This window comes from Triturus cristatus, chromosome 11, assembly GCF_964204655.1.
Source record: "Triturus cristatus chromosome 11, aTriCri1.1, whole genome shotgun sequence".
In the NCBI taxonomy this organism is placed as follows: Eukaryota; Metazoa; Chordata; class Amphibia; order Caudata; family Salamandridae; genus Triturus; species Triturus cristatus.
In genome coordinates this window covers 665,716,648-666,870,080 of record NC_140594.1, presented here as the reverse complement: position 1 = coordinate 666,870,080, position 1,153,433 = coordinate 665,716,648, and the positions used below count along the sequence as shown (strand labels likewise).

The following is a 1,153,433-nucleotide window of genomic DNA, read 5'->3' as shown; positions in this document are numbered from 1 at the left end:
GATAGAAAGATGACACTATCATACATATAGAATACAATCAAATCTTAGGCTTTGTTAACTGGTGGTTATCATAAGGTCCCAAAAAACTAAGTAAAATAAAATCTTACATGATCTTTCCAGTGAGGTTTCCTTTGTGAACAGGACCTCAGTAGGCCTGGGCGAAATTTGTATTACACCGGAGTATTTGGAGTAATTTCTGAAAATGTAGCGATTACGCCCGCTTACGTAAATGTGAGTAATTTGACACTGGAGCCTATAAACAACTAATTTAGCAAGTGCAAGCTGCTGCTGGATCTACTGTTCATGTCATGTTGCATTTAGGTCTATTTTCTTAAAGCAAATTGCATCCTCGGGTCTATTTTGGATGTGAGGGTGCATTTTGTGCTAAAAAATAGTGCTAAATGCTGGATTACGCTCCTAATGTATATCTGTGTAATATCTTGTAATGTTGCCTTAATTTCACGTGAGTATGCTACAGTAAAAATTACACAAATTTCCCCCATCCCTAGTCCCTAGCGGTTACTGGAAGTCGGTGACAGACATGTGTCCCTAAATTCAAGAGGTGCTGATTAAAAGTTGTAGAAAGCAACTGTTTATTAGTGTGACTGAGAATATTAGTTATTTTTATGCACAAATGTTCTAAAGGCGACAATAAATTACATTAATATGTTTAGTTTTCTATTAAGACAGAAATGAATCAGTGGACAAACATTTGGTAGAAATCACAAAGGGTCAACTGTGTTACAAATGACTTTAGATGGCATATCTGTAAAGATATCATAGACTTAAACTGATAGGTGACAGATAGCCGAATTTAATTTGCAGAATATCTGATGGGCAGTACCAAGTGTTGACACCAGTGCCCGTTGGATCCGTGAAACTTTGAAGATAAAAATATACAGAAAACTAAAACTGGAGTGCACAAAAAGTAAGAGTCTATTAAAATGTTTGCCATACACGTGACATAAAGAAGAATATAAAGATCAAAGCACTACGGGTTCATGTTTCAATGCCTCGTTAGAGGTACTAAGCACTACATAAATGTAAAAAGATAAAATGCTATGCCCAAGTATTAAAGACAGATGAACTCGGTAATTTAGCACATACATATTACCACTAGGTGGCAGAGCACAGCAACGATTTAAAAAAGTACACTCTAGTTAAGGGGAAGAAAGGAATTGCTGATAAAGTTAGGCAAATGCATTAGGGTTTTGGTGTATCCAGTGCTTGATTTCTGCAGGTCTGCGCAGATGTCGGGACCACGCTCATTTTTTGAGCCCAGACCTTACTTTTTCATCAACAGACTTGGACCCAGACTAACAGAGGGAAAGGCAGGAACGTGAGAAACACTACGAAAAAGAAATATAGAAACATGTGGCAAAGGGAGGCAGCAGGGATGAGAAAAGAACGCGAAAGAGTGAGATAAAAGGCAGGAATTGTAGGGAGGTGGAAGAAAGAGGTATGAGACGAATCTAAATTCGACATCCTGGGTATTCAGTAACGTGACAGGGGGTGGGCTCTTAATAGAAGCATTGGGGCAGAGACGTTTTAAGGCATGGGCAAAGTGGGCTCTGGCCCAGGGCCCCAGCCTTTCAGGGGGCCCCCTGGAGCCAGGTCTGTGCTGCAGATTCTTGTCCGAATGACTTTGAATAATTCTTAAACATATTTTTTAAATACCGTTTTCCATTAAATTATTTTAAATGAGGGTGATGTGTGAGAGTGCATTACAGATATTTTGCAGAGAAAATGTTGTGTCTATGTTTCATGCAACATCCATAAAAAGAAGTTTCTTTTAGACCAAAACAGGACCTCACATATGAGAAATGGGAGGGTGTCACAGAGATTATTTGCAATAATATTAGTTAGCTGCTGCTGTGATACAATATTGAAAACACATCATTATATCTGAATATTAGATATAAACACAGTAAGAATTTCAACAAGTGTGTCTATGCACTGTCAGTCACATGTCCAAAGAGGGCATGAAAGAGCTGAAAATGGATCATAAATTCGAAGCTGTTCCAAAGAGGGGCCCCAAAAATACCTCTGGCCCAGGGCCCCCAAAATCCTTAAAATGTCCCTGCATTGGGGCCCTGCTGCACTCAGGTTATTTACAATTTAAGCATTGCTGCACGAAACAGCAGGGAGCCCTTGCAAATGCTTACTTAAAACAACAAAGTAAAAGTCATCTTAGCGGTTCGAACCCCTGATGTCAGGATAGAACGCAGTGCACAGAATAATAAAGGTGCTGTGACTTTGAATCTGTGGTTGACCTCTAGAAATACACATTTTGTCGTAAAGACTCGAATAAGTTTTTCACAGCTCGAAGCAGAAGACAGAAATGTGTTTAATTCGAAAGATAAACCACAGTGAAATGCTTCAGTGGCAAAACAAGGCCACGCTTATACATAACAGGAAGCCTATGTGAATTGTGCCTGGTCTGCAATGCCAGCAGTGTAGGGAATATACAAGTAAATAGAATAACTATATTTTGTACGTCTGGCAAGGAACAAATATAGGAAAACCGTTGGTGCTGCTAAAAAACTGTGGGAACAGGATAACTGGGCTGATTTACTAGAAGCCTGCAAGGATAAAAACCCGAAAGCATTCTGGGATAAACTTAAATGGGCAAAGGGTGAATGTCCAGATCCCCCTCAGAATAATGTTGCCCAGGAACAGTGGGTGGAGTACTTCAAACCCCAGTACGCATTACCACCAGATGAACTAGATAGTAGATCCTTCAATGACAAACCCTTTAATAAGTGGGTATTTACTCTGGGTGACGTGACTAGGGCATTAGACACAGTGACACCTGGTAGAGCCGCGGGGTCTGATTGTGTTCCTGCTGATGTGTTTCTGAATAATACATCGCTGTGGTGTAGTTATATACAAATTATTGCCAACACAGTCGCATGTGGTGCTCCAATCCCGCCCTCATGGAAGGGAGCGGAAATAATTCCTGTCTACAAAAAGGGCGATAAATCAGTGGCAGGTAATTACAGGCCGATCAGCCTCATAGATTCCATGCAAAAGGTCGTAGGGCGGTTGATTCTGCAGAAAGTCCAGCTATGGATAGATGAACACCATATACTTACCCCATTGCAGGCAGGGTTCCGCCCCCTCACAAGCACAATTGATCAGATATTCCGTTTTGTGACAATTTACTGGAAGACTGTCTTATTGGGTAGGGGAGCATTATATGCAGTATTCGTAGACCTGAAGGCTGCGTTTGATGCTGTACCACGCTGTAAGTTGTGGCAGGTACTAGGCGATATGGGTATGCCATTGGAGTTGTTGTCCTTAATCGTCCGCTTACATGAGGACAATTATGCTTGGGTGCGGTGGGGAGCAAGGGGCGAGGTCACGGAGACCTTTCCCGTTGCTAGGGGAGTGAGACAGGGTTGTGTGTTGGCACCCACCCTGTTCTCGCTCTTCGTCAACGGGGTGGCCGATTTCCTGGCCCAGGTGCCCTCCGACGCCCCAGTATTATCAGGAAGTTACATTCCTGTCCTCATGTTTGCGGACGATACCCTATTAATCTCAAAGACACCCAGTGGTCTGCAGAAAACACTAGCGAGGTTTGAAGAGTTCTGTAGAATCCGTGGCCTAGAAATAAATAAGGGGAAGACCAAATTCTATTCTATAGTTTTGGTAGAGCGCAACAGCTGCCCCAGCAATGAGGCGTCCCGGCGCTAGAAACCCAGATCCTAGTCTGAGAGGAGGGCAGGACAAGGGGGGTTACAGGCAAGGGAATAGAAACGTTTTCACAGCTTTTCGGAATGCTGGTAGGCTGTCTATAGAACGGATATGTTGTGGCAGGTCATTCCACATCTTGGCTCCGAGGAACCTAAAGGAGCGGCCACCCATGCGGCTGAGTTTTATGCGAGGAACGCATAGAAGATTTTGGTTGGAGGATCTAAGGATCCGTGCCGGGGCGTAGGGAGTGAGGAGGGGTTGAAGCAAGGGAGGGGTGTTGAGTCTGAGAATTTTGAAGGACATAACAAGGGTCTTGAATTTGATTCTAGAATCAACGGGTAGCCAGTGTAATTTTTTGATGGTCGCTCTGGCTGAGCATCTGCGGGGGAGGCCGACCAGAGTTCTAGCCGCAGAGTTCTGCACACGTTGGAGACGTGCTATCTCACATTTGTTGGCACCAAGAAGGAGTACATTGGCGTAGTCTAGTCGCGAGAGGATAGTGGCTTGAATAATTAGTTGTCGAGTTTTGGCGTTGAAAAAGCCTAGTATGTGGCTGAGGCTTCTCAGTAGGCCAATGCAGGTGCCGGCCACTTTCTTGGTGTGGGACCGGAAATTGAGTGAGTCGTCCATCCAGACGCCCAGGTTTTTCACTAGTTTTTTTGGGGGGGGGATGGTGCCCAGGGAAGACGGCCACCAGTGTGCATTCCAAAGGTTGGTATTATTTCCCAGGAGAAGAACCTCTGTCTTTCCGCCGTTAAGCTGGAGACAGTTCATTGTCATCCACTGGGCGACTGCAGAAAGTCCGTTTTTGAAATTAGAGGAGAGGTTGGAAGGACCTTCTGAGAGAGCGATGGCCAGCTGTGTATCATCGGCGTATGATACTATTGTCAATCCCCATTCTTTGGCCACTGCCGCCAAAGGCTGGACGTAGAGATTAAAAAGGGATGGGCTCAGTGCAGAGCCCTGCGGATATCCCTGTGCAATGGGGTGGGGTTTGGATAGGAAGGGAGGGGCGGAAACTCGAAAGGATCTGTTTTCGAGGAAAGATCTGAACCAGTTCAAGGCATGATCAGTTATTCCAGAGGCCTCCAAACGGTTGAGAAGGATGACATGGGATACCGTGTCAAAGGCCGCGCTAAGATCCAGAAGGATCAGCGCAGCGCTTTGACCGGCATCTAAGATCGTTCGGAGGTGCTCTGTGGTGGCTAAGAGAGCAGATTCAGTGCTATGACCTGGTCTAAACCCGTTTTGCGATGGGTCAAGGATGTTGTTTTTGACCATGTGCTGGGACAGGGAGCCATTCAACGAACACAGATCGTTCAGGGGCAAAATCAGCATGAACAATGTTTTGCTTGAGCAAGTAAATGCTTTTACATATTTGGGTGTATCTATACAGAAGGATATGGGCTGGAAATATCAACTCAGTCTGACTACTCTTAAATTTAAACAACGGGTGGGGGCGCTTCTGGGGAAATTTAAAACCTCTAGCACGAAGCCCGTTGCCCCGGTGTTAGAAATCTACGGGCTAAAGGTTTTGAGCTCTGTTCTTTATGGAGCAGAGCTATGGGGATTCGCTAATTTGAACCAACCGACTGTGGTAGAGAATTCATTTCTACGTAAAGTGGTTGGAGTTCCAGTGAGTACCCCAATGCACCCTCTTCGCTTAGATTTGGGTAGGAAGGCTGTGAGCGACTTTGCAAAACTACGACCACTACTATATTGGCGAAGACTATGGTGCACAGATGAGCTTGAACAATACACCAATGGTCTCAAGGATGTAATGGTGGCCGATACCTTCCACAAAATCCCTCGGTTAAAAGAGATTAGATCGCTTCTTGTGAAGATGGGTCTGAGCGAATTGTGGAACGATCCTCAAAATTCAGTTTTCCCATCAAAAAAAATCCTGAAGAATATGTATTGGGATTGGGTTATGGCAGAGGCTTGCACGAGTAGATCCACAAGGTACCTAACAGGCCAATTTTTAGAATTTAAGCAAAGGCCGGCATTAGAAAAATACTGGGATGTGATCACGAAACCCCACAATAGGAAATTATACTTCCAGTTGAGGGCTGGCACCCTCCCTTTAAGGTCGTTTACAAGTAGCTGGGTCGGATCACCGAAAGAAGAATGCCCATGGTGTCCAGATATTAAGGAATCTTTAAGTCATCTCCTGTTCTTCTGTCCCATCTATATTGGACCTCGAAGGGTATGGGTTATCCCTATATGTAGATCATTGGGTTTCAGAAAGCACGAGGAAGCACTTAGAGTTCTCCGAACAGACCCATCCCCCCATATTGCTATAGCTTTGGCTACGTTTTTAGGTTGGGCATGGTGTATTCGAGCCAAGGCTCTAAAGCAACATTTATCCATATCCTAAGAGATAGCTGTTTTCAGTGGAGAATTTTGAGGACGCTGAGGTATTTCATAGTATGTATTGTAGTTTATATAACAGTGTTGGTCTGAGGGTTTGTACCCAGACCTTTTTAAGTATTATTCGACAAAAGTCTCCCATTTAATAACTTTTTATAAGTTTTATTATTATGTAAATAATTGTATTTATTGTCTCATTTTTATCATATCCGTTTGTAAAATTGGTGCTAGGTGTTTTTTTACAAGCTTTTATGACAGAATTGTCTAATAAAGTTGAATTGAATGAAAACTCGAATCTGCTAATCGAAGATGATTTACTGAGATTTAGGAAATCCCTGAGCTTATTTTGTGCCGGTGGTTGCAGGCAGCGGGCACCGGGCACTGCTGCATATTTTTGGGTACCGTAACATATTTTTTCATCATCAGTATTTGAACCAGAGCAAAAGAGGCAGAAATGGGATAAAGGAGGGAGAAGACGAGGAAACAGCAACAAATAGAAAAAAGCTGGGCCGAAAAGAATCTCCAAGTGTGAGGTAAAGAGAAGGGAGGTAGTGTGGTTGAAGAAGGAGGAATAAGGTAAAGGCAGCCTTATTATCCAGCTACCCAGCATTCAAAAGCCCTGGCGTAAAGCTCCTAAGAAAAACTTTTTGAGACAAAGATATAATAATTCTTGAGCTCAGAAGGGAATCCTAGCATAATTAGTTTTCATAATATATATGGATAACAAATCCAAGACATATTTTAGTAAACACTGCGTTCCAAAATGCTATGGGCAAACCTGTGAATTGGATCGGTGGTTGATGACTTGTTGTGTGCAGATTTAGATTCCGTATATAGGTTTCCCGATTTATGCCATATAGGTACAATTCACATTTCCCTTATTTGGACATAGAAATCCGGCCCTTATTTAGACATTGTCCGTACAAACCAAATACAGGCATGGCCACCTACATCCGTCCATCCATGTCACAACGAATTCTTGGAAAATCAGACCCTTAAGCCCTTAGGAATTTCCCTCAGCTTGAATATTGGTTTCTCCAAGAACTCATTAAGTATGCATGAACATCTATCCCTCAGGGGTTCATTCATGACGTTCCTCTGCCCGACTTTTACGTCAATACTGGCATTCCTAGACACCTTCAAGGTATAAATATACCAGCACTTGCCCTGGCAAATTGCGATTCCCGGAGGATTCAATCCAACCCAGACTACGCGGTTCGCCACGGCAAGTTCGGAAGGAGATCGAGTTCCTGCCTGATGCACTGACCTGACGCTGCCATCCTCCTCGCAGAAAATCCAGCTCCAGTGCTCTCTGACTTCCCTTGCGGGGGTTAGACTATCGAGTCCAGAAAAGAGATTCCAACCTCTCTCATTCTAAGGTATGGAGCTGACTAGAACTTAGAGAAACTTTTGGCAACTCTTGGCTAAACTAAAATATAGCTAGCTATACTTTAGAAATGGCACCTACTTCAAACCTCATACTGCATTTAGGTTAGGTACACTGGCGTAGAACAATTTAGAAGCATCAGATGAGTATCACATTTTAGCTTATGTTATTTATGTATGTATTTTGATTAATAAATGTCATAGCTACAAACCATGTTATTGCAGTATTATTTTCTCTTACTGCTAACCTCGTACATATTGTACTTTACAGTCTGTCTTTCGATTGTAGCAATTCATATCTCTTGCATGAGAAATAAGACTGTTCAATAAACCCTTTTATTGAAATGCCCGTCTCTCTATTTCTGTGCAACTCTAGAAACGAAGCATGCACGATTGACTGAGTGAAACTGTTATCTATTGTTTCCACGACTCTGAGACTGTTCCGATTCTAAAAGGAAACAAAGTTGTCATGTTTATGCAGTTGTCAGAGGCTAAACCCTTCTTGTATATTCGAGAAGTTTCTAGTGACCTCTGAGTTAGGTGGCACACACAAGTAATTAAGTTTAATGTACTCGATAGAGACATACTGACCTTCGTCCTGTGTCAAATCTATAGTGTATGTTATTCCAATGCGCAGAGCCTATCAGGGATATAGGAACTACACTACAGACTGATGTACTAAGGGGCAGAATTACAAAAATGTCCCATCAAGGTTGTGTCATTTTTGTGGTGCAGCCCTGACACAAAATACATTTTTATTATTTACTAAGCCATGCAAAGTCACTTTGCGTAGTTTAGTAAATGCAGAGTAACACAAGGCCGCGCATAGCACAGCTTTGTGTCACGTTGTGACGTGAAGGCATTCCATGGGTGGATCATGGATGTTCCCATGCATCCATCCTTGGACTTTGACACATTTCCAGATTTACAAAGATTTGTAAGCCTGGAACCGTGTCAAAATGTTTCACTTTCCACAGTGAGGCATGGCGAGGAGAAATATCTTTATTTCTTATCGTTATTTCATTTTTCCAATGTGCTGCCGGCCCCCCTATCGAATCAGGGTGGCACCTCGCAACTCTCCAGCCTGACCCAGAAACCAGCTGCATGGCACAGGTGTGGTCTCCTCTCACTGCCTTTGTGCATGAGCCCAGCGTCGGGGTGGATGTTACATTTGATCAGCCAGGAAGGAATTAACTTGCACATTACCTTGCCTATCACGTGACCCACGGTCAAAATGGCGGAGTAAAAAATGTGGCAACAGTTACCTCTGAGCACATCAGAGAGTGTTACTAGAGACGTCCAAAGTCGAGAGAATCAAGTTCTGCTGCAGCAGTGCACCACCACACAGTCAGAGGCTAGCCCATGCCCGTGCCCACCTCAAACAATTCCCACACCAGACCTCATTCCAGTGCTTAATCTGTAAAAAAATCATAAGTGTTAGGGACTTCATGAAGAGGCCACTGCAACTTGCACCTACCAGCGCTGCCAATGACAGTATCAACACAACTGAATGACATAAACGCTGTTACTGCCAGGAGGGGACTACCTGTCCCAGACAACATTGCCACCTGAGGGAGGAGCTAAAGTGGCACTCGCGCTATAAAAGCGCCAGGAAAACACCGCAGCGCGGGACGCGCTGAATGACACAAACGCTGTTACTGCCAGGAGGGGACTACCTGTCCCAGACAACATTGCCAACTGAGGGAGGAGCTAAAGTGGCACTCGCGCTATAAAAGCTCCAGAAAAACACCGCAGTGCGGGACGCGCTGAATGACACAAACGCTGTTACTGCCAGGAGGGGACTGCCTGTCCCAGACGACATTGCCAACTGAGGGAGGAGCTAAAGCGGCACTCGCGCTATAAAAGCGCCAGGAAAACACCGCAGCGCGGGACGCGCTGAATGACACAAACGCTGTTACTGCCAGGAGGGGACTACCTGTCCCAGACAACATTGCCAACTGAGGGAGGAGCTAAAGCGGCACTCGCGCCATAAAAGCGCCAGGAAAACACCGCAGCGGGGGACGCGCTGAATGACACAAACACTGTTACTGCCAGGAGGGGACTACCTGTCCCAGACAACATTGCCAACTGAGGGAGGAGCTAAAGTGGCACTCGCGCTATAAAAGCGCCAGGAAAACACCGCAGCGTGGGACGCGCTGAATGACACAAATGCTGTTACTGCCAGGAGGGGACTACCTGTCCCAGACAACATTGCCAACTGAGGGAGGAGCTAAAGCGGCACTCGCGCTATAAAAGCGCCAGGAAAACACCGCAGCGCGGGACGCGCTGAATGACACAAACGCTGTTACTGCCAGGAGGGGACTACCTGTCCCAGACATCATTGCCAACTGAGGGAGGAGCTAAAGTGGCACTCGCGCTATAAAAGCGCCAGAAAAACACCGCAGCGCGGGACGCGCTGAATGACATAAACGCTGTTACTGCCAGGAGGGGACTACATGTCCCAGACAACATTGCCAACTGAGGGAGGAGCTAAAGCGGCACTCGCGCTATAAAAGCGCCAGGAAAACACCGCAGCGCGGGACGCACTGAATGACACAAACGCTGTTACTGCCAGGAGGGGACTACCTGTCCCAGACAACGTTGCCAACTGAGGGAGGAGCTAAAGCGGCACTCGCGCCATAAAAGCGCCAGGAAAACACCGCAGCGCGGGACGCGCTGAATGACACAAACACTGTTACTGCCAGGAGGGGACTACCTGTCCCAGACAACATTGCCAACTGAGGGAGGAGCTAAAGTGGCACTCGCGCTATAAAAGCGCCAGGAAAACACCGCAGCGTGGGACGCGCTGAATGACACAAATGCTGTTACTGCCAGGAGGGGACTACCTGTCCCAGACAACATTGCCAACTGAGGGAGGAGCTAAAGCGGCACTCGCGCTATAAAAGCGCCAGGAAAACACCGCAGCGTGGGACGCGCTGAATGACACAAACGCTGTTACTGCCAGGAGGGGACTACCTGTCCCAGACAACATTGCCAACTGAGGGAGGAGCTAAAGCGGCACTCACGCTATAAAAGCGCCAGGAAAACACCGCAGCGCGGGACGCGCTGAATGACACAAACGCTGTTACTGCCAGGAGGGGACTACCTGTCCCAGACAACATTGCCAACTGAGGAAGGAGCTAAAGCGGCACTCGTGCTATAAAAGCACCAGGAAAACACCGCAGCACGGGACGAGCGCGGGCGGCGCCCGGGCAAAGCCCGGGCCAAGGGCGGGCCCGTCCTTGCCCGTCATCGCCCGAAGGAGTACTCTTTCATTTCGGTTATTCCTGAGGCTACTAATCAGGTGAGCGAAAGCTATTGCCTCCAATTTACATTATTTGTGTAGTGTTCTATAGTACCAGCAGATTAACAATGGGGAGGCGCACCACTCCACCAGTTACTAAATCAGCCACAACGAGTATTGAGAATATGCTGGAAAGGGCCGTCAGTATTGTAAGCAATGAGATCGAGCTCATTGAGAGGCGCCTATCCCTCGGTCTAGGGCAATCTATGATATCCTCAGGATTGACTGCTGACACTACTGACTTAATTACAAGCATTCCCAATGCTCCTGTCTTGGCATGTGAAGAGGTTTGTGATATGATTACATCAGACTTACCAGAATTAAACTCTGCAACACCTAATGACCCGTCCCTAGGGGCAAAACGTAAGAGGAAACCAGGAAAATCAACTTGTGCGAAAAGAAAACAACCAATTCGCCCATGTTCCACCCTTACAACCCTAAATTAATGGATTCGCTCATCCTCCAACCAAACATCTGTTGAGGCCCTAGTGCATGCCCCATCGACCGTGTATGCCTCATCGATCAACCCATGTTCTCATTCAATTGGAACTCAGACTGAGACTGATTTTCTGCTCCCTATTATTATGGATAATGATAATCACACCAGGGCGATTGATATTAATGATTTGATTAGCTTGATTACTGACTGTGTTTAACCCTTATTCAATAACTTCCTTTCCACAGTGAAAGATTGTATTTCTGATGCTCAGTCTGTACAAAATGCACAATCTGAACCCAAGACAACGGATATTGTTTTTCGAGCTGCCCCTACGTTACCTGTTCCTACAAATGTTAGACAGCCGGTTCTAGATGAACCCATCATTAATATCTCTACTGCTCATCAAAATACTCTTGCCCCATCTACTTCAAATCTGAGAATTACTGACTGTATGACATGTAATAAAATTCATTCATGCCTAGATAAGAAGGGCACCACGGGGGTAAAAAGCCCATTGGAACATATCATTAGGTCTAATAACGTTAATCCAATAAATAACATGATAATCCTTTCTAATGCTCCTATTCCTTCACACTGTGGTGATAGTGATAGTATGGTTAATACACAACAAGATGTAGACTCTGATCTAATTCCTAAGATTTTTACAGAGGGAAACAATGTGATGTTAAACCTACCCCCGGAGGCCTGCCCATGTGTCGTGGTTTTAGCTGGCGTCCCCCCCTTAAGGAAAGACCAGAAAGAATCCTGGGAGCAATTACGCTGTAAATGCGTCGATTGGCTCTCCAAGCATAAGCGATTTAGGCCATCCCTAATTGAAAACATCATTATGGTACGGCATGTGGGCTGACTTGGAACATCTCCCAAAACTATTAAAGGGGATTGTATAATCATTAACTTCCGCAGGCAATCAGTGGCGAAAGCCATTTTATCACCATAGATGGAGGAGATTAACCATAGTACTGGTATATGGGCATTACCTTTAGGCTATTTCTATAAACCCACATTTGAAGCATCCTTTCCCAACCTGCATAATTTCACTCTAAACACCAACAGATTTACACTGTTATCAGGTTTGGATTGTCAAGATTGACTGCCGACTCTGTTAGTGAGTGAAACACTGAGTGATGCATCAGTATCGGCTTCGACTGACAAATGTATTCAGGCCAGTAAACTGGATATACCGATTATAATGGAAGATGACTCGACACTCAAAATCCTGAGTTGGAATGTTGCCGGTTTGGCATCTAAGTTAAATTTATTTATTTATTTATTTTATTTAAGAAGTTTTTTTATAGCGCTGGCCTGACCCTAGGGTATTGGAGCACTTTACAGCGGAAACATTGCATAGATTCAACAACACAAAACAGTAGAGTGACACAATAACAGTGCAAGACAGACTAAGTTTTTGTAGTCCTTCGGAGCCTTGGCGATGGAGCAGAGCGCAGTGTCAGCTGGCTGCTCCAATTGATCCTATCCACTCCCTAGGGAGCGGTTGAGGAACAAGATTTTGAGTTGGCTTTTGAATTTTGCAAAGGAGAGAATCGTTCTGATGTGGGGGGGAATAGAGTTCCAGATTTTTGGAGCGCTACCGGCGAAGGACCGATCTGCAGTTTTTTGTTTTCGAGTTTTTGGTGGGATGAGTAGAAGGGAGTTTGAGCTTCTGAGATTCCTAGCCTGACCGGCTTTTTTGAGTTTTTTTGCCAGATTTTCGGGTTTGCCGGTATGTAGTGCTTTATGACTGAGGCAGGCTGTTCTGAAGCTAATCCGCATTTCGACCGGAAGCCACTTAAGTTCCCTGAGTGCAGGAGAAATGTGGTCAAATTTCTTGATACCGGTGATCATTCTGGCTGCCGCATGCAGCGTCGTTTTGAGGGGAGCCAGGTGCGATTTTGGAATTCCAGATAGGACTGCGTTCCCATAGCCCAGTCTTGACAGTACCAGAGTTTGGGTGGCCTGTTTGAGATCAGTGGGAGGGATGAGGGGTTTTATTTTGTTCAGTAGTCTGAGGTTTAGGAAAGCGCTCTTGGCCGAATTTTTGAAATGTCATCTTCAGTTTCGGAGTGATGCCTAGTGATTTGACAGAATCTGCTAGAGTGAGATTTCCTTTAAGCGCATCGACAGCCTTTAGCCATTCGGCAATTTGGGGGTTTTCTTCCTTATTCGAGATGAGGAGTGTCTCAGTTTTGTCCGGATTTAGTTTAAGGTGGTTGCATGATAGCCAGTGTTGAACATCGCTCAGTACGTCATTGAGTCTTTAAATGTCTTTGAGGGAGGTAGTTTCCAAATATATCTGAGTATCATCAGCGTAGAGATGGAAGCGGACGTTGGCTTTTTTGAGTAGTTTGGAGAGAGGCTCCATGTAGATGTTAAAGAGTTGTGGGGATAGCACCGAGCCTTGAGGGACACCCTTGTTGACTTGGTGGAGGTCGGAAGTGAAGTTTTTGATTTTTATTTTTTGCGTACGGTTGTGCAGGAAGGAGGAGAACCATTGGAGGACCACTTCGCCAAGGCCGGCTCTTTCTTGGAGAGCCCTAAGGAGCAGATTGTGATCTACCGTGTCAAATGCTGCCGAGAGGTCAAGGAGTATGAGGAGGCAGCATTGGTCAGAGTCAAGTGATCTGTGGATATCGTCAATGATGTTGAGGATCGCAGTTTCTGTGCTACAGCCTTTTCTGAAGCCAGATTGGTGGGAGTCCAGTAGGTTGATGTTGTTCAGGTGTTGGGTTAGTTGTTGGAGAACGCATCTTTCGAGGGTTTTGGACACAAGGGGGAGATTCGAAACAGGTCTGAAGTTATTCAGTTCTGTAGTGTCAAGGCCGGGTTTTGTCAGCAAAGGTGTGACTTGTCCCATTTTAAGGCAGTCTGGAACGACTCAATTTTTTAAGGAACTATTTATGATTGTGCACCAAAGCGGGGCTAGGGTGTGCTTCAGTTTTTTGGTCAATAGGGGAGGAATGGGATCTAGGATATGAGCTGATGGTTCGGAGGTGGAGATCAGCGTGACAATCTCGGATTCTTGTATGGGGCGGAAGCTGAGCCAGGAACTGGAGGGGGTACCGGGAGAGATGTCGAGCGACCCGGACGTGATGCTTCTTGTAGGGTGTGTATTGATGGCGTCGAGTGTAAGTTCGATCTTATTGATTTTATCCTTGAAAAAGTTGGCGAAGTTGTCGCAGAGTTCTTTGGACGCCTGTATAGAGGAGTTCACGGGCTTGGAGGTTTGTTTCCTGATGATGCTATAGAGCTCTTTAGGTCTATTTTTTGCGCTGTCCAGCGCGGAGCGGAAAAAGCTGGATTTCTTGTTTTTTATGTGGTTGTTGTACTTCCTACGGGCTGTTTTGAGTTGTTCGCGGAGGATGGAGGTAGGGTTATTCCTCCAGCTTCTTTCTTTGGCTCTTAGTTTTCTCCTTTCAGAATTCAGGTCAGAGTTGAACCATGACCTGGATGGAATTGCTCTGCTTTTTTTCAGTTTTAGGGGAGCAAGCTGATCAAGCATGGTCACTAGCTTTGCGTTGTAACGATCGGTGAGTTCAGCTGTGGAGAGGAGGTCGTTGGTTTGGGGAAGAAGCGAGTTTATCCTGTCTTCAAGAATTTCCATGGGAATCTGAGAGAAGTTTCTGATCCATTTGGGAGGGTCTTGCATAGGCGGTTGGGAAACAGTTTGTTGGTTGATGTGGAATAAGATCATGTTGTGGTCCGACCAGTCCACGGGGTGTATGTGGTTGATTGTAATTGCGTTTCGTTGAGCGATGATGGCATCCAGGATGGCTCCTTTGTAGTGTGTCTCCTCCGCGCAGTATTGGGTTAAATTGTTGTCATGGAGGAGATTGGAAAGCGTTTGAATTAGCGGGTTGGTAGTTTCATTCCACCGCAGGTTAAGGTCACCAAGGATTAGGTAGTTGGCATCTCCTAGTGCACATTGAGCTATCAGGTCAGATAAATGCTCACCGAATACGGAGGTGTTGCCTGGTGGATGGTAAAGAAGGTGGCAGAGCAGAGTTCCATTATCTTTGGTCTTTATGTTGGTTGAGAGACATTCGAATGTGTTGTATTTGCAGGATTCTATTTCCGAGATGACCATGTTGTCTTTATGAATGATAGCTACCCCTCCCCCTCGTTGGTCTTTTCTGTCTTTGTTAATAATGGAAAAGCCTGGTGGCACAAGCATGTCTAAGCATGGTGAGGAGAGCTCGTTGAGCCAGGTCTCCGTGATGAATGCGATGTCGATGTCCTGTGAGAGGATGGCTTCTGCTAGTTCCGTAGCATGCATGGACGCCGGCCTGCAATTAATGAGCAAGCAGTTGGTGGAAGGCTCTTCGTGGCTAGGGATCATTGCTTTGGGGGCCCTAGGTAGGGTGGAGAGGCAGGGCAGTCTAGGGTTTTTTTGCACGGAAGGTCTTTTCGGAAACCCGTGATCACTTGGATTTTGGATTTTGGGGAGTTGGTGTGAGGGGTGTCATATGAGGAGGCTAGATCAGCTGCTTCTTTGTCCGTCATTGCAGCTTCTGTCCTAGTGGGTCTTGAAGTCAGAGGCACGATATTAGTATTTGAGCGTCTCTGAGCGCTAGTGGGGAGGGCTGAGTTTCTCAGGGAATGTTGTGACCAGGTTTCCGCGACCGGTCTTGGTAGCCTCTGCAATCGTGACCCGGTGGTTGCTGAGGGCCAGGTAGGGCACTTGTGGTGGTTGGTGTTGAATGTAGAGGGTACCCAGGGGGGGGATTGGATGGACCTGCGTTCCTTGTCTTGGTTGGTGATGATTTCGAACATGCCCCGGGAGATCGAGTCTATCTGGCTTTCTAGTGACGTGAGCCGCTGTCTCATGGAGTTGTGTGAGGTGGTGAGGACGTCTTGGGGGGTTCGCCCTGTGTGTTATAGTTCGTGTTTATGGAATGTTGCCTATCCTTCATTGTGTAATCTGGGATCAAGCGAGGGGGGTGAGTTGGCTCAATGTGTGAGTTCAGCTTTCTGAGATCTGTGCGAGCGCTAGTGTGGTTAAAGGTCACTGTCGGCAGAGCTTGTTCACAGGGTTGTGGTGGATGGGTCCTGTGAGGAAGAGGGTTAGTACTTTCTTTGGAAAGTTGGAGAGCATGTTTTGTGGAGGCGCCATAGCGGGGGATGCCTCGGGGGAGGTGGGCAGCGGGGGCGCAGGGTGGGGTGGCGATAGTTTGAGTAACCCTTGGGAGCTGGGCTAAGGCGGGTCGAGGCAGGTGGGGGAGAGCGGAACAGAGTGTGGGCAACCCAGGAGTTGTCTATGGAGGGTTTTGAATGCTTTAATATTTTGTCCCCCATTCCTATATCAGGAAGGCCTGTTGGCGGCCTTTCTACTTGGATAAACATCAAGGCAGGTGGTCGCACTAGAATTGTACACACAAACAGCGATACATTTCAAGCATCCCTTTATACACGGGGGGCTTCATTGTACCTGATTAATTTTTATAATAATGATTTTAAAAATGTTCCCAATATGAACTTTTCTAAGCTGTTTGATTTTATTTTAAAATTAGAAAAAGATCATGGTGCCCTAAACAAAGGTATATGTTTAGGTGGTGATTTTAATGTTAAACTCCCTAGAGATATTAATTCAGTTATTTGGCCTAACACTATCGGTCCGTTAAGTAAGAGAGGAGAGCAGCTAGTGAATCTCCTAAGTTCGCATAACTTTCTAGATATTATGGACATTGCAGCTATTGATGGATGCACAGTACCAACCTATAGAAGTCGGGGTTCAACCTCCACTATTGATTATATTTTTGTAACCGCTCCCCTTGCAAGCCATGTGCTAAAGGCAGAGGTAATTTCAACAACACAAGGTGACCACAACCCTATTAGCACTATTTTAAGTTTTACACGCCGCCCAGCATACGAACGTACGCATGGGGCAAGTGATCTAACGACATCAACTGACAACCTCCGACTTGTGTGGCGTGGTATTGATAATAATGCATTGTTTCAAACAATGATTAAATTCCATCAGAACTTGGTCAATACCTGTCTGACATACACAGAATGTAACACAGAGGCAGTCGACACTTTCTCAGAACTCTCTTTTGGCATTAAAAATATACTGTCCAAGCCAATTAAGAATATTAATTTAGACCCAGGGTGGTTTGACACAGATTGTTCTGCGGCTAACAGAGCACTAAGAAAGGCACTTGTAAGTAAACCTAGAGAAAGTTCCCTTGTGTCGACACTGAGAAGAAATTACAAGAAGGCTATCGCACGCAGGAAGGAGGAGCTCACTAATGATCACTGGACTAAACTTGTGCGTGCAAATGAATTAAAAAATGGCAAGAATGTTTGGAGAGCAGTTAGAGACATGAAACTTGTGGGGAATACATCCACACCAATTAGCTGTAATATCTCTAGTGAGTCCTGGGAGGCTCATTTTAGTAAAATCTATGCCGCACCTAACACTTGTGAACCTAGGGAGTTTATATACACTGCCAATATTCAGATCGAATTATTTGAAGTCGAAGAAGCTATTACTCAAAGTCTGGGAGGTAAAGCCCCCGGCTTCCGATTGACTTCATCAAGAGCTATCCCGAGTTTTGGGCACCATTACTTATGAATGTTTTTAATAATCTGACAAATTCATCTATCCCTGAAACTTGGTCTTGTAGCACTATAGTTCCAATTTTCAAGAAGGGTGATCGGTCAAACCCGAGTTGCTACAGGCCAATATCGCTGATTGACAACACTCTAAAAATTTTGGGAAGGGCGTTGTTCAACAAGATTAAGTCATGGGCTGAGGAATCCAAGGTTTTACACCCATGTCAGCTGGGATTCAGGAGTAAGGTCGGCACTGTGGAACAGTGCCTTAACCTCAATTTGATTATTGGTAAATATAATGTAGCCAAGAAAGCCCCTGTGTACCTGGCATTCATGGATCTTACATCGGCCTTTGACTTTGTAAATAGATCACGATTGTGGTTAATCTTGTTGAATCTTGGGCTAGATGACCCGTTAGTTTCTTTTTTGGCATACTTGCACAGAGACCTAGGGTGCGCATTAGCATGAATGGTGAGATCTCCAAAGCCATTGAAGTAGGTAGAGGGGTCAGACAAGGTTGTGTACTGGCCCCCCTCCTATTTATTCTACATATCAATGACTTAACTAAATCCCTGTTGATCTCAACTAAAGACGTCCCAACGATTGGTGGAAATAAAATTCCTGCATTGTTATATGCTGACGATGCAGTTTTAATGGGGCGTACTCCTAAAGCTTTACGCGCCCTGGTTTAGGACTTTGTTAAGTTTATGGCAACTTTGGATTTACGCACCAATTTTTAAAAATAATTTTTAATGTCGTGTGGGTCCAAGAAATATTCTAATCCCACAATTGTCATAAACTCTAATCAACTATTAAGCACTTGCACTTTCCCGTATCTTGGCTTGACATTTGCATCAAATGGATTATGGAATGACCATATAGCCCACTGTAAACAAAAGTTTATTAACTCTATTAATACTATACTTAGGCTACCCAAGCCAAGGAACATAGAGGTAGTGTCTTCCATCATTAAAATGTATAGACTGCAATGCACACCAACTGTAACATATGGGGCGGAGGTTTGGGGGAACACAGCCAGCACGCCCATCCAGCGTGAAGAGAACAGATTCTGTCGCAAGATCTTGGGTGCACCTTTTTTTTCCTCCACGTTTGCTGCTCATAGAGAACTTCACCTACCTTACATGGAGGATTTTATTAAGGCTCGCCCAACCCTGTTTTGGTTAAGAATCTGGAAGAATACGGCTGCACATTTGACAAGGGAGATAATTCTAGATTGCTTAAAATGCGATAAAGGGATGGATATACCGTGGTTGGCAGGGGTCCGTAAAAGTCTATGTAGCCTGAATATGGAACATCTCTTTTTAAAACCCCTCACAACACAGCTCTATCAGTATTAAAACATTGGAAAAGACTTTTTATGTCTCATATAAAGAAGCACGAGTATCAACTGAGCGTAATAAAACCTCCGTTACTAGATATATGCAGATAGAAATGCCCCCTGCGATGCCAAGATATCTTTCTAAACCAATTAGTTGCTGGGAAAAGGGTTTATTTTTCAGGCTACGGACAGACACTATGAAATACCTGCTGTCAATCCGCACTGGATTTACACCCAATTTTGACCTATTATTGTGTCCCTGTAATAACACTCAAAAGCAATCAATGCTACATTTCTTATTCTTCTGTAGTTATTATTCAGCCCCCACTAAAAGATTCCTGATCCCATATTTTAAAACTCGATATATTACTGATTATAAGGTGGCTTATGAGATGGTGCTAGCTATAATTGATGATGAGCTATGTTTGCGAGTTGGATCATTTCTAAAAACGGTGGTGCGTATACGTAACTCTATGCACCAAGATTAATTGATCTTTTTAAAATGTATAATATTCCTGTATTTTTAATAATTTTTGAATGGTATTTTATTCTGTACTTTTATGGATATGTTGTTTTTATCCGAATAAAGTTCATATTGATTGATTGATTGATTGACAACTGATAACTGTCACTCTCCTACAAGTGTGACAGTTCAGACTATTCCAGGCACTCAAATCTATAAGAATGGCTTGGTCAGCAAGTATTACTTATTTTCAATGTGCAGTGAATTAGTGAATTGTTGTTGATGTGCTCATCTTTAAATTAGAGAAACAGTGTCACCATGTGGCAGACTGTTATAAGTGCTGTTTTTTGATAATTAAGTGCTGGTGCAGAGTACCCAAAACCACCAGCTCAAATTAAGCACTGTCTGGCTCCAAGGCAAGGTGAACGCTCTCAGTTCCTGGCTTTCTGAACTCAAATGAAAAGAGCAGCAAGCAGAGGCTGGCTCAGAGTGGTCACAGCTCTTGCTTAAATTGGCCCGTCAGTCCAACACACTGGAGCTGATTTCTTTTTGCATACCTCTTCTGTTCTAGAAAAAACATACACTGCATATATGAGTGGCTTTGAGGATTATACACTGCATGAGAAGACCTGATAACTGGATGATTAAGAATGATCTATTAACATTTCTATCTTTTAACTTAGCCAACCTATTCCCCGGGTCATTGGAACAGGTATTTGCACATTTAGGGTGGCTGAGAATTCGCCTTGCAATCAAATAAAGGAGTTTTTGGACTCTGCTTTAAAGTTAGGTCTCTAAATATGCACCCTTTCTCCCCTCTTCTTAAGATACCTTTTATTTCATGGATTTTGCAGCAGTGTCAAGGCTTCTTCAAAGCTTCTCATTGCTCAAAACGGGGCATTTTTTATATTTCATTACATGAAACTTTAGTGGTTGATTTTACTGGCGACAAAGTGTCGCTCGAAGTGTAACACACCTGGAATTAATTGTCACTCATAATTTCAGTGAAATCATGGAAATGCCACATATGAACAATCTGACATTTTGGCAGCTGTGGCAGCACAAATCTAAAACCACCACTAATTCAATGACAGCTGGAGATACAAATCCCCAGTCACATCTCCAGAACACTGTGGCCACAGAACCCCAGCAGCTTGGAAATTTCACAGCTCCTCACTAATCCTATGACTGCCCCTTGTTGAGGCTCTACAAACACAAAACCTGGCATTCACTACATAGGAGGAGAATAGGAGCATTTAACCGAAGTTGCAAGGGCTCCTCATTGGTGGGTCAGACACAATCTCAGTGTCCCCAGGCAGCGTGAAGTTCATTGAAGCAGCCAACCCCTGGTCCCAGCCCTGGCACATTGGTGTGAGCACAGTGTTAAAGGCGATAGAGCTAGGTCATCACACAGATGGTTCTCAGGCAGAGTGCTATCTGTCTGTCACACTACTTTATGTCATGCTCCTTTTTGTTTTACATTTTAAAAAAAACAAATTAAGCACCTGAAGAACCTTTTTTAGCAGGTTTTCAAACTGTAATACAGCTGTTACAGAATGTCTCCACAATCTTTGTCAGGGTGAAGACACAAGCAAACTCCAAGTTAACCTGTGCTCATCCCGCTGGTAATTTGCCACAAACCAGTCAGGCTTAACTTAGAGGCAATATGTAATGTATTTATGCAGCACTTCAAAGCGTAATAAAGTGAAAACGCAACACAAGTAATATCCCACATCAATTTAGAAAAATAAATTTGTAATAAATAAGTCAAGACCGTAACAACAAAAATCCAATCAGTAGAATGAGAGATCTGCAACTTTAAAAATGTGAGTGAAAATAGCGCTCAAAAGCATGCAACACCAACTATAATTATCTGGTAGCGCGGACCAGGCTGTGATGGGCGATGGAAAGTCTTTGCTTCAGGGAAGTCCGCGTAGCAGCAGCGATGCATTGGTTCCAAGGGTGATGCATCGAGCATCAGAGGTGATGACCCATTCTGTGGGGGATGCGTTGAACAGCAGAGGTGATGCGTCAGTTCTGCTGACTCCACAGATAGACTGGAAGAACACTTTCAGGCCCACTTCCAAGGGTTCAGGGCTCGGGTGGAACCACTTGGGAGAGCAGGACTCACAGATGGCAGTGTCTAATTGCTGGGCTCAAGGTTTTTAGAAGCCTGTTTTGTCCACAAGGCTTTTGATCAGGAAGCCAGCCAATTAGCCCTTGGATTCACTCTCGGGTCCTGGGTTTAGAGTTGCAGGTCTATTCCTTCTCACCCATGCAAGAGGCAGCAGGTCATCACAGCAGGACAGCAGTTTTTCAGAGCAGCAGTCCGGCAGAGTGGCAGTTCTTCTAGCAGCACAGCATTCCTTCTTCCTGGCACAGTACACAGGTCCAGAAGTGTACTGAAGAGTTGGGGTCTGAGGTCCAATGTTTATGCCTGGTGTCCACTTTAAAGTAGAAGAAACTTCTAAAAGTTTCTATCCCACTGAAGTGTCAAGCATCCCCTTCCTCCATGCTCTGCTCCCAGCTTGTCTGGGGTCACAAAAGGCCAGAGTCAAACTCTTTGTGAGAATGCTCAGGCAGAGCCTTGAGATGTGCAAGTGATAGGTGACAGCCCCCGCCCCCCATCAACTCAAAGTGGCCCATACAACCAACATCTATCTTCCCTATGTCTACCTGTCTGGGAGAAATACACAAAGACCATCTGCCAGCTACACCTAGACATGTGACCAACAATGAAACTGCAGGCACCAAAATGGTTAGGACAAGCAAATGGCAACTTTCTAAAAGTGGCATTTTTAGAATTGTGAGTAAAAATCCAACATTTATAGAGGGCTTTTAATTACAGTTCTTTAGGCACCAAACTTGACTTGTCTGCCTGCTCCCAATTGGAATTTACTGCTTATTAAATGTTATAGGGTAACTCCAATCTTAACTTGTGGGAGAGGCAGTACATGCAGTAGAGAAAAAATATTTTAAGCTTTTTTCACTACCAGCATATATAAAACTTAAAAGTATATGTCCAACTTTTTAAATACACTGCACCATGCCCTCTGGGCTGTTCAGGACATAGGGATCCTCCCTTATGAAAAAATATATAGAAGTGTTCCCCCAGACTACGTGTTTCTCCTACAATGGTGGAAAGCACACAGCTTTGTTTAAATACCCCTCACCACCAAAAGGGCCCTTTGTGGCATGCTTCTTCATTGGGGTCTTCCTGCTCCGCTACGGGACGGGGCGTGCTATGACCTACGACTACACGGGAGCACTGATTTTGAAAACAATACTATGTGTGGTGTAGGAGTGTGAGTGGAAGGGTCAAAAGTGAGTGAAGGGTGGTGGGATGTGCTATTCCAAAAGATATTTCAGGGTTCTTGCAGAATCTATATTTGACATACAGGAACAAAAATTACAAACCATGCAGACACTAGGTAGAAAAGTTGAGAGTCTGGGATTATATATAAACAAAGGATCCCAAGCCCACGTCCCCCAGGATTGGCTTCCAGACAGTGGGAGTATGTAGTGCTTTGCATGATGAGGGCATTACACAAAAATGGTGGCAGGGCACATGCAGGATAGGATTGAGGGGTATGGGAGGTTAGTAGATAAACTAGTAACATGGCCTTGTGTTCTCTCTAGGGGTGGGTGAAGAACGCCGGTGGAGTTTGCAGAGTTTTGCCCACTCTGCGCTCCGCACGGAGTTCTGAGAAGCTCCTGAAAGTTACGTGGACTGGGTTTTTTCACTTGAGTGGCTCGGCAACGTTAAAGTGGCGAACGCTTGTGAGAAAATATCGTGGGCTAGTCTTCCTTCCGGCAAAATTTCTCAACACGAGTGCTCGCGGCAGGTCGCGAGCGCTTGCGTTGAGAAATCTGCCACTCACATTGAGGAAGCTGCCGCTCAAGTAGAATGTCTACTCGATCAGAAAAAAGCAGCAGCGCACTCTGGTGACATGTAGTGCTGTTCCCACTGATTTTACAGCGTGGGACAAGCTCTCAGCACTAAAAATCAATGTGCAGCATGACTTAACAGCCTCTGCCTCTGACAGAACTCCGCAGAAGGCAACAGAGTTTTTCTGGAACTTCGTGGAGTTCTGCAGAGTAAAACTCTGAGAACCCCACCCAGGCCTAGCTCCTTCATGGTGATTTATTGAGATTCAGAAAGAAATTGCATACTGCAACCGGGGTGTAGTGAAGGGGCTGAACCAGGATACTTCTGCTTAAGAAGTGCTTCACATTCTGCAAGTATGTGTAGCAGAACGTGAATGGCAGCACAGTATAGTGAAGAGGCATGTAGCCTGAGAAGTCCAGCACTGACAGACATACAAATGGCACTGGAAGCTGTGGTGGTGAGGCAAATGGGAAAGGTACAGGGTCTCCCACTAATAAGCCCACTAGGCCCACTAGTGGCAAAGGGAGAAAGAGACAATGAATGGTCAGCTTTTGCACATCCCATGTTGTGTATGATATGTGCTGACAGAGTTTGATCACAGAGTGCAAGCCTCATATGAATGCTTTTATGTCTTTGCGTTTTATTATAATCCTGTAAATAAACAAGGAACGTTTTTGTTTTTAGTGCAAACTGTATGTGTCATTACTCATTCATTTTAATACAGCGCTCATTTAACCCAGAAGTGGTAGATTCTGATGTCTGTCCTGCACACCCTTCTATCGCCTATACTTGCTGCATCCTGCCTGTGTTCTTGCGCTCGGTGTGGGGGGTGGGGTGTTTTGGGGTATTGGGTCATCTTCATCATCTGAGCTGCCATCAGTATGAAACTTTAAGAAATCCTTTTCAGGTGTCAATGTTATGCCACATTGCACAACAGGCAGTGATTATGCCTGGCATCTTAGGGGCATACTGCAGGGCATATCACATATATATAGACATCTGAATGTGTTCTTCAAGAGCCGAAATGTGTGCTCAATGACTGCCCTTGTGTGTCTGTTTACAATGTTGTACTTTAGTTCACTTGGTATCATAAGGCTTTGGATGTATGTCGTATGCACTGTCACCTAAAAACCAGAACACACTTGTTACTGACATACAAATGTAGGGCGGTATTATTATGTCAGTTTAGATGTGGTTTACCTAATAGAAAGCGATCTGCAAAGTTTCCTCTATCATGACCAGTGTAGAGGCTACAGTGCTTGAACATGTAGGAGCGATCAGGATCCCCAAATTACAGTGCCCAGTGGTCTGTGGGGAGGGACTCTGCATTGTTGTGATGAGTGCTGTTTTTTGTGGATGTGGTATTGGAATTCTGTGACACTTGGTGGACAAATCAAGACATGTGGTCCATCCATGCATCCATAGGAAATGTACTATTGTGTAAAAAGTTCTGCTATTCCTGAGGGGTGTACTAGAAGACAATATAGTTGTAACATTAGCAAACATGGCATCCAAAAAGGTGGAAAATCCTTGACAGTGCACACTGTGACGCCCCGCCTGTTGTAGCTACTGATTACGCTAAATTGCACCCTAGTCTGCTTCCAAGAATTTAGCGCCAATGGTCTTTTATTTACCTACTAAAAGTGGTGGAGGGAAAAAAACACTTCATAACAATACATCAATATATCATACCTGAAAGGACCACAGACTCCGACTTTGGGGTTGTCAATTTATTATAAGGCCAAGAATAATAAGATGTATACACATCTCAAAATTAACATATATAGACATAGAAAGATCAATACAGAGCCGATTCTACGAATATATGTGATTCGGCATAAAAGGAAGATAAAAGTAAATTCCAAAATCAGAATACAACTCAAAATGGATGCAGAGTCTAAATCTCTTTTCATTAAAACAATTATGTCCCTACGCTGTAATCAAAGGAGATGCTATCTAATACCCTTCCATCAATTCCCAAAGGTGTCAGCACATGTTGACCTCCTAAGAAGTACTCACGTCAAATGGGTTAAAGTGCTTAAGGCTAGGAGCTAGTTCTAAGATGCTCCCTTCTCTCCGAAAGCTAGCAGAAGTCTGGGCTCTCTGTCCCTGCGCATCATACAATAATAGAGTTCGATTGTTTCTGAGTCATCCTGGTAAAACTTTCCATTGCAACTTTTTCTATGTGGCGAGTTTCATGATCTGTTAATTAATTTTTCTTTGTTCATCGGGTTGACCTTGGCTCCCATGCAAGCCAGACACGAAAGGCGTCCTCCCTTCTCGCTTCCAACCCTCTTCAAAGCATCCCTTGTATCTTTTCCAATCTGAAAACCTGCAGTAGGATGAGAACACTGCTATTTCTCGAAAACAACATGCATTTAATTATTTATTTCTTGTGAAGCCATGGAGGTGCAAAAACCACTATAGTCTTGGGCCTAAGAACCCGGGCAACTTAAACCAAACACAGTTACATTATGTGGCTATATATATGCAGGCATTACGATTCATACATAATCATACTATAACGTTCGGTACAATGAATGTTTAAATGATTCTACTGAATACATGTTAATGATCATAAAACACTGTAACCAATAAGAATACATGTGAGTGTGTTTTAACCATGAGTATAGTGCACCCATACAATACAGAGTGCTGAAAGCGCTCTATCAGTTCCCCTCTCTTATGACTAGTGTCATAACACCAATATTCACTCTCTCAGAATTTTATCCTTGTAGAAAAGACCTACTTAAACATAAGATATAGCTTGCTGTCTGTGTCTAAATCTTTCTAACCCTTTAAGGTGCTGGTAATGACTGTCCTGCAGTCGTTCCATTTGTTGTTCTCGTTTTTTCAGGACATTTTCCTGACGTCTGGCCCTTTGCCATCTGTATGCTTTGATGACTCCCAGTAAGACAATTATACAAATGACAGCTATTATGATGGGTTTCAAGATGTAACCCATAATTCTCTGTCCCAAACTGCCAAACCAACTCCCAGTCTGTCCAAAACCCTTGCCAATTTGGTCCCAGGGTCCTTCAGCAGCCAAATTACACAATTCTTGATGGATATCTGAAATATTGGTGATATACTTCCTTAAATCCCAACTATTGTCAGGAATATAAGTGCAGCACTGTTGGACTCTCAAAAATTTACAGACTCCTCCAGCTTTTGCTAGTAGGACATCTAAAGCAAGACGATTTTGAAGAACCATAGCCCTTATCGAGACCATCTCACCATCCACTAATAACAGGATTTGTGCTGCATTCACGGAGAGATTATCTACTATCGTTGCCAACTTTCACATTTTTACATCATTCAGAACCACACCTAGACCAGGTATCATAGCCCCAAACATATCACCAATGATTTCTCCAGCACTTACACCACATTTCCCTCTGTGAGATCTTTTTCCTTCCAAAGGCCATAAATCATCCACATGGAATATCTTGGGAAATACTATGGCTGAATGACATGTCCCATACCAATTCTTGGGCAGTTTCACATAGGCATTCTTTCCACACACAAAATAGACATTAGGCACAATAGTCAATTTATCCAATAGTGCTTTTCTTATGGATTCTTCAATCAGAAAAATGTGTTCACAATCACTCTCACCCACAAATATCTTGTCGTAATATGTGGACGGATGTCTAATGCACAACTTTCCTTTCTGCTGGAAATCTAAAGCTATGGCTCCTGAACACCCTTTGCCTTGTGATCCAATTCTTCTTTGGTCCATGGAATTACCTTGTGCTTAGGATCTGGTCTAAACAAAGTTTGCCTATGTTGATCTTCTATTTGGTCTACAAACTTCTTTTCAATGTCAGTTAACATGCAGGTCAAATTATGTCTGTGAGCATAGGACGTATCTAAAGTGATGGTAGGCACGAAATACTTAGACATGTGCTCTACCTGTTTATAATAATCATATTTGTTCATGTACTTAAGAACTGGAATTTCCGAGAGTACTACATCATAATTTGAGAAATAATATTCAAAGTGGGCCTTACTATAAAACATACTTAACAGCACGCTGCACATAATGCCATACGTTAAGGGCAGGTGATGTTATCGTATGCCTTCCTCTACTGATGCTGGTAATTGCGTACACACATAACAATCTTTAGCTTCCATTGTGTCCACATATTCATACAACAAACAAGCATATGCATTCAGAGTGAAATCACCCTTTGACAAATCTAGATGTAATTTGCGACTAGTTTCCTTGATCATCTCCTTATGTTGCATGGATGGACCCTCTTCTATTTCTTCATCTGAAACGGGTGGGGTAAGGGTAGTTTGTTCCCCATTCTTTTCATCATTGTGAGACCCAATCAAAGACATGACAAATACCACAATTATGACAAGCAGCACTATCGCAACAAGCGTACCAATAATACATTTCTGTTTACGTCCTGATGTTTCGGAAGCCATGTTTACACTGTCGAATTTGAAGCACCAAGGAAGCGTTTAATGTCTCTGTTCTTCTTTTCTTTGTCTTTAAGTTGCAATTTATAATGTCTTTATTTGATTTTCTCACTCAATTATTGCCGGATTCAGTTCATGAATACTAAACCTATTGTAGAAAAGTAGTCAGCCCTCATCCTTAATTCTTCTCTCTACTGAAATGACCCTAATTTTACATCTTTTTTCACTTGGGGCTAGGCTATCTTCTTTCTAAGGCCTAACGTTCTTTGGTCACAGTTCAAGCTTCATCTCTAATGAGGTTAGAACCAAGTATGTTGAGAACCATTTGCAGGATTTCAGCTCGAATTTCTCCCAATTCAAATGCAGTGAGCTGTCGACCAAATGAAGGGAAAACAACCTGATTAAGGATCAAAAATCGCAACCTACTCAACCTGCGTGGATTTGGAACTTGCAGTGTCAGGGTTCCAAAGGCTTCAACTCCCAGAACTAACAACTGAATATCAATTGAGAGGGTGTCCTCTCCGTAGCTCACTTTTCCAGTTCCCAATCTCCCAGAATTCTTCGTGCTCTGCATCTGCAACCAGATATGTCCACTCTGGAGATGCGTACTTTTGCGACTGTGTTCTTTTTCTTCTTGATCATCTCAGATCATCTGGACCGTCGCTCTGTTCAGATTCAGACGTTTCAGGAATTGGAGCAAGATTTTTCTCAGATGCAAGTCGTATGTTCGGCCTTTCTTTTCTTGTTGGCCACTTTTCTGCTTTGACATCTGCTCTCCGCTCTTCCTCTTTGTCTGATCTCGTTGCACTAGACCATTCACTCAGGTCTGGGTCTGAGGGCACCTCCACAATATCGTCAATTTCAAGCTCTGTAGTTCTCTCCTCAGCAGACAGTTCTCTTTCTCCTTGCTCTGTTAGCTGTTCATTTACATCAGACTCGTTCACACCTCGTTCTAATTCTTCCTGTAGGGTTTCAGGTTCAGTTGCTCTTCGTGAAACTTGGGGAATGGGTCATTCCTCTACGGGCTCTGGCACTTTGCAGGTATGAGAAGCATGGATCCAACTTGGTAGTCCTCGACACTTCACAGCTGTACTCGTGCCCAATATTACTTGATACGGTCCTCTCCAACGAGCATCAACACAGCTCTTCCGCACATGCTTTCGAACAAGCACCCAATCTCCAGGGTTTAGATCATGCAGCAGGTCTCTCGAGGTAGATGCAGTCGCAGGCTCGACCTGGTGGGACACAGAATTAACCACATCAGCCAGTCCCCTACAATAATCCAACACCATATCATCAGTGATATTTATCAATGCTGTGGCTGGTACCATAGGCAATCTCATAGCTCTCCCAGTTAGTATTTCGTGGGGGGAAAGCCCTGTTCAGGAGTGCTACGCAAGCTCATAAGAACTAGAGGCAATGCATCCGGCCATTTCAATGCAGTCAATGAACAAACCTTAGCCACTCTCATTTTGATTGTGCCATTCACCTGTTCCACCAGACCAGACGCTTCGGACCTGTAACTGCAATGCAATCTTTGGTCTATGTTTAAAGCAGCACACAACAGTTTCATGAGTTCACTATGAAAGTGAGTTCCCCTATCTGTCTCCACTGAGGCCGGAAATCCATATCTCGGTATCGGTACTCGCAACAGTAGTTTTGCCACAGTGAGACTATCACAACGTCGAGTTGGATATGCCTCAACCCAACGTGAAAAGATACACACCACCACCAAAACATATCTCAGCCTACTGCATCTTGGCATCTCAATGAAAACCAATTGTATCCTGTTAAAAGGACCTCCTGACCTTCCAATGTGACCCATTGTAACCACAGTTCTCTTTCCAACATTCATTTGCTGACGCGTAACACACCTGTGACACACTTCTTCATCATTCACACGAAAGCGTGGATTAAACCACGTCTGCCTGAACACTCGCACCATGGCATCTCGTCCCAGATGAACTGCTCCATGAATCTGCCTTGCCATTGGGCTCAATAAACAGTTAGGGAGTACTGCTCTGTTATCGATTGACACCCAAATGCCATCATCTCTCTTTTCACAGCCTGCTCTAACCCATGAAGCAGCTTCTTCCCCTGAGACCTCATCCTGTAATCGCTTCACCTCATCTCATGTATCAGCTACAGCTAACATCATGCTGAGCTCGGTCTCTTCTGTGTTTTCTCCTGTTTATTGTCCATTAAAAACACATGCATGTATGGCACAAAAACGAGCTACTTCATCAGCATAATTGTTCCCCTTTGTGACAAAATCCTGTCCCCTTCCGTGGGCAGCGCATTTCACAACTGCTATGGCTTTGGGTCTTTGCAAAGCGCCCAATAATTGGCGCACATTTTCACCATTTCGAATCGGAGACCCAGAAGATGTTAAATATCCCCTTTGGGACCACAACTGACCGAAATCACGAACTACACCAAACCCATATTGACTGTCCGTATAGATCGTCACTCGGATTCCATTTGAAAGAGTACAGGCACGTATCAATGCAATGATTTCTGATACCTGACCAGAGAATACTCTATTTAAGCAGGCAGCTTCTACTACTCTGGTGATGGTGCATACAGCAAATGCTGCTCTTAGGTACCCTTCATTGTCTCTCAGACATGAACCGTCAACAAAAAAGGATCAAATCAGATTCAGGTAAAGGTTCATCGACAATGTCAGGTCTGGGTTTGGTAGATAGTTCAGTGACATCTAGACAGTCATGCTCTTCACAATTTTTCATCTCCATTCTCTTGGGGAGGAGGTAACAATGGAGCGGGGTTCAGAGTGGTACACCATCTCAAAGTGACATTTTCAGATGCTAAAATAAGTTGCTCATACTTGGTCAACCTGTTGTTCGTGAGATACTGAGTTTTAGTTCTTATCATCAACAATGCTACTGAATGTGGCACGTATACAATTAATGGATGACCCATCGCTATGCTTTCACATCTTTCAATGCTGACACCGGTTGCAGCAACTGATTTTAGACATCCGGGCAACGCAGAAGCTACTGTCTCTAATGTAGCTGAAAAGTAAGCCACCGGTCTACGGGCACCCCCATGTGTCTCTACAAGTACCGCTAACGCACAACCTTCCTTCTCACAGCAGAAGAGTGAAAACGCTTTGTTATAGTCTGGCATTCCAAGAGCTGGGGCACAATATATGCTTTCTCGTAGCTCATGGAAGGCTCTCACGCATTCTTCATCCCATGGTACCAGATCACTGATATCTTCCTGTGTTAGTCTCACCAGAGGCTTTGCTTGTAAGGAAAAGTTTGGGATCCACTGTCGACAATAGCCATGCCCAAAATCATGCGGACTTCTTTCTGTGTTTTCGGAGTTCCCATTTGCAAGATCGCCTCTATGTCTGGTGGCACCCTTCATTTTCCTTTCTCAATCCGATGTCCCAGATACTGAACTTCAGGAAAACAATACTGCAATTTATTTGGGGACACTTTGTGTCCATTCTCTGCCAAATGTTCAACAAAGCCACTGTGTCTATCCTGCACGCGTCCTTGGTTTTCGAGGTGACCAAGAGGTCATCAATATACTGAACCAGGACTGATTTCTTAGGCATCACCAGCCATTCAAGATTCTTTTTCAGACATGGGCTAAATATGGAGGGGCTTTCTGTATGCCCCTGAGGGATTCTACACCATGTTAAGACATGGTCGCCCATCCGGAATGCAAACAAAGATTGGCTCTCTTCCTGTAAAGGTATAGAGAAAAATGCTTGACACAAATCTATGATGGTAAGCCATTCTGCTTCATATGGTATTTCAAATAGAATAACAGCCAGATTCGGTACCACGGGCCAACAAGGAATCACGATTTCATTAATTCTGCACAGGTTTTGTACTATTCTATACTTGCCACTAGGCTTCTGCAGTGCCATGATTGGTGAATTGCAGGGACTTCCTTGTATCTCTTTTAGAATGCCTTGTGTAATCACAGACTCAATGACAGGAGTTATTCCAGCCACTGTCTCTGAAGGCAGTTTATATTGTGGAGTTCATGGAAACTCAGCATTCGGTCTCACCTGTATCTTAACAGGTTCCACCCCTCGGATTAACCCTATCTCCTCACCTGTGACATCCCACACCTTCGGATCAACTGAGTCTCTCAAATCATGTGGCAATTCTGCTATTGTGAGAACCACAAACATTTCCGCATACATGCTCATATTAGCCATTTTGAAATCGGTATCATCAGCATAGGTCTGCAGCTCCACACCTCTCGGAGTGCATGAGATGGTACAATTTAATTTGCACAAAAGATCACGGCCCAAAAGAAAGATCGGACTTATATTGCAAACCACAAACTGATGTTTATCCTGGAACGGCCCTATTCTAACAGGTAATGCATTTGTTAATGGATTAGTCATTTTCTGATTGCTGACTCCCACTACTTGAATCGATTGTCCAGAAAGAGATAAGTTGAGGACCACGTCTGTTCTTACAGTGGATCAAGCAGCTCCAGTATCTAGTAAAAAGGTGACAGGATATCCATTCACATCTGCATCCACAAATGGTCCACCCTCAGCTGCCTTCAGTACTGCGTCTAGAGGGCATTCTTCCTGCACCCCCCTCTGACACCCCCGAGGACCCTGAGATTGATTGAATCTGTCTAGTATTTCAAAATATGGCATCTGTACTTGCGGCTCGCAACCTCCATTCATGGACCTAGGTCTAGTCATGGTCTATATACTCTTGGACATGTGTCCCTCTCCCTCATGTTGGAATTGATTAGCAGGATTCAATCGACACTCGTGCTTCCAATGCCCCATCTTGTGACAATAATGGCAGGCAGTAACCTTCTTTTGTTGTGCCACCCACTCACTAGTGCTCATCTCCATACCTCTTCCTCGTCCCTGACCTGGTTGGGTTACCATCTGTTGACCAATACCTCTGCCACTTCCTCTGCCTCGACCCATACCTCCTCAAATCCCCTGCATATGGTCTGCATTCCTCAACTGAGCCAACATCAACTTGTCTTGCAATTTCTTTTGTGCTGATTCCACTTGATGACTACAATATTTGACATACCGCAATATTTCATTCGCCGACTTATTCTGCCAACATATCAGGTGGTGCTGTATCATGAAACTAATCTCAGATTTCAAGCCTAACACAAACTTTGAGACAAACTGTCCCATATCCTTTTGATCAATAGTGTCCAACCCACTATACTGTTTACAAGCTAATAACAGTCGTTTGTAATAATCACGCACTGATTCCTTAGGCCCTTGAGTCATACAATCGATTTTAGGCCAATCAACAATCTGTGGAGCTACCTTAGACTGCAACCAGGTAATCACTTGCTCATATTTCCTCATCAAATCAGGTGAAGGACCATGGGTTACTGAATCTCTAGGTGGCTCTGCAGTTGGCCACTCAATGGCAATTTTGCATGCAGCCCAGAGATCTGCCGGGACCACTATATCAAACAAAGTATTCAAATCAATCCACAACACCTTCGAGATCTTAACAAACTGGTCTATTTGTTTGTACCACTCTGCAGGTTACTCCCTCAGCCCAGGAAATTCATTTGTAAACGCAGCCAAATCACCCCTGCTCCATGGCACATGTACATATCCTCCATTCTGCACTTCTCTCAAAGGAAAATTACCTGCGGCTCCCATCCCTCCCCCCTGAGATGGAGAGGTACCCATCCCGGTCTTGGCACATTTCTTTTCGGCCCATCTCTTTTCCCATCTGTCTAGTTCTTTCCAAGCTCGCATCCCTATTACCAGTTCTCTAATCTGGGCTTTCAACCCAACGGTTCGCTTTTCCTCCAACTCCTTGTCTGTATAATTTAGTATGCAAGAACCCTGCATCATCTTGGTCTTTGTCAAATCAACCTCGTACCTTTGTGCTAACTGCCATAGTGCATCATAAGCCCGCTTTGCCTTTCTTGTAATGTCTTTGGCTACAAATACCAGTTCATTTGGGTCATATGTCTCAATTCTGTCCAAAGGAAGATTCCCTTCAACCACTTCATCTAGCTCCACTTTTAATCTAACCACATCTAACATTGGTGCTTTTATTGCACTTTGTAACACTTTCTGATTTCTTTCCCTTTCTGAGTCCTCTCTGTCACAACTTTGTGTTCTCCTTGGTATTGCCCCTTCTTCTCTCCTCAAGGCTGAACGATCTTCTCTATCCTAGCTCCTACTCTTCCAGTGATTACCTGCACACACAACCTGCGGGCCAAACAGTACCCTAGGTGGTTCTGTCGTCGTCATTTCTTCTCTTGGCAGCATTGTCTCTCTCACTGGTTGAACCCAGATTCGGAGGTCTAACCTAGAATTCGCGAAGACTCCTGTTGGTCTTCATTCCGATCCACTGTCCATTCTCGACAGATCTGCAGTAGCAGGCAGTGGAGTACTATAAGCCATGGGTACCTGGCCTAGACCTGTTCCTGTAGTTGTAAGACCCCCTCTAGATATTGTCTCTTCCCTTTCACCTGTATACTGTTGACTGTCATTCTGTCTCTCTCCAAGAGTATATATGGGGACCACTGGTCCAATTGTGACTGGCACTGACAGAGCATCTGGTAACTGCGTATTCCCTGTAGGTTGTGCTGGCTCATAATTGGGGTATCTCATTCCCCCTGACCCTCCTGTAATCCATACCATTGCAATCTTTTCCATAACTCCTGCTGGCTGTTCCTCTGAACCCAACTGTCCTACTCCTATGGTCTCCTCTAGTGGGTGTGACCTCTCTGACTTAGAGTCACAAGGTGTGGGACGTTCTGCTAAAAGCCTGTCAAGAAAACTATCATCTGTATCACTGTCATCCTCTGTCTTACTCTTTCCCTCTGCCCCACCTGAAAACAACTTAAAGGGGTACAATCGCTCTCCTTCTATGGTGTCTACTCTCCATCGTTTCAGCTGTGCTTCCCATCTGGCATCTTGATATGCCTTCATCGCTTTCCTCATTCGTCCCTGTGAAGCCTCTCTTCTCTTCGCTAATGCGGCTTTCATCCAAACGTCTAATGCCTCAAATTGTGTGGGTCGAGGTGGAGGTTTAAGAGAAGCCATCACCCCCCTCAGCTGATACAGGACCTCCGTACAAAATGACCCATAACGAGGGAAAGCCAATTCCCCTTCATTCTCTGTGATTTTATGCCAATTCTGAAGCCAAACGATCGTATGCAAGCCCACATTCGTTGCCATATAATGTGCCGGGGTGTCCTCCGGTGGAGCTTCCTCTCCGACCCGAGTCACCACCCCTCTATCGCCTCTGCACAAATCTCTAAACACCCGAAAACAGCGCATCATGAAAATCAATCGATTTGAAACCCACAATCCAATATTTGACTACGGATGCAAAGCAACCAATCCCAGCGCGGCGTTACACCAACTAACCAATCCCAGCGCGGCGCGCACTGACGTCACTGCTCACTCCTTGTAGCGGCTCACCCACCTGTACAATTTCGCTTCGTAGACTCACTCACACATTCGCACTACAAGTCACTGTATAACCCAAAGTTGTTAACCAAGTAACCGGTCCTACCACAGTCACAATAAATTACAGTTACTAAAAAAAAAACATTATTTTTCCGCTAAAAGATCGATAGAACACTCACACAAGAACACGCATCTGCTGCGACCCCCAACCTGCGTTGATCACTCAATCACTGCGATCTACCCCCGATACCTGGGGTTTCTCACAGCGATACATTCCCGCTCTCACAAAAAGTTCCCTGACTCAAGTGAATACTCGATAGCGCTTCACGACTCCCAGAGTTTACTCAGACAATTACAATACAACACTATCCTGGGATCTTGGACTTCACTTGAGCCAGTTCACCAAACTACCTGATCCACACGTGTTCGGACCAGTACCAATAACCACAATTACTCAACATTCGTCCCAACTCCGCAAAACATCACACGAATAAAACACACCGTAATCTAACACACCACCCAGAATTTTTCATACTCATGCCGCCCTTATTTCCGCCGCACCTTTAACGTCCGCCAGTTTCCGCCACTCTTCGCCGACGTTCCATCCGCTGCATCCAAACCTCTATTCTTCCTACTCTACACCTTATTTTTCTTTTCCCCTCACCTTTTAGAGAGTAACCATCCTCTGCTACCATTTGATTACGCTAAATTGCACCCTTGTCTTCTTCCTAGAATTTAGCGCCAATGGTCTTTTATATACCTACTAAAAGTGGTTGAGGGAAAAAAAACACTTTATAACAATACATCAATATATCATACGTTAAAGGACCACAGACTCCGACTTTGGGGTTGTCAATTTATTATACGGCCAAGAATAATAAGATGTATACACATCTCAAAATTAACAATTATAGATATAGAAAAATCAATACAGAGCTGATTCTACGAATATATGTGATTCGGCATAAAAGGAAGATAATAGTAAATTCCAAAATCAGAATACAACTCAAAATGGATGCAGAGTCTAAATCCCTTTTCATTAAAACAAATCTGTCCCTACGCTGTACTAAAAGGAGATGCTATCTAATACCCTTCCATCAATTCCCAAAGGTGTCAGCACGTGTTGACTTCCTAAGAACTACTCACATCAAATGGGTTAAAGTGCTTAAGGCTATTAGCTAGTTCGAAGATGCTCCCTTCTCTCCGAAAGCTAGCAGAAGTCTGGGCTCTCTGTCCCTGTGCATCATACAATAATAGAGTTTGATTGTTTCTGAGTCATCCTGGTAAAACTTTCCATTGAAACTTTTTCTATGTGGCGAGTTTCATGATCTGTTAATTAATTTTTCTTTGTTCATCGAGTTGACCTCGGCTCCCATGCTAGCCAGACCAGAAAGGCGTCCTCCCTTCTTGCTTCCAACCCTCTTCAAAGCATCCTTTGTATCTTTTCCAATCTGAAAATAACGAGTTGGCATTCCGACACCTGCAGTAGGATGAGAACACTGCTATTTCTCGAAAACAACATGCATTTAATTATTTATTTCTTGAGAAGCCAAGGAGGTGCAAAAACAACTATAGTCTTGGGCCTAAGAACTCGGGCAACTTAAACCAAACACAGTTACATTATGTGGCTATAAGACTGTCCTACGCTTTATATATGTAGGCATTACGATACATACATAATCATACTATAACGTTCGCTACAATGAATGTTTAAATGATTCTACTGAATACATGTTAATGATCATAAAACACTGCAACCAATAAGAATTCATGTGAATGTGTTTTAACCATGAGTATAGTGCACCCATACAATATAGAGTGCTGAAAGCGCTCTATCACTACTATGACCTAGTAACTGCCTGAGACCAGGATGAACAGACAACACAGGATCTGCATATGTGAAAGGAAGGCCTCACTTCTGTGTGTGCCCTTGTGTAGTAGAGGGCCCAGTTACTATGAGTTCTAATATTATCTTACAATCAGCCTGTTCTTTCCCTATATATCCTCTCACGTCTAGTGAAAAATGGTGAACCTGACAGTGAAAATACTCTGCTGTCTCCTCCATCTCCTCTGCTGTGCTCCTAAAATCCTCATTCTCCTTACCACGGACATTTTGAATGACAATACTCCTGTTTTCCAGTATGCAGATAGTTACCAACTCTTTCATTTCATAGTAATTGGCAGGACCAAAATCCACTCTTTTGCAACTATTTGTAAATTGTGACTGTTTAATCTATTTCAATTGACAGACACAGACTCGGACCATAAGACCAGCGATTCACAAAGCAGTTGGTTTGCTGTGCATTCTTTGGGACCACTACATTTTTGGCCTTTCGTAAATTGCATTCTAACTACTTAGCAGTTGCAAATCAGTTTGTGAATGATTTGCAGTTCAATAATACTTTGTACTGCAGGCCCCAAAACCGTACAGTTATGTACGTGTTAAACCGTACATACATATACCACTCTGTAACTATTAATCCTACAATTCTGTGCATTTGCCAAATTTTACTGCACAACAAAAGATTGATATGTCACTTGTCTAGAGGATTGGATTATTTACTTTACAAACCTTTAGCACATTGAGTGATGGAGCAAAAAATTCCCCTTGTGCCCTCCACCCACATGCCCACTTTACCCTTGCAACCCAGAAAATATTTCACTTTGATTTACCTTTCTATTCTATTTAAACGTTTCTCAATACAAAAACCCTTAAGCAACCACAGGGCACAAAAGTAAAATGTTGTTTAAAATAATAGATCTTGTTTGTGTTTTATAGATATAATTTCAAAGTTTTAAACAGGTTTAAAAGTCAGGTTTATAACTTTGAAGAGGGGTAATGTTGTGTCTTTATACCTTCAGTTATGTTCTGGACATAGTAGATATATTTTTTCTGTTATATGATTATTGCTAGTAAATGTTTTTACTGATCAGATTTAAAGTTCAGTGATAAATAGGGGTCATCTTATCCTCTTATTCCAGTTGAGTATATTTCACAGATCCACAAACATAATTAGGTATGTAAGGAGTTTAATAAGATGTAAAGGAGAGTAGGCACGATATAGACCACCAGCCTTGAATCAATCTGACCCAGATGGAACACACTGACAGTTTCCAAACATAACATTCAATATTCTACACCACACTATTTTTACGTGGTCATTGCAAAGAAATAAGAACCCCGATACAACAGTCTATCGATTTAAGATCTGGTGCAACCTATGTTTGTGCTGGGTTCTGACTTGGGTGAAAATTTCACACTGAGCCCTGCCAATCCCAACAAATATTATATGGAGAGATTATTTTGATGGGGGCCACAAGAAGGAACAACGTGTATTTTTACTTTGTAGTGACACACATACATTTACATTTACATTACCAATATTGTACCTTATCCTTCATTCTGACCTGTGCAACTTGGAATCAGGAGGTAAAGCAACCAGGGAGTGGAGATTGGCAAGATAGTGACTGGCACCGCCTCGGCCGAAAGTCTTCTCGGTCCCGTGAGTCACAAATGAGCCGAGCTGTTTGAGTGAATGGAGTAAGCACAGGTCATGAGGCAAAGAGGGAGAGGACTGAGACTAGAGAAGATGAAAAATTGCAAGGAAAATGAGGTAAACCAGTTAAAAAGGAATATAGACTTTGAGCACGATTTCAGTGGTGGCTCCTCCGCTAAGGCGGAGGAGCGTTGCCGCACTGCTTTTAAGCAGTGCAAATTAAGGAAAAATAAAATGATAATAACTCTATGTTATAATCTTTTTATTTTATCTGCTTCAGTGCGGCAGCTTGGTGGGGCAGGCTGCTCTGCTCACAGAGCAGGGGAGCATTAGTGGGCACTCTGTAAAGTGAGCATGAATGTTTGGCCGGCCGTCTCAGCCGCCCCGTCGCGCCTTCACCACCTGCTGCACCACCCACCCCCGCCACCCACGATCCATGCCAGCCACCGCTGGATTTAAATCTTGGCGAATGAGTTACTCCGTCACACCTGTGACGGATATCCTGTCCACCGAAACATAAATCCTATAAGTTATAATGAGATGTATATTTTGATGGACGGGATATCTTTCACCGTTGTGATGAACAACCCGTCAGCCAAGATCTAAATCTGGCCCAAAGTGTAGGAAGAGGCAGGGCAGAGAGGGATGCATCTGACAGCCCGGTGAATGCCCTGTGAGTCAGAATGGGGAGAACATTTGACACAGAAAGTGGTGAAATGTGGGGAGCGATAAGAAATGGAAAAGGAGAGAAGGAGCAGTCGAGGAAAGATGTACCATGTAAGAGAGGTGAGACTGAAACAGACTGGTGTGAAAATAAGGTAGGGCTGGGTCATAGTAGTGTGACATGCGACTGACTGACTGCCAGCACTGATAGACTATCAGGCGCACCAACGTGTCACAGCGTGCACATATCCACCAGTGGTCTGCCTGCCGCTGCCCTCCAGCCCTGCTTGTGCACCCTACCTGTGTAACCTCAGGCTGTTACAGCAGAGTCTGCTAGCTCAACACTTGTGTTGGCTGTTTGAGCCAAGCAAGACACCATCTTGGCTCTGGCTCAGCTCTGTTATTAAATTTGCAGGCTTGCCCACCTCTAGCAGAGGGGTAAAGCCAGTGCTTAATTTGAGCCTGTGCTTTCCAGTACTCAGCACCGGCACCTAATCCTCAGCACCCGCGCTTATAGCACCAAATAAGGACACACTCATTTGGAAGGCACACGATTTTCCCCAGAATCACAGGATGTTGTGCCACGCCGAGTCTCGAACCCGGTTCCCCAGCTCTGAAATCGGCAGCTCTAGCCATTAGGCAAAGTCCTCTCCAGAATAATAGGTGCCGGGCTCTAGTCAGGAGGAAGATTGCATCAGCACATTTCTCCAGTTACCGCTGCCTCTTGAGGAGAACCCTGGCACTTTGTATTTTACAAATTAACCCCTGGGTAAAACACATAATGCAGTAATGCTATTTACCCGAATTGATACTGTAAAAGCTGCTTTTGAAATGGGGCAATTAAGCGACACTGTCTGTGGCGAGAGTGGAGGGCTTGATTCCTGCAAGCCATCCAAGGCACACCGTGCTCCTGGGGACACAGCATGGGCGCTGCGGCGGAGGTCTGCTGCCCAGATCCTGTTGCTGGCCAGCACCAAGGTTCCTCTCACATGCATGTGTCTTTAAAGGCCCTGGCAGCTCACCCTAATGCTGTGGATGACTTGGCTGAAATTCAATCTGTCCACAGTTCATTCTCAGGGAGCGGGCCAAGGATCATCATGTTTGCACGCAGCAGGGAAAACAAACTTCTAAGTAAAAGGTCTTAACTTTAAACATACCTCCATGGAACGGCGGGGCGCGGGGGCGGGTGCAGGGCGCGGCAGAATCAGACTAGGCCAGGGAGAGCACAAAATCAGAGGGCAGTATCAATATATATGCCCATATTTCATAGAGAGCACAATGCAAGGACGTGATTGGTCGGAAGACACGCGAAACACCCGGGAAGGTTAGATCAGCGGGCTCGCTTCAGTGCAGCATAGTCTGGGGAAGCAGCCCGGAGGGCACAGCACCCAATTGTCGTTTAAGCACATGCATAATTCACAGCTGTGCACAAATCAAACATTTTCATAGCTGCTTTTATTTCCCCTGCCGAGACAATTTTTATTTTCCCTGTCAAGACCGGTAGGGCGGTTGATTTACAGCACATTAATACACTAATTGCCCTGAACGTCAAATCACCAAAAAGCCAGGGGTAGCGGAATTAACATCACACCAATTTGACCATTACATTCACTCACACACACATGCTTACACATACACACACAATCACGCATACATACACTCTCACATAAACACACTTTTACCTCCTCGCATACACACACACACATATAAAGGCATTTATTAATTACCTCTGCCAGGGTTGGATTGGAATGCAAAAGACCCTGGCACCCTAAATAAAAGTGGCCTACATATGCGGAGAGCGCCTTTTTCCAAAGCACTGCTTCTGTTTTTTAAGTATTATAAAAAGAAGTGGAAGGGTTGTCTAGAAATGCTTTCTTAACTTCACTCAGATAAAAAAAAATCAAATGCTGCCAGGACTCTTCGTGCGAGGATTAGTCCACAATGGTGAACCACACCTGAATATAAGAGAGGCCACTTCTGCTCAGGCCCCCCTGCCCCTGCTCAGTCTGCATACATTAATGGGCCAGCCCAATGAGAGACTGGGAATGACACCCCCTTGGTAAAAGGGAGGTAATCGAGGCAGCTCAGGCCCCCACTGGGCAGCTGGAAGCATCTGAACAGCACAGACACAGACCAAATCGGCGTCCATGCTGCTCAGAAAGGTGCCCTGCACCTGCAACTCAGGCACCTGCCCATCACCCGAGTGCCCGCCTTACCAATCCGACCCTGACCTCCGCTGCCAGACGGCCACATTCCAGCCAATTTTACTCCATTTTTTATTACACTAATCGCAAACAATATAAATGATATAATATTATTTACTTTAAGTGTAATAACAACATTGAGAAAAAGAAGATGATTTAGAGCCCCGGTTGAGGGTCACAAGGACGTGCTGCCTGTGTTCCTGTCACCGATTTCGCTACCTTTATGGCCAGGGGTCACAAATGAAGTGCCTAGGGTCGCAGGGGGCATGCCTTGCGACCTCATAATTACATCCATGCTTATTATCTGTTTACTCTCAGGGGCATGATAATAGCCTCTGCAGTGGGGGGGGGGGGTCCCTGAGCTCCAGGGGGCCCCCACTGGCACTATGCACAGGCAGTGGGCCCCTGGCTGAGAGCTCCTGACTAGGTCAGGAGCATAGGGGGGCCGCCCAATTTACTTTGCGGAGGCCCCCCTCAAGTTTTGTTACACCACTGTTTACCCGAATCCCAATTCAGCCCTGAACAAGTTTACTGAGGGGGCGGCGCTAATTGTAAATCTGTGTGACATCACATTTTGTTTTTCCTGTACTTGAAAAATTACAAAATTGGGGCAGGGCAAAATGCCAGAACAGGGAAAGTCATGCAGGAATTGCTGCGGAAACACCGATCCCCACTGTTATTATGCATTCCTCAGAGGCACACTTGTAATTGTGCAGCAACAATACACCTCGAATTCAGATAGCTAAAAAATGGCCTACATTTGCAAATCAGAGCAGTTTAAAACTTGCAAAGACAAGCTATATAGGTTATTTGCAAGGCGCGGGAGACTGCGTGCATTTGTGGATGCAACAGGCAATGTTTGCAGTAATGTTAGAAAAATAAATGGTGAAAACCAGCCCATGGTGAAAAGTGGTGCAAGAGCCCAGATGTGATGCCCAGCACAGCTCAGCGATGCACCGCAATATTAGACACACATTCTTCCTCTCAATGTCGGCGAAGGCCACGAGCAACCTTGCGCCCCTTTATTTATCTTCTCGGGCCACGCCCAGCTCGGGAATGGCGTCATGAGTTGTGACATAGAAAGTAGAAACCGGGGTGGCTCTCAATCCCTCCCCTTCTTTATAATGTTCTAAATGGATAGCCTTCAGGGATACTGTATCTGACACATGAAGTCTTGTAACATTTGGCTGGGCACAGAGTTTGGCCGAAGACCATACTTCTGGCTCCAACAGATGTTTCTGGATTCCTGTCCAGCCCGATAGTCTTTTTGAATGTGTTCCGCCGGGGTCTCGACTGAACAGGATTAATTAGTGGGGGCGTACTCTCCATCCGGTGATGCTGCTCACCAATTGTCTGCCACCACAGTAGCCGTTGGCAAAACAAAATTGTACGTTCCGTTTGGCTCCTCATCCTTTCCTTCTCTGTCTTCTGGTATACATGTTACCCATTTGAACCATGAGATATTTCTTGTGACAGTGCGGTGACCTCTCTGGGCAGTGAACATTGTGACATCTTGTAGTGTTCTTACTTAATGATTCTGTGCCTCCATGTTAACATGATGATGTCAGCCGCTGTTGTGTTCTTTTAAAGAATGTGTAATGAAGAGAATGTTATGCGTTGAAGCTATTGTCAGTTGCACTGGCTTGGCTGGAGGATGAGGTCTCAAGTTTACTCTCTACATTAAAGAGCCCTTATTTAAACTACTGCTTCCTGCTTCTTCAGTTCGGCATCTATACCTCATTTTGGCGACGAGTGGAAACTCCTGAAGAGACCTCAACTCTAATCACTTTGAACTCAAGCATTCCGGCACACCGCTTTTCTTCTACTTACAGTTTGAAAATTACTCGAGACGGCTCTCTCTGTTCCCTGGGATCTTCGTGGCAGCTGTCGTCTGCGCTGTCCTCTGCGGTGTCGTGGGTGAACAAGCGGTGGGACTTCGACGTTGCGGGGACAAGCGGTGAGACCGGAGCACCTCCGATATTTGTTGCGACTTGTAGAAACGCAAGCTTTGGTTCCTGTCTACTGTCTCTCCTCCTCTTCGACGTTGCTGTACAGGGAGGCTTCCTCTCATTGGTTGTTTTGAGGCTCGTCCCTTTCCCTGTGAGGTGTCTCCTCATAGGACTGTTTGGGAGGCCTGATCGTTTGGGCCTCGCTGTGCATCGGGTGCTGTTGCGTAGCAACCCGTTCCGCCCAACGTTTCCCTGACAACCTCTACGCAACACGTCATATGAGGGGAGATGAAACGGCTTGCTTCGGTTTCCTGATTGCAACTAAGGGAGACAGAACTGCTTGCTTTGGTTTCCGCAGCAACGCTGCAACACTCGAAGAATATACCGCTCTAGGTAAAACTTTATTCCACGTCCCTGGCCTTGTGAAAACTGGTGTTTGTATTCAAGTCGGTTGATCTTGGTTTCTCGCCGCACTGACTTGTGTTTTTATCACGGTGGCAACGCTGATCTGCACAGCTGTTATTTTTGTTTTGTTTTCCTTGTCATACTTGTTTTGCAGATCTCAAATTAATGCTCAACATACTCGCTGCTTAGAGTACCTATTTTTCCTTTACTGAGAGGTGGGGGGAGCTACTTTTGTATTAGGGTGTTATAGATGTCTTGCACAGTCTAGTGGTGCATTTTGGGACACGTGCAATTTGGGTTTGTAATCACTTCCAGCTAATTGCTATTCTGTGCTGTGACAGTCTATATTCTCATTATGCAAAATGTCACCGCGCCCCGTTCTTTCTTTCTGCCCCAGAAGACCCTCCCATACCTTGGTTGAAATGGAAAAAAGTTTTCTCTAATTATGCCAGGGTCTGCGGTACGTCTTTGAGTGCAGAAAGGAAGTCTGCTCTATTTTTACACTGTCTGGGCTCAGAGGGGCAAGAAGTATTTGAACACCTCCCTGACTTACCGGACAGTGAGGGCAACTCTCTAAATGAATATGAAATCTGCATTAGGAAAATGGATTTACATTACCTACCCAAAATGAGTATGATATTAGAAAGGTATCACTTTGGAAAGAGACTTCAGAAACCAGAAGAATCTGTAGAACAATATGTCACCTCTTTGCGTAAGCTGGCTTCCACTTGTTCTTTTGGGGGAAGTTTGGAAGAAAGACTCAGAGATCAACTCATGCTTGGGTCATCTATTGATAAAGCGAAAGACGTGCTCTGGCAAAAAGACAATCCTTCTCTTGAGGATGTCATCACCACCTTAAAGTTGCATGAACATTCAAAAGCTTGTTCTGAAGCTATACGCAAGGTAGCAGACACCAAGAAAGGTACTGATGCAGAGGTTAAGGAAATAAAAACAGAGGTATCCACAGGGTCTGACAAAGCTTCCAAGGGGTCCACACAAAGTACGTCTGCATCTTCAAAATGTGTGCGCCCGAGCTCAAACGCAAAATATTCCTCGGTAAAATGTTTTCGTTGTGGAAACATAGGACATTTGGCTAATTTCAAAGACTGTCCTGGGTGGAAAACAATTTGCTCTGTTTGTAAAAGGAAAGGTCATTTTTCAAAATGTTGTAGATCCAATAGGAATCAAAAAAGTGTGAGGGAGGTAGACCTCTATGAACAAGATGGGGAAGAGGTGATTGTTTCTCAGATTTGCTGCCAAGTGAAGGATGGTCCTATGGAAGATGTCTTGGTTAATGATAAGTGTGTTAAGATGTTGTTCGACTCTGGGGCCAAGATCACTTTAATTCCCAAAGATTTTTATGAGAAATATCTACTCACAAAAGTGAAGTTATTTAAACCAGACATTATCCCAAGGGGTTACGGTGGACAAATAATAAATCTTTTAGGATACTTTGAAGGAATGATTGATTATAAAGGTAGGGTCACTGCAGGCAAGATTTACGTTTCCATGAAGGGAGACTCTTTGATAAGTTGGTCTCATCAAAGGGATCTTGGTGTTTATTTAGATCCTAACGAAACACCTTCAGTGTGTCTGAGGGATCTTCCGACTATAGCCTCCATCACTGACCGCAACAATTGGATCAACAAGTTTCCAAAGGTTTTTGATAAAAAGCTTGGATGTTTAAAAAAGTACCAACATCTAATTAAGTTAAAAGATAGTTCGGTCCTAGTAGTAGCCAAAGTCAGGAATGTTCCCCTGTTGGTCAGAGACAAAATGAAAGATGAATTAAACAAGCTACTAGTTAATGGTGTCATCAAAGAAGTAGAAGCCACGGAGTGGGTTTCTCCGGTTGTGATGGCTCGAAAATCCAACGGTGAGGCCAGGCTGTGCATTGACTTGAGGGAACTGAACAAGGCTGTGGTGGTGGATCACTATCCTCTCCCGAACATAACAGAAATGTTATCCTCATTAGGTAGTGCCACGCATTTTTCAACATTAGACTTGTCTTCGGCCTACCACCAGGTCAGACTACACCCTTCCTGCCAAGAATTGACTACCTTCATAACACCTTTTGGAACCTATACATTTCTAAGGATGCCGTTTGGTCTTATATCAGCTGCATCGGTATTCCAAAGGGTCATGGAGAATATACTAAACGGGATTGGGGGAGTCAAAGTCTACTAAGATGATGTTCTTGTGTATGGTTGTAGCTTGCGTGAGCATGATGAGAAAATGGTTCTTATACTTTCCAGATTCCAAGATCATGGCCTTACTCTTAGATTGGACAAATGTAAATTTGATGTAAAAGAGATTGAATATCTGGGTCATTCAATCTCTGGCTCTGGGATCAAACCCAAGCCTTCTTTAGTTGAAACCATCTCCAACCTCAATTATCCGGTGAGCAAAGATGAACTTACAAAATTTTGGGTATGGCAGAATTCTACAATAAATTTGTTCCTGGTTTCGCTAAAAAAACTGAAAATTTAAGATCCTTGTTAAAAAAGGGGAGCGAGTTTGTTTGGGATAAATCGTGTAGTGATGAATTTGATTTAATCAAGGACTGTTTGAACAAAGCACCCAATCTCTCTAGTTTTGATCCCAAGAAGAAGTCCTTTGTCATGACAGATGCTAGTGGGAAAGGTTTAGGGGCCGTATTATTGCAACCAGGGGATAGTGCAGACAATACTATTTTGTTTATCTCAAGACCTCTTAGGGGGGCTGAATGCAACTACTCAGTCGTGGAAAAGGAAGCTTTGGCTGTATATTGGGCCATTCGCAAGCTCAAGAAATTTTTGTGGGGTAAAGCTTTCTCAGTGATTTCTGATCACAAACCCTTGAAGGAAGTATTTGGGAATAAAGGGATTGATCGGGTATCACATAGGATAAGGAGATGGGTGGTTGCTTTGCAAGATTTCGAGTTTTCTGTCTCTTATTTGCCGGGCGCTAGTAACATTCTAGCAGACTGCTTGTCGAGACTCGGTGGTTTATCTGGCTCCGAGGGTGAAGAGGATAATTATTTTCTTGGGGAGGACTTTGGAGAAGACATACAAGTGTGCTTGGTCACTCAAGGTGTGGTCACTGAAGAGGAATGGTGTGTGGCCTTATCTGATGATTCTGTTTTACAACAGGTGGTTTCCTATATTCGTGATGGATGGTGTGAGAAACGGTTGTGTGATGAGGAGGTTAAAGGGTTTTGGTCTATCAAGGAAGAATTATCGATTTCCAGTGATCTTCTTTTTAGAGGAAGCAGATTGATTGTCCCTTTGGCCTTGCGTAAAAAACTTGTGGATAATGCACATGCAAGTCACATGGGCATTGCAAAAACCAAAGAGAGACTTAGAGAAAACTATTGGTGGCCCGCGATGGATACTTTTGTAGAAAGATTGGTGCGTGACTGTCCGCAGTGTGCCAGTAGTGATAAAGTTTTAAAATGTAGAACTCAACCGATGCTGGTAAGGAAGCAGGCCACTGGTCCTTGGATTGATATTGCTGTCGACATTTTAGGCCCTGTTAAGGTAAAGTCACAAGATCGGTATGTCCTAGTTTGTTTGGACATGTTTTCCAGGTGGCCATCTATCAAGATCGTGAATTGTGTTGACTCCTTATCGGTCATCAATTTTTTGGATGAATTGTTTGCAAATGAAGGGTTGCCAAATTCAGTGCTGACTGATAATGGGGTACAATTTGTCTCCAGAGTGGTTGAAGAGTTTCTGAGTGAGAGAGGTATCACCCATAAGCGGGCGTCCCTTTATCATCCTGAATGCAATGGGGTGGTTGAGAGATTTGTGAGGGTGTTGAAAGAGGCCATGCAATTAGCCTTGACTTCTAATTATAACTGGGAAGAAGCTATCAAGAAGAAGGTGTTTGAGTATAGGTTTACCCCACATTCCTCTACGGGTGTTACTCCTTTCACTTTGTTCAAAGGAAGGGTTGCAGGCACTCAAGTAAATCCTCTTTGGGTGTCCTCTAAGAGGTTAGAAGTGGGTGGTGTAACTGGTAAAGTTATTGATTGGAAGAACCAGGAGTTAAATAAAATGTTGAAGAGAAAAGAGATTTATGATACGAGAAAATCTGTCAAAAGAACTGTCATTCAAGTAGGTGACATGGTCAGGATAAAACTCCCTGAAAGAAGGTTTGGTGAATCCAAGTTTAGCCAACCTATCAGAGTTGATAAGCTTCTGGGCAACGCAGTCAGAACGCAGGATCATAGGGTCTGGAACCTCAATAGAATTGTGAAGTGTCCCTCTATGTGTGGCCAGAATGCTATTCCTGGAAACCAAAATAACCTCTCAAATTCTGAAAGTATGAGACCAATCAGATTAAAGAAGGTTCCTCTTCGACTACAAGATTAATGTCATGATGCTGACCAGTTCGTCTCTATTTTCTATTACTTGATGTTTATGTTTTTTTATTTTCCTAGTTTGATGGATGAAAAGGGGAAGGTAATGTAGTGTTCTTACTTAATGATTCTGTGCCTCCATGTTAACATGATGATGTCAGCCGCTGTTGTGTTCTTTTAAAGAATGTGTAATGAAGAGAATGTTATGCGTTGAAGCTATTGTCAGTTGCACTGGCTTGGCTGGAGGATGAGGTCTCAAGTTTACTCTCTACATTAAAGAGCCCTTATTTAAACTACTGCTTCCTGCTTCTTCAGTTCGGCATCTATACCTCACATCTATTTGACTTACTGTCCATATCTCCGGCTCATACGGGGTTCTGAACTTCCCTCACCAGGTATCTGTCCTTGATGATTACTGCTGCTCCTATTTGCAGTGACGGGTTGTGGCCCTTTGGCGGATGCTGGCCGTATGATTTGTGAGTGTTCATTTGACCTGAGTAGCCTCAATATCAATGTCTGCAGGCCGCCATTCAGGATTGACTGGGATATTGTCTCAAGCAGGTTTCCTGAATAGCGGGAGTGTCGGGTGCAGTGGGTCGTTCTGTGTGGGGTCTGTCTGTAAGCATTTAAATACTTGTGTGGACAGGCCGTGCTTCCTTGCCTTGATCCACTCCAATCTGTAGAGCTCGGTTGAGCATTCTCATGAACCTCTCCACCTCCCCACCTCCCTGTTGGCTTGAGGCCATTGTGAGGCGATCTTCCTGTGCTGGATAGCTAGAGATGTTAGGCAATCTTGAAATTCTCTTCCCTGGAAGGGTGGTCCATTATCTGACTTCACTTCTTACCTAAGGCCCAACATCACAAAGGTTCTATCCAGTACCATTTTGACGTGTGGGAATGCTGTGGATGTCACCACTTTAACTGCAGGGAATTTGGTGTGTGAATCTATCAGTACCACCGTTGGCCACCCACCTGGGAAGCTCCCGAAATCTATCCTGATTTTAGACCAGGGTTCCAAACTGTGGTCTTCCGTTAGCACCGGGGCAGGTATTAGGTCCCCAATTGTTAATGCACAGGGAAGTCAGTTGTGCACCAGCTCATCCACGAGAATGTCCATGCCCGGGTATCACACTTTACTGTGCAGTATCGCCTTCATTTTTGCAGTTTCTTGAGGCGCATGGCGTGCTAGATCAATTACCCAGTTTCGTAAGCTTTTTGGTGCAACGATCAGTTGACCCCTCAGCAGGAGACTGCCCTCGCTTTTTCTGAGCTTATGCTCGACTCGCCATAGTTGCTGTCGCACTGTATTGTCCTCTGAAGTGACCGACCTTGATCCATTGAGAACATTTTGCCCCTGATTCTGAGCCAGTGCTTCTTTGGCTAGCATCAGGTTCCTGTCATTTTGGTCACCTCGCTGAGTTCTTCAAGGGTCAGCTCCATGGATTATGCACTTTGTACCACCATGTTAATGAACTCCTCTGTCCTTTCTTCCTCCATGATAGCTGATCGATGTTCGGGAGGTATCGGATTATGTGACAGGTAGTCAGCTGTTGTTTGTTCTGGGGCGCTAAGCTATTTCAAACGTGTAGGCTTGTAGCTGTAATGCCCATCTCTCACTTCTGGGGGCAACTAGGCGATTCATTCTATTGAAGAGTGGAAGGAGGGGTTTATGGTCTGTGATTACCCTGAAGTCTTGGCCACAGAGGCACAGGTGGAAGTGCTGGCAGGCCCACCTGATTGCCAGGGCTTCCCTATCTATCTGTGCATAGTGCATTTCTATGTTGGACAGTGCTTGACTGGCATAGGCTATGGGTACCCACTCCTTGTTGTTGCACTCCTGTATGAGCACAGCACCCAACCCCACTGCTTGGCATCAACAATTCAACTCTGTCTTTCTTTTGAGGTGAAAGTACGCCATGGTGACTTTGTCTAGAAGGACACTCTGGATCACCTTAAATGCTTTGTCAGCCTCCTGACTCAATTCCAATAGGACAGCAGATCTCATGAGGGCTAGCAGGGGCTCTGGCAGTGAGGTCAAATTGGGAACAAACCTCCCACAGTATGTAGCCATGCCGAGGAAACTGTAGGGCTACATGGTGCCGGTGCATTCTGGATGGCTGTGGCTTTCTTGGTATCCATCTTAAGTCCTTCTCTGGAGAAGATGTATCCGAAGAAGTCAATTGATTCACGATAGAATGAACATTTTCTTTTGTGAAGAATCAAGCCACTGTCTGCCAGGTGTTGCAGAGTGTTTCTTAAGCGAGTATGATGCTCTAAAGGCTGTGTGAGTAGATCAGAATGTCATCACTTAGATTGATGAATCCGAGCAGCCCTGATAGTCTCTCTCTTTAATTGCATTCTGGAATACCTCTGCTGCTGAGGAGACGCCAAAACTCAGTCTCTTGTAGTGCCGGAGCCCGACATGTGTGGAGAACGTCATTATGTGCCAAATCTCTGTGGTTAGCTCCAACTGACGGTATCTGGAGTTGAGGTCCAAATTCGAGAACCATCTAGCTCGTTAAGGGAGGCCACTTTATTGTCCATCATTGGTGTGAAATGGCTCTCACAACAAATTGCATGGTTGGGGAGTCTCATGCAGATGCCGAGTGGTATGGCACCTTTGGTTTGAGGACGATCACCAGTGGCGACAACCTGGGCATGGGGCTGCTTACCTTCTAGATGACATCTAGGTCTTCTAATGCTTGCAATTCTCACTCAACCTGCGGTCAGAGGTGGAAAAGAACCCTTCTGTACCGCAATGCAGTGGGCTTGACTGAGCTGTCTATATGCAATTTGACTTGTGTGTCTTTTAATTTTCCCAGTCCCTGGAATAGTTATGGAATCAGCGTGGGAGTCATGGCTTGGTTGGCAAAGAGCACTAACTCCAAATCTTCAGCTATGTGGCAGCTCAACAATGTTCCTTTCTTCCTTTCGGTGATGTGGAACATGGCTCATGTGGCATTCCTGTCATTGGTTATATACACTTCAATTACTTCTCGGAGTGGCAATGACTCAGTGTCACTATATGTGTAGATCCTCGCTTTGGTGGAGAGGAGTTGGGTGCATGGAGACTTGAATTGTTCAGAATCCATAACATTTATTGATGTCCCATTATCGATGAGCACCTTCACAGGTGTATTGGTGATTCATATCTGGCATATTAGGGGGTAGTCTCTTATTACGATGCGCATGACCTGCAAATGACCCACTGAAAACCTCTTCGTCCTCCTCTCCGAGTTCCTAATAGTGTCCGTAGCTACTCAGTCTTTCCTCTTCCGTTGTGTGTTCCAATGACAGATGCCGTAATGCCCCTGTTTGTCTCTTGAATCTGTTGTTATCCATTCCGGGCCTATCGTTGTGGCACATCTTTGCAAAATGGTTGGCATTACCACATTTAGAACATGTACATCCCTTCTCAGGGCATATCCCTGGAGTCTTGTGAGTCTTCCCACAGCTGATGAAAGTTCCACCCAAACTCGGAGTGGTGGACGGTCGTGGAGGCCTGGTCATCGTTATATGGTCTCCGCCCTTTCTGTCTTGACAAAGGGGGCTCTTGGTTGGCCAGGAGTTACAGAGGGTTTTCTAAGTGCTGCTTCCATTTCCTCTGCACTTGAATTGGACAGTTCATGGGTACGGGCAAGTACCAGTATCTCATCAAGCGAGATTCCCGGCTGTCTCAGGATCAGTTGTCATAGCACTGTGGACTAGCACCCTTGGATGACCTGCGCCCTTATTTTTTCTCTCTGATCATGGAATGTGCCTGTTCTCGCTAGCTTTCGCAGTTGTGCATAGAACATATCCACCGACTCGGTGTATGATTGCATGACTTGTCACAGCTTAAACCTTTTGAAATACAGATTGATCTGAGGGTCAAAGTGTCTATTGAGTGCAGTGCGTCTTCCCCTGTATCAGGCAGAGTTTCAAAGAGTTTGTACAGTTCGACACCTCAAAAGTGCATGAGTAGCTACCTTTTGACTTCACCATCTGTTTCCCTGGTGCCACGAAAGTAGTGATTGAAACTCCCCAACCACGAACCCCACCTTGAAGCTGACTTTGCCAGGTCGGCAAGTTTGCTAAAGGGTGGGAGAGGCGTCCCGTAGGTGTTTGAGAATTGGCCTACGTCGGGGCATGCCAGACTTCGGCACTGCTGTTGGTTACCCTTAGTCGGTGCTTTGACATCGTTGCAGTGAGTACTAGTGTCGATTTGTTTCTTACTTTGAGTGCCTTGTGTGTATTGTTCACTATTGTGGTTAAGGGCCTGTTTGGGGCTATGTTCTCTGTGCCACCTCAGCAGTGCCTGATGGTTATGTCTAATCACAGATATGGTATGCAGGTTGGTAGGCTGTGCTACATTCCAGCTGCACTCGGTAGTACTCAAAATCAACAGGTGAGGAACTGCCTCTGTTAAAGTCTGTGCTGAGGAGTCATGCAACGTCCCCTTTTTTTTTTTTTTAGTAGACCGATGAACTTACTTGAACGACGCTTGTGGTGGAGCCGCATGATGGCAGGCAGCGCAGTCTCCTTTCCCAGTTCTCCCAGGTCCAGCACCTCCCCACATGGCGCAGGGGCCCAGAGCTGGAGTGCCATCCTTATCTCCGCCCACCTACGTATCCGCGTAGCCATGTGAATTGTAGGCCCCAGGCTCCCGCCCGCACAGAGTACTCCTGTTGCCTGCAGGAGAGCATGTGTCAGCAAATCCTGCGGGTATGAAGGGCAGGCACACAGCTTCTTCTTGGCACCCACTGGGGTGTGGTCAAAATGGACAGCAGCCGATAGGGAGGATGGGCAGACAAACCACCCTTGCTGCGGCCGGAGAGGTGAAGGCTGAAACAGCAGCCACTGTAGACTTGCTGCTTGTCGTTGTGGGTCGCACAGGGCTAACCCACTACTCGTTGCCAGTGTAAATTGGTGCCAGAGCCTAGAGGAGAGGCCAAGCACACCGTGGCGATGCACCGCAATAATAGACACACTCATACTCTTGCACTCAGTGTCGGCGACGCCACAAGCAACCTGGCGCCCTTTTATTTATCTCCTTGGGCAACGCCCGGCCCAGGGAGTGACGTCATGAGCAGCGACATAGAAAGTAGCGACCAGGTGGCTCTCTATACAAGGGACATTAAAACAGGCCAAAAATAGAGACAAAAACAGCCCATGCACATTATCTGTCGGTCAGCCCTTCGGGCACTGCCGAGCTGTCCTATAAGCCAGCTTGACGCTGCTGGAATTATAGTATCAGGAATTTAGACCTGGTATCACTGCAGCAAATATCAGAAGCTAAACACACCTTTCACAAGCTTTTAAAAACCTGAATGTTCACATCTTAACTTTTGTATATGCATTTTAACTCTGTCTACTGTTACTGCCAGGACACCTTAACGGGTAACCTTGAGCTGCATTATTGGGCCCATTACCTTATGCAGTTTCAAGATGAAAATGAATCCTTAAACTCTACCACAGTACCTACTACAAGCAATATCACTGCGTGAGCATACCTCAGGTAACCTTACCCTTTTATGTTCTAAAACCAGGACTGAGTTAAGGCTGTTGGGTTAAAGACCATTATATCCTTTATCTGGATTTTTTAAAATAATTGTAAGTATGTGGGATTGTCACAAATACGACCCTTCACAATTTTGCGAGGAAATTATTGTATCCCAAAAGTGGTTTTGAATGGTCTTCTGTTATAAAAAAAACCCACATAAATAGTAATACCAGGATAATAGTTTTGATGAATCGAATATTAAACTGCATTCTAAATTGCCCTAAATAGCTTTTGATATGCCAATACTAGTGTGGGTTAATAGCAAAGATGGTCCCGATAGGACCTCAATGAGGTAAAAGGGTTCATTTACTGTTTCACCAAATTGGCCCTATGTGAGGACCGATGGACTCATTTATAGTTGTCCCCAGCCAACAGAATCAAGAGTGTGCAGCTGATGGGCAGCCCTTCTTTATTTTAACAAAAGGGTTTCTTCTCACAAGGGTGGAACCGTTTCACTGGAAATACTCAGCACTAGCTGGCCTGCCATGCCATGGTGTATGATGGTACAGCTGACTTTCCAATGGCTTGTCTCTGTAACTGTTATTATTAATGAGCATGTGGGTACCACACCACAAAAACCTCCACCCAGAAGCCACACTGGGATGATTCTCCCATTAGTGGAGATGGCCATGGCTCCATCATGTGGTGAACTGACCTCTACATGAGGAAGGGGATGCAAGAGGTTGGTGTATGGGGCATGTAGAAGTTTTGGAGGATGATCCATTGCTGTTAACCACTAATAAGGCCCTAAAATGTGTTTTAAACTAACTATCATCACAAGTAATTAATTCATTATTAAAAAATAGTAAGATCACTTTGGGGCTTACACCGATCACGCTGACATCTGGAACACATCTTTGTTGTATTTATATTAAAATAGCATGGATTCTAATTATCGAGGTTGCTTTACTTTTGACTTATTTGTTTATATCGTAAAGCAAGGAAGGTGGCTGTATATGTTAACAGATGCACAGAAAAAGGTTCCTTTTTACACACTATTGCCTTGTTCAGCAGGTTAGAGGAACATTTGAAGTGCATTTTTAAAAGAATTCAAGAACAATAGAGATGTTCTGTCCCCTATGGTGAAATATTATTTTCAGGATTTATGCAGATATACAGGATAATTTGTTTTATTTTGTTATGTAGCGTTCATAGTACAGTATAGTATAGTTACAGCTATTTTCATAAAAAATTGAAACGTCCTAGTTATCCGGTGTAGCAAGAGTGAATGTAGAACATGAGTTCACACATTCTTAGAAAAGAGTATGAATTGATTTCCATCATGGGAGGACAGCTTCATAAAGATATTTGGGGATTTTGAAAACTATTGGTTAAACTGACCTGACGTACACCTGCTGTTGATATTTGGTCTAAGGGGTTAAGGTGGACGTGATGGTAGATTATTGTTTTTTTAGCTTCTAGGTGTTGCACTAAAAAAAAAAAAAAATTGCGAAAAACCATCTGCCCATTTGGTGTCAGAACTTGGATGTGGACGTGTATCTCCATGCCACTGGAATCAAGCTATCCTGGCTGAAGAGGGGTGAAACCCCGAAACCGGTCCTAGGATGCTTGTTTCCAGTCCAGGGAGGACCTGGCTTGGCAGTTCGGGCGTGACTGTTCCCATGAGGCACAGGGTCAAGACTGATTTGCCTATGGCTGGGTTCAAACTGGAATGGCATGGTGGGCAAAAAAACGATGGAGTTAGGCCCAGATCTCAGTCCTGGGGTGAATGTATGACATTGTTCTGCATTCTGTCCATCAACTGTTGTTTTTGCATGTGTATCACTCCACCATATGGCAAGAGTTTCATTCTTTCTCTCTTTGTTTTTTCAACAAATCTCCAGTCATCAGCTGCTTCAGTCTCCTTGTTCTGACTGAGTGACAGTACTTGAGCTGATCTCGAATTAAATGAAGATGGCACGTGTTCTGTGCAGGACTCAGAGGTGTGCTATTAACAGTTCACTGGAGCCAACCAGCAGCAGCCTAACTGTTGCATGTCAGATGGCTGATAGGAGCAACCTTATTTGGGACAATCTAGACACGTTTCAACTAACCTTGAGCACAAAGAACACACCGCCTCTACTACGGCACTCTGTGGCACATAGGACTGTAGTACCCCTTGAACACACTCCTCGACATCCAGCTATCCCTAAGTACCAAAAGGATACATCAAGAGTGATCAGGAGATCTGCTAGAGGCGCTTTTTCCATCAATCTCAAGATAAAAAAAAGCCTAAAATACCAATGACTGTAGTACAGAGCTGGGTATTGATGCTCGTCAGGGGCTAAGAAAATTGAGATTTTCCTCAGTGGTATTTGGCACATTAAAGGGGATCAATTAAATATGATTGTTTTCAGGGGTAGAGTGGGGCTCAAGAGACGGAAGGAGAATGGCTTTCTACATCACACGTCTTCTGACCTTCAAGGAACTAATTATTTATACGGAGAAAAATATACCTGCAGGCTGCTGCATGTATGACATTTGCAAAGTGTCCAATTTCATGTCAAAGCCTCTGTACCACTGCAAAGGACTGGCAGACAAAGGAATAGCAGTTGTGATTTGAGGCATGTCTCAGTCAGACATCCATCACCTCTGTGAGGTCATTTTTTTTTTTTTTTTTGCAGAGTTTTATATAGCGCGAACTTGACCCGAATCCAATCAGGTATCAGAGCGCTTTACATAGCACCAGTTATGTTGCATGGGGATTTATTCATTTTGTTTGTTAGGCACGGGGAGATTAAGTGATTTGCCCAGAATCACAGGATGTTCAGCGTCATTACCGAGACTCGAACCCAGTTCCGAGGTCGAGCGCCCTAGCCGTTAGGACAACTCATTTGATTGTAAAGTGTCAGTTCTTCCTCAGTCAATGAGGGAGTGGACCGTCTGTGTCTCCAGCTGATCAGCAAACATACGGGAATGCCATTCAATGCGATCACCCAACATGGATCATGTTTCTCGTTCAAATGAAGATTCGCAGTTTACCTGATGATATTACAAACGCTTATTAGAGTATTGCAATTCATTAATTCATTATCTCAACGATATTAAGCATTTACTGAAGGTCCCAAAGCATTTTGACGTATGGCTCTTCTTCAGGGGTTTCACATTATCATGTTGATGGTGAATACCTCACCAGACCTATCAGATCATCTATAAAATGGAGCACAGCCTCAAGAGTAGAAGGAAGAAAGAAGCTCATTGGTGTTTCGTTTTGAGCAGGGCACGAGATAACTCGGATGGCAGCCATGATTCTGACGAACAATGCTAAGCAAGCACACCTTCACAAGCAGTGCAGACGAGACCTATGAATGTATATTGCTATGCGTCTATACAAATCAAAAACAGAGTTGTGTGAATGGATTCGTATATGCATGCAATCTACTGCTGGAATTCGTAATGTGTGGGAGGGCCCTTTCAAAGTCCCCCCCCCCCTCCTCTGATATCTCCAGTAAAAGCACTCCTGAAAGGCCCCTCTGCACAGATCTGAGTGCAGAGCAGCATCCTTGAGACCACAACATTTTGGGGTGATAAAGACGTCAGTGACACAGAGATCGATGTACATTACCCCTCAGAAGCTAATCAGCAGGGGCTGATCTCTTCACGCATTCAGGGCTTTTGAGAACCTACTAGGTATTATACCCTATTAGGTCTTTCATACGGCAATTTTATCCCCAGGGAAATTTCTCGACCTCCCACAATAAAAGTATACTTTAAAAAAGTAGCACTGACGTCATGGTATAGTATGGTGTGGCGTGGCATGGCGTGGTGTGGTGTGGCATGGTATGATATGGTTAGCTACCCCTGACAAGGTGTTGGAATGCTTTGGAGACAGGTTTCCCACTACAACTAGTTTGCCCAGTGTTTGTGATTTCGTCATGTCTAAGGGTGTCTAGTGTGTCATACTCTTTTCATGCCCTATCATGTATTTTCCAATCTGCATTTAATGCAAATTTTCTGCCAAATTCTGTAAAAAAAAGTTTAAAGTTGTTTTGAAGTGTAAGGGATGTTTTACACTAATAGGAACTCTGACATTGTTTTGCTTAGTATTGTTTTGGCACTTATATAGCCCTAACTACCCCGCTTGAGGTGCTGGAGCACTTTGCGGACAGATGGCATGGTACTCCGGATACCGATGACAGCAGAGACATCGGGCATGCAAATCAGCCTCAGTACATCTTACTGCTTTTCACACAGTTGTCACGTAGTTTCCAAATAGTTTGTCATGTAATTTGTAATTTAATACTTTCTATAAAGCTGCTATAAGCTGGCAATCAACCTGTTACACCACGTGCACTGAAGCGATCATGCAGTCTGGCATGCAGGCAACTGATGCAGGTGATTTTGCAGGCAATTGTGTAGTGATCATATGAGCAGTCACGTGAGCAGTGATGCAATCATATAAGTACTTTCTGGCAATAGTGATATCAATATAATGTCATATGTATTCATCCTGGAAGTGATAGAATCCCAGACTGGGAGACAGTGCTGAGAAACCGGTAAGGACAATATGGAGTCAATCCAACAGTGAGAGAATTCAAGCCCCCTTCAACCGTGCCAAACCACCAGGAAACACTAGGAGCCATATGTAGGAAGACAAATTGTGATCGCAAATGCTGAAATTTGCAGAATTTCAGCGTTTGCGATCGCAATTTGGGCAGTTTGCTATGTAGCACACAAAAACCACACGCAAAATAAGGAATCGCAAAATGTGTGATTCCTTATTTTGCTAATGCATTTAAAGAATCCCAAATTGCGATTCCTTAAATACAATGTAGGAAGCACCCAAGTTGTGCGATTTTGGCTTAAGGAATCGCAAATTACCACCAACTTCAGGTTGGTGGTAATTTGCGATTTCTTTGAAAAATTCACTTTTTTGCATTTTTCAAAGTGACATGTGGCGCACATACATACCCTTAGCGCATGTATGTGCGCCACATGTGCACACATATTTATTTCAGGGGTGCAAAAGGGTGTCCTATTGACTCCCTTGCAACCCTGAAATTGCATTCTCAATTTGCGATTCTCTAATTGAGAATCGCAAATTGAGAATGTCTTCCCATTCATTCCTATGGGTCTTCTAGCCCATAGGAATGAATGGCAAAGTACTCCTTATTTGCGAATCTCAATTTGCGATTCGCAAATAAGGAATAGGTGGGATTCGCAAAATATTTTGCCAATCCTACCTACATTGCGTTTTGCGATACTCTAATTGCGATTCCCTAAAAACCTGAGAATCGCAAAGCACGTTTTACCTACATATGGCCCTAGGTTCACAAGGGGGAGAGATAGAATCATAGCTGCCAGGCAAGTGTTCAGCCACCAGGAGATACCACAAGGTCTACTCAAATGGCACTGAAACGCCAAGTTAGTTGATCTGTGTGTTAGAATCCGGGTTCTCTGGTTGGCACAGGTAGGTACTTGTGTCAAGCAGGGAACCTTTCCTCTAGTCAGGGTAGGCGGGTACACTCCAACAATAACCCCTGCTCACCCTCTAGGTAGCTTGGCGCGAGCAGACAAGGCCTATCTCAGAGCGTCCAGGTTAAGCATTTGTGAACACACACACAGTAACTCAGTGACAACCCCACAAATGGACTCCACACTGGGATATTGAAAAAGAATACTTTATATATATATTTTAGGCTTCGCACAAGACCAGAGAACGTAAAACGGCCCACAATACTTATTAGACAAAGAGTTCTTGGTTTTAGCGTAGTTTTAAATTTCTGTGCGCTTCGTTTCTGTCCGTATGCTTCGTACGCGGAAAAACTGCTTGGGAACGAGTCTCACACGCACTGTAGGCGCTTCGGGATGAAGCGTACACCCTACGGTGCGAACAGGCACAGTACCTTTATCTTGTGGTGTGTTCGTCACGGATCCTGCACTGACATCAAGCGCGATGTACGGTGCGTTGTCCTCCTGGTGCGGTGCATACTACGGTACGTTAGACCTTGGGCGTCCAGGGCTTCAGGGGACGGTGCTTAGGTACGGTGCGTTCAATGTTCGTCGCGGCGTTCGCGCCGTACCAAGAGATCGGCAATCTTGATTCAAAGCGATGGATACAAGCGAACAGTACGCTCTATGCTCCGCACAGGGGAGACGTACGCGACTACCGTACGCACCGCAGCCTTTCCAAAGCAGGGGAAAGGAGCGTACGCTGGGCAGTACGGTTCGTAGGGGATAGAAGCAAGTACGGTTCGCAGTCCTTCCGTTACGGTGCGAACTACGGCTCGTAGGGGCCTGTTAGTCGCGTTGCTCAGGTCGGACGATACCTTCCTTTGCGGTGCGAGCTACGGCTCGTAGAGGGGCCTCAGACGCTTTGTTCGGGCCGGACAGCGGGATACCAGCTTGCAGGGGGTACGCTGCGATCAGCGAGACGTGCGCAGCAGTTCGAGTCGAAGATGCGGGGAAAGCGGTCCATTTTCCAAGGCGATCTCACGGCGGTGAAGTCCACTGGTCCTGGGACTTCGTTCAGGGGGCAAGCTCACTCACAAGCCCTTGGAGATCTCTCAGCACAAGTCAAATAAAAGTTTCTTGAGTCTTTTCTTCCTCTTCTTCAGCAGCAAGGCAACCACTGCAGGCCAATCCCCCAGGTCAGGGACAGTACTCCTCCATGCAGCTTTTCCAGTTCCTTCAGGTCGGACAGAGGTTTCTTCTTGGCAGGACAGGATCTAGTTTCTTAGGAGCAGGGCTCCTACATTTATACTACAAATCCTTTGTTCTCTCAGGCCAGGGGGGCCCTTGCCTAGTTCAGTCCAGTTCTGGAGCACTTTGTTGATGCGATGCAGGCTTCTTCTTTCAGGGTGCAGGGCAGAGCTATCAGACGCTCCACAGGGGGTGGAGCCAGCATTGTGGTGGCAGAGTACAGCCCTATTCAGAGTCCAGATGTACTCCTCCCACCCATCTATATGTCAATCTTCCTATTCACCACCAGGATACCTAGCCCTGCCCATCTGGGTTTCCCCAGCCCTGTCACTCACACAAGCCAGACAGCAGATACACATCACGCAGAGGCGGGCTGAAATGGTTAGGCAAGCAAAGGCCAACTTTCTAAAAGTGGCATTTGCAAACGCAGAATATTAAAATAAAGCTTACTAAAAGATGTACTTTATTATTCTGAGGTCAGTATCAATCTTAACAGCCCATTCTGGCCTATGAGAACAGGGTAGCCTTACAATAGTGAAAAACGAAAATGGCTGTAATTCACTATTAGGACATGCCACACACATCAGGGCTTGTCCTACCTTATGCTACAATGCACCCTGCCCTTGGGCCTACCATAGGGGTGACTAACATGAAGTTAAGGGAAGGTTTAGGGACTGGCAAGTGGGTGCACTTGCCAGTCAGCATGTCAGTACCAGACTGCACGCAGGTTCTGCAATGGCAGACCTAGACATATTTTACCAGGCCTCTTCTGTGGGTGGCACAACCAGTGCTGCAAGCCCACCAGCGGTATTTGTATTTACACGCCCTGGCACTCCTGGTGCACTTTACTGGGGTCTGATAGTAAACCAAAAAAGCCAATCATGGAATCCAACCAACATATACATTTTACAATGGGGAGAGCATATGCACTTTAGCACTGAACAGCAGTGGTAAAGTGCCCAGAGTCATAAAACAGCCAACAACAGGTCAGAAAAAATGCAGGAGGAAGGCAAAAAGTTTGGGGATGACCCTGCAAAAAGGGCCAAGTCCAACACTATGTTTTAACCTGAAAGGTGTTGAATTAGCAGTCACACACAGTAGTCGGCACATCATGATATTTACTGGATTTCTGTTGTATCGAAACTGAAAGTTATGTGGGCACTGAATAGTTCTGCTTTGTGAAAGATGATGGGCTGAGAGCTTAGGAACTTGAGTCCTCCTGAGCGTCGTGAACCTGCTCACACTGCTCCCAAACATGCACAGAACCTGCTTCTGGTGCTGAGAACGTAGTTAAGCTACTCTGGCAAAAAAAAGGTTGAATTCTTCTGGTCCCTGGTATGAGCACAAGCATGAGCAACGCGAAAGACTATTTATTTCTGTTAAATAAAAATATTTACCTGCAGCCTCCTTTAGAAACACCAAAAGTAGCAGAGTTCTTCCACAGAAACGATGAGATGTGTTGGTGGTCAGTATTCAAGGGGAATGGAAAGTGGGTAGGATTTACTACAGAAGTAGACTGTCAAAGAGGGCATTTCCAATTTATTTCATATTTTCAATGCTGTCTACATGCATTGGCACTGCCCAGAAGGTTTAATGCCAGAAAGGGTATTAATCAAAGATATGATTCTGTTTTTTCCATTTTTAAAAATAGATACACATAGGTAAACTGAATGCTTCCTGCCAGCTGCATAAGTAAAAATCAGTCAAAACTAAAAACTAATGGGCAGATTTACAAGCCCCTTGCGCCACTTTTGCGTCACTTTTCCCATTTTAAAAGTGACGCAAAAGTGGCGCAAGGGGCTTGTAAATCTGCCCCTAGGAGCCTTACAACTTGTCATTCACACTGAAAGAATCAGGGTTGGACTTGGATGGAGACTAGGTGCAGGCACCAAAATTAAAGTGGCCCCATTAGCGAACTAGATGGCTAAAAACGTGACCCTTATTTTGAAATGGGCGCAATATTTAACCTGTAAAGATAAGCTGTATATGTATTTTGCAAGGTATGAGAGAATGTATATAGTTATCCTTGCTGCAGTCAATGTTTGTGATACTATCAGAGACACCAACAGTATAAACGGCCCAACAGACCATAAAACAGACTCACAAACCGCCAGAAAACCAGACCCCCCATTGGCCTGTCAGACCTGCCCTTCTTGCATTGCCTGATTGCCATGTAGGTCAGTGCGACCTTGATCACAGTGAAAATTGCCAGCTCAACTTCAAAAAATGATTTGTATCCTACTACTCCAAACCCTAGTCAAACTAGCATTTGAGAACCTGACATTAGAGTTTATTAAAGAACTAAACAAGTACACCTCCATCTTTCCTCATTGTGCATGAGAAACTGGGTGTTTATCATAGGTTGATCATTCGGTCTAGTTCAACAGTGTGGTGGGAGTCCCACTTTTGTGTCTTTCTGGTGCTCAGCCCGCTCTTTGCTCAGTCTCCATGAAAGGAACATTAAACATGGTATTACAAAAAATGCAATTAATTTATGATATACTATTTCAATGCAGGAATATATAGACTGGAACTGCAGACCATAGGAGGTAGAGAAGTAAGGGAACAAGCAAGGTACAGATTGTTTTGTAAAATGAGTAGTGAAGCATTCAACACAAAGTACATGAAATGTTACTGGAATGGTATTGTAAGTTACCAGTTGTCTCTGTCTTCGTTGTGAATTTAATAGTAGTGTTTCTAGTGATTGCTTAGGTTGACTATACGTTTATGGCCCAAATCACAGAGGAGGCAGAGGTGCATAGCTAGGTTGTGCCTAGAAATAGAAAAGTGAAAGCAACATTTCTGTGCCAAACAAGCTGTTTGAATTAGACTGCAGAGCAATATATTGATATTAATGGAATGTTCTCGATTTCAGATGCCCACTGAGGAAAATGATGCTAACCTGCACAAAACGAAAGCAAACAGAGCAACTAATCCTGGGCCCCATCTGCTTCCCAGTCCTGCCTGCTACATCTGCTACTTGTGTAAGTACAACTTTGACAAGTGACAACAAGTAGGGGAGATACGGGTGTGTGAAGGCCTTCTCCAAGTCCCATCCACAAACACTGTTACTTTGTAGAAGGGAAGAGTGAATTTATGTATACAATCAGGGTTACAAATTAAAACGGAAGAGAAAAAAAACTGACATTTGCAAGTGGGGGATGAATCCACAATCCATAACTGGCACAATAGACAGGCAAGCCACAAATCTGTGCTTTTTTAAAGAGAATTTGGGAGAATTTTTGAATATATGTTAAGATGTTATAACTAATGTTTACCATAACTTCACTTTAGCCTTGGGTTTTTATTATCACACATCATATCGACTTTAACTTTGGGTTTTTCGGTCACTGCCAACCCGTCATGGCAGAGAAAGAAACAAAGGTTAAAGCAAAATTATGGTTAACATTGCTTTTAAGGCCTTAGCATCTGTTTAAACAAATCTTAAACATTCACTTAAAAAAACGATTAAAATGTAGTTATGGTTATAGGTTAAAGCCACAAAACACTGAAATTTACATTATGGTTAGGACCGCAATCAATAACTTGCACAACAACCATGCATACTGTGACTTGTGCATAAAATGCAATTTTGTGAGTTTGAGACAAAAAAAAGGACCTTGACTGTCCACTCCAAATAGGGTGGGCAGTCTGATGCCCTAACGTCAATGGCCCCTATTCCACTTGGTCTTCGGAGTAAGTTTTCAATGGCGGAGCCAGAATGGGCACTGGGAAAAACTGATTGCCTAGCTCTGGAGCTGGCAGACCAAGGGTTTGGCAGCCAGGGCACTCCGTCCTGCTGGTGATGGATTCTCTGTCCATCAAACTCTAAATTAGGCACTAACTATGGGGCTCATTTACAAGCCCATTGCGCCGCTGGTGCGTCACTTTTATTGAAGCACAGGCAGTGCAATGGGCTTCCCCATCTTTACAAGGCCATGTAAAGTCACCATGCGTGACTTTTCATAAACTTGTAAATATGTTTCCCTTTCACGCATAACTCTGCGTGAAAGGGGCTTTCCTTGGGTATTGCTGTGGGTGTTCCCATGTGACATCCATGGAGCATGTCGCATTTACAGCATTTTGTAAACCTGGGAATGTGTCAGAATCTTCCGCCTCCCCAGGGGAGGTGCAAAAAGACACAAGGAAACATACTTTTATTGCTTTTCGTTCTTTCCATTCTGCAGCACGCATAAAAAGAGGAAAATGCCTTTAATGATTGTTTTTGTGCAGGAAGGTGCCACTTCCTGCACAAAAACAATCATCCCCTTAGCGCAGGCACCCTTGCAAATAAAACGCAAGGGTGTCTGCACTGGCACACTGGTGCTCTGCTGCTGTTTGTGCGCTGGCACAGGGAAGAAGGACAGGAATGTGCTGTATCCTGTAGCTACGGCGCATCCCAGCCCTTTTATTTTAAAGCAGGGCAGAGCAGCAGGAAGGTTTGCTACACTGCCGTGTGTCAAAATCTTGTAAATAAGGCCCTTTGTATTTAGTGGCAATTACTTTCTTTTCAGTCCATCATTCAGACACAACAAATTCTCCTTTCCCAATCGAGTTTGAGTCCATGTAAGTAATGGGCGTGTGATTCGAGAGATCTGACCTTGTACCTCTTTTAAATATCTGTGCAACTTCCAGCCATTCACCAATCAAAATCTATCGTTTAGCTAAAACTTTTCCATCTGACACATTCAAAGCACTAGAACTTGACAAGCCTGTATCAAGAAGCCTTAAGCGAAGAGCATAATTCAACAACATTGGCTGAGTGGGCCCAGGGATTCTGTCATTGTTATTTCAAACGTTATGTAACGCACCCGCTTGAGAAGAGTCAATTCGCAATTTTCTATCTTATAAGTCAGTCAGTCAAATTGCTTTATTTCGATATAAATATCATAAAAGCATCACGATTCCATCTTATAAGTTAGTTTGTATCATAATAAAATGCGACGATCATGCAGGCTACTACTCTTTTCAGTGATCCGCTTGGCTTGCACTCAGCTCCTACTTGTCTAGAAGACATTGTAACAAAACTACAAACAGTCTTGTTTTGTGACTGCAGTACCAGTGACTGCATCAGTATTTGCTGCTTGGCCACTGGAAGATTATACATCCTACTAGCATGTACGACAGTTTCATCATACCCGCGCTCAAAGTGTGACACGTGTTGCTTACATCAAGTTTTTCTGCGCTCATTTGCTAAGGTAATTTATAATGCAGGAGAAAAGTGTTCAGGTCCTTTGACACAGGGGTAATCAAAGTAAGGGTATGAGACTGCCCACCATATTTAGAGTAAACAGACTGAGGACTTTTTTCTGTCATAAACCGAAAAAAATAATAACCTCTGAAGGTACATAGATCACCCCAGTCCCTGAAGGTATCTTTTAATTGGGTGGTCCCAACAGGATCTAAATCAGGCCCCAGTTTCACATGAGTACTCTGAATAGCTTCTCTGTCTTGTAGATGACTACTGAGAAGTATATTGTGGTGAAGAGGAGTGCATTTTTGTGGATTTATATCTTAGGTATGCAATTGATTTCATTGATCATCAGTCCAGTATTCTCTGGCCGACAGCTGGCTCTCTCATTATTTCATCTTTTTAAAACTTCTGATTTGTCAATTTCTTGTATCCCTGTGCACCAGGGGGGGCTGATCCCTCGTTCACTTTACCTTTTTTTAATTTGGTGTGTTATATTATGCTGAAAGGTGCTTTAATATTTTAATTTGCTTCTGGTTTATTGTTTTTGTACTGTGTTCTAACTTACATTTATTTCTCAGTTCCTTGTAGTCATACTATTCTCACTTCCCATTCGAGCTCTTGTATCATCCACCTCCTTATTGTTATCCTTTCCTAAACAAATTTCTCAAATTTGGGACCCTATTGAATGCACTCAATCTCATATAACTGCTCAGAGGAAACCTGCCTTTTTTCTTTTTCTTCTGTCCTAACATCTTTCTGACCCTTCCTTAGGAGTATAATATTGTGTGGTTTGATAGAGGGTCTGGCATTAGGGCAAGAGCGTCTCTTGTGTTTAATGATTCCATTATTGCTACCACTCTCAATGACTTGCTGCTCCACTGCCAAGATTCGAGCTGTCAGTCTCAAATGATCTCCTACTTGAACACTTCTTTAGCTATTGGTCTTTCATCCTGCTGACAATCCTACCAATCTTAGTAGCTTTTTTATTTTGAGGCACTTAGTTCATTCACACTTCCCAGACAGAGATTTCAGGAGACTTTACCTCGTGGGGAGACTGTGCTGATCGAATAGAAGTTCAATTATTTCTGAAACCCTGTAATACACTTGACCTCAAACAATGTGTTAAAAAACACACCTATATGGCCAGCCACACATTCCTCCAATGTAATACCCGAGATTTCTCAGATGCTGACTGTTCCCTGGATGGACGAAGCCATCTCATTTTCTATTACTTGCGATAACCAAGTATGAAAGTACTGCTTTCGGACTTATTGAAGTGATTGACAACCCTCCTTTCTTTCTGCCCAGTGCCCCTGTCACTAACTTCACGTTTTTAATGACTGAATTGCTCTACGCTATTTGGGGACCTCTGGAAAAATATAATTTTTTTCTATATGTGTCCTTCATCGTCTAAGGTTACCCCTCAATCAGCCAGTATGAGATCTGTATGTAAATAAGTAGAAAATGTCTTGTTTGATTACTACAGTTCTGCTACTAAACTGATTTATTTGCCTCTTATCTAAAATGATCCCTTCCTGCGGGCACTTGCAGTTCAGTTTCTACTCTAATAGAACTAGTGAAGCTCCCACATTCACCAAGGAGGTTTTGTACAGCTCTAATTCCTTAACTAACCTTGATTACACCTCTACTAGTATCCTGCTGAGCTTCCCAAGATTTTTATGTGCATAATTTACCACACAATACTCTTGTGGCCATTGGTTTCACTGGCCATTGGTTTCAGTGAGCCAAGTCTCACTCTTTTGTTCACCTATAAGAAGTTGCTGCTGTGGCTGTACATCTTCTTTCTATCAGATCTACCGTCTCATTGAATTTGTTGTTAATTACCTGGCTTAATAAATGGGCTTTCTCAATTTGCAGTTCCAGTTCTGTATTTTTGTACAAGCTCTTCCGTATTTATCTATAGTGGAGTCTCATTCGCTGAAAAAGGGTATTGTGGTGTGCGAGCTAAAATGTCCATCTGCAGGCCCAGATATCTTTTCTAACTACCACATAATTTCTCTTCTCCTTCTGGCATCTACGAATACTCTTCTAGACCTAGCACCTTGAGTGTTTGTAGGTCAATTATTGATGGATGTATTTTATTGAGATCAACTATATCCTAGACTCTGCAAATTTCCCTCCCGAATATGGTACAGAGAAAATCTTGAAGGAAGCCTTCAGTGATCTAAAAGGGATTGTGCATGATGGTGTTAATGATCTATTTGGATCTGGTAGGTGCTTTAGAAACTGTTCATCATTCTGTTAGGTTTCCAAATCTTTGCCAATAATAGGAGGGCAAAATCCTTTTCATTGTGGCTCGAACCATGCTGTGCTTTAACAACACGGTCCGAACAATGGATGTGTCTTTACAACGCTTTCTTTTACCACGCAAGTTGTTACAAGAACTTGCCTTAAGGAAAGCGTTGTTGGACTGATGTTGGACTTCAAGTCCAACACTTTCCCTACTGTTGCGCAGACTAGAGTTGGAATTGTAAATTGTACTATTCCAAAGTCCAGCACTTTCCCTAAGGTAAGTCGTTGATAGGACTTGCTTGGTAAAGGATTGCATTGTAAAGACGCATTTGTGGTTCGGACTGCATTGTTAAGGCAGGCATGGTAAATGCCTGCGTGGTTCTAGCATAGAACCTAATAGGAGATAAAGGACCAGGTGTATTAATATACTGATCGCAAAAATTATCACAAATTGAGCACCAACTTTTTTGCAACTAGTATCTGCTTTTACGTACCGACTGACCTATGTACTGTTAGGTTAATTTCCAAAAATCACCATTTGTAAGGGGTTACAGAACATGTTAATTAGGCAGGTTGCAATTTGCGACCCCCAATGATTCCCTACAAACAACAAAAGGTTAAAGTAAAGTTATGGTTAGGTGAATATGTCAGTGACAACAATAACGGACTGAACTAAAAAACACAGAAAGTCACCAGCTATAGTTAGCAGAGATAACTATAACTTGCACCCCGCCATGCACTGCATATTGCCTCACATATTACATCACTCATGACATGTTCTGTGACATCATTTATGACATCACTGATGACATCTCAAATTACATAATTGATGACATCACTGATTACATCACTGAAGACATGATCCAATGAGTGTGTTAGTTTGTTTTATAATTTTACATAGTGGAGGGTAACTACCATATTACTTTTCTACCTATTTTTGTACAGCCTGTGTCCAGCTTGATAGTATAAGTGCATATTAAACTCATGTGCTCCTAATGCACCATAGGTATGTAGAGGTATTGAAAATGTTATCAATCTTTGTACTGAAGAGTAACTCTATGTGCAGGTGACAGTTGAGAACTTGAGTTATTATATTCCACACAAGGTTTTTGGTACTACAGAAAAAGTTTCTAGCAGGGAAAATATACTTCCTACTACTTATTAAGTATTATAAGCAACCTTGAGTTATTAGAGAGAATTGTCTCAACATGACAATTTCTACCTAACATAGAAGACCATGTGCACCAGGTAATAACCTATGTCCTTGGTTTTTTGTTCAGAAACAGGGCTGGCTGTAAGGTGTTCACCACAGTATGAAGGCTGCAGATAGTATGATCTTTAACACCTTGAGAACTCAGTTATTTTAAGTGAATAGGTACTCTTTGGAAAGTTTTGCGTGGAATATACTGTCCTCAGTAGATACTTTTTTATTACTCTGTGGTGTATTTCTCATGAGATTTTCACTGCCTGCCAACAGTGTGGTACAGTGTAAAATCTCTCCATGTTGTAAACAGTGTTAACAGTACCTACGTTTCAACTTTTATCCACATCTTTTCTCAGTGTAGGTTCAGTGACTGTCAGGTATATGATATAGGTAAAGACTGTCCGTGGCATTAGTTATGTAATAGGGCTTCAGTGCCTAGAGGAACTTGGGTTTCCCTGAACAGTTGTATACAGATTGAACAATGTGTGCAGGATACGTTTCCCTTTCATCTGTCGTTTATAGTCAAAATGAGCTTGGCTACCCATAAAGTATATGGTATAGGGTCAATGTTGTACGTAACACAAGCTTGCTTTACCTATGGAGGTTGTTTGTAGGATAGCAGTAATTATGCATCATATTCATCTGAGATATTTACACTTAATTTCATAGCTCTAATGCTATACCCATTTATGGAGCAATGTGTACAAAACAAGCTTGGATGATGTCATTAGTGATGTCATCAGTGTTATCATTGATGATGTCATAGAACATTTCATGAGTGATATAATATGTGAGGTCCTAAGCAGTGCATGGCGGGGGCGCAAGTTGTAGTTATCTCTGCTAGCTATAACTAGCTAATTTCTGTGTCTTTTTAAGTTCAAAATGTTAATTTTGTTACTGATATATTCACCTAAATATAACGTAACTTTGTTTTTTTCATTGAATTTCTAGTGTTTTATTTTAAAAAAACAGATATTTTTATCGCTCCTAACTATAACATTACTTTAACCGTAGTTTTTTGGGGGTGAATTTATAGGGTTTTAAAAAAATAAAGTAATATTTTATCACCATAGGTAAAACCAACACCTGATGCGCACGGCTTTCGTTTGTGCACAGCGGGGTGTTTGCCCCAGGCACTTATGTTTTTTAAAGAAGAGGGGTCCACGTGCCCCCCCAAGACCTAGTGACCCCATCCACCAGATCCTTTTAAAAAAAAAAAAGTAGGGGGGACCAAGAGGCCACCCTCCCAGAGCCTTATTAGATCCTGGGGACCCCATCCCCCAGGGTTGTTTTTTTAAGTAAAGGGGAGGGGGCAACGTGGCCTTCCTTTTCCAACTCTTATTAGGCCCTGGGGACCTCACCCCCGGGGCCTTTTTTATATTACAGAGGAAGGGAGCCATATGGCCCCCTCCCCGAGCCAAATTAGGCCTTGGGGACTAAAATCCCCAGGGCCACAACTACAATTAAAGGGGAGGGGTCCCTCCTGAACCTTGTTAGGCCCTGGGGACCCCATTCCACAGGGCCATTTTTTTAATTAACTGGGAGGGGACACGTGGCACCCATCCCCACGCCTTGTTAGGCCCTGGGGGCCCCATCCCACAGGGCCTTCGTTAATGAAAAGGGACGGGGGATGAGTGTCCCCTCCACGAGCCTTGTTAGTCCCTGGGGATCCCAGGCCTACTACTTAATATAAGCTCAGTTATGCTTAGAAAAAGTTATCTTCCCTATACAAACCATGTTTAAACCATACAAACTTTAAATACATCTAAAGTTGTAGTTATAACTTTCATTTAAAATGTATCCACCACCTTAAAAGTATTGGGCCTTGTTAAAAATTCTTTTCAGCTCGCTAACTAGACAACATTAACTATAACTTGCCACTCTACCATGCACTGTGTTGTGACAAATAATGTCATTTGAGAACATATAAGTGTTGTTATGAATTCTATGATTTCACATGCTATAAGCTATGTAATATGCAAGGGTATAAACAGTGCATGGAAAAGGCATGAGTTATAGTTAATGTAGTGTAACTAGTGAGGTGACAGCGCCTTGAGACCCTCATGGGCTGTTTGCCGTATTTTATAAATATCTGATTGATTGATTGATTGAAGACTATGTTCGGAGGTGCGTGACTTATACTGATTTGAAGGTGGTATATAAATTATAAATTGCAGTTATAATTATAACTTTACAATTTTTAATGTTTGTTTATTTTAAGTTGGGTTTGCAGAGGAAGAATACATACTGTATTCCTAACTATAAGTTATCGTTAAGCTTTGTATTTTTTATTATAAATGTGTTTCAGATTGCAGTGTGGAGGGCCATTGATTGGAGTTTCATAACGTGGAATGTAGTACAGTACAATGCAGGAGAGTGTTGTAGAGTCTAATATTGTGGTGTGGAATATTGTAGAGTGGAATAGAGTGGAGTTGAGTAGAGTGGAGTGAGGTAGCGTACAGTGGAGTAAAATGTTATACAGTGGCGTGGTGTGTCGTATCGTGACGACAGCATTGTAGAGTGGAGTGGAGTGTTAAACAGTGTAGTGGCATGTTGAACAGTAGAGCTGACTGTTTTACAGTGGAGTGTCGTTGACTGGAGTGTCATGAAATGGAGTGTGGTGGAGTGGAGTGTCATCGAGTAGAGTGTGAAAGAGTGGCATAGAGCGTAGCAAAGTGTTGTCGAGTGTAGTGGCATAGAGTGGGGTTCAATGGAGTGGTGGAGAGTCTCGTACAGTAAGGTGATGTACAGTTGAGTATCATTATTAATGATGAGAACACAGTGCATGGTAGACTTGCGAATTATAGCTAGTGTTGACTGGTAAGCGAGCTGAAAAGAGTGTGAAACAAGGTCCACTGCTTATAATAATTTGAAGGCGGTGATTAAATTGTAAATGAAATTTATAACTATAACTTTCAAATTTTTAACGTTTGTGTAGTTTAAATTTGATTTGTATAGGGAAAATAACTTTTCCTAACTATAACCAAGCTTTAACCATATTTTTTTTAAATTTCAATATTTAATAAAAATGTGTTTCAAATAGTCAAGTCCAGTGTCTTAATTGGAGAGCTGTTATGTGGAGTGCCTTACAGTACAGTGGAGGAGAGTGTTGCGAAGTCTTTTGTCATAGACAGGAGTATTGTAGATCGGAATCAAGTGGAATAGAGTAGAGTGTAGTAGGGTATCGTACAGTGTACTAAACTGTTATATTGTGTAGTGACATGGTGTTTCATTTAGTGGAGTCCAGTATTGTGGACTGGAGCAGCGAGCTGAACAGTGGAATGACATGTCAAACAGTACAGTAGGGTGTCATAGACTGACATAGAGTGGAGTAAAGTGTTTTTGAAGCAGAGTGCCATAGAGTGTAGTATCATCAAGTGAAGTGTCATAGAGTACAGTGAAGGAGAGTGTCATTGAGTGGAGTGCCATATCATATAGTGGAGTGGCGTATCGTAGAGAGAAGTTGAGTACCATGTCATTGAGTGTTATACAGTGGAGTAGGGTGGGGTAGAGTGGATGGGCATAGAGCGGAGTAGAGTGGCATCAAATATAGTACAGTGCTGTAGAGTGGATTTGCATATAGTGGAGTAGACTGTCAGACAGTGGCACAGCGTCGAGGAGAGTATAGTACAGTAGTATAGAGTGGTATAAAGTTTAGTAGTAGAGTGGAGTATAGTGGAGTACACTGGAGTGGGGTAGAATAGAGTGGAGTAAAGTGTCAATAAGTGGAGTGGTGTGTCGTAGACTATATGGCAAAACAATAGAGTGATGTAGCATACAATCGAGTAAAGTGCCATAAATTAGAGTACTGCATTGAACAGTAGAGTATAGTGGGATCTCGTACAATATTGGAAAGTGATGTATACTACAGTGGTATACAGTGTAGTTGATTTTTAGATTGGAGTGGTGTACAGTACAGTACAGTATTGCAGAGTGTGTGAGAGTGGATTGGCATACAGTGTTATAGAGCACAATGGCACTGAGTGGCGTACAGTTGAGTCCTGGAGTAGAGCGGAGTACTGTGTCAGAGAACAGTGGAGTAAAGTGGGGTACAGTGGCATACAAAGAGTTGCACAGTGTTGTATACTGGACTAGAGTATTGTAGAGTAGAGTGGAGTAGAGTGTTGTACAGTGGCATACAGTATAGTACAGTGTGATACAGTGGAGTGAAGGGGTATAGACAGGAAAAACGTGTCAGACAGTGGCATACAGTGTAGTAGAGTGCTGTAGAATGGAGTTACATAACGTACAATTGTGTGTGAAACAGTGGAGCTGCGTAGAGTGGATTGTTGCAGAGTAGTGTACAGTGAGGTAAAGTCTTGTACAGTGGAGTCGAGTAGAGTGGTATGGTTTAACATATTGTGGAGTAATGTACAATAGAGTGTACTGGTGTATTGTAGAGTAGAGTGACATGGAGTTGAGTGTACTGGTTGTAAACTGTTATAAATTGAAGGGGGTCTCGTACAATAGAGTGGAGTGCTATATCATATAAAAAAGATTTGTATAGTGGAATAGTTTTCTAAATTGTAGTGTAAGGCCATAGAGTCGAATATAGAGTTGGTTACTGAAGTGTACGGGATAGGTTGAAGTTGAATGTCGTAGAGTTCCATAAAGTGTGGTAAACTTTTATAGAGTAGAGCTACATAGAGTGGAGGGGATAGTCATACAATGGAGCAGCTTAGAGTGGAGTAGTGTACTCTGTAATGGTGTAGAGTGGATTACCATAAGTGGAGCAGCATACAGTGGAATAGTGTCCAGTGGAGTGCTGTACATTGGAGTGTAAAAGAGTACTGTACATTTGGAGTGTAAAAGAGTGGAGTGGCAAAGCATGTAATAGCGCAGAGTGGTGTGATGTAGAGTGGAGTAGGGTACAGTGGATTAGTGTAGAGTGGGGTGGCATACATTTAAGTGGCATAGAGTAGAGTCAAGGAAATTGTTATAAATTAGAGTGCTGTCTCATACTATGGAGTGGAGTGCTGTGTAATACAGTGTGGAAACTGTCACAGAGTAGAGTGCTGTACAACAGACTGTATGGGCACAGAGTTGAGTGCAAATTTGGACAGTGGAATATACGGTGATAGAGTGGAGTACAGGTGGGTAGAGTGGCATAGAGAGTAGTAGATTTTTGTAGAGTGGAATTATATCAAGTGGAGGAGAGTACACTGGAGTGGCGCAGAGTGGATTAGCATACAGTAGAGCGGCATAAAATGGAATAGCATAGAGTGGAATGGGGAGACTGGAGTGATGTACAGTATAGTGGCGTAGAGTGTAATGGCGTATAGTGGTATAGTGTAGTAGTGTACAGTGGAGTGGCATAAAGTGTAATAGTGTATACTGTAGTAGCATACAGTGGAGTGGCGTACAGTGGAGTGGTTTAGACTGGAGTGGTGTACTGTGGGGTGCGGTAGAGTGTAATAGCATACAGTGGAGTGGCATACAGTGGAGTGGGGTAGAGTGGAATACCATACAGCACAGGGGAAAGACTGATGCTGCGTACAGTGTAATAGCGTAGAATTGAGTGGGGTACTGTGGAGTGGCATAGAGTAGCTTTTAGTGGAATAGCATAGAGTACAGTGACATATCATGGAATAGTGTAGACTGGATCAGTGTACAGTGGAGTGGGGTAGAGTGTACAAGCATACAGTGGAGTGGTGTTCAATGGACTAGCGTAGAATGGAGTGGTGTGGAGTCGTGTACACTGGAGTGGCATAGAGTGGAGTAGTGTATAGTGAAGTGGCATACAATGGAATAGATTAGAGTAGAGTGGTGTGCAGTAGAGTGGCATTGACTGGAAAAGCCTATTGTGGAGTAGTGTACAGTGCAGTGGTGTACAGTGAAGTGGTGTAAACTGGAGTGGTGAACACTGAAATGGGGAAGAGTGTAATAGCATACAGTGGAGTTGTGTACAGTGTAGTGGCATCCAATGGAATAGTGTAGAATGGAGTGGGGGAGAGAACAGTGGCATACAGTGGGTTGGAGTAGAATGGAGTAGCATGGAGTGGAGTGGCATACACTGGAATAGAGTGGAGTGACACACAGTGGAATGGCCTCTACTGGAGTAGCGTATAGCAGAGTGGCATACAGTGAAGTGCCGTACACTGATGGCGTGTAGAGTGGAGTTGCATACAGTGTAATAACATTGGGTGGACTGGCATAGAGTGGGGTTGTGTACAGTATAATAGTGTAGAGTAGAGAGGCGTAGAACAGTGTTGTTCAGTGGAGTGGTGTAGAGTGTAATTGTATCTAGTGGAGTAGCATATAGTCGAGTGGTGTGTAATGGAGTGGTGCAGACTGGAGTAGCGTAGAGTGGCACGGGGTGGAGTGAAATAGCATACAATGGCGTGCCATATATTGGTTTGGGATCCAATTAAATAGCGTAGAATGAAGTTCCATAGAGTGAAGTGCAATACCTTGGAGTGGAGTAGAGTGGAGTAGCATACAAAGTGGATGAAAGCTAATAATTGTTGTTATAAAAATTAAGATAGTATTTTTTTCCTAATGGCCAATTAATATGTCCTCCATATAGTAGTTTGAGTTGCTCACTGCTAGGCCACTTTTCCATTTTGGTACACAGGAATAAATAAGGAAGATGGATTTTGTTTGGCTTGTTGGGCACAGTTCTATTTTGTGAGCCAAAGAGCACACATAGAAAACGTATGTACTTGAAGATGTATTCTATTTGTTATTTATTTGTTTATAGGTTTCCATTAGTATGTGACCATACATGTGTCTTCCAGTTGTTCATGTAGTAAATCATAAACTTTACATATGCAGTCTAGTTTATTCTTTGGGCTTCCTTGCTACTTTTAGTAGGTTTGTGGTACATATGAAGGCCAAAGTGAGTGAAAGGCAATCATTGTTTTTTTAAAACTCGTTTTAATTTTGGGACATGAAGAGCAGCAATATACAGTACGATCACATGCAAGAAACACATGGTGCACAGTGGGTGACAATTTAAGTTACAGTGTGTGCGGTAAATACTCGCCATGTTACACAATGTGACCGAAAATGCTAAAAAACGCTGCGGGTCCCTAATCAGGTAACAATGATATAGCCAAACAAGACATAACTGTTAAAACACTAGGCAGCAATTGGCAGAACGGAGCATCAGATGTATCCACAAATAACTCAGATTGCCTCAATTCTATATCTAAGTCCATCCCATCCCTTCTTGGATGGAACTATAGTGTACACAGTAACAAGTAGACAGGGCCATGCCCTAAGTCGCCTCCCTCAGAGTGCAACTAAATGGTGTCCTAGATGTACAGAGGTTGTCAGAGCTATTAGCAAATTGTTCCAGTAAACCATGCCTCCCTGTTGTGGCTAGTTAGGTACCTCTGCCCCCCAAACCCATTCATTACTGCTGGATGATGGAATCTGAGTAATCGGAGAGCCTGTCATCACCTCCTGCCCGTGAGACAGGGGTCCCGTCTGTGGGAGAGCGTCTGCATCCCCACCCATCAGCCCAGTAGCTTGCAGTTTCTCCAGTAGTATACCCCATGTCTCCAGGTCTCGGTTACCCATGCGAACTATGCATAGACATCTCTCCTCCGCTACCCCCCTTTCACTAATGTCTGTCATTCATATGGGGAGCCTCGGGGGTGCGGGATGAGTCCAATGAATTGCAATGCGGCGCTTAGCCAATACCAGTCCCAAGTTCGCAAATTTATATTGCATCTCAGCCTTGGGGACTGGTATGACCCCAAGGAGACAATAGCTAATCGTTGCCTCGATCCGACGTCCTGTGGTCTCCTAAAGCGTCTTCAACATTTCTGACCAGTAGGACTGACAGTCCCACGACATGTGGGTAAACGTCACCGGCTCATCTCCGCAACAGGGATACCTCAGCGAACGCACCAAGCTGAACCGTGCCAATCTGTCCGGTGTCAGGAATCATTGGTATTGAGAATATATTTTTTTTGCCTAATAGCTGATTATCATGTCCTTCAAATAGTAGTTTGTATCACTCACTGCTAGGCCAATTTTTTATTTTGTTGCATAGGTTTACATAAGAAAGATAGTTTTTGCTTGGTCGGTTGGGCCAATTTAATTTTATGAGCCAGGGAAAACCAATGTAGATTAAGATTTATTCGATTAATTATATATTTGTTTATAGGCTTTCATTAACATGTGACCATTATTGGGCCTTTCAGATGTTCATATCTGAAACTTTCCATATGCAGTCCAGTTCATTCATTGGGCCTTCTTGCTACTTTGCTTAGTATTGTGCTACAAGATATCACTAAGTTGAAAAACCTTATAAAAACCATGTACTTATTCTACTTATCTGCAGTATCCCACAGATTCATCTGCGCCACGTAATATGTTATACTGCCAAAGTTAATAAAAATCCAGCTTATGCTTTTCCGCTATGCAAAATACGAAAGTCTGTGGAAAATGCATTGGATTTGAAGCTCGTTTTGGTACCTCCCCTTTTTTCCAAATGCAGTGAAACTTTCAGTCCTCCCAAAATGAAACGGGGGCAGCAGGTCTGCAAAGTTTCACGCACATTCGTGCCCCCCCTTTCGGGGCCTCACAGAGGCCCCGGGACCACATTCCCTGGGGAAAACATATACGTTAAGGTATGCCCACTCCGCCTGAGTCTTGGAGAGACTCAGAGGACCCGATCCACCAGGGCTGGTACATATAAAATGGGGAGGGGAGTGTGCATCCCCCTCCACCGAGCCAATGATTAGCCCCAGTGACCCCATCCCCGGGGCCCGATAAGTTGCAATGTCATAGGGACTCCAAAATGACTAGTGAAATTATTATTTTCAGTGCACTCCTCCAATAGTATTAGTTTAACAAGCTTTCAATGTTCTTAAGGTGCAAAAGGGCATCACCCTCCAGTCTGAGTGAGAACTGGAAAATGGAATCACCGCACCCTGCCAAGCTGGAATTAATGCAACTCACCCTTTATCACAGTTATTTTCAACAAAAAGAGAGATATTATATCAAGCTAACCAGAACTTCCATGGGAAACTGTGAGCGCCTTGTTATCCAAATATTTTCATGCGTACATTTGAAGAGGAACATATCTACATGAATCCCAAATGGGCCAACCATTTAAAGATGTACCTGAGATTCACGGATGACATCTTTGTGATGTGGAAAGGAACCAGATTGGCACTGGAGGAAGCAATAACTGAGTGGAATTCTGTTGACAATCGCACACAATTCACACATGAAATCGATGAAACACAGATTATCTTTTTAGATGTGAAAGTAACCATCAACAACAAACATATAGCAACAGACATTTTTGTACAGCCAACTGACAGAAACAATTTATCACATTTGTCAAGTTTTCATTAATTTTCTCTGAAAAAACATCTTCCTTATTCTCAACTATTATGATTAGGATAATAACATCTGATCATGAGACATATAACGTTGGCAAAACCATGATTTGTGAAAAATTCAAAAAGAGGAACTACCCATCTAACATGATTGAGGATGCTATACAAAGAGCCGAAGAGAAACGCAGACAAGAATTACTGGTTCAAAAACCGCACGGGAAGGAATTAAATAGACCCATATTCATTTCCAAATTTTCCAATAAAAGCGCCATAATGAGAAGCATCATTCTGAAACATTGGCCAATGTTACAATCTGAGCTGGAGGTCACAGGCATATTAAATCAAACACCCTTGTTCGCATATGAAGAACGTTCTAGAAACATGAAAGAACTATTACATTCCAAAACTACCACAGATGAAACAAAAACATACAAGTGCATCATTCCATGCTATAATTGCACCAATTGCAACAATACAATAAAGGAATCAAAGATCAATCACTCATCCAAAGGTACCATAATCAAATTGAAGACAAACACCACTTGCGAATCCCAGATTGTAATATACATGCTGAAATGCCTGTGTGGCTTAGCATATGTAGGAAAAACAGAACGTAAGAGTAAAGATAGGATAACTCAACATAAGAGCAACATCAGAATGAATAATGTAAAGTCCATGGTAGCTACTCACTTCAACTCATCTGGACACAATATTAGCCAATTAAGATTTGTGATACTAGAACAAGTACCCATGAGAGAAGATGTGGATAACAGAAAGATATTACTAAGAGAGAACTGTATTGGATAAAAGGCCTGAACATCATGAAATTAAATGAAAGGATTAAATGATAGGATGGAATACTATGCTATACTGAGGATTCTCATTCTGGGATTTAAACTATACAGTGTTTATTGACCCCAATAATTTGTTACATTGACTTGACGGTAATTCACTGTTAACTTTGCGACTGCTAGACAATGCTACTTATAAGTTACATATTGAAATAACTAATACTAGATATTCTGGGTAACCAACAGCTACATCAAAATAAACACATCATTGTTTGAGACATACAGGGTTGGACACTTTCTTGTTTTCTCAGAGGTGATGATTTACTTTCCACAGTTGGATTTTTGAACCGAAAATATTGAGGCTTTTATGGAGGTATCAGAGTATTTACCCCCTTAAGATGGCTGACACATAATAGCTAGCCATTGGAAATATTCATTTATTTTTTATTCTTCAGTCTCAGGGCTTTTTGTGACGCACCTTTTTACATACCATGTAAAGGATTTGGGACCCTCGTGGGTAACAATAGCTCACACTTCGACCTTATGAGATTGACATGCACTCTATTTTGAAGATAGCTGGCGCGCTATAGCTCATAGGACGATTTGTCCTCTTTTTATGTTCATGTCACAGTGTAAGATACATGGATGCTGGAATTCTGTTCACCTTTAGGTTTCTTGGCAGTTTACTACAATTTGGATCATAGCTTCAGTGTGTGCAGTGCTTACGGATGTAGGGTTTACTTAATTTCTATATTGGGCTGTCCTGGTGAATCCTTCAGGGGTGACTGGGTTGCACACTTTGATTACGATTTCGTTTTAGCTATATTTATAGCGCTAATGTTGCACATGGACACTGGGTTATTTTTTTTATTATTACATCAGAATATTGTGACATATTGTGTTGTTCAAAGGACAGATGTTTTCTGCACTTATTTTGGCACAGAAAGGAAATCACTTAATGTAAAACTTGGCAGTTATTCAATTAGATCGAGTCCCTGGTGATGGGCTGATGGTTCAGCCATTTTGCTTTTTGGATTTTTCATGCACATTATTTATTATACATTCATTATAGGTTCGTACCTCTTATCAGTCAGTGGGACAACTTTCCTTACTCATTTTGACGTGGACAACAGGACGAGATCATATTTGATGACTAGTCAAGTCAAAGCAAACTGAACCTACAACTATAAAATCAAAGCATTAAAGGTTTTACACATACAATTAAGAGTTATCATAAAATACCAGTCAGAAAATATAAAAAGAATCTTACACAAATTCCATGAAACAATGTAAAAAAAAAGAAATATAAATGCAGATATAAAAGCAGGTAGTAAATTACTTTAGTTTGCATATCTATTCCAGATGTTAAAAGCAGATTATTATAAAATTTAATACAGAGTGACAAAGATCTCAGGAGGTCAAAGTTTGGATATATATATATTTGCCTTGCTTTGTGAGTTCTCATATTCAATTTGCGGAGGGCTGGGACTAAAAAAGTACATCTTAGTTCTGAGTATAATATACAAAATAAAATTAAGTGAGTTGTGCTCTAAACAGAGGTGCTATCACAGCAACAGGACGGCAGATCCCTGCTCCAAGCCCCGCTAAAGGAAAGGCGAATTTAAAGTGCAACGTTTCCAAATGAAGACTTATCAGCCAGTATCGGTGAGTTGGATTCTCTACCCAGCATAGGTAAGAATCTATGCTATTTATTGTAGAGACAGCAACATACCTGGAAATAGATACTTTAACCTGGGCAAGATCTAGGTGAGCATTTATGCACTGAGACAGATAGCTCTTTTTTATAAGCCATTTATGGTCACGGCTGAAATGAGAAGGATTATCATACAGTTCTTGTAAAACCAATAAGTATAAATAAATCTTTAATGTACAACAACCAGGGGATCTTTTTCACTTTGTCTAATGACTGACAATCAAGAACAAAAGATCTAGTAGCAACATGTTTGGGTGTGAATCAAATTTTAGCCAAAGCAATAAAGGGCCAGGCCAATACGATCTTCCATAAAGGTTGATGACTATTCATATCATGATCACCACAAGGAAATATAGCGTCATTGTAGAATATAATCGCACCTTGAATAAGGGTAAGAACATCAGTATTCTACTTGATGGGTCTTTTGCAAGACAGTGAATGTTAAATTTTTTTTTAACTTTGAGTACTTTCTTCTGTTCCTTAGAATGTTTCCTCCTGATGAATGACCAATAGGTCCGAAATGCATTGAGAATCACTAGGCAGAATATAAGTTTCTGATTGAACCACGTGCAGCGGCTTTACTTTTATTTCAATGTTAATATATTTGAAAAAACATTTATCAAGGGAACGTGAATAAACAAATGTAATAATAGAAGACATAACTTAAACATGAATTGGTTTACCTTTGATCATTTGTTGTGTGACATTATGAGTTAGGGAGGAGTAACCCACAAGGGGACACAGAGATAGTGCAAAGGGAAACACTATGCCAGATTGCCAGGGTGCGGTCATTCAGCAATGTCAAAGGGACCACAGTCACCAGGACACTGTAGTTCCCTTACCTGGAGAGTATGGACATACCATGCCCGAACACTTCCAGGCAGGAAAAAGAACTTTGCTCCTGTCCGGGCGGGAGCAATTAAAAATGATCCTATTCTAACTCATGTTCTAGAGTAACTATAACTCGTGCCCTCGCCATTCACTGCTAATTACCTCATATATTGTATCACTCATGACATGTTCCATGTCATCATTGATAACATCACTGCAACAAATGAAATCACATCAAGTAACTATAACTGGTGAGTATCAGTTGTTTTGATAGTTTAAACTGGCATGTTTTTAGGTGACATTTTCACCTAACGATGACGTCTTTTAACATTTGGATTTTTTCAGCAAATTTCTTAGGTTTTTAAAAAAATGTAAAGCAACATAATATTGCAATTCCTGACTATAACGACCCTTCATTTTTTCAGTGCTGTATATATATATATATATATATATTATTTATTTCTTTCACAAAAAAACAAAGGTAACAGCGATGTTATAGTTAGGCTGACATTTCACTTGTACAAAACCAGAGAAATTCCGCTGTTATAGTTACATGAGTTAACTATAACTTGCACCCCCGCAATGCACTGCTTATAACCTCACATATTACATCACTCATGACATGGTCAGTGACATCACTCATGACATTTCAAATTACATCAGTGATGACATCATCCATATCATTTCTGACGTACCCACTCACACCCCTATAGAATCTTTTAAACACCCACTGTCACTCCCACGCTACCATTCACAAAGCCATGACAGAGCAATACCAGTACTTATACAGTCACTCACTAATTCATAGATCTACACATGTATCCACTTGCTCACCCATACTGCCACTCATACACCCACTCAGTTACCAATACAGCTATTGACATTTCCACTCATATACCCATACAGGCACTCACTCACTGAGTGAGTCACCCATAGAACTACTCACACACCTACACAATCACCCATACAGTCAATCATACCGGTACTTACTAAACCAAAAAGTTACATACCCATCCACTTACTTGCTCATGCAAATAGTAATATATACTTATTCACCTATAAAGTCACTGACATAAGCACGTACTCATCCACATAGCCAATCTCACATTCACTCACTCATGCATACAGTCACTCATATACCCAGGCACTCACCTATACTGCCTTTCAGATACACAGTTACTGACCCATAATGACACAAGCGCTCAATCACTGACACACCTAAAAAGACACTCACTCACTGATATAGCTTCTCACACATGCACTCACTACCCCATACAGACACTGACTCACCCACTCACTCATCCATACAGGTAGTCACATACCTCCTCACCCACATACACCCAGACAACCATAGAGATAGTCAACCAATCAATCACCCATACAGTTATTCACATACCCACTAACATACTCATACACCCACTTAGACATCAACTGACAGACAGATACATTCACACAACCAGTCACTCATCCATACATTCACTGAGACACCTAATCACTCACTTATAAAGTCAGTCACGCACCCACTCAGTCATCCAAACAGTCACTCATACACCCACTGATTCACCAATACACCTAGGTATATATATTTAACACTTATAAACTTTTTTAAAACACTCAGTCACTGGATGATGTCATCACTGATGTCATCAGTGATGTAATTTGAGATGTCATCAGTGATGTCACTGACCATGGCATGAGTGATGTAATATATGAGGTCATAAGCATTGCATTGCGGGGCCATTAACTATAACGGCTGAATTCCTCTGGTTTTGTGCTAGTGAAATGTCAGCCTAACTATAACGTCCCTGAAACCTTTTGTTTTTTAGTGAATTTCTATGGTTTTTCAAATTCTATTTGCTAATTATAACGTTCCTGTAATTTTTTTTTTTTTTTAATTTCAAAGGTTTTTTTCATTCTATTTGCTAACTATGACGTGTTTTTTTTAGTGAATACCTAGGGTTTTTAAATTCTATTTGCTAACTTTAATAACCCTATAACCTTTGTTTTTTTAGTCAATTTCAATAGCAGTCACATTTGAAAAGTGGTGGAGAAAGGGGGCTGGGCCTCCAACCAGCTCTCAGGAATTCCGCTGCGTAGGACTTACAGGAGGTACCAGGAGGGCATCTTGGCCCCCAAGATCCCTAAGGAGTAAATTGGACTTCATCCCCCAACAAGTAGTGCACCAAGAATCACATTTGCAGAGTGTTGGAGAAAGGGGGCTTGGCCTCCAAAGACCTCTTCGCAATCCCACTGTGTGGGGCTTACTGGAGGTGACATGAGGGGTAGTTGACCCCCAAGGACGTCCTTGGAGGCCAACTACACCTCCTGTTACCTCCAGGAAGTCCCACACTGCAGGATTGCTGAGTTCTGAAAGCAGGCCACTGCCCCTTTCTCCACCACTCTGCAAATGCACCTCCTGGTGCACCAGGAGATGCGTTTCCAGCATAGTGGAGAAATGGGACGGGGCCTCTGCGAGTTGCCGGGGCTAGGCCTTTGTTTATATTTTCATTTATAAAAGAGGAGGGGGCCAGAATCGGTACCACTTCCCCCGTAGACCGAACAATTTTTTATTTATCTATTTTTTCTCAAGTGAGAGGGACCCCATCCCCCGGGGTAGGCCTTTGTTTATATTTTCATTTATAAAGGGGAGGGGGCCATGCGCCCCCTCCCAGGCCACTTTCACACCCAGGTTTTTTGTTTAAATTTTATAGTAAGGGAGTAGGGCGTGAAGCCCCCCTCCCCAGGCCGATTTAGGCCCTGGGAACCCCATCCCTCAGGGCCTGCCATTTCTTTTTTTAAATAAAAAAGGGAGGGAGGCCAAGTGCCCTCCCCTCCTGGGTCATTTTCACCCCGGGGACCCCATCCCCCGGGGTTTGGCCATCTCCTTGGGGACCGCAGGAGGAGCCTGAAGGCCCCTGCGGTCCCAGCCAGCTTCCTCCTCCTACGAGAGCTGGCATTGTTTTTTACCCCAGGGAGCTGCTAAGATGCAGCTCCCTGAGGGTAAAAAGCAAAGAGCTCCACTTTGAACAACTGAGTGTAAAATGTTCTTGCTTATTCAAAGCGGAGCACTTGTTTGCTATGGGATGGCGGGTGTAGTGCTCCCGCCATCCCATAGCAAACTGCAATTTTCTGGGGATGGGCACCCTAGGACATTGCTGGAGCCGGCCCAGGGGGGTGGCTAACCCCAGGGCCATTTGGGGCTTCAGGAGGGGGGCCATGTGCCCCCCTCCCATTTTTAAAATAGCCCCTGGGAAGTGGCAGTCCCCAGGGCTGCATGCCGGGGCTGGAGCCCCCAACGCGTTATTGTAAGTATTACCCCAGGGAGGTGGTGCTTCCTGGGGCTGTGTGGGGGGCCGCGTGGCCTCCGCATTAAAAAATGCCCCCGTATCTCTATTTGTTATTGTCCCGAGGCCTGGCCCACCCGGGGGCCTAAAGAAAATGAAGCGCGGAGCCCGCACTTAGTTTTTCTTAAATTTACTGCTGGATTCACGGATCCACCATGAACCCAACTGAATTTGTTTTTTAAAACTCAGTTTCTTTGGCCCTGTGGATCCCTGTGGGACCCCCTGAACAGGCCTAGGGGGTCAGGGTGTTTCTACCCTGTCCCCTTTTCTTTTTTTAACGTATTTGCTTGTGACTCAGTTCATCCAAGTCACAAGATGGCTGCCAACACTTCCTGGTTTGAAGTGTCGAAAGCCAATCAGATCTCACGCAAGAGATGGGGAGGATTTGTGGATCCACCGTGGCCACAGGTGTATATCTGAGAAATCTTTAAATTTCCCAGAAACTACTGAATGGAATTACCCCATTTAACAAAAAGAGTGCTTTCTGGACCAAGAGTTACCTTTTTGCCAAATTTGGTGTAATTCCGTTCAAGTTCTGACTGTAGCCGCATCAAACGTTTCCTATGGAAATTAACATGGAGAAAAAGCCTTTTGGGTTCCCCCTTTTTCTTGGCTCCCGCTTGATGGATCACTCACAAATTTTCAAGACAGCAGCTGAAGTGGCCGCCCCATTAGTTTGAATATTTTGCAAAGATTCGTCAAACGGTGCCAAAGTTATTTGGAAATCAAAGAAACTAGGTCATAACTATAACTAACTACTGGCGACCGCCAGTAGGTAACATATATATATATATCCTATAACTTCCTGTATATTGCATTACAAAATATTCAGGTTAAAAGGTGGCCAATGGCTTGTGAATAGCAAAGGAAAGCTAGCCGGCTGATCAGTCCATGTGTGGTGGGATCAGAAGGAGCAGTGCCCCTCACCGAATGAAAGAAATTGATTGAAACCATGGACGTGATTGGTTTTCTGCATATTATATTATTTGTATAATCTGTCTGCAAAATTACCTTTATGAGCTCTTATTGAACGTAGTGTGTCACATATAACATTGGGTACCTTGGTAAACTTTAGGATTGAAACCAGGCAGTCTGAGTGCACTTGTAAATGGTATGCTTGTGTAAAATGAACTACTCTCCAGTTTTTCATGTTGTGCTCACTACACGTGGATACACAGATCCAACCAAGTTTGAAGCAAGTGGCCATTATCATAACAGCTGTAGCATATAAATGTGCTCTTCAGCCAAAAGGATGCAAATGCATCTTTTACTTTTTCAACTTTAAGATTCTTGGTGAAGGCATACATTTTGGATGCTACATGGTGTAACCTTTGGTACACTGAGGTTTATGATGCAAGGGAACAAAGCAGGAAAGGGTGGGTCTATACCATAGTTCCATGGTTTTATTTTATTTATATTGTCTTTTGGTGGCCTAAACTTTACCATGATAACTGTTCAATATGAAATGTATGATATGTGGCTAATGAAAAAGTTTTGATACTTATATATGACTGAAAAAATGTAAAGATTACAATTTAGCGTGTAATTACTCTCAGTCTGTGTGTGTTCAACTTACTCCCAATTATTGTAATTGTAATTGTACTTGCATTCATATAGCACTTGTTACGCCTGATGAGGAATTGCTTATTGAACCAATAGAGTGCTACCATTAAATTGTATTTAGCCAATATTTTCTGAACGCTCTGCGTTTTGATAAAGATGGCCAGTTACATAAGGTAAGCACCGACCTTTAATGGTTGAATGGCGAATTGAGCATTTCTTTTATCCACCGTGGCTATGAACAATCATACCAATAAATATATGTCACTATCTGCCTGGGGTGGGTAGGTAGTTGAAAAGAGACAGCTGGGGAAAATGTGAAAATAGGAAAAATTACAATATCTTCCCCTTGGTTTGAACCTTCATATTTTAACAATTTGTGGCTCACAACGGATTTCTTTCCACAGGCATCGCACATAAGCATACAGTAGAAGACAATGAAGAAGAAGCAAAACCGAGCAAGAGTCTTGGTGAGGGAATTTAATTTGTCAATCTTGTTCAGAGGGAATATGAGTTTGTAGGACTTGAAATATTGAGGATTTGGCCCTTTTTCTTCTGGACTTCTGCAGATAGGATCTGAGCCTGGAACACTTAAGGATCTTATTGAGACACCCTTAATCTATTTCAAAGGATGGGTCAGTAAGGGGAGCGCATAGACCTGCCAGAGACCTTAGCAGGGACATTTTAAGTAGACCACACACTGGTTTCCTGCCAGAGACCTTAGCAGGGACATTTTAAGTAGACCCCACACTGGTTTTAAAAAGTCAATAAACACACCAATATGGTGTTTACAAATCGTTTTCATTCACAGCTCTAGTTCAACAAAAGGGTAAGCAATAATTGCAATGGTCAGAGGACCATTAACGCAGGCAATTAATATAAAACACAATTCATAAAAATGCCAAACAGTTTACAAAAACAGCATAGATGAATCCGGTCTTATTTTCTTCCTTTGTGTGAAACTTTACCCGGTCTTACGTACCCTTCTCTTACTGTCTTCTGTGAGCACATCCCTTGACTTTTGCTAATTCTGTGGGAAGAGAAATTATGTCTAGCGATCATCCTTCAGAATTTCCCACAGCACAGCAATTTTCCTTGCTAGATACAAGCTAACACCTGTTGCTAAAGACAAAATGTGATAAAAACAGTACAAGGGAAAATCCTAAGAACAGAAATTCCTTGTTTCACAAAATGTTTGTTCAAATATTTTATGAGAGTTGCTAAAATTGATGGAGTGTGGTCCAACACCTCCCTTCAACTTTTTAGCATGCAGTTGGGGCACAAGGGTCATGTTGACGCAGACAAGGCTAGAGTTCAGAGATTAGATTATGGCTGATTTACAGGAGTGGGTAAACTGGTGGAAGCTGTTCTGGTAGATTGTGTGCAGTGCCAGGATTCACAGCCCTAAGAAGGCCACAGTGAAATATCTTTCAATGAAGCCATGAGCAGCTTTATGGGGCCATGTGAGTGCCAACATCATGTGACCTACTAGTAGAGAACTTTACATTGGTGTTGACCGATGACTACCATGTTATCTCAAGTGACATTTGTGTCCTAAAGCCCTGTTGACTACATAGATCAATATCTAGCCCAGATGTTTGCCACACTCTCAGTGGCATTGGTATTAAAATATTAATGTTTTATTTGAATAATTTTTATTTTTACAAATAAGATTTAATTTTAATGTTTTTAATTGATACTAAAAAGATAGGTTGGGCTGTCATTTCAGGGGTGAGTTTATGTAAGTTCTCCTTACTGCTGTAACCATGATATGGCTATCAGCAATGGCACATTGGCATTGAGCAATTGTTGTAGCGATGGATCCACTGCGCTCAAAATGATTCTGGCAGAAATCAATAGCCTAAGGTAGTCCCACCTGCCAGTTGTTAATCTGCTTCTGCCGCCTTTTTTTTTTTTTAAATTTTTTTTTAATTTATTAGTTTTTGAAAGATATAGTACAGAGGTAAGACATTCAAGACGCCCAGCCCTCCCCCACCCCCCACTCTGTGAACAACGGAATCAATGGCATTAAAAGAAGAATAAACATAGTTATATGACGCTGTAAGAGTCAGAAGAGAAGAAGAGAAAAAAGAGGAAGAAATGATAAAGAAAGAGAAAAAACTAAGAGATAGTCCGGGCATCAGAAAAAGAAGAGTGAAAAAAAACAAACAGAAAACAGAAGAAAGAGTATACCAACGTAGGGAAAGAGAAAGCAGACAAGGTAGAAGGCACAGGTCGGGTTAACCCGGATGCTCTAGCCAAGATGTTAGCTTTCCCCACACATCCAGGCCCTTCTTCCGACTTTTGAGCCCTTTCCTAGCATAAACAGCTTTTTCTAGATAGTATGTAGCGACTAGTCTGGCCAGCCACTGAGAGAATGGTGGAGGATCAGCATCCAGCCATGCGGAAGCAACGCAGATCCTCCAGACTGCCATTGCGATGAATATTAGTCCCCCACTTTTGATCTTAATAGTTTCAGATTGAGTCCCCAACAGGATGATTGTGGGGGTTAGCACAATAGTCTGGGTGGTGACTTCCCCTAAAAATTCCTGTACCTTGAGGAGGGTGGAGGCGAGTTTAGGACAGATTGCAAAGATGTGGATTGGGTCTGCCCCAAACTCAGAACACCGGGGCATAATGTCCCTTTGCCAGCTCCCCACTTGGCGATCTTATTGGGGGTAATATACAAAGAAAAAATAGTTTTAAAATGTTGTGCCTGTAGTTTGGCTGAAAGCAAAATATTTTGAGACAATGCTATTGAATTAAAAAATATACTAGGTGAAGATTCGAGTTTGGTGTGCCATTTTTCGGCTACCTTTTGTAAGTCGTCTGGGGTTTGTCTATTTAATATGTTGTACAAAAGACCTATCCGAGGGGCCGTGGTGTCACGTAGTTTGTTGAGAAGTTCTACTTCCGTGAATCCAGCGTTGCCCCCAACCTTTCTGGAAAGAAAGTTGGATATAGATAGATATTTGAAAAAGTCTTGATTTTCCAGACTGTATTTAAGTTGTAGGTTTGCAAATGATTGGACTCCCTCGCTAGTAATGAGATCCCCCAATTTCGTGATGCCAACCCTGTGCCAATCTGAGAAGTAGGACCTACCAAAAATAGCGGGAAGATTACAATTTGTCATGATGGGAGAATAATAGTTGAATCTTCCCAACCCGAATATTCTACGGATATTACGAAAGACCTTATATGAGTTCATTAGGGTCTTGAATCTCACACGTTTGTAATATCCGAAAGAGGTCTCTCGGAGGAGGCAGCCCCAGTGGTCTTCACCGAGTAGAAGTTGAAATGGCGAGGAAGGGCCAAGTGTGGGTGCGAGGGGGGGTTCCCTCACCAGCTCAGAGCTATATTGCATAACTGCGGCCCAGTAGTAAAGCATAATGTTAGGGAAGGCCCACCCACCCCGCTCTCTAGGAAGGGATAATAGCCTTAAAGCCCTCCTGGGTTGTGAGTAGCCCCAGATAAACTGCGTGAAAATTTGCTGAAATTTCTGCAGATTGGCTTTACTGAATTCCAGGGGTACGGTACGAAAGAAATAAAGAAGTTTGGGAAAATATGTCATCTTAATCACGTTACATCTACCAACGAGGGTCAGATGTAGATTATCAATCTGTTTAAGGGCCTTCTTGGTATCTGCAGCAAGAGGAGCTAAGTTATCTGTTATGATTTCATCAATATTGGCAGATATGAAAACCCCCAGATATTTAGCTTTTGACACTACTCTGGCATCAATCCAGGTGATTTCCTTGTTTACAATTATCTGGGTCTTATTTTTGTTCAAGGCATAGCCTGAAATTCTCCCAAATTTTTGTGCCTCTAGCTCCAATGCGATTATGGCGTTCTCGGGGTCAGGGGAAGTTATGGCCAGGTCGTCCGCATAAGCCATAATTTTGGTGTTGGTGCCCTGGGTGCTGATTGCTAAGATGGCGGGATTCCTTTCAATTTGCTTGATGAATGGGTCTAGGTAAAGGGCAAATAACAGTGGGGAGCAAGGACAGCCCTGTCTGGTACCCCGTGAAAGGTTAAAAAAGGAAGAAAATGGAGGCTACACTACACTCCAGAGGATAAACTCCAGTTTTCTTCAGCCCGCACTAACTATAAAAAGGCTATACGGGAAGCGAAAGCCTCTTATTTCTCTGCCAAAATTCTCAACGCCCAAAACAAAGCCAAAGAGATCTTTTCCACTATTAATGATCTATGCAACTCAGATAGAATTCACCCTGATCAGCCACCTACTCAGGAGTTTTGCAACTCCCTGAACTCCTACTTCCTGGATAAAATATCCAACATAAAAGCCAGCATTCCTGCCCCATGTTGTCCCGACAACATGGATCCTGCTACAATCAATCCTTTTACTTTGGACCGTCTCCCTGCCTTATGCCCTCAGACTTTATCAAAACTACTGGCTCGAGTTAAATCTGGTTCCCCTAATGACTACTGTCCCCCACACATTCTAAAAGAGATTCTGTCTGACCTCCCTCACTGTGTGCTCCCATTTCTAAACGAATCCCTTTCTCAAGGCAGGGTCCCGTCTGCTTTCAAGGAGGCGATAGTGGTCCCATTATTAAAAAAATATGGGGCTGACCCTCTTAACCACTCTAACTATCGCCCCATATCTCTGCTTCCTTTCCTAGCAAAGATTCTTGAGGCTCATGTCACCTAGTCTCTATCAAATTTTATCGAGCAATCCGATCACTTGGAACCCAACCAAGCCGGATTCCGCCCAGCACACTCTACCAAAATGGTCATCCTGGCCGTATTAGACACTTTACGAGCTAATGCAGACAAAGGCATCCATCAGGCTCTCATCCTCCTTGATCTGTCGGCTGCGTTTGACACGGTGGACCATCACATTCTCTTGTCCCGGGTCGAACAGGCAGGCATACAAGGCTCTGCGTTTAACTGGATCAAGTCATTTTTCGAAGATAGAACGCAGGCAGTTCGTCTCGGCTCCTTCACCGCACCCAGGATGGTCTCCTCCTGCGGGGTTCCTCAGGGATCGTCTCTCTCCCCCCTTTTATTTAATCTTTACCTTAGACCCCTCATCAGCTCTCTAAAACACATGAAGGTCACGACCTTCAACTACGCAGACGATCTTCAACTCGTCTTCACGTTAAACGGACCAAACTCAGCCTCCAATTTTCAAGACATCATGCTCCACATCCAGCGCTGGATGAACTCTAACCATCTCAAACTCAATCCTGGCAAAACTGAACTAATTCTGCCGGGAACCAGCGCGATCATGTTGGGCCCCCATTTCTGGCCTACTGATCTCGGACCACCCCCCACTCCTTCCCCTTCAGTGAAAAGCCTTGGAGTGATACTGAACTCCGATCTCTCGCTTAGAGGTCAGGTAGGGTCGGTGGTTTCCTCATGCGTCTTTCAGCTGAGATAAATCAGGAAAATTGCTCACCTTCTTACCCCCTCGGCCCTTATTCAGGCAGTCATGGCTCTAGTGCTATCGCGCCTGAACTTTTCCAACTCCATTTACCTTGGTCTGCCAATATTTCTGCTCAAACGCCTTCAAATGGTACAGAACCAGGCAGCCAGACTAATATTCAAGCAACCCAAATGGCACTCTGCTAGGCCTCTGCTGGCTAAACTACACTGGCTCCCAGTCGCACAGCGTTCGGCTTTTAAAACCGGGTGCTTACTCTTTAAAGCCCTGCACTGTAGGAGCCCCAAATTTCTCAGTAGCCGTATTGTGAAATACACCCCAAGTCGAAACCTAAGGTCTAGCAATCTCAGGCTGCTTGCCATTCCGACTATCAAACTCAAACGTCAAGGGGGGCTTCAATTCTCGTACCTTGCACCCTGCTTTTGGAATTCGCTGCCCCTGGACATCAGAGTGCAGGATAACCTTATGGGCTTCACAAAAGCCCTTAAAACACAGCTGTTTGCACTCTCGCACAACTAGCCCACCCGTTGCGTCACTCTGTTACAATTAGCGCCATGAAACCTTTTGGTGTACGTGCGCTCTATAAATTCCTTATAACATAACATAACAAGTAATGATGGTATATTTATGTGGTACAGCTATTGTCATTGAAGAGGAACAAGCATATATGAGCAAATCAGAGCTAGTAATGGACTGCAGTGGCAATATAAGTCAGATGTGACGATGTTTCATACCCATAAAATAGAACAAAAACATAAACAAATTCCAGTGCAAGGTCCAGCAAAGGAAGCTCATGTGACCAGAACTGTAAAGGAAAACAGTAAATAGCATAACTGCGCATGCAATCGTCCCTAGGGAGCATGGCATACAGCCTGTAGGAGTGAAGTAGGGACAGTGGTGCAGCTGGAAGCCGACATCTTCCTGGTCCCTGTGTTCCGGCATTATGTGGTATCAGGGAGCATCATATTAAGGGATACTGCATTATGAGCAAAAGTTTGAGCAGAGAGTCTGACAGTAAAGTATTTGAATGTGTGGGTGATGGACACACACACACAAAAACTGTATTCAGCCTTGATAAATAAATAGAGCAGCATTTCAAAGTTCAGGACACATCCATGGATAATACAGTTAGTTTTGAGGAATACACTTCATAGGGCACATACCAATGATAAAATGCATTACACATATATAAAATAGGGCTGATAGGTCTCAGACTAAAGATTAAAAAGTTAAAAAATGAGATCAGATCCTAACATACAAATATAATAAGGGTGGGGTAGCTATGTGGAGCCATATTTGTTTCTTACTCCCAATAAAAGGCAGACAAAATGTCCCACTGCCATACAAATATTCTCATTATCCAGCCTTTGCAATCATTTAAAAGCCTGATGGCAGTTTGTATTAAAGGAGTGAAGAATAGGGCACAGAAATCGCTTCCTACCATGAGCATACCAAGTGCAAAATACAATAAAGTGCAATTTGCTTTGAGTGGCAGTGTTACTGCATAGTGGGGGATGGACACATATAAATGAAGTCACCAAAGAAGGAAAAAAGAAGACAGACGAGAAGGTGGTGTGTAAATGACAAACGAAAAAAGCCCAATTCATGTAATGAAAGGGCAATCCCTTTAAGGACGTAATCCCTCACTCACCCTGGGTGACATGCTTCATCATATGGGATTCTCCTCCCAGAGAAAAATCCTAGTTTCTCTGGGGGCTACAACCCCCTCTCTGAGAGGGAGGAGCTCAGGGATGTTTTGATTGTGCACTAAAGAATAGACTAAATCCACATATGATGAGCTACGTATGAGTGAGGGGTGCAGTGCTAACCAATTAATAGTGCAGTGAAAGTGTATTAAAACTAGTCACGGGACGGCAAGGAAGGTTCTCACAACCGTACCGAAGCAAGACTAAAAACGTGAGCACCACTGGTCGAAAGTAGGCCATGGTGTTTAGCAAGGAAAAAGGGTCGACATGTTTCAGCCTAAACGCCTAGGTTGGCTCGGCTTTCATCAGGACCAATAGCTACTGCAAAATAAGAAAAAACTGTGTGCTAACTACACAGACAAAGGATACTAGGAACACCCAATAGTTGCTAGAAGGGTGTACGTCGCTTAGTCATCTCAAACATCACCCGTAAGCACTGGGTGCGACTCTAACCTCCACCTGGCATCCGCTCAGGAAGGGAACACCGCTCTGAAAAAGTGATGTAAGAAGCTCAGAATTTGATACCTACATCTCAGGAGCGAATGTTCAAAAACAAGTGGACTGGTAAACTAAAGACAAGGGAGACCGGTATCTTCAATTAATACACACAAAGCTGTATGCGTGAAGAACCAAAGAACATGCCAGGATCTACAAAATGTATGCGTTGTAGATAAATCTCGCTGATTTGGACAATCAATTGGAACAAATCCAAAGGAAAAACGATATAAATAATAGTTGAAAAGATAAAGAAATAAGCACTCGAGTGCATGGCCCATTAAACAAGTGACCATCAATGCTTGAAAAGTAAATAGCCGCCAGAGAGACGACTAAATATAAACTGACACAAGAAATAATTTATCTGCAGTATGTCAAAAAATAACGAAGAGCTAATTCCAAACGCTTACCTATCCGTCGGGGGACCGCGGCTGAAATGAGCCTGAAGCCGGAGGTCCCGCGGGACGGGCAAACGTGTAATATGAAGCGTCAGAGTCTTCGATCAATAGCCAATGGAAAAGCTCGATATAAAAAAGTGAAAATAAAGGAACCAATCAGAGCTGAGCTATTGCGCTGTGTTCGTAGTCTTGGCAACGTTAAAAGCTCTTCTTTTCTATTTAAACGAGAACAGCGGTGGGTTTACACTCTTAACACGCATGTCACAGGACTGAACGAAGACATTCCATGGCTGTCATTATGATTTTCACATATTTTTCGATTCCTAGTCCCGCATCAATATACATCTAGCAGATGGGATTAAATAAGAGAGTTAGCCATGGGCAGGTCCGATTTATTCTGGGTCTTTTATTTACCATGCCATCCACCCTGGTTTTGGCCAGTGCTATTCAGTGCTTGCCCCTTTGGAACCATTAAGTATGATACTTTAGGTTAATTGATCATTTTATGTCTCGCTGTTTTTTCATGTACTAGAGAATGTTTTTGTTTGGTTTTTCTTATTCCTGTGTGGCGGTGTTTATTTAAGCTCTATGACGAGCGTTTGCGCGTCGATTACGGAGCGAATGCTCTTACTGACTGTATTCCCCCCGGTCTCCGCCTCATGAGCTGACGTTAAGCTCAATAGCATGAGCCAATGCCTGAGCTTTTCCTGCATTGCATTCCTATTTGGAACCAGCGTTCTTATAACTAGATCCCCTCCGGTTTAGGCATTCAGCACAATCCTGAGTCTGGTAACATTAGCCAGTAACCCTGTTTTCTGTGCACGGCCCTCTACACACGTAACCATTTCTATGGCCGCATTCCTAATCGGAGCCAGTGTTCTTATATTAAGGACCCCCCGTTTTAGGCACTTACTTTAATCCCGAGTCAGGGAACATTAGCCAGTAACCAGGTTCTTTTATGTGCTTAGCCCTTTAAGACGGAACCACTTCTATGGCTGCTTTTAACGTTGCCAAGACTACGAACACAGTGCAATAGCTCAGCTCTGATTGGTTCCTTTATTTTCACTTTTTTATATCGAGCTTTTCCATTGGCTATTGATCGAAGACTCTGACGCTTCATATTACACGTTTGCCCGTCCCGCGGGACCTCCGGCTTCAGGCTCATTTCAGCCGCGGTCCCCCGACGGATAGGTAAGCGTTTGGAATTAGCTCTTCGTTATTTTTTGACATACTGCAGATAAATTATTTCTTGTGTCAGTTTATATTTAGTCGTCTCTCTGGCGGCTATTTACTTTTCAAGCATTGATGGTCACTTGTTTAATGGGCCATGCACTCGAGTGCTTATTTCTTTATCTTTTCAACTATTATTTATATCGTTTTTCCTTTGGATTTGTTCCAATTGATTGTCCAAATCAGCGAGATTTATCTACAACGCATACATTTTGTAGATCCTGGCATGTTCTTTGGTTCTTCACGCATACAGCTTTGTGTGTATTAATTGAAGATACCGGTCTCCCTTGTCTTTAGTTTACCAGTCCACTTGTTTTTGAACATTCGCTCCTGAGATGTAGGTATCAAATTCTGAGCTTCTTACATCACTTTTTCAGAGCGGTGTTCCCTTCCTGAGCGGATGCCAGGTGGAGGTTAGAGTCGCACCCAGTGCTTACGGGTGATGTTTGAGATGACTAAGCGACGTACACCCTTCTAGCAACTATTGGGTGTTCCTAGTATCCTTTGTCTGTGTAGTTAGCACACAGTTTTTTCTTATTTTGCAGTAGCTATTGGTCCTGATGAAAGCCGAGCCAACCTAGGCGTTTAGGCTGAAACATGTCGACCCTTTTTCCTTGCTAAACACCATGGCCTACTTTCGACCAGTGGTGCTCACGTTTTTAGTCTAGCTTCGGTACGGTTGTGAGAACCTTCCTTGCCGTCCCGTGACTAGTTTTAATACACTTTCACTGCACTATTAATTGGTTAGCACTGCACCCCTCACTCATACGTAGCTCATCATATGTGGATTTAGTCTATCCTTTAGTGCACAATCAAAACATCCCTGAGCTCCTCCCTCTCAGAGAGGGGGTCGTAGCCCCCAGAGAAACTAGGATTTTTCTCTGGGAGGAGAATCCCATATGATGAAGCATGTCACCCAGGGTGAGTGAGGGATTACGTCCTTAAAGGGATTGCCCTTTCATTACATGAATTGGGCTTTTTTCGTTTGTCATTTACACACCACCTTCTCGTCTGTCTTCTTTTTTCCTTCTTTGGTGACTTCAGACCTCAGGGTTCCTTGTGTTATTGATATTTGAATTGGGGATCCAACCCTGTGTGGTCTTAAAACTTGTTCCCTTTGACCCCCCGGTTTTGAACCGTTTGTGTATGATGGACACATATAACCAGTTCGTAATATAGGAAATAGATGTTAGCGGGTGCCCATATGAATGGGGAGGGCCCCATGAAGATGAAAACTCGCTTACATTAATTGGAATGGGGTGAAGAGATGCTATCTAGACAGACCTCCTGAGGCGGAAGCCGGGAGCGCGACCTGCTAAATATTTTAACTGTGTTATGTACTATTTGCTGTTTTAAAATTTGCTTACTTTCCTCATTGCTTTTGGGCTTTTGCCTGCCCCTGGATATCCCGCGCAGTTGCTACCAACGCTGCCGCGGCATACAGCTAACTGTTTTTTGCCGCCATTCCCTGTTCGTTCGCTGTGGCCACGCCCCCTTCTGAGGCCACGCCCACCGCGAACCAGGATTTAAGCGCGGACTACAAGCGCCGTAATCCTTCTAGACAGACCTCCTGAGGCGGAAGCCGGGAGCGCGACCTTCAAGGCTACAGCCTATAAAAATGTGCTTCCCCCGAAAGTGCAGCGGACGAGCGCAGCGGGCGCGCCGAATGCGCGCCGAAGGCGCGCCTAAGGCAAGCCCGTCTGCGCCAAGGTAGTGCCATGGGCCACCGACGCTGCCGATTTTGACCCCTTACATCTGGATCAGCCCCCTGTTGGGCCACCTTACTCTAGAAAGGAGCTCATCCTAATTGGTAAGCTATATGCAGATAAAGGACTACTCTCTCTACTACCCACATCACTCCCCCGGGCTGACGTACTCGGTGATGATATTTTTAAGTGCGGGTTACTAAATGTTAGGTCTCTGCCTAGACATTGCACTGAGATCCAGCTTCTGATTGACACGCACGAACTTGATATCCTATTTATGACAGAAACTTGGACACGGCCAGACTGCCTGGTCGACACTGGCTTTGCTTGCCCTCCCGGGTTTAAGTTTCTCCACTCCCCTAGGCCTACGGGTAGAGGCAGGGGTGTGGGTGTTATTTTTAGAGCTTCCTGCAGTATTAAAGTCCTCACTCTTGACCCTACTCTGGGTACTGAGCTGTTAGGCCTTTTGATCCAGACTCATTCTGGGACAATCATTACAGGGATAGTTTGCTACCGCCCACCAGGGGTGTTTTGTCTTCGGCAACAACAAGCGCTCACTACCACCCTGACTAACATCGCTCTTTCGCACCAGAAATTATTAATAATTGGTGATTTCAATCTTTGGTACAATGGTTCCCTTGACTTAGCGCTCAAGAACCTTCTTCTTACCTGTGATAGCTTGGGCCTTTCTCAACTGGCCTCTAAAGCCTCCCATAAAGCTGGCCACTTACTCGATTTGGTCTTTGCGGCACCTGATTTGGTGGTCATGGGGGAAACCCTCCCAATGGACTGGACCGATCACTCCCTGGTCAAATTTTTTCTTTGCAAATTGGCTGGTTCCCATAAGGCTCCTGTACCGACCAAGGAAATTACTTGTAGAGACTGGAGAGCTCTCTCACGCTTGCACCTTCTTGGGGAAGTGTTCCATTTGCAACAGCTCTTCGAGGAGAACAATAGTATAGATGACAACTATAATTCTCTTATTACCAGTATCTTAAAGGTGGTTGACAACCATGCCCCTCTTAAAAAACGGACTTACAGAGGTAAAGACTCCGCATTATGGTTTAACGAAGACCTTAAACTATTAAAGCTTGAATGTAAATAAGCAGAGAGAAGGTGGAGCCGTGACTATAAGGGAACGTCCAAAGAAGCGTGGAAGACTAAGGTCCATGCTTATAAATCCCTCATAAAAAAATCTAAATCCGATCCCTATGCCTCTCTGATCTGTAATACTACTAATAATTCTAGGAGCATTTTTAATATCCTTAACAGCGTCACCAACCGGGAATCCTGCAAAAACTCGATTGTCCCGTCTCAAGACCTTTGTGACAATCTGGCTACTTTCTTCAAGGAGAAAATTGAACTTATCCTTAAAGACTTGGACTCCCCTCTGGACTTTGATTCTCCCCTAGTCCTGCATCCTGTAGCCTCAATAGATCCCTCTCCTGAACTTGATAGTACCCCCGAAGATTTACTTCTCAGGTTTCCTCCGCTCACATACGATATTTTTAGTCAAACCGCAAGAACGATTGCATCCGGGTCTCCTTTGGACCCTGTGCCTCCCAAAATTTGGAAGGAATTTGAAGATGAACTTTTCCCCCATCTCCACCTTATCTGTGAGCAATCTCTGATGACGGGCTCTGTTCCCGCTCATTGGAAACAAGCATTGGTCTCCCCCCTGTTAAAAAAAACGTCCTTAGATCCGGACTGCTCTAAAAATTACAGGCCCATCTCACTGCTGCCGTTCCCTGCTAAAATAGTGGAGCGGGTGGTCAGTCACTCTCTTTCCTACCATCTGAAACATCACTCATTGCTTGACGGGGACCAATTTGGCTTCCGCCCGGCCCACGGGACCGAAACAGCCCTCATCACCGCTCTGGTCGAACTGCAGAGGCGGGCAGATAGGAATCAGGCATCGTTTTTGATATTGCTTGATATGTCTGCCGCCTTTGACACGGTAAATCATAAGATCTTATTGAGGCGGTTGTAGGAGGCCGGAGTGAGGGAATTGGCACTGCAATGGTTTCATTCTTTTTTGCAGGACAGGCAGCAGGCAGTATCCCTTCCACCTTTTCAATCTGCCTTTTCCCCGGTTCTGCATGGAGTCCCCCAGGGCTCTGCTATCAGCCCCATACTTTTTAACGTCTATCTTAGGCCGTTAATTCTTCTTATCAAAAGTTTCGGCATTAAAACAGTCAATTATGCTGACGACACGCAGATGATCCTCTCCTTGGAAGGAGAGGACTCCATCTCGGTGGATGTTCTACATAATTGTTTACGGGACACATCCAAATGGCTTAAGGATAATTCTCTCCAGTTTAATGCAGGGAAAACTGAGGTGCTCTTTAGCGGTGGCTCAAGGATCCCTCGTTCATTCCCCATTAATTTTTGGCCCCCGGAATCAGGGTCCAATGTTCAGCCTGTAGACTCGGTCCGCAATCTAGGGGTCATGCTCAATCATAGGCTTAGCATGGAGACCCATGTTCAAAAAACATCGGCCTGCTGCTTTGCCATTCTCCGCTCTCTAAGAAAGGTCCTGCCCCTCTTACCCGCTGAGGCTCGCGCCCTAGTGGTTAGATGTACCATCCTGAGCAGGCTGGACTATTGCAACGCCCTCCTGCTCGGGTCCCCTGAGTTTCTGCTGGACAGGCTCCAAAGGGTGCAAACTGTTGCTGCTAAACTGGCCTTGGGCCTGCCGAGAAGTTCGCACGGACCAGCGGCCTTGGCCAAATTGCACTGGCTTCCTCTCAGACAAAGGATCCAGTTTAAGGCCCTTTGTATTGTTTTTAGGGCCCTCCATGGTACCGGGCCGGCCTCTCTTAAAACTAAGTTTGGATGGTATGTCCCCACCAGACATCTTCGCTCCTCTGATGCTAAATTGTTAGTCATCCCCAGGTTCAGGAAGGTTAGAGCTGGTGGTAGATCCTTTGAGGTGGCTGCCGCCAAACTTTGGAACACCCTCCCTATCGAGATTAGGCACACCAATGAACTCTTGCCGTTTAGAAAAAAAAGGTTAAAACCTGGCTATTCATTGGTTAACCTATTTGCCTGCTGGTTCCTCTCTCGCTTTGTCCTCGGTATCTGTCAGCGCCAGGATGCCTGCAATGGTGACAGTCTGCGCTTTATAAGTACTTAAAATAATAATAATAATAAAATAATATATGTGGCACCCAACATGGTAGGTAGTGGTGGAATGTTTCACATCCCAAGGTGGGCAAGCACCCCTTGGAGCATGAGTCATGGGTTTGGTGGGACGAAAAACCTGTTGTCCTCAGAACATAGTCAAAGTTGGTTGCCAGGTGGAACAGTGTTTACAGAAATCTTAAACCAAGAAATTCATTAGCCATTTATGGATCGATCATTGGTAAAAGTGCTGAACTGCCCCCAGAGTCCAAGTAGGATGCACTGTCCTGAGACGCACTACGATTGGTGGTCGGGCGGCTGACATGTAGCGAAGTTGCTGATAGGATTCCAGCTTTCAGGCATTCCAGGGCCTGTTGTGGAGACGGGGCTGTGCTTCTCTCTTTATGTCAGAGTGGTCTCCGAAGCTGGTTTTGAGGTGGATGTTGTGTTTTTGTGTCGTACATTGAGAGGTCTGGGGTCTCCAGGAGTCAGGAAATTGTTGTTCTGCCCAGTCCATTGCCTCCACAGGAACATCAAAGAAGTAAGCCTCTTGTTCAAGGATCACTTTGAGCCTGGCCGGGAACAGGAGGGCGTAGGTGAGGCCAGCAGTACAAAGTTGACCTTTGACTGCTCAAAAGAAGGCTCATTTGTGTTGAACTGCAAGTGTATAACCAGAGAATACGGAGATCCGGGCGTTATCCATTAGGATGGGTGCTTTTTCGCTTGCATTATGAAGGATTACATTCCTATGTCTGTAGTTTAGTGTGCGTACTACAAATGGTCATGGCGGTACGCCCGCTGATGGTCTCCTTGTTGGAACTTAGTGTGCCCTCTCCACAGGGAACAATTCGGGCAGGCAAACTGGCGCTACTCTGATATGGAGCCAATCTTCAATGTATTGTGTGGCATTGGGGGTCTTTGACTCCTTCTGGCAGGCCAATAATTTAGACTGTATTACGGCACGCCTGCCTTTCTGCATCTTCTGTGTGGTCCTATAGCATTTCAACTTGCTGTTGAAGGAGTGCTACTGTGGTTGCATGTTCTTTCTGCTAAGGAGTTAAAGCAGAGAGGGTGGCTTCAGTTGTTTTTACCATGTCGCTCAGTTTCTTATGGTCATCTTTGATGAGACTGAAATCCATGTTTAGTGCGCCAAGTTGCGGTTCAATGGCCATTCTCGAGTCTTAAATTTCATGTAATATGACATCGAATTTGTCCAGAGGGTGGTCTGTTAGTGTTGGTGACGCACATTTTTCTTATGTTACCATGGATAAACATTCAGACAGGGTAGAGTGAATGCGTGAGTGCTCTGGTGATTCAGTTGTTCTGGCCCTGGTGTGGCCCTTTATGTGCGGACGGCAGTGGTGATTCGTGTGGGCATAGGGAACCACTGCTTGGCCCTTCATGGGCGAGGTCACCGCACCTGTCATGGCACTGTGAAAGTGCACCATATGAGATTAGTCCACGTTAAGTAATTGCAAAATATCTCACTCCAGCAATGCAGGCAGTAGACAGAGCAGTACTGTGGGTCTCCCACCCAAGAAAGCAACATGGTGCCAGTAATCTGGATATGCAGGGCTTACGTGCAAGAATGCCCCAGTTTGCTGCTAATTAGGTGCTTGGGATTGTATATCTTGCCAGCCTTATAGAGGGAGTGATAGAAGGTGATGGAGTGATGTGGCACCGATGATAGCTATGCTCCTCAGGGCATCAGGTATAGTGTTCATGGAGGAGCTGCCCACCCCCACAGATCCATATTGTATCCCAAGTTGGGGTGGTATCTCAAGCGCTTCTTTTTGAGCAGAGAAAGTCCGCAATGGGTTTAGTTGCCATACATCCGGGTGCTCTGTAACCAGGTACACCACATAACCGGGGCGGGTACGGCTCTGGCTTGGAGTGGGACATAGTACTGAGTCTGCCACCCTCTATAGCCGGTCAACACTGTATAGGGCCTGTCATTTCAGGCCTGTAGTGTGACAGTGCACCCCTGCCCAGTTTGGCATCAATTACGCTTCACAAAACCCTGAGTGGATCATCCAATACCATGAGAGTACCCCTCTGACAGGTGCATTGGGGGAGGTAGGCTGAAACCCTGGCACGCACATATGGAGGTTTCCTGTCCAGGTCTTGAGGAACCCCACGTGGGGCTTCTCCTGCCTTGGAGTTTGGCTCTTCCCATGGGATACTCTTGGGGTATTGCCAACTCTCTTGTGTGGCCTCAGGACCATGAGCAAACCCTCACTGTCAAGGCAGTGTGAAAGTGTGTGCACCTGCCTACACAGGCTAGGAAGAGGCGCTGATCAGAAACATGGGCCGGTCTGCCAATGCAGAAAAGGGATGCACGCAGCCTGCCATTCTAGACCGGGGTGTGTGCATTGGCCCTTCTACTGTTTTGAATATTTGTCCAGCCTGCCGTGGCAGGCTGCAGGATGCTCCCTGGCACCTATGGCATTGTGGATAGGTGCCCGGTCTGTCATTACAGGCCCCTGAGTGCATACCTGCATCCACGGTGTTCTAACACCCAGGTCAAGCCTGCCGTTGCAGGCCTAGGTCCGCGTGCTAGTACTCATGGTGCTAGCAGCAAGGTGTCCAGCCTGCCATCAAAGGCCAGGTGTGCGTAATCGCACCCATAAGGGGGTCGACCCGAGGAGGGTGGTGAGCGTGCACTCGCACCTAAGTTGCTAGGGCCTGAGTAAGCACATTGCCCAGGCTGCCATCGCAGATCAGTGTTTGCACATTGGCAGATACCGTGATTAAACTCATCACAAGCTTATGTGCGAACCTGCACTTTTGGTGCCCATGATTGCATGTGCCACCTGCCATCGCAGACTGATGCGTGATCACTGCTAAAAAGAACAATTGATGGACAGAATGGAGAACAATGTCATGCATTCACTCCAGTACAGAGATCTGGGCCTAAATCCATTGTTTGTTTGCTCACCATGCCATTCCAGTTTGGACCCAGCCATATGCAAATCAGTCTTGACCCTGCGCTCAATGGGAACAGTCCAGCTCGAACTGCCAGGCCAGGTCCTCCCTGGACTGGAAACAAGCATCCTATGACCAGTTTCAGGCTTTCAGCTCTCATCAGCCAGGATAGCTTGACTCCAGTGGCATGGAGAGCACGGGACCCACATCTGAGCGTACCTGTCCCACTCGGGATGACGAATGCAAAAAGAACAATTGATGGACAGAATGCAGAACAATGTCATACATTCAACCCAGTACAGAGATCTACGCCTAAATTCATCGTTTTTTTGCTCACCATGCCATTCCAGTTTGGACCCAGCCATATGCAAATCAGTCTTAACCCTGCGCCCAATGGGAACAGTCCAGCCCAAACTGCCAGGCCAGGTCCTCCTTGGACTGGAAACAAGCATCTTATGACCAGTTTCAGGCTTTCAGCTGTCATCAGCCAGGATAGCTTGACTCAAGTGGCATGGAGAGCACGGGACCCACGTCTGAGCGTACCCGTCCCACTCAGGATGACAAATGCAAAAAGAACAAAAGATGGACAGAATGCAGAACAATGTCATACATTCAACCCAGTACAGAGATCTAGGCCTAAATTCATCGTTTTGTTGCTCACCATGCCATTCCAGTTTGGACCCAGCCATATGCAAATCAGTCTTAACCCTGCGCCCAATGGGAACAGTTCAGCCCAAACTGCCAGGCCAGGTCCTCTCTGGATTGGAAACAAACATCCTAGGACCGGTTTCGGGCTTTCAGCCCTCATCAGCCAGGATAGCTTGACTTCAGTGGCATGGAACGCACATATTGGTTAATCCTGTGTCCAGTCTGCTGTTGCAGACTTAGGCAGGCGCACTTGCACCCCTGGTGCTGGGGACTATGCGTCCAACCTGCCATCATAGGTCAGTGTACTCACTAGTGCACATGCACCCAAGTAGTGAGGAATACCTTTGAATGTTTTTACTGCCGATCCGGCTTGCGCTTCCCGTAAGTTAACATGGGGAAGTGGTTAAAATCACTACGGGCTCCAATAGTGGATTGCAGCGGAGAAGCCTCATCAAGTATCCTATCAATGGATTCGCCATGCCAAACCGTTTCCTATGTTAAAGCGGGTTTTGGCATAACTGACTTAGAGATGCCATTGATAGAATTATGGACATTTTTATGCTCTAAGAGTCTTGTGTGCTGTGGTGCTTGGCTCCGGTGGACCCCAGGGGTTGGGAAGACACATCTGTGCATTCCCCAAGTGATAGCCATAAACCATGGACATCCCACAAGAAGGGCAGACCCCGCCATTTTAGGGCCGAATGGGATAGGTTGGAGAGAGAAGTTTTGACACTTAGCCTCTAGGTGTCGGATCATGACCCCACTAAAGATTAAGATCGGCTTTCCATGGCATACAGGCCTACAATTTAGGGGAGACATCTGTGGTTCAAAGGGAAACCCCTTGAACCATCCCGAACTTCAAAGACACAATAATAACTACTGGTGCCATCCTTCAGTAAATGGTGAGATACACTTATGGGGATGTGGGACCAGAGAACCCGGACTGTATGGTGCACATTGCCTGAGGACTCTGTTGTGCACATGGAGGATAACTGCCCATGAAGGGGACAGCATGCCCTTTCTGAGTAGTGGCTGGTCTAAAGACCTGCTGAAGTATGGTTCCCTAAAATGTGGTCTCCAAGGCCCCATCTGCAAGCCTCCTGTTCTCCCGGAGAGCTCAGGGACATCAAAGCTCTCCCGTGAGGGACCTACACCATATACCAGTGACATCTGGAGAGCAGTGCCCTCTTAAGTGTCCACATCAGCTACTGAATCCCAACTGGTAGCGCAGTGTGGTCGTGGAACTAAGACTTCTATCTGGAGATGGGATTGTCTAGTGCAGAGCCCTAGAAAACTTGCCCACATCTAAGGTGTGTTGTTCGTGTACTGCAGCGACCCTAGCACTAGTAAGCGCCTTGTCGGTGGTAAGCGGATTTACCGGTTGCCAGACCCTGTGATGCCTTTTTCGTCAGTTGTGCCACTTCTTTCTCGTGCGACACGTCTACTGCATGCTCATTGCGTGCGGTGTCCGATTCGCAGGATGAGACACTTGCAGGTGGTGGTGTACTCATAGTAGTGCCTCATTCTACCTCCTTCTACATAATTTGGCTCTGCTGAACTTGAACCTTTGTGTGTGTCCCCGGACTGGTCTATTGCAACCTGTATCATCATGCACTGGGCGCTGTGCCTCATTTCCAGGTAGATATGTAATTTGGAACTCGTTGCTGTGTATGACCGGAAATGCTTGGTACAACCCATCTCAACATGCACCAGTCATTGTGCCTCATTTCCAAGGAGGTACGGAAATTACAGCTCTTCATGCTTGAGACCTGAAGTGTCTAGTGCGACTCATACCTAAGCGCACCAGACACTCTGCCCAGATTGCCAGGGCACAACCATGATCAACGTGTACAGGTTGGGGTGCCTCCTCCTATCGAGAGGCTCTCCTGTGTTATTCCCCATTCATCAGTTGTTCCCTTTTGACCCTCATTGCAGCAGACCAACTACCCTCTCCACACCTGACCCCTCCAGAAGACATTTTTGGGACCAGGTAATAGTGAGAGAGATTGCCTGGGCTGAAGGAGCTCTTGCTGGCTCAAAAATTATGACTTACTGGTAGTAGATCACTCATTGCAAGGGGCTATTTTGCAGCTATTTCAACACACTCTCCCCAGGAATCTGTTAAGCTCTTTTCTTGGGACCAACAGCCGCAGCTTTTCAGTGGCCGTGCATTTCGTCCTAAATGTCTTTGCCTTCAGTTACATCCACAGAGCATCGGCTGAAGGGAAGCTGAATTATTATTTGAACTCCAGCCTTAAAATATTTTTGGGTTAATGTAACATCCTCATAGTAGCCCAAATAACCATTTAAATGTTGCAAGTTAATGTCTCAGCATTATACTAGCCACTGCTTACCTGAGGGCACCATTAAATGCAAAAACCTAGGAGTTGTCAAAATCCTCCATTCCCTGATGTGTTAATCAGTGACGCTTTGGAATAGTCCTTGCTTTCTAGCCAATTGCACAGGTTGTTGTTTTAATCCTGGACCACTAGTCCCAGAATGCAAAGTGTGTTTAAGCGGGCCATATTACCCAACATTTGCACTGATGCAAAATATAGGGCAAAATCATTATGGAGTATTTTGCTACTTTAGTAATATAAATTGAAGCAAATTTACCCCAGGCCATATTGCAATGGGAATTTTTGTGCCAGGGTAAAAATGGACTGCTGAAACACTGCTAAACATACATAGCCTATTTCATCAATAAATACATGTTACATGTGGAATAAAGATTTTGACAAAGTAAGTCTCGTTCATTAATAACATTATTTAAGAAAACTATAGTAATCTTATTTTTGCACTGTTTTTGCTATTTCTGTAATTCAAAGGGATCAAAGTGATTGCGACAATCGCAGTCACTTCTTTCACATTGAAAATATTCGAGAAAATATATTTGCTTTCCCAGCTGTGATGTACAAACATAAAAATAGCAAGCTATTAGGTTGATTTAGGTTTTGAGCTAGTGCAAATACTGTGAGTACTGATTATTTCTGAACACACAAGCAGCAAGCATGCTGTAAAATTGATTTACCTTTGTTCTGCACCATCGCAAGGTTTCTGTATTATGAGAGGAGGACTGGCGACAGTTGTCACATGTGGCATTGGCCACTAGTCAGCAATGAAATGAAGTTATATAAAGTAATGAACTGCTTTGGAGAGTCAGACTTTGTGCTGTGAGCTGATAATTGATGTCTTGTTTCCTGTTCTACAATTTCGTTGAAGAAATCATTGCCTTTCAGGAGTAGTAATCTTGGTTGAGTTAAATGTAACGAATGGGACAAACCAAAGCTTTTTTGGTTACCCAATTTCCCCACATGGGTAGCTCATCCAGTCCTGGATATTTCTTTTCATTCGTGCATTTCAATTCCTAAAATAATATAAGGGATAAAGTACACCCTGCTGTACATTATAAGGCTATAGCAAATCACTGAGGAGTTCCATCACCACATAGAAGGTTATGGAACTTCGAGGTGACTTGCAATATTCTTTTCATGTACACCAGGAGTACTTTATCCCATACAATACATGGTCACACCATCATCTTTCCCACAAACCACTTAATATTTTGGTGTGTAGCTCTTTCATATGAAAGAACAAGAATGTTTGCAAAGATGAAGAATAAAAAAAAAGTCTAGTGCAAATATAAACATATCAAATACCTGTGAGATATTTGTTGCAAAAAGATATTACAACTATTTCAATACAAGTCAGTTTTAAAAAAAAGCTGAACTAGCTCCAAATGTGTAGAAACATACAGAAGGAGTCTAGCTTTTCTCTATCTAAGGAGTGCAAACAAATAAACATAGTCTCTCTGCTTGTCATTATAAGCTATTAAAATAGAGCAGAAGAAAGAAAAGCAACGTTTTATTTTCCTTGCTTTAAACAGCTGTTCCATGATTTGACGTGCCTTTCACCTTGGCTGGTGGTGGCACACATTGTGACATCACAACTCAGCTGTAATAACTTATAATAGTCGAGTTCTGACATCTTTTCTTTATAATCAGCAACTGGGTGTGTCACAAGTCGCCGATTATAAAGAAATTAGAGACTGACGTCTATACAGGGATCACTGAATCCTATGTATAATAATGCATTAAAAAGTACTAGAAATACCACAATGCAAGAGAAAAAAACTGGAAGCACAGAACTGGGTAACTTGAGTGTTCTAATTAACTGCACTCTTAGGTTGCCACATGTCAAGTGTGAGTTCCTTAAACAGTACTGGTTAGGTCTCAGCTATAGACAGCTTTAGATGGCTACAGGCAGACCAATTGTTTTCAATACATAACATATACTTAGAGTGGGCTTTGGGTCAGCTCCTTGCTCCTTATTGGATGGCTCTGTTGTCTATCTCAGTTCTTTGATCTTAATTCAATGGCTTTCTTTCATATTCTAGCTTCTCTTGCCACCAGTATTTATGATTCACGGTGTTCTGATTGAATTAGATATATTCTTCCACTGCACATTTGAGAAAACTATATTTTATTGTGTATTCAGCACACCATTAGTATGCATGTGTTTCCTCTCTGCTCCACTTTCCTCTATCCCCTGGTATGCTCTCTTTCCAACTTCCCTCCTTCTCTGCTCTCTACCGTGTTCCCTGAGTTATGTATGTGTTTTTTAAAGGACCTGGAAGCTACAAAGTACAAGCATGTCACTTGCTTCCTTTTGTGCACTTTGCACATGCTTGTGTTTCACTTTTTTATATTTTAATTTAATATTATAACATTGCCAATATTTTAAAATGATAAATTCGATGTAGGTGCCATGTGTGATGATGAATGTATGCACAAGTGTCACGATACACGTGTTTGAGGCACGCTTTCCACGTGTGGTCATCAGCAACCATCTTGGAATGGGATTTTAATAAAAAAACTGATTTGAGAGTGCTGGCCACCCTTGCACCTTGATGCATATATTCGCCTGCCATTGGCAAAAAGCTCTAGCAACGTCAATAGTCAGCCTTTTAGAGCCAAGACCTATTTGCTTTACCAAAGCTTGTTTCTAATTTCTATTCTGGTGCTTAGAGCCCTACACTTATAATATTGAAAACTAATTTCCGAGTACCAGAATGGAAAATTAAAACCTAGACTTGGTAAACTTCTTAGGCCTACCAAGAGCCAATACAAGCATTCTGCTAACGTATCTGAAAAATAATCTCTTACCTTATCTGAAAAATAACATTTAAAAGTAAAGCCTTCTCTGTACTGGGGGTCAGTGTTTGACATTGGTTAGTATTCCATCCATAAATTGTTCTTTTTTGCATTTGTCATCTCTAGTGCGACGGGAATTCCCAGACATGGGTCCACTCTTGCCATGCCACTGGATTCACACTATCCTGGCTGATGAGGGGTGATACCGTGAAAACCTTCCTAGGATGCTTGTTTTCGGTCCAGGGAGGAGCTGGCTTGGCAGTTCGGTCTGGACTGTTCCCATGGGGATCAGCGTCAAGACTGATTTGCATATGGCTATTTTCAAACTGGGGTAGTGTGGTAAGCAAAAAACCTATGGATTTAGGCCCAGAGCTCTGTACTGGGGGTGAGTGTTTCACACTGTTCAGCATTCCATCCATCAATTCATCTATTTGCATTTGTCTCACCAAGTGGGATGCGGATGCCAAGACGTGGGTCCTATGCTTGCCATGCCACTGGATTCAAGCTATTCTGGCTGATAGTGTCATCTGAGACTTTACTGTGCACCATCACCTTTTTACCAACAACCTGAAAGCTCTACCGCACTTGGACATTTTTTCATTTTCCTTCCCAGAAGAAACATAGCAGCGAGAAAATGTACATGAACTGCTGCCAGATTTTACTGTAAATGTGTGACTATCTGCTCCAGTCCAGCTTTTTCTTTGCAGTTTTGGTGTTATAGGCCTCAATTTATAATGTGATAAAACAAGACTACAAACTCCAGAATGCCAAAAACCTGTATGGGATCAGCTAGTCATGCATGAACCTGAGATTCTTGGCAGGGCCGTACAAGTACAATTTGGGTATGGTAAAGGTTCCTTGATGTCACCATGAACACGACACACCAGTCCTCTGATTTCATTTAAAAAATTGTTATTTGAATGACTGTGTAGTTGGTGACAGGATGTTATCTGGTTACCTTAAATCCGGAGCCCGACAAGCATGGCTGCGGTAATTCCATTTATTGTGATTCAATGGAATGCCTACCTCTCTGAATATCAGATACTCATCATATTGCTTTAGGTCAGTTTCCTATTTGGGTTTCAACAATCCAAACATGCTACAGCGATTAATGATGAGAAATGATGATTACATTTGCAAATTTCAATTATTGTATTAGTTGAAATGATACCACTATCATAGATGTGACTTGTCACAGCTGCCAAGATGCGCAATACCATGTGTGATACCTTCAACCAGTCCTGACTTTAATCAATAGTTCTTTGTACAGTAGGTTGTTAGTTTTGATTTAACCATTATAAGAAAAATATTTAAAATCTCAACAAGCAAATTTTGTTGGTCCAAAGGCCAAGACCCCAAAAAGTAGTCACATTTAGAGGTGGCCTGCATGGCAACTTTGTCATACATTGTCCAAAGAGGCGCATTCCCAAAGTGTACTGAAGAAGTCCTTATGCTGAATTCTGGTGATATTGTGGACTGTTCGTAGAAAACAAATTAATTATTTACTAGCTCCTAGTTTGCAGGATCGGGGTAATATGAGTCTCAATGGACGACGGCCAAAGAACTCAAATTCTAAATCATATCGTGAAAAGACAAGGATTCAATGTAAAAACCGTGAAGGCTCATTCCAATTTTGGAATTATTACAGAAGGCAAAAATGCTTAGTTTATCAGTCAATCCACTAACTAGTGAGAGGTTTTAACATATGGTCCACCTCGAGAGCAAATCCTTATCTAGAACCAAAGTATAGCCCAGTATGAAAATTCAAAGTCTAAGTGAATAAATAGACTAGCGTAGAGTCAGCCTTATAAGAATGGACAACGGCCAAAGAACTCAAATTCTAAATCATATCGTGAAAAGACAAGGATTCAATGTAAAAACCGTGAAGGCTCATTCCAATTTTGGAATTATTACAGAAGGCAAAAATGCTTAGTTTATCAGTCAATCCACTAACTAGTGAGAGGTTTTAACATATGGTCCACCTCGAGAGCAAATCCTTATCTAGAACCAAAGTATAGCCCAGTATGAAAATTCAAAGTCTAAGTGAATAAATAGACTAGCGTAGAGTCAGCCTTATAAGAATGGACAAATATCTGTTGTACATATCCCAAAAGCAGCACTTTTTATAGGTTACTTGTGAATGAAAGGCACACAATTGACATGGTGGGATTCAATGTCATAGGGCTAATAATAAATCAGCTTGCACATATGTATGATACAATAACCATAGCATTGCTAAAGCCATTTCTTGAATACATAATTGATGACACTGCATCTTAGCACATATTTTGATACAATGGATCCTTCAGCTTATGACTGTGTCTTCGGCAGGAAAGATCCTTGAAATTGTTACTAGGGTGAAAGCAGTTAGACAGCTTCCTGCAAGGCATACAAAAGTTTATCTTTTATAACACATAGGAAAAACACTAACACAAAACAAGTTTAATTTCTTCTATTTTCTCGATAATGGAAAAAACACCAGCAGTCTTTTAAAACGTGCAGACCTGGCTATGCTAACTTAAACTGACAAATATTAAAGCATTATTTTTCTAATTATTAAATCAACTGTGCCTGTCCCCCTTTGATGATTTTTTTTTTTAAAACATCAAACTTCTCTACACTATTGTACAACAGCTTAACCATCAATTTCGATACTTCATATTTTCTTTCTGGCTGGATTTAATCAGATCATAGACCTCATCTTTGAAGTCATCCATCTGAATCGCCTCTCTTTTAGTTTTTATGGTCATCATCTTCCTTCTATAATTATATTTAAATAACTCAGTTAAAACAAACAACTTCTTAAAATGTTAATATTAATATTAGACTCAACAATATAAATTAGTAAGATTAAAAGTTTTAGTATCTTCATTAACTAGCCACCACTAACATTTCCAAACTTTTCACCCATTTTTCCAGTTCCTTCCAATACCATACTAAATCATCAACCAACTGTTTCCCACACACCAATCTCTCCCAATATTTTAGTATTCTTCACAATATCAGAAATAATATGCATATAGTTTGTTATTAACATGTTCAGGGATATAGGATCAACACTACTGTACCTTTATTACATGGCACTCACCACCTTCTTTCACAAGCAAAATATCAAAAGCCATACAATTATGGATGACCATTGAAAGAATGGCTATCATCTCTTCATTAATTTTTGGAAATGCACCAGCAGAATTAGTAGACAAATGATCTACTAAAGTGGACAGCTTTCTAATCTTCACATCATTTAAAGTCACACCATTTGGAGAAATGCACTTGTCCAAATCCATTTTTAACTCTCTTAATACTCTCTTCACTCATTCCATCCAACTTGTCAGTATGGTACATTTGGGGAAATGATTGGGCTATGTAATACAAGCATACCCATACTTAGGAATGTTGAAATACGCTGTTTTACCACAAATGTTCGAAATGCCTTTAAATATAGTATCATTGGCTACCATCAATATTTACTAGCTATATACTTATTGCAACAGCATCCAATTCCTTATGTTTCTCATGCATCATGCACACAAGTCTTTTCTTCTCCTGCAAAATCTTAGGTCTAGAATGCACATTTAAATTCCTGACGTTCTCCTCAGCTTCTTATATCAGTTGAATCATTCTTGCTTGCTTAGCATTTATAGCAATTCCCTCTTTTGTCATTATAGTCTTCAATGCAATTACACTCCACATCACTTAGGGCAAGATGTACGACACGCAAAATTGTGCCTCGCAAATTGCGAGTCTTTTGCGACTCGGAATTTGCGAGGCTCAATATGCCATGTACAACAGTGTGGAACACATTGTTTGCGATTCCCAATGGGGTCGCAAATTGCGAGGCTCATTAATATTAATGAGCCTCTCGCAATTTGCGAGCCATTGGGAATGACACTCCTGCCCAGGTATGGTGGCCTGCTGGGCTCAGCAGACCACCATGTCTGGGACTGCTTTTAAATAAAGCTGTTTTTTTTAAATGCAGCACATTTTCCTTAAAGGAAAACAGGATGCATTTAAAAAAAACAAAAAAAAAATTTTATTACATGTTTTTTAAGGGCAGGTAGTGGTCCCTGGGACCACGGCCTACCCTTAAAAAATATTTTCAGAGACAGTCACAAATTGCGACTGCATTATCACCCTCTTGAAGAGGGTGGTATTTGCGAGTGTTTTGCGACTGCAATTGCGGTCACAAAATATTCATACATTGGATTGCGGACGCTATTAGGAAGGGAATGCCCCTTCCTAATAGCGACTCGCAATTCCTAAATAGCGAGTCGCAAATAAATTGTGACTCGCTATTTAGGAATTGTACATTGCACAGGGCCATTTTGCATGCGCAAACGGGTCGCAAACCCGTTTGCGCATGCAATTTAGGGTCGTTCATCTGGCCCTTAGTTTGAATATATGCTTTTCATCATCATTAGTGTTGGAGTTATGAAATATAACGGGTCTAATATGTTTATTAGTTAAATTGAAAACTCTATCTTCTAGGAATGTTTCTATAGAAAAATTAATATTCATCCTATTTATTTTGAGAAAATCTTGTCCCAAAAGAGTGAAAGGTACTAAACTAAACCATAAGAAAGAGGAAGGTGCAATTACATTACACCCCCTGAAAGAGAGGTGTAGGCAATTGGATGCAGATTTAGAAGGAAGACTCTTTCATTGCCAAATTACATCCACTAAACAAACTAGCATATGATTTTCTCTATATTTATCAATTGAACTATGTGATCAATTAGCTTATATGTCTTATTAGCTTTGATGTAGTTGCTGTATAATATGACATTGGATACAAATATTTCAAAAACAAAATCTAAATCTTTAAACAAGGTTCAAAATCTCCATAATCCAAAAAGTGTGTGCAAATAGTCTTTAAGAAATCATTATGTGGGCAAATGAAAACTAATGTAGACATAAGGAAGCCATTCAATTCATGTACCACAAAGTTCAATTCAAATATTCATAAAGTTACTTGAGCAAACTACTGTCTTCAACTGGATTCATCAGACACAAAATGTATATTCTTGTAATGTAGGCAGAACACAAAAAATCAATCTTGTTTAACTGTGGGCATACTATCAAAATGTGGGCAGAATATACTTCCACTTTAAATGAGCGAAAACCAAACATTCTAAGTAGAAGAGTAATATAAGAAGACTATAAAAATCCCCCCAAAAACATTCTTCTAAAAAAAAAGCTGTAATCATTTCGACCAGGAAATTATCCAATGTTGATCACTACCATTTCTCAGTTCATTACTAATTCCAAGAGGTTCTTCAAACACAAATTGATAACCTTTCAAATCAATGTCACTTTTCTCTGATTTAATATTTGTCAGATATGCCTATTCAGGAGTTATGTACCTCGTGTTAGGCACTCTTATGCTTGGTCATCTTCTGACTTCAGCTATGTCACATCTTTTCGCTTTATCTTCTGGCACTTAATTTTGCAATTCCTTTAACTCCTCAAGAGACTGAGTTGACATTGATGAATAATTATTCATTGTCTCCATTTCAGAATTACAATTTTCATTTGGTCCAAATGTACCTGACTCAGGTGCACAGCACTTTGCAACCTTATCAGCAAAACGATTTCCCAGTGTTATCATATCATCACCAAGGCACATTTCACCACATCAATTTGCTTTGAAAACTGCAAAGCTGTCAACAAATCCTGAATTTGTGGGCCATTTCTAATAGGAGTGCCAGTGGATGTCAGAAAACCTCTGTGCTGCCACAATTGTCCAAAATCATGAACCACTCTAAAACCATACTATCAATGCACATTGAACACCTAATCCATTGGCTATGCAGCATGCTCTTGTAAATGCAAATCAGTTCTGACACTTCTGCTGAAGTTGCATTACACAAGTATGATGCTTCTGCAATATATGCTACTGTACAGACTGAAAATACTGCTCTCACGGTTCCTAATGGTCTCTCAGACAAAAACCATCTACAAAGGAAATCAAATTAGCCAAATCGAGTGCTACACCTTGAATGTCTGGTCTTGGTTTGATACATTATCCTACCACATCAATACAATCATGATCACTGTCAGCTTCACTGTTTCATCAGTGTATTAATTATTTGGCAATAGAAGAAGCATTGAGGGATTCAGAGCATTGTAAAGTTTAACTGAAATGTTCTCTGCTGCTTGGATCACCTGCTCATATATTGTCAAGCGACTATTTGTGAGAAGCTGAGTGCATGTACAAGTCAGCAATGTTTCAACTGAAAATGGAACACACACAATAAGGTGCCGATTCCAATCCTGTAAAACCCGGGTACAAATCGTCGTACGGAGCGTATTCTCTGTACGACTCGTACCCGGGAAATTCACCGTACAATCCAGCAAGTACCATTCGTCCAGAAATACCATTTCCGTACGAAACGTACAAAGGACCGTATGGCTAAAAATACCTATGAGTCTGATCCTGGACAGCGCGTACGCGACGTCCGTACGGAGTCAGGCAGCGTTTTACGGACCAGCAAGTACGAATTGCCCCTACGTCACTCCACACAGCTAGTTTTTTTACGGCAGCCAAAAAATGCAGGAAAACTGAGTCCGACGCAAAAACGGAGCCCCGGTACGTGACGGACAGCCCTGGACCCCATCCTACGTGTCATCCCGGCCCTCTTAGCCTACGACCAGGTGCACCGAACATCGACACACACGCCGCAGAAGATTAGAACAACCCCCAGGGGCCAAGGGGGGGTGAGGGGAAGGAAACATACCCCCTACCCAAATTAAAACCTACAATATTGAGGACATACATTACCTACAGGTTCTGGTCACTTTAGGGGGCGTGTCCACCAATCCCTGCATCCCACAACAACGGAAGTGGCGTGTGTACGGCCCGTATCACTATGGTAGTGGTGCCGTAGGGGTACGCGTGGTACAGACCGTCCACACGCTCTCAGAGCATGTGTACGGCCCGTATCACTATAGTAGTGGTGCCGTAGGGGTATATAGTGCCGTAGGGGTACGCGTGGTATGGACCGTACACACCCTATGAATGCGGGGGTACGGTCGTATCACACGTACCCCTACGGCACCAGTACATTTGGGATACAAGGCGTACACAAGCCACGAATGTTGGCTTACAGCCTGGTGCAGCATATTACCTTTATATTGGTGTGTGTGTAGGCCCAGGACAGCAGTGTACTGCACCAAGGGGGTGGGTGGGTGGGTGTGTGGCTGCATAGGATTCCCAGCAGTGGACAGACATGTGAGGGGTGGGTGCAGAGGACTCCCAGCAGTGGACAGAGACATGGGGGTGGGTGCATATCACTCTCAGCAGTGGACAGAGACATGGGGGTGGGTGCATATCACTACCACCAGTGGACAGACATGTGAGGGGTGGGTGTATATGACTCCCAGCAGGGGCCTGCAATATGAGGGGTGGGTGCAGAGGACTCCCAGCAGTGGACAGAGACATGGGGGTGGGTGCATATCACTCCCAGCAGTGGACAGAGACATGGGGGTGGGTGCATATCACTACCACCAGTGGACAGACATGTGAGGGGTGGGTGTATATGACTCCCAGCAGTGGCCTGCAATATGAGGGGTGGGTGTATATGACTCCCAGCAGTGGCCTGCAATATGAGGGGTGGGTGCAGAGGACTCCCAGCAGTGGACAGAGACATGGGGTGGGTGCATATCACTCCCAGCAGTGGACAGATACATGGGTGTGGGTGCATATCACTACCACCAGTGGACAGACATGTGAGGGGTGGGTGTATATGACTCCCAGCCGTGGCCTGCAATATGAGGGGTGGGTGCAGAGGACTCCCACCAGTGGACAGACATATATGGGTGGGTACATATCACTACCAGCAGTGGACAGACATGTGAGGGGTGGGTGTATATGACTCCCAGCAGTGGCCTGCAATATGAGGGGTGGGTGCAGAGGACACCCAGCAGTGGACAGACATATATGGGTGGGTGCAGAGGACTCCCAGCACTGGACAGAGACATGGGAGGGTGTACATCATTATCAGATGAACACAACTCCATGGGTGTATGTACACATCCCTAACTTTGGACTATGATGATAGTGCCATAACAACACATCACTGACAGCAGTGTCCCACTCCCAGGAGGATGGATGGTTTTCCCCCACTGCATGACACACCACATGTGGGTGTGAGGACAAATAACACATGCATACCCACCCCTGGCGGATGCAGCACAATACACACACTGAGATCATGCCACAAGACTGTATAGTCATGTCACTGCCTACTAAACTAAGAGAGCCAAAGGGAACACACACTGTCACGCACATCCCAGGACTGATAGGAATGTACAGGTGCTGGGCCAGCCACCAAGATGTTGTCTCTCATGGAAGGAATAGTGTGGAGTTCCCACAGATACAATGCCCACAATTGTGAGTCAGGTGCCCAAATACCCTGCAGAACAAGTACCATATGTGTGCTAGGCCGGGAGTACACACATGCATAGTGCTGAAAAGGGAGAATTTATCCATGAAGGCATTTCAACATACTCAATACACAAGTACAGTGACTAGCAACGATGGCACAGACGATGCAACCGGAGACATTGCTGAGCAGGCATGGCCATATTTGAAGAGATCCGTCACCAACAAAGGAAATGTAGACACAGGTCAGCACAACAATTGTGCAACTCTTTGCAGGGAAGATGTGAGGTGCCACAGAGAAAGGAACACTCCTTGGGACAATGTCTCAAAACCAAAATAACACACACTACCAATGATTCTTTGCAGAGACCTTGTGATGACACGCAGATACCATGGTTCACCTCATGACCATCAGACTAGAACATTTCTCAGAACCATAACCCATTACCACAACACCAACTCCTGGAGCCTCAGCACCAACATCAATACCTGAAATGCAATAGTGTTCAAAGTAAAAATAAAATGCTTTATTCAGCATAAAAAACAAAATATGAAATCACACTATATACAAAGGCCAATGGCCAGTCCATAATAGAAGTCCTTGGGGGGACACATAGGCACGCGTCTCCCCTAGCTTGCCTGCATAGTGGAACCCTCAGGTTCGTCGACCGGGGGGGGGGCATCATGTGGGGAAGGACCAGGCACCGCAGGGACAGGAGGTGGAAGGGTAGGTGTGGTGGGTGCAGGGGTGGACGTCTCCACCACAGGGGGTGGGGCAGCGCCAAAGGTGGAGGTGAGCTCGGCGCTGCACACTGCTGCCAGGGCGTCCAGAGTAACCCTTGCACCGGAAGACACCCCAGGGCCAATGGAGGGGGGGTGTCCGAGGGATGGGGTGCAGCGCTCTTGGGGGAGGGGGTGGACATGGGGGGGGACTCAACTCCCCTGCCCGGGGACTTCCTCGCCCGCTTGCGGGGTGGTGTCAAAGTGAGGCTGAGGGCCAGCTCAGCCATGTAGACCTCTTTGGGTGACAGTTTGGCAGGGGAGCCAAGGGGGGTGCTGTTGGAAGGACTGGGTTGTGAGGCCTGCGGACTCAGACTGTGGCTGCGTGTATGTCTTTTTGCCCCAGACCCAGTGGGTGTGCCTACATCCCCCTGAGTGTGCGTGCCAGGAGGTGTGCGCTTGCCCTTACTTGGTGGTGTGCTGCCTGTGTCTGGTGGGGTGCGTGCTTGGGAATGTCTGGGTGTGCATGGGACAGGTATGGGAGAGGGAAGTGTGGATGTGGCTGGGGTAGGGGGGGACGAAGCGCTGCAGGAGAGACACTGCTGCCGTCAGGGAAGAGTCCATGGACTGCAGAAACCTGCGTTGGTCAAACATCGTTGCTGACATGCCCTCCATGAACGACACCATCTGTGTCAGCAGTCTGGTGTGGCCATGGAGGACATTCAGCACCGATGCCTGCCCAACCTGCAACTGCTGCTGTATGTCCACAGACTCTGCACTGAGGGCAGCAGGGGTGACAGGGGCAGGGGGTACGGTGCCTGTCCTGAAGGAGACATGGTGGGGCTCTGCACGGACAGAAGGGACTGGAGCAACTGGGAGGGCAGTGATGGGAATGGAGGAGGCGGGGACAGATGTTGGGCTGCTGCCAGGTGTTGTAGCAGCCTCCGCCCCCTCGATGAGGTCAGCCTCGGACCCGTCTGCGTCGTAGTTGGGCTTGCCACCAGACAGGTCCTCCAACTGACTCCCCTCGCCCTCTGTGCCACTGGCTCCCGCAGACTCACCAGCACTGGTGGCACTGGTGCTGGGTCCCTCCTCCAGGTCCGTGCAGGTGTCTCCCTCGGTTTCCAATGATGATGCTGGGGGCAAGGTGAAGATACAGAAAAACATCAGTCACCTGTATACATCTGACACATGAGTACAAAACCAATAGGTCACAGTGCATATCAGGCAATGCATCATGAGTAACAGCTAGATTACTCCGCACATATGTAAGCCCTGTACTCCCCAGTTGGTAGACCCACCATGCCACTTGGACACAAGGCAAAATAGGACACACCAGTCCAAAACTTGAATGAGAAATACACTGAGAAGCTAGTGTCTGGGAACAAGTGAGCACAGCAATACAATGAAATCATGCCACCTTTTGTTTACTCTGAAAGAAACAGTAGTGGGGCACCCAAGGCAAACTAACAGACCTCAATACTAAAGGTGTCCCAACACTCAGAGACCTGTGAGTACTTTGGAACACAAAACGAAAAAATGTTGGTCCCTTGGGAATCACAATACTTTACACAATCGACATGTTTAGAATGTGGAAATGTGCCATTTTGTGAACAGAACACACATGTGCCTGTATAAAAGATGTCTCCCAAGGACGTGCACACAAAACTACATTTACCCAGTCATTGAAGAAGCTGTCAGCCTTATTTAAAGAAGCCACTGTTAGAAAGAAATGGTTTTGCAGAAAGTACATATACATGGGCCCACGGAGGTCTTGATGACTTGACACTCGTAAGTTGGTATCACCAACAACCAAGGACTTACCCAAATTCCACCACACTGTGGGAACATGTATATGTATAATCTGAAAAACATTCTCATTAGAACAGTGCCTTCTTTTAAAATGTGCCAGCGTGTTCCCTGAAAGTGTAAAGGTGGTTTGTTGTGCACTTCCTTGGGAGACATCTGACATGCAGGCACATTATTGTTCTTAACAACAAAACATCAAACTAAAGCATTTAAAACATGAAGACCAGTTGACAAGTGTTGTGAGTGCCAAGGTACAATACTTTTTGACTAACAACTTGAATTATGTCAGTTATCACATGGCCATCCGTTACCCGATGACACAGTTGGCAACACATCTGACCCACTGCCTGTCATGTGGAGTGGCACACATGTCCAAACCCAGGACAATGCATAAGCTAATGGGCCTGCAATTGTGTTGTAAAAAGGCATACCTGCACTGACGAGACACCCTCATGGCAAAGCAGAATGTCCACACAGATGTCAGCACACAAAGACCAAACTACGTAGCATCTGGACCACACACTGGTGCAAAAAATGTATGAGCAGGAATCATGTATTGACACATGCTGCAAAGCACAAACATTAAACCCTGCACAACATCACTGGGTCACTGCACGTCGAGTCTCTGTCCAGCCAATTATCAAACACAGGTCAGACCTGGCAAGGAGACATAAGGTTTGGCCATGTAGGCCTCGCCCGCACAAACCCCCCATACCTGAGACAATGTGATTGAGACAGATCAAGAAGTGACACCTCTTAATCAGGGTTCACAAAAATGTGCAGCAAGAATTTCCAAATGTACTCCACATCACCTCGTGAGGCTGGCAACACATATTTGTGACAAACAACCATCAACAGATAGTTGTGAATAGACACACCGGCACTGCCCAGTGTGAGTATGCCCAAGCCAAATGGGGTCTCCCTTTCCAGTGGACACATGTAGCACACTTTGGATAAATACAAATGAGGCCAGGGAACAATGCCACAGAGGCCAACCTATGCTGAACACACAGAGAATGTGCACAGTGTTGGATGACACACATGATTACGAGGCAAGGGTGTCTCAGGGGACTGTAGTGGGCACACTGCTCCTTGTTCCTGGAATGATCTGACTGTAACATGAGCAACCGTCCTGGCACTATGCATATCTCCCACTCATGCACATCATGTCTGAGGCCACAACATTGGTCATGCATGCTGCAAGTGTGTTCATGTCAAACCTCACACTCCTATGTTGAGACTCATCATCAGTGCCAACAAATATGGACCCCCAACAGAGTGAACAGGACAGGGCACAGGCAAAGTACCAACACATGTCACAGACTACCCTCCCACATGATGCAGAAAGCAATGTGCACTTGGATTAACAGGCAGCCTATATGACCATGTGCAATAGTGATTACACACAGACCAGGGGACACATGGCAAGGAGGGGAAGGGATGAATAAGAGCACCGGTTGACTTTGGGGAACAGAATATGCACTGCACATATAAACCCTGGCAGTGTATCCAGGCTACAGAGCACTTCCAAAAGCTGGTGACACACAACACAACAAACAGACATGTACCTACCCCCTCCTTGCTGCTGTCTCTCCTGGAACGGCCTATCCAGGTCAGGGAAGACCACCGCCAGGACACGCGTCATGTGGGAGGTCAGGCGTTGGCGCCCGCCGTGGGGGCATGGAGGTGAGAGCCCCAGCTGGACCCGGGCGATCCGCCGGGTCCAGCACCGGAAGTCCTGCCACTGTTTCCATACTTGGGCTCGGCGCCGACTGCGATCCGCCACCGTTCTCACGGCCCTGACGATCTTCTTCCAGATCCCCCCTTCTCGTAGGCAGTTACCTGTGAGGATGACAAAGTGAGACAACATCAGTACACCTGCTCCATGTCACAGAGACACACATTTGAACATCTTTGATATGTTGAACAGGGCATAGGATGCTGCCAAGGAATTGCACCTTTCTCATATAGACATTGGCCTCTGTGGAAGCCCCAATGCACTACATGGCATTGAAAGTACACAGGTGGCAGGAGGGGTGTGACACACTCCCTGATCATGGCACACACTGTGCATCACATGCAACACCAGTCTGATGGACAGCACCTCAAAGCAGTTACATGCCCCAGGCCACTGACGCAACCTCAGCAGAGTACACAGACACACACAGGCACAGAGCAATCACCTGCCATTGGCAACAGCGGATACAAACCTCACTCTGCACATGTGCCACTTGCCTGTGGGGTGTCACAGGTGTCGGGCTAGCCCAGCAAGTCAGACACACAGCACGGCTTACTTCTCAAATCAGATGGGTAGAGCTGTTGCCTCCTCCATGCAGCTGTCTTGCAACACTCCACATAGACACTCACCCACATGACAAGGAACATTCACACACATCAATGTCCAGGAGGGCATACACATCACTTGGACACTCTCACCACAGGTCCACTCAACTCATACACATCTGTGGGTACAGTCACCTGTCACACCGGGGGGACCACTGAATCACTCCAGGACAATAGCCAAAAAATGCCAACAAGGATTTGCCAGGCTGAATGTGTCATGCACTATGCAGTGAATGTCACAGTAAGCACAATGCAAGTGAGGAGTGCACACAGGAACTACATAATGCTCTGCACGAGAGACATAAGCCTTTCCCCCCCTGGGACCCACTCTACACAGCATTGCATGTCTGTCACACCTGGACACAATGCCAGAAGTGACAGTCACAAAAAGGTGCACAGTCAAAGGTAGTGGAGTCAGCACTCACCTGCTCCCCTGGTCTCCCATACAGCTTGGGGTACTGTGGGAGGAGGGCATCCAGAAATGCCTCATTCTCATCAAGTGTGAATGGCTGGGCCCTCTCCACAGCCCGCGACATGGTGCCAGAGGAAGCAAAGACAGCAGCAGTGTGGTCGACAGGAAAGTTGTGCAGGCAAGTGCCCTCTCATGGGTTCTGGCTGACTTATATCTGTCTTGCTGGGGGAGTACAGAGTGATTGGTCAGACTCATTTGCATTCTACGTTTCCTCCAATCCCTTTGAACATACACCAATGACACGGATTTGCATGGTTCAAATTGTGAGCATCATAGCAAGGCAAACACCACTTTGCAACATTGTAATTTTTTGGCCAACTGACTTTTCAAGCCCACATGATGGCCACATTGCAACTGAAATCTCTGTATCCATGACAAACCAGCATGCATTTTGGGCATAAATACTTGTCCCCTATGTAATTTTTGAATCCAAAAAACATGTACGGTGCGTTTCACACGTACCTGTACACGTACGGCACCACTACAATAGTGATACGCACCGTACTCACACATCCATATCGTGGGTACGGTGCATATCACTATTGTAGTGGTGCCATAGGGGTACGCGTGATACGGACCCTACACACGCTCTGAGAGCGTGTGTACGGTCCGTACCACGCGTACTCCTACGGCACCACTACTATAGTGATACGGACCGTACACACGCTCCCAGAGCGTGTGTACGGTCCGTACCACGCGTACTCCTACAGCACCACTACTATAGTGATACGGACCGTACACACGCTCTCAGAGCGTGTGTACTGGGCGTTTCACACGCTTACACTGGTGATAGGAGGCGCACACGAAAGGAATGGAGGTCTCCGACTCGCACAAGGCTGTATATCAAGTCATTGTCATTGCAGACTCTTCATGTGCAGGGCCTAGGTGTGTCAGGCAGTGATATTGCTCATGTCTTCTCATGTAGTTGCACAATTGATGTGTGATGACCTGTGTACACATGTCATGTGTAATGGGGCACTATGTGGCACACTTCCCCTTCACACTTTGCACATGTGTGCTTGTGGTCCAAACGTGTCAAGCACAGCATCACAGGTATGGCACAGTCACCACCACCCGCAACTGTCCCCTGATGCCAGGGACAGGGACACTAACAACTGACATTTCACGATCAGCGTGCCCCGATGTGACTATGTCATGTGTGTGTCATGTGTTCCCATGAGCTTGCTGTTAGTGTTCCGTCAACTACATCTGCTGTTGCTGCATCCAACATGTGTCTGTGTGGAGATGGGCATGGCACACATCTACGCACACCATGCCACATGTGGATTCCCACGTAAGCAGGGTCTGTATGCATCGGACATCATATTTTCACATGATAACATATCTGCGTCATCTCAATGTCTGTGGTTTCTGTTTTCACGTGTACCCCTTCATCGCAATGTGTTTGATCTGTATATTTGACATTCCATGTGACCTGTGCGTCTAGCTTGCCGTCAGCTGTCTGTATGAGATGACATCCTTTAAATGCAGCTATGTGGATGTATGTCACTCCTGTGATGTCTCTGGCTGTTCACTTAGACTGGCCCCCAGCTCGTTTCAGGGCATGTCATGTAGACTTGCCAATCAACGGGTGTATCTGGCTTTTCGTAGGAGTATCACCAAGCTGGCATACGTGTCCTGGATGTATTGCACAGACCAGACTCTGTATTTAGCTGATGTGTTGTAGCATTTTAGCATGTGCTCTGTTCATTGACATTGATGTTGTTATGCTCTCAATCTTCGTTATTCGATACAATTTTCTGCAGGGTACCGCCTGTCCCCCGACCAATGCCAGACTTGGCTGCCATGAGGGAACGTGCCTGCATCCGACGTTACAGATTCACACAACAGTTGATTGAGGACTTGACCGACAAGCTGGCACTACACCTCCAACCGCGATACAGGTATCCTACTGCGCTGACCCCCAAGATGAAGGTGATGGTAGTCCTACATTTTTTTGCCACAGGTACGTTTCAATTCACCATAGCTGATGTTGGTGGCATGTCACAGACAATGTTCAGCCGTGTCCTGCGTGATGTTTTGGAAGCCATGTTGGAGCACCTTGATGAATTCATCCATTTTCCTACTCCTGAGGAGTTGACAGGTGTCAAGGGTGATTTCTATGCCCTGGGAGGGATGCCCCATGTCATTGGGTCCTTTGATGGGACACATGTGGCTTTGGTACCACCACAGGCACTGGAGGTAGCCTATCGCAACCGTAAACATTACCACTCTATAAATGCCCTTGTGGTGTGTCTTGCTAACATGCTGATTTCCCATGTCTGTGCACGTTTTCCAGGGTCAGCACACGATGCCTACATCATGAGGCATAGCAGTGTGCCACAAATGATGCTGCGGCTGCACAACGAACGAGCATGTCTTGTTGGTGGGTATACTCTGTTTGTCCTGTGTGTTGCGGTATCTTTGGCTCTTACGGCATCTCCTGACCCACTTATTTACATGATGTTTCCATGTAGGGGACTCTGGCTATCCCAACATGCAATGGCTGATGACACCTCTCCGCAACCCAAGATCAGCTGCAGATCACCGGCACAACAATGCACACGGGCAGACCAGGCGAGTGATTGAGAGGACGTTTGGCCTCCTGAAGAGCCGATTCCGGTGCCTTCACAAGACAGGCGGGTCCCTCCCATATGCACCAGAGAATGTCTGCAAAATCTTCCTCATGTGCTGCATGCTGCACAAGATGGCAGTGGAGAAGGCAGTGCCACTCATCCTGGAGCAGGATGAGCAGGAACCTCCACCCGTGGAGGATGAAGGGCATGTCACGAGGCAAGTGAGGAGGAGGAGGAGGATATCCGGAGTCAGCTCATACGCATCTTCTCCTCATACTGGTGAGTCACTGGGTCTGAGTGTGCACGCTTGTAGCCTTGGGTGTCATGTGTTGCAATGTGTGTGTCCAGCTGACTGTATGCTAAGTGATTTAGATGTGTGTTCTGATGTGTCACTCGAGTGATGATGTAATTCCACACATTTTAGCACAGACACTTTCTTTTAAATTTGCATGGGGACAACATTGTTCATGTTTAGTAAATGACCATGTATGTGGAGGAAAATCTTTTAGCTGACTTCTTGTGTGTCTGTCATTCCCAGGTTCTTGCGCCTGTTGTCTGCTCGTGTCATCGTTGTCCTCCTGCTATTCCTCATGAGTATTGCAACGTGTGCTGAATCAGCGTTCCATGCACGGACATGGGGAAATGTCATTTTGGGTAAGGATTGCAGCAAGGCATTTTGGGGGTGGTACGTGTTTTGAATGTGTGGGGACTGCTTCTGTGCATGTTGTGTTACCATGCATACATGTCTACTCACCATGGGGCACATAACATGTAGCATGACTCCCATGAATTGATAGTCACCCTTTGTGACAGTCATCTATAATGGATTTTGGATTCTGATGAAGGCATCAATGTGTGTAAAACTTCCCTCTGAAACATACGGGATGCTACGGGTGGACATAGTGTGGGACATCCCCATAACAGGCTCAATGGGGAATTGAAGCCTCTCCGTGTGCAGCAGGAGGTGTTTGGCTCATCCCCTTAACTTGTGTGCCAGTTCATTTGGATTTACAACATCCGTGTTGTGAAGGGGGTGTCCAGCGTAGGTCCCACATGTTCAGTCAAATGACCTGTGAGTCTGTTCATATTGATGCATTTCCCTTAGTGTGAGTTTGTGTAATAAAGGTGTTCCTCACCCTCCAAAGTGCCTCATCTCTGTCAATGCAGGTCTCTTGCCACTTTGCATGCGTCATCTCTGGCATAGTTTTCAAAGATTGTGCATACGAGTGTATGTGTAGTTCGGCAACATGCATGCAGTTCTTCATGGCTAATAATCTCTATTGCGCATGAAGTCCATGGTTGTGTATGTATTTGGGCAGGTTGCTCCCCCTAATGGGCCGTCAACGCCTGCTGAGGGTGTGTCTCCTGTGCGCAGCTCGGCCTTCTGTGTCCTGATCCTGTGTCAGTCATCTTTGGTGATTGTTCATCCATTTTTTCTGGGTGAGCCATGAGTAACCTGACACTCCTTCCTTTACGTACGCCTGTTGCAGTTGTCCTTTCTGACATCCTTGTCTTTGTGTGCTACTTTTGGCCTAGTTTCCAGTACATGCCGCCTGCTGCTGCGGCCCCTGCGGCAAGGGCCCACCAAGTTCCCGGATTCTGCAACCCACGTGCCTCCAAGATGCTCCTCCCTTCCTCCCACCACCCATTCATTAGGCTGTTATCAGCTTGTCTGTGCCACTGTTGCGGCCACGCCGTGCCACAGGCAGGACTGTCAGCGCATGCAACATGCACATTGCATGACCCTCATGTCCTTGCATGACCCACATCACACAACAGTTTCATGTTGCAGCCACCCTCCAAGCAATGTCCAACCAAAAATCAACCGCCTGCTCTCAGGCATACCCTAAGCGCACACACGACACCTTCGCATGCTGAGTGTGCAACTCCAACTGCCTACACAGCGCTGCCCCGCCTTCCAAGCCCTGTCACACCAACTAGGTCATGTCCCTCCTACTCCACACTGGCTCCGTCCAACAGCACGCCATTGGACTCTGTTACCTCCTCAACACAATAGGCCCACACATCACCTTCATGACAGTGCCCTGGATAAAAGCATCCTCAGCACATAACTTCTTCATTGCCATCTCAGACGGATACAAAAGCACCCGCATGGATGGCACTAACAATACCGGAGGATGAATTGATATCTATTCACAAGTACGCACTCAGGGTCACAAATCCGGTTTGGCACAAACCCCCTGCAAACCCTCAGAGTAACACTCATCTACAGATCTCCAGGCCTACATCCACAATTCTGCAAAGCCATCAACACGTCCATCTTCACGCATGCCCTCACATCCACAGGATACATGTGGCTGTGGGCCAGGAACTTCTGGCTGGATGAGAACCACACCAGCATCCATCATTGGTCCATCCACATTAGCATCCACGTCTCCGACAAGCAACACACTGCCACACACCCCGCTACCAATCCCCCAAAGATGCTTGATGTAAGTCAACACAGACATGCTGTGTGGGACACTGGAACCAACACCACCGCCACACCCTGCAAACTCACACACTGGATCAGAAACTGATCCAACAATCTAGCCACATTGACGGACTTTCCTGTGACGCACAATAACAATTAAGCCACCTGGGACAAGGCAGACCTACTGGACTCATACACATCTAGCAGTACTCTTGTACACAGCTTGCAACACAAATAACCATCAGTGGCCTTACAACCCTGGAAAACGGCACACACGGACATCGCCATATCATCAGCAAGGACAATTGGAGATCCTTCAGATGGGGCTGAGGCAAAAAAACGCACGACATCAAGGAGCTCATCAGCATTGTGAGTGCACTGACATCAGCTCTCCATCCAAAAGACAGCCCACCCTTGCAAGGCTGAGCCAATCCCTTGCAACTTTCTACCACTGCAAGCTCATGGACATACAAGCCAGCCTTGGCACACAGAGGCAGAACGCACTATTATACGCGGGACCAACCCCCCTCAGGTTTTGGACTTCCATCATCAGGAAATACAACACCAGGCTCATGTGCAACATCCCCTGGGGATCTCCATCAGGCCCCTTCCAAAACAACATCTCAACCACATCATTTCCCATCCTTGTAGCCCCCGTCCAACACGTCATGTATGTAGCATTGGAGTTAGCCACATTCCATGGTAGATAGAGGCATGCAGTGACCCAGGCCCTTCTTAGACAGCGGACGGCAGAAACGCAGGCTCTCAAGGAACATCACCGTGCTTCCCTAGCCAGCAAATGTAATCAGGAAGACAGTCAACGAGCAACTGACAAACTTCCTCCATGCCAAGAGCTCCAGGCAACCTGCACAAGACCATCTTCCACAATAATCACCCCACTGCAACCGTCATCATTGCCAACAACACCGACAACTTTGCCCTGCTCAACAATGGTGAGGCCACCCCCCTTGACCTCTCCACAGCATTATACACGATGTGCTCACACAATGTCAGCTCACACATCTCCAACACTGGTATCCAGAGGATGGACCAGGATGAAATCACCAAGTAGCTCACCAGCAAGGCCATGGGAGTGGGACTCAAGCCTTAAGCATGTCGTACAGTGGCGTAATCTGGCACATGGCCCAGGGCTCATCTCTCAGCGTGTCAATCTTCAATGTGTCCATGACCCCCCTCTCCACCATCACATGTGCACACAACCTCATCATCATCTCGTATGTCATTGACAGCCAGCTGCTCCTCACCCTCACCAAAGACACAGCCATTGCCAGTTCCAACCTTCAAGAAGGCATGAGGTCCGTTGATGAATGGCTGAACATCAGCCACCTGAGGCTGGACTTGGCCAGGACTGAGGTAATCATCTGAGGACTGTCCCCTTACAGCTGGGTCAACTCCTTGTGTCCCACCCGCCAGGGCACTGCACCAGCACCCAGTGGCCACGCATGCAAGTTGGTGTGCATCATGGACTCGTCGCTCACAATTGCCATGCAACTCACCAGCATCTGTACCTCATGCTGCAACACCCTCCGCATGATGCACATGATCCACAGATAGATCCACTCCAAGGCAAGACAGACCCTCCCCCAGGTCCACAACACCAGCCGTGTCAACTACTGCCCCGCCCTCTACAGAGCAAGAACATCCAAACTCCCGGAGAACTTGTCCACATCCAGGGTGCATCTGCACACCTCAGCTTCAACATCCCGCGCCCCAGCCACATCACCGTCCACCTGAGATCGCTGCAATGGATCACTGTCTGCTGCAGGATGACCTTCAGACTCCTCACCCACATTCAGGAGGCAGTCCACAACCCCAGACCCCAAACCAACCTTGGACGTCTGTCATCCAAGACCCCGTTGGGCCAACTCCATGCATCCAACCTTGCCCTGGCCACCATTCTTCACATCCACCGAACTCCAGCATGCAGGAGATAGTTCTCCCACCTGGCCACACATACCTGGGACTCCCTCCCCGGGAACCTCCACATGAGCCATGACCTCTACGCCTTAATGATACTCTTCCGAATAGGTCTGTCCGCACAGTATTGCAAGCCCCCCCTCAGCAGCTTGAGGCCATCACGGGTGAGTATTGTGCTCCATGTATGTATTGGATGATACATTGTGACCCATGTGTGTCCTGTACCGGACTCAGATCCCAGGGTATGGATGGCTGGAGTTAGTTCAACACTCAGGCATAGTTTTACATTTCCCCACACGTATGTTGTGGACTCATGCAAAATAACTGCAACATCTAATTGAAGAAATGTAGTTTTATTCTCAGTGGGGGGCGTTTTGTGGGAAAAAATAGGTGCTATACAGTGTGCCTAGAATCCAAAGTTCACAGGGGGAGATGGGATCCTTGGCATTTGAAGTCATCAGAGTCCAGAACACAGTGTTTGTCATCATTGGTCAGACTGTGACCAGCAAATCCATGTGGCAGAGAATGTCAGTGAATGAGGTGATGCTGTTGCGCATGCAGGCCAGGTGCCAGGCCAGGTGAACTGGGAGATGTGGATGGTCCGCTGCCTCTCACGGTCTTTTCCGTGGATGACCCACCTTCCTCGCGGGACACTCAGATGCAGGCCATGACGATGCTTGGGACGCTGTGTCGGACGAATCCTTCTTCCTCCTCTCTCCCTGTGGCTGGTGGTGGTCTTCACCTGGTGGCACAGGGAGGGTTGCCCATGTTGTCGGCGATCCGACGGAGTGAACAGCTTATGTCTGTTTGCACTGCCAGGAGCTCAACCAGTCTTGCCCCCATCCGTCCTTGGTGTTGTTGTTGACTGGCGTGTTGCTCGGCCTGCTGGTTCGTAATCTCTGTGAGGGTCTCCACTACCTGGCTGATGGCCCTGGTGCCACGCCGGTATGCGTCCATGATGTTGCGTATGTGTGACATTCAGCTGGCTGGCCAGGTTCTCGCCTCCGCCTGCCTCTACTCCCAGCACCCCTGCCCACACGAGCCTGGCCTGCCGTTGTGGGCACATCGGGTCTATAGGACCCCTGAGGGATGGCAGTTGCGGGGTTGTCTGCCTCCTCCTGGGTGCCTGGCGAACCTTGTCCCTCCAGGTCAGACTGGCTCAGTTGTTCAGTGCGGGCAGGGCTCCTGGGTGTCTCCTGGGATGTGGCAGGAATGGGGGTGGTGGTTGGCACAGATGTTCCTGAAGCAGGTGCTGCAGGGGCTTGGACACCAGAGGGTCCAGGTGGGTTGGGGTAATCCGCGGAGTGTTGAGAGGCGTCGCTGCCAGTGGGCTCAGGTTCCTCCCGAGCCTGGGACTGTGATTCTTCACCACCATTGTTGGGGGGATATCCATCAGGTTGCCCTGTGTGTGAGAGAGAGACAATGTTAATGCTGTTTCATACGACATCCATGTTTCATACATATTCAAGTTGGCACAGTTCCTCCAGGTAGTTGTATGTGCCTAGCATTCTCCTAAATGTTCACTTGTGGATGGGTATGTTGCGGGGGACAGATTGAAATGTTCTCCTGAGTGTTTGACATGTAGATTTTTGGCTTAGATGCTTCTTTGGCTATGGATTGATCTTGTTGTGTCACATGTCCATTGTGAGAGCGGGTAAATCCATTGCCTGCCCCGGGGGTGTGTGCTTGTGTAAGGGGTGTGTGTGACAGGGCCTGCTGGTGGGTGTAGTGTGATTTGGCAGTGGGTCTCCCAGGTGATGTATCTGTCCCCCCATGGAGCATGCTGCCATGACAGTGAGTGTGAGTTCCTGTCCTAGATATCAGAGCTTGTTGTGTTGGTGTTTGAGTTTGCATTGGTCACAGGAGGGCCTTGTGCTGCTTACAGCAGGGCCAAGTGTCAGCTACCTTGTCAGTACTTTGCCAGTCCCTGTGCATTGAGCATGGTGCATGGGTGTGTACCTGGGCCATATGGGCTGAGGGCAATGGTGTCTGATTCAGAGTTGGACAATGTGTTTTGTGAACCACACCCTTCCAGCATCCTGGACATCCAGTCTTGGGTTAGTGCTTCGTGTAGCCTGGGACATGGCATGGCCTTGCTTTGTGAATGGGGCATACACATGTTAGTTGCATGAGCGTTGTTTTTGAGTGTGGTTGTGTCCGGTGAGGGCTTGGGGGTAGTTGCGTGCATTTTGTGTAGTTGGGATGTGGATGCCATTCCCCCCATGTTCCATGAGTTGTTTGTGTACTCACCAGGCTCTGGAAGTCCTTGAAGTCTGTGTACTCCCACTGGCGGAAGCAGGGCCATCACCTTCTCCTACCAGGGATGGTAATGTACCGGTCTGCGGGGCAGCCCACCTCCAGTGATGTTGCTCTGGGCGTAGTCCTCATTCATTTTCCGCTTGACTGCCCTCCGCAGATCGTACCACCTGGCTTGGCATTCATTCCTGGTCCTTCTGATGGGTGCAACAGCATTCACCCTATCGACGATCCTCTGCCACAGGCGTGATTTTTCGGCAATGCTGGTCTGTCTGACCAATGTTCCAAAGAGCTGTGGCTCGACTCTGATGACTTTGTTGACAAGGATGTCCAGCTCCTCCCTTGTGAACTTTGGATTCTTGTCTGTGGGCATGGTGTGGGGTGAGGGTGTGGATGGTTGTGGGTGTGTGGGTGTGAATGTGAAGGTGTGTGTGGGAATGTGAAGAGGGGGTATGTGTGAAGGAGTTTGTGTGAAGGTGAATATGTTAAGGTGTATGGGGGCAGTTGTTGGGGTGTGCTCTGTAGCTGCAGTGAGTGTGTTGCAAAGGCTCATGGTTTGTGTGTGTGGGCCCTTTTTATTGGTCCATTTGTGGGTGTGCCTGAGTTTGAAATTTTGGTGGGTGTGTTATAAGAGGTGGTTGTGAGCTTGGGCCTCTGTTTGCCTGTTTGGATGTGCCAGGTCAGTAATTTTGATGTTTTTTCTACTGTAGATGTGTTTAGTGGTGTTGTGCGAGTCGAATTGACCCTCCTTGTGCTGTTTTACAGTGTCCTGGTTCAGTACGAGTCCTTTTCGCGTATGTAAGGTGCGTACATACGCGATGTTGTTGTACCGTGCTCGCATACGCAATGTTGTTGTAAGGTCCGTATGTACGCGATGCTGGGGGACGGGGCTGGGGTATGGTGCTGGGGTACGGTGCATCCAAGTACGGGGCTGGGGTATGGTGCTGGGGTACGGTGCGTACAAGTACGGGTCTGGGGTACGGTGCGTACAAGTATGGGGCTGGGGTACAGTGCTGGGGTACGGTGTGTACAAATACGGAGCTGGGGTACGGTGCTGGGGTACGGTGCGTCCAAGTACAGCTGGGGTACGGTGCTGGGGTACGGTGCGTACAAGTACGGGGCTGGGGTACTGTGCGTACAAGTACGGGGCTGGGGTACGGTGCGTCCAAGTACGGGGCTGGGGTACGGTGCTGGGTATGGTGCGTCCAAGTACGGGGCTGGGGCATGATGCTGGGGTATGGCGCGTCCAAGTACGGCTGGGGTACGGGGCTGGGGTACGGGGCGTACAAGTATGGGGCTGGGGTACGGTGCTGGAGTACGGTGCGTACAAGTACGGGGCTGGTGTACGGTGCTGGGGTACGGTGCGTACAAGTACGGGGCTGGGGTACAGTGCTGGGGTACGGTGCGTACAAGTACGGGGCTGGGGTACGGTGCATACAAGTACGGGGCTGGGGTACAGTGCTGGGTATGGTGCGTCCAAGTACGGGGCTGGGGTATGGTGCGTTCAAGTACGGCTGGGGTACGGTGCTGGGGTACGGTGCGTACAAGTACGGGGCTGGTGTACGGTGCTGGAGTACGGTGCGTACAAGTACGGGGCTGGGGTACGGTGCGGACATGGGGGGGTACGGTGCTGACATACAGGGGGTACGGTGCTGACATACGGGGGTACGTGCAGACATACGCGGGGGAGGGGGGGCTGTACGACTCATATCCCGGGCACAAGTTTACCCGGCATACGAGTGGTACAGAGTTTGCTACGTACGGGACGTTTTACATACGCTTCTGTATTCAGAAGGGCCGTACGGATCGTACTTGTGCGCTCGGACTTCACTTTTACGATTTGTACGTAAAACTGTCCGGGTACGTCTTGTAGACCTTTTCCCGATACGATTCGTATGTATTCTTCACGTACGAATCGTACTTCACCGGTGGGACGGGACTTGTACGATTCGTACATAAAAATATACGGATACGAGTCGTATGGGAATTTTTTTTACCCGATCGGAATCGGCACCTAAGTGTACACCCCATCACAATTGCCAAGCTTTGCTGTATTGCCAAACAAGTTGCTGCTAAACTTTTGCTGCAGCCTGAAAGAGCATGGGCTACAGGACCTAATGTATAAGAAAATTATGGAATTGAATTCTTTCCTTGCCCATGATTTTGAGTCAAAATAGAAAGTGTGCATCTTTCTTTTTCATGTCAAAATAAATTAAAATCTTTCTCGTAATTTGACATTCCTAGAGTGGATGCAGTATACAAGTTGTACCTGAGCTCCAGGAATGCGTCCATGGACTCATCATCCCAGGGCACAGGCTCTCTCAGATTTACACTCTCCAAACCTTTCTTGAGAATTTGTGAAAAGATGATGGGCTTTCTGTATACCCCAATTCCAAACCAAAGGAGAACTCTATTTTGGAATCTGAGCACAGAAATAATTTGACTGTCTTTCTAATTAGGAATTGACATCAATAGTTGACACAAATCATTCACAGTAAACTACTCTGCCTCTGCTGGAATTTGGAATGATATTACTGCTGGAGTTGGTACCATAGGATAACATGGAATCATAATAATATTAATTGTTTTGCAGGTCCTATACTATTCTCCATTTATTATTTGTTATCTTGAGTCAAATGATTGTTGAGTTGCTTGAGATTCCTAGCCCTGTTGTTAATATGCCCTGGTAAATCATTTTCTGAATAGCTGTTTGTTGGTCTGTCTTGCGGAGCCGCATCAAAGCCAGTCAGAATCCACTGCTTTAGATAGTATGAGTACCATACAGGTGTCCAATAACCTGTGCTCATCCCTAGGTAGGTTTGCTCCAAGCAATCAGGCTTATCCTCAGGGCCCAAGTGTGAAATATTAGCACAACACCACAGCATTCGAGATACATGCCCAGGGTATATGTCTTATAGAGCCCAAAAAGCGCCTGCATCTTTCTTTTAGTAGTCATTTTTCTATGAATTGTTTATTTGATTAGCGCATTGATGCCACCTTTTAAAACTCATGTGGACAACAATGCCTCTCAGATTAAAGGCGCGTTATTAGAAACTGTGAGAAAAACAATATCACAGTTAAAAGAAAAAACACTTTTCTATTTCTTTTTTTTTCAATACAGAGATTACCTGGGCCACCGGGGAATGGATTTGGATTGCATCGATTCATGTTTGCAACAATTCTGCTATGGCCGGACACTTGCACGAGCATTTAAAGATAAATTTAAAAATAAGTGATTACAAATGCAATATCTTCACATTTGTTGTCAGCAGGGTTCGTTGATTTTTGTCATTAACAGCAGTTTTGGTATAAATATAAATGTGATAACGTTCGCAAAAATGCACACTTGTATTTAAAATGTTGTGCATTCAGAGGTGTCAATTGGTGAAGCCTCGCAGTAACTCTCATCCCTTTCTCTTACAGCCTGTTCTTCTACAGACACTACTCCTTCTCATACGTTTTCACTAGCTCTTCCCCTGCTCCTGTGCCTCTTCGTGCAAATGCAACTCCTTTTCTCAAAAGCATTTGTTGTACTGTAAACATAACCTACATATAATCCAAAACACATATCATTTGCCATGGAGTCCTATACACCACACAGCTTTTAAGGAGCTCCACTCTTCCGATAACCCCAAGTTCGGACTCACCTTCATTAAGGAACACTCCTCTTCTCGGTTCGGAATCAGGGTGGGTCCGTTTAATCACTGGAAGTAGACATCACTGACAAAAATATTTGTAGCGAATCTTTGATGGCTCAACAGGCCAAATGGAGTTTGCGTTTCATGGGGGGTGCCATATGGGGACGAATGATGAATAGCATACTGGTATTCCTTGCGTACAAATAGGGTGGTCTATAAACGAGCTGTGAGATGACGGCCATGTCCTTGGACGATAGATGTATTAAATAATAAAATGAGAGGGCATAAAAGTTGTTTTAAAAAGGCTTATGCTTTCGGCTGATGACAAGGCAGGAAAAAAACAGCCACAAGATGTAATGGTTTCTTAGCGTGTGAGGGGCTTGGGAGAGAAGGCATTTGAATCGAACCTCTAAATGCATGGGGTTGTGGCCCATCAAAGAACGAACCAACGAGAAAGGCGCACAAGGGTGCCCATCACTACAGATGGTAATGTACAATGGCAACTCATACGCCTCTACCATTTAACTTGAATCCCACTTGTAAATATAACTGTTAAAGTTGTGCTTGGGTTTGCACTGTTTATTCTGATGAAGTGGTATATTCATTTAAAAAATGATAAATGGCAACTGTATCACCCTACCTTGACTGAGAATGGTGTGGCTGGTGCAGGTGCATTCGAGTCTTCCCTACGGGCACACCATGTCACAGAGTGCCCTGTGCTGACTTTAAACTAGAGATAGACGGTGCTGGTAAACTTTGCCGTGTGGCGGACTGTGGAGTTTTTGCAGAACTTCGCATTCCAAGCGGAGCGTGGAGTAGCAAAAACTCTGCGCATTCCGTCGGCGGAGCAGAAATCACCGTCCACCCATGGAAAGCCCCCTAGAAAGGGCCTTTTCCAACACAGTTGAAATCCCATCCTCTGCTTTATAAGTAAGCTTGTTCTGAGTAGTGTGTGGATACACTGCATTTGGTTTCAATGTGATTTATACTTACTCAGCAATTTTAATCAGCCTGATTTCTACTCCTGAAAAATTACAAACTTCTTTTTCACTGTGTGTTGTCATTTTGGAGGCAAGTCTTCTATTGTGAGTACAGGGAACAAAATAACTTTTGACTTATGTAATTTTATTTTGAAAGCAGATTCTTCATCATTTGTTTAAATACGGACACTGTCTGGTGTGCAGTACATGAAGCTTGTATGGCAAGTCTTGTCCCAACAAATTACGTGGACTCATTTCACTGCTTATAAAATCATGAACATTTATTATTGAACCAATCTATACTGGGATATTTACTCACAACTTATTAATCACTTGTTTATGTGCAATGCTTGCAACTTGGACTGTTAAAAACATCCATCATACCTCAGTGTAAACGTATACTGCTCCTTAGTGTAAAAATATGTTGCACCCCTTACACTTCAATGTAATTGGTTAAGGCACCTCTTGCAGCTGAGTGTAAACTAAACACATCTGTCACACCACATGGTGAACTGCAACAAGCTTACAACTTGGATTTTTTCCCCAAGAGAAGTGGGTTGGGATCTTCCTTCAGTGTTACAATGGAACGGGTAGCTCCTGTATTGCCTACAAATTATACTGGATGGCTAAATACCACTCCTTCTACAAAAGGACTATTCTGGTCTACCTTTAGGACTGCACCAAGTATGCAATCCTCCTCCACGTTCAAGCACCATCATTGTGACTCACTCAGTCCTGTAGGAACACAGAGTGTTGCAGCAAATTGTAGAAAATTGTCACTAATCACTGAAGGATTTTGTTTATATCTGTAATTATTTTGGAAATTATGCATTTTATTTGACATAGGTTGTTATATTACCATGGCTGAAGGCATGATCCCTTTGGACTGCTTTTGATTCTGCATGCTTTAATCATGGTCTGTCATTTAGCAATGTACTATCATGAATTGTGTTAGTCAATATGGTTCAATTGCAGTGAAACAAAGCTGACCTGGAAACCTAAACTTACCCCAGTAAATATGTTCAAACCAGCCCCACATTACTCTGTACAAGTGAGTATAGCAAGCAAGCCTGACCCTTTTCAGTGCATTGGAGCCTGCCAAAAATTGCTTCAAATAAAATGTGTCCAAATTGTACATATTACAAAACAGCTCACCACAGAGAGAACCATGGCCATCATGAACTCCAACCTCTCTGGTGCACCCACGGACCCCTGACCCCACCACTTCTTCAACCTCGGGAGCAAGGAAATCAGCGGTGAACTTGCCTCCATTCTCAACGCTTCCATCTCCATGGCCACCCTCCCCAATCAATGGAAACACGCAGAGGTCAGACCCCTCCTCAAGAAACCCTCCACCGACCCCAACAAACTCAAGAGCTACCACCCTTTGCTCTGCTCCCTTTCCCCACCAAAGTCCTTGAGAAGGTCATCAACCGACAAATCACAGAACACCCGGAGAAGAACAACCTGCTGGATACCTCCCAGAGTGGCTTCTGTGCCAGTTCCAGCACGAGACCACCCTGATCACTGCCACCAACAACTTTGGAACCCTCTTTGACCATGGAGACACAGCAGCCATGACCCAGAGAGCCCGTCTACTACCCATCGCATTGAAATCCAAGAGCATAATCTGTGGGGTCCCACAAGGTTCATCCCTCAGCCCCACCCTGTTCAACACCTAAATGACGCCCTTGGCCGACATCGTCAGAATCCATACTCTTAAGATCATTTCCTACGCAGACTACACCCAGCTCATCCTCTCCCTCTCAGAAGACCCTTCGACCACCAGAACCAACTTCAACAACTGCATGATGAGCATCTCCAACTGGATAAAGACTAACTGCCTGAAGCTCAACACAGACAAGATTGAAGTGTTGATCTTTGGAAACAACACCTCCCCGTGGAACACACATGGTGGCCTGCTGAACTCGGACCCACACCGACAGACCACGTCTGCAACCTTGGCATCATCATTGGACAGCAACGTTACTATGAAACGCAAGATCAGCACAGTCCCTTCTGCCTGTTTTCACACCCTTCGCATGCTCCTAATGATCTTCAGATGGCTCCCCATTGACACCAGGAAAACCGTAAGCAGCCGACTTGACTACAGCAATGCGCTCTATGCAGAAATCACCAAGAGACTCTTGACGATACAGGACTTAGCTGCCAGGCTCATTTTCCACCTCCCCAAATGGACCCACATCAGCATCTGCCTCCGGAACCTCCAAGGGCTCCCCATCCTGAAAAGATGCCAGTTCAAGATACTGATGCACGTCTCCAAGGCCCTCCACAACCAAGGACCAGCATACATCAACCACCGACTTAACTAACACCAACCTACCAGACACCTGTACTCTGCCACCCTCAACCTTGCTCAGACTCCCCCGCATCTGCTGAAGCTGCAGCAGAGGACGCTCCTTCTCCTACCTCACCGCCAAGTCCTTGAACAAACTTCTCCTCCTCCTCTGAACATCATTGCCACTCACGGAATTCAGAACGGGACTCAGGACCTTGCTCTTCGACTGATCGCAGCAGAATCCTAGCACCTGGATACCCTCACGGTTGATTAGCCGCTCTCTACAGATCCCAATTGATTGATTTATTGAAAACTATTTTGAATCTGTGTAGGTTAAGCATGTTCAACATGCCAGCTCATCTAGACCTGAAAACAGTTGCTACCTGTAAATCGACTGGAAAACGACAGAAAGCCCCATGGACAGTTGCGGCTAGTCCATAGGGGGTGCAAGGGCGGCGATCTACCAGCATGGAGAAGGAGAAAAAAGCTGCTCTTTGCATCTCCAGGCTCCAGAAATGTAAACACACAACCTGACAGATTTGTCAGTTTGTTTTGATTTCATTTCTGTGGTGTTGTTAATGGAAATGTGCAGAGGAGCAGCCCATGGGAAGGGTGCATCGGGCTACATGGATTGTGCATGTATGAAAAGTACTTTTTATTTCAGCACTCTTCACACATTTGCAACTCATAGACATGCTGCACATGCCCTTTGCATACACGGGAGATTAATCAAAATTACCCCAGACCCTATAAGGAATCAGGATGGAGCAGTGTTGAAAAAAAGGGCTAGCCCTCATCTCTATCTTGATTTCTGGTACATGTTGATCACGTTTGTGGCGTAGCAATAAAAAGCGGAATGAAGCTATGCAAGACATGCAGAAAAACACAGGTAATTAAATTATGTGAGGAATCGTTGCAAAGCAGAATTACACGATAACGGGGGTGTGGCTTCGGAGGGATCGTGGCTTCGGAGCCGAGGAGAATGGCCGCCGTCTCTGGGAGCTCCGTGAGGGAGTAAGGCGACGGGTCGCCTCCAGGCGTTCTACGCGCATGTAGGCACCACCAAACCGCTTCCTCATGCGGCGGAACACTTCGGCTGCGTTTTGAGCATTTTTAGATAGCGCTGGTCGATCGCGCTACAATGCTCCAAGAAGCTTTCCTCAGAGTGAGGACCCTCGGTAAGATGCAGCCGCCATTTTAGATAATTAGCTTTCCTGCTCCACATCGTTATGCTGCCTGCTTTCACCAAGTTTTCACCTTGAAACGACATAGGCGACATTGGGAACAGCTTTTCCTCATTACTATTGGAATTTATGGGCAATTTTTTCACGCTTTGGTAATTTTTTGCCGCTGTTCTTTTTCTCTTCAGTTTTCTAGCTTTTCAGGGCGCCATTTTAGAATTTTCAATTCTACTTGCAGATTTTTTCCTTTTCCAAAATCATACTGGGCCATTTTTACTTATTCAACTTTAACTTTTTCCCTTGTCGCTGGACAACATATTTTTGCTCCTTGATTGAAGTAACTTTTTTAGTCAGATTTTTGGTTTCCTTTTTCCTCAAGAATAAATAACAGACTGCTTGACACCATTTTTGATTCTTGTAGGATTACTCTTCAGTTCTCCTTTCAAAATGGCTCTCTCTAAACGCTCTTCTTCGCAGCAGCTAACTGCGCCTTCTCTGTCATTTGAAGATGTTAATCCTTTTAGTGTCTTACAAGGTAACATAGAGGAAAATCTTAATGACTCTGGTGGAATAAAAGGTACATCTACCACTGCTTCTCGATCGAGCAACAAGCCTAATTCCAAAAGTCCCTCCACATCGGGAAAAAGAATAAAGACAAATCCACCTTCCCCCACTAATTCTGCCTCTTCTGTTTCTTTGGAACTTTTGCTTGTGGAAATACGTTCTCTCAAACCATATATGGCTGAAACAAATACCCAACTTCAAAGCCTAGAGGACAACTGCTCACATACCGAGCTTCGAGTTGCGGATCTTGAAAGAAGAGTAACTTCTGTGTAGGTTGTCTCAGACCAGGTCCCTGGCATTCACAAAGAAATTCACTTTCTTAAGCGGCAGGTCGAGAATTTGGAAAATCGTAATAGGCGCAATAACCTACGCATTTACGGTTTGGCGGAAGGTCTTGAAGGGTCCCATCCACCATCCTTTTTTCAATCTTTTTTGCCAACGCTTTTGGGTCTTCCTACCTCTCCTCCATTGAACATTCAGCGAGCTCACCGTTTGGGTCCAGTTTCCCGCTTATCTAATGCTTCTGCCTCTTCCCTGAAACCCAGAGGTGTAATTTTGTACTTTCTAGAATATACTGACCTCATAAAAGTGATTCAAGCTGCTAAACAGAAAGGGAAAATTACTTGGAATGGCTCAAATCTCTTTTTTGCTCAAGACTATGCTAAGGCTACTGCAGATCGACGCAAACAGTTTCTGGACATGAGACCGGCCCTGCGCGCCCTGAATGCCCGATACGGATTGTTTCATCCTTGCCTTTTTAAAGTTACCCACAACAACAGAACAACAAATTATGAAGATCCGGCTCTCCTTCAACAATTTTTTAACTCTCACAGAGTCGACTCCATGGATACTCCTGATCTATAACTGTTGCTTCGTTTCTTAATGGGTTGCTGTTATTTGACGTTTGGTCTTTCTTTGACTGTTTTGTTTTCAATATGTTGTGAATTATCATTTTTCATGTCTTCTCTCTCTTCTTTTTCTAAGGTGAAGTTTTGTGCTCCCCTGTTGTTGTGTATGATGTTTTCGCCTGGAGGTGTTCCCCCTTTGTTGCGCCCTCTTGGAGTCCTCCGTTTCGACGTGCTGTTTTCCTTATGTGGCTCTTCCATCCCCATTTCTTTGTTTTTTTCATGGTATGTCAGTTTGACATTATTTTGTATCATCGATTGTTTGACTTGTTTTGTTTTTCTGTTCAATGTCTTTTCTATCTCCTTTATTCCTGTTCTTTTTTCTCCAAGTCTTTTTTCTTTCTTTCTTCCTTCTTTCTTTTCTTCTCTTTTCCCTTTTTTCGCTGTTTGTTAACTTTTAATCACTTTTTTGGTCTTGGTTCTTTCTTCCTTTCCTTATATAATATTTTCATCTCTACACTTCATAAAGCTCGTTTTGTGACTCTTGCCTTTATTCATATCTTTCTCTTTTCCTTCATTCTGAGGCTATTTTCCAAATTTATCTTATATGTTTTCTTGCTCCTAGGTAATAAGGTTTTATTTTCCTATCTTGATTGCATATTGATTGCTCTTATTATGTTTGATCGACATGACTTAATTATGTTTATCTTCTAAGTGCAGATTCTCTTTAATAGTTTAACTTTAGAGTTGTAACATGGAATGTTAAAGGAGTCAATAATCCTATTAAAAGACAACGCCTGTTAACCCATTTATCTAGATTAAATACTGATATTGCTTTAATCCAAGAATCGCACTTATCAGATGCTGAAGCAGCTAAATTGAAAAGGAGCTGGGTGGGTCATGTTTTTTCTTCCCCAGCTTTAGGAAAGAAGAATGGTGCTTTAATTTTATGTCACAAAAAACATCAGTTTTCAATTACACATCAGGTAAATGATCCTGATGGTCGTTGGGTAATAGTTAAATTACTTATTGATCAAATATCTTTAGTTTTATTTAATGTTTATGCACCTGTTAATATTGATAATACATTTTGGACTCGGATATCTGACAAGCTTCTTCTGTTAGATGACAATTATGTTATCTTTGGAGGTGACTGTAATCAGGTTTTGGATCCTATATTAGACAGACATTCTTCTGCAAAATTTTCCATTTCTAAGATGCATTCACAATTTACCTCTGCTATACGTCGTAAGGCTTTAATTGATATCTGGAGACTTTGTAACCCAGACTTACAAGAATACACCTTATATTCTCCTCCTCATAACTCACAATCTAGAATAGACTGTCTCTTTTTTAGCAAACCTTTATCTCAACTTGTCACTCATGCTGAAATTGGTTCCATCCTCATCTCGGACCATGCTCCAGTTTTTGTGGATTTTGACCTGCTGCCTTTTTCTCCTAATGCCGGTAGATGGCGTTTTAATAATGCATTATTATCAGATCCTAATTTCACAAGTCAGTTTAGCTCTTTTGCTTCTGAATTCTTTTCTATTAACTCCGTGCCGGAATCTTCTCCGGTAATGATTTGGGACTCTTTTACAGCTACAGCCAGAGGATTTATTATAAATTTTGTATCACGGAAAAAAAAGTTTTTTGAAGCCAAAAATTCTCAGTTATTAGCCAAGATTAAGCAACTTGAATATTGTTATTATCGTTCCAATTCCGAATCCTCATTAAAAAATCTAATTGAAGCAAAAATTTCATTTAACAAATCTACTACTAAGGCTGCATCCTCTTATCTCTTAAAAAGTAGTGCCCGGTATTATGGTGGCCAGAATAAGATGGGTAAGCTTCTTGCAAATTTTTTAAAAATCCGTTGTGAACGGACTAAAATTGATTCCATCCGTAATAATGTAGGAGAGTTGCTTTTTAAAGAAAATGATATTCTAAATGAATTTGTTTCTTTTTACAAAAATTTGTATACTCCAGAGCATCAACCAACTTCAGATGCCCTCTCCTCTTTCTTTCAATCAATAAATCTCCCTCCCCCTTGTGATACTGATTTTTCCTTATTAGAAGCGGACATTACCTTAGTTGAGATTAAACATGCTGTATCTGTACTGAAAAAGAGGTAAAGCTCCTGGTCCTGATGGGTTTACTATTGAATTCTACGCTCACTTCGCTGCTCTATTACTTCCCCATCTCTTATTACTTTTTCAATCTTTTGTTAAAGACAGTTCCTCTTCAGGATCTTTTCAAGAAGCCGTAATCTGTTTAATTTCCAAGGATAACAAAGACCCTACGTTCTGTAAAAATTATCGCCCAATCTCCCGAGTTAATTTGGACTATAAGATTTTTGCTAAAATCCTCGCGCTTCGTATTCATCCCATTCTGCCGAACCTTATTGGTTCGGAACAATCAGGTTTTATTAAAAGCCGTTTATCTTCAGATAATTCCAGAGTCTTCTTTAATATTTTAAGTAAGGCATCTTCACTTGATTATCCCATTGCTGCAATAGCATTGGATGCCGAAAAGGCATTTGACAGGATTGGCTGGGATTTTATGTTTCATGCTCTCCAGTGGATCGGATTCCCTACTAATTTGATTTCTCTTATTTCTTTACTTTACTCCGGCCCGAAAGCTTCTTTTTTTGTTAATGGAAAATCCTCTGAATATTTTCCGCTTTCTAGAGGTGTTTATCAAGGGTTGCCCTTTATCACCGCTTTTATTTATAATTGCATTAGAACCCTTCTTAACGAAAATTAGACAAGATGATAGAATTACCGGCTTCAACCTTGCCACTACTCAGGGTAAAATGTCTGTATATGCTGATGATATCCTCCTGTACTGTTCAAATCCCTCAACTTCTCTTCCAGCCTTTCTCTCTCAAGTTGATAATTTTTCTTAACTCTCCTGATACCGACTTAATTCGGATAAATGTGAAATTCTTCCACTAAATGTTCTCTGTTTGAAACAGGATTTCGTTTCCACTGGTTTCTCCTGGAAGTCCACTAAAATAAAATACTTAGGTCTATGGTTCTCTCCCACCATTCCAGAAACCTTAAAAGAAAACTTTGACAATCTTACTAAAAATGTATCTGCCTCTATTGACCGATGGCATCCACTTTTTCTTTCCTGGTGGGGACGCATGGACTCTATTAAAATGATGCTTTCGCCGCTAATTCTCTACCTTGTATCTATGGTCCCGGTTCATATTCCTGTTTTTTTTTTTTTTTTTAAATTGATTCTCTATTAAACAAATTTCTTTGGCAAAATAAGACTCCTCGAATTGCTCTCAATGCCCTTAAGGCTGACAAAACCTCTGGAGGTCTCAAATTTCCTGATTTTAAAGCCTATCATTATGCTTTTTCTCTTAAGCAATCTTCCCGTTGGCTTTCTTCACATCAAGGTGTTCATCCTCCTATTTGGTTGATTATTGAAAAAGAGTTTATAGCTCCTTTCCACTTTAACGAATCCCTTAATTTTACTACCACTATTCCTTCTTTTCGCTCTCAAGTTATTTCCCACACTCGTAAAATATTAAAGCCGCTTCTCCCGTCTTTGTATCCCTCCTCTTCTTCGTTAAATTTGCAACCAATCTGGCATAATCATCTGTTGCGTATTAAGAGCCGTACGTTTTATTGGAAGTCTTGGAGACTCAAAGGTTTACTTTGGTTTTCACAATTAATATCTAATCATTCTCCGTTATCCTTCCCGGAACTTCAATTACAATTTTCTTTACCTTCTTCATGTAAATCCCAATATGATTCTCTCCTTCCTTCTCTCTTACAAGATCTTCTTGCCTTACAACCTAACCCAAATATTCCTTCTAAATGCTCCAGTCTTTTTCCTTTATTATCTACTAATGCATCAGCTTCCTCTTTATACAAGACTTTGCTTTTCTCTTCCGATAGATCCAAGGGGAAGGCTGAATTGGCTTGGGAAAGGGATCTTGCAGTCTGTTGGACTATCCCTTTTTGAGATAAATTATGGTCAAAGATCCACAAAACATCTAGGGCAGCGAATACCTCTCAGACTCTTTATTTTGTGTACAAACGCCTTCTTCTGACTCGTCCTGTTGGTCCTGCAAAATGATTTCTGCTGACTTAAAACATATGCTCTTTGACTGCCCTTCCCTTTCCCGTTTTTGGCTCCTAGTCTGGTCTCAAATTAATAAACTTTTCAATACACACATTCCTTTCTCTCTATCTAACATCTTTTTAGGCTCCTTAGCACCTTCTTGGCCTCATCCGTCTTCTAATCCCTCTTTAATTGACTTATTATTGGCTATAGCCCTTCATTTATTAACCTCCAACTGGAAACAAGCTGAAAAGGTTACTGTCAGAGCCTGGTGGAATGCTGTTTGTTTTCATCATAGATTAGATACAAGCAATGTGTCTCCTATATCCTTATCTATTAAAAGAGATCTTTTATGGCTCCCCTTATCTACTTACCTGACTGATGTAGCTTCTAATTCCGCCATTGCAGTGAACACTCCAGATGAAGTCAGAAAACCTCCATAAGTCCTCTGTTGTCTTTTTTAGCTTAGTTCTAAAGGTAGATCTTGAATGACTCCTTTTTCTTTTCAATATTGTATCTTATGAGTCTAAGAATACAGTATATATATTACAGTGTATGTATATGTAATAGAGTCTCAGATTGTGATAACGCCTTTTCTTTAAATTGATTTTGTCTTCCCCCCTTACCCTTCCTCTCCTTCTTTTGTTTTTTTTCAGTGTTTTATTATTAATAGGTTTGATGGTTTAGACTTATTATATGGTGATTTTTCTATATAAAGTTACCTTTGTTTGTATACTACAATTTTTCTTTTCAATAAACTTTAAACTTAAAAAAAAAGAATTACACGATAACGGGCACAGGGCTACCAAGCTTAAACACTACCTTAAAATGAAGTCTGACACATTTCCCAATGTTGTCTGCAGTATTTATTCATTTTGGAGCGTTTCCTATAAGTTTCCTTTACACATGACTGTTGCGCCGTCTGTGCACGTTTTATATAGATCTTCTGTAATCATTGTTAACGTGACCTTTCTGTCTTTGTATGCTTTATTTACCAGTGAGTGGAAGTGCTGGAATTGGAAAACAAATTACTCCTGGAACCCATAAATTGAGGGTCAGTGTGTGGCAGAGAAAAGAGGGGTGTTAAGTCATGAGGGCCAAAGCTTGAAAAGCAGAGTCTGACAGTCAATGTACACATTTGGGGGGCCGATTACGATGCTGTTGCCTTTCTGACAGCATGCAATGTGCAGGTAAGATTCCTTTCCGCCCACCCACCTCATTACAATAAAGGCGGTCAGAAAAGAATCCAACCAGTCATTTCGACTGGCTTCCGATGGCTCAGAGAGCCCGTCCGCCAGTCGGAATGCTGTCAGTAATCCCAAGGGCGGCTCTTTCCACCAGGGGGTTAACTATGTCGGATTCCGACAGCCTTTCAGTGCCGGCTTTTCCAACACAGAAAGGCTGTCGGACCTCGACTTTGGGGCCTCTCAGCAGGGACCAATGGGTGCACGGCCTCTGGTTGGAGGCTGATGGGGCACCTATGGTGCCCCCCTGTTGATTCCTGTATTGGCTGGGATGTGTGCAGTAAATATTACCTTTGTTTAATCTATCACTTTTACTACTGTTGCATTTATTGTAGGGAGATTTGTAAATTTTATTTTTATCCAGTCTTAATATTTATGTGTTTCACTAAGGGGGAGTGGTACATTTTTTATATATTTACTTTAATAGTTCACGTAGTTTTGTTTAAATTGTAGTAGGGATAGTATGGGTATTAAATGTTATAATTTATTTTGTATTGTTATAATTTATATTATTATGTTTTGTGTATTTGAAATAATAATATTTTAGTTATTAATATTTGAAATTTGAAAAATATTTTTTACTAAATGTAAAGATTTTTAAATAGTTGAATGTTTTAATTTAATTCGATTTTTTTGTTAAAGATTTTATGTTATTGGTATATATATATATATGACAAATAAATGTGTATTATAGATATATATATATATATATATTTTCACAAACACCAATCTTCCAGTATAAGAGATTGCGCCGAGCCCAAAGTCCTTTTCAGCGTGCTTTATTTAATTCGAAGTAATGGCAAACACTGCCCGACGCGTTTCAGAACAGCAGTTCCTTTGTCACGGGTCAATTCGAAGTTCGCATTTACCATGTGATATAGTGCACCCAAGTGTAATCAACATTAACAAAGGACTACATCGCTGCCTCAAATGTAGGATTACAGCAGCATCCATTTTGTAACGGTTAGTTTGTACCACATAATGCATTGTTATCGGTATAAACAAATGTAAACAATCATGTTAACACATTAATTCAACAGAGTCAAATCATTTTCTGTGATAACTTTGTTCCATGTAGAAACTTAATCAATACACAAATTTTCATGGGTTCATTTTTCTGAACATCCATTACTCGTCTTGTAACAATTCCACCCAAGTGGGTCCTTATTATTAAATGATTAACATTATGCTGATATAGTGTCAATTCACATTCTACTTATTTCCTATTCAGCCCTAGTGGGCTAATGTCCGATTTAAACATGCATACTTTCAATTCATGAAATAACACCATCAATGGTAGCTTATTCCGCATTTCTTCACAACAAGGCAAGAGCTCCGTCTCCTAGAAGATAAATAAAACCAAGTGCACCGATCAATAAATGATCTATTACCATACCTTTTTAAAAACACAAACATCATTTACAAGAGGCAATCATGCGGGTTTATATTTTAAACATCAATTCATTGACCATGATTCTAATACATCTCAGCCAAGATGGACTGACAACTCTTTGTCTTTATTGATGCCCTCAGGATACATCGTTTCGTATTTTATAATCATTCTTGATTCTAATCTCCGTAACTCTTGAATCCTATTACCACCCCTCTCTGAAATAGGAATTCTGTCTAGGGCACAGTATCTGAGCAAACTCACATCTTTGTTGTGACATTCTTTAAAATGCCGGGCAATGGGATATTTCTTGTCTTCATTTGTTATCGCCCGCATGTGTTCTAAAATTCGCTGCTTAACCTGGTGGATGGTACTGCCAATATATATCAACTGGCAAGGACACATTAGGGCATACACACAAAAATCGGACTTACAGCTCAGGTGTTTTGTGATAATAAATGGTTTCAATGATTTTGGTAATCTGATCTGTTTGCAATTTGTACTATGCCTACATGCCTTACATGATGTGCAGGTGTAAAACCCTTGAATATATGATCAAAAATCGGTCTCAGGGAGTAAAACACTTTTGCATTAACATATCTTTTAATGCTGGGCATCTGCGGAATGTAATTCTAGGATTACTGTCAATACATTTCGCCAAAGTTTCATCAGTGCTTAGTACATTCCAAAATCTTTTTAAACATTTTCGTACTTCTCCTGCCTGATTACTAAAGGAAGTGATGAATCTTATAGACTCTTCCTCTGGATTAACATCATCTTTGATTTTTAGCAATTCTTCTCTTTTGACTTCTTTCACCTTATCACAGGCTTTTTAAACTATTTTTTGAGAATATCCTCTTTCTTCGAATCTATTCTTCATGATATGCATTTCTTCCACAAATGTGATCTCTGAACTACAATTACGTCATGCCCTTAGTAGTTCCCCATAGGGTATACTGTTTATGATGTTGGTAGGATGACAGCTTTCGGCATGTAGTATGCTGTTTCCAGCCGTGCTCTTTCGAAACAGTTTACTTTCCAGCCGATTTCCATTGACTTTTACTTCTACGTCTAAGAATTCAATAGCATTCCTATTCACTGAGCAAGTAAACTTAAGATTCAAGCTGTTGTCATTCAGGGAATCCACAACATTTATTGCGTCCCTTTCCTCCCCTCTCCAAATACAGAATATATCATCTATATATCTGGCCCAGAGGACGACTTGATGGTTAAAGGCTTCGATGTTACTGCCACCTGCTCCTCCCACCAGCCCAGCTACAAACCTGCATAGCTGGGGGCGAAGCAGGTTCCCATCGCCGTTCCCCGGGCTTGACAGTAGATCACATGATCGAAAATAAAAAAATTGTTTTTCAGGCATGTAGACATCATACTAAGCAGCATTTCTGTTTGCATGAGGTAACAGACAGGCCGACCTTTAAGATAATACCTACAGGCTTCCAAGCCTAATTCGTGAGGTATACAAGTGTAGAGGCTATTCACATCCAATGTTAATAATAGCATACCTTAATCCCAGATTACATTCTCAATCATTCTCAGAAAATGCCCGGTATCCTGTATATACAAAGGTAGTGCTTGTACGTAAGGTCTAAGGAAATTATTAATGTATTTTGAAGTATTTTCGAACATACTCCCAATAGAGGGGACTATAGGCCGTCCGGGTGTAATACATTTGTCTTTATGGACTTTAGGCAATAAATACATTGCAGATAAGCTTGGATGTTCACAATACAAAAATGTAAACTCTTCGCTTGATATCAAATTATCATTCTTCAATTTCACCACACTTTTCTTATATACATCATTACTGAATTCGTAGCATTTCCTGTCATTTTTTATATAACTCTATGTCATTAAGTTGTCTTCTCCCTTCCTCCAGATACATTTTGAGAGGCCATACAACTACATTCCCCCCTTTATCCGATTTTTTAATAACAAGGGATTTGTTATCCTGCAATTCTTTAATAGCTATCTGTTGTTTCTGGGTGAGATTGCTATGGAAATGTGTTTTACGTTTTGCTAATTTCTTAAATTCTTTTTGGACTCCTCTTTCAAATATCTCAATTGTTTCGTTATATATCTGGGGCAGAAACACAGATTTAGGTTTGAGTCCACTAGCGCAAGATTGGTCAATTGTGATTCTTTCTTGTGCCAAACTTACTAAAGGGTCAACCACCCAATCATCAGCCCCCAGTTCTCTGAGTTTATGCAAGGTCTCTATGTCCTCAATCGCTAGACTGGGCTCCTTGTCTGTGGTTGTATCTATCATTTTTCTTTGTCGATTGGCATGCCACTTTTTCAATTTGAGGTTACGTGTATAGAAAAATAGATCAATTCTGCTCTTAGTGTAATTAAAACTTCTAGTGGGACAGAAAGTCAGTCCTAGAGAAAGCACATCTATTTGGTCATCAGTCAATAAAACATTAGATAGATTGAGCACTTTAGGTGCATATATTGTGTAGATGGTGACAGCATTGCCCACTGGGGCTTGAATAGTTGGATTATGTCGACATATGCGCTAAAGCAGACACAGTTAATAAGTGTATGCCTCATCACAAGGCATTACAGGCGAACAGTGGACAAGTGACATTGTCAGTACAAGTAATCCTTGTTTATCATCAATGTATTTTTGCGAATACGGCTTACCAATGGAATGTTTGTTAATGACAATTATAAGGATTGCTTTTTCGCATCATTACGAAATAATCCATGTGTGAAATGAATTTTTATGTCACGTTGATCTGTTTAACTTTATTAACAAAACAAACATACATCACAGTATTTTTTCTATGTTGATGAATAAGCTTGTACATCATGTTTCTTTAAATAGCTTGCAATATACGCACACACCTAACCCGTGAGCAAGGAGTGGTTGGAACTCCGAAACGCGCTGGGTTTGTTATTTTGTTGCCCGTATGTGAAATATATATATATTTTCCATATTAACTTGCTCCGCAATTGAAGACACCCATACAACGCTGAATTTTAACCTTCTTTATTCGGGAGGCAGCAGCACCCCTGAGTTTGGGGCACAGTACATGGAACAACGTACCTGTTCGAAGGGGCATCACTGAAGTAACGGACGCAGAAGGGGATCGCCAGCGACCTGATGGGCAAAAATTACAGAGGGATTAATGGAAGTGGCACCCACTATGTACTCCTAATATTGCTCTGGACTACATTAACCAGAGTGCTTTGCGGAAACACGCCCATTGGGGTGGGATTAAGATCAACTATATCACCTGTGGAAAACGGTGTGCAGGCTTCCGTCCTCCCTACAAACGCCATGCCATGAAGAAGGGATAAGTTCTCGAAACGTGTAGGCAAGTGGAGCAACACTACGCTGTGGGGTTCCTGAGTCCGCTGCTGCCTCCCGAATAGAGAAGGTTAAAATTCAGCGTTGTGTGGGTGTCTTCAATTGCGGAGCAAGTTCATATGGAATATATATATATATATATTCAGTGAAAAAACCATAGGTTTCACACACGTTATAGTTAGGAATTAGCATTTAAAAAACCTTAGAAATTCTGTGAAAAAACCATAGGTTTCACACATGTTATAGTTAGCTGGACATTTTACTCGTAAAAAACCAATGAAATTCCCCCATTATAGTTAGTTCAGCTAACTATAACTCGCGCGCCCGCAATACACTGCTGATGACGTCACATATTACATCACTCATGACATGGTCAGTGACATCACTCATGACATCACTGATGACATCTCAAATGACATCACTGATGACATCATCCAGTGAATGTGGGTTTTTCTGAAAATTAAATATGTTTTATATATGTATATCTCAAGGTCGATGGAAGAATAAATGGGTATATAAGTGTCTAAATGGATGATTTGTTTTTGAAAAATTGATTGTGTAACTGACTGATTAAGTGTATCATAGTGAATACATGGCTTAGTGAGTAATGTTTAAATATGTAAATATCTGTATCAGTCTCTCACTTTGTGTATAAGTGGCTGCATGGGTTGGTGAGTAGCTACATGGGTGTCTATATAGGTTATTAGTTGGTTTTTTGAGTATCAGTCTGAGTGTCTGCATGGTTCGGTGGGGGGTATTACGTAGTGCATAGGTGCATGAATGAGTGACTCACTGTTTGTATGTGTTGAACAGAGCATGTGTGCAGGACTGCATGGGTGGATGAGTGTGTGTATGGGTGTGTTAGTGAGTGAATGACTGTCTCAATAGTGTCTTTATGAGTAACTACATATGTTTAAAACTAGTATATGTGACTATTGGTGTATATATGTGAGTATATGTGAGAGTGAGAGATTGAAAGAGTTCCTGTATGAATAAGTATGTGTTTCTATAAGTGATTGTTTAAAAGACTAAGTATGTGTAAGTTTCCGTAGAAGTAAGTGTGGTGGTGTGTGTATAACTGTATATGCAAGTAAATGTATGTTTGATTCTTTATTAGCATGAGTGACTATGTGTGTGAGTTGCTCTATGGATGAGTGGCATTGTGTAACAGGATGTATAGGTGTATGAGTACATATGATAAGTGAGTACATGTATGAGTGACTGTATTGGACTGTTGGTGAATGAGTGGATGTGTATGTGGATCTTAGAATTACTGAAGAGGTTGTTGTAACTGTTATTGGTATGTCCATTGTTTTGTAAATTTTAGTCTCTATTTTTGAATGTGTGTGTCAAAGGTTATATTAGGGGAAGAGGAGGTCTGCCACTCTATCACAAGGATGATGTCATCAGTGATGTCATCAGTGATGTCATTTGAGATGTCATCAGTGATGTCATGAGTGATGTCACTGACCATGTCATGAGTGATGTAATATGTGACGTCATCAGCAGTGCATTGCGGGCGCGCGAGTTATAGTTAGCTGAACTAACTATAATGGGGGAATTTCATTGGTTTTTTACAAGTAAAATGTCCAGCTAACTATAACATGTGTGAAACCTATGGTTTTTTCACTGAATTTCTAAGGTTTTTTAAATGCTAATTCCTAACTATAACGTGTGTGAAACCTATGGTTTTTTCACTGAATTTCTAAGGTTTTTTAAATGCTAATTCCTAACTATAACGTGTGTGAAACCCATGGTTTTTTCAGTGAATTTGCAAGGTTTTTTAAATGCTAATTTTTTTTTTTTCTTCTATTTTTTCTAACATATTTTTATTTTAATTTTCTTACCTTTTATAAAGACTATGATTTAATTTTTTTAATTCTTTAATATGTTTTTTTTTATATATTTTTTAAAATAAACATGTAAAATTTATTTGCAGTACTTTTTTTCTATTTTTTTTTTTATTTTTTTAGTACGCGTACCGTAAGCTCACGGTAAGCGTACGGTTTACGCAACGTCCGTAATTTTCCTACGCTGCTCGCGTATAGTTACGCAATTTGCGTAGCCGCGCGTACTCCGCGTGGGACGCGTACGCGTGTACGCTACACGCGCACGTTACGCGGAAGTGTCGGGTAGTGACTGTTATGCGCATGCGCGCAAGCGCGTGTCTTTTTTACGCGCATGCGCACTTTTGCCGTAAGCGTACCGTAAGCGTACCGTAGGTCATGTGATCATGAAACACAACTTTTGATTGGTTGAAACTACTTTCAGTTCTAGAACTCTCCTACACCACACCCATTCCCCTCATTTCTGCTTGTGATCCCTTGGGAGAAGGAGCTGGTTTGTCTTTGGGATACGATGGAAGAACAGCAGAGCTCTTCTGAGAGTGAGGCTAGCACTAGCAGCACTGTCTTGAGGCAGAGATCGAGGAAACAAAAGCCCTCTTATGTATGGGATTATTTTACTTTTCCTGAAGGCCAGCAAAAGGTAAATGCACCCTTAGTGACTTGTAAGCTGTGTAAGCGTGTACTTTCTAGAGGTAATCCTAACAGGAAGTATTCCTTTGGGAATCACACCATGAAGAGACACCTCCAGGATGTACACAGAAGGACACATGGTCATCTTTTTGGAGGTAACTCTTCAGAAAGACAAGCCAGTACATCCACAGCAGCTCAGCCTGGACCATCATCTGCAGGGCTGACTCCTTCTTCTGCAGGTCAGGTGAGCCCTTCATCTGTGGGGGGAGAATCTCCTTTTGCTGGCCCTCTGGAAATCAACCCTCGATTTCGGAAGGTTGATATTCGATGCACATTTTGTCAAGATCTAATTTGCTATAGGGAGACCAGTGTTTCCCTAGTGAACAACAAAATAGATCAGCACATTTGTCGCTTTGAATAATTTTCCCATGCTTCCTTTCCTCTGTCCCAGCATGAACACAACGGTTCTTTTAAGAGCCAACCTTATCTTTCATCTTTTTTTTACATATGTTTTTAAAAACTTTTTTTTTTTTTTTTTACCGTACGCGTACGGTGCGCGTACTTTTTTTTTATTTTTAAAAAAAAACACTAAAAATCAATTATCACATTACAAGGTCCTTGAGAGACTACAATTATTATTATTGACTTACCATACTCACTCAAAAAAATATTTATTCATTTGTTTTTAAAAAAAATAGTTTTAAAAATGGTTCTAGTTTTCGAAATTTTTCTATATCTATCTGGAAAAAAAGAAAAAAGTATTAATATTTTTAAAACATTTTATAATACAGTACACATATTTACATTTTTTTCCCAAAAATATTTTTGCCTTATTTTTGCTGTTTTCAGAATATATTGCATTTCACTATAAATTGTGAAAGCAATTGCATTCATCATTTTACAGCGGGCAAAAAAAAATAACAATCACAAAGATTGTATTAAAAAAGCCCTGATTCTTTTTTTACTTAAACTTAACATTATAGAAATGCATAATATTCTAAAAAAATATCATCTAATACCAATACTTATTTCTTTAAAATACCGTCTGATATGTTTGTTTCAGAAGTATAATCACAATATTATATCTCAAATAACTCCAAAATACATCTGATTTCATTTCCTTTAGACCAAATAGTAATTTTAAATTTTTTTTGGGAATAAATTTCCAACGGTAATCCAATAAAATTCTAAAGTTTAATTTATCCAGATCTCACCGATTCTCTGTAACATTTTGGTTCACGAAAATTTTTTGAATAATTTATTAAGTCCACAATAGAATTGGTTACTTTTCCGCATGGCCAAATAGTAATTTTTTAAATCATTTTTGAAAAAATTTCCAATGGCAGTCCAATAACATTCCAAAATTTAAAATGTGCAGAAATTACCGATAATCTCTAAATTATTGGTTTTTCAAAGTTTCATTAAAAATTTAAAAAGTCCACATTACAATTGGTTATCTTTCCATTAGGCCAAATGATAATTTAAAAAATCTTTTTTCTACAAAATTGCAATGGTAATCCAGTAAAATGGTAAAATTATTTTGTCGAGATCTTGCCAAATCTGTCTAAAATTTAGGTTTCAGGAAGATTAGATAGGAATTTGCTAAATCAAAAGGCAAACGTTGTTTGAAAATCAATTGGGAATCATTACACAGTGTCCAGCCTTTTTCACATTTAAGATAAACTGTGTAATGTCCAGAAGTAACAGTAGGTCCATCATGGAAAATTATTGCAACAGTTACAAAAGTTTTTCCTGAAATTGATAATTGCTGTCCTGTAAACTTCTTTATTAAAGTATCCAATTTTGAACCATCAGCTCTACATCGTTGCATCATTAAAATTACATACTGTCCGTATTCCTTTAAAATTAATGTTGAAAACATGTCAGAATTACACTCACTACATTTCATGCTATTATTAGCATCTTTAACTAATTTTGCAAAAGTGACTGTTTTACTCTCTGGCAATGTCAAATAAATAAATCTTTCATTATCAACAATAGAGCCACATATATTATAACAATTATCACAACTATGTTCCCATTTATAAGAGAGACCAAAAAAAATGTCAATGGGAACTCCTTCTTCTTCCACTACCTGAAGAAAATACATCAAAAATTCATGTGCATCTTGCTGTTCATTTTGAGAAAACTGTGTTCGTCCTGAACATACATCTAAAAGTTTTCTAATTTCAGTAGCACTTTCTATTTGAGTTTTATCTTTACTCAGCTTTTGAAAAAGGAGACTCAGCTCTGAACAGAATCTTTTTCCCTGATTTACTATTATCTGCTCTTGCAAACTTTTCAGATAAAATGCAACATTCAGCACTACATTTGCGTAGCAGTTGACACCAGAGCTATTTTCAAAATGACATCCTACAACCTGTTCTTCATTTTCCTTTTTCTTTTTGCTTGCAATTACATCACTCCTCTTTTTTTTCCTCTTCTCTACATCTTCATTACAGATATTCTCATTTTTTCTTTTACGAGAAACTACACGTTTCTCCAACACAGGATACTGACCTAAATGAGGAGCATAGCTTCTTCTTAATCTATTATACTCCTTTACACAGTTTGTATCAGCACTAACTTTTGAGTCATCAAAGTCTATCATGAATAAACCTGATAATGTTTTCACTCGTGACAAAGCTACATATGCCATACCTTCTTTGAACACAGTTGAACCAATGTTCACAAATGCACAATCTACAGTCAATCCTTGAGACTTGTGAATAGTTACAGCATATGCTAGAGAAAACGGAAACTGCTTCCTACGTACATATAAGTCTTTCACAAGCATAAAACGTACTGTACAACGACAAATATCTTTAACTTCTTCTATCTGATCAAATTTTATTTTTAAACATTCAACTCCTTCTTTTTTCTGGTAATTAATAAAACCCACAACTCTTCCCATCGCTCCATTAACTAAACCTTTTTCAACATCCAAATTTCTCCTTAAAAATACTCTACAGTTCATGCAAACATATAGATTTTTTTCTAATCCAGCTGTTTTGGAGATGTTCTTCTCTAGTGAGTCCAATTTATTTTTCAGTTTGCCTGTTACTGTGACACTAATTCTTCCATCCTCAATTTTGTCCACTGCTTCCAATTTCCTGATCTCTTCCTTTTCCAATTTCAAAAGCTCCTCATTGAATATTGAGCATTCACGTAGAGTTGGCATTAAGCAGATGACACTTTTGTTTTCTGCAATGTTCTTGTATATCTTCTCTGCAACTATTTCTTCCTTTGGAAATAAATTATGTAGCAGCCGACTCTGTAATGTTTTTTTGCCAACTTCTGTGAGTAGTCCAATCCTGATATCTTTCAGAATACTTCCATATTCTTCATCGTTTGCTTGCCTCATATTAGTAGTAAGTTCCTTGTACTCAAAGAAGGACCAAATATTTGTATTTCCGATGCTTCCCAATGACTTCTTCGTGTCTTCATGTGTGACAGTATTAAACACTGGTTGTCCTTTAACTGGAGTAAGTTGCAAAAGATCTCCAAAAACTATGACGTGTTTTCCACCAAATAACATGTCATAGTCTGTCTTCAAAATTTGCTGCATTCTTAAATGCACAAAGGCAAGCATTAAGTTTGATACCATGCTCACCTCATCAATAATGAGAACTTGCATCTTCTTCAATACTCTTGAAACTTCCAAGGATGCTTCTCCAGTTAGCTTGTTGAATTGTATTTTGTTCTCATGCTCCACTGGTAACATTAGCAAACGATGTAAAGTGATTCCTTTTATGTTATATGCTGCTAACCCAGTTGGAGCAGTAACCACACAAGACAAAGTAGAATCCGTTTTTTGCTTTAGGTAGCTTCTGATGACTTTTATTAGGAAACTTTTTCCAGTTCCAGCTTGTCCGCTTACATACATCCTGATTGGATGAAATGATGTGCATGAGCACTCTTTTTTTTCATGTAGAAATCCGTGATCAATTTTGTTTTTGATCTCTTCATAAATTTGTTGCTGCTCTTGATTCAGTTGTCTTTCCAAATTTTCTAAGTCTATAAATTCTTCTTGAGCTTGATTCATAGCCGTTTCCACTTCATTCATGGCTATTGATGCTTCATTTTCAATGATTGGTTGTCCTAGGGGATCTTGACTGAGTGTTCCTGAACTTTGGCTGTCCTGAGAACTATCTCTAGCGATTTCTGCTGCAATTGTAGTTTCCTGATCAATTTCTTCATTTAACATTTGCAGATAAGTTGAGAATGTACTGCATTGTATGCTGTCTTTGCAAGCATTAAAAGAATCTTCATAGCTCTGGAATTCTCCCAGTAGTTCATCCTCTGTACGCCATGGTTTAAACAACTGTAAAAGAGCCAAGTAGTAAAATTCCTTCTTGTCAGTAGTGTCGCAACTCAGCTTCCGGTGATTTATCAAACTTCCTTTTGTTTGCTTCACCAAACATCCTTCTTCACCAACGACTTTATATTTTCCATTATTGATGTCTTCTGTGGCTTTCCGTGAATAAATGTAGTTCTGCAGCACTTCATAGAGACACATGTTCTCCAGATGTTGACTTCTCTTGGGATAATATGTGTCCAACATGTTTGTTTTCAAAATATCTGTACTTTCTGGGTCATTCTCGGCCAAATATTCAATTTCTCCTACAGATTTCAGTACCCGATTTCTCATTGCTGCAAGGCCTAAACTTGCCCAAATTATTCTTCTTGACTTCGAGTAGAGACTTGCAGAAGATAACCTATCTGAACATTCGTAGGATCCAATTTCTCGATGCGATAACATCTTCAAACTGAAACTGTACAGCTTCTTACTGACAGTCTTCTCGTGAGAAATCTCTTCCCACATTTCCTTCAATTCTGTTTTTTCTGATTTCGTAATGTAAGACGTTACATATCGAGCAACAGCAATGGAATTGTCAGCTACATACTGTATATCCATGTTAGCGTTCCACATGGATAAAATGACTGGGTTGTAGTCATTTATATTTTTTGATTCTTCTATTCTTTTTAGGTTGTAGGTATTCTTAGGTGATTTTCTTGTGATAGTATGTCTCACAGCTGACATAAAACTGTTGACTCTTCCATTTGAAAGAACAGGTCTAGGAAATCCAAATCGACATTTAGTGTAGTATTTTTCTTTGCTCTTGTATTTCCGTCGACAGTATTTTCCACACCGATGACTTTGGAAACGTAAAACTTGCTCCTTTAACTTGTTCTCTTCTGTGCTTTTTGGTATAGCACATGTTGCATATTCTTCAATGTAAGATAACACTGCTTCATCAGCATCTGTTCCAAACTTTGGGGCATCCTTGATCCACAACAGCATATGAATATGAGGAGCACCACTTGCCTGGTACTCTTTTCTCCAAAAGAAATCCACTACTTCTCCAAGGGGTGGATTTTTTTTATTGCAGATGAAGGACATCATAGCCTCAAATCTATGATTGAAATATCTGCAAACATTAACCGGATCCAATGAGCACAGTTCTCCTGCTGTCTTGTATTCGATGTTTTTAATGTTTGAATTGGCCTCTCGTAGAAAATCCAGTAAATCATCCCAAGCGTACTCGGCACAGCTTAGGGTAAGGAACCATGTTGGTGTTCCTAAATTCCGTAACATGCATTTTAGTTCACCATGGCGCCGGTACCAATATTCATTTGTCCCACGCTGACAAGCCATCAGATTGATCAGTTGTGTTTCCAAATGATCATCTCGGTGCTGCACTTTCTCCATAAAATCCTTAGCAGACACATTTTGTAAATGTACTCCACTTTTTAAAATGTGATTTACTGCATAAGACAGTGCAGACAAGTCGCTTTCAAATAAAAGATGGAACAAATAAGGAATACTTTGTCGAAATCTGGGATCTTCAGCATATAGTCTTGTAGTCCGATACTCAGAAGCTGGAATCTGTTCTGGACGTTCATCGTATCGTCCTCCTTTTCCTTTAGGAAACAGCTGGGGAAAACATCGAGCTTCCAAGCTCTCCTCCCATACACTCACGGGAGTTCCTTTTGCTTTCTTCATCTGAAAGAGATCAATATTGTCTCCCATAACTTCTTTCGAATGAAGAGGATGTATGCTAAAATGTTCATAAATTTCTTCTTCCTTTGACTTGTCCACTTTTTCAATTTGTCCAGTTGGTATTTCTGTGTCTTCTTGTAAATCTTCTTCTTCTTCTTCTTCTTCTATATAAATTGATTCATACCATTTGTTATTTTTTTTCAAATACAAATTTGCTCTTTGTACTTTCCGCACATCTACCAGCTCCTGCCAAATCTTCTTATTCTTTGTAGGTACACCATTAACCAGAATAATTAATGGTTCAGTTTCCAAAGTATCCGCATCAATAGTTTCCATATTTTTTTTCAAATCCAAGGGCAAATACACCACTCTACCTTTTAAACCTCTCAGTAAATCTGAAGGAGGTAATTTACCAGTTTTGGGCTCCATACGTACTATGGTCTGGAATGGATGAACACATTGAATGAGTATAGACTCATATGTATTTAATTCAGAAAGTTCAGCAGGAATAGCATCCAATTCTAAATTATTATGTACAGCTCTGGTCGGCATTCTATTTTCCTCTAACTTGTTGTAACAGTATTTACAAATACGCTGATCTTCACCCAATTCAAAACAATTTCTAGAAATATATATGTGGCAAAATCCTTCCACTTATAATTATCTTCATTTTCACTCTTTCTGTAGAGATCAACATTCCTAGTTTGTTTTCTATAATGAGTTCTGCGGCAACAAATACAAGTAAAATTTGGTCTTTCATTAGAGACTATTGCAAATTTTGTTATGTGATCATTAAATGTGTTACTTACAGAGGGTTCTACATTCTCTTCCACTTCTTCCTCATTTACTGTGTCCTTCTCTGCACTGTTTTGTTCAGGACCAAAGTAACAAAACTGAATTTCATCAACAACCTTCTCTACATCTGATACTGTTCCTCGGAACAGAGCCCTATTCAATTCATTTAACTTTATTGCTGGACTTTTGGCAAAATACAACCGTCTCACAAACTTTCTCATTTCAGTATGATGAACAGCCAGCATCCTAAAATGATGGAAAACACTATTGCACACTTTTCTAGATAGACAAGCCAGAGAATGACCCTGCAAACCAGTATTCTCTCTCACTCTGCATGGATCCAGACTTTGAAGCACCTTAATCTTCTGTTTTACACTTTTTTTACTATATTCTCTTAGAAACTCTCGAAATTTGTGAATAGATTCCTGACGCACAGTGCAAATACTACTACAATTCCAAGTGTACACTGGGGCTTTAGGACGTCTCCCCATTGCCTCATCTGCCATCACTTGTACCTCATCTCTTGGAACCATTATCTCCTTCTCCATTATGCAACCATTTGTTACTTCGTATGAACGACCTCTGGTGTCAACTGCATGCAGCAAACTATTACTTTGAAAATAGCTCTCTTCATTAAAAAAAGGTTCACTACTTGAACTATGCATCCACTTTCCTAAAAACACTTTACAAAAGTTTGTTCTGTTCACTACTCTTTTCCTTTTGCTATGTGATTTCAGTACATTACCCATTTTGTCTAATGTACGCATCCTATTCAAAATTAATATGAATAGTTTCCTTTTTAATTCTAATGCCTTTGCTGCAATGGCTTCAATTTCTTTTTTTCTCTTGTAATATTTTGCCTTTTGCTTATATTTCTTCACATCCTTTATCAAATTGGACATAACTCTTCTCTGAAACATTTTTCTACGTATCTCTTTAAACGCTGTTTTTTTGTTTATGTAAATCTTTTCAGTTGCAGAAGGTATATTTGCATTAACTAAATTCTCAATTTTTTCCTGTTCTGTTCGTTTCGTAACATTCTTTCCAGTACAGACATTTTGTACATTTTTCCTTGTTTTGAATATATTTTTAAGAAATTGTTTTTTCTGCTTACCAGAAGATTTTTTCTTTTTCCCAACATGAGCATCTTCTACTAACTTTGGTCCTCCAGTTGTCTTCAAATATAGTTTTTTTTTTAGCGTTTTTTGAACTCTGGATTTTGTAGGCATCTTAAATTTTGTTCACTGCTCTTCAGCAATACCTGAAAAAAACTAAAAAAAAAATTCTTTATTGTATTTAAATATATTACTACATTTCTTTTCACAATAGTCACAAAACGAAATTTCTATGCCAATTTGAATGCACACTAACTGCTCTTTTTTTGGGCAAGTGAAAATCACTTTTACAAACTGTCACATTATGAAACCACTTTTCAGATTTTTTAAAAAGCCCATGTCCAGACTGCTACACTACAGCAAGGGCAACCAGCCTTAGTGATGCTGAATGTATTTGCATTACAGACTGAAACCTGAAAACCCCACTCGCTTGTAAATACTGTGCATGATTATACATGGCAAGCACATGGGTGTGTGCTAAGAGTCTGCTTCTTCCCCCAAAAATTCGCTCCCCCTTTCCATCTAATGCAACTGTGAAATCACCAGAGCAATACGCAATGAATCTCTGCCTATAATTCCTCTCTGCACACAGAGTCATGTTTTCACATTAGTCCCAAAACGAAATTTCTTTGCCAATTTGAAAGCACACTTACTGCTCTTTTTTTTTTCGGGGCAAGTGAAAATCACTTTTACAGACTGACACATTATGAAACCACTTTTTTTGATTTATTTAAATGCACATGTCCAAACTGTTTTTTCAGACCACCACCATGTGTATTCTCGGTGACTGCCTACACTCCAGCAAGGGCAACCAGCCTTAGTGATGCTGAATGTATTTGCATTACAGACTGTAACCTGAAAACCCCACTCGCTTGTAAATACTGTGCATGATTATACATGGCAAGCACATGGGTGTGTGCTAAGAGTCTGCTTCTTCCCCCAAAAATTCGCTCCCCCTTTCCATCTAATGCAACTGTGAAATCACCAGAGCAATACGCAATAAATCTCTGCCTATAATTCCTCTCTGCACACAGAGTCATGTTTTCACATTAGTCCCAAAACGAAATTTCTTTGCCAATTTGAAAGCACACTTACTGCTCTTTTTTTTTTCGGGGCAAGTGAAAATCACTTTTACAGACTGACACATTATGAAACCACTTTTTTTTTATTTATTTAAATGCACATGTCCAAACTGTTTTTTCAGACCACCACCATGTGTATTCTCGGTGACTGCCTACACTCCAGCAAGGGCAACCAGCCTTAGTGATGCTGAATGTATTTGCATTACAGACTGAAACCTGAAAACCCCACTCGCTTGTAAATACTGTGCATGATTATACATGGCAAGCACATGGGTGTGTGCTAAGAGTCTGCCTCTTCCCCCAAAAATTCGCTCCCCCTTTCCATCTAATGCAACTGTGAAATCACCAGAGCAATACGCAATAAATCTCTGCGCACATGGGTGTGTGCTAAGAGTCTGCTTCTTCCCCCAAAAATTCGCTCCCCCTTTCCATCTAATGCAACTGTGAAATCACCAGAGCAATACGCAATAAATCTCTGTTTTTTCAGACCACCACCATGTGTATTCTCGGTGACTGCCTACACTCCAGCAAGGGCAACCAGCCTTAGTGATGCTGAATGTATTTGCATTACAGACTGAAACCTGAAAACCCCACTCGCTTGTAAATACTGTGCATGATTATACATGGCAAGCACATGGGTGTGTGCTAAGAGTCTGCTTCTTCCCCAAAAAATTCGCTCCCCCTTTCCATCTAATGCAACTGTGAAATCACCAGAGCAATACGCAATAAATCTCTGCCTATAATTCCTCTCTGCAGACAGAGTCATGTTTTCACATTAGTCCCAAAACGAAATTTCTTTGCCAATTTGAAAGCACACTTACTGCTCTTTTTTTTTCGGGGCAAGTGAAAATCACTTTTACAGACTGACACATTATGAAACCACTTTTTTTGATTTATTTAAATGCACATGTCCAAACTGTTTTTTCAGACCACCACCATGTGTATTCTCGGTGACTGCCTACACTCCAGCAAGGGCAACCAGCCTTAGTGATGCTGAATGTATTTGCATTACAGACTGAAACCTGAAAACCCCACTCGCTTGTAAATACTGTGCATGATTATACATGGCAAGCACATGGGTGTGTGCTAAGAGTCTGCTTCTTCCCCCAAAAATTCGCTCCCCCTTTCCATCTAATGCAACTGTGAAATCACCAGAGCAATACGCAATAAATCTCTGCCTATAATTCCTCTCTGCACACAGAGTCATGTTTTCACATTAGTCCCAAAACGAAATTTCTTTGCCAATTTGAAAGCACACTTACTGCTCTTTTTTTTTTCGGGGCAAGTGAAAATCACTTTTACAGACTGACACATTATGAAACCACTTTTTTTGATTTATTTAAATGCACATGTCCAAACTGTTTTTTCAGACCACCACCATGTGTATTCTCGGTGACTGCCTACACTCCAGCAAGGGCAACCAGCCTTAGTGATGCTGAATGTATTTGCATTACAGACTGAAACCTGAAAACCCCACTCGCTTGTAAATACTGTGCATGATTATACATGGCAAGCACATGGGTGTGTGCTAAGAGTCTGCTTCTTCCCCCAAAAATTCGCTCCCCCTTTCCATCTAATGCAACTGTGAAATCACCAGAGCAATACGCAATAAATCTCTGCCTATAATTCCTCTCTGCACACAGAGTCATGTTTTCACATTAGTCCCAAAACGAAATTTCTTTGCCAATTTGAAAGCACACTTACTGCTCTTTTTTTTTTCGGGGCAAGTGAAAATCACTTTTACAGACTGACACATTATGAAACCACTTTTTTTGATTTATTTAAATGCACATGTCCAAACTGTTTTTTCAGACCACCACCATGTGTATTCTCGGTGACTGCCTACACTCCAGCAAGGGCAACCAGCCTTAGTGATGCTGAATGTATTTGCATTACAGACTGAAACCTGAAAACCCCACTCGCTTGTAAATACTGTGCATGATTATACATGGCAAGCACATGGGTGTGTGCTAAGAGTCTGCTTCTGCACCAAAAAATGGCTCCCCCTTTCCATCTAATGCAACTGTGAAATCACCAGAGCAATACGCAATAAATCTCTGCCTATAAATCCTCTCTGCACACAGAGTCATGTTTTCACATTAGTCCCAAAACGAAATTTCTTTGCCAATTTGAAAGCACACTTACTGCTCTTTTTTTTTCGGGGCAAGTGAAAATCACTTTTACAGACTGACATATTATGAAACCACTTTTTTTGATTTATTTAAATGCACATGTCCAAACTGTTTTTTCAGACCACCACCATGTGTATTCTCGGTGACTGCCTACACTCCAGCAAGGGCAACCAGCCTTAGTGATGCTGAATGTATTTGCATTACAGACTGAAACCTGAAAACCCCACTCGCTTGTAAATACTGTGCATGATTATACATGGCAAGCACATGGGTGTGTGCTAAGAGTCTGCTTCTGCACCAAAAAATGGCTCCCCCTTTCCATCTAATGCAACTGTGAAATCACCAGAGCAATACGCAATAAATCTCTGCCTATAAATCCTCTCTGCACACAGAGTCATGTTTTCACATTAGTCCCAAAACGAAATTTCTTTGCCAATTTGAAAGCACACTTACTGCTCTTTTTTTTTCGGGGCAAGTGAAAATCACTTTTACAGACTGACACATTATGAAACCACTTTTTTTGATTTATTTAAATGCACATGTCCAAACTGTTTTTTCAGACCACCACCATGTGTATTCTCGGTGACTGCCTACACTCCAGCAAGGGCAACCAGCCTTAGTGATGCTGAATGTATTTGCATTACAGACTGAAACCTGAAAACCCCACTCGCTTGTAAATACTGTGCATGATTATACATGGCAAGCACATGGGTGTGTGCTAAGAGTCTGCTTCTTCCCCCAAAAATTCGCTCCCCCTTTCCATCTAATGCAACTGTGAAATCACCAGAGCAATACGCAATAAATCTCTGCCTATAATTCCTCTCTGCACACAGAGTCATGTTTTCACATTAGTCCCAAAACGAAATTTCTTTGCCAATTTGAAAGCACACTTACTGCTCTTTTTTTTTTCGGGGCAAGTGAAAATCACTTTTACAGACTGACACATTATGAAACCACTTTTTTTGATTTATTTAAATGCACATGTCCAAACTGTTTTTTCAGACCACCACCATGTGTATTCTCGGTGACTGCCTACACTCCAGCAAGGGCAACCAGCCTTAGTGATGCTGAATGTATTTGCATTACAGACTGAAACCTGAAAACCCCACTCGCTTGTAAATACTGTGCATGATTATACATGGCAAGCACATGGGTGTGTGCTAAGAGTCTGCTTCTGCACCAAAAAATGGCTCCCCCTTTCCATCTAATGCAACTGTGAAATCACCAGAGCAATACGCAATAAATCTCTGCCTATAAATCCTCTCTGCACACAGAGTCATGTTTTCACATTAGTCCCAAAACGAAATTTCTTTGCCAATTTGAAAGCACACTTACTGCTCTTTTTTTTTCGGGGCAAGTGAAAATCACTTTTACAGACTGACACATTATGAAACCACTTTTTTTGATTTATTTAAATGCACATGTCCAAACTGTTTTTTCAGACCACCACCATGTGTATTCTCGGTGACTGCCTACACTCCAGCAAGGGCAACCAGCCTTAGTGATGCTGAATGTATTTGCATTACAGACTGAAACCTGAAAACCCCACTCGCTTGTAAATACTGTGCATGATTATACATGGCAAGCACATGGGTGTGTGCTAAGAGTCTGCTTCTTCCCCCAAAAATTCGCTCCCCCTTTCCATCTAATGCAACTGTGAAATCACCAGAGCAATACGCAATAAATCTCTGCCTATAAATCCTCTCTGCACACAGAGTCATGTTTTCACATTAGTCCCAAAACGAAATTTCTTTGCCAATTTGAAAGCACACTTACTGCTCTTTTTTTTTCGGGGCAAGTGAAAATCACTTTTACAGACTGACACATTATGAAACCACTTTTTTTGATTTATTTAAATGCACATGTCCAAACTGTTTTTTCAGACCACCACCATGTGTATTCTCGGTGACTGCCTACACTCCAGCAAGGGCAACCAGCCTTAGTGATGCTGAATGTATTTGCATTACTGAGTCCAACCTCAAACCCTTAAACTATTCTTTTTTTTTCCAGTACACCTTAATTTATTGTGAAAACATACTCCATATTATTTTACATGTTCCTCACATTTAAATTTCTCCCAAAACAGAAAATGATAAACGCAACTACAACAAAAACAATTTCCATTTCTATTATTCATTTCTTAAGTTACCACATACATCCCCTCTCAAACTGTAAACTCACCTTTAAAATTAGTTAGTTGTGAAAGAAATGTGACACTCAAACAGCAGATTATCAGAGCCAGGATCTCTGTTGTGTTCACCTCTCTCCTCTCAGCAGAACCAGATAATGGCAAACTTTCCCTCTATTTTTCCACACATATACATGTAAGTTTCAAATCTCAGTGCTTCCCCCTTTTTTTCAAATGTAATCACACATTTCTATTGGTTGAAAACCAACCCTTTTCCAAAAGTACCCTTCCCCCAACTTGACTTCTGCCTAGTACCCTTCCCCCAACTTGACTTCTGCCTGCTACCATAGCAACAGCTCATGGAACACTGCTGTGTTGAGTTAGGTCAGAAGTTCGCCAAACAATGTTTCAATTCCACAGAGCAAGAGTGCTTGACTTTTCAAACCTAACAGCAAATCCATAGTACTGTTCTTTGGTTACACATTTTTTTGTACCAATACAAAACATGCTTCTATTAATTTACACATACAGCCTAGTTTTTATTCTAGAATGGTATGAAACAGCCAATCAGTTCTTTTTGTTTTGAAAAAAATATGTATGCCTCCATTTCCAAACTGTCTTTCTTTTCATATTGCCATTCTACTGAAAGACACCTCCTGAGTGCATCCAGATCTCCTTTGAAGATGTTCACAGTGTGGATTGTAGGGCACAGCTATGTCTTCTGGAGTGAAAAGTTTGCAGAGAAAACAGATATGGTGAGAGACCTTGCTTTGCCAAATGTAGACATTAAATGGATTGGTCAGAGAGGGTTAAAGTGGCACCAATTGATGCCATTGGTGAAATCCTTCATGCAAATCCAACACCCTGACCTCATAATAGTGCACTGTGGTGGCAATGACCTAGGCACTTTGACTGGGGTAGGTCTGGAAATGCTTATGAAGGACACCTTTGCACAACTGTTTTCACTTTTCCCTAAAACTGCCTTTGTGTTTTCCAACATATGCCAAAGGCAAAAATGGAACTGGTCCAATCATTTCTGTCCACAGATTGACAAAGCAAGAAAGCACGTCAACAAATCTGTTTCTGCTTTCCTCCGTGACTATGGTATGGGTGCCATTTACCACAACAACTTGCGTTATGACATGCAAGACATTTATAGAGGAGATGGTGTGCACTTCAATGATGAAGGGAACAGAGTCTTCCTTTTGAACCTTAGACTCTGCATCGGTACTTACTTGTAGGTACCACTAAAAAAATGACTTCATAAACACAACAGCTCTTTTTAGAGCTCCCTAATATCTAAACTCTTAAATCTGCTTTTCATTTATTTTTTTTTATTTTTTTTACCGTACGCTTACCGTAAGCTTACCGTACGCGTACCCCGTGATTTTTTTAAAAATCAATAAATGTTTTTTTTGTACTTTTCTGTCCTTCTTTGACCCCCTTACAAATGTTAGGGGGTCTGTAACTCTCCTCATTGCCCCCTTTTCTTGTTTTCACTCTTTTTTTTCAGAGTGAAATACACAAAATGGCGGCCGCCGCTTCCTGGTTTCAGCCGATTCGAATGTTTACTAAGATCTAAGAGCCAATCAGAATCACGCTCGCGCACGCCACCGTACGCTTACGGTAAGCGTACGGTAAGCGTACCGTAAGCGGGCTCAGATATATATATAGATTTAAAGGCTATTTTCTCAGAATCTACTGAACAGATTTACACCAAACCTACAAAAGGCACTTCCTTGACCTAGGGACTACCTCTCTGCCAAATTTCGAGTAATTCTGTTCAGCCGTTCGGGCTGTAGCTCGTTCTAAAGGTCCTATGGAAAAATGCATGGGAAAAACGCGTTTTGGGACCCCCCTTTTATCTCAGCCCCCGCTTGACGGATCCCCCCGAGACTTTCAGGGTAGGAGCGGAGCGTAGCGCCCCACCTATTTTGAGAAATTCGCGAGGATTCATCAACCGGCGCCAAAGTTATTCAAAATAGAATGTTGCGGATTTCCTATGGAAAAGGGGTCCTAACTATAACTACCTACTGGCGACCGCCAGTAGGTAATATATATATATATATATATATATATATTATCTACTGGCAGTCGCCAGTAGATAGTTATAGTTACAACCTAGTTTCCATAGGAAATCTCAAAATTCTATTTTGAATAACTTTGGCGCCGGTTGACGAAACCTCGCGAAATTTTCAAAACTAATGGGGCGCTCCGTTCAGCTCCTACCCTAAAAGTCTCGGGGTGATTCGTCAAGTGGGGGCCGAGAAAAAGGGGGTGTCCCAAAACGCATTTTCCCCATGCATTTTTCCATAAGACCTTTAGTCGCAGCTACAGCCCGAACGGATGAACAGAATTACGTGAAATTTGACAGAGAGGTAGCCATAAGGTCAAGGAAGTGCCTTTTGCAGGTCTGGTGTAAATCTGTTCAGTATTTCCTGAGAAAATAGCATTTAAAAGCATATCAATATCTATACGCGATCACCGTGCGCGCACTGTGTGCGCACCCTGCCGTGCACGAGCGCAATTCTGATTGGTTGTTAGATGTCGGTAAACATTCGAATCGGTCGAAACCAGGAAGTGTCGGCCGCCATTTTGTCTCTCGCAGTCTGAGGGGGTGAACAAAAAAGAGGGAGAACGTGAAAAGGGGGCAGAGTGGACAGTTCCTGACCCCCTAGCCTTGGTCAAGGGGTCACAGAAGGACCCCCAAGGGAGAAAAAAACATTTTTTTTTTTTTTAAATCGCGAGGTGCCCATCACGCGCGCACTATGCGCGAAGAGCACGGTGCGCGCATGGTGAACAACCTGAAAAAAAAAAAATTAATACATAACTTAGCATTTAAAAAAAACGTACAAATTCACTGAAAAAACCATAGGTTTCACACACGTTATAGTTACGAATTAGCATTTAAAAACCTTGCAAATTCACTTAAAAAACCATAGGTTTCACACATGTTATAGTGAGCTGGACATTTCACTCGTAACAAACCAATGAAATTCCCCCGTTATAGTTAGTGCAGGCAACTATAACTCACGCGACCGCAATCCTCTGCTGATGACGTCAGATATTACATCACTGATGACATATGTGTCTTTATGAAAAATAAATATTTGTAATATATGTATAGCTAAAGATTAATGGAAGAAGACATGGGTAAATAAGTGTCTAAATACAGTGATGTAATATCTGACGTCATCAGCAGAGGATTGCGGTCGCGTGAGTTATAGTTGCCTGCACTAACTATAACGGGGGAATTTCATTGGTTTTTTTACGAGTGAAATGTCCAGCTAACTATAACATGTGTGAAACCTATGGTTTTTTAAGTGAATATATATATATATATATATTATCTACTGGCGGTCGCCAGTAGATAGTTATAGTTAGGACCGAGTTCCCATAGGAAATCTGAAAATTCTATTTTGAATAACTTTGGCGCCGGTTGACTTATCTTCGTGAAATTTTCAAAACTAATGGGGCGCTTCGCTCAGCTCCTACCCTGAAAGTCTCGGGGTGATTCGTCAAGCGGGGGCTGAGAAAAAAGGGGGGTCCCAAAACACGTTTTCCCCTTGCATTTTCCCATAGGACCTTTAGTTGAAGGTACAGCCCGAACGGCTGAACAGAATTACTTGAAATTTGGCAAAGAGGTAGTCCTCAGGTCAGGCATGTGCCTTTTGCTTAAATGGTGTAAATCCGTTCAGTAGTTCCTGAGAAAATCAAAAGTAAAATCACATATATATCTGGGTGGAGCCTATCCACACATCTCATCGTGAGATCTGATTGGCTGTCAGCACTTCATCCAAGAAGTGTTGGCAGCCATCTTGGGACCAATATACATGATAGCACCTCATTAAAAAGCATTGGAGTTAATAGAAGGTTTTAAGACTTTAGTTACATTATAAATCATTTGTTGATGGTACCATACTCATTTTAGGAATCGTGGTGTGTTCTAAGGTGATTTTACCATGTGAAAAAGCCTTCTGCTGTGATATCATGAATCATGTTTGAGAGAAAACTATTTTCTCATGCTTTTCCCACAGAGGTTTGGAAGGTGATCTATAAGCTAACTGAGAGCATATTTTCTGTAAATTCACATTATCTTTCTCAGTCATGTGAGAATGAAGTCTGACATTCTCAGTAATACATGTACATCCAACAAGGGCGGAGACTGTCAGTTGATTTCTTTGTGTTCTACTGCAGCTTCCCAGAGTGTTCTAAAGAACAACTAGAGCGCTAACAGTCCTACTTATGACAAACGTATGGCACACCTGAAGCCATCTTGGTTGGAATAAAGTGGTAATTCTTAAAACATTTAATTTAAAAAGGAACAAAATGAGGGGGTTCATTTTGCCATAGAAAGTATGATTAGTGCTTCAGAAAGAAAAATTAGGGCACATTTTGAGTGACTTCTCAAATCCTCTTCTATTTCATTAAAAAATTCTGACATGCAGACTGAAACATGCACTTTCAATACCAGCAGCAGACTTCCCTGGTGAGCAGTAGCTTTACTACAGTGATCTAATAAGCAACTAGAGTGCTATCATTCTGAATTTATGGCAAATTTGTGACACATCTGAATGCCTTCTTGATGGAATCAAAGTAAAAAACTGATAGTATTTCCTACTGAGGAGACTGTAGTAAATGAGGAAATTAGGAAACATCATAACAAATAAGTCTCCCAAAATGGCCACCAGAGACAAAAGAGCCCAAATGTAGCCCAAATATCACCCAGATATAGCCCAAGTATAGCCCAATGACAGAATGTCCCAGAGCGTTCTAACGAACAACTAGAGCGCTAACAGTCTTACTTATGACAAAAGTATGTCACACCTGAAGCCATCTTGAATGGAATAAAGTGGTAACACTTCAAACATTTAATTTACAAAGGAACACAATGAGGGGATTCATTTTGCCATGGAAATTATGATTAGTGCTGCAGAAAGAAAACTTATGGCACATTTTGACTTCTCAAATCCTCTTCTATGTCATAAACAAATTCTGACATGCAGACTGAAACATGCACTTTGAATACCAGCAGCAGATTTCCCTGGTGAGCACTAGCTTTACTACAGTGATCTAATGAGCAACTAGAGTGCTAACATTCAGAATTTATGGCAAATGTGTGACACATCTGAATGCCTTCTTGATGGAACCAAAATAAAAAACTGAAAGTATTCCCACTGAGGAGACTGCAGTAAATGAGGAAATTAGGAAACTTCATAACAAATAAATCTCCCAAGATGGCCACCAGAGACAAAAGAGCCCAAATGTAGCCCAAATATCACCCAGATGTAGCCCAAGTATAGCCTAATGACAGAATGTCCCAGAGAGTTCTTAAGAACAACTAGAGCGCTTACTGTCTTACTTATGACAAAAGTATGGCACACCTGAAGCCATCTTGATTGGAATAAACTGGTAACACTTAAAACATTTATTTTAAAAAGGAACACAATGAGGGGGTTCATTTTGCCATAGAAATTATGATTAGAGCTGAAGAAAGAAAAATTAGGGCACATTTTGAGTGACTTCTCAAATCCTCTTCTATTTCATTAACAAATTCTGATATGCAGACTGAAACATGCACTTTTAATACCAGCAGCAGACTTCCGTGGTGAGCAGTAGCTTTACTACAGTGATTGAATGAGCAACTAGAGTGCTAACATTCAGAATTTATGGCAAATGTGTGACATATCTGAATACCTTCTTGATGGAATCAAAGTAAAAAACTGAAAGCATTTCCTACTGAGGAGACTGCAGTAAATGAGGAAATTAGGAAACTTCCTAACAAATAAATCTCCCAAGATAGCCACCAGACACAAAAGAGCCTAAATGCAGCACAAATATCACCCAGATGTAGCCCACATGTAGCCCAATGACAGAAGTGTGCAAGACACTTATTTTTTGTGTATTTGCAGTCTTATATAGTGCAGACTTTTCAGGTATTGGAATGCTTTACATGAGCATTGGTTACATCACACAAGATCAAATTCATTTTGGTTGTAGACATGGGGAGATTAAGTGATTTGACCACAATCACAGAATGTTGAGCTGAAGCAGAAACTCCAACCTGGTTCCCCAGTTGCAAAGTCTGCAGCTCTGGAAGTAACACCACATCCTCTCGCCAAGGTGCAACATTTAATCAAGTGGTCAACTGGATAAAAAAACATAAAGATTACAAAGTTCTTTGTCACTATTTGAAAACTCAGAAATATGTCCTCATTTTAGTTTTTTAGAGCACTAACCATAATTTTGATGCAAATAAGACCCTCTCATATATGTAATTTCTAAAGGAAATACTCTAGGTATTACAGTTTTGATTACATCAAGATGACGTCAGGCGTTCCACACTTTTGTAATAAATATAGAATGTTAGCAATCTAGTTGTTCATTGGGATACTGTTGAGAGGCAGAGGCCAAGGGCACGGACTCTGAAAATTGAAGGCAGGTAGGAGAGTGCAGAGGCAACAATTTGACCACACTGGGCAGGTAGGAAGGGCAGTGGCAGCACAACAGACTATGGAGGGCAGTGGAAAGGGGGGCAGGGGCAACAAACCAACAATACAGGACTGGCAAGAGAGGCTGTGGCAATATAATAGACCATTGTGGGCAGAAGGAAGAGGCAGTGGTAGTACAAACATACATGCCAACAGACCCGTTTCAGCCAGGAAACGTCCAATGTTTTTAAGCTCAAATGGGCTTTATTTGATCTGTCTCCTGTCTACAATATCCTCTATTTCAATGTAACTTAAAGGGGAAAATCAATACCCCAGTTGTTTTTCAAAATCTCCCTCTTACCAAGTTCAAAATGTTCGCAAGTATGGTACATTGAATCATGGTAGGCAGGAGGAATTGAGGTATGGACATGGACTTGGATAACAGAGGACAGGAGGGACATGGAGAGGTGCACCAAACTGACCCTACAGGGCAGGCATCAGGGTTTGCAGCAGCACAATACACCACATAGCTCATGCGGGACGGAATGCAGCACAACAATCCATAGAAAGCAATAGGGAGGGGACAGGACCATGCACATGGACAACAGAGAACAGATGGGAAAGAGGCAATGGTATCTAGCTGACCAGACAGGAGAGAAAGCTGCAGCATAACAGACCATAAAGGGCAGGAGGGACGGATCAGAGGCATTACAATGGAACAGACAAGCCAGGAGGGAGGGAATAGGGGGTCTGCAGATGGAAACAGAGGGCTGGGGGCAAGGTGGCAGGGCAGGAGCAGCAAGATGACCATAGAGGTCAGGCAGGATGGGCACTAGAAACAAGACACGACATGGAGAGCAACAATGAGACCATGGTGGCATACACACAGACCATGGAGGGAAGGTGGGAGGGGGTCAGGGGCAGCTAGCTGACCACACAGGGAAGGTGGGAGGGGCCATGGCAGCACAGAAGACCATGCATGGCAAGCGGGAGGGTTAGTGGCAGCACAATGGCTATGATGGGCAAGAAGGAGGGTGCAGGGGCATGCACAAAGGACCATGGAGGATAGAAGGGAGGGTCAGGACCTGGGCACAGCCAAGAGAGTTCAGGGGAAGGGGCCTCACAACAGACCGCGCGGGGCAGGCAGGAGGAGCAGTTGCAGCACACCAGATCAGGGAGTGCAGAAGGGTGTGGCAGTAAAATGGACCATGGAGGACAGGAGGAAGGGGATAGGGGCATGGCATGTGGACAGGCAGGGTGGAAGTGGCAGGGACAGGTTACAGTCATCTGACAATGCTAGGCAGGTGGGAGGGGAGTGGCAGCTCAACAGAACACTCAGAGTAGATAGGAGTGGCAAGTCCATGGAACATAGTGGGCAAAAAGGATGGAGCAGGGGCATGCACAAAGACATCGGAGGGCAGGGGGAAGGAGAATAGGGGCAGCAAGCTAAGCACAGAGGCTAAGCAGGAGGTCAATGATGGGCCATAGAATTGGGCAATGGAGGGCAGGAGGAGTGGACTGGTACATCATGCTAAATGGAGGGCAGTGGCAGCACATCAGACCATGCATGGCAGGAGGGAGGACGCTAGTCCATGGATTCAGACAACAGAGGATAGGGAAGAGGTGGATGGGACAGCAAGCTAACTGTTCAGAGATGGTGGGTATTAGGAACTTTATTGTTTTTAAAATGTGTGTCTGTGCGAACTACTTAAAATATGAACAAGTATGCAGCATAATCTCACTTTTATTCAGGAAGAAGAGGCCGTTTGTGACTGTGACTCCGGGCTCACTTGGCAGAAACACCCCCTGACCCTCCACCCCCATCGCAAAATGTAATGCCCGTGAAAAGGGTAGGTGGACGCAGTGTTATATAGAACATAGTCCTGAGAGCACGATTGAAAATGAAAACTAGATGTATTATATGGTATAAACTATGCACCAAAAAGTGTGATATAAGATGAACCGGGGCGTGAAATATAATATGCAATACATTGTGCGCAATGACAGATTCATTGTAGAGCGTGAGATAGCACAGGCACTAGCGCGTGCTATGCGATATGCGCCTTGGAGTGTAATATGCACAGGGCAGTGTTGTGTAACATAACTAGTCTCTAAAGTTGTAATATAAAATATGTGCTGGGGAGTGTAACGTTGCATATGCACTGTGACAAAGATATGGATCCCAGATTGTAATATGTATGGCATAGCGCTGTGCGTTATAACATACACATCGAGGAAGGCACGTTAGATGGGGCAATATAACCCGTGCGAAGGCAAGTGTGGCATGACATATTCACAGGGTGGTGTTACAGTGCACATGGGCTAGAGAGTGTCATAGCATACGCACTAGCTGGTGGAATACAACACAGAGGTGTGAGGCAATCGGCGGGTACTGGTGGGTGTAACACAGCATTGGGCTCAGCCAGGAGCACGCTGTGACTCTCAAGTGAGGTTCGTCTCCTTTCCAGAGAGTAAAATAAAAAGTATTACACATCCGGCGGTGGATGTGTTTTTTATTAACCGTGACGGGGGTTTCTTGCATAGTTTGGTCGAATTTTTGTCGAATCCCCTTTGAATGGCTTGGTGTGCGTGTATATTAAATGTGCCCGTCAATAGCTACCCATGTTTGTATAAATAAACGACAAGGGTGTCTACTTGGAGAGTACCCACCGGCGGGGGCGCCGGGATTAGGCACGGTAGGGCGTCAGACACGTCAGAGCTTCACTAGAGGTGTAAATACATTTCATGTGGATTTATTCTATGCATAGTCGCCTTTTAATGAATATCACGCGAATCGTCATGGTGATAGGTACATACGGTTTGTCCAGCATGTCCTAGGTGTTTCTATAAATATATATATTTTTAAAATAATAAAAAACAAAGGCCAGGCCCCGGGGGATGGGGTCCCCGGAGCCATAAGTGGCCTTAGGAGGGGGGCAACGCAGCCCCCTCCTAAAGAATTTAAATTAAAAAAAGGCCATGACCCGGGGGTTGGGGTCCCCGGGGCCGATTAAGGCCTTCAGAGGGCCAAATTTATTTTTTTCAACAAAAAAAATTAGGGTGCAGGCCCTGGGGGATGGGGTCCCCAGGGCCAGTAAATTAGAAAAAGAAGGGGGGCCACACAGCCCTCCTTCTTAAAAAAATAAAATAAATAAAAGACCAGCATCACGCTGGAGGCCACACCCCCCCCCTTGCAGCACTCTGCAAACGCGCCCCCTGGCCAGTTGTAAGTTGGGGAATTAATTCCCCTTCAATACTGAGGGTCCCTGAGGGCCAACTAGCCCAAAAGGTATCTCCAGTGTGCGCCAGGGAGCTGCAGACAGGTGTTCTGAGGCCACGCCCCTTTTTACACCTCTATGCAACGCAGCTCTGTGGCGCTCACTGGAGGTACCTAGTGGGCTAGTTTGACCCTAGGGACCCTTAGGATTCAAGGGGACTTAATCTCTCAACTTAGAATGGCCACAGGGCACGTTTACACAGTGGTGAAGGGAGGGGACGGGGCCTGAGGTGACGTGTGCAAACACACCCTGTGGAGCATTTTAAGTTGGGGAAATAATTCCCTTTCAATCCTGAGGGACCCTGGGGGCCAACTAGCCCACCAGGTGCTTCCAGTAAGTGCCACTGCTCTGCGTTGCAGAGAGGTGGTGCAGGCCGTGCCCCTTTTTACACCTCTCTGCAATGGCGCTTACTGGACAGTACCTAGTGGGCTATTTTGCCCCTAGGGATCCTCAGGATTCAAGGGGACTTAATCTCCCAACTTAAAAAACGGCCACAGGGCATGTTTACACAGTGGGGAAGGAAGGGGACGGGGCCTGAGGTGACATGTGCAAACACGCCCTAAGGCGCGTTTTAAGATGGGGAAATAATTCCCCTTCAATCCTGAGGGCCCCTGGGGGCTAACTATCCCACCAGGTGCTTCCAGTAAGCGCCACTGAGCTGCGTTGCAGAGAGGTGGTCCAGGCCGTGCCACTTTTTACACCTCTCTGCAACGCAGCTCTGTGGCGCATACTGGAGGTACCTAGTGGGCTAGTTGGACCCTAGGGACCCTCAGGATTCAAATTAACTTAATCTCCCAACTAAAAACGGCCAAAGGGCGTGTTTACACAGTGGTGAAGGGAGGGGACGGGGCCTGAGTTAACGTGTGCAAACAAGCCCTGTGGCGCGTTTTAAGTTGGGGAAATAATTCCCCTTCAATCCTGAGGGCCCCTGGGGGCTAACTAGCCCACCAGGTGCTTCCAGTAAGCGCCACTGAGCTGCGTTGCAGAGAGGTGGTCCAGGCCGTGCCACTTTTTACACCTCTCTGCAACGCAGCTCTGTGGCACATACTGGAGGTACCTAGTGGGCTAGTTGGACCCTAGGGACCCTCAGGATTCAAATGAACTTAATCTCCCAACTAAAAACGGCCACAGGGCGTGTTTCCACAGTGGTGAAGGGAGGGGACGGGGCCTGAGTTAACGTGTGCAAACAAGCCCTGTGGCGCGTTTTTAGTTGGGGAAATAATTCCCCTTCAATCCTGAGGCACCCTGGGGGCCAACTAGCCCACCAGGTGCTTCCAGTAAGCACCACTCCGCTGCGTTGCTGAGAGGTGGTCTAGGCCGTGCCCCTTTTTACATCTCTCTGCAACGCAGCTCTGTGGCGCTTACTGGAGGTACCTAGTGGTCTAGTTGGACCCTAGGGACCCTCAGGATTCAAGGGGACTTAATCTCCCAACTTAAAACGGCCACAGGGCGTGTTTACACAGTGGGAAAGTGAGGGGACGGGGCCTGAGGTGACGTGTGCAAACACGCCCTGTGGCGCGTTTTAAGAGGTAGTTTTAATCCCCTGCCCTATTATATACTAGGGGCTTACAGAGGAGGTCATGCTGATCACAGGGGGACCCCAACGCATAGTGTTTCCTAGTGTATGTAGGTGTTTTCACTGTATTCTGAGTGTCTTTTAACATAACACTGGCTCTAGGACCGGTTAGTCAGACTCAGTTACCACCAGTATCCGTCTGAAAAAGTTGAGGGTACAGGATGATTTTGCAACAAGGCTTCTTTCTGCTCTTCTGTTTGTTCTTTCTGCACGTTATCCTTCTTCCTGCACTGTTCTTCGTCTTTGAGGACTTCTATTGCTTCTTTCTGCATTTCTTTTTTTTCTTTCTGTGCGTTTTTTCTTCTTTCTTCACATGTCCTATCTCTGTAGACATAGTTAGAAATTAGCATTTAAAAGACTTTTGAAATTCACTGAAAAAACCATAGGTTTCAGCCACGTTATAGTTAGGAATTAGCATTAAAAAAAACCTTAGAAATTCACTGAAAAAAACCATAGGTTTCAGGGGCGTTATAGTTAGCTGGACTTTTCACTCGTACAAAACCATTGAAATTCCCCCGTTATAGTTAGTTCAGCTAACTATAACTCGCGCGCCCATAATGCACTGCTGATGACGTCACATATTACATCACTCATGACACGGTAAGTGACATCACTCATGACATCACTGATGACATCTCAAATGACATCACTAATGACATCACTGATGACTTCATCCTTGTAATAGAGTGGCAGACCTCCTCTTCCCCTAATATAACCTTTGATACACACATTCAAAAATAGAAACTACAATGTTCAAAACAATGGACATACCAATACCAGTTACAGCAACCTATTCAGTAATTCTAAGATCCACATGCACATCCACTCATTCACCAACAGTCCTATACAGTCACTCATACATGTACTCACTCATCATATGTACTCACACACCTATACATCCTATTACACAACGCCACTCATCCATAGAGTTACTCACACACATAGTCACTCATGCTAATAAAGAATCAAACATCCATTTACTTGCATATACAGTTCTACACACACCACCACACTTACTTCTACAGAAACTTACACATACTTAGTCTTTTAAACAATCACTTATAGAAACACATACTTATTCATACAGGAACTCTTTCAATCTCTCACTCTCACATATACTCACTTATATACACCAATAGTCACATACACTAGTTTAAAACATATGTAGTTATTCATAAAGACACTATTGAGACAGTCTATCACTCACTAACACACCCATGCACACACTCATCCACCCATACAGTCCTGCACACATGCTTTCTTCAACACATACAAACAGTGAGTCACTCATTCATGCACCTATGCACTACGTAATACTCCCCACCGAACCATACAGACACTCAGACACTCATACTGATACTCAAAAAACCAACTAATAACCTATATAGACACTCATGTAGCTACTCACCAACCCATGCAGCCACTTATACACAAAGTGAGAGACTGATACAGATATTTACACATTTAAACATTACTCACTAAGCCATGTATTCACTAAGATACACTTAATCAGTCAGTTATACAATCAATTTTTCAAAAACAAATCATCCATTTAGACACTTATATACCAATTTATTCTTCCATCGACCTTGAGATATACATATATAAAACATATGTAATTTTCAGAAAACACACATTCACTGGATGATGTCATCAGTGATGTCATTTGAGATGTCATCAGTGATGTCATGAGTGATGTCACTGACCATGTCATGAGTGATGTAATATGTGACGTCATCAGCAGTGCATTGCGGGCGCGCGAGTTATAGTTAGCTGAACTAACTATAACGGGGGAATTTCAATGGTTTTGTACGAGCGAAAAGTCCAGCTAACTATAACGCCCCTGAAACCTATGGTTTTTTTCAGTGAATTTCTAAGGTTTTTTTTAATGCTAATTCCTAACTATAACGTGGCTGAAACCTATGGTTTTTTCAGTGAATATATATATAGATATATATATATATATATGATACAACTCCCATCACTTCCTTTCGGCCAACTGACAGAAACGGACCAACGGGACAAATCGAATGGCAATATTCTTTTATTCCTCACTCCTCATCTCTATGACGCGTTTTGGGCATCAAGTGCCCTTGATCACATAAGGAGACTGCAGTACGCCATGTTTTTTAAAAGCTTTGTGAATACATCACAAACGTGATGGTAAACAGTGAAGAAACACTTTTGTTTGTATATAAGCTCATTCAAAATGCACAGGCTAATGTTAAAAGCATTTCCCTCGTTTTAAGCACATTTTGCAAGACAATTTTGATCACATATATTATAATATTAAAATATACATGTAAGCTCGCATTTATAATGGTGTGTGTTTAAATAAATATATTAAATTTATCAATTATGTAAAACTGAATAAACATGTATAAATAATTTAAAATATACCCATTATCACACATCAATAAATATAAATATAAATAGCGAAAAAATGTGCAAATTCTTTCAACATGAAAAACATATGCCTGCATAAATGCATTTTAGCCTTCCAGATCTGACTGTTTGCTATCAGCATAATACATTGTATTCTTTTTTATGCGATTTTTAAGTTATGTTAATATCCGCCTAAATGCTTCTATAGTCCAAATCAAATGACCTGAATATGTTTACATTCCATTTCAATGCATAAGCTCTTTTGTGAGCAATTTTTATAGAAAAGTGCCTCATAAATATCTGTGCAAAAATTGTGTGTTATTTATATACTAAAGTGCCTAGTGCATACTATATAAATAATAACCCAAAAGGTAAAAAATATAGGTTTTTTTCCTATGAAAGATAATTTAAAGGGTGTTTAAAAAGAGAAGCATTTTGTAGATAATATTTACATTTCTATTTAACAGCGGGCGAGATTTATTTCTGAAAAAATTATTTACACATAAAGCTTGATGATTATATTTGATTTTTAAAGAACTTCATTGGATCCAGACCTATTGATTTTACAAATTAGTTCTATGGATAAAGGTATGTGATTAAGACATTCCAAGATTACAATGCCGTTACTTGGTTTAAAATCTTAAAATTTCACATATAAATGATCCATTAAAAAAACAGGTTATAAGAAAGTATATAGGTCTTCTGTGTTATTTAATCCGTTCGGGAATTTGCTGTCAAGCTCTAAAATAAACTTGGTTTCACGCTGTCCTAGCAATTTTTCCCGATTTCCTCCTCTTCGTGGGGCTGGGATCGAGTCGATAACAAAATAAGATAAACATTTGACATCATTATCGTGAGCTTCTTTAAAGTGTTGAGCGACTGGATAGGCCGAATCACTATTGATGATTGCTCATAGATGCTGAAGTATTCTGACGTGCACCTGTAGCTTAGTACTTCCCACGTATCTAAGCCCACAAGTGCACGTGAGAACATATACTGCGTGATCGGTCCGGCAATTGTAATTGCCTTTAATGATTGCCTCATTCTCTCTGAAAGGAGTCCGATACTTTGTTGTATTGACTCCGAATTTACAGGCTCAGCAAGATGTACATTTAAAGAAGCCTTGTCTTGGTTTTAACCAGGTTTTGTTAGTACCTAGTTCTGGACTGTTTCTTGATAGTTTAGATCCCATGGATTGTGTTTTTCTAAACGTAATCACTGGATTATTTGGAAGTCTAGTACTGAGGACATTGTCAGTGAGGACTATGGGCCAATTTTTTATTAATTATTGACCTTATTTTCCTCTCTTGACGACTGTAAGATGTTATTAGTCTAGGTGTACTTTCAGTTGTATCCGCAGGAATTGCATCATTCTCATCTTTTTGTGGAAGCATCGACGATCTTGTTTGATTCTCAGCTTTACTCACTGCCTCGGCCAATATCTTATTACTGTATCCTCTCTTTCTTAATCGAATTAGGGCCTCCTGTTTGCAGTGTTCAAAATCATCTAATGTGCTGCAAAATTCAGAGTTGTGTGGGTGTCTTCAATTGCGGAGCAAGTTCATATGGAATATGTGGTGGCCAGCTAGGGTCGCGAAGACAACCCCACTGCTCGTCGCAGGTCCGTGTGTCACAATTTGGTGCACAGTACACGGAACAACGTACCTGTTCGAAGGGGATTCACTGAAGTAACAGACGCAGAAGGGGATCGCCAGCGACCCAATGGGCAAAAATGACAGAGGGATTAATGGAAATGGCACCCACTATGGACTCCTAATATTGCTCTGGACTACATTAACCAGAGTGCTTTGCGGAAACACGCCCATTGGGGCGGGATTAAGATCAACTATATCCACCTGTGGAAAACGGTGTGCAGGCTTCCGTCCTCCCTACAAATACCATGCCATGAAGAAGGGACAAGTTCTCGAAATGCGTAGGCAAGTGGCGCAACACTACGCTGTGGGATTCCCCCTGAGTCCGCTGCTGCTACCCGTATATAGAAGGTTAAAATTCAGCGTTGTGTGGGTGTATTCAATTGCGGAGCAAGTTCATATGGAATATATATATATATATATAGATGCGCGTCTGCCAGGTGTTTTAGTACTTACCTGCTGTACTGGTGGCAAATAAATCTTACCTGCAGTGGTCCAATTGCATGTGTCGGACCCGTTCTTTTAAGAGGTGGGACTGGTGGTGGATGTTAAAGTGCAGCAGTCAACGCTGTACATCCGACACGCCTCTTGGTCAGGTGCTCCGCTTGATGTCGACAACTTCTGTGGTGTGCTGTGCAGAACGCGCAAAAGCGGCGCCCCCTCGCCCAAGACAACGTTCCTGGTACTAAGAGGAGAGAGCAGCAGATTACTGCTGATTTGGACAACTGCAGATGACGTTTACCGCCATGGTCCCCGCAAGGAGTGGACAAGCAGACTCATATGCTGGCAACTGCCAGGGCATTACTGAATGCACGGACTGGTTACTTAACCAAAGTTCGCGATGTGGGACTGTTGACTCTCACAGTGCGTGGGACAATATGGACTGTGGGACTCCAGTTACCAGCATACTTTGCGTTTACCATCCATAGAATTATCAAACAGTAAGCAAAGTTCCTGGACATTTTGAATTTGTTTTAAAACACAATGCTGGCAATGATTAAGGCATTCGCCGAAACGCGTCTGCCAGGTGTTTTAGTACTTACCTGCTGTACTGGTGGCAAATAAATCTTACCTGCAGTGGTCCAATAGCATGTGTCGGACCCGTTCTTTTAAGAGGCGGGACTGGTGGTGGATGTTAAAGTGCAGCAGTCGACGCTGTACATCCGACACGCCTCTCGGTCAGGTGCTCCGCTTGATGTCGACAACTTCTGTGGTGTGCTGTGCGGAACGCGCAAAAGCGGCGCCCCCTCGCCCAAGACAACGTTCCTGGTACTAAGAGGAGAGAGCAGCAGATTACGGCTGATTTGGACAACTGCAGATGACGTTTACCGCCATGGTCCCCGCAAGGAGTGGACAAGCAGACTCATATGCTGGCAACTGCCAGGGCATTACTGAATGCACGGACTGGTTACTTAACCAAAGTTCGCGATGTGGGACTGTTGACTCACACAGTGCGTGGGACAATATGGACTGCGGGACTCCAGTTATCAGCATACTTTGCGTTTACCATCCATAGAATTATCAAACAGTAAGCAAAGTTCCTGGACATTTTGAATTTGTTTTAAAACACAATGCTGGCAATGATTAAGGCATTCGCCGAAACGCGTCTGCCAGGTGTTTTAGTACTTACCTGCTGTACTGGTGGCAAATAAATCTTACCTGCAGTGGTCCAATAGCATGTGTCGGACCCATTCTTTTAAGAGGCGGGACTGGTGGTGGATGTTAAAGTGCAGCAGTCGACGCTGTACATCCGACACGCCTCTCGGTCAGGTGCTCCGCTTGATGTCGACAACTTCTGTGGTGTGCTGTGCGGAACGCGCAAAAGCGGCGCCCCCTCGCCCAAGACAACGTTCCTGGTACTAAGAGGAGAGAGCAGCAGATTACTGCTAATTTGGACAACTGCAGATGACGTTTACCGCCATGGTCCCCGCAAGGAGTGGACAAGCAGACTCATATGCTGGCAACTGCCAGGGCATTACTGAATGCACGGACTGGTTACTTAACCAAAGTTCGCGATGTGGGACTGTTGACTCTCACAGTGCGTGGGACAATATGGACTGTGGGACTCCAGTTACCAGCATACTTTGCGTTTACCATCCATAGAATTATCAAACAGTAAGCAAAGTTCCTGGACATTTTGAATTTGTTTTAAAACACAATGCTGGCAATGATTAAGGCATTCGCCGAAACGCGTCTGCCAGGTGTTTTAGTACTTACCTGCTGTACTGGTGGCAAATAAATCTTACCTGCAGTGGTCCAATAGCATGTGTCGGACCCGTTCTTTTAAGAGGCGGGACTGGTGGTGGATGTTAAAGTGCAGCAGTCGACGCTGTACATCCAACACGCCTCTCGGTCAGGTGCTCCGCTTGATGTCGACAACTTCTGTGGTGTGCTGTGCGGAACGCGCAAAAGCGGCGCCCCCTCGCCCAAGACAACGTTCCTGGTACTAAGAGGAGAGAGCAGCAGATTACGGCTGATTTGGACAACTGCAGATGACGTTTACCGCCATGGTCCCCGCAAGGAGTGGACAAGCAGACTCATATGCTGGCAACTGCCAGAGCATTACTGAATGCACGGACTGGTTACTTAACCAAAGTTCGCGATGTGGGACTGTTGACTCACACAGTGCGTGGGACAATATGGACTGTGGGACTCCAGTTACCAGCATACTTTGCGTTTACCATCCATAGAATTATCAAACAGTAAGCAAAGTTCCTGGACATTTTGAATTTGTTTTAAAACACAATGCTGGCAATGATTAAGGCATTCGCCGAAACGCGTCTGCCAGGTGTTTTAGTACTTACCTGCTGTACTGGTGGCAAATAAATCTTACCTGCAGTGGTCCAATAGCATGTGTCGGACCCGTTCTTTTAAGAGGCGGGACTGGTGGTGGATGTTAAAGTGCAGCAGTCGACGCTGTACATCCGACACGCCTCTCGGTCAGGTGCTCCGCTTGATATCGACAACTTCTGTGGTGTGCTGTGCGGAACGTGCAAAAGCGGCGCCCCCTCGCCCAAGACAACGTTCCTGGTACTAAGAGGAGAGAGCAGCAGATTACTGCTGATTTGGACAACTGCAGATGACGTTTACCGCCATGGTCCCCGCAAGGAGTGGACAAGCAGACTCATATGCTGGCAACTGCCAGGGCATTACTGAATGCACGGACTGGTTACTTAACCAAAGTTCGCGATGTGGGACTGTTGACTCACACAGTGCGTGGGACAATATGGACTGCGGGACTCCAGTTACCAGCATACTTTGCGTTTATCATCCATAGAATTATCAAACAGTAAGCAAAGTTCCTGGACATTTTGAATTTGTTTTAAAACACAATGCTGGCAATGATTAAGGCATTCGCCGAAACGCGTCTGCCAGGTGTTTTAGTACTTACCTGCTGTACTGGTGGCAAATAAATCTTACCTGCAGTGGTCCAATAGCATGTGTCGGACCCGTTCTTTTAAGAGGCGGGACTGGTGGTGGATGTTAAAGTGCAGCAGTTGACGCTGTACATCCGACACGCCTCTCGGTCAGGTGCTCCGCTTGTTGTCAACAACTTCTGTGGTGTGCTGTGCGGAACGCGCAAAAGCGGCGCCCCCTCGCCCAAGACAACGTTCCTGGTACTAAGAGGAGAGAGCAGCAGATTACTGCTGATTTGGACAACTGCAGATGACGTTTACCGCCATGGTCCCCGCAAGGAGTGGACAAGCAGACTCATATGCTGGCAACTGCCAGGGCATTACTGAATGCACGGACTGGTTACTTAACCAAAGTTCGCGATGTGGGACTGTTGACTCACACAGTGCGTGGGACAATATGGACTGTGGGACTCCAGTTACCAGCATACTTTGCGTTTACCATCCATAGAATTATCAAACAGTAAGCAAAGTTCCTGGACATTTTGAATTTGTTTTAAAACACAATGCTGGCAATGATTAAGGCATTCGCCGAAACGCGTCTGCCAGGTGTTTTAGTACTTACCTGCTGTACTGGTGGCAAATAAATCTTACCTGCAGTGGTCCAATAGCATGTGTCGGACCCGTTCTTTTAAGAGGCGGGACTGGTGGTGGATATATATATATATATATTACCTACTGGCGGTCGCCAGTAGGTAGTTATAGTTAGGACCCCTTTTCCATAGGAAAACCTCAACATTCTATTTTGAATAACTTTGGCGCCGGTCGACGAATCCTCGCGAATTTCTCAAAATAGGTGGGGCGCTACGCTCCGCTCCTACCCTGAAAGTCTCGGGGGGATTCGTCAAGCAGGGCCTGAGATAAAAGGGGGGTCCCAAAACGCGTTTTTCCCATGCATTTTTCCATAGGACCTTTAGACAGGGCTACAGCCCGAACGGCTGAACAGAATTACTAGAAATTTGGCAGAGAGGTAGTCCTTAGGTCAAGGAAGTGCCTTTTGTAGGTTTGGTGTAAATCTGTTCAGTAGATCCTGAGAAAATAGCCTTTAAATCAATATATATATCTGTGGCAGCTTACGGTGCGCTTACCGTGCGCTTACGGTAAGCTTACGGTAAGCTTACGGTACGCGTACGGTGCCGTGCGCGAGCGCGATTCTGATTGGCTGTTAGATCATAGTAAACATTCGAATCGGTCGAAACCAGGAAGCGGCGGCCGCCATTTTCTCTCTCGAACTGTCAGGGGGGTGAATAAAAAAGGTGGATAATGTGAAAAGGGGGCAGGCTCGACAGTTCCTGACCCCCTAGCCTTGGTCAGGGGGTCCCAGAAGGACCCTCAAGGGCAAAAATGAAATTTATTTTTTTTTCGAAAAATCGCCGTATGCGCGTAGCGTACGCGCACGGTGTAATCTGCGAAATTCCGCGAAACTCGCGGAATTACGCGTACCGTGCGCGCACGGCAAAAAAAATTTGCAAAAAGGAAAGCTTAAAAAAAATTAAAAAAATTGTGAGGTAAGGTTGGCTCTTATAAGAGCCGTTGGGTTCATACAGGGATGGAGGAAAGAAAGAATGGGAGTATTATGAGCGTCTACAAACATGCTGGTCTATCTTATTGTTAATAAGGGGAAGACTGACCTCCCCAAAAACAATAAGACCACCACATTTTGTACACCTCATTTCAACACTCCCAAATCGAGGGTTGATGTCCAAAGGAAAAGAAGAAGGTGATGCTCCAACAACAGAGGAAGGGCTCAGCTGAGCTGCCGGTGATGTACTCGGCTGAGCATCTGAGGCTGGGCTCTGGTGACTTACTGAAGAGTTTTCTCCAGTATGTCGAGCAAAGGTCCTTGGGTGTCTGTCCTGGAGGTGTCTCATCATAGAGTGATTTCCAAAGGAATATTTCCTCCTTGGATTTCCTCTTGATAAAACACGACCACAAAGTGTGCAAGTGACCAATTGAGCATTCACCTTTTTCTCCCCCTCTGGAAAAGTGAAATACTCCCATACAAAAGAAGTCTTTTGTTTCCTCCTTCTCTGGATCATGGTGGTGCTGCTGGCCTCACTCTCAGAAGAGGTCTGCTGTTCTGCCATTGTATCCCAATGTCAATCCAGCTCCTGCTCCTAGAGAATCACAAGCAGAAATGAGGGGAATGGGTGTGGTGTGGGAAGAATCTGGAACTGAAAGTAGTTTAAACCAATGAAAAGTGTTCTTTCAAGCAGTAATGAGGGGAATGGGTGTGGTGTGGGAAGTTTCTGGAAGTGAAAGTAATTTCAACCAATAAAAAGTGATCTTTGTAAGTCACATGACCTGCCGTGCGCGCACGTGACGCTTATGGTGCGCTTACGCAGCGCTTACGTCACTTTCGCGCATGCGCATTACACGCCCCTGCGTAACCGCGACGTTGCTTCCGGGTATACGCGTACGGCACGCACGTATCACGTATCGTGCATGCGCATTACACGCCCCAGCGTAACCGCGACGTTGCTTCCGGGTATACGCGTACGGCACGCACGTATCACGTAGGCGCGCAGCACTAATGACGTCCAGAGCGCGTAGCGTCAGCTTACCGTACGCATATCCTACAAGCGCGTAGCGTCAGCTTACCGTACGCGCACGGAAAAAAATGCATTAAAAAAAAAAACCTTTCCATAATGCAGGATATAGTACATATATTATTATATAAAAAGGCTTACAAAAAATGACAGAAAAAAAATTTGCATTTAAAAAACAATACAAATTCACTGAATTTGGGAATCACACACATTATAGTTAGAAATTTAAAAATCTTGCAAAGACACTGGAAAAACCATAGGTATCAAACATATTATAGTTAGGAATTAGCATTTAAAAAACCTTGCAAATTCACTGAAAAAACCATAGGTTTCACACACGTTATAGTTAGGAATTAGCATTTAAAAAACCTTGCAAATTCACTGAAAAAACCATAGGTTTCACACATGTTATAGTTAGCGGAAATTTTACTGATAAAAAACCAGTGAAATTGCCCCGTTATAGTTAGTGCTGGCAACTATAACTCACGCGACCGCAATCCTCTGCTGATGACATATGTGTCTTTATGAAAAAAAAATATTTGTAATATATGTATAGCTAAAAATGTATGGAAGAAGACATGGGCAAATAAGTGTCTAAATACAGTATTAGCATCAGTAGAGGATTGCGGTCGCGTGAGTTATAGTTGCCAGCACTAACTATAACGGGGCAATTTCACTGGTTTTTTATCAGTAAAATTTCCGCTAACTATAACATGTGTGAAACCTATGGTTTTTTCAGTGAATATATATATATATATATATATATATATATATAATAGGTGTGTTTAACTTTTTAAAATGTATTTTATTTATTACTATTTAATATTTTTTTTTTTTTATATGTATAAAAAAACGATATTTTGTACAACTATATATTAATGACATCGATTTTTGGGGGGATCTTTTTGTACTTACTGTTATAAATATAAGATGTCAATATTTTTTACATCAATATTTATGACACAATACTTTGGTACGGGGATAGTTTAGGTGTTGATATTCTGTCAGTGAACTGTGACAGCTATGCAACGATATGTTCATCAGCTCAGGGTACATACTTTCACTGTCCTAACAGAGTGCTTGTGCCTGACATGGAGCCATGTGCTAGTGGCTGTCGGTGTGGAGATCTGTTGGTCTATGGTAGTGGCATAGCACAGATAGCAAAGGCTACAGTGCAAGCAAAGAATACATCTCCTGCTCCAGGTTGATTAGGACAGTCATAACTGGGTAAAAGTAGGCCACTCAGACCACTGGGGTCCCGTACCACTGCACCTGCTGCACTAAAGATCACTATGACCCTGGTCTGTGGTAGTGTCAGGCAGAAATGACGATGCCCTAATCTGTGTCAGTACTGGCTGCCTCATTATTTACCAGTGTTAAGGAAAGGCATTTCCCTAGTCTACTAAGAACTGACACCTATAAAAATGGCTACCATCAGACTGCATTCTCTATGATGGGTTCAGTACTAACAAAGTCTACTCAGCATGGTGTGGAACAGACGCCCGTTCATTCTGGTGCAAAGAATTGACTTCACTGGACTGTCCTAGCGATATGTGGGAACAAGGGGCCAGATGTAGGTACATTTCGTTTACCGATTTCCAAATAGCAATTTCATCTAAATGGCTATTAGGAAATTGCTAATACTAATGAACGAAAGACAATTGTTCCCAATTTGACAATTGGTTAGATTCCCATTCTCTTCTCTTTTTAAAAATTTCATAATAGTGAATGACAAAAATGCAGATCTATATTAGGAAATCGCAAATAGGAAAAGTAGCTTTTTGGGAACATAATTATGACCTCAAAGTAATGAAGTGTTCAGCTACATGCACTTCCCAGTGTTCTGTAGCACAAAGGGAGTGTTTGGCAGGAGGGAATTTGTGAACTCTTGTAGAAAGTTTTATCTGCTGCAAAGAACAGGAAGTATGTTGAGGGTAGCGGCAAAAAGCACAAGATGACGTTTTCAGACAAGGAGCAGGAACACACTCCTTACTGAGGAGTGTGTTGCCCATAATGAGCAATTCTTTGATAGGAGCTCTTACTCTGTGCCTGAATCCCCCAATAATAAAATCTGGACTGACATCTTTGGGAAAATAAATTCACCTGGTGTTACACAGCGCATCATCCCTGAAATAAGGAAAAGATGGTATGATTTAGGATTGCGTACCAAAGAAGGTGGCAAGTCGCTTAGCAGAGGCACGTGGGACAGGCGGGGGACCATTTCAACAGCCAACACGAACATCAATAGAAACTCTTATTGAGGCAGCAATTCAGGCTGACAGTGTTGTTGGTGTTTCCAACAAATAAACATCAAATCTACCATCTACATTGCAAGATACGATTTTATACTATTTTCTCAAATTAATGAGATTGTAAGAGATAGAATATTTTATTTCTTTGAATTTAGAAAAACAACTCAATTTTAATGTTTCTTGTAACTTTCTATTGCAGTATGGGAGCTTTAGTAACAGGGCTAAATTATTTTTTCATGTTGTGCAACACATATACGATTGGTTAGAATTAAAGACGCTATCATTCAAAGTAGTCAGTAATGGGAGAAGTTAATTTTCAATTCATAAATGTAATTTATTTTCCTGTTAAACAAAAGCAGTATAGTAAAGTACATCTCATAGATGGTTCACAAAGATAGAGCATGACAGTGAGCAATATTCCACTATTGAAAGTCCTTGTGATATGGAGCAATGCACAGACATACCTTCTACACAGACAGATAAAATCTATACAAAACAAGAGATACAGTTTCATCACTCCCATAATTCACAGATGTAGCAGATGAACCAACCACAGCCTGGGAAATCTCCGCAAAATCTTTGAGAGGCAGACAGATCAGTTGCTGGGTTTTGCAGCATCATCGTAATGCCACAGCTTCTTGTAAGGCTGATATCCTTGCTGAGAATAAATGCTCATAGACATATCAATTGCTTTGGGGGGTTAAAGGCCTCAATGCTGTTTGTGCAGCGTCTGCAAGCAAGAAATTTTAAAACTTTAAATCACCAGCTAACGTGTATGAATTGCACAATGTCAAAACTGCTTAATGGGCACGGTAGTTTTAGAAAAACAGTTGAGGATGATCACATGATGAATAATAGAAACGTTGCTAAACTCACTGAATCTATTTCTAAGCCTGTAATAATAATTCAACAAGACCACACAACACAAAGGGGTCGATTACGATGCTGTTTTGAAAGCATTCTGACCGAATCGGTCTCGGTATGGTTTCTGACCGAATCAGATCCGAGGAGTCTGACCGACCGATTATGATGCTTCCGGATACGGTCGGTCGGACTCCCATTGACTTCAATGGGAGCCTGTGTTCCAACCGAATACACAGGCTCCCATTGAAGAAAGGGGTGGTTGGGGAAAATCACACACCCTGTGGCGGGCACCCCTTGATGCCTGTCACACAGTACCATTTCGTAAGGCCCCGGGTGAAGGGGGGCCTGCTACGGGCCCCCAAAGTCCGATTCCGACTGCCAATCCGAGTTGGAACAACTAATTCGGAAAGGCTGTCCGAATCTGACGTCATAATTGCTCGGTGAGAAACGCGGTCCGTAGACCTGTACGAGTTGGCTCTGAATGAATCGGTTCCTCCGAATGCCATCCGGCACCAAGTTAGAAAGTCCGAACGCTTTACTAACATTGTAATCAGTCATTTGGAAACCTTTCTGAATCAGTTGGAAAGACAAGTTACGAATCGGATTCAGAAGACCCGAATCGGATTCGGAGCCTCTCCGAACTGCATCGTAATCGACCCCATTGTCATGGCATCACCAACACTGGTTACGGTTTTGATATATTAAGCAGATTCATCTGGCACAGGCTGCTACCAATTTATTCAGGCACACTGTAAATAAACAAACTCAGATGGTTTACTGATGTAGTGATGTAGTTGGTGGCTTCGTGCAGGTCACTTATGCCTTAGAAAATATGCACACCAGTACTATGTCAGAGCCGGCAGAGTTAAGGGTAGGCAATAGTGAAGAGGCATCAAGACGACATACATCTAATGAAGATTTTTGTGGTGCTCCACAGGTAGGCACTTTGTTTGCGTATTTGCTTTTGACTTCTTATGGATCAGATTCTGAATCAATCTTTACATTGTGAAGACCACCTCTGATAGCAAGTGAATGCAACATTGCAAATGTAACAAATATATTGCAACATATTTCTGAACAGTACTGGAGGGCTCCGCCACTCTAGTGCAGACACCTCAAGCACCCTTTTAGTATTTCAGTGTCCTCTGTATAACAGAGAATGTAGTTTTATGAGCACGGATGTATCTCCGCTCACTCAATCCACGGCTGCAATGCATAAGCACTGTATCCTAAAAACTTAAGGGAGCTTACATTAATATGGGTTATTAGTTTGGATGGCAAACTGGATATAGAAAAATGTATATAGGCTTACCAAGTAGAAAACTGTAGCCAAAATCACCTCGAGAAAACCTATTATATATCTCACTATGGCAGAACATTTAGGGAATCATGCGTGTTGCCTGGAAATCAGGCAACAAGGTCTGTTATTATACACGATGCATCACACTCAGCCTGTATATTACGGGGATGACTATTTTTTTGAAAAATAAATTCATTTGCTGATGATGGACAGATAGCAATAGGTATACCATCAACATATTCTATGTCATATGAAAAATGTGGCAGATGATAAAATATTAGTTTTCTATGTTTTAACTCCTGCTGAGAGGCAGGAAAATAAATGTAATCATTAACTTTGGGCAACATAATATCAAGGAACCTGTGGAAAAAACATGAAAAAGCAATTTACTATTACTCTCAGGTAACTTCCAGAAGTTAAAATCTGTAGGCAACACACTACCTGCACACGCAGTGGAATAGCATTGCTTATGTATGTTGGGGTCTGTAGCAGTGGATGTAAATCAGCTATTAAATCCAAAATAACAAACCCTAAGCCCATACTTATCAAATACCGCTCCCTCAGTTTGATTAAAAACGGTTACCCTAACCCTAAACGTCCTCTCCTGTCTCCTTCTCTGCATACAGGCCAAAATCCTCATCCTCTTCGTCAGGTCATATAATGCCACCATTGTGGAAGGGCCCCGTGCATTTTGGTTCATTTTATATAGGTTGCACCTGATTAACACCTGATTCAAATTGATGGCAATTACATTTCCTAAAGCTACATTTTGTGACAAGTCACAATTAGAAAATGCTTCATACATACAGGTTGTGATTCACTGTTTGGAAATTCCTATTTGTGATTCCTTATTTGGAAATACAAAAAATAGTGATTACCAAAAGTAAAAAATAACCAATATTAACTACCAAATTGCCTTTCATACACAAGGAAAGGGAGGGGGGGGGGGTTATTTTGCAAACAGCCCAAAATAGTGATTCTCATCAGTTGCATAGGCAAAAATCGTTTGTACATCTGGCCCACAGTCCCTGCTCTTTAAGTCGGCTTTAGTCAGTTGGCGGTGCTTCCGTCATCCGTGATAAATGATTCCATACCGAGGCGAGGGGGGATGCAAAGTGGTTCTCTCTGCCACTGGTAACTTATGATGAGATGAGTCGAAATTTCTTGTTTTTTATAGTTAAAAGAGTCTGTGTGGATAACTCCGCGTGCAGCAAAGTGGCGCTGCCCTCATTCACAAAGGGCAGCCCGCTATGTCCTGCCAGTGAATGTCTCACCCTTCCACAGCCTGACTGGGTCCCATCTTGCTGAGCCCCCGTCTCTGTGCATCTTTCCCTATGAAAGGCATTTCCAAATAAAACATATTCAGGAATTCCCACCAACTCCAGGGACTGGGGGCCACACTGCAGAGCCAGGAACGTGCCAACACCAATCTAGCCAAAGAGATTGAGAAGACGTACTAACCAGCCATGTTTTGAAGGATAACCAGTGAATGCCTCAACATGATCAACTTCCAGCCCCACCCCACCACAAAATTCGAGATGCTATTAATTTTCCCGAAAACTAAAGCCCAATATAAACATAGAGCAGGGCAAGAAGTGAAGAAATAAACCACATCGGTCCCACAGAGAAAGCATCGGTCGTCCGCTCGAAGCTTCGCCTTCAAAACATCTCAAATGGAAAGCGTTTGCAACCTCACGCTATCACGGATGATGGCGCACAACGAATTTTGACATATTCTGACAGGAGAAGGTGCTGAAACAGCCATACTAGATTCCTAATGACAAACAAAATACCCCTGCAGTGGTATAGGTAAGAACGGTGCAGCAGGTTCAGTGGCACCGGTCTGATTATTGCTACCTAAACATTCTGGAATCCGTTTTCAATTCTTGAGCCACATCCCATGGAACCCTTGCTATGCCACTGTACCCCGCCCTCACCCTTATTTATTAACATCACTGTCCACCTACGGATTCTGCTATACAGAGGTAAAGTAAGAACACATCTGTTTTAGTTGCACTCTACCCCCAACATATCAGCGAGCCTGGTCGAGTTGCGCGGCGTGGGTCGATGCAATCGAGTGCTTCAACAACACAGGTGTTAATGCTCTCCTGGGACCGTGTCCAGGCACGGCCTGGCTGACAGGAAGAGACTAGCGGCTAAAATTAGCCGAGGCTTAGCACCCAGCACGCCTTGTCCTTTACAGGAGAGAGTAAGAAGTTCCTCGTGCTCACGAACGCCTCCACCTCCCCAGGAGGCCTGAAGAGCCCGGCAAGCGGCCCCAGCGCGTGGGGTGAGCAGGTGGCACGTGGCAGGAAGGTAGCTTAGTCACGTGTTTCACTTTTAGAAATCACTTTTACGAGGTTTGTTAGTCCGATTGCTACATTAGAACAGACCCGAAACTACAGCTTATATCTAGAATGCTCTATTTTTTTTGGGAATGAAAACCAAAACTGGAAACTTGGTGTCCTGGTAACATGGAGTCATGCGGTCACCCTTCACAAGTGGACGGGGCAGCAGTGGACCTGGCAGACCCAGGAGGGGCACATTTATTTTCTAACTCTACAACTAAAATATTTGGAGGAATTGCAACATTACACAAAATCTTCCCAGAGTCGTATTTACTAAATTAACTTCCCTCCTGGAGTATTTTGAAGGGATAGTTAAGCATTTCGCATGTATTTTAACAAAGCCTTGAAAATAAGTAATTTACATTGTGCAAATAGCTGCCCTAAGGGTGCAGTTCAGGGCATAATACAAGAAATATATGTTGAGGTGACTTTTGACTTGTAGTGGAATAATGCAAAAGCTGTGACATCAATCCTAAACATTTGTCTTTGGCCTGGTCATTGACCATATAAGTGTACTTGTAATGATCCCATACGCAGAGCTTGGACCTTTGAGCAATGCCTGCCAAGCATCACAAGTTCTGTAGGTTTGGACTGTACTTCACAGCCTAGAAATTTGACTAAAGGGCTGTTGGAAAGTGAATTATTGGTAGGGGCAAATGTAGTTCTGCCACTGGCAATAAGGCCACTAACAGTATAGGGCTCAGAAAAGTATTCCCATGCTCAACCCTTGGTAACGTGGCTGCGAGCAGTCAGGCTTAACTTCAAAGACAGGTATGTAAAGCATTTAAAAACACCAATTCAGTAAATAATTAAGACACAACACATAATAAAAATCCAACAACAATTTATAAAAATATGAAATATTTTTATCTTTATAATGACACCAAAACGACAAAAATCCAATGTAGGGAACCGGAGATATGAAGTTTCAAAGATTTAGCATTATGTAGCACTTAGAAACAATGTAGCACCATATTGGGACATCTGGTCGCGATAGACCGGCTCAAAGTCAAAGTTTCAGGCCGATAGCGATGGAACCCTGAGCGTCCCGGTCACAGTTTTTACTTTCGGACTTAGAAAGTTTCCTGGAGTGTCCCTCGATGCTCTTCACCAGGCCAGATTCGGTGAGGGTTTGCCGGCCTCGGATTTCTTCTACTCTTGGTCAACCTGTGGAAGTCGGACCTACGGAGCTTTTAGCAGGACGAACCTGGATGGCTTGTCTGGCTTGCGGTTGCAGGCAGGCGGCTTGGCTGGCCAGGATGACTCAGTCCCCCTATGGAGCTTTTTTCAAAGTTGCTCCAAGGTTCTCCAAACTCCTGGATCTTCTTCCTGAATTTCCCCAAAGGGTCCCAACGTGTCTCAAACTCACTCCAAGGGACCTTAAGCTCCAAGATGGTCCTTGAAAGTTGAGGACTTCAGTTCCACAAATCCACTGGTAGTTCTCCAGGTTGAAGATCCTTGGTGGTGATGTTCCAGGTGAGCTCTGTTAACCTGTAGCTTTCAGGGAGTCCACTCTTTAGTTCTTTTACAGCAAGGCAATCCACATGGCTGTAGTTTCAGCTGGTGCAGTCTTCAGAGGGCAGGCCTTAGAATTTGCACCCCAACTTCTCAGCATGGCAACGTCTTGCTTTCTTAAGTTTCAAGCAGCAGATCTGAGAGACTCTGCCCCTCTCAGATACTTATCCCAAGTTCTCTGGGTCAAGCAGGATGTCACTCCTGACCAATGGGAGCAGGGCAACTCCTCAAGGATATGACCACATCCTGTATAGTATGCCATTATTTTGTCCTAGAGTGCACCAAATCCTCCAAATTCATAACAGCTGATTTTCCAGCAGGGAGGTAAGAGCTGGCTAAACACACCCCTAGGATGGCTAGTTTCCTTAGACCCGCCCCCTTGCATCTGTGCATTCCTTCCATAAGCCTAGCTCTGGCTTTGGGGTCAAAAGAGTGAATCTGTAAAGGACACTGAGGCCTCCCCTTCTATTTGAAGACCATGGTTTACAACTCCTCTCCCTGCTCTGGCATTCCTGTGTAGCAGCACACTGCCCTCCCAGCAGAGCTGTTTAACCCCAGGGGCTCTTTATCACATCTTCAAGGCAGCCTGGCTAATCCACTTAACTCTGACCAATCAGGACAGACAACTGGAATATCATATTGTTGGGTTTATCACTACCATTCTGGGAAGTCTTTGAATGGAAGTTCTATCATTCTCCTATCAGGAGTTATGAGTTAATAACCTATTGCCATGTTAACCTATGTAGCGTGGGATTTGCAATGGGAAAAATTACTTGAGCCATTTTTCCAGCACCAGTACTTACAAAAACATATTTTATAAGTACTTTGCTTATATCTACAGGAACCCCCACCCAATGGAACAACTAGGGGAGACTTTGGGGGTTTTGAATCTGTAGAAATATTGCAGATCCTCCCTCCACAGTGCTCTTAGAATCAAAGTCGAATTTGAACAGTAATTTATCGCAATGTGGGGAGTGAAATGTGAAATTTCACTTAACCCAGGGCATATAAAATTCATTTTATAACGGTCCACCTTATACATACCTGGCTCCCACTCCCAGGAAAAACCTAGGGGAGACCCTGGGGGTTCCTAATATGCCAAAACATTGTAGGTTATCCATTTTTAAGTGCCCCAAACACCAAAGTCGAGTTTGGGCACAATTTACTTTTAAAATTCAGTCCTGCCACCCAGGGCTGCTTTTAAACTGACCTCAGGCTTCAGCAGTGCACACATCCAAGTGCAGAAAAAGCTGCTGGCCCCTAAACCGCCATGCCCTATTGTGGACTAGGGACTTCTAGGTTGTTTTAATCCCCCTGCCCCATTATTTAATGGGGTCTGATAGGGTAGGTCATGCCAATCACTGGGGTTCCCCATACCCTTGTGTACACTAGTGTATGTAGGTGTTTTCACTGTATTCTAAATGTGTCTCTTTCAGCATAGCACCAGCCCTGGGCCTGGTTAGGTAGAGCCCAGGGTCAGTCAGAGTCAGTTACCAGCAGTACCATTCAGCAAAAAGTTGGGGGGTGCCCAGGGCACAGGATGACTTTGCAACAAGAGCCTATTTAGAATTTGAAGTAAAAGGATAGTCCTTACATTTCTAGAGGAAACTGTAAATGCAGAGTATATTCCAGCAGTTCAATTTCTTCCACCATGGAGGTGCTATTCTGGAGGTAATTCATCCAGTGGATTCTACTCTGCATTTGGGCAGGAAGGGTGTGAGTTGGGTCTGCTATGTCTGTCATTTTTTCTTGCCATCCTGATTTCACTAAGAAGTTTTAACTTGTGACTCTTTCGAATCAAGAACCTAAATATATTTAGGAACAGTTTTACAAAGATTTTGTGTCAGGGGTTCATCATTTTTTTAATGCAGCGCCTACACAAAATCCTTTTTGGTATTTACAAAACCACACAAATGTTGATTTTGTGGCTTTGCACGGAAAGGAAATGCAAGGCAGCACGTTGTGCATTTTGCAGCACTCATTAAAAGAGAAAAAACTCCAAGGATGGTTTTGTGAAGGAAGGTACCCCTTCCTGCACATAAAGGACCCTGACCATAACCCAGACACCTTGCACTATGGTGCAAGGGGGCCTGTGTTGGAGTTAGGCGGCCCAAAGTGCACTAGCGCCGGGGGAGAACAATAATACAGCATGTCTTTGAAGAGATGGCACAGTTCTGCTGTCTTTCAGTGACACAACGCAGTGCAGCAACATTACTACTTTGTAAATATGCTCCTTAAGGACAAGTTTGCCAAAAAAGTAGCAAATCTGCACCACAGAACTACTGCTTGAATGGATGCAAATGTATTCCTTTTAAGTATTTACAGATATTGGCAGTAGTAGGCTTGGAAAGGTACACCACTCTCAGGTTTCCAGGCATACTGCTGGCAATCAAACACCCAAAAGGTGATGGCGCAAATGCTGACAAATAGTCTATCCAATGACAATCCATCAGGGTAGCATTTCAAACTATTCTTTTTCATGCACTGTGCCACTCTAGATAAAGGGCCCAATTTAGGATTTTATCAGATGGAGTAAAGGTAGACACGGTGGCCGAGGACTTTACTGCCTTTACTATGCCCTCCACATTTAGAGATGTCCACCAGCAGACAAGTTTACCAGATGGCTTTGCCATACATGATGGCTGACTGTCAAACATTACCAAAGTTTTTAATTTTTTAAAACCAAACTCCGAAGTGGGAGTTTGCTTTTGAAAAATCATTAAAAAAACTAATGACCCCCTACACCTGTTTGCTCCCATGGTATGGGGTCATTTTTCTATTTTTTGTACTGTTCCTCACCACCGGGATGTACCTGGCAGTGACGGTCAGTAAAAAATCGAAAAATAACCATCAGACCTTCCACTCAGAATTAGGCAGTCAGATGGCTTTCTTCCGATGGCACCTAATTTGTCGGGCCGTCATAGGAAGTTTTACACTGACAAAGTACATTTTATTCTGTTGCATAAAACTTAAAGTCTACCACACTCAAAATTGGTTGGGTGGACCTCGAGTTTGGGGAAAAGGAAAAACCATTGCCGTTGCAACAGAGTACCTGTCCGCCAAATTTCAATTAATGCTAGAGGCTCAACTAATGCAAACGAATGCAGACCCAACTCCTCACGGCAACAGTCCATCCTGTAACTTGGTCACTTCACACATTCGCCCTGTGGTCCGCTGCAGTTTTAGTTTGGACATTTGAGATTCTACTACCCCACTCTGAATTTTAGTGGCTAAGATATGCCCTTCATCTTAAGGGCCTGTGTGTAATTGTACCCTAGCCATGCATTTACATTAGCAAGACTTGTCACATTAGTCATGCTAAAATGGGAATGCAGTCATGCAGTATAGTGTTGTTTGGCATAGGTGCCCACAACCCACTATTTTGCCCAAAAATTAAAACACTGATGAAACGGATAAAACAGACAGTGATCATGATTGTGTTGATGTGATATGATTACACACCAAACCAGAACCAGACATTCAAGGCGTAACACTCAAGTTGGCTGATTTGATTTTCTTTGTGTGGGTGATTCTTATCTGAGAGATCGTCATGGAACCCTGAGAACAACATATGCAGTCTGTACAATAACATAGCGTGGAGCCATCATAATTGTGTGTTAGAACTTCAGGACAATTGTCAGAGCTGACTGCAATAACAAGAGTATGCTGTGTAACCAACGCATTAAGTGCTACAATCTGCATGGATAGTCAGTATGGTTTTTGAGTGGGCCATGATTTGGGCCAACCAGTGGCACTTGTATTAGAAATGACCCAGAAAAGCCGGATTTGTTGACAGCTTTGCAGCTTCTAAAGCAAACTGCTGTGGTGAAATGTGTTATACACAAAGAGTGGAGATGATATGATCACACTCCGAAATCCTTTTGCAGACAGAGTTGAAAAGTGTTGTGCGCTTCTGACTGGTATATTGGTCAGAAATTAAAATTGTAATCCTGAAATGGAAACAATAAGTAATTGTTTGTCAATGAAACTCATTCTCGTGAGAAGTTAAAATAATTGCAAAATTGAGTGCCAGAGGATGAAAAGAAAGGATGTGGAAAAGCAGGATGTACAAAAGACAAAAATGGCATCTGGTTATCAAATGTCAGATAGTTATATTGCCAGACTGTATGCTGTTGCAGATTGCAAGATACATGAACAGATGTACACGTATGGGACGTGACAATATGTTGCTATCTTTCAAGAAGTATTGGTTAAAAAATTATTTTAGAAAAGTTGCAGAAATTCCTTGTTTGAGATGTGCTACCTCTTAGAAGATGAACATAGGTAGAAAGGTAGTTGTAATCATGAGCCACGTAGGACAATCAGAAGGTGCTTTCACAAGATTACAAATAAATTTCACCCAGATGTCCCACTGTAATGGCCTGAAATATATTTTAGTATGTGTGGCTCTCTTTTCCAAATGGATTGAGGCCTACCCCATACTCAGATGTGACACCCTCACTGTGTCCAAGCATTTATTGAGGGAATTACTCCTTTGATTTGTTCCAACTTCTCTGGAATCAGATAGGGGAACTCATTTTAAAAACGAGTTGATGTGAGTGATTTGCATGGCACTGAAGATGTGACAGAAGTTCCATTGTCATTTTCATACAGAAGGACCAGGAACTGTGAAGAGAGACCTTATTAGCCAGAAGACAAAACTTGCAAAGGTCTGTGCATCCATAACACTGAAATGACCCTTTCACTAGGTTTGATGACCATAAGAAGCACACCACACAAGATCACTGGTCTGTACCGTCGTGAAATCATAATGGCCAAGCTATTAGGATTCCTGGTATTCTGTCATATGAATATTACTGATTGTCTGGTTCAAAGGTCTTGCTAATATGGTAAGCTCTATCTCTCACTAAGTAAATCTTGCTGCACCGTAAGTAAGTGAAGAACCCCTTCACAACCTACAGTCTGGAGACTGGGTTGTGGTGAAGAAGCATGTGTGCAAGCATTGTTGTTGAAATGACCCTACCAAGTGATCTTGGTGATAAATACTGCTGCTAAGTGTGGAAGCTTGCCACAGTAGATCCACGCATCTCACATGAAAATAGTGAAGACTGCAGATGAAGAAGTGGTGAGACAAACCACTGATTCACAGAATGAAGTTCAAGTTTGCTACCTGGATCCAGAAGGGGGAGAACAATGAGTTTAACAAGAAGAACAAAAATAAACTCAAGAAAGTCGAACTCTGAAAAATCAAATTCTGAAAACCCTAAGAGCAATTTAGATTGTTACAGTTGTTAATCACACAAATCAAGAACTAGTAAAGACCAAAATAGGAAGGTGATGGGCATCAAACTGAATATGGAAGCTTGATACAAGCTGAATTTCAGAATCCTTGTGAGAAAAAAAAAGAATGTTTAAGAAAATCAACAGACTACAAATAATTAAAAAAAATCAGATGAACCAGTCACAAAGCTGGAGTCAGAAAATGAACAAGGATAAGAGTGCCAAACAAGAAGTACACCCCTCCTGAATGGACATATCTGGCAAAGATTGAAGCAGAGTAAAGAAACATTGATTTGTATGGTTATCAATTTATGTTTGAAGAACCTTTGTGAATTTGTTATAAAATAGGAAATGATAATGATCAGCATTGAATACATTCCTGACTGAAGTGATGGAGCTGAATTTATTTTTATTTAAAAAGAAATTATTTGTTTTTTTATTATTTGTTTAGTGTGCCAATATTACACTCCAAGTTAAATTTTTTGATTTTACTTGCACTTGAAGCAAAAGTATATTCTGCCCACATTTTGATAGCATGGCCGCATTTGAAAGAAGATTGATTTTCCTGTTCTGCCTATATTAGAAGCAGATTAATTTTGTGTCCAAGGTCTCCGGTTGAAGATAGTACTTTAAGTAACTTCATGAATATTTGAATTGAATTTTAGGCTACATGAATTGTATGACTTCTTATGTCTTCATTAGTTTTTGATTAGCCCTTCCTAAATATTTCTGATAGACTATTTGCATACAACTTTTGGATTTGTGAGATTTTGCACCTTGTTCAGAGAATTAGATTCTGGTTTTTTTTTTTTTTTTTTTTTTTTTTAAACCTTTATTACAGAATGCAATAGATATACAAGTATGGGCCTACAACCTTCAGGCCGGCCGCTAGCAAGCAGTGGTACCATAAAACACAGTTATAAAACACAAGCGGCAAGTGGTAAAGGTCCCAGAAGTCGAAGGAAGCGTTCGCGGCCACACCGTCCAGACCCCCCAAATGGCGGTTCCATTTTTTAATGAAAAACTACAAACAAACCCACAAGGCAGCAGAAGTCTAAGCAGCATTATGTGCTCCCCTCGGGAGGACCCCACCGATCCACAGGAATAGGGGGGGGGGGGGCCGGGACAGAAACAAAGTGGGCATGACGACACAGAATCAAGGTAACAAGCAGACTAGGGAGACTGGGCCGCTGACAAGTCAGGCGTCAGTGGCGGGGTACAAATCCCGCCACAATAGGAGTTCCAGGGGCCCCACACCTTCACCCATTTCCCAGGCTTACCTCTTAGATTCTGTTTTTGATATATTTTTATATTAAGAAAAGGGTTTCATACACCGAAACCTTGCTTGGTTTTAAAGATACTTAAGGATTCTGGTAAGTCTATATTTTCCAATTAGGCATGCCTGAACCAATTCCAGTTACACATTATACAATAACAATATTAGGGATAAAAGATTATGTCAGGTTCAGAACTCTTTCTTCTAACCTTTAGGCAGGGCTCGAAAAATCCACTTGACAAGCTATTGTTAGGGACTACTCATCCTTTCTGACAGCTGACTTCAGTCACAGATTGAAAAATAAATATAGGAATACTAACTGACTTTTGACCTCTGTCTCTGGAAGCCAGCAAATGTGACAAGATAAGATTTAAAGGCATCTTTAATACTCACATGGTGAAAGAGCAATAAAGATGCCTTTAGATCTTGTTATCTTGTCACATTTGCTGGCTTTCAGAGACAGAGATCAAAAGTCAGTTGGTATTCCTATACTCATCTTTCTTTCTGTGACTGAAGTTAGAGGATTTTGTAAAGTGAATTGTGTGACCATTTAACTGTGGAAACATGTGAAATGGAAGGCTGTAAGATGTCAGGCTTTTTTCTAACACAACACTGAAATAGAATGTGAACTGTTCAAACATCGTAAGTATACTTCACTAGTTATAAAGACACATTTTTGTAATTATGTGGTGAAAAAAACATTTTAATAGGATCAAAACAAATTAGAACACTTTACTTGGTGATGTGCACAATTTAAATATTTTGGCTGAAACCCAATTTCCAAACCTCGTTTAGGTACTATTCTCAGTAAAACTAAATGTTTGTAGCAAAGTTTTGTGGCGATTTCAATGGAAAATATGTCTATCTGTAAATGAAAGTACACTACACCATCATGCTTTAGTAACATATTTATGAAAAATGAGTTTTTAAACATGAACTGGGAATTATTACTGCTCTTGCCCAGATGACAATGCTATTAGTGAACTAAGAGGCAAGACAGGGATCATGTATACCCTATATATGGGCTTGATTCTGGTTATACATGGAGCAAGCATTTAGTCTAGTAAATACAAAGTTTTTTTGTACAGCAGAAATAGTGAACTTACATATTTGAAGGTGCCAGGCAACTGGACACGTCAACAATAGTCAGCAAGGCGACGACAGACCTGAGAAGGAGCGAGCCATCGAAGAAGGAGCCCACTGGAATGAATATCAAACTGCAGCAAGTGTCACCAACAGAAGTAAAAAGATGTAAACAGGAGCGACGAGACACCAACAGGAACGAAGAATCACCAACAGGAGCGAAGAGTGTTGCAATGCAAGAAAGATGAGAATTCCAGCCCCTTTAATCCCCAAGGAGAGGAAGTGATGTAACAGGAAAGGAGAACCACCATCAATGTTTGGGATGGGAAAGGAAAAAGATTAGAAAAAAACACCATCTTGGAATGGTGAAGAAAAAGCCACACCCAAAGCATTCTGGGAACCAGACAAAGGAATTATGTGAGAAAGAACACAGAAAAGATGGCCCCTAAACCATGACTGCAGGCAAATCATGAAGGACTCTCACAGATTAAGATAAGTCTGCCCGGAGGTCTTCCCATCCAGGCACTAACAATGCCCAACCCTGCCCAACCTCTGAAAATAAACAAGACCAAGTGCCTTCACGGTTGTATGACCATAGGCAGGCAACTGCCTACATTGGCGGCGTGCACAAAAGGAGATACATGCTGCAGGGCACCCAAAAAATCGATGGCAGGCACTGAGCTACAGCAGGCCTGGTGTCCAGGAAAAAGTGCTGCTGGTCCGGTCTTGTCCCACAGCAGTGAGGCGGGAGGTGTTGCGGGCCGTGACCCGGTCCGTGGTGTAACAGTAGGGCCTCCTCCCGAGGCTCAGGGCTTAGCAGGGCAGAGCCAGAAAAACCTACGAACCAGGAGATTAGCTTGAACAGTATCAGCATCTTCCCAAGACCAAGACCGATCACTAGGTGGATAGCCTTTCCAATGAATCAGGAATTGTAATCGGTTCCTAAAATACCCTGTAGTCACAGATTTCCTCGACCTCGTATTCAGGAATATTATTTACTATACTGGAGGAGGAAGAGAGAAAACCCGATTAAAGGGGTCAGTGACATAGGCTTTCAATTGGGAAATATGAAACACAGGGTGCACCTTCCAAGTATGAGGCAATTGCAAACAAAAAGACACAGGATTTACTACATGGGTGATCTTGAAAGGTCCTTAAAAGCATGGCTTGAATTTGTTGAGGGACAGGCGAAAGGGCAAATATCTTGAGGAGAGCCAGACTTTAATACTGACCTGATTTGAAGGCGACTCCCGTCGAAGGATGTCAGCAGTACTTTTCAATCTTGCCTTAGCTTCTTGTAGGTTGGAGTGCATCTTTTGCCTTACAGCTTGGCGGCGACGGGTAAAGGAGGCTGCTGCTGGGATAGAAGCTGAGTCCTGCAAAACAGAAGGGTAGGCTCTAGGATGGTCGCCATAAAGACAAAAAGACTGAGTGGTCCCGGGTGCATTGTGGACAGCATTGTTGTAGGAGAACTCGGCTGGTGGCAAATAAGTGGTCCAATCACTATGGGTGACATTGCAGAAACAACGAAGATACTGCTCCAAGCCTTGATTAAGGCGTTTGGTTTGTCCTTGGTCTGAGGATGGAAATCAGAGGACAAGGCTACCTCCATGTGAAGGGACATGCAGAAGTGCTTCTAGAACTGGGATATATACTGGGGATCTCGGTTAGATTTTATGACCTGTGGAAGTCCATGAAGACGAAAGATCTCCTGTATTAATATCCCTCCTAACTCTCTTGCAGTGGGCAGTTTCTTTAGTGCAGTAAAAAGCACCATTTTAGAAAAGGAGTCCACAGTTACCATAATTACATGTTTGCCCACAGATGGGGTAAAAAAAAAGCTGAAATCTGTAGACACTGTATGCCACAGTGCCAGGGGAACAGGCAGGGGCTGAAGCAACCCTACTGGTCTAGTATGACGGGTTTTGGCTTGGGCACAGACAGGACAGGAAAATACATATCTTTCGGTATCTTTTCATACTGACTGGCATCAGAAATAACGAAGCACTAGTTCATAGGTATTTTTGAAACCACGGTGACCAGATATGGGAGAGTCATGACACATCTACGTCATTATTGACAGAAATGCCTTTTCTGCTGCGTCTGTGCATTTGTACCCTTGTTGCAGATTATACATTTTTTAATGTCTTTGAAATGAAACTTGTTTGATGGGCAAAGTTAACAATGAACTAACTGTAGAAGTTTGTTAAGCCGAGGAGGCACTGAGTCTCTTTAAAGTTTGATGGTGAGGGCCATTCGAGTGTGGCTTTTATTTTTTGGGGATTCATGGCTATTCCTGTCTTGTTGATCCGATAATACATATACACCACTTCGGGCCAATCAAATTTACACATTTTTCTGGTGTGAGTGACGTGTGTGATGAAGGCTGGAGTTGGAAGAATAGACAAGAATGTTATCCAGATACATCACCACAGTCTGGATCAAGAGATCTGTAAAAACGTTATCCATGAATCTTTGGAAGATAGAAGCAGCATTTGTCAATCGAAGGGAATAACCCTGTACTCAAAGTGGCCTAAAGGAGTTCTGAACGCTATCTTCCAATTCATCTCCTTCTTTGACTCGAAGGATATAATAGGCACCCCGAAGGTCAAGCTTGGTAAACAACTGTGCCCCTCTGACTGACTCTAATATGTCTTTGATGAGAGGCAATGGGTGCCGGTCTTTTATTGTGACCTTATTTAGCCCTCTAAAGTCTCTGCATGGTCTAAGATCTTTAGTCTTCTCAGGTACGAAAAGAGAGGTGCCCCAGCAGGTGATGAAGACGGTGTAATAGGACCACTTTGAATATCTCTTCAAGATATTGCTTAAGTTTGTCTTTTTCTGGTTCAGTAAGGGAGTATACTCGTCCAAAGGATACTATGGCCCCCAGGTTCAAGAGGAAGGGCATATTCGTATTCTCTATGAGGGGGTAACATCATATGTTCTGGTTTATGAAACACGTCCGCATACATCTGATAATGATCAAGTACTCCTTGTACAAGATTGATGGTGTTACACACTTCCTCTTTGATCATGGGCATCTCCTTAGGTGACCAGTATTCCTCAGAAGAATAACAAAACTGATGGCAAAAATGTGAGGACAGGGAGATGGTCCTGGTTTCCCAATTGATATAAGAGTTATGCCTAACAAGCAAGGGTATAATTAAGAACATGATATGGCTGGGAGAGGAGATAAGATTAAAGGACAGATGCTCTTGATGCCTTCCGAAGGTCAGCGGTAATGACAGTGTAATTTCTTTAACTGGGTCAGAAACAAGCGGGGTTTCATCTACCGTATGAACCGTGTTTGGGTCTTTTCTTAGGAACTTGAGGTATCTGTTTCTCCGTGGCCCACTGCTCATCCAAATAAATACTGCTAGCTCCGCAATCCAATAAGGCTATTACTTTTTCCTACATACCATTAGATAAATAGCATAGGCAACAGAAAGAGGGACTCAGATGTTTATTTTGAGGAACAGATTGAAGGTGTGCTAGACCATCCCACCCTCACCCTTCCTACAGAGGGCAGGATCTGGCTTTTCCTGATGGCCTTCATGGGCGGGTGGGACAACTACAAATCATATAACCAGGAGAACCACAATACAAGCACAACCCTTGTTTCCGTCTGTATTCCAGCTCGGTCTGGGATAATGGTCCATGAGTCAGGCCTATCTGCATTGGCTCTTCATCTGTTGGAAGGGATGTTTCAGGCATGGAAACATCGTTCTGTGAGTATTTGGTCGTGTTCTTCCTGTGTGTTTTTGAAAACGAGCCTTACGCCTCTCCAACCGATGTTCATTCAGGCGGTGTTCCACAGACAAAGCCAGAGCAATCAGACCTGCCATGGTAACTGCTCAAGGCAAAGGCACCAGTTCGTCCTTGATTTCTTCATGAAATCCTCGACAAAAGAGAGTCACCAGGGTGCATTCCACCCAGGTGGTTTCTGCAGCTAGTTGTCTGAAACGGGTTATGTACTTCAGGATGTCTAGCTTCACTTGTGGGATATCACACAGGGCTTCTTCAGCTGAAGTTTCCAAACCAGACCTTTTGAACATCTGTTTGAAAGCAGCGACAAATGCTGTATAGTTGGACAAACATGGCTCTTCAGTGGCTACCAAAGGTGTTGCCCATGCTAATGCCGGACTAGATAAAGCAGTAATCTAATTGGTTTGTAAAATAACGTAATCTGGACTGGACGGAAAGCAAAAAACACCGTCAGGGAAACCACATTTTTTTTACATTTATTCGGATCGCCAGAGTAACGAGGAATGGTGGCTGAAACCATTGGTACATCAGAAGATCTGGCTGCCAGCACTTGTCGTAATGCCAGATTCTCCTCTCCCAACTATTGCAAATCCTGAGCTTGTTGTTGAACGGTCTGCACCAGTGCTTGTGCCACCTCTACAGATCCTTCTGTAGGTTCTGCCGAAGGAGCATCCATGGCTTCAAAACGGGGTCTTGGGTGTTGCAATCTGTCAGGTTCGGAACTCTTTCTTATAACCTTTAGGTGTGAAGATGTTTCCCGGTTGCAGGTCTTGAGGGTTCTGGTCTGTCGGAGCTAGGGGCGACCCTTTCTGGTAGACACAGTGCTGCTAACAATTCAACATCAGGGCAGACAGTGCCTTCCCAAAGGAGTCCCCCAGAGGAAAAAACCCTGAAGGGAAAAACTTCTGATGGAAGTGGTGACTCCAGAATCCAGGTAACTGGACACGTCAACGATGGTAGTTAGCAAGGCAACGACAGACCTGAGAAGGAGTGAACTGTGAAAGAAGGCGCCCACTGGGATGAATACCAAACTGGAGCAAAGAGTCACCAACAGGAGGGAAGAGACACCAGCAGGAGCGAAGAGTGTTGCAACGCAAGAAAGATGAGAATTCCAGACCCTTAAATACCCAAGGGCAGGAAGAGATGTGACTGCAAAGGAGAACCACCATCCTGGTTTGGGATGGAGAAGAGAAAAGGTTAGAAAAAAGCACCATCTTGGAATGGTGAAGAAAAACCCCCACCCAAGGCATTCTGGGAATTATGGGAGAAAGAACACGAAAAAGAGGGCCTCTAAACCATAACTGCAGGCAACTCATGAAGGGCTCTCACAGATTCAAGTAAGTCAACCCAGGTGATCTTCCCATCAAGGCACTAACCACACCCAACCCTGCTCAAACTCTGAAAATAAAGAAGACCAAGTGCCTTCAGGGTGCTATGGGCATAGGCAGCTGCACACTACATTGGCGGCATGCACCAAAGGAGATAAATGCTGCAGGGCACGTCTTTGTGCTCAAAAAGTAACTTTAGGCCGCCGCACAGAGCTGCGGCATGCCCTGTGTCCAGGAACAGGTGACACGGGTCGGGTCACGGCAGTGAGGCGGGAGGTGCCACAGGCCGTGACCTAGTCCGTGGTGTAACAGATTAGATCACAGAGATAGTTCAATTGATAAACATAGAGAAAATACATATGCTAGTTTGTTGAGTGAATGTGATTTGGTAATGAAAGTGTTTACTGTTAATCTGCATCTACTTGCCTACATCTATTTCAGATGGTGTAATGTGTTTGCACCCTCCTCTTTCTCATGATTTAGTTTGCAGGATATACCTCGACCCCTCTCTTGAGACACGATTTTCTGAAATGAGTAGTATGAATTTTAGTTTAGCTATAGATACAAAGGAAGAATGGGTGGCTAATAGAGGGGAAGAAGAAGAAAGGAGACAAGGATTGATAGATGCATGGATGTAAAAACAACAGAAAGAAGGATGCAGAGAAAGAAGGAAAGAAAAAAGATGGAAAACTAAAGATCAACAGACAGGTATAGAAGGAAAGAAAGAAATGGTGGAAAAGACAAAACAAAAGATGAGAGAATGAAATACAGATGAAAGAAAAATTTAAAAAAGAGAGAAGAAAGAAAAAGGAAAAGGCAGACAGAAAGATGAAAGAAGGGAAGAAAAAGGATGCAGAGAAAGAAAAATGGGACAAAGAACGAAATGAGGAAGGATGCAACAACAAAGGGAGATAACGTGGAGAAAAATAAAAAAGCTATGAAAGAAAGAAAGGGTGATAGACAGATATATGGGGATGATGGAAAGAAAAAGGAACTCAAATGTAGAAAAGAGAGTAAACAAGAAAAAAGACAGACAGAAGTTGAGCTGGAAAGAAAGAAAGATTGAAAGATAAAAACAAGGGCAGAAAACAAGAAACAAAGATGGAAAAAAAAGAAACAAAGATGGAATGATTGAAACTAAAAACACAAGGTGAAGAAAAGAAGGAACAAAACAGGAGGAAGGATAGAGATACAGGAAGAAAGATGAGAAAAAGATGGCATAAATGAAGCACATGCTGGAGGACCCACTTCATATCCCTGGGGTGGCTAATTCTTGTTTTACTCTACATAAATGTATCAAATGTACCATAAAGGTATCCCTAGGTTTCATGACAGCCCCCTAACAACTAGTTGTACAAACTATAGCTTTTTAGACAATTTATTAGAGAATTGTTCTGTAAAAGCAAAATTTGGCCCCATTTATCCTAACTTCTCCTATGGAAGGGTGGGTAAAAATACATCTACATGGTCATTCTTTAAGCAGGATGCATTAGTCAGAGATTGTTACCTATTGGTGCCATGTAAAACAACATATGGAAAGCAGGTGTCCGACCACCAACAGGTAACCACTAACCTTCAAAGCCGGATAGAGCGGGAGCGATGAATGATGCTGCGTAACCCTATCCCCGATATGGCGCGACCTGTGAGTATGTAAGTCTCACTCAGCAGACAACACCATAATAGGGGAAAGGGAAAAAAGGAACAAAGGAAACAATATAGATGCGGCTGCGAAATCACAAAATGGGGAAGCAACTCGGAGCTGTAGGCCTTGATCCTATTCTTGTCAGTCCTGCTTTCTAGCCCTGTGTTCCCTGCAGCAAATATATATATAAATATATATATATTCACTGAAAAAACCATAGGTTTCACACATGTTATAGTTAGCTGTACATTTCACTCGTAAAAAACCAATGAAATTCCCCCGTTATAGTTAGTGCAGGCAACTATAACTCACGCGACCGCAATCCTCTGCTGATGCTAATACAGTATTTAGACACTTATTTGCCCATGTCTTCTTCCATTAAATTTTAGCTATACATATATTACAAATATTTTTTTTTCATAAAGACACATATGTCATTAGCAGAAGATTGGGGTCGCGTGAGTTATAGTTGCCTGCACTAACTATAACGGGGGAATTTCATTGGTTTTTTACGAGTGAAATGTACAGCTAACTATAACATGTGTGAAACCTATGGTTTTTTCAGTGAATTTGCAAGGTTTTTTAAATGCTAATTCCTAACTATAACGTGTGTGAAACCTATGGTTTTTTCAGTGAATTTGTACGTTTTTTTAAATGCTAAGTTACTTTACGCCATTCGTGGCGTGCGCGCCCAGTTAACGCAGTTCGTTCCGTGCGCGCACGGTGCGCTTCGCGCACCGTGTGCGCACAGTGAGCACGCGGTGCGCTTCGCGCACCGCGCGCCCACTTTACGCAGTTAGTGCCGTGCACGCACGGTGGTCACGCGGTGCGCTGCACGCACCGCGTGCCCACGTTATGCGGGATGGGCCATGTACGCACGATGCGCTTCGCGCACCGTGCGCACATGGGGGACATATTATGCGCATCTTTGTGAAATCTATTCTTTGTTTATTTCTTACCTGTAATAAGCCATGCATAAATGGTGCCCTTCGGGCACAATTTGCACACGGGGTGGGGAGGGTGTGGATAATTGTTTTTTAAAAAAAAATTTTAGCGTACGCGTACGGTAAGCATAATCGGCGATTTTCCGAAAAAAACAATTTTTTTTATTTGGGCTTGGGGGTTGTTTGGGGACCCCTATATCAATGCTGGGTGGTTAGGATCTCAAGAAACTGCCTCTTTAGACATTTATTGGCATCGTTTTTGCTGCCCAACTCAGAGAGCGAGAGAGAAAATGGCGGCCGCCGCTTCCTGGTTTCGACCGATTCGAATGTTTACTAAGATCTAACAGCCAATCAAAATCGCGCTCGCGCACGCCACCGTACGCATACGGTAAGCGCACCGTAAGCGCACCGTAAGCTGGCTCAGATATATATATTGATTTAAAGGCTATTTTCTCTGAATCTACTGAACAGATTTACACCAAACCTACAAAAGGCACTTCCTTGACCTGAGGACTACCTCTCTGCCAAATTTCAAGTAATTCTGTTCAGCCGTTCGGGCTGTAGCTGTGTCTAAAGGTCCTATGGAAAAATGCATGGGAAAAACGCGTTTTGGGACCCCCCTTTTATCTCAGCCCCCGCTTGACGAATCCCCCCGAGACTTTCAGGGTAGGAGCGGAGCGTAGCGCCCCACCTATTTTGAAAAATTCGCGAGGATTCGTCGACCGGCGCCAAAGTTATTCAAAATAGAATGTTGCGGATTTCCTATGGAAACGTGGTCCTAACTATAACTACCTACTGGCGACCGCCAGTAGGTAATATATATATATATATATATATTCACTGAAAAAACCATAGGTTTCACACATGTTATAGTTAGCGGAAATTTTACTGATAAAAAACCAGTGAAATTCCCCCGTTATAGTTAGTGCAGGCAACTATAACTCACGCGACCGCAATCCTCTGCTGATGCTAATACTGTATTTAGACACTTATTTGCCCATGTCTTCTTCCATACATTTTTAGCTATACATATATTACAAATATTTTTTTTTCATAAAGACACATATGTCATCAGCAGAAGATTGCGGTCGCGTGAGTTATAGTTGCCTGCACTAACTATAACGGGGGAATTTCACTGGTTTTTTATCAGTAAAATTTCCGCTAACTATAACATGTGTGAAACCTATGGTTTTTTCAGTGAATTTGCAAGGTTTTTTAAATGCTAATTCCTAACTATAACGTGTGTGAAACCTATGGTTTTTTCAGTGAATTTGTACGGTTTTTTAAATGCTAAGTTACTTTACGCCATTCGTGGCGTGCGCGCCCACTTAACGCAGTTCGTTCCGTGCGCGCACGGTAAGCACGCGGTGCTTACTGTGCTTACGGTGCTTATAAGCCATGCACAAATGGTGCCCTTCGGGCACCATTTGCACACGGGGTGGAGAGAGTGTGGATAATTTTTTCTTTTATTATTTTTGTTAAAAATATTGTGGTTTTTCACACCACTAATAAGCCCTGCACATTTGATGGCCTGCAGCCACCAAAAGCGCAGGGGGTGGGGACCGTGTGGATAGTGTTTTTTTTTTTACTTTTTTTACCGTACGCGTACGGTAAGCGTAATCGGCGAAATTAGCGAAAAAATAAAAATGGCATTTTTGGCCTTGGGGGGTCTTGGGGGACTCCCTCAACATGGCTATGTGTGTGTGAGCTGTCAAAACAGCTCCTTTACATGTGTATTGGTTTTATTTAACAACCTAACTCTCAGTGCGAGAGAGAAAATGGCGGCCGCCGCTTCCTGGTTTCGGCCGATTCGAATGTTTACTAAGATCTAAGAGCCAATCAGAATCGCGCTCGCGCACGCCACCGTACGCGTACGGTAAGCTTACGGTAAGCGTACCGTAAGCTGGCTCAGATATATATATTGATTTAAAGGCTATTTTCTCAGAATCTACTGAACAGATTTACACCAAACCTACAAAAGGCACTTCCTTGACCTGAGGACTACCTCTCTGCCAAATTTCAAGTAATTCTGTTCAGCCGTTCGGGCTGTAGCCCTGTCTAAAGGTCCTATGGAAAAATGCATGGGAAAAACGCGTTTTGGGACCCCCCTTTTATCTCAGCCCCCGCTTGACGAATCCTCCCGAGACTTTCAGGGTAGGAGCGGAGCGCCCCACCTATTTTGAGAAATTTGCGAGGATTCGTCGACCGGCGCCAAAGTTATTCAAAATAGAATGTTGCGGATTTCCTATGGAAAAGGGGTCCTAACTATAACTACCTACTGGCGACCGCCAGTAGGTAATATATATATATATATGTCGCTCCTCTGCACCAGAGAAAGCGCGGCACGCTAAGGGCGGGTGCTTCAAATGCGGCGGTGCCCCGCAGTCTCTATTAACGCTCCCAGGTTCCTCCCAGATGAAAAAAGGAATCTTGAGCACTCACGGGTGAATAGTTTGGCAGCTTCGTTTATTACGGAAAAAACAACAAACGCGTTTCGGAACTAGTCCTTCTTCAGTGTTGTTACTCGATTCATAACAAAGTGCTTATTTATATACACGTGATTGTTTTGTAAACATAAAGGTAGTCAGAGGGGGTGGCGACCGAATGTTCTTAGGCGCCATCTTTGAAGGGTCATATCATTGCTATTTCATTCGATGTTATATACAGAGATATATTATACACAAATGTACAAGCAAGAGAATTGGGTTGACCATGAAAATAATGATCTATGCATATCATTTCAAAGCGCATTGGCCTGCGTGTAGACAGAATTCGTCAGATCCTCATTTGCCCTTAATGTTATATACAAAGGACGAAATCGAGAAAGGCAAATCAAACAAGGTAAACACTCAATTCATTGTGCTTAATGCGATTCAACCCATATTCAAATCATAACGCCGTGAATGGGCAGTTAACAACCAAGGAAATAAACGGTTTATTTCCTCGGTTGTTAACTGCCGATTAACCTAATGGGCGGCCAATTCTTCGTCACAGTTGTGGCCCAAAGGGGTCAGAGTTCTGTATTGAATTATGAGTTTGGATTCTAGACGCCTAAGATCCTGAACTCTATTGCCTCCTCTTTCATTCAATCTGACTGAGTCCAGGACACAAAAGCTGAGTAGATCGCTGTTTTGATTGTGATGACTTGTGAAATGGCGTGCTATGGGATACTGTTTGTCGCCATGTTTTATTGCCCGTAAATGCTCAAGGATCCTGATCTTGGCCTTGTGGATAGTACTCCCTATGTATGCCTTTTTGCATGGACAAAATAAAGCATAAACTGCAAACTCTGTGTTGCATGTAGTGTGCTTCAAAATTTTGTAAGGCTTAGCTTCAGGAGAGAGTATACAATCTTTGTGATTTTTGCTGTGTTTACATGCTTTGCATCTTCTACATGTGTAAAAGCCTTGTACTCCTAGGGTGTTAACTTTACTGGGTTCAATCGCTCTACAGAGTGTGTCCTTCAATGATTTGGCCTTCCTAAAAGTTATCTGTGGAATAGCTTCTACACTGTTTGTTAGGTCTTTATCTGTGTGTAGTACTGGCCAGAATTTAGTTAGGCTTTTTCGGACCTCTTGAGCTTGATTATGGTAGGTGGTAATGAACCTAATTTTGTCAATCTCCTTAGCTTTATCATTGGCTTTATCAAATAACAGTGACTCTCTTGATCTCTTAGCTACTTCTATTTTAGCTTTATTGATCACCGTCTCAGTGTATCCTCTTTCCAAAAATCTTTTTGTCATTACCTCTTCTTCTATTTTGAAACTCTCAACTGAGCTGCAATTGCGTTTTGCTCGCAATAGTTCACCTAGGGGAATACTGCCAAGTAACGATTTTGGGTGGCAGCTACGGGCATGGAGAAGACTATTTCCTGCAGTTTTTTTCCTATAGAGGGAACTTTTTAAGCCCTCATTGTGGATGGTAAGGGCAAGGTCAAGAAATTCAATGTTCGTCTTTGACCATTGACTAGTGAAATGGAGATTGAAAGTGTTAACATTAAGGCTTTTAACGAACTCATTAGCTTCAATCTCATTACCATTCCAGATGCAAAAAATATCGTCAATATCTCTTCTCCACTTTATCACCTTGTCTTTAAACATCTCATGTTCTCTGACCACTTTCTCCTCCCAGTACCCCAAATAGAGACCCGCAAAGCAAGGAGCAAAGCAGGTCCCCATTGAAGTACCGAGGGACTGTTTAAAAATTTTGCCATCAAATGTGAAAAAGTTCTGTTTCAGACAGGAAGACATCATATCTACTAACATTTCGGTGTGATGAAAGTAAGAGATAGATCTTTCGTTAAGGTAGTGTCTGCATGCTAAAAGTCCCATTTCATGCGGTATGCATGTGTAGAGACTTGTGACATCCAATGAAAGGAGGGAATATCCATCCTTCCATTCGGTATTTTCTAGCTCTCTCAGAAAATGACTCGTGTCCTTAATGTAGGATGGAAGATTTGCAACATATGTTTATAGAAAAAAATCCACATATTTTGAAGTATTTTCCATGCAGCTCCCTCTTGAAGACACAATGGGTCTTCCCGGGGGAGCAGCTGGATTTTTGTGGATTTTGGGGAGTAGGTACAAGGCAGGCAATTTTGGATATTTACAGTTTAGAAAGTCATACTCATTTTTATCTAAAATGCCTTCGGTTTTCCATTTCAAAAGACTCGCCTGAAATATTCTGATAGAATGCTCGTATTCCATCCTATTGCTTCTTTGATACTTCTCTGTATCAGATAGTTGTTGTATGCCCTCTCTAGTATAATTCTGCCTTGATTGTACCACTACATTCCCTCCCTTGTCAGACTTTTTTATCACAATGGAGTTATGATTTTTCAAGTTGTTAATTCCTTCTCTTTGTGCTGCAGTGATATTATTCCACCCATACCATTTTTTCTTCGTGAGCTTAATTAGTTCTTGCGTGACTCCTTTTTCGAACACCTCAATTGCATCGTTCTTAATTTGCGGTAGAAAAATGGATTTCGGTTTGAAAGGATTTTTAACATTGAGGTTAAGGATGGTGTTGTCATTTAAAACATCAGAAAATGGGTTGTCGTCATCGTTTACCTCACCTGCCAATACTCTGGCGGTGTGGAGCAGCTCAATATCATTAATACTTACAGTGCTAGGTGTGTCACCGTCGGTTTCTCTTTCAATGCCCACTTTGGTTGCATACCATTTTTTTATTCGAAGTTTTCTCGTGAAATAAAAAAGATCTATTCGACTTTGGGTGTAATTAAAATCATTGGATGGGCAGAAAGTCAGTCCTAGAGACAACAGTTCCAACTCAGAATCGCTGAGCACTCTATCCGATAGGTTAATGACAGTTTTTTTATCCATTATTTCGTTTTGCTTTGGCCCCTTGTACGACTTCCCACTGGGCTCACCGATTTTCCTTGTGTAGTTTTGTTCCCTCTTCTTGCGCCTCTGCTTCCTCTTCCACGACCTCGTGTGAATCCTTGTTTGTTGTTGACTTGTCTTCCTTTCGCCATGAGATTGAATTCTGTTAACCCCTTCGATGCTGCGCAGATTCCGCCGCTGTGCTGGCGGAATCTTGCGCGGGCGTGGTCATGACGGAATGGTTCCGTCATGAGCACAGCTCAACCGTGGGTCATGACGGAACCATTCCGTCATGAGCACCGAAGGGGTTAAAATGCTGGTTTTTACCCCATCAAAGTTAGAAATGTTTGAAACTTCGCTACTACTAACACTTCCATCTGTTGTAGTTTCAATTTCTACTTGTTCTTCTAGATTCTCAGTCACTTTACCAGTATTAACGGCCGTTAGGTTGGGTGCGGGAGGATTTTTTCGAAGCTGATCATATTTTTTAGCAAAAGTCAGGATCTGTCCCTTTTGATAATCAACCAAATCTCTTTGAAATTTCCTCTGTTTTTTAAGTTTGATGTCATCCTCGATTTTTTCAAGACTCCTTTCAATTTTCTCCATTTCTTTGTTGAACTCTTCTTGTCCACACAGGGCTTTGATCTGTTCTGTCAGGCTATCGATGGTTTCTGCCAGTCTTTCACAGTCTCTCTTTGCATATTTAACTAGCAACACTAGCATGTTGGTCGAACAATTGTGGTTGTTGCTGGCCCAGTCATTGACCAAATCAGGATCTGGATCATTAAAAGTGGGTGTAATGAAGATGCGTAATCCTCTTGGGATTCTCCCAACATCGATGTATTTCTGCAAGGTGGTAGCTTCCCACCATTTGTTTTGCTCCGTCTTAAGAGCTCTCCATAATTGGTCCCACAATTGTCGTTTGCCTGGTGTTAGTGTGCTGTTACTTGTTGATGGCACTGTTTCAACTGCCTCGATTGTCTCAACGTTGTCAAACATTTTACACGCTGCCTCGGTCCGTTTGACATTTCTGGTCGTTGCCATTTTTGCTCTTAGAATTCACCGCTTGATAAGCGGGATTGTATATTGCTAGGAAATGTTGTTTGGCTTTCTCCAAATCACTTCCTCCCATCAGCGCGTTTTAAACTCACTCATACAACATTTTCAAGACTATCTCCTGCCAGGAATGAAACTCTAAGGTTCTTCAACCACAGTTTCTTGATCTTATTCAGTCTTCGACAGTAATGCCTGAGTGAGAAACTGCGCGGGTAGGGGGGTAGAAACAACGAAACTGAAACACAGCGCGAACGCCGTAAATAGCCTTCCCCCTACTCACTTGCGATGGTGGTCCGCAGCGAGGTGGCTATCCTCCTTAAATCAACACGAACGCTGTACTCCGTCAACTCCTTTGACAAACAGCAGCCACGGACACCAGTAAGCTTCAATACAATCCTTTATTTGTGCAATGTAGCAACGACAACTCAACGCGTTTCGGGATGACCCTTGCTCACGAGTGAAATGCCAGCCATCAAGGAAGTGTTTTTAAACATATCATGTGACCACACTATCAATAAACATAGAAGACATACTTCGCGGTTTTCGTTCCCTCACGATACCGCTATTTTTTTCTTTTAAATAACTTTAACCAAACTGTCAACATTGCTGTAAATACATATATGAGTCACAGACCTCTTAATTGAATGGTTTAAGAAACGTTACTGAAAGCAATTTTCAATTATTAACATTTACGGTTTAGCCCCAGTGGGCAATTAATAAATGATCTACAAATTGTAATCAAAATTTCATACTAATTAATCAGCAACAAACTTAAAGAAAATTGATTCCTGCCCCAGTGGGCATAACGACCCAATCATATTCATCACAAATTGAAACAGTGACAATGGTTCATCAAATTGAACGTAATCTGAAGCCTTTGGTTCTTCTGCACTTCTTTAGTTCATCATGCCCTTGAATATCTAGAAAGTGAAAAAAACATGTCTGTAAAATCTTATTCTGTAGTGTTGTTTCACAATTACACTTCCTGGTTTCTTGGCATTTGAATAAATCAATTAAAAAACAACTGTTATATAAAACATACAAAAGGTTGCCTATAAAAACAGTTTGACAACGTCAAAACAGCTCGACGACAATAAGATATTGTGCACACATCTTATTAACCCAAATGGGCGGCCAATTCTTCGTCACAGTTGTGGCCCAAAGGGGTCAGAGTTCTGTATTGAATTATGAGTTTGGATTCTAGACGCCTAAGATCCTGAACTCTATTGCCTCCTCTTTCATTCAATCTGACTGAGTCCAGGACACAAAAGCTGAGTAGATCGCTGTTTTGATTGTGATGACTTGTGAAATGGCGTGCTATGGGATACTGTTTGTCGCCATGTTTTATTGCCCGTAAATGCTCAAGGATCCTGATCTTGGCCTTGTGGATAGTACTCCCTATGTATGCCTTTTTGCATGGACAAAATAAAGCATAAACTGCAAACTCTGTGTTGCATGTAGTGTGCTTCAAAATTTTGTAAGGCTTAGCTTATATATATATGTTGTTCTTGTGTTTTGCTGCAGAGAACACGGGGCTAGAAAGCAGGACTGACAAGAATAGGATCAAGGCCTACAGCTCCGAGTTGCTTCCCCATTTTGTGATTTCGCAGCCGCATCTATATTGTTTCCTTTGTTCCTTTTTTCCCTTTCCCCTATTATGGTGTTGTCTGCTGAGTGAGACTTACATACTCACAGGTCGCGCCATATCGGGGATAGGGTTACGCAGCATTATTCATCGCTCCCGCTCTATCCGGCTTTGAAGGTTAGTGGTTACCTGTTGGTGGTCGGACACCTGCTTTCCATATGTTGTTTTACATGGCACCAATAGGTAACAATCTCTGACTAATGCATCCTGCTTAAAGAATGACCATGTAGATGTATTTTTACCCACCCTTCCATAGGAGAAGTTAGGATAAATGGGGCCAAATTTTGCTTTTACAGAACAATTCTCTAATAAATTGTCTAAAAAGCTATAGTTTGTACAACTAGTTGTTAGGGGGCTGTCATGAAACCTAGGGATACCTTTATGGTACATTTGATACATTTATGTAGAGTAAAACAAGAATTAGCCACCCCAGGGATATGAAGTGGGTCCTCCAGCATGTGCTTCATTTATGCCATCTTTCACTCATCTTTCTTCCTGTATCTCTATCCTTCCTCCTGTTTTGTTCCTTCTTTTCTTCACCTTGTGTTTTTAGTTTCAATCATTCCATCTTTGTTTCTTTTTTTTCTATCTTTGTTTCTTGTTTTCTGCCCTTGTTTTTATCTTTCAATCTTTCTTTCTTTCCAGCTCAACTTCTGTCTGTCTTTTTTCTTGTTTACTTTCTTTTCTACATTTGAGTTCCTTTTTCTTTCCATCGTCCCCATATATCTGTCTATCACCCTTTCTTTCTTTCATAGCTTTTTTATTTTTCTCCACGTTATCTCCCTTTGTTTTTGCTTTCCTTCCTCATTTCATTCATTTCGTTCTTTGTCCCATTTTTCTTTGTCTGCATCCTTTTTCTTCCCTTCTTTCATCTTTCTGTCTGCCTTTTCCTTTTTCTTTCTTCTCTCTTTTTAATTTTTCTTTCATCTGTATTTCATTCTCTCATCTTTTGTTTTGTCTTTTCCACCATTTCTTTCTTTCCTTCTATACCTGTCTGTTGATCTTTAGTTTTCTATCTTTTTTCTTTCCTTCTTTCTCTGCATCCTTCTTTCTGTTGTTTTTACATCCATGCATCTATCAATCCTTGTCTCCTTTCTTCTTCTTCCCCTCTATTAGCCACCCATTCTTCCTTTGTATCTATAGCTAAACTAAAATTCATACTACTCATTTCAGAAAATCGTGTCTCAAAAGAAGGGTCGAGGTATATCCTGCAAACTAAATCATGAGAAAGAGGAGGGTGCAAACACATTACACCATCTGAAATAGATGTAGGCAAGTAGATGCAGATTAACAGTAAACACTTTCATTACCAAATCACATTCACTCAACAAACTAGCATATGTATTTTCTCTATGTTTATCAATTGAACTATCTCTGTGATCTAATCTGTTACACCACGGACTAGGTCACGGCCTGTGGCACCTCCCGCCTCACTGCCGTGACCCGACCCGTGTCACATGCTCCTGGACACAGGGCATGCCGCAGCTCTGTGCGGCAGCCTGAAGTTACTTTTTGAGCACAAAGACGTACCCTGCAGCATTTGTCTCCTTTGGTGCATGCCGCCAATGTAGTGTGCAGCTGCCTATGCCCATAGCACCCTGAAGGCACTTGGTCTTCTTTATTTTCAGAGTTTGAGCAGGGTTGGGTGTGGTTAGTGCCTTGATGGGAAGACCGCCTGGGTAGACTTACTTGAATCTGTGAGAGTCCTTCATCAGTTGCCTGCAGTTATGGTTTAGAGGCCCTCTTTTTCGTGTTCTTTCTTCCATAATTCCCAGAATGCCTTGGGTGGGGTTTTTTCTTCACCATTCCAAGATGGTGCTTTTTTCTAACCTTTTCCCTTCTCCATCCCAAACCAGGATGGTGGTTCTCCTTTGCAGTCACTTCTCTTCCTGCCCTTGGGTATTTAAGGGTCTGGAATTCTCATCTTTCTTGCGTTGCAACACTCTTCGCTCCTGCTGGTGTCTCTTCCCTCCTGTTGGTGACTCTTTGCTCCAGTTTGGTATTCATTCCAGTGGGCTCCTTCTTTCACAGTTCACTCCTTCTCAGGTCTGTCGTTGCCTTGCTAACTACCATCGTTGACGTGTCCAATTACCTGGATTCTGGAGTCACCACTTCCATCAGAAGTTTTTCCCTTCAGGGTTTTTTCCTCTGGGGGACTCCTTTGGGAAGGCACTGTCTGCCCTGATGTTGAATTGTTAGCAGCACTGTGTCTACCAGAAAGGGTCGCCCCTAGCTCCGATAGACCAGAACCCTCAAGACCTGCAACCGGGAAACATCTTCACACCTAAAGGTTATAAGAAAGAGTTATATATATATATAAAGGCCACAGGGTGTAGAATGAGTAAGGCACATTAAAACTATGTGTTTGTACTTACGTTATAGCTTGCCGCACTCACTTTAAGTTTAAGTTTGAGTTTAAAGCACAAAATCCAAACATAAAGCATAAAATAAATGAACACTCCTTCAATGGAAATTCCAGCTTTCCAGGATTCAAAATACTAAAGTGTACTTGGCTGAGTATGAATCCTGTCAGCTGCAGAGTGAATTACAGGTACTGGCAACACAAGAGAAACTGGAACGACACGTTGCTCCAAGCTGTGTTTAGTTGAAACCCAAGAAACAAGACATATTCCTCTTGAGCCATTCAACGGCTTTTAAACGTTCCGCTTCATTAACTATTCATGGCAGCAGTTACGAGCTTTTCCATAGCTCTAAACACGCTTCAGCGTACTTCACAGTGAGCTCACTAAGTCCACAGAAAGGCAAAGGGAATTCAAACATCAGAGCCTAGCAGCGGCTCAGTTAACGGGCTTCAGCGCGTTAACACGTTGCACCCTTTCTGATATTAAAAAGTCCAAAAGGGAACATCAAGACGAGCCAACACGGCTTGAAGACGCGCTCCAGCGCGTGTGTTCCCCGGGAAATGTTCTGTGGAGGGAACGAGGCACGTTGTTCAAAGTGAGCCTCCACACAGCTCAAGGATGCGCTCCAGCGCATGTGCTCCTCAGGAAACTTTCCGAAGAGGAAACACGGCAAGGTGAATGTCAGCACAGTCTGACAGGACAAAAATATACGGGGGAAGATAAGAAGGAGGCTTCCTTCTTTCGGATTGCAGAGAAGCGGCGTAGAATTCCAAAGGCTTCGTATTCCTCTTCCCCTTCAACGTCTAGCGGCAATGGCTTTAGGGGTAATCTGGTCTGCAGAAGGCAGGGCCGAAGTAAAGAGACATGAAAGACAGGATGAATGTGCCAGGAAGACGGGAGTGTCAGTCTCATCGCCACAGGGTTGGTTACTTTTACTATAGGATAGGGACCCACGAATTTAGGCTTCAGGCGGGCGTTACCCTTCAGTTTCAAGTGTTTAGTATCGAGCCACACTCTATCCAACAGTATAAGAAGTCCCTGGGGAACGTTTCTTATCAGCATGGTTCTTGTCACGGGTTTGGGCCTTACCTAACTGTGTTTTAGCGGTCTGCAAAACTGTTCGGAGATGTGCATGATGTTCGTGTATGGTAGGGTGTCGGGAATGCACAGGCCATTCAAAAGGCAACATGTTTGGATGGTATACTGTTAGGCAAAAGAAAGGGGAACACCCCAAAGAGGAAGGCTCTGCATTGTTATACGCGAATTCGGCCATCCACAGAAGCGTGCTCCAGTCCTCTTCGTGTTGCACTTTAAAGCATCTGAGATACTGTTCCAGCGTTTGGGTCAGTCTTTCAGTTTTACCGTCTGTCTGCGGGTAGTAGCTAGTGGAGAGGCGAGCATCCACTTTCATAACATCACACAGTGCCTTCCAAAACCGTGAAGTAAACTGGGTTCCTCTGTCTGTGATGATAACTACTAGGATTCCGTGAGAACGCACGATGTGCAGCAGAAACACTTGGGCCAGTTCCCCCGAGGTTGGTAATTTCGTCATAGCAATAAAGTGTCCCATCTTGGTCAGGTGATCGATAACGACCAAAATGATATTATAACCTGAACTGGGAGGCATCTCACGATGAAATCCATATCCATAGACAATGTATGCGAAGGTATCGGGGGTATAGGAATGGATTGGAGTAATCCACAGGGTCTTTTATGTTGGGCCTTTCCTTGGGTACAAATGGCACATTCTGAAACATATTTGTTTGTGTCCGCCTGCAGAGTCGCCCACCAAAAATGCCTTTTCATAGCCTGAACAGTTTTCTGAATCCCCAGGTGTCCACCCAGCGTAGAGTCATGAATCCATCACAAGGCTTGTTGTTGTAACGGTCCCTCTGGTACGTATAGTCTATTATCGTGGTATAGTATTTCGTTACTGATCGAACATTTTTCGGGATCCTCGTTTATCCATGCCTGGATGTTTATTCCTGACGTCTGTTTTTTCACCTCATCCAGAGAGTCCTGCGTAGTCGTCAAGGCCAGGATATCTTCAGGAAAAGAGGCTTTATGCAATATTACAGGGGGTTCTCCCAGTGGAACTGGGCTAGATTCAGGAGCCAGGGTTTGTCTTGAGAGCGCATCTGCTTTTCTGTTTTGTGGTCTAGGATGGTATTTGGTCACAAAATCGTTTGTGATATCATGTGGGAAGGGGAAAAACAAATGTAGAAGTATGACAGCTGGGAATGGAAGGATAGATTCAACCAAAATGTTCTCTAACCTTGGCGTTCTATTTGAGGACACTGGATCCTGGGGACCGGCGGTTAAGAGTAGGACCCTTCTTTTTGAGAGGTCGACCGCGGTGGTGATGAATTTTTCCAAAAATGGGCAAAAGGACCCCAGGGATCCTTCTCAAAATCAATCAAGCCAAATGCATAAGCATTGCAATATATGGGGCGGGTGTTTGGGGTTTTTCTGATGCTTCCCCAATCCAGTTAGTAGAAAATGCTTTTTTAAGGTTCATTTTAGCTGTTCCCCAGAGCACACCTGTTTATAATTGCCACAGTGAATTGCGGATTCCTCACATATCTGATGTAATTAAAATGCAACCTATTTTGCTCTGGCATACAGTCTGGACTTCCCCTAGTATAGGGTTGAATCGAGAAATTATTAAGGACTCTATGAAGTTGGATCAGGCTAAAAAAAATCCCCTGGCTGAATTATGTAAGAACATTTTTAAATGATTTGAGCAGACTTCATTTTTATAATAAACCAGAAACTATATGCTCCATATCTAGGAAAGAGTTTAAAGTTTTATGTCTGACACATCTTGAGTCTCTTAGAATCACTGTGGAAATTAATAAAAGTTCAGTGATCCAGCATCAATTGACTCTGGTCACCCATTGCTTTCAACCTTACCTGGTGTGGTGTGCTGGTGGGTATGACAGATATGTCCTCACTAGGTTTAGGTTTGATAGTTTCCATCGTTTGGTTACATTTCCAGTTATCAATGATTGGTCCAGGGATCTTTGCTATTGTCCATGTGATAACATATCCGTACAAACAACAAAGCATGTGACCTTTTTTTGTAAATTTTATTCCAAGGAAAGAGCAAGATGGATCATGCCTTTTTTGAAGAAGGAAGCCTGGTGGCAATATCGCCCGGCCTTTTTATATCTACAACTATTGGACAATATGTATTGTATAGGTATTGTGACTGGACTCTTGAAAAATATTGTAGGAAAGGGAAAAGTATAACTGGATACATTCTAATATTGAAAATTGTGCCCTGTCGGGTCAGATGTTTTTACATATTGTGTCGTTAATTTTTATCTGTATGAATTGCTTTTTAAATTCTGCTTTTATGATTTTATTAATTGTCTAAAATCGAATAGAGCATTTTCTGATTCTGATCACGAAATCAAAGTCGGAGAAGAACAGTGACCAACGAAGATGTCTCGGGGTTAAGGCTCTAGCGGTCTTTAGAAACAGCAGGTTCCGATGATCTGTATATATATCCACGGTGTGCTTAGCCCCCAATAAGTAGTGTCTCCACTCTTCTTATAGCCAGGCGTTCTTTGTCTGTAATACTGTAGTTGGCTCACAGGATGACAGCTTCTTCGAAAAGTAGGCCACAGGTTGGAGTTGGCCGGTGTCCGGATGTCTTTGGGACAGGATGCCTCCCGTAGTGGGATGCGTCCGTTTCCACTACAAAGGGAAGAGTGGCATCGGGATGCCTCAATAAGGGAGCTTGTGTGAAGCGGTTCTTGAGTGTCTGGAAGGCCTGTTCTGCTGAGTCCGTCCAGAGGAACGTAGCTCCTTTCTTCAATAGATGTGTTAACGGTTGTATAATCTGAGAGAAGTCTTTTATAAACCTTCGATAAAAGTTTGCAAAGCCCAGAAAGCACTGTAAGGCCTTAACACTGGAGGGTGATTCCCACGGAACGATGGCTTGGATCTTCTTGTTGTCCATGCATAGTCCGTTTGGTCCTATGATGTGTCCCAGGAATTCTACTTCTGTGGCGTGAAAAATAAACTTTTCCAACTTGGCATAGAGAGCATACTGTTGCAGAAATTCCAGTACTGCAGTCACATGAAAAACAAGTTCTTCTGTAGATGCAGAATAAAGCAGAATGTTGTCGATATAGACGATACAGGACACTTCCAACAGGCCTAGGCGCACTTCATCTATGAAAAACTGGAAAGCGGTGGGTGCGTTGCAGAGTCCGAAGGGCATAACCTTGCATTCGTATAACCCAAACTTCGTCCGAAAGGCTGTCTTTCATTCATCCCCACGCTGCACCCGCATGAGATGGTATGCTCCCTTTAGGTCCAGTTTGGTGAATACCTTGGCTCCTTTCAACTGGTCTAATAAAAGGGGTATCAAGGGCAAAGGATACCTGTTCTTGATGGTCACTCTGTTGATGGCTCTATAGTCTATGAAAGCCCTTAAGCCACCTTCCTTCTTTGGTATGTAGAAGAGTGGCGATGAGGCAGGGAAGGAAGAAGGGAGTATAAAGCCGGAGGAAAGCAACTCATCAAGATACTGCTGTAGATATGTAGTCTCTGCCTCCGTAAGGGCGTAAACATGACTGCATGGAATGAAGGCTCCTGGCTCCAGATCCTATCCATCATACAGTCATAGTCCCTATGAGGGGGCTACTTCCCTGAGTCCTGCTTGCCAAATATGGAGTGGAACTGTTTATATTACTCCGGTAACGTGGAGACACAACACTAAACCTTTTCGCTTTATCCCATAGCGAGCAGGTCGGCAGGATTCACCGCAGTGTTCTGTACCTAGTCTCTTGTGCAGCGTTCTTTACAGAACGAGGAGTTCATGGAGATGGTGCGTGCTGCCCACTGTACCAAAGGATCATGATAAGTCAGCCAGGGCATTCCCAGTATAAGTTTGAAGTGGGGAGCATTGATCAGGTCAAACTGAATGTATTCACAGTGGTGCACCCCTACTTCCATCAGAATCAGTTGTGTAGAGAAACGCACAGGACCTGATGTTAATGCTGTACCATCTACTGCCTTCAATGGTTCAGGTGTTTTTTTTGTTGTTTTATACAGGGAACACCTATTTCCTGGGCGTACTGCTGATCAATGAAATTGCCAGTAGCTCCTGAATCCAATAATGCGTGGACCTCAATAAGTTGCCCATTGGGCAGCTCCAGTGAAACACACAAGTTCATATGTGCCACTGCAGTTTGTACTGTATTAGCCATTGCTGAAGAGACCACTTTCTCCATGGGCCTTGTTGGACTTGGCCCTTTTTGCAGGGTCATCCCTAAACTTTTTGCCTTTCTCCTAGCCTTTTTTCTGACATGGTGTTGGTGGTTTTAGGACTCTGGGCACTTTAGCACTGCTGTCCAGTGTAAAGTGCGTGTGCTACAAATCCAATTGGCCGCACTCTGCTCGTCTTACCAGCAAGTTGCCCCAAGGAACTATGGTCCATGTACTGGCGACAGCGAGTACGCCTGTGCCACAATGTTAGAAGAAAGTAAGTGTCGCATTAGCCATCCCTGGACACGTGTTTCGAGGTAGTTGCCTCTCGTCAGCAGGGAGTAGGTGAGTGTATGGGTGTGCCGCGTAGACTGCCAAAAACGTATTAACAGGTAACGTACCACTCATGGCGCGCAGGTGCTGGTCCAGGGCCCATCGGCCCAATGGCTCAAGGGAGCCTTAATACAACAAATCCAATTGGCCGATTGTTTCTAAAGTGCGTGTGCTCTCTGTGTTACATATGGTAAGATTGGACTACACCTGTTTGGCCTATTTAATTTACCTGTCAGTCCCTTGTAAAGTGGTATCTCAGATACCCAGGGCTGGTAAATTAAATGCTACTGGTGGGCTTGCAGCGCTGATTGCGCTCCCCACCAAAGTAGCCTTGCAAACCTCTCTCAGGCCTCTGCCATTGCAGGGCCGGTGCACACAGTGTTACTACCGCTGTGACGTGGCACCTAAAGTGTGTGCCATGTCTGTGATCCCCTTTTACTGCATATCAGTCACCCCTAAGGTAGGCCCTAGCTAACCCTATGGGCAGGGTGCATTGAAGGTAAAAGATAGTACATGTACCATAAGTGTGGAACATGTCCTGGTAGTGACAAAAAGCCATTTTGGTTTCTCACTACTGCCCTCCCATAGGAATGCATTGGGGATTCCTTGATAAGTGTTTCAGTGGTAATTCCTGATATGAGAGGAGCAGCATGGTCACGATTAGTATATTTGGAATTGTAATATAAATGCTGCGCAATGGTGTGCGCAGATCTATTATAACTAGTTTAGAAATGCCACTTTTAGAAGTTAAACACACAAGATGATGGACGGAATGTTGCACATTGGCAAAACATTCACCCCCAGTCACATATCTGGGTTTAATCCATCGTTATTTTGCTCACCACGCCACCCCAGTTCAGACATGGCCATATGCAAATCAGTCTTGACCCTGTGCCTCATGGGAAAAGTCCAGTCCAAACTGCCAAGCCATGTCTTCCCTGGACCAGAATCAAGCATCCTAGGACCGGTTTCGGGGTTTCACCCCTCTTCAGCCAGGATAGCTTGACTCCAGTGGCGCAGTGAGCACGGGACCCACGTCTGGGCATTCCCTTCCCACATAGGGCTAACAGCAAAACACACAAGATGATGGACGGAATGTTGCACATTGGCAAAACATTCACCCCGAGTCACAGATCTGGGTTTAATCCATCGTTATTTTGCTCACCACGCCACCCCAGTTCAGACATGGCCATATGCAAATCAGTCTTGACCCTGTGCCTCATGGGAACAGTCCAGTCCGAACTGCCAAGCCATGTCTTCCCTGGACCGGAATCAAGCATCCTAGGACTGGTTTCGGGGTTTCACCCCTCTTCAGCCAGGATAGCTTGACTCCAGTGGCGCAGTGAGCACGGGACCCACGTCTGGGCACTCCCTCCCCACATAGGGCTAACAGCAAAACACACAAGATGATGGACGGAATGTTGCACATTGGCAAAACATTCATCTGGGTTTAATCCATCGTTATTTTGCTCACCACGCCACCCCAGTTCAGACATGGCCATATGCAAATCAGTCTTGACCCTGTGCCTCATGGGAACAGTCCAGTCCGAACTGCCAAGCCATGTCTTCCCTGGACCGGAATCAAGCATCCTAGGACTGGTTTCGGGGTTTCACCCCTCTTCAGCCAGGATAGCTTGACTCCAGTGGCGCAGTGAGCACGGGACCCACGTCTGGGCATTCCCTCCCCACATAGGGCTAACAGCAAAACACACAAGATGATGGACGGAATGTTGCACATTGGCAAAACATTCATCTGGGTTTAATCCATCGTTATTTTGCTCACCACGCCACCCCAGTTCAGACATGGCCATATGCAAATCAGTCTTGACCCTGTGCCTCATGGGAACAGTCCAGTCCGAACTGCCAAGCCATGTCTTCCCTGGACCGGAATCAAGCATCCTAGGACCGGTTTCGGGGTTTCACCCCTCTTCAGCCAGGATAGCTTGACTCCAGTGGCGCAGTGAGCACGGGACCCACGTCTGGGCATTCCCTTCCCACACAGGGCTAACAGCAAAACACACAAGATGATGGACGGAATGTTGCACATTGGCAAAACATTCACCCCCAGTCACATATCTGGGTTTAATCCATCGTTATTTTGCTCACCACGCCACCCCAGTTCAGACATGGCCATATGCAAATCAGTCTTGACCCTGTGCCTCATGGGAACAGTCCAGTCCGAACTGCCAAGCCATGTCTTCCCTGGACCGGAATCAAGCATCCTAGGACTGGTTTCGGGGTTTCACCCCTCTTCAGCCAGGATAGCTTGACTCCAGTGGCACAGTGAGCACGGGACCCACGTCTGGGCATTCCCTTCCCACATAGGGCTAACAGCAAAACACACAAGATGATGGACGGAATGTTGCACATTGGCAAAACCTTCACCCCCAGTCACAGATCTGGGTTTAATCCATCGTTATTTTGCTCACCACGCCACCCCAGTTCAGACATGGCCATATGCAAATCAGTCTTGACCCTGTGCCTCATGGGAACAGTCCAGTCCGAACTGCCAAGCCATGTCTTCCCTGGACCGGAATCAAGCATCCTAGGACCGGTTTCGGGGTTTCACCCCTCTTCAGCCAGGATAGCTTGACTCCAGTGGCGCAGTGAGCACGGGACCCACGTCTGGGCATTCCCTTCCCACATAGGGCTAACAGCAAAACACACAAGATGATGGACGGAATGTTGCACATTGGCAAAACATTCATCTGGGTTTAATCCATCGTTATTTTGCTCACCACGCCACCCCAGTTCAGACATGGCCATATGCAAATCAGTCTTGACCCTGTGCCTCATGGGAACAGTCCAGTCCGAACTGCCAAGCCATGTCTTCCCTGGACCTGAATCAAGCATCCTAGGACCGGTTTCGGGGTTTCACCCCTCTTCAGCCAGGATAGCTTGACTCCAGTGGCGCAGTGAGCACGGGACCCACGTCTGGGCATTCCCTTCCCACACAGGGCTAACAGCAAAACACACAAGATGATGGACGGAATGTTGCACATTGGCAAAACATTCACCCCCAGTCACATATCTGGGTTTAATCCATCGTTATTTTGCTCACCACGCCACCCCAGTTCAGACATGGCCATATGCAAATCAGTCTTGACCCTGTGCCACATGGGAACAGTCCAGTCCGAATTGCCAAGCCATGTCTTCCCTGGACCGGAATCAAGCATCCTAGGACCGGTTTCGGGGTTTCACCCCTCTTCAGCCAGGATAGCTTGACTCCAGTGGCGCAGTGAGCACGGGACCCACGTCTGGGCATTCCCTTCCCACATAGGGCTAACAGCAAAACACACAAGATGATGGACGGAATGTTGCACATTGGCAAAACCTTCACCCCCAGTCACAGATCTGGGTTTAATCCATTGTTATTTTGCTCACCACGCCACCCCAGTTCAGACATGGCCATATGCAAATCAGTCTTGACCCTGTGCCTCATGGGAACAGTCCAGTCCGAACTGCCAAGCCATGTCTTCCCTGGACCGGAATCAAGCATCCTAGGACCGGTTTCGGGGTTTCACCCCTCTTCAGCCAGGATAGCTTGACTCCAGTGGCGCAGTGAGCACGGGACCCACGTCTGGGCATTCCCTTCCCACATAGGGCTAACAGCAAAACACACAAGATGATGGACGGAATGTTGCACATTGGCAAAACATTCACCCCCAGTCACAGATCTGGGTTTAATCCATTGTTATTTTGCTCACCACGCCACCCCAGTTCAGACATGGCCATATGCAAATCAGTCTTGACCCTGTGCCTCATGGGAACAGTCCAGTCCGAACTGCCAAGCCATGTCTTCCCTGGACCGGAATCAAGCATCCTAGGACCGGTTTCGGGGTTTCACCCCTCTTCAGTCGGACTGGACTGTTCCCATGAGGCACAGGGTCAAGACTGATTTGGACATGGCTGGGTTCAAACTGGAATGGCATGGTGAGCAAAAAAATGATGGATTTAGGCCCAGATCTCTGTACTGGGGTGAATGTATGACATTGTTCTGCATTCTGTCCATCAATTGTTGTTTTTGCATTTGTCGCCCCGAGTGGGACGGGTATGCTCAGACGTGAGTCCCGTGCTCTCCATGCCACTGGAATCAAGCTATCCTGGCTGAAGAGGGGTGAAACCCCGAAACCGGTCCTAGGATGCTTGTTTCCAGTCCAGGGAGGACCTGGCTTGGCAGTTCGGACTGGACTGTTCCCATGAGGCACAGGGTCAAGACTGATTTGCATATGGCTGGGTTCAAACTGGAATGGCATGGTGAGCAAAAAAACGATGGATTTAGGCCCAGATCTCTGTACTGGGGTGAATGTATGACATTGTCCTGCATTCTGTCCATCAATTGTTGTTTTTGCATTTGTCACCCCGAGTGGGACGGGTATGCTCAGACGTGAGTCCCGTGCTCTCCATGCCACTGGAAACAAGCTATCCTGGCTGAAGAGGGGTGAAACCCCGAAACCGGTCCTAGGATGCTTGTTTTCAGTCCAGGGAGGACCTGGCTTGGCAGTTCGGACTGGCCTGTTCCAATTAGGCACGGGGTCAAGACTGATTTGCATATGGCTGGGTTCAAACTGGAATGGCATGGTGAGCAAAAAAACAATGGATTTAGGCCCAGATCTCTGTACTGGGGTGAATGTATGACATTGTTCTGCATTCTGTCCATCAATTGTTGTTTTTGCATTTGTCACCCCGAGTGGGACAGGTATGCTCAGACGTGAGTCCCGTGCTCTCCATGCCACTGGAATCAAGCTATCCTGGCTGAAGAGGGGTGAAACCCCGAAAGCGGTCTTAGGATGCTTGTTTCCAGTCCAGGGAGGACCTGGCTTGGCAGTTCGGACTGGACTGTTCCCATGAGGCACAGGGTCAAGACTGATTTGCATATGGCTGGGTTCAAACTGGAATGGCATGGTGAGCAAAAAAACGATGGATTTAGGCCCAGATCTCTGTACTGGGGTGAATGTATGACATTGTACTGCATTCTGTCCATCAATTGTTGTTTTTGCATTTGTCACCCCGAGTGGGACGGCTATGCTCAGACGTGAGTCCCGTGCTCTCCATGCCACTGGAATCAAGCTATCCTGGCTGAAGAGGGGTGAAACCCCGAAACTGGTCCTAGGATGCTTGTTTCCAGTCCAGGGAGGACCTGGCTTGGCAGTTCGGACTGGACTGTTCCCATGAGGCACAGGGTCAAGACTGATTTGCATATGGCTGGGTTCAAACTGGAATGGCATGGTGAGCAAAAAAATGATGGATTTAGGCCCAGATCTCTGTACTGGGGTGAATGTATGACATTGTTCTGCATTCTGTCCATCAATTGTTGTTTTTGCATTTGTCACCCGAGTGGGACGGGTATGCTCAGACGTGAGTCCCGTGCTCTCCATGCCACTGGAATCAAGCTATCCTGGCTGAAGAGGGGTGAAACCCCGAAAACGGTCCTAGGATGCTTGTTTCCAGTCCAGGGAGGACCTGGCTTGGCAGTTCGGACTGGACTGTTCCCATGAGGCAAAGGGTCAAGACTGATTTGCATATGGCTGGGCTCAAACTGGAATGGCATGGTGAGCAAAAAAACTATGGATTTAGGCCCAGATCTCTGTACTGTGGTGAATGTATGACATTGTTCTGCATTCTGTCCATCAATTGTTGTTTTTGCATTTGTCACCCCGAGTGGGACGGGTATGCTCACACGTGAGTCCCGTGCTCTCCATGCCACTGGAATCAAGCTATCCTGGCTGAAGAGGGGTGAAACCCCGAAACCGGTCCTATGATGCTTGTTTCCAGTCCAGGGAGGGCCTGGCTTGGCAGTTCGGACTGGACTGTTCCCATGAGGCACAGGGTCAAGACTGATTTGCATATGGCTGGGTTCAAACTGGAATGGCATGGTGAGCAAAAAAACGATGGATTTAGGCCCAGATCTCTGTACTGGGGTGAATGTATGACATTGTTCTGCATTCTGTCCATCAATTGTTGTTTTTACTTTTAGAAGTTGGCATTTCTGTGTGGTATGTGTCTGCCTGCCTGATGTGGATTGCATGTCTGGCGTTGAGTGACAGGGGCTGGTGAGGTGTGTGAAGCTCCAGGTGGGGAGGGTGAGTCAGCGCTAGGCTGAATAGGACATCTGCATTTGGAGTAGTGGGAGGAGTAGTCCCCTGACCCTGAATAGGATTGTGCCTGCCATAGTGAATGCTGGCTCCGCCCCTGTGGTGTGTCTGATCACTGAGCCTCCACCTGGCAAAGGGGAAGAGGAGCCTGGTAAACAGAGTGTTCCAATTACCCCCTGAACCAGTTTTTGCTGGTTCCCCCAAGCCCTGTACTGAAGACAAAGCCAAAATGTGGTATAAGTATAGGGGGCTGTGACCCCATGAGAGTAGTGCTGTTCCTGGACTTGCTAGGGGCTTGCTGTTACTGGGGGCCCAGGAGGAACCACCACGAGGCTTGCCTCCCTGCTGGAGGGCCCTGTGTGCTGGCCTCCCTGGGCACAGCTATGTCCCTAAAACTTTGCATTTTGTTTTCCAGGACTTAGCGCCTCGTGAGCGCTATATTTTAATTTTCCCCTCTAAGGACTCTTTCTTTTTGGACTATAGCACCTTGAGAGTGCTCTGCTTTTCTCCCTGCCTAAGTAGAGTGTGGGATTCGCAGCGTGGAGTTGCCGCGCTCAGAGAGGGAATCTCGATGTGGGGATTCCCCCGCATTTGTTGCTCTCATCAGCAGGAGCCCACCCCGCATTTGGCAAGCTGAGCGGGTGCTCACCCTGCTTTATGAGTTATTTTGACATGGGGGTGCCCAACCCACATTGTGGTGCCTTTCGCGGGTGCTCACCCCCATTGTGCTTTATTCTAAGGCAGGTGCCCACCACACACTACAGCGCCGAGAAAGGAATCACCGCCATCAACGATCGAGAAGAGCCTGTATATAATCCCCTGTGAATATTGCCTAGTGCCAGTTGGCACAGTGTAATGTGTGATTATGTTTCTAATGTGTTTATGATAATACAAAGGCTATTTTTGGTATAACCTTGTGTGGAGTTTCTTTTGTAGTGTGCCTAGTGTGTTTCTGCTGTGAGTGCGTGTTGCGCAAATGCTTTACACATTGTCTCTGGGATAAGCCTGACTGCTCGTGCCAAGCTACCAAGGGGGTGAGCAGGGGTTATCTTCAGCGTGTAACTCCCTTGCCCTGACTAGAGTGGTGGTTTCTGCCTGACTTTGGCGCAAGCCTTAGCCAACCAGAAATCCCATTTCGAACAGGCCTCAAACAAGAGGTCTCAGTCTTACTTGAGTACGTTAGTTTCCCGGATTATCTGTGGCGTAATCTACCACGGTTAGGTTTCGGGCTCCGGGGTTTGCTTTATTCACAAACTTGGATCTAGTCTTACATTCCTTGATGAAATGTTTGGGTTTCCCGCAGCACATGCAAAGTCTTTATCTTCTTCTTTTTTCTCGTTCCTCTTGGCTTAATGATCCTCGTATTCCACTAACTTGCATTGGTTCTGTTCCATCAGTGGTGTGAGAGTGTTCTTCCTAAACTGGTTTAGGACGTGGTGGGTAGACCTTTGCTTCCGCTCGGTACTTGTCTCATTTCCGTTCTTGAAGTCTGTGACCGAATTTAACCGTGAGGTCGATTATTTCCTCACAGTTATCGGGTATATGCACAACCTGTGCCAATACGTCCTTCAATTCCCCTTTCAACTCTTGATAGAACATGGATGTTCTTTTTTTCATCGGCCAATTGGTTTAAAAAAGAAGTCTGTTAAAGGTCGTAATATACGTAAGCAGGTCTTGTGTGCCCTGTTTGAGGGTGATAATTTCTTTGTCTGGAGATAGTTGATGTGCTTTTCTGTCACGCAAAACACAAAAACTACAGAGGAGTGAGAGGAATATCCCTCTTCGACCTCCCGCTCAGGAATTGAATATCACACAAAGAAGAGGGATAAAAACAAGTTTCGTAGAGACCAATAAGTGAGTGAGAGATACACCAAATTTGTAAAACTGCCCTCACACACAGCAAGCTGTGTCATGCTTCATCATAGGGCTGCTACTACACCTCCGCGCCGGCCAAGCGCATGGAGGTGGAGCAATAGGGGAGGGGAAAAAAACCTATACAACATACAAAATGGTGTGGAGCCAACGGTGAGTTGAAAGTGCAGAACCAGTGATAGACAGTGATTAAAAACCAATACTGGGAAAACCTTGATCCAATTTTAATATTAGGTGCCCAGTTTGGAATTAGAAAAATAAAAAAACGTGGGTGATGGGTTTGGAGAGCTTATAATGACGTTCCAACCCCCCCACTCTGCATAGATGTCAACATGTTTCAGCCAGCACTAAAAAATATAACCCGGCTTTCCTCAGGACTTCTCACCACTGTTGTTCCCAATTGTAAAACCTTCCTACTCCCAATTTGGGAAGTATAAGGAAGAAACACCTCAAGTGAGGTCTCTCGCCTTGCGAGAGGAACCGAGTTTATTAAGTTTGTAAACTCGAAATGGCGGGGGAGTGAGGACAGCCGCCCACATGCACTCTGGCTTTCTAGGGCTGCTGTCCGCCACCGTATTTCGTGCCTCCTTCACCGCAGTGCAGGGTACGCGCATTTCGATGCAGAAACCCGAAAAGTTATACAGGACTGTATCGTCTCTGTCTATCAGGGCAAAGAACCAGCTAGCCGCATTACCACCCAAATAGGACATAACAAAGGCTGTTTTGGCCTGATCAGTAGAAAACACAGTGGGTTTGCACATGAAATGTAGTCTACACTGACCCAAAGATATCCCAAACTTCTTGGAGGGGCTATGGGCAGCTGCATGGGCTGGATGAAGTGTACGGAAGAAGGTCATACTTGGGAAGAGTTGGAAAACGAGGAAGTGAAGGGCCCAGCGCCATGTGCACCCCCTCCCTGAACATGGTCCGCATGTCTGGAATCAGTGTCATGGGCAGTTAAGGGAGGACGTAGCGTCCAGTCTTTAATATAAGAGTCCCCCGCCTAACGCCTTTAGGGCTCAAATGGGAGAGACCCACTACCTCACGCCTCATAGTGCCCATCTCATTTCTCAAATCTAAATTCTTTCCCCGGAAATCCTCCACCTCCATCGCAAAAGCGGTTAAGGTCTCCTACACTGACGTAAGTACAGTGGAAGTATCCATCGCTCAGGTCGTAGGCAACTGTGGGCTTGTGAATCTGTCAGACCACCGACAGGTAAACAAGGTAAACACTCCTGTTCTGAAGTCGGGACATGCACTGAGGCTGTGGGCACCACTCGTGAAGTGTACGACGCACCACCCTGCTTGCATTACAGCTCCAATACCCTCCTATGCCTGCCAACACCTACATGTTATCGCCCGTCGACACCAGCTATCGCACCGATGCCTGTCACCGTCCGCGTCGACATCTCGTCATCGTGGAGCCGATACCCGACGTGGCTGACTTCCCGAACTCATCGACCTGGCACTCATGAACAGAACCAACGCCTCGCCACCGACGATGCCTCACCTCCCCTGCCAGCCCAGACTCGATGCCTTGCCTCCTCACGGACTTGACAGCTCGCCTCGCCTCCCCTGTGGCAGTAAGGAGCCGGCCTTGCCTTGCCCATCGACGTCTCACCTTCACAGCGCAGTGCACTGTCCGTTGACTTCCTTTTCCAAGACTCCGTGGCTGGCCCGTGCACCTCACGGTCAGCACTGTACTTTGGATTTGTACCTCTCATGACGTCGTAATAGCCAATAGTTGAAGCTATGATTCTAAGAGCTGTATTTTTGCAGTAATCCATTTAAACGTCATCTTTTGAATTGTGAATGTTTCGGTCTTGTTTGGCTGAGATAACGATACTTTATTTTTCCAAACTGGTGTTGTGTTCATTAGGAGTGTTTTCACTGTATAACTGTGTGTCTGGGTGCTAATACTTAACACATTGTTTTGGGATAAGGCTGTCTGCTCGTGCCAAGCTACCAAGGGGGTCAAAAGGGGTTATCTAAATTGTGTAACCCCCTTATCATGGCTGGAAGCAAGGGTTTATACTTGCCAAGGTGCATACCTCTGCCAACTAGAGGCCCCCATTTCTAACACTGGTAGCAGTAGTGGGATTTGGACTTGTATTTGGACTTGACATCCAGTGATTTGTGTACGCTACTGCTGAGTGCAGACCATTACGTTACAACATACTGCTTTTTGACTTTCTAGTCCTATTTTTATAATAACCCTTGAAGTATCTTCATACCATGTATCTCTCCGGTGAGCCAGCAAGTGATGTTGCAAAATGTGTGTGAAATTGGGAAATTGCAGTCTTACAAAGTGGATCAACAGTTTTGCAAAGATTTTGGATGCCCAATAAAAAGCTTTGCCAGGAAGGAGGAGCTGCAGAATGCGATGAGGGCCTTCTAGGCAGCAAAAGAGGCTGGGGAGGTTGAAGATGAGAATGTGGACCTGGAATTTCAGAACCAGCAAGGGGGTTTGATGCTCAGGATCTGCCTGTTGGAGCAACTTCTAGGAATGGCAGCATTGTGTCATCCAGGAATATGTCCCCAGAGGAGCTGGATGACTGGCGACAAGAGAGGGACATTAGAGAGAGAGCTTGAGAAGCTCAGGTTGGAAAACAGAAGATTTAGTACATTTACGTTGGCGGCAATCTTGGATGTATTTTGTCTACCTTTGATACATTGAGCCTATTCATTATGTTGATTCAGCAGTGATTACGGTGGTAATCTTAATGAAGTAGTGTTGGGACCTGCTTGCGGGCTATCAGCTGTGAGATGGTGTGTCAACATCTGTGATATGCACACACTTAATATACTGAATGGATAGAGTAGTGCAGCAGTGTTTCACTCTATGGACGTGTGTGAGCATCTGTGATACACACACACTTAATGTACTGCATGGATAGAGTGGCGCAGGAGTGTTTTCGGGCTGCGTGTCTTCATTTGTGACACGCACACACACTGTCTATTTCATTGCATTCTCTGTAGGGAGCAAATTTGATATAATTTGTTTGTATTGAGTGTTTTGTTTATTTCATTGTGGTATATATCATTTGGGAGCTATGCAGAATGTTACAGCCCCACCATTTTTCCATTCCTCTTCTGGGGAACCTGTGTTATCCTGGAAAAGGTGGAAGAAGGTCTTTACACTTTATGCCAGAGTTTGTGGTACCTTCTTAAGTGCGGAGAGGAAGATGTCTTTATTGATACACTGCTTGGGGACAGAGGGGCAAGATGTGTTCGAACATCTGCCTGACAACTACGGAAGAGGTAAATGGGTTTAATGAGTACGCAATTTTTTCTGAAGGAGCTTGATCTGCACTATTTACCGAAGTTGAGCACTGTTTTAGAACAGTATCATTTCAGAAGAAGAATGCAGCATGTTGGAGAGTTGGCGGAAGCACATATTTCTGCTCTCAGAAAATTGGCTTCCACTTGTAGTTTCGTGTCTCAATGGATGAGAGGCTATGTGATCAGTTCATGTTAGGATGTGCTTTGGATAAAGCAAGGGAGGCTTTGCTCTTAAAGGACAATCCCACACTTAATGAAGTTTTGACCACAGGAAAGTCTTGTGAACATTTGCAGGCTTGTGTAGGGGTTAACCCGGAACCAAAAGGGTGGTGATGAAAGAAAGGATTCTGTATATTTTGTGAAATCTAATGGGTCTGGGGGTGCTATTAGCAAACAAGTAGTGGGCAAGCAAGAGGTAAAATCAATCAAGAAACCTCAGCTAAAGTGTTTTAGGTGTGGTAATGTGGATCACGTGGTAAATTTCAAAGACTGTCCTGGGTGGAAGGCATCATGCAAAATATGTGGAAGAAAGGAACATTTTACGTCTTGCTGCAGATCTGCTAAAAATACGAAGAATGTGAGAGAAGTGCTTTATGATTCTTGTCATGAGTTTGAAGAATTTGTTTTACAGATTGGGGATCAAAAAGAAGAGTGACCACTGGAAGTGGTGAAATTAATTCCTCCCCTGTGGAAATGCTATTTGACTCAGAATCTAATATAATGCTTATTCCTAGAAAGTTCTTTGAGGAAAATGTAAGTGTTCTGTAAAACTAATGAGACCCAATGTCAAACCTAAGGGGTACGGTGTGCAGCCCATCAAGTTGATGAGCTATTTTTGTGGCACTGTTGAATTGCATGATAGGGTTACTCCAGCAAAAATGTATGTCTGTGAATCAGTTGGTTTCTTCAAAAGGAATTGTCAGTGTTTCTTGATCCAAATGAAACTCCTTCGGTAAGATTGAAAGGTGGGTGGGTTGCCAAAAAAGATGTTTTAGAAACAAAAGTGTGCAACATTTCGGAGAAAATCAATTATGAGAAGCAGTTCCCTTGAGTCTTCAGGAAAGAGCCTGGGCATCTGCAGAATTATGTGCATTGTAAATAACTTAAGTCTGGTTTGAGTCCCAAGGTTGGCAAAGGGGAGAAGTATGCCTTTGATGATCAAGGAGGCTATGAAAAAGGAGTTGGAAAACCTTTTTTAAATGGTGTGATTCAGTTGCTAGAAGCATCAGAATGGCTGTCACCAGTGGTTATTGCACAGAAGACAAATGGAGAGGTTCCATTTTTTGTGAACTTGAATTGCGTGAATTGAACAGGGCCGCGCTATATAAAGCTACTTACTTACCCTTAAGTATGGAAAATGTAGGCTTGGGGTTTTGGAAATTAAATATTTAGGTCATTTAATTTCTGCGGATGGAATTCACCCCAAAGAGAATTTGGTCAATGCTATAAAAAACATGCCAAGTTCCAGTTCCAAAGATGAGTTGATGAAATTCTTAAGAACTGCAGAATTTTACAGCAAGCTCAATTCCAATTTTGCTGAAAGTTGCCATGAAGGGATGACATTTGAGTGGTCACAGGAGTGTGAGGAAGAATTTTTGCAAGGAAACAAAATCTGTCTGGAGTGGCAAACCAAGGTAGGTTCCAACCAGGAGTGAAGACCATTCTGAAGACTGATGCAAGTGAAAAAGGTCTAGGTGCAGTGCTTGAACATGTTATCGAAGGAAGGGTGATTACTATTTTGTTTTTGTCAGATCATTATGTTGAGCTGAACACAATTATTCAGTCATTGAAAAAAAGCTTTGGCTGTTTATTGGGCGACTAGAAGACTTATAAGGTTCTTGTGTTGGTAGAGCTTTTGAGATTAAAACATATCATAAACCTCTAGTTGAAGTCATTTTAAAAAAAAAGGTATTGATGCCATATCTGGGAGAATAAGAAGATCAGTTGTGGCTTTGCAGGAATGTGACTTTGTTGTTCCATATTGATGCCATATCTGGGAGAATAAGAAGATCAGTTGTGGCTTTGCAGGAATGTGAATTTGTTGTTCCATATTTGCCGGGTGTGATAAACATTATCGCTGATTGTTGCTCAAGATTATGTGTAGATGAGGAAGGCCATAAGGATAATTTTAAAATGAAAGATAAGTTTGGAAATGAAACAGTCAAAGTTTGTATAGTTTCAGATGGCATTGTACAAGAAGAGGAATGAAAGGAAACACTGGAAGGGAACTTGCAGTTGAAAAATGTACCATGCAGGGTAAAGGATGGTTGGTCTGGAAGGGATAAGGTGTGCAATGAATTAAAAGGTTTTTGGCAGGTAAGGGACAAACCTCCCTTGGAAGATGGTTTGGTGATGAGAGGAGGTAGGCTAGTTCTGCCTGAGAGAGTAAGAATGCATCTAATTGGATGGGCTTATGAAAGTCATCTTAGAACATTGAAGACCAAGGAGAGAGAAAGAGAAAATTACTGGTGGCCAGGGATGAACATTTTGATTGAAAGGGTTGTTTATGATTGTATTGAGTGTGACAAGATTTTGAAATGCAGGAATCAACCTATGCTCATTAGCGATATGGCAACTGGTCCTTGGGTTGATCTAACACTTGACATTGTTAGTCCCATTAGGGTGGAGAGTAGTGAAAAATTCATAAGTACATCCATTGACATGCATTCTAGATGGCCTGAAGTGAAGTTGGTGAACTGAGTAGAGACTTGTGATGTAATTCTGTTTTTGGAAGAGTTATTTGGAACAGAAGGGCTTCCTGTTTCTCTGTTAACTGACAATGGTGTTCAGCTGACATCTAAGTTGATGGAAGAGTTCTTAGTGGAGAGGGACATTAAGTACCAAAAACATTGTTATATCATCCCAAGGTGAACGGTATGATCGGGGGCTTCAACAGAGTGGTCAATGATTGTTTCCAGCAAGCATTGGACAATGGTTTGAATTGGGTGGAGGAACAAAAGAGAAAAGTTTGCATGTATCTGCTAACTCCTCATTCATCTACAGGGGTTCTGCCTTTCATATTGTTTAAAAAAAGATTTCTGAATAACATGCTGAGTCCAGCATGGGTGAGCAAGTTTAAAAGTAAAGGTATTAAGGGGGAAACCAAAGATGAAAGGTTAAGAATGGAAAGTAATACGTGCGTGGAAAGAGAAGAAGGGATCTTGAGTAAAAGGATTAAAACGTTTTGATGACCAGATGGCTGTGAAAAACACAGAGGTTGAGATCGGAGATTGGGTGAAAGTAAAAAACCCAAGGAGAGCTGTTTTGTTGGGTAATTTCAGCTAACCTATAAAAGTTACTAAAACCTCTAAAAATGCTGTAAAAACAAAAGATTAACGTATTTGAGGGAATGCAATCTACAACCAGCATTTGCAATGCAATCGGTCTCGCCTTTGGGACCTTATATGTATTTAGCTATGCAGCACATTAGCCTGGGTGCTGAAACATCTACTGTTCTTTAACATGGAGGGAAAATAAGCACCAAACTGCGTGACACGCCAAGTTTGGGAACACATGGAGAGAAATATTGCCTTTCAGTGGGAAATGGTATGGTCCAAAGCTCTGTTTTTAATATAAAATCGGGGCCTTTGGTGGTCATCTCACCTGCACTAATACAAAATTACAGTAATGCAGCAGGGAAACGAGCCGAACGGTACCTCCATGGAGGATTCCCTTTCGCCCGACTAGTGGGGCCCACTATGGCCAGAAAGCACATATTAAGGCAGCTATCCACGATCGCAAGGTGCAGCTGCGAGTAATACCAAGGAACACGTCGGAAACCTCTCCCGATCTTGTGTGGTTGACTGGGGCGGGCGGGTATCTTGATCCCCCTGCTCCATGCAGAGCCTCAGGCACTGCTTGCAAAGGCCGCGGTGCTGACTGAGATGCAGGTGGGTCTGCCCATGTCTCGCTCGGGACATACCCGCTGGCAAAGTCAGTGGACCTCTCCCACGATGCCCAACAGCTGTTGCAGCTCCAGTCTGGCTTCCATGTTCTCCAGGAATCTAATAGGGACGCACTTCCTTGCCGAAGGTTGCTAGGCAGCCTTTTTCATGCCGAGGCTGCATTGGGAGATGCCAATGCGACTCCTGCTCCCCCTGGCTTCACCCAGCTGAAGCAGGTACCGTCTATGTGGTGCAAGGTGAGGCTGAGGTCGGGAGCGAAGCATCCTCTAGCGCTTTGCTTCAGCGCCTTCACACAGTGCTCCACGTGCATTACTGACGATACCAGACAGAGATGGCCCAACACCATGCTCCACACCCTGAGAGGCAGGCAGGTATCTCCCAAAGCACTATGTTGAAAGCACACGCATATGCCCAAAATGAAGCGCTCAGCATGCACTGGGCAAGGGCAAAACAAAGCATCCTCCCTCCCACTCACCTCACCTTCCAAGAATACACATTCATCATTCAGCTCACTCTCTGTCCACTAACTCATCCATCCATCTGTTAAATCATTTACTCACCCCTCAGCTCAGGCATCAATTGGCTGCAAGGGAGGTTAACAGTAAAAGGGCTAATGTAAGAGACGGGCCACTGGAAAGAAGGCTAAGGAGGGAAGAAATTGAAGTGCAGATGAAAATAACAATAGGTGATCTAGAAAAGCAGTACAATGTATTTAATTTAAAATGAAATTAAGGAGAATGGAAGGAATGTAAAATATATTTGAGATTGACATCCAACTTGTAGTACCACTGACAAATACTAGCGTGCATTCGTATGTGACAACATAGCTTAAATCTCGATTGTTTCAGTTACCAGTCAAACAACAGAAATGCCAACGATACTGGCAAATACATTAAAGTTAATATTTCTCAAAAATAAACATCTTTTTCTCTATGAGCATGCGCCGTGCCGAAAAAGTTAATATCTCCTCGAGACGTGCCCTCCAGTCACACGCATCCAAGGTTTAAAAAAAAGTTTCCCCCTCAAAGCTAGGTTTCCCTTCAAAGCTCGCAGCGCGTCACCCACACCGTCCAGGCAGTCAGTCCCCTGCTCAGCAGAGCTCCCCAGACGGAAATCATTTAAAGCAGGAAGTGGTCAGTCCTTGCGATATGGCTTAGCGGCGGTTTGTACAACTAGGTCACTCGTGCATGGGCAGTTTCAGACACAGTCTCCGTCTGAAGTAAAATAGTTGACTTTATTTAACACAAATTGCTTCTATAAGAAATTGCACAAATCGCCCATAAAAAGGAACAAGCGGTGACTCAACCTGTGAGCCTTGAGCCCACGTCTGACTGTGCATGCTTCTGCACAGACACTCTAGCTGTGCCAGCTCTCTACTCTCCCTTAGTGCGTCTGGACAAAAGAGGTGACTCAACCCGTGAGCCGTGAGCCCACGTCTGACTGCGCATGCTTCGGCACAGACACTCTAGCTGTGCCAGCTCTCTACTCCTCCTTAGTGCGGCCGGACAATAACGGTAACTCAACCCGTGAACCGTGAGCCCACGTCTGACTGCGCATGCTTCTGCACAAACACTCTAGCTGTGCCAGCTCTCCACTCCTCCTTACTGTGGCCGGACAATGGCAGTGACTCAACAAGTGAGCCGTGAGCCCACGCCTGACTGCGCATGTTTCTGCACAGACACTCTAGCTGTGCCAGCTCTCTACTCCTCCTTAGTGCGATTGGACGTTAACAACCATGAACTTCTTTAAAAACAAGCTTTTGCAATGCAAAAGGACTCGCATTTACGGGAGACGTATTGCATTGTAAATGGGAGTGCCAGCGGCAAGAAGGCAAGAGCAGAAGGTGGGGGTGGGGAGGGGGTGCTGAGAAGCCATGGACTGTGGAAGGGGGCAGGGGGATTCAGAGAAGAAAATTGTGTTTTGAGTAAAGGGGCCAGTAGCCATGAAAGGACACAAATGACAAAATGGCCCTGTTGAGGAGGGACTAACAAGCCTAAAGCCAATCGGAAGGCAGCATTTAGGACCTAAGCCAATGCAAAAGATGGGCGGAGAGTGGGTGGAGTTTCCATGAAGCTACCACGCTATAGTGTATACTGCATGCCTCGCAAAGTGCGCAGCGCATGCGCTGCAACACTAGGCAAGACCTAAAAACGTATAGTGGATGTGTGGGTAAGAGGCCAGCCTGTTTTAATGATTTTGTATGAATTCAGTTGGAGAAGCTTTTATGTTATATACCTTCTAGTAATGTGTATATTGTTTAGGTCTATCTATATTCTATTGTATTCATAGTAGGCAAAACATATGGGGGGTTTAACATGTCTCATCACTATTGTGGGGGACGTGTGTGGCATACCCTGATGTTTGGAATGCAACTAGTGTAATGAAATTTCATGTGATGGCCACTCCCAGTTAGAATGTGTTTGTTCAAAGGGGACAGGGGCTAGCTGGGTTCTGGAATGGTCAGACCTCGGAGGGATCGGTTCTCTGGATGTAACTTATAATAAAGGATTTATCTATCATCTGCAATTTGTAAGACTCTTAACTTCACAGTGGTCAAGATGAAAGTAGTTGAGGTTGTTAAGAAGTTTGGAAAGACTTGGATGTTCAGTGGCATCAATCATTGATTAAAGTCTCCCAAAACACCAAATTAGCATGAGAAAATGATAATTTGCTTAATATTTCTAGCAATGCCACTCGAGAGCAAGTAGATATCTGTGGGATGCTACAGATCAAAAGTAACTGTGATTGCCCCCAGAACTGGGGAAGGTGTGGGGAGCCTGGAATAAGTACAGGAGCTTTATCTGTGAACCACCGGAGGTACCGAGTGAGGAACACTTGATCTGAAAGGGGGAGGAGATGCGGCCGCGTAAGAGGGATGTCAGGTGTGAGCCACAATGTAATAACTGTAACAGAGATGTGTACAATGATAATAGGAAACTGTACCAACCAACTGCATATATGTGTTTACAGGTATGAATCTGTTTTGCCCTATCTTTAATAAATAAAAAGATGTTTAAAAAAAAAAAAGTAACTGTGAGGAGAGGATATAACGGCGTAGAAAGGCCTCAATAGGTTAGAAATTTGGAGTGGTAAGGGACAAACTATCAGCTGCTTCTTTAAATGACACGGGCACTTGGACATCACAATGACCTTTGCAGTCATGACATAATATGTTGTAAGTCTTCTATTACGGTGCAGCAGTGTGAATGCAGGCTTCTATAATAAAGGTGATGTCCCAGCTATGGTCAAGTAAAATGACTAAAATTCCCATTTATATTCGTGATGGATCATGAATTAATGAGTATGTTTTTAACAACAGCATCAGAGGAGCTCCGCTGCAGGTGCCATAATAAATAGCCAGAAGACATGTTTCGTGAATTGAAGGTAGCTTTTTGTTCAGGGAATCTTTAATATGTTCTAATTTTACAGAACCAGAATGTAAGCGCCAGTGACACATGTCACAGCGGTATCACATAAGAATTGGAAACCAGGTTAGAAGTTACGAGTGCTACAACTGTGGTCACTAAGACAACTATCTTGACTATGATGATGAAACAAAGGATCAGTGTCACATTAACATTACCTTTGCTTGTGCTGGATCCTGGACCATACTCAACCGATTAAATGATTCACTGCATTCCCTCAGGCCAGTTGTTGATGTTACGCTAATGGCTGTGGCTTTTATATTTGTGTAGGTTTGTGGTAAAACATGTTCTTTTTTTTAACTTCAGGACTTTTCAAACCATATCTATGAAAAGGGTTGGTGACTTCACCCCCAGTTGTTAACAGATGATTTTGCCGCACTCCAATGTGAACAGAGTAGTTCATAGGCCCAAGTTTGAACAGAGCCCTCTCTACTCCTCCTTAGTGCGGCCGGACAATAGCAGTGACTCAACCCGTGAGCCCATGTCTGACTGCGCATGCTTCTGCATAAACACTCTAGCTGTGCCAGCTCTCTACTCCTCCTTAGTGCGGCCGGACAATAGTGGTGACTCAACCTGTGAGCCGTGAGCCCACGTCTGACTGCGCATGCTTCTGCACAGACACTCTAGCTGTGCCAGCTGTCTACTCCTCCTTAGTGCGATCGGACGATAACGAGCACAAGCTACTTTAAAAACAAGCTTTTGCAATGCAAAAGGACTCGCATTTACGCGAGACCTATTGCATTGTAAATGGGAGTACCAGCGGCGAAAAGGCACGAACGGAGGGTGTGGGCAGCGAGGGGGGGCCTGAGAAGCCATGGACTGCGGGAGGGGGCGGGGGGACACAGGGAAGAAAATTGTGTTTTGAGTAAAGGGGCCAGTAGCCATGGAAGGATACAAATGACAAAATGGCCGTGTTGAGGAGGGACTAACAAGCCTAAAGTCAATCAGAAGGCAGCATTTAGGACCTAAGCCAATGCAAAAGATGGGCGGAGAGTGGGCGGAGCTTCCATGAAGCTTCTACACTATAGTGCATACTGCATGCCTCGCAAAGCGAGCACCGCATGCGCTGCAACGCTAGGAGAGAGCTAAAAAGGTAGAGTGGATGTGTGGGTAAGAGGCCAGCCTGTTTTAATGATTTTGTATGAATTCAGTTGGAGAAGCTTTTATGTTATATACCTTCTAGTAATGTGTATATTGTTAAGGTCTATCTATATTCTATTGTATTCATTGTAGGCAAAACATATGGGGGGGTTTAACATGTCTCATCACTATTGTGGGGGAGGTGTGTGGTATACCCTGATGTTTGGAATGCAACTAGTGAAATGAAATTGCATGTGATGACCACTCCCGGTAAGAATGTGTTTGTTCAAAGGGAACAGGAGCTAGCTGGGTTCTGGAGTGGTCAGACCTCGGAAGGATCAGTTCTCTGGATGTAACTTATAAATTATAAGTTCAACCTCTTTCATCTTGACCACTGTGAAGTTAAGAGTCTCACCAATTGTGCACGATATATAAATCCTTCATTATAAGTTATAATGAAGGATTTATATATCGTGCACAATTGGTGAGACTCTTAACTTCACAGTGGTCAAGATGAAAGAGGTTGAGGTTGTTAAGAAGTTTAGAAAAACCTGGATGTTCAGTGGCATCAATCATTGATTAAATTCTCCCAAAACACTAATTTAGCATGAGAAAATGATAATTTGCTTAATATTTCTAGCAATGCCACTAGAGAGCAAATAGATTTCTGTGGGATGCTACGGATCAAAAGTAACTGTGAGGAGAGGATATAACTGCATAGAAAGGCCTCAATAGGTTAGAAGTTTGGAGTGGTAAGGGACAAACTATCAGCGGCTTCTTTAAATGACACACGCAGCTGGACACCACAATGACCTTTGCAGTCATGACATAATATGTTGTAAGTCTTCTATTACGGTGCAGCAGTGTGAATGCAGGCTTCTATGATAAAGGTGATGTCTCAGCTATGGTCAAGTAAAATGACTAAAATTCCCATTTATATTTGTGATGGATCATGAATTAATGAGTATGTTTTTAACAACAGCATCAGAGGAGCTCCACTGCAGGTGCCATAATAAATAGCCAGAAGACATGTTTCGTGAATTGAAGGTAGCTTTTTGTTCAGGGAATCTTTAATATGTTCTAATTTTACAGAACCAGAATGTAAGCGCCAGTGACACATGTCACAGCGGTATCACATAAGAATTGTAAACCAGGTTTGAAGTTGCGAGTGCTACAACTGTGGTCACTAAGACAACTACCTTGACTATGATGACAAAACAAAGGATCAGTGTCACATTAACATTACCTTTGCTTGTGCTGGATCCTGGACCATACTCAACCGATTAAATGATTCACTGCATTCCCTCAGGCCAGTTGTTGATGTTACGCTAATGGCTGTGGCTTTTCAATCAATCAATGAAAACTTTATTCGGATCATTGCAATCCATAAAAGTACAAGAAAAAGACAAAACATTTATAAAATCATGTAATTAGACACTAAAATACTGTTTTGCACATGAAGAGTAAACCATATTACTTTAGGACATTGTTAACCGGGCACGAACCACCGTTTTTAAGAAAGAGCTCACGCGAAAGACAAGTTCATCGTCATCCAGGGACAAAATCATTGAAAATGCAAGTTCCAGGCTAAGTGGCTTTAGTTTTTTAAAATACGGAGATAAAAACCTTTTAATGTACTTCATGTAACATTTACAAAAAAATAAGAAATGTAAAATTGTTTGCCTACTCTGGGAGTCACAAGGGCAGGGCTCAACACATTGGTCGTTAAAATTCCATAAAGGAAAGCTAAGTGCATATTTAATAGTGCCTGCCCTGAGGCGAAATATAAGGCCACGCTCCCAATGGCTCAACGGGAGGGTTAGATGATGTTACGCTAATGGCTGTGGCTTTTATATTTGTGTAGGTTTGTGGTAAAACATGTTCTTTTTTTTAACTTCAGGACTTTTCATACCATATGTACGAAAAAGGATTGGTGACTGTCACGCCAGTTGTTAACAGATGATTTTGCCGCTCTCCAATGTGAACAGAGTAGTTTATAGGCCCAAGTTTGAACAGAAAGAATAAGGGCCTACTTTTGACCAGGACGATTTCGCAATTCCTAAATGTGTTAAAAATTGAGATTCAAAGTCGAAAAACCTTAAGAGGTAAACTATATGCTGGTGGCGGAACTTCCCCATTATATATTGTGTTACTGAGCATCAGCACCCTCAAGACATCGTGATTATTAGTTACCACACAATCCACGTGTATCACCCATGACTCACTAAGGATGCAGTGAGTCGAGACATATTACGTGCTGCCACATCCGGACCTCGGTCAACTTAAGAAATCTTCCTTTCTGGTGCTGTGTAATTTCGCAAATAGATGGAGTTTGGACATACTGGCTCTGCTGGGAGTAGCAGGTGATTGGCAGGAGACAGGCTCTAGCAGACCCGAGGCTCGTTTATCTGCTTCATTTGTATTTGTGTCAGTAGGGAAGCGACCCAACATGCAACCTTTAACTCTTTTGGGCTGTCAACAGGTTTCTGTACACAGCAATGGACTGGATCAAATCTTATCTAACAAACACAACTCAAGTGATCTCACTTCCTCCTTTTCGCTCAGAGTTCAAAACAGTAGAGCATGGTGTATTTATCTATTTCCTCTGATGTTACTTAATCGATCCTATGTTATCAGCTTTGTAAACTAGGCTGATGACACCCAGCTGATCCTCTCACTAGGCAATGACAGACAAGTCTTATTAGAAGCATTTCACAACTGCATAAGGGAGGTGGTGAAGTGACTTACTAACAACTCATTAACGTTTAATGGAGACAAAACAGAGTTTTTATGCTGTTCAGCCTCCAAACTTCGAGATATACTCCCTGATAATTTCTGGCCATTGACAAATAAGTGCAAAAAGAACTATTGATGGACAGAATGCAGAACAATGTCATACATTCACCCCAGTACAGAGATCTGGGCCTAAATCCATTGTTTTTTGGCTCACCATGCCATTCCAGTTTGGACCCAGCCATATGCAAATCAGTCTTGACCCTGTGCCTCATGGGAACAGTCCAGCCCGAACTGCCAGGCCAGGTCCTCCCTGGACTGGAAACAAGCATCCTAGGACCGGTTTCGGGGTTTCACCCCTCTTCAGCCAGGATAGCTTGATTCCAGTGGCATGGAGAGCACAGGACTCACGTCTGAGCATACCCGTCCCACTCGGGGTGACAAATGCAAAAAGAACTATTGATGGACAGAATGAAGAACAATGTCATACATTCACCCCAGTACAGAGATCTGGGCCTAAATCCATCGTTTTTTTGCTCACCATGCCATTCCATTGACAAATAAGAGCACCCAGAAACGTCTCAGTCGGCACGTAATCTTGAAGTATATTTTGATAATAAACTCTCTATGGAGACTCATGTAAATAAGACAGCAGTGGGAGGACGGCGTACCATGTAAAGGGGATTTATTCTTTTGGATATTGGAACCCTCACACAGCCATCAGGATATCGTGAATCACGTACCCTTCAGGATGTAATGTAACATCATCGGGCTGCTCCTACGTCGAGTCGGCTGGTGCAATACCCGACGGGCTCTTGTTTAGAGAGCACTCTTGTGGAGATCTTTATATCCAAGATAGCCGATAGTTGAAGTGGGAGTTTGGGGCTCTTTGATAATGTAGATGAATAGACAATGGTTGTTTATTAAAATAAGGGAGGGATGAGACACTGCAGTCACCTCCCAGTCCTGGTAGTGCGGGGTAGGTCTACGGGCGACACGGACTCGGCGTGTCTAACGCAAGGAACTCCTTGCGTAGCCTACCAGGAACTGCAGTGTCTTATCCTATGGAGTATATAGGGTAGACCGAGCCGCAGGTAAAATACCAGCTGTATATGAGAATGCTTTTTGTTAATCATGCAACTCAGTCTGTATATATATGTAGATAGATTCCTTTTTTAGGTCCTGAAGAATCGCATGAGTACACCTCATTTGTAGCGAGAAACATGTTGACCACGATGAGGCAGTGTAGACAACCCAGAACATTGACCTGAGTTACTAACACTTTACCTCACAATTTTAATTAGGTGAGGAGGCATCATAATAAAACTGTTGAGATAGCACTCCCTCCCCTATTATCAAAGAGCCCCATACTCACACTTCAACTATCGGCTATCTTGGATATAAAGATCTCCACAAGAGTGCTCTCTAAACAAGAGCCCGTCGGGTATTGCACCAGCCGACTCGACGTAGGAGCAGCACGATGATGTTACATTACATCCTGAAGGGTACGTGATTCACGATATCCTGATGGCTGTGTGAGGGTTCCAATATCCAAAAGAATAAATCCCCTTTACATGGTACGCCGTCCTCTACCTCCCCCCCCCTACCTTTAGGAACAGCTTTGTCACTTTCATGTTGTATACTTCGGGCATACTTAGCTGGACCTCTCTCTCTCAAAAGCCCATTTGGCCCCCCCTTCTTTGTTGATTCAATAAGACAGCAGCAACATGTTTTGCACTGCGCCGTAACCTAAGAAACATTGTACCAATGCTGCCACAGCCAGCAAGAGCATTAGTAGTTCAAAGCACTGTCTTAAGTAGACATGACTGCTGTAACGCCCTGCTATTAGGAGCACCGACTATCCAATAAAGAGACTGAGCAGAGTGAAAGCTGCAAGAATGGCACTAAATAAACCAAGATTTGCCTCTTCGTCTGGAACCATGAAGGGCCTTCTCTGGCTTCCTGTAATGGGAAGAATTGCATTCAAGTCATTCTGCATGGTTTTTAAGGCAATGCAGGAGACAGGACCCATACAGAGGAAATTCAAACATACCATCAAGAAATGTACGCTCCTTCTCTGGGAATCTCCAATGCATACTGAAGAGTGAGATTTGGAGGGTGGACTTTTTTAGTGAGGCCAGCACAGCTAAGGAACAAATTATCAGGCCCGCTGAGAGCCAGCAATGACCGCCTTCCATTTAGAAAAGTTCTTAAATCCTGGCTGTTTCTCATATAACTGGTCCTCACTGAAGAAAGCCATGTCTAGACATAGTATCTAACTTGACTTGTTTTCTACTCTAATGAGGTCAGCGCCAGGATACCTTTGAGTTGAAAGTTGCGCTCTAATAATGTTAATTATTAATAATATTGAGCATGGCAGGTTTGAGAATGTGCAACATTGCAGCTCAAATTTACAGAGTCCACTGGCAAAATCGAAAAAACACTTGTAAGAAAATGGATAATGAGAAATGGAAATGAACACAATCAATCACACACAATCACAACGGGACAAAACAGAAAGTTTAGTGAGCGATTCCGGTCCATTCGTAATCGTGACAAAGTGTAAATTCCTTAAATCCAAGGAATCGGCAGGATAAAATAAAAAAAATGATAATTACTTTCCAAGCACTGCGGACCTGGTATGAAACACTGGGCAATCCGCATTTGGGCTAAACATTGGGAAAAAGACAGAGGAACCGCAAACGGAGCAGAGCCCAAGAAAGTTTGGGAAGCAAGCACGAGTACGTGGAAGACGCTACTCGCGAAACTAAAACTCCCGTCGCGAGTTGGCATGCTTCCTCGGAGCTTACACGGCTCTGGGCAGTCGTTTAAGCGATTGGCGGCGCAGAACAGGTGTGCCACCCGCACGCACCGCGCTCCCATGCCCAAGCCCTTAAGACCCCTGAGAGGAAATCCCACCGGGGGTTCACTTATCTCTGTAACTGAGAGGCCAGGCGGCCGCCAGCACCCATCTTTCAGCAGGGAGACCTGGCATCTGGCAGCCTGTCCAAGCTGCTGCTCGAGGCTTGGCTTTCAGCCCCATAGGCAGTGCAGGGGCTGGCTGGGTAGTGAGCGGGGCAGACCCGCTGCGACAACCGTGCCCTGCACAGCCTGACTTGCACTGCCCTGTACGACGACCCGGGGGAAGCTATGGAGGCCACAGGCGAGGTTCAGGCAATAACATTTGACTGGCTCCTCACGGTTCGCGCCAATGGGAACAGGAAGACGGGGCACGAGGTGCACACGGTTGGCATCACTACAACATCTTCTTCACGCCAAGTCCATGGTAAGAAGGCTGGCAACACCTGTCCGTGCTACTGTGTGTGTTCAAGGGTAGTTAGGCAGGATGTCCAGAAGCGCGTTAAACGTAGGGTGACCACCTGGCATGATGGCAAATTCAGGACCGTTAGTGTAAAAATTCAGGACAAAGGGTCAACATTATGTACAAAAATTCAGGACAGGAGGTCAAAATTCAGGACAAAAGGTACGTTTTACAGACACATCAGAGGAGGTTGTGCAATAGTATATAAGTAAGTAAATAGACAACCACTTAAGCACAAGTTAAAATACGTTTATATTAGGTAGAGGCAATTGTGCACTTCATGGTTTTTCAGTGTGCGCGCATCTTTGAGCAAATGTGCAGGTCTTTTTGTGGTAACAAAATCGCCCCCACCCCACCTTTCCAGCCTCCCAGGGAAACGCCTGATGCCTGGTCCAGCCAGGCCACCTTGCTACCACCCTCCAATGGTGCCCCTCATCTTCACAAAAACCCTCTCTAATGTGTATTTAATTTCTTTTATAGTGCTACTCATCCCAAGTAAGTAGGACAGGGTGTCGGAGTGCGTTACATCACACACATATTATATAGAGACAATGACTCATATAAATGTGAAAGTCAATGTATAGGAAATGTTACTTGAGATAATGGGGGTTACAAGGTGTAATCATTCTTTCATCCATCATTCAATCTTTCACCATTCATTCTGTCCTTCCATCTGTGTGCCCATCCATATCAATATTCAACCATTTGCAAATCTATCCTTCCATCCATCGATCATTCCACTCATCTATCCCTCCATCCACCCTTTCACTCATCCATCCCTCCATTCATCCTTTCACCCTATCCATCCTTACACTCATCCATCCACTCTTCGACTCATCCATCCATTCACTCATTCATACAACCATTTAACCTTTCACCCATCCAGCCATCCTTTCACTTACTCATTCATCCACCCAGTCACTCTTCCTTCCACCCATTCACCCTTTCAGTCATCCATCCATCCATCCTCCCTTTCTCTCCCCATCCCCCTTTCACTTAACCACCCATCCATCCTTCCATCCACCTATCCATCTACTCATCCACTCATAAATCCACCCATTGACCCTATCACTCATCCAACCTTTCACTCATCCATCCACCCTTCCACTCTTTCACTCATCCATCCATCCTTTCTCTCATCCATCCACCTTTTTACTCCTTCACTCATCTATCCACCCTTTTGTCCACCTACCCTCCCTTTCACTCACTCATCCAGCATTAAATCCACCCTTTCACTCATCCATCATCCTTTCACTTATCAATTCATCAATCAATTCACTCTTCCATCCACTCATTCACTCGCCCATCATCCACCCTTTCACTCATCCATCCATCCACTCATCCATCCATTTACCCGTCCATCTATCCTTCCATCCACACATCCATATATTTCCCTTCTCTCATGCATCCGTCCACTCACTCATCTGTCCATCCTTTCTCTCATTATCCATCCATTCACCCTTTCATTCATCCATTCACCCATTCACCCTTTCACTAATCCATCCAGCCATCCACCCATCCCTTCACTTGCTCACCTTTTCACATTTAGGTGCCGATCACGATCCGGTAAAAAAATTCCCCGTACGACTCGTATCCGGTCTTTTTACCGTACGAATCGCACAAGTGCCGTACAAACTGCCAATTACGATTCGCATGGTAAAAAGTCCATACGAATCGCATTGGGAAGTATTCCCCACACGTCCTCGGGTCGGAAAATGTGTCCGACACGTCCACGGACGATTTACCGTACAAATGTGAAAAGTGAAGTCCGACCGAGGAATTACGATCCATCCCGTGCGTCCGATGTTACAACCGTATGGAAAAAAAAACGTCCGCACCGAACTCCCATAGCAACCATGGAGATATGTGCCCGCATACGCGCTGACCCCCCCCCAGCCCCCGTACGTACGCGCCGACCCCCCCAGCCCCCATACGTACGCGCCAACCCCCCCCAGCCCCCGTATGTTCGAGTCGTACCCCCCCGTGTATGTACACCCATGTACGTGTCGAACCCCCGTGTATGTACACCCGTGTACGTTCGAGTCGTACCCCCCCATGTATGTACACCCGTGTACGTGTCGAACCCCCCGTGTATGTACACCCGTGTACGTGTCGAACCACCCCGTGTATGTACACCCGTGTACGTTCGAGTCGTACCCCCACCCGTGTATGTACACCCGTGTACGTGTCGAACCCCCCATGTATGTACACCCGTGTACGTTCGAGTCGTACCACCACCCGTGTATGTACGGTGCGTACCCCCAGCGCTACGCGCTGGGGGTACGCACCGTACATACACGGGTGGGGGTACGACTCGAACGTACACGGATGTACATACACGGGGGGGTTCGACACGTACACGGGTGTAAATACACGGGGGGTTCGACACGTATACGGGTGTACATACACGGGGGGTATGACTCGAACATACACGGGTGTACATACACGGGGGGTTCGACACGTACACGGGTGTACATACACGGGGGGTACGTCTCGAACGTATGGGGGCTGGGGGGGTCGGCGCGTACGTACGGGGGCTGGGGGGGGTACGGCGCGTACCGGGCCACCTACTCTGGTCGTTTCGTGACGTACTTCGCTTTTCCGGCACTTTTTTGGTGCCGTGAAAATATTGCCGTCCGGACTGCTGTCGGTTCGAATCGTGGTTCCTGGGTCGTGAAACGCTGCCTGACAGCGTCCCGACGTCACGTCGCAGCATTCCCGGAGCACATTTGTATTTATATTTTCGTCGGTCGGTGTTTTTTACGATTCGTACGGAAATGGTGTTTCCGTGCGAATCATAATTCCATGTTTGTGAAGTTTTACGACCGGGTACGAGTCGGACGGAGAAAACGCTCCGACCGACGGTTCGTACCCGGTTTTTGCCGGATCGTAATCGGCACCTAAATATGAGATAAGCCTTTGTCTGCAGAGTTGCAGACAGAAGAGGCCCATCAAGGACTTCACCTCTGCTGTAGTTCCTAAAGCAAGGGGTGGGGCGGGGGAGGGCTCACTATGCCCCTGTACATAGGAAATCTGAAAAAGTGGATGTCATGGGTCATGCATGATGCACAGTGCCACTGTGACATGGTGTTTTTTCCAGGGCTTTAAGTGGGATGAAAAAACTGGGGGGGTCTCTCAAAAGGGGGTGCTTAATGTAATTAAGGGCATGGCTTAAAACACCTAAGCTAAAAATCTGTGCTCAGCATAGTGTTCCAACGACTGGTAATTTGCTGCTTCTTTCATTGCATCCAACAACAAGTAGTGTTACACCTACAAGCCAGACTATTGGCTTTGTCAATGGGTGTCACTTGCATAAAATAAAAAAGCAGCAACCATGGCTTTGTTGAATATAACACTGAAAATGAGTCCGTTTTAAAATGATGAGACTGTGAAAGACCCATAACCCTTTTTTATTTTTAACTTGTTATACCGCCTTCTTTTCATGAACTGGATTATAACCTAGCAGCATGGGCGTTTTTGTACGTTGTTTCCACCTGACTGAATGCCCTGCCCTAGACCGAGGCTGCAAACGGCCCAATGCATGCAGTAAGAGCACAGACTGTCCCATTGTCATTCTGTATGTGGCAATCAGCTGCAGACAGAATGACAATGGGCGGATGAGGCTGCTCTTGCGCTCACAGGATGAGTGCGAGGCGGCCCCCATCAGGGAGCTCAGGCTTCTGGCAGGGGAACAGTGATGTTCCCCAATGCCCAAAATTACAGACAAAAGGCGTCCGTAAAAGGGTTTGTCACGGGCGTGAGATCCAAATTACGGACGGTCTGTGAAATTTACGGACGGTTGGTCACCCTAGTTAAATGCCACTGATGTTTCTAGAGTAAAACATGGTGCTTTCGATGAGTCGTATGTAACTACATGCGTAGTTTCGGTCTAGTCCCTTCAGTGCCGGCTCTAAGGCAGTGCGATTGGTGCCATCGCACCGGGCTCTGACTTGGGGTGAGGGCGTCATTTTTGCAAGTATATTATCATGTTAGAAGCACCTGCTGCCCCGTTCCTGGCCTCTAGCAATTTACAGGCATCAATTAAAATGTCAAGATAACTCTTGTGAGGGAAACAGCCTTTTTAATGCAACCGTTACATCGCATGCGATTGCATTGCATGCCGTTGCAACGCAAAAGGTGTGCAGCAGTGGGTAGAAGGTGTTGGATTTAACTCCAACACCTTTCCTACTGTTGCACACACTGAAGTTGGAATAGAAAATTAATCTATTCCAACTTCCAGCGCTCCCCCGACAGAAAGTTGGGGTAAAGTTTTGCGTTGCAACAGCATGCGATGTAATCGCATGTGTTGTAACGTCGCATATACCTCTTGTGATTAATCGTCTTCCTGGAAAGAGACCGGAGGTTTGTCTAGTTTAAGTTTTGACTCATCCTAAGGTAGCACAGATGGTTAAAATGCCTGCTGCTAAGAACGTGTACTATGCAGATAACAAAGTGCATATAATGTAAATAGGTCAGTGGGTTACTGCTTCTGTAAGAGAGCTTCTTTTGTTATTTTCAGTTTATAAATCAAAATCCTAATATAGCAGATTGAGCTATTAACTGTCATCAAAGAGCTGCATGCAAACTGCAAGGTATATGTTAGGGCTATGTGTTGTTTTTGCCCAGTCTTTCATCATCCTAACCTTGTGAAAAGGGTTCATTTGGGTAGAAAACAATTCTTAATATTTAAGAGAACCCCTAACAATGATGTTACATTTTAAATTCTGAATTTGTGCTTTTCCAGATTACGGACTCTTAAACTATATCGCCTACCAGTATCGATGACATGTCACTCCTACACTACACCTTGTAGTCCTGTCTTATGTAACATTTGCTATACACTGATTTACACACGCATGATTGATTGTCTCTTTGTAATGTGTGTGTGAGGTAAAGTGCCCTGACACCTTACACTGGTATGAGTGGTGCTATAAAACTAAATGAATCTGAGAGACAGTGGTTATGGAGACTTGAGGGGCACTGTTAAAGGGTGGAGGTAAGGGAATCTGTGGCAGGGGGGGTTAAAAGCCGGCCCGAGTCCCTTATAACTAAAGTGATGGCCTGACTCCATTTCATCCACACAACAAACCCCAGTCTTGCTCTTTTCTTTGACAATTTGATGCATTTTGGGTTCTGTAGTCTCGGTGTGCCTCACACACACTTGATAGCAATGATTCTTAAGTGCACAGCCCATGATTGTAATCACAGTGTCCTGGCACGATTGTGAAGTAGCCACCTTGCACAAGAAATAACTCATGCTTACTCTGAGTTACAAGATGTAATAAGAGGACAGCCTTTCATTTTGTAGGATTTGTCATATAGTGCCTATTTTCAGTTGTTGGGTGCTGTAATTTGTTGGTGCAGGTCATTTTTTAAGACCACACCAGCTCTGAGTCTTCCTGAGGGACAAGACTCCTACCATTTCTTAGTGCCCCTCTTTGTTCTTTTAAATAAAGTCTAAAAAGAACGCCCCATGTGAAGAGGCAGCATAAGAGACTCTGCAATCTCATTGTTGGCACCATATGCCCTGAACACCTCCCATTCAATTCCGTCTAGAAAGCAATCATCAGATCTGGCTTGACAGTGCAGCTGCCTGTTACCTGTTGCTACCAATTCTTTTTCAGTATTCTTCAACCTTTTCTGTAATAAGAGCTACTTATGCTCACTGGAAATCAACCTATCCTGCTAATATGAATTCAACCAAGTAAAAGCTTCTAATTTAGTAGACTGGGCTGCACACAGGAGAGCTGCTTACAGGCAGCAGGAGAGTTACCACTAGCTCCCAAGCTATTTACTGGGGAAATATATTTTGAAAATATACAAAGAGTGGACTTTGTCACTGTCAGGAGGAGTATTTCTCTCTCAATTCAAACTATTGACTGTGTGGTGTATCATGCCACATCTTACGGGATAATTCCATATCCCAAGGGACAATTTTACATCTCAAAATTCCCCTGGATCATCACACAAATGTTTTATCTGGTAGATATATAGTATGTAGAAAGTAGTCATCTATAAATAACATTAGAACTTTGGAATGTTGAAAGAATTGTTGAAGACAACGAGGTAGCTCAGGGCTAGCAGTGGCTGGTATATGCCTTCTGCTCCAGCATTCCAATCTCTGATTTTCTATTTCTCCCTTTTTAATAGAACACTCTACCCTCAGTGAGTGAAATGTTCTAATAGCATTATAGTCCTTCTGAGGGCTTATGCCTCGTTGTAGGCCCTGGCATGCGCCTCCGGCCTATAACTCAGGTTCCTGGCCTTTAACAATTCTACAGTAAGCTTTCTTAGAGCAAACACATGATCAACACAACCGGTGGTGTGAAAAAGTTTGTTGGCAATGAGTGTGCTCTGAATTCCCAAGCTTACAGATGTTTTGACAGTGCAGCCAACTCAAGTGAAGATTTAAAGGTAACCTTTGACTAATGTAATGTTTTTATGTGTTCCAGTTGGTTTTGTGGGCATAGGAATACATGTACAGCAGCATATGGATATTCTGTAGCACTGTAGTTTGCTGTTGGGGTGTATACCGGTTTGTAAACCCAACATATAGGCCCAAGCTGCAGGTTAGAGGCTAGAACAAGGAATTGGGTCTTTAACAAAAAGTATAGCCTGAGGCAGAAGGACTATAATTTTAGAACTTTCCACCCACTGAAGGTAAAGTGCACTAAATTAAAAAGGGAGAAACAGCAAAACAAACTGTGGAATGTTGGCGCCGAACACATCCCAGCCACAATTGGCCCTGAGCCACTCAATTGCCTTCAATGGTGCTCTCAATAATACTCCATATCTTTGTAAATATGGACAATTTCTGCCCTCCCCATTTCACGCAACGCGTGCTGTGTAGCAACATTGCTTGCTGCCCTGCATTGCGCGAATGGTTAGCAAATATGCCCCCTTGTTTCTAATTTTAGGATATTCTGTCATTATTAATTTACTTAAATAATTCGCTAGTTTCAAGTCACCACTGTAAACTAGATGCATTCTGAGTGTTACAGTCTGGCTTCCCAATAAAACCAACAGAATACATGTAATAAAGTTTCATTTGTTAGAAAAAGAAAAACCCATATCTGAAACCTCTGTTTTGGGACACAAACCCTTACTGTTATCCTAGCTCAGAACAATGTCTGTTATTGTGAGAGAAAAAAAATCACACCTTATTTACATTCCTAAGTGCGGCAACGGACAATTCTGAAGAGAGATGTTGCATTTTTGATGAGTGTCATTTAAAATCCTTTGTAAACCAGTTCTTATCAAGGTTATAAGAGTTAAAGGATACAGTATGAATGTACAGATCTCCAACTTCAAGTATGGGTGATTCTCACTTAAATATATTAATACATATTTAAAGAAATCATTGTAATCACTTAAATATATTAATACATATTTAAATAAATCATTGTAAAAAATGTAGAGACGCTGTAGATGTCCTTTGCCAGGGTCAGTACCATCTCTTAAGAATGGCTAAAGACAAAAATATCTCATCAAGTGTTGGTTGGTTTGATTTCAAAGTGTGTGTAGTAGTGACTCTTGCACTGTGTGCTTTGTGAGATGGCTGGAAGTACAGCCCCTACTTTGGAGCGCAGTGTCACTTATGCGCTGCACTGTTTCTAATAGTACATGGAAATCACCCATATTCTAAAATCAGTGAATTTACTCATATCTGTTCTAGGAATGGTTGTTTACATGTTTTTTTTATTTCCACCCAGGTCAGAAAGGAAGTTTCATTGTGCAAAATGTTGCAAGTGTTGAAATACTGCAAGAAAATACAAATGTTCCTTTGTAGGTCAAAGCCTACCAGACAGCACAGCTGTATGGTTTGCTAAGTACATCTTGTGGAAACTCGGAAAGCTTCCCTGGGAATACATTCCACCCATTATATACTATTGGCTTTGTGGATTGTAACTCACATTTGCTTGCTTTCTATTTGCTGGCTCTATTTGTTTTAGACTCTCCAGCTTGAGTTTGTCCCTTCTGTTGCCAAAACCCTACTTACCGAATTCATCCACCTGTGCGCGATTTCTGTAAACAGGCCTTCAAAACTTGTTCTTATCTCGTCATATTTGCTGTGCATTCAAAGACAGAGGTCCAATGTCAGTTTCTGTCTTCTAGGGAGCTTAGTGTTTACTTTTCTTGATCTGACTTCGAAGTGTGAGGATTTATGTGGCAATGATGCTGGCTGTTGGGGGTGTGCTTGAGGAAGGCTATACAATGTTATTGTTTGTTAGCACACAATAAAATGTAATCTCTGTACATGAATAGTACGGATATCTCAGAATATGTCAGAATTAGAAAAGCACAAATGAAGCACAATATTTGGTAATTTTGAAGTGTTGTGGGAACAAATATTTTAATGCTATCAAAGCAAATCATTACACTGGGTGATGACATTTCCACACATTATCATTTGTGCTCTGCATACTTTTATAAGTAAAACTGTAAGTCAGTGCACATGTAATGGTCATTTCAATTGATGATCAATCAATCAGGATTCATAAAGTGCGGTTAATTACACAATAAGGTATCCAGGCGCTTACAGGTCATGGAGGCTTATTCGAACAGCCAGGTCTTGAAGGCCATTCGGAATTCCGTAAGTCAGTTGATGGTCTGGAGGTGCATGGGGAGGCTGTTTCAGGTCTTTGCTGCGATGTGGGAGAAGGAGCATCCTCCACTTCTGCTTCAGTAGATGCGGGGAGTATGGGCAATTGAAAGAGAGGCGTAGCATAAGCTTCTCGGGGGTGGTGGAAGTTCAGGCGGTAGTTAATGAATGCGGGCCCTTGGTTGTGCAGAGCCTTGTGTGCGTGGATCAGCAGCTTGAATTGACATCTCTTCTGTATGGGGAATCAGTGGAGTTGCCTGAGGGAGGGCGTGATGTGGTTTCGTCAGGGAAGGCCGAGGATGAGTCTGACTGCAGTGTTCTGCATAGCCTGAAGTCTCTTTAGGAGGTGTGCAGGGATTCCTATGTAGAGGGTGTTGCAGTAGTCCAGTCGGCTGGAGATGAGGGCCTGCGTCACGATGCGTCTCGTGTGTAGGGCTAGTGACTTTATGTAGCATGTGCAGAGTGAGGATGCAGGCGGAGGAGATGGCGTTGATCTGTGATTTTATGGTGAGCTTGTTCTCAATGATGATTCTGAGTTTTCTGGCATGGTCGGAGGGAGTGGGTGCGGGTTCTAAGTCTGATGGCCACCAGGAGTTGTTCCTCGTTTTGTTGTTGTTGCCAAAGATCAGTACTTCAGTCTTGTCTGCATTCAGCTGCAGTCAGTTGTTCTTCATCCAGTCGGTGACGCTTGTCATACATCTGTGCAATCTGGTTCTGGTGGTGTTGAGGTTGTTGGTGAGTAAGATAATGAGTTGGGTGTCGTCTTATAAGAAATTATGTTGAGACTGTGGGATCAATATAGGCGTTGAAGAGCGTGGGGCTAAGGGATGAGCCCTGGTGGACACCGTAGGTGATCTCCTTGGGTTCAGAGGTGAAAGGTGGGAGGTAGATCCTCTGGGTTCTTCTGGTGAGGAAGGAGGTGATCCATCTGAGCGCGTCCCCTTTGATGCCGATCTGGTGGAGTCTTTCGATTAGCACGTGGTGAGATACGGTATTGAAGGTGTTGAGAGGTCGAGGAGGATCAAAGCTGCTGTTTCTCCTCAGTCGAGGTGGGTTTGGATGTCGGAGGCTGCGATCAAGGTGGTTTTGGTGCTGGGGTTCCTGCGTAACCCGGATTAGGGGGCATCTAGTAGCTGGTTTTGCTCCAGGTGTGTCATGAGTTGATTGTTGAGGATCTTTACTAGTACCTTTGCTGGGAATGGGAGCAGGGAGATTTGCCTTTAGTTTTTGTGTTTGCTGGGGTCGGCAGAGGGTTTTTTGAATGGGGTCTGACTACGGTGTATTTCCAGGCATCTGGAAATGTTGCGTTGGTGGTAGAGGAGTTGAGTAGGGTGGTGAGTTCCTGACCAATCCTCTGGTTTCTGAGGTTGAAGATGTGGTGCGGGCATGGGTCTGTGGGAGCTCCAGAGTGGATGGATTTCATGGTGGTGTCCTGGGTGGGAAGGATCTTCCAGGTGGTCAGTGTGTGGTTCTTGTTGGTTACAGTGGTGGCATATCTGTCGAGGAAATCCCTAGGTGTGGGTTGGGGTTCTAAGTTTTTTGTATATGGTTGAGATCTTGTTGTTAAAGAAGTGGGCGAGGTTGTCGCACAGCTCCTGTGAGGGTATGATGTTGTTTTTGCTGGCAGCCGGGTCGGAGAAATCCTTGTCGATGTTGAAAAGTTTCTTGGTGTGGGCGCTGGCTTCAAAGCATGCAGCAAGGGCTGTCTTGCCTGGTAACACAATGGATGTGTCTGTTATGGTAGTACACTACCACACCATGCAAACTTCACTTTACACCAATCCACTCTGCTCTGCACCACTCCACATTACTGTGGTCTACTCTGCACCAGGCCACACTCTACGACTCTCTACTACAAGCCACTCCACACTGTGTCCCTTCACTCTACTCTGCACCACTCCACTCTACACCACTTCATTCTACGCCTCTCTAGTATACACCATTCTTCCCCACACTACTCTACTATGCACCACTGTACTCTTCGCCGTTGCACCCTACCCTGCTCCACGCCACTCTACTCTATGTCACTCTGATCTACTATACTGCACTCTAAATGCCACTGCACTCTACGCCAATATTCTCTAACTGTACCAGTCCAGTGTATGCCTGTACACTCTACACCAATCCATTCCATGCCACTCTAATCCACTCTGCATCATTTTACTCTACACCACCGTACTCTACCATGCACCACTCAACTCTACTCTGAAACAATCTACTCTACGCCCTTGAACTCAGGGCCACCACACTTAGCGCCAACCACTCAGCACCACTGCAGTTGGTGCCACTCCACTCTGCACCACTCCATTCCACACTACTCTGCGCCACCCCACTCTACATCACTGCACTCTATTCTGCACCACTGCATTCTACTCTGCACCTCTGCAGCCTGTGCCAATGCATTGTACACCACTTTACTCAAAGCCAATGCACTATACGCCACTGCACTCTACACCAGTCTACTCTACACCAATACACTCTACGCCACTATACTCTACAACACTTTATGCCACAGGGCTAAACACCACTGCACTCTAAACCAGTGTACTCTGTCACTGCATTCTACGCCACTCTTTTCTAATCTACACCGCTGTACTCTATGCCACTGCTCCCTATGCCACTCTACTTTGCACGACTCTACACCAATGTGCCACTCTACTATACATCAGTGCATTCTACAACATTCTATTCTGGAACACTGCACTCCCTGTCACTGAACTCTATGGCACGCTGCTCTATGCCACTGCACTCTATTCCAGTGGGGTCTACTCTGCACCATTCTACACTACACCACTCTACGCCAATACACTCTATGCCACTACACTCTGCATCACTACAATCTACAACACTGCACTCTGCCCTGCACCACTCTACTCTACTCTGCACTCCATGCTATGCCAATTCACTTTATGCCACACTACTCTGCAGCACTGCACTCTCTGCCACTCTTCTCTACACCAGTGCACTCTATGCCACTGCACTTTACTCTGTGTCACTCTACTCTACACCAATGTACTGTACGCCACTACACTCTATGCCACTCTACTCTCCATCGCTTCACTGTACACCACTACACTCTATGCCAATCCACTCTGCACAACTCTAAGCTACTCTGCACCACTGCACTCTATGACACTACACTCTACGCCACTGCACCTACACCAAAAATACTCTGAAACAATCTACTCTACACTACTCTATTCCACTCTAGTGCCATTCCACTCTACGCCACTGAAATCTATCCTTTGCAACTCTACACCACTCTATGCCGCTGCGCTCTATGCCACTGCTCCCTACGCCATTGCACTCTACATCACTTTACTCAAAACCAATACACTCTATGCCACTGCACTCTTTGCTACTCAACTCTACACCACTGCACTCTACAACACTCTACACAGCAACACTGTGCTCTCTGCCACTCTACTCTGCACCACTGCACTCCACTGAAAAGCATGTTAGATCCACTCACAAGAGCACTGCAGGGTGGGAATTCTTGAGAGGAGGCGGTCTTCATTTGGATTAACTGCCGATCTCCGAAGTGTTGTGGCGGAGGCGGCTCTCCTCTGAAAGACGTCAGCGCTCAATGTCTTTAGGAGAGCGTCTCTTCTTTAACTGCAGAGCTCTAGATCTCAAAGACGAGATGTGTCAAAAGGAGACAGCTCTTCACCTGGAGCGAAAGAGCCCTCTCGCCGCCATCTTTGCATGAACCTGCACAGCCTGAGCCTCCTTTTGACTCCAGGGTAGTGGAAACAGGGCAGGCCGCGTTGCTGATTTTCATTTGCACAGTGAACAGAGGTTCACAAAGGCTGCAGAACCCTCTTTCTGGTGCCTAAATAAATTGTCTAATTGATACAGCTCTTCCTGGGAATACCCCCCAACATGCCACGGGAGCAGGATCTCCACCTCATTCTCTGAGTGTTGCCACACCCGCACCTCACTCAGACACATCGTATGCTTGTTCTAAGAGTGTGACAATCACAAGTCACTGCCAACTATCCTGAGGCTCAGTGTGCCAGGGACACAATCACTGCCGATGCCAATGCTGTACCTGTGCAGTATGTCAGTGAAGCCTGGATAACGCCGTTTCAGTAAACAAAAGCCAAAATAATTTCTACTACCAAGAGGCAGAGGGAGGTAAGAAAGCATAGCATACAAGAAGATGCTCTGCGTGCAAGAGGATACAAAGGAGGAGGGAGGAAAGTGATTGGTGGAAGAGGTGCAAGCTTCCTTTGCACACACTGAACATCTCAGCACAGGCAGCCACTGCGCATACTTCCCCCAATAACATAAATACTAGGCACCAATGAATGCAGGTTTCCTTTGAAATGACACAACCGGTGTAGCGTAAGCATTTTAAGAGCATCTCAAACAGACACACTGATCGGGTACCACGTGGACATCATCAGTTCAAGACTCACTCCTTTGCAAGCACAGAGATGTGCATGGGTGTATGTATTTGCATTGTCTGTATGCACGGGTGACTATGTCTGTAGACATAGTAACTAGATACCTGTATGGTTATTGGTCTGTGAGAATAAAGAAGTCTGTCACTGCCTTTCTTTGCATGAATGTATGCACGTGTCCCCCTGTGTCTGTGCGTGGGTGGCAACAGCCACAATCTACTCCCTTTCTTAAGGCTTTTTAAGGCATGGCAACAAAATAGTTTGGTTTCTGTGCCCATAAGACAATTTCTCGACACATTTACTGGCCGTTCAGAGGTGCACGGCTCAAATGCATTTAACCGACTTCAACCTTCCTGCCAGAAGAGTGCCTGACCTGTGATTGACATGGAGCCAACTCTTCCGACTTGCTATATATGCTTCAAGTCCATTCCTAAATAAAGAGTCACATTTTCTGGTCAACGAAAAGCAGAGTAGCTCACCTGAACAACTGTAAAAGGGAGGTTCTACATTCATCATCTTCATCATCATCAGAAAAACTTGATTCGTTTATATCTCAGATAATCATGAAAATGTATACAAAAACAGACATTAAAATCACTTAAAGTGCATCAGGCACGTGCAACAATTAATCAAACTTAGAATACTGACAACGAGCTAACGACCCGGCATACTTCATCATCAGTTAAAAATCGTGGAAACTGCAAAGCAGATTAATAGCTTTTAAGATGTCGCGACTTTAAGGGCGGGATAAAAACCTTTTAGAATATAAAACATAAAATGTAATTTAAAAATGCATAGCATACTGGCTCAAGGAAAAACATAACAAAGAGCCAAGAATACCTGTTCTAAATCTAAACAACAAGGCCCACAACCCATTGGGCAATCTCGCCTACAAGGTAAGGCTCAATGCATGGAGTAGTCTTAAGCACTAAATACCATCTAGTGCTAGATTTCCTAAACTCTCTGTTACATTTGAAACAATCCTTGATGATCCTGCGAGTAAGAGATGCATTCTCATTCATCTATACAGACATCCAAAGTAGCAAAGGGGCTACCTTCATAGAATCCTCAATGTACTTAAGACCCAGTTCCTCATGGCATGCATAATGAGAGCTGCTTAGTGGAATTGATAGTAATATTTACTTGTAAGTCCCTAGTAAAGTAGTACTCTGTGTATCCAGGGCCTGTAAATCAAATGTCCCTAGCGGTCCTGCAGCACTGGTTGTGCCACCCACTTAAGTAGCCCTTTGAATTATGCCTCATGCCTGCCATTGCAGCCTGTATGTGCAGTTTTAAACTGTCATTTCAACCTGGCAAAATAAAAAAAATTCCAGGCCCAAACCTCCCTTTTTATTACATATAAGTCACGCCTAAGGTAGGCCTTGGACTGCACTGAGGGCAAGATGCAGTGTATTTAAAAGTTGGACATGTACTTTTAAGCTTTACATGTCCTGGTAGTGAAAACGTCTTAAAGTTGTTTTTCACTAATGCAAGGCCTACCTCTCCCATAGGATAACATTGGAGTTGTCTTATTACATCTAATAAGAGATAGCTCCCAAATGGAAACAGGTAACCAGCTCATATCTGGATTCTTTGGAATTGTAATGAAAAAACGTATCTTATGGTAAAGTTGGATTTTAAAATACAATTTAGAAAATGCCTCTTTTAGAAAGTTGGCATTTTCATGCCTTAGCCATTTAGTGCCTTCAGCCTATTTCAGGCTCACATGACTGGGTGAAGCGGACAGTTGGGCTTTGTGTATTCCTCCTAGATAGCCACACACAATAGTGAACTGAGGTGTGCCTGCTGTAGTTATTTGAGACGAAAACCAACTCAACTCCACACAGAAAAGGAATTTTTCCTTCAAAGAAATTACCGATAGTCTTAAATAGCCACATTCCACTGCAACAAGTTCTCCTTCCAGGACGGGTGAGGACGTGTTAGGCTTGAACGACAGGGGCTAACACTTACCAATCGGATCAATGCCCCTGCCTTATCTGATACCTGTGAGGCAGAAGCGTCAAGTAATAAAAAGTATTTATCACTTACAAGGGCTCTTTTACATAAAACAGAGTGAGGGGCCAATGCACTATTTTTATATTTTGAACACACTCTTTTGTAATGTTTTTTCTCTCCAATACCTTCAGTAGTTAGGTATGGAGCGCTGGTGCCTAGGTGGAATGCTATGTTGGTGTCCATTTATTTCTCCTTTAGGGCGGACCTCAGTTTGCAGCAGTTTGCTGCAGAACATTTGAAGTCAAACCACCTTGGAGAATGGTGCCTAATACAGACACCTGGTGTCAATAGAAAACTGTGAATAGCAACACATAAATCCTCATAAGCAGATAATATACCATCACCCCCTTCCGTTGCAGATAAACATTTTAAAGTCACCAAAAGTTTCGACTTGACCAAAACTCCAAAAGAACATTTGGGTTCTGAATTTTCCATACAATATGTAGATTATATTGTGTGGAACAAAGGCAATCACATGCCTTGAAAGGGCCAGACCTTCTTACAGAGGGAGTCTGCAAAACCGCTGTCAATGGATTATGAATTATGATCAACATAATTCAAATTTAGGATATCACATGAAGTCGAACCACACAAAAGGCGCCTGGAAAGAAATATGTAATTAATAACTGTTGCATAGACCATACCAAAAAAGTTGGAATATAAGGTTCCCATAAATCGTGTCTTTCATGGATGTTAACCAAATCGAAGTCAGCAATATATCTCTGTTGTTGTTGCAAAGTCTAACTGCCTCTATAGGTGAAGAAGTATACACATAATATATTGTATTAACATATAGAGTCAGCTTAGAATTAAAGTCTTCACATACTATCCTATTAGGAGCACTAGAAGGTAGCCTCTGTGAAATAGGCATAGTCTCCATAAAGGTAAACAAATCATGTTAATTCTTATCATTGGAATGAGTAAATTCATTATTATAAAAATTAATAAACTAAAATGTGAACTTCTTCACACATTCAACGTAAAAAGCTTGAATCCCCATGTGATCAACAGGTATCTTGCTGATACTCATGTGAAGTGCATACTTAAACTACATTGTAAGCCCCCCCCCCACTAGCCCTGCCATAGTTACCCTTAGTTGCAGGGACTGAGAAACAAGTATAGCGATCACAAAAAATATCAGCAACAGACCAAGGGGCATATTTACAAGAACTTAACGCCACTGTAGCGTAAATTTTTTGACGTTGCAGTGGCTTTTTTTATCACCTTATTTACAAGTTGCCACTGACTCCAGTTAGCGGCTTATTTCTAGCATTAACACAAATTTTTCCTAGCGCCACTTCTGTTAGCGTAATTTACCAAAAATGAGATGCAAGGTGGGCACTCCAGTGTAAAAATTCCTGCAAAACACACAACACAATATTTACAAGGATTTCCTTGTACGTCGCTAAAGAAAAAAAACTACCGCTAAGTTTAATTAGAGGCAGTTTTTTAACGTCAGAAAATACCTGGTCTTAAAAATGATGCATCCCCTCTTGGGGCCTCATTTAAGAGGTTTTGGTGCTGGTCAGCACTGCAGGAAGCCTTGCTGTGCTGTCCTGCGACCAAACAAAGGGCAGAAATAGGCCCTTTCGATAAGATAGGGCGCATTCCTGTATTTTTCCCCTACATTGGCGCACAATGGCTGGCACCAATGAAGGCTCCCTTGCAATATGGTCCAAGGGTTCCCTCGTTGCAGATCTGATTGATGTTGTGCAGGAAGGGACACCTTCCTGCACTAAATCAATCAATCCAATCGATTTCCTCTTCCTATGTGTGCTGCAGAATGCTGCACACAGGAAAATGAAAAAAAGAGGAGAAATGAAAACATTCATCCTCGTCGCGCCTCCCAAACCCCACCCTTGAGGTGGTGTTAGATTCTGACGCATTCCCAAGTTTCTGGTTTCTCATAAATTCGGGAATGCTTCATATTACATGGGTTTTGCATGGGAACACCCACAGCAACACCAATGGAACGCCCCTTTCACGCAGCTTCATGTGTGAAAAGGGCACATATTTACAAGGCGATGAAAACAATGGCTTTATGTGGCCTTGTAAACATGCTGTGGCACATTGCGCCACCCGAATGTAAAAAAAGTGACATTCGAGCGACGCAAAATTGCTGCTACATAATGAGGCCCTTGGATAATAGAAGAACTCCCACAATTCGTCCCTGGCAAAGTAAACAACACCGTGGACCTCCTGAAATTGCAGCTAGTAGCACCAAGGAGACCACCACCACCACCCCTGTCATACGTCACTCACCTGTAGAACTGCTTTGTTCCCGTTGGGTGATGAATGGACCTGATCCCCTTTAAGTGCTGACCTCGGTAGACCGGAACATCAGCAACAGGAGGCTGGAGACTGGGAGCCGCAGAAAGCCAGAGACTCTCCAGAGCCGTCTCTAACTGTGGAAGGAGAGAGGCACAAACAGTCAACCTTAAATTAGGTCATCTACTGCCTGAGAAGTCACATCCGAGGGCCGCCCAGACTCCACACCGGATGGCCACATTGCAGTGGAGCCATTGTCACTGGGGGAGCATTCAGGGGAAGTGTTGGGATCCTGTCTCTGAGTACAATCGCGCATTGTCGCCACCGCATGCATTGCCTTCCGCCTCTCTTTTATAACCTGCTCCAGATTGGGGGTGGCTTGTAGTTGTGGCAGTGGGCGCCTGCTCCTCCTATGCCTCCCACTATGATTGGCTCTGCGAATGACAGCTTGTTGCACAAACCCTTCACTCCCTGTCTGCAGCACCTGTTGACCAGTAGATCCCAGCCAGGTCCAGACCTGTTCAGCAGCGTCACAGAATCGCGTCTTACCATCTGAGACCACTCGCAGCCTTGCCAGGAAGAGGAGGGAGCAGATGTCGTCTGTGGCAGCGAGGAGTGCAGTCTCTGTGCTATGGTTGCTTTGGAAGCCAGGGTGGGAGGTGTACAGGATGTCGTCCACTTCTATGAACTCGGAGAGGTCGGCGTTGATTGCCTTCTCTATTACCTTGGCTGAAAAGGGGAGAAGTGAGATCGGTCTGAAGTTCTTGAGGACTGTCGGGTTTGAGGATGGCTTCTTCAGCAGAGGGTTGAAATCTGCGTGTTTCTATGCGTTGGGGAAGGTGGCAGTTTTGATAGAGCAGTTGATGGTGCAGCTGCTCTGTGGAAGATGTGGTACGGACAGGGACACCTGAGTAGATGATCTTCATGGTCTTGAGTGTGTCCTCTGTTGTGAGCGGGGTCTAGCAGAGCATGGTCTGTTGGGGTGAGGCTTGGTTGTGTACATTGGTGGCCGGCGTGGTGGCCGGATATGGGGTGCTAAAGCTGTCGTAGATCTTCCGAATCTTGTGGTGGAAGAAGGTGCCGAGTTTGTCTTGGGAGGGGGTGCATCTATTGTCTTGCTGTTGAGCCTGGCAAACTCCTTGACGATGGCGAAGAGTTCCTGACTGTTGTGTGCGTTGGTGATGATTCTGTCTTGGGAGCCATTTTCTTAGTGGTTTTCAGAAGGAGTTAGTGTGTGTTGATGGCAGATTTGAAGGTTGTGTGAGTTTATGGGGTTTTGCGTGTCTCCATCTCTTCTCGAGATGTCCGCAGGTGCGTCTGGACTCGTGGTGGGCAGGAGTGAACCAGCTGGCCTTCTTGGAGTGTTGTTTGCCTGATCTTTCTTGAGGGGTGCCAGGGTGCCGGCGCAGTTGGAGATCCATCTGAGGAGGTTGCGCGCTGCAATTTTGGCGTCCGTGGGCGTTGGCGGAGTGGTGGTCCTGAGGGAGTTGATGAGAAGTTCTTTGGGGGCGATGATGATGGCGGTGGGCATGGTGAAGGTGAGATGTACACAATGATGGTCGCTCAGGGAGAGTTCAGTGGTATGGCTGTAGTTGAAATTCCCACTGGTGGAGAAGACGAGGTCGAGCATGTGTCCGGCTATGTGGGTCGATGTGGGGGACTAGCTGCTTGAGTCCGATGTTGGCGATGTTCTCCAGGAGGGAGGTGGTATTCTGGTCACTGGGGTTGTCCAGGTGGAAGTTGAGGTCTGCGACAGGATGTAGGCAGTGGATGCAAGAGCCTGGGGTGCGATGAGGTCTATGATGGTGGCAGGGAAGGGGTGTCAGGGGCCGGGGGGCCTGTAGACGAGGGTGCCACGGAAGGTGGTGTTGGGGTTGATCCAGATCTGGTAACGGAGGTGTTCCGTGGTCACTGTTGGGTCATTAGAGCGGTGGTCAGTCGGAGTGAGCTTTTGTGGGCAATGGCAATGCCTCGTCCTGGGCGGTCGGGGTGGGCCGTGTGGGTGATTTTGTAGCCGTCGGGGGTGGCAATGTCCGGTCTGGAGCAGAGGTTGGTCCAGGTGTCCGTGAAGAAGGTGATGTCTGGAGAGGTGGCGTTGAGCAGGTCCTAGATTTCTGAGGCCTGTTTGTGGAGGGATAGCACGTTGGGGAGGATGCAGTTGAGCCAGTCAGGTGCGCTATTGGTCAGCTGGCCGGCGAGAGGAGCTGGTGTGTTGGCATGGCAGAAGGTGTGGTTACAGTTTCAGCAGGCAAAGGGTCCAAGGGTATTCTTAAGTGATGCTAGATGGCAGGTGGCATGATGTCCAGGGATGAGGGTGAGGAGTGTCCGAGAGGCTGGGTCCCTGGCACTGGGCGCAGTCCAGTCACGGACAGATGCAGATGGGCTTGCATTTGGTGCACATTTGGTGCTCCAGCGGCACACACACGGCCGCACATGGGCCACCATTAAGTAGTCCAGTGCTTAATTTGTGAAAAAATAGGTGCCGGGCCCTTGTCAGGAGACCATTGCAGCTTTCACCACCCATTGCCCTTCAGCGCTGCCAATGACAGTACCAACAGAACTGCTAGTACACTCCTTCAAGTGTAGCAGTTCAGACTATTCCAGCACCCCAATCGTATAAGAATGTGCGTGGGGGTAGGTATTAGTCATTTTTAAGATATATAGAATTGACAAACAACTGCTGTTGCGCTTGTCTTTAAATAAACAACACTACCACGTGGCAGATCATCGTAAGCACCGGTGCTGACAATTAAGTGCCGGTGTTGAGCAGTGGAAACCATCGGCTCAAATTAGGCACTGGCTGCGGGGGTGCTGGACAGCTGGGAGGCAGGAAACGCGGGAAAGGACACTGGAGGAGGGCTGGGCCACAGGAATCCAGTGGCAACGAGGGAAAGGACAGGCAAAAAGGAACTGAAAAAAAGCACAGAAAAAACAAAGCCAAATAAAGCAAGTTAGAAAAACAAAGCCTGGGGTAGAAAAGCAATGGAGAAGAGCAGAAAGAGGGACATAAACAACAGAAAAGAGGGATGGGAGGGCAGTCAAGCAGCAGAGCACCTCTGGGTGGGGGAGGGCCTTGAACTCCTGACCTCCGGGTTAGAGGAACCAGCAGCAGCAGGTGAAGGCAGCAGCAGTAGCTACCAGATGACACTGCGCTGTGAAAGGAGCAAGTCCACTAAGGGATAGCACCCCGTACACCCAAAAGCCCACTAGCAGGGTGGGAGAAAAGGCAGCACCACCCGGTCACCTCCTCCGATCTAACACTGGCAACCAGATTCCATGTTCCCCAGTGCCCCAGCGAGTAACGGCGGATCAAGCTGCGCGCCCAAGGGCCTGGGCCCTAATCGACCCCGTACCCCTGGCACCCACTGCCACCAACAGCTGATATCAGTGACTTGAGCCAGTAGCAGAGTCCCCCGCCAGTCTTGTGCGGTGTCCTCAGTGATGTGGGTCTGCCGCAGAGCAGGGATTGCTCATGACACGATATGCACCACCCACAGGCACTAGGCCTGGACCCGACATGACCCCCGGGCCTCCTTCACTCCCCGCCCCACATTCTCCCCACCTGGACATCGACACTAGGGCTCAATTCTCCCCACTGTCTCCGAATCTGTGACTCAGCCAGTAGGATCCTCAACCAGGCTTGATTTCACAAGCCTGGTACAGCAGTCACCTCCGAGTGCGCTGGGGAACCTCTTGATGCAGGTGATGCAACAGGGCCCTTTCAGGCACAAAGTCGCGGTGCTCCCACCACAACTTTGGCGCAACCCAGCGGCCTCACCCTCCACAGCATCCAGGCAGCACTACCTCCTCCGGCCTGTGTTGCAGATAGGCGCAGCCCACCATCAGCAATCTCCTCCGTGCATCCCGGTGTAGTGGTGGTGCATGTTATGCAATGCAGACCACCCCACATCGGTGCACAGGAGCGCCTCTACAGATCACAGCTCAAAGGGGCACCAGGCGGTCTTCTCACACAAGTCAGCAATGTGTCTCCATGCGACCTGCCTGACTTTGCCACCAGGTAAGGGTGATCACCGACTCCTCAATATCTACAGCCGCGGGTCACAGGCTCGTGCCTGGCACGGCCCGCCTCCAGCGTCAGGCCGCAGTAGCCCCACAGTACTGGTGACTCCCACTCTGGGTCTCAGACGCAGGCCCAGCGAGGCGTCGAGGCTCCGGGGACTGTCCGCACTTCCAGGCAATGGCTGCCATGGTGTTGCAAGGATGGCACAATGAAGAGTGCTGCATTGCTATTTTTCCCCAGTGATGCTCCACTTTTCATTAATGAGGCCCTGATTCTGCATTTTTTCTTCCCCTGGGACTCTGGCTTGTCATCCTGGCTGTTCGGGGGTTTGGGGGGATTAATGACCTGGGCTGAACTTGGTCCTGGCAGCTCCATTCTGCATTCTGGTGTTTTTAATTTCTTTTATTTCCTTAGAGGTGTATTTTTAGGCTCTTTTTGCCTCTAGAGGCTGAAAAGTAATGTTGGGATGACTAACGTGAATCTTTTTTGCCACTTATTGGTCGGCTGTCACTTTCTTCACTTTAGCGTCAAGATTTTTTTCGCTGTTATGCTAGAGTTAGCAACAATTTTCGCCGCCACAAGTTGATCCTAACACCATGTAATGACGTATTTTAAATACGTCATTAACATGGCGTTGGATTTCGGCGAAAGTCAGCGGTAAAACTTTGTGACGCCAATTCTTGTAAATATGCCCCCAAAGTTCCTTGTAGAGTCACAATATAATACACACTGATAGAAGTGAGATATTTTTTTTTAGATATTTTTTAAGCCAGTCCATCAAAATTCCAACTAAAAATCCGGATATTGGAGTCACTGAAGTTAAAATTACAATGCAGTTGAGGTTGAAAGCAGCTAGAACAACTTTGCCCTGGAAGTCAGCATGCAGGAAATCAGGATGGGCCTGCTGTGGCGTGGATTGTCAAACCTTTTCAGAAGACCTATTAAAGATGGGCACTGAATTCTAGGCCATTATTGTGGGCCATGGAAGATACTAGCAGGGCAAACAAATGGCCTTTAAAAGAAACCTAAAGGCAAAACATGAACACTACTGCATCTCACCTCTGGGTTAAACTGGGTAGCAAGTAGAGTTCTAGCAAAAGCAGACTTGCTAAAATGAATAACCATACAGTCTCCTTTAAATGGTTTCTGTGAGGGCCCAATCCATGAAACTCTTCTCACTGGGAGGATATATGAGGAATTGTATGTGTTAAAGTTACATTTTTTTAAGCCAATGAATGACTTTATTTTTTAGCTGTGACTCCTCCTCTCACTAGCATGCTCAAAGTTGGAACATTGGCTAAATGAGAGTGTGAGGACAGGCCGCCAGTGGGAGACTTAAGGTTGGGCTCGGTCGTGGATAAGATGTCACATTGACAGCCAGGATTCGTTTGTGGTGGGGCTCTGTGACTGTGGTCCTGTGGCATGAGAAACAACGCCACTCGCAAATTTAGATGGACCAATGGCAGCCAAGGAAGAAGAGTGCTCCACTCAAGACAAGGAGCCTTTGCCACCTGCTGAGTGTTTAGGCTCAGGGATGACTAAAGGGAAAGTGAGTGATCCAGGTGATTGAGAACAGCAAGAGTCATTAGCGGACCCTCTCAGTTTGGCTTTCAGTGACCCCTCAAAGTGATCCAGTTGATCATGTAATGGCTTTGAGTGTTGGGCAATCAGGACTACAATTCATAGAAAGGGATTCAAACAAGACTGACTCTGGTTGAGTGGGGGTAGAGAAACACTCAAATGTGCTAATGATCTTTTCACATACTCCGCGAAGCTTCACGCCACTTTTTTTCCTGTTCAATTGCAGGCTCTGAGATAGGGGAACCAGGAAAGCCCTAGCACACTTATAGCACAGCTTCATTCCACGCAGCGCAGGACGTGAGGAGGCTGCTGGTGCGTCTTGGCAGAATTACAGAGACCCTTTCTCCATGAAGGAGGAGCCTTGGTGGAGGTGTAACCTAGCACCCTTTTAGCGCAGCATCACTCCGTGCCGCGCAGGACATGAGGTGGCTGCTAGTGGGTCGGGGTAAGACTACATAGCCCAGAAACCCTTTACACATGAAGGAGGTGTCCTGCTGGAGGTGGGACCTAGGGCACTTATAGTACAGCATCATTCTCAACGGCCCGGGAAACACCTTGGCATCCCAGGAGAAGAATGGAACAAAAGCAGGTCCGACTGCGCTCATAAAAGCTCGGAAGAGGCTGTGCTGGGCCTACCCTCTTTCCTGTGTCATCTTATAATTTGGCAATATGGGACATATAGGTAATTCCCATACTGTGTGCAAAACGTCAACCATCACTTGCTTTTCTACCAGTGAAGTTGGGGTTATCTTTAAATCACGCTGGCTGAAAGAAGACTTTCATTTGATTGCAGTCCACTGATTTGAGTATCATCCGCTGACATCTCTCCTCTAGAAGGTCAATTCCAGGAGTCTCAGGAGGGGGAGCAAGTTTCATCAGGGTTTTGAGCAAATTGCATGCACATGCTTATCTCAGTGTTGGAAATCTGCACCATGTCAACGAGTCATAAATTAGGGCATGTTAGAATCATTTTCTTGTAAGGAATTCAGGGGCGCATGCATCAAGCGGTTTTCGGATCCGCAAACGGGCCGATTTACAGAAGGGGCCCGTTTGCGAACTGAAAAAGACCTTTTCAGATGCATGTACCTTTTGACATTCACAATTTAGGTAATCACAATTCTTTGCCATTACGTAAATTGCTAATATATTTAGGGAATCGCAATTTGCGAATCCCTATTTGCCAATGCATGTAGCCTTTCCCAAATACGAACTGTGCATTAAGGAAACACTATTTACCATCAACTTCAAGTTGATAGTAATTTGTGCATGCTTTGAAATATGCACAAAAATGCATTTTTTAAAGTGCCATGTAAAGGGCATGTGTGTGCTTCACATGTGCACACTTACCTGTTTTTGGGGGGTGCTTCAGGGGGGGCAATTTGCGATTATCAATTTGTTAGCTGCAATTTGCGAAAGCATTACCATTCATTCCTATGGGCCTGTAGGTCCATAGGAATTAATAGAGTCACATTAGCTAATAACGATTCGCAATTTCAGAATCGCTATTATCTAATGTTAAGGAATCTCAAACTTTATTGCGATTCCTAAATGCATAGGCATTTGCAATGACCAAATAGCGATTCCTTAAAAATTGCTATTTGGTAATCTCAAATGAGGAGTTTAATGCATGTGTCCCTTAATGATGGAGATTCATGAGCTGTCCGCTGGATGACACATAATTTCAGATTAAAGAAGAGAAAAAAGGTGCATATGAATAGTAAGTGAGAGGTGATATCTATCAATGTTTATAGAATGAGAAAAATGTATTTTAACATTAAGTGAAGAGATCACAAATGTATTGCAAAATATATAACTAGACCGACATTGCTGTGCTGTTGGCATAGTATTATGGGTTAATTGTGTATGAATTAGTTGCAGGAATGATTTATCACAGTTGAGGTAATGATGTCATGTCTACACCAGCAAATTTGCATTTTACCCAAGAGAGTCTACTCAGAATAGTAGGAGAGGAATTTAAGTCCATAGTAGAATGCTTTATTAGTGCCAATATTCCTGGAACAGGATCCAGTTACTCATCCGCTTGTCCATATATGGGCAATCCATAAATGCATGTTTTCTCATTCTTCCACTGGATGACTGTAATCTCAATTTTCTTAATCTCCTCAACGAGGCTATTTCATAGCCTCGTTTCTTCTATTTCAAGGAATTTGCCTAATACAGTCCTTTTGTTTACCTGGGCACATCACAAAGAATGCTCTCACTTGATCCTAAGGAGCACATTCACAATATTTAGGCGTCGGGCAGCGCCCCAAGCCTTCTAGCTGCAATGTCCTACATCAAAAGAAAAGGGCAGGAATGCTCCATATGTAAAAGATACAGCACATTCCTATTGTTTCACCAGTGCCGGTGCACAAACTTCAGCTGAGTGCCAACGTAGGCACCCTTAAACCATGGCGCAAGGGCGTCTGTGTTGTTGGCAGGATTGTTTTTGTGCAGGAAGGTACACCTTCCTGCACAAAAATGATCAAAGGAGGTGTTTTTTTCATTCTATGTACTGCAGCACACGAGAAAAGAGGAAAAAAACAATTAGAAATGTAAGCATTTCTCCTCGCTATGCTGTCTTTGGGAAGGCGTTAGTTTTGGTGCTGCCCAAGATTTACGTTATGTTGTAAATCTAGGGCAGTGTAAAAAACCATGGGTGTTGCATGGGAACACCCACAGCAAAACCCATGGAATGCCCCTTCCACGCAGAGTATGGCATTGTCATACTCCATATTTATGAGGATATGAAAAGCCACGCAGGGTGGCTTTGCGTGGCCTTGTAAATATGGGCCGACACACTGTTCCTCCGGAGCGTCACAAAAGTGATGATCCTGCAGCGTAAAAGTGCTGCAGGGTCATTGTAAATATAACCCTAAGTCTCTAACCAGCCCTTCCCTACGCACCGTCCTAAGAACTGATAGTTTTGCCCTGATACTTACCATTTGTTGTACAATGTAAGCAATTAGGTTATTAGTTGTGCAGGATGTGAGGCCAGTGCAAATAGTAGGTCTGCTATTGTCTCTTTACTGGGAACACCTGCACCCCATTGTAGCATTTGACTCTCTTAGAGTAGTGAAGCAGAGCCGTCCAAGGCCTACTCAGGGGATGTGGTGTGGTCTAGTAATTACCATTTGCTGGCATGCAACACTAACACTCAATAAATCATTGTCCAGTCAAGTACTTTTTCTTTGAAAAAGTAAGAGTACAATTATTACACACACACACTATCAAATACTGCACATTAATTTACAATTATATACTTAAGATAGATGGAATTATCTATAGAGACATTCCAAAATCACATTTGACAACTTCTAAGTCATAACCCCCAAAATCACAGTATCCCCCAATACCTGGCAGAACATTACAATATAGGAGGATGGCCATATTGGCTTTTTCAGTGAGTCACCTCATCAAAATATTAGACAAATCTGTGGGCTTTGGCAAGGGGTTACCAAATTAAAATATAAGGCATGCCTATTGGCTTTGACAAAGGTATCACCAAATTATAATATGAGACAAGCCTATTGGCTCTGTCAAATGGCCTGGCCTGGCAGCTCGTGCTGGGGAACAGGGTGAAGACTGATGTGCATATGGCTGGGTCCAATCTGGAATGGTAGGTTGAACAAAAAAACGATGGATTTAGTCTGAGCTCTCTGTACTGGGGGTGAATGTTTGACAATTTTTAACATTCCGCCATCATCTTTTTGTGTTGTTATAGTCACCCCAAGTGGGAAGGGTATGCCCAGATTTAGGTTCTGTGCTCACTATGCCATTGGGCTCAAGCTAGCCTGCTGATGAGGGTGAAATCCTGAAACCGGTCCCAGGAATCTCGTTTCCGGTCCAGGGAGGACCTGGCCTGGCAGTTAAGGCTGGACTATTCCCATGGGGAACAGGGTGAAGACTGATTTGCATATGGCTGTGTCCAAACAGCAATGGCATGGTGAGCAAACATACAATAGATTTAGGCCCAGATCTCTGTACTGGGGTGAATATTTGACAATGTACAGCATTCCATCCATTATCTTTTTGTGTTCTTGTAGTCACCCCAAGGGGGAAGGGTATGCCCGGACATGGGTCCCGGGCTCACTATGCCATTGGACTTAAGCTAGCCTGGCTGATAAGGGGGATAACCGAAAACTGGTCCCAGGATGCTTGCTTTCAGTCCAGGAGGACTGGCATGGCAGTTCCGGCTGGACTGTTCCCATGAGGAGCACGGTCAAGACTGATTTGCATATGGCTGGGTCTAAACTAGAATGACACAGTGAGCAAAAAACCAATGGATTTAGGCCCAGACCTCTCTACTTGAAGTGAATGTTTGACAATGTACAGCCTTCCATCCATCATCTTTTTGTGTGTTATTTTTCAGAGTCACCACATTTGAAGACTAATAATCACATGCTAAAAAAATAATCATACTATCCCTGGAATCAGGGAAAAGTTATTTAAAATGCATTTGTTATCAAGAGTGCTTGAAAACGAGTTGAGTTTGTATGGGGGTCATGGATTCATTGACCCCTGACACTTAGGGCAAGTTTTGCAAATACTTGTAGGAGTGCAATGCTGCACTACAAGCAGTCCCCCACAATCCGTTTGGCAACTGTTGGTGGTGCCGCGCACAGATAGGACCACCACAAGCAGCAAAAACGCTTGTAAATTAGCCCTAGAAGCACATTATGGTGTGTTCTTCACCAGGTGCATTCATTTTATCATAGCGGCTCCTGGCAGTTTTGTTTTCCATTTCCTTTTCCTTTGTGTCTCTGTCTTTCTCTAGGGTGCAGTGTTTCCAGTCTGTGAACTCCAATCCTTCTGGTACAGTGGGGGTTGTGGGGGATCCCTAAGTCCCCCACGGCCCCAGCCAGCTCCCCACACACAGCTCAATAATGAGTGTTACGCTGACCCCTGGGCACTGGCCAATCCCGGGGGTACTTAAGGGAAAGGAGGCAGCGCACTCTGTTCTCTGATTATAGTCAAAGGTCACAATCTCTAAAGTGGCATAACGTGGGCATAGTTAGGCTGGTTCTAATGATCTTGGGCTCATTGTATGCGTGGTGGTGAGCTCTAGTCACCTGGAACAGTTTAATCACAGCCCCCTGTATTCAAAAGGGTGACACTATGCAGGAGGTTGGTTTTACTAGCTACATGCGCCAGCCTCCTCCACTGCCTAACCTGCCTCTCTAGGCCATCTTCCAGGGCAACCAGGAAAGCAGTGGAGTCCAAATATTCCCACAACCAGTCATCAGGGACTGTAAGAGGACCAACATCACTGGCCCTGGAGAGACTCATCTGGGCTTGGGGTCAGCTGCAGGCAAAGTCCTTAGTCTATCATAGTAGGGCATCTGGGGTCTTCTCCATCCAGCTGTCTATGGTTCTGCTGCAGCTGTCTTCCAGTTCCAAAGTTGAAAAGTCTGGCTCACCTTCATGTTCTGGGGATACCCCTTTTATGTCCAGTGAAAGCCTGTGGAACCCCCTTTGCCACACCCTAAAACTGGTTCTGGTCAGTTCCTCCCTCTCCCCTGGGTTTGGCTTCATCATGGCTAGTAAAATAAAGACATGTTAGGTCTAGTGTTAGGTTCCTTGGTGTGTGCTGGGGGCAGGTTACTTTGAAGAGAAATCAGGAGGGGTATGGTTCCTCCCCAGGTATCCTGTCAGGAAGACCCACAGCCCGCCGCGGCCAGTCCTTTGGGTCAGGAAGTACTTATACCAGGTTGTACCAATGTTGCATTTGAAAAGAAAAACGTGACTTATTGGTCAGCACCTATTGACTGAGAAATAAGAAAATATCCTCTCATTTCTCTCTCTTTCTCTACAGGTACAGTCATTCAATCCCTGCCGTTCTCTGGTTCACGAGAGATCACCAACTTCAACAACAATCATGGTATGTGTAGAAGCCTTATGTGTGAAATGCCTAATGAGGCAGGCACCTATCTATGTAATGGGAATGAGGAACTCCTTGGAATCTGAGCAGTAGCATAACATCAGCCCTGTGGTGCGGGGGAGCCTTGAGCTCCAGGGTGCCCCCTCTAGCAATGGGCACGGGTCACGAGCCCCTGGCCTGAGAGCTCCTGACTGGGTCAGGGGGCCCTCCATGTACTTTGCAGAGTGGGCCCCCTCAAGTTTAGTTATGCCACTGAATCTGAGAAGCACAGTCTCTAAGTAGAAAAGCCAGAGGCGTCTTTCAAGCACTATTTACAGACAGATACATTTGGATAGGAACAAGGATGGGAGGTATGGGATTCTGTGACCGTTGCCGAGGGCAGTAGAAATGGTAAGGCTGCACAACTTGTGCTGCTGGGCCTTTTACACTACCTTTGATACTATTCACATTGGCATATTTCTAGAAAGACTGATGTTAGTGGCGGATTTAGATGACAATTCCCAATGATGGTTTTCATATTTTTCAATGAAGAAGGTCTTGCAATTCAAGTCCGAAGATTTATTGGTTTCTTATTTGAGGGATAGAGGTCCCTAAGGCTCACTGAGTTGTCCCATCTTGTTCATTGTAAATGTAAAACACCAAAATGACATATTGACATTGATGTTCTTGGGTCAAAGTCCAAGTAAAACTGTATGATGTTGGGAGACATACATATAGTTTATTCTGTAAGAACATGACAACTATTTCACTAATGATTGTTGGTTCTTTTTCTGTATTCTGTAGAAATTACATCCATTTTGGAAGATGTACAGAGATCTGCTAATTTGATGTATTGGCTCCTATTTACACAATTGCAACTAACTCTTTCTAGGGGTGCCTACAAAGATAATTGCTAGATAGTGAAAAATCTATAATTTTGCAGCAGCAAGAGCAGTGGTTGGAGTGTCCTGCTATGTAGACGCCATCCTCATTCTGCAAACACTCAAGTCCCGTTTCTCAACTAATTGAATTCAACGCATTTACTATAGAGCCCTGGTGCATAATTCTCAGATCACTGGAAGCGTTGCTTTCAGAGGCACTCCTACCCTCAGGAACGTCCATGTTTTCATATGATTTTCACATGTTTTCTTGATCTGAGGTTCAGAGCAGTAGTGTGAAAGGAAAGTATTTCAAGTAGTGGGGCCTCTGGTGGGGGGGGGGGTCCAAATGCTAGTAAGGGTGAAAGGTACCCATGATACTAGATGCTGAAAAAAAAATGGGGAAACTCTTTTGTTCAGCAGGTTGTGTGGTTGAGGACTAATATGGTTAAAGGGCCTGGATCTTGCTTAGAATTCCCCCAGCAAAGGAGCCGCCATAGACTTTTCCCACACATTTAGGAATTGTGCTGCAGTGGGTAAGTTGCTGATCTCATTATCGAAAGACCTAAGTTCAACTTTGACAGCTAGGCCTTACTAACAAAATGATGTATCTTTAGGAAAATCACTTGAGTTCCCTGTGCCACAAATTGTAAACATGTATAATACAAGTATGGAAAGTGAAGACCAAAGGTAACGCATGGCGTTTAGCACTCTAAATTACATGTTCACACTCCACACCACATCCTTGTTTCTGTAGTCTTCTCTTATATGGACCCCATTCACCATACTGATCCGGCTACACTAAAAAATGTTCCTGGAAAGGTGCTTCACTACTTCTTGGAGCTAGGTCTGTACTGTGCCAATTATCTAATTAAACACAGTCATGATAAACCAATCTTTGACCTCTTTGAAATATGGCCCTTTGACGTCTTTGAAATATGGCCCCCATTACACTTAGGGGGCCATATCAGATATCCATAATCCGGTACCACCTAATGAGTGTTATTAGCCACTGAGCACAAGCTGTTCCATCGCTCTACTGGCGAGGTATCTCAATGGACTCTGTGCCCAACGTGGAAATCCTGTGTGTAATCACAGATCTGAATTACAGCAGAGTAATCTCAAACATTGGATTTGCAAAAGGTGATTTAGAAAAAGTGGACACTAAGAATAATGGTGACAGAATATAAGAAAATTTGGTCTGTGGTGTGTAGTATGAAAACAATAAAATAATTACAAGAAACAACACCTTTAACTTCTGAATAAAACAGATTGAATGTAAATTATAGATCAGAGTCTTTCCAGGTTAAGCCACGTGTTCTTCCCACAGGGAGTGGCAAACAAGGAGAGGTGCATCAACAGCAACATTGAAGTATCAGATTGGACATGACCCCTTTTTATGGGAAACCACTTGTTTCATTGATCTCTTCAATGCTCTCTTTTCTATCTAGTAAAAGCAGTTGAGCCACAACCACCCTTACGGCACCGAGTGATCCCTAACTACAGCTACAATCGAGGTATGTCATGATGTATTTGCAACATCCTTGAAAACCTCTAACAGTTTGGTGTCTCTTACAGGATGTGATGCAATTGATTGCTATCATAATACAAGCAGGATGTATCTAAGGTAAGATTTGGAATCAGTGCAAAGGCCGTGAAAAAAGCGTTTTAGAGCCCTGCTCTTTAATATTTAGGACAACAAGTAGCCAGTATCCTTGCGCCTTCCCCTTCGATGACAAGTAGCTCATAATCTTACACCTTCCCCGTCGATGCCATATAAAGTCCAAAATATATCCGATAGGGAAAATATATTGTTTAAACTAATAAGGTCAGAGATCTATCTTCTGTTTCTTCTCTTAGGCCCTGATTACGAAGTGGGAGTACAGGGTGAAATACTTACTATGGGCCATATGTACCAACACATTTTCCCATAGACACAGAATGGATAACACCCTTTGATACATCTGGCCCTATACCTGTTAAATAGACCAAAGCTGCATTCTCTTCTGAATGCAATAAACTCCTTTCCAGAGTTTTCCTCTGCAAAATGAGGAATTACATACATAATCTGTTTTTCCCCACCAAATTCTGCTTGTTTCAGAATTTACAATAAATTTACCCCATATAAAATTTTTGCTGGTTTGAACTATGAAGTTTAAGGGTATGTGGTAAACTCACTGCATTACTCAGACTGATGTTCGTACCAGGTCGGAATTTACACCAACCCCATAATCGGGGCATATGGCATTCATTCAGAAATGATTTATAAACCCGTTAAATACTGACACCGAAATACCAAAATACCTCCTATTTCGAGTTTTTCTCTGAGAATGGGCAATTGCATGCCAAATTGGTAGGCTCCGCACCAAATTCTGCATGCATCGGAATGCACTCAACATGTTTTTCCCTGAAAAAGTTTGTCAATCTTGAAAAACTGAAATTTATCAGGAGAAAATTGCTGTGGTGCACTGTTTACCTCAAGTCTCAGAATTGGACATGCAGGGGTTGGCATACAGATTGGAATGTATCCACACCAACTGTAGTAAGTTGAATTTGGAAGCAGAATAATACAATCCAGGGGTTAACACGCAGGATAAACATGGGCGCAAATGGTGGATTTCTACATGAGTACTACTGAATGTCTACAACTAATTTATGATTTCAAGCTTTGATTTAACTGTGCCACTCCAGTCTTATAACTATTTTGTGACCGCTCAAATTTCTTAAACAGCAAGAGTGACACCTCAGAATAAACATTGCAGATTGGGTTCAACCCTTTGCCACAAACAGTACTTCACAAACTCTTGATATACCCTTCCGGAAGTTGAGAGCCTCCCAAGAATTTGAAATGCTAAAGATTCATTCAATATTCAAGAAAACTGCTCCACTGCCAGATGTCTGCAGCCCAAAAGCCATTAGTATTAGCCCCCAAGCTCTAGCATTAATCATCACCAACTTCATCAGCACATCACTCTCTGTTAGGCAAACCCCACACACAATGACACGTGATTATCACATTCTTCTGAAGAAACAAATGCAGATGCTGAGATATTTTCTAATTTCAGATCCATCTGGGGTGTGTGTCAAGTTTATAAAAATAGTGGAGTCAGTTCTCATAATACAATTAACTACCCACCTCAAGATTAACAATCAACAATGAATCCATCAGACTTCCATCTCCTTAGGTAAGAGTTACTCACCTCCCCAGATAAAGGATATCTTGAACCTGAATATTAAAAGTTCACCATTCAGTTTCTTCTGCTGACAACCACAAATTACCCTTGACAGCCCAATGTTGCCTGCTGGCCTAAGTGACACTAGTCTAGTTTACATCCTCCATTGCTAACCCTGCTCATCAAGGCAAAGTGAGTACCTTCCTCTTAATTAACACTGCAATCCCCTTTGACATCTCATTTGGATTTTTTACCATATATAAATGGCTTCTCAGACTCACATTATTGGAATCCGTGCCATCAGCAACCCGATGCACCCAGATCTACCTCAAACTGCAGGAGCGATCACGTAATTACTATGAGGCAATATAGTGTCTGAAAGAAGAAAGGGCTCTTTGTGAATAGCAAAAGTCATAAGTCAAGCACTTAAGCACATCGACCCCTCTCTGCTCTTTTTCTGTCATCTAGCTGTGTTCAATTGACTCACCAATACAGTCAGTTCCAAAAGAACAAAACCTGAGTTTCCTATATGACAATAACCTTTATTTCATCCCTCTATTAAACAGTCATCAAAATGCATTGCACCAACCACAACTGCAGAGGTATATCCACTCAGTTTTTTGTTTTTGCCCCACAAAAAGTGTCCTGTCCTAGCTGTAGTGATATTCCACAAGTGCTTTTGCAATAGTTTGTACACAGGGCTTTCAAATATATTTATTAGTAGGACACAGGTTCCTAAATAATGCTGCTCAGCTAATATTTATCTTAATTACAAATAACACAACTGTGTTCATTTTAGCACTGATTAATTCTGGTCAACGGGAGATCTAATTTGTAAAACTTTTTGTATTAAATGCCATCTTAAGGATGTGGGGGGCCCCTGGCAAAACTCATTTTGGGGGAGCCTTTCTAAAAAATACTTTTTAATTTTATTTCCTGATGACTCACATTATGTTGAACAATACTACATTCGATGTTACATTTTAACAGGGTCACACAAAACACTTAACTTATTTCTTGCCTGCCACGCCAAATATTGACACTGGTTTAGAGAGATAGAGGTAGGCAGAGAGGAAGAGAGGTGTAGGTAGAGCTATAGAATAGAGCTATACTGAGGTCAAAAAGAGAGAAATCTCAGTTTTCCAGCGGGCCCCCATAGAAGGTGGAGGCTCAGGGCAATTGGCCACGTTGCCCATACCTTAAAACATCTCTGTATGTTTTGTTCATAAGTGTCTCCACCATCTTGATGTTGCACCAACCTCCCAGTTGTTTGATACTGTTTTGTATGCTTTTATTAGCCAGCCATCTAGGACCTGTCAATGTCTTTTAACAGGGAAGTCCAAAGGGAGAGATATTAGTCATAGAGCTGCCCTATCAAGAACTTTAACAAGGAAGACCAAAGGGAGAGATATTGGTATCAGGGCTGCCTTATATCACACAGGGAGTCAGAGGACAAAAGCAGTCCAAAATGGAAGCACTACACAGGGTATTGAGCGAGGCTAAGGCTGTTAAAGAGCAGGTGGTCAAGAACCAATTCAGCATTCAGAATAACTAACATCCGGGGATTTTTGACACATACAGATAACAACATTAATATTATTATTAAAGGTGATATGGGGTAAGGCCCTCTGGAGCACCAAATGGTACAAATGAAGAACAGTAAGTTCCTCACACACAATTGCGGTTACAGATGCTGTCAGCCAAATGTATTTAGGGCAAACATGCAAGTGTAGAGTCTCATACACTGATAACTTTGGTGATGTAATGAAAGGTAACATATAATACGCATAGTGGACGAGAAACATATAGTTGGCAGACACTGTGCAATTCACCACAACTTCATCCTTCTCCCCACCCCTGCCGTGTAGAATATCCCCAGTAAACACGCCAGGCTGTATTTGGTTTTCACAGCGTAGTCTTTATTAATTTTAAAACATGCTACCGCCATTTTAAACTTTGGCTCAATCACTGTTAATCTCTTCACCAACTTTATTATTTCTTTATTCAATACACCACAGCACGCCAATAAGATATCCGGTTATAATTTTCATCTCCACATTTGTATTTACATTTGACTCTCCACAGGGCGTTTGCCGCGGGTTGTGCCAGCAGGCCCCAACCAAGATACTCTGCTCTCTTTAGGGCTGACTGCCCACCGGCCAACAGAGCCGCAGGTAGTTTCATCCCTGCTGATAACTAGCACCGGCTTCCTGGGTAGGGCCAGAGAGTCCAGGGCCAGCAGCAGGTCAGCCCACTCTCCCGCCAGCCCAGAGCCCACAATAGGCTGCGTGCCCCGTTCTGGGGCCAAGCAGCCTCCGCCAACCGGAGTCCCTGACATATCTCTTGTCCAGGACCCCGCCACAGGGCGAGGCGCTCCCTGGCGGACTTGCCCTCCCCCTCTAGTTGCTTCTACTTCCACCGCAAGGGCCCCCAAGATGGTGTGTACAAACAACTCCATCCCTGCCTGTGACAGGTGCACCCCATCGGGTGCGTACATTCCCGGACTTGTCACCTGTATTAGTTTGTGCCTAATGGCACTGATGCGAGATTTTTTCAGGATTTCAGCCACCGACTGATTCAACCTCTTCACTGATTTATTAATTGCTTTCGCCGGCGCCCCATTGGCCCATACTTGGCGTGGGATCACCTCCGACCAAAATATTTTGGCGTCCGGTAACATGTTCCTCACCGCAGACAGGGCAGAGAACAGCGCTTCCTTAACTCCCCTCCTTCCCGCTGGGATCATATCATTGCCACCTGAATGAATCACCAGCACGTCAGGGACCGGCATGCCCCTGGTCAAGGCGTCCCGCAAGTCCTTTGGCACGCCTGCTAGACGCTGTCCGCTGACCTCCACCCAATGGTGGTCGACAACCTGCGGCCCTCTGCCTTCATGTGATTTGTTGAAGAAGAGCCATGCTCTGCATATAAAGGAGTGGCCGCACCAACAAACCTGTGTTCTCTGACCCGGGATACCTGGATCAAAATTGTAAAGGAGACAGAATCAGCCACCGGAGGGGAAAGGGAGGGGGGGGCAGACTTCACGCGAGGTGAGGGCATACGTAACGTTCGAAACATGACGACTTCCATCGTCCCACCCTCTTAATCGTGTCGCCCGGGAGGCCCAACGCTGCCGCCGTTGTGGCTGCCCCGATGCGGAATGAATGAGACTTGAAATGTGTCGTCTCCACCCCCAGATTCTCTAAAGCTCTCTTGCATATCCTGGTAAATTGAAATCTAGTAAGGGGGATACCATCCGCATGCACCAGCGCCCTCTGGTCCACCTCACTTGGTCTAATCTGGAAAAACCTGTGAGCCAGGGTTACCGGACAAAAAGGGGCCCCTACCACTGCTCCCAGTTGGACCCACGTCCCCTTGCCCAACTGGTCCGAACTCTGACCTGCATTGCATCCCTAGTTAAGATCACATCCTCCAGGCGTAAGCCCCCCTCTTTATCTGACTTTGACCCGGGGAGTAATTCCGAAACCCTGAAGGCCCCAAAGAAAGCTAATTAGTATGCTAGTCTCAGCAAATGTGATTCGTAGGGTGAGTAGCAGATGCGCGGTAAAACTTCTAAGATGTTGGACAATCTGCTAGCATCAATCAGTCTCCTATTGTCTTTGATCCCCGGCAGAAGGCGTTCCCACCCTCTCATCGCCCTTTTTACTCTTGGGTCTTTCGTAGGGTCTGCCACCCCCCCCAGACTTGCGCAAAAGGCTATTGCAGCTAGCTGCCTCCTCACCATGGACAGGGATTTGCCGCCCTCTTTTTGTCTTCTATGAATACCAGAACACTTCGTGGTGACAAACTTTCTATTGCGTCTGACCCCCCAATGGTAGACAAGTATGCCTGCCATGACTTCTCATACATACTCTTAGTCTTGGGAGCCAATGACGCGGTTATCAACTCGGGAGCTGTGGGGCACCAAGCTTCCATAACCCCTCCGGGAAGTTCGTCATCTGATTGTCTGCATGAGGCCATCTGGTGCGGAACTCTGTCAACTTAAAACGGGACAGGGCGTCAGCAACTGAGTTATCCACCCCCGGCACGTGTTTTGCTGCAAAGTATACATTGCGCTGCAAACATCCTAGCACTAATTCTTTCAGCAGGCGCAGGACCCAGGGGCAAGTCGCTCTCTGATTATTGATGGCCATAACCGCAGACATGCTATCAGACCAAAATATAATATGTTTGTTTTTCAACATGTCACCCCACAAATGCACTGCCACAATGATTGGGAATAGCTCAAGAAAGGTGATGTTGCGGGTGAGCCCTGAAACCGCCCACTCTCTCGGCCAATGTTGCATGCACCACCTGGTCCCTAAGACCGCTCCAAATCCTACGCTGCCTGCCGCGTCCGTGAATAATTCTAACTCCACATTTGCCTGACTGGGTTGTTGCCAAATGACCGCTCCATTGAAGCCTACCAAAAATTCCTTCCATATCCCTAAATCAGTTCTGACTTTGGCAGAAAGCCTGGTGTGATGGTGCTTGGCCCTCAGACCCGACATTGCCCGCGCTATGCTTCTAGAAAACACACGGCCCATAGGTATCACCCTGAGTGCAAAATTAAGCTGCCCCACCAGGATTTGCAATTGGTGAAGTGTCACTTTGCGTGCCATCAAACAGGCCTCTACTGCAGCCCCAAAAGACGCTACTTTCTCCTGGGGAAGTCTGCACACTCCCTCCTCTGTGTCAATTTCGATACCAAAATAAGTTAACCGTGTCGCCGGCCCTTCTGTTTTTTCTGCAGCTAAGGGGACCCCCAGTGCTTCTGCCAGTTGCTGGAAGCCCAGCAGGGCCTTCCTGCAAGCCGACGAGCCCGGCGGCCCAAGAAATAAGAAATCATCCAAATAATGCACCAACTCCCCTGACGGTAATAGTTCCTTCACTGTCCATTCCAGAAATCTGCTGAAGGTTTCGAACACTGCGCAGGCTATAGAGCAACCCATTGGCATGCATAAGTCAAAGTAGAACTCCTCTTCAAAGGTGAAACCCAAAAGCCTGGTGTCCTCTGGGTGAACTGGCAAGAGGCGAAAGGCCGCCTCAATGTCTGATTTCGCCTTCAGCGCTCCCTCTCCCAGCCCCTGTAGCTTCTGTACTGCCGCATCAAAGGTAGTGTAACGCACCGTGCATAGGTCTGGGTCAAGTTTATCATTTACTGACAACCCTGGGGGACTTGACAGGTTGTGGATCAACCGGAATTTCCCTTCCTCTTTCTTAGGTACTAAACCCAGGGGTGAGCAGACTAAGTCATGCCTAGGCAGCTGCTGGAAGGGGCCTGCCACCCTCCCTAAGGACACTTCCTTCTTAATTTTTTGTCTAGCCACCTCTAGGTTTCGTAGGACTGAGCGTTGATTGCGCGGTGGGGTGGCTGATGGCGTAGCATCGGATGGGATGCGAAAACCAAATTTAAAACCTTGATGTAAGAACTGAGCCTCTTCTGTCTTGTGGTATTTATTAAGAAGGTGCGTCAATACATGGTGCTTTATGGGAGTTGGTAATGTCTTAGGATGCTTGCGCACCTCGACCCCTGGTCTGGGGTTGGTTCTGTGTAGGCTGCTCTTGTGGCCTTCCCATTTTTTTGTAACACTTACTCTCTGGGTGTCCCAGCTTCCCGCAGAAGGAACATAAATGCTTGAACTTGCATGCTGTGCCCCTATTGCACTCGTTCTTATTGAACTGCCAACAGGCCTGTTTTTTGTCGCCCGTCCCTCTGTCACCCCGAAAGGGCTGAGTCGTCTTGCTAACTGGCCCCATTGAATAAAAAAACCCATGCCAAATGTTTATCTCCCGCTGGTCCCAAGCTACTGCAGGGTGGACTGCTTTCATTTACCTAGACTTGTTGTCGTACTGCAACCAACCCGTTCCCGGGAATTCCGACGCAGCCCCATGAATCATGGAAATGTAACTGATTAACTGAGCTGCCATTTGGGGATACCTTTTGACCATGATAGACGCATAAATAGCGAACCCAGTGACCCAATTCTTAATAGTCCAGTCCACTCACACTCTCTTCTGTTTCAACTCCCCTTCCTTCCCTGTCCTGCTTTTGCCCGGAATTACCCCAGCATTGATCAGGTCGAAGACATCTACGAACTCCCCTCTGAATATTTTCTCTCTGGTCTCCGCTGGTACATGCCAAGTGATCCCGGCTGATGGGGCCACCGCCAGAGATGCCGAACCGTAAATCAGCGGACTATGCGCGAGAAGGGGCTGCCCTGCTAATACTGTCCCCAAGGCAAGGGGTGGTGCTGCTAAGGGGCCCACTGGCCCTGATGCCCCGCTGTTATTGGCTGGTCCCTGGGATGTTGCCGCCACTACCACTGGGGATTGTGCCACCCCTCCAGATTGGACCCACACTTGGGGTATCCCAATGCCCTGGTGCGCTACCACCGGCGGAGCCGCCTGTGGTGTTGGGGGCCCTACAGCCCCCATTTGCGCCGTTGCACCTGGTGTTGCTGTCCCTGCCCCCCCACCTTGCCCCGGCATCACTGGGGGGCCCACTGCCTGCGCTAAATTTGTGGACGTTGGATTTCCTGAAGCCTGTGTGGTTGCCCCGTTCAGTTGCGCTGCGGGAGCTGAGCCTGTCGGCTGTATCATGTCCGTGGCCAAGGCCGATTGCCCCCTCAACCCTGCCTCACCTGGGGTACCAGTCTGAGAGTCCATAACTTTAGAGCGTTTGTCTTGGTGGGCATCCTTGAAGCGCTCCGGTGTCCGCCTTGCCCGTTTGGCCCGTGTGACGTCCTGCTGCCCGCTCGCCTCTCCTTTCTCGGCCAGCGTGCGTAGCGCCCAGTCGATGCCCCCTTTTTTTGCGACCTCCCAGAGCTCTGCCAAAGAGCGGAAATCATCCTTGCTGGCCGGGGAGCCTTTGCCCGTCTGGGCCCGTTTTGGAGGCATTCTGTACTTAAATAAAAACAAACATAATAGTTAGACGTTGCCCCTTTTCCCCCCGCCAAATTTGACCCAAGGTTCACTGGGGTACTCTCTACCACGATGTGCCCTGTTAATCACCATTCTTACCAACCAACTCTAAAGTCCGCGCATGCTGTGTCCTATCTTTCGCCAGCGCCACCGCAGATTAAGTGCGCGTTTGCTGTAGTGCTGTACAGCGCCATATCACAGTGCCCCATCAACCGGCGCTATGATACTCTCCCTTGTACACCCCTGGTTGGATCGTTCTTCCTAACAGAGATCTACTGAAAAGGCCTCAATGGGAATTGAACCTGTAACCTTGACATAATTACACTAAGGTTATGAAAAAAAAAAAATGTCCCACATACGCCATCTGAACCCAGTCAGCTATGTGCTAGCTGGCAACTTGAAGTCGTGCACATACGTTCCTTTTAGAACTCTCACCCCTCATTGACATTCGAGGAAACACTTTGTTTTTAACAAAAGAGCGCTCGAGGTTCACCTGCCGCCAAACAGACTGCCTTGACATGTTCCCTTTCACCCCATGAGATTACCCTGCTCCTTGCGAGTCTCAACCGGTATGAAATATTGCGGTCCTGGCCCTTTATGCCATCCGCCGCGCGTCTCCCACGCGAAGCATCCTTTCACCCAATTAAAGTTAACTGTAGCTTGCGAGTCTCAGCCACAATGAACTATCACGATCCCGGCCCTGTATGCCATCCGCCGCGCGTCTCCCACACGGAGCATTCACAACGCGACCCCTGAGCGCCACGCGTCTCTCTTCCGGTGCCTATCCCTCAGCGCGCCCAGCTACCGGAGGATGCAACCTCCTTAAAGTGAGCGATGCCCTTTGGAGAATTCGGGCATCGATCCTCAACCTCGCTGCATGCTAAACGCTCCACCACTTCAGCTAAGTCCCTGCCCCCAGCACGACTCATTCGCGCCGCGCGCCAATTTACCGCCGGTTTAGCGAGAATCCCGATAACGCCTAATATTCTCTCCCTAATTACTCTAACTCTCCAATACTACGCTAATGAGGCCCTCTCACCTTGCAGACAGCTCCGGCACCGCTTGCTCGATTCCGTAACTTCACGACATCCGATGTTGCCGTCCACGCGGCGAGAGGACAAAGAGGGGGTTCTGCCTCGCCCTCTGAGTTTTTAAATCCCCCGCCAGTTTCCTGCCACCTGACGCACTTCTGGGGGGGGTCCGCAATGCTCAAGCTCTTCCGGGTAACTTAACCCGGAAGAGTTCCTACCTTGGTTCTGCCCCTTTGCTGCCACTAAAGGCACCACGCCCCCTATGTGGGTTGGTGCCTGTCATCCTAAGTTGCCAGCTGTGACCAAGATGTCTGATGATCACACAGGAACATGGAAGGCAGTACCAGTAACGGTGCAAACATGAAAGAGCAAGGTAAGGGCAACTAAACAATTCACACTAGGAAACTGGGAACTAAGGCAGAAGGGATAGGAAGGCAGCACTCTGTGACCAAGAACTAAGTAAGCAGGGAAAGGAAGACAATGGCTGTGAAAATGGCAACTACAGAAAAAAATTATAGCTAGAAAAAGAAGGTTGCATTGAATAAGTTCTGGTTCATGAACTGGGAGTCACCGCTGCATTGTACTAGCTATGGAAACAAGGATGCACTGCAAAGCAGTTCAGGTGCATAAAACAAGGGTGTACTGTACTGTAAGACAGTACTAATTCAAGAAACCAGGATACACAGCTAGACAGTACAGGTTCAGGTAAGAAGGATGCACTGTGAGATAGTTAAGAAACAAGGATGCACTGCAAAACAGTGCGAGTTCAGGAACCAATGAATTGCTCGGACATAGAAAAAGAGAAACATGGAAAGCAGACAGGCGCGGCCGGACACACCAGTGGTAGGGCAGGATGGGGGGAAATTGAAAGACGACGGGATAGGGAAAGTAAACTAAAAAATAAATAAAACCAATTACCCTGTGCTCGCCGACTCGCTGATGAGGTGTGCACAAGGTAAGTGGTTTTATTTTATTTTTTATTTCACTTTCCCTGTCCCATCGTCTATCAACTCCCACCCCGCCCACGCCCCGCCCCACCGCCGTTACCTGTGCTGACAGATGTAATGATTCCATTTTCACCTGCATGAGTGGAAATAAAGCATACAGAAGGGGTATTCTAGAAAATACAATCCTTAGCGGGAAAACCATACTGACTGCTACAAAACCAAGTATGAACCTGCAATGCAAGGCAGCTCCTGAATTGGAGATTAATTCTGACATATGCCACAAGATCTGGGCTTCTGAGTTATTTACAGGCACATGCATCAACGTAGACTTTTGCGATTCCTTAATTGCGATTATTAAGGAATCGCAATTAAGGAATTGCAAAAGCCTATGCATGTAGGAATCGCTATAAAAATAGCGATTCCTACACATTCCTTAATTGCGACTCGCAAATTGCGAGTCGCAATTAAGGAATGCCGTCCCATTCATTCCTATGGGCCTCCAGGCCCATAGGAATGAATTGGAGATTGCATGAGCAATTTGCGAGTACCAGTTGGTACTCGCAAATTGCTCATGCAATTTCAAGGGTGCAAGGGTATCAAAATGACACCCTATTGCACCCCTGAAATTGATCTGTGTACATATGTTGCACACACACATGCTCTAAGGGCATGTGTGTGCGCAACATGAAACTTTGAAAAATGCACAAAAGTGCATTTTTCAAAGTTTTTGCAAATTACCATGAAGTTCAACTTCATGGTAATTTGCTCCCCCTATTAGCGAAATCGCTAATTTTTTTACTTTAATGCATTGCATTTAAGGAATCTCAATTTGGGATTCCTTAAATGCAATCGCAATTTAAGTAATCGCAATTTAGAGATTCCTTAAATTGCGATTTTTGCTTTTGGGATGATGCATCCCAAATGCAAAAAAACCAGTCGCAAAGGGGCAGATTCTGAGAATCTGCCTGTTTGAGACCCGTTTTTCCTTTGATGCATGTGCCTGTAAGTCTTTGAGAGAAGAATTGTTCTGGTAGTTACACAGCCTGACACCAGACATTGTAATGTTACATTATGATGTGTGGATATTCATTTCTGTAAAAGGCGATGCATAGTTATGCCAGAGAAATTGTATATCATACTAAGTTACTGGTCAGTTTGAAAATGGGGTGTGATCAATTAAACCAATCGGAAAGGATATCAGTGGTGCTGCTCTATGATGCCAGGAGATGCCAGTCATGCCCATAGGTCTCATATGTAATGCAGTGCTTTTTTATAATAACAGGGAGCTCCTCCATTAGGATTGTGGAGGATGCTGAAACTCGTACAGAACTCCTCCACATTATGGCAATCCGTGCTTCTCATATACAGCAGTAGGGACAGATGGGTATGCCACTGTGACTACCCACTTTTGTTATCAGACCGTTTGATTGCATACTCGGGTACTGCAGAGTTATGACATGGGGCAGGGATTTACAACTACCCATTGTGTGCTGCATAATCATGCCAGAGGACCTCTCAAGTATGGCACTTTATGCTGGACTGAATGTATTAGTGCAGGGCTAAGCATTCTGTACATAAGACTGGTCCCAAGCTGAAGTGTCACATTGAGCAAAAACGTTATGTACTGGAATGCCTAGAGAAATTACCAGAGGCTGAAATTAATTCAAGTATTCCACTCTTTTTTTCAATTATTCCACGAGACTGCTCAGCAGTGCCGTGAATTGCTGAATCATGACTTTCACACTAATCACTCAATGAATCTAGGCATGCCGAATGATACCATGTTCAATAAAGTTAGGGGATCACTTCTGTCATGTGGATGCTTCATTTTTCCAGTAACGCCTGTGAGGATTGTGGTGTATTATATGGTATGGGCGTGCAACCTTACTGTGTAATACACTCTCAAACCTGTCTTGGGTCCAGTCAGGCTGTTTGTAAAACCTTTAACTTAACCTTTGGTAGCTGCGGCTTTGAGCAGCAAGGATTAAACAAAGGGAAGTAGTGTAAGGCATTTAGAAGCCTCAAACAATGAAACAAGAAAGTCACACAACATGAAAATAAATCCAGCACCAATTTATAAAAACATATATTTTTATGAACTTTTAGACACCAAGATGAGCCACTGGAGGGTTCTGGAGATATACATTTTAAAGTAAAACGTAAATCTCAGCTTATTAGTTCAAAGCACACAGAAGCATTGTTAACCGTAAAGTTTAGAAAGAGTTGTGTTTGGTTATTCTGGTCGAGTGGGGCGACCAAATCAAACAGAGAAAAGATCAGGGAAGCCTCTAAGGAGTATTTGGAGAGCCACCTGGTTGCCAAAGCAGTCTAAAGTCCAGTTCCACACTTTATATCAAGACCACCATAGACTTCATTGGAGTGGTGCTGATGTTGGGGAAAGGATGCTGAAAGATGCTCTGTGTACTCTGCAGTCAATGGAAGTGTCCTTGTGGTTATTCCTCAGTCTACAGATACAGTGGGGTGACTTTGTCCACAGGGGCTAGTGTCCCTCGAAGTCCTATTTGAGTCAGTAGAAGGCCATCTGCAGCTGGGCTGCTATTCTCAGGACACAGCTGGTTCAGCGGTATCCTCTGGTGAAAGCTGATGTCCCGCTTTTGTGACCTATCTGGACTCAGACAAAACTCCCAGGTTGAGCAGATTAAGGTGCAACTTTTTTCTGTCGAGGATCAATCTGTTGGGCCACCAGCGCTGGCTAGCAGCGAAACAAAGAATGTTGTCACTGGCTTTCCGGAATGGGATTCTTCTGCTTTGATGCCCTGGTGCTGGTTCCTGGGATGTCAGCCAGCTGACCCTTGCAGTCACTCTTTTCTTCTAGGGCTCTGGAGTGAGCTTTCCACAAGCCAGGTGCCACAGGCATAATCCTCTCTTTGCTAGCCCCTGATGCGGCAGGTGCAGTTCAGCAGTCGGTGCAGCCTCTCTCCTTCCAGGCCCAGGGTCAGCAGGGCAGTTCTTCTTTGGTCCATTCTCAGTTCTATTGTGATCTGAGGTCCAGGGTACCAGGGGTGCTATACTTATTCCCAGGACGTGACCAGGCGGGAAGAATGCAGTCACTAGCCAATGGGCTACCAGGATCCCTCCCACCCTGTGATGAGTACCAGCTACGTGTGGCATCTAACAGTCCCAGAGTGCACTATTCTGCCCACTACCAAGATATTGGAAACCTTCCTTATATGTTCAGAGCTTGGTAGCCCACCGTAGAGGTGTGGCTATCTGTGGGCTACGCACCCACAGGAAAACCGCCACTGATATCCCTTCTCTGTTCCCACTGCCAACCTGTCTACCTGAACAAAGGGGCAACCATTCAAGAATGTGATCACCATTTGCCCACCAAAAGCAGCTTAACTTTTGAAGCTCGTCTTCTGGTCCAACACCCTGAGTGGCTCCCTGCAAGGAGGAGGTAACACCTCTCCCTGTAGCAGACATCTATTTTTCCTGAGAATCATTCACACCACTCCCCATGAGGGCAGAAGGCTGTCTGGTGATCCACAACTGTGTGAGGCCACTGGACAAACTGGGTGGAAACTTTCTAGAAGTTGTTTTTCCTTATAAGTGACATTGGATTCAACTTGGGCATCAAGGTGTGTTTTATGCCATGCTTACTTTGATAGCTTGAAGTACCATTTTAGTAGTCCCATTTATAAGTTATCCGGACTGAGTGGTCATCCAAAAACTTTGTGTTAGCCAATCGGGCCACTCACTTTTCCACAATAAAAAACTCAATTTGGAAGTTTTACTGTTCGGCAATAGTAAAGGTATATGTCTCACTTAAGAATATACAGCTCCCTGCCGTAGTGCTCCACATGCCTTCTTTAGGAAATACATATATATTGCTAAGGGAAGTGCGGCTTTGCTGTTGGTGTAAATGGGAAAGTCGAACCTGTAGTTTAAAACTGCTCTTTCCGTCTACAGAGGCAGTACAGTTGTCACACACAGGGCAGCACAATCAGTGCTGCAGCCCTGGAAGAAGACTCTGTCTTACATGCCCTGTGTAACCATGGTACCATATACAAGGGACTTATAAGTAAGTCAGATTGTACCAACGGGGTAGCCAATTAAGCATACATTTTGTAAGGGGCTAGAACACTGGGACTGAGGTCTGGTTACCAGGCCTCAGTGCACTCTACGAGTCAAAAAACAAGCAGCATCAGTCCAAAATTTTAAAGGGTATAATGCAAAAAGAGGCATTTCCTTACAATACTTTTCAGTGGGATGATACTGAATTATGCAAAAGAGATGTAACATTCAGCTATGGTGACACTCAATTATGCCAAAACGATGACTATATATGCCAAGAGGATTATCATGTCAGTAGTGCTATTCAATTATTTAATGAGGATGTGCAAGGATGTATGACGTAACAACGCGAGTCATTACAACGCGTGCAGTTACATCGCGGTTGTTTCAACGACTGCGATGTTACTACGCTATGCCATTACAACGCAAGTCTTTACATCGACTTGGGCTAGATGGCGTGCTAACATTAGAAAAGCGTAATTTACTATTCCAACTCCAGTCCACTTAACAGTAGGGAAGGTGTTGGGATAGTAAACTACACTATTTGTAATGTTAGCACGCCATCTAGCGCAAGTCGATGTAAAGACTTGCGTTGTAATGGCATGCGTTGTAAATCCACTTGCGTTGTAAAAGTTTCGTTATAATGGTAGTGCGTTGTAAAAGTTGCGTTGTAAAGGTTGTTTACCGATGTGCAGTTTTGTAAACAGGTTCTACTCTTCGGAGGCATGGGCTGCTGTGAGGTATGCCTCTGCATCTTCATCCATCATACCAATTTCACTCTTTGTTTATTACGATGATAAATGTTATTTTGGTTGTACCCAACTTTATGAGATTATGATTACAGGCTATTGGTCTAGCCTTGTATTGAAGAACCCGTGCTATGGGAATGCCAGATATGCTGGGTTACCCCTAACATTGCTGAAAAACCTGTAAAGGGCTGGAATGCTCAGATATTGATACACATTTATTAATTCAAGCAAATAATTTCAATGCTCTGCAGTCTGCACAGACCAGAACTGAGGATCTCTTTTTGATTGAAGATGTTAATTTCAGTCTGTATGGTTCTAGAGGAAAATGGACCTCCCTACCTGCTGATTAGGGTGTTACTGTATGTAAAGCTCTTCTGATTTCTGAACAGGCTCTGCTTTGTCTACAACCCAGTGCTTGGTGGTTACAACTTTTTGATTACAATGCAGAGTTAAAATCAATGTCCTGTCACATGTTGGATGCATCCATAGACTTCATCGGTTTCTAAAGTATGAACATTGTTCAGTCTTCTCTAGATTGGATTCTTCCTTTGTGCTACTGTTCGAACCTGTCTGCGTATTTGAGATGTTTTAATGTTTTTCAAATTATTTTGATGCTCCTTTCTACAGAAGTAGTTTTTACCATATAATTACCTTACAAGCTTTCACAATGAAGTACTGGCCATTTTGTAATAATTTGTGATTTTATATTGCATGTGCCACGCCGGAAGAAATCAGAATCCTTTACAATGAAGCATTGGGACACACATGTACAGTACATGAGTAGGTTACACAGACTGTAAAAAACAGAACAGCCAAAAAGTAGTGAATGACATCTCAACAGTATATATCCTTCCATAAACTTTAGAGTTAACATTCAAATAAGGTATCAAAATGGAGTAATGAGAGGTACTGCATGGGGTGGACTTGAGTAAGAACACAGAGATCAAGTTCAAGGCATTATTTCCAGATTCTCAGATGTAGGAAGATAATGAATCCCCCCAACATATGAAGCAAAGACTGGTAAAGCTAGAAGGCCTGGTTTTGGCTGTCAGCTTTTTAGCTTTGTCATAATTTGTTTTGTCATGGTTTTTGCAAAACTGTATTGTTGGGGAAGCTACTGGGTCTTCATTAATAAACAAAAATAAGTTGGCTGAAAAACAATTTTATCTCGAAAAGCACATTTTACCATGTTAGTACTTGACACTTAAGGGAATTACTTTATGGGTAGGTGTACTCCTTGTGAACAAGCAGAATGCCATCACTCACAGACGAGTTAGCTAATGGCTAAAGTGAGCTGACCCATTAACCCATGCTGTTTACTATAGTGGGCAGAACAAAAATTTGAATACCACAACAAAACACCAATGGATGATGAGGGATGGCTGAAAGCCAATAGGAGTAAGTATACTATACATGTAACTGTAGTAAAATAAAAAGGTCCTGGCTAACACGAGATCTACAAATGGTAGGGAAAGCACGTACTGATTCACACTGTCTGAGTAATGCATTATTTTCTGTGCTTAAATGTATAATCTTCTATAGCAAGTCAACAAGGTGTTTATTAGTCCCTGTAATGCTCAATTAAGAAATACCTTTGGACTCCACTGAGGTTTGCTTTGTCTCTCCCTTCTTCTCAGTAGCTCCAGAGTCACTTTAGATCTGCACACATTGGACTGTGCAAGTCACTCTTCTCCACCTTTTCTTGTCTGTGTATGATTGTTTATTCAAGATGTTGATTTTATAATTTGGGCAACGCTACTTATAGTACTCCTGAGTGGAACATTTTGCATTTATTTCACATGGTTAATTGTACTCATAGCATTTGTCTTCACTACAATCTGATTTTCCCCAATTTCGCCATCTACAGCTGTAAATGTAACTCCAGAGGCACTTGTGACTAGAGTGAGGCAAGAGACTCAAGAGGGACATGTTACTATCGAAGTTCATCCAAAAAACACAACCCCCAGCCTTTTCCAGAAGTTCCTTGAGAAAGGTAAGGTAAATTAGCTGATCACTGTGCTTACTTCTCACAAGAGCGATACTGACCAACAAAGGACAAGGGTAAAAACATTTACACTTGCATTAGCAGAAGGACAAATTATGGTACATTGAATGATCTCTAAGACTCTAAGGAATCAGAATGAATAACAGATGTACAAGAATGAAAACTAGGAGACGTTTATCTTTATATTTATGATTTATAAAGCGCATAGCTGTCCCACATGGTTTCTTAGTGCTTAAGACTGGAGAAAAAGCCATCTTAAAAGATAAAATGAAACTGACCAGATATGATTAAAACTACTTGAAGACTTAGTGATACGACAGGAACTCAGTTGGGACCCAATATAACCTCTAGACACCCTTCATCGACAAATTCCTCAGATATGCAAGATGTAATCCCTCTTTATGTTAATGGTACAATGCGGGTTACGGAGGAATTTGATTGCGTGCTCACCCTGTTAGTATGTGCAGAGCCTCCATTGTGACTCTTTCTGTATTGGTAACAATACTGTATGTTACCTATTTTCAAATTTGAAAATTTAACCGCATCAATATTGTATGTGAATGGTTTTCTTTAAAATAATAAAAAATAAAAAAACAGTATAGTATACAATTTAACACACATTTTGCCTACTCTTGCAGCCTGTATAATAGCAGTTACTCTGAGTACCACAGCTGCAGTTTCAGTAATATGGCATAATATCTTTGTCAGCCACACAGAATGTTAGCAATCCAATCCTCTATAAAGATTAATGAGGTTGCAGTTAAGCTACAGTAGACCAACGTGGATTCAACTAACTGCGGTGGAAAGAAAGTGATCCACTAAGCAACTTAGAAGTTTATTTCAGATAGATGGAGAATATTCATGAATTTATAGAAAATGCAACCTCATTTCAGCTTTTTGCATGAATCGCAATAATTTTCATTAAAAAAAGAATGAAAATAGTTTTTCCTTAGAGATAATGCTTAAACCTCCAGGAGACCACAAAAAGCTTTAAAATTCACCTCAAATCATAAAATCAGCCTGTCAATGGCAATTCATAATTTGAATTAATTTGATTTCTTACAACAAGCTATTTTAATCTTTTCGTCACATGAGCCTTTATTATGGTCTTCTCATCAACTCAAGTGCATTTCAATAGAAAGTCTTTGTAGTATCAGGTAAAATAAATGTTAGTTCCTTATCACTAAATGCAGGGCAGAAGATATCCTTGATGGAGTCTTCCATTTATGTAACACCTCATAAAAAAACATATTACAGAAATACAGTCCACTGCATGCAACATTTCAAGGGTTTTGATTCACAATATAAATAACTTCCTTAGGTAAGTGCACTACCTGGTAGTTATTGTTTGGTGTAGAGTAGGCCCTAGGCTTTGCTTTAGGCCTCTAACTCCACCTTGTTCAATAACTACCTGGGAGTGCACTCCCACGTGAAATATACTGGTCACCTAAACAGATATTTCCAAACCCCCTCTGACGCATTCAATAAAAAATAGGTCCTAGCCATTATATGTTTGATGTAAGAAATGTTTTTTTAGATGTATTTAACCAGTAAACCTGAATCACAATAATTTTTTGTCGTTCTGAAATCGTAATGTCAGAGTTCATAATAACAAAAAAGAGGACTATAAGATAAAGTAACAGTTGTAACTTGTTTTATTCCTCTGGTTATGACTAGATCAGTTTGGAGGTAGAAGACTACTTCAACAGCCATGTGTTGATAAACGTGTTCATTGCACGTTTAGTGGCTTTGAAGACATGTTGGTTCAATCCAAGAGTACATTACTTGTTTGGGCCTTACTTAAAATATATATTATTAGCTAGATTGGCATTGACTGGTTCCGTATAGCTTTTTGCCCAACCATCCTCAATCCAGGCTATTGTGGAAGCACTGTTGATTTAAAGCCTCCCACATTCCACACTTTCCATACACCACAACCACCATCACACTGTACATGGATGTCGGTGTCAACAACACTGGGGAAAGAATAGGATTGCACATTAGTGCAGTGACAACTGGAAGTGTTCTTTAGGTCGATGGGCAGTGAGGGATAATGATACAAGGATGCTGTTCCTCGCTGTGCTGATGAGGTTGCCTGGAGCACAGGTGTGGTTGGGCTAATGGATGTATAGGTGTCCATTGTAAAAGCCATTACCCTATTGTCATTCAGATAATTTTACAAATGTTTACTGTCAAACCCTGTTACTTTATTTAAAGTATCCTGGTACACTAAACAATGGCTATTTCTTTACCATCTTGCATTGTGATTTTGTATTTAAAATATCATTTTAACAGTATGTTGTAGCATGGCTGACAGAATAATAAGTTCACCCTATAGTTTTGTGCAAGCTACACTCTTTTGTTCTCATTGGGTGATGTGGCCCTCTTCTGCTCTTTCCCAGGGTGGATTTTTGTTAATGTTTATTTGGAGCACAGATGAAAAGGCTTTCTCTTAACTTCTTTTCATTTAATATGTATAGGAATAGGCTGCAAAGATCCACAGCTGAAACTACAGGAGCAACCACAGACCCTGGCTCCTAGTGCAAAGGATCTTCACAGTAAGTGCATATAACATTGCTGTCATGCTTAATGCCGACTACATAGCCGTTGTAGGAATTGCTCAATTGAACTATAATCATTTAGAGCAACCAGGCAATTTTATTTTTAGCAAAACATATTTTACCCTATTTGCATTGAGTACAGGAGGTCATTTCCAGAGAGAGACTTTGTTCAGGCTTTTAACACTACTCATGACATATTGATTTGAAAGTAGAAAGAGTAGCAAAAGACGAAGAGGAAATAAATAGGGTACATTGGATGAAAGAAGGCAGCACCAAAAGTTAAGGAGGTAAAAGGGATTGTTTTACAATGGATGTACATTATGTAATACAATCGGAATTAATTCGTACACACTGGCTTGCTCGGCATGAAAGTGAAGCATAAATACAAAAAATAAAAAAATAAACAAAGACTATGGTAAGAGGAAACCAAGATGGAAAGAGCAAAAAACCAAGATAGAAACAGTGAAAGAACTTGATAGGTAACTGGCAGCATGTGTATTTGTCAGTGTATGATAAATATAGCCACAAACTCGTCTCACATGAATTGTGGGTTCCCCTAATCACAAATGTTGGAGCCCTAGACGCACATTATGTTCAAGATGGGTGTCATAAACTTGAGGATAATGCTATCATCTTTCCATCCAGCATACCCATGGGATAAGTCGAGCCTGAAATCTATGCCTATCAATCTACAGGACTTTCAGATGCTGGACGCCTACGCCTCAGTGGTAAGACCTCATTGGCAAAGCTTTAATAGTCTTTTCTGTAAACCACATGAATGGTAATTTATGCTTTTCTTAAGATGAAAATTAGGCAGCATATTATGAATTAAAAATATATAATGGCATCTTCTGGCACTGACAGGCTTCTTTCATGGCAGCGTGTGGCACTTGGTAGAATTCCTCCCATAACAGCATTTACGTTTTAATTTCCCTTTCCCTACATATCACCTATAGTGGAAACCAATGATCAGTACATTGCACTTTACAGAGTATGGGACTGCCACTGTACGAAATAGCATTAAATATCAATGTTGAAGAGCTGGACTTCTAATCCTTTGATCGTTTTTTGACTCTTAGAAATGTAGCCCCATCACTACATGCTAATTATTGTATTTCATTATCACTGCATTCTGATTATCTCTGCATGGTACTTGCCATATTATTCCTCTCACAGCTTTGTGATTAAGTTGGGCATCACCTGTCATTTAATATAACATTTCCTGTCACAATAATGGCTTCCGTGATACTATTGTATGCTTCAGTATGTTACATATTATTGCATCCTCTTATCAGAGTCTGGCATATCGTTGTTTGTCACAATATCAATCCCTAAAATATTATTCTACATTGTATATTGTGATCATTATCAAGCTTAACTTTTATTAACTTCTCAATGGTGATACTTTTTCGAGTTGATGTTATGGTCCATCTCTAAGTCAATGTGGTATGCCACCATGGCACATACTATGCACTTGCTGTAAACAAATGGTGTCCTCTCTTTGACCTTGTTAGCAAAACTGCCACTCAGTCTGTTGACTCTTTAGAGATTTGCTGCTCAACCACAGTAGATAAAAAAAGTTGGATTTTGTTAGTCAACCTATATGCAACTGGCTACCATTGTGAGAAGATTTGAAAAAAAAACACAACTACAGATTCCTCAAGCTAGCTCTTTGGGGGCCCATAATGTCTTAAAGATTAGGCTTTCTGGCTCTCATTCACCTGCTCATTCTACTGTTCCCTAATTATTGGTAAAGTGGTGCTTCATTGTTGCCTATGCCAATAATGTGTTGGTGTATATGGTTGTGTTGATATTGTTTTTCTATAATATTGTTGTGGTGTGCTTTGTGTCAGTATTGTTTAATGCCCGCATTAAGGAGACCACACAGCAGGCAGGGACTATTTGGCCACAACCGTGGGGTTTGAAGCCTTTTGCCAATGCTTTTCCAGGAGCCGCAACAGTATGGCTTTACAAACTGGGCCAAGTACAACTCTTTCCGCACTTGACTGTAGGCAAGCAGTCACAAGTTTCTCAGTGAGGTTAGTGTGGGGGTTACTGAGGCTCAAGAATCAATGCCACCTCCCACCCCCAGCAATGCAAAAACATCATCGTACAGTTCAGTGTTTCTTTTTGTAGAAAAGACAAGTACTTTATTACACAAAAAACATAGAAATCCAGTACACATTAAATCGTGAGTGAATACACGAGTCACAGGTGCAAGTATTTGTGCTCTCATCAGCCTTTGATGATTAGGCCCTCACCTGTCTCTAGTGCCCCCCCATCCCATACTGTGCCTGTCCCCTGTCACTGGTTGCCTCTCACCAAGTTTGTAATATCACTGGGGGCTGCATTTCTCTTTTGCAGTTTCAAATAGCAAGAATTTGACCCAAAGGTATCAGAGAGCTTTACATGAGTGCGAGTTGCATTACAGCCGCACACATTCATTTCTAGGCACAGGGAGATTAAGTGATTTGCCCAGAATCACAGGATGTTTGAGCCTCCTGCCAGACTCGAAACTGGTTCCCCAACTTTAAAGTCGGTGCGATAATCCACACCCTCTAGTTTGGCCCTCCTGTGGCATCAAGATCTCACAAGCAGCAAGCAGGACCCTCTAGGCGGCACGCACCAGTCCAGTAGCAGTGAGGGGGTGCACTTGGTAATCCTGCAGCAGCAGGATCTCATTGGGAGCAGGCAAGAGCCTCCAGGTAGCACACAACAATACTCTCATGGCTACATGGCAGCCAGGCACAAAGCACACCATTCAAAGGGTTGCAGCACGAGCGGAGGCTTCTGTCTGTGGGTATCTTCTGGGCTGCTGCAGCCAATCATGGCTTCCTCCTGCACTCCACTAGGTACGCTGGCCACACACCTGCAGATGATGATTCTTCAGCATGGCGGATGCCAGGTGCTAACTTCGACACACAGTGCCTTAAGGTGATGACCTCAATTCTTCACAAGGCACTTCAGGGCACCTATCGGTTCACTTAGTCTTCAGGACTGATACCAACCCAGCCGCACACTTGGCAGTGCTGCAGTTATACAATTCACTTATGGGGCACAGAAGCCACTAGAACCCAGCTTCTGTTGGGATTATCACAAGGGAAAACGACTCCAGAGGCCTGGCCGCTACGATGAGTATGTGTTGCAAAGGTCACACTGTCACTTTCGGGAGTATTGCAGTTCCTTTGGCCCACTTGCTTACCAAGTCTTTGTCAGACAGCCCATATGCCAGGATCAATTACAGCATTCCCTCCCACGATCCCCTCCTCCTCCTGCAGGATTGGTGCTTGCTTTGCTTGCTCACAGGCAGGGTATTCTAGAACCCAGGACAATCCTGTAATTCCCCCATCAAATCAGACTCCAGGTGATGGTCCCTCGCCTTTGGAGAGTTGGTTGTCAGTATGATACCATCCTTTGGGTGCAGAGTAGTCCCAGAGTACTTTACAGAGTACACCCCTCATTGGTATAAGAGACCACAACAATGAAAAATGATGGTTCTTGACCTCTCATCTTAATAACAATTTCACAGACAGAGTATGTGTATTCCATGTATGTTTATTAGAACCAGTTTGGGTTAGATCCCCTTTCTTGTGTCTTGACCAGGCCACCTTTCAAGCCTGGCCTTTGTGTGCAAGGATGCTCTGCCTAGCAGGATAGCCTCAAGATGGAGTGCCCACCACAGAAGTACAAAAAGGTGAGAGCAGACTGGGCCAAGCTATTTCTGACCTCTTCTCACAGAGATCAGGAAGAGAGATAAGAATCTGTTCCCCTTCAAATGACTCCTTTCCCTATCAACAGGTTCTGCAGGCCTCATTCTGCATGCACTGCCATCCACCAAATAGAAGCCGCAGTCAGATGTATGTACAGCTTAATGAATCAGCAATTCTAAGGAAGCCCTGTCTCCTCTTTCCTCATAGCGGTTGGTGCTCCATCCTCCCATCTGGGAGATGTCAGAAATACACATATGCTGTCTGAGAAAGCAACTTGCCCTTCATCTTGTACTCTGGTCCAGGTTGTGGGCTTCCAAAATGTAAACCCCAGACTTGCATCACTTATTCACAGCACACTATTACTCCTAACACATACGCCCATGTACAACACACAGGGTGTCACATTCAGGATTTCAGGTTCATTGTGAGCTGTGGAACTTTAGATGAATGGACCTGTAATTACACAGTCCTGTCTCACCGGTAAAAAGGCCTGTCACTAGAATTCACTTACATGGTATGCTGCCACCACTGTCCTCCACGCATGAAATTCACAACGTGGGTAATAGTTCCCTGTCACTCTGATGGTTTGCTTGGTTCATCCCTCTTAGTACAGGACTAGGTCCAGAACTTATCATTGTCTAAGACCAGGCCTTGATCAAAGCATGCACGCAGGATTAGAGTGTGGCATGACCAAAAATCACAAATCCTGGATCACAGGTGTGCATTTGGGGCATGGAGGTCAGGGTACACGACTAAACATCATGCAGGGGATATTCCTGTGACAACACTGTGATTGCGTTGTCTCGTGCTTATATTTTGGGGTGCCTTCTTTGTTGGTATTGTGTTATTGGTTGTTTCACTGTTTTTTTTCTGTGGTAGTGTTATTGTGTTGTGTTTTAGTTGCTTTCTTGCGTTATTGGGCTGAGGGACATGGTTGTTACCAGTTAAGGGAGCAGTGTCCCAGTGATAACATGATATTAGGGCACAGGGTCTATGCTGTTGCTCAATCGATTCAGAGGTACTACCCACGTTTGACCATGTGTAAAGAATCAAATGTCTGAGCAAATGACCTCTGCAGTCAAATATTTAAAACCTTTAATGGATACTTAGCATCCAATACTTTTATTGTCACTATGCAGGTGGAAACCAAGAGCAGTGTGGAGGATCTTGTGAGAGTTCTGCTGAGGAAAGCATACAGTGATCTGGAAAAAGTGCGCTCCATCTGGATATGGATCTGCAATCACATAGGTAAGGAAAATTGCTTTTAATACTCAGCATCTAGACATCCACAGGCGCTGCACCTGGATCTCTTATCAAACCCATTACATTCAGTTGTGTCCTCCTGGGTTCACAGGTAAAGCAGGGATCAGAGAAACAAGGATCCTTGGACAGAATATAATGGATAATTTAGTTTTACAGGTACTATTTCAAGGGCTTGCCAGTGGCCCTGCTTTGGCAGTGGAGAGAATATCTTTACAGGCTGTGGAGGTGGTGTACTGTGACTGATCCAGATAGTGAATATGCATTGGATCAAAAAGATATTGAAAGACAAGTTTTTTTTTAACACAAATTAAAGTGTATGTGTGAAATTAAAGGTACTATTTACAAACTGCACTTTGTATGACTTTTATAGTACTATAGCAGTACTACAAAGCTTAGTACAAAGGGTTAGTCACAACTGCACTTTTGTAGTAACTTATACTTTTGAGTAGCTTTACTGCATTTCGGTATTCACAAAATAGGCTTTTGCAGTGACTTAAACATTTGTAATAACTTGCACTTTTGTAGTAATTCCCAACCTATGTTATTTTCTGTGGCAGGGTGTTGCAGTACCACTGCTTGGCCATCCGTAGTGCAGGACTTACTACAAAAGTGTAATACTACACAAGTGTATGTTTCTACAAAAGTACAATTTGTGAATACCAAAAAGTAGTAGACTTACTCAAAAGTGTAAACTTACAACAACAAAAAAAAGTGTAAATTACCTTTGTGAATCTGACCCAAAATGGATCTGTGCATGTCTGACCTTCCCTTAAATTACACACATACTTACCATAGGTCCCAAAGGCATCCTAGACTCAGTAATTTGTTCCTGGTACCTGATTTTGCTGTACGTTATCCAGATATGGCTTCCATAACAGGATGGTGCTGAGAATAGAGGACATGATAATTGAAGTATCAATAAATACTTTGGATCATAAAACAAAATAAGACTCCAGGGCAGGAGTCTTCAATCTGAAGCATGGGCCTCACAAGGGGGGTCTCCTTGGGGAGCACCAGGCTCTGGCCACAATAAGAATTATACAGATAACAGTGCTTTGTTTTCAGCAGAAAAGAATGAGTGGCAGTAAGCCGCTCTGTAATGGGTCATCACTAACATCTTTTGTCATTGATATCCTGGCTGAAAGAATGTGTCAAAAGGGAAGAGACTCCAAATATTCTTAAAAAACTGACCCCCATTTCTAATAACAACACTGTGGATACTTTTACAGGTTAGTAAGGCCTGCCTGACAAGAATAGTTTGTTTGCCAATCTTGTATTTGATTGCATTTTTAAAACGGTAAAAGAACTTAACTGCAATGTTTAAATAAGTCTAGACCTATTTAAACATTGCTAGTTTAATAGAATAATTGTGAAAAATTTGAGGGGGGGCCTGATGATTTCCTTTTTCTCTGGAGGGGGCGCAGCATTAAAAGGTTCTTAATAAATAAATATATCTGATCTTGTAGATCTTCTCCCTTGCTGGGATGCAGATTTATAAATGTTTTGAATTTACAAAGATTTTCAAGAGTACTTCTACAAACTTGTAATGGTCACAGGTTTCAAGGAGTACTCAAGGAAACATCTTGTAAATTCCCAATTACGTTTATGCAAAGGCTGTTTGCATGATTAAGTGCGCATAGTTTACGAAAGTACAATATGAGTGCACTTGGCTTTTTTTCATTTATATTCTACTTCATAATGATGATGTGTTTCACTTTGGAGAAAACCTTTTCCCTATACCCCACCAATTTGGAGGGTTTCCCTTCCCATTCTCAACCTGAAAACTGTTTTATTTTTTCCCTTGAAGGGAGTAAATCTCCAACTGCTTCCAGGGAGGGAATGGGTTGTAGAGAAGCTTGTGAATACACCTAGGACAACATTTACTCCTGCAAAACATTTCACCATACTAGGGTATATCCATTTATGACTGAAAATGTACTTTTTATGAATTATATTTGTACTCGTAGATCAAGCTCTTTCCACATGTAAGTTGGACTTGTGCAAACAAATGGGTCTGTGAATCAGTTCCATTATGAAGAGGAAGGACATCAAATGGGACTTTAAAAGCTTTTAGGCAAGAATATTCTACTCAAAGTGTTTTGTTTGTTAATAGGGTATACTGTTCGCGGTAATGCCGTGTTTAGTCACGTTAGGACCAATGGCCTTGGCTTATCAATGGCATAGCTGCTAAGTAGAGGAAATGAAGCAGTGGCATGCCATTAAAGGCAGTGGCCGGTGGTGACTTTTAATAGTGGAGGGGCGTTCACGAGTGAAGTGAATATTTTAACCCAATGACAATTCTCTGTGATAAACCAACAAGCCTATAGGTTCAATGCTAAAACTCTCAATAATGGCTCGTTAACAGTGTTTTTTTATTTAACAGGCCATTATTGAGAGCTCTGGAGTTGAGGTTGAAGCCAAAGTCACTTTCTCACAGTGCCTGTCAGTCGGTCAAAAAGGTAATAATAAAAGAGAAGAAATGTTTACTTACCCACGGGTCCACAGCGTTCTCCTCTTTTGCAGGCCGAGCATGAGTCCTAGAGCCTCAACCAATTTCTCCTCTACCAATCCTGATGCTGCTCCCATGCGGCTGATAATGTTAAGCAGCATGAAAGAGGCACCACGATTGGTTGGAGCGGGCAGCTGCAACGCTCCCTCAGGCACTGGGGGCCTGTGCCTGCTCTCCACCCAGCTGTCTAAGACAGCTTGGGTTGGAGAGGTTTAAAGCATGCATAGTGAGGATTCTCTACGTCCCACACCTGTAGTGTGGGAGAGTGAAGACTTCATTCCAAGCACAGCCCTGGAATCCCTGGATTGCCAGGTGACGATGCAGCCGGGAAAACCAGTGTCCCCCTCAAATAGCCTCTCACTTGTCTGCCTGTTATCATATGAGGAAGTCACCTCCCAGATAGTCGTGTCAACCCCACGGTAATCTTAACAATGACTACACACAAGTATCTTCTGCTGTCAGCACTCACAAATCTGTAATAGTTTGCTACAGTGCTCAGGCTTTATTACCAAAACCTCATTTGCTGACACCGGATTCCACTACCTCTTTGTCACCCACCAGAGCGTCACTGTAGCACTCACTATTTCCTGGCAAGCAGTTCCCTGTTCCCTCAGGAATGGCACGGGTCCATCCATCAGCATAGTGGCCACACAGTGAAAGTTGAACTTGAGCTTGGTGACCTACAGCTTATTATGATGAACATGTTACTTACCTTCAGTAATACACTTTCTGTTGGATATTCTATCTAACTACAGATTCCTCTCCTTATGAATACCCCCACTCACCAAACTGGATCTGGACCTGGATCTGGACATTTTGATCAACATTTCCCTCGTGCACTGGTAGGTGTTGTTGTGCGGCTCTTTGTGGGGTACATCTCAGCCGGAAGTAACTTCGGGCCATAATATAACCACCACCGGTGCTCATCATCAGTTTCTTATTGATATCCGTCTGCGCTGCCCGACACAGAGCCATCAGAAATCAGATTGTATTGGTGTGCAGATTTCTAATTTGAATCTTTTTAATATGGACCAGAAGAGTCCATTCCAGAGAATGGGGAGCAGCGTGGGTCAGTGAGGAATCTGTGGGTAGACAGAGTTTCCATCACAAGAGTGTTACTGAAGGTAAGTAACTTGTTCTTCTGACAGATACTTCTAACTGCAGATTCTTCACCTTGTGAATAGATTCCAAAGCAGTATCTCACAGATGCTGGATCTGCGGCCAGACCTGGCTATCCAGACAGTAGTGCTTCAAGAAAGTGTGAATTGATGCCCACGCCACAGCTTCGCAGATGCCCAAAATCAACAGCTTAGATTCTGATAGAATGAGCCCGCAGGCGCTCCCGAGGTTGTTTCTTGGCCAGTCCATAGTAGATATTTATACAAAGACTAATCCATCTGGAGATGATCCATTTCTGCTCTGCTCTTCCCTTCTTTACCCCAGAGAAACCCGCAAAGAGCTGATCGTCCACCTAGTGATCTTTGGTAAGATTGATGTTGAAACTCAGAGCTCTCTTAGGGTGTGGCTATAGAGTCTTTCTTCTTCTTAGGATGGATGAGGAGATGGAGCGAAAAACGTTGGCAGGGCGATAGAATACCCACAGTGAAAAGTGTTACAACGTTTGGGAAAAACACTGCCTTGGTTCTTAGCACTAAATTGGCTGGGAAGAATGTGGTGTACGGTCGCTAGACAGAGTATGCTTGCAGTTCTCACATATGAAGAGCTGACGTGATCACAATGAAGATAACTATATAAACAATCTCAAAGGGTAGCTGTACATAGGCTCAAATGGGGTGAAGAATGTAAGAACCAGACTGAGTTTCCTTTGGTGTATCGAAAAGGTTGTGGCTGGAACATATAGATCAGACCTTTCATAACACAGAGCACAACCAGTGATTTAAACAAAGATGAGTGAACAGGTAATCGTAGAAAGGCCTAAAAGGCTGACAAATACTTTAATTGTTGTCTCAGCAAATCCTTGTTGAGCTAAAGACAAGGAGAAAAGAACAACATCCTATAACTGGACCCGTAAGGTTTGGATGTGCCAAGAACAACACCAAACATCTCCTAAAGTCCTGCATAGAAGGTCATAGTAGAGGGACACCTAGCTTCCAAAATCAGAGTGAGTTTGACAGCTGTTAAAATTCGCCAAAAATGGAGGTGTAGGTTGCTCAGGCTCAGGTGCAGATCCCTGCCCTGTTGTTGTGAAAGTAAGTCCTCTCAAAGAGGCAGATGAATCAGGAATAGTTCTGGGTATCACACTCTCCTTGCCATTAGAATGACTTGGGCTATTTGTTCCTTATCGTCTTCAGAACTTTTGGCAGGAGAAGTAACAGCGGGAAGGTGTGCACAAAATTGAAAGGCAACTGCAAGCGTGAGAACAGCCTTGGCAACTTCACTTCGCAAACCTTTGGACATTATGTTTTCTCTGTGATGGCGAAAAGATTGAGTCAGGGACCCTCCCCCCTATTGTAGAAAAATACTGTGTGCCACCTCTCAGTGCTGCCGCCATTCGTGATTCGCTAGGATTCCGTAGGCATGAGGAGGGCTTTAAGACTGCCATGCTGACTGAGAGTACTCTGCCCATTGTATTTTTAGACATCCGCCAGCCCAGGGGACATCTCTTACAACATGACGGAGACATATGCCACACTGACGATATCTTTTTTTTATTTTGAAAATAAAAAAGCAATGGACCCATTACTGTGGGATTTTGAACTCATAGCGTGGGGAGGTTATTAAAATGTTGTCACTTTCACTTACCCCCACTTTTTGGATAGCAGTGTATGAAAGTAAAAATATGCCACTCTAAATAGGACTTGTGTGTGCTGCCTGGGAAACATGCAACAAGGTTGCGATGATACATGGCGCTTCACACACAACCTGTATGTTTAAAGAGTTCATATTTTAATGGTTACAAAAACAACACTCATTTGCAGATGGTGGGCATAGTGCTACTTGAGTCTCATCAATGCAGCCAATTAAATGGGGAAATGTGCAATATAATAGAATAGTAATTTTGGCTGCTCTATGTCCTGTTGTGTGTTGGCAAAATATATATTATTATTCATTTTTCCAAGTATTCCATTCAAAAATATACAAAGAATCTAAACATGCACTTTGTAAAACACCACCTACCACTGCAGTAACACCCTGGTAACTATCAGAGGCTAACAGGTGAAGTGAACAGAGTACTTGCCCACGGGTAGGTCTGGTGTTACTTCTGTCAGTGTTTCTTTAAACATAGAATTAAGTTCAGCAATTCGGTCTAAATTAACATGACTGTTAAGTCTATACTTATCAAATATCACCTCATCTGTTTGTCCAAATGGGGCTATTTCACCCTAAAAATCCCTTCTGGCTCCTCTTCTACTTCTGTAGACTAACCAGTATCCTCCATACAAAGCTGGCATTGTGAAAAGCACTGATACGTTCTTGGGCTGTTTATATAGGTTGCACCTTATTACCACCTTCCTCCATGTGTTACTAAATTGCATGTGCAAAATCATCATTCTGTGACTAGTCGCAATTTGCAAATCTTTCATACATTCAAATAGCAATTCGCTATTAAGAAATCCGTTATGATGGATCACTATTTGGAGACGCTAAGTATTTGATTCTGTATCTATTTGGTATGCACACATTTTTGACCAAATGTACTTTCATACATATATGCGAGAAGCCTATTTCAGTGACTAATTTATAGTTCCTATCTGGGACCTCCAATTGTTTTCAGAATATTGTGAAAAATATAAATTCCAGCAATCTTGCTTCCCCACTTGTGGGACCAGTAACAATAATGTCTAAATAGTCACAAATAGCCATCAGGTAGACATGTGGGCTAGCACTATCAGCTGAAACAGTGTTTATACCTCATGATGTTTTCTACAAAACCAATTTTTATTGGAACATTTGCCAACAATTATTTGAATAGTCTTCTAGCTTTACATATCTCTCTTTAAAATCTATATAACTCAATGAATGAATTTTGAATGTTGAAAAAACATCTAAATCATTCAAAGTTTTAAATAGGTATTGCATACAATTTATCAACAATATGTTACTCTATTGTGGATGATGTAGCTCAAAATGGTCGAAAGTAAATGGTCCCAATTTGATATGGCCATAATTCACAGGTATTCCCCAGTAAACCTTTCAGTCGGTTACTATAACAGATTCCTCTCTTTGTTTCCCAATAAAATGAACATGACAAAGTCAAAATCTCGGCAAACCAATCTTTTCCAGGCAAACTTACCACCTAAGTATGAACCTATCAGATATGTCTATAGACATGTTGCCCTAATTCATACATGCACATTCTTGTTCTCCAGTCATCTCTTCACTAGCATCATAAGTTGCTTAATATAATAAACATCACTCTTCACTGACAAAAGTAACACCATAATAGACAAAATCTTCCCAAACCACTCTCTAGCTGAACAGATATTACCAAGAACAATAACCATCTAGAATTTTTGCACAAACACCACTGATAGCCTTTCCTAGCTGATAAAGCAGCACAAACCAACATAGTGTCATAACATCCAACCAGCTAAAATTATCAAGTCAAATCCACACCTTTTCAAGAATGCCTAGTTTCTTCTGAATATTGGTTTGCACAATCAAGCCATGAAGCGATTCTCGCCTATTCTGTTGTACCAAGACCATTTGATGAAGAAAGATCATTTTTTAAGCAGCTCTCCAATCAGAAGTAGTGTTTCAAAAGACCACGTACTGCCACTTACATAGTTAAGTTTATACCTTGAATCTTTCATTTATTTACTGGAGGGATCCAGCATTACTATGTGGCAGGATGCCGATGGTACGAATCTTTACTTAAAGACATTATCTAAGATGTTCTCAACCTCAGGGTCTATCTCTTAAAACTCCAGCAGTGGATGACCAACAACTTCCACCTGTTGAACTTTCACATTTTCAAGTTCTTTATTGTTAGAAATTGGGTCTCTAGTTGGCAGGGGTTTGCACCCTGTCCAAGTAGAGACCACCACTCTAGTCAGGGTAAGCCAGATATACACCCTAAATAAACCTGCGCTCACCCTCTGGTAGCTTGGCACAGAGAAGTCAGGCTTAACTTAAGAGGCAATGTGTAAAGCATTTGTGCAACCCTTAAATTACAGTGACTCAATGAAAACACCACAAAAAGACTCCACACAGGTTTAGAAAAATAGGGAATGTTTATCTGAGTAAAACAAGAGCAAATTGACCAAAATCCGATAAGCTGAAGATGAGCTATGAATTGTTAAAGAATAAACTAAAAATAGTGCTTAGAAGTCACTAGCGGTCAAAGGTTACTTGAGGTCACGAGGTACCGATGAAAAGTCAAAGTTATGGAGGGCACCGCTATGGAGGGCAGGCCAGCTACAGGACCCAGAGAGGTCTTGCTGATGAAATACCTTGGATTGAGCATTTGTCAATGTCAAGAATCTACTGCGTCGCCGTCCAGCCATGCAGAGAGGGCCTCTGCATTGTCGTTGAGCCGCACAGGCTATGGATTCTGTGTCAAACAGCCTTTGCATCTACATTGAAGCAGCACTGCAGCAGTAATTCTCACGCAGTCAAGGAAATGCATAGAGTTTTGCAGAAATCAGCTGCAGAAATCTCTTCCGAGGCCCAGGACTGGAGAGGGCACTTTGGGCAAGGGTAGGACTCACAGGTGGCAGCAGAAACAGGATTGCAAGAAGGTTTATATGTCCCTGAGACTACAGAAACAGGAGGCAAGCCCTTGGAGTCACTCTGGGTACAGTACAAGTGAGAGGTTTAAGTCCTTGTCCTCAGCAGGGCAGCGATCTGCAGGCAGCAGGGCAGCTCAGCAAAGCAGACAACCAGTTCCTCAGAACAGTCAGCCATAGCAAATTGGCAATCCTTTTAGCACAGCAGTCTTTACTCCAGCAGAGTTCTTCCCAGGTCCAGTAGTGTATTGATATGATGGGGCCAGAGCCCTGGTACCCAAAAGTGCTTTTGATGTAGGAGGGAACTTCAAAGGAACTCCCAGAAGTGCACAAGGATTCCTTTCAACCAGCCCTGGCTCCAGACTATCAGTGGGGGTAAATCAGGCCTTTGTGTGAGGGCAGGACACAATCTATTCAGATGTAAGTGTGAGCCACCTCTTCCCCTTCCTGTCCAGGAAGGCTATGAGTATGTAGATGAATGCAGATGTATCACCGGTCACACCTAGTTCTTCCTGTGTTGTGACTGTCTAGAGAGAATGCACAAAGCGTACTTGTCACCAAGCCCAGATATGCATTAGAGACAGGCTTGCAGGCACACAGAGCAGTAAGAGCAGAGAAATGTCCACTTTCTAAAAGTGCAATGGCAGGCCTATGACAGGTTTGAAAGGATACCTGTGCAGGTGGCACAACCACTGCTGCAGGCCCACTAGTAGCATTGATATTACAGGTCCTGGGTACAAGGTGTACCCAATTACAATGGACTTACAGGTAAACTAAATATGCCAATCAGGTATACACCAATGTCAAAATGTTTAGGGGAGAAGGACATGCACTTTACCCCTGATTAGCAGTGGTAAAGTGCCTAGAGTCCTACGGCCAACAAAAAGAATTCTGCAAAAGGAGGAAGGCAAAATGTCTGGGGTAACCCTACAAAAAGGGTAATTTCCAAAAATTCATCACACCCAAGTCCAAACCCAAATTTGATCCTGCAGTTCATGATGAAATTAAACTGGTTGGTGTCTACCCATGCCGTTGACTGGTTGTAAAATACCTGGGCCTCACCATTTTTAATACATTATTATTATCACCTCACAATAACAGGATTGTCTAATGCCCAACTTTTTTTCTCCGTTAATTTAAGAAATCTAAAAATATTCATACCCATGAATAATCAAAACCTGCGCCTTCTGCGACTAGTCTGTGCTGATATGATTCTGCCTGGTGCTCCCCGGTAGTTGCTTGCCCAGTCAAGCTTTGCTTCCATGGCACTGCTTGCCCCATCTTGAAAAAGTTAAATATGATCACATCTTTCCAGTTCTGAAGGACTTTCACTGGCTTCACATCGAGGCAAAACTATATGTCAAAATGTGTTGTCTGACAAGAGCCTGCGTCTAAGAAACCCACCCAATCTATCTGACCAAACTACTCACAATTTCAAGCAAACAGAACGGCTTCTGGAGTTAAAATACTGTACATCTGAATACCTCAAAATACAAAATGTTGCTTGCATTGGAACAATCCATCACTAGTGCTCAAACCATCCTTTGCTATCACTTCCTCCTCTAAAACAAATCCTACTAATCCTCTGAAAGCACATCTCTTCCAAACACATCTGACTAATGTATCGTATGGTGACCTATTTCCCCATCCAATAATCCTTAATTTCCCAGTGTTTCCAAAATGTTATGCTGTAAAGTATGTACTGTTCACTTTTGCCTAGTTTAGTCTGTAATCTTAACTGTGTCATTTAAAATGCTCGGCGCATGTGGGCTACCAAAAACTGAGAAGTAAAAAGAGTACACAAACTGATTCTTGAACATTGACGTTGCCCTGCCCTGCTCAAGGCAAGCTACGGCTCCGATGAGCCTACAGCTGCACCAGCAGCAGTCAATCGCCTCAGCTTCGTGGCCTCACCTTTCTTATAAGAGAATCAAATAAACGAAAGAGAGGCACCAACTTATGTGTAGAGTTGATTCTAACAATTTTAGTTAGCAGTCTCTCTTTAATCTATAAACGTTATATACATATGATGAGCCAATACATTTTTCACGGTACACACTCTTACTAACAGCTTTGAAATTGTCAAATTCCTAAGTAAAGGTTTTTTTCCTGATTGATTTTCTCAATCAGTGTTGGCAATATGCCTGCAAACATACCAGGAGTGCATTTCCCACATCTAATACAGGATTTAGAAGTATATTCTCATTTGGGTTTGGGTAGACGCACACTTTACTATACCCAATTTCTTTCTCAAATTTCCACAGCTAGTAGAAATAGTCCTCTTTCAAATGGTGGCCATTGGTACGGCCCTGCAGCATCTTCGTTACTGGTTTGAGGTCACTTTAAAGTTCTTGTGAGGTAAGTCTCCGCTCGCTCTCGAGAGCAGTATAGAGGAGGCGGCAGGCTGGTCAGGTTTGATGGAAAACCACAGTATTGATTCGATGTTCTAATCTTGCCTTTTCTTCTCACAGAGTATGACCTGGAAGGCCTCCTTGACAAGAGCCGTCGCTCAGCGGACCCAGAACACATCCTGAGGGCCCGGAAGGGCGTGTGCGCGGGATACGCAGGGCTCTTTGAAGCAATGTGCAGGTAAATTTAAATTCTCTCTACCCCTTATACACACAGAAACAACATCTGAATGTGTATCCATCCCTGTTCTCCGGGTCGGGGGGGTGGGTGTCGTAGGATGCAATGCTTTAGAAGAGTTGGAATGTATGTTGGGAAGACACCCAGGTATATCACAGTCAACAATTTGCCTAACTACCTGTTTGCCTTTCAGATGTCTTTCTTGATTGCATTTCCCTTACACACAGCTTCTGGCATGATCGCATAAGCAGGGCCGACTCTAGGGTGGTGCCACCGGTGTAGCCGCACATGGGACTGTGTTTAGAAATAAGACGGTTAAAAAACATACACCTGCTGCAGAATTCCTTGTGTGTCCATCAGTTTTCAGTCTATACAAACATGTCAAGATAACTCTGATGATCAATGTTTCAGCTGAAGAGAGATGGAGTTTTCTCTAGGGGCAATTTCCACTCATGATAATGTAGTGCAGAGAGTTAATATGTCTGCTGCGAAGTACGTGTACCACACAAATCACCAAACATTATCTCAATGGAGATAAAAAGGGTTCAGTTGGATAGAAATACATTCTTAATAGTAAAGCCAACCACTGTGGTCTGTTTCAAATCCTGAATGTGTGGTTTTCCAGACCAAACACTCTTCAAATATACTGCAAACTAGAATCTGTGACATGTGACTCCTACACCTCCTCATTGTCTTATTTAATATTTCCTACAGATTGATTTACACACGTATGTGGCTCTATAGAATGTGTTTGACACCATACACTGGTATGAGTAGCGCTATAAAACAAATTAAATGCATGTGAGAGAGGGGCTGTAGAGAGATGAGGGACACTGGTGGAGCGTGGTATTGAGGAAATTCATAGAGAAGGAGGTTTTTTGTGGGGGCACCAACAAAGATTGTCACACTGGGAGCCACCAGCACTAAAAACTGCCCTGGGCATAAGGTTACTTACTGCCGGTACACATTCGCACTACCAACTCCTAGCACCCATTCCGTTTATCTGGACCCCCAGTCCTCATATTCGATAGTAACTCCCTTATTTTGTACACAAATACCCAAGCATATGTTGTTATGTTATGATAACTTAGTATAGGGCAATGACCAACAGACCAGGAGGCGGAATCGCCATCATCCACAGGAATACCCTCAGAATTTCAACCAGCACCGAAGACACCCTCAGTGTTGCCGAACACCTGCACTTCCAGATCCACATCGACCCCAACACCACCCTCAGAGGAACCCTTGTCTACAGACCCCCAGGCCCCGGCCACAGTTCAGTGACTCCATCACCGGCGTCATCAGCACGCACGCCCTCGCATCCACATACTATATCCTCCTTGGAGACCTGAACTTCCACCTCGAGAACGCCAACAACAGCAACTCCACCACCCTGCTTGACGACCTCGCCAACCTCGGACTCAAACAGCTTGTCACGACACCCACACACTCTGCCGGACACACGCTTGACCCCATCTTTTCCGCCAGCAACCACGTCACCTTTAGCCACACCACCGAACTCCACTGGACCGACCACCACTGCATCCACTTCACTGTCGAGAAACCCACCACGCACCACCACCCGCAACAGATCCCCCACTGCAGATGGAACAAGGTCACCGAAGACCAGCTAATCACCACCCTCTCCCAAGACCCACCAACCGACACCACCGACACCGACACAGCCACCAGCAACCTCAGGCAATGGATCGACGACTGCGCCAACACTCTCGCCCCGATCAAGAAACCCTCAAACAGACGCACCGACAGAAGGGCCATCTGGTTCACCACCAACATCCAGGCATCCAAGCAGACTTGCCGAAGACTTGAGAAGAAGTGGCACCACGAACAGACACCGGACAATCACGCAGATCTCAAGAACACCAAACGCAGGCACCACCAACTCATTTGAACCGCCAAAAGGACCTCCTTCAAGGAACGCATCAACAACAATGCGCACAACAGCAAAGAGCTCTTCAACATCGTGAAGGAACTCGCCAACCCCAGCTCCAGCTCTATCGACATCCCGCCGTCACAAGACCTCTGTGACTCTCTAGCCACCTTCTTCCACCGCAAGACATCCACAACAGCTTAAACACCCAGACCCTCCGACAGCCGCCGACACCTCAGACTCACCGCCCCCAGTCACACCGGCCTCCTGCTCTCCTGGAACCACGTCACCGACGACGACACCGTCAAAATCATGAACACCATTCACTCTGGCTCACCATCCGACCCCTGCCCTCACCACATCTTCAACAAAGCGAGCTCCATCATCGCACCCCAACTCCGGAAGATCTTCAATAGCTCCTTCGAGACCGCCACCTTCCCGGAGAGCTGGAAACACGCCCTACTCAAGAAACCGAAAGGCAGACCCAAAGAACCTCAAGAACTTCAGGCCCATCTCCCTGCGAAAATCATTGAGAAGATAGTCAACAGGCAACTGACCCACTTCCTCGAAAAGAACAACACCCTGGACTCGTCCCAATCCGGATTCCGCAGCAACTACAGCACCAAAACCGCCCTCATCACCGCCACCGACGACATCAGGACCCTGCTGGACAATGGCAAAACCGCGGCCCTCATCCTCCTAGACCTCTCGGCCGCCTTCGACACCGTCTGCCACCACACCCTACGCACACGCCTCCATAACGCAGGGATCCGCGACAAAGCCCTGAACTTGATCACCTCCTTATGCACCGGCAGAATCCAGAGAGTCTGCCTCCCTCCATTCTGATCCGAAGCCACCAAGATCACCTGTGGCGTGCCCCAAGGATCATCCCTCAGCCTGACCCTCTTCAACTTCTACATGACACCGCTCGCCAACATCATCCGATCGCACAACCTCAACATCGTCTCATACGCTGATGACACCCAGCTGATTTTCTCCCTCACCAAGGACCCTGCCACTGCCAAAACCAACTTCCACGAAGGAATAAAGGCTGTCGTCGAATGGATGAAGAACAGTCGCCTGAAACTGAACTCGGACAAGACGGAGGTCCTCATCCTGGGCTCCACCCCCTCCACCTGGGACGACTCCTGGTGGCCGGCCACGCTGGGAGCTGTGCCGACACCCACCAACCACGCATGCAACCTGGGATTCATCCTGGACTCAACACTGTCAATGACCCAGCAAGTCAAAGCCGTCTCCTCTTCCTGCTTCAACACCCTCTGCATGCTTCACAAGAGCTACAGATGGAACCCCACCGGAACCAGAAGGACGGTCACCCAGGCCCTCATCAGCAGCAGGCTGGACTACGGCAATGCCCTCTGTGCGGGAACCACGGCCAAACTCCAGAAAAGACTTCAACGCATACATAATGCTTCTGCACGCCTCGTCTTCGACATCCCCCGCCACATCACTGCCCACCTGAGAGACCTGCACTGGCTCACCGTCAACAAGAGGATCAACTTCCAGCTCCTCACCCATGCTCACAAAGCACTCCATGAAGCCGGACCAACATACCTCAACAAACGACTCACCTTCTACACTCCCAATCACCAGCTTCGCTCCGCTGACCTTGCCCTCGCCACCGTTTCATCCATCCACCGAACAACCGCCAGCGGCAGATCATTCTCCCACCTCGCCGCCAAGATATGGAATACCCTCCCCATCCACCTGCGACAGATCCAGGACCTGCTGACCTTCAGGAGACTTCTCAAGACCTGGCTGTTCGAGCAGTAGCAGCACCCCCCACCTCTCCCCCCCCCAGCGCCTTGAGACCCTTACGGGTGAGTAGTGCGCTCTACAAATGTTTGATTGATTGATTGCCTTGTCCTTGAACAGGCATCTCGGTGCTTGGATAGCAAGTATGTTAGGCATATCCTGGGCCCATAAGTTCTAGATTTGTTCTAGAGTCACAATCCAATGGTTCTTTTTCGCAGCATGTGAGCTTAAAGGGGAAAAATCGTTAACAATTTAATCAATTCAATTAGGAATTTCTCTGACACATAATGACCACCGACTACTTTGTAAAGTTAGTTAATTTATTAAAAAGCCAAATATAACTGGACATAAAGACACGTCAAAATGAGAGTATAGAAATACATTGGAATCAACATAAAGCCAAATCTGCGAATAAAGTTGAGTTGGGGCAACATGCACAAGACAATTATCTCGAGGAATAGGATGCTGAGGATCAAAACGCATGAGTGAAAATTTCCCTGCATCAAGAGTTGGCGAATATAAAGCATCAATCTATCCCTAAACTAGCACTAACGTGACATCCCTACTTAAGCATCCTTCAGGGAAAAGAGAATAGAAAGATGTCAGCAGTGGAGTCTTCCTAAGAAATCTTTCCACCATCGATGGGTCGAATAGCATAAAGCTATCGAGACTGACCTCGTTCTGAGATGCTCTCTCTCCAAAGGCAGAGAAGAAGTGGGGCACTTTCCCTACTTGCATTGTCCCAATATTACAGGTATCTTTCCAGGATTCCTTTCGGGTAACGCCATCCCCTCTGACAGCGTTCTCATAGGTATTTTTCCATAGGACAGCGATGTTCCTGAAAAGCAGCATGATGACCTTGATTCCCAGGCCTTCTCCGGTGTGAAAGTACAACAGTTCTCCTTATTGGCCTTAACTCTCAATGTATCCTCTACTCTCCTTGCCTAACTCCTAAAACAGAAACATTATTCTAACTAACAAGGCCGCTTCTTCCACCTGCAACACAAACGTGAGAAAGAACGGAATCCACAGCACACATGAAATTCAAACTGTTAATTATAAACCGAGTGCTTCCTGGGAAATTGCATTTCAGGCCTACAAGATTCAGTTAACATAAGAGAAATGGAGCATGAGCTGTATGTGATTGCATAGAAAATACAACACATTCAGTTGATATTCCTACCTAAATATAAAATTACATGATTAATAAGCACAGTAAATAATGAATGCTTGTCACAAATTCCTCACATTAGTGTTTTCTGCTAGCTACATTTGATTTACACTTTAACAATTCCAATTTATTATTCATAACCTAAATACATCACATTTATGTTATTACATTTCAAAGTCCTTATGTTAACACGACAAAGGATTATATAAGGGTGCTCTCTACACGTGCGATAATAATGCACCCCTACAAATGAAAATTAATTTTCCGCTACATCACATACATACATTCCATTTATACTGTTTGCGAAGGCAAACGCATGCACAACTATGCAAACTCACAAAACACAAACACTATGAATCCCAGCACCTCATTTCTCCTTTATTTAAATTTCCTAGATTCACATGACTTTGTATTTTTCCCATAGTCAGTCTGGGAATCTTCACTACATGAAAACATAGCCGTGTCAGATACAACTGTGTTTTAAATAAAAGTTCTATACATTTATAACATTGGATTGTAGGGAGCTCCATTGAGTACAATGAAGTGGCGCAGGACTAATAATGGCTGATAAAAGCCCAGAGCTCCAACATTCCAGTGTTTGTCTTTTTGTTTCACCCTTTTTAATTATGAACATTCTGCCCTCAGTGGGTAAAGGTCGAGGACTCCCTGCCTGACTTTGAAGTCAAATCTGCTTCTTTGCACTCAATATTTGGGACTGTCATCCTCTCTAATTAAATTCCTCAGCATTGAGCCACATGACTCCATCCATGCTGCAAAATCTTGCACTTCAACAATGTAGCACCTTAATGTTCCAGCTGCCAGGAGTAGGTTGCACTGTCCCATCTAATGATATTTTGCCTGATGTCAATCTGGAAATATTTGTGGAGGAACTCAAGGGCAGCTTCAGCCTATAAGGTACCTGATGACATCATTGGTCTATGGATTGTGTCTCATATCATTTATTAATGGAATAGGAGAAAGAAAAGTAATCAGTGTTTAGAACTGCAGCACAATATGAAACACTTTCCATCTCAGCCTTGCATGCCGAATATGCCACTAAACGTAGTGGCATGCACACATTGCAATATTCTAGTGCATTAACGTCCCCAAGCTACAAAACCATGGGACGCTCTGGCGTCTCTAACTAAGATCTTGAAGACTTTCTCATGTAACTACCCCTTCTGCAACCTTCTTTCAAGCAGCGCCTAAATTTTATGGCACCCAATCAAAGTATTCCTTATCTAGATCAGCTATGACAGCTCCAGAACTTGCTGGTCTGCTTTTTCATGCATCCCTTGAGACTTCTCTCCATCTCCAGGAATGGAAGGTTATGTGCAAAGAGGACAGCTTAAGCCCTATTTAAGGCAACTTTGTACATTGATGGAAATAATTGAAACGTGTATTATATCCGGCAAGGCCTGGGAAGGCCTTTCCTAGTAAAACAAGTGGCAAACTATGTTTACTTTTCACAGCCTAAAGTTAAAAACGCCAGCTACATACCAATTGCAAACCCCAACGCCTAAATAACCCCATCCTATTCCTCTTATGAATAATGTATGGGAGATGTGGTTGCTGTTATACCACAGCCACCTTTCTCAGCTCCACCCTTAGTGGCGAAAAAAAAGAAGAACTATATTCAGGCCAGATTCGCTACAGGTGGCAGCTTCAAGAAAATACTAATCTTCACAGAGTTTGGTAACCTCTGCACTCAGGGGGAGAAAGTATGACACCCTTGACAAAAAGGTCTCTACCACAGAAGAAGAAAATAATAGTGAGCAAGAGGGGAGATCAACATCATTACTGAAGCATCAAAACATTGCGCAATAGGATGTTTGGAAACTCCTCCTTGAAGAGTCTGTGTTGGAGGTATAAATGCTGGGACACAATTAGGTTACTGACAAAATGTATTTACTTGTTAGGAAAAATAGAAAATGGTATCAAAATCTAGATATAAGTAAGTTATAGTAACATCTCAGAAAGCTAAAGTTGAAGATTTTCGTCTAGCAAGGCATCATTCTGGTACAGACAGCCTTTAGGGATCTGATTTCCTGTGACCAATAGACACTGGGTTGTGGTCGCTCTCGTCACCCGTTCACAGATGGTTTTTCCATCCACTGGGTCCCCCTGGTCATTGGCTCAAGGAATCACCAAGGATACCCGTAACATGTGAAACTCCCATCTCACTAATCCCACAAGGCAGCTTGAAAATAGCATGCTCAGGCATGCTTCTCCCTCTCTGAGTGTATACCGTACAAATGAACACGTCCTATTTATAGCACAAGGTGAGCTCAACATTATTTCGTTTGCTTTGGTGAATGCTGCTCTTTAAAATATAATATTAATAATAATTATATTTTCCAACAATCCTGTGCACCCCCTGCACTGAGGAATAATAACTAAAAGTCACAAGAAAACTGGCCCCCATTAACATAAAATTAAAACTGTCCAATAATAAAAATACAAATATATAAAAAACATAAAATCTTTGACTAGCTGGTCCTGGAGAACCAAAACAAAAAACTTAATTGGTCACAGCTGTCTTAAATATAGAGAGCGCCAACCACGACTTTTAATCCACACAGACTCGATGTCAGGTGCATGCTGCCTATACATACAGGAGGTTCTGGTGCTACTGCCTGAGTGTCTGGTGGCAAGTCGCTTCCTAGGTTGCTATTCGTCACATAAGTTATCTCCCTGAAGGTGCGACCTTCATGGCTCCCTATGAGAGGGGATAATCTGGTGACTCTTACCTGGGACTTGCACGGATGGCTATAACTGGAAAGCACTTGACCCTGTTGATTCCTGTGCCTTGGATGTACCTGCGAGGACCACCACTGTCGATTGGGACATGGTGACTCGCTTATAGCAGGTGGGTGCAGAGTCTTGTCTGTCCTGAACTCAGAGCTCTTCCTTTGACACATTTCTACTTCAATTTGTGTCACCTGGTAGATTGTCCTAGAACTGCATTATATAACCTTCTAATTCTCGTACTGTGTTGCAATTGCTAATGTCTCCCAAGTATATCCACGACCTTTCTACTACTCCTGTTGCTACCCTTTGGTATAGGTTGATCTAAGGACTGTTGCCCACAGAAGTGTAGACATTGCAAGCTTCAGTTTGTGGAAGTGATCTGCCTCTCTGCTCGACTATCTTAGTTCAAGATACAGCAATGATGTCAGGTAGTAAGGCAGTCCAACAGCTCACGTTTTTGTAGCCACCTGTAATAAACATCCATCCAGCACTGTGACAGACTTGATGTCCTCTGGAGTGACACTAGATTCCATCATTTGTTAACTTAAAAACATCCACTCTTTGATAGTTATGGTGGATCAGTCCACCAAAGAAATGAATAAAGAACTCAAATCACTAAAGGGGGAAATGACTCATATAAGGCATCAATTGGATACTATTCGATGATTTAGAATTTAAACTAATGGAGACTATTACTTGGAGCACAGAACTATGAAAAAGTAACCAAAGGGCTTGGAGGACAGGATCTGTAGGAATAATATAAGAATCTTTGGGGTCAGTGAAACGGAGGAAACCCAAGAGGTTCTGATCTTCCTGCTAACATTCACACCAAAAAAAACAGGATTACATATTTTTTCCACCACTGAAGTTCCAGCGTGCGCATAGGATGCCAACTTATCTCCTAACCGACCATGGCACTCCTCATCCGTTCATTAGCAAATCTCCTCGAGGTTTATTAGACGAGTGCCATCCTCTCCGAAGTGAAAAACACATGGTGCATATACATACAATGGTTACATAACAATGGGGAAACCCAGTAATCCGCCGGACCTGGGTCAAGATTGGTACAGAAGAAATGGTCCCAGCGGAAATACATTTTAAGTCTACAACACCCAAAATAAACACATTTTCCCAGGCAATTTTTTGAAAATCAATTTCACAATTTTATATCATATTCTTCAAGACAAAATCAATTTGTACAGCAATTATCGAAATAGGTGCTCCAAGTATAAGTGAAAAAGTGCTCAAGGAAGTGCGAGATGAGGGTAAAAAATATATCACAATATTTATATTCAGTAGTTGAAAAAACCTATCTAATAATCAGTTTCTGCATGTATAACTAAAGAGGGACACAATTAAGCGATGCAGTAAGATAATTGCTGTTATCTACATGTGGACGAAATTGTAGTACAGGTTGTGTAAAGGAAAGTCAACATTTCGGACACAAAGGGGAGAAGAGGAACAATGATTCCTTAAAGAGGGATCTTCATTAGGACAAAGGGAGTGACCTTGCTTCCACTGTAAACACAACCAATGCGAAATTAAAGTTGGGCCCATAGGCTCCAATTCCAGAAAAATGACAAACCCAAGATGATCGCCATATACGATATAATAATCAATTGTGGGGCTAAAGAGGCAATCAAGGTAAGAGAGGCTCCTCAATTACCAAAGCTTGTGTTGGTTGAATGTTTCAAAGCGTCATGTGTGTGAAGTCAGATTTAATCTTTTTGGAATCTCCTTTCTCATAGAACTCTGGAAAACGTGACATGGAGATTCCAAACAGATTAAGTCTGATGGCCCCAGATGAAGACCCTGCTTTAAGGAATCATTGTTCCTCTTCTCCCCTTTGGGGTTGAAATGTCGACTTTCCTGTACACTGCTCAGTAACATAAAGGGAGTTCAAACTCAATACATTATATACCCAAGTGGCAGAGAAAGAATGATAAGGCTCAAAGAGAGGAACTATGAGCATGGCGAGAAAGCAGGTACACTGCTGGCCATGCAGTTACGGCAGAGGGAGGCCAGGTCTGCTGTACCGGCTATTTGCAATACTTCTGGCACGATTCTTACCCAGCTTCTGGCTATAGTAAGTGAGTTTGCATGTTTCAACTCAGCACTGTGTAGCTCAGGATATCCAGAGGACGCAATGAGAGAATATACATTTAGTTGCAGATCCATCTGACTACACTGCCAAAGAAATCCCTGGAAAACCTGGAGCAAGGTATACCGGAGGACAAAGTGAGTGAGGCTATAAACCGATGAATACAGGAAAGGTGCCTTGAGAGGTTAGATTTCTGCTAGAATTTTATAAAATCACAGAGAGACAAAATCCAGTGGATCACTACGTGCAGAGTTTAGCAGGGCGCACATCTAGCTTATTCTCTAAACCAGATAAAGAGGTCACAACCTGTGCCAGTTACAGCCCCATCTGCCTCTTAAACTGTAATAATAAGATCATGGTGAAAATCTTGGGATCTATACTGAGTAGAGAGATTCACTTCCTCATGCATGATAACAAATTTGACTTTGTTCCACACTGCTCCTCATGCAATCACATTCGCACCTTGTTTCACTTGCTCTTACAGACTCAATTGGATATGGATGACAAACTGCTCCTATAGTTAGATGAGGAGAAAGCGTTTGCGTTGAGTGGTCATATCTCTTCTATACTATAAAGCACTTTGGCATTGGTCAAAACATTTTTATGAAGGTTCAGTGGCTTTACAACACCCCATTAGCACAACTCTTTAGCAATGGTTTCGATCAGATCCAATTGAAATCAAATTGAGAATGAGACAAGGCTGCCCATTGCCACCCCTGCTTTTTCTTTTTGCCCTGGATCTCTTAGCCATCACCATTAGATCCAACATTGAGGTGTCCTGTCTGCATACTCCAGCTGTTGAGCTTGAACTCTTACTGTATCCAGATGATGTGCTTTTGACACTGAGTAACCCTAGGATGTCAATATTGCTGTATATGAATCCCTTCGATGAGTTCTCCTGCTTCTCAGGATAGAGAATAAACTGGACCAAATCAGACCATGCCAATGATACCCCATGCAACACGGCAATCTCAAGATTGATTACCAGCAAAGTAAATATAAACTGGGTTAAAAATATCTAGGAGAATTTGTCAGCTGTAAATGAATGAATTAATATTATATTTGTAGAGCGCAACTTTCGCACCTAAAGGAGCATCCTGGCACTGAGCAGATAGGGACAGAGTTCACAATAGCACGAATAGAAGAAGAACCTAAGATTACTGGATAAGTGCATGACACAATGAATCAGAGGCCAAGTGACTTCCTACAATGATTAAAGACAATGTCATGTCCCTATTAGAAAAACAAAGGCTGACTTAAGAACTTGGTTGACACTCCAGCTGAGGCTACGGGGCAAGATCCCAACTGTTAAGATGGTTGTTACACCCAGATTCAGTTACTTATTTAGTATGCTAACATTTGACATATCAACTGGAGTTTTATAAAAGATAGATACTATTAACAAACAAATCTGGGGTGCACGCCTCCAAGATTAGCTTTGACCAAACTGAATCATGCCACAACTCTGGGTGTGCTTCACCTTCGCCACCAACTGTCCTACTATAGGGACAGCATCTTTCCCAAACAACCTTCCTTCTAAACCGGTGCAAAAAAGCCTCTCTTGGTTAAAACTGAGCAACAACTCTATAAAGGAGCACACACGCTCTCAAGGCTTCAATAGATCCTCATAATTCGATATTGAAAAACATGGATAGTATCTGAAAGACTACATTCAATCTTTTCATAATCGACTGCTTCATGCACTCCAAGGCCCCCTCTGGTATAACAAAGCCATCACCATTGTTGTGGTACCATTTGTACGAGTAGACTGGAAACTCAAGATCATTGAGGTCAACCACCTCCTGACAGATGGATCAGTTAAGACTTTTGCAAAATTATTAGAGGAACACCATTTACCAAAATCTCATTGCTCTAGATATTTGTATATAAGACAGTGCTTTGTGGCCCAGCAGAAAGCCCATAAATGGATCCATAATCTCTCATCATTCTACAGCTATTTGGGACAATGGGATCATCACAAGAATATTTCACACAAAGAAAGGGGATCACAGCATTGGTGTCTGCACTAGTCCTAACTTCCCACAGATAGAAATTTCAGGTGCAAAAACGCTTAGGACACAATCCCCTAGGTCCTAACTTAGAAAGACAAGAAATCTTGTACACTCTACAACAATATAAACAAAATAGCCCTGCACTCTTATAATAATTAAATCAACATCCAAATCATTTTTTGCAGTGTATATCCATAACATGAGCAATTCTCAGTAGATAGTCATTTTCCCAAATGAAAGCAGTCGATCCAATCTTGTAATGTTAAAAATTATTCTTTATTCATGTTCTTTAAAAGAGTTCAGAACAGCCACAGCCAACGCGTTTCATCCTCAATCAGACTTCTTCAGGGCTTAAGATTGTAAAGAGTATTAATTCATTCAGGTTGTCATCAATAAACAGAACACAAATCGATTTGAAATCTATGTTTTCGATTTTAAGATTTGAGTCAATTCAATAGGTCACGGAAGCAGAAAAAGTGTAATCGGCGAAAGTGGAGCCCGTCCTCGTTTTAATCGTCTGGTTCGGCAAGGTTTGACTGAAACCTTGCCGGATCATCACAAGAAACTGCTCACAGGGCTCTATGATTTTTTAGTAATAAAACCTTTCCCTGACCCATTGGATAACTTCTCCACCGCAGATGGCAACATCGGCTCCAACTTCAATACTTATCATCTGATTGGGCCCAACGTATGAAAGACTTGATAGAGCCATCAGAGAAGCTAGGATGAAGTTCAGTTGCTTAAAGTCCTCCACTTCTGGCACTGGTTCCTAGATAAACTCTTTAGAGCAAAACTGACTGCACTTCAAATTGCTGGATATAATCATGGGCGCTTGTGGTATTAACTTCATCCCTTCACCAGCTTTTGCCATGCTGCACAATACTTGGAATATACCAGGCCTGACTACTCTTAGGAGAGATGGATGCTCACTGCCCTTGCATCAGCAAAACTGTGTCTTCTCTAGATCTGGTTGAAGAAAGCACCACTCATCCTTGATGACTGGCTGGAGAATATGGTGATGACACCACTGCATGAACATTTAATCTAAAGGCTGAATGATCGGTTGCAGCTCTTTCTGAACATATGAGGCTCCTTTTTATGCTGGAGGTGGATGGAGAACTGTTTCCATAATGATAAGGACATTACGATTGTGCTTGTCAATTGTTTAGTGAGGATATATGTGTAAGATTTCCTTCATGTAGGAGTAGCTCTCCCTAAACTGTAAGCTGGCTCATTATGTTTCTCATGCCAAAATTATACATTGGATTAATGCTGACACTGCTGATAATAAGGGATACCAAATGATTTATTTTCATCTAATATCTCTTGGCCTTGCAATCCTTGATGTTCTGTTATTCAGTAGTCTAATATGGCCTGAGGAGATCTTCCAGGTACAATCAAAGTGGAGTATTTAGGGGTTAGGATTGGCTGCTAACTTTGAACCTTTCATTCTGAAAACCAAACAACTCCTAAGAAAATGGTATAATTTACCACCTTCCTTATTAGAGGGTTAATTTAGCTTAAAATATCAATTCTTCCAAGGTATGTCTAGCTTTTGTGTGTATTAACTTGTGCTGTCCCATTATTTTTGTTACATGTTTTATGTGCCATTCTGGGCAACACCAACAGGTTCATAATACATTTTAAAATGATGATCTCTGAAGGTGGGTTGGATCTCTATATTTTTAGATAGTATGGTCTAATATCAATAGAAAGTCATATCTACCAAGGACGAAATGTCAAAAAATAAAGAAACTCAATATTCTTTTATAAAATGTATTTTCCTTCAGAGATACAGAATTCAGCTCCTAGAACAAATTCCATCACTTTCATTTTTTATACAGGTTAGGCTAAAGACTATGTTAGCTCTAGTTAATTTTTTGATACATGTAAAATGCAGAGATTGTCAGCTATTTCTCATTTTACCTCAATCTACGACAACCCACTTTTTCCAGGTAGTGTTACGGATAAAGTTTTGCATCACTGGGTTTAACAAGAGGGCATTTGGAAAGGCCAATGGACTAACTTAAATCGGCTTCTCTCATTTGAGGAATTAAGATTGTCTTACAATATTGATGATGTTGTTCTAAACTTCTATAATTAAAAATTTCTGTTACATTATACTGGTGATTTGGATATACAGACTAATCCTTTAGTGAGACTTTTCTTTAAATATCATGATATTTCAGTGCCTAATTTGTAAAACAATAAAGGTAATATTTACAAGCGGCTATTGCCACAGGAACATTACTTTTAGTAGGCGATATGGGCTTCACCTTATTTACAAGGCAGCATTAAGCTACTTAACGTGGCTTAACTCTGCCTTGTAAATAAGGCCCCCTTTCACGCTATACTTACTGTGGAAGAGGCGGGCAATGGGTGTTGTGGTGGGCGTTCCGCCGCAACACCCATTGATTTTGACGCTGCCCCATATTTACAAAGGCAGCGTAAATATGGGGCAGGGCCAAAATTAAGACCAGGGAAAACCTGGTCTTAATCAGGCAACGGGGAGAAATTTTTCATTTCTCCTCGTTTTTGCTGTTTCTACAGCAAAATACCATTGATTGTTGATGTGAAGGAAGGTGTCCCTTCCTGCACATAAACAATCAATTTAAAAAATGACGTTTTGCAACTTCTAGGTGTGCTGCATTAAGCATCATTTAAAGATTGTTTATGTGCGGGAAGAGACACCTTCCAGGACATAATCAATCAATCAATCACGACATTTGTAAAGTGCGCTACTCACCCGGAAGGGTCTCAAGGCGCTGGGGGGGAGGGGTATGTTACTGCTCGAACAGCCAGGTCTTGAGCTGCTTCCTGAAGGAGAGATGGTCTTGGGTTAGCTGAAGGTGGATGGGGAGGGAGTACCTAGTCTTGGCTGCCAGGTAGGAGAAGGATCTTCCTCCGACGGTGGCTCTGCGGATGCGTGGTACGGTGGCGAGGGCGTGGCTGGTCGATCGTAGCTGGCGGGTGGGCGTGTAGAAGGTCATGCGGTCGTTGATGTACTTGGGGCCCAGGTCGTGGAGAGCCTTGTGTGCGTGGGTGAGGAGTCTGAACGTGATTCTCTTGCTGACGGGGAGCCAGTGCAGGTCTCTCAGGTGTCCGGTGATGTGGCTTTGTCGGGGGATGTGCAGGATGAGTCGTGCGGAGGCGTTCTGGATGCGTTGGAGTCTTTTTTAAAGTTTGGCTGTGGTTCCGGCATAGAGGGTGTTCCCGTAGTCCAGTCGGCTGGTGACGAGTGCCTGGGTAACGGTCTTCCTGGTTTCTGTGGGGATCCATCTGAAGATCTTGCGGAGCATGCGCAGGGTGTTGAAGCATGATGAGGAGACGGCGTTGACTTGTCTGGTCATCGAGAGGGAGGAGTCCAGGATGAAGCCCAGGTTGCGCGCGTGGTCCGTTGGTTTGGGAGTGGTGCCCAGGGCAGGGGGCCACCAGGAATCGTCCCAGGCGGAGGGGGATGATCTCAGGATGAGGACTTCCGTCTTGTCTGAGTTCAGTTTCAGGCGGCTGTTCTTCATCCACTCGGCGACGTCTTTCATCCCTTCGTGTAGGCTGGCTCTGGCGGTAGCGGGGTCGTTGGTGAGGGAGAGGATCAGTTGGGTGTCGTTGGCGTAGGAGATGATGCTGAGGTTGTGTTGGCGTGCGATGGCTGCGAGGGGGCTCATGTAGACATTGAAGAGGGTTGGGCTGAGTGATGATCCTTGTGGTACGCCGCAGATGACTTCGGTGGCCTCGGATCTGAACGGGGGGAGGCGGACTCTCTGGGTTCTTCCGGCGAGGAACGAGATGATCCACTCCAGTGCCTTCTCTTGGATTCCGATGTTGCTGAGGCGCTGCACTAGGGTGCGGTGGCAGACAGTGTCGAACGCAGCAGAGAGGTCCAGGAGGATGAGGGCCGCTGTTTCCCCGTTGTCGATTAGGGATCTGATGTCGTCGGTTGCTGCGATCAGGGCGGTCTCGGTGCTGTGGTTGGCCCGAAACCCGGACTGCTAGGGGTTGAGGGATCCGTTCGTCTCGAGGAAGGCGGCGAGCTGTCTGTTGACGGTCTTCTCGATGACTTTGGCAGGAAAAGGAAGGAGCGAGATGGGACGGTAGTTCTTGAGGTCAGTGGGGTCCGCCGTTGGTTTCTTCAGGAGGGCGCTAAGCTCGGCGTGCTTCCAGCTCTCCGGGAAGGTGGCGGTGTGGAAGGAGGTGTTGATGATGTCCCGGAGGTGGGGTGCGATGATGGCGTCGGCCTTGTTGAAGACGTGGTGGGGGCAGGGGTCGGTGGGGGATCCGGAGTGGATGGTGTTCATCGTGTGGGTGGTGTCTTCGGTGCTGATCGGGGTCCAGTTGCCGAGGGTGGTGGTGGCGGCGGGCGTTGGTTCGGTGGTAGGGTGCGTGGTCTGTGCGTTGAAGCTGTTGTGTATGTCGGCGATCTTGCGGTGGAAGAACGAGGCGAGTGAGTTGCAGAGGTCTTGCGAGGGAGTGATGTCGTTGTTTCCGGCGCTGGGGTTGGAGAACTCTTTGATGATGCTGAAGAGTTCCTTGCTGTCGTGGGCGTTGTTGTTCAGTCATTCTTTGAGTGCTGTTTTCTTGGTGGCGCGGATCAGCTGATGGTGTTTGCGGTTGGCGTGCTTGAGGGCGGTCCTGTTGTCTGTGGTCTGGTCGAGCCGCCAGGCTTTCTCGAGGATGCGGCAGTTCTTCTTGGAGTCCTTGATTTCGTCGGTGAACCAGGGGGTTTTCTTGCTGCCGGGTCTGCTGGGAGGGTTCTTTAGTGGTGCGAGGTCATCGGCGCAGGCGGTCAGCCACTTGGTGAGGTTGCTGGCGGCTTCGTTGGGGTCCGTTGTGCTGGTGGGAAGGTTCTGGCTGAGGGAGGCGGTGAGCTGCTCGGCGGTGATCTTGCTCCAGCTCCGGCGAGGAACCTTTTGCGGGTGGTGGTGGTTCGTGGTTCTTCTGAAGCTGAAGTGGATGCAGCTGTGGTCAGTCCAGTGGAGTCCGGTGGAGTGGCTGAAGGATATGTGCTTGCTGGATGAGAAGACGGGGTCAAGCGTGTGGCCGGCATAGTGGGTGGGGGTGTTCACCAGTTGCTTGAGTCCGAGGTTGGCGAGGTTGTCCAGAAGGGTGGTGGTGTTTCTGTCATTGTTGATTTCCAGGTGGAAGTTGAGGTCCCCTAGGAGGATGTAGTCAACGGAGGAAAGGGCGTGCGGGCTGATGAAGTCTGCGAAGTCTTCGCTGAATTGTGTGCGTGGTCCAGGGGGTCTGTAGATGAGGGTGCCTCTGAGGGTGGTCTTGGGGTCGGTGTGTATCTGGAAGTGGAGGTGTTCGGCGGCGGTGAAGGTTTCGTCGGAGTTGGTCGAGATGCGGATGGTGTTCTTGTGTACGATGGCGATGCCTCCTCCCGTCTGGTTGACGCGGTCCCTCCGGGTGATCTTGTATCTGTCCGGGATGGCTATGGCGATGTCGGGCGCTGAGGAGGCGTTCATCCAGGTTTCAGTGAGGAAGGCGATGTCTGGTGCTGTTGCGTCGAGCAGGTTCCATAGTTCGACGGCGTGCCTGTGGACGGAGCGGGTGTTGAGCAGGATGCACTTGAGGTGGTTGTTGCTGGTGTCTGACTTGGCGGGAGCGGTGCAGGTCCGGAGGCAGGTGAATTTGCAGTCTTGGCAGGTGAAGGGCCCGTGGGTGCGTCTTGGGGTGGCTCGGTAGCAGGCGGGGTTCCGGCCGGTGTTGAGTGCGATGAGGGTGGTGGGGTCGTAAGTCCGTTGTGTTGGCTGGCGTTCTCGGGGGCCAGGGGTCCTGGCTCTGGGCGCGGTCCAGGCACGGACGGGCGCAGACGGGCTTGCCTTTGGCACGCCTTCGGCGCGCCAGTGGCGCGCCCGCTGCGCGCGTCCGCTGCGCGGCCCCCATATAAGTGGGAGTGGGAGGGAGGGGCAGCTGGGAGGCGGGAGCGGGGTGGCGAATGGGGCAGCGAGGGGCGTGGCCGCAGGGTTCTGTGGCAGGAAAGGTGGACGCTCAGGGGGGCGCGGTCTGGAGCGGGGTACAGAACGAAGAGCGGGATAGTGGGGCACAGAGTAGGGCACAACAGAGCGGGGGAGCAAAAAACGGGTTACAGAACAAGCAGGTCACTGGCGCACAGAGTAGGGCACAGCAGAGCGGGGGGAGCAAAAAAACGGGTTACAGAAAAGGCAGGTCACTGGGGCACAGAGTGGGGCACAACAGAGCGGGGGGATCAAAAAAACGGGTTACAGAACAAAGCAGCTCACTGGGGCACAGAGTACGGCACAACAGAGCGGGGGGAGCAAAAAAACGGGTTGCAGAGCAAAGCAGGTCACTGGGGCACAGAGCAGGGCACAACGAGCGGGGACTCACTTGGCAGCGGCGGCGGCGAGAACAGGCAGCAGCAGGGCACAAGGAGGACCGTGTGGCGGCTGGGGGGGCCACCTACCTGCGGGCAGGGTCAAAGGTCGCTCAATAAACAATCTTCCCCTTCAACACAGGCACCCTTGCACTATGGTGCAAGGGTGCCTGCGTTGTCGCTAGGCAGCTAAATTGTCCATGTGTCATAATGTCCATGTGATTACACAAACACCACTTTAAATCTCATTGAGTTAAAAAAAATGACACCATATCTCGAAATGGTCAGTACCAACATCTTATTGAAAAATAGAATATATCACGCCCACGCCCTTGTCAATTAATACCAATATAAGAATTAATTGAAGGTGTGTGGGGGATTAACACTACGGCTGACCTTCTGCGTTAACATGCGTTTATTCAAATATGGTTTATGCCATGCAGTGCTTTGTGGCTACACAGGCACTGAACCAGAACAAGCGCTAAGGTTGTTTTATCACAGCAGTAAAATAAGCCTGTGGGTATTGCTGCTATAACTTTAGAAATGAGCTACTGAAAATGGGAACAAGATTTTCAGGGGGGTACCTCTGAAATGCAAGTGGCGGTAGAGGAGGGCCTGTCACAGCATTTATCCTTCTACAAATGTAGCCTGTAAGATAGTTCAGCGGCATAATGCTCTTGCTGCAGATTTTTGTGCGCAGCCTCCATGTCACAGGTTGACACGCTGGCTGGAGCAATTGAACTTTAATTCTTTTGTAGGGTTTAATTTGCACCCACCCGCCCAGTAGACAGCGGGTTTAGCCGTCTGACCTGAACACATCGCTCAAGAAGTATTCTTCCTTTTTTCTATCTTTGCTCTTTCTTTCTTTTCTCTATTTTGCATGTTTGATTTATCTATGCAGTACAACCAGTTTCATGAAATTGTTTTTCTGCTCAACTAGATATTTATACATTACATAGGATTTATTTATTATATGAAATATATTTCTATTTATGAATTGCTCATCTTGTTCTGGTTCACAGGATCAGTTGTATTGCATTATATTATATCTTAATTATTTGTATTCCTTTATTATAACAATAAAGAATATTAGAACTAAAAGAAGTATTCTTCCTTATGCCTCTTATCTGTGCCAGTCTATGCACTTCAAAGTCGGGCGTTGCAGTAAGCACATACGCGTGAGATTGTCTTCAAGTAATTTATTTAATGTATTCCAGGACAAGGATGTACACAGCCTATGCAGCTCAGCTTCAACTCTTCCTGCCGCTACAACACTCCATGACATCACTTATATTATAGAACATCGCTACATTCTACCGGTAGAGCTACATGCCATTAAAGAGACACATACAAGCCTAACAAACCCATACCTACCAGGGCCAAGTTGGGAATGTACGTTGTTATGCTAATTTTTATTGCCAGCCTAATGCTGGGACTCATTTTTACATCCGATTTGTCTCACCCTCAAGTACGCAGCATAGAAAACATGATTTTCCATCACCTCAGGGGCATTTGAGGTACAAAATAGCCTCTGTAGACAAATCATCGAATTGCTCTTTTATCTCGTGTATAAACTATTGATGCAACGTGTAAATATGCAGCCGGGGCTATCCACCATGCAAGCTCCAAATAGTACATCGCTGTCCGCCTGTTGCTTGAACACAATGTATTACTATTTACACACCATAGTTCAAACAGAGAGTTGACTTCAAAATCCTTTCCCTTGTACCTGAGCACAGATCAAAACGGCTGCTCTCCTTCTACTGACCATACACATAAGGTAGGCTGCAGAGAATCATTTCACAGCAGGTTGGGTCCAATATGGAGAGAGGACCTGGCACTCCAAAGGTCCACACTATGGAACTCTCTGCCTTTGCTCCTCTGCAGAAGATAGCGCAGACACATAAGATGCCCCTCACTTGTCAGGCATTTGGATTGACCGCCTAATCTAGGAGGGGAGACATCGTTTACCACGCATCCATTTCAACGTGGTACTATTACATTTTGGTTTTCACTACGCAAGTCGTTACATCGACTTGCACTGGAGGGCGCTGTAGACTAAGGAATAGTGTAAATTACTGTTTCCAACACCTTCCCTACTGTATATAGACTGGAGTTGGAATAGTAATTTACACTATTCCTAAATCCAGCGCCCCTCCAGCGCAAGTCGATGTAACGACTTGCGTAGTGAAAACCGCGATCTAACAGACCGTGTTGAAATGGCCCTCGTTGTATCGTCATACATCCATCTATGAGATGTTCTTTCTTGCACAACCTCTTCCCCTACATTCACCTTGAGCGCTTGGAACCCTCGGTCTGTTGCAATAATGCTTCACAACAACTATACACAAAATACAAAAAGTTAGGTAGCACCTTGTGGGAGAAATATTTCAAGCCAAGTGACATATACGTCTTGCTCTTTAAAAATACGGTGATATCACAATTGACATCTCTGTGGATTAAATGAGCTGGTGCAGGCACAGTCCCTACTCTAAGAGTAGCAGAGGGACTGAGCTGCCCACCCCTTTAGCTTCACTTCACAGCTTGACCTCTGGAAGTGAACGTTGAGAATATGGGAATCGAGACCTCAACAGTGAATGCAGAGACTGTGTCCCTCACAGAAGGTTGTTTTTGTGTCTGACTTTTTGTCCTTCGGCGAATATTCTAGATTTAGAACAATTTCATGCTACATTTGCCTGTCACTTCTGCCAAAGTAGCTATTATATTTGAAGCTTTTATCATAAGTGCTGCTGCTGTATTAATTTCTTCCCAATCCTGGCCATACAGCAGGTCTCCTGCCTATCTGCTCAAACAGTGCAGTGAGGCTGGAATCCTGGACCACCTTGGTACTGCAACTCTTACGAAAGAATCCACTCTTGTCCATGTAGTGGGGCAGACTTGTGAGTTATTAGGTCCCTTGTCAAGATTACTGATTTCATTGTCAATACAAATGGTTACAAATTGGAGATTTAGCACTACCTTGCATGGTTTGTTCTTACATTTTTGCAGTCATGAGGAGGTCAAAATTTACACATTACCTTAGCATGAGAAAGTGAAATTCTGAGATTTTAACTTATGACAAATGCAGCAGAGGTGTTTTTGTGTGCCTGCCACATACTGCTTGTAGTAAACCCCTTGATAAATCCAAATAAGGGAATTCCAATCTGGTACAAATCTTATTTATTGTCATCTTCCAGTATCCATACTCAAGCATAAGCTCCCAGTGCAACAATGCCCCTTGCATTCTATCCACTCACATTTATACCAAGAATTTGGAATACACAACAATGACATAATGCATTCTAAATGGAATTTGATACACATGCATACATATACTAACAATCAATCAATGAATATGAACTTTATTCGGATAAAAACAACATATCCATAAAAGTACAGTTAAAATATAGTACAAGATAAAAGTGCAAGTAATTCAAACACATCAAATAATAAGATTATACTGAATACATGGTGTTACGAGTGCGTACCGCCGTTTTTAAAAAGGATCCAACTCGAAAAAATAGTTCATCATTGTTAATAGCTAGCACCATTCCGTAAGCTACCTTATAGTCAGTAACACATCGTGACTTAAAATACGGAATCAGAAATTTTTTAGTGGGGGATGAGTAATAAGAACAGAAAAATAAAAAATGTAACATTGATTATTTTGAAGTATTATTACATGGACAGAAGGAGAGTTCAAGGTTAGCCGTGTAGCCAGTGGGAAATGACAGCAGATATTTCATTGTGTCTGTCCTTAGCCTGAAAAATAAGCCCCTTTCCCAGCAACCAACACGTTTTAAAAGATATTTGGGCATAGCTGAGGTTGCATACTCAATTTGCATATATCTAGCAACTGAAGTTTTATTATATTCAGTTGCTAGTCTTGTTTCTTTGTAAGAAGCATAGAGTAGTTTTTCTATGATTTTAATGTTGGTGGGGCTATGATCTAAAGGATTTAAAAACAGGTGTTCCAAATTCAGGCTATTTAAACTTTTATGGACTCCTACCAGCCACGGTATATCCATCCCTCTGTCACAGTTTAAGCAATCCATAATTATCTCTCAGGTCAATTGTGCGGCCGGGTTCTTCCAGATTCTTAGCCAAAACAATGTCGGGCGAGCCTTAATAAAATCTTCTACATAAGGCAGGTGTAGCTCGCTATGGCTAGCATATGTGGAAGAAAAGAAAGGAGATCCCAGAATTTTGCGACAAAATCTGTTCTCTTCACGCTGAATAGGTATACAAATAGTGTTCCCCCATACCTCTGCTCCGTATGTAGCGGTTGGTATGCATTGTAATCTGTAAATTTTAATGATGGAGGGAACTACCTCTATATTTTTAGGCTTGGGTAGCCTAAGGATTGTGTTGATAGAGTTAGTAAATTTCCTTTTGCAATGAGCGATATGATCGTTCCATAGACCATTTGATGCAAATACCAAACCTAAATACGGGAAAGTGCAAGTGCTTAACAATTGATTAGAGTTTAAAACGATTGAAAGATTAGAATATTTCTTGGACCCACATGACATTAAAAATGATTTCTTAAAATTAGTACATAAGTCCAAGGTTGCCATGAAATCCACAAAGCCATCAACCAGGGCGCGCAAGGCTTTAGGAGTGCACCCCATTAGCACAGCGTCGTTAGCATAAAGCAACACGGGAATCTTATTTCCATTAATAATTGGGACGTCTTCAGTTGAAGTTAGGAGAGATTTGGTTAAATCATTAATATATAATATGAAAAGGAGCGGGGCCAAGACGCAACCCTGTCTGACCCCCCTACCAATTTCAATAGCCTTTGAAATCTCACCATTCCTACCTATGCGCACCCTGGCTTTTAGGTCTCTGTGCAAGTATGCCAAAAAGGAGACTAATGGGTCGTCTAGCCCAAGATTTAAAAGAGTTTGCCACAGCCGTGATCTGTTGACAAAATCGAAGGCTGACGTGAGATCCATGAATGCCAGGTATACTGGTGTTTTCTTAGCAATTGTGTATTTGCTAATAATCAAGTGGAGATTGAGGCACTGTTCCACCGTGCCAACCTTGCTCCTAAACCCCAGCTGAGATGGATGCAAAACCTGGCTTTCCTCTGCCCATAAATTGATCCTGTTAAATATTACCCTACCCAAAAATTTTAGGGTATTATCTATCAATGAAATTGGCCTGTAACAACTCGGATTCGTCCGGTCCCCCTTCTTACAAATTGGGACTATGGTACTATATGACCATGTATCAGGGATAAATGAATCAGTGAGATTATTAAAAACATTAGTAAGAAGTGGTGCCCAAAAATCGGGTTCACTTTTAATTAAATCAATCGGAAGGCCGTCTGGTCCCGGTGCTTTACCCCCTAAACTTTGGGTTATAGCTTCTTCGACCTCAGATAGTTCGATCTGTAGTCCGGTAGTGAATATATATTCTTTTTCAAGTTCGTTAGGGATTGGAGAGGCATAAATCTTACTAAAGTGAGCCTACCAAGATTCACTGGAAATATTACATCCAACCGGTGAAGAAATGTTACCCACAGATTTCATATCTTTGACTGCCTTCCAAAAATTCTTGCCATTTTTCAGTACATTTGCCTGCAAAAGATTTGCCCAGTGGTCATTAATAAGCTCCTCCTTTCTACGTGTGATGGCTTTCTTGTAACTTCCCCTGAGTGATGATACAAGAGAACTTACTCTAGGTTTACTTACAAGAGCCTTTCTTAATGCTCTATTGGCTGCAGAGCATTCCGTATTAAACCAACCAGGGTCAGGATTAGATGTCCGAATCGGTTTAGACAATATTTTTTTAATCCCGTAACATAACCTTGAAAAAGTGTCAACTACCTCTGTATTGCTTGTACTGAACATCAGACATGTGTTGACCAAGTTCAAATGAGATTTTATCATTGTTTCGAATAAGGCATTGTTATCAATATTACGCCAAACAATTCTAAGTTTATCAGTAGATGCCGTTAGATCACATGCCCCAGGCGTGCAATCGTACACTGGGCAGCGAGAAAAACTTAGTATAGTGCTAATAGGGTTATGATTCCCTTGTATTGTTGGGATTACTTCAGCCCTTAATACATGGCCTTCTAGGGGAATATTTACAAAAATATAATCAATAGTGGAGGTGGAGCCTCGGCTTCTGTAAATTGGGATTATGCATCCATCAGGTGGGGGGATAGCAGCAATCTGCATAACATTCAAAAAGTTATGCGAACTTAAGAGATTCTTTAACTGTTCCCCTCTTTTGCTAAAAGGTGCATTAGTGGCAGGCCAAACAGCAGAATAAATATCCTTTGGGATTTTGACATTAAAGTCACCACCTAAGCATATGCCCTTAGTTTGGGTACCACAGTTAGCTAATTGTAATTTTAAAATAAAATTAAACAACAAAGAAAAGTTCACATTGGGCACTGTTTTAAAATCATCATTATAAAAATTAATCAAGTAAATGGAGTCCCCCCCGAGTATAGAGGGTTACTTGAAATTTGTCACTGTTTGTGGGCAAAATTCTAGAACAACCACCTGACTTAATATTTATCCAAGTTGAGAGTCCACCGGCAGGTCTGCCTATAGGAATGGGGGACAAGGTGTTAAAACATTCGAAACCCTCCATATGCAATTCCTGAGTTGCCCAAGTCTCTTGGAACATGACAATGTCCTGACAGTTGATTAGTTCTTTCCAGTCTGGTAAATGTAACTTAGATGCCAGACCGGCTACATTCCAACTCAATATTTTAAGTGTTTGATCATCTTTTCTTATGGTTGGTAAATCGGATTTGGTGGGCTGAGGACTGCTTAGTATTGGTGCTAAAGTTAATACATCCATGCTTACTTCGTTCATTGCCTGTATAGGTAGTCAATCTTGACAGTCCAGGCCAGATAGTAATGAAAATCTATTGGAAGTTGGGATGGAACTATACGAATTACAGGGCGGTGTCTCGAATACGGGTTTGTGAAAGTAACCTAGGGGTCAGGCGCATATGCTAGTATTATGGCCAGTCTGTTCCCTCTGTGATGTCAAAATGGTTTTAGCCACCGATTGCCTCCGAAAATTAATAATAATGCAATCACCCTTAATAGTTTTGGGGGATTTTCCCAACCAACCCATGCGTCGTACCATGATGATGTTTTCAATTAGCGAAGGTCTAAATCTCCTGTGTTTGGTGAGCCAATCAACGCATTTGCAGAGTAATTGCTCCCAAGACTCTGTTTGGTCTTTTCTCAGGGAGGGGACCCCTGCTAAGATCACAACGTATGGACATGCCTCAGGGGGCAGATTTAATACCACGTTATTACCCTCGATATGATTTGTATGGCTAGGATCAATATCAACTTCTTGAAGGGTCCTGGCCGGACTATCACTATGGGATATGTTAGTGGGTGCATTGGTGGCAAGTGTCATGTTATTTATCAATTTACCATCATTAGTTTTAGTTATATGGTCCAATGGCCTTTTAGCAACCCTAGTACCCCTCGTATCAAGACAAGTGCAAATCCTATTACAGGTTACGCAGTCATTGGCTCCCTGAATTGGGGGTTGTGGTGCATGAGTGTTTTGGTAGAAGGTAGGCATATTATTAATGGAATCACTTGTGGTTTGCCTACTACTGGCACTGGTGAGATCGAGTGTCTTAGCATTAACTTGAGGCACATCATTCGAACACTGCGGTGCAGGGTGTACTTGTTGAACAGGCAAAAAATTAACAATACTCTCATGTAGTGAAGGAAGAAAATTATCAAGGACAGACTTAATACAGTCAGTGATGACAGTGGCTAAATAACTGGTGTCAATTGCTCTGCTTTGATTGTCATTATCAATATAGGGAAACAAACATTCATTCTCAGTTTGAGTTCCGATCGTATGTGTAGGTAGTTCAATCGGCGGGGCGTGCACGAGAGCCTCAACAGGTGTTAGAGTTGTTGTTGTTGAGTGAATCCATGATTTTAAAGTAGAGAGAGAGGAACAGGGACGGGTAGGTTGTTTCCTCTTCGCATTTACTGGCTTCCCAACTTTCCTTTTACGCTTAGCCCCTAATATACTAACAGTAGGTTCCTTGTTTGCTTCTATGACCCACCACCTCCTGAACAAAAGGCGCGTCGGCGCTAACAGACCTCCGAAGCCCGGTCCAACAATATGCTCACTTTCCAAAAAATGGAATGTCGACGCCGTGTCGTTTGGGAAGTTTCTTTATTGTCAGCTGAAAAGAGTCAGACGCATTTCGCCTGCCCAGCAGGCTTGCTCACTAACGATACTAACAGTACTGCACAATTTCCCCCGTAATTTTTTTTCTTTTAATAGGAAAAGAACATATTCCAATTACAGTAAACACCTTACCAATAAATGAATACTGCCTTATTAAATTATGACAATAAACATGCACAAAATGTAATCACATTTGAACTCATCCAATTTCATTGGTCTACTTAAAATTCTTCCAGGTGTTGTTCTTAATTCAGAAGAACTCGGGGACCATCCTGTTTAGATTTCAAATTAGACAGTTCACCAATCAATCAATCAATCAAAGACATTTCTAGAGCGCGCTACATACCCGTAGGGTCTCAAGGCGCTGGGGGGGGGGGTGCCGCTACTGCTCGAACAGCCAGGTCTTCAGCTTCTTCCTGAAGGAGAGGTGGTCTTGGGTCAGGCGCAGGTCGGTCGGGAGGGAGTTCCAGGTCTTGGCGGCCAGGTAGGAGAAGGACCTTCCTCCTGTAGTCGCTCTTCGGATGCGGGGGACGGCGGCGAGGGCGTGGCTGGCAGATCGGAGGTGGCGTTTGGGAGCGTAGAAGTTGACTCGGCTGTTGAGGTAGCTCGGGCCTTGGTCGTGTAGGGCTTTGTGTGCGTGGGTGAGGAGGCGGAAGGTGACTCTCTTGCTGACGGGGAGCCAGTGGAGGTCTCTCAGATGTCCGGAGATGTGGCTGGTTCGTGGGATGTCGAGGATGAGTCTGGCTGAGGCGTTTTGGATCCGCTGGAGTCTCTTCTGGAGCTTGGCGGTGGTGCCGGCGTAGAGGGCGTTGCCGTAGTCCAGTCGGCTGGTGACGAGGGCCTGGGTGACGGTCTTCCTGGTCTCTGTGGGGATCCACCAGAAGATCTTCCGTAGCATGCGTAGGATGTTGAAGCATGACGAGGAGACGGCGTTGACTTGCCTGGTCATGGAGAGGGAGGAGTCCAGGATGAAGCCCAGGTTGCGTGCATGGTCTGTCGGTTTGGGTGCGGTGCCCAGGGCGGGAGGCCACCAGGAGTCGTCCCAGGCGGAGGGTGAGGAGCCCAGGATGAGGACCTCCGTCTTGTCTGAGTTCAGCTTCAGGCGGCTGGTCGTCATCCACTCGGCTACCTCTTTCATCCCTTCTTGTAGGTTGGCTTTGGCGGCGGCGGGGTCGTTGGTCAGGGAGAGGATCAGCTGGGTGTCGTCGGCGTAGGAGATTATGCTGAGGTTGTGTTTGCGTACGATGGCCGCGAGGGGGCTCATGTAGACGTTGAAGAGGGTGGGGCTCAGAGAAGATCCTTGGGGGACGCCGCAGATGACTTCGGAGGCCTCTGACTTGTATGGTGGTAGGCGGACTCTCTGTGTTCTACCGCCGAGGAAGGAGATGATCCATTCTAGCGCCTTGTCCTGGATTCCGACGTTGCTGAGGCGCCGTACTAGGGTGCGGTGGCAGACCGTGTCGAAAGCCGCGGAGAGGTCTAGGAGGATGAGGGCCGCTGTTTCTCCATTGTCCATCAGGGCTCGGATGTCATCGGTGGCGGCGATGAGGGCGGTCTCGGTGCTGTGATTGGCTCGGAAGCCGGACTGAGAGGGGTCGAGGGATCCGTTTGTCTCGAGGAAGGCGGCCATCTGCTTGTTGACGGTCTTCTCGATGACTTTGGCTGGAAACGGGAGAAGCGAGATGGGGCGGTAATTCTTGAGGTCGGTGGGGTCCGCTGTTGGTTTCTTGAGTAGGGCGCTGAGTTCGGCGTGCTTCCAGCTCTCCGGGAAGGTGGCGGTGTTGAAGGATATGTTGATGATGTCTCGCAGGTGGGGTGCGATGACAGCGTCGGCCTTGTTGAAGACGTGGTGAGGGCAGGGGTCAGTCGGTGATCCGGAGTGGATGGAGTTCATCGTGCGGATGGTGTCTTCGGTACTGATCGGGGTCCAGGCGTGGAGGGTGGTGGTGGGGGGTGGTTGTTCGGTCATGCTGTGCGTTGGTTGGTTGTCGAAGCTGCTGTGTATGTCTGTGATCTTGTTGTGGAAGTATGAGGCGAGGGAGTTGCAGAGGTCTTGCGATGGGGTGATGTCGTTGTTTCCTGCGCTGGGGTTGGAAAGCTCTTTCACGATGTTGAAGAGTTCCTTGCAGTTGTGTGCGTTGTTGTCCAACCGGTCCTTGAATGCTGTTTTCTTGGCGGCGCGGATCAGCTGGTGGTGCTTCCGGGTAGCAAGCTTGAAGGAGGTCCTGTTGTCCGGTGTCGGTTCCCTTTTCCAGACTCTCTCGAGGGCTCGGCAGTTCTTCTTGGAGCTCTTGAGTTCTTCGGTGAACCATGGGGCCTTCTTGCTGCCGGGTCTGCTGGGCGCGGTCCTCAGTGGGGCGAGTTCGTCCGCGCAGTTGCTGATCCACTTCGTGAGGTTGTCGGCGGCCTGGCTGGGGTTCGCTGAGCTGGCAGGAGGGTGCTGGCTCAGGGAGGTGGCGAGCTGGTCTGCTGTGATCTTGTTCCAGCTTCTGCGGGCGGCCTGTTGTTGGTGATGGTGGGTCGGCGTTCTCTTGAAGGTGAAGTGGACGCAGCTGTGGTCCGTCCAGTGAAGCTCTGTGGCGTGGCTGAAGTCGATGTCTGTGCTGGATGAGAAGACGGCGTCGAGAGTGTGTCCGGCAAGGTGGGTGGGGGTGGACACCAGTTGCTTGAGTCCCAGGTTGGCGAGGTTGTCGAGCAGGGTGCTGGTGTTGTGGTCGTTGTTGTTCTCCAGGTGGAAGTTGAGGTCTCCCAGGAGGATGTAGTCAGCGGAGGGGAGGGCAAGCGGGCTGACGAAGTCGGTGATGTCCTCGCTGAATTGGGTGCGTGGACCAGGGGGTCGGTAGATCAGGGTGCCTCTGAGGGTGGTGGTCGGGTTGGTGTGGATCTGGAAGTGCAGGTGTTCGGCGCTGGTCAGGGTGTTGTCGGTGCTGGTCGTGAGACGGATGGTGTTCTTGTGGATGATGGCGATGCCTCCTCCCATCTGGTTGGCGTTTCGGTCCCTCCGGACGATCTTGTAGCCCTCTGGGATGGCGATGGCGATGTCGGGAGCTGAAGAGGCGTTCATCCAGGTCTCCGTGAGGAAGGCAACGTCAGGGGCTGTGGCGTCGAGGAGGTTCCAGAGTTCGATGGCGTGTCTGTGGACGGAGCGGGTGTTGAGCAGGATGCACTTGAGGTGGGTACTGCTGGTGTTCGGCTTGGTGGGTGCGGGGCAGGATCGGATGCATGAGAACTTGCAGGCGTGGCAGCTGAAAGGTCCGTTGGTACGTCCAGGAGTGGCTTGATGGCATTCTGGGTGTCGGCCGGTGTTGAGAGCGCTGAGGGTGGCGGCTGAGTACGTCAGGCGTGTAGGTCGGGGTCTTCGAGGTCCAGGGGTCCTGGCACTGGGCGCCGTCCAGGCGCGGACGGGCGTAGACGGGCTTGCCTTTGGCGCGCCTTCGGCGCACAATCGGCGCGCCCGCTGCGCGTGACCGCTGCGCGTTCGCACGGTCGCCATATAAGGCGAAGTGCGCGGGTGGGCGGGGCAGCTGGGAGGCGGGAGCGGGGAGGGAACAGAAAGAAAAAAGGGGCGTGGTCAGCGGTGGTGGCGGGAAGCGGGGAGCGGGGAGGGAGGACGGCGCGGTGGGCGGGCAGGCAGGCAGGAGGGCGCGAAGGGCTGAAAAAGACACGAACAAAATGCAGGCACAAATGTCAGGAGAAAAGAAAAACAGTTGACACGGGGAGAAGAGCAGTTTAAGCAAGCACAAATTTTGACAAAACAAGCGAGAACAGACGCTATGAAAAAAATAGTTAACACGGGGAGAAGAGCGGTTAAGCAAGCACAAATTTTCGACAAAGCAGGCGAAAACAGACGCCAGCGGCGACAGCCGGCAGCGAGGCAGAGGGCAGGCAAGGGGGCACACACAGCAGTTGGTGGCGGTGCGGCGCGGGGGTGTCCCACAAGTGGGTCACACTCACCTGCGTCGCACGGTCGCCATATAAGGCCAAGTGCGCGGGTGGGCGGGGCAGCTGGGAGGCGGGAGCGGGGAGGGAACAGAAAGAAAAAAGGGGCGTGGTCAGCGGTGGTGGCGGGAAGCGGGGAGCGGGGAGGAAGGACGGCGCGGTGGGCGGGCAGGCAGGCAGGAGGGCGCGAAGGGCTGAAAAAGACACGAACAAAATGCAGGCACAAATGTCAGGAGAAAAGAAAAACAGTTGACACGGGGAGAAGAGCAGTTTAAGCAAGCACAAATTTTGACAAAACAAGCGAGAACAGACGCTATGAAAAAAAAAAATAGTTAACACGGGGAGAAGAGCGGTTAAGCAAGCACAAATTTTCGACAAAGCAGGCGAAAACAGACGCCAGCGGCGACAGCCGGCAGCGAGGCAGAGGGCAGGCAAGGGGGCACACACAGCAGTTGGTGGCGGTGCGGCGCGGGGGTGTCCCACAAGTGGGTCACACTCACCTGCGTCGCACGGTCGCCATATAAGGCCAAGTGCGCGGGTGGGCGGGGCAGCTGGGAGGCGGGAGCGGGGAGGGAACAGAAAGAAAAAAGGGGCGTGGTCAGCGGTGGTGGCGGGAAGCGGGGAGCGGGGAGGGAGGACGGCGCGGTGGGCGGGCAGGCAGGCAGGAGGGCGCGAAGGGCTGAAAAAGACACGAACAAAATGCAGGCACAAATGTCAGGAGAAAAGAAAAACAGTTGACACGGGGAGAAGAGCAGTTTAAGCAAGCACAAATTTTGACAAAACAAGCGAGAACAGACGCTATGAAAAAAAAAAATAGTTAACACGGGGAGAAGAGCGGTTAAGCAAGCACAAATTTTCGACAAAGCAGGCGAAAACAGACGCCAGCGGCGACAGCCGGCAGCGAGGCAGAGGGCAGGCAAGGGGGCACACACAGCAGTTGGTGGCCGTGCGGCGCGGGGGTGTCCCACAAGTGGGTCACACTCACCTGCGTCGCACGGTCGCCATATAAGGCCAAGTGCGCGGGTGGGCGGGGCAGCTGGGAGGCGGGAGCGGGGAGGGAACAGAAAGAAAAAAGGGGCGTGGTCAGCGGTGGTGGCGGGAAGCGGGGAGCGGGGAGGGAGGACGGCGCGGTGGGCGGGCAGGCAGGCAGGAGGGCGCGAAGGGCTGAAAAAGACACGAACAAAATGCAGGCACAAATGTCAGGAGAAAAGAAAAACAGTTGACACGGGGAGAAGAGCAGTTTAAGCAAGCACAAATTTTGACAAAACAAGCGAGAACAGACGCTATGAAAAAAAATAGTTAACACGGGGAGAAGAGCGGTTAAGCAAGCACAAATTTTCGACAAAGCAGGCGAAAACAGACGCCAGCGGCGACAGCCGGCAGCGAGGCAGAGGGCAGGCAAGGGGGCACACACAGCAGTTGGTGGCCGTGCGGCGCGGGGGTGTCCCACAAGTGGGTCACACTCACCTGCGTCGCACGGTCGCCATATAAGGCCAAGTGCGCGGGTGGGCGGGGCAGCTGGGAGGCGGGAGCGGGGAGGGAACAGAAAGAAAAAAGGGGCGTGGTCAGCGGTGGTGGCGGGAAGCGGGGAGCGGGGAGGGAGGACGGCGCGGTGGGCGGGCAGGCAGGCAGGAGGGCGCAAAGGGCTGAAAAAGACACGAACAAAATGCAGGCACAAATGTCAGGAGAAAAGAAAAACACATTGACACGGGGAGAAGAGCAGTTTAAGCAAGCACAAATTTTGACAAAACAAGCGAGAACAGACGCTATGAAAAAAAAATAGTTAACACGGGGAGAAGAGCGGTTAAGCAAGCACAAATTTTCGACAAAGCAGGCGAAAACAGACGCCAGCGGCGACAGCCGGCAGCGAGGCAGAGGGCAGGCAAGGGGGCACACACAGCAGTTGGTGGCCGTGCGGCGCGGGGGTGTCCCACAAGTCCCACTGTCCGTAGGACTGTTTTTCACATCGGAACTTCCCCTTCCACTGCTATGTTCCCTAACATTGTCTGACTCACTTTCAACGCACTCATCTGGAATTGATACCTTCACATTAAACCACCAGTAATTACTATGTGGAATTTTTTTTTTCTTTCTCACTCCTGTAACTTGAGCCTGCCACTGCAAGCTGACCCATGTGCCATACTTCTCCATTATCTAAAACAACAGTGTTGTTCTTGATCACACAATCTTTCTTGGTTCACTGAATATACTCTCAGCTTCAGCAACCTTCCTCCCACATTTCACACGCACACGTAAATTAACTTGTTTGGTACCATGCTTAACATCATAATAGACCTTGTTTTTCCTCTGTGCTTCCTTAATATTCCTCTTCAACTCCTCCACATCACACTTCACCATTCTTCTCATCCATCCTGGATTGACAATTTTATAGGACAAAGAAAGGCAGTAAGCCTATAGGACAGTCGCATTAGTATTTATCCATATTAGTTAGACCCAGACACTCAACTGTTTGTGATTCTACTGCCAACGAATCACTACACAAAACTACTTAGCACATACAGGACAGGAGTGTCTATTATCAACACATGTGTTATTATTGATGATATTAATAATCTTTTTTAGAAACTTCACATTTCCATCATTGATGATGCCCAGACTTCATAATTAATTTAGACCAAATATATAAATTATCCAACTCTTAATTACGGGAGTGTACATTAGTAATACACAGGAGTCACGGAATCTCTTCCATGGATCCAAAGCAACAGCTACCATCTACTGGGTTCAGTGGGTTACACTCTGAACACGGTAGATGGTAGCTGTTGCTTTGGATCCATGGAAGAGCAATATCATTGATCATAATGAATTCACTTCTGATGAGGAAGATGGAGGGTTGGAATAAATAAATTGGAGTTGAACATAGAATATTTGATGACTCATCTTTGATACTGTCGTCTGGGATCCATCCAATTACAACATAAAGCTTAACTAGAGATGATACACCTGGTTTTGAGTATTTACTTACAACCCTGATGAAGTCTGTTTAGGACAAAATGCGTTGGCTGAGCTGAATTCATGTTTACATCTACAAAAAGAATAGAAATAAATCCATATTTTTTCATGAAGATTCCATGCCTCCTATGTATTACTAATGTACACTCCCGTAATTACGGGTTGGATAATGTATATATTTAGTCTATATTAATTATGATGCCTGGCCATCATCAATGATGGAAATGTGAAATTTCTAAAACAGATGAATGATATTATCAATGGTAACACATGTGTAGATAATAGACACTCTTAGCCTGTATGTGCATCCTAGATTGACCTTTGAGAAAGGAACTCTCCATTCCATAAATGAAAATGCACTATTTCCAATGGAGCCATGACATGTTACTCCGTATGCCCATACCATTTTAATCAATTAATTCTTTCATGAAACATTCACCTTATTGGAGATTTGCAATATACCTTTTATTATTCTATTAATTCTTTCCACAACACAATTTCTACTGGGATGATAGAGAATTGTGAGATTTTGCTTTACACCTAAAGCTTTTATATAATCAATCATTTCTTTGGAATTAAATTGCACCCCATTGTCTGTGAGGAACGAGGTGTGGAAATCCTCCCTCAAAAACGCAATGTCTAGAAAATCAATAAAGCTTTTAGTATCCACTTTATCCACAATGCATATCTCAACCCATCTTGAGAAGATATCAGTTACTCCAATAATGTACTTAACACCACCGTCTTACCAACTGATGGGTCCCATAGTATCCAATGCTAACTCTTCCCATGGTAAGTTTGGACAGCTCAACACACCTAAAGGAGAACTAAAGTTTTTTTTAGACTTATCTGCCACTTCACAACTTGCACACATCCTCACAAATCTCTCCAACGCACTGTCCATGCAGGGCCACATATACAGGTCTGTGAGTCTCCTTTTAGTGCATGGAATGCAGAATGCCCCTCATTACAGAAATGTATGATCATCTCTCTCAAAGCTCTGGGTGGAAAACATTTCTACCCCCTTACCAAAAATGGTCAAACAACTCAACTCATCTCTGACTTTCCAAAATCCTCTTAACTCATCATTTACATTCTTTCTTCCATATCATTCCACCCATTCAATACTTTTTTTTTATTTAACCCAGCTCAGCATCCTCCTTTTCAGCCTCTGACCATTCCTTCTGATCAAAACTTGGTTGCAAAATATCCAGTTGCGAAATACTAACTACGGAGTACTCAGTCAGTCATATTCACTTTATTAGGTGAATAAAAACCATAAAAGTATACTACAAAAATCTTATAAAAAACATCAATCATTGCAACGCTTACAGAATTCATTCGGGGTAATCTTGCACACCATATAGTATTAAGATAAAATCATCCATCTTTATATTATACAAATGAGTAAAAACAAGATGAACCTCATGTATAAAACATCCAAATAAACATTTGTTTTATTACAGTTGTAAAAAAGCTACAAATATATCATATCCTGGTAGCCCTTCTTTTCCTTTCCCTAACCGCTGCAACTAAAAAACTAGCAATGTTAAAACTTTCCCATGTATTATTCAACATCTGCAAAGATACTAGATCAAACCTTACCTTTATAAAACCTTTACCTTTCAGAATGGGTACAAAAAACGTTTGCGAATATGCAAGTAGTAATCACAGAACATAGTAAAGTGCAGAGTGTTTTGAGTTGAGAAATTATCACTGGAGCAAGGGCCCAGGTCTTTTACCTTTTGCCACGCCTGCGTTTCTGCCAATAAAAGGTGCTAAAGGTTTAATCTAAATCTTGTTAAAAGAAAGCAGAGGTAAGGCTTTGTTATCTTCTTTAAGTAGGGTTCTATCGCTGGGACTGTTTTCAGAAGTGGGTGGGCTCAAACCGTTGGTTTCATTATCTCTCTGGCCTCTCTTTCAGTTTGCATTAAGCGTTAAAAAAATGTCTACCCCACAGCAATTCCTCCTTCACCAACTTAGTTGGCAAATCAAAAAGATCGTAGAGCCCTAATTTCTTTGTTAAGTTCTTCATATAACCTAGACAAGGAATATAGCTTGCTCTGTCCAGGGATAGACATTCCCGGGCAATCTCACGGTTCAGCTCTAGTTCAGGATTTATACAGATCATTATCCATCTCAAGAGCCGGGCCACTCCAATCATATCAGATACAAAAACGATACCTAATTCTTGGTGAGTAATATATGGTGGTATGGATTGCGGGACTGAGAGCAAATTTCGGAGGAAATTATGCTCCACTATTGGGGGTAACTCAACCTTTTTGTATCCCAAAATCTAAAATTTCGGACCCATAGTTAGAAATAGCAGTACATTTGGCTTTGTATATATTTAGCATGGCTTGAATCAGCTTGGCCCCTAACCTGCATGCAAAATCAAGTACTGCTACTGTCGATCTAATCATAGCATTTCTTTTTGCTTTTATTTGCGGAGCCCAAGTGCCCCTTTCATCAAACAGGACCCCTAAGTACGAGAATGTTGTCACCCTTGATATTTCATTCCCTCCACAACAATGCGTTTTTAGTTTTTTGGTTCTAGAATCCATAATCATGGTGTGAGATTTCCTAAAATGAACACTTAGATTTAAGAATTCATAAAATCTGAAAAGGTGCTTAGGGGACTCTAAAGCCCAACCACTGTTTGCGCTAATAAAACTGCATCGTTAGCATATAGGGAGAGCAGGGATTAGCCGGTTCCCCTGCTCGAGGGATATCCTTACAAGCAGTGCACCAAGAGGAGTCTAGATTATTGATGTATAAAGTTAACAATAGGGGAGCTGTAATACATCCCAGTCTGACTCCTCTTAAGATACGAATATGCTGTGTATGGTTGCCCCTTTGATTGTATCTCACCGTAGCACAAAGATCCCTATGCAGATCAGATTAAAAAAATCTATATTCCAGTCCATTCCCATTTCAAGTAATAAAGCCCACAATTTGGATCTGTTTACTCAGTCCAAAGCCAAGGACAGATCCATAAAGGCCAAGTGTACTGTCCCCTTCTTGGCAATAGTATATTTCCCAGCTAGCAAATGTAAATTTAAGCATTGATCCGAGGTACCCCTGCCTTTTCTAAAACGATACTGCAGGTTTGATAGTACATTGCACTGTTCCAGCCAACCCGTTAATTTCCTAAGGATCACTCTCCCCAACATTTTAATTACTGAATCAATCAGCGGTATAGGCCTATAACATCGTGGGTCACCTCTATGCCCATTCTTAAAAACTGGTACTCATTCTACGGGTTCTTATCAAGTTCTGTCAATGGTGATGCCATCAAGTCCGCTGTAAAATTCTACGCCCAAGGCACATACTGAACTTTGTATCTAAAATCTTGTATTCTCATTGAGAATCGATCTATCCTAGCTGTTGCTCTGAAGAAACCTTCAGTAGTCAACAACTTTGTTAGAGGATTGTTGTCACATCTTAAAAAAAATTCCTTCCTCACAAAAATGTCCACAAGTGTTCTAGGGCCCAAACACATGGCAAGGTTTCCCACTCATTACAGAGTATTTTTCCTCTGTCTCGGTTAATGACCTGGAAGCAAAGACAATGACAAACCTCATTTTTGTTCTTGTCAAGCTGGGTGAGGACACTACCCAGATATTTGCCACTAGCAGCAGTAATAACAATTGTACTGGCTGCAAGGTCAAATCCTTGCGGGTTGGGTGCCTAGCAAATAGCATCTTTTATTGTATCAAAGGCTTGTTGACACTCGTCAGACCAAACAAAACTAGCTTTATTCTTCTAATATACTCTCATAGCATGCGTTTTATCCAAAAACCTGTCAACAAACTTTGAATGAAATTCAGCCAATACCAAGATTGACTGTATGTCAAACTTGGATGTGGGTGATGGCGCACAGACAATAGCATTAACCAACTTTTCCTTAGGTTTTATCCCATGATCACTAACTTTGTGTCTTAAGTACATAACCTTTTTTTCTGCAAACTTGCAGTTGGCCATCTCAGCAGTTAATCCTTTTTGACTCCAGACTCTTAGAACTATTCTTAATCTGTCATCATGTGTTAGTTTGTTGCACCCCACAATGAGAATATCATTTCGGAAAAACACAATCCTTGGCAAATCACCAAATATTTGTGACATCAGTCTCTGGAATACCACAGCCGCAGAGGCTAAGCCAAAGGGCATATGATTAAATTGAAAACAACTAAAGAGTGCAGAATGTCGTAAGGCTGCTACAAGAAGAATGCAATGACATTTGCTGATACGCAGAGAAAAAGGCCTATGTTGTTATGTTGGAAAACCACTTAGCAATCCTGGTCAGCGAAAGCATCTCATCAATCAGTCAGTCAGTCAGTCAAATACTCTTTATTCGAATTGTTAGACTCATAAAAGACATTTAAAAACAACAATACAAATATACAATCACAAAATACATATGTAAACATTCAATTACAATTTTACGTAAAAATGGACGAAGCCTAAAAAATTCTGGGTGAATTGATTAATTGTTTAAAAACTGTTTAAAACCTCACTTATTTCATTATTACCATTGAGGGGAGTTTGCTTTTTAATCCTAAGAGCTGCCACTAAAAAGCTTGCCACACAAAAAATTCACTAGGCTATTTCCAAGTTCATTAATATAAATAGTAAAAAGAAGGGGAGCCAGGATACAACCTTGGCGAACCCCCCTCTCGGACTTGAAACGGTTTGTGCACCTGCCCTCCCTGGTTACCCTGACCATTGCAAACAGCTCCTGGTGCAAAGAAGCCATAAAATGAACAAGGGCTGGATCAACACCAAACTCCAATAAAATACCCCATAGCTTGGACCTGTTGACCATGTCGAAGGCCGAGGAGAGGTCCATAAAAGCCAAAAATAGAGACCCCTCCTTGGCCACCGTGTACTTGGAAATCAGCAAATGGAGATTTAGGCATTGGTCAACAGTGCCTCTTTTTTCTCTGAAGCCATATTGGATATTTGCAAGACCCCCCTTAAGCTCGATATTTTCCCTCAATCTCATCAATCCTTGGAAGTTACAATTGGTCCACCACTATATTGTCATTGAGACACCTAAGGTTCACACATAACCAAATCTTTTCGTTGGCTCGTCTACATGGGTGAAATCCACTCGGATGCCTCAATGGGCTTGATAATACCTGCCTTTTGTAGCTTACACAGTTCCATTTTGACTTCCTCTCTGAATATTATAGGAACATTGCCTACCTTTTGAATTGTAGGTGTGGCAGATGCTTTCACGCTAGCTCTGTGGGAGAACGCTTTAAGCTTAACAATTTTCCCATTGGACACATCCTGGAATTAGTTAAGAACCCATTTCTTAGTCTCTTCACCATCGCTAGGTATTAACTCTTGTTCCGAACTTTGAGGGTCAAGTATTATGTGCAATGTCCTTTGCTCCCTCCAGCCCAAAACTGTAGGATCATCGGCTGCAACATAAAGATTGCACGTGGCTCTTTGGTTCCTAAACTCAAATGTAAGTAATATGTATCCTGACATGTCAATCTTTTCTTCTGTGAAGCTTTCCACTTTAATATTTGTAGGTTCTAGGTGTTACACTTATAAAATTGTGTTCCCAGGCACTGCGAGCAATGATGGTGAAGGGGGAAGTCGAGTCTGGTGCCACCTGTAACCGAATATCTCAAAAATGTGTCATACATAACGGCTTGTTCCTATCATTACATTTGATATTCAAAACAACACTGCTCTTTTTGTACACTTTGATGGTATACAGCACTTCAGATTCATCCTCTACATCATTCTCTGACGAATCCGAATCACTGACTGTTAGACATGCGACTCGGTTTTGCTTTTTCTCATTTTTCTCACATACTCTAGCGAAGTTCCCTACAGTGCTGCACTGAGGGCATTTTGCTGGACACCTTTCCGACCTGGCATTGTGTGTACGGCTACCACAATAGTAACAGGTAAATGTTGAGGTCTTTCCTTGGTTGAGGTTGTCTTTGCTTATGCTTTTCTTAAAATTAAGGGATTTCGTTTTTAGAAGAGTTCAATTTCTTTGTACAAAACCAATTAATTTTACATGAGCTCAAGACAGATGCTCAGCCGTACATTATTCAGTTGAGTTTAATCTAAAATATGCAACACACACGGGGTATCTTTTCAAGTGAAAAAATCACTGATTTTTTATATAGAAACAGTTGATAAAATGGAGTACAAAAAACAAATAAATGTGCAGTGTAACATGAAGGGAGAAAAACAACCAAATATTATCCACAATTCATGACACAGAAATATATCCAATCCAATCAAGTAAACAGAGATCTATCTCATATTTGGAGAACAATCAACTGTGCATGTATGCTGTGGAAATGGATAAGGTAGTCGACGTTTCGGTCTGTTAGGGCATCAATCCGTCAGACCATCTTCAGGACAGTTGAAGTTTCGAGAGAAGACTCCTGTATGAACATAGTGTCAATTAATTACAAAAAATGGAACATAAAATTCTCTTCATAATGGATAGAGAAAAGAGAGATAGCCCGTGTGTGAAAGAGCGATCTTTTTTAGAAAATCAATGTGCAAGAGACACCTCATACCAATGGTCGAAGCAGCATTATAAAAATTGCCGCCTAATTCAAAGAGAGGGTGAAAAGCATCTATGTTACTGGTGGTAGCTCAACGAGTCTGGCATTCAGATACTGTGCTTACTTATGATTTATTGCATTCGTATAAAGATGTTGTCGTTTCTTCATCAATTTTGGTTGTGTTTGTTCTATGAAACAATGAATAAATAATTTATAGTAGTGAATTTGTCTTTTAATGAAAAAAGAGCTAAATTAAGATTCTCTTATTCGGACATACCCGGTCTTGGTTGGGTAAGAATATTCCTTTTGTATGCTTATAGCGGAATAGGACAAATAATGGAAGTCAGTATTATGATTATACTGTTCTTGTATCACAAGGAGGGCCAGTTGGTCCTTCGAGGTTGCGCTTCTTAATTCAGAAGAATCTACGGAGTGGAAAGGTAACATGCTGTTAGCTGAAAAGGGCGGACAGATAACCGCCACATAGTTAATCTCGCACTATGGTAGTCATACAAATAAATCGTAAGGTGTGCCGGAGATAGGTTATGAACCGGAGCAACATATCGTAATTTCGAGTGCCAACATTCAGACCACGATTACAATGGAGTTCAGCTATATTTAAAATGAACCTCAATGTTTCGTTTGCTGGTTTAGAGAGATGACGCATTATTGGGAGTACAGAACAGATCTCACATCTAAGAGCACATCACTCGTTGTATTAATCGAAAAAACAACTTACACTTAAACTAAGCGGTATATTAGCATTGTATCAACTGATGTGGACCGGGGAAGGTTGTTATATTACTCACGATTTTGTCCAAGCCGAGGCGTATATAGATACCGTCCGTCGATAGGAACTCGAGCGAAGTGTGGAGTTCGGGGGCGTTTATTTAAAGGCGTTGGTTAGCTGACAAACAGCTGTTTGCAATTAACACACACAATGAATGGAACGAATCTGTCGGAAATAAAGCCGACATCTTGTAGGGTGTTTACTGATAAAGTCAGTGTATCTGTAGTGCGTATTAATTTGTTATCTTGGGGTTGCAACAAAAGCAGTTTATTGCCCTTCTAAGGTATTCTCATTGAAGTATGGTATCCTATAATTGACGGTAACAGTGTCGTCGATACACTGAGTTTTAACCGAATACGGCGGCCATCTTGGAGAGGTGATTTGTATCCCGTCTAAAAGTCAACTTATGGCAAGTTAGAGTAAGATCATTGTCGTGACTAAATAGTCAGATCGATACTTATCTAGAAATGTAGTGATTGCATAATATGGCAGTGGAAAGCAGAAAATCATGAAATGAAAAGAAGAGTCAAGAAAAACAGAATGATCGAAAAAACTAATCAAAAAAACTATTAACATATCATGTCAATTTTTATACCTAGTACACGTGACATAGCTGACTTGGTATATAATGGTATATGGCATGTGAATCAAAAGAATATCATAGATGATACATCTTATTATTTCAACCTATTAGTAAATCTTTAGACAAACATCAAATTAAATATACATTAATATATGGCATGTGAATCACAAGATGTTATAAATAATATGTATTATTACTTCAATTTGTTGGCATATCTTAGAACAAGCATCTAGAGTTGTCATAAAACAGTCTATTTATACATGCAATAAAATAATTTCATTGGACACTCATTGATTTTTCGTCATATAATAGTTAAATTCAGAGCTATTGCTAACACATTAATGCATTGATATGTGAACACCAATATATTAAGTCATAAAGTGCATGTTTAAAAGTACTGATCTGTAAAACTGATTACAATTCGGGTTCAGTTAACGTTTAGACGGAATGAGAGCAATTTTTACAGCTGAAGGAGTCAGGACTCAAGTTAGACATGCCAAAGTATGCCACTCAGTTGCCGTGTTAAGACCCTTTTTGATATTGTCACTATTACAGATCCATTGGTTCTCTTTGATCGTTAATGTGCGGTCAACATTAGCCTGTCTGATTGTGGGTCTGACGACTTCTAAGATCAACCACAACATCTCTTTCTCCGTGTGTCGAAGACGTGTGTAGTGATCGACAAGTGGGGCATTTTCAACTTTGCATCTAATTCTAGATTGGTGTTGTAAGATGCGTGTTTTAGCCATTTGGGTTGTTTTTCCTATGTAGTTCAAACCACATGGGCATTGGATGCAATACACCACGTTTCTAGTATTGCAGTTGGAAAAAGATTTGAGTGATACTGTCTGTCCATTGAGATTAAAAGATTTCAATTTAGTAGTGTTGGGGCATGCTGCACAATTACCGCATTTATGGTGTCCAACCAAAGGTATTATTTGTTTCATATTGTCGACCTGATGTTGCTGTGGTATTTTGTATGCATGGACGAGGCGGTCTTTAATATTTAGCCCTCTCTTGAATGAAAATAATGGTTGGTCTGAAAACTCTGGTAAGGATGCCAAAAGCGTCCAATGTTTTTTTACAATTTTCTTGATTTTATTTGTGGCAGTCCCAAAGGTGGTGACACAAACTAACATTGGGTCAGATACCTTCTGTTTAACTTCAAGTAGAGCCATACGGTCATTGTACCAAGCTCTTTTTAGAGATTTCTTAAGTAGTTTGTTGGGGTACCCTCGTGAGTGCAGTTTTTCTTTAAGTTTCTTAGCCTCAATAAAATAATCTTCTCTTCTGGAGCAATTTCTCCGAAGCCGGAGAAACTGTCCAAATGGGAGTCCATCCTTTAGTGACTGTGAGTGGTGACTGTCATACTTTAAAAGGGTATTGCGTGCCGTTGGTTTAGTGTATAGGGTGGTGTATAGCGTGTTGTCTTCACCTACCTTGATAGAGATGTCAAGAAAATTCATACATTGATTGTCTGAATCAAGTGTGAATTGTAAATTTGGATTTCTGGAATTGATCCAATCGTGGAATTCGGTGAGGAGCTCTTTACTTCCCTTCCAGATTAAAAAGACATCATCTATATATCTTAACCAACTGGTTATGTTTGCTGAAAAGGGATTGAGTGGATCATAGATGTGTCTTTGTTCAAAGTCCGAGACATAGATGTTAGCTATGTCAGGGGCATAAACTGCCCCCATCGCGACACCTTTGAGTTGTTGGTAAAATGTTCGCTCATAGAGAAAGAAATTTTCACACAATGAAATTCTGATGCATTCAACAATGAATTCAGTTGGTACTGGATGTGGCCTGGGTCTGTTGTTTAGTAAACCCTCAATGATTTCTAAGACTTCCAGCTGTGGGATGTTTGTATACAAACTCTCGATATCCATGGATACCAAGAGCTCGCATGTGGGATCAAAGTTATGTTTGTCTACTACATTGATGACTGCTGTAGTGTCCCTGATATATGTGTTTGTTTCTGTGGCAAAAGGTCGAATAAAGAAGTCAGCATACTGAGCTAGGGGTTTGAGAATCGAATTACAACCCGATACAATTGGTCTACCGGGAGGTATCGCGGTGTTCTTGTGGATCTTAGGTAATATATATATTACCGGAACTGTGGGAGATTTATCAAAAATGCTGCCTCCTTTTCGCTCAGCCAACCGCCTTCAAAACCCATTTTACTCAGTTCTGCAATTATTTTTTCTAGACGAGGGGTGGGGTTGCCAGACAGTTTTTTATAATGAGACTCAACCGCAAGTTGTTTAGTTATTTCGGTGTTGTATGCTGTAGAGTCCCAAAGGACGATGCCTCCACCTTTATCGGCCGGTTTTATGATCGTGTCGGGTAAGGCCTGAAGGTTCTTAAGTGCCATATGTTCCTCTTTGGAGAGATTGTATTTCACACGAGCTGGAGTATTGAAGAAGTTGTCAATTTCTGTAAGGATAGCATTTTCGAAGGTGACAATTTCTTTAGCTATCGTTGTATTGGGAGGGAAGAAGGTGGACCGATTGTGTAGTCCAGTTGTATCAGAGTTACGTGGTATATCTTTGTTGGCAAAGAAATTTCTTAATCTTACTGAGCGAAAGAATTTAAATAGCTCTAGCTTAGTTTGAAAGAGGTTGTTTTTGTTTGTGGGGACAAAAGAGAGTCCTGCTGAGAGTACGGATATTTCTGCCTCTGATAATTGGTGTTTAGATAAGTTAAAGATAGGTATTGTTTGAGTTGGGTTTACCACTCGTAGTACTGATTCCGGGTTTGACGATAACCTGGTGTATATTGGTTCCGGAACCATCCTCTCCTGGTAGCTCGTGTTCTCCGTGGATAAGGAGACCCTCTCCGGTCCTGTCCTAAAAAAGACTGTCGTGACGTGGAGGGTTGTGGATTATAGGTGTTTCTATGGGTATTCTCTGATGCCTGATCACTGTCGGTATCAGAAGTGGTGTCGGAGAAGGTCACTTTCTTGCGTTGTTGGTTGTTAGGACCTTGATTGGAAACCTGTGTTTGGTAGAAGTCTTTGTTAAGGTAAGGATAAGTTCTTTCCTTACTATATTTCCTGATGTCTTTTTGTAGTTTGTCCGTTTTTTTGTGCGAATTGAATTCTTCAAAATCTTTTATGGTTAGGGCAATTTTTTCAAGCAATGCTTTCGCATTGGTGATGCTAGAGTCGGTATTGATCTTATTCTCTAAGCTTTCTATTTCCTTAGTTAGTGTCTTGATATGCTTAATTGCTGTTTCTATGCTGAGCACCATCCAGGTGCGGGAGCATTTATTAGATGCAAAGCTGAAACCTATTTTAAAGTCTTCATCTTCAATGAAGATAATGGGTATGTTTTTGATTTGCAAACCCGTTGGAATTATGTTTGCATTTAGGCAGTCAGTGAGAAACTTGGCATGGAGTTCAGTGCGAACTAGTTTCTTTTTTAATCTTTCCAGATGGTTAAGATCAGTCTCATAAGGTGAGGATGTGATAGAACCTCGTGTGCCAAGCAGCGAGGGGCCTGCAGCTATTTTCAACATGTATTCATCAGTGTATGATAGGGTTTCAGCTTCAGACATGGATGAAGCTGAAGGCAATGTTGTTTAAGGATAAGCGATCTTTAATTGCTATTATGATATACCACTTGAGGAAGTGACCCAAAGCAGACAATTGTCTGCGCTTAAAACACTTGAAACTAGGGGTGACACCCAATATACCCTTGAGGGCTTGGGCAAATGAAATTGCAATAGTAGTATGCCAACAAGGGATTTCGTTTTTAGAAGAGTTCAATTTCTTTGTACAAAACCAATTAATTTTACATGAGCTCAAGACAGATGCTCAGCCGTACATTATTCAGTTGAGTTTAATCTAAAATATGCAACACACACGGGGTATCTTTTCAAGTGAAAAAATCACTGATTTTTTATATAGAAACAGTTGATAAAAAGGAGTACAAAAAACAAATAAATGTGCAGTGTAACATGAAGGGAGAAAAACAACCAAATATTATCCACAATTCATGACACAGAAATATATCCAATCCAATCAAGTAAACAGAGATCTATCTCATATTTGGAGAACAATCAACTGTGCATGTATGCTGTGGAAATGGATAAGGTAGTCGACGTTTCGGTCTGTTAGGGCGTCAATCCGTCAGACCATCTTCAGGACAGTTGAAGTTTCGAGAGAAGACTCCTGTATGAACATAGTGTCAATTAATTACAAAAAATGGAACATAAAATTCTCTTCATAATGGATAGAGAAAAGAGAGATAGCCCGTGTGTGAAAGAGCGATCTTTTTTAGAAAATCAATGTGCAAGAGACACCTCATACCAATGGTCGAAGCAGCATTATAAAAATTGCCGCCTAATTCAAAGAGAGGGTGAAAAGCATCTATGTTACTGGTGGTAGCTCAACGAGTCTGGCATTCAGATACTGTGCTTACTTATGATTTATTGCATTCGTATAAAGATGTTGTCGTTTCTTCATCAATTTTGGTTGTGTTTGTTCTATGAAACAATGAATAAATAATTTATAGTAGTGAATTTGTCTTTTAATGAAAAAAGAGCTAAATTAAGATTCTCTTATTCGGACATACCCGGTCTTGGTTGGGTAAGAATATTCCTTTTGTATGCTTATAGCGGAATAGGACAAATAATGGAAGTCAGTATTATGATTATACTGTTCTTGTATCACAAGGAGGGCCAGTTGGTCCTTCGAGGTTGCGCTTCTTAATTCAGAAGAATCTACGGAGTGGAAAGGTAACATGCTGTTAGCTGAAAAGGGCGGACAGATAACCGCCACATAGTTAATCTCGCACTATGGTAGTCATACAAATAAATCCTAAGGTGTGCCGGAGATAGGTTATGAACCGGAGCAACATATCGTAATTTCGAGTGCCAACATTCAGACCACGATTACAATGGAGTTCAGCTATATTTAAAATGAACCTCAATGTTTCGTTTGCTGGTTTAGAGAGATGACGCATTATTGGGAGTACAGAACAGATCTCACATCTAAGAGCACATCTCTCGTTGTATTAATCGAAAAAACAACTTACACTTAAACTAAGCGGTATATTAGCATTGTATCAACTGATGTGGACCGGGGAAGGTTGTTATATTACTCACGATTTTGTCCAAGCCGAGGCGTATATAGATAACGTCCGTCGATAGGAACTCGAGCGAAGTGTGGAGTTCGGGGGCGTTTATTTAAAGGCGTTGGTTAGCTGACAAACAGCTGTTTGCAATTAACACACACAATGAATGGAACGAATCTGTCGGAAATAAAGCCGACATCTTGTAGGGTGTTTACTGATAAAGTCAGTGTATCTGTAGTGCGTATTAATTTGTTATCTTGGGGTTGCAACAAAAGCAGTTTATTGCCCTCCTAAGGTATTCTCATTGAAGTATGGTATCCTATAATTGACGGTAACAGTGTCGTCGATACACTGAGTTTTAACCGAATACGGCGGCCATCTTGGAGAGGTGATTTGTATCCCGTCTAAAAGTCAACTTATGGCAAGTTAGAGTAAGATCATTGTCGTGACTAAATAGTCAGATCGATACTTATCTAGAAATGTAGTGATTGCATAATATGGCAGTGGAAAGCAGAAAATCATGAAATGAAAAGAAGAGTCAAGAAAAACAGAATGATCGAAAAAACTAATCAAAAAAACTATTAACATATCATGTCAATTTTTATACCTAGTACACGTGACATAGCTGACTTGGTATATAATGGTATATGGCATGTGAATCAAAAGAATATCATAGATGATACATCTTATTATTTCAACCTATTAGTAAATCTTTAGACAAACATCAAATTAAATATACATTAATATATGGCATGTGAATCACAAGATGTTATAAATAATATGTATTATTACTTCAATTTGTTGGCATATCTTAGAACAAGCATCTAGAGTTGTCATAAAACAGTCTATTTATACATGCAATAAAATAATTTCATTGGACACTCATTGATTTTTCGTCATATAATAGTTAAATTCAGAGCTATTGCTAACACATTAATGCATTGATATGTGAACACCAATATATTAAGTCATAAAGTGCATGTTTAAAAGTACTGATCTGTAAAACTGATTACAATTCGGGTTCAGTTAACGTTTAGACGGAATGAGAGCAATTTTTACAGCTGAAGGAGTCAGGACTCAAGTTAGACATGCCAAAGTATGCCACTCAGTTGCCGTGTTAAGACCCTTTTTGATATTGTCACTATTACAGATCCATTGGTTCTCTTTGATCGTTAATGTGCGGTCAACATTAGCCTGTCTGATTGTGGGTCTGACGACTTCTAAGATCAACCACAACATCTCTTTCTCCGTGTGTCGAAGACGTGTGTAGTGATCGACAAGTGGGGCATTTTCAACTTTGCATCTAATTCTAGATTGGTGTTGTAAGATGCGTGTTTTAGCCATTTGGGTTGTTTTTCCTATGTAGTTCAAACCACATGGGCATTGGATGCAATACACCACGTTTCTAGTATTGCAGTTGGAAAAAGATTTGAGTGATACTGTCTGTCCATTGAGATTAAAAGATTTCAATTTAGTAGTGTTGGGGCATGCTGCACAATTACCGCATTTATGGTGTCCAACCAAAGGTATTATTTGTTTCATATTGTCGACCTGATGTTGCTGTGGTATTTTGTATGCATGGACGAGGCGGTCTTTAATATTTAGCCCTCTCTTGAATGAAAATAATGGTTGGTCTGAAAACTCTGGTAAGGATGCCAAAAGCGTCCAATGTTTTTTTACAATTTTCTTGATTTTATTTGTGGCAGTCCCAAAGGTGGTGACACAAACTAACATTGGGTCAGATACCTTCTGTTTAACTTCAAGTAGAGCCATACGGTCATTGTACCAAGCTCTTTTTAGAGATTTCTTAAGTAGTTTGTTGGGGTACCCTCGTGAGTGCAGTTTTTCTTTAAGTTTCTTAGCCTCAATAAAATAATCTTCTCTTCTGGAGCAATTTCTCCGAAGCCGGAGAAACTGTCCAAATGGGAGTCCATCCTTTAGTGACTGTGAGTGGTGACTGTCATACTTTAAAAGGGTATTGCGTGCCGTTGGTTTAGTGTATAGGGTGGTGTATAGCGTGTTGTCTTCACCTACCTTGATAGAGATGTCAAGAAAATTCATACATTGATTGTCTGAATCAAGTGTGAATTGTAAATTTGGATTTCTGGAATTGATCCAATCGTGGAATTCGGTGAGGAGCTCTTTACTTCCCTTCCAGATTAAAAAGACATCATCTATATATCTTAACCAACTGGTTATGTTTGCTGAAAAGGGATCCTTACCAGAGTTTTCAGACCAACCATTATTTTCATTCAAGAGAGGGCTAAATATTAAAGACCGCCTCGTCCATGCATACAAAATACCACAGCAACATCAGGTCGACAATATGAAACAAATAATACCTTTGGTTGGACACCATAAATGCGGTAATTGTGCAGCATGCCCCAACACTACTAAATTGAAATCTTTTAATCTCAATGGACAGACAGTATCACTCAAATCTTTTTCCAACTGCAATACTAGAAACGTGGTGTATTGCATCCAATGCCCATGTGGTTTGAACTACATAGGAAAAACAACCCAAATGGCTAAAACACGCATCTTACAACACCAATCTAGAATTAGATGCAAAGTTGAAAATGCCCCACTTGTCGATCACTACACACGTCTTCGACACACGGAGAAAGAGATGTTGTGGTTGATCTTAGAAGTCGTCAGACCCACAATCAGACAGGCTAATGTTGACCGCACATTAACGATCAAAGAGAACCAATGGATCTGTAATAGTGACAATATCAAAAAGGGTCTTAACACGGCAACTGAGTGGCATACTTTGGCATGTCTAACTTGAGTCCTGACTCCTTCAGCTGTAAAAATTGCTCTCATTCCGTCTAAACGTTAACTGAACCCGAATTGTAATCAGTTTTACAGATCAGTACTTTTAAACATGCACTTTATGACTTAATATATTGGTGTTCACATATCAATGCATTAATGTGTTAGCAATAGCTCTGAATTTAACTATTATATGACGAAAAATCAATGAGTGTCCAATGAAATTATTTCATTGCATGTATAAATAGACTGTTTTATGACAACTCTAGATGCTTGTTCTAAGATATGCCAACAAATTGAAGTAATAATACATATTATTTATAACATCTTGTGATTCACATGCCATATATTAATGTATATTTAATTTGATGTTTGTCTAAAGATTTACTAATAGGTTGAAATAATAAGATGTATCATCTATGATATTCTTTTGATTCACATGCCATATACCATTATATACCAAGTCAGCTATGTCACGTGTACTAGGTATAAAAATTGACATGATATGTTAATAGTTTTTTTTATTAGTTTTTTCGATCATTCTGTTTTTCTTGACTCTTCTTTTCATTTCATGATTTTCTGCTTTCCACTGCCATATTATGCAATCACTACATTTCTAGATAAGTATCGATCTGACTATTTAGTCACGACAATGATCTTACTCTAACTTGCCATAAGTTGACTTTTAGACGGGATACAAATCACCTCTCCAAGATGGCCGCCGTATTCGGTTAAAACTCAGTGTATCGACGACACTGTTACCGTCAATTATAGGATACCATACTTCAATGAGAATACCTTAGAAGGGCAATAAACTGCTTTTGTTGCAACCCCAAGATAACAAATTAATACGCACTACAGATACACTGACTTTATCAGTAAACACCCTACAAGATGTCGGCTTTATTTCCGACAGATTCGTTCCATTCATTGTGTGTGTTAATTGCAAACAGCTGTTTGTCAGCTAACCAACGCCTTTAAATAAATGCCCCCGAACTCCACACTTCGCTCGAGTTCCTATCGACGGACGGTATCTATATACGCCTCGGCTTGGACAAAATCGTGAGTAATATAACAACCTTCCCCGGTCCACATCAGTTGATACAATGCTAATATACCGCTTAGTTTAAGTGTAAGTTGTTTTTTCGATTACTACAACGAGTGATGTGCTCTTAGATGTGAGATCTGTTCTGTACTCCCAATAATGCGTCATCTCTCTAAACCAGCAAACGAAACATTGAGGTTCATTTTAAATATAGCTGAACTCCATTGTAATCGTGGTCTGAATGTTGGCACTCGAAATTACGATATGTTGCTCCGGTTCATAACCTATCTCCGGCACACCTTACGATTTATTTGTATGACTACCATAGTGCGAGATTAACTATGTGGCGGTTATCTGTCCGCCCTTTTCAGCTAACAGCATGTTACCTTTCCACTCCGTAGATTCTTCTGAATTAAGAAGCGCAACCTCGAAGGACCAACTGGCCCTCCTTGTGATACAAGAACAGTATAATCATAATACTGACTTCCATTATTTGTCCTATTCCGCTATAAGCATACAAAAGGAATATTCTTACCCAACCAAGACCGGGTATGTCCGAATAAGAGAATCTTAATTTAGCTCTTTTTTCATTAAAAGACAAATTCACTACTATAAATTATTTATTCATTGTTTCATAGAACAAACACAACCAAAATTGATGAAGAAACGACAACATCTTTATACGAATGCAATAAATCATAAGTAAGCACAGTATCTGAATGCCAGACTCGTTGAGCTACCACCAGTAACATAGATGCTTTTCACCCTCTCTTTGAATTAGGCGGCAATTTTTATAATGCTGCTTCGACCATTGGTATGAGGTGTCTCTTGCACATTGATTTTCTAAAAAAGATCGCTCTTTCACACACGGGCTATCTCTCTTTTCTCTATCCATTATGAAGAGAATTTTATGTTCCATTTTTTGTAATTAATTGACACTATGTTCATACAGGAGTCTTCTCTCGAAACTTCAACTGTCCTGAAGATGGTCTGACGGATTGACGCCCTAACAGACCGAAACGTCGACTACCTTATCCATTTCCACAGCATACATGCACAGTTGATTGTTCTCCAAATATGAGATAGATCTCTGTTTACTTGATTGGATTGGATATATTTCTGTGTCATAAATTGTGGATAATATTTGGTTGTTTTTCTCCCTTCATGTTACACTGCACATTTATTTGTTTTTTGTACTCCTTTTTATCAACTGTTTCTATATAAAAAATCAGTGATTTTTTCACTTGAAAAGATACCCCGTGTGTGTTGCATATTTTAGATTAAACTCAACTGAATAATGTACGGCTGAGCATCTGTCTTGAGCTCATGTAAAATTAATTGGTTTTGTACAAAGAAATTGAACTCTTCTAAAAACGAAATCCCTTGTTGGCATACTACTATTGCAATTTCATTTGCCCAAGCCCTCAAGGGTATATTGGGTGTCACCCCTAGTTTCAAGTGTTTCTTAAAATTAGCCCCGCCATACATGTTCTTTGACTGCAAGTTGTTCGTTCCTTTTTTTCGTTCCGAAATCTTATTAACAGAAGGAATGCTACCTTGAGGAGATACCGCCTTAACACATCTATCTGAAAGTTCAGCCTTCTTTACCAAGGCTATAATGTCCTTTAAGTTTGACTCACCTTCAATTGAAAGCTTATTGTGGATTGCTTTGATTTTTTTTTACACATGACAATTTGATCCAATATCATCTCATCGTCCAAAATACCCGATTTGCATGTTGCAGCAAGAATTGTATGATTGGAAACACACTCCTCAATAGATTCATTTTGTTGGTGAGTTCTTTTAAAAAAATGTACTTCTAATGACTGTGACAAACACAGTGGGTGAGTAATGTTCATCCGAATCTAAAAGAACGCACTTGAAAACATGACCATCACCAGCTCTCTCCATTTTATGCATTTGTTTATATACTCTGATTCCTTTAGGACCCAGGAAATACATTAAAATTCTCTTCTTTCTTTCTGGTAAAAACACATAATGATTGCCTTCCATTGTAGCAATATAATTTAAAAAAAATACTCATTCCGTTCTGCCCACTTGACAATAAGTTCACCATAATTGGTTAAACATTATTTTGGTGTGTTTAAAGTAATGTATATGTAATAACAACAAGAGAGGGAGGGATAGTCACTCTTATTCCCCCTGACAAGTATACTAGAAAACAACAAAAGAGTGACTGAAAGATTCCTAAGGGAAAACTAAGGAATAGAACAGCACAAGGACAAACCTCTTTGTTTAAAAGAACCCTCTATCACCAACCTAGTTGGTGACATGCTTCATCATTGGGTTCCCACCAGAGAGGCCGAATGCCTCCCTGGTGTGCTATGACGCCTGAATTACAGCGGAGCAGGTTTTTTGTGAAGGGATGTGAGTGCAAAAGGTGGTGTAAATTTAAAAGATGGCTGACCTTATCCAAAAATACTTTTAATGGTGGAAAACCAGCGACCATTAAAAACAGGTGAGACGGATGTTGGTTGGCTGATTAGGTTAACCAGACCTGTCTGGTTTAGTACAAAAAGTGGTCAACATGTTTCTGCTTTTTAGTGCGATTGTGCTAAGCATTTATCAGGACCGAAAACTCCACAGCGGTATACGCTCTCTAAGGCGTACCCTAACCTGTGGAGACGTGTGGACGGCAAAACTCATGGTTTCACCTATGCGGCCTTCTAGGATTTCTAAAGGCGATGGACTGTGAAATAAAGATTTGTTTCACGTCATGGGTCCGGGAGGGGGGATAGAGACGCTGATAGGATTTCTATATTAGCACTCTCCCCTAATTTCTTTGTTAAGTTCTTCATATAACCTAGACAAGGAATATAGCTTGCTCTGTCCAGGGATAGACATTCCCGGGCAATCTCACGGTTCAGCTCTAGTTCAGGATTTATACAGATCATTATCCATCTCAAGAGCTGGGCCACTCCAATCATATCAGATACAAAAACGATACCTAATTCTTGGTGAGTAATATATGGTGGTATGGATTGCTGGACTGAGAGCAAATTTCGGAGGAAATTATGCTCCACTATTGGGGGTAACTCAACCTTTTTGTATCCCAAAATCTAAAATTTCGGACCCATAGTTAGAAATAGCAGTACATTTGGCTTTGTATATATTTAGCATGGCTTGAATCAGCTTGGCCCCTAACCTGATTGCAAAATCAAGTACTGCTACTGTCGATCTAATCATAGCATTTCTTTTTGCTTTTATTTGCGGAGCCCAAGTGCCCCTTTCATCAAACAGGACCCCTAAGTACGAGAATGTTGTCACCCTTGATATTTCATTCCCTCCACAACAATGCGTTTTTAGTTTTTTGGTTCTAGAATCCATAATCATGGTGTGAGATTTCCTAAAATGAACACTTAGATTTAAGAATTCATAAAATCTGAAAAGGTGCTTAGGGGACTCTAAAGCCCAACCACTGTTTGCGCTAATAAAACTGCATCGTTAGCATATAGGGAGAGCAGGGATTAGCCGGTTCCCCTGCTCGAGGGATATCCTTACAAGCAGTGCACCAAGAGGAGTCTAGATTATTGATGTATAAAGTCAACAATAGGGGAGCTGTAATACATCCCTGTCTGACTCCTCTTAAGATACGAATATGCTGTGTATGGTTGCCCCTTTGATTGTATCTCACCGTAGCACAAAGATCCCTATGCAGATCAGATTAAAAAAATCTATATTCCAGTCCATTCCCATTTCAAGTAATAAAGCCCACAATTTGGATCTGTTTACTCAGTCCAAAGCCAAGGACAGATCCATAAAGGCCAAGTGTACTGTCCCCTTCTTGGCAATAGTATATTTCCCAGCTAGCAAATGTAAATTTAAGCATTGATCCGAGGTACCCCTGCCTTTTCTAAAACGATACTGCAGGTTTGATAGTACATTGCACTGTTCCAGCCAACCCGTTAATTTCCTAAGGATCACTCTCCCCAACATTTTAATTACTGAATCAATCAGCGATATAGGCCTATAACATCGTGGGTCACCTCTCTGCCCATTCTTAAAAACTGGTACTCATTCTACGGGTTCTTATCAAGTTCTGTCAATGGTGATGCCATCAATTCCGCTGTAAAATTCTACGCCCAAGGCACATACTGAACTTTGTATCTAAAATCTTGTATTCTCATTGAGAATCGATCTATCCTAGCTGTTGCTCTGAAGAAACCTTCAGTAGTCAACAACTTTGTTAGAGGATTGTGGTCACATCTTAAAAAAATTTCCTTCCTCACAAAAATGTCCACAAGTGTTCTAGGGCCCAAACACATGGCAAGGTTTCCCACTCATTACAGAGTATTTTTCCTCTGTCTCGGTTAATGACCTGGAAGCAAAGACAATGACAAACCTCATTTTTGTTCTTGTCAAGCTGGGTGAGGACACTACCCAGATCTTTGCCACTAGCAGCAGTAATAACAATTGTACTGGCTGCAAGGTCAAATCCTTGCGGGTTGGGTGCCTAGCAAATAGCATCTTTTATTGTATCAAAGGCTTGTTGACACTTGTCAGACCAAACAAAACTAGCTTTATTCTTCTAATATACTCTCATAGCATGCGTTTTATCCAAAAACCTGTCAACAAACTTTGAATGAAATTCAGCCAATACCAAGATTGACTGTATGTCAAACTTGGATGTGGGTGATGGCGCACAGACAATAGCATTAACCAACTTTTCCTTAGGTTTTATCCCATGATCACTAACTTTGTGTCCTAAGTACATAACCTTTTTTTCTGCAAACTTGCAGTTGGCCATCTCAGCAGTTAATCCTTTTTGACTCCAGACTCTTAGAACTATTCTTAATCTGTCATCATGTGTTAGTTTGTTGCACCCCACAATGAGAATATCATTTCGGAAAAACACAATCCTTGGCAAATCACCAAATATTTGTGACATCAGTCTCTGGAATACCACAGCCGCAGAGGCTAAGCCAAAGGGCATATGATTAAATTGAAAACAACTAAAGAGTGCAGAATGTCGTAAGGCTGCTACAAGAAGAATGCAATGACATCTGCTGATACGCAGAGAAAAAGGCCTATGTTGTTATGTTGGAAAACCACTTAGCAATCCTGGTCAGCGAAAGCATCTCATCAATCAGTCAGTCAGTCAAATACTCTTTATTCGAATCGTTAGACTCATAAAAGACATTTAAAAACAACAATACAAATATACAATCACAAAATACATGTGTAAACATTCAATTACAATTTTACGTAAAAATGGACGAAGCCTAAAAAATTCTGGGCGAATTGATTAATTGTTTAAAAACTGTTTAAAACCTCACTTATTTCATTATTACCATTGAGGGGAGTTTGCTTTTTAATCCTAAGAGCTGCCACTAAAAAGCTTGCCACACAAAAAATAATACGAGTAGACCCCAGATGTTGGAGATAGACAAAAGCAGGCCTAACCTGTATGAAGCCAGCCTCTTTCAATAATGGGACCAAATAACTTTTCCTTATATCCCTAAAACTCTCACAAATCATAATAAAATGTAAAGTGTCTTGTTGCGAGAATTTATCGCAGTTACAGGGGGGCCCTAGTTCAGGTTTTATCCAGGATGGGTGACTACCTAGGATCTGGTGGATCATATTAAACCTGAATTTAGTCAACAAAAACCTGTGCAAAGGTTTAGTGACAATTTTAAGGTAGGGCTCCAAAGAGGGGGAAGAGGTTAACATAAAATGAGCCCTAACCGCGGGTTTCTCCAGTTCCTTTACCTCCCGCTCCAATCTGGCCCTCTCCATGAATTTAATTTTAATCCACTTGACATCCTCCTTCTTGATAGAGGCAGGCAATTTAAAAAGGTCAATACGGCCTAGTTGATAAAAAGTTTTTTCCAGGTAGGACATCCATGCAATTTTATGGGCTCGGTCCAAACCCCTGACATCAGACAAAATGGCGTGGTTTAATGTTAACTCTGGGTTGAGCCAGGTTTTTAGCCAGAGAATCAGGGGGGCCAGTTTCAACCTATCCGTAAAATAATCCAGTCCCACCTCCGTGTGTAGGGCGAAGGTGGGAGAAGATTTGGGGAGAGAGAGAAGTTGTCTAATAAAACTATTCTCCACTCTTTGGATCCTGTCCAGCTGTGCATAACCCCACAAAGATGCGCCATAAGAGGCGATTGATAGGCACTTAGTATTATAGATTTTCAGGAGGGCCTCCATGGGCCGAGACCCTAATCTCCGTGAGAAGCCCATGAGGGCTGAAGAAGAGCGAGCCACAGACACGCTCTTCACCTTAATCTGGGGGCCCCAAGATCCCTTATCATCAAAAAGGACGCCCAGATAAGGGAAGACCGTGACTCTAGAGACACGCTCCCCCTCGCAGAAAAACGACGTAAGTTTTTTTCTACTCCTGCAGTTGCCTACCACCATCGTATGTGATTTTTTGGCATTCATTTTTAAATCTAGCTGACCCATAAACGCCCCAAATTGGTCCAAAAGTCTTTGGAGCCCAACTCCCGTTCGTGCTAATAGGACTGCGTCGTCCGCGTATAGGAGTGCTGGTACCAGTATATCTCCCACACGCGGAACGTCCGTCCCCACATTCACTAGGCTATTTCCAAGTTCATTAATATAAATAGTAAAAAGAAGGGGAGCCAGGATACAACCTTGGCGAACCCCCCTCTCGGACTTGAAACGGTTTATGCACCTGCCCTCCCTGGTTACCCTGACCATTGCAAACAGCTCCTGGTGCAAAGAAGCCATAAAATGAACAAGGGCTGGATCAACACCAAACTCCAATAAAATACCCCATAGCTTGGACCTGTTGACCATGTCGAAGGCCGAGGAGAGGTCCATAAAAGCCAAAAATAGAGACCCCTCCTTGGCCACCGTGTACTTGGAAATCAGCAAATGGAGATTTAGGCATTGGTCAACAGTGCCTCTTTTTTCTCTGAAGCCATATTGGATATTTGCAAGACCCCCCTTAAGCTCGATATTTTCCCTCAATCTCATCAATCCTTGGAAGTTACAATTGGTCCACCACTATATTGTCATTGAGACACCTAAGGTTCACACATAACCAAATCTTTTCGTTGGCTCGTCTACATGGGTGAAATCCACTCGGATGCCTCAATGGGCTTGATAATACCTGCCTTTTGTAGCTTACACAGTTCCATTTTGACTTCCTCTCTGAATATTATAGGAACATTGCCTACCTTTTGAATTGTAGGTGTGGCAGATGCTTTCACGCTAGCTCTGTGGGAGAACGCTTTAAGCTTAACAATTTTCCCATTGGACACATCCTGGAATTAGTTAAGAACCCATTTCTTAGTCTCTTCACCATCGCTAGGTATTAACTCTTGTTCCGAACTTTGAGGGTCAAGTATTATATGTAATGTCCTTTGCTCCCTCCAGCCCAAAACTGGAGGATCATCGGCTGCAACATAAAGATTGCACGTGGCTCTTTGGTTCCTAAACTCAAATGTAAGTAATATGTATCCTGACATGTCAATCTTTTCTTCTGTGAAGCTTTCCACTTTAATATTTGTAGGTTCTAGGTGTTACACTTATAAAATTGTGTTCCCAGGCACTGCGAGCAATGATGGTGAAGGGGGAAGTCGAGTCTGGTGCCACCTGTAACCGAATACCTCAAAAATGTGTCATACATAACGGCTTGTTCCTATCATTACATTTGATATTCAAAACAACACTGCTCTTTTTGTACACTTTGATGGTATACAGCACTTCAAATTCATCCTCTACATCATTCTCTGACGAATCCGAATCACTGTCTGTTAGACATGTGACTCGGTTTTGCTTTTTCTCCTTTTTCTCACATACTCTAGCGAAGTTCCCTACAGTGCTGCACTGAGGGCATTTTGCTGGACACCTTTCCGACCTGGCATTGTGTGTACGGCTACCACAATAGTAACAGGTAAATGTTGAGGTCTTTCCTTGGTTGAGGTTGTCTTTGCTTATGTTTTTCTTAAAATTAGCCCCGCCATACATGTTCTTTGACTGCAAGTTGTTTGTTCCTTTTTTTCGTTCCGAAATCTTATTAACAGAAGGAATGCTACCTTGAGGAGATACCGCCTTAACACATCTATCTGAAAGTTCAGCCTTCTTTACCAAGGCTATCATGTCCTTTAAGTTTGACTCACCTTCAATTGAAAGCTTATTGTGGATTGCTTTGATTTTTTTTGTACACATGACAATTTGATCCAATATCATCTCATCGTCCAAAATACCCGATTTGCATGTTGCAGCAAGAATTGTATGATTGGAAACACACTCCTCAATAGATTCATTTTGTTGGTGAGTTCTTTTAAAAAAAAATGTACTTCTAATGACTGTGACAAACACAGTGGATGAGTAATGTTCATCCGAATCTAAAAGAACGCACTTGAAAACATGACCATCACCAGCTCTCTCCATTTTATGCATTTGTTTATATACTCTGATTCCTTTAGGACCCAGGAAATACATTAAAATTCTCTTATTTCTTTCTGGTAAAAACACATAATGATTGCCTTCCATTGTAGCAATATAATTTTAAAAAAATACTCATTCCGTTCTGCCCACTTGACAATAGGTTCACCATAATTGGTTAAACATTATTTTGGTGTGTTTAAAGTAATATATATGTAATAACAACAAGAGAGGGAGGGATAATCACTCTTATTCCCCCTGACAAGTATACTAGAAAACAACAAAAGAGTGACTGAAAGATTCCTAAGGGAAAACTAAGGAATAGAACAGCACAAGGACAAACCTCTTTGTTTAAAAGAACCCTCTATCACCAACCTAGTTGGTGACATGCTTCATCATTGGGTTCCCACCAGAGAGGCCGAATGCCTCCCTGGTGTGCTTCGACGCCTGAATTACAGCGGAGCAGGTTTTTTGTGAAGGGATGTGAGTGCAAAAGGTGGTGTAAATTTAAAAGATGGCTGACCTTATCCAAAAATGCTTTTAATGGTGGAAAACCAGCGACCATTAAAAAAACAGGTGAGACGGACGTTGGTTGGCTGATTAGGTTAACCAGACCTGTCTGGTTTAGTACAAAAAGTGAAAAGTGGTCAACATGTTTCTGCTTTTTAGTGCGATTGTGCTAAGCATTTATCAGGACCGAAAACTCCACAGCGGTATACGCTCTCTAAGGCGTACCCTAACCTGTGGAGACGTGTGGACGGCAAAACTTATGGTTTCACCTATGCGGCCTTCTAGGATTTCTAAAGGCGATGGACTGTGAAATAAAGATTCGTTTCACGTCATGGGTCCGGGAGGGGGGATAGAGACGCTGATAGGATTTCTATATTAGCACTCTCCCCCTCATGACCTATCGCTGGTCCTCCCCGGCCCGAATGTTGGTTATACCAGCACTTCTGGCACTGAGTTAGCTGAGTTGACTTCAATTGTAATTGCTCCAAAAAGTGACAGAAATTAAAACTGAATCATGAAACAATGTCTCAATGGGAGTCAATGAGGAGGTACAATTTAGAGAGTAAATTATTTACTCCCTAAATTGTACCTCCTCATTGACTCCCGTTGAGACATTGGTGAATGATATTGTACCCACCCAGGGCTCAACTGAGGCTACGGGTTTCTCCTGTGGTTTCAAATATAGAAATAAAAACTAAGCACCAGACAGACATTAGTTTAGCAAGGGTGACTCTAACTAGGAAGAAGCTAAGTTGCAGCTTGCGCCCTCTCTGATAAAAAGCAAACCCAGATAAAACTTTCAGGATACAATAGTGTATTAAAAACAGGCTTACTTTAGTAAAAAAAAAAGTTCTCGTATCTGATTACCGTAACATCAACGTGCTGTGCCAAAATTGTGGAAATGCTTCGGTGGTTGCGGCAGTATGAGGAAAACTAAATCACGCAGCATAGCCAAATTCCAGGAGCTGCTGAAAGGGTAAGTTACATGCTGTGGATTGTAGATCCAAGATGGAGGCACAACAGGTCACTCACTGTGCCTGGTGATGACCATTTAGCCCAGAATCCTATGTGTGGTACCTTTGATGGAAGAGACACGCTGGAAAACAAATAGCGCAGGGAAGGTAGGCACCATAATCAGGCAGGCACATTGTCCTTGCTAGCTGACAGACAAGAAATGGAGCCATTTGTAGGCACACAAAGAAAGGGGTACTTTTTTTAAAGTGTACCGTGGCCACGCGGCAGTGACTTGAAAGTAAGCCACCAGCAATGGCCAAGTGCTCAAACATGCCAGCAATCATTCAAGTGTATAAACGCCTCCCCATTACATCACTTCCATCAGCCCCACAGTCATTAATACAAGGATTCTGGCAAAATGAAGGCATTCTAGAAATACTTCGTACTAAAAGGGCACACAACCATGTACATCTTTGAAGTATCTCTAAATCCACAGGGTGCAGGAGCTAATAACCATCTCGTTGCTACATTTGTGAGGTAAACTCCTTGATAAATCCAAATAAAGGAATTCCAATCTGGTACAAATCTTTATTGTCATCTTCCAGTATCCATACTCCAGCAGAAGCTCCCAGTACAATAATGCCCCCTACATTCTATGCGCTCACATTTATACCACGAACTTGGAATACACAAGAATGACCTAATGCATTCTAAAAGGAATGTGCTACATATGCATACATATATTAACAATACTACACTGCTCCTATTCAAGTCTCACGGGTGATCAATACCCAGTTGGTCATCTTCAGCACAATCTCGCAAGCCAATATTGTCATCCCTACGTGTGCCCTAGACCTTGCTCAGAAGTCTTTCTGTGATTGAGTCATGGGCCCTATAGGCAGGTAAGAGGTAGGTCTTTCTACATGGGCCAGTGGCTGGAATTACTAGTGCCATGCTTTGTGTTTTGGGTACACAGGTACTGGCCCAGAACAAGCGCAAAGGTTGTTTTATCACAGCAGTGAGATGAAATGTCATTACATAAATCTTGTGACCGCTCTCTGTAAAGTGATTGTAGCATTGAATGTCTCAGATTACTTAACCTTTGTTATGACAATAACATGGAATGTGATACCGAGATGTGATATTTAATGTGGGAATGGACATTCATTGCACACTTGCTCCAAATAAGTTTACGTAGCTACGACAGTAAAAATAAATGCAATGCCAGCGAAAATAAGTGTCGTCTGGGGAAAAACGGTACTTGGAGAAAGTGTAGCAAAAATGTACTTTCACACCTGTACTACACTGCAAAATAAAATTCTATGGTATTACCATAGTACATTATAACAGACTTGGGAAATCATAATTTACTGCCTTCCAGACACAGTTTACTGCCTGGCATATTTCATGTCACAATCATTTTATAGAGGAACCACAGGGGGCTATATTTACAAGGCCTTTATAATTTTGTTTCACTGCATAGATTACACCTTGTACCGTTTAAATAGTTTTCTTTACAACTCTACATATTGTAAAACAAAATGGCATAAAACCAAAGGTGGAGATCCGCAAACAGAAATATACCATTTATTGCAATGATTGGCTAGCTTGACTCACTCGAGGTTTCCCCTCTTGTGAGTCATGCCACCCCAAAGTAAACAGTGGTAGTTGGTAGCATATTACACTTGCTGATACGTTGAGATACAGATATGTTGAGAGGCAATTGATTTTTGCATTGGTCTATTGAATAAATTCCCTGCACTGCCTGGAAAGTTTGTAATAACATTACACCTTTGCAATTTATGAAGGGAAAATACATCAGCGGTGCTTGTCTAAGGGATATCAAAATGTGCATCTAAAAAAATCAATATTCCTCCAGAATCGCTGGCGCAGATCAACAGTTGGGGATGAGGTAGCACTAGAAGGAGAACTGAAATGAGAACTTACTGGAAAGCCATCAATATTGTTAAAAGGAACCAACTTTTGTGGCAACTTCTCTCAACTAACAATTGTTCCTTGGAGTTATTCCAAGTTGTGTAATGCTTCATTTCCTAAACTACATCCAAAGGTGAACTGCTGATCCCCAAAAACGAATTGAAGTCTCCAGTTTCCTCTTTATAACAAAGGTCAAAGAAATCCAGTACGTATTCGCTACAGACTGTGATAGGCTTCTGAGGAGGTGCTCATGCTTCAACCTAGAATTCTTTTGGGTCATGGTCTCCACCTCTGAATGCATTAATTGGCTAAAGTCTGGTAGAAAACCTGCAAGCAGTAAGATCCTCTTTCAGCTTTAGCTCAGAAGGTTCATGCTGAGACTTTGGCTCTGAAATTTGACACTTTAGAAAAGCGCTCTTTAATGTCCGATGTTGCTCCTAGGCTATAAAACCAGACCTGTGATTACCCTACCCATCAAGGAAGTTCCTCTAGAGCCCCTTGAACATTACAAATTCGAACCCTGTTCCATACTAAAAAGTCACCAATGAGGACTGTGTGTGTTTGTGAATATCTGGGATGATGTCTTCCAAGCTCCAGATCAAGGCCAGCTCCTCAAGAAGAGCTCTCTTGCCTTATATTAGACCTATCAGCCGCATTCAAAACTGGGGGCCATCGATTGCTGTTGTCCAGATTGAGAACAGCGATAGGGGACTCAGAATCCACATTTAGATGTTTCTCTTCCCTACTAGAGTCCAGTGCGGTAAACTGGAGATCCTCTGTCAGTGCCCTCTACTTCTGGAGTACAGCAGAAATCTGCACTATTGTGTTTTTCATACCTCTCGATGAAGTGATAAAATTGGAGGGCTTATGTTTCAATCACAATGCTCCAATGATCAGAAACATACCTACATGTTCTTGAGGCTACCTCTAGCTTAGGTTGCATCACCTCTTATGGATAGGGAATCGAAGCTAAATGTTTCTGAAGAAGATAATATGTTGCTCTGCTTGAAACCTTTTCTTTCTCTCCACGATTTAAGTTCTGTTTGGTGCCAGTATTCACTATGCCGCGATAGGCAAAAGCCTACGCTTCCTCTTCTCGGTCTGGTGCCTCAAACTGATACCGTAATTGAAGGCAGTTGGCCCGAGTTAGGATAGCTTCTCAGGATGCTGTATTTTATACCCACTGAACTCCAGGTGGAGATGGGTGTCATAATCACTGATGAACTGGGTTACGGCAATACCGGGAGTGGTCTCATGGTTTACAGTAATAGAAGCTGCAATGTGTGAAAAATGCTGTAGTGTGTCTTAAGTTTGGGCCTATGAAATTTTTTTTTCCATCACTGCTCTTAAAAGAGAAATCTAGGGGGGTTTGGTGAGTGTCCAAATACATTTCAGGATTCTGAATTTGCTTTTCAAGTGCCTCCAAAGCCTGGATATGCATATCTCATGAATAAACTCACATTGTACTGCCCAGCCAACCACTGAGGTCATCAGAGGCGTGTAAGTCTAGAGGTCATAAGATTTCCCATGTGCTTGGGTCAAGGCTATTGAACAGCTTGCCCAAGCACATCCGACACAAACATTCTGTCTGGCTTTTAGAGAATCAGTAATATGGTGGCTTTTCTGGTTAATGTTTGCTAGTGGTTTGTGCTCCTCGTGGCTAGCCCCTTGATACCTATACATCTGTTGTAATAAATGCATGTATCCAAATATTTGTTGTCAGTCACTGAGCAGCATATGAACTGCTGTAGCAATTAAGATTATTTAAATGGACTAAGACAATGTAAAGTAAGAGAGAATTCCCTTCATTCTGTGACTTGTTTTCTGAAATCTGAGGTGTGGTGGCCTCTAGGGGGAGTGGCGTTCTTACTCATCTTTTGCATGGCTGCGGAGCACACAATGTGCTGGATAGGCTAACACACCATTTTATTGTAGGTGCTTGTTCAGCTACATTTTGACATTTCTCCAGGATGAAGATAGAGACTGATGAGACTGGACTCACCAACAGATTGTAAATTGAACACCCTTGAACCACTAGCAGAAGCTATATGTGTAACACTCTGGTGTTCTGTTTTCTTCCAGGATTGCTGGGATACCATGTGTGCAGCTAACAGGATTTGCGAAAGGATTCACCTATGAAATCGGTCAGACGTTTGCTGGGGAGAGTAACCATGCCTGGAACGCGGTATACCTTGGTGGAAGATGGCACCTCATTGACTGCACGTGGGGTACTGGATTTGTGAATAACATCAGCAATAAGTTTACCTTTGAGTAAGCAACAGTTTGCTACTGGCCATTCTATATGTGCAGAGTGAGGTTGTCACTACGGTCTTTCAGCAACTTCTTCATTGACATGTAATGTTAATCAAACTAATAATGACATGTTTAAGGGATAATTACTAGTGGAATAAGATGATACCTTTGGAGAGAGGAAACTAGGTCCCGAGGTATCACTCCCCTCTGTAAACCAGGGCTCTGCAGTTTGCACAGAGATGGTTTAAGAATCGTAATCCAATTTTTGATGCAACCTATGTACTGTCTATTCGCAGGGGTCTCAAAATGATCAACGTAATGCTTATTCATTGAGCAGGTCCATGTTGTGACCCCCCTGTGAATGGCTGGCAACAGATGTATGGAAGACTGATAAGGACAGCAGACCTTAGTTCTGTCATTTGCTTTCCGAAATGGGAAACAAAATGCAGCGTTGTCCATTAGTGGAACTGGTGCTGCTTCACTGAAAATGTTACCTGTGTGGGAATTCATTGGGATAGCAGTAGAGCCTGCTCCTCTCGAAGATGATGTTATGACTAACAAAGGGAAAGGAGTCCCAAAGAATGAATGGAGAGCTCAGTGGACATCACAGAGTGGAACTCCAGTCTAGTTCAGGTGAACAGTGGTAAGGTAATGAGCTATACTCAATTGAATTTGGAGGTAAGTGACAGGAGGAAGAATGTGCTACTTACACATATGTTTGACCCCAGCTATAGGAAATTAAAAAACTGTCACTGCAATTCAATGACATTGCAGACAAATGAGAAAACAATTTAATGAATGAGCCTGTAACATTAACCACTGAGGGCCTTAGTTAGAGTTTGGTGGATAGGATACTCCATCACAAATGTGGTGTATGTTCGGGTCGCCATATTAAGTGCTTTATAGCATATGGCACTCATAATACAGCAGACAGGATATCCACCACGCTTTGACATCTTATCCAGTCTGCTAAATTCTAAATGAGGCCCTGAGAGTCCCTTGAAACATACAAGGGCAGTGATTAGAGGGTTGTGTGAACTCTTCAATTAGTGTGGGTGTAGTAAAGGTTAGGTGAAATATGCCTGAAGATGCAGGCATTGAATAAGACCGCTTTTTTTGTGCATGCAACCAAATATGTTGTAATGCATGAGGCCCCTGGTGATCTGTGCTTAGATTTGCAGATTATTCCTTGTCTGACACAGCAGATGGTGAGGTTCTCTTTTCATGTTATCTGACTGTCTTTTCTTCTGCAGGTACAATGAGTTTTACTTCCTCACCCATCCTGCCCTCTTCATTGATGGTCATTTCCCAGCCAACCAGAACTGGCAGCTGTTAACACCACCACTGTCTCTGAAACAGTTTGAGAACAACATCCGCCGCAAGAGTTCCTTTTATACTTCTGGACTGCTTGTGGCAAACCCGGAAACAGTCTTAATTGAAACAGGTATAGGAGATATGTATCACCATGTTCTGCTTTGTGAGACCACACTCCACCTAACAGTAAGAATGACCAGGTTCTGCATCTACTGTAAGCCTCTCATTATTAAGTAAAAGTAATATCAATGTTTATGCATCTAGTGGCAGAGCACTCTCCTCGATGCTGAGTGCTCCACATTACTGCAACTTTGTGGGCCCCACTCTTCGATCCTTAGTACCTCAAAGTCCCATGCATCCATTACATACAATAATGCAACACATACAGTCATGTGTCCAACAAATCTCCATTCATACTGTCCACAGCCTCATATGTACTACTCTTTTTTTCAGGAAGTTGAACAAATTAAGCCCTTATAGAATGCGGGGAAGCAAAGTGATTTAAAAAGTGACAATGCTGGCTTTGGCAGAAGGCAGGCAGGAGAAGACCACACCAGTCTTACCCTTACAGTGCCTACAGACAATAGGAACATATGGCATTGATTGCAGGTGACTGGGAAGTGAGACCAGGACAGGGCTTGGCCTAGAAGATTGTTTGTTGTTAAATGTCAGGGCACAATGTGGCTTTAATAGGACCATTAGAAACATTGCCACCCTTGTTAAGTATTTGCTTGTTGATGACAGAGTGTTTTTGACTCGCACCCTTCTTTAGTTTATATCTTCTTATGATCCACTACCACCCAGAGACAGAAACCAACTCAGCTCAGATGCACACAATGTTTTATGAATGTATCTTCTGTCCCTCTATGCATAAACGTGCCTGCTCCTGGGAAGGCATGATCGGCATTGTGTTGGTGGCATTGAGCAAGAGTTCTGATACTTACATCACTGGCGCATAACTGGCCATTCTCTCAAATTTGGCTTCAATGTAATTGAGATTATGACCATATAAAGGGTGTATATCTGAAGAAGATTCACCAGGGTACAGGACAGGATTGAACAGGCTTGAAGCGAAGAAAGTCTGGTGTATCTCTTTACTATTCCCATAACAGATTGTTTACTAAGATTTGATTAGGTGCTTGCATGGGCTATGGTCAATTCACTTACCATGATGAACGCCTGTGGGCACAGGGCAAATGAGCAGTGCTAAGGAAGACCAAGCTTTATTGTTTTTAGAAGCTTTAAAGCATAACCATCTAACAAATCCTTACATGATGTTATGCTTTACGAATTTCACACTCTTTGTACTGGTGGTGTGCACAGTCAAGGAATTATTTCTCAAGGAAACCCATCCACTGGTTGTCAAAGCAATGAGACTTTAGGCCTGATTTGGAGTTCAGTAGATGGGTTACTCAGTCACACAAGCAACAGCTATCCCTTTCACTGTATTGCAACTGCATTATATCCAATGACCCTTGTAAAACGGCAGACAGGAAATCTGTTGACAGAGTAACTCGTCCGCAGAACTCTAAATCTGGCCCTAAACAAGATACAGTGGTTAAAGGCTGGATGACAAATGCACACTTCAATTTTGTTCACATGGAGCTAGTTTTTATTTTGTTCAGAGTGGTTGCTGTGGCGGGCCCCCGCACATAGTTTTCCCAGTAGTTCCTCAAGTCTACACAACCACATATCATATGAATCAGAGACTGATATGCAGTTTTGAATTTTTTATAGGTATCATGGATCAAAAGATTGTATTTAAACAATTTTTGCAGTAGCTAAATACAAGAAATACAGCAGTTTTATAGCACATGGTGCATTGATGAATGTAAAACATCTTAATGTAAATAGTTTGTAGCCTTCTCCCACTCTTCTATGCATACTTCCTGACCTATTTCTTCAATCTATTTGTCCATGAGGAGTTCGAAATTTATCAGTCTTTGAGTTAAACTTAATTTATAGCACTGGAAGCCTTAATTTGGGTATCCTGGCAGCTTGTAGATTCTTCTCAATCAATGCTAACTATCAATTGTGATTTTAGCCTGTGTGCAAAGTAAGAGTTAATTTGAATATATTGGGAGATCTCCATTTATAGCATTAATTCCTTCTCTTTGTTTGCAATCTCGTCTATCCAAAAATATCCTTGTATTCCTGCTTGTTTTATATTGGATCGTTATTCTTCATTGTGGAATACCTTTAGGAATTAGATCTTTACCCACAGTGAACCTAAATGTGTGATTTTTCTCCTCCTTTCCTTTGCATTTAGAAACCCTGCTCTATTTGAGCAATCCTTCATGAAAACATTTTAGCAATTGTATTTATGTATTTCAAGTGGTAAATTTAGCCAGAACCATTTGGACATACCCATCTATAAGTGCAGTTATTTAGGGAATACAGTGTTTTGCTCTTTTCAGTAGTTCTATTAATCTCACTGCAGTAGCTTAATATCGCGAATAAAAATCAGGAGATTCAAATTCACCTCCTGTTCATATCTTCATCATTTGCTGATTTGCTTGCTCACTGTTTTATTATTTGATTGCATGCCTGATTCCATCACAAAGGTAATACAAACATGTAACATACTCAATATATCTGATTAATGATAATTGTAAATTATTTGACCTATTTTATTCAATCCACCACAATTTCGGACAGCTTGTTCTCAAAATTCTGTTCATACATTTTTTGTGCATTTAGTTCAATCTTAAATAAGGGTAGATTTTGCAAGCTTTTTCAGTTAGATCTTACAAGCTTTTTTTGGGATACCAATTCAAAATCGACACATAGAATGTAGGCTTTCTACTATCCAAAAGTTTTAGAAAATTGTCTGATTATTTTTCATATTATCTGACAATATCGCTCTCTCTGGTAACTAACTACTTGCAGTGTTTGGATTTACATATTGGCCTGATTAATTTTGGCAAGTAGATTAATAGGTAGAAAATAAAAGCACAGAGTTCAAAGGGACCTTCTGCCTTTCTCCCCATTAGATTGAAAATTCCTTAGTTTTTCATCATTAATCAGTAAAGTTGCCAAGAGATTCCCATGTAGAACCCTTTTAACACATTTTGGTGGGTATTCTTTTTGATATAGGACAGCACACAAAAAAATCTTTCATTTAACCTTATTAAACAAAACCTGCTTTGGCATCAATAATGACAGTCAGCAAGGGTAGGAAAGGTCGGTAGCAATATTAAGTACTAAGATTAATACCCTTGCCTGTACTCTCCAATTTGGGGTAAATATCTGTTGTTGCAGACTAACCCCCTTCTGTAGAGTTGAATGTATCCATTTCAGAAGCACGTGTAAGAAAAGGAAATCCGAAATAAGTATGAGTTAATATGAATTAATTGCTTTTGGCTTTTAAGAGGTTTAAAAATACTGCTATTTGCATGATTGTTTATTGGGATATTTCTTTATTACACATAGGTTCTGAGAGGACTAGACAAATGACAGTTGTCTATCCTTTATAAAGTAAGAAACTAAAATTCTAGTAAATATTCAGTGAGGGCCAGGAGCTATATCACTTGGTTTATTGCTACCTTCGTCTCTTCAATTGCAATTTCTTGAGTGGTTTTCAGCTGCTTGGCTTCCTCTAAAAAATATATATAATTGTTTTAAGGGTAGTAGTAATTATTTTGTTACATTCAGAATCCCTATATAACTCTTTATAATCAGCAAAAAATGCAATCTAATTTTTGTGGGTAATTTCCACAGTAGTTTAGATGAATTTTTATCTAACACTGTACGGCCTTTCACCTGTACGACTTTTTCTCTCTATTCTTATTTTTGGTTTCCTTTTTTTTTCCTCTTAAAAACTCCTTCATAATGTATAAAACTCAGTGTGTGTTGGTCTTTCAGAATCATTTCAGGAGTCTCTGCTTTTTCATTTAGGGCCAAGTATGAGTTTCAAACTAGTTTTCCATTTGTTTTAACTTCCTATTGTGTATTAATTTTTTCTTATTTTTGTCTCTCATACAACTGACAAAAATGCCTCTTAGATACAGGTTATTGAATTCTGTACAATTGTATATCAAGCATTGTTTTCATATTGTATACAACAAGTCTCTATAGTCTGTGTATGATTTATAAATTCTCCATTGAGAACTATTCTTTTTCCCTTCATTTATCATAGGCCCTTCCTTAAGTATATGTACGTAGAGCGCAAAAATAGTATAATCATAAGCATGTATCAATTAGGTAGTTTTATCTTTCACTTCACAACTAGCAATACAGTTTGTAGGTGTGAGGAAGTGCATTTGTACCATTTTAATATCCTTTGATATTTTTTAAATGTTGGACCTCTTATATTTGAACGTGTGAAATGTAATCGTCTGTTAAAATGACTGAGTAATACATGCCAATATCCATCTTTTAACATACGTTCCAATGCTGTGCAACTGGGTTAAGAGGCTCTGTGCTGGTTACAGATGTGCACACGTGTGCAGGCTGAGCAAGGAAGACTACTTTCTGACTCAGCCTGGTATCTGTGCACAGGAATAATGTTGCAGAGGAGAAAAGGAGACAGTGAATAAATTGGTTAGGGCCTTTGAAGGCCTTAACATTTAGTAGTGCATCAAACAAGTAACATCCCAAACGTTTTAAGTCTGTAGTGTTTCATTGTAATTACACTTTGGATGAAAATGTGTGCATAACACTAATTTTCGATTGGCTCAACATAGACATATGATCAACAAGACTTTCACAATATTTAAAAAGGTCCAGAGTGTAAATAAAATATAAATCTGGCCACATTTGAGCTACTACCTTTACTTTGATTTTGCCATATTTCTCTGAGCCACCCGTAATGAGTTTCAGGTTTTGAACAACCCTGCTAGTTCAAGTTATTTGCTCTTTTGGTGAACTAGTAGTTCAAAGCCGCCACTAAAACAAATAGCATTAGCCTTCTCCTGGTAGAGAAAGAATCACAGGAGAAGTCTATATTGGGTGATTAGCAGACTCTAACTATCCCTGTGAGAAGGGCATGCCCCAGCTTGTCAAAGAGGGAACAGGCAGAAATCTGGCACCAGTCATACAGGAGTTCCTTTTAAGTCTCAAGAGGAAGAAACCAGTTTTTCAGTGTCATTTAGAAGCAAAGCTAAGATAAAGTGAGAGCTTTTGCAGACTGCATTTTTATTCTGCCATTGTGAAAATACAAAGGATTCTCTGCATGGTGGTGGGCCAGCATTTGGCTACTCTTAGGACCTGTGTGTCAATGGTGGGGGGATGATATTTCATTTATGGATTGGCCAGAGATGACACCTTTTAGAAAACGAAACCTCCTCTATTAAAACCTTGCATAAGGGAGATACTTTGCAAGAAGAGACTAGATGAGGAAGGAAGTACCCACCATGTGGATGTACCCTTGCCAGGAGAGGACCTGTGCTTCTTGGGACTCTGTAGACTGTTTGCAGGGACACTTGCACTGACTCTCTCTGGTAGACAGCAAAGGGTGGACATGCTGGGTTCATGGAGGAGAGGGATGCCTGAAATTCTGTCGACCAGTTCTGACTGGGGTTGCATTGTGATAGGGTATCCTGGACTACTGCCACACACAAGTTCCTTGCAAGTGGCCAGGAGGATTTGACACCTAGAGAGTGCAAGCAGGTGGCATAGTCTGCTTATGGGGCGCCACTGCTGAGAGTCTTCAGGCCAGATGAGTGGAAGTTGGGGGAAGGAAGGCATGTCCCTGAGGTTGTTCCACAACAACGAAAAATGGTCTTAAGCTCCATAAAATCACCAACACACTAAACTTTAAGGGGCAAGGACCCCTCAGAAAATACTCCTTGTGATTGAAGCATGCCAACGGGGAAGAAAGCAAAAAAGCCCACCCCAATTGGCCAATCAGAGCTCGAGAAATCTACCCTTGTTGCTGCTGCTTATCTGTGGCCTACCCAGTTAGTCTCTGACATCCCCTAGGCCGCTAAAACAAGAACGGTGCCTAGGGGTTAATATAAAATATCCTTAGAGAGGGTCGATGTCCAAGGCAGGCAGACAGAATTCCAGAGCATTGCATTTGGCCTGCAGCCATATATGCTGAGGAGAGTACCCACGACTGCTAAGATGGAGTGAAAGCAGCACGCTTTATGTGCTGCAGACATAGAAGGTAGCAGCGCCCAAAAAGGTCTTAGGGAAAGGAGCAAAAGAGGGGTAATGGGCCAAAGGTATGGCAAAAAGAATGAAAAAGGAAAGGAAACCAAAGAAGCAATTGCACAAGATATATGAGACAAAAGGGGATGGGAACCAGAGAGTGGAAAAAAGTAGCAGAATTTAGGAAACCTAGCTACTGAGTGACGAACTACCAGAAGCAAAATCAACTGGGAGAGGTTGCCAGGCATTTACAGAGTGCAAGTGTTGAACTTTTTTTAATCGCTGACTCAGAAGTCTCATCCTGAACCCAGAAAAGTGGTTGCTGCAGGAGTAAGCTAACTTCTACATTCCTGTTCTCCATAGTCTTCAACCCAGTTCTCTACTAAAGTTAAAGGAAGGTCTAATCCCGTCATGCCTGGATATAGGCATTGGGCTTCTGCGCTCTTTTCCACTGTTTCTAACTCCAGATTTCTCACAGGAGGGAAGTGAAAGTGAAAATTTCAGTTACTGAAAGAAACTCTAACCACGGAGTAGAATTTCCTCAATAATGATGTCATTAAAGTGGAGAAAACTAAACCAGTGAATAATTTTGAGAATGACTCATCCTTTAAATTATTATAGCCACCTCCTTGTTTTTTACGTCTCACCATGGGAAAAAGATCTGATCTATCTCTGGGACCTTCAATAGATTAGGATCATCTCTCTTAGTGATCTCCACCTGTATTATGATCTCGACATTCAATATTTTGAATTTCTCATAAATAGTTTAATGTAACAGTCCGTTGTTTAGGTCACTGACATTCCATCTCAATAATTTGTTTCTATTTCTGTTTCAATTGATGCTATTCTAATCCACCAGTGCTTGAACTCATTTTACATATTGCATGGATAATATTCTTTTTCACATGTGCACTGGCCCTGCATTGGAAACTGAATTTCTTCCTGAGCAGATGCATCAGTATTCAATTCGATAATCCATCCTTTCTCCTGGGCCCCTCCCGCAACTTAAACGTGGTGCTTGTGGGCAGACCAGACACAACTGAGGTCTTGATGAACCCGGATTCTCAGATTTTCTCCCTCAATTTAGATTTTCTAGATTGATTCAATTCTCAGCCCTGGTGGTTTTCGGTTCACACGTTCTTTCATAGCTTTTCATTATCTCTGGCATTGTTACCTAATTTAGGTTTCTGATGATTAATAACTTTAAATTTAGAAGGATGCAGGAGGTAAGCCTGGGATCTGAATGAACAAAATGTATTTATAAAGGTTCCATCTCTTTTGATTCATTCTCAGAGACATATCTGGACAAACTAGTATTCTTATATCTGCATTTGGAGCCCAGGTCTGTCTTACCTCTGGGTGTCTAAATTTGAACTTTAATTTCATATTTTTCAAAATTAACTATAATGTGCCAATGTTGTATTTCAATGGGCCTCTTCCAGGCAGAATCTCTGTGTATTCTCTGGATGTTTTTTTTCAAACTGTTTGCCTTCTCCTTTCCTGCTTTGCTGAATTTGTTTTAGTTGGCATTAGGACTCTGTGCTTGTGTGAGATCCTTTAAACAAGGTAACATTGGGTTATACCTGATTGGCATCTTTAATTTACTTATAAGATCCTAGTAAATTAGTATACCATATACCCAGGGCTGGTACAATAAATGTTACAAGTGGGCCTGCAGCACTTTTTGTGCCACCCACTTGAGTAGCACCATAAAACATGTCTCAGACCCGCAATTGAAGTCTGTATCTAGTTTTAAACTGCCAATTCGACTAGGCAAAATATTCCTCTTGCTAAGCCGAAAACCCTTTTTATTACATCTGTCATCCCTAAGGTAGGCCCTAAACATCACATAAGGATTGAACATGTACTTTAAAATGCTATATTTCCTGATGGTGAGAAAATCACAAATTCATTTTTCACTACTGTGAAGCCTAGCTTTCCTATAAGTTAATATTGGGTTACCCTATTATATTTAATAAGTGATAACGTGTGTTTGGGAGCAGGTAGGAATAGCATGTTTGGTGTATAGTGAATTGTAAATTAAAATTCTCTCGAATGGAAAAGTCAGATTTGAAGTCGCAATTCTGAAGATACCACTTTTAGAAAGTTGGCATTTTCCTGACCCAGCCATTTGGTGCCGTCAGCCTGTTTACTTGGTCATATGACTAGGTGTAGTTGGCCTTTGTATATTCCACTCAGACAGCCACACAATGCAGTGACTGGCTGTTGGCAGGATGAGCCATCCAAGGCAAGATGGGGGGGGAGGAGCCTTGCTCAGGCTTACTTGTACTTCAAAGACACTGCCTCAGCTCACACACAACTTCACACTAGCCTATAGTGTCTGCAGACAGGCTAATTCCAGTGCCGGTAACCAGGAAATTCCAGATACTTCAGGGGGGGAGGACTAGATGTTTCTTCCATTTCAAAGCGGGCACCAGGTATAAGAATAGGGTCTCAGACTCACTCTTCAGTACACTCCTGACCCTGTGGACACAATAGAAGAAGGACTGTCCTGCTGCCAGAGGACTGCCCTACTGCTTGAGCCATGCTCTGCTGTCTGAGACGGAAGACTGGACCTGCTACCTTCATCTCAGGCTACCTGAGTGACTCCAAGGGGTAATTATCTGGCTTCCTGGTCTGAGCTACAGTGAAACAAAAAGCTGCATAGGCCTCTCTGCAACTGCCTGGCTGACTTAAGATAAGATAAGATATTTTATTTTGCTTGATTAATTAAAATCTTTACAAATACATAACAAAAAATTCCCATTGAGCATAGAGAAATACAGTTAAAAGCAATTAAACGCCACATAATATAAACACAAGGTCATCAATTACATATTCCTAATTTATACAATTTAGCTGTTTTAATGGAGATTCTCGTAGGCTCTTACATCTCGTATAGTAATAACTGGCAGTAACTACCAGAGCTTCTCAGGGCGGATGGCACAACTTAACCAGGTCTGCCTAGTTGACTTGATGCACTGGACCTGCCTGGACTTACCTGAGCCCTGATGGCCCCAGCTGGAGTGAGTTCCTGATCCCCAAGAGGTTCCTTCCAGGTCCTGGACTTCTGGTGTGGCAACAGCTGAGTTCCTCCTGGAAGTAAAGGAGAAATCCTGAAGTTTTGGGCTCTTCACAATTATGATCAGGCCTGTTCTCACTAAGAACTTGTCCTCTGAAAACCAGTCATGCAAATATTTAGCCAATTTCTGAACTGACTGCAATCTCAACTTCTTCCTTACTATTTCTATCATGCCAGTGTCTTTGTTCAGTTTTCTGCCGGAAACAGGTGCTGCATCAACATTTAAGTCTTCATCTTTATTAGAGTTGCTCTCTTCTTGTTCCTTTTCCTTCTTCTCTACCTCTTTGACAATTTCCACTTCCAATTCATCTCCAAGCCTGCCTCTTTTCCTCCATTTGCAAAAGACTTCCACTGCTAGAATTAATTAGTGGATGGAATTACATATTTCTCTCTGCTGTGCTGGGCATTGCCTCCTTATTAAGTCTTTTTTTTCAGCTATCTCCGTTTCTTATATATTGGATTTTTCTCAAACTATTCCTTTGCCTTGCAGTTGGATAATTTGAATAGCACCTATTTACTCATTATAATGCCATTAGCCAAGGCTCTTTGCAATTTGGGCATGATGTTGCGTAAGATCAAGACAAGGTTAAGAGAACACCGAAGCAATTTCCAGTGCCAGCAGCAGTCCACTATGAGATTAAGAAAAAAACACTACATGGAAAAGGAAATGGAGATACAGATCTCTGTTGGACAATCATCTAAATAATCACTTCCAGCAGTGACATGTTCAAAACCTTGCTTGAGCATGAGAAACGCTTGGGGTATAGACTAAATACCAATAAACTGGGCCAGAATTATGAAATTGCCTGGAACTATCTGAATTCCCTTTCATGAACAGGTTCCTTCTGACTGTTGGGCCCTTTTCAGTTTACATAGCCATATTCCATCCTAAATGTTTCCTTTTAGAACAAGGCTCTCCGAATATTTTTTGCAGACACTTTTCCAATTAATAACAGCAAAAGCCACATCAATTAGGGTAATATGCCCATTTTAAGGGGTAAGATACAAGCTTCTAAAAACACTGTTATGAGTTTACAACGAGGGTCTCTGGATATTTCTTGCAGACACTTCACCAATTATTTAACAGCTAAAACCTCAATAATTAGGTTATTATGCCTATTGGCGGCGTGAAACCCTTGGCGACGTGAGTGTTTATTTGAGTGCTCCCATATCTATAATATTCATTGCACTCTTTCTAGATCATTGTACCCCGTAATGTTGATCTACCAACGTTTATTTTCGGCTCTATCCACTATCGGTGTAGGACTATAGGGGCACACCCCCTCCGCCCATGTTGCCCACAGGAGTTCCTGGTAAGGGAAATAGTGACTTTGTTTATATATATGTCAAAAGTTTGTGCAGCTCTGTGTGCACATGATGTTTGCCTGCCAGTACTTAATGAGAACAATTACCCAGAATGTCAGTGTGTTTTGTTTCCCACAGCATTAATACCCTGTGTGCACTGATAAAAAGGTTTAATGCATGGGTTATCATGTTCTACTGAAAAACAATCTGTTTTCTGTTAACAATCATGCCTGCTCTGCACGACTACTATGGAGTTAATCGCACTCATAAAGACAGTGAATTCACCAAAATGGACGTATGTGTTATTCCCTTCACAGGCATTGCGAGTGAACACCGCTTTAGTAGACCGGACTAATAAGCCTGTTTTTGCATGAAATGTATGTTATACGTTTTGTTTGCCCCCCATCTAACTGTAAGGTAGACATGAGACAAAACTTCAGGGTACTTTTTTTGTCCCGATGAAAGCCCTGGATCCTAAGTGGTTATAGTTCATGGGCTGAAAAATGTTGACAGTAGAGTAGGGTAAGAGGGCCATTGTTCCCCCTGATTTTACCCCCGGATTTCGTTTTGAACCATACCTGAGCAACCACTAAAGAAGCGGATAACTGTGTTGCTCAAGGTATGTTTATTCTATTAGACCCCTGCTGCTACAGAATATCACAAGTGCTCCCTGGAACATGGTTGAGCCCATCTAGTTCTAGATGAGACCCAGTGATGAAGCATGCCACTACTAGAGGTGTGAGGGTCTAACAAAAAAACAATTCTATTTTCAGTGCAGATGGTGTAATTTCTGAATGCCTGATGGCATCAGACAAATTCACAGGATGTGGATACCCATTAGTATGTATTGTCGATTGGACAGGGAGAAAGTATCCTTACCCCATTTTATACTCTCTCTCCCCTTCCTCTGGGAGCTCATATTTTTGCATCCCCTTGTAATTAGGATTCAGAACAGTGCACAGCTGCAGGGGCTTTATACACAAGCACAATTGCTGAGCAACTAGGATTAGCTTTTACAGATGAAATGACATCCATGATTTTATCAGCACCTCGTCTAATAAATTAAACCAACATAACTCAAGCATTAGCACAAGTTAGAAGCTGTGAGGAACTAACTGGGTTAAAACGTAACCAAGTCAAAACATTTCTGCATGGGACATTCATAACAGAATACTTGAGGGCAAATGCTACTGCCTGTGGGCCTAATAGGGATTAATGAACTGAACATATTTTCGGATGACAAACAATTCAGGAAGGATCGGTCTTTGACTGTGTAGGAATGCTCTAGAGACTGCTTACTTGTAATTATTAAGACAGCCAAACGCCTGTCTTATGCCATGTTCATCAAAATAAAAACAAGGAAGGACAATTTAAACACAAATCAAGATTGGGGTATTCTCAAAGAAAATGGATGAGGTAAACACAGATCAGGGGCTACAACGAATTCCTAATACAGAGAAGGCTCAACAAATTGCAAAAATTCATAAATAAGTTCTCACATGAGAAAATCTATCCCTCCATGATGATTTCAAACAACATAACAGAGCCACAGAAAGGTACATATAGAAATCAGAGTTCTCTGTACTGGTGTGCAGTCCTTTTGTGGTGTTTGTACTGTGTTACTGTGTGTTTTGTGTACAAATACTTTACGCATTGCCTCTTAAGCTAAGACTGACTGTTATGTGCCAAGCGGGTGAGCACAGGTTAATTTAAAGTGGGTTTCGTACTTCTCCGACTAGTATTGTGGTTTCTGCTTGGAAACGTTGCATATCTCTGTCAACCAGAAACCCAATAGCTAACACCATTTCCCTCTCTATGTTCTATGTACTTGATATCGCACGTGATTCATCCCCGTTGGAATATTTAGGCGCTGTGCTGCAATTGACCAGACAAGAGGAACTTTAGAACAACCACGTTTTCATAAATATTTTTAAATTGTTGAAATTAGGACAAGAACGGATATGCAGAGGGAGGGTATGTTAATGAAACAGCGCTACATAGGAAAAAGCCCTGCCCCAAATTTTACTGAACATATGCAGGTAATCTATAAAAAAGCTTGATTTGAAGATCTTAGCTGTCTGGTGGGCCTATAAATCTTCAATTTTATTGCAAGTACATGGGCTGGGCCTGATACAAGTCTTTGTGCGTTAGGCAACACAGTGTAAAAATTGCATATTTCTTTATTGGCAGCCAGTACAGAGCGGGCGGTGACTGTGCTGGCATATTGCATATTAATCCAGCAGCTGTATTTTGCATCACCTTCAGTTTGGCCACCAACGCAGTATTAGCGGCAACCAACGATGCATTGCCCTAATCGAGTGACTTATAATCAGCACCTAGACTAACGTTTTCCTGGAGGTGGAAGACAGCCAAGGCAAAACCTTATTTAGCAATATCATTGTGGCAAAGCACATGCCACATGTTGTGTTGACCGGCTGTCTCATAGATAACTCCCGGTTAATTTGTTATTCCTGCTTAGGCGGGGGGAGCAGGACCGAGATTGGAGTGCCGCCTATCTGAAGACCACAATTTCCATCCTTTCCAAACAGTACGGTCTCTGATTCGGCGCTATTTAACTGGTGACAATTCAAAGGCATCCAGTCAGCGATTTCTCTCATACAATGCTTGAATCGCTGCTGCATCTAGTTTGACTCTGGTCTGAAAGAAACAAGCAAATGATTGTCGTTGGCATATGAAATTATCTCCATGCTGCAGGATCTCACAACATGGGTCAGAAGGGCCACATTGACTGTTGACTCGTGTAGGACTCAAACAAGAGCCTTGGGGGACTCCTTTATCTACTATCTTCCTAGATATAAAAGATCCCAAACACACTCGTTGGGAACGATTGTTGAGGAAATCCCTTAGCCATATATGAGCCCTACCATGGATACCTGCTTCATGTAATCTGTTGATAAGGATGGAGTGGGAGACCATGTCAAATGCTGCCGATAAATCCAAAAGGACTAATAGGATTGCTGTCTGTATGTCAAGTATCATCCGGATACTGCCCATGATAGCTACCAGTGCCATCTCCGTACTGTGTAGCACACAGAAGCCTGATTGTGAAGTATGTAGGATCATATTGTCATCTAAAAAGTCTGTTGATTGTTTATTAACATGGCTTTCCAGGATCTTAACAAGCAGGGGCAAAAATGACGCCCCCTGCACACACGGGAGTAAAAGAGCACCATCTACTTTCTACCTTTGGGATTCTTATCGCCTCCTGGATTGACGCCGGACTGCCCTGTGACTCTCTTTGCCGTTCCTTCATCAGCAACTCGCCGGACCCGCTGCGCGGGTCCCGCAGCATGTTGGAACCTCGTAGGAGCTGCTAGAAGGGGTCGCCTCTGACTTGGGGTGAATGCATTTGGCCAGGGCTGCGAGCAGCAGGGGGCTCCATTGTCCAGGAGTCCCTGCGAGCCCAACTGGCTACACCTGGGCTGCTCTCCCTGGACGCCACGCCCCCCTGCACACACGGGAGTAAAAGAGCACCATCTACTTTCTACCTTTGGGATTCTTATCACCTCCTGGATTGACGCCGGACTGCCCTGTGACTCTCTTTGCCGTTCCTTCATCAGCAACTCGCCGGACCCGCTGCGTGGGTCCCGCAGCGTGTTGGAACCTCGTAGGAGCTGCTAGAAGGGGTCGCCTCTGACTTGGGGTGAGTGCATTTGGCCAGGGCTGCGAGCAGCAGGGGACTCCATTGTCCAGGAGTCCCTGCGAGTCCAACTGGCTACACCTGGGCTGCTCTCCCTGGACGCCACGCCCCCCTGCACACACTGGAGTAAAAGAGCACCATCTACTTTCTACCTTTGGGATTCTTATCGCCTCCTGGATTGACGCCAGGCTGCCCTGTGACTCTCTTTGCCGTTCCTTCATCAGCAACTCGCCGGACCCGCTGCGCGGGTCCCGCAGCGTGTTGGAACCTCGTAGGAGCTGCTAGAAGGGGTCGCCTCTGACTTGGGGTGAGTGCATTTGGCCAGGGCTGCGAGCAGCAGGGGACTCCATTGTCCAGGAGTCCCTGCAAGCCCAACTGGCTACACCTGGGCTGCTCTCCCTGGACGCCACGCCCCCCTGCACACACGGGAGTAAAAGAGTACCATCTACTTTCTACCTTTGGGATTCTTATCGCCTCCTGGATTGACGCCGGACTGCCCTGTGACTCTCTTTGCCGTTCCTTCATAAGCAACTCGCCGGACCCGCTGCGCGGGTCCCGCAGCGTGTTGGAACCTCGTAGGAGCTGCTAGAAGGGGTCGCCTCTGACTTGAGGTGAGTGCATTTGGCCAGGGCTGCGAGCAGCAGGGGACTCCATTGTCCAGGAGTCCCTGCGAGCCCAACTGGCTACACCTGGGCTGCTCTCCCTGGACACCATGCCCCCCCTGCCCACGTATTTCCCTATTTCAAGACGTGACTCCCCCGCTGCGCGGGAGCGCCCGGGGCTAAGCCCGGGCAAAGGGCGGGCCGTTTGAGGCCGTTCGAGGACGGAAGAGACCGGACCGGGCCATTCTCCTAAATTTTTTCATTCCCAGTGTACTGTTTATTTATAACTACATGTACTGTTATTTTATTACCACTGCGTACGTATGTTTCCAAAGACTGAGTATCTTTGATAATCTGTGTACATAAGTCGCTACCTATCTGCACTGGCCTCTAGGAAATATGGTTCTAACTAGAGGAAACAAAACTAAAGTAAAGGGGGGTGGGGGCAAGCTTTTAGGCCCTATGGACGATTTTATTGTCAAGGCAAACACATTTATTGATCAAAGTATCAGTTTAATAGAAGGGAGGGTCTTTGGACTTAGCGTTGGCTAAAAGATCATATATTGGTAACTTAAGGGACGCAAAAACCCCGGAAACGTCTAGCATTACTGGGTGCCGGTCGCTCTGTGAGGGTAGGCGTAGCCTACCAAACAATGTCGACCTGTCGGCCTCCCAACTTTCTGATTTCCAGTTAAGTCTAGACTTAGAAAGGACACCAGAGATGATTCCCCAACTAACACCGGATGAATTAAGGCAAAAAAGAGGGAGGAGGGAGGGCGCTATAAGGAAACGAAAGAACAACTCAAAAAATCTTACCCCCCGTGAGATTAGCGACCAGCGCACTGGGGAAGAGATCGTACCTCCTAGTGCAGAACAGTTAGTCGATTCTGCGATGATAAATCAGTCCTCACATGATATTTTAGATCTTATTAGTGAGGAAGTCCCTATGTATTCACCATCTAGTAAAACAATAAGGGATAATGAAAATTCACAACTGATAAATAACATCGCAGTTCTCCTAAAATCTTCCCTCGCTCCACTCGAAGTAAGACTGACACAGATAGAGCGCCAGCTATCGAACCTTGTCAATATTACGAAATCTAAGCAAGCGCACGGGGACCAAAAAAGGGGAGGAATTAAGACGCCCCCTCAAAAGACATCATGTAGACAAAACAAAGTATCTGAAATCTTACCTTCAAAAGTAACATCTAAACTACCACCTTCTAAAGCACGAAACACCAACAGAGCAGTGGAACCTTCCATTAACGTTACTATAACCTCACCTCAGGGTAATGCCCTGACAGTAAAAACCCCAGTCCCAAAAATTTTGGCACCTAAAAAATTGGTGCCTAAAACCAAAACTCTGTCCTCAAAAAAATCTGTCCCAAAAACTGTGGCGCCCGAAACTAATAGAGGGGATACAAGGAAACCTTCTGAAATTAGTTTGGCTGTCGATCTGCCGCCAGAAGCAAGTCCTTTCGTAGTTGTTATGACAGGTGTCCCCGAGATAGAGGATCATAACGCAGAACCTACATGTTCATTGAAAAACAAGGTCCAATACTGGTTAAACACTAATCACCCTATTCCAGCAACTTGGACTTATAGGATTCTGATGGTACGCAGGACTACCTGGGTGGGAAACAGTAGGAAAACAATACCAGGAGACTGCATTCTGATTACATTCGAAGACCCCAGTGTGGTAAATTATATTTGCTCTTGGGAGTTCTCGAATGTTAATGGAGAAATAGGAACTAGGAGACTCTCCTTTTTTTATCCTTCTAGGCTTTGTAAAGGGATTCCTAACAACTTCGATTGCCCCTGGGAAGTAGCAGCCTCACGTCATGGGAAATATCCCAATCAATGGCAAGTAGCGGGTCCTCGCTATTGCGATTACGATGGTCCCTGGTATTCACCGGGGCCACGACATTGGGGAGGAAGACGGGATGAATGGGGCACCCGTACCCAGAGGACGGCACATAGAGAGCCGCCCCAAAGGGACGCCTGGTCCAGTATTCCGACGGCGAATAGGTTCAGCGTCCTTGAATTGGTCGATTGACCACTAGTGACGACAGAAACCACTAATTCTAAGATACGTCATCCAACGCCCAAGGAAAAAACGATTCGCTTAGTAAATGAAGCTGTGACCAATACAGAAACCACTAATTCTAAGATACGTCATCCAACGCCCAAGGAAAAAACGATTAGCTTAGTATATGAAGCTGTGACCAATACAGAACTGCAGCCCTTACCTATCCTCTTTTGGAACGTACCGGGTCTTCGTTCCAAAATTGAGGATGGGACGGCCGCAAATTTCTTGGAGCCGGGTAAAATTGTATGCCTACAGGAGACATGGTCCATGACGGAGCTCCACCTCCCGGGTTACAAAACATTTTTTACCTCTGCTCTGGGTAATGGTGTAGGCAGACCTAAGGGGGGGCTGACTACATACATCGCAAATACAGTTAATCTCCTAAAAGTATCTGTAGTTGCTTCCGACCCAAATTTCCAATTATTCTCCCTTGCATTTAAAAAAAAAGAGTCTATCCTCTTGCTTAACCTTTATAATAACTTAGAAGAGGACCAATTTTTGACCCTTCTCTCTAACATCAAGGAGAAGTTAACCCATAATCTAAGGACAGGAAAAGGGGTAGTCCATCTCCTATGGGGAGGAGATCTGAATTTACATCCATGCCCACATGTTGGAAAAAATCGATGTGGGATAGTGGATGAACATGATGTTCCCCTTATGCATTTTGTTCATAGCAAGGGGGGGACTGCAATGAATAATGTCCTACTAGACCTGGAACTTGTAATCGCTAATGAGCCAAGTCTAGGTTCAAACTTCCTGCAACCAACATATGTGGGTAGGGGCTACAAAACGACAGTAGATTACATCCTCTTGTCAACGGGACTGTTGCCCCGAGTTAGGTCTTTTGAGGTCATGACAAACACTCTAAGCGATCATTCTGCTCTCAGGATGGAGCTTTATGTAACTAATTTTCAACCTCCAACCGTTGCTATAGCGAAAACCCTCGCACAGAACAACCTAGAGCTAGGAAGGCAAAATGGATATACACTAAAACGGGGGATGATAAATCCGGAAGAAATTACTGGAAAATTGGTAAAAGGGGCATACACAAACATAACCAAGTGTTTGGATTTAAGAGAACCAGATGAAGAAGTCCTAAATAATTTCTCACAAATATTAGAGAAAATTAAGGGACTTCTCACAGTAATTCCAAATACCTCAAATTCAACTACTAAAGGGTGGTTTAATCATAGCTGTACTATGGCCCTAACTAAGTTAAAGGAGGCTCTGAAGAAAACAGATAGAGACCTGGAGCAGATCCAATCTCTGAGACACCAATATGGAAGGGCACGTAAGCAAAGAATCAAACAATTAAAACAGAAATTATGGGACGATCTACATACCAGTGCCGTCTCCAAAAACAGTGTCGCTTTTTGGCGAACTGTTAAATCCCCCTACTTATTAGATAAACATGGTCCAAAGATAGAAGTGGCTATAGAAGAAGATATCTGGGTGTCCCACTTTTCCAAGATCTTCAAAAATACAGTAACATCAGTAGGGATAGAATCCTCACTCCCAACAGTTGTATACCCAATCTCCCTGTACTTTGACATTACTGAAGTTGTAGCGGCCTTGGAAGTAAGTAAAAGTGGGAAAGCCCCAGGCCCAGATGGGGTTCCAGTGGACCTTTTTAAATTCAATCTGGATCTCTGGTCCCCTATCCTTACTAGAGTATGCACCGCAGCTGTGAAGGTGGGTTTGATAAAATCCTGGACCAAATCGATCATGGTCCCAATTTTTAAAAAGGGTGATCGCCAGGACATCAAATGTTACCGTCCTATCTCTCTACTAGATTCCCTGGGCAAGGTCGTTGGTAGAGTCGTGCTCGAACGACTCCGGCTGTGGGATGAGGAGGGAGACATTATTTCAGATCTCCAATTTGGGTTTCGGGAGGGGTTTGGAACGGTAGAGCAGGCCCTCAATCTTAGTTTGATAGTGGGCAAATATCTCCAAGCAAAAAAGGACACGGTATACATGGTCTATGTAGACCTGTCCGCTGCTTTCGATTGCGTTTCACACGCAAAACTCTGGACGATTTTGGCCCATATGGGAGTGGACCCCCCTCTTTTAGACTTCTTAAGAGAGCTATATTCAAATGCATCAGCAAGGGTGCGTTTTGGTACGAGGGGGGAGCTGACAGCACCTTTTGGAGTAGAGCGTGGAGTCAGGCAGGGGTGTGTCCTGGCCCCCTTCCTCTTCTCTCTGTATACAAACGGTTTAGAGGAGGAGATGTTGAGGGGGGCTCAGGATCTTCCACGAGTAAAACAGCGCTTGATTCCCGCTCTGCTCTATGCAGATGATGCTGTCATCTTGGCGCGTACCTCGCGAGAATTGCAGAAGTCCTTGAATAGATATGTCGACTTTATGGGTGGGCTGGACTTACAAGTAAATGTTAAAAAAACGTTCGTCATGGTAGCAGGCAGCAGGAAAAAACGACTAAAGAACATCTACCTCAAAGACCAAAAACTTGAGGCAACCGCTCAGTACTGCTACCTGGGTATCATGATTGACAAAAGACTTAATTGGAGCCCAGCAGTAGAGGCTAGATGCCATCTTTTCAAAAGAGCCATAATGTCCTTGATGAGTTTTTCTCAGAGACTAGGGAGAAGGCCCCCAGTAGAGTTATTAAAAATCTACATAGCCAAGTGTCAGGCGATTGCACTGTATGGGGCGGGAGTCTGGGGATATGTAGATGTTAGTGCCCTTCAGGTGGCCGAAAACACTTTCCTCAGATTCCTCTTAGCAACACCGTGTAGTACTTCAATTTACGCCTACCACTTGGAACTTGGAATCCCTTACTTAGAGGATCTATTAAGGATTCAACCACTATTGCTTTGGCGGCGTATTTGGTCCTCTGACAAAAATGCTTTAACCCAAGAAATTGTGGCAGACTCAATGATCCTTTATCAATCTCTAAAAATAAAATGGCTTCGGTATATTAGAAATTTCTTCAAGGATCTCGGATTGGAGAAATATTACCTTGAACCTAAAGGTTTTATCGAAGTATCTAAGCGAGCGTTGAAACAATTGGCTCTGACCCATTTAGAGTCCCTGAGGTTGACATCTGAGTCGACAAAATCCTCGGTCCTTCATGCCAACATGATTCAGTTCACTTATTTTATCCAGCCCTATCTAACATTACAGATCAGTACCTATGATAGAATGTTATTGACAAGATTCAGATTAGATCTTTTCTATAGACTAGTATCTTTTCCTGAGAGAAATAGGTGGGATTTAATTCTCCCTACCTGTCCTTGTGATGAGGAATCAATACAGTCTAATTTACATACAATATTGTTTTGTAAATTCCATCATCCACATTGGAAGGTTTGGCTACTACCCTTACTAAGGCGATGGGGACTTAGACAATGTCGCCCTGCCATGCTACGTCTCCAATTGCTAGAATCTGAACTGGTTTGTTATCTTGTCCTTAACTTTTTAAAATGTATTATAAAGCATAGGAAAAATTTGTAAAATTTACGCTGGATCTACTCCCAGATGTTGTAATGAAATCATAAGAGTCCTTGTTTGTAATATACCCGACTTCGCATTTGCGTAAATTTTACTTGTTATTATGACTTTTGTTTCACTGTGTACTTGTATTTTTAAAATGTTTCTTTTATGGTTTTACAATCTGTAAAAACCGAATAAAGAAGATTATTATTATTATAATGAAACTGGTCTATAGTGTAATAGTTCCTCCGGGTTAGCAGAGGGCTTTTTAAGAAGGGGCTTGATTTGTTCACACTTCTAATCCACTGGTAGAGTGGCAGAGGTTAGTGACAAGTCGAACAGCGCCTTTACTGAAGGTGCCAAGCACTGTGCTAAACTGGAAGTGATTCTAGGAGGGCAGGAGTCTAGTGAGGAACCTGATTTCGCTAATGACAACCATTTCTGAACTTCTTCCATAAAACAGAATTTAAAGGCCTCCAAAGAAGCTTTAGCAGACAGATGAGGTTGTTTCCATTCCAGTATCATATCTAGATGCTGAAGGCATACTGGAAAGCTTTTATAAATGGTATTTATTTTATTTTAAAAAATGTTGGCAATCAAATCACAAAGATTTTGTGCCTCAGCGATAGAAGTAGAGCAGACACAAGGTTTCACAAAGCTATTTGGCATGTTATATAGCTCCTTTGTGGAGCTGCCCGCTAGAGGGATTTTGGAGATGATCTAACATTTCCTAGTTGTTTTTATCTGCTTATGGTAGCTTCGAAGCCTCTCTCGATATGCTGCTTCATCACTATGACATTTCGTAGCCCGCCAACGCCTTTCTAGTTGCTTACAAACTCTTCAGATGTATTCCAGTAGATCAAGTTGAGAGACAATTGTAGAATCTTTGACAAATTCACGTCAGTCAGAAATAAAGAACAAAACGATGATGCCTCTATAATCTGTGCAAAGGTGCAATTTAATAATGTTCTTCAGAATGAAGAATCGGAATGTTCCAAGCAGTGGGATCTCTTGTGAATGAGGAATTCATTACCAAGGTTTATGCGGGGATATTTTTGTAGATTCTCTTTTTCGGGTGGGGATACAAACAAGGGGGCAATAGCAACAGGCGTAAGTCTGTCGCACAATCACAGATGCAATTTGATAAAAGGATCCAGTCTCGAGTTCCTGCACACAAATACAAGTTTCTTAGACAACACATGAGAAGTACTTTAAATACTATTTCCAAAGACTTGAGTGCATTCTACTTCAGCATAATTTTAGATGGTTATATGAATAATGTTGTGTACACTACTCTGAACTCAGAAACATTGTCTTTGCTGCCCAACTAATGGGCAGCTGGCGCAGAAAAAAATATGAGATCCTCAAGTTCAAAGCTACACATGGGGCTGCCACGGCAGAGATTTTTTTAAAATTAACATTACATTTTGGTTAATACAAAACACTTCAACACATTTACAATAACCAGTTAAGCATGACATCATCTAAAGTAACAAGAAGTTGTTGAAGTGCTTTCCGTATTTACATATTATTAAAATCTTACTCCTATTATCCAAATTCCCTTGGCTCTTATATACATTGAGCTTATGTATACTAATGACATTTTCAAAGATGATCCCTTTGAACTTTGCTATAATGTTGACAGTGTAACATAACATATCCTTGGGATTGTGCAATGTTTGCCTCTGTCGCTGACAGAGCAATGGGTATACAAATTACACACGGACACTGAAGGGTTGAATGACAACATTCCATGGGGGCAATTTGTAAAATGATTCTGGGTGTGACTACAAGCCCCTCTACCCCTGCAGATCATGAGGCAAAAATCTGCCTAAACTAAAATATGTGTCACTAATATGCTGACAATTAAGTGTTATATGTTGTATGTCACGAGGTGTCTCTACACGAGTGCTTTTTCGTTATGTATTTAACCACTTTTTAACCCCTTTTTTATTACCAGGCGTCGCGAGTTTCTTACCATGCGGGATGTTCGCACTAATTATTACTTTTAATTACACCCACCCACTATAGAGGAGTACATTGATTAAGTTAAGATGCCGCATCTGTTAAGGACCTACCAGCCTGGCTGTAAGGCGTGCGCGTTTTTAATTCTTTCTTTGCTTGATTTCCTCAGATACTATGTGTCAGTGATTAACCGTATGTATTACGTGTTACGTGTATACACAGTAGGAGTGCACCTCATTAATTCCTAACTATGGGTTTGCTTAGGAGTGGCACGCATAGGGCTGGTCCTTGTGTGGTCCTGAAGAAGAGCTTTGAGGGGACAGCTCAAAACATGTCGACCCAAAACTAGGGACTCTATAATCATTATAGTTAGACTTTCCCTATTATTAACCCCTTAATTTAGTCATACCAACTAGGGGCAGGAATAAAATTTTAGCCCACTAATTAGGTATTTTTAACTTTTTATTTTTCTATTCCACTTTCACTGCACTACACATTTTCCACAACTTAGTGCTCCTAGGTAGTTCTGCAAATCGCAGCATGCCTCAATCCGCAGCGGATTGAGAGGACTCCAATGATGAAGAATGCCACCTAGTGGAAACCCTGGTGGGTGAGGGGACTCTAGAAAATAATTTTTCTTTCTGGAAAGAGGATTTTCATACATGTTCAGTGAAAACCCTGTTCTTCCCCACGGTTAGGTTTTTATTTCTGGTATTCCAGATTTTGTGAAATTCTAAGGAGAAACTCTCTGACATTTGACGATTATTCAAAACCAGCATATAATAAATCCAATCTGGTATATATTCAAACTTCTAAAAAAGATTTCAAATAAAGCACACATCCTTCAAAATCCTTTACGATTTTTGATCTATTTTTTTTAATTTTGTTAATTTGGTTCGCTGGATCTTGAGTATGTAATATCTTCTATTATAATCTGTATATATTCTGTGCTGTAGGTTTCAGTGAACTGAGATTCTATTTTTTAAAGGAGATAGGAAGCAGAGGAAAGTAACAATATGCTTACATGTTCAGAAGCAGCTAGTCACCATCAGTCTATAAACCCGCAATATAATTTTTTTTATACTTATTCTTGCGACCTTACAAGTCAAACTGAATTTCAGGATAGAAGGGATAACCGTCTCTACTAAATTAATAAATCCATCACGGAAATAGGCAACTGCTCCAAAGCATCAAATTGTGATCAAGTAGTAATGAGTAAGGGCTTGTAATTGAAGGCAAATAGTTCACATACTTCCGAAGACACCCAAGTGCTGAGGTATTTGACAGAGAGAGAATTCGATTTTTTTGAAATTTAGAGATTTTATATTCAGAGGCTTAGCCACATTCACTGGTAAAATCAGCACATTTGAAAAATGTTAAGAACTTCTACCAAGTGATGGCTTTTGAAGCCAATAATTTCACTGGAATAAAAATAGCCTGCTCCTGCCTTCTCAAATCCCTCATTAAAACTTTTAATCCCTTTCATAGTACTTATTTTAATAATTTATAATCTTTCTTCAAGAGTGTTAAATGGCGGTATGATCCACATGAAGGAGAATAGTGATTCTCCAATTAACATACAGAGATAATCTTGATTTCATTAAAGACAAGGGATGCAAACATTATGCAATAGCCTTTTATTGGTGCCCCAACATGCAGCCCTTTGAAGAACATAAACTGCAACATAAATAAAACATCTTAGAATAATCAACAACATATAACTCCTTGTCACAATGCATCTTGCTCTATATACTGCCACGAAACAAGCAATGCTTCTTTGGCTTTATTTGGAAAAAGTCTTACTGTAAAGAATTATTTGAAAACGAAGATACCAAGTCATACCACCCAAAAAATCCTTCTACAGTAAATAATCGATAACCTCTGTAAGGAAAAAACATACAATTTATGATTTAACCACAACAAATCATAGTAAACAAACTACTTTAAATACACAATTGTAAGATAATTAAATGGGAGTGGTGGGGGGGATGTTAGCCTCCGTTGTCTGTAATGAAATCAAGATTCTCTCTGTATGTTAACTGGAGAATCGCCATTTCATTTCAAGACCAGAGGTACTATAATGCATGTTTGAAGCTCCCAGCGCCACACTGCTCACCTGCTGCACTGGCTTGAGGTAAAAGCTTGCATATGTGTTAGCACTTGGCCAGTCTGCCGCTTTTAGAATGTCTGCAAGTGTACCACCTGCCCAAAATAATTAACTGGCCATTGCACCCATCGAAGAGTGAGCTCCGAACTTGGATAAATGAGTTCCTGCCTCAGACATCAGTGCCCTCACCCATCAAGCAATATCTGTAAAAACTGCCCTCGAGGGCTTATCATAGGAAATTAATAGCTGACCCTCCCCATCTTTTTTAAATTCCCGCATACTTTGTCCATAAACTTTCATGCAACTCACCGCACACAAATTCCTGCAATCATTGAAAAAGGGATAACGGATGTTTTCAGACATGGTTTTAGTCCTCAATCAGATCTCAAAGTGGATCCCATATGGGGAATAGAACATTACAAACCTCTAATGCCTTAACATCTGAGACTATTCTAAAAGATAGTAGACAGAGTTATGCTGCCAACTTCAGAGAGATCTGTCTCCTGGAAAGATAAGAGTAATCAGGCCAGAAGACAAACAGGTCAAAAAATAAGATTAACATTCCATAAAAAATCATACCTAGCTCTAGGTAGACCCCTAAGCTTTATTCCCTTCAGTGCTCTGTGGACCGAAGGATCACTAGCAATAGCAAAAGCATTCACCAAGGAATGCCTGCTGAAACACCAGATATGTAACAGTTAACAGTTCAATAAGACAAGCCTGACTTGTACAAATCTGCAAGGAAATGTTTTACTTCTATTGTAGGAGCCTCCATGTGATCCAAATTCCTCTACAAGCACCAACTAAACCACTTTCTCTACACTCCTGTGTATCTTTAAATGGTACCTGGTGACCAAAAATCATCCAATAGGTTCTTAGCTTCTGAAAGGCCTGAAATCCTCCAGACAAGAAATTTCAAGTTTCTGTCTAGCACTTAATGATGCTTCTCTAATTCCTGCCCATCTAATAGGCCTAGAGTCCCTGGTATTGTTTTGGGAACTTCCACAGCTAGCTTCATTACTCCAGGGAACCACAATTGCGTGCTCCAAATCAAAGTTACCAGAACAATGCTGCATCGTTCCCTCCATCCTATTATTAACACCCTCTGGTTCAGTGCAAATGGAGGGAACTCATAGCAATTCTTTCCTTTCCAATTCTGTAGCAAAGCATCCACTTCCAATGCTTTGGGATCTGGCCTCCAGCTGTAATACTGATCTACCTGAAAAGTCAATCTGCTGCCAAACAGCTCTATCAAAAAAGGACCCACAGGTTCTGAATCTTTTGGGAAAACACTGGATTCATCTTCCAGTCGCTGGAATCCCTCTAAAACCTTGAGTTCCATTCGGCTCTCTTATTTTTATGACCTAGGATAAGCTCTGCTTTCAAAAGAATTTTCGAATTCCAACAAAGATGCCAAATTTCCCTTGCTAGATCAGCAAGTTGTTTTGATCTTGCTCTCCCTAGACGACTGATATAGGATACTGCAGTGAAATGGACCATTCAGGTCAATACCACACTGTTTCTTAGAATTGACCTGAAACTCAAAGAGTTCAGACCTGCCAATATATTTCCAAATATTGCCTTGCCGTTCCAGCGGTCCAGATTGCTCAACCACCATTGAAGGTCCTCTCAAGCCTCCTGGAACATGGGAATTTTATCTGTGTTACACAGACCTTTTTCTCAAACCATTGGATTTCAGTCTCTGAAGAGCCCTATAATACAACTGTCTTGGTGAAACGGCCTGAATGGAGCATTACAAAAGTCCTACCACTCTTGCCAGACCTCTCAAAGTTACCACTTTCTTTATTAGAACATAAGCTACCTCATTCTTTTTTTTTTTTTTTTATATGTTTATTGGCATTTTCTTAATTGCGGCATAAAAACAGTATTTATCAGTAAGACATATAAACATGTTCAGTTTGACATCAGCATCATATCCAAACAGCAGTGACGGAGAGTCAGATAGCATTATTATGTACCAAAACATTATTGTAGACCTCATCCTTCCCTTCCAACCATGCAACCGACCATAGGAAATCATTGTGAATCGGAGAGTGAGAGTCTATAGTGTGTGAGCCATGGCTTCCATATTTTCCAAAACGTTTTAGGGAAGCCCCGTGCATTATAGGTCGTCTTCTTCCCTAACATATACATATCCGTACTCTTTCTCCATTCAACAAGAGACGGACTCGCCACAGCCCCCCATGCCTTAGCTATGTCGCGTTTCGCAACCACTAAACCTAGCTGCAGCAGGGTCAACTTTGGTTTGGGGAGGTCAATGTCCGTGGATATTCCTAACAAAACAAACGAGGGACTAAGCCGAATTGTCCCCCCCAGGATACTTCCCAGCTCCTCCATCAGAGTTGTCCAGTAACGTTGAATCTTTGAACATTTCCACACCGTGTGAAAGAATGTACCCTCTGACCCAGTACAGCACAAACAGTCAGGCGTTTCCGCCCTCCCTATGCGGTGTAGTCGCGCTCTATCATAATATGCTCTATGCAAATATTTGTATTGAATCAGCCTGAGGCGCGACCTGATGGCCACCTATCGAGGATGCATCAATGCCATTTCCCAAACTAAATCATCCATCTCTCCCAACTCTGATTCCCATTTCGTCCGCAGTTTCTGCAGTGTGTCTGGCTTGTTATTAATTATTGTTCTCTATGTCCAAGAGACCGCCTTTTCCGCTATTTCCCCCATCAAGAGTCGTCCCTCTAAAGGTGCGTATTCTGGGATGTCATCAGTGTGTAAGCCTTGTGCCCGCCAAGCATGGGCCAGCTGTAAGTACTTGTAGTGTTGAGTCGTGTTCATGTCATATTCCGTCTGGAGATATGTGAAGGTGACTAACTCTTTACGGTATAATATGTCCTTAAGTTGTGAAATGCCCAACAAGTCCCACTTCTTAAAACCTGGTAGTTTCGCAATTTCCTGTAGTCGATTCCCTACCCACAGCAGGGTTTCTCTGGTGATCTGGCAGCACCATTTCATCTGTCTTTGGGCTTGTTTCCATGCTGCCAGAACGATCCGTGTCATGTAAGAGCTACCTCATTCTTGATCTTTGACAGTTTTTCTGAGGGAGACAAAGCTGTGTCATATTGGTACCCGCCTAAAATCCCAGAAATTCCAAGTTTTGTGTAGGAATCATGATTGATTTCTCCACATTGATAATGAACCTAAAGGATTGCAAGAGAACTGTTGAACACTTCATGTGCACCAGCAATTCTCCCATGAAGTGCCTGTAAACCAAAAACCCGTTCAGTTCCTTCAAATTTATTAGGGGTCTCCAGCCCATGACCTTCTTCTTCACTAGGAAGACAGTGCTTAAAACACAATTTTTTCAGTCAGTGACCTTGCAATTTGCCCCTTTGAGCAACATTTGTGTCACCTCTATATCTACCAGTTTCCCTTGTCCCTGATCTAAGGACATCTCCCTTGGCCGACACTTTTGGTAAGGAACCTAGCAAAAATATATTCTGAAACCTTTTGCAGTATATAATTCTTGTTATGGCAGACCAATTTTGGGTGAAAAAACATAGCCTTCCCCCTACCTTTGAATGGGAAGAACCAGTTGGAAGATTGAGTCTTACATTGATCTCCAGCTCCCTGCATTCTGCCCCTGCTGCCCTGTGAGAGAGGGGCTCATCCACTTTGCAAGAAGAAACTGCTGTTTGCACAGAATCTGATTCGTAACCCCACGGTCCTGATGGTAATATTGGGACCTTTGTAGCCCATGGCTGACAGCCAGGCCCCTCCTGTCACATCTTTCAAAAATGTGATTATTGAACATTTTTCTCATGTTAGTTTGCACCTTACTGAAGGCAATGAATGTTGAGACATATTTACTAGGGTTTTAATAAAACTTTCCCCAAAAAGGAGGCCATTCGGGTCACTTGGTGTCTCTTTGTTGGCAAGATTGCCCAACTTGGAGTTGATCCACATCAGAATAGCCCTCCCTCTCTAGGCAATTAAACCGGCATTGCCATTTTTAAGCAGGCATAAGCCCATTGGCTCTATCCTCGAAGAAGTTCCACATCTACAGGCATACCCTTAAAGGAGGCCTCCTCAGCCATATCTAAAACCCTGGCCAGTGGACCCAGAGTATCTAATAATCTGTGTTGGCACTGCTTAAGGCAGCACTCAGGACCTCTCCTAGGATCTTTCCCAGACTTAAAGAGGAAAATCAAGAGCTGTGGGTCCAAATTAGGAGTTATTCCTGACTTTTTATCCAGGAATGGTCTGGGACATTCGACTCTCCTAAAATGTTACGTCTCTTCATCGAGATACTTCCGGATCCAGAACTCCATAAAGGAGATCACACAGTTCATAGGCCACCAATCCTAGCCCCTTGGGTGTGTAATGTGGGTAGGATTGAAAATTTCCACTCCCAAAGGGTCTTTAATATCCTTTGAACTCGAAGGCTGAACTAAATCTTCATCATGGAAATCATTATTCAATGTCTCCAGAGGATCAAAGACATATTGATCTGCCTCGTTCTCTACCTCAATACAATGTGGGTAATCGTCATCGGCACCAAAACTATGGTCTCTTCTGCCATGAAGGCACTCATTCTCTTCATGCCGCGGGGGACACCTATCTCAGTTGCGCCAACAAGGTCCCTCTTGCGAATTATGCAGCTATGGACACCACAGTCTTTTGTAGCGCTCAGGCAACTCAAGGATTGTTCACAGTCTTTTGCAGCGCTCAAGCTGCCCTAGGAGTGATCCTCACTCATGAGGTGTTTAGTCTTTTTAGTTGTCTCACCTCCCTTCCTAACCAGTAAAGTGGGCACTTCCTCTGTAAAAGAGAAAAAATCTTCCCCAGAGGGTGAATTTCTTTTTCTTTTGGCGAAAACGGCTTCCACCGCCTCTTTAAGGAAAGATTTGAATTTCCTGCCAAAAAATCTTTTAAAAGTATCCACACCTAAATTTGCATCCATCTCCAAGGAAATTAAAAAACTTCATTGGCTGCCTGTAAGGAAACGGGTGCGCTTTAAAGCCCTTTGTACCGTTTTCAAGGCTCTCCAAGGCACAGGTCCAGATTATCTGAAACACCATCTACAATGGTACTGGCCTAAAAGAACCCTGCATTCCATGGAAGCCAAGTTGGTGATAGTACCACCTACAAAAAAAGCCTCTTGGGGTCGAAGAAGCTTTATTGTGCGCACCGCAAAAGCCTGGAATGACCTTCCTTTTTTCCTGAGAAACACTACCGATTTCATGACATTTAGGAAGTGACTAAAGACCTGGCTTTTTAACCTGTAAGTGCTGTCTACCGTTTTTACCCAGCGGATGGTAGCTAGTGCCAGGACACCTCCGGGCAACCGTTGCGCTTTATAAGTTCCTATAACATAACATAACATAACATTAAGGGTCCCCTATGTATCGCTCCCCGACATTTCAACAAAAGACTTCAATAAAGTATGATCAAAAGGGCTGAAAATGTGTGTTCGCCTTGCTTGTAGTTATTTTCCACCTTTTACCCACTTTTTTTAGGAGGATACATTTCCATTACAATTAAAAACAGCTTATCAAAATGCTCCCTACTGGTTCACAGCCCGAAGACAAGAACTGTTGGCAGGAGTTTGCATTGCCTTGGCAACGCAGCATGGGCCTGAGCGTGTCTTATCCAAAGGCCTACTTAGCCCAACGTAAGATGGCGGCCATGATGCCGAGTCCTCTCTTCACTTCAGGGACTCGGCCGAAATGGAAGGCTAGGAGACACAGCCAGTTAGTGAATGAAGAGGCGCTCCTCCCGAAACATGAGAGAGTGCCTCTGATGCCTTCTGAGAGCGCACTATTTTCAGAATGTGGAAGTGTGTCCTTTGGGCTTCAAAGCCTTAGCCTGCGCGTCTTTTAAAAAATGTGAAGATAAAAGCGGTTCAGTCCTGAAGTGAGCTGTCCTCAGAATCATGCTCCATGTTATTGGATATGCTAAAGAAAACACTTATGAAAAAAGGAAATCCAACCATAAATTGGAAGGATAAAAAACATTGACACCGATTTACCTAAGTAAGGGTTTGTCCAATCTGTAAAAGTTATAAACAGATTAAATTAACATTACAAATAAAAGGAATAAGAAAGCCATAGCACTTAACTCTGCAGGAGCAGCGAATAAAAGAGAAAGATACATAGTGACTTGGATTTATATGTTGTTAAATATTTTAAGATGGAATGTTTTATTTATGATGTAGTTTATGTTCTTTAACCCCTTCCCCGCTCATGACGGAACCACTCCGTCATGAGCCACGGGTGCCGTGTGCTCATGACGGAGTGGTTCCGTCATGCCGCGGCCGTTGGCGGCCGCTCCTCCCACGCGGCGCTTATTCCCCGCCTGTGCGGGCGATTAGCGCCGTGGGCAGAGTCATGACGCAACCACTCCGTCATGAGCACAGCTCAACCGTGACTCATGACGGAGTGGCTCCGTCATGAGCACAGCCCCACCGCGCTGCCCCCAAACCCCCCCCAGCGCTGCGGCGGAATTCCTGCCTCAGCCAAGGGGTTAAAGGGCTGCATGTTGGGGCAGCAATAACAGGTTATTGCATAATGGTTGCCTCCGGTCTTGTGATGAAATTCTTATTAGGATAAGTAAAAAAAAAATAAACACTACCATCCACCATATGAAGCCATGATCAAACTGAGGGCATTAAATGGTCGAACCAACTTAAGAGCTAGTTCTACTTTTAGACTCATATTAATCGCTGCTACATCAATCTTCTTCTGACAACTAACTGAGTGGAAGAGATTAGCTAGCAGTAATAATTTCTCTAAGCATAACTTCAGATGTTAGTGCCTAAATTAGGGAGCACCCCTTCTGATAAAATTTTGTCATGCTCTCAGGACTCAACTATTCACTCTCCCAACACAAATGTTGATAAATCTGGTGAAAACCAGCTCGAATATCAGCTCCGTCATAGTAACCAGGTGCAGTAATAGTAATCATTTTCGACAAATATTTCTTTCCTCACAGACTTTCTGCTTATAAGTTCTTTTACTAAATAACTAGAAAGCCTTGGGTTGACTCTAACTTGATTTCTTTATATCCAATTAGTGCTCACTTTGTAATCTATATCTACAGTGGTAGGGAAACAATCTCTGGGCCCATATGGAAAAAAAAACAGTACCTTATTTTTAGTAAAGTCTGGCTGGAAAGTGGAGTACTTGCCAGGGACGACAGGTCTGGATCTCAAGATCGTCGCCAATTGAAATAATGCTGTTCCAAGCAGTAGTAGTTAGATAGGAGCTTTATTGAAGACGCAGGTACACAGGTCTAACGGGCCCAGAGGATCAGCACCAACTGAAGGTGTTCTAATCCTCTGTGCCCATACATTCCAATGCAGAATTACACTTGATAGAGGGAGACATAAATACCAGCATTCTATACAATAAAGAACAAAAGGAGGGAACACAGAAATGGAAAATGCAGAACACCACAGCTCGTTAAGAGCATTCCATTCCTGACAGCTTACTACCCGGCTGGCTTTTTATGACTATTCCAGGGGAGAATTGGCTCCTGCCCAGTGCCGCAGCAGTACAACTACATCTCTCTTTATAAACCTGTCGCTCTGTTGCACTCTGCCAGTTCTTCCCACTCCAACTCTGAAGGGAACCCAAGACATAACAACAGGTGATAGGTAGAATTTTTTTTTTTTTTTTAAAACATGTTTTTTTCTACTGGGACTGTGGACTTAAATTACCTCATTATTGCGGGAAGGAAATTAACAGCTCTTATTGCCTACATGTATGGGCTGTATGGGCAATAGTTCAAAATTAGTACACTGCAAACGTGCAAGCTATATTGAAACCAATAAAGCAGTTTAGAGCTATTAATGACTGTATGGACCTTCTATTCCAACGCTTATTTATCTGCTCCGGTCTATTTTACAACATTATAGCCTTAGAATGCTCTAGCTCTTCTGCCAAATTTGTTCTGAAGTTACCAGACCCTGCAAAACCTCTTCACACATCTACTGTGCCACCAATAGCGAAGCAAAACCATTATTTATACAAAAAAAGAAAGTCATCTCCAAACACAAGCATTCAACAAAGAGCTGGTTTGAGAACAATGAGACATGTATCTTGATCAATGCATTTCTTCATCAAGTCTTAAGCTCCCTATCTTAGACCTCAGCAGTTACCATATAGTGGTCTGAATATAGTATGGGTTTTAGATCTGCGGCCGAACATGGTGGGTCTCTTGTTAACATAACATAACATAACATGCATTTTTTTTCACCTGATATCTTGTTGATGCAGGGCCTTACCTGTAGATTTAATAGATATTTCCCAGCATTATGCATTTGTATAATAACATTCCCCAGCGTATACTGATCTTGATGATGACAGCCAGCCTGTTGAATTAGGTCTGTTAATGTAAAAAAAATCTCGACCTATCACACATAGGGTAGCTAAGATACATAAAATTCTTGCAGTGGCTGTGGGTCATCTTTGATGTATGCAAAAACATAAGATACATCTTCCTCTGACACAGCCAAAAACTGATGCAATCGTCCATCGGCTTACCAGGGCCCTTATTATAGGTCAGGTGCATTGTCCCTGTATGTATTGCTACGTGCCTTTAAATGGAAGCGTTGTGACGCAGACTGGGACAGCGAGTCCCATTAAAGTAAATACACTGCTCCCATTGAAGGCACAAACTTAGGCATCCACTTGGAACAGCACATTAGTGAAGGGTGGATCTGCTATTTGAAACTGTTGGTATGACTTTCACTGCAGCTGGTAGACCTGGCTACACTTTGAAAGGGGAGCAATGATCCAGCCAACAGGCAGGTGTAGTGAGTGACTGGTTAAAATAAACAAGAGCTCACAAATGTATGCTAGCGTCAGTGGCCAGTGAGTACTCCAGGCGGGAGGAAATCCTTTCTCCTACTCGAGCGGGATATTATCTACGGAACGGGGTTTCTCACGCCCGGAGTACTCACCGGCCACTTATGCTAACATACATTTGTGAGCTCTTGTTTATTTCAACGAGCATACCAACTCTACCTACACTTAAGATTGTTCCCGCTATGACTCAGATATGAAAGGGCAATAACAATTTTCGGAAATCTACTAATACTTACTGTGTCCCCTAGTAACTCACCTTCAAATCTCGTGCACCATACGAGACATATTCCTCCCAAGCGGTTTTAAGATCTATTTCTATATTTGGGGTATGATGCTTGACATTGCAATCCTTTCCATTTTTAACCCTGCTTTTGAACAAAACGATTAGAGGACTGCTGACTTTATTCGTGTCTACTTAGTTCGGGTTCGAGCCTTGAAGAAGTCGTCTACACGACGAAACACGTGTCGGCTGTTCGCATCAACGTGATTACTACATGTCAACGATACTAAGAGCTTGATTGTCATTTTTGTATCTGCACATTACTCCATTTGTGTTGTTTCTTTTTTGTATTTGGACTGCATTATTCTGTGCACAAAGCTGCTTTCTTGAATCTGGTTGTTTGAAATTAAATCAGGCTGACAACAGAGTCAGTTTTAAAAAAAAATATTCTGCTGTGCTCTAGATTGTATATTTTGTATTTATGTATAGAGGGAAAACTCTGCTTTCCTCATACAGGGTAACACTGGATAAGTGATACAGTGTTTTATATTGAGCACGCATATACATGAGGTTTTCAAATACTCTGCAAACGTTACGGAGATGCTGATTGTTCTTTTACAAAACCACTGCCATTTGCTCCCAGTGTAATGCTTTTATTCTGAGTCAGTATTGAACTGGACAGTCACCTTATTGAGGACACTGGGTATTTCGAATTGTGAGCCCTCACATACCTTATGCTTACCTCCCCTGGAAGAGTCTTGGACTGCTTGATCTACGCTGCTGCTGAGAGTCAAGTGCAGAAGGAGCAGAACTTTGCCCTGTTACTCGGGATCGATAGTATGTCGGCCCCAGGGACATCAGGAGTAGGAGACCATAATCTCTGTGGTTAGGCCCTGTAGTTCCTGCCTGCCTCATGGCCCTCTTAATAGGGTTCTGACAGCAGAAATAGAGAGTATAGGAGTTCTGTAGGCATAAAAAATATGGAGGCATGACTTAAACTGCCCCCACAACCATACCCTTTGTGGTGGATCACACAGAATACACACGGATCAAGTCAGACCTGATTAAAATAATGTTATGGAGGGGACAGGAAAGACAGAAATGATGAGGAAATTAGTCAATATAGAAGGAATAGAAATAAAGGTGGCTAGATCTAACTTAGATGCTGCACCCAAGACAGAGAATCGATCGAAAAGGTAGCATGTTAGCTGCTTTGAACCTACTCTGTGTTCATCTGCCATTGCAGGGGGTCATACAAAACCAGAGGAGATAAAGGCAGGTGATACAGCTGTAAGATATATGGCACAACCATAGGATCTTTTGAAAAGCCTGTGTCTTTATCCATACCATCAGTATCCCCAATACACCCGCTCTCCTAAATGTTTTGGAATGTGATACTAGACTGCCAATAAATTGGTTAAACAAGCAAATCAAACTTACTATAGAAGAAAGCAATTGCTATTTCTTTAAAAAAAAACATCAGAGCCTCCACCTTTTGCCCTTACGTCATAGACAGACCCAGATCTCGTGCATAGCACTGGGGCTAATATGTACTCCACAACTTGTGAGTAACAAGGAGAATAGTAGAAGACATGAAAAGATGTGTTAGCAAGCGCACACAACCTTCAAAAAAGAAGTAGCAGTAGCAAAGGAAAAACTAACTAATGGAGAAGACAAATCCAGACTACACCACTTATGAATTAGAAAAGGGTTCAAAATTCCGCACTTTGCATAACTCCACAGTATCTATATGTAAAAGTGATCTTGCAGACTAAAGACTGGACTGGATGTGGATAAACCTATGTATACAAACTATTATTGTTCCAATGGCACTAAGAAGTCAACTGGATGGGAGGGAGGGGGTCCTTACTCCTCAGCAAGACCAAAACTGGGCTGGGAGCAAAAAGGGGGTACTTCAGACAAATATACAAGAAGTTATGGCCACAAAAATTATGCAAGCAAAACAGGCCACTTTATTCGATCCCCTAAATGAAAAAGTTGATTCCCCATGACCCCAGTCCTTCCTCTGGTTGTTGCAGTACCACATACTGGCCGTGAGAATCTGCACCCCTTTTCCTTTAATGGTCGGGAAGAATGTCTTTAGTGTCAAATGAATGGCTATCCACTCCAACTCGCAAAAAATGTTACAACACACTAACTCATTAATGGGGAAATTAACAAGGTGAAGAATCTGCAGTTAGAAGTCACTATCGGAAAAACTTTACAACACATTACGTCATTGATTTAAATGTGAACTAAATAATACATCAATTTATATATATTAATATAAACAATTCAATTCAATTCTTTATTTATTCGTCCTTCCATAGACAGGACATAAAAGATACACATAGATATAAACATCATTTAAAATCAATCACAGCCAATACAAACTCATTGTTCGTTTAAAAAGAATACAACAGCTCACAAATACAGTACTTTTTCTTAAAACTAAAGTGGCAGTGCAAAACACTTGGGTTCGTAAGTAGCAGCAGATTTATCAGATGTGGACTAAAGTTACAGTGCAAAACGCTTGGGTTCGGAAATAGCAGCAAATATTATCTAATAGTGCAACAAAGAGAAACAACTGCAGCCATCAATAGCAGCCAATAGTATCAGAAAATACAAGAGTAATAAAATAGGACCTAAAAACAAGTCAGTAAATCAGGTAAACATTTTAGCCGCAATACCAATGCATTCCATGCAGAAAATAATAAAATATATTAAAGTTAAAACAGCATACTCCTTCTCTTTGCTAAAATGCACTTCAAAAAGCTGCCAACAGAAAAACAGACATCGAGATCATTCAGTTGCTGCAAAAAGTACAGAGCTGCTTTGCACTTAGAGAATTTGTGTCTGCGCAAAAGAGGTATTAAAAATTTCCTGGTAAATGGAAGATAAAATTAACAAGAAAATACAAAATGTAAAATGGTTTGACTCGAATGTTCATCACAGGGGCAGACCATAATAGATTCTGAAGAATACTGACCCAGGGGGAAGCATATCAACGAACGAAAAGATCCCAGCCTGAATCTAGATAACAAATTCCTTTCATACACATTATTTACATACATTAGATATGAGGCAATGTATTGAGGAACTTGTATAAGACAATAATCCCTGACTGTGGGTTTGGCTACTTCAGACAATTTCCTGGACAGATCTTTGTGTTTTCGGAAGCTCACCAAAACCCGCTATGATCCCCTTTAGCAATTTGATCTGGGTGCTCAAACATAGAGGGATAACCAAGTTCCATAAAACAGGTTTTAATGTATTGGAGTCAAGGGATACAAAGGCCTTGTGTACAGTTTAGACAGTCTCTAATAATTGCCCTAATAAAATCAGCTTCTTCATTTGTCCAGATGGAGCACCAGGTAGCTAAATGTGCCACATTTATAGTATCTTTGATATACTCGAGACCCAACTCCAAATGAAGGGGAAAATGCAGCGAAGAAGGGGGCACTCCTAAGACTCTACGGCAAAATCTGTTCTCCTCCAGCTGCATAGCGTGTACATCCCCAGACCATATGTTAAAATCGGAATACATTTACACTTATAAATCTCTAAAATAGGGGCTATGGGCTTTTTACCAATTGACATTGCAAGTGAATAAGTGGTACCAACTGCGCATGTAAATCTTGTTATTCTATTTTTTTATGCAGTTATGCTACGTACAATCATCATCGAAGTCCAGACCTAAATACGGGAAGGAGCTAACCCTTTCCAGCTTTTCACCCTCTATATTCAAGCTACAGGACTTTGTGTTTTTGGGGCCACAAATCAGGACAAAAGTCTTCTTATAGTTTGGCTCCAACCCCAAATCCTTTATAAATTTAACATAGCTGGAAATTTCCAACAATATTTTTTTTTAAATGCCACCACTGCTAAAAAACCGATTTTTCATTATTAGTACATTTTGCTAAACGTTAATTTAAATAATTTATATTTTTGAAATACAAGTTTTAGGTTTAGTATTATAATTACAATTATTCATCAATAATTATATTTTAAAATTATGAATCCATAATTATATATTTTGCATCTCTAAAAGTATATACATTTTTGTAAACGTTGAATCAATTTAATTTAACATGATTTTTATTTTATTTTCTTGCCTCCATTATTTTGTTAGGTAGGGTGTTGCAGTAGCAGTGGTTGGCTATCAGTGTTGTTTGACTTACTCCACGGCTAAAATGGAGTAAATATGTGTCTGTTTTGCAATTTTAAAGCTTCAGTAACTTTAGAAGTGAGGTTTGTGAACAGAAAGATTTTACTGTTTTGTGCGAGTTTGCCTTACCATATCCTTAACTAAACCCTTCCTAGTTTGTAGAAATAGCCCCTATTTTCCCACCATTGCCCCTCTTCCATCCAACATTTACTTCTAAAACACATTCCTACATGTGTGGAGATCTCTGCTAACCTTTGCAGATATCTCCTTGCAGAAACATAGGAGATCCGGAGGCATCAGCCTTAGGTTAGTGAATCGCATTTTGTAATATGTGAGTAGTACTCCTGTAGTATTGCTTTACGCACTACAAAATGCAGTTTGTGGATTGGGCTCAGAGACCGTACTCAAATACCATCCACAGACGTCTGGGCTAGATGCATAAGAATCAATCTAGTTTACTTATGACCTAAAGTTTTCCCTTTAACCAAATATCACAAAGCAAAATCTGGATTTTGCGAGTTTTGTTTAATCCATGAACATAATTAATGTTTCTAGTCAGAGAATCTACACGAAAATGAATGTTGTAGCCCAACAACCAACTATATTTATTATTTGATAAATGTGATTTTCTGTACCTTAATACACATTAACTAGCTTTACCTGTTATCTTTATATTCAACTTTTGTTTTTATTTATCGCTTTTCTAGAGATTAAGAAGGTAGTGAAGGTGTTAAATAAATACTTTTGTAATAAATTATATTTATTTAAACTTAAACTACACCATTCCCACACATCCATCCATATGAAACATGTTTGTTGGTGTAAAAGAGAAGGTGGCAATGAGACATGGGGAAATAGGGTTAGACAATTTCCACACATCCCTCTGACCTACAGGGTGTTCACCTAGAATTAATGCTCCTCACAGTCAAATTGGTGCCCTTAAATATACATCAAAGGTGTTATTCAACAAATGTATGAATTCTTGGCTTGATTAAGTGAACTGCAGTATTTATTTGAGAAATGAATGAAAGCTATTGTCTAAAAAGAAGTAAGAATGTATGCAAGATATAACATTTTCTCTCTCAGAAGGGAGGAGAGGATTAATTGATGTTGTTCTAATCAAACCCCAATTAAATGTCTTTTTTTACTCTCCACAGTGAATGGAAAGGCAACTGTGACCCTTGAGTGCCGTTCTCCAGTGAGCTTCTCATTTAGGCTTAACGGCAAGGAGAGGTGTGGCATCATGACGCTGCAGCAGAATGGAATGAAACTAGATATCTACCCACGAAAGACTGGCCACCACATGCTCTGCCTGTATGCTAAACCTGAAAAACCAGTCACTGACATCTACGAAAACGTGCTTGAATACATCATAGAGTGTAGCTCTGTGGACAAGAATATGAGGCTACCCAGAGAGCTAGAAAACCCTGTCGGTCCGAGTTGGGTAACAGGAAGCAAGGGGTTTCTGCAGCCGTCTCACCTTGAGCCAGTCATCCACACTCCAGATGGGCGATGCACGCTCACCTTCATGCTTGAGAAGCAAATGGCTGTCATGGCCACCCTGCACTCAAGCGAGATTCGAATGACAGAGGAGATGCAGAGGAGGCACATACTCCAGGTCGAGGGGCAAAGCAAGATTCAATTTAGGGTCCAGGTTCCAAAGGCAGGGCTGTACGCCCTCAAAATATTTGGGGAGAGCTCATTAGCTCCCGACCACTTTGAATATGTCTGCAACTATATCATCTCCTGCAAGAACACAGCTGTGCAGTGGCCACCATTTCCAGAGGAGCTGCACAGCCCAGTGGGACCTTCTTTGCTGATGGAGGAGAAAGGGTTCCTGCAGCCCTCACACATGGACCCAATCATCTTTACAACAGATGGACGCTGCTCTGTCGGCTTCAGTTTGGAACAAGAGATTGACATCTTGGCCCTCTTGTATTCTACTCACATTCCTATGACCAGAGACACTGAGAGGAGGCACATCCTTCAGGCTCGGACAAAGAACAAAGTTGAGCTAAGGGTGCAGCTTCCGCAAGCTGGGATGTATGTCCTGAAGATCTACAGTGACAGCCATAGAACCGGGGAGTTTGAGTATGTCGGCAACTACCTGATCTGCTGTACGAATACCAGAGTCAAATGGCCACCATTCCCTTTGAAATTGCAGAACCCTGTCGGGCCTAGCAGCCTAATGGAGGAGGAAGGACTTTTGCAACCATCCCAGCGGGAACCAATCATCCACACCGTGGATGGGCGCTGCTCAGTCAGCTTCACACTGGCAAAGGACATCAACACTCATGCCCTGCTATATTCTGATGAACTGGCCATAACAGAAGGGAATGAGAGGAGACACATCCTGCAGGTCCAGTGCGAGAACCGGATCGAATTTAAAATACAGCTGCCACAAGCCGGCACTTATGTTCTCCGAATATATGCTGAGACAAAATCAAACACTGGTAACTTTGAATATATCTGCAACTATCTAGTCTGTTGTACAAATATGGATGTGCGCTGGCCTGCCTTTCCGAGCATGCTACAGAATCCTGTGGGGCCTTGTAGACTGATGGAGAAATACGGATTATTTCAGCCTTCTCACTCTGACCCCATCATCCACACAACAGATGGACGCTGCTCAATCAGATTCTCTCTGAGCAAAAAAGTCAACTTGTTTGCTCGCCTCCACTCTGATGACATCACCATGCCAGAAGATATCGAAAGAAGGCATGTCCTGCTGATTCAGAAGGAAAACAGCATTACCTTTGAGGTACAGATTCCACAGACAGGGACATATGCCCTTAAAATATATGCAGAACATGAAAAAGACCAAGGAAACGCCTGTTTTGCCTGTAACTACCTAATCTCCTGCACCAACACTGGAGTGCGGTGGCCAGCCTTCCCAGAGGACCTCCGCTGCCCAGTAGGACCGAGCTGGTCCATGGAGAAGAGGGGGGTATTCCAGTCTTCTCACACTGAGCCGATCATCTACACCGCTGATGGGAAGTGCTCCATAACCTTCACTCTGGATGAAAATGTCAGTCTTCTGGCCACTCTACATTCAGACGACATTGCAACAGAGCACATTAAGAGAAGGCACATCTTTACTGTGCACAAAACAAATAATGTAGAGTTTAAAATTCAACTGCCAAAAGCTGGCCTTTATGTCCTCAAAGTGTATGCCAAGAAAAAGTCAGATCCAAGCAACCTGTATGAATTTATTTGCAACTACCTGCTGTGCTGCACCAACACACATGTGAAGTGGCCAGAGTTCCCACTGATATATAGTACCTGGGCATCCAACTATGAACTGGTGGAGCCATTAGAAGGGGTGCTTCCCACCAACAGTAACGTGTATTTCAAGCTCAGGGCCAAAGGGGCCGCTGGAGTGTCCATTAAAGGCAAATGCCTATACCCCTTGTCTCTGAATAACGAAGGCTTTTGGGTAGGGACCTTCGATACAACCGGGTCTCAAGACGTTTATGTCCAGGTGACAAAAAACCTTAACAAAAATTACTCATCTGTTCTGGGCTACCAGGTGGAGAGTGAGGGAGAAATGCGGCCGCTTTTCCACGACAAGACGAAGACGGATGACTGATGTGATCTGGAATGTGGCAGGCAGTCATCTCAGTTAATGCTATCTATGCAAGATGGTCAAGGAGTTCCGCAGGCCCTCATCAAACTTTATTCTGGCTCCTTCATTAAAACATCAGGATGTTGTGTCACGGCACTACATGCTCTCACAAGCCTTCTACTTCGTTTATGTATGGTAGAGAAAAAAGCACAGAGGATATATATTGTACTCTGGTCAATAGCAAATCAAATGTTCACACTGTCATTACAAACATGCACTTTGAGCAGTACTTGGGCCACACAAGACAACAATGCAAGATAAGGATTTTTATACGTGGTGGCCAAGCTCCCACTGCTCCACTGTGAAGAAAAACATGTGCATATTTCTGTACCCCTGCTGCGCTTCTTACATTAAAACTAACTGGAACTGTAAGCGAAAGTATGGCAGATAAGCACTCTTTTGCTTGAGGACAGAGAAAGATACTGTAATTGGCCTCAATAGACCAAATAAAGTTTGAGCAAGGGGATTTAAACAGTGACACCATTGAACACCACAAGCACTTATCCCACTAGTCTACCATTTAGTTCTGCAGCCTCAATCATGTATCTTCTTGTGCAAGTCTTCGTGGGAAACTTTGTAATCTTTTCAGACTTTCATATTTGGAATCCGGATTTTCATCTGCATTCTGCTCTTTTGTTAAAAGCTTGACTGCCCACAGTGTACTCTCGTTTCCAGTTTCTTGTATTGAAGGCGTAATTGAAGTGTAGTTTCACCGAGGGCCATTCCAATAATGGCTCCTTCTTATGTTCCTACTTTTGAGGGTGACATTTTCTTACATTTTAAATTCAGTGTTCATGCTTGTGGTTCCTGTGCCTTTTATTTTTATTGAAATTATGGAGCAGTTTTATATTGCTAAAACAAGTCGCTGAGGAGTGCTGGGTGATGGAATTCCAGATGAATGCAGAGCTCAGACTGACTCCCTGACAAAGCATCACATGCGCTAGACATGGAAAGGTCCTGTTGATAATCATCAAAGCATGTTGGCTGAACAGGTATTGCTAATTTAATCAGCATTTACTCTCTTTCCTAATGAACAGGAATTAGAGATTATTTCCGGAGATGTCTTTCCAATGTGCAAATAACCCTGCCTCCACTCTTCCTGGGAGTCAGACTAGGTTAAACTGCCCACTGGATGATAAGGAATTGAAACAGTTGCATAACTAAATACTTATAAGGTCCCAAAAGCGAGACCTATTGGCTATGCCAAGCGGCCGCAAAAGTGATCGCGATCAAACATCCAAGCAGCCGCAAAAGCGCAAGTAATCGCGGTCAATCGCGGCGCGCGTGCCTGCGCACATGCACTGTAGCTCTAGGCCGGCCTGGTAGCACTTTTTGGAGCCCTCTCAGAAAGTCTCGCCAGACCAGCGCATGCGCTGGGTCAGGCGAGACCTAAAGATGGCCATGCATTCCTATGTTTTATCCCTACACAGTTTTTAGCTTCCTTGAGTTTACTGTGTTCACATTGCTCTCACTGGAGACAAACCACGAGCACAGTGGTGTAGCTAGGGGGAGGGGGGGGGGGGGGAGTGGTCCGTCCCGGACGGCACTTTTTTTGGAGGTGGCGGTGAGCGCAAGGTACGTATTTTTGTTTTTCTCTTCCCTTGTCGTCTGTCGACTCCCCCCAAATTCCCCACCCGCTCTTACCTGCACGGGCCGTCACTGGGCAGTAAACTCGGGGACAAAAGCTCTAGCTTCACCACTGAATGAGCAATCCTACAACTAAACCTCAAGTCAATCGTCGCCACTGGTTAACCAAAAAGATGCTGGATCCCAGAATATTTTTAGATGCTAAAACACTGATCATTTTTCCTTGTGATAATATTACGGTTAGTTCACAGCATGTTTAATGTGCACCGATTATGAATGTGCCTAAAAATAGAAATAATTCTTCAAAAACCTTTGGCTTTGCCGTTTAGAACTCATTCATTTTACAGAGATAACATATATTAGGGGGAGTTGTAAAAGTACCCCCCAAATACCAAGAAAACTCCGTAAACTTACTGCATTTAAAAAAAAAGAATTTTCATAAAAGAGATATAAAATTGCATAGTAAATATTTCATGCACACATCGGGAAATATTTTGAAGTGGTCCATAAGACTTATATTCACCCAAGCAAAAAACACACAGCCATCAAAGCACACCGGCTATCTGTCACACATAATAGCTTACAGTAAGTAGCAGGAGTAAAACATTGTTTATTACGCTTCCCCATATAAACATTACACGCAATTCAAAACAACATTATGTCTAAAATCATCATAAAATCTACACATCGATAATGCATTATACATACCATACAACAACAAAAATCTTCTTTGCAAAACTACAAGTGGCAAATATTTGATGGTCCCCAACAGGGAATGAAATCCAGCTCGCTCAGTGTGGAATAAGTTTCTTCTGTCAACCCATTCTTCTGTGGCTTCAGACCCAGACAAGATGATACATAAGGAGTCCAGCAGAGACATTACTAATAAGATGGGAGATGCTGCCTTTGTTCTTTTTTGTTGTTGTCCTCATTAAAGAAAGAAAGTAAATGGTCTTAAAGCAGAACCATGGCGCCCTCGTGGACCCGATAGAGGGGACACACCACCCTGTAGATCTCTTTCCACCTCAAAGGGTACCGGGGGACGCGGACCGCATGACACTTGGGAATTAACCAGGATAGTATCAAGCCCATGGTTTCTGCATAAACCATCTTCCCAAAAACTCACTTGTTTCATAATTATTGGACGTTTTGTGAAAACTAGGAAGTCACAAGCCCCAAGTTAATAACCCATTCATGCCATAATTCCCAAAATCTTGTTCTTTTCTTTGACTTACAACCCATGTTCAACTTTTAACTGATGAAACCCAGTCTAGGAGCTCTGGGGGATTAGGGGAGATCCAGTTAAGGCAGATTTCCCTTCTTGCCAATAGGATTAAAACAAACAGAAGTGAAGCTTGAGCATTTGACAGTTTGTTGTTAATACTGTCATCAGGAAGAATTCCAAAAATAATTCAAGTCAAGTCAAAGTAGTCTTTATTTCGATAATTTCAATCACCAAAGACACAATAAAAAATACAGTACATTATTCCTCATACACCACTAACAGCAAAATGTAATAATACAATTAATGTAAAAGATCGGGTTATGATATTAAAATAGTTTAAAAGTTAGAAAAATATATGTATTTTTTTTTTAAAAAGCATTAAACATTTCATAACAAAGCACATGCAATACCCATATATATAGCAGCATGAATGTAATAGTTTTCTAAAACTATACAGCTAAGGAACTAAACTTCAAATACCATAAAATCCCTATTCAAGTTCCACAAGTTTGTTAATGTTCTTTCTGAGAATGGCCCACATCCAGCTCAAGCACTTAGCCATTGCAATAGCTATGTCTTCACGCGGGTTTATTTTCAGGATGCGAAAGGCGGTTAAACATGATCTTGTGCCCAGATTAGAGCAAGTCAATTTTAACCATTTATTTCTCGGGCGTTTATATGCAGGGTATACAAATAGAATATGCATTATGGACTCGTCCATCAATTGGCATGAGGGACATTTGGTATCTATTTCACTTTGCCATTTTCTAGTAAAAGTTTTTATGGGCAATGAGCCTACTCTAAATTGATGGAACAGTTTCCTATCACTGGGTCTTGTAATGAAATTCCAATAAGCTTCAAATCCTGGTTCTATTTTGTGTGCCAATAAGGGAGGTATTTTGTACTAGTGACAGCGACTTAGTGTTCATCATGTTCCAAGAAGCTTCCTTATAATCTTTTTTAGATGGGAACCTACTACCCATTGGATCCTCCCACAGGTAGCTAAACCCCATATCGGCCAATGTGCTCTATCTTTTGTAGCCATTTAATTTTGCATGCCGAGTCGATTTCTTTAACATGTTTCAATGCATTCGTATATGGTAGTAACTCTGGCGTAGTCCAGAGCCTTCTCCAATACGGTATAGGACTATATGGTGCTAGCTCCTCCAGGGTGGTACAACCCAGATCTAAGGTAAGAGGTTTTAGTGGCGTGGATTGTGGGAGGCCTGTCAATGCTCGCAAGAACTTGTTTTGGGCTATAGTTAGCGATGTTATATTTTCGAAGCCACATAATTTGGCACCATACAATATCGTGGCTCTGATGTTTGCATTGTAAATCGTTATAGCAGGGCCTACCGGCTTAGTTTGTGAAAGTCGAAATTCTTTTAAGAGGACACCTGCAAGTTGGGCATGCCTTAGGGCCAATGTATCAATCTGGGGTTTCCAATTTAGCCTTCTTCCCCAGGTCACACCCAGATAAGTAAATGTATCTGTTTGTTCAAGTATGGCATTATCCATTGCTACTCTTCCTTTTACAGATTTATATCTGTGTAAAACCATAAATTTTGTTTTATCTACATTCACCACTAGGTCATGGTCTTTGCAAAATACCGTAAATCTATCCAGCGCCCATTGCAAGCCCATTAGTGTCTTAGATAGAATTAAGGTATCATCCATAAACATTAGTAGTGGTACCTTAGGGCCTGCTAGTGAGGGAGCATCTGTTGGATATGATAAAAAATATGTAAAAGCCCTATTAATAAAAAGCGAAAAAAGGGTAGGTGCCAAAACACACCATTGTCGTACCCCTTTGCATACAGGGAATCGTTCAGTGACCTTAGCCTGGGATCCCCAGCGGACCTGAGCATAGTTAGACTCATGCAATTTGACGATCACAGAAAGAAGTTCTAGAGGGATTCCTGCTTCCTTTAGGGATTCCCATAGTTTATTTCGGGGGACTAGATCAAATGCAGATTTTAAATCTATAAAAGCTGCATATATAGTTCCCCCTGCCAGAATTACTGTGTTCCAATAAATCATCATGAATCTAAAAACTTGATCTATAGTACTAACATGGGGACGAAAACCAGCCTGTAGTGTTGATAAAATCTCACATTCGTCTATCCAAATATTTATACAGCTGAACACGAGCTGGGCCATAATCTTTTGCATATTAAACTTATTGGCTTATAATTTTTTGGACTGATACGATCCTCTTTTTTATAGATCGGTATAATCTCAGCTCCGCGCCAAGAGTCCGTGTTAGGTTCCCCTCTTGCTATAGCGTTTACTAATAAATGGGTGTATTTGGTCCAGTTTGCTTTATCGAATTTAAATAAGTCGGCAGGCATGCAATCTGGGCCTTGTGCCCTTCCAGCTTGGATTGCACCCAAGGCTATTTCAACCTCCTTAATCTCAAAAATCAGTGTCTTCTCTGGGACTAAAACGGAGTTTGAGTTTAAGATGTTTGGCGGGGTAAATAATTGTGCCTCGAAATAAGAAACCCACTGTTCCGGTGCAACATTGTTGACTGGGGTTTGCAAAATTTCGCCACTCCCCCATTTTACAATATGCCAAAATTTCTGCACATCTTTCCTAGAGCTAGCTTGCATCAACTCGTTCCATCTTATTTCATCAAACTCCTGTTTATCTGTATGTTGGGCTTTTTTATAAGCAGTCCGTGCAATTCTAACCTCCTCTATTGTCTTCCCCCTTATTGCCTGAGACAGATTCCTATACGCTACTCTGCAATCATTATTGTACCACTTGGCTGATTTTTTTGGGGCTCGATTCCTTGTTTTTTTAGTCTGAATAAAAAAAACTTTAAGTTTAGCGAAGAGATCTTCACGAGCTTTTATAATTGCATGGTTACTATCCACATTAAGATCTGAAGCTGAGATAATTAATATCGTGTTTTCCAATGCAGTCTTCATCAGCTCTAAGTTATGGGCATTTCCCAATAACTTCGACCATTTTACCCTTCTCATGTCATTTGTCATAATTACATCAGATGTCGTTATCTCAGTGTGCTCTGATTGGCAACCCAATCCCATTAGCTGTAAGGTTAACAATAAGGGGTTATGATCACTCTCTGTTCTCGGTTGTATTGCCATATCAGTAAGACGGGGCCAAAGCTCCACGCTAATAAGAAAATAGTCAATACGACTACTTCTCGTCCCATTATTAAAGGTGTGCTGACCTTCACTGTTATGTTATGTTAATTTATTTTTATAATGCGCACAGCTACCCAAAAAGGGTTTCCCAGCGCAGAGCTAGAAGGAGACTCTAAGATAAAACATAACAGAATAAGAAAGTTATCGATTAATCAGCCAGGTTTATAGCTGTTTACGGAAGTTTACATACAAAGATTCCTTACGCATTGAGAGAGGGAGAGAGTTCCACAGACGTGGGCCGAGATAGGAGAAGGAGCGACCGCCCATTCTTGCAAGCTTGATCCTAGGAATCTCAAAAGCTTCCTGAGTAGAGGAGCGCAATGAACGAACGGGTTGGTGAAGGCGCACCAAATTTTGCAGATATGTAGGTGCAGTACCATTCTTGATTTTAAACTTATAGCTCAGGGCCTTGAACTTTGTTCGATTTTCCACCCTGAGCCAATGCAGATCTCTCACGGCATTAGAGACAGAAGACATTCTAGGAATTCTGCAGAGCAGTCACGCTGCAGAATTCTGAACCATCTGAAGCTTGCGCATCACATCCCTGTTGATACCCAAAAAGAGAATGTTTCCATAATCCAGACGTGAAGTTACCAATGCCTGAACTACAGTCTTTTGGTTGACAGCAGGGAGCATCCAAATTATTTTTCTTAACCACTTGAGAATAGTAAAACAAGTGGCAGCAGTTTTTACTGCATGTTGTCTTATTGACAGTTTGTTGTCTATGATAAAACCAAGATTACAGACATGAGAAGAGGGCACAGGTAGAGGTCCCATTACAACAGGCCAGTGTTGAGGGCCCCAAAGATCTGTATTTTTTCCAAAAATAAGGACCTCCGTGTTTTCCCCGTTGAGCTTCAGCAATTTAGATTGCATCCAAGATGCAATATTGCGCAGGCCCACTTGCAGGGTAGACGGTCCAGAACTTTTTCTGCCGATAATGAAAAGATGACCTGAGTATCATCGGCATAAGACAAGAGCGACAGCCCCGCTTCCGCAATCACTGCCAGAGGTTGTACATAGATATTAAAGAGAAGCGGGCTTAGAACTGAGCCCTGTGGTACCCCATACAGCGAGGAATAGACCTTAGAAGAAGCCCTAGAAGAAAACACTTGAAATGTACGATTAGATAAAAAAGAAGACAACCAGCCAAGTGCCGATCCCGAAATGCCTAGGGATTGTAAAGACTTAATTAATACGGTACGAGAAACCGTATCAAATGCGGCACTTAGGTCAAGCAGTATCAATGCCACTGTATTACCTGCATCCAAGAGTTGACGTACCATTTCGGTTACGCCAAGAAGGGTTGTCTCAGTTGAGAATCCTGCTATAAAACCAGACTGAGAGGGGTGTAAAAAATTAGAGGATTCGACAATCAGAGACAGTTGAGAATTCACATGTTTTTCCAGAACTTTAGAAAATACCGGAAGAAGAGAAATAGGCCTAAAGTTGGCAGGCTGGGAGGGATCTGCATTAGCCTTTTTTAACAAGGGTAGGACCACTGCATGCTTCCAAATCGGCGGCATCAAGGCCTCGGCAAGCGAGGCATTAAGTAATTTCAAAACGAGATATGTCTGAGAGATGTCTGATAGGCTCCTTCCGTTTACAGCCCTGATACCATATTCCAAACACAGGCTTTTTAATTGGAGTACTGTCTCTGTATATTTTTTTATCTGTGGTAATGTTAGCAGTGGGATACCCCAGAGTGAGTCTTCTTCACTAATAAGACCACCATCTTCGTAGCCTAGGGGCTCAAATGTACAATTAAAATCACCTGCAATAACTATATAGTTGTTCCCCCTAAGATTCTTAATAAAATTATCTAATGTGACAACTGTGTGTGAGAATTTTCCACCCGCCAACCCTCTTGCATAGATATTAATCACTATTATATTTAAATCTTGTTTTGATCTCAGTATGATAGCTAAAATATCTGGACTATCCGTTTGTATTTCTTCAATCCTATAACCTATGTGTTGTTTTACCCATGTAGTTAATCCCCCCAAGGGTCTCCCCTTTTGATTAGAGATAGCAGGTTTTATGAAATGTAAGAATCCCTGACGAAAAATGGGATTCTGTGACCAAGTTTCTTGGAAAGCCCAAATATCAAAGCCCTCTACAAAAGAAGACCAGTCAGAAGATGCAGTCTTTGCTTGTAAGCCAGCTATATTCCACGATGCAATGCCTAATGGTCTTTGGCTTACAGAGTCGCCATTTTGGAGGTCAATGCCCTTATGGTTTGTATTTCCCAGGATAATTGGAGTTTCATTGGGGATTGTTTGATTTGCTCTTATAGTCCCTAAAGATGGTTGAAAGGGGGATGACTCTAGGCAGTCAATATTTTGCTGTAGATTTGACCTTTTTCTATTACATTGTGTTAGGTCATTTACCAAAATCATCCTAGAATCTACGTTGTATACCGTGTTGTAAGACCCCAACAAACCAATAGGCGATGGTAAGATGTCCTCAATGACAGACGCCGGGGACAAAAGGGTCCCGCTATTCTCTGGTTGGATTAGTGTTATATCCTGTTTATTAACCCCATTTCACAAGGTTTTTTTTTATAATTCTTTTTATTGAACATCAAAAAGAAAGGTCATGTCATACGAGTAATCATTTTCACATTACAGGGTACAGTGTCATTTACAAGCGGTGGTATTGCGTATCATGCTATCGTACTTTACTACAATGTCACATGTAATTGGTTTCAGATCATTAATTGTTGGTCAAGGGAAGGAACAATAGGGGGTTCACACACCCCTCCCAGATACACATTCCATTTAGTCCAGATTGCTATCCATTTCCGAGGACACACAGGGGCCACATAAACTGTTTTCTCCCGTGTCATGCACCAATCTATGTCCTCTTTCCACGCTTTGACTGTCGGTGGTGCTGCAGCCCCCCAAAGTCGAGCTATATTTCGCTTGGTGACCATCTGTCCAAGTGTCACCCAGAGCCTGCCTTTTAAATTCAAATCTGTGGGCTCCCAGATATTCAAGAGACATCTTTTATCCTCAAGCCGAAGAGTAACCCCCCAGACTACACTCATGCACTCAAGGACTTTTCTCCAGTAGTTTTGAATCAGCGGACACTACCAGAGTGTGTGTACGAAGGTACCCTCCAGTCCACACTACCTCCTACACATCCCATCTTCACTTCTACCCATGAGCACTAGTTGCCGACCCGAGAGGTAAACCCTGTGTAGAATTTTTAGCTGTATCAATCTCAATTTCGCCGAAATGGCGACTTCTCTAGGGGAGGAGAGTGCTTCTTGCCATTCCTCATCGTCTATTTCCAAACCGTCCCTTCCCCATTTCTCCCCAAGTGCTAGTAAAGGGTCTGGAGTATGATGAATACGTTTTTTGTATGTGAGGGATATGCTTCTTTCTGGCAGGTGTCCGTCAAGCAACCTATCTTCAAGAGGGGAGGATTCTGGGAGTGACGTTCCAACTGGAATATTGGCTTGAAGGGAGTGTCTGACTTGTGCGTATCTAAAATATTCCGAGTCAACCATCTCGTGCGTCTGTTGTAGTGAAGTGAAGGACACCACCCTACTCTGCCCCCAGAGGTCCCTTATATGAGAGATACCTATGAGACCCCACTTGTCGAACCCTTTAGTCCGCCTTAATGTGCCCAGCTGTTCAGAGTCCCAGAGTGGAGTTGCGAGCGTGAGTCTGTTGGCCCATCCCAGGTTATGGTTGACCACATGCCATAGTTGCACCGAGTGTCTGGTAGGTCCAGTAAGACGAAACCTAGCCGGCCTAGAGTAGAGTGCTCTCGTAAAATCTCCACCCGGGAGCAGCCACCTGTCCATACAGTAGGCTGGGTCGTCCCAGTTTCCGTACATACATTGGTTTATGGCGGATAAGTGTGCTGCCCAGTAGTACTTTTCGATGTCAGGAAGGGCAATACCCCCGTTGTACAATCCAAGAGTTAACTTTTGGAGTGCTATGCGCGGTTTCCCATCCCGTAATAGGTCCCTTTGTAGAGCTTCAACGTCTTTAAAAAATGCGTGTGGGACTGGGTCCGGGTAGTTTTGGAGGGCGTAGAGAAAGCGGGGCAGTGCCATCATTTTGAAAAGCGCTGCCCGTCCAAGGAGCGACAGGGGGAGTGTTTTCCACGTGCTAGTGTCCCGTCTGAGCCTCTGCAGGGGCGGGAGGAGGTTCCGCTCGTATCGTGGTGACGAGTACGCCAAGGTATTTGAATCCTTCTGTAGCTATCTGAATTGAACATTCCTCGGGCAGGGAGGGGGGCTCCCCATGGAGGACATATAGCAACGACTTGCTACAGTTAATTTTATAGCCAGAATTCCTTTCAAAGCTGGTAAAGATATCTAACACCACCCTCAGTGATCGCGAAGGGGAAGCCAGATAAAGAAGGATGTCGTCAGCATATAAGGAAATCCGGTCCTCCCATCCCTCTGCCCATCTAAGTCCCTGGATAGAAGCATCCCTTCGTATCCAGGCTGCAAGTGGTTCTAGGGAGAGTGTGAATAGAAGTGGCGAGAGTGGACACCCCTGTCTTGTCCCCCATCCAAGTGTGAACACGTCCGAGATTTTATTGTTAACTGCCACTTGGGCCAAGGGTTCTGCATATAGAAGCTGCACCCACCCTACAAAATTAGGGCCGAAGCCCATCTTTTATTTAGAACCTCCATGAGGTATGCCCATTCCAAGGTGTCGAACGACGCCATAGTTGCATCCAATGATACCACTATCGCATCTTCCTGGATACTGGAGCAGCGCCCCAGCACCCCGTGGAGACGCCGCAAGTTAAGGGCCGTATTTCGATGCGGCATAAAGCCCGATCGGTCCGGATGTACCAGCTTAGCTATTACTGGCCAAAGTCTACTGGCCAAGAGTTTGGCGAGTATCTTGGGTTCTGCGTTTAACAGGAAAATCGGTCTATACAAAGCGCAGTCGTCTTTCGGCTTCTCTTTCTTAGGAATGGTCACCAGCGTGGCTATACATTGGTCTCTGGGCAGTTGCCCCATTTTTCTGCTGTCCTCATACATAGTTTTAAGGTAGGGCGCCACTCTTTCTGGTTTAAGCTTGTCTAGTTCAATGGGTAGGCCATTAGGGCCCAGTGCCTTGCCCGGGCGGAGGTCTCTTACCGCCTTGGCCAATTAGTCGTTTGTGAGTGCGTTCTCTAATGCTTCCCAATCAGGGTCAGAGAGGACAGGTAGACTGATATCTGCTAATAAGTTAGAAGAGTCTTCTTCAGAGAGTACCGAACCCCTCTGGTACACCCGCTCGAAGTGCGCCGCGAACTCTCTGGCTATGTCATGTGGCACAGTGAGAAACCCCCGTACTGCTTTTTAGATCCGATACTGCTCTTTGCACCCTCTCTTTTTTATCCAACCAGGCTATCATTTTACCCACTTTGTCACCCTGGTCGTTTAGGCGTCCGTCTCTGTCTCTCGCGAGAGCTTTCGCAGTGTCAGTTGCAATTGCTTTGAATTCGGCCGCTTTTATTTGCATTTGGTGAGATACGGCTTGGTCCGCACCGTTTCCCGCCCTCTCCTCAAGACGGAGGAGGTCGCCCTCAATCTTAACCATTTGCTTTCCTTTTTCTTTGCGCACTCCCGCTATAGCTGAGAGGGCGTGCCCCCTTAAAACCGTTTTAAACGCTTCCCACAGAGTGGTGGGGGAGTCCACTGTACCTTCGTTGTCTAAGAAGTATTGGTCAATGGCTCGTACAAGAGTGGATTTGGTATCGTTGTCATTTAGGTACCAGGGATTTATCGGCGCGACACAGCCCACCCTCTTCTCTCCTATGGTAAGGTGGACCCATATAGGGGAGTGGTCTGAGATACCCCGCGCTAGGTGCTTAATTTCCCACGTGGTTACGTCATCTTCAAGGGGCGCGAGGACGTAGTCAATCCTCGAGAGGGTATGGTGTGATCCCGAGAAGAACGTGTATTCCTGCAGATTGGGGTGGCGCTGCCTCCAAAGGTCTGTGAGGCCAAACGCCTCAAGAAAATTGGGTAAACATTGTTGCCCCGCACCGACTTCTCGCGGTGGGTGTCTGTCCATCAATCTGGAGGCGACCAAATTAAAATCTCCCCCAATCACAAGGTGCCCCTCTGGCAGGGAGAGCAGAAGTGTACCAAAATCCTTATAGGATTGCGTTTGGAGACCTGGTGGGATGTAAACCGCCACTAGTGTGAGCATGCGTCCCTCCGATCTCCCCGAGACCGCCACAAAGCGTCCTAATGGGTCAGCCCAAGTGTGCTGTATGCTGAAGGGAAGGGTGCGCCAGAGAAGGATACCTACCCCTCGGGACCCTGATGTGAAGCCGGCGTGTGCCACAATTGTGTAACCCCATCTATTAAGTGCTTTACAGGAGTTCCCAATTAGGTGAGTCTCCTGGAGCAGTGTCTCTTAAGTTGTTGTAGCACTATACTCCTTTATATTTTGTCACCCAACCCATTGACGTTCCAACTCATGAGTTTCAGACTTTTATCCCAATGCATACCAATTACGACAGTGGACTTCTCTGAACAACCCACAACGCCTGTGACACAACCCACTCGCTAAATACTGTAAATTGCATGACCACCACAGAACCCCCACCCGTTCCCTCCCCCCCACAACCAACAATGAAACGTTTTAAAACCTTTCGTTCTCCCCTGTTCCACCCCCCACAACCCCAACTAGCAGAGTGCCTATCGCCCTAGTAACTAGTCAACGGTGACAGGGGGAAGTGGGCTAGAGCCAACTCCGGCCGCCTGAGGTTCCCCCCCCTTACTGCACCAAGTTTCACCAGGTTTTTGAGATCCCTGGATAGTGGCTACTCCATACAAGCAATCATCTTACCCCTCCCTGGAATGCACGTTCTCGTGTTACATCTAACGATGTAGAGTCAGTTTATTGTTCAGGCGCATCCCCAGCGCCGCAAGGAGTCACTTCAGCTCCGGAGGAGCCGCCTTTCAGTTCAACCGGGTCCCACTGGCCGCCCATCCCACATTTATCAATAAAGCAATTTATACATTATGGTTTGAAGGCACTGTCCCCCAGCTCCGGCTTTGGAACCCAGGCTCCATAAGTCTCTTTGCGTCGCAGGCAAACCCCGACTGCTTGACCTTGATCTCCAGGAGCGCATGCTGCGCCTTTCTATGTCGGACCGATCACCCGGCGATCCCGGTCCGCGGATACACGGCTCACTCCGGTCTTCCCTAGCCACAGACATCTTCTTCTGCTCCGCTTTCCCATCCAGCCAGTCCTGTGCTTCCAGTGGAGTGGTGAAGAAAAGCGACTTTCCGTCCGTGATTATTTTGAGCTTCGCTGGGAAGAACATCATATATTTGAGTCCACGTTGCCGGAGAACCGCCTTCACCCCTTCGAAGGAGCATTGTTCCTGCTGGACTTTGAGTGTGAAGTCTGGGAAAAACCAGATAGTGGCGTTGTCGTAGTGTAGGTCTCCCTGGACCCGTGCTGCCTGCAATATCGCGTTGTGGTCTCTATAATTCAGGATCTTTGCAATAATTGTCCTGGGGGCCGCGCCCGGCTTGGGCTTGGGGATCGGTGCTCGGTGTGCCCTCTCAACAGTGAAGAGCGAGGAGAGCCGTTTTGGTTTGCGGTGGTTTAGGATTAGGTCTTCAAGAAAGTGGTCAACGCTCGGCCCCTCCAATCCCTTCGGGACCCCAACCACTCTAATATTACTTCGGCGGGCCCGCCCTTCCTGATCCTCGAGCATCAGGGCCATTTGACGGTGTTGGTGAGTCAGGGCATTGATCCGCTTTTCGAGATTTTGGTAGGTGCCTGGAGTTCCAATACACTGGTCTCGTTCGCTTTAACTTAGTCCGCTGTTTTGCTCATATCGGCTCTCATCAAGTTCATTTTGATGGACATTTTGTCCATTTTTGTTTTGAGGGTGGTTCCCAGTCCCTTGATGGCAGCCATTATGGATTGGAGAGACGGTTCGGTATCACCCGGCTGGTCCCCCTGAGCCCCTTCGTCCTGCGGTGCCGATTTCGGGACAGCATATTTGTCCAATTTATTAGATTGCACTGTTGTGGCACTCTTGGTCTTCATAATGGCATTCCTCCGACTGTATTCGCACCGCTCTAGAGGGTACCTTTCCTCCCGAGGCGTTGTTCCCTGCTCAGGCGACTATAGACCACCTTGATCTCGTCTACCGGACCCCGCCTTCTGCAGTTTCCGCCCCAGGCCGTGTGGTCGGCAGAGCGGTTCACCCCGCGATATCCCGTGGTATCCTGACGTAGAGCCCAGGTGACAGCACCGTCCAGTGACTCCGTTAGGAGTGCATGGAGCCAAACACTCCCTCCGGCGACCACCGTACCCCCGGTACTCAGGAGGACTCACCATGGCAGGTAGTAATCAGTTGACTCGTTGTCCCTCTGTCCGGTGAGGGGAGCGGCTCCCTGTACACTTTGGCCGCTCCAGACGCGTCTCCTGTATTCAATGTGGTGTGTTCCAGCAATTTTGCCCGTTGTCGCCTCTGGCTGTAATGTCTCCACCGCAGGCGGATGACTGGGCTCCCCGTCTGTGTGTTATGTGGGCGTCCCGCACCTCCGGCCATGCTCTTCACCGTGCACTGTCACTTCCCGGCTATGGGGCCCACAAGGGCCGGTGCAGCGCGCGAAGGGCCCACTCCAATATGGTTATGCCATGTGGGTAGTGGAGATCCAGCGCTGTCCTTCGCCAGTCTCGCTCTCCCCGCGCCAACAGATGCAGAGAACCAACTCGCGAGGTCTACCGCCCCTTCCCCACAGACTATGGCGCCCCTTGATCTGCCCTCCGTGGCGCAGTCAGGCTTCCAGCCAGTCCACTCGTGTTTGTTTCCCTTGGGGGGGGGGGAAAGGGCCCCCAACAGTGATGTCCAGAACTCCCCCACAACGCAGGAGGCGCGTAACAGTGGGCCGGTGCAGCTCGCCGACTGCGCGCTGTGCTTCGTGTCGCTATGCCGCCGCCTCGTCCACTATGCCCCAACCACGAAAGGGAGCTCCTGGCCCCGGGGTGTACGCACAGGGAGAGACTCACCAGTTGCGAGAAGGAGCCACAATCTCACCCTCCTGCCGGTTACCGTCCGCGCCCAGCCCTCTTCACTCCTGGGGCGTTTCCACCGATGATAGGGGCTCCGCTGCCCCTTCCCCTTTCAACAGCCACCAGCGCTCGTGCGGGCCTCACTGGACAGTGTCGGCTGCCCGCCGACGTGCAATCGTCCATAACAGGGAAGGGGCAGGGGCCAGACTGCTCAGCAGTCCCCACAGGTCCCCAGGCTCGAACGTGCAGCGCGGAAGTCAGAGCCCGCCTCAGTCTCCCACCGGCTACGCTCCTCCTCACCCGCTGCCGGCACAGCGCTCTCCGGAGCTCGGCGCGGCCTCCCGGTCCCGGTTGGTCAGCGATTCTGCGGCTATCTGATCTCGCCTGCCTCCTCCAGTGTCTGGTGTGGTTTGGATCTCGTCCTGCCGGATTTTGAACGGAGAATGGAGGGGATTAGGGCCTTAGCTACGGCAGAGCTCTTCGGTTAGGCAGCCATCGCTGTTGGCGCCAAGCCACGCCCCCCATTTAACAAGGTTGATTGAGACTGGCTTATATTACTCTCATAATAAAGCGATAGTGGGGCCTGTAGTCAGTTGCAAGCTTCTAAGTCAGAAAGAGGAGCAAATCTATTTTCACAATTTAGTATATATTCATTTGTTGAGCTTCCTAAGGCAGCACTTGTTTGTCTCCCCCGCACAAGACTTTGTTGATGAATCTGTGGTATTATTAGATGGGGTGGTCTATAGTAAAAGCCCAAAGGGAGCACCCTGATATTATTCGGATTCATATCTAGATCGGAGCACATCATATCCAGTAAAAATGTTACAATAAAACAATTATTGAAATTTAAGACTACACAATCCCCCCTCTTTTCTTTCCTTGATGGCCCTATCCAGGTTACACTTCTAGCCATAATCAATTGGCTTTGTATGTTTATGTCCCACACCCCAGCCAGCCCCTCTCGACTTTTGGCTCATCCAGTGCAAGACTTTAGTCAATATTTGAGCTGTGGATTCAACTTGACCATCCCGCAGTAGTGGCACATTTCCTAATACCACTACCAGTGGTGCAGCCGCTGTTGGGAGATGCAAAGTTATAGACCGGCTTTCTGGTTTCATTGGCCTTCGTGGCTGTCTTTCGATCCTCTTATTGACACCTGGACTTCCCTGCCCCAAAGGTGTTAAGAATTGACCAGTGGCTTCACGGTCGTTAGTGGCCCTTGATGGATTGTTTGTAGCAACTATGCTGTCCGGTATTTTAGCAGCCAATGGGCTTGTGATTATTTGTGCAAATTCGCCGAGGGAGTCAGTTCATTTGTCAAGTTTGGCCACGATTTTAACTAGCTCAGTATTCTTTGGTGGTGCTGGGGGTACGGGCTTTGGCCTTAAAGGTAGAGGTAAGGTGGGTAGTTTAACTGGAAGTGTCCGTTTACTAGTTTTCTGATGAGTAGCTTCCGTAGTCAGGGCATTTTCATTGGGCATTTGAGAATACCCTATCTTAGTAACGCCTCTGTTGAACGAAAGTTTGACTTAGCCAATGATTCAAGACCAGTTAACTTATCTTCTATCTGGACCAATCTCATTGTAAGGGGGTTTAAAGTAGTAAAAACCAAAGTTTCCAATCTTTGCCACAAAACTTCATCCATAGTCAAGTATGATGCTTGGGGAGTAGCGGTGGTTGATGTTTTTGCGAGACTTTGGGCTTTTGTACCTTGGTCATTTGAGTGGTCAAATGAATCATCCCCCCCTCTTCCAGATTGCCTAGCCAATTTTGCTGGTTTGGGTCTCTGTGGTCCCCCACGCCTCTTCCTCTTCACCACTGGATCTGAGATTGGGCCCAAACTCGGTGGCTTTGTCTTTCCTAACGCCCTAGTTGTGTCTCTATGATTGGACAATAGGGCTCTACTTCTAGAGCAGACTCACAGGGTGACAGTTCGATGGGAGGTTCGGGGACTGTCTCTGGGTCTACAGCTCATAATGTTTCACTCAGTTGGTCCATTTTAGATCCGCAGTCCAGAGTAGAGAAGGAAGCCAAGCCCCCCAGTGAGGATCTTTTGTTTGCAAGCGGCTCAAGGGATAAGTGACGTTCTGTCCTCACTATTTTGTGTTCCAATACTGACGTAGCCCTGATTAAGAATTGGTCAAGGGTCCCAGCAATGCTTCCGCCCGACAGCACACCCTTCCCCTTCCCCGCGCGCTTGTTCATTTTGATATGTAATAGGTCTAACCGACAACAGTTAAAATCAACAGGTGGTAGATGCTGGGGAATAAATTGACTTAAAATAATTTCTAATAGAGGAGCCATCCACTGTACCTTAATCGTAGCAGATCTCAGAGGGGGGGCCCAGCCAGGCCTCCTCCGGTTGCTGCCGGGCGCAGACGGGCCCGCCTGCGCGCGATCTGTGCTGCGGGAGCCCGCGTCCGCGTCCGCTTATGAAGCGCCTCCTGGTGCTTCCCGATTGCATGGTGGCCGAGCGCTACAGGGGGAATGCAGGGCAATGCAGTCCGCCCCAATCCGGGCGACGATGTCAGCAGTGCGGCGGGAGCAGTGGGAGACCAGGAGCAGGCGTTGCGGTCCCCTCAGACCAGAAGAAAGGTAGGCGGGAGTTTTGGCAAATTTGACTTACCTTAATTTCTTGACCAATTACATCTGAGATAGTCTTACCCACTTGCCTCCAGAAGCCCTGGGTCTGAGGACACTGCATGAACATGTGCACATCATCCGCACTCCTCTGGGTACATTTCACGCAAGACTTCTCTCCACCTCCCAGTTCGGAAAGCCTCTTCGGGGTCCAATAAGCTCTGTGGATTGTGAACAGATGATTTCTCCTCAATGGTGCAGCCTTGACAACCATCCACAAAGTGCACAATGATACTTGTCAGTAAGATGTGACGTCGCTGGAAGGCAGTGCTCTTCTCCAGGGCTCCTCCATAGGCAATGGTGGTGGGTCTTCATTAATAAACAGCCAGTACCATTTAGATACTTTTTTGCTTTGGTGACGAGGAACTAAAAACTTATCCTCCAGCTCCTTATTTATAACTCAATTTTTATCCAAATTTGAAGCCCAACCGGAAAGTTGATCAAATTTAAATCTAGATAGGTTTTGGTTTGTTTGTGAGATCAATTCATCCCAAGGAAGTAGTTTATTATCTCGGAGTAATTGGCCCCATTTCTGAAAGCCATTTTCCCATAGAGGAGCTGATAATCTGTTGTTTAGGCAATAAGGGGTACCTGATGAATTTCATTTAGGAGCGTTTGAACAGTAGTATGGAATTCTAAAAAGCTTCCTCACCTGGAACTATAATTCACAGGCCGACCGTAGCACCTTCATTTTGACCTTTTTAAAGTATCTGGAATGTCTGAATTTAAAAAGAAATCCGTCTCACCCCTGGGGGACACTGTTTGACATGGCTACAAGGTAAGGCGGAAAGCCGGAAGTCAAGGAGAAAGGATCTCATATTCTTAAAATGGAAAGCCCAACTGTAAAAGCCGAAGTCAGAGCTGGCTATTCCCCCGATTGCTTTCTCAGATCTTAATTTCTTCCATGCGATCCTGACCCCTTTGTCAGCCCAAAGAAAACTATTTATGTCTGAATGTAGATTTTTTTTTATGGTGGAGGTGCTAAAAAATAAAGGGAATGTTTCGAAAATGAATGTAATTTTAAGCAGAACAGACATCTTAACAAGGTTGGACTGGCCAAGAATTGATAATGGAAGGTTGCACCAGGATCTTAATAATGATCTGACCTCTTTCATTTTAACCTCCAGATTGACTTGGGCCAATTTGTCCCGGTCCTGAGTAATTTGAATGCCTAAATATCGTATTTGATTATTAACTAAAGACGAGCTAGATTGGCAATTCCAAGACATGATTTCGTTTTTTTGCGTGTTAATTAAATAACCTGATATCTTCCCAAAATCATTCAGCAGTTGCTCCAGCTTTGGCAGAATCGCTCAGGATTCTTTTGTAAATTGACTGTAGTATTCCTGACGAGCAGTGGTTAGCTCACTTTGAAAAAATTTATAGTTAATTTTCATCTGGGAATTTAGATGGGCTGCTACCTTTTAATCAGGATGGCCCAGCTTTGGTCTTCAGGGAGGAGGACGTGGAAAAAGCTATTCTTGAGACATCCAAAAACAAAGCGCCAGGTCTGACGGCGTCCCTGCAGACCTATATAGGTCTGCCCCTAAACTGTGGGCCAAAATATTAACAAATGTCTTTAATGCCGCTAGAAATAAGAACATCCCTGAGTCTTGGGCAAAGTCTATAATCATCCACATTTTTAAAAAAGGCCAGAGGGGTGATCCGGCCTGTTATAGGCCTATTTCTCTAATTGACTCTGCCGTTAAAATCTTAGGCAGAGTCATTTTGGGTAGGTTGACCATATGGCTCGAGGGTAGTGGCATATTATCAGATGCTCAATATGGTTTCAGGGCCAACAGGAGCACGCAGGATCAATGTTTAAATCTTCATTTACTTATTTGCAAATATACTATCGCAAAGGAGGGGTCCTTGTATATGGCCTTCATGGACCTCTCCTCAGCTTTTAACCTGGTTAACAGTTCAAAACTGTGGAGTATCCTCTTGGACATAGGGGTTGATCCCCCTCTGGTTGGATTTTTGGCAGACCTTCATCGTGGCTTATTAGCCTCGGTGAGAGTCACCCAAGGGGGAAGGCGTACCAGCTGCTTTAAGTCAGAGAGGGGTGTTAGGCAGGGATGCATATTGGCACCTCTTCTTTTTACACTATATATAAACGCCCTGGACCCAGCCCTGGCCAATGCAGTGGCGGATGTACCACGTGTAGGAGATACTAAGATCCCAGTTCTCCTATACGCTGATGACGCCGTGCTTTTGGCATGTTCAGGGGTGGCTCTTGATAGACTATTGGCCTCTTTCGGTGATTTCATGACATCATTAGACCTGAAAATCAATACCAAAAAACCACAGGTCATGGTCACTGGTCAGGCCAGTAGGAAAAAGAAATCCAAATCTTTTTTTTGCCTAGGCCACGAGGTCAAAAGGGTCCCCATTTTTACTTACCTAGGGGTTATTTTCGATGAGAAAGGTACATGGGGCCCGCAACATAAACAAAAAGGTAATTCTGTGGCAAGATCGGCCGCAGCTATACTTGGTTTTGCCAAACGGTTGGCAGCCTGCCCCCTGGAGGCCATCTTGAAAGTTTACAAAGCTAAATCTTTGGCTATAGCCACCTATGGCTCTGCCATTTGGGGCTACACTAATATCGATACCATACAGAGGGTGGAGAATAAGTTTTTAAGATCCTTGCTGTCTGTTCCTCAGTCCACACCCACTTTTACAATACACTCAGAACTGGGTATGGGGTTTGTTGCAGACTCAATCAAAGTGGCACCTGTTATATGTTGGTTAAAAACCTGGCTTAATCAGGAAATTCCCTTAACCCATCTGATACTCAAGGATTGCCTTGCCCTGGATAGAGCCCATAGAATCCCATGGATGGCATATGTTAAAAAGATGCTGGCAATAGCAGGCAGACCAGAGCTATTTAACTCCCCTGATTGTATTAACAAGAAGGACATCACGGGGATTAAGACCGCACTAGCGACACGATTCATGGCCGAGAGGGAGGACTTGGAACTAAAAAAGCCATTAGTGAGAAGGAACTATGGGTTAATAACTGTCCCTGGTCTCGAACCCTACCTGGCATTTGTAACCAGCCCACTTCATAGGTCTCTCCTAATCAAATTTCATTTAAACCTGATACATTTTGTGCTAGGTTTTTATCCCACATGGGTTACCCCTGATAATGCGACCCCATGTGATTGTGATAATTTTTCCACTCAGGACACACTACATTTTACTTTGTTCTGTGAACATTATGCACAGATTAGGAAAAAATACTTGTTACCTTTACTTAAAGGGGCTGGTTTCGTACAGGTTCGGCCAGCGCTTCTGTTTTTGCAACTTTTACCTAACACTACTATTGCTTTTTATGTAGCAAATTTCTTAGTTGCAGCTGTTCGCATTAATAAGAAGCGTGTCAGTGCACGGCCTAGTCATAACATGACTGACGTGGTGTGAAGGATGGTGGTCTTTTGTCATGGAGTTTTCTATTCCTGTTAGATTTTTTAAATTGAAACTATACTACTGTATCTTATTTATTCTTTTTAACTTAGAATTGAACTTATGAAATATGTTCTCTTCAAACCTTTTAAACTTTGATAATGTCATTTATAACTATTATTGTAATTGATGAACTTTTGCCCTGTATCTTATGTTATGTGATTATCTGTTTGTATTGTCTTTTTTTGATTTTCAATAATCGAATAAAAGTAACTGACTGACTGACTATACCGAGTAAAGATTTTCTGAGTGCTTTCCTAAAACATCTAGCTAATATAAAATCTCATCAAACTATGCTTTCCTCTTCCTATCCACAGATCGAGTGTTGACACATGTTAATTTGACATAATTAAGGCCATTAACGTTTCTTGGTCTTTCAAAGTCTTATGTTCATTATTAAATAGCCCCTTTTTCATCAGTTCCTGTACAATCGTCCAGTTAAATATAGAAACTTATAGATATTTTACAGCAGTTCCCCCATCTCACTTTTTGCACCATTTTCTCATAGAGAAAGCTGGTGTCAGCGATTTTAATTAACTTCTCTCTAGTAAAATGGTCACTACTTACTCACTTGCAGACTACAAAATGAATGACAATATAACTGCTCATCAACATAAAACAGTCGATAGAGAAGCTGTGTGCACTTCTAATGCATGTTCTTCAAGGTAGTTTATCTCTTCATAGCAGCCATTAAGGAGTAAAAAGGCTATGGTTTCCACTCTTACATAACTTTATCACACCGCCTTCTATACTACTTTGAATTGTTAAATGTTTTTGTTAACAAACAAAAAGTAACTTACCCTTGACAAAGATCTTTCTGGGGGATACTGTATCTTGCAGATTCCTCACCTTTTGAATATCCCAGTCCTCAGAATAAACCTGGAAACTTTTTACTAGCTCTCTCATGCCAGTAAGGAGGGCTGACTCCACTTTGATGGCAGAAGCGATGTCTTGTGAAGTCACTGGAGTCATAAAGCCCCACCATCAGCATATTGATGCAAGATTCCCCCTAATTTTTGTATACGTCTTGAAGGCAAATGGATGAGAATGACATTTGAAAGAGGAGATAGTGAGGCGGCAGAAGAGAAAGGCAGTAGGAAATGGCAGGGCTCTTGCTCCACATTTGCCCAAACCCCATTTATTGCCAGTACAGTGGGTTTGTCCGTTGTTGCTGGTGATGTACGACCTATTATGATGGCCTCAAAAGGAAAAATCTCTTGAGAATCCGCAAACTTTTTAAAATTGGTGGTAGTCCCTCCATTGAGTTGGTATGCTCAGGGACCTCACGGTTAACCTTTCTATAGTGGCATTGCCCTTTGCCTCAAAGAGATGGGAACATTCGGAATGGAGGTCCATATGGGTTATTTGGACATTTTGAGAGACTCCGGAGTTTCTTAGCCATGCGTGGTGACGTGGAGAAATAGAAGTTCCCATAGCTTTGGTGGTTGTCTAGTCCAGACTAGATAACCAGTTGAGTTGCAGATTGCCCATCCCTATTAATTCAGAAAAGTGGGGCCTCAGATGGCCAGGTAAATTGGGAAGAACTGTCTTTGCTAGGTCCAGAGTGTAGGGGCTTATTTTGTCTTCATCGGCGGCAGCGACCCCAGTGTTTTCGACCTCATCCTTTTTTTGTGTCTACTACAAAGTTCTTACCACTTTGGGCCATGAACATCTTAGCCTTCCCTTCTTTTATGGCCCTGGAGTGTGTAATCCAACACTGAGGTTCAAGCACCTTAGGCAAATTTTGTGCAGGTCCGTAATGGACATGTGTCCATCACAGTTGCTACACAATTTAAAACCTGAATTTTTAGTGGGGAACTTGTAAAGAATCCTGTCCCTCATTTTTTTTTAAAAGAATAACAAAATTCATCGTCGATGATCTCCTAACGAGATTCAAGCTCTAGATTCACGTCGTTGGCGCAGAAAAAGGGCACTGACATCAATACACCGACCCATGGGGAGCTTTATGATTCCAGTGACGACATGAGGAACCATTTTCGGTGCTCAACTGGAGCAAGCGCACCGTACCAGCATAGAGAGAAAATGAAACGTTTCCAAATTTAGTGTAACTTCTTTGAAATTCAGAAGGTGAGGAATCTGCAAGGAAAGGTATCTATCTGAAATATGCTTTGATAAAGATGAGGCAGCACCCTAGCTTCTGAGCACCATTGGCTCTTGCTGTTGCCTTATCGCCCTCCCACAGCCTCGGAGCTCTAACGGATTCTCTTCATGCAGTCTTGGGTCCACAAATGCATGTCAGTGTTTGTTCCCTATCTCTCAACACCAGCTAACAGTGTTTGTCAGTTTTGGAGCCTCAGGCTGCTTCCCCCACAATAGAAATGTCTTCATTAGTAGCATGAAGGTTGCAGAAACTTATATTGGACCGGATTCACACAAAGGTGACAGCGGGAGCTGCATTGAAGGTGCTCAAGTTGGTAACAGTTTAAAAAACACTTACATTTTCATGAATAAACCTTCAGTGAACAAACATTTATCCAGTGTTGTTTAGTTTATGTCTTATACAAATCAAATATTTAGTTTAGATATTGGAAAACTTGAAAGTCCCTCAAGGAATACTCAAATCATGCTCCATCTATATGGCCACCACATTTGCAGTTGAGGCGTGATGGTGCCTGTGATGAAGGCCGGTTGCTTTAGCCTGTCTTCCATGTTTGTCCGCATGGCTGATGATTTTTGCTTGACACGGTCTTTCAGTTTTGCTGCTTGGTAGTTAGCACAAGCCCAAAAGTCCAGGAGCATGATCAATGTAGCTGAGGTGGGTGCCTGTCTGCTCTTCAGTCCAATTGCAGGTGGATGGGATAGTGGGCAAGGAGTTGCATGCTGTCCTACTACAGGCACCTGTCAACTGGACATGTAGGATAGGCAGGCGGACACTGGGAAATAGACAGTGCTGCTCATCACTTCGATTTTCAACAGTCCCTCGATTCTTGCAGCCAGACCAGACAGCAAAATCAGACCATGTGTCACTTGATATTGGCTCTCGTTGAAAACTGATATCACCTGGTGCAACAAAGCAAGATGGAAACCCCTGTAGAGAGTGGATTTCCAGCCTTTGTTTGGACTCCCGGCAACCAATGTCGATCAGGGGTTTTACATCCTCCCTAGGATATTGGTGACAGCCTATCAAACTTTTGTTATTTGTTTAGGTTGGAGGATCAGCTCAAGTAGGGACAAACTATACGCCCATCGACTCTATGATTGGCCAGATGGTGATGGTCTCAAAGAAACAGCCCAATTCCAGACCCCACTCTTTTAAGGCCACATCCCCTCTCATACTGTAAACTTAGTTTCAAAGTTGGCAGGTCTTCAGAAGTTAAACCAAGTTTTATTCCCCACCAGTGACTTCACATCTCTCCCTATTTCCAGACACCAGTTTACTGCACAGGTCCTACTCATGGTGTTAGCCTCACACCCATGATCACAGTAAACTCTTGCCCGATTTTAGTGGATGTTGCGTCTTATTGCAAGGAATCACCATTCTATCTAAAAACTGTATGTTTTGTCCACATCCTCCAATCCACACTTCAGCTCAGGACTGCAGATAGTCTAGAATAACACACTGATGGATCCTAGCATGCTAAAAGGAACTTGTCTGCAGAGCAAGTGGTGGTTTCTGCTTCTTGATTGCATTGAAGGTCGTAACTGATTCCTCACTCCAATATCCGAGTGTGAGAAAATAACCTTTTTGTGTGGGCACCCCCATATATCTTTTTTGCTTAATTTTATTGATGTTTTTTAGACATTGGAAGATGGGCACTGCTGCCAAGTGTAGGTGCTCTGATCCCTAACACATGAAGAAATTGGTTAATTCACGATTGGTTTATTTAACTCTCCTGTAAGGCTATAGTATATAGTGTAGAAACTGCAACATGCCATGGAAAGTTAAATGTCACCTATGGACTACAGCATCTACTGACTTATGCGGTGTAAAACCTGCAGTGGGACCTGTTAAAATAACTCTTTAAAAGTTTTTTTTTTTTAAAAAGACATTAGTAAGTCACCTCTTTGTAGCTCACAAGGTAGGGTGCATGGCATTTAAAAGTGGAACCTTTTGTGAAACATTAACTTTACCATATCCCTACAGTGACAAGGCACAAAAAGCTATTTTCATTATGGCAGGCCAAGCTGTTCTATGTAGAAAACCAAGGTGCAGATTAAAACACTAAATCTACTATCTCTCGAAATAGGACAATCCAGAAAAATCTCCAGGAGCATAAAAAGCTTAAGAAAACATTCTTTTTAGAGTCCCAGCTAAGCAGTAGCAACTGGACTTGGACTGGACTTTGCTATTGTCCTCAGGCTGTCACCCTGAGATCTCTAAGTGCTTCCACTGAGGTCCATTAGGGGCCATGGACGTTTACTCCTGGGGTTGTTGGGCACAAAAAGAAGTGTAGGACATTTTTCAAAACATTTGCTCTACAGTTTCAAGAGGACTGGTAGTTCCACAGCATTGGATTGAACGTCAGGTTTGTCTCGTGTATAGAAGAGCTTTACCTAACAAGAACCCTCTTCCTGAAAGTGGTGAAATTATTGGGGTGGTACTTCTTCGTAAGTGGTGCGAGTCCGAGACAGCATGCTGTTGCTTAGCTCTCCTTGAAGTGCTCCATAGCTGAGTCTTTCTTATCTCACAAGAGACATTTCTCAGAAGAGAGAGGTGCTATTGAATGGCATGTCCTTTACAGATTGTTAGACATGGCTCGAGAAACAATGAGTGTATCCAAATGTGCTGCTGAAGCACCAAGCTGATATCAACTGCCTACCCAAAAAGTCGGTGGTGACCAGGCCCAAGCGGATGACATTTTTTTTGTCTCCTGGCCATCGTGAATTACTTGTTGCAAATTGATCCAAAGGTCTGCTGAGACTGCTAGGAAGACGCTAGCCAAGATGTCCCATAGTGCATACAAATATTTTCCCAAGAGGCAGCTGCAGTTAATGGACGTGAAGGTGAGGCTGCCTGAGGATAACGTGTATGGCAAAAGTTTGTCTGGCAGTATGGCCGGAAACACATTAGGATTGAGGCTATTGGTGGAAACCTGGACTACCAGACTCTTCAGTATCAAGTGTTCCAGGAGAAAAGCTGGAACTCCTGGAGGACAGGAGCCTTCTGGGTATCTGCTTGTTTGCTGGTGAGCAAGATCTTGGCTTTACCCAGGTGCACAGCAGTGTGTGCATTAGGGCGTCATTAAGTGGTGGGGGTTCTGCAAGGTCTACTCTGGCAGCAGAACCTCTGTTAATACGTTTGTTTTGATCTCTGTCATAGGCAGTTGTAGGTCTAGGACTGCTGCTGCTCTTTGATTGACCATAGGCAATAAAGCAGACTCTTCAGTTGGGGAACTAGGAGAACGGAGACCAGTGTTAGGTGAAGTTTCAAGACCACTGGCTTATAGTAAGTCCAAAAAGAGGTATCTGTGATCAAAGACCGGAGAACTATTGTCAATGTCATCATTCCGGTCAAGCAGTCTATAATTTAGATGAAACGTCTCCGAATCCAAATAAGCTAGGGGATGGGTGGTATGGGACTTCAGTGGAGGTCACTTCAAATTCACCTCCGAGAGACTAGTCCTGCAGCGTTGGTGGGGTCACTTCCAGCATTGATGCTCAAGTCCTGGCGCAATTTGTGGTGCTTTATGGAGTTTAAGACTAGGTGCCGGAAAAAGATTGACTCCTTTTCCTCATATCTTTTGATGACAAAAAGAATTCTCTTTCTGTATAAGACATGACAGTCTCCAGTCCACATGGAAAAAAATCCAATCACATTTTTGTAATATCAGAACACCTCAGTAAACCCCTGCCCTACATTGCAAGTACACAAGATTAGAAAATTCATTTTTTGTTGAGAAAAAATGGTTTGATCTTGGAAGTCAGGTATGTCTTCCTCAAAGACCGCATGAGCAATTTTGGCCGCTCGGCTGTCCAAGACACAACTCGTGTTTTATTTGTGTGTCCCCGTCTGACTGAATTTGGAGAAAATTGCTATTTTTACAGCATTAAAACACAACTCTAGAGGAGTTTCTTCTTTGTATTATATCCCGACTAGATTGTTTGATTTGTTACCATGCTTTTAAATGTTTCTCTTCTTTTACAAAACTGGTTTAGATCTGTATTTTTAATACAGGTCTGTAAACTGGTAATATTTCCTTTTTTTAAAATATTCGCTTTTAATATGTTTGTATAAATATTTGCTGATGCAGAAAGAAGAGGTGTGGCGCCACGGCCAGGGCGACTGACTCCGGAATCTGGGGATCAGGGTTCGATCCCCGGTGCCAGTTTAGGCCAGCACCATGTGACTCTGGGCAATAGCTTGCTCAATCCTCCCGACGGCCCCCAGCGCCTAGAGATCCTTACGGGTGATTGTTCGCGCTTTAGAAATGTGGATTATTATTATTATGCTAAATTGTCCTCTGGGGAAGTTCAAAATCAATTTATAAGTAAACAACAACATTTTCTTTTTTATATCAGAACTAAAATGTACATAGCAGCATTATGTATAAGCATTTTTTTTAACTTGGCTTGAGATTTGTTTTGAAAGCCTGCATGTAGAAGGAGTTGGACAATGTTTCTAAATATTAATGAAGAACCCATACAGAGAAATATTGATTGCATATACTGTTAGTAACCTCTTTTCATTGGTGTCTTGTAGATTGACGCCACTGTGTCTACGACTATAATTATTTTCTAACTGTATAGTGATTCGGTTTCTTGGCATACCTTCTCCTCTTAACTCTATTGGTAAGGAGAATGTTCTATAAGTAATTATGTTGATATCATGTGGAACACTGTTTAACTGCCGTAAGTGTGGGTTTCGATGCAGACCTATTGTTAAATTTGGCTTTATAAGAATAAACAACGGGTGAAGGTAATCTGGTAAGGTCAACATTCATACATTTAGGAGTTATATAGGAATGTGAGAAATTTACATGGGACAAATGAAACTTCATTATCCTTTTGTAAGGCAGTAGGTTTGAACAGACCTGACGAGAAAACTTTGAGGACTAATTCTGTCTGCAGGGACAAGACCCTGGCTAAGGCTGCTTCGGCACGTTTAAAGATTTAAAGAAAACATATTTCTAGTCTCACCACACATCAGTAAATGGCAAATTCAAGGGATATTCTTGTCTGATAACATGAGGAGAAAATAATGTAGAGTAAAATGCATAAGTATCACATGTGACAGTTTATTAAGGTAACAAAAATATGTAGACTTAAGCAATGTAGCTGTAGAGGAATGCTAAAACATAAAATTACTTTATTAAAAATCATCAAGTATAAATATTACGTAAACAAATAAATATATCAATTTCAAATATATTAAACAGAGCCCACACTCCATTCATGTTACAGAAATAAAGTTAAATTAATCAGCAATATAGGGACTCTTGGGAAACCACATGGAGCACAGTCTGCGCTGAACTGTTTTCAGTGTTCATGCCAGTTCCTATACCCTGATGTGTTGCCACATCTTTGGAACCAGCCTCCCCCCCAGAAGCACCAAATACTGCCCAGTATTCTCTTCAACCATTCTACTCATGCTCAGCACATGAAGCAGATCACTCCGGAGGGTGTGTAGTCTAGGTTGGGCTGTGAAGGTTAAAATTCGTGACATGTGGAACGTTACTGCAAAAGCATGTAGACCACTTTTGCCCGTTCACTGAAAATGGCACAACAGCTACCTGTGAAATGGTTCTTTAAAGGGTCAGAAATGACTTTGGAGCTCCTCGGTTCACTTCCAAGCCAGTGTGTCGCACCTAGGCCTGCCACCTCCAACAGGAGTAGTGAAGGACGAAATGGATCAGAAACTATTTCTTATTTACCAAAGTTATGTTCTTAGTAGCAGTTGAGTTGAAACTTCACACATCATCAAAAGGCTCAAGTGGTCCTTGTGGCCACAATTGCAGGATACAAGAGAACATATTGAAGCCTGGTTCACAGAAGCCGAATAGCTCATGGATTTTCAAGCGACTAATTGGACTGTAAATTGTACTAGGAGAAGGCTTATGAAATTGAGGAGCTGTCTTCGAGGACCTTGAGATCTTATTATTTTGGCAGCATTGTGAGCTCTTAGACTGATATAATGAGTCAGAGTAAGTTAGAGAGGTGATGATGTCTGTAAAATATCATCCTAGAGTACTCTGCCTCATCCCTGCCCAATCCTTCTATGACTGAGCATGGTATTCACTCGGTGTGCGCAAACTGAGTCAGAGTCTTCTGGCTCTCCTTCTTCAGCTCCTCGATGTGCAAGTCTAGCCGCTCCAAGAGTTGCTGTGACCGCAGCTCTTCTTCATCCAGGAAGCGAGTGGATATGGATCGATCAGGTGAGGCAGGTGTAGGGTGCTGAAAAGAGTATACAATTGTTAACCAAAGAAAAGAAAAACCATGAATCTCTAGTACATTAACTCTCAGGGATCATTTTTTCCGCAGTCTGTTCTTGCACACGACAAACTGTCAGTCAATCTGATAATGAATATGCTACTTACCAGTATGCATCTGTTCTTGGCATGTAGGGCTGCTGACATTCATATCTGTGCATAGATCGCCGCCTAGTGTTGGGTCCGGATGTTTGCACGTTGTTGTCCTGGAAGAGTCTTCGAAGTATCCTGAGATAGGTGACTCCTCCCCTGGACCACAGTGCGCATGGGCATCCTCTCCATCCTCAGATTGTTTTTCGCCATTGTGGCAGTGATGGAGTAGATACAGAAAGTGATGACCATGCTATACCGTAATTCTGAGAGCTGCAGCTGCTACAGGCGCCGGGGAGGAGGGTGGGCGATATGAATGTCAGCAGCCCTACATGCCAAGAACAGATGCATACTGGTAAGTAGCATATTCAGTTCGAGGCATGTGGGCTGCTGAATTCATATCTGTGCATAGAATACATAGCAGTACCTCCCATTAGCGGCGGCTACCAGTGCCAGCTGCAGCGGTCTGAAAAAGAGTTTTGAGAACAGCCTGTCCTACAGCTGCCTACTGTTTTGAGTGTACATCTACACAATAGTGTTTGGTAAATGTATGTCTAGTGGACCATGTGGCTGCTCTACATATATCATGTATAGGAATGTTTCCCAGGAAAGCCATGGAGGCCCCTAACTTACGTGTTGAGTGGGCTCGTGGGGGAATCGTTAATGTGCGTTTAGCCTTTTGATAGCAAATTTGAATACATTTAACGATCCATCTGGCTATACCTGCTTTGGAGATGGCGTTGCCTTTGTGTTGTGGGGAAAAGGCAACGAAAAGTTGTTTTGTCTTCCTAAAGTTTTTAGTTCTGTCTATATAGTACATGAGGGCTCTTTTGACGTCTAGTGTATGGAGCATTCTTTCAGCGACATTTTGTGGATTCTGAAAGAAAACAGGAAGTTCAATCGTTTGATTCATGTGGAACTGCGATATTACTTTAGGCATGAATTTGGGGTTGGTACGTAGTACGACCCTGTTTGCGTGAACCTGTATGAATGGCTCTTGAATGGTTAGTGCCTGGAGTTCACTAACTCTTCTCAACAAAGTGATTGCTACTAGGAAAGCTACTTTCCAGGTGAGGAATTGAATCTCACATGAGTGGAGAGGTTCGAAGGGTGGACCCATCAGTCGGGTGAGGACCAAGTTGAGGTTCCACACTGGTGCTGGTGGGTGTCTTGGGGGAATTACTCATTTAAGTCCCTCCAAGAAGGCTTTGATGGCAGGCACTCTGAATAAAGAGAGGTGCTGCCTGTTCTGGAGATAGGCTGCTATTGCGGTCAAATGGATACGTATTGAGGTGTATGCCAGATTGCATCGGTATAGGTGTAAGAGGTAACAGATTATGTTTTGAATGGATGCGTCTAGCGGGTTAATGTTATTGTTATTGCAATAAATGACAAACCTCTTCCATTTGGCTGCATAGCAAGCTCTGGTAGTGGGTCTCCTAGCTTCCTTAATGATCTCCATACAGTCAGGTGGCAGGTTTAGGTAGCCAAACTCTAGGACTTCAGGAGCCAGATCCCCAGGTTCAGCTGTTGCGGATCTGGGTGCTGAATTTCTCCATGGTTCTGCGTCAAATGCGCGGGTTTGATCCGCAGCCTTTGATGCGGCACCACGGAAAGTTCCAGAAAGGTGGTGTACCATGGCTGGCGTGCCCATGTTGGAGCAACCAGGATGAGTGTCAGTGAGTGTTGTCGCAGTTTGCGTGCCACCAGCGGTATCAACGGCGCTGGGGGAAAAGCGTACGCAAATCTGCCGGACCAGTTCATCCATATCGCATTGCCCTGCGACTGTGGATGTGGGAACCTGGCGGCAAAGCTTTGGCATTTTGCGTTTTCGCTTGTGGCGAATAGGTCTATCTCTGGATGACCCCACTGTTGGAAGTACGGTTGGAGTACTGACGGGTGTAGCTCCCACTCGTGCATCTGGTGGCAGTGTCTGCTGAGCAGATCCGCCATCTGGTTGTCCTTGCCGGGGAGGTGTTCCGCCATGAGGAATATGTTCCTCTGAATGGCCCACTTCCACATGCTCTGAGCCAGATGAGACAACTGTGGAGAGTGCGTTCCTCCCTGCTTCTGTATGTAGTACATGGCAGTCATGTTGTCTGTCCGGATCAACACGACTTTGTTGCACAAGTGTACCTTGAAGGCTTTCATTGCCAGGAAGATTGTCATCAGTTCTAGAAGGTTGATGTGCATCTTCTTTTGTTGTATTGTCCATAGTCCCTGCACTGTGTAATGGAGTACATGAGCTCCCCATCCCTGGAGAGACGCGTCCGCTGTTAGTATGATTTGTGGAACAGGCTCTTGGAACGGTCGGCCTTTGCAAAGGTTTTGTGGATTCCACCAATGCAGAGAGTTGTATGCCCGACCGCTCACCAACACTAGGTCTTTTAGTTGCCCGTGAGCCTGATTCCATTGACGTGCCAAGCACTCCTGAAGCGGGCGCATATGTAGTCTCGCGTGCGGGACTATGAAAATGCAGGAGGCCATCATGCCTATCAACTGCATGAACACTCTCGCAGGAAGGGAGTGTTGGGGTTTGAACTTTGAGATCAGCATTTGCATGCCGTTGATCCTCACTAAATTTGGCTGAGCTGTGGCTGCCAGAGTGTCTATGGTCGCACCTAGGTACTGTTGTGCGTGTGCGGGTTGGAGATGTGATTTGGGGTAATTTAGTGAGAATCCCAGACTGTGAAGAAGGTGAATGGTGCGGGACATGTGGCTGGCACATTGCTGGGCTGACTTTGCCTGAACATGCCAGTCGTCCAGGTAAGGGTAGACGTGAATGTGTTGCCTCCGTAGATGTGCAGCCACAGTAGCTAGGCACTTTGTGAAAACTCTGGGTGCTGTTGTCACGCCGAAGGGAAGAACTTTGAATTGGTAGTGCTGCCCCTGAATAGTGAACCTGAGATATTTTCTGTGTGACGGGTGTATGGGTATGTGGAAATACGCATCTTTGAGGTCTAGCGTGGCTAGGAAGTCTCCCTGTCTGAGCAGCGGGAGAACCTGCTGTAGGGTGAGCATGTGGAAATGCTCTGAGAGAATGTAGTGGTTGAGGGGTCTCAGGTCTAGTATAGGTCTGAGTGACCCGTCCTTTTTTGGTATTAAGAAGTACAGAGAGTACACCCCTGTCCCCTGCTGGTGGACGGGCACGACCTCTATTGCGCCCTTTTGCAGCATACTTAGCACTTCCTGCTGTAATAATGCTAAGTGCTCTGAGGACATAGGACGGTGCTTTGGCGGTATTGTGGGTGGAGTGGGGGTTAATTCGAGGCAGTAACCGTGTTGGATAACATCTTTGACCCACCTGTCCGTGGTGATGGTATTCCACGTGGACTGGAACCGCTGGAGTCTTCCCCCGACAGGTGTTATGTGGTCGGGGGGAAGGGAGAGGGCGTCACTGTTTGTTCTTGGGGGAGGACCTGGTATTGCCGTAACCGCGTCCTCTGCCCTTTGTGCTGGAGCCACGATATCCACCTCGGGTTTTTTTATCGTAGGTACTTTGTGTGCCCCCTTTATTGTAGGTTTGCTGTGACCCCTGTCCTCTACCCGCTCCTCTATTTCCGGGGCGACGAAAGGAGCCACTACGAAATGTCTGCGTTTGCAGAGCCCCCATTGACTTTGCAGTGTCTGTGTCTTTTTTTATCTTTTCTAGGGTGGTGTCAACCTCTGGCCCGAATAAGTAGTCGGGGTTGACCGGCTGATTGAGGATGTTATTTTGAACCTCAGGTTTGAATCCGGAGATTCGTAACCAGGCGTGTCGTCGTAGCATGACGCTGGTGTTTATTGCTCTCGCAGCTGTGTCGGCGGCATCCAGTGCACACTTAATGGATGCGTTTGTGAGAAGTTGTCCCTCCCTGATGAGGAGCTCCGCTGCCTCTTTGTACTCGTCAGGTAGATGTTGGAGTAGGGTCTCTAACGTGTCATAGTGTGAGCGATCGTAGCGAGCTAGGAGCGCCTGTGTATTGGCAATGCGCCATATGTTTGCCGCCTGGGCTGCAATCCTTTTGCCGGAGGTCTCTAGCACCTTGGACTCTTTGTCCGGGGGAGGAGCATCACCAGTTGTCTGCGAGTGTGCCCGTTTGCGAGCATTAGCAACTACGATGGAGTCCAGAGGCAACTGGCCTCTAATGTACGTAGGGTCCCCAGGTGCTGGCTTGTATTTTTTCTCGATCCTGGGGTTTATTACCCGTGCCCTGGTGGTTTCTTTGAAAATGTCCTTTGCTGGCTTGAGGACACCTTTCAACATGGGCAGAGTCCTTACAGTCCTCTCTGAGGATGCGAAAGTGTCCACCAAGAAATCGTCCTCGATTGTGTCTGAGTGGAGTTGCACTCCATGATTGGCTGCGGCACGTTCAATGAGGGCGTTGAATGCAGCAGTGTCCTCTGTGGGAGACGTTTTTGCGCCATAAAGCTGCGTGTCCTGTGTATCCATAGCGGCACCTGGGTCTACAGCGTCATCCCAAGCTTGATCAGGGTCCTGCTGGCCTTCAGGGTCCATATCCCTGGGGTAGGTGGTGTCGTCACCCATGTAGTCCTCTAATGCGTCCGTGTCGGAGTGCGTCGGACAGAAGGACTGTGGATCTGGGTAAGAGGTGTGGAGGCGTTCATAAAGAACTGGTTCCGATTCTGCCGGCAGTTTTTGCTTTAGCGGGATCCTGTAAGAGTCCAAAGCCTGCTCGGAAGTGATCTTCCGCTTTCGGAGCATGAGCCTGCTGGTGTCGGCGTTGATGAAGTGGGACGGTGATGTCCCAGTAGGAGAGTGTTCAGTAGATGGGGACCTTGTCTGGGTGACACGTGTTCTGATCTCGAATAGTTTCGGCGCCGTGGATGGCGGCAAACCAAAGGTGATGTTGGTTGGTGCCGAAGGTGCCTTTTGAGCCTTTTTCGGCTCGGAGCCCGACGTGGCCTGGAGGGCTGCCTTTTCTCTGATGCGTTGCAAGGACGCTGCAACTTGTCGCACCTGGAACGCCGACGGTTCTTTGGCGCCGAGTGGTTCTGTAGAGGTAGGTGTGGACTTCTTTGGAGCCACAGGGTCATCGAGTCGAGGAGAGGTAGTAGCTGTCGACGGCGTCGATGATTGGACCGTAGTCGCTGCTTTCGAGGTGGATTGCGATGCAGCGGCCATTTTAACCTTGGTGGTCGGTGCCGATTGTTTCGGTGCCGGGGGCCGAGGCGCTTTGGCGGTACCGATGGCCTTTCTCTTTGGGTCGGCGCCGACATCGGCTGCAGCGAGTTCGGCACCGAAGTCTCTTTTGGTGCGGTCGGAGCCGACGGTTTTGGCTGGCGTCGAAGGTGTGGTGGTCCTCGAGCCGACCAGTGTTAGTTTCACTTTTGGTTTCTGTTGAACCGGTGCGACGATTGGTTTCGGTTTCGTGGAAGGGAAACCAGTCTTTTTGGGTAATAATGGCTCTCGCTGGATGTCCGAGGCCGGGCCAGAGGGCGGGGCCGAAGAACTGCGGGATTGATCTTGGGTAAGGCCTGAAGGCGATCCCTCGACCGGAGCCGTAGACTGACGCACTGGGATATCCTCCGTTTGGACGGGTAGGCCCTGCTCGTCACCGGAGCTACCTTCTTCGGCCCCTAAGGCCTCATCGTAGTCTCCTACCTCATCGTCGGCTTCTTCCCTGTGAAAAAGCTCTTCATCTACGTCTTCCGATCTGGAACCGTGTTCGGAAGCGGGGCTGGAGGGTATGTTTTCCACGCTTTCAACATCTTCGTCCTCGGTGCTGAAGATGTTGGTCGGGCCGGTGCCGCTTGCTGCGCTTCAAGTCTCGCGGCTCGTCGATTCCGGAGAGTCTTCTTGGATCTGAATCGGGCACAGGCCATACATTTCGATTCGTCGTGATCCGGTGAGAGGCATTTGTTGCACACCGGGTGGACGTCGATATGTGGATATTTCGCGTGGCAAACAGGACACCGCTTGAATGGGGTCCTCGATTCCATCGTCGATGTAGGGTCGATGGTCGGATATAATGGATCCGAAAAAGTTGTTAAAGTCGCTAAACTAGCAAGTAAACTGTCGATACCGATCGGGAACAGTACAGACGAAAACTAAAGGCCTTTTGGCCTGAAAACTAAATTTTCCTAACTTGAGTCAAGATAAGCACATCCGAACCCAATGGCGGAAAAAAATAATCTGAGGATGGAGAGGATGCCCATGCGCACTGTGGTCCAGGGGAGGAGTCACCTATCTCAGGATACTTCGAAGACTCTTCCAGGACAACAACGTGCAAACATCCGGACCCAACACTAGGCGGCGATCTATGCACAGATATGAATTCAGCAGCCCACATGCCTCGAACTCAAGCATTCAAACAAACTGGTGAGGAACTGTGGTTCCTGTTCTCAGAAAAGCCTGATAATATTGAATCCTTTCTGATGTGCTTTGACCCAGTCAGGGAGGAATCAGTCTTTAATCTTTGACAGCAAAGTTCTGATCCTTTAACTGATTGTCATGTAGTGTGCACTACACGGAAATCTGGCAAACATTCCGCCTCTTACAAACAGTTCTCCCTTCACCTTTATGTTTTTGAACCACCCTTTATCACAAAACGACAATCCAGAAGCACCCCAATTCTCAGTCTTGCTGGGGGTGCCAGTAGAATGCAAGATAAAACTGCCGGAGTAAACTTTTCTGGTATGCAAAAAATGCCACTGTCAGCATTTTATTAACAATTGAGGGTGCTGATCTGAAGTTGTAAGGCACAACACTGACTTAACTTAGCACCCCCAGAGAGCACGCAATGGTGAGAAATGGATACATCCCACAGGTCTACAGAAAATCTGTATGATGTTGGTTTCTGCTAATTGCTATCAAATAGATTCTTAAATTTACTTTGTAAATAGCAGGAAATGTGTCTCATAATTACGCATTGTGTGCCAAATGTGGGTTACCTCCTCATGGATATCAACTTCCTATGCAGATAAAGGCTTCAAACCCTGAGTGGCGGATGCCGGTCTCAAGATAGCCATATACAAACTAAAATCATTTGACAATGTTGCAGCCACTACTGTATTTACCAGTATCTTCTTAAGAATCTAGGTTACTTGCACCCTGGAGGTATTGTATACTACAGGCTATAACACCACCTTCACAACCTATGGCAGAGCACTTTTCCTCAACAAAGAAACAGCGACCAGGTCAGTTCCCATACCACACCTTCAGTTCCCAGTGCTGCTCAAGGTTTTGACTTTGAAGCATCAGGGACATTTTCTATAAGCACAGAAAGAGAGAGCACATAATGAGTTTCATATCCATCTGACAAATGTGATACCACTGCCAGGGCCTGACTGACCTACCAGGACCATGCGTTTTTATGAGCTGGCAGGGTGGAGGCCGGTTTTAACTGAGACTGGGGACGGTTTTCTTGCCAATTGCAGCAGTTCTAAATGAACAATGCAAAAACAAATGATAAAAATATCCTTTAAGCATGCTTTAAAACCATTTTTTTTGCATGGTTTATTTTGAAGTACTGCAAGTACAACATGGCCAGCACTGACAAGTCCCCAGCGGCAAAACTGGCCCCCACCCTTACAGTCCACCGTAATGCTGGGTAGCCAGTCACGCCGTGGCCACTGTCCCAAATCAGCTTTGGAGAACACACAGTATCAGGTCAGAGAGGTTAAGATGATCCTTCCAATGTGTCCTCATGATCAAAATGTCAGCATTAAATGACTTAAAAATGAGCTGTAGTTGACCTTGCTGACGCTCTCGTCTGAATTCGGGTGGGACTCCAAGCCCTCACTATGCCTGTTACCCCCATTAGATCCCAAATATACCAACATATACCAATCCAGAGGAGTTGCCTTCCTTTATTCTTTTTTAATTGAGTAGTGCCTGATTCGGTAGAACAGGAATTCTCCAAGGTTTCAAACTCTTCTTATGTTTCTTTTATGCTGATCCAGTGACAGTCCCAGTACCCGTGAGCTGGTGCTAACTCGTCTTAGCCTTAAGGTCCTAGAGTGCCAGGCTTTCAAGGTATATTCAACACGAGCATAGCACTGTTGGCGGTCTAGTTCAACAACCACACACAAGATATGGAACTCCTGGGTCCACCATTAATTTATGAGCATTGGTTTGAACTCTTGACAGCAGAAAGCCGTTTGCCCCATGTCATAAATGCCAAAACAACACATGTGATCTTACATTACCATTGGACCTCGCACCCTTAGCACTCACAAATTCTAACACACAGGGGCTGGATCGGGCAGAGTGGTGCTTTTATGGCCTTGGAGCTGTAACATTCTGTTGGCTTTGTACAATGTCATTGTAACATCTCCGAAGCAAGAAAACATCTTCTCTGAGCAACATTACAGCTCAACAGACAGAATCTAGACCTGCTTTCTATTGGCATGGGAGAACACGGGTAGACACTTGAAAACCGGTTTGGTGTGCTTTCCTGATTTTCCATGTGACTCACTTTTTGTTTTGAAATATTACATTTTATCCACTTATGGCTACTTTATATGTTTCTAAAAGTTCCAAGCAAGTTAAAGTGTCTAAGGGAGAACATTACAAATTCGGGGACGGGGGGAACATCATATAGCCAAGTTACTGAACATTTATGACCATTTACTTCATATGGCTGCCGTGAAATAGCGGCAGTCCAGGAATGAGACGAGCCAAGTAAAAATGTGTGCTAAATATGACAATATAGAAGGGATAGCTGCTGTGAATAAGAATAGCCTCTTGTACATAGAGGGTGAAGGGATTGTCCCTGGCTCCACCTGGAGAAATCTAATTCTCGTCTCTCTCTCTCGGTACTTTATTTCAGTTACAAATTTTAAAAAGCTGTACATAAATTAAACACGCAGTATCACACAATTCATTGTAATAATAACAATGATGCACAACATAGGACAGGAGGGAAGAAAAGCTCAACAGAAAATTTGCATCAAGCAAAGACCAGTGACAAAAACCTAGAAAACGGTTGACTATGCCATCCGACTATGCTAGCAACACTCCTGAGAGCTAGTGGGCCTGGTGTCATGGAGAAAAAACCCTCGTCCCCAAGCATAAGTGCATGACAATCAATCAGTGATAATGCAGCAACTGTATAAGGCACAAAAGGCGTTAATAAAATGCAATAAAAGATTTCAGAAAGAACATTCGAGATATAAGCTAATATGTCTATGCTGGAAAAAAATATAAATATTCTCAATAAAACATCTATTCAAAGACCCCAGCATGTATTAACACAAATTAAAAGTCTTTGTCTTTAGTCTTTCTAATTAAATACACAATTTGCAAAAATCTGCTCCGGCCAAAGACCATATGAAGCCAAGTATTGGTCAAAAATAATCGGAGTGCTGTTTGGAAAGTACGAAAACCATGGGTGAGGCACAAAGGTCTTATCCATTTGCATCTGTGTTTTACACTTGTTGGACAGAAAAACACAACATGTTCAATGTTTTCAACAGCATTATTGGTGCACAGCTCGCACAAAGCAGCATTGTTAGAGCCATTAACCCACTAAGCTGTGTGCAGGGACATAGTCAATTATGGTTGAATAGAATTTATATATACTTCATACGTAGAAAATTGCTTATGAAGAATGAACCTATTAATGGAGGAGACCAGAGAAATGAGTTTGTGCAGGGCGAGATGAATATATTCCCAAAATGCTGCTTTGAGAACCCCTTTGGGCTTTGGGTGATTGTACAGGGGTTATCCCATAGATCGTCTAGGCCCAATTTCCAGAAACATTGGCAAATGTGCTGGAACGACTGAAGGTTGCTGATACCAGCTGCTGACAGAATCCCCTTTAAGGCTTCTCTGTATACGTCCAGTTCCTCAGTAGCCTGCAACCTAGTCTAAAATAAAGGAGGTCGCAGGACAGCACAGAACTCAATCTGTTTGAGAGGGATGTCCATAAAAAGGGGAATTAAGGGGGTTCTTTAGGGAGAAAACTTAAAGCTCTTATAAAGTTTTTTCTTCAACAGTTAGATGGGTAACAGAAGAGTGTCCCGTATTTCAGCCCCATACAGTGCGGCAGTTTGGCCTTTAGGTCAGTAGACCTCAACATCTGGTGAAATGACCATGGATCGGGCTGTCTTAAAGAATTTCATAATGGCAGCTGCTTTGTGGGTGAGATTGGCCTTGCTCTTCTCTAGATGCGGGCACCATCAGAGTGAATCATCGAGCTTAATTCCCAGATACTCTGAACTAGCTACTATATCTAGGACTTTGTCTTCCAGTCTGATTTTCTCCCTATACATTTTACATGGGTTGAAGATCATTATCTTTGACTGTGAGGTGCTTATTTCCAGACCCTTCCGAGTACAATTTTGATTGAAAGGAGGCCAATACCTTTTCCAGGCCCTCAGGGGTCTGGGAAATCGAGATGGTATCATCGGCGAACAACAGTGCTAGGATGGTTAGCAGATTTAACTTGGGGAATCATTGAGGTAACCATTGCGATGGTCAATTATATTACTTATGTATAATGAGAAAAGCATTGGGGCCAGAGCACATCCATGCCTCACCCCCCCCCCCCCCCCCTCCTGACCGGAATGAGTTCTGACAGTTCACCATTACTGTCCCATTTGACCTGGGCGTAATTGCCCATTGGGAGACTCTCCATGATGTTAAGAAGGGAAGGTAGAATGCCCATGGACTGAAGTGTTCACCATAGGAGAGATCTTGGAACAAGATCAAATGCAGCTCTAAGGTCAAAAAGGACAATATATAGATCAGGCTTCTCCAACGAGTAACTTGTGATCTACGGGTAGCTCTCCAGCTACCTGTAAGTAGCTCTCCTGTGTGCATCCAATCCTACTGAATCACAACATTTTGCTTGGTTGAATTCATATATGTATGCCAAAACTGTAGTCAAGGCAAAAATGTGTGTATTTGCAGAATTCATAAGCTGATGTTTTAAGAAAAATGGTTGAATTTCCAAAATATATTTAAAGCTGATTTTTGAGTGGTAAATCATGCTGCGAGACTTATTACTAATATTATTACTTTCATACCAGGGGCACTGGATCTGTGGCTGGCATATATAAGATACATAGAGGCATTCCAAACTGACAAAGCACTTTTTACCATTAATATTGGCAACCCTGACTAATGCACTGAGGTGATCCGATCGCTGCAGGTAATCTTGCATATGGTGGTCACTAATGTAATGCGGTCACTATTACAACACTAATAATAGTAGTTTGTGATGATTTTCATTGAACATAAGTAGTTCTTATACAAAAGGTTGGGGACCACTGATATAGATCATCTTTGGTTAGCTTAGTGTACTTCCATAAGATCAGTGTCAATGGGAAGACCTGATCGACTGTCCCTATTCTGGCTCTAAAATCTGCTTGAAAGCGTGACGAAGGAATATGCTACTTACCAGTATGCATCTGTTCTTGGCATGTAGAGCTGCAGAGTTGTACACTTAGCATAGGTCGCCATCTGGTGTTGGGCCCGGATGTTTGCAGTTTGTTTTTCTTCTTGGACAGTCTTTGGAAGTCACGAGTTTGGTGACTCCTTCTTCGGTCCGTACTGCGCATGGGCTTCGGCTCCATCCTCAGATTGTTTTTCGCCAACAGGGAAATGATGGAGCGTAGTAATAACAGTGAGAAACCCATGTGTTGTATCTAAATAAGATGTACTGGAACGGATACAGGTAGCCGGGGAGGCGGGTGGGCGTGTACAACTCTGCAGCTCTACATGCCAAGAACAGATGCATACTGGTAAGTAGCATATTCCGTTCGAGGCATATGAGCTGCAGATTGTACACTTAGCATAGATTATATAGCAGTACCCAACCTTAGCCGCGACCACCGGTATCCGTTGCAGCTGTTTGAAAAAGTGTCTTTAGTACAGCCTGGCCCACCCTAGCTTGCTGCTTGGAATGCACATCTACACAGTAGTGTTTTGTGAAGGTGTGCGGTGTAGACCATGTGGCTGCCTTGCAGATGTCATCTAAGGGTATATTCCCTAGAAAAGCCATAGAAGCCTCTAACTTTCTTGTAGAGTGGGCTTTAGGGGGAACAGATAATGTTCTCTTTGCCTTTTGATAGCAAATTTGTATGCATTTTACAATCCACCTAGCTATCCCTGATTTTGAAATGGGGTTGCCTTTATGTGGTGGAGAGAAGGAAACGAACAATTGTTTAGTCTTCCTGAAGGGTTGCGTTCTTTGTATGTAGTATAGTAACGCCCTTTTTACATCAAGTGTGTGTAAGGCCCTTTCTGCAACAGATTGGGGTTGCGAAAAGAAGACAGGTAATTCCACTGATTGATTGAGGTGGAAGGGGGAAATGACTTTGGGCAGAAACTTCGGATTTGTGCGAAGTAGGACCTTGCTGTGATGCATTTGTATGTAGGGTTCCTGTATGGTGAACGCTTGTATTTCACCAACCCTTCTAAGGGAAGTGATAGCTACAAGGAAAGCTGTTTTCCAGGTGAGAAACTGTAGCTCACATTTGTGCATTGGTTCGAAGGGCGGACCCATTAGTCGTGTAAGAACTAAATTTAGATTCCATACAGGGGAAGGTGGTGCCCTGGGAGGAATTACTCGTTTAAGGCCTTCCATGAAGGCTTTAATAGCGGGCACTCTGAAGAGTGATAAATGCTGCCTGTTTTGTAGATAAGCAGCGATCGCTGCTAGGTGTAGGCGTATGGATGAATATGCCAGGTTACACCTGTGAAGATGGAGCAGATAGCATATGATGTGCTGTATGGATGCATCTAGGGGGTTGATTGTATTGTTACGGCAGTAAATTACAAATCTTTTCCACTTTGCGGCATAGCATGCTCTAGTGGTAGGACGTCTGGCTTCCATGATGATGTTCATGCAATCAGGGGGAAGATTAAGGTATCCGAATTCTAAGATTTCAGGAGCCAGATCGCCAGGTTGAGCTGAGCTGGGTCCGGGTGCCTGATTTCTCCATGGTTCTGGGTTAGGAGGCATGGGGAAAGGTGCAGTTTTTGATGTGGTACCACTGATAGTTGTAGTAGCGTGGTGTACCACGGCTGCCTGGCCCATGTTGGAGCTACCAGAATGAGTGTGAGGGAGTGCTGTTGTAGCTTCCTGACCACTAATGGAATTAGTGGGAGAGGTGGAAAGGCGTATGCAAATCTGCCTGACCAGTTCATCCATATCGCATTGCCCTTGGACAATGGGTGTGGGTATCTGGCGGCGAAGCTTGGGCATTTTTTGTTTTCGTGGGTGGCGAAGAGGTCTATTTGAGGATGCCCCACTGTTTGAAGAATGGGTGAAGAACTTGTGGATGCAGTTCCCATTCGTGTAGTTGTTGCGTTTGTCTGCTGAGCAGATCTGCTATGGTGTTTTGTACTCCTGGAACGTGCTGTGCCAGGAGAAAGATGTTTTGGGGAATTGCCCATCTCCATATGCTCTGGGCTAAGCGGGAGAGCTGGGGAGAGTGTGTCCCCCCCTGTTTTTGTATATAATACATCGCAGTCATGTTGTCTGTGCGAATGAGGACTGCTTTGCCCGAAATTTGTTTTTGGAAAGATTTTAGGGCTAGAAAGATCGCCAAGAGCTCCAGATGGTTGATGTGGAGCGATTTTTGCTGTGGCGTCCATAGACCTTGCATTGTGAGGTGTAGGAGGTGCGCTCCCCAGCCGGAGAGCGATGCGTCCGCTGTTAGAATCACCTGAGGAACCGGGTCCAGGAACGGCCGTCCTTTGGAAAGGTTTGTGGTGTTCCACCACTGCAGAGAGTGATGTGTGCGGCCGTCCACCAACACCAGATCCGTCAGCTGACCCTGGGCCTGGTTCCACTGTTGTGCTAGGCACTCTTGAAGTGGACGCATGTGGAGTCTTGCATGGGGCACTATAAATATGCAAGACGCCATCATTCCTATGAGCTTCATGAACACTCTTGCTGGAAGAGAGTGTTGGGGAAGGAATGTTTTGCGTAAGGCTTGAATGCTTGTGATTCTGGCTGAGTTTGGATAGGCAATACCTTTGGAGGTGTCTATAGTGGCCCCGAGATATTGCTTTGTGTGAGATGGTATGAGGTGGGACTTTTGGTAGTTCACCGTGAAGCCTAGCTGGTGGAGCAGTTGGATGGTGCTGTTTGTATGTTGCACACATTGGTGGTAGGACGTGGCTTTTATCAGCCAGTCGTCTAAGTAAGGGAAGACGTGAATGTGTTGACGTCTGAGGTGTGCTGCTACTACTGCTAGGCATTTGGTAAACACTCGTGGTGCAGTGGTGACCCCGAAGGGGAGAACCGTGAATTGGTAATGTTGCCCGTCCACCACGAACCTGAGGTATTTCCTGTGAGAGGGGTGTATTGGAATGTGAAAGTATGCGTCTTTCAGATCCAAGGTTGTGAGAAAGTCTCCCTGGCAGAGGAGTGGGAGGACTTGTTGTAGAGTGACCATGTGAAAATGGTCTGAGTGTATGTAGGCATTTAGAGGCCGGAGGTCCAGAATGGGTCTGAGGGTCTCGTCTCTCTTTGGTATTAAGAAATATAGAGAGTAGACCCCTAGATTTCGTTGGTTGACGGGGACCTGCTCTATAGCATGTTTTTGCAGGAGTGAAAGTACCTCTTGTTTGAGCAGTGTGGAATGTTCTTGAGACATTGGACGGTGCCTTGGTGGGATATTGGGTGGGGTAGATGTTAGCTCTAGACAGTACCCTGACCGAATGATTTGGGTCACCCATTTGTCCGATGTTATGGACTCCCATACGTGGATAAAGTTTTGTAGTCTGCCCCCGACCGGAGTGGAATGGTCTGGGGGGAGCGGAGGGGAGTCATTGTGCGGGGGGGGTGGCAGAACGGGTGTTGTTGGTTTTGCCCCTGCCCTTATTGTTGTTACCCCTGAAACCACCTCTCTGATTGCCCTTTGAAAAGGTATTTTGAGGAGGGGACTTGTAGGAGGTAGAGGCGTTATCGGTGGAGGAGCCTCTGCCTGTGCCACGAAAGGACGAGCGTCGAAAGGAACGTTTGGAGGCTTGTGTTTGGAGTGCCCCCATAGACTTTGCTGTGTCTGTGTCTTTCTTCATCTTTTCGAGCGCTTCGTCTACCTTTGGCCCAAAGAGTGTTTCCTGGTCAAAGGGGTGATTGAGTATGGATGCCTGGACTTCAGGCTTGAACCCTGAGATCCTGAGCCAGGCGTGGCGGCGAAGCAGGACACTGGTATTTATGGCCCTAGAAGCAGTGTCGGCTGCATCGAGGGCACACTTAATGGAGGTGTTTGTAATTAGTTTACCCTCCTGTATGAGGTCATGAGCCTTGTGCTTGTATTTTTCTGGAAGGTGCTGCATAAGAGCCTCTAGTTCGTCATAGTGTGCTCTATCATATCGCGCAAGCAGTGCTTGTGTGTTTGCAATGCGCCACATGTTTGCAGCTTGGGAGGCGGTGCGTTTACCAGACGCGTCCAGAAGTTTAGATTCCTTGTCTGGCGGTGGGGCATCTCCTGAGGATTGGGAGTTAGCCCGCTTTCTAGCTGTGGAGACAACTAGGGAATCTAGGGGAGCAGGGCCCTTGATGTAAGCAGGGTCTGTGGGTGCCGCCTTGTACTTCTTCTCTATTCTAGGGTTCAGTACTCTGGCTCTGACAGGGTCTTTGAACACCTCTGTAGCGTGCTTGGTGACACCCTTAAGCATGGGTAAAATGGAAGTAGATTTGTCTTGTATATCAAATGTATCCAGTAGGAAGTCTTCTTCTACTGGTTCACTGTGCATGTCCACCCCATGGTAGTGTGCTGCTCTCTGCACTAAATGATGAAACCCTAAGGAGTCCTCTGGAGGAGACGGCCTTGATGGGTATAGGTCGTCCTGAGGTACATTGGGTATATCAGGGTTATTGTAATCCTCCCATGGATCTGGGGTCCCTGGTGGAGTGGGATCCATTGGGGCGTCCGCCGGGTAATTGTCCGGGTCCCCATCATCCGGATCTGGGGATGGGGCCGGATCGTAGTGAGGTAAAGGTGGCGGAGACCTGTGAGGTGGAGGCGGTGGAGGAGGTGGAGGGGGTAGGGGAGGCGGTGGTGGGGAGGGCACTCTGAGGGGAGAAGTAGCAGAGTCCTTCCTTTTGGGTGGAGGAGGAGGAGCCGGAGCATCAAGGCGTCTTTTCTTGGTAGTTAAAGTCAAAAGCCCAGTCTTTGGATCTTTGGACAAAGTCTTTTGTAAAGGGTCTGGTGTAAACAGAGCCAACGGTGTCGAGTCGTCTGTCGGCACCGGTGATTTTGGAACCGGGGGTTTCGATGGTCTGTGTGCGCCATGCTTTTTTGAGGTCTCCGGGTGTTTCGGCGTCGAATGATGTTTCGGCGCCGGAGCGTCGGTGCCGACAGATTTGTGTTTGTGTTTGGTCGGCACCGAGTGTCCAGGCTTCGGCACCGGTGGTTTCGGAGTCGAGCTGGATTTTGCAGTCTTCGGTGCCGGATGCTGTTTTTCGGCACCGGGTGTCGGCTGGCTCGATCCCGAGCTGCCATGAGACTTTGGGTGCTTCGACACCGGGCCCGAAGGTGGGGTGATCGAAGTTTTGGTTTTGGTTTTGCCCAGGCCGGCAGGCGAGGGAGTAACCTGAGTCTCTTTGGTTTTCGGCGCGGGGGTGGGAGGGGGCATAGTACTCACGGCCCGCTGCGCTGGTGTAACGTCCTCCACGTCGGAGTCGTCGGCCTCGGAAGCGCTGACGACGTCTTCCTCCTGCTCGGTGTGTGTTTGCCCCGAAGCTTCGGCGTCGTCTCCGAAGATGTCCGGTGGAGCTGCAGAGGATGAGTGCGCCATGGTGCGTCGAGCTCTTCGATCTCGGATGGTCTTCTTCGATCGAAAAGACTTGCAGGCGGGGCAGTCTCTAGCCTCGTGTTCCGGAGAGAGGCAAAGGTTACACACCTGATGGAGGTCGGTGTGGGGAAATTTAGACCCACATTTTGGGCACTTTTTGAACGGAGTCCTTTCCATCGGCCGGGACCGGAGTCGCGGAGGGCCCGAAGGCCGGTGTCGATGTACGGGATGGAGAAAAGTGCCGCTTCGAGAGATGAAGATGATGAAGGAACTCGAAGAATCGAGGATTTTCCGTCGAGGCTGGAACCGTAGAAGTTCGAAGCCGGAGCACGAAGTATCACATCCGAGCCCGATGGCGGAAAAAACACAATCTGAGGATGGAGCCGAAGCCCATGCGCAGTACGGACCGAAGGAGGAGTCACCAAACTCGTGACTTCCAAAGACTGTCCAAGAAGAAAAACAAACTGCAAACATCCGGGCCCAACACCAGATGGCGACCTATGCTAAGTGTACAATCTGCAGCTCATATGCCTCGAACATGTTGTTTTGCAGCATCCAATCTTCCAATTAATTAAGGACCCAGCAAGCAAAAACCTTTTGAAGATTATCTAAAAGGCTTATGAGCCTATAGTTAGAGAGAAAACCTTTGTCCGTTTTCTTATAAACTGGTATTATTTTGGCCCCTAATAGGTATATGGAACGTGGTCACATGCAATGACAGAGTTGGACAACATGTTAATGTAAGGTACCCAAATTGTTGGTCCCGATGGAATAAATCTCCCGGTATTTTATCAGGCCCAGGCGCCTTACCTTTTTTACGTTTTTTTTTTTTAAAGAGTTTTATATAGTGCAAACTTGACCCGAGAAGTCGGGTATCAGAGCGCTTTACATGAGCACCAGTTTTGTTGCAGATGGACACATTAATTTGTGTTAGGCACGGGGAGATTAAGTGATTTGCCCAGAATCACAGGATGTCGAGCATCATTGCCGAGACTCAAACCCAGTTCCACAGCTTCAAAGTCGACTGCTCTAGCCGTAAGGCTACATACTCTCACCACCTACCTGGTTTTAAACTCTCTGTGGCAGCCAGGGTTTGGGTCATGTAGAAAAAGCCAGTGTGCAGAGAATGTGAAAGATTATCAACTACTACAGAGTGGACAATGCCTTGGGGGCAGTGACCATGGTGATTCTACCACAGAGTATAGGGGTGCAAAATGATCGCAGTCAGACCTAGCATCTACTTTAAAGCCATTAATTTTGTGCCAGATAGAAATATACAATAAAAAATAATCAGTCAGGCTAATATTCAAGTCTGTTGTGAAAGAAGGTGATCAATGCTGGTCCAACAAGGACCTACCATTACAGGCACCCAGGCCGTGGGAAAAAGTCAAAGAAGTTAGTTGACCAGCTGCGACCATGTGGGAAATGCATGCTGAGTCAATAGTAGGAAAACCCCTCTGTTCATCTTCCTCATCTGGTATGAGTCTCATACATTCTAGGGGCTCAAACATGATATTAAAACCACCCCCTATCAGGATAGGAAACATTTCCCCACCTTTTGGCTAAGTAGTGATCCACAGTTACAAGCATGGGAGGCTTCTTATGTCTCACTAGGGGGGCGGTTACACAGATTACATGTGTGAAGGGTTTCTTGTCCAATTCCCTCAAGGGAAATACACAATTTTTATAATTACATTGTGCGTTACATTGTGGGAAGATCTTTACCCAGACCAATAGACCTCCAGAGGCTCTGCCAGAGAGGGACGGCACAGCGGCAGTGAAAAAAGTAAAACAGCCTGGGCAGAAAGCAGGTTGAGTTAGCGAAGTTTCTTAAAAAAGGCATATATGAAAATTGTTCACATAAGTGAGCCAATCTGGGTCGCTTAGTTTATAGTGAAGACCAGCTACATTCCAGCAGAGCAGCCTTTGGGGAGTGCCTCACACACCTTAGTGTTTGTAGTAAAACTTAAAAAAAAATGGGAGCAGGGGTTGGGGGTGGGAGGGTGTGATGTTAATATGGAGAAAGTTGGACCCCTGTGTGATATGAACACCTGCTTGAGTTCTGATCTAGACTCGTGGCCAGGTGAATGGGGCAGGACGTTAAACTTATCTAACTGTTGATGGGGGACGGAGTCAGCTAGCTGGAGGAGACCCTATTGTCTACCATGTGCTTCAACTTAAGCATTAATGAGTCAGTCAAAATCCTTTAAGCCTCCCAGCGGCGCAAAATGATTAAATACTCTTACAGGTTTTTGGGACTGGTGTCTTATCTCCATACGGGAGTCACCAGCCCCAGACAAAGGGCATGCAATAGGGTTTGATTAAAAAAAATGAACAAACACCACAAGGAGATCCCCCCGGCGATCCTGACCCGAGATCCGGTGACCCCTGACCTGACTAAAGTGTCCAAACGACGCCTGCAGCCTCAATTCAGGAGACCCCCCCTTCCGCGACCAGAGCAGGTAAGAACATCCGACATCCAAAGGCACCCCTGCACTCGACGCCCCACGGCCTTGTGTGTCCAACCCAGTGGTGCCTAACCATTCCTCTACATCCCAACTTACCTGTCGAAGTGATGGTCACTCCTGGAAGATCTTCGTCCCCGAGCCTGCAGTGTTTCTTTGTCCCGGAGAATCTCCATTGAAATCATAAGGGCACCCGACCTCATAACAGGACCCTGCACCCGGCTGCCCTAGCGCCGCTGAGGGTGCCCCTTTGGTGCTAACTTGGTCCCCAACTTGCCCTGAACTTAACCCTCGGAGCTTTGCTCCCACAACCCCGTGGCCTGCTTGCCAGCTGCCACCAACCAGAGCCCCCCTATCCTCTATAGGATAACATTGAGCCTCAACACTCTGCACCCGGCCGCCCTAGTGCCACTGGTTGTGCAACAACAGTGCATCACTGACCCTGGGAGACCCCTCAGTCTAACCCCAGAAGCCTAACTCAGAAGACTGATTACTTACCTCGAGACCGATAAATCACTTTTCCTTATAGGATAACATTGACACTTTTTCTCCCAAAATGTTTCTAAGTGTCGACTTCTGAAAATTAAGAATATTCCTTAAAAATCGCACAAATAACCTAACCGAATTTTCTCAACTGTTTGCAGGAAAGGTCCCAGTGATGAACCCAGGTGACCAGCACTGAGTAAGAAAAGTAACTAAAAAGTAACTTACCTGTGAACTGAATTTCCTTCCGTAGGATAACATTGGGGATTCCTTGTGAAAACGTTTTTAAGTGTCAACTTTTGAAATACAAGAATATTCTTTAAAAATCATACAAACTGTGAAGACTTAATTACTTACCTGTTTTAAGTAGATGTCCCAGTGCTGAATCTAAGAGTTCAGCACTGGATTACAAAAGTAACTCAAAAGTAACTTACCTGCTAAGTGAATTTCCTCCCATAGGATAACATTGGTGATTCTATGTGAAAAAGTGTCAACTTTTGGAATGCAATAATATTCCTTAAAAATTGTACCTTTAACCAAAACGCATTTACTCACCTGTTTTCAGGAAATGTCCCAGGGCTGAATCTAGGATCCAGTCCTGTGTTGGCAAAAGTAATCTGAAAATTAATTAACTGCATTTTTCTTAAAAAGCCCATTCATTTGAATGTACTATACCTGCAATGTGTTGCAAACTGCTTACTTAAAACTGTAACCAAAACCAGTACAAGTCATACTGCAATTTTGAACTGTGTCCGTACGAGTAATTTACTACTGCAAAGTATTTATATGCTTACCTGTACCAGGCTTGCTTGGTTCTAGAAATAAAACAACAGTATATTTTTTATACAAAACAATTAGCCTAGAGTTCAGTTCTTGAGTGTGTGAGACCATTTGCTGACCGAGTGTGTACATCAAATGCTTTACACTGTCCTCTGATACTGCCTTACTGCTCGACCAAGCTACCATTTTAGAGAGTAAGGTTCTATCTAAATTTAACCTCTGCCAAACCTTTGGAGACCCTAGGACTCTATGCACACCGTACCTCACTTTGGTGCAGTACATATAGAGCCAGTTTCTTACAATAACTACATACAGACAGGCATCGGGTGGCGGATTAATACTGTCACAAAACGTTTCCCGTAAGGGCACAGCTGTGGTAGTGGCTGTTTCTCTATGACCCCCCATGCCAGCAGTCTCAGTCTGTTAGCGCTAGTACTGGCCTTGTTCCCTACTTGTTCCAAAGAGGCTTGTGAGCTTCAATAGTCGGGAAAGGAGGTGGGAGCCAAGACAGTGGCTCTGGACGAACACTGGACCCTGCAGGACAACCCTCAAAAGCCAGGCCTGAACGTGGGTGACAAGTAGGACCGGACAAACAGAAGGAACAACTGGGGTGGGAAGGATTCAAAAAACGCCTCCCTATGCCCCTGGTGTCCTCTCCTAGGGCCGAAAATGTAACTACCTCTTTCTCAAGCGCTCCTATTTGCTCAAGTAGAGGGCTAATGGAAGACTTAAACAGAGATCTAAGTCTAACATGCAACACACCCTAGTCCATGCCCATGACCTTATCCCTATTGGACACACCAGCAATAGTAGCTTGAGTGCTTGAAGGTAGCTGGGCAGCGGTCATGCAATATGGGTTAAATGGCAGAGCTTGAGGTTCCTCAGTTCCCACTTTTCTCTTCCTCCTGACTGGTGGTTTGGAGCCTGTCCTAATGGCTGTTGACGGTGTGCTGGCTGCAGGAAGAGGACTATTGTGCTGACTACTAACATGCTGAGTGGGAGGGATGTTGGTGCCTGCAATCATAGCGGGTGACAGACAAACAACTGTCATACGGGAGACAACAGGGATGCATGCTTCCAAAGAGTTAGTAGAAGTAAGGTGGACCAAAGAAGAGTCTGCTAGGTCAAGCAACAATCGTCGCTCAGCTAGGTCTGTTTCTTTGGTGATTACACACATAGCACAGACGAGAATTGTGTCCAAAGTGGTCCCCTGTGGCTCCATAGGTTTGTTGTGGGGTACAGGTTTCTTTGTGCCCATTTTCCCAAGCAATACTAACAAATAGTGTCCAGTGATCTGAAGGGCAATAGGTAGACTTGATGTAATTGGTCTGTGTCCCCGTGTGTGCAAACTGCGTTGGTCTGTTGCCTCCTGCCAGCTGCCCCCAGAAACCTTGCCACCTAGCAATCAACGTATATAGTGCAGTGTCAAGAGATGGTTTCTGCAGCTGGCTGTCTGTCAGCTAACAACAAGCAGCCAACCTCCATCAACTCTGAAAACGGGCATTCAAGTCACCTAGAATAGTTTTATTAATGGAGACCCGAAACAGAGTATGGTCAAGAAAATCAAGGGACGCAGATGGGGCAAAATGGAGCAAGGTGGGCAAGGCAGTGCCAAACACAGCTAAACAGGCCTCTAAAGTAGTCCACCACTCTTCATCAAAAAACAGAGGTCTAAAGCGTCCAGCTTCAGGCTCCCACTCGTACCTTAGACTTTGTACGGTCTACTGCTGCCACCTGCACCACTTTTGTGACCATTTGAAGGGCACTGGTGCGACCAAAAAGGATCACAGCAAACTGAAAATGCTCCTGTCCCACTATGAACTGCAAATGGCATTGATGGGTCTGCATGACGAGGATACTGAAATATGTATCTACAGGTCTGACACCATCTATTCTCCAGGGTCGAGGGCAGCAAAGACCTGGGTTAGTGTGATAATCTAGAATTTTTACGTCTGAAGAAAGGTATTGAGAGGGTGCAGGATTGAAATGGGACAAAGGGCTGCGTTATTCTTGGGCACCTAAACGTAGCAGAAATAACGATCATGATCTACTTCTGACGACGGCACCCTCTCAATAGCCCCTTTAACCAAAAGGGCTAGCATTTCCTGCCGCAAAATGTACAGATGGTCCTCCGCCAGTCGTTGGGGGATGGTGAAAGGTATGAGTGTGACATTTCCCTTGCACACCGAATAAAATTTCATAGAAAAAATCTGGTCAAAAACCAGGGAGAAACTGCAGATTCTGATCTGGAGTTTCTCCCTGGTTTTTCACCAGATTGAGGAAAGAAAGGAATGGAACTATTGCCCGCACACTTGGATGTCCTATATGTGAAGCTCCGCCCGTCATTTCCAGAGCAGAACAGCATTGGCGCAGAGCTGCAAGGCACCACCTAGTGGTGTGCAGGAGAACTCTTGTGGAAGTTTCCACATCCAGAATGATGCCTGGGGGTGATTCTCAAGGAAAGGAATCTGCGGTTAGAAGTATCGATCAGAAGGACCCCTATCGCACCCCCTGCACCTATGTAATGGTGTTCTGTCACTCACTCAAAGTTGTGCTGTACCCAGTGTCTCTCGGGCCTATGTAGTGCTGTATGCAAATCCTGCATGAACCTTTCTCTCCAATCGGTGTCCCAAGTTGTGAAGCATTAATGCCTCCTGAAGGACATCAAATGAAGACCAGACTCGATGATTCTTTTGGCTCTAGAAAGATAACGGTACTGTGACACTGATATAGTGAATGTTTATCATAGCACATAAGTTACGAGAGTAAATCTTGTGTATGTCTCCTGTGTTACCTTTCATGTGAAATCCAGGTAAATGGGAAAAAAAGTTTGCGTACTTTATGATGGTTTAAAAAGAGAGAGTAACTAGTATTGTGTTTTAATTCAAACAGACTACAGAAAATACGAACGAACCTTGATCTAACAATGAGACTACCTGTGTACCTAAAAACCAACAATGCCGCTTGTATGCCTTCTCCCAAATACCTCTTCCCAATCACCCTTTTCCCGTCAGCGCTGAGCGCAGTCTTGAACAGGTTCAGCACTGCTGACAGGGAAATCGAATAGTAGGTGTGATGGCTTTCCCGCAGCAACATTCAGAGCTACAGGTTAGTGGTGACTCAAGACTGACATGCAGTCTCTGGGATGACCTCTCTCTATTCCCAGAGGAGGCGTGGCGTCACAATATGCCCACCGAAGGCGAGCTGGAGGGCGACCTGGTGTGGGGAAGGTGCTGTATACCCCAATGCTTATCCAGGGCACGCGCCACGGAAAGTTTATATTCCTGCTTCTCGAAGACCTTAACATGCATGCAGTCGCATTGCACGTCTTTGAGTCATGCTTGTTGCTCAGATACCATCAATAGAATAATGCAGATTTGGGAGCAGCATCTGCTTACCACAAGAGTGGTACGGATTGAAGGATGACAACTTCATAAAATGCATTTCCCTATTTCACACTGCAAAACCAGAACGTCATGGGAAATGGAAGAAGTAACCACATTTGAATCAGGAGTTCATACCACTCGGGGAAGTTGAGCGCAGTGGCTATCCACTTGAATGGCCAGAGTTCTGCTCGCATAATGAGGAGGACAGACTACATTTGGCCTGCAGCTGTTTACAATGTTATGAGCATCTCCATACATAGCATATTAGCACTGACTACTGAGGATTCCTACTTTGGTGAGGCGAATAATTCAAGCATGTAACTTTATGAAAAATCTAATGCTGAAAAAGCAACGACTAATGATTCAGTTAGACAATAGAATTGTCTTTCACATCTCTGAGGTGAATCACAAATGATTGCTGGGTATTTTTGACAATTCAGAAACGCCACAGAAGGCACTGGAAATAGAGACCATAAGTGCCTTTTACTAGTTTTTCTTACCACCAGAATAATACTGAACAAACAAGAAAGTTTGTGGAGAAACACATAAGTGAAAAATAATGGTGTTGAATGAAATAGCAAGCTGACTGTAAAAACCAGTGAAACAAATAGAAGGAAGGAGGCAGAGCGCTGTGTCAGGGATCAGAACTGAATAGACCGTACGATATAGCTGCCTATTGAGCTGTGCCATTTGAATACCATGGTCACCCCTGTCGATTTAAATAGCAGGTCATTTTTTTCTTCTTTCAGTTAGGTTATATTGCCAATCAGCACAGGTCCTTCATTTTATATTTGAAAATGTTTGAAAAAGTTTCAGAAAATTAGTTTTATGGTTATGACTGAACTATAAAAATAAAGAAAATGTGCTGAAACACACAATAGGCAATGAGTTATTCTATTAAGTTTTTATAAGATTCCGCACAGAGGCTGTGTATTGCTGAAGAATTTGATTAATATTCTCATAATGGAGAATTTAATAGTGCTTCACATGACAACATTTGCATTTACACACAATATTCCCTGTGGCTCGCATCTTACGTTGAGCTTTATAAAACAAATGAAAATGCATTTCCATAACCTTCTATAACTGACATAATTCAACGTCTCTTACCAGTGGCTCAAACTTGTCTGGTTGACTGGAGACAGACCCCACAGAGGCATTGTCTGAGAAATCTGCTTCGTTCCCGTCCACGTCCGCAGAGATGGATTTGACTCCAGACAGGAATAAATCAGAGCACACCGATTCTAAGGAGTTGCTCCTGCCGTTTGCTGCTCTGGTAGCAATGTGGGCCGTCTCAGCGGTGGCCCTGGGGGCAGTCTCTGTCACTCCTTTGAGAAGCTGAGATTTTAATATCTGGATCTCTGCTTCATACTGGCTCATCTTCTCTTGCAGATTAGCTTGCATCTCTTTCATTTCATTCTCATGTTTTTGTTGTAGCTCATGTGTTCTCCTGCATGACCAACACAACAATTTTGGAATCGATATAACAAGTAAGTTTACAGCTTCCTCTATGAAAAACAATAATATATCCTGACTACAGTGGAGAAAAGATGTCAGACACAAATTGCAAACAGAATTGAGAAGGACTTTAGTGTTGGCACCAAACAAAACAAAAAATATTAGCCAAAAGATACATTTTTGGTCAAAATGAACTCACCTTTTTGCCAGTGAATGTGTTAAAATCATATAAGACGCTAACTCTTGCCTGTAACACAGAACACTCTCAGGACAATTACATATAGCCAGGTTCAACTTCAATAACTAGGCTACAAGTTTGATTTGTTTCTCCCACCTTTGATGGGACAGAAATCTACAAACTGTAGGCAGTGCCAAGCTCTTTGGTCTATGTGTGTCTAAGTCACAGAGTTGGCACGACAAATCAGAGAGTAACTAGATATTCCATTTTAGGTTTGAAGAGGATGTCTGCTATTCCAGAAACCAAGTCTTGTTCTTACTAAGAGATTCCTGCAGGCGCAAGTGAGGGTCTCAAAATGGTTGGAATAACCCTCATGCCAGTACCAGAAGGTGGTGATTCAACTGGGTACTGCGACCATCCTGAAGCCCCTCAAACAGATGTGACTGCCAGCATTCTGTCACAAATGTGATGCTTGTCTGCAGTCCTCACTCTACCTTCAAGATTGACAGACATACCATCCTCTGAAACCTGACATGGATTCCAGCACTGAACGGCCAGGGACTTGCCCAATGACGGCTGACCAAAAGATCCGCCTCTCCATTAAGCCCCGACATGAAAAGTTGAAAAAAACACAAATGGTGGAATTCAGAGGATTTTCACCCTCAAAGAGCAATCCTGTTAACCAATTTTATTTGAGGTTTATTTATTTATTTACTTGTATAGCGTCTGAATCGACCTCGAAGGGGTATTTCTGCGCTTGGGACAGACCGTGAGGATGTACTGCAGCTACAGCTGAATCAGGAGCAAAAAAAGAGTAGTCTTAAGCAGCTTCCTGAATTGTAGGTGATCAATGCATTGTCTCAAAATTATGGGGATCTCGTTCCAATATCAAGGGCCAAGATGAGAGAGGGGCCTTCCTCCTAATCTAGCCTTCCTTACTCAAGGCACCACGAGAAGATGTTTGGAACCCGAGCGAAGAGATCTGGAAGGTAGATACGGTGTAAATTTCTCCGAAAGGTAAGAGGGGCCTAGATTAAACAGTGACTTCTGGATAATGCAGCAGATTTTAAATCTTACCCGTTGGCGGATAGGAAGCCAATGCAGCTGCATAAGAAGAGGGAGGGAAGTGGACCTAGATGGAGCATTGAGGACCTAGGAGGAGCATTGAGGTTCTGGCATTCATCAGTGACCCTAGAAGAGATAGAAGGTGCACCAAATGGAGGGATGTTCCCCTAACATTCCGACCTCTGCTGGCATGCCAGACTTTGCGACATTGGTAAGTGGCATCCACGTAACCCTTGTATTTTCTTTTAGAGTGACAAGAGGCTTGGGAGAGAGGTGACAAAGCTGTGTAAAGGATAGCCAGGGACTAAATAGACTGCAGGCAGGTCGCCTGTAAGACATTAATGGCATGCCTGTTTTTCTCCCTTCCCCAATACCACAGAATGAATGTAAAAAGGCAGGACGATGAAGGAAATGAGTGTGTGTTTTCCTTCAGAGGAGGGGCAGTTCCCCACCAGGTGTATGAGTGAGTATGCTGAAGGGATAGGCCATTCAGGGTGAGTTAGTTCATTAGAGATTATTGGCAGGTGGGATTCAGACCCTTACCTTTACCCAAGTAATCCCCTACCCTGAAGAGAAAGATAAACAGAGCCAAGTTTCTCCCTTAGAGATTAATAGTGTGAACATTTTTAGGAGGGGAGGTTCTCACCCTGATAAGTTACATTGGAAGCGGCTAAGGCTTTCGACTGGGTTTGCCGGGCTTACCTGTGGGAAGTTCTGGCGATAATTGGTTTTGGCCCTTTTTTTATCGCAACATTATAAGCTTTATATGACCACTCAACAGCTAGGATCCTTCTCAATGGCTCCCTTACAAGAAGTTTTTCGACCACCAGGGGCACTCTGCAGGCCTGTCCTATCCCCCACTGTTGTTCGATATTTATATTGAGCCATCCGTTACTGCGGCAAGATGCTCAGGTCATTCCTTTTAGCTCAGGCACTTACAAAAATAAAGTTGCATTGTATGCGGATAATCTCACAATATTTACTTTGGACCCAGCTCTAACCATTCCAAGGGTGGAAGTTTTGGTGAAAGAATATGGGGCACTAACTGGATATTTAGTAAACAATCTGAAGTCTGGGGTAATGTGTTGGAATGTTCCGAGTTGGATGGGGAAGTCCAGGATGAGATTAGTTATCTAGGCATAAGTATCTTAAAGTCATTAGAGGCAATACCCCAGTACAATTTGGAGAGGGTAGCACAGGAGGTTGAAGTATCATTAGTTAGATGGAAGAATCTGCTCTTGACTATATATGGGAGAATGAACTTGATTAAAATGGCAATACTCCCCAAATTGATGTACCTTTTCAATTGTATCCCCTTGACATTCCCAAAAATTGTAACTGATAAGTTACAGGGAAAATAGTCAGTTTTATTTGGGCATTAAAGGGAGCAAATTGAGGAGTAAGTTTGAAAAGGGGGGGCTGGCTCTTCCAGATCTAAAATTATATTGTATGGCTTTCCAGTTGGAAAACTGTAGAGCGCTTCTAGGTAAACCGGGGTCCCAAATATAGGGGGAGGTTTGTTGGAAGAGATGGTAAGGGAGTGGGGCTCTAAAGGTTTTTTGTATAAGTTTAGGGCGAAGAAGTTCTTTAAAAAGGTAAGGTTGAAGATTTTAAAGGTGGCACTTACTCTCTGGCTGGGAGTAATAAGGATTCTTGGCATGGGTTATTTTTTTTATTTCTCCCCAATTTGGGATTCCCCAGGTACGCCTAAGTGTCTCAAAGATGGGATGAGTATCCAATTGAGGAGGGCGGGTATTGAAGTATGGGAGGATCTCCTGACAGTGCAGGGTATGTTGCCCTGGGAAGTGTTAGTGGCGAAGACTGGTAACACCATTTCAAGATTTAAGTACCTCCATCTATCATCCTGGGTGGCAGCCAATGCACAGGAGATTGGGGGGATGTGGGAATTCGACTCAAAACTGCAGGATGGGGCCCCCAGAAAAAAGGAAGTTGCCTATTGCTATTGGACTCTACTTGATGCCGAAGACAGAAAGTTGAAGGCACCATACTTGGTATGGGAAGGAATTATTCCGATGAGTGAGCTACAAACAATCTGGCAACTTTCCTTAAAACTGTTGTACTTAGGGTTAAACCTGTGAATCTGAAACTGAATAATTTTTTTTACCATCAATAGGCTTTACTGGACGCCTCAGAAGATAGTTAAGTTTGTAAAAGAACCAATACCAAGATGCTGTAGACGTGGTCTGCTAAGAGCAGACGACCAACATATGTTAAGTGTTCAGAACTACAGGATGTCGAGAAAGTCATTAAGAAAATTTTTGGGACGAATATAAAGCTCTTAACACTGTATTGATGGGGCTGGAAGACCGCCCCAGTCAGCCTCTATCCAGAGTGTCTGGCAACTTTCCCTAAAACTGTTGTACTTCGGGTTAAACCCGCGAATCTGAAACAGAATCATTTTTTTACCATCAATAGGCTTTACTGGATGCCCCAGAAGATATCTACGTTTGTAAAAGAACCAATACCAAGATGCTGTAGACGTTAAAAGAAGAGATAGGAAGCAGCTGGGTCATAGGTGACTGCACCACCAAACTAGTCACAATGGTATATCCTATTGCCCACCTCAAGTGATCTGCTGCTTGTAGATCACAAAAAATAACTAGACTTAATTTGGTTGGATGAGAGGCAATATAGAAAACAAACATTTAGGCACATACGAATATGTAAACACAGGCAATTACAGATGAATGAATTTTGGGATGTCTTTATTCTCTGTTGTGCTTCACAAGGTATAAACAGCCAACGCGTTTCGCCCAAACATGGGCTTCTTCAGGGCAGTATAATATGTATGGAAAGGCGTATCTTGTAGCGCGTTTATCCAAGAAGGACGATTTGAGATGGCTCCTAATGCATTTACTATAAGCTTGCTTCTACCGACCAGGCTCACTGACGTCGCTAAACAGAACAGGCGCGGGGTTTCAACATGCGGTGAATGCCACCTTTAAAATCGTAATTAATGTTATCCGGTCACTGGCAACTACCACGCCGGAAAGACGGAACCCAATGTGGACTGAACACTGGAGTGCCAGCTACACTTTCGTCTGGTCTTCTTTCTGGCTCTACTACGAGCTTATAGCAAATGCTTTAAGAGTCATCTCAAATCGGCCTTTTTGGATAAACGCGCTACCGGATACGCCTTTCCCTACATATTATACTGCCCTGAAGAAGCCCATGTTTGGGCGAAACGCGTTGGCTGTTTATACCTTGTGAAGCACAACAGAGAATAATGACATCCCAAAATTCATTCATCTTTAATTGCCTGTGTTTACATATTCGTATGTGCCTAAATGTTTGTTTTCTATATATTGCCTCTCATCCAACCAAATTAAATGCTGTAGACGTGGTCTGCTAAGAGCAGACGACCAACATATATTTAAGAGCCCAGAACTACAGGCCTATTGGCAGGATGTCGAGAAAGTCGATAACAAACTTTTTGGGACAAATATAACGTTGAGTTTAACACTGTATTGATGGGGCTGGAAGACCGCCCCAGTCAGCCTCTATTGAGAGTCAGGAGGGCCCTTCTGTTTTATTTGATGCTTTTAGCCAGAAGAGAGATCTGTAAGCGGTGGAAAAATACCCTCCCTCCCAAGGGGCACGATTGGCTCCAGGCAATCAGAAGTATGTACAAAATGGACACCAGCTCTGGAGCTGGGAGTGTGTGTGTGGGGGGGAGGGGCTTCAGTAGTAGGATAAGGGATGATTTCCAAAGATAGTGTGGAACTGCAATGTCTTCAGGAAGTGTCCTATGATTATTCCTGCGTGAAACTGGTAGGATTGGATTGGCAGGGCCTGAGGATGGGACAGGTTGTACGGGAAGGCTTGGTTTTGCAGACATTGGTGATATGAGGACACAAAAAGAATGAATAAATAAATACAGAATAAAAAAAAAAGGAAGTGTGTCGTCCTCCAGCCATGCTTTTGAAGCGCCTACAGGGAGGGACCGCATAAGGGGGTTTGCTTACGACCCTTTTAACTTCTGTACGGGCATCCCGTAAGAGGATCTCTCAGCAAGCGCACAGGGAGGCCTCCCCCAGGATGTGGTCAGTCACATGCTGGTAATTCGCAACCAAATTAAACTCTTCTGGAAGCAAACGCAGGAAAATCTAGAAGTCAGCCAGGAGCCTGGAAGAATGGCCCAGGTGCCAGGACATGAAACGGCATTATGATGAGAATGCCACTCTGGTAGAGTTTCAGCTTGGGCAAAAGGTTTGGGTTATGGAGCCTGTGGAGCCCAGCGCCCTAGACCTAGTCTGGGCCTTCAGAGGTGAAGGAGAGCAAGAGTGATGTCACCTACTTGGTGGACCTGAAGACTCCCAGATACACTTTAAGGGTCCTACATGTCTATCGCCTCAAGCTCCACTTTGAGATGTCTGAGTTAGCCATGCTCCTAAACACAAATGATGGAGTAGAAGAGGAAAGTGAACCTTTCCCCAAACTCCTTCTTCCAAGAAGCAGGATGGGTCAGTGGAGAGTGTCAGCCTCTCTACATCACTGACCCTAGAACAGCAGAGAGACTACAACTAGTTGTTAGGGCCATTTGCCTCATTCTCCTCTCTTACACCAGGGCTCACGTTGAAGAGTAAAATTTACAGGTTATTTGATAAGGTGAGAGCCAGCATTAAGGAGGTCTCCAAGATGCTGGTGTTAGGGGTTATTGAGCACTTGAACAGCCCTTGGTCCAGCCTAGTGTTGTTGGTACCCAAGGCCGTCCCTCCAGAGGTCAATCCAGAATTTAGATTCAAGACTGACGCACACCCCAACCCCAGGGCTGATGAGCTCATAGATCAGCTGGGAGCTGCCAAGTTCCTCAGCACGTTTGTCTTAATGTCTGGATACGGGCGGATTGCCATGACAAAGGGTGCCAAAGATGGGTCTGTGTTCTCTAGCCCAGAAGGACACTTTCAGTTCTGGGTGATGCCCTTCAGGTTGAAGACTGACCCTGCCACCTGACAGAGGTTGGTCAACCAGGTCTTAACTGGGATGGAGAAGTTCAGTCCTGCCTATTTGGAAAACATTGCAGTCTTCAGGTTTTAGCTGGGAGCCCCACCTGTGTAGGAAGGTGGAATCTGACTACATGGTTTCCCCCATTTTTTCCTGGTGTTTTGACTTAGTTTGGCTGGGAACCTGCTATTCAGGTCCTCAGCCTTTCTGCTTTCTCTGATAAATTGATTCCATGTACTTTAGGTATACTCCAGATTGGATTATGGGGCGCCCTTGAGAGTCCCTAGTATATGGTATACTATGGACCCAGGGCATAGGTACCTCAGAGGCCTACCAGGGGCTGCAGCATGTATCGTGCCACCCCTGGGAAGCCTTCCAAAATGACACCACAAGTCTGCTACTGCAGCCTGGGTAAGGTGGTGCATGCACCCCTTACTGAGGTATAGGTTCATTATACCTCACCTATCACTGCACATAGAAACCTATCAGTCACACCTATGGCAGGCCTTATCAATCCTGAAGGCAGTGTGCTTGGTTATATATGAGAGGGTGCCCAGACATGACCTGAACCCCTCTGCAGTCTTCGGAATCCCTTCTCCGGGGTGGTCAGTGGTGCAGCCTGACCATATACTCTTAAGTGCATTAGAACCAAACGGTAAATGCTAACTTTGGACTGGCTGCACTGAAACATGTTGTGTTAGGTGTCAAACACCTTGGAATCATACCCCCACACCAGTAACGTGTGTGGGACTATGAACCCACCCTTCTAGAGGGAGAGACATGACAGCACCGGTATACCCGGTACCAACTTAACTGAGCCCTGGCATCACAAAATGGATGCTGCAGCCAAATACACGGGTCTGGCCTCCTGCTGCTGACCGAAACTCGGGCAGGGGAGGCCTGGACAATAGGTTTCCTGCCACAGGGAGGTGTAACCACCTCCCAGACAGGCTGATGTGTATTGGGGCTGGGTGGGAGCACTCTCAAGAGTGCTTTGAAGTCCTGAAATGGGGGCACATTTGTTGTCCCTGTGCATAGTCCAGCTCAAACTGGTTCAGGGGCTTCCAGCCCCTGCTCTGGCGCAAAACTGGACAAAGGAAATGGGTGTAGCCACCCCTCTTTCCAAACCCTCCCATAGGTGGATCCCTAGAGTTAGTCCAACCCCTTCCTTAGGTATAAGTAAGGAACTCCTGGCAACAGGATTTTAGATATCCCTGGACGAAACTCTGAAGCTGAATCCTGGAACTTCGACACTCTACTCAGACTAGAGGACTGAAGAAATCTCCCTTGGGGTCAAGGAGTGACTCCCCTGCTTGGCAGGCACCGACGAAGCATTTTGCCGGTCTGCATCTCCGAAGCTCCTGCCGGACTCTGATGTATTTGCAGCCCAGGAAGAGGATTTCCAGACATCTCAGAGGCCGACCCGAGTCCCCAGCAAAGCTGAGACCCGCAGCCCTCGTGAGTAACGTGGAACCGGAACTCTGGTCACCATGCACATTTGCAGGTGCATTGACTTCCTGACATCTCTCGAAGTCGTGCTTTGGGTTACTTGTAGCCCAGGCCCCGAGCACCATCTGCACCGAAGATTGTGGGCCTACACTCCACAAGTGTTCTGTGAGCCCGCTTCTTGCATTTCAGCTCGATGCTACTTCGCGATCCCTGGTCTGTCGACTGGTGGGTCCCTGTGAAGGTAACTCTGATTTTCCTTGGGCTTCCCTGGTAGCTCCAGACATGCCCTGACTCCCCACCGCGTGGTGAGTCCCTCAGACCTTGCTGGTCTGCTCCGAAGCCTCTTTCTCCTTTCTGCGTGGGTTGCTGTTGCCAGGGCTTCTTGTGTCCAAACCGGGCACCGACGCTGCAGTACTCGACATCCTTCGTGGGACAGCTCAAATCCAGCTCCTGGTCGTCCTCCACGCCTCCTGGTCCTCGTGGCTGAAGAGTCTAGCTTCACCTTCTTCACCTGAAATCACCCGACTTCGGTGAGCATTCGCCTATCGTGCCCCTGGTCACTGGCTAGTGACCCAGACTCTGTCCCCTCTGCTTTTAGGTTCTTCTGGCCTTCGATCCAGGCTTGGATCTCTTCGGATACTTCGAATCTGCCCGGCAGCAGCACTTCTTTGCCAGCTCTCATTGAAAACGACAACGCGACCCGACACCATTTGACACCTATGCACCTGGCTTCCCTGGGTGAGGTAACACGAGTACTCCAGTGCTCCCGTGGGTGTTGACCCTAGAACTTCCGAAGTCAAAGGGTTTGGTCCGGACTCATTTCGAAGTGTCCTTAATCTTTAAAAATCAAACCATGACTTTCCCCATAGAAGCTAACGGGAGCTCGCGGCTGCGTTCTCACACTGCACACGGCCCTCGTGGGTCCCCTGTGTCACTACCTTGGTGGTTCCTTGGGGTCCAAGCGATTCTACAGGCTCTAGGCCTCGTGTCTAGTTAAGTCGTGGTTCTTAAACTACTATTATAGTATATGGTTTGGCTCGCCCCTGGGGCCTAACGTGTATTTGTGCTATTTTACTGTAATATTTGAAGTGTAACTTATGTGTTTAGACTTCTAGCCTCATAAAGAGACTAGTAGGGTGTGTTTAGAAATAAAAACATATATTTTATATATATACCTGGTCTGGTTGTCTTTCATTTAGCCATTTGAGAGATTATAGACTGGTAAAACAAGCTGCTTTACATTCCTTCCAGACTTAGCCTGAAGGCTGCTCTCCATAGCTACTACTAGGATAGCTTTCAATAAAGGTGGTCAATAAGGGGTTGTTTGGACTGGTACAGGGTTCCCACTATAATTAGTGGACAGCATATAACAGGCCAACTTCTCACATTGGTGGCAGTGGTGGGATTCCAGCTTGCTATTGTTTTACCAGATAATCTCAACTGAGTGACTAACTGAAAACCACTAAAGGTACCCAAGGTACATATAATATAAGCTTTAGAATACAGTAGGTTCTAATGAACTTAGAGTTGTGTGTTAAGGGCTTAGCACATCCTTTCTACAACTCAAGAGAGTTTAGTAGGCCACACTAGAGTAAGTAGTGCAATACACCACACCTCACTAGTAATGTCTTCAAGGCAAACCTGTGGGTCCCTGCCAGATGCCAATGGGCTTCTTCCCTCCAAGTATGATAACCTCCCATTCTTGGAGTTGAGAGCATTATGCAGTACTAGGAGACTGAAGACAGGCAAAAGTGCAACCACCCAACGCCTCATAGAGGTACTTAGGCTGGATGATCTCGGAAGACCTATAGGGTCTGAAGGGGTAGGCAGAGTGGGTGGGGCAGCAGATGAGGAAGGGCCTAGGGGTGAAATTCCCCATGACCAGACCTCTAATGCTGGCCAGGAAGATGACAAGGATCTTGACCTGGAAAATCCAGCTCCCCTGGAAGATGAGGGGGGAGGGCCACAATGGTCCCCTCTTTGTACCTTCTGGAAAAATTGGTGGTGGGCCTAGAAGGTCTAGATCTCCCTCAGTGGAGTCTAACCATGTTGGTTCATCTATAGGGACCTCTATCTCTGGTCATAGGAGGGAAACATCCCAGGAGAGGAGAGAGAGACTGCTGAAGTATGAGGAAGCATAGCTTAAGATCAAATAGCAGCAGATACCAATAGAAAGGGAGTCCCTAGAGCTCTACAGAGCTAGAAAAAAGATGGGACTAGAGTCCCATGGTGGCAGCAACATCCCTACTGATAGGGAGAGGTCTCATGACCATAGAAACCTAAACAAGATTGTCGCTCCCTACCAGAGTGGGGATGACATCCACAAATGGATTACTGCACTGATAAGGGCCTGTAAAGTTCAGAGGGTTCCCCAGGAGCAGTGGGCAGCAATCTTGTGGCACTCCTTTGCAGACAAAGGAAGAGATAAGCTCATCACTGTTAGAGAAGAGGATGCTGACAATTACAAAGTCTTGAAGAGCGCTCTGATTGATGGGTTTGGCCTAACCACTGAACAGTATAGGCTGAAGTTCAGAGATACCCAAAAGGCTCAAACTGAAGACTGGGTTGACTTTGTAGATTGTGCTACTAAGGCTCTGGAAGGTTGGATACATGGCAGCAAGGTGTATGACTTTATAGGATTGTACAATTTGATTATGAGGGAGCAGATCCTTAATAATTGTTAAAACCAGCTTTTACACCAGTACCTGGTGGACTCTGATCTGACCTCTCCCCAAGAATTGGGAAAGAAGGCAGACAAATGGGTCAGAACCAGGGTAAGGCCTAAGAATCAGGGTGGTGACCAGAAGAAAGATTCTACCAAGTCCCAAGAGAAAGGTGGGGCTAAATCTAAAGATAAGCCCCCTACAGGGCCCCAAAAGTCCTCTTCTGGGGGTGGGTCCCAAACTCCTTCCTCTCCTGAAAAGAAACCCTATAGCCATGTCTGTAAAAAGCCTGGCCACCTGAAAACTGATCCCAGTTGCCCCAGGGTTTGCAATAAAGAAAATGTTTCTCCAACTAATACTACCACTCCTCCTGGTACTACTAGTAGTAATCCCCCGGGCGGTAGTATTGCACCCAAAAAGTTAGGTGCATTCTCATGGGGAACAGAGGTGGGTCCTAGTTTAGACAGGTCCCCCTCACAAGCCTCCTTAGTCTGTGATGGTGGCATGGGATTTGCCACTTTTACCATTGGTCCCAACCCTTTGGACAAATACAGATAGGAGCCCTTGACCAATGGTCAAAAAGCTTTGGAATTAAGGGACACAGGGGCTAGTGTAACTATGGTGACAGGGAAACTAGTCCCCCCTCAACAGCTTTTACCTGAGTTTAAGTACCAGGTGACCAACATAGATGGTATCAGGACAGATCATCCCATGGCCATAGTCAATCTCTGCTGGGGAGGGGTCACTGGCCCAAAGAGAGTGGCTGTGTCCCCAAACTTGCCTGTAAATTGCCTGTTGGGCAATGATCTGGAAATTTTAGCCTGGGCTGAAGTTGAGATACAGGCCCATTTAAGAATGTTAGACCTCCCTGAGAAAGTTGATGGGGCTGTGGTGGCCACAGCCCAACCCCAGGGACATTTTGGAGTGATTGAGCCTGAAAGAAAGGTCCACTCTCCTTCACAAGAGGGCACAAGAGTTGAAGAAAAGTCTTCATCCCCCCAGACTTTAGGTAAGGGTCAGCCTCCTCAGGGAACTGATCCTACCCCTAGTGAAGGAACTGCCCCAGAGGTAGTCAGGTCTGTCCTGGCAACACCTCTGATGGCAGGTGACCCTTCCAATGTGATACCCAGTCTGGTGCAGGTAACCTGCCCCTCTCTACCCTGCGTCAGTCAGCCCAGGGCTGCAGAGGTCAGTGGACCCCACAGGGCCCCCGTCCAGAGGAACCCCCCACCCTATCAGCAGATTAGGGGCACCCAGTCAAGTAGCCATAGCCAGGTGAAAATTCCTCAACACACAGAGGGATCCTCCATACCCTTGTGTAGGGACCTCCCCCAGAAGGACTCTGTTAGGCAAGGGCAAACCTGGGACCAAAAGGTTCCAAACCTGCCATGTCCCTCCTGTGTTCCACCCAAAGGGACCCAACCCCAGCTGTAGGCAGCCAAAGTTAGACCCTTAGAGCAAAGTGCAACTCAGTCATGGAAAGAGAGGCATACATGGTGGCCAGTGATCTGAGGAAGCGGAGACTAACTTTGTTAGGGCCTCACGTCCCTACTGAGACACTTCACCAGCCTTTTACCTTACCAAAACTCACAACAGGTAGTAATTCCCCATGGTGTAGGCCCTCTCATACCCTTAGGGTGAGGGATAGCTTAGTGGACCATAAGACAGGGGTAACCATGCTAGTGCAGGTACTTCCTTATATGACCACTTAGTCAATAAAGGTTCAACTGACCAAGGTTAGCCTTAACTCCTTTCATTTGGTGGGGGGGGGGGGGGGGGGGGGTTATGTAGGAAGGTGGAATCTGACTACATGGTTGCCCTCATTTTTTTCCTGGTGTTTTGATGGTTTTTGACTTAGTTCGGCTGGAAACCTGCTATTCAGGTCCCCAGCCTATCTGCTTTCTCTGATAAATTGATTCTGGGGTACCCTTGTGAGTCCCTAGTATACGGTATACTATGTACCCAGGGCATAGGTACCCCAGAGGCCTACCAGGGGCTGAAGCATGTATTATGCCACCTCTGGAAAGCCCTCCAAAATGACACCACAGGTCTGCTACTGCAGCCTGGGTAAGGTGGTGCATGCACCCCTTACTGAGGTATAGGTTCACTATACCTCACCTATCACTGCACATAGACACTTATCAGTCACCCCTATGGCAGGCCTTATCAATCCTGAAAGCAGGGTACTTGGTTATAGGTGAGAGGGTGCCCGGGCATGAGCTGAGCCCCTCTGCAGCCTTCGGAATCTCTTCTCCGGGGTTGTCAGTGGTGCAGCCTGACCATTTACTCTTAAGTGCATTATAACCAAACGGTAAATGCTAACTTTGGACTGGCTGCACGGAAACATGTCGTGTTTGGTGTCAAACATCTTGGAATCATACCCCCACACCAGTAACTGGTGTGGGGATATGATCTCACCCTTCTAGAGGGAGAGACATGACAGCACCGGTATACCCGGTAGCAACTTAACTGAGCCCTGGCATCACAAAATGGATGCTGCAGCCACAGACACAGGTCTGGCCTCCTGCTGCTGACCAAAACTCCGGCAGGGGAGGCCTAGACAATAGGTTTTGTGTCAAAGGGAGGTGTAACCACCTCCCAGACAGGCTGATGTGTAATGGGGCTGGCTGGGAGCACTCTCAGAGTGCTTTGAAGCCCTGCACTGGGGGCAAATTTGGTGTCCCTGTGCATAGTCCAGCTCAAACCGGTTCAGGGGCTTCCAGCCCCTGCTCTGGCGTGAAACTGGTCAAAGGAAATGGGTGTAGTCACCCCTCTTTCCAAACCCTCTCATAGGTGGTTCCCTAGAGTTAGTTCAACCCATTCCTTAGGTATAAGTAAGGAACCCCTGGCAACAGGACTTTAGATATCCCTGGACGAAACTCTGAAGCTGAATCCTGGAACTTCAACGCTCTAGTCAAGACTAGAGGACTAAAGAAATCTCCCTTGGGGTCAAGGAGTGACTCCCCTGCTTGGCAGGCACCAACAAAGCATTTTGCCAGTCTGCATCTCCGCAGCACCCGCCGGACTCCGAAGTATTTGCAGCCCAGGAAAAGGATTTCCAGACATCCCAGAGGACGACCCGAGTCCCCAGCAAAGCTGAGACCCGCAGCCCTCGTGAATAACGTGAAACCGGAACTCCTGGTCACCGTGCACATCTGCAAGTGCATTGACTTCCCGATGTCTCTCGAAGTCGTGCTTTGGGTTACTTGTAGCCCATGACCCGAGCACCATCTGCACCAAAGATTGTGGGCCTACACTCCACGAGTGTTCCGTGAGCCCGCTTCTTGCATTTCAGCTTGAGGCTCCTTCGCGATCCCTGGTCCGTCGACTGGTGGGTCTGTGTAAAGGTAACTTTGATTTTCCTTGGGCTTCCCTGGTTGCTCCAGACGTGCCCTGACTCCCCATCGCGTGGTGAGTCCCTCAGACCTTGCTGGTCTGCACCGAAGCAAATTTCTCCTTTCTGCGTGGGTTGCTGTTGCCAAGGCTTGTTGTGTCCAATCCGGGCACCGACACTGCAGCACTTGACATCCTTCATGGGACAGCTCGAATCCAGCTCCCGGTTGTCCTTGACGCCTCTCCTGGTCCTTGTTGCTGAAGAGTCAAGCTTCACCTTCTTCACCTGAAATCACCCGACTTCAGTGGGCATTCGCCTATCGTGCCCCTGGTCACTGGCTAGTGACCCAGACTCTGTCCCCTCTGCTTTCAGGTTCTTCTCGACTTCGATACAGGCTTGGATCTCTTCGGACACTTTGCGTCTTCCCGGCAGCAGCACTTCTTTGCCAGCTCCCATTGAAAATGACGACGCGACCCGACACCATTTGACACCTATGCACCCGGCTTCCCTGGGTGAGATAACATGAGTACTCCGGTGCTCCCGTTGGTGTTGACCCTAGAACTTCCTAAGTCCCAAAGGGTTTGGTATTGACTCATTTCTAAGTGTCCTTAATCTTTAAAAATTTAACCGCGACCTACCCCATAGAAGCTAACGGGAGCTCGCAGCTGTGTTCTCACACTGCACACGACCCCCGTGGGTCCCCTGTGTCACTACCTTGGGTGGTGCCTTGGGGTCCCAGCGATTCTACAGGTTCTAGGCCTTGTGTCTAGTTAAGTCGTGGTTCTTATACCACTATTTTAGTATATGGTTTGGCTCGCTCCTGGGGCCTAACGTGTATATGTGCCATTTTGCTGTAATATTTGATGTGTAACTTATGTATTTAGACCTCTAGCCTCATAAAGAGACTAGTAGGGTGTGTTTCGAAATAAAAACATATATTTTATATATATACCTGGTGTGGTTGTCTTTCATTTAGCCATTCAAGAGATTATAGACTGGTAAAACAAGCTGCTTTACATTCCTTCAAGACTTAGCCTGAAGGCTGCTCTCCATAGCTACCACTAGGATAGCTTTCAATAAAGGTTGTCTTTAACCTATCATCAATAAGGGGTTGTTTGGACTGGTACAGGGTGCCCACTATAATTAGGGGAGAGCATATACCAGGCCAACTTCTCACAACCTGTGCCACCTCAAAGAAGTGCTTCAGGCTCTGCAGAGGGCAGGACTGACTATCAATGCCAATAAGTGGCAGACAGGGCAGGCACAGGGGTCAGTGGTTTACTTAGGTCACCAAATAATCAAGTGGGAGGAGGCAAAGTGCAGCCTCTCCATCAAGACTCAGACAGAGATGAGAGCCTTCTACTACAGATTTGTCATAGGGTGTGGCACCATTGTTGCACCCTTGAAAGAGCTGACTTCCAAGACGCAGCCACATCAGGTGACCAAGGCGTTCCAAGACCGCTTTTGACACCCTGAAGGAGGCCGTGTGCACAGCACCCATGTGCAAGCCCCTGACTTTTCACAAGAATTAATTGCTTAGACAGATGCCTCAGAGCGTGGCATAGGGGCCATGCTCTTGCAGCTAACCGAAGAGACTGGATCAACCTGCTGTAGCCTTTATCAGTAGGGTGTCACTTCCCTGGAAACAGAGGTGGAGTGCAATAAAGAGGGAAGCCTTTGCTGTGGCCTGGGCACTGAAGAAGCTGAGACCATACCTGTTTGGTGCTCACTTCTGGGTTCAAACAGACCACTGACCCCTGATATGGTTAATAAAGTTGAGAGGGGAGAATCATTAACTGTTGAGGTGGTCCATCTCCTTTCAGGGAATGGACTTTAAGGTGGAACACCGTCCTGGAACAGACAACGCCAATGCTGATTGTCTCTCTAGGTTCTCACATTCACAAGGTCCTGAAGAATGCCCAACGACCCCCTCCTGGGGCACTAGAGGGGCAGAAACATGTCGACCGTTTTTTGATTTGGACACCGAAATGTGCTGTGGTTACATAATCTGACCTACTGCACCACTATTTTTAACTTTTAAAAGTCTACCAACACACCTGACAGAATAAATTTTGTTTTTTGAGGGCAGTGTCGGTAAGACATTTTTAACGTCAACTTATCACTTTGTTTTGCACCTTTTTTGCACCAATATTTCTGATCACTACTGAGAATTAGTGGTTCCCTCCAGGTGGAGGAAGCATTATACACAAGAGACCCAATGATAATGCTGACACGTATTCATAAGGCGGAGAACCAAGATAAACCGCCAATACCACCTAAAATACGTGATTGAGGGTTCTCATAATACCTATTTAGGTATTAATGGTTCAGATAACGATTTAAAGGACCCCTACTTCCAGTTACAAGTGATCCATTCCCTTTGATTCGTGGTATATAATACATGCCCACAACACCTTGCGCCCATATCCGGAATCAGGATATAACATAAGAATTAGAACAACGGTTCTGTGGGTCTCGTTTCTTGTCAGGTGTATTTTCACGTGTGTCACGCTGTGAAGGCCACGCTTCTCATAATACAATAAACAGCGAAGACATTTCAAAGTGCAAATCAATGAAATTCTCCTTTGACAAATGGTTAGTGCAACAATTAGACGGCGCAGTGGAGGCTCCGGCAGCACGGGTCGAGCCGGCCGAATCATGAGATAAATGAATGGTCGATAAGTGTCAACAAGTCATCGGACTCGGACTCGCTCAAGCCGAAACCGCAGCCGGCACAGGGCAAGCCTCAGGAGAGGGAGGCTGGGGCACATTATGTAGCTGTTCTAAAAAATAACACGAACAGTGTGTTCATTTTGTCTAGTGCACGTTATGTCGTGTAAGTGAAAAGCCGCATTCTCTCTGCAAACACGTGACGTGGCTGGTGCTGACACAGAGGTGGTACACACTTTGAATGAACATAAAGGTTTCGACTTTCTACAAAAGTCACTGCGCCGGATCCGCCCCGCTCCTTTCATCATCTTCTAAATTAATAGCAGGCTCCATGCAAAGATCGTGCACGCCCTGCATCGGAGAGATGTCCACTGTGCTGTCTGATAGCTGCAGCTGAGGGTACTAGTAATTGTGTAGCCGGAGCTGCATGCGTTGAGTGTGGTGTTGTGTGCACATTTGGAACTTTAGTAACTGCCTTTATATCCGTAATCCCACCGGCAACTGAATGATTATGCCCCTCACTTGACTTTAGGACTGGGGCTGCACACTTGTTTATTTGCAGAGAGTGGAGGAGCTGCACGCGTTGTGAGTGTGGCATCGTGTGTGCGTGCAGATTTATTTGCCTTACCCTAATCCCGCCGCAACTGAATGATTATGCCCCTTGGGGCTAGGCACATGTACTCCTCATTTTTTGCTGCGAGCTCAGCCAGCCCCAAAGTCTGGCCAGCGGCAGCGCAAACTCTGCCTGCCATACTCGACTCTACAGCAGGTTATTATAATTAATTAAGCAGCCATCGCTCTCCAGGCCGCAGTGCTTGACAGGCACAGCTGAGGAGGTGCTAATATGCGTGACTTCGCATTTCAGCCCGGTGACGTGGACCACCACACTTAAATGCATTAGTCTAAAGCCAGATGCGTGGTACTTGGCAGGCAGGGCTGGGCGCTTCCATAAGCCAGTATGGCAGGCTGGGTGCACCCGGGCACCGCACAGGCAGAGCTGTTGGCACCAGGCGCGCAACACCCTTCGGACTCGAGCACATCACAGGTCTTTAAAAGACCATTTGCATGTTAATGAGGCCTTGCTGTTGTTTCACCACTTCTAAGATCCCTTGCAGCTCCACTCTGTGTATTGCTTAAAGATTCAGCCCCCCCCCCCCCCAAAGCTTTTCTTAGACCCCCCCCCCCCCCCCCCCCCCCCCGAAATTTGGCTCTAGTAGCGCCTCTGGTTGGCACTTACGGCTCTCTCCCAGCAGTGTACTACCGAGCCAACCACGATAGCACTGCGCTGCCCATTTATGTTATGGAGGTACTTTTTGGAGGGTAACAACCATGTATCAAAGAGTGTCTGTACTTCTTGGAAGCCAGTCTCCATGCTGCAAGTCTATGCTGCCTAAGGGTGTCTATGAGAGCCAGGCGGGCAACTAGAGCCAATTTTTTTTTGGGGGGGGGATGAAAAAGATTTGGGGGGGCTAAGTCTTCCAGCCATAGGCAGAGTGCCTGTAAGAAGGGGCGAAAATGCAACAAAAGCCTCATTAACGAGTAAATGGTCTTTTAAAGACCTGTGAAGTACTCGGGTCCGGCTGCAATTAGACAGACGCCAGCCCGCGAGGCTGTCTCAGCCGGGCTGACACACATGACGGGGGGGGCTGAAGCCCGGTGAGCCCAATGGGTGTTGGGCGCCTGATGAGAGCGCACCAACTGCAGCGTCGGTGACAGGAGAGCAAAGGGGCTCCATTGGGGGCTGGGCCACATACACCAACGCCACAACACTCCCCATGATGGACTGCACGTCGCGTAAAAGGAGGGTGGGGGCGGCATGCTGGTTAAACAATTATATTTACTGTTAACCCCTTCGGTGCTCATGACGGAACGGTTCCGTCATGAGCCACGGTTGAGCTGTGCTCATGACGGAACCGTTCCGTCATGACCACGCCCGCGCAAGATTCCGTCAGCACAGCGGCGGAATCTGCGCAGCATGGAAGGGGTTAAAGAGACAGAGAATTAAAAAAACACGCACTGTTTGTTAACTTTTTATCAGCTGATTTGCGTGAGCATTGTGACACCTCGCGGTTATGAGGGGAAATCCCCAGAAAGCATCACTGACCCCTGTGTCAGACTTGGCAAACTGTCAGTACTTTGAATGCTGAGAAATGGAACCTACATTGCATGGTTTTCAACCTTGTTCACTTTTAACTTGATAGGCTCCATTTTCAAGGGCAAATCTAACACTTCTGCACAGTTTTTCCTAGATGCTGCAATTATGCATTGTTTAACAATGGTTTTTATCAGAGAGAAAAAGTCTGGAAAACGCTAGTCTGTTTCTATTGAGACAAGACATGCTCTTTGGAAAATGGAATACAGAAAGAGGTTCTGCCATGAGAGTGAATATTACTTTTTAAATAAATTTGTCCTAAAAAATGTAGGACTATCAATTAATGATACACAAAAACAAACTACTGACCATAAACATTACTACAAATTAGAAAAGACAAAATCTCAATTTGACTCGAAAAATTGTGACCGATATATTAGAAAATCATATATTGTATGTAATACTAAACAGATCAATAATAAAAGACAGCACTATTAGACATTGTACAAATTGAAACAAAAAAGACAAGAAATACAAAAGTACCGATTTGTGACTTAAAAAAGTGACTTATAAATTACACAGATACCAAATAATAGGAAATAAAAATATCGAACATAAACAACATATAAACAGAAACTTGTTTTGGCGTCCAAAAAACTAAATAGGCCCTAAATAGACATGTGATTTTCATTCAAAACATGGACTTGTCTATTTGAGCAAGGAACGCTTATTCTATTAGCGTCGACGTTTCGACCCCCAACATATACGAGTGTGGATGGACAACATCACCATGGGGTCTTCATAAGGACTATCTTTTATTATTGATATGTTTAGTATCACATACGATATATGATTTTCTAATATATCGGTCACAATTTTTCAAGTCAAATTGAGTTTTTGTCATTTGTTATTTGTAGTAATGTTTGTGGTCAGAAGTGTGTTTTTGTGTATCATTTATTGATAGTTCTAAATTATTGAGGACAAATTTATTTAAAAAGTAATTTTCACTCTCATGTCAGAACCTCTTTCTGTAAACTGTAGATATTACCCAGGTTTTGCATGATACTGGGACACCCCATTATTATTATTGATCTTTGAAAAAGGGAAGCTTATACGTCCAAATCAAGACATGAGCGATGATTTTTACTTTAAAAAAGATGTGGTCTGGGGTCCCTGAAAGCAGAGAGGAATATTATATTTTTATAACAATCAGTGAAGATCCTAAGATGCAGAACCAAGAGTGTTGTCCTAGATGGGAGCTTAAATGTGTCACATATTCTCACATGGTTTGGCGTTGCAGAATATTCCAGCTATTGCTGGATGCGATCATATACAAGTATTAGTCTCACATAGGGATTAGGATCCGGGAGATCCACTGACCTATCTAATGTTGATGTTCCCCAGCGTGAATATTATAGGATCATGTATGTTTCAAGTCCTGCCTCCAATTTTCACCATATGAACTGCTATTGAATGGAAATCGAGGGCTGATCTGCCCTATTAGGCATGGTCAAAGGACTTAGGCTCTTGGTCAGATGGAGTGTGTTACTGGTTTAGTTACTACACTCCTCCTATGACATAACTCTGTAGACACCAACAGGACAAAATGTAATATATCAAATAATGGAGTACAGCGTTAGTGTACATATAACAGCGGTAGTGCAAAATCGATCTAATAAATTAGTCAAAGGTCTGCGGCAAGCAAGATTAACATTTCTCATTTATTTAGTTTAGAAATATCAAATGTGAGCCATCCGGAACAGTTATGCATATTGACAGTCCACCACTTGAGATTAGTGCTGAATGCGTAGGATAGAGGGTTCACTCTGCATTTTACTTGCTAATTGCTTAGAGTTGTATATTTCTTAAACAAAGTAAATATAAAAATACTCTGAAACATGGTATGCATTAGTCAACGTTTAATGCATATGCACAGCCTTTTGCATGCCAGCCTGCATTGCCATGCAGATAATACAAGAGTCCTATTCAATGTGAAGGGTGGTAATATCTGACTGACTTAACTTTAATCAATTTATGTAAGATTCAAACTTGGATGAGGGTGAATTGGCTGCAGCTTAATAACAGGTTCTTCACTGTGTGGTGCAGCAGACATTCGCAAGCAGGGATAACTTGTAAATTTGTTTGATTTTATAACTGACATTATGCCCTTCTCAAAGATAAAAACAATGCAAATCCACCTGGATTCTTCCATAGCGAAGAAAATGCAAGTAAAAACCAGAGGTCAGTCTGTGCTCCAACACTAAGTGACGTTGTGGATGTACATCAGGCCCTTCTGGGCTCAAGATGATTTAGGCCAGCTTGTTCTATAGACTACAAGCAATATAAAATATGGAAGCAACTCTCTTGGGGACCTGTTCATCCCAGATAGCCTTTAGAATTGTATCCCTCAGTCAAAGCTTTTAATTAGCTACAGTATACGTTCTGATTTAATGCATACACCCGAGACTTATGTCTCAAACCTTAGCACTGTTAAAGCGGTAGATAGGTTATTCCTACTTTCTGCTGTCAATGTTCCTCTTTTGGTTGTTCAAATATTGTAACACTTTAAAAGGGTTTTAAATTGTACAAAGTATGCAAACAGAAATATATAATAAATGAAATATATAAATATGTACAAGATGAGCACAGTACAAATTAGTCAAATAATTGCTATTAAGCGGATAAGAGACAACTGCTTCAGTCAACCAACTCTGTCCAGTTTCCAAGTGCCCCAACCAATGTACATATCCTAAAGAGTGTCATCTGGACTCCAAGGACTTGAACTGGGCTGTATGTTACTGCATCCTTTCAGTGAATCACACTGTGACGACATCTTGAACACATACCCTCCCCACCTTAACACCATGCGAGCTATCAGCAGAGCTTGATACATAGCACGGACAACCATTCAATACTTTCTCATGCCCCACCTGCGGTCCTCAGACTCCATTTCACATAGCTTCTTCTGTGTTTGGAGCACCACGCTCTCATATTTCTCCTGGCATGACTGGGCCGAAAGTTTCAATTTTTCTTGGGTTACTTCCAGCTCCTTCTGCAGCAGCTGGTTCTCTGTTACCAGGTTATTCAAGGCATTGATGCATCTTTCCCGCAGGGCAGTCAAAGGTGCATCCTCCACCTAAATGAGAAAAAAATAGATCCTCTTCAAATTACAGCTAAAAATGACTTATTTTCTAATTGCTTCTTTTTAGTGACCACATTTTGCTTTCCTTACATTTCGTAGTACTTAAGTAGAAGGTGACTGTAGAAAAAAAAGTGCTGTACATCCTACATTTACATTACCCTAATTGCACCCATTTTCTTGTGCAATTTAGGAGTAGAAGTAACTTTCCATACTAACTGAAACCTACTCTCCATGCAGAATTACCTATAGATGTGTGAAGCGAATTCAGTATCCTTGCCAATTTACTAAATGTTTTCCATCTGCAGCTGAGAAAGAGTCACATCTCAGTCTTTTGTTAAGATTTCCACCCTTTCTTTCTAAAATAGGTACAGAGCTCTAAGGATTTATTGTACAGCAGATGTGATGGAAAAACATTGAAATTGTTACTCCTACAAGAAATGGTTACTCATTTACATTCCTGCTTCTGTAAAGTAGGAAACTTCATTCAAATCTTAAATAATGTCCCCTGCTTGTGGGGACCCAGGAAAACTTCATAATAAATATCTGTCCATATATCAGTAGAAAGGTTGAAGAGGCCAACGTGTCCACATGTTACGGCATACCCTTCAAAGGCCAATCGTAGGTAAGGTTTTTAGAATTTTCGACTGTTATAATACTAGAAACGCTTTCCCAAAACCACATTACAGAACTTATAATATAACTAAATGCTTGCATGGCTAAGTAAGGAAGGAAAGTGCAGTCACATAGGCTTACATTATAAGAGTTGAAAAGGATCTTGTGTCCCTTTATGGCTCAAAGAGCTGCCACTCCCCATGATCCATGTACTGGCTGCTGCCTCAAAGAGTCAGTTTGCTTTAAAATGAATAGTGGAGATGAACAAGTTCCTCCCCTTCGGTAACTCTCTTTACAGTGGATATTCTTTCTAACTGCAGATTCCTCACCTAAGAATATTCCTTGCCTGCCCGGTTTTTATTGGATTTCAGTGGTGTTTTATCTGTGTGTTTCAAACCTTTTGAAATTAGTGTTTATCAGTGTTTATTTAGCGGCTTAATCCTCAAAATAGATAAAAAACGTGTTTTCCAGTGTTTACAAGAACATGTTTTGTAGTGCTTGTGATAACGCACATATTTATTTAAGGAAGAAGCAATGCATGATATGTATTGTCTTTCAACTGGCAGTGTGTCCAATGGACCCATTTTAGACTGCTTTAAGTATAGAAAGTCTGTGAATTGTACTCTCACATTTTATCACCTGTAACACTCACTCCTGTATGACTCTGTCTGGATTACCAAACTATTAATGGAATAAAATAAAGAACAGTGCCATATTCCAATGTTTCCAAGAATTTGTTTATTAAAGTGACAGACCTGCTCTTCAGCGGGTCTATCGCACTAACGCCGCCCCAACCATGTGGTAACTTTAGCAACCTCTTTTTGGTGGAGAAGAGAGGGGGGCAACGTCCTGTCATTCTCAAAGAATTCAGTGTGTGGCCGAAATGGAAATGGAAGGAATCCACCTCTTGAAGGACCTTTCACCACCTAAAGACTGGCTGGCGCGCCTGGTCCTCAAAGATGCCTATCTTACTATCGCCATCTACCAGCCACATTGTCACTTTCTTCAGTTCCAGTGGTGTCTTCAGATCTTTGCATATACAACTCTTCCCTTCGGACTCTCTCTTCTGCCCCTTGTGTTTTGCCAAGGTCATGAAGCGGTTGGAACACCTCAGGGTCAGGGGCATGTGTATCTAGAGGCCATCCTCTTGATGGATCAATGCCCAAGGACCCTTTTGGAGCAGTTGCAGACACTCATAGATCTCCTGGAATCAGTGGCCTTCATTATCAACGGGGCAAAGTTAGTACTGTCCCACAAAAATTCCATTGTCTTCCTGGGGTTCGTGGTGAACTCTGGTCGAGCCACCTTGAATTTTCCTTCAAGGAAGACAATTAAGATCAAACATGAGTTGCGGAGGGCGGAGCCAAAATAGTCCACTTCCCTCTCAACAAAAATGCGAGGATCGTGGCCTCCTATCCTCCTTAATATAAGCCATCTCCCGGGACCCCTGCATTACCGGGCCCTGCAGTGCCTAAAAGCTTTCCACCTTTGACGGGGATGCACCTACTCACAGAGGGTTCCATTGTCAGACGAAGTCCGAGAGGAGATAAGGTGGTGACTCGCACACATGGAAGCCTGGAACAGGCAGGTGATCTTAGGATCCCACTGCACCTAATTATCGAAACCGATGCCAGTGGCACGAATTGGGGCACACGGTGTGGGGAATTCTCCACTGGAGGAAAATGGCCATCTGGCACAAAAACTCTACACATCAACTGCCTCAAACTGATGGCAGGCTCGTTCGCAGTCAAATGTATGATAAAAGAAAAGATACAATCCTGTATCTGTCTGAAAATAAACAATGTAGTAGTGATCCAATACATCAATCGCCCCGGGGGACAGGGATCCAAAACCCTCTCTGATCTGGCCAAAGGTTTTTGGGACTACTGCCTTGAGATCGACATCTTAGTGATGGCGGTGGACCTCATGGGGAAAGCCAACCAAATAGCAGATTGGCAGTCTCAGTACCTGCAGGCTGTGTGCCTTTGGTAACTGGGCCTGTCAGTCTTCCAAGCACTTCTGACCAGGTGGGGCACGTTCATGTTGGATCTCGCTGCGTCTCACTTGATCAATCAGCTAGTCAGATGAAGACCAGTACCCAATGCAGTGGCAAGGGATGCTTTTCTACAGAACTGGCAAGTGGAAGCGGGGTGTGCATTTCCCCCATTTGCAATAATCATGCAGCTGCCTGCCCAAGTTCAGAGATAGCAAGCAGACTTGATGGTTGTCACCCCCAACATGGAGATCTAAAGTATGGTATTCAGTTCTGATGGAACTTTCATGAGATTCTCCAATCAGTCTTCCCCTGTCTCCGCCAGGATCCAGAGGGGAATCCTCACTGGCGGGTAGTGGATGGCTCTTTACAACTTATGGCGTGGAGGATTACAGGAAATGTTGGAAAGTCCCAGGACTTTCGTGACAGGCTGCGTCTTTGCTCTCCAGGGCCTGGGCAGACAGCAGAATCACACTTTACAGATTGGCTTGGTATCGATGCATGGGTTGGTATTACTAAAGAAACTTGGATTCTGTGGGGACAGATGCTGTCCATATAATTAATTTCACCACTTCCTTGGGCAGTATGGCATGTAGGTCCATCAATACTTTCCGGTCGGCTATTTCAACGGTGCATTCTCACATTGGCAACCACCCGGCGGGGGAACTTTCTCTAGTCTGTAAAAGAGGCTGGACTATTATACCTAGTATCCTGTACACGCATATCAGATGGCAGAGCTCAGGACATAACCGGTAGAGTATTTACTCCAGAGGGGGTTACTTTCCATATTTCAAGACAAGCTAAATGTAATTCCCGTATTGGTTCCTACCCTTCTTTTGCAGATCCCTCCATGTTATGTGTGTGTAGTCCCGCGAACGCGACACCCAAGTTGGCAGTCACCGCGCATCAGGAGGGCGAGCCAGTTACCGTGTCGGCAGCGCGGAACGCTGATCACGTGAGTGCTGCTGCACTCAAAGCAGGAAGAGCGAGGAACGCCGGGGGAGACGCGCTGGCAAAGGGGAGGTGCTGTTGGAGGGAGATGCGCGGACGACGGGGACAGGAACGCCAGGAGTGGAGCCCAGGAGAGAGGAGCCCAGGAGTGCGGAGCCCAGGAGAGAGGAGCCCAGGAGTGAGGAGGCAGGGGCTGACTGCGGGGGTCAGCCCATTGGCAACGCCTATCAGTCCAACCATCCAGAGAGAGAGAAGGACGTCTGGACTCCTTCTGCCACGACCCGGGAGGGCCGTGGCCAGAGGCAAGTACCACTCTTTCGCTATTTCGCAATTGGGAAGTGGTGGGAGCTGTAAAGCACTGCCAGAGTACTGCATGACCTGAAGCACCTCTAGAGCACACAATCACGTGGATGTATAGGTGGAGGTCCATATTGGAATCCCTTAGCACCTCTCCTAATACTATTTTTTTTTCTTCTTTTTTTTGTTGGCTGTCAATGAGGAAAACACCAAGCATACCGCCAAGCCCCTGCAACCGCCCACTGATAGGAGGGGAGATGGAGCCAAGCCCAATTGTGCCCAAGGAAAGAAGTGTCCAGAGAAAGACTGCTTCCCTTGTCTGCAGACTGTTCTTCGAACCCTTTTCTTTTGTTTCCCTTCAATCAGAAAATTAAACTCCCTAATAAAGAAAGCACAAAACAGGACGGAGCCCTCCCTTTTCTCATTACTAGGCCTTTGCATGGCCACTGAGTGATTACAGTGTGGTTCGTAGCATTACAGCTTACAAGGTGATGACTGAAGAGATTTGTCCCCATTGAGAGGGCCAATTCCTGATTGCTATTAGGAAGTCCCACAAGGCAGTCTCTTTCCCAACCATCGTAAGATGGGTAAGATGGGCATGCAAGAGGCTGGCATTGATAAAAAGGCATTTGGTGCTCATTCTGCCAGAGATGCCATGGCTCCAAGACATTTGCTTTGGGCGCTCACCTGGGGAATGTTCTGAATGTGGCAGATTGGACTTCACACCCTACCTTTAAAAGGTTCTACTTTAAGTTAGTCCCTAGCATTGCATCGCTGGTGGTGGATAAGGTTTAAACCAGTATAAGCCTTGCCTCCTGTCCTGACATAGTATGAAAAACTTCCTGACTGTTGCAACCGAAAGTTTCAATTCTATTTAGGACATGGAGGCGAGGAGTAGCCCACCCAAACTTTTGCTACACTTACACACTTCAGAGGAGGAATGGCAATCGTCTGTTATGATAGGCATTTAAGGTTTCTTAGGGGCATAAACTATGGTGCATGTCTTTCTCTTGGCCATATTGATACTTCTTGAATACATGACGTTTCTTCAGTTGAAGTCTTGCCTCCCACTGATTTTATCTGCTGAGTTCAGGATTTGCAGAGATAACTTTGCACTTCTTTAGGATCAGACTCATCTAAAGAGGAATGATGGATGGGACTACTTGGCTTCTGTCGCAGGAAGAAACAAGCATTTGCAATGCAACAGGACTTGCATTTACGCGAGACATATTGCATTGCAAACAGGAGCGCGGGCGGGAGGCAGAGAAGGCACGAACGGGGGTGGGGGGGCAGTAAGGCATGGGACGAAAATAGCGCTCACAATCTAAATAACACATTGCATGCAACACTCGAAGTAAAGGGGCCAGTAGCCATGGAAGGATACAAATGATGACATGGCCGTAATAAGGAGGGACTAACAGCCTATAAACCAATCGGAAGGCAGCATTCAGAAAGAACAAAGACACAAGCCAATGAAAAAGATGGGCGGGGGAGTGGGCGGAGCTTCCACTCCATACTCCATTACTGCATGCCTCGCAGAGCGAGTAGCGCATGGGTGCTGCCGCTATAGGCTCGACCCAAAAGAAAGCAGCAAAGTCGACATGGGACTATGAAGAGAGAACCTGGCTCCTGATTGGCTGGACTGATGTTTGTCTTTTTTCCCTGTGGTTCATGAGAAATTAAGTTTATTCTAGCTTTAACATGGTTGCTGCAAAATAAAGTGATGAATGCACAAAATTATCCTCACCTCCGTGTCCTCAATAGAATTGAAACGTTAGTTTACAACAGCTAAGAAATATTTCATTCTGCACTGAAAGACCAAAATGCCAGCCAAACATGTGCTTGCCAAAGGAGTCAATCCTCATAGATTCCATACCACGAGGAGTGGTGGGGAATAAAATGGGACTCACTTTACTGGTCAAAGAGTGCACAACAAGGATCTCTGTTGTATGATGCTTGGTGAAAAAATCTAAATCACCAGGTGCAGGTCTGTGACATCTGGCCACCTGCCTGAGGATATGCGAGGAAGAACATGCTTTCAACAAGGTAGCCATCAGACTATCAGGTAGGAGCATCACTAAAAGGAAGCAATGACTCAGATGTTGCTGGCCAAGGCTGTAGGATTTCGGTCAATGCAGGGTAGCTGTAACTCTGGCATCCTGGATGCCCTCCGAGTAAGACACCAGATTAGAGTCAGGCTCCATGGCAATTGGTTGAGGTTTTGTAATTTCAAAGTATGTTATTAGAGGAGCTCAGGCTAAAATTGGTTCGGGATCACACACCGGCATCAGCACCAGATCATTTTCTGGCTCCATGTTGATGGGCACCGGCATGGATCCTGGGGTTAGTGTGCATGCCTCTACCGGAGTCAGTTAGGCCCTGTAGCAGGTCCCAACAGACCAGACAGTGCCGGAAGAGGACTTGTCAACAGTCACCCACCTGAAGCCCCCTGTGGACCCTTGAGGCCCGAACGCGCACCAGATTGAGCACACAGGCACACTCAATATCTGCAACACGACCTCTTTGAAGGTCTCAATCTGCTGCGGGGTCTATGATGACCCGGGTAACTCAGGGTGCATCAGGACCACCTATGGAATCAGCTTAGTGATTGGCTACCTCGATGGACTGGAATTACACCTTGACCCCTTGTGCCTTCTCCTTGGAATCATAGTAGAGGGATGGGGTCGATTCCCACATTGCTGTTTTATTCTTGCATCTGGATTTGGACTTACCTCAAGTGGAAGGGTTGCGAGAATGGCATCTACATTGGGACTGCGTTAGTCCACTTGACTTGGAGTGGAAGCGGGACTTGCACAAAGAGAATTACTTCTTTTTGTGCTCAGCGCCATACAGCTTTGCCTCCTGGTCTTGAACTGGTCTTTCAGATATCCACATTTAAAGCAGGGATCCCATAAACGTTTGTGAGCAATATTTGTTTGTCAATATAAATGGTGAGTAACATTAAGGTCATAGTGGAAGATATCGGCATAGATGTGTTGGGAAAATGGTTAAAGCATGATTTATTGGTTTAATGAACACAATATGCACCAATAATAAATACTATAAGCAATGAGCAATACCACGTGGGGAGCAGTGTTAAGGCAACTGAACTTTTAAGCCGGTTGTAGGCCATTATCAGCTATCACAGTTTGATAAGATCTATAAATAAAAAAAAAATATGTTTTTATACCAAGTGTGGGTTCTTATGAAGATCTATGGAGAGATGGTCTGAGTGCCACTGTTGCTTTGTAATTGCTCTAGGCCATAAATGGCACATTCTTCATGGTCCACCAATCAAAGACCCATAATTTACCGCTTTTGGTGTTTTGCTTAGTGAATAACTGCTCAATGGAACTAAAACGATATTCATATCACTGTACTGCAAGCAATTGTGTCACCATAAATACTAAATGTTAATAAACAGATTTAAACAAAAAAGTAAAATGAGGAATTACCGGCCTCTGCACACACTCGAGATAGGAAAACTGTGAATGATTCGCCAGCGTGTCTGTTCCAGTACCCACCACAGAGAAGACACAAGAACGAGTACTGACTTTGCCTTTGCTGAACTCAGCACCCGGACTAGAGAAAGAAATCCCCAAGCTGCAAGTGCTAAACCTGCCCGACTGGAGTGTCCTTTTAAGGTCTCGCCTAGCGAATGCAGCGCATGCGCTGCTTCGCCTTGACAAGCCTATTGTTGTCGGTCTGGTGCGCGAAGGGAGACAAAACATGTGCGCGCCCGGACAGCCGATGTGTACGCTCACGGCGTTTGCATCTGCTTGGGCCCGGACAGCACATGAGCACGCGCACGGCGTGTCTTTCAGATTGGGCCCAACAGCACATGGGTACGCGCACGGCGTGTCTTTCAGCTTGTCTGTTGTTATGAATGAGAGTTGCTCAGGACGCACGCGCCTTACTTGTCAACATGGCCAAGCAACTTCCGGGAGCTCGAGAAGCAGGCAGCTAAACCAGTGTTCGGTGGTCTCCCATGTGACTTGATAGAAATTTGTAAACATGTAACGTGCAACGCCAAAGGTGGTTAATATGTATGTTTCCATGCATTACATTTCTCCTACCGAGAGGATTTTTTAAAAATCTCCCAGTGACATGGTGCTGTTTCTGTGAAGTGTATTTTCAAAGGACCTAAGGTACAAAAGTCTTCTCGGTGTGTACATTTTCTCTGTTTTATACCAGATGTGCAACAGCATGCGACTCGCTTATGCTTCATAATTGCTGCGATGCCGGGCTCGTGGAGTTTTAGAACAGAATGACGTTTCAGCATGGTGTGAAATGAACATGTTCTGACACAGTAGAACAGCAGTGACAGCACCTCCCTCTGACTTGTATTCACTTCCGGTGAGCAGTTGAATTTGTGTCAACATTGTAACTAGTAGAGGCTGCTGAATGCTGCTACCTCAGCCTTCTTTTGACCCTTCTTGACACTACTGTTTTCCAGTCGTAGGCTTCTCTTTCGATGCTATGCAACTAACTGTACATTTGAAGAAAACCAACTCTGCATCTCATAGAGTATGCTGAAAAAGTGATGTGCTGGTGGCATGATTCAGTGGCCACCATCTTCCAGTATTAGCCAAGTGGTTTTAACACATCTGCATTTTTCAGTCTTTCTGCCAATCCATGCCTCTTTTTAGGGACCGAGTTAGAAAAGACAGTGGTGCTGAGGCACAAAAGCATTTGAGTACTTGAAGTAGTAGTCCAGGAGTAGTCGTTTATGTACTCTTACATGTTTTTGTGAATGAGCCCGAACACCCAATGTCCTATTAGTAAAATAGCAAAGAGGCACACTACTACCTGTTTCTACTAGTTGTATATGAATACTTCCTTAATGCTCCCATTTTAATCCAGTTTTAAATGTTTGGAGCCCGGTTCTCAAGGGCACATGAGAACATACTTTACGTGCTCAAAAAAATAAGAGATTAGACCCAAATGTAGAAACATCTGAACTGCATCCATCGCTGTTTGTATTATCCTCAAGCTTAATTCTAAATAAAACGGGCATATGACATTAACAAGCATTTGTAATGCAATAGGTCTCGCATTTACGCAAAGTTAAGCTATTGGGATTGTAAATGACAATGCGTTTTATTTATATTTAAAAAACCAAAACATAAATAAAAGGCATTGTCATTTATTATGCTAATAGCTCAAACTTTAGTAAATGCGAGACCTGTTGCACTGCAAATGCTTGTTATTGCTGCGACAGTTTCCATCAGCCTGACACAGAGGGAGGAGGTGGGACCACCTGAATTGGCCCCTGCAACTGCTCACACAATGTGGTTGAAAATTGCACACCCGCTGTTGGAGATACCTCAACAAAACATTGACTGATAACTTGAATGACATATTTTGATGGAATTCTGTTGAGATTATTACAACCTTATCAAGAGAAGTGACCATTCAAAACATGTGGATAGACTTTGTGTCACCAAACTGAGGAAAGCTGCTCCCTTTTCTCAGAGCAGCCTGCACCTAGGCAAACATCAAAGGCTTCTGTTTGTCAGATTAGTAGCCCCTTTTGCCTCTGTAGAATACCTTCCCTATAGTGCTACACATACCTTTTTAGGTCTCGCCTGGCAAAAGCAGCGCATGTGCTGCTCTCGCCATGCGAGAACCTTTTGCTATCAATTCAGCCAAAGCTGAATGCAAGCGCATCCAGATAGACAAAGATGTCTGCTCTCGCCATCGCGTACGGACAAAAAAATTAACGTGCATGTGAACAGCCCGACGCCATCTTTGTTTACTCTATAGGGATGTGCACACGCGTGCACATTTTTTGTGCCTACGTGTGCATGACGGCGTGCTTTCGCTTTCCCTCCCTCCCCCCACCGGGCCCCTAGGTACCGGCACACGCACGTAATGCTTTTATTTACTTTATCGCGGCACACGCGCTTTATCTTCAGCCATGTTAAGCTAAAGCGCGGGTGCTGGGATTGTTGAAAAAGTAAGAAATAGATGTTTTTCTATTTGTTTACTTTTGCTACAATCGCGGCACCCGCGCGTTAGCTTAACATGGCTGTAGGTAAAGCGCGGGTGCCACGATTGTCACACTTCTCGAGGTGAGACGATAGCCGGTTACAGGCAGTGTACAAAAGGGTGCTCACCCTAGCCATAGATGACTACACCTTGACACACCCTACAACATCCTTAGACATAGGACACTCAAGACGGGGAGTGTGGAACTTTCACCGGGGCACACTTCTTTCTTTACAAAGAATTTGACACGAGCATGAAAACACCGCATGGAACATCTCCCCCTTTCACAGTACATCTCCAGAGTCCATCCTCTAAGTTATCACGTGTTAGTTGGTTTGTTGCATGTTTGTGTGTGGGCTGTACGTTGGGAGTACTCGTGGACTGTCCTTGCTTCCTGTGTGGTGTTTTGTAAAAAGATCTGCTTCATATCAATTTTCAATTTATAATCTTTATTCGGTTCTTAAAAAGACACCATAAAAGCACAAATACAATAAAAATATGCGCAAATTAAAAACACAGCAAGTGATATTCAGTTTAAAAGATATAAATATTAAAATTTCTGTACTCAGGTAGAGGGCCAGGGGATTTGTAGAGATTTAAATGTTCAGATCATTTTTAGGGGCCAATGTCTCTGGTGTTCCTCAGTCTTGTTGCAATTCGAATAAAGTTTATCGTGCAAAACAGGGTGTAAGCGTCCTCCGCTTCCTGTAAGAATCTCAGCGCCAATTTTGCCTGTTTGAATTTTAGCTCTTTCAGGATTCCCACCAGGAACTTGCGTCTTGGCATTGTATAGAAAGGACACAGTAAAACAAAATGAAGGGTATCCTGCGGAGATCTAAGATCGCAGCCGCAGGTACCCTTCTCCTCCACTGTGTGGGTGAACCCAGATGGCACTGCAAGGATATGGTGTAACATGTTAAATCTGAAGCGGGTCATGAGGTAGCGATCCTGCGCATTATACATGACCCTCAGATAAGGTTCCATCCCTTGCTTCACAGTGAGGTAGTTGTACAAGTGATTAGTGATTTTGTGCTTCTCTTTTTCTGCCCTTGATGTCTTTAAATGTGTGAGAAAAAGTTTTTTAACCAGGGTCTTACTCTCCCGGGGCAGAGAGTGTGGGGCTGAGAAGTATTGAGAGCAGCCAATCTCTGTTAGCGACTTCTTAACAAATTTCAGCCAGGGGATTACGTGGCCTTTGTCTCTTTTAAGGCAGTCCTCGATAATTTGTCTCGTAAGGGCCGCCTCAGGGTTGGTCCATACTTTCACCCATGCCAGGAGGGGTTTGGATTTAATTTTATCCTCTAAAAAGGGTTCTCCTACCTCTTCGTGTATAATGTGGGCCGAAACACTCTGTGGGACTTTTAATATTCTTCGTAAGAATTTGTTTTCTTCAGTCTGGAGCAGCTGTGCTTTTTTGCCCAGAAAGCCCCACACTTCTGCCCCATAGCTTACTTTCGCACAACAGATGGATCTGTATAAGGTCAAAATTTGTTTGGGGGACCATTTCCCTAATCTTTGCTCATACCCCATGATTGCCCCAACTGCAGCTGCCAGTTTAGTAGAATGCTTCTCAATCAGGGGTTTGAACGATAAGGCGTGATCAAATAACACCCCCAAATACGTAAAAGACTTGACCTGATCTATTTTGTGTGACCCGATGTTGTAGGTGAAAGTTCCTTTTGTGGGTTTCCCAGATGACATAATATAGGACTTTTCCAGGTTTGTTGCCAGGTCCAGTTTCTCCATGAATTTGACAAACCCGTCAATTAATTTTTGCAGTCCCAAAGGTGTTCTAGAGAGCAGGACCGCGTCATCGGCGTAGAGTAGTACGGGCACTGCTCGATGACCAATTTGGGGTGAGTCAACTTGGAGCTTAAGGAGATCCTTTTCCAATGCGTTAATGTAAATAGAGAAAAGGAAGGGCGCGAGGATGCATCCCTGTCTAACTCCACTATTGCAGGTAAAGGGATCGGTCTTTTTGCCTTCCTGACTGTACCTTACACTTGCAGAGGTGTTCCGGTGTAGGTTTTGTAGAGTGTCGACTAGAGATTGGTCCACACCTAGCTCCTTTAGCATAGCCCAGAGCTTTCTCCTGTTTACGCGATCAAAGGCCGCTGAAAGGTCCATAAACCCCATGTGTATTGACCCCCTCCCGGCGATGGTATATTTTGCAATCAGGAGGTATAAATTTAGGCATTGATCGGTGGTAGATCTGCCTTTCCTGAAGCCGTATTGGATTTCTGAGAGGATTTGTTGCTCCTCTGCCCAATCTTGCAATCTCGATAGGATGACTCGCCCCAGGACCTTGGCTGACACGTCGATGAGGGAAATAGGTCGATAGCATTGGGGGTCATCACGGTTGCCTTTTACATAGATGGGGACTATGGTCGCCGTTGACCAGGACTGGGGGAGGCCTACCTCCCCTGCCTCGTTTAGCACCCTCATAAGTAACGGAACCCATAGTTCGGGTCTACTTAGGAATAGGTCTGGTGGAATTCCGTCCGGGCCCGCAGCTTTATTTTTGCTGAGCCCGGTTATTCCTAGTTCGACCTCCTTCAGGGTAAAATTTAGCTTTACGGGCTGGTGGGCCTCCGCTAGCTCCTCCTGGGATTCCTTGTTTGAATGGTTGTATAAGCCCTGGAAGTGTTTCTGCCATTGTTCCGGCAGAATAGTATTCATGATTTTAGGAGCCCCTTGGTCCTGGAAGAAGGGGGCGTTGATCACTTTCCAGAAGGCAATAGAATCTTTTCTTTCTGCGGCGTCCCTTAAGTCTTCCCAGGCCTGGTTTTGTATGCTTTGCTTTCGAGCCTTCAGAGCTTTTTTGTATTCAGCTCTGTTCCGTGCCACCTTCGTTTTGTCCCTTGGTTGGGCATGAAGGCTATCCTTCAGGTTTTTCAGCGCCTTTGTACAATTTGAATCAAACCAGCGGGGGTTTAGGGGCATTTTGTTCTTAGCTCCTGGGGTGTGTAAGGAGTTATTTACAACCTGTGCGATTTCTTCAAATGCCTTCACCACCTCAGCTCCGGTTACACAGGGGTCAAGACATTTATCAATTGCTGCTGGGGCTTCGAGTAATAGTTTTTTGTGAAAACTGTCCGCATCAATTTTGGCCCATTTAATTCTTCTGCCCTGGTCCACTACTCTTTCCGTAATGGCAGGTCTCTTTTGAAGTGAAAAAACAAAACCTTCCATTTTAATGATCACCGGATAGTGGTCACTGAAACTACTGGCCTCTATGATGATTGTACTGATGCTTCTTTTTAGATTGGGAGAGACTAGTGCAAAATCAATGTAAGAGTAACAACCTCTTCCTTTGAATGTTGGAGTTAATTCTCCTTTCTCGTTAAATGTGACAAGGTCTAGGATTTGGATTAGGTTGTACCTTTTCATGAGTCTTTCTAAATCCCAGCCCTCAGTTGAATGGGTAAAGTGAGGGCCTTTCATGATCGTGCATCTTGACCAGTCGTTGTTGAAGGGTATTAGTTTCTCACAAAGGTGACAATTAAAATCTCCCATTAGTATTAAATCCGTAATATTTGGTGTCTTGGATAAAGAGCTCAAACAGTTTTCTAGTTCATTTATGGCTATTCCCTTGTCCGTCATAGCCGGTGCATTGTACCAGTTCATAAGCAGGAATGTTAAACTTGGTGAGATGAACCTTAGTACTTGGAGGTTGGGTGTGGCCCATTTGGTGTTTGACCAGGTGCCCTTGATGTCTAGATTGACATAGACCGCGAGCCCCCCACTTGCTCTCCCCGAGGTGGCTTTTTTTGCAGGGACAAAAAAGCTTTTATAGCCTTCCAGGCTATAAGCGTGCGGTTCAGTAGCCCAGGTCTCTTGCAGGCACAAAATATGGAATTTACTTATATAGCTGCGCCAGTCCTGAGATGCAAACTTGGCCGCTAGCCCTGCGATGTTCCAGGTGGCTATTAGTAGATTGTCATGAATCATGACCTTGGGTGTTCTTTTTCCCTCGCCTTGCAAAATCTTTAATTGATTATCCGTTGCGGGTGCAGCAACCCGGCTTAGTTGCGGCCTGTGGGGGGTAGCGATTCTTCTATGAGTAGAAAGGGAGTTGTCTATTGTGGGATTTATCCCCTCCCCTTTTCCCCGGTTAGTATTCGACGGTGTGTTGCTGCCTCCTATGGTGTGCACAGGATCCAGAGCGTCAGTTTGGCCCTGGTCGCCTCCATCTTTTATCCCTGTTGGTGGTAGAGTTGGCTCCTTCCTATATTTGATTTTTGAAGGTGATCGGCCCAATCTCAGTCAGTCCACCCCTTCAAGTGTACTAAACCTGTTCCAGTGGGCGTACTGTGTAATGGAGGAGTCATAAGTTGGAAATACAGGGTTTGGCCTTTGCCATTGCGGTGGGCCAGGTTGGAAACTCAGATGCGGTGTTCTGTCAGGGCCAATATTCTGCCTGGGCCTTTGAGGTGCGAAGGGGTAAAAGTAGGATAGGCGAACCGGGTGAATTTGTGAATGAGTATGACTCGGGGGGGCATTGCAGATGAAGTTAACAGCCGCCCTGTCTCTAAAGTTGACCGTAATGATATCCCCTGCGATGGTCTTAATACCTTTGCCAATCCACTCACCCCTTCTCACTGCAAGGATTTCCCCGTGGATATTAGGGGGCAAGGGTCTATGTATTTGCAGCCACTGTATGCATTTATTTTTTAGTTCGATCTGTGATTCCCGTTGACCCTCCTTTAAAGGGGGAATTCCTGTTAGAACGACTACAAGGGGCAGAGACTCAGGCGGAAGATTGATTGTCCTGAAGCGTGTTGCAGTGGTCTTATCGTCAGTGGTTGTCGCGATGGCAAGCCGTGGGGACTTAGAAACCACCTTGTGGGTTGGGGCCTTATGTTTTTCTAACGTTTGTAAAAGTACGGATGGAGGTTTATTATTGCTCGTGGATATTTGGTTTTTATTTTTGCCTTCTTGCGGGGTAGAGGCGACCTTTTGTTTTTCCTGGGCTCCTTTCTGCATGACACTGATATTATTTAGCTTATCCCCTCCATTGATTGCTAGAGAGGCCTTATCTCTTGGTAAACTTCTTGGTGTAGGGTCCTTTAGTTTTGTCAAATCCCGTTCCTGCACAGGATAGGTTTTCGGGCTAATCCCCTTGTTATTGACCAATGAAGTCAGTCTATCTATTTTTGCTATGAGGGGTTTTAGCAGCACCGAGATGGAGTGCTCCAGGTCTAGTTTAAGATCCGCCACCATGTTGGTTATCCAGCATGGTATTCCCGGTGTAGATGGGTTTATGGGCGTGATCAAGTTGTGATTACTGGGTTTGACATGACCTTTTTTCCTCCCTTGTTTGTGGGCTTCCCTGTGCGGCGTTATTTCCGCAGAGGATATGTCTTTATCATGAGTATTTATTTGAGTGCTTGTTTGTGCACCATGTCTGTCCCTGCTGATTTCGGCGGGTGGCTGGGCACAAGGAAGGTCCACAAAGGATGGTGGGGTTATGGGCCGGCTAGTGTCCATCTCCTCTGCCAAGTCTTTGGAAGCTTCTGATAGGTTAATCAATGAATCCTGAGTATCTTGAATGATAGTTACAGGAGGTAAGGACATTCTTCTCTCGGTGTTAGCTATGGCATCGGAAACCGCCCCTATAGTCCGTTTGAGCATTTTGTCGATGGCAGTAAAGGTCGGTAGTGGGGATGGATGATCCGATTTAGTTTTTGTGCTCGATCTTAGGGTAGGCATCCTTGTTTTCTTGGTAGTTTTCCTCATTACGGGGAGTACTATATTGGGTGGTAACGGGCAGATATAGGTTGTGTCGAGGGGATAGCCAGTGGTCCGGCTGTCGTGGGACTATTAGCGGTGTATTATTGGGAGGGCAATTTTAGGGGGCTGGCCCTGCCCAGCCTCTTCTGGCCCCTGAGGGCCACAGAGGGCCCGCCCTTTGCCCGGGCTTCGCTCGGCGTCCCGCTCGCGTCCCGCTAAGCGTTACCGCGCTTTGTTTGTAGGGGGTGTTGCGGCCGGGGGCGTGGCTTGCTGGGGGTGCGGCCGTGCACACCTGTGCGGCGCAGGGGCTCCTGGTCTCTGTGGTCCCTGCTTCACTCTCCCCCAATTGCCTTACACGGTTGTTTCTTCCTCCCGAGTGCTGGATGCTGGGAGTAGACCTGCTGCCTCGACCCCACACCTGAGCGCCGCGCAGCGGCACCCGCGAAGCGGGTGCTGCAAGCTGTTAACGCGGGCCTCAGGCGGTCAGTCCCTCCTGGGATACAGGGAGGCTGCGGGCGTACGTGGCGGTTTTCATCGGTGAGTAAGTCCCACTGTGCTCTGGGAGGATTCGCTTTTCTGCAGCGCTTGGACGGCCGGGGGCGTGGCTTGCTGGGGGTGCGGCCGTGCACACCTGTGCGGCGCAGGGGCTCCTGGTCTCTGTGGTCCCTGCTTCACTCTCCCCCAATTGCCTTACACGGTTGTTTCTTCCTCCCGAGTGCTGGATGCTGGGAGTAGACCTGCTGCCTCGACCCCACACCTGAGCGCCGCGCAGCGGCACCCGCGAAGCGGGTGCTGCAAGCTGTTAACGCGGGCCTCAGGCGGTCAGTCCCTCCTGGGATACAGGGAGGCTGCGGGCGTACGTGGCGGTTTTCATCGGTGAGTAAGTCCCCTGCTTCATATACATTTGCCTATATCTTTGTTTAAGTAATTCAGGTTTCACAATAATATTAACAATTGAGTCCTGGTCTGAAGTGGAGCCACTTTATTCCAAGGTATCCGTTTTTGTGCTCAATAAACTTGAACTTTGTTGGTTTTAGCAGGATGTGTCTGAGTGAAGGATGATTAACGTTTTCAAAATATTTCAATTTTAACAAAGAATAATCTCTATTCTTATGCAGGCAGGTTAGTCCTTATTTGTATATTAGTAGACCGTTTTTAAAATTATTTTTGTATCCTTTTCACATATATATGTTTTTAGTTTGAAAAAAAAACGTGAAACACATTCAATAGCTAGTCGACTACAGCACTAACATAACTACTACATCTCAACACGTAGCTAATGTTCACTATCATCATGTTTTCTTATAATATTTGTGTTTTCAAACAAATTAACACATCCCACTAGGACCAAATGGAATACAAGTTCTTCAGAAAAGCTGTTTTATTGTTAATTTATTTCTAATGCATTTCAGCTGGTCTTTGCGTGCATCATCGAAAGACCTTTTCTTGTAAATCTAAACCGAGTTTACTATCTTTTTGCCATCTGCCAATAGAGGGCAGCAGTGCAGCATGTTGGACAGGGCTTGGTATTTGCTCATTTTTGCTGGCAGGATAGCTCAGTTGACATCAAACAGCCATGTTGAATGTGTAACCTGCAGGTCCGGAAGTTTGAACCGATCCCGTGCTTCTACGCAGCATTTAATTCTCCCTAGAGGGCCCTGCAGTGCTATAAAACCGACAGCGCTTCCGTGCTTTGAGCCCTAGTAACCTGGTTTTAGCATAATAATCCCTTTCATCCTTGTGAAAGGCACCCACCTCTCATCTGATGTACGTCAATAAAACATGATGTAGGCATTGATGCCTGTAAGAATAGATTAATCTATGCTGGGAAAGTATGATGGCCCCAATCATTAGCATACAAGATGTTGTTATCAAATAAAGCCCCCCTGTCTGGCTTTCCTGGGCCAGAAATTCTGTTGCCCTTACCCCTAACGACTCTTATGCAACAGGCAGTGTGCCAGACACTTGTCTGCTATGCCATAAACAAGGTACCTCAAACAACAGCAGCCATCATCGGCCTCGTCTCTAACTTCAGGGATATAACTGATTCTCTGAGCTGCCTTGTGGGCCTAAAGTGACCCTGCTGCCTACCCCAGTGGGAGTGTTTCTCTCATGTATCGTAGGCTCAGCAGTGTATGAACAAAGCAAAGATACTATATAAACATTTGTTAGAGACTAACCTTCCATTAGAGGTCCACCAAAATAGTTTTGCATGCCTGCTCACCTCTGGGGGAAAGTATTGCTTGAACCCTGGCTTGCAAGGTTGTATTTGGAACCACTGGCTTTTACTTGAAAGTGGGGTTCTGCCTGTGTGCTAAGTCACTTGTGGCCATAAAGTGGGCTCACACCTCTAGCCCTGAATTCTGCTACATATATTCTGCAGGAGCAGGATGGACCTTGTGAAACTTCCCACTGGTGTGTCACACCAACCCAGTGCTGTGTCGTTCAGATTCGTGGGCAGCGAAGATCTGGTCTCCATCTCCTGGGCTGGGGCAAGGGTGAATTGGCCTTCTGGTCACGGAGCAACACAAAAGGAATCTTTACTTTTTCAACAATCGCGGCACCGGCGCTTAACTAAAGTAAAGCGCGAATGCCGTGATTGTTCAAAAAGTAAAAGAAATAGATTTGTAAGCCCCCCAGTGTACAAAAATCCATATTGTACTGACAACTTCAAATAAAAACACAATGCCTGTGAAATGTCTTTTAGTAACACTGCAGTTTGCACCCACACATATAATTAAATTAATATTACTGCGAAGTTGCAAAAAAAGGTGATTTGTACAGCACACCTTGCTATACCCTCACAACGTCCCAAGCTCACATAGCACTGGGGATTTATCCACACCCCTGCCTGTTTTGAGGGAGCCTGGCATATATATCCATCGCAGCATGAAGTCAGTATTTGTCACCTTGTCATGAGTTGGCTTTTGCAATGTAAGACTCATTTGGATGGGGTGTGTGTTCTGCGGTTGTGGTACTAAGAGTATGGTGGGCAGAACTGTTGAGCCTGAGTGCGCACTCTATGTAGGCAACACACACAATGTGTGTTAGTACTGCTGCTCGTGTCGTCGTGCAGGAGTGTCCCAGAGTCTGCCTGTGCAAGTGTCACTGTGCATGCATTCGAGCCAATGTGAGTCTATGAATTAATTGTGTGGCTGCCGACAGAGAAGTTTCACAGTGCACATGCGCTGAACATGTTGCCGATGGTGACTGTTTGCACATCAGTGTCCCATGCGCTTGGCCGCCGGTGTGTCTCACTGCGTGTTGCTACACATATCCGCGGACCTTGCAGTTTGTCAACAGGGGGTGAATCATTGTTGCTTCATGCATTCCACTGCTGTCAGCCACAGTATCCACAAGTACCTCAGTCCTATCTAGATCGCATTTTACGGCTCTTTTAGCAGCTGCAAAATTCAACTCTCTCAGCACTTTCAATAAAAACAAGCATAAAAAATGCAATAGGTCTCGCCTTTCATTAAGTTAAAGCCATTTGCTTTGCTATACAATACCATTAGCAAAGCAAATGGCTTTAACTTAATTAAAGGCGAGACCTATTGCATTTTCTATGCTTGTTAAGAAAAGCACTGAGTTGGACAATTGCTTGTTGTATCTACTCCTTGACTGCTTTAGTTCTGAGTCTCTACCCCCACATTACCTCCCTGACACACATTGGACTTCTCTACCCTTCACACTAGCTCCCAGAGATGCCTTGAAATGATTGTTCTTGATGCCTTGAGAGTCAAGCATGATAGGGGTGTAGTTGGCCCAGTATGCAGAACCATATAGGATGGACTGCAGAACAGAATGTGGCCCAGTCACTCCTGTCTGCCCTGACAATCAGCAGAATGGGGTCCAACAGATTGTATTTGATCATGTTCTATAGAGGATGAAAGCACAAGACACATGAAAGGCATCTATGTAAAAATGTGTTGCTTTTTAATGTCAACAAATATTAAAATGAGGTTCATGTGGGCCTTTTCGTTGTGGAATGTGGAGGGAGGCAAAATTCGAAGTAGGGTGAGAAAAAAAACCAATATGCATGTATTTTAGCTCTGTGAGAATGCATGGTTAAAAAAAAACTCATTTATTAATGGTTTCTGTTAGATAACTCTCACATTTTTTTAATTGACACAATTTATCCATATATTTAAGAATACTGAATCGTAATGCACCACTGAACCACATTTTGTGTGAAAAACATCTAACCATCTCATCCACATCCTTCCCTCCCACTTTTGCTAATTTGCTAGACTCGCTCATTCAGTAACGCAGACTCAAAGCTATAGCTCAAAGGTAAGTCTTGTACCTTTGGTGCCACAGGCCCTCACAGGTCCAGGGTTCGAATCCCACCAATACTGGAAAAGTGTCCCCAGGTGCCAAATTTTCAAACAGTAACGCAGACTAGCTGATGCCCAGGCCTGCATAAAATTGTTCAAGGACCACAAAGTAATTGAAAGCTCGTCAGAATTGATACTTAGACAACTGTGGAACACACTGAGTATTATGAAGCAAATTAGGAAAATAACAATGGTAAACACCTGTTAAAATTCAAAGGTTATTTTATATGGAGAGATTGAGTGTTACCACCAAAGAACATCCAGAAAATATAGTGCAAATTATGGAGTTAAATGACATTAGTCTAATGACATTGATCAAAAAATGGTAGGATATAAATGTCCGCTTCTAAAGTGGGTGCCGAGGTTCTCCACAAAAGTTTTCTTTTTAATCATCTGTGACAAATAGTGCATCCTATAGCAAAATAGGCTAGCAACATTGTATTCTGTGGTGTTCATGGATTATCACTGGACCCATACATTAAACTGCCTGGTTTACTTCAAAAGGAGAAATTGTCAACAAGGACACAACAGTAGAGGCGCACCTCAGGTATACAAAGATCATGAATACTGAGTTAGCAGACAGTCTCTTGGAGTAAGAAGCTTGCATCACCCTTTCATCCTGGAACCGTGTGCAATTTTCAGTCAATGGCACCAGTGTTTTAGTGCCAGAGGCGTAACTGCTTGGAGGACAACAAATAAGGAGAAACTCCTCCTTCTCCAATTATAAGAAATAATTGTGCGTGCAGAGCAGCAATGACAAAAAATAATATCATTGAGGTTGGATGATCTTGTGCGCAACAGTTTAGGGTGCATTGAGCAACATGTTGTGCTTGAGCTATACTTTGGGAACGAAAGATTTAGAGTTAAGGACCCAATTTTTGTTGTACACCTACACAGAGTGATAGAGGCTTCAGTGTCTGTAAGTCCTGTTCTGCTTTGATTTTCGTTATCATTTAGTCGTCTAGGTACAGATAAACTAATATTCTTTCATGGGGAAGGTGGACTGCCACCACTGCCATACATTTTGAAAATGTTTGAGGAGCTGATTAGAGGCCAAAAGCAAACGCGGCACACTGGTAATAAGATGTTACGACTGCAAACCTCAGATAATTCCTTTGTTTTCTGGACATTGGAATGTGAAAGGCTTCGTTTTGAATATATATGATGCACATCCAATATCTTGAATAGATTCCTTTTCCACCGGGTGGAGCAGGGGACTGCTTTGATTGAGAGCTTCTTGGAAGACATGTTTCTCAGGGTGAGGAGCTGAAACCTCAAGGATTGGTTTGATTAAATTTGTGGTTTTGTTACCATGAAGGGCTGAGAGTAGCCATGCTTTACAATAGCATGCACTAATTTGGGTTTTGTTATTTTTTTCCTCCACACACCCTAGTGAAAAGATAACTCTCCCACCAATGGAGCAGCTTAGGTAGGTTGGGGGATTGAGGTGTCACTGGCGGTTGCTGGAGGGCTGGTGCTTCTAACAGAGGCTGTGATTGAGCTGCCTTGCACTAAGAGCCCTCTGGTGACAAGGGCATCTTTGGCCTTGCTGATGTTGTTGTTGATTTTGCTGATACACTACCAATGGGACTGAACACTCTGAGTGTAGTGGCATAGGTCTGTATGTTTACACCGGGACAGAATGTTCTTCTTTTTTCAAGGCCAACCACCTTGAGTGTCTCTAATTCATTTTTCATTCTAGCCATCTCTTTGGTATGCTGACCAAACAAAGAAGAACCTGAAAAAAAGATTCTGAATTATTTTGTTGCTCATCAGGATTGAGGACAATGAAGAGCACCCAAGAAGCACGCCTCAAGAGGACTTCATGACTGTATCCAAAAGCTGCCAATTCTGCTACATCTAAGACATCACTTTGACATGGTTAGATGCTAATGAGTCTTCTTGAAATATACCTTCGAAGTCTTGCCTATGCTCACTTGGTAAATCTCTGGCAAATGACTACAGGCTGTTCCAAATTTCTCTACAAAAGCATCCAAGGTCGGCTGTAGCACTGGCATTCTTTAGGGCTGTCACTGCTGATCCACACATCTTCCCCCCACCATATCCATCGTCTTCCTTTCCCTATTGGGTGATGTGGTGATTTCCAGAGCCATTGCATGTCTCTTCTAAATTGATGACACATAATAGAGTCTGGTCGGGGATCTGACTTCAGAAAATATAATCTTGCTGATGCAGCTTATGTTTCTTAAGCAGCCGTGGTGCAGCAACTTTAATTGTGGCCAGAGACACACGTTTTTCACCTGCCTCATCTAAGAAGCTCAGAGACACTCAAAGGATGAGTCTAGGAAATTACCCTGATTGGAGATTCTCCATAATGTTGTCTGTGATGCCTTTGTGAGGATATTTAATTTTGTCACAGCACACTGGAAAGTGGATGTGATGTCCACTGGACACATTCTCTCCTAAGATCCATATGGGAATGTGTGTGTTTAACAATGTGGAGTCCCCAAATAATCAGACAAGTGCTTGAAGAGGACACTGAAGGTCATTTCTATTGATTGTGTCTCCTTGGTGTATGGAGAATTAAGAGCCCTCAAGGTGCAATGAGATACTTGAGAAGGAGTATGATGAACTTCATAACTCTGTGGTGACAATTGTTTTCTATTGGGTGACATAGGTTGTGACACCGCTCTAGGATGCCGTGTCAGATAAAGGTGTTGTAGAGGAATCAGCAGTGGGGCAGAGATGACAAAGCAAAGAGGCTCTAAGGCAGGGGGGTCTCCAAATGTTTCTGCAAAAAGAGCTAATTTTTAATGCAAATCATACCAAGCTTTTAATATTATTACTGTGGTAATTGTGACCACATCAAACAAGGTTATGTTAAAGGCTACCAAGATTACAAACAGTGACTGCTTCAGTGCATCAGGCAAGGGTGCCATCAGTAAAGTAGAAATGGTTTTATAAATGTACTCTAATAATACATGACAGCCATACCTGCAATGCCTCTGACACCCTGGTAATAATTCTAATAATAAGTCTCCCAATGCTGCACGAGTTAATCGAACAAATATCTGCTTTCAATATGTTTTGGAAATTCAGCCATTCTTCTGACAATACACACATTTTCGTCTCAAATATGTGCTCTTCAATTTTGAATTCAACCAAGCAAAAGTTTATACTTTGGGAGTATGGGGTGCACACAAACGGGATGCAGGTACCCGTTGGAGAAGCCTGCCCTGAAGTTTGCAGATATGGATCAGGAGTTGACTACAGCTTCAACTCCTCTTTAGGCAGTTTTGGTGAAAACGTCAATGTTGAAACGCTGAAAATCTAGATATCAGGGTGATGTTGAGAAGCACCGTGATATTGGAAATATCGCTGAGGAATGGGAACCGATGCAGACTGTATAGTCTGGATCAACAGCGAAGGAGACACCGCTGTGGGTCTGGCGTGCTTCCACAGTCAGTTAGACTGGATGCTTTGAGTGCCTTGACTTCAAAGCCTCTGAAGACTGTTCACTGTGATAATATCTTGCCATTAGGCGCTTCAACAGTGAACATGTCGAGGCTGATGATTTCAACAACAAAATGGTTGTCTTTGAGAATGACGCTATCCATGCTGTTTTTCTTATTTCTCAACTTTTTTCAGATCTTTTTCTGGATCTCACTCTGTGGGATAAACTGAAGCTGTTGCCATGTTACAGTGGAAGCAGAGCGCACCCTCTGGGGCTTTTAAGGTCTCTTCTTTTCTTTTGCCCTCAGATTCTCAAGCTTGCCTCCCATTTTAATTCCAACCCTATCATTAAGATCCTTCTAGACACCTTTTTACAAAATACACGCTCCTTCTCGGAAAGAGAAGTTGGTAAAAACACCAAATGAAAAACACAAAAGGGGAGGAAAGGAATGCTTTTAATAAGTCTAACCACTGGCAAACGCCTGGGAATGTTACCTCAAGTGACTGCCAGTGGTTGGTTAGACTTTACAAAATACATTCTCATAACACCTTTTGTGTAAATACACGACACGCACACACTTGGTGTTGGTCTGCAGCAGTTTTCTTCTCAAAAATGAGGGGCACTTAACAAAAAGGCTGCCATTCTGACAGTAAAAAACCTGCAGAAAAAGAATTAAAGGCTTCACTATCTTGCTAGAAGACAGGACACTTGAGACACATCAGACGATAAGACTAGCAGAAAAATCAGGTTTCTGAAAGAAACTTCTCTGAGCAAACTGGTGTGAACATATCCAGGGTGTTGTCGTACTTTATAATATGGGACCGCGTAGGAGGCAGGGCCCTACCCCTGTCTCTCCCAGTATTAGCGAACCGCGAATGGTCAATGCGGTATGTACAAGTGCTTTATATAAAGTTCTAGCTATGAATACACTGTGTATACATTATTAGACATCACTACGTGGGTTCCATCTTAGAGCGGTGGCCATCTTATGGTTGCCCTCACATAGGCTATATACATATCATGAAGCAAATACGGACCTTTAAAGGGCATGTACTTTCCTTTGACTTCTCTGTGACCTGGGCAGCTTGGCTCCGCTGCACCAGGTCAGTCCGGTCTCACGAGCTCCCCGTCCCCTGGCCACCTGTGATTAGTATCAGGGCTTGACACACCATAAAGCCTTTTCATCCCACACAAGCCTCTGGCTAATCTCTTTCACACCTGACTGTTCCTGCTTTATGGCTTGTTTTATCAACAGGAGCTGCCCGTGTTTATTGGGGTCAGTTGACATCTGATGTGGGATCTGAGCCTTGCTGGGTAAATAATTGCGGGCTGGCTGAACTGAAATGTGAGATTGCAATCATGACTCTGCTTGTTCTTTGAAGTAAAATATGTGAATGACCAACTGCAAGAGAAGGGCGGTGTTGCCCAGAGCGAAATATTCTGTATAAAAAAGAATACTGTTTTGTGTTCTGGAGACTGCCTCATTCAGTTGCTAAGGCTTCTGTGCGACGTAGTCTCACTCATTTGAGTTTAATAAAGATGTCTTTTCATATTTCAGCTTCTGTTGCCAAGTTCTTTGTTATATTATCAAGATATGCAGAATTTTATAATACCACATCAGGAAGTACTCGAAGTCATAGGGTGCTACCCCTAGCAGCTCTGGGGTCTCAAAAATTGGAGTACTTCAGTTGTCGCCCACCAGCGCGGCCTCATCAGAGAAGTGACTGTCTGTGGGAGTGATCTTGTCAGGAGACTGAAATCTACTGAGGAGGACAGAACGGGATTCTACCAAGAAGGTACTCTGTGCACAGGGATTCTGGAGATTCTTTGATTATGTAGCCCGGTATATTTCTGCTCTTCCTGATTTTGATCCTCCACATGATGTCACTCAAAAGGTGAGAAAAAGAACCCTTTTGGCGTGAGTATTATAGAAGACGTTTGGTCATGTAGAACTTGACAATTAGAATATGGATAACCTTTTGATTATTAAGAATAAGAATTAAGTATAAGTGGGTCGCTCCCAGTCCTTTGGTTCTTTGGGTCTTTAATTTGGTTATCGCAATTACTAAAGCCGAGGGGTTGGTTTCTTGGTTTCTGATTTGGTCATTGCAATTACCAAAACCGAGGGTCTCGCATATTTGCGAGTGTATTGGTAGAGATAACCCCTTGAAGTTTGAAGCTAGATTAGTGAGCTATAAGATGCCTGATCTTAGCAAATTCGGAAATGTAGCTTTTGGTTTGTATAGGTTTGGATATGCGAATTGCAATTTGTGTAGGCAGGTAATGAGGAGATATTTCTCCATTTGGTTTTGATTATAATACTTGCGTTTTCCGCAGTATTTTTGGCATGCCTGTTTGTAAGCTCACATGGAAAAATGTGTTGCTTTTTGTTTTGAAAGGTACCATAGTGTGGGAAATATCTAAATAGGTTAAATTTAAAAACATATTTCTTCCTTGGTGATTTTGTATCCCCAGGGAATTAAAATATGACATAATACAAAACAAGGATCCTTCGTTCTGCGCAGTTTCATGAATGAAGATATGCAGAACGATTTTGTGTGGTGTTCTGCTAGGCAAAGCTAGTGAATTGAGCGCATTCACTACTTCTTGGACATGCATCTGTCTGTGGGGCTGTTTATGCAGCCTTTTGGAACACTATTGAAAAGCGTTGCTTGTAAATATGACCTACAACTAGTATTTGCAAATGGTTTGTTTCAAGTATAGTCTGTGAGCTGTTCTTTCTTTCTGTCATGCGTATTGATTTGTAAGTCAACTGTGTGTTTAAATGTCTGTGTTTTTTTTTTTCATTAGTGCAACTTCTGTAAATAAATTGCGACGGCGCGATTTATGAAAAATGGCTAAAGCGCGCTGTATTGTCTGTTTAACCCCTTTCTGTTTATGTCTGAAATGAGCTCAATATGTGTTTGTGGGTCTTTTGATGTTTCCAGTCTGTTAAGTAAATGGTTGGTTAATTAATATCAAGTAGAAACTTAAAAAAGAAATCCAGAAACGAACCAAGTGACGTGCTAAAATGGCTATATGGTGCTCTTTAATTTATAGAATGAGCAATTGTGCACATATACAAAACTGCCGTTAAATGCTTAAAGGATAAAATTAGAAACATATTCAATAGATATAAATCAGGCCCCAAAAACGAAATTATCTATTTTTGCAAAAGTAAATAAATTTACAGCATTTTCCTTAGATGCATTGTATTAGATGTTCACAGGCAAACTTGTCAGCTGCAGTATATTTGATAGAAATGTTCATTCAGCCAGCACCTTCCCAGTTGAACACGGGTGGAATTTTGCAGAACCGTCCTTTTAAATGAAAGTGGCGCAAAAATGTGACGCGTTTCAAGTTGGGCTTATGCGCTTAGGCGTGTGAGTTAATGTGTCCAAAATGATAGGCAAGAGATGCAGCTTGTTTTTTATACATGGAATTATCACAAAAACGAATAATTGGGATTTTTTTAAAAGAAAATTATTAATCATGGAAAAATTATTTAAAAAAAAATAAGTGCTTTTCAAAATCGTTTTTTGATATTCATAAAGCTTAATACTCATACTATGACCTCTTAGCATTAAAATTTGATTTAAGTTGTGTTGCATCACTAAAATGACAAGCATTCGCGTGTACAATTTTCCCTTGGCGCAGGCGCAAACAAGCTCATTTCTATAAAGTATAAGTTATTATTTCCAATGCCTGACTCATGGGTTATGTAATAAACATTCTGGTAATGCATACTATGCAAAAAAATTGTAGGATATTCATTTTTTAATGTCAAAAAAATGAAAGTCGAATTTGGGTAGAAAACACTGTTTGAACTGCATTTTCTTCCATTCAGAGTACTTTTTAAAGTGTCTCAGACTTCAGTAAATGCATACGTTTAGGTTTGATATATATTTACAGGTTGTGCCTTCTTATGATTCCATGAGTCAATGTGCCAGTACAAAGGCTTGTTTTAATATCAGGGTTGAAGGTTCTAACTTTAGCTGTGTCTGTCACGATACTACTGAACACGCTATGAAAAACAAGACCTTTTTAAAACTTGGAGAAATAAAATAAAATATGGTGTCGCAACCCGCAACTATTTGATGTTAATAAAAAACGGCCTTAATGGAGTTAGCACCCACATAGAGAAAGAGAAATGGAGAATTCTTTTTTGATGAAGGAAAAAGAGGATGTTTGTGAGCAGGTACGTGATGAAGTCAGTAATGATAGAGGGGTGGAGAAATGTAGAATTACGGTTATAGGAACTAGGTAATACGTAGGAAGGAGAAGAACAATTGGGAAAATAGAATGCCGTAGAGGGAAGAGAGATGATGAAGGGGAGTAATAAAGACATGAAGAGTAGCGTGAGGAAGGTTGTATTGACGAAGGGAATAAAAAGGAATGTGGTATCGGTTTGAGTAAGTGGGAGGGGAAAGATGAGATTGCAAGTTCTAGCAGTAGGGGTGAAAATATTGTAATTACCCAACGGGAGGCACTGAGTTTCATATGCTAATATGAAAGCGACGAACAGAGCTTGAATAAAGGCAAGTGACTAAATGATGAAGAAAATATCAAACCTCATTGCGAATGCAATTCGCAGTGCCAGTGGACTGGGGCAGAAAGCGGTCCCAATTGCTGGAGTTCAGTCTAACTTTAGCTGGGCCTACTGAGACGTTCATTCATTTAAGGTTGTTGAAATGTGTACCATTACATAGGATTGTAACAAGGATTTATTCTAAAAAGTGGTATGTGTGTTATTAAGTTTCGTGAATTATTCACAGTAAATGTAGTTTAATAATCTGGGAATAGAGGTAATTTTTTTTAGCGCCTAAAAAGGAGAAATTATTTTTCAAAATAGAGTGAATTATTGCAAGTTAGGAGGAATTAGGAAGGCCTTCTGGCTTTGACAAATTCAGAGTGGCAGAAGCCGAGGGCTAAGGAGAGCTGCAGAGGCTGGCTCAAGTTACGCTGCTGAGATGCTATCTTTGGTTTTCCCGTAGGCTGCCACGTTGACATTTATGACCTTTTAAATTAGGGCCTTGCCTCTGTGGAATGCAGAATGACCTTGCTACACGGGCCTCTGAAGGTGGGGTTTCTGGTTTCTCCACAAGAACATCAATAAAACTAAAGAACTTAATTCCAAAGGGAAAATATAGAAAAAGGGGTTTCTTTAAAAGCCCAAACATCGTGTTAAATACTTTGCAGAACTGATACATTTGTGTCTCGCTCATGAATTGTTCTTGCTGGTCCTGTATGTTAGAAGAGAGACAGTAACGTTATATTTGACAGCAGATTTCCATTGCCTGGTGATCTACTGTCAAAAAGGAGGGTAAGGATTTTAAACCTGACAAATTAAACAGGCCCAAATATTGGGTTTTGGGCTGCAGGTTTACAGTGCATAAAAGTACATGACATGGTGTTGTGTGTCACCGCTTATTTACATATGCTATTGTTTTGTCTATGCTTTTTGTGCTGGATATACAGCAAGTATATCTGATGGCTTGACGTTTTGTGCGTTTTTATTATTTTTTGCATGTTTTCGTTGTTTTTGTTGCTGCTTTTGATACTATTACAAGTTTACCTGTGTTGTGAGGGGATGGTCATGACGATGCCCATCGCTACGCAACAGTTGGTTGAACTTGTTCTGGTTACTAAATTCCACAGCTAATGATATTTCATGCTGTGAACATGAGAGACAACACTTCACCAGTGCATGTCTAAATTGGCTATAATGGTATTACAGAAAACTAAAAGAGATCTACAGGATCAAAGTGTGTCACCTGCAGTTAGTCACTTACTGCCCTTTCCCTTAATGGAACAGGCAGCCTTACATTTATGTATCCTTGATTGGACCTAAGGATGAAATTATAGATCTGTGACTCAAGGTGGCCTAATTTCTATATTACATTAGTTAATGATGTTTTGCTTCCTAAGTAGCCTATGGCTTTTGTTCCTTAAAAGAAAACTAGGTTTTCATTTTTCCCTGAAGAAGGAACTGGAACATTACCTAAGATTACCGTATATGGTGTAGTCACCAGCGGTAGAGTTAAAATGTATGTAACTTTGGCCTTTTGTGTATCACCCGTACTCTTGGTGTAGTGTCACATGCCTGACTATCACCCAAGTAAATTCTTGTCCTTCCTATAGATTTTTATTTTTTATTGCTTTTGTTGCTTCTTCCCTGACCGATGTCGCATCATGCTTAGTTATTGGGAATTTTAGTTGTGTCCTAGTTCCAATTCCCTTTTCTGTATTCCTTTCACCAGTCAGCCCATTTATTATTGTAGGTGTATTGTTCAGGTACACACTTCCAGACTGCAGTGATGTACCAGGGACCCTCCATATTATGTATAATCCCCTCTTGTATGACCAGACTGGTTTTCAAGAATTGTCCCTAGGCCTGCTTCAATGTTTTCCAGCCTGACTGTCAAGTATATTATATTATAGTAAGACAAGTTTTCCATCCCGATAGGAGATAACTTACGTTTACCTTTTTTGAACATGACAAATTTTCAATGTCTATTTTTTAATGTGGTTTTTACCCTTTTTGTTCCTGCTGCTTTAATTTTCGGTGGGATCAGAAGTTTCTAATCATACAAATATCAGGACCCTCTAGTTCTTGTCTTTTGTTTTCATATCTGACTATTAGCCTGTGTATTGCCTAGTGCACCTGATGTGAAAGGTTTCTACATGCCTATGATAATCTGTACCATGTGATTTCTCTATTGAGATGTCCTAGATAAGGAATTTAGAAACACTTATATGTAATCATTGAAATAAAAAAATGTGTTTGCCCTATTAGACAATGCCACCATATGTGAAGACATCCATTTAGATAGAATTCTCGTGTAGTTGTCTACCCTTAGATGATGGAGGCTCTCACACGGAAACCCAATTGAAAAGCTTAGAGGCACTGTTTTGCCTACTGCCTTTTTATTTGTATTGCTTCCTGAGAAAGACAGTGTATTCTAGACGAAAATTGTCCCATGGCGTGTGGCCACTCTTTTGAAAATCACAGGCCACCTGTTTACTGTCCCCTTGTTATACAATGAACTGTTTAAAGCATCACACTTGCTTCATCAGAAGGCGTTCAACATCAGAAAAGAAGGAGGAGCTGGTTTTGCCACAGAACCAGAATTCCAGTGCAAAAGAGCGCCTGTCATGTGCTGGTAACCTCTGACAGTGTGCAGTCCCTTGAGCCCCTTGGCCTGAGTTTTTGGCCACACACCCCCCCTCTTTTCCTTTGCTCCAATGGAAGTGCAGTGCACCGGCGGATCCAAGATTGACAGAAGGCACTACATTCCAGTGCCCATGGAAGAGCAGCCTGAGCGTCCTCTGACACTGAATGACGAGTGTTGGAGTCTGAGAATGGTCCCGAATCTGCACGAGATGACCTGTGCCCTTGATCAATGGAGAGCACACTACCTGTAGTGCCTGCCGCAAAGGAAAAATACTGGCGCACTGCCTTGAGACATTGAGACTTTTTCGAGTGAGCTGTGGGTGTTTGCCAGGAGGGCACTCCAACTAAGCAGTACTTTTCTCATGAAAGGCTTGAATGAAGAGGCCCAGGCAAAAGAAAACAACAGAAGAAGATTTGATGGACAATAGAAGCCTGCCAGAGAGGCTTTTTGAACGGACTCTGGGCATAGGTGGTTTCACAAGAGGTTTCCGTGTGATTGTATAGACTAGGTGTTAGAAGACTGTTTGTTTTGCTGGCATTGTCTAGTATAAGCAGAATAAAATCCATTTTCTGTGGAAGAGTACCCCCTTTTCACCTCAGAGCATTGATGAGGGTCACCACTGTTTCACCTGAACATACAAAATGTATATGAGCCCTAAAATGTTACTAAATAATTTTAGGATTTGCTTTTTGCTCAGGGTTGTAGACAATTATTATTTCATTTGTAATAGCGGTCGCTACTTTCTCCCGTTGTCTATATATTCTTAATAACGTGTTTTCTAGTGTTTTTTTAAACATGACGTTGTCATTTATGGGTGGGATTGTTTTTCTCTACCCAATTGACTTCTGCACCCGCTTCCCAACCTATGTCTTTTCCTACCACTGTTTCTTTGCACTCTTTTCACCCTTTTCCTGAACATGAGCAGGTTAGAAGATCAGAATTCGTAAGCAATTCTTTTGTACAGCTTCTGCATCGACACTAGTTAGTAGTAAACATCACTAATTGTTGGGGGTGTGATCTTATGCCACCTAGATAGAGGTATTCCTTATTTTGTCCCGCCATATGTGGCCTTTGTGCTACTACATGTGTAAGGAAACATGTATCAGAAGACGAGCTAAGTAATAGGATGATGCTACAGCAACATCTCCATGACTTCATGAATATTGACCTAGACTCGGATTAATGAGAGTATAGTTATTGCCTATGTAAGGGCAAAAGGAGGGTCTGTCGTACTTTATAATATGGGACCGCGTAGGAGGCAGGGCCCTACCCCTGTCTCTCCCAGTATTAGCGAACCGCGAATGGTCAATGCGGTATGTACAAGTGCTTTATATAACGTTCTAGCTATGAATACACTGTGTATACATTATTAGACATCACTACGTGGGTTCCATCTTAGAGCGGTGGCCATCTTATGGTTGCCATCACATAGGCTATATACATATCATGAAGCAAATACGGACCTTTAAAGGGCATGTACTTTCCTTTGACTTCTCTGTGACCTGGGCAGCTTGGCTCCGCTGCACCAGGTCAGTCCGGTCTCACGAGCTCCCCGTCCCCTGGCCACCTGTGATTAGTATCAGGGCTTGACACACCATAAAGCCTTTTCATCCCACACAAGCCTCTGGCTAATCTCTTTCACACCTGACTGTTCCTGCTTTATGGCTTGTTTTATCAACAGGAGCTGCCCGTGTTTATTGGGGTCAGTTGACATCTGATGTGGGATCTGAGCCTTGCTGGGTAAATAATTGCGGGCTGGCTGAACTGAAATGTGAGATTGCAATCATGACTCTGCTTGTTCTTTGAAGTAAAATATGTGAATGACCAACTGCAAGAGAAGGGCGGTGTTGCCCAGAGCGAAATATTCTGTATAAAAAAGAATACTGTTTTGTGTTCTGGAGACTGCCTCATTCAGTTGCTAAGGCTTCTGTGCGACGTAGTCTCACTCATTTGAGTTTAATAAAGATGTCTTTTCATATTTCAGCTTCTGTTGCCAAGTTCTTTGTTATATTATCAAGATATGCAGAATTTTATAATACCACATCAGGAAGTACTCGAAGTCATAGGGTGCTACCCCTAGCACCTCTGGGGTCTCAAAAATTGGAGTACTTCAGTGTTCCAGGATCCTAGTCACAGGAGCTGGAAAACAAAAACTGACTCTGAGGCAATTGCCAGTACAAGGCATTATAGTAGTGGAAGCTCCCGTAGCCTTAGGAGGACAGAAGGTCCTTTTTGTAAACTGTGGTAATGTAAGCCTATCAGGATTATGCTGTCTTCATTACTTAGACATGCAGGCAGCAGGTTGTGCCATATGTGCTGTAATTTATTTTTGAGAATCGATGTGTAGTATTACGGTCTGAAATTCAGAAACCCTTGCCTATGATAGGTCTTTGCCGGGTGCTCCGCAACACATGGACATAGTGAACTCTTCACCCTTATATATGGAGATAACATATTATGAATTATTCATGTCACTGCATGCAGTTGGGATTATTCTCGAGTTATTACTATGAATGAAGTTCATATGACACAGAAATAGCCCCACAAATAGATGATCTAACATGAGATGTGTGCACTGTTTAAGGGTGGTTACCGAGAGCCAGGAAGCACACTTTCATGCATGCATACTGTCTACTGCCTCTTTCAACCAAGACGAAGAAGATGAATATATAACGATCAGCGCACCCCATTCTAATGGCCTTTATATTCTAAATGTGGCCTCATCATTACGAAAAAAATACCCTACCCCTGGCAAAAATGTTGCTACGGTTCTCTATAATTGTTATTCACAAGTGGAACCGCATCTGCATTTTTTTTTTATTAATTCCAAATCAGCACCCACTTTTTGGGATTTCAGTCGTCACTAGGTTTGAAGCTGCAAAACAAGTACACATACTAAGGGAAACACTCTGAAATGCGGTGAATGCATTAGAAGTTAAAATGACACCGTTTGAAGATGAAAACTAGTACAAAATACAAAACTCTAACTTTTGGCTTGTAGCCTGTTATGTTTTTCTTTCAAAGTAATTGCTTACCCCAACCGCACCAGTCTCCATCTTCTCCAAGATTTCAGACAGGTGATTATTCTTGAGCCCGACCGTCTCTGAAGGAGTCAACACAAACTGGGAGAGAATCTCATTATTTAAAAAGAGGGAGATCTTTTCATACCACTGTCAAATTAAATATTGACAAGAACATAATTTAACAGAAAAGGTTGTCTTCCTCGCAAGAAGTCTGACATTAGTCAAATAAACAGGGGCTACAACCTAAAAGAGAATGGGTTTAGCCTTCTCTTGTGATCTACATCTCACTTTGAAAGAAAAACAACCATGGAACCAACTCCTGCTACCAATACAAGGTGGGGGGCGAACTACATCGGCCTATAAAAGCATCAAAGTACAGCGACAGTAAACTCAGGAGATACTTATTTACTTAGAAAGGAAGGAGTAAAGAGGTTGATAAAATTCCTTTTATGAGAGCACAAGGGTACTTATACAGACTGTAGCTCACTAACCCTGCCTAATAATGTAGAAGTATAAAGAACAGAAATGTAAGTCTCAATTCTCTCAATGTTGATTTGTGTATCGGTTTCAATAGTGGTGGCATTAACCTTATGAGCACTCTATTTAAAGGGGAGGGGTGTTTTTTGTGTGAAGGATTCATTTAATTACTTCCAAAAAGAATATCACTTGTATTTGAAATAATGAAGATCTGGCTTATTTCCATGTAGATCCCAATTGCTGTGTGAGGAACTCAAATAAAAACATAGCTTAATGTGGCACCCATTAAATTCTCTATGTATAATAAAATAGCTTGAAAAGTGTCTGTGAATCACACATTTAGAAGAGAAACGGTTTCCATTTTCTGAACACTTGTTCCAGGTTGTCTATTTCTTCCTCCCTGTTTAAAGGCTCCTCTGGCCCAGGTGTCATTACCTTTCACATCTTGAGGAAATGTTTGAGATGAGATTTAAACCTTGTTGCACAGGACCGATCATTGCTAGTTGTTGGCTGGTAATTTTGCCTGAGAGCTTTTTCTGCCTTATGGTGTAGATTCACTATAAAAAGCTTCTCTGTTGGACAATCCCCAGGGATTTTGATGTTTCAGTGTCCCTACTGATGCATTCTAAAGTATTATCCACCCATACACCGAATAAAGTGTATGCTGTCAAGAGGCATGTTCGTAACCTAAGCCTGCACTTTGAGTCTGAACTATGACAACCTTAGCCAAGAAGGCCCTCTTGACCCCAGACCTATAGACAAATTTGTATAGGGTGACCTCCTCATTCCATGTCATTATAAACCCTGTTTTGGGGTTTTAGCATACAAACCACGGCTATATGAATGTGTTAATCTAATTAGCTCATCTGAAACAAACCAAGACTACAACTCACAGAATGTATAAGATTGTCACATGAAAGCAAGCACTACAAAGTGTTCATAACGACCAGGGGAAAGGTAACTATCCTAATTGTGTGCTGCATGTGTCACTTTCAGCTAGTGATGGTAGCCTGGGCAATGAGTCAAGAAATGGACATCAGTGATTCTGTTAAGTTATCATCTCCTCTCCTTCTCTGGTGAGGGTTTCCAGATACTATTCTCGATAAGGTAACTATCATGACATCTGGCTTTATGTATGCTGGATCCTAAGGTACTGGTTTGTATCTGCACCGTGTCTTGGTGCTAGTGATTTAACACTGGCAGCCATTCCAACATTATCTTGATCTCAATTAGTGATGAAAGTCAATTTGTGCACACATCAAATTGTCTTGTAAAAGAATTTGTTTGATCACCTTCTCAAAAAGTCACTCAGAGAATCAGACTGATTTACATGTTTGTGTGCTTCATATAATTTTTACTTCTGAAGCTACCACCGTTTCTGATTCAATGCCAGAAAAAACAATCTGAAGATGACGTGTAAGGTGCAAGGCACTGCATGTCTGGAGTAGTAAGAGGGAGTACTTCAAAACAGGCCTATGCAAATTTCTGTATTTCAAGAGTGCAAGATGCTAGGTCCGCTGCGCAATCAAGCACAGTGTGTAAATCTCAAAGAGTTTCATAAATAAAGATTGTAATGCTGCTTATATGTCATTATCACAAACCATGGAAATCAGGTCAAATCTCATTTATAGGGAAAAGAATTTTCACCGTGTTCTCTGACACTTTCATCTCCTTCTGCTCTGTATTCGGTGTGGAACCGCTTGCTGAGGCAATACTGATGTCCCGCTTGTGCAGCTCCTTGGTCAACTGGGTGATCTCTTTCTTCATCCCGCCTAGAGCACCTTTGAACTTCTGCTCTGCCTGGGAGAGTTGCTCTTTGAGCTGAGAAAACAGGAAGCACATGGTTTTAGGCAGGAAGTTAGGAGAGATCACTGAATAAGAGGAACAAGATTACACCCAAGCATAAAAGAACGGGCAAGGCAATACTTTGGCAACTGAACAGAGGACACCATTTTTACCCAAAGAGGACTCAATCATTGTGAAGAAAGGAATTCATTGGTTTTAGACAGGGAAGGTATCATTATTTGGGGAAATGTGGGAGCACGTAGAGGTATTGTATAAAAGGGACTCCTACGGTTCAACTTCTTTGAGGATCATAGTAAGAACCAGTGAGGGTATATTTCAAATGAATAATAGTTGCTATGAACATTTCAAACACTGCATACAATGAGGAAAAGGCCTGTGAAGGTAGAGTAAGATCCTAATGCATCTTATTGATGTTGAAGAACTGAGTACTGTAACTCTAGTCATCAACTGAAATATACTGAGTAACCAGCCATGCACACATGCCTATTCATCAGTCTATATGCCCAGGGAGTGACTCAATGGTAATCATTTAATCAGTTCTGAAATGCGGAGTCTTCCCCACTAGAATTTCAGCCTGTGAACTATCAGATGCAGACATTTTAATTTGAGATGTGTATGAATCTGCTAAACTACCTTAATATTGTCAATTTAGGGTGATCTCATCTTCACCAGCCCAGACCCACCACTATTTTTCTCTGCAAGGCCCCGTTCTCACCTTTCTGTTCTCAGATTTGCACACGCCATGCTTTTCCTCCATTAGCTGCAGGTCTTCTTGCTTCTCCGTCAATTCTCTGCTCAACTGAAGACACTGGGTATTTGCAAATTCCACACTAAGGATGAGAATGGAGGCAACAACAGCACAACACATTTTAACTCAGCACAGTGACTTTTGCATTCAAAGTTCTATAGCCCTTTCCTTTAAGCTGATAAATACCCATCACAGCCTCTAAAGAAGATCGCAGCACTGTAACCTGCAATGTAAAAGTGTGGCTAGTCATGGGCCATCTGCAGTCCGTCCCCTAACAGATGCTTCTCAAACGCCCCCTTCCTGCCAGCTACATCCCCATATACTTGAATAGCATTCTATCAAATTCGTTTTTATGATCTTCCCTCTATAACAATCCTGTTGACGCCGACAAGATAGGATAGATTGTGTGTGTATCAACAATACAGAGAGATCTGGTCTTTGTAGGCAGAGTTTCCATAGTATGCCTCTTGAACTTGCCTCCATATTTCAACACCACAATCTAGATGACTGAAAAAATCTAAGACCTAAAAAGGGATGCAGCGAAAGGAAATTTCAGCTGCAAAAAAACTAATATTTGGTCTTGTTGGCCCAAGCTGGGAACTGATATCCAATGCACAGGCAAGAAGAAAAATGTGGATTTTGCTAATCAGAATCTTTGCAGATGTCTTTGAGAGGTATGTTATGTGACATATTTGCATTTGTACAGCAGATTTCTATAATGTGTATGGTTCAACAATTATATTAGGATCTGGGTGCCTTTTCCATTTTGGGGAATCTTCCAAGAGGCTGGAAGGATTGATCAGACTAATGCAGTGGTCCAACAACCCCTGGGAGTCTGCCACACCTACTTAGGAGTCTGCGAACGCTATAGAAAATAAATAAGATTAGCAAAATAATAAAATATATACACATTGAAAACCAAATTGTGAAATAAAAATGTTAAAAACACACTGTGGATGAGAAGGCTTTTGAAACTGGAGACTAATACTTAAGTTGTATCCTTGGCTTGATTTGTGGGACCAACGGATAAGCAGGAAACAGTAGTATCGACTATTGGAGGGCCTCAGTTGAAGCACTTGTATGCGCTTACAAAAAGAGAGGATGCAATAGGAGCAAAAAGAATAAGTGACATGATGGAGTATAGCATATAGCTTTGTTGTTTAGAAATAAAATCACATTTTGGAAAGCTCCAAACCTACCCATTTAATTGTTGTTTTTTGTATTTTTGGTTTGTATACAAATTAAAAGAAATAGTTCATAAGTTGTGTATTTGTTTGATGTATACCTGTGTCTGATGTCTTGGCTTGAGTTTCAAATCATGGAAATTGCTTAGTTCGAAGACCACTGCTTTCAACAGTGATTCATTGGGGACCTATGAAGTCAAAAGATTGAGAACCACTGGACTAATGCACAGCTTAATATGGATTCTGCTGAATAGTGGCCAGGTAGACAGAGTCACTGATCTGTGTGAAGTATTATGTTTACTGATGTGTGTACCTAAAATGTTGTTATTTATTCCATTCTGCTTTGGTGTACTGTTGTCCAATGCCATGGCTTCTAGTGGATGTTAAGTACTTTTGCCAATTATGTGGTTTGGATGTAATTTTCGGGGTATGCTGGTGGAGAATACATTCTTCTGAATGGTTCATATATATTTTGGTGTGAGGATATGGATGTGCTGTTGAACCGGGATATACAGAGGCAACTGTTTTGTATGAACCATTATGTGTGCATGTTGATGTGAGTAGTTTGTCTAATGCATATTGCTGGGGTAAGTGAGAATGCAACTTGGTATAGAAGTATTATTGAGGTGCAATGCTTTGACAGCTGTATGGCTTGGGGCCAAGGTTGTGCTTATGATGCTGCCAAGGGTTGTGTCTAATGAGTCTCTTGGTGAGAAGTAGACATTCTGCCAATCACCATCTGTTCAGTCCAGTGTAGTCCTGTGAGTTAAAAGCAGAGGCAATCCAAACTTTAGGATTATAGAGCCATATGTATTTCACACGGCTCATTTATTTAGGCTGAACATATTAAAACTTAACCCATGGGACACAGTTACGTCTGTATGTGGATATATACACATTACATTACACTGGATATAGTTTCTATGTGTGTACGGGTTTCAGTGTGCACTGTGAGGAGGTCTGGTGATAGGTGCATTACAGAGAACTGCATAGCTCCGTACAACATTGGCTCTGGATATGATGTCAGTGGAGTCGTATAAGTCCCCTCCGGCGCGCTGATGTCGGCTTCTTCTGTGAAACTTTCAGTGTAGAACGCGGAGACACATAGGAACTGACTGTGGAAACAGTGTGCTAAAAAAGAGGAAAAATCTTTACAACAACAAATGTGAAAGGGAAAAAAAGGTATAATAATACCAGAGAAGACCCTTGAGGAAAAGGCCAAAAAGTCAATGAAGCCCAAGTCATGTAGAACACTGCGCAGAGGCGCATGACACAGTACACAAGAAAAACACCTCCTACTCCATTAACCATACACCAGGAGGAAAGGGTGGCACTCCCTTGACCACATGCCAAGAGAAAAGGGTGGAAGAAAACACTACATGAGACCAGACAAGCGAATCTGGAGAATCCAACCACAACAGAAGCAGAATAAGGAAAAAGAGAGGACCATTCCCATGCCAAAGGTCAGCCAATCAGGAAGCAAGTGAAGTGGAAACACTAAGACTAGACCACAAGGTAATTCGCAGAGCAGGGAGGATAAGCGGGGCGTTAAGGAATCTGCAGCTAGACTATGTCTCTACAAGATACATCATTACCGAAGGTAAGTAACTTGTTACTTCTACTGATAGAGACATCTAGCCGCAGGTTCCTTAACTTGTGAATTAGATACCATAGCCATAGTCTCTAGGAGGAGGGTCTGTCAACCAAAACCATAATAGGTCCAGGAGGACCAGATGACAGAGATTAAAGATAGGCCCTACCTCAGTGGGAGAAGGTAACAGAGAGAGAGAGCTCTCTTTTAAAGGTGGTAACGACCACAACAAAAACTCAAGCAAGTAACATGCACCAAGAGTAAGGAGCATGTTTCCTCAGGCATAGAGATACCAAAGTACAGACGCCCATTTGTAACCCAACTCAAAGGAAGATCAGCATGGATCCAATTGAGCGAAAGGCTAATTGGCACTATTGGAACGTGGGTGCATGACCACTAGAAGAAGCAGAGGACTCTGCAATGTAGACAATAGAGGACTGAGCCACCAGACCGACTAAGCAGAGGATGGCATCTATCTTAGATGAAAGGACGTGGGCATCAGAGGAGCCAAAGCAAACCACTAAGTAGAAAGAAAAACTAAGATATTAGGAAAAGTCCGAATGGACACGTCCAAGCACAACAGAATGAATCAATTCTCCTACCACCAAGTGGAAAAGAAAGAACCAGGGCCAAAAAAGAGGAAAGATAACCCTAGCAAGGAAAGCGGAGTCTGAGGAAAAATCCTACACAAAATCACCGGATAAAAGTCAGAATGCATTATGTGAACCCCAGAGTACACTAAAAATGGGTACGAAAGAACACATAAGGCTCCTGCTATGATAAGAGCAACAGGAAAAAGGGCCACAAGACACAACCCCTTAACCGACCTGAGGAAGGCCCAAGAAAATGAAGCATACACCAAACGAAGAAGAGGAGTTCTATCATGGAGAACACTCCATCCTGTGTCTTTCTCTCCCTTTCCTCTCACTCTTTTTTTTTTTTTTAAACAGCAGACTGAAAGGGATTAACACGGCACGGCCAAAAGGCCAGCGTAACAAAATATATCCAAAGGCAATAAATGGATATATGAAAAACTGAACACCGTCCTAGCAATAGGTAATGCATGCCGCAGCCCGATAATACATGGCAACGCTCAAGGCATGACGAGAACACCCCGAGCACCAGCAATAGAAAGTGAATAGGGGGGAAATGCCCCTCCAAGAACAGAGCGGTGGCTAGAACATTAGACAATATTGTCTGCTAGAAGAATCTCACAGGCACATACCCCCCAAGGAGAAAAACGTGAAAAGTTTGCTTGTCAAAAAGCGCGTACCAATACCTAGACCTAGGAGGTCAACAAGAAGGTATGACTGAGTATACCAGAGTCACCCAATGGGATATCTAGGAGAAAGAACCCCACAAGACAGATGAGGGAAGCAATCCCCATCGGAAGGGCAACGCGATTAAAGCCACAAGGTGGAAACAGCCAACAGGGGAAAAACGACCAATTAAAGGGTGACATTGAGCCTGAGGTAATAAAGAAAGACCTCCTAAAAAAAACACGTCACCATTGTAACAATCGAAGAGTGGAAGGAAACAACTCCAAAGCAGTGTAGAGCAAGAACTGTGTACCATTAAAACGTGATAGAACCCCAAGGGGAGATAAGAGGCTGCAAAAAGAACTGCAACCAAGAAACACGGTTTCCAGTGCAATAACAGGACAAGATAGCAAATCCTGAGCCACAGCCAAGGAACAGAAGAAAGGGCAATAAGCCCAAGTGCCCGATATCACATGAGGATAAAGGAAATTGCGTTTTAAGGGATTCACACAACAAGCAAATCCAAAGAACCCCACTGGCCAGTAGGGGACGACCCCTTGCAGGGTCTCAAGACAGGCGGCTAGCTAACAGCACCAGAAGACCAGGGCAGAAACACTGATCTGGCGACTGAGGCCAAAAACCGCACATAACAGCATTGCAATAACAAGGGAAAGGGGGGGAAGCAAGCTAAGGGTCTAGCCCGAAACCTACAGAAGGTCACATCTGCTTGGGCTCTAAAGTGGAAGCCCCGAAGGACCGTGCACCGACGCCTCTGTACCTAAGACTGGAACTGCCACCGAGGGCGTACCCGCCAGTGATGACGCAGTTACTGCACCTACAACCTCCTTGGGGTCTGCAGGCGCTCCAGAGGGAGACGTGGCCCCAAAGACAAGATGGAGAGCCTTGTAGTACTCCTGCATCTGATTCCAGGTCGCCCCGGCTCCAGGAATAGCTGGGAGGTGCGCGAGCGATGCCGGAGCAGAAGTAGAAGAGTACCTGCGGAAGGTCCAGGACTTCGATCTCGTACGACAACGCTTACCATGAGATGTAGCAAGAGAATGGGACTGTAAGAAACTGGCTCTATATATACTACACCAAAATGAGGTATAGTGTGTATAGAGTCCTAGTGTCCCCAGAGGTAGGCAGAGGTTAAAGTTAGATAGAACCTTACTCTCTAATAGTGGTAGCTTGGTCGAGCAGTAAGGCAGTATCAGAGGACAGTGTTAAGCATTTGATGTACACACTCAGTCAGCAAATTAATTCACACACTCAAGAACTGAACTCTAGGCCAATTGTATTTGTATAAAAATATACTGTTGTTTATTTTTCGAACCAAGCAAGCCTGGTACAGGTAAGCATTAAATACTTTTCAGTAATAAGTTACTGGATATAGAACAGTTTGAAAATACAATAGAAATTGTACTTTGTTTGATTTACAGGGGAGCAGTAGTATGCAACACTTAGCAAATACATTACATTGAAATGAATCGGCTTTTTCAGTAAATTACAGGTAAGTTACTTTTACGTTACTTTTTCTAACGCAGTGCTGGATGCCTAGATTCAGCACTGGGGCATTTCCTGGAAACAGGTGAGTAAATGCGTTTTGGCTATTTGTGCGATTTTTAAAGAATATTTTCAGATTTCAAAACTCCACACTTAGAAACTTTTTGGAGCTGTATATTGAAATGAATAGGATTTTTCAACAAATTGCAGGTAAGTTACTTTTTACATTACTTGTCTTACTCAGTGCTGGATACCTAGATTCACCACTGGGACATTTGCAAGAAACAGGTAAGTAATTACGTTTTGGTTATTCATATAATTTTTAAAGAATATTTTCAGTTTTAAAAATCCCAAACTTAAAAACATTTTGGAGCAGTACATTGAAAAGAATGGGCTTCGACAGTAAGTTACAGGTAAGTTACTTTTCACGTTACTCTTCTAACTCAGTGCTGGATACCTAGATTCAGCACTGGGACATTTCCTGCAAACAGGTGAGTAAACACCTTTTGGTTATTTGTGCAATTTTTAAAGAATATTTTTAGGTTTCAAAACTCACAAAAACTTTTTGGAGAAAAAGTGTCAATGTTATCCTATCGAAGGAAAACAGGTTAACGGTTCACAGGTAAGTAATTGACTGTGGGAGTTAAGGTTCTGGGGTTAGACTCAGGGGTCTCCCAGAGTCAGTGATGCACTGTTATTGCACCCTCAGCTGCACTAGGGCGGCCGGGTGCAGTGTTGATGCCCAATGTTATCCAATGGGGGATAGGGAGCCTCCGGTTGGTGGCTGCTGGCAAGCAGGCCACTGGGTTGTGGGAGCAAAGCTCCTAGGGTTAAGCTCAGGGCAAGTTGTGGACCAAAGTAGCACCAAAGGTGCACCCTCAGCGGCACTAGAGCGGCCGGGTGCAGGGTACTGTTTTGAGGTCAGGTGCCCTGCTGTTTTCAATAGAGAACCTCTTGGAAAAAAAAAAACACTGCAGGCTCGGGGACGAGGATCTTCTGGGTGCGACCACCACTTCAAGGGGCAAGTTGGGATGTTGTGGGTTGGTTAGGCACCGTTGGTTTGGGCTCACAAGGCCGTGGAGCATCGGGTGCAGGGGTGCCTTTTGGCATCGGATTTTCTTGCCCTCTGGTCACGGTAGGGGGGTCCTCTGGATTGAGGCTGCAGGTGTCGTCTGGAGGCTTGAGGCAGGTCAGGGGTCGCCGGGGGGGGACCTCCTTGTGGTGTTTTTCCACTCGAGCTCGGGCGCAGAGTGGGCTGGATTCGCGGTTTCTGGCTGGCACCAGAAGCTGCAGTTTAAACACGTCTGGTGTTCACAGGAGAAACAGTCTGGGAAGTAAAGGCAGGCAGGTCCTCCGGGGTTTGTGAGGTTGCTGGCTGCTGGACACGCCGGGATTTCGCAGGAGCAGGTTCGAGGGGAGAGAGGCCTGTAGGGCTGGGTCCAAGTCAGTGGGCGTCGTCCTCTTGTTAGCTCTGCACGGCTCTTCGTCCTTCTTCTTTTTTTCTTCTTGTAGGTAGACTGGATCTGCCTTTTTGGTTCAGGGCTGCCCCCAAAATACTGTATTCAGGGGGCATTTTAGGGGTCTTGAGGTCAGTAGCCAATGGGCTACTGACCTTAGGGTGACTACACCCTTGGTATGCTCACCCCACGTGGGGGAGTGAGCACAATCCCTAGTCCTGATTGGGGAGTGCCTGCCATCCGCAAGATGGCGAGCACTGGAGAGTGGGATTCACCTCGCCTCCCCCACCTGAGGGGTGGAGTTGGCAGAGGTGGGCCCACCTCCTGGGATGGCTAGTTTGTCCCGCCTGTGTTCCCGCCGAAATGGAGGGGAGACAGGAAGGGGTCCTGCTCCTGATAGCAGGAGAGGCTGGGGGGTCGCATTACAAAGGCTTCCAGGCCTTTGACGCTCCCCTGCCACAGATGACTATTCCTGGCCTGGGGGAGGTGTGAACACCTCCGCCCAGGAAAGGGCTCCCACCCTAGGGGTCCAGAAACATGTCTCGTGGTGGCAGGCTGGTGTGTACCAGTCAGGGAACCCACCAGAGGCTGGCCGTTTTTCAGGGGGCCCTCTGTGTGCATTTTTCATTAATTCCCACACTGGCATCAGTGTGGGTTTAATGGGCTGAGAAGTTTGATACCAAACTTCTCAGTTTTTAGTGTAGCCATTATGGTGCTGTGGAGTTCGTAATGACAAGCTCCCAGCACCATATACTCTTAATGGATGGCAGCACTGCACTTACAATGCCTAAGAATGGACTTAGACACTGTAGGGGTACAGGGCTCATGCACCTGTACCCTCGCCACTGGCATAGGTCACCCAGCTAGAGGGGTGACTGATCTATGCCAGGGCAGTGGGTTGTAGGCATGGCACACAGGGTCTGTGCCATGTTGACTCTTTACTTTGTTCTGCACCAAAACACGCAGCCTGCAAAGCCAGTGTGTGTGAGTAAAGGTACAGGGCCTCTAAGGCTGGCACAATAAGTGCTGCAGCCCTTAGAGGTCTTCCCTGGTCACAGTGCCCTGGGTACCTGTGGTACCATTTACCAGGGGCTGACCTGTGGCCAGAGATGCCAATTGGGTTAGTTTTGGGGAAAGAACACAGGCCCTGGGAACCTGATTGGCAGGGACCCAGGGGACACCAAGAAAAAGTGCATCAGTAGTCTGGCAAATAGTGGGGGGGTTACTGCAACAGAAACCCACTTTCCTACAGGGACCGCTGCTGTTGTCCACGGAGTGAAGAGCCGCACTCATGGGAACGACCCCTGGACCGGGAGGATCGCTGGGAGGTGTCACACTCATCCGCGTTGTGATGCTTGCCCAAGCACCACATACAGATAGAATGTGGGTCCGTACCAGACATCTGGCAAGCACAGGACCCACAGGACTTAACTCAGAGGGCATAGGATTTTAGCACACTGTTTCAGAAGAGAAAAGATCATCACAGTAGGTCGACAAACATCCAGAGATACTCTACTTTGGATCTGTGTGCAGGGCAGAAAAAGAAGAAACTGACATCAGTGCGCCGGATGGGGACTTGTATGGCTCCATAACGTCATAACCGGAGCCGACATAGTGCGAAAACATGCAGTGACATGGGACTTGGGGTAACCGGTCTTTCAGCCATGGATGGAGGGGTGACAATGAAAACTGGAGTTGTGGTTCACCTGGTAGTGCAGCACACTCCCATGCTCCCTATATACTTTCAGTTGCCATTGGGTTGGGGGGCGAAAATGCTCTGCTGAGCCTAAAGGAAGCTACCATATTGCTTACTACCTCCTCTCTGATCTTCTGAAAGCTAAAAAATGTGGTAGAATAGCTAACGCATAGAAATATGAAGCAACCCAACTGTTTAAAGCCACACAATGCAACTCAACCACAGTGATGGCAGTCATCTTGGGAGTAATTATGGTCACCAATTTAGCTCACCTACTACAAGACAGTAACAACCTTCCACGACAGTATAAGAAATAAAAATCGAATAAATGTAAAGACATATTTAAGACTAAACTTGGAACTACAATGTTGTGAGCTATGACTCTGCTGGACCCCTGCCTAGATCGTCTTACCCAGCGAAGCGATGACTAAGTCTGGACATGAGCATCCTACAGTTTTTAGACTGCACTAGGTGCTCCACCCACTCCAAACCCAGACTTTGTGCTCTTTTCCCCTTTGTCTGACATATAGAGACTGAGAAAGTTGAAGAGATAGCATGGACACAGTAAGCAAACTGACTGGAATATACGTCTGACTGTGAGAAAAGCTTATTGGGTTAATTGAGACCCCTTGTTTGAGTCCTCTGTGGCTCTCTGGGCACCTCTCCTCACGCTTTACATTAATGCCGCCATTAGCTGTTCCCTTACTGAGACATGGCGTCCCTCGATTATTGCACCTGTGGGCAAGGAGGGAAATAGGAGTAAACCCTCTTGTTACAGGCCCATTTCCCTGATTGAGGTCGAGGTTCAGATCATAGGGAGGATTTTACTAAAAAGTCTAACTCATTGGGCAGAGGAAGGTAAAATACTGTCTGGTGTCCAATATGGGGTTCGCTCAGGGCACGGCACAGTGGAGGAGAATCTTAATCTCCATCTTGTCATAAATAAATATACCCGGACCAAAAAGGAGTCCCTTCATCTAGCCTTCATGGACCTCAGCTCTACCTTTGATAACAGAAAGAAGCTCTGGGCAGAGCAGAGTTCCATGGGGATGGAACAAAATCTGGTTAATTTTCACAGGTACCTTCTCTGTGGGTTGAAGGCATCAGTCCGCTATGGCAGTAATGAAGAATGCACTAAGCCCTTTAGTCTAATCAGGGGGGTCTGTCAGGGCTGCATCTTGACCCCTTTCCTTTTTATTATGTATATTAATAATTTGGAGAATGCACTTCTTGAGCTGGGTATTGATGTCCCTAGAGTCTGGAGCAGATTGCTCCCGGCTTTATTTTATGCAGGTGACGCAGTTATAATTGCTCGCACTGCTAGAAGTTTGCAGCAGCTTTTAGATGTTTATGTTGTTTTTATGGGTAGTTTGGATTTACTCACAAATTTTTAAAAGTCACATGTTGTGGTTTAGGTTCCAAAAAACACAAAAAGCGTCACCTTTTCTGTTCAAGGTCAGATTTTAAGCAAGGTAGAAAATTGTACTTATTTAGGAATGTTAATAGACTCTAGGCTTTGCTGGCAACCCCTAATAAAGAAGAACATTGGAAACCTTAAGAGGGCCTGTGCTGGAGTCAGTGACGTCTCCATACACTTGGGACAAAAGCCCTTGAGAACTATGTTAGAGATCTATAAAGCTAGGTATATTCCCATTTCCACCTTTGGTAGTGAGATCTGGGACTAAGTGAATTTAGACTTAATTGGGGTGGCAGAGATTACATCTTTCAGAGGTCTCCTGAGCGCTGGGCAATGTACCCCCACTGAGATACTACATGAAGACTGAGCGATGAGATACATCGTAGATTACATCCGGCTGCAACCTCTTTTGTTGTGGTGCACAGTTTGATTAAAGAAAGAATTAACACTAAATAAATCAGTCATCTATGATTGCACGCAGTTGGATAATATTTCTAATATTCCCTGGCTGGTCTAAGTTAAAGAGAATCTTAAAACCCTTGGGAGACCAGAGCTATTTATAAACTCTTTGTGAATTATTAGACAAGACGTTGCTTGGTTAAGAGAGGCATTTCACTGTGGCTGTTGAGAGGGAAGCCTGTGCTCTGGTTAAGCCATTATTTCAAAGATATGCAATGGTAAAAACAGTTCCCGGGACAGAGCCATACCTTCTCCTTAAACCAGGGTCGTTTGTTAACCTATTTTAGGTTGGGTTTCTTCCATCAATTGTTCTATCCAGAGGGTTTTTGATTTAAGCATTCTGAACCGCCCACATGTATGTGTGATCTGTTCTCTAAACGCAACACTATGCATATTGTTTTGATATGTACTTTATATAAATCTCTTTGACAAGTTTTTAAAACCACTTTTTGTATTCTTGGATTTTACTAGGCTAGACCTGCTTTTTTATACCTACAAGGTTTAGCCACACAAAGTTGATTTTTTATGTGTCAAAGTTTCCTATGGGGGTTTATAGTGCTGCACGATAGAGAATTATCTAGGGGATAACTGGCCTTTGATGACTTTTAGATTCGCACACTATGTCTTTTAATTGAATTTTATTTAAGTTATAATCATGTTGGACCATTTATCATGTCAGTTGTATTATTTTATTACAAAATCAAATAAAGTAAATATTGATTGATTGACTGGAATATACTGCTGCTCCTTGATAGTAGCTGGTAACCTGACCTTGCTGTCAGCATTCTGTTATGTGACTAAACTGTTTGTGTATTGCAAAGTGCTCTGACATCCACTGGGTCAATTCTTTCTACGTGAAACTCAATATGAAATAGATAAACAAATGAAGCAAAGCGACAACAATTTGCATTAACATACTATGTAGCAATCTTTTTTCATTAGTGTGATCAGCAGAGAATTGATACAGGTACTGGGACAATAGAGCTATACGCATGGGAGCAGTTTAAGCATTTTTGTTTGCATGAGATGGCATCTATGAGGCTAGCTGATTACCATCCAGTAACCCTATGGAAAACTCCTTCTGTATGGAGGATGGCTGGACGTCAAATAACCTGTGAATATTTTCCTGTATTTGTAGTCTTGAGTCTAGATGTCTGCCTCTCACTGCATCAGGAAGAGTTTCGGCTACTGATAAAGGAAAATGTTACTTACCAGTAGACCTCTGTTCTTGAATGGAGAGCTGAAGAGTCCCATGCTGTGCATAGATCGCCATCTTGTGTTGGGTCCGTATGTTTGCAGTTTTTTTCCCCCCGAAGAAGTCTTTCCAGGCATGAGGCCGGTGACTCCTCCTTTCGGTGATAGTGCACATGGGCATCGACTCCATTGTTAGATTGTTTGTCGGCATTGGGTGAGAATGGAGTTAGTAGTGTATAAAGAGATGACCATGCTTATGTATGGATTGTAACTGCAACAGGTATAGGTACCCGGGGAGGAGGGTGGGTGCATGTGGCTCTAGAGCTCTACATGCCAAGAACAGATGTCTACTGGTAAGTAACATTTTCAGTTCGAGGCATGTGAGCTGTAGGTCACATGCTGTGCATAGACTATACAGTAGTTTGCTCCCAAAGCGGTGGTTAACCTGTAGCTGTTGCAGTTGTCTGAAATAATGTTTTGAGTACTGTTTGGCCTACATTAGCCTGTTGTATGGCTAGCACATTTATACAGTAGTGTTTAGTAAATGTGTGTGGAGTAGACCATGTTGCAGCTTTGCAGATATCTGCAATTGAAATGTTGTCTAAAGAGGCCATAGTAGCCCCTATTTGCTTGTGGAATGAGCTCTAGGGGGTGTAGGTAAAGTTCTTTTTGCTTTAGCATAGCAAATTTGGATACATTTTGCGATCCATCTTGCAATGCCAGACTTAGAAATTGCATTGACTTTATGCGGTGGTGTAAAAACAACAAAGAGTTGCTTGGTTTTATGAAATGGTTTTGTTCTTTCAATATAATAAAGTAATGCTCTTTTTACGTCTTATGTGTGAAGAGCCCTTTCTGTCACTGAATCTGGTTGGAGGAAGAATAGAGGAATTAAAAAATAAAGGGAATAGACGCCTGTGCCCTGATATTTTAATGGGACTGACTCTATTACTCCTTTTTCTAGAAGAGATTGAACTTCTTTGTTCAATACCCATTTGTCTGAGGTGATGGTATTCCAGACTGGGAGAAATTGAGTTAGACGTCCCCGAGAGAAGTGGAATAATCTGGGGTTATCGTCAAAAAGTCCCTGTTTGGTATTTGCGGGGGAAGTACGTGTTGAGTTGCCTCTGCCTCTTCCCTTTCCATTTTTTTCTCCAAATCCACCTCTGAAATAACCTCTTGATGAGGGCGATTGACTGTTGCCCTTGTAAGAGGAAGAGAGATTTTCAGATGACACATGTTTGGAGCTATAATAGGAGAGACAAAAGGAATCCCTACCTGAAGAGGTTTGCAAGGCCCCCATAGACTTAGCGACTTCAGTATCTTTTTTCATCTTTTCCAGCGAGGTGTTAACTGCTGGACCAAAGAGGTGTTCCTTATCGAACTGTTTGTTAAGAATAGAGGCTTGCACCTCAGGCTTAAAACCTGAACTTCTAAACCAAGCATGTCTGCGAAGAATTACACTGGTGTTTACTACTCTGGCTGCTGTGTCTGCTATGTCTAAGGCACATCTAATTGAAGTATCAGTAATGAGCATGCCTTCTTGAATAAGATCATTCAGCCTTAGATTTGTGCTCATCAGGTAAAAATTGCATGAGCTTCTCTAGCTCGTCATGGTGAGCTCTATTGTAACAAGCTAATAAGGCTTGAGTATTAGCAATGCACCAATGATTGGCTGCTTGCGATGCCACTCTTTTGCCTGAGGCATCATTAACCTGGACTCCTTATCAGGAGGAGGGGCGTCATCTGTGGTCTGTGAGTTAGCTCTCTTGCGTGCATTGGAAACTACAAGAGAGTCTAAAGGCAACTGACCTTTGATGTAAACAGGGTCAGTAGGTGCCGGTTTGTACTTTTTGTCCACTCTAGTTGTGATTATTCTTGCCCTTACAGGATCTTTAAAAATTTCTTCTGCATCCTTAAGCATTCCCTTTTAGCATGGGTAGTGTGTGAGTGGTCCTTTGCGTGGTACAAAGGATTTCAAATAAAAAATCCTCCTCCAAGTTTTCTTTATATAACTCCAACCCGTGATAATGAGCAGCTCTATTAAGAAGCTCAATATATCCTATGTTGTCATCCGGTGGCAAGGGTTTAGACGGATATAAATCCGGGTCATTATCAGTATTATCATCAGTATCATAGTGTTCCCATGGGTCAGGGTCCCTTATCCTACCCTGATTGTCCTCCCCATCCCCTTCATCCTGTGTGTCTGGTGATGGTGATGGTGGTGGAGAGTTTGCAGGTGAAATAATCAAATTTGGGTCAATGGAATGTAGGGTAGGGAAGTGTTAGTGCCCACATTTTGCATCTTCAGAGGTATGTGGTAATCTTCCAGAGGGCCCATTTTTCTCTTTTCAGGTAATTTTGCAATGATATGTCCAGTATCTGGATTTATTTCCAGCTCATTTTGTTTCGAATCCGAAGATGGAACGTCGGACCGAAAGTACTTTAGTAAGAGTCTTTTCTTTACTTGCCGTTTTCAGCATCGAAAGTTTCGGCTCTAAAGTTTTCGGCTCCGAAGATTTAGTCTTGGATAAAGATGGAACGAGCATCATGGCATGTTTCGATTTCGGCGCTGAAGCTTTCGGTTTGGTGCCGGTATGGGGCCGACTCGAGCCCAAGCTCAAAGGCTTTCCTTTATGTTTCGGCGCTGGGCCCGAAGGTGGGTTGCTCGAAAATTTTTGTCAGTGCCCACCTTGGCTCGAGGGCAGAGATGGGACTGGAGCCTTTTTGTGGAGTAAGTGGTAGGGAAAGGAAGTCTCTGAACTCTCGATACGTTGACCTGGTGTGATTTGGTCTTCGACTTCTGAGTCGGCATCAGACACGGCAATGTGTTCATCCTCCACTTTGGCATCGGCTTCCGGCACGCTGGATTCTTCTTGATCTTGAATCTTCTCTGTAAAGATCCACCGTGGAGCCGCTTGGCTGATACATTTCGTGATGTCGAGCCTGACGGTCACAGAGCATCTTCTTCGATCGTAAAGATCGGCATGCGTCGCAGTCCTTCTCGTCGTGTTCTGGAGACAGACAGAGGTTGCACACTTTGTGGAAGTCGGTGAGAGGAAACTTAGCGCAACCCCAGGACATAACTTAAATGTAGTCCGTTCCATTGACTGCTATGGAGCACGACACGGGTAGGGCCCGACGGCCCTCCGCAAGTCTTTCCGATTGAAGATCTTCGACTTGAAACGATACGCAGAGAATGGGGAAATGCGTTCGAGAAACAATACCGTTGAGGGTGGTGGATTGAGCACCGAGGGGAACCCGAGAAACGGTGTCCAACTGGAGCGCAACAATTCACATTCGAAACCGAAGGCGGAAAAAACTATCCAACAATGGAATCGATGCTATGCGCACTATCACCAAAAGGAGGAGTCACCGGTCTCGTGACTGGAAAGACTTATTCGAAGAAAAACAAACTGCAAACATCCGGACCCAACACAAGATGGTGATCTAAGCACAGCATGTGATCTACAGCACACATGCCTCGAATACATCTTTCCTAAGGAGCCACTGCATTCCGCCATTCTCTAAAAGGCAATAGTTGTGCATCTTGCATTTTGTTTGGTAGTGAAGAGGTCTCCTAGAAGAAAACACATCCTGAAAAATATTTAGTGCGATATTGTCATCTAGCTCCACTTTGTGACTATCGACACAATATCTGATTAACAGGTCTGCTTAAAAATTCTGAATACCTGGGAGATGAACTGCCTTGATGGATACATTTCTCTTAAGGAGTCAGTGCCAAATTGCTTGAGCTTCCAGATATAAAACCCTAGATCAGTCCTTCCTTTGTTTACATAATACATTGTGGTCAAGTTGTCTGCTTAAAACAGCAACCTGTCTGTTGTAATCGATGAAACGCTTTTAATTATAGATGCACTGACTTCAGCTTCAGGACCTTTACACATTAAAGTTGGTGTTTTTCTGACCACAACCTTTGTCCACGTTCGGTAGATGGGCTCCCCAGCCTGTGAGGGACGCATCTGTCACCATAGTCTGAGACGGCAGGCTCTAGAAAAGGAATTGCTTTTAAAACACCATTTAAAATAGTCTTATACTAGCACTGTATGTTTCAGATTGGCCTGCCAACTGTTTTTGTATTGAATCCACTGATCAACTGTTGGAGGGGTCTCATGAAGAGATGTGAATTGGGAATAGGTAAACACATGAGGATGCCACTCTGAGCATGGATGTTATTTGGCATGCTCTAGTAGCAGACATATGAAGCAGCTAAAGACACTTTTCAACATGGTAGATACTCTGAAAGATGCACTTCTCCCATCACTGTGTTTAAAGTTGCTTCCAAATAGTCTAGAGTGTGCACATGCATTGACATTAATTTTTCGAAGCTTACATAAAAACTGAGATGATGCAACAATGGGATTCTGATGTTGAAAACCTAACAACTTGTTCTGATAAATGCGCTTTTATGAACTATTTGTTGAGGTACAGAAAGAGCGTATCTAATCTCTTTACATATGCTGTGGGTAATTTTGATGCACAGCCAATATTCTGAATGAGTGTCTTTTGATGCAGATGTTGACCTGTCACAGATATTGTACTAGATTATATTCTTTCTTGGTGCATTTCTTTGGGGACAAAAAATATATTGAGTAGATACCTTTCCCTCATTGTACTTGAGGAACAGATTCTATTGCATGCTTTTGCAGGAGAGATGTAACTTCCTTTTGTGATGATGCATGAAATTGAAGTTTAGGGGACACACTTGGTGGAAGTGTGGGAAAAATGGAATTGAATTGAAGGGCACATTGGTCCCTGAGGATCTGCAACACCCACTCGGCTGTAGTTATTAGATTTCACTCTGAATTGTGTCTTGAAACACTCCCTCCGCCTGAAGTGGAGAACACAGGAGAGGACGTTGAGGCTTCATTGTTTAGAATGGAGCCTGGAATTTCCTCAGGAAGAACATTGTTGTTTCTTTTGTCCTCTTCCTCTAGCTGGGTGTCATTAGTGTAAGGGTAGCTGGTATTCTTGCTTGTGTGAGCTCTGCGGATAGGATCACTGGGAGTCATGAACGAGCAGTCTAATTTGTCATCTGTTATCTCGGTGCCTTGAGTTTTATAGGCTTTCTTCCTGAATTCCAAACTGTAGGAAAGAGCCCCTTCTTGACATGGTCACCCCCACTTTTTGCCTGATATCTGATTCAATTTTGACAGAAATGCATGGAGTTCCTGCTATACAGGTCCTGAGTGCCAGATCTCTCTAACTAAAACTGTACAATTGTTCCCCAAATTGGCAATATCTTTAGCATCCCCTGTAAGTCCCTAATAAATGGTACCCCTGGTACCTAGGGCAAGGAGGCTGAAGGGGGTCCCTAAGGCCTGCAGCATGTATTGTGCCACCGTAGGGGGCCTCTCAGCACCAACATGCACAATGCCATTGCAGGCAACGTGCCATGGTGCAGAGAAAAGTGAAGACACAACATGGCACACATCCTGTGTGCCATGCCTGCAGACACTGTATGCAGTATAAGTAAGCCACCCCTACAGCAGGCCTTAAAGCCAGAAGGCAGGGTGCACTATACTATATGTGTGGATATATCTGCATGAGCAGATATGCTCCTCTGATGTCTAAGTCGATTCTTAGATATTACAAGTGATAAGGAAAGTAATTTTGAGTACATGTGCTGGACACTGGAATGTACGCGTTTCCCAGCCACTTGATAGCTTCATTGAAACTAGAGATGTTTGATATCAAACATTTGTTATTAAAAAACCCACACTGATTCCATGATTGATGCAATGTGAATACATGCACACAGAGGGCACCTTAGAGGTACCCCCTGAAAACCTAATGACTACTAGTGTGCTGGTTGACTGGCCTAGAGCATCCTGCCACCACAGACAACTTTCTGTCCCCCGGCAGGTGAGGGTCTGCGCTCTTTGAGGGCAGAAACAATGCCTGCTCTGGCCAGAGGTGTTATCACCTCCTCCAAGCAGGATGGCTAAGTGATCAGAGGCTTCAAAGGCCTCTGCCGCCTTTGATATGAGATCCAATGCTTCCCCAAACTATGCCACCCTCTGTCCCGGGCCCATTTGGACGCCAGACAGGTGGGAAAATTAGCTAGTCAGGAGGCGTGTTCCCCTCTCAGACTAGTTCAACCCATAAGGTGGGCTATCAGTTCCACCTCTAAGGTAGGCTACCTGATACAAATACTAATTTTAGAATTTCACTTTCTTATTTGTGGTGGAATTAGGCTCTCTGGGTCGGCGTTATGCCCACTTCCCAAAGGAAGTGGTCATGTAGAGGGTGTAGACACACTAAAAGTAAGCAGCTTATTAGCTTCTACCGGTCACTCCCTGTAACACCCTTCAATTTAGTATTTAGGTGGCACCCCTGACACCAGAAACTCTGATTTGATGGATCAAGAAGAAGAGGACAAAGAAGAGCCAAGAGAAAAGCGACAACTGAAGACTATTGTGGACTTCTGCTGCCAAACCCTGCCTGCTTGCACCAGTCTGGACAATTGTGACCAGCGACTTGTCCTGCAGCTCAACAGCTTCCAAGAACCCCAGGAGACTGCTAGCCCGTCGCAAATTACCAGCAATCTCCCCTGGAGTAGAGGAGCTACTTCCCTACAGTCCGCAGGCACTGAAAACACTAAGTGTGGTGTACCGAGTTGCTGCTCCCCTCTCCCCCCCCCCCCAGCCCGACGTAGCAGCTTCCCAGGAAGAGGGCCCTGTGCTCCTTAAGGTCAGATCTATCTTCCTACCAAGTAAGAGGATACTAGGACCAGCAGGAGTCACAGAGGGCCAATACCCGGTGTACCAGACCCCTTGCATAAAATAGAGCCCATGAGAGCCCAATCCAGATTCCCACTTCACGGAGACCGAGGAGCTGTCGAGGGACATCAGCATCGCAGAGACCCACTTCTAGAGTGGCCCAGCTGTCCTGATTTTGCACCCTCATCTGGTGAAAACCGACAACCGCAAGGTCTTAGGACGCACAGAGCCTAGCAGACCTTACAACTCTGCACCGAGCGCCCCAAACTGGGTACCAACAAATCTGTTGTGCCCCTTGTTCCCAGGACCCTTGTGACCGAGCCCAATGTTGGGAGCATTAGGACTTGTCCCTATGGCCCCCTCTGCAGCTTGTTTCTAGGTGGTCTCCCTTCTTTCAACCAGCGTAGTGTGCAAAGCTACCAATCTGACCAGCACATCTGCACCTGGGCGCCCCAGGGCAAGTAAGGAGTAACCGCTGGGTGTACTTAGGACTTTGGCCCCTTACGACCCTAAGTTCCAAACGAGATCCCCAGAAACCGATCATAAATAACTGTATGCAACATATGCCTTTTCTCCCATAGGGAATCATTGCTGTGTAAAGACGCATTTTAGTGGACTATTTACTTACTTGTAAGAATTCATATTTTCTTATTTTAAAAAAGTACTTACTTGATAACGTAGTTCTTAGTTTCAAAATTTATATAAAAATATGACTTATTTTCTATATTGGTCTCAGATTTATTCTTGAGTTTGGGTCTCATTTATTGCCTCTGTGAGTACAACAAATACTTAGAACTACCCTCTTATAAGCCTAACCTACTCGCCCAAACTACCCCAAAAGAGACCATTTGGTTGTAATCATTTTTCCCCCTGCAAACCAATAAGGGTTGCCTGGTCTCTTTACCCAGTGTACCTCGTTTTAGACCACTATTTAAAGAGCCAGCTTCCTACACAAACCAACCTCATTACGTATCTTCCTTCTTTTTCAACCATTCATGTGTGAAGCAAATATAACACCATGTGTCCAGTTTAAAGGATGTGTACCTCAACCAGGACACGTCGACAGCAACATGGCAGTACTGGGTGGAAGCCAAATCTGCAGAATAGCCACACTCATCGTCTAGTTTGATACCAGCTGTCCTTTCTTTAGGACCTCTAGGAAGTCCTGTCGGAAGTCCCTTGGTAAATCGTCAGCAACGGAAGATAGTGTTTCTCACAGTGATCAGTGGTGGCTTCCTAACAGAGCTGAGCCACTGAATGTTTTTATGGGTAACCAAGCAGACCCACAAACTTAGCGCCCTGCAGCATCAATCCTTTTGCTCTCTCAGCTTGGAGGTACAGAGGTTTCTGATGTGAATGCATGCATTTTTTGAACAACTGACATAATGACTGAATCAGGTTTTAGTTCGTGGCAGAAATGTGAAGGATTTTGTTCTGATGTCTTTTCCTTCTTGAGTAGACATCTTAATGGTTGCAGGAGAGACATTTCTCTTTTACTAGCTCAGAAACACCTGGAACCATATGTAATGTTGGTCTTGGAGCTGCCCTCAGATGAACAGTGTCCATAATAATGAAGTCCTTTGTTTTACTAACCTCTCACTGAATGTCCAGCTTACTAGCTCCTCCAGTAAGTACTTCCTGAAGATGTGAAGTGGGCATAACCCTGACCCACCAGAGCTATGTCTACTGGTGAAGCTGCAGGTGACATAGGAGTCTATGTCGAGAAGGATTCAGTGGAGGGATGTCTTGAAGGTAACGGAGAATAGGTAGGTGACTTCTTCTTTCATCTCTTAAGATGCTGGTGAGATAGGACAATGGACTGGAACAACCGGTGAAGTAGGCGCTGGCATCTTCTGAAATTGCAACAAGGAAAAGCTCCTCTGCACCATTACTGGTCTTGTCATTAGTTCTAGGAGTGGTAGAGGTACCTGAAATGGATCAGTGGGTAGAATTGTCATCTGAGGCATTTTAGGTGGCAATGGTGATACCTGTCTGGAAAAAGACAAGCCCCCAAAAGATGATCTGGTGTAGGGGAATCACAGAAGAGTGCCTCAAAGTTGATTTTCACAAGGGTTACTATCTCGATATTGGCTTGGATTTTATCAATGTCGATCATGAACGCTTCAATGTTTAACGTCTCAAGGGCAATTGCTCTGATGTTGAAGAACACCAGCACCAGCGATGTTTTCAATGTTAATGACTGCTGTCAATGTCTCTTCAATGTCGAGCTGTCCCTCAACCTTTGAACATGTTCATGCCGAGGCTTGTCTTGACGTCAACTGTTGCTCCTGTGACTATCAGGAGTTTGTGAAATGATGGGGAATGGTGTCTGTACCTCTTTTTCGCCCTTGATCTTCCTTCTCTGGAGTTCTTTCTGGAACAATGCAGCAATCCAGTAAAAAGGTTCCTCCTCTCTGTACCACCTTTTCCTTCTTTCCACTTCAGTCTTGAGGTATTCTAACAGTTCCCTCAGGCAGATGGATCCCTTCTCTGTCCTTGAGCACTCTTCTTCTCATTGTTTAAACCTGAGTTGGTAGATAGGAAACAGATCACACACACACATTGCGTGTCTTTGCCTGTCTGCTATTTGTGAAGTGCCTTTCTTGTGGGAAGAAAACATACACATATCTCACAAATGTGGCAAAAAGGTAGAAAGAGGTGAAGAAACATATACAACATCAAATTAAATTAAAAAAATGTAAGATCAGAGCATGAAAAATCTAAAAAAAAATGTAAAAAGCCCACCTGAACTGTTCAAGGATCAAGTTAGCACGAACCTGAAAAATAGAACTGAATCGGTGAGGCAAAGTGCCAATACAGCATTTGCGGGGAGGGAGAAGCTGCTGGCTGATTGAAGAAGTGCATATTATTTTACCTAATGTACTGTTCAAAATGGATGTGTAGATAAGTGCAATGCTTGGTATGAACATTGCAGGGGCAGATACCAATGGTGGTGTCCTCCTGCTAACAATACCGTCTGGCTCTTGAGCAGAAAGTTTGCAAGAAAGTGCAAGTGAAACTACAATCATTGAAAAAGTGTGCTTTTACGATCATCCAGGGTTTGCGAAAGTTTAACTATCTAAATGAATCATAAGAACAACTTGGTTGACTGAATATTGGGCTTTGAGGCTCACACTGAACACTTTTTGTGGTCTTCTTTCTTTATAATCAGGCTTCTTTAGGACACTTTACCAAACCTATCCACTCTAACATGATTCATATTCACATAGGGCTCATCTCCGAATGCAGCCAGCAGGACCACAGGTAAACTAGCCGAGGTTCATATTTTTGCAATTCTCCTCAAACCTAGATTCTGTCTATCAATCTCCGAGTCATCCTCAGAAGCTCAAAATGAAATGGTCTCAGTTAAACTCAAAGGAAAGTTGCTGAGAGAGGCAGGATCTTAGAAATTGTTTACCAAATATCTGGCCTAGCATGGAGGTACCACATTTTTAAGCTTTCTTTTCAGCTTACATTTGACTTTAAGCTGCTTAGCATGATGCCACTTTATTGTCTGTTAATAGTGGGTTATGTTAGTGATACTATTATCTATTAACATTTGTTATATGTTTTTATTGTCTTAAGTAGTGTATTTGCATTTTGAAATGTATGCACCTTGCAGCTATTGTCTGTCTGGCATTATTTTGTGATTTGTAAAAGCATAATAAATGAAACATTTCATTTAACAGACATCTCTGTTCTCCATCAGTCTGAGACATGAACAGTGACACATGCATGATCTCATTGCAGATTCTATTCTTTTGATTCCCCTTCATGCTCCATAGCATGTGCCATAGTCCATCATAAGCTTGCGTAGCATTATTGCAATGGTGAAGAATGTAGCACAGTATGACTATGCACAAAAGATAGTTACCTGCCATCCAATCGGGTCACCTCTGCCCGCAGGGTCTGCTCTGTCCTGCGGCTTAGCTCCAGCTGAGACACAACTTTCTCAAGCTCTGCATGACCATCAGACACACTGTCTGAGACTCGATTCTCCCGCAAACTTTCTTCCAGTGACCTGTGATGGAAGCCACATGGGTGTAAGTCACAAGAAAGAACAAGCTAGCTTGAAAGAGCAATTAATCTACCACATGGCACTTAAACCAGTCGAAATTCAGAATACAAGAGTAGAGGTGCACTTTAATGTAATTAGTAAGTTACAAAAAAAAGGCCATGACTATTTTCATTTATTATGTTTTATAAAGAGTGGACCCGGTCCAAGAGAAAGCTATCCAAAGCGCAACTGCTTAAGCATATACATTATTATAACAGTAAGATGAAGATAAATGGCAGACTTGTGTAGTGCACCACATCGAAGTACAATGTGAAAAGCACGAGTGAAGATGGACAGTTTTGAGTGAGAGATGTAGCATCATTAAAAAGCTGGTTTAATGTCAGAGTGGTTATTGTGTTTGGTAGAAGGTAGTTTACAGAAAGGGAATTTACAACAGATATTGGTATCAGAGGTCAGGTACAGCGGGAGAAGTCTCCAGTGTGCATCAATAAGATGAACATTTGTAAGGCGAGGTTTAATGCAGTTATTTCTAGATGGTGAATGGAGGCATATAAACTATTATATTCTTGACTTTCCATATGCAATATGAGCTGTTTGGTCAGGAATATATGAAGAGATATTGAGCTCTAAAGTAAGGAACATCTCTGGATACTAGACTACAGCTGAATACTGTCAGCTGTAGAGAAAGGTATATTATTGAATTCTGAGCTTTTAAGGCCATTTCATTACTGGGTGCAGGTCACTGAAGCAAGGCACCTCACTGGATGTGGAGAATACAGTCAACATATGTAAAGCTGCAAACTTCAAAGATATGGAGATCATATGATCTGTCTGCTGAGGGGACATATAGGTCACTCTGTGCAGAGCTCCAGGGATAGTTCTAAGTTTGGGTAATGAGCTATTGATTTTATTTATAAGTTGTAGTCTACATTAGTCATGACATGTGAAACTGCCTGCGCTAATGTTAGCTGTGTCGCTAGATCTACAAGTCATTGGTCACCAAAGTCCTGATTAGTAATATCTGTAAGCCCTACCATGTCACTTAAGTTCCCTTTTGTGTTAGCTCTAAAGACAAGTATGTCACTGGAAGTTAGAAGCTTACACTTTTTACATCTGACATGAGTCATTTGATTTCAGAAGGTGACATGGAGACAACAAGTTCCACTTTTACCAGAGACTGTTTATCAAGGACTGGTTAAAAGTACTGGTAAAAGACATATCGGCTGGTACCTATGTTTTGGAAAGGTGGATACTTGAAAAACAAGACTTTGACTTTGCATGTATTGTACAGTGTTAAGTAAATATATTAGTACTAATACAACCCTCCGCAAAGTAGACAGAGTAAGCAATAACTACAAATTAGAAGTTGAGGTGCCGAAATGGAGACTTGAATAGATGCAAATATAGCAATTTACATGTGAATGATCTGTATATCACTGCTGTGGAGTTCATTGCTTAATAGTGGGGCTTTATCAACAATTAATAATCTTCTGGTTTAGCAAGGAGGTCCTGCTTTCCTAGTGCAGTTCCTCACAAGATATTGTAATACCACATTTCGTCATTAACTAACTCACCTTATAATGAATTTTCAAATTGTCATGATCCCGAGTACCGTACCGCTACCCGAGCGAATTCGGGTTAGCGGTCTAGACTTCAAGAGGCGGAAGCGGAAGTCACCTTGACTCACTTCCGGGCGGACGCGCTTAACAGTCGGGAACTCCGGCTGCCCCAGCGCTTTGGATTCTCGCCGATGCCGCCGACGAAGAGACGCTGCTCCGGACCACTGCCTCATTCAGGTATCACTTCCTGCGAAGTGTTCTCCGTATTTCAGGGGCCATTGGGACGACCGTCTGCTGCCCGCCTTGCGCCAGTGGTGCCCCTGCATAAGCCTTGTCCTGTACTCTAGCCACTTGCACACCGGTGTGTGTTAGGTGGGCTGGGTTCCTCACTGTCATCTTTATTATTTGCGCAGGAGCGCTGGTTTTCTGAGTTTTGTTCTCTTTCTAACTGGCCGGATTATTAACACTGTGCAGGCGTTTTGCAAGCCTGTAATGCTTTGGGGGAAGTCCTATTCCCTGTTCCTAGCCACGGCACACAGGAGTGTGTGGGGTGGCTACGCAGAAGGCTTTTGGTTCTCACCCGCTGAAGTACTTCCGCACGCCCATTCGCTTACAAATAGACTGAGCACTGGAACTGGGGTGCTGGTGTCAAGTTCCTCGGATATCGCCACGCAACACACCACAAAGATAATCCCGTGGTCAGTGGGTTGGTACTACACAGAGTGGTGGAGAGGTGGGGAATGCATTAAGATAATAGTGTTCCCTTATTCCCCACACAGACCGGTATCGAGGAAGACTTCCGAGACGTAGTGGGACCCCCTGACTTGTTCCTAGTCTGGCTTCTACCCCTGGTACCCCCTCTATCCTAGTCAGTATTCACACCCTACTAAGGTGAGGTGGGAGACGGGGGTGGTAGTTCTTGTCGCCTCTGCAGGATCGCCTCTCAAGTGGAAGGTAAGACTTGGGGGTCTCTGACAGAATCCAAAGTCCACGTAGTTTCTCCTGCCCGGGGCGACATGGGTGACCCCGAGATCACACTTCAGGACATTGCAGCCATCCTGGCCACCATGCAGGCGGAAAACCACAGTATACGTCAAGACATCACAGCGTTACAGACACAAGTTGCGGATAGCGGAACAGGACCTTGGGGACAGTACCCTACGGCTCGGGTGCTGCGAGAAGGCCTATTGAGTCCCGCCATGTTTCAACCCGGTAGTTCTGCCGCTACTCCCGCTCAAGACACCTCCATCCAGGTGATAGCCCAGCATACAGTACAGCTGGCTCCTCCCGAGCGCTTTTATGGTGACAGCACGAAGTACAGCGTCTTCATTCACCAGTGTCATCTGCACTTTATGGCACGAGCCACAGCCTTCCCGGACGACGCTTCGAAAATCGCCTTTATCCTCTCCTATATGGGAGGCGATGCTTCCCTGTGGTCCATACCCTTGGTGGAGAATGACGACCCAGTGTTGTACAGCCTTCCAGCTTTCAAAAACACCATGCAAAGATTGTTCGCCCGCCACACCTTTGTGCAGGCCGCAGATAACAAACTACTCTGATTAAAGCAAGGAAACACGGACTTGCTGCATTACATCACCACCTTCAGTAGACTGGTGATCGAAGCCCGCTGGCCTGAGTCCAAGAAAGTATCGGTGTTTTACAGTGGTTTGCGGGACGAGATGAAGGACCTCCTTTCCCAGATACCAGATCCACCGGAAGACATCGGTCCTTTTATTGATTTGGTGGTGAAGTTATACTTCAGGCTACAGGAACGGAAGACCGACCGACACAGAGGCGGAGATCCCCGATTCTTGACACATAAAAACAAAACCACAGACGACTCAGCCTCAAACCCTGACCCACCAGAGCCGATGCAGATCAGAAGCATTCGGGGACCACTTACCAGGGAAGAACGGGAGAGGAGGAGATGACAGAACCAGTGTTTGTATTGTGGCAAAAGCGGACACTTCGTGAGGGAATGCCCGGTGAAGCCATCAAAACCGAGGGGGAAGAAACCCTTTGCTCTTCCTGTTTCCAAAGGTGACTGGTCGGGAAACGAGGAAACCCAGTAAACGGTGTGGTCCGGCTACTGGGTTCATCATCCATCAGGATACCAACCCCTGGTAATGGCGACGGTTGCCATCATCTTGGAGTAGAAGTAGCCTTACGGACACGGTCGGGCCTGGTGTGGCAGGTAACAGCCCTTATCGATTCAGGAGCCACTGGCAATTTCATTGACAACCAGTATATGGCGAGCCTGGGTATGGCCACTGTACCAAAGAACACCGGAAACAGTAAAAGCAGTGGATGGGACGGATCTTACCTCGGGCCTCATCCGTTTTCAAACCGAACTCCTCGAGATGTCATTCAGGAACAACCACACGGAATCCATTACCTTTGATGTCATTGACGCACCACAATTCCGTTTGATTCTGGGACTTCCATGGTTGGTGGAACATAATCCACGGATTGACTGGGTGTCCAGGGTGGTGCGATTGGATTTGGATCATTGTACGTCTCTCTGTTACCCCCAGTCGAATTCCCCCAGATCAACAGGAGTACAAGCCCACGAGTTGCCCCTTACCAAAACCATCATGACCTTACAAGGGAAAGTACCTGATGCGTACCTAGACCTGGCAACAGTGTTTGATAAAAAGGGGGCAAACACCTTACCTCCGCATCGAAGCTTCGATTGCAGAATAGACTTGATCCCTGGTTCTAAGCTGCCCTGTAGTCGTATTTACTCACTCACCGAAAAGGAAAACGAACATCTCCGTATGTATCTTGACGAATACCTACGCAATGGGTTCATTCGCCACTCTAGATCGCCGGTGTCGTCTCCTCTCTTTTTCGTGGCAAAGAAGGAAGGGGACTTAAGAACGTGCATCGACTTCAGAGCGATGAATGCCATCACGGTTAAAAATAGGTACCCGTTACCTCTGATCACGAACCTGCTGGACCAGGTGAAAGACGCCAACATATACACCAAGCTGGACCTCCGGGGGGCCTACCATCTTGTCAGGGTCCGAAAGGGTGATGAGTGGAAGACCGCGTTCCGGACCAGGTACTGTCTCTACGAATACCAGGTCATGCCTTTCGGACTCTGCAACGCCCCGGCGGCCTTCCAGTATTTTATCGACGAAGTACTGAGGGAGTTCATCGACCTGTTTTGCATCGTTTACATTGATGACATTTTGATTTTCTCTAAAACCCAAAAAGAACACATCCAACATGTGCGCACCGTTTTGCAACGATTACAACACCATGGGTTATATGTCAAGTTGGAAAAGAGCGTCTTTCACGCCATCGCAGTTGAATTTCTGGGACTCATCATCACTCCTGAGGGGGTTACCATGGATACCAAGAAAGTCGCAGCTATACTGCAATGGCCATCCCCTGCTTCCGTGAAACAAGTACAACGGTTCCTGGGGTTTGCTAATTACTACCGCCGTTTTATCATTGGTTTTTCTAGGATCGTCACCCCCATCACCCGCCTACTGCGCAAAGGGGTCCGCTTTGAATGGGACCACGAAGCCGAACGAGCCTTCTGAACCCTGAAGACACGGTTCACTACGGCCCCTGTCTTGCTGCATCCCAACCCAGAGCGACCTTTTATCGTGGAAGCCGATGCATCCCAAGACGCCCTGGGCGGGGTATTATCCCAAAGAGATACCAACACGGGCCTGTTGCACCCAGTGGCTTTCTACTCCAGGAGACTACAGCCGCAAGAGCGTAATTACACGATCACTGACCGTGAGCTACTAGCCATAAAGGCCGCCTTCGAGGAATGGCGCCAGTACCTCAAGGATGCTAAACATCCGATAACCATATATACAGACCATAGGAACCTCCAGTTCCTTCGTTCTGCACGGGCCCTAACCTCTCGGCAGCTGCGTTGGACCTTATTCTTCAACGAATATGATTTTCTCTTCACATATCGACCCGGCAAGGACAATACCAAGGCCGATGCCCTGTCACGTCTCGAGGAGACCGAAGACAACGCACCCAGGGTTGAACCGGCTCCGATCATCCCGAATCGTTGTTTCCAGGGGCTCATCCTGTCTTCTGGCTTTTTGACTCAGCTTCACGATGACTTACAACAGAAAGACGCCTCATCTTGGATAGGGGAGCATAAAGGACTCACCGCTATGGAAGGGTTCATATACCAGGGAGATCGTTACTTCCTGCCTCTACCGAACCACCAACAACGAGCCCTGTACATGTGCCATGATCACCCGCTATCCAACCACCATGGCCGCCAGAAGACTATGGACCTGCTGCTGAGACACTTCTGGTGGCCTACCATGGACGCTGACGTACACGCCTATATAGCACGGTGCGCCATCTGCGCTCAGGGTAAAAGCTCATCTCAACCCTCGGAGGGATTGTTGCATCCTATCCCTGTGCCTCCATACCCTTGGCATACCATCTCCATGGACTTTGTAGTGGAACTGCCCAGAACGAAGGCAGGATGTACCACCATCCTCACCATTGTGGATCATCTCTCCAAGATGGCTCATTTCGTTCCTCTGGCTAAACTACCCTCAGGAATCGTCATGCGCAACGTGGTACGCTTACATGGTATTCCGTTGGTTGTGATCACGGACAGGGGCTCCCAGTTTGTGTCCAAGTTTTGGAATGAAGTATGTCGCATCCTGCACATGGAAGTACGCTTATCCACGGCATATCACCCTCAGACCGATGGACAGGCGGAGAGGACGAATCAGACCTTGGAGCAGTATCTCCGATGTCTATTACTGTCCGTGGAGAAAGATTGGTCATAGGTCCTTTGGCTGGTGGAATACGCCTACAATAACAGCAGACATTCCGCTATAGGCATGTCCCCGTTCTTTTGCCTCCAAGGGCGTCATCCCCGGACGGTCCCTTGGGAGGTGCCTCTGACCAGTCCCTTACCCACTGTACAGGCTTACCATGGCTTCCTTCGCGATCTTTGGCAACAAGCCCGATTTGAGTTGGCCAAAGCTAAGGAATCCTACAAACTGTCGGCGGACAGGCACAGACAGGCTGAGCCACAGTACAGGGCGGGTGACAGGGTGTGGGTATCGATACGGCATATCAACGCTCACGGTTCCAAGAAACTGCTGCCCCGGTACATGGGTCCCTACGTCATTGCTAGAGTGATAAACCGTGTTTCCATGAAACTGTCTCTGCCCCCTCACAGGAAATGCCACCCGGTTTTTCACGTTTCCCTCCTACGTGCCACACACCCTGATTGTGTGGCCTCCGCTCCTCCTCCTCCAGTTCTTCGTGGGGACCACATCGAGTACGAGGTCCGGGCCATTCTTGACTCCCGAAAGACCCGGGGCCGGCTCTACTATCTGGTGGACTGGAGAGGGTATGGTTCGGAGGAGAGGTCTTGGGAGCCGTTGTCACATGTCCGCCACGCTTCCCGGCTGGTTCGGGCCTCCCACATGGGTCATCCTGGCTGTCCTCGTCCTGCCACCCCGGTATGACCTGCCGGCTGCCGGGTGGGGGTCCTGTTTGGTGGTGGGTGCTGTCATCATCCCGAGTACCGTACCGCTACCCGAGGGAATTCGGGTTAGCGGTCTAGACTTCAAGAGGCGGAAGCGGAAGTCATCTTGACTCACTTCCGGCCGGACGCGCTTAACAGTCGGGAACTCCGGCTGCCCCAGCGCTTTGGATTCTCGCTGATGCCGCCGACGAAGAGACGCTGCTCCGGACCACTGCCTCATTCAGGTATCACTTCCTGTGAAGTGTTCTCCGTATTTCAGGAGCCATTGAGACGACCGTCTGCTGCCCGCCTCGCGCCATTGGTGCCCCCGCATAAGCCTTGTCCTGAACTCCAACCACTTGCACACCGGTGTGTGTTAGGTGGGCTGGGTTCCACACTGTCATCTTTATTATTTGCGCAGGAGCGCTGGTTTTCTGATTTTTGTTCTCTTTCTAACTGGCCGGATAATTAACACTGTGCAGGCGTTTTGCAAGCCTGTAATACCTTGGGGGAAGTCCTATTCCCTGTTCCTAGCCACGGCACTTAGGAGTGTGTGGGGTGGCTGCGCAGAAGGCCTACTTTATTATTTGCGCAGGAGCGCTGGTTTAGTTTTACTTATTTTGGTTCTCACCCGCTGAAGTACTTCCGCACGCCCATTCGCTTAAAAATAGACTGAGCACTGGAACTGGGGTGCTGGTGTCACGTTCCACGGATATCGCCACGCAACACACCACAAAGGTAATCCCGTGGTCAGTGGTTTGGTACTACACAGAGTGGTGGAGAGGTGGGGAATGCATTAAGATAATAGTGTTCCCTTATTCCCCACACAGACCGGTATCGAGGAAGACTTCCGAGACGTAGTGGGACCCCCTGACTTGTTCCTAGTCTGGCTTCTACCTCTGGTACCCCCTCTATCCTAGTCAGTATTCACACCCTACTAAGGTGAGGTGGGAGACGGGGGTGGTAGTTCTTGTTGCTTCTGCGGGATCGCCTCTCAAGTGGAAGGTAAGACTTGGGGGGCTCTGACACAAATACTGTCATGGCACTTTACTGACAGAACTTGCGGTAACAGCTTCTCGAGAACAAGCTATTTACTTTGGTAGCATTTTTTCTGATGGCTGCAATAGCTCTTGCAGATTCCTTATAAAAAACCCTGTTCCAAAGAGCTAGAGTGGATCCAGAAACCTTTTCAGCATTGAGAAGGCCTGGCTATTGCTGCTCCACTGGAAGCAATGCTACGGCTCCGCCAAATGCACCATATCGTTCGTTCTTCCAGTTTTTCTTATTCCCAAATCAGAAGCCTAGAACACAGAGGGAAGATTGGAGAGTGATATGGAATTTGTGGAAGCTGTTGTATCCGTAGGACCACTCCAAAAGAATCTGAGGGAGGCCCACTGATGATATCCTTTAATGTGAAACTTAAAGCAGGAAAGTGCACAAACCTCTCTGAGAAACTGAGACTTCATTCAAATCTATGCATCAAGACAGTAGTGTTTTAGAAAGGAATGTAGGGAAGACGAAATAGACGTTTGGAAGATTGTCTGAGTCTAGACTGCCCTCAGGAGAGCACAGCTGGGCAGTTTCCATCTAGAAGCATGATCCATAAAGCCTTTAGGCAGAAATTTCTTGCAACTGTACTTCATGTCAAGGACAACCATCTAGAAATTGTTTGCTTCATATTACATTTGCCTAGTTTTCAACTTCGGAAACATGTACAAAAGGTATTCACTGTAAGATAAACAAATGTCAGTCCTTACATAGCGTGTAATTACATCACTGTAGATTACATTGGAGTAATCACATTGCGGTTACCTTTACATCATGATGTTTTAGCTCGTAGTTTCTTTACATCGTAACTTGGATGGGAAGTAGGGGCGTGGTTGATCGCGAGTAATGGCTGACGCGTAAGTGAAGCGCTCCAGCTCCACCATTTCGCCATCACACAATGCTGCGGACTGCTGGTAGCAGTCACCCGTGGAGGCACTGACCATATATGAGGCCGGGGTCCAATCAGCGGATCCTAAATCCCCACGTCCAGGGAGAACCAGTTGCTTTATGGCCGTGTGGCCTACAGTGACTGCATAGGGGCCAAGACAGCAGCCTTCGCATGGCAACCTTCGGGGCATGCACTGTGACCAACAAGGTCCAACAAGAAGAGAAGCAGAGGCAGGAGTCCTAGAGAACTGCACTTTCTCAAATCTCTTACCATGCACCTCATCCGTTCCCTGAACACACACCAGCTATGGGGAGGGGACTTCAATACGGTTCTGGATTGTACCCTAGAGTGCTCAACACCACCCCTCCCAGCGAGTCCTAACGAGCCGCTAGCACAGGGCAACAAGATGGGAACTGGCAGATTTATGGAGACACACACCTCACTAACAAGAGTACTCCTACTACTCCAGAGTACATGACATGCACACGCAACTGCATAGGTTTGAGGGACCTATGCCGCTTATCCCGTGCGTCATAATGGCGAATGGCTGTGCAGCACGGATTCCAACCATAACCCCCTACTATTTTGATTAGGGAAGAAATTGTCACTTATCCAGACATGCAGACTATAGCCGGATGCATTGCTAGAACACCCTTCCAAACTGAAACAGGTGAAGGCGATTGACAATTACTTTAAACCCAATGAGGGAACGCCTTCCTACTCAAATATAGAATGGGACGCATTGAAGATAATTTTTTATGGGAATATATATCAAAACCTCTTATGGTGGTGAGAAAACACTGATGAGGGAGGTTCTGGTCGAGACTTGGAAACCAATGTAGTTCAAAAACCTAGAGAGACCACGTCTGTGGGAACTAACAAATAACACTGAACTTATGGAGCACTTTCGCTGCACACATTACAAAGAATACATATTGAGATAACATGGTGAAGGAGACAGACTGGGACACTTTATGGCCTGTTTAGTGCAGACTGGCACCTTTCAGAGCTATAGGGCTTTCTACGGACCAGGTGGTCACATCACAGGCCGATATAAATTGAGCCTTCAAGGAATATTATTAAAATCTATATACTGCTTCCATCACTACCCTACATACCTCAATAGCTCAGTTAGTAGCTCAGACATTACTCAAGAGCCTCACAGCGGCACAAACACATTCTTTAAATGAGTCCTTACAGGAGCAAGAGACTGAAGTAGCGATAGACCAACTTGCAAAAGGGAAACTGCTATTGATAGATGCCCCCACCCACAGAATTTTATGCCACTTATCAATCCCAACTAGCGGGCTGCCTGCACAAGATGTACACTGAAGCATTTAACATAGGTCTACTCCCAGAATCTACCAGGGAGGCCTCCAGTGATCCTTACGAACAAGGACCAGGACCCACTTGATGTCTGAAACAACCGTTCATTATCCCTCCTAAATACTGAAATATATGGGATCATAGCTAACAGACTACTGCACAAGTTACTTACTTGTGTAACGATATATCTGTAAGAGACATTAGTTAGTGATAAATTCCTTACCTTAGAATATCCCCAGGCGTCAGACTGGATCCGGAAAGTTTTCGTCAGCATTACCCCTGCGCGTCGGCGGGCGTCGTCGCACGGCTTCGCGTACGTCGCTGGCGTCGTATCCGCCGAGATTACGTCATCGGAGCTACTTAGACGCGCCCATGCGCGCTGACGTCAGTTCTTTACACAACTTTTCCGTGCCAGGAGCGCAGAGCCATGCCAGAGACCGACTTCTGGTGCAATACAACTAGGGCCCAAAAAGGGATGATCTGAACCCTAGAGAACAGTTCGCAGAACGGGGAGGATGGGCGGGCGGTAAGGAATCTATCACTAACTAATGTCTCTTACAGATATATCGTTACACAAGTAAGTAACTTGTGCATCTGAAAGAGACACGTTAGTGATAGATTCCTTACCTTAGAATACATACCCAAGCAATACCAACCCCGGTGGTGGGTCTGCAAAGTGAGATTACACCATAATGTCACTCCGGACCGGACTGTCAAGGCAATAGTGCTTAGTGAAAGTATGCAACGAGGCCAAGTGGCCACCTGACAGATGTCTTGCAGGGGGACACCGCGTCCCAATGCTGCAGTAGCTGCTGTCGCCCTGGTAGAATGGGTGCGCAGCCCAATTGAGGTTCCTTTTTAGCCAGAGAGTAACAGGCTTTAATGCACAAGACAACCCATTGGGAGATAGTGCGCTTGTGCACAGCCCGGCCTTTCTTGGCGCCCACGTAGCCAACAAAGAGCTGGTCATCCACCCGGAACTGTTGTGTGCGGTTGAGATAGAACGAAAGCGCACGTTTTGGGTCCAGATGGCGGAGCCTCTCCTCTTCTCTTGAAGGGTGCGGAGGCGGAAAGAAAGTGGGCAGAGTGACAGTTTGTCCGAGATGAAAGGCAGAGACTACTTTTGGTAGAAAGGAGGGACGCTGTCGAAGCACAAGCTTGTCCAGATGAATTGCCAGGAAAGGAGGTTTGCAGGAAAGAGCCTGGAGCTCACTCACCCGCCAGCAGAGGTGATGGCCACCAGGAAGACAGTTTTCAAAGATAATAACCGCAAAGGACAGTTATGAAGAGGCTCAAAGGGAGCGCACATCAAGTATGTGACAACCAGGTTCAAGTCCCATTGAGGCATCACTAAAGGAATAGGAGGGAAAAGGTGAGTAATGCCTTTGAGAAATCTATTGACAACTAGGGACTTGAAAAGAGAGGGCTGATCAGGCAGCCTAAGAAAGGCTGAAAGAGCAGAAAGGTAGCCCTTGATAGTGCCCAGAGCAGAGCCCTGCTGGGCCAAAGAAAGAAGGAACAATAGGACCTCAGAAAGAGGGGCAGCAAGAGGATCAACAGATTTCGCTGTGCACCATGCTACAAATTTGTTCCAGCGACAGGCGTATACCATTTTAGTGGAGGGACGCCTGGCTGCAGAATCACATTATAGACTTCGGGAGGCAAGTCAAATGGAATCAGCTGTCGCCGCTCAATCTCCACGCAAGGAGGTGGAGGCTGGACAGGTTGGGGTGTAGGACCGTCTCTTATTGCTGCGACAGGTGATCCTTCCGAAGAGGCAGACAGATCAGGGGATCCACACTCATACTGAGTAGCTTGGGATATCAAACTCCTTGAGCCCAGTCCGGTGCCACAAGAATGATTTGGGCTCGGTCGCGCCTGATCTTCTTCAGCACTCTAGGTAGAAGTTGTATAGGCGGAAATACATACAACAGACCGCAACTCCACTCGCGATGAAAAGCGTTGCCTAGCGAGTGCCGCCTTGGAAACTCCAACGCGTCGAACTGCTGACATTGCGCGTTCTCTTCGGTGGCGAATATATCCAACCAAGGTTCTCCCCACTGCTGAAAGACACCTTGCACCACCTCCGAGTGAAGACGCCATTCGTGATCCAACATGCACCTGCGCCTGAGTTTGTCCGCCCTGGCGTTCAGGGTACCTGCCAGGTGTTGAACCACCAAGGAAATGCCTTGACGTTCCAGAGACGTAGAGCCTCTTGACATAGGGCCCACGACCCCACCCCACCTTGTTTGTTGCAGTACCACATGGCGGTGGTGTTGTCTGTGAACACCTGCACTACTCTCCCCTTGACAGAGGGAAGGAATTCTTTGAGTGCAAGTAGGATCGCCCTGAGCTCCAAAAGATTGATATGGAGCTTGGACTCCGCCCAAGACCAGAGGCCTCTGATCTCTGCCTCTCCCATGTGGCCGCCCCATCCCAGGAGGGACACGTCTGTCACTACTGTGTGCTCCGGTTGGGGAAGGGAGAGGGATCTGCCGCTGACCCAAAGCTGGTTCGTGAGCCACCACTGCAAGTCCTGTGCAGTGCCCTCCAAGATCTGGACGTAGTCTGACAGGTTCCCCCGATGCTGCGTCCACTGGAACTTCAGATCCCACTGCAGAGCCCGCATATGCCATCTGGCATGATCGATCAGCAGGATGCAGGAGGCCATGAGGCCCAGCAGCCTCAGTGACCGAAACCCAGGACCAGGGCTGAAAGATCTGAATCATAGCCTGAATGTCCCAGACTCGCTGTTCGGGAGGATAAACCCGAAACGGTGCCGTATCCAGAACTGCTCCGATGAAGAGGAGCTTCTGAGAGGAAATCAGGTGCGACTTCGGCACGTAGATGGAAAACCCCAGCAAATACAGGAGGTCAGCCGTAGTCTGGCGGTGGGAGACGACTGCCTGGGGCGAGCCCGCCTTCAACAGTCAGTTGTCGAGATAGGGGAAGACTGAAACCCCTGATCTGCGCAGATGAGCTGCGACCACCGCCATCACTTTCGTGAACACCCGAGGGGCGCTGGTAAGGCCAAAAGGGAGCATGGTGAACTGAAAGTGCTCGTGGCCCACCGTGAAACGTAGGTAACGCCGGTGGGCTGGCAGGATGGGGATATGAAAATAAGCATCCTTCAAGTCCAACGCTACCAGCCAGTCTTGCGGGTCTAGGGGAGACAAGACCTGAGCAAGCGTGAGCATCTCGAACTTCTCCTTCCGGAGGAAGCGATTGACGTTCCACAGGTCTGAGATAGGGTGCAGACCTTTGTCCTTCTTTGGAACCAAGAAGTAGCGGGAGTAACAACCACAACCTACTTCTGGCGTCGGAAGGCGCTCGATGGCCCCCTTGGCCAAGAGGGCCGTAGCTTCCTGCTGGAGAAGTGTCAAGTGTTCCCCCGACATGCGGTGGGACTGAGGTGGCATGGCTGGAGGGATAGATTCGAAGGGAAGGGAGTAGCCCCTTCGGACTATTTGCAGAACCCACCTGTTCAAGGTTATGGAGAGCCAGTGGGGAAGGTGATGGCGAATCCTGCCACCCACTGGCGTCAGGTGGGCCTGAAACCCCGGACTAGGAAGGTTTAGAGGCGGCGGCAGGGGAGGTGGTGAACTGACCTGTCCGCTGCCCTCAGGACCCACCACGGCGGGTCCCACAGCCGCGGCTGTGCTGAGACTGTGGCTGCGCAGCCATGCGGGTCTGAAAAGAACGCACCTGGGCGCCCCGACCTTGACCTCGAAAGAACCGAAAAGCGGACCCCGAGGGAGTACGCGCGGCGGCGAGACCCAAAAACTGGGCTGTGGCCCGAGAGTCCTTAAAGCGTTCCAGGGTGCTATCCGTCTTATCACCAAAGAGACGTGTACCATCAAAGGGCATGTCTAACAGGGTGTTCTGGACATCCCCAGAGAAGCCCGTAGTCGGAGCCAAGCATAACGAGTGGCGCCACAGTTGTGGAAAGTGCCCGACCGAGAGAATCGGCCGTGTCAAGCCCACAACGAATAGTAAATTTGGCAGCATCTCTCCCTTCGATAATGGCTTGGGAGAGAACCGCCTGTGCTTCCACAGGGCACTGAGGCAGCACCTGTGCCACAGTGTCCCACACAGAATGGGAATAGCGGCACGCAGTATTCACCGCACGCAACCCAGAGCTGGCAGATGTGAAAATCTTTTTCCCAAATTGCTCCAGTTTCCTAGATTCCTTGTCCGGAGGAGCAGTGGGGAACGCACTCGGCGAAGCAGAAGCCTGGACAACCAGACTCTCAGGCGTCAGTTGTTGTGTGAGAAAGCTGGGATCGCCCGGCGATGGCGGCGCGCCACACCCTTGTCTACCGAGACCCCCGTGTTAGGTTTAAGCCAGGTGCCCAACAGGATATCAGTAAGCGCTTCATTGAAGGGCAGGAACGGCTCTGCAGAGGAAGACTGTGGCTGCAGGACCTCAGTTAGGAGATTGGTCCTGATAGGCACAGAAGGGAGCTTGAGGTTAAGCGCCTCAGCTGGCCTACGCAAAACCACAGAAAAAGTCCCAACCCCCTCCGTGGCCACGGAAGAAGGGGACAGAGTACCAGGGTGTGGAGAGAAATCCAGATTCACTGGACCTTCCACAGCGTCTTCCCACTCAGGCTCATCCTCGCATTGAGCTGCAAGAGGGTCCTCCGACCCCTCCCAGTATTCCCCCTCGTCCACGGGTTGCTGAAGATGCCGGTAAGGACGAGGTGCCCTGGGAAACGGGATAAACTCCCCTCCAAGATTTGGAATGGGAGGGTAAGATACCAGCCCCGGTTCGGCGCCGTCCGGCATCAGCGGTGGCGCCGGAGCTGGCACCGAGGCCAGAGCCGGTGGCACCGCAGGGTATGGTGCCGGCGTAGCCGAGGCCAGAGATGGCGGCACGGGGACAAACCCTTACGACGGATCCACGGGGCCCAAAGACGCTCCGGAAGGACCCGGCGGGGCAAACAAAAGGCACAAGGCTGACATAAAGGCCTGCACCTCGTTCGAAGTCGCGTGCGGGCCCGGAAAGGGTGGATAGGCCGCAAGCAACGACGGAGGCTCCAACGGAGCCGCGGGGGTGTTACCGCCTGCACCCTCCATCGCGTACCGCGACCGGTGAGGGGTAGAGGAAGAATGATGATGCTTCTTCAACTTTTTATGGCGCCTAGACTTACCTGTTCCCGATTCCGACGAGCGATGCTGATGGCTCCACGAACGGTCACTTGACCTCCCACGGGATCGGGACCTCGATCGGCGTGGAACCGATTGCCGGACCTCCAACAACTTTCGGGAACACTCCCGCAAAGCTTTCTACGCCATGGCCCAACAAACGGGACACACCTCGGGGTCATGGCCGTGCCCCAAGCAGAAGAGACACACGTCATGAGGGTCCGATACCGACATGTTTCGACGGCAGGCCCTACAGGACTTAAACCCGGACATCTCTATTGCACCAGGAGTCAAGTACACGACAAAACAAGTTGTCAGAAACCAAGTTAAAACTTTTAACTAGGGGTACCGCTTTCTCTCTGATCTGCGCTGCTGCGCGGAAAAAGAAAGAACTGACGTCAGCGCGCGTCTAAGTACCTCCGATGACGTCATCTCGGCTGATACGACACCAGCGTCGTACACGGAGCCATACGACGACGCCTGCCGACGCGCAGGGGTACTGCTGACGAAAACTTTCCGGATCCAGTCTGACGCCTGGGAATATTCTAAGGTAAGGAATCTATCACTAACGTGTCTCTTTCAGATCCCCCTCTTACTGGGGCTGATACAACCGGCCCCATGCAGGTTTGTCAGGGCCGCAATACACAAGTAAATATCAGACGACTACTATATATTGTGACCTTGGTCGATGGACATTCAGAGGAACCGGCAGTTATGTCACTAGACATAAAAAAGGCCTTTGACACCCATCTAAGGCCCTACTTGCTTGAAGTACCAACTATGATGTCAATCAAAGTAACTTTCTGAAATGGATACAGCTACTATATAAGGACCTATTAGCTAGGGTGCATACGAGCAAGAGTTTTTCTGCCAGGTAGAGGCTATGTAGGGGGACCCGTCAAGGATGCCTCTTGTCACCCATTCTTTTAGTACTGACCCTCGTACTGCTGGCGAGCCTTTTATGAACCAGGGGACCTCTATGGGGTAGTAAAATTGAAGGAAAATACTATGTGAGGTCATGGTACGAAGACAAAGCACTGCAGTTTCTCAGAGACCCTTAAATCGCTCTACCTCATCTAGAATAAATAATAAACAAATTTGGAGAAGTATTGGGACTCCGTGCTAATTGGAAGAAATCTGGAATGTTACCATTTACAAACAGATACCCGGAGGACTATACCCCTTACCTAGGAAATTCTCTCAATTGGGAGTCCATCACCAACAAATATTTAGGTGTCTAAGTCTGCCATACAGACCATGACCTGAAGGAGGGAAACTTGGATAAAAGTGTTTCCAGGATCCGCAATTCTGTTCTGGCACTGTCACGCAGATGCATAATGATTGACAAAGCAATGTGCCCACTGGACGAGGGTGGTATGTGGGTACATAATATGGAGGCCTACTACATAGCGGCCCAGTTGATGTGCTAGCGGAAGAGACAGACCATGAAAGGCAGGACACAGGTCACATCCTGGAGGATGATGGCTTTCTTGGAGTGCTGCTGCACTGAGACAGACGACAATGCTCTTATCCCTGCGCACTTTGGGATATCAAAGCCTGTTGTGTCGCCTACACCAAGACACTATGAGTAAATGCAACATATTCCACGGACTCTTGATCTGGGCACCACATCACATGGCAGTGGTGGCTGCTAATTATGCCACACAGACATGAAACCAATCAGAAATTACAACAATGGGTGACCTATATGCCGAGGGGAAACTTCTCTCCTTTGACCGCCTGGTGAAGACAGTTTCTGAACCACAAAGCAGTACTACAGCGATTAACGTTAATTGAGAATAAGCTTATTAGAACCACCAAAACTAGCAGCCTTGACCACCCTATTGACACATGGAATGCAGAGCAGCGACCTGCCTACATCAGGCACAGGCCCTGGCCTTTTATAAACCCACACAGGCTCTCAAAACCAAATGAGAACTGCAGTCAGGGGAGGACATTTCTGACAAAGACTGGGAATGTATCCTGGAATACATCAACATTGTCAGCAGGAACCGAAGGTTCAAATACACACAACTCAACTACTCAAATTGCACTTACAGGTCAGCTGCGAAACTGCAGAGAATATATATGGGGTTTCCATAAACTGCCAGAGGTGCCATAACGCATCAGTGGACTTTTTTCATATGTGTGGGGCTGTCCACAAATACATAATTACTGGACAACTACAACTCTTTGGACCAGTTTTCGACAAGGGATGCAGACAGGCTGACAGGGCTGGTACCAGATCAGTTGCTTATTCAATCCCCTCTGCTTTTGCGGCTCTTTGGTGCCCTCTCTCTTCTGAGGTCATCACGATCTGATTCTCTTGTGCCAGGGATTCACCTAAATACTGACTTTAGGTGTGTTTAAGGAGTATAGGGTAGTAGTCAATGGGCTACTGCCCCTTGTGGTCACTACACCCCCTATATGACCACTTCCTGTGGGAAGTGGGCACAATCCTGTTTCAGAATTCTTAAGTATGCCATCACAAAGTGGGCACAATCCTGTTTCAGAATTCTTAAGTATGCCATCATAAAGATGGTCCCCTTTGAAAAATGGTGCCCACCTCAGTGTAGCCCACCTTAGGGGTGGTACTAGCCTGCGGGGGGGAACGCCTACCTAACCAGCTAATTTTCCCACCTGTCCAGGCGCATATGAATCTAAAGCACTACGTGCCATGAACAGATGCTAACAGGGTAACATTTTCCATTCAGGTAATGTGTAGCTGTAGATACACATACGGTGCATAGACTGTAAATCAGTTCTCCCAAAAGTGGTGTACGCAGTACAACCTAGCCAACATTAATTTGCTGGTGGGTGAAAACATCTACACAGTAATGTTTGGTAAACTTGTGAGGGGTAGACTATGATGCTGCTTTGCAGATATTAGCTAAAGGAATGTTACCCAGAAAAGCCCTTGAGGGCCCCTTTCTTACGAGTGGATTGGGGCCTAGAAGGGACAGGCAGGGGTCTTTTGGCTTTAGCATAACAGGTCTGTATGCACCTAACGATTCAGCATGCAACACCTGCTTTAGAAAGAGCATGCCCTTTGTGTAGTTTGGAGAAAGACACAAAAAGCTGTTGTGCTGGATAGAAGAGTTTTGTTCTGTCAATGTAGTACATGAGCACTCTTTTGACATCCAAATTATGCAAAGCGCGCTTCCCTATGGATTCTGGATGAGGGAAAAATACTAGGAGTTCTACTGTTTGTGGAGATGAAAGCTAGAGATTACCTTAGGTAGGAATTTGGGGTGGTTCTTTAGGGTTACCCTAACCTGATGCACCTGGAAGAAAGGCTCTTCCAAGTTAAATGCATGTATTTCTCTGGAAAACCTTAGGGAAGCTATAGCTACATGGAAAGCTGCTTTACAGGAAAGAGACTGCAGAGGACACGAATTAAGTGGCTCAAAAGGAGGGCCTAGCAGTCTAGTGACTACTATATTGAGGTTCCACCCAGGAGCAGGAGGTATCTGTGGTGAGATAACCCGTTTAAGGTCCTCCATGAAAGCCTTGATGACTGGGATTTTGAAAAATGAAGTATGCTGTATATTTTGCAGGTAAGCACCCATTGCAACTAAGTGGAGCCCGATAGAAGTATATGAAAGGCCCGCCTTCTGTAGGTGAAGGCAACAGATAATGTCCTGCACACAAGTTGCGAGAGGGTGAATGTGGCTTGGAAGACAGTAATGTATGAACCGTTTCCACTTGGCCGAATAACAGGCTCTAGCTGTGGGCCGGCATGCTTCCTTGAGAATGGTCATGCACTTTGCAGGGAGGTTTAGGTAACCAAATTCTAAGACCTCAGGAGCCAAACTGCAAGATTGAGCTGCTGAAGGTTGGGATTCCTGATAGTACCTTGGTTTTGAGGCAGAAGGTTCGCCCAGTTGGGGAGTTTCTCTTGAGGGACTATAGAGTTCGAGTAGAGTTGTGAACCAGGCTGGTGAGCCCACGTTGGAGCTACCAGGATGAGAGTGAGGGCTGTCTACCTCAGTTTCTGAACCCCCAATAGGAAGAGTGGGAGAGGCAGAAAGCATAAGATATCCCTGACTAAATTTATCCATAGTGTACTGCCCATGGACTGTGGGTGTGGTAGTTTTGGAAGTGAAGCTTGGGCATTTTGTGTTTTCGGCAGTGGCGAACAGGTCTATCTGTGGGAAACCCCATTGTTTAAGTATGGTAGTAGGGCTTGGGGGTTGAGTTCCCATTTGTGGACTTGTTGAGGCATCCTGCTGAACAAGTCTGCCAAATCGTTGCCCATCACGGGAATGTACTGAATGAGAATATGTACTCTGTGATATATCGCCCATTGCCAGATGCTCTAGGCTAAAGCAGACGACTGGATTGAATGCATGACCCATGCTTTATAGGTAAAACATGGCCATTGTATTGTCTGTCCGGATCAAAACGATCTTGTGCTGGATGAGGGGAAGGAACTCCCTGAGGGCAAGCTTCATAGCTAATAGCTCTAGGTGGTTAATGTGAAGGCCCTGCTGGTCAGGTGTTAACAACCTTTTGATGGTGTTGTGTTGTAGGTGTGCCCCCCCCCCACCCTCCCCGCCGGTGAGTGGGACATCTGTGGCGATTGCCTCCTGCAGACGGAACTTGCTCGAGAAAGGGCTCTTTCTTGCAAAAGGTTGTTTGCATTTTCATCACAAAAGAGAGTGATGAGTGTGGCCACAAATCAACATTAGATCCTCTGCCTGAGAACATTGTGCTGCTTGGTACTGCTGTAACAGACGCATGTGCAACCTGGCAATGGGAGCGATGGCGATGCAGGCTGCCATCATGCCAAGTAAGCGCATAACAGTGCGTTACCTAAAGATCTGGCTGAAAAAGACGCAGCAGTGTTTGAAAAGCTTGCACTCTTGTTAGACTAGCATAAGCTTGCCCTACTCGTGTGTTGAGAATGGCCGTGAGAAACGGTTAAAGGTGGATTTCGTCTCATTGATGATGAAGCCTAAGCTGTGAAGGAGATGTTTAGTGGTTTACATGTGTGCTAGGCATTGATACTGCGTGGTGCACTTGATCAGCCAATCGTCTAGATAAGGGAAGACATGAAGGGGCACTCATTCTGAGGTGAATGGCTACCATGGCCAGACACTTGGTAAACACCTTTGAGGCTGTAGTGACAATGAAGGGCAGCACTTTGAAATGATAATGCAGGCCACCGACTAAGAAAAGTAGAGATCTTTGATGAGCAGGATGAATGGTTATGTGAAAGTAGGTATCCTTCAGCTCGAGTGCAGTCATGAAGTCGCCTTGCTGTAGAAGAGGTATGACATCCTGGAGTGTCACAATGTGAAAGTGCTCCAACAGTATACATCTGTTGAGGGGCCTGAGGTCAAGGATGGGTGTGAGGGAGCTGTCCTTTCTGGGGGATTAGAAAGTATAGGGGGTACACCTCCTTGCAGCGGTGTTGCAGCAGAACTGGTACTATGGCTCTCTAAATGAGTAGTGAGTGCATCTCCTCTTAGAGCAGTCACTGGTGTTCAGGGGAGAGATTGTGATTGCGAGGCAGAGGTTGGGGGGCATTATTGGTGGTGTCTGAAAGTTCTAAGCAACAAGACCTGTATGATATCTAGAACCAACTGTTCAGAGGTGATTTCTGTCCACCGGAGCAGGAACCCCTGCAACCTTCCCCTGACAGGTATATGGTCGGGTGGAAGGACAAGGTGTAACTGTTTCGGAGGGGCGGCCCGCTGGGGGCTGTGCCTTTTTCCCCTGCCTCTATTCCCTTTATAATCTTCCCTGTAGTAGCCCCGTAAGGGTGTGTGCTGCTCGAGTCTGGAGAGGCCTTTGGAAGTCATTGGGGTGGAAGTCTTTGACGCACAGCATTACTCTGAATGGCAAAAGAAGCCATGGATAGCTTGTGTTTGTAAGGCGCTAATAGCTTTAGCATTTATCAGTTTCTTTCCTAATTTTCCCTGGCATGTGAGGGACTTGGGGGCCGAAGAGATACTCCCCATCAAAGGGTACACTAAGTAGGTAGCTGTTGTACCTCTGACTTAAAGCCGGAAACATGCAGCCACACGTGGCGGCAGAGAAGGACACTAGTGTTTGGGCCCCTGGCAGCTATGGCCGCAGTATATAAGGCATAACGGCTGTTTGTTTTGGAAATGACTTTGCCTTCTGCCACAAACTCCGGTGCCCTTTTCTTTATTTTTGTCTGGGAGATGTGGGATAACCTCCTTCATCTGATCCCAGTGGTCTCAGTCGTACCAGGAGAGAAGGCTTATGGAAATGGCGATATGCCAATTGGTGGTAGACAGGTACCAGAACCCGCTTGCCACCAGTATCAATTTTTGACTCTCCCAGTCCAGAGAGGGCGCATTTCCTGTACTATGGGAGTTTGCACGCTTCCTGGTTGTGTGCACAAATAAGGAATCGGTGGGGGTTAATTAGCCCCTGATATAAGGTGGGTTGGAGGGAGCGGTTTTATACGTTTTGTCCATCAGGGTTGTGACAATTTGCACCTTCACAGGTTCCTTAAAGATGTCACCAGTGGCCCTAAGCATGCCCTTGAGCATTGGGAGATATTGTAGGGACCGCTTTGTGGAGGAGAGGGTTTCATGAGGATGTTGTCTTCCTCGGGCTGGACATGCATTACTACCGTCCGGTGTAAGACCTTGTGGTATGAGCTGGAATCATCTGGGGGTAAAGGCTTTGCAGGATGTAAATCGGGGTTAATGTCAGTTGGGGCAGCTACGTCGTAATCATCCCAGGGGTCAGGGGCTGGGTGTTCTATGGCGGGTCATAAGGATCATAGGGTGATCCCAAGCTGCCCCCTGCCCCGACTGTAGGGAGTGTTGAGTGCCCACTGATAACAGAGGAGAGGGAGAGACAGGGGGAGTTAGAGGAGGAGGAACAAGAGGATGGGAAGTCACAGCATGCAGTGGAGAGGTTATTCTGTCATGACGTTGAGGTTTCTTTTTTTTTCAAGTTGACTTCACAGGAGTGTTGAGGGCCTCCTTAAAAGTAATTTTTCTCCCGTGAGGAATCGAATCCTTGGACAGTTTGGGAGGCTTGGCCCCGGATCCGACCCTTGCCAGTCTGTATGTGGATGCGTTGTTACCTGGCATTGAGGTGTTCTTGGAGCTGCTGGAGAACTGACTGATCAAGATACTTGGAGGCAACTGAAGATGCAGCTGCGGACGGCATTCTGGAGGGAGAGGAGGATGAGAGACAGCTCAAAGGCGCTAAGGCATGCGTCAGCGGATTCCGGTTCCGAGTGCTGCGGATCAGTCTATCTCAGATCCAAAGACTTTGGAACCACGAGTCTTGACTCAGAACGCTTCTGCTCAGTGACTCTCTGCTCTGAATGTCTCGGCTTCAACGGATGTCGAGAGGGCATCTTCTGGGCTGGTGCTGAGGAAGTGGTCTATGCACGTGGCTTTGAGGAGGACTTCTGCGCCAACTGAGAATAGGGCATTAGCTTCAGCCTGGAAGTTCGGTGCCGATCATGGGCATGAGGCAGTGGTGGACTGGGAGCCTCTGATAAGGCACGGGAGGTCAAAGTTGATGCCTTCTTGGGGTGAGTAATATACATCAGAGTAGTGCTTACTGCAGCAACTTTCGGCGGCAAGCGCTGAGCCCGTGGCAGCCCATCTGCTTCGGCATCCAAATCCGCGCTTTCGGATGAGAACTTTTCCTCCAATTGGACGCCGGAAACAACCAGCAGCTGTGGATCTTTGTCCCATTCTCCAAAAAGATTGGGAGTTTCCTTCTCCTCCCAACAATGCACCATAGCAGTCAAAGTTATGCGCTATGCCTGTAGATTCTGAAGCATTCTTTTGTTTCAAAAGGCGAGGCACGCCTTACAAGTGTTCTCTCTGTGATCAGGGGACAAACACGTTGCAAACTTCATGCAGATCTGTCTTCGGATACTTTGCGTGGCAAGTAGGACAGAAACAAGAGTGGTGTTCTTTCCATCACATGGACATTCTCGGTCGTTGCAGTGATGAAGGCTTGAGGGGCTATGCCCGATATCTTAGAAGTCGTTGACTGCGGGACAGAGTCGAAGGAGTACGCAGTGGTGGGGAGCGACGAGTATGCATGATTGTGGATTCTACTGATGAGGATTGGAGTTGAGGGACCAGCGAGAACACTATGCAGCACTGAACCAGAGCTCACACAGACACACCCTAATCATCAGCAGAGAAAAAACACTCTAACAATGGAGCAGATAACCATGTGTATTACCAATGACAGGTGGAGTCACCGAATTTCATGGCCCGAAAATTCTTCTTAGAATAATAACAAGTTGTACAAGTCCGAGCCGAACACTAAGTGGCAGGAGTTTGCACAGTAAGTGCATTTACAGCTACACATGCCACCAACAGATATATCATATTTAAAAAAAAAACTCAGAAATTCACTGAAAGAAGCAACAGTTAATGTGACATTATCATTAGGTCTGCTAATAATACCATACTTTACGTTAAAAAAACCTTTTCTTAGCTCGAGTTCGACAGATTACCCTGAAAGTTTGCAGGTTTGCATCAACTTTTTTGTGGAAAGTTTCATGAAGATTCGTCAAACGGCCCCAAAGCGAATATCAAACAAATAAATCAATTTTGTATGGAAACGTGGCCATAACTTTCCAGTGGCAACCTGAAGTTATTATCTGAAGTACCCACTGATTTCAAGACATCCTCTGCAAGTTTTAAGAAAGCGCTGAAATCCACCATTTTGCTGGGGAACTGCGACCTTACTATATGATTATATCTAAGGAGTTTTGGGGTACCCACAGAGGAGGAATAGAAAGAGGACTGAAGCTCTCTTCTCTTGTCTACATCTCTGCAAGGCCGAAAGAGCTGCTGTTCTGAAGGCTGCACCTGCAGTTTAAGTCTCTAAAACTGAATTCAACTGAAACCTGTGCTACTGTTGTTGAAATTGGTTTGCGAGGCTATCATACTCAGGGCTCTTACCACAGAACTAGAACTTCTTTCTAACACATTATTTGTACAAGATAATATTGTAAGTGAGAAAAAGGAATTTAAACGTGCAGTGGCTTATCGACCTTAAAGACACTAATAGACAAACAGTTGATGGACGGAATGTAGAACAAATCAAAACATTCACCCCCAGTCAAGAGATCTGGGTTAAATCCATTGTTCTTTTGCTCACCATGCCACCCCAGTTTAGACCTGGTCATATGCAAATCAGTCTTGACCCTGTGCCTCATGGGAGCAGTCCAGCTCGAACTACCAAGCCAGGTCCTCCATTGACCAGAAACAAGCATCCTAGGACCTGTTTCGGGGTTTCACCCCTCATCAGCCAGGATAGCTTGAATCCAGTGGCACAGTGAGCCCGGGACCCACGTCTGAGCATACCCGGCGCACTTAGGGTGAGAAAGCAAAAGAGACACAGTTGATGGACGGAATGCAGAACAAATCAAAATCAAAATCAGTTTTAAGTGCCCCGCTAGAACTACCAGGTAGGACCTCTAGACTATCTGAGGGCAGCTCGGCTCTGCCCCGTCTCGTGTTCAAGTGTAGGCCACAGGTTTAGGGGGTCACAGGTATGACCAGCTCAGCCCACTGGATTTTATACCGCTCATGGATCTGCTATTTCATGGCACACATATTAGGCTGCTGATACACTGGGCTGATAAGAGGACACCGCATCATGGTCTTGCCTTGCAAGTTTCTTCTCCACCAATTCTTAATTTTTCAGGTTTGTATTTCTAAACTATTTCCTCAGCTATATCATACACAGGTCCTACAGTAAGTTCCTTTGGAATAGTAAGGGGTGCCAAGTAGAGGTTTTGAGTCATTGTGATTTTTATGAGACCGTACAGTGGTGCTGCAAATCGGATACAGCAGGCATAGCAGAAAAGGGAAAGGAAATTACCCTGAAACAGGGAGAGATTGCGGAGGAGGAGCAAACATTTCTTATAATGAATGAGAAACTCAGAAGCAACTTTGTCTGCTGCATTGATGAGATAAGGAAAAAGCTCATAGTTTACTTACCCTGTAATCATCTGTTCTTAGCATGTAATGCAGTAGATTTACATGCTCTACACACTGCTACCGTCTAGTGCTGGGCTAGGACTGTTGCAATAGTTTTTTCTTCAAAGAAATCTTGGTGACTCCTTCTTTTGTAGTGAACGAGCATGGCCACTAACTCCATTGTTTGATTGTTTTGCGCAAAGCGGATGAGAGCAGGGATGGACTATTGAGTAGGATAGCAAAGTGACCATGCATGTAGTGTATATTAAAATGTAGGTTGAAGATACCTGTAGTTAACACTGGCATCTGGGGAGGCTGGTGGGCGCACGTGAATAGACAGAACTACATTTGACAAACAGATGCTTACAGATAACATAAGCAGTTCATAGCATGTGAGGCTATAGATACATAGGCTCTGCATTGACTGTGAAGTAGTACTCCCCAAGCGTTGGCTAGCCAGTGGATGTTGCAGGTGCCTGAAACAATGTCCGTAAAACAGTCTGACCTACTCTAACATGTTGCCTTGCAAAAATCTCCACACCGTGTTTTTTAATGGTGTGTGAGGTGGGACATATGGCAGCTTAACAGATTTCAGCTATGAGTATGTTCCCAAGGAAGGCCATAGTGGCACCCTGTTCGCACACGGAGTGAGGCATTGGGAGGGCAGGCAGGGTTCTTTAGGCTTTAAGGTAATAGGTTTGGATACATCTGACAATCAACTTGGCCCGGTCTGCCTTAGAAATGGCTTGACCTTAATGAGGCTGGGGAAAGGGAACAAAATGCGATTGGGTTTTGCAGAAGGACTTGTCCTATCTATGTAATACATGTGAGCACGCTTTATGCCAAGCGTGTGCAGTGCTCTCCCTGCTATCGAATCAGTCTGGGAGAAAAAGTCTGGGCACACAATCGTCAGTTTAAGGTGGAAAGAAGAAACCATCATAGGCAGCACGTTGGGGTTGGTTCCAAGGACAACCCTGTCATTGTGGACATTGAAAATGGCTTTTGTAATTTGAGGGCCTGTAGTTTACTAATACGCCTAAGAGATATTATGGCTACTAAAACAGTCGACATTCCAGGAGAGAAACTGTAAAGAGCAAGAATGCAGTAGGTCAAAGGGATATTCCATGAATCTGATGAGGTCAATATTCAGGTTCCAGACTGGGTCAGGTGGCACTCTAGTTTAAGGCCTTGTGAGAAAGTGCCTGGTTTTACATGGTTAGCCCCCCACTTTTTGCCTGGAAAATGATGTGGTGCACAGGGTCCCTGCCAACCAGGTCCCCTGTGCCAGTGCTTCTTCCCTAAAACTGTTCCCCAATTGGCAACTTCAGCCCCTTGTAAGTCCCTAATAAATCATACCCTTGGTACCTAGGGCATGGGAACTGAAAAGGGTACCCTAGGGACTCCTCACCAATGTCATGCCCCCGCCACCTGCATGTCTTAGTGCAGTGAAAAACGACACGGCATACTGCCTGTGTGCCATGCCACCCAGGATTGCCTAAGGTATAGGTAATTCACCCATCTAGCAGGCCTTAATGTCCTAAGGTAGGGTGCACTATATCACATGTGTGAGTTTATCTGCAAGAGCAGATATGCCTCTATAATATTTAAGTCTATTCTTAGATATTGTTAGTGCCAGTAAGCCATATAGAGTACATGGGCTGGAAACTTGACAACTCAAATTTCCCTGCACTATGATGGCTTCTCTGAACCCAGGAGTGTTTGGTACCCAACAACTCCTCTTAATAAACCCACACTGCCAGTGTTGTATTTAGTTAACCATCTAATCAGAGGGCACCTCAAAGGTGCCCCTGAAAAGCTACCAACCCTGGTGTGGTCTCTGACTGACTTTAAGCAGCCTGCCACCACTAGACATGTTTCTGGACTCCTGGGGTGAGAGCCCTTGCTCTCTGAAGTCAGAAACAAAGTCCATCCAGGGTGGAAGTGTCACATTCTTTCCCCGAAGCAGGCACAGTGTTCGAGAGGAAAGCATCAAAGGCCTTGCTGCCTTTATAATGTGAACCCAGTCTCTGCTGCTAACCGCATATGGCAGACCTCAGTTCAAATGCCCACTTTTGACAGGAGAACCAGCGGGAAAACTTAGCAAGAAAGAAGAAGGACCAGCGACTGACTTGGCACCAGCCCTGCCAGCCTGTCCACTGCCTTTTGCCCCAAAAATCGACTCGTCCTGCAAGCCAAGCGACCTCCAAAACCTTGGAAGGACTGCCTGTCTTCAATAAAGATCAAGAACTCCAGTGGACAGCAAACCTGTCTTGAAAAACCAACTTTAAAGAACAAAAACTCTGCCCTGAGGAACTGTGAAATCGCCCACCGGACCCAACTCTGCACCAGACGCCCAAGGTACGAGTCTAAGAGGCTTACCAGTCCTGTGAAGGTTCTCCAGCGATTCTGAGCCAGAGTCCATCGTGGGTTGACCCCTGCAGGACTCCACGTCGACACCTGCAGCCTCTGTACGACTCCCACAACCGCGAACTGACTGGTAAGCCGTTCCTAACACAAAAGGCCACTCCTGCAAAAAAAAACCCTGGGTGGCTTGACCAAATGTGTCCCTAAGTCCCCTAGCATCAGAACTTACCTGGGCAGCTGTGGGTTTTCTTTGTCCAGCCTCCTGGCCAGAGCCTGCAGCCTTTTTCCAAAACCAATCTCCCCCATTGATTTGCATTAGGCGCACTAGGCTGTATTGGCACTCTGCACCCAGCCGCCCCAGTGTCGTTGAAGTTGGTGTAAGTTTGGTGCTGTCTTGTGGCCCCCCAGCGATTTATTTTATTTTGTGTACTTGTAAAGCGCCCACATCAACTCCAAAGGGGTATCTCTGTGCTACGGAGGTGCTTTAGAGAGGTAGATGAGAGAAAGTTGATTAGAATAGTTCAGTTTTAAGGAGCCTTCTAAATAGAACGTAATCTGGGCATTTCCGAAGATGAGTAGGGAGCTGATTCAAGTAGAAGGGGGCTAGGTGGGAGAATGCCTTTCCGCCCGGGTGTTTTTTTTTTTAAACGTGGGACAAGGAGCAAAGATTTAGCTCCTGAGCGTAGGGGTCTGGGTGGCTGATATTGACTGAGTTTTGGTGCAAGATAGCCAGGACCTTTACCATTTAATGCTTTGTGCACAATACAGCATATCTTAAATTTGACCCGGTTACGTACAGGAAGCCAGGGAAGCCATTGTACAAGAGGGAGAGAGGCAGTTCTGGCAGGAGAGTTTGAGACAAGGCGGGTCGCGATGTTTTAAACTACTTGCAGTCTACTCAGAGAGGACTCACTGGCTGAGATCAGTAGAGCATTGCAGTAGTCCAGGCGGCTTATCACCAGGGCCTGGATGAGTGTTTTCCGGACGGTTAAAGGGAGAAAGGGCACCCTACGTAGAAGGCTTAGCATGTGGAAACATGATCCCATGGTAGCTGTGACTTGTTTCTGGTCCAAACGTATGCCCAGGTTCTTAACCACTGTCTTAGGGACCGGGGATTCACCTAGCTCAGACGGCCACCATTCTGGGGACCAGAGCCTGGGTGCATCTCCAAACAGCATTATCTCGGTTTTCCCGGCGTTAAGCTGAAGGAAATTATTCCTCATCCAGGTAGCGATTGCAGTCATGCCTTTCGAGAAGGCAGTCTGGATATTGTAAGAGTTTTTGTCAAATGACAGTAACAGCTGGATGTCATCAGCATATGAGATTGGTGTGGAGCCCAGCTTTCTATGCAATCCAGCTAGTGGAGCCACATAAATGTTGAACAAAGTGGGACTAAGGCAGGATCCTTGCAATTACCTTAATCCCCTAAAATTGAACCCTGACACCGCTTAACTTACCTGTGAACAGCGCATCTTCAATCACCCCCAGTCACAATTGATTAACATTGGGCGACCAACTCCGAATTTACCTCTGCACCCTGCTGCCCCGTGCTGCAGTCTCGGTACTGATTTAAACCTTGTCGGGTGTTGACCTGAAACCTCAAAGACTGGATTTATAAGTTGTGTACTTACCTGCAAAACTGCATTCTTGTTTTCCTCCCACAGGTTAACATTGCTGAACTGAAAATTTGCACTGTAGCCACTTTTTAAAGTGAAAAGTATTTGTATTGAAAAACGTACTAACCTTTTAATGTACATCTTGGTCTTAAAATAAATCTAGAAAGAAGCTTATTTTTCGAAAATTGTTGTGGGTCACCTTTTTGAGCTGTGTGTCATTTATTGATCACTGTGTGTATAACAAATGCCTTAAACTCCTCTGCATTATGTCTAAGGCTGCTCGACCACACTACCACTCTCCAGCACTTTGGGTTGCATTGAGCCCTGTATACTTCTGGGGGAATCTCAGGACTCTTTACATGATATAACCAATTATTGGTATATGACATAAAGAGCCAGCTTCCTTAATTGGAAATGCCTCACAGGAGGGAGTAGTTAGGCTACCCTCCCTGGACAGCTGAATGTGAAAAGTGTCCATTAGAGTTGCAGCCTGCAGGGCACCCATGAATTTTACAATACATGTGCCCTTCTTTATTTTCTCTGATATTTCATCTACTTGGGTACCAAAGAGATGATCCCCATCAAGTGGGATCTTAAAGAGGTAGTGTTGAAACTCCGGTTTTAACCTCGAGACACAAAGCCATGCATGGCAGCAGAGCAGGATAGTGGTATTTGCACCCCTTGAAACAGTATCCGTGGTGTCCAGTACATAATGGATATTTATGCTGGAAATGATCTTTCTTTCCACGACCGGAACCTCACCCATCTTCAAGTATGTCTTGGAGGTGCTGCAGTAAAGCCTCCATCTCCTCTAAGTGATATCTGTTACACATTAACTGGAGACCGGCCTAACTGATGATTTACCATTAGGTGGTTGCACAAACTGCTACATTTTTGCGTGCATCCTCATGTCGCTTACTCTCCTTATCTAGGGGTGGAACGTCTCCAGTTGTCTGGGCTGAGCCTCGCTTCCCTGCCATATGGACCATTATAGAGTAATGGGGGACCTGACTGCTGATGTAAAGGGGTGCATTAGGAGAAGCTTTTGGACAAAGCCGGTCCTTAACGTTGTCAGCTTCTTGAGCATGCCGTAGAGCATAAGAAGGTATTGAACCATGCGTTCTGTCTTAGAGACACCAGCAGAAAGTCATCCTCATTATTTGGGGCATGCATATCACCGTTTTACTGCTTGAATAACAGCATCATACATGGTGATAATGGACATCAGAGATGGTTGGATAGGTAAGGCTCTAGGTCTGGATCGTCTGAAAGGTTGGTTATGTTGTCATCCCAACAGTCACCAGAGTCCTGTGTTCCCGCAGGATGCTCATAAGGTTCTACCTCCACATATCAGCTACCTGGATTCCAAAAAGAATGTACTGACCTCTCATGAGTTACTGGTGGAGGTAGAGTGCGAAGAGAGTATGTCTGTGGTGGCGGTGTTGGTGGAGAAGGAGATCGCAGCGGCGAATGCCTTGATATGAGAGGCTGTGGAGGAGGATTTGTAGCCTTGTCCTTATGCCTCTTAGGCACCGGGTGCAGTGGTGCACAAGAGGCTTTTTTTAAGCTCTGCTAAAGGCTTGACACCTGACTCTTGCAGGAAGATGTTCAAACTCTTTGTGAGGGCGTTTAGGTGGGCAAAGTTTCACCCATGGAACCGTGCCCGGGGTAGTACTCAAGGGTCAATGTATTGGTGCAAGGGCCTGTAGGTGTCAATGCCAAAGTAGCCCTGTCTAGGTCATTTCCCTTGGAGGTGTTCAAGGATAATGTCTTGGTGCTCTGCATTGGTTGTAACACTAGGATGCTGGAGTGGCCCTCCTTTTCCTGCTGATGCCAAGTCGGTCCTGTTTATCGAACATGTCGTACTTCTCGGAAAATGACTGTCCTGCATTTTCAAGGGTGCCCAATAATTTTCCTTTCAATATCTCAGAGACTTTTTACAACAAAAGGCAACAAAGAACTCACTGGATGGCTCGTTATTAACAGAAGGTGCAAATGCCATGCTGGTCCGCACAAGAATTTTTAGCACTGCACCTAGGATAAAAATGGAAAGGTGTGCATTCCATCATCCCCTTAGTGTCTGCATTCTCCGAGGTGAACTCAGGAGATAGAAGAGAGCTCAAACGAGCTGGGGACCGCACGATGGCTACCTGCGCACTGGGACAAATCAGCCATGCTCAGTCGAAGGGTGGCAGTGTGGCTGTCAGGACCACATGCCGTGATTGTTCTCCAGTCATTGGTCACAGGAAGTAGAACAGGTGTGAAAAAGCCATGGAGAACATGTTGATCTTGGGAGCCGTTGCGGACCACATCTGATCCTGATGGCAGAAAAGAAACAATGTAGGGCGGGTTCGGTACCTAGGCGCATAGAAGACTAACAAAGGAGTCACACAACATCAAGGGACTCTGCTTCTTAGAAGAAAAACAAGTTGTATTGTCAGAGTCCAACACTAGATGGAAGAGGTATCCAAAGCTTATGTATCTACTGCTACAAAAACATGCTAGGAACAATCTGGTTCCTCAAACAATGGGATACCTACTACACAGGGCAAACAACATACTTTCTGCACTCCAGCTAAGGCCATGCACCTAATGAATAAGCTACTTACCTTCGGTAACGATATATCTGTAAGAAACATATGTTAGTTATAGATTCCTTACCTTAGAATTACCCCCAGGCGTCAGACTGGATCCGGATAGGTTTTTCGTCAGCAGACCCCTGCACGTCAGTAGTTACTTAGATGCCGCCCTCGCGCACTGACGTCAGTTCTGTACACGACTTTCCGCGCCAGGAACACAGAGCCATGCAAGACACTGACCACTGATGCACAAAACTAGGTCCCTGAAAGGAGGTCCTTAACCCGAGAAATCAGTTTGCACAACGGGGAGGGTGGGTGGGGTGTTAAGGAATCTATAACTAACATATGTTTCTTACAGATATATTGTTACATAAGGTAAGTAACTTGTTCATCTGAAAGAAATAGTTAGTTATAGATTCCTTACCTTAGAATAGATACCCCAGCAATACCAACCCTGGAGGTGGGTCTGCGAACCAAGTTCATACCAGAAAGTCCTGGAGAACAGAACGGCTAAAGAAGCCGTCTCTCCGGACTTGGCTGTCCAGGCAGTAGTGTTTAGTGAATGTGTGCAGCGATGCCCACGTAGTTGCTTGACAGATTTCATTTAGGGTGACTCCCCGTCCTAAAGCAGTAGTAGCTGCCGTTGCCCTGGTGGAATGGGCGCGCAGCCCGACTGGAGGCTCCTTCTTAGCCAAAGAATAACAGGTTTTGATGCACAGTACGACCCACCTGGAGATGGTCCATTTGTGCATGGCCCGACCTTTCTTAACGCCCATGTAACCAACAAGGAGTTTGTCGTCCACCCGGAATTGTTTTGTGAGATCCAAGTAGAAGGAGCGTGCATGTTTTGGATCCAGACGGTGGAGCCTCTTCCTCTTTTGAAGGATACGGAGGTGGAAAAACGTAGGGCAAAGTGATAGTTTGGCCAATATGAAAAGAAGTGACCACCTTTGAAAGAAAGGGAGGTCGAGTCCCGATGACGACCCTGTCCGGGTGAACAGCCAGAAAAGGAGGCTTGGAAGACAGAGCTTGTAGCTCACTCCCCCTGCGCGCAGAGGTGATGGCCACCAGAAAAGCAGTTTTTAGAGTGAGGAGTCTGAGAGGACAGTTATGTATCGGCACAAAGGGAGCGCTCATCAGATAAGTAAGAACCAAGTTCAAGTCCCACTGAGGCATTACGAAGGGAACAGGAGGAAAAGATGAGTAATGCCCTTAAGAAATCTATTTATAACAAGGGACTTGAAAAGAGAAGGCTGATCAGGAAGCCTGAGGAAGGCTGAAATGGCGGAGAGGTAGCCTTTAAGAGTGCCCAGAGCAGAGCCCTGCTGGGCCAAAGGCAGGAGGAATAAAAGAACCTCAGAAAGAGGGGCAGAAAGGGGATCCACAGCTGTTAGACCTGGCACCATTAGCGTGGGTCTCCCTTCCATTTTTCGCTGTTGTCTCCTCTGATGCTCTGGGCACTGTGCCACTCCCATTCAGTGCCACAGCGCGAATGCTCCCTGTGTAAAGATGACATGTGAATTGGTATATCCATGATTGGCTTATTTGGTTTGCCTGTTAGTCCCTAGTAGTGTGGCCTGTGTGTGCCCAGGGCTGGTAAACCAAATGCTGCTGGTGGGCCTGCAGCGCTGGTTTGCGCCACCCACAGAAGCAGCTTGTAAAGTGTGTCTCAGACCTGCCACTGCAGAGTCTGCGTGCAGTCCAGAACTGCCATCTTGGCTGTGAAGTGCACCCACTTCCCAGCCCCTGAACCTTCCCTTGGCATCATGTAAGCCACCCCTATGGTAGGGTGCATTGTATGTGTAAGGTAGGACATGCTCTGATGTGTGTAGCATGTCCTGGTAGTGAATTACACCCAATTTCGTTTTTCACTACTGTAAGGCTACCTGTTCTCCATAGGCCAGAATTGGAGGTTTGGCTATTACATTCTATAGTCCTAACTGAGCCACCGAACATGGAAGAAAAACAAATTTAGTATTCTGAGCTCAGAATATAAAAATACATCTTTTAGTGAAGTTTATTTTTATATTCTGTGTTTGAAAATACCACTTTTAGAAAGTAGGTATTTTCTTGCCAAAGCCTTCCAGTGTGCTCTGCTGTTATGTGTATTGGCTGTCTGGTTTTGGAGGGACAGGGCAGGCTGAGTCACACCTGGGATGAATAGAGAAATCTGCATTGGAGTATGGGGAGGGGTAGCTCCTGGACCTGAATAGGGCTGTGCCTGGCAAGGTGAATGCTGGCTCCACCTCCCACTGTGCGTCTGATGGCAGAGCCCCTCTTTCTGAAAGGAAGGATGCAGCCTGGTAAACAAAGTGCTCCAGGGCTGGGCAGAACTGGTTCTGGCTGGGTTCAGTGATTTGTAGCTTCTGAGAACAAAGACTTTTGGGGTATAAATATCTGTGCTGAAACCCCTACAATTTGTATTGCTCCTGGACAACAAGAAGAACCTCTGTCCGTGTAACTGAAGGAATCTGCAGGAGAGGACTGTCCTTGTGCTTGTGTGCTGTTTCTTGTACTGGCCTGCAGTGGTTACTACTGGACTTGGAAGAAGAGGAAAAGGACTTTGAAGGAACTTTTATTTTATCTTGCTACAGCAATCACCCAAGGGCTAGAAGAGAGCTAGCCTCCTGCTGGAGTCTCAGGCACATCTGACTCCAGCACCAGTCTCCGAGGATTTCTATCTGCAGTTGAGGCTCCTGTGAGTTCCAGGGCCTCTAGTTCTACTGTGGAGAAGAGAGTGCTGATAATCGTCGCTAACGCCCGTTAGCGAGCCGCCGCAGCTGAAGAGCGGAAGGAAAATCATCGCGCTGCTGCCGCTGAGTGCTCGCTACCGGAGATCATCGCATCACACGTTTGCAGGCTGCCAAGTGCTCGCTAACCAAAGATCATCGCATCGAGGTCATCGCTTCACGACATTGCAGCGTGGATGCCGAGCGATCGCCATTTTCATCGCATCGCATCAGGATCGTCGCTCCATCGCGGGGTGCCTTTTTTTTTCATCGCAATAAGATCGAACACGCAACAGGCTCGGTGCATTATCCTCCCTTGCGGCAAGGATTCAACGCATCGCTAGTCACGCGTGAGGAAAATCATCGCTACAACTCCTTAGCGACATTTTGGTTGCTTTGCTACAGAATCCAGGTAGTTCGTGAGTAAAAGGGTCGCAGAGACCACTGCCTTGAACTGAACTCCTCTTTGCACACTTTGAACTATTTTTGCAGCATTTTAAGAGTAACCCTATTTTCTAGTACTGTGGCTTGTTACTGTTATTGGTCTTGTGTTAAGTCTAGATATAAAGATACTTATTTTTTATAACTACTTGTGTGGTGTTAGTGTTCTTCACTGTGTTACTGTGTATGGTCATAAATGCTTCACACACTGCCTCTGGAGATAGGCCTAGCTGCTCGTGCTACATTACCACAGGGTTGAGCAGTGGTTCTCAAAGGGTGTAGCCCGCTTACTCTAACTTAGGAAGAAGGGTCCCTACTTGGACAGTGGCCAGCCATTGCCAACTAGGGACCCCCATTTCTAACAACAGCCTTTGTTGTGCAGCATGCCACAAATTTGTTTCATCCTGCAAGCGTATACTGTCTTTGTGGAGGGACGCCTGGCTGCCAAGATTACATCACAAACTTCAGGAGGCTAGTCAAATGACGTCAACTGCCGCCGCTCAATCTTCACGCAAGGAGGTGGAGGCTGGACAGGTTCGGGTGGCGGACCGTCCCCTGCTGCTGCGACTTCCTTCCGAAGAAGCAGTCGAATCGGAGGATGGATGGCCATGTTGAGCAGCTCGGGATACCAGACTCTTCGTGCCCAATCCGGACCCACAAGAATGACTTTGGCCCGGTCGCGCTTGATCTTCTTCAGCACTCTGGGCAGAAGTGGTATAGGCGGAAAGGCATATAGAAGACCGCAACTCCACTCGCGATGAAAAGCGTCCCCATAGCGAGGCCCGCCTTGGAAGTTCAAACGCACAGAACTGCTGGCATTGCGCGTTCTCTTCGGTGGCGAATAGATCTAACCAAGGTTCTCCCCATTGCAGAACGAGACCTTGCACCACCTCCGAGTGAAGACGCCATTCGTTATTCATGATGCACCTGCGGCTGAGTTCGCCACCCTGGCGTTCAGTGAACCTGCCAGGTGTTGAACCACCAGAGATATGCCCTGATGTTCCAGCCATGTCCGGAGGCGCAGGGCCTCCTGACACAGGGTCCACGACCCCACCCCGCCCTGTTTGTTGCAGTACCACACGGCGGTGGTGTTGTCCGTGAACACCTGCACTACTCTTCCCCGGACAGAAGGAGGGAAAGCTTTTAGTGCAAGATGGATAGCCCGAAGCTCCAGACGGTTGATGTGGAGCTCGGACTCCACCGGAGACCAGAGGTCTCTGATCGCCGCCTCTCCCATGTGGCCGCCCCATCCCACAAGGGATGCGTCTGTTACCACTGTGTGTTCTGGTTGGGGAAGGAAGAGGGATCTGCCGTTGACCCAATCCTAGTTTGTGAGCCACCACTGCAATTTTCGTGCAGTGCCCTCCAAGACCTGGACGCAATCGGACAGATTCCCCTGATGCTGCGCCCACTGGAACTTCAGGTCCCACTGCAGAGCCCGCATATGCCACCTGGAATGATCGACCAGCAGGATGCAATCATGAGGCCCAGCAGCCTCAGGGTCATCCTGACCGAAACCCGGGATAGAGGTTGAAAAATCGGAATCATACCCCGAATATTTCGGACTCGCTGTTCGGGAGGATAAACCCAAAACTGCGCCGTGTCCATAACCGCTCTGATGAAAAGGGGGTTCTGAGAGGGGGTCGGCACGTTGATGGAGAACCCCAGCAAATGCCGGAGGTCGGCCGTAGTCTGGAGGTGGGAAACGACTGCTTGGGGCCAGCCCGCCTTCGACCACCAGCCGTTGAGATAGGGGAAGACTTGAACCCCTGATCTGCGCAGATGAGCTGCGACCACCGCCATCACTTTCGTGAACACCAGAGGGGCACTGGCAAGGCCAAAGGGGAGCACAGTTAACTGAAAGTGCTCGTGGCCTACTGTGAACCGCAGGTAACGCCGGTGGGCTGGCAGGACGGGGATGTGAAAATAAGCGTCTTGCAAGTCCAACGCTACCAACCAGTCTCCAGGGTCGAGGGCAGACAAGACCTGAGCGAGCGTCAACATTTTGAATTTCTCCTTCCTGAAGAAGCGGTTGACGTTCCTGAGATCTAAGATAGGACGCAGGCCTTTGTCCTTCTTGGGCAACAGAAAGAGGTGGGAATAGCAATCACGACCTACTTCTGGGACAGGAACGCGCTCGATGGCCCCCTTGGCCAAGAGGGCCGAAATTTCCTGTTGGAGAAGGGCCAGGTGATCCTACAACATGTGATGGTACTGAGGTGGTATGGAGGGAGGGGTAGTCTCGAAGGGGAGGGAGTAGCCCCTTCGGACTATCTGCAGAACCCACCTGTCCAACGTGACGGTGCGCCAGTGGGGGAGGTGTGGGCGGATCCTGCCGCCCACTGGCGTTTGGTGGCCCTGGAAGGTCGGACTAAGAGGGTTTGGAGGCTGATGCAGAGAGGGGCTGTGGTGGACTGGCCTGCTCGCTGGCCCCCAGAACCACGCCAGTGGTTCCACGTCCCCAACCGCGCTGGGGCTGAACAGCCTGCGCCGGCCTGTGGCTCTGGGCGGCACGTAGTGGTGCACCCCTTCCGTAGCCACGAAAGGGGCGAAAGGCAGACTGCGCAGGGCGGGTGGTGGAGAGGCCAAGGTCCTGGCCACATCCCGGTAGTCCTTAAGTCGCTCTAGCGCATTGTCTGCCTTGTCGCCGTAAAGGCGATGGCCATCAAAGGGCATGTCCATAAGTGTGGATTGGACATCCCCAGAAACAACTGTCAAACGCAACAAGGCGTAGCGCCGAAGGGCTACTGACGTGGCAATCGTCCTGCCATGTGTGTCTGCGGTATCCAGCCCACAGCAGATGGTAAACTTCGCTGCGTCTCTCCCCTCGGCGACTGCACGGGAGAGCACGAACCGGTCCTCCGCCAGGCACTGACGCAGCACTTGAGCCACCGTATCCCACACAGAGTGGGAAGAACGGCCCAACAGACACACTGTGTTTACCGACCGCAGCACCAAGCTGGAGGAAGAAAACATCCTCTTCCCAAGTTGGTCTAGCTTCTTGGATTCCCTATCAGGTGGAGCTGTAGGGAAGGCACCCTTGGACATAGAGGCTTGGACCACCAAGCTCCCAAGGGTAGGGTGTTGGGAGAGGAAAGTGGGGTCGCCTGGGGTCGGGCGGTAGCGTCGGGTAACCATCATATCCACAGGAGCCCCTGTGTTGGGCCTGAGCCAGGTGCCCAAAAGGATGTCTGTTAGGGCTTCATTGAACGGCAGCAGGGGCTCCGAAGAGCTCGCTGCCGGCTGAAGCACCTCTATCAGGAGGTTAGTCCTGACTGCCACGGTAGGAAGCTCAAGGTGGACAGCCTCGGCCGCCCTACGCAACACCACTGCGTATGACGCTCCTTCCTCCGTAGCCACGGTAGGAGGATACAACATTCCTAGGTGTGGGGAGGTAGCCAGACCACTGGCATCCCCCAGTTCCTCTCTCCAGTCCGGCTCGTACTCCAGCTGGTCTGTTAAAGGGTCACCAGACCCCTCCAAGTCTTCCTCACCCTCCTCTGGCTGCCAATCTGGCTGAAAATGGCCAGGGTGGAAAACAGGGACAAAAGTACCCATTGGCGCCGGATCCGGCGTCGGTCGATGCCGGTTCGGCTCCGTGTCCACATCGGGGTGGAAGACACCGGCTGGGGGTCCAGCTGTCATCGGCTGCAGACGTGGTGCCGGTGTGGAATCGGCAGTGGTGGAGGTGTAACAAGGTCGACCGGTCCGATCTGGATCCAGGCCTGGATCCAAGGGGGTCCTGCGGTGCTGAAGGGTGTCGGTGTCGGCTGCCGGTGTCGAAGGGCTAGGGCCCCCAGCCGAGTCCGTGGGGCCCGAAGGCGCACCGGCAGAGTCGGGCTGCCCAAAGATGGCATGCATCGCTTCGTAAAATTGATGAAGCTGGGCAGGGGTCGCTCCCGGTCCCGGGAAGGGAGGAGTCAACCCTGAAGGCTCCGCACGCGGAGCCGCTGTAGGGGCACCATCTGCACCCTGCGTCGCATCGGCTGACGGACGAGGGGAATTCGAAGAGAGACGATGCTTCTTAGACTTCTTTCTGTTCTTCGACTTACCTGACCCAGAGTGCGAAGACTTAGATGACGAGTGGTGGGGATGGCTCTGCGATCGGTCCTACGACCTCCCTCGCGACCGGGACCTTGAGCGATGCGGAGCCGACTGCTGGACCTCGAGGAGCCCTCGGGACTGCTCCCGCAAAGACTTTGGGGCCATTGTTCGGCAGTCGGAGCACGACTTGGGGTCGTGGTCGCGGTCCAGGTAGTATAGGCACATGCAGTGCGAATCCGTGACCGACATCAGTCGGGTACAGGACCCGCAGGCCTTGAAACAGGGCATTCCTCGTGCTCCAGGAGACGATGGAAGACTTAAAAACGAAGTCAACAAAAATTGCAAAAACTCAGTCAAAAGTGACTGGGGCTACCGCTCTCTCCGAATCTGCGCTTGCTGGTGTGAAAAAAGAAAGAACTGACGTCAGCGCACGAGGGCGACATCCAAGTAACTTCCGCAACGTTATCCCGGCGACAGACAAGGAGTCGATCGACGCCACCTACCAACGCACAGGGGTACTGCTGCCGAAAAAACTATCCGGATCCAGTCTGACGCCTGGGGATAATTCTAAGGTAAAGAATCTATAACTAACTGTTTCTTTCAGATTTAAAAGATTTCCCTGTCATGGTATTCAATTCCTGTGGTTTCTAAAAATATGATAATTTTTGAGGATATCATTGCTTGATCAGCAAATTATTATTCCATTTCATTCTTACCTACACTGCAAAACTCCCTGAAAGTGTGGCAAAAGATCACTTGTGCATCTTCTTCGAAAACAGCCATCTGTTGTATCATCTCAAGAGTGGGTTTCGCTTACAATACATTTACCAGAACGGTACTGTTAAATGAGCTGGATGAATTAAGGATGCTGGTTGACAGAGATGGTGGTACTGGACCTGTCTTGATGAAACGGCTGACACATTAACCACCATCAACCACATTAACATCCATATGAACAGAATAAAATCAATAGGTAAAGTCTTGTCCCTTAATTGGGTTCTAAAACTAAAATATCTCAACGTGTTTATCACTATTAATCTGCAATGTTCACAAAACCAGTAATGGCACGGCAAAGACCTCTTTCTTTGTGAGAATCCCACATGAGATCAACAATCCTGTGAGCTGTGATCAGATTTCCACAACAGAGCAATTATTCCCCGTTTGGGAAATGCTACAACAGGATTTTAAATCTGTTAATATTCAGCACAATTGTGCACTACCCTTCCTTGTTACAGCGCTTGAATACTGAACTTCAGTTTAGAAACTCAATCAGCTATGCCCTACACATTTGCACTGGCTCTGTGAGACCACTGCCTCGATAAAATAGTGTTAATCGTTCCGCTCTATAAAAACCACTAAATCAGATATTTCACAGTTACAATTATCCTATAAGTACCACACCAAATGCTGATTTTTATCTGTAGGTCTAAGTATGCTACCTTATGTTTCTACCATGATATACATTAACTGATCATGAGTGACATGTTACTTACCAGAGTATCGGTCCTTAGATGGGCAGCTCCCACATTTTTGAATTAAGAAGCATCACTCCGGTGTTGCACTCCTTAAATAAATCACAGTGTGCCTCACTTGACGCTAATCTCACTGTTTTGTTATGATTAATCTCACTGAATGATGGTTCCCATGTTTTAATCTGTTAATCATAGTATCTATCACAGGATTTTTAGTTGCAGGTTAACAAAATAACACAACTCACCGAATGCTGACCTCCTTGGCTTGGAGATTCTCCTTCAGTCTTGTCAGTTCCTTCTGGATTTGCTCCCGCTGGGATTGAGAGTTTTGCAGGAAATGCTCCTGGGAGAGCAGTGTGCCTTTCAGCTCCACCTTCTCCGCCTGCAGCACCTGAGACAGTAAATTAATTAATGTTATTTCAAACATATTCCTCTAAAAAGATATTTACAACACTTCTCAATTCATTTTATCAGCATGGACCTCAGTTTTTATAAAAGCGAAACTCGTCCAACTGAGAGATAGGGGTGATGTTTGCAATTTTCTATGTTATAATATAAGGAAAAATTTCCAAACCATTCATATTAAAATAGTTTTTGAGTTTATAAAGTCGTCTCAGAGGTTTGCATGAACCTGCTTAGGAAATATGTATCTGACTGACATAACCACACTAGATTAATGTCAGTTAAGGCTATGGTGGATCCAAATAAGCAACTTGCACACTGAATACATTATCGGGGCCCCGGCTGTCGCACCGAAAGTGGCGGATTGGCTGAGATATATGGCTGAATGGGCGGTGGCCGAAGAAAGCCATATGCGAAAAACTCGTAGGGATAATAAACGTACCAATGACCTGTGGGCCTGGGCGGTGATGCTTGCGGAGCTATTGGAACCCCTGATGCCCTGCCCCCATGAGCTAGGAGCTTATTGTGAGAGGATGAGTTGTTTTACTGTGGGACGTTGATTGAGAGAGTCGACTCTCTTCCTGACACTATGGAGCTTTACCACCGAACAGCCTTTAGCAATGTGTCCTTTCCGTTGTGAAATATGTGACACAGAGATGTGTCCTAGTAGGGCTTAACATGGAGAGAGGGTGGAGGGGTTGTTATGGATGTTTTATTGCATATCACAATGCTATTTTCTTGTGCTAAATTTGTCATATTTTTCTTGCTTGACTCTCCACAACCTTGGAAGCGGAGAACAAAACCACTGGCGGTACCAGTTGCAGATCTCTAATTTGGACCTATTTAGTTGGTAAAAGGAGACTGCTCGACAGCACGCAGAGGTGCAAAGGAAGTGAGGAATCTGCAGTTAAACAGAGTATTCACCAGAAACAGTGTTAACTGAAGGTAATTACTTGTTCTTCTCATAGATACTACTAACTGCAGATTCTTCACCTTTAGAATAAATATCAAAGCCGGGGGGCGCCAGAGGGCGCCAGGCAAGATGGCCGCACATTAGTGCTGCTCCGCCCGGCTGAGCCCTGATCCATTTAATATCCACCCATTATTATTGCATCGGAGCCTGTCGCTGCCTGCTTTGAAGTGGGAGCTCATACTGAAGAGGAGGAGGTGTGCTGTTTCGTCCTACGACCATCACGAAAGCTAAAAATCACCTCTCCGTCGGAGACTGCCGCACGGCAACATGGCGGCTGCCGCGACCTGCCTGCTGTGATCCCCGCGGCCAGGCCTTCTTGAGTGGAGCCCTGCGCACTGGTGAGCAGTCCTTATGGAGAAGATACTTATGAGGTGAGTGAGCGGCGACTGAAACTCCGGAGCCGCCTGGTGCGCAGGAGGGCCGTCCCATTGCCTCAGTTCCATCGGCCGGTACCGAATCCTTGTCTGAGCACTCCGGGTCGTGGGGTGTGGACTGCCTCCGCTGCGTGTGTTGGATTCTGGTCCGGACCGGGAGGAAGCAGATCTTCAGCAGCAAGGGACCCTGAGTTGACAGCGCCGCAGGCGGGCTGTGGTGAGTGGGGTGCAGCCGGGCTCCCGGCCTTTAGCCACGGAGGTGGGTGGGGGCCGGAGGGCCGGGCTGCTCTCTGCGTGCTGCGGCCTGTATGTGCCGTGTGGGGGCGCTGTGAGATTGGTGCTATCCGGCGTGGAGGTCCTGTGAATCCCATCAACCGCCACTGATGACTGGACCCCGAATGTGCTGCTGAGGCCACCGGTTTCAAAACTCCTAGCGGCAACTGCTGCGAATCGTGACTAACTCCCTGGTTGTGACCGGACCGAGGGTCGGGGGCTCCTGAGGCCTACCCCGTTCAACCACATTCAACGCAAGCTTGACAACACTCGCGGGGGCTGACATCCGGCGTTGCCGGCTCCGGCAGCCTGTGCCTGTTTGCCTGAACCGGGTGCACTGTGACTCTCATATCATCGGTGGAACTGGAGGGCTGGCTGTGCGCTGCTGGGCCCGTCTCGACGTGGGGACTCTTGCCACATGACTCTGCTGACCGCGATAGGCGGGACTTGGGCCTTGATTGCGGGGCGGCTCACCCACTTACACCCTGTTCTCTTTTGCTATGGGGCGCACTGACAAATCTCAGACTTGCCTCGCGTTTGAGGTACGCAAATCTTCAAAACTATAGCAGCGTGCTGCCTCAGACTCGGAGGCGGATGCACCGGGGGAGGGCCCTTCCACGTTGGAGACCACCTTACTTGCCATGCAGAAGAGCCTTCAGTCCATCGAGGGGACTATGGCGGCGGTCATTCACAGACTCAACCATATGTCCTCCAACTTGATAAACAAAATGTGAGAATGGGTGAAATCGAACAGCGTGTCTCCACCAATGAGGACGGCCTAAGTGAAATGGCAGGCAAGTCTCTTCAAATGCAGAAGGTACTGGCGCTTATCCAAGCAAAAAATGAAGATTTCGAAGCGAGGTCCCACTGCAATAATGTTCGCATCACGGGCCTGCCGGAGTCCACCAAAACTGGCAGAATGGAGGCCTACATTGAAACCTTGATCAGAGACATCTTCGGCCCTGAAAATCTATCATTGATGTTTGTGCGGCGAGACTGGTGCCGGGGGCCCCGCCGCGCCCTATAATAGCCCGCATGCTAAACTACAGGGACCGAGACACTATTCTGAGGCTTGCAAGAGATAAGGGCACCATTACCCACCATGGTAACACTTTGTCTTTTTTTCCCGATTTTACGGTGGCTGTACAGACGGTGTGGAAGGAGTTCGGCACCGTAAAGAAGCTCCTCCAGACTGAAGGTATTCCCTACGCCATGCTGTATCCTGCACGCCTGCGGGTGGGCCAGGAAGGTGACAGCAAAATATTCACTTCTCCTAAGGCGGCAATGGATTACGTCAAGAAGCAGAAACGTAGACGCTCCGAGACAGTGGCGGCTCATGACGAAGAGGAACAATGAGGATGTGCTTGTGCCAGCTCTGCTGCTGGGACACTGTTGAGCACCCGAGATATGCCTTTTATTGTCATGTCTGTCACTTCACTCGTACTGCTGTCTGGTCATGCCATAAGCCCCTCAGCTGTTACTTTACTGTGCACTCTTGGTATGATTTGGGGGTGCCCTTAGCTTATATGGGACCTGCTTTCGAGGGGGGATTCGGACACGACCCCAGCCTCTGGCCCATTAGTGGGTTAGGGCCCACACTCCTGCTTGATGGCATGTTTCTTCCACTTCCGATTGTGCCGCTCGTGACCAGAGGGTGGCACCTACCTTCTTCTACCTTTTTTTTTTTTTTTTTTTTTTTTTTTTTTAATGTCCTCATTGTGCAATACCGGGTTTTTGAGATTTTTCAGGGATCTCTTGACATTTGGACAGCTCTCTTTCGTGGCTCCCATTATAGAGAGTTGTCAAGGATGCTGTATCTCTTTGACCCTTTTATGGAAGGTGTGTGGAGCTAGCCATTCAGGCTACTCTAGTCGTCAAGACTTCAGGTGTATTGTTATTGCATAATCATTGGACCCATGTTGAAACAACCTATAGTTTAACTAGTCGAGACATTTTGCTGTTCCCAAATTTCCCAGAATTTAAATCTTTTGTTGGCCCTCCCACTCCTATCTAGTCTTGAAATCCTATGTACAGTATTTACCCACCCCATGTGTGAGGGGATGTCAGATCTTAACCAATTCACACATATTTCCCTCCTGGCAAGAAGAATTAAGGTAAAGAGCAGATTTTCTTGCTCTTTCGTTAATTTAACAAGTTTTGCCCCTTCTTCTCTAATCCCAAATATAACCAGGTGGGTACTTACATCAACTGGATATTTAAATACCTTCTCCAAGGTTTTAGACACCTCTCTCCAAAAGACATCAATCTGGGGGCACTGCCGAAACATATGCAAGTCGTCTGCTTCAACTTCATCACATTTCGGACATTTTTTCGGAATTGAATTTTTGAATTTCGAAAGCTTTTTCGGCGTCCAATACGCTCTATGAAGAGTGAACAGATGATTTCTTCTTAGGGCAGCAGATTTTATAACACCCCAGCATTTCCCCATAGATACTTGCCATAGGTTTTCGATGTCATTTGTCGGCAATGCATTACTCCAGATCTTCTCTAATGTCTTGAGGTTGTCTTCTCCTGTTTCTATAAGCATCCAATACCATAAGGAGACTTCTTTCTTATGAGTTCCGATATTAAACATTTTGAGCTCCATTTCTCTGTCTCCTTCATAGGGTTCCGTCAGGGTCTTAATCCAGCTGGATAGTTGATAAAACTTAAATTTAGATAGAGAACCTCCCATGATGTTATGTAGGAGGGACCAGCTTATGATGTGATCCTGTTTTATCAGTTGCCCCCATCTAGTAACCCCATTTAGTAAGAGAGGAGTTGAAAGACTATCTTGGAGGCATTCTGGCGTGCCAGGGGACTCCCATATCAGGGCGTATTCACTGTAGTAAGGGATTTTAGTTGATTTTCTTATTTGTGTCCACAGTTTGACTGCGGATAGGAGGACCTTTAGTTTTATTTTTTTGTAAAATTTTGGGTGGCCAAATTTGTATAAAAAATGTCCCACGGGTCTCGTTATGGCTTGCAAGTGAGGTGGATAAGATTCGTAGTCATTTAATAAGATTCTTGCATATTTAAACTGGAAGGCCCGACAGTACTGCAATAGGTCTGGACTAGCTATACCCCCTTGATCTTTCTTCTTTCTAAGTTTATTCCATGCAATTCGGGGGGATTTATTGGCCCAAATAAAGGAGTTTAGTTCTCCCTGCAGTTTCTTTATTGATGTTCTATCAAACTCTAACGGGATCGTGCTAAAGATATAAGTAAATTTCGGTAGTATCGTCATTTTGATGATGTTTGACCTTCCCATAAAAGTTAACGGCAAAGCACTCCAGGTTTTTAGAAGCTTTCTAGTTTCACTAAGGAGCCTTTTAAAATTTACTTCCGCAATTTTATTTATATCAGTAATTATGTCTAGCCCTAGATATCTTATTTTTGTTTTTATCAAGGGGTGATTATTGGTGCAGTTCCACACCATAATTTCAGATTTTGCTTGGTTGACCGTATATCCAGAAAGTGCTCCAAACTGATTAATAGAAGCCTCAATGTCAGGAAGAGATGTTAAGAAATTATCAGTAAAGATCATCAAGTCATCTGCAAAAAGGGCAACTTTTTTCGTCCATCCATTATAAGTGAACGGGGATATATTAGAGTTGTTCATTAATTTTGTTGCTAAGGGTTCTATATACAGATTGAAAAGAAGGGGCAACAGAGGGCAGCCCTGTCTAGTTCCTCTCGTAATTTGTATCTTATTTGAGAGGCTATTGTTGACTAGGACTCTAGCTGAGGGGTTTTTATATATTAATTTAATTGAATCTTGAAAGTTGTCTCCGAGTTTATATCTACTCAAAACCGCGTTCAAATATGCCCAGTTAACCCTATCAAACGCCTTAGCTGCGTCCAAGGTGATGATAGCTAGTGGAAGTTTTTCATGAGTTGCTATGTCTATGGCTGCAGTGTGTTCCTGAGTTAGTTCTTGAATTTGTCTGCCCTTCATAAAACCCTTCTGGTTGTTGTCGATTAGGGGATTGACTACTTTAGTCAGTCTTGTTGTTAAAATTTGAGTATAAATTTTGTAGTCACAGTTTAGAAGGGATATGGGCCTATATGATTCACACTGGTCTGGGTTTTTTCCGTGTTTCAAGATAATACTAATAATAGCTTCATTCCATGAAGTCGGAAGATTCTTTTTATTGATGAAAATGTCATTCATTACTTCAGTGAGATGTGGAGTTAGGGCTTTGCTTAGTGACTGATAGAATTCATTTGGTAAGGGGTCTGGCCCGGGTGCTTTTCCCCTTTTAAGATTCCTAATAGCTTCTATGACCTCTTCTTCGTCTATTTTCTTGTTTATTTCTATCCTCTCTTGCTCGCTGATAGAGGGAAGGTCTATAGAGTCTAAATAGTCTTGGGTTTGGGCCTCAGTCGCATAGCAGTCCTCTTTATAAAGACTACTGAAGAAATTTTGGAATTCTTCTCTGATTTCATCATCTTCTATTGTTAATATTCCCGATTGGCCCTTACATATCTTGAGTATCTTGGTTCTAGTTTGTTCAGTTTTTAGTTTCTCGCAGCCTTCCCCATACTCGTGTTGTGAAAGTTTGCTCATCTCCCATTTCTCCTTTAATTTAATCTCTATGTGGTCAGCTAGATTTATCTTTTTTTGATTCCTTTCCATTATCAATTGCGTTCTATTTCAGACTGATGCTTTTACTGCCAATTTGGTATCAATAGTTTGTAATTCATCCTCCATAAATTTGATCTTGGATTTGCTCGTTTTGGTTTTCCAGGCTGCAATGTTTAAAATTTTTCCTCTCATAACTGCTTTATAAGTGTCCCAGACTATTTGTGGGGACATCTCCATTTTATTGATCTTAAAAAATTCTGTTGTTTCGGTCATGAGATGATCTATGCTTTGGTTATCCAAAAAGATTGTACGATCTACTGTCCAGCGCCCTGGAACGCTGTTTTTTTTCACCTGTAAGTCCAGGGCTATTGCTGAATGGTCGGATAAATGTGCCGGAATATGATCTACTCGAGTAATATTTGGCCCTAGACTGGAATCAAGAAGAAGGAAATCGATTCGGGAGGAGTGGCCCAGTCTTTTATTGTGGAAAGTAGATCCCTTTTTTCCGGGTTTTTTTTCTCTCCAGATATCCACTAACCCAAGATCTTTTATGCTCAATGATAACCATTGTCTCATGTTTGGTAGGTTTAGTTCTTTCCTTGGAGGATGCCTGTCGAGATTTGGATCTAAAATGATGTTAAAGTCCCCCCCCCCAAATTATGGGGGCTGTTGATGATAATAGCTGAGTATAGACATTTTGCAGAGGTTCAGAGTCATCACAATTAGGACCATAGTATCCAACTATTGTAAATGGGTTACCTTGTAGTTTTATGTTAGCTACAGCCCATCTCCCTTGTTTGTCAACTATACTCGCTGTGACAGCTACTTTAGCAGCTGTTTTGAATAAAATGATAACTCCCTTTGTATTACAATTCTGGTCCGTGCAAACGTATGAATCTATCCATCTACGGTTTTTTATAGTGTCTGCCCATTCTTCCTTCAGCAAATGGGTTTCTTGAAGGATCAAAATATTACACTCGGACAATTTTAAATATTCTAGTATCACCCTTCTTCGATTTTTACTCCTAAGGCCATTAACATTCCAGGATAAAAATTTTTACAGTCAAAGAATCATCCATGAGATACTTCTTTTTTCTTTTGTGGTGGACGAAATTTCTATTGCACTTAGATCCCCTTCCATCTTCTTGATTGTATTTTGAGGACGTTTTTTTTTTATTTTTTCCCTGATTTGCTCCCCACCCTTTTTGTGCATTTTTTTTTTTACTTGTTTGAATTACAATGTCTCTAGAGACCCACCCTGGTGAAGCCTCCCTTATTTCCATTGGCAAATTAATTTGCCGTTTTTAGCTCTTTGTCTACCAGTCCATAACTTATTTTCTTATTGTTGTTCCTTTATTTGTATTAGTAGTTGTTCAACCTCTCTAGGATCTCTAATATTGTGCATTTTGTTTCTCCACATGATTTTTAAAGAGGCAGGGAATTTCATCTGCACAGTTGCCCCAAGAGATTTTAATTCTGACATAAATTGTCCGAGTTGCCATTGTCTGTCTTGCGTGACCTTGGCGACATCAGATCTAATTCTAAAGGACCAGTCGTCCTTGTTGTAAATCCCTTTTTTTAAAGCTTCACCCAGTATTCTTTCCTTCAGAGAGTAGGATTTGAAATTGACAAGAATTTTTCTTGGGTTTTTCTTAAGATTATCTTTCCCAAATGGGTCTCGATGTGCTCTTTGTATATCTTCAACTAACACTTCTAGATCTACCCAAGGGAAGTATTCTTTGAGTAAGCCCGTAACAAAGCCTTTCATATCTCCACCCTCACGACCTTCTGGAATATTAAGAAGTTTTATGCTATTCCTTCTGGATTGGTTCTCAAGCGACTCCAGTTTATCGCGAAGGGCGGTCTCATTAGATTTCAAAATGCTGATTTCATTTTGCGAAGATGCTACCTCCTTGCTCAGAAATTCCACTGTAGTTTCTACTATTTTAACTCTTTCTCCCAGAGCATTCAACTTAGTATCAAAAGCTTCGCAGGTCTCTTGAATTTTTAGTTGGTTTTTCTCTGAGATTGCAAAATTGTTCCTCATTTCTGCCAAAACAGTTTCAAATAGGCTACTCGAGGAGGCTGTTGGTATCTGATGGTCAACCATGTTGGAATCGAGTGACACACCCTCGGGTGAATCGGCCTGGGAGAAATCGTTAACTACAGTGGGTATACATATTGGACTCAACTCCCCCCTGGTCTTTGATGCCGATCTTGGGTCGGAACTAGGTTCAATCATGGCCGCTGTTTCTGTCTCACTTGAGCTGCTCCTGACATTGGGTCGGATCCCTACCGAGTTCATGGCAGTAACAGCAACGTTAGTTTCTGCTAGCACGTTATCTTGGTCTACACTGGCTCGCAGGGTGGTTACCACGTTTTGGCTACTCAGTTTTTGACCACTCAGCTGTTTTTCCTTCTTCTACCTTACTGGGTATCTGACCTCCCATGATGGCCCCAATGAGTCCAGGATTAGCACTTCCCTTCGTTTTACTCCTTGGGAGTATCACGTTGTCCGAAAATATTATGCCTCCTGATTATTTAATCTCACTACTCAGTGGGGACGGCTCTGCACTCCAGTTTTAAATTTTGGATGCAATACTCATTGACGCTTGCTTGTTATCTTTTTGCATATTCTCTTCCACGCTCAGCCACCTTCTGCTTCGTAGGAGGTTTGAAGCACTCTGGTCCCCCCTCCATGGGTGTTCCCCAAAACCAGTTGTACAGCAGCTGTTCTACATGTTGGGGGCTGTTCATGTCGGGACGGGTGGCTTTAGCAAGTTGGGGTCGCTGAAGTGGGTGGGGGGTTGTGGTGGGTGGGCTGGGGGGCAATGGGCACTTTTTTATGACTCTCTCTCTGTCCCTCACTGAGCAGGTTCCATTACTCAATTTTGCACTGCTGACTGTATCTGACTCTACACATACATGGGTAGTACTATAAAGTTCCTCACCTGGAACGTACGCGGCCTAGGAAGATACGCGCAGTTTTGGCACAACTAGACAGGCTAAGTGTCCAAGTGGCGTTCTTGCATCTTACATAGCTATCGGAAAAGACGGTTGGTGCTCGCTGGGCAGCGCTGAGGGTAGCCTCTTCCTATTCTTCTTATGCTCGGGGGGTGATGATATTAGTGAAAAAGGGGCACCTTTTACTGCGCTGCACACGGAAACAGATACACAGGGCAGGGTGGCTTTGGTCCATGGTCAACTTGGAGGGAAGGATGTCCTTCTCGTCAATGTCTACGGCCCAAATGTCGATGACCCCGCCTTCTTCACAGATGTGTGGCGTCGCGTCTCTAAATTTCCTTTGGCTGAACTGTTCTGGGGCGGTGACTTTAATGTTTGTCTGGATCCACAACGCGACAGGCAGGGCAGTAGCGCAATACGACACAGCCAGGCGTCTGAGGCGCTGCTGGGATTCTTGGAGGCAGGGCTTTTACAAAATATTTGGCGCATGCGACACCCGGGAGCCCGAGAAAGCATATTCATTTCTACGGTGCAATGCACATGGTCCAATTTGGACTATTGGCTCTTGTCGGAGACTGCATGTACATGTGTTGTGGATGTCCGGCATCTAGCCAAAACATTGTCTGACCCTTCTCCGGTGAGTATAGAGGTGCATGCACCTACCTGTGAGCACCCCCCGTTTCAGTGGCGATTGCAGCCCTCCTCGCCGACGGACCAGGTGTTTCGGTGTACAGTGGGTGCGGCCATCCGTGATTTTTTTAAAGACAACATTGGCTCTGTGGACAGACCCAGGGTTTTGTGGGAGGCATTTAAAGTTACTATCACGGGAATCTGCATGGGAGTGCAGGCGGGGGTACTAAAAGATCTCTGACGTCGGATGCATAAACTGGCAGACAATATCTCCGCTTTGGAACGTGAATATGCCCAAAACCCAGCCTCCTCTATACTAGCCACCATACGAGAGTTAGTATTGGAATATAATGCCACGGCAGATCAGGAGATAGCCATAGGTCGCGACGATGCACGGCGTGTTTTTACGGGGAGGGGGGCCGAACCAGTCGCTCACTGGCTCAGACACTGGCTGCGCCACGGGCTCAGGATCCCATCACGGATGCTAGATTCTGGGGAACAGCGCACTATACCTCCACTGAAATTGGTGAGGTGATGTTGGACATCTACTCCACCCTATATGGTGAGCAGGGGCATGTGTCGGCTACTGACAAAAATAAGTACTTAGATGATGTTGCGCTGGGCTTTCTCTCTATTAATCAACATGAGTATATCACCCAACCCTTCGACGTGGAAGATGTCAAAATGGCTATTAAGTCTTTACTGACAAGCAAGGCTGCGGAGCTGGACGGGCTCCCAAGTGAGTTTTATAAAAACCTATGCTGACGATCTGGCACCTAGGCTCTTGGATGCCTTTGCGGAGGCATACGATAGTGGTACTCTCCCCCCTTCGTTGAAGGAAGCTCTCTTAGTGGTGCTCCTTAAGCCTGATAAGCCTGTCAACTGCTGTGATTCCTACCGTCCGCTCTCCATCATCAATATAGATGCTAAGATCTTGGCAAAAAAGATTGCCAGTCGGCTTCAACCACTCATCGCCTAATTTGGTCCTCCCGGATCAGTCGGGGTTTGTCACTGCCCGCTCCACAGCGCACAACTTACAAATGATTTTCTCTACCCTCCATTATTTTTAAGTGGATTGTCAGGCGGTTGCTGTGTTATAAAGACGCAGCAAAAGTGTTTGATTCCCTGCAGTGGGAATTTATGTTCATGGTATTGCTCAGAATGGGGCTACCTCCCTTCTTTCTGAAGTGGATACATCTTTTGTATGAGGCGCCAGTGGCTCGAGTTCGGGTCAATGGCTGGGTATCTACAGCGTTCCCTATTCGACGAGGCAGGGCTGCCCTCTGTCGCCCATGCTTTTTGCGTTGATCCTAGAGCCGCTGGCCTGCAAGCTTCGCCAACAACACGCACCAGCAGCACTTCGCTTCAGGCAGCACTCATTAGTAGTCTCAATGTATGCTGATGATACGCTCTTGTATGTCAGGGAACCTGAGACGTTTCTCCCAGAACTCCTTCGCGAATATATATAATACGAACGCTTCTCGGGGCTCGGAATAAATTGGGCAAAATCAACGGTATTTCCCCTCACGGAGGGTACGCGATGCATTGAATTAGACTTCCCATTAACATGGTCGACTGACCCAGTAAAATATTTGGGGGTATGGCTTCATAGGGACCCTGAGGTAGTTGTCTCGGAATACTATGGCCGGGCCCTGGTCCAAATCACGGAACGTGCAACGCGATGGGCCAAACTCCCGCTTTCTCTAGCAGAAATGACACTTTTGCCCAAAGTCCTTTACTTATTTATCAATATCCCCATTCGGCTTAACCTTGCGCTATTTAACTCCTTCCAATCAGTTCTACTCTCCTTCATCAGTTCTACTCTCCTACTTCTCCTTGGGGTGGCAAGAAGGCTCGCTGCAGCTGGGAGGTGTTGACATTGCCGTTTGAGAGAGGTGGCTTTGAGGCCCCTGATCTGCGTCTTTACTACCTCTGTGCACAGGCCCAGTATGCACACTACTGGTATTACCCACAACGATTCCAGCCATATGTAGCCAAAGAGGCTGACACAGTCCCCCTGTTGACCCTTGCTGTGACCACCTTGTCGGGTGGGTGTGGTCGACTTAGAACAGAGATAACAGCTCTTTGTATGGCATGGGCGTGGAAGGCGCTCGCAAAGCGTGCGCAATTGCAGCACCTCTATGCCCCAGAGCTACCGCTTTCCGCGCACCTGGGAAATTCTGCCGCGCAGGGGACCTTTATAACCAAGGTCAGTTCAAATCGCTCTCCGACATACAGGGGGACAGGGACCATGGGTTTATGCTAGGGTTCACTTATGTGCGCATGCGGCAGGCTATGCGCTCCATTTATCCCGATTACCCAGCGGAGCCCCGGCCACTGTTAGCGCTGCAGGCGGGGGCGGAACGTAAAGGTCTCATCACAAAACTGTATGATGCCTCTCTCAGGAAAAGGGAACAATTGAATTCCCCTTCCTACAATCAATGGGTGTTACTATTGGGGGCTTCATTCACGCCAGAGATGTGAAAGTGGTGCTGTGTCCTCACTGGCCGGGTAACGGCAAATTGCAACCTCCGCATCATATATTTTAAATTCCTGCACCAGCTATATTACAATCCAATGCAACTGTTGCGGTTTGGCCTGCGGGACAGCTCCTGCTGCACTCGCTGTGGACGGGGGGATGCGGGCTTCTTGCACCTCGCGTGGGATTGCCACGGTATTTACAAATTCTGGGGGGAGGTGACCAGTCTACTTACGAAAGTGGAGTTGGAAACTGTACAGTGTACCCCTGAGGTTTGTCTTCTGGGATGGGTGAAAAATCTAAAGCCCTGCAATCGCAGACTGGTAGCGGTCTCGACCTTATTAGCAAAACGAAAAGTTGCACAGTGCTGGGGCTCTAGGCTCACTCCAACTTTGAAGGGATGGATCCGGGACCTGCTGTCCTGCAAGGAACAAATAGAGACCTATGCTGAGGAATTGCCTGAAACTTCCCGCCCTAAAGATTTTTGGGCCACACTTACTGTGTATCTACTTACAAATCCTGTCATCTAATAGCTGATGCGCTCCCTTATTTTGGTTCTGTCGTATTTTTGGGACTGTTATTTACTGCAATGCCGTCGTACTTGATGAGATGCTCTGTTGAGGACATGATTATTTTCTTTGTGCTTGAGGTTAACAAGTTGGAGGGTAGTGGGGTGAGTTGGGGGTTGCTACATTGCTTTATGACCTAAACAAATGCTTGTAACATCACTGATTCTATAAGTGCATTTGCCTCCTGTGCGAGGACCTGTTGTGTTTTCATGCAAGCTGAGCAATAAACAAATACAAAAAAAAAATAGAATAAATACCAAAACAGTACCCTCAAGGTGGAGAAGTACGTGGAATGAACTCAGACCAAAACGTCCTACAGGACTGAATGGGTGTAATGCCTCTTCAGACGAAAATGGCTGTCAAGCCAGTAGTGTTTCATGAACGTGTGCACTGATGCCCACGTCGCCGCCTGGCAGGTGTCAAGAACAGGCATTCCACTTGCCAAATCAGCGGGTGCAGTGGTGGAATGGCCATCTGTCTTCTTGGGGCTTCTTTTGGGCCAATACGTAGCAAATCATAATGCAAAGGCCTAGCCACCATGAAAGAGTCCTTTTCTCCACCACCTTACCTTCCTTTGCTCCTGAGAACCCCACTAAAAGCTGACTGTCCACCTGATGGTCTTTGGTGTGCTGAATGTAAAACCTTAAAGCTATTTGGCAGTCCAGCTGAAGGAGTCTCTCCTATTTCAAGGGGTGATGCAGGGCTAAGAAAGTTAGGAGGGTGATGGATTGCTCAATGTGAAAATGCAAAACCACTTTAGACAAGAAAACTGTCCTGGTCCACCACACCACTTTGCCTGAAAAAAGGTGGTATAGGGCAGTTTCTCCGAGAGCCTGAAGCTCACTCATACGATGAGATGAAGTGACTTCAATGAGGAAGGCAGTCGTTAATGTCAGATGAGGCAACAAGCAGGTGTTCATCGGCTTGAAATGGGTATACATGAGATTGATCAATGTGGAGAGAAAACACTTACATCCCTTCCCAACCGGAGAATCCCTTTCAATTTGTAAAAGGACTCGTACCAACTAGCACACATGAGTGGCATGCTTCATCAGAGTCCTCACCCAGAACACCCGTTTCTAGGTAAGCTCGACCTTCAAAGTAAGAGCGCTCTTAATAGAGATATTTTTTTGCGGTGGGATCTGTGCTGTATATAAAATTGTGTCTGGCCCATCTTCACATTTTATTATGTTTAAGGGTACTCGGACAAGATTAAAACCAAGATGATACTAGTGGGGACAGTCAGTGACCCTCTGCATCAAACGCGTGTCTATGTGTTTCAGCCACCATAGTTTAGTCCAGATGGGGCTTGAGGCTTTCCTCAGTGCCATTATAATAACAGATCCCTGTCTATCACAAACAAGGATTTTTTTCTTATATGTTATGAATTTTAATCTCCTAACTTTAGTCAAACTTATCATTGTGTGTGGGACTAATACATGCAATCATGCAAGTCAAACATACACACCTATAAGGTTCATAGGCCAAACCGAAACCAGTGGTTGGGGACCAAAACATAGAACAGACATTAATAATCCAAGGCCATAGTGTCCGGTAAATAAGGCCCATCTCACTATTAGTGAACAATGCAAAAACTATGGAAAGAGGGATTGGGTGGTAATCGTATGCATGGACAAAAAAGTGCACATTAGACAACAGTATGTAGCTGGCGTCAGCCATCAAGGCTGTCCTATAATTAAATACACAGAGGTGTATAGCGACAGTGTGGTTATAACTCACGACGGTCATAGGTATGAATCAACATTAGTCCAAATGACAGGCAAAAGATTATACCTAGTCTTAGGGCATTCTGCACCACCTGGTGAATTTAGAGCTGGGCAGACCCTGTAGTGACCCAATAGAAGGGGAATAAATCAAGCTTTAGTTTTAGCACCCATAGCTCAAAAGCGTAAGGCTCTCTTTCAGTAACTCCAAAGTATTGCGACGTACATTGTCACGGGTACCGTTCTGGCTTCTTCACCTACTTGTTCCTCCAATTCCCTGCATATGAACGAAGCGATCATGGCTGAGTCACAAATATGTAATTGACGAGGTGCGTCATAGTTCCGACGGTGTGGTGCCGCACGTTGTGGTACACGTGGGGGCGGAACTATGACTATGTGACCACTATGTATGAGAGGACCAGTCCAATTTGTTATGTGTTGGACTGGTTCAGGGTGCAGAAGAAATGTCAATAAGTGAAGCTGCACTTGGTTTTCTCAAAAGAAAGAGAGAATTCTATGTCAGGACCGGAGGTGAGGGTTATGCTCTACTTTCTTTATTATCCTTTCCAGCAGTGTTCAATTTTATTAAACAAAAAGCTATCTTTCCCATAGTCCACAGGGGAAAGGTCAACAAAAGTGAACCAATCAACAGTCCGGGGAGACCACAAAGACAGGAGGCTTCTGGGTAAATTCCTTTCTTTTCCTGCTCGTCCAGCAGTTAAGTCACCCATATTTCAGCTTTGTTTGATTCTGGTGATGTGATATTATAACTGTGCTGTTTTACGTTGTAGATGTGTGTGGGTCTTTGTGGAACCACTGCCACCACTGAGTGAGACTGCAGGAGCGTCTTCTCATCGCTCCAGTCGTGGTAATAAATGATTGCCTCGGGCAGCGTTGATGCAGTAGTGGCTGGTAGCTGCCAGAGGGCACACTACCAAGCGGTGTATGCCTCGTCTCGTTGCTCTGCGGGGATGCGCTATCGTCAGTTCCCTGATTCCACCAGAGCCTGTGCCAGTGCCACCCGGAAGCCGTGACGGCCATGTAAACATGGCTCAGTAGGCATATTTGAACAGCCTGACGCCTGATATTACGCAAGTCAGTAACCTCTGCTCAAAGTTTTCTTCCCTGACACTACCACAGAGAGTGACACTTCAGCTGTGGCCTAGAGTGTAAAAAATGGCTGAAGCCTATTTGCAACAAGCATTGGAAATGCAATAGGTCTTGCAATTACTTGAGTTAGAGCTATTGGCATTGTAAATGGCAATGTCCTTTACCTATGTGTTATGGAGTGTATGTGTGCAGTGTGTAGTCGAATTATGTGGTTTGGATTGGAATTGTTAGTTGTGGAATTGTGTGGCGTGGAATTTTGTGGTATGGAGTGGATTTGTGTAGTGGAATGTATGCTTTCAACGCCTATATACACTTGACTCCAAAGCACAGCATGCATGTGATAAAACCACTCTACTAAACAAACATGCGGTGCTCCTGAAGCCGCTCCTAATGTAGTATGCAGGCCACGGCAGCCGCAAAGTTAGCAGTGACCCAGCGACAGCTCGCAACGCTAAATAAAGAAAAACAGTGTGACTCTTGTCAAAGTGGGAAAGCAATGCTAGAGCAGTGTTATAGTCACAAGTTGTCCTTATTTCTTTAAGGACAACTTGTCAGTTCCGCGCGCCTGCCGTCGTGCGCTATTGTTATTTGATACGCCATTCATTCTGGAGTTCTCGTGCTTCTGCCAGTTTGACAGTTGCAGCGAGAACATCAGGATGAGTGGTTGTGGGTTTTTCTTTCTCCATGTCTTAAATCTAATAAAGGTCTTCAAAGCTAACCTTCGTTCAAGGACCATCATTTTCAAGATAGAATCCTCCTTTTACATATGGCGACGAGCGACGAGAGAAGAAAGAAAGAATAAACCCACCGATCGGCTCCTACGCTTTCATTTTACCACCTGCCACCTTACGAACCACCTACTTGAAAACTCAAAGAAAACGAATTACTATACTTTAAACGAAGATACGAAGAAATCTGTCACAAGTGTTGCCCATCTGCTGCCAGCAACTTAAATAGAAGAAACGTGTAACCGGAGAACAGCGTGAAGTACTTTTCAAGTCACTCATCTCAGCTGTTGACAATGTGATCAAGGTAAAATAGAAAGATTCAAAAACCGCAAGTACCAAATGTGTTGCTGTTTTCTTGGTGAGGTCCTATCCTTTGCTTACTGCCAGTTTGATTGACCGCCTGCCTGCTCCGTGGAGTTCCCAGTGTCTCTGTGTTGATCTGTTCTTCCCTGAAGCACCTCTCCTTCTAATGACGTAGTGGAACCTTCAGGGGTACTAGTGGAGAGGCAGCGCATAATACGTCACACGCCTTCCAGTGCTTCCCTTGTTGCCTGGTTACCAGTGTGTGGCCGAAGAGGAACTTTCAGCACGTCTTCACTCACCACGCAAAGCGGCCATATTCTGCACGCAAAGCGGCCATATTCTGCATGCAAAGTGGCCATATTCTGCAATTGAAAGAAAAAAAAATGTCAATCTAGCAGCATATCGTAACGCTGTAGAGCCTCAGAGAAAAAGAGCCTGCCTGTGCACACATCTGCTAACTTTTTAATCTACGGCCGTCCCTTAAAGTGAAAACGCGAGGCAGTCACAATTTTGTTGTCCAGGTATGCACTCAATGAAGTAATTTATTAGAAAATGTTTACATTTCATCGTCAGAGAACGTGTGTGCTGCGCTCTGACCTACAATGCAGTTTGTAAATCGTTTTTGAACTGGCATGCTGTTTATCGATATCTCCTAGCAACCGTATTCTTCAGCTGCAACGTGAGACATTGTTATTCAGCAGACGGGGTGAATTATCCAGCAAGACTACGGTGACCACTTTAATTATTTTAACTTATTGTTTTCTTGGGGGACAGTTTTTCTTCTTTCCTTTGCATTCGGTACATTTTATAGTTGAAAAAGCCTAATTGTACATGTGAATCTGATCACTTTATTTCTTACCACAATCTTATTTGAGTATTCTCCATGGGACTGATATTCTTAGCAGTTATGTTTAAAAACAAAAAAAAAGTATTTCCTGATCTCTTCACGTTTATATTTGTAATAAGTAATTTCATGATTTGCATGCTCAGTTTGTTCCTGCTGCCGTGTGATTAATTGTCACACCTTTACATCCAGCTTGCAATTGGTGTAGTTCTACGGTGTTACATTATACTGTCTGGCATTATATGCCAAATGCCACATCTACGTAAATATTGCAGTTTTTAGATTTTTCATATACAATAAGTTCAGTGTGCCATGTCCAGACTTCATAGGTACTTCACATGTACATTTTGCTTTGTTCAGTGTGCCATGTCCACACTTCATAGGTACTTTACATTTGCTTTGTTCAGTGTGCCATGTCCACACTTCATAGGTACTTCACATGCACATTTTGCTTTGTTCAGTGTGCCATGTCCACACTTCATAGGTACTTCACATGTCCATTTTGCTTTCTTCAGCGTGTCATGTCCACACTTCATAGGTACTTCACATGTACATTTTGCTTTGTTCAGTGTGCCATGTCCACACTTCATAGGTACTTCACATGTCCATTTTGCTTTCTTCAGTGTGCCATGTCCACACTTCATAGGTACTTGACATGTACATTTTGCTTTGTTCAGTGTGCCATGTTCACACTTCATAGGTACTTGACATGTACATTTTGCTTTGTTCAGTGTGCTATGTTCACACTTCAGAGGTACTTTACACCACATCTGCGCATTTTACACATTGTTTCATGTGGTACAACCACGCTTGCGCATTTTACATATTGTTTCATGTGGTACAAGTTGTTTGACCGTTCCACTTTACGTGGATTCGTCACTTAGAATGATTCTACATTTTACAAGTAGTTTGACCATTCCACTTTCTATAGCTTAGTCACTTACAGTGTATTCTACTATTTAAAAGTAGTTTGACCGTTCCACCCCTCCGTGGATTCGTCACTTACAATTACCGTTCCATGTAACTTTTATGTCTGCACTGTCCTCCACTCTTTCACATCTTCCTGTACTTATTTCATCATTCCACTTTATCAACTGCTTGTCTCAAACCTGTACTTCACTCTTGTTAGCCTGGCCAGCTCTCATTATGTTTGTACTTAGGTTGTTGTTAATTGTGTGAGGGAGTGGGTGCTTATCTTTTGTGAGAAAGGTGCATGAGGTGTTTGTATTTATCTTTCCTGCTGTCTTTCCTGCCTTTCTCCATTCATTTTCATAGACTATTATTTTCATCATATGCAACTTCTGTTCCAATGCTCATTTCTGTTCTCTCTTCATTGCCTTTGTCTGCTCTGTGCGTTTTGTTAAATTTGACTTTCTCAGTGTTTGCTAATAATGCTCCTTTTCTTTTCTATCAAAAAAAAGAGGGTGATGTTATAGTCACAAGTTGTCCTTATTTCTTTAAGGACAACTTGTCAGTTCCGCGCGCCTGCCCTCGTGCGCTATTGTTATTTGATACGCCATTCATTCTGGAGTTCTCGTGCTTCTGCCAGTTTGACAGTTGCAGCGAGAACATCAGGATGAGCGGTTGTGGGTTTTTCTTTCTCCATGTCTTAAATCTAATAAAGGTCTTCAAAGCTAACCTTTGTTCAAGGACCATCATTTTCAAGATAGAATCCTCATTTTACAAGCAGCCACTAAACCACACACCCCATTCACAGAGGAACAACAAAATGTAACCCATGACAATTAAGAACAAGCACTGTTAAAGTCAGCACGAGCAACGAGGGCGCTCACTAAAGAATCAGCCCCCCTCAGCGCAGTTCTGGTCGGCTTACCTGGCTGTAAATTAAAGGGGCTGCATGGAAAGAAGAGCAGAGCGCTGAAGCCAGTATTCAAAGGGGCAGGCAATTCTAAGAAGTGGTTGATGTAAATAATAACAAGCGCAGCCGAGCGGACCGGATCGAAAAATTTCAAACCAGTTTAAATAATTTACCCCTATATACACACCAGGCACTAAGATAGTGAGAGATAAATACGGTGTCCGCTGATGCTGTTCGAAACAATATGCTGAGACATCGCAGTTGCCTAATTAACTAAGAAGTCACGGCTCTTGCAGCTGCTAATTTATACAGGAATGGCACTTTCGAAGCTGCCCCACCCTGTAAAGAATGGTGCTCTCACAGCCATTGATACAGCAAATCCACTTCAAGCAGAAACACACAGCGCTCCTGTAGCTGCTCCAAGCGGAAAATACAGGGCGCTCCTACAGCCACTCTACTAAACAAACATGCAGCGCTCCTGGAGCTGCTCCAATAAGAAACATGCAGTGCTCCTGAAGCCGCTCCTAATGTAGTATGCAGGCCACGGCAACAGCAAAGTTAGCAGTGACCCAGCGACTGCTCGCAACGCTAAACAAATAAAAGTAAGTGTGACTCTTGTCAAAGTGGGAAAGCAATGCTAGAGCAGCCACTAAACCACTCCAGTCACAGAGGAACAACAAAATGTAACCCATGACAATTAAGAACAAGTACTGTTAAAGTCAACACGAGCAACGAGGGAACTCACTGAAGAATCATCCCCCCTCCAGAAATGCCTTTTATTTATGTGTTGGTTTGGAAAACAGATAAATAATAGGCATTGTTATTTACAATGCCAATAGCTCTAAGTGTGATGCTGAATATTGGAAACCACTAGCTCAAATTAAGCACATTTTTAGAAAAAAGTTGCCTGACAATGGTGGTACCTGGTGAGGGCATGGGCAGAGCCATTCCCCTCCGCCTCCATCATTCCCCTGGCTTTTATGCCACATTATTTGGGGTGAGAGGAGGAAGAGGATAGGATAGTGGCAATAAAGGGCTGGAGGAGGTGACAGGGTTATTTAGAAACAGGTAGGTTAGGAATTCAGCATCTTACTGATTCCATAATCACGTGGGCAGACTGGGACAGGTCAGAATTTTACTGTACTTGTATATGATTGAATTAACAAAATGCAAAGCCGTCCCAATAATGTGTTTGTTTATGCTAATAAAGGTTTGTTGTATGTTGACTTTTATTGACGAAATCTGCTCCTGTTATTCAAAGATTCTGACTTGATTGTGACTACTTCTATCCCAGCCCCTGCTTTTAGAGGCAATCTTTTATCGGACGTGTGAAAGCTTCTGAGGGTTTTCAGAGGCAATGGTGTCACAGTGACATGTGGCGGCTATGACTTCAGCATTTTATAGGATGTGCCGAAAAGGTCAGAGCCAACAACGTTGTACCTGGGGAACTGGGTTTAGTCTTGGCATCGGCTCAACATCGTGTTATTTTGGGTAAATCACGTAATTTCACCGTGCCTAACAAAAATGAATGTGTCCTTGTGTAACGTACCTGGTGGTCATGTAAAGCGCTCCAAAACCTTAGGGTCGAGTTCGCGCTATATAACACTGCAAAACAAACAAAAAAGAACTTGTGTGATTGGCCTCCACTCCCCGACACAGTTTTAGGTGCCGACACATGACTGACTTGTCCCAACCGTTCCAGAAATCAGTCAGGGGTAGGACAAGAGAGAATCTTAAGAGTGGGTATCATCTTCTTCTGTGCTGCTGCAGTGGGGTTACTGCCGGTCATGGCTCAGCGCACCAGCCTTCCAAAGAATCGCTCAACTGTTAATCAGCTGCTTAACACTGCACAGATGTGCGACACAAAGCGCAAACAATCCATGTAAAACGTGCACTATGCGCAAATGTGTACTGCCATAATATGTAAAGCAAAATGTGCCCTGTTACAACTGTACGCAAATGTGCGCCGCCATAACGTGCAAACAAGCACCGGGCAAATGCGCACTGATACAGCGTGAAAGCTAGCAACATGTAGAATAAACAGCATCATAACATCTGCAACAACAATAATGACTAATTGGAAATGGGGACCAGGTTCGAGTCTCCGCATCCTGTGATTCGCTGGGCCACGGGCCGCTGGTTCCTCCCAGACAAACCAGTCACTCAGAGTCGGTATTTCTGAAGTCTGGAGCAGGAGGCATCCCACACTGGGTAGCTGGGCGTGCAGCAGCTAAGCGCTAGACTTAAAGAAAAAATAAATGAATAAAAAAACAGAGCGCGGTGTCCCTGAAGCAGGCACCGCGCTTTAAATTAAAGTAAATAACACCCAACCAGTCACAGCTGCAAGGCTTGGGGCTAGCGATCGCTCACACACTCGAAGATTGACTGGGCCCTAGCTAATGAAACGCAAAAGAGAGCAAACACCCCCCCACCCAACCCTCCCGTCCCCGTGGTTGTGCGTGATGCATTGTCAGCCTAGTAAGAACACGCTGCGTGTGCTCTGGTTTCTGGTGTTTCACAAGGTGCAGCATCTCTCGCTCGCTATTCGTTCAAGGAATTTAAATAGAAGCCAAGGTGGGTCGCCCGAGTGAGCTGGAGACGCTTGACTCAAGCACCAAACAGGACAGGCAAAGGCGACTGAAAAAACAAGCATTGGCCTCGCGGCCGTAAAAGTAACGGCCGCGCAGCCGTGAAAGCGAAAGTATTCGCGATCAAAGCAAAAGTGAACGCGATCGCGAGGGCGGTACGCGCTGTGTGGCAAGCACGCGAGTGGTGCGTGCGCAGCAGTGATTGGCAGCTGCGTGCGCGCACACTCGCGTGCACGCAAGCTTTAGGCCACAGGCAGCACTTCGAAGATCCCACATACAAAATGTCTCTCCGAGCCTGCGCTGGGCTCAGCGAGACCTAAAAATGTGGGCACTAAAAGTTGCAGTGTTGCAACGAGAATAATGCGCTCAGATCCATCTTCTTACTACGCAAGCTCCGCTGCCAAGTGTTTGGGCTAGAAGTGGATCATCTGATTAAAGATGAATGTATTGCCTTTTAATGTCAAACCAATAAAGTTTACATTTTATAGATTTTATTCTGGTTTTAATATGGCCTTGATGAAGACCTATTTTAGTGCAAACAATATATGCAAACTGTGTGATTTGGGCCTCATGAATAATGCTTTGTGGGATATTTCTTGTTTCTTTTTTTTAAGTATTTATATAGCTTTTAAGACATGTATCGTCAAAATAAAGCTTTTTGAACTGAACTGAACTGATAGATAGGTCCTGGAAGTCCTGCCAGGACAATCTCCTGGACATCTGTGGCCCAATCACAAAAATCCTAGACCAGGCTGAGGAGGCTAAGGCCTCAAATACATCCTGTAGGAAGCTGGCTCTGTATATATACTATGCCAAAGTGAGGTATAGTGTGCACGGAGTCCAGTGAAACGCCAAAGGTAGGCAGAGGTAAAGTTAGATTGCACCTCGCTCTCTATTTGTGGTAGTGTGGTCGAGCAGTAAGCCTTTATCAGAGGACAATGTTAAGCATTTGTTGTACACACTCAGTCAGAAAATGAATTCACACACTCAAAGACTGAACTTCAGACCAATAGTTTTTGTATAAAAATATTCTTTTAGTTATTTTATTTCCCAGAAACAAGCAAGCCTAGCACAGGTAAGTGATACATACTTTGCAGTAAATATACAGATTGTAACACAGTTTGGATTGCAATTGTAAATGTACTTTGATTTGATTACAGAAGTGTTACTGATAATGCAATGCTTTTCAGGATACAGTACATATACTTTGTATAGGATTTTGAGTAAAATAACAGGTAAGTTACTTTGAGATTACTTTTCTCACACAGTGTAGTATACCTGGATACTACACTGGGACATTTCCTGTAAACAGGTAAGTAAAATCGTTTTTGTTCGTACAATTTAAAAAAAATTGTTTAGGTTTTCAAACTCCACACTTAGAAACTTTTCCAAGAAAAACAGTCAATGTTATCCTTTGGAGGAAAATAGTGTTATCGGTTTTAGGGTAAATATTCGGTAGTGGGAGGTTCTCAGAGGTCCCCCAGGGTCAGGGGTGCACTCTTGTTACACCCTCAGCAGCACTAGGGTGGCCGGGTGCAGAGTGCTGAGGCCCGATGTTATCCAATGTGGGATAGGGTGCCTCCGGTTGGTGGCTGCTGACGAGCAGGCCACTTGGTTGTGGGAGCAAAGCTCCTGGACTTTAGCTCAGGGCAAATGGGGAAACAAAGTAGCACCAAAGGTGCACCCTTAGCGGCACTAGGGCAGCTGGGTGCAGGGTGCTGTTTCGGCGTCGGCCGTCCTGTTGTTTGCGATGGGGGAAACCTCCAGTTTGCAAAGGCACTGCAGGCTCGGGGACGATGGTGTTCTGGGTGTGACCACCACTTCGAGAGGCAAGTTGGGATGTTGGGGGTTGGCTAGGCACCGTCAGTTGGGCCACCCAAGGCCATGGGGCGTCGGGTGCAGGGGTGCCTTTTAGGGTCGGATATTCTTACCAGCTCCTGGTCGCAGCTCAGGGGTCGCTGGATCTTGGGTCAGGATCGCCGGGGAGACCTCCTCGTCGTGTTTTCCCACTCGAGCTCGGGCCGTGGACGGCGGGTGCAGAGTGGTGCGTATTCGCAGTGTCCGGCCGGAGCCAGAGGTTAGAGATGAACAAATCCGGTGTTCATGGGAGACACAGTCTTTGTGGTTGAAGGCAGGCAGGTCCTCCTGGTTTTTCGAGGTTGCTGGCTGCAGGACACACCGGGGTTTCGCAGGAGCAGGTTCGAGGAGAAGACAGGCTGGTAGGGCTGGGGCCAAGTCCGTGGGCATTTTCCTCTTGTTAGTTTCGGCATGGCTGTTTGGTCCTTCTTCTTCATTTCTTGTAGTTTCTTCTAGTCTGAAAAAGCAAGGTCCAGTGGTGTCTCAAAATACTAGATTGTTGGGGTGTTACAGGTAGGTAAAAAGGTTGGGCCCAATGGGTCCATTCCCTGGGGTGGGTACACCCCCTATTATGCCACCCTCAAGTGGGAGTGGGGCATAAGCCTTTCCCTGGTTGGCTGAGTCCCCTCATCTGCAAGATGGCGGGGACTGAGAGTTGTGCTTCACCTCGCCTCCCCCACCTGAGGGATTGAGTTGGCAGACGTGGGCACACTTCTCTTCCTCACTTGTTTTTCCCACCAGTTCTCCCGCACAAAGTGGGAGTCAGAACCAGTGGGGACCAGTTGCTGAAAGCAGCAAGTGGCCTGGGGAAGCTCACAAAGGAAGCAAGCCTTTGAAGCTTCCCCTTCGTGGATCCTGCCCATGCTGGAGGAGGAGGCTTGGCACCTCGTCCCAGGATGTGCATTGTTTCAGGCCCCAAGAGCAGCAGGCTCTCGACCCAGGGGTCCAGAAACATGTCTGGTGGTGGCAGCTGAAAGCAGCCGCTCAGCCTGGACACTAGTGGTAGGTTAGTTTTCAGGGGGCAGCTCTAAGATGTGCATTTTTCAATAAATCCCACACTGGCATCAGTGTGGGTTTAATGTGCTGAGAAGTTTGATACTAAACTTCTCAGTTTTCAGTGTAGCCACTAGGGTGCTGTGGCATTCGTAATGACAAACTCCCAGCACCATATACTCTAAATGGCAGCACTGGACTTACCATGTCTAAGAATGGACTTAGACAGTGTAGGGGTACAGGACTCATGCACCCTCACCACTGGCATAGTGCACCCAGCTAGAGGGGTGACTGATCTATGCCAGGTCAGTGGGTTGCAGGCATGGCACACAGGGATGTGTGCCATGTCGACTCTTAACTTTGTTCTGCAACAAAACACGCAGCCTGCAAAGGCAGTGTGTGAGTGTGAAGGTACAGGACCTCTAAGGGTGGCACAAAAGTGCTGCAGCCCTTAGAGGCCTTCTCTGGTCACTGTGCCTTGGGTACATGTGGTACCATTTACCAGGGGCTGACCTGTGGCCAGAGATGCCAATTTGGATCCCAGGAGCCCAGGGCACACACTCAATTTACCTCAGATCCATGGGTCCTTCAGACCATCAGGGGCTTCCACACAGAGTTTTTCGGGTGCCCGGTTCAAGAATCTCACCCTCGGATGCTGGGTTTCATAGAAGCTCAGGCTACCCTAGTAGACCAGGAGGTGGCGGATCTTCTGCAAAAAGGGGCAATATCCTGCTCCTCCCACCACCCTTGGGGTTTCCTAAGCAATGTTTTCTTGGTGGGCAAATCCGACGGAAGGTAGTGCCCGGCCATCCACCACTGGTTGGTTTATCGCCATTTCAAAATGGAGGTTTTCCACCTGCTGCGCGACCTCATAGGCCCAGACGACTGGAGGGTGCGCATGGACTTGAAAGACGCCTATCTGGCGGTCCCCATTTTCTCCCTTAGCCACTGGTTTCTTCATTTAAATGGAGAGATCAGGTGTAAGAGTTACTAACCCTTCCTTTATGTCTCTCCCCAGATTCCTTGGTGTTTCACCAAGGTCCTCAAGCCGGTGGTGGAGTACCTCAGGGTTCAAGGGTTCCTCCTTATCATATACCTCGATGACCTCCTTCTGTTGGGACAGTCTCGGACTTGGTTGACGGAACAACTCCAGACAGCAGTGGACCTACTGCAGAGCTTGGGGTTTATCATAAACGAGAAAAAGTTCCAGCTGACCCAGGCAAAGAGGACCACTTTCCTCGGGTTCATCATAGATTCGGTGCAAAAGACCTTGAGCCTGCCAGGCTGGAAGGTATCCAAAATCTGCAAGGCGTTAAAGAGGGCTCTATCCAGGCCCACAACAGTCTCCAACAGATTTCCAGGGTGGTGGATCTTCTGTCATCCTCCATACAGGTGGTCTTCCCAGGCCCTCTCCACTACAGAGCCCTCCAACGCCTCAAGGTCTTCCACCTGTGAAAGGGTCTGCACTAGAAGTGAGAATGGAGATGAGCTGGTGGTTGGACCACATGGAGGCATGGAATGGGTGGAACATATGGTTATAGAAATGGGCGCCAGAGTGTCAGACTGGGGAGCGCACTGCTGGGACATCTTTACAGGAGGAAAATGATCCACAGACGAACAACACCACATCAATTTTTTGGATCTGATGGCAGGTTCCTTCGCCAAAAGTGTTGAATGAAGACAGGGTCAGCTGCAGTGTCCTCCTCAAGATGGATGTGTTGGCAGTTCGCTACATAAACCATCTAGGGGGTACCAAACCTAAAGTACTGGCGGACCTAGCCAAAGAGTATTGGACATTCTGTCTTGATCACAGTGTCTCAGTAACAGCGGAGTAACTTCCCGGGCATATTGGTGCTCCAGGGAATGGTCTTACATGAGCCTTTGGCAGTTGGATACTCAAATCTTTTGGAGACTGCAATCCCTTTGGGGTCCGTTCTCTTTGGATCTTTTCGCTTCCCACCTCGACCAGCAACTCCACAAATATTTCAGCTGGAAGCCAGACCAAATGGCGACAGATGCCTTCCTCCAAGATTGGTCAAGAGAGAAGGGTTACACCTTCCCGCCATTATCATGTGCCTCAGCCCGAATCCACAAGCAGGTGAGGGTGGTTTTGATCACGCCTTATTGGAGATCTTAAGAGTGGTTTCCATTTCTTCTGAAACTTTGCAGGAATTCTCTAATCTTTCAACCCCCATATCAGGATATCCTCCGGGATCCCCAGGGTGGTCCCCATGCTCTGGTCCTTCAAGGTCGGATGACCCTCATGGCCTAGCGGACTTTAAGGAATGTTGGAGACTCCAAGGCCTTTCACATGAGGCTGAAAGAATCTTGGCAGCAGCCTGGGCAGACGGCAGGAATAAGCAGTACAGGTTAGCCTGGTCCCGATGGGTTGGTTGGTGTCTTCAGAACGATCAAGATCCCATGGGGTGCAAGTTGGTCCAAATCATGAATTTTCTGGCTTCTTTGGCATCTAAGGGGTTGGCCTACCGTACAATAAACCCTTATAGGTCGGAAATATGTGCGGGTCATGACCCCATCCAAGGAGCTTTGGTGGGTGAGTACCCTTTCATATGTAAGCTAATGAGAGGAATTTGTCACTCCCCCCACAACCCAGATATACCAAAATGTGGGATGTTAACAAGGTTTTATCTCTTTTTAAGATGTGGCAATCAAACAAATATTTGTCTCGAAAGGCATTGTCAGTGAAGCTCTCCATGCTCTTATGTCTAGTGTCATGAAGGAGAGTGTCCGATGTATGAGCTTTGGACATCTCTGGATGGGTCTTTATGCTCCATGGGGTCACTTTTCACATTTCGAGGCACACAAAGTCGGATGCCAGGGTGGTCTCATAGCCTGCTTTAGATAAGCATCCCAAGTTGTGCGTGGTTCGTTGCCTGAAGGTTTTTGAGAGAATGATGGAGATGTACCGTTCCCATGGTGAGCGACAGCTGCAGATATCTCTCATGAAACCTTTCAAAGCGGTCACTCCTCCCACCATAGCACCTTGGATCAGATGGGTCATGCAAGAAGCGGGCGTTGATGTCTCGCACTTTGGGGCCCACTCGGTCATAGGGGCAATGACATCTATGGCGGTTTCTCTGGGGGCTAGCCTAGAGGATGTAATTATTGCAGTAGACTGGTCTTCAGATTCCATTTTTAAGAGATTCTATTTTAAACAAGTCGTGGAAATGGCTTCCATGGTGGCGGATAAGCTTTGAGCAAGCATAATCCTTGCCTCCAGTCCTGACATAGAATTAAAAATTTCCTAGTAGACATAAAGGAATGTTTCAATTCTGTTAAGAGAAGTAAAAAGCCCTCACCACTGGAGGGGCAACTCTTGTAAGCACTCCTGCGCGAAATCAAAATCGCTTAATCAAGTCAACTCTCCATTTGTTGCATATCACGTGTGTTTATTCATCAGTGTATTCCAGATGATAAATAATCCGTGCTATTACGTAATTGTATTCATCATTACAAAAAACATATGCAGTCATCTATTTATATAATTCACAGGAATTATCAGTCATATCTCTGATGCATTTCGGGTCTAGCCCTTCTTCAGGGGGTAATCCCTAAAAAGACAAATGAAGTGCTCTAAATGCTCCTGGAGCGGAAAGCGCAATACAGTGTTACATATCGTTAAAATGATAAGCCATCCTCTATAAATCGTGCAGGAGGCCCCCACCAGAGATGACCAAGCGCATGACTAAGTGATACAGAGCTAAGTGCATGACTACGTATCATGTTACTAGAAATGATCGTGGATTGTAAAAATAGAACGCAAGCAATTGGTGACAAAGTGCACAAAAACAAGTATATACGTGAAAACGATAGTGCGAAGGCTAAGTGATTAGTGATGGTGCAACAAATAGATACGAGACCAGAAAAACTCCCCTTAAGAATGCGATCATGTAAATAGGAAAAGCAGGAAACAGTACGTGAAACAGACCCGATTATAACCCGTGGTATCAAACGGCGAGGCTTACAATTTGAATTTTTCCAGCGCGGCCAGAGCCGGAACTGCAAAAAAAGGCCGGAGCCGCCTGACAACATCTTGGCACCACCTCTTGCGGCAGTTGCCGCCAAACAAACATTGCCCTTGAGGCACACCGCGCCGTACTGTTACGCATCATACTGGAGGAGAGAGGAGAGAAGAGATGCGGCAACAAGCGGTGAGCTGGGTGCCGGGAGCCGGGTGCTGGGTGTCGGGAGCAGGTGTGGTGCGGGTTGGGCAGAGGGGAAGCACCCCTGAGTCACCATAACGTCATAACAGCTAGTCAACAGTGCCCACCCCGTGACCCTGCGGCGAAACTAATCCCGAATGAGGACACAGACAGGCTTGGGAGGTGGAGCGGGAAGCAGAGCGGAGACAGTAAGGAAAAAAAAAAGGGAATGAGGTCGGGGAGAACACGAACAAACCCACTTAAGAATGCAAGGAGAAAAGCTAAAGCCAAGACCAAATCCCCTGCTAGCCCAGCTAAGGGAAGCCCACCTGCACTACTAATCCCGCCGGTATATCCAATTTTCAGTAACATCAACCACACTGCCAGATTTGCCTTTTTGAAAGACCCAGCAACGGCAGTATACGCAATGGCAAATACGCCAACGGGATTACAAAAACCAATGTCACCTAAAAAAAATTGAAATAAGGCCAGTAGGATCAACTGCACCAAGGACTCCTCGGAAAGCCCAAAACACGAACGTGGATAGGGCAAACAGAACAGAGGAGACACACAAATGCACGAATGCCACTCTTGTGAAAAACATTTTTCAATTTCAAGCCCAGGTTCACAAGGAAAATAAAAAGGACAATAAAAAGCACGACATTACTCAAGGGCAAGGACAGGAGAAATCACTAACAATTCTCACAGGATTAACTAAGACCACGGACTGCCAGCATGAAGGACACAAAATAAGTTGTTCCCCTAACAATAAAGAGAACAGAGACGACAAAATTATATCAACAACAGTATTATCAGCCAATGCCATACACGAAGAGCAAATAATAACGGGAAGCCACTCGGCCCAACCCAGCAACGAAGTCTCCTATAACTCGAACACAAGCATGTACGAATTGGCACATAAGGTGCCTTTATATAGTCACTCAACCCCTAGACTGGACCAACGCATTAGCCCAGTATTGAATAAATCTATAGAGAGGATAAAGATAAAGGACTTAAACCTTGGTTGGGTGCCCCAAGTACCTAGCCATAATAAAGGAAGAACCATGGCACAAGAAGTTTGCGCGGACAACCATATAATTGAAAGCACCCAGGAGGGACCGAAAATCCGTATTAAATCAATCCCCTCCGAAAATGAGGCTCAGGAAATAACTGAAAGTAACTCAGAGGGACGAAAAAACCCCAATAAAGTTATCAATACCGAAAGGATGAATCAAGGAGCAACGGCAACCGGTTGGGGTACAAAAATCTCTCCATCACATGAGTCGCTAAGCAAAAACATAGTTGATACATCCAGCGGAATGAACCAAGAGGTGGACATCATTGTACTAACAGACTCGCCACACGTGACTCACATTGGTGCTCAAACAGAACCCTCAATCATAGAGATCTCAAGTGCTTCAGCTGTCCCAGACGTGGTAGCAACAAAAAGTCCTGAAACAGGTCGCGAAACAAGACAAAAAACCAAAGTTCAGCGTAATGATATAACATCCATAAAGCAAGCCTCAGATGGACTCCAACCTGGCTGCAACGCAGGAGACCGATACCGGCAAAAAAGAGGAAATCACATCGGCAATAATTTGGAATCCATAATCACAATGCACAGTACACTAGGGTGCATATTGGAAACCTCTATTAAAACCCTTAATATGCAGTCGGATAAACTCGACATTCATATACACCTCATGAGTACAATGGCGGAATACATCGCTAACATAAATAAAAAGTTAGACGACATGGCCAGCATTTTTGACATCATCAAGGATCAGACCCAATCGTGGGCACCATCCCAGTCTTGCACCTGCCTCCCAATATTGGATAAATTAAAGAATTTGCCATCAATACTTAAAGATATATTGCAGGAATGCAAATACGCTAACCACAGTGAAAACAACTCACCAACTGGATGCGATCTCATCTCTTTTGAGAATTGCAAGAATACACAAAACGAACACGCAGACCAACCAAATGGACCAGCAAGGCAAATAACAGTGGGAAAAACCTCACAGTATAAGTTGCCAACAAAACCTGACGATATAATAGAGGAACCGAAAACAACTGGCGCAATATCCCTCATTGTACAAAACAACGGTCACAAACTACTAGGACCAGAATCACCCAGCCGAGACAGGGCGAAAAACCAAAACGACCAGAAACGCCTAACCAAGAGGCAAAAAAAACGGGTAAGGAAAAATAGAAATCAGCTGTTAAACTGCCCACCCGCCAATAAACAGACGCTGGTCACTTATCCTATTTTTAGTCAGGTAAAAATGAAACCAAAACTTGAATCCAACGTCATAGAGCGGAAACATAATCCATCACTTAAGATAGAAACGGAACACAAAAACTGGAAAGATCGAGAAGACAGTCAAATACGATTATGGATAAGCCCCAAGGCTATACCACAAGTGAAAACATCAAAAAAGTCATCACAAATAGCGGGGGACGCCCCGCAAAAAACTATCGAGTTCAACAACCGCCGCAAGCATTTCTGGCTGTAGCACGGACCAAGGGCTCAGCGTCATTATTCAACTAAACAAATCCTCGGATAATCTGCTGGATGAACCCCAAAAAACTGAGTTGGCCCCAAATCAAATAGGGCGCACTAGTTTTGAAGATAAAAGCCACTGCATAAAGAGGTCTGAGCAAATAAACAGCTATGAACCAAGTAATCAGAGTCCCCATTGGGCTGCACTCAAAGACACGAACAAAAATCAAAAAAAGGTCCCCGCCATTCGTGTCACACTTCCAAGCATCAATGCAACCACAAGGAAAAGTGTCACCATATCGTCTGACCTTCAAACCCCGAGATAAAGTGACCAAAATACTCATAGGCAAATAAGAACAAAGGCAGATAGACATATGGATGATCAACTGCAACTCACGATATACACTGGCATCAATGGCATGCAAGCAACAAAAGAGAATGCAAATGTGGAAAGGATAGGACCACCCCCAGGACCAGTGATTACAACTAGTGGGTACCACCGTGAAAAGGCAGGACCCAACAGTATAGGCCGGGAGGTAAAAGCCACGACAAACATGCCACCAGCACCAACTCCGAATGATGCGTATAATCAAATAGCGCAATATCTCCACCTCAAGGCAAAGGGTCATGATGATCAGAAATTTGCCAATAATGAAAAGGCTCAGGTCAGTAGCAAAACGCCCTCTGACATGCAAATAGCTACTGTAGGGAAGATACTTTTTATTCCCAACTACGAGCCTCAAGGCACTCAAGACTACCTAAATCGAGGGAACATCCTCCACCTCACATCAACCATCCCAAGCCTAAGCCATCTTAACATCACTTAACACTTATCAATTGAATTCGTCACATTAGGAGATAACGTGCCCAGGGAAGGCACACTTGCCACCTGGAGGAACTTAAAAGTGGCAAAAAGCATTCTCACAGAAGTGAATAAATTTGAAGAGTGGGGAATTTCTCTGAAAGAACAAACAAAAAAGGGCTACCCGTCACCTCTGCTAAGAAGATGCAGGAAAAGAGAAGATCATACAACCCCGACCACTCGCTCAATATTACACGGTGCCAGGGGGGCCGTAACCACAATTAATAATCACTCAGAGACAGTTATTGGGCATTAATGGTAATTGAACCTATTGCGAGGCAGGTAAAATTGAAGAAAACGTAATAAAACTGCTCTCCTGGAACATCGCAGGAGCAAAAAACATCCTAAACCACAGTAGAAAGACAGCTGCCTGGGACCAATATGACATCATAGCGCTGCAAGAAACGTGGTTAATGGAGCCAATCGATGTACCAGGAAGATTATGTTTCCATGAAAGCGCGACGCGCTCCCGGCGCTACGGCCGCGCAAGGGGGGGTTTATCTATCTACGTATCCACTGCATTAAAGATAAACGTCTCGCATATGCCTACATCAGCAGCGGATATGCAAATTATTATGCTGGAGAGTATAATAAAATGCGTGGTAAGAACAATGGTCTTAATTAACATATACGCCCACCCGAAAAAACAGCAAAAAAAAAAGAACTGTTCAAACGGGTTGTTAACGTTGTAACTTCCATCCGCCTTGACCACCCAATTTGGGAGATTATAGCTACGGGTGACTTTAACTCCAATTTTCTACATCAATCGGAGGAAGAGGACAACATCTCAGTGGCAAATGAAATGTGGAATGTCGAATCCCAGGAGGTCATATCGACCTTGAAGAGTGACAAAGTGGGCAAGCAATTGGTGTGGGACCTGGAACGACTCGGTTTACGGGTAATAAATGGAAGATCCATGCACGACAAACCCCCTGCTGCCACATAGATAGGTCATAATACAAATTCCATCCTGGATTACACATCAGTAACTTTGCCCCTGTTGAGTCTAGTTAAAAAATTCCAAATAATAAGCTCTCTGGATAGCGATCACTCAATGCAACACATTGAGATGAAACTAAGCTCCCCCAGGTATGCAAAGGCTCCAGCCATACCAGGTCAACTCTCAACAATCAATCTGAAGCGGTTACAGTGGACAAGCATCACATTACCTCAAATAGCGTTGAACGCTAAGAACTTATTACAAACAGTCATGGCAGAGAAGGATCTATGCTCAAAAACGTGCGCTAATTTCCTGGAAACATTACCAAGATCCAGTAGTAAGGCTAGGAGGCAGAGCAGTCCTACGACCAAAACCAAACTCTCAGTAACTACACTAGCTATGAAGAAACATCTTCAAAAGCTCACAAGACGGATACAAGGTTCAAGGACAAGCAAAAGCATCTGGCAAGAAGTTCGGTCGATAAGGAAGCAATATAAAAAGCTAGTACGGATGGAAAAAAGGAATAAAACCAATAACTTTTAGGCCAAATTGGTGTATAACACAAAAAAAGCAGATTCCAGGGCGTTCTGGGTGCAAATCAATCCCATCAATAAAGCAGCACAACCCATAAGCATGACATGCATCCCTGAAAATGTTTGGGTTCAGCACATAGTGGATACATTCTCGGTAAAACCAGTGGAGCATCAGGTCACGATGGCCACAACGGTATCCGAATCTCCAAGAAATATGGAACAGGAAAGCAAGCCTGTTCTCAGCCTTAATGGCATGTCCAACTGCCAGGAGAGCCAGGATCGATCAATGTGGTCAGTTGATGATCGACGAATATCATCTATAATTAAGAATGGCAAGCAAGAGAGCGCACCAGGGCCAAATGGTATCCCGCAGGCGATCTATAAAGAGGACCCCAAGTTCTGGGCATGCAAATTCAACCTCCTGTTCCGGACAATCAGCAACTCAGGTCGGGTCCCGAAAAGTTGGAGGGGTGCCATCATTAATCCCATCTATAAAGGCGGAGACCGCAAAAATCCAACAAACTACCGCTTAATTGCACTGATCGATGCAGAGGCAAAATACTATGCATCCTTGGTGCTAGCTGATTTAGCACAATGGTCGGACACGAACAGCAAGATCCCGTTAAATCAGACAGGGTTTCGTCGTGGAACAGGCACAATGGCTAATGCAATGGCGCTGTGCTTGATTGGCGAAAACAGTCTATATAACCATCGGGAACTATACACCTGTTTCGTCGACTTTAAGGCGGCCTTCGACCGTGTTAATAGGAATTTACTATGGGCCAAATTGAAGCAGCAGGGTCTACCGGAGTCAATCCTAATGCCGATTATCGACCTGTATAGTAACACCTGGATGCAGGTAAAAATTAACAATGGGCAAAGGCTAACTAGGAAGATCCACACCTTTGACGGATTAAAGGAAGGCTGTGTGTTGGCTCACCATCTTTTCAACTTATTCATGGCCGACCTAACAGTAAGCCTTGACCTGATCAACGCACATCCGCCTCGGCTGGGCATGCTTTGTGTAACACATCTATCCTATGCCGACGATGTGGTCCTGCTAAGCCAGACAAGAATAGGCCTGCAACGCCTTCTACAGGAGCTAACCCGCAAAACAAAGCAGAACATGCTAGAAATAAATAGCATGAAAACAAAAACCATGGTCATAACCCGACGCCATAAACTACCACCAACCTTCTTAATAGATAACGTCAAACTGGAAGCGGTTTGAAGTTACAAGTATCTCGGGACACTGCTGGACAAGCGTCTTAATTTCCATGCACAATACACCAGCATGGAAAAGAAGGGCATGGCCCTAATGCACGCCTTCATGAACTTAGCAACTGAACTCAAAGGTCCTTTGGTTTCGCCTCTGCTAACAATAATGAAAGCTAAACTAATCCCAACGATAGCTTATGGGAGCATACTGCATCATGGCAAGAGTGCACAACTTTTGGACAAAGTGCAAATGAAAATGTATAAGCATGTCTTTGCGCTACCAAGTAACGCATCACCGGCCCAAGTAAGACTGGAACTCGGCCTGAAATCTCAAGTGCTGCTGAGAAAGTACGAGACCATAAAATTCTGGTACGATGTCTGGATGAACCAAGAGATCATGCTCTATCGAGCTATGTGGGAAACTATCACCAAAAACCCAAACTCAAATCATGCCAAGTATCTTAAAACGTCAATAGAGTCAACAAATCTGGCTGGCCACTGGGAATTTAAGCTCCCAGTACCTTCATTCAAACAGTTGGTCAGGAAGGCAGCCATTAGACACTCATTGCTGGACGACAAAATAGCTTTTAGCCGCCGGTCACATGTCTGGATGACAATCCATTCTTACAAAAAACTAGTGCCGGCGCTCTTTTTGGACCTTGCATTTTCACCTTTTATCAAACGCAAATACCTTAATATAAGGCTGGGTAATCTACCAACTAATGCCGAGCATCCAAAGTGGAAGCCCCAAGAAAGTGAAGGGTGTGGGTTAAGTGGCGCAGCAAGACAAGACTTTACCCACCTGATTTGTATTTGCCCAGCTCTTATACAGGAACGTCGGAATTGGTTGAACTAAGTTGAAGGAGTATGGAATACGTACATGTAGGTCGTCTGTCATACAAACCTTATGTACAGTAGACCCACAATTCATTTGCAGGACAATCAAATTCATTGAACATTTTGAGAAAAAGCAAAAAACATTAGCAAATTGTTGAATTTGGAACATGTTACTTCTTACAGTAGAAAGATATCTGTTTTTACCTTCATTTTTTTTTTTAGCTTTTATCATTTTCACAGTAGTGTAAATTCTTTGTGTTTTAGCATATCGTCGTATTTATATTTTGTAATGGTTTTTATTAACTATACAATAAAGCATTTACTTACTGTCCCTTAAACCGATCATACCTGCACATTGAAATGGCATTTAAAGACCAAAGCAAGTCTTGTAAATAGAAACAATTCTCAGAAAGATGAAGTGAAATTCATAACATATGGTAAAGAAACTGTGAAAAAATGTGAATATTATAATATGAACAGTACAATTACAAAAAACTGATTAAAAAAATTATACATCTTTAGGTATTCAAGACAAAATTATTTATAGATGACAACTAAATTCTAAACTTTCATTAAGACCTTTTGGATGTAATGAATTGAGTTTGTGTATCCAATACAGTTCGCGTGGTAGCAAGAGTTTTTTGTTGTCTCTTCCCTCTTTAATAGCAACTTGATCCAAAATCAAAAATCTCAATTGGCTGATGTTATGGTTCATGGCAAAATAATGTGCTGCCACAGTCGATTTTAGATTCTCCAACCGTATGTTGCTTTTGTGTTCTATCAGGCATGTTTTAATTTTCCGTTCAGTTTTCCCTGCATAGGGTAATCTGCAAAGACATTTAAGCAGATACACTACATTGCTGGTATCACAAGTAGCGGTCACTTGTAACTTGATGGGATTCCCTTGGGTAGGATGCATCAGAGTTTTCCCTTTTATTATACTGTTACAACTGCCACAACTATGGAATGGAATAGTACCTGTGTGTGTTTGGTCAATATTATCCGTTTTCATCTGCAGGAGTTGCTGCAAGTTTTTCGTGCGCTGGAAAGCAAAAATAGGAAATTGGTGAAATATTCCCTTGAAGTCAGTTTCCGCCTGTAGAAGAGGCCAATATTTGCGAATAGTTTGTTTGATTTTCTGGCTTCTTGTCGGATATTTAGACACAAATACCATTCTTTCATCATTCTTCTTTGTGCGTGTATTGGGTTTTAATAGATCCGTTCTGTTTTTCGATTCAGCTCTTTTTTCTGCTTGTCTCAAAATAGACTTGGGTTATTCTCTGTGCTTGAATTTTGAAATGATTATAACTTTGTCCTCATGATATAGTTCCTCAGTAGACGAAATGCGTTTTGCCCTAAGGAGTTGTGAGTATGGAAGGTGTTTCTTCAAACTCATTTGATGAAAACTAGAAAAATTAAAAAAGTTGTTTCTGTCTGTGGACTTTGTGAACACTGTCTTTATCAGCTCATGGTCTTGTACTGTCATTTTTACATCTAAGAAAGATTTTTTTCTTTTTCTTGTCCACAGTGTGTGTAAACTGGATACGGTCACCAATGGTATTATTATTACTGATAGCCTGAAGTAGATCCTTTTCTCTGCCTTTCCAAATTAAAAAGATGTCATCTATGTATCGAAAATAGGTAATCAGATTGTCTTGCCAGATAGGTTTTGATAAAATGTGATCTAATTCGAACCGATGCATAAAGAGATTTGCATACGCAGGAGCTGCGCAACTGCCCATAGATGTACCTGAGAGTTGAGTGTGATATTGATCTTGCCAGGTGAAATAACTATGGTACAATGTAAAATGCATGATATTAATGTTAGAACTAATGCATTTTACATTGTACCATAGTTATTTCACCTGGCAAGGTCGGGAGGTGATTCTCTACATTACCCTTACAATTTAACTAAAGCTTAAACTGCTTACCCTTATTTGAAAATAGGAGTGCAACCATTTTCTCATTTTTCAATTCTGTTATGGACAAGGAGGTGAGGAATTTTCCCACCCAGAGTTCCTGAGACTCTACATCACATTCCCAACCCAGGATCAAGGGGTGCTCATGGTTGTGGTGTTCCAACTCCCTGTACTGCATAAGTATAACCTTAAACTTGCTTTGTTGGTTTTCATATGAGTTCTGTATTGATTCATGTTTTTTCTGCTGACGCAGCATAGTGATACAGCTTTGTTTACATGTGCTTTGTTCTGCTCTTGCCCTGTTATGCTTTGGCTTCACAACGTTCAAGGTACACAAGTTCAGGTTCATCCGTCTTTTTTCTGAATTCTCGTAGGTTCAGAAGCATCTAAAGCAGACATGGGGAGTTTGATGATATGAAGAAGGTTGCAGTGAAGGAAGGGGAAGTTACCAAGAAGCCTCTTGTCTTTGTGGTCTCTCTAGACTGTTTATTGGTTCACCTTTGCTGACCTATCCCCTGTGGACTGTGGGAAAGAGTGCACAACTTTTGGACAAAGTGCAAATGAAAATGTATAAGCATGTCTTTGCGCTACCAAGTAACGCATCACCGGCCCAAGTAAGACTGGAACTCGGCCTGAAATCTCAAGTGCTGCTGAGAAAGTACGAGACCATAAAATTCTGGTACGATGTCTGGATGAACCAAGAGATCATGCTCTATCGAGCTATGTGGGAAACTATCACCAAAAACCCAAACTCAAATCATGCCAAGTATCTTAAAACGTCAATAGAGTCAACAAATCTGGCTGGCCTCTGGGAATTTAAGCTCCCAGTACCTTCATTCAAACAGTTGGTCAGGAAGGCAGCCATTAGACACTCATTGCTGGACGACAAAATAGCTTTTAGCCGCCGGTCACATGTCTGGATGACAATCCATTCTTACAAAAAACTAGTGCCGGCGCTCTTTTTGGACCTTGCATTTTCACCTTTTATCAAACGCAAATACCTTAATATAAGGCTGGGTAATCTACCAACTAATGCCGAGCATCCAAAGTGGAAGCCCCAAGAAAGTGAAGGGTGTGGGTTATGTGGCGCAGCAAGACAAGACTTTACCCACCTGATTTGTATTTGCCCAGCTCTTATACAGGAACGTCGGAATTGGTTGAACTAAGTTCAAGGAGTATGGAATACGTACATGTAGGTCGTCTGTCATACAAACCTTATGTACAGTAGACCCACAATTCATTTGCAGGACAATCAAATTCATTGAACATTTTGAGAAAAAGCAAAAAACATTAGCAAATTGTTGAATTTGGAACATGTTACTTCTTACAGTAGAAAGATATCTGTTTTTACCTTCGTTTTTTTTTTTTAGCTTTTATCATTTTCACAGTAGTGTAAATTCTTTGTGTTTTAGCATATCGTCGTATTTATATTTTATAATGGTTTTTATTAACTATACAATAAAGCATTTACTTACTGTCCCTTAAACCGATCATACCTGCACATTGAAATGGCATTTAAAGACCAAAGCAAGTCTTGTAAATAGAACAATTGGTTCACCTTTGCTGACCTATCCCCTGTGGACTGTGGGAAATCATGTTTTTTGTTTAATAAAGTTGAACACTGCTGGAAAGAAAAACACAGAAAGTAGAGCCTAATCCTTACCTCCGTGGCCTTAACAGAATTGAAACTTTCCTTCATGTCTACTAGGAAATTTTCCATTATGGTTACAAAGAAACACGAAGTATGAAAGGTGTATAAAGATCTATATGGGGAATTACTCTTGTACTTCATTTGTCAGGAAGGGAAATATGGTTGTAGTGGAGCCCACAGAATACAAATAGTGCAATAAATTCTGCACTGTGCTTGTTCATGTCGGATGTGATGGAGACATTTTTTAATTAATGATGGATTGGCTCCAACAAAAATGTATGCTTATGTTTAACACAAAAACTGAAACCGTGTTCATATAGGAAGGAATAAAATACTCCTATTACCAAGGTCGACATAAACCTTGAGCATTTGCCTCAAAACAAATAAGAAGATACAGAGAAATGGCCCATACAATCCCCTTCTTCCCATGCTATAAAATAAGGCTATGGCTTTGCGGTTTATGATGTCACCCCAAACCCTGAATGGCAACAAAGGACAACATTACACTGTTACCCATCATGTATGTGTATTAATTGGGAAAAGGGAACTTACAAGTACCAAAAGACAAATAAATTATTAGACTCCCAGGGTATACACACACATTTGACGTATAAGAATAGTGATAAATGTTTCACAACAGTAATACCATGGAAATAGATGAGACTGGGGTCAAAGATGAGTACTGTCACCTTAGTTTTGCTTCATGCTTTCGCCCACAGAAGTTCATAAACAATAAAAAATATTGCATGCTTTGGGGACTTATGCTTGCCATTCAGCTGATCACAATGCTTTATGGCAAACCTCTTGTGAGATGCCGTTAGGAGGGGCACGGGCAAGCAAGGACTGCTGGGCCTCAACTGCAGGGGTTGAGATTATGTCCCAAGGTCCATTATACTATACAACCCCTTCAGCACTTGACCCTTAGAGGTAGTGATGGAGAGCATTCACAGGTTTTGAAGGGAGGAAGAATGAGAGTGCTCAAGCTCAGAACTCAACAAACACACACCCGTATAATAATAATAAAGCTATGTTCAACCCGCTACTTGACTTTCAAGAAAAGTTACTTTATTGCGCACTAGAACTAAATACCACAGACAAGATAAGCATGATGCAACTTAGTGTCCTGGTACTAGTGTCGCCTCTTCTTGATTTGGCTTCCAGGTGCCTTCCTTCTTTGGCTCAAATGGATTCCCTCCACCCCTTTACACACATCGTAGAGAGAATCGGCTCAGGTGCAGTTTTACCCCCAACAGTCTGTTATTCTTTGGAACAGTTTAGAACAGTGTCTCATTCAATGCATATGTGGCTCTCTAGACAGGTCAATTTTCAGCTGCCACCCTGCTTATTGTCACCTCTCCTGCTCCTCCACGTTTGGAATGAGCATGAACCCATTGTCCTTCTCTGAACTTCTCTGTGTTCTCATCCTCTCCAGTAGCCCTAGGCTTTCTCAGGAGGGCTCTGGATCTCGACAGTGCAGGGCGCAACCCGTTTTAAGCGATGCAGGTCCGTATGTTTGGGTCACTTGCAGGCCGTGTTCTTTGCAGCAGGGGAGGCGATGGGTGGGCCTCACCATGTGGGTGGGAGACCACAGTTCATGTCACACCATTGTCAACTACTTGCTGTCCATGCTGCACATGATTACTTTTTGGGCAGTGGTTCAGGTTATGCTACAGCTCATTACTTCTTGTATAGCAGCTCAGGTCATGCTGCATACGATTACTTTTGTGCACTGGCGCAGGTCACCCTGAAATCCATTACTTGTGCACAGTGGCTCTGGTCCCACCGCCGTTGACAACTTCAGGAGCAGCTACCCACATTGCCCCGCAAGAGAGTTTGGGGCCCGCCCACACCAGGGCACACAGAACGCTCTCCGTACTCCCCCGCTTCTGCAAATCCACTACTGGCTTCTAGGTGATTAATTATAGATTATCAGTTGTTACAGCAAGGGATGGACCCAGGTGATGTTCCCTCACTCGTGGGAAGCTAGCTGTCAAGCAGACACCAGCTCAGGTTGCACATGGAGCAAGACCTCTGACCTCTTGGTCTGGGAATCTGCTCTCCCCTTGTGCAGCTCTGTCGTTGCGCCTCTGCCCCCAAAACCTCTCTGGTTCAGGTAGGTGTTCGAGGCCCTCCTCCACCTGCAGGCGCCTGCCTGTGCCTCATCCCTGGTGGTCCAATGGGAGAGCCTTGCTCTTCTGCTGGTCCGCTCTGCCAGCCTTTCTGTTTTATTCTGTCTGTGGCTCTGTTGTCTGTCTGTGCCTTGTTGACTGTTTTTGCCCCTTGTTGTTTGTCCGTGCCTTGTTGACTGTTTTTGCCCCTTTTTGTCTGTGCCTTGTTGACTGTTAGTGCCTCTTTTGTCTGTCTGTGACATTTACACTGTTTTCCCAGTTTTTTCCGCTGCCTTTTCATTCTCTCTTCAGCCGCTGCTGCCCCCGCGGCCCCTTACCCGCATGTTCCTACCTCCCAGCTGCTCTTCCTCCCCCGACCCCTACTTAATGGCGGCCGCTGTGAGGCAGGGTGAGCAAGACCTCTGACCTCATGTTCAGGGAAACTGCTCTCCCCTCGCACAGCTCTGTCGGTGCGCCTCTGCCCCCACGCCTAGCCTTGGCCGAAATCCCCCGCATCCACAGAGCCTTTAACGGTAGGTAGATCCTTCTCCTACATCGCGGCCAAGACCTGGAACAAACTCCCCCTCAGCATCAGAGGAAGCCCCACACTGCAAGCATTCAGGAAGTGCCTCAAGACCTGGCTCTTCGGATGACCGGACCAGCCTGAATCTCCCAACCCCCCCCCCTCCCCCCCAAGCTCCTTGAGACCCTTACGGGTGAGTAGTGCGCTCTATAAATCCCTGCTTGATTGACGTAAGCAAATGTGTACTATGCGAAGATCTCTCTTACTTGATCATAGAGAACTAAGAACTGGAACAACAAATGGATCAGTCAGTGCCACATTTATACAGACAAAGCAGACGAGAGATGCGGATCCACTGTCTGCACTTTCAAAACTGGTTTGGGGTGGTTCTCTATCAAATCACTTTTCCAGACTGCTCTCCAGACACAGCTTTTGTGTAGAGCATCACAGTAGGGTAATCACCAGCCTGGAACACTAACAACAGCGACACAAAGAGGTGAGGTTTCTGCGTCTACATACCATCAACCACACAGAAGAGTAATCCGGGGAAAGACAAAAGGCTGACCTCCTCTAAGGAGCCTTTTACCTTCAACAACCGGACTAAATTCCCATCAATATCCTCCATTTACAAAATGGTAATGCTATAGGAAGACTGATCAGCAGCTGCACTTAGCAAAAGGGCAAATCAGATTTCTAAAGGAGGCTTGTCACATCCCTCCCTCACTTTAGTGTTTAGGTCTCCTCATTCAGTAAAACACGTCCACTGTCTGCAAAAACCACCTCACTTCCATTGTTGGCAAATGGCCAGGCCATGCGCATCCAAACTGGATCCCACAGCCCTCCATTGTACAAGTTACTTACCTTCAGTAACGATGTATCTGGTAGAGACGATTCTAGCCGCAGATTCCTTAACGTAGAATTATCCCCAGGCGTGAGACTGGACCCGGAAAACTTTCTTTGCCCCAGCATCTCTGCGTGCCGGGGAGCGGTACCACGTGACTCCGCCCTGACGTCGTCCGCGGGCCTGATGTCAGCGAGGTTATATAAGCCCCACCCCGGCGCGCTGACATCAGTTTTCTTCCGAGAACTTTTCGGCGCCACAACGCGAAGCCATCACAAACAAAACTGTGGAGAGTATGGGAACAGTGTGTGAAAAATCAGTGAAACAGAAAAGAGAGAAACAAAAGGTGAGGAACAGCACCAGCTGGAAAAGGGCCAAGCACGAAGGTACAAAAAGCCATAGCGGTGAAAACCATAGCAGTGAAGGAGCAGAGCACCGCTCTGAGGAACAGCTTCGCAAGCCAAGGCGACATCCTCACTGGAGGCAGAAGCATGTGAAAAAGGCCATAGCAGAAGAGAGAGAGAGACTGCAATCACGATCCACAACAGTGAAGGGCAACAAGCCCGGAAAAAGGAGGAACGACAATTCACCCGCAGACGACACCATCAAGGAGGGCCGCATGCCCTGAAAATAGCGAAAAAGGCTAAGGTACAGGCAAAGAAAAAAAAAAAACCCAGAGGACTGCAAGGAAAGAAGAAACCCCAAGAAAGTAAAACGGAGAAGAGTAAAAGCAGGCCCCTACACTGGAGAAAAAGCAAGGTGGGGGGATGCAGAAGCACACATTAACCAACCGACCATGTATCAAAACGGAAGGGGCGGAACATTCAAGCAGGAATAAGTATCTTGTCCGGGCAGAAGCAAAGCGGACATCCACAGGAGACAAGCCACCAGGAGGGAGGCGAGTTCAGAAAAACAAACTAAAGGTACTCGCAGAACGGGGAGGAAGGGCGGGGCATGAAGTAATCTGCGGCTAGAATCGCCTCTACCAGATACATCGTTACCGAAGGTAAGTAGCTTGTACATCTGATAGAGACTACTAGCGGCAGGTTCCTTAACGTAGAATAGATACCCTAGCCATACCCAGAGGGGAGGAGGGCCTGCGAGAGAACCTCCCCAGTAGGAAGAAACACAGGGCCCCAGCAGGGGACGTGCCACGGGGAGAAGAAGGGCGGCCCAGTCCCCACCAAGCAGAAACAAACAAGAACAAGGCGAAGGGAAGCCTAGGAGACCCCAAGCCCATTGAAGTTACAACGGCCACAAACCCTCATAGGGACAGACAGCCGCCGAGGAGCATCCAGGAGGAAAAGAACGACCGCAACTCCAGGGAGAAGAGGTAGAACCGGAGGCAGGGCGTGCCGTAGAAAAACACACAGTGACAGTGGACAGCTGAACAGGCATCAGCCGCAAGGAAGCAGGCAAGGCAGGAACGACTCCACAGCCAAGGAACGCAGGCTGGCATAAGAAGAAAGGCACAGGTGCACAAAGCCCCAGCAGAACAAGAGGCAGGGGCACAAGGGAGCACAACAAGTGCCACGGCAGTGGACCAGCACAAGCAGGCGTGCACAGCCGGCAGCGGACAGCACCATGAAGCAGCGCACCCAGAACAAGCCAGGTGCAGGCCAAGGGCAGGGGCCAGGAAAAATACAGAACAAGCCCCAAATGAGGATCATTCAATAGACACACACTGACCCACGAAGAGAAATGGGACCAGCCATAAGAGAAAAAGGGAAAGACACGGAGGACGGACCAAGCCGTCAACCAGAACACAGGAAAGCCATGAGAAACCCAACCCCCCTGGAACAGCAGACAGAGGACCAGGCCGAAACACCGGACAGGAAGGTGGAAACGCCACATAACACCGTAGACAGCATGCCAAACTGTCAAGCGATATAGTGAAGACCGAGAATGACAGAACCCGGAGCAGCACAAGCTGCGCCCAGACAAGATACAGGAGACCGCACCAGCGGTATACAATGATGCGAAGAAAGGCAGAGAACCCGAAAAAGGGGCAACAACACCTTCCCAGCGCAGGGCAGAGCTATGTAATAGCTACAAGTACCCCACAAAGGGTATGATACGTCCCACTAAAAAATGGGAACACCTCTTAGGGAAAAACTCGCAGCAGAGGACCAGAACATAAAGGTAGGGTATGATACGTCCCAAGAAAACATGGGAACACCTCTTAGGGAAAAATCCCGCAGCAGAGGACAGAACATAAAGGACCTGCAGATAGACCCACAGACGGTTTGTCAATCAGCCGATCAAAAAACACACAGAAGGCCCAACCTGCGGACACATATGGGTGGACCACAACCAAAGAACCACAAAATTTGAAGGGGCTGTAACAGCAGCCAACAGCACAAAGGGGTCAACTTAAGGACCCAAATGCACGCCAACCCACCAGAACAGACAGACGGTCCAACCAAACCACTAGACCCCTAAAAAGGGGTAGGACAACGCCGCCTATAAAGTAGCAGAGGACCGACAAGCCAAGTTTACAGAGGGGGAGGAGGGCGGAGCCCCGCAAGGAGCCGCTGAATGGGGGCATCCGCATGGGTGTTAAACAAAAGCACCCCATCAAAGGGCAGGTCAACGAGACGCTCCCTCACATTCTCAGGGAAAACGCTATCCCTCAGACAAGCATGGCGACGGAGAGCTACTGAAGTTGCCATTGCGCGGCCGAGAGCATCAGAAACATCCAGAGCCGAACGAAGAATAAACGCGGCCAGCTCTCGGCCATCCATCACATGGCGCCGCAGATCAGCGTTGACATCTTCTTGAGAGGCAGAAGACAGAAGGGACTCCACGGAATCCCACAAGCTGGAAGTAGCCCTGGCCAACACACAAAGCGTGTTCAGCGCTTGCAAAGCAGCACTAGAGGAAGCAAAGAGGTTCCGTCCCTATGAATCTAACCATCGGGCCTCCCGTGACGGAGGAAACAACACCAAAGGTAAGGAAAGAAAAGAAGTCTGCAGAAGAGGGCCCTGGGTAGAAGGGTGGAAAGAAAGGCATACAGGGTCGTGCGGTGCAGGACGGTGGAGGAGCGACTGGGGCACCGGATCCCCATGGCAGGACGCCCCCAGGCCCCCAGAAGAGAATTATGGAGCGAAGCTTCAAAGGGAAGAAGCAGCTCCCGTCCACCAGAGTCCTGATGGAGAACCTCCAGCAAATGGTCCGTAGGGAATGGGGTGGCAGGGTCGCCCATGTGCAAAATGCTAGGGTCCGTGAAAATGGCCCGGGCAAAAGCCGAACACGCCTCCGTAGGGCGCCATGGGGAGGAAAGCAATTCCTCCGTGGGCGAAGGCTGTAAACTAACTGGCCATCCCCGAATCCAGCTGGAGGAAGAAATGGCCAGCCCCGGAATGGAGGAAGGTTCACGGACGAGTGGGGAACCTGAGGCACCACTGGGGAAGGCTGTGGCAGCAGGGACGGCGAAGAGCCCTCCCTGGAAGATGCCGGGAAAAAAGCCACGACGCGGCGGCCTGTCTCCGGGGAAGAAGAGACAAAAAGTTGACGAACCTCCGGAGAGGAGGGGGCCTCTGGAGACGAGTCAACGACCCGACGCCGGCATGGAAGGGACGCCGAGACGACCTCTTCCCCCACTTGCACCCTAGGAGAATGGGGTGGGGCCGGCTCCGGGACGGCAAAAGAACGGCGCCAACTCGACCTCCGACGAAGCAGCCGCCTGCGTGGAGGGACGAGAGGGACCCGGGGACGTGCCCTGGCCCCTAGCCAGCACCCACGGCGCCGCCAGGGTCGACAGCCGTCGGCACCTGAGCGGCGTCAGTTCGGCTTCTGGCAAGGCCGCCGCCTGCCCAGAAGACCGAGGAGGACTCGGGGGTGAGCCGCGAGTCCCGGCGACCTCCCAAGACACCACAGGGACCCCCTCGGGGGTTTGCGGCGAGGCAGACGCGCCGTGGGCCGAAGAGGGGAACCCCGTAGGGCCGCACCCCGACGCCACCACACCTCCAGAACCTGAAGCCGAACCCGTCGGCACCGGGGACGGAGCTGCCGGCGATGCCACGGAACTCCCCGCACGTCGCAAATGATCCGCGGACGTCCCAGGAAGAGGAGGAGGAGGAGCCAAGGAAGCCTGCAGAACCGCAGCATAGGCCTCCATTTGGGCCCTAGTCGCACCGGAGCCGGGAAACGGCGGGGAGGATGCCGACGAATGAGGCCGCATGTCCCGCGGAGAACCAGCGCCCTCCGCAGAGTGGGGACCAGGCCTCGGAAACAAGTTATAAGACTTACCTCGAGCGACGCCCTAGGGGCCTCGGTGACGGGCGATGCCGGAAGCGGCGTTTCTTGGGCCCTTCCACAGGGGACGGACGCGGAGACGACACAGATCTGGACAACCGGGCTGAGAGGAGCTTCATCCGGCGCTCCCACCAGGACTTAGGCTTCACATGCTGGCAAGCGTCGCAGTCCGTGGAATCATAGTGCTCGCCCAAACACCACATGCAAATAGGATGAGGGTCCATCACCGACATCTGACGCGCGCAAGACAAGCACGCCTTAAAGCCCAAAGGCATTCGCACACTGTCCCATCACGCAAAGCGTGAAAAGAAGGCCTGAAAACAGGACAGGGACACGATCCGGATCCGCGTTGCACGCGGAAAAGAAGGAAAACTGATGTCAGCGTGCCGGGGTGGGGATTATGTAACCTCGCTGACGTCACGCCCGCGGACGACGTCAGGGCAGAGTCGCGTGCTAGCGCCCCCCGGCGCGCAGAGATGCTGGGGCAAAGAAAGTTTTGCGGGTCCAGTCTCACGCCTGGGGATAATTCTACGTTAAGGAATCTGTGGCTAGTAGTCTTTATCAGATACTCTGGTTCACTCATACATAACCTGCATGCAACAGGCAGGCCACATACACAAATACACACAGAACACGCTTGGGATGTTATAGCTAGGGTCTGAGTTAATGCATAGAAGTGAATTTCAACAAGACTGTCAGTAGGCCTCCACTTTAGTGACACCGATAAAAAGATCTGTTTACTACTGATTCACAAAACATGGTGTGCTGCTGCCACCGCTCTATGCACTAAGCTCTATGTAATAAGCCCATGTCAGGGACAGTAATCTACTGACTTGGTGTGCCTCTGGACAGGACAGGACTGAGACTTTACTCATATCAGGGATGAGCCTAGGCTTTTGCACACACAATAGATCAATGTGCAGCTAGGACTCAAATCAAAAAATATAGCTGTATGACTGACCTGGAATACTAGAAATATCATACTCATAAAGAATATTGTTTCCAAATGTTTTACCTGGCCATGTTGATGTGCTTACATGCCAAACTTGTCATCCTCCACAACAGAACTAGCAATCGCTTGAAACAGCTAGACTAATTGGCAATGTATTGATTGGATCATAAACTAAATAATATAACAAAAACTCAGGTAAGGTTTTGGTAAAATACTTTTTACATCTAAATGGCGATTCTGTAGTAGTGCAAATATTATCAACTACCAATCATTAATAATGGGAAATTCTATCACCTTGCTATTTAGCATGGACTACTCATTGTACAACAGAGACTAAAGCGATAACAGGGCACGGCTGCAACATGGTATTTAGTGGACACTCACTGCTCCACCTTATCATAGCCTAAGTGAACCTTTTGCTCTGCATGGTCACCTAATGTCATTCTAGTCCAAATATGATCTTTCCCTATCAGTAGACAAATGTTGGAATAATGCTTACCTATTAGCTCAAGTAACTTATTTAGTGGTAGCAATGAATGAATGAATTCAATTAATTTCAAGGCTCCAGCCCTTGATTTAAATGTTTATGCAGGGTTAAGGAGGGACAGTGTTTTCTCAAAAGCAAGTGACTGTTCGAGGAAACATATAGAACAGGATTTAAGAAAATCTTGTAGATTTAAGTGGGCCATGCAATCCATTAATTTATGGAAATGTATGAGTTAAGTGGTGAACTTTCAAATCTGATGCAGTGCAATCCAGCAATTAAGATAAAGCTAAAATCTCTACTTATAATTGAACTATTGACACCCTTAAATACATTGAGAGGGTAAAAATGTATTTGGCGCTGCTTAGTCCTTATAAAATCATGAAGGCTAGTCTTGAAATAAAAAGCCTGCTCTTTAAGAAAAGAATGTTTCTAACGCTTGAGGTAAAACAAGTTAAATGAAGGACCGGGATTGTAAAATGGGATCGCAGCAACATTAGCTCCTTCTGTGGCCAGGGAATTTAGATGCTTAATGACAGGCCAATTGAGTTTTTATTTGAATCAACAACCTGTGAAACAGCAATTCCAGTGTTAAAATGTTTTAAGAGGTGCAGCAAAGCACCTATACATTGAGAACTGTGAGTGCAAAGCTTAAATTATTTAAATATCTTAAGAGGAATTCTAAATAAGATTCTAAATGTTTTTGTGCCACGATAATCTAATAAACGCAAACCTTGTGTTGTTTTTTTAATAACATTTGATATTCATAAGAATATTGTCATGAATATCTTATGATGGAAATTACACTGATATTGATGTTCAGTGCAAAGCTTTTCTGTAACCAGCTAAGTCTTCACTTCAAAAGAACAGCATAAAAAACAGAAAACAACATGGAAAGATTGAAACAGTCAAGGACTGGATGCTATAAGGATCGCTCTAGTTTCCCTCTTGATTCCCTGAGGAAAGGTCGACTCTTCCCAGTAGTGACGTTGACAATCTGCCCTTGCGTGAAAGGTGTCAGGAGTCTCCCTAAAAGTCTTCAGCTAGGACAAATAAAACACAAGGGCTAAAAACCTCCTTGGAAATCTTGGTGATTGTTGATTAGACACAATGGAAATTCTGATTATCAAGGCACCAAAACTACCTTGAATTAAGGTGGAGAAAGAGACAGGTGTAAGATTTTCAGAAGAAGATAATCCAAATAGGACTTCAGATGCAGAAACATAGAGCAAAACTCAGGAACAAAAAGAATTCAAATTGGCTAATGAATACAAGGGCAAAATAAGAGAATAAATACATTGCAAAACACTAATCTTGTGATATTTGGTCCATCTAGGCCAAAACATCACAGGACAAAGACTGGCGCCATCTTTGATTTGGAACGTCTGATAACAGACACAGGGAAGATGACCTTCTTGCAAAGGAATTGATTCAAGGCTAGCCATGCCTTCTTCTTCAATAGAACAATGTCTTCTAGGCACAAGAAGAACAACCCCTACTTTGACATTCATCTTCCTGTCCACTCTATCACACTCTGCCCATCGCCCTCCCAGGCTAGCTCTGAACAGAGCTCACAGAACTTCCCTCGTGCACTGACAAAGCGGCGCAGTAGAAAACACAAAATCTTGCTCTGAGAACAAAGACTGGAGACTCGCTGGCTTCATGAATGCAGAGATCTCCGAACACACCAGTGCCAGTTGTGAGACTTCTATGCATAGGTAACAGAGCGGTCTTAGCATTATCATTAAGCATTAGAATAGCTCACACATGTAGTTGGCAACCGCATGTTGTGAAAAAAAGTTTGTACAACTACCAAACAAGGCCAGGTGCATCTGCAATATAATATTATGTGAACTATTTATACTTTAGATAATTTGATTATATGTTTTTAAATACAGATGGACATGGTATTCTCCATTGCTGCTATGATCATGGTCAATCTCTTCTCAGCACGCCGATAAATAAATTAAAGACGGATCAATGGTAGATTCAGACTCTGGGAGCAAACTACTGAAATTGACTAATGATTACACAAGCTGGTTCCACGGTCACAATAAGTACGATTTACCACAGTAGCAAATACGTATGGCTTAAGAGTATGTGAAAAGGTTGACTTTGGGATTATCACAATGATTTGTTTATCAGGTTCCCCCAGTTGTGGTGAGAGCAGCTCATCTTTGTTTTCACTTTGTATTCGGGTACTGACATTCCTAAATTTATAATAGAAAAGCAAATCTGCAAGTGGCAGAATACATAAAAACCTCCACTGGCTACAGTACTCATACCGATCATGGTACATGTTTATTTGTGTGTCGGTAGAAGTGTGAAGCAACTCTCATGCAACCCCACTTTCAAAATGTATCTCTCTGTGCTGAATCCCCTCACACTGCCAATCATGGTCACACCTTTATGTAATTTGCAGACTGGTATAGTGTATTAGCTATGCTGTGTCCCATGCCAAGCACATGCTTCCATTTACTACTTCTGAATCAGAGAACCACAGGTCAGGCACAAGTGGAAAAAATATATGAACTGTCCCTTTGGACGAAGAGGGTTTGAGTGTTTTCCATGTCTCACCTCTATATGCTTGCGGGAGTGTTGCAGCTCCTCTTGCACCCGCTGCTGCTCCTCCGTAAGTCTGTGATTGGCTTCAGAAAGTTCCTTCAGCCTCATGTTAAGCCGCTCCATCTCCAGGTCCTTCGCAAGAATGGAGTCTTTGGCCTTTTGCAGCTGACTGTTCAGATGCTGGATCTCCATCTGGCTGGCAACCTCCAACTGCTCGTGCCTTTGCTTTCGACTGCTGAGCTGCGATAGATACTTCTGCGACTGTTGCTAAGGTCAAAATACACACACAAAAAGGACCATAAGTGCTTTTCATAAGATTGGCTTTTGTGAACAGCTATGGAGAAATGGTCTGGCTAAGGTATGTGTCAGGCAAAAGCCTGTTATTCTACTCACACTTCTGGTATGGTGACTTTCACGCAACCACAACATACAAACGTATGGGACACTATTAAAAAACTGAACAAGTTACTTACCTTTGGTAACTCTCTTTCTATTGGATACTCTTTCTAACTGCAGATGGCTTCTCTTAAAATGGTCCTCGGGTGCCAGGCTGAATGTGGAGACTTTTTTTCAGCAGTGCTTCTGCTTGCCAATAGATGGTGCTGTGTAGCTCCAGCTTGGCTCTGTACTGCGTCGAAAGTGATAGAGCGGAGCTGCGTATAAGCACTACCCCAGCTTGCTAACATCAGTTTCTTATTTTTCGCATTTCCTACCCTCAAATACAGAGAGTAAAGAAGTGTTAGTACCATTTTGCTAAATAATAACATGGAAACTTTTTAGATGTTAGAAATAGACCACTTCATAGAATAAGGAGATTAACGTGCAGCTATCTTCGAGTCAATGCAGTGGTAATAGCCTAGGCCTTGGTAGAATAGGCAGCCCCCTCCCTGTTTTTTGCAGTACCACATGGCGGAGGTGTTGTCCGTGAACACCTGCACTAGCCTTACCTTGGTGGGAGGACAGAATTACTTTTAATGCCAGCCTTATCACCTGGAGCTCCAGAAGGTTGATGTGGAGTCCGGATTCCGCCAGAGACCAGAGGCCTCTGATCTCCACCTCTCCCAGATGGCCACCCCATCCCAAGAGTGGCGCTTCCGTCGCCACTGTGAGATCTGGTTGGGGGGTCTACAGCTGACCCAAATGCGGTTCGCTAACCACCACTGCAGATCTTTTGCAGTTCCCTCCGAGATCTGGACCATGTCAAAAAGATTTCCCTGATGCTGCGCCCACTGGAACTTCAGGTACATATGCCAGCAGGTATATGTCTCAAGCAGGATGAAGGAGGTCATGAGGCCCAGCAGCCTCACAGAAACAAGGACAGAGGCTGAAACATCGGCTTCCCATAGCCTGAATATACTGGATTCGGCATTCGGGAGAATAAGCCAGAAACAGCACCATGTCTAGAACAGCTCGAATGATGGGGAGTGTCTGAGAGGGAGTCAGGTGTGAATTTGGCACGTTGATAGTGAAACCCAGAAAATACAGGAGGTCTGCCGTTGTCTGGAGGAGGGAGACGACAGCCTGGGGCGAGCCCGCCTTTTTAACAACCAGTCATCAGATAGGGGAAGCCTGGCACCCCTGATCTCTGCAGATGAGCTGCAACCCCCACTATCACCTTGGTGAACACCCAAAGGGCGCTGGTAAGACCAAAAGGGAGTACAGCGCACTGAAAGTGCTTGTGGCCCACTGTGAACTGCAGGTAACGTCTGTGGGCAGGCATGATAGGAATGTGGAAGCATGCGTCCTGCAAGCCCAATGCTAATAGGCCTGGCCCTTTTTGCAGGTTTATCCCCAAATTTTTTGCCTCTTGCCTCCTATTTTTCTGATCCAGTTTGTGATGGCTATAGGACTCTGAGCACCTTACCACTGCTGATCAGTGCTGAAGTGCATATGCTCTCTGTAGAAATTGTGAGTCTGACTGGTTATCTATGATTGCCATATTTGATTTACTGATAAATCCCTAGTATAGAGCACTGAGTGTGCCAGGGCCTGTAAATCACATGCCACTAGTGGTCTTGCAGCACATGAGTAGCCCAGTAAATGTGTCTCAGACTGCCACTGAAGTGTCTGCACGCGCAGTTTCAAACAGCCATGTTGACCTGGCACGTGCACCCACATGCCAGGCCCAAACCTTCCCTTTTCTTACAGTAAGGCACCCCTAAGAGAAACCCAAGGTACCACCACGGGCAGGGTACAGTGTATGTGAAAGGTAGGACATGTGCTGGTGTGTTTTACATGCACTGATAGTGAAATACTGTGTATTTCGTTTTTCACTGTTGAAAGGCTGCCTGTCCCATAGGCCACCATTGGAGCTGCACTGTGAAATGAAGTCTGGGCTCTCTGAATTTAATAACACACCATATAGTAATGGTGGCTTTTGAATTGTGTGTTTGAAAATACCACTTTTAGAAAGTGCAAAAACAACAGTTGATGGACAGAATGCAGAACAATGTCATGCTTTCACCCTAGTACAGAGATCTGGGCCTAAATCCAACGTTTTTTGCTCACCATGCCATTCCAGTTTGAACCCAGCCCTATGCAAATCAGTCTTGACCCTGTGCCTCATGGGAACAGTCCAGCCCGAACTGCCAAGCCAGGTCCTCCTTGGACTGGAAACAAGCATCCTAGGACCGGTTTCAGGGTTTCACCCCTCTTCAGTCAGGATAGCTTGATTCCAGTGGCATGGAGAGCACGGGAACCACGTCTGGTCATACCCGTCCCACTCGGGGTGACAAATGCAAAAACAACAGTTGATGGACAGAATGCAGAACAATGTCATACATTCACCCCAGTACAGAGATCTGGGCCTAAATCCATCTTTTTTTGCTCACCATGCCATTCCAGTTTAAACTCAGCCATATGCAAATCAGTCTTGACCCTGTGCCTCATGGGAACAGTCCAGCCCGAACGGCCAAGCCAGTGAGACATTTATTAGTCTTAACTTGGGTGGAATCAGGAGAAGAGTGTTTAGGCTTTGTGGGGGTCTCTTTTGACATGCTTTTGAGAGTTTGTAGGCGAGGTAGGATGACTGTCCTGAGTAGAAGGCTTTGTGAGATATGCAAGCTGTTGTGAACATACTTCTCTTTTCAACTGGTAGCCAACTGAGTTTTTTTAAGTGTGGAAGAGATGTCGTCGTAATGCTCCTCTCTAGAGAAAAGTCTGCCCACTGAGTTGAGGATCGACTTCATTGGTAGGAGGTTGAGTTTTGGGGTGCTGGTGATTGTTGCGTTGCCATAGTCCAGTTTGGAGAGGACTAAGGATTGTGTTACAGTCTTCAGATCTACAAGAGGGATGAATGGTTTACATTTATTTAAGGTGTTTTAGTGTGTAGAAGGTGTTTTTTGCTGAGGCCTTGATGTGGTCTTTTATGTTCAGGTTCTTGTCAAGAGCAATTCCAAGAGATCTGCCCGAATTCGAGGTGGATAGTTTGCAGTTTAGTGCTGTTAGATTGTCCTGCCAGTTATGGATAGGGAGTGAGCTAGTATTTGGCCGAATGAGAAGCTCAGTTTTGCTAGGGTTGAGCTTTAGGTCATGGTTGGTCAGCCAGGTTTGTATCAGGTAAGGCATGTAATTTAGGATTTGGATGTCTTTAGGTGCCAAGATTTTGATGTAGAGTTGGGTGCCAACAGTGTAAAGATGGTAGGCTGTCTTGGCTTGTTTTAGGATCTCAGCGAGGGGTTCTATGTAGGGATTTAATGAGGAAGGGATAGGATAGAGTCTTGGGGAACTCCTTGTTTGACTAGTGCTGCTGATGATGTGGAATTATTTATTTTGATTAGGTGGGATCTTTCATTCAGGTATGAAGCAAACCATTGTAGGACAGTACTTCTGATGCCAACATGTTGTGAGAGGGTGTTTAGAAGAGAGTTGTGGTTGAGGGTATCAAAGGCCGATGATAAGTCAAGGAGGATTAGGAGGCAGGCGTCGCCAAAATCGCAGGATCTATGTAGATCGTCAGTGATGTTCTGGATTGAGGTCTCTGTACTGCAGCCTTTCCAGAAACCAGATTGGAAGGTGTTCTGTAGATAATATTTTTCAATGTGGTTGTTTAGCTGGGAGAACACACATTCTTCCATAGTTTTGGCAAGGAGCAGGGGGTTGGTTATAGGTCTATAGTTGAGGTCATTGGGGTAGGCGTCTGGCTTTTTAAGGAGGGGTGATTTGGATGAGTTTAAGATAAGCTGGCATGGAGCAGCTGGATAGGGAGAAGTTGATGATTTTGATCCAAGTTTGCGAGATGGTGTGTCTGAGATTTTTGAAAAATAAGGAGAGGAGAGGGTCAGAAAGGTGCGAGGTCGGCTTAAAGCATGATAGTATTTGAGGACTTCCTTTTCAGCTATGGTTTCTGTTAGAAGGGTGCTCTCCGGGGAGTCAGAGGGTGTCGGACTGACCACCCCGAGAGCCACCGTTCCGTAGGGAAGTAGCCGAGCACCGCTGAGAAGCCTCCTGGGCGAGGTCCTTCCCCTATGATCGTACCAGCCAAGCACCCCCACCACCACAAAGGGACACAACAAGGGTATCAATTCTCACAAGTCTTTATCGGTAGTAAAAGGGCAGGTTTCTGTGGCAATATTTACAGGCAGATCGAGGGCTCCCAAAGAGTCTCGGGGTCGTTCAGGGACAGGGTAGCGGGACAGTCTCAGTACCAGCCTGGTACGGGAACACCCTGCGCTCAGCTCTCAATCCTCGAGCTGGGGGTTCCGGGAGCCGGGGCGTCGTCCGCAGGGCTCGGAGGGTTGCCTCGATGAGGTCGAGCCGCGACGAGGTCAGCAGGGCTCCGATGGTTACTTCTGCGAGGTCGAGCCGCGACGAGGTCAGCAGGGATCCGATGGTTACTTCTGCGAGGTCGAGCCGCGACGAGGTCAGCAGGGCTCCGATGGTTATTTCTGCGAGGTCGAGCCGCGACGAGGTCAGCAGGGCTCCGATGGTTCCGTGAGGGTCGTCTTCTCAGCAAGGGGGAGCCGCGACGCAGTCAGCAGGGCTCGAGTTCCAAGTTCCAGGCAATGAGTCTCTCTCCGTAGGGTCAGCCGCGATCCGATCAGCAGGGCTCTCGACTCCAGGATACAACTGCCGTCCTGGTTTTGGGCTGCCCCAGATATAGGTCTGGAGCCCTTTGATGTCCAGACCCTCGCGCCTGGGGAGGTCGGTGGGGCCGGGAGAAGAGCATCCAGACACCCAGCGGGGGGTGGAGCCAGTGCCCAGGGAGGCCGGAGGGCGATCGCAACCAGGCGTCGGGGGACGGCTGGAGGCCCCATCGAAACTCTCCTCCTCCGGAATCTGTGGAGTGGCCACTCGACCCCCTCTGGTCAGGTCTTGGCGCCTTGAGGTCAGGGCTTTGCGGGGACCGAGGCCGGGGGCGGGTCGCGACGCGACGGCTGGAGGGTAGCGGGGTACAATCCAGGGGGACCCCGAAGGGTTCGGGTAGCCCCCGTTTAGTCTGGTAGGAGGATTCGGGACCACGCCACGAGGCCGGGTCCAACAGGCGTCCCCCCCAGCTGAAGGCAGGGAGAGTCACCCATCGTCTTGGGTATTCTCTTCGCCGAGGCGGAAGAAGCGGGACAGGCCGTCGGCGTTGGCGTGGTCGTTGCCGGGCCGATGGTCTACAGTGAAGTCCATCCCCTGCAGAGAGATGGACCATCGCAACAACTACGGGTTCTCGCCTCTCATTTGCATTAACCACCGCAAGGGTCGGTGGTCGGTTTGGACCCGAAAGAGGTAGGGCCGGAGTTTCTTGAGGGCCCCCACCACGGCAAAGGCCTCCCGTTCAATGGTGCTCCATCTCTGCTCCCGGGGCAGCAGGCGCCGGCCGATGAAGGCCACCGGCTGGTCAATCCCCTCAGAGTTCACTTGGGACAAGACAGCCCCGACTCCGTACTCCGAGGCATCCGTCTGTACCACGAACTCTTTGCTGTAGTCGGGGGCTTGTAGCACGGGGGCGGTACACATCGCTGTCTTGAGGGTCTCGAAGGCCGCCTGACAGAGGGGCGTCCAGTGCACCTTCTTTGGTTGCTTCTTTGATGTGAGCTCCGTGAGGGGGCACACAATGCTTCCATAGTTCTGAATGAACCGCCTGTAATAGCCCGTGAGTCCCAGGAAGGCCCTCACAGCGGTTTGGGTGGTTCGGGGCTCCCAGGCCACGATGGCGTCGATCTTTGGCTGGAGGGCAGCCACATGGCCGCTCCCCACTTGATGTCCCAGATAGGTTACGGATCCTTGGCCTATCTGACACTTGCTGGCTTTTACGGTGAGTCCGGCCCTTTGGAGGGCGGTCAGGACCTCCCCGAGGTGCCTTAGGTGCGCGGCCCAGTGGCTGCTGAACACCGCAATATCGTCCAGGAAGGCGGCGCTGAACGCTTCTAGGCCGGACAGTACCTTATTCACCAGTCTTTGGAAGGTCGCCGGGGCATTTTTCATGCCGAAGGGCATCACTCGGAAGTGGCAATGGCCATCGGGGGTGGAGAAAGCGGAACGCTCTTGGGCGCCTGGGGTGAGCCCGATCTGCCAGTATCCGGCGGTGAGGTCAAAGGTGCTAAGGTAGCGGGCTGCTCCTAGGCGGTCGATCAGTTCATCTGCCCGAGGAATGGGATGGGCATCGGTTTTGGTGACGGCATTCAATCCCCGATAGTCCACACAAAACTGGAGCTCCGGGGTGGTGCCGGGGGCGGCAGCTTTCGGTACCAGGACCACAGGGCTGGCCCAGGGACTGTCGGAGGGTTCGATGACCCCCAGGGCCAACATCTTGGCGACCTCGGCTTGGATGCAGGCCCGTACCCGTTCGGGGACCCGGTAGGCTCAGTGTCGCACGGGGGGGCTGTCCACGGTGTCGACGTCGTGGACGCACCAACGGGTGACTCCGGGAGTGAGGGAGAAGAGAGCAGCGAAGTGATGCAGCAGTCCTTGACAATCTTGGCGCTGCTCTGGAGTCAGGGTGGCGGAGAGGAGGACTCCCTCTACGGAGCCGTCCTTTTCTGAGGTTTTCAGGAGGTCGGGCAGGGGCTCGGAGTCGTCTTCGGCCCCATCGTCTGTAGCCATCAGCAGGCTAAGTTCCGTTCGGGCAAAGTGGGGTTTGAGCCTGTTGGCGTGGAGGACCCGGAGGGGGTTCCTGGGGGACTCCAGGTCGACCAGGTAGGTGACGGGGCTCTTCTTCTCGACCACCTTGAAGGTCCCGGTCCACTTGTCTTGGAGGGCACAGGGGTCGACGGGCGACATGACCCAGACCTGCTGTCCTGGCTCGAACTCGATGGAGGAGGCGTTCTGGTCATACCAGCGTTTCATTTCCTCCAGGCTGGCCTCGAGGTTGGCTTCGGCCAGTTCCCTGAATTTCCGGGTTTGGTTTCGCAGGGTCAGGAGGTACCGGTAGACGTCGGGGGGAGCATCTTGGACGGTGGTCTCCCAGCCTTCTTTGACCAGGCTGAGGGGGCCTCGGACAGGGTGTCCGTACAAGAGTTCGAAGGGGCTGAACCCCAGAGACTTTTGCGGGACCTCCCGATAGGCAAACAGGAGGCAGGGCAGCAGGACGTCCCATTTGCGTCTCAGGGGCTCCTCCAGGCCTCTGATCATTCCCTTCAATGTCCGATTAAATCGTTCGACTAGTCCGTTCCCCTGGGGGTGGTACGGGGTGGTGAACTTGTAGGTGACCCCGCATTGTTGCCACAGGGACCTCATATACTTGGAGATAAAGTTTGTGCCCCGGTCGCTCACAACCTCCCGGGGGAAACCTACTCTGGAGGAGATTCCCATCAAGGCCCGTCCCACCACAGGGGCCGTCACTGTTCGGAGAGGGATGGCCTCGGGGTATCGGGTGGCATGATCGACCAGGACGAGGATGAAGCGATGTCCTTGGGAGGTTATGGGGTCCAGGGGCCCCACGATGTCGATCCCCACTCGCTCGAACGGGGTGTTTACTATTGGAAAGGGCTGGAGAGGGGCTTTGACTCTTCCCCCACTCTTCCCGCTGGCTTGGCAGGTCGGGCAGGTTCGGCAATGATTGTCCACGTCCTTCCGCATTCGGGGCCAGTAGAAGTGAGTCACCAGGCGGCTGTATGTTTTGTCTTGTCCCAGGTGCCCGGCGAGGGGCACATCATGCGCCAGATTGAGGAGGAAGTCCTGGAATCGGAGGGGGACCACCAGCACACGGCTGGCCCCCAATTCTGCGGTCTTCTGCTCGCTGTAGAGGAGGTCATTGTCCCAATAGACCCAGTGGGTCCCCGTCTGATCTCCGGCGGCCTGGGCGGCTGCTTGCTGTCGGGTCCCTTCAAGGGAGGGGCAGGTCTTCTGTTCTTGGCGGAACTGCTCCCTTGTGGGGCCACCTTCTTGGCGCCATTGGGCGAGTTCGGGGAGGTCACCGAGCGCGGCGACCTCGTCCGGGGCGAGTTCTGGCGGCCCGGACTCGGCGTTGGCTTCTTCTTCGACGGAGGGAGGTGGTGGCTCGGGCCACTCCGGCTCTTCGGGGGGAGCAGCTACGCTCGGTTGGATGGCCCGGGCGGTCGTGGACCGGGTGGTTGCGCAGGCCCACTCGGGCACTCCCAGCATCCCCAGATGCTCGCGGCGCTCGACGTGGGCCCAGGGGGAACTTTCCAGGTCGTTCCCAAGGAGGCAGTCTACGTGGGAGTCGTCGCGGACGGTCACCTTCAGCATGCCCGACACTCCCCCCCACTCGAAGGGGATCCGGGCCATCTGGCACAAGCTCTCGGTGTTGTCTGCCGACCGGACGGGGCACAGTACATTAGGCATGATCTGTTCGGGGGTCACCAAGTGGCAGCGGACGGCTGTCACGCTGGCTCCGGTGTCGCGGAGGGCTTTGGCCCGGCGTCCATTAATGGTGACCCACTGTTGGTACTTCTGGGTGTTGCTCGGGATGGGAGCCCGGGGCAACATGTCCCGGCTGCCCAGGCATACCAAGGTCATGGCGGCGGGTTCCCACTCGGTTGGCCCGGCGTCGTAGTTCTCTTCCTCTTCTCCCCCTTCCCCCAGGGCAGCGGCCGCCAACTGGCGGGGGGGTGGCCCGGTGGTCCCAGCTCGTCAGTTCACGGGGCAGGTTGGGTCACTGGCATAGTGCCCTGGCTGTTGGCAGTTGTAGCACGTTACCGTCGGTCGAGGTCATGGTCGGGCTAGGGGGGGCCCCTCTTCGGGCGAGGGTCGGGGACGTGCGGTTCGGGGGCGGTCCCCGGGGAGGACTACGGGGCGGCCCTGCTGGGAAGTCTCTGTTCCTGTTCGATCCTCCTCCTCCGCCACGCTGGCGGGGGGGGCCCCGTGGTGTTCCGTTGGTACTCCCCCATCGAGTTCCGAGGGACCCGGGTGTTCACCCATCGATCGGCCTCGGCGGCGAGCTTCCGCGGCTCGGTCAGCTTGCTGTCGAGGAGGTGCTGTCTCAGCTCGATGAAGCAGTTGTTGGAGAGGTGTTCCCATACAATGAGGTCGGACAGCTGTTCGTAGGAGGTGACCTTGCTGCCCTTGATCCAGCCTTCCAGGGCTTTGCTGAAAAAGTCTACGTATTCCACCCAGGAGGTACCGGGGAGCTTCTTGCAGTCCTGGAAGCGCTGGCGGTACATCTCTGAGGTGAGACCATAGTGGGTGAGCAGGGCCTCCTTCATATGGTCATAAGAGGTCATCACTGCGTCTGGGAGCTGTAGCAGGGCGTCTCTGCCTTCGCTGAGGAACCGTCCCCATAGGCCGGCACCCCAATCTTTTCGTTGTACCCGATGGGCGGTCATGGCGACCTCGTAGGCCTTGAACCATTGTTGGATGTCGTCGTTCTTGTAGTACTCTTTGACGACATCCTTGGGGATATGTACTTTTGCCTCGGCCGGCGGGTGGGTGTCCCTGTTTCCGGGGGTGCCGGTCTCCCCATTCTTGGATTTAATTTCAAGTTTTTTAAGGCCCCGCTGATGCTCGAGGGTTAGCCTCCTCTCTTCCAGTTCTCGGTGCCGCTTTTTCTCCTCTATTTCTTCAGCCGCAGTTGTTCTAGGGCCAATTTCTTTTCGGCTAGTAGGAGTTCGCCGTCCAGGCGGAGTCGGGCGAGCTCCAACTCGTGGGTCCTGACCCTCTCCCGTTCTCGTGTCTCTTCCGGGGAGAGGCCGGTCTCCATGCTCGTTCTTCTCCCATCTGCCGGTGCTGCGGTTGGTTGCTGGTGCACGTTTGGCACCGGGTTTTCTTCGGTATGGGGGGAGGCCGCATCAGACTCTACCCAGGCCTTTAGGGCTTTTTGCAGGTCCTCTTTTGTGTTTAATCCGGTGGTCGTGATGCCTTTGTCTTTACAAAACTGTTTTAGCTCCTTATGGGTATATTCCTCCAAACGTTCTTGTTGGAACTCCGCGGTTGGGGTGGTCTCTTGGTTGCTAATGGTCACTCTGTGTCTGGGTAGGTAGTGGGTGAATTACTCGCTGTACGATTTGCGGCGGGCTCGGATCGCACCGCTGGCCACCAATGTTAGAAGGGCGCTCTCCGGGGAGTCAGAGGGTGTCGGACTGACCACCGCGAGAGCCACCGTTCCGTAGGGAAGTAGCCGAGCGCCGCTGAGAAGCCTCCTGGGCGAGGTCCTTCCCCTATGATCGTACCAGCCAAGTACCCCCACCACCACAAAGGGACACAACAAGGGTATCAATTCTCACAAGTCTTTATCGGTAGTAAAAGGGCAGGTTTCTGTGGCAATATTTACAGGCGGATCGAGGGATCCCAAAGAGTCTCGGGGTCGTTCAGGGACGGGGTAGCGGGACAGTCTCAGTACCAGCCTGGTACGGGAACACCCTGCGCTCAGCTCTCAATCCTCGAGCTGGGGGGTTCCGGGAGCCGGGGCGTCGTCCGCAGGGCTCGGAGGGTTGCCTCGATGAGGTCGAGCCGCGACGAGGTCAGCAGGGCTCCGATAGTTACTTCTGCGAGGTCGAGCCGCGACGAGGTCAGCAGGGCTCCGATGGTTACTTCTGCGAGGTCGAGCCGCGACAAGGTCAGCAGGGCTCCGATGGTCCCGTGAGGGTCTTCTTCTCAGCAAGGGGGAGCCGCGACGCAGTCAGCAGGGCTCGAGTTCCAAGTTCCAGGCAATGAGTCTCTCTCCGTAGGGTCAGCCGCGATCCGATCAGCAGGGCTCTCGACTCCAGGATACAACTGCCGTCCTGGTTTTGGGCTGCCCCAGATATAGGTCTGGAGCCCTTTGATGTCCGGACCCTCGCGCCTGGGGAGGTCGGTGGGGCCGGGAGAAGAGCGTCCAGACACCCAGCGGGGGGTGGAGCCAGCGCCCAGGGAGGCCGGAGGGCGATCGCAACCAGGCGTTGGGGGACAGCTGGAGGCCCCATCGAAACTCTCCTCCTCCGGAATCTGTGGAGTGGCCACTCGACCCCCTCCGGTCAGGTCTTGGCGCCTTGAGGTCAGGGCTTCGCGGGGGCGGGTCGCGTCGTGACGGCTGGAGGGTAGCGGGGTACAATCCAGGGGGACCCCGAAGGGTTCGGGTACGTTACGTTAAAATTATTTGTAACGCGCACTATCACCATCGGTTTCTTGGCGCTCATTGACAGGTAACGTGATCCAGGATGAAAGGGTTAGTCATATGCGGATTGAAAAAGCAGGGTTTTTAAAAGTCTGCGGAAACAGTCGTATTTTGGGCAGAGACGGAGTGAGGGTGGCAGGGAGTTCCAGGTAGAGGGGGCCTGGACAGAAAAGCTCAAGCCACCGTGCTTTTTTCTTTTGAATTTGGGGACCTCAAGGAGATTAAATGATGCTGAGCGAAGAACTCTAGAAGGGATGTGAGGGGTCAAGCCCGAAGAGATGAACGCGGGGGCTGCATCCGAGAGGGCCTTGAAGGTAGAACATACCAGTTTGAAAGTGCAACGTTTGGAAATAGGGAGCCAATGCAGACTACGGAGAAGGAGAGTGACGTGCTGATGTTTGGGCTGGCGGAAAATCAGGCGGGCAGCTTGATTCTACACCAGCTGTAGTCGGTGAAGGTGGCATGCAGGAATTCCCGCGTACGACATGTTGGCATAGTCGAGCCTGGAGGTGATGAGTGCAATGACAACTTGGGTCAGGGCTTCTTTGGTGAGAAACCTGCTGATCTTACGGATCCGCCTGAGGTGAAAGAAGCAGGCTGAGGTGACCGCGTTGATTTGCGGTCTCATCGAAAGATCTTCAGAAATGATCACCCCCAGGCTTTTGACTGAGCTCACAGGAGTGGGTGCTGTCCCCAGAGATGTTGGCCAGAAGGTGGAATTCCATGGGTGATTGGGGCCTCCTACCAGGACGAGCTCAGTTTTGGTAGGGTTCAGCTTTAAGTAGCTGTGGTACATCCACTCCGCAATGGTCAGCATGGTGGACTGGAAGTTAAGACGGGAGGAAGGAAGGGAGTCTATGGGAAAAATTAACTGGAGGTCGTCCGCGTAGTTAAAAATTGTGACCGGGGAGTTGCGGAGGGAGGCTAAGAGGGGTTGGAGATACAAATTAAAAAGAAGAGGGGATAGTGCAGAGCCCTGTGGGACGCTGCAGGGAAGGGATGTGTAGGGTGCGGAAAAAGTGAAAAGATGGACGGACTGTGATCGCTGGTGAAGGAAAGATCTGAGCCAGTCAAGGGCCACTCCCTGAATGCCGGCATTGTGGACACGGTCGATCAAGATGGTGTGATCGACCGTGTCGAATGCCGCCGAGAGATCTAATAGGACAAGGGCCTGAGAGGTGTTATTGTCAGCGCCCTTCCTGAGGGTGTCCATGACTGCTACTATGACCGCCTCGGTGGAGTGGAGGGGTCTGAATCCCGCTTGTTGAGGGTCCAAGAAGGAGGATTTCTCTATGAAAGAGCTCAGGCAGCGGGTGACGTAGGTCTCCAGAATCTTTCCTAGGTAGGGGAGGAGGGAAATGGGTCTGTAGTTGCTGAGTATTGTGGGATCTGCGTTGGGTTTCTTTAGGATAGGTAAGACGGCAGCTTGCTTGAAGGAAAGAGGGACCTCCCCAGTAGCAAGAGAGTTGTTAAGTAGTGCTAGGGGGGGGCCTGGACATGCGAGAAAGGCTTCTCTCAGGATCTGCGGGGGGCAGCAATCATTGGGGGATCCCGAACTGACTTTGTGAAGGAGTGAGGCGAATTCTTGTAAAGAGATAGGTGGGAACTCCGACAAGGTACTGGTATTTCTAGGGGGAAGAGGAGGGGGAGTAGGAGATGCCGGGGTCGGGATGTTGTTTTTTATTGTTGTAATTTTTTCTATGAAGTAGGAGTTTAGCGAGTCACAGAGGGTTTGGGTCGGCTGGGGTTGGGGGGTGACCCTATCCGGCAAGGAGAGCTCATTTACAATTGAAAAAATATCTTTCGTTTTGTTGTTTGAGTCCAGGATTCTTTGTGAGAAATATGCCGTCTTAGCTGCCAGGATCGATTGTTTATAAGATTTTAAAGCCTCAGTGTAAACAAGTTTAAGCTGTGGGTAATAGTGGCGATGCCAGCGGCGTTCAGCTTGCCGCAAGGCAAGTTTGTCCGCTTTGAGTTGGTCCGTAAACCATCGTTGTGCGTCGTGGGGGCGCTTAGCTTTGATCTTTTTTAAAGGGGCAACTTTGTCACTAGCCTGACGTATCCATTCATCAAGTTTGTCAACCTGATCCTCTAGTGAGGTCAAAGACGTGGGTGCGGTAGAAGCCAGTGAGTCGTGAAATTCAGGCAGATTGGCTCTTTTCCAGTTGCGAGCCATAAGATTCTTAATACGGGGGGGAGGACACAGAGTGTGCAGATGTAAGTGAAAGAAAATGAAGTAATGGTCAGACCAGGAGTAAGGGAGAACTGAAGGAGGTGAAATGTCGAGGTTAGATGTCCAGACTTGGTCGAGGATATGACCTTTCTGATGGGTGGGGGTGTGGATGTGTTGGGAGAGATTCATGCCTTTTAGAAGGTCTGTGAATTCCACCGACAATTGGCTTTCATGGACATCAGATGGCCAATAATTAAAGTCACCAATCACCACGATGTTAGCGTGGTTGATTGCTAGTTGGGCGATAGAGTCGCTGAAGAGTTTGGGAAAGAGAGGCATATAGTCGGGGGGTCTATATACGAGAACACAAATAAAAGACGACTTAGGGGAGGTAAATTTTAGTGCTAAGTAATCAGTTTTAGGGATAGAAGTCACCGTGATCTCGGAGAATATATGTTCAGAGCGGATGATAGCCGCCACTCCGCCACCAGTCTTCCCCGCGGGCCGGTTGGCGTGCATAATGTAGTATCCCGTAGGGATTGCTGCGAGAATGTCGGGGGCTGAGTCTTCAGTGATCCAGGTTTCTGCTAGGAGAAGGATATCGATGGAGCTCTGATGCAATAGTTGGAAGATTTCGAGCTGATGGCGGATAAGGGAACGGGTATTAAGATAGTAAATCAGTAAAGAGGCGGAGATCTGCGGTAGTGAGGGGGAAGGGTCGTAAAGAGAATCAAGTGCCGAGAAGTCAGATGGAACAAATATGCCACATGCCTGAGCCGCTCTGACAGCACGGGCGGGAATGGGTCCTGAGGATTTAAGTCTCAGGAGATCGGAGGAGGAATAGGAGTAAGATTGGGCATTACGACAGGGCCCTGGTCGGCCGCGGACGGGCGCAGACGGGCTTGACTTGTGCGCGACTTCGGCGCGAAGTCGGCGCTCCCGCTGCGCTCGTCCGCTGCACTTCCTCCATACTGCCATTAAATACTGGGGGGTGAGGGAGCACTAGACCGCTAACCTGCGAAGGTTTCGTGCAGGCCGGAAGTGGTGTCACGAGCAGGAAGTGACGCTCCTCAAGCTGACCATCCGCACAAACGGCACAGAGCCGGGGCGGAACGGGGTCACGAGGGAAAGGAAATGCAAGTAAGTGCAAGAAGTGCAAATTACCAATTTTAAAATGCTTTCTAGGCGTGCTATTAAAATCAGCAGCAAAAATACAGTTTTTAAAAACAGCGTCCACAACAACACACAACCGCAGCCTAGATCGCCGCGTTTGTCAATGGGGCTGGGAGCTGAAAGCGAGGTCTATATACTCTGCAGGCTCGGCAGCACTAGACCGCTAACCTGCGAAGGTTTCGTGCAGGGCGGAAGTGGTGTCACGAGCAGGAAGTGACGCTCCTCAAGCTGACCCTCCGCACAAACGGCACAGAGCCGGGGCGGAACGGGGTCACGAGGGAAAGGAAATGCAAGTAAGTGCAAGAAGTGCAAATTACAATTTTAAAATGCTTTCTAGGCGTGCTATTAAAATCAGCAGCAAAAATACAGTTTTTAAAAACAGCGTCCACAACAACACACAACCGCAGCCTAGATCGCCCCGTTTAGTCTGGTAGGAGGGTTCGGGACCACGCCACGAGGCCGGGTCCAACAGTTTCCAACTTGGACAAGGTTGCATTGTTTTTTTTAGATGTAAGTGATTGGTTCTGGTGTTCTTGTTCTCTGTGGGGGTGGAGTTTGCAGGACTGGGGGACATCTTTCGGAGGGGGTTGGCTTTAGTAAAGAGGAGAGGGGGGTGAGAGGGTTCTGCGAGAGTTCAATGTTTGTTAATTTGTCTGAGAAAAATGTAGCAAACTCTTCACAATGCTTGGAGGAGTTATCTCTAGGATGTTGAGGGATCGAGGAGGTTTGTTGTCTGATGATATTGAAGAGGTCCTTGGGCCCGTTTCTGGACAGGTTCAGCCGGGTATGGAAGAAAGAGGATTTTTCTCTGTAAATGTGTTTTTAGTTTTTTTAAGCTCAGCTCCGGTGAGAGAGAAATGTGCTATTGAGGGTTGTTTTGTCCAGTTCCTTTTAATCAGTCTGAGTTGTCTCTCCTTGTTCAAGTCTGTGTTAAACCAGGATCAGGAGGGAATGCTACTGAATCTTTTGAGTTTTAAGGGGGCGATGGTGTCATGGATTTCAGTAATCTTTGTGTTAAAGTTGGAGGTGAGGTCATCGGTGGTGGCAAGTTCGGGAGGGAGGAGAATTTGAGTGCTGTTAAGGATTGTAGCCCTGATTGCTGGATTTTGTGTATGTTCCTCGCCCAGTGCTTCAGATGGTGGGTTTGGTTGGGCCGCCTGGGCTGGCTGAGGTCGAAGAGAATTAGGTGGTGGTCGGCCCAGTCAAGGGGAACAATGGAGTGGAGGGATATGCCATTGTGGCTGAATAGGATTGCGTCGAGGGTGGAGCCTTTATTGTGAGTTTGTTTTTTGCCGTGTTAAGTGAGACATTGTCTCTGAAGAGACAGGGCCATCAAAGGGCATGTCCGTAGGTGACACTAGGACATCCCTTGAAAAGCCAACAGTCCTCAGCCTGCCGTGGCATTGTAAGGCAACTGTAGATGAAACCGCTCTGTCCAGCGAGTCGTTGGTATACAGTCCATAATGTGCACTTAGCTGCATCTCTCCCATCGCCAACAGCTTGGGAATGTATGGTCCAGGTCTCCCCCAGAATCTCTGGCTGCACCTGCGAAACAGAGTCCCATAGAGTATGGGAGTAACAACGCAAATGTAAGTGGTGTTCACGGTCCGCAGTGCCAGACTGGTGGAAAAACCATCTTCTTCGTTAAGGTGTGCAGCCTCTTGTATTCCCTATCTGTTGGGGCGGGAGGGAATGTGTCAGGATTTACTTGGGAGGTAGAGGCTTGGACCACCAAGCTCTATGGGCTGGGATGACGTGTGAGGAAATTGGGGTCCCCTGGGGCTGTGGTGGTGGTCAATCATCCAGGAGCCCCTGTGCTGGGGTTGAACTAGGTCCCAAGCAGGAAGTCAGTAAGGGCTTCATTAAAAGGGAGAAGCTGTTCTGAGAGGGTCACTGACAGCTGAAGCCTCTCCATCAAGACGTTCAGCTTGACTGCCACTAAAGGTAGGCTAAGGTCAAGGACCTCGGCTGTCCTCCTCACCACCAGTGCAAAGGAGCCTCCCTTCTCTGTAGCCACAGTAGGGGGAGAAAGCATGCTAGTATCTGGATAAGTGTCCAGTTCACTGGCCTCCGCCAAGTCCTCACAACAGTCCATCTGTGAATCTAAGGGCTGGTATTCCTCAGCATTCAGTGACCCCTTCCAATCCTCCCTGAGTCCTAGCCCACAGGAATAGGGATCATGCTCCAGCCTGGAAGGCATGGCTCGAGTTAGTGCCAGAGTCGGCATCGGACGAAGTCCCTCCGGCTCGGTGTTGGAGTAGGGGATCAGAATGGGGATGGCAACGAAGGGTGAAGGTACCACCACCATTGGAATAAGGGCCGGCTATTGGAAACTAAGGGAAGTGCGGAGCTGACCCAGGCGCTGGCTCTGATGCAGAGTCAGGCCTCAAATGCCGATGCTCCCACATTGACTGAGGTAACATTGAACACCTCTTCGACTTCTTACTTTTTTTTCCTTTTGTGGGACTTACCCAAGTGACCCGGCGACTTAGAGTGCCACGAGGAATGTGGAGTCACGACCGATCCCTAAACCCTCCTCTTGAGTAGGATCGAGAGTATTGCTGCGTCGGTTGTCAGGCAGCAAGGAACTTGACTGACTGCTCCCTCAAAGCCTTGGGGTACATTGCTCAGCAATCAGCACAGGCCTGCACATCGTGGTCACATTCCAAGCACCAGAGGAATACAAGGTGCAGGTCTGTCATCAACATCTTTCGATCACAGGTGCCCCAGGGCTTGAAGCTGGTGTTTCTAATGGACATCCCTGCCACACTAAGAGAAGAACTTTTCAGTCAAAAAGTGACTGAAGGGGTAATTCTCTCTGGATCTGCACTAACTGGTGCAGAAAGAAAAGAACTGATGTCAGCGCACCGGGGTGGTGCCTATATAGGCACCGCCCACTTCACATCTGGCCTGGACAATGCCATGCAGAGCCGGTCGACGCCACCTACCAGCGTACAGGGGTACTGCTCATGAAAACATTTCTGGATCCAATCTGACGCCTGGGATAATTCGAAGGTAAGGAATCTGCAACCAGTAGTCTCTATCATATTGGATCATTGAAGATCTCTTGCGTAGGCTTAAGCAGTCCCCTAAACATAGGTTGGCAAGGTGGGTGTGGGAGAGCGTTTCCACCAGGAAGTCCTACTCTTCGGGAATGGTGTGTAGGTCCACCAAGTGAAAGGTGGCTGCCCTGTGGATTACCTCTTGGTAAGAGGTGGTTACGTCAGGAGGGAAGGTTTGTCAGGGTGAATGTTGGTGTCGTCACCTGGAGGGACAACCACATCATCATTGCATGGGTCATAGGAAGCAGCATAAGAAACTAAGGGCCAGATGTACGACCATTTCTGCATGCGCGAACGGGTTTGCGAACCCGTTTGCGCATGCAAAAATTGCATGGGGTATGTACAAACCCTATTTTGCGAGTTGCAATTTTTTGAGACTCGCAAAATAGGGTTTTGCGACTCACTATTAGGAAGGGACGTTCCCTTCCTAGGTTTTGAGACTCACTATTAGGAAGGGACGTTCCCTTCCTAATAGCGAGCGCAACCCTATGTACAAATGTTTTGTGACCGCAATTGCTGTCGCAAAACTCTTGCAAACTGTAATAGGGTCGCAAAAGGGAGGGGGTCCCCAGGGGACCCCTTCCCCTTTGCAAATGCTGAGGAAAATATTTTTTAAAGGCTGGCAGTGGTCCCAGGGACCACTGTCTGCCCTTAAAAAATTCAACGAAAACGTTTCATTTTCTTTTTTTTTTTAAATGCAACCCATTTTCCTTTAAGGAAAATGGGCCGCATTTAAAAAAAACAGCTTAATTTAAAAGCCGTCCCAGACATGGTGGTCTGCTGAGCCCAGCAGGCCTTATCTGGAAAGGCCTGCCATTCCCAATGGGGTCGCAAATTGCGAGAGGTTCAATAATATTCATGAACCTCTCAATTTGCGACCCCATTGGGAATCGCTAACAGTGAGAAAAACACTGTTGTACATAGAAAATTGCGCCTCGCAAATTGAGACTCGCAAGAGTTGCAATTTGCGAAGCGCAATTTACTTGGTCGTACATCTGGCCCTAAGGGCTGAAAAGTCGCCTTCCCATAGAAGGAATGTGTAGACCCTTCTGGGGAAGAAGGCGAGGACCTTGTGGTGGTGGGAGGGAGGAAGAGGTAGAAGAGCAGGCCTTGGGGGCAATGGACTAGTGGCCATCTTGATGCTTTTTGATCTTTGAAGGTGCAAGGGATTCCAATGCTAGTTGCTCCTCAAATGTCAACTTACTCTTACGAGGGAGAGTCTCCTGAACATGTGGAGGAGGCTTTGAAGTGACTGTCCCTGTCTTCACTGTTGAGAGTCCAGCTGCCCCTGAAGACACTGAAAGATTGACAGCTCTCAGTAATTGAAGTCTGCTGTGGATGGCTTACTGGGCACCGAAGGCTACTTCGAAGTTTTTGACATCGACTGTTGTCTTGGCTCTGTGGTGCCCGTCGGAGTTGGTGCAAGCCCCCAGAGGTCATCAATAAAGCTGTTGGCGTTGAGCAGGGCCGGGTCTTGAGCATCTTGCTCCTGAGGTGGGCCGGGTCTTGAGCAGCTTGCTCGGTGCTGGTGTCGGGAGTCAAAATTGGCTTCGAAGCCTTAGATCAGTGTCGGCCATGGCTGGAAGGCTGGGTCCTCAATTGTGGTCTCGACGCCCAGCTCCCAGAGGGTCGATGAGTGGCTTCAAGTGAACTAGTACTCACTTTAGTCATCTTATGACACTGGCTTGGCGTGGGCTGTGGGTGATCAATCTCAGAGTCCGAGGGGGAATCAGTTTCTGGGCTGCAAGATGCGACCTGTTCGACCTCTCCTTTCTATTCAACATCTTCCTCAAAGATGGTGGGGGTATTGTTGTATCGGTGTTGCTCCATGGCATTTAGTGTAAGTTCACGATCATGAAAGTTCTGGATGGTCTTTTTGGAGCGGAAGGCAAGCAGAGCAGGAGGCCTTGTTATCCTCCCGTGACAGGCAAAGTTTGCAAACTGCATGTTGATCTGCCTAGGAGTACTTGGAATGGCACTGTGGACAGTAATGAAAGGATGTCTTTTCCATTACGGTACTCTCATTGTGGAGTGCGAGCCTCGATGAAAGAAGCCCAAAAGGGGTGAAGCCCTGAGTGGTACGTCGACAAACCTGAATATGCGGATCCCGTGGAGAGACCACAATGGAATAGAAACCAAAGAACCTGTTGCACCAAAGGTTTGTTTAAAGGCTATTAGGAACGGAAAACTCGAGAGTCTCAGAGTGCCATGCAGCGATAACTCAGAAATTTGGCAAAACATGCCTGACCCAGATGGCAGAAGAAAACAATGGAGTTGATGCCCATGCGCATTACTAGTCTGAAAAGGTGCCATTATACCTCGTGACTCGAAAGACTTCTTAGAAGAAAAACGAGTTGTACGCACCTGAGCTCAACACTAGATGGCAGGAGTATGCAGAGCATTTGTATCTACAGCTACACATGCCACAAACATAGCAAGAATAACAATCCTCTCCCCTTTCTGAGAACCAAACCCTCTTGATAGCACCTCAGGAGAGTACCACTCATACCTTTCGTAACAGAATGGACCGTTGCTCCTATAAAAGTTGCTCTGATGCTGAGGGATGAGAGGCTGCTACGTTTCTGTAGAATCCTGTGAAAATCATCCCTGCATGTCTACAGAGTACAACACTGGTGCTAATTGCCCTCACCGGCAATTAGAAGTGTCTAGGGCAGTACATATCGCATATTAGGCCATGTCTTGCCAGTCATGGATTGTCTGAGCCAAAGAGAACCAATGTCCGGGACCAGAAGCAAAATCTCGCTGGCCATGTACAGGAGGGCATGTAAATCGACCCAATAAACAGACAGCATTTACCTATCACAATGACAGGATGGCAGTGGAGGACATATGTTTTCTAATGCATCCATCCTCTTGGACTCCTTCTCACGAGAAGTCATGTATTGAATTGGAATTCACCTTATTGGTTGAACTCAACTACAAGGCTCTCCAGTTTAGGATATTTACTAAGAAAATTAGGACCGCCAGGAGACCAAGTGCCCATCAAGGTATAAATGTAGGTCTTGTTAAATGGAGCCAGGGCTCAGACTTGGCTGGCCCAGGCTGCAGCATTTTATTAAGGATGTTTATTCTGGTCTCAATTGAAGGCAGCTGTAAATCTTCGACCTCTGCTGATCTTTACTGCTTAAGAAGCACTCTCTTCAGTTGGTGAACAAGTGATCTTCCTGCTTCAGGGGAAGTATGGAGCCCAAAGGTTTCTTGTAAATCCACATACAAGTTGTCATCTGTGTAGTGGGATAGGAGGGGGGTGAAAACTATCATACTCCACACCACCATCATTCCCATCCTGAATGAATGAATGAATAACTAACCCTACATATGAGGCTGGACATACCCTAGATGGAATCTGTAGGAACTTTATCAAACTTACAGTGGATACCCCAACCACATTAACGTGGTCTGACCATAAGTATATCCCTTTCAGGATTACAGACAGTACTTCATATGCAGCCAAACAAAATCCTGATCAACTCTGCAAAATTTTTAACAGGAAATGGAACAAAATTTTAACAAATCCTAACTTGCATATGTTGGCAGAATTAGGTAAACCCACACTAACAGGAGATCCGGTTATTGACACAAGTATCTTCAATGGCTGGCTGACCGTGTTAGCCAATAAAATGGCCCCGGTGGCCACACTTAGTAGAGCCTCCCTGGGGAAAACCTCCGCCACTTGGTTCACCCCTCAGCTCAAAGAGCTACAAGGCAAATGCAGGAAGCTCGACCGTAAATGGAGGATGCTACATAACAACAATGATCTCACTATCTTCATAACAGCACTGAAAGAATATCATAGGCTGATCAAGTACGAAAAGAAAGTACACTACACTAACCTCATTAAGCAGGCAGCGTTCGATCAAAAAATGATTTTCAAAATTGTTCAATCTTTGACCCACCCTAAGATATTCAATCCAGAAATTCCCCCATCATAACAACTATGTGATCAGATTGCAGACTATTTCGATGACAAGGTCAGTGACCTTAGAAAGGATTTTTCAACAGATACACCATCTGCTGAAGGGTCAAATCAGAATTCAGAAAATAAACCGCTGCTGTATCATTTTAACAAAATCACCCTTGAACAGTCTAGACAGGCTATTTTGACATGTAAATCGGGCTCTCCAGGTGATCCTTGCCCCCCAAAAATTCTACATGCTCTGGTTGATACTGTTAATCTCATTATTAATCAGATTATCAACTCTTCCCTCAGACAGGCATTAGTACCAGACAGCTGGAAAGTTGCATCGATTAAACCTCTTCAAAAAAAACATCTCGCGGATCCAACCACTTTGACCAATCTTAGACCTATTTCTTTAATGCCCTGCTTAAGCAAGATAACGGAGAAACTTGTAAATATGTAAATAAGCGACTAAATGACTTTCTCCTATTAAACAATGTGTTACACCCCAGGCAATCAGGTTTCAGGGCTGGGTATTCAACAGAATCAGCACTCCTACCCACTGCGGAGACACTAAAATTCACATTGGATGAAGGGAAGATAGCAGTGCTGATTCTGTTGGACCTATCAGCCGCTTTCGATACTGTTTCCCATGTTGCTCTGGGTAAACAGTTAAGAAGAGCAGGGATCTCACAGAAGGCACTGGCTTGGTTGACATCTTCTCTGGGTAACAGAAGACAATCAGTTACACTAGGCAACTTCAACTGAGAAGCAGCTGTGCTCAGGGTGTGCCTCAGGGCTCAATTTTGAGCCCCAAACTTTTTAACATATATATGGTGTCCCTGCTAGATCTAGTATCATCTTTTGACATTGAGGCTATGTCTTACGTTGATGATACACAGCTCATCCTTACCCTGGATAAAGAATCCACAGCAGCTGAAGAAAATTTCCAGCAATGTCTCTCGGCTGTCTTCGAATGGATGAAGACCAACCACCTTAAATGTAACAGCCAAAAGACGGAGATTCTGCTGCTGGGTAAATATAATATCTTTTCACCCAAAATGTGGTGGCCAACAGACGCAGCCCCCCCGCCCCAATACTGTGGACACTGCAGAAAATCTAGTAGTGCGATTTGATACCTCTCTCTCCTTTCATCAGAAGGCCCTGTCGGTAGCAGGAACTTGTTTTCATTGGGTAAAAACTCTGAAAAAAATCTTTGACCTCCTGCCAGCCATAGCTCAGAAGTCCGTGGCAGTGGTTATGATCTTATCATGACTAGATTATTGTAACAGTCTCTATGCAGGTGTAAAGAAGAGTACCCTAAAAAAGCTGCAGACTGTAAAAAATGCAGCAGCCCGAATGGTACTGAATTTACCAAAGAAGTCCTCTGCCTCCGAGGCTCATCACATTCTCCACTGTCTGCCCATACACAAGAAAATTCTCTTTAAAATCCTTGTGATAACATTCAGAGCTGTAAAACAAAGTGGTCCTAAATACCTTGGGACCAGATTAAAAGCCTATGTACCTGCTCGTAACTTGAGATCCTCTAAGGAAAATCTACTAGCACCCCCTCATTTCAGTTTTAAGTCCAGAGGAGGAAAATCTATGGCTGCACTAGGAACAAAAGCCTGGAATTATTTACCTACTCAATTGAGACTTACACAGACCGAGTACATCTTTAAGAAAAAATTGAAAACTTGGATCTTCTCAGTTCCAGACAGTCTAGCCCTATCTTTCATCTGACTAAGGCGACATTAGAGATCACACTCCCTTGACACTTGCTCTCAGAGCCAAGATGCTCCGTTGGAGTGATAGCCAGTGCTTTATAAATGTCATCATTCATTCATTCATTCAAGTCTGTTCAGGATCTGACATTGGAATCAGCGCCGGATCCTTTTCCATCGCGGGTGACGTTAGTATAGGCATAGGCTGGAAGGAACCGGCACATATCTTGGAGCCGGAATGAAAAAAACCTACACCAGAATCAGTATGGTCCTTTAAGTGGGTGCCAAGGGGTTAGATGGCGCAGATGACAGATCTGCCAGTGGCAATCCAACCAGAGTCCCTTCATGTTCCTAGGGACCCAAAGGCACACTAGGGGAGCCTGTATAGCACCAGAAATCTGTAGCATGGCCTCCTTGAAGGCCTCAACCTGCTGCTGTGTCACCAGTGGCCAGAGGAACCTGGAGCGCATTGCTATGAGACAGGGGACCTAGAGGGAGACAGATTCACATCATGATGCCCTCACACTTACTCTTTGGATACAGAGGGACAGGATGAGGGTCTTGACTTCTTGTACTCTGTGACATAGAGGTTTGCTTCTCGGTCCCGGATCGTCTTTGGGTGCATGAAATGCATTTATTGCACTACTTTGGGTCATGACCGGAGTCAAGACATCACAGACACACCTCATGCAGCTTGGTGACAGACATTTGTTTTGTATAGTCACGCCATGGTTTAGAAACTGCTGTTTTAGGAGGGGAAATCATTCCTTAGCACACTGCGTTATTTTTTTAGAAGACATTGGAAAGCTAACGGAACTGGAAAAAAAGCCTTGGATACACATCTGAAGGCGCAGAAAGAAACAAACTGATGTCAGTGTACATATACAAAAAAGTGATAGGTGGAATGCTTGAGTTAATCTCAGCCCCCAGTATCTTTTCAGCTGCATCCCAGTCCATCGTTATTTTGTATTTCTTGCGTCCTCAGTTTGGACCAAGCCGTTAGAGAATCTGGTTTGACCCTGCTCCTATAGGGCCACTCAGTCTCGGTTTAGGTGGCAACGCTTGTATGCAGCTCTGCTCTGTCACTTCCTGGGAGGTACTGAGCCAACAGCAGTCCTTGGACATAAATGACAGGTCTCAAGTCTCACTCAAAGGGAGTGGTGCTCACAGATTTGAAGGTCAGGCCTTGTTCCTACTTGAAGCTAAATATCACACTTTCTGAGAACAGTAGAAGCTGAACTGGCTCCTTTTAGACTTCTGTTTTGTGCACAGAAGCTCCTGGGAGCCGTGGAGGCCTGTGCAAACCATTCACCAGAGAGGAGACTCTCCAACAGACCTTTCTATAGACAGAGAATGTTGCTTTGAATATATCGGAGCTCTGCTACCCTATGTCTGTAGGCTAGGAATCTATGTTAGTGTTGTTTTGTGTATTATTTTATTAGTTTGATATTTACTTTGTTTTGGTTTTATTTTACTGGTGTCTCCTTTGTGGTCAATGATAGCTAAAGATCCACAGATGTCATTACAAATGCTACTTAGTTGAAATTCCTAGGAATTTTCACTACTTGGGTGCTCTGAAGTGGAACTGATGGTTAATAAACCTTTGGTTAGACACGATTCCCGATACTGAACAAAGAGAAAGATCACAAGGACATATTTATGTAGGTATCATGTGTTACAGGGTTACAGTAACTACTGATCCAAGCTGTGTGCAACTCTAAAGGTTTGAATTACTGAAGGTCTGCATAGCTCAGTAGTCCAAAATAAATCATAAAGCTTACTTTATGTATTAAAATAGTTTATTTAATGTGCTATAACACTTTGGTCTTACAGCAACTCTTAAAAACGCTGTCTTTTTTACATTTTAGCTCATGAACTATTTATTTTATACAGGATAGGATATTATTACATAGTGACTACATTTGTTTTCCTCCAGAATATAAATCTGCAATTTTCAGATTGTGGAATTTTTAAGAAAGCTGAATTATATGGTCCTCGTCCTTTTTAAAGCAAGATGCTGATGTGAAGTTGTCACAATGGTAATCCTTAGCTAAAGCATCATGAAAAGCGCCAAACTGCCAAGCGTTTTCACCTATAAATGCAACAACTCCCAGCTGAAAAGAGACAAGGACAAAAATAACAAACAGCCACAGTTGGTACACTTGAAAAAATCTAGAAAACGTTTTATGACTAACAAGGATAGGAGGTGTGTCTAAGAATTGAGGATGTGAAAGGTCTCTTGTTGAGCTCCGCCCTCTTGATCATCAAAAAGTGAGGGATGGAATGCTTGAATTAATCTCAGCCACAGGCAATTGCTCGATGTTGCATCCCAATCCACTGTTTATTGCCCACCACACCACCTCAGTTTGGTCCCAGCCATATGCAAATCAGCCTTGACTCTGTTCCTCATGGGAACAGTCCAGTCCGAACTGAGTGAAAGGGGTACCTGTGCCACTGGAATCAAGAGATGCCTGGCTGAAGAGCTCTAACTAGGGCGAAACCGGTCCTAGGTTGTCTGTGTTCCGATTCAGGGAAGACCTGTCCTGGCAGTTCGGGGTGGACTTTTCACACGAGGAACAGAGTCAAGACTGATTTGCATATGGCTGGGGCCAAACTGAGGTAAGATACTCGATGCTAAGAAGACAACTGGTTCCAACTGACAGTCACTGTGATATTAGCTAAACTGGGTGCCATCAATGTAGCTTATATCTGCCTCTGATATGTGGTGGGAGAGAGTTAAGCTATAGCTCTTCTTCCACATACAGAGTGCATGGAAAAGAAAAAAAACATACTGCTGCTCTACAGTCACAAGGGGCAGGGTAAGACACCAATGATTATTCAAGCAAAGACCTAGATCCCACTTTGCTCTGCTAATTGGCTGAGGCTGTCAGACCTTAACTGTTAATGTAGGGCAGCAAGTTTGACTTTGACTGAGCACACAGAAGAATGCTTGGCAAATAAGGCATAATGTGACACCCGTGTTGTATTGTTGGTATTCTTAGCATAACCAACGCTGTAAACTGACATTATGTGGCTCTAGTATAGTGGTGCGCTTCTTTGACACTGTGGGAATAAGTGAAACAATTGTTCTTGATCATGTCTATTGAAAGGCATTCTCAAAATACATACAGCTCTCTCTGGCTTAATAGCACTAAGCCATGACAAATGGTGGGAATTACCAACACCTATGTGCCTATACTTGGCATAATGAGGGCAATGGCATAAAGTGCCCATCTTTAACATATTGTGTGGCTGCATGTGATAATGATTACAATAGCATACTAAAAACAGAAATAAACAAATGGTGGGTTTAATTCCTAAATTAATCTCAGCCACTTATAATTACTCTTCGTCCCATTCCAGACCATAGCATTTTTGCTCACTGTACCACTCTAGAGAGGGAGCAAACTAGCCTTGCGCCTACTCCAATAGTACTGTCTACCACAAAAGAGACATAACGGTGCACATCAGAGACTGTGGGCATTTGTGGCACAACGTAGGCTATTATGAGGTTCGGGCTTAACCTTACACATGTTTTACATATTGTGTGCATACTTGTCATACGGGGAGCACTGCTGGCACAGAGGTTGCTATTCCTAGCATGATGGGGGCTCTGGAATAAAGGTGAACATCCTTGGCATACTGTAGACATAAATTACATATGTTCAGCTACCTGTGGCAATGTCAGCCGTGTCCTTCGTATTTATATCATGCACAATCTTAGACACAATGTTAGCTCTGGCATGAGAGAGATCATCTCTGACAAATGTTGGGCCTTCTCGACATCACTGTATCTTTCTTGACATATTAAGGAAATGTTTGGCCCCCACAGTGGTTATCTCAGGCAATAGGGTACACATGTTTGAAATATGGGGCACATTTCTGACACACCTGTGGTTACCCTCAGAATATACAATGGTTGCAATCCTTGACATATCTAGGGTTTTCTTGTCTTAATTATGCTTATCCTTATCATAATGTTGGCTTTGGCTTAATGATGGTGAAAATCGATGTCATTCATGAAAGGCAGAATCAGTCAATGTGTGGTAGTAGTGTAAATGAGTAATATTTTTCCTAAAAATGATAAGCTTTTGTTTGGGGCAATTGAGCTCAAATATCCAAAATAAAATGTTTGTAACTGATGCTGAAAAAGTGTGTATTTTCTGAAAATAGCAGGGTGATGTTTAGGGATAAAAACCAGCATTTCTGTCATTTATTTAAACTTGATAAAATTCATGCTGAATTCAGAAGAATTACTGCTGATCCTGCATCCTTGCACCAAATGGGCACTTTCTGCTAAGGCTCATATTTACGGACTTATAGGGGATCATCTAAATTGATAAAGATGTAAATGATTTGTTCACAATGTTTGAGCTTGCAAGACTGGTGTAAGATCATTCTTCCACCATGCCACTTTCAAGTAGATTCTCAATCATAACGTATTGCTAATGTGCTCAACATAGGCAGAAGGAAAAAATGCAATGAAATTCAATGCAAAAGTCATGTAAAATGATATGCCTTGTGGAACTGGATTTTTTAGCCAATTACGTAAAAACTGTACTGTAAAATGCATCAATTGGCATAATTTTGTTCAAACGATTTCAAGGGGGAAGAGCCCACGCCACTCTCCAATCCCACATCCCAGGAGCAAGGCTGACTAGTTCTAATTAGAGGCAGCAATTTACAACCTAATCAATTCCAAAGTTATGCTGCTGGTTCAGGGGAAAAATAGTATAACATGTTACTTACCTTCAGTAGTAACATTCTTTTAGGTGGATTATCTATTCAACCTCAGATTCCTCACCTTTAGAATAGTACCTCAGGTGCCAGACTAGATCCGGTGGTTTTTTATAGCAGTGCTTCAATAGGTGACATTGCGTGGCTTTATGTTGGCCTTGTTTGGCTCGCTAATATAAGCATATATATAAGTCCCTCCACCTGTATGCTGATGTCAGTTTCTTGCTCTACTATTTCCACATCCACAAACACAAAGATCCTCAGATTCCTCACATTTGGAAAAGACACTATAGCAGTACCTCCCAAGTGATGGGTCTGTAAAGTGAGCTCAAACCTAAGAGTCCTGCAGGACCAAAGAGAAATGCCCTTCCCGTCAGAAGTAGCTGTCAAGGCAGCAGATCTTCATGAATGTGTGCACTGACACAAAGTTGTGGCCTGACACATGTCAAGGAAAGGCACTTTGTGTGCCAATGATATAGGGTAGCCTTGGCCCTGGTGGAATGGGTCCTCGTTCCAAAGGCGGCTTTTGGGGCAGTGCATAGCAGCTCATAATGTAAAAGACTATCCACCTCGACAAAGTCCTTTTCCACACTGCCTTACCTTTCTTTGCGTCAGAGAACCCCAAAGAACTGATCTTCCACCAAATGGTGTTTGTTGCGATCAATGTAAAAGTTTACAGATCTTTGGGGTCCAGTCAATGGAGTCTCTTGTCCTCTTTTGAGGGGAAAAATGGGAAAAAGATCGTTGGGAGAGCAATGGATTGCTCAACATGAGAAGGAAAAACGACTTTTGACAAGAAGACTGTCCTGGTCCTCAGCACTTGTTTATCTGGCAAAAAGGTGGGGTAGGATGGTTGCGTTGGGAGAGCCTGGAGCTCACTCATACAATGAGCAGAAGTGATTGCAATGATGAAGAAAGTCTTTATTATCAGATGATACAAAAAGCAGCTCTGCATTGGCTTCAATGGGGTAGAAATGAGACATGTCAGGACCAAATTAAGTCCCACGGTTTCATCTCACACGCTTTGGGATGGAAATATATGTTAAACATTTAATAAACTGCATCACAACAGATGATTTTAACGAGGGAAGTTGGTCCGGAAATGCAGAAAGGGCCATTAAATAACAAAACAAACAACATATTTGACAGCGTGGCTTGCATAAGGTCTGTCTTAAGGACTTCACACTAGGTCCCAAATCTGTCCTAGCTCTGGACTTAAATATATTTTGTGGAAGGGTGCCTGGCAGCCAGGATGACATGCACAACTTCAGTTGGCAAATTAAATGCTGTCAATTGCTGCAGCTCAATCTTCACACATAGAGGTGGAGATTGCGCAGGTTCGGGTGAGGAATGCTGCCTGCTGCTGGGACAGAAGATCCTCCTTATCCAAAACCTTGTCAAATGTCCCTCTAGATAGTAGAGTTTGCACCTCTTGCATTAAGTTGGATAGGTGCTCCACTTAAAGCTGCTCTGATGTGTGAGGAAGCCGCGGCGAGTCGGCAAGGAGTAGAAGGGCGTAGCCCTGCTAAACGATCTGAAGAACCTATCTGTCAGATGTGATGGATTGCCACCCATGGAGAAAATGTTGGATCCTGCCACTGCTACGGAAACTTCACTCAGAGCAAATGAAAGTGGCTTGGGTGCTGATGCCTCGAGTAGAGGGATTTTGAGGATCTGGCACCTAGTAACCTCCACCTTGCCTGCCTGATCTCTGGCCACAAAAGGACAAGGGTGAAAGCAATGGGAATGGGGGCGGGGGAAATGGTACTGTCTGTAACAATCATCTGGCATAGCCTTGAAATGGACTAAACTGATAGAGCACCTACCTGGCAGGAGTCCAGTGGCCAAAGAATGCGCTGTGGCCTGACTTTCCAGCTTTTTCACCAAAAAGGTGGGATCCATTAAAAAGCATATCCATAAGGGATTCCTGTACATCATCTGAAAAGCCCACGGATCACATTAACAAATGGCAATGGAGCACCACACTAGTACCTACCTCTCACCCCAAATAATCAAAAGGCCAGCACAAATCATGTATTTGACTGTAACCTAGACATCTTGAATGTTTTGAGCTAAGGAGGCTCTAAAACTCTTCTAGGAGCACCAGCAAGATCTCATTGGCCATGTCCTAGAGAGTGCTTGTATAGCTGCAAAGTAGACAAACTGTTGACCTACCTTTTGGCTAGGATGGCCAAACAGAACTACGGCAGAATTTCGGCGCCGATGAAGGTTTCGGTGCCGAAGTTGAGTCTTTGAGCTTGGGAGCTTTCGGTGCAGGTTTGTCTATGCGCCTCGGTGTTTTAGGTGCCGAAGGCGCCGGAGCCGGTTTCGGTGCCGAGAGGTCTTGTGTCTTCGGTGCCGAAGGTGCCGGTGGCACAATGATATGTGGTTTGCTCGGGACCGAGCGACTGGAAGGCTTGTGTTTCTTCGGAGCCGAGCCTGAAGGCGGGGCTTCTGAAGGGTGTTTTCGGTCTCGACTGGGGCCAGCTGGCGAAGTCTTGACCAATGCCTTTGGTTTTGGAGGGGTTGGGGTAGGGGCAGTGGTACTCACGCATTGCCCCGGAGTAATGGGGTCGTCTGAGTCGTCTGCTTCTGAGATAATTTGAAGTTCCCCGGAATCTTCTTCCGGGACATCGGGACTCTCATCGAAGATGTTTTCTGGTTCCAGGGCTGGTCTGTGTGCCATGATATGGCGTCGAGCTCTTCGATCCCGAATGGTCTTTTTGAATCGAAATGCGGCACAGGCTGGACAGCTGGACTCGTTGTGTTCCGGCGACAGGCACAGGTTGCAGACCTTATGATCGTCACTGTGTGGGAATTTTGCTCCACACTGGTGGCATTTTTTAAACGGCGTCCTTTCCATGAGCCATAGGCCTCACGGCGCGGATAGGTTCAATCGCCCGCGTCGACGTCCGGAACCGGTCCGAAGAATTCGATGTCAAGTGAAGGTGCCTCGATGTAGTTTTGTAAAAGTTTTTCGCTTCGAAAGCTTGTTTTTGAAGTTTTCTACAGGAGTGGAAAAGTTACATCCGAACCCAATGGCGGAAAAAAACTGAGGATGGAGTGGATGCCCATGCGCACTGTAGTCCAAGGGAGGAGTCACCTATCTAGTGACCAAAGACTTCTTCCGAAGACAACAACAACCTGCAAGCATCCGAGCCCAACACCAGATGGCGATCTACTATCCTAAGTGTGTGATCTGAAGCTCATATGCCTCGAACCATTTAGTTTCCCAATGCCTCAATCCTTTTCAACTTGCTGTCTACGCAGTTGTATGCACCTTGCTGATGTTAGCTTGGACAACCAAACTCTCAGGAATAGGATGATGCATCAGAAAATCAAGGTTGGTCTGTGGCGCCTGGTCAACTTCCTGTTCACTGGCAGACAAAAGCAAGGCTCAGACCAAGTGCCCAGAGTGTCACTTACGGCTTTGTGAATGGGAGTAAGGCCTTAGAGGAAGCAGGCCCAGGTTGCAGGACTTCAGTAAGAATGTTTGTCTTAACTTCAACACAGAACAGTTGTAGTTCAGGACCTCAGCAGCATGTCCAATTACCACAGCAAAGGAAGCACTCTCTTCTGTTGGAGGACCATGGGAGAAAGCAACCCCATATATGGGGGGGTGTATCAAGCCCACTGGCCTCCTGTAAATATATGTATAAACTGTCTCTATCATAATATGGGGGTAAATCATCCCAATCATCCATTAGTATGAGAAAGTTCCTCAAAGAGAATCGAAAGGTTAATCCTAAAACACTGGCCAATGATACAAATGGAACCAGATTTTCAAGGGTTTTTTCTAAGAACCCCCTCTGTTTGCATAAGAGCGGAGTAAAAACATAAAAGAATTGTTATCTATAAATACACATAGAAATACCAATTACCAACACAAAGGTACCTTCCCGAGCCTCAACTGCAATAATTGCAACATTGTCAAAGGAAATTTCATACCTCACCAACACAAAGGAACCAAAATCAAATTACATACAACTGCTAATTGTGACACTAAAAACGCAGTGTATTTATTGAAATGTCCTTGCGGCTTGGTATACATAGGAAAACTGAACGTAAAGTCAAGATTAGACTGAATGAACATAAAAACAATGTATGGACCAACAATCAAAAATCGGTGATAGCTTCACATTTTTCAACATTGAAACACAACAACTACGTTTTATGGTGTTAGAGACTGTTGATTTATTAGAAGGCAGAGATAACCATAAACACCTCTTACAGAGGGAAATATATTGGATCAAGCAATTGGATACCTTCATGCCCATATAGAATGCAGTTGCTATTTATGATTGGAAAGACACATGGTTACCCTCTGTAATTTAAAACAAAATATATTTTTTCCAGAAAATACTGGATTTTCTTTCATTGTTTATTTAGATGTTGTTTACAGTTCTTTTAAGGCAATGTCCCTATTATCGTGTACATGATAAATACTGCCTGTTTTCAACACTTCTTTTCAAGATGGCCCCCAAATGTTCTGCATCCTGGTCAGTCTTCTAATTGTTTTTATTTCACCTTTGAACTGTCACCGGTGCTCATGTTACACCAGACATGGCAACAGACTAAGACGCCAAAACAAGTTCGCTTGTTCACGGCGGTAAGACCTCACACCCAGTTATTTTGTCACTTGTTCACATTGCTGGCACGTTTGGGTGATGATTTTCTTTAGAACGAGTCGGGAGATGTCTAATATATCCGTGGCACTTTTAATCATGTTATGAGTCACACCTCCTCCCCAGGACGAGCGAAGCATCAAAAGCCTTGCTGCCTTTGTAATGCGACCCCATCCTCTGTTGCTAGCAGCCGATGGCAGCCCCTGGTTCAACCCCCCACTTTTGACAGGAGAACAATAGGGAACATCTAAGTGAGAACAGGAAGTGTGCCCCCCAGGTGCTGGAGGTGAAGTGAAGCACATTTTTCAGTGCCCACCATCTTGAAAATGGTGGGACTTATCCAATTAGGGCCAGGGCTATGCCCTCCAGCCACAGGAGGGTGGCATGATAGTGGGTGTAGATACCAGAGGTGAGAGACCCATTGGTCCCTACCTGTCACTCTCCTGTACCACCCCTAAATTTAGTATTTAGGTGGCACCCCCAGACCCTGAAATCAGAGTCCTGATGACCTAAGAAGAACTGGACACAATAGCGTTGCACCAGCAGAGAAGACTAAAGACAGCAACTGACTTGGCCCCAGCCCTACCTGCCTGTCTGCAGCCCTCGGCGATCCTGGGCCAAAGACGACCCGTCCTGCAGACCAGCGACCTTCGAAGGCTTGGGAGGACTGCCTGCCTTCGACAAAGACCAAGATCTCCCGTGGACAGTGGATCTGTCCAGAAGAAACCAACTTTAAAGAACACAAACCTCTGCCCCAAGAGCCGCAAAAACACCACTGGACCCACCTACGCACTAGATGCCCATGGCCTGAATCCAAGTGGACCACCGGTCTTGTGAAGGTTCCCCAGAGCTTCTGAGCAAGAGCTTACAATGAGCCGACATATGCCGGACTCCACCTCCACCCCTGAAGCCTCAACTCGAAGACTTCCCCTGACCATGACCGGCACTGTAAGACTTGTCCGACGCCTAAGGACACCCCTTCTCCCGAAGCCCCTGGAACATGGGTAGCCTGACCAATGGTGTCCCTCTGTCCCCTAGCATCTCTAATTACCTGGGCAGCTGTGGGTTTTCTTTGTCCGGCCTCTTTGCCTGAGCCTTTCTTCAAAATCGATCTCCCCCATTGGTTTGCACTGGACGCCCGACGCTGTGTTGGCATCTGCCCCGGCCGCCTTTGTGCCGCTGAGGGTGTAAGTTTGGTGCTGCCTTGTGGCCACCCCTGTGCTTACCTTAACCCTGTGTTACCAAATCGTGTTACTCACATGTGAGCAGCATCTCGACGATTACCCCTTTTCTCCACTAGTTAACATAGGTAGGGCTGGCGATGCAGATTTGCTACTCACCTGAACATTGCCTGGTGCTGATTCTTCATCCTGAAAACAAGACTGTAAGTTGTATACTTACCTGCAAAACCGCATAGTGTCCACTTTTTAAAGTGAAAGGTATTTCTTATGAAAAAAGTACTTACGTTTTCATGCAATTCTTGGTCTTAAAATAAATCTTGAAAGAAACTTATTTTTATAAAATTGGTGAGGATATCCTTTTTGAGTTGTGCCATTTATTAATCACTTTGTCTGTGTTAGACCTAAGACTGCTCAAACACACTACCACATATAGAGCACTTTGGGTTTGCATTGTGGTCTGTACACTTCTGGGGGAATCTCTGGACTCTGCACAATATACCTAGTTATTGGTAGATCACAAAGAACCAGCTTCCTACAATTGTCATCTCTGGTTTGTGGTAAACTCTGGTCAGAATAGGAACCAAAAAGCTGATGGAGGATCTGAGAATCGCTCTGAGGCAGGAAGTGGGTGTTGTCTGAAGCAAGCTATAAAAGAATCAGGTGCTATGGAGGAGAATATAAGCATGGCTTGAGTAGGTGTCAGCCATTGGAGTCAGAAGCGGATCCCCCTCTGGCGTCTGCAACGCTACGACTGGCATTGATAACAGAGGAACTGGCACAGGGCTCAAAGTCAGAATGGAAGTAGGAATGGAAGCTGATGTGCAACTCAAGAAAGAGTTGTAGGGGCTCAGACGAAGCGGAGGATGGCTCGCTGGCTGTAACCCAACTGGAGGTCCCTACTGATCTTTTAAGCCTGAGGGTGCAACAGAGGGAGTCAATGAGAGTGTAAAAAATACGTAGAATGGCTTCCCTAAAAGTTTCGACCTGCTGCTGTATCGTAAATGGAGTAGGAAACTCGGGGAGCATATGGGATTACTTCGGGATTAGGAGCAAGATTGAGTGGCACCTTGACTCTCATGCAACTTTTCTTTAAATAGAGAGTGAGGGATGGGGTTGAGTTCCTCTTCACCTTAAGTTTACACTTTGATTTGGGCTTTGGCGTACTGGATGACTTGGTCTGCACAGAAGACCTGTCGAGGGATTGGGCTTGAGAGCTACAGCAGGTCGTGCCCTTAACTTGGAGCAGGAATGTGGCTTACATGAGGTCCATGACTTCTTTCAATGATATGCGAAGTACAGTTGTGCTTCAAGTTTCCGGATGCAGGAAGGCACACTGATCACACCACCCAAGCCCAAACACCAAAGGCACACCTCATGCGATTCCTTTAACGAAATCTGTTTCTACAGTCATGACATGGTCAGAATCCTGTCATTTTATGTGGGAACTTCATTCACTTGCACACTGGATTTTGATTTGAAAAAACATCAGTTCAAAGAAAAGAGGAAGTGAAGCTCCGGGTCCGAAGGTACGGAAAGAAAGGAACTGGCCTCAGTATGCAGGGCAGCGCTTATATCCAGCTCTGCTCCGTCACTTTCAGTGTGAAACGAGGCCAACGCTGAACCACACAGCGCTACCTAGCAAAGCATGGGGGATCTGCTTTGAAAAACTTCTGGATCTAGTCTGCCACCTGAGGGAATATTCAAAAGGTGAGTAAACTATGGTTAGAAGTAGCCATCAGAATTGCTGATTTTGAGATTATGAAAGATTCATCCGGTGAGGCAGAATGTACTGATAGTTTTAGATTTCATCTGTGAAAGATCTGAACCAATGTGAATAGATCTATGGAGGATACATAATATCTTTATGATACTATATGCCTCTACAAATACAGCAAGACAAGCCTGTTATCAAACACATGCAAGGCGTCACCTGGAGGATGACTGGCTCCAAGCTACATCTCTGTATGAATTCAGATTGGGACACACCTAGAATGCTATGTTGTGCCATATCCCAATTTTGACATGATTACTACTGCTTATCTTTAAATTATTTTCTGATGTTTTAAACCAATCACAAGCTTTCTTAATCTAAGTATTTCTAACCAAATTTTCAAATAGAACCAATGTACAAGAAAGTGCATGTGCCCCATGTCTCTATGGAGAGAGGGAAGGTTTTCAGCTGGACGGTGCTCGACTATGCTGTTGGATTAGTTTATTCTGTCTCTGGAAAAAGTCCCCATACCTGACAGATTTCGGACTGCTCAGCCAATGTTTTCTTCTGCACTTCTAGTGATTCCACCTGCTGCCGAAAAATGAGTCGTTGCTTTTCCCAGTCAAGGGCTTTCTGACGAAACTCCTGTAAAAATAATTCAGAGATTTCAATACAGAGCAAATGAAGACCAGAATTCTAGTGTTCAAATTACCTAGTCTTAATAACCTGCAACAACAAAAGCTGCTGAATGAAATGCCTGAATTAATCTCAGCCACTGGCAATCGCTGGGCCATATTCAAGTCCATCATTTTTCACTCACCATGCGACTGTAGACAAAAGTCTGCCTTATGCTAATTTGCACTGATTCATCTTCTCATGGGAGCAGCCTGTCCCGAACTACCAGGCAAGACTTCGTCCAGAAAGGACCACAAGCAACCCCCTACCAGTTTCAACCTACTTAGAATAGGACCCATGATAGCGCATACCTGTCGCACTTAAGGTGTAAACTGCAACAACAAAGTGCTGGACGAATGCCTGACAGTGTGGGACGAATTGCTTCCATGACAAGTAGGGTCAGTACTAATTTGCATAAGGTGGGCTTTTGTCTAGAATGGCACGGAGGGAGAAATCGTGATAGACTGGAATGCAGTCACATGCGATTGCCAGTGGTTAAGAATAATTTGAGCATTCCATCTATCACTTTGTTGTTGAACAAGTTACTTACCTCCGGTAACGATTTATTAGGTAGAGACTATCTAGCATTAGGTTCCTTACTGTAAAATTATCCCCAGGTGTTAGACTGCATCCATAAAAAAAAATCAAGAGCACCAATAGGTGGCATCTTTAGACTCCACATTACATCGTTCGAGACAGAAGTGATGTGTTCAGTTCCCATATGGGCGCCACCCATAGCGCTGGACTCAGTTTCTTTTTGCAACTTTCCATGCCAGGAGTGTGGAGCTACGAACACTGACACTGGTGTGTGGAACTCGGGGCCCTGTGAAGGGAGCAGCCCTGTACCTACAAATCCATTCACAGAGCAGAGAGGATGGGTGAGGAGGTAAGGAATCTGTGGCTAGATAAGAGTCTGTACCAGATAAGGCGTTACCGAAGGTAAGTAACTTGTTCATCTGTTAGAGACTTGTAGCTGCAAATTCCTTACCTTAGAATAGGAACCCAAGAAATACCTCTCCAGAGGTGGTCTGCAAATTTGATTTAGACTAGAAAGTCCTAAAGGACCGAACGGGCAAAGTGCCCATCCCAACAGATTGTACTGTCCAGGCAGTAGTGCTTGGTGAATGTATGCTGTGAGGCCCAGGTTGCTGCCTGGCAGATGTCCAGGACCAGAACTCCATGTGCTAACACAATGGGCGCAGCCTTGGCACTAGTGGAGTGAGCACACAAACCCTTCGGGGACTGCTTTTTGGTCAAAGCGTAGCAGACCTTAATGCAAAGCACGATCTATCGGAAGATGGTTTGTTTTTGCATGGCCTTCCCTTTTTTAGCTTCAACATATCCCATGAAGACTGGTCTGGTTTTGTGCGGTTAAGCTAGAACAACAATGCTCTTTTTTGGTCTAGGCGGTGGAGTATCACCTCTTCCTTAGAGGCATGAGGCGGAGTGCAAAAAGTAGGTAAGATAATGGACTGGCCTATGTGGTACACGGTGACTACCTTCGCCAAGAAGGATCCTCGAGTCAGAAGGACCAGTTTGTCAGGGAACAAAGAGACCTATGGGGGCTGGGATGACAGCGCCTGCAGTTCAATTATCATTTCCCCGGGCAGATGTAATTGTTACCAGAAAGGCTGTCTTGATGGTAAGAAGTGTTAGAAGTCAGGTATGAAGTGGCTCAAAGGAATCAAACATTAGAAAATTAAACAACCAAGTTAAGGTCCCATTGAGGCATGATGAAGGTGAGCTGGAGGAAATAAGTGTTGCAAACCCTTAAGGAACCTATATAGAACAGAGGACTTGAAGAGGGAAGACTGACCTGGCAGTCGCAGGAAAGCAAAGATGGTGAATAAAAACTCTTTATCATGCCTAATGCAGAGCCCTGCTGAGCCAGGATACGGATAAACAAAAGAACTTGGGAAAGGGGTGCATATAAAGGGTCAACCTGTTGGGCTGTACACCATGCCACAACCTTGCTCCAATGGCCAGCGTATACCATTCTGGTGGAAGGAGGCCAAGCTGCCAAGATAACATAACAGACTTCACGCGGAAGGTTGAAAGCTGTCAACTGTCGCCGCTCAATCTCCACGCATTAAGGTGGAGTGTTGACAGGTTCGGGTGGAGACAGCTCCCCTGCTGTTGCAACAGAAGATCCTCCTGTAGGGGCAGCCTGATCGGAGGACCGATGGCTATGCTCAAAAGCTCGAGACACCAGTCTCTCTAAACCCAGTGCAGAATCACAAGGAAGACTTGGGCTCGGTAGTTCCTGATTTTCTTGAGAACTCTGGGCAGCAGTGTTATGGGTGAAAAGGCATACAGGTGGCCTGATCTCCACTGGAGACAAAAAGGATCTCTGAGCAAGAGCTGCCTTGGAAACTCCAATAAGCAGAACTGCTGACATTGTGGCAAACAGATCTAATCAAGGCTCTCCCTGCTGCTGATAGAGACCTTGCACCACCTCCGGATAGAGTCGCCATTATTGATCTGCCAGCCATCTTCGGCTGAGTTTGCCCACTCTGAATTTCAGAGATCCTTCCAGGTGTTAAACCACCAGGGAAATGCACTGACTTTCTAGCCATTTCCAGAGGTGTAAGGCCTCTTGACAAAGGGCCCACAACACTCCCCGCTCTGTTGGATGCAGTTTCACATGGTGGCAGTGCTGTCCATGAACACCTGCCCTAGCCTTCCCTTAATGGAGGGTAGAAAGGCTTTAAATGCTAGACGGACTGCTCAGAGCTCCAACTGGTTGATGTGGAGCCCGGATTCTGCCAGAGACCACAGGCCTCTGATCCCCACCTCTCCCAGATGGCCGCCCCAGCCCAGGAGTGACATCTGTCACTACTGTCAGATCTGGTTGGGGAAGGAAGAGTGGTCTACTGCGGACCCAATCGCCGTTCATTAACCATCACTGCAGACCTTTTGCAGTGCCCACCAAGATCTGGACCCTGTTGGAGGGATTCCTCTGATGCTGCGCCCATTGGAACTTCAGGTCCCACTGCAGAACCTGCATATGCCAATGGGCATGTGTCACAAGCAGGATGCAGGAGGCTATGCAGAACAGTAGCCTCAGAATCAGTCTCACCGAAATCTAGGATAGAGGTTGAAACATGGGTATCATAGCCTGACAATCCTGGACTTGCCGTTCGGGTGGATAAACATAAAACTGCACTGTGTCCAGAATAACTCCGATGAAAGGGAGCGTCTGAGAAGGGGTAAGGTGTGACATTGGCACATTTATGGTGAACCCCAGAGGGTTCAGGTGGTCAGCCGTAGTCTGGAGGTGGGAGACGACCGCCTGGGGTGAGCCCGCCCTCAACAGCCAGTTGCCGAGATAGGGGAAAACTAGCACCCCTGAGCTCTGTAGATGAGCTGCAACTATCGTCATCACCTTGGTGAACACCCGAGAGGCACATGTAAGGCCAAAGGGAAGCGCAGTCAACTGAAAGTGATCTTGGACTACCGTGAACCACAGGTAACATCTGTGGGCAGGCAGGATGGGGATCTGGAAGTATGCGTCCTACAAATCCAACGCTACCATCCAGTCTCCTGGGTCCAGGTCAGACAGGACATGAGCGAGAGTGAGCATTTTCAATTTCTCCTTTCAGGAAAGAACTGAGAGGGCGCAGGTGTAGGAAAACACAAAGGTATCCATCCTTCATGGGTGCCAGGAAGTAGTGGGAATAGCAACCACGACCTACTTCTGATGCCGCCACCCTCTCCATGGCTCCCTTGGCCAAGAGAGCCGCCACTTCCTAGCAGAGTAAGGAGATATGGTCCTCCATCAGCCTGTCGCAAGTTGGGGGCATGGGTGGCGGGGTAGTCGCTGTGGGGCGGGAGTAGCCCCTGAGCACCATCTGGTGCAGGTGATAGCGTATACTGCCTCCCACCAGGTGGCCATGATGGTCGGAGGGTGATCTAAAGAGGCTGCGGCTACCCAAGGTGGGGGCTAGGGGAGGGGTGGTTGGTGAACTGGTCCAACCTCTGGCTACCTGACCCACGAGGTCTGCGGTTACCGCATCCTCTGCCATGCAGGCGCTGGGACGCTTGCATGCCGTGGTGGCTAGGCAGGTAGAGATGCAGCTGAAAGCTCCTTCGGTGGCCACAAATGGAGAAAAAGGCAGTCTGCGGTTGGTGAGGGACCATAGAAAAATTGAAGAACCTAGCCATAGCTCTGCTGTCCACGAAGCGCTTTAGCGCTGAATCAGCTTTTTCTTCAAAGAGACAGGAGCCAGCAAAGGGTATGTCCATGAGCGAGGCCTAGACATCCTCCAAAAGCCAGTGGTTCTCAACCAAGAGTAGTGCCTAAGGGCCAACGACGATAAAACTGCTCAGCCTAGTGAGTCGGTCATATCCAGCCCACAACGTATGGGACCTTAGCTGCATCCTTCCCATCAGCAATAACTTGGGAGAGTAAGGCTCAGACCTTCTCCGAGACCATAGGCACCACCTGCGCAACCGAGTCCAGAAGCTGATGGGAATTTTGGCCCAAAAGGCCTGCGGTGTTCACGGACTGTAGCGACATGCTGGCAGAACAAAACATCTTCTTGCCCAAGGTATCCAGATGGTCCAAATCCGTCCATGGATCCAAGGGGCCTGACTGGTGCCGGGGGCAAATCTGTAGGTGGAAACCCAGCAGGGGACCTCTCTAACCCACAGGGCCCAAAGGCACTCCAGCTGGGACGTGTGCCCAAATATGAGGTGCATGGCCTCATAAAAGTCTCGGAGTTAGGCAGGGGTCACAACGGCTCCTCGAAACTCAGAGCGGTGAGGAGATGGCCCAGGCACTGTCTAAACCGCGGAGCCAGGCCTTGTATGTAGATGCTCCCCCGTCTCATCGGATGATTTTGACGGAGGGGACAAAGTCGAAGAACTCTTAGGCTTTTCGTTCTTTTTATGCTTGTGGAATTTACCTAAATACCCGGACGACTTTGAGTGTGACGTTGAGCATTTAGAGTGGCTCCGTGACCGATCGCGGGACTTTGCTCTCGACCGGGATCAAGACTGTTGCAGCGTCGCATGGTGAGAGGAAAGGTGCTTGAGGGAGCACTCCCTCTAGGTCTTAAGGGTGCATTGCATGACAATCGACGCAGGTTTTTGATTCCAGGTCATGGCACCAGAGACAGACAAGGTGTGGGTCTGTCACCGTCATTTGCCGGTAACCGGCGCCACAGGGCTTAAAACCAGCCTTCCTCACGGACAACCCTGCCATACCAGGAGACAATGGCTCAAAAAATCTTCCACAAAAGGTTGAATAAGGGTCAGTCAAAAAGTGACTGAGGTTGCTCTTTTCCGGATCTGCACTGACTGGAGCAGAAAGAAAGAACTGATGTCAGCACACTGGGGTGGCGCCTATATAGGCAACAAGCATGTCACTTCCAGGGCAGATGATTCTGACAACAGCAGGTGGAGCCGAACAACACCAACTATCGGCGCGCAGGGGCACTGGTCACAAAAAAAATTATTGACTTAATCGGATACCTGGGGATAATTCTAAGGTAAGGAATCTGCTGCTAGAAGTCTCTATCAGAAGTAGCGGTTTAAGCCCTAAGCGACCAGTAGTCCTCACGCTATACCTCACCTAGGAGAGCTAAGTAGGTCAAAAACAGTCTGCGGTTGCTTGTGGCCCCAACCGGGAAGGGGCCTCGTCCTGGTAGTTTGGGATGTACTATTACCATGCATAGCAAGGTTGGTACTGATTTGCATTAAGCAGGATTTTGTGTATAGTGGCAAGAACAATGGACTGGAATGCGGCCCGAGCGATTGCCAGTGGCCGAGATAAATTCAAGAATTACATCCATTACCTTGTGGTTGCTATTCATAATATCAGCAAGTCCAAAATAGGGTGCATAGGTATGGGCTGAAGTGCATTTGAAAAAAGATATGTGTTTACAATTTCTAGGATTGGAAGAGATTTTGCTTGTCAGGGTAGTTTCACTGCTGCATTGGGATCCCGGCACATAATAGCAGAGGATGATGCTAATCAAGAATAGTGTGAGTTTAAAGAGCGTTTTGCAGGTAGTCCCACTACGAACACCAATGCAATGTGTAAGAAAACAAGGCTCTTTACAGTGATGTGAATGTAGTTTATTAAAGAATAACCATTGACTAATTCAATGGATCTAGCTTTAACGTGAAAACACAAGCATTCATAAATGGTGCTTGCATGCTTTAGCACACTGAAGACAATCCTACTTGTTTTGTTAATGTTTATCTAATTTTAGATGACTCACTTAATGAACTACTCTGATCTAGTATATAATAACAAAATATATAATACTTCAGGCACTAATTTTGTAGTCTATTTGCTTGTAAAAGAATCCAGCATGGATCACTTGGTTTTACTAGTGGGAAATGTTTAACATAGGTATCTCAATTACAGTTTGAAGCTCCAGTGACAATACACATAATTTTCTCTAACATTCGTATTTGCATACATAGAACTTGAATTGTACAAGCTAAGAGTTCTTCCATGCTCTGCTACTTTTCCAGCCTTATATTCACGGAACTAGCGCCGTTCTGAGCACTTTCATAATCCAAGAATGTAAAGATGGGACTTTTTTTGCTTGAGAGATTAGCACTAAACCATGCACAAGGGAAAAACAGGACAGCTGAAAACCTATTGGGTAGCTGTGCGCTATACTAGACTATAGAATAAATACATTGAAAAATAAATAAAAGTGTTCTATATAGTGGGTATTCTAACTGCAGATTTGTCACGTTTTTAATTGCCACAGGCGCTATGCTGTATCCGAATTTTCTTCTGCAATGTATCCTGTGCGAACGTGAACACAGGCACCCTAAGACACGGAGATAAATTGGTAATCAGACTGTGCTGAATCTAAGATGGCACCTTATAACCCATCAGAAGTCTTCTATCACAGAACGGGAGGGAGGTGGGAGGGCGAGAGTATGTGAGGAATCTCCAGTTAGATAGGATATCCAACAGAAAGGCCATTATGCACATAAACCCCAAACATTATCCTCAAAAGGTGGTGGGCTTGAGAAGTGGACTTTACTCCAGGAAAGTCCTACACAACAGAAATGTGCCAACCTGGCAGATGTCCAACAACGGAAAACCGTGGAAGTGACCTTATCTCTGGTAGAATGAGCTGAAGGCCCTCAGTATGTTCCTTCTAAGTCAAGCACATCCTGATACTTTGAGATTCATCGCGATAAGATTTGTATCCAAAATCTCCTTCCCTTCTTTGGGCTGTTGAATTAAACAAAGTCTGTCATTCATCCAGTGCAACTTTGTCTAACCTTTATAGAAACTAAGGACTCTGCACAGATCTAGTCGATGAATCCTCTCTTTATCCTTAGAGGAATCTGATAGAGAAGAAAGTGTGGAGTGTGTTAGACTGCCCCACATGAAAGGGAACCTCACTTTCGGAAGAAAGGATGCCAGACTCCTGAGCACCAGCTTGTCAGGAAAGAAGGCTGTATACGGTGGCTCTAATGACATCGCCTTCACCTCTTCTGAGTCAGCATACAGAAGTGATCGCTATGAGGAGAACAGTTTAGAGGGTCAGCAACCTCAAAGAACATCTGTGCCTGGTGTTGCAGGGTAACTTAAAAAATGAAGAAAAAGACAGACTCCTCTTTGGCTATGTAAAAACAGATCTTTACTGTCACAACAGAGAGAATGGCAAGTCTACATCAGTAAATAGTCTGTCTCCATCTGCTGCTCCACAGGCAGCTTTTTTTTATACAGATTTAAACAATGAGGATTACAAAAGTTCAGAAAATATATTACTAGATGGTTACACTGTGGTACACATTAATTACAACAAACGTGAGGTCACCTCTGACCCTAGACTTTAACCTGATTATCTACACATCTTTTATTGCAGTTTCTAACAATGCTAAACAAACTAAGTGTTCTTCAACATTTTTGAATGCGCATGTATTTGGGTGTAACACATGCTTGTTGGCTAGTGTGCTTTACCATTGAGCCCTTAAGACCTCTTATCAGATTCTGTGCGTTATTGGCTAATTCGATCTCTTGCTCCCATTGTCTAACAAGTTCCTAACCTATTTGAAAACACAGAATAGAACCGGTGTGCCTGTGTACTAGGGCCAGACATTTTATAAGCTTAATAAACATGTTTTCTTTTAACTATGACCTTACCCATGCATTGTGTTCTAAAGTAAACTCTTCACCTCTCTCTCTCTCATCAGCACAAAGTTTTGGCCTGCACTGTTCTTTTACCACGTATAACTCTGTGACACTCTCTACTGAGGTTTGCTGTTGCGCTGTGTTTTCACATTTCATATTTCTCCTACCATTTCCCCCCTCTAGTTGATATTTCAACTACTGGATCTAAACCTTGGTCTACACTTGGCACTAAGCGATATGAGTTTCTCCAAGAATATACTACTTGCGTTGGTGTTTTAACTGAAAACATCACTCCCGCCTTTGTACCTATCCATCTACAACATGCAAGGACCAAACTTAACATAGAATAAACTGTTAGTAGAACCACAATAGTCGGCAACATGGCTCCCAACAATCCCGACATCCAGGATGGCAGCAATGACAGCCACTCACTAAACCAATTATCTGGGGCACCTCCTCCATCTACCATTTTCTTCGAAAAGATTGTGTAAAGTCTGTATAACCTCTGACAAAGTTCCACTGTCCGCATAATTTTCTGGGATGAAAGTACAGCATGCAGATCTAATTTTGGCAAATACCACTCCTTCCATGGCCGTCATAAGGTTAAGTACATAGCGGGCTGCATTATCATCACTCTCATAACATGCAGCTCTACCTTTATGGCACTAAATCCATCCTTTGGAGTATTGATGCACTTTACCTGCTCCTTGCTTAAGAGCCTCTATCAATGTTATCAATTCTGCTGCTTGTGCAGAATAATGTGCTGGCAATGTTAACTGCTCTACTATTTGGAGTCTATCAGAAGAATCATGCTGTTGTTCTCTGACTACTGCTACACCTGTGTGTCTTACTCCTGTATTCTGGTCAATAGTAGAAGAACCATCAACAAAATAGACTATGCTACCTGGTATAGGATCCTCTGTTGCCGGAGAAGATTTATTTGTAATATAAGTTACACAGTCATGCACATCATCTTCAGAGTCTAATATAGGATGGGCAAAGAATGTCACAGGATTCACTGTATGATACTTCACAACCTTCAAAGACTGTAGTGACAGTATCACATTCTATCCTGACACACTCTCTGCAGTTAGAGTAGTCTTAGCCTTCTGAATGATTGCAAACACTGCATGCTCTGCATAGAGCGTCAAAGGTGACCCCATGACAAGGGGGTGCTCTTCTAAACTGCAAAGGCTGCAGTGGCGAGAGCTTGCTCCCAAGAATAGTTTTCGTATCTCAACCCATCAGCTCAACCCTGGGTAGCTGTGGTACTGAGCAGAAAGGTTTACACAGAGGAACAAGGGTAAAGCATTTAAACAGCACCAAAACATTTTAAGAAAAAAATCGACACACACTTATGAAATCGGAAACCAATTTATAAAAATAGACAGCATTATTATAAGAATTTACACAATAGAATGAAAAAGATCCACTGGAGGATTCCAGGGATACATATTTTACAAGCAATAAGAAACCAAAGCAATTTCACTCAACCGCGAACAAGCCTTGGCAGAGTCAACGAATTGGACACTTAAAAACGTTTTCAAAGAAAACGTAGGTAAGTGTCAATGCAGTCAGTTAGAACTACTTGGGACAACCAACTCTGGCAGGGAGCTAGTCATGGGTACTAGCAAGGTCCTAAATAACAGTTACCTTCACAGAATAAGCAGTCCTTAAACAGTTCCATGCACTTTATCCACGTTGTAATGGATTCCAATGGAGTCTTATGGAAGGGCTGAAGATGCTCTTAGGAAACTGTGGATTTGACACAGTCGATGGGGTCTTTCCCCAGGGATTTCACAAACCATAAAGATGATGAGGGGGTCCTGGTTGCAGGGTCAATGTCCCATTAAGTTGCCTCCGGTCTGACCGAAGTCCAGTCGCCACTGGACTACCAGTTGTTCACTGTTGAGGTCACAGACCAATCCTTCCTAGGTCAATAACTTGCCTTCTGAGGGTCCTAGCAGCTCTCCAACAGCACTCCTGGGCTCCGTGAACGAGGGTGCAACTCTGTGCGTCTGATCTTGGTACTCAGTGCAGCAAGGCAGTGGTAGAAGCAACTTGAAGACTTTGGGTTATCTACTTGCCCCAGCAGCCTTCTTCAGCATTGTGTCCCTGGACTGCGAATAGGAGGCCAGTCAGCTGGCCCTTAGAGGTCATTTGGCGGCTTGACTAGGCTCTGGAGACATCTTCTCCTTGTGTAGGACACAGGAGGCACATTCCCTTTCTTCGACAGCCACAAGGTGCAGCAGGCGCAGCCCTCATCAGTGCAGCCTCCCTTTGCTGGTCCCTCGGTGCAGCAGGGCAGTCCTTCTTCCAAGTTGGTTGAGATCTGTGGTCTGGGTGCCAGGGGTGCCCCCTTTATGCTCAGAGGGTGCACTCTGGGATGGATGCAGTTTGTCCAAAGGGCTACCAGGTTCCTTTTCACCTGGTGATCCCATTCTGTGGAGTGTGGCATCTGGCTATACCAGGATGCACCATTCTGCCCACTCCCCAAGATGGTGATACCCCTCTCTCGGTGTTCAAAACTGCCTAACCCACACTGGTGGGTGATGGGGGGTGGGGCTACCATGGGGCTACAATCCCCTGGTGAAACTGGTATTGCAACTTGTTTCTCCATTTTGCTCTCCATGACAGCTTGTCTGCCTAAACAATGGGGTAGCACTCCTCCCTAGTGTGATACATCAGCCCTTCAAAGGCGGAATCTCCTTTGAAGCCTGCCATTTAGGGCCAAAACATGAGTGGGTTCCTGCAGGAAGGAAGTGACACCTCCCCAGCCTGTAATCCCCCATTGTTCGCCTTCCTAAGAGTCGCTCCAGGGCACAAAGCTGTCTTGTGGAACAGCCTCCATGTGTGCAAAGGAAGGCACAGGAGTTTTCAAAGGTAACAAAGTGGCAGCTTTGCTAAAGCTGCACATTGCAACAAGTTACAATAATTTCAACTTGAGAAACAAATTGGGCTTAATGTAACGAATTGGTTGATACATTGGCGGGCACACTTTGGTAGCACGTTCAGGAGTTAGCACAGCTGAGGGGTCAGCATGTAACTCTGTACTCACCAACTGGGCAACCAAGTCTTTCCGCAGTAAAAACTGTAGTTTTGTGTGTTTACGGCCAGGACAGGTAAAGTACATGTCCTATCTCAGAACAAAAGGGGGACCAAGAGTGCTTTTCGGTCCAGCATACGTGCTCTCATGGGATCAAATCTATATAAGAGTATCGAGTTCCTTCCAGAAAAAGGGGAGAATATGAGGTTGGTCAGACATTTGAGGAGCGGAAGGTGGTCCACTCCTTTAAGAAAAGGAGCCTTCACACACCCAAATGGCTATCATGCTTCATCATAGGGCGTGCTCCTTGCTTCCATAATGTCTGGCCGACCTCATATTCTCCCTTTTTTCTTGTTATATATAAAGTACACGTCCTGCTTGTGTCATATGTCACACCCTGCCTTAGGACTCCGTGGACCTGCCAGAGGGGTGACTTACACAGATGTACTGGGGAAGTGATGGCTTTGCCATTGCCTTCCATGGCAAAGTCGGGATAGCAGTGCATGACTGCTCTACTAGTATGCAGTGTCGAACTGGAGGACTTCTTTTTACTTGCAGAACCATCAGGGTTGCATAACCAGTGCTGCAAGCCCTTGGGTACCCCTCTAACTTACATGCCCAGTGTACCAGGGGACCGTCTACTAGAAACTTACAGTTAATATAGCCATTTCAAATTGGGTACAGCTAGTTCAACTACACTTTTGGGGCAGGGCATTGACACTGAGGTCTGCTTAGCAGGCCTCAGTGCACTCTCAGCAGAAAGGTGATAAGCAACTAACCTTTTTCCTGGTGATTCTCATCAGCTAAGTGGAAGAACCCGGAAAGGCCATCTACATTGGCATGGTCAGTCCCAGATCCGTGTTCCATACTCTTTAGGGCAAGGGACCACCTTAACAGCTTGGGGTTCTTTCCTCTCATCTGCATCAGCCACTTGGGGGGTCTGTGGTCAGTTTAAACTTCGGAGTGAGTACCAAACAGGTAAGGTCTTAGCTTCTTAAGGGGCCCGACCACCAAAGGCTTCCCTCTCAATGGCACTCCAACGCTGCTGCCTAGGAAGGAGTTGCCTGCCGATTAAGGCAACTGGCTGATCCTAGCCCAAATCATTCACTTGTGACAAGACTGCACCTATCCCATGTTCAGAGCCATCTATCTGGAAAATAAACTCTTTACTGAAGTCAGGGGCCTTCAAAACAGGTGATGAACACAGTGCTGTGTTGAAAATGTCTAATGCCTTTGGACACTTCTCAGTCCAGATCACTTTTCTGGGCTGTTTTTGGAGGTCAAGTCAATTAGTGGTGCCAATATGGTACCATAACCCTTCACGAATCTCGTGTAGTATCCAGTCATGTCTAAGAAGGCGTCTGGCCTGGGTTTTAGGAGGCCCCCAAGCCAGAATGGTCTGGATCTTGGGCTGGAGAGTTTGTACATGGCTTCCACTAACTTGGTGGCCAGGTACACAAGAGAGCCTTGCCCCATCTGGCACTTGCATGCCTTGATAGTCAGGCCTGCCTGATGTAAGGCCTGAAGAACTTCCTTGAGGTGGACCAGGTTATCCTCCCAGGTGGAACTAAATATAGCTATATCATCAAGATAGGCTGCACTGAAACTCCCAAGTCCTGGCAGTACAGGATTCACCGACCTCTGGAAAGTGGCTGGGGCATTCTTCAACTCAAAGGGCATCACTTGAAATTGAAAGTGGCTTTCAGGTGTGGAGAAAGAAGACCTCTCCTTGGCTCCTGGAGTGAGGGCAATCTGCCAAGTCAAGTCAGAGATACTTATATCGCGCACATATCACTCAGAGAGTCTCATGGCGCTTGCAGAAACTCCGAAAAGAACAGAGGGCCACAGATTAATTGCCAAAAAGCCAGGTCTTTAGCTTTTTACGGAAGTCACCGTGATCAGGCATGTTACGGAGATGGTAAGGCATTTTGTTCCATGAAGAGGGGGCCAAATAGGAGAAGGCACGGCCTCCCTGCCTAGCTGTACGAATAACCAATAACCTGATGTAAAAGGTGCTCAGATACTCCCCTTAAATAGTCTAAATGGCCCCAGGGGATGGGGTCCCACAGTTGGCAAGAGGAGGGGGGCCCTACTCACAACCCCCTCCCCATAAACTAAAAATGGCAGGCTCCATCTTTTTTGGGTTTTGCCGCGATCTCACTTTTGTCTCATGGGATTGCCGCAAAAAAAGGAAATTTGGGGGGGACTTTGGCCCTGGCAGGTGTAGGAAAAGTGGTCCCTCTGGGTCCCTCCACTGTGATCCTAGGGGGCAGAGTATCCCTACCCAGTCCCCGTATATTATTTTTCGTTTTTTTAATTTCAGGAGAGGGGACTAAATCCCCAAGTCTTGTAATGGCTGCCAGCAACATTTTTCTCATGTTGCTGGCAGCCAAACAGAGAGCTCGCCTCTGTGGGAGTCTGAACCCTCCGGGAGTGAGATGGCCCAATGGAAAATAAACTCCCTGGGCCAATTGGAACGCTGTATTTTTAAACTTGTGCTCCCGCAATCCTCTTGTGAGCCTCTCGTGGACCCAACCATATAGATATCCAAATATGTTTGTACCTTAATTTCTCAAAACTAATGAACAGATTTACACCAAATCACAAAAAGATCAGTCTGTGGACAAAGATCTAGCTTCCTCACAAATTTGGTGTAATTCCGTTCAGCAGTTTTTGCAGTAGCGCATCTTACAGAAGTTTATGGAAAATGCATGGGGTTTTGCATTTAGGGACCCCCCTTTTTTCTTGGCCCCTGCTTGACGGATCACCCAAAACTTTCCATGCACAAACTAGGCAGGAAAAGAGCACTTTTTTGGGGAAGTTTCGTGGAGATTCGTCAAACAGTGTCAAAATTGTTAGCAACACAAAAAAACGCTTTTCCTATGGAACAGCTGACCTAACCATAGCTACATAGTGCGATCGCCACTAGGATATATATACTTTGCAAATTTAATTTTCACAGTTTGCACTTTTGAAATATGGCATTTACTTAACGTGACATTTGGTGTTTAATCACGCTATTGAAGCAAGATGAAATATTGCGCCATGCCACTTGCTGTAAGTCTTATTGTAGTGCACCCTGGGGCCTGTAGTCGAGTACTATGGGCCATGTGACCACTTGGAATATAAAGGACACTCACCTGTGACCAAGGCAATCTGCTGCTGAAACGCGTAAGGAGAAAGGAGTGTTTTCCCTGTTTGCCACGCATTGACGAAATAAAGTCAGCTGTATCTCAGTCGGAGTTGGGCTCTACTTGTTCTTCGTAGTGTCCCTACATTAGCAGGATTCTCCATTCCTGTCCACTGAGCCCGCCCTGCAGGGTCGGGGGCCCCCGGTAAAGTGGAGCCTTTGTTTGAACATTTAATCGAAGGGGGCATGACCCGCTCTTCTGACAAACCAGCCACTGGATTTCCGAGGCGATTTGGGAAATAAAACGTCAGTGAGAAAGGGAGATGAGAGAGTTAATTCTCTTTCTGACAACTCTGCATTCCAGCAATTACAAGAGCGTGGTAACAGAACTATCTGCACTTTGCAAATTTAATTTTCACAGTTTGCACTTTTGAAATATGGCATTTACTTAACGTGACATTTGGTGTTTAATCACGCTATTGAAGCAAGATGAAATATTGCGCCATGCCACTTGCTGTAAGACTTATTGTAGTGCACCCTGGGGCCTGTAGTCGAGTACTATGGGCCATGTGACCACTTGGAATATAAAGGATACTCACCTGTGACCAAGGCAATCTGCTGCTGAAACGCGAAAGGAGTGTTTTCCCTGTTTGCCACGCATTGACGAAATAAAGTCAGCTGTATCTCAGTCGGAGTTGGGCTCTACTTGTTCTTCGTAGTGTCCCTACATTAGCAGGATTCTCCATTCCTGTACACTGAGCCCGCCCTGCAGGGTCGGGGGCCCCCGGTAAAGTGGAGCCTTTGTTTGAACATTTAATCGAAGGGGGCATGACCCGCTCTTCTGACGAACCAGCCACTGGATTTCCGAGGCGATTTGGGAAATAAAACGTCAGTGAGAAAGGGAGATGAGAGAGTTAATTCTCTTTCTGACAACTCTGCATTCCAGCAATTACAAGAGCGTGGTAACAGAACTATCTGCACTTTGCAAATTTAATTTTCACAGTTTGCACTTTTGAAATATGGCATTTACTTAACGTGACATTTGGTGTTTAATCACGCTATTGAAGCAAGATGAAATATTGCGCCATGCCACTTGCTGTAAGACTTATTGTAGTGCACCCTGGGGCCTGTAGTCGAGTACTATGGGCCATGTGACCACTTGGAATATAAAGGACACTCACCTGTGACCAAGGCAATCTGCTGCTGAAACGCGTAAAGAGAAAGGAGTGTTTTCCCTGTTTGCCACGCATTGACGAAATAAAGTCAGCTGTATCTCAGTCGGAGTTGGGCTCTACTTGTTCTTCGTAGTGTCCCTACATTAGCAGGATTCTCCATTCCTGTCCACTGAGCCCGCCCTGCAGGGTCGGGGGCCCCCGGTAAAGTGGAGCCTTTGTTTGAACATTTAATCGAAGGGGGCATGACCCGCTCTTCTGACGAACCAGCCACTGGATTTCCGAGGCGATTTGGGAAATAAAACGTCAGTGAGAAAGGGAGATGAGAGAGTTAATTCTCTTTCTGACAACTCTGCATTCCAGCAATTACAAGAGCGTGGTAACAGAACTATCTGCACTTTGCAAATTTAATTTTCACAGTTTGCACTTTTGAAATATGGCATTTACTTAACGTGACATTTGGTGTTTAATCACGCTATTGAAGCAAGATGAAATATTGCGCCATGCCACTTGCTGTAAGACTTATTGTAGTGCACCCTGGGGCCTGTAGTCGAGTACTATGGGCCATGTGACCACTTGGAATATAAAAGACACTCACCTGTGACCAAGGCAATCTGCTGCTGAAACGCGTAAGGAGAAAGGAGTGTTTTCCCTGTTTGCCACGCATTGACAAAATAAAGTCAGCTGTATCTCAGTCGGAGTTGGGCTCTACTTGTTCTTCGTAGTGTCCCTACATTAGCAGGATTCTCCATTCCTGTCCACTGAGCCCGCCCTGCAGGGTCGGGGGCCCCCGGTAAAGTGGAGCCTTTGTTTGAACATTTAATCGAAGGGGGCATGACCCGCTCTTCTGACGAACCAGCCACTGGATTTCCGAGGCGATTTGGGAAATAAAACGTCAGTGAGAAAGGGAGATGAGAGAGTTAATTCTCTTTCTGACAACTCTGCATTCCAGCAATTACAAGAGCGTGGTAACAGAACTATCTGCACTTTGCAAATTTAATTTTCACAGTTTGCACTTTTGAAATATGGCATTTACTTAACGTGACATTTGGTGTTTAATCACGCTATTGAAGCAAGATGAAATATTGCGCCATGCCACTTGCTGTAAGACTTATTGTAGTGCACCCTGGGGCCTGTAGTCGAGTACTATGGGCCATGTGACCACTTGGAATATAAAGGACACTCACCTGTGACCAAGGCAATCTGCTGCTGAAACGCGTAAGGAGAAAGGAGTGTTTTCCCTGTTTGCCACGCATTGACGAAATAAAGTCAGCTGTATCTCAGTCGGAGTTGGGCTCTACTTGTTCTTCGTAGTGTCCCTACATTAGCAGGATTCTCCATTCCTGTCCACTGAGCCCGCCCTGCAGGGTCGGGGGCCCCCGGTAAAGTGGAGCCTTTGTTTGAACATTTAATCGAAGGGGGCATGACCCGCTCTTCTGACAAACCAGCCACTGGATTTCCGAGGCGATTTGGGAAATAAAACGTCAGTGAGAAAGGGAGATGAGAGAGTTAATTCTCTTTCTGACAACTCTGCATTCCAGCAATTACAAGAGCGTGGTAACAGAACTATCTGCACTTTGCAAATTTAATTTTCACAGTTTGCACTTTTGAAATATGGCATTTACTTAACGTGACATTTGGTGTTTAATCACGCTATTGAAGCAAGATGAAATATTGCGCCATGCCACTTGCTGCAAGACTTATTGTAGTGCACCCTGGGGCCTGTGGTCGAGTACTATGGGCCATGTGACCACTTGGAATATAAAGGACACTCACCTGTGACCAAGGCAATCTGCTGCTGAAACGCGTAAGGAGAAAGGAGTGTTTTCCCTGTTTGCCACGCATTGACGAAATAAAGTCAGCTGTATCTCAGTCAGAGTTGGGCTCTACTTGTTCTTCGTAGTGTCCCTACATTAGCAGGATTCTCCATTCCTGTCCACTGAGCCCGCCCTGCAGGGTCGGGGGCCCCCGGTAAAGTGGAGCCTTTGTTTGAACATTTAATCGAAGGGGGCATGACCCGCTCTTCTGACGAACCAGCCACTGGATTTCCGAGGCGATTTGGGAAATAAAACGTCAGTGAGAAAGGGAGATGAGAGAGTTAATTCTCTTTCTGACAACTCTGCATTCCAGCAATTACAAGAGCGTGGTAACAGAACTATCTGCACTTTGCAAATTTAATTTTCAAAGTTTGCACTTTTGAAATATGGCATTTACTTAACGTGACATTTGGTGTTTAATCACGCTATCGAAGCAAGATGAAATATTGCGCCATGCCACTTGCTGTAAGACTTATTGTAGTGCACCCTGGGGCCTGTAGTCGAGTACTATGGGCCATGTGACCACTTGGAATATAAAGGACACTCACCTGTGACCAAGGCAATCTGCTGCTGAAACGCGTAAGGAGAAAGGAGTGTTTTCCCTGTTTGCCACGCATTGACGAAATAAAGTCAGCTGTATCTCAGTCGGAGTTGGGCTCTACTTGTTCTTCGTAGTGTCCCTACATTAGCAGGATTCTCCATTCCTGTCCACTGAGCCCGCCCTGCAGGGTCGGGGGCCCCCGGTAAAGTGGAGCCTTTGTTTGAACATTTAATCGAAGGGGGCATGACCCGCTCTTCTGACGAACCAGCCACTGGATTTCCGAGGCGATTTGGGAAATAAAACGTCAGTGAGAAAGGGAGATGAGAGAGTTAATTCTCTTTCTGACAACTCTGCATTCCAGCAATTACAAGAGCGTGGTAACAGAACTATCTGCACTTTGCAAATTTAATTTTCACAGTTTGCACTTTTGAAATATGGCATTTACTTAACGTGACATTTGGTGTTTAATCACGCTATTGAAGCAAGATGAAATATTGCGCCATGCCACTTGCTGTAAGACTTATTGTAGTGCACCCTGGGGCCTGTAGTCGAGTACTATGGGCCATGTGACCACTTGGAATATAAAGGACACTCACCTGTGACCAAGGCAATCTGCTGCTGAAACGCGTAAGGAGAAAGGAGTGTTTTCCCTGTTTGCCACGCATTGACGAAATAAAGTCAGCTGTATCTCAGTCGGAGTTGGGCTCCACTTGTTCGTCGTAGTGTCCCTACATTAGCAGGATTCTCCATTCCTGTCCACTGAGCCCGCCCTGCAGGTTCGGGGGCCCCCGGTAAAGTGGAGCCTTTGTTTGAACATATATATATATATATATATATTCACTGAAAAAACCATAGGTTTCAGGGGTGTTATAGTTAGCTGGACTTTTCACTTGTACAAAACCATTGAAATTCCCCCGTTATAGTTAGTTCAGCTAACTATAACTTGCGCGCCCGCAATGCACTGCTGATGACGTCACATATTACATCACTCATGACATGGTCAATGACATCACTGATGACATCTCAAATGACATCACTGATGACATCACTGATGACATCTTCCAGTGAATGTGTGTTTTTATGAAAATTAAATATGTTTTATATATGTATATCTCAAAGTCGATGGAAGAATAAATGGGTATATAAGTGTCTAAATGGATGATTTGTTTTTGAAAAATTGATTGTGTAACTGACTGATTAAGTGTATCATAGTGAATACATGGCTTAGTGAGTAATGTTTAAATATGTAAATATCTGTATCAGTCTCTCACTTTGTGTATAAGTGGCAGCATGGGTTGGTGAGTAGCTACATGGGTGTCTATATAGGTTATTAGTTGGTTTTTTGAGTATCAGTCTGAGTGTCTGCATGGTTCGGTGGGGGGTATTACGTAGTGCATAGGTGCATGAATGAGTGACTCACTGTTTGTATGTGTTGAAGACAGCATGTGTGCAGGACTGTATGGGTGGATAAGTGTGTATGGGTGTGTTAGTGAGTGATAGACTGTCTCAATAGTGTCTTTATGAGTAACTACATATGTTTTAAACTAGTATATGTGACCATTGGTGTATATAAGTGAGTATATGTGAGAGTGAGAGATTGAAAGAGTTCCTGTATGAATAAGTATGTGTTTCTATAAGTGATTGTTTAAAAGACTAAGTATGTGTAAGTTTCCGTAGAAGTAAGTGTGGTGGTTTGTGTATAACTGTATATGCAAGTAAATGTATGTTTGATTGTTTATTAGCATGAGTGACTATGTGTGTGAGTAACTCTATGGATGAGTGGCATTGTGTAACAGGATGTTTAGGTGTATGAGTACATATGATGAGTGAGTACATGTATGAGTGACTGTATAGGACTGTTGGTGAATGAGTGGATGTGTATGTGGATCTTAGAATTACTGAAGAGGTTGTTGTAACTGGTATTGGTATGTCCATTGTTTTGAAAATGTTAGTCTCTATTTTTGAATGTGTGTATCAAAGGTTATATTAGGGTGAGAGGAGGTCTGCCACTCTATCACAAGTATGATGTCATCAGTGATGTCATTTGAGATGTCATCAGTGATGTCATGAGTGATGTCACTGACCATGTCATGAGTGATGTAATATGTGACGTCATCGGCAGTGCATTGCGGGCGCGCGAGTTATAGTTAGCTGAACTAACTATAACGGGGGAATTTCAATGGTTTTGTACAAGTGAAAAGTCCAGCTAACTATAACACCCCTGAAACCTATGGTTTTTTCAGTGAATTTCTGAGGTTTTTTAAATGCTAATTCCTAACTATAACGTGCCTGAAACCTATGGTTTTTTCTGTGAATTTCAAAGGTTTTTTAAATGCTAATTTCTAACTATGCCTACAGAGATAGGACATGTGAAGAAAGAAGAAAAAATGCACAGACAGAAAAAAAAGAAGTGCAGAAAGAAGCAACAGAAGTCCTCAAAGACGAAGAAAAGTGCAGGAAGAAGGATAACGTGCAGAAAGAACAAAAAGAAGAGCAGAAAGAGGCCTTGTTGCAAAATCATCCTGTACCCTCAACTTTTTCAGACGGATACTGGTGGTAACTGAGTCTGACTAACCAGTCCTAGAGCCAGTGCTATGTTAAAAGACACTTAGAATACAGTGAAAACACCTACATACACTAGGGAACATTATGCGTTGGGGTCCCCCTGTGATTAGCATGACCTCCTCTGTAAGCCCCTAGTATATAATAGGGCAGGGGGATTATAACTACCTCTTAAAACAGGCCACAGGGCGTTTTTGCATATGTTAACTCAGGCCCCGTCCCCTCCCTTCACCACTGTGTAAACACGCCCTGTGTCCGTTTTTAGTTGGGAGATTAAGTTCATTTGAATCCTGAGGGTCCCTAGGGTCCAACTAGCCCACTAGGTACCTCCAGTAAGTGCCACAGAGCTGCGTTGCAGAGAGGTGTAAAAAGTGGCACGGCCTGGACCACCTCTCTGCAATGCAGCTCAGTGGCGCTTACTGGAAGCACTTGGTGGGCTAGTTAGCCCCCAGGGGCCCTCAGTATTGAAGGGAAATTATATCCCCAATTTAAAACGAGCCATAGTGCGTGTTTGCACACGTCACCTCAGGCCCCGTCCCCTCCCTTCACCACTGTGTAAACGCGCCCTGTGTCTGTTCTAAGTTGAGAGATTAAGTCCCCTTGAATCCTAAGGGTCCCTAGGGTCAAACTAGACCACTAGGTACCTCCATTAAGCGCCACAGAGCTGCGTTGCAGAGAGGTATAAAAAGGGGCTTGGCCTCAGAACACCTGTCTACAGCGCAGCTCCTTGGCGCATACTGGAGATGCCTGTTGGGCTAGTTGGTCCTCAGGGACCCTCAGTATTGAAGAGGAATTAATTCCCCAACTTACAACTCGCCAGGGGTTGCGTTTGCAGAGTGCTGCAAGGAGGGGGCGTGGCCTTCGGCACGATGCCAGTCTTTTATTAATTTTTTAAGAAGGGGGGCAGTGTGGTTCCCCTTCTTATTCTAATTTATTGGCCCTGATGACCCCATCCCCCAGGGCCTGTCTCCTAATTATATTTTTTTGACCCCAATCCCCAGGGCCGGCCACTGTTTTTTATTATTTTTAAAAAATATATATTTATAGACACACCTAGGACATGCTGGACAAACCGTACGTACCTATCACCATGACGATTTGCGTGATATTCATTAAAAGGCGACTATGCATACAATTAATCCACGTGGAATGTATTTACACCACTAGTGAAGCTATGACATGTCTGATGCCCTACCGTGCCTAATCCAGGTAGACACCCTTGTTGTTTATTTATACAAACATGGGTAGCTATTGACGGGCACATTTAATACACATGCACACCAAGCCATTCAAAGGGGATTCGACAAAAATTCGACCAAAACTATGCAAGAAACCCCCCTCACGGTTAATAAAACACACATCCACTGCCGGATGTGTAATACTTTTTATTTTACTCTCTGGAAAGGGGACTAACATCACTTGAGAGTCACAGCGCACTCCTGGCAGAGCCCAATGCTGTGTTACACCCACCATTGCCTGCTGAGTGCCACACACCTCTGTGTTGTATTCCACTAGCTAGTGCATATGCTATGACACTCTCTAGCCCATGTGCACTGTAACACCACCCCGTGAATATGTCATGCCACACTTGTCTTCGCACGGGTTCTATTGCCCCATCTAACGTGCCTTCCTCGATGCCTATGTTATAACGCACAGTGCTATGCCATACATATTACAATCTGGGATCCATATCTTTGTCACAGTGCATATGCAACGTTACACTCCCCAGCACATATTTTATATTACAACTTTAGAGACTAGTTAGGTTACACAACACTGCCCTGTGCATATTACACTCCAAGGCGCATATCGCATAGCACGCGCTAGTGCCTGTGCTATCACGCAATCTCCAATGAATCGGTCATTGCGCACAATGTATTGCATATTATATTTCACGCCCGGTTCATCTTATATCACACTTTTTGGTGCATAGTTTATACCATACACTATATCTAGTTTTCATTTTCAATCGTGCTCTCAGGACTATGTTCTATATACCACTGTGTTCACCTACCCTTTTCACGGGCATTACATTTTGCAATAGGGGGTGGAGGGTCAGGGGGTGTTTCTGCCAAGTGAGCCCGGAGTCACAGTCACAAACGTCCTCTTCTTCCTGAATAAAAGTGAGATTATGCTGCATACTTGTTCATATTTTAAGTAGTTCGCACAGACACACGTTTTAAAAACAATAAATCTCCTAATACCCGCCTTGTCTGAACAGTTAGCTTGCTGCCCCATCCCCTTCCTCCCTATCCTCTGTTGTGTGAATCCATGGACTAGCCTCCTCCCTCCTGCCATGCATAGTCTGATGTGCTGCCACTGCCCTCAATTTAGTATGATGTACCAGTCCACTCCTCCTGCCCTCCATTGCCCAATTCTATGCCCCATCATTGACCTCCTGCATAAACTCTGTGCTTAGCTTGCTGCCCCTATTCTCCTCCCCCCTGCCCTCCGATGTCTTTGTGCATGCCCCTGCTCCATCCTTTTTGCCCACCATGTTCCATGGACCTGCCACTCCTATCTACTCTGAGTGTTCTGTTGAGCTGCCACTCCCCTCCCACCTGCCTAGCATTGTCAGATGACTGTAACCTGTCCCTGCCACCTCCACCCTGCCTGTCCACATGCCATGCCCCTATCCTCTTCCTCCTGTCCTACATGGTCCATTGTACTGTCACACCCTTCTGCCCTCCCTGGTCTGTTGTGCTGCAACTGCTCCTCCTGCCTGCCCCGTGCGGTCTGTTGTGAGGCCCCTTCCCCTGAAATTTCTTGTCTGTGCACAGGTCCTGACCCTCCCTTCTATCCTCCATCGTCCTTTGTGCATGCCCCTGCACCCTCCTTCTTGCCCATCATAGCCATTGTGCTGCCACTAACCCTCCCACTTGCCATGCATGGTCTTCTGTGCTGCCATGGCCCCTCCCACCTTCCCTGTGTGGTCAGTTAGCTGCCCCTGACCCCCTCCCACCTTCCCTCCATGGTCTGTGTGTATGCCATCACAGTCTCACTGTTGGTCTTCATGGTGTGTCTTGCTTCTAGTGCCCATCCTGCCTGACCTCCATGGCTATCTTGCTGCTCATGCCCTGCCCCCTTGCCCCCAGCCCTCTGTTTACATGTGCAGACCCCTACTCCCTCCCTCCTGGCTTGTCTGTTTCATTGTAATGCCCATGATCCGTCCCTCCTGCCCTTTATGGTCTGTTATGCTGCAGCTTTCTCTCCTGTCTGTCCATTATGGTCAGCTAGTTACCATTGCCTCTTGCCCCTCTGTTCTCTGTTGTCCATGTGCATGGTCCTGTCCCCTCCCTCTTGCTTCCTATGGATTGTTGTGCTGCACTCCCTTCCCGCATGCCTTGTGTGGTGTATTGTGCTGCTTCAAACCCTGATGCCTGCCCTGCAGGGTTAGTTTGGTGCACCTCTCCATGTACCTCCTGTCCTGTTATCCAAGTCCATGTCCCTACCCCATTTCCTTCCATGATCCAATGTACCATACTCGCGAACATTTTGAACTTGGTAAGAGGGTGATTTTGGAAAAAAACTGGGGTATTGATTTTCCCCTTTGAGTTACATTGAAAAAGAGGAGATTGTAGACAGGAGACAGATCAAATAAAGCCCATTTGAGCTTAAAAACATTGGACGTTTCCGGGCTGAATCGGGTCTGTTGGCATGTATGGTTGTACTACCATTGCCTCCTCCTTCTGCCCACAATGGTCTATTACATTGCCACAGCCTCTCTTGCAGGTCCTGTATTGTTGGTTTCTTGCCCCTGCCCCCCTTTCCACTGCCCTCCATAGTCTGTTGTGCTGCCACGGCCCTTCCTGCCTGCTCAGTGTGGTTAAATTGTTGCCTTTGCACCCTCCTACCTGCCTTCAATTTTCAGAGTCCGTGGCCCTGGCCTCTGCCTCTCAACAGTATCCTAATGAACAACTAGATTGCTAACATTCTATATTTATTAAAAAAGTGTGGAACGCCTGACGTCATCTTGATGTAATCAAAACTGTAATACCTAGAGCATTTCCTGTAGAAATTACATATATGAGAGGGTCTTATTGGCATCAAAATTATGGTTAGTGCTCTAAAAGACTAAAATAAGGACATATTTTCTGAGTTTTCAAATAGCGACAAAGCACTTTTAAATTATTTGTTATCTTTATGTTTTTTTATCCAGTTGACCACTTGATTAAATGTTGCACTTAGGGGAGAGGATGTGGTGTTACTTCCAGAGCTGCAGACTTTGCAACTGGGGAACCAGGTTGGAGCTTCTGCTTCAGCTCGACATTCTGTGATTCTGGTTAGTCTCCCCATGTCTACAACCAAAATGAATTTGTTCTTGTGTGATGTAACCAACGCTCATGTAAAGCACTCTAATACCTGACAAGTCTGCACTATATAACACTGCAAAAACACAAAATAATAAGTGTTTTGCACACTTCTGTCATTGGGCTATATTTGGGCTACATCTGGGTGATTTTGGGCTACATTTGGGCTCTTTTGTCTCTGGTGGCCATCTTGGGAGATTTATTTGTTATGAAGTTTCCTAATTTCCTCATGTACTGCAGTCTCCTCAGTAGGAAATTCTTTCAGTTTTTTACTTTGATTCCATCATGAAGGTATTCAGATATGTCACACATTTGCCATAAATTCTGAATGTTAGCACTCTAGTTGCTCATTAGATCACTGTAGTAAAACTACTGTTCACCATGGAAGTCTGCTCCTGGTATTAAAAGTGCATGTTTCAGTCTGCATGTCAGAATTTTTTAATGAAATAGAAGAGGATTTGAGAAGTCACTCAAAATGTGCCCTCATTTTCTTTCTTCAGCATTAATCATAATTTCTATGGCAAAATGAGCCCCCTCATTGTGTTCCTTTTTAAATTAAATGTTTTAAGTGTTACCAGTTTATTCCAATCAAGATGGCTTCAGTTGTGCCATACTTTTGTCATAATGAAGACAGTAAGCGCTCTAGTTGTTTTTAAGAACACTCTGGGACATTCTGTCATTGGGCTATACTTGGGCTACATCTGGGTGATATTTGGGCTCTTTTGTCTCCGGTGGCCATCTTGGGAGACTTATTTGTTAGGAAGTTTCCTAATTTCCTCATTTACTGCAGTCTCCTCAGTAGGAAATACGTTCAGTTTTTTACTTTGATTCCATCAAGAAGGCATTCAGATGTGTCACACATTTGCCATAAATTCAGAATGTTAGCACTCTTTTTGCTCATTAGATCACTGTAGTAAAGCTACTGCTCACCAGGGAAAACTGCTGCTGGTATTGAAAGTGCATGTTTCAGTCTGCATGTCAGAATTTTTTTATGAAATAGAAGAGGATTTGAGAAGTCACTCAAAATGTGCCCTAATTTTTCTTTCTGCAGCACTAATCATACTTTTTATGGAAAAATGAACCCCCTCATTTTGTTCCTTTTTAAATTAAATGTTTTAAGAGTTACCACTTTAATCCAAGCAAGATGGCTTCAGGTGTGCCATTCGTTTATCATAAGTAGGACTGTTAGCGCTCTAGTTGTTCTTTAGAGCACTCTGGGAAGCTGCAGTAGAACACAAAGGAATCAACTGACAGTCTCTGCCCTTGTTGGATGTACATGTTTTACTGAGAATGTCAGACTTCATTCTCACATGACTGAGAAAGATAATGTGAATTTACAGAAAATAAGCTCTCAGTTTAGCTTATAAATCACCTTCCAAACCTCTGTGGGAAAAGCATGAGAAAATATTTTTTTCTCAATCATGATATCACAGCAGAAGGCTTTTTCACATGGTAAAATCACCTTAGAACATACCACAATTCCTAAAATGAGTATGGTACCATCAACAAATGATTTATAATGTAACTAAAGTCTTAAAACCTTCTATTAACTGCAATGCTTTTTAATGAGGTGCTATCATGTATATTGGTCCCAAGATGGCTGCCAACACTTCTTGGATGAAGTGCTGACAGCCAATCAGATCTCAGGATGAGATGTGTGGTTAGGCTCCGCCCACATATATATATGATTTTACTTTTGATTTTCTCAGGAACTACTGAACAGATTGACACCAGACCTGCAAAAGGCACATGCCTGACCTGAGGACTACCTCTTTGCCAAATTTCAAGTAATTCTGTTTAGCCGTTCGGGCTGTACCTTGGACTAAAGGTCCCTATGGAAAATTGCATGGGGAAAACGCGTTTTGGGACCCCCCTTTTTTCTCAGCCCCCACTTGACGAATCCCCCCCGAGACTTTCAGGGTAGGAGCGGAGCGGAGCGGAGCGCCCCACCTATTTTGAAAATTTCGCGAGGATTCGTCAACCGGCGCCAAAGTTATTCCAAATAGAATGTTGCGGATTTCCTATGGAAACACGGTCCTAACTATAACTATCTACTGGCGACCGCCAGTAGATTATATATATATATATATATATATATATATATATATATATATATATATATATATATATATATATATATATATATATATATATATATATTACCTACTGGCGGTCGCCAGTAGGTAGTTATAGTTAGGACCACGTTTCCATAGGAAATCCGCAACATTCTATTTGGAATAACTTTGGCGCCGGTCGACGAATCCTCGCGAATATTTCAAAATAGGTGGGGCGCTACGCTCCGCTCCTACCCTGAAAGTCTCGGGGGCATTCGTCAAGCGGGGGCTGAGATAAAAGGGGGGTCCCAAAACGCGTTTCTCCCATGCATTTTTCCATAGGACCTTTAGACAGGGCTACAGCCCGAATGGCTGAACAGAATTTAATGAAATTTGGCAGAGAGGTAGTTCCCAGGTCAAGGAAGTGCCTTTTGTAGGTTTGGTGTAAATCTGTTCAGTAGAATCTGAGAAAATAGCCTTTAAATCAATATATATATCTGTGGCAGCTTACCGTGCGCTTACGGTGCGCTTACCGTACGCGTACGGTGGCGTGCGCGAGCGCGATTCTGATTGGCTGTTAGATCTTAGTAAACATTCGAATCGGTCGAAACCAGGAAGCGGCGGCCGCCATTTCGTGTGTTTCACTCTGAAAAAAAAGAGTGATATCTTTAAAAGGGGGCAAGGAGGAGAGTTACAGACCCCCTAACATTTGTAAGGGGGACAAAGAAGGACAGAAAAGTTCAAAGAAAACATTTATTGATTTTTAAAAAAAATCGCGGGGTACGCGTACGGTAAGCTTACGGTAAGCTTACCGTACGCGTACGGTAGAAAAAAAAAATAAAAAGAGAAATAAAATTCAGATTTAAGAGTTTAGATATTAGGGGGCTCTAAAAAGAGCCGTTGTGTTTGTGAAGTGATTTTTTATTGGTACCTACAAGTAAGTACCGATGCAGAGTCTAAGGTTCAAGAGGAAGACTCTGTTCCCTTCATCATTGAAGTGCACACCATCTCCTCTATAAATGTCTTGCATGTCGTAACGCAAGTTGTTGTGGTAAATGGAACCCATACCATAGTCTCGGAGGAAAGCAGAAACAGATTTGTTGACGTGCTTTCTTGCTTTGTCAATCTGCGGACAGAAATGATTGGACCAGTTCCATTTTTGCCTTTGGCATATGTTAGAAAAAACAAAGGCAGTTTTAGGGAAAAGTGAAAACAGTTGTGCAAAGGTCTCCTTCATAAGCATTTCCAGACCTACCCCAGTCAAAGTGCCTAGGTCATTGCCACCACAGTGCACTATTATGAGGTCAGGGTGTTGGATTTGCATGAAGGATTTCACCAATGGCATCAATTGGTGCCACTTTAACCCTCTCTGACCAATCCATTTAATGTCTACATTTGGCAAAGCAAGGTCTCTCACCATATCTCTTTTCTCTGCATACTTTTCACTCCAGAAGACATAGCTGTGCCCTACAATCCACACTGTGAACATCTTCCAAGGAGATCTGGATGCACTCAGGAGGTGTAATTCAGTAGAATGGGAAAATGAAATGAAAGACAGTTTGGAAATGGAGGCATACATATTTTTTTTTATAAAAAAAAGAACTGATTGGCTGTTTCATACCATTCTAGAATAAAAACTAGGCTGCATGTGTAAATTAATAGAAGCATGTTTTGTATTGGTACAAAAAAATGTGTTAACAAAGAACAGTACTATGGATTTGCTGTTAGGTTTGAAAAGTCAAGCACTCTTGCTCTGTAGAATTGAAACATTGTGTGGCGAACTTCTGACCTAACTCCACACAGCAGTGTTCCATGAGCTGTTGCTATGGTAGCAGGCAGAAGTCAAGTTGGGGGAAGGGTACTAGGCAGAAGTCAAGTTGGGGGAAGGGTACTTTTGGAAAAGGGTTGGTTTTCAACCAATAGAAATGTGTGATTACATTTGAAAAAAAGGGGGAAGCACTGAGATTTGAAATTAACATGTATATGTGTGGAAAAAGAGAGGGAAAGTTTGCCATTATCTGGTTCTGCAGAGAGGAGAGAGGTGTAAAGAAAAGAGATCCTGGCTCTGATAATCTGCTGTTTGAGTGCCACATTTCTTTCACAGCTAACTAATTTGAAAGGTGAGTTTAGAGTTTGAGAGGGGATGTATATGGTAAATAAAGAAATGAATAATAGAAATGGAATTCCTTTTGTTGAAGTTGTGTTTATCATTTTCTGTTTTGGGAGAAATTTAAATGTGAGGAACATGTAAAATAATATGGACTATGTTTTCACGATAAATTAAGGTGTACTGGTATAAAAAAAGAATAGTTTAAGGGTTTGAGGTTGCATTAGATGGAAAGGGAGAGTCATTTTTTGGTGCAGAAGCAGACTCTTAGCACACACCCAGCTGCTAACCATGTGGAATCATGCACAGTATTTACAAGCGAGTGGGGTTTGAGGTTTCAGTCAGTAATGCAAATACTTTCAGCATCACTAAGGCTGGTTGCCCTTGCTGGAATGTAGGCAGTCACCCAGGTTACACATGGTGGTGGTCTGAAAAAGCAGTTTGGACATGTGCTGTTTTCAGAATCTGAAAAGTGGATTCAAAATGTGACAGACTGTAAAAGTGATTATCACTTGCCAAAAAAAAGAGCAGTAAGTGTGCTTTTAAATTGGCAAAGAAATTTCGTTTTGTGACTAATGTGAAAACATGACTCTGTGTGCAAAGAGGAATTATAGGCAGAGATTTATTGTGTATTGCTCTGGTGATTTCACAGTTGCATTAGATGGAAAGGGGGAGCTATTTTTTGGTGCAGAAGCAGACTCTTAGCACACACCCAGCTGCTAACCATGTGGAATCATGCACAGTATTTACAAGCGAGTGGGGTTTGAGGTTTCAGTCAGTAATGCAAATACTTTCAGCATCACTAAGGCTGGTTGCCCTTGCTGGAATGTAGGCAGTCACCCAGGTTACACATGGTGGTGGTCTGAAAAAGCAGTTTGGACATGTGCTGTTTTCAGAATCTGAAAAGTGGATTCAAAATGTGACAGACTGTAAAAGTGATTATCACTTGCAAAAAAAAAGAGCAGTAAGTGTGCTTTTAAATTGGCAAAGAAATTTCGTTTTGTGACTAATGTGAAAACATGACTCTGTGTGCAAAAAGGAATTACAGGCAGAGATTTATTGCGTATTGCTCTGGTGATTTCACAGTTGCATTAGATGGAAAGGGGGAGCCATTTTTTGGTGCAGAAGCAGACTCTTAGCACACACCCAGCTGCTAACCATGTGGAATCATGCACAGTATTTACAAGCGAGTGGGGTTTGAGGTTTCAGTCAGTAATGCAAATACTTTCAGCATCACTAAGGCTGGTTGCCCTTGCTGGAGTGTAGGCAGTCACCCAGGTTACACATGGTGGTGGTCTGAAAAAGCAGTTTGGACATGTGCTGTTTTCAGAATGTGAAAAGTGGATTCAAAATGTGACAGACTGTAAAAGTGATTATCACTTGCAAAAAAAAAAGAGCAGTAAGTGTGCTTTTAAATTGGCAAAGAAATTTCGTTTTGTGACTAATGTGAAAAGATGACTCTGTGTGCAAATAGGAATTACAGGCAGAGATATATTGCGTATTGCTCTGGTGATTTCACAGTTGCATTAGATGGAAAGGGGGAGCCATTTTTTGGTGCAGAAGCAGACTCTTAGCACACACCCAGCTGCTAACCATGTGGAATCATGCACAGTATTTACAAGCGAGTGGGGTTTGAGGTTTCAGTCAGTAATGCAAATACTTTCAGCATCACTAAGGCTGGTTGCCCTTGCTGGAGTGTAGGCAGTCACCCAGGTTACACATGGTGGTGGTCTGAAAAAGCAGTTTGGACATGTGCTGTTTTCAGAATGTGAAAAGTGGATTCAAAATGTGACAGACTGTAAAAGTGATTATCACTTGCAAAAAAAAAGAGCAGTAAGTGTGCTTTTAAATTGGCAAAGAAATTTCGTTTTGTGACTAATGTGAAAAGATGACTCTGTGTGCAAATAGGAATTACAGGCAGAGATATATTGCGTATTGCTCTGGTGATTTCACAGTTGCATTAGATGGAAAGGGGGAGCCATTTTTTGGTGCAGAAGCAGACTCTTAGCACACACCCAGCTGCTAACCATGTGGAATCATTCACAGTATTTACAAGCGAGTGGGGTTTGAGGTTTCAGTCAGTAATGCAAATACTTTCAGCATCACTAAGGCTGGTTGCCCTTGCTGGAGTGTAGGCAGTCACCCAGGTTACACATGGTGGTGGTCTGAAAAAGCAGTTTGGACATGTGCTGTTTTCAGAATCTGAAAAGTGGATTCAAAATGTGACAGACTGTAAAAGTGATTATCACTTGCCAAAAAAAAGAGTAGTAAGTGTGCTTTCAAATTGGCAAAGAAATTTCGTTTTCTGCCTAATTTCAAACCATGACTCTGTGTGCACACAGGAATTGTTTTTAGATATTTAATTTGTGATGGTGTTATTGTGCTTTTCACTTGTAGGAAAGGGGTTCATAGTATTTAAATATTTGAAAAGATCATAAAAAATGTAGTAATATATTTAAATTAAAAAAAGATTTTTTTTTTTAGTTTTTTTCAGGTATTGCTGAAGAGCAGTGAACAAAATTTAAGATGCCTACAAAATCCAGAGAAAAGAAAGACTACAAAAAAAACCTATATTTGAAGACAACTGGAGGACCTAAGTTAGTTGGAGATGCTCATGTTGGGAAAAAGAAAAAATCTTCTGGTAAGCAGACAAAAACATTTTTAAAGAATATATTCAAAAATAGGAAAAATGTAAAAAATGTCTGTACTGGAAAGAATGTTCTCAATAGAAAAGGACAGGAAAAAATTGAGAATTTAAATAATGCAAATATACCTTCTGCAACTAAAACAATTAACTTAAACAGAAAAACAGCGTTTAAAGAGATACGTAGAAAAATGTTTCAGAGAAGAGTTATGTCCAATTTGATAAAGGATGTGAAGAAATATAAGCAAAAGGCTAAGTTTTATAAGAGAAAAAAAGAAATTGAAGCCATTGCAGCAAAGGCATTAGAATTAAAAAGGAAACTATTCATTTTAATTTTGAATAGGATGCGTACATTAGAAAAAAAGGTTAATGTACTGAAATCACAAAGCAAAAGGAAAAGAGTAGTAAATAGAACAAACTTTTGTAAAGTGTTTTTAGGAAAATGGATGCATAGTTCAAGTAGTGAACCTTTTTTTAATGAAGAGAGCTATTTTCAAAGTAATAGTTTGCTGCATGCAGTTGACACCAGAGGTCGTGCTTACGAAGTGAAAAATGGTTGCATAATGGAGAAGGAGATAATGGTTCCAAGAGATGAGGTACAAGTGATGGCGGATGAGGCTATGGGGAGACGTCCTAAAGCCCCAGTGTACACTTGGAATTGTAGTAGTATTTGCACTGTGCGTCAGGAATCTATTGATAAATTTCGTGAGTTTTTAAGAGAATATAGCAAAAAAAGTGTGAAACAAAAGATTAAGGTGCTTCAAAGTCTAGATCCATGCAGAGTGCGAGAGAATACTGGTTTGCAGGGTCATTCTCTGGCTTGTCTATCTAGAAAAGTGTGTAATAGTGTTTTCCATCATTTTAGGATGCTGGCTGTTCATCATACTGAAATGAGAAAGTTTGTGAGACGGTTGTATTTTGCTAAAAGTCCAGCAATAAAGTTAGATGAATTGAATAGGGCTCTGTTCCGTGGAACGGTATCAGATGTAGAGAAGGTTGTTGATGAAATTCAGTTTTGTTACATTGGTCCTGAACAAAACAGTGCAGAGAAGGACACAGTAAATGAGGAACAAGTGGAAGAGAATGAAGAACCCTCTGTAAGTAATACATTTAATGATCACATAACAAAATTTGCATTAATCTCTAATGAAAGACCTAATATTACTTGTATTTGTTGCCGCAGAACTCATTATAGAAAACAAACTAGGAATGTTGATCTCTACAGAAAGAGTGAAAATGAAGATAATTATAAGTGGAAGGATTTTGCCACATATATATTTCTTGAAAATTGTTTTGAATTGGGTGAAGTTCAGCGTATTTGTAAATACTGTTACAACAAGTTAGAGGAAAATAGAATGCCGACCAGAGCTGTACATAATAAATTTAGAATTGGATGCAATTCCTGCTGAACTTTCAGAATTAAATACATATGAGTCTATACTCATTCAATGTGTTCATCCGTTCCAGACCATAGTACGTATGGAGCCCAAAACTGGTAAATTACCTCCTTCAGATTTACTGAGAGGTTTAAAAGGTAGAGTGGTGTATTTGCCCTTGGATTTGAAAAAAAATATGGAAACTATTGATGCGGATACTTTGGAAACTGAACCATTAATTATTCTGGTTAATGGTGTACCTACAAAGAATAAGAAGATTTGGCAGGAGCTGGTAGATGTACGGAAAGTACAAAGAGCAAATTTGTATTTGAAAAGGAATAACAAATGGTATGAATCAATTTATATAGAAGAAGAAGAAGAAGAAGATTTACAAGAAGACACAGAAACACCAACTGGACAAATTGAAAAAGTGGACAAGTCAAAGGAAGAAGAAATTTATGAACATTTTAGCATACATCCTCTTCATTCAAAAGAAGTTATGGGAGACAATATTGATCTGTTTCAGATGAAGAAAGCAAAAGGAACTCCCGTGAGTGTATGGGAGGAGAGCTTGGAAGCTCGATGTTTTCCCCAGCTGTTTCCAACAGGAAAAGGAGGACGATACGATGAACGACCAGAACAGATTCCAGCTTCTGAGTATCGGACTACAAGACTATATGCTGAAGATCCTAGATTTCGACAAAGTATTCCTTAATTGTTCCATCTTTTATTTGAAAGCGACTTGTCTGCACTGTCTTATGCAGTAAATCACATTTTAAAAAGTGGAGTACATTTACAAAATGTGTCTGCTAAGGATTTTATGGAGAAAGTGCAGCACCGAGATGATCATTTGGAAACACAACTGATCAATCTGATGGCTTGTCAGCGTGGGACTAATGAATATTGGTACCGACGCCATGGTGAACTAAAATGCATGTTACGGAATTTAGGAACACCAACATGGTTCCTTACCCTAAGCTGTGCCGAGTACGCTTGGGAAGATTTACTGGATTTTCTACGAGAGGCCAATTCAAACATTAAAAACATCGAATACAAGACAGCAGGAGAACTGTGCTCATTGGATCCGGTTAATGTTTGCAGATATTTCAATCATAGATTTGAGGCTATGATGTCCTTCATCTGCAATAAAAAAAATCCACCCCTTGGAGAAGTAGTGGATTTCTTTTGGAGAAAAGAGTACCAGGCAAGAGGTGCTCCTCATATTCATATGCTGTTGTGGATTAAGGATGCCCCAAAGTTTGGAACAGATGCTGATGAAGCAGTGTTATCTTACATTGAAGAATATGCAACATGTGCTATACCAAAAAGCACAGAAGAGAAAAAGTTAAAGGAGCAAGTTTTACGTTTCCAAAGTCATCGGTGTGGAAAATACTGTCGACGGAAATACAAGAGCAAAGATAAATACTACACTAAATGTCGATTTGGATTTCCTAGACCTGTTCTTTCAAATGGAAGAGTAAACAGTTTTATGTCATCTGTGAGACATACTATCACAAGAAAATCACCTAAGAATACCTACAACCTTAAAAGAAAAGAAGAATCAAAAAATATAAATGACTACAACCCAGTCATTTTATCCATGTGGAATGCTAACATGGATATACAGTATGTAGCTGACAATTCCATTGCTGTTGCTCGATATGTAACGTCTTACATTACGAAATCAGAAAAAACAGAATTGAAGGAAATGTGGGAAGAGATTTCTCACGAGAAGACTGTCAGTAAGAAGTTGTACAGTTTCAGTTTAAAGATGTTATCGCATCGAGAAATTGGATCCTACGAATGTTCAGATAGGTTATCTTCTGCAAGTCTCTACTCGAAATCAAGAAGAATAATTTGGGCAAGTTTAGGCCTTGCAGCAAAGAGAAATCGGGTACTGAAATCTGTTGGTGAAATTGAATATTTGGCCGAGAATGACCCAGAAAGTACAGATATTTTGAAATCAAACATGTTGGACACATATTATCCCAAGAGAAGTCATCATCTGGAGAACATGTGTCTCTATGAAGTGCTGCAGAACTACATTTATTCAAGGAAAGCCGCAGAAGACATCAACAATGGAAAATATAAAGTCATTGGTGAGGAAGGATGTTTGGTGAAGCAAACAAAAGGAAGTTTGATAAATCACCGGAAGCTGAGTTGCGACACTACTGACAAAAAGGAATTTTACTACTTGGCTCTTTTACAGCTGTTTAAACCATGGCGTACAGAGGATGAACTACTGGGAGAATTTCAAAGCTATGAAGATTCCTTTAATGCTTGCAAAGACAGCATACAATGCAGTACATTCACAACTTATCTGCAAATGTTAAATGAAGAAATTGAACAGGAAACTACAATTGCAGCAGAAGTAGCTAGAGACAGTTCTCAAGACAGCCAAAGTTCAGGAACACTCAGTCAAGATCCCCTAGGACAACCAATCGTTGAAAATGAAGCATCAATAGCCATGAATGAAGTGGAAACGGCTATGAATCAAGCACAAGAAGAATTTATAGACTTACAAAATTTGGAAAGACAACTGAATGAAGAGCAGCAACAAATTTATGAAGAGATCAGAAGCAAAATTGATCACGGATTTCTACATGAAAAAAAAGAGTGCTCATGCACATCATTTCATCCAATCAGGATGTATGTAAGCGGACAAGCTGGAACTGGAAAAAGTTTCCTAATAAAAGTCATCAGAAGCTACCTACAGCAAAAAACGGATTCTACTTTGTCTTGTGTGGTTACTGCTCCAACTGGGTTAGCAGCCTATAACATAAAAGGAATCACCTTACATCGTTTGCTAATGTTACCAGTGGAGCATGAGAACAAAATACAATACAACAAGCTAACTGGAGAAGCATGCTTGGAAGTTTCAAGAGTATTGAAGAAGATGCAAGTTCTCATTATTGATGAGGTGAGCATGGTATCAAACTTAATGCTTGCCTTTGTGCATTTAAGAATGCAGCAAATTCTAAGGACAGACTATGACGTGTTATTTGGTGGAAAACATGTCATAGTTTTTGGGGATCTTCTACAGCTTACTCCAGTTAAAGGACAACCAGTGTTTAATACTGTGACACATGAAGACACAAAGAAGTCATTGGGAAGCATCGGTAATGCAAATATTTGGTCCTTCTTTGAGTACAAGGAACTTACTACTAATATGAGACAAGCAAACGATGAAGAATATGGAAGTATTCTGAAAGATATCAGGATTGGACTACTCACAGAAGTTGGAAAAAAAGCATTACAAAGTCGGCTGCTACATAATTTATTTCCAAAGGAAGAAATAGTTGCAGAGAAGATATACAAGAACATTGCAGAAAAGAAAAGTGTCATCTGCTTAATGCCAACTCTACGTGAATGCTCAATATTCAATGAGGAGCTTTTGAAATTGGAAAAGGAAGATATCAGGAAATTGGAAGCAGTGGACAAAATTGAGGATGGAAGAATTACTATCACATTAACAGGCACACTGAAAAATAAATTGGATTCACTAGAGAAGAACATTTCCAAAACTGCTGGATTAGAAAAAAATCTATATGTTTGCATGAACTGTAGAGTATTTTTAAGGAGAAATTTGGATGTGGAAAAAGGCTTAGTTAATGGAGCTATGGGAAGAGTTGTGGGTTTTATTAATTATCAGAAAAAAGATGGAATTGAATGTTTAAAAATAAAATTTGATCAGATAGAAGAAGTTAAAGACATTTGTCGTTGTTCAGTTCGTTTCATGCTTGTGAAAGACTTATATGAACGTAGGAAGCAGTTTCCGTTTTCTCTAGCATATGCTGTAACTATTCACAAGTCTCAAGGATTGACTGTAGATTGTGCATTTGTGAACATTGGTTCAACTGTGTTCAAAGAAGGTATGGCATATGTTGCTTTGTCACGAGTGAAAACATTATCAGGTTTATTCATGATAGACTTTGATGATTCAAAAGTTAGTGCTGATACAAATTGTGTAAAGGAGTATAATAGATTAAGAAGAAGCTATGCTCCTCATTTAGGTCAGTATCCTGTGTTGGAGAAACGTGTAGTTTCTCGTAAAAGGAGAAATGAGAATATCTGTAATGAAGATGTAGAGAGGAGGAAAAAAAAGAGGAGTGATGTAATTGCAAGCAAAAAGAAAAAGGGAAATGAAGAAGAGGTTGTAGGATGTCATTTTGAAAATAGCTCTGGTGTCAACTGCTACGCTAATGTAGTGCTGAATGTTGCATTTTATATGGAAAGTTTGCAAGAGCAGATAATAGTAAATCAGGGAAGAAGATTCTGTTCTGAGTTGAGTCTCCTTTTTCAAAAGCTGAGTATTGATACAACTCAAATAGAAAGTGCTACTGAAATTAGAAAACTTTTAGATGTATGTTCAGGACGAACACAGTTTTCTCAAAATGTACAGCAAGACGCACAGGAATTCTTGATCTATTTTCTTCAGGTACTGCAAGAAGAAGGGGTGCCAATTGAAAATATGTTTGGTGTCTCTTATAAATGGGAACATAGTTGTGAAAACTGTTTTAATACATGTGGCTCTAATGTTGATTCTGAAAGGTTTATTTATTTAACATTGCCAGAAAGTAAAACAGTCACTTTTGCTAAATTAGTTAAAGATGCTAATCATAGCATGGAATGCAGTGAGTGTCAATCTGACATGTTTTCAACGTTAATTTTAAAGGAATATGGACAGTATGTAATTTTACTGATGCAACGCTGTAAAGCTGATGGTTCAAAATTGGAAACTTTAATAAAGAAGTTTACAGGACAGCAATTATCAATTTCCGGAAAAACTTTTGTAACAGTTGCAATAATTTTCCATGAAGGACCTACTGTAACTTCTGGACATTACACAGTTTATCTTAAATGTGAAAAAGGCTGGACACTGTGTAATGATTCCCAATTGATTTTCAAGCAACGTTTGCCTTTTGATTTAGCAAATTCCTATCTAATCTTCCTGAAACCTAAATTTTAGAGAGACTTGGCAAGATGTGTACAAAACAATTTTACCATTTTATTGGATTACCATTGGAATTTTCAAAAAAAAAAGATTTTTCAAATTATCATTTGGCCTAATGGAAAGATAACCAATTGTAATGTGGACTTTTAAAATATTTAATGTATCTTTGGAAAACCAAAAATTTAGAAAAAATCGGTAACATCTGTGCAATTAAAATTTTGGAATGTTATTGGATTGCCATTGGAAATTTTTTCAAAAAAGATTTTTAAAATTACTATTTGGCCATGAGGAAAGGTAACCAATTGTATTGTGGACTTATTTAATTATAAAATAATCTTTCGGAAACCAAAATGTTACAGAGAATCGGTGAGATCTGTACAATTTAAATTATGGAATTTTATTAGATTACCATTGGAAATTTAATCAAAAAAGAATTTTAAAATTACTGTTTGGCCTAAAGGAAATGGAACCAGATGTATTGTGGAGTTATTTGAGATATATTTTTGTGATTATACTTCTGAAACAAAAATGTCATACGGTATTTTAAAGAAATAAGTTTTGATATTAGATGATATTTTTTTGAGAATATTATGCATTTCTTTAAAGTTATGTTTAAGTTAAAAGTGATTCTGGGCTTTTTTTATACAATCTTTGAGATTGTTATTTTTTTTTTGCCCGCTGTAAAATGATGAATGCAATTGCTTTCACAATTTATAGTGAAATGCAATATATTCTGAAAACAGCAAAAAAAAGGCAAAAATTTTTTGGGGAAAAATAAGTAAATATGTGTACTGTGTTATATATTGATTTATTTAATATTAATACTTTTTTCTTTTTTTCAGATTGTGAAAGAAAATTTTCAAGAAAAAACTAACCATTTTTATGAAGTTAATACAATTACATTTTAATTATAAAATAAAATGGTGGGTGGGACAGGTAAGTGAGAAATTAGAAGGTCTCTTTCTTCCACTTTATCTCAAAAAGATTTTTAAAAATTAATTATTAATTTCTCAAGGATCTTGAGATGTGGTAATTGATTTTTAGTTTTTTTTTTATAAAAAAAAAAAAAAAATACGCTTACCGTGCGCGTACGGTAAAAAAAAATTTAAAAAAAGTTTCAAAGAAAAAAGAAAAAAAAAGTTGAGAGGTAAGGTTGGCTCTTATAAGAGCCGTTGGGTTCATACAGGGATGGAGGAAAGAAAGAATGGGAGTATTATGAGCGTCTACAAACATGCTGGTCTATCTTATTGTTAATAAGGGGAAGACTGACCTCCCCAAAAACAATAAGACCACCACATTTTGTACACCTCATTTCAACACTCCCAAATCGAGGGTTGATGTCCAAAGGAAAAGAAGAAGGTGATGCTCCAACAACAGAGGAAGGGCTCAGCTGAGCTGCCGATGATGTACTCGGCTGAGCATCTGAGGCTGGGCTCTGGTGACTTACTGAAGAGTTTTCTCCAGTATGTCGAGCAAAGGTCCTTGGGTGTCTGTCCTGGAGGTGTCTCTTCATAGAGTGATTTCCAAAGGAATATTTCTTCCTTGGATTTCCTCTTGATAAAACACGACCACAAAGTTTGCAAGTGACCAATTGAGCATTAACCTTTTTCTCCCCCTCTGGAAAAGTGAAATACTCCCATACAAAAGAAGTCTTTTGTTTCCTCCTTCTCTGGATCATGGTGGTGCTGCTAGCCTCACTGTCAGAAGAGGTCTGCTGTTCTGCCATTGTATCCCAATGTCAATCCAGCTCCTGCTCCTACAGAATCACAAGCAGAAATGAGGGGAATGGGTGTGGTGTGGGAAGAATCTGGAACTGAAAGTAGTTTCAACCAATGAAAAGTGTTCTTTCAAGCAGTAATGAGGGGAATGGGTGTGGTATGGGAAGTTTCTGGAAGTGAAAGTAATTTCAACCAATAAAAAGTGTTCTTTGTAAGTCACATGACCTGCCGTGCGCGCACGTGACGCTTACGGTGCGCTTACGAAGCGCGTACGTCACTTTCGCGCATGCGCATTACACGCCCCTGCGTAACCGCGTCGTTGCTTCCGGGTATACGCGTACGGCACGCACGTATCGCGTATCGCGCATGCGCATTACACGCCCCTGCGTAACCGCGACGTTGCTTCCGGGTGTACGCGTACGTCACGCACGTATCGCGTAGGCGCGCTGTACTAATGACGTCGAGAGCGCGTAGCGTCAGCTTACCGTACGCGTATCCTACGAAGCGCGTACCGTCAGCTTACCGTACGCGCACGTGAAAAAAATGCATAAAAAAAAAAAAACCTTTCCATAATGCAGGATATAGTACATATATTATTTTATACAAAGGCTTACAAAAAATGACAAAAAAAAATTGGCATTTAAAAAACCGTACAAATTCACTGAAAAAACCATGGGTTTCACACACGTTATAGTTAGAAATTAGCATTTTAAAAACCTTGCCAATTCACTGAAAAAACCATAGGTTTCAAACATGTTATAGTTAGGGATTAGCATTTAAAAAACCTTGCAAATTCACTGAAAAACCCATAGGTTTCACACACGTTATAGTTAGGAATTAGCATTTAAAAAACCTTAGAAATTCAATGAAAAAACCAAAGGTTTCACACATGTTATAGTTAGCTGGACATTTCACTCGTAAAAAACCAATGAAATTTCCCTGTTATAGTTAGTTCAGCTAACTATAACTCGCGCACCCGCAATGCACTACTGATGACGTCACATATTACATCACTCATGACATGGTCACTGACATCACTCATGACATCACTGATGACATCTCAAATGACATCACTGATGACATCACTGATGACATCATCCTTGTGATTGTGAAATTTTCAAAAAAATGGAAATACCAATACCAATTACAACAACATCTTCAATAATTCTAAGAACCACATACACATCCACTCATTCACCAACAGTCCTCTACAGTCACTCATACATGTACTCACTCATCATATGTATTCAAACACCTATACATCCTGTTACACAATGCCACTCATCCATAGAGTTACTCACACACATAGTCACTCATGCTAATAAAGAATCAAACATCCATTTACTTGCATATACAGTTATACACACACCACCACACTTACTTCTACAGAAACTTACATATACTTACTCAATTAAACAATAACTTATAGAAACACATACTTATTCATACAGGAACTCTTTCAATCTCTCACTCTCACATATACTCACTTACATACACCAATAGTCACATATACTAGTTTAAAACATATGTAGTTACTCATAAAGACACTATAGAGACAGTCATTCACTCACTAACACACCCATGCACACACTCATCCACCCATACAGTCCTGCACACATGCTGTATTCAACACATACAAACAGTGAGTCACTCATTCATGCACCTATGCACTAAGTAATACCCCCACCGAACCATACAGAAACTCAGACACTCATACTGATAAAAAACCAACTAATAACCTATATAGACACTCATGTAGCTACTCACCAACCCATGCAGCCACTTATACACAAAGTAAGAAACTGATACAGATATTAAAATATTTAAAGATTACTCTGTAAGCCATGTATTCACTATGATACACTTAATCAGTCAGTTACACAAATTTTTTTTTTTTTAAAAAGCATCCATTTAGACACTTATATACCCATTTATTCTTCCATTGACCTTGAGATATACATAAATATAAAAAATATTTAATTTACAGAAAAACACACAATCACTGGATGATGTCATCACTGATGTCATCAGTGATGTCATTTGAGATGTCATCAGTGATGTCATGAGTGATGTCGCTGACCATGTCATGAGTGATGTAATATGTGACGTCATCAGTAGTGCATTGCGGGCGCGCGAGTTATAGTTAGCTGAACTAACTATAACGGGGAAATTTCATTGGTTTTTTACGAGTGAAATGTCCAGCTAACTATAACATGTGTGAAACCTTTGGTTTTTTCATTGAATATATATATATATATATATATATATATATATATATATATATATATATATATATATTTATATATTCACTGAAAAAACCATAGGTTTCATACATGTTATAGTTAGCTGGAAATTTCACTCGTACAAAACCAATGAAATTCCACCGTTATAGTTAGTTGAGCTAACTATAACTCGCGCGCTCGCAATCCACTGCTGATGACGTCACATATTACATCACTCATGACATGGTCAGTGACATCACTCATGACATCACTGATGACATCACTGATGACGTCATTCATTGAGTATGTGTTTCTGAACAATTTTATTATGTTTAATATATATAGGGAAAGGCCTGTTGAAGAATGAGTGGGTGTACAAGTGTGTAAATGGATGTTTTCCAGTGGTGCGTAACTGATTCTTTAAGCGAGTCATTAAATATATCTAACTGCAGACTAGTGACTAAATTGTGTAAATGTCTGTATGTGTCTGTATGTTGGTGTATAAGTGGCTGCATGGTTTTGTGAATAGCTATATGAGTGTCTATATGAGTTATTGATTGCTTGTCTCAGTATCTGTATGGGTTCCTGAGTGTTTGTGTGGGTAGGGTGTGTGTTACTCTGTGACTAGATGTGTGAGTGGGTGATTCTATGGGTGCATGGTTTTAAGAGTACATCTCTGATGGACTGTATGGTTGAGTGAGTGTATGTATGGGTGTGTTAGTGAGTGAATATATATCTCAGTGGTACATTTGTGACTAACTACATATTTGAAAGGCAGTATATATGCGTGTAAGAGTATATAAGTGGATACATGTGAGAGTGTGTGATTGTGAGAGTGACTGTATGGATGAGTGTGCGCCTGTATCAATGAATCTATAAGAGCGTAAGATTGTGGTAATATTTTTATGATTAAGTGAACTTGAGTGTGTATAACCGCATAGGTGAGTAAATGGGAGTGTGATTATTTGCATGACTGACTAGGTGTGAGAGTACCTCAATGGATGATTGGTGGTGTGTGAGTGTCTTTATAGGTGTATAAATGCATATCATAGTCTTGTATGGAGTGACTGTAAGTATGAGTGACTGTACAGGTGAATGAGTGGAGGTGTATGTAGACTTAACAGTTAAAAAGTTGGTATGTAGTTATTGGTATTGCAGTATGTATGGTTTTGAGAATGGAACTCTGAAATTTTGAGTCGGTGTATCAAAGGTTATATTAGGGTGTGAGAAGATGTGGTAATTTATCACATGGAAGACGTCATCAGTGATGTCATCAGTGATGTCATTTGAGATGTCATCAGTGATGTCATGAGTGATGTCACTGACCATGTCATGAGTGATGTAATATGTGACGTCATCAGCAGAGGATTGCGAGCGCGCGAGTTATAGTTAGCTGAACTAACTAGAACGGTGGAATTTCATTGGTTTTGTACGAGTGAAATTTCCAGCTAACTATAACGTGTGTGAAACCTATGGTTTTTTCAGTGAATTTCAAAGGTTTTTTAAATGCTAATTTATGAATGTGTTATTTTATTTCTTATATATTTCTTTTACAAAAAGTTACATATGTATATAGTTCTAGATTACCTGTATCCTTTAATTTGGAATGGTTCAACTTTAAAAAAAAAAACATTTGGATAAAGTTGAACAGCATAGTTAATATCTTCTATTAACTTATAAACACTTTAATTCTTTCTTTTTTTTAAAAAAAAAGTATTTTTGCCGTGCGCGCACCGAGCGTGATTGCTACGTCATCGTACGCACTCGGTGCTGTGTGCGTACCTACGTTCTCCACGTACGCATGCGTACGTCCTCCGCGCGGTACGTTCGCGCATGCGCTCGTGCTCCGTACGCGCTCGGTGCGTGCACTACATACGCATGCGTTTGTTCTTTTTGTGGGCATGCGTACGTTCTCCACGTACGCATGCGTACGTCGTGCATGCTCTGCGCGCTACGTTAGCGGAATTTGCACATGCGCGTGTGCTTTTTACGCGCTCGGAGCGCGCACTACGTACGCATGCGTACGTTCTTCATGTGCACATGCGTACGTCGTGCGTGCTCCGCGCGTTACGTTCGCACATGTGCGCGTACTACAGCGCACTACGTTTGCGCATGCGCGGTTCGTTCGCGCATGCGCACGTGCTACGCGTGCTAAATTCAAGCATGCGCGCGTGCCACGTTCACGTACGCGAGCTCCGCGCATGCGCCTGTGCTCCGCGCATACGCCTGTGCTCCGCGCATGCGCCGTGCGCGCACGACCAGTCATGTGATTAACAATGAACACTTTTCATTGGTTCATAGTACTTTCACTTTCAGATTCTTCTAATACCACACCCACTCTCCTCATTATTACTTCTGATTCCCTGGGAGAAGGAGCTGATCTGTTTTTGTGATACAATGGCAGAGCAGCAGCCATCTTCTAGTAGTGATCAGGAGACTCTTGTGCCACAGAGGCAGAGGAAGCAGAAAGAGTCTTTCATATGGCAGTTTTTCACTTTTCCTGAGGGGCAGAAGAAGGTAAATGCTCCCAAAGTCACCTGCATTATTTGTCAACGGACCTTATCACGCGGAAATGCCAATAAGAAATACTCTTTTAGTATTCACACGATGTTAAGGCACGTTGAAGGAGTACATCCTGTGCATTTTGCTCGAGCTGCTAGTGAAAACTCTCCAGCAGCTCAGCCGAGCACATCCGCAGCAGCTCAGCCGAGCACATCATTGGCAGCTCAGCCGAGCACTTCTTCTGCCGTGGCGCCTTCACTTACTTCTGCACCTCTTGATATACGCCCTGCTTTTCGGAGGGTGTATACACGGTGCATTGACTGTCATGCTCTTATTTCTCTTTGTGAAACCAGTATTGATCTCATTGAGAGAAAGATAGAGCAGCACTCATGCACCCGGCCATAGTTTTTTTCATTTTTTACTTTTTCTGATCCTCTGTCCCTACATTAACACAAGGGCTCTTTTTAGAGCCACCTAAAATCTAAACACAAAAACTTGTTTTTAAAATCAATTTTTCGTTTTTTTTTTAACCGTGCGCGCACCTTGCGCGCACGTTTAAAAAAAAAAAATTAATCGTTTTTTTCACCCTTTGTGATCCTTCAGGGACTCACTGACAAAGACTAGGGGGTCAGGAAGTCTCTACCCTGCCCCCTTTCCATGTTCTCCACCTTTGTTTTAAATTAAAACACATTTTTAAATGTTTTTTTTTAATTGCAAGTAAAATGGATCACATTTCCTAAATTTTGTTTCAAGATCTGAAAAAAAGAAAAAAAGTATTAATATTCAGCAATACATTTTCTTAAACAGTACATGTTTTTTCATATTTAACAAAGCAATTGTTTGCCCTTTTTTTGCTGTTTTCAGAATGTATTGAATTTCACTGAAAATAGGGATATCAATTGTTTTCATCATTTAACAGCGGGCAAAAAAAAAAACAATCTGAAACATTGTTTAAAAAAAGCCCTGAAACACTTCTCACTAAAACAGACCTTGATAGAAATGTCACAAATATATTAAAAATACCTTCTAACAACAATAATTATTTGCAATAAATAACGTCTGAAAATCTTGCTGCTTAAGCACGTACACCAAAATAATATCTGTCAAAGAAGTCCACAATTGTTACCTTTACCTTTCCATGAGGCCAAATGATAATTTTAAAATCCTTTTTAAGTGAAATATCCAATGTTAATCTTATAAAATTGAAATAATGGTTTCTTCAGATGCTGAAATTTGTATCTAAAATTTTGGTTTCAGAAAAATTAAGTAACAATTTGGCAAATCATAAGGCAAACGTTGCTTGAAAATCAATTGAGAATCATTACACAGTGTCCTGACCAGAAGTTATAAAAAGGTCCATCATGAAAAATTATTGCAACAAAAGTTTTACCTGATATTGAAAATTGATTTCCTACAAACTTCTTTAGTAAAGTTTGCAATTTAGTTCCATCTGCTCTACAACGTTGTATCATTAAAATTACATACTGTCCATATTTCTTAAAAAATAACGTTGATAACATGTCTGATTTACATTGAGAACATTTCATATTGTGATTAGCATCTTTAACTAATTTACTAAAAGTCACTGATTTACTCTCTGGTAATGTTAAATATATAAACCTTTCAGAATCAACATTACTGCTGCATGTGTTCATACAGTTTTCACAACAATGTTACCATTTATATGAGACACCAAATATGTTTTCTATTTCTACCCCTTCATCTTCCAGTACCATAAGCATATACATTAAGAATTCCTGTGCATCTTGCTGGACATTGTGAGTAAACTGTGTACATCTTGAACATACATCTAAAAGATTTCTAACATCAGAAGCACTTTCTATTTTAGTTTTATCATTACTAAGCTTCTCATAAAGGAGACTCAGCAGAGAACAGAATCTTTTTTCATGATTTCGTATTATCTGCTCTTGCAAAATTTCAAGATAAAATACAACATTCAGCACTACATTTGCGTAGCAGTTGACACCAGAGCTATTTTCAAAGTGACAACCAACAACCTCTTCAACACTGTCCTTTTTCTTTTTGCTTGGAATCACATCACTCTCCTTTTGTTTTCTCTTCTGTACATCCTCATTACAGATATTCTCAATTCTCCTTTTCCGACACAGGATACTGACCTAAATGAGGAGCATAGCTTCTTCTTAATCTATTATACTCCTTTACACAGTTTGCATCAGCACTAACTTTTGAGTCATCAAAGTCTATCATGAATAAACCAGATATTTTTTTCACGCGTGACAAAGCAACATATGCCATACCTTCTTAAAACACACTAGATCCAATATTTACAAAAGCACTATCTACAGTTAATCCTTGAGATTTGTGAATAGTTAGAGTATATGCTAGAGAAAACGGAAACTGCTTCCTACGTACATATAAGTCTTTGACAAGCAAGAAACGAACTGAACAATGACAAATGTCTTTAACCTCTTCAATCTGATCAAATTTTATTTTTAAAAATTCAATTCCATCTTTTTTCTGGTACTTTACAAAACCCACAACTTTACCCATAGCTCCGTTCACTAAACCTTTTTCTACATGCAAATTACGTCTTAAAATTACTCGACAGTTCATACATACATAAAGATTCTTTTCCAAACCAGCTGTTTGATATGTTTTTCTCTAGAGAATCCAATTTACTTGTCAATTTGCTTGTCAATATAATAGTTATTCCTTCATGCTGTATTTTATCCACAGCTTCCAGTTTTATAATCTCTTCATTTTCCAATTTCAAAAGTTCTTGATTGAATATAGAGCATTCATGTAGTGTTGGCATTAAGCAGATCACAGTATTGTTTTCAGCAATTTTCTTGTATATTTTCTCTGGAACTATTTGTTCTGTTGGAAACACATTACATAGCAATCGACTCTGTAAAGCTTTACTGCCATGTTCTGTGAGTGGTCCAATTCTGATATCTTTGAGAATACTTGCATAATCCTCATCATTGGCTTGTCTCATATTGGTAATGAGTTCTTTAAACTCAAAGTATGTCCAAATATTCACATTACCTATACTTCCTAACGACTTTTTCGTGTCTTCAAATGTAAGTGTATGGAATACTGGTTGTCCTTTAACTGGAGTGAGCTGCAAAAGATTCCCAAAAACGATGACGTGTTTTCCTCCGAATAACACGTCATAGTCTGTCTTTAGAATTTGCTGCATTCTTAAATGCACAAAGGCAAGCATTAAGTTTGATACCATGCTTACCTCATCAATAATGAGTACTTTCATTTTCTTCAATACTCTTGAAACTTCAAAACATGCTTCTCCTGTTAGCTTGTGGTATTGTATTTTGTTCTCATGCTCTACTGGTAACATTAGCAAACGATGTAAGGTAACTCCTTTTATGTTATACGCTGCTAACCCAGTTGGAGCAGTAACAACACAAGACAAAGTTGAATCCGTTTTGTTCTGTAGGTAGCTTCTAATTACTTTAATTAAGAAACTTTTTCCAGTTCCTGCTTGTCCACTCACATACATTCTGATTGGTTTAAAAGATGTGCATGAGCACTCTTTATTTTCATGTAGTAATCCGTGATCAATTTTTTTTCTGACTTCCTCATAAATTTGTTGTTGTTCATCATTCAGTTGTTGTTCCATATTTGGTAAGTTTATTAGATCTTCCTGAGCTTGATTCATAGCTGTTTCCACTTCAGTCATGGCTATTGCAGCTTCATTTTCTACGATTGGTTGTCCTAGAGGATCTTGACTGAACGTCCCAGAACTTTGACTGTCTTGAGAACTGTCTCTAGCTACTTCAGCTGCAATTGTTGCTTCTTGTTCAATTTCTTCATTTAACATTTGAACATAAGTTGTGAAAGTGCTGCATTCTAGGCTATCTTTGCAAGCATTAAAGGAATCTTCATAGCTCTGAAAATCTCCAAGTAGTTCGTCCTCTGAACGCCATGGTTTAAAGAGCTGTAAAAGTGCCAAGTAGTAAAATTATTTTTTGTCAGTAGTGTCGCAACTCAGCTTCCGATGATTAATCAAACTTCCTTTTGTTTGTTTTACCAAACATCCTTCCTCACCAGTGACTTTATATTTTCCATTGTTAATGTCTTCTGTGGCATTCCGTTTATAAATGTAGTTCTGCAGCACTTCATAGAGACACATGTTCTCAAGATGATGACTTCTTTGTGGGTAATATGTGTCCAACATGTTTGTTCTTAAAATGTCTGTACTTTCAGGTTCGTACTCTGCTAAATATTCAATTTCTCGAATAGATTTCAGTACCCGATTTCTCATTCCTGCAAGGCCTAAACTTACCCAAATTATTCTTCTGGATTTGGAGAACAGACTTGCAGATGATAACCTATCTGAGCATTCGTAGGATCCAATTTCTCGATGCGATAACATCTTTAAACTGAAACTGTATAGCTTTTTACTGACAGTCTTCTCGTGAGAAATCTCTTCCCACATTTCTTTCAATTACGTTTTCTCAGATTTAGTGATGTAAGATGTGACATACCGAGCAACAGCAATAGAATTGTCAGCAACATACTGTATATCCATGTTAGCATTCCACATGGATAAAATGACTGGGTTGTAGTCATTTATATATTTTGACTCTTCTTTTCTTCTTAGGTTGTAGGTATTCTTAGGCGATTTTCTTGTAATAGTATGTCGCACAGCTGACATAAAACTGTTTACTCTTCCTTTTGAAAGAACAGGTCGTAGAAATCCAAATCGACATTTTGTGTAGAATTTATCTTTACTCTTGTACTTTCGTCAACAGTATTTTCCACACCGTTGACTTTGGAAACGTAAAACTTGCTCTTTTAAGTTTTTTTCTTCTGTGCTTTTAGGTATAGCACATGTTGCATATCCTTCAATGAAAGATAAAACTGCTTCATCAGCATCTGTTCCAAATTTCGGTGCATCCTTGATCCATAACAGCATGCTTGGTACTCTTTTCTCCAAAAGAAATCCACAACTTCTCCAAGAGGTGGATTTTTTTTATTGCAGATGAAGGACATCACAGCCTCAAATCAATGATTGAAATATCTGCAAACATTAACTGGATCCAATGAGCACAATTCTCCTGCTGTCTTGTATTGGATGTTTTCAATATTTGAATTTGCCTCTCGAAGAAAATCCAGTAAATCATCCCAAGCGTACTCTACACAGCTTAGGGTAAGGAACCATGTAGGAGTTCCTAAATTCCGTAACATACATTTCAATTCTCCATGGCGTCGGTACCAATATTCATTAGTCCCACGCTGACAAGCCATCAAATTAATCAATTGAGATTCCAAATGATCATCTCGCTGTTGCACTTTGTTCATAAAATCCTTTGCAGACACATTATGTAGATGTACTCCAGTTTTCAAAAGTGATTTACTGCATAAGATAGTGCAGACAAGTCACTTTCAAATAAAAGATGGAACATATAAGGAATACTTTGACGAAATCTCGGATCTTCTGCATATAGTCTTTTAGTCCGATACTCAGAAGCAGGAATCTGTACTGGACGTTCATCATATCGTCCACCTTTTCCTGTAGGAAACAGCTGGGGAAAACAACGAGCTTCCAAGCTCTCCTCTCATACACTCACGGGAGTTCCTTGTGCTTTTTTCATCTGAAACAGATCAATAGTGTTTCCCATAACTTCTTTAGAATGAAGAGGATGTATGCTGAAATGTTCATAAATTTCTTCTTCTTTTGACTTATCCACTTTTTCAATTTGCCCAGTTGGTATTCCTGTGTCTGCTAGTAATTCTTCTTCATCTTTATCCATATAAATTGTTTCATACCATTTATTATTTCTTTTCAAATATAAATTTGCTCTTTGTAATTTTCGTACATCTACCAGCTCCTGCCAAATTTTCTTATTCTTTGTTGGTACACCATTAACCAGAATAACTAATGGTTCAGTTTCCAATCTATCTGCATCAATTGTTTCCATATTTTTTTCCTAATCCAATGGCAAATAGACAACTCTTCCTATTAAACCTCTTTGTAAATCCGAAGGAGGTAATTTACCTGTTTTGGGCTCCATACGTACTATGGTCTGAAATAGATGGACACATTGAATGAGTATAGACTCATACGTATTTAAATCAGAAAGTTCTGCAGGAATATCAACCAATTCTAAATTATTATGTACAGATCTAGCTGGCATTCTATTTTCTTCTAACTTGTTATAACAGTATTTACAAATACGCTGATCTTCACCCAAATCAAAACAATTTTCCAGAAATATATATGTTGCAAAATCCTTCCACTTTTAATTATCTTCATTTTCACTTTATTTTTATAGAGATCAACTTCCTTGTTTGAATTTTGTAATGGCTTCTCCGGCAACAAATACAAGTAATATTTGGTCTTTCATTAGAGATGATAGTAAATTTTGTCATTTCATCTTCAAAATTTTTACTAACAGTGAGTTCTACATTCTCTTCCACATTTTCCTCCATAACTGTGTCATTTCCTGCACTTTCTTGCTCTGGACCAAAGTAACAAAACTGAATACCATCAGTAACCTTCACTACATCTGATACAGATCCACGGAACAGAGCATTATTCAACTCATTTAACTTTAGTGCTGGACTTTTCGCAAAATACAATGTTCTCACAAACTTTCTCATTTCAGTATGATGAACAGCCAGCATCCTAAAATGGTGAAAAACACTTTGGTAAACTTTCCTAGATAGACAAGCAAGAGAATGTCCTTGCAAACCAGTATTCTCTCTCACTCTGCATGGGTCTAGTCTTTGAAGCACCTTAATCTTCTGTTTAACACTCCTTTTACTATATTCTCTTAGAAAGTCACGTAATTTATCAATAGATTCCTGTCGCACAGTGCAAATACTACTACAATTCCAAGTGTACACTGGGGCTTTAGGACGTCTCCCCATAACCTCATCAGCTAACACTTCTTCCTCATTTCTTGGAACCATTTTCTCCTTTTCCATTATACAACCATCTTTAGCTTCATAAGCTCGACCATTGGTGTCAACTGCATGCAACAAACTATTACTTTGAAGATAACTCTCTTCATTAAAAAATGGTCCAGTGCTTGAACTATGCTTCCATTCTCCTAAGAACACTTTACAAAAGTTATTTTTTTTCACTACTCTTTTCCTTTTGCTTTGTGACTTCATTGCTTTAACTAATTTTTCTAATCTACGCATCCTGTTCAAAATTAAAATGAATAGTTTTCTTTTTATTTCCAAAGCCTTTGCAACAATTGTTTCAATATATTTATTTTTCATCTAAAATTTGGTTTTCTGCTTATATTTTTTCACATCCTTTAGCAAATTTAACATCACTCTTCTCTGAAACATTTTTCGACGAATTTGTTTAAAATCTATTTTTCGTGTTAAATCACTCTTTTTTACTTCTGATTCAACATTAGCTTTTAGTATTTTCTGTCGACTCTGTTGTTCTTTTGTACTTGTATTTGCAGTGGATATATTTTTAATATTTTTTCTTTGTTTGAAGATATTTTTTAAAAAATCCTTAGTCTGCTTACCAGAAGGCTTTTTCTTTTTTCCAACATGAGGTTCTTCAACTAATTTTTTTTGTCCAGTTTTCTTCAAATGTAGATGTTGCTGTTCTTTTCTCTTTCTTGACTTTATAGGCATCTTTAATTAATTTCACTGTTGTTCAGCAATACCTGAAAGAAACTAAAAAAAAAATACCTTTATGTAATTTTAACACATTACGATTTTTTATTTGAGCTTTTCAAATCCTATCATATGAGCTGTCCCTTTCCTACAACTGCAAGTCTGACAGAACAATACCAACACGTATTAAATCTCTAACATCAATTCCTGTGTGCACACAGACTCATGGTGGGATTCTAGGCACACAACAATTTTTGTTTGGCAATTTCAAAGCACATTTACTACTGTGGTAGAGTAAGTGATAATTACTATGGCAGCCTGACACATTTTCCTTATATTTTAGAGAGGCAGAAAAGAGCACATGTCCTAACAGGTACTTGAGACCATCAGCATGTGTTACAGGGTGAATGATTAGAGTAGAGCAAAGGAAATGAGCCTTGGTGATGTTGAATGTATTAGCATTACACACTGCTATCTAAAATACCACACAGAGCTGAGTAGTAAGCAGGGGAGTGCAGGAGAAGCACCTGTCTGTGTGCTAAGAGCGTGCTTCTGGAGACCGATTATTGTCTGGTGCAAGACAGATCTGCATGGACGCTTGCACAACTGCATGAAGACTGCACAGATGTATGTAAGAGTACATGTGTGTTAAGGGTTAATTGGATTTTTGAACATGTAGGAACTACCTCACCCATTGCAAGAGTGGAAGGAACATCTACCCTGTTGATTTCAAATGTGTTAGCATTTGCCTCTCATTTGTGAGATAGTGATTTCTGCTGAATGCTAACCATCACAGTTCAAGAAAACAAGCTGCCCCTTTCCTGCGAGTGCAAGGCTAACAGAGCAAGAGCAACACAAATTAAATCTCTGAGAAGAATTCCTGTGTGCACACAGACTCATGGTGTGATTCTAGACACAAAACAGTATTTCTGGGTGATACCAATACACCCTAACTTATGGTGAAGACATACTCCATAATATCTGACATGTTCAAGGCAGTTAAATATCTTCCTTTTCATAAAATGTAAAACACAATTTTAAAAGTGGAAGGAAAATGTACCATGCTAATTTCAAATGTGTTAGCATTTGCCTCTCATTTGTGAGAAAGTGATTTCTGCTGAATGCTAACCATCACAGTTCAAGAAAACAAGCTGACCCTTTCCTGCGAGTGCAAGGCTAACAGAGCAAGAGCAACACGAATTAAATCTCTGATAAGAATTCCTGTGTGCACACAGACTCATGGTGTGATTCTAGGCACAAAACAGTATTCCTGGGTGATACCAGTACACCTTAACTTATGGTGAAGACATACTCCATAATATCTTTCAAGTTCAAGGCACTTAAATATCTTCCTTAACATAAAATGTAAAACACAACTTTAAAAGAAGAATCACATTTCTATTATTTTTATCCAAATACACCATATACAACCCCTCTCAAATTCATAACTCACCTTTTAAAAGTAGATAGTTGAGAAAGAAATGTGCCACTCACACAGCAGATTATCAGAGCCAGAATCTCTGAACTGTACACCTCTCAGCAGAACCAGTAAATGGCAATGTTTCCCTCTCTTTTTTCACACATATACATGTTAACTTCAAATCACAGTGTTTCCCACATTTTTTCAAATGGAATCACACATTTCTATAGGTTGCAAATTTCAACCCTTTCCAAATGATCCCTTCCCCCAACATGACTTCTGCCTGCTACCATAGCAACAGGTCATGGAACACTGGTGTGAGCAGAGAGGTCAGAAGTTCAGCACACAATGTTTCAAATCCAAATAGCAAGAGTGCTTGCCTTTTGAAACCTAACAGCAAATCCAAACTAATGTTCTGTGGGAACACATTTTTAAGAACCGATACAAAACATGCTTTTAATAATTTAAACATACAGCCTAGTTTTTACTGTTGAATGGTCTGAAACAGCCAATGATTTCTTTTTATTTAAAAAAAAAAGTATGTAAGCCTCCATTTTACAACTATCTTTCTTTTCATATTGCCATTCTACTGAAAGACACCTTCTGAGTGCATCCAGATCTCCTTGGAAGATGTTCACAGCGTGGATTATAGATCACAGCTATGTCTTCTGGAGTGAAAAGTTTGCAGAAAAAAGAGGTATTGTGAAAGATCTTGCTTTGCCAAATGCAGACATTAAATGGATTGGTCAGAGAGGGTTAAAGTGGCACCAATTAATGCCTTTGGTGAAAACCTTTCTACATCTCCCACAGCCTAACCTTATTATTGTGCACTGTGGTGGAAATCACCTAGGCACTTTAACTGGCGTAGGTCTGGAAATGCTTATTAAGGACACCTTTGTGCAATTGATGTCACTTTTTCCACAAACTGCCTTTGTATATTCTAATATATGCCAAAGGCAAAAGTGGAACTGGTCCAACCAACATTGTCCGCAGATTGACAAAGCAAGAAAGCACGTCAATAAGTCTGTTTCTGCTTTCCTCAGAGACTATGGTATGGGTTCTATATACCACAACAACTTGCGTTACAACATGCAAGGCATTTATAGAGGAGACGGTGTACATTTCAATGATGAAGGGAACAGAGTGTCCTCTTGAACTTTAGACTCTGCATCGGTACTTACTTGTAGATACAAAAAAACACTCAATAAACACAACAGCTCTTTTTAGAGCCAACCAACATCCAAACACTTAATCTTCTTTTTAAAATCTTTTTCAAAAATTTTTTTTGCTGTGCGCGCACGGTGCGCGCACCTCGCGAATTTTTTTAAAAAATTTAAATCTTTTTTTTGGCCCTTCGGGGTCCCACTGTGACCCCCTGACAAACGCTAGGGGGTCAGGAACTCCCTACCCTGCCCCCTGTTCACGTTCTCCACCTTTCCTTTTCAGTGTGACAGACAAAATGGCGGCCGACACTTCCTGATTTCGACCGATTCGAATGTTTACAGACATGTAACAACCAATCAGAATTTCGCTCGCGCACGTTAGGGTGCGCGCACCGTGCGCTTACGGTGCGCACACGGTACGCACTTATAGATATCTATATGCTTTTAAATGCTATTTTCTCAGGAACTTCTGAACAGTTTGACACCAGACCTGCAAAAGGCACTTCCCTGACCTGAGGACTACCTCTTTGCCAAATTTCAAGTAATTCTGTTCAGCCGTTCGGGCTGTACCTTCGACTAAAGGTCCTATGGAAAAATGCATGGGGAAAACGCGTTTTGGGACCCCCCATTTTTCTCGGCCCCCGCTTGACGAATCACCCCCAGACTTTCAGGGTAGGAGCGGAGCGCCCCATTTGTTTTGAAAATTTTGTGAGGATTCGTCAACCGGCGCCAAAGTTATTCAAAATAGAATTTTGAGATTTCCTATGGAAACACGATCCTAACTATAACTATCTACTGGCGACCGCCAGTAGATATATATATATATATATATATATATATATATATATATATATATATATATTCACTGAAAAAAACATAGGTTTCAGGCCTGATATAGGTAGGTATTAGCATTTAAAAAACCTTAGAAATTCACTGAAAAAAACATGGGTTTTAGGGGTGGTATAGTTAGCTGGACATTTCACTCGTACAAAACCATTCAAATTCCTCCGATATAGTTAGTTGTACTAACTATATCTCGCGCGCCCGCAATCCACTGCTGATGATGTCACATATTACAACATTCATGACATGGTCAGTGACATCACATCTCAAATGACATCACTGACGACATCACTGATGACATCATCCAGTGAATGTGGTTTGGTTCGTTATTTAAATATGTATTATATATATATAGCAATTTGCATTGAAGAATGAGTGGATATATAAATGTAAATATCTGGATGGAGGATTTAGTAGAAGTGTGATTGACTGTTTACTTGACTAATTTATGGTGTCTCACTAAATATATTGGATAGTGACTAAACTGTGTGAATATCTGTATCACTTTGTCAGTTGTTGTGTTAACTGCTTCTCCAGTTGGTTACTAGCTATGTGAAAGTCTATATTATTTATTGATTAGTTAACTGAGTATTTTATGGGAGAGTGAATGTGTGTGTGGCTTGGTGGGGGGTGTGTGACTGCCCAAAGATGTGTGAATAGTTGATTCAGTAGGTATATGAAGTTAAACTACATGTTATAACAGTTGTTTGGGTGAGTGAATATCTTTATGGGTGTGGTGATAAGCCAATATATGTCTCAATGGTACATGTCCAACAAACTAGAAAAATAAAAGCCAGTGTATGTGTCAGTTGTTGTATATAAATAAGTATACATAAGACACAGTGATTGTATGAGTGACTATGGATAACTGTATACTTGTAATAGTGGTTTTATAACACACTAAGTATGAGTTACTATCTATATGAATAGATGAAGTGCTGTTTGTATAAGTGTGTCGCTAAGTAAATGTAAGTATGATCCTTTGTTTGCATAAGTGAGTAGGATGACTTCATTAGTGATTAGGATGTGTGCTAGTGTGTAATGTCGATATAGGTGTAAAAGTCTATTTGATAGTGTTTTATTGATCATTGACAGCATGTATGAGTGAATCTATAGGTAAGTGATTAGATGTGTGTATAGATCTAGGAATCACTGAGTGGGTGTTTAGAAACTTGTATTGGTGTGTCAATGGATTCAAATATGGCACTCTGTATTTTACAGTGAGTGATGAAAGGTTATACTAGTGTATGATGAGGTGTATCTGATTTTCACGTGGATGATGTCATCAGTGATGTCATTAGTGATGTCATTTGAGATGTCATCAGTGATGTCACTGACCATGTCATGAATGATGTAATATGTGACATCAGCAGCAGTGGATTGCGGGCGCGCAAGATATAGTTAGTACAACTAACTATATCGGAGGAATTTGAATGGTTTTGTACGAGTGAAATGTCCAGCTAACTATAACACCCCTAAAACCTATGGTTTTTTCAGTGAATTTCTAAGGTTTTTTAAATGCTAATTCCTAACTAGATCAGGCCTGAAACCTATGGTTTTTTCAGTGAATTTCAAAGGTTTTTTAAATGCTAATTCCTAACTATTTCAGGCCTGAAACCTATGTTTTTTTCAGTGAATTTCAAAGGTTTTGTAAATGACAATTTCTAAATGTATTAATTGTTATTTTTATTTTTTTGATACTGATTTACTACATTTTTTAAACTATTTATTTTTAGATATTTTATTTTTTTAATTACATTATAATTACATTATACATTACATTACAAAATATACTTTCTCAGAATGAATTACTTTAGTTTAAATACTTTGCAAATAGGCAATAGACTTTTAAGTATAGTAGTTACCGTTGTTGTAATGGGCAATACAATTTCAAACACAATGCAACATTGAGCTCAATGTGAATTTCTAGTTAAATGCAATTAGTTACTTTATGGTTTACTTTTCTAACCACAGGACTGGATCCTAGATTCAGTTCTTGGACATCTCCTATAAACTGTTGAGCAAAAGCGTTTTGGTTACAGTAGTGATTTTTAAGGAATATTATTGTATTTTAAAAGTTGACACTTAGAAATCTTTTCACAGAGAATCACCAATGTTATCCTACGGCAGAAAATGTACTTAGCAGGTAAGTAGTGTTATCGTTACTTTTCCTTACTCAGTGGTGGATCCTGGATCCAGCACTGGTGCATCTCCTGTAAACAGTTGAAAGAACGCGTTTAAGTCATATAGGCGCTTTTTTAGGAATATTTTTAGTTTGTGAAAATAGACACTTGAAACTTTTCTGGTGGAAACTAGACAATGGATTCCCATGGAAGGAAATACAAGTTACTGGTAAGTACGGTTAGAATTACTTTTCAGGGTCAGTGCTGGGCTAAAAGATGCAGCACTGGGTTCTCTCCTGCTAACAGGTGAGTAAATCGGAATTCGTTGTTCAGATGATTTTAGGTGAATATTTTAAAGTTCCAAAACTCCACACTTAGAAGAATTTCCAAGTGAAACCAGTCAATGTTAGCCTAAGGAAGGAAATTCAAGTTACTGGTAAGTATGGTTAGATTTACTTATCAGGATCAGTACTGGGCTCAAAGATTCAGCACTGAGGTCTCTCCTGATAACAGATGAGTAAATCGGAATTCGTAGTACATCCAGTAAGCGCCACAGAGCTGCGTAGCAGAGAGATGTAAAAAGGGGCACGGCCTGCACCACCTCTCTGCAACGCAGCGCAGTGGCACTTCCTGGAAGCACCTGGTGGGCTACTTGGCCCCCATGGTCCCTCAGGTTTGAAGTGGAATTTTTTTTCCCAACTTAAAACGCGTGTTTGCACACATCACGTCAGGCCCCGTCCCCTCCCTTCACCACTGTGTAAACGCGCCCCGTCACCGTTCTAAGTTGAGAGATTAAGTCCCCTTCAATCCTAAGGGTCCCTACGGTCAAACTAGCCCACTAGGTACCTCCAGTAAGCGGCACAGAGCTGCGTTGCAGAGAGGTGTAAAAAGGGGCGTGGCCTCTGAACACCTGTCTGTAATGCAGCTCCCTGGCGCATACTGGAGATACCTGTTGGGCTATTTGGCCCTCAGGGACCCTCAGTATTGAAAGAGAATTAATTCCCCAACTTAAAACGCGCCACGGTGCGTGTTTGCACAGTGGTGAAGGAAGGGGGCGTGGCCTGAGGTGACATGACTGCAAACACCCCTTGTGGCGCGTTTTAAGTTAGAGAATTAATTTCTCCTCAATCCTGTGGGGCCCTGGGGGCCAACTAGCCCACCAGGTACCTCCAGTATGCGCCACAGAGCTGCGTTGCAGAGAGGTGTAAAAAGGGGCGTGGCCTCAGAACACCTCTCTGCAATGCAGCCCCCTGGCGCATACTGGAGGTTCCTGGTGGGCTAGTTTGCCCCCAGGGACCCCAAGTATTCAAGGGGAATTCGTTCCCCATCTGCAAACGTGCCAGGGGGCGCGTTTGCAGAGTGCAGCAAGGAGGGAGCGTGGCCTCCGGTGCGATGCGGTTTTCTTTTTTTAAGAAGGGGGGCTGCGTAGCCCCCCTTCTTTTTCTCATTTTTGGGCCCTGGGGACCCCATCCCCCAGGGCCTGCCCCCTAATTTTTTTAAAAAAATTTAAAAACTTGGGAAGGGGGCCGCGTGGCTCCCCTCCCGAGGCCTTAATCAGCTCCAGGGACCCCATCCGCCGGGGCATGCCCCTTTTTTTTTATATTATATTTTAGGAGGGGGACTGCCTTGCCCCCCTCCTTATGGCCCTGCGGACCCCATCCCCCGGGGCCAGCCTTTGTTTTTTTTTATAATTTGAGGAGGGGGCCACATGGCCCCCCTCCCGGGCCACTAATAGCCCCAGGGACCCCATCCCCCGGGGGCTGGCCCTCTCCGTTGGGGACCGTGGGGGGGTCCCCAATCCCCCCACGGTCCCGAAGGCTCCCCGCCTCCAGCGGGAGCGGCATTGCTTTTCCACACGGGGAGCAGCTAACATGCTGCTCCCCCTGTGGAAAAGCAATCTGCTTTACTATTTGGAAGAGAGAGCAGGTTTCCCTGCTCTCTCTTCCAAATAGCAAAGCAGTTTGCTATGGCAGGGTGGGAGCCGCGAGGCTCCCACCCTGCCATAGCAAACTACAGTGTCCCGGGGGTGGGCACCCTGGGACACTGCAGGAGTCGACCTTGGGGGGTGGCGGTCCCCAGGCCCTCGAGGGCTCCAGGAGGGGGCCCCGTGCCCCCCCTCCCACCTTCTTCAAAGCCCCGGGAGGTGGTGGTCCCCGGGGCTGGGGGGTCCATCACAGACCCCCTAATTTACATATATAGAGTCCCGGGGAGGTGGCGGTCCCCGGGCCGTGTGGGGGGGGTTTAAGCCCTCCCACACAGGCTTTTTTTATTTATTTACAAAAAATAAGCCCCGGGGGGGTGGCGGTCCCCGGGGCTCGGGGGGCCTTAGAGGCCCCCCAAAAATTATCATATTAAGCCCCCGGGATTTGGCCCACCCAGGGAAAAAATAGCAACGAAACACGGGAGCCCGCGCTTGTTTTTCTTTTTTTTTTTATTTCGGCCGAAATCCGCGCTGGGTGTGCGAATTTCGCCAATTTTTTTTTTTTTTTACAAATGCTTTTTTGGGCCCTGAGGGTCCTTGTGAGACCCCCTGAGCAGGCCTAGTGGGTCAGGGTGTTTCTACCCTGCCCCCTTTTCGCGTTTTGCGCGTTTGTTTCTTAGGTTTCTTGTGCCTCGGTTCTACCGAGGCACAAGATGGCTGCCAACACTTCCTGATTTGGAGTGTTGACAGCCAATTAGAATACAGCTCGTGCACGGCAGGGTGCGGATAGGCTTCGCTTAGGGGACGCGGACCCTCCGAGGCCATAGATATATATGTACTTTCAAATGTCATTTTCTCAGGAACTACTGAACGGATTTACACCATTTAAGCAAAAGGCACGAGTCTGAACCAAGGACTACCTCTTTGCCAAATTTGGTGTGATTCCGTTAAGCAGTTCAGGCTGTAGCTGCGGCTAAAGGTCCTATGGGAAATTATATGGGGAAAACGAGTTTTGGGACCCCACTTTCTTCTCGCCCCCGCTTGACGAATCACCGTGAAACTTTCAGGATAGGAGCGGACCGGAGCTGGCCAAAAGTTTCGAAACTTTCGCGAAGATTCGTCAATCGGCACCAAAGTTATTCCAAATAGAGTGTTGCGGATTTCCTATGGAAAATAGGTCCTAACTATATCTACCTACTGGCGACCGCCAGTAGGTAATGTATATATATATATATATATATATATATATATACACACACACACACATATGAAATTTCGCAGCCATTCCCTGAAGTATTGTGGTACTGTATCCTGGAACTTAGAGATGGCAAATCATTAGGTGATTGGCTACAAACGTTTATGGCAGCCATGTTGTTTTTAGGTGCACTTTGGCTGCGTTTTGCATTAAGCCTTCGGATATAAGTATTAGGTTTGAAATGTTTCCCCTACCTATCAACACTTTATCAAACTACTTCTTAAAAAAAATCTAAAAAATAAATACATTAAAAATACACTGTAACATACTATACTTGACAAATATAGTGTACTACAGTTTATTTTCTATTTTTAACATATTTAAATATGCACAAAAAAGTCTACGGATTAACGCATCAATACTCCCAAATTACGGCACTGCTTGAATTAATTTAAACTCCTTAACTGATGCAAAAATATAGAGAAATTTTGAAATAATTTTCTCTACCTATTACCAGTTGAATAAAGAGGTAATAGGTAGTGAACAACAATAAAACCTATTACTTATCTATATCTAAGACCATAACTCAGAGCACAGTAAAAAGAAGAACGCAGCCAAACTGTGCTAAAAACTACATGGCTGCCTTTTAGCTGTGGAAAACACAGCCATTAGCCAATCACATACTGACTTCTCATCCGCATGTAACGCAAACCAATCGCGGTATAGCAAGGCACAATATATAACTAAGGGCCTGATTTAGATCTTGGCGGAATCGGTCCCCCCCGTCCCTTTTTCGACAGTTTCACCGCCTGCTTACTTGACGGTCCACCCGCTCTATTTAACTGTTGGCGGGTCTATGGACGAAAGATTGTCTGAGTGCCGGCGACTCCTGTGTTGACGCCGTCAGTAGCAGAAGCGGCTGTCGGTGGAAATCCAGCCAAGATTACCGTCAGGCCAATCACGACGCAGTTGGCGGAATTGAAGGAAACGAGGTAGAAACTTACCTTTTTTCTGTTTTCCACTTCCATTTTGGTCGTGAACCCCACTGTCCAGGTCCTTCCTTTGCTGCTCCTCGTGACCACAAAGCTAATCAACTCTGTTATCACCGGGATAGAAGGTACGCTTCTTTTTCACTTATCTTTCTATGAATCTTGTGTTAGCATGTGCTGTGGCCTCATGTATTTTTACATTGCTTTTACATGCAATTTTCTTCTTACGTGTAATGCAGTAGTGTTCATTTTACAACTTATCAAGGTAAAATGAACACACCTGTATTGATACTTAAAAAACTATTTGTTTGTTGTGGTGGTTTTGGGTATGGGGCCTATGGGAGTATGTTGTTTGTGTGCTATGCTATATGTAATAACAAAAAAGGGCAGAACACATTGCCTACATATATATATATTTTTTTTTTGTGAAAAACTTTTATTGTGCAGAAAACCAACAGTACAAACGTGGGCCTACAACCACCAGGGCCGGCCGCTAGCACATGCATGCCAATTACGTGACGTCACAAAGCAGCGACTGATCCCCAGAGGCGCAGCAGGATTACAAAAGTTATGCTCGGCAACTCAGAAGTTAGGCAGAATACTGATATTTTAAATTTTAAAAGAAGAAAACGAACAAAAAAGAAAAACAAAACTCAAGGCGAGAAACAGTCTAGACAGTGTCAAGCGCCGACATACCAGGTAAAGAATCAGGAGGTCAATAAAGATGACCGGGGGGAGGGAGGCAGCAGGGAAGTCAGAACAATCAGCGTAAAGAGTACAGTATTCAGGGAACCCCAGGATCAAGGGGACAGGGAAATATCAGAAGTATCTTCAAAAGGGGGCGTACAAATGTTACCACGGTAGGCGTTCCACTGACCCCAAATTCTACCCCACGCCCCAGGCTTGCCCCGAACCAGATATACCGTCTTCTCCCTGAACATGCACCAGTCCATGTTCTCCTTCCACACTGACACGGTGGGAGGCCGTCGGGAACCCCAAAGCTGCGCGATATCCCTCTTTGCAATCATGTTCCCAAGTGCCGCCCACCGGGCCTGGGCAACGTTGTAATCATTCGGCTCCCATAAATTCAGCAAACATCGACGAACCTCAGGCAACAGAGCAACCCCAGTGACACACTCCATTACCGCATGCACACGGCGCCAATAAGCCGCAACCTCACGACACTCCCAAAGCATATGAAGGAAGGTGGCGCTCATTCCACAGCCGCGCTTACACAGCCCATCCGAAGAAAAACCCATCGCAACCAAACGAGGACCCGTCACATAAACACGGTGAAGAATTTTAAGCTGGACAAGACAGACACGGGCAGGAATGGCGACCTCTTTCGGAGAGGACAATGCAGACTGCCAGTCCTCGTCGTCCAACTCCAACCCGTCTCCGGTCCAGGCCTCCCGAAGATGCACAAGGAGGTCCGCCCGACTGTTGATTAACTTCTTATAAATCAAAGAAATCGTACTATTGGGCAGATGACCATCAAGTATACGGTCTTCGAGTGGTGAAGCTGCGGGGATCGTGGTACCGGCCTCGAAGACCGACAGCAAAGCGTGGCGAACCTGTGCGTACCTGAAGAACTCCCTCTCACTCAACTCATACTCACTCTGAAGCGCCGCAAAGGATTTGACCGCACCTTTCACCCAGAGATCACCCACTCTGCTAATGCCAATCATATCCCAGTTCTCAAAACCTTTCGTCGTCCAGAAGCATCCCAATCCGTCCGACGCAAACAAGGGGGTCGCTCGTGTCAGGCGATCATTCCAACGCATGGCCACATTGGCATCCCTCCATGCACGCACTGCAATCTTAGTGGGTCCCGTTAGGTTCCTCCCCGCCGTCCGAGAATAGAGCGCTCTATTGGAAGTTGCCACCAGGCAACTGATATTTATCCATCTCGAAAGCCGGATTTGGGCCGGGTGCATACGTAGCATGGTTGACAGCGGACAGCTGGGAGGCCCAATAGTACCTCCTGATGTCCGGGAGCGCAATGCCCCCGTCATACCAGGGGAGAGTCAGTTTTGCAAGAGCGATACGAGCGCGACCGTCCCAAATAAGTCTCCTCTGTAGACACTCCACCTCCCGGAAGTAGGCCGCCGGAATAATATCAAAGGAGTTCTGGAGTGCGTAGAGAAATCGGGGCAGGGACATCATTTTAAAAAGTGCTGCTCGACCGAGTGGCGACAACGGCAACCTACGCCAGCGAGCCACGTCCAACTTCAATCGCCGGAGAGGAGGAAGGAGATTATGCTCATGGCGGACCGCCGGGTCCAACGATACGTAGATTCCCAAGTACTTGAAACCGGATTGCGAAATTTGAATGGGAAACCTATTCGGCAAGGGGGGAAGGTCACCGGAAATAACATACACACAGGATTTGGACCAGTTAATGATCAGCCCGGAGTTTTTCCCGAGAGAAGTGAGGACGTCAAAAAGGACATTAAGGGATTCACGCGGGGAGGTGAGGTACAAAAGAATAACGTCGGCGTACAACGAGACTCGGTCCTCAAAGCCAGGGGCCCACTGAATGCCCTTTATCGACGGTTCCCATCGGAGACAGGCTGCGAGCAGTTCTAAAGCAAGAGCAAAGAGCAGGGGGGACAGCGGACACCCCTGCCTAGTACCCCTCCCGAGAGCGAAGGGCTGGGACACCCTCCCATTGACAACAACCTGAGCCAGCGGATCCGTATATAAAAGTCTCACCCAACTAATAAATCCCGGCCCGAAACCGAACTTCGCCAGTGTGGCCCAGAGGTATGACCATTCTATCGTATCAAAGGCCATCGTGGCGTCCAAGGAAGCCAAGATGGCCGGCTCGGAAAGAAACTCCGCCCTGGCGAGAACGCCATGCAAACGCCGCAGGTTGAGAGCGGTGTTCCGGTGCGGGATGAAACCAGATTGATCCGGATGAATCAGGTCACAGATAACAGCGAGTAAGCGATTAGCGAGGACCTTGGCGAGAATCTTTGGTTCAGCATTCAGTAGGGAAATGGGCCTGTATGAGGCACAACGATCACGAGGCTTGCCCTCCTTGGGAATCACAACTATGGTGGCCAGACGCTGGTCACTAGGGAGGGAACCAAGCTCACGCGACTCCAAAAACATATCACGGAGAAAAGGCGCGACTTTATCCGGACACAATTTGTACAATTCAATGGGCAATCCATTGGGGCCCATAGCCTTACCAGTACGAAGGGAACGATTCGCGATAGCAATCTCGTCGGCTGACAACGATGCCTCCATGCACTCTCGATCCTCTTCAGACAGGCAAGGCAGCGCAATGTCCCTCAACAAGGAACGAGAGTCAACCCCATCTCTGTCGGACACCGGGGAGTAGACCACACGAAAATAGTCAGCAAAACACTCCACAATCTCGCCAGGGTCAGTCACACGCACACCGCCGGAATCCTGAAGCACAGGGACCACGCGGTTCACTCTCTCCTTCTTATCGAGCCACGCAATCAGTTTACCTGCCTTATCCCCAACATCATACAGTCTACCTTGCTGTTCCCTGTACAGTGTCTTGGCAGCATCAGTAACAAGGGATTTGTATTCGAACTGTTTCAAGCCAAGGGCGTGGAGCCTATCCTGGGTGACACCCGAGTCTAGCTCAGCCTCCAACTCCAGTATTTCAGCCTCCAGCCTCACAACCTCCCCATTCCTAGCTTTCTTGGTCGCAGCTATTAAAGAGAGGGCCTGTCCACGAATAACAGTTTTGAAAGCTTCCCACAGGGACACTGAGGACAGGACAGACCCCTCGTTCTCCAGGAAGTAGTGGTCGAGCGACTTAATGAGGCTGTCGCGAGTCCTGGGGTTGCGCAGATGCCAAGGGTTAATAGGGGCGATCCGCCCCGCGGCTTGCGTCCCCGTGTCAAAAAGCAGCCACACAGGGGAGTGGTCTGAAATGCCCCGGGCCAAGTGTCGAACCTCCCCAACGTGGGTGGCCTGGGCCGCGGGCATGAGGAAGTAATCAAGCCTGGAGAGACTCCCATGAGCCCCGGAGTGGAAGGTGTATTGACATTGCGTCGGGTGCATTAACCTCCAGCAATCCACCAGACCAAAGGTGTCCAAGAGCCCACCGAGCCATGATTGGGAAACGGGAAGGGCCCTGGGGGGGTGACGATCCAGATCGCCGGATAGCACCGAGTTAAAGTCCCCACCCATGAGGAGAAGACTGTCGGGGAGTTCCAACAACATCCGGCTGACATCAGAGAAAGTAGAGGTCTGGAGGCCTGGGGGAACATATATCGTGACCAGGGAAAGGGTCCTGCCCTCCCACCTCCCAGTTAGGGCAGCATAACGCTCTCTGTCGTCAAGGATGACATTATCAATCTCTAGTGGGAGGGAAGACCGGACAAGAATACCAACCCCTCTGGAACCAGTGGTGAACCCAGAGTGTGCAACCAATCGGTATCCCCACCTGTTCATAGCATGACACACATTGCCGACCAAATGCGTCTCCTGCAGGAGTACAACATCAGGAGTCAAACGACACAAATATTGCAATACAACCCCCCGTTTTATACGATCCCCCAATCCATTGACGTTCCAAGATATCAACCTCAACCCACTACCCCCCATCCCCACAAAAGTAGCAGGAGTCTCCCCACAGAGAGCAGGACACCTGAAGCAAAGAAAGAACCAATATGCCGCCTTGAGAAAAGAAAACACAGACACCACAACCAAAACCCATTACAACTCCCCCCTCCCTGCACCCCTGCAAACAACAAAACCACCCCAAAATGCAGTGTGCCTGTCGCCCTAACAATCCCATTCTACAAAAAGACCCCAGAAAAGGAGAGAGGCCCGTCTCCACCCGCCACCCAGACGCGAACTACTATAAGACAAAATATACAAAAGAGGTAGAACCCAACTGAGCAATGTCCGATTATCAAGGTTAGGGACCGAAAGGTCACTTCTGTGAAGGCTCACCACCCTCGGCACCGCCCCGACCAGGCAGGGAATCCAACCAGTCACTCACATTGTCCGGTCGTTCGAAAAAGAAGGTCCGTTCCTAATGTTCCACTCGAAGCCTGGTAGGGAAAAGCATAGCATACTTCAAGCCCAGGTCCCGAAGACGTCGCTTAACCCCCTGAAAGCCCATCCTCCGTCTATGAACAAGTTGAGTGAAGTCCGGGAAAAAAATGACAGAGGAGTTTTCAAATTTCACCGGGCCGTGCACCCTCGAAGCCTGCAAAATCGCATCACGGTCCCAGAAATGAAAGAGTTTAGCGGTGATAGGCCTCGGGGGAGCGCCAGGCTTGGGCTTACCGTCCGGAACACGATGTGCACGCTCCACAGCGAAGAACTTGCTGAGTCCAGAAGGGGCAAGATAAGTAAGGATTAGATCTTCGACCAGGAGGTCAACAGAACGAGTCTCGGAATTCTCCGGAACACCTATGACGCGGATGTTGTTGCGTCTTGCCCTGTTCTCAAAATCGTCCAGCCGATGGGACATCAAGTCGTTGGCCGCTTTCAGAGCGCCAAGGTCTGCTAGAAGTCCCGACACATCGGCCGTGAGGCTGGAGGTCTTCAAATCCAATGACTTCACCTTCTCGTTAGTTTTGGGCAGGTCAGCCCTGATTAGAGTGACATCAATGGCGACCGTGTCAATTTTACGAGCCAGGGCCTCATACTGCTGGCCGATGGTCTCCTTCATGCCGGTGATGGCGCCCATAATGTCCTGCAGGGACAAGTCAACAGGGGCAGATGGGTCTTCTCTGGCGTCCTCCGGGGTACTGCTGGAAAGCCCGGGGGATCCTTTGGCTTGAGTATAGCGGTCCATAACATTTGTCTGGAACTGTCCCCCACAACGAGACGTCTTGGTCTTCCGCTTCTCGGGTTCACCCCTGCCCGCCATGGTGGAAGATGCACCACGGAGGGGCCCACAAGACGGAGTGAAAATGGCCGCCGGCAGGTCGGGCACCAACCGGCCCAGAAGCTGGCTCGTGGGGTCCGGAGAGAGGCGCGACTTGACCCAGTATGCTGTGATGAGAAGGTAGCGATGACAACAGAAGGAGGCTGGATTGGTCCCCGGCCGAGCGAAACAGGCCCTCAATCAGACCATGCCAGAAACCGAAAGCAAAACCGAAAGTGGGGCCACGGCCACTGAGGCGGTCCCAATGCCGTTGTTGTTCAACTACGCCCCGGCTCCACAGATCACCAAGTCCCCGGCACGGCTTCAAGGTGGGCCTCAAAAGTTCAAAGTGCCGTAATTTCGCTCACCCAAGTCCGATTCAAATTCTGGAAAGAGTTATGGACTCAGTCTAGGTTCGCCTTCGAAAGCCCGTCCAAGAAATCAGGATATCATCAGGATAAGTTGTGAGGAGCGGCGAGGGTCCGGGGAGCCCTGTGCTCACGCGACCATCTTGGATGCGCGCTAAGCTCCTCCTCCGCCTACATATATTTTTTAAGCAAACCCAACATATATGTATAGTGTCACATTAATAAGTAGTAATTACCAATCTCCACTCCACCAGGGAATCCCTCTGACAGGAATCTGCCGCTAGGACAACGCAGGGCAGCAGGGAAATCTAACAGGCTCGGCACTCCTCCACTCTATGCTATTCCACTGTCCCAATTCCACTCTACGAAACTACAGTGTTCGCTATGTACACAATGCACTCCACTGTACACCACTTCAGAGTATACGCTATTCCAGTGTATGCCACTACATGACAATCTAATAAACGCTATTACACTATACACAACTCAATTCTACACCACTCCACGTCACTACATTCTAAGCTATTACACTCTGCACTATTCCACTGCACCATACTCCACTCTACGCTACTCCATTATACGCCATTCCACTCTACATCACTGCACTGTATCCAAGTAAACTCAACATTATTCCACTCTACACCACTGCACTGAATGCTGCTCCACTGTAGGCCACTCTCACCGATGCCACTCCATGCTATTCCACTCTGCAACACTACATTCTACGTTATTACACTGTACACCACTACAGTCTACGCCACTACATTCTACCCCCTCTACTGCACAACACTCCACTTAATGATATTACACTCTACGCTACTCCAGTGTACGCAATGCCACTCCACTGTACCCCACTCCAGTGTACACTATACCGCTGTGCGCCACTCCACCTGTATTCTACTCAACTCAACACCATTGCACTCTACACTATTGCACAGCATGGCACAACATTGTATCTCCCTGCACTCTGCGCCACTCCACCCTAGGACCACTCCACTCTACGCTATTCCAATGTACGAAAGCCCATTCTACCACTCTCCACTCTATGCCACTACACTCTACGCCAATCTACTCTACACTATTCCACTGTACACAACTCCACTCTACGCCACTCCCCTCTATGCTATCCAACTTTATGCCAGTCCACTCTACGTCACTCCACTCTATGCCACTCTACTCTACCCCACTCCACTCTTTTCCACAACAGTATACGCTGTGCGCTATTCCACTGTGCACCCCTCCACTGTACACCACTCCACTATACTTTATTGCACTCTATATCATTTCACTCTATTCTACTGTATGCCACTATAATGTATCTCACTCCTCTGTACAAAGTTCCACTCTATGCTGCTCCACTCTACGCCACTGAAATCTATGCTACTCCACTTTACGCTATTACACTCTATGGCACTCAATTTTAAGCCCCTCCACTGTATGCTATTCTACTGTATGCCACTCCACTCTACAAACCTTCAGTGCACACTATTCCACTCTACACTACTCCACTGTACCCCACTACACTCTATGCCGCACCAGTATACACTATGCAGCAGCATGTAACTCCCCTCTACACCACTGAACTCTAGGATGCTTGAATCTATGCCACTCCACTCTACCCCAATACATTGTACGCCACTCCAATGTAATTGTACTCCATTGTTCCCAATTACAGCGTATGCCACTCCACTGTATGATATTGCATGAAATTGGAATGTTAATAATCAAAATCTCAAAGTAGTTGATGATTAAATCTCTCAGTTACATATTTTTAAAAATCTTTCAAACACTGGGTATGTGAGGATGCAGGGAATTAAAGGGAGGAGTAGTGGTCTTGCGGCCAGAGCTGCCAACTTAGAAACTGGGAAACCAGGTTTGAGCTCCGTCTCAGTTCAACATCGTGTGATTCTGGGCAAATTTCTCAATCTTCACATGTCTTAAAAAAGTGTAATCTGGTGCTCATTTAAAGTACTGTGATGCCCTCAGGCCAAGTTCAATCTAAATTAACTGCAAAATAGCCTTTCAGAGGGCAATGATTTGCTGCACTTTTTAGCACAATGGGTGTCAAAAACAAAACTTAAGCATCGACTACTATTTATAATAAGATACCTGGAGTTTTGTTATTCAGTGATGACTGTTCCATCGAGGCTTTTCAGTTAAAATTGGAAGTGCTAGGAATATAGTATCATGGTTATGCTTAAATCTTGAGGACATGGTTTTTATTGAGAAAATGTAATGATTTTTAATCAATATCAAAACAGGATGCATCCAAATGGCTGATAATTTGTGGCCCGATTAAGCTAAACATACAAATGAAAGTAACACAGTTCATCTTGAGGTTCCTAATTGGAGATGATCTAAATGATCTAAAAGAATAACTATTGTTCAAGTTTTTCCTGCAACACTTTGCCAACAACTTCAAACCAATCCACTCAAATGTTTTGTCTTTAATTATCTTTTAAATGTTTGTTAGTGAAGGCCATGACGTGTATGACCAACTGGTATTATCTGAATCCCACTTTATTCTCTCTACTGGGAGAAATTTTAGAAGGAGTCTTGCACATTTAGTGACCGCTTCAAGTCTAGCCAACCTAAACCACTTGTGGCATGGTACTGGATGGACTGAAAATTAATGACTCATGTAACGAAGTTGAAGAATTATGGACATGGGTACTGCCACTGCATTGAAGTAACTCACACAGGAAAAAAACTGCTGGATTTGCTACTGCGAAACAGGGGGTACAAGAGTCAGAAGAAACAATCAGACTGCTGGCAGTGCCTCGAGTATGTGTGGTGGAATAGCACCACAAAAGAAACCCTAACAAATGCATGTATGTTGAGAGTAGAGAATAACGTGTGAGGCAAGAGATTGAGTACTGAATATGGTTGAGGCACAAGAGGAGAAACACAGTGGACACCAATAGATGAGAAGTGGGAGGGGAGAAAGTGGAAAGCATTGGAGTAGGCAGGAAATGAAGAACATACACCATCAGAGATGCAAAGAGAGCAATAGTGGAGGCTGTACACCATCGGAAGAGCAGGATGGCAGAGTTGAGATCAGCCGACTATGGACAGCAGACAATGAAGTAGAAAAAGAAGGAGAACAGCAGCAGAGGAGAGAGAAGACACTGAGAATGCAGCATTGGAGGAGCTGGAGGACAGAGGGGAGTGGCAAAGTATGAGGAAGATGGATGGAGAGCAGAGTAAGTGGAGAGACAGCAGGACATGCGTGAGGGGTATGCCTACAGAAAAAACATGCTTAGACCCAGCAACTTATAGGAAAATAGGTCAGAATTGTATACAGCTACAGCACCAATGAGGAGGGTGAGTGGTAAGGTCTGTATCATTAAAGTAAGTAATTAGGAATTTTTTTCAAACTGGGTGTGTAGTGACTCAGGCACTAATGCATACTGATGGGAGAATACAGGTGAAAGGGAGCACCTGCGGAATAACAACCACATTAAGGAAGTGAACAGGAGTAAGGCAAACAGTCTCCTCTTTAGCCACATCTTTCACTTTTCATCAATATTTGTTTTTTTTCTAATATTAATAAATCACATTAATTCAAATACATACAGTGAATCGGACCCCTTTCACCACTACACAACTCCTCTGCTTCAAGAGTATCAGATTCACTTCAGGTAAAGTCCATGGGCTCTAATACCTATTATTTCATGGAAATGTTACGTTTGGATTGGGAAGAGGAGGTTTGGCCTCTGGCATGATGACAGATATAGAGAAAGCATTTGTCCTGGTAAACCGGAATCATTCTGGTAAGCACTAGAACAAAAGCTGTTTCCTTTCCAGTTTGCCAGGTAACTTGCAAATTTGAGGGTGCAATTGGACAAATGGTTATCACTAATAATTGGAAAGACATAATAAAGATTGTGAAAAGAAAACAATAGGGCTGGCCCATCTCTTTCCCATTTCTGCTCTGTTCCTTGAACTGATACGAAGGTTACACAGATCTGCTGGCATTTTAGCTCCAGTCAGGATTCCAGATACTTCTTAAATGTTTTTTTTTATAATATCGTGCTATATTTACAATCCACTCACCACACTTTTTAAAGGTCAAGAACCATTTCACATATATTGTTAATTTCCTAGGCAACTGGATTAATAGTCTAAAAAGAGAGGTTTTATCAGCTATCCCTCCAATTTTAGGTATCAAACACGTAAACTCCCCTTGAAGATATCCGTTAGTTAAATTTTCAGCCAATACTTCCAAACTATACAGGTTAAATGATAAAACCCAATACTTAAAATGAAAGCTCAGTTCAAGACCTAGAAAAGGATGGCCTTTGACCATTACAGGCACAATAACAATGGATAAAATGAATTCTCTGCCACAATTTTCTTCTTGTACCAATTGCCTTTGTTTCTTGATAAAACATTTATTTCAGGAGTTGAAATCTTTGAACATAAATTTAATTAGAATGGGTAAAACCCCTAATTGATAACAAAGCAATTACATAAAAAGAGGGAAAACATTGGGTGGGCCTTGATTTATTTCAAGATTTTTTGTAAGCCGTAGCACCTTCTTACTCTTAAAAACGAAGTGAGCCTGCAACTGCCTATGATTATTAAACAACTTTTTTGGCATCCATGAAAGACTCATAAGCTAAAGGGGTTACAACTTCAATTCTAGCATGAAAATTATTTTCAGAAAATAAGATTCAAACAGTGCTAGATCTCTGAAGGATCTAGGAAGCGCTCTCTTGCTTTGGTACGATCCAAATTAGGAATCTTCATCTAATATTTGGGATAATCCATCTATTATTTTCACTGTGAACAGTGTCTTTAGCATGGTGTTTAAATCAAGCATGTTTTTTAAATCAAGCAATAAAATAATACAGTAACATGACTTGTTCTAAATTGTGAATTTATTAGGTGCTACTATTTGACCTCAGACCCAATTCACCATTTCACCGTCTCTTGAAACACTAAATGACATCAAATCGAAGGAAATAAGGATGTCCACACAGGATTCGACTTCCATCTGCCACTGTTTAATTCTTTTGCCCCGCTGCATTCCCTAGATGGTGTGGATTGACTACCCTCAATTCCAACGATTGGGGATAGAGTGTGTAAGGCTAGACCAGGACCTGATATTACGGGTCTAGTGGGGAGGGGCGAGTCAAGGAGGGAGCCCCTGGCCCCGGGCATGCTATCTCTTAATCCCTCCCGGGTAACACCTATTAGGTCACATTTAACTACTAGTGATCCTGATATACCAGAGAGTGAGATTATTGGCTGTGAATACATCAGCATACATCCGGCTATATCAGGAGCTCCCCCAGTTACTTTGATTTCCGCCTCCACTGGTTCTCCCCCTTTGACTTTGGTTTCATGGAACATCGCTGGCCTCTGTAGTAAAATAACTCTGGAAGACTGGTCTATCTGGGTAAATATGCATGATATCCTGGTATTCCAGGAAACCTGGGCTGTCGATCCTATCTACTTCCCAGGATATTTAAACTTCTCCAAAGGGGCTGTACGTGGAGCAAAAGGTCGTCCTTCTGGTGGCCTTTGCATTTGGGCCAAGCAAACCCTTGGGTATAACCTTAGGGAACTGACTATAGATAGTCCTGACCTATTGATCATTGCATTAGCCCGCAAAGATCTCCCTGAAACTTTGATTATAAATATTTACAACAGGGGTCTCCCGGGCGGCCGTGGTACAAATACATTCCTCCAATTAGATGGGTTTTTGGATAAAGTCAATACGGGCACTAATGTTGTAATATTGGGCGACTTGAACTGTTGTTTCGAGCCACTACCAGTTGCCCCCGTCTCTCTCACAGGGGAGGTGGACGCGGTTTTTAATATCCCACCCCTGGATCTCCCTCCTATCAAGAGGTGGTCCGAATCCGCTACTCAGTGGATGAGCCTTTGCATGGAGCGGGGCTATAGAGCTGCCAACGGTCGGACTCCATCAGATAAAGTCGGTAGGCCGACATTCTCTGATGGTAGACGCAGCAAGAGTCAAATTGACTATGCCCTAATTAAGGTGGAGTATTGGCCCATGCTATCTGATATGGTGGTCCTAGACCGACCCGAGAGTGATCATAACCCTCTGGTCTTGAGCTTATTACTATGTCCAGCATCTAGAGATAAACCTTCTGAAATAGTGACCGCTGAAGCTTTATTGACTAATAACCAGCGGCGAGTACGGTGGGACAAGGTAGCAATTGATAGTGTACTACTGTCAGAGATTAGCCAAAAGGTTTCCTGCGCTGTTGGGGATCTACAGCATCTATTGAGTGCTGAAGACTCACATACTGAGGCCACCCTAGTACATGACCATTTATTTTTAGATCTTAAGTCTATTTTCTCTAAACCATGTAAGGGCAAAAAAATTGTTACCCAAAAATCTAAGTCTTGGTATAATAAAGCATGCCGAATCTCATATAACAAATTGAAACATGCTATCATCACTAAAGATTGGGTGGTTATTAAACAAACCAGAAAAGACTACTCCAAGGCTAAAGCAATAGCCAAACGAGAGTGGGATAATGACCACTGGAACGATCTTTTGGCCGCTAGCAAAAATAGGAATTTATCCCAGTTTTGGCATATTGTAAAGTGAGGCAACTGTTCTGATACCCAGATTCCCAGCAACCATGTTTCTCCGGGCAACTGGGTCTCACATTTCGAGTCCCAGTTTTCGGATGGAAGCTTGGTTGAGGGGTTTGCCCATGCAGAAAGCAGGGATTTGACCATCTCCTCCACTTTTAATTTTGACTGCGCGGAGGTTGCTGCAGCCTTGAGAAAGGTGCCTAGTGGTAAGGCCCCGGGAATCGATTGTGTTCCCGCGGACCTCTTCAAGTCTGACCCTGACAACTGGGTACCGTATATTGCACATCTCGCTAACGCTATAGCTAGAGGGGCTGCTATTCCTGATTCCTGGAGGGGCGCAGAGATCCTTCCCATTTTTAAGAAGGGCGATCGTTCCTGTCCGGGGAACTATCGCCCGATCAGCCTTATTGACTCCGTTCAGAAGATAATTGCTAGGATGACCCTGGCTAGAATCCAGGCCTGGATTGAACAGGAGGATATCATCTCTCCACTCCAGGCCGGTTTTAGACCCTGCACTAGTACCATCGACCAGGCATTCAAATTTCAACTGATTGTCTGGAAAACGGTTTATCTACGTGGTGGTACCTTATATGCTGCCTTTATTGATCTTCGGTCAGCATTTGACTTGGTCAATAGGACCAAGCTATGGGATGTTTTGGTGGAGCTAGGGATTCCGGGAGACCTTCTGAGCATTATCATTAGGCTGTATGATAACAACTTCGCCCAAGTGCGCTGGGGGAAACAGGGCCAGATTACTGAAAGATTCAGGGTCAATCGGGGTGTCAGGCAAGGGTGCGTCCTTGCGCCAACGTTGTTTCTATTGTTTATCAATAGAGTGGTCCAGTACTTTTCATCTACTCCCACTGACGCACCCATGTTGGGTGGAAGTAAACTTCCACTCCTCATGTTTGCCGATGACACCCTACTTCTTTCTCAGACACTCTCAGGGTTACAGTCGGCATTGAATGTCTTTTCTAAATTTTGCAATGATTTTGATTTGTCTGTGAATGTGTCCAAAACCAAATACATGGTATTTAACAAAGGGAAATGTGTGAAAGGCCAAGTGTTTATGAACAATGATTTGCTCGAGAGAACTAACGTCATGACCTATTTGGGGGTAGTATTTGAAAACAAGTTGGACTGGAGGCCGCAGATTGACGTCCTCACTCTTAAATTTGCTCAGCTTTCTGGATGTCTCGTCAAAGAACAAAAGCAATCCCAGTCGAAAATAATTGGCCCCCCCAATGAAAATCCATAATGTTAGGATAAATTCAGCGATCCTTTATGGAGCTGAACTCTGGGGTTTTGCCAATCTCTCTCCCCTGGTCAAAGCTCAACACAAAATTTTCAGAATGCTTACGTGCCTCCCCAGTTCCACCCCATTGAAACCACTACTGCTGGATCTCGGCTCCCATTCATTTGACGACATCGCTAGGTTTAAGCCATTGGCCTTTTGGAGGCGACTTTGGACTGTTCCCGAACTTGGTCCCTATGCCAAAGCCTTTCTTGATGTTCGTTCTATTTTGGGAGCTGGTAACATCACTTGGTTCAGACAGGTTAGACAACTTTTGGAATCCATGGGTTTAGGTACTTTGTGGACTGACCCAGCCAATAACTCATTTCCCTCTAAAAAAGATTTTAAAGATCTATACTGGTCAATGGTACTGCAAAAACAATTAACTTCCGTTTCAACCGACTCTTTGACTGGTAGGTTTCTTGAACAAAAGAATACCCCATTCCTTGAAGCCTACTGGGATACCATCACTAGGCCGAGAGATAGAAAACTTTACCACCAGTTTAGAGTCGGTACATTACCAACAAACTTATTCACTAAAAAATGGAAGGGTGTATCGTCTGATTCTTGTAACTGGTGTTCTGGATGTGTTGACTCCGTGGGTCATATCTTCTTTGTCTGCCCTGTTTACGCAGCCCCTCGGGCTATATGGCTAAAACCCCTTTGTCGTACTCTGGGAACTAGGCAAGGGTCAGTAGCACTTGATTTCCTGCGCTTCGACACTAGCGAATATGTTGTAGTTGCAGTTGCCAAGTTTTTAGCTTGGGTGTGGCTTATTAGATTGAGGAGGCAATAAAATTATTGTACCCTGGATTTTTGAGATTTTAACATTTTGTATTATGTCGTAAAAATTTTTTTTTTTAAAATAAGACAAACTATCCTGTTTATATTCTTTTATATTCTGTAAACTGTCTTTTTATGATGAATTATCGATAAATAAAGACTTTTTGAATTGGATGTCCAACCAATGTTACAGGTCTCTCAGGTCTCAGGTGTATACAGCAACGCAATATCAGTCAATAAGTGACAAAAGTATACAACAAATGTACATCTGAAACGGAGTCAAACTACACATCTTGAAGATTCACTAATGAACAATACTATCTCCAGGACGCTCTTTACAACTTTAAACCAGCGGAACCAATTTTGATCCCACTGAGAACTAAAACATGATCCATCCAAGTCAGCATGGTATAAAAAGACTGGAAAAACGAAAGTGATACTATATTTTATTGCAGATTTGTCTCACATTACATATGTAGCCACATCCCATCATCTAATAAATATACTGGAGAAGCTGTGTTTTGGATTGTTTGCATTATCTGAAATAACATAGGTATAAAAATCAATTATTTCTTTACCTCAACCTTTCTGGTCAGCCGGATAACTTCTGATCTATCCTCCTCATTACTTCTGACCCCATCATGTGAATCCTTCAGCTGTTTTCGCTGCAACTTCTCATAGCTTCTTTTCAACTTGGCAAGCTGTGAGATTTAGAGGACAGTGTTGGTAAACTGAGAATCAGAGAAATGGAAGATAGAGAGTGAGGAAAAGAATGAAGTAAAGAGGACAACCAAAAGAAGGACAACAAATTAAGTAAGGAATCAAGAAGTAGCAAAAAACAACGGATTACTTAACCTGCCAACCCTGTGGCTTGTTTCATATGATAGAGGGCTCTCTGGAAGGAAAGAGATGCCTTGAAATGTCAGTCACAGTTGTCAATGGCTCACCTACCTCTAACACATCATTAAAAGGGACCTTTTGTAGTGAACAATTAGTGTATCTCGTGCATATGCATACATCAGTTAACAGGTATGTACTATCAAGAACACCAAAGTGTTGCTATATTTGGTAGACTAAACCTCACACTTTAATGTATAGAAGTTCCCCCTCTTGTCACTCAAAGAAACATAGATCAAATCACCCACGGACATCGCTCAGCCTATGAATAAAAGATGCCATTAGTCTAGTCAGTCAGAGACTTCCAAAATACATTTAGTCCAAAGCATACCTACTAGGTATTATCACAAAGTCAGTCAAGTATATCCCCCCACCTATCATTCAGATGTGTTAAGCCCACCTTTAGATTGAAATACTTAATACAGTTGCAGCTGGTCACAGGTAACAGATTAAACGTACCCCGTCAGTAAGACCATCTTAACACAGTCACAGAACTGACTGAAATAGTCGGACACCACTTTCAAAATTTGGCATCCCTCACTCGGACAGTGCCAGCCATCTCACAGTCACAGACCTATCTTATATAACCGAAAACCGGACAAAATAATAGTCTATCTATTGCATCTACTTACAAATATCATTTGAATAGTGAATTGGATTTTTAATCCATCTTACTGAAATGTCATTGTAAGAAACTGACTTACTAGCTGGAAGGATGTGAGCCCTTCATAAGTAATAGCTCTGCAATTGTCTTATTACAGGGAACCAAGTGCCCCATTATAGCACTTGACTGTCTAAGGGAGGTAAGCAGAGCAGTTCAAGGCTTGCTCAAGAGCGGTGGTGTGGCCTAGCAATCGTGTGTCTGAGTTGGTGGTAAACTGCAAATGTTTTCTGACCGCATTTCGTTGCAAAACATTCACACATACCAAAGCGAGTCGGTATTAGGAAAGAACGCCCTAAACACGCCCCTTCCTAATACCGAATCGCAAAGCCTATTTGCGATTAGGTAGTAGATGACCAAATCACAAATAGCGTTTGGTACATGGAAAAAAGCATTTTTCATCAGCAAACTTCCTGATTCTACGAATCGGGCCATTTGCGACCAAAAATTTGCTTTGTATATCTGGCCCTAATTGCCTACATGGCCTGAGCAGGTCTAGGGCCCTCCTTCCGCTGGGTCAGGCAACACTGCGCCCACCACACTCTTCCTGTTAAAGGGTTCAGTGCCTCAGCACTGATGCCATCACAACAGACAAGTCTGAAACCTTCCCCATGGGTCACTAGCAGTTCTCCCTCTGGATAAAATATAACCCCAGTAACCTCACTCATGTGGGTCACTACATACAGGCCCCTCACAAGACCTCTGACCCTCACCCACAGCATTTACGCTGGGGTCTGTAGCTACCACCAACCTGGTGAGATGAATGGCTTTCCTAAGAAAAGAACAGTCCTCTCAAACCGGAGTATTCCCCTGATGGAGAATCTGTCCTGGGCAGCCTCCCCCATGGGAATCACCCCGGGACCCCTGGCTCACCTGTCACTCATGATAAAATGGTCATGTTTTCCACCATTGAAATCTCCAGCCCCACAGGGGACACTGGTTTCTGTGTAAGGTCGCCTCAACCAAGCCCACCTCGGGTCACCTCCCGGCATCCAAGTAATCAAGCTGGGGAACAGTTAGGGGCACTAAAGATGCCTCTGTGAAATTTGTCAGGAAACCCTGTAAACAGACCCTGCTGACTTCTACCTCATTCAGCTGACTGGCTGCCCCCACCCACTGAGTCCATTCCCGGTTAAAAAGGACCCCAAAGCTGGTACACCTAGGATGCACCAGGTAGAAGTCTGCTAAAGCAGAGCCCTCTGAAGTCTGCCTTTATGGAAGCTTGAAGCGGCAATCCCCAACAAAAGCGCTACGCTACACACTTTGACTGATATTCAGGGTCTCACCTGGAGAAGGCACACAATGGTCACTTTCTTGGGCTACTGCAGGCTCCCTTCACCCCTCCTGCACCACCTCCTCATAGGCATCTGCCCCAAAGCAGATTCACCTACATTGCACTCAGAAGCGGTCTGCTGGGTAAAGCCCTCTGCAGCCTTCTCTTGTGACTGCTCAGACTGTCAGTCACAGACAGAAGTGTCTAGTACTAACTGATCTCAGGCACAGGGTTCCCATCTCTCAGGAGCAGATACCTCCTGGCCACCTGGTTGTGCTACTGCGGACACACCAGTCCTCTGCACCACCTCCCTGAGGGCTGCAATCACCAGCTAAACCAATGCCTCAGTGCCGCACCCCAAGACTGGTACAACCACAATGCACCAGGTAGGAGCAAGACTCAGCTAGTGAGACAAACTCGCAGTACAACAGTTAAATTCTAAAAATGCTGGTAGACTAAATGGTCAAAATCCATCGAAAACCATTTGTTACAGCCATCAATGCAGACATAGGCACTATCTACTCAGTCACAGACATCCCTCACCCTCAATAATAACAAGACATCTGTCAGAGTTGCCAGTATAACCCATCATGAGAAAACCTCACCTCCTGCTGGAATCGCCCCAGTTGCTGTTCATATTCTGCAGCTAAGCTTTGTTTCGCTTTCTCAAGGTCTTTCACCTGCTGTCTCAAAACCCCAACCTAAATGCACCAAAAAATAACAACATGTTACATCCATCTAGATAAAGAAGGACAGACAACCAAAGTCATGGACATCAAAGACATGCATTGGGTTTATCATATCAAACTGAAGATAGGAAACATGAAGAAAAAACATTTATAAAAAAAAACTGTGGAATCAACAATGCATTGTTTTCACTCTTGTAGGAGACTAGCTTGGTATATGGTGCACACTTATTTAGGTGAAGCATCCTGCACTAATCCAGATTACCCTTATGGTGATTTTAGAGGTCTTAGACAACCATAGAACGCTCTCTAAGTGGTAGCGATGGAGAGCTGCCTTCAGGCTTTGTCCAGAAGGAGTGTTCAGCAGCTTGTTTTACCAGAACTAATCATATAGTGTAGATTAAACCAAAAAGAACCACATAGTGTAGTTATAAAAATAAATATATTTATTAGGCACACTCACTAACACATTGGTATATCTTCTACTCCAAGATATCAACACAATACACACAATACCTCAAATATAAACGGGTAAGTCAGTACAAATACACAGTGGTCTCCAGGGGGAGACCAAACCATATACTAAAGAAGAAAAATGTGGACTGCGACCGTATCGGTACTTGGACCAGAAGACTCAAAAGAGTTGGGGACACAAGAAAACTCCCAAGGTAAGTACCCAGGAACCCCATGGAGGCTGTGTGCAGAGTGGAAACACAGCTGTGTACTCAATGCAAGTCAATGGATAAGTCCTGGTTGCAGTTTTCAAGAAGGGCGCTACCCAGTGGACCCTGAAGAAACCCTCTTGAAGACAGGAGGTTGGAGAGTCACCCCACCAGTGGATACCCTAAGAACCAGGATACCTACACTAGGGAAGTTGGGTGCATAGGTGCAAAGTGAAGTCGGAAACCGTCATAGACCACTATGGAGGACTTCAGCAAAGATGAAGCTGGCGAAGAAGTTGAAAAGGTCCTGGGGAATCAAAAGATGGAATCTTGAAGAGGAGGACCTGCAAGCCGAGGGGACACAGTCTATGTCACTCGGAGGTGACCAGGAGGCACGGAAGAACAATGACCACTGGTGACGGAAGATGCAGGAGCGACAACCGTGACCTTGGCGCTGCAGCTTTGAGGACCAGGCGACGCTGTGGAAGACCAGGAGCCATTCACGAGCTGTCCCACCTCGGATGTCAAAAACCAGGGGGTCGGTGTCCGGTCATCAACAAGCCTTGGTAGCCGCAACAGACGTGGTTAACGGAGAATGTGCAACGTTGGACCAGCCAGGTCCAAGGGACTCGCCAATTGCAGAAGAGTCAGAGCAGGCTCAGGGCAAGCAGGGTAGCCCACCGAAGCCAAAGAGGACCCTCAAGAGGACCCACAGGCCGAAGGCACAGGAGTTGCAAGAGGACCGCGAGCAGCTCACCAAAGCTGCAAGCCCACGGTGCATAGGATGCAGTGACGACGAAGATCTTGGCAGGAAGAGATGCTGGAGCTTCTTGCAGCCCAAAGATCTCTGGAGTACAGAGTCAACAAGCCTTGGCAACTGCAAGTTGACACAGTGCACAGGGATCCTGTTCCAGCAGTTCCAACAGGGAATACTGGCCTCAAACTTGCTGAGAGGACAGGTCAGGCCTCGAGGGAGTTGCAGAACCACCACCTGTGTTGCTGAGCCTTTCAGAGTCCGTAGGACGTCAGGTGCAGCAGACCTGTCAGTGTTGTTAGGGAGCCTGCAGATATCACTTTAAATGCTGCAACCTTTCCATGCTATGGTACCGCCAACAGGCAATACATTGTTTCAAAGGCTGCAATGATTGTCGGCTGTTAGGTTGCTCCTGGGGGTTGCATCAGAAATTACCAAGCTTGCGGCAGTCATTACTAGATTTGGCTCAATCACTTGCCCTCTCATTGGCCCTCACTGTGCAAAGTCAGTTTCACAGTGGCAACAGGATTAGACCTCCTCTTGCACTCTGGAGGTTGGTCCAAATCAGCACATTTAATTGCCAGCCACTCTGCCCCACTACTACATCAAAGATGCCACCAAAAACATCTGCCAAGGCTGGGGCTTTTGTGAATATTGGCATGCTGTCATCAAACATTGGCTGAATATGAACAGGGATGAGGAAGAAATATTTGCACAGAAAGGGGATGTCAGCATAAGCATAAGCATTGGCAGCAGGAGGCATTCTGCCTCAGCTAACACTGGGACCCCTGCGAGCAAAGACGGGCCAGAAATTCCTTCTGGATTCACAAAAACCAGGCATCAAGGTTGGACTGTACTTCTGAGGGGCCCGTGCAATCAGGAGTGGCCCGACCACTGGGATCCTCACATGCTACATTTTCTAAGTCTCGGCAGACCCTGGATAAGTTAATTGTTCCCATGCTGCCGGATACCTCTTGTAACGGGGACAGGCAGGAGGCCCGCATTCATTGGGAGTCTCTTATTCATATAGATGTCACTTTTCTTTTTTATTTCTCTTTGCTAATGTCTTTTGATTCAATTGTGGATGCTTTAGCCCTGCAGGGTCAGCTTGCATCTAGCTTTGGTATCATGAGGGTTATTTTTATTATTAATTAATTATGGCTCTGGAGGAAAACCTTGTTGAGCCCTTTGGGTGGGTGTTTCGGATGGCCTATGGCCTGCCCCTTTAGTTCTTCTCCCCACATCCATCCTTGGTCTGGGGAGCTTTGGGGGAGGGGTGTACTGAACTCCTGACTCCTGCTGTTTCTTAGGGCCTGGGGGGTGGCTAACCCATTTTTGGGGCCTTGCATGGGAGGGGATGGGGATGGGGCTTGGGACGGGGATATTGGGAGGGTCTGGGTTCACTTTAGTCTTTATGCTGATTTTTTGTTGCAACGTTTAGTTGGGTTGCTGAGCTAACAAAATAAATAAGAGGCCTTAAGTTTGTGGATGGCAAAGTTGGGACCAAGAATGATTCTGTGCTATTGTTCCCTCTCTCCCTCTCACATTGGTCTAATCAGTTAATGCAACTTGATCAAGATGATTATACTCCCTCGGTACCTATACTTCTTTTGGTGCATACCTTTGTATTTAGCCAAAGATTTTTTTTTTACACTATCTGGCAAAAATTCATCCAGGGGAATAGAAAAACCTAGGGCTAACATACGTATACTACAGCAACCACGACTGGAGGGTGGACTTTTGTTACCAGATTTATGTATCTACTTTCTAGTAGCATTTTATGTCCCGACTAGTAAAAGTATTGGGGTGCGAACCATGGGGGCTACGTGGATTGTTTACGGAATTCCTCCCTTGAGGAGCCAATATTACCCCACACTTCGGCATTATCGGTACTGTCTATTTCAAGCAGACTATTTTTTTTTACACTTTTTAGGCCGATAAGAAAATGCGGATATTGGGGATTACATTATTTAATGCATATTCTTATATAGGTTATAATCCTTACTTTCCCCCGTCAACTGCACAAAAGTTGTATTAATTGCTGGTAGGCATTCTGCTTACTTAATTAAGGCTCTTTTTTTGAGGGTGACTGTCTTCTCTCTTTCGAGATAGTATCACAGCAATTTTCTCTTCCTCGCTAGGATTTGTTTTGCTACTTACAACTCCAGCATTTCATCATGGGATTGCAGGCAGAAGATGTTAATTGTTCCGCTACGGTCTTTTTAGAATACTTGCGGCAGGGCCCACCTAAGAAGGGCATTAGTCAGGCGAATCAAATGATCCTGGACACAGAGGTCCAACAAGAGACTGCTATTTTTCAGACATTGGCTGATAAGTGAAGCCGACATCTCAGGGTCCAAGTTATTCCTGGTGAAATGAGGCATACAAATGTTTCATCAAATACAGTACTGAATGTCTCCTGGGTTAAAAATCGTCAGTTAAAATTTATCAATGACTTCTATTATATTCCTTATCATTTACTTCAATGTTCCAGTGATTTTTCACTACTGGCAGACCGTATTTGGTAAGCTGCATATGCTTCTCCAACTATCGTGAGATGGGACCCTAAATTAATCGCATTAGGTAATTCACCTTGTGTACTGGCCCACCTAAGTGGTATCTTTTTTTGTGATATCGCTCTAGCTCGACTGATTCTGGCCCAACATTGTTTGCTGGCCCATTCTCCCAACACTATGCTCTGGTGGCATGAATTTATCAATATAGGACGCTTGGAGTGCCTGATTATCGATAATGATGACCGGTGTCATCAGCTTAGGAAGATATGGGCGCCGCTTAGAGGTTGTTTGGCATAATTGCAGGAGGGTCATGACAATTGTGAATATCCAGGAAGGTTAAACTGCCAGGTGGGATAACCAAGGGTACCAAGGTTGGTGCTTCCATGAAGGAACTACTAGGAGAACCTCTGTGTGCTCCCTTCTTATCTTGGATGGAAACTTGCTGATCAATGGAAATAGGGGAAAAGCACAGAAGAGAAGCCTGAGCTATCTGAAGCTCACAGCAGCCCCTCACCAAGCCCCATGACATGAAAGGAAAGAGCAAAAATAAGAGAGGAGAGTATCCTGGGGAGATGCAAATAAATCTAGCCAAGGAACCCCCTCCAAAGGCGCTGTGATCCCCTGCAATACTATAGGGCACACAGACAGGGAGACCGAGAAGGTGAATGTGCAGCTCAACAAATCCCAATGTCCATTTTCCCTCCCCCAAAGATCGATCGCTGACAGATGTTCTGTTCCGCCCACAGTCCTATTTGATCTGCCAAGGCCGCTAACCAGGACATTTGGTTACCCCTAGATGATTCACTTATGCCCCTTTCCTGGACTGTTCGATCTGATCTGAACAGGCCTGTATTTTATACTTTGAGCAACGAATAACAGAGCCTTTAACACCTCAGAAAGTTCCATCTAGTTTGAAGAATGACTAGATTCTTTCAGCATCCACATTTTTCCTTCAGTTTCACTCCCCACCCCAGACTGCTGGCATCTGTTGCTATTGTGAGCAAAAAGGGGAGCTTACTAGATATTGGTCGGTGATACATGAACAGGAGCTTCGTAGTCCTGCGACAGGATTTCCGCGAGATAGGTAATATGCAAGATGAAACAAGTGTAGCTGATTACAGGGGACCAGACACAACTAGGCTGCCATGGCCCCTTGCACTCTTAAACACTCCCTTGCTGGAGGATTTTCTGCTTGTAGGAATGAAGATAGATGGGGCATCCATTTCCGTTTTTTGTTATGAAGGGAGAAGCTCCTTCCCAGTTTCTGTGTTGAAAAAGACTCCAATGAACTGGAGTGTCTGAGAGGCAATCAGCTAGGTCATGAAAAAACGCCCATAAAAGCAGTTGTACAAATATAAAACATACCTCGATTTAATTTCATTACAAGTAATAAAGAACAATCCAGAGCATTTAAAAACATAAAATCAGATTATTACAAATATCTGTCTACCACATTTTCCATTACTAATTATACAGGTAAAATCCCAACGTTAAAATGTGCAACGCTTTTCATATTAATTTCCAAAATCGCCTCTACCCAAGGCCCTTACTACCTGTGCCCCTAAGTTATATGAACCTATTGCCGTGTTCTAAATACTGGTTGAAGTCATGCTCTTTCTAACATAGAAAGCGGCCCATAAAAATTATGACAATCTACCACAAATCAAGTGTTGGCAAGGACTGTAGGTACAAATAGGCAGGGCGACATTGTGTAAAACCTAACTGACTTATGATTGGTAAAATGTACCGCTTCCTGTATTGAGAATACAATTTACACAAAAAAACCACATGCATGGTGTTCTGGGGAATCCTGTCATCACAGGGGCAGTTTATTAGTTTTGTGGACCAATCGTTCATGGTGGGAAAACTGCATAATCAATGGATTATATCCAATCTTAAACGTGTAGGAACAAACCAATGCCATGGGTTTAAAACAGATTTAAGATAAGGCTGCATATTAAAAGTAGTTAAAATCAGTTGATTATTGGATTTGGGAGTCCAGATATCAAATCGAGATTCTCAAAGTGTGTCATGGCTTCCCTTTTCAACGATTTTCTGCTGATTGTAACTAACTGATCCGGTTTCCCAAAATATTCGGGGTGGAAGCTAGGACTTCTTGATGTTCAACAGAAACCTGTGATTTTTTTTAGGCAGCTGCAGACTGTGTGAATGTCTTGGAGACTCTTCGAAAAAAATATTCAGAAATCAACCGGTCATCCATATATGGGAAGATCAACAGTCCACATGAATGCAGGTTCCCCCCCAAGGGAGCCAACACCTTTGTGAAAACTCTCGGAGCCGAAGAGAACCCAAAAGGCAGAGCACAGAACTGATAGTGGTGCCCAAAAACATAGAATATAATGTATTTTTTAGAAAGAAGGGTGCAAAGGAATGTGAAAGTAAGCGTCAAGAAGATCAATCAATAACAAAAACATGCCTGGTGAAATGAGAGAAAGAATCTGCTGTAGAGTCAGCATTTTCAACTCGTAATGAGGAATAAATAGAGTCACTCTCCTTAAATCCAAGACAGTACAGAACTCGCCTGAAGACGTAATTGAGTAACATCCTTGTCCCCAGTGATGTTTTTGGTCTAGCAAGACGGCACCATTTGCTTGCAGATCCTGGATCCCATTCCCCTAACACTAGGAGTGTTAGAGGATTGTGCAAACTTGGAGTCCTATCAAAGACTTTGTCTAAAGGGGAGGAAAATCCTATGGTGTAACCTTCTCTCAACACCTGCAACACCAATGAATCCAGCACATCTGCCTCCCATGCCGTGGCAAAGGCCTTGATCCTCCCTCCAACCAGATAGTCATGATTTTGGAGAGGCTGAAAAGGTTGAGGGTTGTTGCCGGGACTTGTCAGTGGAGGGAGAGCCCCAGCCTCGCTGCCTCCGACGAAAGGGCTGACTGGAAGACTGTGAAGAAGAGGACTGGCTACAGGCTCGTCAAAACCCAATCCCTAGACCTCTCCCTAGAGCTTTCACTGGAGCAATCAGTTTGCGATCCTCCTCGGACTTCTTAACTAGATTGTCTAGCTGTGAAACAAATAGCTTCGCCCAGTAATCGGAAGGTGGCTGACCAAGGATTTCTGCACGTTAATAGCCTTCCAGGACCTCGTCCATATGTGACATCTGGCAGAGATGGAAGCCCTGGATGCTTCTGCTGACAGGGAGGGAGTCAAACGTTATATCAGACAAAATATGACCTGTTGCTCCATGACTGATTAGCTAGAAGCAGTATCTTCTTGTAGCTGTAAGGCTATAGCAAGAGTGTGAAAATCATGCAACAGGTATTGCACCATAAAAGTGACGTACGGTCCTGCCCTTAGACAGAAATTGGAAGCTGAACAGGGTCTTTTGACTGACGACCTCACCTTATTATCTATCTGATCTGGTAGAAGAGCTTCTGCCAAAAAGACCATGCCACTAGATGACAATCCTTCCACAGTAGAGTCATAGCAGCCAAGATTTCAGATTGCTTGTTTGTGAAATGTTCATAATTTCAGTATAATGATGAGTGACATGGGGGCGTGGCCAAGATGGCGGCTAGAGCAGACCCACTGTACTAAGCTCTGCATTGAGCCCGCAGGAGGAATCCTGACCTACCCTGTCCTGGTGGAGCAATTCTCGCTGTTTCAACGGCAGAAGTGCCCCTGTACACTTTCCCACATTTCCCAGTGCCAACGAGTGTTCTGTGAGGCGGCGGACACTTAGTGCACCGTGTGACCCAGTGTGCTGCATACATAGCCCAAGGCCCCGGCCGGAGACGCAGAGACTCGGCGTCGGCCGACGTCCACAGGACCCGCACCATCACTGCACCCTGGGTTGGCGCTTCACGACTCTACATATAAATATGGGAGCGTCATGTTGCTCCCTACCTGGTTGCTTCACGACTCTACCCTTCACCTGCTGGGAGATCAGACATTGCCATTTGCCATCCTACCACCGGAGGATTGCTGTGCCCCCGCAGCTCCATCTCCGATGAGCCTTGCTGCTGCAGGCACGCTGGGCCCTGTGCCTTGAGACCGGAAAAGATTGGCAGCCCAGAGACAACTAAGGAACGGGATTACCGCGTGAGTGGGAAGGCGCTGGGACCCCCCTGTGGTGGCGGAGGAGGCAGCGTGTGGAACTCTACTTTGTCCCCTCAGCCGTCTTCCTCACCTGACTGCGCAGTGTGTCCTGACCTAGCCTCCGGCGCACAGAGGAGGCACACGTGTGCTGCCCATGGCCCACACATTTTGTCAACACTGATTCCTTGGCTCGCACCGCCACAGAACTGCCAAAAGCGCTGGTAAGACCCCCATTTGGCCCCCGGTTATTGTTGACGGGGCACTAGACTATCCGCTCACCGCCTCATAGGGCAGTGTAGCTCTGGACCCATTACCAACATTTCCTGGGAGTGTGTTCCCCTGACAGGCCCGCCATACCAGAGAGGTGCCTGTAACCTGGCCTCGTGCGGCATTCAACCCTCGCATTCTTTTCATCCTAATAGCAGGGGTGCACTTTTTCTGCGCAGGCTTGCATACAGATCTGGCATTTTCAGACGTGCCATTGGAGGCCCACAAACTGGCGGGTCGGACCCTTGTACAGTTTTCTCTGCCTCTGCTGACCCTTCGCACTTGGGCTCCTGCTGGTGACACAATGGGCAAACTCAGAACTGAGAAGTCCCAGGCACAGCACCCAGAGGTGAAACTGGTTCCTCAGTGTGAGAAGACTGTGGAGCAATTGGGGGCCTCCACATCGGCAGACCATCACATTCACTCGCATAGATTTGACGAGCTACTGGCAGCGATCCTTGATGTAAAAACCACCCTCGGTACGAAGATTGACTCCCGGAATATCGGCATGGGTTATCTTCGGGAAGACCATAAGAAATTGAAGGGCAGGGTGGAGGAATCTGAATCTGCGCTGGCGACACTGCGCCTCACAGTGACCCTGACGATCACCCAGCTGCAGTACCTTCAGCAGGAGTTTGGATTACCTGAGAGAGCGAGTGGAGGACCAGGAGGGGTGCTCACGCCAGAATAACATACACATCGTGGGTCAACATGGAACTCTACCTGGAAGAATGGCTCTCACAAGATATCCTGCAGGGCAAGATCTCAAAGTTCTTCTTTTTAGAATGCGCGCACAGGGTACCGGGGGCCCCCCTGATCCCGGCACTTTCCCCAGGCTGGTAGTGGCGAGACTGTTTAACTATCGAGATAGGGACCACATATTGCAGGTCACCCTGGCTCGGGCCCATGGCAAGTCGACAACTCTACGGTCCATATCTATCCGGACTATACTCTGCCGTCGCTCCTCCTATTTGGAGGTTAAGAAATGCTTAAGAGATGACATCCAGTATTCACTTCAATACCCGGCGCGCCTGCGCATCAGTCAAGAGGGCATGGTGTTTTGTAACACACCTGAGGAGGTGTGGGCATGGATAGAACAGCACGGCCTAGGGCATGGGCCACCCTCACCGCATACGGACTCCAATCAGGCCTGGAAATTGGTTGAACCCCGCGGTGCAAGACGGAATCGCCGACCAACGAAAGCCCAGCTGGGGCTGGAGCGTGCTCAAGCCATCAAGACGGCGGAACATATAGGCAGTCCCTCATCCTCCCAGAGATTAGAGTCCGACGAGACAATGGATCAAACACTGCCTCTCACGCCCTCACAACTGGAGGCACAGTCGGGGGGCGGACCGTCCCTCACCCCACAGACTGCGGACGCCCTGGGATGAACATTCTGGGCCTTATTGTGGCTCTCTCTGCTTGGACTTTACGCCATACGCACCTATGCAAGCTACCAGGCCGAATCACAAAAGGCGACACACCGATGCGGCCCCCCTTTCAGCGAGTGATAAGTAGCTGATACAGCACCAATTTTGTTTTAATTGCTATGTGTTATTTTTCTACACTTTTAAACTGCATTCTAGTGCGAATTGCCAATTGCCTGTTGGCAAACCAGCCAAGGGTGGAATGTTGGGGATTCTCTTTTCTCTATATGTTTAATATGTCGATCTCTCCCACTATCTGTATATTACAGAAAACGTGGGCTGCTACTTCAATTTTGTGTCGTGTGCGAGGATTGGGGCGTGGGGGTGCTGGTTGGTGGGGAATTACAGTGTGTCAGACACTTCTCTCACTGTTGATTAATGAAGATGGAGGACTATAAGTGAGGGGCCTGGCGGGCTGTGCTAAGCGACACAGAGTGTACCAATCCCTGCAAAGTCATAATATCAGTCATAACATCACGTTTGCACTGTTACAGGAAACACACCTCACCACACAAACACTTGCATGACTTTGCAAGCGCTGGAGGGGCAAGGTCTTGGGTACCACGTACTCGGGGTATGCTAGGGGTGCGCTAATATGGGTGGCTCTGGGAACCCCACTTCTGGTCACACGCTCCCGAGTGGACACACAGGGCTGCTATGTTGTCATGGAGGGCAAATTGAACGGATCTCCACTGGCGCAGGTATCTTTATACGTCCCGAACTCTGGGAAATCCTTATTCCTACAAACTCTCACGCCGTCCCTACTTGTGGATCCTACGGTCCTTGTGTATTGGGGTGGGGATTTTAATTGGGTGTGTGATCTCAACCTGGACCGCTCCTGCCCCCCCTCCTGGGGGCACAATCCATCAAGCTGGCGCAACACATGAAAGAGTGGGTCTCTAATATGCAAATCATTGATGCATGGCATAGCAAACATCCTCTGACACACATATTCGCATTACTCAGCACTACATGCTTTATACACTAGGATAGACATTATATATTGTTCGGACAATGCACTATGCAATGTATTGCAGGCGGACTACTTGCCATGAACACTATCTGATCATAACCTGTTAATAATAAGCCTGTCCTGGGGTGGGAAACGGCCTGACATATGGACCTGGTGATTGCCAGGCGCTGCGCTAGCTGATCATACTGGGCTACTCTTTCGAACCACATCGATACATATTTTTTGACAAACACCGGTACTGCCTCGTCAGTGAGAATAGAATGGGACGCTTTTAAGGCGGTCCTTCGAAGACATGCCATAAAAACCAACTATGGTGCTCGTAAATCACGGACGGATGCACTTCAGACCCAAGAAATGGAAATATGGGGAGGAGAGCAACTCATCCCAAAAGACCCTCAAATCGGCCCTTCTCTGGCCCAAGCCCACCTGGCATACAAGGGTGCAATGGATGACCTCTGCGCACTAGACTACAAAACATACCTAGCGCGCAGGCATAAGGAGGGAGACAAAGCGGGCAAGCTACTACGTGGCTACTGAAATCTGACACCTCTCAACCCCCTATTACTCCCATACACACACACACACACCGGGACCCTTGTGAATACACAAGAGGCGATTAATCAGTCCTTCCTAAAATACTAAACAACACTATACGTGACTCCCGTCCTCCAGGACCCTGCCACCACATATGGCTTTCTCGCTGGGACTCAACTCCTACAAATTATACCAGCGCATTACAACACCCTGGAAGACCCTATTACGGTAGGGGAGATAGCGGAGGCGATTGGGCAATTAACAACCGGAAATACGCCGGGAACGGACTGTTGGCCGTCGTAGTTTTATGCCACATATTCTAAGCAGCTAACGCCAAGGCTGGCCAGCATGTACGCCAAAGCCTTTGAGACTGGTGAACTGCCGCCCACTCAGAGAGGCGACACTGGCGGTTCAACCGAAACCAGGTAGAGACCCTTTGTTAATGGCCTCGTATTGTCCTCTATCAATGCTGAACGTAGACTAAGATTCTTGGGAAGCTACTAGCGAACAGGTTAATTGCGGCGGTCCCTTTGCTTGTCCATGAAGACCAAAACGGTTTTATACTAGGAAGAAATACTGGGTTGAACCTACGACGTTTATTTACACTGCTGAAGTGGGCAAGAGGGGAGGCGGAAATGCTTCTTAAGATGGATACAATTGTTACACCGCAGACCGCGAGCGAGGGTAAAGACGGGTCCTCACTTTTTACGATAGCGCGAGGCACGCGTCAAGGTTGCCCACTGATGCTGATACTTTTTGCCCTGGCTATGGAACCACTGGCGTGTAGATTACGACAGCAGGTAATGGAGTGGGGAATACATGCAGATCGCCGATGGCACGTAGTGTCGCTATATGCGTACAACACTTTAAGTTACCTGCGTGGCCGAACCGTGGTACTTCAACAGATAATGGACCTGTTGAACGACCATGCGCTGGTCTCGGGACCGCAAGTTAATTGGACAAAATCAGTGGTGTTCCCGATGACACCTATGTCATTAGCCCAGAGGCAGTCCGCACCACAAACGTCACTGGAATGGGCGTTTGATACTTTTAAATATTTGGGGATACAGGTCTATCACTCGGGGTGGACACCATAGACAGTAACTTGGGGCGCGCTATCACTAAAGCCCGATCAACTCTTCCGTTCTGGTTAAGTGTTCTCTTATCTCCCATGAGACGGGTGGCAATCTCCAAGATGCTGGTCCTCCCCCGTCTCCTATACTTCTTTTACACACTCCCCTATCGCCTGCCACGGAAACTCTTTAAAGACCTGGAATCTCTTTTGGTCTCCCTCATTTAACTACACTCCAGGGCCAGGGTGACATTGTAAAAATTGTATCTACCATTATTGGAAGGCGGTCTGGGCGCTCCAAACTACGAGCATTACTTCGGCGCATCACAGTTGATATGGCCAATGAGATGGCTAGGTAAGTGTAATCTTACTGAATTGGTTACGGAGGCCATATCCTGGGATCCTCCGACAATACTGGAGTGGATGTCGGGAACGACTACACAGACCCAGAAACAAAGTGGCAACATATTAATGATGATGGCTAGATGCAGCTGGTCCAAATATGTGCTTCCAAAGGGCCGGATTGCCCCGTATGCCTGAGGCTTACCACTGGAAGTACTCCCCAGCACATTTACTTGTCATGGACGTTTGGACTTCGGTGCCTTGAAAGAGAGAGGGCTGGATACATGGGGAGACTGACATGTACGTAGACTCACAATAACAAACGTTTGAAGAGCTAAGGGACACGCATGAAGTACCACAGGGTTTTTTCTCCTACATGTCCTACTTAAGCGCCACTTCCTACGAACGTGGGGTAATGATCGGGCAGAACCCCCCACATCGCATCTCTTGCAGACATTACTGACTCATGGAAGGGGCGGACACGCAGTAAGGGCCATATACACTTCTTTCCAGCTGGATGATGCACCCGCCTTGGCAGCCTTGTGGGTGTACTGGGAAAATGAGATGGCAACCACTATATCAGATAAACACTGGGCACAATGTCTTGGCCACCCATAAACGGTCTCCACCAACGCTAGGTTGAAATACACCCAATTTAACTATCTACACCACACGTACCTCATACCTCAAAGGCTAGCGCGCATGTACCCACCATATGCTGACAGATGTCCTAGATGCCGTGACCCGAGGGCCACATTCACGCATTTGGTGTGGATATGCACAAGCATTCAAAGGTACTTGAGTGCTATAGCTACTGTACTTATAGAAGCCGCTGAAACTCAGGTGACAGTGCAGCCCACCCATTTCCTGTTGGGTGCCACGTAGCGCTCCACATCGCGTAAAGCTCTGAATAAGTTTCTAGACCTAGCCCTAGGCCTAGCCAAACACAAAACAGCCATAACATGGTAAGCCTAGACGGGCCCCAGCATGCATTCGTGGCTGCTAGATCTTCAGAGGGCATTGATATTGGAACACACAAACCAGCTAGCACGACCCCGTGACAGCCCCTTACTTAATGGAGGATTACCTGTCACTAATTGAAACCAAGCTGGCCAAGACGGGCCCTCCTTCATAGGCGGTCCCTTTCTCCTCCTTCTCCCCCCTTTGCTCGTGCCGCTCCCCACCGTTGCCCTCTCCAATGGCACACCCACGCTGGGTGGTCCACCGCACGCGACTTTACACATATGTGATACCCACTGAAATGCTACACGGACAGGTACACTCTATCCTGTACCCACATGCAGAGATCGACTTATAGTTCTTTTCCTGAGTACGTTATGTCACACAGATGCCTGCAAGTGAATATGAGACAGAATTGATTTATGTTTCGAGGAAGGACTTCTTGATGTACTTACAATTTGTATATATTATGTATGTAAAGGTACTCTACTATGGACATGTGTGGCGACACAGCGTACAAGAAGGACCTTCCTTATCGGTGGCAGGAAGTTTCCGGGCATCCCGCCCAAGCCATTCAAATTACTGTCATTGTAATGTCAATATTGAAATATGTTGTAATGCAGATGCTAACAATATTATGTTTCGGAAAATTTATAAAAATCATTAAAAAAAAAATGATGAGTGACATTCAACGACTGAGTGATACTTTCTCGCAAGCAAAATCAAGCACTGAATAAAAGGGAAACATATAAATATCAGAAATTTCACCCATTTGAGCAACGAGAAACTCTAAGAAGATCTAAAAACGGCCGCAAAACACCAGAAACCCTTATAACATGATCATACTGCAGACAAGAATCACTGTGGAATGCAGAGCTCTCAGCTGTGACTTTAGGCTGAAAGACACACTCCTAAAAGTCAATTAAATTAGGAAGCCAAGGAGAAGAAGATAAGAGTCCACTTTAACCACGGAAGGAAACTCCTTCAACAAATAATGCAGGGAATTTTCTTTTACCAAGAAACCTGGGAAAGCTTGTTTTCTCTACATCTGACCATTCCCCAGATAAGAGTCCCTGAATGGCCTTGTGTATAGGAAGAGACTCCAGTACTTTTCTTCTGTATTGCCCAAAGAAATCGTCTTCTTCCACTGGCGGACTAAAATCGGGAAAGGAAAGAGTTTCACAACTGTGGGACAAAACGTCCTTGAGTTCCCTGCCTTGTATGTACTTGCCCCTATGTACTTCCTCCTGTGAAGAATCGGCATCAGGGTCCCCAGGAAGAGAAAGTCTTGGATGTCTGGGCAAGGACTCCCCATGGGCAGCATAAGCAGCTTGAACTGCTTTACTATTCATCTACTGAAGAATAGCCAAGTTCTGGGGAGGCCCAGTATTCGTGGGGGCTGGGAAGAACCCTCCTCGCACACACTCAATTCCAAAGAGCGCTTGCTCTTGGACACGTTCTTCCCCTCCAATGACGGTACATCACAGAGGAAAGGTGCGTGGCCAATAAATAGCCTGAAGCACAGCCCGTGTCCTGAACCTTTGCCTATAAACTAGGACGCACCTACTCATAAAATTGCAGGGCTGCCACCATCAAGAAAACGGCCATTTCGGTCCCGGACACACTAAGAACAAGCATTTGTAATGCAAATGGCCTCGCCTTTGGGACCTTACAGAGTTGTGCAATTCCCAAAGCCCCACGTCCAGGGCATATTGTTTGGAGTCAAGTACAAGTTTTTATGTTCATTTTTTCCTTGGGACAAGTAAGCCCAACCTCCTACAGCACAAACTGTTTGGCTGCCATTTTACAGTACATTATGGATCAGGGAAGGGCGTGATCTGCAGTTGAGGTAATATTTGTCTTCATAAGTTAATGTTGTTCGAACTTCTATTTATGGTTCATTAATGCAAAGCCTTTATTATTAGGGTGTGCGCGCAAAAGCAAGATTGCATGCTTATGACAGTGGTTCAAGGATAAAAATGTGTACACACATTTTCAGAGTTTAACAATATGAAGCTACGCTTAATGCTCCCAGAATGCTCTCTGATTAGATGTAAATATTTGTAGAAGCTTGAAATCAAGATTCAAGATTCTTTCCTTTCAAAATAAAATGTTCACAAAAAACGCAACTAGGGAAAACGTTTTCCTAAACTACTGTGAAATTGTAGGTACCATTTCTTTGAAGCACGGTTTAGTAAGATACATGCTAGTATTTCCAGATATATTCATAATGGAAAATCAGTGTAACCAGTTTCTACAAGATTATAGGAAACAAGAAAATAAACATGCATTGGCAAATCCAATAGGTCTGACATTGGCATTCAGAGTTTTGGTTTTGTCAATGCGAGTCTTGTTTTGACATGGTTCAGTAAATCTTTATTGTTGTGGAACCTGCCAGGTCCTCGCCATTATAGCCAATAATAGAAAACATTGTTTTTGATCTCAAAAAGAACACATGCCACAATAGTCCCGGGCAATGAGTGTAGATATGCTCCTTGGGAAAGAGTAGAATGCTGCTCCTCGCAATGAAGCCAGACGATAGACAGATAGATAGTGATAACGTTAATAAAAAACAAAATGTCTTGGCTAACGCTAGACCTAGTTAGGGGCCCATTTCTTAAAGAAAGTCACAGAAGTGAACCTATGGTATATATTCTTGCATTAGTGCAGATTTACAGCTTTCATAAATTTTCAAGAATTTACAGAAGTAGGCCAGAAAATGGCACGCCTAGAAAATATTTGTAATCTTCACTTTAGCACGAGCAGATATGTATGTGTATATTTGTTCATGTGACAATCTGCTGAGTGTTTGCAAGATCACTTTTCCTCCAGCCCCTTTATTCCCAAACCTGGAAGAATTTTTTACTTCTGCCCTTGTCGGGAGTACATTTCCAACTATCCTCAGTATGCAAATGATTAGGGAAGAAGTGGAGAAACCCCATAAAACATGCAAGTTAGTAGGTTTGCACAAGTTTCAAAGGGCATTGCAACACTGAAACTATTGTTTACCGCTACCGCCAGCCCCAGTATGTAGATGTACGGAAAGGTGGCAAAATCTGTGAATTGCTAGTATTCAAACCATATTATAGTATGAGCCCTGGCATAATCCAACAGGCTATTATCAGAGTTCTTATATAATGAGATTACTGCCATAATTTGTCGTCACACTATGTGGCACCAAAGGGTCAAGTGGATTTATAAAGCAACCTGTCACATGGACAAGTAGATATTTTATTAAATTCCACACCCCTGACCTTATAAGTATTTACCATGCAACACATTATCCTGGGTACTGCAACATCTACTGTTCTTGGAAGCTTTGACACTAATAGGCACATTATAGCACTGCTTTGAGAAGTACTTATTCAAAGTGTTCTTTTTGTGCAACTGGTAGTCTGAATTCACATATCTGGAAGTGCTTTGAGCTTAGGTTTTGCTACATAGCACAAATTTAAATAGCACGCTGGTGTAATAATAATAATATAAGCAAGTGCATTTAGACTGTTTGATTTAAGCTACTTTCTCTGCCTTCATGTTTATAAAACTGTCCCCAGTATCTTTTGAAAGTTATATTAAACCCCTGTCCAAGCATCTACCAACAGACCACAAATCCTCTCTGTTGTATTATGCTTATACATGTATGTGTGACTTTAAATTCTGTTGCCATGTTAGGAATGTTGCAGGTCAACTATCCCCCATCCTTCCCAGCCACCAAACACACACGCACCATATAAAACGTTTGTGTTTTCTCTGTGTGACCAATGATTTTTTTTTGGGGGGGGGGGGGGGGGGGGATATGCACAGATGTCCAAGGCTACATAAAATCAAAATACCAACAGTAATCCTGAAAAGAAAATTTTCTCCATTCACATTTTGAGGAAAACATGCAACATGGGCTTGGAAGTAGCAATGTGCCAATGCAAGCCAGGCATGGGTGTCTAAAGTAAAACCTAAAGTAATTTCTGCACTTTAAAATCGAACTTTCCGCAATGTAAGAGCTGCATTTCCTTGCCCTCTGGCAAAAAACGAACTACCAGTGTATGTTGTTTTGAAGACTGTACCTCTTTGTGCTTCTGCTCCATGGAGGCTCTAACGGAGGTCAGCTCCTGCTCCCGCAGTTCCAAGCGGGTGGCCAGTGCATGAGTCTGTGATTCCCACTCTGTTTTCTTGTGGGTCACCATGATGTCGATCTGCCTCAACAGCTCCTGAAGCTCTGCCTCACACGAGGAGAAGAAACCACTGCAGAATGTAAATAGGTCTACAATTAGAGGCTCTATAGACAGATGCATACACTACATTTTTTTACATTCCGGACTCTTAAAACTTTGTTACTGTTGATTTTGTATTAAGTCGAGATATCTTAGGAATAATGGGGAAAAAACCTTCATCCTTATTTTAAAATACTTACCAATGTTATCCCTTCTTAACAAACCACCTATGCATCCATCTCTGCTGTTGGGTTGTTTATTACTTATGTAGGCTCGTGCTGGGTTCCACTCACTTAAGTATTCTGTGTTTGAATTGTTATAGGAATGTGAGTGTTTGAATGTGACAGTTATTGGGCAATTACCCTCTGGAGCAGGTGCGTCTCTCCGGGGCTACAATAAAAAAAAATCTGAAGTTACCTTTGCAGCACGCCTTTCCAAATTTGGCGAGGAGGAGGATCTCCACATGATAGGAACCCAACACAACATTCTCTGCAGCTTCTGTGTATGCTGGAGAATGGTCTTCTTCTGAACCTGTTGTTTGTCATGACAACCACTCCATCTCCATGATTGCTGCTGGGTTCCAGAGGCTGTGAAGTTGTTTGCGCGTGCTTCCACTTCATCTCCATTGCACCAGTGTTGGTGACTGCACTTATAACTTGTTTGTGCCTCGCTGTCCAATTAAAGTAGGGCTGTACAGCATCGACTCTATTTTTCAGCAAAAACTTAATTTAATTGTTGATGTTGTGCAAAATTTACAATTTATCCTTGTTGGACTTGGCCCTTCTGGCAGGTTCACCCCTAAACGTTTTGCGAGTATATTAGCTTTTTCCCTATGCTGTATTAGTGGATTTAGGCCTCTAGGCGCTTTCACACTGTGTCTCAGTGGAAAGCGTGTGCGCTCTATGTATGGTTTGGTGAGACTGACCTGCCCTCCCATAGGAATGCATGGGGGATCTGAGTGACCATGTTAGTTCCTGATGCGTGGGGAGTGCAGGTGCGAGTTTGGTATGTGCGGACTCGTGTGATTAAATGCTGCGCGATGATGTGTGCGGCGTGGCTGTGTCTAGTGTGGAAGTGCCACTTCTAGACGCTAGCAAAAATGTGCAGTGACTGCCTGTCGCGTGATTGGCTGGCTGAGGTCAGGTGACGGGCTAGGGAATCCCCAGAGTCAGGAGGAGTCACCCAGTGGTGAATAGGGAGATCAGCAGCTAGATGGGTGGGAGGAGTACACCTGGGTCCTGAATAGGGCTGGGCTTTCCCCATACAATGCTGGCTCCGCCCCCTGTGGTGCGACTGATGACCCTGGCCTGCTCTGTGAATAGGGAGAGGGGCTGAGCAAAACAAAGTGCTCAGGAACCAGTTGTATCTGGTTCGCCCCTTCCCTGCACCCTTGAGACAAAGGGATTTGGTGTATAAAAGGGGGGCTGTGACCCCATGAAAATGTTCTTGTTCTGACTCGAATCTACCAGGGGCGTGCTGCTGCTGGGGCCCAGGGGAAGGCTTGCCTCCCTGGGCCCTGCCCAGCCCCTGGATACCTGGAGGACCCTTGCTGGGAGCTACTTTGCTCCATCTTCTGATGCCCAGGACTGCTTAGAACTTTTCCCTTTGCCAAGGCTTGTTACAGCCTGTCAAGCGCCCTGGGAGCGCGTTGGCCTCGCAGCACGGCGCTGCAAGACGAGCAAGAGAGAGGAAATCCCCAGCGTAGGGATTCCCCCATGATGCGTGCTTTCGCGGGTGCCCACCCTGCTTATTTAATTATTTCTCTAGCGGGAGCCCACCCCGCATACTGGTGCTGCCGTGGGTGCCCACCCCGCTTATTGCCTTGGTTACAGTACGGGAGCCCACCCCGTATCGCCGCCATCACGGGAACTCGGGGCCGCCGCGCTGCCTGCGGCGACCCGGAAGCAAAGGGAAGTCCCGCCTGGTGGTGGGCGGGGCATTGAAGCCCCGCTCTGTTGGAATGAAGCGGACGGGAGCCTACCCCGCGCTTCCCTGAGGAGAAGAGAGGGCGAGACTGCAAGCAGCAGCGTCGCTGCTGCCCGGCCTGAGTGCTGCCGGTCCCGCAGAAGAGCCAGCAGAGAGTGGAGACGACGCGGGAGCCCCCCCCGAGCAACAGCCCGGTGAGTTGAGCAGGGCTGGGGGACTCCGTGCGCGTGCTGTGGTTCCCGGTCCGCTCCAACGTGGGCCGCATTGTTGTATTGAGCCCAGTGAGGCTCCAGTTGGTTAGAGCTCACGAGCCCCGAGAAGGCTCCAACGTGAGGGGGCATTCTTAGGAGCCTAAAAGGCTCCCAGGGGGCATTTCTTTTGGCGATTTCGAGTCCCCCGAACGGGACTCCAACGACGGCACATTGCCCAGAGTCCAGAAGGACTCCAACGGTTTGGGCGACATCCTTGTTCTCGATCCCACGAGGCTCCACGGGGGCATATTGGTTTCAGAGCCCAGCGAGGCTCCAACGTAGGCCATAATTGTTCTAAGGGCCCAGAGATGCCCAGGCCTCAGTCCCTACAGCTGCCCAGCACTTAGTGGGCAGCTGCCACGTTTAGTTTGTGCCCCTCCGCGTTTTGCCTTGCGCAGCCTGCGCAGTCTTGCCCTGACATTGGGACACAGGGCGTCCTAGCCCCCCTACAAGGCCAGTTGGCCTAGGGACTGCCACAGGTGGTGGCTAATGTAAGTTTTGCGCTATTGTTCCTTCCCTGCACCCCTGAATGTATTTTTATGCGTCATGTGCCTTGTTCTTACACCGCTGAATGTGTTTTTATGCATCATGTGTTTTTCCTTTCCTGCACCTCTGAATGTGTGTTGATGCGTCATGTGCCTTGTTTTACACCGCTGAATGTATTTTAAGCATCATATGTTTTCCTTTCTTACACCTCTGAATGTGATGCATCATGTGTAATGTACGTTTACCCCTACAGGTATTGTGATACTTAGGTGGTTGTTTCTCTCCTAGTACAGGTGGTGCTATTGAGGTCCTGGTGCCCTGCGCAATATTTTCCTAAGGTGGTTAGGGTTGCGTAGGTGGTACTTACCTGTTACCAGTAGTTACTGGTTGTGTGCTACACGTGTTATTTAGTGCTACAGTGATTGTATGTGCTATGTTCTAAAGCCTTATTCCTATGTTCTGAGTGCTAATTTCTACAAAGTGCTAGTTCCTGACAGTGGTCCATGTGGCCCTGTCCCCTGTACATATAATCCCTTGTAAATTCTGCCCGTGCCTGTTGGCACATTGTAAAGTGTGTGTTTTTATCTAATGTGTTTTGGTAATACAAAGGCTATTTTTATATAATACCTTGTGTGGAGTTTCTTTTGTGGTGGGCCTTGGGTGTTGTTGCTGGGTGCGCGCACAAACGCTTTACACATCGCCTCCGGGATAAGCCTGACTGCTCGTGCCAAGCTACCAAGGGGGTGAGCAGGGGTTATCTTTGGCGTGTAACTCCCCAGCCCTGACTAGAGTGGTGGTTTCTGCCTGGCTTTGGCTCAAGCCCTAGCCAACCAGAAATCCCATTTCTAACAATCCTAAACATTCTTAGAATCCAATTGTAATATGTGCAGCACAGACCTTTTCCCTAACTGCTCTTACCTTCATGCCTGTGAAGGGGGGACCATCTATACTTCATTAACCTCATTGATAAGATTGATGATGATGATGATGTTTCACAAAATAAAAATAAAATCCGGATTGTTTCAAAACTTAAAATTACAAGGAAAAGAAGATAAGAAATGAAGGAGAAGGGATGGAGTGCGTGTGACTGACCCGGTTGAGATCGTTGACTGCTTCGCGGCTCATTTCCGCGGAGTATAATCTCCGGTCTCGGTGCGATCGGAGGAGGATTCTCATCGGTTGCTTAGAGACATTGCATTGCCAACCCTATCGGAGGCTGATGCAGTATTGATGGAGGCGAAGTTGTCGTCAGATGAGATCGCTTTGGCCACTCGCTCGATTGCATCGGGTAAAGCGGTGGGTCCTAATGGTCTTCCCATCGAACTCTATAAGTTGCGTCCCGATAAGATAGCGCCGTATCTTCGAGACATGTTTTTGGCGGCACGTGCGGCGGGCTTCCTCCCCCCTGACCAACGCCTCGCCACCATAGTTGTGATACACAAAGAGGGGAGGCCGCGAGATCGCTGCGCCTCCTATAGGCCCATTTCGCTGTTGAATGCAGAACCCAAAATTCTGGCTAAGGTGTTGGCTAACCAACTGGTTCGGGTCGTGGGCGACTTGATTCATCAGGATCAGTCCGGTTTTATACCCCATCGGAATACCGCTCTAAATTTGAGGCGGTTGCACGGCGTGCTTGCTAGAGCGGAATTCATACGTGAGCCGGCCATCTTGGCATCTTTAGATGCTACTATGGCGTTCAACACTTTGGAGTGGCCATATATTTGGGCCGTGTTGGCGAAATTTGGGTTCGGCCCTGAGTTTATTGGTTGGGTAAAATTACTATACGCTGACCCGCTGGCTCAGGTGGTGGTGAATGGTAGGGTGTCTGCTCCCTTCGCACTGGGGAGAGGTACGCGGCAGGGATGTCCGCTATCACCCCTTCTCTTTGCACTTTCTTTGGAGCCTCTCGCCGCCTGGTTGCGTTGGGAGTCGTCGTTGCGAGGCATTAGATGGACGCCGGAGTTCGAAGACCGTGTCTCCCTTTACGCGGACAACATCCTTCTGTATCTCACATCTCCCCGACGGTCGCTAATTGTATTGGTGGACGTACTGAATTCCTTTGGCCGCAACTCCGGCCTGGTCATCAACTGGGCCAAGTCGTGCGTCTATGTCCTCTCGGGGGATGCCCCCCTTCTGCCGCGGGATTGCCCAGTTCAGATTGCTACCCTGGGGTTCAAATATTTGGGAATCTTTATCTCACTGGATCCCGCGGTCCGCTATGAGCGAAACCTTCTCCCTCCCCTCCAGCGATTGAAGGCCGACGTCGCGAGATGGCGACGACTTCCGCTTTCGCCGCTCGGACGGGCGGCATTGTTTAAAATGATGTCGCTGCCTCGCTTTTTGTACGCTTTGCAAAATACTCTTGATGTCGTGCCGGCCCGTTATTTCCGGGAGGTGGAGGGTCTTCAGCGCCAACTGTTTTGGGACGGGCGGCCGCGGATTGCTCTCGCCAAGTTGACGCTCCCTTGGTACGATGGGGGGGTCGCCCTCCCCGATATTAAACGATACTATTGGGCGTCTCAGTTGGCGGCGGTGAACCATGGGATATATGGTCCTGCCTTAAACCCGGCCTTCGAGATGGATAAATTCCTGCTCCCGGGTGGGGACTATAATAGGGCGCTGTACTCGGTGACCCCGGACACGCGGTTGACGGGACCCACGCGGGTGGCGGTACGTGTGTGGCACGCGGCGAATGCTGCGATGGGGTGGAGGGATCGCTTGACTCGGGCGACGCCGTTGTATGCCTCTGGGCGGTTGGGCTGTTTGTGGAGATCGAAAGGCTTTGAGAAATGGGATATGATTGGTATATGTAAGGTGGGTGATCTGTGGGCGAAGGGATCTTTCAAAACGTTTGAAATGCTCAAAATTGAATATAAATTAAACGATAGAGAGTACTTCCGGTATGCTCAAGTCTACCATGCGCTTTGTTCGGTTTTTCCGGACGCTGCTGCTATCCCCGAGTATTCCCCACTGGAGGATAGAGTCTTGGATGGCTACGTGCCCGACAGCACTATTTCCCTGATTTATAAGAAACTCATTAATGATCGTGCGGACTTGCTGCTCCGTCTGAGGGAGGCGTGGACGGGCGATGGCTTGGAACTGGATGATGAGGACTGGGTATCGGCGGTGGCCTCCCCGAAAGAGGTGGCGATCCCGGCCCGCTTACGGTTTGTACAGCTGAAGATCCTTCATAGAGTGTATGTTACGGGGCCCGGTTTGCTGCGCATGGGTTATTCGATGGATGGACTGTGTAAGCGTGGATGTGGCCTGCCGGGCACTTTTCTTCATATCTTGTGGGAATGTTCGGAGGTTGTGCGATTCTGGAACGGTATCCACACCGTAATGGAGGAGGTCACGCACGTTGCCCTGTTGCCAGAGGCTAGGAGGTGTTTGTTGAATGTCTGGGAACCGAATGATTGTAATGCGGCACAGACCCAGTGGGTGACCTTGGGGTACATGGTGGCTAAGCGTAACATTGCACAGTTATGGGGCTCCCCGAGGCCGCCCACGATCGAGGTATGGAAGGAGAATATGGACTGGTGTATGTTTAGGGAAAAGACGGTGTATGTGGCGAGAGGCAAGCCAGGGAAATGGACTAGGGTATGGGGTCCGTGGAATTTATATCGAGGATGTATCTGCACCCCGCCTCTGCCATTAGAGGTCGATATTGCTTTGACCCCCTAGCCACACGTTCTGTGGGAGGGTGTGAGGTGTGTTCCATGCTTTGTTTTCCCATTGCCCCCCTCTTCAGCTTCCGGACAAGAACTGCTTTGGACATTGTATGTTATTCCCCGTCCTGGGAAGAGCACGCTGCTATTTCGGACTCTCATTGCCTTGAGTGTGTTTTATATTTAATAAAAAATGAAACTGTTGTTTTCAATTGCTCCTGGCCTATGGCCACGGCCTGTTATATGTGCTTACGAACTGCCGGGCGCTTTGCCTCTGGCTCATTTGAATGTGTGGCGTTACATTGCGGGCCCTCGGGCTCTATAGCGGCCGGCCCTGGTGGTTGTAGGCCCTTGTTTGTCTTTTATTGTGTGCTAACGGTTTCTAATAAAAAAAATAAAAAATAAAAAATAAAAAAAAATGAAGAAGTATTTTCACAGGCCCTATTATATCTGGATGGGTACTGAGCACAGCTATTAATAAACATATTTTTTTTTCACAGAAAACAAGAGCAGGTGAAAACTGATGATTATGCATCAGCTCTTAAACAATTAGTCCGTACTTGTAGTTTCAGAGCTTTACACGATGAGCTGATACGGAACCACATTATCATGCACCTAAAAAAATGAGGCAGTTCAGGAAAGATTATCGGTTCTTGGAAACTCATCCTGAAGGATATTATAGCCGTTGTCCGTAAGGCTTAAGTCTTGAGTAATTGCACTAACGCCATTGGTTCTGAGACAATTATTACCAATAAGGAAAAGGTAAGTAAGTAAATAAGTGAGGAAGGTGGGGCACAAGCAAGATAACCGTAGGGAGGATGCAAGGAAATAAATTGACCATAAACAAGCTTCTGATTATAAAGAAAAAACAACGTATGGATAATGGGGGAAGAAATGTTATAGATGTGGGAGTAATGATCGCCTGACTTATTCTAAAAGATGCCCTGCTGTAAACCAAAAGTGTTTTTTATGCGGTATTAAGGGTCACTTTGCTGGAGTTTGCACACCTAAGCAAGATATAGTCAAAGTTGTGTACATTTGTGAAACACCTTTGGACTCGGGAAAGAAGAGTACCGATTCTGATGTGAATAAGGACTCCATTCTTAGTATAGGAAATGACAACATGTGCAAACTCAGTACCAAGTGTAGAAACAAACCAGTATTTAAAATCAAACTGGTGGGGTAGAGAGGCTTATTGTAGTTGATTCAGGATCCCCATATACCATCATTGATGGTGATACTTGGGAGAAGAAATGTGTAGGAATATTGGGGGCAGAATTATTGCCCAAGACCTGACAGTTTCAATGGGGATCCCATACCCATGGTGGGGTTTTGCAGTGTTTCATCTGAATTTAAGAATAGGAAGACATTTGGCAAACTATATGTAGCCACAGAAGGCCCATTCATACTGAGCTGGGTTAATCAAAGATCATTAGACACCATTCGTAATCCAATAGTCCAGAGAAAGTAATGGTTTTGAACGAAAGAGATCTAGAAGGGGGAGTTTTAATATCTGAGTTATTTAGTGTATTTTCTGGGAAATTGGGGAGTTTAAATTGGTTTGCTCATAAGTTTGTGCTCAAGAAAGGGGCCATGCCCAAAGTGCATAAAGCTAGGAATTTACCCATAATTGAGAGGGAAGAGGTAAACATGGAAATTGAAAAACTGCTCAAAGATAGTATAATTAAAACCAATTGAAGGTGCTGAATGGTTGGCCCCATTGCCGGTGGCTAGACAGGCAAATGGAAAAATAACGTTATGTTTTGACTTGAGAGATTTAAAGCAAAATACTGTCTTAGAATGGTTTCGATTACCAAAGAGTAATGAAATGCATGCCTTGATGTAGGGAATGCAGTGGTTTTCCTTTATCGACTTGTCGTCAGCATATCCAGGTCCGTTCAGAGAGTAAGAAACTCACAGCGCTTATGACTCCCCAAAGTTGTTTTCAGTATGTATGGATGCCTTTTGGACTTGCGTCAGCTGCCGCTGTTTTCCAAAAGCTGATGCATTCTTTGTTTCCTTACACATGATAGGATAATCTTCTAACGGATGATATCTTAATCATGGGACAAGATAAAGATATCCATGATAAATGCCTCAGAATTTTTTTTAGCACTTTGGAAGAGAAGGGGTTAATCGTTGAGTATTATAAATGTAAATTTGCCATGCAGAAATTAAAGTACCTTGGTCATGAAGTAAGTTGCAAGGGGAACAAATCTAAACCTGAGTTATTATGAGCAATATAGGAAGCTCCTTCTTGAAAGCGAAAGAATGGGTTAAGATCTTTATCAGAATTATTGGAATTTTCCTCAAAATTTGCTGGAACTTTTGCAGAGAAAATGTATTCCGTGAGGCAATTACTAAAAGCTGAATGTAAATTTGAATGGTCGTACTAATGTCAACAAGAGCTGTTAAGGATAAAAGATGAATTGTGCAATGCCCACCCCATTCAAGGATTTGATTCTTCACTGCAAACCACTCTAACCACTGATGCCAGTTGCAATGGGTTAGGTGCAGTGTTGAGCCAGAGGAATAAGGATGGGAAGGTGGCGACAGTGGCATTTGCTTAAAGGACATTAACACTTCGAGAAACAAGATATTCAGTCTTTAAAAAGTAAACATTGGCAGTAGTATAGGGCCTAGAATATTTAGGCAATTTGTAAGGGGAGTCCATGCCACTGTTAGGTGTGATCACAAACCTTTACCCCATTTGTTAACTACAAAGTGGCTGTTAAATGTCACTCCTAGATTTGCAAATTGTCAGCTAAACAACTGTATTTTGACTATACTGTGCAGTATGTGTCTGGTATCAAAAACAAAGTTGCAGGTTGAGTAGGTTGCCTCTACTGGCAGAGGAATGTGTTGGGGAAGCTTGGGAGGACTTCAGTGTGGCATGGCTTAGAAATTAAATAGAGAAAATCATTTCAAGAGATGACTGGGACTTGGGTATAAGAAAGATGAACAAGTGATCCATGTGAGGGGGTATGTAAAGAATGGTTGGCCTCATAATTCACAGTTAGATTTGAGTACCAGGAAGTTCTAGGAAGTAAGATTTGAACTTTCACTGGAGGGCAGTAAGTAACGTATGTCGTAGAGGATCAAGAATGGTTCCTCCAGTATGCTTGAGAAAAAATATTTTAGCATTGTGTCATGAAGGGCATCTGGGTAACCTGAAGTGTAAAAAAAGAGTGAAATCATTTTATTGGGGGTTGGATAAAGAAGCAGAGGTCCTTGTTATGATGTGTAACAAATGTGACGAGGCCGATAAGTCACAAGTAACCTTGAAACCACATTATTTTCTAGTTAAATGGCCTAATATGGCTTCGGAAGTGGTGGGGATTGATAGAATGAGCCGATCAGAGTTGGATGGTCAGAAGCAAGGTTATTGGATGGTCACCCGAGTTGGTAAAAAGTAATATTATGAATGCGCAACTGAAAGTACAAGCAATTGAATCTTGAAAGTAGGGGTGGCCAAGTTGAGGGTAGGTGACTGGGTACATGTGAAAAGCCTGGTAAGGTGTGCAAGGAAGCAGGTGTTTTCTGAATCCCTGAAGTTTATTTTTGTAAGAGTTTTATATAGCGCGAACTAGACCCGAAGATATCCGGTATCAGAGCACTTTACATGAGTCCCAGTTTCGTTAAAGATGGACACATTCATATTTTTTTTGTTAGGCACCGGGAGATTAAGTGATTTGCCCAGAATCACAGGATGTTGAGCGTTGTTGCCAAGACTCGAACACGGTTCCCCAGCTTCACGGTCGACCGCTCTAGCCGTAAGGCTACATCCTCTTCCCTCTCATTTCTCCATCTCTCTCCATGTAGAAGTTTTCACTAATTCTACATGGTTGTAGGAAGAAAGGGTGTGGAATTTGAGTAGGATGGCGCTGTGTAAGAAAGTAATAAAGATGTGTAGATTGGGCACACCAATTTTATAATGATGTATTCTGATAAGGAACTAGGAAACGATCTGTGTGCTGCACTTTCAAGTGGATGCATAGCACAAACTGTATGTGGGCAAAGGCCAAGTTCGAGCTGGCAACTAGGGCAAAGTTGTGCACAACTTTCAAACAATATATCAACAGTTTTGACAATATTTCGTAACATGATTATTGTTTAATGCATCACTTCAATTTCAACCAGTGATAAAAAAAATTTCCATGTGTGCTCTTTGAATCAATGAGCACAAATCAAATACAAATTACGCACAAATTATATGTTAAAAACATTCTAATGATACAGCAGGTTAATGAATTCTGAAAAACATAGTTAAAATGTGTGCCCAGTGCATTTCGGGACCCAAGTTCCTTCGTCAAGAGTAAACTGCTCTTACTCCAATTTATACCTTCTAGCCGTCACGATCAGAGTATATAATCTGATGCCATCATGTTCATGGGGAAGTTAACTAATTTCTATATTCCAACCGAAAACCTGCGCTGTTAGATTGAAATGTGCTGGAGCAATCCGGCGGGGTTTGAGTCGCTAGCAGGCGTGTAAGAAGCGTCATGCTGTTTTGAGGAAGGAGAATAAAATTGATAAAAATTTCACATGGTTGATGGAAAAAAATGTTGAGATGGGGAGAGAGTCAACCTCAACCATGTGGCAATGCTGAGCAACTTCACATCAGCTTCAACCATGTGACAATATACGGCGGGGGGGGGGTGTTGATGCTGTTCAACAACCTCAACCAGGTACCAGCTAATAGTTCCATTGATACACGTAGGAGCAAATTTGGACGTGTCATTGTGAAGCCTGCTCGCTTTAATGACTTTGTTATCCCATCATGATTGCTATTATGAGTAGCGAGTAGTACAACTAGTTTTTATTATTGTAATGTTGTTTATGTCTGAAGTTAATTAATTTTCTTAGAAAGGAAAATGGGTTGTGTTCTGTATTACTCATGTAGGCTTGTCCTGGGTTCCGCTCACGCACGTATTCTATGTTTGAATTGCTATTGGAATGGGAGCTATCAGGCATTTACCTCTGAGCAGCTGCGACTCTACGGGGCTACAATAAACTCTTTTCTATAGTTACCTTTGGTGCACGTCTTTACACCTGCAATAAAAATATATGTTTTGCTACAACTTTCCCCCTAAACATCATATTTTACTTTAAACAGCTTGCATTTTGCTCTCCACCCCCAGTGCAGCGTAGCTGTTGCCCGGCTGTCAGTGACAAACCTCTGAGCAGCAGTGACGGTATGGAGTACAATGATCTTCAGACTCTGCTGACTGATGGGATGTAACCATAGTGGACACTGGCCGTGGGCAATGTTGCAGAGAGGCATTGAACATTTGCAGTGGCTTGGACTCTAGGTGGTACACATATCTACACTGGAATCACATATTTGGAATTGAGAGGCACAAATGACCTTACAAAATGGTTGACAGTGTGCTGTCTCAAGACTCCAGGCTACGGTTGCCATGTTTGCTTGATAAAATATTCATTTTTTCATTTGATAACTTTATTTCGGTCAGAGACCATAAAAGCACAGAATAAATAACAAGGAAATTACACATTTCGTTAAAACAATAAATAAAGTCAAGTTAATACAATGATTAAAAGTGAATTAAACTGGTGTTATCAGAAAGACTCATTTGATAAAAGACAAAAGTATTTTATAGAAAACTTTTCCTTCTACGCCAGAAACCATGTAAAAAGCGAGACATAGCAAAAACAATTGGGGGGTGAGTGTCATATCTTAAGACCCTGCATGCAAGCATGCAGTGTCTAAACCCTAGGTTCTTGCATATGGGAATAAGCCACTTTTTTCTTATTGAATGGTATGCAGGGCAGAAAAACAGGACATGGCATATATCTTCACTGCTATGGTTACATGCCGGACAGGCTGCATTTTCTGATCTTGCCCATTTGCAAGTGAATACTCTAAGCGGTAAAGTACCATGCCTCAACTGCAAATAAAGCTTCCTAGCAAGAGATGGATAAATTACATCGAGGAAGGCCTCTGCTCTTGTTTCTAATTTTACTAGGAGAAACTCATTAGTGAGTTTCCCCAAGGAGCTTGAGCCATGTAAAGTAGCTAATCTCAGCTCCCTTATATGGCCTCTTAAATCAGGTTTGGAAATCCTTTTGCAGGCTACCTCCGGGAATTCCCAGAGATCGGTCCTGCCGATCTTTATGCTAAGATCCTTATTATGGAATAACCATGGAATGTTCTTGCTTTTAATTAGTGTCCAAACCTCTAAGAATTCCTCTCTAAAAGGTGCCAGTTCATGCACCGTCCAGAGCCTTTTCCAGTAAAGTAAGGGTCGGAGAATTGCCAAGTCTTCAATTGGTTCTAGCCCCAGGTCGAGACGTAGGGGAATGAGCGGTGTGCTTACAGGGAGGCTCACAAGCCTTCTCATAAAGCCCTGCTCAACCAGGGTTAATTTGGCGATGTTTTTATGACCCCATAGTTCGGCCCCGTACAACAAAGCTGTTCTGGCTTGTAATCGGTATATTTCGACTACCGGAGCTGCTGGTTTATAAACCGAGGCTCGCTGGACCTTGCAAAGACCCCCTGCTATTTGAGACAGCCTCAACCATGATTTTACGATTTGAGATCCCCAATCAAAATTCTCGGTCAATGTAATTCCAAGATACACAAAAATCCTAACTCTCTCAAGGGGGGAGCCATTTAGGGTGGGATTTGGGCGGGTCTGTTTGGGAGGATTGAAGATCATGAATTTAGTCTTCTCTAAGTTAATCTCCAAGCCTCTAGAAGTACAAAATGCCAGAAAACCGTCCAAAATACGCTGGATGCCCGATGATGTTTTAGATATCAACAGAGTGTCATCGGCAAACATCAGAGCGGGCACTCTACCAGTAGCCAGTCTGGGGGCATCATTGTTAGCTACATCAGCCAGGTGAGTAACAAGACCATTGATGTAAAGGCTAAACAACGTTGGAGCCAAGACACACCCTTGGCGCACTCCCTTCCTAACGGGAAAGCGTGAAGATAGGTCGCCATGTCTCCCACACCTAACCTGGGCGTAGTTACCGCTATGAAATCTAATTAAAATATTCAACAGGTAGGGTGGGAGGCCCATTTCTGCCAGGACTTTCCATAGTTTTTCTCTTGGGACAAGATCGAAGGCAGCGCGCAGGTCTACAAAGATGAGGTAGAGGCTGCCACCCTCTACTCTCACTGTTTTCCAATATAGAACCTGTAGCCGGAAGATCTGGTCTATGGTTGAAATCCCAGATCTAAACCCTGCCTGTAGTGTAGTCAAAATTTTGTTGTCATCCATCCATCCCTGAATTCTATCCAAGATAATTATGCCCATTAATTTCTGGGTGGTGTCAATAAGGCTAATTGGTCTATAATTAGCCGGCTTTAATGGGCAGCCTTTCTTAAATATGGGAACTATCTCCGCGCCCAACCAAGTATCTGGCAAGGCGGCCCCCATCAGAATGGAATTGAATAATACCACCAAATACGGGGCCCAAATTTTTGGTTGGGAGCGGAATAAGTCCGGTGGCATTTTATCTAGGCCAGGTGCTTTATTAGAAAGGAGCCTTATTATTGCAGTCTCTACTTCTTTAAGAGTGATGGCCACAGGGAGATCTGACACAAGAGTGGCTGCACCCATCGAGGATGGACGCGGCTGGCACACATGTGAAGGTGCTGAAATAGAGGAGGGAGGGCGAGTCTCAATATTAGATGTACTAGGATCAATTCCTCTCGTCAGGCTAGACTCAGGAAATATATCAATAGGAAGGAGGTCTTCCGAATCCCCATACAATTCCCCAAAGTGGGATTCCCACACTTGTGGAGCTATGTTTGCAACGAGGGGTAGAGCTGCCCCATTCTCGTCCAAGTTCACAATGGCCCAAAACACCTTAGGGTCTCTACATGTGAGGGTTAGTCTTAGCTCCTCCCATCTTTGCTCCTCCCAGTCCCTCTTCCCCCTGGCAATAGCCTTCTTATAATCTAAACGAAGTTTCTTTATGTTGGCCCTGTCATTGCCTTTAATTGCCGAAAGCAAGTCCTTTTTTGCTTTTCTGCAGGGTTCCTTATACCAGGGGTGAGACCTGGGCTGGTGTTGTTTGTTTCCCACAGGGTTAAATAGGCCCCTCAAGTTATTAACTAGGTGAATATGAATCTTAGTTGGATCACTCAAGTTATCTATACTTACATCCCCCATTGCGGAGAGAGATGGCAAAGCTATCTGATATATTTCCGCAAGTTTAGCAGGGGATTTCAGAAAGTAGGGCCATTTTATCCTCCTCCTATTGTTAGAAAGGAGTACTGGGGGTATTGGGCTATTTAAATTGGGAGGAGGGTTTGTTAGACCAAAACTGCCCGGTTTCAAAGTTAGAACAAGGGCATTATGGTCACTATCTTGTCTAAGGTGGATTTCAAACTCTAATAGGTTACCCCAGTGTCTTGCTTCCATTAATATATAATCGATATTAGAGTTTTGGCCTGGTCTGTTGAACGTAGGAAGGCCTGGGCAGTCGGGTTTCAATCTCCCATTACAGGCCCTTAGGGACAGTGCAAGAGATAAGGATTTAATTTGAAGGACGAGGGGAGTCCAGGCTCTGACAGGAGAGATCTGTGGTTCGCAAATGTGCCAGAACTGGTCTTCTTCGTCCGGCTCACCCGTGTCAGGAGACTCGAGGGGTTCAAATTGGCAGTTAAAGTCGCCTCCTACTATTAGTTGCGGTGGGGGGTCTAGAGACAATATAAAATGCTTTAATGCGTCTATAGCACCAGATTCTTGGCCATTCTTGACTGGTCTAGAATAGACGTTTATTAAAGCAACCGATGGTTTGTCTTTTAGGGTTAAGAGGACACATTGAACGTCCAGGGAGCTAGTTGGAATCACAGTTGCCTGAGCTCCCAAATGTGTCCCCACCCATATTGAAAGACCACCCGAAGGTCTCCCTCTGCCACTTGTGGTTGCCAAGATGTCAAAAGTGGCGTAGCCAATCCTCGGATTTTCCTCCGTGGCCCAGGTTTCTTGCATGAGGCAGATGTCATGAGTACCTATAAAATTACTCCATTCCAAGTTAAATAACTTGTTTTTTATCCCTGCCACGTTCCAGGACAATATTTTTATTCCCCCACCTAGTGCTCTGTTCCTATTTACTAGGTCGCCAGCCGTAGGATCTGTGCAGACTTCCGATGTTTGAGGGTTGGTTGCTATTATGGTGCCCACAAGATTAACGCCACACAGAAAATCATCGGGGGGAACAACCAAATCTTCGTGGGTGATTTGTTTTGTTTCCGAGCCTATGCTCAGGGAAGAAGATACTAAAGGAGATTCTAGGGTACCACTCACACATCTACCCTTTTCCACAGCTAATTTGGTGCCCATAGCTTTGTCAAGTTGGAGTACAGGGCTCAGGTTCACGGCTGGTCAGTCCACCTCCTCCAACATATTTTTTTGAGCAAAAAATGACAACAAGGGCATATTCTGGGTTTCTTCTACTGGTCTAGCATACGATTTGTTTTGGCCCCCCGCCCAACTTGCACCCCTATTCTGCCCTACTCTGTGCTGTGGAGCTGGATAAAAATATGACAGATGCAATGGGATGATTTGAGTATTAGGTCTAAGGGTTGTCCTGCTGCAGATATAATTTACAGCGAGTGGGTGTCTAAAATTGACAATGACACAATTTCCTATGATGGACTTAGGAGTAGGCCCAATCCAATCTAATCTCCGAACACCCAAAATTTCTCCAGAGATGTTATAAGGGAGGGGGCTGTTTAAGTTGAACCAGTGCATACATTTGTTTTTTAGTTCCGAAAAATCCTCGTTCTTCCCTTTAGATAGGGGGGAACACCAGCAAGCACAACAACATATGGGAGAGATTCAGGTGGCAAATCAATACAAGGTAATGTGGTGTTAAGGCCCTCAGTAGAAGTGTTTCTATACTCTTTTGCTTGATTGCCTGAACATTTTTCCCCCACATTGGTGACCTCCCTCTGTGTTCTGGAACTTTCTGAGTCTGTGGCCCTAGTCAAAGAAATAGTTGTAGCGGGAACAATCATGCCAGCCGTTTGAGAGGGAACAGAAAAAGTTTCAGAGGCGGCGGGGACGTTATCGTCGGTAGGAGCAGGACAGGGGGGAAGATTTGCAGAGTCTATGGTCGGCTTGGTTTTACCAAAGCCAGCATTGTTGATGGTAGAAACCAATCTGTCCAGTCTAGACAGGAGGGATTTAAAATGGGAGCCAAGTAGATGTTCAATATGGGCCTGGAGATCTAAAATCATGTGGGTGGCCCACAGAGGAGCCTGCATGGGGGACAAGGTAGAGGGAGTACCAATCGGTATAGAGGAATACATTGAAGGCTTGTTTTTCCTTAGTGTTTTACTCTTCCCGGCCCTAGGTTTTTTTACTACAATGCGAGTCACAGAAGCCTTGTTAGGAGGAAGGTGGGGAGGAGAGTTGGGAACCTGGAAGACGTGCGTATCGCTGGTAGTGGGCTGTGCACAGGGTAGGTCAGCGAAGGAACAAATAAAAGAGGAATTAAGATCGAGGGCGTTGGTTGTGGCAATTGACACATCCTCCACTATTTGGGAAGAGGGGGGAATTACAGGAGTAATTGATAAACGCCGCTCTGTGTTTTCTATGGCCGAAGCCACGGCTCCAATTGTTTGCTGCAGCATTTTATCAATAGCTGTCAGGCTTGGGAGGGGTTGCGCTGTTGTAGTCTGTTGTCTAGTTCTTGGTGGTGAGGTAGATAGGCTAGGATTTTTACCATTTCCTTTCATGGTTACAGACAAAGTGTAAAAAACACACAATCGCGCAAGTTGTTACAATACTTCCCTTGGATATTAAATAACACAAAGCCGTGAGGGGAGATGCTGATAATCTTATAGTTCAGAATGTCAATCGATTCAAACACATAAGATAAGTCGGGGATTTGAAATACGTATCAAGCTTGTGACACAGTACCTTGGTTGCTGCTATTTCCAGCTGCGGGGATGTCAGTGGGGTGGCCCTGCCCGGCCTCTGACGGTCCCTGACGGGCAAGGACGGGCCCGCCCTTGGCCCGGGCTTCGCCTGGGTGCTGCCCGCGCGCGTCCCGCGCTGCGGGGCACCGGCGACACTGAAGTAGGGCCAGGCGCTGCCTGATGACGACAGCGGCAAGCGCCTGGCGCAGAGACTACTGGGGGATGTGGTTCCTGCACCGCTGGCCGTTCCCCTCACGGCGATGCCGGTAAGATATTGGGCTGGTTGGTTTAGCCCAGCTCCCTCGTCCGAGCCGTTCCCCTCACAGCGACCTCCAAAGTTCCTTGGTGCTGGCACTCGTAAGACAGCCTCCCAGAGCAAGCGCGTCCCGCGCTGCGGGGCACCGGCGACACTGAAGTAGGGCCAGGCGCTGCCAGATGACGACAGCGGCAAGCGCCTGGCGCAGAGACTACTGGGGGATGTGGTTCCTGCAACGCTGGCCGTTCCCCTCACGGCGATGCCGGTAAGATATTGGGCTGGTTGGTTTAGCCCAGCTCCCTCGTCCGAGCCGTTCCCCTCACGGCGACCTCCAAAGTTCCTTGGTGCTGGCACTCGTAAGATAGCCTCCCAGAGCAAGCGCGTCCAAATATTCAGTTTAATCTCTCCACACATTAAAGTGGCATGCTTGGTGCGAACTTGTTTTTTCCCCACACATAGGTGCATACCCACATTTGTTACGTGTTTTACGTGGTACTTGTTCCGAGGCTTGCAGTTTAGCAGGACTCTTAATAAGAGCTGTAACACTAAATCTATGGCTCGATTCCAATATTTGTACAATCATAGTAGACGGTTATTTGCACCCAATAGAGTAAAACCACTAGCTGAATACTGGACGTGCCAAATCCACAACACTCAAAGTTTTAATCCTCAGAATGTGGGGTTAATACATTAGTTATTCATGCTTTTCCCACATTCCGACAAATACAAACTAAAAATTTGCACTGAATGCACGATTTCAGCCAGATTTCATCAGGCAAGAATCTTCGGCTTTAGACAAAATTGGGGTACACATGTAGGCTAGTGAGGGGATGGAATGATCCCCTAAGTGAAGATTATATTATTCATCCTAGAACAAAAGTCTGTGTTGAAGCCAAGATTCAAACCTGTGTCCTTCAGATTGCCCCACCTTTACACAAGAAGTTACACTGAAAACTGATGTAACATGCCAGTTTTGTCTGTTGGAAAAAGTGTGCCTTCTGTAAAATGAGTTATGTGATGGTTTCCAGTGCTGTGTGTGGTGGTGGATAATGGTGAGTGGCGGTGCATGTGGTGGTATATGCAACCATCAGGCCCTCGTTTGAAGAATATCAGGCCACATCATAATTCTGGAAACTGTTTTGGGAATTTCAGATTTGTGTTGTTATCACATAAATACGACAAAAGGAGGGATGAGATGCAAAAACTGTGTTTGCACATCTTGTCCAGCATTTATTGGTGCAAATGTAGAAGTAGCTTTTTGCTGGTGTCAATGGGAACAGATTTCCAATGCAGTAAAGTAATGTTAAGCTAATTTTTAGGCCTCGCCTGCGTGAGCATGCACTAGCGCATGCCCTCTCGCTTGAGTCTCTTGTATTCTATAGTGGGCTGGCTGGGAACCTGCTGTTTGCTTGTAGAATTGTCACTCTTATTTTCTGCCTTCTAGTTAGACAGTTGTTTGCCATGTGTCACTTCCTTTTTTTTCAGCGGCGCATGGACCAAGCACAGATTAATTAAACCTAATCAATGTCCCTACGCTGCTCGCATTGTGATTCAGGTACTATTTCTTTGTTTAAAAAAAAAAACCGCTATGACTCGGTCAACACTGGCTGTATCATTTTTTACGTTTCCCCACCGGTTTCTTCTCCCCCTACCTGCCCTCATCTTGTTTCTCCCTCTTGAGCTTCTCGTTACCCACCCGTGTTTTTTCCCCCAAGGATGAGGTTAGAGAGTGTTTAAATAGAAGCTGCACGACAAAGCGCCTGGAAACCAGCACAGGTCTGGCAGGATATCTCAGGCAGCATTTACAAACTGTATTTGAGCAGCACGTGTCACTTACGCAGGCTTCCTCAATGCTGGCTCTTATCTCTCTGGTGAAAATGACCGCAGCAACTGCCCCATTTTCTGGTCACTGCTTGTGGCTATTTACAAATATGATCACGGCCCATTCGTAATCTAGATAAGGTTGGAAAACATTTTCCCTGTGGGAAAACAAATATTGGGACAAGTGCACTTGTGTTAAACACTTGCAAATAATTAAGCTCTTGAATATTTGTTAAAAGTTGCAACTTTTCCTAGGAGCCCCAATGGCAATGTTGGTAAATTAAAAAAAAATGTAAATTTTCTCCTGTGCAAAGTTGTAAAAAAAATGGCATATTTTAAGTTTCTATTAATATAGATGAGTGACGCTTCTACTTTCATATATTCTGGTTGAAATGCTTGTTGTTTCATTTGTTTAATTCTATTAGATTTCCATACACACGGATTACCAATGCAGGTTGCGTTTTATGCTATCCTTGGGAAAAAGACTTGTAAAATGCAGTAGCGACAGAGTAACTAGCACCGTTTTTCCAACAAGGATCACTGCAGTCCCAGCAGCAACAAACCATCGCTAGATTCGTCACTGTCAAAGTCGCTTTGATTGCAGGCCTCTCGTGGGCTAGTTCTACTGTCTATATTATTTCTAACAATCCAACAAAATGTAACCTATCATCACAGCAAACGGTCTCCTCATCCTGCCATTTCCAACGCAGTGGTTTTCATCCCCCTGCGGTGCTGTCATGTCTCCTGGGCCAATGGTTCCTATAAGAAGGCCCATTACTTGTACTAAGAACAAATGCATGCAGTTCCATAGGTGCAAAACACTTGTACAGCATGTCTTTACAAGTTCAAAACTGGCCCGATTTACAAATGTGGGGCACTTTTTGGGCTCTTTAATTTCGCTAATGGGAACCACTATTATTTTTGGTGCCTAGGCCTATTTTCTGTCACAGTCCGGCCCTGTTTTGGCATTGTGTTAAAATACATAATCCCAAAAAGGGAGAGTTACCCTTCTAAACCCAAGGGTCAGGTTATAGTGTCAAACAACAAAAATGATTTCCCTCTTGTACTTATTTTCGTATTAAATCATTATTCAACAAGTACAACACTCCCTTTGTAAATACAGTTCTAACGCCTAAATCAGTATAAAATCACTTTCGGTTTCATTATAGTTAAATAACGATGCTGTTTATTACACCTAATAAAAAGACATCATGTTACACATGTTGACTTATAGCTATCTAACATAACTAAAGTGTAATAGATTGCACCACACAATGTTAATATAGTTAGGAGAACTTGTTCATTAAAGTTTTTCCTGATAAGTACCTCCTTCCCTATTTTTGAACTCACACCTTCACACCTCAACACCAAATTACTCCTTAAGCCCCCATACCCGCAGTTCACCAAACGGTGGACAAGAAGATCTCCGGCACAGAGCCCCCATTGAGGGTGCCCATCGGGCATGGCAGCGCCAGCACGACAAGGAGCAAACGTCCTATGTTGAAGCATGACACCTATCCAGGTATGTGAGGGCAATCAATTATTGCAGGGTTACACCCACAGAATAGATGTTGACCCACATAGACACTCATTCTTCTTTAGGAACTGCATACCCCACATACATTTATTAGATTATTTGGAGCACATATGCTAGACCTTGATGCGCTTTAAGTCCCTCCCTTTGTTAGACATAACTTTTTTGTTGACACATTATATCTGGCAGAGAAAAACAACCAAACTATCCAAAGATCACATCATGCATACATACTTAAGGCCCTCTTAATGACAGGCAGCAGATTATGATGAGGTTGTGTGACTATGACCATAAACAGGAAGTTCTCATGGCTGTGGATAACATCAGGTATCCAGGACTATTTATGGCTAAGAGGATACAGTCTACAGCGAAAGCATACATTCTTATTTTGAATTACTAAAGGGGTCTGACATGTAATATTTTCACAGTAATTTGCTTTTGTTTTTAAGGACTGCATCACGATAAACTGCATAAATGTGCATCACCACAGAGAGACAGACCTACATCAGCGGGTTTGACATTTTTCCAAACTGACGGACCAGGAGGCACAAAGTGCTTCAGAGGGCGCTCACGACTTTGCCCACAACAACCCTGGAGACAGCCTCACTGTCATGGAAACAAACACCCCCAATGTTAGCATTCCAATACATTTGGTTGCTGGAACTGAAATGTAATGGGGATGGCAATCAGCAACTACTCTTAAAAGGACAAATCGTATGGCTTGGTCAATGACTGACTGTAGGTCTACTCAACATGCCACATAACAAACAAAAGGTAGGATAATAACTTCACACCCAGACGTTTTTCTAGGCAGTAGGGGTAAGAGACAGAAAAGCACTTTAATCTAGGAAATCCTCTATTCCCATTCTGAAAGAATATGTAGAAGTGTTTAATGCTGTATTTAGCACTGGTAAAGTATACTATTGAGATGGGTGTGATCAATAGCTGTTCACTATTTTTACTTAAGCATTAATAACAAAGGTTTAGCTCTTCAAAGATGAGATGTATGATGAAAAGAAAACATTAGTTGGACAAGACAATTAGAAAATCTCCCTAGAAACATACGGTAAAGTGCAAGTTGTCTCAATGACACATAGGGAAATGTACTATTGCATACTTTAGAGGAGTTGCCATTGACTGGTAGCGATCAAAATAAATGGTGCGCCAATGAAGTAGGAGAGCAATTTTGGTTAATGATAGCGATATCAAAAGTTGGATTAAAATTCTGCCATGGAATGTGCTACGACTTACAAGACTAACATTGTGTGAGTTTGTGATAAGTAGAGCGCTATACATTTTGAGGGATATAAATGATTATTTAACAATGTTGTTAAAAGATAGGGCAGACCCAAAGGTGATCTGGCCATTTCTACTTAAAATAATTGTAATAACTAAACAATAACCAGCCTGACAATTTCTCCGGAGTAACTTTTAGACTGTATGATTTCTCTGAGGTAAAAGGAATACAATTGAAAACTAACACACTTATAATCCCAGTTTACCTCTAAATATTTATCTGGTTAAAAAAACACATTATTTTAGTCATTTATATAATTCCGTCTTTTCTTGCCTGGTGTACCCTGATGCCTGGAGGTTGTAAAAGAGCCTTTGTGGGGGGGCGTGGTTTGGACGCCGAAGGAGATGGCGGCTCGGTGATTCTCTCTGCCCGTGCGTTGAACGAATGAGGGCAGAGGAACGGGCCTCACCGCTCCTCTCCAGCAACGGATGGCGGAAAAAGTGATCGGAAGGTGAGGAGGCCTGAGAGGAGAAGTTTGGAGCCGTTTTGCTGATGGGAAGCGGCTCGGCCGCAGCCTTACGCGATCCGTCCGATGCCTGTGAGGACTTCGGCAGATTACGGGACCGCGTGACGGGAGAGGTGTCGGAGGCAGAGCGGTTGCCGGAGTGGATCGAGGCCAAGTGTGACGGCTATCGGAACTCAGCCGGTGTATGCGCAGGAGCGCATCTAGGGTGAGGCGGAGGAGCTGCGCAGCGCGATTAACAATCGTTGATGGATGTCGCATTGACAAAATGGCGGCTACCGCGACATAAAAGGAGAGCCCTCAAGCTTCTGCTGCAGAGTCTGTGGGGCGCTTGAGCATATCGAGCTATCCGCATTCCGCGAGGGATGTGTGCCTACCCTGATGCTGTGAGCTGTTGAGTTGTGAGGCTGATTCTATTACCTTCAGTGCTGCCTGTGTAAAAATGATGATGGTGTATATGGCATCGTGGCAGAACGCATGGATTAGACGGCTCCCTCCAGGGTGGAGCTAGGCCTACAGAGTGAATACGGAGTTCCACTTCTTGTCTGCGATTGTGTTGCTCTGAGCCTGCATGACTTCCCTGCCACTGGGTGATCTCGCCTGCAATCTTTTGCCTTGCACCATGGTCCCGACGAGTGGAGGCGCGGCCATTCCCTGTTCGTTTACACTGGTTTCCATGATGTGATCACGCACCCTGCGCTTGGTGGGTAACACGAGCGCCATGTTCTGAGATCCTCCAATCACATTGCTAGAAGACGGGAAGGCGCCATTTTAGTCGGCAGAGGGAACGGCTACCAAGAGATACTCCACTGGAGTAGGCTGAAGTACTTTGGGACTTTCTGTTTGCCAAAGGTATCTACTCGACGGTATACCATGGCTGATAGTAAAGAATCGATGAAAAGCATGAAGAGGCTCAAATCTGATCAATCAAATCCTAGTTCACCCAGCAAGGGAGCGAAAGGTAATCCCGATCCGATGGAACTGATACTTAATAAGCTGGATGAAGTTAGGGAGCTAGCTAAGGCTACTAAAGATGAGGTGGCGGCTATCAGGCAGGATAATCGTGAAACCAATGCAAAATTGGTGGAGGCAGAGTCGAGGATCAGCAGGCTTGAGGATCTAGAAGTAAAGTCGTGTGCAGCCATCAACCGCTTATGCATATCATCGGATCAAACTATGCGGAAACTGGCGGAATTGGAGGACAGGAACAGACGGGGGAACCTACGCATTTTTGGCCTTCCGGAGGGGTCGGAGGATCAGCATGCTAGCTGCGGGGCTTTCCTGGAGTCTTGGTTCTCCCAGGCTACTAATCTGTCCTTTCACCATCCACTGGAGTTTGATAGGGCTCATAGAGTACCAGGCAAGATAAGTAAAAACCAGAAAGGGCCCAGAGCGATTGTGTGCAAGCCATTACGATATCAACATGTGGAACAGATTCTTGACTTCATGAGGAAAAACAACCATATTTTATGGAAATCGGTCAAGGTGTACGTCTCACAGGACTACAGTAAAGAGACGGTGGAGGTTAGGAAAGCGTTCTTGGCGCTGCGACCAATGCTAAAGAAAAGGGGCTTCCAGTATGGGTTTGCTGGCCCTGCAAAGTACCGTGTGTTGATCCACGGGTCTCCTCATTTCTTCTCTGATCCTTTGAAATTGAAACGCATGCTTGATGGTCCGGACGATCAGGACATGGATACAAGTGCCTCATTGGGGGCAGCAGCGCAGGCTTCAGCCTCAGGTTATAAGTGAACACAGCTATGTACTGTCTAATGCTACTTGATGGGGCAGGCTGCCTAGGGCATATTCCCTGCCTCCGGGCTCTTTCCAAAACAGTTTTATTGGCAGTATGCAGTTGCAGATGCTTAGGATACCTAGCCATGTGATATGTTTTAGAATTATTACCTTTTGAATAGAGGAGTTTCAGTTTACTGGGCCAAGATAGTTAATGGTTATGCATAATGTTCCACAGGTTTATTAAGTGGGTTGGTAGCGATTGACGGGGTGCTTAAACGACTGGTCTAGAATGGTTGATGAGGTGCCCGTAAGATGCGCTGGTGGGGGGGTGTTGATGCCTAAAGGGTTGCAGCAGGCCTTAATCTAAGGGGGATAGTTCCTCTGGTCCATGGTTCTTATCTCTCAGTACAAGCTATGCACGGGGGGGGGTTTCCGACGCATTCTCTTTCCAGTCACCATGTCTAACTCATTCAGTTGGGGTGGGAAGGGTGGGGGGCTGGGGGTTTGTGGGATAGAGGTATGTGTTCTTTGTTTTTTACTTTTATTGTTGGTTGTTCCGGCTTGCATGGTCTCCATCTTCTTGCTTCTTGTGGGTGTGGGGGGTACTGGGCTTTACTGTGGCTTTAATTGCGATTACACTGTGAAGTATGTGTTTGATGTGATGATGATGCAACCTCCTGATGATAAATAACTCACTTAGCTCGCCGGTGGGAGCATGTAGTTTGGACAGACTGAAGGTACTGTCGCTCAACGTTAAGGGCCTGAACCAGCCTGTGAAGAGACAGAAGATATTAGATTATGTTAAAAGACTGAAGGGTGATATCGTTTTGCTCCAGGAGACGAAGCTTGAGGCAAAGCAGTTTTACCACCTGAGAAATAAATTTTATAATGAGGTGGTGGGTGCAGAGGCTGTGAATAAAAAGAATGGTGTCCTGATACTTGTTGCGAAGAAATCTAAGGTGGAGGTTTTATCGTCTGAAGCTAGTGCAGATGGTAGATGGGTCACGGCCAAGATAAGTAAGGATAATACAGAGTTCTATGTCACTAGCGTGTACGCACCCAACACTAGCGATCTGGTCTTTTGGGACAAACTGAATAAACACCTTGAAACTATCCCGGATAATGCGTTGCACATAGTAGCTGGGGATTTCAATCTTCCAATAGATGCAATTTTAGATAGAGATTCACGATGCATCTTTAAATCAACGAAAGCTCATAAAGCTTTTCTTAGTATGTGTAAGCGCTTCCACTTGGTAGATACATGGAGACTCCAGAATCCCACGGAGAGGGATTATACTTTCTACTCTCCACCACACGACTCATATTCCCGGATTGACTTCCTCCTTATCACACAGAATGGCGTTCCTAGATTAGACTCTACAACCATTGAGCCCCGGGTATTATCGGATCATTCGTGCATTTCATTAACGATCACGAATGTTAAACCATCCTCTCGTCAGACAGCTTGGAGGCTGAATGATGAAATCCTAACTAGTGACAAGCACCGGGCCACTGTACAGGAGGCGATATCATCATACCTTCAGATTAATAAACAAGGGGACACGTCCGATCTCATTAGGTGGGAGGCTCTAAAAAGTACTATAAGGGGAGTGTGCATCAAAATTAGGTCAGAGATGAATAAATCTTATAATGAGAAGTTGGAGGCTTTGGAGATGGACATTAGAAATCTAGAGATTAAACATCTAAAAGATAGGGATGAGATGTCTCTTGCTGCGTTGGCGAATAAAAAATATGACTATAATAAAATAGTTAGTGAGAGGGCGGGAGTCTGGCTTGACAAGGGCAGGCGATTTAAGCTTTGTGAGTCTAATAAGGCAGGTAAGTCCCTCGCCTCATACTTAAAGTTCAAGGTTCAGAAGAACTCTATTAGTGTTATTAAGGATGCTTCTGGGCACTCGCACTCAGATCCTGACAAAATAACGGAGGTGTTTAGAGTTTTCTATGAGGACCTCTATGCAAAAAATGAAGCGGTGGAGGAACCTAGAATTAAGGAATACTTAGATGCGTGTGATCTCCCACAGCTTTCGGAAGAGGATCGGGTCAATCTTAATGGTCCAATTAGCTCTGTAGAAATAGAGGCTGCGATTAAACGCTTAAAGGTTGGGAAAGCCCCTGGCCCTGACGGATTCACGGCAAAATTTTATAAAACTTTCCCCTCCCTTTTGGTCGACCCCCTCCTACAGTTATTCCAAGGTATTAATAAATCTGGTGAAGTTAGAGGTACTTTGGCTGAGGCCATAATTGCTGTACTTCCTAAAGATGGGAAAGACCCCTCGCTACCGAAAAATTATAGACCGATCTCATTGATTAATATTGATTGCAAACTCCTGGCCATGATACTTTCCGCCCGCCTGCAGGGGGTTCTCCCGAAGTTGATCCACCCATCCCAAGCTGGTTTCCTTAAGAATCGTTTGTCCAGTGACAACACAAGAATTCTGGCACATGTACTAGAAAAGGCGAAACTCTTAGACACACCGACTGCAGCAATAACACTGGATGCTGAAAAAGCATTCGATAAGGTGGATTGGTCCTTCCTCCGGGCTGTTCTCTGTAAATTCAATCTAGGAGAGTCATTCACTAAACTGGTAATGTCCCTCTACTGCTGCCCTTCGGCGCGTGTTAGGGCTGGTGGATCCTTTTCCTCTTCTTTCCGCTTACAACAAGGCACGAGACAGGGTTGCCCCCTGTCTCCTTCACTCTTTCTGTTGGCGATTGAACCGTTCTTATATCATATAAGGCATGACCCAAATATAGCCGGTATACCGTTTGGTGATTGCACTATAAAATTAACGGCTTATGCGGACGATGTGCTGATAATGTCGGAGAGAGCGGATGAAGCGATTCCGGCCCTCATGGCTGACATTGAAGATTTTTCCAGAGTATCTGGATACAAACTCAACAAAGATAAAACGGAGGTCAAACTTTTGAACAGTGTTGGGGATAAGGGGATTATTGGAGACTCTGGGCTTACATGGCAACCGCGGTGCTTTAAATATCTTGGGCTGGATTTCGACAAGGACCTGATCTCCACGCTGAGAGTAAATGAAGACTTGACCTTGAAAAAGATTTCTACATTACTAGGCGGTTGGTCACCAAAGTTTCTCTCCTGGTGGGGTAGAGCAGAGACGCTTAAAATGATGTCGACTCCGTTGGTCAATTATCTGGCCAGTATGCTCCCTATGACGTTTTCTAATGCTTTTCTTACTAAGGTGGATCAGGTGTTTGGGAATTTTCTGTGGCAGGGCAAGAAGGCCAGAGTCTCTCTGAAGAAGTTACAATTAGCAAAAGATAAAGGCGGTCTCGGTCTCCCCTCCTTCAGGTGCTATCAGACAGCGTTTCTGTGCAAACAGGGCGCTCAGTGGCTGTTAAAATCCCCTACATACACACCACTATGGATAAATATTGAGGAGGCACTGGTGGATCACGCGCCTTTGGAGGCCCTCCTTACGATGGACCTGTCACACCTTCCTCACTCTAAGTACATCATGCTTAATACTAGAAGGGCCTTACTTAGACTCGATCAAACACATAAAACAAACTTGACAGTCGCCAGATCTTTGTATATGTCCCTGTGGAGGAATGCACATCTTAAACTTAAGGGTAGTAGTATATTCTGGGAGTCATGGTCCAAGAAGGGCATTAACTTGGTGAAGGACTTGTATGAGGATGGGGTTCCTCTGCCATTCTCGACCTTACAGCGTAGGCATGATCTTATCCCGATGGATTTTTATGATTTCCTAAAACTTAAATCGATTCTGACAGCGAACAGCTTCTCTCCTTATGTCCCTTGGCTAATACAGCATATTCCACGATTAATACATGATGGTCACTTTGTGTCGAAGGTATATAAATTGTTTTTGCCCCTACCCATGAAAAAACACAAAAGAGTGGAAAGCGTATGGGAAGCGGAGCCAAATCCATCAGGCATATCCTTTGACTGGGAGGTGATTCATAAGTTAGCTCTCACACATAAAGTCTCACCCATTCTATTCCAGACGAAATATATGCTTCTCAACAGGGCCTATTGGACACCCGACAGGCTTTTCAGATGTAAATTAAGAGATTCCCCTGTGTGCTGGAATTGTCAGTCAGGTACTGGGGATCTTGCGCATATGCTTTTCTCCTGTTCTTCATTAGGGGATTATTGGGGGAGAATATTCGATTGCATTTCCCATGTTTTTAAGATAACACCTGTACAGGAATTTGTTTACGTCATTCTGGGGGCACTGGACCCACAAATAACAACTGACCAAGATCGCCAATTGATGGACTTAATGCTAACAATGGCATGTAAAGTGATTCTTTGCAAATGGAAAAATGCGTCTGAAGTGAGCTTTAAAATCTGGCAGGAGTGGTTATCTTTCCTGAGGGGGTCTAGTAATCCGGCGCTTCAGGCTTCTACCTGGAGCCCTTCAAACAAAAAGCTTTGGAGATCATTGGATGCATCCTCCTTTCATTACGAACCACCCTGAGAGGTATACTTTGTCTGTCCCTCTGCGTGGGGTTGTGGTTGGGTGAGGTGTGACTGACCCATCGAGTCCCGGGGCGCTGCGCGCCACACATGAAGCAATGTAATGGGAATGTACCTGTATTTGTTGATGCGAGCTGGATTGGGGTTTTATTCTTCATTTATTGTCTTGTCACTCATTTATTTTTTCGTATTTGTACATATGACATGACTATTTTGATCTTGGTACACGGAAGAGTTATTGTATTGTCTCTGTTTCCTTAATAAAAAATATTTGAAATTAAAAAAAAAAAGAGCCTTTGTGTATGAAAGGCATGATAACTACATTCATCATTGCTCCTGATCTATGCATTTAATCCAATTTATAGCCCTATATTTTACATAAACCTGTTGCTCGTCCTGGTAAACGCAATACAATGATTCCATAACGTGAAATTCTTTTTTTTTTCTTTTAAATTATTTTAATTCGGATAAACAATAACAACTGATTTTTACATCTGATGTGTACGCAAAGTTGGCATAGCTAATTTAATAAACAAAACAGTGGTGTACATTTTACAGCTTTTGTTTGTTCACTACTCAAGACTGATGGCCCTTTAATGGGAGTTTAAAGAAACCAATCTATTAAAGAGGCCCTAAGAATCCCCACTGTCTCAAAGGCAGAATGACTGACAAACACATGGATAAACAATTTGCTATGGTTGTCCTGTAGTGGCAACTGGAGTGGTATTTAGGTAATGCAAATACTTCAATATAGCTACGCAGGATTTGTCAGGCATCAACCAATTGGTACGAACCCATTGGCTACAACAACAAAAAAATCACTTCAAAGAACGATAAACATCTACTGTGTACTCTGTGGACTACAGCCATGTATTTGAATGTGGACTATATGAGCGTATTCTGGGGTCTTTCATTTATTGAACTGCACTGAAAATATGGATGCAGAGTCTAGGTGAGAGAGCTTAGCCTAAGTATTGTTTATGATAGCACACTATTATCCTAGACACTTAGAAGACTCCAGAGGCTCATCGGTTCTCATGGATGATTTCTATTTGAACACGTGAACTGCTAACTGATGCTAAATAAATAAATAAAACGCAAGGTACTGTCTTTTGCTAGGTGTAAGAAAATATACATTGGCAAGAACTCTTTGAGGCAGAACCGCTTCTGATTTGCTTTCAATACTGTTCAGAGGGACATGACTTGGCACATAATCTGGATTGATCCGACTGGACATGGGGCAATGCTAATTTGCATAAGGTTGGCCTCTGCATGAAGTGGCACAGAAATCAATAAAATACAATGGACTAAAATGTGCCTTGAGAAATTATCAATGGTTGGGTTTGGTTCAAGCTTTTAATCGATCAGTTTTTTTTGCTTTCCACAGAATGGACATCTAGAATTTCAATAACATCATACTCATTTCATTTTCACAATCAAGCCAAAGTGCCACAATCCTGCCTATGCATAGAGCACACTTGCAGCCTCAAGCATTTTCAGTGGAAGTCATAGGTAGTGTTCTTACAGTGGCGCTGGATTTCACATGACAGCAAAAGCAATGGCATGACAATCTAAGGGTTTATTTGACATGTTTTGTATTTAACTCATGTACCGCAGATATTCAGCCGTAAAGACGCATACGTGGAAGCAGATCTTCAAGCAAGCTCAGCCACTAGAACCATGTCCAAAGCTTAAATACAGTGAGTTAACTTCAAGCAGATCATCTACTGAAACTCGTGGTTCTTCACTATCACTCACCCATTTTCCTCTCGTCGGCGAATGCCTTCCAGCAAGGCCTCCATCATATAAGTATACTCTTCATTCAAAACAGGACAGCTGAAAACGAGAAAAGGAAAGTATTTCTCAATACACATCCGCAGTTAAACTAGAGGTACAAAGTGCTCCCTCGAGCTGAAAATAAAATTATTTCCACCACACAATGAGTTTTATGTGCTCACATTTTATCTTGATTTCCCATTGCTGCATTCGCTCTAGATCTGTAAAGTGCAGTGAGCTTGTACAATCCACAGTTGACACGTCACATGAAGGAAATCATGAGCTTCCAAGCTAATTCCTCTCCGACTTTTGAGTTGGAAATGCTAGCCAATGCACAACAAGACTATGAATATTAGGGTGCTGATTTATAAACGCACAATCATGTTCTTTTAAGTGTTTTAATGTCACTCTGTGGTTCAAAAAATGGATTATGGGAAAGATTTGTGAAGTGAATTTCCCCAACATGATTAAACCATTTTAGGAAGGGAAACTGCTGATGATACTGTCAACAACTGACACTGTGTGAATCCATGCTGCCCCTGTCAATTGAAGAAATAGTCTGGCCTACACTGAAACTAATACATTTCATACCAACACAGTCAGCTTAAAAACAAGCCGGGTTGAAACAACATCAATTATATTCTATCAAGGGACAGACAACTGTATCGTTCAGTGCCTTTGTGTCAAACCCTTTAAGTGTCAGAGGGGCCATCCACTGTGGGGGAAAACAGTTTCCTTTGCCCAGTCCTACATCTCTATCATCCTCAACAGGCATTCTAGAGTACTGAATTGTTTGAGGGCGTCTGCGTGTGGTTTGAGCAGTATTGTGACAGTATACATAGGATGACCTCTTTAAGGGTCTCCCCTTTTCTGAAATTTTGGGCCTGTTGATGCTTATTCCTTAATAATGTTCCTTCTTACTTCTCCACCCGGCTGCTATACAGGTCAAACGTATCCCTTCTCAGCCACATATGATGGACTGTAAAGATACACAGGTTTTTATTTAGCTCTGGAGGGATCTGAGAAAATAGACCAAATACGTAAAATGTTGTTTTGATGAACAAAAAAAAGCCAGGGAACAAGGTGTGTTTTTATTTATTTTCTCCCAAAAACTGCTATCAACAACAGATTTGCTGTGCAAAGCAGCTCTCTTCTCTCTGAAAAAGGGCAAGGAGAAATATGTTTAAACTGTCACCACTTTTTTGCCTTACTGTATGTGATGGTCATTATATGCCAATTTTGCATATTTTACTCGCTTGCAATTTTTGGGTAAACTAGAGGAGAAAACCATGCGTGAGCCTAGAAACAATACATTTATGAAAACTGAAAGACATCCTGCATCAAGCAATGGGTCAGTTATGTAAATTGGTAACGGTTTTACCTAATAATCTTTGCATTCAATGGTGAAAATGTTTTTATCTGAAAAATTTTAGCTTGAGGTCTGATCTATAAAAGATTGACGGCTTATCTATGAAAGTAACATATCATTATATCCCCAGACTCTTCTGGTGGCAGAGATGCAATATTAGTCACTCCAAAAACATGTAATATGTCAAGTGCAAAAAACGGAGTATCTCAACACAAAACAAATAAAAAATGGATATTAAGGATAAGGTAAGCATTAGCTATACCCATAATCCTAAATTTAGGGATATATGTCATTCGTACAGCAAATAATTCTGGAATACTCATAATGTCATGTGACTGTAAGTGAGGTTTTGCACAAAAAAAAACTTTCATGGACAACAGTAACTTAAACGCTTTACAAATGGCATATAACTTTGCATAAACAGTAACCTACATCGGGGGTGACCATATCTTGCAGGGCAGATATAGGACAAATCCACCAGGTGGAATATATTTGGCAAATTGTCACTAGAGTTGCTTGCAGCATTTGGACCATCGGACGGCCAGCACTAAGAAAAAACCCTAACAAACCCAAACATTTTTAAAAACTAGAGAGATTTGAGACTCCATAGCTTGCATGGATGTCACCCCTTTTAGTTACACAAAACGACCATTAAATGACAAACTATGGCGAACATAAAATAATTTACTCATACTTAGGAACTGGAAACCACTGAACGGTGTCGTCAAAAGCAAGATTCCTACAGTTCTGCATTCCCACAAGCGTAAATGGAAACATCAAAGGAGACAGAAACAGGCCAAAACTGGATTTACTTGTTAGAGGTCCTCTCACTTATTATATAACCTTCCACGTGTAGGCTACTGTTTTTACAGAAATGTGGGAATATAGGATGATAGGACCTTTGCCAATGTCGGCATATTTCAGTCTATGTGACAACTTGTTTGCTGTAGGTAAATGTGTATGGCTGGGAGGATTAGCAGACCAGCAGGACAACGTGGATCCAAAGTCTACAGAAATCCCACTAGCCAAATTTCAGTTAAAAAAGAGCATCCAAATACAGCTAACACAGCCCTTTCCTCTACAGTGCATTCATTATACGCACGTGTAGTATACTTTTTATCAGAAAGCTTTGCAATATCCAGGATGATAAGACATGTGCCATTAGTAATAAACACACAGCTGTGTTTCCTGCTTGGTAATTTTGAAGCTGTGCTGTGCATTACAGGTAAAGGCAGCTCACGTCTGACATGCATGTCAAACTGTATTCGTTTTTCGGAATTCTCCAGAACAGTGTGTTCCAACTGTAGGTCGGAACCCAATGGTGGAGTCCTGCTCAATGTGCGAGCAATATTTAAAATGATAAGCCCTGTTTGTGCACCAGTACAAAGGTGCAGCTCAATGTCTCCAAGTCCATGTTTTAAACAAGCCCTTGCACGTAATCCCAAGCAAGACTGTGTGTATGTACCGTCCAGTATTTGTTGCCGCTTTTTGTTTTACTTTACAAAGTCATTTCAACAGACAATGTGCTCAGTATACATAATCACAAACAACCAAACCACTTATGTATGACTAACACACACAAATTGAGAAATATGGATGTGGCTTAATAGCCAGAGCTGCCAACTTTGGATTAGGGTAACCAGGTTTGAGTCTCGCAGTTGGCCCAACATCCTTTGATCCTGGGCAATTCACTGAACTACTCGTAATGATAATACAAATGAATCTGACTTTGTGTAATGGAATTGGGTGCTCATGTGAAGTGCCCTAATGCCCTTTGGTCATTGTTAGCTGTCAAATATATATCAGTTGCAGCCTTGTTCACGATATATTTACAATTATTATTTAATTTTTTTCCATTGAAAAAAACAAAACTTAAAAGTTAATATCATAGTTAGGAGTTTCTTACTTTACATTAAGAATACCCATAGACATCACTGAAAAACTTACAGGCACATTCTAGTTGGGTGCAAATGTCAGTTAAAACATAATTTTAAAAGAACAAAACCTCTGAATATCACCAGTTCTAGTTATTTCAAGCAACTATAACTCATGCCGTAAATTAACTATATAAAGGGTGTCATTTTAAATGAGTGAGACATACTGACTTTGGCAAAGGGTCGGGACACCAAAATATAAAAAAGCAGGTCTATTGGCTTTATCAAGGGGGTCAGCACATCAACATATATAAAGATGTTTTGCCTTTGTCAAATAGTCAGCAATAGCAATAATCAAATGTATATTTTACAAATTCACATGTCTGAGTCATCTTTATCTAACATTTTTTAGAACACAAACAGCAGCTTTAGAACCAACCACAAGGGAGCCCTGCACTCCAGCTGAAGAGCATATAGCTCCAGCTAAAAGTAATTAAAAAAAAAAAAGATAGGCCTGTGAGGCGGCGGAGCAAGATGGCGGCGGCGTAGGACTTTGCTGCGGAGCCCCTGCGTTGCCCTCCCACAGCGGTGGAGAAATGGTGAGCCTCCCCATGGAATAAGTGATCATACCTGATGCTGACGACCCGGGGCGGGATTGCTGGTGGCGCCGCGGTTTCCATCTTAGCTGCGGAGCCTCCGAGGGTCGGCTGTTGCACGAAGACGAAGACAGAGACGAGGTTAGCGAGGCGCGGAGCGGCTGAGGACACGCCCACACAGGCGGAGGGGTCCTTGCGATGCTGCGCTAGAGGCTGGGCTGAACTCCTGCTGGCGGTAAGTGGAGAAATCATCAAGAAAGACTTTCCGAAGCTGGTTTTTAGCTGCAAAATTCTGTACAATGCCACCAAAATCGATGCGTCAGCCGCGTGAGCAGAAAGAGGCAGCTGCGAGCAATCCAGCTTTGATGTCCCCGGCGAATATGGAAACACCAGTAGGTAAGCCCCTGGAGAACCGAATCATTAAAAAACAAGATTTGGGGGCCAAGCGGAGGGCGCCTCATGATAGACATCAAATGGCAGGCAAAAAAGGTGGCATACCAATGGTTGCAGAAGAAGGAAAGGGGCCACAGGAAAGCAATAATATAAATAACGTACCCACAATACTGCGTTTTTTAAGACCCGGGATGGAGCAATAACTGTAGATCCAAATTTGCCTAATTTGTCACCTAATCTGAACCCAGATAACTGCGCACTGGGTATTGAACATTCTTCTGCTGCGGAAGGGTCACAAGAATCACCAGCCTCTAATTTTCTGAGAAAAGAAGTACCCTGCGACCAGAGGCTGGAGACTCTGGATGTGGGATCCAATATTTCAGCTTTAACTCAAGCACCTCCACCTGTTGTGATAAAAGATCCCTATGCTCTAGGTTACAGGGACGGAGGCAGCTCACTTAAGGGCCTGGGCAGTGGTACCATGTCCGACAAACCTACAGCAATGGATGCTATAGTTGAGGCCATTTCAGACGGGCCGGATACATTTTATTCTCTGACGGAGGATTCTCGATCAGGGACCTCAGAATCGGAGGTAGCACTCAGTGACTCAGAGCATATCGACACTACTTCAGGCTCTAGCACAGTTGAAGCGCCTGAAACAACCCGGAAACGCCATAAAACCTTAAGGAAGTCTATAAAAGGGGCTAAAGGCCCCAAGGAGATTCAAAGAAAGAAAAAGAATGGTGCTTCTGGTCTAAAACGGGATTATTCAGACACTGGTATAATCGGCCCTCTCGAACAAGCTTCAAGTTTGGGTTGCATCCCTTCATCCTCTGAACTGCTAGGAGAACCCATAACAACAATGGGTAAATCGATAGCAAGCTTTATTTTGGAAACTATCAAAGACCATCAGGCAGAGACCAGAGCAGATGGTAAAAAGACAAGACAGGGCACAAAAAAACTGGAAGGGACTATCCAAAAAGTAGGACGTACATGCGGCGAAATCTGTGAAAGGCTGGACTCTATGGAACTAAGAACTGTCGCCGTTGAGAAAGATCTGGCGGCTGTGAGAGAGCAAACAAAGACCCATGAAACTCAACTGTCCGATGTAATGTGGAAATTGGAGGATCTAGAAAATCGCCAGCGTAGAAATAATCTTCGAGTTCTGGGGATCAAGGAAGGCATGGAGGGGGAAGATATTCGGGGGTTTATGTTAGGTCTCTTTAAGGAGGCCTTCCCAGAACTCATCGGCTGGGATTGGGATCATGAGATCCAGAGAGTTCATAGGTTCCCTTTTGTTCGCCATAACATGCCTAATAGAGATACTGGCCAACCGAGGGCAATCTTGGTATTTTTTGGTAATTTCTCTTTAAGACAGGCCATCTTTGAGAAAGCCTGTCCGGAGACTAGACGACAATTTAAAGGGGTCACCTTTTTCGTACGCCCTGACTTCTGTCATATAACTGTTGAGCGCAGATGGCGCTTAAGGCAGTTAATCAAGCCATTTCAAGAATCTAGGTTTGAAGCCTATCTGCTGGCCCCAGCAAGGTTGAAAACGGTTGTTAAAGGGGCCGTTAAATTTTTTACGTCTGAAATTCAGGCTAAAGAGTATCTGGTACAAGCTCAAGGGGAGAAGAGAAAGATTTAGTAGGGATAGATCCCTTTTTTTCAGTTAATCTCTCTCTATTAAAAAGAAAAAAAAAAAAAAAAAAGTAGCCGACTCTGAGTAGCACAGGGAGCAATATGCTTGGCTAAATGAAAAGCGGGGGGGGGGGGGGGAAGGGGAGGTCAAAAAAGAGGAAAAAAACAAAGTGGGGGGGGTGCTGGAGGCTCCATGGCGTTCAATGTTCGCCCTATCATACAGACCTGTGCGGTCTGGCTGCTCTGAAATGGTGGGGGGAGGGGTGTAAGGCTCAAGGGAGGGGGAATAGGGGTGGGTGGGAGGCACTGGGTTTTTCGTTTGAGATTGAAAGCAAACCACAGATAAAAATGTTGTTGTATATTTTTCGTACGCTTGTGTCATTTGAAAGTAATCTGGAAAAAAATTGGAAAGGCACTAAGTGGGCAAGGGGGCAGGGAATGTATAATAATTTTGACGATGATTTTATACAGACACTTTTGACTGAGATTAATAATCTGCACATAAAACGCAGGATTATTTTGGCGGGGTATGCGCTGATGATCATGGTTAAATTACGTATTGCAACTATAAATATCTGCGGCCTAAATGACGGGGCCAAGAGAAGAAGAATCCAAGAAGATCTTAAAGTTTTACATGCAGACCTGATTTGTCTTCAAGAGACTCATATAGCTTGTAATGACCATATAATATTAGATTCGCTGGGCTTTAAGCTAATGGCTAATACAACACAAGATGTTAGGACTAAAGGGGTAGCAATTTTGTCCAAAAATAATAATATTACAGGAGGTAGAAAAAATATGGATAAACACGGCAGATGGATAATTATGGAAGTTAGAAGTGGAACTGGCGTGTTTACTTTGTGTTCAATTTATGCCCCTGTTTTAGACGACCCTTCGATGCTAAATTTTCTGGCATCGGAGCTTCCGTCCTGGCCTGAACCTTATATAATCTGTGGTGATTTTAATGTCAATGGAACAAAATATATGTTTAATCAAGCAGTGGGAGTAAATAAGAATCGTAAACCTCAATCATCTAACGCACTTAAAAACTTGATTAAAGACATTGGCTTAGTTGATGTTTGGCCCAGTTTGAGAAGCTCAGAGCTTGGATATACTTATTTATCCGCGCCTCATCTAAAATTTGCTAGATTGGATTATTTTTTGGTGTCTCCCTCTCTCATGAAGGATGCCAGGATTGATATATTTCCAAGGATAATGTCGGATCATAATCCTTTGGTTTTTGAATTTCTCGTGTCAGGAGTAAGAGTAGGACATAATAAGTGGACATTTGAGAGAGCATTACTCACTGATCACGATTACGCGAGTCATATGAAACAATGGATTGGTGAATTTTTTTATTTCAATAAAGATAGTGCAGCCCCGGGAATAATATGTGACACCTTTAAGGCCTCTGTGAGAGGGGAGACACTGCGTTACAGTTTATTTAAGCAGAGAAAGAGCTCAGATCAAGTTAAAAGTTATTATCAGAAAATTGAAGGAATTGATTGAGATTGTTAACAAAGGTGGGGATCACACAAAGGTCTCTGATTTGATAATGGTGACCAAAGCCTCACTGAATGATTTTTATTTAGAAAAAACAGCTGGGAAGTATCTGGCGAAAAAGCAACAATGTTATGAGTATAGTGAGACAGTTTGTCGAATATTAGCAGTTAAGGCGAGGCAACAAATAGCTATGGGCCATATTAAACGGATCAGGAAGCCTCAGGGAGACATAGTTACGGACCCCACAGAAATTAGGGAAGCCTTTAAAAAGTATTATGAGGAGTTATATACTGCTGCTGATACTTTAGAGGAAACAGAGCGGTCATATGAAACTGAATTCTTACCAAAAATAAAAATATCTCAGGAGGAAGCTCTTTCCTTGGGTATAGAAATTTCGCAAGAGGAGCATTGTCTAGCCGTACAAGACCTTCCATCAGGTAAAGCCACTGGTACGGATGGTTTACCATTAGAATTTTATAAGATCTTTTTTACTAAAGTGGCGCCCGAGGTATTGGGGTTATTCAAAGAAGTTAGGAATGGGGCAGCTCCTCCAGCATCTTGGGGGGCTGACAATATCATTATTTTCTTAAAAAAGGGGAAATATCCTCTGTATTTGGGGTCTTATAGACCCATTACATTACTAAATAGTGATACAAAGCTATACTCTAAAATATTTGCATCTCGTCTTAATAAGATCATGCCACAATTGGTGACAGCCTGGCAACATGGCTTTATTCAAGGGAGAGGGACGGACGATCATATTAGGCGCCTCATTGCTTTATTCGATGCAACAGATGTTTTAAGGAAACCTATGGCTGTTGCTTTCTTAGATGGCGAGAAGGCTTTCGACCGCATCCAATGGAAATTTCTTTGGAAATGTTTGGAAGCTAATGGGTTGGGGCCAGGGTTTATTACAGCCATTCAGGTATTATATGCTAAACCCACTGCTCGTTTACAAATGATGGGAGGTGAGTCTGAATCATTTCTAATAGAGAGAGGAACAAGGCAGGGGTGTCCTTCCTCCCCTTTGTTGTTCGCGCTATATATAGATCCTTTCTTGCGTCGTCTGGGGTCTTCTCCTAATATCTCCCCAATTACATTGCACGGCTGGGAGGTCAAAATAATGGCATATGCCGACGATGTAGCAATAATTACATCAGAGCCCGATAGAACCATGATAGAGGTTGAGCTATTGGCTGATCGATTTGGCTCACTCTCAGGCTATCGACTGAATAGAGCAAAGACTCAGATCTTGGCCAATAGATATACTATTATTGCTGATAGCAGGCTGGTTGAAGAGGCCATATATTTAGGGATACGTATAAAAGCTAAGGTCGATGATATTATTGATTTAAACCTTACCCCTATAATTGGAAAAATAAAAAGCGATTTGTACCGATGGGATAATTTAAAATTATCTATAATTGGCCGCTGTAATTTAGTTAAAATTACTATTTTGCCAAAATTATTATATATTTTTCGCACGATCCCGCTTAAAATATCTAATAATTGTTTTAAATTAATAGAGTGGGAGATCTCTAGGTTCATATGGTCATATAAACGTACACGGAGATCGAATATTTACCTATCCTTGCCTAGAGACAGGGGAGGTTACCTAATTTTAAACTTTATTATTTAGCAGCTTCCTTGCAGTATGACTGGCCACTTTTCGGTACATAAAAAGGGGGGGAAATAGTAATAAACTCTAATTCTGTACCATACATTTTTGAATATTTAATTGGCCCACGTGCTAATGGTTGTTTATTAAAAATTTATGAACCTAGCTACTACAAGAAGGCCCGGATTAAGACTTTGTTAGCGGCATTTCGAAATTGAACTGGTATTCGGAAGAAAATTGGGATTGGCAGATACAGTAGGTATACACCACTGATAGAAATGAGCAGATACCTGAGGCCTTGTCAGACTGGTACCTACAGAGATGGGATAAACTAGGAGTTTCCAGGATAGGCGATCTTTTAAAAGGAGAACATATTGCATCCTTTGAGGAGCTGAGGATTACATTTAATATAGATCATCGAGATTTTTTCAAATTCTTACAAATAAGAGACTTCCTTCTTAAGAAAGCTGGTGGTGCGATAGGCTTTTCAGCCATACCACTTATGGAAGTCCTAAGCCATACATCTAAACTTACAATTTCCTCTCTCTATAGTTTACTACTTGGAAATGCTACATATGATCTTGAAAACACGAGCTGAAATGGCAGGCCAGGATTGATGCCACATACTCATGTTTTATAAGGTCTATAGAAACGAGCAATCTGGTTTTGAGGTCTGCCAATTTGCGGGCACAACATTATAAGACTTTATTTGATTTGTATATTACGCCCGCGAAAATTGCTAAATGGGGGGGTACAGAAGGGGCTCACTGCTTGAGATGTAAATCATATGATGCAGATATAATTCATATTTTTGCAACATGCCCCGTCTAGGATTTACTAAAAAGAGAAACGACAAAATTTTTGTCGACTGTGTTGAAAAAAGAAATTATGCTTTCTCTTCAGCTAATGATGCTTGGGTAACGTCACAAGATAGTCATAATAATGAATTTGTATTTATATCTATGGCTGTGCTTAGACTATATATTGCTTCAGTTTGGCTTGATCCCTCTCCCCCTACCTTTTTGCAATGGAAAACACAGCTGGTTCATATTTTTAATCTTGAAAGAGCACTTTATGTAAAAAAGGGTAAAAAGAACAGAGAATTAGAGATGAAGATTTGGAACCCATTAAAAGATTGGGTGGATGGTTTAACTTAGGAATCTGATTGGAGTGTATTCCTCTTTCTGCCTTTTTGATGTTGATGCTTTTTTTTTTATCTCAATGATGATTACTGCTAGAACAAGAAGGCGTACAGAAAATATGTGTCTATGTGTTTTTGCTTTCTGTATTTTGCGGAGTAATTTTAAATAAATTAAAAAAAAAATAATAATAATAATAAAAAAAAATAAGATAAGCTCTCAAGGGGTCATGTATTCAATGACCAGGAGACTTACTGTGTTTTTTATGCTGCTGGGGGGCTGTTTGCCTTACTGCAACCCTCTAGAACAGTTAAAAAAAACTTAATGGTGCCTATTCCCCTTTTCAGGGCACCACCAGGATCCCAAAAATATTCATAAAAAAGCCATTGATGGGAAGTATGGGGGCTATCCGGGCTGGAGCAGTGAATGTGAAATGAGTGGTTACTCGGCTCATTTCATGTTCAATTCTTTTTTTTTTTAAAATACATTGGGGATGGAGGTCATGCACCCTCCCCAAAACCCTTCTCGGGCCCCAGGGACTCCATCCCCCACGACCAGTTGATTATTTTTGGGGAAGCAGGCATGCATCCCTCTCCCTGAGCCTTCTGTAGGCCCCGGGAAAATACCTACCCACCCTTCAAACCCAAGCCGATTTCTTTTCTTTTTTTCTTTAAAGTAGAGGGAGGCAGAGGCTCCACTTCCTCAAGCCACTTAATGGCCCCAGAGACCCATTCCCTGGGGCTGATTTTTCATTTTGGGGGAGATTGCATGCTGCCCCTACTCCCCAAGCCTGTCAGCGCCTTGTGGACTCCATCTCCCCAGTTGTTTTTTTTTTACATTCTACCAGCATACTGAAAACCATGATCTGTGCATCTGTCTTTCACACTTTATCATCCAACACACTGCTACGCGCTGCGTACCATAACACGATTATTGAACATCGGTGATCATCAGTACGACATGGAAACAGTTCCCACATAGGTTCAAAACAAAGACAACATCCTTCCAACCATACACCCTACCTAGTGTAGCATGCGACTCATGTAGGCAAGTGCTTTAGCGCACCCCACACAGGGACAGTAAGTGGCATGTAAAGGCATCAATACAATTCTATTTCCTTGTCACTGTTGAATTAAGAACTACAAGTCCCAGCGCCCCCTGCTTCCTACCCACATCCTGATTTGGATGCAGTCAGCATAGGACTGTGAAAACTAAAGTGGTGCTGGGGCCGAGTTAGAGAGCTGCAGATACGAGGAACCTCCCCTCCTAAGCAGGGTGGACAAAGGTGAACAGGTGGGTCGACCTAACACACCTCAAGAGAGGCGCCGCAAGTTCATAGCATCCAGGAGGCAGAGGAGTCCACTGAGCACAGCTCCCGCTCTTTACTCCCGGGAGTGGAGTCAGGAAAGTCTCAACCTTTGGGCTCAATATGCTCAGGACTCGTTAGTGAAGGACGGGGCCAGCGTTGTGATGAATTCTGGATCATTTAAACTGATAGATGACCGCTGGATTGTTTAAACGCTTACACAGAACAATTTTTAGGTCTCGCCTATAGCGCTGCGCGCAGCGCTGCTCTAGGAGTGATCTTTAGGAATCGGTCAGCTCTTTTCAAGCACTCGTGATTGTGCTGGCATCCACCTTGCGAGAGCGAAGAGCGGCACGCCAGGGCCATCTGTTTTCAAATAGCGGCCGTGCGCGCTTGTTGGAATTGCTCTACTCTCGCCCTCACCCTTCCTTGTTCATTTTTTAATAAGTACCTCGCCTAGGTAGTGACCAATGTACATTTAAGCAACTTACTGAGGCATTTCACAGGCTCTCACCCAAAGACCCTTCATTTTCTCAGCAGCTCCCTTTCATACATCCCTTGCAGTGCTATTCTCACAGACAGGACCGACCCTGATTTAATAAGCCATTTTCAGCTCCTTTTCTCTCGCCGAGCGCCCAATTTGAGTCTCAATAAAAACAAAAGCTTGCGTCCAAAAAAATAAAATAAAGCCTTGTAAACGCTTTGTTCTCTCTTTCCGACGTGCTGCAGAGATGTGTAAGAAGCAGACGGACAATATTCGCCAAATTCCGTTACACATTACAGCGGTGTTCCGCCTACAAGCCAAGCTGGCTCATAAAATTTGTTGAGATCCCCCACCCAGCGAATAATTTTAATTGGACCCCTTCTGTCTACGGTTTCAAAATATCTGTTTACTTCTGTTACCTGGCATCTTTAGTTCAGCTCAGCAAGCGCTACTCTGACACTAATTTTTCCTCATTCATTACTGGAAAAATTCGACTAGGTTTTACAATTACACTGGGGCGTTGCAAAAAAAAAGAAAATCTTTGCTTCCGTGCACAGTACTTAAGAATGACTGTATTGTGTATACAATGCATTAGTGAAATAAATAATGGACATCCCCTGTCCATTTTATGCCCCTAGTTTTCGGGAACATGAAATAAGTTACCAGCAATACGTCAAACTAAAGCATTTACTCTTCCCCAAACTGTCAGATTACGGCTCCATAGCTCTCCAGTGACACTTCCTTGCTGACAGACCTTCAGTTTACTTTAACTTCAAGTCATAAAACAACTTAAATGACTTACTGACCCTCAAAAATGTTCAAGCAGCCCAGACATTCCAAGCGACAGTTCCAGATGGACTAGTTGTGGTTGGGGAAGTGTGATGGGGTTGTTGCAAAAGCCCAAAGCATTCATTCCTGCCAGACTAGCACTGAAAACTACGCTTTGCACAAACTGAATAATTGCTACTGTGTAAATTAACCATAGGTAGCTGATGGTCATTTCAATTTCATTAGGAAAACCATTTTGTACATAAATATTCAGGGTGTACTGCAGATGAGAGAACATTGTGGGAGATAGAGGACAAATAAAGGCCAACAGATTGTACACCACCGACCTTTGTGTCAATGACTGATTTTCAGCATTCAGAGGGTCCCAAAGGAGCCGTGGTCCCAAGCATATTCACATTTGAGATCTGTAAAGGCCACACACAAACTTGCAGCCACTTTAGAGCAGAAGATGCTACAAGCATTGAGAACAGACAGGCAGCAGAAAACACACCTGTGGACAAACTATGCCTACTGCAACAGAGATAACGGGTTTTTTGCCATCAATGTGAAACATTATGCTAGCCTGGTTATTCTCATTTTTAATGCCGAGGAAGAGCGGGGAGCCCGAGGCTGCTCTGAGAAGATGCACAAACCATAAGTGGTCCCCTCCACCCGACTGAAGGGCACGATGGGGTCAATCCCTGCAATGGGTTACTTCAGTAAACACCCTACAATGCAGCATAATCAGATACCCCATGCAGTCTATTTCCAATAGCACAACTTTCACTGGGCTCGGAATTAGACAAGCTTCATTCACAATAAAACCTGTAACCATTATAAGCAAATTAGAAACACGACAAATAGAGCTGCACTGTAGGATGGTGACGTAGGAATTATTTCTTTTTGACAAATTATGTGCCATGTGTGACCTAAAATAAAAAAAAGTCTTATAAACCTTAGCCTTATTTCCATCACATAAGGGTAAGCTAACGATCTTTGCAAAGTATTTAATTATCAATCAAAGTGGATAGTCCTTGCAGGGTGTGCACCCTGCAATATTAACTATACCTAGATGAAAGATCAGAAACTTAAAAGGGGGTACCTGCTAAAACGTTTGCCTCCCTTGTCCTAAACCTGCAAACCTTCCTTTGCTCCATGCTAAACATGCACAAAAATATTGATTTCTGATATACCACCCGATCCTCCCTTTCACTCCACACTCGACCCTTTCCTGTACTTTATTTAAATAGAAAAGTCTGCCTCATAAACCATCAGTCACTGAACCAGGATTTTACTTTATAGAAGCAAAGCAAAAACTAAATAAAACCTGCAAAAGCAAGATAAAAAGGACAGAAAATTCACAGTGAAGGAAGAAAGGCGCTTACAATGGAGCAAAGGCTCTGCAGCATTGGTGTTCTCAATTCCCAGCATTCGGCTACTAAGAAAAACTTTGGGCATGTGCTTTTTTTTCTTTTTTACCACAAATTAAACCCTTACGGTTAGGTAGAGATACAACATTGCCCACCACACTGGGGTCTGTAGCCCACAGTATATTGGGTGAGGACATCTGCAGGAAGATGATGCTCCATGAAAGAACAAGGCATAGCCAATAGGTCTCGCCTTTGGGACCTTATAAGTATTTAGTTATGCAGCACAATATCCTTGGTGCAACAACATGAACTGTTGCATGGCTAAACACTTATAAGGTCCCTAAGGGGAGACCTATTGGCTATGCCAATGCTTGTTTACTCTTAGCTCTGCCCTTTGCCTAAGCAAGCACAAGGCCATAAATATGAGGTCCCTTTGTTGGCAAACATTGCAGTCTAGTGTGGCATGCAATTTAGGTGCATACAAAGCATTGGCATATAAAGAGAAAACACTGAAATGGGTTGTGCTGAATGAGAGGATAAGAGAGCTGGGTAGCTGAGGGAGCGTCCTGTCACTGTATGAGAGCCTAGTTCTACTTCTAACCTTCTGATCGATTACCATATCAACGGGTTGTAATGATGTTTGTGCTTAGTGATTTTTTCCAGTTACACAAACTTTCCTACAAAGGCTGCTTTACATTACCAGAGACACTGCTATTTGCGGATCTGTAAATGTGGGTGGCTTAATAATAGAATAGCCGGGGAGGAGCCAAGATGGCGACCGGGACGGCAGCGTAGGCTCCCGGCTCCGTGAACCTCCGCATCCCGCACAGATATCCTGCATGAGATCCTTAGCCTGCGCTATATGCCCGTGTTGGTGAATGAGAGCGGCAACTGATCGTGTGACTCCGAAGTTTCTGGCGGCGGTACCGCCGGAGAAAGGTCCATTTGAAGTTTGCGGCCTGTGCAACCCTGGAACCGGGACCTCGAGTGGACAACATGGCCGGGCGGCAGTTCAACAACAGCGGCCTTTGGTGACTGGGTGGAGTCGGACTACCGGAGCGGTGCGAATATCGGCCTACATTTCGCCGTGGTCGTTTCTACCACTAAGCGTAGCGGAACGAGTGCATGCCCGAGGTGGCAATTCCAAGATTCTCCGGTGATTGCCTCAGCCTTCGCCGGTGAGCTGCCCGGACGCCGCCCGTAACTCGCCCTGATTCTTGCGGGCTGCTCCCGGATTTTCGCGGGCGCTGGTCCGTGGTGGGGATGACTGTTGCCCGTGACCACACACCGGATATGTTTTTTGCCTGCCCCCGGAACCCTGTTTCCAGTGACATGGAGCTTGAGGCGCTTGTCCCTGAGTCCTGGTCCCCATCTGGGTTGGACCTACCCGGCGGCCATCTTGATAGGACGAAGTCTACCATCCTGTACACTGGGTCGCAGCAAGATTGGGAGTGTGCGACTATGAGGAGCGTAGCGGAGCGAGCGGCGGGAGCTGTGCTGGGGTACGGTGACCTTCTCGAAGCTCTCGGTGCCCTTCATTCCACCTTGGTGCACGGCGCCTGGGTATTGGGGAGTAAGCTTGATGGTGTGGCATCAGCGTCGGAACAGTTGTGGCCTGCCTGTCCCCAGGTACACAGGGACTTCCTACACTGCACACAGGAGGACAGTGTCGTGGCCGCCCCTGTGAATAGTGACCGGCTGGAAACTCCGGACAGTACACTAACGTGTGATCGGCTGGCTGAGGGTCTGGTCTGCTTCGGAGGTCTTGGACCTGAGTGGGGGGCGGTGGCCTTTTCCCGTGCGCGGCCTCCGGCGACCCAGGCAATATTCAGGCAGCGGTCGCCTGCTCTGGCTGATTCCGCCTTCCTGGACCTTGTGTGCAGTGCAGATCCTGGGGCAGCACTGGGAAAGACGACCCTCCATAATGCTGACTGTGTTGGTATTCAGAGACTTCCACCCTACCTGTGTGTGTCGCTTCCTGGTCTTTTTTGGACGCTCCTCTTCTTTGTAACATTGGACATGGCACTGGGTCGATGGGTATGCATGGGTAGATTCGCAAAGAGGGGCCAAGGATAAGGCTGATCCTTCAGAGGTGGTCATCTAATAGGCGGGCGGGCTCAGGGGTTGCGTGCTCTCACGGCATAACTGTTAGTGTAATAGGTGCATAATGCTCCCTATTTTTCTTTGACATGGTCGAATTTGTGTTGTTTATAGTTTGCTTTGGGGGAAAACATATTGTGCGGGAGGGAGAAGCCGGGGGCATGTTTTGAAGGCCCTCCTCCAGTTTATTAATACTCTCTCTACCCCCCCCGTCTGGTGGGGTTTCTTTTCTTACTCCTCTTTCTCTGTTTCTTCTATATTTCGGGTCTGGTTCCGGGGCGACAGGCACACTGCTGGGGGGGGGGGGGCCGTACTCATCTGCAGAGGTGCAGGGTGGGGGGTTGGGGGAGGGGGTTCTTTAGTCTTTAACCCTTTTTTTCCATGGCCTCCTTTTTCTTCTCTTATTCTTCTTTGTCTTTCTTTTCTGGGATCAGCATGGTAGAACTCCTTCATTGTTAATCACTGCTTTTTCATGTGTGCCACAATTTCCGTGGTGTTTTCTGGGTTTTAGGGCAGGGGACTGCAGGCGCAAATGGCCGTGATATTCCTCCACATCCTGAACTTCCTGTTTCAGCGCCATTGATTAGATAGATTGCTGTTTATTGTTGACGTTTATTATTCTGCCTGCCATTTTTCGCTGCTGGGAAACCGTTTGGCACCTGATCCTTCCATCCTCCCTTATTATAAAATGAAAACCTTTTGTATCCTGGTCTCCTACTTGGGCTGTTCAGTGGCCGAGAGTATACTAGCATGGAGATTCTGCTCCCCGAGGCGCTGCCTGTGATAAAATTTGATATCTGTTACTCTGACTGCTTAGCGGCCGGCCCCGGGGGTTGTAGGCCCTTACTTGTTATTGGTTGAAATGTCAATAAAGGTTTTTCAAAAAATAAATAAATAAATAAATAAATAATAGAATAGCCCATTATTTTACTCCTTCTAGACTAAATATCACTGCAGATGACTTTGTAACCAGGTCCGGCGTTAGGCATGGGCAGTGTGGGCAGCTGCCCAGGGCCCCGCAGCCTTCAAACTACAACGGGGCCCCCCACGAGTCCTTCATCCTGTTGAAAATGTGCCATTGTACGAGTTCAGGTGGGCAGCCCCCTCCCTTGGGGTTCGCAGTGATGGTGAAGTGTGAAACACCCAAGGCGCTTGAGGGCGCTTGCGGGGCCCTCTCCTGGGCCCCGATGCTATGGGTGAATTGTAACCAATGTTATTACATCTACTTAGTTTAAGATTCTAGATCTGCACTTTCATCATAACTCAGTGTCTTTGTCAGTCTCGGTTTCCTGCTCTTGATTCGATGGCTTTCCTCTCTAAACTCTTGTTTGTTTCATTCAAGGTGCATTTCCGTAGCACTGTATTTCGATCAGATCAGTTGCATCCTTCTACTACTGACTTGCAGGTAAATCTTTTTTGGGGTCTTGTGTTCGCCAAGACCTTTCTGATTTTACCCACATTTCTAGAATATTCCTACTTTTATGGGCTTTCAACAAGCCCTCTTCGTCCCTTAGTCTGTTAAATCATTCACGTTTTCCTCTAACTACTGTGGCATTTATCAACGAGCAATGGGTCAGCCCACATCAGCCATTGGCTCACTGCACTCTAAGTGACAAGGAATGTATCGACACACAAAGTAGCCCCTTCAGTAAAAGGTACTCTTAAAGATTTACAAAAATTATGACAAAAAAGCAAAGATTAACAAAGCAAAAAGGATGGCAGCCAAACCAGCCTTATTGGCCTTATCAATGTTTCCTTGAAGGATGATGAAGGTCTGTAAAGAGGGTGACCTTATAGAAGTCTATGGATGCATGTTGTTTTTTAGGATGGCTTATATTATTGAAAAGAGGGTGACACCTTCCAAATGAGGATGAAAAAATGCTAACCACACAGGAACCTTAGATTCCATACACCCTTTTTGCTTCTTCCACTCAATCATAGCAAAGACTAGTACCGTGTGCAGTGCTGGAAATCGATGACAAAATCACTCTGGGATCCTGTAAACTGGTTCAAAGTGTGGAGCAAAAAGGTGAAGTCACGAGGAGCTGAGTCTAATCGACAACTTACACATTTATTTATTTTAAAAAACAGTGCCCCATAAAAATTGGCAATTTGAGCACGTGTGACAGTACATTTGTTCTGGCTTACTTAATTGGTCATAAGCATTCTGCATTTTAAAATATCTTACAAGGTTAACACGACTTCTCCACAGATCTTGTGCATGCATCTAGGATATAAATAGGGTAAAAGAAGTCTGATAGGTAATGCGCTAGCTGCTGAGCTGTAAGATCCAGTTGGCCCCCAGCCAACATGACACACAAACAAAAGGAGCACAGATGGCCTTTCAAGTGAGGCATTTTTGTGATCTTAAGCCATATTGGAAAAAAAACTCTTTCACTGACTGCCTACAAATTACTGCTCTGCATGCAAAGCATGCATGGTGCAGATATCTCCGAATGTGTCCTGGTGTTAACAAATTATACTTGGAGAAATTCAATATATCTGACCAAGATCAGCCCTGATCCCATATTTGGTTTAGTAACAGGTGCATGTTCTAGGCTCTGGCTGGGTCCCCTCATATCCTGCACTGACCTGGTGTGATGCGAAAGGAGGGTCTCACCTGGGCAATTTAATCTCTTACATCCCTAATCCCTAGGACCGAAGACCATAAATCTGAAAATTTGCATTCAATTTTCTGATCAATAGATGATTCTTTCCTAAGAGGCCATTCTATACATTTCAGCCATGGGTGGAGTAATGGGAAAGCGCTAATGGCTGAGGATGCAGCTTGGACATGGCGAGTACAACGTTAAGTCATCTTTGTTAATAGGCGGATCTGTCCAAGGAGTCAATTGTGTGATTCAATCATGACTGGCTTTTAGCATGAGCAAGCTGGGACCAGGCCCAGCGCGCCAACCTTCCGAGGAGCTCATGGAGTTCTCTACATTAACGGTTCAACGCACAGTAACATCCTTCTACCTTGGCTCCAGTGATTTAAAGTTGGTCTAATCTTTTTTAAGGTGTCGCAATCACTGTATTTAACACCCTATTAGACCCCTTCCATGTCCTCCCATCTACCTTTCACCCTACCTCAACAAGAACTGGAAATACAATAGGTCTCGCATTTGCTTGAGTTAGAGCTATTGGAAAATATGACAATGTCTTTTAACCATGTGCTATGGAGTTTATGTATGTGGTGTGCAGTGGAATTTTGTGGGTTGGATTGGAATTGTTAGTTGTGGAATTGTGTGGTGTGGATATATGTAGTGGAATTATGTGGATATTAATTATGTGGTATTGAGTGTACAGGAATTATTTGGAGATGGAAAGTGCGTTATGGAGTGTAATTATGTGGAATGGTATTTTGTGTTGTGAAGTGGTATGTAGTGGAGTTTAATTGTGTGGTGTGCTGCTGAATGTTGTAGCATAATGTGGAATTATGTGGTGTGGATTGGATTGTACTGTGTTGTGTAATTCTGTTGTTGAGTTAAATTATGTGATTTGGTGTCGAATTGTGTGGGGTGGATAGGAAATGAGTGGAGTTCAATTGTGTGGCGTGGAATAATGTGAATAGCTTTACCTTTCTGGTGAGAAAAAAAAACAAATAGGTGGGAGCTAAGCTCCAGATCTGTGTCTTTGGGCTCTAAAAACAACAGAAAAAGAGGAGGGAGGCTAAAGGAACACATGGTGGAGAAGTAATGGGTGACAGAAGGAGGTTGTGGGAGGCAATGGGGGGCTGTGGGTGGGGAGAATCAACAGACTACCCAATTCTCTTTCCCCCCAACCTGAGATAAGAGCTGTGATGGATGCAGTGATAACAGAGAACTCTGTAAGGATACAGGCTGTTCACTTGTCAAAAGCAACAGAAGAGCTAGGCATGAAGAAAGGCAGTGTAGCTTATGGAAAGATGTAGTCTAACCCTCACGCTTCCAACCCCGGGATGTGGTCTGTCATGGAGTAAAGGTCATTACTTATCCTATAGGCATGATAGAAATATTACCTTGTTTCGCACAGCCTCTGCTGCCAAGATCAGGAGTTAAATTAATGCTTTAAACAACAGCGCACCCCCCCCTGTATTCTATAACTGAACAGCACTGGTCTTCTCAATCTCTGAAAGATGAAAACCTGTGTCAGTCTGCTTGCATTGGAGACTGACGTTTAACGCACAAATTTCTGCAAGAGGCACATTACCCATAGAGCTGCCATTGAATCCCTCATGCTGCAAACACTCTAAAGATCAGCCTGGTCTTGTATTTTCCAGGAAGGGGGCAAAAATGTGTTTTGTGTTTCTGGAGCACCCTTTAGCTAGATAACTCATGATGTAATAAAGAGAACAGGGCATTCCATGCTTGGGCCTTCTTTTCTGTTGTACGGCATGTTGATTGTATCTGCAGACCTAAAAGGAAAAACGGCATTGCTTGCACTTAAGCTATTAGCTTTCCCAAAAAGTAAAGAGGATAAGTTTAGCCTATGCAAAATGTTCTCTAGAAATGTGACGTTCTCAAGAATTTCGCTAGAAATGTTATGCCGCGAGAAGAAACATTAATTTAGCAGCAAACCAGTGGTCGAAGTCAGCGGGATCGGCAGGGCACGGCGTGCCCCTACTTCTTTAATTTCATAGAGGCCGTTCTCCTACTTTCTTATTTTAAACATGCCTCCCGGAGGGCAGAAATCGCCAAGGCCGATAATTAAGGCTCGGATTTGAGGACGGGCAGAGAAGGAAAAGGACTCTGTCTTTTCCTTCCAGCCCAAAGAGGACAAGGACCGTGTCCAGTTCTCCTACCGCTGGCAGCTGCCCCCACACCCCTTTTTGTTCCCCCTCTTCCCTCTATTTCTATCTCGCTCCTCCTTATTTAGTGAAAACCGAGACTTCTAGAAACAGTTATTACCTTCTCTTTCCTCCTTTCGTTTGTTTGCTCCCCTGGGAAATGGATCCAAAAAAGAACAAGCATTTACAATGCAATAGGTCTCGCATTTACGCGAGTTTAAGCTATTGCCATTGTAAATGACAATGAATTTTATGTATGTTTTAAAAACCAAAACTTTAAAAAGGCATTGTCATTTACTATGCAAATAGCACAAACTCGCGTAAATGCGAGACCTATTGCATTGCAAATGCTTGTTCCCGTTAGACGCTATGTATGTTGCACAAACGCGAAAACTACCCTCCCTCTACATGTTCTGTATTATTATGTTTCCATATTGTGAGCCTATTTTTACACTTCTCAGACGTGCTATTTGTTTGTTTTGTTGAGTGTTTTGGTTACTGGAAGAAACGCTCTATATTCAACCGATTTGAGGTTTTCATTTGAAGGAGGTATTTCATACTAATCTAATACCACGATTAAAACACTCATGGACATTTTCCAGCACATAAAACATGCACATATTACCATGTAAGGCTGTCTCAGGTGTTAACACACATGCGCCGTTCTTATCCGTTACTGTTCGGAAATAACTATATAAACACGCTGTGCAGGGCCGTTTCTACCATTAGGCAAGACTAGGAGGCCGCCTAGGGCGGCAAAAGGGCTAGGGCGGCAAAAGGGGGAGTTTTGTTTAATTTGAACCTACGGAAGTAAAGCTAGGCAGCCGTCTAGTCTTGCCTAATGGTAGAAACGGCCCTGCTTGGGAAACAACACTTTTTAAATAGAAAGATTTTCTTTTCTGACAGCTCTGTAACTAACGTACGTTTTATTTCCGACGCTTATGTAGTATTCCTATAGACCTAGCAATAAATGGGAAAAAAACAGACTCATTCTCAGGTGGATGGGTGTGCACCAAATGCATTTTTATGTGCTGTGTCTTCCCTGCAGTAAAGCCCGGTACACTCACTATCACACTTCATACAAAACAATTCTCATTTCCATATTCTTCCGCTTTGCTCTAACTCAAAGTTATTTTGAATTATTCCTTCTTGAAAAAATATTTATCTAATTTCAAGTGGAGCCTGCTCGTCCTGCAACAATTCACTGCGGAGTTTAATGAAAACCTGATTTGTCTTTCTGCCCCATACGTCTCTTTGTTCAGCCCCTAGACCGCCCCTACACCGCAACCCCAGCGCCCTAGGCACAACAATGAACACAGCCCCGGGGTCTAGGAATGATGCCAAGCCGCCAGCCACACCCGGGCCCGTCGGGGCATTGTGTGCTCTTTGCAGTACTGTCACTTTAACCGGCTCCTTTGTTGCTGAGAAAAGCACAATTAAAAAAGGGGCGGGCGGACTCTGCCAACCAAACTTCGCTCTCTTCTTTCTCTGCTGGGTGGCAGTTCCCGCTTTCAGTTAGGCTCTAATATTTCGGATTTCCTTGGCTCCTTTCACGGAGTGCTGGGTTGGGCTTTGTGGTGCTCGGGACTTCCTGTTGCGAGAACTTTAGATTTTTTTTCCCCAAGGAGCGGCAATAAAATGGGGTGGATCAACTTGGTTTAAAAAGTTATGGGGGAACTTCTCATCAGCTCTGCACAGAGTTCCATCCCGGAGGAGAAGGCGAGCACCTCCACATGCTTGGCTACTCACATGTGGAAGTTATCACGGCACTAGGTCTGCGCCGGCGCTATTTTTGAACCTGTATTCATATTTTATTTTAACCGCTCGGTACCTTTTTGAAGACATTGCTGGAAGGTTGAGCAGAGTAACTGCGTGGCGATAGCCTCTTATCATGTAGGTATCACATATAACCTTTACGCAGTTCATTACTGGTAACTGGTTAATGGCTTAACAACTGAATGAGTAGAGATTTGCACTTAAGGTGGCTTTATCTTCAACATGCCTTGAACTATTAAAAAATGGTTATTGTTCTCTTTCGGAATTCTGGGCTGAAATATTGGCAGCTCCGTGAACATTGCGCCTGTTGTCATAGGCTGTTCGTGCCTAACAAAAATGAATGTGTCCTCATGATGTAATGCAACTTGTGCTCGTGTAAAGCGCTCTGATACCCGATACTTTCGGGTCAAGATCGCGCTATATAAAACTCCACTAGCCTAGTGTCATGCCCGATATCATCATCCGGTAGTGACTGTTTAGACCAACGTCACTGTCCACGCTGGACAATGACGTTGGGGCACTGCTTACCCTGTTAAAGTAAGACTACAAATTCCAGATTGCAATGCACAGGTGGCCGCCAACCTGGGTTTGGTTGAAGGTGTTCCACAACATGGAACCACTTGTCAACTATGGTGAGGTGTGCATTCTGCCTTGCACCGGTTCAAATTCTGATCAGGATTACTCTCATAGTGGTACCATGCACGAGCTTGTCAATAACTTCTATTCACAGCGCCAAGAAGCCGTTCATTCTGTGTTGTACACCAAACTTTATTAACGTCTTGTCATAGTCTCTGATTAACGCAGATTTGAGCATCATGAACTATAATCTTTCTGACGTGGAAATCTTTTAATTGTTGTGATCTGCCTCTATTAAATGGATACAATGGTAGATGATAACTATTTCAGGTGCCTCAGTGAAAAAAAACAAGCGTTGGCAAAACCACTAGGTCTGGCCTTGGAAGATGGTGCAAGTTACTATTTTTGTTGTTTCTGGTTTTGAAAACGAGGTGCACTTGCCGCCTCGGTGGTATTTAAACACAAGGCTCTATTGAGCATCAGTGTAAATAGTTCTGTGAGTGTATGGCTACCGTAACGAGCTGGCCTGGGCCTTTCGTTGAGGTCGTTTGCAGGACTGGCTGTTGTGATCGTGTTTCCTGACAGTAAATGAGAGTAACATAGAAGGGTTCGGCAGTAGAGGCGTGTGCCTCTCTAGCCTGGAGGACAGGGGCAGAGAGTGATGGTAGTAAAAGGGAGGGGGCGGCATTTTTCAATTCTTGCCTAGGGCGGCAAAACACCTAGAAACGGCCCTGACGCTGTGAACGTATTTCTTTAAAGATGCAGCGAAAAGCAAGATTTAGGAAACCCGAGTATAAATCTGGCATTTTTCTATCTTATATCAATTGTATAGCCGCCAGTATGAAGCCCAGACATCTTCAAGGTTCTTAGGCGCGAACCTTTAATTTACGCCCAAGTGCCCTGCCCAAGAAGGCGCTATATTATGGAACCCATAGCCGCCCCTGCCCGAGTGCAGTCGAGAATAGGCACCTTTAGTAGCACAAAGGGCTTAAGGTGACGGTAAAGGGTGCCGGTACAAAACAGACAGCTCTTTATTATGGGACCGAATGTTCTGGTGTCATGGCGCTATATTACGAGGCCGAAGGCCCCCCCGAGCTGCTATTCTTGGACCATAAGACCCTTTCCCAGTGTCTATTGCTTATTTCACGTCTACTGTGGGTTCTGCACTTCCCACTGTGGTTTTTATGTTTTTTAAACCACAGACCTTCGTTTGACTGAAATATCCAACCATTCAGTATCTAATTGGTTTGTAGCAAGCAGCTGCGTATTTTGGCTCAAGGACGTCATGTCGTGTTTCTGCTGACGTGAAAATCCACTACAAGTGGGTTTAACTATCACCAGACACTGGAAAGGGCATTATTGAACCATCACAATACATGCATTGTGTGCATTTTTTTTTATAATCGGCCATTTTATGTGCTTTTGATTAGCTCATTCACACCATTTGTATGGTCTCAAAGCGCTTTATGACTCTAGATGTTTTTACGATGCTGGGTCATTCGCTGCCCAGAGTGCTTTAAAAAAATATATATATACATTTATGCGTGTTTTCTTTTTCGAAACAGTGAAGTTTGTGCAGAAATTAGTAACATAAAATACTGCAATACTATTTTAGTTTCTGGGCTTCCAAAAGGGGGAGCGTTGTAATGTAAAGTAATTGACAAGCTGGAAATGAATCCACGAAAAGTGTTTTTGCTGTATGTTCCATGGTAACAACAGTCAGTCGTCTCGCATTCGGGCATGCACAGAAGGCGGCTTTAAACCAGCAGATTTCCCTGTTGCTAGGACAGCTGGGGAGGTTAATGCACGTGTTGCCCGGACCCGCTGCAGATTTCATTCCAGCTAGAAAGCTCAGTGGGCTGCTGTGTTTGCGGCAGACATGGTGTCTAACTTGTACTTCGAATGCTTGAATCTTAGCAATATAGCACAGGGGGTTAAGTGATTAGTACAGAGATCTTTTGCCAACTTGCTGGTCACTGATCAGTATTTAACAACAATAGTTACCACTGAAAATGTAAACGAGACTCTTTGGTATATGGTGGCGCTTTATAACTGGGCAGTCCAAAATAATATGATTTTACTATTTTAAATAGAAAATAATTAGAAAGTTGCTGCATTTATTTATATAAAATATTATTTGAACGAAAGAATCTTGCATTTATTTTATATAAATAACACGGGTTATTTTTCAAGGCAATACAGGGCTTAGGTCATAAAGCTAAATGCACAGCTCTAAAACTTACCCAGGAATTTCATTTTCCAGTTCTTTTTTGGTTGCATCATTTTAGTCATGAAAACATGCATTTCAGTGTAATCATTAAGACAAAAACACACTTAAATGTTCTTTTTTTTTTTTTTTTACTGTGCCCAGGAAGAGCATGCGCAGCATCTCATACTTTTCCAGTAATATATTGTCAAGACACACTGAAAAAAAGATAATTCTAGTAAATATTATAGCCTTCAAGCAAGCGTTTTCCTATTTTTCGCATCCAGTTGGACTGTAATGTTTGTTTGTGCTGAGTGCACTTTGCCGCATGGAGAAAAACAGTGTGTATTTTTTCTGTGTGCAGTTTTTTTATATAGCGCAAACTCGACCCGAAGGTATTGGAGCGCTTTACACCCGTTACATTACCGAAGGACGCATTCATTTTTTGTAGGCACGGGGAGATTAGGTGATTTGCCCAGAATCACAGGATGCTGAGTCGACGACAAGATTATTCAGTCCTTGCTCTTCAGGCTATCAAGTTTTAAATGGCATGGCACCGCAGGAAGCGGCCGCTTCTGTATTCCTGAGTTATTTTGCTGACCCACGGGTTCTCCAGTGATCCCACTCCTCCTCCCCCACAAACAGAACAGGCAGATTTAGGCAGCCATCCCATGAGCCTCAGTGGGACGTGCAGGCGATACAATCCATTTATTGGTTCAAATAGCTACTAATAGTTTCTTCAAAAAGGGTTTTGATGCATTTTCTTTTTTATTCTGCATATTGTAGTGCTTGTATTTGTCAGTTAAATAACCTGTGCCCTCTTCAGATCTCAAAGAGAAAGCAGAGTTGTTTTACTAGAATAAAAACATTTGAACCAAGAACTTCTAGAAAAAATTCACTGTTAAAATAATAGCCACGAAGAAAAAAATGCACTGTTAAAATAATAGCCACGAACAGGAAAAATACAAAGAGGACATTTGTAAACTTTTCTACATGCACATGAACTGCTGGGGCATACAAACGAGCACACTAAATTAAAATTACTTGGTAAAAATAGGTTTGTTTCAGAAACAAAACAGAATAAATACACAGTGCTCGTCCTGCCAGAGAGCAATGAAGCTTGTAAGAAACACACCCATAATTTGAATTTTCTCGCTTTGAAAAGCACACATGCCTCGCTCCTCCGAGAAAAGTAATAAACATATGCACTTGAAACGCCTACAGGTCTAAAATAACGAACGAGGCTCTCTGCTCAGTCACTGCAAACTCTGAACGGTAAGGCAGGGTGGTGATTATTGGCGCACCCGGGAACTACCAAATAACCTTCACATTTTCAGCATTAGTAAATTCAGTGGGGGGGGGGGTCTGTGTGCGCCACTGCAGCAAAAAGCCATCACCGACGCTTCCTCGTCCAGAGAAAGGAACGTGTGATTTGTGGTCACACAGCCAGTCACCCGAGCCGAAGGTGTCAGTGCAATGAAAAATGCCACAGTGCAAGCTACCCACGAGCACACACTGACTAAATCACTTACAGAACAGAAGAGAAAGGAGGCTGGGGCGAAAAGAAGGAGAAATGCCAGAGGGAATAAAATGGCCAATCTTTCTCCGCTTGTGAAGACCAGGCGGGGCACAAATCCTAAACAAGCACTGATCTCTTGTCTTTATGGGGCCATGTGTTTCTAATTAGAAAGACATGGCCCCATAAAGATAAGAAGGTGCTTTGCGACAGCAGCAAAGCAGGCGACCCAGTCGGATCAGAGGCGAAAGGGCGTCCACAAAAAACCCTCATTTCCAATGGCAAGCCACCGATTAGCATAAACGGTGACGCCAGCCAATGGAAATGAGGGGCGGGGCTTAAAGCCCTTTTCTGAAACTCCTGTTCACAATAAATCTCGCCGAGGCGAGCAGTGCTTTGCGCTTCAACGCCACGTGAGACCTAAAAACACTTTTGCTGGAAACGTCCTCTTTTTCTGACATTTTTCAATTTCTAAGTTCAGCTTCGGGGTGGAGAGACATAAAATATTCAAAATATGAAAACTAACTGACTAACTAAAGTAAGACAGAGTGGTTGCAAGGTGGCCAGTTTGATTTATTCACACCTAAACACATTAGCGCTACTTTACAGTGTTTGCCAGTGAAGCGCTACTTTTATTTTCTTGTCTCTCTTTGAACAACATTGTTTTCCCTGGGTGGGAAAGTGCACTATTCCTAGAGGTACTGAAATACCTGCTTGATGGGTGAATTGGAAAACAAACTGTGTACAGTGGCTGTGTGTTCACAAATGTGGTCTTTTGAAACCATACTGCTTATGTTTTGGAAGGATATAAGCAATGGGCATTGAAATGGGCCCCTTTCGGGCCCTGTAATCATGGCCTTACCTTTACAGGCAAAAGAACTCACTAATTTCTCAATAATGAGTGTAAAAAGAAAAAGGTAATCATGTTGTTCCTGCTTACATTTCACATGCTTTACTTAATCTAACATTTCCTATGAGTGTTTGCTTTTTCTAAGATTTTGTAAATAACAATTTAGGCAGCATATTGCTCTTGTAATTTGAATTTAGTTTCTCTCAGTAGGGCAGTATGGTGTTCAGTGGGGGAGAGGATGTGGCACTATGGTCAGAGCTGCTGAATTTAGAACTGGGGAACCAGGTTCAGCCTTCATGACCAGTCCACCAGACCACTCCCCCTGAGGGAGCACATTCTCATGCTAGACCTTAGAAGGCCCGCAAGATCTTAAAAGCCCTAGTGTCTTAGCACCAGCAAGTGGACCCTTGCTTGCAGTGGCAAGTGTGGGTTAACCTTGAAGGCCTGTCCGCCACATTTCATTCTGAAGTTCACCTTCAGTCTTGCAGGCAGGCCTATGAAGCAGCACACCATAGAGTGACAGTGACTCTGTCACTGAGCAGGGTGGCTCTAGGGCAGTGCGACCGCACCAGGCGCTGACCAGCAGCGGTCCGTGCAGGTAACAGTGGTGGGGCAGAGAAGCCGGGTAAGGGGGGATTTTGAGGGACAATGGCGAGGGAAATTAAATAAATAATTAACTTTCACTCTGCATCATCCATTGAAATCCACCCTTACCCGGCCCCACCACTGTTACCTGCACGGACCGCAGCTGGCGCTGACTTCAGGTGGGGGGGCGTCGTGTTTGCAAAGATGATATGGTTTTAAAAGCACTTGCTGCCTCCTTCCTGGCCTCTAACAATTGTCGGCAACAATAATGCCATGATAACTCCAGTGATTAATGTTCTTAGTAGAGAGATATGGTGTTTTGTCTAGTGGACGTTTTGACTCATGGAAAGGAAACGCAGAGGGTTAATGTGCCTGCTGCTAAGAACATGTACCATGCAGATCACAAAGTGCACATAATGTAAATAGGTCAGTGGGTTACTGCTTTTGTCAGTGAGATCCTTTTGTTACTTGCAGTTTATAAGTCAAAATTCTAACATAGAACAGTGAGCTATTAACTATCATCTAAGAGCAGCATGCAAATTGTAAGGTATAAATTAGAGCGTTATGGTTCTTTACCCAGTCTTTTATTATCCTAATGTTGCAAAAAAGGGTTCATTTGGGTGGAAATCAATTCTGATTATTAAAGAGAAGCCCAAACCATGGTATTAAGTTTTAAATTCAGAGTTTGTGTTTCTCCAGACAAATCACTATTAAACTATGCTGCCTACTAGTATGGTTGTCATGTGACTTCTACACCTTGTAGTCCTTTGTCTTATCTAACATTTCCGATACAGTGATTTACACACGTATGATTGATTGTCTCTGTGTAATATGTGTGATGTAAAGTGCTCTGACACCCTACACCGATATTAGTGGTGCGGTAAATGTTCTGATACTTTATTATTTTGACATTTTTACACATGCTAAAAGTCTCTGCAAAGATGTTTCCTTATTAGTACCAGAGGAACATACAACTGCAGCAGTGAGAAAGGTGCCAAGTCAACCTTTGCAAAGGTCCCTCCACTTCACAGCTGCACAAGTCACATTGTTTAGTAACTTTTGATCTGTTTGAGCTAAAAACTATTTATTAGTTAAAATCATCATATTATGCAGCAGATGATGCATTATGTGCAAAATATGGCAGAGCCATAATTATGTGGAAAATATTTGCAAACTAGGATATTTTGCCATTCATGTTTGAACTGCTCTTGAGGAAAAAAGGGAGGAGAAGTGCTGATGACAGAAACTCCCTGGCTGGGAGACAAATGGCTTGCGATTCCACTTTTAAGCAAATGTGGGACATTCTGTGGTTGGAAACGTATCCCACTTTGTGAATGTATTTTAATGTCATTAAACCTTAAATAAATATAAGTAGCCATTGGTTAAATTAAATAACGTAATAAGCTGTAACCGGTTAGTGATATGGGAAACAAATATTACAAATTGGGATATTTTGCTCTTTCAGCCACACCTCTGACTCCGCCCACTGACCCAATCCACAGATTATTCCCGCCCTCTGATTCTCCGCCCACAGTTCCCCTACTTTTTTTTTCCCCCACTTCGACTACTGAAGCAAACTGGCACACATGTCAATAGGCACTAATGTTAAAGGAAAGCTGCCACGAGTCAACGATATGAAGCATTAAAAAAATGAAATACAATTACAATGTACAGATTATGTCCAGACGCAACAGTATCGTTGCAAACAAGGATGGTTAACGTTGAACCCTGTTAAAACAACCTGTTTTTGTTTTACGTTCATATTCTTTAAAAGAGAGACTAGACTCCCTGTGAAGTCTCATTCCTTGGAACAACAGTCACTACACTGTAAATTAAAGAGGTTATTACCCACCCTACTACTCCATTCCTAATTTCTGGCCTTGCAAAGGTGTATAGCGCCACGGCAGGACCTACAACTCCAAACTAGAAACTCTGAGGAAACCTGTGCGTCGAATCTGTGTGAGACTTTACATTTTTTAACATATTTCCTGCAATCGAGCACAGCGTCCTAGGAGACAGTCATCCAGTAACCTCACATCTTTCCCAGTTTAAATTCAGAACCACTCTCTACCAATCTAGGCTTTACGTGAAAAGCTTTTTTACAACCACGTGAAGTAAAGAAGAACAAAAAATCTTATTAGAACAAAGTAGTGTTAATATGGAGAAGACAGCAGAATAAACACTTTTTACGCTGGTTTAACTCGTTATTAGGAGCGATTTCATATTTTGCTCCATGAATGTATTCTCCATTTTCAGCTTTAAGAAAATACGCTTGGAAGGGATGGTGGAGGCAGTAATAGTCTAGCACAGCAAGAACTCACTACAATTAAATTAAACAAGCAACAATTTGAGCTGAGAGTAGGGGGCGAGTGGCAAACAACGACTGGACTTGGGCTGTGCAAACAAATAGGAGGAGGAAACGATAAGCCAAAAGACACAAAAAACAGTCCCCTGCACCAGACGTCTTTCGGCACACTAGCTCCCCCATCCGGTTTTACTTACTAAAGAGGAAAAAGAAGGGAGCAGGATTTTAAAGAAGTTGCAGAGAAAGACTGAACTGAACACCAGCAAACAGGCACGTCCCTCCTCCATGTCGCGGGCTGCCATCACAGCTTACAAGCACAACAAAAAGGCGCACTGGAGTGGATGCCAGCCTGTGCCCCGGGGGCACCGTAAAATGCGTACTGACAGGGGAGCTCTCTAGTCAGTCCCTGCTTGTACCCCGGGGGCACTGTGAAGGGCACGTCAATAGACGCGAAGGAACGCAAAAAGTCAATATTGAAGCAGGAAGTGCTTCGACGAATTTAGCTATAAATTAAAGCGTGCTCAAACCGAAGCGGGCGCTGCCACGATCAAGACGAACCCTTGATTGGCTACAGCTTAGAGAGACAGCGAGCGTAGGCGCTGCCTAAACTCGATATTTCAAAACAACTTGGCACCAGCCTGCCGGAGACCGACCTGTGCAAAGCCCTTGCCTCATTTTGAAACAAGGGCGGCAACTTTCTTTCTGTGCTTTTTTAGTCCAAGGCGCACTCCGAGTAAGGGCCCGGCTCTGGACGCGATAGTAACAATCTGTCTGAGGGCACTGGGGCGCAGTCGTTGGACCTAGATTATTGGGTTTCAAGTCCCAATCAAAAAAAGGCTATTGAGGGTTATGATCATAGTATTTGGAGTAAGATGCATGCCGGTTGCCACCATCTTCCCTAGTGAGATGGTCCTTTGCAATGTATTCAGTGTTACACAATCATTTCGGGTGTCATTACTTTGTGATGTTATGGTATGAGCAAAAGTCCTATGATGTCGTTTTCAGAGTGATGCGTTTATTATCATAATTTGTGTTTGTTAAACTTAAAATGTGGGAGCGCCTTCTTGGTCTGAGAATGTTGGCAAGAATGCAAATCGCCGCTACACCTCAACTTCACATTTTTTATAATTCATTCTTTGCATGAATCGCTACAAACTCTTTCATGCAGTACTGCATTAATCCACTAGATGGTAGTAAATAGTAATAAAAAGACATGTACGATGCTAACAATAACAAACTACACTGAAAAGTAATTTCCAGCAGTATGACACAGACCCAGTGAGCATCCCGGATTAGGTTGAAGAGCGAATTTACCTTTTGTATGTCTACCGCAAATTTACAAAGGGATTCCTGGTCAGTATCTGCTCCTATAAATTACACAAGGTTGGGAAAGTGGGTGATGAACGCAGGTGGCAATGCCCTCAAACTTGTATGTGTGTGGATGCCCAAACCACAATAGGCAAGGATTGAAAAATGTACACCAGCATAGGTGTGAAGTCAATCCCTTTTCAGGGTGGGAGGAGAAATGTATTACCCCTCTTTCTATTACTCTTTCCAATGCACTACCCTGTGTCTCACCCTATACCTCTATCAATATATCCTCTACATCCACTCTCTTGTTCATCCCAAACCCCATAGCACTACTATGATCCCCAAAATAACCCTTTCTAGAGTCTCCATTACTCTACCACTCCTTGCATCATCTGACACCTCTTTTACTATACCGATCCCCCAATACAAGCCTTTCTAAACTCTTCCCTCTGACTCTTCCACTCCACATCCATTTTTACTCATCCCAAGACTCCTCCTACTGCTATGACATCCCCCCAAAGTCGAACTCCTTCACTCTTCTATCCCTCCACTATCATTTTCAATCAAAATAACAGACTTAACATGCCCACTTCTCAAATTTCATATTTCACTATACTAATACACCACTAATCCTTTATGGGTTCCAGAGTAGCGTGCTACCCTTGTAAAACAGTGCTTTAACACCTCTGTACCCTTCTCTATCCAAATAACTGAATAACATAACCACCACTCAAATTACTTTCATATTTCACTAATTCAACACAAATCCTTTATGGGTTCCGGAGCAGGGTGCTACTTGCCAAAAAAGCGCTTCAACACCCCATCAGGGGTAACAAGCGCTATATAATTGCAAACCCTTTCCTCTCTTCTAATCCTCCCCTTCTCGATCCAAATCACTGACTAACATATCCACCACTCAATTTACTTTCATACTTCGCTATACTAATGCAACACTAATCCTTTATGGGTTCCGGAGTAGCTTGCTATGCGCCAAAAAAGTGCTTCAACACCCAATCTGAGGTAATTTAGTTTCGACTCCATTTTGTATTCCGTCGCCATTTTATGTTGCCCTCACTCAGGCAGCTCGGCGAATGAAGTGTTTCTGCCCTTTGTACTGCTACGTGTCAAATAACCCCCCTTCCTTGTTGTGAAGCCAATTACAGGAACTAGCCAGACTGACTAATCCTTGTCTAGACTTACTAATCCTTGTCCCAACTATCTGTTGGCCATCGGTATTCTTTCTCTGCATTATCTTATTTTGCAAGTCGTCCTTTGAAGCACACAAACATGTCCTGCCATTACTGATTGACCTATAGGTGCTGTCATTGATTGACTTATGGGGTTGGGCAAGAACACAACTCAAGGGGGATGTTCTGGTCACATGGTGCCTTGTTTTGAATGTTTTCCTATTGGCTAATATTTGGTGCATGGGGAGTGTTTTTCTTTGGGTGTATAAGGTTATAAAAGACTGTGAGCCACGGAGTAAAGTGGCAGTCTCCTGAGAACCTACCACTGATGTACTTCTAGGATAACTGTGCGTAGCTGCAGCTAATAAATTTGGTTTTCTACGCTAACAGAGTATTCTGTGTCTCTGTACAACAAGGCAGGTGAACTCGGAGATTTCAGGCATGCCCTGCGCCGCCGGGCCCTTAAAGGCCCGGTTCTTCAATTGGTGCCCTCTGTGAAGCGGCTTCAGAGGTAGCGGTCGAGCCCGAGGGTCGTGAGGAGCCCCGCAAGGAAATTCCAGAGGAAGCGCACCACGTGATCGACCCCTGCATGTCGCAAGTGGACCGAAGGTCTTTGCAGCGCAGCTTCTCCTTTCCAACGGCTGCTTGTGACTGCTGCCCTGACTGCCGCCCTGCCTTGGCCCCCCTTTGGTGATGACTGGTATTGCGAGACGTTAGACGGACCTCTGTTGGCGTGAGAGAACATTTGGTCAAGTAATAGTGGGTAGCTCCCACTTCCTTGTTTTTGATTTTTTGATTCGACTTGCAAAAGCCGATGCCGAGGGGTGAGTACATTTGTGCTGTGTTGGTTGATTAACCCCTTGATGTTTGTAAAGAGGCCAGTGAAATAACGATGCCTGGTTTCAGTAAGTTTAGAAGGTGGTGGTGTTGTTGTTGTAATAGGGATTCCCGACTGGAGGACTCTTGTCCAATTCCTCCGGCTGGAACTCCCACCTATGAGCTCTATTGTAAACATGGTGTGGGCCCCATCACCTTTAATGAAGTGTGGGTCCGCTACACGGGAAAAGATGGCGTTTTGCAGTGGCCAAAAAATGGTAGTTTTGAGCCTGATATATTAGATAATTTGGAAGCTACATTGTTTAAAAGAAAAGCCTGGCCGGCTATGTTTGACTCTTTTCGCCTTTGGCGCAAGGAAGCCAAACAGAAAGAAATAAAACAAGCAAAAAGAGATAGGAAGGAAAAGGGCATGACTGTTATACAGGCTGTCCAACAGTTTAAAGATAATGAGAATGATTATACAATTGAGGTTTTAGATAGACAACATCGTATGGCAGTAGATAAGTGTTATCCGGTGTTGCCCACTTCCCCTCCAGACAAGGATGTTGACCCTGAAAAGGATCCTTTAATGTCCCACCTGTTGAAATTACCCCCGCCCTATGCACAGGGTGCCACTGCACCCCTACTATTGCCACCCGCTCAACTACCTGTTGTTCCCCAACAGGTCCTTGAACCTCAACCACAGCCCCTTCTGGTAATGCCAATCCCACCACCTCCTTTGCCTCAGACTCCTTTGCCTTCGACCGCCTTTATATCTGTCAACCCCTATTCTGCCCGGCCTAATACCTTGTCCCCTGTCCTTATGTCGAATTCCCCCTCAGTTCGTAAGCGGCTGGTTGACACTGTTTCTGGCCTTTTGTCCCCTTTCTTTGGGTCATTAAACATGACTCCTGTTCTTCCTCGTAGGCAGACCCGTAGTCAGCTCCCAGGTCCACAAGAACGTGATGCGTTAGACCTCCAAGCCCGTAAGTGGATCATGAATGACCCCCAGTATGGTATACAAGATATCATGGACACTTTTCAGCAGTGGGATGCGCCCACACAAAGACATGTTTTTGATACCATGTGTGTCATTCTTGGTCAAGAGTGAGAGGATATGGGTTTAGGATCAGCCCCCCAGGGTCTGCTAGATGTTCAGGCTGACTTTAACAAAGGGATAATTGTGGGTGCTGAGGTTGAGGATGCTGTAAGGACACTTGTCACCTTTAGAACAATGTTCACTTACCGGTCTCTGCCTGAACTAGATCCTTCTGTTAAAAGGAAACTAAAACACTGTCCTATGAGAGAAGTTCCTCCGGTGTGGAGAGAAGCGGTTGCACCCCAGGGCGCTAATCCTGGTATACCCGCTCACTTTCAACGTGTATGGGTACATGTTCCGTGGAAAATATCTGAGGTTCTGACCCTTAAACAATCCTTACCAGACCCCGTAAAAATCCTGCTGGTTATTACAAAGAACTGTCCCAGACTGTTGATGCATGCATTATGAATTTAGCCGATATGGACATGCTGATGGGAAATGTGGTCCCACAACCATTGTGGGCTCGAATTCGGAAAGAGGACCATGCCCAAGAATTGGGGGGTGATTGGGCTGCTATACTTGCCGCAGATAGACTCCAAGTGGGTGGTGCTAAACCTGATGCCTTAATTGCAGACCTTCCCGCTAGGATTATTACCTTGATGAAAACTATGATGCCCGCTCTGCGAGTTAATTGGGACAAGTTAGCTGCCTGTAAGCAAAAGAAAGATGAAAGCGTTTCCAACTTTTTTACTCAATTTGAGGAGACGTTTCTTGATCACAGTGGTCAGGATATGAGCACGGAAGGTGGCCAATGATTATTTGTAGATAAATTTGTGTTTAATTTGCTCCCTGAACTTTCCAATAAACTGAAGGATTCCGAAAGTGCGTGGTCCGTTTCCTCTTCTGCACAGATATTGGCTACTGCTCAGTATTATGAAAATAGGGATAAAGAGGAAAAGGACAAATTTGATAAAAAGACTAAGGAATTAAAAACGAAAGTTCTTTTTCAACAGGCTTATCCCCCTCGCCCTGCTCTGCGTCAGTTCCAGCCGCTTCCCCAAGTCCAGAAGCTGTTGCAAAAACCTGAGCCCTTTGTTCCCCGGCCCCCACTGGGTCCAAATCAATGCGCTTATTGTAAGGAGGAAGGTCACTTCAAAAATAGTTGCCCGGTTTTGTTGCAGCGTGCTGGTGGCATGCCTGGGCCGCGAGGCCGAGGTGGCTACCAGTCAACACCCAGGGGTAGGGGGCGAGGCACATCATCTCAAGACCAGCGTTCCTTTTCCCCTCAAAACTCCATGAATTATTTTGATCAGCATAATGCTAAGTCTGCCCATTATTACAATGATGATTATTATACCGAGGGTGAGAGTCAGGGTTTTCATACTAGCTAGGACAGCCATAAACAAAGTGAGGGAGTCATATCAGTTCCAGTGGACCAAAATGGGCCTTATGTTAAAGTCATTGCACTAGGTGTTTCAGAGCCATTTCTATTGGACACTGGTGCAACGAAGAGTTCTATCATCCACTCTAAACTCCCTGGGGCACCTTTGTCTGGCTTAACAAATGTTTCTGTAGGATTTTCTGGCGCCCCAGTTCATAACCCAGTTTCTTGTCCTCTGCCCATCTCAATAGGTCTTTATGATTTGGAGGCTCCGCTTATTTTGACAACTGGTTGTGGTGAAAATTTGTTAGGTTTGGACTTGTTAAAAAGACTGTACTCGACATTGCATTGTTCCCCTTCTGGTGTACACCACACTTTAGGTAAGAAATTGATTTCCCCGGCGTATTTGTCTAAAGACCAACTCCCCCCTGAATTGCGCTCCCTTCCTGCAACCCTCTGGGCTACAGGTCCCAATGATGTTGGTCTTCTGCGGATTACGCCCTACATCGTCACCCTCAAATCCAATGTTAAGTTACCCCGCATTCCACAGTACAAGATTTCCAGTGATGGTGAAAAAGCTCTATTAGCTATTACTTATGATTTGGTTCAGAAAGGCGTAATTGAAGAGACAAGGGGAAATGTATGCAATAGTCCTGTTTTACCTGTTCTTAAACGCACTGACTCTTCCCAGCCACCCGTTTATCGTTATGTGATTGACCTCCGGGAGGTCAACAAGATTGTTGTACCCCAATTTCCTGTCGTCCCAGATATCACTGCCCTATTGACAATGATACCTGCTTCGGCTGCTTGGTTTTCTGTTATCGACCTTAAGAATGCTTTCTTCAGCATTCTTATTGCTGAGGAAAGTAGGGATATTTTCGGCTTCTCTTTAGGAGGCCGAAGTTTCCGGTTCAAGCATGCTCCTCAAGGCTAATGCGAAAGTCCCTCCATTTACAGTCTTGCTTTGAAAACGCAGCTTGATGCTTTCTCTTTGCCCCCAGGTGCCACCCTTATTCAATACGTAGATGACCTGTTGGTTGCTGCTGATTCTGAGGACACTTGTAAACAGGTTACTATTTCACTGTTACGTCACTTGTCTGACCTTCATCACAAGGTTTCACCCTCTAAATTGCAAAATTGTCGCCAAGAGGTTACCTATCTAGGTCATCTCTTGTCGAACGAGGGACGGCGATTGACCCCAGAACGTATCCAAGAAATTGCTCAAATGTTTGTACCATGTACACAAAGGGAGGTGCGTGTCTTTATGGGCATTACCTCTTATTGTAGACATTGGATTCCAAATTTTTCTTTGGTGGCGAAACCTCTGTTGGCACTGACTCTCAAAGATACACCCCAACCTCTCCCTTGGACTGCGGAATGTCAGAAAAGTTTTACTGATTTACGTACTTCCTTGTGCTCTGCTCCTGTGTTAGGTACTCCTGATTACAGTAAGCCTTTCACACTCTACGTTCATGAGAGAGAAGGTTGCGCATTGTCAGTTTTAACGCAACCATTTGGAGACAAGCAGCGCCCATGTGCCTATTTTTCGGCCACACTAGACCCAGTGGCCAAGGCGTTACCCAGTTGTCTGAAAGCCACAGCAGCAGCAGCAGTTTCCATTTGCCAGTCTGCTGGATTGGTACTCGATAATACTCTTATTGTCATGGTGCTGCATGCAGTAGATACTCTCCTAAATAGAACAAAGATTCAGCACCTTACGAGCTCCCGCTTGTCAGGGTACGAGCTGACGCACTTGGCCAGTCATGTACATATTAAACGATGCAATACCCTAAACCCAGCCACACTGTTACCGATCCCAGTAGAAACAGGTACTCAGGAGCAGCATGATTGTTTCCTCCGCACAGAGGAGGAGACAAAAGGTAGAGTGGATCTAAAGGACACTCCCCTCCTGGACCCGGATGGGATCCTATGGGTGGATGGTTCTTGTTTCAAGCTCCCCAATGGTGAGACGACTTCGGCCCATGCAGTCACTACTTTGTACACAATTGTGGAAACAGCACCCATTAGGCACAATTCAGCCCAGGCAGCTGAATTCATAGCTCTGACTAGAGCTTGTGTGTTGGCTGAAGGAAAGAGAGTGAATGTGTTCACTGATAGCCAGTATGCGTTTGGAGTGGCCCACAGTTTTGGTCGCCTGTGGAGGGAAAGAGGATTTCTCACCTCCCACGGCACTAAGATACAGCATGTTCAGTTGATAAATGACCTTCTCGAATCACTCACCTTGCCCACTCAGATAGCAATTGTCAAATGTAGTGCGCATAAGAAAATCACTGATGATGTGGGTCGAGGAAATGCTTTTGCAGACCAGACGTTTTACAAGAGACAATGGTCCCTGAAAGCAAAGGAGTATATCAAGCAACAATCAATATAGCCACAATAGGTACTATATTATAGCCTATGCCCAGCCGGACAAGGCAGCTTTAATAAGAAACAATGTATTTAAATGATCAGACAAATGTAAGCAAAGTATTGGTGGGACACAAGCCTGTATCCTATGGCTTACATATCAAGAGGACATACATTTTTGAAAAAACAAACAGGCAATTGAAGCGATGTTTCTATGTCAGAGAATAACAGGTAGTGAAACATCTTAGTATAAAGCTAGTCACCTTCACGACATTTTATACACACAAGTAGTCATAGTGTAAGGTGAACAACATAGTCGACGACGTTTCGATCCTTACTGGGGGGGTGTTAGGATCATCATCAGGACTGATTAGTATAATTGCCTATAAAAATGCCTGAATTAACAACAATTAACTCAAAAAACCAACATAGTACAATAAGGAAGGAAAGAATGGGGGAAAAAATTGGAAAAAACAACATAATGGTTAAGGTTAAATGAATTAAAACAAAACATAAGACAATGTATGTCAGAACACGAGCTAGTCATGATAGAATTGACGTAGTGAACTATGAGGCACGGAACGATTGGGGAAAATTTTTGGGGTGGAACATGCTTCGTAGGAGGTCGTGTCAGTGATCCAAGGTAGTGGTTACCGCGAGTGAAAAAGGATCTCGTCGGTGGAGAGGTGCGTGGCGTATAACATGCTTAAGAGGAGGGCGTGTCTGAGACCGACAGTTGTCAATAACGCAGGTGAAAAAGATTCTCTACACTGGAGGCTGTATTGAGTGAGCATTGCGTGAGTGGCGAGTGTCCATAAACAGGAGCGAATTACCTCAAGCTGTCAAGGATTACAGCAAGAATGATATTTCGGCTTGGTTATTAAACCTAAGCGAGTTTAAAATCAGGGAATCGGTCTGTAAGGAGAAATTAGAGAGTCATAACCGGAACCGGGGAGGGCGGGAATACTATGCAGAAAAGGTGAAGGGCTTACCTAGGGCCGCAATGGTAAATATCAACGCGGTAGCGATAATCTGCCGGGGAAAAATAAAATGAGGCGAATTAAAGGGAGGGACCACATCGCATTGAAGTGGTGCGAAGCCGGCGGTTGAAAAACGATAATCTTACCTCAATATGGTAAAGGATTCGCGTGCCGGGGAAACGGCGGGGCAGCGTGTCGGTCAATGCCGGATGGGTTGTGGTGAGGGAGTGCAAAAGCCGGTATAATGTGATAGTGGCTTGATCAGGTGATCAGTCACATGATCGGCTGGTGGTTACTGGTAGTGCAGTGCCAGCGAGTGAGGGAGAGCCGGACTAATTTGGGCGCCATGTTGGGTGAGTGAAAAGCGGCGCGAAGTGATGATAAAAACGACGAATTGAGTGCAGTGGTGGTAAAAGGTCAGACCATGCCAAACTGGGAGCTGGTATCATATACAAAGGTATATAAGCCATTACACTTCCGTATTTCTTAAATTATGGCAGTGGTTCTGTATTTGTTTCCTGATTTCAGGGCAGTTCCATATGACAAATCACAGTAAGGAGGTCCAGTCCTCTAAACGGTTCAGTCCTCTGTGAATGCTTCCCGTTTTCAGAATCCATTTTAATTCTTCCTTGTTCAGGAGTTGAGATATATCTGCACCTCTGGGAGGAATTTTGACAACAGAAACAACTGTCCAACGAATGTCGTCCTCAGTGTGGCCAGCTGATTCAAAATGTTCCACCAGTGGTGCGTTTGGTGTTTTGCACCTCAGTCTGCTTCTGTGTTGGCAGATTCTGATCCGGATTTTTTGTGTTGTTTGTCCTATATAAATCATTTCACAAGGGCACAGAATTGCGTAAATGACATTACAGGTATTACAATTACTGAAATGATTATGGGGTTTACGTATGTTACCAAACACAAACTCTTTACAGTCAGAAGTGAATCCACATACAGAGCAATTGCCACACTTGTTGTGCCCAGTAACAGCGGGTAAGGACCAATGATCAAGGAGGGTGCCGGTGTTTCTAGTATCAGGGAGTGCCGCTCTAATCAGATGGTCTTTGATATTTTTATTTCTCTTGAAGGCAAAGAGAGGTCTCTCAAGGTTTAGTATTCCAGCATTTAACACATTCCAGTGTTTGAGAATACTTTTGCGTACTTTGTTGGAAGATGGAGAAAATGTGGTGACGCATACTAGGCGGTTTTCTCTTTTCTTGATTTTGGGTTCCAAGAGGACATCCCTTGGACAGTACCATGCTCTTTTCAAGGCACTACGGATGAGCTTTTTTGGGTATCCTCTTGAGGTTAGTTTGTCGCTTAGTGTTTTGGCTTCCCTGAAATAATCCTCCTTAAGGGTGCAATTGCGTCTGATACGTAAGTATTGTGAATAGGGAAGAGAGTCTTTTAGGGCCCTTGGGTGACTGCTGCTGTATTTCAGAAGAGTGTTACGCTCGGTGGGTTTCCTGAAGAGGCTAGTGATCAGGTGTCCATCATCATGTGTTATGTTTAAATCAAGAAATGGTATGGATGTTTTGTTGTACGTGAGTGTGAATTTGAGACCACCACAGTTATTGTTGAGCCAATGGAGAAAGTTAATAAGCATAGTTTGGGTATCGTGCCAGATGAAAAAGATGTCGTCTATGTAACGTTTCCAAAGTGTTATTGCAGACTGGAAGGGGTTCTGTTGGGCCATTATGTAATTGACCTCAAGGGCATTCATATAAAGGATAGCCAGATTCGGTGCAAAAACTGCTCCCATGGATGTTCCCTTGGTTTGTTGGTAGTAATGACCGTCAAATAGAAAAAAGTTTCTAGTCAAACAGATCTCAAGGAGTTGCAAGATGAAAACAGTAGGGACAGCATGTGGTCTAATGCGGGTGTCTAAAGTAGTTTCAATGATAAGTAATGCATCTCGTTGGGGAATGTTTGTATAAAGTGACTCAACATCTAGTGTGCAGAGTGTGTCGATAGAGGGGTTGAAGCTGTGATTCTCTACTAGGGTAATCATCTGCATACTGTCTCTAACGTAGTAAGTGGTAGATGGAACAAACTCCTTGATAAAGTAGTCCACATAAAGGCCCAATGGCTCTAGGATAGACCCGCAGCCTGACACGATGGGCCGTCCAGGGGGTTTGGAACTATCCTTGTGAATCTTTGGTAAAGTGTAGATGACTGGTGTGCGTGGGGCCTTGGTATTAAGAAAATCGTATTCATGTTTGGATAAAAAACCTTGTTCCAGACCTGATTTGGTGGTCTGTTGAATAATCTGTCTAAGCTCATTTGTGGGGTTCGTGGGAAGTTTGGAATAGTGATCAGTGTTTCCCAGCTGCCTCAGTATTTCATTTTTATAGGTTGTAGTATCTTGTAGTATTATGCCCCCGCCTTTATCGGCAGGCTTGATAACCAATAAGGCGTTGGACTTGAGAGTTTGAAGTGCTGTTTTCTCTTCCAGTGCAATATTGTACGGGATGAACTGGTGTTCTGTCGCTAGTTGGGAGAGGTCTTTAAGTACCAATTTCTCAAAGCAGGAAACCTCAGATGGAACCATGCTGGCCGATGGGGAGAAAGTGGATGGGGGTCTCAAGGGGGTGTTGGATGTTTTAGGTGGGAGAGGATTAAACAGAAAATAGCTCTGTAGTCTGATCTTACGGAAAAACCTAAGCACTTCAGTTTGCAGGTCCAAAAAGTTAGTCCTAGTCGTGGGTACAAAGGAAAGACCCTTGCTAAGAATGGATAATTCAGATTCATTCAGTTGAAATTTTGTGAGGTTGAATATAGGGAGTGAGAGGTCGGTTTGTGTCTGGCTGGAGGAGTCACTGCTGTGTAACTCTGGAGAACAACCTACCAACGGTAATAATTGCGTCGGGTTTGTCATTCTCCTGGGGGGTTTTGCCAATGGGCACGTTTCAACCCTCCTCTTCTCGGAGGTTCGTTTGGGCCACGACCTAAAAAAGAAGGGGTTGAAGAATGTGGGTTGGTAGGTGCTCTGTTTGCACTACTCGTACCTTCGCCGGGATCCGAGTTATCGGATGAGTCAACTGAAGTGTCAGAAAAACCGACTAGGGTATTACCTTTGTTGAATCTGCCCCAAGGACGGTTGTAACGTTGGTTGTTATAGGACCTATTGGTATAGAAATCCTTAGTAAGATAAGGGTAAGTGCGTTCAGTAGAGTAGGATTTGATATCCTTTTTCACTTTGGTGGATTTTTTGTTTTGTTCTATTCTGAAAAATTCATCCACTGTTTTTTGTATTTGTTCTAACAATTTTTTGCTGTCTGATATGGTGTCGCTAGTTGTTAGTTGTTGTTCAATGTCAGTTATCTCATCCAGAGTTTTTGAGTTCCTCTGTCGCTGTATCTATACCTAGGACTAGCCAGTGTCTCGAGCAGGTTGTACTAATGTAACTAAAATTGTTAATATATTTTGGGATATCCGTAAAAATACCAGGTACGTTTCTGACTTGGAGGCCGGTGGGAATAATATTAGCTTTCAGGTACTCCGTGAGCATCCGTATCATAAGTTGTAACCTAACAGACTTTTTCTTAGTTTTTTCTAGTTGTTCAGATAGGGTGGAACTGATTTCTTGGGGAGCATTGGTGGAGTCAGCAAAGAGGGAAGGACCTTCTAAAATTTTCTTAATGTATTCGTCCGTGTAGAGAGGTGCGTGATCTGACATGACAAAGAAAGGACGTGGAGGAGAGAGAATCTAGATATGGTAGTCAGAGGGAGAGGAAAGTGACCCACTATTCAAGAGAAAAGGGGGATAAGAGCGTGAGCCCTTGCAATCCAGCGATTGCGCTTAATCTGTAAAGAAGGCACAAGGGCACCCAAAGCAATTGGTCAGGGACCTTGGGAGGTTGCGTTTTACAAGAGACAATGGTCCCTGAAAGCAAAGGAGTATATCAAGCAACAATCAATATAGCCACAATAGGTACTATATTATAGCCTATGCCCAGCCGGACAAGGCAGCTTTAATAAGAAACAATGTATTTAAATGATCAAACAAATGTAAGCAAAGTATTGGTGGGACACAAGCCTGTATCCTATGGCTTACATATCAAGAGGACATACATTTTTGAAAAAACAAACAGGCAATTGAAGCGATGTTTCTATGTCAGAGAATAACAGGTAGTGAAACATCTTAGTATAAAGCTAGTCACCTTCACGACATTTTATACACACAAGTAGTCATAGTGTAAGGTGAACAACATAGTCGACGACGTTTCGATCCTTACTGGGGGGGTGTTAGGATCATCATCAGGACTGATTAGTATAATTGCCTATAAAAATGCCTGAATTAACAACAATTAACACAAAAAACCAACATAGTACAATAAGGAAGGAAAGAATGGGGGAAAAAATTGGAAAAAACAACATAATGGTTAAGGTTAAATGAATTAAAACAAAACATAAGACAATGTATGTCAGAGCACGAGCTAGTCATGATAGAATTGACGTAGTGAACTATGAGGCACGGAACGATTGGGGAAAATTTTTGGGGTGGAACATGCTTCGTAGGAGGTCGTGTCAGTGATCCAAGGTAGTGGTTACCGCGAGTGAAAAAGGATCTCGTCGGTGGAGAGGTGCGTGGCGTATAACATGCTTAAGAGGAGGGCGTGTCTGAGACCGACAGTTGTCAATAACGCAGGTGAAAAAGATTCTCTACACTGGAGGCTGTATTGAGTGAGCATTGCGTGAGTGGCGAGTGTCCATAAACAGGAGCGAATTACCTCAAGCTGTCAAGGATTACAGCAAGAATGATATTTCGGCTTGGTTATTAAACCTAAGCGAGTTTAAAATCAGGGAATCGGTCTGTAAGGAGAAATTAGAGAGTCATAACCGGAACCGGGGAGGGCGGGAATACTATGCAGAAAAGGTGAAGGGCTTACCTAGGGCCGCAATGGTAAATATCAACGCGGTAGCGATAATCTGCCGGGGAAAAATAAAATGAGGCGAATTAAAGGGAGGGACCACATCGCATTGAAGTGGTGCGAAGCCGGCGGTTGAAAAACGATAATCTTACCTCAATATGGTAAAGGATTCGCGTGCCGGGGAAACGGCGGGGCAGCATGTCGGTCAATGCCGGATGGGTTGTGGTGAGGGAGTGCAAAGGCCGGTATAATGTGATAGTGGCTTGATCAGGTGATCAGTCACATGATCGGCTGGTGGTTACTGGTAGTGCAGTGCCAGCGAGTGAGGGAGAGCCGGACTAATTTGGGCGCCATGTTGGGTGAGTGAAAAGCGGCGCGAAGTGATGATAAAAACGACGAATTGAGTGCAGTGGTGGTAAAAGGTCAGACCATGCCAAACTGGGAGCTGGTATCATATACAAAGGCATATAAGCCATTACACTTCCGTATTTCTTAAATTATGGCAGTGGTTCTGTATTTGTTTCCTGATTTCAGGACAGTTCCATATGACAAATCACAGTAAGGAGGTCCAGTCCTCTAAACGGTTCAGTCCTCTGTGAATGCTTCCCGTTTTCAGAATCCATTTTAATTCTTCCTTGTTCAGGAGTTGAGATATATCTGCACCTCTGGGAGGAATTTTGACAACAGAAACAACTGTCCAACGAATGTCGTCCTCAGTGTGGCCAGCTGATTCAAAATGTTCCACCAGTGGTGCGTTTGGTGTTTTGCACCTCAGTCTGCTTCTGTGTTGGCAGATTCTGATCCGGATTTTTTGTGTTGTTTGTCCTATATAAATCATTTCACAAGGGCACAGAATTGCGTAAATGACATTACAGGTATTACAATTACTGAAATGATTATGGGGTTTACGTATGTTACCAAACACAAACTCTTTACAGTCAGAAGTGAATCCACATACAGAGCAATTGCCACACTTGTTGTGCCCAGTAACAGCGGGTAAGGACCAATGATCAAGGAGGGTGCCGGTGTTTCTAGTATCAGGGAGTGCCGCTCTAATCAGATGGTCTTTGATATTTTTTTTCTCTTGAAGGCAAAGAGAGGTCTCTCAAGGTTTAGTATTCCAGCATTTAACACAAGTAGTATAGGTTGTATACTACTCGTCACCATGTATTTTTTGACAGGTGGCCACGCCCCTTTGACCACGCCCCTTTGGTCCGTGTGTCTATATTGGACGCGTTCCAAGTCTGATTTTAATCGGGGTTTTAATCGGTCCTTATAACGTATTGATAAGATTATAGCATTTTATTGTTTTATAGGTCGTTATTTTGTGAATCATGGCTTATAAAATGATACGGCGATGAAATCAAAAATAAAAATAAAAAAATAAAAAAAATAAAAAGCGTATAAAACGATAAGTTAGGATTTGTGAATCAAGGCTTATAAAATGATACGGCGATGAAATCAAAAAGCGTATAAAACGATAAGTTAGGATTTGTGAATCAAGGCTTATAAAATGATACGGCGATGAAATCATAAAGCGTATAAAACGATAAGTTAGGATTTGTGAATCAAGGCTTATAAAATGATACTGCGATGAAATCAAAAACGTATGAATCGACCACGCATGCAGGAGGGTTGCTAAGAAGTGGGGGTAGTGTGAAATACGAGTCTACAAACATACCGCGGGGCGTGTCTAGTATGTTCACAGAGGATATAAGCCAGCATTCCGAGGACCGTGTGTTAAGAAACCCCCGCTTTTTTCCGACAAAGAAAAGCTCGAGCTTTAAGACAACTTTGAGAATGTCTTGCTCTAGCGTGGAAGCGGGGCCCCTTGGAGAAACTATAACAGCGATGCTGAAGGAAGCGGCAAATGCTGCAGACGACGCTGCAGAACTCGACGATAGTGATAAGGAAAATTGCGCGCCAACAACGCCTGCGGGTACTACGTCGGAGATGTCGTCGGCGATGCTGAATAAAAAGCCCGAGACAGACGTCGAGGCATCGGCTATGCCGAATATAAAGCCCGAGACCGGAGCCTGCGAAGAGGCGGTTGGTGGCGTTGCTAAAATGGCGTGCAATACCTCCGATGCTACAGACGGCGGTGGAAGAGCGGAACCAAGTGAAGATGACGAGGGTATTGACCTGCAAGAGCCTGAACCCGAGGACTCCAGCGACTGTACAGAGATGGATTCCGGAGAAGAATCTGTAAACGAAACAGAAAAGTGCGAAGTTGGAAAACGAAAAGTAAGTACGAACCGCAATTTTTCGGCAAATCCTCTGGGGTGTTTAAGAGTGTGATGATGAGGCGTGTAGTTGTGAGGAAGGCTGAGGTCGAAAAACCCCTTTTTTCTTTTTATCAGCAAAAGAGAGGAGGAGGAGCCCCAGGCGACAAAACCGCTAGCACGACTATGGAAGTCACACAGCCATCGCTACGTTTTTCATGTCTCTGCTGCTCAAGACAGAAAAAACTTGCCGTAACGCATAAAAACTGCAGCTGTAAGCGCTTAGACGCAATTGTACAATTTTGTCGTGGTGAAAGTTGGAGCACGGATCGATATCGCGGACTTTTGACAGCGATAGCCGCGATCATAAAATTGTGCTTAAAGGCGGGGTGGTACGACGAATGCGAAGGTTGTAAAATTGACGACCCGAGTCAGTTGCATCACGACTGTCTCACGACGGGTGATGAATATGAAGACAGTTTGATACGGAAACTATGTTACAAGCTGGACCCCTATAAGATTATGGCGACGTTGGGGGCGGTCTATGGCTTGAAAGAAATGTCAGTACCCGAAGATTGTAGTAAGATGATTGCGAATGTTTTAAAGTATATTAAGAGAGTACAGTCCCCATCAGAGCATGTGAAAAGTATGTATGAAGCGGGTGATGAAGACATACGCTTGATAATGAAACAGCATTTGAGAAGGAAGAATTACCGTAGATATTTTAAGATCAAGTATCTTTACAGGAGTTTAAAACCGAGGAACATGACATTTCTTAATGTAGAGTAAATGAAAACATGATGATCTTCGCGATTGCTACTATTATGTATGTGTGTTTTTCCGTTGCAGGAAAGTGTGTTTCGACACATGGTTGAGATCGGCGTGCGACCGAGCGTTAGATGCCTGGAAGACGCTTTTTATTTTCTGATCAGAGCAAAGATGGCGTACCCCAAACCAGTGTTTCGCCCGACCGCGCTATGTCGTAACAAGCGATGTGAAATCATCGAAGAGCTTGAAAAAGAACTGGGTCAGAAACCTAGAGGCTTTTACGACGTTGAAAAGAGCAAAATCTTCTTGGGCGCTGACGACGTGCTCGAAGATTGCATCGACAATTATATCAGGCGGACATTTTGCACCCTAGGAACTACTCTGAATAAGAAACAGTTTTTCAATTTCATGAATACAATATCTGATTTGTTTTGTCGAGCCTTCTTGAAGGGGCGTGGGGAGGATGTAAGAAGACTGGTACCGTTCATAGCTAGCAAAATCCAAATATTGATTCTACGTCACGAGTTTTTGAGAGCATTGTGTTAAATATCTATGTTTTTATCGTTATTATCGTTTATAGCGCTGTACATTCCTATATTACCAGTTTAAATCATACACTGTTTAATTCGTGTGTTATTAAATAATCTACTATTGTAAAATAAACCGGCTTCTAGTTCTGATTATTTGATAAAGAAAAATAATAAAACAAAAGTGAATTAATAGAATAGGGGGGGCGGGAGTAGGGGTTGCGGTATTTTAGTTCAAGAAGCGCTACGATGCAGAAGCTTTTCAAAAGAGTTTATTACAACCCCTCGAAAGTTGGTAGTTTTGGCGGTGTAGAAGCCTTGTACAAGGAGAGCAAAATCCACAACGACGGTGTTAAAAGAACACAGGTACGCGACTGGTTATCGGGCGAAGATGCCTACACGCTACATAAGGGGTCGAGAAAGCGCTTTCAAAGACGGCGTGTGATAGTCAGCGGCTTAAATCATCAATGGCAAGCGGACCTTCTAGACGTCCGTGAACATGCCGCGGTTAATGATGGTGTAAAATTTATATTAACGGTGATAGACGTACTGTCAAAGTATGCATTCGCCGTTGGCCTGAAGGAAAAATCGGGGAGCTCGGTCACAAAAGCCTTTGATTACATTTTCAGCAGCGGGAGAATTCCTAAAAAGTTACAAACAGATAGAGGAAAAGAGTTTGAAAACAAGACGCTAAAAGCTCTGCTGAACAAGTATGGTGTAAAACATTTTGTTACAAACAACGAAGTGAAGGCGGCGATTGTAGAAAGATTCAACAGAACTCTCAAGGCACGAATTTGGCGGTATTTTACAGCGTACAACACATTTCGTTATATAGATCGTTTACAAGATTTTATTGAAAGTTACAATCATAGCTATCATAGAACCATTAAGACGTCCCCTGTAGAAGTATCCCCGCAAAATGAGTTGAAAATTTGGAGAACTGTGTACGGGTCCGTGTTCACCAACAACCCTGTTTCAAAAAACACTCTCAAAAAAGGTGATCATGTTAGGGTATCTAGATGCAAGGGGGTATTTCAAAAGGGGTATGAGCAGACTTTTACAGATGAGATCTTTGTGATAGACAAGATTTCCAAGCATTCAGGCGTTACAGTTTTTAACTTAAAAGACTATGCTGGGGAGGAGGTCGAAGGGTGTTTTTACAAAGAAGAGCTGCAAAAAATAAAACAGGATCAAGATCGTGTGTACCGTATTGAGAACGTTTTGGCAAAGAAGGGGCACGGGGCACAAAGACAGTGCCTAGTTAAATGGCGGGGATGGCCTGATAAATTTAATAGTTGGGTCTCTGAGAGTGAATTAAAGGATATACAAAGTCTACAACAGCGGATATAGGCATTTAGGTACCGCGGAAGCGCCATGGAGGTCGGACCTTTTTATCTGACGCTCCCGAGTAACGCGTCTTTGGACACTTTCCCTAATAACAAAATTTCAAATTTTACGGTGAAACTAGCAAAACCTATTCATCTACAAGGAGATTGGGAGGTGGCCCTAACAGAAATTCAGTACCCGCACACGTGGGACACTTTTGAAACAGAGGATGTTAGATTTACGGTGGTACGCAAGAAGGAAAGCGCCCACGAACTTTCTTTCCCGCCGGGGCACTATGACAACATACGAGACATTGTAGAAGTAATGAATAAATCCATTGGTAACATATCGGAACTTGTTGACCTTAGATTAACGTATGAACCACGACTTCGAAAAGTGCAGTTGAGGAATGCTCAAGACTATGGTATTTTGGTGCGTGAAAAACTGGGGAGAGTGTTGGGGCTGACGCCTAACGTTCACCACTCTTCATCAGCGGGGAAAGCCTACACGGATGTACACGGCGGATTTTATATGATGTTTGTATACTGCGACGTGATAGAGCATCAGAGAGTGGGGGATAGCTACGTGCCTCTCCTCCGGTGCGTGGAAATCACAGGCAAGAATAATAGCATGATAAACATCATTTACACCAAAAGAGATTATGTACCGATCAGCAAAAAACATTTTCACACAATAACTTTGGAACTGAAGGACGATTTGAACACTAATATAAGATTTAAAGTGGGTAAAGTCATAGCGAAGCTTCATTTCAGGCCGCGACGTGGTGAAGTGTACTAGAATAATGATTTTACCTGAAAATTACGGCGACGCGTCGCTCTATAGGGATTACTATAGAGCACAAGCCGGCTCAGGCCTCCCGGGGTTCCACGGGGCACCTATTATGTACGGGGCGGGTGTTGGCGGTATATTCAGAAGCCTTTTCAGAAAAGCAGTACCGCTTTTAAGAAGAGGGTTCCAGTTGGTAAAACCGCACGTGAAAACCGCTGCAGCAAATATTGCCCGAGACGTCGCAGGGCACGTTTCGGGGGCGGTGATGAAAAAGTTTACCAAAACGGGTCAAGAAGGCTCAGGTTTAATCTATCTCGAAAGAGGAAGGAAGAGAAAAAGGGGTGTATCACTAAGGGGGCCGCCCGCGTTCCTTCAAAGCGTTGTGAAGCGCCGGCGACCGGCTCAAAAGAGTTCGCTTAAGACCCGGAGAAGACACGGAAAAAAACGAGTCTCTAAGGGCAACATATTTTAAATCGGACCATGGCCTCCGTCCCTTGCGGTTCCCAGGAATGCACAAAGTCAGAGTTGGACCTATTCCAAGTACCACCAACGCAAACCAGCATTGAAAGTTCTCTATATGTCGAAGTACCGCCACTTTCAGCCCTGTCAGACACAGCCCCCTTAGAGTTCTTCATAGCTCGGTCGGATGACTACCTGGACCTTTCAGCTACCCTGATTTATCTGTCGTGCAAAATTACTAACGCAGACGGATCCGATTTGGACGCCGCAGCCCGAGTGGCGTTTTCTCCATACCCCATAGCCTCACTTTTTAACCAACTGGATGTGAGCCTCGGCGACCGGCTCATCAGCCAGTCAAACAACACGTATCCATACAGGGCTTATCTCGAAACGGTACTTAATTATGGGGACCCCACTTTAAAACGCCAACTTTCTGCAGGTCTCTTCTACAGAGACACCGCTGGAGAGCACGAGGACACGACTTTAACCGGTGCTAACGCGGGATTTAAGAGCAGAGCTAGCTTTACAGCCCGAAGTCGTAAAGTGGAACTGATTGGGCAATTACACTGCGATTTATTTTTCCAAGACAAATTAATGCTTAACGGTCTAGATGTGAAGATTAAACTGATTCGAAATAAAGACACTTTTTGCTTAATGAGCGGCGACGCAGAAAATTACAAAGTGCATATCTTAGCGGCGTCACTATTTGTGAAACGTGTCAAAGTGAGCCCGGTGGTGCGTTTAGCTCACGCCGAGACTCTGTTAACCAGTAATGCCAAGTACCCCATCGAAAGAGTGGAGCTCAAAGTGTTCAGCATCCCAGCCGGTGCGCTACTATCGAATACTGAGAATATTTTTTTCGGATTTTTGCCAAGAACTGTAATAGTAGCGCTGGTCGATAACGCAGCATTTAGCGGTGAATATGGCAGAAACCCCTTTAATTTCAAGCATTATAATATATCTCACAGCAGCCTCTCCGTAGACGGCCAAGCTATACCGGCAAAACCATACACGCCGTCATTTGGAACTGGGGGTGTGGCTAGAGAATATTTGGGTGTGCTGCAAGTTGCTGGGAAGTACGCATCAGACCGACCCTTCTTTGTGGATCGTGTAGAGTATTCGAAAGGCTATTCTATGCTGGCTTTCGATCTATGCCCTGACAACGACGTGGGTGGCGGCCATTTTTCGATACAAAAATCAGGCAATGTACGTCTGGAGCTCCGTTTTAGCGCCGCTCTACCGTCTACTATAAACCTTCTGATTTACGCTGTCTTTCAGAATGTTATACAGATTAACCATAGGCGAGAGGTGCTAATCGACTATATGTGATGAATACGTGGCAACTGGAACGTTTTCTCGCCAAAGACGAGACGGCAAAACATTCATTTTTAGGTGTATTCGCAGCTGACACTCTACCAATGTATCTGGGTAATCGCCAGCGACCGCTTCATTTAATAGTTAATACAGACGGTAAAGATCAAAGGGGTCGACACTGGTTAGCAATATTTCTAACGGAAAAGGACTCTGAGTTTTTTGACTCCTATGGCGTGCCACCAAACAGTTATCTGTACCCCAATACCATATGGCAATTTTTAAAAAGAAACACTTCAGGCCTAATAACATTTCATGAAAACCAGATTCAGGATGATGTATCATTTACCTGCGGGGCACATTGTTTGTTTTATTTATTTCATAGATGCCGTGGTGTAGACTTTGAAAGCATTTTAAAAATGTATTCAGCTGATTTGAAGGCAAATGATGCTCTAGTAACAAGGTTTGTGTTGAGGCAATTACGCAGATTGAAAAGAGGCCGTGTAAATAACAGACCGATGCAAAATTGTATTTCATTCACTGATAATATGCATGTTTACAGTGTTTATGATAACTAGCAGACATCCACAAGGTCTATTTTACGCTCTCATTGGACTTTTAAAATCATATTTGTACCGAACATTTTTACTCTGTGATATAAAATGTATCTAAATAAATTGCATGAAAAAAGCCCTTAACTTTACGTGTCGGTCTGACTTTTTTCAGCACCTAGCTGCCACGTTAATGCACAGCTGTTATATTCATCCTGAAATGCTTAGACAGGCTATTGTACGCATATGGTGCCTAGTGTCCGGTCGAGGTTTGCAAAAAAAAATGAATGAATAAAAAAAAAAGGGGGCCTAACTTTACGTGGCGGTCTGACTTTTTTTCAGCACCTAGCTGCCACGTTAATGCACAGCTGTTATATTCATCCTGAAATGCTTAGACAGGTTATTGTACGCATATGGTGCCTAGTGTCCGGTCGAGGTTTGCAAAAAATATGAATAAAAAAAAAAGGGGGGCCTAACTTTACTTGGCAGTCTGACTTTTTTTCAGCAACTAGCTGCCACGTTAACGCGCAGCTGTTTATATTCAACCTGAAATGCTTAGTGGATTGTACCGTTGTGAATTGTGGCGGGAAACTGTCGGGTTTTGGGTATAAAACGTGAGGTCTGCAAGAACATTCAGGCTGGAGCTCTCAGGAAAGCTACGACGCCCCAACCAACGGCGCTGGTGACACCTTCATTCTTCCACCACATCGGTCGCTTGAAAAGCTGAAGCCCCTGAAAGATTTCACCACCTGATGACTGAGCACCGTTTCCATTTATGAACATGTCTGAGGAGCAAGAATTGTTGGTAAGAAGTTTGTTTTATGTTTTTTATATAATCCTCTAGCTCTTTTTGAAGTTGCGCTTCTATTAGCGTCATCTCTCAAAGGTTAAATGCTTTTTATCAGGGATGTAAGCTTTTATCCGGCTCAGACTGTCAAACTAAGACGTATTAGACCGAAGTCCCTGGGCAATGTTCTAACATGTGGTTCTAATTAAGTCTTTCGCTCCTCTGTCAAAAGGTTTTAAGCAATAGATAAAATTAGGTGAAACTCGGGGTGTTTTGAATTAACTGTAACTGCTAGTCAGGAACCGTGAAAGATGCATAAAAAAAAGCGTGTGTGTGTGTGTGTGTGTGTGTGTGTGTGTGTGTGTGTGTGTGTGTGTGTGTTTGGTTTTTTTGCCGGACCCCGTCTGAAATGTTCTAGCATGTGGTTCTAATTAAGTCTTTCGCTCCTCTGTCAAAAGGTTTTTAGTAATGTTACAACAGCTGGCATTTTAAGCAATAGGAAATATGACATGATACTCGGCGTGTTTAGATTTTGCACATGCTCTTACCTCAAAGACTATCTGCTCATTGATCCGTGTTTTTAAGTCAAGGACTAGTCCGCCTCCTTGCTTTACAGATCATGATTTAATAGCGCCCGAGGTCTTAAATAATGTCACTATATAGCCTGGGGCCAGCGAGCCGGGGTTGAGCTGCGGCTTGAAAAGCAAATAATTTGACAACTAAGGTCTGGGTCTATTTCTGCGGTCGTGTGTGTGTGTGTGTGTGTGTGTGTGTGTGTGTGTGTGTGTGTGTGCTTTTGTTTGCATGAGCTTGTAAATACGTATAGCGGTGCTTTCAAGTAATTTAATTTAAACCGATATAGGAAATGTGTTACAGCTGTTTGCATTTTTGTCTTCGCAGGAAGTGGCCGAGGCGGCAGACGCACTTTTATTCGACACTGCGCTTGAAGGCCCTAATCCTATCGCAGCCAGTCAAATTTGCGGCTTCAGCGCGCATGCTGGTAAGAATTAATTCTCTTTTCTACTGGTAGTATGTTCTACCATAGACCATGCTGATGTGCGCGTGCTTGTGCGTGTGTGTGTGTGTGTGTGTGTGTGTGTGTGTGTGTGTGTGTGTGTGTGTGTGTGTGTGTGTGTTTGTGTGTGTGTGTGCTGCCACCAGCGAGCTTGCGCTGCCACTCTCAGTCTAGTTGTAGCACTGATGACTATTGAGGACTCTTCCGACTGTTCATTGCTTGAATTAAAATTGTGTTTTTTGCTCTTACTTAGATAAAACTGATGATGCAATCTCCATCCAACACGTGCAGCAATCAAATACACAACAACCGGTTGTACAAAGGAGTTCAAGGTTGCCGCCTGACGATCTGAAAAGCAAAGGTCAGAAGCGTAAAGAAGCGAGGCGGCGAGGGCCACCACAAACATTGCAGGGTGGTTTTGGGGGGAGTACTGTTGGGGGGCCTGCATTGCATGAGTTTCCACCGGTGTCTGTAAATGGTGGCGGTTTGAGAAAGAGACACTCTGGCTGTAAAGAAAAGGGTGATCAAAAGCGCAATAGGAAAGCGAATGCTAATGATAACAATTCTGCTACTCTACAGACCTTCCAGGTTTCGAATTCAAACACGCCTACCCCTGGTTGCGTTCTCCCCAGCCGAAATTCAGAACAGATTCTAGGTGTCACAACGCACCCTTGCAGCGATACTCCGGTATTAGTGCACCCCCCACCTACTCCTACCCCCAAGTCTCACTCTCAACCATCAAAGAACTTGCATGCGCAACCAGCAAACGCCATTATTCCCCCCGATGAACAAGAAATAATTTCGCTGCTTGACGATGATGACTGTTGGGGGGAAAACGCGAATGTACCCGTTCAACAAAACAGATCAAAAGCAGGACCAGCTGTACACAGCGAATGCTCCAAGAACCCACGCTCACAAGGGGGGTGTCACACAGATGTTACAATAGGAGGAGGACCAGCCATCACCATCCCCCCAGTAAGGGTCGCACCAGGTGCTATTCACCATAATTTAAAGACTGAAATTGTCCACAGTGCTGCAGCAAACGGGGCGTCCGCCGCGGCGCTACAAGCTCCTAGACATAACCCCACACCACCCCTAAACATTACCGCAGCAACATCAGCATTCCACGATATTTTACCTTTAATAACAAACCTTAGGGGAAGCACTCTGAACACAGCACCTCTCTGCGAAGCTATTATTTTTGCTTTAAGTAATCGTGATACAGTAGCTCAGATACAAGCCATTGAACGCATCAAAGCAGGCATCGTACTTATACAGCAAAATTTAGAGAAATCACTTTCAGCTGCTTTAGTAACTGCTCAAAATCAGCTAGAGTCCTCTGTCTCCTCACGCGCCATAGATGACGTCCTAAGTGTCAAAAAATCACTTAACGTTGAGATAAAGACACCACTTGACCCCCGCAGTGGGGCTGCTGCTGCTGCTGTTAAAGCTTCACTCCCCAGCGACGCGGCTGTACTTCAGGCAATTTACGCCATTTTTCCCCTAATAAATACCCTAGAAGGATTAGGCTTGAACTCTGCACCCGTCAGTTCATCCGTTTTTAATGTTCTACGTGTACAGGAAGCTTCCGGACATATCGGCGGCATAACAGATGTCAAACTAGCAGTAGAGGACGTGATCCAAAATACTCAGACTTCGCTCGCATCTATTTTAGCAGATGCCCAAGCCAACCTTGATTCCTTGAGTCTCGACTCGGGAAACTGATAATGACCCCCAAAGAGCATAGGTCGCCGAGAAGGTCTGAAACTACAGTCGCCAAACGTAAAGAGAAATGGTTAGCCGCTAAAGTAGTCAGAAATCGGTTAGCCAAAAACCTAAAAAGAGCCAAAAACCATTTGAGAAATATACGCCGTAATATTCAAAGCAACAATGGGTATTTACCACCGAGCCCCACGCAGTTAGAGCAAACACCTCAGAGAACGGCTGTCGCTTGCGATAATTCTAGCATCAGTAACAACCCTGCGCCGGTGTTTTTAGAAAGCGTGCGACAATATCAAAGAGTTATCAAAAAATTTAGAGCTATAGAATTTTATGAAGAATTTCGTTTTGTCAATCTTCATCTCATAGATTCTATTAGACTGGCCCTAGAAGCGGTTATTAACTCTATCCAACTGCTGCTGGACCAAATGGCCCCAGACATAGGCCCCAACGATTATGTACAAATTCGCCTGAGCGGCGGTGGTCTGGCTAACTCTTTTTACACTCGCAGGCTACCGCATCACGACCTAGATGCCTCAGATTTCTTAAACAAAATTGTTGACATGATGAATAGCAATGCAGAGATTCTGGGGTCACAAAGTTTAACACTTGTTGTGACTGTGATAAAAAGTAGGGGCGGCGGTGCCAGACGGGCTCTAAATTCTGTATTGTTTACTAAGATCATTCAAAAGAAACGTCGATGGTTGATTGATTTGAACAACACAGCTGGAAATTTGTGCCTGGCGGGGTGTTTGGCAGGGTTATTGGCTCACGGTCAATCTACGGATAGAACGTTGACAGAGCAGGCACAGTTAATGCACGATGCCCTAAACATCCCCCCAGATACGGATGTCTCTTTGCAAGACATAGAAGCATTTGAAAATTACTTGGGTGTGACGATTAAAGTATTATATCACGAAGGCGGCTGGCGTTATTTCACCAGCGGTACCGCCAACAAATCTAAAATTCTGTTTGTTCTTTTACATGAAAGCCATTTTTACGGTGTGAAAGATATAAAAAAATTCCTCGGCGCTAGGTATTACTGCGAATATTGCCATTCGGCCTATACCCACAAATACAATCACTCGTGCGCAGACTTCTGCAAAGCGTGCGTTACGAACGATTGCCATGACATTGCCAACGATCTCCAAAGGTGTCCGCGGTGTCGACTGTTTTGTCGTTCTTCGGAGTGTTTAGAGCGTCATCGTGCTTTAGCCGTGGCGGGGGAGGTGAGCTGTCTCAGCAAAAAGTTGTGTGATTCGTGCGGTCTCTACGGCCCCGAAAGTCATGAATGCGAAGGCCTTGAATGCGGTGTCTGTAAAGCCCGGGTGTTTTCATTTGATTCACATCTCTGCTTTATGAGCAGACTCAAACCGCCGACCAAAACAAATGATTATATATTCTACGATATGGAGTGCCGTCAGGAAAATATCATTCACGAGCCAAATTATATTTTTGCCAGACATATTAATGGTGAGCCTACTTGGGAGTTTTCAGGTCCTACATGCGTCAATGATTTTATCAACACATTCATTACACCCCGATTTCAAAACTATAGTTTTCTCGCACATTTCTCTAAAGGATATGACTGTTATTTTGTAGTGAAAGCTCTAGTGCTTGAAAAGGTGGCAATGTCACTGATCACTCAGGGAGGAAAGCTCATGTGCGTTACAACCAAAGTACTCAATATCAGGTTTATAGACTCTATAAACTTTTTGCCCATGAAACTCAGTAAACTTCCACAGGCAATGGGTTTCCAAGAGTCTAAAGGGTATTTCCCGCATTACTTTAACACTTTGCAGAACCAAAAATACGTTGGTGCTATGCCCTCAGCAGAATTTTACGGTGTAAACTATATGTCACCCTCTGAGAAAACAGAATTTGTGTCCTGGTATGAATCGAACAAAGATCGGGAGTTTGATTTCCAGAAGGAGCTGTCTCATTACTGCCAACAAGATGTGAACATTTTAAGAGAGGCGTGTATCCGCTTTAGAGAAGGCGTCATTGCCATGTCTAGCAAGCAAATCTTGGTGAACCCGGGTCAGGCCAATGAGTATGCCTATGTTGACTTCATCGACCCCTTTCAGTACATCACTTTAGCTTCAGTCTGCTTGGCGATGTTCAGATTTTGTTTTTTAAAACCTTACACATTAGCGTTGCTACCTCGTGATAATTATCACAGACAGCAAAAGAGATTCTCAACACCCGCTATTCAATGGTTGATGTATTTGGAATACAGTGAAAGAATCACCATCCGTCACGCTTTGAGGGGCGGGGAGCTTAAAATTGGGTCCTATTTTTTAGATGGTTATGCCAATATTGACGGGGTCCCTACTGCCTTTGAATTTAATGGTTGCTTTTTTCACGGCTGTCCAATTTGTTACGCCGGAAACGATTTTAATAAGATGACCGGTTGTACATATGGTCAGTTGCTTAACCGCACAACTATTAAACAGGAGTTTTTAAAAAGACGCGGCTTCAACGTCAGAAGTATTTGGGAACACGCGTGGCGTGAGCAGTTAACATGTAATCTAGATCTGCAGACTTTTATCAAGGATCGTGACTTACCCGAGCCCTTGAAACCGCGTGATTCTCTCTACGGAGGACGAACCAACGCCGTTACTCTTTATCGAAAGGCCTCTGGTGATGAAAAGATTTTTTACTATGATTTTACCAGCTTATACCCCTTTGTTAACAAGACAAAAGTCTACCCTGTGGGACATCCTAAGATCCTTTATAAAGATTTTGGAGCCCCTCAAATGTATTTCGGTCTAATCAGATGTAGAATTCGTCCGCCTAGAGGACTTTTTTTCCCGGTGCTTCCTTACAGATTCGAGGGAAAACTATTATTTACCCTGTGCCGCTCCTGCACAGAAGCCAGACAGACCTTCCGGTGTGATCACTCTGATGACGAACGTGCTCTGACCGGCACCTGGTGCACTGTAGAAGTGAATGTAGCTCTGAAAAAAGGCTATGTGATAGATCGCATTTATGAGATATGGCATTTTGAAAATGTTTCTAGTGATCTGTTTACCGACTACATCAACTTGCACCTTAGAGACAAGCAAGAAGCTTCGGGTTACCCCCAGTGGTGTAGTGATAATGCCGAGAAACAGAAGTACCGGAGGGAATATTTTCAGAAAGAGGGTATTCGATTGCGCTCTAATAAAATCCATGTGAACCCCACTAAAAGACAGATTGCTAAACTGTTTCTCAACTCTCTATGGGGAAAACTGGGGCAGAGAGAAGACCGCTCAGAAACTACTCTAGTGACAGAGCCGGATGAATTTGATCAGTACTTTTTTACTTCCTACTGCGAGGTGTCATCTTGCGAGTTCATAGATGATGATACCGCTTGTGTGTGTTGGCGGTATACCAAAGAACATTACCCGCCTTCATGCAACGCTAACATATTTATTGCCAGTTTCACCACCGCTTATGCTAGATTGGAGTTGTACAAGCTCCTGGAGTTGCTTCAAGACCGCTGTCTTTACCACGACACAGACTCTGTGATTTTTGTGAGCAAAAAGGGCGATGTTAACCCTCCGGTGGGTGACTATCTGGGGGAACTCACTAGCGAAACACCTCCCGATGAACACATCACAGAGTTTGTTTCAGCCGGCCCCAAAACCTACGGTTACCGCTTATCAGGCGGTAAAATCTGCTTGAAGGTGAAGGGGATCACCCTCAATGTTCAGAACCGCGAAAAAGTAAATTTTCAAAACTTAAAAGAGCTGGTCACTCAATATGCCAAGCACGCCGAAAGAGGTGAATGTGTTCCAGAAGATGAAAGCTTAGTAGTGCAGCACCCCTGCATTGTGAGAATTAAAAAACGTTGGGATATTGAGACACGCCCGCTTCGCAAAACGTTGAGGGTTGTATATGATAAGCGCGTTCTTAAAGAGGACTATAAAACCCTGCCCTACGGCTTTTAAGAGTTATGCAGCCTCTGTGTAAACACGGGGCTAGCGAGAAAAAGGACTTTCCGCTTTTGGTGTGTATAGTTTATTAGAGGTTGTTTAAAGTATGGATATTAGATTGCAACATCCGTTCTCATGCATCTTCGCAGGTCCTTCCAATTCTGGTAAAAGTTACTTTGTAAAAAAACTTTTGGAAAATGCGCATCAAATGCTGACCCAGCCACCCACCAACGTAGTGTGGGCCTATTCCTGTTGGCAGCGGCTCTATCAAGAACTCGCGCTAAAGCTTCCACACCTCAAATTTGTCGAGGGGCTCCCCGCCGCCTTAAATGATGACATTTTATTTCCACCCTCTAGTGTTAATATGTTAATTGTAGATGATCTAATGGCCTCTGCTTGTGACAGCGGTGAAATTGAAAAAGCTTTTACTCAGTATGTTCACCATCGTAATCTTAGCATTTTATACATTGTGCAAAACGTCTTCTGCCAAGGTAAGAGCTCACGAACCATCGCTCTGAACACCAAGTACATGGTGCTTTTCAAAAACCCCCGAGACAAGCTTCAAATAACGACTCTAGCCAGACAGATGTACCCGGGTCGCTCTAGTTTCTTTCTAGAAGCCTTTGAGGACGCCACTCAGAGCCCCTATGGGTATCTTTTTGTAGATTTAAACGCCGGCACGCCGGAGGATTACAGATTAAGGACCGGGCTTTTCCCACCGGATCTTCCTGTTGCTTATACTCTAAAAAAGTCCTACCCGGCTATAAAAAGAAGATAAATAAAAAGCAGCGCTCCAGTTTAGAGCTCCAACACACTCATGACCATGTCCAGCCGGATAGCGCGCAATCTAGCTCTTTTAAGACTGTTGGTTTCATCATCCCCACAACAAAGGAAAGCTCTTCTATGCTCCGCGTCTGACGATTTAGTAGCAGCGATATCGGAGATAGCCCTAAATACCTTGAAGGGCAATGTCCCTTTGAGTCCTCAACAGATCCGAGTGCTTAAAAAGAAAAGTAATCTTGTTAAAAAACTGAGCAATAAGAGGATCTCTATTAAAACAAAAAAAAGTCTTGTCAAGCAGTCTGGGGGCTTCATAGGATCGCTGCTAGGCATTGCTATCCCGCTTCTCTCGGGCCTGCTGCGCCGCCGGTGATGGCTCACATTGAAAAAATGTATCTCGTTCCTAAACATCAGCTAGACAGAATGCGGAGTCCCCCAAGCGCCGATACCGACATTAGAAAATCAGCCACGGATCTGTTGGACGCTGAGATGCGCGAAATTCTTCATCGTAGTGATTTACCGGTGCACGAGAAAGCTAAGCTTTATACCGCTATCCTTCAAAAGTATCTGAACTTTGTCCATCATGGTAAAATGGAAAAAGAGGGCCTGACTTTATTCATGCCTGAAAGTCAAGAGCCACCCGTTTCACCGGTCAGAGAGCCGGAATCACACGCCTTTAATCTAGTTAATGAAATCCTTGACAACGTTAACCCCCGGCACAAAAAGAAAGCAGAATTACTTCTTAATAAAATTCATCAAAATAAAGACATCGCTTTCTGGAATGATAAGGGGGAACTTCTTTATAAAGGTAATGTTATACGTGGTTCAAACCTGCATGATTTGATCAGAGGCGCCACCCAAACACACTCTTTTGCAAATAATAAAGCGCCTGTCGGTTGGGATGCCTTCATGCAGAGCCTAGCAGAACTGAACATTCCGACATCGGTGCTAGGAAATGGTGGTCATCGTATCCACTTAGAAGATTTAAAGAACAACGCCGTTGCACCATTTGTTATCCCTTCTCCCCCCGCATCACCATTTTCACTGACCCCTCGAAGAGCACCGACGCTTGCCCTCCGTGATACCGCTGACAATGCTCACGAACCCGTAACAACACACGGCCAAGCACTCCCGCCAAAAAAAAGAAAACACTTCGCGAGATTGCCATGGTTGTCTGTTTAGCACCCGTGACTTATAATAGAGACCTATGCTTTTTACTGGGTAACTAAATATTTTTTTATGTAAATACCTCATCTGTATCACAACATATAGTTTTTGTATAATTTTATGCCCGGTGGCCATACTGCGTATTACTGGTTGATGTTAATACGCTATGGTTTCTTGATTTTTATGTACATCATTTTGTTTTCAGTGTTGATACTGTGATTTATATGCCAAGGTGCATAATGTATTTGCTAACTACGGCTACCTCATTATTCAACTATAAGCTTAAATATGTGAATTCTATATTTATATATGTATTATCGCTATCCGTGATTATTATAAGTTAACAACGATAAGCTGTGATTCCTCTTTTAAAAAATGTATGTAACTTCCGCATATTTGATGTCTGCTGTTGATACTGTGATTCATATGTCTTGGTTTATAATGTATTTGAGAACTACCGCTACCTCACTATTCAACTATAAGCTTGACTATGTGTTTTCTATACTTTACAAATGTTTTATAGCTATCTGTGATTATTACCGGGTACCAAAAATATGCTGTGATTCCTTTTTTAATGTAACTTCCGCAGATTTTATGTGTGCTGTTGATACTGTGATTTATATGCAATGGTTCATATTATATTTGATAACTACCTCTACCTCATTATTCAACTATAAGCTTGATTTTCTTTTTTTTTTTTCTATTGTCACTAAATGCTGTCAGTATATGTAATTCCATATAATGAAACTGTAATTACATAAAATGTGATTTTCTGTTATGTAAAAAATGGTTTCAATTAAATTGTAAATATTGACCCAAAATAAAACTTCTCCGAGCTTTCATTTTACATTTAATAAAAGCAATTTGTTCTAAAACGCGTTATTATTCTTTTCAATAATGTGATGATGGGAAATGTATAAAATATCATTTTAATTCGTAGCTGCACCCCATATATCCGATTACTGAGCCCCCATAAACACGCCTAAAGCAAGACATGCCCGGGCATGCCTGGTCGATTTATACGTACTGAGTCCCCCATAAACATGCCTAAAGCAAGACATGCCCGGGCATGCCTGGTCGTTTTACACGCTTTATGATTTCATCGCCGTATCATTTTATAAGCCTTGATTCACAAATCCTAACTTATCGTTTTATACGCTTTTTGATTTCATCGCCGTATCATTTTATAAGCCATGATTCACAAAATAACGACCTATAAAACAATAAAATGCTATAATCTTATCAATACGTTATAAGGACCGATTAAAACCCCGATTAAAATCAGACTTGGAACGCGTCCAATATAGACACACGGACCAAAGGGGCGTGGTCAAAGGGGCGTGGCCACCTGTCAAAAAATACATGGTGACGAGTAGTATACAACCTATACTACTAACACATTCCAGTGTTTGAGAATACTTTTGCGTACTTTGTTGGAAGATGGAGAAAATTTGGTGACGCATACTAGGCGGTTTTCTCTTTTCTTGATTTTGGGTTCCAAGAGGACATCCCTTGGACAGTACCATGCTCTTTTCAAGGCACTACGGATGAGCTTTTTTGGGTATCCTCTTGAGGTTAGTTTGTCGCTTAGTGTTTTGGCTTCCCTGAAATAATCCTCCTTAAGGGTGCAATTGCGTCTGATACGTAAGTATTGTGAATAGGGAAGAGAGTCTTTTAGGGCCCTTGGGTGACTGCTGCTGTATTTCAGAAGAGTGTTACGCTCGGTGGGTTTCCTGAAGAGGCTAGTGATCAGGTGTCCATCATCATGTGTTATGTTTAAATCAAGAAATGGTATGGATGTTTTGTTGTACGTGAGTGTGAATTTGAGACCACCACAGTTATTGTTGAGCCAATGGAGAAAGTTAATAAGCATAGTTTGGGTATCGTGCCAGATGAAAAAGATGTCGTCTATGTAACGTTTCCAAAGTGTTATTGCAGACTGGAAGGGGTTCTGTTGGGCCATTATGTAATTGACCTCAAGGGCATTCATATAAAGGATAGCCAGATTCGGTGCAAAAACTGCTCCCATGGATGTTCCCTTGGTTTGTTGGTAGTAATGACCACGCACCTCTCCACCGACGAGATCCTTTTTCACTCGCGGTAACCACTACCTTGGATCACTGACACGACCTCCTACGAAGCATGTTCCACCCCAAAAATTTTCCCCAATCGTTCCGTGCCTCATAGTTCACTACGTCAATTCTATCATGACTAGCTCGTGTTCTGACATACATTGTCTTATGTTTTGTTTTAATTCATTTAACCTTAACCATTATGTTGTTTTTTCCAATTTTTTCCCCCATTCTTTCCTTCCTTATTGTACTATGTTGGTTTTTTGTGTTAATTGTTGTTAATTCAGGCATTTTTATAGGCAATTATACTAATCAGTCCTGATGATGATCCTAACACCCCCCCAGTAAGGATCGAAACGTCGTCGACTATGTTGTTCACCTTACACTATGACTACTTGTGTGTATAAAATGTCGTGAAGGTGACTAGCTTTATACTAAGATGTTTCACTACCTGTTATTCTCTGACATAGAAACATCGCTTCAATTGCCTGTTTGTTTTTTCAAAAATGTATGTCCTCTTGATATGTAAGCCATAGGATACAGGCTTGTGTCCCACCAATACTTTGCTTACATTTGTTTGATCATTTAAATACATTGTTTCTTATTAAAGCTGCCTTGTCCGGCTGGGCATAGGCTATAATATAGTACCTATTGTGGCTATATTGATTGTTGCTTGATATACTCCTTTGCTTTCAGGGACCATTGTCTCTTGTAAAACGCAACCTCCCAAGGTCCCTGACCAATTGCTTTGGGTACCCTTGTGCCTTCTTTACAGATTAAGCGCAATCGCTGGATTGCAAGGGCTCACGCTCTTATCCCCGTTTTCTCTTGAATAGTGGGTCACTTTCCTCTCCCTCTGACTACCATATCTAGATTCTCTCTCCTCCACGTCCTTTCTTTGTCATGTCAGATCACGCACCTCTCTACACGGACGAATACATTAAGAAAATTTTAGAAGGTCCTTCCCTCTTTGCTGACTCCACCAATGCTCCCCAAGAAATCAGTTCCACCCTATCTGAACAGCTAGAAAAAACTAAGAAAAAGTCTGTTAGGTTACAACTTATGATACGGATGCTCACGGAGTACCTGAAAGCTAATATTATTCCCACCGGCCTCCAAGTCAGAAACGTACCTGGTATTTTTACAGATATCCCAAAATATATTAACAATTTTAGTTACATTAGTACAACCTGCTCGAGACACTGGCTAGTCCTAGGTATAGATACAGCGACAGAGGAACTCAAAAAAACTCTGGATGAGATAACTGACATTGAACAACAACTAACAACTAGCGACACCATATCAGACAGCAAAAAATTGTTAGAACAAATACAAAAAACAGTGGATGAATTTTTCAGAATAGAACAAAACAAAAAATCCACCAAAGTGAAAAAGGATATCAAATCCTACTCTACTGAACGCACTTACCCTTACCTTACTAAGGATTTCTATACCAATAGGTCCTATAACAACCAACGTTACAACCGTCCTTGGGGCAGATTCAACAAAGGTAATACCCTAGTCGGTTTTTCTGACACTTCAGTTGACTCATCCGATAACTCGGATCCCGGCGAAGGTACGAGTAGTGCAAACAGAGCACCTACCAACCCACATTCTTCAACCCCTTCTTTTTTAGGTCGTGGCCCAAACGAACCTCCGAGAAGAGGAGGGTTGAAACGTGCCCATTGGCAAAACCCCCCAGGAGAACGACAAACCCGACGCAATTATTACCGTTGGTAGGTTGTTCTCCAGAGTTACACAGCAGTGACTCCTCCAGCCAGACACAAACCAACCTCTCACTCCCTATATTCAACCTCACAAAATTTCAACTGAATGAATCTGAATTATCCATTCTTAGCAAGGGTCTTTCCTTTGTACCCACGACTAGGACTAACTTTTTGGACCTGCAAACTGAAGTGCTTAGGTTTTTCCGTAAGATCAGACTACAGAGCTATTTTCTGTTTAATCCTCTCCTACCTAAAACATCCAACACCCCCTTGAGACCCCCATCCACTTTCTCCCCATCGGCCAGCATGGTTCCATCTGAGGTTTCCTGCTTTGAGAAATTGGTACTTAAAGACCTCTCCCAACTAGCGACAGAACACCAGTTCATCCCGTACAATATTGCACTGGAAGAGAAAACAGCACTTCAAACTCTCAAGTCCAACGCCTTATTGGTTATCAAGCCTGCCGATAAAGGCGGGGGCATAGTACTACAAGATACTACAACCTATAAAAATGAAATACTGAGGCAGCTGGGAAACACTGATCACTATTCCAAACTTCCCACGAACCCCACAAATGAGCTTAGACAGATTATTCAACAGACCACCAAATCAGGTCTGGAACAAGGTTTTTTATCCAAACATGAATACGATTTTCTTAATACCAAGGCCCCACGCACACCAGTCATCTACACTTTACCAAAGATTCACAAGGATAGTTCCAACCCCCCTGGACGGCCCATCGTGTCAGGCTGCGGGTCTATCCTAGAGCCATTGGGCCTTTATGTGGACTACTTTATCAAGGAGTTTGTTCCATCTACCCCTTACTACGTTAGAGACAGTATGCAGATGATTACCCTAGTAGAGAATCACAGCTTCAACCCCTCTATCGACACACTCTGCACACTAGATGTTGAGTCACTTTATACAAACATTCCCCAACGAGATGCATTACTTATCATTGAAACTACTTTAGACACCCGCATTAGACCACACGCTGTCCCTACTGTTTTCATCTTGCAACTCCTTGAGATCTGTTTGACTAGAAACTTTTTTCTATTTGACGGTCATTACTACCAACAAACCAAGGGAACATCCATGGGAGCAGTTTTTGCACCGAATCTGGCTATCCTTTATATGAATGCCCTTGAGGTCAATTACATAATGGCCCAACAGAACCCCTTCCAGTCTGCAATAACACTTTGGAAACGTTACATAGACGACATCTTTTTCATCTGGCACGATACCCAAACTATGCTTATTAACTTTCTCCATTGGCTCAACAATAACTGTGGTGGTCTCAAATTCACACTCACGTACAACAAAACATCCATACCATTTCTTGATTTAAACATAACACATGATGATGGACACCTGATCACTAGCCTCTTCAGGAAACCCACCGAGCGTAACACTCTTCTGAAATACAGCAGCAGTCACCCAAGGGCCCTAAAAGACTCTCTTCCCTATTCACAATACTTACGTATCAGACGCAATTGCACCCTTAAGGAGGATTATTTCAGGGAAGCCAAAACACTAAGCGACAAACTAACCTCAAGAGGATACCCAAAAAAGCTCATCCGTAGTGCCTTGAAAAGAGCATGGTACTGTCCAAGGGATGTCCTCTTGGAACCCAAAATCAAGAAAAGAGAAAAACGCCTAGTATGCGTCACCACATTTTCTCCATCTTCCAACAAAGTACGCAAAAGTATTCTCAAACACTGGAATGTGTTAAATGCTGGAATACTAAACCTTGAGAGACCTCTCTTTGCCTTCAAGAGAAATAAAAATATCAAAGACCATCTGATTAGAGCGGCACTCCCTGATACTAGAAACACCGGCACCCTCCTTGATCATTGGTCCTTACCCGCTGTTACTGGGCACAACAAGTGTGGCAATTGCTCTGTATGTGGATTCACTTCTGACTGTAAAGAGTTTGTGTTTGGTAACATACGTAAACCCCATAATCATTTCAGTAATTGTAATACCTGTAATGTCATTTACGCAATTCTGTGCCCTTGTGAAATGATTTATATAGGACAAACAACACAAAAAATCCGGATCAGAATCTGCCAACACAGAAGCAGACTGAGGTGCAAAACACCAAACGCACCACTGGTGGAACATTTTGAATCAGCTGGCCACACTGAGGACGACATTCGTTGGACAGTTGTTTCTGTTGTCAAAATTCCTCCCAGAGGTGCAGATATATCTCAACTCCTGAACAAGGAAGAATTAAAATGGATTCTGAAAACGGGAAGCATTCACAGAGGACTGAACTGTTTAGAGGACTGGACCTCCTTACTGTGATTTGTCATATGGAACTGTCCTGAAATCAGGAAACAAATACAGAACCACTGCCATAATTTAAGAAATACGGAAGTGTAATGGCTTATATACCTTTGTATATGATACCAGCTCCCAGTTTGGCATGGTCTGACCTTTTACCACCACTGCACTCAATTCGTCGTTTTTATCATCACTTCGCGCCGCTTTTCACTCACCCAACATGGCGCCCAAATTAGTCCGGCTCTCCCTCACTCGCTGGCACTGCACTACCAGTAACCACCAGCCGATCATGTGACTGATCACCTGATCAAGCCACTATCACATTATACCGGCCTTTGCACTCCCTCACCATAACCCATCCGGCATTGACCGACACGCTGCCCCGCCGTTTCCCCGGCACGCGAATCCTTTACCATATTGAGGTAAGATTATCGTTTTTCAACCGCCGGCTTCGCACCACTTCAATGCGATGTGGTCCCTCCCTTTAATTCGCCTCATTTTATTTTTCCCCGGCAGATTATCGCTACCGCGTTGATATTTACCATCGCGGCCCTAGGTAAGCCCTTCACCTTTTCTGCATAGTATTCCCGCCCTCCCCGGTTCCGGTTATGACTCTCTAATTTCTCCTTACAGACCGATTCCCTGATTTTAAACTCGCTTAGGTTTAATAACCAAGCCGAAATATCATTCTTGCTGTAATCCTTGATAGCTTGGGGTAATTCGCTCCTGTTTATGGACACTCGCCACTCACGCAATGCTCACTCAATACAGCCTCCAGTGTAGAGAATCTTTTTCACCTGCGTTATTGACAACTGTCGGTCTCAGACACGCCCTCCTCTTAAGCATGTTATACGCCACGCACCTCTCCACCGACGAGATCCTTTTTTACTTGCGGTAACCACTACCTTGGATCACTGACACGACCTCCTACGAAGCATGTTCCACCCCAAAAATTTTCCCCAATCGTTCCGTGCCTCATAGTTCACTACGTCAATTATATCATGACTAGCTCGTGTTCTGACATACATTGTCTTATGTTTTTGTTTTAATTCATTTAACCTTAACCATTATGTTGTTTTTTCCAATTTTTTCCCCCATTCTTTCCTTCCTTATTGTACTATGTTGGTTTTTTGTGTTAATTGTTGTTAATTCAGGCATTTTTATAGGCAATTATACTAATCAGTCCTGATGATGATCCTAACACCCCCCCCCAGTAAGGATCGAAACGTCGTCGACTATGTTGTTCACCTTACACTATGACTACTTGTGTGTCTAAAATGTCGTGAAGGTGACTAGCTTTATACTAAGATGTTTCACTACCTGTTATTCTCTGACATAGAAACATCGCATCAATTGCCTGTTTGTTTTTTCAAAAATGTATGTCCTCTTGATATGTAAGCCATAGGATACAGGCTTGTGTCCCACCAATACTTTGCTTACATTTGTTTGATCATTTAAATACATTGTTTCTTATTAAAGCTGCCTTGTCCGGCTGGGCATAGGCTATAATATAGTACCTATTGTGGCTATATTGATTGTTGCTTGATATACTCCTTTGCTTTCAGGGACCATTGTCTCTTGTAAAACGCAACCTCCCAAGGTCCCTGACCAATTGCTTTGGGTGCCCTTGTGCCTTCTTTACAGATTAAGCGCAATCGCTGGATTGCAAGGGCTCACGCTCTTATCCCCCTTTTCTCTTGAATAGTGGGTCACTTTCCTCTCCCTCTGACTACCATATCTAGATTCTCTCTCCTCCACGTCCTTTCTTTGTCATGTCAGATCACGCACCTCTCTACACGGACGAATACATTAAGAAAATTTTAGAAGGTCCTTCCCTCTTTGCTGACTCCACCAATGCTCCCCAAAAAATCAGTTCCACCCTATCTGAACAACTAGAAAAAACTAAGAAAAAGTCTGTTAGGTTACAACTTATGATACGGATGCTCACGGAGTACCTGAAAGCTAATATTATTCCCACCGGCCTCCAAGTCAGAAACGTACCTGGTATTTTTACGGATATCCCAAAATATATTAACAATTTTAGTTACATTAGTACAACCTGCTCGAGACACTGGCTAGTCCTAGGTATAGATACAGCGACAGAGGAACTCAAAAAAACTCTGGATGAGATAACTGACATTGAACAACAACTAACAACTAGCGACACCATATCAGACAGCAAAAAATTGTTAGAACAAATACTAAAAACAGTGGATGAATTTTTCAGAATAGAACAAAACAAAAAATCCACCAAAGTGAAAAAGGATATCAAATCCTACTCTACTAAACGCACTTACCCTTACCTTACTAAGGATTTCTATACCAATAGGTCCTATAACAACCAACGTTACAACCGTCCTTGGGGCAGATTCAACAAAGGTAATACCCTAGTCGGTTTTTCTGACACTTCAGTTGACTCATCCGATAACTCGGATCCCGGCGAAGGTACGAGTAGTGTAAACAGAGCACCTACCAACCCACATTCTTCAACCCCTTCTTTTTTAGGTCGTGGCCCAAACGAACCTCCGAGAAGAGGAGGGTTGAAACGTGCCCATTGGCAAAACCTCCCAGGAGAACGACAAACCCGACGCAATTATTACCGTTGGTAGGTTGTTCTCCAGAGTTACACAGCAGTGACTCCTCCAGCCAGACACAAACCAACCTCTCACTCCCTATATTCAACCTCACAAAATTTCAACTGAATGAATCTGAATTATCCATTCTTAGCAAGGGTCTTTCCTTTGTACCCACGACTAGGACTAACTTTTTGGACCTGCAAACTGAAGTGCTTAGGTTTTTCCGTAAGATCAGACTACAGAGCTATTTTCTGTTTAATCCTCTCCCACCTAAAACATCCAACACCCCCTTGAGACCCCCATCCACTTTCTCCCCATCGTCCAGCATGGTTCCATCTGAGGTTTCCTGCTTTGAGAAATTGGTACTTAAAGACCTCTCCCAACTAGCGACAGAACACCAGTTCATCCCGTACAATATTGCACTGGAAGAGAAAACAGCACTTCAAACTCTCAAGTCCAACGCCTTATTGGTTATCAAGCCTGCCGATAAAGGCGGGGGCATAGTACTACAAGATACTACAACCTATAAAAATGAAATACTGAGGCAGCTGGGAAACACTGATCACTATTCCAAACTTCCCACGAACCCCACAAATGAGCTTAGACAGATTATTCAACAGACCACCAAATCAGGTCTGGAACAAGGTTTTTTATCCAAACATGAATACGATTTTCTTAATACCAAGGCCCCACGCACACCAGTCATCTACACTTTACCAAAGATTCACAAGGATAGTTCCAACCCCCCTGGACGGCCCATCGTGTCAGGCTGCGGGTCTATCCTAGAGCCATTGGGCCTTTATGTGGACTACTTTATCAAGGAGTTTGTTCCATCTACCCCTTACTACGTTAGAGACAGTATGCAGATGATTACCCTAGTAGAGAATCACAGCTTCAACCCCTCTATCGACACACTCTGCACACTAGATGTTGAGTCACTTTATACAAACATTCCCCAACGAGATGCATTACTTATCATTGAAACTACTTTAGACACCCGCATTAGACCACACGCTGTCCCTACTGTTTTTATCTTGCAACTCCTTGAGATCTGTTTGACTAGAAACTTTTTTCTATTTGACGGTCATTACTACCAACAAACCAAGGGAACATCCATGGGAGCAGTTTTTGCACCGAATCTGGCTATCCTTTATATGAATGCCCTTGAGGTCAATTACATAATGGCCCAACAGAACCCCTTCCAGTCTGCAATAACACTTTGGAAACGTTACATAGACGACATCTTTTTCATCTGGCACGATACCCAAACTATGCTTATTAACTTTCTCCATTGGCTCAACAATAACTGTGGTGGTCTCAAATTCACACTCACGTACAACAAAACATCCATTCCATTTCTTGATTTAAACATAACACATGATGATGGACACCTGATCACTAGCCTCTTCAGGAAACCCACCGAGCGTAACACTCTTCTGAAATACAGCAGCAGTCACCCAAGGGCCCTAAAAGACTCTCTTCCCTATTCACAATACTTGCGTATCAGACGCAATTGCACCCTTAAGGAGGATTATTTCAGGGAAGCCAAAACACTAAGCGACAAACTAACCTCAAGAGGATACCCAAAAAAGCTCATCCGTAGTGCCTTGAAAAGAGCATGGTACTGTCCAAGGAATGTCCTCTTGGAACCCAAAATCAAGAAAAGAGAAAACCGCCTAGTATGCGTCACCACATTTTCTCCATCTTCCAACAAAGTACGCAAAAGTATTCTCAAACACTGGAATGTGTTAAATGCTGGAATACTAAACCTTGAGAGACCTCTCTTTGCCTTCAAGAGAAATAAAAATATCAAAGACCATCTGATTAGAGCGGCACTCCCTGATACTAGAAACACCGGCACCCTCCTTGATCATTGGTCCTTACCCGCTGTTACTGGGCACAACAAGTGTGGCAATTGCTCTGTATGTGGATTCACTTCTGACTGTAAAGAGTTTGTGTTTGGTAACATACGTAAACCCCATAATCATTTCAGTAATTGTAATACCTGTAATGTCATTTACGCAATTCTGTGCCCTTGTGAAATGATTTATATAGGACAAACAACACAAAAAATCCGTATCAGAATCTGCCAACACAGAAGCAGACTGAGGTGCAAAACACCAAACGCACCACTGGTGGAACATTTTGAATCAGCTGGCCACACTGAGGACGACATTCGTTGGTCAGTTGTTTCTGTTGTCAAAATTCCTCCCAGAGGTGCAGATATATCTCAACTCCTGAACAAGGAAGAATTAAAATGGATTCTGAAAACGGGAAGCATTCACAGAGGACTGAACCGTTTAGAGGACTGGACCTCCTTACTGTGATTTGTCATATGGAACTGTCCTGAAATCAGGAAACAAATACAGAACCACTGCCATAATTTAAGAAATACGGAAGTGTAATGGCTTATATACCTTTGTATATGATACCAGCTCCCAGTTTTGCATGGTCTGACCTTTTACCACCACTGCACTCAATTCGTCGTTTTTATCATCACTTCGCACCGCTTTTCACTCACCCAACATGGCGCCCAAATTAGTCCGGCTCTCCCTCACTCGCTGGCACTGCACTACCAGTAACCACCAGCCGATCATGTGACTGATCACCTGATCAACCCACTATCACATTATACCGGCCTTTGCACTCCCTCACCATAACCCATCCGGCATTGACCGACACGCTGCCCCGCCGTTTCCCCGGCACGCGAATCCTTTACCATATTGAGGTAAGATTATCGTTTTTCAACCGCCGGCTTCGCACCACTTCAATGCGATGTGGTCCCTCCCTTTAATTCGCCTCATTTTATTTTTCCCCGGCAGATTATCGCTACCGCGTTGATATTTACCATCGCGGCCCTAGGTAAGCCCTTCACCTTTTCTGCATAGTATTCCCGCCCTCCCCGGTTCCGGTTATGACTCTCTAATTTCTCCTTACAGACCGATTCCCTGATTTTAAACTCGCTTAGGTTTAATAACCAAGCCGAAATATCATTCTTGCTGTAATCCTTGACAGCTTGAGGTAATTCGCTCCTGTTTATGGACACTCGCCACTCACGCAATGCTCACTCAATACAGCCTCCAGTGTAGAGAATCTTTTTCACCTGCGTTATTGACAACTGTCGGTCTCAGACACGCCCTCCTCTTAAGCATGTTATACGCCACACACCTCTCCACCGACGAGATCCTTTTTCACTCGCGGTAACCACTACCTTGGATCACTGACACGACCTCCTACGAAGCATGTTCCACCCCAAAAATTTTCCCCAATCGTTCCGTGCCTCATAGTTCACTACGTCAATTCTATCATGACTAGCTCGTGTTCTGACATACATTGTCTTATGTTTTGTTTTAATTCATTTAACCTTAACCATTATGTTGTTTTTTCCAATTTTTTCCCCCATTCTTTCCTTCCTTATTGTACTATGTTGGTTTTTTGTGTTAATTGTTGTTAATTCAGGCATTTTTATAGGCAATTATACTAATCAGTCCTGATGATGATCCTAACACCCCCCCAGTAAGGATCGAAACGTCGTCGACTATGTTGTTCACCTTACACTATGACTACTTGTGTGTATAAAATGTCGTGAAGGTGACTAGCTTTATACTAAGATGTTTCACTACCTGTTATTCTCTGACATAGAAACATCGCTTCAATTGCCTGTTTGTTTTTTCAAAAATTTATGTCCTCTTGATATGTAAGCCATAGGATACAGGCTTGTGTCCCACCAATACTTTGCTTACATTTGTTTGATCATTTAAATACATTGTTTCTTATTAAAGCTGCCTTGTCCGGCTGGGCATAGGCTATAATATAGTACCTATTGTGGCTATATTGATTGTTGCTTGATATACTCCTTTGCTTTCAGGGACCATTGTCTCTTGTAAAACGCAACCTCCCAAGGTCCCTGACCAATTGCTTTGGGTGCCCTTGTGCCTTCTTTACAGATTTTGCAGACCAGACAGCGAAAGAGACAGCCAGAGACGTCACAAGCCGCATGTATGTTGCGGGCCCTGCTAGATGGGTCAGACAAGGAGGGATGCGTGAGGACACAATAGAAAGTGTCAAAATGATCCAGGTAGAGGCTACAGAGAAAGAACTGAGTAAGTGGAGAGAGGGTACAGGAATGTTGGACGCGACAGGGTGTTGGACAGAATTGTCGGAACATCAGCGCTGGCTGTTACCAGACGCCTATGTACTTCCAGTAGTTACCATGGCACATGGTCCAGCCCACATTAGTGCTAAAGGGATATGCAAACTTCTGGCCCCTGTATGGCAGAATGTGGGGATCCCTAAATGCGCAGATAATCTGGTTAAGCACTGTATTGTTTGCTTGATGCACAGTCCAGGAAAGGGAACACCAACCCCAGCAGGCCATTTTGGCCCTCCAATGTACCCTTTTGAGGTGTTGCAAATAGATTACATTCACATGGAAAGATGTAATAATCTGAAGTATGTCCTTGTGGTGGTGTGTGCCTTTTCTAGATGGATCGAGGCCTACCCCCTAAAGGATAATACTGCTCTGTCTACGGCTAAAGTCCTTTTGAAGGAGTTTTTCCCAAGGTTCGGCTTGCCTCGAATTGTCTGGAGTGACAATGGAAGTGAATTCGTGGGTCAGATAATGCAGAAAGTGTGTGCAGGTCTTGGTATCAGACAAAAATTCCATGTGGCAAACCACCCTCAGTCAGCAGGTTTGGTGGAATGCTATAATGGTACTCTTAAGCTCAAGCTCGCGAAGATACAGGCCCGCATGGGTCTTGCCTGGCCCGATGCTTTACCCTTGGCTCTTTTGTCTACTCGAACAACTGTTCATTCCTGTATGGGACTCAGTCCCTACGAGGTTGTGTTTGGACGCCTAGCAAATGTCTGGGGAGTCCCAAGGCCAAAGAAGTATTCCGAGATAGAGCATCCAATATTGATTGATTATTTGCATGACCTCACCACTAAATTGCGTGTCCTTCTTCAACAGGTACAAAACGCTTTGCCTCAGGCTTCTACTGATCCTGGTCATACCATACAACCCGGCGATTGGGTGTGTGTGAAGAATTTTCAAAGATCGAAGAACTTGGAACCTCGCTGGAAAGAGCCTCGTCAAGTATTATTGACAACACGCACAGCTGTGAAGGTGGTCGGAAAGAAAAATTGGATCCACAGTGTGCATTGTAAGAAGGTACCCTTGCCTTTGCCTTATGACCAGTGGGTCCGTGAAGGTATTGGCGATTTTGAAGGTGAAAGGGTCCCCCGATTCGTACCTTTTAGCAATACACACCTAGATTGGACTCGATCTGAGAAAGAGGATGATGACGTTCTGCAGGACGCTGTACCACCACATCTCAGGTTAAACACGACTAATCCGGAGACACGACACTTTTTCAGGACCAGACTGTGCCGAATAAAACGAGATACAATTTGAGGCCTAGAGTGGCTAGAGACAATTGAGAATTTTTCTTTTGATTACGCTTTTCAGTGATACTGACCATCCAATTAGATTGCAGGGTCGTGGTAAGAGTCTTAGTTTGTGACCTGAGTAGTGGCAATAGGCCTGCAGGACTTGCAGTGTCATAGGACGGCTGATAATCACAGCTGAGTGAAGAAGGAAGACTGCCACGAGCAACATTTAAAGGATGGATTCTATTATATTAAGAAAAAATGATAAGAAGGATAAAATGAAGAAGAAATATTGCAAATTATTGTATAATAGATGTGGTATAACGTTGTGTATTTTAATCTTTTTATGTATTATATTAGCTTGTGTGGGTTGGGTTACTTATATTATGCAGCAGACACCTACACCTACCTCCCATCCCGTGTCTTTTCACACCACTGCCTCCCCGCACCAGTTACATACACTACCAGAACATGAGCAAAGTGGGAGAATGGAATATTTCAATAATTCATTCATTAAATTGTTGCACCAGCATCAATTGGTGGTCAATACCACCGATTGTTGGGTTTGTGGACTCTTGCCCCATACTACGGATAAAGGGATGCCATATTTAGTTTTACCTTTTTCCCTGGAGGGGTCTGCTTGGGCTTATGTGTCTATGTTCTCTAATGCTTACGAGAACTAACCCCGGCACCCTGTTGGTCCATATGGGGGTGGGGTTGACATTAGTCATGACCCTCTGGTAAAGGGAATATTGGCTATGACCAAATATTACAGTAAAATTAATAAGTTCCCCGCTGACGAACGACGGGCATACATTGGCTGGAACGTGACCCGTTACGTTACTAGCCTTACAGATAGGGCCAGACGAAATAGATCCCCGCCCATATCGACTGTACCCCACCGAGGCCACCTGTGTCTCCAAGGAAATGGTCAGAATGCTAAGGCCCTATTGGGAATGAGCTCTTGTGCACATACATATACCTATGCATCTAAGACTTCTCCACCGTTACTGCCATCTCAGGGAACGTATTTCGTTTGCCATGACAGGGCCTATACATGGTTACCAACTAATTTCTCAGGATCATGTTACGTGGCTTTTCTCCTTCCTCCGACATATACCGCCCCTTCGGGACATTACAGAAATAGGTACAGTAGGGGCGTCATTAATTCAGAAGATATAGCAGGACAAGAGGAAGGCGACTTTTTCAAAGGATTCCTCCCATTTTGGGGCCCTATGGCCAATAGCAGAAACATAAGGCACCTCACTCGAGTTGTTGAGGCAACGATAGATGAAACTGTAGGGGCACTGAGTAACCTCACAGCCGAGCTTCAGGCGGCCCGCCTTATGACATTACAGAACAGGATGGTTTTAGATATCATTCTTGCGGACCGTGGTGGAGTATGTAAATTGATTGGATCCAGCTGTTGCATTTACATACCTAACAACGCCCCTACAGTATACCAGGCCATCCCTAAATTGCATCTGATCGCTGAGTCCATTCACCAGGATGAAGGAGATTGGTCTTTGACAGAATGTTTTTGGGGATTACTGTCCACATGGGGATGGAAAATATTGACTTTCATTGGAATGATTTTGGCCATTATCTTCTCGTGTTGCCTCTGTCTACAATGTGGTCCTGCTATCTGTGGCCTTTGTGCCACCATGTGTGTTCCAAGGCCTGTCTCACAGAAAGCAGAAAATATGAAAATGATGTTACAGTAACAGCTTGACGACCTCATGGCTATTGACATTGACTCAGATTAACATTAGTCTATGTGTTTTGCCTGCGTAATGGCAAAAGGAGGGTCTGAGGTAATTTAGTTTCGACTCCATTTTGTATTCCGTCGCCATTTTATGTTGCCCTCACTCAGGCAGCTCGGCGAACGAAGTGTTTCTGTCCTTTGTACTGCTACGTGTCAAATAACCCCCCTTTCTTGTTGTGAAGCCAATTCCAGGAACTAGCCAGACTGACTAATCCTTGTCTAGACTGACTAATCCTTGTCCCAACTATCTGTTGGCCATCGGTATTCTTTCTCTGCATTATCTTATTTTGCAAGTCGTCCTTTGAAGCACACAAACACGTCCTGCCATTACTGATTGACCTATAGGTGCTGTCATTGATTGACTTATGGGGTTGGGCAAGAACACAACTCAAGGGGGATGTTCTGGTTACATGGTGCCTTGTTTTGAATGTTTTCCTATTGGCTAATATTTGGTGCATGGGAAGTGTTTTTCTTTGGGTGTATAAGGTTATAAAAGACTGTGAGCCACGGAGTAAAGTGGCAGTCTCCTGAGAACCTACCACTGATGTACTTCTAGGATAACTGTGCATAGCTGCAGCTAATACATTTGGTTTTCTACGCTAACAGAGTATTCCGTGTCTCTGTACAACAAGGCAGGTGAACTCGGAGATTTCAGGCGTGCCCTGCGCCGCCAGGCCCTTAAAGGCCCGGTTCTTCATTAGGGGTAACAAGTGCTATATAAATGCAAAACCTTTTCCCTCTTCTATCCCTCCGCTATCCTTCTCATTCCAAATAACTGATTAATATCCACCACTCAAATTACTTTCATATTTCACCATACTAATTTGCCACTAATCCTTTAAGGATTTCGGAGTAGCGTGCTACTCACCAAAAAGTGCTTCAACATCCCATCAGGAGTACCAAGCGATATATAAATGCAAACCTTTTTCCCTCTTCTATACTCCGCTATCCTTCTGAATCCAAATTACTGATTAACCTATCCACCACTCAAATTACTTTCATATTTCACTATACTAATTCAACACAAATTCTTTATGGGTCCTGGAGTAGCATGCTAGTTGCGGAAAAAGCGATTCAATGCCTCGTCTGGTGTAGTAAGCGCTATATAAATGTAATTACAATACAATACCCCTATACTTGTTGGGGATCTAGAAAAAGTGCTTTGGTCACAGGGGAAAATATTTTTTCAGGAGGAGGGAAAAAAAACAGTAATGCATATTCTATTGTGCATTGGTGAGTTCTGTACTATGGTGAAGTCTGTACAACGGAAAGAAGGTCTTGCAGGAAAAAAAATCACACGACTTTCCAAGAGTATGTCTCTAAACCTGTACTTGCCAAAGATTTCCAGGAGTACTGTGAACCAGGAAAAGTATGATTTATACACTTAAGCAGAGGCTGAGCTCCTCGCACGTTTTTTCCTTACCCTTTTTAATGAATCAGACCCTATAAACTTTGAATTTGACATAGTCTCTGTGATTGGCTGAAAGCCTCAATGACACAAACTCTTTTTTTTTTTGCCGGAATTTCAGAAAATCAAATGTTTGAAGGACCCAGGCGAGATTTTTATTCTTGCACTGAAATACATTCAGGTATTCACAAGACTCAGACTTCCTTTGTATTTAATGATCCACATAATTCAATTAAAGGAAATTCAATTAAAATTGTGAAAAGAAATATGCTTTCGTTTGTATGTAATACCTGCATGGGTGTGTATTCTTGTTACCTTTTTCAGCAAAATGCTTTATTGTTTCCTTTGTACATTGTGTGTCTGGAACAGCTTGGGTGGAATCCAAGTCCACCCGAGTTGTTTATCTTCAGGACCAGGCTGTCCTTCTAGGGCTTTCGATCACGTGGCCATGGCGCGGGCCGTCTCTCCTCTCCTCTCCTAAACCATGTGTTGGGTTTCAATACAAAAACTCCCGTTTTGACTACCATCTTATCCTGCTTCCAGATCATTGCAAATAAACCACGTGCCACTTCAATGCAAGTTCTTTCTTTCCAATCCTGTTGGTACCCAGACTAGCGATATATAAAGACTTACCTAATTGAACAGGTAACATAGTTTTTAGAAATGCTGTGTTAGAAAAAGCGAATATCAAATGAAATTTTGCTATGTGACTGTATGTATTGTTGCCATTTTGGTAGTCTGTTTGAATTTTTGAAAAAAGCTATTTTAGATAATGAAGCAATGCACTTTGTTGTCTTTTTTTTTATCAAAGCAATATATTTTTGCTTTTTGTAGATTAGGTTTCACTCTGTTGCCGAATATACCCACCTGTGTTGGCGGTTTAGACCCAATCCACAGAAGCGACGAGAATATCCTCACACTCCCAAAGCCTGTCCACGGATGCGTGAGTCAGATACACTCAACCAGTAGATTGACCCTGGGAGATGTGGGGACCCAAAGCTTCGAAGAATATACTTCCGATCCCCCAGCTGATTTCCTCAGAATGGTCAGAGAAGAGGATAACCTACAGAGGAGACATTGAAGAGACTATTAGAAACGGACCTCCCCTCCCTTAGGACCATAAATATAGCATAAACTCCTAGTGCTGAAGTTAGCTATGACACACGCTTTTTCTTACCAGCTGAACATCTCATGAGTCAAAAAGGAGAATAGAAATGACTCAGCAGGACAAGTATTCGTCAGATGAGGATTCAGCAGGGCAGGTACTGTTCTGTTAACGGCTCAGCAGGGCACGAAGTCTTCAGGAACAGACTAGACAGGGCAGGGGGCCGGAAACTATTAGGCGGAGAGCAGTGGCGGTGGATTTATGGGTCTCTGCTATAATTACTCAATGGTGATTCCCAGAGGCATCGTATTAGCAGACCTCATAGGGCAGCAGCGCTATATTAAGATAAGTGGGGCCCAAATTCTAATAGAGAAGCCTGTCTCCAACACAAGTTAGGAATAAAGACTGTTGCATCCACAACTATCCCAAAAATTAAGCTTCCAAATATGGGGCACTAAACACGCACCTACCGTGCGAAGGAAATGCAAATTAGGATCCTTAATTAAATTCAGACGCGCACCGCGCGTAAACAATAACTTCTGAAATGCACCAACGCGCACCGCGTGCCGGTGGAACGTTTTCTAACGTCTCCGCCTACGCGGGAACAGGAATCAATGTATCCGCCTCAACACCACCAGACGCTGATGGGGTTTAACAAATATCGTGCGCCACAATGCCCGGGGGTGGGGGGGGAGACTGGATACCAAGTAACACCCAAAACGCGGCCGGGTTTCTTTTGAGCTTACGACGCGGCCACAAGTTCAATTGTACTCTTCAGGTAGCGGAGCAACTCTCTCGCCCTCTCTAGCACAAACGTGTAAGGACTTCCTCGTGGGCCGCGAGAGGGAGCCTAAAGACACAGGGAAACAAGGTTAGGGAATCAAGGAGCAGGGACTCGGAATGAGGAGCGTGGAATCAGGATCCAGGAAACCGAAAGCCAAGCCCCGGCTTCTCGGCAAGACAGGATATTTAAAGGAGGGAACGTGTACATACTCCACCCACTGGAGACCAGTAAGGGAGCGTCTAAAAAGTGTGTATCAAATTAAGTTCAGCACTCATTTCTCCCCCTGAGTCCAAGTGACTACACCGGAGGCCCGACGTGTAACACACAGGAAGGGCTCTGGTGATAGCGGGGTTGTTTGGCAACTAAGACTAGGCTCCGCACCCCCACACCTCTTAGGGCTTTAGTCACATGACCAGGGGGTCAGGCATTTTTACCTCTCCTAACCCCTAAGCTGTTTAAACCAGGTCCCTTTGGAGTACAGCCAAAGGACGACATCTTAAGAGCATAAAAGGGCCTCAGCCAGAAATACTGTTTCTACAACCCCATACTTCCAGGTAAGCCCTTACCACTTTAGTGGCTGCATCATGTTGGCACAACTTGCGAGTGTGGGTGTCGAGAGGAAGGCCCTTAGCTGCATCAAAATATTTCCAAAAGAAGGTAATCAATCATGTTCTCCCTTCACAGGTCAAACCCAAAAGAGTTAAAGTATTGAGTGCCACCAGGCTCTTCTCTGAGTGCAACATCATTTAACATTTACCTGGCACCTTTAGCAGAGATTATCCTGTCCCATGGCCTTGGAGGAGTGTCATATGCAAACGATGCTCACCTGATGCTTTCCATTGACAAAAATCCTTTGATTTCCCAGGAAGTCTTGAAGCACTTGATCCAGCGGGTTACCAGCTAGAGATGCTCACAAACCAACATACTCACCTGGGCCCATTAAACACACATTCACATGAGCTAGAAAAGTACCGCTGGGGTCAATTTGTTGTACTAATACTTGTAAGATGAATTTATCTTATCATATCTTGCTAAACCTTTCTGACCGAATGTACTTTCCTCTGGTCAATGGACCTTTTAGTTAACTGTTGTAGGCAATAATTGACATAGAATAAAACCTTTTACAATAACCACAGACTCGGGAGAGTTTTAAATGTTTATCTAGTTAAATTCATGTGAGCCAAGAACCCAAATACAATTCGTACACCGTTTTTCGTCAAGGAAGGAAATCAGATTTTAAAACAGAATTATCGTTAAACAATGTTATTACGATGACAGTACCTGAATAGGGAGAAAATAGAGAGAGCAGTACAATGGCATACTACACAGAATTATAGTTACCTAGGATGGTGTGGAAACCAAGCCCTTGGCCAAGGAGTTGGAAAGGGTCCCCTGGGACAGATCAGGTGACAAAGGTTCAGGACATGATTCAGGGACAGGATAGGTGGCCTCTTCTAGATACGGCGCCTGCGTCGCACCCCTCTCTGACACTATCTTCCTCCTCGATTCTTCCGCGATCTTCTATTATGTGCCTCCTTGATTCTTCCGCGATCTTCTTCTATTATATTGGCTCAAAATCTAAGTCTGAAAAGCGATTCTTCTTCAGCATTTATTCAGTTCTCGGACAGCATCCCGGTCTCTCAGCATCTCGGAAGTACGAGCAGTAACTAACTAACTAAACTACCTCAATTATACCCTTCTAATGGCATGTACCACCCCTAAATGTTTCAAATTTATGAAACTCCTAATTCTGATTGAATAGGAAAGGGGGGATGATCATCACACCATGCTAAGTTTAATAATTTTCTTTAGTCTATTGTTCAGCGTTCCCGCCCCTTAATTTATTTTCCCAAGATTTATTTCCCACCCTTATTTCACATCTTTATCAATAAAAAGAATACAATTTAGAATTTTCTCATTCATAATTCAGGATGTCTTCTGCTTTCTCAGGACATGTTGCGATCATGGCCTTGGCTGAGGTTCAAGAACATCATCATGGTTTCTGGCGGGTTACGAGTGCGCGTGCGTAGAGTATCACATGGTATATGGACTTTAGCATTTCTCTGAGGCCGAAAAATAAACTAAATAGAAAGAGTCAAAGAAACATATTAGAATTCAAAATAAAATGATTTCACTGTATACCACCTATCTCTATTCTAATCCCATTTACTTATAAAAATCTTTCGTATTAGCATTTTAATAACGTTGCATGGTTTAGTTTCAGCAAAAGCATGCGCTTTTACATGTGAGTTTCAAGCGGCCACCTTGAAAGCGATTGCGCAGCTGCAAATATTTCCCTCCAAGCAAGAACTCGTCATTACTATGTAGATGTAGTTGACGCAGGAGCAGTACAGAATTCTGCGTTAGCAGCCATTTTAAGTCACACTCGGGTTACTTGTTAGTACTACACATATGCAAGCTTCCCCTAAGCTTAAATGTATGAACTGTAATGCATGTTAGTATTCACAAACACAATTATTACGGTATTACAAGTTATTTTAAGAAGATTGCATCCAAGCAAGTCTCTTTTTATACGAGTCCTTGCTCCATCAATCCCCTCTCTGATGGCATTTTATGCCATCACTAATTTCCCACCACCAAATCAGATGCCAACTTTAACACATCTCAATTCCTTCTTCATCCTTTCCATTCCCTTCTTTTTCGTTACTGTACTGTAAACTCATCTTTTTATATAGATCGCCTTTCATTTCTTCTAATTGTATCTCATCGTATTTTCTTTTCTTTCCTTTTTCGGTCACTTCATATCGCTTTCTTTTCGTACCACATTTGAACCATATCATTATTGCTAAGACTAATAGTGTTATTCCAAGTATTGGCAGTATTATTTGGCCTATAATGCTCTTACCTATGTTAGAAAACCAGCTCCCTATGGTAGTGATACTATTTGTAATTTTTTTCCATACACTGTCAACTTCCAGTGGTTTCAAATCTTCCTTCAATTTTGTAATATTTTTAATATATCCTCCAATTTCAACACTTTTGTCCGGAATGTAAGTGCAACAATGTTGCGCTTTCAGCATTTTACAGACTCCGCCCTCTTTTGCCAATGAGATATCAAGAGCAAGTCGATTTTGCAAAACCATAGGTCTAATTGCAAGCATTTTTATATTGATCATCAAAAATCCTCCAGCAGTGTCAGTTGATAACCGATCATCTACTTTAAACAGCTGACACATTTTTAGGGAATTCAGAATTACTCCCACTGAAGGTATCAATGCCCTAAATATATCGCCTACTATTTCTGAAAAACTAGCTCTCTTAATACGTGTTAGTTCCTTTGCGTCTTCATTGCTTCCAGTGATTCTTTTCACATGGTTCATCTTTGGGAATACTATTCCAAAATAGCATTTCCCGTACCAATGAGCAGGCAGCCTGAAATAGGCTTTATTGCCACACACGTAATAAACTCCAGGAAATACTGGATCTGTTCCACCTTTTAGTCCCCATCCCCCAATAACTAAGAAATGATGTTTACATTCACTGGAACCAATAAATGCATTGTTCTATTCAGTCTTTAATCTATGGATGCAGATCTTCCCTTTCTTTTCAAAGTCCAAGGACATAGCAGCATGAGTCTTGCCAGTTGTATACATTTCTTCTTTCTCAGCCCATTGAGGTATTTGAGGTTTCGGTTCAGAAGCCCTTATTTGGAAGTCCTATCTCCTTTGCTCAACTAAATTCAAAAATATATTTTCTTCTTTGTGTAATTTACATGTTAGATTGGGCTTGTGTGCTTCAGCTATATCTATTGTTTTCATAGTTAGAAAATATTCTCCCATAAAATGTGCATCCATAGTACTAAGAACTGGGTTCATGCTCTTTCGCCTAGGAACCTCAGATAAAATCACATCTACATTAGAATAGTAAAAGCAGACACCGGGGGTTAGAGGGCCCGTGGACAACATCACCCAGCACCCTTGGTGGCAGGAAAAGCAGCCGACACTCTACCGCTGCGCCGTGAGGCGCTCTTAAGGCCATCAACACTCACACAGCGCTGGACGCCTGCAGACAGCAGGGGTTAGAGGGCCCGTGGACCACATCGCCCAGCACCCTTAGCGGCAGGAAAAGCCGCCGACGCTCTACCGCTGCGCCGTGAGGCACTCTTAAGGCCATCAACACTCACACAGCGCAGGATGCCTGCAGACACCGGGGGTTAGAGGGCCTGTAGACCACATCGCCCAGCACCCTTAGCAGCAGGAAAAGCCGCCGACGCTCTACCGCTGTGCTGTGAGGTGCTCTTAAAACCATCAACACTCACGCAGCGTGGGACATGCGTGGGCATGCCTGGGCCAAGGGCGGGCCCGTCTGCGCCCGTCCGCGACAGATCGTGGCAGGGCAGGGCTGCCCTATTTGGCCTCAGGAAATTGCATCTGGGTGGCTCTAAATTGGCTCCGGAACTGGACACGGTATGGAAATACTCCTTAGAGCTATCCAAGTGCCGGCCCTACTACTACCACCCACCACCTTAAAGTACTGTAAGACGGTGAGACAATTAATGAAATACGATATTTTCTCCAGGCGGCAATGTGATCATTCCCTTTCAGAGACTGTGTGTTCAAATGATTATAAACCTGGACACTCAGTAAGACAGTAAGCAAGATAGCTTAAAGACCCAGTTAGGGTTAAGGTATCCGCCAGCTAATTTTGGAGTGCGTATTGAATCATTTACTAACGGTACATTTACTCATACTCATACTCAGATGATTAGCACAAGTTGATTGGTTCTCTTTTTAATTTTGCTTTTATAGGTTTTTACAGGTCTCATTGGAGGTTTTTACTGTTTAAACTTGTTTAAAACGTGTGCCCAGCCTTTTTTATTCTTGGCCCTGTGGTCTCATTGTTTACACTTTGCATTTTTGCACTCTTTAAGCATCTCCAGGACTTTATTACTGTAATTTTAATACTTTGGCCCTATGGTCTAAGTGTTTGTACTCTGCACTTTGCTCTTAGGCACTTTAAGCACTTTATTCTGCTGAGATCCTGTTCTTTGTGGCCAGATAGACCGCAACTCTGCTCACTGTAGAAAACTAACTAGACCTCAGCCGGTTGAATTTGTCTTGGGTTTTTCCGACATATCACTAACTACTAGGATGTCGAAATGCAAATTGCAAAAACCCACCAAAACCACTGTTGACCCCTCTTGTTCTACTATTGATTCCTACCTAGTAAGGGCAGATAGCGCCATTAACGTTGAAATAGATAGGGCAGAACGCCGCCTTTCATTAGGTGTAGGCACAGTGATGGAAGAATTTTCTGGGCTGGAATTAGAGCCTACCCCAATTAATGAACAATAAATTACCCCCCCTGTTAATACTGGGACCCTTGATCTCGACCCAGATCAACCTCTACTATCCGAGGCACGAGTACAATCAGCTAGTGGCTCTCCTACACCGAAAAAGAAAAGGAATTGTAGGAAAAGCCAACCGAAAACAGGGATCACTAGTACAAATAAAAAAGGCCCACCATCGAATATTGTTGTCAAACCACTGGAGAACCCCCCTGACCCAGGGCATTTGTCCGATGAACAAATTAATCATATTGTAGCTCTTTTAACACAAAAACTAGAAGTATCCATCAAACCATTATATGATAAACTAGACAAACTTAATGGAGAAGTCATCAAACTTAGTAACTTATTTAGACATTCTAGCAAACACCCTCAGGAGATTGTGAATGGGTTACAGGCAGGACCGTATGAGCACCCTAAACAAGGTATAACTACTGCTACTGCTAACACTTTAATTAGTACCTTAAGCACCACCAATATGAATAATAAGGCATGTGAGGGTCAAGGTCCTAACCCTCAAGCACCCCCAACCGGTGCTAACACGATCCCAATAGGCTCCAGAAAGACCGTGGCAAATACTAATCACTGCGGGCACAATAGAAGGGACAGCATTGCATGCGCACAGTCAATTAAGACCCCCAACATGCCAAAGGAGAGGGAGGAATTAGAGGGAAGAACAAGTCTGCCGATTAATCTTACCCCGAATGCTGTCCTTATGTGGCAGTTCTGGCGAACGTGCCCCAATTAGAGCCTGGCCAAAAGGAAACGCATGACACCTTAAAAAATAAAGTGGTGCACTGGCTAAAGCAAAACTGTGGTTTCCCTGTGGACCATCCCGACCAGATACTCTTGACCAGAAGAGTAAACTGGATCGGGCCCTTAAGAAAATCATTGTATGGTGACTGTGTAATCATTAATTTTAGGAACCCCAAATGGGCCAGGACCTCTCTGGAAAGAGCAGCTATACCTTCACATAGTGACTCCAATGTATCACTTCTGCCTTTAGGCTTCTTTTATAGACATCTAAGGCCCTCACCTAATAAGGAAGGGGACTGGGAGATGCGTAGAATTAACCCAGTAGTGTTACCTCAGCCGTATTATGGATTACCCACATTTAATAGATTTTTACCACTTAGTACACTTGATGTTAATGATTATCAGAGTATCGTCCGTCTACCCGTTGGAGGATTTGAAGGAAACGGGTTGACGGTCGTAAGTATGTCTGTAGACAGTGCACCTATTATGAATATATCTGTGCCTAATTTAATTATTACCAAGAATCCATTCAAGGATACGAACCTGTCTGTGTTAAATATATTAAATAAGGAGCTAGATGTTAGTATAGGGGTCCACCCAGTCGAAAATAAAGGGCAAGCAACAGAAGAGGCTATAAACGCATCAATTGCTCCCCCTTACTAATATAGGAGAGGACAGTAGTATAACAAATGACCAATCCATTGAAAGTACAGGAAACCCCACACCCAGTGGCTATACCATTGTCACCTGGCGTATAGCGGGATTGACTAATAAAAAGGACATGTTGGGCTAGATGGATTTTATTAATAAGCACAACATAATTTGTCTACAGGAAACGTGGAGCACTGATCATGTATACTTTAAAGGGTTCACCTCCTATGATATACCAGCAACTCCCTCTATGTCTGGTAGAGCGAAGGGTGGGCTGTTAATCCTTTTGAAAAATAATTTGCCCCTAAAAATTAAAAGGGTTATCAATGTAGGGCACCATTCGCCGATACTGTGGTTATACCATAAAGACGGTCGGGATGCTTTATTGATTAATTTTTATAATAATATATTTGATTCTACCCGTCATAAAATAGTCACTAAACTAGAGACAGAAGTAGATAAATTGATCGTAGCAGAAAATACAAATTTTGCAATTGTATGGGTCGGAGATTTCAACATCCCAACTTGTGCTTTGTCTATGACCAAAGTCTGCGGGTTTAGTAGCGACGAAGGGGATTACTGTATCCACTTCCCACATAACAGCTATGGAGATACCCTAAACACCGTCTTGGCAAAATATGATGTTGATGTTATGCAATGTGCACAGGATGGGTATGGGAGGGAGATACCAACCTTTACTGGAAGAAACGCTATCAGCATTATTGATCATGTAATAGTATCTGCTAATATTGTAAACTTATGCTCTACCCCATGGATTGATGAATTGCTCTTGAGCGGCCACAATTGCATTACCATGCCTCTACCCCATGGATTGATGAATTGCTCTTGAGCGGCCACAATTGCATTACCATGCCAATATTTGTGTGGGGGAATAAACCTGTAGCACAACAAACTGTTACCAGTAACATTGCCCCGTGTAGACCAAATGGCAATAGAATCAGGTTGTAAATACTAAAACATATTGTTCTAGAATGTGGCAATGAGATTTATGAGAGTTTAGAAATTGAGGTTGAACCAGCCATGATACTAATTTCTGTAAAATTAACGATACCATTAATAAAATATTCACAGCACCCCCAAGCAGGAAACATATGCAGTATAGGGGCTGGTTCAACCACTCTTGTACCGATTCACTGAACCAGTTGAAACTAGCACTGTCCAGTAGACCTAGGGATAAGGCGCAAGTCCAAAAATTAAGACGAATATAATTTAAACCTAAAATGTAGGAAGAGGGAACTCCAAGAGGAGGCATGGGATAACCTCGCGTTGGCCGCAGATTCATCTAACAATAAATTGTTCTGGGAAACTGTTAACTCGACATTTCTTAAAAATTAATCCTACCTGGAATGTCTATGCCACGTTAGCTGTGAGGGATGGGTGGCACATTTCTCTAGCATATTTAACCCATGTGATTACAATTTTGAGGGTCCTACTAACCCAAGTAAATGGCCAACTATCCCCTTAAATATCACCCTTGATGAGGTGGAGTTAGGTATTAGACGAAGCAAAGGGGGAAAAGCACCGGGCCCGGGTGGTGTACCCATCGATTTATATAAAACTGTGTCGGATCTGTGGGGCCCGATTCTCACCAGGGTTTTTAATGCTGCAGTAACAGAGGGAGCTCCTACTACCTGGGGTGAATCCATTATTATCCCCATTATTAAAAAGGGGAATAAATCTGAAGCCAAGAATTACCGGCCGATCTCCTTATTAGACTCGCCAGTTAAGGTCATGAGCAGGGTTTTATTAGTAAGACTGGAAGAGTGGATTGCAAATAATGGGATACTGTCACAGGCACAATATGGTTTTAGAAAGGGGCTGGGCACGATCGAAAAATGTATTAACTTAGAGCTTTTAATTGGAAAATATACATGTGCTAAACAAGGACGACTTTTTTCATGTTTCGCCGATCTTAGCAGTGCCTTTGATCCAGTGGATCACGCTACACTTTGGCCAGTTCTACTCAATCGCGGGGCCCCGGAGCCCATTTTTTTTTTTTTTTTAGCTAGGCTATATGAGAAACTATCGACCAGAGTACTGTATGGCCAAAGGGGCGAATGTACCCCTAATTTTAATGTAAAACATGGTATTCGCCAAGGCTGCGTCCTAGCACCATTGCCTTTTACTCTATTTATTAATGAAGTTGATGCAGTTCTTAAAATGATCCAGGCGGACGCCCCCCAAGCTGAGGACCAGGATGTACCGGTTCTGCTTTACGTGGATGACGCTATGCTTTTATCTAGAACATCGGTAGGCCTTCAGCGGTTAATTGATATGTTTGCAAATGTTATTAATGAGAGGAAGTTGTTGATTAACAAGGTTAAAACATACACAATGGTCTGTGGCTCGAAACCCTGGAATATGAAATCCATTTTTATTGATGGGAAGAAAATGCAGAATATTGATAACTTCTGTTACCTGGGGCTGTCCTTTGCTGGTGACGGCAAATGGATGCGTGAAATGTCCAATGTCCGGGCTAAAATGACAAAAAGTGTGCATGGGGTCTTCAGGTTCGCATCTCAACTGGGCGATCGTTGCATCAAAGACATGACTGATATTTATAAAGCTTATTGACTTGACTTGCATTGTTATATTCAGTCTTTAATCTATGGAGGCAGATCTTCCCTTTCTTTTCAAAGTCCAAGGACATAGCAGCATGAGTCTTGCCAGTTGTATAAATTTCTTCTTTCTCAGTCCATTGAGGTATTTGAGGTTTCGGTTCAGAAGCCCTTCTTTGGAAGTCCTATCTCCTTTGTTCAACTAAATTCAAAAATATCTTTTCTTCTTCATTTACATGTTAGATTGTGCTTGTGTGCTTCAGCTATATCTGTTGTTTTCATAGTTAGAAAATATTCTCCCATAAACTGTGCATCCTTAGTACTAAGAACTGGGTTCATGCTCTTTTGCATAGAAACCTCAGAAAAAATCACATCTATATTAGAATAGTAATATTGTAACTTTCCTGTTCTATAAAACAAACTTGTTAATATACCACACGAAATACCATGTGGTAATGGTAAATGGTGATACGTCACACCTTCTGCTACTGATGCTGGTAATTTCATACATACATACATAACAATCACTAATCTCCATGGTGTGTACGTGCTGAACTAATAGCTTTGTGAATACATTTAAAGCAGTGTCGTTATTTGTCATAGTGTGATGTAAATCTATCTCATCTTGTGCTTCTGATTCTACTCTACTTCCTTTTATACTAGCCACTCTTTCATTAGTATCTGTGTTATTTTTCTTACCTGTCACCATCAAATAAGGCATCGCTATATTTAAAACTAACCAGAATATAAGTACTGAAAATATACTACGTATACATATTTTACAACATTTCTTTATACAATTTTGTGTTGGTCTTCCAGCAACCCTATCACCAGCCATTTTAATTTTAAGAAGATTTCTCTTCTTTTCTTTGTTGTACTTTGTGAAATTTTATTTTATTTTGATCTTCAAGGGGGTCTCACTTCTCCTTTGTCAATATGTTCAACAATTATTTCTTCGTCACTTTCTTCATTCAAATCTAGATTCTCAAATTCTTCAAGAATCACATAGGTCCATTCAGGACCTTTGAACTTGTTGTTCAAAATTCACAGTCTTTGGCTCCTTCGGTTGGGGTTTCCTTCAATTCCCCAGACTGACTAGTGACTTCATTTACTTGCTCGGGTTCTTCACTTATTGTTTTTAAATGATACTTTAGTCTTTTAACACCACCTGGCCAATTATCGCCTTTTCTGACCTTTTTGGCTTGTACTGCACCTTCACTTTCCTCGTCTCTTTCAAGTATTCTCTTATTTTCGTTATGTTGTGGCACAATTTGATTATCGCAAAGGGGATGATGGACGGAGTGTTGAACATTGCAAGCACTCACCCCCAGTCAACTGATCTGGGTTTAATCCACCACCATTCTTTAGCTCACTCTGCCACCCCAGTTCAGCCATGGCCATATGCAAATCAGTCTGACCCTGTGCCTCATGAGAACAGTCCAGCCCGAACTGCCAAGCCATGTCTTCCCTGGACCGGAAACAAGCATCCTGGGACCGGTTTCTGGCTAATCAGCCGTCATCAGCCAGGCTAGCTTGAATCCAGTGGCAAAGTAAGTAAGGGACCCACATCTGGGCATACCCTGCCAACTTAGGGCGAACAAAGCAAAGCCAAAGGGGATGATGGACGGAGTGTTGAACATTTCAAGCACTCAACTGATCTGGGTTTAATTCATCATCATTCTTTAGCTCACGCCGCTACCCCAGTTCAGACATGGCCATATGCAAATCAGTGTGACCCTGTGCCTCATGGGAACAGTCCAGCCCGAACTGCCAAGCCATGTCTTCCCTGGACCGGAAACAAGCATCCTGGGACCGGTTTCTGGCTAATGAGCCGTCATCAGCCAGGGTAGCTTGAATCCAGTGGCAAAGTGAGCAAGGGACCCACGTCTGGGTGTACCCTGCCAACTTAGGGCGAACAAAGCAAAACCAAAGGGGATGATGGATGGAGTGTTGAACTGTCAGGATGCGACCAAACAAGGGTTAGCCACGGCACATCCCGTGCCATGGCAGCCGCCAGCCGAGAGAAACACGCACAGCCAAGAAAGGGTTAACGAAAGCCTCACGCCTTCTCCCTTACAGGATGACGCGGAAGGCGTCAGGGCGGAGGACCAATCACTGCCGAGGGAGGCATGGAAAAGAAGCCTCTCGCAAGAGGAAGGGGCGAATGCGGAAGCAAAGGACGGAGAAGTCGCGGACGCCAAGCAGGAAGACGCCGAAGAGAAGGGAGGAGAGCTCGAAGGACCAGAGGAGGAGGATATCGGGAGCGACCACCCCACCGGCGCTACCACTGAAGAGACGGAAACGTGGAGCGAGGACTGGTGACGCGCCTTCTGCCGCCGTAGCTCCGGAGAGCTACGGCTCTGGCGGTGAGTACCTAGTCACCAGGGCACTCAAAGGAATGCAAAGGGAAGGGGGGGGGAGTTTTTGTACATAGGGGAAGGGAGGGAAGGAAAACGGGCTGGTAGAGTTACGAGTGCCTCCACCTGCCCGACGTTCTGAAATTTGTGACCCAGCAAGGCTGATTACCTCTCGCAGCCTCCCCACATGGGTGTTTTTGTCAGTAGCAGGAATAGGCTGCCCACCCAGAGGGCCCTGTTAACTCAACAACTTAGCCCAAATTAAGAGGGCTGTGACAAATCTTTTTCCCCATCTTTTCCTACACCATTTGTTCACCTGTCCCTGCACACCCCTCCCTCACCACTGAACCCACTGTCTAGCACGATCACTGGGCAAGGTGAAGGGAAGTCCAACACATAAAAACAGGCCAAGTTACTTACCGCCACTCTGATTTTTTTCCCGAGTATCCTGGGGAGCCACCTCTCACGCGGAAGACTCAATTTTCCTTGGACGACGACTCTACCTACAGCAATTCAACAATCTGTCATTCCTCGATGGCCCACACTTGAGACCCCGGACTACTTGTGACTTTGTTACTTTCCACCATCGATCACCCATCCTGACAATAAAATGTTGCCACCATTGCACATCCCAAAAGGCCTCCTAGTTTTCATTTCCGACCCTCCCTCCCACAGGTGGTGTCAGAAGTGGGATCGTCGGAAATGGAGGCCGCCCTAAAAAAACTAGTGGATAACCAGGAGAAGCTGGGTCAAGTTATGGAGATGTTCCTCACGGTGGCCTAGGAGGACAGAGAAAAACTCCATAAATCTCTCACAGAACGGAGCCAGACCCAGGGAACTGTACTCACGAAACTAACAGAGACTTTGACCCAACAGAGAAGCCATCCTGCCCTTCCCTCTGTAGTCATGCAGAAATATGTTAGTGGGGAGGACCCGGATTTTTTTTCCGCCAATTTTGAGCGGATGGCCAGGGTAGCGGCATGGCCGGAGGATAAATGGGGTCAGTATTTGGGATCTCTCCTTTCGGGAGAACTTCAGGCTGCTTATCAAGCCGCAAACCCCCTTGGGATTATGCCATATCCGGAGGTTAAAAAAACAATCCTCGAAAGGATGGGTCTCGATCAAGAGACCTATCGGATTCGGTTACGGCAAATCAAGGAAGGACCCCAAGAGACCCCGCGTGCACGATATTATAGAGTACGCAATATGGCTGACAGATGGCTGCAACCTGAACAATCCACAAAAGAGGCCATAATGGAAAAAGTATTTTTCGAACAGTATCTATCATCCCGCCACCCACCCACCCAGCGATGGGTCAGACAACATGCGGATCTGACTTTGGATAAAGCAGTAGAAATAGCCAGTGCCTATAGCCGGGCCCAGGAGGTTAAAAAAGGACGAGATGAGGGTCAGTGGAAACATGTTAGTGGAGGTTCTGCTCCCCGACCCCCTAGAAACCCCCCTATCAAAAAGCCAGAGACAGTGACCATACTACCTGGACCGCCACCCTCGCCCTCCTTTCGACCACCAGCCTCTGTGGGTCCACAATGTTTTAACTGTGGGGCACATGGGCATATCGCACGCATGTGCCCCCATAAAGAGGAACCCATGGAAGTTGGGCTCACCCGGACCTTCGTTTGCAATCCCATACCATCCAAGACCCCTCCGTTTCAGCGGACTGTAAGGGTAAATGGGGAAAAGAGGGGAGCACTAATTGATACAGGGTGTCTGCAGAGCGCCATGCAACCCCAGATCATACCTGGAGGGGTGAAGTCGGAGACGGGTATGGTGAACATCCAATGTGTGCACGGGGACCAAAAACCCTATAGAACTATCGAAGTATACGTCCAACATGACCCTACTTTGACTCCCCTTCCACTCAGAGTAGTGCTTATACCCCAGCTACCGAAACCATTCATATTGGGGACAGACTATCCCCATATGAAAAAGTTGCTCCTGGAAACAGTCCCAGTAGTAACAGAATGGAGACAAACCCCTCCTTTTTCTCAGATCCCTGATCATGAACTAAGTCCCGGAAAGTCAAGAAAAAGCCGAAAACAGAGAAGAGTGGAGAAGCATCGGGGGCCCAAGTTTCATTAACCCAAAACTGACACTAAGGTATGGGAACACGATCGCCATTTTAGAGCAGCACAAAGGGACGATCCCACCCTACAGGAAGCCTGGAACAGGTCCACAGAGCAAGAAGATCCAGACCAGGCAGGCCCCCAGTTATTTAGAAGAAAAGGTCTACTGTATAGGAAGGGGGGAAAAGATGCAAAACCCCAGTTATTGATGCCACGAACCCATCGAGAAAAGGTGTTGTATCTGGCACACAGCCACCTCTTAGGTGGACACTTTGGGGGCGAAAAGACAGAAAGAGCAATATTGGAACACTATTATTTGCCAGGGGTATATCAGGAGGTCCGGAAATTCTGTAAAGAATGCGCCATATGTCAGAAGAACAGTCGGGTCATGCCAGCACGGGTCCCTTTACGCCCCCTTCCAGTGATTGAAGAACCATTCTCCCGGGTCGGGATGGACCTTATAGGTCCCCTCCTTCCTTCCCGTAGTGGGTGTAGATATGCCTTAGTCCTGGTTGACTATGTTACTCGCTTTCCTGAGGCCGTAGCATTAAGACAGCCAAAAACGCTACACAAATAGCAAAAGCATTAATTAACATCTTCTCTCGAGTTGGTTTCCCCAAAGAAATTATCACTGACCAAGGTACCCCCTTTGTATCCAACCTGATGAAGCAGGTGTGTCAACAACTAAAGATAAAACAAATTAGGACCGCTGCCTATCATCCCCAAATGGATGGTCTCTGTGAAAGGTATAACGCCACCTTAAAAACCACCCTAAAAAAATTGTTGGAACTAGAAGCCCGTAAATGGGAAGAAATGTTACCCTTAGCTCTTTTTGCCCTTCGTTGTCAGCAACAGAAGAGCACTGGTTACTCCCCTTTCGAATTGTTATATGGCCGACAACCCCGAACTCTTTTAGACATGTTAAAAGAAGAATGGGAAGAGGAGCCGGAGGGAGCAAAGCCGCTACCCGAATATGTCCTCGGTTTAAAAACGAGGTCATATAAAATCCGGAACATAGTAAAAACCCATATAGAACAGGCCCAAGGAAAACAAAAAGAACAATACGATAAAAAAACAAAAGAGCGACGTTTGGAGGTCAATGATCTAGTCTTAGTAATGAGGCCTACTTCTGAACACAAAATGTTGGGACAATGGCAGGGCCCCTTTAGAGTCCTTGAACAAGTAACTCCAGTAACATACAGGTTAGAGCTATACCCCAAAGAAAAGAGAAACACTCAGGTCTACCACATAAATCTCCTAAAAAAAATGGGAGGGACCCCGACCAACCCTTTTAGTCAACTCACAACGAGAAGAACCCCTGTTCGTTCAGAGCATCGACCCTGACCTACCCTTTCCCCAACGGTTGCAGCTACAAAACGAGCTGAAACCTCTTGAGAATATATTCTCTCTGACTCCGGGGAAAACCTCCCTTCTTTATCATGCCATTCACACAGAGCCACAGAAGACTGTACGATTAAGACCATATCGCATCCCTGAGTCACGAAGAGGAGCTCTTGAGGCCGAAATCCAACAGATGCTGCACATGGGCATTATCAAACCCTCCAAAAGTGAATGGAATTCGCCAATTGTCATCGTGCCCAAACCCTACGGTTCCATTCACTTTTGCATTGATTTCAGGGAGGTCAACAAAATCTCCCGCTTTGATGCCTACCCTCTACCCCGTGTAAATGAAATGATAGTAAAGTTAGGGAAAGCAAAATACATCAGTACTCTTGACCTGTGTAAAGGATACTGGCAAGTCCCCCTTAGAGAGTGTGATAGGGAAAAGACCGCATTCTCCACCCCGGGGGGTGGGGGGGGGGGGGTTATATCATTTCAAAATGCTACCATTGGTCTACACGGGGCTCCAGACACTTTTCAACGTCTAATTAACCTATTCCTCAAACCCCACCAGGAATACGCTGCAGCCTATATAGATGCCATCATCATCTATAGTGATACATGGGACCTTCACCTATTTCACTTGAAACAAACAATTCAAGCAGTAGGAAAAGGGGGGCTCACCATAAATCCCGCCAAAAGCCATCTTGCTGCTAGGTCTGTAAAATATCTAGGTTATCTCCTGGGTGAAGGGTTCATCAAACCACAAAAAGAGAAAGTAACAGCGATATCCAAACTGCCATTCCCCACAACACGCAGGGACCTTAGGGCTTTTCTGGGCATACTAGGATATTATAGAAGATTCATCCCAGACTTTTCAGAGGTGGCAGCTTCCTTAACCGATTTATTAAAAAAGGATGTTCATACAGAAAGGAAGTTAAGACACCCCTCGCCCAGGGTTTTGCAAGCCTTTTCCCACCTAAAAACCCTACTTACCACGAGCCTATCCTTCTAAGCCCTGACTACACCAGACCGTTTATATTACAAACCGATGCCTCAGACAAAGGCCTCGGGCCGTGTTATCACAAAAGGACGCTCAGGGACAGGAAAAACCTGTGATCTACATTAGCAGGAAATTATTCCCCAGAGAGAGCAAGTACGCTGTCATAGAAAAAGAAGCTCTTGCTATTAAGTGGGCTGTTGAAACCTTAAAATACTATCTGGAGGGAAACAAATTCATTTAATATACTGATCATGCTCCCCTAGAATGGCTTGCCCAAAACAAGGGACATAACAACCGTATCTTGCGATGGTTCCTGTCCCTCCAACCATATTGCTTCACCACGCAACACAGGAAAGGCAAAGAACAAACGAATGCCGATTACCTTTCTAGGCATCCACTCGAACCCTTTCCTGTTGGCAGGAAAGTTAGGGTAGGGGAATGTCAGGATGCGACCAAACAAGGGTTAGCCCGGCACATCCCGGGCCATGGCAGCCGCCAGCCGAAAGAAACACGCACAGCCAAGAAAGGGTTAACGAAAGCCTCACGCCTTCTCCCTTACAGGATGACGCGGAAGGCGTCAGGGCGGAGGACCAATAACTGCCGAGGGAGGCATGGAAAAGAAGCCTCTCGCAAGAGGAAGGGGCGTATGCAGAAGCAAAGGACGGAGAAGTTGCGGACGCCAAGCAGGAAGACGCCGAAGAGAAGGGAGGAGAGCTCGAAGGACCAGAGGAGGAGGATATCGGGAGCGACCACCCCACCGGCGCTACCACTGAAGAGACGGAAACGTGGAGCGAGGACTGGTGACGCCCCCTGGAGACGCACGTTTGCTGCCGTAGCTCCGGAGAGCTACGGCTCTGGCGGTGAGTACCTAGTCACCAGGGCACTCAAAGGAATGCAAAGGGAAGGGAGGGGGGGAGTTTTTGTACATAGGGGAGGGGAGGGAAGGAAAACGGGCTGGTAGAGTTACGAGTGCCTCCACCTGCCCGACGTTCTGAAATTTGTGACCCAGCAAGGCTGATTACCTCTCGCAGCCTCCCCACAAGGGTGTTTTTGTCGGTAGCAGGAATAGGCTGCCCACCCAGAGGGCCCTGTTAACTCAACAACTTAGCCCAATTAAGAGGGCTGTGACAAATCTTTTTCCCCATCTTCTCCTATACCATTTGTTCACCTGTCCCTGCACACCCCTCCCTCACCACTGAACCCACTGTCTAGCACGATCACTGGGCAAGGTGAAGGGAAGTCCAACACATAAAAACAGGCCAAGTTACTTACCGCCACTCTTTTTTTTTTTTCCGAGTATCCTGGGGAGCCACCACTCACCCGGAAGACTCCATTTTCCTTGGACGACGACTCTCTACCTACAGCAACTCAACAATCTGTCATTCTTCGATGGCCCACACTTGAGACCCCGGACTACTTGTGACTTTGTTACTTTCCACCTTCTTTATAACCCATCGATCACCCATCCTGACAATAAAATGTTGCCACCATTGCACATCCCATAAGGCCTCCTAGTTTTAATTTCCGACCCTCCCTCCCACATGAACATTGCAAGCACTCACCCCCAGTCAACTGGTCTGGGTTTAATCCAACATAATTCTTTAGCTCACTCTGCCACCCCAGTTCAGACATGGCCATATGCAAATCAGTCTGACCCTGTGCCTCATGGGAACAGTCCAGCCCGTACTGCCAAGCCATGTCTTCCCTGGACCGGAAACAAGCATCCTGGGACCGGTTTCTGGCTAATCAGCCGTCATCAGCCAGGCTAGCTTGAATCCAGTGGCAAAGTGAGCAAGGGACCCACGTCTGGGCATACCCTGCCAACTTCGGGCGAACAAAGCAAAACCAAAGGGGTGGCGGAGTGAGCTAAAGAATGATGATGGATTAAGCCCAGATCACTTGACTGGGGGTGAGTGCTAGCAATGTTCAACACTCCGTACATCATCCCCTTTGGTTTTGCACAATTTGATTATCTTCGTCTTCAGAGGCCCTCTCTATCTGTCCTTGTTCAGTGCTTATTGTTGTGACTTCATCTGACTGAACGTGTTCTTCTTCCTCTATCTGTTCCCGTTCAGCTCTTATTTCAACTTGTTCTTCTTTTTCCTGAACTTGTTCTTTTTTTCCTAACTGGTCCTGCTCAGGTCTTACTGTACTTCACTCTTCTGCAGCCTGAACGTGTTCTTCTATGCCTATCTATCCCTTCTCAGATCCGTGAATGTGTTGATTCACCTATGTCTGAGTATATTTTTCTCTCCTTGTCTGATCCTGCTCAGGGTCCCCAACAGTTTTATTCACTCATTCCTGAGCTTGTTCTTCTACACCTGTCTGATCCTCTCTAGGTTCTTGCCTCTCTAATCTGGTTCTGCTTCTTGTTTATCACCTCGGGTATGTCAACCACTGGTACCCAGTCCTTCTGACTTGTGCTCACTTGTTCTTGATCAGCTACTTCAGAGGCTATTATTCTAGATTCTTCAGGTGTACAACCGTCAGCACCCTCAACTGCTTGTGTCAATAGTTTTTCCTCAGGAGCTGGAACTCCTTTGGTATGACTGGCATGGATGGAGCTAGGGAAACCTGCACATTTCAGTACTGTTGTTGTAACCAGTATGACCTGTCACGGCTTATCCCACCTGGGTGCTAGGCACGACTCTCGGGTGTGATTCTTCACTACCACCCAGTCTCTGGGATTCAGATCATGTGCTTGATCCGGCTGCCTGGCAACTGCGTCTTCTCCAACCTGGTGAGAGACTGAACGCACTAGGTCAGCCAATCCTTTACAATAATCTAGTACCAGATCATCAGTTATACTCAACAGTTTGTTTCCTGGTATCAAAGCTAGTCTTGTTGCTCTTCCCATGAGAATTTCATGGGAACTCAATCCTGTGTTTCTGTCAGGAATGTTTCTGAGTCCCATCAGAACAAGTGGTAATGCATCTGGCCAACACAGTGATGTGGATGCACACACTTTGCCAGTCTTGATTTGATTGTGCCATTCATGTGTTCTACCACCCCAGAAGCCTCTGGGAGATATGCACAGTGCAGTTTTTGTTCAATTTTAAATGCTTTACAGATTAACCAAATTATTTCATTATTAAAGTGAGATCCTCTATCTGATTCCACAGTTACTGGAAAACCAAACCGCGGAATTAACTCCCTCAACAACAGTCTGGCAACTGTTAGGCTGTTATTTCTGGTAGTAGGGTATTCCTCTACCCACAGTGAGAATAAACAAACTATGACAAGGACGTATTTCAATCCCCTGCATGGTGGTAGTTGGATAAAATCTATTTGCAACCTCACAAATGGCCCTTCTGCCTTCCCAATTCTTCCCTAACTGACCACTGTTTTCCTGCCTGGGTTTATTTGCTGACAAGTTAAACATCTCTGGCAAAGACTCTCTGCGACAGCCCTAAATCTCAGATTATACCAATCCTGTCTAAAGAGCCTGATCATGGCGTCTCTGCCTATGTGTGTGTCTCCATGATACATTTGGGCCATTTGAGAGAGTAAACAATTTGTCATTACTGGTCTGCCATCTTGATAAATACACACGTCATCCTCTGCTCTCTTTTGACACCCTGTTTTTCTCCACTCTTCCTTTTCACTCACTTCCACCTCATCCTGTAATTGTCTCACCTCATCCCATGTTTCTAGTGCTGAGAGTAGCATAAGTTGGCATCGGATTCCACTTGTTTCAATTTTCCTGTTTAGTGCCATTTTATTTCTGGCACAATATTTGGCAACCCGGTCAGCGTATCGATTACCAGTTACCACATAGTCATTTCCTGACTGATGTGCAGCACACTTGACCACTGCCACTTCTTTTGGCAATTTTATTGCTTCCAACAGTTCTTTTACAAATTTTCCATTTTTAATAGGGGATCCTGAAGAATTCATTAAATCCCTCCACATCCAGAGCTGGCCAAAGTCATGCACAACCCAGTAACCGTACTGGCTATTAGTGTAAATAGTTACTTTCCAATTCTTCCCAATTTTGCAGGCTTTAACTAAAGCTATCTATTCGGATACTTGTGCAGACTTGACTCCTGGTAAGTAGGATGCTTCGACTATTCCAGCCAATGTGCATACAGCATAAGCAGCACTTAATCCTCCTTCCTCATGTCTCATACACAAGCCATCTACAAATAGCTCATGTTCTGATTCTTTTAGGGGTTCCTCCTGTATGTCTGGACGGGGCTTGGTACATAACTCAGTGACATCCAGACAGTCATGCTCAACTTTATCTCTTACTTCTTCCCCACGTACATCTGGTAATAAAGTAACAGGGTTTAGTATAGTACACCTGACCAATGTCATGTTTTCTGCTCATAAAATGATTCTTTCGTCCTTGGTCAAAGGACTAGGGATAAGATACTGTGTTCGTGTTCTAGTCAAAAGAATTTCCACTTAATGTGGGATGAATACTTTTACAGGATGTCCCATCACAATGGACTTTGTTCATGTCAAGAATTCCTGTCATGCGAGGGGAGGAAAACGGTAACCAGCGAAGACGGACTACATCTCCCAGGATGCTTAGCGGTTGAGAGGTTATGTAAACAGAAGAGCTGTTACATAACTCAAGGAAAACACGCCCTTATGTAAACAGGAGAGCTGTTACATAACTCAAGGAAAACACGCCCTTATGTAAACAGGAGAGCTGTTACATAACTCAAGGAAAACACGCCCTTATGTAAACAGGAGAGCTGTTACATAACTCAAGGAAACACGCCCTTATGTAAAGAGGAGAGCTGTTACATAACTCAAGGAAAACACGCCCTTATGTAAACAGGAGAGCTGTTACATAACTCAAGGAAAACACGCCCTATAAAGGGAGGAACCGGGAGGTACAACGCTGTCGGATATTGTGTTTACACCGACGTACCTGCTTAGTGAAGAGCAGTGTTCCGGAGTGGTGCTCCAGTAAGGCAAGAACGGAGGTAGGTCGAGTCGTTACTCCCTGGGCCGTGTCTTGCCCCATCGTCACCTGTGAAGGACCCGGAAGCTCTACCGGATAACCATTGAGCTTCGCTTTTTGACTCGGCTGAGTCAAAGCGCAGTGGCGCTTTTGCTGGTTGGAGTCGTAACTCCCAGCCCGACCAGAGATACAGGGACTGCCAGCTGTAACGCACACCAGGAGGTGTTTGCCGCGTTACAGACTCAGAAGTCCACAGGATCGATCGAGCGGCTGCTCTCGGTTCAGTCTTCTTTGCTTGTGATTGGGGTATCGGTGACGCATCACCAGGAGGTGACTCCGCGTCCCGGTGCAGTCTGAGGAAGAGGTTGAGCGGCTGCTCCCTTCAGGTAGAGACCCCGGCTGGGTGTTTCCCTGACTCCTCGATTCTCCCCAACACTCTTCGTGCCCCTCACAGCCTACCGATTGGCATTGTCGGCCATTTCATTTCTGCCCTCTGTTGGCATACGCCGGGATCGGCGTATATGCAGAGGACGGTTAGGACCATCCGTGCTGTGGGCTGGTAACGTACTTAGCCTGGAGGATTCCAGTGACTATAACCTTTGTTTATTCCTTGTATTATTTTTGCCTTCATTAAAATAACTAAACCTTCACAAGTGGTTGCGTTCTCATTATCGTGTCTGTTAAACGATCCTGAGACGTTCAGGGCGTTACAAAATATCCGACCTTAATAACACTAACTGTCTCCCGGTCGATAACAGACATGGCAACACTTGATGATGTGCTGGCTGCTTTAGCGACCGTGCAAATTGAATTGGCTGCCTCCAGGCAAGAAACAGCCGATGTAAAAGCCAGACTGAATGCTATCCAATTGGACCCGCTCACGCCCAGCACCTCCCTCACGAACCAGACCCCTGCGGTAGTAGTGGAAATGCCGGTAGCCGTCCCCTTGGCAACACCAGAGAGGTACAGTGGGGATCCTAACACAGTGCAGGTATTCCTCACACAAGTGGCGCTACATTTATCGTGCAAACCAAGGGCGTTCCCCACAAGTCAGGCTCGTGTGGCTTTCCTTATATCCTATTTGGCTGGAAACGCGGCACAATGGGCCGTACCTCTGGTGAGCAGGGACGACCCCATCTTATGTGATTGGGGTGCTTTTCGCGAGGAATTCCTGAAGGTCTTCGACAGAAGGGCTGACTCGTACACGGCGGACCGTGAAATGCTTGAGTTGAGACAGGGATCCAACGACCTGGTGCAGTATCTCAACGCGTTCCGAAGGCTGGTTGCGGAAACCGAGTGGCCTGTTGCTAAACAGACGGCGCTCTTCCATCACGGGCTGTGCGATGAGCTCAATGACGCCGTGGCTCATATTGACCCACAACCCAAGACATGTGAGGGCCTTATCAACCTGGTATTACGGCTGGAACATAGGCTAAGTGAAAGAAAGGGGGATCATGGGAGAAAAGGAAAATCCCTTCCATCCTATGTGACAGTGGGAAGTCCTGAAACTTCCACCGCATCCAAGGGAGAACCCATGGACATCGGCGCAATACGAGCGAGCCTCACAGCCACGGAGAAAGAGTCACGCCGTAAACAAGGATTGTGCCTATATTGTGGCAAAAAAGGCCACTACGTACGTGAATGCCCTGCCAAACCGAAGACGTCACGTTATCGGGCCAACCGGTCGGTAACAGCCGTGGTGGACGTACCGGCGGAAGACTAGAGGACTCCCAGACCAAAGAAGGGGCATCTCGGAGTCACTCATCCATCCCTTCACTTTCCAACTCGGTCACTAAGGGACAACGACACCTGTTTCTCACGGTGCACGTGGGAGTGCATGACCAGTGGATACCCGTTGTGGCCATGGTGGATTCAGGGGCCACTGGCATGTTTATGGACCACAACGAGGCATGCAGGCTAGGGCTAGTGCTTCTTCCCAAAGCTGTACCCGAAGACGTCTATGCGGTAGACGGACGGCGATTGGTGACGGGGCCCATCGGGCAGCACACGGGGGTCCTTCCGATGAGATGTGGGAGGAACCATTTGGAACAAATCGATTTTAACATCATCCGAGCGCCCCAATATGGCGTCATATTGGGATTGCCGTGGCTACAGAAACACAACCCCTCTGTGGATTGGCCAACACATCGCATCGAACTGACGTCACCGTATTGCATCCAGCATTGTGGAATAAGAACGGAATCCCTTGACGCAGATGAGAGCGGGAGTCAGACGGTGGCTACAGCGGCAGAAAAAGATGTGGCTCTCCCCCAGGCTTATCACAGTTTTGAGGATGTATTTGATGAGGTGAAGGCGGAAGTGCTACCACCACATAGACAGTTTGACTGCCAGATCGACCTGGTGCCAGGGGCCAGCGTTCCCAGCGGCAGGCTGTATGCCCTGACGGAGCCTGAAAACGTGCATCTCCGGGGGTACCTGGATAAACTCCTCAAGCTAGGATTCATCCGCCCGTCCAAGTCTCCGGCCGCCTCGCCACTCTTCTTCATCCCGAAGGCTAATGGGGAGCTGAGAGCCTGTGTGGACTTTAGGGCATTGAATGCGATAACCGTAAAAAATCGGTACCCCTTGCCTCTCATCAGTGTACTTCTGGAACAGGTCAAGAAAGCTCGTATCTACACCAAGTTGGATTTGAAAGGGGCATACCATCTGGTGCGCATGAGGGACGGAGACGAGTGGAAGACCGCCTTTAAGACCAGGTTCGGCCTTTTTGAGTACCTCGTCATGCCGTTCGGTCTGTGCAACGCCCCGGCAGCCTTTCAGTACTTTTTGAATGAGGTATTCAGAGAGGAGTTGGATATCTACGTGGTCGTATATATCGACGACATCCTCATCTATTCGTCCAGTGTGGAGGAGCACGTACACCACGTCAAGGCTGTGCTCCAAAAGCTGAGGGAAAACATGCTGTTTTGTAAACTCAGCAAGTGTGACTTCCACGTCACATCCGTGGAATTCCTCGGAGTGATGCTGAGTCCAGAGGGACAGGAGATGGCAGAACGAAAGATCAAGGCGGTGAAAGAATGGCCGGTGCCCCAAAGCGTGAAGGACGTCCAAAGTTTCATTGGCTTCGCCAACTTTTACAGGCGGTTTATAGATGGATTTTCAGGATTGGTGGCCCCAATCACACAGCTACTGAGGAAGTCCAAGGAGTTTGTCTGGTCCCCTGAAGCGAACAAAGCCTTTGAGGCCCTGAAAAGCGCCTTTGGTAAGGCGCCGGTGTTGGCTCACCCCGACCCGGATCTCCCCTACGTGGTGGAAGCGGACGCATCGGATGTGGCGCTGGGGGCTATCTTGTCCCAACGCAACCACGACACAGGGGTGCTTCATCCCGTTGCGTACATGTCCCGCAAACTCAACGACACCGAACGCAACTACCATATTGCGGAGAAGGAGCTTCTCGCAATCAAGGACGCCTTCACCGAATGGAGGCATTGGTTGATGGGGGCAAGACATGTGGTATCGGTGTACACGGACCATCGGAACCTACAGTTCATGACGGCCACAAGACACCTTTCTCCCAGACAGCTGCGGTGGATGATCTTCTTTGCGGGGTTCAACTTCCGCATCACATATCGGCCGGGGACGGAAAACCGGAAGGCGGACGCCCTGTCCCGTCAATCTGCAGTTAAGGAACCATTGCCTGCGACCGAGCATTCCATCATTTCCCCGAGGATGGTATTGGGGGTTATCCAACCGGATACTTTCCTGAGGGGAATAAAGAGAGGGATCAGGTCATTCGCATGGCGGAGGTGGCTCCTCAGTCACAGAGAATGGCAGCTGAAGGATGGGATACCCCTGAAGGGCAGGTGCCTATTGATACCCACGCCTAGGCTAAGGAAACAAGCATTCATCTGGTGCCATGACTCTCCATGCGCAGGTCATTTGGGCTTTGAAAAAACGGTGGCTAGCATGGGACGGCATTTCTGGTGGCCAACCATGAGAGTGGATGTCAGGAGGTGGGGACAGGAGTGTCCTACGTGTGCTACCATGAAGGCCGACCATGGCCGAACCCAAGGGCTCTTACATCCACTTCCGACCCCGGATAGACCATGGGATAGCATATCACTGGACTTCGTGGTGGGCCTACCGGTAGACCAGGGGATGACGGCAATACTGGTGGTGGTGGATTACTTGACGAAAATGGGGCACTTCATCCCCTGCAAGAGAGTCCCTACGGCCGGGGAATTGGCGTCACTACTCCTAAAGAATGTGGTACGACTGCATGGATTACCTGGGGTGATCGTGTCGGACCGGGGATCGCAGTTTACTGCGCAATTCTGGAAGACTTGGTGCACTGCGCTGCATGTTAAGACCGCCCTGTCCACCAGCTACCACCCTCAAACGGACGGCCAAACCGAGCGCCTGAACCAAACGCTCAAACAGTATCTGCGATGTTTTGTGGACCAGGGCAGGGAAGAATGGGTCGACTTGCTATGGGTTGCAGAGATAGCCTATAACAACGCCACTCACAGCTCCACACAGTCATCTCCGTTCTATAGCAACTATGGCCAACATCCCAGATTCTTGCCATTTCTACATCCGTTCAGAGAGGACAGGATTCCCGCCACAGCGGACAGGGTGGCACACATAAAAGACACGTTGATGCGCTCAAGGGCTGTCCTAATAGAGGCCAAGAGAAGATACAAGGCTGCGGCAGACAGGAAGAGAAGGCCCGGGCCACTGTACCGCACTGGAGACTACGTCTGGATATCCACAAGAAACATGAGGTTTCGAAAGAACAGTGTGTTCCATCCCAAGTACATGGGCCCCTATCGAATTACCAAGTGTATGGGTCCCGTGAACGTGAAGGTGTGCTTGCCCCAGTCATTGCGGATACACCCTGTCTTTCATGTATCATTGCTCAAACCAGCACCCTCCAAGCCGTCTGGGACACCTAGGCCGGTATGCGTGGAGTCGGAGGTGGAGTATGAAGTGTCGGGCATACGGGCGTCCAAATGGCGCAGGGGGAAGCTGTGGTACCTGGTTGCGTGGAAAGGCTATGGCCCGGAGGAGCAGTCATGGGAACCGGCTGAAGGGGTTCATGCTCCGCGCTTGGTCTCCTTGTTCCATCGGCGTTTTCCTGCCAGCGCTGGACCCGTGGGGAGCCGCTGAGAGGGAGGATGTACTGTCAAGAATTCCTGTCATGCGAGGGGAGGAAAACGGTAACCAGCGAAGACGGACTACATCTCCCAGGATGCTTAGCGGTTGAGAGGTTATGTAAACAGGAGAGCTGTTACATAACTCAAGGAAAACACGCCCTTATGTAAACAGGAGAGCTGTTACATAACTCAAGGAAAACACGCCCTTATGTAAACAGGAGAGCTGTTACATAACTCAAGGAAACACGCCCTTATGTAAAGAGGAGAGCTGTTACATAACTCAAGGAAAACACGCCCTTATGTAAACAGGAGAGCTGTTACATAACTCAAGGAAAACACGCCCTATAAAGGGAGGAACCGGGAGGTACAACGCTGTCGGATATTGTGTTTACACCGACGTACCTGCTTAGTGAAGAGCAGTGTTCCGGAGTGGTGCTCCAGTAAGGCAAGAACGGAGGTAGGTCGAGTCGTTACTCCCTGGGCCGTGTCTTGCCCCATCGTCACCTGTGAAGGACCCGGAAGCTCTACCGGATAACCATTGAGCTTCGCTTTTTGACTCGGCTGAGTCAAAGCGCAGTGGCGCTTTTGCTGGTTGGAGTCGTAACTCCCAGCCCGACCAGAGATACAGGGACTGCCAGCTGTAACGCACACCAGGAGGTGTTTGCCGCGTTACAGACTCAGAAGTCCACAGGATCGATCGAGCGGCTGCTCTCGGTTCAGTCTTCTTTGCTTGTGATTGGGGTATCGGTGACGCATCACCAGGAGGTGACTCTGCAGTCTGAGGAAGAGGTTGAGCGGCTGCTCCCTTCAGGTAGAGACCCCGGCTGGGTGTTTCCCTGACTCCTCGATTCTCCCCAACACTCTTCGTGCCCCTCACAGCCTACCGATTGGCATTGTCGGCCATTTCATTTCTGCCCTCTGTTGGCATACGCCGGGATCGGCGTATATGCAGAGGACGGTTAGGACCATCCGTGCTGTGGGCTGGTAACGTACTTAGCCTGGAGGATTCCAGTGACTATAACCTTTGTTTATTCCTTGTATTATTTTTGCCTTCATTAAAATAACTAAACCTTCACAAGTGGTTGCGTTCTCATTATCGTGTCTGTTAAACGATCCTGAGACGTTCAGGGCGTTACAGTTCAAGACTCATACAAGTAGCTGCTACTGCTTTTAAACAGACAGGTAATGCTGCCGCTACAGGGTCCAAAGTAGCAGAAAAGTACTCGACTGGATGTCTCATCAAACCATGTCCTTGGGTTAACACTGAAAAGGCACAATTTTCTCTTTCACAACAGAATAGTGCAAATTCTTTTGTATAATTTGGCATACCTAGAGCTGGAGCTTCACACAAACAATTTCGTAATTTTACAAACGCTTCCATGCTTTCAACATCCCAAACTACTGGGTCCTTTGCTCGTTTCCGTGTCATCTGTATTAGTGGTTTAGCTAACAGAGAAAAACCTACAATCCACTGCCTACAATACCCCACTACACCAAGAAACATTCTATTTCTCTCTGGGTTTGTGGTAACTGCATTTGTTTTATTATTTTTATTCTTTCAGGGGTCATTTTTAGGTCGAGGACCGTCCGGTCTGCCGAAGGCAGAACCGGAAGTCGGAGATTTAATGTTTCTGAGAGTGGCTCTTTAGCCCGCCTCTCTTTTTGCCTCTCCTCCATTGGCTGGCTTCCTAAACGGAGGCCAGCCATTGGAGGAGAGAGCCGTCCCTCCAAATAGGCTCCGTCTTTTTCAGATTCGGGGGCGTGTTCCGTGCTGTTCTTTCCACTTTTTGGCCACGCCCTTTCAGAACAGCAGGAACACGCCCCCGAATCCGAAAAACGCCGCTGCCTTTCTCCGAGGCATTTCTGCTTGACTTCGGAGAAAGGCAGTGGTGTCTGGACTGAGCTCCAAAGCCGCACCGCCATTACCCACTCTGAAGTTGTCCTGCTCCGCTCGACCCTCCCCACCCCCTTTGAGTGGGCTCCTCTCTCCTCACACCTCTTTCCTCGGCTCAGCTCGGTGCTCGGCGCTCTGTCCTGTGTCCGTCTGCGCCAAACGAGATTTGCTCAGACCCCGAACCTTCTTAATCCTCCATGACATGGGTCCATATTTAAACGCTTGTTTTTGTCTGTCACTCTTCCATCTCTTAGTCTGTTTCCCCTCACTCTCGTTTTCGATCCTCTCGACTGTCTTTCTCTCTCTCTCTGTCTTTTCTCCTCTCGTTCTCCCTTTCTCTAACTGTCTCTGATGTGAAGACGGTGCTCCCACTGCCAAAATACGTAAACAATGCAGCTGATCTCCTGAGATTAGGGGGGCATTACCTGTCCCGTGATCACATCACACAGGCTGATGCAGTGTTTAAACTCCGTGCTCTTGCAGTGTTTGCCTAACGCCATCGCTACAGGACAGAATAATGGTGCACCAGGGAGACAGATGCACCGCCAGGAAGATGGGTCTCACGTTACCATGTTCCTACTTCATGCAGAGCCCGAGACTTCCGTTCCCGAATGAATGGTTGTTACAGCGGCACAGGGAAGAGCCTGGACCCTTGAACAGAAGGCTTGTTGTTGCGGGGCATTACAAGCTCCCCCTGAAGTAAGAGTACGCTTGCTGATGGTCCAGCCTTGTAGGTACGGGGCCTGTTCTTGAGGCAGTAGGTCGACTCTGTTGCATTTCGCTACATAAACAATCGCCATCCGCGTGCCCCCTGGATAGCGAAGCCCCGTCTTAAGTGTGCAATACATGCACAGCAGACCTATCCGTTCGAACCCGAAAATCAAGCTTTTCTCCCAGCAGTACTACTGTGGACGTCAGTTGACCCAAATGTCAGGCATAGCGGAAGTGACATCACATGCCCTTTGACCACCAAACCCTGAATGACATCGCAAGTGACCTTTAACCAGATTATATCACTGGAGTTGACATCATGAGATCTAACATGCTGAAATCACAGCAAGTGGTATCACAGAGATGGATGGAATATTACTAATAACCAGGGCTTTAAGTGGGATTAAAAAACTGGGGATCTCTCAAATGGGCGTGGCCAATGTAATTAAGGGCGTGGCTTATAAACACAAGCTAAAGATTTGTGCTTGGCATAGTGTGTCGCACAACTTGTATTTTTGCTGTTTGTAAGTGCATCCATATATATGATACAACAAGTAACATCATACCTACAACAAGTTAGGACTATTGGCTTTGTCAATGGTTCTTAGTTGCTTAAGATAAATAAGCAGCAACTCTGTCTGGCTTGTTGTATTTAATATTGAAACAGCTTCTACTTAAAGCCCTGGTGACACCACGACAATGTTGCTGCTCCTGAGTTTCAAAAAGAGAAGGGAAATCCAGAGAGAAAATGACTCTCTTTAAAGGATTTCCCTTCCCTACAACGCTCACCTGGCATGACGTCATGCCATAACTTCTCCACTAGTGAGAAGTGAGCAGTGTGAGCAGCGCACATCGATGTGCCTGCTGTCACTGCAGTCTGGAAAAAAAGACCGCCTGTGCCAATAGAAATGACAATGCCATTTATTTAGGGATACAAAAATGATAAAAAAATAATGAGCAATACCAATAGCTCTACCTATAATATTGCCGAGACCATTGCATTGTAAATGCTTGTTCTTACTCCTCTTTCTATTTGGTGTCCCACATATTTGACTCCAGTTCGACAAAATTGTAATTCCTCTGGAGACACTTTGTGTCCTCCATCAGCCAAATGATTTAACAAGGCAATTGAATCAGTAATACAATCATCTCGCGACCTTGATGCAATAAGCAAGTCGTCGATATATTGGACCAGAACTGAATTTATGGGCATCACTAATGTTTCTAGACACTTTTTCAAGATTTGACTGAAAATCGAAGGACTTTCTGTATACCCTTGAGGAATACGATTCCATACTAAAATACGGCCCTCAAACTTAAAAGAAAAGAGATACTGGCTGTCTGGGTGTAAAGGAATAGAAAAAAATGCTTGCCATAAATCAATTACAGAAAACCATCCTGCATTTCATGGTATTTGATACAGAATCACTGCTGGGTTTGGCACAATCGGGCAACAAGGCACAACAATCTTATTAATCTTTCTTAAATCTTGCACTATCCAGTATTTTCCGCTAGGCTTTTTAATACCAGTTATAGGTGAATTACAAGGACTGCTCATTATTCCTTCAAAATGCCTTGTTTAGTCATTCGATCAATTTCTGCTGCAACTTCTGGTTTAACTTCAGGGCTCATTTTGTATTGCCTAGTATTTGGGTAGACTGCACCTTCCTTTACAGTCACGTTCACTGGGTCTACATTTGTCATTAACCCTACTTCTTTTCCAGTGATATCCCATACCTCTGGATTCACAGTTGTTTTTAATTCATCTGGTAAATCATCCTTTGTCATCATTGAATATATCTCGTCTACTTCTGTGCCTTGTTTTGCCAACATTATTTTATAAACACCGTCTTCGTCAGGGGTCTGCATCGCAACACCGTCCGGTGTGCAATAAATTATGCAATTCATTTTGCACAACAAGTTTCTTCCTAGCAAGTTTACGGGACTAGAGTCGCACACCACGAATTTTTGCATTTCTCTGAAATTGCCAATGCGCACCTCCATAGGTTCTGTTATTGGGGTTCTAATCTGTTTGTTTGAAACACCTACTACTTGGATTGTTTTCCCCCGAGAGGGGTAGGTTTGGGATGTCCACTGTTCTCACAGTAGAACGGGTAGCACCAGTGTCCAACAAAAAGTTAATATCTTTTCCTTCTACCTTCCCATCAATATATGGACCTGACTGATCTACCGGTAAGGATGCGCCAAGTACGCACTCCTCTTCCTCCCCCCTCAGGCACCGTCATTGATCGTCCCCGTACAGGTGACTATTCTACAAAAGAAATTGGGAAGTTACAGAATTTATCTTACCACTTTCTCCTGGAAATCCGGTGTCCGCACTGTACTTTGCTCTGTTCACCAAAATTGGCATTGGGGCAGGTGGCAACTGACTCTGTTGATTAACAACCTGTTGCGGTTGACTCATTATCACCACATTCTGCTTCTGTGGATTTAAATTTTGATTTGGGCCATTATTATTCTGAATATTTTTACACTCGTTTTTCCAATGTGCCAATTTTCCGAACCCATGACAAGGAAATGTCTTCTTTGCTTCCTCTCTACTCATTCGTCCTCTTAGTTTTCCCCCATTATTATCATTCTGTCCCTGTCCTTTCCCTTGATCATCATTCTGACTATTTAATTTAAGCTCTTAATGTTCTGCCAATTTCACTTGTGCCCACATCACTTTTTCCTCCAGCTTTTTACGTCTATTTTCAATATTGTCTCCGCAATACTTGGCATATTTTAGAATCTCATCGATTGGTCTTCCCTGCCAGCACAACATGTGCTGTTGAATCATTTGGGAAATTTCTGGTCTTAAACCAGACACAAACCGATACACACAATGAAGCATATTTTTTATCTCCAATGTTCTCAAATCCGCTATACTGCTTGAATACCTGTAATTGGCGTTCATAATAAGCATGTACAGACACATTTATGTCTTGGGTTGTTCTATCTATTTTTAACCAATCTGTTTCTTTTGGAGGAATTTTCCCTTTCAAGAAAGTGATCACCTGGTGATATTTCTTCATTACCTCTTCTGAAGGGGCTCCCGTTTTTTAATCTCTTGGGTACTCATCACTAGGCCAATCAACTGTTATTTTACATTCTGTCCATAAATCAGCAGGTACCACTATGTCAAATAGACCATCCAGATCTTTCAACAAATCCTTTGAAACCTTCACAAACCTTTCAACTTGCCTGTACCATTCAACTGGTTTTCTCCTAACTTTGGAAAATCATTAGTAAATGACAAAATATCTTGTCGAGTCCATGGAACATGTACAGATCCCCCTCCTGAAACTTCTCTCATTGGGCATAAACTCGCTGCTTTTCCTGACTCTTTCAATAAGAATTCAGATGTTGTTCAACTTGCCTGTACTTCCTCCTTCTTCCTCATCCACCAAGCTTTCCATTTGTCTAAGTCTCCCCACTTTTGTAAAATTGTCATTAACTCCTTAATCTGCAATTTTCTTCCAGACACATTCATATTCTCCAAATCTTTATCAGTAAATTCTGTTCTATATGGTTTCTGTAATACTTTAGCTCTCCCTATTTCAATTCTGGTCAATTTTTCATGAAATATCCTCGCATTTCTAGTGATGCTTCTACAAATGAACAGTAACTCTTCTTCACTGTAAGTATTTAGCCTATCTAGTCCCACGTTTCCAGCTATCATTTCTTCCAATTCCACTTTCAATTTGTAAATATCTAAAATCTTTGGTTGTTGGTTCGGTTTGTCTATTCCCTGTGCCCATCTCTCTAACTCGTCTGGGGATACTATTGTGGCACTTTTGGTTCCTGTAGATGTTTCTAATCGTATTTCTTTTGAACAGCTAGGTGTAACTCTTCTCGGGGTTTCATTTATCTGTCCTCTTATCGGCAAATCCATTAATGAAATCACCAAATCGCATTCACTGGCTTGATCCTCAATTATTATATTTTCTTTTCTAGGTTCGATTATGGGAGTTGTCATAACTGGTGGTTTGGGACAATTCGCCCGATCCCCATACAATGGAACAACAGGTCCTATAGTCACTGGTATAGTCAATGCTTCAGGGTGTGTATTCAATTGGGTTATTTTCTGTATTAATTCTTCTCTATTTTTATTTATTGCTTCTCTTTCCTTTTCCTGGAGAACCCTTCCATTCATTGAATCATGTATAACCTGTGGAACCAAAGGTGTTCCCAAGGCGGGGGCACTTGGAGTAGTTATACTAAGTCTTTCCTGATATGGTGGAGGATTTTTCATTAGGGTGTCCTCCATAAACTCATCTTCTGACTCCCCAAAACCTTAATGCTTAGTTTTCCCTGTATACTTGCCCTCCGACTGTTCCTCGGCCATTAAGACAGGATACAGTCCTTCCGCAATCATTGCTTGTCTCCATCGTTTCATATGACTTTCTTGTGATTCACGCATCTGTTTGGGGAAAAATCCTCTATAGCTTCTACTACTTCTGGATCTGTCACACTCAAATTACTCTGTTTCCCATTCTTCTAATGCCTCATACTGTGTTAACCTGGGTCTGGGCTCTAATTCATTCATCCGCATTCTCAAATTATGAAGGATTCTCCCATTGAACTTACCATTTTCCGGGAAAGCTAACATTCCATCACTTTAGGTGTATTCTATCCAGTTTTCTAACCACACACAGGTAGGATGGCCTCTCTCCATCATCATAAATGAGGCAGGTGTTTTCGGTGGTGGGATAAGAATCCCCTCTCTAGTCTTAATGGGTTTATCTTTCTTAAAGTAATTTTTAATTTTCTGCATAAACAACATTTTTCTCTTTTCTCTGTACATTTTAGGTGACGATCTTTTTATATATTCGTCTCTTGCAAATCCTAAATACCTTCTGTCTGGGCGATTCCCTATTAATGTCGGATCGTATTTCCACATACAAACTCCACTGTCCAACACTATTACGGCTTCTATTTTTGACAACCAATTAGATTCTTGCTCACGCTCAGGGTTTCACCAATCCTAGTGCAGCTTCTATTCTTTTATCCAATCAGGCTCGGGCTTACACAATTCGTTTAGCCAATTCTAGTGAGGCCTTTTTTGTGACGTCAGTATCACTCCTCACTACTGACCCCTCCTTTACAAATTTGCATCAGTCACACACCCGCTGTTTCAACCAATCCCAGCGCGGCCCTCAGTGACGTCAGTGCAACTCCGGCAACTAACCCTCCCTTCACAAGGTAACACAAACACTTATTTTTCTTACAACTTTGCATCAAATTTTCAGTAATAACAACGTTAAAACATTCACTACTCTGTCTGTTCCATTAAAATCAAAGAATAGTTTATTCCTGCTACTGCAAGTAAGACCTTCCGCTTACTTTTCATATACTGCGAGTAAAACCTTCTGTTTACCCTTCACTCAAGCTCAGATGAACCTGTTACTCCTTCGGTGTTCTCCTTTCCAGGTGCTATAAGACCAAAGTTTCACCAGCAAACTCTTTCGCTATTGATCACTCTCACTTTTATACGAAAATGATCCCTAATTTAACACTGCCAGCCCTGCATAACTTCTCAGTGCTATTCCAACAGACGAGTAACCTCACTGCAGTATGGCTTCCATTTACCATCCACTATTCACTTCCCAGAAATTTATACCATAGCTCTGCTACCGGAAAACAGATCCAGCGGGTTACCAACCTCTGGTACTCAAACACCATATACTCACCTGGGCCCATAAACACACATTCACATAGGCCAGTAAATATCGCTGGGGGTCACATTTTTATATAAATGCCTTTTTATTAGATTAGTTACCTGTCAAATTTTAACTAATCTTACCTGTCAAATTTTAACTAATCTTTCACTGATCAAAAAGTTCTATCCTCTGGTCAATTGACCTATTAGTTGGAACAAGTTGATGGTGAAATGAGATAGTATTATATTTCTTATTAAAATTTGAAATAACCACAGACTCGGGAAAAGTTTAAATGTTTTATCTAGTTACATTCATGTGAGCCAATACCAAAATACAGTACGTACTCCATTTCTCCAAGGAAGAAAAATCAATTATTTAAATAATCAGTCACCTATATTAGATCAAAGCCTCAAAGACAACTCAGAAAATAGGATAGAGAGAGCAGTACATTAACATACTACACAGAAGTATATTTACCTAGGATGGTGTGAAAACCATCCCCTTGGTCAAGAAGTTGGAAGGGTTCCCTGGGAAAAAACAGGTGACAAAGACTTCAGGACAGGTTTCAGGACAGGATTCAGGACAGGATAGATGACCTCTTCTAGATACGATGCCTGTATCGCACCCCTCTATGACACTATCTTCCTCCTCGATTCTTCCGCTATCTTCTTCTAATTATTTGCCTTAGTTCCCGCCTCGATTCTTCCGCGATCTTTTTCTAATTAACCCCTTCGGTGCTGAGGACAGGGGCAAGAAATCTCCGCCCCTCTTTTCCATTGGCCGGCGTCACCGTTTATGCTAAACGGTGGCCAGCCAGTGGAAAAGAGGTGTTTGTGACGTTTTTGCTCGGCTTTCTGAGCCGTCCCATTTGGACGGGCTCGTCTGCCGTCCTTGCGTCCCAAAAGGTTTCTTATCTTTATGGGGCCATGTTTTTAAACACATGGCCCCATAAAGACAAGGAACATTTTAGCAGGCGAGGCCGTCCAAGTGGGACGGCAGAAAAACCCAGAATACGCACTGGCCCCAAACACAGTCCTACAGCTGCTGATGGCCGAATTCTCCGGGAATACTGCAACCCCAAACCACACGTCGGACATTAACAATACTACTCGCCGTAATTCCTGTTTAATAAGTCAACAGACGAATGCGTGGGGGGTGACGAAGCAATGCGTCGGGGCGTGCGGAAGACGTGTTCAAACCAGGTTACGTCGCGTTGTAAATGGAATTTTTTTAATGAAATCTTCGGAAGCAAACCCCATTGCGGGCTGATGAAAAGCACAGTAAAACTGCTGAGTCGCAGAGAATTGAAACATAGAAGAGGGTATTACCGCCATGATGCAGCCGCACACGGGAGCGTGTTATGAATGCATACTCAGCCCCCCCCTCCTCCTAGGGACAAATAAAGTGGGCTAATCAGAATGGGCATGGTGGGCAGTCGCCAGTAAGCCACCGGCAGCTGCACAATCTGGAGGCTATTTGCATTTTAATTCAGACAGCATGCTGGGATTTTGGACGATGCCACGCTTGAAGTGTGCTAGGAGCTTTGCCCTAAAAGCACACAAAAAAGCTTCATTACTTTCGAGGCAAATTTTAAAAGATATCCTTTGCACACGTTCCGCTGCATGGACAAAAGCAGTTATTTCGATATGTGCTCTAAATCAGAGTTAACTGCTTTCATGTATTGGATCAATCACAACAACGACTAAATAAGTATTTATTTATTAGCCAAATACGAATACTTTATTGTTGCATACTAGCCCAAGGGGAAACAAGCATTGGCATAGCCAATAGGTCTCGTCTTTGGGACAGTATAATGTTTAGCCATGCAACAGTTGATGTTGCACCAAGTATATTGTGCTGCATAATTAAATACTTATAAGGTCCCAAAGGCGAGACCTATTGGCAATGCCAATGCTTGTGTTTTTTTGGGCCTCAGGAGGTGGAGAAGAGCCTCCCCAACCTCCAGAGGCCCCTCACTTGTTTTCAATCCAACGACGCTCGCGCGCATGGCGCGCTGTCGTCATTAGATTGAAAGCGAAACGGAAACTTGGTTTCAGTTTTAGTGTTTCAGTGCTCGTGGGGCTATCTCAGCCCCCCGAGCACTGAAACACTTGGGAGAGGTATCGTTGGAAAGGGGAGAATCCCCCCTTTCCAATGGTCCTCCTCCTTAGTGGATCCCTGCTTGGGGATCTTCCCAGGGTGGCGATCCTGAAGCAGGGATCCACCCACTAGGCACCAGGGAAGGGGGAGCGGCCCCTTGGGCAAGGGCCTTTGCTCCCCCCACATTCTTGGGGCTAAATTCAGTCTTTCTGCCCCCCTGGGGGGCATATGGGGGCTATAGCCACCAATCTGCACCCCCGGGGGCCAGAAAGCCCACTAGAACCAGTGATTTTTTTTTACTAAGTAAATTAGGGGTGGGGGCAGCCCATTATGGGCACGCCACAGCCCTCAACCCCCCTTGTATAATAACAGTCTTTCTGCCCCCCCGGGTGCAGATGGGGGTGGTAGCCCCCAATCTGCCCCCCTGGGGGGCAGAAGGCCCACTAGACGCAGGGTTTTTTTTTACGATTAATTTAGGGATGGGGGCTGCTAAAGATGGGCATGCCAATGCCCCCACCTCTCCCACAAAATTCCAGTCTTTCTGCCCCCCTGGGGAAGAAGAAATCCCCCTAGACGCCAGGGATTTGTTTTTTATGCACCAGCGGTAGGGGCTGCCCAGAATGGGCATGCGAAAACCCGCATCCTACCCCCTAAAGTTAAAGTAAGAAAAAGACTTTCTGCCCCTCCAGGAGGCATATGGGGGCAATAGTTCCTAATCTGCCCCCCGGGGGGGCAGAAAGCCCACTAGGCCCATGTGATTTTTTTTATATATATATACGGAGGGGTGGGGGCTGCCCAGAATGGGCATTGAAATACCCCCACCCAAAAGAAAAAATGCTAGTCTTTCTGCCCTTCCTGGATAGCAGATGGGGCAATAGCCCCTTATCTGCCCCCCGGGGGGGGCAGAAAGCCCACTAGGTACCAGGGATTGTTATTTTTCCAAAGTTCAGGATGGGGGCTGCCCAGAATGGGCATGCCGATGCCCCAACCCCCATAAAAAATGCTGCAGTCTTTCTACCCCCCTCAGGAGGCATATAGGGGCAATAGCCTTTGATCTGCCCCCCGGGTGGGGCAGAGAGCCCACGAGACAGTAGAGATTATGCTGGCTTTTTTTATATGTTGGGGTGGGGGGCTCCCAGAATGGGCATCCCAATATCCCCACCCACCCAGACAAAATAGCAAGTCTTTCTGCCTCTCTTGGGGGCATATCGGGGCAATAGCCCCCGATTTCCCCTTCCCCAGGGCGGCAGAAAGCCCACTAGGCACAGACTGTTTTGCAGAATGTGCATACTTCTGGATTTTGGGTCCTAGCGCAGCTAACACCCAAGGAAACCTACCAAACTCACACATTTCTGAAAACTAGACACCCAGGGGATTATAGGGAGGTATGGCTTGTGTGGATACCCCAACTTTTTCTTACCCAGAATCCCTTGCATACCTCAAATTTAGCTGGAAAAAAAAACATTTTTTCCACACCTTTCTGAGTGGGAAAGTTGTGGCATCACCGGGCTGACCCAAATTTTCTACCACCCAGCATTCCACCAGGCCTCCCGATAACAATGGTGCCTCACTCGTGTGAGAGGTCCAAGTACCCGTGACAGGCAAGGGCCCAAAACATTTGAGGCGACATCAAAATTGCCTATCACAAAACGAACTGGTTTTGCAAGGGGGGGGGGGGGTCACCTGGGTTTTTGGCCCCATGCTTGGCGGCCAGCTAGGGAAACCTACCAAACCCACACATTTCTGAAAACTAGGCACTCAGGGGATTATAGGGAAGTATGGATTGTGTGGATGCCCCAAAGGTTTCTTACCCAGAATCCCCTGCAAACCTCAAATGTAGCTGAAAAAAATCACTTTTTCCCACACATTTTTGTGTGGGAAAGTTGTGGTATCACCGGGCTGACACAAATTTCCTATTACCCAGTGTTCCCCCAGGTCTCCCGATAAAAATGGTGCCTCACTCGTGGGGAGGCCCAAGTACCCGTGACAGACAAGGGCCCAAAATGTATTGAAGCGACATCAAAATTGCCTATCACAAAACAACCTGGGTTTGCAAGGAGAATCACCTGGGTTTTTGGCCCCGTGCTCGGTGGCCAGCTAGGGAAACCTACCATACCCATACATTTCTGAAAACTGGACACCTGGGGGATTCCAGGGAGGTATGGCTTACATGGATCCCCCAACGTTTTCTTACTCAGAATCCCCTGCAAACCTCAAATTTAGCTGAAAAAAATACTTTTTCCACATATTTTTGTGTGGGAAAGTTGTGACATCACCAGGCTGACACAAATTTCCTACCACCCAGTGTTCCCCCAGGTCGCTCGATAAAAATGGTGCCTCACTCGTGTGGGATCCCCAAGTATCCGCGGTCGGCAAGGGCCCAAAACATATTGAGGCGACATCAAAATTGCCTATCACAAAACAACCTGGTTTTGCAAGGGTGGTCACCTGGGTTTTTGGCCCCGTGCTTGGCGGCCAGCTAGGGAAACCTACCAAACCCACACATTTCTGAAAACTAGGCACCCAGGGGATTATAGGGCGGTATGGTTTGCGTGGATCCCCCAAAGTTTTCTTACCCAGAATCTCCAGCAAACCTGAAATGTAGCTGAAAACAAATCACTTTTTCCACACATTTTGTGTGGGAAAGTTGTGGCATCACCAGGCTGACACAAATTTCCTACCACCCAGCGTTCCACCAGGTCTCCCAATAACAATGGTGCCTCACTCGTGTGAGAGGTCCAAGTACCCGCGACAGGCAAGGGCCCAAAACGTTTGAGGCGACATCAAAATTGCCTATCACAAAACGACCTGGTTTTGCAGGGGGGGGGGGTCACCCGGGTTGTTGGTCCCGTGCTTGTCGACCAGCTAGAGAAACCTACCAAACCCACACATTTCTGAAAACTAGGCACTCAGGGGATTATAGGGAGGTATGATTTGCGTGGATCCCCCAACGTTTTCTTACCCAGAATCCCCTCCAAACCTGAAATGTAGCTGAAAAAAATCACTTTTTCCACACATTTTTGTGTGGGAAAGTTGTGGCATCACTGGGCTGACACAAATTTCCTATTACCCAGTGTTCCCCCAGGTCCCCCGATAAAAATGGTGCCTCACTCATGGGGAGGCCCAAGTACCCGTGACAGGCAAGGGCCCAAAACGTATTGAAGCGACATCAAAATTGCCTATCACAAAACAACCTGGTGTTGCAAGGAGAATCACCTGGGTTTTTGGCCCCGTGCTCGGTGTCCAGCTAGGGACACCTACCAACCCATACATTTCTGAAAATCAGGCACCCGGGGGATTCCAGGGAGGTATCGTTTACATGGATCCCCCAACGTTTTCCTACTCAGAATCCCCTGCAAACCTCAAATTTAGCTGAAAAAAATACTTTTTCCACATATTTTTGTATGGGAAAGTTGTGACATCACCGGGCTGATACAAATTTCCTACCACCAAGTGTTCCCCCAGGTCGCTCGATAAAAATGGTGCCTCACTCGTGTGGGACGCCCAAGTACCCGCGGTAGGCAAGGGCCCAAAACATATTGAGGCAACATCAAAATTGCCTATCACAAAACGACCTGGTTTTGCAAGGGGGGTCACCTGGGTTTTTGGCCCTGTGCTTGGCGGCCAGCTAGGGAATCCTACCAAACCCACACATTTCTGAAAACTAGGCACCCAGGGAATTATAGGGAGGTATGGTTTGCGTGGATCCCCCAACGTTTTCTTGCCCAGAATCCCCTGCAAACCTCAAATGTAGCCTCAAAAAATCACTTTTTCCACACATTTTGTGTGGGAAAGTTGTGGCATCACCAGGCTGACACAAATTTCCAACCACCCAGTGTTCCCCCAGGTCTCATAATAAAAATGGTGCCTCACTCGTGTGGGAGGCCCAAGTACCCGCGACAGGCAAGGGCCCAAAACGTATTGAGGCGACATCAAAATTTCCTATCACAAAACAACCTGGAGATCAAGGGGGGTCACCTGGGTTTTTGGCCCCATGCTCGGTGGACTAGACACCCGGGGGATTCCAGGGAGGTATGGCTTGCCTGGATCCCCTAACGTTTTCTTACCCAGAATCCCCTGCAAACCTCAAATTTAGCTTAAAAAAATAAATTTTCCACACAGTTTTTGTGTGGGAAAGTTGTGGCATCACTGGGCTGACACAAATTTCGTACCACCCAGTGTTCCTCCAGGTTTCCCGATAAAAATGGTGCCTCACTCGTGTGGGAGGCCCAAGTACCTTGGCAGTTCGGGCTGGACTGTTCCCATGAGGCACAGGGTCATACTGATTTGCATATGGCCATGTCTGAACTGGGGTGGCGGAGTGAGCTAAAGAATGATGATGGATTTAACCCAGATCAGTTGACTGGGGGTGTGTGCTTGTAATGTTCAACACTCCGTCCATCATCCCCTTTGGTTTTGCTTTCCAAATGAAAGACAATGTGTAAAAAAGAAATCATTTTGAAAAATTACCTATAATTCTCATGCTAGTATGGGTTCTCCCATTTTCGGAAATGTGCAAATATCTGCTGTTTCTAAACTCAATATTTTGTTCATCTTTCAGAAATACATAGTTGTCTTTCATACCGATTTTTCCATGTATATATTTTCCCAAAATAATTGCTATATATCCGGTACATAATAAAAAAACATTGCAAGACGCTGCTCAGTTATTGGCTCTGGGTTCGTCGGGTTGTTGGTGACCTACAAGTCCTATATATCCCCACAACCAGAAAGGTCCAGCAAATATAACGGTATATTGCTTTCAAACAGCTATCATAATTTGAAGAAGTTACAGGTGAAAACGTTGACACAAATGGCTGATTTTTTCAACTAATTTTCAATTTTTCCTATATTTAACTGTTAGTTTCTATGAAGAAACTCTGAAGGATCTACACAAATGACCCCTTGCTGAATTCAGAATTTTGTCTACTTTTTAAAATTAAAGTACTCCAGGATCCATTATTGCTTTCATGCCCATTTCTACCATTAACTGGAAGGAGGTTTAAAGCACAAAAAATAGCAAAAATAGGCTATGTCCCAGAAAAATTCCAAAACTGTGTAAAACGTTTTGGTTTTCTGACAAAAGTCTGCTTGTCCCTGAAAGCTGGGAAAATTGTGTTTTCAGAACCACAACCCCTTTTTTGATACCATTTGCAGGGAAAACACCAGCCGCTTTCATCTGGAGCCCTTTTTTCCCATTTTTCCAAAAAAACACAAAACTGTGCAGTATCTTGGCTAATTTCTGGGTCCCCTCCATGGGAATCCACAAAGCCTGGGTACATTTACAATCCCCGTGATGCTGGAAAAAAAAGACGCAAATTTGTCTGTGGATACCTTATGTGGCCAAAAAGTTACAGGGGCCTAAGCGCGAACTACCCCAAATAGCCAAAAAAAGGCTTAGCAGAAGGGGGTGAGGAACTTCGATTTTCGATCACGATCGAATCGACCCGCCATTTTGTAACCCGCCGCCATTTTGTGTTGCCACCACTCAGGCAGCACGGCGAACGAAGTCTTTTCTGCTTTTCCCGTAGCTTGGTGTCAAAATACATCCTCGGCCTTGTTTGCGAGGCTGGTGTTTGGACTAGCCGAGTACAATAATCCGTGTCTGGCTTTCCTAATCCCTGTTTCAACTATCTGTAGGCTCACACCATACTTTCCTGATCATATCTTATCGACTGGCCTTCACTGTCTCCTGCTAGCATTCTCTTGTGTCATGCCCGTCCTCCAATACACACAAACGTATCTCACCACCTGCAAGTCAGTTGTAATCTGTTAATAAATTAAGTTCGGGGGTGGGATGACAAACGCAGTTGGAGGAGAGGACTCTTCGAGTCATCTGATCTTTCTGTTTTCGAACCCTTCTTACTGGTTCCGCTTTGTTTTCCACTTACCCTATTGGCTCTTTTCTTCTTTGCTTGGGGCATGTGTTCTGTTAATAATTCTATATTGTATAGTATTTAATCTGATGCGCCACAGAGTGAAGTGGCAGTCTCCTGAGAACCTTCTTTGTGTACTTCTAGGATAACTGTACTAGTTGCAGCTAAATAAATCCAATCTTCTAACCACGACAGAGTGTCCCGTGTCTCTGTGTAACGAAGCAGGTGAACCCAGGAGACGGAGGGCGTACCCTGCACCGCCAGGTCCAAAAGGTTCTGGTTCTTCAATTGGGGCCCAACGTTGGGCGGCTTCAGTGGTACCGGTTCTGCTCGAAGGTCGTGAGGAACCTTGCAAGAAAATTCCGGAGGGTTCGCGAGCCACACTAAGTGACCCCTGTATGTTGAAAGTGGTCCGAAGGTCTTTTGCAGCGCGGTTACTCCTTCCTGACGGCTACTGGCGACCGATACCCTGACTGCTGCCCTGCCTTGGGCCATTCCTTTGGTGATGTATGGTAAAGCGAGACGATAGACGGGCCTCTGTTGGTGGAAGAAGACATCCTTAGTTAAGTTAAGTATTTTCGTGGGTCGCGCCCACAACTTTGGTTCTTTGTTTTGATGTCCTTAGGTATCTTAGATTTAGTCATTGCAACGACTAAAGCCGAGGGTAAGTGCATTTGTGCTGCGTAAACTGAGTTTACTCCCTTGAAGTTTGTGAACAGTCCAGAGTCATTGTGAAATGTCTGGTCTGACTAAGTTTGGGAGAATTTGTTGTCTTGGTTGTGGTGGGGACTCCCGACTTGAGGACTCTTGTCCGATTCCTTCGGTTGGAACTCCCACATATGAGCTCTACTCGAAACATGATATCGGCCCCATTGCCTTTAACGAGACATGGACTCGATACACGAAGAAAGATGGTGTTCTTAAATGGCCAGAAAACGGTAGTTTTGATTCCGATGTGCTAGATAATTTAGAAACAGTTTTGTTCAAAAGAAAAGCCCGGCCGGCAATGTTTGACTCTCTTCGCCTTTGGCGTAAGGAAGCCAAACAGAAAGAAATTAAACAAGCAAAACGAGATAGGAAAGCACAGGGTATGATGATTATACAGGCTGCCCAACAGTTCAAAAATGATGAAATTGACAATGCGACTGAAATCTCAGAAAGACAACATCGTATGGCGATAGATAAATGCTATCCGGTGTTGCCTGTTTCTCCTTCTGATAACAAGAAAGATATAGAAGAAGATCCCCTAATGTCTCATTTATTGAGGTTGCCTCCGCCCTATGCGCAAAATGCTAATGTGCCTCAGCCATTACAGCCTGCTCAGTTGCTGCTAGTACCTCCGCCGGTTCTGGCTCTTCAGCATCTGCCTCCTCCAGTACTACCGCCCTTGCCGGTATTACCAGTTTCTCAGCCATCATCTCCTTTGCCTTCTGCTCCTCCTGTAATTTCTAGTTCTTCTCTTGATAATTCTCCTAATATTCTGTCTCCAGTTCTGATGTCTAATTCACCATCTATGTGTAAGCGTCTCACAGATTCTGTCACCAGTATTTTATCTCCTTTCTTTGAAGCTCTTAATGCGTCTCTGGCTTTTGCTCGAAGACAATCACGTAGTCAGTTCCCAGATTCTGAGGAACCAGAGAAGCTAGATTCTCTGGCACGAAGATGGATCAAGAAGGGTCCACAATATAGTGTGTCTGATATTATGTCTACCTTTTTGCAATGGAATGCACCTACACAAAGGTATGTTTTCAATGTAATGTGCGACATTCTCATTAAAGAATGGGGAGATGTGAGTTCGAGTCCGATCTCTCAAGATTTATTAGATGTCCAAACTGATTTTGAAAAAGGACTTATTGTAGATTCCAAGGTTGAGGAAGCTGTAAGAACACTCATCTCTTATAGAACCTTATTGTTCTCTCAGATTTTTCTTGATTCTGATCCGTCGGTTAGACTGACGTCGAAAAATTATCCTATGCGAGAGGTTCCTCCAGTATGGAAAGAAGAGGTTCTAGCAGCAGGTGCTAATCCTCTTATTCCTGCTCACTTCCAACGTATATGGGTACATGTCCCTTGGAAGAGATCTGAAGTTTTGGCCCTTAAGCAGACTCTACCAGATCCTCGTAAGAACCCTGCAGGTCAGTACAAAGAATTATCGCAGACAATCGATGCTTGTATAATGAATCTGGCAGATATTGATATGCTAATGGGTAATGTAGTTCCACAGACAATATGGGCTAAGATTCGTAGAGAGGATCATGCACAGGAACTAGGTGCTACTTGGGATGTTATAACTAATACAGATAGAGACCAAGTGGGTGGTGCAAAACCTGACGCTCTGATTTCGGAACTTCCTGGTAGAATCATTACGTTAATGAAAACTATGATGCCTGCATTGAGAGTGAATTGGGATAAGCTAGCAGCATGTAAACAAAAGAAAGATGAAAGTGTCTCTGATTTCTTAACTCGGTTCGAAGAGACATTCATCGATCATAGTGGTCAAGACATGGCTACCGAGGGTGGACAGCGATTATTCGTGGACAAATTTGAATTCAATTTGCTTCCCGAGCTGTCATACAAATTAAAGGATTCAGAAAGTTCTTGGGCTGTTTCTTCTTCTGCCCAGATATTGGCTACTGCACAATATTACGAGAATAGGGACAAAGAAGAAAAAGAAAAGCAAGAAAAGAAAACAAAAGATCTAAAAACGAAGGTTCTCTTACAGCAAGCTTATCCGCCACGTTTCGTTCAGCCTCAAACTCAACAGCCACCGCAGTTTCAGAGATTGTATCAGAAACCTGAGCCATACATTCCGCGACCTTTGTTAGGTCTTAATCAATGTGCCTATTGTAAAGAGGAAGGTCATTTTAAGAGCAGCTGTCCGATTTTATTGCAGCGCAATGGAGCATCATCTGCTCCACGAGGTCGTGCTGGCCTCCAGTCAGCAAACAGAGGTAGAGGTCGAGGCATGTCAACTCAAGAACAGCGTGCCCTTCCTTCTCCTAATTCAATGAACTATTTTGATCAGCAAAATGTGAGATCCACTCAATATTATAATGAGGACCATTATGTTGAAGGCGAAAATGAGAATCTTCATGTCAACTAGGACAGCCACGGACAAAGTAGAGGAGTTGTGCCAATCCCAGTAGATCAAAATGGCCCTTATGTCAACGTCACAACTATGGGTGTATCAGAGCCGATTCTTCTAGATACTGGAGCAATGAGAAGTTCGATTATTCATTCTAAACTCCCTGGCGCACCTTTGTCTGGCTTAACGAATGTTTCTGTAGGATTTTCTGGTGCCCCTGTTCGCAACCCGGTTTCTTGTCCTTTGCCTATTTCAGTTGGTCCTTATGACTTGGAGGCTTCACTTCTGTTAACGAATGGTTGTGGTGAAAATCTGTTGGGTCTAGACCTATTGAAAAGGATGCATGCTACAATATATTGTTCTCCTTCAGGCGTACATCTCACTCTAGGTCAGAAGTTGATCTCCCCAATGTATCTGTCTAAAGATCAGTTTCCTCCTGAGTTGCTTTCTCTTCCGACAGCACTTTGGGCCACAGGTCCGAACGATGTGGGTTGTCTTGAGATACCGCCTTATGTTGTTACTCTCAAGCCCAATGTTGAATTACCACGTATTCCACAATATCGAATTTCTGCTGAAGGTGAAAAGGCGCTTTTAGAAATCATTCATGATCTCATTCGGAAGGGTGTGGTCGAAGAAACGAGAGGCAACACATGCAATAGCCCTATTCTTCCTGTTCTTAAACGTACTGATCCTTCTCAACCTCCTGTGTACCGGTTTATGATTGATCTGCGAGAAGTAAACAAAATTGTGATTCCACAATTTCCTGTTGTTCCAGATATCACTGCCTTGTTGACTATGATACCTTCCACAGCGACTTGGTTTCTCTGTTATTGATCTAAAGAATGCCTTCTTCAGTATTCCAATTGCAGAAGAGAGTAGGGACATTTTTCTCTTGGAGGCCGAAGCTTCCGGTTTAAGCGCGCACCCCAAGGGTACTGTGAAAGTCCCTCCATTTACAGCCAAGCTTTGAAATGTCATTTTGTTACTTTTCATTTGCCGACTGGTGCTGCCCTTATCCAATACATGGACGACTTGTTAGTCGCCGCTGACTCAGAAGATATCTGCAAAGATGTCACTGTTGCACTACTACATCACTTGTTCAAGCTGAACCACAAGGTTTCACCTTCCAAACTACAGTATGTTTGTCGAGAGGTTACCTACTTGGGTCATCTCTTATCAAAGGAGGGACGACGATTGACACCAGAACAAATTCAGGCGATTGCGCGAATGTCTGTACCATCCACACAAAGGGAAGTACGTGCTTTTCTGGGAATCACTTCTTATTGTAGACAGTGGATCCCTAACTTCTCTTTGATCGCCAAACCCCTGTTGGCACTCACCTTAAAAGATACGCCTCAGCCCCTTCCTTGGACTGACGAGTGCCAAAAGAGTTTCACTGATTTACGTACTGCTCTGTGTTCTGCTCCTGTACTGGGTACCCCAGATTACACTAAGCCTTTTACGCTGTATGTTCACGAGAAAGAAGGTTGTGCATTATCAGTCTTAACACAGCAATTTGGAGATAGACAGCGACCATGTGCTTATTTTTCGGCTACGTTAGATCCCGTAGCTAAAGCATTGCCTAGTTGTCTCAAAGCCACAGCAGCCGCAGCGATTTCTATTCGACAGTCCGCTGGGATAGTGTTAGATAACACTCTTATTGTCATGGTGCCACATGCAGTGGATACCTTACTAAACAGAACAAAGACACAGCATCTCACGAGTGCACGTTTAACTGGTTACGAGCTGACGCTATTGGCTAGTCACGTACACATCAAACGATGCAATACTCTGAATCCAGCTACCTTGTTGCCCCTTCCAAATGAGGAGAGTGTTGAAGATCAACATGACTGTTTCTTCCGTACTGAGGAAGAGACAAAAGGAAGGATTGATTTGAGAGACACACCTTTAGAGAATCCAGATGGGACTCTATGGGTAGATGGTTCTTGTTTTAAGATGTCTAATGGAGATACGGTTTCAGCCTATGCTGTAACTACCTTACATACGATTGTGGAAACTGCGCATGTTAGACACAATTCAGCGCAAGCAGCAGAGTTGATAGCACTGACGAGAGCTTGTGTACTCTCAAAAGGGAGGAGAGTGAACGTGTACACTGACAGTCAATATGCCTTTGGTGTCGCGTTCAATTTTGGGTGTCTCTGGAAAGAGAGGGGTTACCTAACTTCACATGGCACTAAGATACAGCATGGTCAGTTAGTAACTGATCTCCTTGAGTCACTTACTTAACCTGTCCAAATAGCAATAGTGAAGTGTAGTGCTCACAAGAAGATAACGGATGATGTTGGACGAGGAAATGCATTTGCTGATGAAACAGCAAAGAAAACAGCGAAAGATTCAATGAGTCGAATGTATATGGCAGGTCCTGCAAATTGGGTCAGAGAAAGAGGTATGTGTGAGAATACAGTGGAAAGCGTGAAAACGATTCAGAAAGAGGCTACAGAAAGAGAGATAAGCAAGTGGAGAGAAAGTACGGGAATGTTAGATGAGATGGGTTGTTGGGTAGAATTGTCCGAACATCAACGATGGTTGTTACCGGACGCTTATGTACTCCCAGTGGTTACTATGGCTCATGGTCCAGCTCACCTTAGTGCAAAAGGTATTTGTAAACTGTTAGCTCCAGTTTGGCAGAATGAAACTATCCCAAAATGTGCAGACAACATAGTAAAGCATTGTATTGTTTGTCTGATGTATAATCCAGGAAAGGGAACCCCCACTCCAGCAGGTCACTTTGCTCCTCCGACATACCCATTTGAAGTGTTGCAAATCGATTACATTCATATGGATCGATGCAACAACCTCAAATATGTTCTGGTGGTAGTATGTGCCTTTTCGAGATGGATAGAAGCATACCCTTTGAAAGACAACACAGCTTTATCCACAGCCAAAATCCTTCTTAAAGAGTTCTTTCCCAGATTTGGATTGCCGCGCATTGTCTGGAGCGACAATGGGAGCGAATTTGTTGGCCAAGTCATGCAGAAAGTTTGCGCAGGTCTTGGAATCAAACAAAAGTTCCATGCGGCAAATCATCCCCAATCAGCAGGTTTAGTAGAATGCTACAATGGGACCCTGAAACTAAAGTTAGCGAAAATTCAAGCAAGCACGGGACTTAATTGGCCTGATGCTTTACCGTTAGCTCTGCTATCCACCAGAACTGCAGTACACTCTCGTCTGGGACTTAGCCCTTACGAAGTGGTGTTTGGCCGTCCGGCCAACATATGGGGAATACCTCGTCCTAAAAAGTTCTCAGATTTGCCCTACCCAGTGTTGATTGACTATTTGCATGACCTTACAACTAAATTGCATGTCCTTCATCGACAGGTTCGGAGTGCTTTGCCGGAGGCTTCCACAGATCCAGGTCACTCCATCCGTCCAGGTGACTGGGCCTGCATCCGCAATTTTCAGAGGAAGAAAACTTTGGAGCCCAGATGGCGGGAGCCCCGAATGGTCCTTCTTACCACGAGGACAGCAATTAAAGTTGAAGGAAAGAAAAATTGGATTCACGGTGTGCACTGCAAGAAAGTACCTTTGCCCTTGCCTTTCGATCAGTGGGTTCGCAGAGGGGTTGGTGACTGCGAAGGCGAAACAGTTCCACGATTCATGCCCTTTAGCAATGCACACCTGAATGGGACATTGTCTGAGAAAGAGGACGACGACATTTTCCAGGAAGCGATTCCATTGCATCGTCGCTTGAACGCGACTGAACCAAAAACATTGTTTCAAGACCAGAGTGTTCTAGGGAAAGAGCGCTACCATCTTCGACCCAGACAAAAGAACATTTGAAATTTTCTTCTCCTTGTGTAGTGTTCTGCTTAGGTTGCAGGGTCACGGTAGGAGTCTAGGTCACGACCTGAGTAGTGACAATAGGTCTGCAGGATCTTTCAGTGTCATAGGACGGTAGAGCATCGTGATTTTAGTGATTGAGGAAGATTGCCGTGAGCATCCACTAGTGAAAATGGAAACTACACCCAGTATTGAAGAGAGAAGAAATGAAACAAAGAAAGCATCTTGTAAAATAATGTACAGTCGTTACAGTATTACCCTATGTGTTTTGATATCATTATGTATTGCTTTGATGATTATTGGTTGGATAGTTTATGTTTTGCAGCCAAGACACACCTCCCCCTCCTTTTCTTTGCCTTCTTCTACTATCTCTCCACACCTTTTCCATACTTTCCCTTCACATGAACTTGTCAGAAGAACCGAGTATTACAATAATTCTTTTGTTCAACTATTACACCAGCATCAACTAGTAGTTAACACAACTGATTGTTGGGTATGTGGTCTTATGCCGCATACTACTGAGAAAGGAATACCATTTCTAGTTCTTCCTTTCTCCTACGAAGGTTCCGCTTGGGCATTCTTTGTTATTTTCTCAAATGCATATCAAAGTAAATTCAGACGGCCTGTTGCTTCACAAATTAATTATCCGGATTTCAGTCATAGTTCTTTGATTAAGGGTATGGTGGTTATGGCTAAAATCATGGAGAATAGCAAGATTTCTATCGATGAAAGAAAAGCATACACTAATTGGAACGTCACCCAATACATGTCGAGTCTTAATAATAAAATGGGAAAGGAGAAATCCTCACCAATCTGGACTGTACCGCATCAAGGTAACTTCTGTTTAAAGATAAACGAATGCTCTTCTGACACTGTACCAAAAAGTAACTTTTCCTACACATACATTTATTCCTCTCTGAACTCACCTCCTCTAGTACCGTCACAAGGCACCTATTTCATTTGTTATGATAGAGCCTATACCTGGTTGCCAACGGGTTTCTCTGGTACATGCTACATAGCTTTCCTTCTCCCCCCTACTTACACTGCTTCTGCCAATTATCACCGAACCCGTCTCAGCCGAGGAATTATTGACTCCAAAGACACCACGGGACAAGAAGGAGGAGATTTCTTTAAGGGTTTTCTTCCTTTCTGGGGTCCAATGGCCAATAGCAGAAATATAAGGCAACTGGTCCGTGTTGTGGAGACTACAATAGACATCACTGTAGGAGCCTTGAGTAATATCACGGCGGAACTACAGGCGGATCATCTTATGACCTTACAAAATCGAGTTGCCTTAGACTTTATTCTTGCCGATCGTGGTGGAGTATGTAAATTGATTGGGTCAAGCTGTTGTATTTTCATTCCTAATGACGCTCCGACAGTATACCAAGCTATCTCCAAGTTGCACATAATCTCCGAGTCTATTCATCAGAACGAAGGAGATTGGTCCTTAACGGAATGGTTTTGGGGATTACTGTCCAAATGGGGCTGGAAAATATTGACATTCCTTGGAGTAATTTTGACAATCATATTCTCTTGTTGTCTTTGTATGCACTGTGGTCCCGCTATCTGTGATCTTTGTGCCACTATGTGCATTTCAAGACCCAAACCTCAAGTAGCAGAAAACATAAGGATGATGCTACAACAACAGCTTGATGATCTCATGGCTATTGATGTGGACTCAGATTAACGTGAGTCTATCTTGCCTGAGTTCTGGCAAAAGGAGGGTCTGAGGAACTTCGATTTTCGATCACGATCGAATCGGCCCGCCATTTTGTAACCCGCCGCCATTTTGTGTTGCCACCACTCAGGCAGCACGGCGAACAAAGTCTTTTCTGCTTTTCCCGTAGCTTGGTGTCAAAATACGTCCTCGGCCTTGTTTGCGAGGCTGGTGTTTGGACTAGCCGAGTACAATAATCCGTGTCTGGCTTTCCTAATCCCTGTTTCAACTATCTGTAGGCTCACACCATTCTTTCCTGATCATATCTTATCGACTGGCCTTCACTGTCTCCTGCTAGCATTCTCTTGTGTCATGCCCGTCCTCCAATACACACAAACGTATCTCACCACCTGCAAGTCAGTTGTAATCTGTTAATAAATTAAGTTCGGGGGTGGGATGACAAACGCAGTTGGAGGAGAGGACTCTTCGAGTCATCTGATCTTTCTGTTTTCGAACCCTTCTTACTGGTTCCGCTTTGTTTTCCACTTACCCTATTGGCTCTTTTCTTCTTTGCTTGGGGCATGTGTTCTGTTAATAATTCTATATTGTATAGTATTTAATCTGATGCGCCACAGAGTGAAGTGGCAGTCTCCTGAGAACCTACTTTGTGTACTTCTAGGATAACTGTACTAGCTGCAGCTAAATAAATCCAATCTTCTAACGCCGACAGAGTGTCTCGTGTCTCTGTGTATCGAAGCAGGTGAACCCAGGAGACGGAGGGCGTACCCTGCGCCGCCAGGTCCAAAAGGTTCTGGTTCTTCAGGGGGAAGTGGGGGGGAGGCCTAGCAGCGAAGGGGTTAATTGGCTTAAATTCTAAGTCTGTAAATCAATTCTTCTTCAGCATTCGCTTAGCTCTCGGACAGCATCCCGGTCTCTCAGCATCGCTTCATATGTTCTAACTAACTAAACTACCTCAATTATACCTTACATTGCTCATGTACCACCCATAAATGTTTCAACTTTATGAAACTCCTAATTCTGATTGGACAGGCAAGGGTTAATGATCATCACACCACGCTAAGTTTAATATTTTTCTTTGGTTCTTTGTTTAATGTTCCCGCCCCTTAATTCTTATTCCCAAGCTTTTTTTCCCACCCGCATTTCACATCTTTATCAATAAAAATGAATACATATAACAGTTGTCTATTCCATAAGCAGGCTGTCCAGCAGGTTCCCAGGACATGTAACAATGATGGCCTTGGACGGGTTTCAGAATCGACATCATGGCTTCCCGGCTTGTTATTACTGCGCCTGCATGAAAATCACGTGGAGTACAGGCTTCAGTCCCACTCAGAGGCCCAAATACAAACTAATAGAGAAGTCAAAAAGAAACATATAATTTCAAATTAAAATGATTTCACTGTATACCACCTATCTCTACTCTAATCCCATTTACTTATAAAAGCTCTACCCGCATTAGCACATAGTAAATAGCTTGTTTTAGTTTCAGCGAAGCAGATGCTTAGCATGTGAGCTTGCAAGTGGCTATTTTAAATGCATTTGCGCAGGTGCAAAAATTTCCCTCCAAGAGAAAGAACGTCATTCTGCGTAGATGCAGTTGACGCATGCGTAGTACAGTTTCCCGCGTTAGCACCCATTTTAAGTTTTGCTCGGGTTACTTGTTAGTAAAACACGTAAGGAAGCTTCATCTTGCTAGAAATGTAATGTAGTGCATATTAATTTACACAATACCTTATTAATACAGCATTACCAGTTAAATGAGAGGATTGCATCCGAGCAAGTCTCTTTTATATGAGTCCTTGCTCCATCAACAGCAGGACAGGGGCAAGGTCCAAGCATTTCAGGCTACCAGGAGTGTGACCATATAGATTGTTGGCTGCCAAAAACCAGGACCTCAGTGTTATCCCCATTGAGTCCTAAATAGTTGTTTATCATCCATACAGCCATGGCTTGCATGCAGCTTTTAAAATTTGCTGTGGATGCGTCAATGCTGTTTGTGATAGTCACAATTATTTGTGTGTCATCAGCATAAGACAGAGCCTTGAGCCCGAAAGATCTGATTACCTTGGCCAACGGAGAGGCATAAATGTTAAATAAAGTAGGACTCAATGAGGAACCTTGTGGAACTCCACAGAAGGTGGAAATGGAGTCAGAGTAAAATTGGTCCATCTTTACTTTTTGTGACATATCTGAGAGAAATGAGGACAAAAGCTCAAGAGCGGAGCCTGATACCCCAATTTCTTGAAGACGGTTAATCAGCCTTGTTGGTGAGATGGTATCAAAGGCCACAGATAGGTCAAAAAGTATTAACAGAGAGGTATGTTCACCATTTACTTGGGTATGTATGTTGTTTACTGCAGATGTTAGGGCAGTCTCAGGGCTGTAGCAACTCCTGAAGCCATATTGGGAGCTGTCAAGCAGGGGATGTTGCTCCAGATAGGTGCTTACTTGGGTATTCAGGTGCTTCTCCAGAATCTTGGCAGGGACTGGTAGTAGCGAAATGGGCCGATACTTTTTAGGTTCTAAAGGGTCAAGGTTGGTTTTCTTTAGTAAAGGCTTAACCACTGCTGTTTTCCAGTTAAGAGGGAGAAGCCCTGATGAGATGGCCAGATTAAGCATAGACATTAGGTGAGGGACAATCATCTCCCTTCCTAATTTCATAATCTTCAAGGGGCAAGGTTCCAAAGGGAACCCGGATGTAATTCCCCCTAAAAGATGATCCGTTTGCTCTATAAGACAGGGGAAGAAAGACGGACAATGTGACTTCCCTCTCGTCTGATTTAGGAGGGTTATTAAATTCACAGATAATTATATGAACCGTGTTAGAGAGCTCTAAATTGAGATTGTCCAGGGAAGAATAGATTTTAAAAAATTTTGAGTGAAAATATTTTGCCATCTTGTCACAGAATTCCTGTGAGCTGTCATTGGATAGTGGAACAGGAGGAGAAGAGAGAGAGCTAATTACATTAAATAGTTGCCTAGGGGATTTTAGCGATTCTGTCTTTCGAGAATTAAATAATGATTTTTCTTCTTTGATGGCTATTTAGTATTCCGCTAGCTCCTTTTTGTGATTATCTCTTTCGATCAGGTCAAGATGTCGCCTCCAGATCCTCTCTTGGTGGTGACAGGTTTGTCTAAGTTTTCTCGACTTCTCTGAAAACCCAGGCGGCAGTGGGCTTTTTTCTGCCTGCATAATGTTCTTTAAGGGGGTAGACGGTGTTGATAGCTGTCGTCAGGCAGTTAGAATACTCTGTAGATGCCAAATTGCCATCATTATGACTGGTCCAATGGTGATTACTAAGGTTCCTGAAAAGAGATTCCTTATTGATATGACTGTAGTTTCTTTTAAGTACTTTATTATTTCCCTTGTTGAAAGTTTTGTATAATCGTGGAAGTACAAAGGAAAAAGGAACAGCAAAATGATCTGACCACGAGAGTTGAAGAGAATGTTATCTTAAATGATGTGGTCACTATTACAACACTAATAATATTAGTAGCTCAGGCTGATTTTCATTGAACATAGGTAGCGCTCACTACAGAAAAGGTTGGAGACCCCTGGTCTACATGGATTCGCGGATCTAGTTATTCCAGCATCTATGGCTTCATTTATAACATCATCACTGATAGCATAATTGCTTCCTTGTTGTGTTTCTTTGAACTGTGTTATGATTCATAGTTGTGTTTAACATGAACCACAGGTTGCCTCGAGGGCCTGTCCTTTAGCCAGGACCAGTGACCAGCCTGCCTGGAGCAGATACCCTCCACTGTGAACAGCCTTCAGTCATGTACAATGAAGGAATGCCTCCAGGGCCTTGCCACTGCCCAGACCTTGCACCCAAAGTGCCACAGGAGACCAACACACATTGCACATGGCTTTTGACCATGCACAAAGGGAGTTGCCCACAGATCCTGACCTCTGTCCAGGACCTGTGTCAAAACCATCACAAGCAGCTAATCCCATGTGCAGTGGGAGTTGCCCACATGACTAGTCTCTGGCCAGGTACGTTGCTGAATGCGGCACATGCAGTCAAACCCCACAATCTGGCCCTGTGCACAGTCCACCATGGGTATCCAAACCCCAGTGCTCAGCATTTTTGGCTGTGTGCAGCATGGTGTGACCACATGGCTTGGATTTAAACCTGCCCCTGCACCAAACCAGCAACAGGTGTTCATCCTCCAATGACTACATCCTTTGGATGTGTGCAACGGGATGAGATTTGAGTCAGTGCCTTGTCTTTGGCCAGGCTCCCAACCAACACACTGTGGGGGTAAACAACCATTACAACACAGTCATTACAACGCACTACCTTTACAACACAGTCATTACAACGCAACATCCTTTACATCACATGCCATTACAACGCAGCCATTACTACATGTCACTACAACGCATGCCATTACAACGCATGCCACTACAAAGCATGCCATTACAACACATTATAAGGTAAGTAATGGGAAATAGTAATTTTTACCCCTACACTATCCAACACTTACCCTACTGTTGCACTCACTGGAGTGGGAATAGTAATTATTACCACTACACTATCCAACTCTTACCCTACTGTTGCACTCACTGAGGAATAGTAATTTTTACCCCTCCGCTATCCAACACTTACCCTACTGTTGCACTCACTGAAGTTGGAACAGTAATTTTTACCCCTACACTATCCAACACTTATAGTACTGTTGCCCTAAAAGTATTATGTGTTGTAATGGTATGCTTTGTAATGGTATGCCTTGTAATGGAATGCGTTGTAACTGTAGTTTCTAAAAATGCGTTGTGATGGCATGCGTTGTAAAATCATGTGTTGTAATGGATGTTGCAATGTAAAAACCACGTTGTAAAGGCATGCATTGTAAAAGTTTGCGTTGTAACGTGTCGTATTCCACTGTGGGCAGCCAACCACTGCTGTGCTGGTCTTTGGCCATGCACAGCAAGCTTTAGCCACAGTACTGGACTTTCTGTTAGCCCTCGCACTCATCCTGCACCTGGCGGGCAACCCCCACAGTGCAGTTGGTTTTGACCATGCACAGCTGAGGTTTGTTGCATTGGATTATGCTGCAGCTAGGTCCTGCAACCAATGAGTGATGTCGTCAGTGGTTAAGTAATGACTGATGTACCTTGCGATGTCATCAATGATGTCATGTTTGATGGTATATGCGGTGCAAGGTGGTGGTGCAAGTTGTTGTTTGTGCCCCTAAATATAACTGGCTATGTTGTCTTTGAGTCAGAAGCATAACTATTTATAAATATGTATTTTTCAATGAATATGTGGATAGGTAGCTCCGATGAGGAATTATGGTATTTAAAGAAAATTAAAGTGATAAATTAACATGAACATTTAGATGTGCACAGGTTACCACACTCTCATAGACTCTTTTATGACAAATTAACTGATACTGATCTGATACAGGTTGGCAGTGAATGAAAGTTATTTTTATCTTTGAACCTATTCATAAAGTGTGAAAATATTCTGTCGGTGTGTCGATCAAGCAGTGAGAGCTTGAAGAGTTTATAGAAACCCATTAAATCATACAGAAAGAATTGATCTCTTATGGGCAGCCTCAGCTCTGAGCCAAAGTTTTCTTAGGTCGTAAAACTGACTCATTCCTCTCAATCACTGCAATGCAGGATTATTAGTCTTTCCAGGATAGTTCCCTGAAAAAAGCTGAAGGTCATGAGTTAGCTGCTCAAATTAATCTTAACCAGTGGGAATCTATGTGGGCTGCTTTCCTTTCGACTTATATTTTTACCCACTGGATTTTAGGGACATAGAACAGCCGTAAGCCAACAGTATAGGCCCACCTCAAAATTGTAATGTGACCCTCAGGTCCTGGTAAATAGAGTTGTCGAAATATATGAAGGTGTTTGGCCACAAAAGTAATTCGGATCCTCAATTGTGCCAGGACTCTTGTCATAGAGTGTGCAAGAATTGGTTGACGTCGGTGTATAACAACGGTGACGTAAAAGGTCTATTAGCCTATTAGAACATTCCACCCACTGAGGGGTGGGGAGGTGGAATGGTATTTATTAATACAAGGAGCCATAGAAAGACAAACACAGGAATGCTGGATCGGCTAGTCTGCAGCAGCCATAATGGGCCGTGAGCCACATCATTGTCTTAAATAGGGTGAACAACCTTTACAACGAATCTATTACAACGCACTACACTTACAACGAAATTTTTACAACGCAACATCCACTACAACGCATTCCATTACATAGCATGACACTACAACGCATGTTTAAAAACTACCTTTACGACGCATTCCATTACATCGCATACTACCTTTACAACGCATACCATTACAACGCAATCCAACACTTACCCTACTGTTGCACCCCCTGGAGTTAGAATAGTAATTTTTACCCCTATACTATCCAATACTTACCTTAAATGCAATTTAATATTATGCGTTGTAATGGTATGCGTTGTAAAGGTAGTATGCGATGTAATGGAATGCGTTGTAAAGGTAGTTTTTAAAAATGCGTTGTAGTGTCATGCTATGTAATGGAATGCGTTGTAGTGGATGTTGCGTTGTAAAAAATGCGTTGTAAGTGCATGCGTTGTAAAAGTGTGCGTTGTAACGACATACATCCCTTAAATAGAGCTCTCAACATTCCAATGTACTAATGGGTTTTCAGGGGCCTATATCGTATTATTCTCTATTAATATACGTTGTTCAACGTGTGGCTCTTGTTCTTTTGTGGCTGGAAATCGCTATCATATATTTCTTGTAATAGACTAATGTTATATGCCTTACCCCACGTATACCCAAGTTGAAGCAGATTGCCCATAGGAAAAGAACGGTTTACTTCTCTTTGGTGAAAGAGTTCATGCATTTACTACCAACCCCCTGCTAAAATGCCTGCAAAATTAAAGTAATTGAACTGCCTTGCTGCAGATTCCTTGTGTAGTGGCATACTTGGTTCACTAGATGGCAGAAATGCACTTTTGTCTAAGTAAGGAAGGTTCTTTCCATAGGAAATGATTCGGAGGTGGATGAGGACAAGCAAGAGTTTGTATCTTGAATATCTCAGCTTTGAACTAAAATAAAATCACTCATTCATGGTCCAGGAGAGAATTTTTTGCCATCGTGTTTGTTGTATAAAAATTCAGGGAAGTCTCTGTGCCTTTTTTATTTTCATTTGTTATTTTTTATCTTGCATTGTAGCATATAGATAGCGCTTCACACATAGATGTAAATCATATTTTTAATTGTACAGATATATTATTTAATATGTGTTGGGAGGCATAAGAATTATCAGCAGTTGTAAATATTTAGGTATTCTTTTTGATCGAGAGTTAAGATGGAAAACAGTGATATTTGATAAACGTCATGCTTTGGGACAGCTACAAATGCTTTACTTCGTTTTTGCGTCACTTACGGTGGCCCGTCAGTACAATCTTTAGTTGGCATTAGCAGGGGCGTAACACAGGCCCCCGCAGCCCCCGCGGTGCGGGGGGGCCCCCAAGCTCCAGGGGGCCCCTTCGGGAGAACAGACACCACACCACCACAGTGGTGTTTGTGATTATATTTTGTATTTCCCAATTTCCTGTTAATTGAGAATCATCCCGCAGTAGACCTGCACTGAAAGAATCGGAAGCGGGGCTGTGCCTTGTGTTGGTTATAAACTCCGTCACTGGCGCCACCCGGCACTATCATTAGTTTGTGCTGCTATCATTGTAGCCAATAAATGAAGAAGGCAAATTCAACTTTCGCTTTCTTATTCCGCCGCAGATTGAGAGCGAGCGCATGCGAAGCTCAGGTTCCCGTGACAGGTAATTGGCATACGTGACTGGGCCCCCCCGATTAGGTATCCTGCCTGCTTCAATGCTGCTTGGCCCGCCAGAAAATAAAATTCGAGTGGTCCCCTAATCACTGTAAAACTACCGCCAGACAGAGCGAGATACTGTTGAGAGCTGCCTCTGTGTGACTGACTCGCCGTGTGTTCTGAGACAACTTTAAACTGCACCCGACTGCGGAATGGTAGCACTCGGGTGAGTCATGCCTTTCTGTTTAGTGTTGACAGCTTTCAGAGAGAAAATTACGGCCATTAGTTGTATTTTCAAGTCTGCAAAGGCCTGGATCGTGGACATGACTTATACCAATTGGAAACAAAATTGTATTTATTCATTTGTAACTGCAATTTCTGTGTTTGAGTATTAGTCCCTGTAACACATTTAAACGTGCTTTCTATTTATATTTTTTCCGTGATGTATGCAGATGAACTGTAAAAATATATATGTACCAGCTGTGATTTTGCTTTTCTTGTACTGGCTGGAACATCAGAATATCCACCCTGTGTTTATTTGATCTCTGCAGCAGGTGCTTAACTGTATTATTAGGACGCAATGTATTGCAATGACATGGGTAGGGGCGAAGTGAAATGTTTTATGATGATTGCTTTACTTTTATATTTTCTTGGTATACAAAGCTTTGTATCAGAATTTTAACCTTCCATTTCAGGGGTTTTGCTGCAGTTAAAAGATATTTTAGGGCTTCTCGTTGATCAAAGAAGTGTAATTTCTAATATTTCTCTCTTACCAACCACTTTATTGCTTGGTTTTGCTCGCAGGAAAATGTTACACTAAGTGACGCACATTTGGCAGTTGAGTGTCACTCATGCACTGAAACCATGGAAATGTCACACAGTCTGAAAACTTGGCAGCAATGTGTATGAAGCTTTCTCACATCCCTCTGCTTCCCTGAAAACCCCTGAAACTGGGACCTGGCTGCAGCAAAGGCAGTCTCCAGGCTGCACCCCCATGTATGGAGCCTTCTCCCACCTCCTCCTTTCCGAAGACCCCTCAACCTGGGCAGGGTCGGACTGGGAACAGAAACCGGCCCTGACAAACTGCTCAGCCGCCCCCCCCCGGGGTGAGGGGGAGTGCAGCCGAGCAGTTTGCGAGGGCCGGTTTCAGGTGATTTGGTTACAGGGGGCCGATAATACTGACCCCCGGTAACAAAAACGACCCCCAGGGGCCCATAAACGGCCCCCACCCTAGCGGCCTACCAGGGAAATGCTCGGTGCCCGCTATGGCCAGTCCGGGCATGAACCTGGGGACTCACTGCAGCGACATACAATCTCCAGGCAGCAAACCCATGTATGTAGCCTTCTCACACCTCTTCCTTTCCTCAAAACCCCTGAATCTGGAGCCTGGCTGCAGCGATGAACACCCTCTGCGCAGCACCCCTATGTAAGGGCACTAGGTTAGTGCCCTTCTATTTCTGGTGTTATTTAGCAGTTTTAAGCTCTTCCTAGAGTTTCTCATTGCTTCAATGGGTGTAATTTCTGAGATTTATATGTTTCTCTAGTCTTCCTTGTTGGATTTTGATCACAACAAAGTATCACTCATAGTCGCTGAATGTCACTCATAATTACACTGAAGTTATGAAAATGTCACACATAAGCAATCCGAAACCTTTGCAGCTATGATTTAAACCTTAGTCACCAGTCGTAGTTATAGATAGTGCAGCAGGTGCACTGGTGCCGGAGTACAAGAGTGTAACGGGGCAGTTGCACCCCAGTACTGTTATTTCTTTTATTACCCAATAGGGGTTTGAAGGCATACATCCCTTGCTGGCATTGTGGCCTGTTGTGCCCATAGCGTGCCACAGTTTCTACCCATTGAGCTTGCCCAGGCGACGCAGTGGCGATGTGTTTGCTTGACCCAAACTGGTGCATGGCGCTTGCCCTGTGTGCATCCCCCACCTGCCTCCACCTGCCTCCACACACAAACTGCCACAACAACAAAACAGGCAGGTGCATTAGAAAGCCAGCACCCCTGCAACGCATTAGCAACACACGTTGTCTTTTTTACATTAATGCAGGGAAGTGCGTCTTTTTTTGTTGTCAGATTGAGTTTTATCGGCTGCCTCCTGTTGCACTGCGCTTCCTCCCCCCTCTAAAGTCCTAAGGGCACTACTAGGAGCCTGGCGACGGCCGAATGTCTCTCGTGTGCAGAGAGCCGGCAGTCCGTTGCTCGAGAGGCCCCTCTGCAGACCCCCTCACTCCTCTTATTCAGTACTCTATGTGCCCAGGTCCCAGGACGCACTCTTGGAACGGAGGTGAAGGAAGTGGAGGCAACCTCAAGCGAAGAGGGCGCTGAGCTGAGAGTGGGGTGGAGGTGAGCATATGAAGAATGGGTGCTGAGATGAAACTTCATTGTGGTTTGCAATAAGGGTATACAGTATGTCTGGGGCATGATGCTTAGCCAGCCTCATAATAAACAAGAGGCCATGTGCCCGCGGGTTTGCACGTGTTGCCTTGTGAACAAATATGCTTTTGTGCAAAATGTGTAACAGTCCGACTCTGAAATGTGCTGCTGACTTTAACCTCTTCTCTGCCCAGGCTAATGAATATTGAGCCAGGCCAGCTTTCAGTGAGCATGTTAATAAGGGCTGAAAAACAAGCCAGCATGAGATATGGTTTGAAAGAACACATACTATTTAAAGAAGCAGTGTTCTGCTTCCACACTTAACAAAATGTTGGGTTTTGCCTTACTATGTATTTTCTGGCCAAGGTAGCTTTCCAGAGCTTCAAGATAATTCAAATCATACTATAGACATAGATGGATGTACATATATATGGAGTGCTTTAAATGTAAAAAATAAGTGCAGGTACTCACCATATTAAGATGTGATTAGGGGGTGGGGCTTGGGTGGAGGGGGGCTATGGGTCAGGGCTAAGGGGATGGCTAAGGGACCCGGCCAGGGGCACACATTTGATTTGATTGAGCTTTAATTGGTGTGCAATACTAGTAACCCACATGCCTATGTACATAAAATACAAATCTGGGATCAGCATGTTGTGTTTTGCAGCAAGCACATGAACCCTCTGTTCTAACTTATGATGAGTCAAAACTGTTATCAGATAAAGCACAGATCTTTAAGGCAAGTACTTTTGTAGGCGTTTGAAAAACGGAACATGTGCAGGTAACCTAATTATTGAAATTGGGGTCGAGCTTAAAATGTCCCAATGGCGCCAACACCACACCTAGCCTCCCAGTGAGGCCTCTGAGCCTTTGCACACTCCCACACCCACCATTGCCTGAATGCGATGGCCTGGCAGAGAGGTCACCAGAATCAAATTGCTTCAGCACCGGGCTAGCCCCTTAGGGCTGACGTGGTAACGGCCCAAAAGGTAGAGCAAAACCTGGCCTTTCAGGAAGGCCTCTGAATAGTACTTGCACTCCCCGCCTACCACGGGATGAATGTGAAGCGCCTGCCTGGGAGGGAGCATTGGAAAAACACAACCTTTTTAGGCTGCCGAACGACCCTATGGCCACAACACCTGGCTTGGCCTCCCTGTGTGGCTTCTCAGCCTCCTCACACTCTTCTCCCCCGCCTGCCATTGCCTCAGTGAAAGAAGTGCTTGGCAGAGGAGTACTGCAAAGACACTGCTTTTGTGTTTAGCTGTTCCACCTACCGAGCCCCTTGTCCGGCAGGGGCCGAGTTGTGAATGGCCTAATGACCAGAGGAAAACCTGCCCCGCCCCGACCACATCTATTAAGGCACAGTGTGACGGAATGGCAGGAAGGAATGTGGAATAGCACTGCTTGTGGGGTCTGGGCTAAGGTGAAGATGGCCCAAAACTACAGCCACAAACCTGGCCTCTCACTCGTCTCAGCTCCCCACCTCTAAGCACAGCCTTTTGTGCTGTGACCCGCCTACACATTCCATAGTGTCAGGGCTGGCTCTAGGGCGGTGCGATCGGTGCGACTGCACCGGACGTTGAATTTGGGTGGGGGCGTCATTTAAAAAAAATGTATACTATCATTTTAAAAGCACCTGTTGCCGTGTTCCTGGCCTTCAGCAATTTTCAGACATCAATTAAAATGTCAATATAACTCTGGTGATTTATCATCTTCCTGGAAATAGACTGGAGGTTTGTCTAGTGGAAGTTTTGACTCATCCTAAGGTAGCACAGAGGGTCAAGATGCCTGCTGCTAAGAACGTGTACCATGCAGATAACGAAGTGCATATAATGTAAATAGGTCAGTGGGTTACTGCTTCTGTAAGAGAGCTCCTTTTGTTACTTGTCGTTTCTAAGGCAAAATTCCAATATATAAGATTGAGCTATTAACTGTCATCCTAGAGCTGCATGCAAACTGCAAGGGATATGTTAGAGCTACCATTTTTTTGCCCAGTCTTTCATCATCCTAATCTTGCGAAAAGGGTTCATTTGGGTAGAAAACAATTCTTATTATGAAAGAGAACACCTAACAATGGTGTTGCGTTTAAAATTCTGAATTTGTGCTTTTCCAGAATAAGGACTCAAACTATACTGCCTACCAGTATCGATGACATGTCACTCCTACACTACACCTTGTAGTCCTATCTGATGTAACATTTTCTATACACTGATTTACACACATATGATTGTGTCTGTGCAATGTGTGTGTGGTGTAAAGTGCTCTGACACCTTACACTGGTATAAGTGGTGCTATAAAACTAAATGGCACTGTTAAAGGGTGCTAGTGAGGGAATCCGTGGCAGAGGTAGTCATGGGGGATGGGGGGTGCAATAGACATTGTCGCACAGGGCGCCACCAGCGCTAAAGCCGGCCTTGCATAGTGGCCTAGTCAGGTGGCCATAGAGGGGGCTGGGTGGCCAGTAGGATATTGTGGTTGGTTGTCCTCCAGGAAACCAGCCCATAAGTGACACTAAGACAGGGCCCATGCGCTTTGCCAATCCATCCCTGGCTGCTGCCCACATTACTAACCTTGATTCCCATCTGCTGTGCTACTATTTCACTATCAGCACCTTTCTCCTCAAGTTTCAAGTTTAAGTTTATTTGATTTAGTTCTCTGCTGAGAACAACACCTTCCTCCTCAATCTGACTTCAAACAAGTGCATCCGTACTTTGCTATGCCAGCAGGAATCCTTTCTTAGATTTCCCACAGTGACAATATGCCTATTAGAAGGGCCTGCTTGCACATCTACAGTGCTATTGACGCCACAGAGCCTTGAGTGTCAAATATCACAGTGTGACGCGGGCCCCTCCCAAACTTCCTGCCAGCTCTAAATAAATGCATACGAGCCGCCCCGCAGTTAGCACACTGAGGGCAGATTAGCACTCGATTATCAGAGTGCTTCACGGAAACTAACTGACTAGTCAGGTCTGTCGCGCTTTTTAGTATATGCCAAATTGCACTGAGCTTGGCATGCTACCCCATGAGTACCGGTTTTCTCTTTGGACACGGAGAAGTTCCGGTACTCAAGAGCAGAAAATGTAGAAGTGTCGGTACTTAGTACCGGCGAGTTCCGCCACATTGAAAGCACTGTATATATGTATAAGTATATTACCAACATTATATTGGGACGTAGAGTATTGGTGTTTCAGATTCAGCACCTCAAATGCTTAGTTGTAGATTCCTCTTTTCCCCAAGTTATTCAAACCAAATAACCTCTTTATACTCTAGAAACTTGGAATACTTAAGCTGAGTTTCTACACAAGGCTCCCTCTTCCCCGAATGATTAATCAAATGATTAAGCGTAGTCCCTGGCCGAACTTTGCGTGCAGATACATATCTTCTATATTAAGGCACATCTGGGTTCCAAATGCAGCATTCTACTTGGAGTAAACAGAACTGCTATCATCCCAAGAGGAGAAGAGGGAGGCAATTTATTGGAGTCGGTGCTTTAAATGGAAAATGAGAAGTGACGGTACTCACTAATAGACTAGGTGGGCCGTTAGGGGCGTGGCTATGAGCCAGGAATTTAACAATAGCCACATAAGTAAGCTTTAATGCAAATGTTCTGATTGTCATGTAAAGCACTTGAACGCCCATGGGCCAAATTCGCACAATATCAAACTGCCTCCTTACATTGGAGACATGGCACGCATCAGCTCCAATGACATAGGTGCAGGGCCTAATTTTTGGCAGTTTGATATTGCGCGAATTTGGGCCATGGACATTTAAGCGCTTTTCATGCCAGTTGGAACATTTGCATTAAAGCTTACTTTTTTTTAAGGCACCACTGGTTAAGGGAGTTGTCCAGAATAACAGGATGATGAGCCAACGTCGGGATTCAAACCTGGTTCTCCAGTTCCACTGTTGTCAGTTCTGGCCACATCCTCATTCTCGTTGCGATGCCAATTAGAACCTAACACTGCAAGAGGCTGTACACTATTTTTTCATACTTGACTGGTTTTATTGAAGCATGTACAGGAAAAAATTTAATATTTGCTGTGCATATAGATTTATACTGTTTTAGATTTTGGATTTTAGACTTCTAGATTTTAATCTGAATGCTTTTCTCTTCTTTTCTATTCTAATGGTTTTGAGTAACCACGCAAATAAAGTTAATTCATTAATTCATTCATTCACTGCAGGAGCACCCCAGCGCAGGAATACACTACCCGTTGCCTGCCAGAGCGGCACATAAACATGCTCCATCTGAAAGTGTTATTTTCAGTAGTTTTTGCATTGCACGTACCCATACTGCAGGGCATGAGCCCTGCTGCTTCTGGGAGTACCGGTACATTCCTTGCCCAAAAACAAGTTCCGGTACTCAGGGGGATAAAACGGAGAAGTGTCGGTACTCAGTACCGGTGAGTACCGGCCCATTTAAAGCACTGGACCCTAATGCTGATTTTTTTCGCATAGGTGAGCACATATCATGCGGGTGCGCCATGACACAGGTCTGTCTCACAGTATGCTGTCTTGTTGGACCAGAAGGGTCACCCAAAGTGCTATCCTTATAGTGGTGGAAGGCTACATACAGCCTTTGCCAGGTGTTAAGCAGCACTAGGGCGTTGGTGTCAGCATACTGTGTAGTGATCAGTGTTAGTAAAGGAGGTCCTTTTTACCCTGTCACTGGAGTGAGGCCTACAGGCTCACTCACGTTTCTAAAAGTTCAGCTGCTATGTGCTTGACTCACCCTTTTCCTAAATCAGGCAGATGTGCAGTGCTGCGCAGGAGCAGTGACTCTGTGCTAGATGTGTGTGTGCCTGGGAAGGGTACAGTACAGGGATTTTTATATGCTGCTGCCTGCTGTACTTATTATTGTTTAAACAGTGACTTTGAAATATCAGCACCTTCATGCACAAACCAAAGGTTTGGTTGACTAAACTGGTTTGATTTTTGTATGCTGCTGCCTGCTGTACTTGTTATTGTTTAAAAAGTTATTGTGAAATATTTGCGCCTTCATTCACAAACCAAAGGGCCATTGTCTGTTTAAACTGGTTAGATTTGATTTTTGTATGCTGTTGTGCATGTTATTGTTTGACCAGTCACTTGTTTTTATCACGCACTTTGAAAGGGTTTTCACCTTGATGCAAGAAGAAAGGGGGATTGCTTTACAAAACACGCTTGAGTTTTGTATATTGATGGATTGCTGATTCTTTTATTATGCACTTTGAAAGTATTTGCACTTTTCCTTTGCTTCACCAGCTACAGTTAGTGTAGATTCTGTCATTAGCTACTTGCTAATATGGTTTGTTTTTACCCTACATGATGCCGTATTGATGGTGCAGTTTGCACTTGTCTATAATATGTGCACCTGAATTAGTGTAATTACCTTTGCTTACAATACAGAAATGATAAATACAGACACACATCTGCATCACTGTTCCGAAGCATCCAGGCAGTTTTCATCCTCAGCTTTGTGTGCCTGCCTGTGTATGCCCTGCTTACTAATAAAGCCCTGATGGCAGATATTGAAATTGCATCCTCAGTTCATTTTAAATACTATAGAGTGGTTAATATCGTAAAAAATCCCTGACAGATGCAAGTGTGTGGCATGCAGATAATTCACACCAGTTTATTTCTCTTGGAGCTGGCAGGATACTGGGTTATATCTTGTGTACTGCTCATGTATATGGTCAGTCGAGTCTGTTAAATTGCAGATTTGGGTTTGTCTTTCAAAGTTTTAAGTTATTTTCCATCAATGTCAATTCTAATTCAGACCCTATGTAGTTGTTCCTTGTTCTTCAGCGATAGGCAGTTCCTCAAACAATACAACCGCTCCTTGGCATTGCTCTGGTTCCTGTCTCAGTTAAATAATCTGCTCTTGACAATCTTACAAATGGTGTAGCTTATATGGTAAGAGTGTTTCTTACTTTCTTATTCGAAATTTGAGTACGCAAATATAGAGGCATTTCATTAAATGTTGGAGGTTTCAAATCAAAATATACCAGATTTTTTTGCGGTGAGGCAAAATGGTGGGCGGTGGGTCAGGGCCCCCTCCTTGTACTTTGCAGGGGGGCCCCCTCAGGTTTCGTTACGCCACTGGGCATTAGCCATGCCAAAATAATGCTATTCTTAACATATGGAGCTCCTGTCCAGCCTCCATCATTAATTCATCCGATTGTACTGATAGAAGGGCCCAGCTTCCATAGCCTATGGGGCCACACAGCAATACACCCCTGGAGGTGATACCCGCGGATTTCGGGTTCACGTCAGTGACCTGGCTGTACTCCAACCGTGGGATGGTAAAAAAAAAAAAAAATCATTATAGACACAATATTTTCCAAAAATGATTCAACTACTAAGTGTTCTTTTTACTAGTATTTTCTATTTTGTATCATTTGGCTGCATATTGTAAACTTGAGAAACACATTCGACATGTAGTGACAAAGGTTAAAAAACATAGGAGCCAACTACATCGGTCAAGAGTGTATCATTGTTTACCCTATTTGTTATTTTGTTGTGTATAACTTTAGACAGTGTGAGTGCGACACTCTAATGCCCAATGTAAAATAGAATGTTGATGAAAATGAGATGTTACCCTTTACCTGCTGTGGATGTACTGGAAGCATGCTGCAGGTGGAACTCATATATGGCAGTGCTGTCTCTCAATTCTCCAGAACATCTTATTATGTTTTGCCCAGCACTATGAAGCACCACTGGCCGATTACTGTGAAACATTACCGACATCACTTAGTTGGAAAATACATTACTAGTAACACTCATAACAGAGTTGTAAATCAATAAAGGTGGCATCAGGAAGAACTAATACTGTACTGGTAGCATCATGTTGGGAAGCTGACACGGCATAAACCAAGCAACGAGACCCACAGGGGACAAAGAACACAGTTAACAGATTGAGCTCAGCTTTATTCAAAGCACCAGGGTGAAAAATACATGGTACATTCGATAGTAGAGTAGGAGCAGTCAGAAAGAGAGTGGACGCTGGGAATATTTAGCTGCAGCAAGCAACACTGTTGTACAGGGAATGCCAAGTTGCACTGTAGACTCTGCACTCAACGGAGCGCCAGGATGTTGAATCTACTACACCTCTTTGATGTTGCCTCCACATGCAGGTTAGCAGATTATTCTAGTAGCACCCATGTGCAGAATAAACAACTTAATTTCATCGGTCAAAGGCACAGATGTAGAAAGGAAAAGAAATTAAAACAAGCATTGGCATAGCCAATAGGTCTAGCCTTTGGGACCTTATAAGTGTTTAGCCATGCAACAATTTCATAACTAAATACTTATAAGGTCCCAAAAGCGAGACCTATTGGCTTTGCCAAGCGGCCGTGCGGTCGCAAAAGTGATCGCGATCAAACATCAAAGCGGCCCTGCGGCTGCGAAAGTGAAAGTAATCGCGGTCAAGCGTGGCATGCGCGCCCGCGCACATGCACTGTAGCTCTAGGCTGGCCTGGTAGCACTTTTTGGAGCTCTCTCAATAAGTCTAAAAGACCTAAAAAAATGCTCAGTTGTAGAGCAAATACTCTATACGAATTGTATTGTTTCACACAGAGGGCCTGATTTCGAGTTTGGTGGTGTGGAAGTGGGACTGTATTTGTGCGTTAGCGCACACCTTATTTGTGATGCTTATACTCCTATAACTAAGATTAACTTAACTCGTATGTGTGCACACCAGAATAGGGTAGCCTGACATTCCAATATGTACTGTGTGCGAGTGAATCTTCACTCGATAGCTGGTTGCACAGCGTGGGCTAAATTTGTTCACATTGTCACAAATCAAACAATCAATGTATACAAAGGGTTGCCACAATAAAACAAGAATTCGTTTCTCTGTTTCACAAGTACTTGAGCCTTTATTTGGCCAATGTTTTGTATGTATTACAACTCTTAAGAACATTTTTTTTTAACACGGTATTGCAACAAATAAATGTAGTGTGAACATCCCACTATCCCTATAACAATAATCAATTACAGCCATCCGAATAGAAATATTGTCTTTGCCCAATGCATTCCTGGATTATCGGATCCCTTCTTCAGGGGCCTCTAGAGAAAAATAATAAACCACAATTACAACAAACCAAATGGTATGAACATTCAATCTACAGGGGTGACAACTACACCACCCAAGATGCACATAAACATGGCAACAGTGCTAGCAAAGAGAGCCAAACAGATGAAATTGTGAATGAAAAAAGGAGAAAAAAAGCGATACAAGTGCAGATAAGTGCCTTTCGCCATGAAACATGTGAATCGGCATGCTGAGTGCACATGTTGTGAAACGGCATGCTGAGTGCCAATGTTGTGAAACGGCATGCGGAGTGCACATGTTGTGAAACGACATGCTGAGTGCCCAAGTTGTGAAACGGCATGCTGAGTGCCCATGTGTGAAACGGCATGCTGCCACCCTGCTCCCACACCACCAAACCTGTGTGCACACTGTTCGTTAGATTACAACTTTTACAGTCACTGGTGGGCGGTTCTTTGGCGGTCCCACAGCAGTCCTGAGGCAACAGGGGGCCCGTTTCCTGTCTGCCAAGGTTTTCATGGAGTAGGAATGGCTATGAAATCTATGGCAGAGAGGAAACTCGAAATATGCTTGGCGGGACTGCCACGGTCCCGCCAAGCATATTTCATCCTCAAGACCGACGAGCCACCACAGGGGATTTCTGATCACTGGCGGTCGCGGCAATACAATCGGGTTGGACCGCTGGTGCAGCGGTACCCGCACCATCACAGCAGCTACAGTGGTCCATAGGACTGCCGTAGTCGTAATCAGGCCTAGAGTGGTAACTCTGGGTGAAACAACATTATTCGAAATCATAAGTGTTTCAGGGCCCGGAAATATTTGATATAAAAATTCTGGACCTGATAATTCCAGACTCAAAAACACCCAGCCTTTCACAGAAGATGAAGGGGCTAGGGCTGCTGGCAGTAGCATTCTACAGCACCAGCTCACACCCTCCAGCAGTTTGTAGGGAGTATACAATGCTCCCCCCAGATAGACAGCCTTGAAGCACTGTTCCCACAATCTCCGAAGGCAATCTCACTCAAACTTTCTGCCTGAAATTAAATGTATGAATTTTTTTGGGGCTAAATGATGAAAGACTGCACAGTAAAATACCAACTTAATCTGGGCTCAAGCAGTTATTCCCCATTTTGGAGTGAAACTTCTAATGGTTGGCTTTGCAGTGAAAATACTGGACAATTAATTAATTTCAACTTTCTGGGAGACTGTGTCGAAGGCGACTAACAGGTCCAGGAGGATGAGTGCTGCTGTTTCACCGTGGTCTAGGAGGGTCCTGATGTCATCAGTATCTGCGATCAGGGCTGTCTTGGTGCAGTGGGTGGCTCGGAATCCAGATTGAGAAGGGTCCAGGAGGTTGTTATGTTCCAGGTGTTTGCTGAGTTGCTGGTTTATGGCCTTTTCAAGAACCTTCGCTAGGAAGGGGAGCAGGGAGATGGGTCGGTAGTTCCTCGGTTCTGCTTGGTCCGCGAATGTTTTTTTTAGGAGGGGCCTCACTTCAGCATGTTTCCAGTCCTCAGGGAAGGAGGCCGAGGTGATGGAGGCATTCAGGAATTTCTTGAGCTCGTCACCAATCGTCTTGCTCCCGAAGTTGAAAATGTGGTGAGGACAGGGGTCTGTCAGTGCTCCCGAGTGTACATTGTTCAGGATGGAGATTGTGGATTGAGTTGTGAGAGGGTCCCAATGGGTGAGTAAGTGTTCTGGGTTTGTACTTGTGGGAGTGAGTAGGGTTGAGGCTGTCGGCGGCGGGTGGTTGGAGTTCGAAGTTTTCATAGATGGCTGAGATCTTGTTGTGGAAGAAGTCAGTCAGGGTGTCACATAGTTCTTGGGGGGTGGTGGTGTTGTTCACATTGGCTGCGGGGTTGGAGAACTCCTTCACAATAGCAAGGAGCCCCTTCCTGTGGTTTGTGCTGGCTTCTATGCTGTCTGCTGGGGCATTCTTTTTTGTTTCTTTCAGGAGGCGTTGGTACTGGTTGAGTGCTGTGTGGTTTCCTGTCTCTTTGCTGGTGCGCCACTGCCTTTCTTGTTGCCGGCAGTTGTGTTTGGTGGATTTCTGCTCCTCTCTGTACCAGCTGCCTCTTCTGGCAGGCCCTTTGAATTTGGCTGGCTTGGTGGGGGTGATTGTTTCAGTACATTCTGTGATCCATTGGGAGAAGTTCTTTGCAGCCTGTTCTGGGTTGGATGTTGTGTCTGGTAGGTGGGAGTTGAGTGCATTGTTCCATTGGTCTTCTGTGTCTTTTTCCAGTTCTGTGTGTGTTGTTGGGGGATGTGGTGCTGTTGTTGGTAGTTCCTAAGATGATGAAAGGGAGGCTGTAGTGGTCAGTCTAGGTGAGTTGTGGTTGTTCTTCACTCTGTTGCTGGAAGTAAATATTGGGTTGAGCGTGTGCCCTGCAATGTGGGTTAGGTTGGTGACAAGTTGCTTGAGGCTGATGTTGCTCATGCTTTCCAGGAGGTCAGATGTGTTGGTGTCGATGGGTCATCGAGGTGGAAGTTAAGATCTCATAGGAAGATGTAGTGTTCGAAGTCGATGGCGAACAGGGTGATGAGGTCGGGATGGGGTTGCAGAACCTGGGGCGCGGTCCTGGTGGTCTGTATGCAAGGTTGCCTCTGATGGGGGTTTTATAATTGGTGGGATGTTGGAAGTTGATATGCTCCATTATCGGGGTTGAGTCTTCAGACAAGGTTGTGCTGCGGATGGTGCACTTGTAGATGATGGTAATTTTATCCCTGTTTTTGTTGGTTCGGCCCTGGTATGTTTTCTTGAGGCCTTCTGGAATGGTGATGTCTAGTGCGGAGGCAGGGGTCATCCAGGTCTCTGTGAGGAAGATGACAGATTAGATTGTGTCCCAGATCTCCGTGTCGTGTTTGCCGAGCGATCATGGGTTGAGTAGAATGCACTGGAGCTGTGCCGTGTGGGTCTGTCTCGGTGTGGTGGATGCAGTTGTGCTTTTTGTTAGGGGCATACATTTGCACTCTCCCATGAGCAATGAAAGAAAAACACAATACAGCAGTTTGCCCTGGAACAAATTGAAATGTATTTGTTGGGACCCATACATATTTGCTAGCCCGCAGTGCACACAATGCTCCTCTCAGCCTGCTTCTTCCCTGTGTGCCTGGTGTCTGTGACATATATACAATCAGTAATGCAACTTCAGCAGAACTTAAAGGGACAAGGTGCCAAATTATACCGTACCAATTATAATGCAGGCATAATATGTAAGCAGAAATGAACAACCTGCGGAGCAAACTAACTTGCTACTCAGGAAAAGAAAGTTGGACCTCTAAATTGGTGCTGAACAGCTGTTGAAGCTTGTCCAGGCAAGATCAGATGTGTATTTTGTACATCCATATGGAAACATATATATATATATATATATATATATATATATATATATATATATATATATATATTCAGCATACGGTTCAAGTCGTTTTCAGCAAAAACCACACTGCACTCCCAGGGGGTTATTCCATTCGGCTTTTTATTGATGAGTTTTCATATCAACGCGTTTCGATGGCCTCTCGCCACCTTGTTCACGATAATGAAAAAGTCATTCGTTCCTCTTTTTAAAACAAACATGTGACATGTAAAACATAAAAGAGGGACTATCAAATTATTTTATCAACCATGGTGAACGGTAGGTCAAAAGCTCCCGCCATTTTGGAACGTCTTTCCATGTCAGTGCCTGGCACCCAATCATTACAATGACATTTTGAATTGTTATTCCAACATAACATTTTCATTGGCGTGAATCACTTGCAGTTATTTCTACATGCAATTTCTTTATCCTTGATTGATTTCTATATACAAAAATCAAAACCTCGAAATTTCTCAACTTCTCAACCTTTTATAAGACGACTAGTCGCAAGTGCCGACGATTATCTTAATTCGTTTACAAAGTGCTAGTGCTTAGCAATGTAAACTTTTACACTTGATTTCAATTAAAGTGCCAGTGCATATACCTTTTCTGTTTATAAAGTGCTAGTGCTTTCCATGTAAACAACTTCTCTTCATTAAACTATTTTGATAAAGTGCTAGTGCTTCAAGTGAATCAGTGTAAACTTTAAAAAGGTTAAAAAAACGGGTTTTTGATGTATATACAATCTCCCACCTGACTACCATAAAATTTGTGTAGCATCCTCTCACAAACGAATAATTCATTGAATAAATGGCATCTCTTATTTTGATATTAATTCAGGTTGGAGTTTCATTGAACTTTTCCAATTACCTTGACTATACATCTTTTTAAGCAACTATTTCATTTCTTAATACAGACACGTATGTAGATCTTCATCTACATTCAAACCCTGTGGTTCTTTGCAATCGAACTCCAAAATATAATAAGTTTCTAATTTACGGAGTTCCTTCTCTCGATCCCCTCCTCGTTTTTTCTTTGGGATTTCTGCAATGCAGCTGTATTGTAGGCCTGTTGGATCGCTTTGATGGTACCTTTCGAAATGTCTTGCGATTGGATACGTTCTATCCTTATTTACAATCGCTCTCCTGTGTTGCAGTACTCGTTGGAACACTGGTAAGGTGGTACTCCCTATATACATCTTTTGGCAGGGGCACTGTAAGGCATAAACCACAAAACTAGATCTACACGTTAAAAAGCCTCTGATTTTAATGGTTTTGTTAAAAGAAGTTTTAAAATGCGTCCGATTTACTCCATGCTGGCACGCCTTACATTTAAAACATTTCCTAAAACCCATTTTCGGTGTCAACCAAGTAGGCGGTCCCAATTTCTTACTTTCAATATATTCACTGTTTACAATTCGATCCTTTAATGATTTAGATTTACGAAAGGTCAACTCAGGATGTTTTTTCATGTTAGGACCTAATATTGGATCATTCTTCACAAGATGCCAGTGTTTGTTTAAAATCATTCTGACTTCTTTGTGATTTTTATTAAATGTAGTGATAAATCTACAATCACTTTGTCCTTGTCCCAGATTCCTCTTTTTCTTTTTCTGTTCAGTTTTCGAGGGTTCAAATAAAACCTTTTTCCTGTCTAGTTTTCTTGCTTTTGAGGCTGCCCCTTCTATTATATTCTGTGGGTAGCCTCTCTGTAGGAATCTTTCACTCATTTCCTCCTCAATTTTTGTGTACTCATCAAGGCTACTACATGTTCTTCTGGCTCTATAAAACTCACCAAAGGGAATACTTCTAATTAACGGGGCTGGATGAGCGCTCTCTGCATGTAAAATTGTATTTCCTGAGGTGGGCTTCCTAAAAACAGTAGTTTCTAATTTTCCCTCAACTGCCTTAACTCTTATGTCCAGAAAATCTATACAGGATTTACTGTATTGTCCAGTGAATTTCAAGTTAAGGGTGTTACAATTTATCTCATTAATAAATACATCAATTGATGCTTCCGTGCCCTCCCACAGCACAAAAACATCGTCGATAAATCGCACCCACAAAAGTATGTTGTTACTCCAATGTTCCAAGTGTGGGCCTCTGAGCACCTGCTCCTCCCACCAGCCCAGGTGTAGACTGGCATAACTGGGGGCGAAGCAGGTGCCCATCGCTGTTCCTTGTGCCTGTTGGAACATTTCTTCCCCAAACAAAAACATATTTCTAGTTAAACACCATTGCATCATTTCTAAAATCATTTCATTTTGTTTAAAAAACCTCAGAGGCCTCCTGTTTAGATAAAATTCAGTTGCTCTCAAACCCTCAGTATGTCGTATACTCGTGTACAGAGTAGCAATGTCAAGCGTTAATAACATCATACTGTTTTCATCCCATCTTATATCATAAATACATTTTAAAAAATCCGTAGAATCCTTAATATAAGAGGTCAAGGTCTTAACTATAGGGTTTAAAAAATAATCTATATATTTTGAGGTATTTTCGAAGAGGCTTCCACAAGAGGAAATGATGGGTCTCCCTGGTGGTGAAGCCACACTCTTGTGGACTTTGGGGAGCATATAAAAAACTGGGAGAATTGGATTATTTTGTCTTATAAATTTGTACTCATCCCAGTTCAGTAAATCCTCTGCCTTCCAAACATCTAATCTAGCATGGTATTCTTCTTTCACCAAAATAAACTCTCGCATGTCAATCCTTTTGTAACATTCGGTATTATTTAATTGAGTAAGGGCCTCTTTCTTATATAATTCTCGTCCCCATAATACAACATTTCCTCCTTTGTCGGAGGGTTTCACCAACACACCGTCATCTTTAGTCAGTTTCTCCACCGTTTGCTGTATGATTTCTTTTCGAGGGTCTCTTTCCTTCTTCTGATCTGCTAAATTACTATACAGTAATTTCAGATCCCTCGTTACGTTTTCAGAGAAAATATCCAAATTATCTCGCGCTGTTTTCGGCAAGAATTTAGATCGTGGTCGGAACGGTGTGTGGTCGCTACTCAATAATCCCAATGTATCTCCTTCATTCAGAGTTTCTATCTGCAAAGAGTCTATGGAAGGGCAGTCATTTTCATTACACAGTTCCATTAAATCGCCCAGAATTGCAGCATCCAAGGTATTTAAGCCACTCGAATTCGTACTTTGAATAGTTTGTGACTGATCTATGGGGGTTCTGTCAGGTCGTTTATTCGCAAACATCTTGGCAAGTTTTAATTTTCGCACGTACAAATACAAGTCCATTCTACTGTGGGGATAATTAAATTCATTCTCATCACAGTATGATAACCCTAATTCCAACACAGATTGCTCTTCTGTTGTTAGATTAATGGTACTCAGATTTATAATGGTCTTGTTTGAGGTTACTTTGTTGACTTTTTCATGTTCGAGCGCATTGAGCGTTTTGCTTGCCAATCTGGTGCTCCTCCTGTATCCTTCTCTATATATATATTTATATGAAAAATCTTCGCCTTCAGCAATTCCTTTCCACAGGAACAAACGAGAGTGGACCCAGATTCAGTGCTATTTTTTTAGTTTATTTACGCCCAAAACAACTCCGCCATGACGCGTTTCGGCCGTTACCTGCCTTGATCACATGACAAGGTTGCATGCTATGGATGCCTTTTTAAAGTGACCGTGCACAATGACTAATATATAGACATAGAATAAATCTGTATGTCAAATTTACAACTTACAAAGTGCTTGCATAAATGCACAATATAAAAGGTCCTAATACACATTTGTAAAAGAGTCACATTTAAATGTATATACCAATTTAATGTACAATGTTGTAAATATTACTGTTTCATACTAGATAATAGCGGATCCATTGATCATAAAATTATTTGCCTAAATGCATGATACATCAATCCCTATTCAATTCTATGTCATAATAGCCAAATTTAAACTTTCCCAGGTGCCTAACAGTTCTTCCTACTAAATGTGCTAAATATCTCCCATAAGTGCTAACATATAAAGTGCAAGTGCTAAAACCAACTTGCAAACATATTTATACAATATTGCCAGGAACATCTATTTATGACCCAATATCTTATTCAATGATGTCTTGGCAATATAAAATAAAGTGCAAAAGAGCATGTGCAAAAAGAGGCAAGAAACATTTACTATATATACACAATACACAGTTGACAATTCCAACCCATAAGCAGTTGATTCCCACAATTGTAATAATAAATATATAAATATGCATGTAAATAAATAAATACATATACATATCAATAAATACAATTCAATTGCCTATAATTGGATACAAATCTATCTAAAATACCAACATTTAGAATACTCCATATTAACATAAGATGATGAATTTTATGAAAGTGCATATTCAGTTTAAAGACAAAAAATAAATTATCTAAAACCTATTATATACTAAAAATAATTTAATTGAATTCAGATTTGCAGATTAGAACCTCATTTGTCATTAGTTTTCTCAGAGTGGATTGTAAGAGAGGGTGCTCAAACCAAAGGATTTATCCTTAATAGTCGACTTATTTTCTAATATGCCACTATTTATAGTTGGATTTTATTTAATAAATGAATTACAAATAAGTATACAAATCCTCACTTGTGTTGAGGTCCCCGGGATGCCTTGTATCAAGTTCGAGAATATAGCGAGTCTCCAGGCGCCTCAATTTTGATTCCCGATCACTCCCTCTCTTTTGGGGTGAGACAGCATCAATGACATAGTATTTCAAGTGTTTCAGACTGCTATCATGTTGCCCCTTAAAATGCCTTGCCACTGGGTAGCTAGGGTCATTGTTCTTAATTGCCCTTATGTGCTGTAAAAATCTTTTATGAACAGCTAATTTGGTGCTACCTATATATGCCAAATTGCAGCTACATTTCAGAAGATAGATAGCATGGTCTGTTCGGCATGTTAGATGTTGATTAATGGCTTGTGACCTGCCACTAAAAGCAGTATGGTATGTAGTTCTATTGGAACCGTACTGACAGGCCTTGCAACTAGAACACTTGAAGAAGCCTTTTCTGGCTATGAACCATCCCCATACATCTTGATCCTCTGGGCTACTCTTCACTAATGCATTGGCCATTGATGCTGCTTTTCTGTATGTTATGGCTGGATGTTTAGGGAGTAAGTCACCAATTATCGGGTCATCCAAAACAATGGGCCAATTGCTTCTTATGATGCCTCGTAACTGTTGTTCCTGTCTGGAATATGTCATAATGAGTCTAGTATGTTCTCTAGATGCATCCACACAGTTACTAGCTGTACCCTTAGATTTTGCGTTATACTGCAAAAGATCTTCCCTAGCTCGGTTTCTAGACTTCATTATGGCGGTATCTATGGTTTGTGTTTTGTAGCCCCTCTCCAAAAATCGTTTTTTTAATTTTCACCTGTTTGATTTCCAAATCTTTTGCTTCACTGCATATTCTACGTATACGAAGCATCTCCCCATTGGGAATGCTTTGTATCAAATGAGGAGGATGCGCGCTAGACCCATGTAACATTGTGTTACCTGCCATGTCCTTACGATACAGTGATGCGGTCAGAATATGATTGACTACATTGATCTGCACATACAAAAATATAATATTCTTATCACTAATGCTAGATGTAAAATTCTGATTACCATCATTAACATTAATTAGTGGAATAAATTCCCTGGCTTCATGCTCTGTACCGTGCCACACAATACACAGATCGTCAATAAATCTAAGCCACAAAATCATGTTCTCTTTATAAATGTGCCCAAATTGTCTCTTGAGGACCAGCTCCTCCCACCAACCCATGAACAAACAGGCATAGCTGGGGGAGAAGCTAGCCCCCATCGCCACACCCTGTATCTGTTGGTACATTTGTTTTTTAAACATAAAAAGATTATTTTCAAGACAGAAGGTCAGCATGTCAATTAACATTTTGTTGTGCTGTTCAAACTTAAGTGGCCTGTTTGCCAAGAAATCTTCCTAATCTTCCGTAATTGGAAGAAACAGGTAGAGATCACCTTGGATTTTAGGGATAGGTCATTGTTAATTGTGACGCTGAGACTTTTAACAGAGGAAGAAGGGGTAGGGGAGGGGCCAAGTTCCATTGGCCAGAAGTGTGGGCCCAAAGGTTATGGCTATATGAAAGAAACATAGTTACATATCTTTGGATGACATTACATAGTGCTTAGATGAAATGCATATCACATAGATACACACTGATGAGATAATCATTATTGAAACATAAACAAAATGACATACTAGTATTCAATACAATACAAATATTGTTTTTGCACTATGCAATGCATATTACTACAGTGTCCCTTAGACACTCAGTTCCAGAGCACTTTCTGTGTCAGTAATGTAGAGCACACAGTGTGCTGTCATCTTCTCCTCCTGGTCCACAGTCGTTTTGTTCAGGGGCGATTTCACGGACCTGCCCTTCATTGTCCTCTTCAGTCTATTTTCCTACAGGTGCAGACCATCACCTTTCTTTAAGAATTTGTTGTGTACTTCATTCAACAGTATCAGCTGGTGTCACCGTCTCTGTAATACTTTATGAAGGGCCCTCAGTATGGCTCTTAGGAATGATCTGGTCTGTCCTCTCCTTGTCTGGTATGTTGCGCTGCTCCTCTGGTGGCAGATGCTCCTCAAATTGTTTCAGGCGTTGGTGGTGTAGCTCTGCGTGTTGTTTTATTACCGCTATCCTGTTGGATAGTAATATTGCTTTTAAAAGTTCTTTACTAAAGGGCCATTTTGAATGGGGCGCCTACTGTAGTTATGTAATCACGATACTGCCACAGCTGGCCAAATCATGGACAACTCCAAAGGCATAACGTGAGTCAGTGTAAATGTTAACACTTTCCCCTCAGCTCGTATGCCTGCATACAGCTCGGCTTACTGGGCAGATATGACACGTGGCAGAGCTGCACTTTCAACAATGGAGTTTTCTATTTTTATGGCATACCGTGCTCTGTAGTTAGTGTCTTTCAGTCTGCTGGAGGAAAGATTAGTGTACTACTCATAGCCTGCCTTTTCTAGTGGTGTCTGCTGTAATTCTGGCCTTGGTGTTTCGTATGTTTCTACAATATCAACACAGACATAGTCAGGGGTCTCATTAGAATCACCGATTGCAGGTAATACTGTTGCCAAATTAACAGGGGTTTTAATTATCATGTTACAGTTAGACATCAAGGTGGCCTCATAACCTGTGTGCCTGCCAGCAGAAACATGTTGTGTCGCTCCAGATAACAACAACTGTACCTAATGTGGCACTTAAACAATACAAGTATAATCCAACACAATGGGAGCATTTCTCTCTAACATCACAGCTGCCGACACCCAGTCCCTGCTGAGTCGCATAGTAGTATTCCACAGTTTTTTTTTTCAGCTGTGTCAGCACACCGTTTCAAGTCCATTTTCGCTTTGACAATATAGAGATTGGAGAGCAGTTTGTAGTCAGGCAGCCCCAATGCTGGCACGGTACACAATGTCTCTTTCAACAGTTTGCAAGTCCATTAGTCCATACAATGTTGTTTGGTGCATCTTTTAGTGCAATGTCTCAAGGTGACATCATAGTACCTGCATTCAGGTAACCACTCACTGCAGTAGTTCATTGTTGGACCTGGCCCTTTTTGCAGGTTTATACCCTGATTTTTTGCCTTTTGCCTCCTATTTTTCTGACCTGTTTTTCTCAAACTTGTTTTTATTAGTTTTATTAGTTTTCATAGATATATCTTCACAGTTTAGTCAAGTCTTGCGCCCGACCTATAGTACACACAGCCATTTCCAGATACAGTTTCTACAAAGCTCGGTGGGCATTCATGTATTCTAATTTCCCTTTCCTTCCCTAAAAAAATTAAAATAATTTTAAAAAAGAACAATCATTCCAAACATCAAACAAGGCCCTAACCAGTTAGTGCGCTGGATAGGCAGGCTGCATGTATCAGGTGAATGTGGGGCAGTGCGTGCTCCCGGGCCGGTGCGGTTGTGCGGTATCAGGGCTACCATCTTTAGCGGGTTCAGGGTGTCTTTATGCGGAGATACTTAGTATTGAAAGAGGTGGAGTGCTCCTGTGCAAGTGGGGCATGCTGTGAGAGACAGTCCCCTGGAGAGGTAGGCCACCAGCGTGCCCCAGATGTATTCAAAATTCGTATAGTTCTCTATAAAAATGCTTGCCATTCTCTCCATTGTGAGCGCCTGCCACAATCTAGCCTGTGCACGATCGGTGTGAGTCCGATTCTAAGGAGCTGGTTTGAAGGCTCGGACTCACGCCGATACTGGTTACCAGCCCGGAGAGGATCCTGCCTGGACCTCTCACTTGCCACTCCCCGTGATGACTAAACCTCCAGGTAAGAGCCTACTCCCGTCGCGCACCCTAGTCACCTTGCACCATTGAGGTTCCACATTGACCCCCGGCGCTCTCTCTCCTCTTTTACCCAGCCCCCGGAAGCCTCTACTTTGCCGCTGGCAGCTTACTACCATCTTTCCCTAAACTACCTCAACTACAGCCCCCAACCGGGTGAGCACCTTTCCATTCGCCACGCTCGCACCTGGGCAATTCTTTATGCCTGATCATGGCTCTTAGATTTAATGTTCACAGCCCCTGGACGCTCATTCTTGCCTCCCGCCTTCGGCTGCCTCCTCCTTCTCTCACACACAGGATTCCCATTGGTAACCACCCATCAGTCCCATTCCCACAAGCGCTATCTTCTCTCTCTTTTTCCTCTCTCTATTTTACCACCCATTGCCGATTATGACCTGTCCTACCCCCACTATTTTTACCTATTCCTTACCTTTCTCCTAGCGCTTTCCAATTTGTACTCTGGCTGGCAGTACAATTGCAACATTAGGCCCTGACCCTCGACCAGTGATTCACTCTCCTGGTCCTCTACTATATCAGATAATTTGAAATATTCTTAAGTATTCTCTCAACCACCTCAGTAGACTTTTCCCTTTTTTTCTACACTCCTCTTCTCACTCTCTCCTCGTTACTTCTCTTTGTACAGCACCTACACAACGCTAACCTGGTCTTGAAGATGACCCTGACTTACCAAGGGTCCAAACGCCGTTGACCTCCCAGTGCAACATTTGGCGCTTTCTTCTGGTTCACAAACTGTTAAATGCTCTGTAAAACTATTGTAAATAATCAATTGTTCACCTAAAGTACCTTGTTAATATTTTCACAACTGTTCACCCTGCGCCGTTCATCGCTGTGTCATTTGTCACTTGCGCCATCCACCTTTTGTGTCATGAGCACTTATGTGCACAAAGTGTTTTCAGGTTATACTTACATTCAGTGTAAACAGTGCTGCTACAACTGTTTTCCGACACTTGCTTTAAATACATAGTGCTTCTGGTACATCCTTTAACCTTGGAGTCTCCCTTGTCTGTCCTTTTTGCAACTATATGAGCATCTATCTAATAGCCTAATTGAATATCCCCTGTTGAGACATTGTTCTTGTTACATACGTTCATTAACCAGGTCAAAACTGGGTATACGGGTGCACTCCGGTCATTTGATCTCTGTACTAGTAGGCCTGCAGCACTGGCTGTGCCACCCACACAGGTAGCCTTTCGTTTGTGTCTCAGACCTACCACTGCAGTGTCTGTGAGTGCAGTTTTAAACTGCCATGTCTACCTTGCAAGTGTATCCATTTGCCAGGCCCTAACCATCCCTTTTTCAACCTGTAAGGCACCCCTACAGTAGGCCCAAGGTACCCCCATGGGCAGGGTGCAGTGTATGTGAAAGGTAGGACACGTATTGGTGTGTTTTTCATGTCCTAATAGTGAAATACTGTCTATTTTGTTTTTGACTATTGCATGGACTAGCTCTCCCATAAGCATTTGGAGCTGCCTTGTAACATCTTACAAGTGTAATTTTCAATTGGGAACAGCCAGAGATTTGGCATTTAGGCTCTCTGAACTCACAAGTTAATAACACAAATTTTAGTAAACGTGATTTTTAAATTATGTCTTTGAAAATACAATTTTTAGAAAGTGGGCATTTTCATGTTTAACCATCCTGTGTGCTTCTGCCTGCTTGTGGATTCACCATCTGGTTTTTAGACTGACAGGGGTTGTTTATGCATTCCCTCCAGACACTCACACAAAGGGATCTGAGGTGTGCCCTGCATATGCTGATGGGCCATTCTGGGCTAGAGGGGTGGGAGGAGTTGTCACTGACACCTGAATAGACTGTGGCTGCTCTGCACAATGCTGTCTCTACCTCCTGTAGTGAAACTAGACCAGGGAGGATAGAACTGGTTCAACCGAGCAAGAGAGACTTTCTGAACAAAAGACTTCAAAGGGAAAAAAGGGTATACGTATTAGAACTAAAACCACAGAACTTTAGATTACTTCTGGAATCAAGAGGCACTTCTGCCAAGGAAGAAGAGCTGTGAGGAGGAGTACTGCCCCTTTTCTGTGTGTTGCTTTGCTGGGTTGGCCTGCAGTGGCTGTTTCTCCTAAGGCGAGGACAAAACCTGGACTGTGCTGTGAAACCTGCTTGAGAATATTCTCCAAGGGCTCCTTTTCTGAAGTCTCAGGGACACAAAGACTTCACCTACAGCCTTCATGAACTCCTCTGTTGGGATTTCTGAGCTGCCTGGGGGTGCTTATTACAGTACTGGGCTCTTGGATGCTGTTCCTGCTACAGAAAGCTGTGAAGAACTGAAGAAACCAAGAAAATTGACGCTTTGCTCTTCTTGCGGCTGTTTTATTCGACGCTGCACCGCCATGCAGGAGACCATTCTGATGTGCGGCCCCATGCGGCCTAAGAAACGACGCACTGCCTGTCAGCGGCCCAAAAAAATGCTGCACACCAGGTCCGGTGCTCTGATCTCCGAAGTCTGGGATCACCTCACTGACTCCGACGCAAGCCCTGCTGTGTGGCTAAAAAAATCGATGCATTGTATGTGTGCCCACCACCGCATCGACCTGCAGCACGTTCTTATTTCCACGCATCGCTCCTGAATGCCAAATCTACATCAACGCTAGGGCTGCAGTAAGAAACCGACTCATCACCTCCTCTGACAGTGAGAAACTGACGCATCACCTCCTCTCCAGTAACAAACTGATGTTTCACCTCCCTTGTGTGGCAGTAAGAAACCAACACATCACCTCCCCTGGAGCAAGGAACCAGCGCATCACCTTCCCTGCACGTAAGGAACCGAAGCATCACCTTCCCTGTGCCTATTTGCTTGTGGGTTTTGACGCATCCCAGGTACTTTGCAACAAAAGTGACGCATACATAGTTTTCTATGGACAGAACTGTATTTACCTTTTATAAGTCATATTTTGATATCTGTATTTTGAGTTTTTGTCGCTTTGGTCTTGTTTGGATTAGATAAAAAATACTCTAATCTGGTGTTGTGTCCACTGTGTTACTGTGTTATGACAATTGCTTTACACATTGCCTCTGAAATAAGCTTCACTGCACGTGCCAAACAATCAAAGGGGTGAGCAGGGGTGATTTTAGACATGTAACTCCCTTATCCTGACTGGAAGGAAGGGTCCCTACTTAGACAGCGTGCCAGCTACTGCAAACCACAGACCCCCATTTATAACTTTTATCATCCCCAGAAAGGACATCATCCCTTTCTTGGTGGACAGGGGCTGCATTCCCCGAATAAATTCTATTCTGTCAGGTGACATGCCGGGTGTGCCTTGGAATATTACATAACCCAGGTAAGTCACCTCTTTTTGGCAGCGCTGACATTTTGACAATGAGGCTTTGTGTCCTCTCTCCTGGAGGCAGTTGGGCAGAGCTACAGTGGCCTTTTCACAGGCCACAAGTGATGTACATGCCACAAGAAGGTCATCAGCATACTACAAGAAGACTCTACCACCTTCCAGATGCAGGTGCTCTAAGTCTCTCTTTATTGTGGATGTCTCTCTTTAGTGCCTGCACATTGGCCTTAGGAGTCTCAGTGAAAGAAGTATACTGGGTATCTTTCAGGGCAAAGTCAAAGAGGTTCTCACTGTGTATGGACTTTAATGCTAAAAAACGCTGAGGAGAGAAAAAATACTCTGCCTCTACAGGTATATAGTATTGGTGTCAGGTACAACAGGCTCTAAGGAAACCACAAGTTTGTTTTGTTTGGCTTACATCTTGTATGCACTGTATTGCCTTTGGGCAGTGGAATGATAGGAATATTACAGGGGCAAGTGGTCTTTTGAAATTATAACCTGGTGTAAGAGAGACTAAATCAACTGTTTTATTCCCTCCTCTGCCTGAGGTGACCAGTCTGTCCTGACAGGCATAAGGTAACTCAGCATTCTCATTTGGTGTCATGGGGAGAGGATGTTTTCAACAATACTCTTTTTTTTCAAATCTCACTTTATGGGGAGGGCATTTTTTGTTTTTCCCAAACCTCTCATTTTGCTAGTTCTAGTGCTGGAGCAGGGTTTTCTACTTAAACCCAAACATCAGTTTATATTTTTGTATGTCATAATTAAAATTACTAATGATTAATATTACTAGACTAGAGAGGGTCTGTGGCTACTTCTTCCTGAACTGAAATCAGAGGACCGATGCTGACTGAGAGGACGGTGACTCTACATGACAGCTCGAGAGACTTTAATTCTTTGCCGAGAGACCTGTCCTGACTTAGAGAACGACATTTAGCCAGAATAGGTAAATATGAGAATAATGATCTTGCAATTGAATGGCTTTTCATATGAATTAATTTAGATAAACAATTCTTGTTTGAATTACAGTGTCGGGTGGTTATTTCTTTGTCATGTTATTGAGATCTCAGATGTGTTTTAATTGTTTTTATCAAGACTCAAGATAATTCAATTTGGTTGCATTGACCTCAAATTAGGTGCAGATTGATTAAAGAGTTCTCTCTTATATTCAGTGTGGATAGAGTAATAGAATGAATGTTGGTGTAATGGGCCCCACCAGCGTATGATGAGTGTATGTGCGCATGACTGTGAAATTACTTTGTCCGTGGAAGTAGGGAGAATTTATAAGCTTTGATCTGCAGCCGTTTCCTGGTAGCAGAATGATGGTTTTGATTATTATCTTGATCTGATAGATTGCTTGTACATAGGCTTTTGGATTTATTGATTGATGTTGATACATGTACTAACACTAAATGTTGAAGTCGTATTGAGTTATATGTAGTGTGTACGGCTTCTGGGACGTAGGGAGTCGGTGACAGTTCCGTAGTAGGGCAGAGGGAAGTGAGTGCTGCTCTCGGGAAAGGCGGAATTGTTGAGATCTTGAGACATGCGAAGTACTTCAGTGATGAAATTGAGGCGAAACAAAGAAAGCTGAAGGAAAAAGCGATGTGGGCACAGGTGAAGGTTGCAGAAAGACAAGAAGCACAGCTGGTTGAACAAGCAAATAATCCAGGAAATAGGCCCAGATATGGTACAGGAAAAGGAAAGGGGAACATTGAGGAGGCGAAGAAAAAATTTCCGTGCCACAACTGCGGAAAATTAGGGCACTGGAGATCCGAGTGTACAAATCCACCATTAGTGAATAATGACAATCAATCCTTGAATCAACAGGTGCAGAACGAGGGGTGTAATCATCCGCAGCAACAGCAGAAGGTTGTCAAGCAGCAGAATCAAGAGCCAAAACCGCCTTTGCCACAGAACAGAGGATCCCAAAAATACAATCAAGACTCGGGATTCTACAATGAGGAACAGGTAAACAAACCGAGACGTACAAATCCAGTACAACAATACTGGCTAAAGAATGAGGGGAGTGAGTCTGAAGGGGACTTCTGACGGTGCCGAAGAGAGGAGGAAGAGTGCATACTTGGAGCAACTCTAGAAATAGACCAGGCAGGACCATTTGTAGACGGGAAAATAAATGGAGAAAGTGTTACTTTTTTAGTAGACACAGGAGCGACGAGATCAACTGTCAGGTCAGCAGATATAAGAAATCTTCCTCTCTCGGATGAAGCAATCCAAGTGGTTGGTGTATCTAATACACAGATTAGGACTCGTCTTACTGAACCAGTAAGGGTAAGGATAGGGAAATTTTCAGACATGCACAGGTTCGTAGTGTGTGACACTAGTCCAGTGAACTTGTTAGGTAGGGATTTGTTGTGTAAAATGAATTGCACAATTTTTTGTACTCTGGATGGAATAGCCTTTGAGACACCGGATGAGGATGTCTTATACAGAGTAACTTTAGGTAATAGAGAAAATGAGGTTGTTGGAACATATGCTGTATTTAATCCAGATGACTTACCTCAAGAATTGAGACACACAGTAAAAGCAGCAGTTTGGGATTTTACTGGAGAGGATGTGGAATTGATGAATAATGTAGATCCAGTAAAGATTACAGTGAAAGAGGGAATCTCTTATCCTAATATCCCACAATACAAATTGACACCAGAGATAATTGAAGGAATAACACCTATAATTGACAAAATGATTCAGCAAGGAGTCTTGAGAGAGTTACTAAGTAGCCCATGTAATTCACCTATAATGGGACTGAAGAAACCTAATGGGAAGTTCAGAATAGTACAAGATTTGAGAAAGGTTAACAAAATTGTGGTATCATGCTGTCCTATTGTGCCAAATCCATCAGTGATTTTGTATCAGATTCCCCATGATGCTGAATGGTACACAGTAATTGATTTGTGCCATGCTTTCTTTTCAATTCCATTGCATCATGACAGCCAGCCGATTTTTGCATTTCGGTTTGGACAGCGTATTTTGGCATGGTGCCGAATCCCACAGGGGTATACAGAGAGTCCTTCAATATTCAATCAGTTGCTGAAGAAATCTTTGGAAAGTCTGACCATGCCTGAAAGCTCAGTACTAGTACAATATATCGATGACCTACTTGTGGCATCGAAGACACGTGAAGCATGTGAAGTAGATACCATAGCTTTATTGAATCATCTGGCTGATGGAGGATTAAAGGTAACTCCAGCCAAATTGCAATTTTGCAAGAAAGAAGTACATTATCTTGGACACAATATTGAAAAAGGTCCAAGAAAAGTGACCATTGACAGGATCAAAATTATCAGAGGAATGAGAGCCCCAATGACCCAGAGAGAAGTGAGAATGTTTCTGGGAATGGTAGGTTATTGTCGTCAGTGGATAAGTAACTTTTCCCTGATAGCAAAGCCACTGATTAAATTGACCAAAAGTGAAGTAAAAGACCCATTGGAATTGAATGCAGAACAAATGGCAGCGTTCGAAGAATTAAAGAACAGATTATGTGAAGCCCCTGCTCTAGGAATGCCAGACTATGAGAACGAGTTTGAGCTGTACTGTAGTGAGAGGAATGGATGTGCACTTTCAGTGTTAATCCAGAAACATGGACGTCTGAGGAGGCCAATTGCGTACTTCTCATCAACACTTGACCCAGTAGCTGTGGGTTTACCAGGTTGCCTGAAAGCAGTAGCTGCTACATGCAGAAGCTTGGAACAGAGTGAGGGTATAATAATGGGATATCCTGTACGAGTGTTCGTACCTCATGATGTGGCAATTCTTTTGACAAGAAGCAGAACTCAATATATGTCACATAGTCGGCTGACTAAATATGAGAAAATCATTCTGGTAGCATCAAATGTGACTCTTGAGAGATGTGTGAATGTGAATCCAGCAACACTGTTGCCAGATGCTGAAAATGTGAGTGTGAGAGATGATGTTGATCATGATTGCTTGGATGTGCTTGATTACTGTACAAAACCGAGACCAGACATAAGAGATCTGCCACTGCCTGAGAGTGATCATGTGTTGTTTGTGGATGGATCATGTCGGAGAACAGAAGAAGGTGTGCTGAGTGCTGCATATGCGGTGTGTAAAGTTTCAGAAGTTGTGGAAGCTTCACCTTTGAAAGGAGTTAAATCTGCTCAGGTAGCGGAATTGGTGGCACTGACAAAAGCTTGCAAGATTGGAAGAAATGTGAGAGTGACTGTAATGACTGATAGTCAGTACGGATTCGGAGTTGTTCATGATTTTGGCCAGCTTTGGCTACAGAGAGGTTTTCTGACCTCAAGTGGAACTCCTATAAAGAATGCTGAAGTGATTGGGAAATTGCTTGAGGCGATACAGCTGCCCAAAGAGCTGGCAGTTGTAAAATGTGCTGCTCATGGACAGGGTGATGATTTTGTTACTCTCGGAAATAAGTTTGCCAATGATATAGCACAGTATTGTGCAAGGAACAATCATTCCATTAACAGGGGAAAAGAGAAAGAAATGTATTTTTGTTCTGTGATGTTTACTAATGTGATGGAAACATGGGAGGAGGTGAGGCAGTTGCAGGATGAAGCAGGAGATGAGGAAATGAAAGTTTGGATCAAGGCAGGTTGTGCACCAAGAGAAAAGGATCATGTATGGATCTATAGGGATGGAAGACCAGTAATGCCAAATGCAATGTTGTCAACAATGGCGAGAATGTATCATGGCCAGGGACACCTGGGGAGGGATGCTATGATTAGATCCTTTAAGCAGACCTGATACAATGCAAAGTTCAGGCTGATAGCAGAGAGCATCTGTCAAAGATGTTTGATTTGTCAGCAATTCAATCCTGGAAAGAAAACAGTGGTGTGCCTAGGAACAATAGGCAGGGAGGGAGGTCCTTTTACCAGAATGCAGATAGATTTCATTGAAATGCCCCAAGTCAATAGATTGAGGTATGTTCTAGCGGTAGTCTGTTTGTTCTCAAGGTGGGTGGAAGCATATCCAACTAGGAGAAATGATGGAATAACAGTGGCCAAGTTGCTGTTAAGAGAGTTGATTCCTAGGTACGGGTTCCCAGTGACAATTGAGTCAGACAGAGGAGGACACTTCTATAATGAACTCATGAGTTTAATTTGTGAAGCATTGAGTATACAGCAGAAGCTACATTGTGCATACCGACCAGAGGCTTCTGGCGTTGTTGAGCAGATGAATGGTACAATCAAAAACAGAATTGGCAAGATGTGTTTAGCCACTGGAATGAAATGGCCTGATGTCTTGCCTCTAGTGCTGATGACTATTAGGTCTACTCCAGACAGAGCTACGGGGTTGAGTCCACATGAAATAATAATGGGACGTGCAATGAGACATGCATTTGTGCCCGTAAACAAGCTGATGACTATAACTGATGACATGATTTTGGATTACTGTAAAGGCCTGGCTGACGCAGTTCATTCTGTGTTTCACCAGGTTGGAGAAGACGCCACCACACTTGAAAAGAAGGCAGCCCATGATTTGAGCTCAGGGGACTGGGTGAGAATAAAAGTGCACAGAAGAAGAAATTGCTTGGTTCCAAGGTGGGGAAGGCCAAGACAAGTCATTCTGACTACGACGACTGCTGTAAAGTGTGCTGGAGTGAAGAACTGGATCCATGCAAGTCATACTCTGAGAGTTCCAAATCCAAAGGATGGGATTGGGAAAGAATACTTTGAAGAGTCAGATTCCAGTGATGATGCAGACACTGAAACAGTGAGAAGAAAAAAGAATCCTGAAAGGGGGGAAAGAGAGTCAGAAAGAGAATCAGGAGATTCTTTTTTCTTACCAGAAGAAGTTTCAAGAGGAACATTGCGAACCTCAGAAGAGAGTTCAGATTTTGGAAAAGTGCCTGAAGTTCTAACTAGCAGTGGAGAAGATAAAGAGAAAGAAAGAAAAGAAAAGAGCGATTCCACAGAGACTATACCTGAGTCAAATGAGGAAGTTGAGAGGAATCCATCTGAGATAATTCTTGAAGAAATAGGGTCAGAAGAAGATAGAGAGGGACAGATTGCGGAAGAACCCCGAGGAGGTGTAGGGAACATTCACAATGAGCTAGGTGAAGGGACAAGTAGACAGCAAGAAGATTGCGTGTCGGAGACCCGAGGAGGGACAGTAGTAGGGAAATCTCAATCGGTGGAGAAGAAAATTGTGGAAAAAGAGAGAATTGTTGATGAACAAGAGGCAAATGAGACAGAATCGGATGAGAGTGAGAATGAGATACCAGAGGGTCGAGTTCTGAGAAAGAGAACTTGGATTGGAGAAAGGAACAATAAAGAAGTAAAACAGAAAAGAAATGCAAAAGGAGATCTTTGGCCTAACAAGATAAAGAGGCTGAGATATCGACTAACACGAGTTAACTCATCGAAAGCTGAACAGGTGAACGAGGTGTCAAGCCAAAATCAAGCGAAAGAAGAAGAACCAAGAGAACCAAAGGAACCAGAGGAGATCAAGAGAATCGGAAAGCCCAACTAGAAGTATAGGTCACCAGAATGGACGTATGTGGCACTGTCTGAAGAAGAAGGAGAGGCAGAGGGTCAAAGAAATCCAGAGGGGACCTTACTGAAAGTGGTTGAGGAGGAGGAAACTGTTGGAATCCTGAAAGTTATCTTGTCTGACATTGGAGAAGAGACAGATGTTCAGGATCTGATACAATTTGATGTTGATGAAGAAGGAGTGAAAAGTGATGAAAATCCAAATTGAGTGAACTGAAGAAGTCACTTGAAGAAGAAATCTAAAAAAATTAACAGATTGTAACGATCTAGTGGATGTTTGCTGCCCTAGAGGTTCAGTAGTGGAGTAGTAGAGGCTAAGTCAAAAGACACAGTCAAAGTAATAAGATGGCTAACAGAGAAAATAATCAAAGTAGATGTACCTTCCTGAAAAGATGGTGCAGAATGTGTTGCTGCTGTACAGGACTATTGATGCTACTATGGAGTGTGCTTGCTTTATTAGTTACTTTTAGAGTTACAGTAGAGACTTTGGGAATACATACTGAGAATATGACTAACATAGGGAAGAGTTCGCAGACAGTAGTACCAACTAGAATTAGTAATATACACATACACAAGGATAGGTCAATTAATGATTTTTCTAGCAATGTTTTTTCAAAATTATTGTATGAATATGTAAAGACAATGGAGGTAAGGGATTGCTACGTCTGTATGCAATTACCTGCATCTGTTTCAGAGGGAGTTACTTATCATCATCTCCCAGCTACGTATGGAATTTCATGTAGTGTGTTGATTAGTATTTTGTATTTATTAGGGAAAATAGATTATGATATGTCTAATAAGAATAACATTTTTGGGCAATTGCCTATGAATAAAAAACTGAATCCTGCTAAAGAAGCTAACATTTTAGGTGAGATTTTTATTGAAACAGAAGAATTAACATTAGATTACATTTTTAGAAACAATTTAACTTGTAGTTTGAAGGAAGAAGAAGAAGCTTTCCTAGACATGGTAGAGAAGAGGAGAATGAGTATGCATGAAAAGGCAGGAGGATATAAAATGAGTGAGACAATGTGGGACATTGAGATGGGAAAGGAGTTGAAGAATGGGGCCAGTCCAACTTTGGCTTTAGATGCACCACAAAAGGGTAAACTATGCATTACCAGAAGGAAATCCCAATATGATTATTATTTTGTTGGGACTAGTGAGTGCCATGATACATACTTTATTGCAACGGGATGGGGATTCAAAAGAGGAGAGGATCCAGTTTTCCCGGGAGTGTATTATATTTGTGGGAATAAAGCTTATTATAGGTTGCCTGACCATTGGTATGGCACATGTTATGTTGGCTTGGTCTTTCCAAAGATTTCCCATATGGATAGAATAGAAGATGCAGAACAAATTAATCTACTAACACGTTTTAAAAGAGAAACTTGGACAGAAATTGTAGGAGATATTTTTGGAGATTTGATACCAGCAGTGGGAATTTCATTAAATGCATATGGAATTCAGACGCTGTCAACAGTGGTGGATCGCTTATCGACAAGCACCGCTGGAGGTTTCCTATTGGTAAATACAGAGATGGTTGCTTTACGCGCTATGTCTATGCAAAATCGACTTGCCCTTGATATTCTCTTGGCAAAAGAGGGTGGAGTCTGTGGAATGCTGAAAGTTCAACATTGTTGCACTTACATTCCTGATGAAAGCAAAGATCTAAAAGTCTATATCAAAAATATTACTGATTTGCATGAAGAATTAGTACCACTGGAAGCTGAAAGTATCTGGACTAAAATGGCTAAAAAGATGATTGCTGTTAAGAATTTTATAGCTAAGATAGGTAGTACCATTTTTGGTAAGATATTATTTCCATTGACATGTGTGATTGTTACTTTATTGATTCTTAGATTAGGGTGTTTGTGTTGTAGATATAGGAGGAATAAAAAGAAAATAAGAAAAGAAAATGTTGAAAAGAGACAAAAGAGGTCAAAAAGAGACCCACAAGAAATAGAATTGGAAGAATTTAGGGAGAGCATGTACTTAGAAACAAAAAGAGATGAAGAAAGAGAAACTGGAGTTTAATGAAAGAACAAAAAGACATTTGAATTTTTCCTAAAAAAGGGGAACTACATTATTTGGGTTGGATTTTTGTGGTGATGATATATCACCAAAGGGGGGATTGCTGGAGCAGGGTTTTCTACTTAAACCCAAACATCAGTTTATATTTTTGTATGTCATAATTAAAATTACTAATGATTAATTATTAAGTACTAAGTTTTGCTGAGTTTTTTATTAACCAACCTTATTAATGAAAGAACTATACGTGGGAATGCAATTGCATGGCTAAATTAATAAGTGAACTGAGTTGGTGAGCAAATTAATCAAATAAGTGTGGCTTATGTGATATTTGTTATGTGATTGCGCTTTAAAATAATATGCATTAATGCCTTTTTATGTTGCAAATGGCTAGATAAATACATACACATAAGGGTATTAGTGGGAATTAACACTGTATAATCAATACAATGTAGTAATGTTGTTTTGTGTTTCTTTTTAATTAAGTTGTCCATTGTGGCCTGTTAAGAAAATGGCCGACATCTACAGCCTGCATTTGAGTAGATGAAATATGAAGAGAGGCCTCGCTGATTGAGACCTTGGCCTCTGCCTGAACTAAAAAGCTATGAAAAAAAAGATGACAACTCTGGGATGACCGACAGTTATCCTTGCTAGAGAACATTTGTCACAAATGAACATTTTTGATAAACTTGTGGTGGCTTCACAATTCCGGAGAAAGACATCCGTGGATGTTACGAATTAGTTTTGGACTTCCTATTTCCTTGTTTTGAATTTCGAGATATCCAAGAGCGGAGATTCTTCTAATGTTGCAAGATGACATCTTTCCCTGCTTAACGGATGTTTTAGAGCTTTGTTTGTAACTTTTAGTATGTACATTTTAGTATAAATATTACTAGACTAGAGAGGGTCTGTGGCTACTTCTTCCTGAACTTATGATCAGAGGACCGATGCTGACTGAGAGGATGGTGACTCTACATGACAGCTCGAGAGACTTTAATTCTTTGCCGAGAGACCTGTCCTGACTTACAGAACGACATTTAGCCAGAATAGGTAAATATGAGAATAATGATCTTGCAATTGAAGGGCTTTTCATATGAATTAATTTAGATAAACAATTCTTGTTTGAATTACAGTGTCGGGTGGTTATTTCTTTGTCATGTTATTGAGATCTCAGATGTGTTTTAATTGTTTTTATCAAGACTCAAGATAATTCAATTTGGTTGCATTGACCTCAAATTAGGTGCAGATTGATTAAAGAGTTCTCTCTTATATTAAGTGTGGATAGAGTAATAGAATGAATGTTGGTGTAATGGGCCCCACCAGCGTATGATGAGTGTATGTGCGCATGACTGTGAAATTACTTTGTCCGTGGAAGTAGGGAGAACTTATAAGCTTTGATCTGCAGCACTAGAACCTTGTTCCCAATCATCTATAAAGCCATATTCTCTTCAAGCTTATCAAAACTACAGTCTAACACCATCCTTCATCATCTCTCAACACAGACACAAGTCCCAATGTCAATGTAATATACTTAGGGGCCTATGCATCAACAATGCCATTTGCGATTCCTTATTAGCGAAAAATAAGGAATCGCTAATAAGGAATAGCAAAAGGCTATGCATGTAGGAATCGCTATTCAAATAGCGATTCCTTAATATTCCTTATTACCGAATCGGTAATACCGAATCGGTAATAAGGAATACCTACCCATTCATTCCTATGGGCTTGGAGGCCCATAGGAATGAATGTAAAGCCAGTCTGTATTAGCGATTCGGTATTACCGAATCGCTAATAGCGGGAGCACTTTCAAGGGTGCCAGAGTGTCAAAAGGACACCCTGTTGCACCCCTGAAAATGATATGTGCACATATGTTGCACACACACATGCTCTAAGGGCATGTGTGTGCGCAACATGAAACTTTGAAAAATGCACAAAAGTGCATTTTTCAAAGTTTTTGCAAATTACCATGCAGTTCATCTTCATGGTAATTTGCTCCCCCTATTAGCGAAATCGCAAATTTTTTAACTTTGATGCATTGCATTTAAGGAATCTCACTTTGGGATTCCTTAAATGCAATCGCTATTTAAGGAATCGGTATTTAAGGAATCCCTATTTAAAGAATCGCTATTTAAGGATTCCTTAATTAGCGATTTCTGCTTTTGGGTTGATGCATTGGGATTGGGTATTTTTTACTTAATACCGGGAGCTATTACCGAATCGGTATTTTACCGACTGGATTTTGGGTTGATGCATGAGGCTGTTAGTTCTCTGTCAGTCCTGAAGGTGTTTGACCATGAGGCCCAAATGTTTAGAGTAAACCCTATTTCTTCAGCTATAAACACGTGTTCTTCTGAAGCTGGCAATAAATTAATCTCTCTTTCCGTGGGCCTCGTTTCATGCTCACAGCACACCCTTCTTTTCCTACATACAATGTGTCCTCGAGCTATTCCACTGTCCAGTACAAATGTTTGTCTGCCATGTAGGGGCAACATTCAGGCACTGGTCTTGAGAAAAAGGCTGCAGTACAGTGTACTAATGTCAACTGCACTAAATGAGTGACCAAGTCTCTCACAATGTCTGGGCTGTATTTAAACAGTTCTTGAAGCATGTCATTCTAGAAATCTCCCTGTTACGGAGTCCATTGGAAACATGTTGGAGAGAGAGAGATAAGACAGGGGGTGCACACAACACAGAATCCTCACTTAAGTTGCAAGCAGTAAGTGCTCTATTCTAATCTGTCCTCGGGTATTTGTAAGTAAATCCCATTTATTGAAAAATACACTGTTGCCAACATTTAGCAGAGGCGGTATATCACCAGCAAATTGATGGGGCTCATCATATTAAAATTAAGAAATTTATCTCTTTATCTCCTACCATAGGTAAGTAATATTTATTTATTGTTTGATTAATTAAAATGATACAATTGTTGATCATGACGAGTCAACATATTAATATAAAGCTGATTTTAAAACACAATAAACATGTAGAAATGCCTTCACATTTCAATTATAAGAATCCACATTAATATACCTAGGGTGGCCACCTTTGGTTTCCACAACTAATCAAGATAACTCACAGATCATCAACTTTGTCTCCAGTGCTTATTTTTTAGTGCAAATCATATTTTGCAAATTAGCTTTACCATGTGTACAATTTAGGCACTCCTATAAATAGTTCTATGAGTACAAGCAGCAAAATTATACTAAAATCAGTTCACAAGAGTCTAGTTTCCTACTTGCCTGAAAAGTGCATATATTTTCTAGTGCAAGTCATATTGTGCAAATTAGATTTTCTATGTAAACAGTTTAGGCACTTCTTTTAAATAGTTCTGTGAGTATGAGCAGCAAAGGTATACTAAAATCAGTTCACAAGAGTCTAGTTTCCTACTTGCCAGTATCAAACATTTTGAGAAAGTAGAGTTCAGAGCTGTATCTGTTGGAGAAGCCCAAATCCTGCTCAGGTGGAAACATGACATTCTCCTCTGACATGTCTGATACCTTCATCTTGAATCACTGGGATGGGTGTTCTGCTATGCTGATTGTATGTTTTACCTGGAAAGCGTTCCTCATTTAGCGCTGTTGCTCCTGTAAGTCTCTTGGCATCGATAACGATAACACTGATCCCTACTCTTGTCTCCTCTCTGGTATCCTTATCCTCCATTTTACCTATACTGCGCCCCTTGAGAATGTTGTTCAGTAAGGTAAGCCCCACCCTGAATATCTCCTACAAATGTGTTCTTTCTCAATAAAATAGTCTGTTATCAGTTTTTGAACAGCATTGTCAGGGTGAGGGAGAGCAGGGCGAGGGCTGTGTAGGTCTTCAAGCTTCTTAACGTATTTGACTCACCTCGCTAGGGTTTGCATGTCAGTGTGGGAGAAACACATTTCCGATGCCTCCAGACATGAGTGAATGTCCTTTTTAAGATCGAGTGGCTTAACGAGAGATCTCCGTAGGGCATCGAGCGAGGGACAACAACACAGAAGGTGGAGCCATGATTCGGGGATGTAGTTCCATAATCTGCAGGCCCTCCCATTTCCCAATGGAGCCCATTGGTTGAAATCACCCACTTGTAGGCCTAGCAGGCGCATAGACAAGATTTCTTTGTGGGCCAGACTATTTAGGCTGTCTGAGAGGTATGGTTGTGACTTCCCCGGTAGATAGGGGTAATATAGTTGAGATCGGGTATCCAGCAGATGTGAGGTTAGTTTCAGCTGTGTAGGGAATGACATTCAGTTTTAGCGCTGTGCATTTGATTTGTAGTGAGATTGCAGCTTTTTGAATTTGTGGGTCTCAAGGATCCCCTGGGCTCCTGAACGTTTCTTTTAGGCAGAGTTTATTTGTATTTTCTGGAGCTTTTAAAACCCTTATTTAGACTTTCATGGTATCAGCCTTGCAGGTGAGTGACTGTTTTGGCAGGCCCAACTCCAGCCATAGTCTGGTTCTTAGAATGTATTTGGGGAGTTGAAATACTTGCTTGTAGGTCCAGCATTGAGTATGGCCTACGATAGTGGAGCATGCCTCTGGAGAAGCCTATTGCCCATAGTGTAGAGCTGGGAGAAGGGTGGTTTTCATAACCTTTAGTATGGGGCCAGCTGAAGCGCTGTGTAAGGTCTTATTGAGACTGATCAGACTATGTGTTATGACTCCAGGTTTATTTCTCAGGGCAGCTAGGTGGATCGAGGGTCTGGAGGACTCACTAAATCATACCCGCAAGTAGTTGTACTTTGTAGTTGTTTTGATAGTTGTAGCACCCATCCTCCAGGTTAGATGTTTCTTTTTTCTGCTGTGACCAAAACTGTAGTCTTGTCCTGGTTAGTTTGGAGAGAGTTGGCATCGTTATATTCCTCCAGCCTACTCAAGGTGCCTTGGATTCTGATTTTGGTGTGGTACATTAGGACGATGTCATCAGCATATTGTAAAATGTGTAACTTTGAGTAGCACAGTTGTGGTGGGAGGATGCAGCTGCGCTCCAGTAATCTCCCCAGGTCGACTGTGTAAAAGGGGGGCAAGGACGTACCCGTGCTCAGGTCGTTGTTGGTTGTAATTTTTGAGGATACAGTGGAGGGGGCCTGTTCTGTTCTCACCCATACCCACGTGCTAAAGTACAGAGAGATGATGCTCTGAGCAGCTGCCAGGGAACCCCCCAAAGCATTTAGTTTTGTCCAGAGGGTATTGCGGGCCACCTTTTCGAAAGCAGCACTTTAGTAGATAAAACAGCAAAAGAGAGGAGGCTGGCTTATTTGGGCTGCATGATGGCTCAAGATGGCAAGTGCTGTGATGTCAATTGTGGAGGCAGAGGCGTGGAAAACAGTTTGGAAATAAGATAGTATGTTATTTTCAATCAATCAATCAATCAAAGCATTTATATAGCGCACTACTCACCCAGAGGGTCTCAAGGCGCTGGGGGAGGGGGGTCCGCTACTGCTCGAACAGCCAGGTCTTGAGTTGCTTCTTGAAGGCGAGGTGGTCCTGGGTCAGGCGGAGGTGGGTCGGGAGGGAGTTCCATGTCTTGGCGGCGTGGTAGGAGAAGGACCGTCCCCCTGTGGTGGCTCTTCGGATGCGGGGGACGGAGGCGAGGGCGTGGCCGGTCGATCGAAGCTGGCGTTTGGGAGCGTAGAAGTTGAGGCGGCTGTTGAGGTATCCTGGGCCTTGGTTGTGTAGGGCTTTGTGTGCATGGGGGAGGAGTCGGAAGGTGATTCTCTTGTTGACCGGGAGCCAGTGCAGGTCTCTCAGGTGTCCGGAGATGTGGCTGCGACGGGGGATGTCCAGGATGAGTCGTGCTGAGGCGTTCTGGATCCGCTGGAGTCTCTTCTGGAGTTTGGCGGTGGTTCCGGCGTAGAGGGAGTTGCCGTAGTCCAGACGGCTGGTGACGAGGGCCTGGGTGACCGTCTTCCTGGTCTCGGTGGGGATCCACCGGAAGATCTTACGTAGCATGCGCAGGATGTTGAAGTACGACGAGGAGACGGCATTGACTTGTCTGGTCATGGAGAGGGAGGAGTCCAGGATGAAGCCCAGGTTGCGTGCGTGGTCTGTTGGTTTGGGTGCGCTGCCTAGGGCGGGGGGCCACCAGGAGTCGTCCCAGGCGGAGGGTGAGGATCCCAGGATGAGGACTTCCGTCTTGTCCGAGTTCAGTTTCAGGCGGCTGTTCTTCATCCATTCGGCTACCTCTTTCATCCCTTTGTGAAGGTTGGCTCTGGCGGTGGCGGGGTCGTTGGTGAGGGAGAGAATCAGCTGGGTGTCGTCGGCGTAGGAGATGATGTTGAGGTTGTGCTGGCGTGCGATGTCTGCGAGGGGGCTCATGTAGACGTTGAAGAGGGTTGGACTGAGCGAGGAGCCTTGAGGAACGCCGCAGATGACTTCGGTGGCTTCAGATCTGAACGGGGGGAGGCGGACTCTCTGTGTCCTTCCGGCGAGGAAGGAGATGATCCACTCCAGTGCCTTTTCCTGGATTCCGACGTTGCTGAGTCGCTGCACTAGTGCACGGTGGCAGACAGTATCGAAGGCCGCGGAGAGGTCTAGGAGGATGAGGGCTGCTGTTTCTCCGTTGTCAAGCAGTGCTCGGATGTCATCGGTGGCTGCGATCAGGGCAGTCTCGGTGCTGTGGTTGGCCCGGAAGCCAGACTGCGAGAGGTCGAGGGAACCGTTTGTCTCGAGGAAGGCGGCCAGCTGCTTGTTGACGGTCTTCTCGATGACTTTTGCAGGAAATGGGAGCAGCGAGATGGGGCGGTAGTTCTTGAGGTCGGTGGGGTCGGCTGATGGCTTCTTTAGTAGAGCGCTGAGTTCGGCGTGCTTCCAGCTCTCCAGGAAGGTAGCGGTGTCGAAGGAGGTGTTGATGATGTCCCGCAGGTGGGGTGCGATGACAGCATCGGCCTTGTTGAAGACGTGGTGAGGGCAGGGGTCGGTAGGAGATCCGGAGTGGATGAAGTTCATCGTGCGGACGGTGTCTTCGGTGCTGATCGGGGTCCAGGCGCGGAGGGTGGTGGTGGAGGGCGGTGGTTCGGTCGTGGCGTGCGTCGGTTGAGTGCTGAAGCTGTTGTGTATGTCCGCGATCTTGTTGTGGAAGTAGGAGGCGAGGGAGTTGCAGAGGTCTTGCGAAGGGGTGATGTCGTTGTTTCCGGCGTTGGGGTTGGAGAGCTCTTTAACGATGTTGAAGAGTTCCTTGCTGTTGTGTGCGTTGTTGTCCAGTCGTTCCTTGAATGCGGTTTTCTTGGTGGCGTGGATGTGTTGGTGGTGTTTTCGGGTGGCGAGCTTGAGGGCAGTCATGTTGTCCGGTGTTGGGTCTCTGCGCCATGTTCTCTCGAGGGCTCGGCAGTTCTTCTTGGAGCTCTTGAGTTCGTCGGTGAATCATGGGGCTTTCTTGCTACCGGGTCTGCTAGGCGGGGTGTTCAGAGGGGCGAGGTCGTCTGCGCAGTTGCTGATCCACTTCACGAGGTTGGTGGCCGCCTGGCTTGGGTTCGATGCGCTGGTGGGAGGGTTCATGCTCAGGGAGGTCGCGAGCTGGTCGGCTGTGATCTTGTTCCAGCTTCTGCGTGCAACCTGTTGCTGGTGGTGGTGGATCGTGGTCCTTCTGAAGCTGAAGTGGACGCAGCTGTGGTCCGTCCAGTGGAGTCCGGTGGCGTGGCTGAAGGCGATGTCCTTGCTGGATGAGAAGACGGGGTCGAGTGTGTGTCCGGCGTAGTGGGTGGGGGTGGTGACCAGCTGCTTGAGTCCCAGGTTTGCGAGGTTGTCCAGGTGGTGTTGCGGTCGTTGTTGTTCTCCAGGTGGAAGTTGAGGTCCCCGAGGAGGATGTAGTCAGCGGAGAGGAGGGCGTGCGGGCTGATGAAGTCGGCGATGTCTTCGCTGAATTGTGTGCGTGGTCCCGGGGGTCTGTAGATGAGGGTGCCTCTGAGGGTGGTCTTGGGGTTGATGTGGACCTGGAAGTGCAGGTGCTCAGCGGGTGCAAGGGTGTCGTCGGTGTTGGTCGTGATGCGGATGGTGTTCCTGTGGATGATGGCGATGCCTCCTCCGGTCTGGTTGATGCGGTCCCTTCGGATGATCTTGTAGCCGTCTGGGATGGCGATGTTGGGCGCTGAAGAGGCGTTCATCCAGGTTTCCGTGAGGAAGGCGACGTCTGGTGAGGTTGTGTCGAGCAGGTTCCAGAGCTCGATGCCGTGTCTGTGGACGGAGCGAGTGTTGAGCAGGATGCATTTCAGGTGGCTGCTGCTGTTGCTCGTCTTGGTCTTGGTTGGTGCTGGAGTAGTGCTGGTCCGGATGCAGGTGAACTTGTAGGCGTTGCAGCAGAAGGGTCCGTGGGTGCATCTTGGGGTGGCTCGGTAGTATCCTGGGATTCGGCCGGCGTTGAGTGCGTTGAGGGTGGCGGCGTCGTATGTCCGGCGGGTGGGCTGGGGTCTGCGGGGGCCAGGAGTCCTGGCGCTGGGCGCGGGCCAGGCACGGACGGGCGCAGACGGGCTTACCTTTGGCGCACCTTCGGCGCTCAATCGGTGCTCCCGCTGCGCGCGTCCGCTGCGCGGTCGATCTGGGGGCGTCATAAGAAGGGGGCGAGAGGGTGGGTCAGCTGGGCGGCGGGAGCGGCTCGGCCAATGGGCCGGTGGTGGGCGGGGCCTGTGGCTAGCTGCGGCGGGAAACTGGCGAGCGGGCGGCTCTGCTGAGGCTGGGCCGCTCGGGGGGCCAGGGGGGCGTCTGCGTCTGAAAAAGGCGGCAAGGCTGGCAGGCAGGAGCAGGAGGCGGCAGGAGGAGCAAGGGGGTGACCCGGCCTGGTGAGAGGCGCAGCGGTCACTCCCGAGCACTCCTTGCTGTCCCCTTAAGAAGGGGGAAGAGAGGGCGGGTCAGCTGGGCGGCGGGAGCGGCTCGGCCAATGGGCCGGTGGTGGGCGGGGCCTGTGGCGAGCTGCGGCGGGAAACTGGCGAGCGGGCAGCTCTGCTGAGGCTGGGCCGTTCGGGGGGCCAGGGGGGCGTCTGCGTCGGAAAAAGGCGGCAAGGCTGGCAGGCAGGAGCAGGAGGCGGCAGGAGAAGCAAGGGGGTGACACGGCCTGGTGAGAGGCGCAGCGGTCACTCCCGAGCACTCCTTGCTGTCCCCTTAAGAAGGGGGACGAGAGGGCGGGTCAGCTGGGCGGCGGGAGCGGCTCGGCCAATGGGCCGGTGGTGGGCGGGGCCTGTGGCGAGCTGCGGCGGGAAACTGGCGAGCGGGCGGCTCTGCTGAGGCTGGGCCGCTCGGGGGGCCAGGGGGGCGTCTGCATCGGAAAAAGGCGGCAAGGCTGGCAGGCAGGAGCAGGAGGCGGCAGGAGGAGCAAGGGGGTGACCCAGCCTGGTGAGAGGCCGTGCAACACATTCTTCTAGCGATTTGAGAAGAGACCGGGCGTAGACTTTGGCCTCTAGATCTAGTAGGATTATAAGTCGGTAGTTGGAAGGGATGTTCGGGTCTCCTTTTTTGAAGATTGGGTGTAGGGTGGAGCCCCTCCATGAGTCTGGGATCTGTTGGCGGTGTAGGTTTGATTGAAGAGGGGAGTTAGCACCTTAGCCCAGTCCTCCTGTGCGCATTTAAATATGCTTGCTGGAAGGCCGTTGGGGCCTGGTGCTTCGTCGTTTTTCATATTTTTTAGGTATCTGTGGACCTGGGCCAGAGTGGCAAGAACTTGGATTTCCCCCAGCGTGTGATCTTATGTCCCCCAGCTGAAGGCATTGCTGGTGCCTAAATGCTTACTGCTGTATTGTGCTTTGACGTGTTGCACCCAGGATTCTCCCAGGACCGCGTTCCTCCTGGTGCATTCGGAGGATCGAAGTTTATTAATATAGTTCCAGAAGTTGGCTGTTCTTTTCTCTTTTAGCATTTGGTTACTTTTATCCATTCATTTTGCTAGTTAAGCTTCTTTGCATCCCAGGTTAATTTTTTTGTACGATTTACGTAAGTTGAAAATGTTTTTAACTGAGAGTACAGTGGGATTTTGATGGTGAGCACAGATTGCCCTCCTTAGGGCTCTTCATGCCTTGACAATGCCCCTGTAGAGTGGCTTCCATGGCAGATTCTTGGTGGTGCTGATGTAAGGCACCAGGTCCCACCAGGTGGTCTTTTAACTTAGTTATTAAGCCGTCCCATCTGCGATAAGCGTTCCCTAGGGGATTGTTGTTGAACTCCAAGGTTACGTCTTCGAGCCATTTGCCCACCTTGGGGGTGCCTGATGTTCACCATTTGATTCTCTTGACTAGAATGTGAGCTTTGGCCCATGAAGATTGCCCCATTTCTGTGACGCTGGCGGCCCTTGGGGCTTGTAGATCAAGTGTTACAGTCAGGGGATTATAGTCACTTTTAGTGCGATTAGGAATCTCCAGTTTAACCAGGTGGCATCCCAAGGGGGCTCACAGGAAGATGTAGTCTATGGTTGATATACCCTTGAATGTAGCAGGGAACGGAGCGTGAGGGTCATGCGACTGAGAGATTTGTTCGGCTGAGCGTAGATTGTAGTTAAGAAGTAGGGTATTCATAATTTCCTATTCTTTTATTGTGTGAGCTGAGCTGTGGGTGCTCTCCAGTCCCCTGATTTTAAAATATCCCACTAGCACCCACTAGCAAGATTTCAAGTGTGGGGAACACTAGCAGGAAATCTTCCTAGCTGTCGTAGAGATGTTTGGTGGCAGACAGTTTGGGTGTTTTGGTTTTGTTGTGATAGCAGTTTATTAGAAGTAGGGGGAGTCTTTTGTGTTGTTGGAGATCCCGGATATTAGTGCAGCTTGCCAGGAGTGGTACTGCCTTGATCTTGCAGGAGTATTTGATAATAATTGAGAGGCTCCCTGATGGGCACCCAAAAAGGCTGGACCATTTTGCTTGGTTAAAGAGCTCATACTAGCTGTAAAAAAACGATGGAGTTAAAGCCCAGGTCTCCTGAAGGCAGATGATGTTGATTTTGTTCAAGTTGGTCACCGCAGGTTTGCATGTGAGTAATGACCTGAGCACCATCACGTTCCAGGAAGTGATTGTAAGTTTGGAGCTTGTCTGTGAGGGCAGAGTGTGGGGACGATCTTGAGGGTTCCAGCTAGGAACAGGTATCTAGGGTTCCTTGGTGGGGGTTGCCCAGCCGGCTCCCCCAGTTGGAATTGTTGTAGGTATTTTCCATGATTCTTACCAGTCATTGGGTGCTGGCCCCAAACACCTTTTACCACGTATCCTGAAAACATGATTCTGGAATGGTGATGTATGGCAAGATTGTTTGTGCATATTTGCTGTGCGGAATTTTAGTGTGGTGGTATGTTCTGTTTTTTTCTGTGCTACTGTTTTTCTGCTTTAATGCAATGCGATTTTGTTGTGTCTTATTTTAGTTGTTGTGTTACATTCTGTTTTGACAGTTGTTGCGATGCGCCCTTCTGTTTATTAGTTTTGTTACGTTACTTTGTATATGCTATTGTGGCATGTTCTGTTGTGTACTTTAGACATATCAACAAATGCTGTTATAGTTCCAGTCTAAAGCAGCCCAATCCTCAAAAGGTCTTCTGACAAGTAACAAATTCCCATTATCTAAGGTCTGTGTGCCTCTGCATTATATACACATTATCAGACTTAGTTTTGGAGAAGTGTAATCTTGATCCCATCTGAGAGATTGTAGGAGTGCATCATATTCATTCATAGTCAGCACGCAAATATATTATGTGTAATTAAGGTTCCTAAAGTAAGTAGAGTATCGCATAAATCAAACTATTCCACAGAAGTTACTTGTGTATAGAATGTGATTAATACAGGTTAACTTGACATTTACATATTAATGTAGTAGGATGAGTTAACATAAATGTGTGATATTGTCAAGTTATTAAATTTGAATGTGTGTAAACTAATGTTAAACATTTTTTCGTGTAACAAGAATTTATTTCATACTGGAGCATAAAATGATATCCTCGTAGTTCTTTACAATTATACATCTAGTAGTAAGCTGCATAAATGGAGTGCGTAGAAATGTGCACATATTCTGTAACCCTGTGCACTGTTTATTTGTCCAAAGTGCAGGCCCCGAGAAACAATTTGATTCATGCTCACATTAGAGATTTAACATGTAAATCGTATTTTTGACCTTCCTTGCAGAATGTAATCTGCTTATATTTTGTTTCCACTGAAGGTACGAAGAGAAAAAAGCATAATTAGTTAGAATAGGAGGGTTTTGTTTTCACCAGATAGCAATGTATTAGAAGAAGAGAATTGGCAAAGAAAAGCTCAGTAATGAGCATGGAGGCGAGTTCTCATTGGAGAGTAACGGAATGACCAAGGATGTGCAAAGTTGCAAGTTATCGATGAGGTTAAGGTGGTGAAAGTATCCAGTTGTGCCAGAGCTGTGGAAAGTCACTGGTAACGATCATGTGAGATTGTCTACTGTGATTGCAGTTGATATTTCATGCGGAATGAAGAGAGGAGCAGGAAGTCATCTTAAAGTTTTCACAGAGAGCAGACCGATGTTTCTGCTTGCGTAGATTTATGCCACTTGACCCATTGTTGGAGTGCCTTCTACTGAAGACTCCGACAGCTGACACCTTTCTGATTTCTGAGGGAAAGATAGTTTGCTCATGCTTGTTAAAGAGAATCATCTGATGCAATTTAAAATTCATTTCTTTTTCCTGATTGTGAGAAGTTGGCCTGGTATGTGCTGTCCACTGATTAAAGTGGGCACCCTGTACCAGTCAAACCAACCCTTATGGTGATTTAAGAGGTCAAGGATCACCTTAGAAAGCTATCCAAGTGGTAGCTGTGGAGAGCAGCCTTCAGGCTTAGTCTTGAAGGAATGCTAAGCTGCCTGTTTTACCAGAATGTCATCTTATTGTAGGGGTTAAATGAAAGGAGAACCACACAGTAGTTTATGTATTTATTATTATAACATACTCCAAATACTTCACAGTGTCTGCTACACGCAGATAAACACAAAGCACACAATACTGTAGCACAGAAATACTCGTAAGTAGCACTAATACACAGTGGTCTCCAGGGGGAGACCAAATCATATACTAAAATAGTGGTATAGGAACCATGACTAGAGTCAAGACAGCATCTAGAGGCCGTAGAATCACTGGGACCCCAAGACACCACCCACGGTGAGTAAGTAGGGACCCCACAGGGGACAGGTGCAGTGTGGGAACACGACCGCGTGCGCCGTACAATTCTAAGGGAGAGTCGTGGTTGCAGTTTTAAAGTGTAAGGACCCTTCCCAGTGAAATTACGAGGAAGCCCTTTGGATCATAGGAGGTTGAAGAGCCACCCCACTGATGGATTCCAAAGTTCCAGACTTACTTATCCCAGGAACGCTGGGTGCATAGGGCTGAAGTGGTGTCGGAAACCGCAGTCGATCTTAATGGAGACCTTCAAGGAAATGCCACTGCGGGAAAGAAGAAAAGTGTCCATTGGAATCCAAAGGTGGATTCTTAGTGAAGCGTACCTGAAAACAGAGAGGACAGAGTCTGGGTCACTCAGGAGTGACCAGGGGCTTGGTAGACGAATGCCCACTGATGTCGGGTGCTTCAGGTGTGTTAAGGCTGTTCTTGACTCTGCAGCCACCAGGACCAGGAGACACCGAGGACAACCAGCACCTGGATACAAGCTCTCCCACAAAGGATGTTGAGTGCTGAGGGGTTGGTGTCTGGCTGGAGCACCAACAAGCCTTGGCAGCGGCAACCCATGAAGATGGTCAAGAAAGGTTACGGTTTGGACCAGCAAGGTCCAGGAGACTCACCAAACACAGGGGAGTTGGGGTAAGCCTGGAGCAACCAGGGGAGTCCAAGAAAAGCAGTGTTGACCCTCAAGAGGACCCAGAGGCCAGAGGCAAAGGAGTTGCAAGGGGACCTCGAGAAGATTTACCAAGCAACAGCCCACGGAGCACTCAGTGTGAGGAGGCCAAAGTTCTTTGGTGGAAATGATGACAGAGGTTGGGGCTACTTGGAGCCCAGTGCACTTGTTTTGGGAACAACAACAAGCATATGCACTTGCAAAAGTACGTGGTGCACAGGGGTACGGGTATTGCAGCCCCCACAAGGGACCTCAAACTAGGTGAGAGGACAACTCAGACCTCGGGAGATGTGGAACCCACCTCCTGTGTTGCTGGAGCTTTCGGAGTCCGCAGGAGCTCAGGATCAGCAGACTGGTCAGTTGCGTTACAGTGCCTGCGAATGCAGGGGAGTGACTCCTTCACTCTAAGGTTGATATCTTCGGTTGTCCTTGATGCTCCACAGGTCCTGCATGGAGCCTGTTTGGTGCACGGGCAGATACGATGCTTCAAACTGAGAGGGAGACGGAGTCGGGCCCAAACGAAGTCCAGAGTGTCCAGACAGTCGAAGTTCAGTCGTTTCTTGATCAGAATCTTTATCGAAACTAGGGTCCTACAGCCAGGTAAGCCCTTTTGTACCCATAGGAGAGGGTTGGACAGATTCAGGGGACCCTCAGGGGGGAGTCGGGACAGTGGGGAGGTTACTCACATGTCCTTTGTCCAGTTTCACGCCAGAGCATTAGCCAACGGCTTCCAGGACTGGTTTGAACTGGACTACGCACAGGGGCACCAAATGTGCCCCTCATGCAGACTTTCGGTCGCTGGCAAGCACACCCACCCAGGTCTAATACACCAAATCCTATCTGGGAGGTGGTCACACCTCCCTGTGACAGGATGTCTATGGTTCTGCCTTCCCCCGATCGAGCTTGGCTCAGCAGCAGGAGGGCAGAAATGTGTCTCTGGTCGGCAGCAACCATTTTAGGCTGCCCAGCACTAGAAGGCTGGTACAGGGAACACCAGGGACCTCACAAAGCTCGTTTCTGAGGGGTGTAATCATACCTCCCACACCGGTTACCAGTGTGGAGTATGATTGGTCAACACGCGGTCGCATAATGCCACTCTATATGTCGTAAATGGCTGCAGCACTAACAACCCGGGAGAATGGACTCCGTAGGCTGCAGGGGTGTCCTGCTCATGCAGTGGCACCCTCTCACTTAGAACCAGGCACTCTGCCTTCAGGATTGTCAAGGTCTGCTATAGGGGTGAGTTATAGGTTTTAAGTATAGTGACACTTAGATATAGTAAACCTATATTTTAAGTAAGTGGTGCATGCACCAACTTACACAGGCTGAAATGGCAGGCCTGTAGATCCATTTTGCATGACCTCTCATGGGTGGCATAATACATGCTTCAGCCCATGAGAGGCCTCTGGAGTACCTATGTCCTAGGTACATGGGTACCATATACTAAGGACTGACAAGGGTACCCCAGTATCAAATCTGGAGTGTACCTAAGTACATGACTTAACATTATAGGGTGAAAGCAGATAGACTGGGGACCTGATTAGCAGGATTCCAGTCAGACTAGTCAAAACAATGTAACATGAGGCAAAAAGTGGGGGTAACCATAAGAAGCAGATCCTGCTTTCCTACACTAATCATCTGCATTACCATCCTAGAGCTAGTTGTTTGCTTTGTATAATATAGGGTGAATCTCTTCAGGACTTGACTTGGTTTCTCTGTACTTCAATATGATTATGTTGAGATTGATCTACATTGTTTTATTTTTTAAATTTATAATTAAACCCTACAAAACGCCAATTAAGTTGTCGAGTGACTTATTGTGTAACCACATTGGTTGCATTGTATTGAGATACTAACAAGTGATTTTCTCGCTTCACCTCTCATGCTTCTAGAAAGGTCGTCCCTCTGGAGATAAATGTGTAAATGAGCTCAGGCTTTTACACTAACATACATGGCCCCACCTTGGCCCCACCTTGTGTCACACATTATCGGCTCTGCCCACATTACCTCCCGATATCACATAGTGGGAGATAACATGAGATGGAAACCCATGAGCATTGTGAGTTTCCAGCCCATGTTTGGAAGCTAAGCACTGCTGATGTACATGAGGGGTTTCACAAACCCCTCCAGTACATTAGTGTCAGCCCTGAAACTTTTGTTTTGGGGTTGGGGTAGTGTCCAGTGTCATTTCTCAGCACAAAACTCTACCTGCTCTGTATGACAACGCCCCTCACTTCTCGTAAAACTAATTGGCTTAAGGCCCAAACCCTTTAGAGACCCCACACTGTTCAGCCCCCACCTCCTCTCAGATGAGACATGTCTCTGCTGGTTGGCAGGCCTGCACTATGATATACACTTCTATGTGCCACTAATATATGAACTTTGTCCGCCAAACAGCGGCCTTTAACAGTGATGAAGTAAAGGTATTTTTCGAAGCAAATACTTTATAACCTAATTGTTGTAATCTGGTCCTTTTCCCGTTGTCCCTTTCCCCCCCCCCCCCCTTCTCCCTCCCCTAATGGGCTCGCCCAGGCTTAGAATGTTGGAGCTGAAGCTCCGCTTAGAATGTTGACAGACCACTGTGAGAGGCTGGAGGATCCTATCGAATAAACTACAACCTCTAACTATCTCTGCATTTTTGGGGTTATTTACTACATTAATTTGGCGACGATATAACTCACCGTACTGGGGACGGTCCGGATCCTTCCCCCAGTATTCTGCTGCCTCTCATCGGACTCTCCTGCTGGTTGTCGCCCCTCTGCATCCCGTTCCACCTCACTGGCCGCCTCAAGAGGGATTTGTATGCGGTATACACCCTCGGCGCTGCTGACCCCGTGGTGGAGAGTTTCACTGTGAGGCTTCTGCGCTGGTTTCCTCATTTCCTGGTCAGCTGTGGTGATCGGTTGCCTGCTTTCCGCCGCTCCATATTGGGACGCCTCCCCGGCTCCCCTCCCGATGAACCATACTACGGTGGTGTGAGCTCCTAGGTGTTCGGCGCTGAGCTGGCATTTCTTGCGCGACAGTTGGTGTGGTACTCGGAGACCCTCGAGCGCTCCTGGGACGACTGGAATTCGGAGCAAGCTGCTGTTGGTTCTCGCTTTCAGCGCCACGTTGTGGGAGAAGCTGTGTGCCAATTACGCGTGAGCTGCCTTTCCTCAGCGATGAGGTCTCCTTCTGATTTCCTGTCTCGTCAGTGTAGCGTCCTTCGTTCCTCCTAGTGCTGGTGTCTCCGCCCCTCCTCTGACTGAATTCCTCAGAGGCCGCTCCGTGGAAAGACACTGCTCCTTATTTTCTTCAGGACTGCTCCCCCTGCTGGAAAAGATTAACTCATTTCTCTAGTTTTTCAAGATCTTCTGGCCTGCCTCGTTTTTTCGCTGACAGGCTCAGCACACGCAAGTTTCTGTTTCTTCTGCATTGTGTTTTTCTCCTTGGGTCCTTTTCAATTGCACATTGGGGTGTACAACTGGTTTTGTAACTATTTCCCTTATTCCTTTATTGTCATCCAGTACCAGTCTACCACCCGTTTCTTTCGTTTCCTCACTTCATTTTTTCCTCACTTCTCTTTCTTTAGTCCTTTTCTCCCCTCTTCTACATTTCTCTTCCTCTCTGTTCTTCATAATGTCCGCATTTGCTATGTCCCAACCCCCTCCATTCCTGGATGAGAGCGGGGATCCTACTATTCCCTGGAAAAAATGGGTAAACCTGTTTGAGTCTTACCTTATTGCCATTGGGGGGGACAGGTTTTCTGCAGTGCGTAAACAACATGTCCTACTACACAATCTGGGAAAGCATGGGAGGGATATCTTTGATGATTTGCCTGATGCTATTGTTGAAAATGCTAATGAGGGAGTGGGGGGCGAGGGAGATGTCCAACATGATGTATATCAGTTAACATTGTTGAAATTGGAAGCTCAATTCGGAGATAAAATTAATATTGTGTTGGAACGCCACAAATTTTTTATGCGTATTCAGGGAAAGAACGAAAAGGTGATAAATTACATTGCTGTTCTGAGGGGTTTAGCCTCTACGTGTGAGTTTGGTGTATTAACGGAGTCACTAATTAGAGATCAGCTTGTAAGGTGTACCAGTAACAAGAAGATCCAAGAAAGACTTCTTGCAGAAGCCCCTGATTTAAAACGTGCTATTGATATTGCTAAGAGCATAGAGCATACAGCTTATTGCATGAATGAAATGAAGGAAGCCGTGGAAGTAAAACAAGTTGCGGAGAGCAGTGTACACAAGATCTCCGTTAAAGACCACAAACACAAACCTTCATCTTCCAGTACTGAAGTACATACTGCATCGGGGAACAAGTTGAAATGTTACAGATGCGGAAATCCCAATCATCTAGCAAACAGCGTTAGCTGTCCTGCAAGGGGTGTTATATGCAGCAAGTGCAAGAAAAGAGGCCACTTCTCCAAACTATGCCACAATGCGAAAAACAGTGTCACCCACATGATAGCCAGTGAGCAGGAACAACAACTACCTAGCGAGGATATAGTGTTCCAAGTTTCCAATGTTTCAGAAAGCAACGGCATTTCCTACCCCAAATGTGAAATATTTCTGGACAACGTCAAGTATGAGGTCTACGCTGATTCCTGTTCCCCATATACACTCGTCAATGAAGCCACGTTTCGGGCTAAGTCGGGAACAGGAGTGTATAGTCTGTTAGCTCCAGACATTAAACCAGGGGGTTATAATCAGGATCCCATACCACTGGTAGGAATGCGGCTCATGAACATCAATTTTAAGGACAGATCAACCGTGGGAAAGGTCTACATCACAAAGAACGGGTCCAACCTACTAGGGTGGAAACACCAAAAGGATTTAGGAATCAAACTGGACCCCAACGCGACGGAACCGGTGTACCTGATCGACAGGGCCAGTGTTGGAATGGAAGTCTGCAATCGTTTCCCAGAGGTGTTTACGGACAAGCTCGGACTCCTGAAAGGCTTCCTCCACAAAATCAAACTTAAAGCCAATGCTAGACCCATCATCCACAAACCTAGGTCTATCCCGCTGTTGACGAGGGAACCGCTTAAGAAGGAGCTGGACAGGTTGGAAGAGTGTAAGATCATCGAGAGGATTGAGAGCTCTGAATGGTTGGCGCCCATTGTGGTAGCAGCCAAAGGGGGTAACAAGGGGATCCGTCTGTGTGTTGACCTCAGGGACTTGAACTCTAACATTTGGGTTGACCGACATCCCCTCCCCAACATCAACGAAATGCTGTCCGCCATCCATGGAGCCAAAGTCTTTACTGTCCTAGACCTATCTTCGGCGTACCACCAAGTCGCTCTCCACCCGGATTCGAAGCCCCTCACTTCATTCATAACCCCGCATGGAGCTTATCAGTTTTCCAGATTGCCTTTTGGCCTGGCATCGGCGGCAGCGGTGTTTCAACGCGTCATGCAACACATACTACAAGGTTTGGGAAAAGTTCTCTGTTTCCAGGACGACATCTTGATTCACGGTTCGTCAGTTGAAGAACACAATAAAACTCTGGAAGCAGTGTTGACCAGACTTAGTAGGGCAGGTTTCACCACTCAGAAGGACAAATGTAAAATTGGGGTGGAATCTGTAGTTTATCTAGGTCACACCATCTCGAGTGAGGGAATCAAACCCAAATCCAGTCTGGTGGACTCTGTAAAACTAGCCCCTGCACCCACCAACAAGGATGAACTCAAATCATTCCTGGGGCTGGCGGAATACATGTCAAAGTTCGTCAAAAACTTTGCAGATCAGGTGCGTCCCCTCAGAGAGTTGCTGAAGAAGGGGGTTGAATTCGAGTGGAAACAAGATCACCAATCAGCTTTCCAACTCATCAAGGAGGCCATTGGTGATGCACCCATTCTGAGTGCTTTCAATCCTAATGCAAAAACTACTCTCACCACTGATGCTAGCGCGAAGGGTTTGGGAGCTTCACTAACGCAGAGGTCTAACGGTCAAGAGAGTGTAATCGCCTTTGCTTCCAGAACTTTGAGAGACGCAGAATTGAACTACTCGACAATAGAAAAAGAAGCTTTGGCATGCTACTGGGCCATAAACCACTTTAAGTATTTCTTATGGGGCATCCCGTTTGTGTTGAGAACGGACCACAAACCTTTACTACCGTTATTCTCCACTAAACGCTTGGAAAATACCACTCCCCGTATCTCTAAATGGGTGCTGAGTCTACAAGGGTTCAACTACACCATGATATATGTCCCAGGAAGTGAGAATAGGGTAGCGGACTGTCTTTCCAGACTACCAATGACCAATGGGAACCCGATGCAAAACCCACCGGAGGAGACAATTCTGTTGGTTGAAATTCCAGCAATCAATCGAGAGGAGTGGGAGAAATCCATAAGTGATGACAGAGATTTCGCTACACTGAGGAATTGGATAAGCAAAGGTTGGCCTGCTAGCAAACAGGAGGTGCCGGAGTCTATGCGCCATTTTTGGCCAGTACAAGATGAATTATCTATTGTTGATAACCAAATTTGTAGAGGAAGCAAGATCATTCCTCCGAAAAATATGTATGAAAGAGTAGTACAGATTGCCCACGAGGGCCACCCAGGGAGGAGCAAGACGAAAAGCAAAATCAGGCAACACTATTGGTTTCCCGGAATGGATTCACTAGTGGAGGATCAAGTAAAGAACTGTGCAGCCTGTGGTTGTTGTGACAAAACCAAAGTTGTTCGCAAAGCACCGTTAAGCCCGGTGGAAGTCCCCACCGTACCATGGGAAAAGTTGGGATTGGACATAATTGGTCCCCTAAACCTACTGAACCAATCTCAGAGGTTCATGTTTGTCCTCATAGATTACCACTCTCATTGGATTGTAACGAGAATGGTTTCTTCCATAACCACCGCGGCACTATTGAGTTTTTTGAGAGACGTCTTTTCCATGGAGGGTATACCAGGCGTCCTAATAACGGACAACGGGGTTCAATTCGTTTCAGAGGAGATGAAGCAGTTCATGTCCATGCTGTCCATCTCACACATCAAGGCCCCACTCTACTGTCCCAAAGCCAATGGACTGGTGGAAAGGGCAAACAGGATGTTAAAGGACACCATCCAGCTTGCTTTGAGCACCCAGGTTCCGGTGGAGGAAGCCATTAGGAAAATGCTGTGGTCATACCATACATCGCCCAATGCTGTCTCTGGAGTGTCACCGTTTGTTTCTCTCAAAGGCAGGAACCCTGGTTCCAAACTCACCCCTAACTGGCTAAACGGAGGAACTCCGGTGTGGGTGGACAGAGATGTGGTGTTGGAGAAAACTCACAAACATCAACAAGAGTACAAGCGCAGGTACGACAGTCGATGGGGAGCTTCACAGAAAAAGTGGAATGAAGGCCAGTGGGTGGTGGTTAAGAGGCCGTCCCTGTCTAAATCCAAGACTTCCTCATTTACCAAACCACTGAGAATAACTCGGGTTAACAACAACACAGTTGTGCTGGAAGACGGAGGCATGTGGAGTATGGACAACATAGCTAGTTGTCCAAGCACTACAGGGGCCAAACCCATGTATGAGAATGAGCGTAGTCCTGTAACGCCCACGAGTGGGGAACCCAAAGTGACAAGGGTGCGTAAACCTCCAACTTGGCAATCGGACTACGAAATGGGACCTTAATTTCCCCAGTCCCACTCTCATGTCTTTTGGGGTAGTAGCTTTCAGCTGTAAGGAACTGTTGTAGGTTTACATTGTTCCTGGTGCATTATTCTGTAACTGAAACTGTAAAATGTAACTCTTATTTTTGGCTTTTGGGCTAAGGGAAAGTGTTCCTCTGATATGTTAACTCATGTTTAATTTTCTCTGTTTCGCAGGGAGATGTGTTGTAATCTGGTCCTTTTCCCGTTGTCCCTTTCCCCCCCCCCCCCCCCTTCTCCCTCCCCTAATGGGCTCGCCCAGGCTTAGAATGTTGGAGCTGAAGCTCCGCTTAGAATGTTGACAGACCACTGTGAGAGGCTGGAGGATCCTATCGAATAAACTACAACCTCTAACTATCTCTGCATTTTTGGGGTTATTTACTACATTAATGCTAACATTTAAGCTACAAGGAAAGTGGAAGTTAACAAATGAAAGAAAAGAGAAGCAAGGAAAACATCCCTTGCTTAGTCCCATTATATGTATGGAGAGCTTGCCACAGAAATGTGTTCAAAAGAATAACTCCTCCAGTCATATATTTTGTGCACTGTTGTGTGCATGTTTCTAGAGTCATTTTTGTCTGCTGGGTGGTCAGTTCAACTGCACTTGCATTGGCTTACACTGTATGTCCCACTAACATGTTTCCAGAGGGTACTTTTCCACACTTTCCAGTTTCAGTGCAGGCCCACTAACGTTTTTCCGTTGACGATTCAAGCAGTAGAGCAGATGTGGAACTCAGTTCCTCCCTGTTCATCCACATGATGTGTGCCTAGTTTCGTAGGATTTCATCATCCTACTTACAACAGCAGACTCGGTGGGAGACTCCTAAAATATCCCTGAAATTCCATCTGGAAACTTTGCTGTGATGTGTTTAATGTCGCCCAAATTTGCTGGCACTGTTATTAGAGATTATGAAACGGTCAGCTGGACAGTCTAGTAGTCTCATATGTGATTCATTAGAACGCTGGGCTAGTAAGGGACCTGCAGTGCTTAATTTGAGATGGTGCCCACCGCTCCACATTTTTGGCGACCAGCACTTATCTTTTCTCAACAGACTTTGAACCAGAGCAAGAAAGAGAAAAACACAAAAGAAGGAAAGGAGGAGGAAGAGAAAAGCGTGAATACAGTGACAACGTGGGAAAGCAGGGATGAATCTGCAAGAGTGAAATAAACGGGCAGGGAGTGTCTGATGGGGCAATAGAGATGCATGAGGTGGAACCAGGATTCAAGACTACACGCCTTGGTTATCTGCAATCCCAACATTCATCACCTCTGCCTGTCGGCTTCTGAGGAAAACCTTAGACCATTCCACTTATTCTTTTACAAATCAAGCACTGCCCCATGATATCATCGAGCACCCATCCTATTGTAGCCGGTGGTAACACTTGTGTGCGGTGCAATGACTGTACCAGGAATTTCCACTCCGCTGCTGTCTCTGCAGGCGATTGGCCCAGGGATATTTAAGTGACCTGAGCTCTTCCATTGCAGGATGCAGAGGACAGATCATGCCTTAAGAGGAGTTGAGGATAGGGGTGATGTAAATCTGTGATTAAGGGTCCTCATCACGACACATTGATCTAGGCGTACAAGAGGAGTCTGAGTTGGGTTGAGCAAAACGAGTGGGCGAGTCTTTGCACACAGACACTAAAAGAAGGAGAGAAATACATAAAGCATTTGTTTACACAAGGTTTTTGAAAGATAACCAGGGGAGTCCAGGTGTGCATGAAATCCATGGCTCACACTAGTTAATTTTACCGGACGCCCTTGCAAACATGAAACTTTGGCAAGAAACAAAACTTTTCCTCAAATTTCTGTGACTGAAACTTCAGGAATCTGCAGGTAGCCACACATTTTCTACCACCCATCATTTTCCCCAAGTCTCCCGATAAAAATGCTACCTCACATGTGTGGATAGACCTAGTGCCCGCCACAGGAAGAAGCCCCAAATGCAACGCAGACACATCTCATTTGTGCACTGATATTGCACCCTTTTTTTACAATGTGGGTAGCTGTGGACTTTGAGCGTAGCTCAGCCAACACCTAGGGAAACCTAGCAAACCTGCACATGTTTGAAAACCGGACAACGAAAACTTGACAACTAGATGAGTTCAGTGGTGTGTGACATGCTGACTCTCACTAGGTAATTTTACCCAGAAGCCCTTGAAAAGCTCAAACTTTGTAAGAAACACACATTTTCCCCACAATTTTGTGACAGAAAGTGCTGGAATCTACAAGAGCCACACATTTCCTAACACCCAGCATTCCCCTAAGTCTCTAGATAAAAATGCTACCTCACTTGTATGGGTAGGCCTAATACCCATGAAAGGAAGGGCCCCAAACATAGACACATCCCATTTTTGCACTGAAAACTGACCCTTTTTTGTAATGTGAGTAGCTGTAGATTTTGGGCACTAGCTCATCCGACACCATGGGCAAGCTGGCAAACCTGCAAATTTTTGATACTGGAACAACCAGAGTAGTCCAGGGGTGTGTGACTTGTGTGGCTCTTACTAGGTCATTTTACCCAGAAGCCCTAGCAAGCTTCAAACTTTGGTAAAAACACACGTTTTCCTCACATTTCTGGAATCTGCAGCGAGCCATACATTTACTACCACCCTGAGTTCCCACACGTCTCCTGATATGAATGGTATCCCAAGAGACCATGACACAAAAAGCCCTAAAGCACTAAAATTGCATATTAGGGACTTAATTAGGCACCTAGGCAAAATCCCTAGCTCTGAGGCGGTAATGAGTTTGGGCCCCGGTCATGAGCAGCTCTATAGTGAAGTTAGAGAACTGCTCAGCCGCCCAGTTAAGACACTGGTAAGTGGTTGTCATTCTGCTGGTCTGCAGCAAAATCCTAAACCCAGGGACGATCTATAGAGACTGACTAACCTATCTACAGCCACCAACTCAAACTACCCCCCCCCCTTCAAGACACTAACTCCTAAGGGCGCAGGAACCAGCAAGCGCCGAAGAAGACCCCCCTAAAAGTTACCTCAGGACCACTGGGGGATCAACTAGGTACCAGCGCTGTGTCATCCTTGCGCTCCCTGTCTCCACCTGGGACCCCTGAACTGCCCTGCCCCAGCGTGGGTGAACTGACCTGCCTGTAGTGGAACTGCCACTGTCGTGTGTGGCCGGCCCTGCTCCCCTGAGGCGCTGTAGCTCCGCTCACCGTCGCAGCCCGGCACCGCCGTCATCTCCAGGGCCCCGCCATCGTCATAGCGACCGGGGCGCCCCCCGGTGTGGGCCCAGAGCCTGTCTGCCCCCGCGACGGCCCTCTGCAAGGAGAGGGCTGCCGGAATTCCGAGTAGGCCTCGCTGGGCCTGGAGGCCGTCGCCTCAGGTCACGTGACGGGAGCGGACTGCGTAACGCCGCCCCCGCCGTCTGCAGAGTGGTGTGGGAGGCTGCGCCCCCGCAGGCCGCGCTTGTGTTGGCGGCTGCGGGCGAGCCTCCACCACAGCCATCACCGCCGGTCTCCGGGTCCCAGGAGCCCTCGGAGGGCCCGGGACCGGCCTCCAATCAGCGCGGGGCTCACCGGCCGGCCCAGGACCCGCCGGAGGCCCCACAACACTTCTCTCCCACGACGCCCCCTCTTAGCCCGGACAGCGCCGGTAAGCGCACATGGACACTGGTGGGAGGGGCTCAGAGGAGAGCGAGCCCCCTCCCGGCCTGCCAGTCACCGCAAGGGCCCTCCGGAGGCCGAAGATACAGGTAACCCCTGGTGAGGAGGGCGGGAGGCCAGAGAGAGGCCCGGAGCTCGCCCCTCCCCCCGGGGAAGTCTATTGTTGAGCCCGGTTGGCCCCCCACTGACCAGGAACGGGGACTAAACCGGCCAATGGCCTTATTAACTCTCGCCCTCTGAAGGGCTTAGTGATCGCCTAACGAGCAGGATATTTTAGGGCACAGGATATCGCCAAAGCTACTTTACTCCTACCTGACAGAAGGTTGTATTCCGGCTTGACTGTTGAATAGCTGCCTCAAAGGTCCTGTTTAATGCTCTAATGAAATGCTATGGTTAATGCTCTGATCAAATGCCATGTTTAGCGCTTTGATTACTTGCCATGTTTAGCGCTTTGATTACTTGCCATGTTTAGAGCTTTGATTGATTGCCATGTCTAGCGCTTTGATTAACTGCCATGTCTAGCGCTTTGATTAGTTGCTATGTGTAGCGCTCCAATGTCCATGCGATGTTTAGCGCTCTGATTGACTGCTATGTTTAGCGCTGATGCCAATGCCATAAGTTAGTCCTCTAATTAAATGCTTTGATGAGAACCTGACTCTGTCAAGAGAGAAGAACAAAACCAACTGTCTACACTACACTGATTTCAATATGCCCAATCATGGGTCAGATTTATAGAAAAAAGCCAAGGGCCAAGACTGACTCGGGAAGATAAGGAGACAAAAAGGAAAAATATAACAAAACTAAATTTATTTAAATGACAGAAATCAGGATGATAATCTTTGCACTAAGGATAAGCAATATAAAATACGATCCAATTTACAAATAAGTGAAGGTCCCACACATAAAACAGACATACACACATTCATTCAAACATCATACTCATGTATAGGACGGAACAAACATATATACAAAAAATATACACAGTAATTTCCAGTTAAATTTAAAAATAACATCAACAATGTATGTATTTAGCTGGATGACAATTCAAACAGGCTCGTGCGCTCCCAGTTCTTAAGGGCAGATGGGACCTTCTGGTGGGCACGAGAAAATAAGAGCCAACGCACGTTTCGGTGTTTGCCCAAACAAGGCTACACCTTGATCAGGGCAACGGTGATAGAAGACGTGTGGGACAACACAGAAGAAATCTATTGTTGAGTCATAAAAAAAGCAAAAGAACATGAAATCAAGATTTGAAAGAACATTCTGTTCACAATACATTGACATCATAGTGTTCGAGGCATGTGGGCTGCTGAATTCATATCTGTGCATAGATCGCCGCCTAGTGTTGGGTCCGGATGTTTGCACGTTGTTGTCCTGGAAGAGTCTTCGAAGTATCCTTGGATAGGTGACTCCTCCCATGGACTACAGTGCGCATGGGCATCCTCTCCATCCTCAGATTGTTTTTTTCCGCCATTGGGTTCGGATGTGCTATCTTAGCTCAAGTTAGGAAAAACTTTTGTCGAGGCCACAAGGCCTTTAGTTCGCGTCGGTACTGTTTATCGATCGGGTTTCGATACTTTTTGTTAGTTTACTAACTTTCAGCACCGACTTTGTTCGCATTTGCCTGTCCATCGACTCTACTTCGACGATGGAATCCAGGACGCCATTCAAAAGGTGTCCGGTATGCAATGCGAAGTACCCACACATCGACGTCCATCCGGTGTGCAACAAATGCCTTTCGCCGGACCACGACGAATCGACATGTATGGCCTGTGCCCGGTTCCGTTCAAAGAAGACTCTGCGGAATCGTCGAGCGGCGAGGCTCGAAGCGCAGCACGCGGCACCGGCCCCAGCTGACATCTTCGACGAGGCTGACGACGTCGAAGAAGTAGAAGTCTTACCCTCCAGTCCCGTTTCCGAACACGAACACGAACCCGGATCGGACGAGGCCGACGAGTCACTCTTCCACAGAGGTGAAGACGACACCGAGGTAGGAGACGACGAGGAGGCCTTAGGAGCCGAAGAGAGTAGCTCCGATGATGAACAAGGCCTACCTGTTCAGACCGAAATTTCACCAGCGCCACAGACTATGGCTCCGGTCGAGGGATCGCCTTCGGGCCTTACCCGAGACCTATCACGCAGTCCTTCGGCCCCGCCCTCGGGCCCGGCCTCGGACGTTCAGCGGCAGCCATTACCGCTTAAGCCAGCTGGTTTCCCTTCCACGAAACCGAAACCGAAAGCTGCTCAGGTTCCTACGAAACCGAAACTGAAAGTGGCGCTAGTCGGATCGAGGCCTTCAACACCTTCGACGCCAGCGCACCGGGTCGGCACCGACCGCACCAAGAGAGACTTCGGTGCCGAACTCGAGACGGGCGACATGGGAGTCGACAAACGGAAGAAGGTCATCGGCGCCGACAAACCTGCCCGGTTACCGGCGTCGACGCCACCGACACCGAGGGCCGTCCCGCCTGCTACGCCTCGCAGCACTCCCTCGACGACACCAAAACCTCACGTGTCGAAGACGTCGACGGTGATCTCCGCACCTCGACTCGATGCGCCACGGGCGCAGAAGATATCTGCAGCCGCCTCGACGACCCTGGCGGGGGCCACGACCTCTAAGGCGCCCCGAGTACGGCCTGGCGCGATGCCAGGCTGCAGATCCAAGGACGCCCTCCAGGACCCGTCGGGTTCCGGTTCGGCTCCGGCGGTTTCGTCGGTGCCGACCAGCATTACCTTCGGCTTGCCTCCACCCACAATCCCGAAGGCGTTTCAACTCAGGACACAGGTCACCAAAACTGCGGTTACACCTGTCGAGCCGTCTCCGTCACACGTCATCGACGCCGACACTGGCAGGATGATTCTCCACGGCCGAAGGATAACTTCGGAACCGCCATTGGAACCTTTCAGGATCCCGCTAAAGAGGAAGCTGCCTGTGGACTCAGAACCTCTCCTGTATGAACCCTTCTATTCACCCTACCAGGATCCACACCGGGCCTCCCCCACACGCTCCGACACGGATGCATTGGGGGACTACTTGGATGAACAAGTCCCCTACCATGTGGACACGGACCCTGATGACCAGCAGGACCCTGACCAAACTTGGGGCGACCCTGCAGACCCCAGTGCACCTCTTGATGCACAGGACACACAACTATATGGGCCAAAAACATCACCCACAGAGGATACTGCGGCGTTCAACGCTCTGATTGAACGTGCGGCAAACAACCATGATGTACAGCTTCACTCTGATATCATCGAAGATGACTTTCTAATGGACACCTTTGCATCCTCAGAAAGACATGTAAAGACTCTGCCAATGTTGAAGGGGGTCCTCAAGCCAGCCACTGACATTTTCAAGGAACCCACCAGGGCACGAGTGATAAACCCCAGGATCGATAAAAAATACAGATCAGCACCTGGGGATCCTACTTACATCAGAGGCCAATTACCACTCGACTCCATCGTTGTGGCGAATGCCCGCAAGAGGGCACACTCGCAGACAACGGGTGACGCTCCTCCCCCGGACAAAGAGTCCAAGGTGCTAGAGACCTCCGGCAAGCGAGTTGCCGCACAAGCTGCAAACATATGGCGCATAGCTAACACTCAAGCGCTCCTCGCTCGCTACGATAGAGCGCACTATGACACACTGGAGCAACTTCTTCAGCACCTCCCTGACCCCTACAAAGAAGGTGCAGAAATCCTTATCAGAGAGGGACAGCTACTCACAAATGCTGCCATTAAATGTGCACTAGACGCTGCAGACACGGCTGCCAGGGCCATCAACACTAGCGTCATCCTACGACGTCACGCCTGGCTACGTATCTCAGGATTCAAGCCTGAGGTACAAAACAATATACTTAATCAGCCCGTCAACCCCGACTTTTTGTTCGGACCTGAGGTTGACACCACCCTCGAGAAGATAAAAAAGGACACGGACACTGCAAAGTCCATGGGCGCCCTACAAACTCAGTCCTTTCGGAGCGGCTCCTTTCGTCGCCCCGGAAACAAGGGGGCAGGTAGAGGACAGGGGTCACAACAAACATATAACAAGGGTAATACGCAGACCACCTACGATAAGAACACCCGAGGTGGCTATCGTGGCTCCAGTACCAAGGGCAGAGGACGTGGCTACGGCAACACCAGGTCCTCCCCCAAGAACAAGCAGTGACGCCCTCTCCCTTCCTCCCGACCACATAACACCTGTCGGGGGAAGGCTACAACGGTTCCTGTCCACGTGGAACTCCATCACCACGGACAGGTGGGTCAAAGATATTATAAAACACGGTTACTGTCTGGAGTTAACTTCCACTCCACCCACAATACCACCAAGAAACCGTCCTATGTCCTCAGAGCACTTAACGCTCTTACAGCAAGAGGTAGAAAGTATGCTTCTAAAAGGCGCTATCGAGCTCGTACCCATCCACGAGCAGGGCACGGGGGTTTACTCCCTCTACTTCTTAATTCCAAAAAAGGACGGGTCGCTCAGGCCTATATTAGACCTGAGACCCCTGAACCAGTACATTCTTTCAGAGCACTTTCACATGCTCACTCTACAGCAAGTCCTTCCGCTTCTCAAGCAGGGAGACTTCCTAGCATCACTGGACCTCAAGGATGCGTACTTCCACATACCCATCCACCCCTCACACAAAAAATACCTCAGGTTTACTGTTCAGGGGCAGCACTATCAGTTCAAAGTCCTTCCCTTCGGCGTGACAACAGCGCCCAGGGTTTTCACGAAGTGCCTAGCTACGGTGGCAGCACACTTACGGAGGCAGCATATACACGTCTACCCCTACCTAGACGACTGGCTCGTTCAAGCGAAGTCGGCCCAGCAATGTGCAAGCCATATGTCCCGCACCATTCACCTTCTTCACAGTCTGGGATTCTCACTAAATTACCCAAAGTCCCATCTCCAGCCCGCACACGTACAACAGTACCTGGGCGCGACTATAGACACTCTGGCGGCCTCAGCTCAGCCAAGTTTAGTGAGGATCAACAGCATACAACTGCTGATCTCCAAGTTCAAACCCAATCACTCGCTTCCAGCGCGAGTGTTTATGCAGTTGATAGGCATGATGGCCTCCTGCATCTTCATAGTCCCGCACGCGAGATTACATATGCGCCCACTTCAGGAGTGCCTAGCACGTCAGTGGAATCAGGCTCAAGGACAGTTGAAAGACCTAGTGTTGGTGAGCGGTCGGGCATACAACTCTCTGCATTGGTGGAATCCACAAAACCTTTGCAAGGGGCGACCGTTCCAAGAGCCTGTTCCACAAATAGTACTGACAGCGGACGCGTCTCTCCAGGGATGGGGAGCTCATGTACTACACTACACAGTGCAGGGACTATGGACGACACAACAGAAGAAGATGCACATCAACCTTCTGGAACTGATGGCAATCTTCCTGGCCATGAAGGCTTTCAAAGTACATCTGTGCAACAAGGTCGTGTTGATCCGGACGGACAACATGACCGCAATGTACTACATACAGAAACAGGGAGGGACACACTCTCCACAGTTGTCTCATCTGGCTCAGAGCATGTGGAAGTGGGCCATTCAGAGGAACATGTTCCTCATGGCAGAACACCTCCCCGGCAAGGACAACCAGATGGCGGATCTGCTCAGCAGACACAGCCACCAGATGCACGAGTGGGAGTTACACCCATCAGTACTCCAACCGTACTTCCAGCAGTGGGGTCACCCAGAGATAGACCTATTCGCGACAAGCGAAAACGCAAAATGCCAAAGCTTCGCCGCCAGATTCCCACATCCGCAGTCGCAGGGCAATGCGATATGGATGAACTGGTCCGGCAGATTTGCGTACGCTTTTCCCCCAGCACCGTTGATACCGCTGGTGGCTCGCAAACTCCGACAACACTCCCTGACACTCGTCCTAGTTGCTCCCACGTGGGCACGCCAGCCGTGGTACACCACCTTCCTCGAACTTTCCGTGGTACCGCATCAAAGGCTGCGGATCAAACCCGCGCATTTGACGCAGAACCATGGAGAGGTTCAGCACCCAGATCCGCAACAGCTGAACCTGGCGATCTGGCTCCTGAAGTCCTAGAGTTTGGCTATCTCAATCTGCCACCTGACTGCATGGACATCATCAAGGAGGCCAGGAGACCCACTACAAGAGCTTGCTATGCAGCCAAATGGAAAAGGTTCGTCATTTATTGCGGTAATAATGACATTAACCCGCTGGACGCATCCATCCACGACATCATATGTTACCTCTTACACCTATACCGATGCAATCTGGCGTACACCTCTATACGTGTCCATTTGACCGCAATATCAGCCTATCTGCAAACCAGGCAGCACCTCTCTCTATTCAGAGTGCCTGCCATCAAAGCATTCTTGGAAGGACTCAAACGAGTCATTCCACCTAGTCACCCACCGGCTCCAATGTGGAACCTCAACTTGGTCCTCACACGCCTGATGGGTCCACCCTTTGAACCTCTACACTCATGCGAGATTCAATTCCTTACCTGGAAAGTAGCCTTCCTGGTAGCGATCACTTCCCTAAGAAGAGTTAGTGAACTCCAGGCACTAACCGTTCAAGAGCCATTTATTCAGGTTCACGCCAACAGGGTCGTACTACGTACCAACCCCAAATTCATGCCCAAAGTAATATCGCAGTTCCACATGAACCAGACTATTGAACTGCCCGTTTTCTTCCAAAACCCACAAACTGTTGCAGAGCGGGCATTACATACACTAGATGTACGGAGGGCCCTCATGTACTACATCGACAGGACTAAACCCTTCAGGAAGACAAAACAACTATTCGTTGCCTTTGCCCCACACCACAAAGGTAACGCCATCTCCAAAGCAGGGATAGCCAGATGGATAGTTAAGTGTATTCAAATCTGTTATCAAAAGGCAAAACGCACATTAACTATTCCACCACGAGCCCACTCAACACGCAAGTTGGGGGCTTCCATGGCCTTCCTAGGAAATATTCCCCTGCATGATATATGCAGAGCAGCCACATGGTCCACTACACACACATTTACAAAACACTATTGCGTAGATGTGCAGTCAAAACAGCAGGCAGCTGTAGGACAGGCTGTTCTCAAAACACTTTTTCAGACCGCTGCAGCTGGCACGGGTAGCCGCCGCCAATAGAGGGCACTGCTATGTATTCTATGCACAGATATGAATTCAGCAGCCCACATGCCTCGAACTGAATATGCTACTTACCAGTATGCATCTGTTCTTGGCATGTAGGGCTGCTGACATTCATATCGCCCTCCCTCCTCCCCGGCGCCTGTCGCAGCTGCAGCTCTCAGAATTATTGCAAGCATGGTCATCACTTTCTGTATCTACTCCATCACTGCCACAATGGCGAAAAACAATCTGAGGATGGAGAGGATGCCCATGCGCACTGTAGTCCATGGGAGGAGTCACCTATCCAAGGATACTTCGAAGACTCTTCCAGGACAACAACGTGCAAACATCCGGACCCAACACTAGGCGGCGATCTATGCACAGATATGAATGTCAGCAGCCCTACATGCCAAGAACAGATGCATACTGGTAAGTAGCATATTCAATCTCCTTCAGCGCTCTCAATGGTACAGAAGAGTCACTAGAGTCACATAGGGGCTAAAGGATAAAAATCTGACATACGAGTCAGTAAGGCCCAGGTTCAAACGTAGATAATATATAAATAACATAGAACCAAAATGGTAGGTTGCTTTAGATGGATAAGACCGAGGTGCACCCAGTGAAGTGGAATCAAGACAAAGAGATAGTGATCAAAATATTCACGAACAGATCAAAGAACACCAGTGATATAAAGGAGATGATATCAGGAGGGTGCAGATATAACCAACCGACCACCAAGGGGTAAAAGACACAGAGATGCTTGGGGGATTTACAGAAGGGATAATATAGAAAAAATTAATATAGAGAGGACAATACCTTTAAATCAAGTGTGCTATTGAGAATCAACTCTTCTAGGTAATATTCGAGGAGCAATAAATATGCATCAAATAGAAAGGCACATCAGTTCTATGTATGGAAGGAAACAGTAAAATGAGATGAACATAGAAACGATCTAGACAATCCAAGATGGGGGTAAGTACAGGTATGAAAAATAGTGCGGCTTACCAAAGGCTGGGTCCGATAGATAGCGGTCTTCCAGAACGGCAGGTATGAGGCTCCTCAAGGAGGATTTAGAACGTCAGGGGTAGATTCCCCTGAGGATAGGAGATATACGAATCAGGAGGGGCCGAGACCACAAGTGAAACTGTTCCTGTAGAAAAATGAGCAGTGGTGGAAAATGGGGTCAGCTGACATAAAGTCCAGGCGCTGCTACAAGTCAGACTGACTACCATAGACAGGACGCTTACCAAACAAAGGGGGCTGCCGTCAGGTGGAACAGTAAGCTTTAACGCACCGCAAACTGATCTCCTCAGTCGTAGCTAAGCGGATGAGAATAGGGGGCATCTCAACTCCGGCCATATGAAGCAGGGCCTAGAGGAGAATAAGGAACTGAGTTCAAAGGGCATAAAGTGCTGGCAAGGGGGCGGCCAATACAACAAAGTCAAAAAATGGGGAAAAAGGGCTAAGGCTGTTCCTAATAAGGCACCTTTTAGGCAATGAGCTCAGTAGCTTTAAAGCAAGATCTATACATATACGCACCGCTCAGAAGTGATAAAAAAGAACGGAAGCATGGAAATGCGCTAGTCAAGCTGGTAGGTTAAAGCGCCCAAAACGGAGTGCACGGACAAGGGAACGATTAAACGGAGAGACTGAGGGGGGAGATCTTACCGTTGATAAACACGTCACTCGAGCGAAAATGTAGCAGCAATGATGAGCCTAGATAACACGAAGAATCTGAGCTTAATGACCCAGAGTTTAAATATAGTGGGACCAATCCCAAAGTCGAGAATGGAGGATCTTGCGTGGATACGCAGAGTTTGGAAACAAAGAAAGGGCTCAGGATACAAAACAATAAAAGCTGACAACATTGGCGGCCATATTGGAACAGAGCAGAATGGAGTGAAACCGAAGCACAATCCTAACCGTCATAGGCACGTATTACTCAAAGTCTCCAGGAGAACAAGAAAACAAGTGAAAAAAGAGAGTGTTAGATGTACCTAATAGTATCCGCCCAGTCATCCCCTCAAAACGGGAAAATGGTAAAGTAATCAGGTTAATAAAAGCAAATTCACCAAGTAAGTGTACATCATTCAGGTATGAATGAAGCAGGGGAAGGTCCCAAGGAGGGTCATTTTAGGTTAAACAAATAGAAATGAATTTTTCCTAAACCGAAATTAAACGACAAGTAGAATGAAATGCAGGCTGATCCCAGAGATATAGGGAACTCGCGCTAGTCTACAGGGGTAACAAAGTGGAAAAAAGAAATCAATCCTTCATCCTCATAGAAGTTAGCCAAAATGGAAACCAAGTAAAAACTAAATAGGTTAAAATAATACAGAAAAAGGCCCTAGTATTAATGGGGTCTAATGGTTCAGGTTCAATTTCAAAGGTGAGGGACACGAAACAACAGAGAAGAAGACCTCTCAGAAGACTATGGGAGGCAAAGGGACAAATGGAGAGAGTACTGATAAATCACGAGAGAACAACCCATGTTATAGCATTTTCCCAGGGGCAGATCTCATTGAGGCCCTGGGCAACAGAATTCAGATAATATATCCAGAAGACTTCCCTCTTCCTTCTAAGGGTCGTGGAATCCTTGCCCGCAGGGGTGTGTATTTTTTCCACAATGATCCATTTAAGATCTTGTTCTGAATGGGCAAATTCAGTCCAATGGGAGACCAAGGGGGCCCCTGACTTTTTTAGACAAATGTTAGATTTATGTTCACCCATCCTAAGTCGACATTCCCTACCAGTCTCACCGATATAGGTCAAGTCACATGGGCATAAAATCGCGTAAATGACATTCGTAGTTCGACAGTTAGTCATTTCCATCAAATTGATGGTACGTTTATTGATGTTAAAATTTTGTGTGACCAAGGCGTTGGGACATGCTTGACAAGAACCGCATCGATGGTTACCTGTAATGGGGGGGGAGGCCAGTGATGGACATTTGGCGGAAGGAGGGAGAAAGTTCTGGTATTTTGCCACAAACTAGATGGTTCCTGAGATTTTTGTACCTTCTGAACGCAAAAAGGGGTTTAGGCAATCGATCATTGTCACCCATGTTTAGGAGATACCAGAGAGAATTGATAGCCTGACGAATTTTGTGGTTAATTATCGAATGTCTAGTAACACACACTAACCGATCCATGGCTTTTTCTTCCTTTTGTTGGAACATCGAGTCACGGTTATAATACCTGGCTCTTTTGAGAGAGTTCTTCACCAATTTGGGGGGATAGCCCCTGTTCAAAAGTTTAGTTTTCAAGATGTCAGCCTGGCAAAGGAAGTCCTTCATCTCAGTACAGTTTCTCCGGAGACGAAGAAATTGGCTGAAGGGAATGCCTTCCCTTTGGCAGCGGGGGTGGTAGCTGTCGAATTGGAGCAACGTGTTACTAGCGGTGGGCTTGATGTATAAGGAGACAAATAGATGGTTGTCTTTGTGCTCAACCCACACATCAAGGAATTCAATCCTGTTGTTACTGGAGTGGACAGTAAATTTCAGATTTTCATCAGCAAGGTTGATCCATCGAACAAAGTCGTCCAGGGAGGCCGAGTCACCCTTCCAGATGAAAAAAATGTCATCTATGAAACGGGACCAGGCAAAGACATTCTCGAAAAAGGGGGCAATCTCATTGTAGATGTTGATTCTTTCAAACATACCCATATATATAGACATGCCACACTCGGGGCACAAGCAGCCCCCATACTGACTCTCTGGGTTTGTTGGAAATATTCGTTGTTGAATTCGAAGTAGTTTTCACCTAGTATGGTTTTCAGACATTGAAGGATGAAGGGGGCATTGGTAATATCAGGTTCAGAACTCAAGATATCTTGAATGGCCGATAGGGCTCCCTCTTGGGGAATGTTCGTATATAGGGACTTAACGTCCATAGTGACAAGGAATTCCCTGTCACTATGGTAGTCTAAATTCTCAATCTTGGCGATGAAGTGGCCAGTATCCTTGACATAAGATTCAAGGTTGGCAACCAATGGTTTTAAAAAATGGTCGACATACTTAGAAAGTGGCTCCGTAGCAGCCCCAATGGTGGAAACGATGGGTCTCAGGGGGGGATCAGATGCGTTTTTGTGGGTCTTGGGCACCCCGTAGATGATCGGCAGTCGGGAGTGGAGAGGAGTAAGGAACTCAGCTTCCTTAGTACACAGGTATCCTTCATCCACAGCATTACGCACCATAGTCAGAATGCGATGTTTCAATGCTGGCTCAGAATTGATAGTGATACGCTTGTAGTGTTTGACTACCGATAAAAGATTGTTCATTTTGTCAATGTATGTGGGTGTGTCAAAGATGACAATCCCACCTCCCTTATCGCACGGTTTGATGGTGAGTTGTTCATTATCTCTACGGGTACGAAGGGCATCATTTTCTTCTTTGAGGAGGTTAGGTGCCGGTTTTGGAACATATTTCAAAGTTTGTTGAATTCTAGTCAAGACAGCCTTCTCAAAGATAAGGACTTCAGGTCCCAGGGAATCCAAAGATGGAGTGAATTCAGAGGGAGGTCTGAGTCCAGATCGGTTGTTGATATTATCAGCAAGGGGCTTGATCTGAAAGAATTTTTTTAGTCTAATTTTGCGGAAGAAGGAATGGAGGTCCTTAATAAATTCAAATTTATTGAAGTTGGCAGATGGAACGAAGGACAACCCTCTAGATAGCAGTTTGGATGTCTCAGGATTTATAGTTTTTAGTGACAGATTGAAAACAGGGATGTTGCTTATGTTTTCCAATATTGTTGTTGCCTCGTTTGTATGTACATCTGAGGTTGTATTGGATCCTGACGGAAACCCCTCTGTCTGGGGTTCCGGTTCCTGGGGCGAAAGTTGCCTCTGCGATTCCCTAAAAAACGATTCGACTGGGTGGTTCTGTCGAAATTCTCTTGTCTAGATTGGTACGCCGGGTTATAGTTGGGATTATAGTTGATGGGTTCCTCGCTGTCTGAGTCCGTAGTATCAGAGAACGTAACAATCCGTCTGTTGTTCCATCTGGTACTACTAGGATTGTTGGGGTAGCTTGAGTAAGAATCTTCTCTGTTAGTATAGAAGTTAGGAGTCAGGTATGGATAGGCTCGCTCTTGAGAGAAAAGCCTGATGTCTTTTTTGAATTTGTCAGTCTTTCTCTAGAAGAGATACTCAGAGAAGGAGTCAAGTTCAAGTGAGATTTCTTCCAGTTTACTTTTTCCTATCTCAACAGCGTTCTCTCGTTTGAGTTTTTCTTCCATTTCATCGATTTCTTTATTGGGAATGGAAAGGACCTCTCTAGCGGTTTCAACTATCAGCATCATCCAATCTCTGGAACATCTATTAGAGATTAGGGCCCATTTTTCCAGAAGAAGTCTCAGTTCGACAAAGAGACCCGGGATGTTGCAAACACTTAGGCCTATGGGGATGGTACCCGCCTTAAGATATTCCAGCATGAAGTTGGCATGTGCCTCCGTGCGTTTAGATTTCTTTTTGAGATTCAAAAGTTTTGTCCATTCCTCTTCGAGGCCCCTAGATAGCGTAAATTGTTTATTGCTATCAGTGGTAATCCCGATCATACGGGCAAAGTCTTCATCTGAGAAGCCGAAGGTTTTAATGCTTTCCATGATGTTTCTGAGATAAGGTGAAGGGAAAGAGGAGGAAAATCTAGAGTAATCCAAAGGGGATCATACAGTGAAACTAATAGAAAAGTATACAAGGTATCTAAACCAGAAGGGGAGGAAAAACAGATAGGGTGCACGGCGTCAAATACAACAAATAGAGCAAACCAACAGATACATGCACAGAAACCTGACTCTGATCTAGATAAAGCTATCTGATTTTTACTCAACCTCACTGGTGTGGTGTTAGTCATTGCGTGTGTTTCCTGCCTCAGTGGATGTGTGTGCTGTATGGTCACTTTACACTTAAGCCTTCGGGTGCCTACCTGCTCGCGCCAAGCTACCCCCAGGGGGACTGGTGACCCCAGTTCCTACATTGTTGGTGAGCGGTGGGATTAGGACCTGTGACTATACAACACCCTCCAGTGAGACAGTGGGCGCCGCAATTGGACGCCTATTGTGTATTTGATTTCTGCATCAATTGACCCCCACTGTCTAAACTGAGTGTGCGGAGTCCTGGTTAGCCCGGTACTGTTACCTACGTCCTAGTGTCTTTTCCTTTGATGTCTGGGTCCCCACCTGTCTTGTCAAAATGGAGTTCCAGTTAGCCAACCTTGAACGGTATATAGTGAGGCAGCTGAGAGAATTCGGGCAGGAGATGGGGGTGCCTGGTGTGCGGAGAGCCAAAGGAGAGGAGCTCCGTGCAGCCTTGAGGGCATGGGTAGAGGCCCACCCAGAGGGGAGAGGGGATGGGGGACAGGAGGGGCAGGGCGCACCGCAGGAGGTGGGCGCACAGGAAGAGCTAGACCTACTGCAGATTGATGTCACTGAAAACTTGCTACCAGGGAGACGTTCCGGGGTAGGCAGTAGTGTAGGGTCTAGGAGGAGTGTGTCACCAGAAGAATATGAGGACAGGAGGGAGGAGAGGCAATTGAAGTGGGAGCTTGCCAAGCTGGACCACGAAATGAGAGAGAGAAAGGGAAGGTAGGAGATTTGCAATGTAGACAAAGAAGCTGGCGCATGAGCTTCAAAGTAAAGAGTTGGAGCTCCGAGCATTACAGTTAGGTGCGCCAGGAAATGCTAAGGGTGGCAGCGTACCGAAGGCTCTACATGAGCCTAAGTTTTATCTACCCAAAGATGTGATCGTGAGTTACACTGTGGGGGATGACATCGCCAAGTGGCTGGAGGCGTATGAGGTGGCCTTGACAGCCCATGGGGTGCCTGAAAGCAACTGGGGGGGTGGCCTGTATTGATACATACCTCCCAATGTCAGGGACACCCTCTTGTATCTAGTGAAGGCGGACCAAGTCAAGTATATCCCCATGAAGGAGGCGCTACTTAAGAAGTTTGGCCTCAACCCTGAAAGGTATCGCCAGAAGTTCCGTGGCAGCCATAAGCTGTCCACGCAAAACTGGGTAGATTTTTTTGACTATGCCCGCAAGGCTCTGGATGGTTGGGTGCGTGGCAGCGAGGTGCATGATTATGAGGGCCTGTACAATTTATTTTTGAGAGAGCACCTCTTGGATAAATGTTTTCCGGAGCTGCGCCAACATTTGGTGGACCGCAAGCTGACTGATCCCCGTGAGCTTGCGGAGGAGGTGGACATTTGGGTTAGCACCCGGGTGTCTCACAAGGGCCCCGGGGGAGATGGCCCGAAAGGCGGACAGGGTTTCCCCCAGAAGAAGGAGGGCGGAGATAAAAAGACAGAGTTCTCACGAGGCCCACAAACTAGACAGTTTGGGAAAGGAGTAGGTACCCCACCTCAGTCCAGTTCCCCAAAGCCCACCTACCCTGACAAGAGTCAGCAGCCAAGAACTGTCCGATGCTACGAGTGTGGGGAGATTGGACACTACAAGGACGATCCTAAGTGTCGCAAGAGACCCCCAGCCCCCACGGGAGGGAAGAGCCCCGGGGTGGCTACTGTAGCACTTGGGGTGGAGCTGCTCCTAGATAGGGAAGGGGAGTAGACAGGCCTGACCCTGGTTTCGCTCGGGGATAGGGAGATGATCCCAGAGACGTCCTTACCATCTAACACTGCTAAGTACCAGCAGAGGGTGAAGGTTAACGGGGAGGTGGTGGAGGCTCTGAGGGACACAGGTGCCAGCATGACCACCATAGTGAGGCGGCTGGTGTCCCCTGAGCAGGTGATCCCTGATGAGTTCCATCCGGCCGTATTTTCTGACAGCAGTGTGAGTGACTATCCTGTGGCTCAAGTTCCCTTTGAGTGGGGAGGAGTGAAAGGCCCGTTGAGAGTTGCTGTGAGCCCTGCCTTGCCTGTGGAGTGTTTACTAGGAAATGATCTAGAACACACCGTCTGGAAAGAAGTGGAGTTTAGAGCCCACACTTAAATGCTGGGGCTACCAGGGTGGACTTGCGTAGTCACGAGGTCCATGGCTGCCTGGCAAGGAACTCAACCCGGGTTGGAGCCTGGGACAATGGCCCAACCCAATGCCGGTCATGGAGAGGAGAATGTTGTGGAGGACACGCCCTGTGTGATGGATGGGGAGCCCGCGGAGGTACCCCCGGAGTCCGCGGAGGTGAATGTTGTTCTCGTGGGGGACTTGCCGACCCTTGCCGAGTGGCATGTGGAAGGAGGGCCTACCCGGGAAGAATTCTGTCGGGCGCAGAGGGAGTGCCCCGCGCTTGATGGCATGCGGTGGCAGGCCGAAGCCCAAGCGACCAATCAGGAGACTGGCAGTTATCATGTGTATTGGGAGGATGGCCTCCTTTACAGTGAGCCTAAGGTTACGGTGCATGGATCCTCGAGGGCCTTAGTGGTTCCCCAATGCTACCGGGCCTTCCTATTGGAATTGGCGCATGAAATACCCTTAGCTGGACACCTGGGTCAGGACAAAACCTTTGCACGGTTGGTCCCACATTTTTATTGGCCCAGGATGAGAGTTGCCTCTGACACCTACTGCAAGACCTGTAAGACATGCCAGGCGAGTGGCAAGACTGGGACTATGTTGAAGGCCCCTTTGGAACCGCTCCCGGTGGTCGGGACCCCGTTTGAGCGGGTCGGAATTGACATTGTGGGGCCGTTGGACCCCCCGACCTCGCGGGACACCGGTTCATTCTGGTGTTAGTGGACCATGCCACTCGGTACTCGGAGGCTATTCCTCTGAGGACCATCACTGCACCGGTGGTGGCGCGGGCCCTACTGGGGATTTTTACCCGAGTGGGATTCCCCAAGGTCGTGGTGTCAGACAGGGGCAAGAATTTCATGTCGGCCTACATGCAGGCCATGTGGAAGGAGTGTGAGGTGACCTATCGGTTCTCCGCCCCTTGCCACCCCCAGACTAACGGGCTCGTAGAGCGTTTTAATAAGACTTTAAAGGGGATGATCCGGAGTCTACCAGAGGACTTGAGGCGGAAGTGGGACGTCCTCCTCCCTTGCCTGCTGTTTTCATACCGTGAGGTGCCGCAGAAGGGAGTCGGGTTTCAGCCCTTTTGAGCTGCTCTATGGCCACCCCGTTAGGGGGCCCCTCAGCCTGGTGAAGGAGGGGTGGGAGAAGACTTCGAAGAAACTTCCCCATGATGTCGTCAGCTACATGCTGGCATTCCGCAGCCAGATGGCCAAGCTCTGGAAGGAAGCCTCAACCAACCTAGAGGCTAGCCAAGCCGTCATGAAGGAGTGGTATGACCGCAACGCTCGGACGGTGGAGTTGGACGCTGGACAGAAGGTGTGGGTCATGGAGCCTGGGGAGCTTAGGGCCCTCCAGGACCGGTGGACTGGTCCGTACGAGATTGTGGAACGACGAGGCCAGACCACATGAATGATCTGAGCTTGCTCTCCTCATGGTGACGGATGGGAGTGAGGATGTAACGCCCTGAACGTCTCAGGATCGTTTAACAGACACGACAATGAGGACGCAACCACTTGTGAAGGGTTAGTTCTTTTAATGAAGGCAAATAAAATACAAAGAACAAACAAAAGTTATAGTCACTGGAATCCTCCAGGCTAAGTACGTTACCAGCCCACAGCACGGATGGTCCTAACCGTCCTCTGCATATACGCCGATCCCGGCGTATGCCAACAGAGGGCAGAAATGAAATGGCCGACAATGCCAATCGGTAGGCTGTGAGGGGCACGAAGAGTGTTGGGGAGAATCGAGGAGTCAGGGAAACACCCAGCCGGGGTCTCTACCTGAAGGGAGCAGCCGCTCAACCTCTTCCTCAGACTGCACCGGGACGCGGAGTCACCTCCTGGTGATGCGTCACCGATACCCCAATCACAAGCAAGAAGACTGAACCGAGAGCAGCCGCTCGATCGATCCTGTGGACTTCCGAGTCTGTAACGCGGCAAACACCTCCTGGTGTGCGTTACAGCTGGCAGTCCCTGTGTCTCTGGTCGGGCTGGGAGTTACGACTCCAACCAGCAAAAGCGCCACTGCGCTTGGACTCAGCCGAGTCAAAAAGCGAAGCTCAATGGTTGACCGGTAGAGCTTCCGGGTCCTTCACAGGTGACGATGGGGCAAGACACGGCCCAGGGAGTAACGACTCGACCTACCTCCGTTCTTGCCTTACTGGAGCACCACTCCGGAACACTGCTCTTCACGAAGCAGGTACGTCGGTGTAAACACAATATCCGACAGCCTTGTACCTCCCGGTTCCTCCCTTTATAGGGCGTGTTTTCCTTGAGTTATGTAACAGCTCTCCTGTTTACATAAGGGCGTGTTTCCCTTGAGTTATGTAACAGCTCTCCTGTTTACATAAGGGCGTGTTTCCCTTGAGTTATGTAACAGCTCTCCTGTTTACATAAGGGCGTGTTTCCCTTGAGTTATGTAACAGCTCTCCTGTTTACATAAGGGCGTGTTTCCCTTGTATGACAGGAATTCTTGACAGTACATCCTCCCTCTCAGCGGCTCCCCACGGGTCCAGCGCTGGCAGGAAAACGCCGATGGAACAAGGAGACCAAGCGCGGAGCATGAACCCCTTCAGCCGGTTCCCATGAATGCTCCTCCGGGCCATAGCCTTTCCACGCAACCAGGTACCACAGCTTCCCCCTGCGCCATTTGGACGTCCGTATGCCCGACACTTCATACTCCACCTCCGACTCCACGCATACCGGCCTAGGTGTCCCAGACGGCTTGGAGGGTGCTGGTTTGAGCAATGATACATGAAAGACAGGGTGTATCCGCAATGACTTGGGCAAGCACACCTTCACGTTCACGGGACCCATACACTTGGTAATTCGATAGGGGCCCATGTACTTGGGATGGAACACACTGTTCTTTCGAAACCTCATGTTTCTTGTGGATATCCAGACGTAGTCTCCAGTGCGGTACAGTGGCCCGGGCCTTCTCTTCCTATCTGCCGCAGCCTTGTATCTTCTCTTGGCCTCTATTAGGACAGCCCTTGAGCGCATCAACGTGTCTTTTATGTGTGCCACCCTGTCCGCTGTGGCGGGAATCCTGTCCTCTCTGAACGGATGTAGAAATGGCAAGAACCTGGGATGTTGGCCATAGTTGCTATAGAACGGAGATGACTGTGTGGAGCTGTGAGTGGCGTTGTTATAGGCTATCTCTGCAACCCATAGCAAGTCGACCCATTCTTCCCTGCCCTGGTCCACAAAACATCGCAGATACTGTTTGAGCGTTTGGTTCAGGCGCTCGGTTTGGCCGTCCGTTTGAGGGTGGTAGCTGGTGGACAGGGCGGTCTTAACATGCAGCGCAGTGCACCAAGTCTTCCAGAATTGCGCAGTAAACTGCGACCCCCGGTCCGACACGATCACCCCAGGTAATCCATGCAGTCGTACCACATTCTTTAGGAGTAGTGACGCCACTTCCCCGGCCGTAGGGACTCTCTTGCAGGGGATGAAGTGCCCCATTTTCGTCAAGTAATCCACCACCACCAGTATTGCCGTCATCCCCTGGTCTACCGGTAGGCCCACCACGAAGTCCAGTGATATGCTATCCCATGGTCTATCCGGGGTCGGAAGTGGATGTAAGAGCCCTTGGGTTCGGCCATGGTCGGCCTTCATGGTAGCACACGTAGGACACTCCTGTCCCCACCTCCTGACATCCACTCTCATGGTTGGCCACCAGAAATGCCGTCCCATGCTAGCCACCGTTTTTTCAAAGCCCAAATGACCTGCGCATGGAGAGTCATGGCACCAGATGAATGCTTGTTTCCTTAGCCTAGGCGTGGGTATCAATAGGCACCTGCCCTTCAGGGGTATCCCGTCCTTCAGCTGCCATTCTCTGTGACTGAGGAGCCACCTCCGCCATGCGAATGACCTGATCCCTCTCTTTATTCCCCTCAGGAAAGTATCCGGTTGGATAACCCCCAATACCATCCTCGGGGAAATGATGGAACGCTTGGTTGCAGGCAATGGTTCCTTAACTGCAGATTGACGGGACAGGGTGTCCGCCTTCCGGTTTTCCGTCCCTGGCCGATATGTGATGCGGAAGTTGAACCCCGCAAAGAAGATCATCCACCGCAGCTGCCTGGGAGAAAGGTGTCTAGTGGCCGTCATGAACTGTAGGTTCCGATGGTCCGTGTACACCGATACCACATGTCTTGCCCCCATCAACCAATGCCTCCATTCGGTGAAGGCGTCCTTGATTGCGAGAAGCTCCTTCTCCGCAATATGGTAGTTGCGTTCGGCGTCGTTGAGTTTGCGGGACATGTACGCAACGGGATGAAGCACCCCTGTGTCGTGGTTGCGTTGGGACAAGATAGCCCCCAGCGCCACATCCGACGCGTCCGCTTCCACCACGTAGGGGAGATCCGGATCGGGGTGAGCCAACACCGGCGCCTTACCAAAGGCGCTTTTCAGGGCCTCAAAGGCTTTGTTCGCTTCAGGGGACCAGACAAACTCCTTGGACTTCCTCAGTGGCTGTGTGATTGGGGCCACCACTCCTGAAAATCCATCTATAAACCGCCTGTAAAAGTTGGCGAAGCCAATGAAACTTTGGACGTCCTTCACGCTTTGGGGCACCGGCCATTCTTTCACCGCCTTGATCTTTCGTTCTGCCATCTCCTGTCCCTCTGGACTCAGCATCACTCCGAGGAATTCCACGGATGTGACGTGGAAGTCACACTTGCTGAGTTTACAAAACAGCATGTTTTCCCTCAGCTTTTGGAGCACAGCTTTGACGTGGTGTACGTGCTCCTCCACACTGGACGAATAGATGAGGATGTCGTCGATATATACGACCACATAGATATCCAACTCCTCTCTGAATACCTCATTCAAAAAGTACTGAAAGGCTGCCGGGGCGTTGCACAGACCGAACGGCATGACGAGGTACTCAAAAAGGCCGAACCTGGTCTTAAAGGCGGTCTTCCACTCGTCTCCGTCCCTCATGCGCACCAGATGGTATGCCCCTTTCAAATCCAACTTGGTGTAGATACGAGCTTTCTTGACCTGTTCCAGAAGTACACTGATGAGAGGCAAGGGGTACCGATTTTTTATGGTTATCGCATTCAATGCCCTAAAGTCCACACAGGCTCTCAGCTCCCCATTAGCCTTCGGGATGAAGAAGAGTGGCGAGGCGGCCGGAGACTTGGACGGGCGAATGAATCCTAGCTTGAGGAGTTTATCCAGGTACCCCCGGAGATGCACGTTTTCAGGCTCCGTCAGGGCATACAGCCTGCCGCTGGGAACGCTGGCCCCTGGCACCAGGTCGATCTGGCAGTCAAACTGTCTATGTGGTGGTAGCACTTCCGCCTTCACCTCATCAAATACATCCTCAAAACTGTGATAAGCCTGGGGGAGAGCCACATCTTTTTCTGCCGCTGTAGCCACCGTCTGACTCCCGCTCTCATCTGCGTCAAGGGATTCCGTTCTTATTCCACAATGCAGGATGCAATACGGTGACGTCATTTCGATGCGATGTGTTGGCCAATCCACAAAGGGGTTGTGTTTCTGTAGCCACGGCAATCCCAATATGACGCCATATTGGGGCGCTCGGATGATGTTAAAATCGATTTGTTCCAAATGGTTCCTCCCATATCTCATTGGAAGGACCCCCGTGTGCTGTCCGATGGGCCCCGTCACCAATCGCCTTCCGTCTACCGCATAGACGTCTTCGGGTACTGCTTTGGGAAGAAGCACTAGCCCTAGCCTGCATGCCTCGTTGTGGTCCATAAACATGCCAGTGGCCCCTGAATCCACCATGGCCACAACGGGTATCCACTGGTCATGCACTCCCACGTGCACCGTGATAAACAGGTGTCGTTGTCCCTTAGTGACCGAGTTGGAAAGTGAAGGGATGGATGAGTGACTCCGAGATGCCCCTTCTCTGGTCTTGGAGTCCTCTAGTTTTCCGCCGGTATGTCCACCACGGCTGTTACCGACCGGTTGGCCCGATAACGTGACGTCTTCGGTTTGGCAGGGCATTCACGTACGTAGTGGCCTTTTTTGCCACAATATAGGCACAATCCTTGTTTACGGCGTGACTCTTTCTCCGTGGCTGTGAGGCTCGCTCGTATTGCGCTGATGTCCATGGGTTCTCCCTTGGATGCGGTGGAAGTTTCAGGACTTCCCACCGTCACATAGGATGGAAGGGATTTTCCTTTTCTCCCATGATCCCCCTTTCTTTCACTTAGCCTATGTTCCAGCCGTAATACCAGGTTGATAAGGCCCTCACATGTCTTGGGTTGAGGGTCAATATGAGCCACGGCGTCCTTGAGCTCATCGCACAGCCCTTGATGGAAGAGCGCCGTCTGTTTAGCAACAGGCCACTTGGTTTCCGCAACCAGCCTTCGGAACGCGTTGAGATACTGCACCAGGTCGTTGGATCCCTGTCTCAACTCAAGCATTTCACGGTCCGCCGTGTACGAGTCAGCCCTTCTGTCGAATACCTTCAGGAATTCCTTGCGAAAAGCACCCCAATCACATAAGAGGGGGTCGTCCCTGCTCACCAGAGGTACGGCCCATTGTGCCGCGTTTCCAGCCAAATAGGATATAAGGAAAGCCACACGAGCCTGACTCGTGGGGAACGCCTTTGGTTTGCACGATAAATGTAGCGCCACTTGTGTGAGGAATACCTGCACTGTGTTAGGATCCCCACTGTACCTCTCTGGTGTTGCCAAGGGGATGGCTACCGGCATTTCCACTACTACCGCAGGGGTCTGGTTCGTGAGGGAGGTGCTGGGCGTGAGCGGGTCCAATTGGATAGCATCCAGTCTGGCTTTTACATCGGCTGTTTCTTGCCTAGAGGCAGCCACTTCAACTTGCATGGCCGCTAAAGCAGCCAGCACATCATCAAGTGTTGCCATGTCTGTTATCGACCGGGAGACAGTTAGTGTTATTAAGGTCGGATATTTTGTAACGCCCTGAACGTCTCAGGATCGTTTAACAGACACGACAATGAGGACGCAACCACTTGTGAAGGGTTAGTTCTTTTAATGAAGGCAAATAAAATACAAAGAACAAACAAAAGTTATAGTCACTGGAATCCTCCAGGCTAAGTACGTTACCAGCCCACAGCACGGATGGTCCTAACCGTCCTCTGCATATACGCCGATCCTGGCGTATGCCAACAGAGGGCAGAAATGAAATGGCCGACAATGCCAATCGGTAGGCTGTGAGGGGCACGAAGAGTGTTGGGGAGAATCGAGGAGTCAGGGAAACACCCAGCCGGGGTCTCTACCTGAAGGGAGCAGCCGCTCAACCTCTTCCTCAGACTGCACCGGGACGCGGAGTCACCTCCTGGTGATGCGTCACCGATACCCCAATCACAAGCAAGAAGACTGAACCGAGAGCAGCCGCTCGATCGATCCTGTGGACTTCCGAGTCTGTAACGCGGCAAACACCTCCTCGTGTGCGTTACAGCTGGCAGTCCCTGTGTCTCTGGTCGGGCTGGGAGTTACGACTCCAACCAGCAAAAGCGCCACTGCGCTTGGACTCAGCCGAGTCAAAAAGCGAAGCTCAATGGTTGACCGGTAGAGCTTCCGGGTCCTTCACAGGTGACGATGGGGCAAGACACGGCCCAGGGAGTAACGACTCGACCTACCTCCGTTCTTGCCTTACTGGAGCACCACTCCGGAACACTGCTCTTCACGAAGCAGGTACGTCGGTGTAAACACAATATCCGACAGCCTTGTACCTCCCGGTTCCTCCCTTTATAGGGCGTGTTTTCCTTGAGTTATGTAACAGCTCTCCTGTTTACATAAGGGCGTGTTTCCCTTGAGTTATGTAACAGCTCTCCTGTTTACATAAGGGCGTGTTTCCCTTGAGTTATGTAACAGCTCTCCTGTTTACATAAGGGCGTGTTTCCCTTGTATGACAGAAATTCTTGACAGAGGAGGAAGAGAGTGAGACTCTTCCTGACCTTCTGGCTGCCCAGGAGAAGGATGGATCGGTGGAGGGCGTGATCCTCTCCCCATCCTTGACCCCAGAGCAACAGAGGGACTGCCGCCAGGTGTTGGGGCAGTACGCCTCGTTGTTCTTCCTCACACCTGGAATCACTCATCTGTGTACCCATGATGTGGACACAGGGGACAGCCCACCTGTAAAAACCAAGTCTTACAGGCTGTCCGATAGGGTCAAGAACAGCATCCAGGGTGAGGTGGCTAAAATGCTGGAGCTGGGGGTGATCGAACCTTCCAGCAGCCCGTGGGCTAGTCCGGTAGTGTTGGTGCCGAAAGCGGCCCCACCGGGCACCACACCAGAACTTCGGTTCTGTGTGGATTATAGGGGATTGAACTCTGTCACCATAACAGACGCTCACCCGATCCCACGGGCAGATGAGTTGGTGGACCGGTTGGGAGCAGCCTGGTACCTCAGCACCATCGACTTGACATCAGGGTACTGGCAGATTGCCATGGCCGATGGAGCAAAGGAGAAAACAGCGTTCTCCACCCCCGAGGGCCACTTCCAATTTAGGGTGATGCCCTTCGGGATCAAGAATGCTCCAGCCACTTTCCAGCGGTTGGTGAACCAGGTGCTGTCTGGCCTGGAGTCCTTCTCAGCGGCATATCTGGATGACATAGCTGTCTTCAGTAGCACCTGGGAGGACCATCTGCAGCACCTCCAGGAGGTGCTACAGGCTCTGCAATGTGCTGGTCTGACTATCAAGGCTAGCAAGTGCCAGATTGGACAGGGATCTGTCGTCTACCTGGGACAACTGGTGGGCGGGGGTAAGGTGCAACCCCTCCAGGCCAAAATTGAGACCATCATGGCCTGGGAGCCCCCCAAGACCCAGACTGAAGTCCGAGCTTTCCTCGGCCTCACTGGATATTACCGCGAGTTTGTCAAGGGGTATGGTACCATCGTAGCCCCCTTGACGGAGTTGACGTCCAAGAAGCAGCCACGAAAAGTGATCTCGACGGCTGCTTGCCAAGAGGCATTCGAGACCCTAAAGCACGCGATGTGCACCGCTCCGGTGCTTGCAACACCTGACTTCACGAAATAATTCATCGTGCAGACAGACGCCTCTGAGCATGGCATAGGTGCGGTGCTTTCGCAACTGAACAACGACGGCCAAGACCAACCTGTGGCCTTCATCTCTAGAAGACTCCTCCCTCGGGAACAACGGTGGAGCACCATCGAGCGAGAAGCCTTTGCGGTGGTCTGGGCCCTGAAGAAGTTGAGGCCATACCTTTTTGGCTCTCACTTCCTGATTCAGACAGACCGCCGACCCCTTCGCTGGCTCATGCAGATGAGAGGCGAAAATCCCAAGTTACTAAGGTGGTCCATTTCCCTACAGGGGATGGACTTTCAGGTGGAACATCGGCCCGGAGTTGACCACGCCAATGCTGACGGTCTCTCCCGGTTTTTCCGCCTTAGTGACGAGAACTCCCTAGAGGTTGGGTAGCTCTCCCCTCTTTCGGCTGGGGGGGACGCGTGTTAGACCTGTCAGCCCTAGGGTTGTCTTTCCCTGTGTTTTTGCCCTTGCCTCATTTTTTTTCCACCCTCTTTTTCGTTGGCCTTAGGTCTCCGAGCGCCTTCCCATTGCTAATCAATGCTAAGGTGCAGGTGCTCTCTTCTCCCAACATGGCTGCCACAGGCCCCTGCTACTGCAGAGTGGACTTTTTAGTAGCACCCTAGTCGCCAGGAGCTGGCTGGGACCCTACAACATTGTTGCCACACCAGCCTGCCTTTTTTTCCCCATAGCTAGACTAGGGAAGCTCCTGGAACCTTCTAGAATAAGGGCGGGGTCTGCTTTTGCCGCCCTAGAGAGTGGTCACCTGACCTGGACATACTTAAGGAAAGGAGGGAAACTTTTTAGTCAGTTGGGGCGACGCTGACCTGGGGGAACCTACTCAGGAGACTTAGGCGGTAGGGCCTAGTCAGGGACCTATACCACTGGGAGTGACAGAGCTTAGGTGCTGCCTTCTAAGCTGCGTAAGGAACACTGAACTAGCCCACTGATCTGGCCCGGCGGGAGGGGAACCCAGGGACGACCTGCAGCGACTGACTAACCTATCTACAGCCACCAACTCAAACTACCCCCCCCCCCCCTCAAGACACTAACTCCTAAGGGCGCAGGAACCAGCCAGCGCCGAAGAAGACCCCCCTAAAAGTTACCTCAGGACTGCTGGGGGACCAACCAGGTACCAGCGCTGTGTCATCCTTGTGCTCCCTGTCTCCACCTGCGACCCCTGAACTGCCCTGCCCCAGCGTGGGTGAACTGACCTGCCTGTAGTGGAACTGCCACTGTCGTGTGTGGCCGGCCCTGCTCCCCTGAGGCGCTGTAGCTCCACTCACCGCCGCAGCCCGGCACCGCCGTCAACTCCAGGGCTCCCGGGGCTGGTGCGGGGCCCCGCCATCGTCGTAGAGACCGCAGCGCCCCCCGGTGTGGGCCCAGAGCCTGTCTGCTCCCGCGACGGCCCTCCGCAAGGAGAGGGCCGACGGAATTCCGAGTAGGCCTCGCTGGGCCTGGAGGCCGTCGCCTCCGGTCACGTGACGGGGGCGGACTGCGGAACGCCGCCCCCGCTGTCTGCAGAGTGGTGTGGGAGGCCGCGCCCCCGCAGGCCGTGCTGGTGTTGGCGGCTGCGGGCGCGCCTCCACCACAGCCATCACCGCCGGTCGCCGGGTCCCAGGAGCCCTCGGAGGGCCCGGGACCGGCCTCCAATCAGCGCAGGGCTCACCGGCCGGCCCAGAGACCCGCCGGAGACCCCACAACACTTCGCTCCCACGACGCCCCCTCTTAGCCCGGACAGCGCCGGGAAGTGCATACGGACACTGGAGGGAGAGGCTCAGAGGAGAGCGAGCCCCCTCCTGGCCTGCCAGTCACCGCAAGGGCCCTCCGGAGGCCGAAGATACAGGTAACCCCCGGGGAGGAGGGCGGGAGGCCAGAGAGAGGCCTGGAGCTCACCCCTCCCCCCGGGGAAGTCTATCGTTGAGCCCGGTTGGCTCCCCACTGCCCAGGAACGGGGACTAAACCGGCCGATGGCCTTATTAACTCTCGCCCTCTGAAGGGCTTAGTGATGGCCTAACGAGCAGGATATTTTGGGGCACAGGATATCGCCAAAGCTACTTTACCCCTACCTGACAGAAGGTTGTATTCCGGCTTGACTGTTGAATAGCTGCCTCAAAGGCCCTGTTTAATGCTCTAATGAAAGGCCATGTTTAATGCCCTACTGAAATGCCAAGTTTAATGCCCTGATGACATACCATGCTTAATGCTCTAATGAAATGCTATGGTTAATGCTCTGATCAAATGCCATGTTTAGCGCTTTGATTACTTGCCATGTTTAGCGCTTTGATTACTTGCCATGTTTAGCGCTTTGATTGATTGCCATGTCTAGCGCTTTGATTAACTGCCATGTCTAGCGCTTTGATTAGTTGCTATGTGTAGCGCTCCAATGTCCATGCCATCTTTAGCGCTCTGATTGACTGCTATGTTTAGCGCTGGTGCCAATGCCGTAAGTTAGTCCTCTAATGAAATGCTTTGATGAGAACCTGACTCTGATCTAGATAAAGCTATCTGATTTTTACTCAACCTCACTGGTGTGGTGTCAGTCATTGCGTGCGTTTCCTGTCTCATTGGATGTGTGTGCTGTATGGTCACTTTACACTTAAGCCTTCGGGTGCCTACATGCTTGCGCCAAGCTATCCCCAGGGGGACTGGTGACCCCAGTTCCTACAAGGGGAAAGACCAGTGTTGGAATATAATATTCAGCCTGAAGAATGGATGACATATTTTGGGTCCCTTTATGCTAATGACAGCTATGTAAGTGGCAAGACTGATGTGGCCGTGGATGAGGGTCAGATTGAAGAATATGAACCCCTGGTATTTTCAATTGAGGAAACCCAACTGGCAATTTCATCATGTGCAATGGCCCGTACCCCTGACAAAATTCCAAACGATTTGTACAAAGAAGATAATTCGCTGTGGGGCACGTACATTAATATGCTATCCAATCTGGTTTTTGGCGGGAGCCCCTGTACCGCCATCTTGGCTGATTGCAGAAATAGTGCCTATCTTTAAGAAAGGCGATAAAACTAAGCCCTCGAGATATAGGCCGATTAGCCTTATTGACTCCCTTCAGATTTTTTTTGCAAACAGGTCTTAGGGAGGCTCCAAGAATGGATGACAGAGTTCCAAATTTTAAGTGACCTCCAAGCTGGTTTTCGTAGTAAAGTTAGTACCTTAGACCAGGTTTTATTTGTATCTATTGGAAAGAAGTGGATGTCAAAGGTGGGAAATGATATGTGTAATAATCAATGGGGAGGGAATGAGAAGCCGTGATCCATCCGGCTTCCAATGGCTAGTACAAATTGATTTTTTGGGAAATTATATGTGGCATTTGTTGATCTGCGCACAGCTTTTGATTCAGTGCCCCGTGCAAAACTCTCGGGTGTACTAAAACATTTTAGACATCTTAATCAGACTCCACTCTTCTAATACAGCACAGGTTAGGTGGGGTCCAAAAAATGAAGTTACAGATACCTTTCCTGTACAACGTGGTGTACGACAGGGTTGTGTGCTCGCGCCCACCCTTTTTACTCTTTTTATCAATGGTGTTATTAATTTCCTGGATAAAGACGGCTGTGATGCACCAAAAATAGGCACCAAAAGAGTTCCCGCTTTCTTATTTGCGGATGATACCCTTTTAATTTCAAAGTCACCCCAGGGTCTCCAGCAACTTTTAAATGATTTTATACATTTTTGTAATGATAGGGGTTTGTTTTTAAACAAGGGTAAAACTAAGTATATGATTTTTAACAAAATGGGAAGGAAAGTATCAAGTAGACCGATATGTGCTGGCAAGACTAGACTAGACTAGAACAAGTAGATGTATTTGACTACTTGGGTATTCAAGTGTCCCCATCAGTTCACTGGGATGCTCATATGGAGAAGGCAAAATTAAACCAAATTGTCCAGTGTAACCACATCAGCAAGATTCATAGAAAAACAGTCTCACACCAGATTGCTCCAGCACTCGAAATTTACAACACTAAGGTACTGGGGAGCCTAATGTATGGTGTAGAGCTGTGGGGGACAGGAAATATAGCGCTGCTAATTGTTGTTGAAAACCGCTTTTTAAGTGAGGGCCGGGAACAGTCGCAGTCGCGGGCGTGGGCATGGGCGGTGGGGAGGGAGGGAGGGGAACGGTGAAAGGGCTGGGGGAGGGGCAGTGTTGGGGGCGGGGGACGGGGAGGAGGAAAACTCTAAAGCAGAACGTAGCCACCCTACCGTGTTAGCGGCAAAAGTAAAGCTCAAAATACAGTTCAGTATAATGATACCCTGAACATCGCTGCCCGGCCTCCGGGATGTGGGCTCAGGAGCTGTGTACGGCTGTCTAAATGGCCACGGGACATATGGCATTGTTGTCAGCGATGCAGGCAAAGTAAGAATGTATGCTGCTGCTATTATTGTTCTGCAATAAAAACGGTTTTATAAAAAAAAAAAAAGAAAACCGCTTTTTAAGATCATTAGTGGATTTACCTCAAAGTTCCCCAATGAAACCTTTGTACATGGATCTTGCACATAGAGAACTGATACACAAGGCGAATTATAGATTGCTAATGTTCTGGTTTAGACTTTGGACTGTGGAGGAGCTTGAACCACACCGAGAGACTCTGCTAGACCTCCTGAGATTCCCCAAAGCGCCAAAAATCAACTGGTTTATTGCCATACAGAAAATCTTGGGGAAGCTGGGCATGGATGTTTTTGGGACAAACCCGGGAAGTATGAGACGAATCTCAAGCGCAAGAATGAAGAATGTTCTGGGAAACTATCTTAGCAGAGGATACTATAGCTTCGGAATCTAGCCTGACCAAAGACTTTTTTACATTTAAATGCTTTTTATCCTTCGAACCAAGTATGGATGAAATTGTTCCCTCTTTTGCACGGAAGCTTTTTTTGCAATTTCGTTACAAAACACTCCCTACCAAACTGTTTTGTTCAACATGGTCAAACAGTACTACTTTTGATGATCTCTGTCCGGCATGTCAAGGAAGTTCGGAATCTATTGTCCATTTACTTTTCTTTTGCCCGTCCTACTGGCTACTGAAGAAAAAATGGATTTTCCCGTTATGTACTCTAGTAGAACGTGGTCATTACTTAGAGGTGTTAAAAGCTCTGTGCACTGATACTAGACAACCAATTGTGTTTGGCCTTTCTAAATTTTGACATGCACTCTGGCTCAAGCGAAGGAAACTATGTGTTTGAAGTTTTCTGTTGCCCATAAGGAATGGCTTGTCCCGAACCCTTTTGTAATTGACTAAGATCTTGTATCTATTGGCTCTGTAACCCAGCACATTAAGCACTTTAATTCTGTTCAATCAGACTTGTTATTGGCAGCTATTGCACGTTGCACTTTTTTCCTATGGAATTTTAAATTGTGTAAATTGTGTAATTGTTTTTAGTAACTTTATATAATTATCATCTCATTATTGCTGTACATTTTGGTTTCTGTTGTGCTGTATACTTTTCAGGATCCTTGTGATCGTAATAAAGTTACTGACTGACTGCATATTAGCAATAGGGGTAGCTGTGGTTCTTGGGGCTATGCTGTGTCGCCACCCAAGCAAACCTACAAACCACTGACATTTTGTAATACTAGACAACCAGGGGATTTAAGGGTGGTGTGCCTTCCATGTATCCCATGAGAGGATGTATGTCGTTACAACGCACACTTTTACAACGCATGCACTTACAAGGCATTTTTTACAACGCAACATCCACTACAACGCATTCCATTACATCGCAGGACACTACAACGCATTTTTAAAAACTACCTTTACAACGCATTCCATTACATCGCATACTACCTTTACAACGCATACCATTACAACGCATAATATTACATTGCATTTAAGGTAAGTATTGGATAGTATAGGGGTAAAAATTACTAATCTTACTCCAGGGGGTGCAACAGTAGAGTAATTGTTGGATAATATAGGGGTAAAAATTACTATTCTTACTCCAGGGGGTGCAACAGTAGGGTAAGTGTTGGATAGTATAGGGGTAAAAATTACTATTCTTACTCCAGGGGGTGCAACAGTAGGGTAAGTGTTGGATAGTATAGGGGTAAAAATTATTATTCTAACTCCAGGGGGTGCAACAGTAGGGCAAGTGTTGGATAGTATAGGGGTAAAAATTACTATTCTAACTCCAGGGGGTGCAGCAGTAGGGTAAGTGTTGGATAGTATAGGGGTACAAATTACTATTCTAACTCCAGGGGGTGCAACAGTAGGGTAAGTGTTGGATAGTATAGGGGTAAAAATTACTATTCTAACTCCAGGGGGTGCAACAGTAGGGTAAGTGTTGGATAGTATAGGGGTAAAAATTACTATTCTAACTCCAGGGGGTGCAACAGTAGGGTAAGTGTTGGATAGTATAGGGGTAAAAATTACTATTCTAACTCCAGGGGGTGCAACAGTAGGGTAAGTGTTGGATAGTATAGGGGTAAAAATTACTATTCTAACTCCAGGGGGTGCAACAGTAGGGTAAGTGTTGGATAGTATAGGGGTAAAAATTACTATTCTAACTCCAGGGGGTGCAACAGTAGGGTAAGTGTTGGATAGTATAGGGGTAAAAATTACTATTCTAACTCAAGGGGGTGCAACAGTAGGGTAAGTGTTGGATAGTGTAGGGGTTTTAATGTAATATTATGCGTTGTAATGGTATGCGTTGTAAAGGTAGTATGCGATGTAATGGAATGCGTTGTAAAGGTAGTTTTTAAAAATGCGTTGTAGTGTCCTGCGATGTAATGGAATGCGTTGTAGTGGATGTTGCGTTGTAAAAAATGCGTTGTAAGTGTAGTGCGTTGTAAAAGTTGCGTTGTAAAGGTTGTATACCCCCATGAGAGTTTCGTAGCTACAATGCCCTGCAAACATCAGACCTGAAATCACACATTTTACTTACATTTCTGTGATAGAAACTTCCAGAATCTGCAAGATTCCCCAAAAATTCCTAACACCCAGTGCTACCCAACTTGTGCCGATAAAAAGTTGCCCCACTTGTATGGCTGGGCCTAGTGCCAAAGACAGAAACTGATCAAACCAAGGTCAATGGGAGTCACCCAATGAGGGCTCCTATTGACCTTGGTTTAATCCTGCTTTGATTTTCAGAAATGTGCAGGTTTACTAGGTTTCCTTGGGTGGTCGCACAGATAAGTCCCAAAATCTACTGCTACCCAGATTGCAAAAACAGTATTGTTTCAGTGGAAAGCACTCTGCAACACTCCACTCCACTCTACACCGCTCCACTTTATGCCACTGCACTTACGTCACTTCACCCTACGCCTCTATTCTCCACTCTGCACCACTCTACTCTATGCCAATGCACTCTAAGCCAATCTACTCTACACCACTGCACTCCTTGCCACTGCACTGTTCAATGCACTCCAGTCCAAGCCACTCTGCGCAACTTCACCCTACGCCACTCTCCAACAGGCGCTTTACACCACTGCACTCTATGTCAATACACTGTACGCCAATGCACTCTAATCTGTACCATACCACCGCACCTACACTCTATACCAATTCATCATATGCCACTCTAATCTACTGTGTACCACTCTACGTAATCTGCACTCTACACTACTTTACTCTACACGATTACACTCCATGCCACTCTACACCACTGCACTCTACTCTGCACCATTCAACGCCACTTCACTCTACTCTGAAACAATCTGCTCTATGCCACTACACTCTACACCACTGCACTCTATGCCACTATACTCCACTCTATGCCACTGCACTCTAAGCCACAACACTCTTCTCCACTTTACTCCACACCACTGCATTCTTCGCTGCTGCACTTTACACCACACAAGTCTAGTACTTTACTCTGCACAATTCCATTATATGCCACACTTTAACAGTGAGCTCAACACCACTGCACTCTACGCCAATGCACTCTGTATTACTCCACTGCATCTACACTCTATGCCAATCCAGTGTCCACCACTCTATTCTACTATACACTACTGCACTCAATGCTACTGCATTCTACACCACTTTACTGTATGCCATTAGGCTCGACCCCACTCTACTCTACACCACTGAACTCAACCCTGCACCACTCCACGTCACTTCACTCTGCTCTAAAACAATCAACTCTACTCCACTTCACTCTACACTACTCTACTCCACTCTGCGCTGTTTGACCCTATGCCGCTGCACTCTACGCCAATCCTCGCCATTGTACAGTACTGCACTCTATACGCCACTGCACTCTACACCAGTGCACCACTGTACTCTACGCCAATGCTCTCTACACCACTCTCTCTTCGCCCCTGCACTCTATGCCAATGCACTCTGTGATACTCTACTCCACTCTACAAGACTTTACTCTGCAACACTACACACTCCTCCGCTGAACTCTATGCCACTCTACTCTGCACCACTGCACTCTATGACAATGCGTTCTGCCCCACTGCACTCTGCAGCACTCCACTCCACTGCATGCCATACCACTCTGCAGTACTCTATGCCACTGCACTCTTTGCCACTCTATTCTAAACTGCTCTATTAATTATTTATTATTTATGTGATTTGTACAGCACATGGTTACCTAAAAAATGTTTCCTAGCGCTGGCCTCCTCACTAAACCAACGGGCATTTCCGAAAGCCAAGATTGACTGTTAAAGAAGAGGTGGAAACCTCCATGTTTTGAGCAATTTACAGAAACCTTTAACTCTACTTTATACCACTACACTCTACTATGCACCATTCTAATCTATGCCTCAGCATTGTACGACGCTGCATTCTATGCTGCTGAATTCTATTCTTTTGCACTCTATTCCACTGCACTCTCCACCACCGTAGTCGGCATCACACTATGCCAATGCAGTCTACACCAGTCCACTCTACTCTATACCACTCCATTCCACTCTATGGCACTGCACTCTACTTTACTCTGCACCACTCTACTCGATGACATTGCACTCTATGCCACTGCGCTCTATGTGACTCTATGCTACTGTGCACCACTGTACTCAATGCCACTGCACTCTATACCACTCTATTCCACTGCACTTTATAACACTCTGCTGCACCGCACTCTACCCCACTAAACTCTGCACTGCTCTACTCTGCAATACTGCACTCTATGCTACTCTACTCTGCATCATTTCACTCTACGGCAATGCATTCTTCAACACTCCACTCTACGCCACTGCAGCACTATATCCCACTGCACTCCACAGCACTATCCTCTACTCTGCACCACTGTACACCACTCTACACCACTTTATGCCACTCTACTCTATTCTACACCACTGCACTCGATGACACTGTACTCTACTCTGCACCACTCAAATCTGCATCACTGCACTCTATTAAGCAACTCTCTAATTATGCCGCTGCATTCTACAATGCTGCATGGGACGTTGCCGAAGTCTATGCTGCTGCAGCCTACGCCACTTCAATCTACACAACTATACTCTGAAACACTCTACTGCAATCCACTATACACCAGTCTACTCTATACTACTCCATTGTACACTGCCCTGCGCCACCCCACTCTGTGCCACTCTACTCCACACTTGGCCATTCAACTCTATGACACTCTACGCCACTCCCGTTTACACCACTAACTTTTAGCCATGCTGAACAGCTACCACGTTGGTGTACAACATGGCTAAAACACATTGGCAAAGCCGCTAGATTTTAGAGACCAATTAGCTTTGCCAGTACTTCCCCTGTTTCACTCCATAAGGTGATAGAGCTGTCGATCATTTGAAAAAATATTTTCATAAACAAAATCCGAACTCCGGATTTTCTTTTTGAGAATACAATTACAGAATACCCCTCCCACCATGGGAGTTATCCTGCGCTTTTCAAGGTGTTGACGGGTAGTGAAAACTGACCTGTATGTCTGGCCATTCAGGTCAGCCCTCCCAGTCAGGTTATGGGAGGGGTGTAACTATACCAGAGACATAATATTCTTTGCTATGGTTGCACCCATAGTCCATAGGCATGTAAATTGGCCAGGCAGACCATTGTCTTTGTGGTAAGGATACTCTGTTGCCAGTGCGACTGAGTAGCCTCACCTCCACAAATATAAATCTGGCACCATTTTTGTTAAAGATAATCCACCACTTACACTGGTTAGTATTGGTACCTCCTAAAGTGCTAACTTTCAAAAACCGATACTTAATACTTAATAATAATTACAGTATCAAAATATTGAAAGCAAGCCTACTGAACGTGAGCGATAAAGCCTCGTCAAGGCACCAGCGGCTTAATCGTCAATTCACATGCCATTCATGCACCCCACACAGTACTTTCATACTGATAGCCAAGGGCCGCATCCAGCAGATCAGTGCACTCACATCAACATACTGCTGCCATTCAAGAGCCTCTCAACCAGCCATCAACCAACTTACACACAAACCCTCTATAAACACATATGTCCAGACATGTTGGTGGTTGGTTCCTCCACAACTTTCACAAATAAATAAAAGGTTTGGCAAAAATTTTTACTACCTGTCAAGTATCTGCCTCCATTGACATTTTGAACATTACCAACGGCGTACCTAGTGAACCTTTACTAACTGCATCCATGGCAGTAAAGTGAGGCTCAGGAGGGCATATTTTTTGTGCACGTTTAGCACACTGATTGTACTAAATCCACCTCCTTTCAGTTTGTTGATGCAAGTGGGGGGTGCCCAAGAATGCCTTCCAAACCACCCTTCATTGGACTGAGTGAGCATATCTTACTTTGAATCTAAGACAAACCTGAAGGGGAAGCCTGCCTAAGTTCCCTAAAGAGCTCATCCTAACTAAGAAGACCATCATCCACTCTTTCATTTATCCCAAACCCCATACCACTACTTTGATCCCCAAAATAGCCCTTTCTAGACTCTCCCTTACTGTACCCCTCTTTGCATCATCTGACACCTCTTTTACTATACCGATCCCCAAAACAAACCTTTCTAAACTCTTCCCTCTGACTCTTCTCCTCCACAACCCCTCCTCTTACTGCTATGACCTCCCAAAACATCATTCACTCTCTTATCCCTCCACTAATCTTTTCAATCAAAATAACAGACTAACATGTTCACTTCTCAAATTTCATATTCCACTATACTAATTCACCACTAATCCTTTATGGGTCCCAGAGTAGCGTGCTACTTGCCAAAAAAGCACTCCAAAACCTCATCAGAGGTAAGCAAGCACTAAATAAATGCAAACCTTTTCCTATCCCTCTGTTACCTTTCTCTATCCAACTGAATAACTCATCAACCACTCAAACTACTTTCCTATTTCACTATACTAATTTTCAGCACTAATACTTTATGTGTGTCGGTGTCAGGGTTACAAGCGCTATATAAATGCAAACCTTTTCCCATTTTTACCCCTCCCCAACCCTTCTCAATCCAAATAACTGACTAACATATCCACCACTCGAATTACTTTCATATTTCACTATACTAATTCAACACTAATTCTTATGGGTTCCAGAGTAGCTTGCTACTCACAAAAAAGCGCTTCACACCCCATCAGGAGTAGCAGGCGCTATATAAATACAAGCCTCTTTACCTCTTCTATCCTGCTGCTACCCTTCTCTATCCAAATAACTGAGTAACATATCCAACACTCAAATTACTTCATATTTCACTATAGTAATTTTCAACACTAACCCTTTTATGGGTTAAGGGGAAGCGTGCTACTCCCCAGAAAAGCACTTCAACACCCCTTCAGGTGTAAAGAGCGCTATATGAATGCAAACCTTTCTCCCCCTTCTAGCCCTCTGCTATCCTTCACACTCCAAATAAATGACTAATATCCACCGCTCAAATTACTTTCATATTTCACCATACTAATTCACCACTAATCCTTATGGGTTTCGGAGTAACGTGCTACTGTCCGAAAAACAAAAGGCGCTTCAACACCCCATCGGGGGTAACAAGGGCTATATAAATACAAACCTTTTATCCTCTTCTATCCTCCGAATCCAAATAACTGACTAACCTATCCACCACTTTAATTACTTTCATATTTCACTATACTAATTCAGCACTAATCCTTTATGGGTCCCGGAGTAGCGTGCTACTCACCGAAAAAGCGTTTTGACACCTCGTCAGGGGTAGTAAGCGCAATGCAATTACAATACAATACAATACAAATAGTTTTTGACACACACGGTAGTCAATGAGAACATGGCATATGTCCAGCGCTGTGACTGTAATGCCCTTCTCATACAGCAAACTGAACATCTACTAAGTTCTGACGGAGGATGAACATGATAAGCATAACAAACATAATACACGCACTATCACCCGAAAGGGTATCCTGTCTGTGATGTAAGAACAGTCAGGGCAGATCCATGGATTCACCTAGTTGAAGAGCCAAGTGTTCAGCTTCGTGCGGAATGCAATAATTTTAGAGACTGCACAGATGTGTAGGGGCAGACCCATCTGCACTTTCAGAGCAAATTAGGAGAAGTCAGTTCTACTTATTCTGATGTTGTGTATGCATGGAATGTGTGCCAGTATAAGTTCAGCTGAGCAAAGGTTTCTGAAATCTGAGGTTGTTTTGAAGTATGCTGAGCCAGTGCTGAGTAAGGCTTTAGATGTGTGTCAGGAGTTTGAAAAGAGCTGTGGATGGGGAGCCAGTGAAGCTGTGTGAGGTGTAGAGTGTGTGTGTGGTGAAAGGTTGGGGGGAAGGCTGCATGCTGTGTTCAGTATGGTTCTTAGTCATCTGGTCTGGAGTTTTCTGCTTAGTTGAATGAGTGAGTAATTCGGTATCGGGGTGAATGCGGTGCTGATGGGGTTGAGCTCATTAGTGAAGATGGTGCGTGAAATGCAGCAGTGGCTGGGTAACAATTCTTCATCAACCCTGATTGGCTGGTTTAAGGCTCAGGGGACAGGAGAGGAGACTCACAACTGCTCCTCAGACACAGAGAGCAAAGCCTCCCTATCCCCCACCACACCAGCTGGCCCGACCTGCTCAGGGAGCACGTCAAGATGGAGAAGATTAGTCTGGCCTCAGGGCCTCATCCATCACTCTCAGCATCCCCCTTTAACACACAGAGGAAGTATGGCTTGGATGACCTCCCCATCTCCCAGCAAGCTCAGTCCTGCCTTAGTGTTCTGCAAGGCCTCCAAATGTCTGCACACATACCACACAAAGGGTCGCTGTATTCTCACCTTCATGGTGCTGTCTGGGGAGAAACTACTTTTCTCAGGGCATCCCACATGCTGCCAGACAATCCAATCGTGGGCACCCTCCAAGGCGATGCACAGTTAAACTCCCTGGGCCTGGGCAACCACAAGTTTCCTCTGTCCTCCTCAGTCAGGCCCAGCCTCACCCTGGCTGATCTCTCAGCCAGTAGTGGGACCAAAGATCGCTCACTATGGATCCGGTGTTCTCCAGCAGACGCCCAGCTCAGCAAAGAGAGAGCGCGACCTGCACCAGTTGATCGCGCCTCAATGGAGCAGTGCAGTCCACACCCGCTTGTCTCCACATATTTTGAATTTCGATGAATGTCCGTCACACATAGGGGCTGATTAGAATGTCAGTCGGAAAGCCTCCGACCGACAGTGGATATTCCTAGACTGTGTCGGAACCCATCGCCCGACTCAGTCGGATTTGCCGATTACGATCCTCGCGGTCGGAAGGGGAACCGCTCGGTCATTCATAATCGGTTCCGACAGGCACTCAGAGAATCTGAGTTTATCAGAGCTGATTCGTACAGCTCTATGGATAGCACTTCCGACCGACTGATTACGATGTCGGATTCTGACAGCCTTTCCAACTTGGTCTATCCGACACAAAAAGGCTGTCAGAAACTGACTTTGGGGGCCCCTAGCAGGTCTCCCTTCATCCTGAAGCCTCTGGTAGGGTGCCGTAGGGGTACCTAAAGGACCCCCCTGTAAAACCATGCACTGTGTGGCAGGCACCATGGTGGGCCCACGACAGGGTGCAAGGTTTTCTGCAGACACCCATTTTTCCCCATAAGAGCCTGTGTTGTCAGTCGGAACACAATAGGACTCCTTCCGAATGGTGTTCAAAAGCAACATAATCGGTCGGGTGGAACTGCCGATCTCAAATCGGTCAGAACCGAATCCAACAAGGAGTCGGGCGGTTCAGTTTCTGACCGACATCGTAATGAGGCCCATAATGTTCAAATACAGTATGGGTGTGTGGCAGGTTGAACATCATGATCAACAATAAAAATATCATAATTTAAAGATATTGTTGCCTATGTATCAACTGCAACATTATCAGCTATGTAAATCACCTCAATATCAACAATTTAAATACAGATTAAAGATGTCCTGAAAACAATAATATTGACAACAAATATGGAAACGAAAAGTATTGTTTCCTGAACAATGCATTGGAATAAAGAACATTTTTGACATCATAAATCTCAACATCACAAATATCAGCAAGGCGTGTTTAAGAAAAGAATACATCTGTATACCAAAAACATAATCACTTCAATAACAACTCTAAAAAGCCAACTTCATATTAGATTCAAATCTACAATAGTTAGCAAGTAGGAAAGCTCAATTGCAAATTAAGGGGTATGATTAAAAGAGACCCCAAACAATCACGGCTCATACTTCACATTGACTTATTTAACTCTCAGAAATATATTTAACACTTACAGCAAACATCTGAATGTAATTAAAAAATATATTGTAAACTATAAAAATACCTCAATATATGCTGATAACAGATGCACAGCTGACATCTTTTTGATTAAAAAGTTTTCAAATAAGATTTTAACAGACTTTTTAAGGCTTATGCTTATGGCTACATTTCTATCTTACTGCAGCAAAGCGAACATGGATGGATCTGTGGGAAGCCCAGCTGTCCATGAAACTATTTACGAGGGCACTAACCGGGCAGGCAAAAGTCATTGCTGCCCTGGTTGACTCATGGTAATTGGGTGTGCAAACTTTAAGACCCGTTGCAACTGCCTATTGAACGTCACCTCTCTTGAAGCAGCGGAAACACCAGCTGATGCGTCTACAATTTGCCCTAATTCCATTGAAGGGTTACAGATATGGTAGACTGAAGGGATTTGCATGTCACTTATGTCATTATCCCACAGAATTCCGAACCTATTTGTGGAAAGTTCTCTTTGCATAGGACATTTTGGTTAAGGCCGATGTTTGGAATCCTTAACATCCATTCTTGTAACAAAGCATTGGAAACTGTTTAAAGGGAAGATCCACACAACTAACATCAAGATTCTTACATTTGTGATGACGGTAACAAGTACCTTGGCCCTAGGGATAATAATTAACCTTTTGAATGTTGCAGTTATGGTTAATTTACTGTGGAATTGGTTCTAAAACCTTGATTTTCAGAACCTGTGTGACACCCTTTGGTCAATTACTGTTGGATTGGGCTTTACAATTATTATTACAGATTCCGTAGTTAATAGCACAGCAGAAGTGTACATTTTAATCTTACTATGTTTTATATCGTATTCTGTCAATAGCTTTTAATGTTTTACTCGTCTGTCAGTTTTACTGTAGGAAAGAGACCATGGTATGATTTTATGCCTATTACCTGAGGTTTGAACTACTGTTTGGAAATCCCTTTGCTTGCTGTTTCGCACCAATCAACATTGAATTTCTTTAATATATTATAATTTTTTATGAATGTGTATGCATTATAATGTTTTCATTCGTTTATGGCAATGATTTTTATTAATTGTGAATACTAAAATCGACCTACCTTAACAGACTTTAAAGATGAATTACCCAAGAAGAAAAACAATCAGTTGATTCAAATATATACTTTTACCTAATTAGTTCTTTTAAAACAGTTTTGGTCGTGAGTACATTTTTAGAAGCTGCTTGGTTTAAATGAAAAATAATTTTAAAAATCACTATTTAATGCATTCAGGTAGCCCTCATTATCCCAAAAACTGACACTTTTTCTCTCTGTTTTATTTGCTCTGGTTTTTAGCAAATGTTCTAGTAGCTGCCCGGCATCAATGAAAAAACTTTCCTTAGACTGGACAGTTATTATTTAAATGTTCATATGACTATCCTTGTAGAGGAAACATTTCTTGAATAAGCATTTTTATAGCTAATTTTTTTAGTATTGGATTTGTGTAAGATTTAATGTATTTATTGTGTCAGGGATAATGTAATATTGGTGTTATTTATAGAAGTATTGTTGCGAGGGCACAGGTCACTTTATATTTTGTATGGTAGCAAATGCGTACATGTAATGTGTTTTTTAATTATTTTAATCATGTGATGCATTATTAATAAGTAAAACAAATCCATATAGCAGTCAGTAGTTGTCCTACCTGATAAGATTGTGTTATAATTTTAAATGTTTTATGGATGCAATAACCGAATAAAGTTTTTATCTATCTATCTATCTATCTATCTATCTATCTATCTATCTATCTATCTATCTATCTATCTATCTATCTATCTATCTATCTATCTATCTATCTATCTATCTATCTATCTATCTATCTATCTATCTATCTATCTATCTATCTAGCTAATTACGAAAACTGCCTCAGACGTACAATTTCCTAATAATAACAAACATCTTATTAAATCTTAAATATAGATAATTTTCTTGTCTCAAAATGTTAAGTGAACTGACCTGGCCTCCCAGTTTACAGAGTCTAGTGTTACAAAAAACATCCCAGGGGGTTGAACTTTTTGAATACATTCGTGGAGATGCAAAAATATGGTTTCCAAAGCTTTGAGGGCACGGGGAGTCATAAGTGTTAAACATAATGGAACAGTAATGAACAAACATAATTTAAGACTGTTGGAAAAAGAAAACAAGATTGTCAATTAATTGCTTATAGATAGACTTTTAAAGCACATTTCAATTTGTAACTCTTATGCAATAAATGTTTAGAAAACTTGAAAAATTGGGGGAGGGTATAAGATTTACTATTGCAACTCCAATCTAGCAGGTACTGGGGACACTGCAAAAATTGGGGATGGGGTATGATTTATTTTTCTAACTCCTCCCCCACAAACACTGACGATTATGCAAAAATGGGGAAAGACAAATATATTATTTTAAGCCAATCCAACAAGCATTGGGGAAAGTGCATACATTTGTGGGAACAGGCTAAGATTTATTATGCTAATTCCAGTTCCTCGAATGTCAGGGAAAAGGCATTAAGCGTATGTGATAAAAAATTACTAGTGTAGCTAGAGTCCCACAAGCACTGGTGAAAGTGAAACAATTGGGTTAAGATTTAATATTGTAACTTCACTTATACATATATTGGAGAACGTGAATAAATATGGGTGGGGGTTGGTGGCAAATATACTATTTTAACTTTTGTCCTGCAAACCTTGGGGAAACTGCATAAACTGTCCGACTTGGCAAATATACTATTCTAACACCCATCACACAAGCAAATGGGAAAGTGGAATATACCACGTTATCCCGCATACTTTCATCCTGCAACGAAAATGCAATTGCTCCGCGATACCATTACCTCGCAAACTTTCACTTCTGATATGACTTGACCACGCATGCCTTTACAACGCAAATGCATGCGTGGTGAAGTCAAATTGTGTAAACATTTTTTACATATATATATATATATATTCAGCTCAACTTTCCGTCGCGTGCGGTCACAGCTCCAGGTACACAAATACACCAGCACTCACGGGAACAGTGTCCAGATTTATTAACAAGACAAATTCACAGCAAAACGCGTTTCGGCTACTGCCTTTGTCAATTGCCAGAGGCGTCGACTTTCAATGGACATAAATACTTTACTCATGTCATAGACATCAACATAGGACTTACTTCAGTCCGAATTGGCGGCCATTATTAAACATGCAAAATTATATTTGATTACAATGCAATTGTAGCCCTAAATGGGCATTCATAATGGTTAACAGAAATTTTAACCTTTTCATTTCACCCTGGATGGGTATTCAAATGCTGCCATGTGTTGAAAATCATATCCCGATAAACACATTATAACAGAAAACAGAAACCCCATGCATATAGAATTCAGCTACAGGTGGACAGCCAGCTCTTCCCCACTATTCAGGCCAAGTGGCATTTTGGTCTGGGTATCAATAATATATCTGGATTCGAGTCTTCTTAATTGTAACTGTCTGTCACCCCCTCTGACATTTAATGGTACATGGTCCAAACAAAAGAAACTCAACAGATCCCTGTTGCTCTGATGAAATGATTCAAAGTGTCTTGCCACTGGATACGACACATCTTTATTATTGATGGCCCTCATGTGTTCTAAAATGCGTACCTTTGTGGGGTGAATAGTGCTCCCTATGTAGCGCAAGCCACAAGGGCAAACCAGACAGTAAACAGTGAAACAAGTGTTACAGTTCATTAACTTATTAATCTTTTTGGGATGTTGTAGACCTGGGACTTTATAGTGAGTGACCTTCTTACTGTTTTTACAAGCCCTGCATTTAAGACACGGATAAAATCCTGTAATTTTCCCAAAAGGTGATGTTATCCTCTCTTTACTGCAATGACTCTGTACTAAGTCATCACGTAATGTTCTCGCTCTCCTGAATGTCAAGATTGGTACTTTGGGGATGTCTCTACCTATAACAGGATCTGATTCCAAAATGTGCCAGTTTTTTCTAAATATCTTGCTAATGACCTGGGCATCTTCAGAGTAATCAGTAATTATCCTGAAATTGTTGTCACCTTCTTTCACTGGTCCAGTACTGTGATCCTCATCTTTAATCAAGTCAGATCTAGATTTAACTTCCGCTTTTTTGATTGCTTCGTCAAGGATATCTTTGTGGTAACCTCTCATCCTGAATCTGTTCATGCTTTCCCTCGCTGCCAATTGATAGTCACTATCAAGAGAACAATTCCGCTTGATCCTAAGCAGTTCGCCATACGGAATACTAGTTATAGTCTTTTCCGAATGGCAACTTCGGGCATGTAATACGGAGTTACCCGCGGTCGGTTTTCTATGCAAGCGAGTGCACAGTCTACCTTCCATGGGGAACACCACTAGATCCAGGTAATTCACACACTTTTTGCTAATATCTCCTGTGAATCTGAGGTTAAAATTATTGTTATTAAGTGTTCCAACAAAGTCACTTGCCATTTGTTCAGTACCCTTAAAAACAATAAACAAGTCATCAATGTATCTTGTCCAACTAATGACTTTCTTAGTCCAATATACATTGGTCTCCGCCCAGGCCACCTGCTCCTCCCACCAGCCCACGAACAAGTTCGCGTAGCTGGGGGCGAAGCAGGTCCCCATCGTAGTACCCCGTATTTGTTTGAACAAGACATCCTGAAACATAAAAATGTTGTTACACAAACAAAATCTTACGAACTCAATTAACATGATGTTATGTTCTGCCAGGTTGATTGACCGGTTGTTAAAAAAATACTGAACAGCCTCGATTCCTTGATCATGATTAATACTAGTATACAGACTAGATATATCAAGAGTCATCATCACATAATCATCTTCCCAATGTACGTTTTCCACTTGTTTAAAAAAAATCCTTAGTATCCTTGATGTAGGTAGTCAGTTTGGTGACAGGTTCAGACAAGAAAAAATCTACAAATTTAGACATGTGCTCAGTTAGACTACCTAGGGAGGAAACAATGGGGCGACCGGGGGGGTTTGAGGGATCTTTATGCAATTTAGGAAGGTGATAAAATGTTGGTAATTTCGGATGTTTACACTCCAAAAAACTGTATTCTTCTTTGGATAGCATTCCTTTATGATACCATTTATTAAAAAGGTTTCGATAAGATATTATGCTACTTTCGAACTCCTTGCGTGTTATCTTGGTATAGCTGAATTTGTCGCTGAGTTGATTTAATACTTCCTTTTGGTAATATTCAAATGTCATCAAAACAACATTACCTCCCTTATCGGATGGTTTACAGACAATAGATTTATCATTCTGTAAATCCTTGATCGCCTGTTTTTATGGGGAAAGACAAATATAATATTTTAAGCCAATCCAACAAGCATTGGGGAAAGTGCATACATTTGTGGGAACAGGCTAAGATTTATTATGCTAATTCCAGTTCCTCGAATGTCAGGGAAAAGGCATTAAGCGTATGTGATAAAAAATTACTAGTGTAGCTAGAGTCCCACAAGCACTGGTGAAAGTGAAACAATTGGGTTAAGATTTAATATTGTAACTTCACTTATACATATATTGGAGAACGTGAATAAATATGGGTGGGGGGTTGGTGGCAAATATACTATTTTAACTTTTGTCCTGCAAACCTTGGGGAAACTGCATAAACTGTCCGGCTTGGCAAATATACTATTCTAACACCCATCACACAAGCAAATGGGAAAGTGGAATATACCACGTTATCCCGCATGCTTTCATCCTGCTACGAAAATGCAATTGCTCCGCGATACCATTACCTCGCAAACTTTCACTTCTGATATGACTTGACCACGCATGCCTTTACAACGCAAATGCATGTGTGGTGAAGTCAAATTGTGTAAACATTTTTTACATATATATATATATATATATATATATAGGCTCCAAAGATTCCTCCGTTTTCTGGAAGGAAAAGACGGCACTCACGGGGCTTCGTTTCAGCAGATTTTAATAATTTAAACCGAATGCAAACAGACGCGTTTCAGAATAGATCCTTCTTCAGTGTTTGCCTAACGCGCTGTGAGGCGCCATTAAAAAGAGTTACATCGATCAGCCTAAACACAGACAGGGGACTGGCGCATTTCCATTACAGGCGCCATCTTGGAATGGTCAATTGTGCAAGCTCCTTTTTTTTATTTTTTTTTAAATAAAGTTGATTGAATACAACATTTTAAGCATTTTACGACACAATTCATAATCATGCTCGATTCTCATAACCTTGCCATGACCCATCAATTCATTGCATTTTTACCGTAGATCAGTTAATTGCATCAAACAAATTATGTTACATGTTTCCCTCGTTTGTCATTATTTAGCCGTGAATCGGCAAAGGCTATCGATGTTCCAGGTTTTCACCAGTCAACATTTCCACGATCAAAGATCACTTTGAATTACACAACAATTAGTTGCCCAGATGAACTGTCAATTCTTCCCCACCATTTAACCCATTTGGGGACTTGGATTGGAGATCTATAATATATCGTGATTCGAGTCTTCGCAACTTCAGAACTCTGTCTCCTCCCCTTACATCAAATGGAATGCAGTCTATGCTAAAGTACTGTAACAGATCCCTGTTACTATTGTGTTTAAGGGCAAAATGGCGTGCCACAGGATAATTAAAATCTTTTTTGGCTATTGCACGCATGTGCTCTAAGATCCTAAGTTTCACACAATGTATCGTACTCCCTACGTATCTTAGCCCGCATGGGCATTTCAAGCAATAGACCGCATGGGTAGTATTACAGGTCATGAACTTCTTGATTTTTTTAGGTGCTTTCAGGCCTTTAATCTCATACGTAAGCACCCTTTTACTATACGCACAGGCCTTACATCTCCCACAGGGGAAAAAACCTTTCATTTCACTAATGGTTCCCTGTTTAGATGGTATAGTGTCTAGATGGCTGTGGACCAGGCTATCTTTGAGGGACCGGGCCTTTCTGAAGGTGATTAATGGTCCTGCTGGAATATCTGTGCCAATAATGGCATCAGTTTTTAATATGTGCCACTTTTTTCTCATTATTCGTCTTAGACTGTCGGCATCTTCCGAGAAGGTGGTTATCATACGGAATTTGCCGGTTTGATCATCACGGACCTTTTGCTGGAATAGGTCCTGTCTAGGTATTCTTTCTACCTTCTTGAGTGTGTTCTCTAAGAGGCCTGAAGTATAGCCCCTTTCAATGAATCTATTTATACTTGCTCTGGCTGCCAATTTAAAATCTTTTTCTTCAGAGCAATTCCTTTTCAGTCTAAGAAATTCCCCATATGGGATGCTGTTCTTCAGTTTCTGGGGATGGCTACTAGCAGCATGTAGTGTGCTATTTCCAGCAGTAGGCTTTCTATATAAGGCTGTTGTAATCTTCCCTTCCTGTATCTCGACTCTCAGGTCAAGATAGTTTACTGCCACCAAACTTATCTCGCCTGAGAATCGTAGGTTGATCTCGTTCCTATTTAGGTGTTCAATGTATCTTTCTGCCTGATCTACCGTGCCATTCCATACCAGGAAAAGGTCGTCTATGTACCTGTACCACGATATGACTTTATTAGTCCAGTCTATGTTTTCTTCAGACCATGCCACCTGCTCCTCCCACCAGCCCACGAACAAGTTCGCGTAGCTGGGGGCGAAGCAGGTGCCCATCGCGGTACCCGAGATTTGCCTAAAGAGGTCCCCCTGGAAGATGAAGATGTTATTGTTCAGACAGAATCCGATAAATTCCAACAACATCTCATTATGTATACCAAATTTCAAGGATCTTTTCTGGAGAAAATATCTCACTGCATTTATGCCTTGTGTGTGATTGATACAAGTGTATAAACTCGTGATGTCTAAGACAATTAGGCAATAAGATGGTTGCCAAGTGAGTTTCTCAATCTGTTTTATGAAGTCGGTAGAGTCTCTAATGTAGGATTTTAGTCCTAAAACGGCTTCAAAAAGAAAATGATCCAAGAATCTGGAGAGATTCTCTGTCAGGCTTCCTATAGAGGAAACTATCGGTCTACCCGGTGGTTGAGTTCTATTTTTGTGCACCTTGGGTAGGTGATAAAACGTGGGTAAGACAGGGTTATTAGTTCTTAAAAACAAGTATTCATCAAAGTCCAACATTGAATGCTCATACCACTTTTTTATTAAAGTGTGTAATTGTTCTATACTTGTCTGGTATTTTGCCATTGTAGTTAACTCGTAGCAATTTTTATCTCCTAGCTGTCGTATAGCTTCTGCTACATACAGTTCTCTTGGGATCAGTACGATATTTCCTCCTTTATCAGAAGGTTTATAGATGATTGTCTTGTCCTCTTCCAAGTCCTTGATGGCAGTTTTTTGTGCTTCAGTTAGATTGTCTTTTTTTCGAGTTTTTCCGTTGTTATTCCCTCTGAATTTGATTAGCTCTTTAACCACAGCTTCGGAGAAAGTATCAATGGCATCAAAAGGCATCTGTGGTAGAAATTTAGAGGGTAATTTCATGCCGCTTTTAGGTGATTCTTGTTCTATGCCGACTCGTGTGAGTCTTTGACTCGTAGTGGTTGTAGATTCTGGGTCTTCCAATGTCCCTTCTTGTCGTAAATCCTCAAGAATTTCCAGGGCGATTAAATCGTCACCCACCAGAAGATCGGTGGTATTGTACACTTTCAGCATTTTCGTTTCTTTCGCTGTAGGTTTTAGTTTGAAATGTTTGTGTAACTTCAATTTTCGAACAAATTTAAATAAGTCAATCCTTGTTTGGGTAAACTCCATTCGATTTTGTGGGCAAAACGTTAAACCCAATTTAAGTACTGATTCCTCCACTGGGGTCAGTACCTTGGATGTTAGGTTGACTATGGTCAGGTGGTCGCTTTCTACCATCTGCTCCCTCTTTTGCTCCTGGAACCTCTGGTGGATTGATTCGCTCTTGTTCTTCCTCTTCCAGCCCCCCCTTCTGGTTTTTCGTTTTCCGGGGGTTTGCTTTTGCCTCCCCGCAGCCATGACTGTCTGATGACATTGAACTCCTTTTGAAAAGGGGTTTTCGTTAGATCTTCCGTCATGCCAGCTGCGTCGTCTTCCGACTGTTCGTTCTCTGTTACATCGGATTCTGAGGTGTCCACCCTGGGAGGTTTTTCAGTGGTTCTTGTTTTGTTACCATTTCTCACTTCTCTTCTGGGTTGCTCGAATTTTTTCGCGAAGGTGAGGACTCTCCCCATTGTATAGTCCCTTTCATCCCGATCAAATTTTTCTTGTTTGCGGGTTTTTATCTTCACTTCATATTTTACGAGTCGTTGTTTCATGGCATCTCTTAATTTCTCTTGTTGGTCTTTGTTTGAATCCTTGGTCAGCTCTTCTTCCAGCGTTTCTATTTCTTTTAAGGTTTTGTCTCTGTCACTCCAAGCGAAGCGTACGAGAATCTCCAACATCCCTTTGCATGAAAGGGCTGTGTGTGTTGCCCAGGCTTCCAAGAGCATGGGGTCGGGGTTTTCATACGCTGGAACCGTGTATATCCGCAAGCCTCTGGGGACCCTCTCTACTTCGATGTAGTTTTGAAGTGAGGTAGCCTCCCACCACTTGCGGATTTCCCGCTCGTATAGTCTCTCCAACTTGGTGTAGGAAGTTGCCAGTGTATCCGGGGCATTATTATTAGCAGCCGTCGAAGTGTCTCTTGGATCTGACCTGGTCTTTTTAAAAATATCTTTCGCTGCCTCTTTGCGCTCTGTAACGTTGAACATGCCTGTTCAAACGTAAGTAACGGTGCTCCGGTCCCGGGCTCCGTTTCGGTTTATCTATGCTGCTGTTTTAAAGTCCCTCGCCCAATCCTGCATACATTGAAATTCACGAGCGCGTTTAAATAACGTAAAGCTGGCTTACCAATATCCGCCAGACGCGCTTCTGATTATAACCACAATCCCTTTTCCTCGGTCTTCGTGGTTCTCGGGTGTTTCAGGATGGTGCTCTCGTTGTCAATCTGTCGCTCCAAGTACACCAAAAATACGAGTCACTCGTTGCGGGCGGGTGCCGAGTGCGGTGGTGTACCGCACACAATATAGGCTCCAAAGATTCCTCCGTTTTCTGGAAGGAAAAGACGGCACTCACGGGGCTTCGTTTCAGCAGATTTTAATAATTTAAACCGAATGCAAACAGACGCGTTTCAGAATAGATCCTTCTTCAGTGTTTGCCTAACGCGCTGTGAGGCGCCATTAAAAAGAGTTACATCGATCAGCCTAAACACAGACAGGGGACTGGCACATTTCCATTACAGGCGCCATCTTGGAATGGTCAATTGTGCAAGCTCCTTTTTTTTAAATAAAGTTGATTGAATACAACATTTTAAGCATCAAACAAATTATGTTACATGTTTCCCTCGTTTGTCATTAGGGAAACATGTAACATAATTTGTTTGATGCAATTAACTGATCTACGGTAAAAATGCAATGAATTGATGGGTCATGGCAAGGTTATGAGAATCGAGCATGATTATGAATTGTGTCGTAAAATGCTTAAAATGTTGTATTCAATCAACTTTATTTAAAAAAAAGGAGCTTGCACAATTGACCATTCCAAGATGGCGCCTGTAATGGAAATGCGCCAGTCCCCTGTCTGTGTTTAGGCTGATCGATGTAACTCTTTTTAATGGCGCCTCACAGCGCGTTAGGCAAACACTGAAGAAGGATCTATTCTGAAACGCGTCTGTTTGCATTCGGTTTAAATTATTAAAATCTGCTGAAACGAAGCCCCGTGAGTGCCGTCTTTTCCTTCCAGAAAACGGAGGAATCTTTGGAGCCTATATTGTGTGCGGTACACCACCGCACTCGGCACCCGCCCGCAACGAGTGACTCGTATTTTTGGTGTACTTGGAGCGACAGATTGACAACGAGAGCACCATCCTGAAACACCCGAGAACCACGAAGACCGAGGAAAAGGGATTGTGGTTATAATCAGAAGCGCGTCTGGCGGATATTGGTAAGCCAGCTTTACGTTATTTAAACGCGCTCGTGAATTTCAATGTATGCAGGATTGGGCGAGGGACTTTAAAACAGCAGCATAGATAAACCGAAACGGAGCCCGGGACCGGAGCACCGTTACTTACGTTTGAACAGGCATGTTCAACGTTACAGAGCGCAAAGAGGCAGCGAAAGATATTTTTAAAAAGACCAGGTCAGATCCAAGAGACACTTCGACGGCTGCTAATAATAATGCCCCGGATACACTGGCAACTTCCTACACCAAGTTGGAGAGACTATACGAGCGGGAAATCCGCAAGTGGTGGGAGGCTACCTCACTTCAAAACTACATCGAAGTAGAGAGGGTCCCCAGAGGCTTGCGGATATACACGGTTCCAGCGTATGAAAACCCCGACCCCATGCTCTTGGAAGCCTGGGCAACACACACAGCCCTTTCATGCAAAGGGATGTTGGAGATTCTCGTACGCTTCGCTTGGAGTGACAGAGACAAAACCTTAAAAGAAATAGAAACGCTGGAAGAAGAGCTGACCAAGGATTCAAACAAAGACCAACAAGAGAAATTAAGAGATGCCATGAAACAACGACTCGTAAAATATGAAGTGAAGATAAAAACCCGCAAACAAGAAAAATTTGATCGGGATGAAAGGGACTATACAATGGGGAGAGTCCTCACCTTCGCGAAAAAATTCGAGCAACCCAGAAGAGAAGTGAGAAATGGTAACAAAACAAGAACCACTGAAAAACCTCCCAGGGTGGACACCTCAGAATCCGATGTAACAGAGAACGAACAGTCGGAAGACGACGCAGCTGGCATGACGGAAGATCTAACGAAAACCCCTTTTCAAAAGGAGTTCAATGTCATCAGACAGTCATGGCTGCGGGGAGGCAAAAGCAAACCCCCGGAAAACGAAAAACCAGAAGGGGGGGCTGGAAGAGGAAGAACAAGAGCGAATCAATCCACCAGAGGTTCCAGGAGCAAAAGAGGGAGCAGATGGTAGAAAGCGACCACCTGACCATAGTCAACCTAACATCCAAGGTACTGACCCCAGTGGAGGAATCAGTACTTAAATTGGGTTTAACGTTTTGCCCACAAAATCGAATGGAGTTTACCCAAACAAGGATTGACTTATTTAAATTTGTTCGAAAATTGAAGTTACACAAACATTTCAAACTAAAACCTACAGCGAAAGAAACGAAAATGCTGAAAGTGTACAATACCACCGATCTTCTGGTGGGTGACGATTTAATCGCCCTGGAAATTCTTGAGGATTTACGACAAGAAGGGACATTGGAAGACCCAGAATCTACAACCACTACGAGTCAAAGACTCACACGAGTCGGCATAGAACAAGAATCACCTAAAAGCGGCATGAAATTACCCTCTAAATTTCTACCACAGATGCCTTTTGATGCCATTGATACTTTCTCCGAAGCTGTGGTTAAAGAGCTAATCAAATTCAGAGGGAATAACAACGGAAAAACTCGAAAAAAAGACAATCTAACTGAAGCACAAAAAACTGCCATCAAGGACTTGGAAGAGGACAAGACAATCATCTATAAACCTTCTGATAAAGGAGGAAATATCGTACTGATCCCAAGAGAACTGTATGTAGCAGAAGCTATACGACAGCTAGGAGATAAAAATTGCTACGAGTTAACTACAATGGCAAAATACCAGACAAGTATAGAACAATTACACACTTTAATAAAAAAGTGGTATGAGCATTCAATGTTGGACTTTGATGAATACTTGTTTTTAAGAACTAATAACCCTGTCTTACCCACGTTTTATCACCTACCCAAGGTGCACAAAAATAGAACTCAACCACCGGGTAGACCGATAGTTTCCTCTATAGGAAGCCTGACAGAGAATCTCTCCAGATTCTTGGATCATTTTCTTTTTGAAGCCGTTTTAGGACTAAAATCCTACATTAGAGACTCTACCGACTTCATAAAACAGATTGAGAAACTCACTTGGCAACCATCTTATTGCCTAATTGTCTTAGACATCACGAGTTTATACACTTGTATCAATCACACACAAGGCATAAATGCAGTGAGATATTTTCTCCAGAAAAGATCCTTGAAATTTGGTATACATAATGAGATGTTGTTGGAATTTATCGGATTCTGTCTGAACAATAACATCTTCATCTTCCAGGGGGACCTCTTTAGGCAAATCTCGGGTACCGCGATGGGCACCTGCTTCGCCCCCAGCTACGCGAACTTGTTCGTGGGCTGGTGGGAGGAGCAGGTGGCATGGTCTGAAGAAAACATAGACTGGACTAATAAAGTCATATCGTGGTACAGGTACATAGACGACCTTTTCCTGGTATGGAATGGCACGGTAGATCAGGCAGAAAGATACATTGAACACCTAAATAGGAACGAGATCAACCTACGACAGGCGAGATAAGTTTGGTGGCAGTAAACTATCTTGACCTGAGAGTCGAGATACAGGAAGGGAAGATTACAACAGCCTTATATAGAAAGCCTACTGCTGGAAATAGCACACTACATGCTGCTAGTAGCCATCCCCAGAAACTGAAGAACAGCATCCCATATGGGGAATTTCTTAGACTGAAAAGGAATTGCTCTGAAGAAAAAGATTTTAAATTGGCAGCCAGAGCAAGTATAAATAGATTCATTGAAAGGGGCTATACTTCAGGCCTCTTAGAGAACACACTCAAGAAGGTAGAAAGAATACCTAGACAGGACCTATTCCAGCAAAAGGTCCGTGATGATCAAACCGGCAAATTCCGTATGATAACCACCTTCTCGGAAGATGCCGACAGTCTAAGACGAATAATGAGAAAAAAGTGGCACATATTAAAAACTGATGCCATTATTGGCACAGATATTCCAGCAGGACCATTAATCACCTTCAGAAAGGCCCGGTCCCTCAAAGATAGCCTGGTCCACAGCCATCTAGACACTATACCATCTAAACAGGGAACCATTAGTGAAATGAAAGGTTTTTTCCCCTGTGGGAGATGTAAGGCCTGTGCGTATAGTAAAAGGGTGCTTACGTATGAGATTAAAGGCCTGAAAGCACCTAAAAAAATCAAGAAGTTCATGACCTGTAATACTACCCATGCGGTCTATTGCTTGAAATGCCCATGCGGGCTAAGATACGTAGGGAGTACGATACATTGTGTGAAACTTAGGATCTTAGAGCACATGCGTGCAATAGCCAAAAAAGATTTTAATTATCCTGTGGCACGCCATTTTGCCCTTAAACACAATAGTAACAGGGATCTGTTACAGTACTTTAGCATAGACTGCATTCCATTTGATGTAAGGGGAGGAGACAGAGTTCTGAAGTTGCGAAGACTCGAATCACGATATATTATAGATCTCCAATCCAAGTCCCCAAATGGGTTAAATGGTGGGGAAGAATTGACAGTTCATCTGGGCAACTAATTGTTGTGTAATTCAAAGTGATCTTTGATCGTGGAAATGTTGACTGGTGAAAACCTGGAACATCGATAGCCTTTGCCGATTCACGGCTAAATAATGACAAACGAGGGAAACATGTAACATAATTTGTTTGATGCAATTAACTGATCTACGGTAAAAATGCAATGAATTGATGGGTCATGGCAAGGTTATGAGAATCGAGCATGATTATGAATTGTGTCGTAAAATGCTTAAAATGTTGTATTCAATCAACTTTATTTAAAAAAAAGGAGCTTGCACAATTGACCATTCCAAGATGGCGCCTGTAATGGAAATGCGCCAGTCCCCTGTCTGTGTTTAGGCTGATCGATGTAACTCTTTTTAATGGCGCCTCACAGCGCGTTAGGCAAACACTGAAGAAGGATCTATTCTGAAACGCGTCTGTTTGCATTCGGTTTAAATTATTAAAATCTGCTGAAACGAAGCCCCGTGAGTGCCGTCTTTTCCTTCCAGAAAACGGAGGAATCTTTGGAGCCTATATTGTGTGCGGTACACCACCGCACTCGGCACCCGCCCGCAACGAGTGACTCGTATTTTTGGTGTACTTGGAGCGACATATATATATATATATATGTATTTCTCAAAAGGATTGCCACATGCTCGGAGATGCACTCAAGAGACAGAAGCGGGCCCCCTTAGCTTTCAAGAAGGTCCTTTATTGCATCGCAAACCGGATTTCATTTCAAATTGTTCAGAAAGGTCCAACGCGTTTCAAAGCTCCTGCTTCTTGTTCACGGACCGGCTGGTTGGAGGCGGTGAAAACGTCATCTCGGCAAGCCCCTCGTTAAATAGTAGTTGACTGCCCCCAGGTGGGTTGGATCTATATTCAGTCTGAAGGTATCCTGGGACTTGTAGGATTGAGCGTTTCTGCCACAAAACATAAGTAACACAGTATTAATCCTCTAGTAGGTATGAAATGAATTACGGTTTAAGTTTAAAGCACAACTTCGTCTCTTCTGTATTAGCGAGATGCAAGTATATCGCTACAGTCCATATGTATGTGGCGGTGCAAGCTCCACGACCGTGGCCGGCCGTAATATATTTCTCAAAAGGATTGCCACATGCTCGGAGATGCACTCAAGAGACAGAAGCGGGCCCCCTTAGCTTTCAAGAAGGTCCTTTATTGCATCGCAAACCGGATTTCATTTCAAATTGTTCAGAAAGGTCCAACGCGTTTCAAAGCTCCTGCTTCTTGTTCACGGACCGGCTGGTTGGAGGCGGTGAAAACGTCATCTCGGCAAGCCCCTCGTTAAATAGTAGTTGACTGCCCCCAGGTGGGTTGGATCTATATTCAGTCTGAAGGTATCCTGGGACTTGTAGGATTGAGCGTTTCTGCCACAAAACATAAGTAACACAGTATTAATCCTCTAGTAGGTATGAAATGAATTACGGTTTAAGTTTAAAGCACAACTTCGTCTCTTCTGTATTAGCGAGATGCAAGTATATCGCTACAGTCCATATGTATGTGGCGGTGCAAGCTCCACGACCGTGGCCGGCCGTAATATATTTCTCAAAAGGATTGCCACATGCTCGGAGATGCACTCAAGAGACAGAAGCGGGCCCCCTTAGCTTTCAAGAAGGTCCTTTATTGCATCGCAAACCGGATTTCATTTCAAATTGTTCAGAAAGGTCCAACGCGTTTCAAAGCTCCTGCTTCTTGTTCACGGACCGGCTGGTTGGAGGCGGTGAAAACGTCATCTCGGCAAGCCCCTCGTTAAATAGTAGTTGACTGCCCCCAGGTGGGTTGGATCTATATTCAGTCTGAAGGTAACCTGGGACTTGTAGGATTGAGCGTTTCTGCCACAAAACATAAGTAACACAGTATTAATCCTCTAGTAGGTATGAAATGAATTACGGTTTAAGTTTAAAGCACAACTTCGTCTCTTCTGTATTAGCGAGATGCAAGTATATCGCTACAGTCCATATGTATGTGGCGGTGCAAGCTCCACGACCGTGGCCGGCCGTAATATATTTCTCAAAAGGATTGCCACATGCTCGGAGATGCACTCAAGAGACAGAAGCGGGCCCCCTTAGCTTTCAAGAAGGTCCTTTATTGCATCGCAAACCGGATTTCATTTCAAATTGTTCAGAAAGGTCCAACGCGTTTCAAAGCTCCTGCTTCTTGTTCACGGACCGGCTGCTTGGAGGCGGTGAAAACGTCATCTCGGCAAGCCCCTCGTTAAATAGTAGTTGACTGCCCCCAGGTGGGTTGGATCTATATTCAGTCTGAAGGTATCCTGGGACTTGTAGGATTGAGCGTTTCTGCCACAAAACATAAGTAACACAGTATTAATCGAGATGACGTTTTCACCGCCTCCAACCAGCCGGTCCGTGAACAAGAAGCAGGAGCTTTGAAACGCGTTGGACCTTTCTGAACAATTTGAAATGAAATCCGGTTTGCGATGCAATAAAGGACCTTCTTGAAAGCTAAGGGGGCCCGCTTTTGTCTCTTGAGTGCATCTCCGAGCATGTGGCAATCCTTTTGAGAAATATTTTACGGCCGGCCACGGTCGTGGAGCTTGCACCGCCACATACATATGGACTGTAGCGATATACTTGCATCTCGCTAATACAGAAGAGACGAAGTTGTGCTTTAAACTTAAACCGTAATTCATTTCATACCTACTAGAGGATTAATACTGTGTTACTTATGTTTTGTGGCAGAAACGCTCAATCCTACAAGTCCCAGGATACCTTCAGACTGAATATAGATCCAACCCACCTGGGGGCAGTCAACTACTATTTAACGAGGGGCTTGCCGAGATGACGTTTTCACCGCCTCCAACCAGCCGGTCCGTGAACAAGAAGCAGGAGCTTTGAAACGCGTTGGACCTTTCTGAACAATTTGAAATGAAATCCGGTTTGCGATGCAATAAAGGACCTTCTTGAAAGCTAAGGGGGCCCGCTTCTGTCTCTTGAGTGCATCTCCGAGCATGTGGCAATCCTTTTGAGAAATATATTACGGCCGGCCACGGTCGTGGAGCTTGCACCGCCACATACATATGGACTGTAGCGATATACTTGCATCTCGCTAATACAGAAGAGACGAAGTTGTGCTTTAAACTTAAACCGTAATTCATTTCATACCTACTAGAGGATTAATACTGTGTTACTTATGTTTTGTGGCAGAAACGCTCAATCCTACAAGTCCCAGGATACCTTCAGACTGAATATAGATCCAACCCACCTGGGGGCAGTCAACTACTATTTAACGAGGGGCTTGCCGAGATGACGTTTTCACCGCCTCCAACCAGCCGGTCCGTGAACAAGAAGCAGGAGCTTTGAAACGCGTTGGACCTTTCTGAACAATTTGAAATGAAATCCGGTTTGCGATGCAATAAAGGACCTTCTTGAAAGCTAAGGGGGCCCGCTTCTGTCTCTTGAGTGCATCTCCGAGCATGTGGCAATCCTTTTGAGAAATATATTACGGCCGGCCACGGTCGTGGAGCTTGCACCGCCACATACATATGGACTGTAGCGATATACTTGCATCTCGCTAATACAGAAGAGACGAAGTTGTGCTTTAAACTTAAACCGTAATTCATTTCATACCTACTAGAGGATTAATACTGTGTTACTTATGTTTTGTGGCAGAAACGCTCAATCCTACAAGTCCCAGGATACCTTCAGACTGAATATAGATCCAACCCACCTGGGGGCAGTCAACTACTATTTAACGAGGGGCTTGCCGAGATGACGTTTTCACCGCCTCCAACCAGCCGGTCCGTGAACAAGAAGCAGGAGCTTTGAAACGCGTTGGACCTTTCTGAACAATTTGAAATGAAATCCGGTTTGCGATGCAATAAAGGACCTTCTTGAAAGCTAAGGGGGCCCGCTTCTGTCTCTTGAGTGCATCTCCGAGCATGTGGCAATCCTTTTGAGAAATATATTACGGCCGGCCACGGTCGTGGAGCTTGCACCGCCACATACATATGGACTGTAGCGATATACTTGCATCTCGCTAATACAGAAGAGACGAAGTTGTGCTTTAAACTTAAACCGTAATTCATTTCATACCTACTAGAGGATTAATACTGTGTTACTTATGTTTTGTGGCAGAAACGCTCAATCCTACAAGTCCCAGGATACCTTCAGACTGAATATAGATCCAACCCACCTGGGGGCAGTCAACTACTATTTAACGAGGGGCTTGCCGAGATGACGTTTTCACCGCCTCCAACCAGCCGGTGCGTGAACAAGAAGCAGGAGCTTTGAAACGCGTTGGACCTTTCTGAACAATTTGAAATGAAATCCGGTTTGCGATGCAATAAAGGACCTTCTTGAAAGCTAAGGGGGCCCGCTTCTGTCTCTTGAGTGCATCTCCGAGCATGTGGCAATCCTTTTGAGAAATATATATATATGTATATGTATATATATATATATATATATATATTCACTGAAAAAACCATAGGTTTCACACACGTTATAGTTAGGAATTAGCATTTAAAAAACCTTGCAAATTCACTTAAAAAACCATAGGTTTCACACATGTTATAGTTAGGTGGATATTTCACTCGTAAAAAACCAATGAAATTTCCCCGTTATAGTTAGATCAGATAGCTATAACTCGCGCGCCCGCAATCCACTGCTCATGACGTCACATATTACATCACTCATGACATGGTCAGTGGCATCACTCACGACATCATCCTTGTGATAGAGTGGCAGTCGCGCGAGTTATAGTTATCTGAACTAACTATAACGGGGGAATTTCATTGTTTTTTTACGAGTGAAATATCCACCTAACTATAACATGTGTGAAACCTATGGTTTTTTAAGTGAATTTGCAAGGTTTTTTAAATGCTAATTCCTAACTATAACGTGTGTGAAACCTATGGTTTTTTCAGTGAATTTGTATGGTTTTTTAAATGCTAATTTATTTATGTATTATTATTTTTTTTTGTATATTTATTTTACAATAAACTAAGTATTAAAAAAAAAAAAATTCTCACCGTGTGCGCACAGTGCGCACACCCCCGCGATTTAAAAAAAAAAAAAAAATTTTTTGAAATCCTGCCTTCGGGGTTTCATGTTCGCCACCTTCCTTTTTCACTCTCGCACTGAAAACAAACAAAATGGCGGCCGACACTTCCTGATTTCGACCGATTCGAACATTGACTAACATGTAACCACCAATCAGAATTACGCTCGCGCACGTTAGGGTGCTCGCACGGTGCGCGCATGGTGCGCGCTTATAGATATTTATATGCTTTTAAATGCTATTTTCTCAGGAACTACTGATCAGATTGACACCAGACCTGCAAAAGGCACTTCCTTGACCTGAGGACTACCTCTCTGCCAAATTTCAAGTAATTCTGTTCAGCCGTTCGGGCTGTACCTTCGACTAAAGGTCCTATAGAAAAATGCATGGGGAAAACGCGTTTTGGGACCCCCCTTTTTTCTCGGCCCCCGCTTGACGAATCACCCCGAGACTTTCAGGGTAGGAGCTGAACGGAGCGCCTCATTAGTTTTGAAAATTTTGCGAGGATTCGTCAACCGGTGCCAAAATTATTCAAAATAGAATTTTCAAATTTCCTATGGGTTTTTCAGTGAATATATATATATATATATATATTTTTTTATGTATTCACCCCAAAAACAAAACCCACCCTCAGCCCTAAAATTACCCCTGCAGCCCAAAACCTAAACACACCCTGAACCCTATAATTACCCCTGCACCCCAAGACCCTAACCCACCCTGAACCCTTAAATTACCCCAGCACCCCAAAACCTAAACGCACCCTGAACCCCAAAAATACCCCGGCACCCCAAAACCTTAAATGCACCCTTAACCCCAAAAATACCCCTGCACCCCAAAACCTAAACACACCCTGAACCCCAAAAATACCCCTGCACCCCAAAACCTTAAATGCACCCTGAACCCTAAAAATTCCCCCTACACCCCAAAACCCTAACCCACCCTGACCCTAAAATTACTCCAGCACCCCGAAACCTAAACACACCCTGAACCCCAAAAATACCCCTGCACCCCAAAACCTAAACGCACCATGAACCAAAAATACCCCTGCACCCCAAAACCTTAAATGCACCCTGAACCCTAAAAATTCCCCCTACACCCCAAAACCCTAACTCACCCTGACCCCTAAAATTCCCCCAGCACCCCAAAACCTAAACGCACCCTGAACCTCAAAAATACTCCTGTACCCCAAAACCTTATACGCACCCTGAACCCTAAAAAGCCCCCTACACCCCTAAACCCTAACCCACCCTGATCCTTAAAATTACCCCAGCACCCCAAAACCTAAATGCACCCTGAACCCCCAAAATACCCCTGCACCCCAAAACCTTAAATGCACCCTGAACCCTAAAAATACCCCCTACACCCCAATACCCGAACCCACCCTGATCCCTAAAATTACTCCAGCACCCCAAAAACCAAACAATCCCTGAACCACAAAAATACCCCTGCACCCCAAAATCTTAAACGCACCATGATCCCTAAAAATACCCCCTACACCCCAAAACCCTAACCCACCCTGACCTCTAAAATTACCCCAGCACCCCAAAACCCAAACATGCACATAGCCCTAAAATTACCCCAACCACAAACCCTATACTTACCTTATACTTACACTTAAAAAACATATGCTTTTACCATTCATGCATTTACAATGAATTTCGTTGTAAAAGCATGTGTGGTAAAAGCATATAAAATGTAATGCCATGCGTTATAATTGCATTGCGGAGTAATGGCATTTGTGTTATGGTATGTTGGGTAATGGTATGCGGGATAAAAGATTCGTGGTAATGGTTGTTTACCGGAAAGTGCATGAATTGGTGGCAAAGGAGGGTGCGATTTTATATTGTAACTCAATGCCACAAATATTGTGGGAAGCACATGAATTGGGATGGGTGTAAGTCACTAATTCAACTCCAATCTCACAAATGTTGGGAAAAGGACATAAATTGTGGGGGTGAAGGATATTTACTCTTCTAATTCCAGTCCTACAAAGATTGAAGAATGTGTATACATTGGGGTGTGGGGTATATATCATGCTCTATTTTCACTTCCACAAATAATTGGAAAATGCAGAAATTTGGGGGAGGTGTAAGACTGTCTATTCTAACTTTAGTTCCATAAACATTGGGGATTGTGCAAAAGATGGGGATAGGAGAAGCAAGATTTTCCATTATAGTTTCAGTCCCACAAAATTGGGGAAAGTGCATAAGATTGGTGCTTTTCAGTTCAAAACACACAAACATTGTAGAAAGTGCATCATTTTGTGGTGTAAACAAGTTTCTCAACCAAGTAGCTCATGAGCTATTGGTAGCTCTTCATCTACCTGTGAGTAGCTCTCCTGTGTGCAGCCCAGCCTACTAAATTAGAAGCTTTTATTTAGTTGAATTAGTATATGTATACTAACATTTAAAAGTGTGTGTTTGAACTATAAATGTGTGTCAGTTCAGTATACATAATTTCCACACTCTTTTTAATGCTGATATTTGAATGATAAATCATGCAGCCCTGGGAGACTTATTACTAATATTATTATCGTATGTGCCAGTGGGCATTGCAGCTGTGGCTATTATGTATTACCCTTGCAGAGACATTTCAGATTGACTAAGCCTTTTTATTACAATTCTAACTCTATTCCTACAAACATTGAGGTAAGTGCATACAATAGGAGGAAGTAAGATTATTATTCTTACCCCAGACCCACAAACATTGGAGAAAATGCAGAACTGGGAATGGGCAAATATACTATTCGAACTCTAAGAACAAACATCGGAGAAAGCACCAAATTGGAAGAGGAGATGTATTCACATTCACTATTCTAACTCCAGCCCCACAAACCCTAGGAAAGTGCCAAAATGGGGGTGTGGTTTAGTTGTATACTATACTAACTTCTACCCCACAAGCATTGGTAAAAAGAGCATAACGCTGGTCTGCTAAAAATTATTAGAGTAACTCCAGCCCTACAAACATTGTGGTAAGCAAATAATAGGCCTCATGGTACAATTCTCTAGTCTAACTTTGATCCCAGAAACACCTGGAAAAATGCATAAATTGGGGAGATGGCAGCAAATATACTATTCAAGCTCCACTCCCTCAAATATTGGAAAAATTGGAGAAATTTGGGGGTTTGGTAATTAATTCTACTCTAGCATCAGTCAGAGAAACATTGAGGAAAGTTCCAACATTGAGGAGGGAGATGAGATTTATTATTCTGACTTAGTCCCACAAACATTAGAGAGAAAAAGCAGAAATAGGTAGGGGCAGATATTCTATTTTAATTTCAACCTCAGAAACATTGTAGAAAGTGCCAACAGTGGGTGTGCTCAAAATGTTGGAGGGAAGGTATGCTATTCTAACTCCATTCCTACAAACTCCCCTGCAGTCCAGTACATTGATTGGACCAATAGAGAGCTCTGCGGTGGGGAGATAAGAATTCTATTAAACAACAAAAGAGTGACAAGGGGATAGGGAGCAAAAAAGAGGCACGGGCAAAAACCAAAAATATTTGTTAAAAGAACCCTCACTCACCAACCTAGTTGGTGACATGCTTCATCATCGGGTTCCCACCAGAGAGGCCGAATGCCTCTCTGGTGTGCTGCGACGCCTGTGTTACAGCGGAGCTGGTTTCTGGTTGTGAAGGGAAGTGAGATTTGTTGTTTAATTGATTTAACCAGGGGGAACAAGAGTGATAGTCCCTCACCCTCTCTGTGTTTTTGTGAGATAAGAATTCTAGCATATTGTTAGACCTGTCAGCCCTTTGGGTGGTCCCTCCTCATCATTATTTATTTTGTCCCACTTCTGCCTCAAACCCTGTTATAATTTTTCCTTTTTGGGAACCACCAGACTTTTTAGTGTTGATGCAGGGTCAGGGAGCCATTTTCCCTACCCCTGGAACTTCTGTCTGAGGGCCTGAGACACAAAATGGTGGCCATCCATTGTCACCTGAGACATAACCAGAACTCACTGGAGGTTTCTAGAACCTCCTGGAACATTCTAGAATGCTGTGATAGTGGGAGGCAGTTTAGAATGTTGGGAGGCCATCTCAGAGTGGCAGTTGGCAACTGACTGGAGAAGAGAGAGGACAGATATAGAAGGAGGTCGGAGTAAGGCAGCAGAGGTGGAAACCAGTGCTTGGAGTGGGGTCCAGAAACCCACCCTTGATGCTAGTCCCTTCTGACCAAGCCCAGCCTAAAGCCCTGTGTGGGACCAAGACCAGAAGAACCATCTTAAGGAACTGAACATTTGGAACAGGCCTTAAAGAGGAAGAACAGCAAGCTTCTGACCTGTTCGGTGGTGTCCTCCTGGAGTCCTGACGTCGAGAAGCCTGGAGACCTGGGGCCTGAGGTAGAGAAGCGGCGCTGACAGAAAGCAGACGTCGTACCCGGAGCCGCCAGAGGTCGGGTGAGGGCGCCGACGGAGGTCGTGGAGAGGCCCCGGAGGTCGAGTAGGGAGTCACCTGAGGTCGAGGTGAGGCGTCGACGGGGGAGTGAAGTCCGCCCACCGGAGTCGCCGGAAACTGAAGTGAAGCGCGCCGGAGGTCGGGAGTGGAGATCGCACTCCGGAGACACCCGGAAGCGGGGAGACCGTGTCCCTGCGATGCCGGAAGGCGACATCGAGTCGAGACCGCCCAGCGACATCGAGTCGAGACCACGCAGCGACATCGAGTCGAGACCGCCCAGCGACATCGAGTCGAGACCGCCCAGCGACATCGAGTCGAGGCCGCCCAGCGACATCGATCCGGAGCCGCCTCACGGCGTCGACACGGCGCCGAGCGGAGCCGATCGTTGAGGAAGGGACAGTAAGTGGTAGAGGGGGCGTCTGAGGCCCCGTGGAGCCCTAAAGACCAACCTAGGGGTTAGAGGGGTGTTAGGACCAGCCTGGGAGTGCCAGGGGTGAACTGAGACTGGTACAGTGACCTCCGGAAAGGGCTGTGTAGTTTGGAGGGCCAGATCTTTAGGTTACCCTTGTTCTGCCTCAGCTTAGGCCCCAGCCTTGACCAACCTAGGTGGGACACCCCCCATGCCATCTAAATGTCCATAAGCTGTGTATGGGCAAACTAAGACCAAGTGACCTCATGAAAGTGAACTGATCTGTAATTGTCATTGATTGTTTTACCTTATTTATTGAAGGTGCTTTATTTATTGTCTTCCACTAATTTATTCTTGCACTGTATTTATTGACTGACTGTATTTATTTGCCGTCTATATTTATTGCACATCTATTTATTCTTTGCTTAATGATGACCTGAACCTATTTATTGAAATTCCGTAGTAGCATTGTTTATTTGACCTGCTCTTTTGAAGGAAAATCCTATTGTATTGTATTTATGATGTGAAGCCTGCAACTAAGAGAAAATAAGATAAAGACATATATATTTTCATCTTGACTTCCGTAATCTTTTTACGGTGTAGTGTCGTTTTTGGAACGGATGAACGCATGGTTATTGTGACGGTGTGACGTACGCTTAACACGGTGCCTGACCCCCAACCGCTCGAGCCAAGCTACCACTGTGCTGGGAACCTGGTGACCGCTAACCCGGTTGCCCGATTTCCAACACATATGCAGTAGAAGGAGTATGCCCGCTGGGGAAGACAACAGGGATGCTAGTTTGGGTGCTGAGAAGCTTGTATAAACTTAAAGAGTTGGAGACAATATAGAGATTTGATACACTCTCAGCCTCGATGGAAGGGGCCTGTGCTATTATTGCTCAAATATACTTTCAGGTCTCTGAATATGCCTTTTTCACTAACCCTTAATGTGCACATGCTTTAACGCTGACAGGATGTTGGCTGTCATTTTGAAATATTTGATGGGTTTGAAAGTCTTTAACTTTTTCTGAATGGCTGCCATCTTACATTACATTTTCCCTATGGTAAAATAACTCTGAGTCTCTTATTTAAATTACTAAGTGCAACTCATAAACAGTCAGCAATATACAACATTTTCCAGAATCAACTACATTTTCCAACTTAAATCTGCCAAACACTTACAGTTTTACCTGATAAGTCTTGGTGAAGTGCCTCGGGTGCAGCACACCCTTTGCACCTCTATCAATGAAAAACCGATATGATTTATGAAGATGTGTTGTAGTACTTTCACCTTAATGACGGTACACAGTACTATGCATAACATGACCCCTCTCTTGTACTCACATATTTATGCATTATTCAGGTTCAGGGGTAGACCAGAGAATACAATCTAATGAGTGACATTTATATCCAAGGAAATAATCAACTCATCCAGACCCAAGTAGGTGACCGATGTTAAATGTTTATTGACATTATAAACAAAATTGATTTATCACTATGAAAAATCATATGCTTTGCAACAAAAACACAATTTTCTTAACTATACTGTTTCTCAGTGTGGGCTCCCCTTAAGTTCTTCCTCAGGCACACATGCACATGTGCATATACACACACACAACACTCTCTCTAATGCAGTCATGCAGTCCCTCATTACGCTCCCAAATTAACTGCTCACACATTTTCCCATACAAATATTTCGCAGTAACGCTAGGTCAACCTTTGGAAAAGTCTTATACTTGTAAGGGACAGTGATGGAGCATGAAGTGTGCACAGAGACGAAGAATCTCAGCTATGTTCGATATCGATGCAGAGCTTGCTCAAATAGAAATAACCCGATTTTATAATTATTTTACCTTTAGTTTCATCACTTTTATTCTTTAATGTGTTGTTTTATATATCACTTCATACCACACTTCTGCCATTTTTAGGTCGAGCCATGGCAGCGCATGCACTGTCATCGAGACTGTTGTATCCCCTATGGGCTTTTATCACGCCCATTATTTTTTATTGATTCCTTCATGTGCCTTTTAAAATTCCTTTCTTTTTGTTGGTGAAACATTTTCATGGCTTCTGGTCTTGTTAAATGTCCCCCTGCTCTTTTGTTTATATATGGTTTGGTAAGCGCACACTTTTTTTCTTTGAACTGCTTCAACGCAGTTTGTTTTGTTGGAACTGGTCCTGCACCGTTTGTTCACCCGATCCTGTACAAAGGGAGTTCAACCATTGCCGTAGTATTGATCTGCCTTTCCCCTGCCGTCTGTTCATCTAATCTCGTACAAAATACAAAGAAGATAAAAGCTCCTTGTACAAGCGTTGCCCTAAGGCACCTTAAAAATCTCCTTGTACGAGCGTTACACTAAGGCACATTAAAATAAATCTTGGACTAGCTTCACACAATGTGAGGAATTTCGAAATGTCGTGGATATCCCCTTTAACAGCATTGCAGGGGCACTCTTCATTTGGAAAGGGGATGGGGAGTCCTGTGGCAGGCTGCGATCAGTCAGCTGTGTCACCCTGTCTCTGTTCCACAAGATTCCTGTTCTGCCATGAATGTGGTGATAGCTTTGTGTATGTGTTCTAAGTTTATGTTTATTTTCTTTTTCTAGCAACTTATGGCGATTGGTGTGGATAAATTACTGAATATTTACATATTAATTTCATAGCAGAACTGCAGCGTGGGACCCCAACTATGGATTTACAAGGCATCAACAAAAACTTTTTAATAGCACCAGGACGAGGCTGGCCTGCTTATATTACCGAATATTTAAAATGTAATTATATTCCAGCACCGCAGTGCTAGACCCGTTGCGCCATGTGTATGTCCGAGGCTTGTGCTTACAAGAGTCCAAAATATTTTTATAGCACCTTATAGACATTGGTGTGCTTATATTCTGGAATATTTAAATTATAGTTGAACCCCAGAGCAGGAGCATCGAGCGCCAGCCCCGTTTGTATGTCCGAGTCTTACGTGCGTACAAAACATTATGTTGGGAGATTAAGGGGGGAGGAGGGGCAAGCCGACACCAGACCACTTACTGTGTGTGAAAAAGGCCGCTTTATTGAAACAGGTGCATATCACAACTTTAACTCCTTGGCCACTGCCTTACAAAACTAACTCCTCGCTATACAATAACTTCCTGACCCATTGGTCTTTCCCCCCACCCCTACGATCCCCACATCAGTTCCCCCATCCCCCAAAATACAACATAACATTCCATAACCAACATATAACCCAATCCTCCACCATGTAGCCTTTCTAACTCCCAAACTCCCCTGACCGTAACCCCTACCTGCCTTCTGTGCAACTGTAACTATCCAACCTCTAATCTAAACTTATCCAAACTGTTTACCCTTTCCCTGTACCTGGACCCAAACTACCAACCCTATAACAACAAACTCTAGCCAATCCCGGCCAACTGTCAACCACCCCGCCTGCACCTGTTCCAAGCGACAATACATCCACTGCCCCTATATACCTGTTCCAACAAATGCTGCCCACCATTTCAACCCTAATGTAGTCCCGCCCCCCGGGACCTAACAGCCCCTCAACCCCTAGCATTAGGGTGGGAGGGAGGGAAAATTTATCTAACTTTACTGCCAGCGCTCCCAGCCACCAGGTCACAAAACCTAAAATGGTGGCTGGGATAGCGCGTTGTTGGAATATATACCTGTTGGGCTACTTTTACTTCAATTGGGCTACATTTGGGCTATTCCCAAATGTAGCCCAAAAATTACGAAATGGCCGCTTCGGCCACGCCCCCTCCTCCCCCCTCCCAATCTGCCCGGGGAGCGGACCTCGCTGTGCTCGTCCACCCCCCAAGCTCCCATTGGGAGATTAAGGGGGGAGGAGGGGCAAGCCGACACCAGACCACTTACTGTGTGTGAAAAAGGCCGCTTTATTGAAACAGGTGCATATCACAACTTTAACTCCTTGGCCACTGCCTTACAAAACTAACTCCTCGCTATACAATAACTTCCTGACCCCTTGGTCTTTCCCCCCACCCCTACGATCCCCACATCAGTTCCCCCATCCCCCAAAATACAACATAACATTCCATAACCAACATATAACCCAATCCTCCACCATGTAGCCTTTCTAACTCCCAAACTCCCCTGACCGTAACCCCTACCTGCCTTCTGTGCAACTGTAACTATCCAACCTCTAATCTAAACTTATCCAAACTGTTTACCCTTTCCCTGTACCTGGACCCAAACTACCAACCCTATAACAACAAACTCTAGCCAATCCCGGCCAACTGTCAACCACCCCGCCACCCAGACAAAAGGGGGAAGTGTCGGCAGATACGCCCCTTCCTCCCTTTTTTCTGCCCCCCCACCCCGAAAAATTTTTCCCCCGCGGCACCGTCCGCTAGCCTTCACACCTGTAAACCCCCAGCAACCGCGCCAAGACCTCCCTCAACTCCAACAGGTAAAGATCCATCCCCATCCGGGACAAGTGCCCTCGTCATCCCGAAAAGCTCCTGCGCATCATATCGGATGTCCTTATGAGCCACCCGTCCTACCCCTATCTGCCTACAAAACCGCACCATCTCCGTGTTGAGCTTCCTCCTCGCCTTATCCACAGCCCCAGGGTTTACCGCCCCCCTCCAACTCCTCCGCGGAACAAATTCCATCCATACAATGGAACACCCGGACCATCTCTCCTTGATCAGGACCAAGTCCTTTTTCATCGCCCGCATCAGCGCCAATCCTGTCTCCCTGACCATTTCGTTCTCCCCCGAATGTAAGACCAACACATCCGGGCACCGCCCCCCCCTCAAAATCCCGTTCAATACCGTTACCAATTCCTTCCATCTCATTCCCCCCCTTCCTCTCCATGCCACCGAGAACAACTCTTTATTAAAACCCAGGCTGTCTCCGAAGTAACTCTCCTGGGCCTGGACCTGTGCCCGTCTCACGAACGAGTGCCCCACAATCCAAATGGCCATTTCCCTGGCGAGGGGTCCCATAACCGAACCTGCAAAGAAAACAAGAATGAAAACCCAGCACACACCCTTGCAACACTTCCTCTCTCTTGTCTCCCCCTTTTTTTTTTTTTTTTTTACAGCAACCCACCCCCCGTTTCGCTGCGCACATACCGCCGATAACAATTCGATGCCCACCTACCCAAGTGCATGATGTCCCCACTCTCCCAACCCCTCGCATGAGCCTCTGACGCTGCCCCAAATCAGAAGGAATGCGTCCCAAAACCCATCTCCCCTACCCCCAGTCTCCTCAGCGCCTTACGCAGCACGGCCAGCAACTGTGAAGCCTTAACGCCGCACCCCTGCCGATGCACAAAGACCAAGTCCCCCTGCCTCCCCGAGCATGTTCTCCACCGCAAACCCCACCGAAACGGACACACCGACGGCGATCTCCCCTTCTGCAACGCAACCCACTTCCCCCGGCTCTTTTGGTCCGTTTTTGACTTTCTGAGCCAAATACTAACCACCTCCGCCCCGAAAGAGACTTCGCCCCAGGCCAGACCTCGATTCCCCTTAGATCCCAACAGTTCCGACACGCGAAAAGTCCCAAAGAACATCCCAGACATGATTGTGGAAAAAAGGATGGCCTCCCCGTCGTCCAGACAAACCCCTGGCAGAGCCCCCATCACCCCCTCCAGGAGCTCCCAGGATAGTGGTTTCCTCACCCGAGCCACGCTCCCGCATTCCCGCGCCCAACCTTCCAGAATCCGTGCCCCTAGTTCCCCAGCGGAGGAACAAACAGCTTCCCGACCAACGCGATCCCCGCTAGCTTGCCCCCAATTGTCACCTTCGTCCGGCCTCTTTCCACCAAATCCAGTATGAACTGCACCACATCCTCCTGTCTGTCCACCCCGGAAGCCCGCCACCTCGCCCCCGAACGGACAAAGTCTTCCCATGCCGCCCGGTATGCCAACCGCGTAGACTGTGCTAAGGAGCCTAAAACCAATTGTAGCATCCTGTGTTGCCTACTTCCCATAGTTGGTGCGGCATTCTGGCTGGAGTCACGTCTGCGTCCTTGGCGAGCCCCCGGAATCTCCCCCCCACTGCGAACGAGACAAAGCATCTGCAATGTCATTGTCCACACCTGGCACATGCACCGCGCGAAACTCCATATCATGTCGCAAGCACCCCAGCACAAAAACCCTCAACAACTTGAGCACCTGCTCGTCCCTTGCCGACTGCCTGTTGACCACCTGCACCACAGCCATGTTATCAATCCTGAACGTGACCCTCTTGTGGGCCAACAAAGCTCCCCACAAGGTGACCGCCACTACCAGGGGAAAGAGTTCCAAGAAGGCGATACTCCTGCCGCCCGCCAACCAGTCTGAGGGCCAGGGTTCTGCGCACCACCTCCCCTGCCAGTACAGCCCAAACCCTTTGCTCCCCGCAGCATCCGAGAAAATCTGCACGTCCCACACCATGTCCACATCCTTCATCAACGGCACCCCGTTAAACTGCTGCAGGAAAAATTGCCACATCCTCAAGTCTTCCATGACCCCGGCAGACCGCCTCACACGGTGGTGCGGGGGCCTCTGCCCCTCCAATGCTCTCCCCAGTCGCCTACAGAACGTCCGCCCTACTCTGACCACCCTACAGGCAAAATTTAGATGTCCCAGCAACACTTGGATGTCCCTGACCGTCACTTTTTGTCGTGCCAACACACTCGCCAGGAGCTCCAACATGTGTTGTTTCTTATCCGCTGGAAGGCGTGCTTCCATCAAAACGGAATCCAGCTCAATGCCTAGGAAAGCCAGTGCCGTGCTAGGCCCTTGTGTTTTCTCTGGGGCCAGCGGCACGCCCATGTCCCTCGTGATCTCTTGGAAACTGTCCAGAGCCTTCTGGCAGTCCGCGGAGCCCGAGGTGCCGACAAAAAAGAACTCATCCAAGTAATGCGTCACGCCTTGGTGACCCGTCCGTTCCGTAAACCACCATTGTAGGAACGTGCTGAAACATTCAAAAAGTGCGCAAGACATGGAGCAGCCCATCGGCAGTGCTTTGTCCACGTACCAGTGGCCGCCGAATTGTATTCCCAACCGATCCCAGTCATCTGGATGAACTGGCAGCAGCCGGAAAGCTGACTTTATGTCGCACTTTGCCATCTGCGCTGTTGCGCCCGCGGTCACCACCAGTGACATAGCCACGTCAACAGACGAGTAAGATACAGTGGCCGCACTTTCCTCAATGAAGTCATTGACCGATCCACCCTCCGGCCATGACAGATGCTGTATCAGTCGAAACTGACCCTGCTCTTTCTTGGGTACCACTCCAATAGGTGACACAATCAAATTCTGCACAGGCCATGCCTGAAAGGGTCCCGCCATGCGGCCCTCCTGTACCTCCTTGTCCAGTTTCGCTTGCACCACCTGTGGGTGCTCCCATGCCGATCTCAAGTTGTCTGCCGATAGGTACCACCAAAATGCACTCTGAGCTCCTCCAGCCTGCCCAGCAACCTCTGGCAGCTCTTGGAACCAGTGCTAAATCCTTTCTGGGCCATGTATCCACAAAGTTGCCGATGGTACCGCAAAGGTCAACTCTGCACTCCTCGAATATGCCAGTGCCGTACTGGGCGACTGGTCAAACTAACCGCACTTGCTTTCTCACCATTAGTAACCAGGCCGCCATGGCCTCAGGCTCCATCTCACGGACCTGTATTTGACAGCCCCCAACGTGGGTCCAGCTGTATTTGACAGCCCCCAACCTGGGTCCAGCTGTATTTGACAGCCCCCAACCTGGGTCCAGCTGTATTTGACAGCCCCCAACCTGGTTCCAGCTGTCTGCTCTTGTGCCCCAAATCACCAAATCGCCTATGATCCCCTATTGTGTTTTGCTTTATCACTGCCATAACTAGACCTCCGTGCCCCAGGTTAGATCTCCATGCTCTAAAACGTGTCCAGCTATCTGTTCCTGTGCTCCCACGTACCCAAAAACCCCCTTTATCCTCCTCATTTGAGCCCTCCTTAGCCCTGACCTCTCCGTGCAGCAGTTTGAGCATCTCCACGTATTCCCCTTTCCAGATCCTCTCCTTGGTCGTCACCATCAGATGTGCCCCCAAAGGCTTCGTGACCCCCATATATGGCAACCGTTTGATCTTGAGCTCCTTACTTTCCAACTTCGTCTCCCCGTCCCCTGCCTTACCGTCGCCGGTCCCCTTCTTGTCCGTTACCCCTTTGTCGCTCTTCCCTTCATCCCCGTCAGCGTCACCTGTCCCCTTCTTATCCGTCACCCTCCTGTCGCTCTTCCCCTCGGCCCCCTTGCCTGCACCTTCCGTACCCACACCCACATCTACCACATACGCTCCCCTGCTCAACCTCCCCCAACCCCACCCCTCCTCAACAGGCCCCCCCACTCCCCTGGCTACCATCACTGAGCGCCCGAGCAAAGTTCTATTACCTGGCGCCAGTGTCTCCGTTCGCCGATCCTGGCGTCCTGTCCTGGGGGCCGAGCTGGTCTCCCACCTCGATGTCCGACCCGTGGGCCGCGCCTGGCGTCGTGACACCTGCAAAAAACTAGTCACAGCATTACTCGGCCCCCCCCTGTCCTCCACATCCCTCAATTCCGTCTTCCATGCTATCTTCCTCGTAGTCTTACTCTTCCTGTCCTACACCCCCAGCGTGTCCCGCTGGAGGCACCGACTGCTTTTTGAGTAAACCAGCATCCTCCGTTGTGTTGCTCCTCTGTCGCTGTCCCCCGGGGCGCTGTGTCCCCGTGGGTGTTGGGGCTGGCGAGCCCGTACCGGGCCTACTTATGCCAGCCGCGCCGGGATCCCCCGCCGGTACAGGATACGCCGCCCAAGGCTCAACCCTCCCTTCTCCTTGGTGCCGTCGAGCCGCTCCCAGCCCTACCAAGTCTGGCACCCCGCGACGTTCCAGCTGTCGATCCCCCACCTGTAAAGAAAAGGAATAGTCTGGTGTGCTGGGCCTACCTCCTTTCCACCTACCATCCCATCCCCGCTTGCCTGCCCCCCAATTACCCGCTACCCACGCCCTCCCCACCACGCTCAGGTCCCCCGTCTCCCCCCCCGCACCGTCCCCTTCCTCCCCATCGCTCCCTTCCCATGCCCCCGACCCCCCCACCCCGCGGTCACTCGTCCCAGCCCCTGCCGCGTCCCCCGACCAACCCCCGTACACCTGTTCCCTCGTCGCCCCCCCTCTCCCCGCCCCACCCCACCCCACGCCCCCCCCGCCCCGTCGCCGTCCTCCCCCGCCCCGGACACCCCCCTGACCCCCTCCGCCCAGGACTCAAAAATGTCCAATCCTTCCCAGTCCCGCTCGCTTCTGTCCGACTCGAACAGCACCGGGGATTCCCCCCCTGCTACCATCCCAGACCCCCCCGACGTCCGCCTGCTCCCCCTCCCGGCCCCCGACGTATACCGCCAAGCCCGTACCCCCGACCTCTTGTCCGAACCCCCCCTCGCCCAGCGCTCTCCTGATCGCCCCTGAGCCAGCCTCTCCGCCAGCCCCCCTGCCATACTGACTGATGCCCCCTCTGGGGCCCGTGCCGTCCCCCGCCAGGGATCTCCGTCCCCCGCCCGCCTCTCCGGGGCGCCCCACCACGCACCCCCCCCACCTCGCCCCCCCCGCCTGTCGCTGTTGTCCCCCGTCTCCCCCCCCCTCCCATACTCCCCAGCACCGGGGCCGTGGCCCTACACCCCGCGCCCTCCCACGCCGCCGCAGCTGTCCGCCCCCGCGCCGCCGCCCCGCCCCCACCCGCACCCTCCCCCTTCGCCAACACGCACGGGGCAGCGCTCCTCTGCTTTGCGCTGCCCCAGGATATTCCCGCTCCACACGTCCCCTCCTGCCCCTCTCCCTGCAACCCCCCCCTTCCCCCCCCCCACCGGTCCGGCGCCTCCAGGGCCGCTCCCCCGTCCGCGGAGCGGCCCTGCCAAGAGTGTTCCCGCGCCCCTTCCGACGCCCTCGAACCGGCCGCACCCCGTGTTCGGGAGCGGCCTTCAGAACTTGCTTTCGCCCCTGGGCGGGAGAGCCCCAGACGCGCTCCCCTGCCGGGGCGCTCGACCCCGCCCCCGCACCAGCGACGCCCCAGTCGGGCCCAAACACACAACTCCCGGGGCGGCGCTCCTCGCATACGCGCCGCCCCTGCCACTCACCGCTCGCCTGGGGGGGCGAACATGCCGCGACGGCGGCCGCCACCCCCGCCGATGCGCGCCTCACGGGGCGCGCCGATATTGCCACCGGCGCCTCGGGGATCAAGAGGTCCATCCACCCCGCTTCGCCCGGCAGGCGAATTACCTCTAAAACACGATAGTCGCCTCCCGCCGCCATTATCTCTACGCTAACCAACCTGCAAATTTATCTAACTTTACTGCCAGCGCTCCCAGCCACCAGGTCACCAAACCTAAAATGGTGGCTGGGATAGCGCGTTGTTGGAATATATACCTGTTGGGCTACTTTTACTTCAATTGGGCTACATTTGGGCTATTCCCAAATGTAGCCCAAAAATTACGAAATGGCCGCTTCGGCCACGCCCCCTCCTCCCCCCTCCCAATCTGCCCGGGGAGCGGACCTCGCTGTGCTCGTCCGCCCCCCAAGCTCCCATTGCAGTGCTTGAATGAGGTTGGTGTTCTGATGTTATTAAATATATAAAATAAAATTTCATTCCAGAACTGCAGCTTCGGACCTCTGCCTTCGTATATTTGTCCCAGCCTTGTTTTAAAAATGGGACAAAAACATGTTTTTCATAGTGCCTTGGGGTTGCCGGTATACTTAAATTGTTGAATAGTTACATTTATAACTAAATCTCCCATACGGTGCGCTAAACCTCAGCCTTTGTGTATCTGTCTGAGGCTTGTGTATATAAGAGCTGAAACATAGTTTTAATAGCGCCCATGGAGGTTGTGTGCTTATCTATTACCAAAAATGTACATTATAATTTCACTCCAGCGCAGCGTTAGTGGAAGTAAGCACTATATAAATGCTAATTCAATACACCAGAACTGGAACGTTTCACCTCTGGCCCTACCTGTGTGTCTGATGGTTGTGTTTTACAATAGTCTAACAATATGGCTTTTAATAGTGCCTTACAAAGGTAGATATCTTAAATTATAACATATTTAAAATATAATTACATCTCACATCCAAACTTTGAACCACAACAAACATCAGTGTATCTACCCAATGCTTTTGTTACCTAGAGCCAAGAAAACCGGAAACCTATTGTTAAATAGTGCCTTGTGGAAGTTGGTCAGTTTATCTCACCCAATATTGAAATTCTAATTTAATAAAGTGCCAAGTGCACGTTTTCATTTGGATGTCTATGTCGTGTTCTCCCTTTCCCTTTTGTCCCCTCTCGCCACCCAGTCCTCCCCCCTCCTGTCATCAGCTGAGCGTTCTGCAATGTTGGCCAGATGACAGCTGATGATGACCGTGACCGGACGCTCCTCCCAGTTCTCCTCTGGCCTTAATACTGTGTTGTAATATTCTAATAAACCACAGTTATACTTTCTCCGTGGATTCTCTTCATTTACAAACTGGTGACGGGCTTCCAACACAGCCGAGCCAGCATGCAAGCAGGAAGCCATCCCTTCAACTTTTAATGTATTACAAAGAAGTGAGGAATCTACTCTTCACCACCACGAAGGACTCAGGCATCTCTCGCATCAGGTCAGTGACTACGGAGGACAAGCGTCGCGATTTACTCGAAAATGGGATCCATCCTACTAAGGGAGTTTGCTTGTAGAACCTTGTAAATTAAGTTTCACATTTACATTTATATCAGCACCTTCCTCACTGCATGAACCCTTCATGTAACATTTATTGTGGGTTCACTAACATTTATTTTGATCTTCGGGGGGGAAATTGCGGCAATTGCACATGTTTGCGTTGTTCGCCACAGTTGTGGGCTCCAACTGTCAACCTATCAACTGTCAACCAACTACTCTGCTCCAACTGACGCCACCTGTCTCTTGGCAACCATGACGTTTCATATCTTTCACGCACCGCGGCTATATTTGGTTTACAAATCTTAAAACTTCAACGCCGCACCACTCCTTTATCCACATGACTTTGTGACGCATGCAACGTACGAGGTGCCATTTTCATTGCCACTCATCACTTCACCGAGTCCTCAAGCACCGATGCAGCATCATCTGCGCTGCCGACTTTCGCTCGTATCATCAAGGAGCTTCTTTGGCGCACGGAGTGAAAGTAAGTTTTGACATTCACCACGTTCGTGTGCCTTTCTACGCTGATATGCACAGCATTGCTCAGCTCACGTTCTTTTTCCTGCTGTGCACATTTTGTGTGGAATAAGTTTGTGACACCACACCAACGTTTTTGTTTTTCCCTATGCTATAGGCACAACATTACTTGATTGTGGTATAGTTCCTTTCTATGCACTTCCACACTCCTTAAGCAACTAGTTACTGAAACATCAGTCCACTTACTAGTCACCACATTTGCTGCCTTCTCATTCTTCTAAAATGGATCAACTTGACACCCCCACAATTGGTTTTTGCTGGGGAGGTGAACCTCCTATCAAGTGGGAAGAGTGGAGAGAACATTTTTTAAATTTAATTTCTACTCTGGATGATGAGGAGGAGTTCACTGCGGAAAGGAAATACAAAATACTAATGCATTGTTTGGGAGCAGGTGGCATTAGAATTTTCGAAAGAATTAGCAAAACAATAAGAGGAGCAGATGAGGATGACATATTCAAAAATGCAATTGATGACCTTAATAATTATTACAAGCCTACTGTTTGCGTGGGGTTGGACAGGTATAAGTTCTTCCATACAAAGCAAGTGCATTATGAATCCATCGATGACTATGTGGCAGCGCTTAAAAATTTAGCCATTATATGCCGTTTCGGTGGGCTGCATGATGAATTTATAGGAGACCAAATAGTGATGCAAGGGCCAAATACCAATATTCAAGATCATTTGTGGGAAAAAGGAGAGAGTCCCTTGCAAACTGTTATTGACATTGCCAGAAGAGCGGAACTCATTTGGCAAATGTGCCAAGGCTGTCATTGCAGAAAGTAAGGAGAAAAAGGAGGATACCATTGTTACCAAGGTGGGCGACAGGAAGCCTAAACAAGGAAAATTCAGTAACGTCAGCAAACCCAACCATGATAGGAACTTTGATAAATCTAGCAGCACTAAAAGACGATAATATAGGTGTGGCAGCTTAAACCACTTTGCTAATGATAAAAAATTGCCCAGCCAAAAATTATAAATGTTCCTTTTGTGAAGTTATGGGTCATTTTCTAAAAGTGTGCCATAAAAGGTCTGCCAAATCTGTGAAGTATATTGAAAACGAAGATGAGGAAGATTCAAATTTTTCCGATGAGGATGACATGAACATGTTTGTACTAAATATCAATGATGATTGTATCTTAGACATTGATGATAACAAGCAAGGCACAGGCAGGAAAAAAACAGTTTGTGAAACGTGTATTGGCGGTGTAGATATATCTATTGTCACAGACTCAGGTTCACCTTACACAATTGTAAACCTCTAAGTTTGGAAAGAATTTTTTTTGCCCCATCTTGGTGAACAGTTTGAACCACCAGACATCTCCATAAAAACTTTACGGGGGACTCCATTGATTTAAAAGGGTACAGGAAACTTAAATTCACATTCAAGTGGAGAGAATCTTTGTGCAAACTCTATGTTTCCAAATCAGGCCCCTCTGTTTTAGGGAAGTTAGATCAAGGGAAACTGGGTATTGTCTTGAATCCCAAAAGTGAGGGACCAGTCCGCATCGTCCAAAACGATGATGAACTTTGCAATAATGTACTACCGAGGTTCCCCAAAGTATTTTCGTATTCCATTGGCCACTTTCAGGGGTTTGAACACAAAATACGTGTCAAGAAGGGTGCCATTCCTAAATTACACAAAAGTCAGAAACATTCAATTCTCCATCAGAGACGAAGTAAAAACCCCTTTGGCAAAACTACTAAATGATGACATAATTGAAAGGGTTGAGTCATCAGAGTGGGTCGCCCCCTTGGTTGTGGTTAAACATCCTAATGGGAAATTGAGATTATGCATAAATCTACGCGATCTGAATAAAAATATCCTAGTGGATCAATTTCCTCTACCACACATCAATGAGATGTTGGCGTGTACCAAAGGAGTTAGGTATTTTTCCACCATAGACCTAAAGGCAGCATACCATCAAGTTCCGTTGCACCCTGAAAGCAAGAGCTTGACCACTTTCATCACCCCCTTTGGGTGTTTCCGCTTCAAAAGAGTTCCCTTTGGTTTGGCATCTGCCGCTGCCATGTTCAAAAGGCTGATGCAGGAAACATTTAAAGATGTCAATTACATCCTCTTGTTTCAGGATGACATATTGGTAATGGGGGGGGAATGGGAAAGAATATGAAATTGGTGCAGGTGCTGGAGATTCTTGAATCCAAGGGGCTTAGTGCCGAACATAGCAAGTGCAAATTTGCCCGTTTAGAAGTGACATACTTAGGGCAATTGATCACTGCAGATGGTATCAAACCCAAAAAAGATCTTCTAGATCCCATCCTCAATGCTCCAGAGCCCAAAAACAAAGATGAGCTGTGCTCTTTCCTGGGTCTCGTCGAGTTCTACTTGAAATTTATTGAGAAATTTTCCACCAAAACCTATGATTTCACACAACTCCTCAAAACAAGAAACAAATTTGTTTGGTCTGATGAATGTCGTAAATCATTTTGCTTTTTGAAAAATTAGATGTATTCTGCTCCACCCCTACAAGGTTTTGATCCCTCTTTAACCAACATTTTAACCACTGATGCCGATGGAAGAGATTTAGGCACAGTGTTCACCCAAAGAGATTCAAGGGGCACAGAATGCACCATCGCTTTTGCCTCTCGTTCCCTGACACCGACAGAAGAAAAGTACTCTGTCATTGAGTGGGAGGCTTCGCCGTGTATTTGGCCCTCAGTTTACCTCAGAGTTCTTTGTCAACTACTTAAAAAGGAACAAAATCTCACACAAAACCACATTGGTTTACCATCCTGCGGGTACTGGGGCTGTTGAGCGCTTCAACACTGTCATTAAGGGCATTAAACAGCTAGCCACTTACAACAATTTGGCATGGAAGAATGAAATTGGTAAAACTTTATGGGCATACCACATTACACCATGCAACAGCACAGGTCACAGCCCATTCGAACTTATGAGGGGCAGGACCCCCATGTCCAAAGACAATGTGGGCTGGCTAACTGCCACCAAAAGGGTAGAGTGGTCACCAGAGAAGGTAAAAAAACATTTGGAAAGAAATCAAGGGGACTACAAAGCCGCTATGACATGAAACATAGCTGCAAACCTGTATGATTGTGTGCGGGTGATGTACGTGTGAAAATGTCAAAATAGGTTTTCCAAACCTCTTTTGGTTAAAAAGGTGTTTTGTAACTCAGCTTATTGAGTGACAGTAGAGTATGGCATTTCTCCAGGTTATCTGTACTCAAACCTGGTTAACTAGATGGACAAGAAATCATTGACACACATCATAGTCTGGATCCCAATACCACAAAGGCAGGAATATGCGATTTCTGGGAGGATGATGAAGTTTGGAAAGATTCACATATTACCGAGCGTACAGCTTCAATGTGCTCAGAAGGGCGTCTATCCATCAATGGCAGTGGTGAACCTTTAAGAACCAGAGTGGGACGACTTGTTGTTCCTCTAAGAAAACTCAATGATTTTGTATGTGATTAACTGTTTGCTCTCTCTTATTGTTTCTGTAAAGAGGAAGATGTGTCGCGTTCTCCCTTTCCCCTTTGTCTCCTCTCGCCACCCATTCCCTCCCTCCTGTCATCAGCTGAGCGTTCTGGAATTTTGGCCAGACGACAGCTGATGATCACCGTGACCGGATGCTCCTCCTGGTTCTCCTCATTGACCTTGATACTCTTTGTTGGAATATTCTAATAAACCACAGTTATACTTTCTCCGTGGATTGTCTTCATTTACAGTCTAAGTCTTTTAAATCCATTGTTACGTTTAATAACAAAAAGGGTGTTTTGCCATTAGAAAAATTATCATTACATTGATTTTAACGTGGTTTACACGTGGAACTTCTCCTACAACGTCCGCCTGTCAATAAACGGAAGTGGTTTGTTTTAGCATTTTCTAAATTTATTTTTGTTTGTAAATTGTGTTCCTTTATAAACTGTAGATTTCTTCGTTTTGATTTTATCTTATGTAGTAAGTAACATTAGTTTCTGAAATATTAATATAATCATGAAACCCCCTTGTACTCTATTGTACAATATTTTGCAACTTTATTCATTATGTTTGCCTCGGTGCAGGGGTGCTTGTGCGGAGGGAAAGGATATGTGTGCAGACTCCTTCTCTAAATGTAGGAGTGAGGCCACACCCGAAAAAATAAAGGTTTAAAGCGCAGGTTTTCTGAGACTTATTAAGTGATGTTCGGGCCCAGAAGGGGATCAACGTGTGTTGTGTTGGGAACTCACAAATATGCATTTGCTTGAGCACATTAAAGCCAGGATATTTGTTTTACCAAAGTTGGTTCTGATGTTACATTAAAAAAAAAATCTAAGCCTTTCTATGTCCATTGTATGTAAAGCATTCTGTAATTGGATACTCAGACCTACTCTGTCCTCTGAACGGGTCTGTATCCCTGAATATATCTGTGGATGTGACATCAATATTAGTCCAAGCAGTTTGTGAGTGTGACATGACCGTCAGAGCTATCTTGAGATGAAAACCCATTTCATTGTGGAAGGGAGAGGACATATACCTTAAATCATCCTGGGAAACACTTGCTCAGTACATGCAAAAGTTTTCTCCATGGCCCGCTCCCTCCCGACGGAGCCAGATCCTACTTTACTTAAACCAGTTCCAAAGGTTCAAACACAGAGTGAAGAAAGACATACTTAGGGCAATTGATCACTGCAGATGGTATCAAACCCAAAAAAGATCTTCTAGATCCCATCCTCAATGCTCCAGAGCCCAAAAACAAAGATGAGCTGTGCTCTTTCCTGGGTCTCGTCAAGTTCTACTTGAAATTTATTGAGAAATTTTCCACCAAAACCAACTCCTCAAAACAAGAAACAAATTTGTTTGGTCTGATGAATGTCGTAAATCATTTTGCTTTTTGAAAAATTAGATGTATTCTGCTCCACCCCTACACTCAATTCAACATAATTATTATCCACATAATTCCACTGCACACAATGCTATTTAATTCCACTACACATAACTCCACTCAACAGCACACAATTCCAAACATGCACACATGCACAAACGTTCACTTCTGCTTAGTACATTCTGAAGCCAGCACTACAACCTTTTCAAACTTTAACATCAGCATATTGTTATGGTACTGTATACTGAAGTCAACATATCTTTACAACGGCATATCTTAACATCGGCATATGTTCACATTAGCCTATCTTCACATAGGTATACCTTTCTATTGGTGTCTCTTCACCTCACCATTTCTTCACATCAATATATATTAGTATCTACACATCCTAATATCTATTCTGTACAGCTCTCATCGCTATCTATCCACCATACCACATAATTCCACTACACAAATATACCTCACACTCACAATTCTACCACACACAATACCGCAACTAACAATTCCAATACAACCCACATAATTACACTACACACCACATAATCCACTACACTAGAAACCAAAACACAGGGGTAAAAATATTTAGATTTACCAACGCCAATAGCTCTAACTCTTGCAAATGCAAGACCTTTTGGCATTGCCAGTGATTGTTAAGTTTTGTAACAGATGTTTATGTCATCTGATATAATGGTACTCAATTTACCAAACTCAAAATGTTTAGCAATTATCAACTTAGGTGCTATCTTTCTGGCTCTCCTTTCATGATACAACAACGAAAACAAAGCTGTTCCTAAAAGTGAAATAAGAAAAAGGGGAGGGAAAACTGTGTTCACGGACACTTAAAATATTGGATATTGAGGCCCTCACACAAACTCAGGGCTATCGTAATTTACGTTACCCCTTCGAATGTATTGCATCATCATCGGGCTGCTCCTGCGTCGGGTCGGCTGGTGCAATACCCGACGGGCTCTTGTTTAAGGAGCACTTTTATGGAGATCTTTTAAATCCAATGAAGCCGGTGGATGCGTGCGTGTGTGGGGCTCTAAAGTGATGTAGATGAAAAAATGCGTTGGTATTTAAAAATAGGGGTCGAAGTACTTACTCAACTAATTTATTCGGAAGTCTTCTCCCCTAGTTAAAAAATTCTGAGGTTAAGTGTTATTAACTTAGAGTAATTAACTAAGTTATATACACTGCCTCAGTTAGGTCGACATGTTTCTCGCTCCATTTAGAGAAGTACTCTGGCGATTCTTCAGGACCAAAAAGATGTTTGTCTATCTACATCTAAAATAATATCAAAATAAACAGTATGCAATCTCTGTCACAAATTTAGTGTTACCTGCAGCTCGGTCTACCTGTAGGGGGATAAAGGCCAAGGAGGTTACAGAAAGCATTGTATAGTCACTGTTTGTTTACATTAAATATCTCGTGAACCACTGAGTGCAAATGTGGTGAAAGTGCACTCTAAACGTGAAAGGTGAAAAGAAACTAAGTGAAGACTAAACCCTGTGAAGTGACTTCTATTATACTCGGTGTTGGTAAAATTCATGAATGGACTTACCCTAACAATTCATAAGGATATTCCACTGCAGTTCCTGGTAGATGAACGCAAGGAGTTCCTCGCGTTCTGTAATCATATATGAACACAGCTAGAGGAACAGGGGTTGTTAAAAATGACAAACTCCAGGGTCATGATGGCCCCTTCTCTTATTGTTGTGGATACATCCTAAATTCTGAAAAAAATACTTGAGATACTCAAATTATCTGATATAACAACATTCCTTCTTTTGTATAATTGAGATGGTAATGGCGGTTCATTATTTTGTAGGGAGTTGCATGCATAGAGAACTGTGGTAACGAACCTAATGTTTGGTCAAGGTACTATCCTTAGTCTCATACTTAAAGCATGTATTTGCTGAAATGGCTGCCCCAACCTTTATATCTGGGTCGCTGTTTGCTGTGATTACATTCATAGAACCCCAAGGTTAAAGCACTATGTAAACTATGTAAATTGAGTTGGCGTGTAGAGATCTTATTAGAGGCTAGCTCTTATAGTCAATACTAACTGTTTATTGTTGAGCTTACGGATAAATATCGATTTGGGTGTAGAATCTTAAAGCTTCGAAGTGGTAGTGATGAGCGTTCCACTCGCGTCCTCATTAACGCTGATGTTTTGATTCTACAAGGTCTCGTAGTCAATGCTGACTGCCCAGAGATAAATATCACATTCAATGTAGGGTCATCGTGAGCGATCGGCTAGCGTCCTCATTAGAGTTTATCCCTCATTCTACAAGGTACCCGTTTGGTTGTTAACTAAATAGATCCCGTAGTGACGAGTAAAACCTCCAAAACCCCTGCTTCGTGTTTGAAAGTTAAAACAATAACGATCAGCAAATGGAAATGAAAAGGAAGTCTACTTACTGACACGCCAAGTCCGTGTCTCGTACACACCTACCCCGTTCTACCAGGACTGGGCGGCGGTGTGTAGATTCCCGTTGCTGTATTTAAACCGGCGTTTGACGTTGTCCCGGAAGTAATAGGAACACTAGTGATTGTATAGCTAACTAGCGGCCGGTGGCGAATGCGGTCGCCATCTTGGGTGAGGGTCATGGTACGTTGATTATTTGTCGTACACCGGCTCTTCAAGTGTTATTGCTCTGATTTTTTAATCATTGGGGCATATTGCCATTGGGACCTGGTTGTTATTTGCGAGACACCTTAATTGTATTAATGTCATAGATATCTACGGGGGAACATATTTTTAAAGTGTTATTGCTCTGATTTTTTTAATCATTGGGGCATATTGCCATTGGGACCTGGTTGTTTTTTGCGAGACACCTTAATTGTATTAATGTCATAGATATCTACGAGGGAACATATTTTTAAAGAGTGACTGATGTAAAAGTGTATTAGGAGGTCGCCATCCTCAGTTGCATATTCTGCGTTGTTGGTCGCTCTAAATCATTTCTACAGTCTTTCCAGAAGAGGTTCGCTATATGAGCCTCTATATCAGTATAGGAGAGTGCAGTCTATCAGGGAAATGGTGTTACTGGGTACATAATTCAAGGAGGTTTGATGGAAGCCCAAGGAATAGCGTCGTTCAATCCTGTCACATGAGTGCCCAACCTGTACACCCACCTCTGTTCTTTTGTAAGTAAAGCATCCTTTGTGATGCTTGAAAATGATTCCAATATGAGCCAGGTGAATGACTCAGGAAGATGTCCTTTTTCTAGAAAGTGGGTGCACATTCTAGTGGTGATTTTTTTGCAGCGAAAATTGCTGCGGTGTTCAGTCATGCGTATTTTGATGGGGCGAGTGGTCATGCCAATATATTGCAGTCTACAGGGGCAAGTGATGAGATATATGCAGTTTGCTGTGTTGCAATTTGTATGGCGACGTAGCTCCCATTTAAAATTATTCTTGAAGAGGACAGACTTGTGTGTTGTGGTCATGGGACACACTGAACATGAGCCACAAGGGTAGTGTCCAGTTACAGGTGGCAAATCCCATAATTGTCTCTGGATTGTTTGCCCCTGCGGACGTGGCCGAGTGTGAATCAAGGTGTCTTTTAAGTTTTTTGTACGTTTGAATGCAAATCTAGGGATTTCATGGAAATGCACCAGAGATCTCCTTATATTGATTATTAAGACAGCCAAGAGACTAGCGGATACTCTCTTGGCAAGGATCCAATTGGCAGAAAGCACGTTGAAAAGTGCAACATCGACGACTCTTTTTAAATCTAAGTTGTCGGAAATCAACAACGAGATCGCAGAACATCGCGAATACCTGATGCGACAAAAGGTTAAAAAATTACAAAAAGATGTGAACAACTTCAACAAAGAAAAAATGTACCCCTATTTAAAAGAAGATTTTGTACCTCCAAGTTCCAACAATTCTGGAGATTCTGATACAAATTCTAACTCTACTAGAAGAGGCTCCTCGAGTAACAGCAACTCGAGCACTGACTCAACTAACTATGGTACTTCACGTAAGGGGAATCGCCAAACCTACCCTACTTTCCAACCGCCTGCTTTTCAATATCCAACTTTTTGGCAATATCCTATGAATTTGCACGGCCAACCTCAATATCCAATACCACCACAGGGCCCGCCACAGATCTACCCCCCGGTATACAACCAGCCTTTTTTAGGCAGAGGTTGGGGCAGAGGGCGCGGGCGAAGAAGAGGAAACAATCAACAAACCCAACAAGGAACCAGAGTCCAGTGGGAAGACACTCCGAGAACAATGGAAACCAGGAGCCACACCAACATCAGGAAGAAGACTTAGTTGTCAACCTTTCTGAAAGAACTCTCACTGAGATCGAACACAGAGTACTCCAAAAAGGGTTGGGCTTTGTACCAACACCTCAGATCGATGAATTCAAACAGCAGTGCGAAATTCAACAATTTTTTCGCAAAATCAGGTTAAGATCCTTTTTTGATGGAACTGAGACCACAGAACAAACAGATAGTGGCTTGCACATAAAGTCTTCCTTCACTCCCAATGTGTCAATGATTCCACCAGAAGTATTGACTTTCGAACAAGCCGTATTAAAAGACCTGGCCAACATAACCAAACCCAAGAAATACAACAACCTGTGTAAAGAGGAGACTGAGGCTATTAGGAACTTGTCCAACGATACATCAATAACCATTAAGCAAGCAGATAAAGGAGGGGCCACGGTCATAATGGATACATCAGAATATGACCGGGAATGCAGACGACAACTGAGTGACAGAACTTATTACACTCCGGTCTCCACCAACCCCACCCAAAACCTACTTGCCACCATCACAGCCTTAGTTTTCTCGGCTGAGAGTGAAGGCTGGATTAGCAAGAAAGAGGCCGCATTTCTGGTGAAGAAGAATCCACGCACTCCATACTTTTATACCCTACCAAAAATCCATAAGGGTATTTCACCTGTCCCTGGAAGGCCCATCGTATCAGGGATAGATTCTGTTTTAGAACCATTGTCCCAATTCTGTGACTACTTTTTACAACCTCTAGTCAAGAAGACTGCTTCTTACATACAGGACACCGCAGACCTATTAAGACTCTTGAATGAATTACCATCCACAGATGAGATCACACTATTGGTGACCCTAGATGTACAAGCACTGTACACCAATATACCACAGAGGGCCACTCTGAATGTGGTAGAAGAAGTCCTGAACCAGGGAGTTTGGGAACACAACACCCCCACGGGTTTCATTATGGAATGTGCCACCCTAACATTGACGGAAAACTTCTTCGAATTCAAAGGCCAGATTTACAAGCAGACACAAGGAACTTGCATGGGGAGCACGGTTGCTCCTAGTCTGGCTTGCCTATATATGTCTGATTTTGAGACCCGATACATTTACCACGAGTCCAACCCTTTCAGCACAGACATATACCTCTGGAAGAGATTTATCGATGATATCCTCATCCTGTGGAAGGGGGATATGTCGACCTGTACCGAGTTCTGTGATTGGATCAACACACTCGATCCACACCTCAAGTTTTCAAAGACAGTGTCCGACAACATCATTCCTTTCCTAGATTTAAATATCAGTCTACATAGGGGCACTTTATCCACCTCCCTATACAAGAAACCAACAGATCGTAATAGTCTATTACTATACACAAGTCATCATCCCCGCAGTCTGAGGGATAATCTACCCATCGGACAGTTCCTTAGGGTAAGACGAAATTGTAGTGACTTGGTAGACTATAGAGTAGAAGCGAAGAAATTGGCCAATAATCTCCGGGCACGCAGCTACCCTACTAAACAGATAGCCCTGGCCAGGAAGAGAGCCCGAAATAACAACCGTGAAGCCCTTCTAGAACCCAAAGTGGCAACTCCAAACGAAACCTTGACCTGTGTCACATCATTTACTCCATTGTCAAATCAGATCACTAAAACAATCAAAAAACATTGGAGCATTCTGAACACAGGTACCATGCAACTCGAAATCCCTAGATTTGCATTCAAACGTACAAAAAACTTAAAAGACACCTTGATTCACACTCGGCCACGTCCGCAGGGGCAAACAATCCAGAGACAATTATGGGATTTGCCACCTGTAACTGGACACTACCCTTGTGGCTCATGTTCAGTGTGTCCCATGACCACAACACACAAGTCTGTCCTCTTCAAGAATAATTTTAAATGGGAGCTACGTCGCCATACAAATTGCAACACAGCAAACTGCATATATCTCATCACTTGCCCCTGTAGACTGCAATATATTGGCATGACCACTCGCCCCATCAAAATACGCATGACTGAACACCGCAGCAATTTTCGCTGCAAAAAAATCACCACTAGAATGTGCACCCACTTTCTAGAAAAAGGACATCTTCCTGAGTCATTCACCTGGCTCATATTGGAATCATTTTCAAGCATCACAAAGGATGCTTTACTTACAAAAGAACAGAGGTGGGTGTACAGGTTGGGCACTCATGTGACAGGATTGAACGACGCTATTCCTTGGGCTTCCATCAAACCTCCTTGAATTATGTACCCAGTAACACCATTTCCCTGATAGACTGCACTCTCCTATACTGATATAGAGGCTCATATAGCGAACCTCTTCTGGAAAGACTGTAGAAATGATTTAGAGCGACCAACAACGCAGAATATGCAACTGAGGATGGCGACCTCCTAATACACTTTTACATCAGTCACTCTTTAAAAATATGTTCCCTCGTAGATATCTATGACATTAATACAATTAAGGTGTCTCGCAAAAAACAACCAGGTCCCAATGGCAATATGCCCCAATGATTAAAAAAATCAGAGCAATAACACTTTAAAAATATGTTCCCCCGTAGATATCTATGACATTAATACAATTAAGGTGTCTCGCAAATAACAACCAGGTCCCAATGGCAATATGCCCCAATGATTAAAAAATCAGAGCAATAACACTTGAAGAGCCGGTGTACGACAAATAATCAACGTACCATGACCCTCACCCAAGATGGCGGCCGCTAGTTAGCTATACAATCACTAGTGTTCCTATTACTTCCGGGACAACGTCAAACGCCGGTTTAAATACAGCAACGGGAATCTACACACCGCCGCCCAGTCCTGGTAGAACGGGGTAGGTGTGTACGAGACACGGACTCGGCGTGTCAGTAAGTAGACTTCCTTTTCATTTCCATTTGCTGATCGTTATTGTTTTAACTTTCAAACACGAAGCAGGGGTTTTGGAGGTTTTACTCGTCACTACGGGATCTATTTAGTTAACAACCAAACGGGTACCTTGTAGAATGAGGGATAAACTCTAATGAGGACGCTAGCCGATCGCTCACGATGACCCTACATTGAATGTGATATTTATCTCTGGGCAGTCAGCATTGACTACGAGACCTTGTAGAATCAAAACATCAGCGTTAATGAGGACGCGAGTGGAACGCTCATCACTACCACTTCGAAGCTTTAAGATTCTACACCCAAATCGATATTTATCCGTAAGCTCAACAATAAACAGTTAGTATTGACTATAAGAGCTAGCCTCTAATAAGATCTCTACACGCCAACTCAATTTACATAGTTTACATAGTGCTTTAACCTTGGGGTTCTATGAATGTAATCACAGCAAACAGCGACCCAGATATAAAGGTTGGGGCAGCCATTTCAGCAAATACATGCTTTAAGTATGAGACTAAGGATAGTACCTTGACCAAACATTAGGTTCGTTACCACAGTTCTCTATGCATGCAACTCCCTACAAAATAATGAACCGCCATTACCATCTCAATTATACAAAAGAAGGAATGTTGTTATATCAGATAATTTGAGTATCTCAAGTATTTTTTTCAGAATTTAGGATGTATCCACAACAATAAGAGAAGGGGCCATCATGACCCTGGAGTTTGTCATTTTTAACAACCCCTGTTCCTCTAGCTGTGTTCATATATGATTACAGAACGCGAGGAACTCCTTGCGTTCATCTACCAGGAACTGCAGTGGAATATCCTTATGAATTGTTAGGGTAAGTCCATTCATGAATTTTACCAACACCGAGTATAATAGAAGTCACTTCACAGGGTTTAGTCTTCACTTAGTTTCTTTTCACCTTTCACGTTTAGAGTGCACTTTCACCGCATTTGCACTCAGTGGTTCACGAGATATTTAATGTAAACAAACAGTGACTATACAATGCTTTCTGTAACCTCCTTGGCCTTTATCCCCCTACAGGTAGACCGAGCTGCAGGTAACACTAAATTTGTGACAGAGATTGCATACTGTTTATTTTGATATTATTTTAGATGTAGATAGACAAACATCTTTTTGGTCCTGAAGAATCGCCAGAGTACTTCTCTAAATGGAGCGAGAAACATCTCGACCTAACTGAGGCAGTGTATATAACTTAGTTAATAACTCTAAGTTAATAACACTTAACCTCAGAATTTTTTTAACTAGGGGAGAAGACTTCCGAATAAATTAGTTGAGTAAGTACTTCGACCCCTATTTTTAAATACCAACGCATTTTTTCATCTACATCACTTTAGAGCCCCACACACGCACGCATCCACCGGCTTCATTGGATTTAAAAGATCTCCATAAAAGTGCTCCTTAAACAAGAGCCCGTCGGGTATTGCACCAGCCGACCCGACGCAGGAGCAGCCCGATGATGATGCAATACATTCGAAGGGGTAACGTAAATTACGATAGCCCTGAGTTTGTGTGAGGGCCTCAATATCCAATATTTTAAGTGTCCGTGAACACAGTTTTCCCTCCCCTTTTTCTTATTTCACTTTTAGGAACAGCTTTGTTTTCGTTGTTGTATCTTCTGAGGGCACACATAGCTGGACCTCCTTCTAAAAGCGCCCTTACGCCCCTCCCTGTTCATTTTGTGGATATATCTCCTTTCATGATGCATTTTTCCTGCAGTTCACTGAAGAGTTACTGCAAGTACTTTGATACTGCAAGCACAGCAATAGTTTGTGTCAGCCACCTAGCTTGACTACTTACCAATGACTGTGTATGTGTTAGTATAATGTGTGAATTGATGAGAGTGTCAACTGCATGATATCAGTAAAACTGCATTATTGGTCCCTTAGTAAGTTAAGTGGTTTAAGACCTGATGTACAAAGCCCGTTTGCCATCACAAACCCTACAATTCACAAAATCACAGGGCTTACAACTGTAAAAGGTCTTTTCATTACATACAAAAGCTCTTCCACAAGTTGGAAGATTCTTTCCACCTCTAAAAAAAAATTTGAAATCCTTTTATTACCACCATTAGGAGATGGTGTGAAAGAGAATTCTCCCTCCTATTTCTGTTTCAGAAAGGAATGTATCAACGGTTTACCACCAGTATTGAGACTGCAAACCATTGATGAACTAATGCCCCCAAGTTGGAGTAGTTGGAGTAGTAATTGATTTGCAAAGGGGAAGGCTCTCTTAGGAGCCGTTTCCTTTGGGGAATTTTGTTAGTAGTCTCTGGGAAAGTAAGCAGAGGTCCCAGGGACCACTGCCCTCTCCCCCTCAAGTTTTCCTAAACGTATAACACTTTGTTTATTCCTTTAGAACACAAGCTGCTTTTAAAATAAAAAGTGTTCTATTTTGGAATGCAATCATAGGGATGGTAGTCTGCTGTCCCTTGTTGGCCACCATCCCTTTGATTACAGCCATCACAGGGGGTCACAAAGTGCCACCTGCCTAATGAAAAATATTTTGGAAGGTTGTGCCATGAACCTCTGCATTTCAGTATTTTGTGAACCGACCTATTAGTCCATAAGTCGGTTAAAACAACACTGTTCCCATCCACAAAAATTTGTAGAGCAAATTGCTACCACTTTATAAGAATGGAAAAATAGTACACCTGGCCCCTAGGCCCTTATATTTTAACGTGTTTCTTCATAAATACAGAATAGGAAGAACCCCTTGCTACACCATGCGCTGCTTCCATTAGTTGACAGAACAGATATGGGACTAGTAAGGGGTATATACCTAAACATGAGCCTATTCATGGGTTAAATAAAGAATTGTTTGCAGTGACATTGCATACTATCGAAAACAATGTAAGAGATGAGTGAAGTAGGATCAGGTTCCATGAAGAACCTGCTTTTGCCGCTAGAAATGAAAAGATTGATGCTCAACATTGTGTATTCAAAACCAAAGGGAATGATGGACGGAGTGTTGAACATTGCAAGCACTCACCCCCAGTCAACTGATCTGGGTTTAATCCATCACCATTCTTTAGCCCACTCTGCCACCCCAGTTCAGACATGGCCATATGCAAATCAGTCTGACCCTGTGCCTCATGGGAACAGTCCAGCCCGAACTGCCAAGCCATGTCTTCCCTGGACCGGAAACAAGCTTCCTAGGACCGGTTTCTGGCATTTCAGCCGTCTTCAGCCAGGCTTGCTTGAATCCAGTGGCAAAGTGAGCAAGGGACTCACGTCTGAGCATACCCTGCCAACTTATGGCGAACAAAGCAAAACCAAAGGAAATGATGGACGGAGTGTTGAACATTGCAAGCACTCACCCCCAGTCAACTGATCTGGGTTTAATCCATCACCATTCTTTAGCCCACTCTGCCACCCCAGTTCAGACATGGCCATATGCAAATCAGTCTGACCCTGTGCCTCATGGGAACAGTCCAGCCCGAACTGCCAAGCCATGTCTTCCCTGGACCGGAAACAAGCTTCCTAGGACCGGTTTCTGGCATTTCAGCCGTCTTCAGCCAGGCTTGCTTGAATCCAGTGGCAAAGTGAGCAAGGGACTCACGTCTGAGCATACCCTGCCAACTTATGGCGAACAAAGCAAAACCAAAGGAAATGATGGACGGAGTGTTGAACATTGCAAGCACTCACCCCCAGTCAACTGATCTGGGTTTAATCCATCACCATTCTTTAGCCCACTCTGCCACCCCAGTTCAGACATGGCCATATGCAAATCAGTCTGACCCTGTGCCTCATGGGAACAGTCCAGCCCGAACTGCCAAGCCATGTCTTCCCTGGACCGGAAACAAGCTTCCTAGGACCGGGTTCTGGCATTTCAGCCGTCTTCAGCCAGGCTTGCTTGAATCCAGTGGCAAAGTGAGCAAGGGACTCACGTCTGAGCATACCCTGCCAACTTATGGCGAACAAAGCAAAACCAAAGGAAATGATGGACGGAGTGTTGAACATTGCAAGCACTCACCCCCAGTCAACTGATCTGGGTTTAATCCATCACCATTCTTTAGCCCACTCTGCCACCCCAGTTCAGACATGGCCATATGCAAATCAGTCTGACCCTGTGCCTCATGGGAACAGTCCAGCCCGAACTGCCAAGCCATGTCTTCCCTGGACCGGAAACAAGCTTCCTAGGACCGGTTTCTGGCATTTCAGCCGTCTTCAGCCAGGCTTGCTTGAATCCAGTGGCAAAGTGAGCAAGGGACTCACGTCTGAGCATACCCTGCCAACTTATGGCGAACAAAGCCCAGACGTGGGTCCCTTGCTCTCCATGCCACTGGAATCAAGCTATCCTGGCTGAAGAGGGGTGAAACCCCGAAACCGGTCCTAGGATGCTTGTTTCCAGTCCAGGGAGAACCTGGCTTGGCAGTTCGGGCTGGACTGTTCCTATGAGGCACAGGGTCAAGACTGATTTGCATATGGCTGGGTTCAAACTGGAACGGCATGGTGAGCAAAAAAACGATGGATTTAGGCCCAGATCTCTGTACTGGGGTGAATGTATGACATTGTTCTGCATTCTGTCCATCAATTGTTGTTTTTGCATTGGTCACCCCGAGTGGGAAGGGTATGCCCAGACGTGGGTCCCTTGCTCTCCATGCCACTGGAATCAAGCTATCCTGGCTGAAGAGGGGTGAAACCCCGAAACCGGTCCTAGGATGCTTGTTTCCAGTCCAGGGAGAACCTGGCTTGGCAGTTCGGGCTGGACTGTTCCTATGAGGCACAGGGTCAAGACTGATTTGCATATGGCTGGGTTCAAACTGGAACGGCATGGTGAGCAAAAAAACGATGGATTTAGGCCCAGATCTCTGTACTGGGGTGAATGTATGACATTGTTCTGCATTCTGTCCATCAATTGTTGTTTTTGCATTGGTCACCCCGAGTGGGAAGGGTATGCCCAGACGTGGGTCCCTTGCTCTCCATGCCACTGGAATCAAGCTATCCTGGCTGAAGAGGGGTGAAACCCCGAAACCGGTCCTAGGATGCTTGTTTCCAGTCCAGGGAGAACCTGGCTTGGCAGTTCGGGCTGGACTGTTCCTATGAGGCACAGGGTCAAGACTGATTTGCATATGGCTGGGTTCAAACTGGAACGGCATGGTGAGCAAAAAAACGATGGATTTAGGCCCAGATCTCTGTACTGGGGTGAATGTATGACATTGTTCTGCATTCTGTCCATCAATTGTTGTTTTTGCATTGGTCACCCCGAGTGGGAAGGGTATGCCCAGATGTGGGTCCCTTGCTCTCCATGCCACTGGAATCAAGCTATCCTGGCTGAAGAGGGGTGAAACCCCGAAACCGGTCCTAGGATGCTTGTTTCCAGTCCAGGGAGAACCTGGCTTGGCAGTTCGGGCTGGACTGTTCCTATGAGGCACAGGGTCAAGACTGATTTTCATATGGCTGGGTTCAAACTGGAACGGCATGGTGAGCAAAAAAACGATGGATTTAGGCCCAGATCTCTGTACTGGGGTGAATGTATGACATTGTTCTGCATTCTGTCCATCAATTGTTGTTTTTGCATTGGTCACCCCGAGTGGGAAGGGTATGCCCAGACGTGGGTCCCTTGCTCTCCATGCCACTGGAATCAAGCTATCCTGGCTGAAGAGGGGTGAAACCCCGAAACCGGTCCTAGGATGCTTGTTTCCAGTCCAGGGAGAACCTGGCTTGGCAGTTCGGGCTGGACTGTTCCTATGAGGCACAGGGTCAAGACTGATTTGCATATGGCTGGGTTCAAACTGGAACGGCATGGTGAGCAAAAAAACGATGGATTTAGGCCCAGATCTCTGTACTGGGGTGAATGTATGACATTGTTCTGCATTCTGTCCATCAATTGTTGTTTTTGCATTGGTCACCCCGAGTGGGAAGGGTATGCCCAGACGTGGGTCCCTTGCTCTCCATGCCACTGGAATCAAGCTATCCTGGCTGAAGAGGGGTGAAACCCCGAAACCGGTCCTAGGATGCTTGTTTCCAGTCCAGGGAGAACCTGGCTTGGCAGTTCGGGCTGGACTGTTCCTATGAGGCACAGGGTCAAGACTGATTTGCATATGGCTGGGTTCAAACTGGAACGGCATGGTGAGCAAAAAAACGATGGATTTAGGCCCAGATCTCTGTACTGGGGTGAATGTATGACATTGTTCTGCATTCTGTCCATCAATTGTTGTTTTTGCATTGGTCACCCCGAGTGGGAAGGGTATGCCCAGACGTGGGTCCCTTGCTCTCCATGCCACTGGAATCAAGCTATCCTGGCTGAAGAGGGGTGAAACCCCGAAACCGGTCCTAGGATGCTTGTTTCCAGTCCAGGGAGAACCTGGCTTGGCAGTTCGGGCTGGACTGTTCCTATGAGGCACAGGGTCAAGACTGATTTGCATATGGCTGGGTTCAAACTGGAACGGCATGGTGAGCAAAAAAACGATGGATTTAGGCCCAGATCTCTGTACTGGGGTGAATGTATGACATTGTTCTGCATTCTGTCCATCAATTGTTGTTTTTGCATTGGTCACCCCGAGTGGGAAGGGTATGCCCAGACGTGGGTCCCTTGCTCTCCATGCCACTGGAATCAAGCTATCCTGGCTGAAGAGGGGTGAAACCCCGAAACCGGTCCTAGGATGCTTGTTTCCAGTCCAGGGAGAACCTGGCTTGGCAGTTCGGGCTGGACTGTTCCTATGAGGCACAGGGTCAAGACTGATTTGCATATGGCTGGGTTCAAACTGGAACGGCATGGTGAGCAAAAAAACGATGGATTTAGGCCCAGATCTCTGTACTGGGGTGAATGTATGACATTGTTCTGCATTCTGTCCATCAATTGTTGTTTTTGCAACATTGTGTATTGGCATTGCTTGTCAAGTCAAGTCAAGAAAACTTTATTCGATTACTGTCTTAGACAATCATAAATCACATAAAAGACACAATACAATCCACAGTAAAATTAAAAATATTATGTATAAAATTAATTCATTTAATTACTGTCCCTTTTTTCATAGTAGGCTAGACGTTCATATTGCAATGCATTTCCTGCGTCTAAGTACGTTTTATTCACCATAAAATCTACAAAATAAAACAACATGTATGGTGGATTCTTCTGAATGGTTATCGCAGGGACACAAATGCATTACTCGCGACCAGTCATTCATTTTTGGGAAACTTATAAGTCAATGAAAAATCCCAAGTCTGAATCTGGTTAATAGGAACCAATCATAGCCACCAGGTACCGTTTTTAAATATGGTTGAATACTAAAAGTTAATGAAATCAATTGGTTGGACAGCACAGTGGTCTTTGTGATCTCTGCCGATAGCCTAAGTGTTTCTAATAAAATTAGGCATTCTTTTTTAACTCTTTTCTTGTGATGGTAGACATAGTAGTAGGCTCAGTGTAGTAGTTTAAATGGCCGAGGTCACACATGAAATCCCGAACATACCTTAGCCAAGGGATAGTTAGAGCCCCATCATTGCTTGTCACTGTTTCAAATGACAGGCAATCCAATTTAATCGTAATTGAATTTATATAGCACTTACTACCCCTGACGTGGCATTGAAGCGCTTTTCGGTGATTAGCACGCTACTCCGTAACCCAAAGGATCAGAGGTGGATTAGTATAGGGAAATATAAATTGTTAATTTGAGCGCTGGAAATGTAAGTCTGTTAGTTTGATTGAATAGGATAACTGAGGTATAGAGGAGGGAAGAGTCTAGATAGTGTTATTTCGGAGATAATAGTATGATGAGGTAAGGGATGAGTCAGAGAGTGGAGGTAGAGGATAGATTGTGAGAGGTATAGGATATGACAGAGTAGTGCATTGGAATAAGTTGGGTACAATAAATTATCTGAGTTCTGTACAAACGTTTACTCTAAAGAAAAAATTTAGAAAGACTGATATTTTGAGGAGGAATTATTTTTGTTTAGATGAAGACTAAACTGAAATGCTCATAGTGTGCCATCCACTGGCTAACCATACTGGGGCATCACCCACTCACGAGGTAAAAAAAAAAAAACTAGCATATTTTAAACTAAGATCTTTCCATCGAGCCTCAAATAAATAATTGGTTAAACCACCAGCTTTCAATTGTCCAAAATCAGAAAATTCTACTCTCTTGAAATGACCCACTGGGAGAACTGTGAAAAATCCTACGTGATGGTTTAAGTTACTGTGACTTAATGTCCGTCGTCCTTCCAATAAAACTAATAATCTACAAAGCCATAATCAAACAGCCAGGCTCAGCATGGACTTGGTGGGAATCTCACTCAGTAGTGCCAGTAGTCTATGGGAGTTGGGTGTTACTTTTGGTTCCCAGATGGGTTCTCGTTCTTTTAGAACCTTTCTCAGGTCCAGGGCGAGTCGCAGTCATGCAATCGCAGGTGGTTGCCATAGGTGCAGGGTATTGCACCTTTGCTTTGCGCAGGTCCTAAAGTCGCAGACCTGGTTATCGTCTGTGTCGTTGTTTGCAATCTGATTTAGATCTAAGGTTCTGGTGCCAGGGGTGCCCCATAAATCCTAGATTAGCGGTGTGGTTGCAAGTGTCCAATGGACTACTAGCCCCAGAGGCTAGTCCTCCTGTGAGGGGACCACATCCAGGGTGTGCCCCCTTTGCTGACCAGACCCCTCTATTCTGCCACTTTTAAAAATGTCAAAAACCTTCCTTAGCTGTACAAACCAGGTAGCCCACCCTAGGGGTTTAGCTAGCCTATATGGGGTGTACACCTCCTGCATACCTAATTTTCCCACCTGCCTGGGAGCAAATGTGCCTGGTGGAAGCAGTTTGGTTGTTTTCTCCTTTGGGAGGCAGTCTGGTTGCATATCAGAGGTGGTGTAAGCTTTGAAGCTCACCGCCTTGATGTGCCACTTCACTAGCCAACCGGTCACCTATTGTTTCCGACTCCTGAGAGTGTTCACACCTCCTGGCAGGGGGCCAGTGCCTGCAGGCTGTCAGCCAGGGCACAGGAAAGGCTGGGGCAACCAGATGGGCAACCTCTAAGGTAGCCACCTGGCTGCATGTCACATCAAATCTGGCATGGTAATCATGTCAGGTTGGATGAGACAAGTTGTATGCTACCAAACATGACCCTTTTCAGGGGGACTAGTATGAAGCTGACAGCCTTGGGGTGCCCGGATGCTAGGTGATGTTATCCTATGGCCCCCTGAACACTTATAGTAGCCCATAATGGAAAGAGGCTATGATAAGTACATATAAGCTTGCACGTATATGCCTACACCTTTAATATAATGCACCCTGCCTCCTGGACTCTGGAGGCCTACCTTATGGGTGACTGACATATATGAGAAGTAATCCTTTGACCTTGACACTCATGGTAATGGGAAAGTCTAGTTGGAGCAGTTTGCACCGCTTATGCTGTCTACAATGGCAAGACTGCTGTCATCTTTTTACTTGAGTCACTCAGGATGGCACAATCAGTGTTTCAGGACCTGGTGACCCCTTTAACTCCCATGTCCTGGGTACCACTGGTACCATTTACCAGGGACTTATAAGGGGGTTAAAGTCCTTGCCAATTGGGGTTACAAATTCACATGTATCAGATTAAGGGAGAGAGCACTGACACTGGGGCCTTGTTAGCAGGTTACAGTGCACTTTTAGAGTCATAACCATCAGCGTTAACCTTTGTTTTACAGTGGATTTCTAGTTTTCTTGTAATGTAATGTAATATGTTATTGCCATACTTAAAGCCAACCCCCTGGTGCGCATGGCGCCAGGCCCTGTGGACAGCCCCTTGCAGGTAAGCAACCCCATGCACAGACTTCGAAGAGGGCTGTCTCGTCTTCTGCATCAAGTTGGCCACAGGGCCTGGCCTGCAGCCTGGCTGTGTCCAACTCCTCCATGAGCAGCCAACCCAAAGGTGCGCATGATCCTTGGCCATGTGCAGTGTGGGTTTGACCGCATTTATTGGCCTGTGGCCAGGCCCTGCGTCCATCCCACTGGGGGCAGCCAACCCCTGCTGCGCACAGCCTTCTGGCATGCGCAGCATGCGGTTGGTCTTGCAGATCCTGGCTGCACTCAGGTAGACTTTACTGACTTTGCCAAAGAGTTCCAACACCAAAATATAGCAAGCATTTGCAATACAATCGGTCTCACATTTGTGAATGTTAGAGCTCTTGATGTTGAAAATGACAATGTTTTTTACTTTTTTTTTAATTTGCAGTAGAGAGATCATATTTGCATAGATCTATTGCCATTTGTATTGCCTTGTGGAGCTGGAGAAACAAAAAATGGGAAATAGGTTATGAGGGAGGGGAGACAAGAGTATTATGCTGCCTGAAAAAAAAGTCACATCCTGGAAAAAGCAAATACTCATAGGGAATGCAAGATTAAGTAAAGCATGTGAAATGTAAGCAGGAACCACATGGTTACCTTAACGCTATTACATCTATTATTCAGATATCAATGAGTGTTTTTGCCTGAAAAGTTAAGGATATGACTACAGGGCCCTGAAGGGACCCGGAAAAACAGGCAGCAAAGGTGACAGACACGGGCGGGGCTAATCAAATATACAGGAAAGGGAGGTATGAAGAAAGAGGCGCGGGCCAGGACGGAGTCATGCAAACCTAGAGTGAGATAAAGCCTGGCAAGCATGGGTGGGACGGAGAGACAGGGAGGTAGGCCATGGCAGTCACAGAAAGTGTAGGGACACTTCGGAGGAGAGGCGTAAGGGACTGCCTCAAGCAGGTGTGGGGGTCAGATAGAGTGAGGGAGTGATCCAGTAGAGAAAAGGAGAAAGGGAAGGGTATGCTCATGGGAGGCAGATGGTGAACACTGTTAGGCATAGATGTTATAGACAGGGATGGACAGAAGTGTGCACAGAGAGTGAGAGGAAGCGAGAGGGATGTAGGGTTTGGAGAAAAGCATGTAGTCATACAAGAGCAAAGAGATAAAGGCTTAAAGTTCAACAGAGGCACACACACATGCTGATTGCAAAGGGTTTTTAGACAGGCAGAGAGCAAACAGGCAAAGACCAGTCCAGAACAGAGGGAAAGAGATACAGAGCAGATAGAATGGAAATGTGTTAAGACCATTACATTAGGATGTCAAATGAAAAAGTCATCTCAGTGATCTGAAGTCATTTGCTAACCAAACTTTTGATCAGAGGTGAACTTCCAAGAAATTCTTGCACTATTTGGCAGTATACTTTCGGTCCAACCTCAACGGGCGTCTAGTGGTATCAACACAAATACCTTGGAATGGTATTAATTATTCATCAACTGGTGCTATATTATATTTTTACAATGGTGTGCATGGCCCTTTGCTACAGTGTTTCCTTTTGTAGTTAGGGTGGGCTTGCACACTGATAGCCAGTGTACGCATGCTTGATGAAGCAGAAGTGCTTAGAAAGTAGCCCTTACATCTAGGCTCCATACAGAGTGCAGTGTCTCCCTTTTTTAAGTATCGTGTGACTAATTTGCAAAAACGTGATCTCCCTTTAGCGGGCTTTCAATAAGATGTACTACAACATTTTGTGCTGCAACTGAGACTTGCCCTCTTTGCTCTACACTCAGAGGGGTTGAGTGCAGACGGAGTGGAGGTGCCGATACAAGTAAGTTAATTAGTATTTTAGAAAATACAGGCAGAAACCAAATCAAAGAAGCAGTGACAGGCAGGATGATGCGGGCGGAAAAGTGACTGGCGGAAGTCAACAATAAAAAAAAGAGTTCTCTCAAAACAACAGATAAGGAATGCAAACATAAGTAAACTGTACTTGGCCGGTGCTCCTCAGCCTTGAACGGATGTGAGGTGTTGGCTGAGCGAACGAGGCAGGAGTCAGCAAAGAAAAGCGACACTCGAGTGAGCCTATGTTAGGCAGCAGGCGGGAACAAAGTCGTTTTGTTGATTACAGCATGTCTTGCAGACAGCGCATATGCGTTGCCTCGGCTCGACCTAAAAAGCGACCCAATTAAAAATGTTCTCTATGAATCGCCAATATTTGTATTGTAGTGCATATTTTAGTAATTCACACAATGCAATATTTAATAATAGTGCTTATTATAAGAAAAATTAATAAAGTTTTAATAGAAAGACAAGCTGGCGAATATTTTTTTAACATAGTTATTGTTGAATTTTGTGGACTGAAAAATGATAAAAGAAAGAGTCAGATACATGTTTTTTTTTTTTAAATAACACTAACATGTCTCTGAGTCGTTTTTCAAAACATTTGTAGCCCGAAAAATGCAATCAGTGCTCTAACTTATGGTAGGCTCTCCTGGTGTCATGGTTTTAATGACCAAGGAGATATACACTTTTTTTATGTTGCTGGGGGGGCTGCTTCATTTTCTGCAGCTCCAAAACATGAAAAAAAAGCTTGTTTGTTTCCCCTCCCTTCTAGGAGAACCACCAAGGTTAAAAAAATATTAAACAAAAAATCCTTTGCAAGGCATTATGGGGTGCTCCTAGAAAGAGCAGTGAATAATAAATGAGCTCTTACCATTAATTAATTGTTCATTTTGGTGTCCTTTGGTGACCCCTTTAAAAAAATTATTAGGGAAGGTGACAGTCTTGATGGGGCTTAGGATCCTATCCCCAGGGCTTCTCTTCAGTGGTAAGAAAGGGGGCGCCTGGCCTCCCTCCCCAAGCCACTTCAGGCCCCATGGACCCCATCCCCCATCCCATCCCCCGGAGCCATTTGTTTTTTTTTTAAGCTGATGTGAGGCACGTCCCCTTCCCCAATCCAGTTTGGGCCAAGGGAACCTCATTCCCCTGGGCCTTTCTTTTTTTTTCAAGAGGAGCAGGGTGCACGGCCTCCCTCCCAGATTAAATAGTGGTACCAGGAACCCCATCCGCCAGGGCCTTGGGTGTGTTCCACGGTGCCTACTCGTCACGCCCTCAAAACACTGTGTTGCCATACTAGTGCTGGTGGGAGCTTGCACCCATGCTTTGCTCTCGCCTGGGTGGGAACAGCATTGTTTACTGCTTCTGCCAGGTGGGAGCAGAGTGGAGTTCCCCAGGACACTGTGAGGTATCACGCCCTGGGGAATAGGGTCCTGGGGGTATGCCCGCATGTGGAGGAGGAGCATGGCCCCCTCTCCTTCCTTAAGGAATGTGGCCCTGGGGATGTGTTTCCCAGGGCCCTATAGAGGCACTGGGAGATTGGGATGCATGCCCCCCTCCCCTCTAATGTTTTTTTGACTCTGGGGGATGGGTCTGTGGGGCCAGGAGTGCATCAGGGAGCGAGGCCCACTCATGCCCTTTCCCAAAATATTATAAAACAATTAAAAGAGAAACCTGGCTGGTGTGTTTGCCACAATCCCAGGGAGACCCATGGGATCACTACAGTCAAAAAATGTATATATATTTGGGCCACAGGTGAAGGGATCCTTCTGGGACCCCCCACTACTTCCCTAACGTGCCACCATATATCATTTTATTGATTACATTCATGACAGGGGAACGTTGGCTAGATGTACAAAAGTTAATTTTGTGATTTCGTATTTGCAATTTTTTGCAAATCGAAATGAGTAAACTTGAATAATGGAATGTACATATGATTTGCAGGCATATTTTGTGACTAGTCATGTTGTCGCTTCTTTATTTTGGTAATTTCATTTTGCAATGACTGAAATTGCGATCCCAGTCCTAAACTGCGAACCCGACCATAGATATAGAAAAACATTTACTGCTTCTGGGTAATTACCTCAAAACCAGGAAGTGCCTCTCATTTCAATCCTGGAAAGCAGTCAGAGAGGAGGTAGTGCACAGATTCCAGTGCATTTTGTGATTTAGAGCAACAAGTCACAGCTTTCTACACCTGCGATGGCAAGTCAAGAAGCAGAGCAGTAGTCAGGGGGCAGAAACTCAGAAAAAGAATTTGAGATTTTAACAGAGGAGTGCTGCAACAACCATGACCTTCTGTTTGGAAGATAGTCCATGAGTGTCCTGGAGGCTCAGAAAAAAAAATGACAGGAGATTCAGCAGAAAATCGATGGTGTTAGAGTAATGCAGCACTCCATTGAAGAAATCAGGAAGAAGTGGTGCAACCTCAGGTCGTGCAAATAGGAGAAGGTTACTACTGAGCTGAGTGAGTCCCAGACAACAGAAGGAGGCTTCTCTACTGTACCCCCACCCACTAGGTCAATGGTGATGACTCCCCTCGGTCAATGGTGATGACTACCCTGGAGTCAAAGGCAGTTGTGGATTTAGCAAGCATAAATGCATCTGCACTTGCAAAATCTAAAAGTAGGTGCATCTGTTACCCTAAAACTGTCTTCTACGTGCATCTTAATAAAGTTTTTAGTAGAGAGTCGTAACATGACTATCCTAGTGCATTATGGGACATGTATTCAAAACTTCACACACTGTAGACAGTTTTGGAAATTCATTAACCAAATAATTGAAAACAGTAAGAAGTGCTTTTCAGTCATAACAAAACAAATTGTAAGTTAATTATTTAAACAGATCAACCTGAGGAAGAAAATGATGGCTCAAATGTGGAGAGACAGGATGACTTCCATGAAGGTGGAAGATCCCATTGAAATAAACAGTCAGCCAACCGCACTTCATGGCCATTGTAGCAGTGCTTCATACTCCCCACAGCCACCATCATTGGACGAGGAGGTTGTCCAACAGCCTCATAGTCCAGTCCTGCAGCCAGTTGTGAGTCCATGTCAGCAGCCTGTTCCGGTGCATGCTTGCACTTGATGCCGTGAGGCATCTCATGGCAACCAAGCATCGTTGTTGGAAAATACAGCTGCAAATACCTACTTGATTGGTGGGCTTGAGGGTTCCATGCTGCAACTTCAGGGTCTGCAACATAAGCAGTTCAAAATAGTTAACAAAAAACTGCAACACATGCAGTCATGTATTTCATTTGGCTTCAATAATGTGGCCAATGAATTGGCTGAAAACCAAGATAAGATGGATACTAAAATGGACAGCCTCACCAATGCCCTTTAAACACTACGCCTACAACTGGCTCAGGGTCAATGAAAGGCGTAGAAAGAGAAGCACAGCAGCACGAATGAATGGGTTAACCCGTTCAAGTGGAAGAATGGCACATGCCACTTCAGCCTTTTTCAAGTGGAAAGGGACCACTTTAGAGGGGATGACTCAAGGGGCTTAGGGCAGATTATCTCTGTTGTTGAGGCACTACAAACTGCCCAATACCTAGTGGGATAGCTGCTGAAACTTAAGATAGTATGGAAATCTCTAATGTCAGCAGCATCTCTGCAACAGATGCATGCTCACTGCAACACAGCAGCAGCCATATTCCTGCTGCCAACATGAGGTCACAGCCCATTTGGGATGAAACCTCCAAAAGCAGTAAAAGACACAGTACGGGAAGTATCAATGGTGCTGTATATTTGTGTTTTTGGTGATGTAACTAACTTTACATGTGGACATTATGTACCATTTGCATGTTGAAGTTAGCAATTTGATTAAACAACTAAAGAAATTCTGACAATAAAGGTTGCTTTACTTTGAAGCATTAAACAGGCTTACTTTTAATGTTATTTCTACTTTCGCATATGGGTTACCTTGAAAGTAATTGTTGGCAATGTGGTCCTGTTGCTGTCTCCTATCCACTGCTCTACTCTACTCTGTTGGCTGCTGAGCAGTAGTATCAGGATCTTCATCCTCCGAATCTGAGTCTGATACCGTGATATATAGGCCTCTCCTGCTTGCAGTGTTTTGTAGCATGGCACAAGTTGCCAAAATTTTGAATTTGATTTCTGGAGCACATTGTAAGGCACCAACACTTTTATGTAGGCACCGAAAACGAGTTTTCAGCAAGGCAAATGTCCTATTAAATACTCCCCTGTTGTGACGATGTGCTGTGTTGTATCGCCTTTCATTTTGGGTTGTGGGGGATAGATATGATGTCAAAATCCATGGACGTAGGGCATACACACTATAACCTTGAATAAAAATGTACTGTGAGCTTTATTTCAATTTGTCTTTGATAAGGACAAACATGTTTCATTATAGTTAATGCAAAAGACACACAATTGATGGACGGAATGCAGAACAAATCAAAACATTCACCCCCAGTCAAGAGATCTGGGTTAAATCCATCATTCTTTTGCTCACCATGCCAAACCAGTTTAGACCTGGCTATATGCAAATCAGTCTTGACCCTGTGACTCATGGGAACAGTCTAGCCCGAACAGCCAAGCCAGGTCCTCCCTGGACCGGAAACAAGCATCCTAGGACCGGTTTCGGGGTTTCACCCCTCTTCAGCCAGGATAGTTAATGTCATTACCTAACAAATAGCCATCATCAAACTCCCCACTTTCCAGTCGTCTCTATTATTCCACTGTGCCTAAACACGAAGGAGTCATGGGTGCTTCCTGGGTACGATGACACAATATCAGTTATTAAATAGTTTTTGTCACACACCACTTGAATATTGAGAGAATGTGTGTTTTTTCTGTTTCTAAACAAATATTCTAGATGAGATGGGGTATAAATAGGCACAAGTGTTCCATCTATGCACCCCATGGCATAAGGAAATTTGGCAACTATGTAACATTTTATGTGAAATTCCACTTTGAGAAACCCCGTCAGGGACATTGATCACACCATAGTAACTGCCACAGGCCAAAAGGTGTAATGAGCACTACGCCTGAACATGGGTTGCAATAGAGTTGCTGTGCAGAGTACTGCTTTCTAAATGTGGCGTTAAAAGTGCAATAATCTCTAATATTACAGCACTACTTACCCTGTATTTGTCAAACATCTCATCCTCACTTTTTGGGAAAATGGTCAACATCACTGAAAATTCTCTCCTGTCTCCTCTGCTGAGCAACCAATATTTGCTCCCTCCTCCCAATTATGTACAATGCAGTCATTGTGGAAACCCATGATGCATTATGGGCCAGCTTTTATAGGTGGCACACAGTTACCACCTGAAATTAGTTGATGGTTAATTGCATGTGCAAATGGGCCTTTTTGCGACTAGTCACTAATTGCAACAGCCTGGTACATACGAAGTGCGAGTCACAATTATAGATTCTATAACGGCGAATCTCAAAACTCTGTCGCTAAAATAGCGATTCACAAAATGTTTGCAATCGTAAAAAAATTGCAAATGGTTTTTGAAAATAACAAATAGCTGCTTTTTGAGTCCCAAATTACAATCCGCAAAATAATCGTACATCTAGCCCCATGTCCTTGGGTCCTGTAATGGCTGCCTGCAACATTTTCTTCATGTTGCAGAGAGTCATTCAGAGTGCTCGCTCACACCGAAGCCTTACTCTTGTGGCATTGAGTTGGCCCTTCCTATGCTAATAACACTTTGGTGCCGATTGACGAATAATCATGAAATTTTCAAAACTAGTGAAAAACTTGTTTCAGTCGCTGTGTGGGATGTTTCGAGGTGATTTGTTAAGCAGGGACCGAGAAAAGGGGTGTGTCCCAAAACGCTTTTTCCCCATACAATGTTTATGGGGATTTTGCAATTTTTATACAAGACTATAGCCTGAACCTCTGAACCGAATTAAAACAAATGGGGCAGAAATCTATATCTTGGAATGCAAATTGTGCTTTTTGTGATTTGGGGTAAATCTGTTCAGTAGTTTGGGAGTTAGTAAAGATAGAAATATATTGATATCTACTGATGTGGATCCTTCGTGAATGTGCTGGTATCCATGGATCCGAAGCCCAATTAGAAAAAAACCTCAGCCTCTCACACACCATTCCCCAACATCTGAAGAAATAATAACACTTGCTGTAAGTAACTTTAGGCCACAAGTTATAATTTGTAAACATAAGTATAACTATAAGTATAACTATAACTGCTGAGTTTCTATGGTTTTATTGGAAATAGTAATATAGAATACACATTGCAACGATATTGTTTAACAGCGGTCCAATAAAATGCTGCCTTATTGTACGATTTTTCTCCATTTTTGAAACCTTGCTAAAAGGGGAGACGTGCCGACCCTGCTATCCTACCTCCTGGCACGAAGGGGTCAAGACGGGTGGGTTTCAAGTGCACCATTTTTCGGTGTCCACGTGTTGGTGGTCTGTTTGAGGTTCCAGATCAATCCCTATATGCATACCTGCACGTCCAGTCACTGTTTCCCATTAATATATTTCTTATGTCAATGAAATATATTAAGTTTAAAAATAAGACTACAGGAATTAGTAAAAGAAATAAAGACTCACAAATCCAAAACAAAACAAAGGGGACAGATCAAAAAGGAGAAATACTTATTTCCAATACTTATTGCTTCTCTGCCAAGTCGAAACACAGTTCTCAGCATTTTTGTCCAAATAGGAGCACTACTACATGTTTTAACCCTTCGACCAAACTGGGGAACCAGAAGTCATTTTAGCAGAAAATCAACCTTGCAGCTGAAAACAATATGAAGTGGACTGTTATGTTCTGTTTGAAAGGTGGCATTCCAAGGTACTTAAAAGAAGGACCAAGTATTACCGAGCAAGAAAGCAATGAAGAAGTGGGTAAAACATCAACCTAACTATAACTTCCTTGTAACCTTAGGTTTTTTCAGGGTGTGTGTACTAGTGTGATAAAAGTAGCTACAAAGTGACATCCCACCTTCCACCAAATCTAGATTTTGCTTGAAGCAAATGAGATACCATAGGAGCTGCTCATTGAATGAGGGTGCCTGGGTCCCTCTGCTGGCTAGGGAGGTTACGGCAGGCTGAAAGAAAATCTTCTGTACTGCCAGTGACAGGAAAGAGGCACAGGACTAATTGAGAATGAAAGTTGATGCGAAAGGTATATACATGAATCATTTAGATTTTTGAGATAACAATTATTTTATAACCTAATATTTTTGTTTCATTTGGATACATCAATTATTGAATGTTAAGTATTAATAAAATATTTGTTACACACACTGTATATATTTCTCTTTTTGCCCTTGTACATTGTGCTCATTGATAATAGATTGTTTTTGTTGGTGGTTGCCAAAGGTTTTTGCACATTAAAAGAAGGAATAATTAACAGGCTAATTAACAGGCGTCAAGAAGAGAAAAACTTTCAGAGATTATTTGAAAGAGCCATCATTGATTAAAGATCACGCATTGTCTGCTAGAGTTTCATACTACTGAAGAGAATATAATGTTCCGCCCACTTACTTTTTATTCCGTTTAGCTGGTTAGGTCAAAGGTGTCAGCCATTCTCTTTTAATCTAGTGGGTCTCGGCATAAAAAGGTTAGAAGCCCACAATTCTAGTGAGGTATCTGATGAACTTTCAAGAGCTGGACAAAGAGGAGGTCCCGCCCATCTGTGTGCTGCTGGAGGACTGAAGGTTTCTCACCAGTTAGAAGGATCTGGGTATCAGAGCAAGGCTTTTAGATTCTGTAGTGGACAAATACTCTGGTAAATGGGGTCACATTTTTTTTCTTGGTCCACAGATTTATAGGGGAAGGCAATTCATGGCCAATTATTCACCTAACACAAGAGGTAGAGCACAAATGTCTTCCCCACAAATATGAGCCCACCATAGTGTTTCACATTATTAAAAATGTCATCCTGGAAGTTCAAAATTGCATTTGGGGTCCAGTGAAAAATGTGTCTCATTGAATTCAGGTTCACATGTGTACACAAAATACCTGAAGCAGTATATGCACCAGTACATACATATTAGGAGAGTGTAGTGTGTCTTAAGATTCAGTCATATATACAAATAAGTATAAAGAAAAGTGTTGATGCTCAAAGTTTCCCTGTATTAGTACTTTAATAAGACAGAGTGGGTGTGTTGGCAACATTTTTTGTTAGCTCTTTTACATCAAGTCAGATGTACAATTTAGAACTATAGTGTTGAGATGTGCAGAAATTTCAATTTTGTCTTGATCTAGGTTCTCTGAAAGTAACTATACCCACTTTTGCGGAAAAAAATCTAATTTCACAATGGTTACTTCTATCAAATTGGAGTTTTAGTTGAGGGGGTACATACCCACCTCAATTATTAATCACAATCCTTGTCAGGATTACCATCATAGGAACCATTGTAGTCACTAAATTAACCTGAGCTGAACCCCATGGTACTTATGGCACAAAGCAGATAGGTTTAACTTAGTGGCAGTGTGTAAAATAGTCATGCTTTATCAAATTAGGAACAAAGTCGGAATGCAAACCAATAAAAAATCCTAAACCGAATTAGAAGAATAGAGTAAAATATAATGAGCAAAACTACAAAAAATCAATAGGAGGAAGAGGAGCTATGATTTGTTTTTAGAAATGTTGTCGAAACAGCACCAGGAAGTATAAAGTGCCAATGATAGTCAATGTTTGTGATAGACAGGGACCTAGGTGCAATTTAATGCTGTCTTAGATGGAGCCCACATCGGATGCATCAACCAGGTTCATCCTGGTCAAAGATTTTACCTTCTCCCTTTAGTCCTTAAGCTCCAAATCCACCACAGGAGTACACTTTTAAAGCCCCACTAAAACTCAATGGAGGCATCATGGGTTGTCAGGCAGAGGCCAACAGCATTGTCCAGTACAGGTTCAGAGGATACTGGTCAGCTGGGCAGTTGCAGGAAAAGCCTCTTGTAGCTTGTTGTATTCCTGTGGCTTGTACAGGAGGTCAGCCTTATGACCCTTGGAGTACACTTCTTTGCCCCGGTACAAGAGCGAGCAGCTCCAGTCCTTCAGGGCTTCTCTCATGTAACAGACAGCAGGTCTGTTCCTCTTCTGTTTTGTGAAATATATTTTTATTAGGTTTTCAATATTATCAAAAGATTACTATACATACATCACATCTCATGGGAAAAGCATTTGTTGCATAACATATAATCCAATGACATCAGTAGTGCACTGATTAGTAGAGTAAGCGGTGCCTAAGTGTAATAGGCAGTATATGCTTATGATGTGCTACTGTACCTATGCAGGCGTACACAAATTTCCCTTAATTCTATTGTGCTTAATATACTGCAATTACTTGTCTCATGGCGTGTGATGGCTGGCAGTGACTGTGTGGGGACAACTAAAAAACGTAACAGGCTCTATAAAACAATCTCAGAATACCCCATCAGCTCCCCTACTTGGATTCTTAAGCGTGTTACCTATGACCGCTGCCTGCGTGCTCACCCACCGAGGTCTAGTCCTCTTCTTTACTTCCCCAGGTCCAACAGTGTTCTGGACAAGGTGCCTGGAGATTACACTTTTATGCCTTGCACAAACTAGTGGGTGTGAATGGCTCCTGAGCACTCCCTAACCAATGGGATATTAGTTCCCAGATCTAACGCTAATCCCTATGGCCATTTTCAAGATGGTGAGTCTTCGGCCACACTAAACTTGTCCTCTGATGGGTGGAAGTGTGTGTGGGGAGTGTACTATGGTATCCTCCCACATCTGACACTAAAATCCAGTTTGAAGCAGGTCCTGTGCCCACACAAACCCAGGGACAGACATCCAATAGGACAAAGGCAGGGTTTTCTAGCAACAGGACTGTAAATTTACAATAATTACCTTGCCATCCTGTTTCAGTGCCTTTTTAGTGTACCCCAAGGGTAATATGTAAAACCCAAAGACAGAAGTTTGCAGTTGCGGCTCCTCCCGCGAAGCAGTAGTAGAGGGGGGGGGGGGAGAAAAAAAATATTTATAAAATAACTTACCTGCCGGCAGGCTGGCATGCCGGCTGGCCGGCTGCCGCCTCTCTTCCGTCCTCTTCCTGGCTTCTGTTCGAACAGGAAGCAGGATAGGCTGCCCTAAGCCATTCACAACGCTGCAATGCAGTGTTGTGATTTGGTCTGAGCACCGTGGTTTGGCGTTCAGATGGGGAATGGAGCCTGGACATGTTTTCTACCCAGGCTGTAATGCAACCTGGGTGTGAGAACATGCAAAGTGTGTATGAATGTTTGGCCGGCCCCAGAGGGCCAAACAAACATACACGTGCACTTAGGAGGGTGCCACCACTCATCCCTCCTGCGTAGCCTAGCCCTGCCCCACAAAACTGCCCCAGCGCAGAAAAATAAAATGATAATAACATTGCTTTATTATTATTTTATTTTTATTTTTTTGCCGTGCTAAAAAGCAGAGGGACGATGCTCCTCCACCTTAGCAGAAGAGTCGCCCCTTGAAGTATAGTGGAACAAAAGAAGGGTTTTCCAGCAACCAGACAGTCATTATTCAGAAAATATGTATTTCCTACACTACTGAAAAACCTAGATGGGTCCTCTGACACTGTAAGTAAGGTATAGTGTGGATTCAAGTATTCAAAGATTTAGCGGAAATGGCATTTCAGACACCTCAAGCTAGAGTCTCTGGTTCCTCGCTCACCTCTTGTCCCAAGAAGCATATATTCTGGGAAAGGCTACATATGTGTGTCGCAGAGCTAAATCAGCTAATTCGTATACACATGCATATGAGCTCCTAAAATAATATTGGAAATAGAAGGGGAGCAATCAGGAGGAATTCAGTCTTGAGCGTATTTAGCATCAGGTGATTGGGAGTTAGCCAGTGTTGAGTTTTCAAAAGATCAGAGTTAAGAGTTTTGATATCATCAGGTGAAGAGGTTTTATATAGCGCGGACATGACCCTTGCCGGTATCAGAGCACTTTACAGGGTGAGACAAATGAACAAAAGAACAAGGTATGAAAACAGTTCTCCTCATTACACCTGCTATGGGGAGGAGTAAGGTTGTGGCACTGCCCCAGGTATATGTGAGTTTGTAAATCTGGGACAGCGTAAAACTCCATGAGTGTTGGGAGGGTACACCCACAGCAAAACCCAGGGAACGCTTCTTTGCCTTACTCCATATCTATGAGGCCATGCAAAGCCACACAGAGTGGCTTTGCCTCGCAGCACAGATATGATTCAGAGGCCTGAACCACCTGAGCGTCAAAAAAAGTGACCCTCTGGTGGCCCAGGCCTTTTGTAAATAAGTCCCTTAAGTGGATATTCTTAAACATATTGTGCTGCGTTAGCATCACAAAAGATACGCTAACCAGCATAATATTTTTTTTCCTGATTCACTATCAAGTGCAAAACTTGCTTTGCGCTGAAAAGCTCCTAAATGTAATTCCAAGCATTGCTAAAAGCTGCTTTGCATTACTTTGCGTCAAGGGGGCATTACATAGGTAGTACACAGACGTGGCTGGTACAGTGGGGTGGGGCAGGGTGGGGGGAGTCGACAGACGATGGAGAGGGAAAATAAAATAAAACAACAAATAAAACCACTTACCTTGCACTCGCTGCATCAACGAGAGTGCAAGGTGAGTGGTTTTGTCTTTTAAAATGTTACTTTCTGTATTACGTCGTCTGTCAACTTCCCACCTGCCCTGTCCTGCCCCACCCCACCGCCCACCACTTTTACCTGTAGCGGCCAGGCCTGGTAGTACGTGGGTGTTCCTGTGCAATCACCCCTGCTTTTTGATGCTAAACCCTATCTACTAACATTAATAGACAGGGTTTAGCACTTATAATTAACGCCTCTGGAAAGCAGACATTATTTCTCCTTTCTTTTCCAACTTTGTATGTGGGATGCACTGTACAGCACACATATAATGTAGGAAAAGGTTTTTCATTTGTCTAGCCACAGTATTTTGTACAGGAAGTGTAACCGTCCTGTAGAAAACCTATGGCAGACTCAGACATGCACCCTAGCACTATGGAGCTAAGGTGTGTGTATGGTACATGGCAGCTGAAACCAACACCGGTGCTAGGGAGAGGGGAGGAGAGAGCCATATCTCTGTGAATATGGCAGTCTCCTGCTGTCTCCCTGTCACGCAACGCAGCACAGCATTTTTGGCTGCTGCACTGCTTTCCATTACTCCTTTGAGATCTCAGCCTTAGTGTCCAGATTTCCCTTTGGAGTGTATTTTGCTTTACAAGATGGAGACTGCATTGTTAATGGCACGTTATTCATGGCCTAACACCCTGCGGGAGGGTAGGGAGTACCTAATAATGCACAAAGAGTCATAAACCCTAAGAGGAGCTCTGAGGTGCTAGTGGTGAAGCAAAATGTGGTTTACTGCTGCATGTGGAGCTAACCCTTATTTATTTACTTTATTTGAAAAGTTTTATAGAGCGCGAACAAGACCCTATAGGGTATCAGAGCACTGTAAATATATGCAAAACCATAAAGGAATTTGAACAAACATAGGGTGATCATACTAGGTATAAAGAGTCAAAGCATTACATAGTTGAGCGATAGATCCATGCTGTATAGAAGAAGCAAACGTTAGTTAGGTGACTTCAGTTCTATAAATGCAGGACGTTTTTCAAGAACAGACCTTTGACTTGCTTTTTGAATGTGGCGGTTGAAGGGTTAGCTATGATTTTTGGTGGAAGTACATTCCAAATTCTTGGAGCAAGACCGGAGAAGGTGCAGTTGTAAGTTTTCTTTTTCTTTAATTTTTGTGGTTTCAATAATAGAGTGTTAGAGTCTCTTAGGGCCCAGTTCCGACCAGATAGTTTGAGTTTTTTGTCAGGTAAGTTGAAGTGTTGTAATGAAGTGCTTTGTGAGTCAAGCAGGCTATCTTGAACCGGATCCTAGCTTTGCGAGAGAGCCAATTTAGTCGAGTTAGATCTGGTGTGATGTTATCGCGTTTTCTTGACCCCGTTAGGAGTCTGGCGGCTGAGTTTAGCATAGCCCTTAGGGGGTTAGATTGACTTTAGGTAGCCCAGCCAGGGTCACACTTCCATAGTCAAGGTGGGAAATGACTAGGGATTGGACTACTAGCTGCATGTCATCAGGAGTCAGGAAAAGTTTGAGTTTCCTTAATGTGTTGAGTTGGTGATTGGCTTCTCTGGTGGTTGCACTAATGTGGTCTAGCATATTTAGGTGTTTGTCCAAAGTCAGACCTAAAGATTTAGTGGAGTCCACAAGGAGCACAGTTGAGCGCTGTTAGTTGTTTGAGCCAGTTTTGAATGGGGCAGAGTGATTTTGGGGAGCAATTAGGAGGAATTCAGTGTTGAGCGTATTTAGCATCAGTTGATTGTGAGTTAGCCAGTGTTGAGTTTTCAAAAGATCAGATTTAAGAGTTTTGATATCATCGGGTGAAGAGATTTTTGAAGATAGTTGAGTATCCTCGGCGTACATGTGATATTGTATGTTAGAGCAGTTCAGAATTCTGTGAGGGGTTCCATGAATACGTTGAAAGGCCTGGACGAGAGTGCAGATCCTCAAGGCACTCTAATTGATACCGTTGTAATGGTAGACGGGGAATGGTTGACTTTGATTCTTTGCATTCTGTTATGTAGGGATGAGGCAAATCAAGATAAAACTGGACCGGATAATCCCATACCTTTTTCGAAAGGATAGACGAAGTAGTCATATTTGACTGTGTTGAATGCTGAAGAGAGATCAAGAAGTATTGGTAAGCAGGGTTTCTTCTGGTCTAGTAATCTCAAGATGTCATCGACAATGTGTGTTAAGGCGGTTTCAGTACTATGACCAGATCTATAACCAGATTGGAATTGGTCTAGAAGTTGAAACAGTTCTATATTGTTACAGAGTTGAGTGTGACTCATTTTTCTAACAGTCTTGCTATTAGAAATTGCTATTAGTCTTGCTATTAGAAATAGGGCGGATGTTGATAGGATCAGATAAGATTGAATTAGGTTTCTTAGGGATGGGGGTAACTTGACCTATTTTGAGGCTGCCCGCAATCAAGCCCTGCTTGAGTGATTCATGGACTATCTTAGACCAGAGTGGGAGCACAGAAGATCTAAGTTCTTTGAAGCACTTGGCAGGGAGAGGATCATTGAAATGTTTTGTTTTGAATAGCTCAGTATTATCTGGTAGTGAGAAGGAGTTACGCATTGTTTTTTGGAGCATATTCCATACAGCCAAGGAGAGGAGAAATTATCATGGGTGCCAATGTAGAGATAGTGAGCTGGGTCTGAAGATGTGTAGTTGGTAAGATGAGTTGCAGTTCTAGTTAACTTTTTCTTGTCTTTTCTCTGAAGTGTGAAGACAACTCCTCATCGTTAGGGAATGAGTCCTTAAGTGTAGAGTGCAGGTTAGTTGAGTGGTTTGCTTGTTGTTTGACAATTTCAAAGAGTTTTTTCAGTCTGTTTTATGCATTGTCTAGCTGTGATTTAAAGTGATTGGTACGCACTTCTTGTCATCCTCAACTGCTTGAGGTTAGTTGTGGAAGGAGAGTGTCTCCATGATCTCTCTGTCACCCTTAATTTGTGTCTTTCCTCGTTAAGGGAGCAGTTAAACCAGGTATTGGAGTGCTTGTTGGGAATCAATGACAGAGAACGCAACAGCGGACTTATAGCTCTGCATCTCATGCTAGTTTCATTAATATAAAAGTCCTGCGCACTAGCACTTCAGCACCTGTCATAGTTTGGTGCCTCTGGGTTTCAGATCCTTAATCGGTAAAACGAATGTAGGTGCGCCAGGTAATGACGTCCAGTCAATCTTGTAGTTTCAAAACCTTTATTTATACTTATTTTTTCTCAATACCTCATGCAGCTCAGCCAACGCGTTTCGTTCCAAAACAGTAGGAACTTCACCAGGACATGAGAAAAAGTATCATATAAATCCCTTTTCCACGTAAAATCAGTGTTGTTAATCCAGCTTATTCTGCCGGATGGTTTGGGAATTCCCAGGGCATCATCATGCCCGTTTTCAAAGTACCTTGTTAAGTATCTTCCTCGTTCAGCGTCCACCCATCAATCCATGCGAGCGCTGATCCTCCCGTTTAAAAACCCACTTGCTTGTTGGGAATCCTTTTGAGCTGTTTTAGAGTAATTTCGTCAAGCAAATTCGTCATGGAAGCAATGTAAAGATCAGTGAGGTCATTCAGATTTGACATATTAGGGGACAGAAGAAGAAGGTTATTGCTGATGTAGGTGAGATCATTGGCATTGATGTTCATCAGATCTCTTGCCCATTATTTGGTCTTACGAGGTTGTCCCTGTCTGATCATCACCTTTTCCATGATGAGAAAAGAAATAAGATTGTGGTCTGACCAGTCACAAGGTGATATGCCATCCAGTTGTATAACATTGTCTTTGGCAATGAATAAGTGAAGGGTGACGCCTTTTTTGTGGTTAGGTCTGTCGCAGGATGGGGTGAAGTGTAAATTAAAACCCCCAAGGAAGATGTGGTTATGGTGTTGCTCAGAGTTAGAGGAAATGGTCTCCATTAATTGTTTGACAAAGGTAAGATCATCACCTTGGGGGGGGGGGGGTACAGACTATTTTGTCATTGTTACAGATTTCAATGCTCAGGTGTTTGAAAGAGGACATCGGAGCAGTTTGTATGTGTCTCAGGGTAAGAGTGGAGCGAAAAATGCATGCTATGCTGCTCCCAACCTTTGGTAGAGAATGTGTGTGCTCAAAAGAAAGAACAAACTTTGCGAACCAATAGGTGAACTCTCTCTATAATACACATATTTATATGTCTGAAGCCTTCTGAGCAGAAGATTGTTAGACTGTGAGTACACTCACAGGGCTAGCACACCTGAACTATTCCTGTTCCCGCAGCTCAGGAGGCTTCCACATAAACAGGAAGAACTCATAACGGCCATCTTGTTGGAATGCACAGTCCCCACAGTAATGAATAAGACTATAGTGATGAAGCTCAAGTTGCAATGATCCTTAGTGAGAGATATGATATTAGCTTTTAAGAAGACACCAGGGCTCGGGCAGACATAATTCACCATTTCGAGCACCTCATCTGGGTGCACAGAATCCAGACAAAATAGTTACATTCTGTACAAAAGTGAGCGTGTATCCTCTCTTGGAGGTGCTGAAGCATTTTTAGCGTACAGTGTTGTGTTGAAAAGTGGGCCCTTCACTCAACAGGTTCGGGCTGTTTGTCTTAAAGTGGGTTCCAAGTGCTGCAAACACCCGTTCCTGGCCTTACCAGCTTAGAGCATGCCCTTTTCATGATTTCCATAGACAGTTGGCTAATTAAGCTCCTTCATAGGAAAGCCTCCTTATCTGAGTAGTGGTCAAGTGGGCATCCCAGCAGATTGCAATGAATGGCAGGGTATTTGCCATTGACATTCATGCCAATAATGTGCCTCAAATATCTGTGAATGTATCAAACACATAGCTAACACACCACTCTCCAATACAAAGATTCACCAGGCAACACAGTGAACAGAAAATTCTATCTATACCTAAACATAAAGATGAAAGACCGTCTTGACTCCGGTCAAAAGCAGTACATGACCATACACATAGTAGAAGTGTGCTAAACATAACATATAACGTAACATAAATTTGATTTAATTTAATTAGATTGTATAGTCTAAAACATAAGAACCAGGTTTGTAGCGTCTCAGGTTGGCTTGGGGTTCTGGGTTCCAGCTATAACTATTTCAGTAATTTATCACTACGTCCTGAACTAGTAGACCTCAAACTAGGTAAAGAAGTACTCCACTTTGCTCCTTATTTCTCTCAGGGTTGTGAGACAGAGCAATCCTAATTGTCGTTAAGTTATTGCTCCCAGTTAAGACACAAAAAACTCAGTATGACACTAATAGCTTTCATTTCTCATTCTCCTGTTAAAGTACTTTTTATAAGAAAACAACTTAAATACACTGAAAAATATATTAAACGTGAAGCATTGATAAACAAAGAAAACCTGAAATCGCCTGCCCAATCCTGACCAGATTCATCACCCCATCCACTTTAATCTGGGCAACTGGAATTCTTTTACAGGAAAGGACCAAATTATGAGTCAAGAAAAAGCAAATTATACAATGTATTGCAGCACATTTAGTGACAGTTTTACTTCATAATTTTGTCATTTTTTTACATGTTAACTCTGTCGGAGCAAAGGTTTCCTCTCATTGCTACCAGTTCAACATCCAAATACAGGCCTTCCACTGCATGGCAACATATGTTGCTGCAATTTTAGTAACGTTTGATCCATTTTAGCTAGAAACTATTTTTTGGGTGGGGTTAAAATCTTCATATCATGCGGCAGACGACGGATTATGTGGCAACTGCAGCACATCCATAATTATATGGAAACAGAGCTAAATCACATTATCCCAATGGCACTGATTTTGATAGTGCTCATGCACTAATCACTGTAAAAATACCACGTGAGCCTTAAGGTTATATTTATTCAATGGAAAGTATTGGAAAAGCTGACTCCCCTGAATGCGAAAACATCTGCTGTCCTGTGAAATGACCAGTGAACAGTAACAGTCTTGTAAAATTATTCTGCAATGGGTAGCTGGCTAAAATTCTACACTTCAAAGGGGCAAATGTACCTTTTGCTCTTCTCTGCAGTGATTTGGTTTTCAGTTACTTGTAAAGGAATGTTGATGGATTATGGTGTCCCTGCAATGAAGTCCCCTGGACCCAAAGATCTATCCGCTGATTCCTACAATGCAACAAAGCGCCCACACAGGCTTTGTAAACAAGTGATCGCTTTCTGAAGTGGAGGGACAATGTCTATTGCCCGGTGATTGGGCACTGCATATGGTACTCCAACTATCAATAGAATACTCAGTTGGGGGTAAATTCTGGTTCTGGGGCCAGTACACAGGAATACCCACTGAATTTGCTCTTGGGTGGGTTCCAGTTGGATCAGGTAGAATATGTAAGAGCCCCAGACATGTGGCCGATTACACAGAGAGGCAGAATTATCAGTCAGTAAAAGTGGCTGTGGGTGACAACACTAAAGTACTTTGGCTACTTCAAATGCCAGGTGTAGCATCTCCCCCTCCCACAGTAACAGTACCCACATTTTACTGACAGGAGAGGGGCTGAGTTGTATACATGTGAGCTTGCAGATCAGCAGGGGCCTGGGCAGACTTTGCCCAATACCAGCCAACATTTTGAAGACACATGCATGAGGAGAGCAATGTACTAAATCATGCACTCAGACATGCTGAAAGACCTCATACTCTCATAACCATACACACATTATAGTTACACTCACGGCATGTCCCACACAAGGTAGATAACCTCGGTTAGGAGGGAAGAACTGATCTTCTACATGGGAAGGCCATTAGGGCCCATATGTATGAAACCATTTAGCATTTCTTAATGGACCGAATCGCAAATTGTGGGCCGTTAAGAAATGCTAAATAGGCTTTACCATATACAAATAATATAGTGGGTAAGAAGTATCCTATGCACTTATTTATCCTTTATTACCCTATTCATTATTACAGATGCTGAACCTATGTATTGTAAGCATTCTGTTTTCTAGAGATTGCCCTCTATAATTAAAGGAAAGTACATCATGAGGAAAAATACATAGGTCCTCTTTTAATAATGGTACTCTCTCTATTCTTTATTTTGTTTCAATTTATCTAGGGCGTCTCCAATTCAAGAAGTCGACGCGTTTCAGCTCGACATATCTTGGGCCTCATCAGGGCTTGGGTAAAATCAGGACACCTTTCAAACGGTCCTTAGTGTTTCCGGAAAAATTTGACAGTCTTTGTAGAGGTATTTGCCACTGATTTGCTCGTGCGTGTTTACAACGCTAGTGTCTGCACCGCGGTAAGTAGATATTTCTTCCTAAATCTTCTTATTTCTTATCCGAAGGATTTCTAACCGCTGGCAGTCCATCCGGCACGACGTGAGGAAACCACAATTCCCTCAGGTTCCGGTTCCGTCACTAAAACCACGTGCTTTTTAGTGACGGAGCCGGAACCTGAAGGAATTGTGGCAAATTATTTGCATATGGTGAGGTATATATCCATTCATTATTATTTTGTTGTATATTTTTTGTATATATTTATTGTAATTGATGTGTATGATTATATGTATGTCATTTAAAAAATCCTTTTGATATAACATATCCATATATATAAAAAATCCTTTTTTGAGAACTGCATTTTGTGTTGATGACGTTCATTAATATTAAATAATTTGGAGAATTTGTCTCAGTGGGAGGACTAATTGATATTTTCCTATCCATTTAATTATTATTCCAGTATTTTTTTCCAACGCATTGTTCTTTGTATTTACAAGTTTCTTTACTATACGGCGGGCACCCTGACAGGGTCAGGCATGTCACATCTGGGCGCCATGTTGGGGTCAGGCAGGGCTCATCTGGGTAGCTCCACTGTCATCTTGGCCCCCCAGGCCCCCATAATTCAATTAAACAACTTGGTCCCACAGGCTAACCTCTTTCTTGCAGGGGGGGTCTCCGCACTGGCAGACTGTAATCTTAGCTGGCCGCGGATACAAGGAATCAGGTGGGCACTGTCTGCCTCACATTTGCACCGCTGCTTGCTCGTGCAGAGCACTCGCCGCCTCCCGCTTCTCTCCGCCGCTTTTTATTGCATCGTAGAGGGGAACTGCACCGCTGATCACAAGGTGTGGAGGCCACCCCGGCAGACACGAACGAGTGTCCCGGGCACCGTAGCACAGTGTATAAAAACAGGTACAGCAGATTGTTTTGATTTGTATTTGAAGGAGAAGTCCTCGTCCAAAATAACGTCCAGTGATTCGCCTGTATGGGCAAGTTTTGAGGGTCACCCATCAAAGGAGGTCATAAAATATCACTCCATAGTTATTTATTTTTGCCAATGAGAATATGGTCTGACTTTCTGCCATTTATTTGCAAAACGTTGCACCTCTGCCAGTGGTGATTGCTGACAATCAGTCACTCAACTTAGAAATAAAGCTAGGGGCATGATGGTCTAAGCATATGATCAACTGAATGCCATGATAGACTAAGCATAATAGTAAAACAAGCTAATCAAAGAAACTAAGGGGGATAGATTTGTCTTAACCCTTTCTGTGTGGGGGACAGAAAAGTTCCATCCTCTGCACACATCCAGGAAATCCCTCTATTGTTTACAGAAGAGGGATTACTTTTTTTATTTTTCAGCCTCTGGAGCAGGGGAAGAGCTTCCCATTCCCCTGCCACCGAAGGCATATTTTTTAAAGTTTAAAGACGATCGGCACCCATGGAGTACTGACATCATTAAAAATCATCATTGAAAATTAAATGAGCCAATCAGCTCATTGAAAAAAAATGGGTCTGTTTTTGGTGGAATAAAGAACTGCATCCATGTTGCGTTTTGGGCCATTTACTCTCGCAAGCACTAGGTCAACCCACACAATTGAGGTACCATTTGTATCAGGAGACTTAGGGGAATGCCATGTGGAAGGAAGTTTGTAGCTCCCTACAGATTCCAGAACTTTCCATCACAGAAATAAGAGGAAAATGTGTTTTTATAGTCAAAGATTGAGGTTTCCAAGGGATTCTGGGTAATAAAACATGCTGAGAACCACGCAAGTCAGCCCACCCTGGATAGTCCAGAGGAAACTCTGCAGGAGGTCTATAGTGGTCCTGATATGCAACTCGGTCATCTGACCTGGGTAAAGGGGAGAAAGACTAAACAAACCATCTAGTAGCTGGTTCCCTCTGAAGTTCCCCTCAGGATAGCTGGCACTCGGAATCTCCAGTTTAGATTAGAGGTCTTGGGGCCGAAATGCTCTCAACCTTTTCTCAAACTTTAAATGAGTAAGAAGTCCAGCTCACTGGGGTGGAGCTGGGCATGAAATGTGAGGGCCTATTGGCCCACTTTTGTTAAGCAGAACTGGCGTGTGGGAAGAACTGTACGCTGGTTAGGGCGCCCGATGCCAATGCTCATCAGACCCCAGAGAAGGTGTTGGTTGATATAGACAGCAGGACGGTGGCCATGGAAGTCGAAATTTAGCTAAAGAGTGTGTAACAACTCACTTACCGCACCAACTGGTCCTGAAAATGGAGGGCGCAGGAGCATCATGTCCACACTCGGCCATCGCTAGGAGAGCTGCAGGGGCTAAGCTACGATGAGTAGGAGGGCAGCTGCGGTGCGCACGGAAGCCTGGGGCGAGGGCCCAGGTGGAGCCCCCGCATGTGCAGATCTTGGTGGTAGTAGCAAATATTCAAATGAGAACCTTGAAGGCAGAAGTGGAGAAGGGTTCCATGTGAACAGCAGTTGAACATGGGTCAGCTGGTTCTAAGAGATAGTTAAGCGCCGCTCAGAAGGGACTGGGGATGGCCTTCATCGCCCTCGGCTGATCGAAAGGGATTCGGGTTCATATCCCCGAACCAGAGGGGGCGGAGACAGGTACCCTGGCGGCGTCTAGTGTGGTAATGCAAACGATCAAGGAGAATCCGGCAGGAGCCCTGGGGAGAGTTCTCTTTTCTTTTGAAGGGCATGGTGTCCTGGAATGGGTTTGCCCCGAGAGAGGGGCACGTGCCTTGGAAAGCATTGTGGTTGCAGCGGTGTCTTGCGAGCTCTTGCTGGTCCTTGAAAATGTGGGGCAGATGGTATAAATCTTTCGCTGGGTCATATCCGCAGCATGTCTCCAATGTGAACAGCCTCTGCCATGTTGAAACAATTTAGGTCAAGTCATATCTGTAACTTCAGTATAAGGATTGTCTCTAAGGGCTGGGTCGGTCAGGCTTGGGCTTGAAGTGGGGCTGGGTGCATGCCATGGCTAGGAGAGGCACCGCCCTCTGAGGCGGCGGTGACTCTAGATGCGAGCTGGTTTCTTCCTGTGGATCGCACCCTGCTGTGATAGTTGCCCTTGGCCAGGCCCTTCCCCAGGATGTGGGGGCCGCGTTCTGCCTCGGGTGGCACCTAGCAGCTGACTTGGAACTGGTGTGGATTAGGGGAATACAACTGTTTAATTAAAACAAAACTTTGCAAAGGCCCAAGGTGGGTGTTGACGCGATGTGATTTCTGCCCATTGCTCTGAATGTCAAAATGAAGAAATTCAATGAAGCACGGGTAAATGACGGGAGTAACTATGTCTCTCTTATGCCTATTCATCTAATTGGTGACAAGCATGAATGGATGAACGAGATTCCCACTGTTCCTACCTACCATCTAGCGAAAACACGATTCACTGACAAAATATGGAGGGCAAAAATATTGACCTACAAAATTATAGCGACATATATATCTATTTCAAAAATATCGAAAACCTATACTTAAAAAAGTAAGTTAAAAAATATCAGAAAAAAGTATTGTTTTAAATAATATCGTTTTATTACATATCGATATTTAAATATATATAAATTTAAATATTAAAAATAAAATATACTAAATACTAATATTACTTTAATAAAAATTAAATATGTTTAATGTCAAATAAACTTACTTTAAAAAAGTTAAACACATATATATATATATACATGGATTCACTCAAAATGCTATGGCTTCCCTCTGATGATATCATTTGAGATGTCATCAGTGATGTCATGAGTGATATCACTGACCATGTCATGAGTGATGTAATATGTGACGTCATCACCAGTGCATTGCGGGCGCTAGTTATAGTTAGCTCAACTAACTATAACGGGCAAATTTCTTTGGTTTTATATGAGTCAAATGTCCAAGTAACTATAACATCCCTGAAACCTATGGTTTTTTCAGTGAATTTCTAAGGTTTTATAAATGCTAATTTCTAACTATAATGTCCCTGAAACCTATGTTTTTTTCAGTGAATTTTTAAGTTTTTTTAAATGCTAATTTCTAACTATAACGTGCCTGAAACCTATGGTTTTTTCAGTGAATTTCTAAGGTTTTTTAAATGCTAATTTCTAACTATAATGTCCCTGAAACCTATGTATTTTCAGTGAATTTCTAAGGTTGTTTAAATGCTAATTTCTAACTATAACGTGCCTGAAACCTATGGTTTTTCAGTGAATTTCAAAGGTTTCAAAGGTTTTATAAATGCTAATTTCTATCTATAACATGCCTGAAACCTTTTTTTTTCAGTGAATTTCAATGTTTTTTAATGCTAACTTCTAATTATAATGTTCATTTAACCTATAGTTTTTTCAGACACCCAAGAAGGACACAACACCCACTGCCACAACCCTCAGGACCCTCCCCGTACAACTCCTCTCCCTACTACCACCAAGCCAGTGCAGAACAGGACAGCGAACCCTCCAAAAACGGCATGGTACCTTAGCCATATAATAGCTCAATGTTGGGAAATGTGGCAATCGTTTTTTCAGTAAATTTGAATTTTTTGTTAAATACTAAATTGTAACTTTAATCTTTCTGAGACCTATGGTTTTTTGTGAATTTCAAAGGTTATTTAAATACTAATTTCTAATTATAATGTTCATAAAACCTGTTTTTCTCAGTAATGTAATTTTGTAACTTTAATATCCTAAAAATTGTTTTGATTTTATTTATTTATTATTTAATGTCTTCTTGTTTTTTTAAATATTAAACAACTACATAAAGTATGAAAGGGAGCCCAGCCCAGAGCCACATCTGAAGACCAACACATGTCATAGACCTACTGATCAAGCAGCTTCGACACCCAAGAACGCCACAACCTCCACCACCACCCCCAGGACCCCCCCCACCACCGAGGCAGCACAGAACAAGACAGCAAACATTCCGAAAACGGCATGGTCCCTCAGCCACACAATAGCTGAATATTGGGACAGGTGTGAACAGACTATATGTGAAGGACGCAATTCACCCATGAATAACAATGCACACAATGCAAAGTGTAGCGGTGATGTGCTGGACACCTCAGTAGGCAGAACACACACCTCTCCATGTGCAAAAATACTTCTGGTGCCTGTAGTGTTGTGGACAGTGGACTCAACCATGTTACGTCAAACACTAGGGACGATCTCAGTCATGTAGCTGTATCGTTCACCCCTGTAAGCATAAGCGTAACCGGAGAGGGCTGGTCCGACGTACGCCACTTCAGCGTAGGAGTGTGAATAAATAGGCCGGGGCTCTGGACATGGTTCACTTGTGAACTGTGAAGACCAACGACTGTGCCAGAGCGGCGGGCCTCACCCTGCCACGAGGCTGCCGCCATGACCGCGGGTCTCTTCGACACAGGCCCCCTGTGAATCCAGCGGCACAGCACCGCAGACTTATGTCTGTACAGACTACTGCCTTCGATCTACACTGTGGACAGCAGGCTTCACAATTCAGATGGAGCAGCGATTGCAGATGACGCAGTCCAGTACGCAAGATACATTTCTTCCAGTGTGGCCCTCTCGGACCACGCATCATCGCAGGGTGTGCACACGCTGAGTGCTCCAGGTGCCACTAACTCAGTGCACCACAAGTCATCCCCACGTGGCCTTATTAAGGCAGAATTCAATAGACAAAAGACATTGCTCCGAGTGCGGCCCCCCCGGACCACGCATCATCTCAGTGTACGTACACGCTGAGCGCCAAAGGTAATATTAACTCACTGCACCATAAGTCATCGCCACGTGGCCTTATTGAGGCAGAATTCAATAGACAAAAGACATTGATCCGAGTGCGGCCCTCCCGGACCACGCATCATCGCAGGGTACATACACGCTGAGCGGCAAAGGTACTACTAACTCAGTGCACCATAAGTCATTGCAAGGAAGAGTGAACATTTTTATGTCAGCAGTGAGGCATACTATCACTCAAAAATCACCCAAAAATACTTATAATATAAAAAGAACAGAAAAATCGAAGTACATTAATGATTACAATCCAGTAATTTTGAGGATGTGGAATGCACATATGGACAGACAATATGTTGCAGATAACTCAATTACTGTTCCTCGCATACTATCCAAATAGAAGTCCATACCTGGAAAACATATGTCTATATGAAATACTGCGGTACAAAAGGGGGTGGTGATGGACGGAGCATCAGAACCAATCAAACACTCACACCAAGTCAACAGATCTGGGTTTGATCCATCACCGTTCTTTAGCCCACTCTGCCACCCCAGTTCAGACATGGCCATATGCAAATCAGTCTGACCCTGTGCCTCATGGGAACAGTCCAGCCCGAACTGCCAAGCCATGCCTTCCCTGGACCGGAAACAAGCTTCCTAGGACCGGTTTCTGGCATTTCAGCCGTCTTCAGCCAGGCTTGCTTGAATCCAGTGGCAAAGTGAGCAAGGGACTCACGTCTGAGCATACCCTGCCAACTTATGGCGAACAAAGTGGTACAAAAGGGGGTGGTGATGGACGGAGCATCAGATCCAATCAAACACTCACACCTAGTCAACAGATCTGGGTTTGATCCATCACCGTTCTTTAGCCCACTCTGCCACCCCAGTTCAGACATGGCCATATGCAAATCAGTCTGACCCTGTGCCTCATGGGAATAGTCCAGCCTGAACTGCCAAGCCATGCCTTCCCTGGACCGGAAACAAGCTTCCTAGGACCGGTTTCTGGCATTTGAGCTGTCTTCAGCCAGGCTTGCTTGAATCCAGTGGCAAAGTGAGCAAGGGACTCACGTCTGAGCATACCCTGCCAACTTATGGCGGACAAAGCAAAAACCAAAGGAAATGATGGACGGAGTGTTGAACATTGCAAGCACTCACCCCCAGTCAACTGATCTGGGTTTAATCCATCACCGTTCTTTAGCCCACTCTGCCACCCCAGTTCAGACATGGCCATATGCAAATCAGTCTGACCCTGTGCCTCATGGGAACAGTCCAGCCCGAACTGCCAAGCCATGCCTTCCCTGGACCGGAAACAAGCTTCCTAGGACCGTCCATCATTTCCTTTGGTTTTTGCTTTGTCCACCATAAGTTGGCAGGGTATGCTCAGACGTGAGTCCCTTGCTCACTTTGCCACTGGATTCAAGCAAGCCTGGCTGAAGACGGCTGAAATGCCAGAAACCGGTCCTAGGAAGCTTGCTTCCGGTCCAGGGAAGACATGGCTTGGCAGTTCGGGCTGGACTGTTCCCATGAGGCACAGGGTCAGACTGATTTGCATATCGCCATGGCTGAACTGGGGTGGCAGAGTGGGCTAAAGAACGGTGATGGATTAAACCCAGATCAGTTGACTGGGGGTGAGTGCTTGCAATGTTCAACACTCCGTCCATCATTTCCTTTGGTTTTTGCTTTGTCCGCCATAAGTTGGCAGGGTATGCTCAGACGTGAGTCCCTTGCTCACTTTGCCACTGGATTCAAGCAAGCCTGGCTGAAGACGGCTGAAATGCCAGAAACCGGTCCTAGGAAGCTTGTTTCCGGTCCAGGGAAGACATGGCTTGGCAGTTCGGGCTGGACTGTTCCCATGAGGCACAGGGTCAGACTGATTTGCATATAGCCATGGCTGAACTGGGGTGGCAGAGTGGGCTAAAGAACGGTGATGGATTAAACCCAGATCAGTTGACTGGGGGTGAGTGCTTGCAATGTTCAACACTCCGTCCATCATTTCCTTTGGTTTTTGTATATGAAATACTGCAGCATTATAGTTTTAGAAAAAAATGTTACAGAACAAATAAATTAAGGGAAATATGCTGTAATTGGATCTGATGGATGTTTCTTAAAGAATGCCAAAGGAAATGTTATTAAATACAGGAAATTAAGTTGTGATACTCCAGATAAGAGAGAGAGTTTTTCTATTTAGCTCTTCTGCAACTCTTCAAACCATGGAGGACTGAATACCAGTGAGGCCCGCCCGGACCACGCATCATCGCAGGGTATGCACACGCTGAGTGCTTCAGTTGCCACTAACTCACTGCACCACAAGTCATCGCCACATGGACTTATTGAGGCAGAATTCAACGCAAGCTGAAACACATGGTGCCACTAACCCTGTTCAACACAAGCCGGCGACACGTGGTGCCACTAACCCTGTTCAACACAAGCCGAACGATCCCACATGTGGAACTGTGTTCTGAGTCCTGAATGGCAGTGACCCCAAGTCCGTGGCAGCGACCACAGCACAAGACTCCCTTTGATCAGTTAGGCATATTTCCATAGGCAAGGCAGGCGACACGTGGTGCCACTAACCCTGTACAACACAAGGCGCGACACCTGGTGCCACTAACCCTGTTCAACACAAGCCGATCCCACATGTGGAACTGTGTCCTGAGTCCTGAATGGCAGTGACCCCAAGTCCGTGCAGCGACCACAGCAGCATACTCCCTTTGATCAGTTAGGCATATTTCCATATGCAAGGCCGGCGACATGTGGTGCCACTAACCCTGTACAACACAAGGCGCGACACATGTTGCCACTAACCCTGTTCAACACAAGCTGATCCCACATGTGGAACTGTGTCCTGAGTCCTGAATGGCAGTGACCCCAAGTCCGTGGCAGCGACCACAGCAGCATACTCCCTTTGATCAGTTAGGCATATTTCCATATGCAAGGCCGGCGACATGTGGTGCTGCTAAACCTGTTCAACACAAGCCAATCCCACATGTGGAACTGTATCCTGAGTCCTGAATGGCAGTGACCCCAACTTCGTGGCAGCAACCACAGCACCAGACTCCCTTCGATTAGTTACGCGTATTTGCATATGAAAGGCCACCGACACGTGGTGCCACTAAATCTAAACTATGCAGGCTGGTGAGGCCACCAACCTATGCATGTGGCTGTGGGCCCTTGCTCACCGCTACCTCTGGCCTACACTGCGGTCAGCAGGGCTCACAATTCAGATACAGTCGCGATTGCAGATGACGCAGTAGGCAAGAGACATAGCTCCCACTGCGGCCCGTCCGCACCAAGCAGCATCACAGGGTCATACACTTCGACATTGTATTCTATGTATATTTCATCTTTTCATGATACGCCTACACTGCTGTCAGTAGGGCTCACAATTAAAATTAAACCTTGATTCATTAATTACAGAGTCCACTAAGCAAGTAACTATCACAGGCCTAAAACCTACATAATATCCTTTTAGTATCCTTGCTTCAAGAACTTTTTTCATATCAGTTATAGCTTTAGTACAGTCAACAAATTCATTTTCAAGAGCAAACAAACACTCAATAACAGTCTACACTGCGGGCAACAGAGCTCGCAATTCGAATTTTTGACACGTGGTGCCACTAACCCTATTCAACACAAGCCGCGACACGTGGTGCCACTGACCCTGTTCAACACAAACTGATCACACATGTGGAACTGTGTCCTGAGTCCTGAATGGCAGTGACCCCAACTTCGTGGCAGCGACCACAGCACCAGACTCCCTTTGATCAGTCAGGCATATTTCCATAGGCAAGGCAGGCGACACGTGGTGCCACTAACCCTGTACAACACAAGGCGCGACACCTGGTGCCACTAACCCTGTTCAACACAAGCCGATCCCACATGTGGAACTGTGTCCTGAGTCCTGAATGGCAGTGACCCCAAGTCCGTGCAGCGACCACAGCAGCATACTCCCTTTGATCAGTTAGGCATATTTCCATATGCAAGGCCGGCGACATGTGGTGCCACTATCCCTGTACAACAAAAGGCGCGACACGTGTTGCCACTAACCCTGTTCAACACAAGCTGATCCCACATGTGGAACTGTGTCCTGAGTCCTGAATGGCAGTGACCCCAAGTCTGTGGCAGCGACCACAGCAGCATACTCCCTTTGATCAGTTAGGCATATTTCCATATGCAAGGCCGGCGACATGTGGTGCCACTAAACCTGTTCAATACAAGCCGATCCCACATGTGGAACTGTGTCCTGAGTCCTGAACGGCAGTGACCCCACCTTCGTGGCAGCAACCACAGCACCAGATTCCCTTCGATTAGTTACGTGTATTTGCATATGAAAGGCCACCGACACGTGGTGCCACTAAATCTAAACTACGCAGGCTGGTGGGACCACCAACCTATGCATGTGGCTGTGGGCCCTTGCTCACCGCTACCTCTGGCCTAAACTGCGGTCAGCAGGGCTCACAATTCAGATACAGTCGCGATTGCAGATGACGCAGTAGGCAAGAGACATAGCTCCCACTGCGGCCCGTCCGCACCAAGCAGCATCACAGGGTCATACACTTCGACATTGTATTCTATACATATTTCATCTTTTCATGATACGCCTACACTGCTGTCAGTAGGGCTCACAATTAAAATTAAATCTTGATTCATTAATTACAGAGTCCACTAAGCAAGTAATTATCACAGTCCTAAAACCTACATAATATCCTTTTAGTATCCTTGCTTCAAGAACTTTTTTTATATCAGTTATAGCTTTAGTACAGTCAACAAATTCATCTTCAAGAGCAAACAAACACTCAATAACAGTCTATACTGTGGGCAACAGAGCTCGCAATCTGAATTTTTGACACGTGGTGCCACTAAGCCTGTTCAACACAAGCCGCGACACGTGGTGCCACTAACCTTGTTAAACACAAGCCGATCCCACATTTGGAACTGTGTCCTGAGTCCTGAATGGCAGTGACCCCAACTTCGTGGCAGGGACCACAGCACCAGACTCCCTTTGATCAGTCAGGCATATTTCCATATGCAAGGCCGGCGACATGTGGTGCCACTAACCCTGTACAACACAAGGCGCGACACGTGGTGCCACTAACCCTGTTAAATACAAGCCGATCCCACATGTGGAACTATGTCCTGAGTCCTGAATGGCAGTGAGCCCAAGTCCGTGGCAGCGACCACAGCAGCATACTCCCTTTGATCAGATAGGCATATTTCCATATGCAAGGCCGGCGACACGCGGTGCCACTAACCCTGTTCAACACAAGCCGATCCCACATGTGGAACTGTGTCCTGAGTCCTGAATGGAAGTGACCCCAACTTCGTGGCAGCAACCACAGCACCAGACTCCCTTAGATTAGTGACGCGTATGTGCATATGGAAGGCCGGCGACACGTGGTGCCACTAAACCTAAACTACGCAGGCCGGTGGGGCCACCAACCTATGCATATGGCTCTGGGCCCTTGCTCACCACTACCTCTGCCCTACACTGTGGTCAGCAGGGCTCACAATTCAGATACAGTCGTGATTGCAGATGACGCAGTAGGCAAGAGACATAGCTCCCACTGCGGCCCGTCCGCACCAAGAAGCATCACAGGCTCATACACTTCGACAGTGTATTCTATACATATTTCATCTTTTCATGATACGCCTACACTGCGGTCAGTAGCGCTCACAATTAAAATTAAATCTTGATTCATTAATTACAGAGTCCACTAGGCAAGTAACTATCACAGGCCTAAAACCTACATAATATCCTTTTAGTATCCTTGCTTCAAGAACTTTTTTTATATCAGTTATAGCTTTAGTACAATCAACAAATTAATCTTCAAGTGCAAACAAACACTCAATAACAGTCTACACAGCGGGCAACAGAGCTAGCAATTCGAATTTTTGACACGTGGTGCCACTAACCCTGTACAACACAAGGCGCGACACGTGGTGCCACTAACCCTGTTCAATATGAGCTGATCCCACATGTGGAACTGTGTCCTGAGTCCTGAATGACAGTAACCCCAACTTCGTGGCAGCGACCACAGCACCAGACTCCCTTCAGTTTTATTTGTTGTTATGTTTAAATAAAATGTTTTATATGTAAATCTATACATGACTATGATTCTTGTTTATCCAATCGCACAGGGTCAATTTCGGGCCCAAGAAGGTTGTTGGGGGTCTGTTGGTAAGGTGGGAAGAGGGTGCGTTACCTGCTAATGTGGGGAGAGGCAGCGTGAAGGGGGTATCTCTCACAGAAAGAACTCCGGTATATTTTCAGAAATGCCTCGGAGAGATGCCAGCTGACGGACTGACTCACAAAATGGCTTTTCAATGCTTATGTAGTGTGACTTATGAACAGTTCGCACCTAGGCTCGCAGAGGGACAACTGCGGCCCATCCGGTCGACTCACAGATGCTGTACTACGAGCCGTCCGCTCCCAAAGGAACAGCAGCGTAGTAGCTCGCAGAGGTACAGGCACAGCAGCGTACTAGCTCGCAAAGGTAGAGAGCTGCGATCCGACGGACTGGCTTCTAATGCTATAGCTGCGAAGTGGTGATGTTGGGAAGAGGGAGTGTGAAAGGGTAATCTCGCACAGACAGATCTCCGGTATATTAAATTGCCACTGGGACCTTTCTTTTATATTTTTACTCGATGCAAGAAAGCGCCCTTTCTGGACCATGACCTTTCTCCCTACCAAATTTGGCGTAATTCCGTTTAGCAGTTTGACCTGTAGCCTTGTCTAAAGTTTCCTTTGGAAAATCCATTAAGAAAACACGTTTTCACATACCCACATAGCTACCTGTCGCAGGCGTACTCCCTGTTTTTGTGCAGGTCAGTGGTCTAGTTGTCAACATGTCACGGCCACTCCCTGAGGGCAGGTTTGCACACACACCACACCCATCCGGCACATGCATCATAGGCCATGTGACCACGCAAATATAATGCATCGACAACGTCACATCCTTTATTGCCGGTGGTGACTGGATGGCGTACGCTCCACCGGTCTCAATCATAAAGAGCCCATGAACAGTTAAGCAGAGGGTTAGTCGCACCCTGAGCTGTATGGCCGTCAGGGGCCTACTACCACGTGGCACGGACTTGATATGCACAGGGTTAGTGCCACCCTAAGCTGATGTGACCATCAGGGGCCTACCACCACGTGGCGCGGACTTGAGTTGCACAGGGTTAGTCGCACCCTAAGTTGTATGGCCGTCAGCGGCCTATCACCACGTGGCGCTGACTTGCATTGCACAGGGTTAGCTTCACCAAAAGCTGATGTGGTCTCCGCCATTGATGACTCAGGACTCAGCGACTTGTGTGAGATCTGCCGGGCCGCGGAGAAGCTGATGTGCTCTCCGCAATTCATGACTCAGGACTCAGCGACATCTGTGAGATCTGCCGTGCCGCGGAGCTTTGACGGGCACGTGGAGTGCCCACTGGTACACACTCCGGTGGCAGCAGGTAATTATTTCGTCATGGATGCGCAGGGGCACCAGCACCTCTCTCTCTCTCTCTCTCTCTCACTTCCCTCTCTTCACTCTCACTCTCACTCTCTTCCTTCCTTTCCTTCTCTTTCTCTATCTCCTTTCTCCCTTTCTCACTCCCTTTCTTTCCTTCCCTATCTTTTTCTCTCTGGCTTTTTTTTCCTTCTCTGTGTCACACTCCTTTGATATGCGCATTACACACGTCCTTATTTTGTACTTTATTTTCCAGGCTGTGTTGTCAACATTAATGGTCCCGACAGGAGTCTTCCGCCTTGTTGTTTTGTATTCATCTTGTTAAATTTAGTTTATCCTTCATATATACGTTTACGAAAAAATAAAGTTTGAAAAAAATAATTCAATAACGTTTTTGGCTGAGGTGACATGGTAACGTCCTCTGAAAACAGCACACTGTGATGTTGCAGGGCCCGTGCCCATGATGCTAACACAATGACCACACGGACATACTTGCTCAGATGCGAGTTCGGGGGGCGTTGGCGGTCCTGGGGTTGCTGCGATGAGTGTTATGGCCCTCATGGGTATCCGTGTATCATGCTCATTGACTCTATGGCACCTGTGGGTGTTCAGGTGTGGCTCTTGGCTATGTTCCCTTTCATGCTGCAGGTAGTCGACCTTTGGTTGTGACTCTTTCTCGTTCTTATTACTGTTGTTTGGTGGTGTCCACCATGGTGTTAAATCTTGGGGCAGCTATCGCAGGAATACTGGTGATGTCTCCAGTTTGCACCAGCTTCTGAATAGTGTGTTAGATTTATCTCAACTGTAGTTGCATTAAAGTGCTGATAATGAGATGCAGAGTAGGCGTTCCCGTGCAAAAACACACAAGGTGCACCTTTGCGATTTATTCTATGTGGGTGCATTTACAGTCTACACACAAAATCAATGAAGAAATCTCATTGGGAATAGTGGGTCAGATGCTGGATCTTGACGGGATACTCTGCTCAGTTCATTTATTTTTCTGTACACGAAAAAACCACATCACAAATTTCACAACGAAAGGCAAAAACTTTGATGCGAAACAAATTCCGGCGATAAGCCGCGTTAGCACCAGAGATTTTACACCTGCTTTCTGCTGGTGTTAAGCAGGACGACTACCTGCAGCATGAAAGGGAACACAGCCAAGAGCCACACCTGAACACCCACAGGTGCCATAGAGTCAATGAGCATGATACACGGATACCCATGAGGGCCATAACACTCATCGCAGCAACCCCAGGACCGCCAACGCCCCCCGAACTCGCATCTGAGCAAGTATGTCCGTGTGGTCATTGTGTTAGCATCATGGGCACGGGCCCTGCAACATCACAGTGTGCTGTTTTCAGCGGACGTTACCATGTCACCTCAGCGTTGGCAGTGAGCCTGGAGATGTAGCTACGCATGCATCCTCCTGCATGCACAAGCGGCAAAGGGAACGGGGTGTCTCACACATGTCTGTGTGCAAGAAGTGCGGTAAGTGTGTCTCTGTGTTCTGGTGTGGCCGCCACAAGGGCCGCAGCAGTCGATGTTGTAAAGTGGCATGCACCACCTCCAAACGACAGTGTCACGGTGTGATTGGAATGCCGCAGGACATGCGCGAATAGGCATTACAATGGTGTGCCGTAGGAGTGCACGGAAAACAACAGCGCAGCGCACAAAAGTGTGGGGGCTCGTGGGAGGGAGGAGCAGCTGTTTGGCTACGTAACACACAGTGAACCCGCCCATGTGCCACGTGCAGGGCATCTCATCCATGATGACCAGGGACGCAGACATCCCACAACACCCACGACTGGCCTTTGTACACATCCTTTATGAATGCAGCTGGAGAAGTTAGTGTAAGGATGAAAGTTTCTTTGTCTGAGCTATCATGCGCTAACACAAAATGTGGACATTAAATGGTTTGGACAGAGAGGATTGAAGTGGCACCAATTGTTGCCTTTGGTTAAAACCTGTTTGCATCTCCAACACCCTGACCTCATGATTGTGCACTGTGGTGGAAACGACCTAGGCACATTGACTGGGGTAGGTTTTGAAATGCTAATGAAAGACACCTTTCGACAATTGATGTTGCTTATGCCTCAAACTGTCTTTGTATATTCCAATATATGCCAAAGATAGAAGTGGAAATGGTCAAACCAATTTTGTCCTCAGATTGAAAAATCTAGGAAGAATGTCAACAAAGCTGTGTCTGCATACCTCAGAGACCATAGAATGGGGTCGATCTACAACAACAACTTACGTTTTGATATGGCTGATATCTACAGAAGTGATGGAGTACACTTCACAGATCAGGGAAATCGAGTTTTTCTGAATAACCTGAAGCTGTGCATCCGCACTTATATGTAGCTCCAACTAATAAACACAAGGGCTCTTTTTAGAGCCACCCTATAACTGACAACTTAGGCCTGCTATTTTAGGGCCAGGTAACGGCAACTCCCGGACCCTCGCCAAAATGTATTTTCCACACAGCTGAGGTGTAGCGGCCAGACCATCTGACTTTGAAGCACAGAGCTCTGGCTTTGATCACCGGCTCTAGTGACAGCTCAGGATAGCACCATGTGACTCTGGGCAATAGCTCACTTAATTTGCACGCCAGCCCCCAGCGCCTGCAGACCTGTACGAGTGAGTAGTTTGCACTTTACAAATACCTGATTGATTGGAAACGGCAGAATTGAACTTCACACTCCCTCTGTAGCACCCCCCAATCTCCCTACTGACGTCACACTGTTTAAAACAAAAGTTCATCCTAGTACGTATGCACACATGCTGACACTATTTGGACAGGTGTGCCGCAGTGGCCAGAAAACATGTGTTCAGAGCACAGGGCTCACGGTTTAATCCCCTGCTCCGGCAGCAGCTCAGCTCAGCACCATGTGACTCTGGGCAATAGCTCACTTAATAGCTCACATAATTTCCACGCCGGCCTCCAGCGCCTTCAGACCCATAGGGGTGAGTAGTTTGCGCTGTACAAATACCGTATTGATTTACCTTCGCACTCCCTGCATAACACCACCTAAGAATCATATACAAGTTACCGTGTTCCAAACAAAACTTCTTCCTACTACGTATAAAATATTGCTGACACATATTGCTGACACTACTTGGACAGGTGTGGCACAGCGCCCAGAGCACATGACTTCCCAGCATAGGACACACAGTTTGGGCTCACGGTTTCATCCCGAGTCCAGGAGCAGCTCAATTTAGCAGCATGACACTCTACGCAATACCTCACTTAATTTCCGTACTCCGCACTTTCAGACCGGTAGGGGACAGTAGTTCAGTGGCTTTATCCCCGAGTCCGGCAGCAGCTCAGCTTACGCCCCCAGCGCCATCAGACCCGTACGCGTGAGTAGTTTGCACTTTACAAAAACCGAATTGATTTGATACGCGCAAATTTACCTTCGCACTCCCTGTATAACACCCCCTAAGCACCATACACAAGTTACAATGTTCGAAACAAAAGTTCCTCCGAGTAGGTATGACTACATGCTGACACCATTTGGACAGATGTGGCACAGCGGCCAGAGCACATGACTTCACAGCATATGACACACAGTTTGGACTCACGCTTTCATCCCCGAGTCCGGCAGCAGCTCAGCTTAGCAGCATGAGACTCTAGACAATACCTCACATATTTTCCGTACCCCAGCACTTTCAGACCAGTAGGGGTCAGTAGATTGTCCTAGTAGGTATAAACACATGCTGACACTACTTCCACAGGTGTGGTGCAACGGAGATGGCACATGACTTCACAGCATATGACACACAGTTTGGGCTCACGCTTGAATCCCTGAGTCCCGCAGCAGCTCACCTTAGCAGCATCAGACTCTAGGCAATACCTCACTTAATTTCCGTAGCCCAGCACTTTCAGACCGGTAGGGATGAGTAGTTCGCTACGCACTCCTGTATAGCACACCCTAAACACCCCACAGAGGTTACAGTGCTCCTACCCTCTTCTTTCCTACTTTTTTTGCCCTTTTTTCCACTTACTCGCTTCAACAGATTAACAAAATGGCTGCCAACACTT

At 44.7% G+C, this 1,153,433-nt stretch overlaps 4 protein-coding genes and 1 pseudogene across 8 annotated transcripts; 4 read left to right on the top strand and 1 right to left on the bottom strand.

Moving 5' to 3' along the window:
* The first annotated feature begins 253,955 nt into the window (after positions 1-253,955).
* KY (kyphoscoliosis peptidase) lies at positions 253,956-429,625 on the top strand. Its single transcript, XM_085634246.1, has 11 exons — positions 253,956-254,227; positions 282,973-283,038; positions 285,347-285,412; positions 302,622-302,747; positions 305,240-305,317; positions 305,966-306,048; positions 310,170-310,278; positions 320,964-321,081; positions 384,917-385,105; positions 386,341-386,531; positions 425,150-429,625. The coding sequence occupies exons 1-11, from the start codon at positions 254,092-254,094 to the stop codon at positions 427,579-427,581; spliced, it is 3,594 nt and encodes a 1,197-aa protein (XP_085490372.1). The 5' UTR covers positions 253,956-254,091; the 3' UTR covers positions 427,582-429,625.
* A 26,272-nt stretch (positions 429,626-455,897) lies between these two features.
* Positions 455,898-851,257, bottom strand: CEP63 (centrosomal protein 63). Of its 4 annotated transcripts, none has more exons than XM_085634243.1 (15): positions 851,032-851,257; positions 820,074-820,151; positions 789,338-789,515; positions 771,618-771,713; positions 768,760-768,882; positions 691,633-691,746; positions 655,330-655,584; positions 603,986-604,131; positions 562,960-563,106; positions 540,550-540,664; positions 539,676-539,849; positions 537,564-537,650; positions 503,813-504,018; positions 482,119-482,458; positions 455,898-457,067 (listed from the first exon to the last, which is right to left on the bottom strand). In XM_085634243.1, the coding sequence occupies exons 2-15, from the start codon at positions 820,118-820,120 to the stop codon at positions 456,909-456,911; spliced, it is 2,187 nt and encodes a 728-aa protein (XP_085490369.1). In that variant the 5' UTR covers positions 820,121-820,151; positions 851,032-851,257; the 3' UTR covers positions 455,898-456,908. The 4 variants fall into 4 exon arrangements, with proteins under 4 accessions (XP_085490369.1, XP_085490368.1, XP_085490370.1 ...); XM_085634242.1 differs by having other exon boundaries at positions 537,564-537,662; positions 851,032-851,173; XM_085634244.1 differs by lacking the exon at positions 537,564-537,650 and having other exon boundaries at positions 851,032-851,164.
* Positions 851,258-866,260: 15,003 nt separating this feature from the next.
* On the top strand, positions 866,261-868,439 carry LOC146785283 (uncharacterized). Of its 2 annotated transcripts, none has more exons than XM_085636406.1 (2): positions 866,261-867,030; positions 867,147-868,439. In XM_085636406.1, the coding sequence occupies exons 1-2, from the start codon at positions 866,380-866,382 to the stop codon at positions 867,795-867,797; spliced, it is 1,302 nt and encodes a 433-aa protein (XP_085492532.1). In that variant the 5' UTR covers positions 866,261-866,379; the 3' UTR covers positions 867,798-868,439. The 2 variants fall into 2 exon arrangements, with proteins under 2 accessions (XP_085492532.1, XP_085492533.1); XM_085636407.1 differs by having other exon boundaries at positions 866,280-867,030; positions 867,858-868,439.
* Positions 868,440-874,324: 5,885 nt separating this feature from the next.
* LOC146785282 (uncharacterized) lies at positions 874,325-880,308 on the top strand. Its single transcript, XM_085634241.1, has 2 exons — positions 874,325-874,526; positions 874,795-880,308. Exon 2 carries the CDS (start codon positions 876,269-876,271, stop codon positions 880,193-880,195), a length of 3,927 nt encoding a protein of 1,308 aa, XP_085490367.1. The 5' UTR covers positions 874,325-874,526; positions 874,795-876,268; the 3' UTR covers positions 880,196-880,308.
* A 257,686-nt stretch (positions 880,309-1,137,994) lies between these two features.
* Positions 1,137,995-1,139,119, top strand: LOC146785281 (28S ribosomal RNA; annotated as a pseudogene).
* Positions 1,139,120-1,153,433: the final 14,314 nt, after the last annotated feature.

Excerpts from the sequence above, each read along its gene's own strand:
- CEP63 (XM_085634242.1), bottom strand. The coding sequence starts at position 820,120 with ATGATGGAGGCCTTGCTGGAAGGCATTCGCCGACGAGAGGAAAATGG. Across the intron at positions 768,883-771,617 it reads TGGGGCGATTCCAGCAGGAG|CTTGCCAAGTTGAAAAGAAG; the intron begins GTGAGGTTTTCT and ends TAAATCTCACAG. Across the intron at positions 482,459-503,812 it reads ATGGAGTCTGAGGACCGCAG|GAGAACACATGAGCTACAAC; the intron begins GTGGGGCATGAG and ends TTGGTCATGCAG.
- LOC146785282 (XM_085634241.1), top strand. The coding sequence starts at position 876,269 with ATGACCCCCAAAGAGCATAGGTCGCCGAGAAGGTCTGAAACTACAGTC.
- LOC146785283 (XM_085636406.1), top strand. The coding sequence starts at position 866,380 with ATGAAATCAAAAACGTATGAATCGACCACGCATGCAGGAGGGTTGCTA. Across the intron at positions 867,031-867,146 it reads GCGAAGTTGGAAAACGAAAA|CAAAAGAGAGGAGGAGGAGC; the intron begins GTAAGTACGAAC and ends TCTTTTTATCAG.
- KY (XM_085634246.1), top strand. The coding sequence starts at position 254,092 with ATGGAGGCCACAGGCGAGGTTCAGGCAATAACATTTGACTGGCTCCTC. Across the intron at positions 283,039-285,346 it reads CAACTTCAACAACAATCATG|TAAAAGCAGTTGAGCCACAA; the intron begins GTATGTGTAGAA and ends TTTTCTATCTAG. Across the intron at positions 386,532-425,149 it reads AACAGTCTTAATTGAAACAG|TGAATGGAAAGGCAACTGTG; the intron begins GTATAGGAGATA and ends TACTCTCCACAG.